Source organism: Struthio camelus, chromosome 14 (assembly GCF_040807025.1).
Source record: "Struthio camelus isolate bStrCam1 chromosome 14, bStrCam1.hap1, whole genome shotgun sequence".
Lineage (NCBI taxonomy): Eukaryota > Metazoa > Chordata > Aves > Struthioniformes > Struthionidae > Struthio > Struthio camelus.
The window spans coordinates 13,870,935-14,981,611 of NC_090955.1; the positions used below are offsets into that span (position 1 = coordinate 13,870,935).

Here is a 1,110,677-nt window from a genome sequence, read left to right on the forward strand (position 1 = left end):
ACACGGGCAGGCGTTTGTCCTGCCCAGTGACCTCTTCCCGCCTTGTGTAGTTGCCCAGTGATGCGAACTGACCTTACCGAATTGCAAGGCAGGGAAGGAAGACGGAAACACACTTATTAGAGAAAAAATGATAGGGTCTAGACCTGTGGAGGTGCTGTCTGATAATCTGTTTAGAGGGTAATCGGGGCATGCTGCGCAGCAAGCACCAGCTGAACCGCATGGGGAACAGAGAGCAGGAGGGCTTGGGGGTCATCCCTGCAAAAGCCTCTGGATGTGGAAGGGATATCCCTAGGACAGGTCTTGCAGGAATTTCTCAAAGGCTTTCTGAACAGTGCCACGCTGCTACAGGTGGCAGACAGGGACAGCAAAGCGTTCAGAGCAGGTAGGAAGGTACCACCACTGCTGAGTCTTCTCCCAGCCCAACATCAGAGAGGACCTTAGCCAGCAGAAGACTCCTGGAAAAAGTTACCCCATACCCTGCCCACTGGGGACATCCTCAGCCTGGGAAGGAAATCTCTGAGGGCAGGCAGATGTCTTGCCTTTGGCATGGGGCAGTGAGTGCCATTGGGGGCCTGGCTCAGGCTGGTGCCACATAAGCACAACCAGCCTCAATGCAGACACCAGCCATGGCAAAACCCCAGTCCTGCCTCCCTGCTGGGGGGATGTGGGACATTCCTAGTGAACCAGCCAGGCAAACACATGCAGCTGTATTTTTCATTCGTGCAAGCGTCCTGCTGCCTGGTCCCCTTGTGCCTGGAGGCACCTGAGTATTGCATGCCAGCAATGAGTGTGGCCCATGTGGACTGAAGTTGACATTGCCATGCTCACACGGTCGGAAATGGGTCTTTGGAGAGTTGTCTGCCAACCTCATTTGCAGCCAGTGCTGACTGGTGAAGTTAATGACCTAGCTGACTTCATTTCTTTCCCTACTAGAAGGCCTGAAGCCCTGCACAGGTGAAAGGAGAACAGGGCAGCCAATGGCAGCCAAAACGAGACTAGCTTGCAGTGTGTCACCCTTTTCTCATGATGTGCAGGCACTGCCCTCTAGTGCTTTCTGCCTTTGAACCAGGCTGGAAATATTAGAGAAAAACTGCTGCTGTCGCCACGGCAGAGAAAAGCCCCATGTTTGGTGCTGGCTGAGCTGCCGCAGGGTGGCACAGAGGGATGAAGGTAAACATGGGATGGCCACCTTGCTTTCCTCCATGAGTGTTGAGGAAACTGGGTCCTGGGTTCAGGGGAAACGGTGGGGCCACCATGTTGGGGGGACATGGGGGAAGAGCTGGCCTACCCTGGGCTCAACTTCACTGCTGCCCCAAGCAGCACGGTTCAACCCAAAGGGGAAGCCCGATGCTTGCAGCTGAATTCCTAACAAACACCATTGGCATAAACGGGGAGGAAAGTTGAATCTATTCCAAGTTAAGCAAATAGCAACGTTAATTAAGATTAGGGATTTCTTTTGTGTCTGTCTTACATTTCGTTTTTTCCTCTAAAAAGTGATTTTATTTTCTTGTAAGCACTGAACATTTTATTGCTTTGTTTTAATTTCTTGATCACACTTGGTTTGCTGTTGGCTCCCAGCTTGAATCAGCTTTGCTTTGTAGAAGGAAAAATTGCTTTTATCTGGATGCATGTATGTGTAATGAAAGAAAAAATACTAACCTACCTCTGGTTTGAAGGAAACTTTCATCAGTACCCTTGGGAGTGGACAAAAAGCTTTTCTATTAAAACACAATGAGAGAGGAAATTTGATCCATATGATTCACCACACAGTCTCTTCCTTCTCATTTTTGGCAGCATCCTCAGAGGATGCCTTTTATCTTCATATCATCTTGGCTGACACTAGCCACAATCCATGTACCACTCTTAACATAGTTGAGCACAATCTTGTTGCTGAAAATGTCTCCCTTTTCTCGGCAAGGAAGATGTCATTTATTACTTTTATCCCATTAGTCTCTGCGGACTGATCAGAGTGCAGATTTCTATTGTGTTAGTCACTGTAAACACGCAAAATTAAAAAATAAAAAGTGCTCTGCCCGTTGGTTCTTACAGATGGAGACAAATGGGAATGAATCTCCCCTCAGTAGCAGCAGTCCCATCAGCAGGATGGGGGCCAGATGAGGCACAAGTGTGCGGGGAGGTTGTCTCCCCCTCCCCACCTGCCTGGGCCACAGGCCATGGCCAGGCAGGACAGAGTGCCATCAAATCACTTCTATGGCTGTATCTGTGCAGGCACAGGCTGGTAGCTGGCCGTGGAGTCTTAGCTGTGAGATGTCAACTGGGTGAGGCTGGTTGGCCCCAAAGATGTTTGCCTGTGAAAAATCATATTCTGAGAATATTCTGAGCAAACAGAGTAGGTCCATCCCAGACAGGGGTTATTTTCCCTCTTCTTCTGTTATCCACAGACTTTCTACTCTTCTCAGAAAGCCTGGGCAGGGGCTGCTCTAAGGGTGTCCGGTGATGCTAGAAGGAGTGGCTGAGCAGCACAAGTACATATGCAATGTATGGGATGTATGCAGTAGATGTGAGATCTCTCAGCATCCTGGGTATCAAGTTAAACTGTGTGTGCAGACAGACTCAAAGTAGTGCCGAAGAGCCGTACAAGATGTTATTACACTAAGCACTATACCACTTTGGCATTCTAGGATGTCTTTGTCACACAAGATAACAGTCTTAACAGACAAGAGAGATACCTGGTGGGTGAAGTGAAGACTCGTGAGTATGACTTGCAAATGGTGTGTTAGTGCTATATGTTTCCTTGAATTCTTTTGAATTAATGCAGTCTTACTTTTGACAAAAAGTCAACCCTTTTGTCCTCTCCAAGTTCCAGCTGACTAAATTGCCTCCTCCAAGATAACTTATTTGAAACCAAGAAGAGTGGAAGACTCTTACGGTGACATGCAAAGATCCCAGTCTGATGTTGGAAGAACAATAGCCAGGGTGTCTCTCCCAAGGGTTGGTGAGCTCATGCAGGTTGGTAGGTGCTTGGCAGGGCTGGCTGGATCAGAGCACCCCAGTCAGCAGTGCTAAGAGAGGGGCTCTCCTCGCCCTGAGACTGAGCTGACTACCAGGGGCCAGAGGTTCACTGGGCTGGCTGTGACCAAATCCCTCTCCTGCTATGTAACTCCTCTCGGAGAACAAAGAGCACTAGGTGATGGATTGGATCCCATCTCTCGGGTATGTTTTCTTCTTCACCAATGCATTCTCCTTGTTCTCTCTGTGCAATGACTTCCATTCATGGGAACATTGCTTGTGGACTGGCACCAATGACTACATTAATGGACACACAATACGATAATGGATACGCCAATGGTGGCAACAAACATCTGGAGAGTCATGGTGTGTCAGTGTGGTAGCATAGTGCAAATTTGGGGCCAACAGCTTTGTTGATTCCTGCTGTGATTAATATTTGATCCATCTGCTCCCCTGTGTAGATGGTGCCTTACTAGCAGGTGAGTTTTAAGAGAGCCACATCCCCATGCCAGAAAGGTTCCTTATAAAGGTAGAAAGTTACTCTCATTTTTAGAGAGTTGAAGTTCTTAGTTAAGACTCATTTCTCTCTAAATGATATTTCACTGCTACAGTAAATGATCAATTTCTGCTCCTTGTAGCCAAGGTCAGGTGTAAGAGAATAATAGTCTCCTACTTTAGCCTTGCACACCATGTAGAAATGATTTATTGCATTTCTAAAAGAGGATGCTTGACATTTTGAAAATGCAATGTAGTGCAACAGTAATTAAGCAAAAAGTAGACCGCTGAACAATTGATTGCCACTGTCGGCAAAGCCTGATTAACTCAGATGCTTGAAGAAGTGTTTCTGCCACCTATGAATTAAAGGTTAGTAATTAAATTTATGGGCCATGGCCACTGTCTCTGGATAGTACTTCACTTATAAGGGTCCCAGTGAAGAATAATCAGATTGAAAAAAAGGCAGCTTATTAACTCAAAGGTTCTGTAGCGAGAGATAGAGTGAAAAGTTTCCAAGCATGGTGCCAGCCTGCACACACAGTGATCTAGCAGTATTAGCCATCAGCAGACTTGCCTGAGGTGGCTGGTGAAAGGCAAGTCTGGTGGCACTGATCCTATAGCAGGGAGACAAACCATGTTCAAACTGCAAAGCAGGAGCTTATTTTGAACAGGAAGCTTAATTGCACATTTGACGGGACTGTGAGGTGGCTTCATTAGTCACTTTCCTGTCACTTGGAGCCTTTAGGTTCAGTTTCTGATCCACCAGCCCAACCATACAATATCAAGTTTGATGCAAAAATCACCAGTTAAGTTCAGTGTGATGGGAGAGGCCAAAGTTGATCATAGCAGCTTCCATAATACAAGCTGGTTATAATCTCAGCTAGTAACAGGGAATTTATTTTTGGGCCCACCTAGCCTATACGCAGAGCAGATGACAGACAGCAGCTACCATGAAGACTTAGTGAACTGTAATGACAAGGGTCATCTCAATGCTATTACAGGCCCCTTATTTCAGGTCCTCCCTTGTGCAGGCTGAGCAACGTAACATGCTTGCAGGAATTTTCCATCCTTCCAAAGACCCAAGTTCAGAGCTTAGGTATGCAGGGTTTCAAGCCACTTTTTTAGGGGCTGGGAATGCCTCCGGAAAGACCCATTGACCCCAAGATAGCCAAAAGGCAGAGTTTGAACCTGACCCCTGAATTTTTCAGGGAAATGACAAACATTTCAGTAAAATGACAATTTAGGGTTTGATGAAGCCATCATTTTTGTACTAGATTCCTAAAAGCTGTGCCTTCATCATGTGGATTTATTGTATGCCTGTGGAGCTTAACCCTTATTTTCTAGATAAAGATGCTATAACTCAACAAATGCTGAATTTGGTGCAGCTGATGGCAATTTTCAAATTTCAATATAGTTATCCAAATTCTGTACTTTCAGGTACTCGAGTGAGCTGAGCAGGGTGATGCAAAAACTAAAGAGAAGAGCCTGATGGATAGGGCTCGAACCTGGCTTGTGCCTTAACTAACCAGCCGTCGTCCTACTTCCCTTGGTCTGCACTGCATTTCAAAAGCTCTTTACTTAAGGAGGCTTTGGAAGAGGCTTGAAGTTATGTTCCTGAATGGAATTGAATAGGGGTTATCTGATTGCTTTGACAGCTGTAAGCATTTGTTTTTGCTGCTTTTTTCCCCACTGCTGGGTTGTCTTTATGAAAGTGACTTGAGTTTAACTGAGAGGCTATGTCTGCAGAAGCTCTTTTTAGTGTCATTTTGACATCAAGATAAAATAATAATTAAAAACAATTCAGTGCATAACAGTTTCTTCAGCCTGCCTATCCTATTTGGTCAAACTCCTCTGTAACTAACTAAATAGCAGTAAAAAGCCACTGTTTCTGTGAAGACTCCTCTCTGCTAGTTGCAGACTTAAGACTTTTTCGTCTCTTTTCCCCCTCTGCCTGCCAGTCTTGACAGCTACATTTTAAATCCTTGCACTTCACTGATAGAGACTGACTCCTTCTTTCAGGAGCTGAAACAGCACAGTGCAATCAAGCTCGTGCTGCACCTTTGCTATTATTTTCCTTTCTGGATACAGACTTGCAAACCCTTGTGTGCATTTGAAGAGTGCTTTCACCACTGTGGAGCATTTCTCAGCGATGCTAGAGTTTGCACACCCTCGCTGGTGCCAATATGCAGTATCTAAACGTACCCACTGCTGTCAGGTTCCTCTGGTATGGGTTATCTTTCCTGCTAATTGTATTTCTGTAGTTATCAGTGCTGTTTCTCAGCTGGGCTGCCACAAGCGGAGGCATGAAGTGTTTATGATGTTTACGGGAGTTGGGTTGGGTTTGCTCAGCAGCACTGGAAGTGGCAGGTATTCGTTGCAGGGGCTAAATCCATTCCCATGCAAGCAGGTCTTTGCTGACATGTCTGTATCTGATTGAAAATCCAGAATGGCCAATAATGGAAGCCAGTACCAAATTTTTCCTGAATTTCAAAGGGGGCAGGAGCTTTTAAATCCTTTCTGGAAACTGGGCTCCCACTTCTTATGAGTCTAAATAGTAGAACTGCTTAACAAAACAGTTTTGGATCCAAAGTGGTAGAAATCTCATTGGATTTTGATGGTTCAGGATACAAGTTAGCAGGAGAGTGGGGAATCTGATACTGCTGGCATTCAAACTTTGTCCCTGGGCCATTTCAAACTGAAACCTACTCTAACCTCACCTTTCCTCTGCATCTAAGCAAGAGGCTGAGCCAGTCTGTTAAAAATATTGTGCTTAATTAGAAGGAACACAAAAGAGACTTAAAGCCCACCACTGTGAATGGCCTCTTGAGTGCAGCATCTGATCTTCAGGAGTTGCAGGGCTGAGTCAGGAGCATGCAACCACATGCTCAGGCAAAGCTGCACACCTGAATTTGAGGAACATGAGTGCTAGCAAGGTCCAGATTATCAACCGTTAACCAAATGTGATGACTAGCTGCAGCCTAAGTATTCTAAAGATGGTCATTACATGAGCAGTTAGGATAGTAAATATTCCTTGAAGTTTCATCCTCTTTTTTTATATTTGGACATTGTGGCCCAGAGAAGTGAAGTGACTTGTCCTAGATCAGGGGTTTCTCACCCGCGCTCTGCAGGCTGATTGGGGTCCATCTCTGACCTCCAGGACTACTTTGCCTTATGGTATTGCTGGTGAAGAGCTTGGTGATGGGCAGACATGGTGCTGTGTGAGAAGCACTGTGGTTTCTGACCTGAAGCGTTTGAGAACTGCTCTCCTGTACTTCAGAATGTGCCAGCTGCTGAGACAGAGTTAGTTCCCTGCTTCTTTTGAAAAACATAGCCTTCAGTAGTCGTTTTCCTTGGCACTGTAGATTTGTGAAAGCCTCTGTCAGCAGTGATGGAAGTACCATCACTGGTACTTCCAGTGGAGGAAGTGGTCATGTTATTTGTGATGACTGGAAAACAATATACCAGTAAAGCTGCTTAGAAGAGCCAGTCTGTTCAATGGGTGGGAAAAGGCAGTGAAATCGCAAGTGCTCTCATGTATTACCTGTTGTGCTGAGAGGAACTCGCCCCTTACTAGCTAGCAGATCATTTCACTATGTGATGTGGCCAGCTCAGTTGAGATAGACAGCTTCTCTGGGGCATGCGCAATTACACCCTTGTCCCCAACGAGCAGCACAAGGTAGGCTCCTACTGATAGCTGCCTTCCCCGGTGCAGAGAGCACTTCGTCCCCAGCTGCCCTACGCGTGTACGGCGCCTGATCTTTGTCTGGTAGAGCCACTTTGGCCAGTGCTAATGGCCGTCTGCTGGCCCAAAGCATGTACTGGGAAGCATGGTGCATCTGCATCCTGCACCATGAGAATGTGAAACCATCCCCACAGGGCAGGCTAGGGTAGCTGAGGACATGTGGCCGGGGAGGTAGCATTCACTCACGCAGCCTGAATGAGATAAATAGGCAGCAATTCATATTTCCATGGGTTCGTACACATTCACACACCCGTACTGAAGGGAGAAGAAAGAGTTATTTATGATGTGTTCTGAAATATAAATTATATCAAAGTCAAAGCTCAGGGTAATTGCTGCTGAAGTAGATCCAAAGGTTGGCATTATGATTAAATAGCGCTGCTGCCTTTTAGGGGAAATCTAGTTACAAACAAACAACATGGAGGTCAGCAACAAAATATAATTCAATTCTTAGCTATGAATTAATGAATGTGTTTTAGATTAATTTGAATCCACAAAAAGACTTTGTGCTGCAGAAATATTCATTATGAAGTTTACCAGATTATTCCTCTGGCAGGGATTCAGCTTTCGGCATTCCTCCAGGTGAACCCACTTCTCGCAAAATGAAGCATAAGGAATGTGCAGCATTTCCTCATAAAATGCTTCTGTTTTGCTTCTTCAATACTTTCCCGCCCTTTCAGCTGATTTGTATGAATGTCTGTGGCTGCTCAGCTGCAAAACACCTGGAAGGCCACCTCTTTTTGCCCTTGAGGCTGTGCTTTCCCTGTGCTCCCTGGCCGTGCTCCGAACCAGACGTTTGTGGCATGCCACAAGCCCAATGAGAGACTGAGGACTGTTTGATCTCCGCTCAGTTTGCTACTGGTGAGATAAATGTGTAATGGAACCAAAAAAAGGCTAAAAAATGCTGGCCACGAACCAGACAGCATCCTTCCACCTTTTGCTCCTGGAGCCTGGTCTGTCTGTAGGAGAGCACAGGTTTTGGTGAGGCTTAAGTGTGTCTTTCCAGGCTTTCTGCAATAATGAAGCTCTTCTGTACTGGTGCTTATTGGTGTGTGTGCTGGAAATCTTTTGTATTTGAGGTGACTCGGAACCAAGCAGCAGCATGGGAGGAGGAGACCCGTCCCCGTTCATAAGCCTTGGCCACTGCGCTTCTGTGGTGGGAGCAGGATTTGGACCAGCCTCCCTGGCTCCCTGACAGGCTATGCTCCTTCTCAGCAGCCTCCGCACATGGTTGCGGCAGGTCCACGGGGCCCTGGTGGGGATCACAGTACTCCCAGACCTGAGTGTCCAGGCTCGACTTCCGCCCATCAGTCTTCGAACTCTCCAATTTTCTTACTTGCTTTTTTTCACACCTCCTGAGGAAGTGGAATGTGGGTTGAAAGTGCTCTAGCACCCCCTGGTCCCTTCTCATTCACCAATGCAAAGACCGTGGTTTTTATTTCCCCCAGTCCCAAAATGGGTGAGACTATTAGTGATTTTTGACAAATACAAATTTATAAATCCTCCTCTGCATATCTCTCACTCTGGGAAAAAGACATTCACCTTTTTCTTTGCTTCCCCATCAGCTCCTTCCCCCACATTTGCAGCAATGAAGGCTGTTCTTCTGCAGCTATAATCTGATGTGTGAGTGACCTCACTTTTTAACTCAAATACAAATTATCTGAGCAATTTGCTCTGTGACTTCAAATCAGCTGCTCTTGACAGAAGTGTTTTGCTTTTGCTGTGTTGCTTTCTAAAATGGTGGTGGTTGAGGCTGTGTAGATGCATATTATTTGAACATCTGGATTTTTATGACCGTGGCGTCCTGCTCTCTAATTAAAAGTGATGTAATGTAGTCTGTGCAGGAACCTCCAAAGAGGGCGACTACTGGCCACAACAGCCACCACCTGCTTTTGCTTGTGACATTGCTCATTGCCCCCCAAGCACCCCAGGCGAAGCCTACTTGAAATTCCACCTATCTATTAAGATGAAACACTTTGCTGCATGTCCTAAATGTAGTTTGGTCTATTACTTCTTCAGTATAATGTTTCTTTTTCTATTTTTTATTATTATTTTTAAGCAAAACATTTTTCTCTTTTCCTGCGGTTTTATATGGTTCCCTTCAGAAAGCTGGCCTAACCTTGGGCAGCCTTCCCCTATCCAGACTTCTGCTCCAGGTGGCTTTGCTTTCCTGCAACAGCAAGATCTTTGGTCACAGAGGCCAGAAAGTAATAATTCATAAGCCATTTTTTTGGCTTCTTTTAGCTCACAGACAGGAACACATTGATTATGGGCAAGATTTAACCTTTAAACTTGGATTTTGCCTTCCAAGCGCTGTGGTAATTTCTCATGCCTTAAGTTTCTCTCTTTGCTTTTGGTAGGGAATCAACTGAAGCAGTTTAGGGATGCTCCAGCTGCAGCTTCCTCCAGCCTTTGCGCATGCCCATGACTCTAGGAGCAGGTGGAGACTCTTCCCACTCACAAAAGGCAATTTCCAGTGATCACCAACTCAGTCTGGGGTTCCTGGAAGGCTCTTACTTGGCTTGAATCTAATCTGCTTTTAGGTACCATTTACACCATCCCTGGGGTCCCTGTACAGAGCAGGATGAAAACCATTGTCCTAGGGGAAAGAAGCAGGCAACCAGAGCATATGTTGCTTTCTTGTGTGGCAGCTCTGGTGGCTGGCATTTGATGACTGGCTTCATTGCTGGCATGAAATGGTAGAGCCCAAATTAACTCAGAAGATATCTGCTTTCTGCTACCTCTCCTTGAAATGAGCTGCCCATGAGTGAGCTCCCAAACAGAAGGAAAAGCAAGTGTTTGGTAAAGTCTTTCTTTTGAGCACTGAGGAAGCAGCAGCAGGAGAGCATCTTGGAGGCAAGGCTGCTTGTGCTGCTCTTGGGGAGTATTTCCTAGATACTGTCCTATGAGATTGAATTCAGCTGGCGTCATGAGTGCTAGCCTCATTCTTTCTGTGTGCTGGAAATAATTTTTCTGTAAGCTTTTTACAGGAAGATTGCCTTTCCTAACCTAACTGCTACAATAGCATTTGAGTTGTACATCTGTTCCCAGGAGAAGCATTTCAGTCCACTTTCCTAACAAGTTCAATAGTCTGACAGTCTCTGATTAAGTGTGCATATGTTCCTGTTATCAACAAATATTAGAAATTTCTTTATTGTCTAAATACTTTGAACGGGTCAACATGGCATTTGTAACGTATAAAGGACACCCTATTGGCAGAAGGGGCATTGTGTTGATAGGTTTGCACTGATGACTTGCCACCGGACTAGATTCATGGTTCAAATGGAAACTTGAAAAAAGGTGCCTATTAATTTTGAAGGATTTGGGACTAGACCTTTACTACACAGTAGAAGAAATGCGTAACTAAAGCTCAAACCACAGTGAAAGGAAACACCAAGATTGTAACTATCTGAAATAAGCAGCACACCGTAATAGATTCAGGAAACATGTTTCAGGCTCATGGACAGTCCTCAAAAGGCATAAATATAATTGAACTAAGTATGGTACTGGTAACTGCAAGGAACAGATGCAGCAGAGAAATCTTGGCTGTTTAGCTGAGCCTATAAATTTCCAGCTAAGTTTCTCTTCCTCTCCCACCCCTCTCCTGGGGGCAATGCCGTGGTGTCAGTGTGTTCACCTCACAGTTCAGCTCAGGGGCTGCGCTGTTGAGCACTGGATGTTGGGTCTCTTGTAAGTCAATTAACTGGGAGGCAGGGATGGAAGCTGAAAGACCATCTGATGGAAAATGTGTCTGTTTGAGATGCCTGACCTGGAACCAAAGCATCTCCAAATTCTGCTTAGTGCTTTTCTCTTCAAGGGCACTTGGCGTCTGGAGAACTTGAGTGAGATTTTAGCCTCCTACCTTGGTCAAAAGATTTGCTGCTGGAAGCCCTTGCAGGAGTGTGAGACGCAGTTTTACAGCCTGGTTCCTGCACATTTCCAGAGGATAATTTTATCTTGGAGGGTGCAGAGTTGTAGCAGTCAGGCTACCTTAAAATATGTTCTGGGGAAGGGAGGAGGGTGGCAGGTTGGTAGTGGAACTGCTGGCTGTCTCTCCTCTGGCCCCAGGGACCGGTATGGTAGCACTCAAGGTCCAGAGGGCAATGGCTCCCATTTCTAGAGTTTGAAACAGTTAAGTGCTCATTTTTACTAGATGCATATTTTTATTGCCAGATGTTGAGACTGTGGGCTCTGTGTATGGGTGTTCACTGACCTCTCCTGGCCAGACCCAGGAGCGCTCAGCTGGGCTGCGCCCGGCATCTCGCAGCTGCTGGAAGCCAGGTGCCCCTGAAAGCCTTCCTGTTGGCAAGCAGTGCTAGGGCTTAACTTCAGCTAAAAGGCAAGAAAAAGGCAGAGGCAGCCCTTTGGGGAAATGCAGCAGATATTCAATGCTGTTTTCATTTAATTAAGAAGCTAAATCACTTGTGCAAGTAGGGCTGCAGACAGGATGCGGCATGCTGCTTAATTGGCAGAGGGCTCATTGCAATGGTAAACCACAGCAGAGGGACCCCTGACGAGAGAGACCAGGAAGCATCTGAAAATCCATCCCAACCCCGCTGTCCATGGGGGAAAACTGGGAGTGAAATTAAGGACCGCAAAATCAGGCCTATGAAGAAATTTGGCAAGCTCAGAAATACTAAAACAGTAAGAGTAAGGAAGAAAAGAGGCAATCCAAAATATTGTCACATGCATCAGGGACAGCATCTTCTGCCAAAGGAATCTGGCAGATCTCTTAGCTGCAAAATGTGGGATCTTTTGTAAAAATCGGTATGAAAAAGACTTTTATTGTGCAGTTTTCAGTGAGAGTTAAAATAAGCAGCAGAAATTTTCCTGACAAGGCAAAAATAAAATCTCCTCGTCTTTATGGATTTCCACAAGTTCCTCTGGTTATTTACAAAACCACCAAATACCTTATTCAACTGAAATTTTTCAGCTGAACATTTCAACACCTGCCACCGTACTGGAAGAGCACCTTAGCTGCCAGCTCCCATTGGGTTTCAAGAAGAGGCCGATGCTGAAGAGATGCTGCTCCTTCTCCTCTCTCCCTGCCCTCACCAGCAGCATCCGGGGCAGGTACCCAGCCCTCTGCAGCTCCCCTTGCAAACCGGTGCCATGCAGCCCAGTCCTCAGTGAGCTGCTGACCCCATAACAGATCTGACCTTCTATTCTCAGCCTACTTTTCTTATTTTTCTTCTTTTTTTTTTTTTCTGGAAAACAATGAAGATCAGCTAAGTCTGTTGGTTAAATATGATAATTGGTGCTTCTTTTCTTCAGTACGCCTTCTGCTGCTATGCTAAAGGGCTTTTTTAAGCAAAGCAGCCTTTGCTTCATGCCTGAAAACAGGTTTTCCCACCCCTGAATAAATATTGCTTTGAAAAATGGCACAACAAAATCCTCTGCCTTGGGCTTTATAAAGAGATTCTGAATGGCTTGAGACTTTGCATAGACACGCAGCAAGGAGAGCGTGGCTTTCATCTGACAGGCTCTTTAAGGATGGTTTGACCTCTCTCTTCCTTTACATGCTTGGAGTTAACTTCTCTTGTAAGTGTCCAGCATAAATTCTTTTAATGCAAATTTCCTTGTCAAAACTACAAACAGACATTTGATCAAAGGTCAGCTCTCCTTTGTGTTCCTGTTTGATATAGAAATTTCTATTTCATCTTTGACTGTCATGGTCAGTTAAGGGAACTGTAGCCTGATGGGAAATTACTGATGCATTTCATGTCTTCTCTCCAATGAGGCCCCCCCGCCTTTTTCATATCTTATGGGTGTTTTAATTTGAATATGTTTTCTTTTTTTTAATGGAATAGTTAAATTAGCTTTGCAAGTGTAGCAGTATGACACTGAAAATTGTCTACTTATTAACTGAAGCTCAATTTACTGCTATTTGATACCCTGGGAGCTGATCAAATAATGATTATTTCCTTAGTGGTGGCTTTCTTTCACGCTTAACTTGTGGATCTTTTTTTATGGGGCAGCGCCCAAAGAACAGGAACGGCAGCAAGTGGAAGGATTTGGAAACTTATTTATTTGTTCCTCGGGGTCACTTAGCGCTGCCCGATCCCAGGGATTATGGAGACCCTGTGCTGCTGCACACCAGCAGCTGGCGGCTCAGCCTCCCTGAGGTTGAGGTGCCGTAGGGAATCAGCCAAAGGAGGTTTCAGGACGATATAGAAAAGCTATAGGGAAAGAATGCAAACCCAGTTTCTGTTCCACACTGACTCTCACAGGAGATGGTTTCTTCCTTTCTTAGAGCAACTCCATATGGTTTAACTAGTCCTCACCAGGTAGTCAAGGTTTTTCACCTTTCCAGTCCCTTCCATGTGCATCTGCATATTTATTTAGGGTACCCCTTTATCTTTGTACCTAAGCCCCATCATGAGATTTATCGTCCCAGCACCCTTGGGAGGCAGGAGAATTTCATTTTACGGCTGCGGCCCACGGACTAAGCCTCCCGGGGACTGAAACAGCGACTCCCACGAGGTGTTGAATTGCTGGGCTGACGTGATTTGCTCAAAACAGCAAAGGAGGGTTTTGGCAAAGGGAGGAACTGAACACAGCTCTTCCTGCATCCCTGACCAACATCCTAATCCTCGTTTATCATCCTCGCTCAATTTTTTTGGAGTTCTTCACAGTGTGTAAAGTCAAGCCCATGTCTAAGTCCTTGTAGGATTAAACCAGTGCTACTGTATCCCTTTATTTAGGCCTATTTAAGTGCACAGATGTGTTTTGTGTAGCTGCGAGGCTCACAAAATCCCAGGGACAAGTGAGATTTGAGGACCAAAAACCAGATTATGATTACCAGACTGCTGTCCAAGACCTAGAGCTGCTCCATGTGTCCCTGCCTGCCAATGAGGTCTGTAATCCAGCCCCTCTGGGAAGGATTTTTGCTAACACACACAGTGATCACTACTTAAAAGGGAACTGGAGCCATAACCATATCTCATGAGCAGGGTGGCATCACGGCATATCACTGTGCCACGGGAAAAGTGGGCTTAAAGCAGCATGGGAGCACGAGAGCTGCAGGGATACTCTGCCGCACAACTTCATCCTGCTCAACGCAACGCTGCTGCCCAGATCGACTGCGAGGATGCGTGACAGCTGTGGCACAGGTTAGGAAATATCCTTAAACCTAAACACTGCCTGTCAGGAGAGACCCTGAAGCATCTCTCCCACTGCAAGTCTGTGTCCTGGATCTGTAATTGCTGGTGAATTGATTTAGGCTGCTTTTCCTGCTCTGCTGTTTTCTCTGCTCTCTGAGAAGCTGTGGCTTTCCGAGCTGTAAATAGCAAAAGGGACCGTGATGAGCTAGTCCTTCTGTGGGCTCCATTTAAAAAATTTATGCCTGCGTTTGTTGGCTTGGTTCTCTATCAGGTGTATTTGTCTCCTGAGGGAACAGGAGGCCACAGGACCCCTCTGTCTGGACGTCACCTGGGTCTCAGAGCATGCAGTAACAGTGTCTGTTTAGCAACTGACCTGCACCAACAGACCGTCCTTCACGACGACAAGATCCATAACATCTCCTTTGTTGCTGGGCCTCTTTGAAATAAATCACTCCTTTATATATCTGAAACACTTCTCATAAATCATAAATACATCACTAGCTTCGCTCTTGTTTGTAGCCCGCAGGATGAGTTTAGTGCTCAGGAGCACCCAAGGGCTTCACGAACCCGTCGGCCTGCTAGTCCCGGGGCCCCAAAGGTGGTCCCGGCACTACCTGTGGCCTGGCCCTTCCCCAAGGCTCACGCTTAACTTTCACGGAGAAATACCCGTGCGGCCCTATGAGTTCTCATGTTAATGGCAAATGCAAAGGAGCCTTTCCCCACATCATCGCTATTGTTTTCGTAGGAGCTAAACTGATGAAAATATGCACAGCGATGTATCACATTCAGGAGAAATTGCATGAGACATCTGGAGGTGGTCACCTAATTAATGGCACTAACGTCCCTTGGCAGGCTCTGAAACAATCCAGCGCTGCATACAGCAGCATCTCTGCCTCTGTAGGGCTGGGGCTGCAGCCAGTGCCGCGGCCGGCCTCCTGGGGCCACTGGGAGCCCTGGGGCCACCAGGAGCCGAGCACCTTGCTCTTCACAGGGCCCCCAAATGGTGGCTCGAAGCTAGTAGTGAGCACAGTCTGCCATGGCAGTCGGTGCGCTGGGATGAAGGAGAGAGCAGAGGGGCCCCAAGGGCTAGGGAGGTGCAAGAGGCATTTTTATCAGTTAATGCAGCCTTTTAGATTGCAGAAGAGAGGACGGCCCTTCCAGAACCAGGGTATGTAGGGTATCGGGGGCTGGCAGAGGTGGGCTTAGACCTTTGTGGACAGGAAAAAAGACAGATCAGGAAAATGCTGGACAAAAAAGGGAAAAAAAAGCTATAGAAGAGCTGTCCTCTCTTCTAAATGGTAACCCTGCCTTCCAGTTAGGATGCAGTTTAGTCTTGAGTGTTGCTTCAATAAATAAAAACTACTTAGGACCAAGGCTTGGAAGGCCTAAGTGTGACTTAGACACTGCCTCCTCCTCCCCACATCGCTCTAGTTTGAGCTCCCCCAGAACTGAACATCTCCCTCCACTTTGCTGCTTTGAAAATCTATCCCTTACACAATTGGCGTTCTCCTGTGGCTCTGTTGGAGCCGAACGATCGCAGCTACCGGTCCTGTAATTCACACCCGCTAGATTGCTTCTCCTCTTAGGAAAAGCCTTTAAAGTAATTTCTCTTCTCCTTTCTTACGTCTCCTTCTGTTATCTTCAAATGTGCAAGCTGATGCCTTTTAGATGTAGCTGGACACAACACATCTCAGATGTCCATGCACAGTTGTCCTTTACTGAGGAAGTCTTCATCCTTTCCAACTGTCCGGGACCAAGTCACCTCTCATTTATCTAGCTTGAGTGAACATGCTTTAACAATTTGTCTGGCCTGGAAAGTCTCTGCTCACTGTGGCTCTGCTCTGTTCCCAGGCCGGTGACACCAGATGGCAGCAGCGGCCTTCCAATCCCAGCAGCTCCGCCAGCTCAAAGGGAAGATGTAGGGTGAGGATTTCGCTGCAGCCTTGAGATTTTCAGGACAGCTTCCCTCTACGCTTTCCTTTGCTGGAGCTCCCCCCACCATCCTGCCCATCTGGACTGTCAAAATGTAATTGCACTGGATATCTATACGCTGTAGTTGTTTAGTGTGTCAAAATGACACCGAGACTCCAGCTTAAAAAGGCAAGAGAGAAAATTTGTAGCTTGGGCTGTGCTTAATTAATCATTTTGTCATGGCTCTGATGGCTTTGGTGCAGCACTGGCAGGTAAAAGCAACGACAGGGATTTCTGAAGGTCACAGGGATTTTTAGGTCCCTGTTTAAAGTGATGGCTAGCTCTAATCATCTGTTGGGCTCCCAGCTGATCACCCAGAACTTGCAGCATCTCCCATTTTGACCCCAGTCTCACAGCACTTTGAGGGACACCAGCGGATGGTGCTGGGCAATATGTTTGGAAACATTCTACCTAAACGGCTTTTTGATGAGCTTTCCTCTCCCAGCTAAGGTGCAGCTCTGACTTCACGCACAGCACTCATAAAAGCTCTTGGGGATTATAAGCAATTTGTAGCCCGAAGCTGTCCACCCTTTGTCTTCTCCACCACCCCATTGCAAACAGGGTCCAGGACAGCTGACTCCAGGTGGTCTCTTTCCTTTTCTGGGTTTGCACAAGGTTTCAGTTCTTCCTGCAAGCAGAAATTGCCATGGCTATTGCAGGCCAGGCTGAGCCATTGCCAAGCCGGTTGGACATTTAGCTGTGAAGTGCACATCCTACAGAAGGAGCCGACTACAAAGAAGGAAAGTTGAGGCAAGATCCTCACAGGTCAGGTGAAGACGGTTTGATTTGGCTGGCTTTGTTTCAGCACACACCTTCGGGACAGGTTATGAACTGTACTAACATGCATTGGGGTGAAATATTGCTTAATCAGCTTCCTTTGGAAATAAATCAATGGAATAAAGTTATAGTAATTCTTTGGTCAGCAGTTTATTCTCTTACTTCAAACTACAATGTTGTACTGCTTCAGTCTCCTGAATGTTTCATTTATGGTGATGCCCAAATATTTATGGATTTTTGTATTGATTTGGGGGCTATCAATTTACCTGTTAGCCACTGGGTCACTCCAAGAATTATTAGTGTACTAACTGCAAACAAAAAACCAAAAACTTGAGTGATTGATCGTTCTGTGTGTTTGGGCAGAGAGTGCCAGCAAAGAGAAAGAGTACAGCTCAATCTCTGAGTGGGGATGGGCTGATGAACAAAAACAGGGAAAGCAAAGCAGTTGCTGACTGCAGGCACGCTGCTTGGCCACATTCATTTTACGTATTTCAGAACAGGACAAAAGCCCACTTAAACTGGCACTAAGTAATTTATACTGGCATTCTCTAAAACAGCGTTTTAAGCTGCCTGGCAGTGAAAGTGTTTTTGTTCAACAGTAAAGATGGACTGTTTAGGTTAAATAAAAGAAATACCAAGAGAAGCATGGTTTCTGCTAATATGTTACTGTCCTTTTTTTCTTAGATGCTAGTAATTCCATTTTCACCTCTCTGCTACTCAGGCTGCCCTGGTTTGCAAACAGAAATAAAACATTTCAGCTTAAACCTATGCAGTAGCAAGACAGGAGATGTAGGTTCAGGTCTTTCTCCCTGCCTGTGCCCAGAAGCTAGGGCGAGCTGAAGCTTTGTGAGAAGCCACTTGAGTCAGGAAAAAACTCAGAGATGCCAGTAGCTGTGGATCCTGGACTTAGTTTTGTTCTCTGCCTCCACTGCCCCTGTGCAAAACATGGATAATAACATCTCCATCCCAACTTTTGTCTCAGGTTGGATTTCTTTCAAGGCAGTTTTTTTCTTTACCACTGATGAGACATCCACTTGCAGCCTCCTCTTGCTGCCAGGAGAAGCAGTCTTTTACAGTGTGCTCTTCCGCAGGTTAGCACAGCTTTGTCCTTTTAGGAGGAAATGGCCCATTTGTGGTAGGACAAGGAGGTTGTGCCCTTTTCCAAGCTTCTTGGGAGCCAGCCTGCTCAGAGGCCATAGCAGGGGACTCATGGGTGCTGTGGGGCTGGAGCAGGACATCCGGGGCTGTTCACACCCCTTCCCCAGCATGTGTCCTTGCTAAGGACTCGTTCCTCACCCACAACCCATGACAAGACTGAGCTGAGGCAATGCAGGAGCCAAGCCACCAGGGAAGGAGGGCAGAGAGCAAAGTCTCATACAGCAGCTGGAGTTCCCGGGTCCTCCTGAGGACCTAGCTGAAGACCATAGGGGCTTTTTTTCCTGCTATGCAGAAGAAAGTTTATTTAGTGGAGACGTGCATAATTAAGAAATATGCACAGAGCTGAAAAAGAATAACCGCAGCCTTCCCTGGGAGGCACGAGAAAATCTCATTTTCTGTATTACTCTGACAGGAGATGGCATATGACTCCTGCCTGTGGCTGTGGGATATCACCCAAAGAGCTGCACTTTTGAAATGGGGCACAGACCCCTGACTTGGGCCCAGAGCCATCTTGTCTAAGGACTGTCCATGTGGCCAGGGAGACCCCTGTGTTGGACTGGTCTCTGAGTATGCCTGGAGACCCAGGACAGGCTGAGATGAACCACACACTGCTGGTGTGACTGGCTGCACCACCTGAAAACAACTGGCAGCATATAAACAAAATTGAGGGTGGTCACAGCTAAAACAGAGGAACTTGTGCTAGCCTTGGATAGCGATAGTGCTCATGCTTTGCAACTTGGGATGCTAAGAAGGTGCTGCAGCATATTGCCTTGTAATAACATGAAGCAAAAGCTCAGCAGAAAGTCTGTGAACCAGATAAGATTGATTAAACAATTTCTAACCAACGGGGTTGCACATAAAAATTTTATTAAAACCTCAAGTGCTAAATTTATTTCCTGGGTCTGTCACTGCTATTTTTTTTTTATTCAGTAGTGATAATTACTACATTAGAAATTAAATGAACCTCATATACTACATCTTTCAGACCTCCTAGGAGAGTTGTGAAAGTGATTTAGAGAAGTGAATTTGCTATTGTGCCTAATCAAGTTACAGTAATTGTCACCTATAATTTTAACTTGACTGCTAGTGTTTAATTGGAAGCTTTACCTTTGGTTTTTTGTTACTGAGCTTCTCTGTGACTATTTCTCTACTTTCCATCCTGCTCCCAAAACCCATTGACAGAAAACAAATCATTGCATACAGCTGTGTAGTTAACAGCGCTGCAGTTTGGTACCACATTGGCTTCTTCATCACCCTGATGTGCTGCAGCAGCAGGTGATTTTCCTTGTGAGACCATCAACAGGTTGTCTTCCTTGAGGTTACAGTCACAGCTTTGTAGATGTCAGGGGCAATAAAAAGACTTTTTGGCCCTTGAGGATCCCCAGCCAGAACTGCAAATATTGTTGCAATCAGTGTGCATCACAAAATTAAGGCAGGTAAGTCCTAGGAGTGTCCTGTGTGTTGGGTTAAAAGCCAGTCCCTTGTACTGAAGCTGTGTAACTGCTTCCAGTAGTGCTGACCTCTTGGAGCATGGAGCTGGGCTAAGATGGCTTAGCTGTGATGGCTCTGTGTGGCCCCTTTCCCTGCAGATGCTTGGTCAGGGGCTCAATCATAGATCCACCTCCCTGTTCTCTACCTTGTGCTTCAGAGATGCTTGATGGTGTGTAGCCACCTTAGGAGAGATTGTTAATTATTCCCTTGTCCTGACTCCCCCTGATTCACTTCTGCCTTTCGATGGTGATTAGGCTTCTTGGAGACTCCTTGCAGTGCCAGTTTATACCTGTTGCTACCCGAATGCCTCAGGGCAGGTCTTGCCTTGGTTTGAAGCCATGTTTCTGAGTGTATGTCCCAGGCAAGAGTTAGCACAGGGTGTAGCAGCATGGCCACAGGCCTGCTTCTTCCTGCTTCCCTCGTCCTGCTGAATAACTGTGTGCATGGGTATACATATATATAAATACATACATATATATGTGTGTGTGTATATATATATATATTTTTTTTTCTCCTAAGCCTTTCCCCTTTTTCATGCCCTGGGGACTCTGGGTGTACAGGGAAGACCTGTAAGAACTGCAGCACAAACAGATGTGAGGTGTTGCTGCAATTTTCCTGTCTCAGGCACTGCATCTTCAACCTGCACATTTTCCCCACAATTTCCAAAACAGTTATTCTAGCTTATCTAGATTCTGGATTTAGCAATGTCAGTGTTTGGCTTGTTCTATTCAATGTTCTGCCATTACGCATTTTAATAGAACAGCTAGACATCAGATATGTTTTTTACTTCAACCTGACTGCTGTCAGCAGCAAGCCAGAGTGATTAGGGCAGAGATCAGCCTGCAAGGAGACCAGGTTTTCCTCTGGGTTTGGGAAGATGGCAATGACAGAGCATAGAAACTTCAAAGGGGTCCCTCAGATGTATAGATCTTCAGCCTCCCTAGATACTTGGTCAATATTGAATTGAAGAGTGGGGCTGATTCTGACCATATTTATGCCAACATAAATAAATACTGGAGTCTCATAGTATACAACCATTTTAATTTAGATTGGAATCAGGCCCTCTGTTTTTAGAAAGTTAGTTATGAAAATTCTTACAGATCCAAAATGGATATATTATGTTGATGCAAACAATTAATGAAGGTTATTTGAACCTATTTGATCACTATAGCACTCCTAGAAATGATTTTACTTGTGCAGCTTTGAGCTCATATTCTGAAGCAATGTGGGCATAATAGCGGTAACCTTGGCCCTGAAAAATTCATGCTATTTGTTAGCCACTTTTAAGCCTTTCTGCTAAACCATAGAAGATTAGCATTTTTGTTGCTTTTCTTTTTTTAATCAAAGGTTTTTGGGGGGGAAGGGAGAGTGGGTTTTGTGTGTGTGGTATGTGTAGTTTTTTTTGTTGTTTGTTTATTGTTGTTGTTAGCTTGACTTTAAACAACTCCCTAGGCTTTCAGTACACAACTTAGCTATTCAAACTGGGATATTTTGGCCTTAGGAGCATTTTAGCTAGTTCTTAGGCCTGCTACATTATACCACTTTCTAGTAAATCATGAATAAGTTGAAAGGCTAGGGAGCTTTTTTCTAATTTCTCAAGGGCCCTTTTATTACCTAATTTGTTTTCATCCCCTGTTATTTACTGACTAACTCTAATCAACTCTTCTGGTATTGTTCCAGTCTGTGAGTGTGAGATGGTTTAGCAGGTAATGTGTGGCAGTACAGGGAGTTTGAAAGATCCTGGCCTCGCAATGAATATTGTAGGTTAGAAATTGAACTGCCTCCATTATATGCTGGAGCTCTCATGAGCTTTGTCTGCAGGACTGGATGCTCCACTAGTGTAAAACAGAGCTGTTACAGCTCTGAAGTGATGCTGAATTACACATCTGCAGATCAGAACTATGCCTCAAAATCAACAGTATGAAGGTAAAAGCTGAAGGTCTGTGCTCACTGGAGCACAGTGAAAGGGGAACAGTAATCTCAGAAGGTGCAAGGCTAGGGTCATAGTTTCTCAGCCTTGGAGTGATGCAAAGCAGCAAAAAAGTGTTTTCAGTAAAACAAAGATTGCAACTGAAGAGTTGCATTACTGAGATGAAATAGTGAATAAAAGTGGCTTAAGCTGTCAAAAACAGTAGCATTGCTGTGACCAAGATGGACTAGGAACATTAGCCAAACAAGATTTCTAGAGGGAAATAATATCTTTTATTAGAGCAACTAATATATTGGACAACTCTTGCTGACCATGGCCTTGCAAAGATGCACAAGCCATAGTTAGGGGCTCAACTGAAGCTTCATAGAGGAGCTCCTATTAATAAAAAAAAAAAAACAAAAGACAACATTTGACCTTAAAAATAAGTCAGTATCTCTTTAAATGCAGTCTAGTAAAACCAGTCCATTTCCACTGGAGTTCTAACACAAGCCAGTAGTTCCCCTCTGCTTAGGAAGTTCAGTTGTCATGGTCAGCTATCAGCTACCTCACTGTGAAGCTGGCTGGTAGAGAAGACCGTGTTGTTCTGTTTTATTTTCTCAATTGGTTGAATGCATCTTATGCTTACTGTCATGGGGTCTGACCTGTGATCTCAGCATGGCTTGCTGGCCCCAGATGGATGCTCAGTGGCGTGCAGAGAGCCAACAGACAGATCATCCTGCAGGAATTTGATGGCTTAACCTGCTGTGAAAAGCCACGTAAGCATGTCGGAATGACAGCGGTGAATCTGCTTCTAAGCAGCCCAGTCAACATGGGAGGTGGTGCCGTCCCAGATACAGAGCAGAATCATGGGCACTTGCTGAAGAGCTGGTACAGAAACTCAAGGCAGAGCTGCAAGGAAAGCCATGAGCCAGACAGCCCATAGGAAGCAGTGCCAACAAAAGGAGGAAGCAGCTCTTGGAGATAATGACCTTTTGAAGTGGTTCAGACAACCTTATTTGCAAGCAGTCAACACACTGGCCCCATCACGGGGAAGACTGAATGAATGCAGACAAAACTGGCTGCTGAGCACTGAGGAAGCTGCAATAAAAAACCAACGGTCGTGAGAACTTCTGAAGGATATAATATGTAGGCATAGCCATGATCATCAAAGGCACGGGACCAGGGACAGAGATAAGACTATAGATTTGTAGTACCTCTAGCTGACAGGACTGCAGTGGAAGGCAGCCCACTGAAGAAGGCAAAGCACCTTCGCCGGGAGCTCCTTCTTTCCCCAAATCAGTGCCACCGCTCTGACTGTCTGGGGATCCACACCAGCCCCGTGCTGTCTGGTTAAACAAAAATCACTGGCATGCAACAGCAGCCAAGTGCTGTTGGCGAGAACATATCACTGAAGGGGAGTATGTTTGGGTTGTCGTGTTGACAGATTTAACAGGGAAATGTTGATGTGTGTGGAGAGCTCTATGGACATATTTGGTGAAAGAGGGAGAGAAGCTGTAGGGATATCACTGCTGTAGGAAACAAATTCCCTGTTTCTGCAAGGCATTTCTTCTGTCATGCTGTTATTCTGTGCCTTCCCTTTATTTTCAGTGTTTTTTTTCTTTCACTCTGAATCTTCCTCTGACATACCAGGTGGGCTCCGGCAGGAGGGGAGAGGGGTGACAGAAGTCAGTATATGGACACAGCTGTTCAGTGAATGTGGAATACCACAATGTGACATTCACTGTTTCCTGTTGCATTTAGACTTACTTTCTTTTGTTACTGCCACCTTTTTTTTCCCCCCTCTTCATACCATAACATTTAACTTAAGAAAAAAAAAGAGAACTTCCTTTGAAAAAGAAAAAAAGATTGAAAGAGATTTTGAAAGAAACTGTTGTGTTAAATCCCAAACTTTGTAATGTAAACTTTCCAATCAAACTAATTTCTCAAAACGCTGCCATTGAGAGTTTTGTCTTCCTTCCCTTATTGATGTTGTTTAAGCCTCTTCTCCTGGAACTGCAGCTCATGCTGTCGTGTGCAGTCGCCAAGAGCAAGTCTGCAGCTCACGTATTGACATGCGGTTGAAATGACAGCTCCAGCTTTCACACACTGGTGCACTGTAGTCGCTGGGGAGTTTCTCTGTTCCTGTTCCACTATTAGGTTTCAAACCTCCCTGCTGAGTAGCTGTCCTCAAGTCACATCAGGTAAGCTTAGCTATGCATTGAATACAGAGAGTGGAACTAATCCCACATTTCAGCTCTAGACAGGGGACAACAATGAGGCAGGGAGCTAAGCCTGGCCTCTGTGCCTAAAAGGTAAGGGTTTGGAGGCTTGGGTGTTTGGTATTTTTTGTTTGTTTTTATTTTATTCTATTTTGCTTTTTTTGAGCAAAAGACCAGACAGCCACCACACTTAAGCATGCTTGTTGTAGCTAATTCCAGCTCTGTCTCTGTTAGCTGAATGACAGAACTATATTGTTGAGGCAAATTATAACATGCATGCATAATATGTATGTATAATATATGCAATATACATAGTATATTACATATATGTTTCACATTATACTATGTGTAATGTCTATGTCTCTTTGTTATTGTCAACTGGATAGCTCTAATGCCAGGATGATTAGCTCATATACAAATCCAGGAAGCTATGGAAAATAGTATTACCATTAGCAGAAAAAAAAAAAAGTGCTCTTGCTCTCCCAAGTGTTGATATTTCTGTCACTGAAAGCATTAAATTCTGCCCCAAAGTTTGATCTTATCTGTTCAGTGGAGAAGAAATGACTGGCTCTTAGTGAGTTTCCTCCCAGCGTTCCCTTTGCCTCAAAGGGACATTTCTTACTGACTATGGTAAAATTGGATTTAAAAAATTCTTAATGAATAAAAAGATGAATCTTTATTCAGATCTGAATTTATAAAGTCCTTATTTATAAAGATCTCAGTCTTTTATGTGAAACTAGCAGCTATGCTAGCTGCTAAAAATGGTACTTAATTGTCTTACCAGGTCTCTAAAGCACAGAGCCTTTTCTTTGACAAATGGAGGAAAATTTTAATTTCCCCTAGTTTAAAATATAAAAAGAAAGAATGGTGAATAAGAGTGGCTTACCTGAGATCTTGCCTGTGCAGTTCATGCCAGAAATGAGAACAATTTCTGCAAGAAACTCCCATTAAAATTACTTTCCCTTTTAGTATTTATATTTCTGTTAAGGTTTGTAAAAGAACTGAACATCCCATTCTGAGTAATCTTCACGCTTCTGACAAACAAGTATGATGAATATGAAAAAGGAATAAATATTCTGGCTCCTCTACCCTCCCCTTTGATTGCCATTGTCTTTGCTATGCTGAAGAGCTTTGTCTTCCAGTGTGTTTTGAGCATGACCAGTGATGGGCCATTTCCCAGTAGGTGGAAGAACGCTTATAAAGCCAGATTTTGGGAGGCGATGGTGAGCCTCCTGTCCTGACCGCCCCCTTGTACCTACCCAGAGGACTACACAAGGAGCTGATGGGCATGCAGAGCCCCAGCTGGCCCAGCCATACCTGGGGTCACGTTTGTAGGCTTGATTTCTGGCTAATCAGAAAGTCTAGTTTTGAAAACACACTCAAGTGGACTTTAAAAGATGATGCAGATGTATCCTCATGTAGTCATGGATCCTCCAGAGTAAAGTGCTCAGCAGAGTAAGTGCTTTGCTGATCTCCAGTGTGGCTGTCTCAGATATCCCATGGGAGCTGTATTTCCTTCTATGCTTGTCTGGCATGTGGCTCCAGCCAATGCCATTTGCTTTATGGCCAGTGCACCCAAATGCTGGAAAAAAATAGGAAAGAGTGAATTAGGCCCTTAGGTCAGGCTGCCTTTTCACTATGCCCTGTCCTGGGCAGAGGAAGAGAAAGGCTACTGCTTAGAGCTTGTGCGCTCTACTAAGTATAAGCTAAGCAATGAAATACTTAATGTAATACCATTTATTATAAAAACAAAACAAAGAAGGCAACCAAGCACCCCAGTTAAGGCGGATGGACTTTCTGAATTGAGCATCTGATCTAGCACCAAAGCACTAATTAAATAATTCATTTGAGATACGGCCTGAAAGGCAGAGAGCTCCCGTTCCCCTCCCCACCAGATCAGTCTTCCTGGCCCATTGGCCCCACAGTCACTCAGCAGACCTTGCCACTTCCTTTTCTTTACTTGGTATCAACCGAAGGATTTTGCAAGCCTCTTTCACCATGTGCTGCCCCAGTAAGTGAAACTGGCAGCACTCTGCACAAGATACAGCTAACTTTAAATCGCTGACCTCTCATTTATTTCTTATTTTCCTCCAAGGGGAACAGACAGAGCAGGGAAACTCACAGGGCTCCTACAGGAAAATGCTCATGCAAAGCTCAAATGAGTGCTGCATACAGAACAAGGGGCTGGGGGAAGGAGGCACAAAAGCTGGTAATTTCGGTATTCCAGCACGTCACTGTCCTATCATCAGCCTTTCATAATAACCCTGGTTTTCAACTCCAGTATGGTCTTGGGGAGTTGTTCTTAGGTTCTTGTAATACATTCTTATTTAAAAATCTTTACTCTTTTGCTGTATGTTATAGCAGGATAATACAGGTACCTAGATATGAACCTTTACTTATTACCATATTTCTTTATTCATCAATTTATTATCACATATTTATCAAACAAGCATAGGAAAGTTCTGTAGCTGAGATATGGTAATATTCGGCAGCCTTCTTAAATGGCTAGCTTTGAGATCTTGGAAACCTTAGCACCTCCAAATAGTGGAAAAAAGTTAATGCCATGTTAGCTCCAAGTATCATATGAACTTAAATCCATTTTGTCTTAACTAGTTTTGCTTGGAAGGCTCTTCTTTATTCTATTAGGTAAAAGAGCAGGCATGTTGTCACAGCACAGTTAAATCCCACAGCTTATTACCATGAAATATATGAGCTTAGAGGATATGAAAGCATTCCCATCCAAGAGGATATGCCCAGAGAGAGTTCAAGGCCTTTTGTATAAGGAACGCAATTTCAGGCTTTAAAGCTGTACCATGTGTCAGAATTCTTGAAAAAGGCAGCTTTCAAAATGGCCTTTTAAACTGGTAATTATTTCCCATATATCATCAAGACAGACTTTTAGAGGAGATATAAAGACCCCTAAAAATAATTCAATTTGAGAGCGCTCCTCTACTGATTGAGATGCAGTTGCAAGATGTTTGGGGATAGTCTAGCCATATTAAATCTGCCTATCCCAAGGACCCAAGAGCACCTTGATCCCCAAAGCTTTTGGATCCTAGCTGGGAGGCTAGGCTGTATTACAGCTCGCATCACTGCACCTTGGCTGATGCTAATGTCTCCTTGGGCCAGATCAAAGCTGGGTAAGGGGTGAGCACCTTGCCATGGCAATTGCACTCCATCTGCTGTTAGCCATAGTCTTACCTGGTGCAAAAAAAGCATGTTACAGTGAGCAAAACCTGTATGGCCACATCTCAGGGGTGGAAAACAACCTACACCCTGTGACCGTTTCAGACTCCAGAATGAGTCATCTTCCTGTTATAGTCTCCTATTGAGCATTTGCAAATAATTTCTAGCAATCCACCCACTGTCTGATTTCTAGTTGTCTGATTTATTCTATTGCACAGAGATTTCAGAGAGGAAATAACATTTCATTCTTTTTAGTGCATAATCGTTAAATATATTTTTACAGTCAGTAACAGACTTTACGTATACTCCTTGGGACTCGTCTTAGTCTCCCTCCATTTAAGAATAAAACTATTGGCTACAATGAGAAAAGAATCTGGAGCCACAAGTAGAAAATAAAAATTACCAGTGCCATGAAACATGAAAACTGAAGTTTTCAGAAACAGTCAAATATTCCAAATTGAATCCATAGAATATAAATTACACAGCTGAATTTGGATGGGTCAAATAAGATACTTTAATAGGTAATGAGACATCTGTATCACAGCATGTTATTTAGAAAACCTAATACCACATATAAACTGATTTCTTTGTGAAAGCTGACACACAGGGCTTTGCTATATACAAAAAGCAAATACCAGAGCACATATAAAAATATTTGCACTACCCATTACCCTTTCAAGGATGTTAAGATTTTTCATGGTGTCGTTGCCTTCCCAGTTCAGTGACTGAGTCTAACACCAAACTATCTCATCTTTTTGTTGGAGAGTATTGATTTAAAAATAGCCATTAAAACTTAAATGTCTGAGGGATGTCTGATTTTTTTTATTTCTATTTTTTTTTTAAAGCAGCAGGCCTTCTAACTAATGAAAATAACTCCAGTGTATTAAGTTACCAAAGTCCTTCAGGCTAGCTGTTTGAAGGGGAGAGATGCATTTCTTCCTGTAGTGACGCAGGGGTTATCTCTTCCATATTCAAGTTCTTTTAAAAGCAAGATTTACTGAAGGGAGAGAAAGAAAGAGAACTAGAAAAGACAGCAGCTTTGAGTGAGGACTCCAAAGTGGCCCAGGGATATATGATGGCTTTGAGTGATTCAAGTTTACTGTTCTCTTCTCTACAAACAAAAAAATGTGGTTGCAACTGTGCCAGCTCCTCCACTTCAGGAGGAACACTGATCAGCTCTTAACCCACTCTGCTTGTTCCAAGCAGAAAGGGCAACTTAGTTTTTGCTTTCTCCTCTTTCTGACCATTTGTGCTCTCTGGGGTTCATCTGCACCTTTCCTGTGGTTAAATCATGTTCTGACTCATGGTCAGATGAGTTTATGTTCCTATAGCCCTGAATTAGTGCATTGAACATCCAGCTCTTGATTGTCATCGAGTTGGCCAGGCCATCAGTGCCCTATTTCCCTGAAGGTCCATGTGGTTCTTTCCATGCAAGCTGGAGGGCTTTAGCAAAGGCAGGCACAAAAATGAATGGAGGAGAAAAGGGACAAGAAGTAGTTATCCCTCCTCTCTGTCGTCACTTCTTCCACCATTGCAATAGCCTCTTGGACCTGGGCCTCCTACAAGCAGAGAGGGGGTGGCCAGAAAGGATTGGAGATGAGATAAAATTACTGGCTGAAATTTGGTTCTGTTAATACCTAAGGCAAGAACAGTGATGCTTCTTCTTCCTTTTGTTTTTTGTTTTGTTTTTTGTTTTTATTTATTCTTCTTCCTGCATATTTCTCCTTTCTGTGTGGTTTGTTTTAGGAGTGGCTGAGAAGCCTGGGTGATACAGGTCATGTCCGCTGGCAAGAGGGTTTTCAAAGTGCCCAGGTTTGAGGTGCAGTGTTTGTTCCAAATAGCTGGTCACTTTCAATTGATGCTTTTCATCACATCTTTTAGGAATAAGAAATGAAACATGCATAGATGTGCTTTTCAGTGTATCCTGACAGAAATACTTTATCTGCAAGGATGCTAGAGTTAATTCAGTCTCAGTGAATGCTCTGGTACTGCCACACTTTGTCAGCTGGGGCTTTGATGCAAGCCTCTCTATAACACAGCCATGAGAAGCATAAGGGTCCTGGCACGTTAAGGAGAGAGTGGCATAAAAATGCGATTAAATACTCAACAAATTGGAACAGGGATGAGATTCTGAGTCCACTGTACCCCAAAAAGGGCTATTTCCTTTGAGATCACTGGTGGGTTATATCTGCTGAAAAACGAGATTTCAGTGGGACCAGGCTCACTGAATCTCCTTCTGTCCCCTGGGTAGAACAGATCCATCGGAGTATAGATTTCCCATCTATACATGAGTACCCAAGCCTGCTCTGCCAGGCTGCTAGTAATTGCAGACTGGTCTTGCAAAACTTTGTGGTGACAGTGGATGAATGGGTGTTTTGTTCTAAAGTGACTGCTCCAGAATATATCACTGTCACTTCACCTAAACACCACCAGTCACTCTGATTTTCAGTAGCTGCTGGGACTTGCTGAAAACAGTAGGGCCTGTCATTCTGAGATTAAGGAGGGATTAGCTGTGTGATTTCAGCCAGCCTTAAAAGAAAGGTTAAACACTTTGGGAGGAGGAAGTGTGCATGTGTGTGCGTGCATGTGCGCATGTGTTCCAAAACAACAGATGGTTTCAATAAAGTTGCTCCCGCTGCTAGGAAGTGGCACTTCTTGACATTAGCAGAGCCATATCTCATCAGGGTTCTTGTTTCTACCAGCCTGTCTCAGCAAGGCCAAATCCACTGTACAGTATGGGGTAATCAGAAAAGGCACTCCAATATCTGCCCCATTAATTGCCCCCTGCCAGTCCTTGCTCTCCTCTGATGTAGCGCCCACTGTGCTCAGTGTGCTAAGATCAATTGGCTTTGAAGGGCAACTTCCTCTAATGATCTGCAATTCCCCCTACTTAAACTGCAACAAGAAGTGTCTTTTTAAAGATTCTATAAGAAATGTGTTATTTCTTGGAACCACTAAATAAAAAACTCTACTTCAATCAATGTATCGATTTATTAAATAATTGTGCAACTAAATTAATGTGCCCCTTGGTGACGGAATTGCAGAAAATGAGCAGTTTTATGCATTAAAGACAAACTGGTAAAAGATTGTTTTCCAAGGTTATATCGTTCCACAGTGAATATGAAAATTTTTCCAATTAAAATATGAGGGTTTTTCAGAGTGCGGTAGTATCAATTGTATTACTTCTCACAGATGCACAGTATGACTTGATTTAACACATACAAATAACAGAACAATTGTCAACGTTACTAATTGATACATCTTTGGAGATAGCAAATAATATTATTCATTTTACCAGTATTATATTTAAATTTTAGAGTTAAATAATTTTGCTGGAAATTGGCTATTTTTTTAATTGGATAGTTTCATGAAAAAAGTAACGGTTCAAAATGTTGCCATGAAAACCTAAAAAGCCCTTTGAAGCTTCTCCACATCTTTTTTCTTTTTTTTCTTTTTTTTTCTTTTTTTCTTTTTTTTTTTTGACTATGTGGTATGTGGGTGGAGGAGTGTGGGAAGATGGCGGAGTAGAGATTGATTCTTCCTCTCTCTATGCCCTCCATTTTTCAGTGAAAAAAAATCATACAGGGGAGGAGCAAGAAAAAAGTACAAGGAGGAAGCAATGACCTCTTCCTGAAATTTTGGACTAAGCATTTTATACAAAATAAAGATGGAAATATTCCTTTGGCTTAAAAACTGTTCCATTTTAAAGCTGTTTGACTGAAACCCTATTCATACTTTTCTTTAAATTTTGGTCCAGTGGTATTTATTATCTGCATTTTGCTCACAGGAAAAAAAACATCAGCAGGATCCCCAGAAGTGCTCTGGGCATTATCTCTTGTCCAGCAGGGGATAGTTTGGCCAGTTTCTCATCAGACGATCCAAGCTAAGAATTTGCCAAAGATCTACTGTGTTCCCGGTCCCTGTATTGAAGGTAGATGAAGCAAAACTTCCTAAATAATGTGTTCCGTATGTGTAACAAAGAATGGAAACATTTTCAATAACTGAATTGTATCTGCAAAAAAACTTTTTGATGGTATCCTCTAAGTTCTCAAATATCTGCAGAAAAGTATATTTTACTCATTTTCTCCTAAAACTTTTTCCTTCCCTCTCTTCTTGCTTGGTTTCTTGACAAAGACATTCTTCATTCTGAAGGCAAGGATCCCAGTAAAATTAGTGCCAGTTCTGAGTTCCTCAAGAGAGCAATGTTTGTGATCACTCATAAGACTCTGAATTCCTTCTCATTCGACATTTCATCTTTATTTCTGAGTCTCTGAATATCAAATGGGAAACAATACTTTCTCTACCAAGTGTTCTCAGCTGTGTGTTTACAAGCTGTATGTGCAGGAATGATGAAATAGGTGTGAAATTAAAGCCTTCATTAGAGCATTCCAGTCCCTCAATACCCAGGAAATGTCCTCGGTTTTGGATTCTTGCAAAATCTCAAATGGTATAATCAGTTGCAATGGACTGCTGGCCAGAAAAATAATAATAAAAAAAAAACTTACCTGAAATTATAATATTGATAAGGGAATTTACATCAATATATCTCAAAGGAATTCACAGCTCCTCATTGTCTTCTGGGAAGCCAAAACCCATGAAATCAAATGATTTGATCAACAGCATGCAGTAAATCAGTGTTAACACTAAGTCAATAACCCAGTTTTCTGACTCCTAGTTCTGTGCTCAAATCCTGGGCCTGTATTAATTCCCAGGCAAAACACAGACAAAGAGAGAAAGAAAGGCATGCAGCAGAAAAAAAGGGAGCTGGAACTCACTAAGCATCTTGTAATTTCTGAAAGTTTTGGTCCTAATGTTTGTATGCAATGCAATTGCAATTTATAATATCTAGCTTTTACATACTAAGTGACATAATTTGCTCAGGCAACATGCTTCTCATTTTACAGCTGAGAGACCGAGCAAATCATATGCAGACCTGGATGAAGAACCCTGGCCCCTGGATTTCCATGGGAGTGTTATATTGCGCTAAATCTTTTTAGTGCTAAGGAGTGCTAATGAGGGTTTCCAGAAAGAGGACTGAGTGATGAGGTATTAGGCACTTGAGAAAGACTTCTAACTAAGAAAAAGAGCTGCTATCAATACCTCTTACAGAATATTTGAACCTGTATAGCAATTTATTGCTTTGCCAAAAACCTTACAAAGGTAAGCTATTGCAAGAAATACTTTTCACTCTGAAGTACTGGCTCAGTGTGGTATCTATATTAAAAAACATTCTCCGTTTCACTCCTGCATTTCGCACACTAATCCAGCCCAGCCTAAGTGTCCACACCGAAGGAAATGAATTGCATCAGGCAATGTCATTTGCTAAAAGGTAAGAGTGGAGGTATTCTCCTTTCCTTTCGTTTTATATTTCTGGGGTCAATTTCACAACCCAGGCCAGTGCTGAATGGGGAAATTGGAAAACTGCAGAATCGATTTGCAGACGTGAAGTTCTATTTTCTTTTACACTTCTTTCATCACAGTCTCTATCATTCTCATGTTGTGTAGTATTATTATCGACAGCAGCCTGGACACCACTGATAATTGCTAAACTAGGGAAAAGCTATTCCTTGCAAGCGAAAGCAAAACCACAGAAGAGGCAGTCACGGAGCAGTACTAGTCTTGCTTTTAAATTCTTCTTATTTAGACTGTTGGTAATGTACCTATGGTATGTTATTTCTGAGAGTTAAAGGGAAATGTGTCTTTAAGATCTTATTTAAATGAATTTTCATTCACTTGCTTTATTGATTTTTACAAAACAAACTTCTCAGCCAACTATTCAGCTGCAAAGCTGAATCTATTAAAATAATCTATTTTAATAAAAACAGAAAAATCCACAGGCCTTCTGAATGCTTCTAGTATTTGGTAATTCTTCTTTCATTAAATGCATTTCACAAAGGAAAAAAAAAACCCACAGCAAATTTCTGGTAATGACTTAGTTATCAAGAATGAAACCAGTGGCTCGTCACTGCAGATAACCAAAAAAGCTGGCAACTATCAGCCACTCGATCTCTGGGACAGAGAGAGAAATGTACTTTGTAATATTAAAGGTCATTGGCAGCAAAATGGTTGCTAGAGGCATTTAGCTGCCTCTGTAGGTAGCACTGGCATTGCTAATCTGGCTGGCAGCAGCGTGCCGGGCGTTTGGGGGGGGGCGTACAAATACAGAACAAAATGACCACTCCTGGCATGCTGAGCTTGCAGCCTGAGTAGCTGGTTATATGTTTTGAGGAAAGAGCAGTTCGGCCCAAGCAAGTCCTGGATCTATCAGCCAAACGCCTCTGTGCCCTGACCGCGCCCTCGCTGTGTCAGAAGGCCTGCAAGTATTTTCTCTGTTTCGCTTCTCTCTGCTGGTTTTCGAGCGTGGGCCGTGGTGGCCGCTGTCCCCAGCCCACCCGGTGGGCGCCGCTGGGGCGACACCTCCGCCCTTGCTGGGCCTGGGAGCTTGTGCTGCAGGAGGCACTGCAAGGCCTGTAAAACTGATGAGGTAGGAATGAGAGGGGGGGGATTTATGTCCATGGAGGGGCCATTTCTGCTGGGTGCCCCCGGAGAGGGGAACACTCTGAGGGCAGCGGTGGCCAACAGCAGGGGTATGGAAAGGCGCCGCGGATCGCTCTCATGCCCCTGGCTGAGGGTGGAGGCCGCAGGGCCCCAAAATGGCCGCTCTGCCGAGCGACTCCCCCTCCCCTGCGCCAACCCCGCCGTTGCTAAGCGACGGGCAGAGCCTGCCCCCCCCCGCAGCCCCTCTTGGAAACTACAACTCCCAGGCACCCCGCCCCTCCGCGAGACTACAGCTCCCAGCATGCCCCAGCATGCGCCGGCACTACATTTCCCGGCAGGCCGCGGGGGCGGCGGCCAGTCAGCGCGCCCCAGGCTGGGCAGTGCGAGGAGCGGGGTTGGCTTCCGCGGTAGTAAGCGGGCCGCGGGGAGGAAGCGGGGCAGGGGAAGCAGCCCCGGTGACATTTCCTTTCGGGTTGCCCCCCTCTCCCGCTGCCGGAGCTGGGGCCCCGAGAATGGCAGCGTTAGGAGGTCGGTGCGCCTGGGCCGCCTAGGCGGAGCGGGTGGGTGGGGGAGGGGCGGCCGTGCTGAGGGGGGTGAGGAGCGGCCTGTGGGGGAGGGGCGGCTGTGAGGTAGGGTCTCTCCTGAAGGGTGCCTGTGGGGGGCGATGGGGAGGGTGCTGGGGGCCTCTATGCTGAGGGGCGTCTGTGGGGGGTACATTGGGAGGGTTCTGGGGGCCTCTGTGCTGAGGGGCGTCTGTGGGGGGTACGTGGGGAGGGTGCTGTGGGGCCTCTGTGCTGAAGGGCGTCTGTGGGGGGTACGTGGGGAGGGTGCTGGGGGGCCTCTGTGCTGAGGGGCGTCTGTGGGGGGTACGTGGGGAGGGTGCTGGGGGGCCTCTGTGCTGAGGGGCGTCTGTGGGGGGTACGTGGGGAGGGTGCTGTGGGGCCTCTGTGCTGAGGGGCGTCTGTGGGGGGTACGTGGGGAGGGTGCTGGGGGCCTCTGTGCTGAGGGGCGTCTGGGGAGGGTGCTGGGGGCCTCTGTGCTGAGGGGCATCTGTGGGGGGTATGTGGGGAGGGTGCTGGGGGCCTCTGTGCTGAGGGGCGTCTGGGGAGGGTGCTGTGGGGCCTCTGTGCTGAGGGGCGTCTGTGGGGGGTATGTGGGGAGGGTGCTGGGGGCCTCTGTGCTGAGGGGCGTCTGGGGAGGGTGCTGGGGGCCTCTGTGCTGAGGGGCGTCTGTGGGGGGTACGTGGGGAGGGTGCTGGGGGGCCTCTATGCTGAGGGGCGTCTGTGGGGGGTACATGGGGAGGGTGCTGGGGGCCTCTGTGCTGAGGGGTGTTGGGGGTGATAAGGAGGATGCTGGGGACTTCTGTGCTGAGGGGTGTCTGTAGGGGCGCATGGGGAGGATGCTGGGGGGTTTTGTACTGAGAGGTTTTGGCAGGTGAGTGCCCCACTGGGGGAGTGTCTGGGGGTGTGTGTGAGGGAGGGGTGCTGGGGGGCATCCTAGGTGTTCCTGTGGGGCAGGGGTGCTTGGGTGAGGCACCTGCAGTGGGTGGTGTCAGTGCTGGATGGGGAAGATTATACCTAGGAGGGTTGTTTGGGAGGTGTCTATGGGGTCTAGGGTTGGGGACAGGAAGTAGGAGGAAGCCTGGGTGAAGAGGGCCTGTTTACAGGCAGAGAGCAGTCTAGGGAGGTACCCTGTGCAGGGAGGTGTGCATGGTCATTTGCTTGTGGTGGGGAGTTTGTGGAAGGAAGGTTGTCTTTCGGGGATACCTTCACACTGTGTACGTTTGAGGGGAGCTGAGCAGAGAAGGAGGGCTGGGTACCCTTTGATGAAAGACTTCTGTGAGATTGGATTTGTGGAGAGTAGAGGAAGAAGGGAGGAGTTTTTGAGAGGTGAAAGTGGGCAGTATTTTGGGGGAGGAGATATCTAGGAGGAGCAGAGCAAAAGTTTCGGGGTGCAAATGGTGAGGAATATTAATAGATGAAGAAGATGCCCATGGCAGGGAGAAAAGAAAGGTGATGAGAGTGACTGGGAAGGTTTCACAGCATGAAAAACTGTAAGATGGGTAATGCCATGGATTGGGCAGAAATACTGGGACATGAGAATGAGTATCAATTCTTGGCCATTTCCACCAGTGCTGGAAACTGCCTTGATTGCATGTGCTGGACGAGTAACTGGCAAGGTTGGAGAAGAACTATTCTGAAGCTTCTCAATGGTAGAAAGGAAATGAAACTCTCATGCAGTACTGGATACATAAGAGTTTTCTTACGTGTCAGAACTTTGCTATGAAGTGTTGGAATTGATCTAGCAAAGTATTATTTGCTTGGAATTTACTCAGTAGTGATTAACATTGTTTCTGAAAATGTGCAAGTGCAGTTCTCCCCTTCCCTTATGACTTGCTTGTTTTGAATGTTGCAGCTCTGTTATTGTAATAAAGAAAAGTAAGATCTCTGAAAGGAGAGCTTAAAGTATGGCATTTACTGTTTTATTTGGGGAAGGGTGTTTTCAAGACTTTTCCTAACAGTAGTTTGAAGAGATATTGACAGTATTTGGCCCCACGCCTGCTATAAGAAATGTGTGCCCGTTGGCAGATCCATACTGATTTAATTGGGACTGTCTCAAAGTTGTGTCTGCGTTCTGATTAAGAGAAATTGTAGCTGCTGAATACCACCATGGGATAGGATTTAAACCTTCTGTTCATCATTCTTGCTGTTCACTGTCCTTTCTTCCCCTTTGTGTAGCCCTAAATGTGTTGGAGGTGTTCTCGGTTGCAGTCAGCAGCATTACCTGATTTGCAACTCTTACTAACTAATGTTTTTCTTTTGAGCTCTCCTTTGTTGTTGTTGCGCAAAAATCTTGTTACTATTATGAAATAGATTTTTGCGCTTGAGATATTGCTCAATTTTCGCTTTGGGATTTACTTCATTAAGCATATTATGTGTTATTTAGAAGCATATGCTTCACTTAACTTGTTTTTACAACGATGTGACTTCCTTCACACCTGAGTAATTTTAAATTGTAATAGTATTTTATTTGTGAAGAAAAACATGTAATCATGTATACAAATTTATGTGACTTTATCTAATAGATTTGCTGCTCTACATACAAAGGCTGTTTCTTTATGACTGTACTATTTCCAATCATTTGTGCAAGTTAGTAACCAGTTCCTGTTTCAGTGTAAAGTTAAGTACATACATGCAGACATGCCTAATGGCAATCTAGGTTGAGGGTTTATTTTATTCTTCTACGTGCTTTATTCTTCCCATTTTACAAGGCAATAAGCATTGTGATACTTGGTGGTTTGTTTTTTTTTAAGTGATATAAGTAAATATTTTGTATTTATTACAAATGTTCTTTCTTAAAATTAATAGTTATAATTTCATAGATTAATTTACATAATAGATTGGAAAAGGGGAAAAATTGAAATATCTTTGTCTTTAGTCATCACTGAAAGTTTTAGACGTGCTGTTAATGGATGATGGCACAGAAGAAGTCAGGAATATTAGCCTATGCTAATTATTCTTAGTGCATGCCCTCTTTCTGTCTGTGTGTGTATACAGTAAAACTGTTTCTATTTTACTTTATAGAGCCAAGTAAGTTTTCACAAACACTGAATGGAATTCCTTCTTCAAACACAGTCAGCAGCGGAATGGACCCCTTCCATGCTTGCAGTATTCTTCAACAGCTTAAAACCATGTATGATGAAGGACAGCTGACAGATATCGTAGTGGAAGTGGATCATGGGAAAACATTCTCCTGTCATAGGAATGTTCTTGCTGCAATCAGTCCTTATTTCAGGTATAATGAATATATGGTCCAGTGTTCTAGTGGAAAGTGAAATTATAGCTCATTATTTTCCATATGTGATATTGAAAAAAAAGAAAAAACCACACACACATCTTTAACAATATTCCTTGTAACTGTCAATGACCGTATAGTGGGCTTAGTAAGTAAATATTTTTATTCTTTTAATGCCAATGAATTATCAGTATCTGTTTTTTTCAAAGGAGCATTTCTCTGGACAAAATCTCATGTACTTAAAAAATCCTCCAGTATTGAGGGACTCTTGCATACAGTAACAGCACAGTTCAAAGCACAGTTCAACTATTTGTTTCCTTTTAAAGTTATGTATTCTAGCATGCTAGAATACATACATAAGAAATAACATGTTGGACATTGCACTTAAAGACTTGTTAAGAACTTAAGAATTTTGCTTATAAGCTGAGTAATTTTTCATGTACAGTTAGTGAGATGCTTAAGTAAAGAATTCCAGTTTGACAATTTTTGTTTCAGGAAGTCTAGAACTGCTCTTACATTTAGGTGCCCAGGCAGGACAGCGTAACGTCAGCGATAATTGTATTTGTGCTGGTGTAAGGACAGGCACATTGGGATTAGCTGTTCAATATAGTTTGATTTCTTTTACCTGTAGTTAGAAGGTGATTAAAAATAAACTGCTAAATATTTTTTTTCTTTTGCAGATCTATGTTCACTAGCGGCCTTACGGAGAGTACCCAGAAAGAAGTTCGTATAGTTGGTGTTGAAGCAGAGTCAATGCATTTAGTATTGAACTATGCATATACCTCCAGAGTAATGCTGACAGAGGCCAACGTTCAAGCTTTGTTCACTGCAGCTAGTATCTTCCAGATCCCTTCCATACAAGATCAGTGTGCTAAATATATGATCAGTCATTTGGACCCACAGAACTCCATTGGGGTGTTTATCTTTGCTGATCACTATGGTCATCAGGAGCTCAAAGAAAGATCACAAGACTACATTCGTAAAAAGTTTCTGAGTGTCACCAAAGAGCAAGAGTTTCTTCAGTTGAGAAAAGACCAACTCATAAGTATACTCAACAGTGATGATTTAAATGTAGACAAAGAAGAACATGTTTATGACAGCATTATAAGGTGGTTTGAGCACGAACAAAATAAGAGAGAAGTGCACCTTCCGGAAATATTTGCCAAATGCATCCGTATGCCTCTGTTGGAGGAGACATTTTTAGAGAAAATCCCTCCCATGTTTGCACAGGCTATGGCCAAAAGCTGTGTACAAAAGGGACAACGTAGTGCCAATGGCTATACGCAACGGCTTGGAATGACTGCTTCTGAGATGATCATATGCTTTGATGCTGCCCACAAACACTCAGGAAAGAAGCAAACAGTGCCTTGTTTAGATTCGGTCACAGGGAGAGTGTTTAAACTATGCAAGCCACCGAATGACTTGAGGGAGGTCGGAATTCTTGTGTCTCCTGATAATGATATTTACATTGCAGGTGGTTACAGGCCAAGCAGCAGTGAGGTCTCTATTGACCACAGAGCAGAGAGTGATTTTTGGATGTATGATCACTCTAGCAATAGGTGGATTCCAAAAGCTCCTTTGCTGCGAGCCAGAATAGGCTGCAAATTGGTTCATTGCTGTGGTAAACTGTATGCAATAGGTGGTCGTGTTTATGAAGGAGATGGGCGAAACTCGCTGAAGTCTGTGGAATGTTATGACAGCCGAGAGAACTGTTGGACAGCTGTGTGTCCAATGCCAGTAGCAATGGAGTTTCACAGTGCTGTGGAATATAAGGATAACATCTATGTTTTACAGGGTAAGGTGATTTGATTGTCTCTTTGGTATTATGTTGGAAGTGGAGGCTGTCTAATCCAACCGTGTGCAACTTAGAAAACACGTTTTTCCTGGAGATCTGAGGAAAAACTGAGGGAAAACTGAGGGCAGCGGGCAAGGAAGAGTGAGGCTGCTCCTTGAGTTCTCATGCACTGGGAACGTGTCACCAAGTTGTAGTCTTGAGTTATTGCATGAATTACAGTTCTGGTATTCTTATAAGACAACAATTTGGTATTAAATCTTAGAGTGAAAATTCCTTACTAATCTTCCATGTCTAAGGTGAAATGCACTGATGTGGAGGGGAAAAATTATTGTCCTATGAAAAAGCACTTTCCATTTGTATTTAGCTAAATCTGTGAAAGTTCCTGCCATCTGTCTTTTTGATACCTTGTAAAAATCAGTTTACCACTGTGAGCCTTCCCTTTTCACCTGCTTTTAGAAGCAATCTAGGTAGCCAAGAGAGCTGGTTTATTTCTTTCTAGTCAGCCCAGTTTATTGGGTCAATAATTGTAGTACCGTCCTTCTATCCATTCTTCCTGTAAATGACCAGATTTATTGGTGCGTCAAATCTTAGTTCGTAAATGAGTGGGTTAGGCACAGTTTTGGTACCAACAATGATAGTTCCATATTAGAGAACCGTTTGCATCAGAATAATCCATAATGATTACAATAAGTATATTGACAAGGGTATATTAGCAAGATGTCACTACACATGCCCATGAAAATGGTGTGATGGAAAAGACATTTGCAGTTGTGTTAGGCTGGGAATTATATATTCCAGGACTCTAAAAAGGATTATTAGGGAAATGGATGAAATACTTTATTCTTTCCTTTGTTTGTAATCTTTATGGACTTAAGTGTTGAGGCTGGTATCTGTAGGGCTGGAGTAAGAATCCCAAGAGCTGGAGAAAAGTGTGGGGTTTTTTTGTTTTCTTTGTTTTTTGTTTTTGTTTTTTTGTTTGCTTTTTTTTGTCTTGTTTGCCTAGTTCCAGCTCTATGTAAACACTTGCAAAAATCAGGATCTTAGTAGATCCATACCAGTCCCTTTCTCGGTCACTTTCCCTACACAGCTGGGACCACAAGACGGAAACAGCATAGAGTATAAACTCATTATTATTTACCAGAAGAAGTCAAGCTGACTTCCTGGCTTTGCATTTTTGCCACGCAGTAAAGTTAGTGGGCTTCCACATGATCTTCAGAGATGGTGTTTTCTTCTTTCAGTGTTTGATTCTGGTTGTGGCTTTGGATAATTCTGTTATACTAGCAAGTTCTCTGTATCTGTTTTCTGTTGGGTCAGAGGTCTGCTTTATGTCATTAAAAAGGAATGATGAGGAATGTTTAGTTTAGTTAGTAGAATACTTGTTCGTCCTTAAACGTTTCTTAAAACTGCTAAAAATTGAGATTTTTTTTTTTCTTTTAATAGCAGTATTGTAACAGGTAGAATCTGTAGAATAGGAATGCTCCTTGTTTACAAATGTTAGCTGCAATTAGTTCTATGCTTGGATAGTCTTAAAAGACAACTGGATGCTTTCATAAATAGGGAAGATGATTCACTGTGCTAACCAGCAAATCATAATGATTTGCATTGTGAAAAGAAGTGGCTTCTCTCTTTGAGTCTGGTGGTAAAACCCTAATTGAGTTGCACTGAAGTACTTTATAAAAAGTTAGCTTTCAGTGATTTTCCTAAAGAAAGCTTGTAGATTTGAAGCAGTTGATAAGGACTGACTTGAGTCTTAAAATACCAACTGGAATGCAGGCATTGATCACAGGAGATTACGCTGTGGACCAAAAGTGAATAGTCAAAAGATGTGTAGTTATCTGTAAAACTTAGTCTCTTAAGCTATATGCCACCCATCTTGCTCTATTATTTCTGTATTTTTTGTTATATTTCAGGTGCCTGTTTACATTGCAGGTTAAAATTCTTAAGAGGCATGTGAAACCATCCCTAATTTGAATTCTGATCGTATTTGGTAAATGTTAGGACTTTTTCCCCCAGGCTTTTACAAAAGACAAGGTGGTCTTTATCTATGTTCTTTTTACCAAGTTTGCAGAGCATGAGCTTTCAATGAACTGAACTTCTGTTATCTACAGTCTGTAGACACTACTCTGTGCAGTCAATAGAAGAGGTGCCTTATTATCTAATCACAAAAGTAATGATGAATCAGTAGCTTCACGCAAAGATTCACGTGGCATCCTTTTAAGCAAAGTGACCTAAATGATTAATCCAGTCACGTGATACAAATGGTTTCAAAACCTGCGTGTAGTGTTAGACACAGTTACTTGCTCAGATTTAACAACTTTCAAGGACTTAATTCCAAGTTTTTCCCCCTGTCTGTAGATGATGCATTTTGTGAAGATACCAATGAACTAAACAAATTCTTCAACCGTATGAGGACTGGAGTCTTGAAAAGTTTTGTCCCATATACTCAAGCAGGGTTTAGAAGTAGTAGAGGACAGCTGGGAAATGCATAAAGCATTCTATTCCTAATATCCTTCCAACTCCTCCTGCAGCCTGGATATAAACTCGATGTAGCTTTTATCTATGCTATTAGTATTTTTATGCACTTGATGCATAATGATGTTAGGTGTTTCATTATGGGATCAGGGCATTTAAAAATTGGTAGACTGTGTCTGTGTGTAGGGAAAAGATACATGAAAGTTTAGTAGCTGCAAAACTCATTTTCTAGAAGCGAAACAAGTTATATTTTCTTTTTCCTCTCTCTTTCCAGGGGAATTTTTTCTCTGCTATGATCCTCAGAAAGATTACTGGGGGTTTTTGACTCCAATGACTGTGCCTAGGATCCAAGGCTTGGCAACTGTGTACAATGACTCCATCTACTACATAGCTGGAACCTGTGGAAACCATCAACGTATGTTTACCATAGAGGCCTATGACATTGAACAAAATAAATGGACTCGAAAAAAAGACTTCCCATGTGATCAATCCATTAATCCATATATAAAACTTGTACTCCTCAAAAATAAACTCCATCTGTTTGTCAGAGCTACTCAAGTCACTGTTGAAGAACATGTTTTCAGAACCAGCAGGAAGAATTCGCTCTATCAGTATGATGAGGTTACTGACCAATGGCAAAAAGTATATGAGACTCCAGATAGGCTCTGGGATTTAGGCCGGCATTTTGAATGTGTTGTTGCTAAATTGTATCCACAGTGTCTTCAGAAAGTTATTTAACCTTTTTTCAGTAACAGGCCTTAGTGATTTCAGTGGTAATCTGATGCTAGAGAAAACATGTCTTAAAAGAAAACCAAGAAATTCTGTCAGTATTTATTGTAAGCTGAAACAGACAGTTTTTTTGTATATGGGGATGGGTGCTCTTTAAAGGTTGCAGTCTGGGGAGGGAATTACTGATTCAGTTTCATATTTACTGATATTTTCCTGGGAAATGAGAAGGAGGTTACAAAGTGCAATTATCAGCATTTTTTTTCTGGTAAACACTTAATCATGTCATACTAGAGGGGTGTTTTTGTGGTAAGAGCAAATTAAGTGGAGGAACCAGGATAACTATGCACTACAGGGAAAGAAAATCTAGCACTAATAGCTAAGGATGTCCAAGCTGTTTTGAAGTGACTTTTTTTCTCTTTCTCTCTTTCTCTCTTTCTTTTTTTTTTTTTTTTTTTAAATACGGGTAAAATTTGAGGCAATATCACTAAGTCTTTTATTTTAGATTGTTTGAAAGTACATAGAGGAATAGTAGATCCTGATTCTTAATAATCTTTTTTGTACTGTTTTTGAAGTCTGCTAAGATGATCATAACATTATTTGTGCACTACAGTTTGGGAGAAATACTCAAGTCAGAATTGGAATATGGAGTATCTTTGCCCAGAAGAAGGCCTGTGTAGATTACTGTACCACTTCCTGTATGGATTTCTGTTGAAATTGAGCTTACTGATTTTTAAAAAGGAGAAAAAAGAAATCCAACACCTATTTTCTGCCACTTAGATGTAGTACTTTAAAAGCATTTTTTTTTCTTTACACTGCTTAAAACCTTTTTCATCCCATAAAGGGCTTTAACCCAAAAGTTGATGGTGCTAGTACATTTTTAATACTTGTTTGTCTGAAATGGGCTAGCCTTATGCCTATTACTTTTCATGGAGTGTCTGTCTGTCTTCAGGCCCTGTCCTGTCGTCATATTGTCTTTTTTAACATTTATGCTGCAGTGGTAGATTCTTGCACAGAATGGTGACAGGATATGGCTTTAATGATACTGGCTTGTGGAGCGTTCATTCTGCCTCCACTAGAATACAGTGCTATGTGCAGTGTTGGCATGTGCTCCAGTAATTCTGAAAAGCGTGGTTTAACTTTACTTGTCTATTCTTTCTCCCTGCAAACAAGCCCTCAGATACATTTTATTTCATTCTGATCTATAATGTGAAAATTTGCACTACTGAGATTTCTTCATAATCCAGTGTATTAAAGCAAAATTGACATTAAGTGTCTGTAGCTTAAATAAGCTTAGATGCAAATATAGAATAAGGATCCCATATATTGCAACACTTTTCTCTATGTATTAAACACTTAGCTTATTTTTTAAGAAGTAAATAAGTTCAAAATTTAGCCTTTACTTCAGTAATGAAAACTGGATAGAGAGGGGAAAAGATTAATCCTAGAACTCTTATCCGCTATAATTTGCCAGGTTTAACTTGTTACAGAGATAATTTTTCCAGAATGACAAGTATATTACCTTACTCTGCTGTATTTTCTCAAATTAACCAAAGTAAAACAGTTAACTTGAAATGGCAGTGGCCATCACTGCCTGTAAGTGCTTACCATTATCTGGCTTAAAAATGATATTTCAGTAGGCCAAATATTTAGCTCATCAGTGTTTATCCCCCTGGCATGGCTGAGAACTTGGATAATGTTCATTTACTATATGGTCTTACTGTTCCCAAATGGAGTCTTTCCGTTTTAAACAATACTCAGCTGGTTCTATTTCTTAATTCTTGCACAAAATGTTAAAAAGGCAAAAACAAAAAAAACTGTGAAATGAAAAGGAAAAAAAAAATGCCTCTTTGCATTACATACCTCATCTTCCAGAGACTCACCAAACTGCTTCTTTTAAATGCGAGTGCTTACATTTTTTTTCAGAAGTAAGGTTGAAGTTGACAACATTTGCTAAGACTGCATTTTACAACAGCGTTGAGGTATATTGTTTCTTTGTTTAGTTTTCTTCTGGATACTATTTTTTATATATATCCATAGCCAAGAATAAGAGTGTGGGGTTTTGCTGTTTTTTAAGTACAACTAATTCCTTTCTTTCTTTCTTTCTTTCTTTCTTTTTTTTTTTTCTTAATTATCCTTAGTCCTTGGCTAGCTCTCCTTGCGCTGTTGTAGGCCTCTAGCTGCAAGCTTTCTGAAGCACCCTCCCTAACAGTGTTGCATTTGTGTGTAAACCATTTTTTTTTTTTGCAAAGTGTTATGTAACTTTTCTCTTGTTTTGTTTTTTGTTTTTGTTTCAAGCTTGGTTGAATATTTACATGACTTCTTGCTGCTTTTTGACAATCTTCTATATTTATTTAGTAGAACAAATTTCAATATATTACTTGAAACTATGAAATAGAATTGAATTAGCAATTGACTGGTCATGTGATGTATAGAAGTACAATATGCTGTGGTTAATTCTGCAGTAGGTTTGTTAATTTTGTTTATCTGCACTAAAGTACGAAGATCTCCATTCTGTTTAACCATTCAAACTGAGGGTGTGATCCAAGTCTGTAATGTAATTAAAAGCTAAATCCTGGAACTTGCTGTGGGAGTAGAATATACTGAATCATTTGCATGAAGAGTTTGTTGAGACAGTAATGTAGCTGTGACATTTTTGCCAATCTTAAATGCTTTTATGTTGCTGAAAGTCAGATTCCTGGTAAAGTTTTGCTTTAGAGTCAGACTTAAGTAAACTTGCACAGCACAAAAAGGAGGAGGAGGAAAAAAAAAAAAAAACCTTGCACCAAAGGTACTGCTGATATTTAAACCGTGATCTGTACATTTTGCCCACTGAATATTTTTCCTGCATTCATTTATTTCACTTTATTAAATGAATTTTTAGCATTGTAAGGATTTACATCTGTGTAAGTCTTTTTTCCCAAAATTACTAGTTAATTTAGAAGGAAATGTTTTGTAAATTCCACTTGATTCAATCAGTAAAACTTAGAATAATTAAAAGCAATCTTGGTGCACCAAACATGCAGTGTGTGTATGTTCTACAAGAAATCGAAGAGCTCCCTGTTCATAAGGCTGTTTAGAAATGGCATCCAACATTCAGTGCTCAGGTATGTTAGTAAGAAGTACTGTAGTCCTATGAGGGCAAATGTGTGGATTTTTAAACATTTTGCCATAATTGCACAATTTTGCATTTTTACTTAATGTCATGTTATGTTTCTTAAAATAAACCTATTGTTGAAATACAATTGACTTCAGCTGTTTTTGTGATGAGTATCTTTTACATAAATTTTAGTAGATTGAACTTCTGAACTTCTGAAAATTAAGTCGGTGATATCACTTTGCTTGTCATTTTTCTATTTCTGTACTTCTGTGGCTCAGTTGCGTGTAATGTCACACCTCTTAATGCAGTTAACACTGTTGCTTGAGGTGGAAGGTGCTAAGCTCTACTTCTTGTCTAATTCTTCCTGCCTCTTCAGGTTTAACTTTTCATTTGCTTGCACAGGCAACATCCTCTTGCCTTACCTTTTGATCTAGTGATGGCACGTAGCAGCACATCTGCTTGTAAGTTACAGTGTTTGCTTGAAAACCCTTGTTCTTTATCAGAGACTGTCTAATGACTTTAGCAATGATGCAAGGTCATCACAGTCTGGGAAAACAATGTGAAGTTCTCACCTTGGGGGAGGCGTTCCTATAGTCAGATTCTCACAGGCATTTTTTTTTTTCCCCAGCCTGAAGACTTATCTGGGAGTAATTTGAAGACATTTGGCAGTTTGGTCTCAGCAGAAGCAGTTCAGGAGTCCTAAGCAAATGGTTGTTGCGTATATTCAGATCAAGTCTACCGCATGCGTTCAGTAAGTCAGACAAATTGGGCTTATTGTGTAGGCCATCTACACAACAGACCGATGTGGCAGACTGCTCGTGAGCTACTCAGTGTAGTCTGCAGCTTTCTGTGAATTGCTGTGCGATAATCCTAATCTTGAGTGAGTTTGTGCTGACAGATCCACGCTCCTGACTGCCAGTTCAGAATGTTATACTTCCCTCAGTCAGACTGAATAGCAATCTGAAGCTGATGAAAGCACCCAAGGGTCCCAGGCTCTTGGTATGATCGTAGTGTTGCTCTTCAAAGAGTTAAGCTCCAGTCCTACAACCTGCATGTCAGCATGTACTGAACAACCTTGATGTCTCTTCTGTTTGCAGCCCTCCGTTGGTAGGAAGAGACTTTTCCAGAGGAATTAGCTAGCAGAGCAAAGCTACTGCTTGCCCTCCTGTATTCCTGTCCAAATCTGCAACTGTTCTGTTAAAGTCAAGGGATGCTTCGTCTTTAAGACTTAGAAGAAAAAGCGGTGAAGCCAGGACAGAGGGCGGTAGGCTAACTGTCTTGTTTATTTGCAATAGGCTGAATAAAACAACAACACACAGTAAACTCTCTACTCTCTATTTGTTTCTATATCCAATGACTCTATTTGGGCCATGAAATACTGATGGCTGCTGTTAGGCAGACAGCCCTAATTAAATTGGCTGTATTTTCATGCTATCTGTAGAGTTTCCTAATAAAATAGTGGATGAGGGTCTAAACTGGTCTAAATGGAGTTTGCAGTAGTACTTGAACAGTAAAAACATCCTAATCTGAGTTTCCTATCTGTTGTCACCTTTGCTCTGTCTGAGACTCCAAGGACTTGGAAGGAAAGATTTTTCTAGTCCTGTATTATGGTTTGGCAACACATTAGCATGTAATAAACTACTAGGACTTAAATCAAGAATGAGCTGAAGCTAACAAAACTATTTACCCTCCAAGAACAAAAAAAGAGAACTCCTGCTGGATTCCCCAGGGGAAAAAGTTATCAAAGTAAAATAAAAGGAGACTGCAAGAAAAAGATAATAGAATTGCATTGGCTATCTGGGGACAAATTAAATTAACTTGGAGTCCACAGTGTGGACAAAGATAAAGCTGTAGAACCTAATTGGAATTATTGTCTCCTTGTAATGTGTGGTAGTTTGGGAGGGGGAGGTGTGGTGTGTGTTTTTTGTTTTTTAATCCCAAAGGGTAGAGAAACCTAACTGACAGCTGTCTTAGTGGAAGCCTCAGTGAGTGCTTTACAGTCTTTAGATTTATCTGGGTGATTCTTCAAAAAAGGTATCAGTGTATCTATGAATGAAGTAGTAGCTGTTATCTTGTTTATGAAAGATGCTTACGGAGATGTCTGCAACCTTTCAGCCAAATCATAAAAGTAGTATGTGGAAGGCACTCTTGGTTTATAATAGCTGGGGAGAGGGAACAGGGATGAAACAGGGGCAGATGTAGTTAGACCATATTCTTTGATTCTCTTCTCCAATTTGTCTTCTGTTCTTGTGGAGAAAACAGATAAATGAATTTGTCCCCAGTACCCCTAGTATGTCCTAGCAGCTCTTGTAAAATCCTCTTAACGTTTGGCTTGTGCTATAATGTGAAACAGAGCATAGCAACAGATGAGATGAGCTTGTATGGTCAAATTAGTGTATTTCAGGTATGAGGAACGGTAACAGCTAGCTCTGGGAGCAGTTTAGGCACAGTTTTGCAAATGAGTATTTGGCTGTACCCTCTGAGTATCAGAGGATATTTCTTCTTTGGACATTAGGGAAATTATGATGTATTTTTTTGGAGAGAGAGAGAGAGAGAGAGAGATGGGGTCTTGAGAGACTATTTCTATCTGAGGGTGTGGAAGATATGGATTTTTTTTGGCCATACTGGCTTTACCTTGCTACCCAGAGGACGCTGGAAAGGAAGGTATGTTATTTTGGAAGGACTTGCTGGAGAAATGGAGTACCGTGGGGGTGACACCTGCACATTCAGACACATGCATGCACACTCATATCCCCAAAACAAAACAACATTACCTTATGTTAGCTAATCAATTGGGCTGCTCCATAGCAATCTGATTTCAAGAACTAGAGCATGGATTCATCATAGCCCCAATGTGTTCTTTTCGGTCTAGAAGTAGATTTGCATGTGCAGTGTGTAGGGAAATATCTCACAGTAGGGCAGTAGTGTGCAGTCAATAGATGGAGAGATAACCACCCAGCAACTGCCTTTTCCTGCTCTCTGCAGTAAATAATACTGTTCTCCCTATCCCCCTCCAAGGGGGCAGTGTTAGGCTAGCGAAGCTTGGCCCCCTTTCTTAACATCTAGTTAAGTGTATCTCACTGCTGGTTTAAGTTTCTGTACTTTATGCAACTATTAATGCAAAGATCCACTGTAAGAGGCAGGTATCTATTAACTTTAGCTAAATTTATATGGTCAAGCTACAGTTTAACAAGCTATGTCAAGAGCAGCAGAACTAACAAAGCCTGATTTCCAGTGTGTCTCTACCTAGTGGAATCTCTGAAGCATAATAAAGGCTGTTATTTAGTTTTATCTTACTGGAGGTAGCGGTGGAATCTTTTTCCTTTTTAGCTGCTTAATTTTATAAAACCTGTGCAGACCTTTTTACACCTTTGAGATTTTTGTACCTCCATCAAGCATAATTTAAACTCCAATCTAGTTTAAACTAGACAACAATCTCAGAAGTTACTTGAGGTGTGTGGTAACAGATAGTGAATGAGCGCTTATACAAAATCCCATATACTGTGTTTCCTTGGGCAATAATGCTAAAAACACCACTTAGAGAATGTTTGGCTGGATTTGATTTTTGAAGTGCTGAATAGCTTCCTGCTATCGTAAGCACTGAGTAAAGAAGGCATAGCTCTGCCTGAAGAGGAGCAAAGGGGAAATAGATTAAGGACAGTCTCTTTATGCTGTCTAAGCAAAAGTGAGGCATTCCCAGTGTAGGAAGAGCACTGCTGCATGCAATTCTATAAAAATGGGTCACAGGCTTCTCTTACATGCTGTAGGTTCCTATAACTGGACAGCAGTTCACAGTAGGGTAATGGGAGAGGAGGCTACGTTCCCTTGACAGCTTCAGTTACTCTCTTTGAAGTATGGAGTCTGACCCGTTAGAAGACAGTATGTGCTTATTTAGATATCTAAGTGTCACTGAGTACCAGCAATGATAACACATCTGTGAAACATCAACCAAAATAGTACCAAATAAACCCATTAAAGGAATACTTTCTGTGTTCTAGGGTAGTCTTATAGACCTGCATGTGACCTCCATTCTTCAGCGCTGTTGCTTTCCCAGAAAACTGGCAAGGTGCAGTCCAAATGTAAGCAATATAAACTATATTTAGTTCATGTCTGCTTTTGATTCTTTTTTTATTTAATAATGAGATACGTACTTTTTTGGGTACCTGTAAACTCAGCTCTAGATATCATTAGATTAATTACTACCGAATATATAGAGACAGAAAAAATGTTTTCTTAGGAGAGGAATCTTTCATAATTTCAAGTAGACCTGGTGTGTGATTTATCAGTTACAGAAAATTTTTGAACTATTTCATGCTTTTCTAGTGTGATTCTATTCATATTCCTTCTGTAAAAGTTTTCCCCAAACATTCAAGGATGAGTAGGGGCAGGAATATTCAGTGAAAAGCAAATTAACCTTCTCCCACAGCCAATAAATGAAGTGTATAATTTAAAAAAAAAAACCCTCATAACTAAATTTAATTAATGTAATTGATTTGATTCCACAGACTTGCTTTGTATTTTTCTCTAAACATAAAGAATAAAAGATATTAGTTTTCATGTAATGTGTGGTATATATGCAAAGCAAGTGTTAAGAAAGAGCTGTCCGATTATTCATTCAAATTTCAATTTTTCATTGGCTAGTGAAATAATAAAGGAGAGTTTCTGCTGCTCTCTTCCATCTCTGCCATCTGTAGAGCTGATCAAGTTTTTCCAAACCTATTTAGAAAAATAGTCCAAATACTTTGAATTGGTGTTGTCTCTGAAGTGCATAGAAATGGTCACAGCCTAAGAACTACAAGCAGAAGATCTGTAAAATTTATGATTTTTATTTTTCAAAAGACTATCCAGGTTGACAGCACATTTGCTTGAGCATCCTGTGAACAAGAAGAGGTGGTGTTTGTCAAATGAATCATTAGAAATTATTTGTTTAGTTTTGTTTATAACAGGCACTCAATGTGAGTTCCCCAAAGAAGCAGCAATGTAACAGCTCCCAAGACTCTAAACGCCAGATATCAAGCGAGAACGCTAGAGGGGAAAGCTCTGATCAATCAACTGGGGTAGCTTTTTCCACAGTTCTGTTTCTTTCATCAGCCTCAGGAAGTGATGTCTTATGTGTAACTCTGGCAAGCTGTGTGGAACAACTGAAAATGAAGTCACTATCGCTGGTATGTAACCACTTTTGTCGTAGATGGTCAGCATGGTATGAGATTGGAAGCTTTCACTCCGAGTGTGTATAAACCTCTACTACTAGAAAGCATGGAATAACTTCATTATCTGCTGTCACTAAAATATTGCTCACTTCCAATAGGCTGAACTCTAAAATGGTTAATGGGTTACCTAAATATGGGAGTGGATCTATATAGTGGACCATATAGTTTAATATGGGTAAAGTCATGATTTGATCCAAACTGTAAAGCTCCAGCTGAAAATGGCTCAGAGCCCAGAAAACTTTAAAGCTAGTTTTTGCAAGCAAAGGAGAAAGAATATTTTTGGAAGAAAATACTAGCAGTGTAGAAGCCACTTAATTCTAAAAGTCTAAAGGAATTTCACCTTTTGTAATGCCATTAAGTTTTTACAATCACATTACTCCTAAAGGTTTAGTGTTGAAAGAAGTGACTCTCGTGAACTCTAGCTCCAGTATGACTGCGGTCCCTTGAATAGGCAGCTTCTGATACCCTCCTGCGGGAGAGAGCACAGAGAAGCACATGTATCTTGAACAATCCATAATGAATTCCCATAGCACTCCTAACAGTGTTTAAGGATTTATTCCTTTTAGAAGACCAAAACAAAAAAAAATCAGATACAGTTGTTATATTTCTGGGGGAGAATGTTGTAAAAACCTTTTTAGAACTGTAAAAGAAAAGAATAACTAGTAGAAGCCAGGAACTAGGTAGGAAGAGCCAGACCATAGATCGATCAGACAGAGATACGTCTAACCTCTCCCTGGGGTGTTCTCTCCCTGGCAGTGAGTTACTGTGGATATCTGGGAAGGCCAGAAGAACAGAGCGAATTGTTGATATTCCCTAGCCTCTAGCAATTTGTAACCCACAGTACCAGGGGTAGCATCTTTGTGTTTAATAACTCTCAATGGACTTTTTTCCAAGAATTCGTCTCGTTGCCTTTTGACCCTTGGTGATCTTTAGCATCCTGTTAATATTGGATGCTAGGAAAATCCTTTTAAATGAGATGTGTTACGTGTTCCATGTCTGTGAGAAGAGCATCTGAGCTGGCTGTGACAATGCTAGCAGAAGCCTTTCTTATTAATGCAGACTAGAAGCTAGTGGGTGGTTTTATGCATTTGTTATGTCCTTGTAGGGAAGATGTTTTTGCTGAGGCTGTAGGAAGTAGCATGGATGACTGCGTGTGGCTACAAAGCAGGAAACATGGGCTCCAGAGCATGCTGACTTGCAAAGTCATCTTGGGTGAATCATTTTTCTCTGTCTCTGTTTACCTTTCTAACGAGTTTTCTACTCAGATTGGACAAGAACGTTACACTGGCCTGTGTAGCGTCAGCTTTTTTCCCTCTATTTCTTGGGCCTAAATAGTCTGTTGCAGTGTCTGGATTATAAACACGGCAGGGGAATGTTTTAAATCCCCCAAATGGGGATTTGCAATGTAAGTCTTATGGAAACATTCCTACTGAAATTGGGTTATATAAACCTCTGCAAAATGTGTACTCTTGTTGTGGACATTGCTCTCTCGCTGGTCCAATTCAACTACTCAGTTACAGAAAGTTCCTGAACTTATTGCCAGTATCCCTTCTCCCCCCTGCTGCCCCAGGCTGAAATTTACCCCCTGCTGAGTGTTGCCCTGGCCTATGAATCTCTTTAGTCTTGAGTGATCAAAATAAGTCTGACGCAGGATTTAGATGACCCAGAGATCTCATACTAACCTACTGCGTGAGACGGTTTCAGCCAGGAGGTTGAAATGGCCACAGCAGGACTGGCAAAAAGAGGAGCCCTCTGTACGCGAATTCCCCCAGGAGAGAGTGGGAACAGAGCCTGGAGAAACATGAACTGAAGAAAGAATAAGTTAATATGTACAGAGAGAGAGGACAGAAGGAAAAGGGATATCTAACAAATAATTTATTAACATCCATAGGGGTGTGAGAGAGGCCAGCACTCAGAGCACAATAAATGGGGAGTTTGCCCTGAACTTGTTCCTGGTGAGTGAGAGGGATCCTTGTTCATAAAGGGCCAGCGAATTTGGGATCCTGCTGTCTGTTGACATGTTTGGATGTGATTTGAGGGGTGGGGGGGGGGAGTGTTGCAAGTGCAAGAGAGGTCTTGTATCTGAGGATGCAGCCTCGGATCTCAACCTTTGATCTCAGCTGAATCTGGGGCGGGGGAAGAGTTTAGCACATGGCTTTAAAAGCCAAGCAGGACACTGCCAGAGGAGCCAGCAAGCAGAGTGCAGCAAGGAGGGGAGTCTGAGTGGTACCTACCCCTGCTGAGGAAAGAGCAGCTGTGTTGAATGGCGGTTAGTGAATTTATATGTCTGGTGCTTGGTGGCTTGTTTGAGTAGAGGGGAATTTGGCACCAGGGAGTCCCTGGATCAACAGGTGAAGCTGCATTATACTTGGTTTTGATTTATCATGGTGCTCTCCTAGAAGAAACGTTTGTAGAAAATAATGTTATAGTCTAAGACTAGTCCCAAGCTGGCTTCCTTTACAGAAAGGGAGGACTGTAATTGTACACATTTTTTTCAAAAGGAGAAAGTTCAATAAATTAAGGAGACAAGCTGGTAACATCAGTTGCATTGAGACCTAAGGGACTTGATTGTGCTGGAAACCTGGCTTTCTTTATGTTAAAGTTGCTGATAGCACCCTCAGCCAGTTTCCTAAGTGAAAGGACAAAGTAGTGGCTGAAGAACATCCAGATGTGCCTTGATATAACCATCTCTAAAGAGGTAACAGGAATACAGCAGGAAGCCCACAGGGATTGGTGGATGGAGGAATGGGAAGTTCCAACAACGTATAACTTAATGAAAAGGAACAAGGCATAAAATGAGAGACTGTAGGTGAATCCAAGTTGGACTGTGCTACGGCTATACGAAACACAACAGTCAGGATGTTCCTCAGTTATATAATAGAAGGAGAATAAAGAAAGAAGTGGGACTTTCATTGCACTCTGGGTACAGCAAAGATAAAAACCTCTCGAGGACAGGATGCGATGGGATGATTCTCAAAGAACTAACAAACAAAATTCCACACACAGCATGACTGGAGTGGCTGTGGGTGGTAATGGAAGGGGAAATGCCCTGTGAGAGAATTGGCCCTGGACCCTCCTTGGTATTGACATCCCAACAAACCGTGGCATGTGACAGAAGAAATGAGGGGAGACTGAACATGTCACATTACTGGCTGTTCACAGCCCAGGCTACTAAACCCTGTTAAAATAATCCCTGAAGTCAGTTTTATTCTTCCAGGTTAGCCACTGCAGACCTTGTTTTACTGTTAGGAAAGAAAGAGACAGCTTATGTGTGGTGTGCTTTTTCATATACACTCATTTAAGTTCAGTTCCTCTCTTTCATTTTCTATATTATGTAAGAGTTAGCCTTGATATATAAAAGCTGGACAATGAAGCAGATACCACAGTCTGATCTCTTTCAAATGTCCTCATGATAGATCTTCTATTAAACAGAAAATGAATTTAAATTAACAAATATATTCATAGCGTTAGACTTTTAAAGGTGTTGGACAAGTAGTCACACACTCTTACAAGCAGAATGAATTGGCTATAATAAAAAATAACCTTTCTTGTTAATTCTTGAAAATATATCTGACGTTCACGCTCAGTCCTTTTTAAAGGACTGCTAAGAAAACGATTTGACTTTGAGGGTTTTGAGCATTTTTTCGTATCCTAAATTTTGATAGACTGAGTATCCAGCATGTTGTTAAATAAGAGAACGTGTCCTGACTATGCTCACCTATTAATCAATTTTATTTTTGCCTAACTTCAGAGCCTTTAAGATATGTCAATATTTGTGGGAGTTTGGTAGTCTAAACAATATTTGAAAGACTTAAATTGGGTAGAGTTACCATAAATGAAAGAGATACTCGGTGCAATGAAATGCATACTTGATAAGTAGTAAAATCTCTTGAAAGTCTCTTCAATGGATGGTCATTTCAATGCAGCCACTATTACTCTTTTAACATGGATTTCCTTCTAAAATCTCACCCTACAGTAACAAAATTAGTTAAAATAATATGAAAAGGCAATGCACAATTATTCCTTCTATGGAAAAACTTAGATGATGAGGGTCAATTGATTCTGCATCAGAATAACTTGTTCCATTTACTCTGGATCCCCCAATGAAAACATAGCGTTGCATTAGTTTTTATCAGACCATTTGATTCTGTAAAGTCATAACAGGAGACACTTTGCAAGTACCATCTTCCTTGCTACTGAAATGGAAACTCAGCATAAGAAAGTCCCTCATGGTATAACAGGACACTTTTTTTTGTTATTTTTAAGACCTTTTAGTTTGTCCTGTTTTGATACAGCGATGAAATCTCAAAATCTAACAAGTCACAATCCCGGATGTTACCCAGGTGGAAATCAGTTTTTCAAGACTGGATTTCTTTTACCACCGTTACAGTCTAATATTTCCTTCAGTTATAATCAGGTTCTGCTCATTTGCTTTGGACAGAGGTCTGCATAGCTGTGCATTTAGATTTTTTTTTTTTGTAGTTGTTGTTTCCTGGTAGAAGACAGCTGAGTAGCTCTGATCTCTGTGTTTGTCAGGCTGCCGTTGAGGTACCTGCATGAAGAATGCAACAACTCTTGGCCATTGCTATTTCCATGTAACCGGACAGGTATGCTAGCTGGAGCACTGGTGCTGCTTTGGTGTGGCTACACTGCTCCTTCCCCAGACTCGCAGGCATGTGGCCAGCTTAAAACACAAGCAGTACTCACGTCTGCTTGGACTTGCCTGTGTAGACATTCCCACAAGCAATAGAATAAAGTGGCTTTAATTCTGAGGATGATTAGGGAAAAGAAGGACTTCCACCATGCCTTTCCTCATCTTCCAGTGAGGTGGATTGAGAACTGACTGGATGGCCAAGCTCAGAGGGTTGTGGTGAATGGTGCAGTGTCAAGTTGGAGGCCTGTGGCTAGTGGTGTCCCCCAGGGGTCAGTCCTGGGTCCAGTCTTGTTCAATATAGTCATCAATGACCTGGAGGAAGGGACAGAGTGCACCCTCAGCAAGTTTGCTGATGATACTAAGCTGGGGGGAGAGGCTAACACACCAGAAGACTGTGCTGCCATTCAGAAGGACCTGGACAGGCTGGAGAGGTGGGCGGAGAGGAACCTCATGAAGTTCAACAAAGGCAAGTGCAAGGTCCTGCACCTAGGCAGGAATAACCCCATGCACCAGTACAGACTGGGGGCTGACCTGCTGGAAAGTAGCTCTGCCGAGAAGGACCTGGGAGTGCTGGTGGACAACAAGTTAAGCATGAGCCAGCAGTGTGCCCTTGTGGCCAAGAAGGCCAATGGTCTCCTGGGGTGCATTAGGCAGAGTGTTGCCAGCAGGTCGAGGGAGGTGATCCTGCCCCTCTCCTCAGCCCTTGGGAGGCCTCCCCTGGAGTACTGTGTCCAGTTCTGGGCTCCCCAGTACAAGAGAGACATGGCACTCCTGGAGAGAGTCCAGCAGAGGGCTACCAAGATGATTAGAGGGCTGGAGCACCTCTCCTAGGAAGAAAGACTGCAAGAGCTGGGCCTGTTGAGCCTGGAGAAGAGAAGATTGAGAGGCGATCTCATCAATGTGTACAAGTATCTGAAGGGGGAGTGTCAAGAGGATGAGGCCAGCCTCTTCTCTGTGGTGCCCAGCAACAGGACAAGAGGCAATGGGCAGAAACTGAACCACAGGAAGTTCCATCTGAACCTGAGAAAAAGCTTCTTCACTGTGAGGGTGACAGAGCATTGGAACAGGTTGCCCAGAGAGGTAGTGGAGTCTCCTTCCCTGGAGATCTTCAAAACGCGTCTGGATGTGATCCTGGGCAATATGCTCTAGAGGTCCATGCTTGAGCAGGGAGGTTGGACTAGATGATCTCCAGAGGTCCCTTCCAACCTAAGCGATTCTGTGATTCTGTGATCCTGCACTATAAGTGGTAATGAATCCTTATGTGGGCCTCAGATGAGCACAACGTGTAGCCACACGTGCAGAGCACAATCCCTGGTTGCTATTTAGACTGGAGCAGACCACAAGTTCTTCTTGCCTATAGTGGCTGATAGTGGATGCTAGGGAGGAGAGTGAGAACAGGACTGGCATGCAGTGATTCTTCTGCATCATAACCTCTCACCCTCTGCAGACCTCCAGAACCAGAAGTGATGCCTTTGCAACACTGAAATGTGCTTACTGTAAATTCCATTAAATGATGTAATTGGAGCTGAACAGTCTCAGCCTCTAATCAAAAGGACAGTTAGGAAAGCTTACAGTGAGGAAAAGCAACAATTTTCTTTAGGGGATCTGAAACTGTCACGTCATTAGCGGAGGTCTGATGAAGAGTATTTCTTAATTCATCCCCGTATTTCCTGCTAGATCTGGAACTCTTGTTCAAACAGTGTGATGTTCCCCTTTGCTCAGGGCTGTGTTCCCTTCCATAGCCTTTACTTGCCCCTAGAACAACAGACAGCATAGATGAGGGTTACTAGGGGAAGGTAGGTTCTCTGTTCCAGGAATCTTTACACAAAGAGGTAAAAATATAGCTTCTCTACCTAAGTGAAATAAAGGCTAAAAGAGATACAATTTTCTCAGTAAAACCATCAAGGGATAACACCAGGAAAGGAGAGAAGGCTATTTGGCCTGTACAACACCACCAGCACAAAACCACCATGAGACAGATACGGATAAACTTGGGTTAGACAGCAGGTTAACAGCAATGAGAGAGGGAGGCTCTGGAACAACATCTTAATGAGAGAATTGGGCAATAAACTCTTATGGAGGTTTGAGAGTTTGGGAACTGGATCTTGATATATTTCTCTGTCATTCTTGAACTCTCTCTTGGCTCCTTATCATAATGCTGTATGTCCAGTTCAGTCTGAGGGTGTCCTAGGATGCTACAAATGCTGGAGAAGAGCTATATACTCTGGTCCACACCGTTGTCCATGTACAATTCTCTGTAGGTATGTGGGGAGCTTGAGGCCTATAGTGTAAGGGCCCTATTTTGATGTTAGCACTTAACAGCAGCAAAAATTCAGGAAAGAAAGAGCATGCCTTGATTTCAGAAGCATGTTTGTAGGCATGCTCTTGGCTATTCCAGTAGTGTCCTCCTACTTACAGTTTAAATCCAAACAGCATCTCTTAAGTGGTGATAGACTCTCAAACAGACACAAATTTCACTGTATTTTCCCTGAGGGTTTTTCTTTGCCAAATGAAGGTCCTTCTCTCCCCAGTCAGCTGATTACAACCTCTGAGGTTCAGCAAAATGTGCCCAGCTGATGCATGGGGCCTGCTCCTTCTCATCGGCTCTGATGTCCTTCCGTATCAACTTCTATTGCTTCCCAGTTTGCAATAGATAAAGGCAATAACCACTTTTTATCCACAGACATGGTTGCAAGCTATGTGCCTTGCCTGCCCCTGACCAAGCACCCTTGGCTGTGGAAACTACTCCTCTTCCATCCAATCTAAAGTCTTGACCTTGAGAGGAGGCTTGTGCATTAACTCCTGAGAGGTGTATAGGGTTTTTTTTTTCCTTTTTACCCTTATTTTATTTTAATGGCCAGAGAGTATGGGAAGAATGCAAATGAGTGAATGCCCTCTTTGATCTGTGTTGCTCCTGAACATAATCTGCTAACCTGGCAAGAGCCAGGCACAAGTGGAATTGCTGCCCCTAAGTAGGAAGAAATTTCAGCCAGAAATTGCAAGAAATTGCTAGCAGTTTGCTTGTAGGCTCACTGAAAGTGAGCTGCCGAGAGAGCCTCATCTCTGTGCAGAACTGGGGATCTGGACACACTGTAGGACTGGTCACCTGCTGCTTATGTAATGGGAATTATTCTTTTAAGCAGGGATAACCTTAAATCATGAGGTTTTTCCCACCCACATCTGAAAAATACACAATGAAGTTTTTGCCCTAAAAACAGCAGAACCTTGGCTTCTCCCTTCCTCCAGAGGAACAGACTGAGTGACTGTTACAGGAACACCATCCAGAAGCCAGCTTCTGAGGTAAGACACTGAGCTACAAGCTAAATGTGTGAGAGAAAAGAAAATGTAGATATTAACTGGAGTTCTGAATGAAGTCTGTTCCTGTAATACAGGAGCCATGGGAGTAACTTGAGGGCACCTCAAAATATTTTAAAATGCAGGTGGAAGGTTTGGCCTGGGTAATTGGAGAGGCAAGGATGATTATATTTTTGTAGGATTTGCACAGTAAAACCCTTAACAGTCAGAAAAAGCCAAAGTTCCAAGAATGAGTGACTCTTTGTACATTTAGATTACTTTATTATGCTTTAAAATGATGCCTGACTACACACGATACTCATGTGCTGTAAAACATACAAATCTTTTGCTTTGCAGGACGTTGGAAAGTAGGTTTTGCTCTGAAATCTGGATTGACCATGTCTCATCAACTCCCTTCAGATCTGGGTTATGTACCCCCTGATGGTGGATGGGGATGGGCAGTGGTATTTGGAGCTTCCATCTCAGTTGGATTTGCATATACCTTTCCTAAAGCTTTCACAATCTACTTCAAAGAGCTCCAGGCTGTTTACAGCATCTCCTACAGCCAGATTGCTTGGATAACTTCCATCATGTGTGCTACCACCTATGGAGGAGGTAAGTGAAGCAAGACCATATCTTTCTTTAAATCACAGGAGGATAGAGCTCTACACCAAAAGGAGAGGGGAGGAAGTTCTTGGAAAGATGTAACTGCAAATTAGGCTTTGTTTTCTGATGATATACATTGGCACACTAGAGAAAATCAGTACTGCTAAGTATTTCATTGACAATATATATAATGTCAGTTCTTATTATCTCATTGGAAGTCTTGCTGTGTCCGGGGTAGAGGCTTGGACAGTTTTTCAGCATATTCAATATTACATCTTTTGTACAATTCCCTTTCTTGGCTTTCTTTTTGAAACAAGAATGGGTTTCTTGTACTCATGATTGTAGAGAAGATATTGGAAACTTGAAATGTAAAATCCCACTGATAGACAGGCATGGTATATATACATGTAAATCTCGAGGAAGTGTGTAAATATGTTTTTAAATATTCCCTAATTCTATTGCTAGAATCTTGCAGCAAGTCAGTTATTAAGGGATTGAGTTTTAGTTTTCTGTCTGCAGAATCTTTCTGAAAGGACAAACGTGTCCACTGATTTCTTCAAGTTAAAAAGTTAACTGAATATTCATACCTAGTCTTCAAAAATAGGTACTGTGCAAACCTCATGGGAAAGTATTGCTTGTCCTCATAATGAAATCATTGGCTGGTTATTCTCAAAAGGATGTTTGCCTCAGACACTGATGCCAGGTATCAGCTTGCAACTTTGATCTGAGTAGCTAGTATGTGTATTGCTGTTAATGGTTAGTAGAAGACCATCTTGCTTTTAAGTTCCTGATGCTTTGTCCACTGCTCAAAGATTACTGCTTGGGGTCTTAGCAGATTCTCAGTTCTTTTTAGCTCATGTTGCAAAGGTGAAATGTGAAAGGATTAACACTTAAGAACACAAAGACCATATCAACTCAGATCTAAGTCAGTAATCTGCCTCAAAAAAGGTCAGTGACACATACTTATGGAAAGTGTTACAAACAAGTCATATATGGAGGGATCTTCTCCTGTAAATGCCTTAGCCTCCAGGACTGTGCAGTTTAGAGACTTCCTTGGGTCATGCTTTACAAGTGTTGGGCATACACACTGTACAGAAGGTGTGCATGCTCATCTTATCTACCCTAGGAAACAGTATTACACAGCAATGAAAGAGGAATTGTTTTGTCGTCCACTTTGGCAAGGAAGATGGTGAAAGGAGAAAATTTCTAGAAGGCTAACCTTGCACTCAGGACAGCTATACAAGTTGCTCTATCTGTGCCCTAAGCAATACTTGTGACTTTGTGGACAACCTGCGTCTTCACTCTTCTGACAGCTTATGTCTAGTGTTATTGAGCATGTGATTCCCAAGATGACTTTGTGTCTTGGAAAGCTGGCACAGGAGCAAGCAACTTTTTGCTTACTGATTCAAATCCAGCCCTTGTCAAGGGAGAATGAAAGCTCCTGCCGCTAAAGAGCCAGCAGATGTTCTCAACCCATTCCCAGTGGGCAGATACCAATGTTGCTAACCTGCTGCCACGGCTGATGCTAATTGGCATGTTCAGAGTTAGGGATGTAAATGACTGAAGAGGTGTGAGGAATGAATTGCTTTCCTGCTTGCAGAAGTGGCCTTTTCAGATCTAGCTGGAGTTGATTGGCAGAGCTCGGAGGAGGCTTCAGCAGGCTCTTTGGGCGCTATGGCCTCTGCTGCAGATAAAACAGAAAAGTTCATTTCCATAGTCGTTAAATTGGCAGCTCTAACGAGCAGCTATTTCACTTTGAAATAATGAACACGTATTTTGTGACCGCTGTTTGGCTCTTGTGGTTTCATGTGAAGAACTGAAAAGGGCTAACGGAGTCTGAGCAAAAGTTCAAAAGAGACTCAGGCCGTGTGTGTGGCTGTTAGAGGGCTGATTTCCTCAGGAAGGCTGTTCAGGGCCCTCTGAAACCTGGATGTCTGACACTGAGCACTTAATGTTAGAGATGTCTCAAGCTGATTGAGATTTCTGGCTTTTTGTTGTATTCTGTGAGCTAGGGTCTTCGACATCCAGACGAAGATGTAGAGGAGAACATGGCAAGGGAACTGGTGTGAGTGATCTTGATGGGGGAAGAAGCCATTACAATATCAAACTTTTGGTTTTCACCATTGATCTTCCCACCTTTAAATACTGACTTCTATTAAATCGTATTGCTACAGAGCTGTCATTAGAAGTTATGGCCCAGTGTGCAAGCGCCTGACTTTTCCAGGTGTCGGCATGTAACAATAGGAGGGTATCACTGTGGTGAGAATGTCAGCTTCAGTGGGAAAATATGAGATGCTCTCAAGGCTACCAGAAGCAAGATAACTTTTCCTTTTCAGCATTGCATTTACCATTACTCAAACTTTGGGCTTAGAATTCACTACCGACAGAAGGAGCTTTGTTACCCTGCCTTTCCTGGCACTTTCGCAAGCGTGTAAGTTTATTACTGTAAGAACACCTTTAGTCTTTGTGGATCTGTCCTGTGGTGAGGTAGCTGTTGCTCCTAGCCTCACTGAGATTTCAAATCACTGTAGCATCTGGGTTTAAAAAATGAACCACAAAAGAAATAGATCTTGGAAAAAAAATCTTTGGAAGAATCCCTGTGTAGTGATTATATGCTTTTCTAGAATTAAGAAAGATCAATTATTTCCTCTGTTCTTATGAATGAATAATAATTCTAAACACTTTCCTGTCATGTTTTCATCTTTTAGTTTTCATTTCTGGTAAGTGGTTTTGGCCTCTCCATATATGTAAAAGCAGCAGCATGCAAATAGTAATATAAGAAAGAAAGGCAGTAATAACAGATTTAGGAGTTTCATCTCAGAGAATAAATATCTAGGAGTGCTTAAGTAACTGAATACTTAGTTTGATTATCTTTTCAGCTACCCCAGCATAAATTTAGGGCAATTCTATAGCATCTAGTCAAGCTATATGTTGTATTTGAGTGAGGTGGAACATATTAGCAAGGCCCACCAGAGTGGTTTAGGATATGCTGAGGATCCCACGTCGCTCCTGAGGAGCAGCACTGGCTCTCGTTCTCATCTCATCCCCTATCAGCAACCTCAGTACAGGTTGCCTCAAATCCTACCTGCCCTTGGGCCAGGCCCCCGGATTTGTGCAAGGGAAGGATTGTCGTTCTTGCCTAGCATCAGAGGGGAGAGCTCTGGGCTGGGACCTACTGATGCCTGCTAATTGCTGATCCCATTCGAGGTTTTGCCCCTGGGGCTACTTTCAGGCCTATCCCTGAGCTGGCGTGCATGGTCCTACGTGCAGGACATACACACCACTGTGGTGAACATCTTGGTCTCTAAGCTCCCCCAGCAGCTCTTCTGTGCAGCAATGTGGTTGCAGTCAAGGTGAGCTGGAGACATCTGTAAGCATGGGGGTGTGAACCTCGACTGCTCATGCAGAGCTGCGAGGCCGCTCTCTGAGATTATTCTGTTCGCACCCAGTCAGACTTGTTGTGAGCCAACTGGAGGAAATTGCAGTTCTTTTCCTCTCCATCTCCTACCCTTCTCCATTTTTCTTATAAATCATTTTGGAATGGAAGATTTGGCCAGTTTGAGCCACTGGATTATTTCTCAGTCATGCATGGAAAGGCGTAAGCTGAGATGTTAAAATGTAGGTTGTGACATGGCTTCAGTGAGAATTATGCCTTTTGACCTCAGCTTTAGTTTTATAATATTCAGAAATGTTACAGCTAACTGTGTATAAAGGAGTCTTTTAGAAAAGTGTGTATCTTTGAACTTGGGTAATAAAAGAAAAAATGGCTCAACAAACTTTGCATGTAGTTTCTGGGTGAAATTTGGCTGCACTGAAGTCACTGGACACCTTGCCATCACCTTTAGTGGAGCCAGAATTTCATCTTTTAGTTGTAAAATTTGATCTGTTGATCTATAGTGCTAGAAGCCTGGAAAATTTCAGCCCCAAATGTGATATTTGGGAAAGGAGACTGTGAACCGAACAAAATTTTAGAAACAAATTCTGTGTCTGTAAACAATCAGTTTCACAAAAGTCTCAGGAATGTTAAGTGATGGAGTGCCCTATAAACATGACCTAGATAGTAAACGCCTCTTTGAAGCCTCTCTTAAGAGGAGTCATTTCTGTGGTGCTCATGGGGCTCTCGGCAGGTCAGTCTGCAAACCTGGGATTGCAGCAAGCTTGCGCAAATACTACACCTGGACCAAAAGTCTCTTCCTTTTGATCTCGCAGGACAAAATGGATGTACAGTGTCAAAAGTTCAACAAGCTCTTGAAGATCAATCTGTGTAAGACCTTGAAAGTTAATACTAAAACATCCTGCTTGATCTGCTGGACAACGGTCAGCCAGAAGGGCAAAGCAACAAGGAAAATGCAGGCACAAGAGTCCAGCTGCGTTTACCTACAGTAATATTGTGTATTGCATCACTCTGTTAAGGGCGCAGAGAGCTGATCAGCCTTTAGGTAGTCAGAGATGTTACTCGCAGCTATCCAGACCACATGTGATGTACAAGTTAATCTCTTCCTATGTTTGATTCCATTTCTTCTTGTTACTGCTGTATCCCAGCATCTCACTGAGTTTTAAAGGCAATAAAAGAGCTTGCTGGATTTCCTCCATCCACGGGAAGAGTAGCTGGTCGAGTGCCGAGTGTCTACAGGCTTCATCCTGCTTCGCCACCCTGTTTTGTTGCAGAGTCTAGCAGCATTACTGGTGGGGAGAACTGTGCAGTACCAGCCACGACTGGCTTCTGCTCGGTGCGTCCTTGTCCTAGGAGCAGAGCACAGATGCTGGATGTATACACAGCAAACAACAGTTCCAGCTCCCAGGATGTTACAGACCTTCTGGAAGGTGTCTTGGGAGAACTGACATGAAGAGCAAAAGCCCTTGTGGAATTATGATCACTTGTCAGAGTAGTTTTCTTTGTCAGAATTAAAAAACAAAGATTTCCAGTGTGATTTTTTTCCACTGCACCTACTGCCTCTCTAATAGTTTTCTGCCACTTTACATGATTACCCCTCCAATGTTTTGAATACTCAGATGAGATGAAGTTAATTTCTGGGGTCGACACCTGCGTTATGTAAGGGCTCGGAGTTCTGTGATCTGCAAACAGTGGTGTCCCAGAGGCTACTAGTGGAATGGTGTGACTTCTTCCCTCCCCCTGCCTAGGAGCTTGCCTGATGCTCAGTTCAGGCTCAACCAATACCATGTAGGGCCACCTTTTTGCTGTTTTGAAGTTGGAATCCCTCTTCATGGCACACATGTAAAATCTCTCATCTAGCAAACATCAAGAATGTTTTATGCAGTCTAAAGCTCTCCATCTTGTTGTTAAGTTTTATTCAGACAGCCCTGAGGCAGCTGATCCCCTTTCTATCCTATTGCCAGCTACTCAAAAGTTTCTTTGTGGCAGGACAGCCTTGGAGATCAGCTGGAGACAGAGGTGGTCTTCTGGATCCAGCTGCGCCACAGCTGCTTAGCATCATGCCTTGGAGAAGATTCTTGTAGAGCTGTTGGAGAGGCAGGTTGGTTTTGGACCCTTCAGTCACAATGCTTTGGAGTAGTTATAGCAGTCTAAACTATAAATCTTTGCTAATCTGGTTCCTTTTGACTGAAATGAGTAAGGAAACTCTCATAAGAACACTTCCATCGGAAGCCACAGGATAACCATGTGCTCGGCGGAGGGGTAGTGTCAACCCCCATACGTGAGCTGCGGTCTCCTCTGTGGCATGGCTGGATCCTGAGGGAGGGTGTACATCCACTGCCTGGGAACCTTCCCCCTGTTCGCAAGCTGTAGGCTGATGGAGGTTGCTACATGTCAGGCCCGTGGTTAATTTAGCTAAAGAGCTGTAAGCAAACCAGCGCAAGAGACCTAGCGGGCATCCTGTGGAATACGTGTTGGGGTAGCTCGAGGCAGGGCAAACGCTGACCTTGGGAACGGCTCCAAGGATTTAAGTGGTTGCTGCCTTTCCACTAGGTTGCCATCCTTTCAAACTTTTGTTAAGGGAAGAGGTTTATAGGACCATGCGAAAGCAATTATTTTAGTTAAAAATTGGCCTTCTTCCTGTTTTGTTTCAAAGTATCTTAGGGTCACAGTTTAGCTTAACTGCAGTAAAACATCTCTAATTTGAAAAAGGGTCGGTGTAGGTAGTTTGCAGCGGCTCTGAGTTGGCAGAAAGTGGCCGAAGGTGCTCTGGGGTGGACAATGTGGCTGCCTTGATGTGATCAGTATTCCTGTTAAGATCAGCGAGGTTGTGAGGGGTGTCGGGGATCCCCAGTGTGGCAATGGTGTGACGGAGTATCTGTGCAAACAGTCCGCAGTTTGTGGACTTTCTGTCTTTAACGGGAAAGAAAAGTCGATGCCTCATTTATTTGTGCATTTTAACTTCAGAATAAGAGCAGGTAGGCAAGCTAAACCGCAGTAAGACGGGATATAGCGCTAATTTTACTTTGACAACAGTCTTTCTTCACTACATGTTTACCGAAAGCAAAAAAGTATGCATTCATTATCCTGGGGTAAAACCTCATGGCAAGGAAAACAAGGCTTGAGTCTGGGATTAGAGGACCACAGAGCAGGAACCAGGAGGCTTCCCTCGGCACACAGCGTCCTTCAGTGAAGAGTCCCCTTTACTTGCCTTACAAACGAAGGAGTGACTTGCTCTGCTCTGGGTAATGTGTAATTACACCTTCAACACAACCTTTTACCCCAGCTGTTTGTTTGCCTGTGTTTGTGTGCCTAATTCAAAACGCCACCAGACTCTGCATTCACCGATGTTTGGAAAAACTCTGCATTTGTGCTTATTTCTAATCATTCAGGGCTTGGTACCGCCACACATCTGCCAGTAAAGTTAATAGCTAAATTCTCTACACATCTTTGAACACTTCAACCATGCTGTTTTTTTCCTTTTTATACAGTCATTTTCCAAATATAACAGAGCAAGGTCCTACTGGGATTAAAATGTAAATGAGAGTAAGATGCAATAGCAAAGGAATAATTTGCTTTAATTCCCCAGTGAAAACATTGCAGTTATAAGATTTAGATTAATTGTAGCCGTCACTTTACCATCACTAATGTTTCTGTTTGGGCTACTGATGAAAATCCTGCTGGCTTTCCTGGGAGAAACGGAAGAAGTGATGTCACTGCTAGGTTTATTTTATGATCTACAGGAAAGCAGAGTTTCCAGCAGCGATGCTTCGTGCACCTGGCCGGTTTCACGGCACGGACGCGGGGCTGGAGCCATTTCAGAGCTTTGTCACCTCCGGAGCGAGTTACTTTGTGCTGCATGAATTCCTTTGCCAGCCTGGCCTCCGCGCTGCTATTAATACTGGGGCTTAGCAAAAAACAAGGCTGACGTTTCATAACTTTCTGTTTTGACCTCTCCTTGACCCCCTTGTAAAACATTATTTGGTGGAAAGCAGAACAGCGAGCCTCTCCGCCGGCGTCCTGCGCTGATTTCGGTAATCAGCGGCGTGGAGGATCCCTGGGCCCTGCGCGCGGCGTCGCTCCCTGCCGGGTGCGCGCGGAAACGAGAGGTCTCACCAAAACGGCCAGGGGTTTGTTAAGGGACGTGGATGTACCGTGCTTGACCTGTCGGCCCTTTCCAGAGGGCTGCGGCGCGCCAGGCGGCACCCGGTCACGCGCAGGGCACGGCTCCCGCAGGCAGTGCCCGCGCTCGGGCTCCGCCGTCTGCCTCCCTTCCCGCTGCTCGCAGAAACACCGCCCTGCAAAGTTGGGCTTCCTTTATTTAAAACCTCTAGCACGAAAATATTAGTGGTAAATCCCTAAACGCTGGCGGTCCTGTGGCTAAACGCGAAGGAACGTGTTTTGTATTAGCGCAGTCACGCTCAGCGGTGAGGAAACTCGGTCTCAGCGCGGAGAGGATGAGGCTGAATCTGCTCTTGCCGCTGAGAGGAACTGTTGATGCCTCTTCAGGCTCACGTTTTATGGTTGCATTTGTTTTGGGTCTAGAGCAAAGGATTTTGTTGAATTAAAACCTTTTCCCAAATAATAACCCACATTACTATGGATTGATCGCTTGGAAGAAGTTAATGCTATTGGAAAAATAAAGGTGTGTGTCTATTTTCAGAGGACTGGGAAACCTCCTTCCTAAAAGAGGCGGCGCTGAGGCAAGTAATGGAGTCGCATCCCGGTGCGTTGAGGCCAGGCCTTCGGTTTTGCAGACGAGTGCTTCTTATCGCATTCATCAGTGTAGAAACTCCTTTTTAACTCCAGTTGTGGACTGGATTTCACTGCTGGCATATTTTATGAGAAAATGGAAAATGAGAACAGTAGGATTTTGAAAAGCACAGGTATGCTAGGGAAATGAATCATGGGCATTGGTACGAAGTGAAGAGTTGCCTCTTTAGGTGCTCGTTTACTTGATGCCATTTTCATGCAGCGCGGCTGTGGTGTTTCGGCTTGTTTTTTGTTTTAATGTGGAAACAGTTTCTAAAGTCTTTAATTCTTTAACTGACTTTCGAAGACTCAATGAAGGAAAACACTGCTGGGGTTAGAGAGGCCTAACTCCTACCTTTGGCTGTAGTAAAAAAGAGAGGGAAGCCTTGCATAAAAGGCTCCGAACAAGTTCTTTCCAAATACCAAAGTGGTCCGCTGAGAATAAGACGAAATGCTTTCCGTTCTCAGGGGAGTCCAGTTGTTTTCCTTTTTTTCAGGAAAAGAAAAATGCACAAGTTGCTAGCTTTAGTCATTTTCTGTTACTGGTTTTTGTGACCTTATATATTAAAGAATAGTGTTGGGTTTCTTGGGCTTCAATAAGTGAAAAGTGTTAGGTCATTTGATTTTTAAAAAAGTATTTTAAAATATCTATTGGAGCATGTCACTTTGCAAAGTTTGGAAAATGGGCACTTTGCAGGGGAGAGAGAGAAACGGCTTCAAATTCTGATTTATTTCATTCCCCTTTTGCCCCCTTGACCCTCTTTCAGCAGCTCTGGAGTTAAGAGCTCTGAAAACAGTAGCTGTCACTTCTTTACACGAAGAACTGTAATAGGGAAATGAGTCGTCTGAAAAGGTGTTTTGCAATTTTAATCAATTCAGTTGCTGCTTGCCAACAAATTAAAAAATCTGCCCTCCAGGAAGTGTCTGCTGTCTGTGGAAGAGCAAACTGAGCTCGTACCCCCGAGGGGCTGCGCTCCCGAAATGGAGGGGGAGCGCTCGCCTAAGTCATTTCTTGTGGGGTGAGCCTGAATCTCCTGAAGTTGTTAAAAGTCCTTCCTGACCCAGCAGGCCCAGGATTTCTGCCGCGCACCTTGCGAGACCTGCCGGCGCTCATCCTCAGATGGTCCCTCTCTGTCCTCAGACTGTTGTGTTGTGCTTGTGAGCATCTCTTCAGAGCAGCAGCACGAGGGCACAGACTAATACTTTGCAGATGTTATGAGAAATCATTTATCCCCACCACTCTCCCCCGTCTTCTGCTCTAACTGGTTTCCTGTTTGGTGGTGCTTCCTGCTCCAGTATCGAGTTTACCACCAGTTCGTGTGAAGTTGTCACACTAATGTTTCCTACAGAGGAAATTCTTTAATGCTAGGTTAGACTTGGGCATTTCTGTAGAAGGAAATGGCCACGTTTTCCAGCCCAAGGTCATTGCTAGTGTTGTATCTGCTTCTTCATCCCACTGCTCTGCAGTATCTTTCCATTTGCCCTCCCCAACCTCCACATGGGTGCTAAGGATGTGCCTAGGTCCAATTTTTTGTGTTAAGCTAAGGAAATGCAGCCTCTTGTGATTCGTGCTGGTTTCTGTACAGGTGAGTCTTGGAGTGGTAATGACTAAACCCACTGTGAAATCTGTCACAGCAGTCCTCCATAGGACCTTTCAGTGGAAAAAGGTGGTGAGGTGTTGAGCGAAAGCTGTCTTTGAAGGTGTAATAGTGAACGCTAAAGTGGCTTAGTCCAGGCTGTACATGTTATTTTCCGGCAGAGTCTATCTGACCTAAGTACTTGGTTCCTCCCCTGCAGGCCGCCCTCCTTTGACCTTGGCTGTATGGTCAGAAACAGTCACCTCTGCATAAGGTCCCACTCCTCCTATGTGGGTCCTAGACCTTAAATGGAGTGTAACTGTGTGTTGGTAGACCCCAGAAACCAGCAGCTGAAACTAATTTGATTCATGTTCATAAGAAAGAAATTCCACTAATCAAAAAAAACCTCGTTCCTCTCTAGGGAATTTGGAGAAAACGGTCCCATCCCCTTGGCCATCTTCTTTGGCTGAAGACAGGGTTTTTCACATTGGAGGGACTATAATAATTATTCCTTTGGATGGCAGACTTCCAGGTATCCCTTCCTTGCTTCTTCATGCATGCAGTACTACGTCATAAAACCGAGTTGTAAGGATACCTGTAGCTCGTAATGTCGATCCAGGCTGTACCATGACAAAATCCTCCAGGTCATCATACTGTGACACTGACACCTGAGATTAAAGGTCTTCTGTTTGTTTTAAGTTTACTTAGTTTTATGGGAAGAAAGGCATGGTAGTAATAAAACACCATCTTACAGAGACATTGTAAAGGGATCTTTAAAGCTCTAGATTATCTCTGCCAGGACAATTACTGAGCAAGACTGATTCCCTCACCCCCTTTTATTGCTTAATTGCATATGTAGAAAAATGGGATCTATCATAGAATGCGTTCTGTTTTGGGAGCCTTGGAGGGAAGATGGAAATGGGGAGGAGGGGACTTCCTTCTTCATGTTTCATTAGCGATTTAGGCAGGTTTGTACCTGAACCAGAACTGGCACCAGTGTTAAAATCACGTGTTAAGGATTAGCAAATTGTGGTTTTAAAATGACTGAGGTTAGAGAAGCAACAGCACTGGGGAACTGCAAATTTTACCTTCCCCAGGCTGGGGGGAGGGCAGAGCCTTGCACGGGCCTGGCAGGGGCGAGATGGGACCGGAGCCGAGATCCGGGCAGCAGTGTGTTACGGGCGGCTGGTGAGCTGAGGGCTGCGCTCGCGCCTGTGCCAGCTGCCGCAGGGGTCTGGGCATCCTCTAGCTATACGGTGCCGGTAGGCAGAAACCTCCACCCTGGGGCGGAGTGGGAGGATGAGCCCACTGCCCCCCCCAACCTTTGCGTAGTTGTCTGGCGTTAGGCTTAATAAGGAGATGGAAATGAAAAAGTGAAGGGTGGTAATGTTTAAATGCCGTTTCTAAAAACGATGAGTTTCCACACCCCTAACTAGCATGGATGAATAAACTGTGGCTTGTTTTCTGAATGTTAGGTTATCTTTTCTGAAATCAGATTGAATGCGGATTTACAGGAGAATTAAGGAGTAGTTGGTGCGACCTTTTAAAATACAGAAAAGTCAAGGGCGCAATGGAAGCTCTCCTCATGTCATCTGTGCAATGCACATCGCGTAATTTACTTGTAGGAAAAGCATCTTATGCCGAGATGATCCTTTGCTCTCTGGTGGCTTGGTGCTTCCGAAAACTGGAAACCAGGGGAGCTGGGGTAAGGCACCGACCTGTTTCAGTTCACATTTTCACAGTTATAGAGCAAGGTCTCCCTCCCCGCAGTGCCTGGAGGCTGAGTGGGGAGGTGATGTGGTGTTGAGGCTGGCTGGTGCTATCGCCATGAATTTCCACAAAATTGGGGCTGGGAGGGCACGCAGCTGTTTTTCTCCAGAAACCTGTGGAGCCGTTACCTAAGCCAGGAGGAGGCAAAGTTGAGCAAGGTGCGAGCGCTGTAACTTTTTAGCAAAAGCAAACAGTGCTAAAGTTTCCTCAGTTAGACTTCTCTGCGACTTAAAACAAACAAACAAAAAAAGCTAGAATACGTAGCAGAGTGGCGACCGTAACCAGCAGGCACGCAGCTTCACCCATCCACTGGGGTGCAGGTAGGGGAGGGAGCGTGGAGTGCCAAAAAGACCTTTTTTAGAAAAAAAATAATAATAGCTGGGGGTGGCTTAATTAACTTCCTGGGCCCCCGCGGGGCTTTGGGGAGGAAATGTGCTGAAAAGCCGGGGGAGTTTCTGCCGGAGCGGGGTGGGGGGGCGGCCCAGCCCGTGCGCTCCCGTCCCGCGTGGGGCAGTGCCGGGGCGGTGCCGGGTGGGTGCTCAGCGGCGCAGGTGGGTGCCGCCGCGCGGGGCGGGAGGGGGGCAGCGGGCCGGGTGCAGGCAGCGAGGTCAGACGGCGCGGAGAGATTTAGCTGTTTTTTCCCCGCCTTATGCAGCGGGAACACGGCGTATGCTGGGCGGGCACGCGTTAAACGCAAGCCCCCTCCAGGGAGAGCCTGCGTTCCTGCGACAGCTCCGCTGCGAAGCGGCCGAGCCTCACCGGGCAGCGCGGGGCCCCCCGCCGGGACTCACCCCGCGCGTTTGGACTTTGTTTTTCAGAGCTTTCCCGAAGAGCGCCGTGCGGGGCGTTCGCTTGGCCCGGCCATGCCGCCCGCAGCTAACGCGGAGCGAGCCGCCAGCCTGCCCGATGGCGGCTGGGGCTGGGTGGTGGTGTTGGGAGCTTTTGTGTCTATCGGATTCGCGTACGCCTTTCCCAAGGGCGTAGCGATCTTCTTCAAAGAAATCCAGGATTTCTTTGGCACGTCCTACAGTGAGATGGCATGGGTCTCCTCGATTATGTTGGCCACGACGTACGGCGCAGGTGAGTAAGCCTGCGACACCTGCTATGCTGCAACGTGTTGCTTAAAACAAGCGATAATCCAGAATCTCTGCTCTGGTGCAGCCGGTGGCGGCAGTGGGATGGGGGCAGAGACGACCTGTTTTGAAGGCGTTTCTCCTGCCTCGTTTTGATGTGAGTAGGTAACTTTGCACCGAAATGGCTGTGAGGTAGCAGCGTGGCCTGGCTGTGGCGTGTTTCCGAGCGGTGATGCCTTATCCCGCGTGGCTGGAAGTCGGTCATGAGCTCTCTGTAGGCCTGCGGGAGTAAGCCCAGAGAATTGACTGGATATAAAATAACGAGGTCTGGTTTTCAGCTAAAGGTGAGCGCAGAGTAGAGCAATAAATGGAGCAGCTGCTTGTTTATTGTGGCAGGTTATAAGCAGAGCAATGAAATAGCAAGAGTCAATCATTCTTATCGCTCACAAAGCAACGCATATAACTTAGCTGTTTTCTTACGTTTTTGATGCCGCTATCATGTCAGGCAATGAAAAATTGGGCTGCCTGTGATAAAATCTGAAAAGGGATGTAGACGGGAACTGTGCTCTTTAATTGTAGGAAGCTTCATTAATAGTTTTCCTGGCTATGCAATCAATTCCAAATATATTCTTGCATTTAAAAAGGAGGGGTTTTTTTTTTTTGGTTCCTTAAGAATACACTGCCATGCTTCCTGGAGAGTGCAGTTGGTAGTGAAAGTTAAGATGCTGTGTACTTTAAAGGTATGCGGAGCTGAAGCGATGCTTGAATCGAAGCCTGTTGTAATCCACCCTACCGTAACTTGCTACAAAGGCTTGGGCCCACTGAGAGCAGCTCTGTAAGGCCTTGTGTTTTTATTTAAGAAGTTAGGCTTCCTTTTTTGCTGTGGGTACTGTTCAGATCCATGTGAACCCACAAACGTAGTACTTCAAAGGTGAAGTTCAAGCAGCTGTTTGGAAAGGCAAACTACACGTGAGCTGGTGGTGTCATCATGGGCCGCCACCCACTGCTCTCGCACCTCCTGGCCTCCCTGAAGAGCTGCAGAGCCCCACCACTGGGGCATAAATGACCCTTGGAGCTCATTATTAAATGCACAGAAAAACACTTTTGCCTCAGTTCTGATAATATAAATAAGCAGTTTGCAATGTAAAGGAATAGAGAGGCCATACATAGGCTGAACATAAGCTAGTGGCAAGCACTTAGGGTGCAGCAGGAGAGGAAAGCCCTGCTGTGTGCAGGTTAGCAGAAGGCCTGCTTGTCGTTTAGATGCTACTTAAGTCCTATTTTCAAGGGCTGGGGTAAATTTCATCTGAATTAACTGGTGTTAATATTGATCTCCTGTGATGGGGAATGTCTCAGAAGCAGTCAATCGGAGGGAGGGAAAAAAAGGGAAAGCAGCTAGTTCATGCCTTTGGTGTATTCAGTTGCTTACAGACGAGCATCTAGGAAGCAGCATGATTTAGACGTCAAGGAGGCATGGCTAGTTTTTGGTGCAAAAAATACGTGACTATATGGAAGCTGCTGTAAATTCTGTGACCTCATACTAAAATTAAGATGTCACTTGTTGGGAAGGAATTTTCCTGGGGTTTTAGTATACTTTAGTGTGCTAAAAGCATAATGTGGAGATCAGAGATTGCTGTTCACCACTGTGGGTGAAGCAGCTCAGTCCCGAGGAGCACGGCACTGGGGAGCGATGCAGAGCGCGGGCAGCCGTGGTGGGAACCACGTAAAGCGGTAATGAAGCAGAAAGCTCATCAAAGTCATTCTCCATGAGTCCTTTCTGTCTCTGCAGGTCGTGCTGATCTCTGCTCTGCCTTTTGGTGGCACCCCATCCCCCTCAGGGCTTTTGCTGGCACCAAAGCGCGTACTTAACATGTCTGTCTGCGCAGCTGGCCAGTAGTGTTACACGTTCTCTGGACGCTACTGATTTGGAGATGGGGACCAGTGTGGGCTGGTTTTCCTTGACCTCACTGCTATGTGGTGCTGGCAGACCTTGGCTGGCTTCAAAGCAAGGCTGGTCATGTACGTGGAAGCTATAAACATGCAGTATTAGGATGAAACACTAAGGGTATATACTCTGATGCCGCAGCTCTGACTTCAGCAGCTGAGGGTTAGAGCAAACAGCTTGGAGGATAGGTCCCACGATTGCATCAGGTACAGAGCTCCTGTGTCTCTCTACGTGTCCTGGTGCAAGTCATGGCAGAGAAGGTAATTCTGGAGCAGATGAAATCTTGATCTGATCTTGTGCAGCTTCTCCCATGTGCAGGCTTTCAAACCCATTTCCTTCTCTCAAAGGCTTCACGCCAGCAATGTGCGCTATGAACCTGCGATGTTGCAGTGGATTGTCTTTTATCTCAATTAACTGAGTGTTTCCTGTCTTTTTGCAAGGAGCTTTAACTTCACCCTGTCTTACGCTGGTATGCTGTAATATGGGCGGTGATAGAAATGGGTGCTGTTAGACTTAATTACAGATGATCGTGCCTTTGTACCTTCCCACTCACATTGTGATTGTTCAGAGTTATGTCCATTTAATAGTCCTCTCCTCCTTTTCTCTATTCTTGAGTAAGATTTATGCTTGTTTGATCTTCCCTCTCGCTGGGGCGATCCCCTTTGCTTGCTGAAATGCCGAGTTGCCTAGTGACTGCAGACAAGGCCAGGGTGGGAGTTTGCAGAACATCAAGCAATTGAAGCACATGTGCCCAAGAGTGTATTTAACACATCTAATGTATGTGATTGACTGGGCATTTAACGCCAGAGTGGGTTTGACATATGAACAACTTCAGTGGTTTGGAAGTTCTCATTAAAAGATCTGAGCACCAGTTCCTATGCGTTGCCAAAGTCCTGCTCTGCTAAGGTGCCCCTTAGAGTTGTTAGGATGTCATCATGGTAAAGCTTGATTTGCTTTGCTGATAAGTTAGAAAGTAGTTTGACTCGGGGTTTTTGTTAATCTATTTTTTAAAATAAGAAATTTTAGAAATGCCCAAGCAAGCTTTTAACATAGTCCCAAGTAACTAGTAGAGTTGCTTTAAAAAAAAAAAAAACAAAAAAACAAAAAACAGGGTAGTTGTTGCTGCAGTTTGTCCATTTCTTCCTTCCTTTCACCAAATGAGCGTAAGACAGAGCTATCTCACCTCTGGTCATGGCAATGCTGAGTAGGGATTGCAGCCTGGCATAAGGAGCGTGTCCTCTGCTGAGACATCAGGCCCCCCACTGCCTGGGGGGCGTGGGGCTGGTGGGGCTGTGTTTTTCTCTGACACCTTCTCAGGCTCTGACTTCGATCTTCACAGAGTCGTTGGGTAGCTGCTGGCAATTAGGGCATCTGATTTTCATCCTCTCACCAGCCCCCTGCCCTACCTCTCTTCCTTGTGTTGGAAGGGGAGCGAGAAATCACCCCAAATGGGATGCTCACTCTTGTTATTTGGATTCCCCCTGTGAGGTGCTCTCAAAAGCTGAGATCTGAGCAGAGGTTCGACTTTTCTGGTAAGCTAGTGCCCTTAGAAGTCCTCAAGTGTTAAACTGGTCCGTGCCTTTGTTGACATGACATGGGTATAGCTGAGTGGGGGTATTGTGAAACGGGTCAAAATAGGCGAGCAGCGATGTTCACTGGATCCCAGCACACGTGGTGCCCCCTGGAGTGGTTACCTCTGCCGGTACACACAGCAGGGTGAGTGGTAATCACCTTATCGCCTTACAAGCTGCCGTCCAAGTGCAGCGGAGCTGGGGACGTTCCCTGCGAGGACCACAGCACAGCAGGCTCCTTGGCTTCCTTCAGGGGTGGTTGTACCACCCAGCGCTTTCGCAGAGCACGGAGGGTCTGATGTTCTCGCCCATAGCAGCTTTTGTCTGCAAACCTCTACAGGAAGCAGTCCCTTGTTTTCTTGGTGTGTTCTTTGGTATGGGGACTTGTTTTTAGGCTGCATTGCTTACCATGTAACAGAGCTTTTGTTTGCGTTTCATACCTAATGCAAATGAAGCTTATTTTCTGAAAATACTTCCGTAAACTAACCTAGACCTCCACCGGAGCAGCTCTGTTGATTTGGACAGCAGATTTACACTGACCACCTGGGGCTTTGGCTTGTAGCACCAGAGCAGCGCCAGTTTTGCAGGCTAAGGCTGGAGATCGGTGGCTGAGAATGTTTCTGCCCTTTGGTTTTTGTTTAATTCCTCTAGGAAGCTATTTTACACCAACTGAGGCTCTGGCAATATATTTTGCAGAAGTTTTGATGTGTCTTATACCCTAGTTTCTTAATTTGGACTATGTTGCAGAAAACAATTCTGTCACTGTACTACAAGTAGTAAAACAGATTAGTGTGCAGTAAAGTGGATTGCTTAGACTTTATGACAGGGTGCCTGTAGTTCTCTCCAACATTACAATCGCCGTGTTTCTAGCTGCAGAACAAGCTGAAAGGTTTGAGAGTGAAGAGCACTAGGGAACATTGCTTTTCTCTGACGAAATCCTGCAGGGTGAAACTCTGTCAATCTGATAAGGAAGGATTTCCATTTTGGAATATTTCTACATTTTTCATATAGATGAAGAGCTCTTTCCTTAACCTAAATGAGAGCAGTGTTATGGAGCAGAGTCTTCGCCTCACGCAGAGGACGAGATCTGGATCTGCCTGTGCGGGACTGGGGAGAGGACACCATCCTTTCCTACGCGTGCTTTCCACTGCCAGTCAGCTCCTAGGGATCAGGCTCCTGATGTGATGGGGGCACACTGAGGTTGTTAAAATGTGCAGCACTATATGGCACTACATCGTCCTGCTGCATGGTCTTTGTAGGGTTTCCGTTGGCAAACCTGCTTCCTTGGACTTTGTCATGACAATGCAAGATTCAGTCTCCGAAAGTCTTGCCTCGCCTCATATACAGGCATGAATTTCATTCAGGCAGACAACCTTAAATAATATAGTTGGAAAATTGAAGCATATGCCCCAGTTGTGCCCACAATACCAGAGATGTCCTTTTTCCATTTTTAGGGTGGCATGTTTTAAACTATGCCATAGAAGAGTCCCAGGAGATAAGCATTACCCTAGGAAAGGAGGAGGCAGCTGAGCTCCCAAGAGAGAGAAGATACACAGTATTAATTTGCTGGTAATTTAGTTGCCCTATCCAGCATCCGGGGGAGTAGCCAAACATTCTGAAAATAAGGAATACTGATGCTACTAATTTAATAGCAGCAATGTTCTTGTAGCTGTTACATTCTCCTCTAAGGCTATAAGAGAGGCAAGGTTTGTGGGGAAGAGTAATATCTTGTATTATGGCCAGCTGTTAGAGTTTGAAAAATGAGCAGGCTTTCTGGCACATGTGCCAGAATAGAGAGAATAATTTAACACCTAGGACAATATCTGCATTTTCAGGTTTTTTTATGATGACTGTGTGGCCAGAATGATCCTTTCATCATTGTAATGAAACAACAGAAGCCGTCTGAGTGAAACTCAGAGACCAAATCCTGGCACAGAGTCATTTCAGCTGATAAGCTTGAGTAGTCATGGCTATAGTAGAAGAAGTATGACCTTTTTTCTTTTCTAATTTTAAAGGATCTGTCTTTTGCAATTGCTGTGCAGCTAGGCCTTATGTGTGTGTTTGCATAAAGCTAGTAGATGTAGGTATTTGCTGCTTCTGTTTTCCATTAATATATAAAACCTTAAGATGTGTCAGGACCTTACATTGTTTTTAATCAGTTTCTAAAGCAATGGATTCTTGGTCTTTGTCCCTCTGTATGCTATTGTTATACAGCCCCAAACTGTATAACTATCCAAGAGGCTATTTTTACATATCCAGATTTGTATTAAAATTAGGGAATCACTTTGTTTTGTAAAGACAGAAACATAGAGCCACCTTTTACAGCACAACAAAAATGAGAATGTTTTGGAATTAAAAACCTTATCCTGAAGTCAGCCAGTGCTTATTACTCTTGTTATTTATTATTTATCACTTTGAAATTGGATGAAAGTGTGCAGATTTAATTCTGGAGATGCCCCACAATTGATTCTTTTCTCTGAAGAAACTTTCTCCCAGAGCTTGTAACTGTTTAATAGAGCATCTGCTAAAGCAGCAAGGGAGAGATTGCACTGTTCTTGAGAAGCTGAAAGTTGACAATTGACCTTGAACATTTAATCCAGGATTTTATAGCTATATTGTATTACATTGCTAGAATGATAAATTGCAGTGACAGGTTTAGAAAGGACCTTACAACATGCATTGACATAAAGCAATATTAATTATGAGTTTGATTCTGCAGTTTTTACGTTATCAAAACTGCCCATGTTCTCTTCTGGTCTGGTCCGAACCTCCTCAAAATCTTCCTCTCACTTGAGAAGACCTCACACAAGGCTTTCCACCCATCCCGAGTGCTTACAAATAATTGTAAAGTACCACAGCACTAAAAGGGGAAACTGAGGTACAGGAGGGGAGCTGATTTTTATTTTTTGTCAAGGACAAACAGCAAGTGAGAATCAGAGCTTAGGTTAGGAGGTGCAAGCTTTCCTCAAGCCATTTTTGGTTATGATAGGTCCCTGGTGGTCCACAGGGCCAGGGCAGGATGTGCTGCTGATTGGTGGAGCCTGACTTCATGATTGTATTTCCTACTGAAAGGTTGGTGATGGGGGTGCCTGGCAATGCCTGGGAAGTTGTGTGTATTGTGCATTGGCCATTACAGTGGGAACTGCCAGCATTTTGCAGTGACTTTTCTGTTCAGAGACCTGAACTGATGGGAGCCCTCCTCGCGGTGGAAAGAGACCTGCGTTTGTGTAATAGCAGGTTGCATACATTGAGGAGAGACTGTAAAGTTGCTGTCCAATTTAAGAAATAATTTTTCCATGGCAGGAGTCCTTTTGGGAGTATTGTGCTCACACACTGTCACTGCCGTTTTCATCTCCTGTTGCTGAGAAGTGAGCTACAGCAGCATGTACAGCAGCTCTCACTTTTTATTTAAGAAACCCAAAGCCCTGAGCCTGCAAGTTGTCACACAAGTAGCTTCACTCCTAAAAAGCAGAGGGGTTATCCCTGTGCATGATGCTTGGGTGATCGCAGCATAGGGATTCGATCATTTTCTGTAACTTGGACTTAATGGAGAAACGAAAAGGTCAGTACAGTTTGCATTCAGAGATGCTCAGCACTTACTGGTACACATGTGCAGTGCTTATCTGCACTGCACAGCGGGCTGGTCTCCAGTCTTTCCCGTAATGCCACCACTGTGGGCAGGAATGAGGGTTGTTGTTCGTGTGTGGAACCAGCAAGCGTGCGTGCAATCCTCGGGGCTGCAGCTCAGACAGCCAGGCCATGTTTGACAGAAGTCGTAGCCTGTTGTCTCATCCCCTTCAGTAGCCTGTAACTGTAGTGATGTCCTCCACTCTCTTGTGCTCTGTGCAGCGGTTCATGGAGAAGTGTCCATGGCCGGTTGGTTCAGAGTGTTTCCAGGACATGCACGTCCCAGGGGTCAGGGCACCGGGAGCCTCTGGCCCTGCCACTGACTGCTTCTCCTGCAGTGAGTGCTGTGGCCTCTCATGCCTCTGCTCCCTGTCTGCCCTCTGCGAGCCCCGTCTGCTGCCTGGAGCTGCTGCGGAGACCCCTCACTGAATGCGCGCCTTTGGGACAGATGTGAGATGACCTGGGGACACTGGTTCCTTGAGGCGTTTTGAGTTCAGTTCAGTCTCTTCAGCAAAGGCATTCTGTGCTGTTTGAGGTGCCGTGGGTGTTTCAGGAGCTGCTTCTTCTGGGAGCCGTGTCTTATCTGACCGTCCTGTGGGACGTCTTGCTCGCCTGAGGGTGTCTGAAATGGCATTCGCCACCTCCTTAATCAACCCGTAGTACTACGTAAGGGTTGCAACAGAGAGGAGTGAGGAAAGGATGGGAGAAGGACAGATGATATTTGCAATAATGCCTCATGTGTCAGCTCTCTCAAATTAAGCACTTAAATATTAGTTCAATCAAAACTTTTCAAATAGGGCTACAGGTTTGCCTGGGCATATGCTTTTCTGCCCGGAGATTTTGTTAGGTTAAAACAAGAGTTATCTGTTTATCCACCATGGATATGCAGCATCCTGTCATACCATTACGCCTGGTGGGCAGCCAGGCATCGTGTCCCAGGCCTAGGCAGACAGTCGCTGTGTACCAGCTCCATGGTGCTGGTCATTACCCTCTCACATGCTGTGGTCACCTCATGGCATCCCGCCAAGCATTAGTCTGACTCCCTGTGTCATTGAAACGATGAGTTCCCATGCCGGCACGGTCCTGAGTGTAGCAGCACTGTTTATGATTTTGGATTTTGTTAAGAAAGCTGGGTGAAGGATTATTTGATTCCTGTAATGGATGGCGCTGCAGATTCATATACTTCTACTGGCTCTCGGAGAGCACTCAAGCCCTACAAGGTCACCACATATGTGCTTATATTTTTTATTTTTTTTAAATAGCCCTGTTCTAGTTAAAAGCAATAATAGCACTATAGGTTCAGGTGAAATATTTCTGTGTTCGTGGACTTGGTCACAAAGCTTTATCATTTCGTCCTTCATTGGAGCTAGCAAGGTCACTAGGCAGGAGTAATAGAGATGTGATAGACTTAATAAAAGCAGAGATTAATAAGAACTAGGAAGAAGAAAGCAAAGGGTTTTGGTTGGGGGGTTGCTAATGCTTCATAGGCAGGTGTTAGGTCCAGGAGTAAGTTATAATCCACTCCAGCAAGTAAAGTGTGAATGTGTTAAAGCTTATTCCACCAATCAGTACCGTATGAAAGTTGTGTGTTGCCACAGGAAGGAGCGTGAAAGCTTTTATGCCACCCTACCTGGCAGTATTGCAGTTATTCTGCCCCTGGATGGTCCCCCCAACAAAACTGGTCTTTCGGTCAAATTATGGAGAAATGCTAGGGTATGGACAAAGTCCTTTTATAAACATGCCCTGATTTGCTGATTTGCTTGTAGGGCCAGTGTGTTAAGACCACTAACAAACAACTCCTGATCTCAGGGGGTAGGTATTTTGGTAGCGTAGGAAACTCACGTTCTGCAGCTGGACTTCAAATGGAGACAGAGAGTCTGGAGCTTCTCAGATAAAAGACTGCAGTTCTGCCAAAGCAAAAAGTTAGCTAAGAAAACCCATGGGAAAGAAATTCAAAAACCTGAAGTCGTGATCTTCAGAAGGTCAGCGGCTGTGATCTGCTGTGTGGGTGTGATCCAAACCAGCAGCCCAGGGAAAACCACTGAGCGTGAGCAGCTGCGTGCTCAGCACCTGGGACGCCATCCCCTTGCAGGAGCAGTTATTTCGTTGTCTAAATATGAAGTGACACAAAGGACCTTGGCTCCAGCCCCGATTTGGGAACTGTTGGCCTGTGGCTCCTCAGGGCGCCGCAGGGCCAAAGCACGTCAGCTGTGTAATCTGGAAATTGAAATGCTGAGGCGCTGATCAGATAAGATGGCTGGATAAGAAGGAGGATGCTTTGTCTCTTTGAAGCTTGGCCATCTTCTCCTTTGTGTGTGTGTGGTGGGGGGATTGTTTGTTTTTTCTAATCAGGATGCTGCTGTGGCAAATTCATGTAGTTCTGCTGGGAGGTCAGAGACTCTGGCTTTCCAAGGACATGTCTGGTGGGTGCAGGGAAGAGGGAGGGAGGGCTGCTGCAGCTTCATTTCTCACTTCGTTTATTATCCCCCCAGGCTTCTCAGCTTGCTCCTGGTCCAATCCTGCTTTGGAGATCAGCGCCATAGAGTGTGAACTGAGCAGTTTGATGATCGAGTAGCACACGTCCAGACAGTCTCCCCCATGCCTGGGTTGTGCTGATCGTGAAGGGGTCGTGCTGAGATTGCCTTGCCCTGCAGCGTTTGCTTTAGCCTCTAAAAGCAATGCTGTTGTCCCCTTCAATGTACAGGCCACTTTCCTCACCCAAGAGGAGGGAAGAGAGGCAGCTTTTAGAGACCTGTTAGTTGTTGGGCTGCTGTCATGTGTGCTGGACTTATGGCTGCTTATTTAAAAAATGATTATTTGCAGTGCAAATTAATAGTATCATAAGGTGTCAGGGAGGCTCAGGGGTGGACTGGTCCTTGGAGTTTGCTCTCTGAGGACTAGCTGAGGGGTATTTGCTACTGTGACCGTCACCTCAACTGTTCCCTGTGCAAAAAAACCCATTATACTGTATTATTAACAGATACTAATAATACTTCTCCAGTAAATTGGACTAGATGAATGCAGGGTCAGTTACCACAGGTCAGCTGGCAAGCAGCAGTTCCCCGAGCTACAGCGCCTTGATTGCTTGCCACTGTGTGAGTATCCACGTAAGAGCAGGAGCCCGCAGAGTCCCGGGCCTTTTAGCTCTGTTCTAGCAAGGCAGGAAACCTGCAAAGTTGTAGGTGTTAAGATGCCATCCCTTTCCCCCTGCTTTGACATGTCACCATGCCCGTATTTTCCTTCCTTTCAGGACACGTATCGTTAATGGGTGCTGATTGCTAATGCTGATGTGCTCTGCCTTGGGAGGCTGATATATTCTAGCAGCATATTAATAATACAGGGGCACTTGCTTTCATTTAAGGGGTAATGAGAAGGTTGCTCTGTTACAATAGGCTGATACCCTGGTGGATAAATTACAAGGCCAAAGGCAGTGTTGTTATTCCACTGAGGGAATGAGATTATTACTGAGGAAATTGCAGGACTGCTTCTGTCGTTGTTTTACTATGAGCGTAATAATAGACTTTGTTTTATCAGTATAAATGATTTCCCCCTGTTTCCTCCCAGCTGAGTATGCTGCACTCCTCATGTCCCAACTGACTCCCTATAGTTACTGAGCTCCTTAGTATTATCTGTGTTTTCAAGCAGTTTGAAAAATATTAACTATCTAGGCAGTTTTTTTGGTGCTGGCCAAGCCCCCTGTGCAATAAGAGCTCTGCCTGCTTCAGAGCCGCTGGTCACTGGGGAAGGGAAAACTGGGAGCAACTGGGGTGCACCTTGGGGACCCGTGGTCCCGAATCTGCCGCCACAGGGGTCCAGGGCAGAGTGCAGGGCTGCTACGAGTCTCTCTTATCATCTCCATGGCCATCCCAGGGTTGTACCAACAGAAATACAATGTTTGCACTGGCTCTGTGCCGCCTTACACCACCAGAAGGTCAGTCTTGCGAAGCATGGGATTTATCCGTGTGCCATGGAGGTCTCTCAGTTTCAGGGTCTGTCCTTCTGGATCTTAGTTCTTTGCTGTTTGTCTGAAAGCTCTGCGGAGAAATATTCCAACAGAAATTCATCTGAGCCAGCCTCCACTGAAAACTGGGAACGATGCTTCTGTGAGTTAAAGAAATCCTACAAACCAAACCTTACAAATAAAGCATATGTATTGTCCAAAGTACAGAAGAGAAGAATTTTTAAATAGAGTGCTTATTAAAAATATACTGGTGTTTTGCACCAAAACTGAAAGTTTTCCAGCTCATTTAAAATTAATAACTCTTATTGATAAAAACAAAAAGGCAATTTCAGGTGCCTCTGTTTAGTGCTGTTGTACTTGCAGGAGTTAGAGCTGATCTGGATTGATATTTCTTGTTAAATGCCAAGTCTATGTTCTGATCCTGTCTGGATTACAGTTCAGGGCAGTGCCTCAAAGAGAATAAATGATAAGATGGCCTGGCTTTGCAGAGGAGATGATGATCCAGGGTATTTTGCATTTTCTTTCCAGTCTTACAGTCTCCTCTTAAGGGTTCTTTTCACTTCTGAAAACTCAGAACTCAAGGTGAAAAGTAATTGGACAAGCTAACAAATGACTTAGGGCTTGCCTTTTTTCCCACAGGCGAGTTACTGTGTTTTGCATGCCATCAAAATCAGCTTCTTTGGCATGGCCTTTCATGTACCAGCTAACGATGAATGGAAATCTGCCACAGGTATGAGGAAAAGGGGCTTTATACTGGACAGGCACTAAACCAGCATGATTTATATGGGCTGAGGATAGTGCTTTACACCACATCAGTCTTCTGGGGATGCTACAATCCCAGCAGCATCTTTAGGGGATGTTTGGCATGAAGTGTTGTTCCCTAGTCTGCGGTGTTTTATTGCAAGCAGAGCACCTACTCCATGTGCACCCTGCTCCGCCAGGACTCTGGGTGTAAAACAAGGCATTTCTGAGCATTCCCACTGGATTGTGCCAGCCTGTCTGTGCTGGCTCGGGACCCGGCAGTGCTCCAGGTATGGCAGTGCGATGCTTCTTGGGAGACATCAGGCTGAGTTAGCTGGCATGTACCCCATGCTGAGTGCTGTGCTGCTCTGGGTGATACCTCCACAGGTATCTCTGGCCTGTCCTCCAATTTGTATCATAAACCCCAGTGCTGGCAGCAGTGGTGCTGTGCCGACTTGGCACGTCGGTAGCAGACTGAGGCTCAGCAGCTCCGTGTGCACTCTGTTGTCTCACATCTGTTGCCTTGTGGTGGGTGATTAACCGTCACCAAGACTGAAAGCTTGAGCTGCCTCCTAGCTCATGAGGAGGAGGCAGCTTCCTGGGTCGTGCGATGGGCTGTGTCGTTTCCTGGAAATGCTGTCCCTCCCTCCGCAAAACACCTGCTGCTATCATCCCTATGTCAGCAGTCTCGTCCTTGTAATGTATTGGGGTGCAAGGCAATGATTCAGTTTTCCTTCCAGTTTCCTCACTAGCACTTGCCAGGCATCTTGGTCCTGACTGGCACGGGCCGAGTGCTGCTAGCCCTGGGCGTCTGGGCGCTGGAGCAGGGAGCGCTGCACCGGCAACATGCTCAGCGGCGGAGCCTGGCTTTGCTCCTCACCATGACTTTTCAGGGAATTGGTCAGCGCTTGCGTTGCTGATCCTGCAAGGTCATGCCAAGTAAATGGTGGCTTTCTGAGAGCTTGGCCAGCTGTTTATCTGGCCAGTCCTCACCTGACTGTTAATTAAGAGACAAAAATCACCCTGACTCCTTTTAGCTTCACATGCCTTCAACTTCTAGGAAGTAAGGATGTTTTAGTTTGGCTTCCAGGACAGGAAGCCTGTGGTTCCTGCACATTTGACTAAGCGAGTGTTAGCAAGAAAAGGTGCCTTGGGATCCGAGTTGCATACACTGTTACCTTAATTGGTTTCTGTGCGGTAATATACAGCATCTTTATTCTTTTCATGCGTGCTGAATAACTGGTAGATGACAGGTCCCACTTTTCAATTCCACTGTGTTTCCAGAGGCTGTCACACTTTTAATTTTTGCAATAGCTCCAAGCCAAGCAATAATCGTGTTTCCTATTTCCCCCAACTGCGGTCCTGGCTTTGTTGTTCACTCTTCTTAATTCCTCTGCCCTGACTTGAGCTATTCAATGTTTTCTGAAACTGCCCAGAACAGTGCTGTTAAAGTTACCTAATGTTTGATGGCTAGCTGTCATATGAATGTCCCCCAGGTTGCATGTGGCTAGATGGCAGGAGAGGTGCATCTGGACCTGTTTGGTGTAACACAGATCACTTCAGACATTTGGGCCAGGTGCAGGTGTGCGTGCCTGTGCTTTGCATGTCTGCCCAAACTGGCTGGTCATGCGTACTGAAGTGTGCACAGCAATGTGACATATTGTGTGTTCCAGTTTCTGCAGAGATGGGACAGCTTTTGAAAGCCTGCTCCATTAAAGTCTATGGACGATTGCCTGTAAATTTCTGTAGCGCCAAATGACTTAAGTGGAAGTAATTTTGGGGATGTGATTTTGTGTTGCTTCAGTGCATTTGAAAGGTCTGCTTAGGACTATTACAAAACCTTGGTTCTAGGAGCAGCAGCTCAGGGAAGTTTGGCTTCCCAGGTGTTTGAGGGCTGGGCTGGGTTCTCTGGTATCTAGTTGAGGTCGAGCTGCTGCTTTTCCTGCAGGTAGAGGACTCGTAATGGCCTTCTCTGTGGAGCCTGCGGTGTGCAGTGCCTGGAAAGGTTTAGTCCAGATGCTCTGCTTCCATCTTTCTCCTCTAACTGGCTGAGTTTAGTATCTTAGAGGTCTCCAACCCTCAGTCATAGATGGTTGAAGCTGGCCAGTGAGTTCAAACACAGTCACTTGCACATGCGTGCGGTGATCCCATAAGCCGTGCTTCTTTAGAAAAGCAGGCTGAAAGGTCTGCACTTCAAGCTGAGGTTTCAGAGTATGAGGGAAAAAGGCTTATGTTGCTTCCTAAGTGTGTCACAACTCCCTGCCGAACATGGCACAGCCAAGCAGGTAATGCCTTTGGGACCACAGCTCTCGCATCAGGCCAGGCAAACAAATGGGTCTGGTTATCCTCATTTAAAGCTGATAGCTCTGATTATAAAAGATGAAGTCTGTTTGCTGAAGATCTTGCAGACCTGCTATAAAGCTGCTGCTGAGAGATCAGACTGAATGTCACACCTGGCCTACAGAGACAGGAAAAGGGCCACCCTCGTGGGAGCAATTACAGTCTCACAGCCTAACAAGTTACTGGTTGTGGGTTAAGGACACGGTGCCTTCATCAAGGCTGTCCCAATCATAAAGGAAGGATGCTCTCGTCTGCTGAGCCCCCCACTGGAATATGAGCTTTTGACTTCTCTCTCCACCGCTGTTATATCTTCTGCAGTCTCTATGCTGGGTTGTCCCCATAGCGGGGAAGGCAGAGCAGCGTGTGTCCCTCCTGCAGTCAATTCCGGTTCACCATCCACCGTCAGGGCACAAACGCATGCGTATTGATGGGTGAAACAAGCATGATGGTTTATGCGCTGGAATGAGAGGAACATGGTCCCTTCTCCCATGGTGGATACTGCAGGAGTGGAGTGTATGTGAGCATTTTGTTTCACATCTTAGAGCGGGGACTTCTCTTCCCAGGGACTGCCCCCAAGTGAGAGTAGGAGAGGGGCCTTAGCAGGAACCTTACAGGCTTTGCGTGCTCTGCTCCGAACTATGATGTCCCATAGTTTTAAGCCTAATGTGAAAGAATCCTTCTAGCAGGAGAAGGGAATTGAAAGCACACTTTGTTATTTGGGTTATTAGATTGATTCTGGAGCAACGCGGACATGTGGAAAATTGAAAAATGGAAAACTCATGTCCCCTCAGGCTGCAGATGAATGGGTTGGTGCCTTTACTGAGGAACATTGGCTCAGTCTATTGAAATACAGCACACTCTGAGACAAACTCAAGCGTCATGCAAGTCCAGATCCTGTCCAGGGGAAGCTCAGTGAGAAAGAGGCCTGTTTCCCTCTGTGCTGATCTTATATATTTTATGTATCTTCTATATCTCTTTCCCCAGTACTTCTCATTGAATTCTGTAGTGCTGTGCACAGAAGAAATGCATACATATGAATCCAGTTACAGGGCTAGGAGACAAAACCAGCTGCATAATTATATCCTCACACATGCTTTAATTGAATATTGTGTACTGTGGGACTGGCTCACACATCACGCAGTTACTGGAGTGTTGCTAGGACTCTGCTTGCAAGTATTTCATTTATTAGTGTTTGAACGTACACGAGTCTAGTTGAAAGTATTTTACATGTTACAGATGTACTGATAGGCGTCATTCCCTAGATTAAACCAGTCATGCCTACCATGTTTTATTCTTGCACTTTGTGACAGCTAAGACCTTGTTTGGATGCTGTCTGGCACACTGAGTGCATACTGGGGTTTTCAGGTCCTGTGTGCATTGGAGTATCCAGGGTCGGGAAGGAGTTCTGGCTCTATTTCTAGCTGAGTTTTTTTAATCAAAGAAAAATATCCAGCCTAATTGCTTTATGGTGAGGTAGGTCCCATAGTCAAACTCTTCAGAGATGCCCGTAAGCTTAAAATACCCATCCCCAGTGTGCTGTATGTGGACACCATGAGCTACTGATAACTGCAGGAGTGAAAGCAAACAGGTACACTAGGTTCAGAAACACGATTGCTGGGTACTGAGAAGCACCATAAATACTAGGCATATGAAAAGATAGTAAATGCTGCTTGAATACCCCTGCCTCATTTCCCATACCATTTTTGCAGCATTTTGTTTCAAGGTTTTTGGACTGATACAGAATCTTTTTCCTACCTCTTGTAGCTTGTCTTCTGAACCAAATACCCTTTCCTGCTCAGTTTGCTTTCTCTATTTCTAATTTCTCAATCTGATGTAACTTAAAGGGTCGCTGTGCTTTGAGCAGGGATTGGACCAGACACCTCCAAAGGTCTCTCTCACATAAATTATTCAATGATTCTGATTTTTACTGGTCCTCCAGCTATTTGAGGCTACTATACGAAAGAACTCCCTTCTTTCCTCTTCTGCCTGAAGCTGCCTGCGTGTTTCACTTCCTCAGATTTTGATGCTTCCTTTCAGTGTCTACGTTCCTTGTTCTGCCATTTCCCTTTTTCACAATTTTGTACTTTCCTGGACTACCTCTTTACAGTAACGTACGACCAAATTGGTTTTTTTTGAGCTCCAGCTAATTCATCATACCAAACTGTTTCCATCTACGTTGGCTGCTATTAAGATTTAATTAACAACTCTTCTGTTGGAGCATCAGTCCTGGTCAGCAGTACTGAACTGCATTAAATAGAGGCATTACAAATGGAACAGTATTCATGATATCAACCTCGTAATACAAACCAGTGTTTCATGTGCATGGTTTAGCATCCTAATAAATCAAGAAATTCCTCTGTTTGAATCATGTGTTCACCTGATTTGGTATTGCTGTTTTCCTTCTCTCTGGACACCTTAAAGTCCATGGGGCAGGGACCATCACCAACTGCACATAACCACCATGTGACATGAGACATCGCTGCCATCTCAGCAGAGCACTCCCTGTGGTACAGGTCTCTTTTTCCATTTTGTTTCTGAAGTCATTGTAGAAGCCATCAGCAGCAGCTGAAGGGCACTGATATTGCTTGCCTTGTATCAAACATGCCCTTCTGTCAGAGGATACCTGCCTGAAAGATCATTTTGGGTTTTTTGCACTTTTTCCCCAGGTCCTATAAGCAGTATTTTAGTAAATCGCTATGGCAGCCGACCCGTGGTTATGTTCGGAGGCCTGCTCTGTGGCATAGGGATGGTCTCGGCTGCCTTCTGCACCAGCGTCCTGCAACTCTACATCTGCGTGGGCTTCATTACAGGTAAGAAGAAAGCATCTCCTTTTCCTTGCACTTGAGGCTCACTTCCGACTGCTCTGACACCTTCCTTGCATACCTCGGCCAAAGGCAACAGGGGAACCCAGGCAGGCCAGGGGATGTGCGCGTTTAAAAAGCTGGTGGAATAAGGGCCTTCACTTGCTAACTGCTCCAGCTGAGTTTTAGCAAAGAGCGTATTTCTTGCTAAAATCCATATTCCTTGCTAAACGTCGAGGGGGAGAGTTTAGCGTGGGCTATGCTCTTTGCAGATGAGTGGCAGTGGTAAGGGTGGTCGTTAGTGCCCTCGGCCCTGCTGCGCTCTGCCCTGGGCAGACAGGAGTTCTCTACGACTGAGAAGAAAGCACCAGCAACCCTATTGATTATCTATGATTATCTATGTCCATATAGTCTGTCTATGAGATATATGAAATGCAGATGAGATTTGAGGGTGGGCTTCTTGGGTTTTTTTTTTTGCTGGTTGGCTGTTTGTAACATTAGGAGATTATTTATCTGAAAATAATAACCACTAGAGTGTGTTGAAAATGTGGAATATTTTCCCTGAAATATAGTTCATTTTTTCTCTATTGAAAAAAAAAACTCTATTTCCTTATTGAAGTTCCGTATCGAAATATATATTTCCATATTGAAAACTCTAACAGGAGAAGGTATAGCCTCAGTCCATGACCTTTAAAGTCTGCAGGTGCTGGGTCATTGCCTTCAAAGGCAGCTGGATTGGAGTCCTTTATCTGTGTGAGTATAGATGCTTAATTGTAAGCTGAATGCTTACAATGATTCTGATTATTTTGGCAAAGGTACAGCCAATGTTTCTTCCAGTGTAACTACAGCATCTGCCCCAAAAGATGAAGCAATGAGTTCAAAATTGGCCTTCTAGGTTGCAAGGTGTGTGGTTTAATGAATGTTCTCCCTGTCACTGCAGCTGCATTGGGTTTTGGTGCTATCTGAACACGAAAAGTATGAGCTCAACGTTTAAATCAATAAAACTGACTGCTAACAAAGTAAGTTGGAACAGAAAGTTTGTCACCCTGTTCTCTTACACCAACATTGCTTTATGAAATCTGCACAGTGGCAAAGAAATGCCCGTGTAGGATTCCTTCCATTAAGCCCCTTTCTTTCTACAGAGAGCCACTGTATTTAGATAAAACTCTGCTATTAATGAATAAATCTTGCGGATTCCTTGAAAGAGAATCCAGAAACAAAGTGACAAGAAATAAACATTGCCAATGCCTCCTATGGATAAACTTAGAAGTAATCTGTCGGTGCCTGGGCCTGCAGCATTCCCTTCTAAACAATGGTCCTCCAGCAAGTTGTCCAACACTAGGTTAGCATATGGAAAACATAAATTCTTTGCTGTTAATATATGCATTTTGGTGAGTAGAAAAGCTCAGACATGGAGCAGTACTAACTGCCTTTTTGGGGGAGTGAGGCAGTTGTCCCCGTTGCGTGGAGTGAAGTCTACTGGTAATATACATCTGCAGCTGGTCCGCACCAGCCAGCTGACTTGGAGGCACACTACCCACTGTAAGGACAACTATGAAACAAAACTACTTCTTAATGGAGGCAAAAAATTGTGATATATGTATCATGCAATGGCTCCAACCAAGTTTTGACTGTTCCAGGTGCTGCATAAAGCCGTGGGAAGGCACCAGGTTCTAATTTCAAGGGTAGTTTTGTGCCTAAGAAAAGGCTTAGAGGGAATTTTGTACCTAACCCCAGTGGACCTTGGGTTTTTGAGGATGCTGCTGCTCTTCTTTGGCCCCTGAATATCTGTGCAAATCTGGTCCTGCTGCCCACCCCAGAGAGCTGCTAATGCGAGTTGTGCATGACAAACACACACGTAACCCTTCTGGCCGTGCCAGAGTGCCCAGGCGAAAGCTGCCTCTGTGTTCCCTTTGTCACCAGTGCTGTGAAGCTTCCTCAGAGCAAAGCATATTTTTCTTTGTGGACCTCTTTCCCTCCTGTATGTTGAGTGTCCACATCTGTATGGATGGAGTCTTAGCTAATAAGCCGTCATCTCCAGGCATGGCGTGTGTACTAGGGAAAGAATATTAATTTGACAAAGAGAGGGAGACACTTGTGATTCTGCTAACATGCTTAATGCTTCTAATTACGCCTGAAGTGTTTTTCCTGGTCAGGTCTAACATGGAAGCATTCAAGGACAATTATATAAAGCAGCTTGCTGATCACATGGCTGAGACAGCGTTACTGTAAGAGGAGAGAGACTTTTGTAAAAGCAATTTGCGATGAATAAAAAGCAACCTGTAAACATCAGGCTTTTTCTAGCCACCTCCTTAGTAGCCTGAAAAGGAAACACACTGACGTGAAAGACCGTGCTCATGTAATTCTCAGGGATGGAAATAAAAACAAGACAGTTGGTACTAGGAGGTCTCTGCTGCAGTCCTGTGTCTTTGGCATATTAATCGAAATCTCTTCAGAGGAGCAGAGCAAGAAGTAGCTGTTTACGGTGGAGGGATTAGACACAGCAGTCTCAATTGCTTTCTTGATTGTGTCTTTTCCATTTGTATGCAGATCAGGGGCCTGGCTCCACTGTCAGAGGCAGGTCTGAAGCAATGCTGTCCTTGGTGGCAGGGAGCTGTGGGCTGCAGGGGACACTTTCTTTTGCATATGCTGTAAAAGCCAGGTTCTCTTCTGCAGTGATGGTTTGTTTCCCTGTAGCACTTCAAAGAAGAAATGGGGTTTTCAAGCTGGTGTCCTGGATGACTGCCAGCTCGGATGTGTGACATAGGCTTTCAGGCACTCAGGCCCTTCTTCCTGTCTGAGACAGAAGCAGCAAATTTCAAAGCTAAAGACAAGCTGATAACAATTAGTCAGAGCTTAGTTCAATCCGTATCAGTTAGGCCACAACAAAATAAAAAGGGATCGAGGATGAAGCCTGTTGACTGAGGACACCGAAGGCTTTGCCTCGGGTCTCAATGTTAAGCATTGAAATAGCTAGTGGGCTCTTCCCTTGAAGAGCTACTAAAGGATGGACAGTATCAATAGCTACGCAATGCAGTACTGTAGCACCAATTATTTCCAACTTCTGGTAATGAGGGAGATGCATTCAATATAGGGAAAGATGTTCCCGTGGCACAGACCTAATTCTGTTCATATGGCATGACCAATAGGCCTCTCTGTCACGCCTTGGGGAGAAAATGGGGTTTTTTGAGGAACAATTTCAGTCATGGGAATGCTGCTATAGTTCCCGCAAACTGGAATAAAATGGATATAAATATTTCCATCTGAAGTCAGCCAAAAGCTTAAAGTAAATTGAAATTCCAGTCAGTCAATTTGAAACTCTCTAAATTTAATTAATGGGAAGAGCATGAGGTAATATTAAATTAGATATGTCTGACTTGCAAATTAATGTTCACATAATAAAAGATTCTAGTTGATTATTGGTTAAGTGGGTAGCTGGCAGCCAATCTAATTTTCATTCTCCTCTGAGGGGTTCTTTTGGCCACTGCATGTGGTAGATCCTTACCGAAAATGATTTTGTGAAAATGAATTTTCAATTCCTGCGCTAACCTAGCACCCTGGGAAATATGGAGTTAAAGCAAACTCTAATCCACTGTATTGCATCTTCTCAGGTGAAACTAATTCCTATTTCTGAGAGCTGGCGAAGGTATTCTCTAACTAATGCTCTGTTTTGCCTCCGTGGTTCCCAGGTTGGCCCTCTTCACAGGGATGAATTTGATCCCTTATGTGTGATGTACAGTGTGTACTTCCCAAAGATATGCCCTACCAAATACAGGGACCATCTAGAAGAAAAATTTTATGCTCAGAATGTGTCTCCTCCCAAGACAATGCTAATATGTTCTGGTTTTTTTCAAATTATTTTCAGTGCTTTACGCTTCTGAGTCATTTTTAATAAACAAATCCTAGATTTGGCAAAAGACATAATTTTGTAAAAACATTCAAACTTAAGCTATTCAACATCAGTTGAATTCTGCTGCATCAGTTGGATTCTGTTATATCAGCTACTAATGATAGCGTTCTTTAATTAATTTTGAGGACCTTGACCTTTCCAAATTCTCTTCTGTAAAGCAATATGCCTAATTATGTACTGCACAGTTAAACAAACTAATTATATAGACTAATGAACAAAAAAAAAGTCTGCATGACCCTATTTTCAGGATTCATGTTCTCTGGTATAATCACTTCAAGGATTACATTTCTGCTTTGTTCTAATGTGGCTCATTCTTTCCTGGATGATAGGGCAGAAAATACGTGGCATGATTTTTAAATGTCATTTTGATGAAGTTCTGCTAATTTAACTTTTTAAAGAAAAGCAGCATGTAGAAATTTTGAAAAGAGAGATTGCTTACTGGTGCTCTGCAGCAGAGCCCCAGAAATTTCAGACTTTGAGATTTTACCTGCACAAGAAAAGCTAGTTAACCGTATTAGCAAAGTAGATTTATGAGACCATTTATATATCTAAATGCAAGAAAAATAAATTTTAATTAAAAGAAACACTCTAGGGTCCTGTTTAATTACCGTCTTCAGTAGCTGTTTTGCTGTGTACTTTCAGACCTCTTAATCTTTTGCATCAGACCTGAGTTGCTCATGTCACCGCATAAGTAGTGGAAGAGACGGCTGAGGCTATATTTCTGGGGAGGTCTGCGTGCCCTCCAGCATTGGTTAAGGGTGTAGTTTTGATTCAGTACAAAGCAAACTCTTGGAGGTCAGGTTTGCCACCCAGAAGGTTTGCAGGCCCAAAGGGAGGGATGTTCTGTGACCCAAAGCATCTTTTTGGGGTCAAGTTCCCCAGATTCAGCAGCCAGGAGTTTAGGGTTATCTTGAGCAAAGTTTCCATCTAGGCTATCACATTGAAGAGCCGCCATGAATTTACCTAAAACAGTGAGCTGAGGATAAAAGGGTCTCAAATCTTCCTTTGTGTATCTCAGCTGTTTTTCTCCATTGCAGGATTTGGCCTTGCTCTCAACCTCCAGCCAGCTGTGATAATCATAGGGAAATACTTTTTAAAAAGAAGACCCATCGCAAATGGCCTTGCTATGGCAGGGAGCCCTGTGATGCTTTGTACCCTGGCTCCTCTCAACCAGGTCCTTTTTGACAATTTTGGCTGGAGGGGCAGCTTTTTAATTCTAGGGGCAATTTTATTAAACTGCTGTGTGGCAGGAGCTCTCTTCAGGCCCGTGGGGGTGGCCAAACAGTCGGTCAAAAACCAGATGATTGAGGAAGGGAAGGAGGCTCCAAAAGAAGAGGTCACTAAGATGTCTGTGGAAATGAGCAATCCCACATACGTCCCTGCGGAGACCAAAGTGGAAGAGGAAGAAGAAAAGGACTGTTGTGAAAAAATCAATCAGTACCTTGATTTTTCCCTCTTTAAGCACAGAGGGTTCTTGATTTACTTAATTGGAAATGTGCTTATGTTCCTGGGTTTTTTTGCCCCTATTGTTTTTCTGGCACCATATGCAAAGCACATTGGCATTGATGAATATTCAGCCGCTTTCCTCCTTTCAATTCTTGCCATCGTAGATATGATCGCCAGGCCTACCACTGGCATCATTGCGAACAGCAAGTGGGTGAGGCCAAGGATTCAATATTTTTTCAGCTTTTCTATTGCTTTCAACGGTGCCTGCCATCTGTTGTGCCCCCTGGCTTCAGGCTACACAGGGCTTGTCGTTTACTCCATCTTTTTCGGCTTGGCCTTTGGCATGGTCTGTGCCATGCTTTTCGAGACGCTCATGGACCTTGTGGGAGCTGCTCGGTTCACAAGCGCCGTTGGCCTGGTCACCATTGCGGAGTGTTGCACGATCCTACTTGGGCCACCGATTGGAGGTGAGTGTGTTTCCTCCTTTAATTCCACTGGGACGTCCTTCCTCGCTCGAAGGGCCTATGTTTGTCCTCTTGCAAACGCAGTTCATAAGAAGTGATTCTAAATGTTTTTTCCCTGCTTCTCACCCTTTTTTTCCATTAGTAACTAGACAGAGAATGCAGGTCCTAAATTTCTGCTCCAGCATTTCTTCTCTACTCCTTTCAGTGTAGTACTCCAATTGAAGTCAACAATTTAGGGGGTGACCTGGATGCAGGAGGAGGAGTTTAGTCCCTGAGCCTTTCAGACACTTAAACTGAACTTGTACAGTGGGACTAGCACTCACAAAGGAACGTGCACTTCAGGCGATTTCTCCTGGAAAGCCTGTTGCAAAAGGCTGGAGGCCACCATAATTTAAGTTAAGTGAAGCACTACGAAATCCTCTTCTTGACTCAAGTCCAGGTTCTTAATTAATATTTACTATTTGTCTCTAAGGCTATGCTGGATCCAGCAATCTCATGTAAATATTTTAATTTTGGTCACAATAGTTTACAGTGAAGGTAATGCTTGAGTATTTCCATTTATGGATTTCTGTCATCTCAGCACATCTGATAGTTTTGAGGCTGCTCCAAAAATAAAAATGAGTTTATTTTTGGTGGTACGGTATTTGTTTTGAGCAGATTTGGGTTTTTTTATTTTTTATTTTTAACCAATTGAAAAATGTAGTGTCCTAGAATATTTAATAGAGTAAAAAGCAATTATGAAACTGACTGAGATCTCTATTCTTCTTCTGAGCTCTCTATTCTTCTTCTTGTGGAGTATTTCCTCACCTGTGAAAAATGCATCCTTTGTTTATCTCATGGTCTGCGCTTAGAAAGATAAGCGGTGCAGTGAGCTCCTGTGATTTTAGGAGCCTCGTCTTGTTTCCTTCTATAGCACATTCAATTCTTTGTCTTTGAAGAACACACCATATCTGGAAGACCTAATATTTGGGTCTAGTAGACTCTAGTAGGGTCAAATTCAATCTGACTTAGCTATGGATTAAATGGGTTTGGAGGTGACATCCTATTAGTGTATAGATATCATCCTCTGTATGCAAATTTGCATTTCATAGATATCATCCTCTGTATGCAAATTTGCATTTCACCTATATGCAAGCTAGAATAACTGACTTGTTAACTGGTCACCTTTAGGTGTGCTGTACGGTTAAAATACTTAACTAGGTTGTGTGTTCTGTACGTATTTGGATATGTAAAGGTTAACTCTGCTAATTCTTTTGAATGTGACAGCGTTTCCAAATAAGTTTAAAAACTGCACAGACAGAAAGCAGAATAAATCCATTTCCTGGATTCAAGACTTGAGCTGGCTAAGCTTCTTATTCAATATGACACATCTGCAGAGCCATTTAATTCTTCGTATTACCATGTAGCTCACAGAGTGTGACCGAAGCAGCTGTATCCTCTTGTTTTCTTAGAGATTCATTATTTAATTAATGACAAACAAGAAAATACGATTTAAAAATGACCATTTTCTGAGTTTTTTCTGTGTGGAAGATTAAGTTAATGACCAAAGACTGCTAATGAGGCTAAAACAGTTCTATGTAATACTCAGCAATATTAGTTTTGTAGGGTTTTCCCCACCATTTTAATAAGCAGCAAATTTATTGGTCCTTTGGCATTTTAATAACCTACTGCAGGGTTCTGCTTTAATGAACTAAGTAAATTGTTCCCAGTGTGTTCTATGACTTTATCTTATTCTCAAAGGAGAAGAGGCGAGACTATCCTAGTGTTGAATTTTCCAATACTCTACTCATTAAAACTCCTGTTGAAACCTATTTAGGAGACCTCTAGGTCATCCTGATTAGCAGAAAAGGAAAAATTGTTGCAATTAGCATTTGGTTGATGTTTCATGAGTAACATGAAAAACACAGTGCATTGAAAATAGTGTACCAAGAGATGTAGGAATGATTCAAGAAGAACTGTTGACCCGAAACAGTTAAAACTATTATTTTTGCAATCAGTAAATCTATTTAGTGGCCATAAAATCCCTTGTTAATGTGAGTATGTGGTGGGATAATTAATCATCAGATTTTCAGCATTAAGAGTCAGTCAAGAAGTCCTCTTTTTAAGGAGGAGAACGTATTCCAGAAAGTCAGGGGAGCTAATGGCTGATGGGTCAGTTTCAAGCAGGAGTATCTTCTCCTATGAAGGCCAGGTTAGAAGTAGATCTTACTTTAATTAGTATCTAGGATGTTAAGAATGGTCCACGTTGCTCTGGTAAATGGGAATTAATACTCGGGATCATAATCCCAATAACGTTTGCATTACATTCTGACATAATGGAGAACACTGACATTTCAATTAAGTCATCTCCCTTCAATTATTCTGTAAGTCTGTAGCTGAGGCATTAACCTTTGAGAGGAACCTGTCACATTTGTCTTGGCACTGAAATTATCTGACGTTTACAGCATCATCTTTGCTTTCCCTGGAACTAATGTTTTCCAGTTCCACGCAGTGCCTTTTCACCTTCAGGTCACGAGTTTAAATACAGAAAGGGCAGCTGTGACCAAAAGCTGAGTACCCTCTGATGCTGGTGAATGACCCGTGGTAAAATAAATTTGTGGGTCTTAGTCAGTAGTCTGAGATGAGTCGCAGTGGCCAGATGTCCACCTCACAAAGGTCTTCCTGAAAGCTGCCCCTTTTGTTGGCAGCCTCAGGACTAACAAGTTGGACAAATGTCGTTCACCCTATAGGCGATTACTGAAATCAGTAGAGGGACTGTGTGCAGGCTAAGTGACCTGGGGTTTTCATTTCTGGGTGGAAAAACAGACGTACCTGAAAAATCCAGAGATTACGATGTAGGTTCTCTGTCCCCTTCTGCTTAACTGTACAAATTATTGATAGTACCTCTGACATTAATGTAGCTACCTGCAGACTGTAAAGTGGAGCACGTGTGAAGTATTTGCAGGATCAGAACTGAACATATCAGAAGTATAAAGATTGTCGCATGCCGCAGGAGTGTCCCTTTATATTTAGGAACTGCAAACACAAAATTCTTGTCTTTATCTCTAAATTTCTTTTTTAATGCATATTTTACAGGAACTCTTATTGATACCTTTGGAGACTATAGATATATGTTCATTAAATGTGGAGCTGTGATGGTCTTGGCAGGAACATTCCTCTTCATCATGAATTACTATAATTATCGTATGCTTGCCAAAGAGGAGAAGGAAAGAAAGGCAAAAGAAGAGAATCCTAAAATTGTAAGGACAGAAAATGAAGGTAGAAGTAACTGGAACAAAGAAACCCTACAGGATGGGCCTGAGCTGGAACCTTTGAGAGATGAACGAGAAGGACTAAAGACGGAAGTGAATGGCACAAATGAAGTTTAAACCTGTTCTAATGGACTGAACAGGAGATTACTTCTGAGTTGCTTAAGTTGACTCTAGCTGTGAAATCACACTAGGTTTTTAAATTCTGCCTTATGCTCTGCCATATACATCCTCCTCTTTGTCTTAGGAGAAGACTAGGACAGAAACAAGTCTAGTTGCTTATAAAGTGCTCAGGACGCAGAGTGTGGTATCCATTCATATACCAAAGGTCCTGCATGTCCTGCACTATTTTTCTTATGTATTTCCCATTTCCTAGAGGTTGAATGTGAGTGTAACCCATGCTCCGCTTTTATTCCCAGTACTACAGATCTATTTGGTGAATAGGCCGATGGCCATCAGAGTCAATGCAGAGCCCTTCCATTAGCTTGAATGGGCTGTGCATAAAGTACTATGATGGCTGGATCGTCTCATGATGCAGTCAAAACACTTATACTCGCTCGTGCCCTCAAGCCTGATCGAAGCCTCTCGTCTTCAGCGTGTTGGACTGCAGCATCGGAGCTATCCCAGGATTTGATGCTGCCTTCCACTGGTGGCTGCACTGTGACATACATTTCTGTCTCATGGAAATGTAAAATAGATCTTATGCTTGATTTAAATACAAAATAAGCTAGAGCCGCTTGAACCAAAGGAGGGCAGTGTATGCCTGTGCATGAAGTGGCAGCAAGGCAGCCAGTCCTTGTGAAGAGGCGTGTGCTAGGAAGGTGCTGACTTGTGGTCGCTCACCCTGGCTTGACCGGGGACCTCTGCATTTAGCAAAATGCCTCGAGAAAGGTGGCATTCTGCAGGGGGCCTGCATACCACAGGAGTCATTCCCGTCCCTTTGTCTGAGAAGGGCAGATCATGAGAGGGCAGTGCTATGCGTCACTGCTTAAACTTTGAGCAGCATTCAAACCATGCAAAATTCTTTAAAACTTACCCCGAGAGGTTAGATAGTCCTTATTATCCAATATCTGAGTGCCTTACAGTTTTTACCATGCTTTTTCTTTCTTTTAACAGCACAGTAAGGGCTATTATTATTAATTAATGGTACAAATGAAGAACTGAAGCACAGAGCAGCTACAGGCATCAGCGTGTCTGTGAATAATCCTTAGGTATTCTACAGTGTAATGGGATCCATTGCCCTGAGCTGGGCCCCTCGGCCCCTGACACGAAGGAAGTCATCAGCCGCGGGGAAAGGGTGCTGAGAGCCTGCCTGCTGAGCAAAGGAATCCCCCGCTCACTTGTGTCGTCTTGTGCAAATTCTTTTCATTGAAATCCTTCATTCCACTGAACAGCAATGGCGTTCGGTCTTTGACTTCACTAGGACTTGAATTTTATCCTTCTGTTGTATCTTGCATTTTCTCTGAAAAACAAAATCTATTCAATATATTTAGGGCTTTGTTGCTGTGTTTTTAATATTCTCTAGTGCTGTCAAATATATCTATGGCTATTCAATAACAAAGGCATTGATGGAAGGTCCTGAACATTTTCTAATATGCCTTCTGGAAGCTTTAATGTAGTTAATAAATCTCTTTTAAAAAAAATGAAATGAATTGACCTTTGCCCAGTGTGATCTATAGGTTAACGCTGCCCTTCTACTTGGTAAGAAATTTAGCCTCATAGGGTTTCCAGCCCTAACTTCATGTACGCGGTAATATGATTCTTGGTCATTGCCTCTTATTCCACGGCCACCTCTAGGAACTCCTTACCACACAGTTTCTCTGACAGCTTCAGTGATTTCTTGTTGCTTCTGCTCAGAGGGAGCCTTGCTTCACAGCTTGTGCAAATGGATGGACAGAGTTCACCAAGATTAAAATTGGCTTTACCTCATGCGTTGTATCTGCCTGAAGTTACAGTCAAAATCATTACTTCTTCAAGGGAAATGTTTTATTGCTTGATACAGTGATGTGTTCAACCTTGGCTGTGATATCCATATTTAAGAGAAAGGGGAGTGATTCAGACTACCTACCACAGAGCTTCAAGACCATGGCTGAACAGGGACTGGTAGTCTGCCGTCTGCATCGCTCTTGACCCAAGCCACTAAACTTGTAAGCCTCTCTCCTCTTTGGGGCCTCTAGATTCTGGCACGTGCACTGGCTGCACGTATTTCATTTTTCACACAAACAAGTGAATTAGGGCAGCGTCCTGCTTTCAGTCTGGGATCCTCTTCCTGAAGCATTAAAAGACCTTGGGCTCTAATACCCTTCTGATGCACAGCAATTTTAAGCAACATTAATGGCAATTACAGAAGCAGGCTGCCAAGGAAAGAGCCCCTTCTGTCTTCAGACCCATAATGGTACTCGTTGTGGAAGATTGCCCTTGAAAAATAGAAAGCACAGGGAACTCCTGTCACCACTATGAAGCCTGAAAGCTTTGTATTCAGTCTAAAGATGTAATCTAGGAACTGTCTGTCCTGTCTAGGAATCTGGGGGAGAGAGGCATTTCCAGATGGCTGTCTGTCCCACTTACACACAACAGGAGGGGACAGGCTCTGGAGGTGGTACTCACTTTCTGCTGGCTGTAGGAAGAGCCTATACAAATAATCCTAGACAACATGCTTTTGGATGACCAGGGCTGGCTGAGATAATTCCCAGTCTTAGTGGCTAAGCAAAATTAGCAGGCTGTTGCCAGAAAATCACTAAATGCTGGGCCAGAAATTGAGCCCATTGAATGAGATATACTGTGCTGTGATCTCAAAGTGAACCAAGGTTTTAGTAGAAGAGCTAAACATTTCTTATTGCTTTTATTAATTGTAGACGTGGTCATGTAAGGGAGCTGTCATTTGCCATTGCTACGAGGAAAGGAATGCCTGAATATGCCCCATCACAATGTAGCACACATATACTCGATTTGGAACCCAAAGAAAGAATCTAAATTGTGTTGAAGATTAAGAAATTCAGTTGTCAGTAGCAATCAGGGATATCAGTAGCTAAAGGGTTGCCACAGTAGTGGCAACTGTGCTTCTTTGGTGACTGACTGACTGCTTTTAGACCCTATCTGTTTAATTAAGGCCATCCCAAACCAGAGATCAGGTTGTATCTGATATCCTGTTGTATCTGCTTCTATTTCAATTATTAGCCAATGCACAACCCCTCAAGATACTGCTCCTTCAAACAACACAAAGCAAGTCATCTGCAGCAAAAGGCAATCACAATTCTGCAGCTGACAAGCTGCTGAAGAGAGTCTCCATTCTATGCTAATCTAGTCCTGACGCACAGTTCAAAGACAAATTAAATCAATGCAAAGCTCTCCAAATACTTCCGTCAATAGGACTTGGACCAGCCTGAATCGCACTTCAGTTCCATGGCCCCATAATAACTCTGAAAGTAGCTGAGAAGGACCTGGCAAGGATCTGACAGGTTTGTTTTCCATTTCTTCCCATCAGGTCTCATCAATTAATTGTAGGAACAATGACCCAGATCCTCAACTGTATCAGCAGGAGCTGATACTCAGGCTCTCCTTTCAGCAGAAATCCAAAACAAGCTTTTCAGCTCATAAAATTCTGTTAATGCAGGTAACATTTTTTTAATGAAAAGACTTCTGTTTAGCTAGCTATGAAAATCACCTGGAAAAGATGCACCTTTATTAGTCTGTCCCTGATGGCAGAAGCTGCTGCATTGAATAATGTATTCTTTACACCTTCAGAAGTCTTTTAATGTTAAGCAACTACCTCTTTAACCTACTCAAGTCTGTTTTGACAGACTCATGTACTGTCTTTAAGATTATGGCACCATTTCTATTGCATAGGAAGTCAGGCCATTTTAACACACTATTGGGGATTATGGCTGTTTTTCAGTGGCGGGTGGCCTGCCTCCTTTCCTTTTGTCCCCACAACAGGTTCGAAGTTCAGGTCACAGCAGCTCCCCAAGCAACACAGCAAAGCGAAGCAATACACCTGTGTACTTATAAGCTTGTGATTAGCTTCAGAAATGCTGTGTTGAGTCAAATCCAATGAATTCAACACCTTGCAGGCTCAAGCTGTAATCCAGGCTTGGAAAACTCTCAAACTTTCCTAAGAACATTTTCAGTAATTAAAAATGACTGGTGAAATGTAAAATAGCTGTTAGATAAAGCTCTTGTGAAGCAGTAGAAGCCGCCTGTGCATCTAATTTAGTGATCTGCATGGCAAATTGGACGCACCATTCATTTTTACATGCATGCTTAAGTCTAGAAAGCACGAGTGCAGGCAAGTCAAGAGGTGTAAGTGTTGTACTATAAACATATATGTTAGGCACGTGTGGCATGATTTGGATATCGGATATGCAAGGCTGGTTTCTCAGGCTTTCATTGGAGTGCAATTATTAGACATGTCTTCTACATTTCATTAACTTGTGACCTTGGTAGAAGCAATTGCACATGGTTTCCAGGGTTGCTTGAACTTCTGCAACAGCCTGATTTTGATGCTAAGCCATCACTCCCAACAACTGCAAAAGAAGTCAACAGACCAGGCAGCAACCCAGTACTCACTGCAGCCTTGTCCTGCTGGTAAGGAATGAATAGTATTTGGTAGGGAGGTGTGATAGGTACCACAGTTTGGACTTAGATTCCCCCCACATACTCATTTATAATTGCCCTCACTTTCTCCCTCTCTATATTTGGCTTTCCAAATCTAAAGCCGTGGAGGAAGAATGCCGGTATTTCAGCATTTACTGTGAAGGGCCAAAAGATGTGATCAGCTAGCCAAGAGAATGCCAGTACTTGGCACTTAAGGAACAGAATGTAAAACCAGGTTTTCTTGTTAAGCAAGAACTGGAGGCTGCAGTTTCCAATCTCGTAACTGTCACTGGTGTGTATTTATGCCACTCTGTGCAGTCCTGCACGGTTGGCACAGAGAGGAGCTCATGGATGTGAACAGGAAGGAGGTTTTTTGGCAGCATGTGTGGCAATAAAGCAAAATATAATCAGCATCGTTTTGATGAAAGGAATGAACCGCACTGAAAAAGTGCAACAGATGTGGTGACCAGAGAGGTCTGGAAATACAACTGAGTGGAGGTAACCTGATGGTAGCCATGTGAAAACGAGAAGCAAAAAACAACGGCAGAACAGGTGCAAACCAAGCTCCATCCTTGAATTTCTAGATGAGGACTCATATATATATTTTTGAAATATGCAATCATTTTAGAAAGCACTAGAGATTATTCAGGAGGACAGCTCCCCTGGCAGCTGACACCAAATTTATTTGGTCGTGTTGAGAAAATGCCTAGTAGACAATGCAAGTGCATTAAGATTACATTGAGGAATGAAGTTAAAAGCTGACTTTCATGCCCTCAGCAGTGACAGTGACATTGGCTATAGAATAGCACTAGTTAGGCTTATCAGAACCGTGTGCGAGTGTTTTGATGAGTGACATTCATAACTGTCAGCAAAGCTCCCCGTGATGGCAATACAGCTCCAAAACAAAGACTCCATTCGCTATCTGTCTGCCTTGGCACTTGCTGAAGTATTGCTGTGTTTCCATTTGTATTTGGAGAGAGAATCGTTTACTCTATGACACCAAAAAAAAGGAGCATATATAGGTAAGTGGGATCTTCTAGGTCATCAAAGTCAAGACCCTACTATCACAGGTAATGGCATCATATAATCCCTTTTAAAAATGTCTATAAGCCATTGCCCTGTGGAGTCAAGCACCTACCAAGTTTTGATTCTGGTATGACATTTATGTCTGCAACACTGATGTGTCTGTAGAGGGCAAATCTCCAGATGTTCAAAAGCGCAGATGTCTAGAGGCTTAAATAATCCCAATTCTACATGGCTTCAGCTATCCAAATATCATTAAGGATTTAGGCATAAACAGGCACCTTAGCCTGTCAATCAAACAAACCATTAGGCTATTTATGCAAGGGAAAATGATATGGCCCCTCCCTCCAAAAAGGAGTAAATGTGGACAGTGTTGAAACATCGTCCTTCTATTTTACCTGTTTACATGTTTTATGTGACACTCTACATCTTTTCAACTTCAGTATTACTAATGGATTTGGACTCAAAATGCTTCCTCTAAGAGCTTTCCTTTCCTTTCTCTTTTAAAATGGTCTTATCATATACACTGACTTTTTACACTGAACTTTGCTGTCACAGTGTACTGTTTCTATATTTCTTTAAAACACATTTTGCATGTTTCAGCATTTTTGAAGCACTACAAAGTCAATTAAAAGTTATAGATTGTATTTTAGTCAGAAATTCAAGGTGCAGTTTTGCTGGAAAGCCTGACAGATTTGTTACAGTGCAAGCCATACAGGGAGGTTTCCAGGGGAGCAACACTGAACCCCTTGCAGCAAGGATTAGGCAATCTGTGGAGAGTTTAGCACAGACACTGAGGTTTGTACCCTATAAATATAACAGTCCCTCCCAGTATGAAAAAGACACATTTAGATTTTGACATGTCTAAAAACACAGGTAACTCAGTGACAGACATTTGGTCTGGATAATTACTCTGGATGCCTCAACTTTGCTATCTTTTGTAAACTGACCGCGGAAAAGACCCTTTCTTCACAAACTATGATGTGCAGCACTGTGAAAATTAGTTCACTAAAAAGGCTTGCTTAAAATTACACCAGAAGCTTGCGTTCAGCTGAGTTTGTATTTCCCAGCCAATGCGGTGGGAAGGGCTAGAGGCAGTCCTAGCAGGCCAGCATATAATTTAAAGGCTATTGGAGAACGTGGTTCTGTTTTACTTCTTACCTAAGAAGGTGCAGAAGCCCAGCAGATTTTAGGAGGAATAAGAAGGAAACAGGGTTATCGCTACAAAGGCAGCTAAAAACTGTCTTACCCAAGAAAGGATGAGAGTGTCCCTCAACGTACACAGAGGCCAGAGTCCTGCATTTTGTCCATAGCTGCTAAGAGGCCAACATCTGGATTCACTTCAAACTAGCTGCTGGGCCTAGTGATACAAACACCTCAACTGGTACTAACCATCATCACACCACAGACATTGCTGAACAATCCATTCCTCACTAGCAGATTCTCCAGCCCATGAATTTCTTGTCATTTTCCACATTGGATTAAGTCCATAGGACATCAGATTAAATCCATGCGAAGAGTAGCACAGTATTTAAAGGTTTTCTAAAGTTTTTTTAGACTTCTAATTTCACCAGAATAGATCACATGAAGAAATTCCTACCATCTATTGGAACACTGGTGTTTTGGATATGCTCCGAAAGAGAGCACGCTTCTAAGTTTTCATGGTCAAATCTGTCTGTTTCTGTGAATGGGAAGGCATTCATTCACCAGAGATGTCAGATTCTGGGTCTAATTTTGACTAAACTCTGACACATCAGATTTCTTCTGAACCCTGAATTCCCTTTGGTGTGCAATAGCATTCAGGGTCTGCTATTAGGGACAGGTGAACTAATACAACTGGAAAGAAATGGGGACAAGCACTTCCCCTCTATTGCAGGGCTTGACATTCTCTTCCTGGACAGATGAGTTTCTTAAGTGGTTTTTAATCAGTATGTAATTACTCCTGGCCATTATTTGTACCATCTGATCACAAACACAACTCCAGACAGAGTTTCTTAGGACATCTCGGAGGATCCATGCATTATTAAGTGAAATAACCACAGTCTCTACCTACCGCCCATTACTACTACGTATAATAACTGCTTGTTGAGCAAACTTGCCAAGTCTCATTATTTTCCCAGCAGACTACTGCTTTTTTTTTTGGCACTTCTACAAGTCTAATGGAAACTGCAGGACCACAAGGGGAAGGAAATTCTCCCTGCTTTATACTTCTAAGATTGTCCCTACCTTGTGTGCACAGGTATGTGCCCAAATCTCTCATAGCTCTGAGGGAAAAATCCACAGGCACACAATCCTTGCACTCAAAGGCTGCCTTTCTCTACCATCTCCTGCGTGCAAGTGTTCCTTGTCCTTGCCACTGGCAAGCACCTCTGACAGAGTCATGCCACCATAATGCTCAGCTTCAAGAGGCTCCCTTCTCTGGAAGGATGAGGGAGCAGAGCCAGTCCCAGCCGAGGACTCTGACTTATTAGGTCACTTAGTTCCAGATGTTTCAAATAATGCTTCATTTTTTATGGATAAAATGGGCTTAACAGCATTCCCCAGTGATGTTAGGATAGATGTGTTAAAAGGCTGAGAGTCACTCAAATTTGTTGTAAGAGGGTCCCTCACAGTATCTTGGGTGGATCCTAGTCAAGTGCCAACTGCAATCGGAAGAGAGTGGGGAGCTCCTTCCAGCGCTGACTGGTGAAACCAGACCGCAGCCAGGGACTGAAGAGACAGTACAACTTGTTCTCTGTGGCTGGAGCACCTCCTTTCTGCTCTTCCATCCAGGACAAACCCATAATAAAATTTGTTCCTAACTCATAACCTGGGGGATGATTTATGATGATACGTATTTCTTCTTTGTTTGGACTGAATTTGTTGAGATCTCTCAGCATTACTCCCAGAAGTCAGCTTAACACTGAGATTGTGGATATTTATGTGGAAAGACTTTGGAGCACATGTGCTCCTTCCTGAGGTGTTGTGCTCTCCATAAAGTCTGTCATTAGTCTTTCTCATAACAGTGCTACTGTTTTCGGTTCGCATCCCACATTTTTCAGAATACTTGTTACTTTTGCTTTTTTTTCTTATTGTTAGTAATCCATTGCCAAACTCTTCTTTTCTAAAAAATACTGAATGCAATGCCTAGAAAAATATTGAATTCCTTTACCCAGTAGACAATTTTCCTGTAATTTACATGTTACAGATATACATCAATATACAGTATAGTGTAGGTACATTACCATATGAAACTTGAGGAACATTATATCATCAAGTAGACTTCTCAGCTAGAGAAGATAGTTATTACACACTATATAAATAGAACTGCAGTGAAGCAGCTTTGTAATTACAGTGTAACTAAGCTGCAGCTAATTCACTTCTAAAGTGTGTCTAAAGTTAGTAATTAGAGCCAGTACATGATGAAACACTAGCAATATACTTACCATCACATGGTTTATTATTTTTCAACCATATCTATCATGAACCTGGATATTTTCCTGGGATTAATGATAGGCTGTGAAAAGTTGATAGCCTGAAGTTCAGCAGAGAGCCATTAAACTGGCCTGGTCATTAATCCCTAGAAAATATCCTGCACCAAGGTTGTTATAAGGTGAATACGGAAAATAGTTTTCCGCACTCATTCGATTTTGTCTTGGCTGTAGTGTATTTGACGGTGCTTAGAAACAATGCCCCAAATGCCCACTATTGAGCACACATGGAGACACTGTGACACAAGCGCCCTCAGTAATCCCTACACCCTGGTAGGCGCCTGTCTGAACTACTCAATAGGAAATCCAGTGATAGGGACTGGCATACCTAACCCTAGATGGATAGAGGTACCTCGCTCCCTGGGGAGCCTGGCCTTGCCCAGTGCCTAGAGGTGGCAGCTCTGTGCGTCTTGCCTGTGGACTTCTCACTCTTTTTATGGATTGCTTCAGCATTAAAATGTCCTACCTAAAAGGTGGGATTTCATCAGCCTAATTATCGGCACCTTACTGGGAGGCCTCAGCATCCTTGCTTCTATGCAAAGTTGATAAGGATTCAATTTAAATCTTAAGTGAACTTGTACTCTTTGCAAGGGGCTCTTGCTCCCTTGTGTATGGACATATTTAATGTTAAAGAGGATGAATCCTCCCTAAGTTCACCATTGTGCATTACTGAGGGATGTCAGTAGAAGACCCTAAATAGACAGCCTGTATTTTAGCAAATCTATTTTAGCCACAGTCATCTGGCAATGTTTGGAGGTTAATTTTAGACTGAACCACCATTTTCTAAAATGTGTAATTCTAGCTTCTCTGAACTGAGAAACAACACTGGCAGCCAAGTAAAAATATCCATTTCCAGGGTAATATGTAAAAACACTGTTTCATCAGTCATCCTGCTCACATGATTCCCTCCCAGAACTGAGGGTGGTAATGAAAGTAATTTAACATACATCTATAATTAATTTACTACATTCTTCCTGCTGATGGCAATCATCTTACCTAGGAAAGTTCATGAAATTGATGTTAATGCATAAAAATAGAGATGGAAATGTGTTAAAGGCAACTAAATGTGGTTTACTTCTGAGCATGTAAGCATTTAAGCACTAGTTGGAGAAATGTTTTGGGGCTCATTTAGCAAGAGACATTACCTGTGAGAAATAACAGTGAATGTACAAGCTGAGCCAGGGCTTTCCCCTTGACACATGCAGTTTGCAAGGGCTGATCAGAGAGGAGCAGGCCTTGACCCTGGCATTGCTTCCGTTCTGCACAATGGGATCAGAAATATGAGTATGGGTTCAGAGAGGCTTTGCACAAGGAGGCAAAGCTGCTGGACCACTGAGGAAGCACCAGGGGTGAAAACTGTGCCGTAAAACAACTCATCGCTGTTACTCTAGTGCCATTTTAAGGCATGGACCCATAAGGGACCAGCCCCGTGCACCCAGTCTGAAGGACTGGTCTAACCGGTGCACAGAAAAGTCCAGGGGCAGATGTGTCTGACCTCCTCTGCATGCACCATGCAGTTGATCCGTGCACGCATTGCATACAGAGAAGGTGATGGAGAGTCCTATGTATACATGTGCATGGCTTCCCAGTGGCTTGAAAGCACCCTGAGGTTGCTCAGACATCACTAAGCAAGAACGTACCTCAGCTCGAGGCAGGAATGAGATTATTATGCCCAGTGATTTAAGACTCGTTTCTGGCCTGGCCCTGTCTCCTCTGTCCCACACCCTTCATATATGCCAGTGACTCTATTTGGTATCGTTGGCAATTAGCTGTTATCATTTCTCCAGTCATATTGCTATGGCTTTTCTGCACATCCATGAATGCCACACTCTGGTGGCTTCTACCCTTCCAGTCTTCTTATGCTCCTAGAGCTCCTTCAGGTCAGCAGAAGAGCAACACCATCAGACCTATAGCAATTTACAGGCCTATATATAGATCACATTCAGCGCTCCCTGAGACCCTACTTTAAAATGCAGGCCATTCATAACGTCATGACTTCAGTATAGGCTGGAAAACCTAGAAAAGCAGAAGCTCATACCATAGCATAATTCAGTGCTATCGTAACAGCTATATAAATATGCACATAAATAAGTAAGAAGGCTTTTAAGTGTGTCTTCCATCACTGTCACCTGAGAACAAGGAACTATTTTAAATGGGCACAGTAACCTCACCTGGAAGAAGGAGCTAGCAGAGAAAGAGTCACTCCACCCTTCTGTGCCCCCAGCAAGGCAGAGCCCACCCTGTCCTTCCTGCGCTGCAAAGGGGGAAGGAAACCCTGCATGGGGACGTGCCATCCGGAAAAGACCTGAATGCATGAAAGCAAGGCAATTCTTTTATTCCCCAATACCTACCTATGCAAGAAAGCCCACTGAGCAGACCATAGGCTCTGCAGTCTTTGTAGCTGGGGTTGTTTTTTGCAAGTATGTCCAGGCAAGGATAATTCCTCTGCAAGGCTGAACTAGGGACATTTTCTACAGGCTGCTTTCTTCAAGTGCAAAGCTGTTGACTGGCTTCTCCTTAACACCAGAAAGAGCAAGATTCGTCAGGCCCTTGCTGTCCAGAGAGAGGGACATGAATCAGCCTAAGGATCCGTGGAAATGGCAGTAGGTTGCCACAAGACTTTTATTGCATGTTGTCTGCCAAGCGACTCCTCATCACAAGGCAACGAATGCTTTCACAGTGTTGGTTGCTGGAGCCATAAGAGTGACAGCCAGCAGCAAAATGTGAAAAACAGGTTTGAAGCTAGCAAAAAATATGCAAGGTTGCGTCTGAAATGCTAGGACATGAGCCCTGAACGCTTGCTCGTGGTGATGCCTCTGAGCTCATCTACACAGAGCATCAGGGTGCAGGCAAGGCGAGTCAGAGTGGGAAAACATCTCCTGCTTCACCAAAACTAAAATCTGTTGTGAGCAAGACACAGAGGGAGCTAATCAAGAAGCTGTGGGAAAGGTGATGGAATTGGTGGGCTTTCTCTGTGCCAATTTGCGCTCTGTCTACACCAGCATTACCATGACTATTTGCAGTGCCCTCCTAGGAGAGCATCCCGGGCTTTAGAAAACACTTCCAGTTCCCAGGCCCATCATCTGACTATCTAACGACATCAACTACTACATCATGCAGGACTTGGCACACCTTCCTCCCTCGAGGTCATGTTAGAAACACAAAAAAGCCCTGTAGCTAACCGCTTTATTATAGACATGAAGGCAGCTTGTAACACACAGGCATCACCTGCAAAGGGCTAAGGTCCGACCTGCCCTGGTGGCAGGGTGGACGGAGACTTGCCACCCCTCTCCTGAGAAGTAGAGTCTGTTTCTTCCTGTGAGCAGTTGTCAGTTGTGAGACATGACTGTAGGGACCAGCCTATCCCCTGCCAGGGGAGCAAGAGGCAGGTAAACCCAGATTCCCTGGGCTGAAAACTCAATATGGGGAACAGAGATCTTTCTCCAGCTGAAACATGGACACTGAAATTGTGCCAGCTCCCGTGTAGAGGCATCTCCATGAGGAGACCAGCGCAAGCTGGTGACCTTGTCCAAGCTGCACTGGCCTGCTACCAAGCGAGAGATGCCCTTGGGCAGCTACTTCCTAAGAAGGAGCCTAACTGGCTCCTTCCGTTACATTATTGTCATGTGCTGATTAGCGGTTTCTATCTTTCCTTGAAGTGGCTGTATTTTGGGTGCTATTATTATTAATTGTTGCTGTGAGACACCCAGCTGGGGAATAGATCACTAGATGTTAGCTGCTATACAGACAGAATAAAAAATGCTGGGTCTGGGAAGTATGTGATATGCAAAGCTGTCTTGAATGAACAGTGCTAGATCAATTTGAAGTATTCTTAATCATATCTTCTTTAATTAAAGAAAGATATTATTTTATTTGGGGAAAAAAAAATTCTCTGTTTCAAAGGACAGCAATGGATGAAGTAATTTTCTGAAGTTTACAGACTGTTCTCTCTAGCCTTATGCAACGTTCATCAGCAAGTGATGTTATTAAGCAGACTGCCAATGGAATGTACAGAAATATACAGAGGTGTTACGCATTTTATCAGCTAATAAAAAAAAGCTCTTATATTAAGGATATGTGGGATTAGAATAAGCGATTCTCTGAAAGGGTAGTTTATGTTTCAGTGATTTGTCAGCATTATGAAAACACAAGTACATGTACTGACTGAGAAAAGCAATGGAATAGTCACCATTTGTCTCATCACTTGAGAACAAATTAGTGGTTTTAGATGGGACATCACAACCCAGTGAAAAATGACTTTCCCTGAGAATTTCAATATTATATATTCCTTTAAAGTACATAGCACTAATCAGTTTTATTTATCTATTTTGGTTGTAAGGTTTCCCAAAATATTCTATATTATGCCAGGCCCATGAGATAACTGCTGTCTTCCATTGGTGTCAATGGCTCTTGGTTAGCCTATTTAAATGCATGCACGTGCATGTTTTAATGACAACATAAATGGGGGACTGTTTTTTTCTTGTAGGCATTTTAGTAAATACTATGTATTATGATTTAAGAAATTGTTGTAAGAAATCACAGGAGAGATGCACATCTCAGATGATAGCGGAGAATGTAATGTAATGTGAAGATAGTGTAGACATAAAAATTGTTAAGTGATGGGTGAGAGATGAGAGTGATATATATATATATATATAATATATATATATACACACACACATTTGTCTCTTTACAAAATTTTACATATATTGCTATATAAATGTAAATTATATATATATATATATATTTCTGTATGGATATCACACTGATTTTAGAACGGATATGTAAAATGGATATATCTCTATAGATAAGTTCCTAAATTCAAGTAAAAGAGCAAAATAATCTACATTTTGAAATGTGTTTTGGATTTCTTCTTTCCTCCTGATGCCCAGCAGCGGTAGCTAAAAGAAATCTGATTTTCCAAACTGCCCTTTCAGAGACTCTGATTGGGAACCCAGCAAACATAAATGATGCACTAATAGACAGAGGCACATGAGCAGGAGCCCCTTCGTTATCTGGCTGATAGCGTGAGTGTGCATTTTGTTTAGTGAGTTGTATTTTCCTATTAGAGAGGACTCATCCTTTTTTATCCCAAAGAAAAAATATCCTTAAGTATCCAACAGAGCCTAGAGAAGGAACAAGTGATCTGAAGTAGTATTTCGCCCTTTTCAATGTAATTTTTACAAATCTACGAAGAGATTCAAAACAATGTTTTCCTTTTTCCTTCGCCAAACAATTCTCATTGTTAAGAAGCCCAATAGATGAGAAAGATCTATGCTCCAAGGAACATTTGGGATGGGTAGTGCTAATAGCCATAGAAATGGCTTCTTAGTAAGGGAAAATATACTCTGATGTGTAATTTAAAGTGAAAAAAAATGGTAAATTTTCACACTGCTCTGGGTCACAGTGCTGGGAGTGACACCACCCCGTGAGATTCCCGTCAGCTCCAAAAGCAGAGGATCAAACCTCTTTTTTTTGTTCCCTACTCCCCCCCCCCCCCCCCCCAACGCCCAGTGACTGTGCCACGCATCCAGTGATGTGCCAGAACGGGTAAAGGCGTTTTATCTGCTGGTACCTGGGCGCGAGCGGGTGCTGCTGTTGATTTCTGGAGCGGCAGGCTTTGCCAGCAGCCACTAGAGATCAGCCTTGCCCTGCTCTTCAGCGCCACGCTCAAAAGCTTTGGCTTGCTTTGGTTTGCTCACTCATAGCCTCGCCTTTGGCTTTTCACATCTGATTTTTTTTTTTTTTGAATGTGTGTGCCCTTTCCATTGAATTTTCCAATTCCCCTGTGGTTTTTGCCATCACTTTCAACTTGGGTATCATTAATTAGCTGAAAGTAAGACAGATACACTTTCTTGTGGATGAATTTTGCGCAGTTCTCTACAGCAGAAAGGCAGAACTCCTCCTCTTCCCCCACAGCTTGCTTTGTTTCAGCTATTTTTGTAGATTGTACTATGCTATACTATTTTGTATGCATTGTTTTTTTCAGACTCCTATCTGTCACCCTGGCACGTCAGCGGCCAGCGCTGAATCAAAGCACGTGGCCAGCCTCCGCGAGGATGAAGGTGGCAGCCGGGTCTCTGATGTAGAGTCCAGTGCCCGCTTAGTGCTTTGCTCGGGCTTCATGCTGCAGTTTAGCTTGTAGTTTCCTGTTTCGGGCATTTCAGAACTTCTCTGATCATCTCTCATTTAGTGCCTCAGACATAAATTGAACATGATGTGCCAGTGTAACCAGCCATGACAAATTATGGCATGGATGTGGAAGGCGCACGCAATGCAAGGGGATGCAGCGTGCTGGAAACTGGGCTCCCGCTTGATTTGTGCTATGGGGCCTCAGTAGCAAGCTCGTCTCGAGCAGAACCGTTTTCACCCTCAGGAATTGTCCCAGGGTTTTACTAAATAGCTGGGACCATCTTCTTAAGTGAAGAGCAGCAGATTTAATTTGTGTGTGTGAGTTGATGTATATATGCGCACCTTACATGATGTGCCTGTATTTTGGATGTATGCCTCACTATAAAGTGAAATAGTTAATCTGCAACAAATCCCTTTAATTAATGGCAATCTGACCTGACAAAATAATAGTTCTCAGTATGCCACACTGCAAAGACCTACCCATGGGCTTGGCTTAATGTGCTTGCTGATGATAAGCTTTAAAGCCTAAAATGCTAATATTCACCCATTAGACTTGTGATGAATGGGAAGGCTTTTTGATAAGCCAAAAATTGACAGCACATGTCTGCTGGGCAATGGAAATTAGATCGAATATAGGAGCCAGCTGTTTGGCTGGAGCCAGAAGACACTGCCCAAAAAGATCCCTGTGAACTGGGACAGGAGCTTAAGGATCGGAGGCAGAGTGGGAGGAAAGAAAACCGAGAGAACAGGGAACAGTGCAACAAGTATCATTTCAAAATAGCCTTTATTGCTACCCATGCCGTGAGCTGTATTCTGCTTTCACATGTAGTAGGTGGGCACATGTTATTCTCATGCATTTTTTTAGTGTCACGAAAGCCCTTGTGACTGCAGGGGAGATGAATGGGCCCAGTGTTATAATATCCACTGCTGCATGTGCACACATACAGAGGATTTTACAAGCAAAGTGGCAATATCTGAGAATCTAATCTCTTTCCAAGAGAGAAAATAACTAGGAAACACTGGAGTGAGTCCCAAAAGAGATGTCAGTGCATTTAATGTGTATTTATGCAGCTATTTAGAGGCAAACGAGAAGCAGTGATTATGTATAGAATAAAATGGAACAACAAATTGAGATTGTTTTTGCTTCCGCTATATCTGATTAGCCAGGAAGAACAACAGACTGATAGTCTCTGAACTAACAAAAATATGCTAAGCCTAAATGCTTTGGTCCTTGGGGGATTCATTTTTATTTACTGCAGGAAACAAAGAGAGAGAACAAAAGAGATTTGTTTCAAATCAGATGGGAGGTTCGCCAACCCAGGCCGAGCCGGTCCCTTTGTGCACCTACACGCTACTGAAGCTAACGGGACTTTTTGATGCCGCTTCTGTACTCCTTGGCTGAGGAGAAGTCCTAAGTTAATTATAACACTAACAATGCCAGCTCTGTGAGCGAGCCACGGCTTCAGTGGGAATTGTTGCATGAGAAAAGACCGCAGCACAAGGCGTTCCTCTTCTAAACTCAGTTAAGAGCAGAATATTAGGCTGAATGGCTGAAGCCGCTGCCTCAGGGTCCCCTGGCTCAGATGTCTGTCTGCTGCTGTGAGATGCAAGTCAGATGTTGAGAGCTAAAACCCATTATGGATATAGGCAGACAAAATGGAAAGCAGTGATTTACAGGGACAGCCAGCTATCTTCCCAAACTCGGCACGCAGCGATCAGAGCTGTGAAACCTTAAGACGGCTGACACAGTCACGACACAATATGTAATTGAGGAGACTTCCAAGAGCCAGATTTTAAAGAACGACACAAACTGTAACTGGGCATGAGCCCCTCACTAGATCTACAATGTGACTTCTCAGAAAGACGAAAATCCCCAACCCAGAGCTTTGCTCTTGTAGAGCGCCTTGACAGATGCACAGAAGAGATGTGGTCAGGATGAGCAGGAGCTGCTGGATGAGCTCTTTGGAGGTGCATCTTTTCATTCATCTACCTTGAGCACATACCACCAGATCACAAACCCCTAATGAGCAGCATTGCTTGGTGCACCAGGTGATGTTTTATGTTACCAAAGCCTGGGTACTACGTAGCAAGGGCAATGTAACTCTCCGATAAGTAACAGGGTGGTTGGCACAATTAATTGGGTTGTAAAGGTTAAGGGTTCATAGCTTTTCAAGCAGCAGAAAATAAAATCTGACAACAAGAAAGTCCCAGTGACGTAAGTAATAAGTAACACTACCAGATCAGGCACAAAGGCTGCGTCAACCAAGTATTTTTGTGCACAGGCAGTCGTCAAACAAACCTTTCATTCAACTGGGGAGGTCAGGCTAAAGCTTATTCACCTTCTGTTCTCTCCAAGGGCCGTGTGCTGACTGCCTGCGACGCCGTCGCAGACGGACGTGGGCACCTGTTAGAGCACAGGTTCAACACAGCAGCAAGAGATTCAATTAATCCGTCACCCAGGGTGCTCAGAGCCACGCTCCCTCCCTGCCCGGCGGAGAGGCAGAGGTGCTGCACACTCATTAGGAAGCTGGACTATAGACCTGCGCTGCTCTAAGGCTGCAAAACAACTGAAATACGGTTTAATGAACGATATGTTTTGCTTTCTCTGATCAAAACATAGGAAGTTGAGTCTCACAGCCTCTATTAACCTATCCCTTTCTTCTTAAAAGTTTTATTAATATTCTTTCAGTTTCTCAATTATGTTTTATGTGGAACAAGAAAGTGAGATTTCTCCACAAAAACATGTTGTGCTATAGATATCATTATAGCTGTACTTAATAAACATTTGAATAAACACATTGACACAGAGTAGGAAGTGCTACTCCCACTGAGAGTCAATGGTATGATTTTCAGCTGGAGAAAGATCCTGTTAAACATAAAGAAAGGTCAGCAACATAATTCTTTGTTCTTCTCCCCCCCCAAAAGTGAATATTCATCAAAAAAAAATCAATGATTTCTGCAAACACACGTTAGCAAATTTCGAAATGAAGAATGGCAATAATTTTACAAAGCATGGCATGAAAAAGGTCATTCCCAGAAAGGAGAGCCAGTAATACAAAAACTGAATAAAAAAGAAGCAACCTAATAGAATATGTCAGAAAGGACTATTCAGCTGTGATAATAACAAGGCTTCTGCATTTTATTATTTTTTAGCCTATTTTCCAAGGAGGTGAGGTCCATACCATCATACTCCATGTACCTCTATGTGTTTCTGTCAGTTCTCCCCTAGTAATTTTTGGACTCATCGTGCTGCCTTCACAAAATTTGAAAAGGAACAGCAGTTTCAAATGGAGCTGAGATCCTGTGACTGTTACAAAAATAGGCGCTGCCATTCCTGCTGATGGAAGGCTGCAACATGAACCAATCCTGAATCAGCCATGGAAGAGTCCATGTGGGAAAAGGTGTCACGAGCACCTCAAACGCTGAAAAACGTTCCTGTGGAGTTTGCCCCTTCCTGGCTACCAGAAAATCAGACTATAGGGTACAACGTTGCAAGAAACCAGCTTTTATTAGTCCTACTCCTCAAGGAGCTAAGAAATGCAACTTTCTTAAGTTTTGTAAAGAGAAATTTTTTAACCTCTGTTACTTATGCATCTGAAGGCCATTGCAATAACCTGATCTGAGTCCTGACCTAACACAGGCAGCTCCTCACTCAAAGCCAGCTCTACAGAGGCCACGCAGGGAGAGGAAGAGATGGTGAAAGCTTTGCTGTAGCACATGGAGTAAAGGTAGGTGTTTAATCACTAGTGTTCATCGGGGAGATTGTCCCCAGGAAGAGTCGCAGCCCCCGCTCTCCCATGGAATCAGCAGCCCAGGATGCAGCAATGTGTCTTTCTCTGTGGCCGCTTCAGAAAAAGTACACGATTGTAGTCCTCTGCCCTAAAGGTCTGTGGGAGAGTTTTGAGCTAGATTCTTAATCTCTGCAATGAGACAAACTTTTGCTGCAGCCAAGAAAAACCCTATAATTCACCAAGCTGAGGATCAGAGTACTCTTCTAGGGTAAAGGAGCCAGCCAACTCTCTGTGTTGGCAACATGAGGTCTTACCACTTCACCACACAGGTGCTGGTCTTTACATGGGTATGGGATCAAGATTTCGGACAGAGGAAGGATGTTCTAACCTGTGACTTTCAGTAGCTCTGTCCAATTCCACCTTAAACATGTCACTTTGCACTCAAGCTTCTTGACGGCTAAACATTTATATCTCACTTTCATTTGCACTGACTCTACTGATGCTACTCTGCCATTACAGCCAAGCTCTGTGATCATCCAGCTTTCCATTTCTTTCACAATTCAAAACCCAGTTCAAGTTTGAAGCACAGCTGGGTGATTCACATCCCTTTTTCCCAGGAGGGTGTGATTTTGTGACAGCTCATAGAGAAGGATGCTAAACAGAGGTCTTGGCCCATCTCTTCCTTGCCATGACTTTCCCCTCTTCATTTCACGTTTTCACACAGGTAGAAAGTTCTCTTCTAAGCTGATGGGGTGAAGGTCTTCTCCATGTGACCCAAACTTCCTCAAGATGCATTCAGGTGCCTGAGGGTTGGATGCTAAAAAGCCAAACAAAGCAAAACCTGTGCCCTAAAAGCCACTCTCTCCATTCCCCAGGTCCCCATCTGACACATGGGGCTAAATCCATGAAAGACTGAGATACCCAAAGACCACACAGCAAAACACAGAGGAAAATAGGCAGAGCAAGGAACCCAAGGAATTCCAGCCATAGGATAGTATAAATCCCAGAGCCATGTACGGAAAAGAAAGCAAACTTGGCCTGCCCTGAGGGCCTCTCCTTCCAGACTTGAGCTACCCTTTCTACACGGTGCCACCTTGCTCCATGTGAAAGCTCCCATTCAAGTCAGTATCAGGTTAGGATTTGGGGTATTGCACTATACTGTGCAATATAAACATGCCTGACATGGTTCCCAAGCTTCCCACCTCAATGATACCCTGCCTTGCCCTCCTGTATTTTGGAAGGATGAAGGCAGCCATCTGGAAACTATTAAAGTATCACAGAACTTCTATACCATCCTCTGCAGGCAGGGGGAGAAGGCTGGGAATGTTATTTGCATGGGTTAGAGGAGACTGAATGAACTGAGAAGGAGTGTTTGTACTGATTTGAGGAAATGCCTGTGTTGATCATGGCATTATACCCTCCATTTATCTGTCATGTCTTCTCTTCTTCAGCTAGCCAGTGACGTTTTACATTAGCCAGATTTGACAGGCTTCATTTTGTGTAGTTACTTTTTTCCTTGTCATCCTTGCAAATAAAATGCCTGGGTTGCATACACCACACGCTGACTAGTTTGTCTATATAACAAATACAGACTCATCTCTTATGAATGCACCAAAAAGGTCAGAGTATTCAGCTTGCATTGCAAATCAGCACTAGTTATATACTCTGACAGCACCAGATGTCAGCTCCAAAATGAACTGCATCTGCTCAGCAGTACACAAGGAGCAATGCATGTGGAGGATGAAACTAGGCTTTCGCACGGCCCGTCAGAGCCAGGGCTGTGGACGTGCATTACACATGCAATGAGTCCATCTGCAAAAACTGATTTGGACTTCTCTCCTAGGACTTGTTGCTCTACTTAAGCTGAGGTGAGAATCCGAAGTGCAGGTAAAATACAGCAGTGCGATGAAACAGCTGACCTTCGGGTTGGCCTGAGCACAGCAAATCCCTTTTCTGGCTTTGAGCATCTCAGGTAAGCCCCTGTTTTTCAAACAACTCTCTCCTACTCCAGATCCTGCTAGCCGCCAGTTAGGTGGCGTTTTCTGATGAGACGCTCAAAGTATTGTCCTTGACAGCCCCTGCTCAGCTTGTTTGCTGGAACAGCTGGCTCCATTGGTCAGCTTTTGGGACAAGGAGGGGTTTAATCCTCTTAAACTTTCCAACCTGTTGCACAGGTGCCTTATGCCACTTTACTGAGTGGGCCAAGCTTTGCTGAAGTTCAGAGACACATTGTACTTCAGCATTACCAGACCATTTGCAGTGTTGCCATAGTCCGACAGAGTCTGCCTCTTGGAGGAAGCTCTTTCACAACTGGCTTTCTGGAAACATGTTGGAAGTAGCCATAATTCAGCCACCTCTGGATATACAATCCAGAGGATTGTGGTATATGGTGTATCTGGAGTCATCTTGTGGAAGGGGCACCTGGGCTATGCTAATAGTATGCAGGAGTCAGGGTTGATTTTCACAGGTATCAGGAACCTTGTTGAAATTTGGTTTAATTGCTGTTTCAGTCCAAATCTGACCTGCCTGTCACCAAGTCAGTGGGAGCAGGAGCAGGATTTTAGCTGCAGCTATGGAGTGCTGTGCTTTGCAGAGCAGCTCCTCAAATTAAAAGGTTTCTAGTATATTTGCAAGCCAAATAATTAGCACCCTTGAGATATCCCTGGCCCTTTATAGAGTCACAACCTCTTCATTTACAGTAAAATGCTAGGAAATAGGTAAACCGCTATCTACAGCAAGACTTTTGTAACAGGTGAAGCAAAAAAAAGGAAATACATTATCTATTTTAACATTACTTATTCACAAGTATTAAAAAAAAACATTATGCGTTTTGGTAGCCACGACAGCCTTCCTGCCACCCTGTGAATTCTGTGAATTCCTGCATCAAGTCTTCAAATGGCATCTTCCTCCCAGTGTCAGTTTTCCCTAACACCAGGTAGAAGGGCTGGTTTGGTACCGACAGCAGGGGCAGGACTATCCGGTCCCGAAAGGGCTGCTGCAAGTCTTAAGTGGTAAGGTCTGAGCTAATCTTGCCCCTTGTGAGGCTTATGAAGTATATGCTTGCTGAACATGATGAGGATAATTTGGCTTATTTGTCTGTTTGCTTTTTTAAGGTAAGGGCAAGAAAGGTTTTCCTTTCCTCCCTCGCACATTGCACCTGACATGATAAATCTTAGAACAGTAATGAGAACAAGTTAATATGAGACTATATTTTCTCTTCTCGTAATGAGCTTTGTCATGGAAATGGATTGATTTTATGTCACTTTCTCTTCTCTTTATAATTTTTATGGGTAGAACGAGGTAGCAAAATTTTATCTCTCCTAAATTCAATATAAATTTGTCTTAGCCTGTGTAACTTAGTATTTATTTTGGCCACCTATTTCACTACTCCCCTGTTTACAGCCTGGGGAAGAGGGAAAATGGCCAATCAATCAAAATATGGAACACTGAAAAGGTCACGGCCGCCCAGGACATACCACCATCCCCGCAACACTAAGCATTTCCCATCTGGAGCTATTCCCATGGCTCTAGAGGTGCCTAGCTCTGGACACCCTGTGGGTTCCTCAGACCCTGCAGAAACTAGGGGAAGCAAGAGCCCACCTAAAGGAAACGCAGTCGTAAAGGATGAGGGAGAAAGTTTTCTGCTTCCCCTCCCACCACAACAGATGTCCCCATCTAGTGCACTTCTAGCAGCAGTACACCATGCTGCCATGAGCCATCGAGCTCACGCATGGCAAAACTCCCATCACACACTTGACAGTTTTTCTGTCACTGATACTGGCAGCCTCTCAGAGAGAAAAATGTATTAACTATTTACCAGGTTCTTCCAACTGCTTTTCCCTATAGCTCCCAAGCTGGAGACTGTGGATCGAGTCTGAATCATTTTCTCTTAAACACTATGCAGCTTTGTCACATCCTCTTCCAAATTCCTTGTGTACCACTTTTTATTAATTCTCTTTCCATCCAGTTCAACAGCTGCCACTGTGAGGAAAAAGCAATTTTCTCCCAGATATGCTTAAAACAATGAGAGGGCTGAACTTTGGGTATTCCTCCTTGCAGGCCTGAACGAGAAGCAGGTATACTTGTCAGCCCTTATATCGCGTTGCACAGATTAATTGCAACTTGAAAAATCCTCATTCAGAGCAGAAGCATGCAAATAAAAAGGGATTTTCATTTTGTGCAGCTGACTATGCAAAATTAACTGAAATGACTGGAAGTAGAACAGTTATCTTATCATAGCTACAACACTGGGACAGCAGGTACAGCCAGAGGATCACCCAGCGCGAACCAAGGCAGTCTCGGCGTGTACTGTGGCGTTACACTAGTTTCTGTCACGTAAGGCTAAATGTTAAGTGGATGAATAGTTTGGACCCACAATGAATTGGCACAAAACCAGAGGTTAGCTCAAGCCTCTGAAAATTGTAACCCATTGAAGTAAAGCTTTATTCCCATAATAGTGCAAAGAAACGTAGCTTAATGGACTTTTGGATGGTAACTCTTGCAAATGGGAAAACAGCATAGGAGAAAAATAAAGCAGGGGAACTGCAACTTTGCATTTTATGTGATAAAAGCAATGTGAGGATGAAGGGAACATGTGGCTGCACTGTACAAACTGTGCTGTTGAAGCCCAGCTCCAGCTTTGCTCCTTTTAAGGATCAACATCTGGAGATAAGAGTTTAAAAGCCATTACTGCCTTGAAAATAGTGCAGAAACACAGCTTCAAGTCACGGTCATGGCTGCATATTCACGGCTCACTGATCTTACACTGCTTGTTTCTCTCCAAATTATTTATCTTGAGCACCTTGCTTTATATCATTATCTTTACATCATGCTGTGGCTGAAAAAGGAAAAAATCCTGCATGCACACTGGATTGTGTTCTCCCTGCTTTCAGGCTCCGGGTGCAGGACCCTTCCCTTGCCTCTGCACAGCCCTATGATGCCAGCGCAGGCACGTTGGCGTCCCTCCACCTTCCCAAGCAGAAGAGTTTCGGCACCTGTCTCACTGACATAGGCGTGAGAAGCCAGCAGGTTTGTACACCAATGGTAGCACAGCAGTGAGAGCATCACGGATTGTGATCAGCCCAGACCAGGCATGCTCTTACTTCAGATCCTCTCCAACCTGCCTCGCTCTTCAAATAAAAATGATACTCCACTCCAACAGACGTAACATCCCACTTGAACTGTGTCAAAGATTCCTCCACTCGTGTGCAACATCCTCATTAACCGCTCCCTACCAAGCTGCCAGGCATGTATTTCTGCTATCGTACAGTTCTATGCAAGACGTGCCTCCGAGCATCCATCCAAAACAGTAACTCAGGATATGCTCCTTTGCACCCTGTGTGGATATGCACTCACTATATGCAATCACCTCTGCTAAATAGCCCCTTAAGACACCTCAGGAAGGGAGAGGAAGCTGAGGTCAGTGATGAAGCCCAAGAGCTGGTGCCCCAAGGGCCCCCATCCTGCAGGTGAGGACACTCAGCCTGGAAACCACAGAAAATTGGAGAGGGAAGGGGGTGAGGGCTGAGCATCATGTTATAATTAAGAAATGAGACTCTCTCTGTTCCATAGCACTCTTTTGGTCCAAGTTAGGTATCCTCTGTTAACACCTCAAATCTCTCACACTAATAAATTAAAGGGGTAGCCTGCTATTAAAGGGAATGCATTTTTGTCTGTACTTTTAAAGAAAAATTTAAGAAAAATGTGGGAAAAAAATGACTACAGTAAATACAGGTTTAAACCTCTGCAAAATTTTGGGCATCTTACTATACAAGGGGTACAAGTCCTAGAGATGGAGAAGAAAACTATTTAAACTCTTGAACAATGCCAAGGTACAGGCAAATGGGGAACAAATGGCTTTCCAGATGCATGAAGCTTCAAAATTAGAAAAAGGTTTGCCAATTACGGCAGTCTGAATCCATCTCGTGACACCTAAAACATGCTTCACAAGTTCAGAGTTCATATGAAAATGTCCAACTTCAACTAGAGAGAGAGAAGGAAGTATATTTAGCTCCTACAATACAAATAATAGCAGGTTTTTCTCTCTTTTCCTTCAGTTGTAGCTGAATCAACATCCATTAATACAGTGAATAAGAAATCTGCCACTTACAAACAATGCATAAGAAGGAGATCTGGGTGCATGCTACGTAGTTACAGAAATAAGTTAAACAAAGATCTCATGGTACTTTATTTAAGAGATTTTTTTTTTTTACAGCAAACTGACTTTTGTGTTGATTTGCCTCAAAAGGAATGGGACTGAACATAACTATAAAAAAGATTACTAGAAGTAACATGCATATAAACTCCCCGAAAAGCAATAAGCCGTGATGATTTTACAGTGAAATGGTAGTCCCTCCCTCCTGCTACTGTTTCATGGGGGTCTCACCTTTGGGTTCTGAAGTTTGGCAAAGAGAAAACTTAACAAGAAACAAAACCCTCCTGAATCCTCCCAAACACAAGGCTGAGGAGTAGGTGCAAGTGCAAAGCGTGGGAGTCGTTCTTCACCCAAATTTGTTCCCGGTCTCCTGGATGACTTTTAATACCCAGGTAAGAAACAAGGCAGGATGGTGTGTGCTAAACCCGAACTCATGTTTCCAGGACTGTGATGGTTCATTTGGCTGCATGGTCTATGGCACTGAGTACCTCACTCTGCTAATTGACAGATAATCAACCTGTTAGCTCAAAATATTTCTTTCCGTCATAAGTAGCAGGGGTGGGGAAAAAGTCAGCTGGGAGTGAGAGTTAGTTTTTCTGTAAAGCTTTGGGATAAATCATATTTTCCTGGCACCTAATACAGGATTCTCCACAGAGCTGCTCAGCACAGCTCTACTGCTTCATATAGGGGCTTTAACATATTGTTCACATGTGAATGGAGGTATGAAAGCATGCGGTGATTTATAGTGCACCTTCCATTCTATATCTCTGATTTAGCAAGGCAGAGATTTAATTCTGTAGGGAGTTTTTCATTGGCATTTGCAAAGTATTGGACTACAGTGAATTGTGAAGGTTTTTGAAGCAAAAAAGAAATTGTTGCTGTACATCCCTAGCAGAACCAGAGCTCTCTGAATGAGGACAAAAAAAAGTGTTTACCTGCAAGTGCCCTTTCAGATTCCCCTCCAAAAAGACTACCTCTGCAGCGTTGCGTTGTCATCTTAACTTTACGTTATACGGACAACGAGAAACTCAGGCAAAACTTAGAGTAAGTATGTCTTTCATTCTCTAGATCAGGCAAAATGGGTATTGCCCTATTTAAACCAGTCTGGAAGAGGTAAAGGGATTTGAATATTGTCCTCTTTCAGCCATCATCTCCTTGACTTGTGTCCCATCTCTCTGTTACCCAGTCTTGCCAGCTGGACAAGCATCCATCAGCGGACACGAGACCTGAGAGCAAGGCAGTAGTGTGCAGGTGCTGAGCAACCCTGACACATCGCCTCCCCTCCTTGTCCGTCAGTTTGCCCACTGATGACTGTATAATAATGAACGGCCCTGATGTCCTTGCAAAAGTCCTTTGGGGGTCAACAGATGACATTCATAGTAGCTCAGTTGATGGCTTATGGCTCAGCAGGGATTAGTGTAAACCATCCCTGGGGCACAGTAGTCTGCAGTGGTCAGTAACAGGATTTCTTGCATCTTCTTGACTCCTGGTAGTGATTTGTGTGGACTTCTTGCAGCGTCACTTTCTGAAGTGGTGTTTCATCAAGCTCCTCTGTTGTTAGCTCTGCTTTGGGCCTGCAACCTTCAAAAAAGGCAATGGGCATGCTGTCATGCCTATTTATTCATTTTGGCTTCATTCCTTCTCTTGCCCTCTTATTGGTTTGTGCTATTCACTCAGACCTCACATCTCCGCCCCATGAGGAGATGCTTCATGCCTGGACTGTACAGGAGGACGTGTGCATGGAGAGTGCTGCTGCCACAGTGAATGCAGTGTGAACATAAGAAGAAAGGAAAGGACTTCGACTGGGACCACAAGGTGTTAACTTAACAGAAGCAGCCAATAATATGATCACATAATCTTAGTTCTCTTTTCTGACCATGAGGCATGGTCAGAGCTGCATACTTAAATATAACTTTCATCATTTAACACTGCAGTGAACATAGGAGACATTTATTTGCCTTCTTTTGGCTTTCATTAATGCCAGTTTTACTGTTAGATTTGTTTGTTAATCCTACAAATGAAATTAAACCAAGGCTGTTATACATAAAGGACTTGCATGGATCAGATCTAGTAATGTCATATTGTGTTATTGTATACAAAATGATTAGCTACTAATTGGTTTAATGGAGAAAAAAATAAACAAAGGCCTCCATGAAATGGGTATTTCACATGCCGTGCATGGCTGAGGCTATGCTAACTGTGCTAGTAGTATTAGCTACCTCATGCCGGACATAGGCTTGTTCCCACCTGAATCAGAGCTATTCCTGCTGTTGGGAGCAAGCTCAGACCTTGTCTGTCATGGACCAGATGATCAGCAGTCGGTGCAATTCACTGTGGCTTTACGGCTGCTGGCACTGCTGAGCTGATGTTGCGCAGCAGCGTATTCTGGTAATGAGCCCATCTCCTTGCACAAGGTGCTCTGAGCTGTGCAATAGCATTCAATTTTTTTTTCCCCGTTTGTGTGTGTACCAACAGTCTCCCCAGATCTGCTTTCCTTTGCCGGAATGGCAGCTGTGATAAACGGCTGGAAACCTTTCACCCTTATGGTTCTTAGAACGCACTTTTTTCCTCATCAAATTTTTAAGCACCATTTTGGTTCAGTGTTGGTTTAGAAATTCCATCCTGCTCTGTTAATACCAAGGGAACCATGCTAATTTTCCCCATTGGAGGATTTGTCTCGTCTTTTGATCAGTGGCATGACCAGGATATTTGTGTATTTTCTGTTCAGAGCGACTTGATGACATGCACAGGCTATTATTTAATAACGATGCCTAAATGGAGCTATCAGAAGGGTTATTATCAAAGTTATTAAAAAGCAATTCTTTCCGCCTTCAGTTTAACCATGAGCTGCAGAGCTAACCATCATCTAGGTGAGGATGTGCGTATTAATCAAGTGGCTTCCCATAGTCTACCTAGGTACGCTGTGCGAGGATAATGATTGATTTACTCTACTCTTCGATTAGCATACAATCAGCGGGGGCGTTGAACATCTGACCAGCGGAGTTGATTCATAATGCTTGGCAACCATTTCATAATTTTCTCACATCTGTTCTTTCTGGTGGAGACACTAGATTTCTTTTAGGAGCCCAGAAAATGGCATATAGAGAAATGTTTGTGGTGCACCATTTACCGCTACCAAATGGTAACAGTCCTTGTAAAATCACTTTCACTTCAACACTTTTTCAGAAGAAATAAGTTTTCCATATAGTAATACGCCAGATGCTAAAGTGAGGAATAAGCCAATAATTATTTAGTAATCATTTGAAGGTAGCCATATAAAATTGCATCCCTATCCAAATCAAATTTGACCAGGTAAGTTACTAGTGAGGTCACGAGCTCCATTTGGGCTGAGTCACCAGCGTTAGGGAGACGTATTTAATTTCACTTCCCCCCAAGCTTCAGTAAAGGGCAACTCAATATCGCTTTCATGTGCTCCTAGCAAACCCTGAAGTGCAATGCTGCTTACATCTGTTGCGGCAATTTCTTTGAACATAAGTACGGCAATCCAGCTGGCTCTGGTCTTTTCTGCCGACTCTGCACTATCAAGGCATACATTTCGGATTTGGCAAAATTCTCACAGTGCTGTCAAACTAACCAACACATCTAGTATTAAATGGTTTCCTATTTGCTGTTATCATCATTTTCACAAGCTATGTTTCAGCTTTGCTGTGCACTTCTAATGCTTTCAGTATTGCTTTTTGCAAGTGAAGAGACCAGAGATGTCAAGACACAGACATATCTGCTCCAGCCCCTTTCCAAGGCAGCCTAGGGACAGGAAAATGAAAATTAAAGATGGTCACTAAGGCAGACATTTCCCTCTGGTCTATCCCTCAGCTACATTGTTAAAACCATTCATCCTGTCTCTGGAAGGCGTCAAAGATGAAGTGTGCAGAACAAATGTGAGGGTGGATTTAATAAAGAGGCTTCAGTGAAGTTTTGCTTGCACCATCAATAAAAAGGTTCAGAAGGGCCTCAGGGCTTTTGGACAAGGATTTGCATACAAGGAGCTGAACTTCAATAAAATGAGAGATACAGGTACTACCTAGAGAGCGCCTGTGATTTACCTATCTAGACTTAAGCTTTATGAGGCAGGCAACGGTGTGCTGACGACTAATCCTATAATGCTTTTCATAACATAATTCTGATGAGTTGTATGATTACATTGATTTGGAATAGTTGCCCAAAATGTCTAAGAGGAAGAGAGGAGGTATCACTGATATACAGGAAGATATCATTTATCAAAAGTAAAGACTGTTCTGAATATTCATCAATTCATGGAGAGAGTAAGTATCTTAGGAGCAGGATTCACAGTAAATTGAATGGGACTCACCAAAACTACTTGACTGAAAGCACATGGAAAGCCTAGTGGGGACTTGTCTCAAAAAACTGAAAGGTGGTGCACCTTTTTATTGAATAATTTAGCAGTACAGAACTCAGATTTAATTGCCTCTTCTGCTTACAAAGCTCGAACTGTTATCATGTTCTAGCTCTGATGTTATGGCATGCACCTAGAAAAGCAGCCTCTCTGCTAGAGAGGATTTAGCAATGCTAACAGGTGAGGAGGAGCACCCAGCCCACAAGTCGCTGCACCGTGCAGCCCAGTGAGAGCTCTGAGCACCTCAAAGACGAGCACAATTTTAGATATGCCCTGAAGAAGTTGCTGAACCTTTGGAAGTTGCTGAACCTTTGGCTACTTGGGAGCTGACATGCCCCCAAAGTTGGGTGGCCCCAGGAGGAGGCACGAGGTGGTGGCAGTGGGTAGCTTGGAGCTTCTCACCACCAGGGATTGTCCTGGTCCACCTTATCTAGGCCAAGTGGGCTCCTGCAGCCTGAAAATTTATGCCTTGTTATATCTTACCGCTGTAATTCACCAAAATAAAGAATAACACTCCCATAACGGAGATTAATGGCTATCAGACTGCAAAGTAATTTTTCAATCTGAAATGGAGCAAAACTTACATTTTTAGGACAATTTCCCAGTTCACTGATGCACCTGCTAATAATTATGATTTACATTAACCATAACATCATCCTTCTTATATCAACTTGCCTTAGTGAAGAATGAAATAGGCCCTTGTTAAATGTTTCATGAAATAATTCAAATTACATATGCTAAAATTCCCCAGCTTGCAGTATCCAGGATAGAAATCAACAAGAGGAAAAATTATTTACTGTTACTAAGGCCCTGATTCTGCATTAGTAATTAGGTGAGTACAGCCCTAAGAGGTTAAGCCAATCATAACAAAAGTTAACAAAAATGTAAATCAAGCCCAAATCAATGACACAACTTCCAAACCTATTCTCTGCATAACTTCCACATGCTCAGACTATGTTCTAGCTAACTGTCTCCTGTAAGAGTTTGCTTTTAACCAAGAAAATCCCACTGTCCCTTAAGAGAGCAAAGTTCAAGCCTCCAGACCACCTAATTAATTAATTTCCAGGCTGCAGGACTGTAGCAAGGCAAAGTGTGTAATTTAGCCCTTTACTAATCTAGGACGTGAATGTGTTTCTTATCCTCTAAGGCACTATGAAACAATTTTCCAGGGGAGTTCCCTGCCAATATAAAATAAACAAACCCATCTACAGCAAAATGTCCTTTCCTTGGCTTTTGCAAGGGATGCAAAGCATTTACATGATAAAACATTTTAGTGAAAAAGCACAGAGTCTGAACTATTTGCCTTGGAAGCACAGATAAATGAAAGGCAAAACTAAAGCAGCTCTAAAGAGCAGGTAAAACCATTCGGATAATAGGATTATGATTTATGATTTTGCTATTACAGGAATGAGTTTCGATTCTGCAGCCCTTAGCTATGCACAAGCTTGCACAGGAGTTGCTTTATTCCCGTGCGTGAAGTGCAGGGAATCACAGGTCAGGTTCAGAGGAGACCTCGGGTACCATGCACAGCTGAAGGCTGTGAACTTGGCACACACTGAGCAGACTTTTTGCGGGGACAACACAAGCAAGATCGGCAGGAGATACCTCTTCATGAGCCTCCTTAACGGCACATAGCCATCTGGGCGGTGGCAGCCCCTGCTCGCTGTGCCAGCCCCAAGTGCCGCTCCAGTTTTGCATGACGCTTGGGCACTAGCAGCTGAGATAGGTGATAGCTTGGTTTTGCTGCCACTGCTAGAGTAAAGTTCATCACTGAATCATTAATTAGGATGACTGGCTACTCTGGGATTTAAACGAGTGATTAATGAGTCTCCATGGCTCTAGCGCCTTGCGAACAACTATCTAGTTCATGTTATATATAATCTATTTTTAAAAAGTCTCACCAAGACAGTAAATCTTGCTTAGAAGAATTAGTGGAGGAAGAAATAACACTCACACTGTATTTATAATGCTGATTGCAAGTTTGTTTTCACACTCTTTTATGCTAATTCAAATACCTTCTTCAGAAAGGCAATATAATTCATGTTTTAGAGGATTCTTTGAAAATCTATTTAGGAATGGGAAATGGTGAAGAGAACAGCATGGTAGAGTAAATAATATAGGTAGGGTAAGTAATGCCAAAATAATTCAAAATAAGCAGAAGTACAGGACTTAGAGTTTTTCTTAACCTTGGCATAAAGGCCCTATTTCCTTTGTAGTGTGTAAGGCACTATATTCTGCCAAGCCAATCAATCTTCCCACTGTTAATTATCTTACAAAGTAAGCTTGGATCATCCTATTCACATCGTTATTCAGGTGCTGAGCCATTCTAGGTTTTCCTCATGTCCTTTTTTTTAAGTAAAGGTTACAGTGGAGAGGTACATGGCAAGTGCATTGGAAATACATTTTCAGATTCATCTGCTGAGAGCATTAATCCACTCTAAGCCTCCTTCACTCCCGTATGCTACATAGCAATTGAAAAGCTGGGATCGTGACTGCATGAGCAATGCATCCCCTTACATCTGCATTCAGACACCATGAACTCAAAGGCCACCAGTCTTAACTAATTCCTCTAACTACACAATCAGTGATCTCCCTGCAAGGAGTCAGTCCAGGGTCTCTTCAAATTTCCATATGTTTGAAGCTTTTCTCTCCTCTTTTATCCTTGTCTGAAAGCTGTCAAAATGCAGCTACAATTTCTTAGGGTAATGAGGAAGAGAAAGAAGCTTACACATCTGTCACCTGAATACATGCAATAAGAAAGACATAAAATAAATAAAATTAAGGTGCCGTAAAAGCAAATAGCAGTAGCTAAATTGCACAGGCACCTCTTTGCAGTGCACCAAATGTAACTCCTGCACCACTGAGCTGCAGCAGAATGGTTCCTGCATGGGGCACAACTGCCCACACTAAAGCCCCGATTCACCCCAGTTTAACCTGTTGGCAAGCCAGCCCTTGCCCAGACCTCCCCAGAGGGGGAAGAGGCGATGCAGATGCCTTGGCTTTAGCTCTCGGTCATGCAGTCTGGACAGAGCAGGTCGGGAGGGGGGCCAGGGCCGTTCATCAGCAGCTCCTCCTAAAACACTGCAGCAATTTTTATTGTAGCTAGGCTCATATCCAAGGCTGGAGATGAGTTAGGAGGTGGTGGGAGTAAGCTCTGCTCTCCAGGCCTCCACCTTTGCACACGGGTCGTAGCCTAAGCTGCTTGCAGTGCTCCAGCATATCTCCCCAAACTACAGTTCACTTTTTGTTTAGCTGAATGGAAACCTGAGTTTTGAATTAGCCATAAAACCCAAAGTAGAGTGTTTGTACCTAGCAAATTAAAAATCCATCAGTGTTAAGGTCAAAATATCGACCAGCTTGTTCTCTGGGGTTGCTATAGTAGCATCTCTGGACATACTACCGTCCCTAACTTTCCAGTGTGTCTTCACGAGTGAAGATACCAGCCCAGAGCCCATTCACAGGCAGGCCAGGGTACGTCAGATACATTGCCAAACCGCTGGAGCTAAGTTTTCTGTAGGGCTTTCTCTATGGGAGGTAACGGAGATCATGTAAAAGGGCTCATTCTCTTCAGGTTTAAGCAATAATGTTCTGGAAAAATTCTCATTTTCCACCTCTACCCAGAAATGGTTGAGCTCCTAAATTGTATCCATTATCACTCAAATGAAGACACATACCAGTAAGCTAATTATGTTTCTTACCAAACTCATGAATAATTAAATATTTTATTGTGATGTTACAATTTGTATTTATTATCCTTTACTAAGGAATAAAATTAAACATAATGAGGCCTGTTAGCGTCTCTCTTCAGCAATGAGCCCATGTTACAGGAACCTATATCATTTGTACCAATGGTGATTAATGGGTTTAATTTACTTGACTTGCATATGCTGAAGTCTGTGAGGGGGAGAGAGAAGAGAACTCAGTGTTAAAATCCTTTTAATTAGACTAATAATGCCAAGTTTGCATGTGTTAACTGGGGTGCACTATTAATTAGTTTTAGTAGACTGTTTTCTGGAAGGTGGCACTGTAGCATTTAAACATGTCTTATGATCCCAGGAGAGCTATTATGATGACAAACAGAGTATGACGTTACACATAACTGCAAACAAACAGCCCTTAATCTTTCTGGATGAAGAATTGGGGGTAATTGATGGACAAAATACTTTCTGCACTGTGGCTGCTTCTCCCTTGCACAGTCTTGACTAGGCTTTATTCATTCAGCTGTGGGATGAGCTTTACAGAGGGGCCAAATGCTACTTCTGGGTCTTGCGAGCTGCAAAGGCAACAGCTGAAGGTTTGGCCACAAACAACACTTGCTTCCTAGGTTTCAGAATTAAAACAGCTCTTCTTCCTCCAGGAGGCAGCAGGCCAGACAGATTTGTCCCCCCTACAAGAGTCTACTGCATGGGCATGGTGGGAACAGGGTGCTCCCCCCTGCACAAGGGCTCAGGGCTGCCCTCACATCGCTGTGTCACTAGCAGAGCGATCTCTCCTGACCCAGCTGCTCTTGTGGAGGGGCCAACTGGGAGACAAGGGTCAGATCTGGCCTTTGCCCAGATGGCAGGTCAAGCAAAAAGCAGCATTGCAAGGCAGGGGTTGGGGCAGAGAGGCCAAGCTGTCTCAAGTGAGTCAGGTGGGTGTAAAGCACTGGAAGAATTTGGGTCCCAATAGCATCGGTCTGAGAAATGGGTCTTCCCACCCAGTTTGACTGCTGGTTATCAGACTGACCTCCTTCCACCACCATAGCTCAGAACACCTGCACAACAGATCAGCATGGAGGTTAAATTATCTTCAGTTACCCTACTCAGTCAGCACCTTGATCTGCGAGTGCCCCTGACCCCAAGCTGGCAGGCAGGACCCAAGCCAGTGCTAGATGGCACCCAGATGGTACATGGCCCCCAGGTTTGGTGATCCATGCCAGCCAAACTGTGCCATCACAAGCAGCCCTCAGGGTATTCTTAGACCACAGAAACAAAATTCTTGCCTCTACTTCAGTGGACCTGGCATTCAGCTGCATGATACATTCATAACAGTACAGCTTTGGTGGTCATATAGATGTCCAAAAGATTAAAGATGTCAATTTCCTCTTGGCTTTCTCTGTTCGTATTAAATAACCTTCAGTCCAATCCTGTGTGGAAGCTACATCAACATCCACAGAGATGTTTTGAATGCAGAGCAAGTAGAGATGGTTCAATAAGGATGCACAGCATCGGCTAGGAATAGCAATGAGTAGAAGGAAAATAGGTCCAGTCAATTCTTTCTACTGCTCAGTCATACTCCCAGGAAATATGGGTGAGCCCATGGTTAATGTCCTTACAAGCACTACGCTTACTCAGCTATAACAAAGGAAGTTTGCTCTTGCTTAAAGAAAGCAGGAGGAAAAAAAAGGCATTTTAGCAGATAGGCCAGATCAGACATCTGGACTGTAGCGTAGCTCTGTGCAAGTGGAAAGATGTGTTTTATATTTAAAGTCTAAAAATGTTAGATATAAAAAAAATCTGCATGTATAAGGTAGCAAAAACTGTGGGAGGCTGGAGCTATCCAGCTTGGAGAATCAACTTTACAGGACTGAAAGAGAGCAGGCATCTGTAGAAAATCTCCCTCTCTCCGGAGCCTAGGAGCAGCATGGATTTGGGTGGCTAGAGTCACCACATGGATCCAGAGCAGAAGAACCACTTAGGAACAGTGACTTCTGGGGTTGTTTCATGGCGTGGATGCTGCAAAATGGATGACATTGAAGCTATTTTGTTACCTTCTCAAAAAACTACTCTACTCCCATCACCTGCAGTAGAGGCAGGAGGGAGGGAAAAAGACAGCACTCTTCATCAATACATGCTAAGGTGTGCACAGATACTTAGCTAGCTTTGCTGCTCCCAGTTTTGATAGGTGTGCTTGAATACGAGTTATTGCTGGGGACATTTCTTGCTTTGCTGCCTATTTACAGGAACTGCTTATGAAATAGCTTTGAGCTGGCACCAAAATGAGCCCATGCGAAGGCTGGAGCTCCTGGCAAGTACTCCCGCTTTGGGATGGCCGGACAAGCAGTGGGGCCAAGTGTCAGCTGCTTCACCCCTCGCCTTGCTCAGTAGAGCTGTGCTGCAGCATTGGGGCTGGCTAAGCCACCCAGTGTGCTAGAGCTGCGTCCTTGCCCGAAGCTCAACACAAACGGATGGTTTGCACTATCTTTCGAATCATGAACTGTGCAATTGGCAGTGGTTGTCACATGCTGCTGTGTCTAGCCACAAATGTCTGATCTCATCAAAAAAATCAGAGGCAAGTCTGATTTGTCCGTTTATGCAGCCGCAAAGGCTACCCCAGCAACACACGGGACAAAAAAGCAGGAAGGAGTTGCAAACTTAAAATATTGTGCACTGGAGCCCGCTTTCTGAAGTAGGTGGCATTTAGAAATTATTATACTGCTTTGTACATAGTGGAACAGACTCCAGAGTAAACAGTTACATACAAATAATTGTTTATAGTTTCTCATTTCTTTCTTTTACCATTTAAAAAAGTCCAATCTAGGTCAGAACAAAACTCCTTCTAGCCTAGTATGCTCTCTCCAATGTGTCCAGTAATCAACATCCTATTTTTTTGTTACTGCCTGCTTGGCCCTGAATTATCCAATGTCCCCAGCTGCTAGAAATCTGCAGGCTAGGGATTCATTTAATAGCCTCCAATAGACTTTTCTTCAATTAATTTCTCATTGCTTTTTATTCCCTTGGTTTAACATCATCTTGCAGCCGAGTTCCACAATTTCATTACGTCCTACCCAAATTTAAAGTTCTGCTCAATAGTTTCATGTGATATCCCCCTCCCACTGCCACATTTGTGAGAAATTGAGAATTGTTTCCTGACATTTGTAATAGTAAGAAACATTTACTTCCTGAAGGGGAAAAAAGATTGTATCTCCATTTAATAGTAAGATCAGTGACTTAAGGATACTAAATACATACAAATTATCTGAGCAAATAATTGTTCAATATATGTTGCTTGATTCTTAAAGGAATGAGTATTGAATTTCTAAGTATTATATTCATTCAGGCATTCACATGAAACAACTAGTAGGTTTTAAGCTTTTATTAGAGCTCAAGAGGCAAAGACATCAAAAATCCGTTTGGCTTGATTGCTGAAGTGTACTGACGAGCCAAATAATGTGGTGTTCTAAGTGACAGGAAACTTATGTATTTATCGATTCTATTGACAGGAGGATCCAGAAGATATTTTCTTTCTTCATAGAGGTGCCTAAAAGAGCTGTCCATGTTGGAGGATGCTTTTCAAAGGGATACATGATGTTAATTTACCTGAACAGCTCACTGTACATCACTGTCTACAGATTAACTATTCTTTATTAAATAATTTTTACTATACCTCTATTTCATGATATCTAACATTATGCACCCACAGCCTTCAGAACATTTCAGAAGGGAGTCTACAAGAGGAGACTGAGGTCAGTTGTGCAGCATGAAGCCTCACTGTGGATACAATCCAGGTCTCCTGACACCCAATCTGACCCCCTGTGCCCTTAACAACATGAAGCAGCAAACTGCTTTGGGAAATAATGCAGCAAAGGCAGCTCCTCCATGAGCAAAGCCACCCTCCTCATCATCAGGGAAGGGAAGACCCTCTGCTACCGTTACAAATGAACGGGCAACGTGTCTTGCAGGGCAGCGCTTGAGCACTTCAGGCCAAGTTTCCAAAGACCTGCTAATCTTAGGTGCACTTTTTTCCTTCTGGTTTTGTTAATAATTTCTCAGGCAAATCCAGGCATTCGTAGCTGCTTTATATTCAGTAAAATCTCATTGCAGCTAGGATCATAAATTGCAATAACCTGACCAGAATCACTGAAGCTAGATCACATCTGAGGGGGACCAGTCAAGCTGCAAGTAACGCCATATTCTACCTCTATTTCAATTTAGCCCTGTATCAAAAAAACTGGGAATGCAGAAGATCCTCCCCAATGCAAGGAGATAAAGCTTAAACTGAACTTCACTGGTGCACATCCCTTCGCTTGACCTGATGGATGCAAAACACTCTCAGCCTTGCTGCCTGTTCAGGTAAGAATTGCTGCCGCAGCCCCGCTGGGCTGTTTGCAGGGGGAGCAAAGGCAGAGGAGGAAAGCAAAGCCTCAGAACTCAAGCCTGAAAAAATTGTGCTCCCACTCAAAAGCAGGGGCCAGGGCAGATACATCTCACAAACTTCACAAAGACTGTTGAATAAATGAAATATTTGAGGGAGAGGAGTACACAGCTGGCAACACAGTTCAATCTATTTGCTCACACATGGCGGGCAGCCCCCCCAAATTTCATTATCCCTTAGAGAAAAGCAAGTACTATCATCTCACTGACTGACTGCTCTGCATTGGCATGGTGGTCTGTTCTAGGGGAAACATCCACATTTTTCAAACACTTCTAGTCATGCTTAGTTAGTTCACTTGTTTCTTCCACCGCATTGAGTTAGTTGAATGCCGAGCCTATTGAAATCAATGGAAAACCTCCCCGTGACTTGAATCAGGCTGGGCCAGTGGGGTTGACTCCAGGCCCTGGGTGGAGGCAGCAGTCTGAGTATGGGGCACCTGAACCATGGGCACACCGTGTTAGCACCTGTCATGCTTTGTAGCTTTTAATCAGTCTAGTTCATAAAAACATAGAGATATCCAGCTGAAACAATAGCCACAGAACATAACCATAAACAAATTCTGAAAAAGAGCAGGATGTGTGAAAAGGGCAGAGAAAGCATTGGGATGCTTGCAAGTCCTTCCTTCTGTGCCCCTACCCATGCCAGGGCAGCTTGGGTTTGCAGCCAACGGCCAGCCCAGGTACCTCCACCACCCCGCTCACAAGCGGCCACTGCTCAACCCAGTAAGGACTGCAGCTGAGCCAGGATGCAAGTTTAATTGCCACTGTAACACCCCCAGCAACATCTTATTCCATCCCTTTTGAATGAGTATCAAGTGACCATCAAGACATTATCTGACAAGTGACATGTCCAAGCAACACACTGGCTGTGTGCTGGCTTCCTCTGGTGAAGAGTGGAGGAGTTAGTGGCAAATTTTTTTTTTTTTTTTTTTTTTTTTTTTTTACCATTTACCAGCTGCTAGGCTATGAGCCAGCTTTTCAGTCAGACCCTGTCAGCCTTAATAGTAAAACTTTGCTCTGAAGTAGCATTCTGGGATTTGGAAGGAGATTCATTGCAGAGTCTTTGAGGAAAATGGGATACAGGCATGCATTTCTGTGACAAGCACATCACGGCAGTTTACACCTGGTAGTCTGCACACAGCTACCATTTAAAATCTGCTTTGCAAGTAGGAATGAGCTGGTACATGTATCCCACAAAATAAATATGGATAAAAGTGTGCTGTGTTTATCCCATGTTCCTTGACTGGCTGCAATGAGGCCATTGCCACAAACAAAATACTTATTGCAAAAACAGATTGCAGACTTGTGATAAACATTTCTGGCACATACTGTCTTCAGTGGGAAACCTACAAGGTTTGCTCCATGAGCATTTTGAGTAGTCTGAGACATTTTATCCTAAACTGGGACAAATTGATTGCTCAGAATTATTTTTAGATACTCAGAAAAGTTTCAGTCTGAGTCAGCCAACTATTGATCTTTTTGACGAAGTTTTGGACTTAAGAACTAGCCAGCCATTGATTAGCTTCTATTTCAGACCATGACGTCATTTCACATTACAGAAGAAAATTTAATCTTAAAAATAAAGTGAAACTTACTGTGTTTTCAAAATATTTTCAAATGTATTCTAGTAATAAAGACCCATGGGGCTCAGTTTACAAAAAACCCACACAAACTACAGGAAACCTGGTCCTGGAGAGCAAAATTTAGCCTAATAGGTTAAATAACAAAAAGATCAGGTCCTTTGATATAGATTAAGAAATATACTTATTTTTAATTCCTGCAGGCAGGCAGAAAGTACCTATCATAGCAGGAACAAAGGCATGCAGTGGAAAATGCCAGAAGGTGGTTATGATAATAAGCTTATTTTCATTACAATGGGATTATGTTTTAAATCTTTGATTAGGCTTTTAAAATTTCTGAACATGCTTCTTCAATCCCAGTTTTTAAAAGACAAAAGAAAAACAAGAGAAAGTAAAGCCTTACCCTTGTGGATGAATCCAGTTCCATTGCACAGAGAACTTTTATTGTAAAGTTATTTAATTACATTCAGAGGACATCTTTAATTTTGCCTATGACTAGAATCACGCATGTCTTAATTTAAGGAGTCCTATTGGAGTCTGCGTGTCCTAAGCACAGGCTCTTCGAAGCATTGGTAAGTGAAGTAATTTTATTGTGCAAGTTTTCTTGTAAAAATTATTGTCTTTCTGGATGTCTAATTAAAATAAAGATATAATAAAGAATTTATGGTTTTAATTAGAGCATAGATCTTAAAGCAATTATAGTGTGATTAATAATTTCTTAGCAGGCTTTCTTACACAAGATGAAGAAAAAAGATTTGAGCCCCCTGAAAAATCAATATGCATTACTCAATTACATTAACGAAGCTACACAAAGCAGCCTAGGTCCCAATTAAATTGCTCCTCATGTTAAACTGGCAATGGAGTCTGGAGTTAATGAGTCTTGATCTATTTGTTTAGTCACTGTGGGTTTGTTGAACTGTAGATTTTTTGTTATTGAAATCTGTAATGTACAGATGCATCTATGGATGCCTGAATGGGTTTTCAGAGAGGATACAGTGAACAAGGTTCGCTCCAAAATCATCAGGGCAGAGCTCAGACCTTTTCTCCTGTCTTCTGCCTGGGCCTTGACCCAGAGCACAACTGAGGAGCCAGCCTTCACAGCCGAGCAAATACAGTGCAGGGTGCCACGCTCTCCTGGCCATGGCCACCCTGGGCATCCTCTGTGCTCAGTGGAGGGGCTCAGGGCACCACCAGGGAACAGCCTGAGGGCATCGGGTTGGCATGCTTTTTACCTTCCTTGCAGGCCAAACATGCCGTTCCCTTTATTTCATACATAGGGATCACTCCTAGGGCACCATGTGGCTAAAAGGTCAAAATGAGAACATGCATCCATCTTCTTGCTTCTCTGGTTATAGCTCCAGGTCCTGAACACAGGCATGGGAAGCTACCAGTATGACCAGGGGCAGCGCTTGGGAACAGAACCCCCAAACTCCCATTCCTGGATTTCCATGGGGGAAAACAGAGCACAGGGGGCTCTCCTGTGGATGTGTGTGCACAGCAAATGCTACTATGGCTAAAGTCAAACAGCTAAATGGCAGAAAGCTTTGGCTCTGACTCAGGAAAGCACTTACAACATGCTTAATTTTAGGTCCATGGAAGTCAATAGTATTATTTATGTTCCTAAAATTGAAAGTAAAATGACTGAAGGAGGACATGATGTAGAGCTATAATCAATGGAGAATCGAAGGTGGATAAGAAATGATCATTTCCGTTCACATAAAAGCAGGAACTCTGGAAACCCCAATGAAAGTACTAGGGAACAGGTATGAAATAAACCAAAGGAAATATATTTTCAAAATATGACACAGCAAGAGTTCTTGCCAAAGAGGTACTGAAGGCCAAAAATAAAAATGGATACAAAAGCAGAGCAGGCATTCACTGATAGGGAGCCCTTCTGCACAGTGGTTCAGATACCAGTTTACTAATCCCCCAACAGATTGCCTGGAGCACGGGCAATGGTCATAGACCTGCCAGGCCTTAAAATATTGACCAGAGGTTTTGGGGTGGGGGGGCAGGGGCAGCAGGATTTAATACACAGCTTTTATGTTTCATCACCAAAATTTCCACAGGAAAAATGTGTTTTACCTTTCATTAATAAACCACCTGAACTGATGAGAGCAGGGAACTAGATAAACTAAGATTTTTAAAATCATATGAGCTTAAACAACATAATGATACATTCATTCATGCAGAGACAGCTCTTCTGCTGCCTAGCAAACGAAGCCACACTAACGTAAATGTACTAGAGGGGAAGCAATCTCACAAGAGACTTCTGATTTGTCACTCTAATGTGGATTGTGGCTTTGTACCTCACTAGTTGATCATTAAGAACACATTGCTAGAAAAGGTGGATTTCTTGGTGTGAGAAGAACAAAAAGCCTGAAACTCAGAAAGAAAGAAACCACCATTCACTCTGAATAAATCTAGAGGACACTGACATTTCCCAGCTATGGCAGAGCACAGATTTATTTTGGCCCTGTCATTCATTCTGGGTGCATTGCTGACTGCAGAACTGAGACGTCACTGATATCTGTGAGTGATGCTGTCCTACCGCAGCAGAGCACAAGGATAAAGACACTATTAGCGCTACCTGCAGTTTTCAACATCAAGTGAAACTTATGCATTGAGCTGGATTTCATTTTTCCAGTACATCCTCTTTAGTTTCCTTAAAAAAATGCAGGTTCATTCAGCCAAGTGATTGCACAAGTTCATTTGTTGTCATTTTCAAAGAGTTGGTAAAATTAAATAGGAAAAGCATCAATAGCAGCAATGGGGAAGAGAGAACGCTAATTTCAGGGTAGTGTTGTGATTTGAATGGACGACTTACAGCTGGTTACTTGAAAATCTGACTCTAAAATCCTTTAAAACACTTGAAAAGGAATACTGTTGTTCCTAAGTTTTTTTCCTTGTGTCATTGTCTCTGGTTTATCACGTTCACATGGGGTTTTCCTGAGATCCTGTGGCTGCATCATTATCCATATGGAGCCTTACTGAGGCCACAGGACAGGTCGGTGAGCAGACAAGGTGAGCAGCATCTGTTCTAGCTGCAGGGCACACATCCAAACTGAGATAGTTGGTTGTGCAGTCCCCTTTCTCCCCACCAAACCTGAACTAGACCACCTTAAATGCAGGGCTGCAGGTGCAGGAGAGGGGCTTAGGGTAACATCTTTGCTCTCTAGACAAATGTGTAGAACTACTGAAGTAGAAAAAAAAAATCTATGGACAACTGAACTGACTAAAAAGCTACAGATACGTGATAGTGATTTGTATTTTACTTTGACTTAACAAAGGCAAAGATAGCCCTGCAGTGAGGAAGGATAGAAGAGAAGTTGATCAGACGGGACAACTGGCTAGTCTGGGGGTGGCAGGGAATAAAAAACCAATATGAGCCAGAAATGGATGGGATCTACTCCAAAAATCTTGCTGTGGTCACAGCGTCAGGGCACTGGAGCTTGGAAATGCAGCCAAGGCCTCTTTGTGTCTCTGGCACTGGGAATCTGGGACTGTGGCTGCTGCCAAAGAGAGGACAGGGCTGCTGTTGCGTGTTCCCAGCTCCTACAAATCCTGCTGTAACAAGTGAGAGACTTGCTCAGAGCATGCCAGCTAGGGACCAATGTTGCTGTGTCTGCACACATCATCCTCCTGGGGGCACAGGGAGGCCCCGTAGGTAGATCTAAGATGAGAAGGTGCCACGTGGGTCCAGGATCCTTCCAATATCAGCAGCTCTCAGCACTTAGTGCCTTTTGGGGCCATCTCCCAGTTAGTGAAGATATTTTTATGAACCACCTTCTGCATCAAACGCTATGGAGATGACTAAGGGCAAGGCCCTGCACTCAGCCCTCTGTCTTTGCTTAACATACACCTTGTTCCCATTGTTTTCTTTTCATATCTCACTTTCCATCAGGAAACCATTTGCCTTGGCACATTTTTTCATCTCCTCATTTACATGTCTCCTGCAAGACTGAAACCCTAGCATTGATTTTACCACAAGATAATGTTAATAGGATCGATAAACCACAGTGACTGTATCAAAGTGTCTGTTCTCCTCCCTCTAGGGCTGCAGAAGGTGCTTCAGTCTTAAGGTATGTTTAATACACTGTCCCTCACTCTTCTTGGTCTACTCTTATGCATGAGGGACTGTCTGTCTGCCAGGTAGAAAATAAATTATTAGCTTGCTGAAATAATTTAAATTTTAATACCATTTCAGAACATATAAAATATTACTGATGCAATTAAAAAAGACAATCAGCTCAATGCATCTAAAAATGGGTGCTGTATGTCCTGACAGGAAAAAAAATGAAGTCTGTTGGGAAGACTATTATAAGTACAGATTTCTTCTTAACCTAAAAAATGCATTGCCTCAGCTTGTAAAATCAGGTGTCCTATTGCAGTCAAGTCAGCCAGCATGTAACAGTGTCACTAGGGGAAGATTAGAAAAAACACGGTTCAAAACAAATTGTCTTCTGGGGATGCACAGAGGCAAATTTCAGAGGAGTAAAAGAAGCTATGTTTTTAAACTAAGAGGTGCTCTTTGGTCTCTTGATTACTTATTTCATGTACTAACTTAGATGGATCATTTCTTAAAGGTCACAAAATAGAAAGTGTCCTGATTTGTTCTGGTTACTTTCCAAGGCCCATGCTGTGCTCACTAGCGAGCACTGATCCCAAACTGATCCTTGCATCTGAAGGCAGTTGCAAAGGTACTGGAGCAAGATGATGTAGCATCAGGTGACCAAAACTTTAATAGTGTTAGCTGATTAATGCCATCTGGCATTTTTAAACAAAATATTTGCCTATCCTTTTTGTCTCTAACCAATATCTGACACTTGAATTCAAAAGATTTTATAGAGGGGAATTAAAAAGATCTAAAAGCAAGTCTAGTTATTTTTCTCAAGATCAAATAAAATGTTTCAGTGAAATCATAATGACTTTGTTCATTCTGTAACCAAAATAATTTCACAATTAAGTAGCAAGTGCTGTGGCACTGATGAGTTTAAGAGAGATATTTAAAAGAGGGTAGTGTAAGGTCTCTGCTCAGATGAACTTCTGGCTGTGCTGACGCTCCTGGAAGTCTTGCTGTCAGTGTGAATGGGAACCAGATTTCTACCTCACATGTTTTGTTTTACACTAATAAAGGTAAGCAAATTTTACTTGAAATAGTCATAAATGTTGTCTTTGAGGTGGTGGATTTGAAGGCAGCTTGGCTGAGAAGCGGTAACTAAAAGTCATCATCTTTCAGGAGATGATATGAAATGCAGGGAAAGGCTCAGCCCCTTTCCCAGTAAATGCTTGCCTGGAAGAGCCATGTAAAAACCTGCTAGTGAGTAAGTCAAACGCAGTAGACTTCATTTGTGAAACTTTACTGGAGATAAAGGGTGAGATTTATAAAGCACCCACGTAATTCAGGAACACAAGTGCTACTGAAAATCCCTCCCTAAGGGTTCTTGTAAATTCAAAGCATTTAAAAAAAACAGATTTTATGAGGTTTTTCCCCTGGTTTCAATGGACTTTAGATGATCCCCAGATTATTTTGAACTTATCAGTATATTTTTCCCAGTTTTGTTTATATATGCTGAGCAAAGCAAAAGCCTTAAGAGTATCCCTATACCTGATGAAGCAGATTTATTCTGACAGTTTAAGTTTGCTTAAAATTAAAACAAAGTTCAGAGTTTTAAAACCCCAGCTGAGATACTATCATCATATGCTAGAATGTCACTTTGCTTACATAATCCATTTTCCATTACCTGCATTTTTACAAAATTATCCAGAAGCTTCACAAATATAATGCTTCTATTCAAATATTTCAAAGTGCTATTATAAAAAATCAGCTCTAAGAGTGAGCTGGCCAGGGAAGCTAGCATGATATGTTCAGTTACACTGGTGCATAACATAGAAGCATTGGGTGGAAGGGATTTATGGGTGTCATCTAGAGCAACCTCCTGCTCCAAATAGGACTACCACCAACACTGGATCAGGTCAGCTGTGCCTTTGTCTAGACAAATCTTAATTCTATAATAATTTATTTATTCTGAATTTATAGTGGTTAAACTGGTGTGTAACTGGTGTTTACATAGCAATACTAAGTAATTAATCCAAATTAAAAGTAGACATCTGTCTAAAGTGTATTTGTTGTGCCTCTAAGTTATATCAGTGAGGTTACACAAGCTTCAGAAGCTACTTGAATCATTTTGTGACAATAAATGACCATATTTTTGGTCTTAAATACCCTTTTTTCTTCCTCTACCAAATTGGAAGAGATGTTTATATTTTAGACTAGAATTTTATCTGAAAGTCCTCAATTAAACATTCCAAAGATTGTCTTTACAAGCCTTGGAAAACTTTCAGTCCTTTCTCTCGTCAGCAATTCATAACCACCAAAATAGCTTGCACGCTTCCTCCAGTCTCTCTTGGACTTTGAGTGTAATAGACCCACTCTCTTCAATGGGATTAGCCAGGAAACTAAGGACTATGACTTAGTTTCATTATAATAACTATTTCACTTTATTTGCAGTACTGAGTTAGCTCTAGGTTGGCTTTCTAATGTCATCTTAAATGACTTAAGAAAAAGAACATGAAATAATGCACTTGACACTCAGCTAAAAGGTTAAATTCTGGTCTCAGCAAAGCCATCCCTTCGGTGGGAACACCTGGGTGCAAAGTACCCACCAAGCACCTAGGCTACAGTCTGGTTCATGGAGTCTCCAAGCAGAATTTGCTCAAAGAACAACTGGAGAAATTACTTTAACCTTTTCAATAAGTGTTCAAGTGCTAAATAGATATGAATGATTTCCAAGGCAAAATGTCATAGCAGATCAAGTCTAAACAGCAGGGAAGACTGCAAAGTAAATTAAAGCCAATTTACACAAGAGGTGACCAAGGCTGCTGTTTCTTCTTCTCCACCTTCACCAAGTATGCATACTGTGCATTAACATGGCTAGCATACTGGTCTCAATAAAGACGACAAGCACTTGCCAGTATACTGACACTCTTAAATAACTGCAACAATCTCTTTCCCAGTTCCTCATTTGTATTTTTGCTACACCTGCAGCTAGGTAAATCAGATTTTAAAAAATAAATTTTAAAGTGTCCTCTAGAGTTTAATTACAGGCACCTTAACCAAGCAGTTTTGGTTGCAACTGATTTTATAGATTTAATGTCCTTATCCAAGGATGAAAAAGGCTAGAAAGTTATAGAACTGAAGAGGGGCAATAGGAGGGGTCAGAGACGGGCAGTGCTGGTGCTGTGACAGTCTCAGAGCATTCTGCTGTGCTGGGTGTCTGGCAGATCACTATTTTAGTCCACAAGGAGTCCACTTGCGTGCCAAGGAAGATGCTTTTGAATGCCGAGAGCTCCGTGGGGAAAACTCTGATTAAAGTAGTGATTAAAGGGGGATCTTACAGGGTCAAACTGAGCTCCTTTGTTCTTTAGATTTAAAGAAAAAGAATTTGCATTCCATAAACTTAGCTCTCTTCTCGAGTACGCATTGGCAATTAAATGCTTGCTTGGCTAGCTGGAGTGTCTCAGATTTGTTTTCAAAATAACGTAGAGGAACATAGTGCATCTAGATTCTAGTAACCTGGATTATCTTCTTGGCATCTACTGCTCTTGTCACAGAATCAAGCAGTTGAAGATTTATATTAAGTTATATTTCCAGAACTGCATTTGCAAAAAGGCTGGATATAGAGTTAAGCTATTGAAAAGGTTCATTTTCTCGGCCATTCTTTACACTCATTATGAATTTTCTGAAATGTTTATTATGTCCTTCAGTCAAAACCGGAATAATAAAAGAGCTAATTATATCATAAATGCCGCAGTCCAAATTGCATTTGGAGGTGTCTCCCCCACAGGGAGTTTAACTCCAAGAAATCTTTGCCTGAAGTGAATATGTTTTCTGAATACACAAACCCTAAAGATAGAATAGGTCTAGTAACCTGTGCATCAGCAGGGAATTAGTTGTGATTTTCAAATGAAATAAGTACAGCCTATTGCATGACTACTACATTATCCTGAAGGTGAAAGAAAAAGTACAAACCTGATCCATCAACTGTGCATTGTATTAAGTGATTTCTGTTTTCTAAAACCTTTACTTCTCAGATCAGAGCCTCAAAATGCTCTATTCTAGCAGCACCCTTTGAAATTAGTCACCTAACTGCCTATTTCATAGGTCAGCAAAATCTTGCTTTAGATGCTCCCCTACACCTCAATGATATCTCAGTGTTGAACTAAGCACTCAGATGTAGGACACAGTAGCCAGGCTGGAAACTCACACACAAAACCAGAATCTTTTCTAGGTTACCCAAATTTAGGCCTTCCCTATAGGAGTTAACAAGCATTGTGCATTCAATCTGAAGTCACGGTATAGGGCACAGTACCGGATTAAGTCCCTACTGGAATAGGCATAAAAAATTCTGATGTATGCTGAACTTTAGAAACATACTTGCAAACTCAAATCAGGCAGTTTTTAACTCCTTCAGAAAGGAGAAGTGGTTAAGTGGTTACTGGAAAATATCTTAAATATCTTTCTTCCAGTTCTTGCGCACAGTCACTTAAAAAGACAGCCTCACCACTACACAAACTGCTCCCTCAATCACCTGCTCCCTCAAACCTGGAGAAAATTTCTTAGCCTAAGAGAGACACTACAGACAAGAAGCAACTAGCTAACATTGGCAGATAAACCAAAGTCGTATAAGGAAATATTAAATGTCAGAAGACAAGACCTTGTTATCCAGCTCCAGCAATAAAAGAACAGTACAAGTACAGGGTGGCATGTAAGGCATGTTGAACATAGGGTCCAGCATAAGTTGGCTTTGGCTTGCTACCATCAAGAAGCTATATAATAGCTTTCCAATACACAGTATCCTCCTGCTATTGCTCATAGCTCTTATTTGCAAATTGCTTAAAAACTTAACAGCAGCAGCCATTTTAATCTCTTACACCCTTTAAAGACACACGAAACTTCTAAGGTTTTCTTTTCTTCCTTCCCTCTGTTTTAGCAGACTTTCCAATCTGTGTATCTTTGAGATAACATGAAATGTGGGAACGCCCCCTTATCCCATCCTGATATAAGCCATCAGAGAAAATATATTATTTTTCACTGCATTTTTACAAAAAATTATTAGTACTAGCTAGAAAAATATTTTAAGCTATGTGTTAGTTTCAAAATCCCCCATGAGGATTTCATTCACAAAATGCTTGACAAGATGAAAACTGTTCCTCTCAGAAAGTTTGCTAAAGCATTTGGCCTACTAACAAAAACTCCCCAAATACATCACTGCAAAAGTACAGTTATTTAAAATACATCAATTCCCACACATATGCAAAGCTGTTTGTATAAAATCTCATGTCTCAAGCCAGCAGTCTTTACTCATGCATGGCCCCCACAGGTCTGCTCACATAAGTAAACTGCTTGCATGACTGTTGGCTGCCCATAATGGAAAGTCACATGGAAGCCAAACAATTTCAACAAGAGCACTATTAAATTGGAGCAAAGTCTAACCTTTTGCTTTGGAGCGTGAAGTGCTCAGATGTGTCTCCTGCTCCATTGTCTGGGAAGACAGCCTGCTTGAACCGTGAAAACATCAGGCTAAACTAGGCCTCTGATGGCTAAAGAAAGAGAGCAGCTTTCTCTTAAGCCTTTAAATAGTAGAGGGTAGCTAAAGATGATTGGTCAGGAGCAGGGTGAGCTGGCCACACAGGATTGGTCAGGAGCAGGGCAAGTTGGTCACAGGGGACTGGTCAGGCTACAAGTTGCTTTCAAGCTCTCTAATATCAATGAGGAGGAAACAGAACCCATCCTGGGGCTCTCTCTCAGGGTAGAGGTTGTAATGTCATTGCTTTTGGCTCAATGAGAGAAGAGGTAGGGTGGATAGCCTTGCTCCTGTCTCATAGAAATCAACGGTAAAGCTGCTGTTGCCTGTAATTGTGTAGGATGAGGACTGCCAGGTCAGGGAAACAGTGTTGTTGGTTAATAGATGTTGCTGTTTGCTGCACAGAGGAACAAAGAAACACAAAAGAACCAAGGGAGAAGCCAGATGCAGTATCAATACCACCAGCATGATCTGAATGCCAGGTGATGGGTGCTCTGGTAATCAGGCTATAATAAGCTGCACTATATCATCCTTATTTGTATGCTTCTGCTTTGTGTGAAATGCCTTACATGAGGCTGATGGACCTTCTAATGGAATAAAACCCTATCCAGTGTAAGTTTGGTGGTGTACCCCTGTGAAATCGCAACATAGCATCTAGAGAAGGCAACCTTCTTCCAGCATGGCTGCATAGAGCAATAATATTAAATTCTAATTTAATTCTTTCCTCTGCTTGAGGAACTTAGAGTGCTAAAAAAGCATGTCCTACTGTGTGCATGTAGATAGCTCACCTGCCTTCCCGCATGGTTAACATCATCAGAGGAACAGAGAAAAAATATTATATCTTGCACCCAAACAGTGCATTCCAGAGAGGAAACAATTAATTAGTGCAAGGCAATATTGTCACAGGCTGATTAGGTGACACAGCGACTAATTCATTTCCTCAGCCAGCCTGTAGCAGCAATGAAGACACTGCACAATCTCCTTTCACTGAAAGCAAATATTAAAACAACATTCATTATACTTTCATGAAAGGGAAAAACAGTGACCTTGGCAAAACCTTCTCCTCCTCCTTTTCCCTCTTGCAAACCACGGCAGCACCTCCCCCCAAACCCGCCAAAAGACAAAGCCCCCAGCAGAAAGAAGCGCAGCCTTTTTAGCTGTTGAAGGTGCTGTAAGATGGGCCTTTCCTGTAGGGATTTCAGAAGCTCCATTGCAGCCACAGCAAGCAAATGAAGTGAAGCATGGGCCACTGAGTCAAAGAGGGAGCGAAAGAAGGCATACTACAGCGAGCTATTTTAAACCATCATTGGAGATCTGTAGCTAAGCTCTCCAGTGGCCTGCTTCTAGCTAAAAGGCTTCCACTTGAGTGCTTCAGATCATGTAAGTTTGTTTAAGATGCATAATTCATGAAGGGTACATAACACCATCCTTGAATAACTTTTCACTTGCCACCTGCTTGATAGGAAGAGAGCTGACAGAATCGTGTGACTTCAAAAATCTGACATTATCACGCTATGTGTCCAGGGAAGGGACATGGATCACTCCACCATCTTAACCCCTTCATTGGTATGAATGCCTGAGAAATCCAATTGCACCAACTAATTCCCTGATTAGGACTATTTCCATCCATTATTACTGCCATTTAAATAAGACAAAGACAAACAGCACAAATGACCTACAGTATAGTATTTGAAAAGGGTATTTAAAGAAAAACACCAGTTTTTCTAGGCTTTAAAAAAACAGCTTTATATGTGTTACACACCAAAGGCCAAATACAACCATTCCTACTCAAGCTGAGTAGTACCTTGACTCAAATAGTCCCACTACAATCAATTTGAGATTATTTAATGTGAGTAAGGAAGGAAAACCTGGTTCTTTGGTAGCAAAATCAGATATGTAAGGAACAAATCTTCAGCTAAGCTTAGTGAGATTTGCCTCATGGTGGCTAATGGAGCTGAGCACATTTACATCAGCCTGGAGTCCGCTCTTCTAACAGCGTGCCTAGCCTAGAGTCCTTGGGTGTTAATTACCATTGGTAGGTAGTACATCCTTAAACTTTATCAACCTTATATGTTTGCCCTACTTTATTTTGTAGATAAAAGCCTAACTGTGGCCTGATAGGCAATTTAGAAATGATTTATGGACTTTGTCTGCTCTTAGTAATAGTTTGGAAGTTGCCGCGTGACAGAAGGGAGGGATTTTATTTTTTTCTAATTTATTTTGGGGAAATCACTGTTGGAGTGGAACTGTCACATGTTGCTTTTCCTTATCACAATGTGACTGCTTTTTCTTTTGCAGGGCTTTGTAAAAAAGGAGGGGAAAAACAATATAGGGTAAAACAAGATATAAAGAGAACAATAGAAACAATTGATGGGATGAAGTATCCAGCGGGTGGCTGAAGGAAGAACATCACTTTCATTATTTATACTGTGGGCCAGCCATCTCAGCAATAAGCCTCTTTCCACTCCCACCTGAATCCCATGCTATTCTCCCAAGCACTCCATTTGTTTTGGCTCCTTTACCACTGAAACGTGTCTCCTGCTGTCAGGCTTGATGTGAAATTTGGATTAAGCACTGACACCTTTTAGTTCCATTTAAAGGGCAGAAACAGCAAACACACTTGCACACACAAAATAGGATCGTTTAATTTTCAAAACCAGAGTATGTTGGGACTATCATCCCCCTGTACACACAGTCCTCAAAATAAACATTTCACGTAAAGCAATATTCTGCCTCCCATGCACCACAGAGCAGTGAAGTCAAGCAGGACTTTGCTCTGTGTACACCCAGAGCGCTCTGAGCACGCTCCTTTTAACAGCAGAAGCATTTTCCTCCTTGAAGCCCAGAGGGATTTTGTAATTGGCAGCTTATATGACCCCACTGTGACTACCTGAAAAGTGATTTCTAAGTCAGCCAGAAAGAGTGAAGTACATGGACCTGGTGTATTGATATGCACTTTATCTATCCTTCTGTTACCCTGAAAGCTAACATGGTTTCCTGCTTTTATAAGGGTCTTTTGAGTCTTTAATTTGAGTCAAAACCTGCTTTTGCTTCCAGCAGGGTATACCAGAGAGATGACACTAAATGGTATTTTCTAACCAGGGGATAGAGATTATCCCTGCGACACGGGTGCATCCTACTGAAGGAGCACATTGGCTGGTGACAGCCAAAAGAACTGACGTTGGGGAAAACTGTTCGTTCCTCGTGCCAGTGGTTCGTCTTTCACTGAAACCTTATTCTGAGAGGAAGAAGCTGAGCAAGCTTATTAATAAATAGCATTATTTTGCATCTCTCTCTCTCCCTCCCTCTCTATCTGTGTGTGTGTGTGTGTGTGTGTGTGCGTGTGTGTGTGTGTGTGTGTGTTTAAATCTGAGCAGAAAGGCCCATAAGGCAGTGGGTGCATGCAGGATGCTTTGGTTCAGACTTCCTTCCTCAGTGTCCCTGTACCTGACCCAGAAGGGGCACAGCTTTTGCTGGTGGGTGTTGTGGGATTTAGTTGCAGTCTTGGGTGATGGAAAAAAATCAGCTTTAAAACATCAGGAATGAGGATTATACTCTGGAAAGGTGGGATAAGCAATTTAAGGAATCCTGGGAGTTTAAGGAGTAGGGGTTGCTCAGAGTTACTAAGCAGGGGGATTGGTGGTTGTGCCTGTAAGAAAGCTAAAAGTCAGGCTGCCTTTAAGCCTTATGCTAGGGGGCAAACTGGAGATGAGGGTGGGAGCCCAGGGCTGCCTCTATGGTCTTAGGGTCATCTCTGCTCCAGCTATGCTGGGCCATTTTAGGACAAGGGCGGATAACAGCTTTGCATATTTCAAAGCTTGCAGCAAGTGTCTGTTTTTAATAGTTTCTGCATGTCTCCTCTCTGACTTGGACTGGGGTTTCTGAATATTGAAGTTTCTCTCCTATACATGTATAGCTCTGCCAGTTTTATGGACAGAGCTCAGTGTCAGATCCCATTTCACCCAGCAACTGTCCTATGAAGGGCCTGCATCAGACTTCAGCTGGTTTGGTCCATTAGTACTTGTTTCAGTCCATCTTCTTTCTCTGCCTGCCATAGGCGACCTGGTTGCATTGCCTGCTGATGAGACTGTGCTCAAATCAAAAGGCTGTCTCTGTGCAAGGCTAAAACTTCTCCCAAATGGGCCTGTTGAAATGTATATTGAAATAGTCTTTAAAAGTTTACAGAGTATTAAGAGATCAGTACAGATCTGACCATTACTTATTAATTGTTCAATTCAAGGAATAACCATAACATAGAAAATGGGATGGAGACCTGGGAAATAATGACTTTAATGAGATCTCAGTGACTGATATTTGGAAATATATTATTAAGTTTCTGCAGTGCGGCACTGAGATTTCACAGCGTCCTCAGGCAAAGGAATAGCACCCTATACTCTCATGTCTCTTGCAGGGTAAAGCCATTAGAGGTCAGCCCAGATGCACCCCGACTTCTACTAAAAACAGAAGAGGCTTCCAAGATGGTTGAGTGTGGTTATACTCCTTACAGATGAGGGTTGAAAGAGCCTAGGGCTTTGCCTCTTGAAGCTACCTTTTCCTCCAGCTACCACTGTCTTCTCTTCTAACTCTTCTACCTACCTACCTAACATGAGGCAGGAGAGCTGCATCAGCATTTCAACCGTTTTATTCCTTTAAAGATGCAACGTGCCCACAGCAAATGAAAACAAGAGTGCGCAGTGTCATCTTACTACTGTGCATTCAAATGGTAGGACGTATGGGGAAGTGCATATGGCACAAAATGGCTGTAGGTACCAAATCTTGTATTAGCATATACACAAAAAAAAAAGCCACCTGTGGCCAAGACATGGAAAAAACATATGTTCAACTATCCAGTGAAAAAAACTGAAGGGAAGGCAATGCAAAATACAAAAGCATTGATATACACTTTTCTCTGGCAGGAGGATGTGAGAAAAATTACATGCATCCCCTCCAGGATACAATTTCTTCACGGTTCATAATGGAGAACAGCAGAAAGCACAGCAAAGCCCAGAAAACACAGTCTAGCCCTAGCTAGCTGATGGGAAGAGGTCTTTGGGCATGTCCCTGTAATCATGACTCATCTCTGTAGTGAAAGGATGGATTAAAGGTCGCTGTGCTGGACCTGGAAGGCAATACGCATCTCCCTCCCAAGTATAGACTTCCAGTGTGACCAGGAGAAAGGCTTAGACAGAGCTGCTACAAAACTCTGTCTCTTTGGGACGTTGGGGAGCTTATTGTCATATCTAAACCTAGAGAGAGATTAGACCTTCCTTTTCAGTATGCTTTTTCCCAGGATGCATTATTCAGCAAGTGGGCAAAAGCCTACCTCTTGCCCGTGTGCAGTCCCTGTTTATACAGGGTGTTGTACAGAAGAGAGCACTGATCTTTACATGAGAGGGTCATAAGGCTCCCAGCCTCTGTGGTAACACCACTCAGCTGACATTGCAGCAATTAAATAACTATCCTACTGAAGCAGGTCACTCTGTGAATAGAGACAAATTTACACTGCCAAATGTAGAAGAAGGAATAAATACAGGCAGAGCAGACATAAAGTGTCTGCACACATAGATGCATGGAGCCCGCTTTTTTGATTCTGCTCCTCATACAAGTCGTATTTGTAGATGTGCCCAGCCCATGACCTCATTTGTGGCTGGGGGAATGTGACGAATAGCCGTGTTGCTCAGCTACACGGGGAGGGAATTAAGCCTGCGTCCAGCAGCGTTGAGAGAGCTGAGGTGAGAGAAGGCGAGACAAGACTCCCCATACTCAGCAGGGCTCCATTTGCAAAAAGAGGTCAGCAACATGGCAGGGTATGTATTCTGCACAGAGCACCACAGGTGCAGTAAACCTTGACATGCAGCATATATCCACATAGCTGTAAAGAGGTTAAGACTCTCTTGGTAGGAACCAGTAGGCAAGAGCCTCAGGAATGACTATTTTTCTTTCCTGACTGCTCCCATAAGAGAACACAAGCAACAATTCCTCCTGCCTCAGTTAATGGTCCTTCACCCAAGAGTTTCAGTGCCTGATTGAGAACAATACTGTTTGTACAGGAACGCTGTAAGAATGACCACAGTTTTATGAGGAAGGAAGAGATGACACCCAGTTTCTCAGCATCAGCATCAGAAGTGACACTGCAGCAATTACGTGGCTACCTGAATACAAATTGTATGGAATTGTCATGTGTGCTATGCTGTGTTTTGAGCTTTCATTCTTTGATTTGTTGGAGAGGTTTCTAAAGATTTATGATTTATGAAAGCATCAGGCTGCACTGTGTTTCCTCAGGTCTAGTTAAGGAAATCCAGTTACGTGGGAATTTTGTGCTGTGAACAAATATACATTTCTTCCCCTGTAATGCTATGCCTGTCAAAATGAAACTGATAGGCAGAAAACGAGTCTACTGATGAGCCCAACGAGAGAATAATTGTACTAGACCTGGTGTAACCCATTCGGTAAGTATCACAGAGCAGTAATTAGCACAGTGTGCCACACTGCTCTGAGGAGGAAGAGCAGCAATAGGGTCTAAATGGACAAGGACTTCAACATACCTGGATTTTAGGTCTGCTTCTACAAATGATCTGTTGTGTGACTCGGGCAAACACACTTGTTCTCTCCACACTTGTTTCTTCTTTCAGAGTTTTGCCTTATCCACTGAAATTGGGAGCTCTTACTATGGGGATTTACTCCTAGTGTGTATTCAAACAAAACCTGAAATGGAGAGACCTTCATCTCTGCTGTGAGTCCCAAGGTGCTACAGTAATACAAACAGTAATAAAAAAGAAAAAGTGGTGTAGTATAACTACAAGAACAATATGGCATCTTTTAAGATCATTCTTCCTGCCAGATCATCTTTGGGCTAATAAGTTCAGTTTACTCAGGGTACATTCAATAAATAATAAATAAAACCTGAGGCTGAGACTCTCCCAAGCACAGGAGGTAATTCAGACATATCATCCATTAAAATTAATGCAAAGGGTGCATCTAAATCCTTTAGCGTTCTCAGAAAATTCTTAGCTTGAATATTTAGTTTTAAAGGTAGGCAACCAGGCAGCGTGCTCTCTGTAGCCAGCGAATGGCGTGGCAGGAATTAAGGGAGGCAATGGAACGTACTTGCACGCAGAGCTCTTACTCTGCTGACTAGCTTTTAGCTTTCAGTCTGCACCTGCATTGGCACAAGTAGGTGACCACAGGGGATAGGGCTGGATGATTTTGCTTCATCTGGGTTCTGAAGATGAACACATGGGGGAAAGAAGAGAGGATTAGTAAGGAGAAACAGCACCTTCCTGCTGTGCAATATGTCATCTACCTCTTCTACCCCCTAGGGTTATTTCATAAGCGTGTGGTCTGCTACAATGTCAGTTGTCCTTCTGCACTACTTACATCACAGAGGTCCTGAGTCTGCAAGGTGCATGCTCCAGCTTGAAACCATGCTCCAGAAATACTCCTTACTGGTCTGCTCTCACTTTCGGCAAGGGCCAATGGGGACACGTGGTGCATCCAGCAAATGGGGAGTTTGAAGCAACTCGGAGACATCTTGCCTCTATTTCTCATCTCCAAGATGAGATGCCTCTATTTCTCATCTACTAAACCTAGTACAGGAAGGGAGGAACAGCATCAGACTTACTGTAAATGCCACATCAATACGTAAGACAGAACTGATATGCTTCGAAAGGTGCTCACTGCAGCTTTGGTAGACCACTATATCTCTGTCAGCACGACAGATAATAGGTTCTAGACAGCTATGAGCACATTAAAAATATACTTCCAGCTCTGAGCAATCACACACAAGTACAGTGATGTCTCACTATGGAGAAGTAAAGAAGGCCATAGCCCTGGGAATACTGTACAAAATCTATGTCTGCTTCAGCTTTATTTTTCACTATCGCTCCTTCCTCACGGTTTTGCCCTCCTTGATGAAAACTGGGGTGAGAGGAAAAAATGAAATGAGTTCTCTCTGTTGCATGCATACATTTTTAAGCAATTCTGTCACTATATGTTAGAATAGCAAGCACTTTAATGATGCTGCTTAGCTCCTTGCTTCTTGTATGGTGTCAGGTGGTAATATTAGGCTATGAGGTTTCAGAAGCTGAACAAATCTTCTCTTTCTTCCCATCTCATATTTGCCATTAAACTTACATTACCATCAGATCACCACCAGACAGACAAGTTTCTATAATTCTATGAGGATATGAGGCTGACAGGATCAGAAGAAAAAACACATCAGTATTGCAGCTCTGCTCATAACACTCTTAAACACACAGTACTGTGAATATTCATGCTCTATTTTTGAGGGACATTAGGCCTATATTTGGAAATGTGGGCAGGCCGGGGCATCAGTTCTCAGACCTTCTGGGATCAAAGCACCAAGGAAAAATGACAGCTCTCAGTGTCATATCGGCTATCTTTCAGTAAACAAGGCAGAGGCAAGTTTCCCTGCCAAAAAAGGGACAGTAGACTCACATTTAAATGACTCTTACCTCAGTTTTAAAGAAGCGTATTATGAATATTATGATGCTGGATTCATCATTAGAGGACAGAACAGATGGTGATAACTCAGAGTATAGTCTCATCCCTATGCAGAGGGATTTCTACAACTGCATATTAACTGTTATTGAAAGTTTCCATACACATGTAAATCTCTGTACTGGAACGTGAACATCCTTTAATGCAAAGGGTTATTATGTCCATTACAATAAATAGCACTAGAATAGCTAATAGTCATTGCAATTAAAATGGAAATTGATTTGGCCTGCTGGCACCTTGTACATAAAGTGGGAGTTTTATAAGTGATATCTTTTATTTAAACAGCACCTTTCATGCAACAAACACCTTCACAGATATGAATAGCAGGGAAGTCAAGTTATGTGTATACCAATGAGCCCAAGACAAAATTTTAATGTTCAGAACATAATGAGAAGGCATTGGTCTGGTTAAAAGTAGTTCATATGTATACTAACATCTTTAGTATGTATATGAATATACTTACTACAGGTTTTTTTGGTTTTTTTTAAGAGGTCAGTAAAACTTGAAAAATGTCACTGCAGTCCCAGCAGAAGAAGTCCTAAGCACTTGCCTTCAGCAAGCAGCCACTAGCTGTTAAGCATTGCTCCAGGTAAGGGGGATATGCTGTTGGACTGGGACTCGCAGGTCGAGTTGCCAAAGACGCCCTGCCTGACATGAAAATCTGCCTCTATGTAACTTGCCAAAAGTCATGACTTGCTGTCATTCTGAACTAATAGCCCTCCTGAGAGATGAGGCTAATTACCAAGAACCTAGCATGGTCCTAATGCAGCCATACAGTGTCTGAGACCTATGCTAGCCTTCCGATCCATAGCATTGCCCCTGAAGGCAACTGTGGTAACTCTGCTGAACCTACCTGGGTATTTAAAGAATAATCCTTCATGGCATGAAATAGGTCACACTTAGTTCACTATTTTTTAAAAAAGGTATTATGCTATTTCCTTACTGCAATGAATTACTGGGAGGAGAAATTCAGTAATAAGCCTAAGATGTTACTGCCGCTGTGGTGGCAATACTGATAGGAAAAATATGCTTGACACCTATCTCCAGTTACTGCACAGATTTTCAGTTCATTCAGCTATTAAGCCCATAAATGGTGCTTCCTTCTGTTACAGTCTATTGCTTCAGAAACCACTAGTCTGAGAACAGTTGTGTGACCCATGTTACACCCTAAGGCAATGGTTCTCAATCTTAGAGACGTCAGTGTATTCAGCAGAGAGTATAAACAAATTGACACTCTGGAGAGAAAATATTTAAACATCTGTTCTGAGCAGAGTGTTTTATGGTCTATGGACATCTTGAACTACTCTAATAAAATTACATATTTTTCTATTTCTTCATTTTAAACCTTTTTGTTGCAAACAACATTTAATTACCATTCACTGTACTGCAGAAATTTTGCAATGTCAAGATGAATTAAACTGTCCTGTAGAAGTGACCCAAAATCCCATATTAAAAACATATGCAAAGTTAATTCAGATAATACAAAACCAAGAAATTGTCTAGAATGCTTTTATCCATGACTTGTCTTAGAAGCAGAACTGGTAAATATATTTTACACCTGAAGTCACTGTTAGTGGTTTCACTGGTACTATTTATGCTTAACCTCCTGTTAGCAGTATCGCTGGATGGAGCGCAGCAAACGCCCCTGACAAGCCCATCAAGCCCACTGAGTCACAACTGTTTTGCTTGGAGCTCCTTTTCCACCCTGCCCAACTACAGAATTTCATGAATCCAAAACAAGTAGAAATCATATAAATAGCTATTTGTTTGCCATTATTTGCTCAAAAAACAAAGACCTGGCCTCCTCTTTCAGGAAAGAATTTGCCCCAAAATGAATTTTTAACACTGAAAATTGAGTAGTTGTTGCTATGGGAAAACCTCCAAGCAATTCAGTTTCTCCCAGTAGCATTATAATTATTTCCTTCAGGAAAAAAAACTGCAAAAGGAAAAACAAAACAAAACAAAACAAAGAAAAGCTTAATTCTTCCACAAAGCTGTCACTTACAAAGTAAATAAATGAACTAAAATGCAATTTTTTTTTGCCCTGAAAAACTCTCAGGCTCATGTTTCATATTAAGCTTACTAGTATCCTACAGAAACCAAGTGGAACATCAGTAAGTGAACTGTCCTGTTGATTTCCACCTGGTTGCTTGAATTTAAATAAATGGTTAACTCTTTTGATGAATTAAGGCTCTTACTGTTATCACTCTCCCTCTCTCCTTTCCTGTGATAGATGCACAAATGTATGGACACATCTTCAAAGAGGCCAGACATTTTCAGTAAGTCGCACACAATGAAAATAAAGACATCTATAGTTGCTGCAGAAAGACTGAGCTGAAGTCTGCCGCCTTCTTCATGCGTAACAAATATTTACCTTCAATATCACTTGCTGTTTTCTTGTGAGAGTGTGTGTGTGCATGTATGTGTGTGAACCAAAGTATAAATCTCTGTTTCAGTCTAAAAGATGAAAGGGGTACAAATGAAGGGTCATTATAAAGCTGAGCATAATACAGGGAAGTCAGCCAAACTGCCCTTCCAGAAATGGCAGTCTTCCCAGCCTTAACACCTTTTGTGGAATATAAAATATTCTGTTACATTATTTTCCAATTTCAGCTATCTCCCTTGTTGGGCTCCAGGGTGGTATATTTCCAAAAGTTTAGAAATATTTTGCTGGTTGCCATCTGCCTCAATAGCTGGACATATTGGACATCAACACTAGGACCAAACATCTGTGGCCCAAGGACACCAAGCAGCCACCAGTATCATTCCAGTGGGAACACCCATGCTCCAAATCTCTGCAGCCTCACTGACCAACACATTAGGAGCACAGAGAAATAAACTCCCCATCCCTTCCCCTCCCTCTGCATTCCCCTCCCCTCCTTGGTTTGTATCAGTACAAATTTTTCTCACCAAATTTAGAGGAGCTTGGTCTTAAGGGTAAATGTTTTTCTCCACTCCGAATTTGTGGAAGTGTGCTGTGTTGATTTTTCTCCTCATCTCTGTGCAGAGCATGCTGGAAGTTTTCCTTTCTGGTATGTATAGAAATCTTTGCACAGATAATGTCTTTTGTGATACGTATTACTGTGCAATTAGTCTCTGCACTGCATGGCGTATGTACTGCCCTTTCTTATAGTATGGGCCCTTTACTCACAGAAAGGCTTTCATTATTAGAGAGAAAAGATATTTCAGTGCTCAGGCAGCACTGGAAGTGGCCAACCAGCTTTCCAGCTTGCTTAAAGGAGGCTGGTCCCAGTCAACTCATGCAGAGGCCTGAAGTATTGCAGAGCTGCTTTTGGTACCTGGAGAGCTGCTTTCCTACCCCTGTGCAGCTGCGCACTGCAGCTGGCAGGCAATGCAGTCTGCTCCACAGCAAAAGCCTTCGGAGGGGCAGGCACTCGCGCGCTCTTGGAAGAGTAACCACTGAACTTCCTCCTTGCAATTCACATTCACAGTCTATTTGGATAAAGACACTAAAAGTAAAAATAAAAAGGTAAGAAGACTTAAGGACAGAGCTAATGGTTTAAAAGGATGTTATATGGAAATAACACGGAAACATCTGATCAAGCTGGAGAGCCACAATTCTCCAAGTATTCTACACAGCAGAAGGGGTTATTTTGAAAAACTCACACATTTTTTCCTGCTCCTTTCCCAGCCACTTTCTTTCTCTTCCTCTCTTTCACACACAGATATCTGTGTGTGAAACACACACAGCCAGTGGGGTAGGCATCTGAGGTTTTCCATCCTGTTTTCCAAAGTGATTTTTTATTCCCAGTTTATGTGCTGGACATGGAAGAATACAACAAACATTTTTAAATGTCAGTGTTACCCAATTTGGAGAATGGTAGTCTTTCAAATGAGGAATGCATACTTTTAGTGCTGGATCCCTCCTTTACAACATATCCTTTCCTACAAACTATGTTTCCTTATAATATGACTGGGAAGACAGTAACATAAAGGATAGTTTTTCAAGACTACCGAATATGCAGATTTTACCTTGAGACTTAATATCCTGATAATCCAGAGGTTGTTTTAGGAACAGACTGGATTAGCCCAAAATTTCCAATGACAAATACTAAAACAAAACTTAAATAAAAACATTATTATTAAGAATTATGGGGCTGGATTGAAAGTCATGAGATTTAAACAATATATTGAGATTTCTGTTTTCTGAGTTTGCATATTTTATCACAAGATAAAGTGTAAAAAACAAACAAACAAACCCATAACAGCTAGACAGACCAGGCTCCAGACTGCTTTATCCAGACAACATGATTTTAGACCAATTATCTTCAAAATGTTCTGGCCTAAAACCCCAATATATTTCATGGCAACTTCCTGCTTTCCTAAAAACAGATCAGTAACTTTTTTGATTCAGGAATAAAACAGTTGAAACATCTGGACTCTAGATGTTGCTCTCACACAATTTCTCCACTATGAATTCCCTAATTTCCAAAGCATTTGCTCAAGCCACCGTTTGGTGGCCGAACTGATACAGGTTTTTTGCTATATTATGAAAAGTACTTCTGGACATAGGCACAGCTCCCTCCCGCTGACAGGCAATAGCTCCCGGAAATAGGCCATTCACATACTTCTACAATGGCAAAACAGGAAAACTGTGAGCTCTTGCAGCCACTGTAGAAAGAAATGCCTGTAGTGCAACTCCTGCTAGAACAACATTGCTGAACTCAGCAGAGCAACCAAGGTAAAAAGAAAAAATTGAAGCTATGTCACCCAGTAGTTGACCTGAAATTTCTCACTGCTTGTCCGCAATCCCTTTCCAGAGCACCCAGCAAAAACAAGCACCCCAAAGAGAGCTGTATACATGTTAATTGGCCATGTCACCCTCAAAAGGATCCTCTCTTCTCTTGTTAGACTTAAATCTGTTGAGGAAGGGGCTCAAAGGATGCAGATAAACATATCTCCTCTCATTTCAGTTCCTTCATGTTAGTTTACCTCCCTGGAGGAGCTGGCCTTGTAGTCTCGTTTGCACACAGCTCAGAACAGAAGGATGATGGATTCAGGCCCATGTACAATAGCAATATAGAAAATCTGTATACAATTACAGCTATTGCTACTGGATACTAACCATGATACAGGGAGAGTGTGGTGGAAGAGCTGGTATTTTCAGGTCAGCTGCAAGCTATTGTTTTTGGAAATTAGAGGAAAAAAATGTTAATGTTGCTTTTATAAAACATGTAATTTCCTATTTCCCTTGCCATCCCTTAAGAGCTTAATTGGATGCAGTTGATGTAGACACAAGCCCAGCTCCTGTTTCAAGCTTATATTTCCAAAGGTCACAGATTTCATGCTGATCCTCTGCATTATGCTATAATTTCCATGAGAACCTGAGAAGGGGAACGTTAATTGGCTGTGACTGTAATTGGCTTTTATGCTGGTTGTCAGGCCAGTGGCTGGGAACACACAACCCCGAACAGCTGTCAAACATGTAACCTGGCAGAAAGTCACCAAGCATCAGGAGGATGCTCTGAACAGGAGTGACATTTTCTATGCCCACAGTGGCTCTGCGATCAAGACAGATCTCTTGACATAACGATTCTCAAAAGTGACTAATCTGAAATACTTTCAGCTGATGCAAAGCAGGATGCAAAGCATGCAGTCTGTCGGTAGCATGGTTTGTTTTAAATTGCAAAAGGCAAATGTGCTCTCTGAGACCTGTGCATATTCACACAGGAGTGCAGGCCATGACAAGAACACCATGCTGTCACTGATGCGGCACTGAGCCTCTTGGTCACAGTTTACTTCAGAAGAGTCAAAACCAAACTAGAAAACTGCCAGCTATTCACCAGGTGCATATCATCCAATTGGCATTAATATCAGACCTGGTTTTGCTTCTACTTGAGTCAAAACCAGTCCCTCTTCTGAAGCCAAGGAGAACAACTCAAATCAATCAGAGTATCTTCAGATAGAAGTTGAATTCTGTATATTAGTAGGAGAGCAATCAGTTCTGCTCTTTAAGACCATGCAAAACTGACTATCCTTCATGTAATATGCACCAGAGTAGACAGTTTTGAGCAAGATTTTTAGATCTATAACTGCCAGGCATACAATAGCAGCTCTGTGCTGTGCAAGTAATCTTCTTTCTTCCCTGCTGGACCTATCTTCAGCTTCCTTTTGCGCTGACGGGATTCCTGTCCTGGAGTACCGTAGCGCCTACACCTTTCAGTAAGAGTAACCATTGGCTATCAATGTTATTTCTATTTCAATAGCAAATGCTGGACTTCACTGAACTGTGTGTGGAGAAAATCCAGAGTAAGAAGTAGTCCTTATTCCAGGGAGATAACAATCTAAACAGAGCTGATGAACAGAGGAAAGGGAATGAAATAACTTTACTGACGGGGAGAAGAGGCATGAATCATCAAGAAACTGGCCAAGGTCAGAGAGGAAGCTTGTGTTGGAGCTAGGAAATGATCCCAAGGCTCCCGAAACCAAATTCAGATTTGCTTTCCCACAAATAAAAATGTTCTGAGAATTTCAAGCAAGAAAAGAATAATTCAATACGTGGTATCTCCCGAGGCTTTTTTCCCATTCCACGTTGAAAGAGTAAGCAAGAGCAGGGAGCAGTGGGAAAGATATGGCTACAGCTGCAGTCTTCTGGATATTTGTTCAACCAGGAGAGACATACTGATGTTTTAACTCCTTTCTGATGGACCTTTTAGCAAGGGTTCTCTTCTTGTGTTATTACAGGATTTGCCCTTGTTTTCAAGCAGCTGTTTATGACACCAATGAAGAAGCTGAATTGAAAATGGAATGGTTAGTGGGGGGGAAAAAAAGCCTTATTTTCTGAAGCCCAGCCTACAGGAAACTGGTAGAAAGTCTATTAATAAAATAACTATATATATAGACTCAGAAGGTGACACATTCCACTGTGGTCATGGATTCATTTAAACAGTTTGCTCAGTATTTCTTTTTAACAACGCAAGAAACGATAATCAAAGGTGCCTCCTCTCAAAAACACAATAATAGATCTCAACAAAAAACTCAGGCAAGCAGGCACTCCGATACAATTTTGAATTCGTATTACAATTTCATCTAACTGTACAACTCAGCAAAGAATGTTCAACAGCTATACTTAAAGGTAAAATGAAATTGTTTCTCGACACACCTATGTGCTTACACAATTGCAAGACAGACAATGAACACACTAACACAAACACCCGCACATGTACACGCACATGCACGCTTGGAGACACCTGCTTCTGGTATAACACCTGAACATGAGAAGTACAGTTGTCTTGCTACATGCTCTCATCCTGAGTCCCACAAAATGGGCAGTAAGAGAAAAAGCTAGCTCATGAGTCCCATATGTTCACTACAGTGGCACGACAACCATTTTCTACATGTGCAGAGCGCTATTTGGAGTATATCGGAAGAACTAGTGCCATAGCTTTTCAGGAAAGTAACACAGAGGACTCAGCTTGCGTTTCACCCCAGTAAAAATTAATCTTAATTACAGTCATTCATTCACATCATTAATATGAAATATACTGTAAGGATGAGTGCAAATTACAAGTTCAAGCCAATTTGTACCTGCAGCAGTTCTTTTTCACATGGGTAGGGAAAGCGCTATCAAAACACCACCAAAATGCTTCTGCAACTTTTCTCTTTGACAAAAGAGAAAGAAGATCTACGAAGCAAATATACTCTCAGGCAGAGCTCAGGGGCTTGATGTTGTGCTGAGTGAAGCCAATGGGAAGACTCCCCAGCTTGTAGATGAGCCCATGTATGTAAGCTTCCCATTTGGACTTGGTTTCCAGCTGTGTGAGCTGGAAAACAGAGAAAATGAACAGCAGAGCCATCGCAGTGACCTCTCTGTGAACCTCAATTGGGTAGTGCTTTGCTCCCTCACACGCTTTAATTCATATTTCCATGCTGACTGTAATGCTGTGTACTGGCCCCAGTAAGGATTAAATTAAATATTTATACTTTTGTGATGAGATACTTTGTTACCCCATAAAACTTGCACATATGGAACTCTATTAATTTATGCTAATTCCTTATTTCTCTAGAAGAGCCTCTCTCCTCATTAGCATTTGATTGTTTAATACAGCTTTACAGCACACACTAAATTGAGGCCCATAATCTGTTGTAATTGAAGCTTCATGTGCATTCATTGTCATTTTTCAAAAAAAAAAACCAGGGGGAAGGGAGATGTGTGGTAGCGATGCCTTTGTGTGGCACGCACCGCTCCAGCACGTGACTTGCTCTGCAGGGAGTTGTTTGCAAAGCCAGCTGCAGCCAACAGGCCACATTTGGAAGGCCAAGTCTGTTCTTGTTTGGGTTAAAGAAGCATTTGCTGTTGACCTCTATGAGAGAAGAGCCAGTCCTATGGCGTGCTGCCAGTGCCTGCCAGCTGTATTTGAGGATGGTTGTAGGAAAGGGAAATAAAAGTAGAAATTTCAGCCCACTGGCCGGACCTGCAACATAGAAAAATGCTAAAATTCACCCTGCTCAAAAGATCCTCCCTCTTACCTTTGTTTCCTGCTGTGGCCCATTGCAGCCCTCTGTTGCCCATGCGGAGCCTTGCTGTTATGTGCCTGACATTATGTTGAGATCCCCTGTTGCTGGGGAGGAAAGGAAATAACTATTTCTTCCCTTGCCACAGCGTTGCCTCTCGTTGTCCAGCTAGCCAAATTCACTTTTACTTACACATAAGTCTAAGCAAATGAAGCGAACAGCTCTGGCTAGTGCAGAATCTGCCCCCCTCACTCCACTATGGGATCTAATCTCTGTTCTGGTGCCAGTTTCCCAGACTCATCTGCTTGACTCTCCAAATGATAAGGCTCATTCCAGTGCTTGTCTCCGACCATAAGTTGCAAAATAGAAGTAAACCAAATGATTGTCAAGGGAGACAAGAGAGTATTTTCCCCTCCAATATCTGGCCTCAAACAGAAGTCAGCAGGGGAAATGGGATGCAATGCTGAGCTCCACATTACTCTGTCTCTATTTTCTGCCAGATCACTGCATTGCCATCTGCAGATGGGGGTCTTTAACACATTGAAGAGGGACAGCTGGTCAGCTTCTGGGTTTTTCTAGCAGCACTACAAAGTATATTCTTTTATATTTCAAACAACACTATAAAAATATATATCACTTATCCAAGTAGATGTCAAATTCATGTCTGTGAGCACAAAAGAAACACATAGTGCCTCTTGAAATAGTTTTTTTTCCTTGAAGTAGTGTTCACTTTGTTTGAAGTTTAAGGAAACTAGCAGAGACCCATTAGTGCAGCCATACATTTTGAGTACATCTTGAGCATCTTCAATGCTTCTGTGTTTTGTACACAGTTTTATGAGATTTAGCTTTATCTTGCTACGTTCCCTATGCTGTCTTTTAGGCAAAGAGCACTCTGACACACCTGTGTCCAGGTACCATTGCACTTGAGTTGACAGCAATGGAACAGTAAATGTTAAAATAGAGCATAATATCATGTTTCAAAAAGCATACTGCCTGATTTTACTATTGTGAGTAGTCTCATTCAGGTTTTGGGCATTAAGACCCTAAGATAAGCCTGTGTCAAAATTATTCTGAGTTTTTACATAAGAATTGCCCTGTGACTGCAGACCCCAGTCTGCCTTTATACAATTCTGACATTTACAGCAGTAAGGTTTACAGAAAGGCACTCAGCTTCCACCAGCACAGCTGAATGATAGTTCAAAGCTAGGGTAGGGCTGAAAGAGCAGAAATCATCCAGCTGTGGAAGATTAATAAGAGGAATGTGCAGAGGTCCCAATACATCCCTGGGGAGAAGTTCATGAGAACTGCTTTAAATATACTCCTAGAATTGCGTAGAGCGATGTGTTGGACTGAATACCCTCATCCGTTCTCAGGGACATATTGATAAAGAGATAAACGACAAAAAAGATAAAAATATCCAATGTCGCAGTTCCAGAAAACACCTGCAGCCAGCACAGCACTTAAAACTCATTCAAGTCTCATTGAGTTTGGTGAAAGTTAAAAATATGTCTGCTAGCTTCCCTTGAATCAAGGTGTTAAAGACAACAGCTTGTACTCACGTTTCCCAGGATATAAAGCAATGACTTCAACATCAGGTACTGCAGCCTGAGCAAACAAATGGCCTCAGTCAGATTATTTACAACTGAAAAAAAGACTCTCCATTTTTAAATTTTAAAAAGCTCTTCCTATTTATATACCCTGTCAGTTAATCAATGAAATCTATTTGACCTAACAGTACATCATAACAAATCAGTGTAATCACCTTCATCTTCATTTAAATTTAATTGGACTCAGCTCTGAATTCTGCCCCTGAATAGATACAAGTCAGAGGTGAAAAAAAAGTATATTTTACAAAATGAGGGTGTGTATCTCTGTTATTGAAGCTCTCTCAAAGAATCAGGGGAGAGCTTCTCATCCAAATGTAGAATGAAAAGGTATCCCAGGCTGTATTTTAGCCCTGGCATCTTTTCTAACCGTTGGATGATCTCAAACACATCTTCATGATCCAAAAGGCTTGCTGCTAGCACCTTTTTCCCTAGGGCAAACAGTGTGGGTGAAGGAGAGGAAGAGACCTGATTACACAATAACAGCACACCCTAAAATTCATGTAAAGCCTCTATCAGCTCTTCACATTTCCTTTATACATGGGTCAGGCCATGAACTCATTGTATCGATGTTGCAGCAAAATGTGCTCAGTTCTCTATCAAGGTGACCATCAGCTAATAAAAGCAGGGTATTTCAAACTAGTGCTTTCAGCCAGTTATACTATCTTTTCAAACGCTGACCATAAAATTACATGGTAAGTGGCTTTTAAAGACAGTTACCACATGGTTATTGCTGATTTCCAAATTAGATTGTCATCATGGGTGTTAAGATGTGAAAGCCACAGATAGGAAGCCCGTTAATTCCTGAACTCTGGTAAGTTGGAGTTCCCATTGCTTATTCATTTTGCATTAGTGAGAAGCATCAGAAAATCTCAGCTTCCCGCACTATGAGGTAAATTACTCCTGGAACACTGTACTTGGTTGCTTCAAGTTTAATTACCTTGTAATCTGCAGGTCGTGTTATTACTTTGTGGTTACATGATTACTTTTTTCATATCTATTTATATAGCCTATAAAGGAAAGTGACATTGGAATGGATTTTTCTAAATTGGTCCCACGCATATAGTTCTTTCAGTGTCTGAAAAAAATGAGATTCTGCTCCTGCTTAGCGTCTGCTGGGTAAATATGTGTGCTGTCTTAAGAATGAAACACCTACTAATGTCTTAGCAGGGCAAAATGATTTTTATATAAAGCCAAAACAGATACTTCATCCGATTATTTTATATTAAACTCATGAGCCTAGAGTATACCATTAGTTATTTAAGGAATACTTCATATTGCTGCCAGTGCAAATTTCAGTTTTAAGTACTGATAGCTGGTCCCAGTCCAGTTTGGGGAGTATTCCCTCTGTGGAGATAACCTAGAACAGTCTCATCTCAACAGGTGCATTCAGATCATCTGTTTTATTTCTTTCAACAGTATCTTTTATGATGTTTTATTAATTCTCTGGTAAAATAGCATATTCGGCAGTAAATAACAAAAAAAAAACACAGATTGGTAGCTGAGAGCTAAAGCCCAAACATAGACGGATGGTCAAATTCTGCATCCTTCTTGTCAGGAGTAGGTTTTCTCACCAAAACTTCTCCAGAGAGAAGCGTCCTGCACTTGGGATCTCCGCCAAAGACAGCAAGTGAGTGTATTCAAAGCAAAGAAGCAAATCCTTCACTAGCAGAGGCAGGCACTTCTCTGTAACGGTGGAGAGATGATGAGTTACAGCCAAAGATCTGCCCCACTAAAATGACTGATGTGCGACATCTGAAATACAACAATGGCTTTTTTTTTGAAAAAAGTATATGAAGCTACTGTAACTGTTGCTGATGGCCAGTTCTATATTGTATTTAATTGCATAAATATTTTACAGCTTTTCTTAATGTACAACCCGCAAAGATATTAACCTTTGGAACAAAGAACACATTGAATTCTTTTTTGCTGCATGGTACTTGATTAATGCTAAATCGGCTGGCTGGTTTTTAATTGTGGAGGTCTAAGTGTGCTATTAAAGAGTCTATAATTTCGTATTATATAAGGGAAGAAGTACATATATATATTTTTGCTGCAGGCAGTGTTTTTAAACTCTTTTTTTTTTTTTAACCTTAAAAGCATTACTAGGTTTTCCAATTTGATGTTACAGGTTTGTGTAAGCATCTTTTTTTGAATATTTTGACCATTTATCTGGCTAAGGGAGGAAGAAATATTCTCTGCCACAGAATTACAATGATGAAATTTTTATCCAGAAAAAAAGTCATTTCAAGCAAATCTTTTCCTGTCAGTAGTGGAGTAAATATCTAGCTCACATAATGCTTGGTTTAGTGATCGAAGAATCTAGTCACTGAGCTGGGGAAAATACTATAGGAGGCATATGAGTTCTTAATTGGGAACAGGGAAATGCATTGCACTTTTCTGTGTAGATACTTCTTTGTCTGTCAGAGATTAAAGTTCCTAACAGATTTTGCTCCCTTAATTGCTGGTTTCATTTGTGTCCTTTTGGATTACAAGAAACACCTCCGATATGATCTGCTCTGTAATAGTTTGAGCACCAAATAATTCACCGGATTTATTTAGGATAAAAGAAGGCTTGATATGATGTGACTCACATTAGATCTATGAATATATCTTTTTTCCCTCCCTTCTCTCCCTACATCCCCCATCTTTGTGAATCAGGAATAGGCCCCAGATGCCCTCTGCAAAATGAAAAAAGTCTGTGCTTCTGTGAGCAGAATTTCCAAAGGTTCCCAGCCCTGGGATTTCACAGGGTAAATCAGATGCTTGCAAGCAGTTCTTCTGTCTTAGGGAAATAGCTGGTTGTGCTTTTTTCCTTCTAAGTTACAATCAAGAGTGGTAATTTCTAAACCTTGAATGAATAAATATGTAGTAACTACAGCAAAATATACACAGGTGGAATCTGCCAATAGGACTTTCTGGGTAGAAACAAGATAAGCTAACATTTTTCTGCTCTGCAGCTGAAAGATTCTCAGTGCTTTTTACAAAACCAAGGGATGTCTTCCCAACACATGCAAAACATTCCAATGTATTTCATCTCTCACATGAAGAAGTAATAGAGTCATAGGAAAATCTCCTTGATATAGCACGATTCAGAGTTATTTCAGGTGCTTGCTAATTGACAAAGCAAGCCTCAAGAGCCATCTAGAGGTCGTTCGGCAAGATTCATTTTTATTATTGTAAGAGTGTGGCTTGTGCGTGCCAGAAAAAAACCTTAATTCCTCCAGGTTTTGTTCTCAGGTGCAGCATGGTAAATCAGGAAGACTTCTAGTTATATTGCTGGAATTTCAGCAATGTAGAGGTGATGTCAGTGAAAGAGAAATCACTGCCTTCACCACCAATACAGTTGTTGAGCTAATGAAAAGCTGCATTTGTATGCTACTAGAAAAAATGTTATAAAAAATCCTATTTGAGGAAGAGAGCATTTGGCCTAAGGACTGTGCGGTTGTGAGCCCCAGACACACTCCACTTGATAATAAAGACTCAGTAAGAGGATAAGCAGATTTAGCCAAAACTGGCACACAGCTGGGATTTACTTAATTAGGAAGCTATTATAGCCCTGATTCTATTGTCTGATCTGTTCTGGCAGCCCCTTAAGCCTGTGTTTAATCAAACCAAAATCAATAATGTTTTGCACAGGGACAGGGGTTTGCAGGAGCACTGATAGAGAAGGAGGTTGGAAATGGGCTCTGGTGAGTTCACTCCCATTATTTTTAAATAGCCCAAATCTGCTAGCCTTCAGCTACAGACACCATCTCTTTGGATGGACCTGTGGGAGACTTAGTCTGGAGGTAGACATATGGCTGCATGGAAGTAAAGGAGAGAAGAGAGGGAACAGGACGTTGCAGACACGCTGGTGCTGGTGGGGAACAGGTATTCGGTTCTAGCAGATGTTTCTCTTTCTTTGCTGCTAAGTCTTGGTTGGACCGTGGTTTTGTTCAGCTTTCAAGACACCCTTAATCACCAACAATGCTATCAGTGGAGCTAATCTTCTGCCTCTTGGGTTCACATCTCTATCTGTCAAAAAAGAAAAGAAGAAAGTATCACCTGTCACTAAATCAGACTGAAACCTCTTCCTGACACACTTTATCCTCCAGACAAAAGTTCAACAATTCCTTCTTTGATGTAAATTGCTTTGATGTCTTTGTTAATGTACCCTCTGCTTATCCCAAAAAAGAATTCAGACCTCAAGGTCTAAAAGTATTTTGTTCAATCAAAAATTTTCACTAACCTGATAAACAGCATGTATATCTATTAAAGTCCTTCCAGGCAGGAAGCATGCACACGTGCAGAAAGCACCATAACAGGCATATTACGTGTTCACTTTAGTTTAAGGAATATATACTGGGTTTAGAGGAATCTCTCTAATATTTCCTGTGTAACTAATCTAGAGGAAATACTCAAATAACTGACTGGAAGAGCTGAAACACAGAGGGGTGGACAGAGGGGATGTAGCAACAATAAAACTTAGCTACAGGAATCTGTACTCCCAGGAAAGGAGATTCCTGAAACTTGGGCTTATTTGGATTTTGTATTTGAAGTTTGTGGGGAACCAAAATGCAGCGAGCAGCGATACACAGGTTTCATTTCAGACTATTAAAACTTCCTAAAATGTTTCCAAAGCGATAACCTAAATGGCTGCCTGATAGGTTCCCGGGGCTGCTCTCCACAGGCCTGCATGTGCACCTGTGAGATCTCTGCCTGCACACACACCGCCTTGAAAGCCGTGTCCCCAGTGCAGCTCTGACTTCTGCATTATGCATGAACTTTCTCATCACTAGCACCAGATGTGGGTGGAGAGGGGAACTAACGCAGATGCTGCCAGGGTAATGACAGGAGCTTTTTGACTCCTTAGAGAGGGAAAGGGAGGTTTTATCAATACATATTACGAATGAGCTGAACTGAAATGTTTCCATAAGGGATTTCTGGCTTCAAGATGCATAAGCTGGCTTGATCAAAATGCTAAGGGTAGAAGGAGACAACGAAGAGAAAGATTTCAGGAGGCACTACCAATGAGTATGTGCCAGTTATTCCGGCCATGTCTCTGAGTGTCACTGAAACACACAAACAATAGAAAGGTGCAAACCAAAAATCACAGCCAAAGGAGAAGATGAACAGAGATGTATTTTTCTATGCATCTGAATTCGGAACACCGAGCACAAAAATTAAGAGGTAGGAGCCTCAGCCTTTGGACAAACAACTGCATTACAAGGAAAAGCGTTCTTGTAAAAGATGTCAAAACACAAGTTCAGTCAATGACCTTCACAGCAAGGTAACAGCTGCACAATTAACAAAAAAGGACAAGCAAAACGTAAGGGAACCCCAAAGCATAAATCATGAATATAGAAAACCGTACATATGTATATATACACGTGTAAACACACATGCAATAACCAGACGTCACACAGGAAAGTCTGAATATGAGGACAGCTGCTGCCATTAATTGAGCTATGCTATGTTTTAGGCATTGCAATACGTGATTTGCAATGGGTGAGACCAAAACAACACAAAAGGTTGTAATACTGTATCTCTGGCATATTATGGCCAAGACTGGATTGCAGAGAAAGGGAGTGCTCTCACTACATAACTAAATGGCTTGGAAAGTAATCTGGGTTGGGACACTTATATGCTACTGTAATATAAACTACTAATTAGATGAATGAATTATAAATCTATTTTCCATTTACATACTAGTTCAGTGAAGTAAAATGCTATAAACGTCAGGTCACTATTAGTGAAAGCTGAGAAGAACAGACTGGATGGTCAGTGATCCTACTTAAGAGGATTTTTGTACGATGGAATTATTAACTATTTTTTTGTAAGATTACATAAAAAATAGCGGTGATCCCTCCAACAGAAGCACCATAGGCAGTGCCCCAGACAGTCCTAGCCTATTTTAACACTGCTAAATAAGTTGCAAATTCAAGCTCAATAGAACATAGAACAGTGTGATCAGGAGCGTTTGTCTAAGACTTCAAAATGTTTCTAAAAATCTGGTATTTCCACATTTGACTATTGAAATAGATTTTATAGACATAGCCCCTACTGAACAGAAGAAAAAAACTCTGTGAAACCCCAGGTCTGTGAAACTCCAGGTCTTAATGGACAAACCATTAAGGTTTCTTTACTCCACATCCTCACAATAACCATGCCTTAAGATAAAATTCGACTGCCTCCCCCGAGAATAAGTAAGACCGAGAAAAGACATTAATGGGTAATAAATTATTGAGAACAAACTAAAACAGCATGTAAACAGCATGTCCTTTAAAAGCAGACTTTTGATGCCTTTTGGAGGCTTGAACAACGAGCTTCTGTAGCCTAAGCTAAGTTGCCCACAGTCTATTACATGTCTGATTGCTTCTGACACAGGGCAACATTTCAGAACAGCCACAAAGAGCCTAAAACACCAGTAAGCATCAGTAAAATGAAAGAAAGAAATACAGATAACGGATTAAAAGGGAACACCTTGGTCTGGATGTTTGCTTCCCCTTTTCTAGTAAACCCAGGATCTATCTACAACATGGTCTAGGAATAATGAGGTCAAGATTTGTACTTGTCATTAAAAAGCAGATTCTTTTTCCCTACCCAGTGATTATTGTTGTCTTTCTCAAATAGTACCATAGAAATTAGTAGAATTACTGCAGAGTAAGGTACCACTCAATGTGTGCAGGTGCATTTATGTCCAATACCAGAGGTAACAGTTCCTCAAAATAATCAAAAAATGTATTTGAGTTTTCCTTTGTGTGACACAATTTAAAAACATTATTTTTTAATGTTCCTGTAACACATTTACAGTCCTACTCACTCCCTGGAGAATACCACGGAGTACATAACAACAGGAAAATTTATGATACACAATCAAAATCTGCAGCATTCAATTAAAAGAATCCTTCAAAATTTGCCATGCTGCCAGCTACATTTAGCTACATACTTTATATGATGAAGATCAGCGTGCACATTTTAGAATAGCTATTAGTAAATATAGAACTATATCCTGCCTGTAGACATTTGGTGTATAATTTTACGCTGTTTACCAGTCCCCATGTTCATAAATTATAGTCTAAGATGTGGTCCGAAGCCAGGAAAGTACTTCAGATCTTTGCTACTTTCTTTATTTTCCATCTCTTAAAGAGCAGTAACATGTTCCACGGATTCCAGCCGGGAGCTCAAAAAGATGTTTAAATTTGAATTCTGTGTAGCCAAGAGGCCAAGGAACAGGCAAAGATCATAAGAATTAAAATTTCTGTATATGCCAATATATAAATGAAGAGGTGTCGTGACTTTTTATCTAGACCATGATCCTTGTGACCCTCTGGTTTTGCCACTGTGAACCGAGAATCAAACGCTCCAACTTTCCCAGTGGGATGTGAGCAACACACCTAGTTATCCTGCTGAAGGATTTTCATCAAATCAGATGTTTTCATCTGTTGTTTTTTATCTGTGGCACCAGGTTGCACTGCATCAGATTGGCTTTTATCAGTCTGCAGTCTGTTTGTCATGCGAGGAAAGTAGCTCGGACGTACTGAGGAAACAATCTGTCCATAGATATTTGTTAGGAAACATCTGTGCTTAGAACAACAATATTTGAACCAAGATGGAGGGCCTCGAGTTTTTTAGGAACATGAATTCTGTGGTGTGCCACACTAGATACATTAAACTTTCATGATATGGATGCCCCAAATCAGTAGCTGCTTTTTTGTTCTTGGCCCTCGTGCATCCATACATATTTTAATGTTCAATTTGAGGAAATGTTTGCAGAGTTTAGCCAGTATTTCCATACCTGCATCTGGCAGTAGGATGTATATTACCAGTCACCTATAGATTACAAAATACAGATCAGATATATGAGATGGAATCCTGTAAACAAAGATATTTGTGATTCCCAAATGGATTATTTGCACAGCTGCTGTGTGCAAGAATCCCCTAGATTCATAGACTTAACTTACCAGACCAGTGTCAGCTTTTCCAAAAACCCTATCAGGATCTTAAGCAACTTTAATCAAGTCAGTGGAGCTGTTCATGTGATTAAATTAATTAATATGCATTAATGCTTACAACACTAAGCCCAAAATCAGATAAAAAATAATCACATATATTACATTCTCTAAAAAATAGGGTTTTGAAGGAGAGGGACAAAGCTACTCACCAGTTTGGTCTGATGCAGACAAGTCTGATGGACCAACTTGTCCAACTTTCCAACAAAAGATGTCGCTGAAAATTTTGAAATCTGTTGTTCCAACATTTTTTTCATTGATGATGGAATGCATTTCACTTTGCTGGTCCTATGTTTTGTTTTGCCATTTCCAGCTGGAGCTAGAAAGAAAAGAAAAGACATTTTGAAAAGACATTTTTTTCATATAAAATTTAATTGTTTTAAAGTAAAGTAATTGTTTTAATTAGGCAGCCTGAAAATAAAAACATGTTGCTTTAGGTAAACTAAAATATTTCAGATGAACATAATATTAAATACATTTTATCTATGGGTTGCTCCTGACCATGTGCTGTGTGTTTGGACTCCTTGCCAGTCCTTTTGGCACATCTTTATCTTTTGCAGCATCCACATTGAACTGATGACTCAGACAAGTTATATGATTGAGTAAAAGTGCAGTTACTAGAAATGTCAATTGTGTTCAGGTCTCAAAACTGAGTTAGTTAAACAAAATCAATTTTTCCTGTTAGCCAGTCAATAAACTAAAGACAATTTAGAGGTCACTGAAGGAAAAATATATCCCCTGAGCTGTGAGTTGAGACCACAAACAGCAGGGTAACCAAAGCTCCAGGTATTCCCAGTATGGTAGCCCTCACTGAGCAAATATTGCTTTTGCCTACAGAAAGCCAACAAACAATGCAAAAGTACCTTGAGAGTCCAAGTGAACAATGCTCAAAAGAACAGCGTTACACACAAAATGTATTCTTCCCCCTTTTGTTCTCTTTCATTGCTTTCCACTGTTTTCACAATACTCTTTGCCCAGCACCCTCTTTGATAATCGCAGTTTTACCCCAGCCAGGAATGGCTGGCAATGTAATGGGAGAGCAGGAAGAAGCAAGTGAGAGAGCATTAAACCTAGAGAAATTTTGAGCACAGCACTTTTAGTGGAGAGGACACAGGATTCTCTACAAGAGATTGAATTGGGGGTTTCCGCAACCAAAGCTAGACTTTAAAAACACTGCTGTGTCACGGGAAAGAAACTGAACCCCCTGAAGAACCAGGGGCATGTTTCCATTGATGTATCGTATTGCTGTATGCACTGAAATTCCCTGCAAGGACTAGAGTCCAATTCGTCTACTTATTTCAGGTAGTTCTACAGTATGGAAACTAAATACCAAATTATTTCATGAATGGGGAACTTGTCTAGGCTTCTGACCCCCATGGAGGATTTTAGAGATTGTAAATTTGGTTTACTCTGTTTCTTGAGTAGTTAAGCATCCCTGAACCTTTCAGAATTTGCCATTTTAGAATAATAGCAGAGTCATAAACATCTCATAAATCTTGTTTATAGGGGGGAAATTAAGGCTTAGGTCTGTAAATGACTTCCGCAAGCAAACCTTACTGTTTGAGTTCCTAATTTTTGATCTTCATGTCCTATTATGTGGGGTGTAAGGTTCACCTTTCCCATGTACTGGCTGACCTCTCAGGGCACTACCAAAGGAACAAATCTCTGGAAGGCAAAGGATTAAAAGACATGAAAGCACTGTTTTTACACAATAACATGTGAAGGAAAAGTAGCCCATTCACACCTGGGATGTTCACAATTTCCTTCACTAATTCTACAATCCTTTTCTCTTTTTTCATGAGAATCTATAGAATAACTGACCAAAACAGGTCTTACAGTAATTGGTCATCAGCACTGCTAAAAAATTATACCAGCTGCACAGTGAACACTTAAGTTGCATGAAGACGAATGGGAAAAAAATGCCTAACATTCCCTGGAAGTCTTCTGAGTTTTTACAGAGACATTTAAACAGAGCGTCAAAATATCTCCTACTGAGGATAGCCTACCTCTTACAGAATCTCAGATGCTCTTTTTATTTTGTGCCAGGGCAGAAATATTCACACATGTCCATTTTACACACCGACACAATCAATTGCTGCTTTTCTGACAAAACTCCATCTCTATAAAATGTTCCATTAAATGTCAGGCAATAACATTCTATAGATGTTCTATGGAAAAACCAAGTTTCTCTAAGCCAAACTGCACAGAGTGTACCTGTAAAAATGTGAAATAAAATGTCCATGCAATGAAAATATGTCTGTACCAGTAAATAATATTTTAGAAAACAGAGGAGAATTCAATAAATACGTTTGGTCCAGACTATAAAAAGCTAGTGGTTATCAAGAAATCCCTGGTTCAGGTGGTTGGCTGGATTGATCTCAGAGATACTGGAAAAGGGCCTTTGGTATGCATGGCTCCTTGAAAGCTGTACTCCCTTCTCATTACTTACTCTATCGATACCTCAGCGTTAAGAGGATCTAACTGCATAGGCACTTTTGGGCCAACACTTCCACTTAACTTTTCTTAACAAAAATTAATCTCTAACTCACTAATACTTTGCCGTAGAAAGTAAGCTGGAAAGCTTTTGATTGTTTGTTTGAAAACTAAAAATGTTTTGATTTTGGAGAAAAAAAACAAAACCAAAACCAAAATGTTTCCCTTTGGGAAGAACAAACCCATTTTCTAGTCAGTTGTCTCTATCAGCCGTTTTCTCACTGGTCATCCCACCTCCCTGAGGGTCCTGCTATCGGGAAGTCATCAAACCAAGCAGACATTTCTCTCTCCAGTCACAAGAATTATTTTTGGTACCTTCTCTCACTCTGCTGACAATTATCAAAGAGATATTTCAGTTTCTTTCTTCACCAGGCTTCGGGTCTTCTGAGTATATATCATCCCTGGTCTTTTAGTTTATACTTTGTATACTTTCTCCCACGGTGGTTGTTATCTTGTTTTTCCCTGTGTATGGTCGCTGATCCTTGGTTCTTCCATTATTCCTTATCTTATGGCTTTCCTTGCCACTGTAGTAAATTTACTAAATTCCCATATAAGCTTTGAAGCCTTGAGCCAGAAAAACACAGCATTTTTGAGAAGATTGTCCAGGCTGTCAGCTTTTGGGTTTAGGCATATGTGTAACCAAGTGATTAAATTCTCTGCTCTTTTCTAAAGTGTTCGGGTTTGGAACCCTTTCCCCGACACCTCAGTTTTATAGGAACCTTTAATACTAAATTACAAAGCTCTGACTGATCTCACTGAGTTTGGGTAGGCTTTGGGTAGGGTTGCTTGTTATTCCCCTCCAAATCATGTAAATACCACTTCTTGTTTTGAAAGCCTTTCCTATTTAACTTAGCCCAGGAAAACAAGGTGGATCTTGAGAGAATTGGAAAGGTTGTACTCGGTAGCACTTGGAAGCTAAGCACTAGGTTCAAGGACACCAAGGGAGGCATGGGGAATTGAACCAGTAACTCCAGGAGCCCTGGACCTGCTGTAACAACTTTGACTGATTCCCGGGCTACAGAAATTTTCTTCTGCATATTTCATGGCTTCTTCTGGCTATTTAACAAATAAAGCATCCCCCTTGAGGCCCCAGCCCAAAGCATAGATGAACTGATCTTCCCCAGAATGTTTTTCAACTTTCCCAAGTGACTTCCACTGAAAAACTCACAGAATCACAGAATGGCTCAGGTTGGAAGGAAGCTTTAGCGATCATCTCGTCCAACCCCCACCTAGTCCAACTCCATAAACTTGTGAAGAAGGAAGTTTGCCTAATTGTCTTACTTCCCCATTTATCAAGTGGGAGTAATTGCATTTATTTTCTCTCACCTTATCCCTGCCTATTGCTCTTTTGGATAGAGATTGTACTGCCAGTGATGTCCCTCATTATGTGCCCATGAGCTATGTAGCGATTGCTAAGAACAACTGTTTTAGAGTTATGTATAAAATAAGAGTCCAAATGACCTTCATCGCAACTGTCACTACACATTGCTGGAAGCACCTTTGAATTTGCTGTGGCAAACCAGCCTGTTGGGAAGGAAATGGATCTGTGATGCTCAGGAGCACCTCTCTCTGGATGGCCCAAGGGCAGGGCTGCAGACCTCTACCAGGTTGGCCAGTGTTCCTCAGACAGAAAGGTGGTGATGGAAGAAGATGAGTTTTTTTTTTCCAGGGAGACCACATCAGCATGCACATTCCCCTGCTGTATGTAAGCCACGTTCAGCATGCACAGTACAGCTTCACAACTCACTTTTAGATCAGGGATGTTTGTGGGGGTCTTATGCAAGTGGCTGGGTTAGAAAATAAAAGCAGATCTGTAAAGTTACAATGTATAATATATTAGAAATGGGATAAAATTCTCAGGGGAATCTTCACCAGGATCAATGGGATGATTCAGCTAAAAATGATGAATAGCTATTGCCTTTTTCTCCTGCCAAATAAACATTTCTTCCCTCACTGTTGGAGCCGGGCACCAGATGCAAAAATACAGCATAGAAAAAGAGCATAATTTGGCCATAAAAGTGTTGCAATAAGTGTTGTTATATAACTGAAATGCCATCTCCTTTAGTGCATCCACCCACTCATTTTACAACCAGTTAATATTTTTCTGAACTTTCATGTTGTATTCTATCCTGCCGCCTCTGCAATCTTTTTGCCTATTTTTCTGCCAAAGCCACAAGAATAAAGCTGTCAACATTGCTACTTAGCCATCTTTCTTGTCTGGCAAATTGTCTAGTGGTGACTATAACCTCCTGGCTGCTCCATTGTATAATGTAAGTATCCTGTCTTAACAAAACAGAATTTAAATATTCTTTAGATACGAGATATCTGCAGGCAGCTGTACAGAAACAAGTTAAATATATTTTCTTGACATTTTTTACTTTTCTCCAGTGGGAATGGCACAGACATTCATATTAAGCTGAACACGTATTGACATGCTTAGAGAGATGTTATATGGTTTTGCAACTGAAATATCTCCAGGTATTTGAACTGCAATAATAAATATGGCTGCTCCAGAGGGAAGGAAGAAGCAGCAAGAAAATTCCCCAGAAGGCTATGATTAAGAGCTGAAGTGAGCCAATGGCATACAGTAGTTATGCTTTGAATGTGATTGGGATTTATGATTTCAATTATTGCTGGAGAGCAATTTTAGAAAGCTATTAGCAAGCGACTGGCTATACAGAATGCAGTTCATTTGTGTGTTCCTCTAGATTAGCTGTATCAGTGCATTGTTTACAAACATGGAGCCAGATCCTTTGCAGTATCATTTGGTGCAGCACGGTCAACGGCTGTACAGGGGCGAGGCAGATATACACAGACCAAAAATGTGGCTTTTTCTGTACAGTAGTAGGTTTTATTGCATTGGAAGAGCTGTATTTCTACATTTGAGAGATCCAATAAGAGAAACTCATAAGGTGAAAAGGCCAATCTCCTTTTCTCTGCCTTTCCATTTCGTGTCCCAAGAAAGGCCTAGGGCCATGTGATCAGCTGGTATAAATTTACTGGATGTACCTATACCAAGGATCCAGGCCCTCCTGAGGTTCTCTTGCAATTTAAAAACTAACTGGGGCTTGACATGGCGGTATGTGTGGGCATGTGTTGTGTGTGCATATATATAATACACACACACACACATACATATAAATATATAAACACACATACACACACACACACACACACACATATATGAATATATATCTCAGCATGCCTATATATTCTGTAGACCCAACTCTCCACAGCTGCCTCTTGGTTTCAGAATTCAAATATCATCTTTATTTGTTAAGGCCATCTTCTTTTATGACATACATGCTCGCGCCAAAGCCTTCAGGCAGGGTGCTGTTTGAGGAGGAACTCTTTGCACACAGTCGCCCCTAGAGAAAGCACGGAAGCTGAGGCCCAGATCCTAAACATGTCTTGGCTCACTGAGCCGAATGAAGTTATTCATAAAGGCAAAGAAAATCAGGTGTAAATGGCTGAAGGCTAAGGACTTAATGAACCATCCAGGAGGGAAGGACCCAGAGTACTTTAGAGGCAGGGTTATCCTGTAGAAATGGAGCAGGGATAGGGTGATGCACAAATACCTTCAAAGTTGCTACTGCTGCTGGTGACAACAGCAGCAAGTACAGGAGGGCAAGACCACAGGCACCATGATCCTAAGGAAGTGAGGAAGAAGGTAAAACCACTCCAAGCCTCCATGGGCAGGAGAGTCCCAAGGACCCCTGTGAGTCGGCTTCAGCCCTGCAGATTCAGCATAGGCTCCCATCCAGGAAGACAACTGACTGGAGACTTTCTAAAGGAGCATGATGTGGCCCTCCCTCCCCAGCAGCCACGATCAGCTGGTGACAGTCCTGTTCTGGACATGAAGACCAGCTATTTACCTCAAAGCATTTTCACATGGGAGGAGTTCTTGTATTTCCTATTGCACTTCTGTGGGGTCCCTCATATATTGTAATAGTCCTGTATGAAAAGTACGAAGGAAAGCATGCACACTACAATTAATGTTGTGCTGCAATCTCATCCTCTTTTATCTGGTTCACTTGGTCCTCTCTGTTTTCATTTAAACCTCTTCTACACATGCTTAGAGCAGCACAGTAAAAGTAGTAAAGACCCCCTTTCTTCAGTTATTCCTAAGATGCTGGAAGAAGTCTTTATAAAACTCTCTATATGTAGCTGTATCAATGTAACTACTTTGGTTTCTGACGATGGCGATAATCATTCTTCCCAAAAATAACTACTAAAATCTCTGCTTAGACAAGGTCTTATTGTATCTTGTCTCTCTCAGTGGTAGATTTTCTCCCCTGTTTTTGGTTCCAGGACAAAGGACAATAAGCTTAGATACCGATGTTTTCCTATTGCCAAGACTGCAAAACATTTCACTATTACTTTATACAGGGCAGTTTTCTATGAGAAGTATTTTTCTTTTCATTTGGAAGAGCAACATATCAAAGCCTTGTGTCAGTTTTTGAACCAGTGCTGCCAGAATCACTCATATCTGGCCTGACAACATTTGCCAGTGCCTACAAGAGAAAATCTCAGTGATGCTTCAGGCACTACTCTGTGATAATGATGTAGAGTAATTAACTTTTAAAGCTGACCGCTTCAATCCATGCAAAAAAAAGAGAAATTGAAACCTTCCACCTGCAGGTGCGCTGTAACCCTGAGCGAGGATATCTGGGCCAAATGGTTCTAAACATTGGGGGTTAAAATGAGGCTATAGTATCCACAGCTGAGCAAGTGAAAGAGCTACTCTGATTTTCAGTGCTATCGCTTACTTGCAATCCCTATTTAAGCCTGTGGGAGGGAAACACTGAAAAATAACCACTTGCTCAGAAGTCTTGATGCAGGCAGAAACACCGTAGTTGGGGACTCACCTTTTGCAGTCTTGTTTTCAATGACCTTCACATGTGTCTATGTCTCCTTTCAGCAAGGCTCTTGGACGCAAGTTTCACCATGCTGGGAGCTCCATTAGTGCTGTGACCAGGGACCTAGCAGGGAAGAGACTGCAGGCAGCTGTACTTCTATTCAGATCACAGAACACCCCTAAGCAAAACTTCTTCCATCTGGAGTATTTAGAGATCTAAGATTAAGATTTTTGAGGTAAGTGGACAAATTTGCTAAAATGTTCCAGGAAGGCCTTTTTCCCCTCTTCTATCTGATAGAGCCACTGGAAACAGAGAAGGAAAAGAAAAACACTGAATGTGAGCACTTAGCTTTTAAGGCAGAAGCCATTCTCCATAGCCTCCAGCACATTCTTATTATTGCTCTATGTTATTTGCTTTACAGTTTCAGAAGTGTGTGGGTAAAATGTTTTTGGCTTGTTTGTTTTTCCATATGGTAAATGCAAAGCTTTCCTCTTTGCTTCCATTGGATATAAAATTGACAAGGCTGTTCTTCTTTAACAACTCATATAGTGCCTTATTCTGCCAAGACATCTTTGTTTGTGTACCAGCCCCATCAAATGCAGTTACTACAGTTCTGGGAATACTGTTTATTAGTTAACCACAGCTGCAGAACTAGCAGATGAAGCAAAGCACATTCTTGCTCAAGATCACAGAAATGACTATTGCTTTTCTCTTCTTCCTTTTTAAAAATCTATCATCCTACTACTTGTGATGGAGCATTAGATTTCAGTTGAAACCCCATATGTTTGTTCAGAAACCACAGCATCTATTGCATTTAATTACTCCCCCTGTTTGTTTAAATAGTGAGTGACTCTATTGAACTGAATTATTTTCCTCTGCAGCTTACATGAGAAAGGGGCATTATAACTTCAGTCAGCCTGGCATCTTGGAGTTATGTACATATGTTCATTTGTAAGCTACAGTAAAAGTTCCTAAAAACCTGTAGAATTGGATGCAAGAAGGCAAGAAAAATTTCCTCTCATGCCACCTTCAAAAACTCCCTTCTCATTTCTATGAGCTGAAACTGAGATCCCAGCTGAGGTGTAATATGCCAAAATGACCAAGCAGCCAGCAAAAGCTGCTTCCTCCGAGAGCCTTCAGCGCAAAGGCAATGATGCTGCTCAAAGGAGGCAAGAGCAAGACTGGGGCTGTCAGTTGTAACTTAGAACAAGTCCCACTGCCTTAACTAAGAGTTTCCACCAGTAAAACAAACAAACATAAAAAAAACCCCAAAAACTAAGAACTTCTAGTCTTTTTCTTCCTAGCACCCCATATAACGAAGCAAGCATGCTGGCATTGTTCCTAATCCCCATGGTTTTGTGCCATGCCAATTCCCTTTTTACTACAAACTTCCCATTCTCTTTATAGCCTTTGCACTGGAGCCTTCACACCTTCAGGTTCAATAGCTAGATCTGTTTGTAATCTTTAGCAAAGGTCGTCATGAAGAATCAAGACCTCTGTCCTAACGATCTGGTATCAGAAATGCAGTAACGGTTGTAGCCTCTGAGCTGGATTTCATTGCCCTTTCAAAGCTCAGCAGTTTAACTACGGAACCATTACTTTCCTTTCTTCAGAAGAAAGAAGGGACATAACTCATTTCTTCATGTGGACAAAGAGCATAAGTTTAGTGCTGTATGTGCACTGTGGAATGTAGCATTCGGTTTGATCCTTAACATGTTGCAAGATTAGCTTTCAGTTATGTCAGGGCTCTTGCTCCAAAATAAACCAGCAGAAACAGCTCCATTGAAGAAGGAGAATTAGCTCTGCTACAGAAGAAAAGCAGATTGTTTTCCTTTTGTTCCTATGTGATGTGATTTTTCTTTTCTTCTCCCCCTCCCCCCCGCACTGGGGTTAACAGAAAAGTGGTGCGAATAAGAGGAAGACTTTTCTTGGTTGATAATATTAAAGAGTTTTGTAGGTGCTGTCTGGGAGAAATTCCAAAGAAATGAAGGCTGAGTTTGACAGTCCAGTCATGAGATGGAGCGCATCCCAACAGTGGACTAGAAGAGGGGAGGGTTTCCTATAGCTCTGCTATTGCCCTGCTGCTCGCATTTGACTAAGGCTCATGGACTCCTTGTACCTCTGCTTCCCCTACCATTTGTTTATTTGGCCTTGTAGACAGTAGAAAGCAGGGAATAAATCCTTATGTGTAGCCCCACCACAATAGGACCCCAGGCTCAGCAGAGGGTTCTAAATGCTAACAAGAAAGAATATGAATTAATTATGATGACGATATTAACATATTCCAAGACATGCCTTTACATAACATAACCTACAGAATGTATCGTACCCACAGTGGCATGCAGGGAGAATTTATACTGTGTATCACGATTTCATGACTGAGTCTATTAGTGGTTCAAACATCCAGAGAGCAAGTTATTTTAGTGTTTTGAGCCCTCAACTAGACTAAGATGTTGACAAGGAAGTGTCAAATGATAGCACCACTCATTCTAGCTACAGTCAGTGTTGAATGTCTGTGTAGAGCAAAGGCTTTATAAAACCGTGAGGAAAATGATCCATAGCCAGCAGAACTACTCCAATCATGATAAAATCCTTCATTGGCACACTGTAACTCAGTCTCTGGACAAGAACTACTGAGATCAACAGTGGGACCCATTTCAGTGAGCAACTTTTGTGAGCACCAGAGATCTGGTGGTTCTCAGTAAATAATATCATCTAGGAAACAAAGGGGAGAAAGTATAGGTCAACAATAGGTACGTCAGCTTCCTTCTAAAATACCCCTCTGCTATGCTAAATAGATACAATTTTGGAATGGTAAAACCTCACAGTGCTTGGGCTTTGAATAAATGGAAACACCATGTGTGAGGGAGGACACAGAGTTAAGAGAGGAATAGGACTACATGGTTATTGCTCTTGTCAAGTAGCATTGAAGCATACCTGTAGTCACCCCGTGCCTGTTTTCAGTGAAGCTGGATGGTGATTCCAAGTTTAGATGGTTTGTAGCATCCTGTTAGGAGAAGGATGGAAGTTTCTCTCTCATAATAAACATACTAGAGAACCCCTAGTCATCTCGCAGTTCACAGAGCTCTCAGCTGAGCACAACACAAGATGTGCTCAGTGGCCATCAGCTACATGGAAGACCTCACTCATTAGCCAAGGTGTTTTGGGGCTTGCTGGAAAACACGGCACTTTTCTTTGCTGCACAGCAATCTGTTCTCAAAAGGAAACCAAATCAAAGCTTCTTGTATTCCCCTCCACAGGTTACACATCCCCCCCTCTCCACTTCCCTGTTCAGTGGAACAGTGCATCTGAGGAAAGTGAAGCTTGAAGCACATAGTTGGCAAAGCACAGTTAATTCCACAAAGACACTAAGGCTGCTCTACTGTAAGTCTAGGGAAAATTCTGCAAATGGAGCCCTGCCACAGTGCATCAATTACAGATATAGGCACCCAGCTTTTATACATGGGAAACAGCCTTTCCCTGAGCAGTAGCTGGGCATCACCTTTGCTCTGCAGTGCCTGATGATGACAAGGAAGACTGGAACCATCCATCTCTCAAGCATTTTTTCTTCTTGCGGAAACATGAAGTACTTCCAAAGAAAAGAAGCAAGCAGTGTAAAAGTCAGAAAACTGGTTAAAAACTCATGGACTTCAGGCAGGGTGAAATTCCCACTGTTTCTTCTTCCCATGACAACATTTGTCACAGACACACTCACAGCCTGCTTCTATTTGCATACTAATCTCTGTAGCGGGAGTCTGGAGTTGCTCCCCATGGAATGTTTCCTCAGCAGATATGTTCAACCTTGATTAGACCGAAAGAATCCAACAAATCAGTGGATCTACATCCAGGTGATAACAAAGTGCTGCTTTTTCCTGCCTCTTGACTGCTTGCCATTTCTACCCACTTTCTAACCTTTTATGTTTCCAGGCAGGAAGAAGAGAATACAATAGCCAGCCAATCAAACTATAAAATAGTGAAAGTAGTCACAAAACTGCAAGGCACCATTAAGGACAGAACATTATATGCAACACATTAAATCTTTGATGCCCCATTTTCATGACAAAATAATATAATGGAATCCTAACATCACCCACTATTATTCTAATCCACTGATAAACTGTGTAACTAGAGTGATGAGTGGTGGTCACTTTACCTGTTCTCAGACTGGATTTCATACTAGTAATATAAACAAAAGGGTTATAGCAATTTTCTCAGAAATGAATTGTTCTCTCTGAAACAAGCAAACGTGCGGCAGAGAATGTCAAATCCCTTCCATGCAGAAGTCTGTAAACAAAAAGCAAAATGGTCAGTTTAAATTTATTTGTGCTTTACTTCTGTGTCTAATAGGATCTCATAATCTCCGAGTGTTTGTGCAAACTGGGTTTATCAGCTTAAACTATCTTTAATTCAGGAATTCTAGAAACCAATCAAAAGCTAACTCAGCATCTAGGGCAGATAAATCTTAGAGGACATTTGCAGAACTCGCTGCTCTTAAAATAAAATCGACTTTTATATCCACAGTCTAAAAGGGGCCACTGTGTATCTAGATTTAACAAGGTCTTAGCAGATAAACTGGTATAGGAATATTTTCCAATTAAGATATGTGTGTGTGTATGTAAATACACACACACACACACCAACTTATTAAATGATCCCATTAACAATATTTAGAACAGCACAGTATTATTTACGTATCATGTACAGCCCGAGCACAAGATACCATAAAAACATTCTTTAAAAATGTCATTTTTAATTTCACAATAATTACTTGTACTGTACTTTATATGATTTTAAATAATTTAGGACATCAGTTTGAACTTCAATTCTCTCTTAAAAGTTATAGCTCCAGTAATTTCTAATTCATAAAAAAAATAGCTGAAAGGTTTATTATGCTTTAGACTCACAAGTATATGGAATTTCTCCTAGCAAAAGGACTTAAGGGGTCTGGGATGAATAAGAGATATGTCTGATTTATTGACTTATCGGAGCATTTGTAAAGGGAGTTGGCATTTGGCAACCATTCCACGAATCTTAAGATATGACTGGACAGCTTGGGAGATAGACTGAGAAAAAGAGAAAAATACTGTTTAAATCTAACCACAGACTGAGGAAGAAGTCCTCCATCTTCTTCATCATTGGTCTTTCCTATAAAAAAGTACAGTATTACCACAGAGTCTGGAAATGAGTGTGCATAATATGGAAGCAGAAGCCTCATCTTTACGAGTGGTAATAACTAGTCAGACACTCAGAATGGGTTTCCCATACACACAACTCCACCGACTGTAGGTATGTCAAGCAGGTGCATTATTATTCTCGGAGACAACTCCAGGCCTTCAGGTTTAAAAGGATTTAAGCAAATTTCTAAATGTACTTCTTACCACTTTTGCATACTTATGGCTATTTTGAAATGCTGTTAGCGAGAAGGGAATCCTGTAAGAAGCCTTAAAGAGCATGGTCTTCCCTACAACCCACTTAAATTGCTCTGGGAAGCTGATTATCCCACCTCATCACAGGTTCAGTGCATGTGCCTCCTGGCAGATGTTTGTCTAGCTTGCGCTTGAAAACTTCCAACAAGAGATTCCCATCTTCCCTAAGCAATCAAGTCTGGCGTTCACCCCATTGTTGTGGGAAGGAGGCTTTTTCTAGTATCAATTTACTGGCCACTGATAGGCTCAAGGCTTGTTGTTAAGACAATAGAAAGAACAGGGTTATTTTCTATTTTTTTTTCTTTTTTAGCCCTTATAGCATGCTTGTAGGCTGCCCTGAGATGTCTTCACACACTTACACACACGTAGATGTGCAACACTAAGGGGGAGAAGAACTTTCACAAAAGCGATATGGCTCATTTGTTTGGAAGATCCTCCCTCTTTCCCTTTGCTAGGATCTATCAAGGTTATACTGACTGCAGACAGTTTAGATGTGAACTGACAGTAGCATCTAAAAACTTCTCAGTTTGTGCCATGACCTAAGCAGAGATACTGCAAAAGTTTCATTTTCAATAAAAGCATTTTCTGAAGGTCAGGACTCTTTCAAGTGACTCAGACTGGGAACCCAAAAATGCAGACCCTCAGAACAGCACATACATCTGGAAAGCATCAGCCTGAGAGTATATCATATGTGCTGAAGGAAGTCAATGTTCATAGTGGCAATTAAATATCTTGCTTTATATTGCTGTCACTTGTAATCTAGTTAGCCTGGAAATGAAGAACGGGTTGTCTATGCAATTGTTATGATAAGCATCACAGAACCTGGGTGGAAAGATTCACAATATCATACTAAGTTGCTATTATCTCGATGACAGGTCCCTCCTCTTACAGAGCAGTAAGTAATAACTCTTTCCCATTTGCAAAAGAAAGCAATATTTGCACTCCCAGGATGTGTCCTGTTAGTTTGAAAATAACGTCAGAAAGGTGCTCTCCTTAGAAACATCTCCACCATCCAGTCATTCCCCAGTCACAATTCATTTACTCAATGACTGCACTCTGCTAGAGAGTAGGAATGATCCTGCTTTCATAATAGCTACTCCTGTGTGCATACACAGCCAATTCTAGCTGATTTAGCCAAGTGAAAGGTTAATGCTGGGTCCCTGCAGCCAGAATATTTCTTCTAGTAGGAAGATGTTCAATGTGCAATAAAAACTTCTCTTTGGCTAATGTAAAGTTATTGTGCCAGATCCTTACTAAACATGACTTCAAAGAGAAAGCAAGTCCTGAAGCACAGCGCCATTAGCTTGCTTGCACTGTGCATACTTTGACACTGGACAAAATGAAAGCCAATAAACTTATACAGTGAAAATCCTCCACGATTCCAGATCCCCTTTTTGTGCCAAACTGCACGTCTCTGGCACCCCATCAAAAGGGATTTAAGATAAAAATAATTCTGTTTTATCCTCCTCAAGAGGAATTGCAGCCAGAGACAGGATATTTTATCAATTATTGCTTTTTTAGCTGTGACTTCAAACACAGCACTCTCACAATAACAGGGCAGTTAGTGGATACTAGCTTACACTCCTCAAGACGCTCCATCCAAAGGAAAGCACTCAACTGAGTCATGTTCCAAGCTTCTTGATGGACAGCCATTGATCTTCCTAACCTTTTAAGGACATCATTGGAAGTTGCTGAGCGTTTATCGTAACTCAAGCCTATCAGATAAAAAGACTAAATTGAATGATCTAAGGCAAAATACTGCACCCAAGTTCTTGTGCTTTTCAAAAGAAGTAGTAAGTGGAATCAGTACTCATCTGCACAGACGGATACATGCATGCACACTGATAGGCGCTCCTATATTACATGCTGTAGACACAGACACAGAACTATTCCCATTCCCATCAGAGGTATATTCACCCACATCGAATATCAGCTGCTGTCTTCTTACAATGCTAGATAAAGTCCTGATCCCAGTGATGTGAAGGATCTATGGAGAATTTATTTTGGTCAATGTTTCCACAGGTGACAAGTAATCTTTGATGCACCGTGTATGACGCTTTGAAGGGAACTGATCTTTAGAGAACATTATCCAGCCCTCTGAAAAAATTCATATCCTTGTACCATGCCTCATACTGAGCAGCCAAAAATGTACAATTGTCCACCGTTCGCTCCTGTGTCTGTGTTTTGAAAGGCAGAGGCCAAATTAGACATTGTCTCTGAAAATGAATTCAGGATGTTTTAAACAAAATAAAAGAAAATAAAAAACATAACAAAGGAGAAAGACTAATACCTAGCTATGGCTACTAAAACTCACAGCATCTTTTCAAGGAGATGACCTTTCATTTTGATAAAAAGGTAACTTTGACTGCAGTAGGTGTAACTCACCATGTGGTATATCAGTTACTCTCTCTTCCTCCAGTGAGATAAAGCAAAGGAAATTGAAACTGCTAATGATCACACATAGGAATATATTAGATAGCAACTAAGAAAGTTCTCATGCACACGTACTGCAGCACAGTTGTGAGTAAAATAAGGGTTTTTTTAAACACTAGCCCTATTTACTCTGTCATCAACCCAGTATTTTTTTATTATTTTTCCATAACCACCAATAATTACCTAATATATTTTGTAAACTGCAAGTCCATTTCCAGAGCAGAAATGGCACTTAGACACGGATTGACTCCAATTGGCTTCACCGTCTGCTCCACAGAGGAACGGCCATCATATGACTTTTAATCTCATATGAAACAAAAAGATTAAACTGTCAATATTAGGATGAGCCACCATGACGGCTGCCCTGATGGAATGGCGCTTCGGAACTGCTCCTAATAATATGTATGCAAGGAATAGGTTTTTCTTTATAACGCATGTAATTAGAGGACAGAACAAAATGTTCTGTTCAAATTCATGACATGCACAACTAATAGAGGAGGAGAGAATGAGGCCCTTGGCTATTTATTTGCATGAAAAGGCTTCAATATAGGATATACTTTAGAGAAATTAGTTTTTAATCTAGGTGACTAGATGAGATTTTGACCCTGAACTGTTTTTGAGTTGACCTGGGAGAATTTATGCAGAAATAAATGTGATGCCCTGGAAGCCAGACGAGTGTCGCTTTTTTTCATTAATTTTTGAATGTATCATGTAGTCGAGAAGAGCAGAAAATCGCTCCTTTTAAAGGCTCACCTTATGTGAATTTGCTTTGATGAGACACAATCAAAAAAAGCAGATATAAATCGTAGCAGGAATGTATTCTTTGTAAATTTGGACATTCAAGGAGTTAGATACACTGATTCAGCAGTGATTCCCCCTGCTTGACCTGTATAAAAGAGAAACCTACAACTGTAGCTTTCTATGAATATATTAAGTAGGGCAACTTACTCCCCCAGCACAAGTCTATTACGGAGAACTAGTGTTCTACAATTTTAATAATAATTGATCCAACAGGTCTTTGAAGGAGAGTTCCAGAGCACAACTAGTTTTTAAATAGCGTTGTTCATTTAACGGTTGATATAGGAAATGTATGGCAGCTGCAGGTGAAAATTTTGTATCAGGTCAGGGTACAAACCTTGCATTCCTGGGGAAAGGGTATGCTGAGCACACCAGAAACAGACCTGTGTCTCCAGTGCCTCAACCTTCCTGAATCATTTATAACAGCATGAACTACGGACAGTAATTATTTCTAATGTGCTAGACTATTAAACTGTTATTATTTCTATGTGTTATTATTAATTCTTAACTTGAAGTCAGATCCACAGATAACTTACTGTTATACAGGAGCCGTCTTCTAAATAAACACTTGCCAGAGCCTAGGGAGGCACCACAGTCATTGATGTGGCCATCAGGGTATTGAGTGACCCTGGGAAATCATTGAGGCTGGTTGTTACTTACTTGTTCCTCTTCACCCAGCGCTGCATAAGAGCTCCAGCAGCGATCTAAAAGCCCCACTGTGTTAGACTGCTCAACCACAGAGCCCATTTCCCCCGAGTCCCACCATTCTGGGTTAACAGCACTTTTCCACTTCAGGGGAGGACTATCCACCACTAGAATAAATGATTGAACTCCTTCAGATAGAGAAGGTTTTGCCTTCCACTTCTTGCTAGTGTAATGAGCGTCACAGAAGCCTCACAGCCGTAAAGTACACAGAGCCATAAATTATTTCTGTAAAAATCCCCACATTAATTAAGGAGAATACATCACTTCTTTATGGTTTTAGGCTTTGAGGAGGTCAGAGAAGAAAGAACCTTTGCTGGCTGGGGAAAAGCAAGGGCAAAGTGTCTTCTAGTAGCTTGATGGATGAATGGGTCACAGCAGTGGAAGGAGAGTGAGATTTCTGTTCTAGCTGATAAAAAGGGTATTTCTGTGAGCAATGGCAGAGGTATTCTGATGAGAAGTGCATAGGAGGAGGCCAGGGACATTCTGAACTTTGCCTAAGGGCAGTTTGAAAGACAATCTACCTTCAAATATCTGCGCTAATTGCCGGTGCTGGTTTTTTTAGGAACCCCAGCTTCCATCTTTGCTTTGCCATGATCTCCTGCACAATGTAAGGCAGGCTGCTTAAATCCTCCACACAACACTATCCCTCTTGCAAAAATCGGAATAGTAGCCACTAAGTAATATTAATGATAACTCACAGAGGTGCCCTGAGGGGGCAACTGCTACAGTAATGGAAAGAGGGGTAGGAAGCAGTGACAGATACTGCTTACACTTGTGCTTCCTCAACTACAAGTATTCTACTTTTAGAAAGCACTTGGAGTTCAACACCATCGCCTATTCCTGATTACTGCTTGTCATAGCTTTCCAGGAAAAAGGACTGGTGGGCAGACAGCTCATAAGATGAGGCTAAAGTAGTCTCCCAGCTTCATTTCTTCATTCCCTCTTGCAGCCATCACACTGCTTCTGGTGCAGGGTTTGGAATTAGACAGATTTGCTGAAGTGCACATTTTTCTGCTAGCAGAGATTCACCTGCCTCTAGATTTGAAGCTGAAGGTGCTGTCTCTCTGTTTTCTCAGAACTGAGGCATCTTTTTAAATCCTTGGTCCTCTCACCCTGCTCCATCCACTCCAGCAGCCCTTAGACACTTATTCACCCACTGCTCCTAAATACCCTTCCTTCCAGCTTTCTGCTCTGCTCAGCACCCTATGTATTGCCCAAGGTCATCAGGAGTGTGTCCAGCAGATCACTACGTTCAGGGCCACACACAAACCCACCTCTATCAGAGAAAACTCACATAAACAGATTTACAAAATCTCCAAGCAGGTATCATGTTAACTGCAACCAGCCCGAAGCTGCAGGTTAAATGCAACCTGACTGCGAACAGAAGTGTTCGTGGTGAAACCTTACATTACATAGGCTCCCCCTCCATCCCCAAGTAAGGAGTTATGTCAATTTAAAATACTTGTGCTAGGTCCAAACAAGTTCCACATGAGCAGCTAGTGGTGAATCGCTTATCAGGTTGTTTTCATACCAATTTCTGTGCTGTTACTTTAATGAAAAATTTTGCTGATATTTGTCACTTACCAAGAGACCCTCCCAAGCTAACTTCTTCTGGATTCTTCAATAAATGAAGGCCTTCAGGATCATCTGTTAAAATAATTACAGTAAAAATGCATAAATTTTCATTCTCTTTCCTGACTTTCTCCTCCATCGTCGTCAATCATTTCTGTGAATATACGTATCTTTTTGGCTTGGAAAAGAAAAGCTTATTAAAAACTCTACATTGGTGGATAGAACAGTACAATCAGTACTTTATGCAGAACAGAGCATCACACAGATGAAAGCAGGAAGGGAAGGGAAGTCCTGAAAAGCATCTTTCCTTCTCTCAGGATTGGGTCATGAGTTAAATAAGAACCCACCTCTCCCCAAAGTAAAGGAATATAGAACATTACTATGAAGGACAGGTGAGGATTCAGCCTTCGGTGGCAGCAACTTCCCAGGTCAGTGCTCACCCTCTGCTGTTCTAGAGGGGAAATACAAAAAATAGGTTTTTAGGACCAGGTCTGGATTGTGCTAAAGCAGACGGGCATTTCCTCTTGACAGCAGCGTGCGTGCACCAGCCTGGGAAGGGTGACAGCCGTGGGGGAGCAAAACACTTTCTGCTTGCTAGGAAATCCAGAAGCTACGGGCCGCTGTCAGATCGAGAGCTTTCCTGAGTTCTGAGCACATCTGTGCAGCACCTGACACATCCGGGTGCTATATTTCATGCTGTGATTACGTTTGTGCCACTTGACACGCTTAAGTTTTTGTTTTGTTTTCACAGATGATCTTGGCTGGCGAAAACAGGAAATGCAGACAGAAATACATTTATGGAATGGTAATGAGGGGACATAAAGGGTTTACTAATACAGTTCGTACACGCGTTGTATCCACAGCTTGCTTTATAGGCTAATTACTATGCAGGCTCATGTTTGGTTTCTGAGCAGGAGGGAAACTGGTTGGAAGGTGCATGCTGAAGCTACGTTGTCTCATTATGCTACATGCTTCCTCACTTGGAAAAATCATCTGTGACAAGCCACTTTCCTGGGTGCAGAGCTCAAAAGACGCCAAGAGGCTTGGGGCTCGATGAAAGGTATTTGATGTCAATAGCATTTGACATATGCAGGTTTGATATGTTCCTGGCTTCTAAGTGATGCCAAAAATGCAGCTTATGAGAATAATATAAAGAAAGAGGACAGAGATCTAACCTCCTTCAGATAATCGCTCTGAGTTGTGGCAAGGTGACCTTCATCCCCACACAGACAGCTTCTTGGTAAGAAGTGCAAAAACATTTCTCTCTCTCCATTTTATACGGGCATGTATGAGGCAGGTGATGCTGCTGAGAAAATACTGATGACCCCACACCTGCTGTGCAGGTAGGTGAGATGGTAGCCTTCATCTTGCACGTATGAGGGTAGCTGTCCTCAGATTTCCCTACTAATTATCGCCTGCAGTGGTTTGCAGATCCTTCGGTAACACCAAAACACGTGGTTTGTAACCAGAAATGCTCCTGTGTGACGTTCCTTCCGAAGGAGTCAACCTCCTCCAGGTCCCGCGCAAGCGCCTGGGCCTCTACGCGCAGAGGACCGGATGCTGAGGGCCAGCACTGCTCCCTTTTCCTCACAGAGCAAACGAGCAGGCTTTAGGGGCGTTTCCGCACCGGCTCCGGCCCCCCCCTCGGCCGGCGGGAGAGGTCTCGGGAGCCTCGCAAAGGGCTGCAGCTCGCCTGCGGGTTTATGCTGCAGGCGGGTGCGAGGCGGCGAGCCGTACGTCTTCCTCATCTCACGTCTGCGTTCCCCCTTCAAAGGCTGTGATTTACTGCAATTAAGCGAGTCCTGGGCTGAGCCATTAATTGATTATAATCATATTAGAGGCGAGGCGGGACATTAATAATACGAAAATACTCGGCACCTCCTCGTTAAACAGCCTCGGTTTTCGCCGACTGGAAGCTCATTCTTCCTCCGGGCAATTGGGCACTATTAGACAAATAGTGGCGTTTACCTTCAGGGCTTCATATTCCTCGATTCTTCTGCGGCACAGCAGTCGCCTCGCTGCCCCGAGGATCAGCACGCCGCCAAACGGGGCCAGGGCTGGGGAAAGGTGGTGGCGGCGCCCGACACCGGGGGGAAGCGGGGGGATTCGGAGCTGGGGTTATCATGTCACAAGTTGGGAAGAAAGAGCCCTCCCCAGCTCTCACTTGCCTGCATGGCTCCAGCCTCCAGTCGGCAGCGCCTGGGCGGCCATGCCAGCCCCTGTGGTCACTGGGGCAACCGCGGGGCCAGCCGCCATCTTGGCCCTGTGCCCACCGCCATTTTGGCCCAGCGCCCTGCAGCGCATGGAAACCCTCAGGGAGCCTGAGGTAAACGGCAGGTCCCTGCCGGGGAGGAGAGAGACCTGGGGGATTTGTGTGCCCCCTGGCAAATGCAGTGCTTGCTGTTTCCTCATCCCCATTGCACACCACTGGTTTTTTTCTCTGAAAGCCCTCAGCTGCCAAGTTCCTTTCTCTGCACAATCCCTCCTGGCATATCCATGCTTGAGATGCTCCAGATTTACCACTGTGCCTGGTTGGAGATGCCAACAGTGAGCACCCTCTGCGGGCTCTTTTTTGGTGGCAAACATAGCCCCGAAACCTGTGGCAGGACAAAGGAGATGATGATTACTCCTAGCAATGAGGGTGAGGGACGGCTGAGGGGGCCTGCCTCCAAGTAATACAAGCTGGCCAGCTAGATTCAGGTAAATGAATAGCTATAATATACAAGATAAAAAAAAACACCCGAAGAATCTTGTTGTCTGGGCATTTCCATGAAATTTTGCTCCGAGGTAAAAGACTGCTTTTCACACTGAGCTCCCAAATGTAGAAATAAACAGGAAAAGCAACCTTCTCTTTCACTGATTCATTTTCCTTGGTGTCAAAGCAGTGCTGAGCCACAAATCCACAATATTAATAATCTCTGTCTGGGCTGGGCGATGTTGCAGAGCCCCTGAGCCCCTTACCAACACGTGCATCAGAGGGGGAGGAAATGAGTTTGTGCTTTTGTTTGCTCGCTGAATATTTTTGTGCATGGGTTCCTTCTCCCAAATGTTGAACAGCAGCTTACCTCTCCCTGAGTGTCCTTGGTTACAGTTGGTCATCAGCAAATTACTTTGGTGTTTAATGAGACTAGCTTCCACATAAAGTCCCTTAGATTTTGCAGCTCCTATGTTCTGGGCAAAAATTAATCTGTCCTTCTTCTGGGAAATACTTTCCTCCAGCTGCCCTGGCTTAGATGCAGCTGTCTACTGAAAGCCCTCACGGCTATAAGATGCGCTTCTTCCTAATAAAGACACAGACAGTTTAAAGATGTCTTTGAAGCCTAGTTCACCTAGAACCTTTTGAAAAACCTACCCTAAATCCCATAGCTAGAAGTCACTGACAGAGGCCGGACATGGCTAGGATGGCCCCGCTGGATCAACAGCGGCTTTTCAAAAGATGCTCTGAAGCCCTTTGAGTTGTTCCCTGTCCCTCAACCCAGCAGCTGGGCAGTGCATTGGGAAAAGCTGGCATTTGTAAATAGCTTCAGGGATCACCTTTCCAGCTCTTGGTGCTTGCTGAAGCCTCATGACCAGTCCAGCATTTCGCTCTTGAACAATACCTGGCAAACCAGGACCTCCTGGAAAAGGTAGGACCCTCTCCCTGGAGGGTTAATGAAAGGGACTTGCAGCAAGTCTGTAGCCAACCATTGCAGACTGCCCCATCATGCTGCCCCTTTCTGCATGGCAAATGCCCATAGGATCTCATCTTTCTCTGCTCTTAATGTGACCTCTGAGATAGCTGATTGCCAGAACCAGCTTAGTGTCTCCAAACCTGGATAAAGCCTTAAAAAGACTTCTCAGTGTTTCTGTGTCCCATGCTGTCCTTGGCAACAAAGTCCAGATGACTGACCCAGCCAGCACTTTTCTTTTCATAAACCACATCCTTCAAGGGGAGTCAGTCAGTGCAGTCATAGCTTATAACAGCAGCTCTAGCAGTTTATCAGAATAAGTTGTCTTTAACAACTTATCATTCATGGCTGTGTCACCCCCCCTACTGCAGTGGAGAAAGGGAGTACTGGGATGCTTTTCCAGATCTGCAAATCCATAGGTGCCTTCAGATAGAGTCTGGACTTCAAGCCAGGATGTGCTTGGCTGCACACTCTGCTGCAGGTACGTGTGTTGACTTTGAATCAGCTTGCCCGCAGAGCCCAGAACTGTTCCACTTCCTCTAGCAAGATTTCTTGGTGGTAGCAGATCACCTGGAGGCATCAAGGATGCTGCCTTTACACCACCACTCTCAGGGCTGCTCAGAGAGGGCATATGTTTCATCAAGTCCAGACAGGAAGAAAAACATCTAGTTTGGATCATCGTGTTGCAGTGAAGGAGATTCCTACATAAGCAAGAAGCTTCATTTCAAGTGAATAAAGTGCCCGCTGCAAAGGTGCTGAAGACAAATACTTGCCCACAGTTTGCACCTTCTGAATTATATCTGTCTGATTTGTCAACAGTTTGTAACATCACACAATAAAGTATGGAGGGCCAGAGTGTAACGTTCCAACACACGCTCTGGAATCAAACTGTGGACAGGCAAGAAGGAAGTGGTATCGCGTACCCAGGGATATCTAACTAAAATCTCTAGAACAGAAAACTGCTGTTTTCTACCACAAAATGCTAAATTCTGTCTGCCTTTTTCTAGCCTCTTCTGGCAAGCTACAGTTCCCATCTATTCAAATTCATGCCTTTTCACCTGTTACTACATTATTTTATTAAGAGTTTATATACTTCTAAATACTACATATCATCTAACTGACCAGACTTCCTTTGGGCTAGGAACTGTACATACACATAGTAAGACACAATCTCAGTTTTAAAAATGCAGACTGATAAATGCTAGGATATAAAACTCCAGAGTGGAACCATTGCATATAGTTTATATACTTCAGAGAGATCCTGCAGCAGCCACCCAGCTGGGAATCCAGACATCAGACCTGGAAATTACTTTTGAAAACACAGGCCAAAGAGAAGGAATAACTTGCCCAAAGACATACACGGTATCTGTGGGAGCACCAAGAAATAGAGCAAGATCTCCCAAGTGAAAGTTAACACGCTAGTCATAAAACTCTCCCTGCTAGAGCACTTCACATCTGTTTCTCTGCTTGCTTTGTTGGGTTTCTCATATGTGCTTCTTAAGTATCTTTTAATAACATTAGAAAGAAATAAAAAGTGTGCAGGTGCTTCCATTTATGAGTAAGAAACTTTCTTAGAAGTTCACAAGAACAAAAATCAATGTGTTTTCCAAGGCACAATAAGTTTTCTGAGCAAGCCTTCTTTATTATTCAATTTAAGCACAACTAAAATATATAGCTGTTTCACATTTGGTTCCTATCTGAAGCATGCCTTGTAGAACAATGTTTCTCTCTCCCTGCAATTTTGGCTCCACAACACTGGTTTTATTTGCCAGGCCTAGTGAACAATGACCTATCCATCCACGTCATGCATATTATGTCAAATTTATTACAGCAGCTTTTCAGTATATTTCCAGTCAAGGCCTCATTCTTCTTACAGAGTCTGCAAATGAACAACAGTTTTAGTTACAAATGCCTCCCTGTGAGCCAGCACTCCTGACAATAGAATTGAACTTACTGTATTTCTTGCAGAATTCTGACACCACTATAACCAATCATTATGACGCATTGGTGAGAAACACCATATTGCTCTGCTCTTGATATATTCCCCATCCAAAATGAGCAGGAGTGATAGTGGGAGTCATTCAAGCCTTGATTAGTACTTGAACAGATCAAGCATATATCTTCATATCCCATTAGGAGAAGAGAACCCAAAGAATTGAGGTACCCACCACCAAGGCCCTGAACCGTGGGAGAGGTTTGTCCACAGAACAAGTAACAGCTATGTGAAATCACAAATATCAAGTATGCACAGAGCATATCCTGAAATAGAGAGAACTGCAAGATGTTCTTGACAAATGGTGGGAGTGCTAACGAGCATCTGGACTAAATGATTATATTCCCTTTTTGACTGAAAGCACTTACAGATTTACATTAGCTGTGACCCAGTAAAGCATTAACACCTGTTTGTAGTGAACATGCAGAGGCTTGCTGACTGCAAGGACAGCACTCATGCAGGTAGATAAATGAACAGGGACTCAAGGAGGGAAATGCCCTGGCTAGCTATTCCCAGGTGGCAGGACAAGCACCCCACAAACATGCCAGTGAAGTATAATTTTCAAGTCAGGAAAACAAAGCCCCCTCCTCTGCAAACCCAGAGTTGTGAACAGCTGTGTGGAGGCCAGCTTTGAGCTGCACAGGGGATAAAAGAGCAACTACTGCACTACTCCCTCCCCCATCAGCATCATTGCTCTCTCTTCACTCATCGCTGCTCTTCTCTCTGCATTTCTTCCCTTCCAACAGCACAAGCAACCCAGCCTTGGTCTCACTCCTCCTTTGGTTTTGTCTGCAGAGAAGCCTTGAGGCAGCTTTGGGGACTTCCTGTATGCTGAATGCAATGCGGGCAGCTGTGTCCAGGCAGCACGCAAAGTAAGAAATGTTTGTGAAAAGCTCTTTTAAATCTTTCTGAAGGTTAAACTACAGTTTCCAGTTCTCTCACCTTTACAAGCTTCACAGTCCATGCAAAGGATAGCAGCACTGGAATTTCCGTTGGCAGAGGTAGAGCATGGATCTAAATGTTTTGGAACATTAGTATATGTTACATTCCCTGCTGCTCTAAAAATCAGCCCGAGAGTGCCTCTCAGGAAGAGCACAGGTATGCTGTATTATCAGTATCAGACCCAGAGAAGGAGATTAATGTGATTAGTCATAAATGGACGGAGGAAAATACATGCTGGAGTTCTGAGGAGTACTATTGGTTGCTTGGGGAAAACTTGCAAGCACAAAGGTACTGAGTATCAAATAACTATTTAACCTAGCATACAAGTATTTCTCTACATAATAAATGTATACCAGAAACTGAAAAAAAGAGAGATTTAAATAACTGTCAAAAAAACTGAAAAGGCTTCAGAACTCTAAAGTTTTGGAGAAAATAGATACAGCCATTGAGAATATTTTTGAAACCATGGATAGGTGACATTGAATAATCTAATAATGGTGCATTTTATAAAGCAGTAAATAGTAGTATCACTCTTCAGCCCTAGGTTTTACAAGGAAAACCAATGTCCTTTGACAACTGGGAAACTGAGGTACAGATGAATAAAAAGTTTCTTTCTCTTGATCCCCCAAGAGACTAGCAGGGAGTTAGGAACAAAAGATAGTTCTCCTGTGTTGCATTTCAATGCTTTTATTACTACGCAACACTGCCTATCCACCTAGCTTCAGATCTACTGCTAATACAGCTAAGCAATAAAGCAGAGCTTAATTCTGCAAAGTACTGAGCTTCTCCCTTGCCCCACAGGAGTGGGGCTGTGCCTTGAGTTCTGATTTCACTCAGGCTGGAGGTCCTCTCTCTTTGGAGCAAGAACACAGGCTAAAACATTCAGGTGCTGACAATCACAAATTCTTACCCCCCAGAGCAGCATTAATTCTATTTTCCACTTGTCCCAGAACCTGTACCAGATCTTCCAGCTCACCAGCAGCTGAGCCCTGAGGATGTGCTTTGAGGAATGCCACAACACAGAGTGTAGCCCAGCAGAGGACCCCTTATAGCGAGAGAGACTCCCTACCAGGTCAGGCCACCAAGTATTGATCTACAGGCATGGGTTACCAGCATCAGCTCTGCAGCAAACATTCTCCCAGTGTCTAATCTTAAAGCGATGATGTTAGGTGACAGCATTGAGACCTGCATGCAAGAGGAAAAGGTGCTCCCTTCTGAAGGGATGCAAGTAATAAACCCCTTGGTTGCGATACAGCTAAAAATAGGTGATAGTCTAATAAAGCCCTCAGGGGACAAAATGAACAAACAAAACCACCAGGATCCATCCATCCTTTGTAAAGGAACACCACCTCTGTCTTTCCTCTTTGCTTATGGCAAAGCACATGCTTAAGTGGTTTCCTGCAGCAGGTTGCTTTTGCTGAACCGAGGCCTGCAGGAGCCATTGATCATTTCCACTAGTAAAAAACCCTGTTTTTCACCAAGCAGAGCATAAACAGATGCAAAAATGCATGCTATGGAGAAAAAAGTTTTACAGCAAGCCCATCATCTCCGAGAATCTCTCTGGCCTAAAATTAAAAGAAAAGTTGGGGCTCCCCCTGCCCCAGACTTTCCTCAGAGACAGACAGCTCTTTTCCAATAATGTACAAGGAACAGCTTTCCAAAATGTATCACAGGTAGAACTGTGCATCCAGAGTCTTCTCATCAAAACCAGAAAACATCCAGGAAAAAAGAGAAGATGGGAAGAGAACAGAAGATCTCTGCCATGGGAAAATTCAGTTTTGTCATATGACTCAATCAACAAAAGGCAAAACATTATTTTAGTTTTAGTGTGGACTATCATTTCCTAACTTTCAGTGAGAAACATCCATTCCAAATGGCTATTGGCCTTCAAGTACAAAAAGAAAACTTCAACCACAGCATTTCAAATTAAGATTACTGTTCTTGCAGAAAAAAAAAATCTATTTTCCAATCAGCTGTGTTGCTTCCCAATTCTAGGTAAGAAGAGGACTTTTAGGAGTAGAATATTATCTGTGTTTGCCAGATTATAGATTTGAGTGGCCTAAGGATTTTTTTGCTTTGTATTGTGTTAATTTTTGTGGTCTCTGACTGTAGTGGTGTCTAAAAATATATTAGTATTTCTAATAAAAACCCCCATTAATAGAAATTTAATCAATTCCATGCTCAGGAATGTTTATTTATTTACTGAGATAAAGAAAACATTTTGAAGAATCCTGATTATCTGCAACACTGGAAATGCCTTGGCCCTTTGCATGATCTGTGTTTTCTGTGGGGGTTTTTTTTGGCATTTTTTTCTATTTTTAGGCTGATTTCCAAGGCTGACCAAAATTACCCCAGATATGAGAGCTGTAGGGAAGTCAGCTGTAGGGAAGCCAATCTTGGCAACTATTGAGTATTTAAGAGACCAGCAAGCATTTAATAAGCCACTGCTATGTTTACCCCAAAATTACAAGTTGCCCTTCCTGGAGGTTTAAAAGATTCTTCCTTGAGTGCACCATTTTTCCAAAATACCTATGAAGATGTTAATGCCTCTTGCAATTTCCTTGAAAAGGTGTTCCCATCTGTCACTGTCTGCAAATCTCTTTCACACCTTAGGGAAAGTTTTGCTATAGCAGTGCTTTGGTAATCCCCAGTTACACCATAATTGCATTGTGTTTATACAGAAAAACTTCATACAGAAACCGGAACCTGTGCTAGAGTTTACCTGTAACGTTACGCCCAAGCTCTCGGCTGCCCTGCTCCTCCTGTTGATGCCACGTTCCTCTTCCCTCTCATAGAGGTAAGATAAACCCCAGGGTGGGGGGAGGGAATATTTCATTCTCAGGTTTATTGAAACACATCCTTGCTTTGGGCTGGTTTTGATTGGCTTCTGCGTAACTAGTTCCTGCTCACAGTTTCTGTGATAATTGCACTCTGTATTAATTGAGCATATATTGTACTCCATGCAGTCAGCAAGTGATGAAGCTGTCGGTTTTTTGCTAGCTATTACGCTGCCTGATTCTTACGGGCTGTTTGATATTAGTAACAAATTGGGCAATTTATACGTCATAAATAAGGTTCAAAAGCCCTGCTTTATCAGCTGGAGAGAAAAATGCTGTTATCTTGGTTGACAAAATGCATGCACTAAGATTCCCGATGCCTTTTGGCAGGAATTCATCAGAGCAGATGTATTCCTTCTATTGGGCACCATTTGGTTCAATTATTCTTAATGTTTAATGACAGAATAATTGGACAAAATGGTAATATATACTCCAATAAAATACTTTCATGAAATGCTTTAATTGCTGGATTTTCATTACTGCAGTGCTGAGCTCTTTGTTCTGCCTATTGACATTTGACAGACCATAACCTTAATATGTTATTTTCATAAATCTCTTGATGGACTTTATCAAAGGTGAGCACTAAACCAATGGAAGTAGGTCCTCCTGTGGTAAATGGGCTGGGGAACTGGAACAAATAGGGAAAACAGCAAAGTGAAATAAAGCTGCTCCATCATTACCCCAGGTACTTCTGTGCAGCCACCCTAAGTAGGAGAAGGAAGGGTGGCAGTGGTCATACTTATTCTGTCCATCCAAGATATGCTCCAAACATCTTCCCCTTCCTAGGGGCCAGCTTGGGAAAGTAGCAAAGTAGCTTGTTATTTTCTACTTACTGTGTGTTTTAAGGGCTTGTGCTTAAAGTCCTTCCTCAGGAAAAACTTCCAGTAAGCCAACAAGAGTTGTGGCAGTGATAAAATGGGGCCTGATCTATGCGATCCAGGGCCAGTGCTGCAGCCAGCAGAGTCCAAGGATGAAAATGAAGGCCTCACGCCTTCAGGACCCACCATTGCTATTCCGGGTTACCTGGTAACTAAATGACGAAGAACAGGAGCAAGCCAGGAGATAGAGTGAGCTGGAAGGAGGTGCACAGCCAGGACACATCACAAGGGAGAAGCCATAGGAAGGGGGACAATAACTGTCTTCACTGCCTCCTATATGCAGGAAATAAACTTCAGCTACCGGGGACTAATGAGGAGAAGGAATGGCTTACAAGTCACAGGAAGATTTATAAGCCAGAGGAGGACCGCTGGCTTTCTAAGGCACTAGCTGACTTTTGTGTTGCTTGTTTGGATAATGCCAGGTACAATGGGTCCTTGGTCATTGATTGGGAATCCTAGCTGCCAAGCAGTGTAACCAATAATACATTTTGTAACCCATCCAGAAATGGCCAGGAGCCAGCCAAGAGAGGGTGAAGCTACTTTTTTCCTGCTTCTGGGAAATTCTCAGGCTATCAGTAGTGATGGATTTTTTTGTTAACTGAGGTATGGGAAAAGCACAGAAGTGCCTGCCAGTGCTACCTGCTCTCAAGTATTCCAGTGTCCTGACCTCCATACCACCAAAATCGCACGAGCTCGGGGACCTGGAGCTCTTGTGCAATTCGGTGATATCCGGGTTTCTGCAAAAATGGGGAGTGCCAAGGAGGAGAGGACAGCAGAGAAGAGAGAAGGAAAAGTGAGTCCCGTCCTGAGTCCTCAAGCAGGCCCAGTCTGCTGGGACACCGGCTTTAACTCCAAACATAGAGCAAACAGTAAAGCGGTGCAAAATCCTTAGTGCGGAATTCCGCAGGGGATTGTTAGAGGATTAAATAGAGCAGAAGGAATGAGGAAGAGATGCATTTTTAAAGCTTCTCAATTAGTTTCTAATTGCTGGCATCCAGCCAATCTGGAGAGGCAGTGAAGGGATGAGAACTAAGGAGCCCACAGCAGCTGCTCCCACCGCAGAGTACCCCCATGGCCGGCTGAGCAGAAAAGCCAGGGTTGCTCCAGCTGTGAGGGCATCCTTTACCCAACACTGCCACTCATAGCTCAATCCTGACCTGAAGGCTTAAGTGGGTGAGAATATGGGAATCAGTTTTGCTTTTCATTGCTGTTAGGACAAGACATTTTGCCTTGTAGAGCCTCATTTAAAATTAGGTAGTACTGTCCAGCTACAGGAATGTTTGTGCCCAGACTGAAGGGAGTATTACATTCTTATGGATGTATTTACTGAGCGTAATTACTAAATATCCTTCAGTTCTGACAAATCAGTTATCAACAAATTCAAATGTTGGCCAAATTTTCACATTTCATCATTTTGATTTTACCAAGAAGCAAAACTTCTGGAAAAAGCTTTGAGACAAACATTTTCAATCAGCAACAGGAACAAATACACTAAATTGTTTTTCACTTGGCTGTGAGGGTCTCAAATCATTCAAGCAGTTCCACTAACAACCCTATCGCTATCCATGGTGGAATGCTGCAAACACATCAGGACTTAGCTGTCCTTTACCCAAAACAGCTCTGATGAATTAACAATGCATTCAGAGTAACTCTAGTGGCTGCCCTATACAGCTGAAAGGCCTGTTATGACCATTCAATAATGCACATTAATTTTAACATTGATTTTCTACAGCAGTGATACTCCAAAGTGACTGGATTTGAGACATGCAATTGTTCACATGTTCAGAAGGTACCTTTCAACAATCACCTTCATCACCTACCCTGTAAAAATCAGGCAGGAAGACGCAGCAAGCACACTTCCAGTTTAGAGACAGAGCAGCTTCACTAAAATAGGAGGCATTTTCAGATGTGATAGGTTTTGGTCACCTCTCCTTAGCTTTAGAGCAAAGATAGTGGTGCCATGCTCAGGAGAGGAAAGGGTGCAAACCACTGAAGTAGCTCCTGCTTTTGAGTTGCTGAATTAATGTTTCTTTGTGAACCACATGCACTCTGTAGTGAGATAGGGATGGGGGGCCTGGGACAGCTGCAAACACGCCACACAGCTTGTCCTGAAGGCTGGGAGTGACACAGACACATTCTGAACTACCTGCTCTTAATACTGATCTTAGAAGAGGCTCGAACACAGTGTGTGGGTGGTTCTGTTACACCAGCAACAGATAGCACAACAAAAGGGAATGCTCATAGAAGTCCTGCTGTACAGGCTGAAAACAAGGGCTTTGCTTCTGCATTTTCAGATCTTTGCAGGATCTGGAAATGACTAGGGTAGAACTCAAGCCGTGATCCGGAAAAGCTCAAGCTTAATGATGAAACCTGGAAATCAATTGTTAGAAGGAGACACAACTCTGGCAGCCCCCTCAGTGTCTTTTGAAAGTAAGCTGTTTTCAAAGGGCAGCCTCATGAGGGTGGATATGGGAATTTCCCAACTAGAAAAGCCAATGCAGCTGTCATGCAAGAACAAGCTGGCTTCAGCAGATGGAGCATGACAGCAAGAATTCTTCAGGGTTGTGAGCAGTGATTTCCACAATGAGTATAATCCAGAGGATAGTGGAAAAATCAATAGATGGATAATGTTAAAGAAATCAATAGAATTGAAGCTCTAAGGCTGAATTGTACGCATGCAGAATTGACACTGACTAATCTGCTGCTGTCCTCAAAACTTCATCTTGATGAGGATGCACTTGGCGTTCTGGACATTGGTGAGAGAGCCACGGCATCCTGCACCCTTCAAGGTAATACTAATAATAATAATGAAAAAATGATTCATTCTCTCATGGTTGACAACCTGCATGTCTGAGAAAATTCCCTTTCTACTCTGAGTATTCTCTGAAGCAGATTTACGGACTGATTACCAGAGGTTCAGTGGACAAGCTGTGGAGGTATGTTATGTCAAACATCTCATCTCGGGGCTACAAGACAGTCGTTTTGGAAAATTATTTGCAAAATAATTTATTGCCTCATTTTCCCCATGTTTTGCATCTGCTTGTTTAGAGCACAACTCAAAGGGGATTACATCTTCACATCTGAAGTGGTATTCCTCCTGCTGTACAACACGGGAAAAGCGCTTGGGAGAGTAGTAGAAAATGCAACTGGAACTAAGGGCTTTCCAGTACCCCCAAGTACTTGGGGTTTAGGCTGAACAGTGCTAATGAACAAAGCTATAATTCAGTAAACAGCCAAGTTAAGAAGATCCAAAAAGAATACTGGGAATCTGTCTCACTTTATATTAATACTGTTTCTTTGGGACCAGTCCTAGCAATTTCTATTGACATCAGCCCTGGGGAACATTCCTGGGAATGCTGCAGTCAGAATTCCTAACAAGACCCTCCTCTTTGCTTTCCTCAAAAAAACGATGACCAAAAGAGGGCAGGGAGAAAAGCTCTTCACCCTCCACGTGAGGAGAAAGGGTGGGCGAGTTCACTACTCAGCTCCCAAACGTCTCCCTCCAGGAACTCCCTGCGCTGAGCTGCCAGCACCTCCCAGCACCAGGCACTTCCCTAGCAGCTCAGGTCCTTCACCCTTTTCAGAAGAGAGTCAAGGACATCTTAAGAGCCTAGACAGGTCTCCTCATGGTAAAGAAAGAATGTGGATGTACACCATCATCCCAAAGTTTGAGCTTGTCTGCACCTGACAGAGAGGTAGAAAAGGGCAGGTTCATCTGTGTTTGTTTGCTATGCAACCCCCATCTCACTCCTTGAGTGGTGGCAGAGGGGAGAGGGAAGATGAGCCCTCTGATGTTCAACAGTAGTGCTGCTGCTTTCCGATTGAAATGCAGCATAAATCCTTCCAAACCTGCAAGTTTTCTGTTTTCAGAGGCCTGGCTCCCCAGCAGCCTGGAATATTACAGCTGTAGGAGGTTGACACCACGTTACTGCTAATATCCTCTGAAAGAAGACTCTGGTCCCAGGTAGCTTGGGGAACCGGTCACTTTTGCTAAGTATGCAGCCAGGTAAGGCAAGGCCCCAAATACCATTTGTTCCTGGAACTGTGCTGCTTGGCAGCGTAAAGTCCTTCAGTGGGGGCAAAGGAAGGAGAGTTATTACCCTCAGGGACTGAGCTGCTGAGTATGGCTACTGTTTGGTCATGAGGCCAAACAGAGCACTGTCCACAAACGAAATGGCATTTTTTAAACCCCTCTGCTGACCCATCTGTGAAACAAAGGATGAATATCACTCAAATACCTCTTGCAATGCCCTTTCTTTGCCTGTTATTTTCTATTTCTGTTTTGGAGTGGGCAGAGAGCAGCAATAGGCATCTGGCTGTAAAGAGGCTGCCACATACAATTACAGAGAGAAAGTCTTGAAGGACACAGTGCTGAAACAGTGAGACATTTGAAATAAACTTAAAGGGAATAGCTTTGTTTAGCCGTGTGGCCTTTTGCTGCCCTGTAATTCCTTATGTCGATTATAATAGAAAGATCAGATTTCTCATTTTCCCATCTCTGCATCTAGAGAAATGCAAAAACTCTTATACTTGACCTCTCTGAGCCCTCCTTTTTCAGATTCACTTACCGATACTTTGTCACTGTCACCCCTTTGAGGATGGCCTGCTTGTATGCATGTGTGCATTCAGGAGAGTTGTTCTGGTAAATGCAAAGGACTCTGTTTCTAAATCCTACCAAGCCGCACATCCCAACAGCACTTAATTCACAGAGTAACCTACTTCCGTCAGTCGCTTCCCTCTCTCCAGCCTTGGCTGTCCCTGTTAGATTTCATAACAAGTTAACCTGGATTTAATTGGGAATTGAGTGCCAGCCTATTTCTCCATCTCTGCAGATACAAGGAGGTCCAGGATAAGGCACCTTCTGTCCCAGGGAGATAAGAGAAGGGAATACTGTCCTTGTGGCTCTTCCTTCCATCCTTTTGATACTGTGGGAGCACTGCAGGAACATGCAGAGAGCTGAGGTGAGAAACTGTCACAGCTCCAACAAGTTGCTTCCTTGCAAGTAGGGCAAGCTGCAGAAGAGACACATGGAGCAGAGCCTTCTCTGAGATCCAGTGAGGAAGTGAACGACCTCCTTCCCCATCCAGTCCTATTGGTTCCCCCCAGTTTTTTGCCCTCTGCCTGCCCATCAAGCCCTCCTAGTACTTACACAAACAGCGTATGGAAGGGGCAGCTCACGAGAAGGAGCCTGCATCTATGCATATACCACAGCAGAAGTGAATTCTCTCTCCAGGCTTGTATTTTGATCCAAGATGCATTGAGAGCCTGTTCCCTCTTCAACGCTCTAAGTCCTACAGAAAAGGAAGAGCCCCAAGAGATGGAAAGTATTGTACACCATGCAGTGCTCTACTACTACTGTACCTACAACACTCAGCACCCACAAGCACAGGAAGAATATGGAAAGGTGAAAAGACAAACTCACATATGTACTAAAGACTGTTCTGCCATCTGCAGGAGGGGCTACCAGGTCTTGGCTAAGTCAATGTTTCTTATAGCATAGCAGTTATCTCTGAGGAATAACATGCAATAATCCACATATAGTTTCATTTTTAATCTTTATCTGGTACTTTTTGAGGCTGAACAAAGACATAGACTCATGCAGGATTCTAGCAAGGGTACATCTGTCTCCAGATGAAAGGATCCTGACATCAAACTGACTGCAGCTGGCTGGAAAAAGTTTTAAATCATCGTGATCAACACGAGTTTCGCACCAAAGTACAAATACACATACCATTATTTCCTCTGGGTGACGGGCAAATCCTGTTATTCTACTTATGAATGGGCCTCATTAAGTAGAAAAAGAATTGTTGGTGCAACCTGTTCCCTTTTAAATTAAACATATTAAATCTGATAGATACCTCTAATTCTCTGCTCAGCCTTTTATGCATCGCAATAACACTGCTCCCACTGTTTGGGAAAGTCTTGAGTTTGCATAATCTGCTTTTTACTTCCCTGGCAGTTGCAGATCATTCTTGGTAACTAAATTAAAAGCCGTTTCTTTCAAGAATCCACCTGATCTGTCCTCCTTTCTCTTCCCTACACCCTACAAGTTAAGAAGAAAATATGAAAAACAAAACCCTACCAACCAGGATAAAATCTTATCAAAAGCACTGGAAAGTCACCTCATCCATTCTTTTGCCTAAGGCAAAGATCAACTCCTCTTAAACCATACCTGACAGATGTTCATCTAACTCTAAAAACACCCATTCATGATTTCACAGCCTGTTCCTCGGCTCATCTCATGGCTACACGTTTGACCTAAATGTCCCTTACCGCAGCCAAAGCCCCCTACTGTTTGACCTGTCCACACTGGATTTAAAGATGACTATTTCTTCTTGAAGAGTATTTCTTCTCTTTTTGAAGCGAGCTTTTAAACGTATGTCACCATCTCTCCCTTCTGTCTTTCCTGCTTTAACCTGAACAACCTTATGGCTTTCAAGCTTCCCTATGCTCTTCAGATTTCTTTTTGGTCTCTCATGAACATCTTTTCTGAAGTACAGCCCCATTTCAGAAGCTAACACTCCTGAACAGGCAGGCCAAACTGCTTCAGCCCGTTTCTGTTCCTGCATTTGTTCCTGTTGTCTGGAACTGAGTGGAGAACGCAGGAAGTCTACATCTTACCTTGGACGACAACAGACAGGTAGGGAAGAGATGTTGAGGGGACTCTAGGAAGGCTTTTGGGCTACTGTATACCAGCTGTACCAGGGACTCTAGGAAGGCTTTTGGGCTACTGTATACCAGCTGTACCAGTTTGCTGAAGCCTGTTGGTAGCACAGCATTTGGCTGGCTCTAGGAGACCGGCTGACCAGAGCACACCCAGTTTCCCAGGCTGGACGCTCAATGCATCCCACTTTAAATCAGCCAGCCAATGCACACATACTTAGTGGTGTGGTGTCTCTGCCATCTTTCGTAGGGAGACATGGTAAGCAGCAAGGAAACACAGTGAGTCAGCTATGCAGATGGAAAGGTGTGGAAAAGGGAAATGGGAATTTTAGTAGAGGAAGGAGACAGACTCTGGGTTGATAAATCAAAATGTGCAATGATCTGCTTACCCCCGTCTGCCCCTTGCTAGAGCTGGCCTTGACTTCAAGAGAGACACCAATTTTCTGAAAGTCAACAAAAAGGAAAATAAGGCACGAAATCTCACAATCCAATCAGTTCAGAGGCTGACAGCAGCATGTAGTACCAGCATTTTACATGTCATATAGTAAAGCACTAAGCCTAGGAGTCTTTGAGGCTTGCAGCCTGCACCTAACCTTGCATGCGCAGACTTCCTCCCTTCGAGTCCAGCACAAGGGGGTGAGCTGGGCCAAGCTGACGCGTGGTAAGGAGAGGTGCCCAGGTCTGAACATCCCCAAGGTGACCAAGTAGGGCACCCTTGTAGGGCAAGGTAAGCCACAGAGCACTAATCTTGACTTGGGAAACAGATTCTGCTATGAAAGACGACCCTGCTTGGGATCTCATCTAGTGACTGATTTGCACCGACATGCTGTTCCAGTTACAGCAATTTTGCATGATACCAGCTGCTTTTACTGATGTAGGGAAGAAAAGGCCTGACAAATAGGATAGTAAATGAATGTTAAGGCTATTACTCCAGAACTCCCAGCTGTTATACTTTCACTGGGAGAATTTAAAGGTATCTTGTTATAAGATACAATACAATGTCAGCATTAAGAGTTTCCTCTTGTTTTCCTTTCTAAGTGCCCAGTCCTACAGAGCTTTATTAATATTGGCTGAAATATCAAGATTTAAAGACCAACAAAATCTCACTTAAACGTTCACGAAGGGGATTAAGTGGAACTTGCTGCTTACACTGCTGTTTGCTTTCTGCAGGAGGGGCAGTTCTCACATACTTTTCCTTTGGGTTTAAGCTGTAATAGGTTGGCTGGAACAGAGTCTTGCATTCAACCCCACTGCAGGGAGAAGGCAGCCATCAGGTAGACAGCTGCGGAGGACGGCAAACCTCATCCTTGCCACGCTGTGATTCTGCATGCTTGAGCAAAGACAAAAGCATCCCTTCTAGGTATTGTGTTTACGTGGAACTTGTAACAGCTAAAAGTGCAGGAAATGTAACTAAAACTCTTTCCAAGGGACAGTAAGACTAACCTTACACATTTCCATACACAGAGAAATGACCCCTGCAAATAACAACAAATCAGACCACAACATCACAAAGCAAGCAAAACATACAAAGAGCACCTCTGGCTACCGTATGACAAAATGCTGAATGGAAGAACACAGACTGCAACAGACAAATTAAACAATCCTCTATTTTATAGAAAGGACAAAGTCATTAATTGGGTTCATTTTTACATTTATTTAACAGTTGGTGTAGATAGTATTAATCTTTGCAGAATAATAATGTTCACACATAATGGTTTTGAGATCAGAAGTTAAATACTCAGTGTGTAATCATATTGCATCAACAGTTCTTCCACAGAATGCTTTTATTTTCCAGTATTAAAATACATAAAAGAGTGTGATTTTTTCTTTTTTCTGTTATTATGGTGAGGTAAATGTTTCTTCTTTCTTCTTAAAGTGCACTTCTATGCACCTTCACTGTAACTGCTAACAATACCCTTCTCTTTCAATTAGTCAATAAGTACATACCTAGTGGCATATTTATTGCTGTTCTAATGGTCATACATTTTTGCCTTGAGCAACAGGTAGAGAATGGAATGAAGAAAGAAAAACCTAGAGTAACTGATGATAGTAACCTATCTATGCAGTTTGTGTGAAGAGGCAGAAACTAGCGCAAATAATTTATTTTGAATTAACAGTTTTAATGGAAATGTCAACAAAAATTATTTACATTTTTTCTATATAGGACATGGTATTGATGAGGACTGCACAAAATTCACAATTAATAATTTATTAGACAAATTCTACCTCTCTGCCAATTTACAGTCTTCATATGGTAATATGCTCCCATTTCTTCACTCTTCAAATTTATTGATGAATGAGATCTGTACTGAGTTCCTTAGTTACACAAAACATTTGGTATTGTCTTCTGTTCCCTCAATAAATGATTTGTGTAACTAATAGCCTCAATTTTGACTGTTACAAAAGAATATATAATCAAAATAAATCTCAGGCAATACCCGAGTACTGAAACTCATAATTTGTTCTTGTATATACTTGTACTGATGCTTGAAAAGTCAAACACTTTAAAAATTGAAAAGGTCATTTGCATTTTATTCCCAAGAAATCAGGACTCCTTTTAGGAAGTTATATTCTTTGAAAAATAGCCTGTGCTACCAATAAAAAACTGCTTCAGGTTCTCATCTTCTCTTGAATCCTCACAGCAGTGACAAACTTATTAAAGAGTTTATTTTGAAAAGTTAGCAGCCTTTTGTTTTTACTAGCAGACACATTCTCCTAGCGTTTTCTGTATGACAGTGTTATACCTAGAAACACTGTACCTCACTTCTAAAAACTGAGAAATAAATTGAATCACATTTCACCTGCTTATAGGTACAGTATAAGAATGGAAGGTCCTTTCACCATCAACTATTCAACCTGTCTTCCTACTGTGAGGTATACTTTTGCATCTAAAAAAAAAAAAAAAAAACCAGCTTAAGGCAAAGTGTGTGATTTCTAAAAAAGAAAATAAACAGTATTCATTTGAATAAAAATAGATATTGTAAGCACACAAATTTGTACGTTACTGTAAAAGTTCATATAAAATGCATTAACCTATTAGTAGTTTGCTGTCTCTCTATAACATAAAAAAGAAAGTATTGTTTAAAAAAAAATACATGAACTACATGCATTTGACTAAAGAACAGTCGTGTTGATAGCAGTCAATTATTCATTGTTGTATCTTATCATGAGTTTATCAGTGACAATTTTGGAAAGAAAGCAGAAAAAGAATTTTGTGAAGTGAAATATTATTTAATGCAATTTTAAATACCAAAATTAAAAGATGAAGATATACCAAGTTTAAAGACAGTAGTTGCAAAATTTCAGAAACCATGGTCTGCGTTCACCATGTATCACAAAATAAGTCCGTCAACACTGATGACTGCTTAGAAAAATTCCACTTATCCTCTCTGAAATAACAACAGGAATGATGCCTTCTGAAACACATATGCTTTCCATGAGGATATCCTCAAGGAGTTATTTTTTGGCAACACTAGCCACTGCCTTCTTTGCTGCATCCTCAAGGTCATTTGCAGATGTGATAGGAAGTCCACTTTCATTCAGAATACGCTGGGCTTCATGAACATTTGTTCCTTAAAAAATAAATAAATAAATAAAAGCATTAACTAATTATTAATGAACATCAACCAATAGCATCTCCTATTCAGTCTCTATAAAAATGCTAAGGCTTCAAACTAGACATCATTTCATTTTAACAACACAGTCAATGAGTAGTTTAGACTGAGCTGAGAAGAAAGAACTCTCAAATTTTAATGAAAGTTTTGACAGACAATGAAATCTGATAATAGTACTTGTATCCACAGAGGATCAATCCAACATCCACCATACTCAATGGAGATATCCAACAAGAACGGTGGATAATGAATCAGGTATCAAGTCTTTAAGACATTCAGAAAATTTAAAGCACTGTAAAAAAACAAAACAAAACAAAACAGCTATTATTATTAGCAACAATCAGCTATAACTAATCAGCAATCAGCGAATCAACAATAACTAAAATTCACAAAATTGGCTGTACGGGAGACAAAGATTTGAGTAACCTTGAAAACCTTAACTGATGTTGAGCTGTTCTTGAATATGCTTTTGCCCTTCTGCTAAAAAAGGGAAACATACACAGCTGTGTCACATCCAACTTGATACTGCTCTCTCTGCTCCTGCACTACACTATCCCACATTTAAGGAGACTGTAGAGTTACACAGCGCAAGTGCTCCATTTCATACCTACAGAGCTCAAGTTTAGTCTACAGAGAATCTGCACAGGAAAGGAAAGAGACTTAAATTAAAAAAAGATACCTCCTGTCTGACAGTGTTAACACTCGTATAAAAGACAAGTGCATAGTTAAATAAGAACATGTTGATTAGAAGAGATGACTGACTGTCACTGAGATCCTGTCCTGCCTTGTTATAACCCCAAATTTTCAAAAACAACAAAACTGGGTTTTTCTGATCTAATTAATTTAAAAATAGAATGTTAGTTGGTTTGCAGAACACTTCTGGTGACAATCCAAGGAGCCACACAAACTAAAAGTGCTATCAATTAGTTCTTTCTTGCCAAACAGCTCTACAAAACTTATCCATCATCTGTTCTACCCAGTGGCTCCCCCTTTACCCTTATCTTGCTTAACAGACCTTCACGTCCCCTTTTCACTCTGTTCAGAACGTGGCCCAATTTCTTCACAGTGAGGCTCTGATCTCACCCTGCTCTTCCATCCCAACTCTCCTCTCCCAACACACTTAGTTCCCTTCTCTGCCTCTATTCTTGTCCCTCGCATTTTCCTCTCAGTTCTTAACCTCATCATCCTGCTTCACCTTTTTTCCTTCCCACAATCAACTTACACTAGGTCTCTGCTCATCTCAAAACTCTTTCCTTCCCAATTTTTTCCTAAACTTTCCACGAGTGCTGCAAAAACTGCCAAGATCAACCTGAGATCCAGGCCTCACTGTGCTCATTTTGCCAGTAAAACATAGCCTCCTATCGCTGAATATAAATTCTTTATTATACAACTTTTTCCAGCTTTTTAGACTCTCTTTTTGCATTTTAATAGACTATTCTTAATATAGAACAAATGAACCCTACAAAAGGCAAATGCAGTTTTGATTTTCCTTCTTCCCACGTTGCCATTAGAACGTTATTAATGTCATCCTAAAATATGTGCTGCTTCCACCCTTTAACCAATGCTGAATCTAAAGAAGAATGTAAGGACACTAGTCTTTTCGAAGGCTAATTCACATCACTCATGAACGTGCCATGATGCTGCTGGGGGATACCAAGATAAGCTATAATCAGGTGGTATTGGAGGTGGGAGGAGGAAGGAAAGATAGAGAAGGAGAAATACTTTTTTTTTTTTTTTTAAGGAATATTTTGAATTTTTAATTCCAAATTACTTAGGAATAACATACTTACAGGACTTGGTATGTTTTCAAAACATCATTTTTCTCTGATATTTAAAATTTTCACCCTGTCCTGATTTTGTCTTTTCAGTTGCAGTTTTTGATTCCATTCTGGGTTCTTGTCATGTGAATGAAGGTGGATGAAGGTTCTGACTCTCTGTAACAACTGCATTGCATCAGACTTCCCACTAACTCCAGCTCATTCCTTTTGGAAAACAAAGCTGCACAGAGAATCTAGATTTTCCTATCCTTTCTCCAGCAAAGCCAAGTGACTGTTTGGATCATTGATAACTTCTGCATCGTGGAAGTATTTTGAGTCATATGTCACTGAATAACTGGAATCCACACTTTGGGATCACATCATTAGTTACAAGTACAAGACCCTGAGCTGATGCTCTTTAGGAGCATTTCTATCCTCTTGACCACGCCAAGTTCCTTGTTCATTTGCAATGTCAAAATGCTTATAATTACTTCGTAATTTCTAGACCTAGCAAAATGAATTTTAATTATATTTGGAGCTATACACTAATTATATCCTTAATGATTAACCATGCAATGAACACATTCTGTATCCTGCAGCTTTCCAAAACGCTCATTTTTAAGGGTGAGCTTGTTTTTTGGTCGGACAACGTCTGAAATCGTACATCAGAAGCAGACAGATTCAGTAGCCTGCTTCAGCGTTGCGCTCAAATCAGGATTCCCACTCCCTGCACTGAGAGGGACCCAAGACATCTCTGTGGCAGCAGGTCCCAGCACTGCCGGGACTGCAGAGGCGGCTGCCCAAAGAGTTGCGAGCAAGGGACTGCCGGGGGTCTACTGGTTGCTTGGGGGCACCGGTAGAAGAGGTCACGCTCACCCATCGATATGCATAGAGAACACATGCTGTAGGACACTGGCAGCTTGTGCAGGAAGGTCAAAGACATCTGAAATCTCTGACAGAATGGGGTTGCGGTTGTGTAATAACAATGAGAACTGTGCTGCTCTCTTCCTACAGAATTTTGAAGATGACTATTTGATGCGTTTCAGCCATCCTATAAAATGTAATGTGGAAGCTGGCAATTGCCAGTATAGAACTGTATAGGGAAGTAGAAGACACTAGGAAAGCTTCTCTTCTCTGTTAAGTTCCTTACATTTTTATAGCAATTCCCATTAAGTTTTGAAGGTTTTATGTATTATTTAGATACAAGTGTGATAAACGTTTAAAACATAACGTTCTCTGTGTCTTGTAGAATCTTATGTGGAAAAAGAATGGAGACAGGTAGAAGCTTTCCTGGCAATCTTTCTACAAAGAAAAATATTATGCCTTTTGTGATAGCCACATATTTAAAACTCAATTTTGCTCTTCACTAAGCGGCCAATGTTAATTTACTAACAGGTCAGAATGGGAACAGTACGTTAGATCTATTTTGCACTGCATTGATTGCTCTACGCACTACTTGTCTAACATGCATTACAAAATCAATATAAGCCACAGTCCACTAAGAAGGATGGGGGAGTTTATGCAGATGAATGGAAATGTGAAAGCTGAAAAAGAATGTAATAGTTGTTAAAAGACTAAGGTTACATATTATGTTTATTAAATAAAATACTATCTTCATAGGCAGGCCATACAACTAAATGTATTTTCTGCAGGCATTTCTTTTGCTGTAAATCACATTTTTTTAAATCATGGAATTGACTTTTTTATCTGATAGCAATAGTATTTTAGATGGATGGAGAGCACAAACTGTAACAAGATCTCCCTGAAAGCAGAGGTAAGATTTTGAAAATTAAGTGTTCAGAAAATATTAGAAACATTTAAAAAAAATCAACAAAAGGTATCTTGTTATTGCAGTAGACGCCGAAATAAACAAATAAATAATCCCACTAGTCTAACATTAACCTTCTGCCACTGGATGGTGTCAGAGAACTGTAAACAGAATCCCCCACACAGGCTAGCAAAATAACCTGCCCTTCACTTACACTATAACTAACTGAAAAACTGAAAATACACAGGACTGAAGGCTGTGGGACTTTCTGTTTGTTTGTTTTAAATTTAACTACTACTAGGAGAATGACTTTGTGATGAGAAAAGGAGAGGTTTTTTTCCCCTTTTGTCACATACTACTCTCAATGCCACTCCATGGAATAACAGAAAAGATGTGATTTTATCAGCGTATACTTTCAGGCTTTTTATTCTAAGTATCCACCTTCTGAAACCTGGGATGCAAAACCACCTCTGTGTTTGTGTACATGTAAGCTGTCACTTTTACACTTCTATTGCCTCGAAATCTCTGCTACCATTAACAAAGCAAATCTATTCAATTCACTATATGAAAACCCTAACGTTAAATGTTCTATCTAAGCATGTTTCTATAAATTTTAAGAGTATACCAGTATACATATTGTTATAAATGAGTCAACAGGCCCGCACAGTTTGAACGAAAACAAAAAAAACACTCCCCAACCTCTACACCAACAAGATTTTGGAATCACTCATTTGTTTACTTGGACAGTCATAAAAACACTAAGAACAGGCTAAACTGCCACTGTGTAGGGCTGAGGGCACGATGAGATGCACGATTCTGTCATGCCATTTCTAGGTTTTCAGTGAAATAAGATTTAAGGGGAGAAGGCACAGATACATACATCAAGGTAGGTCCTAAAAAATAGATGACGAACAAAAAAAATTCTGCTGTGACAAAATATTTCATAATATACACTGTGTCTGCAAAATGTTATTGATGTCAACACACTGTGGCCATGTTACATTGTCGATGGCAACGGTTCAGCTTTGATACACTACGCTGATGAGCATACTAAGAGCCAGGTTCTCCTCTGGAGAGATTCAGGTCATGTCATCTCGGCTAGCCCACAAGCAGTATGTGAACTGGAAACTCTAAGGTCTCAAAAACTCAGATGTTGGGGAATAAGGGAAAGGGCTTTTTAAAGTTCATCACTAGCTAACCCTCAAATCAACATCTGTTTTGAGGTTTGGCTAGTGATAAGCTTACAGTGATGATCTTTAGGTATTTGGTAGCTGTTGGCTCCAGAGCCAAGAATAGATCAACTATATACATAAATATACCAACTTTCACTTCCTGTTTACAAGAGAGAATTAAAATCTTTTCATTCTGTCCACCCTTTTGCTCTACCCTATCTTAAACTTTTCCTTGAAGAATATTTTATCTTTCCCTCCACCCCTTGTTTACATCCTAACTGGGAAACACTTGATAAGGCATTTAACCTTGTGCTGAATGTCGAAACCCAGGATGCCTGAATAGGTTGACATGAAAGAAATTCTTCTACATGTCACTTTGTGATATTTGTTTTCTCTTGATAGGCATCTGGGATACTAAAATTCACAGACATACATACTTAAGCACATTTGTGCTCATGGGCAAACAGTAGTAAGATATACAAACTGGACCACTATTTCACTTGTGTGCAAAAGACTTCTGAATGTTTAAAAAAATTCATTGGATTCCAAAGAATACAGAAGGTCACAAATCACACAGCTAAGAATATAATAGGAAATTCTGGATTCAGGCATTTGAATCAAAGCCATTTGCTTCTAGCTCCATTTGAACATATTCAGTTGCTCTAATTCCTCCCAATTCTTCTTGTCCTATGACCAGAGGAGAATTCATTTGTTAAAAGAGAGAGAGAGAGAATGTAAAATTTCCAACATAGGAAGAGAAGAGGAAGTTATATTTCACAATTCTTTTCTACTCCTACCTCTTTTCATCTAACTTTAAGCTTCATAAACGCGAAACAAATTTTGGCTTCCGTTCAGCATTCCTAGTTAGTTTCCATGAAACTTAATTGAAATATGTTACATTTTAAAGGAAAAAAAAATCCTGTATAACAATAGAGAAGCGAGTTTTATGCATCTGTAAATGTAGACTATGTTATTTCTCCATTTGTCCATGAGCCTTTTAAACAATAATAATCCTGTTTCTCAGCTGGTGAGTTCTTTACTGATGAGGCAAGTAAATACACATAATTATAAAGTTACCATTTTCAAAGAGAGGAGTAATCCTTTCTTTATCCACCGGTAAAACAGCTTGTAATAATTATACAACTGAGAACAAAGATTTGTCCACAAAATCCTGCTAAATCAAGACAGATTTGACTGATTAAAACTCTAGTCACCAAGACATTTGTAATACTGTGCATGTGGGCAAAGAGTCTTTAAAGTGCAGGTCACAAATCTGTTAGATTTATGGGAATAATCATGAACCTTCTGTTGGAAAAAATGTTTAAAATGGAAATCCAGAAAATGCATGTTTCTTTTTATTCCTCTGAAGTGTAAAACGTTACACCAATGATATTTTAAAATGTCTTGGGTAGCCTTATTACTTCCACAGTACTCATTATTAATTCAAAATCATTATACGTTTGAATAACCCAGTAACAGTTCAAAGAAGAACAACGAAGATGATTAAGAATCCAGAGGGATTGTCTTCTGAGGAAAGATTAAAAGAACTAAATATATATATTGCTTGGTTGGGTGATTAAGGAGGCAGAGAAAGCAGAAGTTACAAGCTAACAGTTTCTAAGTACAACATCTGAAGGCTGTAAACAACAGAGGTCTTCATTTAGGACGAACTGATGGGTAACACTAGGAATAATAGAAGGAATTAAAGGGCTTTTGGGATGAATATTATGCAAAAGTGACAGTTTACTGTATTATAGTGGGACAGAGCTTCCTAAAGAAAAGCTGGTAGCTCCTTCTCCTGAGTCACCAGTGAGACTAGAAAAATCATAATTATTAACCTACTAAAGAGTGGGTAATCATAGGAAGAAGATTAACAAGAGATATTTGCATTAATATCTGCCTTTAACTTTCTGAAGATTCAGCTTTGACCTGTATGAATTAAGCAGCAAATGACTCTTATAAAGGTCCCAGGCACAAGAGGAACAGCTCCTCCTCTCTCCTTCTTTCATATTTAGCACTCCAGTGGTATATACAGAATAAAACACCCTGGTAGTATACAGAGAATTAGGCAATCTGGTGGTGTATAAAGAATTAAGCACTTCCAAGACCTGCCTGGGGACAGGAGCAGCTGCTTCCGGTGCAGGAAACCATCCGGACACCACCATACGGCTTTGTACAAGGACAAAGGGTGTGCTCTCGGCACTGCGCAGATCCAGTAGAGGAATACTGGAGTACTGGACTAATGCAGCCCAGGGACTGCTTTGCCTCTTGCAATCTCCCAGAAGTCACGTAAAAAAGTTACACACTTAGTGTGTACGATCATGGAACACTTAATACAAAGTGCTAGAGAAAGATCAAGAAAATCTAATGGCAGACCTAGCCATTAGGCAAATGAGCAAGTTGATCTTCCTTGTTTCTCTTATATTGGTTTCTAACAATGGTAACTGTCTTGTTTAGAAGGACAGCTAAAGTTTTTTCCAATATCTGTACTTACCAAACAACAGCTACGACGGACAAGAAACGCAAAAAACTTTTATAGCTATGATACAGATAAACTTTCTGACAGCTAAGATAGACAAAAAAAAGGGTTTTTTTGCCCTGACAAAAAGCAAAAGCAACATTGTATAAAAAGGATAAGCAATGAGATTTCATATTCTGAACCTTTCCTGCCTGTAACCAATATCCTTCCGTCTCTCCTTCACATGTTAAACTATCTGGTTAGTCTCATAAAGCGCTTAATGGTGTTTTATCAGCCGGTGAAAATCTTCATCTGTTTCTACAATCCAGGGTAGTGTATTTCCCCTCCTTACTATAGCAAAAGGCAACATATGATAAACCATGATTTTTTTTAATGCACACTGAAAGGTATTTGAACAGTGCAATGATATGCATAGCAGAACATTTACGGGACAGAACTGCGTGTCACAGTCTGTGGCATCCCCTGACATGAAATACATATTATGGCATAGTACGTATTATATATAGCATGAGAATAAAGGATGGGAAAACCCTGCTTTGTTATTAAACGCAAAAGACGTAACCTTCTAAACAAGGGGCTTCGTGAGAAATCTGTGTCTTCCTGAGTTCTGATGACTGTGCATTTTGGATATGGAAAAAGTCTGGTATATTTGGACTATTTGTCCGTCCTTCCCCCCCCCCCCCCCCCCCCAATCACAATGTTAAAGAATACCTTATATTTTTGTTCCTCAGGTGCAAAAAAAAAAAAGGATGCGTTTCCTCTTTTCACCACCAATGCTGGGAAAGCATGGATGGAAGGACCCGACCCCCCCCCCCATACGAACACTGAGTAATAGGACATTTAACGCCCTTACACACACACAAAAATGAATATTAAAGCTGCTGGGGAACAATCCTTAACAAACAAAAATATTCTATTTTCCAAATATACTTTACCAAAAAGTGAAGTTTTAAGTATAATACTGTTGTGCTGATTTCAACAAAGAGCCAAAGCACTTTTTCATTCAATGACAGAGGAAGCATCTTTCCTCCTTCAGGAAAGAACTCCACTGCTATTACATTAAAGAAAAGCTACTAACTGCCAAGGGGTGCTCCACCTCAGCTTTTTTTCCCCCCTAATTGAACAACACTGGATGCATTCTGAAAGTTATTCCTCACTATTGCCAAATATACTGGTTTCTACTGGATTTTAACTGGATTGGATATTTGGGCAGGAGAACTCATTATAGTAATATCTCTCTCACAAATACTGTTTCTAACATCTTTCTTTTAATTATAATATTGCAGTAAGTTTTAAAAAAGTGTATGTTACTGGAGGTTTAGCAATAGTGGAACTGCATTCAGTAAAAATCGCTTGAAAAAACCCACTATCCAGTAAATAGAAACTTGCATCAAAATCATTTCTATTTGAATTGCAAATGATACAAGCAAAAACATTATGCTTTCTTTGCAAAATTTTATTGCATCCATTACCACCTGGGACCAGGAACACAGAAATATGTGAGGAAAGAGAGTTTATTGATTTCAGGTCATCCTAAGGATGAAGAATTGGACATACGCTTACTGTGCTGAACTAATTCATGCATCTTCCTTCAGAGCGTAGAGATCAAAGAAAGTCAAAATGGTTTACCGTGTATCTAACGGAATATTTTCTCCTCAAACCATTAACACTCACCTTCCAGTCTGACCACCAGAGGTACCTTCAGTTCAAGCTCTCGGCAGGCTTTGGTAATACCATTGGCTATAATGGCACAGTTCACAATCCCACCAAAAATGTTTACAAGTATTGCTTCAACCTGTAGGAAACATATAGTAGAAACATAAGGCAGTGTTTTACAAATCCAAACTTGGATACAAATTCACCTCTGTTAGACAGGCTCTCACCTAAAGAAGTCTACAAACTACACCTGTGTAACTCAGAAAACTTCATCCCAAGTCTTGTGTAGCATGGAACAGTAAGCGATTAATTGCCTTGGTCTAAATCAGTAAGACAATTTATCTCATAAAAACATTATTACACAAAAGAGGAAAATTTTTTATGGATAATAAAAACACATTAAATAACTTGTTTTTTGAACTTTATTTTAAAGCACTGAACAGCCATTGGAGTCTGAAGCTCAGAAAATGCAGTATGTGAGACAGAGTACCAGAAAGCATGTGAAAGTGCATGCGTCTATACATAAAGTCTAAGGTAAACCCTACAGTCTGCAATTCATCTGAAATGTCTTAACGATGAAGTAGTCACATGGATCCTTCATAAAACAATTTCCAAGCACTCTTTACTATAAGCAGTACAGAGGAAAAGGTAATATACTTGCCCTGACTTGATAAGGAGGTGTAAAATCCTTTCTAATTAACAAGGAAAGGCATGTAACAAACAGAATTAATTACCACAGATTAATTGATAACAACCCCCAAAAAATGCAATTTTCAGTTTCTAGAAACTGGAATTCTTGCACCCGATTCACAATTAAATCATCCATCACAACATACAAGACATCTATCTGAGATGCTCTCCCCAGCTCAGAAGGAACAAACACTCCATATAACTTTCGAAATTAAATACAGTAATGGTAAAATGTAGTAAGAGCTAAATAAAATTGTTTTGTCATAAAGATATTCATATGCTATCTCTCTACTTGATAAGTTATAATTTTGTAAAACTTATTTCCATCGTGATAGGCACTGGTCATCTTTGTTAGCATTATCTAATCATTCATTAGAAAAGTCCTTTTAGGTGAGTTACCAAAAACTGTCAACCAGCCTGAAAATACGTTTTCCCTTTCAAGCCTAGTTGCCATGCACTGGCCTTGTGTGCCATTGGGAAGAAAGGGGAAATGGAAGTTAAGAGGGATTATAATCTTGTACTCAGTGTGGGCCAATTCCTCAGGAAAGGACAGGAAAAGATGAGACGGCTGTGCTCCAGCCTCTCTTATCACTGGAAGAGTTGGTCAACTATGGGACTGACTGAACATCATGCAAGTATACTATGAAACTTAACCATCTGGGACTAACCCCTCACCCAGACACAGGCGCTTCAAGGGCATGACTTTCGCTCCTCCCAGCGGCATAACTACGCTTTGATTCTTGCTACAGGCTGGGTTTCACATAGGGCATTTCAAACCAAAGGACTGAACTAAACACAGCTACCCTGAAGTCAGTGATAGTGAAATGGCACAGCACAATGTCTTATCACTTTGGGTGTGGAGGAAAGATAGTTATGTCAAAGTAGTATAATGCTGAACCCAAGTTAGTATACCAGGCTTCCCACTATAGCTTGTTAAGGGGGGACACCATACAGACACAGCTATACTGTTGCTGGTTGCAGGTTGGGGCTAATCCACCACATTCTGGGACACTTGGCAATAGGCTTCACTGGGTCTCACAAAAAAGCTTTGCCAGAATCACACTGACTTGAAAGAAGACAAGATAAAGATGGTATTAGGTTTGAAGGAATGAAATATCACAGAATTGCACTTGTGTGTGATGTCAACCACAATTATGCTTAACTCACTGCACAAGAACTGATTTACTCTGCACACCTCCAGGTAGCCAGACTCATGCCAGCACCAAAATTCCCTCCAGCCATGCATGTTTATAGCTCTGCGCAATCATATTTAGTACGTCCTTGCAGACAAAATGTGACAATTAACTCCTGCGATGTGCAGTCACACACGCAGGTTGAAAGCTCACCATTGTTAGTAATCCATGATAGACTAATAAAAAGGTGGTGGTGGTTGGGGGGGGGGGGGGGGGGAAGGTTTGCTTCCTGTGGGGAATCAGTTCACCAATAACCTTCTGCAGCACCCTAGACTTCAAAAATATCATTTATTAAGAGCACATGTAGTGCTTAGATTGCACTGTAAAACTCTAATCTTAGCATAGCAGTCTTAAGATGACAACGGGATCACCTCAATAACAGCGCTCTCCTCCCCTGCTGCTGCTCTCAACTCCAAAACTTTCCATTATGCTGTCCCCAAAACAGTCAGAACAGTTCCATCTCATCATGCAATATGCAGCCCCGTTTTCTCCTCCTTTCCTCTCAATGATAACTCTTTCCAATACAAATCTGCTATGATGCTTTTGGTCCTACTACTTTTCTCCTTTCACTATTTCCAGTGGAGTCATCCTTTTAAAATTTTCTACCTCCTCTGGGCATCCTGATACTACAAACAGAATATAGAACAGAATTCTGTCTTGGAGATTTTCAAAGCACAGAGCATCTCTAATGTTGCAGAAACAGAACAATAATTAATAATAATCTCCCTTAAAAATCCCACTATCCAAATTTCTCCCTCTGAAATCAGGTACTGTGATTCAGTACACAGAGCACCAACTGCTATACTTCATACAGCCTGCACAGTAACAGACTGCATATGGCTCATGATGTGGCTTCCTCATCACAGGCAGAGTACATTAGGTATCAGAATGAAATTAATAGTCTAACCAAATCAAAATATACAACTGAATTCATTTAAAAACTCTTTCTTATAGTTTAGACGTCAGCCAACATGTGGAATGGATACATTTACCAATCTAGGGTTTCCTGGATATTAAGTTGGTGATGTCATTGCAATTATTTCTTTCACCTTTGTGCTATTATACAAGCCTGACCTTTGTAGAAGCTGCCAACAGTGAAACCTTAGAAGGCCCTTCCTTGCTCCTACTACTTGTGCGCATGCAACTGCTCTTGGTGTTAGGAGGTAAAACACAAAGATAAAATGGAGCCTTTCAAACTCTTAGTACATTAACCCTTATGTAGGGAGACACCTATGCAAAGGGCATTGATGGTAAAATACACTGCAGTGTTGCATTCTAGCAGCAGAACAAGCCACAGACACTGATTCTGTCCTTTCTAATACATGTGCCTAATTTAGGGACATTGCACCAGGCATGCGACAAATCAACATAAGCAAGTGTGTTTACATCATCAGAGATAAGGAGGAGGATTTTATGCCTAGTGCAGATATTTTAATTCCTAACACAGACATTCTCATGTAAGGATCTGCTTTTCAGCTTTCAAGCTGCATTCTAATCAGGGCTTCTAATCCATTGGCAGCTAAAGGAAAAAATGTTGAAGGAAATTAGATGCAGCTTGGGCAATTGATGTTTGCATGCTTGGCTTTAATAAAAAATATTCTGTTAAATTAGAGAAGAGTCTAAAAGGATTCAATCAATAGGAAACTGAATCAGGTTGAGAATTCAACCCTGAGTTGTATTGTAATCTTACAAATAAGCCAACAGATCAGTCCCCATGATGCAGAGATTCACTTTAACTCTGCCGAAATTTGTTTGTATTTGCTTCTTTAGCTTGAGTAGATCTTGCATTTCTAGCTGAAAGGATTTTAACATTCAGACTCGGTAGACAGATGAAAAGGTTTTCAGTATTTCATGTGCAAGGAAAACGCACAAACTATATTTACAGGCTATAAGAAAAATTAACCTCCCATTGTATATCAGAACCATCACATATTAACATGCTCAGTATCTAACACATACAGAACATCAGATATATATTAAGAAGAGGGCAAGCTGCCTTCATACAGTTTGCTTGCTAGGATTATTGTTATAATTACCATTTCTACCCAATTGCTTGCCTTATAAAACTACTTTGTATTTCAGCAACATTATTAAGAAAACTTAAGATACTAGCATACGCACAGGTTAGGCTATCTCCATTTACCAAGACCGATAATAGAAGTGGAACTGCCATCAAGTATACTTGCAATTGACTGTGTACTTCTCCGGAGAAATTAAGACAACCCACAGTAATATGAAGACTACACCATCAATGGTGGTAGCAACCTACAGCCTGCCAGCCTCCAAGCACCAACGCTGGAAAGCAGAAGTAATGGAAACCAAGTGAGCGTTCAGGTATCGCTGTCTGCATGCTAGATGTGATATGTGAAAGATGTATAAATACTACAATACTCATTAATCTCACAGCTCCCAAAAGCTACATGCACATAAGTGCAGACACATAAGATAGCCTTCTCACTCTTTAGATAAGAAATCAGACACATTTATGTATAGCTGTATCTATGCATAATCTATATTGCTTTATTAATAAAAATAGCACAGTTTCAACTTCCAGTGAGTTAATTTGTTAAATCACTTGGTAAGTGACAAAGCTTACAACCCTGCTTCAAGTGTCTGGCACCAAAAAAAAAAACCCAAATAAATGCAGCTCTGCATTAACAGAAGTAATTGTGCTAAGAGATTAGCGCTAGAATTGTACTGGATCACTGACAATCCAAAAGGCTGCTAAGCTCCAAACAACTAAGAGCATCATAAGTACAGCAAATGGACAGCTTTAGTATACTTGCTTACAGCCTAAAAATTAGATATATTACATACAGATTTATAGAGGGGAAAAATTAATAATGTTCTTAGTCTTAACAAAATGCACAATGACATCTCATCACGATACACTTAAGGATAAATACAGGCAGCATCTCTAAAGCATCCCACCTTTCCTAATGCCCATTTATAAATCTATACACAGGATGTCTAGATGTCTGCAGCTGTTACAGTCTTGTCTACTGAATATCCTTCATGTTCTACACCAACAATACAAATTCTGTTCACAATAACAGAGAGGACAAAAACTTGACACTTGCAAATTGTTACTGCTCTTCCATTTGCTATCTTTGTTCTCACCACAGAACAATCAGAACGGAATTAGGGTAACAATGCACCGCAGCACTGACCAATGGCCCATACCTCACATATGGCAAAGATGCGATTCTCACCTACAACAAAAACCCAAACAGGAAGGTAAATTAACTCAGGCTAAAGTTTCATAATCATTTTAAGATGACCTAACTTCAGGGTGCCAAAGAGGGCTGTCTTTGCCCTATGCTAGTATGAACGCTCTGAGCCATGAGGATGCCGAACCGGCTCCTTGATCTCACCCACCCTCTGGGCACACTAACACTGGCGCTGAAGCAAGGCCCACACAAAAACGCACGGGGAGGAACACACCTAGAGAACTGGCAAGTAAAAACCATGCCCCAAATCACCAAGAGCTTGATTTTAAAGTAAAGATCTATTTTGAGTACTACTGAAAACGTATATTGGAACATGAGCATTTAACAAAAAGTTTATCATATAACAAAATGTTTCAGCATGTATGACATACAGCTAATTCAAAATTAATTATCTGAACATTCAGATCTCCCAAATCAAAGTTTCTGCTGCTGTACTTTTTATGAGATTTTTCCAAAAAACATTAGTTAATCTGATGACAGCAGGAAATACTTGCAGCAGTTTTTCATCTATTATCAGTGCCAGATACACGCCTTGATGACTGCACGTGCTGCTTTTCTCCTAGATGCACAGACACACGCACACTCACACAGTGAACTACAAACATTATTATAAAATTATCAATATCATCTCTGACCTTGCTGTAAATTGTTTTTCTGAAGCTCAATCCACTTATTTTAGCTGAAAACAAGCTATTCAGCAACCATCAGTAAAACTGCATTTGCAGCAAATTAAAAAGCTACACTAGCAAAGAACTCAGTTTGCTTTGATTGAAGTCTGAAAAAAACCACCTTTACATCTCAAGCTAACTAAATTCATTTATTGATCACTCCTAACTCTTTCGTCAGCTAAAGATGTACCCACAGAACATGAAGCAAGCTATATTTGTTAATTTTTCTACTCTGTGTTATCACAGGTCATATATGTACATGGGAGATGGTGGATGTGTATGGTACAGTTGGCAAACATCCTTGCCTGGATGCTCCAAGAGTTTTTGGAGGTTAAAATATGCATCATATCTCCCAGTATTTCTGGTCAGCAGGGTCTAATTTTGTGTCTGTGAAAATACATTCTTTTACCTAATTAGTCCATGAAGTTGCCAAAAAGTAAACAAGAAAAGCAAGCCAGCAGCATACAGTCAGGCATTCGTTTCAAGAGAAGTCTCTTCTCTCTTTCCTTTAATGTGCATCAGCGGAAGGAAGATATCTCAAATATTCAAATATGTCAAAGAAATGGGGATCATCTCTGGGACGGTGTTGGGACACAAGCGCTGAAGATATTCAACAACTGACGCTTCCCCCATTATCAATTGCTTCTAAAATCAGATATTCAGGCTGCAGTTTGGTCTTAAAAAGATCCTTAAAAAGACTTCATGTTAGTTATGTGTGAACAGTACCTTCCCCACACAGCTGGGGGTTTTACAGACAGGAAAGTACCAAGAACTGTTGCAGTCTTAGAGATGTACGAGACAAGATAAACTTAGAACTGACACGAACACAGCTTTGCTAGGAGTTGAGCATCCCAGGAACACATATTTACCCTGCTAAAGGCGAGAGACCCACCTCTCTTTTTCAAATAGTTAGAGGCTATATGTTACTTGCAGTAAGAAAGTAATACATCTTGAGCCTCACTTCTCAGAAAGTGAGTCTCCTTGTTACGTGTTTTAGAGGCAGAGAGGTGAAGCCGTTTTCCAGTGTGTAGGAGAAGGTACAGGTCAGCTGCATTACAACTCAAAGGCAGTTGTGGCCCTGCACAAGATCTATTCCTGTAGTCTTTTAAAGAGGTATGTAGCATTAGTAAGGAAAAGTTCTCTATTTTACATCTATCAAGATACATTTAGTCCTTCTTATTATTCTGAAAGTCTGTATCATTTACCTAATCACAGTGTACAAAACTTATTTTAGTGCAAGACAAGGAAAACTCTCAATAGCAGGTGATAAAATACTGCTACCATACACTTACATTTTCACTCTGCATCTTTCTGCTCCAATTGGTCAGATATGAACATTTTTGAATGTCTTTATATATTAGTATAACTTGGACTGAAGGTTAAATGTGCCTTTTCTTATCCAGTCTTGAAATCTTACTCAAATCCACTAGCTTTTTATAATAAGGCACCATTTACGGCTCATTGCAAATAAAGATTAAACACACTGTATCAGAGCACTATCACATACTTATGGACATGGAATCAGTTGCTTAAGAGATCCACTAGAGGACAGCACGATTCAATGTGGAAAAGGAATATAAAAACCCCTTTGGAGAGAAGAGCAGGGTTATTTTTTCTACTTAAAGCCAAACTATCTCATTTTACTTTACAAAAATGACGCAGAATATTATTTTGCCTCTTCGAAATGGAAGTTTCAAAGTCTGAAGGTGATAAATATAAGCAGAATGAGTCATCCAAAAGGGAAGCAAGAAAGCTTGCAGTCAGGCAAAGAAATATCAATACAATGCAATTTTGAATGTTTTTGACTATTTTAAAATGGGTCAAGGTTTAAAATTCATTAGTAATACAGCATTATGCCAACAGCAGGAGAGGAACTCTTGATGAAGCCCCGGGGGGGGAAAAAAAAAAAATCAGATTTTCTGGGTGGGGGGCCTGGCTGACAGGTAGAAAAAGTAGATTAAATATTTTCTCAAATGCTATTTTTTGGCCTGTATTTAAGGGGTAAATCAATTCCTGAGGAATGCAAGTCTCACCGAGAGTGAAAGCCTTGTTTCTGCTACACTCAGTTGTTGATATCTTAAGCCCTCTCCTTGAACGGCTGGTGAGATGACGGTATCGGGCCTGCAAACCACCACTGAACTGGGGGCAAGTCCTTTTACTAATGCGACTCCTTTGGTGCCATGTGAAGAGTTCTGAACCAAACATTTTCACAAAATCAAAACTCTGCAGCAACTTCAGCTTCTGGTGAGCTAAACTGTTCAACCTATGATCTCTCTAGTCCTTCCTGCCTATAGCAAATTCAGGGTCTAGAACATGATTCAATTTTATAGGCTTTTGCTGGCTTGAAATGGCATGATCACACGCTGGGGGACCAGACTGTAGCTGTTGTCCTTTGATGGGATGAGAAAAGGATTCAGGTAGGACGGACTCTGCAGCAGAGTGGATAAACCACTAGGAACACTTTCGTCACGGGATTTTGTCTTATTCCACTGTGGCAAGAAAAAAAAAATTAAGGGATCAGAGCTTATTACGTTAATGGAATGAGACCACATGAGGACTGGTAGATTATGCACCACAGTGCAATAACAGAAACAGTCCCCGGAGAGCATCCTGTTACCCAGATGCCAGGAGCTGGCAGTTTGGGAGCAGGAAGACCCAAGTGTATGCACGCATTCTCCCTCAAATCCAAAATATCATGGCAGGCAGCAAAGTGACTTTCATTTCAATACGACTTTTTAGTGTGGCAAGTCTTGCATTGAGAAGGTTTTGGGAACATTTCCCTGTTTGCAGGACATGCACTGTGCACAGTCTGAGCCCTGGCATAAACACATTCATCACAATAATGCCACTTTTCTCATGCAGCCCCTGGTATGCCATCGTGCTTCAGATGTGTTTATGAAGTTAGATGCAAACCGTCAGGTGCTTTCTACGCCTGTCCGACTGCCTGGCAAGACATCAGTCAGCTCCTGTCCAGAGGTCATGTTTAGCATGTTAATACACTCCTGAGTGGAAGCTAATTAATCCTACTTCAGAATAGAGGCAAATAAGCGCCTGCAACCACACAGACATCATCTTTCACTGACGGAAAGCATAGCAATCCCCATATGTAATCCTTACTTACAATAATAAGCAACGGGGGGGGGGGAATGTTGAGACCACAAAGTACTATTTGAAGTATATTTGAGAACCTGGTCACCAGTTTTTATTACTGTTTTGAGGATGACGTGCACCTGGCAGTTCTTAAAGCAATGGCATCAATATGGGAGGATAAGTTTTCTGTCAGAGTGTGGGTAATCTGGGTACAAGGAATAAAAGAACATCAATTAAGTTTGTTCTGACTATCGTTTTAGTATCTGAGCTCCAACAAGACCATGCCGCTGGAAGAGCAGATCAGAGTGCAGATCAAAATAAAACTAAGTTATAATAGGTAACTGACTGCACACTGTAATAAAAAAAGAACACGTGTGATTAGTTCTTGTGCGTCAGAGGGTGAAGGCATTTCTAGAATGAGTCTAAGTTCTCTTGTTTTTTAATTTTATGGCAGAAAAAATCAGACACATCTGTACAACCCAACCTGTGGGCATACTCAGTAATTAATGGTCTTTAAGGAAAGTATGGAATACATCTTACTTGGTTGTACCATATTAGTGCAAGACGTTACGGATATCCTCCGTATCAAAAACCCCCTTACTCAACAAAGCTTACAAAAGCAAATAGCTCTTTCACAGCCGTGAAAGTATCATATTAAAGTTGATCTAGTATTTGTTGAATTTTGCCTCTGCACTTCAATCTTAATTTCTCAGAGCAACTGTACTACATGCTAATTTTAACTTCCTTAAAATGTCTCAAGTTCAAGTTAAGTTTCTGATAAACAATAATCAATTATCAGAATAATTAATTCCATTTCAAAAAATAATCATTATTTAAGCAATATGACACAACAGGTAGCATATGTTCCTCCCATTCCAGCAATATGTTATGCCTTGGGGTTCATTTGTGTACAGTTTCATCATGCTTCATGATGTGTTAAAAGGCAATAGGCCAAACGATTTTAAATTGTTCAAACTCAAAAAAATTGCAATATTCCTCTAAAGAGACAGGACCTGGAGAAAATGGATGTATGATTAAAAACGGAACTAGTGAAGTACACATCCTACAGCATGGGTGCTGCCAGATGAATCTTTTAAATAGTAAATTGTAGCATTTAGGTGAGTTGTGGCATGTTATTAAAACTTAACAAATTACCCAAAATGATACAATTAAATGATACAATCACAAATATCCATGACAAGACTTGATTTAAATAGAGCTGTTCATTTCTGTTGATTAATTCAAGACTTTAGATTTATAATAAAGGCCTGTTAAAAAGGCACGCATCATAAATAACGAGAGATCTTCAAGCGTGCCACATCTCTATCTATTGGCCACTGGTGTGATTTTGACATGAAGTCCAGCCAGAATGCTCCTTACTATAAACACTTAGAGTTACTTCATAATACAGAAAAAAAGAAGAAAAAACCCTTAATTAAACTTCTGAAATCTTGATGTGAGTAATGTTTGAGGAACACCATTCAGACTTCCAAACAAAACACAGCACTTCAATGTGTCACATTAAAATTATTTTAAAACATTTTTTTTTGTATTTTTTTCTGGAGTCCCTCCATATCTGATACTTATGTAACCTTCAAAAGGCCCATTTAATCCTATCAAAGGAGACTATTTAACGGAAGTGATCTGGGGAGAAAGTAAGATTTGTGTGAACGCAGCTGCTCTCAGAAATAAGGCACATTTATGGATGATACCCATAGGTCTACCAGGCAGCAAAAATCTCATGCTTGCGCTATCAAAAATCTGCCATCTACTGTCCAGAAACAGTAAAAATTAATTTCTCCTGCAAGCCAGTACAATGGTATTTGTCCACGGCAACATTACTATGCCCTTCTCTGAAGCATTTGGCAATGGCCACTTTCAAAGGTACAACTAATTGAAAACAATTCAAGTTTAGTCCAGGTCTGTTCTAGTCCAGTAGTTTTCAGACTGTCCCAAGTTTGACCTTGGAAGTGATTCACAAACAAAGCATCAGAGTCACTTTCCGCAGACAAAAGGTCCTACAAAATGCAACATATCCAAACTCGGCCTCCAAGTAGTCTGAGGAATACTGCCAATCCAATGAATAAAAACTAAACTAAAATAAAATAAAAAATCAGTCAAATCATCATGGCTTTGCATTCCTAATGAGAAGGACAAGAAAAAAAAAAATCTTAATCTTTAAAAGAGACTTAAGTTTTCTCCATACATCAAAGGTGGGAAACTCACCTTACATGGAGATTTAGTCGTCTGTTTAAACCATCACAGGAAACCAGGAGCTGAAATCTTAAAAGAGACACTCCACATATTGAAAAATTCACACTGTAAGTCTTCACAACACCACTGGCATTTACTTTTCTCAACATTATGTGTTTGGCTCTATAGTTTCCTTTGGGTAAGGAACAGGTCCAGCTACCACTTTTCAAACCATCATGGTAAGGGACTCATTTCCTGAAACTAACACTCATCAAAATCCATTTTCATTCTCTCTTTAAAAATATTCTTTGGGACATAAATACTGTATTTATTTACAATATCAAAATACTAAGTGATCTTACCTATCACAAGGGAGAAAACAGATAAAGAACAGTTATTCTTCAGCTTTAGGAAGACTTGGGATCTTCCTATTTTGTCACCAGAGAAACATCTTTGACATGTATTCCCCATGCAGAAGAGAACGAAGTGCTACAGAAACTCCTATCTAGGTCACACTGTTTTTCTTACCACGACAATGGAAACTTTAAAAAAAAAAAAAAAAAAAAAAAGGAATTCTGGACTTCAAGAAGCTTAATTAAGTATAACAATGCATTGTCATGGGTATTGAACTGCATATACACATCTGAAAACTCCAAATAATTAAAAACTGTTCTTTTATGGTAATGTCATAGTCATCAAAAACCTGAATTACTGTGCTCATTAGGTTCCGAATTACTACCACATAAAAATCAGCTAACTATTAACACATTAGTAAATCAAAACAGAAATATTAAAACTAAGAAAGATTCAAATAAGTGTGACAAAGATACGGAACAAGCTCTGTATACAGAATAACTAAGTAAACTAGGACTTTCCATCTTAGAAGAAGCAAAGCTGAAGGAGAATATAGCAAAGAGTATAAGCAGCAAGAGGAAAAGGAACAGGGTACAATCATTTTGTTCCTGCCTCCAGGTAATTTTATTGCTTATTTCTTGTAATGTCAGAGATGGTTTAAAAAAAAAAAAAAAAAAAAAACCTTTTTACTGTCATTTTTAAATACAGCACGTAGTTACTGTGTGGCACTCATTGCCACAGGATATTGTGTGCGTCAAAAAGTTTACATGAGTTCAGGAAGTACAGTAATAAATTCACGGAAGAAAAATAGAAAAAGGCATAAAAGACTATAAATATAGGATATTAAGATCACTAGAAAGCAGGGAGAATACACCAGGAAAGTATCTCCACGCACTTGTCCTTTTGTTATGCTTGTCTCTAGGAACCTGCTACTGACTACTACCAACTATAAAAGATTAGGTCAGGCAGATCCAAACCTTACTTAACGCAGTTATGTTCTCCAACTAAAGCAAAACCATCATTTCTTTACTATACTTAACCCTGCATTAAGCTGCAAAATAGTTAATGTTTGAGTCATGTGTTTCTTCATCAGCTTCAATGATTACAATACTAATCTCAGCAGTTACCATTTAATACCGTGGGAGTATGCAGCACTGAACAGGTGATCAGAACAAGTGATTTTGATTACCCACCTAAAAATTTGGACACCTGCTAACTTGAATGAGAAATAAAAATCTTATGGGATTTTAAAGTCCCACATTAAATTCCAGAAAATGTCAGAATGAGACTCCGTTTATACAGTCCTAACACTTGTAACTACACGTGACCAGATCTTCTGTACCAAAAGTGGGAAAACTAACAAATGGCCAGCAAATAGCAAACGTTCAGCTACAAAACTGACCATCCATCACAGCCAAAAGCTGTCACTTGGCTTTAGTAAAAGACTTTTTCTAAATTCAGATTTTCTGCAGTGATCAATATTGCATTATATTGGCAACTTAACTATATACGCATAAGAGTAATCTCTTAGTTTAGAAATCCAAAGAGGAAGAAAAAAACCCACAAACCCAAACTGTTTAAGAACTTGAATACATTGCAAAAACAAGTGCAATATTAAATGCTAAACAAGCAGACGAGCAAGCCCAGCACCATCTCATAGCTTTTGGTTTCTAGATCAGATAAACAAGTACATCCGAAGCAGATGAAATCTTCTACAGGTTGGTAGTATAAAAGCCAAAATACAGGTTTATAATCCCACTGGGGTCACCTTGTCCTTCACTGCTGGATGAGGCATGGAAAGAAGGCTCGAGTGTCCCGTTTCCAGGGAGCCTATTTCATCGCCTGAGTAACACACCCTGTCCTCAGACTCACATGGTGCAGAAAACCGATCAGGATCTTTGCTAAACTGTATGAATACACAAAAATTCAAAGTCCATATTTGAAAAGATAACAGTGTAAATGGTTTAGAACAAGTAAGGAAATTAATGCAGGCAGAAACAGTTTAATGCATGTATTGCATGTGGTTTTTGTTAATTACTTTTTAAGTACTTAAACACAGTAGTAACTAAGGAGACTCTGAAAGAGAGATTACATAAAAACGTTTCCAAGTGGGTGTTTCATGCTGAGCAGCAGTCTGCCACAATACTACTGATGAATTGGGAAAGCCTTGCCTTCACTTTCAAGGCCCTTCACGGCCCCCCCAAGCTCATTCCTACCCTCTCTTCTGAAGCGCTCTGGGGGCAGTTTCCTGGCTGGCCTCTGCGCTGCCAGCTGAGGTCAGCCACCCGTTCGGCTTCCCCAGGTGCCTCTGTGCGTTTCACAAACTGATCTTCATGTTTGAAAGACACTTTCCATTACGATCCCCCAAAGCCACCCCACTGGCACGTTATAGTCACGACATCTACAAACCTCGCCCGGCCCCAAAACTCAAGACCTGAAAACGTGAAGACCTCTGGTGACCTGCAACCTGCGATTGTGGCTCTCTGGCTCCGCTTTTCATTTTTCAGCATGGGCCTTACTGGAACATTAGGGTGCAGGCTCCTACAGCGGCTTGAATCCAGTTAATAGCACGAACGCAAGGAGAGGAACAAGACCGCTCCTTTTCACCTTGTATCGTTTAGCTGTAATGCAAAACCACATCCTAAGACTTGTGAGTCTGATTTAGTGACTTTGTTTTTCTTCTCTGTTAATATACTGTCTAGCACAATGAAGTCTTGGCCCATCAAAAGCCAAAACAAAAGGGGAAATAATAGCAGTAACAACCATAGTAAAGGCACTGTACTGTAACAGCAATTAACGTAATCAAGCAGCTGAAAAATGACAGTAGTTCAACAAAGAACTAATATACTGGCCGAGAAAAAGCAAATCCACACTTCCAGCTACAGTCTTTAAATTCACTGCAGTTGTCATTTTAGCACTGCAATTCGCTTCCACAGGAAAACGCGGTAAATGAATGCAAATGCTTATATGCAGTACCACAGTAATGCATGATGATTCTTGCCGGTACTGCCCCCAAATAAATACAGGTAATAGTTCTGGGAAGCAAGAAGATAACACGTGGAGGTACGCTCAAAAGATGTAATCTAATGCCCCTTGAAAGGGATGGAAACTCACTGATTCTCCATGGTGCATACACGGAAGATGATGGACAAACTAAACGCCTTTGCAACAAGTCCCTGTTCCAGAAGATCCTTCTCTTTCGGGATGAAAACTTCACACCTACTCACATTTCTGTGGAATGCCACTCCAAAGTATTTACTATGTTATGTCTTCTGGGCACCAGCATATAGCACCCTTTAGCTGAAGAATTGTTTTTTGAATTTATTATTGGATTTGATAAGCCCATCTATCAGTTAGGTGTGGGTGTGTAGTAAATAACCCAAATTGAACATTTTTCAAAAGCAGTGTTAAAATTTCATTTAAAAAACAAACAAACAAACAAACAAACAAACCAAGACACCCTGCAGCATTCTAACTAGCTCTTACCTTGCTGACACCTTAGCGTGTGCACAAAGAGCAAATCAAAGGGCTCTGGTTGGCTTCAGCCTAATTAAAATGTTTAAAAAGAATTTAATTACAATATGCCAAACTATACAAATGGAAAGATCTTTCCTACAGAGAATTAGTGATGAATTGAATGTATTTTTTAATCAAACTGTTGGCAAGCAACGGAGGTTGCTTGTTTGTAAACAACCACACTAATGCTAAACATATTTATTCACAACTTGACACGAAATCTAGCTCTGTAATTAATCATTTCCCTATCTAATTCAGACAAAATAAAAACTCAAACTTGTATCCCTCTCTTATTGTGAAATAGTCAGTTACACACAAATGAATAATTATCTGAATTATCAACTATCTACAGATGTGCAGCTCTTTTCAGCGCAGACAATGGCATATCCCTGGCGCATGTTGGTAATCTCACACACATTCACTTCCTCTTTGTTTTAAGTGAGGAAATCTCCTTGCGTATTAAATAAGCTCAATCATGGGCTATTAGAACTATTGTTCCAGGTTATCTATTAATTGCAGGCTTGCCTATCTGCATGCATTGCTAAGATGCCAGCCCTCTTATTAACTGAAAAGTGCTTGCCTGAGAGTGTGAAAATGTTAAAGGCCATGGGTTAAGACTAACTTTTTTTTTTTTTTTTTTTTTTTGACAGAAAGGATAACTCTTAAGCTGTGAAAAGTTGTCACTGCAATTAACAGCTTGAAATCCTGTCTTATTTTGAAAACACAAAGGGTGAGCTTTGAATATATTAAAAAAAATAATAACCAGAGCTTATTTAATTTCCCAGGCTTAAACAATTTACAATAATAGTTTGCTTTTCATATCAACAGATGTTTAGATTTGAAAGACTGTATGATTACACTTCTTGTAAAATGTTACTGTCATCTTGATTCTGAAATACAACAATTCAGAGTCAATAGGAAGACAGAGTAAACTATGTTGCTCGTGTAAAAAGACCTTGCAATGTAAAAATTCCTTGTAGGAATGTTATATATCCCCCCAAAAACCCAGAACAAAACAAAACAGAACAGAAACATAATCTGCTGCTTGGATATAGTTTCGGCTATAACAACAGCATTTGGATGTGTATCCTCCACTTAGATGGGAAAAACAGACTTACAGGACTTTTTACAAGCTTAATGCATTTGTTCAATATATTCATCAATGACCTGGAGGAAGGGACAGAGTGCACCCTCAGCAAGTTTGCTGATGATACTAAACTGGGGGGAGAGGCTGACACACCAGAAGACTGTGCTGCCATTCAGAGGGACCTGGACAGGCTGGAGAGGTGGGCGGAGAGGAACCTCATGAAGTTCAACAAAGGCAAGTGCAAGGTCCTGCACCTAGGCAGGAATAATCCCATGCACCAGTACAGGCTGGGGACTGACCTGTTGGAAAGTAGCTCTGCCGAGAAGGACCTGGGAGTGCTGGTGGACAACAAGTTAAACATGAGCCAGCAGTGTGCCCTTGTGGCCAAGAAGGCCAATGGGATCCTGGGGTGCATTAGGCAGAGTGTTGCCAGCAGGTCGAGGGAGGTGATCCTGCCCCTCTATTCAGCCCTGGTGAGGCCTCACCTGGAGTACTGTGTCCAGTTCTGGGCTCCCCAGTACAAGAGAGACATGGCACTCCTGGAGAGAGTCCAGCGGAGGGCTACCAAGATGATTAGAGGGCTGGAGCATCTCTCCTATGAAGAAAGACTGCAAGAGCTGGGCCTGTTCAGCCTGGAGAAGAGAAGATTGAGAGGGGATCTCATCAACGTGTACAAGTATCTGAAGGGGGAGTGTCAAGAGGATGAGGCCAGCCTCTTCTCCGTGGTGCCCAGCAACAGGACAAGAGGCAATGGGCAGAAACTGAACCACAGGAAGTTCCATCTGAACCTGAGAAAAAACTTCTTCACTGTGAGGGTGACAGAGCATTGGAACAGGTTGCCCAGAGGGGTGGTGGAGTCTCCTTCGCTGGAGATATTCAAAACCCGTCTGGATGTGATCCTGGGCAATATGCTCTAGGTGACCCTGCTTGAACAGGGAGGTTGGACTAGATGATCTCCAGAGGTCCCTTCCAACCTAAACGATTCTGTGATTCTGTGATTCTGTGAAACAGAATAAAACTCATACACGTCGCTTGCGCGGTATGCCCATCTGACAAACAAAAAATTCTGCTGGTTTTAAAAAAAAAAAAAAAAGAGAGAGAGAGAGAGGAAAAAAAAATCCTGAGTTTATGACACACAGGAACTCAATATATGCCAAGGCCTGTATTAGAATAGCATTATGCCACTTCTTTCCAAACACTCTTTTTCATTATAGTTAACTGCAAGACTAATGAAAAAAGTCAAATGTCTTACAAACGTAGCACAGGACAGTTCCAGAAGCCTAAAATCCAGGAGGTTAGAGATCAACCACTTCGTTTAGATTCCTGTAATTCACACATAATATTGCAAACCAGTTTTCAGTGCAACAGAAAGAGGAGAGGGAAGGAGGTGAAATGATTTAACTTCAGAATCCAGGAAGGAAGTAGACTGAATAATTCTTGAATAACAACCGACGGTAATACATTCATTATCAAAGATCCACATTGTCGTCCGTCTTCAGCGTCTGCAACTGACAGATAGACACATTTATAATCCTTTGCCAGTCTCAGACCGGCAAGCTCTTTTGAATTAGTCCCACACTTGAGCCTAAGAATTTATTTCTTTCCATATATGACTGGGCAACGTTTCACAACTTTTCTTCAAGACACCCCAAAGTCCTATAGCTTACTTAACAGAGAAACCAACAGGCTATTCCCTCGTGTTTCCTGGAATGCTGATTCTTTTCAGAGTTAAAGACAACGTGGATGTAACATTCAAGAAGCATCAAAAATAAAGACAAAAAAACTCAAATCTTAGTTTGTCCTACAAACTTCTAAAAAGTCCAATTTTGATCCAGGTTAGAAGTCTATCTAATTCTATAAGAACTTTCATTCAGCGGGGTCTAAAAAGAAAAACTTTAAAAATCTGTTCCACTCTCTATACTTCCTCCTAACCATAAACGTCAGGAACAGCTTAAACTTGAGTGCTCAGGGGACTGAACAATCTTGCTGTTCACGTCCATGAAGAAAAACATTCTCCTTTTCAAAATTACAGACTTTCTTCTTTGTTCCAAATCCTAAGAGTGTAGCACTACTGAAGCTGCATAAATAAAAATATATTTTCTACCATAAAATTCAATAAATTACATTTAAGCAGTTAAGGTAAATGGTACAGTGATTATTATATCACTTCTTTCCTTTGGAATTATTCTGGTCACATGAATTTAGATAGACGGTTCATAAAATCCTCCATAAGCACATGACCAAAGCTATCTCAGAAATGAAATGATTACCAATCTCAGCTCCAGACAACACATTGCTGCAATCTAAACTGATGCAAATCAGAAGTGAGAAGTGCTGGAAAAGCATGATAGGTCCTTTTTGAGACTAGTAAATTTCTTTCATAAATACTCAAATACTTTATGTTCACATCTGCCACCGTTTCTTGACTTTTCAAATAGCCAGATGACAAAAAATATGTATTCGATTAACAATAAATCCAGACACTTTAGAACTCAGAATTAAAAACTGTGTCAGCAAGTTATGGCTACTCATGGATTATAATTAAACTATATAAGCATTTGTAAAGGTTCCTTTAAAAGAGATTATCAAAGTAGTAGCTTGTTATGGAAGGAAAAGTATTGCCATGGATCAGAAACAAGATGGGAAGGATTCAGAAAGCAAAGAGCAAAATGAAAGGTTCACTGTTCATATTGGCAGGTGTCTTGGCAATGAACATCAAGGTTTCAACTGAGATATGTACAAGTTCTCCAGCAAGATGAGCAGTCACATAACCAATGGTCCAAAGAAAGTAAGTTAACTGAAGTGGTTCAACAACAACAACAACAAAGAGAACAATACAGCAATATTAAAACAGGACATCACATTCATATCAGACATTTAAAACACAACAAATCTTAAAAACAAAGCACTTTGCACTTTGAAGCTATGTTTAATTTCGCATCTCTAAGAAAGGCAGATATCTAATTTGGGATGAAGAGTATACTTTCCTACTTGAATAACTTATATCTTTCTCTGAAGCAATTTGGGGAACTACTGCAAGAGGAAAGGATAATGGAATAGATGGATCAGATCCAATTTACCAGTTCCTGACCTCTTTAACTGTGAATGCACTCCTCTGCTTAAAAAAAAAAAAAAAAAAAAAAAAAAAAAAGTCAGTAGAACTATTGTAATTTGTAGCACTTTATACATTCTGCCAAAAAGCAACACTTGCTCAAAGTCCAAGTGATCAACTCTGGATAATAAAGCATCTACATACATGTGCACAATTCTTCAGTTTTATATATGCTTTCGTATATACAGAGGAGCAGGATTAGGAAAAATCTCCTCAAATAGAATTGTTCTGCAATGGAGTCCAGTAGTAAACAGGTGTGGTACTTCAGAGCATTCAGCATAGTTACATTTATACTTCATTAACCTGTATGCGATATATTTATTTGTTCACATACCAAAGAACACTTTTATTGTCACCAGTCAGAAGTACAGAGAACATGCAAGCCAAAATAAATTAAAAGTTACTCCTACTGAAATTGTATCTTCAGGTTGACCTTTACAAATATATCTAACCATGCCAAGCACATGAATAATTTTATTGCTGAAAAGTCAATACAAGGTTTTAATAAAAAAAACCACTTGCATAAAATCAAACCTCTGCAAAAGATTTTTTTGCCTTATATAGGGTTTCTTTAACCTTTCTCCTGTAATTAGCCATCTGGCAAAGGTCACTGTCAAAGATATAATAACCAGCAGAAATGACAAATCCAATACAAACTGCTAAAGCTTTTGCTCATGGCTGTGTTTACTGATGCTATATTCTTTTCCTTGAAGGACAAGCTACTTTGGGCACAGAAAGCTCACTGCATTGGTGTTTCAAAAGAAGGCTTATTCAATAGTGTCCTTTAAAGCAAATTGCCAAGGCAAGACCAGGGATGTGGCATGCCAGTGTCACCGGATATTTGGATTCTTAGTCAAAACAGTCATGCCTCTAAAATGGTCATTGTTTTTAGAGCTTATTGGACTGAGCACTCATTTAATGCCATCATCTCAGTTACTTTCAGGCCTAGACTTCAAATTCCCATGAAATTTCCCTTCCTGCAAAACAACTGTGGTCCAGTTAATCACCATCATAGCCTGCTTCTGTTATTACCTGCTAGGTTTTGACTACCAGGACCTCAGCAAATCCAATATCACTGATTTCCTCTTATGGCTGCAGCTGCAATGATGACTTCTAGAGACACTGGAACTGGCAGAAAACGCTGAAGTAGTTCTGCGCTGAGAACTAGCTGCTTTTCCTTTGGCATAGAAGTCATGCAAAAGTTACAAAACTACTTTTGAAATCATTTTTACTCTTCCAAGCTTTCAAGTTAAAACCCAGCAAGTCTTTACAAGTCCTATTTGTATCTGCCTGAACTCTTTTACCATACACAATACTGGGGAATTGCAACCCTCCTTTATGACTCACCTTTATTATTGCACAAACGAATTCCATAAACCCATCTAACGGGGAGATCTGTGAATGCTCCCAGTTAGTAACAGTTCACATGAAGAAGGCACTGAAATTCTTTCAAACATTTTACAGCTGAACAACCAAGAAGCTACTTATTGTCAACTCACAAAAATCAGACAACTGCCTCTGCCAAGATATAGCTTAAGCTATTGGTTGTAGCACAGGCAGTACAAACTCCTTCACAGTGACGAGGGAATTGTGCAACGGTTCACGTTACGTATTGCTGACTACAGATGTCACCAGGCTGTTTGGATTCTTCATATAAATAACTATTACGCTTCTGAAACAGCTACCGTTTTTAGCACTTTTTAGAATAAGCACTCATTCAGTGCCCTCACCTCAGTTGTTTTCAGACCTGCACTTGCACAGCATGTATTTATAAGCGTTCTCCTAAAACCACGTTCACCTATCCATACGTCAAAAAATAAACATGGACGCAATTAAACACGGCACACAGCTGGGAGCACTGAGACTTGCATGCAAACCCTCAAAGAAGCAAGGACTATTTTATTGATTTCTGAATAGCTCTTTTAGTTTTCCAATTATGAAAAAGCAAAGGTTGTAGTTTCCTTCAGTATAACAAGATGGATGCTGAAGCTGTCACTTGTTTCTCATTAATTTTTCATTTCTACAAGCAAAATTATTTTCCGGGAGCGCTCAGTGGCAGTACAAGTCTGTTTCATTCACTTTTCAACACTAGACACGTATTTATTCCTAAGTTTTCAATTTCACTGCATAGCTTGCTATGCAACTTGCACACATCAACCGCAGCAGCAGACAGCTTTTCACCAAAAACTTATAACTTGACATATACCTTGTCTTGCCTTAGGCTTAAATTGGTTAATTCATCATTCACGTGTGGTAAAGTCTTCCTACTAAAACATTTTAAATGGAAGAGGCTGATTTTATAGACTGAACCAGAAAGAGGACTTTCAGCCTCCTTCTCACTCTTGAGAGAGAGCTCAGTTTTATGCAGAGCTGTTAAAGAACTCTCAACTTAAATTTCACTCTTATCTTCCTTCATTCTTGTTTCCACCTCCATAAGCTTCTGTTTCAGACATTCCTTCCTGTGCAAGATATGCGGACCACAAAGCAAGAGCTGTATCAGCCATTTCTCTTCTTAGAGTCTTCTAATGGCTGGACAGTTGCATTTAATTCTTGCATTCTCAAATTTTTGGCAAGAAAACGGAGATGGAGAAAGGAACCAGGAGTCAATCAGAATATCAAAAATCCACTTGACTGAAGAAACTAGATCTATTACATTACTGAATGGATGATTGCAGAATAACTTTTGCCTATGCAGAGTGAAGATACCTAATACTTGAGAAGGGAAAACAACCTACTATAATTGGAAGTGGAAACTCTGAAAATTCAAAAGTGAAAAACGGAATATTGAGTATAAAAGTAGATAAACTATGGAAAAGCTTATAGAGGTATGTAGTATCTTCCTAATCTAACCAAGTATGTATATCAAGATTGATAAATTTTTCTTAAAAAGATACATGCTAATTCATTCACAGGACTTTGAACTCAAGGCAGGAATTATTAGTCAATATTGGGCAGGAAGTCAGGCTGGATGATTTTAAAGGCCTTTCCTAATCTTAAAATCTGTGTCTCCAGGAGGAAATACAGACTTGATTCTGCATAATCTCCATGCATCTTAATATACTGAGCACATTACAGACACAAATTTGCTAAAATGTCTGTAGTAAAAAGAGTAGGCAGCATTTGACTTTCCCTCAAATAACTAGTTACGGGTGTAGAATGAGTTCACCTGCACTCATTTTGGTAAAGCTGTACTAGATGAATGGTTGACCCACAGTATTTAAAATAAGTTTGTGTCATTAAAGTGCTGCAGGTATACAAGAAAGCTAAGTTCAGAAACGTTGAAATGGAATGGCAGATGCTTGACATGATGCAAGAAGAATATGTACTTTAATAACAAAAACGATAATTGAAAGGGATTCTCAAGCAAGTAAAATAAATCAAAGCTAGCATTTCCCTGAATATACATTCAAAGGCATGGAAACAGAGACAATTAGCACAGTTACTGTAATACTGACAATGATAGTGCATCAAGAAGGAAACGGCTACGGTAATTTCAAGATTCATTAGAAACACAGAGGGTGGGAAAGAAATCAGAGTTTGCCAAACAGAAAAGGACAAAATCAGTAGGGAAAGAAGCTTTAGTTTCAAGCTTCTAAGTGGGTATTATGAATAATGTACAGCTTAAAAAAAAAAAAAAGATAAAATAATCTCCTCAGGCATTGGTGTTTGTAACCTCCAGAAATGCAGATGCTGTTACTTAAGTGCATGCTTCTGCAAAACTTAGATAAAAGACAACACCCTAAGAGGTTAAAACTCAGTGACCCTGTTTCTCACATATGCCTTGAGCATCCTGCATCTTACTTCCCCTGAACACACCTTGCAGGTGAATACCTACTGACTGTTTCTCTGACTGAGACAAGGTGAAAAATGAGTCAGTAACTTCTGTCGGTCACTCCAAAAGCTCACCTGGTTCTTCCCAAAATCCAAAGAGAAACTTCCATAGACTTAAATGAGGGCTGGATATAAGCAAAGGGTATCCCTCTTTACAACAGGGATAACTAAGCACAAAATCACAAGACATTCCTCCCAATTCTTTTGCTGACCCTGTCTGGGAAAGCTAGAGACATAAACCTCCAAGTGCCACCTAGAATAAAGAAATATGCATTTTCAGGGATCTTCTGGGCAAATTTAGTATTCATGAAGTCACAAGTAATTTAAGATACTAAGAGTTAAAGAGTGATAGAGCATGATCCTGAAGATTAAAAGCAGCAGCAACCCATATACACAAAAAACAAACGCTTGATCAACAGTATACCCACGAGCTGCTCCCTTGACAGCTCACTGCAATGGTACGACACGAGATGAAGACAAGGAAGTTTAACCCAGAAAATAAACTAAGCATACGCAAAAGGCTAAGCTGAACGCAGCAAAATAGATGAAGGAAAAAAAAACGCCAAGGTTTTGCTCATGAATTTGCTCAGGTTGGTAACCCTAGGTGCTATAATGACAAAAATAAAGACAAGCTGATTTTCAGAAAACATTACCCCTTTAATAGCACAAAGTGTGGTAAAGCTGTAAATATTCCTCATGCAATAAACATGATTGTACAAACAGCAAATAAAAAGAAGTGCCTTTTGGAGACTGCTAGAAACATCTGTTTCTAATTAGCACTGTGCATCCACTATTCCAAGGGACATCAGTCTTCCACCTGAAGACCAGAAATTGTAAACAGCAGCAGTCGTACCAGTTTGGCTTTCTCTCATCTTCGAGACCCAGAAGGCCACTTTTACACCTGTTCATATACCAAGCAAGTCGGACTAGCAGGAAACAAAATATTACACTTTGTTGTTTTGCAAAAAAGTGTAGAGACCGGCATTGCTCAATGCTGAAGACAAGGAAAGGTTTGTCCCTGGGCCTGTTCAGGGAAACTACTATTAACCCTTTAGACTGACAATAGCAGTGACTGTTCATCTAGCATGACTTACAGTAGACACTAGGAAACTACTGAACCATTCAAAGCATGTATTTAAGAAGTGCGTGTGATCCTTCCTCTCTTCCCCTCCCCCAATATTTATTTTCTAATAGCAATAATGACCTCAACACAAGGCAAGTCTTTGAAGATTAATGATGAGTGGAGGTTAATGGTCCTCAGCTGTTCTTCGAGCCATCAACTCCTCCCAGCCTGTCATTAATCCCCAAGAAGCGCCTTAATGCCTCACTTGATACTGCTTAAGCATCTAGCTTGTAAATTTTCAGGGCATTAAATCTCCAGAAGTAACCTTTTTCTCTTTGAAGACCACTATTTCAACAAAGCAGACAGCTGAGATGAAATGAAAGTGACTTCATTTTTATAGGGATTCTCTTCAGCTTTGCAAAACAGAGCAGTATTTATTTGTGTTTATATGCATTTATTTGTTTTGGAAGCTAATAAATAAAACCTCCTCCTCTTGTCAATTCTGAAAATTTCCTGACAAAAGAGCCATACCAAACCTTGTCCATGCAGCATGCCAACAGGCAAAAAACTCGCAATGAAAACCACGTGTATTAGTTTCTTTGTAAAAACAGCAACATTCTCTGCCACTGGATGTTCTGCAACCTCGGGAAACTCTTGTCACTTCCAGAGTCGTCTCTCTTTTCCTGCTTTGTCTGTTCAGACCAAACTGCTTAAGGAAAGGAAGAACCATTCAAGGTTCAAGGAAGAACCATTTACCTTCACCTTCAAAGAGTGCCTTGTGCTGAGGTCATTATTGCTATTAGAAAATAAATACTGGGGGGGAAGAGGAGAGAGGAAGGATCACACGCACTTCTTAAATACATGCTTTGAATGGTTCAAGACTTGAGGATTCTGCATAATCGAACTTGATTTCAACCACGGTTTCTATGCAGTACTATAATGTACACAGTGACTACAGATCTTTTCCAATGGCCCCTTGAACTAATGCAGTGATCACAGGGAAATATTTTTGCAACCAAAGTGGTGCAGCATGTAAACGTTACCTTTCGTCAACACCGTTTTTCAGTCTTTTGGAAAGTCACATACATGGTAAAGTCACAAGGCACAATCACCTCTGGGAACCAACAGAGGAAAATAGCAAAAAATAAACGGCTTTATTCAAATTGTGATAATGGTCACTCAAACCTAATTTATTTCACTCAGAAGGTCTGTTATGCAAATACTTCTAACTCAGACTGACCTGACCCAGGCAGCCCAGCCACTTAAAGGGCAACCATTCTTTTTCTTTTCTTTTGAATGGACATCTAGTTTTACAGTCTTATTGTCATGTTCTGACCAATAAGGCCTGTTTTATAAAGCATTCACAACTTGAAAAAAGTCATTTTCTGAAGTTCAGAAGAAAAAGAAAAATTCTTTGTAGGGCTCAGTATCTGCAGATATGACCAAAAACGAAAGCAAGATTTTATTACTTCTCAATCATTTGAGGAAAATATCACAACAGATTTCAGAAAATCGTTGGCATTACATTTGGCAAAAGGCTAGACATAATATAAATGAGTACGATAACAGTCTGATATTGGCACTCTGAGCATTAGTTTGAAGGCAACAGGGCTACCTGTCAGACAACCGCATGGGCAAACTGACACACTATTAGGATGCCAACTGGAGGTATTCAATTAGAAAATTCACTGAAAAGGCTTGCTTTTAAGATAAGGCAGAAATGTGGTGTGTGTTGACTGAGAAAAGGATTAATAAGCCTAAAGAAAAATTACCCTTGTACTTCCTGCAATAAACACTACAATAAAGAGATTAACTATAAAATACTTGCTCTAAAACGGGTAATAGCCAAAAGGACTCGATGCAAAACGGTACAGACAACACTGGGTAACGGTTCTGCCCCCATAACTCCCAGGCTTTGCAACCTTCAAGGAGCCACTTGAAGAAGGGAGAGGTTTTACAGCTGGGAAGACACAAGAGAAGACCCGAAACATCAGTTAACTCTGCCCTTCCCTGCCCCAAACAAATCTTGGCCTTAAATGAATGACATCATCCCCGTTTCCTTGCTGCACTTTCAGAGAGTGTTGATACTTTCTGCAACCCTTTCATTCCCTACCTCAACTATTTCTGATGTTCTCTTTGATTTATTCAGACGTAGAAGATTTACAGAGGGAGACAATGAAGGCATTTATGCATGGTCCAGTTTATCAAAATCTACATGGGAATGATTTCAAAATATGGGAATTCAAAGTTTTCCCATATTCGTGTGTTTTCACATATTTACCAAACACAATCAAAATTCACAACAGCCCTTTAAAAATATTAACTAGAGAAAAAAGAGTGAACACTTCTACTGCACCTCAGGGTAGGAAATGTATGATAGAGCTTGAAAAACTCTGGACTAGAAAATAGCAACAAGAGAAGAGAATGTTACTTAAAATTGTTGTGATAAAAGTGCATATGGAACATGCACAGAAAGCTGGTACGTATGATAGAAAAAAGAGAATACAGATTAATATGAGATGGTGTGAGAAACTATAAAGATTTTATTGCTGTGAGTTTGGAGTGACAACCTCTCTCATGGGCGCCAGAGATGCATGTACTACGTGGAGTCTCTTCATGAGTGACAATAATCATAAAGATATAGCATCCATACCATTAAACATTTTATTTCATACCATTTCTGTGGTTTAGGCTTCTTGATGTCAACTTTTGAGGAAAACAGTTTCTATAAAAACAATTCTGTCACTGAGGTAGCGTCTATAAGTCAATGGAAAGTCAGTTTACATATTATTTTGAAATCTAAAGGGTGGTTTGGGGAAAAAACAACTGTACTGAAATGTCTGTTTTATCTGTGGCTGCACCAACTACCTTTACCCTGAGGACAGCATGTGTTTCACTGTACTGTATCCAACCTACAGATCCCACAGCCAATTGCACCCATGCAAAGTGTAGACGTGGCATTTAAAGTTGTTCACTACTAAGCGCTGCTCAGCTGAGTTAGTTACTGTGTGCATGCTCCCCACTCATTGCAACGAAGAATAATATTCACCAATTAAGAGTTTTAGATAAACCTTTTTCCTTCACCCTGCACGCAGCCAGTTGCAGAGGAAGAACAGTATCTCAAAACACTCTACCTCCACGGCACGACGCCAGGTGAGCAGAGGTTGCACCTCTCAGTTGCACTCCCAAAGGAAGGATTCTGTCCTAGCATCCCACCTCATGCAAGAGGAGAGCACTGGGTCCAGCAGGCTATTTGCCTTCCGTTCCAAGTCCCAGGTTCCCATCAGAAGTTTTGCAAACAGTCTCCTAAACATTCTGGCGTTATTTTACTCATTTTGGGACTGTGGTGTGACAAGCAAAGCAAAGACTACAGTCTTTACAGGAAAGGTGTCCAGACATTTGCTTACTAACGAAGCATGCAAGAGAGAATACTGCAGACAGAACAAGCCGCCTTTGGACTTGCTTCATCACCCGGGCTGATCAATGGTTGCAATCTCCAGATTTCTAGTAAAAATCCTAAGCAGGGCCAGATCTGCCAGCTCCCTCCTACCTCATCTCTTCCTGCTAACTTTTCTGATCCGAATGAAATTACTTCAGTTGTTCTTGAAGAGCATGAGACACCTCCCCTTGTATTCCTGCTAAGATTAGCCACGAAGTGCTGCCACAGAGCTGCTGTGACTGTAGGAACCCCGTTATGTTAGTGAGGCACCTGGAAGCCTGGTCTTCCACTAAGGCAGTTAGGCAGTTTCAGTAACGTCTTGGTGGCCCTACTTCATTTGCCCTGCCACAGTCTGTCCCTGTCTGGAAAACTGAAGCTGTAAAACACTGTAAAAAATACAGTCATAAACACTCTTTGGAAAATAAAACTACACAGGAATCTACAGTTTATGAAAACATACTCCACACTTCCCAAACTCTCACAATGCCAATGTGCAATATTTGGCTTCACAGTTCACACAGTTTTGTGAACACTGTTATAAGACTGTGTGTAAGTGTATGCACATAACTGCATACATGCATTACTTGTATGCCCTATTTCTGAGGCTAGAAAAGTACATATCAAACCAGAGTCTAAAAACAAAACCCCAGAAATCTTTCCAAACCAACGAGGCTGTAAAAGATCAGTTTAGTTCACTATGCACAAGAGAGAACTGCGTGGGTATTAAGTACCCCAACCTGATTTTAGTTAGATTAATGCAAAACAGCACTAACACCCCAGTACCAGGAGATTTATAACTAATAGGACTATTTCACTGAGAAGAGAATCAGACCCTGACTGCTCATGGAAATAAGTCTCTTCTCTTCTTATGACAGTTTTGAAATTTCATCTATAACTCTGAAAAAAGAAATTTGAATATTATTGTTAGTTAAACCCATCAAAGCACTGACCTTCAATATCTATAATGTTCAAAAAATAAAAAGAGAAGACACTTCCACTTCTGATTGATAGATCCATTGCAAATAGTCTCAGCAGCTTCAAAGCTAAAGTGGAAAAATGCAACCTCCATGTCCATAACTCCTTCATTCTTACTTATTCCAGCAAGTTTTCTTATATCTAGAGGAGTAACTGTGTGATTCAAGATTCAGCTCTGCAGTTAGTAAATAATCAGGAAACCACTAGAACATACGAACTCATCTTAAGCATTAGAGTAATATTCTAAATCAATAGGAAGGTTTATGTATCCAAAACAAATATCAAATTACCCTTTGTCTTTACTACATAGAGAATCCATAAGCAGTTAAAATACTAACTGAAAATATCATTATATCTAGAAATACATTCCATGCTGCAAAACAAACAGAAACACCACCACAACGTCAGGCCAGTTAGCTTACGATAAACCTATTTAGTCCATTCCAGAGCACTGTCCCACACAGAAACTGTACCCGACATCTTCATGTTAAACTACTAAGCTGAAAACAAAGATTGCATTTGATCCCTTCTCAGCTCCTGGCCCTCTACTATGGCGCGACAGGAAGACAAATTCAGCTGCAGTACACCAAAAATGACAAGCGCAATTGTAAGATATCAGCAACTAGAATTCCCAACTGCCAGAGCGGAGCTGGGACCAACAACTCCGCTACTAGGAACAAACCCAACCTTCTACCATACGAGAAACTCATCCCTGGAGGGACCTTCCTTGGAAGGTCAGTTTGAGGTTCCAGAACCAACTCAGACAAACTACAAGCAATCCTTCCAAGCACAGATCTCAGTTCTGGGATATGCCTGCCCCAACACAGACAGTTAGTACTTACAAGAATGAAAACCAAACCATAATTTAAAAAAAAAAAAAAAAAAATCACAACTCTTCTCCTGCAGTCCTCACAGCAGTCTCCAAACCAGCCCAAACCAGAAAAATACATCCAGGGTTTGCAAATGGGGAAAGGATTAAGAAAGAAAGAAGCATCTGTTTACATTAGTGAAAGACATTCAAAAACACACGTTGGAGAAATGCTGAAAAACCTTTCTAGATTTGGAAAGCACTGTTACAGCTTTAAGTGCTTCTGCCTCAAACTCTTCAAGACCCTGTATGTTATCTAAAATGTCAGATAATGCCTCTGTGCATTACTAAGTTAAAACCAATAGTTCAGGGCTGAAAAGCTCTGGAACACTTAAGCAGGATCAAAGCAGGTAAGTTCAATAAACCGCGTAGTCACTGTTTAGGGGCTTGAGGAGCATCAGTTCCACAGCACGGTGAAGTAATTTTCTCTGGTGACACGCTATGTTTTGTCTTACTGAACATTTAACCTCTAGATTTGGACAGCTCACATTTGGCACAGGCACATTTCTTCAGGGAACACCAGAGTGGTTACTTCAAGTGACAGTTTTCTAATTATTCTGTCAAGCATCAATCGGTGAAGTTCCAAGTTCCTCAGCGCTCTGACTGACAGGGCAATCAGTGCTTCACTTAAAGCCTCCAGAGCTGTTCTGTCCTGACAAATGCTTTTTAACACCCCCTCCCCAAACAACCCCTCTCTGCAGCGTTCCGAGGGAGTACAGAATTTGACTTCCAAAACAACTCTCCACTTTCTACCCACTGCTCCCTAAAGTAACCCAAAATTACACGAGTCTCTATAATGCAGCTGGGAATGGAAAAACAAACCAAAAGAGGGTTTTTCCCCTGTTATTACAGTAATTCATTTCAGGCATTATGTTTTGGAGAAAATCAGCTGACAAAAGTACATCAGAAACGGAGAAGAAACTGAGACGATGCAATCATTTTCACTAAGAAGTTTTCTTTCTCTTAAGAGAGAAGAAAAAGAGAAGAACAAGAAAAACACCTTCACACCACTTTCAGCTTGATTCCGAGTGCCCCTTACTTCTGACTAATACTATCTCCCTCTACTGAGATGGTGGTACTGTGACTTCTTTTGTAGTATTGGACCGTTCACTGTAAGAAGTGGGAAAATGGGGGGACTTTGTCAGCGATAAACAATTAGCTCTGCACCCAGGTCAGGGAATAATACAAGCTATTTAGTAGTCATGATCACGATTTCCTAAATAACACAAAAGTACTTCACATTTCATTTACTGCATAAGTAAATTCAAAACTGGGCCAAAGATTTTGATCATTACGTTTGCAGTGGAGGTAAGCAAGGTTTGAGCTGTATGTCTAGATTATACATCTGAGAATCAATCCAATGGCAGAGTTGCTCTTGTCTAGGATAATCTCAGATTGCTACTCTTCAGCTTAATCATAGAGACAAAAAGATGACAACGTACTGAATGGCAGCTCTAATGCTAGCACAGCCACTAACACTAGCTTCTATTGCAATCAAATTTGAGTTATATTTAAAAGTTTCTCCTCCAGTTTTAAACGCTAAACCATGAATAATGCAGGCTTGGTGTCCTTGGTCACGAGCGCTACAGAGGAATACACGTTGATTGGAACCAGCAATCGTGTGACTAAAAAACAAATGAAATATCAGGTAAGGTGTCAAAAGTGGTAAAGTACAACACATCTGATCACTAATCAAAGCAAGCTGCAGAAAATACATCTCTAGAGTTAGAGCTAATGCTTAAATCTGTTTTTCCGAGGACACTAAGTAACTCCCTATATACATATACAAACACACATACACGTCACACACACACCTAAACACATATATTATACATACACACACAAAACTCAAATTTTCTTGGATCTGAGTCAAAACTTGTAGTATGCATACTACCTATGATTTATGAAATGAGGAAAGGATGCCTATTCAAATCTAGCCATAGGCTAGCAATGATTGCATAATTTTGTGGTTCTCGCTGGGTAGCTTATCACTAGATGCTTTTTACATATAAACCATCATGCCTGTCAACAATATGACACGATTAGTTTTGCCTTATGGACCAGATTTTTGGAGGGTAAGATTATGCTGAACAAAGTAATCCTAGAAAGTAGTTTCATTGAATTCAAGTGGACCGAAGCACCGTGGGGCCTGTTTAGGCCTGAAGGACTGACTTTTAAGCTGACCTAAACCAGCACCATCCTCCAGGAACCCCTCATCTGACCTCATGATGAACCAGTTCAGACTGCCAAACTTTTTTTTTTTTTTTTTTCTTCATTCCTCACTTTACAGATTTAGTGTTCTGCTGGTTTAGCTCAGCTCCCTGAACTCATTCACCGAGGTGTCCGCTGAGCGCTGGTGCAAATGCAGGGAAAGAGGGTGTAATCACAGAAATACTAACTCAGATAAACTAAAGTTGTCATGGACACGCTTCCTTAGACATAACCCAACAGCATGGGAAGTACAGAGCTGACCGCTGTCAACAGAGGAAGGAAGTTCTTTGCTAAAAAGCCAAAACCTGCAGCGGTCCGTAAGGAAAAACCCGTTCTTCCGGCAGGGCAGAAGGCTGCACTCATCTGCTCTTCTTACAGAAGCACAACCGATTTTTTAGCATTATTAAGGGAGATAAGCTAACGCTGCTGAAATGTAGGCACTGTCTTTGTTTAAATTGCTTTTACTTTATCTCTTCAGTTCAATTACTTCCATATTTTGTAAGACTACATAAAATAAAAATGTATTTGAGATTCTCTTCTAAGTAATATACACACAAAATCCAAAAACAACTGTATAGAGCCCCATGAAAGTTTTGATTAAAGGTAAATCCTTCACAATTCAGAGAGCACACACTCAATCAGTGGTTGAAGAGGAAAACCTCCAGGGAGCAGCAGGAACTAAACAATTCTGATAAGGTTTCTGTGACTTTTCAGCAAATAGTAATTTGTTCTTTTATATTTCTTCAATGAGAAGTCATGCATTGCAGGCCCAAACCTTTAAATCAGATGATTTGCTGGGCATCAGGAATTCAACTTTCATTACCTGCTATAAAATATTGACTCTGCACATTCATTCATTTCTACCCCCAAATTGATTTTTTTTTTCCTTTCTTTTTTTAAGGCTTGCCAGTTACAGCCTTGTAACAGTAATCTGGAAGGGTGACTTAACCAAGATTTAGTTAAGAAAAAAAAATTTCAGCTTTTTCAATGTTAATCTCGTCTCTGCTATATAAGCATGTATTTAATCTGTTTTCTAAATGAGATGCTTTTTCTTCCCCTGCTCATCTCATCAGTTCCAAATCTACTGTCCACAAGAACCATTCCCACTTTATTTGAAGGCTTCTGTTTTAATCACCAAGTTGATATGACTCTGCCAAAGGACAGACCTTTATGTGAACTCTTTGCTTCGTGGCACTCTCAGCTGGAGACTGCCTGTAAATGCAGCTCGATCTGGTATGACTTTGCATAATCGAGTTTTCATTTCAGTTTCTGGTAAGGTGAACGCTGGCTTGCATGGTCAGCCCAAACGCCATTCTGTCGGACACGCAATTTGAAGGCGGCACTGCTGCAGTGCTTGCATCTCAGGCACTTAGCAGTTCCCAGTGGGACGCCAGCGATGCTCTGCCATGACAACCAGAACGGGAAGCTGCGGGCAGCTCCGCTGCCCTGGGTAGCGCTCGTCCGCCCTGCGCTCGTCCGCCCTGCGCTCGCGGGGAACGCACATCTGCGGTTCTTTTGTTTGCTCAGACTTATTGTTATTTAATTAGAAATGGTTTCTAAAATACAGCAACACTCAGTATTGCATTCAAAAAAGGTCATGCAAATGTACGCTGGATTTGCATAAATCATGCATTCACATTCAGATGCTCACACATACCCACTGCCATTTGCATTTCACTGTAGCAGATTACAAGTATGAAATTAAGAAAAAAAACATAGTTCCCTCTTCCTCCCCCTTATTCGTTTGATGAGTAAAACAAGCATGTAAGTGAGAAAGAAAGAGAGAGAGTGTTTTTTAAGCCATACTAGACCATACTAGGTGAATATGGTATTGTGTAAGTAGTGAAAAGTATTTTTCTTCATTGATTTACATATCTTAAATAGTACAATGCATGCTCCACTCTGCCAAACAGAATACATTATATAAGTAAACTATGTAAGTCAATTGCAGCAAGTAAGTTTAGCTTATTCTTAACAACCTCTTTTACTTCCTTTGCTCATAAAAAATCTTTTCACTGCATTTTGTGTTTTTTTTCTGTCAAAAACATCTAAACTATTCTGGAAATCTTAGCAAAATCTATTTGGTCAGACATTACCCTTCCGTCTTTCCATTCACAGGCAATCACTTTCTTTTAATTGGAATTTTCAAAGGCATTCAGCTCAAAATGGTTGAACATTTTTCATAAAAAAAATTTAAAATAGAAATTAATTTTTCTTTTCTCTTCCCCTTTTTTTTCCCTGTCTCCAGGAAATGAGCCTTTTTTCCTTGAAGAAACGCACAGTCTGCTCCCCCAGTGAAAAATCAACAGTTTCCTTTAAAAACCTTGGATTTTCCCCACTCAGGCCTCTACCTCACTTTCAGTTAGAAATTCTTCAGCTAAAGTAACTGTTTCAATTATTGCTTAGGTACCACCATTACCAAAAAATAGCTTAAAATGTCTATTGTGTTTGACAACAGAGGTGTGGGAAAACACCTGAGAACTGGGACCTACTTTTCTCTTCACAGGCAGAGTCTATACAGGCTCTTGGGGCTTAGTGACTTATGTCAAAAGACAGTTGTAGCCCACTTTGCAGCTTCTAGCCCCCAAAGCTACCTGCTGTCCTCTCCCAAATGCAATTCCTAAAAGACCCCCCCCCATCCATATGGCTGCAAATTGTCCACTGGTGCTTCCTCGTGCATTCAGCACCAGACACCATTCCATCTGAATTCAATGAGAGATATTCACACCAGAACGAGGTGCTTAACCTTATCCAGCTAAAACGTGAGCACACTTCACCCAAAAAGGGAAGAAGAAAAAAAAAAACCTCAAACAACCAAAAAAACCCTTTTGCTTGCACTTTTGTAGGAATTAATCAATCCATGCCAACAGAAGGTTGAATTATTCATTTCAGTTTTCACTGGATTTTGTGTCTACGTTTTACAAATGAATCCACATTGTCACTTTAAGACATGCTAGTCCCTCTCCATTATTAAATGCAGCAATTTAAAATTACTTTCCCTTCCAATGTTGTAGAAGGTACTGTTTTAGAAGGCTGGATTTTGTTGAATATAGGGGTCACAGAAATAACATCCTCTCATAAAAGGAGAGAATAAATCACTGAAAAACTGAAAATATTAAGAGCAGTAGTAGGAAAGATGCTTTCAGGACAAGAGTTGTTCCAAAGTGAGTAGAGAGATTTCATAAATTTACCTGGCACATCTCCAAATTAGACACACTGCCCTAACTCAGCAAGTAACAAAACGCAATTTAAAACTATAGAACTTAGTGTCTTGGCTGGACTTGTCTTGTTTACTGACTGAAGGGCTATAAGTCTAAGTGAAAATATCCACAATATTTGTAAAACACTGTTAAACTTCCAGCTTAATAAAAGAAAGGGGGGAGGGGATTCCAGAACACTGAGCATTAGCAGAAAATGTTTAATGGAGAAACCAACAGATAAACTGAATGAAAAACAATCAACTTGAGCATGCACTGCCTAACTTACAGCAATACCAATTAATACATGTATTTGTACCTTTGGAGGGGTTGGGGGGCAGGGTGGGGAGACTTCCTTCTTTTTCTGCCAAAAAAAGTTAGCCAAAGTGAAAAAATTTAGCCAGCCATTTAGTTTAGTTTAGTTAGCCAAAGTGAAAATTTCTGCCAAAGTCAGCCAGAATCTACTACGGTGTTTGGGAGTGCAAAACAGAGACAAACATAGAATCTGAAGATGCAGTGGAAAGTTAAAAACGGCTTCAGGGAAACTATTTCCTTCCCCAAAGATATTACCTGGAACCCTAAAGAATATTCAAAAAGTTAATTAAGCTCAGTACTACGCATGTAATCAAAGCAAAAGTCATGGAAAGATCAAGTGGATGAGAAGTGCTCACTGTACCTGATATAAGTAGTGAATAATAATCCGTTTTTCTTCAAGGATGGTTAAAGTGTCATATGTGAAGACAACAGTGTGATATCCACAAAAAAAACAGATATAGTCATAGGATCGGAGCCCAAGCTTGGCTTTTGACTGAGGTTGTTACTTCTGCAGATCATGCCTTTTACACCCTCAGGCTGCTTTACATAGACTCTGCTCCCTACTATTCCCCACTCCTGGTTAAGAACAGATATATTGGAGCCATCTAAATCAAACTTCTGTGCAAGTCGAAGAACCGCGGTTAGATGCCCACAGATCACATCAGGACTATTCCTCCTGCTCTCCCACCCCCACAAACCGCACACACAAGAACTGGGCGGTGGGACATGGAATAATCATGTTCCCTGCAGACTGCTATCAAAAGTCAAGTACGAATGCTAAAAGAGGTGAGCTCTCCACTCTTCTCGCTACTCTAAACTAAACCACCTATTTTAGGGACTGCCTAGGACAGTAAAATATTTAAGGGCACAACACAGAGGATGTATTTGAGAAACACGACCAATATTCGTCTTCCTATAACAGGACAGCTCTTTTGTTATGTCTAGCAACGAGAATAAGAACTACAAGTCTACGGTAGATGGGGATTTGATTTGCCTAGTACTTAAGCGCATGACAAGCTTTAAAAGTGAATAGTCTCATTTATTTCAGCTTTACACATCCCTCAGAATAATAGATAATAAAATATTAAAACTTGAAATAGCTTTGAATATCTTGTTGAATTAGAGCATGAAAAAGAAGCTGTGAAATAATTCAGCCTCACCTGAAACAAAATAGGTATTCAAGTGAAGGAAATAATTTTGCTCTGTATTTCAAACCATTTTCATCTTTTCCACAGCTTTTTCATCATTCTGTGCTCAGCTATGCAAATGGATACATGAACACACGCCAAGGAATATTCTTCTTATTCAAATATAAATTAAATACGTTCTTTTGACTGCAAAGATGGCACATGGCCTGCTCTAAAACCAAAGTTCACGCACTTCATAAAAATACATTCCCTAAATCAACAGTATAAAGTTAAAAAGGTGTATATAGTGGAATACAGAAAATATCAGAAGATACACTGCATCTTAAAATCCCATTTCCGCAGAAATGGGTTGATGTTCTAACAGAGCTTTTTCTTAAAGAGATACCACCGAGTTTAAAAGCCACCTGCTTACCAGACCTGAACAACATTATTCTTAATCAAGTTTCAATTTCTCCAGAAGTCAAAACTGTGCCAGTTTTATTTCAGAGAGCAAATCGAATTAATAGTAATAGGTCAGAACAAGCCCACCTATCATAATCTGTTACCTAGATCAGGATGCAAACCATAGCTCAAGTTTGTTGTAAGATAACGGTCACAGCAGACAAGCGCACTACCTGTATTCATGAATTTTCCCCTCCTTCCTGATAACCATGTCACTGAACCTGGTAAAGCAATATTAGGCCGCTTTTTCAGCTCACAGATAAAAGTCTTCTTTAAAGACCATATCCTTCTCCCCCTCCTTTTTTTTTTTTTTTTTGAACTATAGCTATATCTTGACACTAAAAATCTTTGCAATATCAGAGCCTTTATTCTTTGGTCTATAACAGATCATTTTATGATGGGGAAAGTGGTTATTAATTTTAGCACGTAACACCAGTTTATCACCAACTAATCTATGCTCTATCCACCTGTGCTCCAGCGATCAAGGGCACTTCTAAAATTGTAAGTAAAATCAGTTGACTTTCAATTCCCTGTCAAAAGAGAGCATGTCCTACCCAGTAGGACGGGCTGAAAGCACCTATTTAAGATATGCAGGTCGCCATCCAGACCTATTTCTATCAGGAACAGATGGAGGTGAGATGATTAAATTTCTTCATTTTGATGACAAGAACAAACACTTTCCTAGACAGCTGTAACAACTCAAATCACTTAAAAATAATGGAAATTAATATGTGATTTTCTCTAGAGTATTTTAAGTAGGAAAATCTACAACTGTTATTAATATATTATTTCCTACAGATATCAAATGATTTGTGTTTCACTGCCCGTGCAAGTATGCTACATGGATTACCTATAAACAGAATCATAACAAATTACTCATCTCACCAAGATGAATTACCAAATTGTTTGAGATTCCCCAAAATCTCTTCCCTTCTTATACTTGCTAAATGTAAAATGAGTCATATAAAATTTCAAAATCTATTATTGTACTTTGCAAATTGCTTAGATCACAGAAGTGTTTAATCCTTTATTAATGGCATTTTCTTTCAATAAGCAACACACACAAACATAACTATACGTTATACTGCACATGCAGGATACTGCCTCAGGCATTTGGCAGTTAGAGATGATGGTGCATGGTTTAAGAGATGGAGATTTTTCTTCTTCAAGTAATAAAAGATTTTCCCCAGTGTTAGAAACCTCTGCGGTCATACTAATCTGATACTTCCAAAACTGACAGTTAAAATAAGTGCAATTTAAATAGGCCCTGGTTAACAGTATGTGGCTATTCAAAGTACCCTTCTACCACTGCTACCCCAAGCACAAAAATGGGCAGTTTTCAGTGTAAGGTATTCCTGCTCTCTTACTACTTGTACCCCTTGCCCTTTAGTTCAGAACGCGATTTTGAGTATCGTGAGTAATACGATGGTATGACATTACAATAAAAGATATGTACAGTCTTGTACTTTTTATCATGTACTTCTCTTAAATCAAGCATTCCTACCGCAAACTTAGCTGTACTGGCTACACACCGGATAGCTCGGAGAAGTCCAGGTTTCCCCATTCCAAGCACTAATGAACAAAGCTTAAAAAAAATCATGTACTATTCTAATGATTAATCAAACGTAGCCCAAAATAGGCAGGAAAATACAACAAACCCTGATTGCATACCAGCTCATAGTTCTCCTCTAGTATATCTTAACGAAAACTATCGTAAGAGGGTAAGACAGACTGCAGGTTGAAGAGATGAAGATGTCTGCTCAGTGCCAGTGTGGAAGTTAGTCATATAGAGATCTGTCTCCTTCAGTACAAATCCTTCCAAACCTAATAGCCAAATTTCTGCTACGGTTCCTCCCCAAATTTTTCAGCCTTTATCTATTAGGGATGCATTTGTAATTCTCCCTATTCTACTAGAAAAAAGGTGGTTACAAAAATCTTTGCGAGTTTTTCTCTTAGCAAGTTTATTTTCACATACATTTTTTAAGATTCATTACAGCAGATTTTTCAATGTCAAAAGGCATTCAACTTGTCAGTGACTATAAATAATGACAGATATATTAAAATATATTTATATATCGTAATTACTTAGGGCACATATGCTCTTGAAAAATACATTTATCTTGATTATAAATACATACTGACAATTCAATTACACATTTTAAAAATGCAACAGTCCTCACATTTTCATAAATATTGGCAATATGCTATCAGTCTCTATAAAAAAAGCTTAACTGAAATGAAAGAACGACTTGTCAATGCTTTAAGCACTCTAAAAGACACATAATCATTTCAAAGTAATTCCTGCAAAAATGCACAGACGTATTAGAAGAAATCCTTGTTAGATTTCTAAGTCTGTATTTCCTCATCAATGCAGCATTGATAAATATGTGGGAAGAGTCCCACATTACTCCTATAAACCCCAAATCCTACGGTATCTATAAAAGAACTATGAGGGTTGGCACTTTCCTAGTGGATGTGCTCCAACATCCTTGGTTAAAGGCAAAGCATTTTGTACAAATTTCTCAGGCAGAAAATACAGCATGCATTTGCCAACTTTTCTCAGTTTTACAAGATATTTCTGTGTTCTAATAGGTCACTGCAGTCTCTAAAAACTGTCATCGCATCATAGCAATCTTACACTTTCAAAAGCTTCCAAAGTCAAAGCACTATTGCTCATGTAAAACTACTAATCACAGCTTTAGATTTAGGACTCTTCTGAACTTTCACAGAATCGGGAAAAAGAAACTTCAAGTCCCTTCATTGGCCCTAAGGCAGGATCAACTCTTCCTAAAACACCTTGGATAAACTTTTTTTTTAGTCTGTTCTTAAACCTGCAATACTGGATATTCTATAAGCTCCTTAGATAAACTACTGCAGGGTTCTACTACCTGTGCTGGAGAATTTTCAAAACATCTAACCTAACTTTCTTTGTTGCATTTAAACCTTATTATATCTTGCCTATCCCCAGCAGACACAGCGTATCATTTATTCCCTTCTTCTTTGAAGTTACCTCCTTACATATCTCAACTCTCAAGCCTCTTTCCAGATTGCTCTTCTTCAGACTTCCTATTCTACTTCAAGTGAAAATCATTCCAGTTTTTGCTTCTTCTTAGACTGCAATCCTAAAACTCGGATCAAAAATCTTAGTCTAGACCTTGCATTCAGCTGACGCACAAGGTCACACAGGCAGGACTCAGCACTGAAGACTCAAGATCTTGATTTTACCCCCACCTCAGCCTTTAACCTGCAACACTGGGTAAGTTTCCTTCACCTATCTGTGTCTAGGCCCTTTTTAATCCTCTGACTCTTTTCAATATTTTAAATAATAAAGAGGAAGGGATGGTTTCTCCCTACCACTTTACACCCCTTGCCCCCAGGCAAAAGGGGCTTTCTGCATGCTATTAGGAGACACTAACATTAGGCTGACAAATTAAGATCCTGCTTCTGAAGACTACACACAGTACATGCCAACAATTTATTAGAAATCTCCTTACACTAATGTCAAAATTGCAATACCAAACAGATTTCTTGATTATGACCTTCTTTTTTTAATTCAACATTTCACTTATACAAAAATAATGCTGAGTACAAAACTGCCATTAGAATACAGCTATGCAACAAGTATTTAAACAAAATGAAAACTTTTACCTTTTCCTCAGCACTTAATTTCTTTAACAGACTAGGTTATTTTTAATTAGTCTTCAGAGCAGCCATCTATGCTGCAGGACTATTATATCCCACAGTTCACAGAAGAGAGATGGAAAAACAGAGCAGCCCAAGCCTGAACCTGCACAAGCAGCCACTAATTAATTTCACCTGGCATCACCTTCCGAAACCAGCTAGAGCTGCAAAGGGGTAACTATTCCCAGGTTTGAACACCGGACCTGCAGTTACAGAGAGTGGAACCTCTGGGCTCTTTGAATTTTGGTAAACTTGGAACTTGGGCATCTTAGAGCACTTATCGAAACACACAGAGGAGATAGTCATGAGGAACACCAGAGAGGGGAGGAGAGGAAGAAGAGGGATGGTTTCCACTGAAGTCAGCACGCTAGCTGGTGCTCTACACCGGGTGAAAATCTAAAAATTCTGGACACAGTTCAAACTTTCAGAATTGCTTCCACTGTCACAGAGATCTAGCGCTGTTGGCACGTAGCCTATAAGACACAGACTTTTTTGCTACGATAACTCTCCAGCTGCAGCCTTTAAAGTCCTCAGAACAGCATATCATGCTTTACCCTTTTGAGTGAATCGGAAAAACGCACAAGACAAAGTTTTCATGCTGCATAAAGAAGAGTGGGTAATGAAGTGGGTAAAGGGTGCATGATGTTTGAATAAGAAAGCAAAAAGATTCCTAATGAGTACATAAAATACGGTCCCCTCTACATTCTCTGAAATGACATACAATCTGACAATTCAAATAAATGCAACGCTAACGCCCTATAACATGATATTTACATTTCATTTTTTCATCATTATATACAGAGTAACATAGGCTGCAGATGTGATAGAGAAGGTTATTTGACCCTAATGGTTTAAGTCTTACCTTTCTTTTATCACCAAGAAATCCACTACTGACAATGTGTCAGTTAAATGCAGCAGGTACGTGACAAAACTATTCACAACCAGACTATGTTATGATAGGGCTCACTATCATGGCACATGTGGCCAGACTGATTTTTAAAACCTCTACATACTATTTTCTGTTTATGATTTTTAAAGCTAACTAGTGGGGAGGAAAAGAAAAAAAAAACACCTTACCACTCCCTCTCCCCCAGTGATAAGCACCCTTCTCCCCCTTACACAGAAGAGCCATTCTCATCAACAGGCAAAGGCAACCCTCGAAGAAAATCAAATGAGTCAGTTCTGTTCACAGATGATGCCTTTGGTGTCCAAGCTGCAGGTCTTCATAGTCAAGACCAGGACTTGAGAGTCCTGGCTGAGAGTCACGGCTAATATTGCAGTGAACACTCTGCAGATCACATCGCACAGCGATGCAAACTGTCTGCACTCACAACGTGGCTGCCTATATTATTTTTATTTATATTTGCTGTGATAGTATCTCAGTGCCCAATCCCAGATCGGGAACATCACGTGCCAACGTTCCCCCCTGCTCCCTTCCAGGCTCTCTTCTCCTTCCCACAACTGCCTGATAGGATGCCTTCAGCAGGCAGGCTGTACACAACAACTGGTTGGGAACAGACTAATTCTTCTGGCCACGTCTGAGAAAAAAAGCCTAATCGCCAAAAACCCTTTTTGGCTCAGGAGAGCTAAATCATTTGTAACACAACAGTCAAACACAAGGCACAAGAGTCACTGAACAAGACAGACTTTTGCACAATTTCCAGGAAAAAGTCTCAAGTTTTATAGTCGAGTACAGTTAGAAAACAAGCTTAAAAGAGCCTTTCCCCTAAAAACGGGGGGAGGTTTTTGTTCCGAGTTGCAGAGTAAGAGGGAAGAGTCCAGAAACACATGGATGCAATTACTACATTCTCAATTGCCCAAATGTTCACAGACTTCCTGAATTGTTTTTACTGAACTAATTAGCTCACCCAAAATAAAGACCAAATAAAACGGCAGCATTTATTTTTATTTCTGAAAGCTCAGGAAAGAATATCACAAACCTTTTCTCTTAGTAGAAAGCCCCCCCCCCCCTTCTGTTGTCACATAATGGACTGCAAGTTTAAGAAAACTAATACTAAAAATCCCTCAAGCCAAAAGAATAGACTAGTGATAAAAATGTCTTATACAATAAGGAAGGATAAGCTGTATTACTTTCACACTAAGCACAGCTGGAAAATAAGTGAATTGCAAAATTATGATTTAATGATACCCTCTTTCAGAATTCTGTTTGCTCTTTCAGATGTCTGGAAAATGAAAAGCCCCAAGACCTCTGCTTCACACACAACTTAACGGCAAGTCACATCAGTGCCATTAATTTTCCCATCACTGAGGTGAACAGAGAAATGCATCTGACAAAAAGCAAACAGGCTCAGCAAAGTGACAGAAATAAGAATGCTTATTCCACATTCATAAAACAATAATCTGAGTTCAGACTACATGATGGCTAAAGGAAAAAACAAATTAAGCTTTACTTGTGTTTGATATTAATTATTCCATGTGTATGAGTTAACAGATGTCAGTATAGAATATTTCTTTGGGAGAAACGTTTGTCAGTCTGTCAATACAGTTTTATGCCTATATGACAAGCAAACACTCGTTAACATCAATCGATTTGATTAATCTTTGCTGCCATCACACTGACAGGCTTCAAAAAAGGCTGTCAAAGGAGCTTTGGGGGGGAAAAAAACAACCCAAAAAACCAACAAACAATTCTGACATGTAAGCCCCTGTATTTTAGTGTTACTCTCTATTTGGAATCAATTGTTAAGCTCAGTGCTAGAGCCAGTCAATGGCAAAACAAACCTGCTTACAGCTTAGTTTGCTTTACTTACGTATACTTGTAGGTATTTTAAGGCTTCTGTTAGGGATAGAGAAGAACAAGAGAAAGGGAAGGTGTGCTGCCAGAAGCCTGAGGAAGAACTCCGTATTCTCATGCCTGGGTCACATATCTCAAGCGTTCATACCATTCACGTCAGCATTAAATGGTAACTCTCCCGTACCAGTAATCAGTACTATATTACCTTAATTCTATCAAGACGGCATGAGAGAACAACGTAGTGGATGCTGCCTTGCTTCAGGTTATAGGGAAAGGCCTGATGCATCCTACCTAGCTGCAGCCAGCAAATACATCTGACCAAGTAAGAGCCTAGCTGTTTTGGGTTCTCATACTTAGCTAGGGTCCCCAATAAAGTGATTCAGCCAACCTAATAGCTGAAATATCCCCTCAAGATGCAATGTATACAAAAAAAAATACAAGAGAAACACCAGTAGGTAGTCAGGAGAGTCAACTACACGGGATGGCTCCAGGCCAAAGCAGAGGGCTGAGCTGGCAACTGAGCTTCAGTGTCCTGGGCAGCAGGTTTACTGACAAGACTGTTTTTTCAGTTTTAGCCTTTCGGAATCAGCGGACTCCTACTTCGGAAACAGTGGACTCCTACAGTCAAATGGTAATTATAGCAGCTTAGGTCTTCAACATGAATAAGATGAGTACCTTTGGAGCTTGGTGAGGACGCAAGAGTACTCTAAGACAAGGATGCTACTGAGAAGTGCTTAACTAGCACTTCCCACCTCTAGGAGAGAGGCGAGCGGCGTTCCTACAGTGCCTCCCAGCCTCTCGAACACAGAGAGCCAAGCGCTCTTCCCCTCTACTGTTACTACCTGAAGAGAAAGAATACAGTTCATTTTCTGCCAAAGCAGATGCACCACATAGACTCAGAGCAACATGACAGGCAAGAAATAAAGGACACTCTGGAATTTAGATTATGAAAAGAAAGGAATGCAGAACCATTGCAATGACCTGTCTGACCTAGGAAGTATTGGATATGGCAGCCTCCAAACAAGACCGGCAGAGTATAAAAGGGTCACTGACTCTAAAGGCAGCATTTCCATTCCAAAGCCAGGGAGTAACCTTCTGCAACAAACAAAACCTTAAAAAAAAAAAAAAAAGATTATAGACACTGACAACAGCCAGACTAAAGCAGAATCAATCCAAAGATCTTTATTTTTCTCACAAACTACAGCCCTAGCTTCACTAAATCAAATCAGAGCACATCTGTATTTTTTGCTTTAATACAAAAATAAAGACAACTAAAGAGAGAGAAAGATATCTATTTCAAAGCGCAGTTGAACATTTCCTCCTGCAAGATCTCTTCTCTTGCAATGCCCTAAACACTCCCAGTGCTATATTTCAATACAATAAAAAGTCAGTACTACTCCCTACTAGAGGGCTGCAGACATTTTTTTGGTTTATTCATTCCTCAGAGGCTAAGTGTTGTTTGGAGACATTTACAACAATTAATTGGCCTTGGAGCTCCCAAGAGCCCATTTTCATCTTCTCAACTAAGGTGGGAATCAGGTTAAGGGTTGCAGAGTAATTACTGACCAGCTACAAACTGTGAATGCTGCATTAGCCACAATGACTCTTGGGATTGAAAACCTCAATATTAGTTAAGAAAAGAGAAGACTTATTCAATTAGCTTACTGTATATCACTAAGCTAACGGGCATACCTCATGAGGAGAGGAAATAATAGATACGCCATATTTCCATGTGTATATTCCACTGGTGTAACAGTTTACCATGGGTTCGGAACACAGTAAAATTAAACATGAAATGTTTATTGTAAACTTGTATTGACAGTAAAGCTGCAGAGCAGTAGGCAAAGGTACAAGTGCTTTGATGTTAGGCTTGTATAACTGCCAGAGCTGGTAGTCTCCTGTTATGTACTGGGATATCAGCATATCTGCACTAATCCTAATGCACGTGAACGAGGAATCAGTTATGCTGCATTTAGGCGAAAGCCTTCTGCATCCTGAGCCAGTGACAATGACAAAAGCCAAGAACGGCACTGCTACAGCTACACAGACACGGGCACAAGTGACTATTTCTGCTCCCTTCCATGCCACCTTTTACGGTTTTGCTCCTGTCTCAATTAGCTTCATTAAGCCTGGAGAAAGTAGCTAGTGCTAAGCAGTGAGAGTACATGGAATAGAAGGGGGATACATTTACAAAGTAGATGTTGAGTATGCAGATATTATATGGCTGGAAGCTACTGAAATGTCTTTGTTTCAGAATTGTTTACTTTCATCACCAAAACTAAAACCTGCTGTTTGTGTTGTAACAGAGAGGGGAAAAAAACTATTTGGCACAGTAATAATCATCAACTAAGTTGTGTATCTAAGACTTCACTGCACCTGCTTCTCCATTACAGTATCTAATACAGGTTTTAAGAACTAAATTATGTCTCAGTCTAACCTTGAGTGTCATACTAAGCACACACTGCAGAACAATACAAATACGAGCAGATCTTAGTGTCAAGTTCGGAGAATAGCTAAAACAAAAATGAAGACAAGCATAACTGTGTCTACTAGCATCAGACTACAAAGGAAACTATCCTATTTTCTAACATGAATCTCAAGCCCCATCCTGCCTCTCTTTTGCCCCAGGCAAGACATCTTACTTCTCTAACTCTCCAGGTCTGTGTTCTTCTAGGCATGTTAATGACTCAAAGTTTGTAAGATCACTAACTAGAATGACACAAGCAACTCCCTTCCTTTCAACCCTGGACAGAATACACATCCAGGCCTCTAGAAATAAAAGATCAGCACTATCTAAACTATGAGAATGTTTAAAAAAAAAAATCCTAGGAAAGAAGGCCCTCTCTAGTGTAGCTTAGCTATCAAAACACATGCCTTGAAAACATGCAAGAATTACAACGGCAAAGAGCCTCCAATATAAATACTACATATGCGTACCTAATACTGTAGATTTTCTTTCAGGCTTCGCCTTGGAACTCTGCTGCAAACAGTATCCTCATCTATTCGAAAAATCACAATGTTTTGTCACTTACTGTTGTCCAGGATATATAATTACAGTGATGCAATTTTTACAGGAAGGTGGTATTTAGGTGGACTAACATCATAGATACAGTAAGTGTGAGAAAAAGGGGCTGAGGCAGAGAAAGAAGATAAAGCTAGATTTGCAAAAGAAGTGAAATATTGAAATTGGGACCTCTGTGGAGATACTTAGGTCGAGGAGCCGGATCAGACAATCAAAGCCCTTAGACATGTATCTGATTTTCATTAGTAAAAAAAAAAAATCTATAGGCAACTTAAGTTCTAGCTACACACAAAAGCTTATAACCCTATACTGGCAGAGCTGGTAAGCTGGCACTGTTCCCACGCCTATGCCTGATCAATATTCTCCAAGTAGAGACTGTTCTGCTTCTGTCCACAAAGGGGCCCAATGACCCAGCACGCTAACGTGCATCTCTAGAAATAACTTCTGCTCAACACGCACAGGCGGCTAACGTCGTCTGTTGTTCTGGGCTAATTAAAAACAGGCTCTACCTTCTAGTGCAGAAACATATATTTTAGAAATCCAGAGCTGAAAAGAGCACGAATCGGCCTTTAGAACTTGCTGTTTGCTTAGCTCACGTTTTCCTTCCCGCTCTACTGTGGCACTACATCATCAGGTAGGAATAACACTAAGTATTGAAATCTCCCCACAAATTCCACTTAAGGAGCCAGAAGTTCAAAGCGAAGCACTGCAATGCCCAGCATCGCCATATCTGCATTCCTCTGTCCAACTATCCTCCAAGCATCTGCTCGAGACTGACCAGCAAATGTGAGACTGGATCAGGAACGGAAAAGTCATGCCAGTGGTTCACAGCGAAATCATTTTCCTCTCAGATCACTCCATTAGTAACTCATTCTCAGCGTTCACCCCATTATCTATACTTTCAGCATAGTACTTGTAGGAGATAACAGCGTTGTACTGCTGCACTGGGAGGCTTCCTGACTGAAAACAGCCTTTGGCTTTTTTACCTTTGGATCAGCAGTCAGTAGTTTGAACGCTTGGTATACTTGTGCTTCTTTTACACCTCCACCGAGATCCAGGAAGTTGGCTGGCTTTCCACCATTCAGGGATATTATATCACAAGTTGCCATTGCAAGGCCAGCTCCATTCACTGTAATTGCAAACATTAAGTACTTATATTTCACATAAAGTACAGAAGATTTCTGAAAAGGATTAAAGACAGCGTTATCAGCACAACCACAAAACGAGCCCTGAAAGTTCACATAAATATTAATTTTTAAATAGGTCAGTATCTATTCAAGGATATCCAATATAACAAAACATTCAAAATCAGGCACACACAAACCCACATTTAGGTTTCTTTATGACAGTATCGATTTTAGGACTTAAAATGTGCACCTTTCATTAAACATATGTGAACATAATCGTGGAAAGGCTAATACTTCTGGTACTGACAAAAAAAGACAAACCCCTGCGAGGACACATAGACTCCTGAAGTTCCCCTCCCATCATCCTGAGAGCATTAAATGATGCTCTGTACCACTGTAATTCAGACAACTAATTCTGGGGACAGACAACAGATACTCTCGCATTTACCTTTTCCTTTCTGTTTGCACCAGGCTAGGAACATTTCCATGGACAGTTAACAATGAGTATGGCAAAGGTTTTGGAGGGACACTGTTGAGATCATCCACCTCTTTAGATGATTTTATTTAAGAAGTGGGGTATATTTAAAACTACATGTCTTAACTTTATTTTACCTTTTCTTACCTTATAATTTCTTAACTATAGTTTGCCCAGAATACATGTTTATGCATGCTTGCCCCTCTCAGGAGAAAGAGCAGATATTATTCTTAAGCTGGGGGGGGGGGGAGGGAGGGAGTAGAAACATCCTTGACTTGTTACTGATTTCTTAAGCTCCACATCAAGCTGAGACTTGTTTCATTAACCTTGGGAAGGTTAATTACATTAGGAAACATTTTAAACCTCAATGTTTGTTTAGGTCAACAGGTCCGAAATTGCAGAAACATGGTTCTGCTCTTAAAATTCCACTACAAAAGGGCATCAGTTTATAGTATTAAAAATTTCTGTTTCATTATAGGTAATGCAGAGGCCTTACTTCGTCCAGCCAGAGTAGGATATACTGAACAAACAATTCCTATCCACTTTTCCTAGCTTAGAGAGGTTCTTGCAACTGTGAGGGTATTTAAAATTGCATAGGATATGGCAAGTTAGGTTGTTGAAACAATTTTCGATAAAATAAAAATCACTGCAGCATAATCATTTATTATAATAAATTTCTTTAACTGAGATGAAAATCTCGCTGTCACTTACACTGAATCAATTTGCACCACATTCGCAGATTCTTCAAGATTCATGGTTGGAGTATAAATCTAAGTAATGTGAACTCTGGGCATTTGGTATACAATCTCTTTTTCTGAAACTAATCATTTCATTGAAGTGAGATAAAATGACTAATTCAATTACATTCATAACAAAAAGTTGTACTGGATAAAAGAATTTACACAACATAAAAACTGCTTAGAGCACAACTGATTTTTTTACTTCTCTCTTCTAAACTCAGGAGTAATTTCTATTATACAGAAACCTTAGAATAATAAAAAAATCTGATGTTTTTCTTTCAGCAAACAAGCAGTTTCTTCAGCAGCTTCCCTTAAAGGGAAATGGAATTCGATGTTCATTTTTAAAAGGGATCATTAAGATTTTACACACGTGCTGTAGCAGTACCTTCTCCACATGGTCTCATTTCTGAAAATTAATAATCAAATTTTGATGTCTTTCTTGTTTTAATTATTGGAAAAATCAAATGTATTAGATTAAGAATTCAAAACATAAAACCCCCACAGGCTCTCCAGTTAGCCTGCCTTCTCTCTGAGATCTGTCTGCTGCTGCCTTCATCGTGGCTTCGACACTCATTCCTGCAAGAACTTGTGGAAAGATAGACAACCTCAGCAAAATAAACTGAAATATCAAGGGTGGAGTGAATGTCAAAAATGTAAGCAAAGTCTACACAGTGAACATACATTAATTTTCTCTTCAAACGTCTTATGGATTTATTTTTTCTTACCAAAGCAAGCAATATTTCCATCCAGTCCTATATATTTTAGGTCATATTTGGCAGCTTCGTTTTCTATAGGCTCATTTTCAGACTTGTCATCCATGGCAAATATTTCTTTTTGCCTAAATTCTGCGTTGTCATCAAAGTTTATCTTAGCATCAAAACAAACAACTAAAGAAAAAAACATAAAACAACATGCAGACGTTTAGAGATTAGACTTAGTCAGAGCTTCTAAAATACTACACCAACGGCTACAGAGGGGAGCGAGCGGGGACTGACGCCGCTTCTAACGCAGTTAAGGCTCTACAACTGACTCCAGTCAAAAAGGACGTGTTTTTCCCAAGCGCGATATGAGACATGGCACAGCAAACTGTTGCACACTACACGGCTGTATGCCTTTGCCATGCAACGGGAGGTAACAAAACAGTTCACCTTCTGCATCTGCTTTAAACAAAGCGCCCTTAAGTCAGGAAGGCAGGTGATTTGGACAGTACTTTCATAAGACAGTCTACTCTCAACATTTTGTGTCAGTGAACTCAGGAGGGCGCCTGAAAAAGCTGTAACAGACTAGTGATCCAAAGCAATGTTTGGTAACGTGCACTCATATTTATAGTCGAGCAGTACAAAAGAAATTTTCCTTAACTATATTTTTATAATATTATTAGCTATAAACACATTCTTTTCCCTAGCAGCGTGAATTATACCATCTTTAAGCCTGTGCACATTAAGAACGATAAATACATGATTTTTAAATAAAAGAAAAAAGTAAATAGAAAACTTTCTTCAATGTCAACATCCACCATGGCTATAAAAACAAATTAAAAAGTAGCTACACCTGGTAATAAATAACAGCTATCAGAGACTGGCTGGTATACATAACATTCAGATAAAAACAAATAATAAAAATGCATGTAGGGCCAACTGATTATTTGCCTATTTACGAACTCATCATTTTTACGGTTTTGCATAGACAAACACCTCATTAGATTAAAATGTAATAAGACTATATACACCGATCATTTTATTATTTAATATAGGTTGGACAATTTCCAGAAGATGACGACTGACTAAAGTACAATTTAATCTTTCAAAGTAAGCAAGTCAGACGCCCCCCCCCCCCAAAAAATCTAATAATGTTTATAACTATTGTGTTTTGATTCATATTGCCATTGAAACACACATATATGTGTACCTCCTACCTCTGAAATTGGAGGATAATAAACAATTTAAAATATAACTTTTATTCCTTGATATAGACACTCATTAATTAAAATAATTAATAATAACTCTTTTGATGGAAAAATGCCTTCTTAATACAACTGCTTAAATTGGAATAAAATGCCTAAGCTAACAATATATATAAAAATAAATATAAGAGTATCAATCTTATTTCTTCATTGCACAGGTATTCTTGTTTTGTGCTTTTTCTTTCTTTTTTTTAAATACTTTTGACTCGTAATCAATATTAGAATAAATTAAGAGAGCATCAAGCCCAGTTTCAGTGAGTGCAGCTTTAGAAAACTATTCTTAAGTGCTCATATATAATACATTTCTCTCGGAAGAGTCTAGATCTTACTCTGTAACACATCAGCTGGGAATCTGCAGAAAGGAGAAATATCTGAAGTCCATAATATGCTTCTAGTGTACTACTGCTGCTTTAACTTTTGTTAACAATGAACTAATACCTGAACCATTTTGCCTTTTTGAGCTTTCATTTATTTCAGTTGCTAAAACAACTCAGAGCTAAAGTAAAAGGGCAGTTTTGGAGCTCTAAGTTTTCCTTAGACATGAACACCTTCAACGGCATATTAATAAAATCTCATTTCTATAGAACATTCATCTTTAAGAAAGGCCATGCTGCATAAAGTAAGGGGAAAAACACCTATTAATATTTATCAAACAATTTTCACCATCAAAAGCATATTGTTACATGCATGATAGATTATACAAATGAATTTTTCTTCTAAACAAATATCAAAGAAAGCTCCAATACTTATATTCATGGGGTATTTCTGTTTTTGTTAGCTGTATAGGCTTTTTCTCATCTGCCAATTCAACAGCTTACACTGAGAACAAAAAAAAAAATCCAAATAAATTGGCTCTTAGAGGCTTTTGACCCAAGAGCGTTAACAAAAAGAATTTGCTACAAAATTAAACAAAAGCAAATACAGAAGACAAGGTTTTTTCTAATGGAAATTTACACAATTGAAAAAATAGAAAATACAGCAAGAAACAAGTCTATCCTAGTCATTACTTTGAGAGGAACAATGGTCTTCATATATACAGTTGCATTCTGTCATTAGAAATAATTGCATTAAGCTCCTCAAATGCTCTTCCACTCGTTTTATCGTTTTTCTTTAAGACATTTCAGACAGACATACTTCTAGCAAAGAAATAAGCAGAGGAAGAACTCCAGGTATGGCTGCTAGTAAGATGGCTTTCACAGCTTGAAGCCCACTCTCTTCCTGCTCCTCAGCTTCCCAGGTGTGAAACAGAAGGGAAGAAATCTTAAGAGAAAATTGCATAAAAACCGCTGTCATCCTTCACGTGGTGCCCAGCTCACTAAATGTCCACAACCACACCAGAGAAGTTAAGCTGATAAATTATAGAAATCAGTTCACTTTTTCCCCAAAATGCCACCTCCCAGTACACCAGCAAGGGAGCCGAGTCAGAACCACTACAGGCCTGCAGGTCCCTTTCACAACTCCCCGTCTTGTTTCTTTTCATTCCCCAGCTCTTCTCTCACTTGCCCACCGATTTTCCTGTGTCAGCACCCAGCACCTAAAGGATGCTGTCTCTAGTCCCATCAGCTGTAGCACTGTCTCTGTCCTTCCTACTTCCTTCTCAGTGTCTGCATACCCGTCTCCAGTGTCCACCCCCTCCTACCCAAGACATACTTAAAAGGTCTTCGCAGGATTACACTGCTAAGACCACGCAGGTACTGAACTACGGGTTTTGGCCTTCGGTCTACCAAAATAACCACAGTCAAGCGACTGCTGTGTAAACACAAACAACTAAGCTTGTTTTGAACTAGCGAGTCTGAATGCCAAAACAGACTAGTGGTCGTGGCACAAAGACCTCACCTCAAGCTAATTTATCTGCCTGATGGAAGGCAATTGACCCAGTCGTTCCCAGTTCTGACACTGGATTGAGTACACAGACCACTGGGTACCTCTTATAGTGCTTTGTAACGTTAAGGTACCCTGGTTAATTGTTCTACCAAAAAACGATTTCGATTAGTTTTGAGGAGAAGTTTCTTTTTACATCACCACCGATCTTGAACTCAGAAAACGAACCAGGTAAGTATATCAGTCATAGCAATCAAACATATAAATGAATTTATTTGAAAGTGAAACTACACAACACACAGAAATGCGCCAACAGTTTTCTGGCACCTCTTTTAAAGGTCCTGTTCAGCCTTATAAGGTCAAAATCGTCATGTGTCGCATGTTGCTAGAACTGCAAAAATCTAGACCATTTATTTTACAGTGCACCATTTCACTCTGCAACACAAAGGAAGAGTTCTTCACACTTTATTCCCAGTTGATTCTAATGAGGCCAGCAGATCTGTTCATACGCAAAAAACCCCTGCAACCTGCTGGGTTCTGAACGTACAATTTCCATTTCCATTTAAAATGTGGCTTACAATAAAAGTACACTAGTCAACAGCATGCTTTCTGGTTTCTCTCCCCAGTACATGTTTCAGAAATTGGGTAACGAGAGAGAGACAGTGACCTTCCCTCAAATCACAAACTGGCACTGCACAGAAGTCCTCCTCCTAGAGGAGGACTTCTTCAGGAGGAGGTCTTCAGTGCCCATAAAACAGCCTTTGACACACTTGCCGCTAAAGTCTCAACTTGCTCGCCTTGAACTCCACAACTTCTCATCTTTATCCAATTTAATCAAAAAGAAGAAATAAAAGGTGGGGGTGAGCATGGCTACCGTTTAAAAAAAAATAGGAATGCATGGGCAAAGTTTCATCGTGAAAGAAATCCATTTCTTATTACCAATCTCTGCTAAATTTCATCTGTGAAACTGGATTACTGGACTCACACTGAACAGACCTAAAAGTTTTTATTTTTATCTATGAGATAGAAAAAAAAACCTTGAAAATAGAAACATGTTCTGAGTATTACATGCACGTTATTGCAGGGGGGTTTTTTTGAGCTAACTGTTACCTCTTCTGCTGTTCGAACATGCATACTTGACTGCCCACTACGTGCTTTGTTATCAAATAAAACAGTGAGATGGTAGCTATGATCCACTTAAATCAGGCCTTCTGTGTTTCAATACACTGCCCCAGTTGCCTTTAATTCCTCCTCTCTCCACCTTTGTCCAAATGAATTAGACAAAAAAGACAAATCGGAAGAGAGGGTTTCAGCTGGAAAACCAGCTACCAGAAGGATGTGCAAGATAAACCAGCTTCTTTTTTTTTTTTTTTACCCTATACTTTTTTAGGCCTATATTCATGGTGGAAGCAAATCAATTACCCTTTTCCTTCCCAAAGTATACAGCCAAGTGTCAGTTCCAGGTGGGTAAGTTGGAGGTTCCCATGCTCTGGTAGGTTGCTCAGTCACACTCTTAACAACTGTAAGTTACCTGTGTGTTTAGGAAACTAAAATAACAAGTCTTTTCCACAATCCCACTAATTCTGACAGCATTAACAAAACAAAACACCACAAAAATCAAAAAAAAATGCTTTGTATGAAGAGCAGAAAACGTTGCTGCTTCTCAGCGAGCATAACATGTAGCGGATACTTCCAGTATTTGGATGAAATAACAAAAGGTACTGAAATGTAAAGTCTGCCATGGGAACACTTATGAATATTGCTTAAATTACACTACAAAATGAAATTAATGCAAAGCTGCTGCTACAGCCTGCCATGCAATTTAATTTACAGTTTGCATAAATAACAAATTACAATGCATTCATTTGTTTCCTTCAATTTCTTACCTTGCCCTTCTGGAGTTTCACCAAAGGGATTCACTTCAACCTGAGTGGCATCAATTTTCAAGAAAAGATTATACAGCTTCTTAATTTGATCTGCTGCCTAAATTTGATCAAGTGATTTACAATTACCATAGAGAAAAATAAAAGTTAATGTTTTCAAGGCAAAGGTAAACCATTATTGATTATTTTTAATGTATCGAATTGCAAACTAGCTCTAGATAATTACTGCTTTTATTTCTGTTTTCTCAGTCATATTCGTATACTACCCAAAATAGCTATAACGTAGCTATTTGTGATACCACATAACATTCAGTGAACTTCCATTTAAAGACTACATGAACTGGAGATTTTCTACAAAGTAAACAGCACGATTAGCATGAACAAGTTAAATTTGAAAAGTGCCTAACAGTTCATAATGACACATTCTCCAGTATGTTGAGATCTAAGTTGTATTCATGTTAATCAGTCTAAATGCAGAAACTATAAAGCAGTAAGTGCACATTAGTGACTTTGGTGAAATTGTACACTTCTCCTTTTTACATCACTCAGAAATGTTTTCTTGAAGAAATTATGGCTCAAGCATGCTTGTTTACTTCTTAAAAGATACTCTTGCTTGCTCTTTACTGCTCCTTGCCATCTACCCTGCTCTGACTAGTTTTGTCAGCAAAAACATGCCTGACTACTAACTTCCAAACCATTTGTTCATATGATATTCCTTCATTAATAGAACAATCGAGTCTTAAACAACAGTAACATGAACTTGCATCAAAAAAATCCTTTTAGATTATTACATACCGACAACTTATTAGCTGAAATGAGTTTGCAGATGAAGGAATGCACTAATAAAAACCCCTTCAAATTTGTTCCTTGATTAATGATCGGTTAACTGAAGCATACAAATCAAAAATATTTGGGACCTCTACAAATAAACGAAGTGAATAAGACCCAGAAATCAGCCTTATCCCATAATTTTGTTCATAAAAAAACAAAAAACAAAAAAAAACACCCAGTATGATTGGAAAGCCTCAACCCAAATACTGCCCTACATCAGGAAAACTGTGACTAGCAGATTGAGGATGTTACTCTCTCCCTCTACCTAATGCTGACAAGGCTGCGCCCGGAACGCTGTGTTCAGCTTTGGCCTCCCTGCCCAGGTCAAGAGATATGTAGAAACAGGAGAGGGTAGAGCGGAAGGCTACCAAAATGGTCCTGGACCTAGAACATATGATCTACAATGAGAGGCTTGCTTAGTCTGGTGAAGAGGAGGCTAAGGGGCAACGTAATGGTAGCCTACAATTACTATGAAGAGAAGTTACAAAGATGATGGAGATGAATCCGTTTCAGTTGTGGCAGACAATACACAAAAGGTGCAATGGCCACAAGCTGTGGTTGGGGAGATTCAGATGAAACCAAAATAAAGAAACAAAAAACACCCCCAAAACCCCACTCCAAAAAAAAAAAACCAAATAAAAAACATTTCACCAGGAAGGTTCTACAGCACTGTAAAAGGTTGTCATGGATCCTTTGTCTTGGAGGCTCTCAAGGCTTGGCTAGGCAATGTCATAGTTGACCAGAGCCAGTGTTTGCAAAAGCCCCACCTTGAGCTAGAGCTGGGACTAGCTGACCTTCAAAGATCCCTTCTGACCACCATGCCTACAATTCTTCTAAAAAGTTATGGCTTGGAAACATCAGACAAAGAGCTCATGAAGTCTTCCCTGCTAAAAGGTCATAATCAGATCAAGCATTCTCAGTGGTTTTGACTTGAAAAAATTGTTATCAGAGTTATAAACCTGCATCAAGCTAAAGCAGCAGTTTTATCGGCAGAGACACTCTAGTTGACAAACTATCCTAATAACACATGAGCAAGGCCATCAGCTATGCTAGGGAGGAAGTCCACCTTGCCACCCTATAGGGATTCTGGGCAAACTGAAAAGATAACAGCAGTGCGCTGGGGCAGCTGCAAGTTTAGCAGATTTTCAGAATTGCTTACGCTTTATTAAGGGCTATTTTATCTTTCAGAGACTCTCTGACTCAGGCAGCTTAGTGTCACCTTTTTCCCTTTTCATGGTCTGCAAGTACTGAGCCTCTTCAAGGCAAAGCAAAAAATCCCAACCTAGAAATAGTGAGTATGTAAGTAAATACCAGGATTCATCTGAATAAAAATGATGTCCCTATGCTTCAGCAAATTCCATTGAGGAGTTGATAGTACAAGGAAAGAAATGCATGCACTGTAGCATTATTTAAATATATTGTTGAAAGAGTCTGTGTACTGTTGTTAATTACTGAGTACCAGAACTCTTCAAGGGTTGAAAGGTTCTACATAATCATTCGTCCTCATTAAATATACTGCTAAATCTTCAAATGTGTGTTAATCAACTTAATGATTATGCATTTGTTAATTGCACGGTTGGGACAGAAAATAATTGAAATTGCTGAATCAAAAATAAAGGAGTTCTAAAAAAATGACAGTTTGATATTATAGAAAAAAACAGGCAAAAGTAGCTTAATATCTTATCTGTCTTTTCAGCTATTAATGCTAACCTAAATAAACCTTTTTTTATATATAAAATTATTCATATAGGCAAAATATCTTGAACATTTGTGTACAATGTGGAATTCAAAAAAAAAAAAGAGAGAAAGAGAGATGGGATATTGAAAAGGCAACAAACTGGCAGACTTTTGGGGTTTTTTTTGAGTGGAAGCAAGAAAAAGAGGCTTCGACTACACAGAAAAAGATACACTGTTAACTTGTCCCCATAACAAGGGAAAGCTCTTCCAGAAATGATCTACTCATGTAATTCACCATGCTCCAGTAGAATCCCAGTGAAATCTGGCATAAAAGCACGTTCTCATGGATTGCTTCAAAGACCAGGGACTTTCATTACTGGAACAATAAGGACCTTATTGAGGTTGGTAACGCCTGGTAACAATTATACGGGTGCAATTTAGTATTTAAAATATCAAAATGGGCCTAATCTAATGGACACTTAGCTTCTCATATCTATCTGAAAAGCATTTATGATATAGCCGAGCTAAAATGTCTTCAATCAAAATTGAGGACATAGAGTCAAGTTACCTGCTGTTGCAAAGGTCCTCTGAAACCCAAATTTTCTGCCATGCGCAGTGCTTGATAATCCTTTATGCCTTCAAAAATATCTATTTCCTCCTGTAACAATGACATGCATAAATAGAACTAAATATTAAATTTAAATGGAGATTCATAACTTCAAAAGGAAAACACTTAGTATATATTTGCAAATTAGTAATTAAAGTATGGCTGTTTGCCAAAGTCTCTGAGATTGAGGCTATAGCAGCTGCCTATAGGGTATGTTATAATTACCACACCATCTATGAAACAGTCCTTCCAAAAAACATATAATTCTTCAGGGTGGCATGCTGACAAGACAATCTGACACCAGTTTTCACTTTTAATTACTGTACAGATGGCGTTGACGAATATTTAGTCTGCTAATTTTTATGACATCTTCTGGAATATTTTCAAGGCAACAGTGTCACTGCCCAGTAAAACTGTGAAGTTTATATAATTTTAAAATGCATATTAAATATTTTTACAATTTTTTGCATAATTATACTTGTTTGTATCAATTATTTTCCCAGATGAATAGCTTGTCTACTCATTATCATGCCATAGTAGCATTAAAAAGACTTATATGCAACAGTCATCATTAAGAAGGCAATATTTGTCAAGAATTATAACAGTTGCATTTGAAATGCAGGAGTCTTCCAGGAACTAAAAAACATTTAACAACTTTGTCAGTTAGAAAAAAAATAACTCTGAAACAATAATCATACTTACACTGACCTACTTGTGAAAGAACTGTGCATCCTTCCTGAACGTGAAACATCAAGACTCACTTTGGAAAACATTTCATATGTTACGTATCACATCTGAAGGCTAGAACAACTCAGACTCCTTAGATTTCAGAAGCTACGCAAAGTTGGTATTGCACAACAGCCAAATTTAAGCTCTTTTTCTAATCCAGGTGACATAAGCACTAATAAAATCAGATGCTGAACCTGCTTCATATTCTCCTACAAGACACGTCTGGTCTCTTATTTGATCAAATACAATTCTTTGGTTCTTACCGTCAACTTTCCATACGCAGATGGAGGGTGAATGGAGAGAGAAAAGAGAAAGAAAAGAAAAATTTTTTGTGGTAAACCGATACAGAAAATTTTGAAGCTCAAGTATTATTATTTCAATACCTTAAAGATAAGTTCTGGGCTAGTAACTGCAACTTCTTCTATGTCAACACCACCCTGTGGGCTCCCAACCATAACAGGTCCATTGCAGGCTCTGTCCATCAAAATTGCAAAGTATGTTTCCCTTGAAATATTCAGTGCTTCTGCAACCATCACCTAAAAATGAACATGGGGAAGAAAAAAAAAAAAAAGAGCAACAGTTCTAACTGATCCATCCAGCTGGTGATATTTAATCTTAACATAGCTTTGCTTTCTTGCTGCGTCAGAGCAGTGAACGTCCTAAAAACTTTCGCAAGGCAAAATGCAATTACAAATTAACAGAACGAATGAGAGAAGGTATTTTCCTCTGCTGTGATCAGGCAGAGAACATTGTGGCTCACATCATCTTCACTGCCTTAAAAGGCAGCAGTTTGATATTCATTATCCTGAACAGCACCTTGTGTTTCATTGCTTCTACAAGATATTAGGAACCAGTGACTTTTTTCCCCTGAAATCTTCTCTCCCTAAATTAGAGACTCCCCTGCTGCTGCTGTGCTCACTAGGACATACAATAAGCGTTTTAAGCCAATAATTTTATTTTCCCCTCCAAGCAGGCACCAGGGCTGCTACTGTGCCTATAAAAGAGGACCTGCACTCCGTATTACCTTTACATTCCTAACATGCACTTTAACATGTTGCCCCCACAAAAACTTGAGTTACGTGGGAAACACCACCAGTCTTGTAAATCCCATAGAGGTATGGGATTGTATGTTGGCTTTCTGATGCATCCCACTGGTAGCACCACTCCCTATCATTAAAGCCTCAAGCTTAAATTCTCTACCTGGCTCTTACAGAAGGCCATCCTATGCTTACAGTTTCAGCACTGAATTCTTAACTTGCCCGAGTATTTCTTAAGTAAATGAGTATATAGTCAATTTTGTCATCCAGCTTCATACTTTCAATTTAGAAAGACATGCAAATGTCTGACCCTCAGATTCTGGCAAGGGATAAAGCACACTCTAGAATGGTAAAATTTTCTTTTCCCAAAAAGCTACTCATTTCTATTTATTAGTATAAATTACAGGGCCCTCTCATTCTAATGACTACTACAATACGCATTGAAAAAGATCCTGAACGTTTGGAATTCACATGTACTCACACACATTAATCTTGAAAAGAAATGGCCCTTATAAATTCTTTATAACAATTGTGTTCTTCTTCCTCTCCTCCCTAAAATATGCCAAAGTAAAAGAAAGCTGTTTCCAATTTCAGTATAGCAATAACTATACTCACCTCTCCATCAGAGCTATCAGTTTTTACAATAGTTTAGGAATAACAATAAAAGCAATTTCAGAGATTAGGTAGATTTACACATGGCAAAGGACTCACAAAACTGTATGTTTTGACAATAACAAATTCCCCCTAAATGTTCATAATTAAAAAAAATAAATTTAACATCTACATGCGATTACTAGTAACCGTTCCTTATGATCATAGCAAGTGCCAGACGTTAGATGTGAAGGTCAGTTCTACTTTGCGCTACAGTTCTGTTTCTCCACCTTGAAGTTGAGCAGTCACCTCTGCACTTCAACTTGCAATCTAGCTTCTCCTACTTCTGACAATTAACTACGTTCTACCTTAGCAGATTTACTCTCTCTTATTTTTCAATGGAAACAGAAGAAACCAGGAAAAGAATTTTCTTAAGATTAATATAATTAGAAAGGATTAACTGACCTGTCTATAAAAACTAATTTTAAATAATAATTGTAGGCCAAGTTGTCACTCTGCATGAAACATTAGCTCAAATTCATGCTATGCAATGAGAAAAAGTCAGCAGTTCAACCTTAGATTGGAGAGCCAAATACACACCTGTAGTCTTAAAACTCTGCCTACCTGGCAAGATATGTTCCACAAATAAGTATTTAAGCGTTTTCATAGTTCAAGGGCTATAAATAAGAAAGGTGCAGTATACTTTCATCCAAGTTGCTTTTTGACCTTCTACTATTGAGTGTATGAGAAAGAATGCACTTACCTTATGTCAGGCTGTATATCTTAACAGAGCACAAAAACATAAAGAGACAAGGAATTAAAGCCCCTTCATCAAAACGGAAGGGAGGATGCTATCTCTTTATAGTTATTTGACTCGTAAGAAATTTCTTTTCATAGTAATTTTGCTTCCTTCTGCTTTTCTCAAAGAACATAGGGTGATATAAAGGAATAGTTCAAATATACAACCATTCAAAAGCAAACTAAAGAAAACTAGGGCAAAGGAAGCTGCTAAGAATACGGAAAACCACTGTACTTCTTAAAAGCATCTGCTAATTTTAGGTTACTACGAAAGGAACACTAGAAGCCAACTTCAGAAACCCAGCTCAGCTACCTACCATTATATGCTAAATTAAAAAGCAAAGATGTGGAAAGCATCCTTGATTTGTTACAATTAGTCTTTTTACCTGTAGGCATGGTTTCACCATCTCATACATCGTGCATCAGCGTATCTGAAAAACGTGAGTTTTTAATTGCTTTAGACATGGGTCAAAGAAAACCAGCTGGCCATACTGGAACTTATCTGAGTTGTCTGGACAGTTTCCAGAATGCTCAGGATCAGGGCCAGATTCAGGAAAGGGAACCAGCTCAACAAGTCTTAAGCAATATATTTGCAAGTATTGTAGGTGGAACTTACATTAGGCAACTTTCCTATTGCAGACTTGAAAAGCTGTCCTTGCGATTGCTAGTTAAACATGTCAACATTGCCAAATACGCCTCTGTCTTACCTCACAAAACTACTGCAAGTTCACCTACTTTGCAGTAGGTAAGTTTATTGTAGAGTAAAAATTGTCCTTTACCTCGGGACTGTAACATCTCTCATTTCTCCCATTAAAGAGAAGCTATTTTCCTTCATCATCCTACCTGATTGATGCAGAGCATGAATAGAGAAACTGGCATCCAGCAACTTAAAATATTATTTGCTAAGGTCTACCTGTCATTCACATATACACAAAAAAAAAGTAAATACATTAATAAACACTTAAGATTAGTGCAATTGACTTTACAAACTGTTGACTTATACTAATATTTTGTCTGTTTCGTTTATGACAAAGAATGTGAAGCATTATCATCTGGCTTAGCACATGAGTTTATATTTAAAATGTCCTGAGGGAAAAACGGAGTTTTCTTAAAAACTTCCTGATAACTTCAGGCTTTCCTTCTTAAAAGCAAATCATTACCTAAAAGTTTAAGTTATGTCTAATTTCATAAGGATATCTGTAAAAGCTCTTTGACAAGAAATCAAATATTCAAAATGTTAATTCTCTTTCTGCTTGGAGAGCAAACACAGGTAGCAAATTCTCAGGCTGTCATGGTAAGAGAAGACTGTCTTCTCAGATAACCAGACTCTCCAAATTGCAAAGCGCCATGACAGGATTTTATGTAAACTCACAAAATAGCTTCCAAGTTTATGAAGGAACCGAGGATACTGTTATTTAAGAAACATCACTGTGAATGAGCACAAACATGCTTTAAATTCTTTAGTAGGTGCACAGGCTGAGATAGAAAGCTGAAAACTTCATTTTCTGTTCTACAATTATTCTAATTGCAGAAATTTTCCATCTTTTGTTCCTTCCTTATAAATACAAGTAAAATGTACATGATTTTCTCTTCCTGGCTAAACAGTAACTCATTGCTTGCCTTGCAGAAAGTGGTTTAATAACTATTTTCCTTCTGAAAAATGCCAATTATCTTAATTCTTTAAAATACAAAATTCACTCAAACTTTCTAGAACAGTACAAAAAAACAAATACTTAATAATATGCTTTTCCTAGTGAATGGCAATTTTCTTTAAGTATATGTAAAGATATATCTTACATATACGTATGAGAGAGATCTTATGCCTTGAAATTGAAGAAAAACACCTGTTCGTAATTCCAAAGTTCCCTGCTGCTCTCGGCAAGCGCAAAGATTCTGGCTGGCATTTTCTCTGCACTACCTGCCCACTGTGTTAAATGATATCTCAGATACAGGTAAACCCTCTCTCTCTCTTTTTTTTTTTTTTGAAAAAGATTCTATTTCTGTAGTTTGGCCTTTCAATTAAAATTTCAGTATTCAGCATTGTAGTCTTGATACCACAAATCTGAATGCCTCAACCCTTTAACTAACTACTTTGAAAAAGAAAATAATTAATTTTTCCAGGCAACAGTCTTTCAATGACTTACATCATGTTAAATAGGCTTTCTTCAACTACCTAACAAGCAATAGGGAAATAGGTGTTCAACTATTTGAATTAGCATGCCATTGGCCAAACTGTTACCTATTTAATTACTTTAAAAGAGGGTTTATGCTCTTACTATGAATTACCAAGGCTCAGGAACTCAGCACCAAATATCACAAAACATGCAATTATCTTGTTACATATGCATGTAATAAAGAAGTGAATTGCCTAAGAAATTTTGAAAGTCAAGTCTACGTTCAGAATGTATTGTCTATGACAATAACGATCAGCTTCTTCCAGTGAAGAGCATCACACACATTAATTATGCATCAATATTACAACATTTAAGGTGTGTCCAGTTTCCCAGTAACAAAAGAAAAATGCACGTATTTTATCAAGGCTATATACTTTCCTATATCAGCAAAATAAATACCTAAAGTTCAGTAGTACAAACTTCATCTTTGGCTTCACATATGCTGTAGCTGTTTACTCCTGACCATTGTTTATTTATAGAAGTAAGATGGTGATAGGGAGAGAAGCAATTACAAGTTATACCTTCTGTATCATGTGTAGAAAGCTACAAAAGCCAATTTAATATAAAACCTTAAATAAATCATTTCAAAAAATAAAAATCCACACTTTTCATTTCTGTCAATTTGCAAGAAAAATTGGAAGTCTCTTCTTCAGAATTGAATATGTAAATGATAAACAGACTTGCACTCAGGCAAAAAAGTGAAGTTTTGTCTATTGATGTATTTTAAGTAGTTCAACAAGTGTAACAGAATAAAACTAAAGAAATTATAAAGGAAAGCTAATTTTACAATACAAAATTTTCAAACCAGAGTATTGTCATATGGAATAAGTATATCCTTTTTTTTTTTTTTTAATCCTTAGCATTATCACAATCTGACAGGCATGCCTTAATGGTAATAGCGTTTCTTCTTTTTAATATTCAATATTTCTTTTTAACTGCAACCATCAGGAACAAAGGTAATCTGCCTTCCTTGCTCCCCAACAGAAGAACCACCCTCTCACCTTCTGCCAGCCCTCGTTAGACAGCATCCTTCCAGACAGGTGTTCCCCTTCTATGCTAATGCCAAGCTGTTCACAACAAATTAAAAGTAAACTGCAGTTCTTTTCAGCTCATGCCAAATTATCTCCTGGCATCAAATACATCATGTGGCTCTTGACTACTATCTGACTGAAGATACTTGCTCAGTACAACAAAGCAAGAGATAAAATTGAATACAGTAGACAGACAATTTCTAGGATTTCCTGACTTCTAATAGAATTTTACTTAAGGTTACAGAGTGCCTCACTGAACGGCTGACTATGTTTCTCTTATTTAGGCCAATACAGAAAGATACGTTTATCCTAAAGTGAAGCTTCACACCTTACAGTATGGATAATCACAGGTAAATGAGCTAAAATGAGTATTTACAAAAAAAAAAAAAAAAAAAAATCAGTTGAACCACTACCACGACCGTTTTTTACTCTGTATCTGCAACAAGTGAAGAATGGTCACCTTTTGGATGAGAATGTTTTAAATTGAGATCATTCTCACGTTAAGTCATCTGCCCTTAGCAGGTCCCCAAAGTTGGTGGGGAATGAAATATCTATTACATACAATTATACCTACAAGTAGTTATAGGTATTACTTCTCCTTTCTAAGCAGACCATCGATAAGCACAAACTAATAATATGGTTATCCTAGCAATTAGTATTTGATGAAGGATGAAGCTATGACAAAGAATTCACTTCATCACAGGTAGTAGAAAGGAATTTATTCTTCCATGAGATGGTATGTTTAAAATGATAGACAAAAACATATGTAGACAAAGAAAGAAAAAATAACATATTATTTCTTTCATCAATCGGATGCAATCAATCAGGCACTGGAAAAGGAGCAGAACAGTCTATGGCATGTATTCCAGCATGTTTATCTGCAATTGCAACTGAACACCATTACCAACTTAGGAGCCAAAATCTTACCTTTTTAACTGTCACACCATCCTTTGGAGTTTGCTTTGTTGACAGGTTGTACCCAATCATCTGTTTAGCAAGCTGTTCAACAATCTTAGGGCTACAAACAAAGGAAAAAGATTAGTGTATTAACAGATATTAAAAGAAACAGTCACACAGCCATTGTAAATAGCTTAAATTACACCAGAAGGAATTTATTGATGTTGTTTCATTTTTAAAGACTTACTCTTTAGTTAGATGAACTCCTCCTTTCAATCCACTATTGAAAATACCTTTTCCTCGCCCTCCAGCTAGAATCTGTGCCTTCAGAACAATTTCTTTTGCCTCTGTAAAAGAAAAAGTCCTCAATGCCATGCTACTGCCTGTCATTTAGTGAGCTTATTAGCTTAAGCTGAAAAAGCAAAACCAGGTTAGCCTGCATAAAAACAATAAAACAATGTTCAAAACTAGTGGACAATAAAAAAAAGAAATAATCAAATGAGTATTTTTATAAAGCAACTTCGCAAAAAATTGTTCAGATAAGTTAAAAGGATAAATATACACTACTCATTACCTGGATAAATATGTGGTTATTTAAAAAAAAAAAAAAAAAGCTATTAATACTTCATGACCCGCACAACAAACCATATAACCTGCATAGTTTGATTATTTGCACTCCAGCATGGTTTCTAAAACATGAATCAAGTCATATTGTCTTGAATGCACAACAGACAAATGTTCATCAAGGAAAACAAATTGCAGTCCTCACTCTGAATATACATGAGCAAAGCTATGCATTTTGTCATGCAAGAAAGAATCCCCATCTCCTAAGGGCAGGTAAAGGTAGAGCAACAGTAGTAGCTGTGAGAACCTGTTAATCTGTTAATGAGGCAAGGTATCATTTGAATCTTTCATAATGTATGTGTAGCAGTATCTTGGTGACAAGAAAGTGGAGCCATACTACTATACTTTTTGGAAACAGGAGTTAAGCGGAATTTAAGGATCTGTGAGTGCGGAGGATGTCTTCCTCCATCATTAATGTCTGCCTCTTCCCTCCGCTGACCAGGCAGAATAAAGGAAGATCCAGGCCAACTCCAATCCTCTCCTATTAAATACAGCAAATAAGCCATGCAGGAAGCACCACTCAGGGCTCTCGAGCTCTTTAGTGTGCAGTGGCAAAAGAGCTGCACATAGTTGTACCCATACAGAATGGACTGACAACTTTATATCAGCTCTCCTGACCTTCTTTAAGCAAAAATACCCTAGTTCTGGGGGCAGCTCATCCTCTGCTCTGCGTGATGTTCATCTGCAAGGTACTATGGGTGCTAAACATCATAATAAGCAATAATGATGGAGAAATAAATACCCAATTAACCCAACAGCCCTCTTTTCAGAGGCTCTTTATATACTCTAGAAAGTAGTATAAAAGTTGAATGACTTTTTTGGTATCTCCTAGGCCAGATTTCTGAACTGAGATTCCACCTCTGTCTTGCACAGAGGAAGGTCAAATTCACCCTACTTCAACCACTCACTGAGTCAGAAGTTCAAACACTTCATGCCCAGCGACAGGACGAGAGGCAACAGGCACAAACTGAAACACAGGAAGTTCCATCTGAACACGAGGAAAAACTTTACTGTGTGGGTGACTGAGCCCTGGAACAGGTTGCCCAGACAGGTTGCAGAGTCTCCTGCCCTGGAGATATTCAAAAGCCATCTGGACACAATCCTGTGCAGTGTGCTCTAGATGACCCTGCTTGAGCAGGGGGTTGGGCTAGATGATCTCCAGAGGTCCCTTCCAACCTCATCCATTCTGTGATTCATGTGAGCGATACAATGAACTTGCACATAATCAGACCCCAAACCAGCGTTAGAAATGAAAATATCTGAACTACAACAAGAAGTTACTAGATTTTTTTTTTTTTTTTAAACAGAAAGTAAAACTTTTCTCATGGCCTTCAGCTAAAGGCCAATCTAAAGCCCATCTGGAAGCCACAAAATAGCTACATGGATTTGAAAATGACAAGAGTAATTGCACTGAGATTTATAGCCAAATAGAAGAGATCCTAATGTTCTTAACAAGTAAAAAGGGAGAGAAAAAACAAAAAAACACCTTCAAAACATCTCTGCAGCTCCGTGGATACTTCCTGAAGCACAAATATCTGCCAGCTGCCTATAACATGTTATATTAACGAATACTGCCACCTTTCACAGTTAGCATAATACTACTTGGTGTTTCGCAAATTCTGAAATCCTAATATTAACATATCATTAGCTGATGCCTAGAAAAGGCTACCATTGTTAGCATTTTGCAATCCCACCAAACCTGACTTCACTGAAGTTTGCATGAGATCATGCCTTGAATCACAATATTCTGTATAAGTATGTAAGAAAGCACTGTCATTTGTCATTAAATTGACAGATTTACTGTTTAAATGCCCCCGAGGATATGGATACTTACTTTCAAGCAAACACTGGCTTTCTAGGCTTTATATTACATGTAAATGTTTTATAGCTGATTAAATACAAGTTTGGAAGTGTAGTTTTTGAAAAAGACCAGTTCTGACACAGCATCATTCCAAAGTTCTAATAAGACAAATCTGAGCAAGCGAAAAGCAAGTTGGGTCTTAGGAGAGAATAAACGTCATGATGCAAATATTCTGTTTTCTGTATCAAGACTAAAATGCATTTTAACATATCTATTGCAAGTAGCATACTAAGAAGTTCTTGACTTTCAGGCTTCTCAAGACAAAATCCTTTCACGTGTTTATCCATCCACCAGTGTTTGACATACACCATTCTGAACCTTAAAAACATTCTCTTGAAAATACTTCCGGCGTTCCAATATATTCATGTTCCCAGCATCCTATTATTCATGCCACTGCAAGGCAGATAACCAGGAAATTTAAAAGCAACAAAAGGTTTTATAACGAGTGTTTTCTAAGCATACAAATTATTAAGATGAATTAAAACTATAAATCACTTTCCAACGGAAAGAAGCAAATTCTAAAATTACGATAGCTGCTGGGATAAAACATCTAATATAGTGTTGTTAATAGATGCTACAAGCATTTAATTAGATCAGTTTTAGGTGCCAGTCATCTTGACAATGTGAGTTTTGATCATCAGTGATGCATGATGTCAATTATGCAAGCCATCGTTACCCTCTGTGGCACAGATCGCTAGGCTAGCGCCTCCTCTTTATTCCTAACCAGCATGCTACAAAGTGTGATGATTATCTTCACTGGGCTACAACAAATGAAGTTAGAGAAAGGAAATTAATAGATCCATTTTTCTAATCCACTAGAGGACTATCAAAGCAACACAATAACTTCAGAAAGACAACTATCAAAAACATAAATCAGTGCATTAAAAAGTAAGCATAACTATGTAAAGATTAGACCTGAAGAACTACTCAATACAATAGCTCAGCAGAGCACATAACAAAAAGTTCTTCCTGCCCTAAGGGAAACCAACAGGAGGCAATTTGACTCAACAGTTATTCGCCCAAGCTTTTATTTAAAGAGACTATTTCTAGGAATGCTCACACAAATTTATTTTTATGTTATCTCCTACCTGAATTCCCAAATTATGTTAGGAAAGACTACGCCTAAAGAAAAATATGGTTTTAGTTAGAACAGATGAAGCAATACACCTTTGCTTGTAGGCTTAAAAAAAAAGTAAAACACCAACCAAAAAATTAATTACAGTATGAAAAGTCAGCATTGAATCAATTAATAACATGTGAAGATCAATTCATACAATTAGCATCCTTCCAAACCGCTATAGTAGAGCTGAAAAGTGTGTAAGCAAGTGTTGAGTAGTTAAAAATAGTGAATTTGAAGAGAGTCTAGCACAAGCAACATTTCTTTACACCAAAATAAAGTATATTGCAACATTTTCAACAGCACTGCACTTCTAATTAAGGTTTCAATGAACTTCTGTTTATGTCCATTGATGAATGGATGAATTTTGTGTAAAATTAAAAAAAAAAATTTGGTTGCTTGTTAAGCGCATACAGATTTTTGTCACAGATTTAAAATTTTATTTACCCTTCAAAACAAACAAACAAACAAAAAATCAGACTGTTTGTTAAGTGTGCATAAATTGCCACTAATTTACCAGTAAATAGTCCCAAACTGCTCTATGCAGGTTGATGACATTTTTCTGGTAACAGTATATCTTCTTAATTAATTATATCTTGAATTTTATAATTATAACTTGAATACATTAATATCTCAGACTTGAAATAGTTTATCATTGAATCTCATATTTGTTTTTTATACTACACCACAGAAAAAGTGAGACACTAAAATTTCCAAAAAGTCCTTTCAAAAAAAAAAAAAAAGTCAGATGCAATTAAATGAGCAACACCTGCAGCCCTCAAAAGTCCTCACACTTCAAAATTTCGTAACAGCAGTTTGCTCCAACTACACTTCCAACAAATTCATCTAACCACATAGAAAAAAAGCCTTAGGTAGTATTATTTTAAATAAATTCGGATGCTTCAGCAGAATAGACTATAACACTCCAAGGGACAAGCATCCTTAACATTGCATTCTACAATACATCTCCTTCCTTTCAGGCAGCATTATGAATACAAATTGCAAGTGCTACACCTTGCAGTAGGCTCAGGTCTATAATGAAAGCCTATTTAGAATCAATAAAACCAGGCCTGCTTTGGGGAGCTATGATTACTCTGATCCACTGGTACTGACTGCAGCAATAATGAACAGCTTGTTCTCAGCCCACCGCTGTGTATATTTAAGTAGTGAATTCTTGATCGTGAGACAATATATTGAGAACCATAGTTCTGCTTGTTAGATGGTATGTTAATTTATTACCTGTGAATGACTTCCCATTATTATTGATACGACTATATGAGTGCAAATTAGGCATGTTAACAATTACATTAAAATGCACTGTAGCTTATCAAAAATCAACTATTATAAGAACAGATAATGTAAGACTGCATAATATTAGGCCTTACTCTTGCCTGTTTAGGAAAGGAAACATTTTTACCAACGTACTCAAGGAGTACATTGGTAAAACATCATACAATACAGAATTAGAACATGGGAAAGGAGATCTCATACAAAATCCTCATCACATCTCTGTCTCACCACGCAACTTTCAGACGGGCCTCCCCCCCTGCAGCTCAGCTTCGCTATCTGCAGCGGATCTGCGAGAATTGTTTGCACTTCTTTTAAAAATGCACACCCTCATATAGTATTAATTCAGTGTATTTTACCCCAGTGTTAGGCAACTGATTATAAGAAAAAGGCTGACTCAAAACCCATGCAGTGCTGTAAGTACTAGGGTAGTAAAGTGACACTGGAAAGCCTGCTGCAGTGCTATGTGTTGTTACGAGTTCGGTGCCCATTGCAAAATAGACGCAGGTAACCCAGTGCCATGGGAAACATGCAGTGAAGACAGCTCCAGGACAGGAAAAGGCAGACTACAGGTCTTCTGACAGCAATTATACCCCACTTCAGATAGCACAAGAGATATAAAGACGCCAGTAAAACAACAAATACCTACATGCCCTTCCTACTTCCGTTTCCTCATTGGTGCTGACACAAAGCCTCAAATGCTCAACTGTCCTTTGAGGGTTGCAGAGAACCTTTGCCAAACCGCATCTGTGCGGCTCAGAGCTTGACTTCCAAAACAGGGGGTTTTTCCCTTACAACCTCTATGAGAAAGAGTTACGCAAAAAAAGCACAACCCATCAGAACCAACAGTAAAAGCATTCCCTCTTAAATCTGGTAATCTACTTTGCTAGGTGTCCTCTGTCCTTCTCTACTGTTGCTTTTTTCTTTCTTGTTTTAATGCTACCACCACCTCATCAATTTCTCGTTTCTCTTTGGGAAAGACCGGCTCTAATTCATTTTCTGAAGCTTCAGCCATCCCATTACACTGTTCAGGCAGGATCCTGTCAGGTACTTATTATCTTTAACAGTATTCTCGTCCAGAGGCACTCTAGTATACTTACTGTAGCATAAGAAGGAAGTAAAACCTATAAGGGAGACGATAGTAAACACAATCCAGTAACAATAAAAATAGTAATAAAACTTAATTCCCAAAATGAACACAGAATCTTAAAGTTGCCATATATAACTGTCCACATTTGGGCCTCTTTACATGAAAATGCTCTGAAATGTGAGACGGCTTTTCCCAGGGAACAAGCACTACTGCCACGTCTGCAGCTGCCCATCTTCCGGGTGTCCCAGGGATGCAGGAGTTTGAGACAGTTTTCCTATGCTCTGCCAAGTAAGCAGATTGAGATGGGAAACAGAAGTTGTCCATAACAAGACACCTCCCACATCTTCAAAACTGTGGGTGTGATGAAAGGCCTATAGAACTAAGTCAAACAACTGATTTAGGTTCTCTCTCCCCCCCTTTAATTTAAAATTAAATTCTCCTCCTCTTTGTTATTTCCATTCTTCTGCTCCATAACACCAAAAAGAATTATCTTCTTACCTGCCTAGTTTCTACAACCTTTGGTTTTCAGACTAGTTTAAAGTTAAATAAATCATCCTTTTTATGACTCCATGCTTTTGAATATATTGCATATTTATTGCTAGATTATAAGCCTCATTAAAATCTATAATGATAAATTAGTCAGTCTCTTGATTCTGTCACTGGTGTTATTAATTGCTTTCATAACCATTACTACACACTTCACTGGTAATAAAAACTTTAAAGCTAGATAAAATCAACTAAGGTAAAGCTCACTCTTAATACTTCACTCTTAAACCTGCTCAAAGTAATCAAGTATTCACACTTCCTACATTTAAGTTACACCTAATAAATTACTTATATAATGAACGCAGCCTCATCAGATCCAGTAGTATTAACATAATGCATGCCAAAATATACACCTTAAGGTAGGGATCCAAAAAAACCCACCACTCATATTAAAACTGTTTCATTATGAGCACATGGAACATGTCATTTTTCGTATTTTCCAGACGTTAAGAATTTCTCTTTTCAACTTAAGTTCTCTCATATTTTTAATGTAGATTTTGCTCTGTAACAGATCACAGCTTTAGACAAGCTACTACTTGTCACCTTTGCTTGCAACCTCACAGGAGACATAGTTTGGAAACCCAGATGGGGGCGGAGCGCGTTCCTCATTAGGTGGATGGGAAGTGAGGCCTACTGACACACTGAGCAAAAGGTTTTTCTGCCAGCCCTCAGGCACCATTGGTCCTACAGGTAAAAGAGAAGAGATCATTTTCTGTGACCTGCAATGTCAACCTGGCTTTCTGCAGCATGCTACATAGCAAAAACTGGGGTGGGGGGAACACAGAAAAATGCATGCAAATTGACTGCTCCACCTAACCACCCTGCCCATTTTAACAAAGACGATCCACTGCTCCCTTCTAAAAGATTCTTCTTCCATACCATTGTAACAACAATATTAGGAGTAGTAATGTTTATTGAAAATACCTCCGAATTCTTTCTTATTTATTTTTAACAGAATGTTTTAGCATACACTAAGGAATGTATTTAACTTGGTTTTCCTTAAGTTATCAATACAATCCATTACAGTGCTACATTAACAGGAAAGGAAAAGAAAGTCCTTCCTAATGGCTTTACTTCTCTTTCTCAGTCAATTCTCACAGTATGATTTTCTTTAACGCTTTATAATACTTTATAATATGCACAATCCAACATTTTTTTTCTGATGATGATTTCAGTTTAAGATACTGTCAAAGCAAGCAGAGAATACTTTTTTGTGTGTATTAGTTGTGATCTCTTATTACCTGACACCAACATGAAAGCATCTCAGACTAACCTCTTACTATGCACTGAGATCCATTACAAATTTAGGCACGCAAAATCACAAGGATTCAGAACTGGCATCTCCAGTGATGACAAAATCTTTGTATAACCTGGCTTAGTCATCAGCTATGCACTTGGAGTTTGTCTATATTCCTTATAAATATAAAATACACAGATATATCACAAAACTTGCTTCCTTAAACCACTGCAATTTAAAAAATCTGACATTTTACCAGATTTGTAGCAAGTCATTTCTCTCCTAATGGGACAGTCGTCTTTGCTTCTTTCCCTATTAAAGTTTACAAGAATTTCAAGATTTCCTTGCCAAGATATCCTGCAATTTTTTGGGTTTTTTTGGTTTTAATATTGAATGTATGTTAAAGTAAGCAGACTCAGACAGTTCAACTGTGTCCTAAATTCTTGATTGAATACCATAACAGCATTTGTTTTAATGCAACTCAGGGAACAGGCTTTATGCAATCTGTAGTGCTGAAGTCAAGCAGTCATTAAGAACAAACGCTGCTCTGGCCCCAGCAGCAACAATAAGCCCACCTGTTTTCCTGGAACGCTTTCAAAATGTCATTCCTTGTCATTATGTATAAGGCATACAAGCAAGAAAAAAAAGCCCTTTTAGACCGATTCTGAATCTTTTACATATTATTGAACTGCAGAGAGGGTTCTGAGAAATTTGAATTTAGTGTAGAAAATGTAAAGACTGGGAAACAGATCTTAGTTTTTTTATAATTTACTTTTAAGTAAAAGTAAATATTTTAAGTAAAAGTAAAAAGTTGTTGCGGTAGAAGAATACATTTTTAAATACGGAGGACAAAATATAAGAATCCTAAGCAAGAAACCAGGGAATATACATGGCAAAAACACAAATCCATATGTAGAGAGGAAAGGCAACTGGAACATGACCACCTTGACTTAAGAAGCATTAAAAAATTTGTAATGGAATACACATGGCAGGCCAACCCAATTCAACTACAGGTTCCTCAATTAGCCCTTTCCCAAGCACAGTCATTACATACAGGCCTGCTACACCCTGCAAGATCCTTAAACTGTAAGCATTAAAATGGAGGGAAAGCCAAAATAAATTTGGAAAGCACAGAGTGGCGGCTGTGCACAAAACTGTCAGCCTTTGCAAGCACAAGAAATAAGCTGCTCACCAAAAGGCAGGCCGCTGAAGGTGGGACAGCTTCAGCCTCCATTTCTACAAAGGTTTTCTATGCTTTTGCCAGTACTGGGGCAGGACTACATCACTTCTGAGGGGTTCATCGTCTTCACAGCCTTGAAAACACCAGGACAAACTGACCTGAGGGTTTACCAAACGTATGTGCTCCCCAGCCTCGGGGACCTCTTTGCTTCCCCTGTGCTCAGCACCATACCAGCAGTGGTCATTCCTTCTTCTAGTTGATCAGGACAAGCCTGAATTCATAATACTGTAGCTATCTGCTTTGTTTTAAGCATGCACTAACAGCTTTTGTGTATTAAAGACAAAGTTAGGAATTATTAGGCTAGATTTACTCTGGAGCTGCTATTCCACATAACCCCTCGATTCCTGGCCCAGTACTGAAGTGAGTAAAAAATGAGATTCACTTAAAAAAAAAAAAAAATCAAATATTGCAGAAGTGTTTCAAAACTTTCAAGCCTTGATTTCTACACATTAAGAACTGCTCACAGGTAGAAATTACATATTATGCATTTAGATGGTTTCAAAACAGTACAGTATTTGGAGAAGAAAGAATATTACAGATACTACCATGAAAATAATGACTACCTTTAAAAAAAAAAAAAAAACCCTTCTAGCTTTAGGTGTGGCTTCTAATAGACACCTAATACTAGGTGTAAAACTGGGATGGAAAACCAAGAAATAGAGCTGCTGGGCAGAGGGCTTCTACAAGGCTATGTGCCATCTAAATCCTTTTGCAGATATAAGTGGGATTTAAGTGATGTATCTGGAATAGCTGTGAATTGCACCCAGAGTGGAAAAAAAACTGTCAAGAAAACAACTGATCTGAATTGGTTATGACGTTTCATTCCTGTCAAGTAGAGGTTGACTAATTGGAGACTTCTAAGCAAAAGCTCATTCATTTCCAAAGCCCCAAATCTAGGAGAAAAAAAAAAAAAAGTGATCTAAGTTTGAAACAGACAGAGAAAGCTCACCACATGAAAGTTTAGAGACAAAGAGAAAAAAAGAAATATAAGATTAAATGGAGAAATATCTAATTAAAACAGAGAAACACTGCAACCAGGATAAGTATATTTATTCTGAATGTATTCTCCTGCAGTTTGCTGAAAATCCTTCCAAGGATTAATGATGTTAGTTTTCACGGTATCTAACTTTTCATTTCATACAGAACTACAAAGAGAAATATTTTCCTCTGACAATTGGTAAATATTAACCACAAAAAGCAGATGAAGTTTCATCTGTGGTAAGCACAACTGCTTATAACCTAATGTAAGAGAATACTAATGATAAACTAAGCACAACCAACAAGGGAGAGGATGTTCTATAACCGCCTCTTGTTTTCATTTACTTATCACATATATGAAATAAAAATCAATGACCAAAATAATCTAATATTGGAAAAAGGCTAAGAGGAGACCCATTATATATTTAATTTAATTTTTCAGACTTAAATGTTCCATAAAAGGGACATCTTGCTGATCAATGATACACTGGTAAATTTTTATTCAATGCCTAAAAAATTTTGTTTAGAAGATTAAGTGTCAAATATTTATTACCTGAAAAATATTTTTTCTGCATCTCCATGTGCATTAAATCACATTAAATCACTCAAAATGCATTTCTAGCAGTTATTGTCTATATTAACCCTCTAAGAAAAACAACTGCCTTTAGATATTTTTTCTAGACATGTTGTTGTTTCTCGCTCTCTAAAAAAGATAATCTTTAAACAACAGTAAATACATTTTCTATGTCATAACATGCACAGACACTTAAAATTACTTTTATGTGCTGGGTTTTTTCCATTTCAAATAATGATCAAGAAAAGCATCTGTACTTAAACAAACAAACAAAACTCAGCAAGCACATTCTTATGTCCTAATTAAATACAAGGGCATTACATTCTAACCAGAATATGTAAAATCTAACAAAAATTGTTGTGAAAATTCAAACATTGACATGTACACTTTTATTTCACAGGCATTTCACAGCGTGCCACGCTACTCAAGTTATAGCATTGAGCCATCCAACACAAAGGACTGCCCCTTTTTTTTTCCCCTTCACTTTCTCCTGGCTATTGCTGTCAACAGTATTATTTACTTTCTTCTACTACCCTCCTGCAAACTCGCTTGTAACTAGATTTTGCCTTTCCCTTCCACTAGGAACATGGCAAAGCTCCACCTGGAAACAGTGTCTCTTCCCCAGCTGCTGACAACCCTGAAGTATCTGGAAAAAGTAGGGGCAGGTTAACACGAATGCAAGTTAAAGTTCAGAGGGCTTTCCTTCTTCTGATACGGCAGAAGAGCTCACCCCTTTGCTATGTTTGTTTGGAACATTACTGTAGGGCTTCTCATAAGTAGAATGAAACTTAAAAATGAAAAACATGGCATTTGAAAGAAACATAACAAGAAAAAGGGAAAAAAAGAATTATTCAGAGACTACATTTTTTCAAATTATTTTTCTTACTATCATACCATCTGCAGATACTTTTCAAAAAAAATCACAGAAAGGAAAGTTGGGAATATTCTAGATAAGCAAAAAAAGTCCCACTGCACTTTTCATAATGTGGTAATTTTTATAGTTTTTCGTCTTGATGATTGCTTCTTTTTAAAAATGGTATTAAAAGTCTTCAGTTTGGATTGTTCGGTGGAAGCAAGATAACTCAAACTTTACGCGTTCAGCTCAGAAGGCTCATTACATATTAGGAAAGATTAAGGGGGGGGGGGGGGAGAAAAACCTTACCACCACTCAGTGAAGCTAAGTGTCAATACAGGCACTACTGGCCTCCAACAACTTTGCTGGGTAAACCAAACAAGCGTCTATCTGCTTAGCATTGTGAAGGAAGAGGAAAGTAAAGACAGGATAAAAGCCTCTTACCCCTGAGACAAGCCTTTCATTTTTCAACCCAGAAGAAAATAATAATGATTTAGAACAAACAGTAAATCAGTTGTCAGAACAATTCATGTTGTGTCCTTAATTTTAACCAGTAGCTTGTTAGCTAAACCAATATACATGACCATGTAACTCTACCTAACCTACTCAGCCGCTCTTATCGCCCCAGCCTCTCTTTGCTCCCTTAATTTTCTTTAGGGATTTATAAACAGTTGCTTGCTATTATATACAGTTACAGCATGCTGTGCATGAGGACACTGGGCAAGCTGTTAACTCTATTAAGTTAATAATAGATTTTTGAGTATGATTTCCAATTAATTTCAATTCCCACATTCCATGCAAAGCCAGAATTACAGAGAGCCATATGGTGCCTCATAAGTAACAATTAAAAGTTATTTTCTAATCTTTATGCATTGAAAAAGCCCCATAAAAATACATATGGTTTCAATGATGGGAAGAAAATTAAGCTTAAGAATGTCTGCCGATATCCAGGAAGCTCCAAACACTTTCTCCTACTCATACGCTTCCAGTCTGCACTAACCTCTGGTATTATGATTAATCACAGTGTATGCCTCAAGGATCATAATTAAGGTGGTTCTTCTGAAATTGGAACTTCATAGCCATGTAGCACAACTTGTAGAAAGATCTACGTAAAATTCCTCGTTTCAAGCCTTCAACGCTCTTGAACTTAACCTACTGCACAGATTTGTTAACAATCTTGTCCAAACCCTGCGATGAGAAACTGCAGAGCTCTGTCAGTCAGCAAAATTGTGTCCCATGATTCAGATCTGGGAGTCTGTAAACTTGCTATAGGACCTTGTCATTTTTCCAGAGAGTGAGAATTCACACTATCCAACGGAGGCATGCAACTCCAATTTAGAAATTATTGAGAAAAAACAGAGTAAATGAAACTTAGATCCTTGCTCTAAATGACCCCCTCTAGCAGCCACCTTCTCGTTTCTTCTCTTGGGTTATACTTGGTGTATGCGCTAACTACAAAACAATTAGATTTGGGAACCTGAAGTTTGGCTACCTGAAGTTAGATAAACTCTTAACGACCCTAACTATAAAAGGAAAAAAAACAGGTCTACCTGCCTCATTGGACTTCTTGGGAATAAAACATACATAGAGACAGGAGAACTAGAATTTCCTTCGCAGTACACCTTGGATAACTGCTTTTACTACTACTACTAAAAGTCATACTGATGTGCAAAGATAATTTATTCTCTTTGGCATAAGAAGGCGTGCAGAACATGCATGGGCCTTGGCTACTTAGAAAGCAGTATTCACCACCACTAGTACAGTCAGACATGAAAATTTTCACGCCTTATATAAATGATTTTTATCACTCGTGAATCTCCCTGGGATAATATGAATAAGAGATTTTGCTAAACAAAAAGCAATAGAAGGAAAATATGTTATAAGCCTAGGCATCAGTGGATTATTTTAAAGTCATGGGGACTGTATTCCGTTCTAAATATACCTATTTTTAAATCTGCTGAATTCTTGCATTCAAAAAATACTGTATACTGTGACTGCTGTCAATTCTCAGGAGTGCAATTTTGTCAAAATCATGTTTTGCAAGAAGATATTTTGAGGCTCCTCTCAAGATAAGCCAAAGAGAAGAAAGTCTAACGCTATTTCAAATTCATATTCACAGGGATATTTTTTCCTGCAACAACCTATGCACTTTACATATATATGTGTATATATATATATACACACACTCACACATTATATATAAACCAGCATATGAATTTAATTAATCCAAAGCATGCACAGTCCATTTTAAGTTTCTAAAGTACTGATTACAAAAATTAAGGTGAGTAAAGTGACAAAAAAGTGGAAAATAAAATTGCTCTTTTTTGTCTATTTTAGTAAAGAATGAGCTCAATTTAACCACTGTTTGCATAAACAAACACAGAAACTGTAATTATGTCACGCCTGTAACCTCAGTTAATACTAATACAAAAGTACTTGGCAAGAGAAAAACATACTCAAGAACTTCAGTAGTCTGACTATTAAAATACACTAAAAATTACATATTAATGTAGCTATTAAAGGATAGAAGAGAACGCTCAAGAACATTGCTTGCTAGTGTAATGATATTTTCGAGAAATCTGCACTTCCACAATGTATTACAGATGAATAGGTCTAATGTATCTCATCAACCTGCATCAAGCAGCACAGTTAGCAGGTGTGAGAAATATGCAGGTGGGTACCTAACAGAATGAGATATTCTCCAAGTTGCTCCTGTGAAGGACAAGTTCCAAATATTTTCAGAGCATGCAAAGAACCACATATTACCTTTTTATTGACAGAAAAGGCATAGATCATTTTACAGGTCATTCATGTCCTACAGACAGTTAGTATTTAACTATGCCATTAGCTTGTCTGCTCTGCAAGCATTAGGAAGACTGTAAGTGTGCCTAAATCTCCAGCAGCAACAAAAGACTCTCAACATTATGCAGTTTAGGTACCAGGAGAGTCTTACTATGAAGCTACAGGTACAGGCATGCGTAGTACCACAGACACACTGAAAAGCTTCAACACAAATAGTATATAATAAATTCCTTAAATCAATTCCAAGTAATAAAAAGCTTCTGAGTCTACAGGAACTATGTCTCCACGTTTGTCATGCTAGCATCATTTGCCCCAAAATTTCTAAATTAGTGTAAACCGATCTCTCAAATTCTAAGAACAACACTGCAAAGCAATGGCCAAAGCAGTTTAAATGAATCTGCAGCTTTGAGGTGGTGGAGAGAGGGAGATTGTATCACCTAGAGATATTTAAGCATAACCTGCATTTGAGCTTGAGGTCATCCGATCTCATCCATATAGCCTTATTTGTCTCTGATGGACACCTGGTGCTGTTTCCTTCAGGGAGGTAAATTCTGCTCCATGAGAAACGTTAGGTTAGTGATCAGTTTCCTTCCTGCCCAGTTCCTTGCCCTACACATCAGAAAAGAATTTCTTTTTACCAGCATTTAAAAGAGAACGCTAGGCTAGGTGGGTCTTAGGCCTGCTCCAACATGGCCATTTCTTGTGTTAAGAAAAGAAAGGGAAGATTTCTTAAGAAGCAAAGATCACTCTAGCACAGAACGCAAAACTCCATGTTTTAACAATCACCGATCATTTTGGGAAGAAATTACACTGCAGGAATTAAGACCACCAGAAGTACTCTAACAGTTCCAAACACTTGTCTTTCTTACCTGCAGATGGATTTCAGTAGCTAACGCTTCCAGTAAATCCTGTACCTGATTGTTCAGACACAAGAGAGCAATGCCAAATTCATACCTACATCTAGTCAGTATGTTAAAGTGAAAGAAACTGAGTGTTCGTTTTATAAAATGCTACTTTGTTATTAAGAGTGATGTGTGTTTTTTTTTTTTTTTTTTTTGAAATTCTGAATTTAAGGCGGTCTGATTCAAATCACTAATAAAAGTTCACAGATTTCTGGTATTCCATTTGCAGGTACATATCCTGTTGGAGTTGCAGGAAAGTGAGCCCTGGAAGTAGAATTTTCTTCCTTGGAGAGATTATATATAGCAGCTGACCTGTCTGAACAGTATATCCATATTAGACAGTGAGTCAATTTACATGGTCCACTGCCTGCATTTTCTTACCTTGATATTCAATGGGATGTTTCTTTCATGCCGGCATTTGTTTTAAATTTTCAACAACCTGCAACATGGTCTCTAGGATACAATTTAAGTTAGGGCACAACACACAATAGTAGGAAAAAATCTGAAAACCACAAGGGTGCAAAATAGCACTCCACAAAAGCTCCCTTTAAAAGAAAAAAAAAAAAAACACCACACACAGGTACAACTACCCAGCAGGAGGTAGTACCTCAAAGATATACTCTGTGACCATTTGTCCATTTTGCTTTTTAGAATTGTTTTTACAAGTTCTCTGGATATTTAAACTAAAACATCACATTTTGCAAGAGAAAACAGACAAAGTCAGAAGGAAGACAATTTTCTAAGTAACCACACAAGGAGACTTATTTCCAGCAACTTACAGGGGACAGCTTTAAATCTTTCCTGAAGATCTTTTAAGAGACCTATAACTAATTAGCCAATTAAGGATATACAAAGAAGCAACAGTGCTTTATATTTCAAAATGTATTTATCCAATAAAATCAAGAGACAGTGTGCATCCTCCTCCCTTCCTAAGAGGTAATTTTAGGGTTTGAATTTGTGATCTGATTCATCCTGAATATATAGCTTCTCACTTTTCCCCCACTTAGTATCTAAGTCATCACACTTGACTCATGAGAGTCATAGTGTAATGAGTTAACTGCCTGGGGACAGAGAGGAAAGGAGAAATCAAATTCTACGTTGACTGCTTACCACACGGTAAGCACGGAAACATCTGAATCAGTAACACACTCTTTTAGTTAATAATACAGTCCCAGGTATAAAGAGTAATACAATCGCAGTAGTTGACTTTTAACAATTTCACGATGAAAATAAAAGTGGTTATACTTTTAAAATAGTCAAATGTTTACTAAAAGCTGCCAGAGGATAAATTACTCTTTGTATATCAATGACATATTATAAACATCAAGAGTGTTATAACTCCCAATGCTACTCCCGAAAAATAGCATTTTATCTGCTAAATTACTGAAAAACACTACTATTAAAATCGTATGACTTGGCATATAGTCACTTATCCCAAAGTGACATTTTAAAGAGCAATCACTGATTTCATTTAAAGAGTATAAAAAGTAATTATTGACCATACCATCATTTTCCAAATGTTTTCCCAAGAAACATAGTTCTAGCACGTGTCCTAAACAAACCCACGATTATTTTGTGGGTTTGTTATATGTCCTTATTTTCTTTCTTGGCACTTCCTTTTTTCTTGCCTCCTTTTCATACCCAGGTTCCCATTGTTTTACATGGGAGAACTATTCTTCAAATTTATCATTAACATAGCCAGCTGTGGATTCTTTCTTCAAAGCAAATCGGATAGACAGCCTCTGGACTAGAGTTTTAACCCAATCATACTGGATACATGAGAAACTAAATCAGAGAACATACACAGTAATTTTCTTTTACTTTCTTACCACTGATCTGAAACTGAACATCTGCAATCACACATCTCTTCTTTCAATCGACTAACACCAAACTGCTTTTTCTAATATTAGCTCAACTGACTCTTGCATAAGCAAAGTCTGCAGCTGCCAGAGGAACTTCTAAGCAGCAACGACCAAACTGAGGTTAAGTCCTACCTACAGCGTGTGGCAAAGTTGAACTATCAACAGATTTATGCTTTTCAGCATACGGAACCTTATTAGAAGACAAACAGATTATTGCATGGTTCAAACAAAACCATAGCATGTCACAGATTAATGGTTTGGGTAAAATGAAATGCTTCACCCTTCAGGGTAGGCTGTATTGTACCTCAAAAGGCTAAATCAGAACAAAGCATAAAGGTCCACTGTCCCCAGAGCAAAGCATGGTCTGTGTGCTTGCCGCCTAGGAAAATAGCGGAGGGACAAGAGAGGTGGCAGGCAAGAGAAGAATGTCAGAGTGATGAACCTGAACCATCTTGTGAAATAAAGTAATTTCCCCTAGGAGTGAGATGTTTCATAGCTCTGCACAGTGAAGCCCAAGAGAAAAGCTTTAGCCAGCAGTGTAGAAAAGGTGTTGATAGAGAGAACAAGACATCTGAGGCTCTGACCTTGGCCATCCATATTAGTGATGTGTGCTCCATGCAATAATCATTTCATAGAGCTCTCAACTGTCCTAATCTAATGAAAGAAATAACAAGGGAACAAATAAAACAGGAAATTAAGAGTGGATTACTTTCAACAGAGAGCTAAGGCAAGCTTCTGGTCTTCTGCCCAAGAAGCAAACTGATAAATTGCAACGTCACTTCCTTGACATCACTGACTGAGCGCGTAGAGTTGGCAGCTTTCTGTAGACATCTCCAAGGAACTATCCTGTTACATAATCAATTAAGTGAACTAAGAAAGAAAAATCTTGCAAGTGAGCACAGTTGTTGCATTTCATTACTACAGTCACAATTTTTCTAAATGGTTTCTTACCATTCACCCAATTCAGAGTACTGTTTGGGATAAGATTTAACTCTGTAGTAAATTGATGTATTTTTCATTAAACAAGGTACAAGAAGTGGCTTGAAATGCACATCACAAAAGCACAAAGCAAGGTTACAGTGAAGTTACAGTGCAGAGTACACTTCCCTGAAAAAGGCCAGATTCTTTAAAATATGCCAGAGCTGCCAGCTAAAACTGCTAACTGTTTTTGAAAATTTAGTCCATCTATATTTGAAATGAGCATTCTGTAGATAGTTGTTTGCATCTTCACACACACAAAAGTATGGAGTCCCAAACGTACATGTATTCTGCCTACATCTACGAAGACCCAAACACACTGAAATGGTATTTCTGACGAAGATGTACCTAAAGTCAGAAGCAGCCTTTTTATTCTTGATGCTCATAACCATCAAATTAACATATGTTTACAAAAGTGATGTCTACATAATAATCCTCTCCAAAAAAGGAAATTTACTGTTCAAATCAAATATTTTAGTATTTTTTTTTAACTTGCAGTTTGTACTTCTTATATTCACAAACATGTTGAATTATTACAAAAACCAATATAAATCATAAGGTCAGTGGGAGTCTTCCCATTGGTTCTAGTATATCAGTATATCCCTATCCAAAAAAGGAATTCAGCCACACAAAGCTGAACACGTGGCTTACATGCATTAGGGTCCTAAAGTCAGAGGGCCCAATGATGCCAGACCCATTTATATACCAAATCCAAACATACCCAAAGGATGATACACAACTATAGTATTGCACAATATATGAAATCCATCTTCCTAACTCATATGTTGAACAAACCAGTTTGTCAACCCCCCCCCTTTTTTTTTTTTTTTACTTTTATGTAGAAGACTGAATACAGCTGATAAGAGCTTTTAACAGTTGCTTTTCTGGTTTTGGGGTAGCTTGTTTTGTGGGTTTTTCTTTTTAATGTTTAAATACTCTTCCCTTCTGTTTTTCCTGCTGACATTCTAATCTCCTCCTCTTATAAATATGTGCCTATAGGAATAAATCACATTTTATTTATTAAAGGCAAAAATATGATTCACTACAAAGCAAAACAAGCCAATCTCCATAAAGTTCCCCTCCACAGTGACAGAAACTAGTTTTCATATGAAGATTCAAATATGCATCCTGCAAAGCATGAGAAAGAACAGCAGTACTCTTAACTCTACATGGTACTGCATAGTTTTCCTCTTGCATTATGTAACATGCTTAAGAAACTGGTAACTTTCTAGTTCTAGAAAAGTAAAATCAATGGCAATTGTTTAAAACCTAAGTATTCTGCAAAAAAGAGCCTGACACATCTAAGAACTGTTGCCTATAGTAGCACCTAAGAGCTTCACAAAATTAATTTTAAAAAGTATTTTTCAGCTTTACATTCAGGTCACTTTTACTCCTGACATTGTTGATTCAGAGCAAAAAACCCCTTGATTCTACTGCAAATGTATTCTGCTCGGAAAAGTGCCTGTATGCAGCTCACCAGGGAACAGGAGCGCAAGCAGCCCATATCACCTTGCCCTTTGTTTAGATTGTCAGTTCTTCCTTTTGATCTTTCTTTGCAGTTGAAGAACCAAAAATTGATTTTCCCAGTTGAGCTGAAGTAGAAAAAGGACAATGTTTTATTTAAGATCCTTCATTCCCCCACATAAGCCTATTTCTTTATTCATATACAAAAGAAACTTTTTGTTCTTGTGAAAAAACATTTTCAAGTGGGGAACACTCTCAATGTACTGTCTGTGGTTTTAAAACAAAAAAACAGGTGGTGGTAGGGATGAAAATCCCAAATACGGGCCTCCTGCGGAGAAGCACACACACCACATCCCTCAAACCTTCCAGAGTCACAGAAAATGAGCTTCAGAGAAGCAGCAGTCATATCTGCCAGGTATTTGCATAAACCTTGGTTACTAGCAACGTTACACTCAAAATCCAGTTTATGGGCAAAGAGAAAAATGAGCTTTTATATATGTGTGTGTGTGTATATATATATATATGTATATATATACGCAAATAATTTATCACTAGTATAACTGAAATCTTAACAGTACAATCCAAAATGATCATTAGTTCAGATTTAACTATTACAGAAAGAGAAAGAATCCTTGTATGCCAAAAGTTTCAATAATAATAATAATGCAGTTAAAATTTTATACACACACTTCTCAACCTCTATTCCTTTTCTTGGTGTTATGCTCACCATTTCACTCAGGACCCTTTCAAGGGTCCTAAGGCTGGTAACTTAATTCTAGTGTGGGAGTGTCAGAGAGAGTCATCAATACGTGGAGTCCTTTGCCAGGAGCAATATGATGTTCACATTGATGAATTTAATAAATAATTTATCCTATTGTGGTTATAACTTGCATTTCAGAATAAAGGAACAGTTTTGGGGAAAAACAAAACAGGTTCATTAACATCTTCAGATATTATCAATACTAGTTATCTGCATACATTCATATCAAATCCTCGAAGACAGTCTAGTCTCCAAACTGCTGAGCTGCACTTGAACCTCCCAGGAAAGCTGAAGACACACAGGACACTAAGTGACTGGGTTAATGGAACAATCCTCCATGCTACTGAAGACGAGTTTTACATTTCTTACACTGCCCATGAGAAGCACAAAGAGAACCTCTCGCCCACTGCAGGCTTTCCGTGGGCAGCTACCTGTCTCCCTTTATAGCTCCAGAGACATTGCCCACTCATCTTTTCCACGGGCTTGGAAAGGCTCACACAGCCTTGCCCAATCATTTCGTTTGAATCAACTGAGCCCTTAATTTGTCACACAGATTTTTATTCAGAACAGTTTTGTGGAGTCAAATTCTGTATAATTGTGACTGAACAGTCTGTAGTGAGACCAACTGCTGAGCAATTTAAATTCAAAAAATACATACTGTACCTAAGATATATGATTACCTTCCTGCACATTGCAAATAGGCAAACGCATAATACAATCAAAATCTGGTATCCAAAAGGCACTTTAGAAAGTGCTATATACACTTACATACACTAGGCACATGTACAAGCCTCAAACACTCACAGCACTAAACTGGTTAGTAAGAAGCCTATACATCCTCCTCATACAGTATCCTGTCCTACGCAGACCTTTCCCCATCCTTCGGGGGAACACAGATGTCCTGCTCATCAGTTTAACTGCTTAGCATTTGTATCTCAATCTCCACTCATTACTTCAGTAATTACATATGTTACCGTTACATATTTTTCAGGTTTCATAGCATTGATGTAACCTACAACAATGAATGCAAAAGGAATACAGAGGCGTTAGCTTTTGGCTTGGCAGTCGGCATTTACAGATAAAGACACATCTCAGTATGATGCTGAAATCAGTGTTTCATTAAGGTTTAACTGCAAGATGAGCTCTGCGGGGACCTTGCAGATAAGTATTATGCTTGGAATCTGTATTTTATATGTTTTTAATAAACTTGCAATTTACACATCACAATGAGTGAGCAATTCATGTCAAACTGGAATTCATAGCTTTCTCAATTAATTATGTAGTAAGGAAAATTTCCTAGATAAAAATTTAAAATTGGAACATGCAGCACCTCTGTGCACAGAGAACATGCAGTTGATTTAAGTGTTCTGAACCTGCGTTGAACCTAGAGAGGGTCTGACATATGAGGTGAGCAAGCAGATCTCAGCTGGACCACAGGCAAATGAGCATTTAAGAGCTTCTAACTATTCTGGCTATTCTGCTGTTTCAGTGACAAATATGTGACCTAAGCATCGTTCCAATGGCAGCTGCTATGGATCCTCAAAAAAAGGTGCTCTCCCTGACATCCCAACAACTACTAAAAACTGGTTAATATTTTATTAACTCAAGGTCACCGAGTTACTTTACTGCATTGGAAAAACCTACTTCTCAGCTTGTGCACAGAGTCACTTCATTGTGTCTGCCTGGTTTATAAATTTGAAGAGGTAACTGCTAAAAAGAAGGCTACAGTATATTACTTTTCTTTACAGCGCAGAAAATAGTTTCAGATTTTACTGAAGTGTCAGGTAGAGAACAGGCCCAATTTTTCTCTAAGAGGCAAAGTTTTTGCATGATGTTTTGTTCATGCTCTTCCACTTTAACCTTCTCGCATCAAATTCAGAACTTGTATTGGAGGCAGTATAAGTTACATGTGCGTAAATAACGGTCACACTTGGATCCCCGAGCGTCTCTCACGGTATAATTTACCCAATGAGATGCAAAAGAAGAGCGATCTAAACAGTTAAAACAACTCAAGTGTGTAAAATTAACATTACCCTACCTGCTGTTAACTACTCTAATTACAGTCCTTTCCGCAAAACTGTCGGATATCACACCATATAGTCAACTTCAGTGATATTTAACTCTTGTTAAATTACCTTTGAAACTAGCCCCTAAAAATCTCTCTCTAGTAACAAGTTGATTGTTTTACTTTCCCTTCATTAGCCTAGAATTTCCTAAAGGAATGCTTCATATCCCCTATGAAGGTGTATACATACCACTATTTACGGGATACTAAATGTCAGAAACTCAGTCTAAAAAAGTTTAAGTTAGAATCCATAACATTCAATCTGTTAAAACAAGCTTTACAAACTCAAAACTCAAATGAAGCAGGAGTCTCATTTTGGAAACAGAGAATACGAAGTATGAAAATACCTGAAGTTGTTTTTTTATCTCAGAACTGTAAAATAACCTTTCAGTAAGAAAATATCTTTAATAATCTAACTCAGCTTCTTACAGATCAATGAAATGAACCAAATATTTAATTTTTGGTAAATACCTAAATATCTGCATTATAGACTTCAAAAATGCCTTCATTTAGAATGTCTTCAAATAGACTCAAATGACAAAATTAGGCAAGTTAATTATAACGAGCATTTTAATTACCATACTTAAAGGTCAGCTTACTTTAAGGCATGAGATAAACTTATAGGTAAAAAGATTTTATAAGAAAGAATTGTTTTCCAAGACAGTTAAATTTGCAGTAGTCAGGCTCAAGTCTCTCTTGTTCCACTGTAATCCCAACACACACTAAACGAAAGCTGCACTATACTCAAAGTAAATTGTGGAAGGCCACTAACCAAATGGAAAAAAAAAAAAAACCCAACCACACTGCAGCTTTGAGTTAAAATAAAAACCTGTATAAATTTTTTTATCTATGATAACAAGAACAACAGGGGATGCTGGACATGCAGACAGTATTAGGATTCTTATGACATTAATCTCCAGGGCAGCACAACACTCACACACCTAGCACATAATGAGATTAGGAAAGATATTAATAAAAATGCACAGATAACTAGTTGGAGATATAAAGGAGTAAGATTTGGCAGGGAGCGGAAGGAAGCCCAGTGAAGCCCACCAGGTAAAGCTTCCCACTGACTTTAATGGATGTAGAATCAGATTAAGGGAATCAAGGTATCTTCTCTCCCTAAAATCAAAATGTACTTTAAAATAGTATTAAATGAAATAGCATAAACAGATCATTCCCATGCTGTGAGTAACTAGTAGGATTAGTCAAAACTGATATGCTATTACATTATATTTCTGACACATGAGCTCATTTTTTTTTCCACCAAAAAAATCTCAGTTGTTGAAACATCCAACACCTTTCTCAAATCAAACCAAATTACTTTGATCTTGGCATGTTCCTACAGAAAGCAATACTATACCCTCAGGTGTCCACCCCCTCCGCAGGGAGCTGGCTCCAACCCAACGCTCCACAGGCACAACTAAACCTCCTCCACGATCGCCTGCGCATCAGGACAGCTCACGAGGCACAGCAGATGCATTCAGGCCTGGAAGTTTGGCCCGCAGAAGAGAACAGGCACACAGGCATACGAAATACAAGCAGCACCATGGCAATAACTCAAAATAAGGCTTTTTGGACTTTTTTTTGCCAAAAATTAAGATAATTCTCCCCCTAGAAAAATAACTTTGCATGTGAATGAGTTACACTGCTGTAAACATTTCCTCCTTACCACCTTCCATCTCTCTCCTTTTTTCTTCTACTTCACACCTCCTATTCATATAACTTATTATTTATACTGTAAACTTTTCATGGCTGCCTTTACTTCTCTGTCTGCAGAAATCGTGGGACTGCTCTTAAGTATTCGGAACAATAAATATATTTAGAATTTATAGCCTAAAGTTTGGCCCTATTTGTCTTACTCAGGTGAGCAGTCCAGCTAAGCCCAAGGGAGGTGCAGGAAAAATGTTCTTTCACAACAACACACAAAACAATAGCTGACTTACTGTAGGACAGGATACAGCAGACCACATATAGGTGATATGGTAAACTTCACACCTTTAATAACATCACAAAAATCACTTATATAACAGTCTATCTAACTTCTGGAAATAACCTGAATATGTTCTTCACTAAATGGTTTTCACAATGACACTCTCAAGGGTTAAAGCCTCATTTAAAATATATTGTGAGACAGACAGTTAGACAATATCTCCCAATTGAATCCAGCAGGGTTATAAAGACATATTTCACATTCTTAAGTGTGTTTAAATGTTTTACTTTTCTTAAATTGCAAATATTTGGAGTAACGTGTAGATAAACATATTTTAAATTCACAGCACTTTCTCAAATATGAAGTAGCAGATTAACGAAATGTCAGAACATCCTCAGCTTCAAGAAATGCTCTACCATCTTAGGTAGAGATTATCTAGGGAGGGGGAAAAAAAAATATCATATAGCCTCTCATGATCACTCTTCTCAACTGCTGATGTTTTCAGAGCATCAGCTTGTAAATTGCTCCTATCTTTAAAGATAAAATAAGCTCTTGCAAGTCATACTAACCTTCGCAAAACACCAGTTAGGATTACTTCACAGACTGGAGAAGGCCGGGGGAAGAGAGGGAAAGGGAATTGTGATGCTGAGGCTATACAAAGCTCAGAGACCTCACAGGGTAATATTGAAATGTTAAAAGTGAGAGAGATGATTTCTAGCTTTTTCAAAACTATGGGCTTTTATAGCTAATACATATCAGTCACAGTCCATCCTGAAATATCATTTATTCTGTGAAGACAAAAAGTATAACAACACTAACAGAAATAATTGACTGAGCAAAAAAAAAAAAAAAAAAAAAACACCACACACCATCTACTTAAAGTGCTTATCTAACAATAATATCTTCATGCCACTATGTATTCCACTAGGGCCATCAGGGAAACTACAACACAGTCAAGTCAGACAATAATCAGAGCTGTCATCTCACACAGTCAACAAAAGAAACAGTAAAGATGAACCAATAATTCAGCAGAAAAAAGAATATGAGCAAGGGCTGCTTTTTCAGCATAAGTTTAACTATTAATTTGAAGGAACATATCGCTGCGCAAACTGCTGTTTGTAAAATCTGCCAGTTTAACTCCCTCTAAATCTAGCCCGGTTCCTTCTGTTCTCCATAGCACCTGAGGCCTGACTACAAAACAGGTCTCCCCATACACCTAGAAGAGATGCGAGGATAATCAGAACTGATGTTGTTCACAGCCTCCAATATCACCTCCAAGCATTACAAAGTCCACAGAATGGAGAGAGAAAAAAAATTATATACATATTTTTTCAAAGAAACTACCAAACTACTGACCATCTGGAAGAGATCTGCTAGTAAGAACCTATCAGATACTACAAAAAAGGAGAGGACGCTTGCCTTGCCACTAGAGAGTCATCATACTGCTCTTCGGTTTTCTACTAATTCAGTTCAACATGATTTTACCACTAGTACTCCCATTCAAAAAAAAACCTAAAATATAAACACATACAACAAATCTTGCAAACATGTCAATTACATTTTTAACATCTGTATACAAGGGACTACATATTGACAGACTGATCACACAGAAGGTGCAACATTAAATAACGTAGATTAGTCTATCTTTGGAACTCTGTCATCTTATTTCAAGTTTTTGACAAAAGAACACTATTGTAAAATTAATACAAAATACGTATCTCCTACTGAGAATTTACATAATGTAGAGAAAAGAAATGTGATTCTTCTGATCAAAGTCATCCCAAAGACTACAACACCAATACAACTGTAGTAATGAGGCCCAAAGTGGAAAAACTACAAACTGTCAGCTAAGAATCAGACCTTTTCCATTACAAGTTTAACCCATTCTAGTAGAAATAGAAGTTAGTACTTGCAGTATTTGTTATCAAACATGATTAACTATCAACATACGTACTCCTTGCCAGTAGGAAAAGCAAGGTAATGACACTTAACTCTTTTACTATGAACTGGGCTACACCAAAGACAAGACTACCCTGAATCACATGACATATCCAAATTTCATAATCTCCTTGTGGATCAGGTCATTCTATACAGTGCCTTGAGCTGACCACAAGTCTCACCCCTGAACCCCAGACCACTCCAAGGAAAGGAGGGAAAAAAAAGGGGGGGTGAGGGGGGGAGAAGGTGTTACTTCGTTATGCAACTGAAATGGGCATCACTGCCAAAACATGAGACTTCAGCACAAGCATGTCACTGCTAACAAAAGAAAATCTTCTGTATGATAATAAGTTTATTCCAGGTTGTAGAAAGTAACAGCACTTCCTTAACCACAGGGAAACTCGAGGAAACGCAGGTGAATAGAAAGTGGCTCTGCTTTAAAGGCCTGAAGGCAATGGAAATTCTTTGTACAATGCCAAGTAGGCACCAAAAGGCCCTTCCATTATAAAACTTTATGTAAACATTAATCACAAAAGCTTGTTCTTTCAGTGGTATGTTTGCCCTTAAATTTCCAAGAGATAATAATAAGAGCTAATAAGAGATAATAAAAATAAGAGACACAAGACTAAAACTGTACAAGCTTCAAGGGCAGCAAATCGACAGACTTTCTCCCAGCTTAGCCTTCAAATGATCATTTCAACAAATCCAGGGTCCGGGGCTCGATTTTGCTTTTTGTTTCTGAAGAAAAGGACGTGGCTATCCAGAAGTTATTCACATAAACACAATATCTTCGCATGTATTTTATGAAATTATTCTAAAGTTTATATATTTAAGTAACAAAGGGGTAGATTTTTTTGAAAGTACCTATATCTCCTAGAAAATACAATTAATCAGCATTCACATCGTCAAAATAAAAGCAAGAATTTCCTGAAGATGAGAAGAAAAAATAAAGTCATTATTTGTGCACGCAGAAGATTCAAAGCTCATACTTTTCATAATTGCTAAGGTGGCACCAAACACTTCTCTTACTTCCAGAGCTACCCAAAAGGCATGGCTGGTGCAATAAAGATGTGCTCTAACAGAGCTTACTGCAGCTGTGCCGATGGGTTCATCCTTATCACAAGACTGTGGGTGATTAAAACAGTTTAAGAATTACAGATTCAGTCAGATGGGCTTCTCTGAAAGCAAATCTTCAGATAAGGAAGCTGGAGCACAAAACACCTTCTAATTTTGGGACATCAGCTTAAATTATTTGAAGTTGAAGGTGCTGAACACCTCTGATAAACTGCACTTTACATAAATACAAAGGCTCTCCATATCAGTGAACGTTCCTGAAAATTTAGCTCTTTTCTTCTTTGTGCCTCAGTTTCCATATCAGCAAAATAATGACTATGCTAAAAGTCAAGGGGTGATTTTACTGGCCCAAGCAACAAAATGGACTATCGCTAGTAAGCAACTGGCTAGAAACTGGAACTTTTATTCCTATAACCTACCATTCTGGCTAATATTTCTGGTCTCTCTAATAGGAACCAGTTTGCTGGAGCATCATTGGCCTGGAAAGAGCAAAAAGCAATACCTTCCAAAGCAAGCCAGAGTAACAAACAAGGAAAAAAAAAAAAAAAAAAGAAAAAAAATTGTTTTTTATTTCAACAAGCAGCCCCCAAATGTTTTAAAGCAGATAGCCATCTAGACAGTGTAGAAGCTTTACACAGCTGCTAGGACTGCAGAGAAAACAATGTTACTTAGTTTTCTATATCTTATACATAAAGCGTGTCTAATGGTTCTGATTTTATGCATAAAAAATGAAAACTTCATGCAGCTGCTTCTCAATTACGCATCTGGTTATTGTTTTGCAGCTGCAGAACTATCTTGAAGAACTGTAAAATATGGCATGACAAGACGGGAATAAATACAAACAGTCTCCTTCTACCTTCCTTGTGATATGCTGTATTTTCAACACCTTTTAAAATTCCTCTCTCATCGGAGAGCTATGGCTTCTGCCACATCCTTCTTTTATAAACAAAATTCCACTAATATATTTAACACAACTAAAACTTGTAAATGACCTCTCCGTAGCACACATTAGATATAAAATTCAGCACCTCATTTCTAGAGTACTTTTTCCTTTGTGTTGTTACTTCTAAGTAGCTATTTGGGTAATTTGATCAGAAATCCAACACAGAGAACAGTAAGTCAGCACAACATTAGTGTCAAACATCTGAAATGAGATTTTGATTTGTTAGCCCCCTAGCCATTACTCTCATTACTATAAATCTATTGAATATGAAGACATTTGGTGACAAAGAATGGTTATAAAATACTCAACTATTGTAAGCAGTCTGAAGCTTACATTTACTGACTCACACCCAGCATGTCATTTTCTAACAAAAGGAACAGATGAGAAGAAAAGAGATTTGTTTTTCTTAACTACATATTTAAAATTATTTCTATAAGTCCTCAAGAGATGTAGGCTCCCTCGAAGAATTTTCATATGTAAAATGTTAAAAATGCAAAAAATTGTAACCTAACTTGAAAATGAAAAGCTTTGATTTGAAATAGAGCAATACCTAGCAATAAGCCTTGAAAAAAATCTTCTAACTTTGTTTCTAAAAAAAATAAAAACTCAAAATCATAGTTATGCAAGCTGCAAGTTTTTTTTTTTTTTTTCCTCCAGATTTTCTGGCGTGTGGGACACGACACATGTGGCCATTATCCACATATGCACATGCAGTTAGATTAGCTGCCTGGTTTTCACACAAATGCCAAGGGCTTACGTGGAAAAACATTACTTGCTTGAGGAGGAGGAATCAGGCATGTAGTAAAGCTATGTGAGAGACCCCATGCTGTGTTTACCAAGGATACCACATTGCTTAAATACTGCTTCACTTAAAGTTTCACCGCTTCTCAGCAATATCTGCTTCTGTGAAATAAAGTTTCTTAGTATAAAAATACAGAGGAAGGCAGAGAGGAGGAGGAAGGGGAACAAGCAAGAATTATAAGATTAAAAAGAAAAGTAAAGGAAGAGGAGAAATAAGTATTTTAGGGCTCATGTCCAAGGACCAAGGTCCTGCTACGGAGCAATGCAGAAGACCGACTGTATTAAACCTTCAAATGGAAACCTGAACTCTTATCTTAAGCATGCCTTTGTGTGGTTTTAGCTTCCAAATCAGATTAAGCTAAAACATCTAAAAGCAATCTCAGAGTAAATGAAGAACATCCACAAGAAGAGTTAGTATAGAATAATTACTAAGCTCCAGCTTTGCACTATAGCTGTATCACATTAAATTGCCCATGACTTTCCAGGAAAATCCTGAAGCAGGCTTCAGTGAATACAACCTTTGAATGCCTTTCCTAACTCCTCTGAGTCTCCATGACTGATTTTTTTTCCATCTAGTAGAAGGGGTAAATAAACTGGATCACTGACATATTGATTATTAAACCTCCCTCAAAAAAATGTCTTTAAAGTAAATAGTAATATACAGGGCGTTACCTTCATAACTCTTTCTCTAGTTTTTTCCCCACCATTTTCAGGTAAGAATGAGATTTTTTAAACATTTAACACAACAATTTTGTTTGGAAAAAATTGCGAAAAAAACACCTGTAAAGTGGACAACAGAGAAAAGGCTATTAGAACGGTTAGCAATCATTACTCATTTTCTGATGCAAACATAGCAATCAGAAGTTAATGTTTCTAGATCAAGTAACTGACGGCCTAAGCAACGCACTTGAGGGGAAAAAAAAAAAACCCAATAAACTAAGTGGCATATATACAGCGCGTTTCAGCAGTATAAAATGCCTGCAGTAATTAGTTGTAAGCAGGATAAAAAGCAACAGATTGTTCAGCACAAAAAAAGGAAGAGGCTTTGCTCAATTACAAGGCATGAGGTGGAAGATGGCATTAGGAAGAGACAAGAGACAGAAAATGGATATAGTGTGGAAAGGACTCTAATAAAGAATAGGAAATTGGAAAAGGGACAAAGGGCAATGAGATTAAAACTACAGAGAGTGGCAAGTTTTGTGGAGCTTTGAAACGGATGATGAAATACTTAAACTGCATTTAGGAGGTGCCTGTGAAGACTGAGAGCAAGAGAGTAATAACAGACGTGCTCTTGGTGAGAAGTCATGTGAAAATGCGGATTCTGTCTAGTCTTGGATTTCACAGCTCGGACAAGACAAAAATCCAAACTCCTGGGGCAAACAAACACCTGTTGGAGAGGCTGCTAAAGGGGAAGACAGGAATGCATGCAACTTAAAAACATACAGGGATTGCAGAGAGACAAGCTGGCGTTATACCCATATTAACAGGAAATCTGTTACATGCAATAAAGAAACATTTATAATCAATAATTTTGAACACAATCCAAAGAATACTCACTCACCGCTACTTTTCTAATAAATTTAGAAGGTTGCTTTCTAAATAATATGATTCTATTCTCAAAGGGGTAAATAAAGTTATTTTACCTAGAAGGATAGTGCTAGCAAGCCATATGTTAAGTATGAAGAACTTTAATAAAAGCTACCAGAGAACGCAAGAGGACTTGGAAGGGCAGTTCCCTAACAGCGAGTTTCTCGCACACAGCTCCATGGAACATTATTCTAGAGACATGTAATTTTTCAACCTAACAGAGGAGGATAATCCAAGGAGTTTTTAAAAATCACTACCTACTCTACAGAGCATATCATGTATTTTTCTTGGAGAAATTATTCATTATACATAGGTGAAAAATTATTATTACGCAGTGAACCAGACAGAGGACGGTAACATGGAAATTACAGACATGTGGAAGGAGATAATTCATCTCCTATCTATCCTGACAGAGAAGAAAGTAAATTAAATAATGTAAGTAAAGCACATGACAATGGTTAGAAGGATCAGCTAAACAGCTAATAACGTGTCAGAGATTCAATACTAAATAGAATAAGTTACTTGGAGAATAAGTTACTTGGAGATAACTTTTAACATCAAAGGGCTGGTCTTTACAGAATACTCACAGGAAAGCACTCTCTGACATAACAAAAGAGAACCTATTTTCACTTTTCTCATCTCCTCATAAATGCCAAATTCAAGGATCTTTTTCATTTTTCCTAATACGAAAGTTTAGATTAAATGCAGATACTTCACTACTGCCATTTCTTCAAAATCTATACAAAAAAAAGAAGCACTGCCAAGCCAAATACCAATTTTTGATATCTTCTGAATACACACTGCTTTCAAATGATTTTTCTAACTTGTATCACAGAGATGAATTTTGAGATAAAAGGATCTAAAACAACATCCATAAATGCAGTCTTCCATCCAATAGCAAACATAGTCAAGGAAAAAGAAATAGTGTGCTGAGAGGTAGGAAGGAGACTAGTGATCACACGATGGAGAATGTTTCTAAAAAAAAGATAACTAATAGGTGACAGGTAAACGTACTCATAGAAAGAGGCTACAATAAACCTCTTCTATTCTTCATAAAATACATGTTAGCTTCTTCAGTGATATAAAAAGCATGCCTTTAGTCCAGAGAAGTATTTTATGGGTTCTGTCATGCAGAAGGCAATAGAAATAGGATATGTAGAGACTATATCTTCTCATACTTTTTTTTTTAAAGCAAATAAAGCCCTTGCACACAATTCAATTGCGTTTCTCCGTGACAGAGTGTGAACACTGCACCTGACTGATTCCTAAATGTAACGAAACACTCAAAGTAGCAATGGGCAGCACTCTATTGCTTTTGTTAAAAAGCAGAAAAAGAAGGACATGCGAAGCTCCTGGCATCCATTTAGGATACTCAGCATTTTCTACCACCTTCTAGCTCTCTACTCATTCAAAGAGTCAATTGACAGTACACCGTAACACCCTCCAGCATAATTACAATCCCTCTCAGCTTTGTTCACCTGCTCGGTAGGGTTTAAAATATTGTTTCCCTTAACTTCTCCATCAGACAAAACAAAAAATAATGTATGAGGGAAGTACACTTAAGTGCATCAGATAGGGAAGGCTAGAGAAATTGATGGACCCTGAAACGATGCACGGTGCATTTGCCCAGTACAACCAATGAAAATGTGCACATTTAATAATGAAGGTATATGCATGCATACATAGGGATTTTTTGATATATTGGTACTACAATATCTGGAAAAGAAAGAATAATAAAAAGGAAGCGTTTTCTCTGGGTAAGTGAGCACCAGATGTACCACTGCATTAAGTGAGAATCAGATCGGAAGACTTGTGCATTAATACAGGAACAACCAGGTCACCTCTCATTTCAGACAAACGCGTAGCTCCCAAATACTCCCAAACTTTACTCTCTGTTAAATAGTGGCACTATAGCCGTAAGAGCTTGTTTACATGGTGTGTTTCTTTAGAAGACAGATCAAGCAATACCATACTGTTGTAGCAAAACAGCACAATATCTTTTTCTTTTGCTCTTGGAAATTTAGAGATTTTAACATGAAACCATTTGTGACCGAGTTTCTTGGTATTCCAGGAGTACTGCCTTCTCTGCAAGAGCTGCACCTGAAAATTGCTTAGCATGTAAAAAGCTATGAATTCCTTGGGGCCTAATTTGGTATTCCTTACTGTGCACAACCTCTTTTGAAGTCAATACCTGTGATGTCATTTTAATTTTCTCAACATCTGCCACTCTTATCTTAGGAGAAAAAGACCAATCATTTAACTTAGTTTAAAATTCCTTCTAGATTACCTTTTGTACTGTTGATAGGTTTTGAAAAAATCTTTCTGAGAAAATTAATATTCAGTGTATTCAGTTTACCTACTAATAAAAACATACAGAGCAATGGTGGAAATAAGCAAACTGTAATAAATATTGGATAGAGGTAAATCTTTTCAAAACAACATGCATTATCACCCTCCTGACAACGGAAGACCCAGCAGAAAGAATGGTTTAATGCCACCTCTTTCCACTGCATCAACAGAAAATCCAGCATTAGCTGGTGACTACAGACACTGCAGTATGACACGGGACTCTTTCAAGCATGCAGTATTGGTGAAATTGTGCAAAATTATTTGAACTCTTTATAAAAGATTTCAATATCTGGGCAGATTCTGTCCCTTTATCTGTTCCCCTTTATCATACGTGCAGATTCATGTCAATGACAATCCTGTAAAATTACCTAGGTAAATATTACACTTCTGTGTTCATGATGATACATCTACAGAAAGAACCTCCTGTCACAACAGGAAAGCTGAACCTGTCCCAGTTTGAAATTGTGACAGCTATCTCCTATTTTTATCTTAAAAATATGTTGGCAAGTATCCTTTTTTGTTTGCAGAAGTGAAAATTAAGAACAGCTGCAATGCGGCATAAAATATCTAAAATATCTGATTTTTGAACAGGACTTGGAAGGGGTCATTGGCCTGTCCTTTCTCCCCCCCTTACTGTAGAACCCCTGTGTATCAAGAGCACCCCAAAGCCGCCTTCATTAGTTATTTTGTTTTGGACTATATTGTGCCTCCTGTAGGTTAAACCTTTTTGCTTTGCTCATCGCTTTTTACTTTGCGGTTCGGCCCTCTCCTGTTCAGAAGACATACCATGTTGTGCAGGTAAACCTGAGTGACAGAGATGCTACCAGTCTGAAGGACCATAAAGGAGATAAATCCGACAAAATCTTGGAATAACAACGACCACAGTATCAAAACTTGTATTCTTGATGCTGAGTTTTTAAAGTGCGTGCTAGGAGTCCAAGGACAGTACATCATCAGAATGATTACAGGGATGCTGTTAATCAGTGTATCAATGGAGCATATCAATAATTTCAACATGAAACAGCTTTCATACTGTAAAGCACAATTCCTTAAAGCCCAGTAATGCACCATGCTTGAATGCAGTAACATAAAATGCAGAAAGGTACCATTGACTGATTTGAGTTCGAAGGGTTAATAAGTCAGTCCCGTTTACAATGGAAAAAAAAAAAACTTAAGTGAAAAAGTTTGATTAGCAAAGAATTGTTTTTGTTTCGGTATCTTACTTCTGAATTTTATAAATTTCAGCATAGTTTTGTTACACACCAATATTTCTGTGATCTGCAAAGCAAGCAAGCTACAGAGGTTATTTAAAATAAATCTGACATCATACAACAATAAAAAAATTACCAACTTTTATGGAGTAATTTGTTTTTCAAAATAGTTACAGGGATCTAGAATAGTTATGGTTACTGGATAGACCTATCTATTCATGAGTTCAGTCATGAACAGAAGGGTTTAAGTGCTGTAAGGTTTAAGTCACAGCTCCCTTTAGCATTTCTTGACTTTTTTAGATGTCCAAGTATGAAGAAACCCTCTAAAAATAGCCATTTATTCAGACTTCTTTATTTCATGAGCTTTGCTTTATGCCAGAATTTTTCTGTTTACACTGACAAATGACCATAACAGTAACTTTTAATTTTTTTGTTTGAAATATATTTTCAAATATTCTGGTTGACATAACAATCTTTTGATTACTAAAAAGCATATCATCTTAATGAAGTTACAGAGATTTAACAAGCCATTATGCTAATCCTATTCAGCTACTGGAGGTCTGATCAGATCTTTGATATGAGTAAGTTGTGTTAATTTATTTTTCAGTGCATAAAATTCAAACACATTTAACTATGTCGTTTGTGCATTATGTGAGACATAAAACAAACAAACAAAAATCCTCCTGTTATTACACAATTAGCCGTCCTCTGACATCTTGATGTATAGTATATTAATTTTAACAAAGGCTAAAACAAAATGAGGAAAATAAGCAAAATACTACTAACAACTTTAAAAAAAAGACAGATAACTCCTCCCCCACCCCCATGGTTAGAACTGGGTGATAAACTTATCTGACCACATTTCCTTTTGAGAGAACAGGCATTATGTAAATTCATTTCTGCCCCAAGTTCTAATTTTACGTACATCAGACTAAAAGGAACAAGTTGTCAGAGATCTCAAATGGAGTTCCAGAAGCATGGTCTTCTCCCCTAGCCGTTATCAAATCCTTTTATGATAGTAAATAACTCACCTTTTCTCTGTTTCCATGTGGACAAACACACTGGGTACATAATTTTTTCATGTATATTTTTCATGCATATTTTATTTTTTCATAGAATCATAGAACAGCTGAGGTCGGAAGGGATCTCCGGAGATCACCTAGCCCATCCCCACCCCTGCTCAAAGCAGGGTCAGCTACAGCAGACAGCCCAGGACTGCATCCAGTTGTTTTTTTAATATCTCCAAGGATGGAGACTCTGCAATCTCCTTCTTCCTTTGCTTTTTATAGAGCTAGTTTTTGTTTGAAAAGTTCTATCTCAGTCCCTTAAATTATAACAAGTATAGAACAACAACAAAAAAATCTTCAAAGCAACCACTCATGAAGTTATTCTCATTTCTGAATTCTCCAAAATGACATAAGTAATGTTAATTAAAGACTTCACATTACATGCTGCTTACAAAACATTTTAGAAATAACAGCAATATTTTTTCAGAGCTTTATCAACTGTTCCTCATATATGAGATGGAGCAAATATTTGTGGTCTGGACAACATATCAAACCCTTACAACAAGCATCAATCTGAAGACTGCGTACAACTTATTAGGAAGCAATTTATTTTCCAGACTGCTATCTAGTGAAGCAGATTCCTCCCATCATCAGTCAACTTACTTAGTCTCTGAGCAGCCTCGAGGGCATCATTTGCAGAATCAGCCACAAAGAATCTCTGAACTGTAACCCCATGGTCTGCCATTAGTTTTTTACTTTGGTACTCCTGCAGGTTCAGCCATCGTCTAGGGGTTAATTGAACAGCCTACAAAAATGAGAGGGGAAAACAACACAATGCTCGTTAAGAACAGTTCATAAAACAGTCAACTGAGCTCTTCATCCTTATGGTTATCTCAAACTAGCAGTTAAAGAACACTGTTTCAGAGAAACGGTAAGACATCCATTGATTTACCCACGTGCCTTTCTTCAACATTTTTGCAGTCAAAGTATGCTGAAATCTATAAAGATTTTCTAAAGCTACACAATGCTCACTGGATGATCTTGGCTAGATAAGATGTGTTGTATTAAACACGAGCAGATTTGCAAATGTACTTGGTTCGAACTCTAAAGTCTATTTACGTTTTTTATGTTGTCCTGTGCTATTAAAAATACTATTAACAGACTTACCTTAAATACAAATTCATTGTTTCACACTAAATATTCCTATTTACACTAAATTTTACACTAAATTTTACATAATTCTTCCCCATAAAATTATTTGAACTGATACTATACATTTATTGCTGTGTATCTGAGAAGAAAAACAACTAAAATGGAATTGGTGTCAATTTTTAAGAAACGTACTAACACGTACTAACATGCATATTATTTTCAGTAGGCTGCTATCTGTGCCTAGTTGGCTGCAGTCCTAGCTATATATGTTGAATAACCCAGCACAACCACTTCCGCCAGGCAAGTCCAGCCACAGCTGGAGAAGAATTTACCTCCCACTCTCAACATACAAGTCTGGATGCCTGCAAGTGCCTGTATATGTTCCATGGATACAAAGATATGACAACCTTACACACAAAAATGTAACACTTACTTGTCTTGGAGGTAAACACATTGCATATAGATAACGTAGAAGTCATGGGTTCTTTACTGAATGATTTAAAGAAAGGACACATTCTCCACACAGGATAAACTGTTACCAACAAAACCAAGAACTAAGGAGCTGTTAAGTTGACATCCTGTTATTACTATACGTACTTCCATAATACATTTATTGGTTTTAAATTAACAAAAACTGCAAAAAAGATATTTTGGGTCCAGCTCTGCAAAAACATTTCTGTGTTTTAAATAAATACCTTGTTTTAAATATTTTTTGATCGCAAGTAGAAACTGATTTCTCTGAAGGTGTCAAACGCGTATCTTCAAAAGTACTACTGGCAATAATAAGAACTCAATGACAAACAGTTCATGCTTGCATAGACCTAACAGATATAAGTTAGATCATATTTTATTAATCTCTACAGATTGGCAGTACCCTTACTCTTTGAATTGTTAGATTATTATAGTCACCCAGAGAAAGAGAGAAATTGAGGAGAAAAGTTATTCTGAAAGGTATCCCCAACTCCTGGCAGGGCTTTAGTTACAGTTCATGCCAGCAAAAGATGCTGTTCTCATATGTAGAGATGAACTGTTGTCTTACTGGCAGAAAGCCCACAATAAATTATTGATCTCTCATGAAGTAAGCAGTACAGCATGCAAGTAGTGCCATACAGCTAGACACATTAGACAAAGAGGGTTATTTACTACATTAATACTTTGATTTCTGACAGCATGATAAATATTATCCTAACGTAGCTTTATACTGAAAATAAAAAACCTCCACGCTAACAGTTTTCAATAATACAAACCCTTTATCACAATATTAGAGCTTTAAATGTTGCATTATATCAAAAGCAAACCTCCATCTGTTGCTGTTTGCTTTGAAACAGAACACAAAAGATCGATGCATTACAGAAATGCAAACCCATCTTTTACAGTATATAACCACATGTTTTTCTGCATGAAGCAACTCCCACAGAACTTAACAAGTTACAAGCTCAGAATGACACGTTTAAATTCTTCTAAGCGTAACCTGGTAAGGTATGCTACAGGAACGGAATACCCATAGAGCATGCTGACCACGTGCCATCTCTAATTTTAGGTAATATTTCTATCATACAGGCTCCTCAGTGTGTTTTCTATTTCTCAAAGTTATTCAGAGACGATACATTATTCAGCTTATACAGTGCCTTGAAATTTGGGGTCACAATTTAAAGTCATTCTTGTAATTTCTGAATTGTAATTTGTTTTCTTATTATAAGACCTCTGTAAGGCTCTATTACTTCACGATCACTTCCACAAAGGGATTAAGACCAGGAGCATGGAGGGACTTGGTATAACCTCCTATGAAAAACAGAGTCAGAGAGCTTAACCAAAAGCTGACTCAGCAGGCCCACAGTTTTTGTCAAGCTACAAACCAGCTTTCAGCGTGACTGGAGAAAACAACAATTTTATCCATGGCATTCATAAATCGTCTCTTCTTTACCATTTCTAAAAAGATCATCTCATAATTATAACATTATTATTATCATGAGGACTTTTGAATGCATCATTACTGATATAAGCATATAAAAATATCAGTTGTATATTTCATAACATTTAATTCATATATTTTAATTCACATGCACATACATACTGCAGAGAAGCATCACTTGTGAGCGCATACTGTTACTTCACGTGTCTGAATCTGAATAGGCAGCCAGGAGTTTACTACTGTGGTTTTTTTTTTTTTTTTTTTATAATCACAGCCATAAGATTAAAATCCATTTGCAAAGGCCCACCTTTCAGCTGTAAGGAGCAGCAAACAAAAGAACATCCCTGAAGTGATTAAAGCCAGCCCCTGCGGAAGAGGAAGCAGGGACCGGAGGAAAGAAAAATAATGCACACCTTGATGAGACTAGCTGGCTTGGAGCCTTTCTGCTCTAGTTAAAAGCTGTATCCAAGAAACACATCTGCCCATTAAGGCCTGAAGCTACAACACAAGAACATCTGCAAATATGCTTCTCTTTCCATTTCTCTTGATCAACAGGGAATTTACAAATCTGACTTTCAGATATAGAAAAATAAGTTCAGACCGTTAGTCAAAGTTGACCGACTAAGATCAAAATTAACAAAAATCACCCATTTAATTTACATCAGAAAGCAAGACACCTTGATGTAAAAAAAGAGTTGTACACAAATTCCATGTTTTTATTTTCCAAAGGAAAGACTAATTCTCCTTAGTTGCTAGTTAATGAAAAGCAATTTAAAACAAAGGATAAGTTTGGTAGCATTCTTTGCTCATCTGTTAGATATTCATAAATTTTTCTTAATTTTTCTATTATGCAATCTTTTGTATTTACTGGACGTCGTATGACCTTTTGAGACGTATGTCAAGCTGCTTTTGGATAGAACTAAAAAATAAAGAAAAATTTCTAAAGTTGCTGTATTAAATAAAAAGCTGAGTTAAACATCTTACTAAGTATTTTTCTTATGCATGTTTACTTACAACCAAATGGTTTATATAGAAAGATCTACAGCTCACAAATGCAGCTAATAAAGAGTGAACACAGTGACCAAAATTTAAAAACTAGGTCTTCAAAACCTAACTTTGACTGAGCATTTACAACAATAAATCTCAATTTTGCTCATACTTGTAATAAGCTGATCTAAGCCAAACAAACTAAAAGGCACATATTCAAGCTAACTCATTCTGGACCAGACTTCTGTTGCTGTTACTTAACAAAAAAAAAAAAAAAAAAAAAAAACACCCACCTCTTTCAGTGTGACTTGTTTTCAAGTTTTTGTTTGGATAGGGGGTGAGTAGTTACAGAATCTGCAATGCAGCGCACAGTCTTGTTGACTGATATCTGCATTGCTAGTTCAAACCAATAATGTTTAAGCAATAACATCTTTTGAAGACTCTTATATAACATGGAGAGCGAAGAGGCACCAGCTAAGGATGGCCACCAGCATTACCTCCCAAGACACGACAGACACAGAGGAGATGACAGCACGCAGGGGAGCAGAAGCTCTGTTTGTTCTACGCAGAAAGGAGTCCCTTCTCCAGTGATGCCCACCTGCTGGGCCGCACGCTGGTGGTAGCTCCAGTCCCTCTCAGTTAATGAGTAAAGCAAGCCTAATGGCTCAAACAGAAAGCTGGAATAAGCTCTACTCCCAGCCACGCTGTTGGCATGTTATGAAAGATTTTGGAATGCATTTTCTAGTTGTAAAATGGATACACCTCCAAATGTTCCGCATGGATATTCCAAATCATTACTGAGATGTTAACACTATATTACACATACATACAGTACACATACATAGACACATAAAGACACAGAGGTCTGTTCTTTTTTAAAAATTAGAAATTCAATATTAAAAAACTATGAGAATATTTCCTCTAAAAATTATGAATGAGACAGGTTTGAGGAACACAGATAAAAATAAGAGAATAAAATTCATTTGAAAGAACTGGCAAAGCAGTCCTGAGGGTGGCAAAACAGAGATCTGTTCTCTGAACCAGCAGTTTTTGGCCAGAAGCCTATGATTCTAAGAGAGGCCGCCTTACTGAACACCAGCTTAAAACTTTCAATCACAACTTTCCACAAAATACAAACTCCTGGTTGTGAATAAACTACTCAATAGAATGAATTAGTACAGTCTACCAGGAGACAGAATACAATATATTGGAGAAATCAAAGTTTGTATTAAAAGCTCTGAAGAGCAAAGAATATGAAAAATTTGCTTTAAAGCACTGGAAGCATACACACCATATGTCTAGAAGAGCTGGCAAAATATAGCAGTCACAAAAGAGATGAAATAAAGTAAAGCCTTGACTCTATAAAGATGACTGCTCTTTCAAGATCATCCTGAAAATAAAAAAAATATTGTAGACATATGCATTTTAGGTTTACAGAACAAAAAATAAGAAAGTGACCACAAGATGTTAGAAGCGTGAGTAAGTGGATGATTCCCAGAACTAATTCCCAACTCAAAGACATTTCAGTTATAGTAAATATATGGCTGAAAGACTGAAAAGCCGCCAGCCTGAACGAAACAAAAACGTAAGAGAGAAAGCAAAAAAAGGAATCAATTAAGTACAAAAATTTGGAAAAATTCTCGTCAGATGAAGTTCTCACCCCCCTCAAACACATTTATACCAGGCAGTCTCAAGAAATTGAGATGGCCTTGAAACAGCAGCAGCTTCCTGGGCATTGTGAATTTCCACGCAGCCTACAGATAGATACCTACCGTCCCTGACGGACAGCAACAGCGCTACTGCACAAAGGCACAGCCTTAAGACTGCCTAGAAAAGAGTTTACAAAGTTGTAAAAGAAAGTTATCTCCCAGAGCTAGTCTTCTATGGACAGACACAATTCATCCTTTCCCTTTGAGGCTTATTAGCAGGGCACTTTAACACGGCACAGAATACAACTCCAGTGTCACACACCTTCCAGTCATGTTATTTATTTTCCCATCCTCCAGCTCTGCTCTTGTCAACAATTTAATTGCTCTCAGCAGCATTAAACAGCACTGCTGCATTCACCGATGCACGCCTGTCTTTTCAGAAAGGCAGACTGAGGAAGTATGATGTAAACTACCATCAGGAAAAATAATTTCAATCTGTAAAGGGGGGGGGGGGGGGAAGCAGGTAAAAGAGAAACTAAAGCAGCAGCTACTTTTTAAGAATTTCTGTTCACTATTGATTCTGACCTCCTTCTACTCCTAGCTTATTCTCCCCTTGAATACTATTACTTCCTCTCTGCACATACTAGTTAGAAAACCATATTGGAAAAAACCATACATCTCTCAAACTTTTCCATGCGGTTTTGTCTACAGTTGAAAAGCAATATGCTTAAACAGTGTAAGCTATATCAGTGTTTTATCTATTTTTTTTGCAAGGAGCGAAATCCTTATCACGTACATTCTGTCACTCCAGTCTGTCAAGAAAGGACTGGAAACAATAAGTGGACTTTACTGAAACCTGAGTTCCTATGTGACCTCTTAAACCTTGTCTTCATAGGATGACAGGCCAGAACTAGGATACCTAGAGCCTTAGTATTTCCACGGGTGGCATTTTCCTTTTAATCTTAGGACCTTTTTCTAACCAAAAAAGTTTTACAACACATCCTACTAAACTTGCACATTCTCATTACTGTAGGCATACCTTAACCTTGAGCGTTAACTTCTGAAAATCTCTGAGTAGTCCAAAGAACGGTGCTAGGTTTAAAATACATTTTTCTAAGGTTTTTTTTTTTTAAATTGTCATCCTACCTCTTCTTAGCATGTTCGCTACAATTTTTTTAATCAAGAAAAAATTGTAATCACTCCAGTGAGAGTATCCGAAAGAAATTAAAATCTAGATAATATGTTCTCATACAGTGTAATAAAGAGAAACTCAAGCTAAAAAATGTAGGCTTTGAAAACTAAGTTCTTATTATAAGGGTAAAGTAAGTATCATTATGTTTTTATTGAAGACTTCCAACAGAACCGATATTACTACAAGGAAAAAAAATAATAGCTTTTAAATGAGCTATTTCTTTATGTTGTGTATTTATATATACACATTATATACAGAGAGCAGCTCTTATCTGAAATTCAGATACGTTGACAGGCGGGTTTTAATTTTAGTTTAAATCATGCAGAAACAAATAAGCTTTAAAAATAAATGAGTTCATAAAGCCGTAAGAAAAGAATACTAGCACATGCACATTTATTATTTCATAGCATAACTTATATAAAAAAATTTTTAAATAAGAATTAAACTAGTCCTAATAAGATTTTTTTAAACATTAAACTTCTAACACAAGGGCTTACCAAAGAGATGACTATACTTAATAGGACTCTATTACAACTGATACCATTTCCTTAGAACCTGACAACAGTATCAAAAACCCTAAACCTCAGATAAATAGAACCAAAGTATAGCATAGCTAGTATAAAACACTTCTAACCAGTGCCAGTATAAAACAGTCCTACCAGTGCAAATTATCTGTCTGCCAATGCAAATTATGCGTCAAATACACACAGTATCAATTTTTATAAATATGGAACGTCTTGTAATAAGTTACACTGGAAACAAATCATTTGGGGAGAAAAACTGGGCTGCCTATGGGAAAATCTTTTAGATGCATCCTGCAACAAAAACAAACAGTAAGTGTGCTTAGCATATGTTATCTAAAATAAAAGCATCTAACTAAAAATCTATTTCTTCATCCAACACATTCTACAGCATTCCAGTCCATTCGTTTCGTGCGCTCCCACCTGCAATATAGTTCCAGGTGCATGGGAAAGAAAACAGACGTGCAAGGGTGACAGCAATGAAAGAGCATACCATTCATCAGTATAAGCAGTAAACATTTGTTATATTTATTGTCTTACACCTGCTGTAACTGACAAAGTTGTGGTAGAAGTTCACATCAGAAGAGAGCATGAGAAATACAACTAAATGGCATAACTTTCATATAAACCAACTCACAAATAGGTATGTTTTATTAGGTCACATATTTGACATTAAACCAAATAAGCCACTGAAAAGACACTAAATGAGTTATTTTAGTTTGCTGACAGTGCTGACAAAGAATAAATAATCAGAAGAGCTTTTCTGAAAGGAAAGAGAAGTTTAAAAAAAGGTGCTATGCTGAACAGAAAAAAAAAAAAAAAACCACAAATGTAAGCCGTAAAATGCAAACATAAGGAGATTATTACATTTTGCTCTGTACAAAAGTAAATACTTTAAGTAAGAAAGAAGATTAAAAGACTCAAGGTAAGAGCGAGGAGCTATAAGGTCTGCTATGTTAAGTCAAACCACATGTCCTCCTTTCCCCAGTGATGACCAGCACCATATGTCTCAGGAAATACTATGAAAACCAGGACAGAGAATGCCCTTCCCAAGTAATATCCTGTGGGCAGCCATGATTCAATAATTTAAATCTTTAAAACAAGAGTTTGCATCCAGACTATACTATTTAAAAGCCACCGAGGAAACTATCTTCCATCAGTATCTCAAACTGACCACTTTAGCTTAGACACAGCATGGCAGTGAGTTCCCTTTGGTATCAGCAGAAGCTATCAACTTCATCTAATACTGAGCATTTTGAGAAAAAATCTCTGTTATATTTATAAATAGGTGCACAGAAGCAGTTTTAGCCTTCAGGAGGAACTCCTGAACATTTTCCTGACAGCAGCAGAGCTTTCCACACTTTTGTCCACATAACAAGAAAAAAAATATTAAGAATTGCTTATTTCTTGTAAAACCTCCTATCATAACACTGTAAGTAAACTTAAAACATCAGCGCTCGATTTTAAAATCTTCACAGGCACAGTGAGAAATCTTGTAAGAGTTAAGTTCTATTATTTTTTCCTATAAGCAGGAATTCATTTTAACTGGATTAAAACAAAGACAACACACAAAAGACTCCAGTTAACAGTTACAGGCCTTTTGGTTCCCAATTTACTACTTAAAATATACCACATGGTATCTTGTGCAGTAAAATGCAGTATGTCCCAAAAGAAGAGAAAAAGAAAAAAAAAGTTGCACTTACAAGTTCTTTAAGGGCTACAACATTTTGATCAATAAACTGGAAGGGCAATTTACTGTTTTATACTACTGAACCATATACTTACTTTTCAGAGTGAGTGAGATCCATCACTGCAATTGTTAAGGTTTATGTAACACTCAACTTCACATTCAAAGAAAAAAAGGAAAAAAAAAAAAGAAAAAAACCACCACATTGCTATTTACTAAAGCTATAGACAGCCTGTTCATGTGGGTGATTACTAGTATTCTTAACTATATGACTCTTTGAAACATGATGTTTATGTTTACGTTAAATAACTAAATTATTCTCTTCATACACACAAAAAGGTAGAAAAGCTGTGGGTTTGGTTATAAAGAAAGCACAAACAGTTAAAAATATTATTACTAGGATATCCTGTTTTAAATAAAATTATTACAAAAATCAGATTCGCACTGTTGAGAGTATGGCCAAGAGTTTTAAAAGTGTAAGCTTTTTTTTAAGTATGCAAATTCGAGAAGTTTCAAAAGAGTGAAATAGGCAACTGCTTCTGCTAAGAAGTCCATATTCTTGAAAATTTAGCTATTACTGTGGGTGAACAAATCGTGATAGCAAAGCCTAAAGTTCAATCCTATTTTGGAAAATCTTTGTCAAGTACTGCCATAAATACCATATTAAGTTTATTGTGTCACTGTAAAACTTATTCAAAGCTGAGTGCTCTGTAGCTTCTGAAAATAGTAATCCATCCTTAAGTGATGCTTACACTGAGGGAGAAGTGTAATCAGCTAAATCCACAGGCAGTTCAGTGACCTTTAGATAGGAGCACATTCAAAGGATGGAGCAGTTGCTGCCAGTGCGCTCCTGCAATCCAGGAAAACCAGTGCTGAGCTATACCAAGCTCCAGACTTTCCAGCTGATGCAAATATGAGTTTAGAAAGCTTGCCACCGTTCTCCTGTTTTCCGTGCAGTACCTTCACCTAGTTATACAGCCTCCGTAACAGCACGGTGCTTGTCTCGCTTAAAGCGGAGAAGCCAATGCATGAAAGAAGTGGGCACTACAATGCTGTGGTTTCATATTTCTGCCCAGCCCGCCCCGAGGCTGTACAGCTCCAATTACTTCCTCTTGTGTCCCTCAGCCTGAAGGGAGCCAGTTTAGCAAGCTAATCCAGCAGAAAACTTTCTTCTTTTCTTGCCAACTTAGCTCTCGCCACGGGGCCTGGTGAAAGCAAGAGGCAGGAACGCACTGGTGGGGATGCAAGCGCTCCTTCTGACCACCGGCTAACCCTTGCACCAGGTTAACAGTAACGCTGACGTGCACCATTGGCTGCAAACCAAGCCTGGAGAAGATGATACGACACAACATGCTAAGCACCCAACTACTCATTTCTTTCTAAAGCAGTTATTCAGATTCACTACAGAGGTCATTAGGGAGAACAGCAACACTTCACAAGAGCTATAGTTCGAAAGTCTACAGTTTAAAACAGTTTAAGGATATTTTTATTATATTCAGTGCTTGTATCACCATTTTAATGCTAGTTCATGTAATCAAAACAAGAGTTTAGTTAAATCTTCCCCCAAAGACTTTCACAGAGTTCAAGGAAAAGCCAATTTCTCCTGTCATGTTGCAAGATTCTTTTAATAGCAGCCACTGCAAAACCGAGATAGGAAGGCAGGAATTACAGCGCATCACAGCAGGAAACATCAAGATGGTGACAAACATCAAAGAAATAAAGGAAAAGAGCTTTCCTGAACTAGTAACATGTCAATTCTAGAAAAGGAAGATATTTTATCTGAAGGGCTAAGGAGGGTGTATTTAGCCATCTTATCCTTTTTAGTCACGGGAAATCACTTTTCTTGTTCCTCCAAACAAAACCGGTAGTGATCATTCTAACGTACCATAGTAAGATCAAGGATATAAGCTACAGATTACCAACCTGTAGACAACACAACATATTAAAACCTAACAGATGCCAGCTGACATCACTAGCCGTTTGAAAAACAGGCAGTCACCAAATACAAACAGAACAAGAATTTGTTTAATGATCATGCTAATTTATTGAACTTTTATTAGATAGATATATAGCCAGTATTGATGAGTGCCCTAAAACGTTATAAAGTATGGTTGAATTGTTTCACAACAAATCAAAATAGAATATGCTCTACACTATTTAAAGGAATATTAAAAGCCTGGCTGTGAGTGAATCTTCAGAGCTGGCCCTCTGAAAATTACAAGTTTTCAGACCTCTACCAACACAAAAGCCTACGGCTGCAGTAGAAGAATTAACGTCTGTGCCTTACACACCAGTTCTGACCCTTGTGAACACGGGTGTGAGAACGTGGCCACCGGCCATAAAAGTTTCAGTGCATTATAAACCCCTGCAGAGGCATATGCTGGATCAGGCATGTGCTAACGCACATTTGTTCTCGCAGGGAGAGACTTACAGAAACTGTTTGAAACCATATACCAGCACTGTTGAGCTCAATAAGGCAGAGTTCAAAGGAGTCTGATTAGCACTCTGAAGAATATGGTATGTCGTGTTTTCCTCATAACCTTCCACCAACCTTTTTCTTTTTTCATGTTTTTTTTTTTGTGCTACTAATAAATTCTAACATACCTGTAGGAATAGCGTAGTAAAAGACTGTCCATCTACAGAATTACTGCAAATGTAACATGGCCTTGAAAACAAAAGCAGGTATTTCAACACAATTTCTCTTTCCTTGTGTGTGGGCTGCATCTAGTTTCTCTTTTTCTCTCTAAAGAATGTGACTTAAACAGTTCCTCAACTAAGAAGGAAAAAGCAGTTGGTTTTTCACTCAAAGAGTCACTACAAACAATATCTGTCAGTTTTTAATCATTTATTCATAGACAACTTAAATAAGAAACAACTACTTTTTCCTTTAAATTTCAGTTTTAGCCAAAAGCAGATTTGTTTCAATAATACTATAGAAATGAACTATGATCATGTATGTCAGTCAGCATAAGTTAAACACCTATAAAACAGTATCTGCAACAATATGGCCATATTAGCTATGCTACTGCTTTTTGAGGAGGAAAGGCAAAAAGCCAGCCGCAAAGATTTCAGCAGGGTATACTTAAGTCACAGAAAAAAGATCTAATATTTCCACACAATGAAGGAGGGAGCATAGTATCAAGATTCTGCAGAAACCATTGAGAAAAGAACTGTTCCTGCCTCAACAAGTAAGAGCCTACCCTGAATGCAAAAATTAACCCGGAAGAGTGAATGATTTTACCAAAGATATAAGCCTACTGAATTTGAATGGAACAGAAAAAAAAGAAAAAAAAAAATCTGATCCCCTCACAGAAATGGGTAAAGGTCCCTAAACTCTCTCATTAGTTGAATCATCAGTGGTGCAAGATAATCTAACTTAAAAATTGCATGTGGCCCTCTTAGAGCTTTGTAAACTTCCGATCGAAATGCCACCATGATGTGGGACTTAGAACATTTCACTCATGACCTGTTATCTCAAAATTAATTCATTAATAAATATATAAAATACCATGAGAATTCAATCCTTCCACTTCTAAAATAACACTCCCTGCTACTAAAAAATATATTTAACTGTAATGATATATTAACAAATTTTCTTTTTGGAAACACATAACGATACTTCAACACATCCCTCTTGCTTTTTGATTCAGCACTCTACAGCCCCTCTTAACGCTGGACTCCTCAGCTGCGAAGGAGGAATGTCAGGACGTCCATCAGTTCTAAAGTAGTTCATTGCTGCCGAGGCTCTCATCGTTTTATTTATCTCTTTCATTAAAGCCCACCTTCTAAATCTTTCTCCAGCGGCTCCAACCCCAAACAGTAACACTCTGCTGCTCTATAACAAATGCAACAGAAACGTCAGAGGACTCCAGCAGATAGCATCCAAGTAGTTCACGTATTATTCACAATTCTGAAGGTTTCATTTACAAAGCCATACAAAATGGAACAATATCTATTCAGGAAATATTCCCTTTAACCCTGAGTCACAGTAATACATACATGAGGAACATGAACTTTCCCAAAAGTTGGAGAAGCATCTCAATTATGTCTGGACTATTTCACAGTATTACAGATAAAATGGTAAGGATTATTTAGCGTTTGCCAGTCTCTAAGTAAATGTACTCAGGATAGAAGTGGGGCTGAAAATCCTAAATGGTTATTTTAATAAAACTAAAGTGCCTCCCTTAATAGTTCTCCTGAATGTTCTTGCTAACTCCCTACTACAAGAAACCTTTTTACTTCAAGAGAATTTGAACATTTTTCTTTGTACCTTTCTGTCCTACTATGTTCTTTTGATTTTATCTTGCACTCCCTCCTGTCCTTTTATAATCAGTGTGATTGCAAACTGATTGATCCCAGGCTTAACCTTTGCACTCCCCAGGAAATAATGCAGTGTGGTGTGGCGTTCCCACGCTGCAGGACTCATTTGGGTCACTAGCTCAAGAAAAAACTGCACAATTCCATTCCAGTGTGCCTTTAGATCCCATTTAAAAACAGCTTTCTGATTTATCCTTGTGTTTACTTCTCATGCAAGGACGAAAGTGAACTTGAAGCAAAGCCTTCACTCACTGCAGATTTAAAATCTTTGGTAACGATGATACTTTATAAACTTAACGTACAGCTTGCTTACACACAGGGATTTTGACAGCTATTCTGTAAATACACTCTCCCACCCACTAACCTTCATTGTAAACTACCACCAACATGCACAGGGTCAGACTTGAGCTCCTTCTGTCATTCTAATTCTCATTATCTCAGAAAAGTAGAATCTCAGCCCACTTCCAAACCATTCTTGTGCACTACTAGGCAGATTTGAGCAGCTACCACCTGGCCGATATTTCTGGATGCCTGTGGATATGATTTCGAGGACTCCAGCAAGTAGAAGAGAGATGGTGGAAAGAGCATCCTCTTAAGCAATAAGATCCCGACTTCATTATGCCATTTACCATAACTTACCAGCCTGCTGATTGGCAGCGGTTGCAGTTAGGCTGATACAAACTGACCTCTAAATTAAGGAGGGCATAGCCAAATCCTGGACAACCTCCATCCTGCACCTCAACACAGGGAAGTAGCAAGACTTCTATTCACCTACAAACAATAGTAACAGAACATACATCCAAAAGAAATGGATGCAAATTAAGAGGCAGCACACTTTAGTTCTCTGATGCATTCTGCATAGTATTTAAAGGCTGACTGGGCAGAGCCCGACTAAAATTCACCTGACCAGTCAATCATTAACAACTTGGAAAACCTAGCCTCAGATGAGATGAAAACTTCCCGGTTTGAACAGCATTCCTAAGGCCATATAACAAATAGCATGTCAACAAAACAAAACAACTCATCTCAAACCAAAGCCACTAGTACATTCAAAGGGGCAACCAATTTTTCAAGGCTGCCTGGCTGGGGAACATGTGATCTGCTTACTTCAAAAAACACTTGCAAAACAGTTTTTTCTTGCATTCTTTGCACAAACTTCAGCACAATAAAATATTAAAGACATTTATTGTGCATCCACATATGCCCAAGAAGCAGGGGTGCTCACAGAAGCTTTACACCTCGAGAATCAATTTTCAAAGGTTCTAAATAAGCCTTTGCTTGGGTAAAAAGTAACAAGAATATGAATTCACAGACTCAATTTCTGCTTTTGTCAATGGGCTAGCTATCAATAGCGATATTTTGCATTAGTAATTAATTCTAGTCAAATTATGCCTATTTTGCTTATTTCAAACTTCAAAGCTTTAAGGAAAGCATACTTTCCTGACCTAAAAAATATGGGCTTTGAAGTATCTGATGAAAATAAACTCATTGCCATATACAACTGGATAATCAGTTGCAGAAAATACTGTAATACCTTCCCTGCCTTTGCAAACAAAGCAAGATCGTTGGTGATATGCATTACTTACCCAAAAAGTGAAATGAGCTATCTTCTCCTCATAAATTGGAAATGTTCTTTTATTTTAGATATCTTGAGGGAAATTTAATATTTTTGCTCTCATCTTATAAAATGTTTAATTCTTATTTTGTTACAAGATTAAAAGTATACTTTTATGTAAACTATGAACGAATGCTTTACACATTAAACAAAACCAGAAAGAAAATCGTAAACTATTTCACCACCAACCAAGAGATATAGCGTGTATGATATCCAGAGTATGCCCAGTATGAATTTTTGTATGCTTCATCCTAATTAAGCTTCCTGAATTTTTAGGAAAACTCAAACATTGGCCAACGTGTCAATTAGAAATGCTTCTGAATTCCTGACTCAAGTGATCAAATCTATCAAAGCAGCTTTCCCTCCTGCTGCACCCTGAAAGAATACTTGAAAAAGTATCAAGTCTCAATGGTATTTTATGGAAAACATTGATATACTGTCAATTTAAACAGTTTGAGCTCTATTTTCATCTTCTCTTGTCTTCATAGGGAAGTAAATATGAAACATAATCACAGTTTACATATTTTTGTTCCAGCTCTTTAATATATGAAGTCAAACCACGATAATTTCCATATTCCCCAGTTGTGTCATCACAGTACATTATGACTTTGAGCAATACGCAGCATAACACTCCTAAGCAATAAAGATGTAAATGCCCACAGCAGCAGGAGAAGAAATACAGAAAAGTATCCACGCAAACAGTTCTATTGAGTCCCTAGTCATAGATGATTTACTTCACCAGTGCAGAACGGACCATAACAGTTTCTATCCTAGAAGTACCAAAAAACTGACTGGTACTCAAATATTTGTTTTAAATCAGAATGCTTCACCTTTTACTGTTAATAAATCTTGTTTTTAATTAGACCTTTTGACTCAGATTGACATGAAGCAAACTCAAAGCAACATACGTACTAAATGAAGGTAGCCTTCTGAATTCTTGGGCAGAGACCTGGGGAAAAGTCAGAAACCTGCCACAGAATAATCAATGAAAGTATGCCTTTAGTAGGAAACTAAAGGTTAAGAACATTTTTCCTTCCTTTACAGGTCACTTTCCTATTACTATTTCTCCATTATTCACACTGAAAATTCACCCTGCTGCCATGCTCAAATCCAAAAGCATGCTTGTCTAGAACACTATGAACAGCATTATCTGTTCATCATCATCAAAGGCTCTGACCTTAACGTGGATTTCTACATTCCCAAATCACTGATCAAACATTCCAGACAAATGAAAGGCTACTTTAAGTCATCTTCAAAACAAAAGCTATATTTGATTTCTTCCTTCCTGGAAATGCAGGTGCATTCGCTGCCTGTGCTTAGCCATTTGGAGTGACTGAAGCTTTCAGACATGGGGAAGTTCAGCGTACAATAAAAGCTAATCAGCGAGCAATCCTCGCTGGGAGAGCAATTCTTCATCAGAAGCATGTTCATCGAGCAGCTTTTTAAAAACACTGTCTACCTGCCAAGTGATAACATTAATCAGGCCTTAAGTGACAGAGGTCACCAGCAAAGCCAGTGTCAACTCAAAATGGTTGCTCATGAGAGACAGTACACCTACTGGCCTCAGGCTCCTCTGGGACAAAACACTAAGCAAGACATCCTATCTCCACCTTAAGTCTCCTACTGCTGTAGGAATGGTCTAGAGAAGAAAAAAAAAAAAAAAAACCTGTACATAACTGAGCATGATGGAGGGTTTTCAAGAATACTTTTGTTACTGGATTTTCAAAGGAATAGAATGTATTACTGAGGTCTGAATGTATTACTGACTTAAAAAACACATTTTGCTCTTTAATCTTCAAATCTAACTTTATTTCACTCTTGCCAGATGCCATCAGTGTTGTAAGAGAGATCTCTGCACTATGGGAAGAACGTATTGAAAAATTATTGGACGTTACAAGCATTAACCTGTAACAAATTCAAAGAGCAATCAACTGGAGACTGAATCAACTGGCAACTGAAAATTCATCATTTCTACTGTAAGCCACATAGACTTCTGTTACCAGCGACAGACTATCGGGCAGCTAGAAGATTATGAAAATGGACTGACCAAAATAACCTCTCCATTAACACTGCACAGAGAGGAAATAACTGAGAGAACATGGAAAGAAGAGAAGACTGAAGGGAGATCTTATCAATGTGCATAAGTATCTGAAGAGAGGGTGTCAAAAAGATGGGGCCAGACTCTTCTCACTGGTGGCCAGTGACAGGACAAGAGGCAACGGGCATAAACTGAAGGAAGTTCCAGCTGAACATGGGGAAAAACTTCTTTACTGTGAGGGTGACTGAGCCCTGGAACAGGTTGCCCAGACAGGTTGCGGAGTCTCCTTCCTTGGAGATATTCAAAAGCCATCTGGACACAATCCTGGGCAACGTGCTCTAGGTGACCCTGCTTGAGCAGGGGAGTTGGACTAGATGATCTCCAGAGGTGCCTTCCAATCTCAATCATTCTGTGATTCTTCCTGATCAGGTGGTCTGTAGCAGACACCTACTATAATGTCACCCATGTCAGTCTGCCCACTACCTCTGAGCCATAGGCTCTCAACCGGCTGGCTTATCTGTCCCTAGGCAGAGCTACTCTCTCATGTGAAACATTTCATATCATGTTTAAAGAGAGAGTTACATGTCAGTTCCTCTATTCCCTACATTTATGGCTTTACCTCAATTTCAATCTGAGCCAATTAAATGAAAAACAAACACAGATTGAAACTCTGCATGAAAGAATTCAATGAAATAGACTCACCTTTTTCAATAGGTTTGGAGTAGCAGAATTGAAGCAGCGAGCAAATTTAAGGTAAAATACAATTAATTCCTGATGCCATCTTCAGAACTTAAAAATGCTAAGCAAGGAATCTACAGAGAGTAAAAAGTATTCTGTTGCTTTTAATTTCATTTTCATCTACAAATTGTGTAGATATCTTTTATCTTATTTATCTCTTATTATAATTTGCACATGCAGTTCCCTCCATAACTGGAATTTCCTAGACGCTTTCATAGCGATATTGGGTACGATCAACTTTTCTTTTCTATGCTAAGGGCTAACTGCTTCCTTGGCTGCCACTAAATTAGCAGATGTGAAGTTAAACTGTTCTTTTATCCATGGATCCCTTAAAGGAAGATCTCAAAAGAATGATGAAGCATTTCAACGGTAATTTGTACCTGTTTTTAGTTTGCCGCTTCATATTTTTTAACCAAAAGTCTTGGACTATCACATAAACCTATCAAACGTGATCAAAGATCTCCCTTAATTCTCCATTCCTGACGAATCATACAAAACTTTCACGACTCAGAAAGAATTTAGGTAGACAAGAGTTACATACCAAAGATACGTAAGAGTGAGTCTCTCCTCCTGACACAACCTGAGACTATTGCTCATTGCTTATATTCCTCAGAGTCTATCTAGTTCTGCAATACTTTGCCATTTTTCATCTTTCCCAGTTACTGTTTCCATGAGTTTCCTTATTGCTCCAGAAGTACTCTAAATGCACACTGTATGAATGGGTGCTTTAAAGTTGCTGCTACTGATTCTCTCAAAATATCCATCCATTCTCAGACAATGAAAACGCTTCCATTTATAGTTTAATCATAAAAAAGTAAAGGATATCCCTTTTGTTCCAAAGTGAATTATCGTACACTGAATCCTGAAGGTCAGTATTTGGTCTGTTCCACCTTCCTCAAGACAAATTCTCAGATCTATTAACTTAAAATGATTATGCACTATATAAGAAGTCACATATTTACTCTGCAAAGGCAGAAAGCACACTGCAAAGCGGCAACATTTATAACGCCTCTTCTACAAACTAATTTAGCTGATAAGGACTTGCATATAACCTTTGGTCCTTCACTTGTAAACAACAAGAATCTATACCCTTTTATTATGAAAAGAAAGCTGAAATCCAAATCATTAATTATACAAAGATACAAATGATAGAGGCAAGCTTAAACTACTCTGCACTCTAGGGCCAATCAATAAAGCAGTACTGCACAAATTAAAGATGAACAGGATGAACAAAATTGACCTGTCACCAAGCACTATTAATGTGCAAGGTAAATAAACTCATATGAATAATAATGAATTTCAAAATGTTAAAAAGGTGCTTTGCTTCAATGGAACACTCTGAGTGAAAGAGCCCAATCCACATGCATCCACCATTGGGCATAGTGTCTAGATCTTTACAAGTTTTGATTATAGACTTAGATGATATTAGATCGCCACAGAAATAAGGCAAAAGATATTTTAACTTCAGAATACAAATTCTTTTGGTTTAGAAAACCTATGAGCAAGGAGAAAGGCAGACAGAGACCAGCAAAAAAACCACATGGGTAAATCTTCTCAATAAATCAGCACTTTTCAGATAAAAGTGATATTCACAAACTTTTATTTACTAAACATTTTGTGCTGTTAATCAGTATAAAACTTTACCTGAGAATTTAAAAATCGTTATAACAAACAAGTGTAAACAATTGCTGTTGTTCAGTTATTTCATTCATAAAATCAATGTCACCACCAGCATCATGTCACAAATTTAAAAAAAAAACAAAACATACACACACACAAAACCCACCAGCTTTGCATTCCTACTTTCTTCGCCATATTAAAGAAAGGCTTTGACTTACAGTTTACTCTTTAGTTGAATTTGTTTTAAACAACATCAGAGCATTGGAGACTTCAATAGCATCTACCCAGCATCACATCATATGTCCACTAGTAAGGAATTTTTCACAATAGTCAATGTAATGTAATGTCTGATTAAATTCATGCCTACTCCTACTGTGTTATCTATTCAAAATAAGATCAACAGCTAGCTATTAATTATGGATTAATGTTTAATTACCAGTTCCAAAGTTATTGTCATAATCAGTTGCACTGATAACGTGATTTCCACGTCCCATATTTTATTAAAATGCTACAAGGAAGGGTGAGAGAGATGAGTCTACAGCTAACTGATTCACAGATGGCTAGAAACTGGCTTTTTCTGTGGAGAATATTAAAAAAGGGAATTTTCTGGAGTCAGTCCTTAGGGTATATGCTCAAAGCTGCAGAATATAGACTCAAAGCTGCACAGAAAGATTGGACTGTCGGAAGTAATAACAAGCTGAGCTACTTGCTAAAGGTGTGGTCAACTGCAAAATAAATAAATAAATCACTAGGGGCTAAGTAATCCCAACTAAGTATCTGTATGTGTCCCCAAGGCAGGAAAAAGGAAAGATTATATCTCTAAACACTAAATAAACAAACTACTAACTTATGCTGAATGTGAACCTTCCAAAAGAGAAGTATAGTGGAAAAATGATCTGCCTGTAAGAAACAACCAAATCCCAACAGATTGTAAATACTCATCTCATCTTTCTGTATTCCCAAAAGAATCTCAACATCTTCACACAGTCCTCATGGTACCCTTGTTGTCATTCATCAATCATCAAGAACAAAATAAAGTTTAAAAGGAAAAAAAATTGCCACACAATACTGAAAATCTGCCAGAGAAAGAGAAGAACAGGAGGAAACAAGAAAAACACTTAGATACCCATAAAAGAAACACAGAGCATGCCCATCCGCGTTTTTAACTAGTACCTCAGAAGTCAGATCAATGAAAACAAACACTTGCTTTTACAGAAAATCTTTAATTAATCTTACATATGCCCAAGCAAAGTAAGAAACATCTTGGGGTGAACTGGTTGGAAATTAAGATAAGAGAGAAGCTCACTTATCCTCAGCCAGATTTAAGAACTCAGATGTCCCAGCTAATTCTCAATCTGATGTCACATTCATGAAGGCTGCATTTTCTTGTCTATATCCTGAATGACTAGTTGAAGTTTCAAAAATGGTCAATAAATGCAGAAAAGTGCAATGCTTTTCTACTTCTGGATAAAGCTGTGAATAGCACATTGCTCTTCAGTCACAAGGTCCACCAGTATAAAACTACCATCCAAAAAAAAAAAAAAGTTACAGTCTAAGGTTAGGTCATTTCCCTCTTCCAACCCCCAAAAGGATTTGGTAACAATGTGTCTAATGCAACTGCCAAGGAGGACTGGGCCAAGCATCTGCTCCACTCTGACATTTTAGTATTGTCTGCAGTTTGGAGAGGGCTTTACAGTTGTTTGGTTTGGATACCTATAAAAAGAAGCTGTTTGTAAAAACCAGCAGGCTTATGCACTGCCTGTCTCTAAGTAATAAACCTTAAAGTTATAGCAAAACTGTCAACCAGGAAAAGCCAAACTGGGAAACAGTCTGAACCGTCAAGAATTTTAAGACATTAACATAAAGCCAAAGGAAAAAATAAAAAAATAAAAAAAATAAAATCTGACACTGAAGTACAGCTTTTGAAGACCTGAATTGAAAGTTATTTTCAATAATGTTTCCTGTTGCACAGAAGATCATTAACTTCACTTACACCTGATGACTTCTTAACAAAGACAAAATTTTCCCTGTTAACAAGGCTTTATAGATATTCAAGTTGAGGAATTTAATGCATCTGCAGTAGGTAACCTTGAACCATTCTCTATTTTCAACCTATAGAGGCATTCAGAAGATGTCAAAACAGGGATTGTGTTGCATCTCTTTTTATGTTCAATATGCAGGAAATTTGGAAATGCTAGGGTAGGGACCAAGGACAGTTTTGAAGGCTAGGACAGGGAGGCATAATGCACTAGCCATATCTGCTCACTGTATTAGAAAACTCAAGGTGCATCTTAAGCATTTTGTTATGATTTTGTTTTAATTGTTCCTTATTTATATACATTGCTGAAATCCACCGTATCAGGCTATTTTGAAAACACAGCATTCTCCCAAAGGGCCCAATCCAACTCCCATTCAAATAAACAGCCTTCAACGGAGCCTATTTGTTGCTAGCCAACAAGATTGAATTCCGCTACAGAGTGATCTCTAGAGTGTTTGTCACAGCTCTTCACAAATATTGGTCCAGTAAGAGCAAGTCTAAATACGCTTGTCCACATGCACTACAGACAACCAAAATCTTTTATCTTCTTGAAACACTCGGTCAGATTTAAACTCCAAAAGCACGCATACACACACATACATACATAATCTATCAAGAATACAAAAAGTGAAAAGAGTAAAAAACTTTAACGCTTCTAAAAAGGTAAGGAGACAAAGGGAAAGCAGAAGGACAATAAAATATTTTCATGTGATTGGATCAAGTACCATTTGTTCCACCTTTAAAGTTACATAAAAAAATGATTGCTCTTGTAGGTTATAGTGACTGTATCCACACTGTCTCAAGAAAACTTCTATTTCAATACAGTTATGAACAGCATCACCAGTCTTGAAATAGTAAGAAATTTTAAGACAGATACAAATAACACTCCCATAACAAGTTATCAAGAAAGGTTTTAAATCTCAGCAGGTATCTACTCTGTACAACGCTACCAAAATAAGAGAGGGCACTGTTTCAGAAACAAAACTGATATTCTGTGGTCCTCACCTCAATACAAAAAGAATTTAAGACTGTCTCCTGGTACCAATAAACTAATAGAATTACTCACTGCTAAGCTAAACAAATACACCACTGGTTACAAGATTGGAGTTTTGCAAACACATGGAGTAAACACATGAAAAGATAATGAAAATCCCAAAAGATATACTTTTAAAAGTTCAAGACTTATTTCTTGATAATAGCCTTACTGTATGGAAGATGCTGATCAATGTGAAAAGAACAACGTTACAGGCTTTGAGAACAGCTTTGGCTACACCAGACAGCTTGTACTACTTTGTACATAGTGTCTGTTCCTTTCAAGATACTGTTTATGCAAAGAAAAGCAAACCACAAACAGGAAAAAAACCCACTCCATTTTATCAGTGTAATTTGCGCTCTGAATTAAAGTAGCAAGTGATACAAAGGAGAACAATTCCTTTAATGAAATGAATCTCTTACTCAGATGCCTTACCCTACTTTTTAGCTCAAAAATCCAGACTCTGGCTGATAAAGTTATTCGGACACTTTCAGGAAGGTTTGTAGTTCAGTCTGAGATGGCAGAAGATTAGGAAATGATTTAAACGGGAATTATGTATTTTGAAATTAAGAATTTGATTTGGTGATGTACAGTATTGATGCCTTCTTGAAAATAGGCTATTTGGATAACATAAATCTTGGGAGGTGCTCTCAATATCTGTCAGAGTTCAGAAACAAAATGATAAAATGTGATTTAAAATACGAGTTCAACATCTCTATTTCATAAACAAGAAACATAAAAATGTAAAGGGGAAAAAAAAGTTGGTCATCTTAAAATCCCAAGAATACTCTTGAGATCTGAGCTGATATCCATTGCTTTCAGCAGGGCAACATACAGGATAACTCCATGTGCCCTGCTCTGAGAATAGAGCGTGGACACCCTAAGTTCCGCCTCTACCAGTGAAAAGCCGCTACAGCACGTACCCAAGGACGGCAGCAAAACCGAGCTCACCCAAAGCAACTTTTACACTTCACTCTGAGACGACTCAATCTAGACAGTGCTCCATACTCAAGCGCACGGATCAGAGCCCTACAAGAATAAGGATGCATATAAAAACAGGGAAGTTACCTCAGTTTCTGATTGTAGAATCACGATCACATAAATACATATAGCAGGAAGAATTCTCCAACTATATAACGCATAAACACCAAATGTACTGTTGGGACTGACAGGATTTTATGTTTTTATATATATATATATATACACACACACACACACTATATATATCCCTTTTGATTAATCTGTACATACACACATATCTGCACACATATATATACATGAAATGGACATATACTGAAACAATGAATCCGCTGCATTTAATTACCAAATATATACCTACCATTACATAAGAAGAGTTGGGAACTAAAGATTTTAGAGTCAAAACTGAGCCAAAAACGAACAACGCACTACCTTCTCTCAAGTTAAAAGACGATCCACATAAAGTAGATGTCCTATGCAAGCCCTGCTCAGCACCTACAACAGGCTGTATCTGATAGACATCCCAGACACGGGATGTCCAGCAGGCACGCACACCGTCCCCAGCAGCAGTGCCTATGGAGAAGAACTAAGCAGAAATAAGTTTCCTCTGCTCCAGAAGCTTTTGCTTCCTGGAAAATGCTTATGCTCCGAAGCATGGACCAAAGTTGAGTCCTGTGCAGCTGCTGATTCGATAAAGAGAGAAAATAAAGGAGCTTGTTGCCAAAGGCACCAGAGCTGCCTAAAACAAACACATCTCATTTTATCTTCAGATTTTCTACTGTTGGGCCCCGTTCTGCAGTCAAGGTGAATAAAAAAATTCCTGTTACGTCTTGGAAGAACTTCCAAGTTAAAGCTTTATAAGGAGGCTCCATTGTTCTATTCCATAATAGCTTTATGATTCAAAACAGGGAAGCTGTAACAACCACCTGCCTTTCCAGGTTAAGGCAACCAGGCAGCCTCAACCTGCTCTGACCTTTGCTGCAGCGCTGCAACTCTGAAACCTGCAGAACCACACCAAAACCAAAGCGGCTCACACCCTAAGGCGCTACTGCTGTTGAAAATACACTGCTGTGGTTTTTATAAATAATGCACTTTACGCATGACATCCCCCTATTTCTGGTATTAAAATAATCAAAAGTATTTTAAAAAGGGTGGAGGGTTCACTCTGCATCACTACTAAACACCAATTAATGGGATTAGGTTTAGCAGCATTGATACATTTTCAGTTTCTATTAAGAAAACTCTAAGCGAAACTTACGAGAAAAACAACTCAAAGCAGCAAAGCTAAGAGGCCACACTAGGAACCTTCAGAAGAAGGTCTCCGCTGACTTAAACCTTTGCACTCGCACCTCAGCTGAAATCACAGAGGCGCTGGTTCGGCCCTCCTTCCCCTGCCTCGAGGGGAAGGGGCGAGGGCCCGCTGCCCAGGGGCCCTTCCGCGCTCAGGTCTCCCGAGAGCACCTCTGCTCAGCAGCACCCGCCAGGCTCACCCGACAGACCAGCTCTGGGGGCTTTTACACCCAGTTCCTCAGCACCTCTTGGGACAGGGCTGGCCAGAGGCCAGAAACCGGGGCGGGCAGAGCCTCCCCAGGCCTCGGCCTGGATGGAGCCTGCCAGACACTGGGCACGAGGGAGCGAGGGTTCTCCGCGTTTTTTTGTAAAGTATGTATTTCTGCAGCTAAGACACAGCGCGCTTTCAGGTTTAACACATCCTTCAGGATTTGGGAACCTAACGAGGCAGAAACCTGCGGAAAGATTAAAACAAGCAAAACGGAAAGTCTCCCCTCAGCCGCGGGCAACAGGCGTTTCCGGGAGGGAGCCCGCCGAGGCCCCACGAGGGCGAGGCGGCCCAGGCCGGCGGCGCGGGGCGGCGGGCGGGCGGGCAAGGCGGTCTCGGGGGACGGGGAGAGGCCCCCCCGGGTCCCCCGGGGCCCCCCCGGGTGCGGGGCCCCGCTGCCCCCCCCCCCCCACCGCGAGCCGGGCAGGACGCGGCGGCCGGGGCCGGGACCAGGCCGGGCTCACTCACCGCGAAGCTGCCCCGCAGGCGGGCGGATCTCAGGGCCAGGTCCCGCAGCACAACCCCCGCCTGCCCAGCCAGCGGAGCCGCCATCTTAGCCGCGCCGCCTCCCTGCCTGCCCCGCCGCTGTCCCCGCCCTGCCCCGCGCCCCCGGCGGAAGCTCGGCGCGGCCGCGGGGCGCCCACCCCTGGCGGGGGGGCGGGCGCGGCGCCGGGGCGGCCCCTGCCGCGCGGGGAGCGGAGCGGGGAGGGGGGCGGACGTTTTGGCGCGGGACGCTGTGAGGGGAGGGCGCGTGCGGAGGCCGGGCCGGTTGGGGGAGAGGGCGGCTTGGGGCCCCCTGAGGGCAGGGGGAGAACCGCGTTGGGGAATGGCGGGTGGGGCTACGTCTGTCTCTGTGTGGGAGCTGCGTTGCCAGTGCGGGATGACAGCCGGGAGCTGCAGGTGATTGCCTAGTGGAGGTGCTGGCCATCGTCTAGTTTGTCTGGGCCTTTTTTTTAATGACTAAAAGGTTTTTGGTTTTTTGTTTTTTGTTTTTTAGGATATAGTAAATTCAGCTAATAAGCCCTGCTGGGATTCAGCTGACTCTTCACAGGCACTTTAATCCGCATTTCAACTTCCATAAAGTGCCTCAGCTCATTTTGCATCCACAGGTAAAAAAAAAAAAAAAAAAAGATAAAAAAACCTAGTAGTTAACACCAGAATTGAGGCACTGAATCCCAGCCCTCCAGGAGGGTACTTAAAACCAGAGTGCAGGTAGCTCATGACTCACAACATGGGTGTAAAATATCACATACAAAAGTCCCTGGCTGAACTGTGGTGTCATGGAAGTCAGTTCTGGAAGCCAAATTTATAAAAATACCTCATGCCATCCATGTGGAAAGACTTAGAGGCTGGGCTGGACACAGGTTTAGCGTGTCTGGAACCTGAAGCAAGCTCGTGAGCCAAGTGGCATGGTCTGTGTAAATGCAGTCTCCATGTGGAGCCAGCTGAGGGCTTCTCTATGTGTTTGAGGTTAATAGCAACCTGGCTAATTCAGCTGTGAGTAATGCAGTTAGGACTTTCTGTGCAAATTAAATAATTCACACAAGGTAGCAATTAAAAGTGGTGGTTGAAAGTGAAAAAACTGAAATATTGCTAAAAACTGAGCAACAGATTAAGTATCCTTGCAGTTTTACAACTTCATATTGAATTTACCTATGTATAAGCATGCAGAGTTTCAGCATTACATACAAACATGAGTTATGCTGAGCATTAGTCAGTGTTTTATGATCAAACAGTAAGGAACAAAAGGCTTAAATCCCCCTTTTCTAGTCAGGATGTGAGGTCAGACACAGGAGAATGCATCTGTCAGTGCTTAGGACTCATACTCCTAAACAGGTCTTTTTTAAAAATCAGGACTGAACAACTCCTTTATTGGAATCTAATCAGCAAATAAATTGTACTTCTATTAGGAAAAAATCTACAATTTCATAACAACTGAGATTCTAGAAAAACCTGAAATTGAACAGTTTTGTCTTTGTCATGGCAATTTAAGTAATGTAATGTGTTTCAATAAAGAATCTGAAGATGCTGCTTTTTGATAGCATTGAACAATAATGTATGGTACCCAGTATTAATCTAGGTGTTATTGTATGCTTGTTCTTTCAGAATATTATATATTGACTTCAGTGTTATAATGGAGGAAATATAATTTCATTTTTAGTTTCATGACTGGACCAGTAAGCACACTGTTACCTACTCATACAAACTATTATGGCTGTCTGCATTAGGTTTATATATATAACAGGTATATAAGCTTTCGGATAATGTGCGTGGATTGCATGCAACACTATCATTTAATGCTATGAGGAGCACTTTCCTTGCATAATATAAATAGTAGAGAATCTTTTTTACTGTATTTTTTATTGTTTAGATTTGGTAAATGGAAAAACACTGTGCTAACACGCAGTCTGGGTTAGTCACCAGGACATGATTTCTGTTTATCTCTGGGGTAGAAGATACCTGATTTTTAACTATGAGGGAGATGAAATACAGAGATGTATTGCCTTCATATTCAATCTCCATGCAAGTACATGTAAACCAATGGAGACTTAGACTGAGCAGGTCAGTGAGCAGGGCAAGCAGGAGCCAGCTTTGTTGGAGTGTGGAGTAGAAGGATATGTGTGTGGGTGCATGTGATAAAAGAGAAACACAATACAAATTATCTCTGGGAAACTCATTTGGGACGCAGGAATTTGGGGCCAGTTGAAGAGTGGTCCCAACACACGCTCCTCATGAATAAGGAGGGACGGGGAGTAATCTTCATAATAAAAAAAGAGGTAGGGGAAGAGAGGCTTGTTTCAAAGTACACTCCTCTAGGCTTCCAAAGATTGCTCCCTGTATCTTTCATAGGTGTGCAGCACTTGGGAAGGTGCTGCCTTTCGCAGATCTTCTCTGGCATGCATAAAAAGCTTGATTTTAGTCCTAGGCTTTTTATTAGTTGATCTGCTTAAGGTAGTACAACCAGTAATGCTTTTGCAATTCAGCAAAGTTTAAGGAAACATGCGGTAAGGTGTAACTCTATAAAGTGTCATTCAGCCTAAATGGTAGATAATTCTTAACTGTAAACATTTAAAAAAAAGAGAGGAGGAGGTTACCTTATCACAGGTAAACAAAAGCATCATCTTAAGTGTTTTTGCATTTCCTCTTCTCTATTGTGGCAGTACTTGTTAATGAGAAAATAGTATACTCAGTTTCATATCCGTACAGATTACCTCCCAAAATATTATTTGCTAAAGACGGATGTCACACCCAGCACGATTGGTGTATCCAGTGGTTCAGAAAGGTTATTTATCATTAACTTTTCATTTAACCATAAAACCATTTGACAAATGCAAGCTCATTACAGCTAGCACAGCTGAATGGAATTTTTTTTTCATAATGATTTTCCCTGGATAACATATCTGAGCTCATGCTGATACGTATCAGGAATAAAATCACTATTACAGCAGTGAAGCAAGGAACATTTATATTTTTATGAATAGCGTAGTCTTCCAGTTTAGACTGAAATAGCATTAGGCCAAATACAGCTTTCCGTATTCACATAATTAGTCTTATGACTTCAGTAGAGTGTCTGTAAGTCAGGCAAGCCTAAAAGTTCTTCATGTGTATATTACATTGTAATTGTACTTGTGTCAACTGCAGAACACAGATTTTATAGTCGTGTGCATTTCCTAGAGAATAATTTCGTCTGTCTGTGAAAATGGAGATAACAGGACTCATGCTCTATAGAACCTGATGCTAAGTTCTGCCAAGCTACTCTCATAGCAGCATAAGAAAGGGAGCAAGGCTGGAGTGCTTCTGGTACATAGGTTCAAAGAGTATATCAGAAGAGCCTGGAAGCATCCTTGACAGGAGTAAGAAACAATTGATAAACCAAGGCAGTTAAAGAAAATGAAGTTAGAAAAAAAAAATCCAAAAAGAGAGTGGCTCATTAAGGATAGTTGCAGCCTCAGGGTAGTCTGCCAGTATTTGTGGAGGAGGAAAAAGTGTCTATACCAAAAAGAACTGCAGAAAACAAGGTACCAGATTCAGACACAACATTCCCAAGAATATTGCATGAGCGTAGTAAAACTGCAGCAAATTAACTATTAGAGTAGTCCCAATGTTGGTGACTGAAGAACAGGGAGCGAGATCACAGACCAAGAGCCTAACAGGGTCACTATAGAGTATGGGTCAAGTGCAAGTACCTCTGAGTCTGAGATGCTGTCTCAGTCAGCATATAAATATATAAATTCTAAATATACAACCAAAAAAAAAAAGGAAAAGGTTATGGTAAGTGGTAAATGTAGCAGTGAGTGGAGGACGGGTCAGAGAAGTTTATAAGGAACTAAAATAAGGATGTTCAATTCTAGAAAACAAAAGGAGGATGACAAAGAATGAGGAATAGAAATGTGAGTGAACTCTTAGGTCACTGAGTTCAGCCGTTGCATACAGCCACAGAATTTCCATTCTTAAAAAAGTAACTGCTTGAATGAAATGGGAGCGATCCTGCAAGCAAGCGGCATTGGTTTTTTGTTGTTGTTTTTTTGCCAGGTAGGATAGAATTTGCTAGTTGCACAGTCTTGAGCAAATGTAGGAGCTCTATGTAATGCTGCATCATCAATCTATTTAAATATCGTTTTGGCTTTTTCATTTTCAATTGACATGCACCTCTGCAGTATCTAATGGAACTTATATGTGGCTAGGAGCAAATGAATAAAGTGAAGCCTTAAAACAATCTTTGTGCCTCCTGCTATCACCAGCCAGTTTAATGCAGTGGGAAGCCAGGGTGCCACGTTGTAACACTGTGATAACTTTGACATGAGTAGTTAAAGCTAGAAACAGAAAAAAAGTGCATACGTAAAACATGGAAGAATTTAAATAAGAAAATGCAGGAATGAGGAGGAAAGGTAGTGAAGGAAACCATTTTAAAAAGAAATATAGTAAGAGAGGTTATACCAGTGGGAGCGGTAGTAACAATAATGCTCCACCTTTTTGGCATCCAACTGTGTAACTGTATAAAAAGGAAAGATTCAGGAATTATGACATAAATTAATTGGCTGTAAACAGTGGAAGCGAGGCATCAATTTTCAAGAGATGTACTGCAACCTTTTGCCAATGGCCTATAATAAGGCAGGCAGGGGATTTCGGGTTTCTCAGCAGAGATAGAGTGGTAGGTCTATAACACTCGATTCAAACAGTGTTGAGAACCCTGATGTTGTGGTTAGAAACACAATTTTATTGAACTTCTGTCAGAGACAATGCAGGACTGTGAATACAAAAAGCATTAAGATCTGAGCTGTGGGATACAGTGGAAGAAAACAACTTCTCAGAGGCTGGACCTCTTTGATAAAATGTGACTATGTCCCCACAAAGACTTTGAAGCCTTTAAAAAGAGTAGACAATCTAAATTCAGGAAAGAAGTGTCCAACAGTCCGAAAAAAGAAAGGTAAAGGCTTACTTGAAGGAAAGGGATGGAGATTTGAATAGCAGCAAACAGTGAAAATGAAAATGCAGTTTCTGTACTGTGTATGTGCTAAGTAATTCAGATTATTATGCAGTCAAACATTCAAACAAGATGCATTGATTTGTCAAAGATGAAGCAGAATCTCAGCTACGTCAATACCATTCTATACATTATATTTAAAAACATACTTAACAGTGAACTATCTAGACCGTAAAGAAAGTTTACAGATGAGGAAATTGCCCAGACAATCAAGTGTGGAGCATACAAACCCAAGGGTGCACGCTTACTGATAGGGATCTGTGAACTCTGTATATGACATTCAGTTACGCTCTTTAACTATTTCACAGTGGTGCTGAAATGCCCGTGTGGAAGAATGAAGGCAAGATGGCACTGCTTCAGGAAAAATTATTTGAATGCTAGCAGAACAAGCATTGTTATGTAGGATTGTTTGCGTTCTGCACACTGTCTGCAAAAGGGTGAGCATTTTCCAGGAATGGAACCTGGACCTGACATCACACTGTAGACAGCTGTAACTAAAAAGTGCTCCTGTAAGCGATGTTTGCTTTTGCCAAGGGGAGGAGTCTAGGAAAGTTAGGAAAGCTATATGTGTTCACATTCAGATCTAATTCATGTTTTAATTTACAGATTGCAAAATAACCTTATAGCATGTTGTCCAAACCTGCTATAGGGCTTGAGATTGTCTATTGCAATTATTTTCTAAACCTGTAGCAGGGGCTACTAATATGTGAGGGGTAATTTTTTCCTAATGAATTTTATGGATTGTGGAGGAAGGGAAATTGATTTTTCTGCCAAATTAAGTATTGATTTAAATGTAGCTTTCTATGCCAGCTAGTTTGGGGTCATGGGGTGCTATTTCAGTGGATTTTGTACATTGCTTGCTGTGTTTTCCTATTTTAATACAATGTTTTGCCATGGCTGCAGGTTTCACTTTCATTACAATTGGCTGGACATCAGCAAATGGTTCAGTGATTACAGAACTTCGTGAAAATAATGAACTTTCTGAGCAGTCTAAGAAGTGCAACATTGTTTAGAAAAACTTAAAACAAAACCTAAATGCCCTGCTAGAGATAATTGAACTGCCTAAACATAAAGCAGGACAACAACAGTTATTATGGTATTCAGTGCATATACTCTCTGTCTTGTTCTTTAGCCCCCATTTTTGGACATGCCATTTAATGTCATTTAATGACATGTAATGTGAAAGGAGGATTCTTGGCCTTAGGTGATGACAGGAGTATTTAGGCCTAATGGAACTGTGCTGCCTTCAGTCATGAGAGCAGGTAGACAATCTGGAAGACCAGTGGTTCGAAGAAATTCCAGTACCTTAAGGAGAACTTGGAGTAGCACTTGTTTAAAAACCATAACTCTTGGGCTTGTGCCTTACACCGTGTAGAGATCAGGTTGGACCAATAGAGCACACTGTCATGAAGGGCTTGCAGTGAGAGAATGTGAGAGAAAGTTAAACTGAATGTGAATTCTCCCAAAGTGCTTCTACATGTAAAGGCTACAGTTTGTAATTTTTTTTTTTTTTTAAACCATTTCTGGTATGTTTCCTGGGCTCAGTTCTGAGACCACCTGTCAGGAGAAAGTGAACATTTATAAATGCAACCGCACAGATCATGTTGTGATTTATTTTGTAATCTGTTGCTTCTGGAACAGAAACTACTAGTGAGTTGCAATATTCCTACACGTAGTACTGGTAAGGGGTTGCTTTCAGGTTTCTCTTTTACTAGCTAAGTTTGTTTATTAATTGTTCAGGATAGAAAATGTATTGAAAATGTAAGTTTCTGGAGCTGAGAATTTTCTTGGAGGTCCTTTCCAATTAGATGCAGGAGGATTTAGGAACATGGTGAGAACATAACATGTAATTGAATAAGAATTGTCCATGCCAGTGGACTATAAATACTTTCCTGACCGTATAGCCTAAGTTGACCAGAATTCCTGTTACATTTGCACGTGTCACCTCCCAGGCACGGAGAAGAGTGAGAGCATAAATAAACTGCATTAGTAGCCACTATTTGAATGATGCTTGCAAACTCTATGGAAATTCAAAGAGGAAATAGGAAGCCTGACAAAAAGCATTGGCTGTACCTCATGGGACAGCATCTATATGAATAAGTTAGTAGGGAGGGTACAGACTCATGGCTGTTTTTTACACAGAAGCATTTTATTTAGTAAAAGAGGCCATAGCATTTATAGGGTAAGGAACAACTTCATTTTGGTAGGACTTTTTTTAGCCTGTAAGCAGAATAACTCCTACATGGTGTGCTTACGAAGACTGTTACAGTCTATAATAAAAATATACGTTCAACTAATTTTACTAACTTCTTGTTGTGGACATGCACAAATAATTGATCACACCTTCAAGACCTGTATGTGTGTACGTGTACATACACTGCATCTTGTTCATGCTTTAGAACAAATTAATAGAAAGCTTCTTTTCTATTGCTGGAGCTAGGAAGAAACAAAAAGAACATCCCCATGGCCTACCTTTTAATATCTTCTACAAAAGCATGTAGGAGTTACTACATTTTTAATTAATATTTATTTGTTAAGCAGGTTAAAACAGGAATCCTTTAGCTTATCAGCTTGGCTGTAGCAGAGCCCACAAAATTCCTCTTAGCATTCTGCATGGAAAAACAAATTGAGTTAAAATTTCTCCAAGAAGCTAATGGTTCTGCTATCAGTCTGATTTAGTAAGGGATGTGCAAGCTTAACTGTTAAATTTCATGCTATCACGTATAGCTTATGTTATGTAGATTGTACTTAAGTGTGTTTTGGTGGTTTTGTTTCTCTAGGAAATTTGGTAAGGTTTTAATGCATAAAAGTGAGTCTATAATCAAATACCAATGGGTATTTTTATACGACCAGTCTGTGCTTCAGAAAATGTTGAATTTTTCCTTTAGTAGGAAAACCAGTGAAGTTCAATTCATTAGAAACAACTGCTATAGAAGATATGTATTTGTTTTGAGAATCATTTAGGCTCAAAATGCATATTGTAGTAAAAATTCAGGGAAACAACAGAAAATCTACATGGACAGCTCATTTAAAGGCTGTGATGATTTGGGGTTTAAAAATAAAATAATGTGCATCTGAAGGGTAGTAGACTGAGGAAATTACTCCTTTTATCTCTTTAGATTTAGCTTCTTTAGACTTTTGACTTAATTTGAGATATTTGTGTTGAGATATGTACTGAAATGAATCAGCTTGTTACTCAAGGCTACATGTGATTTATGTGATGGAATTCAGAGCAGAATTCCCAACAAATGAAAGAATTTGAAGGGATAAATGCCAAATAGTGCAGGAGTCAAATATGACAACTCTCCTTTACAAACAAAGTTGCCATCCTAACTTAATCCAGCTTCTCTGGAACTTAATTTTCATGATATCTCAAGGCAAATGGTCTGTCATATTGCTAAGACTTCTGCTCAGATACTACAGGGGCACCTGAACTGAAAGGTCCTATCTCCTCAGGACACTTAGCTTTAATGGTAAGAATGGTGTTGTGATACAGCATATAAATATGAGCTCTGGTCAATAAACATAGACAAGAACAGGTTTGGAAAGGGATTTCTCTCATCTAGAGCTCCTAGAGAATAGCAGTGAGTATTTTAACCCTCTTCTCCAATCAAGGAGCAGTTAGGTTCATGGTGTCTTACAGCAAAAGCACAGACTTAATAAGCAGTAGTACTGCACCTTACATGAACCTTTTCGCACAATATCCTGCAGAAGTCTCTTCATGCTTTTCAGGCCAGTGTGAGGGACAAGCCAAAGATCCCTGACACTATAAAGGACAGAAGATACATATATCTATGTGTGCGTGTGTATGTATATATACACACACACACATATATATGCATATATAAATGTGTGTGTGTGTGTGTGTACATATATAATGCACAACTTTATTGGCAGAAGATTCATATATCTGATATATATGAGATAAAAAGATCTTCTACTATTTTGTGACATCAGGAAATCTGTAATATTTTCCTTCCTAATTCCTCCATTTTTTCCTGCTTATGCCCTTCAGAATTATGAGGCGGTTTCAGTACGCCTAATACTCCAGAGATTGCTAGCAAACACGTAGAGATTATTTACAGATAACACAGATCAAATTGCATAGAATTCTTAATGTAGCCCAGTCCTGCCCTGTTACATCTCTGCTGTCAGTCTGAACACATCTCTCAATAAGTAACACTTAATATCACAAAGGGCCAAGAGAGATCATCAGTTCCATAAAACTCCACCCAAATGAGAAAATCAGCCTTCGATGAACAGTGAGTACAGACCATCAGAAATCATTTTTCTTGATGGGCAGATGGTGAAATGTGTTTTTAAAGGTAGGCTATTAAGTTTTTGAAAGGCAACTATCAGAGGTCATTTTAGCCTCAGTTGATTATCTCTTAGGCCTTAGCTAAGGCTAAATGGCAAGTTCAGAACTCTCGTATGTACAGCTCTAGTTTGCAGAGTGAAAGGTATTTATCATAGATGAAAGTTGAAGAAAAGAGATGAAGTCAAAGTTAAAGAAAAGTAGAGTCCTTCCTCTTAGCACAGCATGCATGTCTGTGAACTGAAAGCCAATGATTGTTTCATATTTTGCAGCACTTTTGCTCCCTCAGCTATGTTAAACCAAACCAGTTTGCTTGTTACTGAGTTTCTGCTTTTATTCTTATGGAGATGCTGGTTTTGTGTGTCTGGAGTACTCAGTCTTTCCCCAAGAAGATAAGACAGCTTCAAAGAAGAGATGGAAGGGACGCAGAACAAATAGCAACTGTCATGCTAGTCAAAAAGGCATTAGCAGCATGGCCTTATCTTTGTGATATATTCTGAAGCCACTGGACAAAGACGAAACAAAAGCTGGAAGAGAGATTTGGTGTTGCTTTGTTTTGTCTCTTTCTTTTGTCATCTGCCAAATAGTGTGGTAGTCACATATGACAACTCTCCTTTACAGATGAAGTTGCCATCCTAACTTAATCCAGCTTCTCTGGAACTTAATTTTCATGGTATCTCAAGGCAAGTGGTGTGCTAAGACTTCTGCTCAGATACCGCAAGGGCCCCTAAACTGAAAGGTCCTATCTTAAGGCAATTCTCCTCAGTTGTTGAAGTAAGCTGAAATTATCATCAGGAAGCTATTGCTTCTCGTTTATAAAGAAGAACATCAGCTATTAAAGTAATAATACAGAAAGCCTCATTAATTACAGCACACAGTAAAGAACAAAGTGAGTGTAAAGAAGCCAAGCAGATGGTGCAATATAAACAGACTTTTTAAACAGTAACCTTCACAGCAGGGAATGCTGTAGGTAAGAGTGCAGCCTAACTTTCATTAGAACTCTATGTTTAGAACATAGAAGTATTTCCAGATATGTTCTTGGCTGAAAGTTAAATTCTTCTGGAAAGCCTGAGAAAACGAGAAACAATACAATTGATTTCTAACTACAGAGTTGGGGGGCTGGAGGGGAGAGGAAAGGGAGCATGCCGTAATGTTTTTACTGTTTTCTACCATTCCTTCTGCTGCAGTTTTGAAACATTCTATAAACAGCCATGTACTAAAATTTTTCTAGGAAGAAGTTGGGAGGTTAGCAGAAAAAGTAGGGGTATACATAGCTCTGTTTTTGGAGGGTGGAAATGGAGGGGAGGGCTAGAGACTGTTGTGTTAAAGGAGGAGCTCCTGAGGAGCCGTTTTCCCCCAAGGGAAGGAAAAGCAGAGTGAGGATAGTACTGCTTATGTTAACTGCTGTGTTATATGTTAGTGGCAATAGCAAGAGACAAGTCCAGTAATGATGATTCTGCCATTCATATCCAACATTCCTCTGTGTCTAGGAAATTAAGATGTAACGTCCAAGTTTACCTTGCAAACATCCAGAAAATATCTATAATACAAACCTGTAAATTATTTTATTACAGAAGGCATACCCATGGTAAATGCTTATATCATAAAACTACCAAACTAAGTGTGATTTAAGAACTCACTTCCCATCTGGTAACTTACTAGTGCGATTTATTGTAATGAATGAGATGAACGTTAAGAAAAGGCTACCCTCAGTTTCAGTGCAGCAATGCAAGAAGCACTGTTCGTTTCTGCCAGGTAACTTAACTGTCCAGCCCCGGGAGGGCCAGGTGCTCAGCTAGGATAGTTTTTATCCGTGCTGTCTCTGTAGGGTGCCTGTAAACCCCATACGCCTTTGCAGATACCGAGACAGGAATGACCTCAAGCCTTCCTTTCTGCCCAGTATCCTATGATCGCAGTATCCTTCAACAGAAGGATGAGAGAAGGACTAGTTCTTTGTTAATAGCTGAGGTGCATCTATGAAAGAGGGATGCTTGGATATGCTGCAGGTTAGATGCAGTGGCTTGGTAACTCAGAAGCCTTTATTAAGCTAGGAGCTTTTGTTCTCTGCCATAAGTGGACTTTTTGTTTGGGGTGATGAGTTTTAAGTAGGTTCTGTATACTTTGCTAATATTGTTCAACAGCTTAGGTTTTATTGGATTCTTCTTGATGTAATGTGTATAATTGTAGCTATGTATAGTGTATACTCCCAGTTCTTCCAGCTATGAGCTTTGTACTGCCCTAGTGACACATATATTACAATTTTACTTGATTGTTCAATGAAAATCAAAGAATCATGGCAATAAACTGATAACCAGTTACTTTTTTTTTCTTCCTGATATAATTGGAAATTAAATTCAGTTTATTTTTAGTCTGGAAATTTAATTGCAGGAAAACAACATTCAAATAGTCTTTATAAAAAAAAAGGGGGGGGGGACATAATAAGAAAATACTTTTGAACTCAAGCAGCTATTATTTTAATTCTGTAATGTACAATCAGATGGAATTGGAGAAATGAATGGTACTCAACCTGCACGGTTGGCATATGTCCTGAAAGTGAGAGGTAAGCAGCTGGCATGCCCTAAACTCTAGCCCATTTCTTATCTCAAGCTTTTTTATTCGTTATCACTAAAATTGCTGTTCCTCTATGCAAATATCCAGAGTATGGTAGTGTGTATAAAGGATAATCGGAGTAAAGTTGGGTTTGCAACTGTTCTTCCAAGGTCTGAGGTGATTCATTGCCCACCCCGCCTTTACATGATGCCTAGTTTTACAGGCCAGCGTGTGAAAGGCAGCTGCATATGATGCTACCACAGCTCTCCTTTGAGTACCATTACGACTGACACTAAGCTATCCTCAGCTTGCCAGTCCAAAGGACCACCTAGACTCAGGCAGCTCATTGTTTTCTTGGATATATCAATGGTCTTATTAATCTGCTTCTTGAATGTGGCTGGCTTGTGCACAGGCACTAACCTGTACACGGGTGAAGTAGAGAACTCCGGAGAGATTTTGCACAATTTTGAGCACAACAATTCTTATGTCATTAAAATCAAAGGAATTCCATTAAAATGGAATCATTAACGTTTGGAGTATTAGAGTAATGAAATAACAAGTAATAAATTAAAGGCTGTATTGAAAGATGCTGTGTGTGTCTCTGCGTTTGTGTTGTATAAACATTCCTAAGTAGTTGGTGCATATCAGTGCTGTATTCCTTCTCAGCTTTGTTTCTTACTTTTAGAATCAAAGTCCTGCGAAAAAAAATTAGTACTACTTAGTGTACTCAGGAAAAATATTTCATTTTTTAATGAGTTGCTGGCTTATGTCTAGACCTAGTTTTGGCAAATTTTAAGAAGAAATAATGGCATCTGAACCTAGCCCTTCTTGTTAGCAACAATATTTGGAGGAATAGTTTAATGTTTGTATTATTATGTGAAGCTTCCTTAATGTACTACTCCTGAATAGCCTCATTAAAATCAAAGAGCGTGACTATATGGTTGTGCAAACACACAGTTTGACCCAGGAACAGGAGATGTGCCAGAGTTACTGTGACATCCTCCAGAGATTTCACTATTGCTATTGATTTTACATGAAGGCACTCAGATAGTACAGTGATGGACGGCAGTATAAAACCCTAAGAGAGATGGATAGACATGATTAAGTGTTTATTGGCCAATAGTCAGTGCCTTTTCCTTATCCTCTCAGGTCCCAATCCACAGATGATATGCTGTTACTGCTTTTAGCTCCGGGGTTGGTCATTAAATTCAGGCAGAAATAGCTGATATATTTAGGTCTGGAGGTCTCCAGTTCATCACTTGCTTATCTCTGTCCTGGAATCTAACATAGTTTCAATATTGAGGCCTAAATAAATAGCAGAACTGTTGCAAATGTTTAATTTGTTGAAAACTTTTCATTGATTCAAATACCATTAATCTTTAAAGTTTTCGGCTATTTTGTTTATTCCTTGGAGAATTTACCATTTTCCTCTGAGATTATTGTCTGTTGTCACTCTTTCCAAAGGAAGCATAGAAAGCATATTTTATCCTGAAAGGATTTTATCCTCCCTTCATGTCCTGTGTAATGATTTTTAGTTGAATAATGGGAACTTTTCTAGACACGTTTCTAGGATTTCTGCATTAATATCAGACTCCAGATGGAGAATCTTTTTATCAGATAAGCAACCTTGAGAGGGAGTCCTGAATGTTAATGGAGACTGGAACTGTACTCTTTCTTTGAGCAAATCTGATTTCATTTGAATGACACAGAGAATACTTTTAATACTGGTTGTATTTAGAATACTTTTAATCACTGGTTGTATTACTCCTCCAATAAACTACGTACGTTCATTAAAAAAAATTCTGTAATGTGGGAAAATTCAACAGCAATGTGTAGTAAGAAGCAATGAACACATTTTGGAGTTTACTACTGTTTGATGTTTAAATGGCCAACTGTCTTGCAGGTGAATATTCTACTAGATTGTGTTTTTAATGTAGTTAATGGGATTTCCATAAGTGCCCTGCTGTACAGCAAGAAATCTTCCTGGAATCAGGCATGTTTCTCAGAGGACGCTCCATTTCTTTTCCAGCCATTGACATCAGTTGGTAGTGTATTCCTGATACTAGTCCCACTGGGTCTGGCTTTATGAGCTAGGGTGAAGATTTGGATTTCACAGAGATTTTTTTTCCATTTTAAGAGAGAAAGACATACAGTAGAGTTTCGTGTCACAAGCAACAGGCTAGATTTAGCCCAGCTAGAGTAAATAGACATAGATAACAGCAATGGAGTCTACAAAAGCGTGAAGAAAACATTTCCACCTTTGTTCCAGCTTTTTAGTTAAATATAGCTTAAAATTAATACATAGAGTATGTGTGATTTGATTGGAGCTAAGTGAAAAACTTCCAGTGAACACTAAATTACCACAGTTTTTAATTACTATTTTCTGCTCAGGAGATATCTGTAAACTGTGGTCATTTCTTTCCACATAGTTATTATTGAAGGACTAACTCTTCAGAATTTTTAGATTCAATGGATTTATGATGAATACCCTACGTCTGAGATATGTTGCCCCATTGTCACTGGTCAGACCAACAGTCTTTCTGACACTGATAATAATATTCTTAGGAAAATCTACTTTCCACAGATTTGTGCCCACAATGAATTTTGGGCATCAAAACAGTGTAGAAATGGTCAATTGCAAATGCCTTGGAAAAAGTAGTTAAAGCAATGATTGAATATTCATAGCAACTCTCTTTGCATAATGTATCTTTTTACAATATGAGTGTAATTATTTCATAATTTGTTGACATTCCCTAGTGGCATATCAGTGGGTTCTAGGAAAAAAGCTTTAAATAATATTAGTGGGTTTTTGTCTCACCTGAAAATGCAATGCTACACAGTCTTCACCCAGATAGCCTGGCTTGTTGTCTATTGTCACTTGCTTCTTCTAATTATCTCACAAATGCTGCCAGTTATTTAGGTTTGTCACAGCCCTGCCTCAGTTTCCTTTCAGCTGACTTTGAGCTCCATTACAGAACTGCTTAATATATTGCTCAGCATCATTTTGCGCTCCCTTGTCCACACAGTGTGGGGAACGTGTTTCTGATCCGTTTTCCTTGCAAGGGACTCCATAGCAAAGCCGTATCTCATTGTCTTAAAGAAGTACTGTGGTAAACCTTCCTGTTGTGACTGAGTGGGGTAGCTGTTCTTTTCTGATGTACTCCAGCCTTTTTATTTTCAGATATTTTCCACCTTACCTAAGCACATGCATTCACTCGTTTGTTTAGTGGTTTTCCATGTGTATAAATGTGAAACCTGTTTTGGGTTTTTTTTTTTTTTTTTGCTGTTGAGCTCAATCTTAATTTTTTTCAAGTTCATACTTCCACATTCTGGACTTCATGGGCAAATGCCTTAAAATTTTGATTTTCTTAAGCCTAGTCTAAGAATTTAATGGAGATATTGCATTGTATGTAATTACACCTTCTTCCTGAAGATCACTCAATAATTTATACTCAATTGAAATGGAAATCATGGTAGCTTGACCAGCTCTGGTATCCAGTATGTTCCAGAACAATTTGCTGTCATAAAACCACATAGTAAAGCATTGTAAAAAAGCTGGAGGATAGCTGGAAACTTTGTTTAAATTAAAGTATTCCACCAGTACGTAGCATCAAGTAGAAGGTACCGTAGGTTGATATCTTTTACAGAATCACAGAATCACAGAATCACAGAATCGTTTAGGTTGGAAGGGACCTCTGGAGATCATCTAGTCCAACCTCCCTGCTCAAGCAGGGTCACCTAGAGCATATTGCCCAGGATCACATCCAGACGGCTTTTGAAGATCTCCAGCGAAGGAGACTCCACCACCTCTCTGGGCAACCTGTTCCAATGCTCTGTCACCCTCACAGTCAAGAAGTTTTTTCTCAGGTTCAGATGGAACTTCCTGTGGTTCAGTTTCTGCCCATTGCCTCTTGTCCTGTTGCTGGGCACCACGGAGAAGAGGCTGGCCTCATCCTCTTGACACTCCCCCTTCAGATACTTGTACACGTTGATGAGATCCCCTCTCAATCTTCTCTTCTCCAGGCTCAACAGGCCCAGCTCCCTCAGTCTTTCTTCATAGGAGAGGTGCTCCAGCCCTCTAATCATCTTGGTAGCCCTCCGCTGGACTCTCTCCAGGAGTGCCATGTCTCTCTTGTACTGGGGAGCCCAGAACTGGACACAGTACTCCAGGGGAGGCCTCCCCAGGGCTGAGGAGAGGGGCAGGATCACCTCCCTCGACCTGCTGGCAACACTCTGCCTAATGCACCCCAGGATCCCATTGGCCTTCTTGGCCACAAGGGCACACTGCTGGCTCATGTTTAATTTGTTGTCCACCAGCACTCCCAGGTCCTTCTCGGCAGAGCTACTTTCCAGCAGGTCAACCCCCAGCCTGTACTGGTGCATGGGATTATTCCTGCCTAGGTGCAGGAACTGAACAACAGTTTTACCTCAACAACAGAAGCAACAGTACATATGCTGTTTGCATGAGTGTTTAAAGTATTCTAATGCTTTAGCCATTCAACCTTGTTGTAGAGTACACAGTGTAGGCACTCTATGTTATGCACTGAGGTAGATGGTTTATGACTAACTGTTTAATAGCTGTTCTTTAAAACCCGTTCATCATTTACAAAAAAAATTTTAATGAAAACATTGTAATTTTACTAGACCAAAATAATTCATAAGCATTCAATAGTAGACAGAGGAAGCTAAGTGACATTCTAATAGAGGTGCCAGTGGAAGTAATTTTATACTTTCATGTATACTTTTAAAGGAAAGACTCAGAAGGAACTGGAGAACTGGAGCGCTCATAGAGGATGTAATGTGATTTCAGACGGCTGTACTATTTGTGTCCCAGGAGTCTGAGAGGATTTGATTTGATTTGTTTGGCAGTGTTTGACAGTGATCCTCATTGTGATTCTTAATTTTAGTGGCGTTATGGTCTAGTGGTCTAGATCCCTGGGAGCTCAGCTTGCTTCAGCTCAGTCAATGGAACGTGAAAAGCCCAAGTGCATATCTTCCGAAGCGCCATAAGGAGGGATGCTCTGCCCTCCTTAACTATGGAAGAAAATGGAGGACTCGGCTCCAGAAGTGATGGATATCTGTTTTTTCATCATATAGTTGCTGCAGAGGCACAGTGAAATAAAAGAGGGCAAAGACTGTTGCAAATATTACACTGAGCTGGAGAGCAGTGATAAGAAGCTGATAGAAGAATATGCCTTCCAGGTGCAGCTTGAGATTGCCTGCAGAAATACTTGCACATTCTGATTCCTTTCCTTGAGCTGAAAGAGGTGCATGGATTAGGAAGCATAATTCCTGTAGGCTAAGCAACAAACCCTTGGCCACCTTGCTGCTGCCTATATTTATCTCTCTCATGTATTACTGCTTCAGTTTCCTTTTCTTCAGTGATGCATCACCTCTTCTGGTAATAAATCATAGAATCTTTATGGATAATATCTTCATTTTGCATGGCAAATACATGCCATAAATCTCGGTGACGCATAATAGCTGTATATGGCATCTTTCTTCCTATGAATGGCAGAGACAGAGGATCCCATTTTCACTCTGCTGTCTCACTAAAGGAGAGACAAAACTTGTTGATCAACCATTTGGGTGCTGCAGTGATTGATACCAATATGCAGAGAAAGCTGGGGGGGAAAGCCTTAAATACTGGCCTTACCACCTCCTGAAATCCTACAGAAAAAACTCCACATGGATCAAGGTTTCTAGAAGAGGCTGGCATTGGAAATACTTTTACCATGTCAGTTGTATTGTGTCAGCACTGATTCATCTGTCCCACTTTCAGAGCTGAGCTGTCATTGTTATCTGGCACCATGTGGTGTTACGGAGACATACTATCCTGGCTTTACCTGGAGTACTGTTGCACAGTGTAGACATGTATTACGATGACATTATTTCTCCCAGGCAAAATAGCCTCTGCTCATTCTAACCAAGTCTGCACAGCATACGTAGCTTCCCTTTCATGGAAACCCTTCTAAAGAAATCAAAGTACTGGAATGATGAAGAGCGATCCAAAATGAACTAGACTGAACAGGCATTTTCTCATGGGAACAGACATGGATATGGCAGCTCCGTGTTTCTTGTCCCACCTTGACAGCTCAGGACATTTTTGGCAGCCACATACTCATTGTTGTACTTCTTTGGTAAGGAGAATGAAGTGTAGGATCATAGAGCCATAAGCTCCCAAAGTTGGAGCTGACAGCTCTGAAACAAAGACAGCGGGTATTTTCCCTGAGCAGGAGCAGTAGTATCAGGCCGATGTAAGGCAATTACAATGTAAGCTGGTGAAATGAGATACCAGCTTTTCTGATATAACTAGTTTCACAACCTCTAGCCTTCTGAGCATAACACAGAATAATTCATAATGGGACAGCACGGAAGTCTTTCAATTAGGTTGCAGCAGTGGAGTGAGTTTTTTAGCTAGGCAGAAGCACACAAACCCGGTAGGCTGAAACACATAGTAATTGAATAAATAGGCTTCTGCTATCACAAAAAGAAATTAAGAACTCAGTGTAAAAGGTATAAGAATCTACTTCTGAAAGACATCCGTTCAGCTGAAGTTATCCAACTGCTCTCAAAATTCAAAAATCACACTTCAGGATGAGAAGAGAAGCTGCTGCTTCTCAGAAGTCCCGGTAGTGAGGACATCTTCAAGTGAAGATTGTGAGTGCATCCTTAACTTTCAGAGGGTAGTCACAATGCCAAAAGCAGTTGTGCTTGCAAGACTTAGAAAAATTGACCATTATTCAGTAAACAGGGAAGGAGGAGACAAGCTCTCTCATGGATACTACGTCATATTATCTGAAGAAAAACACAGATTGTTGCCTTTACCTTTAATAAAGGTGGCATTTCAGTGCATCAGGCAAATATCAGTGCTAATTATATGAACACAACACAGCAGAGGCACTGTTTGTATTCCCCACTTGCTACACCAAACTGTTGTGCAATGCTTACTGCAGCCTTCCTGCTAATGGGTGTTGAATTGTAGCAGCTGAACATTTCTCGGCCAGTCCGTTCTGCGCATGGAGGTTTCTTCCTATACTCACGGTGTTTTCTGCTCTTTTCTGATAGCCGGTACTGCTAGGGAAGCAATGATGTCTAGCATTTCATGTATTCATACGTTCAATTATGAGAATACCGTGGGGACAAAGAAATCATCAGAAGTGCTTTAGGCAGCCACTCTGTACCGATTTCCAAACCCAGAGGAAAGGTGTGTAGATCATTATGCCAAAAGCAGAGGAGATTGATTTAATAACTGGCCGGACTCTGAATTGCGCACATAACATACAAAAGACAAATCAGTTCCGAGTGCTTTGTTTGGGAGGGAACCTTTACCTTTGAGGAGGTGTGGCAGGAGAGCCACAGTCACTTTGTGTCCTGGAAAGAGGAGCGCACTGCGAAATTAATTCTATTGATTGTAGCTCAGACATTTATATTCGCTTTTTTTGTTGCCTTCCTGAAGAACTGATTTCAATGAGGAAAGCAGTACCAAGAGAAGATTGGCTCTATTGAATTCGCATTGAACTGATTAAAAAACATGCAAGTTATTAGAAAAATAGATATGTTTCCTTTTCCATTATGTAGTATTCCATGCACAAATTTATTAGTTTAATACACTAAATAAAAATGGCAATGAATATTATTACATTGGAGCGTAATAATAATTACATTATTACGTTTTGGCAGCTGGACAACATTTGTGTGTCTGCTATACAATTTACAATTAAATATTCTTTTTAAGAAAGAGATCATACAGTTTTTCATCTTATATAACAAAGAATGAATAGTGTGAAGATAGTCTAAAAATTCATACACAAGCCTGGTTTTGTTTACATTTTTCCAGACAGCTCTAAAATCTTAGCTACTGAAGAAAATCTCTCTAAAGATTATTTGGACAATAATCAAGTTATAGTCTGAAAGGGCAGATATTACTCAACATTTTCATTGTGCAAAGCTAGTGATCTTGCACTGGAAAGAGCTGCTGTAGCTGAGATGAGAATCTGCTCTGCAACTTAGAGAGAACTGAGAAAATAATCAAGTGCAGTACAGACATTGCTACACAAAGGCCTAACAGGTTTTAGAATCAGCAATTTGTGTCTGAGCTGGTGCAGAAGCAATGCCTCAGTAGTGTGGTTGCCTTCTGGAGAAGCTGATGGGATATTAAGTAGAGGCCCTAAGTAACTATGAATAGTAAAGCTTTTGGGGCAGTTTTTGTAGAAGTAAAGGATGCGACTGAACTAAATTTCCTTCAAATATTCTATTGGGCACATTAATCCTTTCCCTTTTCTTCCTTTCTCAGAAGTATGTTGCAATCTACTGTTAACCAGCTGCTCTGGCTGCTGCTCCAAGACATGGAAAGTAGTCCCACATCTTTTACCCACTTCTTATAGGTGTTATGAGGTTTAATTAATTTATGCTTCTATAGCACATTGAGGTCCTTGAAAAAAAGATACTATAGGGTTATATTCCCTGCTTCATTCCATTACAGCCAAGTAAATTGTTTGGATATGCAATTTGGTATGCACAGGTGGCGCTGCCTTCTGCATGCTCCTTCGTTTGTGTGACTTCCACACTGTTGATCTTGCACTTTCTTCTTTAAAATCTATTGGAAAAGGGAGAAAAAGAGAAGGCAGGTCAGAAAGTTGCTTAATGAAAAAGATCTTGCAATATATGGAACCTTTCCAAGGAGGTTACAGTGTATTGTCCCTTGTACTGATCAATTATGGTATCTTTTTTCTCGTGGGCACTACTCCAGGAACAGCTAATGGGTTTGCACAAATAAAAGTACCAGTAGAACTTGATACGGAAAATAGAAATGCCGAAACTCCTGGTGTGCTGTGTGACTTTGCTATTCATTTTTGTAATATCCCAGCAAACTCACTTGGGCTAATTCTCAAGCAAACCATAATCCATTTATGTTGAAGTAAATGGAAAATTTCCAGACAAAATCTGTATTTCTAATGGTTCTTTTTTATTTATTTTTAATGAATTTATCTGCTTTTAATAGGAAATATTATTTTACTTGAAAGAATGGAAATCAAAAAATGCACATCCAAATGTCAATGCAGTTGAGCTCTCACCGTTTGAACCAATAGGGATTTTCGCTCTTTGGTTCATTTTGGTTTTATCACCCTAAAACTTTGGGTCACACTGATGTTATTTTAAGGGCCTTCATTATGATGATTGCACACTGTGGTTTCCGGATTTTCTTTCTTTGCGCCCTTCTTGCCCACTCCCTCAACTTGGGGTTGGATCAGGAATGTGAATTTCTGTTTCGTCATTCCAGTCCTTTCCTTTCTCTTTCATTAGATTTTCTGTTGTTGAGACTGGTTTTGGTTATTAGCTGACACTATTAGACTGGGGAGATGAGACTTTGCTGGTGAAAAAAGTGTGAAGAATTGAAATGACAGGGTTGTACCAGTAGTGTGGAGGCTGCGCTAACTCCAGCTCAGTCGTAGGTTATGCTGTTTTATTACAGATGCCTTGTTGTGATGCAGTGAAATTAGATCAGTGCCCACGGGCCCTTCCATAGAACTGTGAAACAACACAATGTATGTTGTTTGTGTCTCTGTACCAAGACTATACACAAGTTTGTAAGAGTGACTGCATTGTTATAAATGTGACACAAGATGAAAACATCATATCTGGAAAATGCATTGATGAAAATTCAGGCAGTGTTTTAAAAACAGTGCTGTGTTGTTACTCCTCGATAGTCCACAGCTGGAGTATTCAGAGCCTAGCACAGCTTTGGGAACTCTGAGCTCAGAAACAAACTATGCCTCAAGTGCGATAATGAGCCAACGCATGCGCATATCTGGGGGCGGATTGGGCTCCTAAACTAATAAAGGCTAAAAGTATCATACATTTACACTGATTTCAGTGCCTGCTGGGCCATGTAGCTGAGCAGCGTTGCATTATTTGGGCTGCTTCTCTCAACTGGAGCACAATGACTTCACTGAAGAGAGTCATTATGTACTACTGTCTGGACATCTCACTTCAAAGCAACACCTGGTTTAAATAGCTGGGCTCTTCACTGCAAATTCCTTTCCAGGTGCTTTCTCAGTGGCAGGAATATTTGCTTTTGGAAATATCTTTTTCTTGGAGCCATTTCCCAAGCAATATGCTGCCTATCTCCTCATATCATAGGACAAGGTACTTGGCTGACATAAGCCTGAATATTTTCTTTGATGTAAAATGACCTTTACTGATTTGGACCAGGTGAACAAATGACCCATAACTTTTACAGAAATACTTATTTTATATATGCCTACACATTTGCAATTCAAACCTAAGTACTCATTTAACTAAATATTTGAAATAATCATTCTCACCTGTATTTCATGAGCATCTTGTTCATGCTTTTGCCCTTGACTAATGCGACAGTCTTGTATCATAATGACTGCATATGATCCTCCAAACTTAAAAATTCATATATTCAGTTAAAATCAAATTTGCAACATTCATCATCATTAGAAGATAAATAAGGCCTGTGAAAGTGGCTTTTCTTACATATTATAAATATTTTTTCCATCGTTACAACTGAGTGCTGAGGTTTGCTGGTTCTGAGCAGTGAGGCAGACTGCGCACATCAGAGGTGCTGATGGACAAACATGATTGTTCTGCAGTAACATAGGAAACAAGAAAATTGTGTGGGGTAAATCAGACAACTTTAACCTCTTTCCTAATTTTTTCTAAAACCAAAGAGTTAATTACTGGAGTTAACTTTCTGGTTGGTGAGAAGAACACTTACTCTGCATAGACAAATGACAGCATACACCACAGATTTAATTAAAGAGAACAGAGATAAGTACTGTATTGTATGCTAAAGTAATGTTTACTATAGCAATTGATTACTTTGCAGACAGCTTGTTATTTTCTTTTCCATTTAAAGTGAAGATAAGAAATATAGAAGGATGATAAATATTTGATCTTAATTGTACTTTTTAGGGAGGTAACTGGAAGATATTGAGTACGCTTGTATAAGACGGAAGGCTGCAGAATCCACACACAGGTGATGAAAATTGGCACATTTCCATTTGGCATTACTAAGTGTTGCTTTACACCAGTTGAGAATCTAACTCCCAAGAATGCTTGTAAAAAACTTTGGTACCTTCAACCACTCTGCGCAGAGATGGACTGTTTATATCATTATGCAATGGACACTTTATATCAGTGTACAATTGTTCTGAGAAAGTGAGGGAGAAATGATAAGAAACTTCGTCAGCTGCAAGAAAGCTGTAGGGCATAATGAAGAGACCATATCCAAACACTGACTCATTGGTGAGTCCTCATACCCCTGCCTTTGTCATTTCTGCAGTTGTTGTACAGTATTCCCTCCTCCGTTTTGGTCTGTGATCTTGTGGTTGCAAGTGATGAAAGAGGGTGGGCTTTCGGCAGAGATGGTAGACTGAGAAACAATTCTGTCCTGGATTCATTATGTGACTTTGGCAAGTTGCAGCGTGGCTGTTTGCCTCGATTTCTTCATCAACATGCTCCTATTTCCATTATCATTTTCTTCCTGAGAGGCAGGATTGCTGTAGGTGACAAGTGGTCTGGTGTTTAAATTCAGATAATCTGGACCGGAACGTTGCCTCTGCCAATAGACTGCTCATATTTCACTCAATGACGAGATTATTCTCTCCATGTTAGAGATGGCTGGGTTTAAAGCAGGGGCAACAGGACTGGCTTATTACCAAATTAGCAGGGAAAAAGTAGGGCTGCAGCTTCCCATCTCCACAAGATGGTGGTGTGCAGGAAAACAACTCGTGTCTTAAAGTTAGCAATGAGAAATTAGTCCCCTAATCCAGGTGCAACATGCACTTCAGGATCATGCAGAAAACATGCAGTTCAAGTACTGCAAGAGACACGGTGCTGTGAGGCCTCCTGGCTCTGTATAGCATGCTCAGAGCTGTGCACCAGGCACTGACTGGAATCTGGAGTGTTCAAAGCATTCGGCTCACTCTTCCTATGAAGCAGAGAGAAGCCAGGCTTTACGTGTGTCAAAGTGATGCAAAAAGACAACTGAGTTTTGAATTAACTTCATTGTTCTTTTATTATTATTCTTAACATATATGTATTCCATGTAATTGTGGCATGAGCTAGTATTAATTAATTGCAAATAGCCTCTTTAGCTAGAAAGGTATGTTGTATTTCATTACTGCATAGGCTCTAGCTTTCCAAATTTCCTCAATATGAAACAATTTCTTTCCAAGTGTACATCACCCACGTCAAAAAGACATAATATTCCCAACTGTATAAAACAGCCTGTGGCAACTAGGTTAGAGCTGTCAGTTTTACACCTGGGGTACCTGACAAACATATTATACATACAATTCAAGCCTGACCTTATACTGCACCTGAATTTAAGTCTGTGTATGGCATGATGCTTTATATCCTAAATAGGCTGTTAGCACCTTCTTGCATCCCTTCCCTTTTATAATGGGTTGTAACTGCAAACTCTAAATTGTCGTGAACAGCAGCCAGAAGGTAACACCATAAAATTAGTTAATTTTAGCATAAAGATGCCAAATTGCTGCTGCACACATTTGAAAAATATATTTTCTTTTAAATAGTTGAATGCGTGCAGTTAAGAAGTCTGTTCTGTAAAAATGCACCATGTTTCCCAGTGTTTTAAAATCTATGCAGTGTTTCCAAAACACATGGGATTGAAAAATGGTCAGTTTACAGGGCTGAGGACCTTTGAGACACAAATTCAACTTTGAAAGAAACTCGGACAGTAAACAAATGATTTCAAAGATTTTTCCTCCAAACTTTGGGCAGCTCTATACAAGGGGAAAATAATATCAATCTCTATAGATCAAAGTGTTAAGATGCTCCTTCTCTCGGGCTATTGCACGTATGGTGGGCCTGTACAGTCTGCAGTGCAGCTAAAAGGCCTTCCAGACAGAGTCTGGGACAAGGCTGTGCAGCCTTTTCTGGGACATAAGGCCCAAATCAGCATGCAACTGGGGAAATGTGCTGTGTGAGCAGGGGATGTGCCATACACGGCAGTGCACTCTCTGCTGATGCAAGGGTAGTGAGTGTTTTGCCTCTGGGCCTTTGCAAGTCCTTTGAAGACACATCACAGGCAATAGGCTAAAGGCCGTCACTGTGTCCATGGAGGGGTGCTCTGCATCAGGTTACGCGGAGCACGCTTTGCTAAGCAGCGCCAACTGAAGTAACTGGGGGCTTTACCAAAACCTCCTAGTCCATCTGTGAGATAATCTCCTCCAAACCAGAAACTCCTTGTTCTGCCGCTTTGGTGGTACTGGGATATTAGCGAGTGGTTTCAGAGGGTATGTAACAGAGTCACACAGGATGAGAGCCAGTGCCAGACTCCTAATGACTTCAGAAGGGTGAAATTTCAGGCTGTAACTTTAATGAGAGCACAGATATGCACTGCCAGTGGTACTTCCTCTGCTTGTGCGCTAGGGAGGTAATAATTTCCTTCCTCTCTTGTTATAACTGGAGGGGTTTTGAAGTCTTTCTTTGCACCAAGGGATGGTGTAACTGCAGCTAGTGTGTGTGTTGGGGAGGAGGTTGAGCAATTTACTGCAAGTCATGGTAGACTTCCATAGGATAGACAGAAGACTAAAAACAGGAGAGATCTTGAGGCCGTTGCTTTACCATTGCTCTACACGCCACCAGTTGGGAATGCTCTTTTGGTACTATATGAATATTGTGAGCATTGTTTTATTTAACATTTTTCCGAGGATGTGTGTTCCATATGATGTGTTTCCAGCAGTCAAAAGTGTGTTTAGAGAAGGCATCACAGTGTTTCTTTCTCTCCTCCTCCCCAACCCTTTCACACCCACCCACCCACCCACCCACACACACACACACACACCCCAAATCAGTCACACAGCCTAGTAAATAGAACTGTGGAAGGAATCAAATGGGCCCATCTGCCTACTCAGTCCCTATGGTTTCTCCCATCTCTGTAGCCTCTTCCCAGGGTATTTGGTCTATCAGCCCAGTGTTGTTGTAACACTGCAGACTCAGTAGCTATGCCCTTGCTCAAAATGCAAAACAAATTCTGGTGCTTACTTTACAGCAGTATGTCTCTTATCTTTCATGTGCTTTCTGCTGCAGAGCTGTGCTGTTTGCATGTCAAATCAACACCTCATTTCTGCTCTGAAGAATAAAAAAAATTCATTCAGCCAAGACAAGTTCAGGAGAAGTCTGAAGTGAGGAGTCTGGTTTCAGACTGACACAGGTAGTGGGGAGGTTCAGATCAAGATCTGCGGCCAAGCTCTGTAAGTCAGGCTCAGCTTTGTAGCTCGTATCCTGTCCACATAGCAACTGCTTGTGTCTGCTTTCATGCCCTGTCTTGGTGAATTCGTTCCATGCCTGGCACCTTGAGCAGCAATGGAAGAACAGCTGGTTTTCGTGGCATAAATGAATCCTTTTGGAAATGTTTCTAACATTTCAAAGAACTGCATGGAAGTATCCCATTTCGATCGGTAGTTTCTTTTTGTTATTCGTGTACATGCTCCTGTTAAGCACTACAGCCAATAGGTACCATTTCCTTTTAAATTCCTTTGGAAGTAAAATCTTTAGGATTAGTGTTTTTGTTTCCTTTGACTTGGGGAGTTGCCACTCATTGCCTCCTGTCAGGCTTTAAAAAACTGTCTGTTATACTTAGTAGAGAAAATAAAGACTAGGGCATGGTGTAGCATGTGTATTGTTATAGTTAATGAAATTATTTCACACCAGTGGTGCTTTATTAACAAACACTAGGAAATCATTGAGTGGATTAGTTACTGCAATTGATTGCCAACTTTCTTAACAAAGCTTGTGCTCAGAAAATTTTAAATGTAAGACTCCTCTCCTTCCTCTGGAGATATCTCTCTTGAATTCATTATGAAATGGGCACAGCCTATTAAGGTATTCTTCTCTGCTTAGATATGACAGATATTCTCAAAGGAACTAAACTCATTTCTGCACAATGTGCTAGAGACCTGAAGAAGTAAACTACAATTTATCTTCCCTGAAAAGCACTTCTCAGCTCAGTGCCTAAGCTGGATCACCTTCCCATGAACTTTTCCTATGGATGTTTTTCTGCTGCCCCAAAGCCATATGGGTTTATTTTCGTGATACACAAATCATTTTGCAGAAAACAAACTTTTTATTACTGATTTCCTGTAAATTACACATTGATATTTTTAATGGATTGTCTCCCTGCTACAGTCAAAGAATTAGACTAGTTGCACAGATTTTATTATGATCTCACATGTTGAGTTTTAATTATGTATTGTTTAATAAAACAAATAACAATGTCTTTCCCATCAAATGACAGGTGAAGTATACAGTCTCCGTTGTGACTTATTTTCTTAGATTATTCTCTGGAATAGTTTGAGTTGCATGAAAATGCAAAAGTTCTAATTTATGTTGCAAAGAAAGGAAGAACAAAAGAAGGCTTCTAATACTCTGTAATATTCTTACTTGGAAGAATGCTTTGTAGAGGATTTGTGAGGTGCTTGGTTGGCACTGATTTAACTGGGACGGACCACTGAACTGTCCAAATTTGCTTCGTTTACCACAAAAAATGGCTTTTATGAAGTGTCGTTATGCTGCATATCCTTTTTTAGGAATCTAAAGTCTTTCCTAGGCTAAGGTTTTCCTTTAGGATAGGAAGCTTTAACTTTTGCTATGATCAAAGAGATAAAAATCACTGGGAGTTAAGCATCCAGTTCTCCTGATATTGTCAGCTTGCTGGTATTGGTAGACGAATACTAAGACTCAGGTCTAGTAGGTAACAAGACAAGAAACAGTAAGCAATTCCTTTGGGCTTCTCCAGTAGCACATTGTCATTTAAACAGCTTTTCCTATGGGTCAGTTGATCATTTAAGCAAAGTCCTGGTACTGCTTCTCAGGGAAGAGCCTTTGTCCCCAGAGATGAGCAGACACTGAACACAGGGCCTGTTGACTATCCCAGGTGTCAGCTTCCCAAGTGTGACTAGGCTGGTGTCTGCTGAATACCAACCTCAGAATCCCTCGGAGTAGTCTGAGGTTTCTGCCTGGAAGCTCAGAGCGACAAGGCGATCTTGCTGGCCAGTGCGTCTCTGCATGCCCATCACCTAAGCCTGACTTTTTCCAGCTCCCCTTATGCCACACAGACATACTCTCCCTTTGTAAAATGGAAGTCACTGAGGTCAACCACACTCAGAGCAGTTTATTTAGGAAGATAAATTAGAAAACTAGTGACTTCTGATAGTCCTTCTGTATATGCTAGAAGTCACACGAATATTTCTCTTCAAAATAGCCAGTATTCTGTCTGTGTACTTTCTAGCCTGTTTTTGCTCAACCCCAGATTCGTCTGGAGCCTCCTGTTTTCCTTTAGCAACAGCTGTAATTCCTCAAACCATTCCTAAAATATAATTTAAAAACACAAGTAAAATAAAACTATAATGAGAATGTTATTCAAATACAAAACTGCGGGCTGAACTACTTTCCATGTATTTTATTTGCTAATTAACCTGTGAAAACCTCCCAGAGTTTATTTTAAATAGCCCAGTTTATAGACGCACACACCCAGCAAAGTAGCGTGTGGTAAGGCGTATGTTTAGAATATAAGCATGGAATTGCTCTATGTCCATATAAAGTATAAATGTCTTTTTTTTTCAGGTTGCAGTATCATGCTTCTAAAAAATGAAAGGCAAAGAGTGCTGTACTAAAATTCTGCCAGCAGAAGGAACAACAGTTATTAGTACTTAAACTATTTTTATTGTAGTGTAAAAAATACTTATCTTTAGTCTCTGCTTACCTCTGCATGACATCAGAGGAGAGAGTTAAAGAATCATAAAACATGCCCATTTGTTGGTGTGTGACACACATCAACTATTTTCCATTGCTCTCCCTGCAGACAAGTTGGTGGTAATTAATTATTTGAAAAACAACCATTTTTTCAAGTGGCAGAGCTGTTCCTTTGACAACTCCTTCTGTTAGAAAAGTACTGGCACTCAGGGACATAATGGAGAGATTTCCCAAATCTTCCTTTGTAGGAGAAATATGGCTTATACACACAGTGGCTGGGTATTCATGCCCTGTAATTTTAAGTGGTGATAAGGTTAAGGTGTTATTTCCCTTTAGGTTCCTTCTTTAGACAATGGAGAGATGCTGACTTTTTCAAATGTGATTCAGATCAGAGAAAGGCTAAGTCACCCTATGGAGATAGATAAAGTATTTTTTCTAGGGACTATAGAAAGAACCTAGGATTACTGTACTTGTAACACAGGCACCTCAGATGCTTCCACTGAGCTAAGTTGAAATGAAAACAGGCTCCACTATATGTCTAAAGAAAATAATGGGCTAAATTTATCCCATTCCTTGACTTACTCACTTATAAGTAAGAACTAGGAATTGACTTCTTGTTTCAGTGAGTACCAAGGCTTGCTGGAAAATACAACTCAAAATCCATTTGTAGATAGGCATTCTGTATGCAGTGTATTAGATTCAGTCAACTCCATCTGTAGGCCCTGGCATCAGGAAAGTGCCGTGTGAGGTACACGCATGTATTAAAGGATGATATTGGAACAATAGCAGTTCTGTTGAAACCAAGCCCTGACCCTCCACAGTTGTAGTTTTCCCAGTGGAAAGATGGGCATGTGAAGAGACAGTTTCTTAAGAGGGTTAATTAGTTAGTCTTTGCCAACTGTAATATTCGTTAAGTATTAATAATCATTACTCGATAATTCCACAACAGATGGAAGAGGAAATGGTGCTCTAGATGCACAGGTATAAATGGTTCAATATCATTCATGGTTGGTGTTAACTCGGTACTGCAATCTCTTTCATCATAGGGAACATATATTCAGGGACAAACTGCAGATGCCTGTGCTTGGTGAGGCCCTCCAAGAGGTGCATAAGCCACAAAGATCTGTGGATTAGCCAGGTATATAACATTAGTTAACAGATGTGAGCTTTTTGCTGTAGCAGTACAGCATATGGATTTGGACCTAGGAATCCCAAGTTCAGCCCTTAGAGCCAGCTGGACTAGCCAGGTGCAGGGCATGTATCAGCAATAACAGCTGTCTTAAAACTAATGAAGGAAGGCTCCAAGAACTGATACTTCCATGCCTAACGTTTTTTTCCGATGCTGTATAACTTGTATGACCCAGGTGCACTACAACGTTTAGAAGCTGGATTCTGTATGTTTTTGGCTCTGCTTTTCTAAAAGTGGCAGCTTATCTGTGCTCCTACATACAACAGAAAGCAATGGAAATATCTTAAGAAGTGGTCTCAAGAGGCTGAATCATAGCTCCAACAGAGAAATGTACCACTTTTCCTTATTGACCTTTAATATAGTTTCCCTTGTACTCTGCAATCAATGTAATCTTTTCACTATGATCATAATGGCCATTATCCTGAAGGCAACAGATAGAAGTGGAAGTAGTATTAAATTAGAAAAACAGCTGAAGGATTTCTTTATTTTCTTTATGGATTTCTTATGAGTTTTTTTCTTTTTTTTTCTTTTTTTTTTCCTGAAGTCAAGAATATTTTTACACTGGAGCAAGTGGTTGGCCCCATTAATATCACACACTATCATTTAGTATGTTGCCACCAGTAGGTATTATTTAGGGGAAAATATAAATGCATAATAAACAGATCTATACAATCATTACTGAACAAAAATAGCAGTTAGGAAAGTATTCTTATTGTGAAAAATGGCCCTGTAAGACTTGCTGGCTATTTGTAATGTTGCAGTGTAACTCAGATAAATTGGTGCCCAGGAGTGTGACATTTCAAAAGCTTGAAAATACACTGTTTTTCTGATACGCCATTTTTGTAATTCTGCTAGCTATTTTGCAGCAGCAAGAAGCAATTCCTCTATGCTCAGGCAGTTCAATTAGAGTGTTGTAGATGTTGTCAGAAAGACTCAAGCGTAAGTGCCCCTGAGCAACGGTTGTGATTTCATAAAGCATCCTGTGCCCCTTCTCCCTAGCGATTGACATTGCTGCTCAATTGTGTGCAATGCTATTAACTAACTTTTTAAACAATGACTTGTTTATCTCTGTCTTGTAAACTTTGTATGATAAACCCCTCCCATATGGGGTTAGAGATGCACTTTCTAGTAAAAAGGGGTTAATAGATGAAGACTTCCATGGGGACAAAAGGCTCTTTTTCCGTTAAGTGATTCTACTGACATAAGCAAAAGTTCACCAGATTCTAGAGATGGATGTAGGGCAGCTTGGTAGTGTTATCGGCTTATCTGCCATTATTCATAATACAGATCAAGAGTGCAGGAGCTATCAGAAGTCCTTAGTGAACTGAAGCTATGGAATAAGAAAGGGAGAAATAGATCGGGTGCTGACATGACTGACCTTTGATTAAGTAGGATTCCTAGCTACCTAAAAGCTGGTTAAACAGCACAGTATTCTGAGGGGCAGAATTTGAAAGCATTTGGGAATTAAAAAGTGCAGACAAAGTTTAATAAAATGTTCACAGACACCAGCATTCACAAGAGTTTGTCCTTCATCCCTCACTGATTTAGGCACTTTTATATACTCACAGAGATTTGTATAGCCATGTCTCCATTCAAAGGGTTATTTTGGCACAATAGTAGTGGAGCACTGGACCAAATCAGTTGGTCCTGTGGCCCCTTCGTCTGCGGCACTCTGTGTGGCCAGCAGCGTTTCTTAGGACTGGATTCAGTTTGGGTCTGTGGCCCTTCCCAGCACGCATATGGTTCAGAGCTGTCCAAAGGACCAATTGTTGTCTTAAGTCCCACTAGGGGCTGGAGCACGTTTGACATCTGCATTTCTCTGTGAACCAGGCTATCATGCACTGACTGGGGACGAATAGGGGATTCACTGCTGTTCCATATCAGATACAACCTACTGTACCTTTAAGCACCTAAACATGTCTATGGACGGGGCTATAAGATAAATAAGAACGGTGGAGGACTGAGAAGTCAGTTCCCAGGCAGAGCAGGAGTAGTGACCACATTATATTTGCAAAGGATGAGCAATAGGCCTCAACCCTATTCTGAGGAAACATCTATGGGAGTTAGGGGATGCACCCTTGGAGCAGCCCACCTTTGGCCTGAATGCTAAGTTTACTTAACAAGGCACCAGTTCATCATCCTCAGCGCTACCCTAATTGGCTAACTAGTTGCACTCCTGCCAGTTTTGCCCAGTTTCTATCATCTTGCCTTCCCTGGGTTTGTGCAGAAGAAAGATAATTTGTGGACATTTAGGAGAAGTGGATTTTCTTCCTACTTCTATTGCAGTTTTCAGACAATGACCTTGATTTTCTTGTTCTGAAATGGGACAATGATATATTTTCTGATCTATCTACATAGTTTTCTAAGGGCAGGAATATTTTGTTGCTGTGTTTGCATCCAGTGCTTGACACAATGGGGTACTAATTTCACACAGCAAAGCCGAGCATGAGCATTCATGTTAACCCCCAAAGACTCCTTCAGCTGAGAAATGGGAAGCGCTTTTCGTAGGTGAGATATTGCAAGCCTATTCATATTAATTCTCTGATTTTCTGTTGAATGTTTGCACCTACTGCTATGGAGAATGGCTGCTGACCAGTTGTCTAAAGGCCTTTTGATAATGGGCAATTCTATTACTTTTGCAATGTGGAAATTCACCAGTAGAATGATGGGCTTTCACAGAGTTGAGAGTTAGAAGTCCTGTTCCTAGAGACGATAAATACACTTGGGCATAGACTGGTCTTAAAGCCTTTGAAAATCCTTGCATGTGACTTAACATCAGGGTATGAGACAGCATGACTTGACGCAGACTTGGTATTCTAACCCAGAGGCTTAAATGTCACAATGCAGCATCATATGATGTTATTACTTAAGAGACGTTTGAAAGGTTGAAGATGACAACATAAAATAAAGTTATAGACAAAGTATGGTTTTGACAGTTTCAGTTTCAGGAATCAGAACATATTCTAATTCTTTAAACTACAATTGTGATGTTCCACATTGAATCACTTAATATCCCATTAAGTAAGTGTCTTATCCTATTTTTCTCATAGGCATTCACCCAAATGACACCAACATCATTGTCTAAATCAAATCAAACACTAATACTGAGCTGGGAGTTTGTTCTTTTGTATACTTTAGCAGTAGCTGCCCATACACCACAGAGAAAAGACTAAATCAGATGCCCCAGTCATAGTTTCTGCTACCATGTGCTTTCCAGCTATTTCAACTTTCATTTGATCTTGAATTTTCTCTTAGAGGAAGATATTGCCATTTTCTGTTGACAATAACACAATCATGGAGTCTGGGAAAAAAAGCAACATTGACAGATACATTGAATTATAATTATAAAACAAGCACACAGCATTTCCTAAAATTGCTTTTGGCATATGTTAAATATATAGTGTACCACTTTGAAATCCATTATCAGAGACTGCTGCTAAGAAGAGCAGTTATTCTTATAATGATTGTGCCTGCAGCCTGTTAAATAATCATGAAATGAGAAGCTGGGAGAAACTTTCTGGTGCATGTGAAGAGTTAACTCAGATTTTAACCATCATGTCCAAATCAAAAAGAATGACTTGCCTGATCTAGAATATATTCCAATTCAGCTTCTACAGATGTTGCCACTTAGTCTCTCCACTGTGGTTTGAGATCAATTTGGGATCTGTATCTAAATCCCTGTCTAATGGGAGCTGTCACAAAGGGTCACAGAATATACAGACATTACCCTCCATCAGAGATAAAAACCAAACAAACCACCACACAAACAAATAAACAAACTGCAACAGAGATCCTCCAACAAAGTTATTCAGAGGATGATAGTACTACAGAGAGCAGTTATTCTTATTGTTGTTATAATCATTGTGTCTGCAGCCTGTCAAATACTGACAGGCGCCTCTTTACCTTGGTAAAAGGGAAACAAAATGATCAGATTGCAAAACTCGTAGACTTTGATATCTGATCATGTCTAGACAGCCTATGTCCCTGCCTCTTAAAGACAGTCGTCAAATGCTTTGCATCAATAATTTGATACGCTGCTGTTTTCAAGATGTTGAACATTAATGTCACCTCCTTGGGTCCCAAGTGCCTGCCTCTTCTGCAGTCATTATTTTTAGGTAATAATGGATACTTGCTTCTATTTAGTTTAATAATCATCCAAAACAAGCAGCTTCAATATCTGAAATAAACTGTTTCACAAATTAATCAAATACAGAACAAAGCCTTTTTAAGTATATGAAAGCCAATAAAGCTGCTCATGATACATTATACAGTATGTAGCCTTTTCTACTCTGTTCGAAATATTAGCACTAACTGCAGAGGTGGAGGAAAAATTTATTAGAAAACAAATTCTCTGGGAGTTTTGATCAAAGTGTAAAACTGGATTTTATACATTAAGACACTGTCACTTAATGTCAGTCCTACAATTTCAGGGGATTATTTAAGAGCATATATGCTTAGGAGAATTAAGAAAAAGAGCTGGAAATTGAATTCTCCTGTGACCAAGGTTATATGCCTTCAAGGCAAGCATGGTGTAACATTCTCGTACTGGCAAACAAATACTGAATCAGTACTGAGTAGAACTGAAGCGTTTGTGGTTGAACCATAATGAACTTCCTTTAGCTCAGCAGCTCAGCTGTTGGGCTTTTAAATTGTATATAGTAGTAGGAAATAGTTGAATTATATGCAGCAATTTTGCATCAGCCCTTCAGTGCAATAGGAACTGACCAGAGCTATCATTCATTTTTCTTTGGATTTTATATTGGGTGTGAACAAAAATATAGTTGTAGTATTGAGATAACCATTCCTCTTGCTTCTGATTGCTCATGGATTACTTTTAACTCTATCTTCTGTCTGCTTAACAAAGCCCTGTCCCTAAAGCCTTCGTGAAAATGACACAGGGTACAAACTGACACATTAATGCTGATAGATATGCAGAGAAAGTGATGGTTTTGAATGTATCACACTGTAGATGCGAAGACCTCAGTATAGAAATGATCTCTTGAGTAAAATCTATACAGGATATATAGAAGTTACTGCACAGAATATTGGCTTATTGCACTACATAGATTTGAAACCATCTTTCTTGGATGGCAGTGGAAAACTTCAATATACTTGCATGAATTATAAATGATGTCTGATTCTCTTATTAAAGTGGGTACCGTATGTTTTTCTAACGTAGGCCTTTCAGCCTCTAAAAAGCTATTTATATATGTGCAAAGGCAAAAGATCTGCATTTGGAAACTTTTACTGTTGAAAACACTGCTGTGTAAATTATGTACCCTACTGTAAATATTTTTGTTTTAATTCGGAGTGCGACAGATATTCCCTTAATGTGGAAATGAAGTCATGGCTTTTAAACAATTAGTTTAGAGATGGAATTGATTTGGAAGAAATAATGCCTATGAAGATGCAGTATATGAAACCAGAATTGATTCTAAGCAACAATTCCTAAATAGTTCAGACATTCTGGTGCCTTGAAAAGAACATCTTTTCTGTCAGTTCAGAAATACAATAATACACCGCAAAGCAGATCAAAGACAAGGAACCATTATTTTGCTTTTCTGATCCTCAGCAGTGATATAATTTACATTCTTTTACATGTCTTTGTATTGCTTTTATTTCAAAACAATATACTCACTGTGGAGGTGCCTATTGCTAGCCTGAGACATTAACCCTTCATGCCATACAGTTTAGTGAATGATAATAGTTAAAAGTAATGGGCTCAATACGTGAGTAGATGGATGAAACTCACAAGTCTATGTGACACAAGATGCTGGCGGAAAAGACCTCTTAGTTCCCCTGGACTATGAACTTACTGTTGCCTCTTGACAGAAATCAAAAATCTGTATGATATTCATTTAGAGCAATCAGGATTCCAGTTAATTCATCAAAACAACAGTGCTTTTAAATTTGATGTGCATTTCCTAAAGGCTCCTATTTACAGGAGAGGTGAGAATCTGGTCTTAAAAACTGAGGTGTTGCATCTGGACAGACATACGCAAGTGACTTCTTATTAAAATCAAACCTTAAGATTTTGACATTGCATAGATCTCATCACAATATTAGCTGAGTGAAGTGGCTGCTTGTTGTGCTATTTCTGTCCTTCCTGGAAAGCACTGCCCTCAGTAAGAATAGCACAAGACTGTGAGTAATGGAACTGATAGGCAAGGTATTAGCCAGACTAACCCAGCAAAGGTCAGTCAAGGATAACGAAAGCCTGGCAGACTACTTGATGCGAGAATTACTTTATGCAAAAAGGACTTAATGGAAAATAGAATGCATTTCCTGAAAGAGCAAGTTGACAAGGATGGAGTGAAAATAGTTATTATGTGTGCCAGGAACAGAAGGTGGTCTAGACTAGAGTGTGCCAATGGGAGCGAGTTTTACTGTGATTCAGACCTATGCAAATACAGGAAAGCTAGAAAGAAAGCAGACAGACTCCAGCAATTCTGAAGGATGTTTACCTGGCTTTAAAAGAATATATCATCAGAACTGGGTTGCTCTAAAAACAGGCTGGTTCTAGCCCTGGCAGATTCTAGTTTTCAGCTAATCTTAAGCTAAATCTGACTCAGAAACCAAATACATTTCCCTTTCTGATGGCACAACTCATGTCATTATCACAGATCAAAATGTCAGGCTCGCCCTCAAGCAAGTGTGCAAAGAGACCTCTGATAATGAGTCTAATCAGTTGAACAGTGACACCCAGGGATTATGCGACTGCACAGCAACCTGCCCAGTGACCACCTGGGCAAGGGCAAATCACAGAGGGACTGAAGGAAAGGATACAGGCCTTAAAAGGACTTGGAGTCATTTAAAAGAACTATGAGTTTATAGCAGAAATTGTGATAGTTATCAAAGGGTCATCTAGTGTGGATTGACACTGCACCCCTAAAAAGAAAACCAGACTCAGACAATGAGAAAATGAGCTGCAGCATCATCTTATCTGAGCTCTGGTAGGGCACTTTTCTATCATAGATCTCCAAGTGTCTTAAAAAGGGAGATGATTGTCATTTTTTCCATTGCACAGCTTGGAAAACCCAAGGGAAGAAGAAATACTATTTACCTATTGTGATGCAAAGCTGAGTACTCAACCCGGAAAAGATGGGTTTCCTAATTCAGTCCATACCTGCTATCATGTGACTCTTGAAGCCACAGATGAATAAACTGCAAAACACAGAAGAACAAGTTGATGAATATTTATCTTGTTTAGAAAATTTGAACAGATCTTTTTGCACCTTGATCTATCTCTCTTCTTGCTGTACCAATCTGCCTTTTGTTTTCTGCTGCTTAGTGTTATGCTTTTTTCATATTCATGATATAATTTGACTCTGCTAATATTTTTAAGGAAACTGTTGGATTTCTTAACTGTATTCCTTTGATGATTTTCTGCCAAAATGAAATACGAAAATCAGAAGAGGCTTTTTTTAAAGTGCAAATTATGAGCCAAATTCTTTGCTAGAGTAAACTGCTAAAACAGAGTAACTAGAACAATGTGTTTTTACCCTAGCAAAGACTTTATCTTTCTGATTATTAATAGTGTCACTATAATTTTCAGGCTTTAGTTCCTCAAGCTCAAAGTGTTCATGGTCTGCCTATGTTGCAAACATGCCTTTTTTGCAATTTAAGACTCTCAGTGCTGTTGATTTCTTAGTGCCACTGTTGTGGAGCAGCGTATTGGGTAATCCTGCACCCTTAAAGGGAGCTGATAGAGGAAAGGATAGGCTGTTGCAAGTGCAGACAGAGAAGAAATGATTTTACAAAAGAGACAACATGCAGCGTAATGTAAAAAACTTGACAGAAGCTATTATCACTCCTTACTTTAGTGAAAGGACAATGATCTGGCTGATGTCACATGGCACGCTGGGTAGCTGACATGAGAGCTTGCAGCTAGACCACTCTGTACATTGCATAGGAGTGTAGGTTTCATCTACAGTTCGGGAAACTTTATTTTAAGGGTGCAGCATCATGAAAATTGCTCATCTGATTAATTTTTCTTCTATGGCAATTTTCTATGAAAATGGAGGAAGGAGAAATTGATAAACCCTTTTGCTTTCCAGAGCATTTTTCAGAGAAAATTCTGTTAAAGCTTTTGATGAAAATTGACAGCAGAAAAATGCTTCCTTGAAAACATAACATTTGCCCAAGTTGGGAAATGCAGCATCTCATCAGTGATGCATGTATGCCTCATGAGAAACACGCCGTCTTCAATCCCTTAACCCATAGAAAAGAATGGCAAAAGAGGCACAAATGACACCTCTCATTTCAGCCTGAATTGTCAGACTGAAGCGAAGCTATTTTTAGGAAGGAAAATTTCCCTCAGAATGCTGACTCTATGTGAAAAATTTGTAGTTTAGTTTAGTCCCATTTTTCCTTAGAAAATCCGCTGTGCTCATTTGGCCAGCTAGAAAATGTGAGTTTGACAGCACAAATCCTGGTAGCATAGGTGAGTAGGTGCATCAGACCTTAATTTGCTGTTTGCTCCATGCTTCTAACAAACACACTGAAGACACAGCCTGAAATGAGCTCTGTAGCTTGATTTGCACTACAGCGTGATTGTGTCCGTGAAGCTGGAGCGAGTGATATCGAATGATTGATCATGGACTTCAGGCAGCGGCAGCCACTCTAGTGAGTGAACTAAGGGGACTTGGCAGAAGTTGAACTAAACCTCTTGCCACTTAGAAGGAGTGCAAAGATACTTAGCTTTATCTCTGAATGCATGAAGGGATAATAGTGTGAGAAGGAATGACACAAGCCCTTGACATTTGGAGTAAGCGAGATCATCCAGGTTCTCATAACACATTTCACTGAATGAATGCATCTTTGATATTTAAACTGTGCTATCTCCTGAGTCAAATTAGAAACAGAATTCTCCCTTTTTTGTCCTTTTTCATGTCCAGGCTTTTCCCGAAAGATGAATCCTGACAGGGTCATGTGTTTGCGCAGTGCTAAATATTAATGAAGTCAATGTTTGGTCATAACTGTATGTGATTCGACAATTCACCTTTAAAAAAAGCAGACTGTGACTATGTGGCTATGGAATTAGTAAAGAGTTACTGAACTCTTCAGAAAAGGTTGCAGGTTTGAAATCAGCCTCTGTTGATGATAAGTAGATTTTGTTTCAGTATGATGAAGCCATCCATTAGGATTCAGCAATTTTTTAGCCTTCTGGCAACTGAGGAAAGAAATTTGCTCTTCAGTCCTCCTGACTTGCTGGTTAAAGGGATACTCATGTATCCCCTACCTTATCGGGGCTCCTGAGCAGGCCCATTTGTTCTGCCAGGTTGGCAATAGTCCCGGGTAAGGAGGTGGTAGTGACTGGAGGGTGAAGAGACCATAGGTGGAGGTTGCACAGTAGGGAAGAAGGAAGAGGAACTTTGGAACAGCTGTGGTGTGGGCGGATAGAAACAGGGGTATGGCTGAGCAGTAGGATGCCTAGTGGCCCCCTCAGTCACACAGATATGCACAGTGGCTAAAGAATCAGGATGTAGAAACCCTCATGACATATTCATTAATTCATTAAATACTTTCTGATATGTAAGAACACAGTTTAGAGGTCTCCTTCTTCCATTCCTGTTGTGTTTATCCTTTTGCACTAGCAAATGACTCCTTTGCCTTTCCCATTATCCACTATTTTCCTTTGTATTTTATAACATACATGAACGAAATACAATAAAACCTAAATGTATATAGTGCTGCAAATATAAAGGATCTCAAATAGCCTTAAATAAAATAATATCTAGGAGCTTTAAAACTGAGCTGCATTTAAAGCTGGAAAAAACAGACTGAAAAGATAAGATTTCAATTTTGTCTTAAATGAATTCACAAAATCTGCATTTCTTATGTCAAGTAGAAGCAAATTCCGCAGCTCTCGTGAAGAGCAAGCAAAAACCCTGCAGCTATGCAAATTTAATCTGAATCTTTTGTTTTGCATGCCCAGGATTTTTAAAAATTCATTTTTTTCATATGTTCTGAAATCTTTGTCAATTTTCAATCTTATGGCTTGCATGGTTATTTATTCCCTGAAATTGTCCTTAAATTCCAAATTACTAAAGGAAACAGTCTTCTGGAAAAATACTGTTAACACAATAAGTAGCTTTGAAATGACAGCCATGATTCATGGGAGCAGAACACTTTTAAGCGGAAAAGTTCTTCACTGTACTGCTTTCTGTTTGAAAAAGCCTAGACATTCAACAGAAGTTGTGGTACATGTGATGAATGTATATGCATGCAGTTATAATTATGCATAGATATAAATGAAAGAAGATCATCCAGAAGCTTTCAGTTCTTTTGTCTGCTGCATTCTATATGTTTTCTGTAGTCTAACATGTAGGGTCATTAACCCAACAAGTAATGTTTGCAGATCAGGACCTGGTAGGAGGAATGATTTTATGGCTAAGACATTAGGCTGAGATCCAAAAGACCTATATTCATTCCTGCTTTGGCTCTTAATCTTTCTGTCCTCCACTGTCTGTCACCAAAGTCACGTCCAGCTGTTCCCTCTATCCTATTTTTTTCTATCTGATATGCTTCACTTCCAGGCTCTTTGGGGCAATAGACGTCACCTACTGTGTGTTTGTACAGGGTCAGTTAGGATGGAGCTGAAATTGAGAATTTCTTTCAGAGCTGTTGACATGACCATAATAAAGTAGATGAATAACAATGATAGATGAATAACAATGATAATAGATTGTATGTAGGCATAGCACACTAAATTGATAATATGTTTCTACTGCTACTGTACGCTTCTCTCCCTCTTTCTGGCAGTAGTCAGTGTATGATATCAAGGTATGTCTACACTGCCTCTTAATGCCATGAATACAGAGCTGATAATGTAGCTGTAATAAGCAGCCTAGTCTGGGTGTTGACACTATTGCTGTCATGGCAAGGAAACGACATGGTTCATTTGACAAACCCAGCAGCAACTCTGGTGAGGTGCCTAGCCTCAGGTGTGACATTGGCGACTACAGCATTTTTGTTCCCTGAGCCAGCTAGTTTAACAGTAGTTTGAACGTATTAACAGAAGCCAGAGTAACACATGCAGCCATACCTTTGGTGTGGCAACAAGTGGGCTAATCCATCCAGAGACCTGATGACCCCTCCTTAGCTAACGTTATCATTACAACCAGTTTAAGGAGACAAATGCAGCAGCTAATAAGGGGGTAAAATCTCAGAAACATTTTCCTTATGCTTATATATTTCCATCTATATCCACAAGGACCATCAGAATAATAATAAGTACTCCCCAGCTGCTCGTGTTATTTAGTGCAGAGAGGAGGGAATAATAAACCACTTCCCCTTTCCCCTTCAGGCCATGTGCTGGCAGGCCTTGGAGGGGTTTCAGTGGATGCGGTGAGGTTAGGGACTGGAGAACAACTGCTCTGTGCAGCACACTTGCCAGATATAGGCAGAGATCCAGCTAGGTATTTGTGCCAACTGTAATGCCTTAGAGAGAGGGACTACTACTCTAGCAAGGGCAGAGTATGTGTTGGCTACATGGTTACAAAAGGGCAGACGTGCAGGGCATTTTTCAACTTGCTGGCTCTTCCAAATTTCTGGCAGCTGTTATTAGTATTTATATAACACCACTAGTGTGCTCTCTTTGGGCTCAGCCAAGCTGTCTCCTGCGAGTTCCCTTGTGCAGACTGCTATGCCATGTTCTTCTCTACTGCCATGTTCTGCCTCTCCTAAAGCCTATATGGGGCTGAGAGCGTGGTTGCTATTGCCTGGGCATAGGTTAGAGCAGGCTTGGAGTTGCTCTAACATCTGTTAGCAGGAGTCTCCCACTTCCTGCTCCCTCCCCCAGCCCAAACCTAACATCTGTGGTGGTGAGCTTATCTGGTGAGATGCCACTCTCAGTCCTCACCAAGGAGTCCACTCCAGCCTGCACATAATGAACAAACTGAACAGAAAATATGCTCTGTAATGTGCTGCCCCTTCCAGTTTTGCTCCTAGTAGGGGAAAAACCATTTCTGCTTCCCTTTGATTACAAAGTCCAAAGAAAGATTATAGTTGGGCAGATGAAAGGACAGATTTGGTTCTGTGGCTTTGTCTTCATAAAGCTGAGCTGGAATTCCAGGTCATTTATAATATCTGTTGTTTAATCTTGGTAACAAGCTGCCAGCTGAACTTCCCCTTCTACAGAATTGCTAATGAACTTCACAGTCTCCTAAGGTTTCCTAAAATTTATCCTCTTTTTCAAGAGAGTAGCTTAAGGGATTGTAAAACAATATCAAAGCCGGAGGTCCCTTAAGGGTGTTCACAGATATATGCAGTCTCTTGTTGTGTCTCTGGTCTCACCAGTAGAAATCTTACTATTATGAGCCTATTCACTTTGCACCCTTGTAAAATGCCATTGGCTAACAGGCGCACAACACATATAAGACTGTCGCTAGGAGGTCAGAGCTAACACTGCCAGGAGAGATACAGGTTAGCAAGTGTAGCGCAGGCACAGACTTGTGGGGGATGTTAAAGCAACTACAAACTTTAGCTGCAGCTTATATGGTCACCTGCTGTTTATCCCTCCCCCTTTCCACATCAAAGTTACATCTATCTGTGTATGTCTGTTACAGACATAATATTCTGGCCAGAATATAATATTTCTTATCTAACTCTGTTCCCCGATGCCTGAGTCCTGAAATACATCTAGATGGGTAAAAAGTCCCCAGAGGGACCTGAATTTTCGGTGCTGAACAGTCTGAATTCAGCACCTGAATTCGGTGCTGAATTTTCTAATGTGGGGCAAAAAGGATCAAGCAGTTTGTGATCAATTCTAAGTGAGACTGCAGGAGCAGACACATCTGTCTCTGCAGGAACCTCCAGTTGGAAGTAGAGGGGAATTTGCTATAGGAGCTGGGTGAGAAGTGGTTTTCCTAGTCTACAGAGGTTTGTAAAATTTCAGAAATAATTCTATTCTGAAATACAATGAAATTGGAACTGACATAATCCAAAGCAAGAGAGCAACTCATGCTGTATCACTTAAGATTTTCATTTCAATCATTTTGAAAATACTGACAATCTATTAGACCAGGAAATGAAACTTCTTGGCAAACAAGATATTTGCTAATTTCATTATCTTTGTGTGAGTCAGAAATGTGTGGAGGGAAGTATATTGAAACTAACCCCTTCTACTGAACTGTTTCAGGTTGCATAACTGACATTTACCAATACAAAAATGTGGCATCAGAAAGTTTCTGAACATATCCAAAAGAAAAAGCATTAGAAGCTACTGCTTTCCTTTTTCTTAACTACAGCCATACAGCATTAAAAGCTCCTGGTCACACTGGATTTTCACAGTGGTCAACATGATAGATTTCTGCTTTTCTCTGTACCTAATTCTAACTAATCGTGAGGTAATCCTGTTCATTTATAAACCTGCACGTTTCCCCATCATTTACTGAATTTCAGAGCCACACTGCCCAGTTTCTTTCTATTTCATGCTTTCAGGTGTTTGATAAAAGCAAGGTGATAGAAGAATACAGCTCTTTGAAAATGCAAGTGTATCATCCAGAAATCAGTAAAAAAGTCACGTTTCCCTTGATAATGTTTTCACACCCACATGTATTCAAAACTCTTAAAATTTTCATTTTGGCTTCTAGAAAGTACACTTTAAAGTGAAAATTACTGTTACAAAATTAGAATTGTGGTGTTCAAAAATCTACAAAGTAGTTTGATTTAAATTATCCACAATTGTCTGTTTTTCTTCCTACTGAAAAATAACGTGTCACAGGTTCTTAGGATTTCCTTTGAGTGATGCTAAAAAGCCTTGCACATTACTTATTTGCTCAGTGCACTTTTGAACTGAAGCATTTAATGTTTGAAAATAAGCACTAAATATATTAAAGTTAATTGGGAAAAAAGAAAGAATTTTGGAAGGAATTAGAGCTTCTGCAACAGCTTAAAAGTTACAGTGAGATGTGATTTTATTGTCTTGACTTATGAGACTCAGGTTGAATTCTAATTGCACTAAATGAGCAAAATATGTTAAGAGTTATGGAAACTACTGAGAAACAAAATAAAGGGAAAATTATCTAAGTAATACAAAAAATGGCAAAACCTACTTAACTAACCTCTTTTGATAGCAGGTCATTCAAGGATTTCAATGGTAACAGTGAAACAGGATGTAAACCTCTTGAATTTTCGGGAAGTCCTTAATTAAAATCTATCTGACATCTAAGTAGTGTCTAGACACAAAGATACAAGGATTTGAGTGAGCAAAAAGGAATCCAGGCTGTAATTCACTGAACATTAAATATTCTTTTACGAGTGATGTTTGGGTGCCAGATATTCAGGAGTATATCAATGATGATCCAAGGTGTGGAAGGCCATGGATGTTGGTCCTCAGGGAAACAAATCTCTGTAGATAAAAGGATATCCTTTTACAGTGGTTTCAGCCATTGCTTATGATAGCTCTGGAACTGGGAGATGATAAGGGCAAAAGAAATAGGTGACATCTTATCCTTTTGAAAGCTTCTAAAAACATTTTAGAGACAGTGCTTCTAAAATAGAAACTTATATGTTTTCCACATAGCCTGTGTTGTCATATGCAAATCAGGAGGGGGAAAATTCCTGTGGCATTCTCCAGGTCATAGTTAAATAATGCATGTCTATCTGAAACTGCTAAACTGATCCCTTTTAAAAATACAAGCAAATGGAAAGTCATGGCAAGTGTTCCTTTGATCCTTTGCTACGACAAAATTGTTGAGTTGACTTGATAAGGGCAAAGGACAATGAACCACAACCTGTTGGGAGTTACAGCTGCAAAGCCTTTTTCAAACACCTGCTTCATGCATGGCTTTAAGCTTGTGAAGAGCAGAATGTAGCTCTGCAGTACTGAGCAGGGCAGTAAGACCTTGGAGGTGCCTGTGTGAGCAATGCTCTCCAAGCTGGGATGGGTGCACAAAGCTGTGGCTGGTTCTGGCAGCTGATTTAAAACCAGAGTTGTGTGGACACACCGGCTGTGGTAGGAGAAAGGCCCCCTCGTAGTCTATCCATCTGAACTACTATGGCCTGAGTGAGTGTGATGAGCATCATACTGAAGGTGATATGGATCTAGGTAGGTCTGCTCTTCTGCAGAAGCCTCTTGGAAGAGCCAGATAGGGAATTATTTTTTCCTTTGCTTCTCTCAGGTTTACTATAAAGACCTAGTATCTCCTTGTGGTGAAACCTGCCTAGTGCTCCAGTGCCTTCCAGATGGCTGACAGGAGTTTCTGTCATTGCTAAGGAGAGCGAATACGGGTGGCCAGCATTCTGCTACCAAGTAAGGTGGCTTGGGGCAGTGAATTTTCCCTGTGATCATAAGGCTTTTCCTCTATCGTTCTCCAGGAAGCTAAAGAGTGGTGGTACTGTACCCATCAGCACCTTTATCTCTTTATTTGCCCCTGTCTCAAGGTCAAGTCTCTCTTTGCTCCTATAAAGTGAAGTCCTGGCAAGGGATTTGCTGTATGCATTAAACAATGTTTGTGCCCTCTGTATTTTCAGGTCACGTGACAGTGTTTTATTAAATCTTGAGCCAGTAATCGTCTTGGTATCATAGCATTAAATGACACAGATGGAGAACAGTTGTGCTCTGGCCAGGTCTTCTTGACAAGCTGCCCCATTCTGGAAGTCGGTGCTCCATGGCAGCTATGGGAGTTAGAATTCCCTTACTCGGGATGCCATTAGAGCGTGTCTACTCTGCATTGGGGTCATAAAGAGGACCCCAAGACATTGAGAAATAATGAAACAGAAAATACTATCAGGAGTTAAAGCTGTTTTAGGTTTTTAGCTCCAAATGTGGTTTCTTTGTGGAGTTATTTCCAGTAATGACACATGGTGGGTGGTAGCTTGGGTACTCAGCTCCCCAATTAGTTGTCTTTGCATGAGCTCCACTTTTGTCAAATTATATAGAATAAAACTCAAGGCAGATGATACCTACTGATCAGGATACTGGGGTACATATGCCACAAGAATGCTGTAGCAAAACCACAAAGGCTGCATAATCTAACTTGTGGTTTTGTTACAGCTTGAGTAAAAATTGATATTGATCTATATTCAAGCATCAAAATATCTATTCACTTTTCCTCCCGTGCAGAAGTGGTCACAGCCTGAAAACATTCAGAGCTTGTTTCATTACATCTCTCTTCAAATCCTTTGCGGTTGTTCCAAGGACTTGTGGCTATTTGAATATGCCAGCTTGGCTCATAATATTGATATCATCAAGAAATTTGCCCCTAGGAAAAAGGAGATATGTAATAAAAACTGTTCTGGACAAGTGGATAGTGAGAAATATGACATGAGTCATTCTCCGTATCATAATTCAGCATCTTTTTAGGCCACAGCAGAGTCAATATACTGTGTCCTCCATCAGCTCTCTGAACAAGTGCGGCTAGTTTTTTCCGTTTTCTGTATGACTTTGTAAGTCCACAGAGCTTCTGTGTCCCTCTGCCATGAGTGTGTAATAGGATCATCTGAGCCTGCATAGCTGGGAGCCTCTGTCACGGAGGCATCTGTGTACGTGCCTATCCCACACGTAGCACAGTGATCTCAATTCATCTCTCCTTTACCTGTAAATAAAATGCAAAAACAGAATGGCCATGGTGTTGCCAATGGTTGTGAGTTAACTTTATAAATAAGTTAATATTATTTTGGTTTGAATTCAGCTCCACACTTTTCAAAATGATGTAGAATCGTCTCTAAAGTTTGTTTCAACAAAATGCTCATAGCATCCATCTCCCTGTCAGCACAGATTCCCCTTTCCATTGTGTATACACATGCAAACTGTTTAAATCACCCGTTATGTCAAGGATGTGGAGGGAAAGAAAAGTGTGAAGGCTGTTGTCCCAATATGCTGAGAGAAAATCTGCAGCAGGCGGTGAAGAAGCTGGTAACAGGAAAAGTATCTGAAGTTATGTTACAAGGTAAAAGACTGGATTATAGCTGTGAAAACAAACTGAACCAAGCGAAGGGGGTAAAACAGCCCTTCCAACATAAAGTGATAGCATTGTGGTGCCATAGTTTGTTGAGGGGTGGTGGTGAGGGAATTTGAAGAGTTTGGGAGCCAGGCCAACTGACTTTGCTGAAGCGGATATCACATAAAGTTCCCTCTCAACTCACCACATGAAATGCAGCACTGACCAGGAGAGAGCCCAGAAAGTGAAAGATGAGACAGTTTGATTGAGGGAGATAGGTGGCTGCGTTACCCTGAGAAAGAGTGGGATGTGTGGAACGCTGCAATATACAGCCAAGGGAAAGAATCCCCACGCTGAGCTTAAACACTGGAGAGCTGTAAGTAAACATTTGGAGAATACACTTCATTTGACCTTAATAATGCAGTGCCTAAAGTATGTTGGATGTGCTTTAAATATTGCATGTGAATCCCAGGCTTCTCTTGTAATAATTTCAGAAAAAATCCATAATCTTGTCATTTTAACAGCAGAACAAGTTTTCTGCCCTTTTCCTCTTTCTTGGTTTATTAGGAACTGAGAAATGTGGACCTTATCCACATAAAAATTGCATTTGCCATTATTATTGCCTTTGCAGCTGTACAAGTAACAGTCCATTTGGTTTCGGACAAGTAAAGTAAATTAAGAGAGGATGAAGACCAAAGCATATAAAACTGCTTTGGAGTCATTGCAAGACAAATACAGCAATTCTCAGTTCAAATCCAGGTCTGCTGTCAACAGTCACAGCTCCATCCTCTACAAGAGGTGCCTATAAACATCCAAGTTAATTTCATGTGTCAAAGTTTGAATTAATGGGAATATAATATCAGACTTTGGAAAATAGCACTAAGAGTGCAACAAAATCACTGAGTCATCAGTACAAGTGTCTTGCAAACATGACTTCCCCTGGTTTATTGCACAATTCAAAAGAAGAGTTAATGTGCATGCAGTTGGACACCTTGTGGTTTTGTACAATGTATCAATTGAGAAACAAATCTTAATTGCTTTTCTACTTTCACAGTTTACCCTAAATTAAAGAATAAATGGTAAGGGAGCGTATGAGCAGAAAAAAACAATTGGGGGAAAATTTTTTCCTGGGAGAAATGTGTACCTTTGCAGCTAGCATCACTGAGACTTTTGAAGTATGCTTCCAAGAATGCAGTTTGTTGTTTAGATATTAAAAGATACTCAGCCTGTTGCTGTCAACAGTACAAGATGGGCAAGTGACACAATGCCTGTCTGAGCTAAATAGATAGACAAAATATATATGTATTTCATTTTTGTTCAATTTATCCCATACCTCTGATATTGCTGGCTGGTAAAGGTCATGCTAAAGGCTGAGGCTTTCCTTTGATATGATGTATTATTAAAGTAGTGCTTAATTACATTATTCTGGAATATTTTAAAAGAACACGGTGTTTCTCTCTGTGACACCAGTCCGTACCCGTATAAACTAAAAACTGACGGAAATTCAATCTGATACAGAGGCAGAATGATTATCTTTTTATTTTATGACTAGTCAGTTTACAGTTGTCCTCACAATTTTTCTGTGCGATATGATCAGCATGCGGTTTATTTGCTTTGTTACGCATACTGATAAATATATCTGATTGCTGGTGTAGCTGCAGAACAGTATTTCCAACATAGTCGTAATGATCCGGGTTCAGCAGCGGAGGGGTGGGAGTCAACACTGGAGTAGATATTAGGAGAGCAAATTCTCTTGTTTGTGCTGGTACAAGGTGTGACTACAGGCAGGCGCTTCACCTCTGTGGCCTCCCCCCCTTTTTGTTTGCTAGAGACGTGGTTTGAAGCAGGGATTGCCTCTTTCCTTGCAAGACTATGAAGCTCCTTGTGCATGTTTCTCCCAATTTCAGCCCTTTACCTTGTAAGAGGGGCCTGAGGGCTCCCCGCTGACGTTTCTGCTGTGTCAAATGTCCATTTGGCAATTGGGAGGGCTGAACAGGTCAAGCCAGAGTCCCAAACCATGATAGCCCCATTCAGCACCCACCATGATAGCCCCATTCAGCACCCATGTATTTAAACCTCTCTGATGCCAGGTCAAAGTTAAGTCCATGAAAACAAGCACATTCTTAAGTGTTTTCCTGAACTAGGCCCAGGTGTGTTTGCAATCCAGTGGGGACTAGGGAGCCGTGTGCCACATCCCCTCTGCTCCGTTTTGTAGTCCCTGCAGTGCAGTGTGCTAATGGGGGCTTACAGCCCTTTTTCCTCCTTTCTGCTTTATCTGCTCTGAGCATAACAAATGTGCTGTACAAACACACACGCTGAAAGCAAAAAAGATTCTGCAGGAAGCTATTCAGTGTGGAAGTCATAAATCATGTTAGAAATGAGTGTCACTTCCATGGTCTGTGTTAGATGAGGGCTTCTTTAAATAACAGACATTCCCAAAGAGAAGTTAAAAATGGCTGTCTGTGGCCAAGCCTGTCAAAATGCAACGTTTAGCTGTGGAAGAGGGGGACTCTGGCACGGCTCCCATGTTTACATTGTCACCGAAGGCAGGAGAGTGCATATGAAAACCAGGGGAGTGGCAATGCAGAGAAGAAAGCTGAAAAGAAAAAAGAAAACCACAGAAAACTCGAGCTGTTAATCACATCCCTATGTTGATAAATTATTTATGAGATCTCATTCAATTAATTAGAATAAACTATGTAACACTGCAGGAAACAAACTGAAAATTTAATAAAGTAAGTTCACTTCAAATTTCTTTTGAAGAAAGAAGCTAATTATATTTAGTTCTATAATTATAACTTTAATTAAAATATAATGCAAAATATTCCATAAAGTGAAAACAGTGCTGTGTTAGAAAATGGAGCCTTTAAGACAACTTGCTCCTCAGCCAAAAAATCCCAACAGTTTCAAGTGAACACTTTAATATACCTGTTTCTAAATTCTTTTCAGGGTAATTTTAATACAAATCCATCTTATAGCTTCTCATTAATGTTAGCTTTTATTTAAAAAAATAATGTCTGCCTTTCTGCCTTTGCCCTTACTAATCAAAAGGAATGTTTCTTACTCCACATTAGTGATGTGCCTTTTACTTAATGTATTTAAACCAGAGGCATGTTCCTTATTTATATTTGCATATTGCAGCCTACAGAACCCAATTTTTATTTAGGGAATAATTTCAAAACACATCGTAAAGTATAACCACATAGTAGCTACCTTCACCTGAGCAACAAGGGAAGAGAGTGCCTCAGGCAGAGAGATCCGGCAGGCACAGGGAAATGTGGGTCTAGCAATATAAAATGAGAACACTGACAAAATGACCTTTCGTTGATGTTTTTGATGATGATTTAATGGCAAGAGAGTCTTCTAGGCTTGCGTAAAATGAATTTGTCTTTACGACTGAAAATTAATTTTACAAATGATTTCTAATGCGCGGTTCGCCAGGGAGTCTGGGACAAATGTGCCATTTGTTTATTCTCAGAATTTTCAGCATTTATCTGAACCGTGTTTGAAGTGTGGTTGCATTTTTCCTACTTCCTTAGATACTGATTCACCCAAGGTCCTACATATTCCCATTTAAGATAGAAACCATAATTAAAAGCTTTATAACTTTTTTGAATAAATGTAGCATTAAGCCTTGTCCTCAGTGAAAGCATGATGGTCCCAGACCTTTAGGTTAGATTTCCAGTAGGAAGCATTATGCCAGCGCGTGGCCTTCAAATCTCGTCTCTCCTATGGCTTTAGCTACCTTCTCTAACTGGGAGCTCACAACAGTTTTCTTTCCATCCCTGACCAGTTTCGCACCGTTTATTCATCATCTCTCAGTCCACATTTGTCATCTCCCAACTGACTCACAACCTGCGCCTGCGTTTGAGCAGTGGCAGTTCAGGTCAACCCAACCCTTTGCATACAAGGGGCTGCCACAGTCCCTCTGGAGCATCCTACAGGCAACACTTTTCTCTTCTCTGCTGCCAGGGCAGCCTGCAAGCATCATGTGCTGGACCCTGACCTGCTCATGTTCTGTGTCCACATGCTAATCAGCCACCACCATCAGCTTTTTACATACCAGTGCTCAAACTATAAGCACTGCTCAACAGTCATGGGAGTGCTGTCAGGTCTCCTCTGGCCTTCGCACCTACAGTCACTTCTTTTTTTTGTTTCAGAAAGTGTGAATTTAGATCAGGCAGTCTTCTACACAGGGTCTGCAGCTGCATTGGGTGGTACTTAGCATGATCAGCGTCACTGCAGAATAACACTCTTTATAATCACTGGTGTCTTATTTGGCGACAACGGATTTGAGGAGAGATTGTGAAGGAGGTAAATTATATATATGTTTACCTATGTGAGACCACCACTCCCAGCTCCTCCTAAGCCTGCTGTGTTGGGCTTTGTTGGAATGTGTTGGACTTCACTGGTTAAGCAGGGATATGCTCTCCTATCCTCTTCTGTTAAATAGCTAAATCCCTGCTAATACAAAAAGGACAAAGAGAACACACAGAAGAGGTGCACACAAGAAACTCCCATGAGAAAAGGAAAAAAGATCCCGCTTAGTGATGTTAACATACAACACTGATCACTGATGAAATCTGTTGCAAAGGTGCAAAGGTGCTTTTTGCCTCTGTTCTTTTCTGGCTGGGAGGAGAGAGTCACAGACCTTACTTGTCCTTAATATCAATCGTGGTGACATACATTTTGCCCATCATTTTGAGGAAGAACAGAGCATCAGACCTCTAGTCTTTTCATCTGATTTTCACCTGCGTGTTTCACTGCTATAAACATGCTTAACTATACATTTTCAATGCTAGTGAAAACTCCTTCTGTTCTCTCCAAGCAGATCAGATGTATCAAGAATGAGTCAGTTATAGCAGTGTTAGTTGAACAAACCAGGAACCCAAAATAGAACAGTTTGAAGGAAATGCTGGATTGGCATATGCTGTTTTCATACATTTGTTGAACATTATTGAGCATTTCTAGGGCTGTAATCAGAGAGTAAGAAAATATCTGGGAGTGTTTATTTGATAGAGTTTACATTACACAGCCTGCAATACAGCCAGAGCAGCATGTTGTGATCTTTCTGATTGTAAAGTTCACTTTCTTTCTCTCTGCCAAGTAACTTGTTGGATGGGTTTGTTATGACCAAAAATGGCCAGTGAATGACCAGAAGCTGATGTTTCAAAGTCTGTCCAATAAATAGGAGCCACTGTAGCAATGGGAGTTCCCTCAGAGTGAATCAGAGGCTGTGGCAATATTATTGCAGAAGCTGCAGAGTTGACTGCTGAGTCTTTAGCAGTGAATGCTTTTATCTCTCACAGTCTAGTTTGATCTGCCTGGTGAGTCGATCGATGTGGTGGCTGTTCATCCACCACACCACAAAGCTCTCAGACCTCTTTTCTGGTGAAGTATCTCCATCTCAAGGAGAGCAACTAAAGATGTTTGCTCAAATCTAGCTCAGTTAATCCTGCTTTGACAGATCTGGGCTATCCAGACGTTTTAACCACCATGCAGAATTAGAATGCTGAAGATTTGGATGGATGGGCTCATCCAGGTGAAGATCAATACTAAGGTCAATGAAACTGAATCAGGACATAATTCATGCAAATCAGTCGTAACTCCACTAAAACTACTGGAATTATTGGCATGTCAAATCTTAAACAACTCCACTAAAGCTATGAAATATACCTTGGTGTAAAAATAATCTTAGAATATGCTTATGCTACCATGTTTATACTGACACAATATTAATTGGATGTTGCTTTGTGCCTTTTGTGTGCACCCACTGGACTGCACAGTCCCAGCTAAATTGGGTAAAGATAACAAAAAAGATAAACAAAATCTTTAAAAACTGTCCTTGGTGGATTTTGCATAAATAAGAAACACATAAAGATGTGAACTGATGTTTTCTGTTTTTCTCAAATAAACAGAAAGACAAAATCTCTTCCCTTGAAAGCAAAGATTATTAATTAATCTTTTATTCCTTCTGAAAGAGATCAGCTCCCAGTGGCGAACCTTCCTGACCAGACTGAGCTGTTGAGTTACTTAATATAGAGTTACTTACTGAACCTTTGTCAGGGTAAGATCAAATCCTCTAAAACAGGCAAGAATTTGTACTAGATTCTTTAAGTGGCTTAAAAGAATTAGGCACTCAACTCCAATTAATTAAATTTGCAGAAAAATGCGGTTTCCATCCTTCTCTGTTGGTTCTGTAGTACCCTACTGTAAAACCGTCTGTGAGAGAAGATTGTCTTCTGCTGGGTACTATGGAGATATGTTTTGCAAAGGCAATGTCCCTCCTGAGGTATTTGCAATCTAAGTATCATCTCTAATCTAAATCTAATCTATTTACAGGTCTGTCATGAATCTTCTGTGCAACCATTTTCTCTTTCTATGCATCTCTTTCTTCTCTGATCTCTTGCCTTTCTAATCTATGTAAGTTCTAGACTCTGCCACAGGAATTAACCTTTATGATATGTTCATACAGTACTTAGAATAAAGGGATGTTGATCTGAGTGGGGGCCTTTGGACAATATCATCACACAAATAAGAATTTAATCCATAACATGTCTGACCCTGTGATTATCAATGCTTCTGTGCCCCCAAAGAAAAACTAATAATGAAAAGAAACAGACTGGGTTGTCATACAAGAGATGTGAATACTTAAATATCTGCCTGCCCTGTTTCATATTTTTAAGACTTAAAGGTTCATGTTTTTTTTCCCTTGCCTATGTTAAATGAAAACATCTTTAGTTGATATTCATCATTTTACAATGGCCATTTCATCACCTAGACAACATGAATAAAAGTTATTATTCTTAGTCATTAGTCACTCAGTCAGGGAAAAGAGAAAAATTGAACGTTTAAGAACATTTTACTCTTCTGTCATTTTAGAGTAAATGACACTCCTAAATGATGGCCAGTCAAACCTACAGAATCTATTAGTAACTTGATAATAAGTGTGAAGGGATGCTGGGACCCAAAGGAGTCTTAAAGTGGCATTTATCAGGCATGTCACATCATTGCTACCGGTAATAAAAGCATTTTTGTTTTATGCTGCAGTGTCTATAGAGAATAATATTTTTTGTGCTATAGCCAAAAGTGATATTGCTACATTCATCACACTGTTTGATATGAAATAGCCTAAAAGCACTGGAAATTGGCTGTCATTGTTTGTTTCTTCCTTTTTTTTTCTAATGAAGGAGCCTACCACAGTGGTGGGAAAAGTTTCGCTAGTTTTCAAGTTAAGGCACACAAGTACAAAAGAATTGTAACGTTTCTCCATCAGAAATCTAACCCTTTGTTTCTTGTGCTGTCTTTATGCTTTATTGTCCTTTCAAGACAGATATTTATAATTCACTCATTTTGATTTCATTTTGTCTCTCCTTCTGAAAGCAAGGTTCAATGTGTTTGGTCTAGTATTACTCTCTTTCTTGGCAAAACTTTCTTTGGCTCTAGTGAAAATCCTGCGTTTGGGGACTACAAGATAATGACTTTGGATGTTAGCTTCTGAGAGTTAAAAATTGGGATATAGTCAGTTGCCTATGAAAGTGAGAAATTTTAGTTTTTTCTCCTCTCTATTCAGTCTTTTAACTAAATAATTTAAACTAGATCAGATTAAGATATGCAACTACAAAGGTCTCTGTGCTAGGTACTGTTGTGGAGACCCCTGGGGAAGACATAGTGTATAATGCTGAAAGTAGTTTTCCCTACTAGCATAGCTGCTGATGATATAAACTAAGGCTAGAAAGGTTCTTCTGGGGATTTTCTTGAAATACATGATTTTCTTAAGGCCTGAAAGACAAAGTGAGACCAAGCTGAACCTCCTAGTGTAGTCTAGGCCTATGGCACTGTGGAAAACCCCTACTGGAGTAGCTACTTGGGGACTTTGTATTGTGCTTGAGCTTAGCCTATCTGCCCTTCCTAAAAAATCAAAAGTAGTAGTAGTAATAATAAAATCCTAAAGTGCCAAAAATAACTAGAAGAGTCTTTCTTCTTTTTCGCTGTCTTCCCAAGCCTTGGTAGGAAAAAAGATCTATCAGTTACTTTTGATTGATGGGTCAATCAGTAAGTGGCCTTGTGCTCTGTCCACTGTACAGCTGCTGCGTATTTGCATGGGAAAGCCTGTGTAATTTACTTTGGAAATTTAAGGCTAGGATAGGCAAATGCATCACAGGAGCTCACTTAGCAGAGAGGAAACAGAGCACATTCATCATATTGAATTCTTTCCCACGGACATTTATCATTTGCATGTAAAAATGCCATCTGATTTTCTCCCTCATAAACCCAGTGAGATGTTTTCCTTTATTCCTATTGCTGTTATTTTGGTTTGGATTTAAATCTGTCAGTCTTCAAAACTTAGGTTTTTTAAGTCCCACTACGCCGTGCGGTAGAAATGTATAGGGTTTTGAAGGACAAGGGAAGTTAAAAGCACTCTTTGTTGAGTGTGCCTGCGCAGCAAGATGGAATTTAGAATTACTCAATCCTGTTCTGCATGGTGGGGTGTGCTCTTTGAAGCTAAATTCTGCCCTGACCATTTTTTCAGATGACAGAAGTGGTCATATTGAATGGCTCTGGTAAGATCCGGCGTGTCTTATTAACACTCTTCAGTAAACCAGCCCACTCTTTGTCTGAAACGTATAGTCAGGCAAGACAACCTTTACACTTCTTAGGGGAATGATGATGTCAATATTGTGAACAGTCCTCTGCTCTTCCTTCACATTAATCTTATTCCCTCTTTATAATGTGCAGACATATCAGCTGACTCTGTGGGACGTTCACTGCAGTAAGAATATAAAGCTATGACAACTTAATTCAGTTTTTTAGAAGTTCATGCAGCCAAGTCAATAAAAAAAATCACACAGAAATGTAAAAAAATACCATGGAACGTGGAAATACTTGACATTAGACTAGAGGGACATATTTAAACTGAGTCAACAGCTTATTCTTTTCTTTTCTACATTTCTATATTTAAATAATTAATGCTGGTTCTGTAGACTGCAATTAAGAACTTGCAGATAAGGCAAGCTGTTGCTTCGAAGTCAAAGATATTATTCATGGAGTATGGTGCTAAGGAATGGCCCTAAACAAATACAACTAATTTGTAAACGGCACTAATTTAATCAGCTCTAGAACTCTCTGCATGAACCTGTTCAGCCTTCCAGAAGATATGACATGCCTTAAACCACTGGTCGAAATACTCAACAGCTGCAGCAACCTGCAGACCATGCTAAGAAATGAATGGCAGGTATAGCTTTCTTTATTAATGCCTTTATGAACAAACACTTGCATCACCCTGCACAGACTTCGTTTCTTATATGATCTCTTTCCCTGCTAGCATTTCTTTCTGGAGTTGTTCCTAGCAGAGATCAGTTTGCATGTCCTTTAGGGTGCCTCTCGTGGGTTGTGGGTGCTGTTTTCTGCCAGTGGCTGTTTTCCCAAGTGTTCCCTCCCCCTTATTCTGTCAGCATTTACTGATTTATTTCTGAAGCGATAATACATGCAGTAGCAGGTAGTTCTGCAATAATCATGTCTCAGCAGTTGTGCAGTTGTCTTTGGTCACCAGTAATGAGAAGAAAGACGCTAGCTAGAGAAAATATTCTAATTAGTTCCTGTATATCAGAACACTTCTCCACTGAAACAAGTCATATATCTTCATAGAACTAATGTCATTGCACTGAAAGGCTGGCTTTTTTGAGGAAAGAAATTGCGATAGGTTTTAAGGGACAAACCAAAATAATTTTATCACGAAAAAAAACCCTGCAATAGACTGAGGAGAGAAGGTTCATTTTTATATCTGAAAACCTCAAAATGAAATATGCTTGTGTTTATGTATTTATATTATTATATATCCATGGCTCATGTATTTTTTTAATGCTCTGTGCTTTGTGGATAATTTCAGACTGTGTTTCTTACCCTGTTCACAGAAATTCCCCTTTTGTCTTTTCAGTCCTCAGTTTCTTGCCTTCTGTTTTCAAACATCACTCCCTCTTTTACTGGATTTGAACTCAGCAAAATGACCCACTTTTGCTTTTGTTAGTATTTGCATGCAAAGCTAGAGATGTTTTCAAAGAATCCATGAATTTATTCTGCAAGAAAATGCTGCTACTATTGCCAGCAAAGACAGCTTTTCTATATGAGCACAGTGAAATTGCACCAGGAGCTAGCCACAGATGTGTTTCAGTGAGACAGCTTGCCATTTGTTAGTGGAAACACTTTGCAGCCTCTAAAATATCACTTCTTTCAGGAGCATCTGCCTCATTCTCAACTGTACATTCTGTTAGGCAAGGTAGATATGTGGATCTACCTATACCCTCTTCAAACAGAAGAGCAGAATAGTGAGATTTTTTCTTCCCATTTATTTCTTCACCCGTGTTTATCAGTTTGCTTCTTTTCTGCATCCCCCAGCTCTGTGTAAGAATGGCCATAGTGGATCAAACTGAAGGTCCATCTAGGACAATATGCTGTCTCTTCTGACAGTTGTCAAAACCTGGTGCCTGGAGTGAAAGAAGGCTGGTGCCTGGAGTGAAAGAAGGAGTAAAAGAAAGGACGCATGTTTGATTCTCCTCTCTAGAATCTTTCCAGACTCTAGCCATTCTCAGTGTGGCGACTAAGTTTTTAGTAAACCTGAATGGATTTTGATTCCACAAACTTTCCAATCTTCCCTTGGTCTAGCATCCACAGCACCCTTTGGCAAAGGTTGCACAGATCATGCCTGTTGCATGAAGTACCACTTTGCTTTGTTCTAAGCCTGCCTCAGAATTTGATATTTCCTCTTCTCTCTAATTTGAAAAACAGCTTAAAGCACTTGTGTGACCTCTTTTCCCTTCAGATTTATCTTCCTTTTTGTACTGCTCTCCCCTTCTCAACTCCAGCCTTCTCCAAGTATCCTACATGGAACCAGGACCCATATCCTACAAACATAGGATGCTCAAAAGTATCTCCTATTAGGTGATTCTCTCCCTTTAATTCTAATGGGGCATAGGTGTTTAAATAAGGAACACGAAGCCTATATGTTTGAGGGTTATTATTTCAACTGAGCATAACAAATAAGATCAACTTCTTGTTCCATGCCAGGTTTTTTCTGCTACTGAACACCTAGGAATTTATTTTGTATCTTCCATGCAAGGACTATCCACAGGCATTTCAGAAAAATTCATTGGAATGACTCAGCAGTAATAAAATATTCCATGCTCAGATGCAAAGTTAAAACATTTCAGCTTTAACTAAAATCTTGGAAAGAGCGTTCTAGCTTAAGAGGTGAACTAGAAGACAGGTAGGTTCTATCCAGTTACTAAGGTCTAATACTTTTCCAGCTGACTCCAATAGTGTTTGACATCATTGCTTTGAAAATACACGATACTTTGTGATACTTACAAACCCATATGGTATATATTGTGGTTGTATAACAATAAACTTATCTGAGATTTAGGTATTATTTGGGGTGTAAAAGTCTGAAAATTTCTGCACCATATTCTTGCAGCATGAAAAGAATCAAATTTAAATACCTATTAATAGATGTGATTAGATAGATGTTCACAACAAGTTATTATAAAGATATTATATATAGAAAGAAACCTGGGAACCCTAAGACAAGACTGACTACATGACTAAGAATGTATTAAGGTATCTTGAACCACACCTGGAAAAACATTATTCAGATACTTAAGTGAATGCTGATCTTAACGGTAGAAAATTAGGTATTTTATCTGATAAACATTAACACCTTGAGAACACTATCTACCTTGAAGTGTGGTCCACAGATGTACACACAGCACACAAAGTTAAAGAGAGCTGGAACTGTCTGTTGGAAATCCGGTTAACCATTCTGATAGTGTAGATAAGGCCACCTCTAGGTCCTGCAAGGCTGCGATAGCAGCACTAATTTGTGCAGGTACCCACTTTCCTCAGAACTGGTTGTGCTGTGATCCTGTCTTGCTACGTACATAAGTATAGTCCTTTTGGAATCAAAGGGAAATGTTATTCTGGTATTTGGCCTAATGTTTTGTTATTTATGTTTAGTTAGTCTGGTTAACCACCCTTGAGAACAGGTTATAAAGGTTGGATATGACAATGCTATTTCATCCAGACAAATGGAAATTCCCTGGATCTGGCGAGGTATCCGAATTTTCAATTTCTTCATTCTTGTGAAACTTTATATAATGACTCATGCACTAAACAGTTAAGCTAACACAAAGAGTTAACAAAAAAGTAGAGAGCTGGAAGAAGGGTAGAATGGGTTTCTCTTGTGTCCTTGATTTATTACTGGTGTGGATAACTACAAGACAGAAGAAATTTCCTAAATAAATGAGAATGAAGGATATCATTTACAATTCATCAATTTATACTGATATCACATTGCTGTATTTATTATCCAGCTCTTGCAAAGAGCAACTAATATATTTGGTAGAGAGTAGAGGCAGATGCAGTCTTTTGCTAAAGCTGTGAATGTTAAAATGTCACTCATCTTTAAAAAGCAAACTCCATGGAATTTTTTTGCATGTTCACCAGTTTGCTACACTTTTGTATTATTTGTGAAACCTAAGTGATGGCATTTCTGGGACAATGTTGCATCCAAGAAATTCAGCATTTCCATCTTCTAGAACACGCATATCCAGTGGTGACATTAACAGTGATACATAAAACAGCAGCAGTAAAGTAGGCATCACATTTCCTAGTCTGACTTTGTGTGATTCTGTTTTGAGAGGTGCCTAGATTTCTTCAGGTGTTTCTATAGCATCTTTGTGTTTCTGTATATAGTCTATGTGTATGTAGTTCCAAACCAAAGCTGATGAAGGTGGGCGGAATACAGAAAGACAGCAGAGTAATGTTTGCAGGAGAAGAACTGAAAAAAAAGGGAGAATTTCACTTATCTGAACAGCTGGGTTGCAGTGGACAGCAATATTTGATGGAAGACCCATACAAACGTCAGGCAAGAGAGCAATACGTTCTGACAGCTATCTGAGATCTAAAAGTACAGAAAGATAACTGAAAATTGAAAAAAGTGAAGTTCTACAGCAGCAACCTCTTTAGTGTTTTCTGAAGAAGAAATGTGGCAGGTAAGACAGAAGAGTGGAAATCGGATGCTTTGGTGCAGCATTTGTAAAAATCTGTCTTGAACTGGAGAGCGGAGAGGTGGAATTGTTAAGCAGATGTTTTGCAGAACTATCAACCAGATATTTGAGCAAACATTGTACTGCAAAAAAGTCTACAATTTCTAGTGAATTCATTGTTCCTCCATAATACTCAAAGCTTGAATAAACAAATGGTCGACCGTAGCTCACAGTGACAGTGAAGAAATGAAAGACAGAGTATGACAGGTTGGTATGGTAGGACTGAATACAGAAAGAGTGGGCATTATGTGAGCTGAATTTGAGAAGAGCCCAGGCATCTGACATACAAAAGAAGTGTGTCACCTCCTGATCTTTCTGCACAGAGGAACTTATATTGTCAAAATCATCTGGTACTGCAAAATATGTGCCCTGTTACTGCAGAATGGCTTGAAGAGGTGCAGCGTCATGGCCTCCCTGCTTGGGAAGACAGATACAGAGATAGTAGCTCAAATAACCATAGTTCCCACTGCTACAGTTATTCTTGTATCAAAAGTAAAGTGAGATCCACGCTTATCTTTCTGGATAACAGATAGTTCATATTGTAGTGGGAAGGCTTCTGTAAGTTAATCATGTTTCAAAGACCTTCTTGTCTCTCTGTTTAGTTCATCCTCCCAGTTAAGTAGTAGACTGATGTATAACACACCTAGTCCCCGCTGTTTACGAATGATCGAGGAGCCTGCTTTGCTAATTGTACGAAGAGGGCAGTGTTTCTTTCAGTTCTAGGCATGCTTTTTTCAAGAATGGAAAGGGCAGTACAAGTGAAATATCTAAGACGTTAATCTGGAGGAGGATTTTTATCACACATTGACATGCTTCAGATGGGATAAGAGAGAAGTTCTCAGTCTTGCCCACATAGGGAAATATCAGAGCCATAGATTTAAGCGAAGAAGCATGTAGCGATTTTAGGTGTATTTCCTGTCATTTTAATTTTGTCTCTGCATAAGTTACTGGCTGCTCTGTAGGTACCTGTTTGCATGTACCCATATGATTAACCCTTTGAAAACTCTTACCTGCAATTGCGGTCAGGAGGATGGTTATTTAGAGCAGAACTTTGCTTCGGTACCCTGCAGCTTAGGGGTGAGCGGGTGATGTGTAACAGTCAATGAGACATAGGTCAGATTATAGTATCAAATTATGTCATTTTGTCTTACATTCTAGGAATTCAGGAATATAGTCTCAATACATGTGATTGTTTCTGGAAAACTGACTGTAAATACAGTGCTGCCTTCCATCTCAGTTTTCCATCACTATTCATGCAGAATACCTGGTAACGTGAAAGTCTATTGTCTGATATTCAGGTTTTCTCAGTTTATTTTTCTCTTGAATTTCCTCTCCTTTGAAAAAAATGGTGTTAAGTAGAGGTTACTGACTAGTTTCTCTGTCAGATGATCTACTATATTATTTACAGCAATCTGTGCTGCCCTGCTGTCTATCTAAATTGTTCCTAACTACGTAAAAATCACTGTCAAGTGATATCTTTTTATAACATGAAATAGGCATGATTGTTACCCAGCCACATGAAACTGAAATAAGATACCACAGCTCGTGATAACTTCAGACTGCGTCCTGCAAGCTGCTGAGCAGCTGCAGTTCTATTGGTTTCCAGATATTGCCAGTGAGTTTTTAAAATGTGTTCTTAAATAGGGATCTCTCCTGTTATTTGTTATAAGTACAATGTGATGCATCCCACAGAAAGTCATGAAGAAAGGATAACTTAGAAGGGAGGTTAATATGACTTGAGAGTCACTGTGATACTGATGATGCCTGCCTTGTTCTATTGCAACAAGGTTTTTATAAGGCACATAACAAATGATAATAGATTATAAGTCATATATGGGCTTCTCTCAATTTTGTTGTATGCCACGTTCATGATCCTTTGACTCTTTCTTGGGATTTTTAAGCTTACAATTTAAAGGAACTGAATTTCAGCTACTGAATTTTGCATTGCTTTCTAATAACTGTAAAATTGCCCAGGTTCTTTGGAAATCGTCCAAGGATCATGAACTACAACAAACCTTTGGAAAATATTATTATAAGTTCCAGATGCTCTTAGCAATGTTTCCAACAGCCTTCAGTGATGAAGCCTGGAAACTTTCCAAAGCTGGTAAATACATCTAATTCCCTCCAGGCGTAAGAGCTACTACAACCTCCCTTGGAGCCTTGAACCATTAGCACACTGTACTTTTGCTGGGTAACTCAGACTTCCCCTTAGCAGATGATCAGAATGTAATCGTGTTAGCAATGAGTTTTATATAAAAGCAATCCCAAAAATACTACCAATCACTTTAAGTTTATGAACCACATCTCTCTGAAACGCACCTAACCGAGCAACAGGAATTATGTAAAAGTCAGATAATTCTTGCAACTGCAGAGAGCTCTCTGCTAGCAATTGTTTTAAACTAGTATTGCAAGGCAAAAGCACTACCTTAGATAGAGAACAGTAATAGCAATACATGAGGCTTTATTTTACACAGTATGTATTTTTCTGGCCATCACCTGATCATCTGTGTATTTTAATCTGATGCTGTAATGGTTTAGCTCTGTTTTCTCTTACTGCATTTCAGCCCAGAAGGGTTTATTTCATTTACTTATACTCCCTAATATTTCCCTATTATGTATTTCCTGTTATGTTGAGTACTGTTTTGAATGATTCTTAATCTGAAAGATATTACAATTATTTACCCACATGACTTTTACTCTTGATTGATAGGTTAAAGAGCAGAGTCTTGTATTGCAGGAGATTTCATATGTTGAATCATTTCCTTCAGGACCTGTACCATAGAGCATTTAAAACCAATACCTGTAACTGTATTTGACTATGGGCCTGTGACTAAATGTATTCTAGCTCTAACAGCTAACCAAGTCCACCTGCCCAGCTGAAGGACACATGAGGACAGTAATATCAACTGATGGCTAAATCCAGCTGGATTTATCTGTTGGGAAAAGCAAACAGCTGGTCAACTTCAGAGCAGTTCAGCTGAACTGCAGCTGCCAACTGGAAGTTTTCTCACTGAATGGGGCAACCTAGGCAGTTGCAGGTTTGTATGTGTACAAGCCCAAAACACAATCTGTAGGAGCTTCAACAGTCTTCTAGTGGATTAAAATTGGATTGCAAATGCACTTAAAGCCTCCAGCTCTTTGCCTGACCCTGTTTGACATGTGTTGTCATTCCCAATGGCAGGGGGGATACCTGAACAGCTCATGAAAGGCTCCTAAAATTCCTCCATTTCCAAGTCAGAGCATTAAGTTAACCAATCTCTGGTTACCTAATAGATCAAACAAACTGCTGGGTCAAACGTTTCTTCACAAGCTGTCCAATTATCCCCACAGTGGCGACAACATCTGCCATCAGTGTGATGGGATAAAAAGCTGTGGCACTGACCTGTTGGTCAAGCAGAATACAACCCATCCTGCTGTGTGGGGCACAGTCCCACAATTTGCACTGACCCTTTGGGAATTTGGGTGTCCATGAAGACATATCTCCAAATTTATAACCCATAAAAGGTCTTTTTCTGATCATGGGTTATAGTCAGTTCCCTTTTAGAGTATTCTGCATCTGTGGATACTCATTACTGAGGAGAATCACGCAGAGATTTTCTTGCTTCAGTGACTCTTTCCAGCACACACTTCAGGACATTGAGATGGCCTGGCTTTAGTCTCCTCCACTGAAACAACATGCTGTTTTAAACTCCCATTATAGGAGGAATCAAAAAAACACTAAATGTTAGGGAAGGAAGGATGAAAACTTAATTCTGTTAGCATAATTTTTAGGGATTTTACCTTTACCTGATTCCAATAACTCATTAAAATTTAGATTATTAGGCTTTCAAACTGTGCACTCTGGCTGGAATTTATGATTTTTTAAATATGAATAAACTTCAAAATGCAATGTTAGACAGCACTAACCATATTTTTCATCACATAAAAATTTTTTGTGTAAAGGAGTATTTATTTTTTCCTTGCATTTTTCTTCAATGTTTGTGGTGACTATAATGTCACCATCTGTTCAAGAAGAAACACAGTAAGGTGCCAGCCTAGATGTGTTAGGGAGATTAAAGCCCAATAATATTCCAGAATTTTATATTATGATGAATCTGTTTGGTTTCATTTAATATATATGTCTATACTGGTTATTGTTTAGGATCAGAATGCTCAACTGCAATAGTTGTATGAGAAAGATAAACCTGAGAATTAACAGATATACAGGGTGAAATCTTGGGTCCACAGACGTCAAAAATATATTTTTTTTTTCTGCCAAAAGGCACTCGGGGGCCCCTGCACCACACCAAAATGCACTTGGATGTCCCCGACCACTCTGAAAGGCACTTGGAGGCCTCTCCACTGCTGCGAAAGGCACTCGGAGATCCCTAGCCCGCCCCGAAAGGGACTCAGAGGCACCGGCCCACATGAAAAGGCACTCAGAAGCATCCAGTCCTCACCGAAAGGCGCTCAGAGGACCCCAGCCCACACGAAAAAGGCACTCAGAGGCCCCTGCACTGCATGAAAAGGCACTTGGAGGCTGCAGGCCCTGTTTGAAAGGCACTCAGAGGTCCCTAGCCTGCTGGAAAAGGCACTAGGAGGCCCCTGGCCTGCACCAAAAGGCACTCGGAAGGCCCAGTGCCTTTTGATGTGGGCCAGGGGCCCTCGGAGTACCTTTCAGGGCAGGGCCGGGGCCTAAAGATGTGGATAGATTTCTGTAGATATCATTGCCTAGCCATAGGTCTGGAAGATGATACTCATGGAGGCCCTTGCAAACTGAGCACAGAGCGAAAGCTATGGCTGCCAATCAAGATCAAGCCAAATGGATAGGTATGGAACTTGAGAGGCATTGATGCCTGTCCATCTCAAGAGCTATCGGTATCAGGGGGCACTAATGCCTCACCAACAGCAACATCGGTCCAAGAGCGAAAGCTCTGGATGCCCACCAAAATCGAGAGGAGTCAATAGCTCTCCATAGGGATCAGTGGCTCTAGATGTTGTTCGCTGGTGATACGTAATGCACTTCAGTACTCATGCAGGCCTCCCAATATTGAGAGTGGTCAGTGTTGAGAGTCGCCAGTGCATACTGAGGGCAAAAGCAGTGCACAACGCAGAACTGTAGATGTGCGTCGAGATTGAGACTTCTGGATGCCTCTGAGCAGGGCTTGTTCTGGGATGGTTACCCATGACTGTCAATGTGTACTGACATCAATCACTATTGATAGGTAAGGAAATGGATAGGCCTGGATTGCGGTCCAGATGGAGAGGAATGGATGCATATTGACAGGGATAGATTTCCATAGACGTCATTGCCTGGCCATCCATGTGGAAAGTGCTACTCATGGAGGCCCCTGCAAACCGAGCACGGTCAATGTTGATAGTCTCTGATGCCTTCTGCGTTTGCAATGTATTTGAGGTTCACTCTGAAAATTATATGCTTAATTTGGGCCTGAGTTGTTAACATGTCAGTTCTGAACAGGCATTGCCGTACCGGATCGGGCCGTGTTCTGTGTAGTCTTGCAGTTTGGCACTAGTAATTGCCAGCCCCTGATGCTTCAATGGAGAGTAAGAGCAGTGCTTCTATTCTATCCTTGTCTATCAGAGATGATCTATTAGGGACTAGATTATACTACATACACATTCCCACATTTTGGCATATACAATTTTCAAGTCCAAGTTTTGTGAACACGCAATTCATTTTGCACATTTGTTTTATCTAGTGATGTTTGGGTGGCTGATGATCCCTTTGAAAAATTAGCTATTGTGAAAAATGTGTCTGTAGTTATCTTTCTATTATTGAAATATACGTAACTGTCATGGATGGCTATGTGCTTTTTAGGAAAGACAGGCCAGGAAGGCGAGGTGGTGGAGTTGCTCTTTATGTGAGGGAGCAGCTAGAATGAATGGAGCTCTGCCTCGGGGTGGATGAAGAGCAAGTTGAGAGCCTATGGGTAAGGATTAAAGGGCAGGGTAACATGGGTGACACTGTTGTGGGGGTCTACTACAGGCCACCTGACCAGGAGGAAGTCATCGATGAGGCCTTCTACCGACAGCCGGAAGTAGCCTCACGATCACAGGCCCTGGTTCTCATGGGAGACTTCAACCACCCTGACATCTGTTGGCAAGACAGCACAGCTAGGCACAAACAGTCAAAGAGGTTCCTGCAGAGGACTGATGATAATTTCTTGACTCAGGTGGTGGAGACGCCAACGAGGAGAGGTGCAATGCTAGACCTTGTACTAACAAACAAAGAAGGTCTAGTTGGAGATGCGAAGGTTGGGGGCAGCCTTGGCTGCAGTGACCATGAGATGGTGGAGTTCAGGATCCTACGAGGAGGGAGCAGGGCAATGAGTAGGATTGCAACGCTGGACTTCAGGAGAGCTGACTTTGGCCTCTTCAGGGACCTACTTAGGGGAATCTTATGGGGTAGGGCCCTAGAAGGAAGAGGGGTCCAAGAAAGCTGGTTAATATTCAAGTATCACCTCCTCCAGGCTCAAGATCGGTGCATCCCTCTGAGTAAGAAGTCGAGCAAAGCGGGCAGGAGACCTGCCTGGATGAGCAAGGAACTCCTGGCCAAACTCCAGCAGAAGAAGGAAGTCTACAGAATGTGGAAAAGGGGACAGGCCACTTGTGAGGAATACAGGGACGTTGTCAGAGTGTGCAGGGATGCGACGAGGAAGGCTAAGGCCCAGTTGGAATTGAATCTGGCAAGGGATGTCAAGGACAACAAGAAGGGGTTCTTCAAATACATCAATAGGAAAAGGAAGACTAGGGAAAACGTGGGCCCGCTGCTGAATGGAGCGGATGCCCTGGTGACGAAGGATATAGAGAAGGCAGAGTTATTGAATGCTGCCTTTGTTTCAGTCTTCACTGCTAAGGCCAGTCCTGAGGAATTCCAGACCTTGGAGGCAAGAGAGGAAGTCTGGAGAAAGGAAGACTCTCCCTTGGTGGAGGAGGATCAGGTTAGAGATCTTTTGTCCAAACTTGACATCCATAAATCCATGGGCCCTGATGGGATGCACCCACGAGTGCTGAGGGAGCTGGCGGATGTTATCGCTAGGCCACTCTCCATCATCTTTGAAAGGTCCTGGAGATCAGGAGAGGTGCCTGAGGACTGGAAGAAAGCCAATGTCACGCCAGTCTTCAAAAAGGGCAAGAAGGAGGAGCCAGGAAACTACAGGCCTGTCAGCCTCACCTCCATCCCTGGAAAGGTGATGGAACAGCTCCTCCTGGAGGTCATCACTAAGCATGTGGAGGACAAGAAGGTGATCCGGAGTAGTCAGCATGGATTCACCAAAGGGAAATCATGCTTGACCAATCTGATAGCCTTCTATGACGGGATGACTGGCTGGGTAGATGAGGGCAGATCAGTGGATGTTGTCTTTCTGGACTTCAGCAAGGCTTTTGACACTGTCTCCCATCACATCCTCCTAGGTAAGCTCAGGAAGTGTGGGCTAGACGAGTGGACGGTGAGGTGGATTGAGAACTGGCTGGATGGCCGAGCTCAGAGGGTTGTGGTGAATGGCACAGAGTCAAGTTGGAGGCCTGTGGCTAGTGGTGTCCCCCAGGGGTCAGTCCTGGGTCCAGTCTTGTTCAATATAGTCATCAATGACCTGGAGGAAGAGACAGAGTGCACCCTCAGCAAGTTTGCTGATGATACTAAACTGGGGGGAGAGGCTAACACACCAGAAGACTGTGCTGCCATTCAGAGGGACCTGGACAGGCTGGAGAGGTGGGCGGAGAGGAACCTCATGAAGTTCAACAAAGGCAAGTGCAAGGTCCTGCACCTAGGCAGGAATAACCCCATGCACCAGTACAGGCTGGGGGCTGACCTGCTGGAAAGTAGCTCTGCCGAGAAGGACCTGGGAGTGCTGGTGGACAACAAGTTAAACATGAGCCAGCAGTGTGCCCTTGTGGCCAAGAAGGCCAATGGGATCCTGGGGTGCATTAGGCAGAGTGTTGCCAGCAGGTCGAGGGAGGTGATCCTGCCCCTCTCCTCAGCCCTGGGGAGGCCTCCCCTGGAGTACTGTGGGCTCCCCAGTACAAGAGAGACATGGCACTCCTGGAGAGAGTCCAGCGGAGGGCTACCAAGATGATTAGAGGGCTGGAGCATCTCTCCTAGGAAGAAAGACTGCAAGAGCTGGGCCTGTTGAGCCTGGAGAAGAGAAGATTGAGAGGGGATCTCATCAACGTGTACAAGTATCTGAAGGGGGAGTGTCAAGAGGATGAGGCCAGCCTCTTCTCCTTGGTGCCCAGCAACAGGACAAGAGGCAATGGGCAGAAACTGAACCACAGGAAGTTCCATCTGAACCTGAGAAAAAACTTCTTGACTGTGAGGGTGACAGAGCATTGGAACAGGTTGCCCAGAGAGGTGGTGGAGTCTCCTTCGCTGGAGATCTTCAAAAGCCGTCTGGATGTGATCCTGGGCAATATGCTCTAGGTGACCCTGCTTGAGCAGGGAGGTTGGACTAGATGATCTCCAGAGGTCCCTTCCAACCTAAACGATTCTGTGATTCTGTGATTCTGTAACAGAAGATACACTTTTTAAAGAGATCTCCTTAAAGTATTTAAAGAAAAACTTGCAAAACAGCACAGAGTAATGGTTACCAGCTCTCAGTCCTAACTGCTTGTTCCTGTAAGAATATCTGATAGGACTGGATGTCCTCTTTGGAAACAATCAAACAAAACTGGAGCCTGTAGGAGGGACCCAATCCAGCTGCATTCTGACAGGGTCCTTTTTTTGGATTCAGATCCATTAATCTCTATTATCTGCTAATTTGTAGACTCTACTCATTCACTGTCCAACGTACATAGGAGATTTCTTCTGCTGTGAAGAATCATCTCCTTAGACAGCAAAGATTAGCTGTATGCATTCCTTTGCCAAGGCTCCAAATTTTGCCACAAAGTTAAATTTCAAATCACAGAAAAGAGTGAAACTGGTAGTGGCAATACTTGCATCAACAAAGACTGCTGCCATCTCTATGCAGTGTGTGTTTCAGGATGATTTCCAAGTCCTCTGGCTTCAGAGCCTTAGTGAGATCTTTCCTATTCTGCCCCCAGTACAAACTGCAGATTTTGGAGTTAAAGTACATTCTCCTGCCAGCCTGGAGCTAGTATAGCTACTGCATGTTCAAAAGTAATTGCAGACATCAGAACAGGGTGTGAAGGTCTGACTGAGGAACAGTTCAGTCTCACAGATATTTAAGATGGCTGAAGATTTCACTTAAAAATATTTCTAAAAGTCACACTTAGTCACACAGAGGACACTTACGTAAAAGTTTGTTTCTATGTGCAGAAGGAATCCTCCTCAAGATGCATGTTGCAGAAGTTATAAGCAGTGTCTGTAGTGGGTACCTACTGTTGGCAGCCAGTGAGAAGGTTAGCGTTTGTTCAGATTATTCCAAGACTACTCCCTGCAGTATTTCTTGCCTTGTTTTCTGAAAATAGCCATTGCTGGATAGAAGGTTCTGATCTCCCATAGGGAGTTAGGAAATTCCATTCTCCTTACACCATCAAATAGAAATTGAAAAGATACAGGAAAAGAAATAGGCTCCCACATCTAATGAAGCTAGGTCAAATATTTTCCAGTAAGTGCTTCAGTAGAAGTGATCATATGTGTTGTCGTTCTTCTGCAATACACAGCTGGAATTTCAAATTTAAATTCAAAAAGGGTTTAACTCTAACAAAATTGCCAAGCACTGAATAGTATGAAAATTCAACCCTCAGGTATGGCTACTGCCACCATATGGACCACCAGCATGTATGATACAATGTGAGTAATAAATCTGTTTAATTTCACTCTAACATAAGCCAGCTGTAAAGTTCATAAATGCAAGTAAATGCAGTGGTATTCCTTCAGGCAACTAGGCCAGATTGTTAGAATGCTATCTGGGTAAGAAATGAATGTATCTTGATAGCAAACTTACAGTATTGAAATAGTTCCTCTTTCTGTGTATAAAACATTCAGCAACTATACTGTATAAGAAACCTGATGTGTATTCTAGGATCAGGCATAATTCAAAGAAATAATTGTTTTAGAAAAAAATGTCATTTCAGTTGTACTGATTCTCCTCCAAAGTGAGATGCAAGCAGCTTGTAAGGTTTTGCCAGGTAGGAACACTCCTGAGATCTTGCATCATGTAAGACTCCATCAATTCCTCAACTCCTGCATAAAACAGTAGCAACGCTAATACAGTGCGGGTCTGTTTGATGGAAAGTGTTTTAACTTCAATCTGAAATACAAAGCATCGTTTCAATTAAACATATTATTGACATATCTGGATTTAGAATATCTCTACAAAATGGAAGGAAGAGATGATAATCCTCAAAATCCCTAAGGCTGCTTTTTTGTATGTTTTAAGCAAGAGCTTAAGGAGTAGAAGAAAATGGGTGGAAAAGGCTTTAGGGATATAGAATAGAAACCAAAACACAGTGAAATCTTATGCAATGGAGAGGATGAGGTGATACATGCAACCCTGTCAAAACCCTTTTTTACACTGAATGAAACAGAAAGCTCTGTCTGGGCACATGAGCTGAAGTGTGTGAAGAAATGAGCACTTCTAGAGCAGTTTAGTTGTTTCATAACGTGTTGAGTTTCTGTTCTTTTTCTTCACTTTAGAGCAGGATACCTACAACTAGGCTCAGGTAAAGTGATGGGTGCTTACAAATTACAGAGTCATTACAGAGAAGGCAAGAATTGAGATCAGACCACTAGATTTTAAAGCAATTTTGTGTCTCCTGTCACACTGTCAAACCTATCTCTATTAATGGTTAGTACCTAAAACCAGAAGAACTAAATAAAAAGTTTAGTGGTGTAAGCTATTTGTTCCCTGATGTATAAAGGGGGGAATCCATGTTTGACCCCTGTGAGCTGACTGGCATATGTCTGGAAGCATGAGATTTAATTAAACAGATGGTAGCATACATTACTGCTTTAGAAATGTAATTAATCATTATAAATGTTCTAGGTCCTTTAAAAGAATGACTAGAGCATCTGGCTATCCATGCTGAAACAGTGTACACACACCTGACAGGAATCCATCTCCATAATGCAGATGATACTTGTGTTTATGTTAATTACTTTGCATCTTTATGCTTCAGTTGAATGGACAACTGTTGGCACATTCTTTTAAATTAGGCAGATCCATTTTGAAATTAGATTGCATTTTGTTTCTATTTACTGTTGAATTTTGGCATCAACAAAAAGCATGAAGCAATAGAAAAAATCTAACTGTAACACACCAATTTTCAGGATGTCTAGAGATTAAATTTGATATAGGCTTTCAGACTAGGAACATACATGAAATACCTTTGTTGTGCTGGTATTATTCTTCACTGAATCATCATCAGATTAATCAGGAACCCCATTGCTCTAACTCCATAGTAAGTCCCGTAACATTAATCCTAATGTGTTCTAGCTGACGTTCACCAACTCATTTCAGAAGAGTTTGCATGTTGCGCGTACCTGTGATCCAACTTTATCCACAGATCAATGAACTGCCTGTTTGCAGCTCTACTTTTCCTACATGCTATCCTAACGCTCATGACTACAGGCCAGGTTTCTTAGAAGAATTTAAGCACATAGCTCTTACAGAGAAGCTTGGCAAGTGCCTAGCAGCTATCATGCATTGCTCTGAGGGACACAGCATGAACTCAGGAAAGGCTTGCTAATGCCAGCCAGCAGCTTCTGATGGGTAAGCACCTTTCAGAACCTGTCCTTGGATGCTTTATGATCATGGTGATTTCTTTGCTTCAAATAGATATTTATAACTTTTTTAGTCCTCTATATTTATCTGCATTCTGTCATTTAGTTCCATCTGCTGTACATGGGAAGTTAATTATTAATTTCAGAATCCGTTTCTGCAAACTGCTGACAGCTTGAGACTTTCAGAGATTCACAGCGCTTAAAGCTGGACAGGATCCTTGTTGTTTTTGGTCTGTTCCCCTCTATAGTGCAGGCCTTTTAATTTAGTTCAGTGGCTTCCCCTGATTACACATACTTGATTTTTCTCCAAAGTCTATAGCAGTTGCGCAGGAGGAGTTCAGTGACTTCAAGGATATAAGGACTCCCATTCAGCTATCTGGAAAGTGTCTCTGCTTGGGGAACTTTCAATCTCACTCAAAGAAAGAGGAGATTAGATCAATTTGAGACTGAAGCATAGCCATCAGGTCAGTAGCTGATGTTACAAAACAAGTAATGTAGACTTAATGGATAATCTAACTATAAAGGTTTCTGTACATGTTGTCATTTGCTAAAAGTCACGTTAGAGCCAAAGGTGCCTGGAAAAAATAGGTTGTTCACTCTGTTTCTCCTGTTCAGCTGCCCAATGGGTTAATACTCTCTTATCGTTTTTATATGACTTTGAAAGTCTTACAAAAATAAACTCACTTTAGAGGATTACCTTCTAGTTTCTATGCATTTATAAATGCCATCTGTTCATATCTGAAAGCTGGGTGTTATGGTAACCTGAGTCTTTTAAATTTGAGCTAATTGCGGAGTACATGCTCACACTCATGATGTACACAGTGCACACATTCATGAAGTGCAAATGCATGTGGGTGCATAATACTAGCCTGAGCATGGTGACAAGGAAAATCCTGAATATGGGAAGCCTTTGAGTGAATCTTGCCCACTGTGGACACAAATAGGGCTGGCTAGAAGCAAGGAGCTCTGTCTTCTTCACAAGTCCGGGAAGCAAGGAAGACTCTTGTTACTATGAGTGTTGTGCTATGCTAGGCCTGATTTGCGCTTTAATACATGCAAGGACAACTTTTTCATTATCACAAGTGGCAGAATTTTCACTGTCATTTATCTGAACAAGCAGCTGTGGGATGTGCCATGAGCACATGGGCTTTCTCTGCCTTGGATTTGGCTCATGAGTCTGCTCCCTGTCTTACAGGGCCCCAGACTTATCCTGAGAGACAACTGCTCTTTCAGCAGGACTTGTGAATGCCAGGCTTATAAATGGTGGCCCCAACACTGTGTCTCTTCAGCATGCTCAGAGGTCGGGCAATAACTCTTGGCAGTGTAAGCCAAACTTCAGGGAAAAAGATAAGGGCATAATGGAAGCCTCTATGTTGAGACTGCCTTTATCATCTAATATTTTAGATGCCCTGTGGGTGTTTTTGTGATATACTGGTTGGTCCAACATTAAAGTATCACTTCTTTGCTTTGTTCCATCTGTGTGAAGAATACTTCATAGTTATTGTGTCCACGAAGTGAATTTGGACAGTCGTGTGTACATCTCCATGTGCCTTTACTTTCTATAAAGAGTAACCAATTGAAATATGTACAAGACAATCTTTATCATCAGCTGACTTTTGCTCTTAAAAGTATCTTGATCTAGTGAAAGTTAATAAAACAATTAATTTCACACAGCTAGACAGGTACACAGCCTCATTCTCCATAGTTGACTGTTGTATTAACTAGTATCCTGCTACTGTTTCCTTGCTCTGTGCATCCATTAATTATTATGGATCAATTATTCAATTCTTTTTAAGAATTCAGGTGGTGCCTAGACTACTGAGTTGTGAAATTAAAGCAATGCCACAGTGAACAGGGAAAGAACATGCATTTACTTTGCACCATCTCCTACGATGCTGATATTCCTTGGATAGAAGCATCTTTTTCAATCAATAGTTTAAGCCTGTCCATATGGATATCTGTTTTCCCCCACAAAACTTCTAACTCTTATAGCATAACCCTTATCAAAAATTTATTTCTGAATAACAACCATTCCATATACTTTTAGTAACAATCAAAATTGGAGAGCAGAATGCCTGTTATCACTGTAGTGATATTATCATTATGTGCTCTATGTTTTCCCTAAGTGAAGCACAGCACAATTTTGCTTTACAAAATGAATCTTGTAGTTCAGTAAAGTTTAGCCACTGAGGATCAGTTCAACAAGTAAAGTTTTAATTTCACATACTGGATAAAACATCAAACCCAAATGAAAGAGATGACTTCTCCTCAGCTGCAGGGACCAGGAAGAATAGTACTCTCCAACACAGTGCTCATTTTGCAATTGGATTTTCGCTTATCACATAGCTTCCTGTAATAGTTAGCTGGCTAAGTCAGTTCCTCTCCCTACCTTAGAGGAGTGCAATTTGTGCTGACAAGTCCTTTGTTCATAAAAATTGTTTGTTTGCTATTGAAAAACATGTTCTGCAGTGTAAGAACCTGAATAAAATCTAAACCAAATATTTACAGGAAATCAAAATATGCTAACAAAGATAATGATCTGTTTTCCATTGCTTTACCCTTTGTTCAGTCAGCTACATCAATCAAATTAAGCAATCAGGCAAACCAAAGTGAAAAGATAATATTTTATGGCCTTTTTTATGGGGAAAAAGGGAAATTAAGCTTTTTTTTTTCTTTAATTGGCACCTTTCCAAAAAGGCAGATATTTGAGAACAGACTATTGTAGTCAAAGCCCAACCTCCTTAGCCGTGTTATAGTTTGTCTTAAAAAATGCATAGCTAGCTCATGATTACACATTTAAGGGAAAGGTTCTCCATCAGCGCTGAAAACATTGGCTCCCCTGCTAGTCCATGTCCTCTGGCCAGAGGGCTGTACTGGCACAGCAGCTGCCGAAGCTGCTAGCTGATCTTGGCCCTGGCTGTAGGGCAGTGTGACCTGACCGGGGACAGATATTTCTGAGCTGCTCTGAGAACTGCACTTTGCAGTGGCCCCGGTGTTTTCTCCTGCTTGGGAAGTTCCCCCTCCTTCCTCTGCCTCCCTTGGATCCCCAAAGGCATGGGTAGCATCCTTTGACTTTCCGTCACAGAAAGGTTGTGATGTGGCTCCTATAAGAAAGGGTGTGCTGGCTTTTGGAAAACTTGCTGCTTTGACTGTAGTTCTTAAATCTTGTGATGTGCACTGTCTCTGGATGGAATAGTTTCCTTGCTCTGCTTTTGAAAACCAGGTTGTAGCTGTCCTTTTTGTTATATCAAAAAACACTCTTTTAACTTGTTGCATTTACCCTGAGCCTGTGACACTTAAAAATGTGGTATATAACAGACTAGAGAGCCTGCTCTGACACCACTGTGGTGAGTGTAGGTTAAACCATGGCTCCTAGAAGTGGTTGCGTTTTAGCCTTGGAAGTGTGGCACTGTCTGTGCTACTGAGAACCAGCGTGCTGGCTGCTTGCTGTGAACTCACTTCAATCAATACAAACCAGTTTGTGCCAAGTTGTCTTCAAGTCCTATTACAAAATGCTATTTCTGCACTATGTAGCAAAGGGTCATTCACACCATCCCCCTAGGGCAGCCTTGGGCATCTCAGAGATGCAATTCAAAAGTTGTAAGCACAACTTTCCTTTACAGCCAGTGGAAAAAAAGTTAACAGCTTTGATTTCATTCAAGACACCTAAGTTAGATCCCTGGAGCTGGGTGGATTAAAAACCTCTTGACTTCCTAAACCTTTCATAAACACACAATCAAGGTTCAGCTTTTGCCACATCTTTCAGCCTTCAACGTGGCTTTTAGTGGTAAATCTCTGAAGAATAGTTTAAACTTATGATCTGGAAGGGCAGGTCACTACTCCTTGTTTTTAAAAAGAAAAAAAATCTTTTCTGCTAGATTAGCTGGAATTATGACTTGGTTAAAGCAGAGCAGTGGCCTGCAAGAAATGTTTTATTTATAAATAAAAGTGATTTCCAGATTTTCTTCTTTTGTTCCAGAGGAGAGATCATGATCTTCTGTGATAGGGGACGGTTGCCCTCTCTCGTGTGGTCTGTCAAGATCAGAAGTGTATCAAATGAAAGCCCAAAGTGTTTCTTTGTTCCTTTTTAGGAAATTTCCTTTTAATATTTTAGATGATGAGAAAACCTGCCCTCTGGATAATCATATACCGCTGAATTTTGAATCATGTAAGTAGACTCTGCAATATTGTGCTGTTTTGGTTGAGTATGATACTTTCAGAGGCTCTTGGTGAGCGAAAAGCAATGATCTGTGCCAGGAATTCAAAGCAACTGCAAGCTGGTGTTGAGAGACAACAGAGGGAACTTTTTTAATGGGAAATCTTTAGCCTTTAAAAAAGTTACTTTGGAACATTAGTTTGTGAATTTAGAAACAAAAGGATGGAACTCGATATCAACTTCCTTTAGTTTCTTTAGAAAGTCTCAACCTACATATCTTTGCCTGTTTCTTCAGAAAAATACTTTTTAAGGTGTAATAGCTGCCGAAGGATGGTGACATGGTGCATTGCTCCAGTGGTTAGTCATTCATTGACAAACTGCCTGCTTTTGTCACTAGATTTATATGGCCATTTAAAGAGAGAAAATTCAGCACCCGTAGACTAGACAAGAGCGTCATAATGTTCTATTTCTCCATCTAATGGAAACGTCGGCCTCTCTGGTCCCTCTGCCTTCTGCCCAAGAAATTCTGTGCCATTGAAGGGCAGATGTGTTTTATGCAAGATGAATCTAATGAAAAAAACACTCTTTTATTTTGGCCTTCTGATATATTTTTGAAGACTTATTTTATCTGTTTACACTAGGCTCAGCCCCAGTCTCAAGATCAGGCTTGTCCATCCCCACTGAGGGCCGCAGTGACTGTGTGTGTGGAGCCCTCAGGAGAGGGCCAGACCTGGCATTGGAGGGTGGCTGAGCACTCCCTCATTCAGTGGTCTGGCTCGAATGACATATCGACATCTCCAGCCTACCTGTGCCAGAAGGCACAAAGATCCTATGAATCGGTTTGCCCAAATCCACTCTCAAACCCACAATTCATCTCGCAGTAGAATCACCTTTGACACAGTTAGTTATGTGGGAAACAGGAACTGCGGTCTTAGAAAAGCTACATCTCGGTTTGTCAGTCTGTTTAATAGAACCAATAATATCAGCTTTAAAAAGCAGCTGGAGCAATTTAGATGAGTTATCTCGCAGAAAGTATTATTAACAGACTTAGTCTGTCAGTCAAAATAGGGCTGATGCTTTTCACTGCTATATATAAAATGAGGATTTTTCGCTTTTTCATGATGAGCTGGAATACAGTTAGCAACAATGGCAAATGCATTTCCTGATACCTCTTTCCTTCCTTCCTTCTGACTGTGGAATGCATCACCCTGGGGAATGGGTGTCGTTTACTGAATTGCTTCTGTTTGCCTCCTCCAGCCACTGCCCGCTTTGTCAGCAGTCTGGGAGCTAGGCTGTGACATTTTTCACTCCATGTCTCAAGAGGCACACAGTACTAAGTCCTGCCCAGATGCTCTTGCACACCTTTCTGTGAAGTCTAATGATAGAGCTGTTTGACTCAGCGATACTCGTAGCAAGAGGGGCAGGTCTTGAGAAAAAAAAAAGTGGGCTTACCTCACAGATTGAGAACAGTTGGGGAAGAACTTGATTTCCATTTAAAGAGCACTTCTGCTTTGCTAGCTCTGAAGTGCAATGTACGTCTGTAATAAGAAATGATTATGCTGCACAATAGCCTGAATATAGTCACTGAGGCAGGGTGAAATTAAAAAAGGTTTCTTCATATAAGGCATGATGTAATGATTGCTGTCATGCTTACAGCTGTAAATGAAAATAGCAATTCATTACACATCAAAACCAACCAGATAGTTGAGGCTGAAGGCAGTGCATCAGTAATAAAACCAAAGCCAATATAAGCACCCAGAGGCTGAGTGCATTTTCTACTTTCTTTATTAGTTTTGATCTAGACTAGAATAGACTAGAAAGAGTCTAGAAATAACCATCCCCCTGCTCTGAGCACCCTGCAAATTATTTCGATCTACAAAACCAAAAGTGCAGTAACCCACTCAGATATTCCTACCCCTCCTTTTCCACCAATACTTTAATTTATTTCTCTCTCACCCATTGCCAGGTCACATAGATAAATATGGCAAGCACTGCTGATAAATGTACTAACAAACTATTCTTTTCTTCTCCTCATTTTCAGTGAAAAGTAAGGCACATTACCTAAAGTGCAAATGAAAGCATGTTACAAGGTCTGTTTTTAGAAGCAGGCTTGTAAATTATTGCACTTTTGTTACTTGTGCTGACTTCTCTTAACAAGCAGCTTTTCCTCTTCTCTGTGCTTAGCTAGTTTATATCATATTTTGATCTAACAGCTTCCTCTCTTTGCCCCATTCTACCTTTTAACTTACTACGACTTGAGAGGGTGAGTAGCAATATTTCTTTCAGTAGGAGAAAGGCATATGAAAATCTATCTGCCAGTGTTGCTAACTGTCATGTCCTTATTTCTTTTAATCTCACTAGAAGATAAAGGCAAGGGTAAATCATGTATTATCCTGAAAGGATTGAGACCTCTTAACAATGAATTCAACAGGTGTTGCTATTATTCATTTATAGACCAAGAAAACAATCTGGGGGATTTTTTTGTTTGGTGTTATTCTTTTCCCCAGACGTGTAAGAGTGATGCTATGTTGCAAAAATAGTTGCAAAGCAAGAGATGAAATCTTAGCACCCTGGAAGTCAATGGCAGAACTTCCTGGAGTGCCAGGATCTCATCCTGGTCATTGCAACCAGGAAATAATGGATCTGCCCAGAGAAAATGCAGAACTGGGTTGTAACTTTTAGAATATTGATTGATGATTGCAGCAACCAGGTTACTTGAATTTATAAAGTTACCTCCCATCAGCTGAACAGCAGTAACTCATAACCTTGTAAATCCTTCCAGACCCTAAAGAAGGGTTTCTTGAACATCGCACCTTTCGCTTTCATGTGATTTTTTGCCTGGTTGCTTCCATTCCACATGCTGCCTCACTAGTACTGCTTTCAGAAAAATGGTGTGATAGGTATCTGTGGCATACGGATGCCCAGATTCTCAAACAAATTCATTGTCTGAGTGTCTTTGAAAATCTCATATCCCCAAAGACAATGCCATCTCAACATATGGATAATTATGGGTCTCAGTTATCTCACTGTACATCCAGATTTGTGTCACAAAGTAACTCCACTGTTTAGCAGTTTAGCAAAGAAAGAGGACTGCTAAAAGAATTCAAGAAACTCAGATGCCCGTATCCATGATTAATTCTTCCACTCCTGCTAAAAGTATTATTCATTCATGCCTCATCTGATTTCACACAACTGGGTGTGAGGTTGTAGACACGCGTCCTCTTCTGGAGCGTCTGTGCTCCTTAAAGAGGTTATGCCCCCATCCCACACCCATCTGTCTCCTCTCTGTCTTGCTCTCTCTTTAGTTTTGATGAGTCAGCTGGTATCCTCCAAGTCTTCCAGCCGTCTGTCCAAATCTCACTGCTATTAGCAATGGCCACTGAATGCTGGTTGCAAAACAGGCAATGAGGAATTTTTTCACTGAAAGGAAGATAAAAGCTACATTATCCTTTTTCTGATCAGGCAAAATAAATGGAAAGGATGAGATACATTTTTTTTAGCATAGAGTCCAAAATGAAAGGTGGATTTTGGCTTCATTTGCTTATGGTTTTCTTCAGGTTTTTATATGACAACAACAACAGCAACAAAACAGCATGGTGAACATATGTTGCATTTCAGGTCTGCCCCGAATTGTGCTCCAGGGGAACCCTTCCCTTCTCCATTAAATGCAAGGGAACCCCGGGATTAGACTCTCTGAATACCTTCCCCTTTCTGTCCCACTCCAGGGTGTATCTCTTTGGCTTTTGTACAATATATGGCAAGCTGAAACTTGACATACCTATCTTTGCTGTTTCATTTCAGGAGACAAGTTCTCTTGGCACACAAGAGCTCGGGTCATGGATTTTTCCCATTCAGCCGGAAAGCAAAATAATGCTGGTGTGTATCTAAGTGACCAGGGTGACTGCCAAGGACTGAGAATGATGATGATTTCCCCAGAAAGACTATCAGTAAAAGCTCCTCCCTCCTCACCTCTACCATGTCTTTAGGTGAGTCTTTGCTTCCAGGCAAACCATCTAAGTGACTTTCTGAGTGGCAGCAGACTGCCTCTTCCTTCCTGCTCCCTCGTCAGCCCCTTCTGTAACTTCAGAGGCCTGGCTGCCTGCTCCCACCCATCTCTCAGTCTCTGTCTCAGTGTGCTTTAGGCTCCCAGGGCCCTGCTACCTGCAACTCTTTCCTGCTCACCACATGCTGTATTCTCTTAAAACTTCTCTTTCTGGTCGGGTGCAGTTGCTCCCTTAGAGCGGGAGCAATGTTTCCCCACCCAAAATGGCCACCTGACTTAGGCAATCCCTTTTCAAAGGATCTTAATGCACAGACTGAGAACAAAAAATTAAACAAATACTATCCCTCACAGAAAACCTAAAAGCCTTTGCTTTAACAAAAGATGCTCTGTAACCTGTTTAATATTCATACAATTGATTTTTAAGCATAAAGAGGTTTCATACACAATTTGCCTTACAAGTTTTATAAAAAGGCTGAGAAGTGCTTCTGCATTTCTAGAATGTTTTCTTCCATCGTTTAATCAGCAGCAAACAGTGATGTGTTGCTCTGAAGTACCTTTGCTTGAATGCAAAACCATATTTGAAATGACATCAAGACTTCCTTTAAGTACACTGGCAAATAAAAGGGGATAAAATATGATTTTTTTGATACGGATTCTTAATTCCATAATCAGTGCCCTTTGCATATTGTGATCTTAAATTCTTGAAATTCCTTTCAGATATATTATCAGGCTTAGAATTTAGTAAGGATGAGCTTTATTAACTAGGTTCTTTATAATGGTATTTCATAGTTTTGGGCTTGCGATTAACGGATTGTAAATTTATACTTTAAGACTGGAAGTACATGCTCATATATATAGTCTTGCTGGAGTTAACAGGGCTGTTTCCTTGAGGGAAAATGCCATTCAGCAGAACACTTAAGTGTATGCGTAGCTCTAAGCATGTGTTTAAGTTCAACTAAAGTCAATCTATTTGGTTTTAAGAGGGCTTGACTGTGCTTAGGTTCCCTGAAACATTTATATTGATATATGGGGCGGCTGCTGGAGTAGCCTTGGAATATCATTAATATGCTTAAGAAACAATAGTCTTTCTAAGCACTTATGACCATTAGCTAAGAGAACTACTAGTAGTTGCCAGCTAGATTAAGGCCTTAAAAGCTCTGTCATCTGATGTGTTTATTAAACTCTTCCAGATAAATGCACAGAAGTAGCAGATCCAGAGCACCATGTTTTATGTTGGACACAAAACTGTGAACTTTTGAAGAAAGTCAGATCAGCCTCTTTTTTTAAGCCATATGGCTGATAGACATGCCTGACTTGAAAACACCAAAAGTCCTTATCTTCCTATTGATACTGAGATCCAGTACAGTGGGTAAATGTTGATTAAACGTCAGTTACACTACACTGGGCAGTGCTTTAATCAGTTATTTCTCTGCATTCAAAAGAGATGCAGACTTCGAATTAAAAGCTCTGAAAAAAAAAAGATAGTAGTTCTCTCGTCAATATTATGTTAGAGGAATACCAGAACTTCATTCTAACTTTTAAAGCTTTTATTTGGCAAAGCTATGCAGAGCTTATAAAAATATGAACTTAGAAGTATAAGCTTTTAACATTGCTTTCTGCTCCTGTGTGTGGCCATAAATATGGGACTTAAGAAGTTCTGTGTTTGTCACTCAGTGAGCCAATATAAAACTTATTCAATTTATAATTAGAAATATATGCTGCTCCCTTCTCCAGATTCCAGCCTGTATTCTGGAAGTCAAGGTGCAAACTTTCTATGACATACGTTGACAACAGAGATGAAGGCTGTATGCCAAATTAGACACAAATTAACACCTCGGTAACTTCAATGTTTTTAATATATCTGCACAAGACTGAAACTTTAATTGAACGGCTTAGATGATGCTGGTGCAGAGGAAGTAACTTCCATCTTTTTGTTGTTGTTGTTCCTGAGCTGGTTCTTTGGAGTTGAGAACAATTAAAATAGTTTTTGGCACAATTATCAGCAGATAAGGCCACAAATGTATGAAAAGGACATAGGGCATAGAAAAAAAAGTGATGTTCCTACATGATCTTTTCTGACTGGAACCAAAACTTGATTTGTAATGGCTACCCTTTATTTACCATACAGAAAATGCTCAATGAGCTGGGTAAGGCAACTCTGGGCAAGCCATCATCTGGATATTAATGTTCGATTGCTCCTAGAAAAACAGAAATCAGATGTAGTCCTGACCAGTAAAGAGAGATGGCCAATATTAACACTTAAAATGCACTGTGGCCTATAAAAATTAGGCATGTTATTTTCATTGCTTTGATCAAGCAGTGTTACATACACATGCTCACTACTGTCAGATATGTCAGAATTGTTGTGGTCTAAACAGTTTCCCAACAAAATATGTAGATACTTGCTTTGGAACAGCACCTAGCTTAACGGTTGCAGCTTTACTTCTTACCAGATCATTTGAGCTAGATTTGGGAAGCAAGCTGTAACTGTTATTTTAAATTAATTTTTACAGAAATAGCATAAGATTGGCTGTGAGTCTTCTGAGTATTCTTATCTATTTCTTCTGTTTTGAGTTCTTCCCTGAATAAAAGTAAAGTTCCCATGAATGGAAATTTCCTTTGCCAGTTCGCATTTAGAGAAGCATTTTTCTACTTGGAGCTTAGCATGGATGCTTAGGAATAAAAGAAACTTTTTAAATTATAGAACTAGTTATGTACATGCCATAGATCAAACACTTGGCACTTCTAGCTGTGAGCACAGCTCACCACATCTGTTGGCCTGTCCCTGGGTATGTCTGCCCTGCAGTTGCTGCAGTGCATGTTACAGTGTGGAGACACACCAAAGGCAGCATTAAACTAACTAGCACAAAGTTTAGTGGTGGCTTGTTGCCTGAATTCCTGCCCAGTCGCTTACTGTGTGTTGGTGCCAACAGAGATTTGGGGGTACCACAGCTGGGCAGCTGCAACTGCTCTCTACTAGTGTCTCTGGTGGATCTGTGTGATACTGAAATCACAGCAATGACTATGCTGAAGTAGAAGCTGGTTCTTCCTCCCTTTCTCCAGTTACCAGATAAAAACACACTGAGGCTTTGAGATGGGCTTTAATCAGTGTACAACACTCTTGTTCAGATTGGTTGTGGTTAATGTGTTACTAGTGTTAGCACTAGCTGTTAGGGTGTGGACACTCTGGTGCCACTTTGTCCTTTACAATCTCTTTCTCTAATGTATTTTAGTTACCTTAGTTGTACTAAAAGCTCACTAGAGCTACAGATTGCACTTAGTGTTCTTAGAGGGCAAAGGGATGACAGTGAATTGGCACAATATCAAATCCAAATAGGGAAAGAGGCCAAGCAGTCTATGAGGTAGTTTGTCCCTCCATGAAAATGTTTGAGTATCCTTGAGTCATAGCTAAGTGAAAGGGGAAATATGTTGAAACAGGTACAATGTTCTCTTGCGTACATTACATTGTGACTATTATTTAATATTCAGAATACCCTTTCCTCACCCTTTAGATCACCAAGGCTAATAGATGTGCAGAATATAAGCACTGCTAATACACAATGTACTCATCTTTTTCTATTCTGTGAACACAGAGATTTCCACACGTGGGTGTCATAAGAAAACAGCATCATCCAGATGTCTTGGGAAACCTCCTTTGGCATCTTCTGTAGAATCATGAACTTGTTCCGTGTGTCCGGTTTTATTTAAGTATGTATAAAAATTGTAATAGAAAACCATAAGACCCTCAATTTCTTATTTATGTATAATAATAGTAATAGAAAGCTGTATGATGTTCCATTTCATATTCTCTTTGCAAGGAGAAGTGAAAAAGCAGATGAATCCTTTTTGTTCTGAATCATGCCATTTTTCACCTATCAGGATTAGCAATTGTCACCCCATTGTTTAAGAATCCCTTGTACTGGTTCTGAGAACTCGCTTTCTCTGGGTAAGAAAAAGCTTTTTATTATTATTTTTTGCCTCACTGAATGAAAAGAATAAGGCCAAGCAATTTTTGATTTAACCTCCCACTGTTGACTTTTGAAATTTGAAAATGTTAACAAAAGGGACTGCATGTTTTCAGTGTTGAAAGCTCTGATTATACTATGGCACAAATTTATAAAAATCAAATACAGGCAGAGAATAGCAGGTTAGAGATATGTGGCTCTGTTTAACTGCTGGCCTCCTGTACTGTAAATTGAACTTTCACAAGAAAGCTGTAAAAAAGAGACTATTCAACCAAGTCTGAGTCTGTATCCATTTTTGATAGATTCAGTTAACCTACAAGGGAATGCAGTATTGACATATATCACTTTGAAAAATGCCAGCTGGATGAGATATTTTTGTTTCCTGGGTTACATGCTGAAGCCATGTCATTTTTTCTTTTTTCTTTCTTTCTTTCTTTCTTTCTTTCTTTCTTTCTTTTTTTTTTTTTTTGGTCCTCACTAACACACTCTGTTACTGTATTTTATGATTATGTGTTCATTCTCAGAACTACTCCAGAGAGATCGATTAGTTTTTTTGGTGAGCAAACAGTATCATTTCAAACAGCATATATGAAGCTTTCACATATGTTTTCATTTACATAATTTTGTTTAGACAAACAAAAATTTTGTTTGGACTGGAAATATAATTAGGTTATTCAAGTTGTCATCATAAAGAGCCTTAAACCTGGCAAATAATATTTGGTGGGAAGACTTTTGGTTCCATAGTTTTCCTCAGCTGACATCACACGTGAGAGAGAGGTGCCTTGGAAAGAGGAAACTAATGAGATTAGCTGAATTTAGGTGTTACCCCAGTGGGTTTTTTTCATAATTGATCACTGCCTGGTCTTTTGCTTTTTTAATCTCCCTCTTGGAAGGATAATGAATATTAAGGACAAGAACCTTTTGTTTTTTTAAGTCTTCACTAAACTCTGTATGGATACAGCTGACTGCTGAGGCACTTCATGATGCAGAATCAGGGTCTGAGATGTTAAGATTCAGATCTGTTAAGATTCAGAGCATGATCAGAAAGCTAGAAAGGCAGAGATAATGTCTCCACTGCTTTTACTTGTGACTTGTTTGGTGAGAAGTGTTAGGATTAGGCTTGTCAAGAAAGTTTGATGTGAAGAGAGCTTTTACAATGGAGCTTTTTCTTCTATTCTCTTTTCTTCCATCTTTACCTCTACGGGAAGAGGATGTCTGTGTGGGCAAAATCTGCACTCACTGCTGTTTGTGGACACCAATTTGAATCTGTGTGCAGAAGGCACAAGCACCTGTATGATTTGTCCTGGTGTATCTCAGGATGCTGAGATGAGCTTACTGCTCAATCTTCCCTTCCTGGGAAAGCCAGTGCTTTTTATTTAGGCAGGGTTTCTAGCTGTCGATAGCAGCACAGAGCAGCTTTCCTTCCAGGCCAGTGCCAGAAAACAGATGTGTGGCAGGCCATATCCTTAATGGATGGACATTGCCATTAAAAGTGGTTATCCAACTTTCTCTCACATTTTAGGTGAACAGCTCTTCCCTTTTGCATCAAGGCCTTAACAGACACAAAAGTGGTTGCTCCTTGCTGGGATAAGTAACTCAGAGGAAGACTTCCCAAGCATCTTCCACAATTTACCAGTGAGGAACAGCTGTGTGCCTTTTGAGGGTCTGCCTACCCAAGAGCTTGCACTGCCCATATTTGTGGCTGTAGGAGGTATGTTGTCTGACTCAAACTTCTTGGATTGCATGAATACCTGCCAAAGTCTGAGTTAGTTCACTCTGCTTTTCCTAAGTCAGTCTAGAGCCAGGCTGGTGTAGCCGCAGGGCTCCTGGAATGACTTGGCATGCAAGAAGTGCAAACTTGAATCTTCACAGAGCCCAGGCAGAGCTCGTAGAAATAAACCATCTTGAGAGACTGACGTAGATTCAGCCTATGTAATTTGAGGTGCCTAGCTTGGGAGTCTAACTGAACTCTAGCATCCATATGGAAAGGAAGCAGAAAGTTGTACAATCACTAAGAATAACTACACATCTAATTTATGTGCTTGCTAGGTATCTAGGTGAGGCGGGACACTTCCAGGCCATGTTCCTTGTGCATACAGGGTCTGAATCATTCCTGTGTTTTAGGCTCACACTTCATTACAGGTGCATGAGTAGTGCTATGGCACTGTGTGGTTAAGTGCTTTGGTGGACTATTGAATGCATTCATTTTAATTTTCAGGAGTCAGAATTCCTATAATACCAATAGTCACTTGTAGCCTTATAATAAAACTGAGATGATCCAGATTTTATTAATATAGAGTATGATCTGAATCACATAAAGGACTAAACCTAGGAAACAGTGTCCCATTCACGATTTTGGTGAATGGCCACAAATATGTTTACCATGTAAAAAATTGTAACTATACTGACAAACATAGCCTTTGTAAAACTATTTTTGCTTGCTGGACTAGTCTCCTATGAGGAGCATAGAGTTTTGCTGGAAATGTCCAGAGTAAGACTGTTTCAAAGCTGACTGCCATATTATTTTTGGTTTCTCCCTCACTATAAATGTCATTCATTCAGATGAATGACTGGGCTTTGGCCTGGCTGGTATTTTGGATGGAGATAGTACAAAATGGGAGTTGAGAGGAAAGGATTTGGTGAAAGTCTATACAAATAAGGTTTTATTGGACCCAAGCCAGCTCCTGAATGTGGTTACATCTCTGTCCCAATTTATTCATAGCCCCTAAATGCGGGAAGATTAGGATGAATGGTTTTGATTTGGGCTCATCTTTGGAGAGTCGGCAGCATAATGTGAGACAATGGCCACAATAAAATCTACATAGATTGAATAATGCAGAATCAATACACAAATGGAAGTGTATGACAGGGGTTGCTATGGTATCTCCCTTTATTTAATAAAGAAATAAATAAAGGAATGGAAATCTACATAAATGATGTGGGCACAAATGAAAGCTGCTCCTAAGTGCTCTAATTTATGCAGTAGTGTTTTTGAAAAATTAATTTTCTTTTTCCTTAAACAAGGATATTATATTTTGATCATGGTCAAAATGACTTTAAATTTTCTAAATCTCTGCCAGTTCCTGTTGAACTCTCCCTGAAACTTCATTTAAGGGAGTAGGGAAGTTACAACTAGAGATGTGTATGATTGTTTTGTTCAAATGTCTTCTGCCATTTTGTGCTGGAAGTGTAAGAAGACAGGCATAAATACACCCCAAAATGCAGTTCCTTGAAGAACATGGTGCCTAAATCTGCAAGAAGTTGAGCCCTTAATTTTATTAGTGGTCTTGAAAGAGGAAGGACAGTAACAGGATTTACTTAGCATGGCAGAACCAGTTTCAAGCCAGTTCTGACAGTGTGTTTGTGAATCCAAAACTAGCCCCTAGTGGGAACTTCTGGACCAACTCCTGAGGTCCTTAAAACTGGGTTGTATAAGGAAATAACAGGGTTACTCAACTTGGGTGCGGAGAGATGAAAGGAGGAGCATGTTATACACAATGAATAATTAGTCTAGAAAGCTAAGGTCTGTTTTGTCTTGTCAAACATTGATTTTCTCATTTAGCCATACTAAATAGTATCGTGCACATTTGCATAGTTTGCCTGTTGGCTGATCTGAAACTTTCAGGATATGTAGCTTAATTATGTTCACTTAATCGTGTGGTATTTTTCTTCATCTTGAATAGGACAGTGCTGAAGTTGTGCATATTTACATATCCTGCAGGCATTCAGATAAGTAGTTTATTGCTCATAAATATTTTCGCAGTAACATTTCTTATTGGTGAAATCTCAATTGCTCGGTTTCATGCAAATGAATACCGAAGGGACATATTATGGCAAAAGGTAATATAAAGGAAAATTTGGGAGAAGAACTGCTCAACTTTAAATATTTTCTCTTCCATTTCAATGTTGAGTGGAAGTTTCTCTGTGCTTGAGCATTTGTTACCTCTTAAGTATATCACACCCACCAAATCTTTTACTGTTCCTGGAGAGTATGTAAACCTTTACATGAATAATTTGATTTATGAATCTCACTTAGCTTTCCTAAGCAGTCTAATAAATAGAAGTAACTGAGGTCCACTAGTTAGCACAAGCCAGGGCACTTAGCGAATGAATGCTCTTAGAGCAGTCCTAAATTGTGGAAATGCATTTGTTAGTCACAAGTATCCCTCAAAAAGTGCACGTGGTGTACAAAAGGCCTTCACTCACCTGAATTGCAGGCTCTCAGTCCTGTTCCTAAAAGAGTGCAAGTGAGTGTTTCAATGAAAAACCAAAATGTACATACTGAATGACAAATGATGAATGTTTGATTATGAGAACGTATCTTTGCTTGCAAATTTAGTCATTTTTATGGGCCTAATTTAAAGCCTACAAGTCATCTGAAAGTCTTCCACTTTATGCAGGTCAAGAAGAGCTAAAGTACAGCTCTTTCCTCAGATTTTTGTGAGAAGAGGAAAGGGTCTATGGGTAAATTTGGAAACAGTCAAAAGTAGCAGGTACAGACACAAGCAAAATAAAGATCATTTGAATAGCTCTGTTTCTTGCAGTTCATATTAGTTACAATATAGGAAAAGAGAGCAAATATGCAAGAAAACACACTGCCTCATGAACTGTGGGCTAGTGCAGCATCCTGGTTATAATGCAAGGAGGTAGCTTGGCAGGCATTCTACAAATAAAACTCCAGAAGCTTGCTAAGGGGACTGCAGTTTTAGTTACTTACAGTCAGTGAATTGCTGAAGTTAATTAAAAGTATAAATAATTTGCAACAAGAGGAGGAATGAGGCTAGGGAAATTATTTGTCCACATATTGATTGCAAGTGCATTTTTCAAATTCCACGCGATGTGATAAATCCCACAGGCAGTAAAAAATTTGGGCCAGATCGTTAGCTGAAAAGTCAGCACCATTTGCATTGGATTTGCAGGGCTAAACTGCTTTGCCTCACCAGTAGCTCTGCTCTGTAAATCAGCAAACAAAATTTAACACCTCAGTATTTTATTCTTAGTAATAATCTATATTGGAAAATGTTTGTACCTACTCTCATATGTGGATTTCCACATCATGTTACTTGATCCACTTTGCTTTGGCATCACGTCACTTTTCAACCATAATGTATTTTTAAATTTAACGAGTAGCTAAAATATGCTTAGTTGGCTATTATTTACTTTTCACTCACCCATTAGGCTGCATTTTCACCTTCTTGCAAGAAGACATTTAAACATTTTTTGACCAAATATATACAGTAGGAAAGGTTGTTGCTGCCCTGTTTTGCAAGCAAGGGGATTTTGCATGTGCCTCAGGTAGGGACACACAAACAACTGTATTCACTATAATATCACTTCATGTAACTTTCTCTTGCCGCTAGTTAGGCCTTAATATACTTAGAAGGTTGCTCTACTAATTTGAACTGTGTGAGACTCTGGCTGGAGGCTACTTCTGTGTCCCAGTGATAAAAGAAGACATAAAACAACCCAGTGCCTGATCATTCTCCCTGGCTGTCAGTGAATCATGTTTAATAGTATCTCCATTGCAGTTTTGGCCAATTTGCTCGCAATGGCATTCTTTTCCATGGGCTTACTGCTCAGCAGGCCCTGAAGCAATCTATGAATAACTTCCCAACAGATGCTGTTTATGAATTGAAGCAAATGGCTTCCCTGTTTCTCTTTTTTCTCACTTCAATAATTTTCAGTTACATTACGATGAATATTTATAGTCCTATAGCAGTGCATAAAAATGGAAACAAGCAGACCTGTGCATTGTTTCATACGTGAGTGCTGTTCTAATGGGTTTTGGCTCAATGGTTTTAATAATGTTCTGTTGATGGACTGAAAAGAGAATGCAAATTGTAGATCAGTCACTTCCATTCACTGTTTTAGCAGACTGGGCATTGATGGAAGACTATATTAGGAGCCTGCATAGTGGGCCTTATCTTCTGGAGATAATACACCCCCTAATAAAAGCATAGAATACCTCTCTACTCAGCTTCACTTCCTCTGAGTAATCCCAGCTACATTGTTAAATATAGCACCTTACACTACTGCATAAATCGTGTGATTTATGATAAAATTAATGTTTAGTGGTAGAAGTAGCCAGTGTTACGGGCATGTCGTTTCTACAAACTAAGATGGAAAATGCAAAGGAAAAACTGATTTGTGATCAGCCATCTTATTTTAACAGAACAGTACAAAATTCTTGTTCAATCCTAAAAAGGCCACTTTGCAACATTTTATAATTCTGTAACAGTTTTTCGATGCTGTTTTGCCAAGAAAAGTGGTTAGATTTACAACTGTATGTGTTTATTGAGTTTTTTTCCAAGGGAACTGTTCTCAGTGCTACTTCATTCATCTCCCAATGTCTGATCAACTTGTGATTTCTATTAAACAACAGAGAGGCTAAAGAAACAATATTTTTACTATCATAGTAATTGCAAAATTAATAAAACTGTCTAACTGACTAAACACACTTGTATAAACATATTATGTATACATATGTACTACATGCAAAACATGCATATTAAATTACAAAATGTCAAATTACTCAATCTTCTATTGCTCTATTATGAATTCATTCGTACTATAAAAATAATAAGAATTATGAATGCCCGCTTGCACTATCCACATTACACATCTTTAATACAGCATTTTATTCCTCAGTACAGAAACTGGAAACAGGAAACAATCTGAACAATTTCTTGTTCTCTAATTAATGGTGGCACTCATGTGGATTACACCTTTTAAAAATCCATTGTAAATAGGGCACACTAAATAAATATGACTATTGTGCCTATGAAACTCAGATTATGTGGTTTCATCACTTTTGGCTTCTCATAAATGGATAAAAAGCATATACCATGTTCTCTTACATTGTCAATTGCCTTCTCAAAAAGTAAACCAAGACATGCACCATGTCCTGGGTTCTAGGCCATTAAGTAGCAAAATAATACAGTTATGACCATACCAATTTACAGTTGTGGAAGCATTACTTTAATGTTCTAAAGTCTCTTCTAAAAGACAGTTATGATAGAAGATTGGTAATTCGAACTCACAGGATAATTTGATATTTTAAAAAATACGTTTGTTCTATTTTGCCTCAAAGGAATAATCTGAATAATTGTCAAGTGAGATTACTAAAGTGGCCAGATTCGGATGTCAGCATCAGGGCTGGGAGCCGCTGGGTGGTGGGCTCAGATTCATGGCCTTTCAGAACATTTGGCTCCAGCCTTCTCTTTCCAGCTCTTGATCTGCTCTTCTTCTCTCACCTCTGCCACCTGCTATGACTGCTTCATAAGTTCTTAGCACATCTTTTCTGCTTCTTTTGCACCAGAAGAGCATGATGTACCAGTGTCTTTCCCACATCGTTGCTTACGCTTTTATTGGTCTTCTCTAAGCAAAGTCCTACATCCATGATCATAAACAGGCCCTTCCTTTGAGACTAGGCTTAATTAAGAAAGGTCCCAAAACCACAGTGACAGAAAGGCCTAATTTAGAATTTTTCAGCATCTTTTAAGAATGGAAAAATGCATTAAAATGTTGACTAGATGTTCACCAAAATGTCTTCTCCCAGTCAATCATAAATGATGCTTTTTGGTTTAATTACTCCATATAATTTACCTTCACAGTTCCCTCTATAACTCATTTTCACAGCTCCCTGACTCTTGGACAGGTTATTGATCTAATGTATACAGAGAGGGCTTTTTAAAGGTGATCGTTTAATAATAAACACCTATGCACAAAATCAAGGAGTTCTTTAACGTAAGCAGTAGTAGGAATTTGATCAATGCAAGCATTACAGGATTAGGCCTTAAATTAATGGCTTCACCTTCAATTTAGGTAACTGTTTGACATCACTTTACTATCTGATCTTTTCAAAATTTTATCACGTTGGAGACAGTATCTTCACGCATTGCTGTCAGCTGAGGAAATTTTGCTAGAGACATAAAATAGAGTAAGTAGTTTGAACAATTTTCCACTGGAAGTAGGTGACTAAGTAGATGCTGGCATTAGTTCCTGACTCCTGCAACAGTGACTTAACACCTCAAAAATCCCCAGAGAAAGCAGTGAAAAAGCTCCACCCCAAAACATTTGACAAAGAAGGTTGTAACGCACTGCAAAAGCTTGTCTCATAACCCGACAGTGGTATATTGAGATTAGCTATGTTTAAAAGGAAGATTAGGTCTGTATCTAAAAAGTTTTAAATTGACCTTACAGATTTTGAATGCTGGGGGATGTTGCTATTAGTTAAGTTTTCATTTCAAAAGTTTTTTTTTTTAACCACTAGAGTAAGATCAAACCTGTAGAGCCAATACCCCTTCCCTATTAACCTCAGTTAGGGATGGTAAATAGATGGTTTCTCAGTTTAATAATAAACAATTGTTTTTTTCAAAGAAAAAAAACTTTTATCTGAAGTAACATCTAAGCAGTGAACTGTCAGGGTCAAGCATGAACACATTTCAGATCACAGACCAGTCAGCTTTCCACAGGTCCTCAGGGACCATCGCTGCTGGCTGTGAAAACCCTTCAGTAATGGGAATAAGGGAGCAGGGAGTGGGCCTAAGAGATGTCAAGCAAATAATTGTTCTTTCCAGGAGGAAGAGGTATGTATGTAAATGTACATATATTCCTGCAAAAGGGTTTAGTGATTGCATAGAGTTGTGAACAGTTTTCTGTACAACAATTCTAATGCCTGGTGTTTCTGTTGATTTGTTTATTACTGTGGACCTTCAATTTACCACCTGCTGAGCAGGCTCTAAATATTTCTCCTGTATAAATTATTAATAAAATCAACATCTTTTATCACTTTCTTGCCTGGCATGAACTATGATGAGCTGAAAGTCCTGTAAATGCTTTTAAAACCCGTTATACACACAAAGAAAACATTTGCTTTTATACAACAGTGGAAATGCTTTTTCTGAGGCTAGAATAAATTTCCTCAGTCTTTTTACGGTGGATAGAAATAACCAAAGTGGATTTGTTATTACCTAACAAAAGGCTAACATACTTTAGCTTTAAAAAAAATCATATCTTTCCTATTGTCCTTTTCATCTCAGCCTTGTTTTCTGCTATAGTTAATTATTTTTCTCACAGACAAAATAAACCCCATTAGTACTAACAAAGGAGATTCAGATTATAGCTCACAAAGACTTGGATCTTAATGTTAACATTATTGTGTGAGCAGGTATTTATCAATTTGGGATTAAAAATTAATCACCAAAAATGTTTCAGAAGCATGATTCCTAGTCAAACCAAAATACCAGTATGTTTATTTAATTCCATGGAAAAGACAGCTGTTAACTGTATGAGACTTGCCCTGGAAAATAAAAAGGAGGAGTGTGTCTTTAACAAAGCTAAATTTGAACAATCACATGTAATAATTTCATTTCTCTTTTTTTTCTTCTTTCTTCGCCTTTCTCAGTGTGACATGTTTCAGACAAAAATAGCAGGATAATATCACAGATGTTCTTTTACACCAATCACCAGTTATTGCTTATCCAAATGATGTTTTAATACAAACATACAACTGTTCCTTCTGTTTTATCACTGTCAAAATTTGGTTTCAAATTTAATAAGTGGAAAAATTGTGAGCAGCTGTGCCATTGACAGTTTGCTTTCTTCGCTGGGCTCCATGGCAAGCTGAAGGATGTTAGTCACATCTGCATTTTTAGAATATTTAATTCTGTGCCATCTTCATCCAGTCTGTCGCTCTCCAGTCAGCCATAATGGCCAGTGCCAACAGGCTGTAGTTGTGCAGCGTATCCAGAAAGCTACTGTAAGCTCGGAGCTGTACAGGCAGTCCGCAGCCCTCGCTAGCTCCTGGCACCTCAGGTACCTTACTGGCTCACTTTTCCAGCCACAGATGGTCTCAGAAAGCTTCATCCATGACATTTATCCCAGCTTTTTTTTTAGTGTTTTACATAGCATAGTAGCATCCTTAAGTGCTGCACAACTTTGGTTAATATCTCAGCTTCTGGTACAGTCAGCAATGAGATTGGCTGCCAAAATCAGGTCAATGGTACTCTGCAGCCTCTGGGACGTCTAGGTTATTGGGAAAAAGGGCATATCTTGTTAGATGGAGGCGTTTCAGGGAATATTGCTGTATTTGGGCAGGAAAGACAGTTAGATCCTAGCAAGGATCCCGTAATCTGCTGGTATGGGTAGCTCATGATTTTGGGAAACAGGCAGAGCAAAATCTGAATATAATAACAGCTGAGGTCCTAAAACACTGTGAAATAAATATACTTTATGAACATAAAGTGAAAAAATAGTCCCTCAATTACAGTTTCTATATGATTTATGTTTTTAATTTATTTAAATCAGTGACCCATCAAATGCTGACAAAAACACTAGAAATTCGGCAAAAACTTCAACTGCCATAAGGAAATACTATGTTTTTATTTGTTTTCCTCCTGTAGCAGCCTCTCTGTGTTACATGAATTTATCTCCAAATGAGGCACTGTGAGGAATCATCTTGCCAGAATGTTATTGATCTGTGATTTGGGTACCAGGCTCAATACACTGTGGGCACAGATGTGAAAGAGACAATTTACTCCCTCTCACCCCTAATTTTTTCAGAGATTACTTGGTTTCAGATAGATAAATCTGTAAGCTTTTCATAGCAGTTTTCTGACCAAATACATGGCACTTACATTACTTACGGGATTTTTCAGTAAACCAAGAATGAGTCAGTATCCTTGTGTTAATCAGATGGTCATGGTTTGAAAGCTGCTGATATCCGTGTCACATGGCCCAAAGGGGTCCACAAAGAGTAAGCCTGTTCTGTAGGGCACTGAAGTGAAAGGATTTTTTTTCCCCATTGGTTACAGTGGGATTTGGTTCAAGCTCAATAAATTCAACAGCAAGTACCAGATCTTCAGCTGGTGTAAATTTCACACATTGCTTCAAAAGCAGCCGCTGCCTTTCACGGTGCGAATTTTCCTGGGTATCTTGGGCATACACGATTTGCAAGTGCTGAAGTTGGAGTGTCCAGCTCTGTAACTTTGACAAAGATGCACAGGTTTTCTATGCTTAGCTGGTGACCATACTCTGAATAGTAGTTTTCTCCTCCTTTACTGCCTTTGCTGTTGACTAATAAAATAAATATTTGTACAGACATTTTCCAGAAATATGGAACCAAATTATGCCTGCAGCATTTAGAAAAACATGGTCTCTGTATCAGGATGAGACCAAAAATTCAGAGCACAAGCTTTTCTTCAGCCAGCTGTACTTGATTTTCTTTTAGGAAATCACAGCATTTGTAACAATCTGGCCTTCCCTGCCACAATAATCCAACCTCTTTCAGTATTTGCAAAGAAAGCTAGACCTATATATCAGTCTTTAACTATGGAAAACCATGTTCTACTGGTTCTGAGCATAGAAAAAATGGAAAGTTTTAATTTGGTCCAAGAAACTGATTTCCTTTGTAGCCTCCCACAAGTCAGTGAATCTGCTCACCCCTATGGCAGCCACTTACTCAGGAGGTAGATCGTGTAGGAAGGAAGAGCTGATGGGGGCAAAGTTTGTGTATGGGCACATGGCTTGAATGAAGCACCTGTTTAAGTGGCTGCCTTAATAAAGAGCTGGTTCACTTTTGCAACCTCGGAATTGTGTTAGCACTACTTGGAAAAGCTCTTTTATCTTCCACAGAATGGGACTCATTATGCTCAGTATATTTATTGCTTAGTAAGAAATCCTTAGGATTGGTTGCTTTGAAGTGTGAGGAAGACAAGTTGCACCTTCCTAATGGCTATGACAGTATATATAAAAGGCACTTTCCAAAGTTTGGCCATTTAAATATTTGCAAAAGTATTTTTATTAATAAATCAAGACATAAAAATGAGCTAATGGCATTCAAATATTTTTTCTTGTTCCACAATGATTACAGTATTACTGTTTCTATGTCAAGGAAAAGCTCTCATGCTCATGATGCAAATTCTCTGCAAGTGAATCTTTACAGCTATGTTTGGCTCTGTGCAAAGTTAGAGGCCTCATGAAGGCCCATCCATGCTGTTCTGTGATTCTCAGAAATGTTTTCCTCATCATGATAGGAAATAACAGAATTATTTGATTTCCTTGGAACTGTGATGATTTCTGCAGGATAAGGATAGTGACTGTTACCTATTGTACCCCACCCGACTGTACGGCATGCGAGTGTTGTAGTACCCCATCTATTCTCAGTGTCTTCTGTGCAGTCTCTATCTAGAGGTGTGTGCTACAGTCGTTAAGCATTCATCCTGCCTTGGTTGTCCTTATTAGTTCTCGTAATAACCCAGGATCACTCTGTTAGCAACAGGGAACAGAAAAGGTATGCTGGTTTGTCAGTTAATGCCAGAACTACATAGCCTAGCTTCTAGCATGAGTTCAAGAATCTTGCTGGGTAAGATACTGGAAAAAACACTCTACACTATCCTTACCCAAAGACTGCTCAAGTAGTAGCTTGCAAATTTACTGCCTCAACCTCAGTTTTTTTCTTTATTGTCTCAGGAGCTCTTCTGAATTGCTCTTCTGTTGCCAAAAAGCACTCTTCCCAGGCATTCTGGCTGCAGGATTCTGCTCTATTGCAGATACTTTCTTCTAGAGCACTGTTAGTGGTAGATGATAACCATGGCTTTCAGCTCTGTCTCTGCAGTGGTTATAGCCAAGAGATGCTACTTTGATCAGAGTCACACATGGACACTCACTGTGTTTGGGTCTCATTAACAGGATCACAAGATAGAAAGCTTATGCTATTTTTTTGAGTTCTGGGAAGACAGACAAATACCAGCATAACACCAGGGAGTGGTGAGTCTGTGATCTGTGATCTCTGTTAAAGTCTTTTGGTAAAATCAGGCGCCACTCAAAACTTTCTAAAACAAAAATAAACTACTAGAATAAGTTTATACAGGATCAACTCTTTACATTGTGCAGTAGCAGGGCTTTTGACATAACACTAGGACTGCAGAGGATGAATTTACTATATCAACAAACCATAGCTCCAAGAGGAGTCTATAATTCTCTCCTGAGTGTCATCTCTATTGACCTCAAAATGAGACTCTCTTTTGCCACACTCTGTGTATTATGGAGCCCTCTAATGTCAAGATGCTGCATTGGGTGAAATGTGACCTCCACTCCTCAGCTTCTTTCCTCTCAGTTCGTTCAAGTTGTAGATACTGGCAGATTCATTATACTGTGTTGAAACACAAGATAATATGCTTTACAAATGAAAGACGTGTATTATGTATGATAACACTACATGAAGACTTCCAAATTCTGCTCTTATTTATACTCTGATAACTGCTGACTCTGTAATCAGGATAGAACTGAGTACTGAATCTTTAAAAAAATCCTATATTTCTTGTTATAGGTGTTTTCACTAGAACAGTCACATACACTATTCCGTCAAGTACTGATTAGAATCTGAGGCAAATAAGTGCTCATTGCCCTAAAGCTTTTGGAGTTTAAGTTGCATGACAAGTTTTTTCTCAGAACAGATAGAAAGCAAATTTCTGGAAAAGGCCAGTAAGATAAAGTTAAAATGAAACCCTGACAAACCCCTACATTAATTGGGCAAAATACATACTTACCTTCTCAGCACTGAGAAAACATAACTTCTTTCAATTTGGGTTTGTGTCTAAAATTTCATATGCTGTAGCTTCCATGTAGGTGACAATACCTTATATTTTAGCATTAAGGAAAAAACATGATATATTCCACATCTCAATGAGAAAAGCTAAATAGTATAACCTACCGCATTTCTAATAGCAATTAGATGGGCAACTGTCTGCCCTTTAAAGTAAGCAAGCTTGCTTGTAAGAGGAGGATTCTGGATTTCATAATTAAGTGAAAAATTAGGTGAATGCAAGCGAGTTTATGAACTGATGCAGCAAAGCTTGATTGTAACAACAGGGCCATTAATAATAACTGTGACAAACTGTCAAAGACCGTCCATATGCAGCTAGGTAGACTCAAATGGTTCATAAAAGTGTCTTAAAGGAAAAAGAATCCTTAGCTGAGACTTTGGTGAACTTGCAAGGTAGGGAAATGTAGTTAAAATAAAATTCTGGAAAACAGGGCATTTGTTATAGTTTTTGATCTACTGTGTTTGCATGCAATGACCTGCCATGGAAACAACAATGTTGCAAGTTTTAAAAGTAGGTCACAATGAAATGCCCCTTTTGGTTGATAGGCCTGTATTCTCCCTGTGACTAATTTCATTATGCTGCTCAAGCTGACATGCTGATTAAAAGGAAGTCATTCCATTTACTGCTCCTTTTAATCATTAGGTAAACATAATAGGGAGTGCCTGGTACATTTGGTAAATACGAAGTAGATCGGTTATTACTCCTCAGGTGCTGATAGCAGTATCACACTGGATTATCTTCTGTGTTATCAGCACCCTATTCTGCCAGATAGCAATTTCTTGAAATTGCAGCATTGTAAACAAGCGGCCTGTGGGTATTTGCTTTTTTCTTTTTCAAATATACATAATCACGCAGTAATACCAGAATGGTTAAATTATAGCCAAATGACTTTGAATTAGACTTCTTTCCTAACTACATCAAACCTCCGTATGTTACTGTAGAACTAACACAGAAAAAAAATCTTCTCTCCTGGGGCCAAATTCTGCTACCCTTTTCCAGACCAAGGTGGATCTAATCTTCAAAGCCCCCTCTATAGTTTGTACAACTATTTACAGAGTACCTGCTTCTCCAAATGAAAAAGGTGGCTGAGTCTGCCCATACTGAGGTGATTTGATGCCTGTCGGAGAATCTTCTTCTATGTCAGTGCTATCACTCCTCAATGAAGAGAGGCATTTTCAACTTATGTGTACAAGCTACTGTTTTCAAGACTGGTGAAGACAGGGTGAGATCTAGGTCTTCTAAAGCAATGGGAGTTTTGCCACTAGTTTCAGGGAGAGCAGAATTAGAGTTCAGCTTGTCAAGCCTCTTCTGTACAAAAAAATGTGGAACATATTTTAAAATTCAGTGGTGGTAAGCTAAGCCAAGCTAGAGCACTGATGGGCCCCCTTGCTTCTATCCCTCCTTTGGCCATGCAGAAGCTCTCCTTTTCTTGCATTTGCGCTGGCACTATCTGATGCTGCAAACACAAGGGAAGCAATGGAGTGGGTGTACAGAGGTGAGGGGAAAGGCAGGATGGCAGCAGTGTCAGCTTATGCTGGCTTAAACCATCTGGGATTGTTTAAGGAGCATGCAGCAGTGCTGCCTGGGAGCCAGAAGCGCACTTGGCGTATTCTGATGTTATTTTGAGTGCTAGATTTTGGGCAGTGTTGGTGTACAGGGTTAGTTCTCTTCATTGACCGAAGAGTTCTAGGCTTGCCTGCTGACGGCATAACACATTGCATGCATGAAGCCAGGATACCTGAACTCTTATTTGCTCTGTATGTTAGTGTTGCTGATAAGATTAGAAAAAAAGAAAACATGTGAAAGAAATCTCAAGGAAAAAGCACAGGCTGTGTTTTTCCATAGATGCAGCTGATCCTTTCTCTCATATTCTCAGAAATATGGAGCTTTGATATGTTGTCTTGTGGGGGTAGCGCACAGGAGGATGTATGTCTAAGCCCTGGCTAACTCTGCCATAAAAGATGTTCTGTCAGTCTGCAAGAAACAGCCTCCAAAGATTCCTTGGGTAGGAGTTCTGAAATGCTCTAACTTTGCAATTTTTTTTTTTTCAGGCAACTCCTGTCATATTTATTATTATGATTACTATTACTCTTATTGGCATTTTTGCCCATAATTGTTCATGCATTTTCACAGAGCAAGGGTAAAATTGGAAGCCAATTAATTTTTCCAGTTCTACTCTCACATCTCTGAAAACCAAAAAATTCAGAAGTTGTCACCAGTCTGCCTATTATTTTGTTCGCTGCATAGCCCTTTCCCTCCTGAACAGTTGCATTGAGACAAGCTTATATTTGATAGCTTGTTGTCATTTCTCTTTGTTTTCTGTTTGTGAGATGCTGATGGCTTGTTGCAAATTGGAGACGGCTCCTGGCAAATCAGCTGTCTGGACAAACTGCAGGAGCAGGTTAGCTGGGAATATAACCTCCCCAAGACACAGGTTTAATACTGTTTGCATGACTTTCCCTCTTCTATTTGCAATCACTCTGACTTCAAAGAAGTGTTTTACAAGTTCCTACATTCAGTGCATTGTAGAGAAAAGTATATGCTCATTCTTCCCATCAGCTACTCCCAGAAACAGCCTGACAACAGTTGGTAAAGGGGAGGCATTTTACTGTTCTGATTCCCTTAAAGCAGCAACATCTTGCAAGACTGCAGGACAATTATAGGTGTTACAATTTTTTTTTTTTTGCTATCATCCTTTCTAGCTTGTCTGTTCCGTTTTAATATGTCCTCACAACTGTGATTTTCTGTGGGCATAATTAGTATTTTGCCTTCTGAATGCAATAAGATGCGTTTGCTGCTCTGTTTAGAGGCTGAGCAGAATGCATTGTTTCTCACTTGATAACATTTTAATGTTCTCAGGGAACACTGATCTGTTTGTTAAAATTTTGTTCATACAACATCTCGGCTGAAACTGCTGTAACTCTTTTCATGTGGCTCTTTCTAATGTCCTTGTTTTAGGCATGACTTTTCTTCAAGGGCTGTTTTATTTACTTATTTATTTATTATTAGGGACATTACAGATTGAGGGGAAAAAAAAGGCAAGCAGGCAAACTGTAGCTGAGAGACTCTTATCCTAATAACAATGTACAGTGAAGTGGAGAGCCTGTTATTAGGGTAAGTCTGGCCATGAACAACGACAAAATTCCCACTGTCGTCAAGATCATCAACATTTCTCCAGTGTCTCTCTTGTGTTCTCCATTTTTGACTGTATCTTGTTTCTAATTAAGTCACTATCAACACTTTCTCTGATTTCATCCTCATTAGGAACTTCCATTTTTTCCCTTCCAGTGAAAAATAATACGTCTTTAAAATGAACTATGGATCTCTGCAGAAATATCAGCCTCCTTGTGCGGTATCTCAAACACATAGATAAAAAGGAGGTGGTGTCTACCCAAGGTGCTAACCCACAGTTTGCAATATGAGCCAACAGGTGGACATGACGAAAAGATGAGACAGAAGATGACAGCCGAGCATTGCTGGAGCCTAGATATCCACCGAGATAGACCTTTGGTGTGATTCAGGATGGCTGTTCCTATGAGCAAGCATCAACTGCTAACCGTTGTTGAATACCTGTGGCTCACCTCCTGCCATGAAAGTCCATTTACTATCCTTTAGGTTTCTAGACAGTTCCCAAGGCTGTTGAATATAGCTGAAGTGCAAGAGTGCACTCCAGTAAAGCTAAGTGCAATACTGTAAAAGTAAGTGGCAAGATAAAGTCATGTATTTGCTAATGTTTCTATGAATTTGATATATCAACAGAGATGTACAGACTTGAAATGGTTGTCTCTTGTCGTTCTGAGTTAAATATAAATGAATAGTTAAAACAGCAGTTGGGTATTACACAGTTTAGCGATATTTTTCTCAGCATTATCTATTAAGCTAATATTGGGTAAAATATTTGCAAGAATATGAAAGGGACTTAGATGCGTCTGTGCCTGAGCTTAAGGACTTGCTTAAGCAGCACCTCCAGTGGTAGCCTGGAAAACGTTTCTTGGCCTCTAGAAAATGCACTATGCAAGGTATCTTAAAACCCCTTTTATGTTCTGGCAATAGAGTGAGCGTAGTAATGATTCACTATTACAGACCAGTGTTAGTTCAATACTGATTGATTTGGTTTTAGTGTCTTTTTGTTTAAAATACATTTGCACGTAAATAGGTCTGATATGTTCAAGCTTCCTAAATAATAGTTCCACAAAAATTCTACAATAAATAATTGTAAATTACCCTAAAATATCTACTGGAATTAAAAATAAATCAGCAGATTCTCTTTCAGCAGCAGCAATAAATCCTTAGTCTATCACAGCATACACTGTTTACATTTGCCTAGGGGCTCTAAAACATTATGAGATGAAATGATTTTCCTGTTCCTTGGTGTCTGGCTGCCATAGAATTTAAGTGTTTCATGAATTTAATTGTGAAGAGAACAGTTTAACATTTTTCAGCCCCCTGTGGAGAAATGGAAGGAGGAGACAACTGGATATTATGCTGCCTGGAAAATGATTTGTATTTAAAATTTAGCTATGATGACTATACCAGGTGAAATTCAGAAGGCCAGCAAACGACCTCATGTCCATTAAAGACGCACATAAGCTGTCAAAAGAAGACTTTAATGTCATAAGTAGGACCCAGCCTTCTGCTTGTGGTGGGATTTCATTCCAGGTTGCATAAATTGATTTATGCAACATTAAGCTAATTTTCATCATTTTCCTGAAAATCTATTAGAGCTGCTTTCAGACTCTAAGGAAGTATCATATTTCATTGCATGAGAATTCATCTGTCAGACTTTGGAGAGACAGTTTATATCTCTAACTACTAAAACCTTGCAAAAAAGGTAATTGCAATCTTTTGTTAGAGTATAGATAGAATAACAAGAACTACCTTGTTGCTTGGAAATAAAAATAATTATTTTTCAGTGAAAAAGATTATTCTGGTTTACCTTGATTACTGGAACCAAGAACAACGTATCACCTAAGTCTACCGTACCATTTTTGTACAATTTAGGGAATGAGAGAGAGGACTGCTGTACAAGCTAGAAAAAAAAAAGCAAAACCACTAGTTCAGCCTCCTTTAAACATATACCCCTTTATATTTTCATTTTCCAATCTCTATTTTCTTGTCTTGGTCCTCTTTTATTCACTTTTATGTTTTGCAAGCAATATAGGAAGGATTTCTGTGCCGTTTGTGCACACTCACTTATTCTGACTTCTCTGCTGGGCGCACAGAATTCAGAATGTGACATCAACAGCAATTTGATGTACTGAGCCTACAATGCCAACAAAACCTAGTATTTTATTCAGCAGCAAATGACAACAAAATCTTTGAAAACCTGAGAAGAAGGTGGGGTACCAAAAGAGATGTGTGGGAGAAGAAAAATATATAAAAAGGATCAAAGCAGATAAATTTCAGCTGGCAAATAATAACATACTCCTCAGTTTCCTGGAGTTAAATTTGTAGCTTCTAATATATTTTAGTGATAAATCCTGTATAGCAAACTTAACCTAATTTATCCCTTGTAAATTTGTTTCCAAACAAAAAAAATGGAATTAAATATCATCTTTTAAATTTTGCAAATAGCTTAGTAGTGAAGCAAAATCAGCAGTAAGTCCAAGAGTACTATGGACAATTTCAGTGAAGAGCAAAATTGTCAAATATGCTGTTCATCATTCCTTATTTATTATGATCATTAGAGCCCTACATTCTGCACTGTGTGATGTGCATGGCTGTGCTTTGTTCAACATGTTACCCATATTATTTCTTTGGGAGTTGTGCTCTTCCTTTGCCACCAACTTAACACACACCCTTTTAATATACATGCACTGAAAATGAGTGCTTCAAAACTTCCTGATTGGCCTAGCACCTCTCTACATGCATACCAAACAGCACTGAGACAAGTGAATTTTCTTCCAGGGGCACCACCGTGCAAAGTATTTCATTAAAACAAATGCCTAGATACCTGTTCAATAAATGTTCTTTATCACTGAAAATTGGCAGTGATGTGAATGGGTCTCTGGAACTTTGTTACTACAGTCAGGGTTAAGAATGGCACAATCTGACTGTTGGGAATTGAAAGAAATAAAAGAGTAAATTTGAACACTGAACAGAGTGGAGACTGGAGCACTCCTGCATCTCTCTTAGGGTGGAACTGTGCACTAGCAGATGGCAGCCTAAAAACAATATGTGCTGAGAGAGCTAGAGATGTATGGCAAGGTTTTCAACACCTACGCAAACGTTCAAGAGAGTATCGTCTGTCAGGGGTGGTGTACAGATTTACAAGTTGCTTTTGTATAGATTTCTGAAGCTATTATCTGCATATGATCAGCTATGAAATGTTGGAGGCAAATTCAAGGCAAATTTTTACACAATACAATACGAGAATTAATCACAATATTAATCCATATGTTTTGCTTTGAGTGTTGTAAAACTTACATAAAACAGCCCAGACCCTTCTTATTGGCAGATCATGTAGCTCAGTTGCTTATGAGAGGCAGCAGAGAATTGCAGCTGAAGAGCAAATTGTGATCCTGCCATCTGCCTGGAAGGAATTATTATATGAGGTTTGCTGTCAGTCAGCCAACCTGTTTTGAAGCAAAGACAACACAATATATGATTTTTTTCCACACTCATTTCATGCACTAATTCTTTATTTGGAAACTAAACCATTTACGGTACCAGTACAGCGCACAGGTCTCTGGCTGCAGCTTTCCGCTCAGCCCAGAAAACAAGTAGATGAGATCTGGAACGGAGTGCTTGAAGTGTTTCTCTTAAATTACAACAAAGCCCATAGCTGTGGTGTGGAATTAAATCTTAAGGTACTGCCTTACAGACTTTATAATAATGGCTCTCAATTGCACAGACAATGACTTAGGCCCAAATATGTAAACAGCTTTCCTCTTGCTTTCAAAGCGATGGTATCAGGGATGTATTGGTTGCTGTATGTTACATACTTAATGCTCATTCTCACTTATTTTGGGTGGTAGAACTTTCCTCAGCCTCTTGTTTCTACCTGTTCTTTAAGGGAGTCTCTTATTTGTGCTGCTTTCCCATGGTATTTTTTTCATGAGCACTACTGAAGTCAAAAATTGTTCCTTGTAGTCTGCCTGCATTATCTTTTCAAGGGTTTTCTTACAAACTTAAGGCTATAATATTGCACATCAGTTTAATCCATCAGTAATCAAAATCACCTTATGAGGCACATCTAATCTGAGGGTCTCCAAGAACGCTAAAATAGGCGTGTGGAAGCCTCACTGTGCCTCTGCAAAATGCAGGACATTTTACAAGTAATAAACTGAAAAATATTTTAAGATCACATAGTGAATCCATTATAAGACTTCACAGCTGCAGGGGGTAGATAGCAAAGAAACTTCTCAATTTGTTAATGTTTTTCCACCCTTGGCTTTCTTTTTGATAAAGTGGAAGCAAATACTCAGGTTTGCAAATAAGCTGTTTGGTCAATGCCCTAGTGAAATATAGAGCTGAAATTCCCCCTGCAGCTGGGGCCAGTGCAGACTTAGCTGACTTTAAAATGCTATTTTCAGGGTAGCAACCTGGCATTATAAACACCAGAAGTGCAACATTGTGGAGCTGAACTGGCTCCTAGCATTTTTCCTTTGCAGAGGTACCAGCCCAAGCTTAATTTCTGAAGCGAGGTGCTTGTGAGCGCAGGTGCTGGGTTTTACCAGGATGTGCACTTGCTGTGTGTTTGAGCACCCAAGCAGATCTGCGTGCCTGGAGGTGCACTGAGCTCACTGCAGAGCTCCATGCATGGTCCTGGTCACAGAGGACTACTGTCCCAGGGCACTCCCCTAATCAGCCTGGTTGTGCTTTTTCCCTGGGATTTATGCTAACCAAAAAATCTTTGCACCTCCTAGTTTTTTGAGCCTTCAACCCAGCTCATCCCTGCCCCAGCTTGTGGCCCCTTTAAAAGCCCTGGTGCTTCTGGGTGTATAAAAGGTCTCATTAGTCAGTCTGTGGAGGGAGAGGGGAGTATTGTTACCTGTCTCAGGAAGGGGAAAAGTAGTAAGGTTATAAAAAAAGGTTATAAAAAGCAGTATATGAGCTAAGAGAGACTGGAGAGGAGGCAGAGACAAGAGCTAAGCTTGCCTGGGAGCTTGGGCCTGGTTTCTCAAGGTTGGTGTTTGGGAGCTAAATGTTTGAGGCTGGAGGAGTGGGGTCCTGGTTGTGTCCAAGGCTTGTGCTTAGAGGTTGCATTGGATCTTGGGGGAGTCTCATCCCTTTGCAGGAAGGGGATGGGAAGGGGCTGGTGTATTTTTGAGCTTTGGCCTGGGTGGGAGTCTCTGCTGTGGCTCCTGGCTGCTTTTCCTGTGAGTTTCTCCCAGGTGGCAGGCAGGGTGGGCTGGGGAGCGCCTGCTGCAGTGTGGCTGGCAGGGACAGGGATGTGGCTCTGGAGCTTGGGAGTGACTTGTTGCAATGCTCTAAGGAGGACTCTGTTCCCCAAATAGCCCCATTTCTATGCTGATATCTGCAGTATATGAGCTTTGACTGAAGGGGCTTGTCTTCACTACTAATGAAGTGGTTTTTTCCCCATTACTTTGAGATGATGGAGACCTATTGTTTATTTAGCTTAATCCAGAGCTAGGAACATAATAAAGCTAAAAGTAGCAAGGACAGCCCTGTAACTATGCCTAAACTGGACTTTGAATTTGCCTTTCAGTAAATCTAAACTGCTTTGTGTGTTTGATTATTTACATTGTGAATATTGAAAACATATCTATTCCCTTCATGTGAAAATTGACTTTTTTCAGCAGCAAAAATAGGCACTCAAACTGTGCCTGGGGACTGATATTTGACATAGTGGAACTGATTAACCAAATACCAAATGTTTTCTGTGAATGCAGAAATGGCTTTTTTTTCAACTCAGGTACCCTAGCCTGTGATTTCTTTACTGTAGATGGGCCTTGTATGGAATAGGGTTCTAGCTGGTTTGGAAAGGCAATTGTGGACTGACACTAGTAATAGTTTCTTCTGAAGCTAGGGATATTTCAGTAGGTTCTGGTGGGTTTTTTGTTTTGTTTTGCTTTTAAGTGGGTTCAGCTGGACTGGTGTAAGAATGCCTGGGATGAAAAATGTAATTTGTGCCATGCAGAAGTTCAGAATTGATGAGAGGAGGAGATGCAGAATTTTAAAACTGAGCTGATCTCTACAGCTAATGTATAGCTGATAAAGGATAACAGTTTTATTACTTGACAACAACACCATGGCTGGCATCACTCCAGGGTTACTTCAACTTAGATGTCTTTGCTTTGATACCTCTAAATTGAAATTATTAAATAAACAACTTCCGTTATATGAAGGCTATGTTTCCCTGCCATGATATCTTGAACACAGTCAACTGTCACAGTTCTATTTTGAATATACTGGATGATATTGAAATTTTGTTCCTTGATGATAACTTACTGCCTCTTGCTACTCTTTAGCAGATACTAATGATCTCTTTTTAGTTAATGGCAAGTTATAGATAAGGGTTGAGGTTTTTGTGTGTTGTCCTATATAATTTAGAAATAACTAGGACAAACTTTTTGATACAAACTTCCTTGACAAATATAGATGTGTTCTATTTTTTTATTTCTCTCCTCTCTTAGACATGGCAAACTTGTAAGAAGCAGAATCTTTGCCTCACAAATGCTGGAACTGTGAAGACTGGATCACCTTTTAACAAGATAAAACAGCACCTTTAAGGTAGGCTGGAAGTAATAACAGTGAAAGTCTTATGCTATGCTTTCCTACTTCTCTCCCCTTCATCCGGTATTGCTATTGGTGGTTCAACTCTTTGTTCATTCCAGTACAGGCTATTTATGATGCTTTCTGTTTATTTTAATGGATCTGGCTATGACATCTGGCTGGTTGATGTTTCCTGTACCTTAAGAGAGGCCGATAAACTTCTGCTTCTGCTAAGCAAGTTGTTTGGAGTGGCTGCAAAACAAGGAGGAAGGTGTTACAAGGATGCCACATGCAAATAGAGGATAGGAAGCACCTTCTCTGGGTGGGGAGTAGCCACCAGGTTTTTGTGCGCTAAGTGTACCAACCGGAGCTTCTCTATCCAGTGTGATGTGCTGTTCCCCTGGTGTCCCTGTATGATAGGGAAGAGTCCCCTTTACAGCATAGATGCATCTGTAGAGGGAACAGAGCAGAATTCCTGGCAGAGGCTGTGCCTGAAGTGGAGCAATAGCTGTGTGAGCTGGTGCCTGTGGGAAAGGGTTTCCCTACGTGTGTAGCTCTGGTGTTGCTCCTTGGCACACTCTGTTCCTCTTGTGTTACCCTAGCGGCAGTGCATTAGCAGCATGTCCACACAGGATGGTTGAGGTGAGAGAAGTCTTGGAGTGTTAGATAAGGTAGGAGGGAAAAGTCCGAGACTTGTCTGGCAAATCCAGGATTTTGGCTTTCACCTGAACCTCTCTTGCTGTTCTTTAAGCTTCTGGTGTGTGTAGTTTCTCTATTTGGCCAGAAGAGGCAGTAGTCATAGACAAAGAAATCATTAGACTTTTCTTTGGTGTCTTGTTCCCTCCCTTGCTGTGGGGAAAAAACTTGCAGCTTTTTGGCAGGCTTGCGGAGTTTGGGGGCTTTTTTTATGCTCAGTATGGGTGCACTCTTGCATAACTATTGTATCTCCTCTTGCCACTGGAAAAGCTAAAGGAGAAAACCTGACAATACAAACTGAAGGATTTAACTAGTGTTAAAGATGTGGGAAGAGAGGAAATTCATTCAGTTCATTCATTGAGGTTGGGATGACCAGGTCTCCTTCAAGAGAGGAGGAAGAGTGGGGGGAACTGAGACCGGAAGGGCTTTGGGCAGCAACCGGAAGTAGGGTTTTCCAGGTTCGTATCAAAAATGGAGGTAAGGTAAAATTTGCTGTTAGATGTAATGTGGCTCTCCTAGAGTAGGAACATTCATACTGATGGGCTGCAGTGTGCGCTGTTTTTTGCCCAGTCAGCAGCCAAAAGCAAATCTGGGTATATGCAAAAGACTTGTAGGGTGGGAGGATGCAGCTTAGAGGGATGGAGAACAGATCTGTAAAAAGCAAAGCTGCATTGTCCCAGGAGCACTAGAACTAATATGTTTTGCATTTCAAACGTGGTGCGCCTATTTCAGATCCTGTAAAATATACGCCTGGGATTTGTTATATTAAATCTCTACATGGGAAAAGGCATGTGTGGGGGAGGAGGAAAAGAGCAGCGGAGGTAACATTCAAAAGTAGAGGCCAAAGGCCCTTATTTGAGTGCAACTGCCAGTCCACTGTCTGCATGAGTCTGACTTGCATATGCTCTCCTCTTGTGTGTCACAAACTTGTGATACATAGAGGTCCAGGCAATGAGGAGCATTATTTTTATTTCCTTATTTTTTATCATTCACTTGGCATCTTCAGATGAATGGTAGAACCTGGAAAAAAAGGCTATTCCTGTGAATACAATCCTTATTTGTTAAGGAGCCTATATCAAAGGCAGTTTGCCTGCTGACCCTTTGCAACCTGCCTTCACCTAGGGAATATCGCGTATTATCAGAGGTGGAAGGACCAAGTAAGAAAGGGGACAGATGAGAAGACTGGGCTGCTGAGAGGAGTAGGCAAGCACTGGTAGGATGGAGCTACGAACGTCTCCCTCACCTAATACCCTCGCTGTCCCCGGTCTTTTCCATACCTACATGTCTCCGTTGCTCCCAAGATGGGCACATCACAGGTTCAGCTTTGCCATGGCTGCTGCCAGAGAGTGGGAGGGAGTTGAGGAATCAGACTTCGTTCTTGAATGCTCTGCTTCCCCACAGTTCTATCTACATCTTCCCAAGATACTTCTCTGGACAGATAATGTCTTGTTCATAAGCTGACTGCTCTGGATGCACAAATTGCAGATCTCCCTAGCCTGTGTCTGCTTTTTGCCCCTTTTCCCCTTGGACCATGCAACCCAAAGGCTGTTTTGCCCTTTTGCAGGGCCCAGATCCATCGTGCTCCAGTGCTGAGCAGCACTGCCATTGTACATGAAGGTTGATATGTCTTTGCCCCATCTCCCTTTTTTCAGAGATAAATTTTTCTGCCTTACCTTTTTTCTGACAAAGGATTTGGCAGTGTGCAGCCTGTGCACTGGCACTTTGCACTTCCTTCCTATATTCTCTATCCAGTCTTTTCAGTAGCCCCAAATTCAACACATGGGTTTGTGGGCACAAGTAAAGCAACACTCCCGGTCAGAGATGTTGATACCCAAAATGGGAAGGGGAAAAAGTAAAGCCTCAAAGCCTCAGGTGAAGATGACACTATACCCAGCTGAAAGCGGGATAAGAGGAGCTGCTTTGTTTTGTTGGCCCACTGAAAGTTAAAATTGGCAGCAAAGATATCAAAGCAGGTGTGAGGAAGCTACTACAAGACTTGCCAAGGACTCCTCTGCTCCTGTCTGATGCCAGGAGCCAGGGGAAGAGCTAGAAGTGCAGCCTGTTTCATGTTCTCTTCTGTTCCTCTGATCTTTCCCCTTATCCCATGGAAGCAACATGTCCCATTTTTCTGAAGAGCTTGTCCTGTGCAATAGCAGCATCTGTCAGGGGTTATGGTGGCATTAGCCTCATGGAGCTAGGAGTCAGCAGTGTTTGGCAGAGTGACAGTTCTATTGTACCTTACATAAATCTGTATCTTGCATAAATCTGGCTTTGCTTACTCTGCCGAGGTGTGTGGTCACAATTTGTCCCATTCTCCGCCTTCTCCATGAGGCCCTTTAGTTGCTTTTTGCAGTCCCTCTCCCTTCTCTCACCTTGCAGCTCCTTAATCCTTACCCTTTTCCTCTTTGGCACCCCACATGTCCTAGAGGGAACATAATTTGCTTAAAAGGTGCCATTTTAAAATAACTTCACATCACCTGCCCCTCTGAGGTGCTGCAAAAAGCTTGCCATGCCCCTGTGGAAAGAGGGAAGGTGTTGAGCTTCCCCATAGCTTTGACAAGAACCCACTGCAGCCCTTCAGCCCTTGCCTTCTGATGTGGGCCTTGTGTTCGCAAGTGTGCCAGCTCCATGTGTTTTCATACAAAGCACCTGAAATAAATGCTGACATTTTGAAAGCATCCCTGGTCACAAGAAGGCTTGTTCTGAGCTGCTGTCTCCCCACAGCTGCTCTGGGCTCTGCTAGGAGCTGTGCTGCTACAGGGGCTGGTGTGGGGACGATCTGCCTCCAGCTCTTGCCCGTGTCACCTCGTATCTCCCAATTGCTTTATGATAGCAAGGTTGTAATGAGGAGCTATTCTGAGGCACTGTGTCAAAGACAGCATAATGATCCTGTCAGTCTGTAGGACCAGTCTTTTCATATGCATTACCCAATAAAATACAGTGGCTCTGAGGGAGGCATACAGTCTGTCAAGGAAAGTCATAGCACTTCTTTGTGAGAGCCTCCACTGAGAGATGCATCCTTGGATGTTGAGAAGGAGGTACTTGAGGGGAAGGGTACTTATTACTGTTACTATTTACTATTGTTTGGTGTCTGGAGTTGGTAAGCAGTGAAGGTATATGCTTCTCTACCACTGATCATAGAGGAAAAAAACCCACATTGTGTTACACTGCACTCTGGGCTCTTAAAATGGAAGCTTCTGTTTTTATCTCCCAGCATTTCTCCTTCTGTAGGCAGAAGTGAGAGTCATAATGCCAAGTGAATGGGTTTTTTGGCCATGTATTAAAGTACATACAATTGCTCTTTAAAAAATAATTACATATAGTACAAGAAGAAGAAGAAACCAGACTATTCCTGTAAATGGCCACTTAAGAGACGGACGATAAATAACTGTAATAAATAATTTGGTATATCTGAGACTTGGCATATAGGAGTGAAACAGTGCTCTCCTCCCATTGTCTGTCGAGATGCATCGGAAATGGAGTTGTAAGGAAAGATTTTATTCAGAGCTGCAGCAAGGTGTTGAAAAGCTCCTGCAAGTGTATAGGTTTATTCTTTTGCATTCCTCTGTCTTTCCCTTGTGCTTCTACACACTTTCCTTGCACCACCCTTCCGCATTCATGAGCATGTACCGTTTGCCTGTAAAATGGGATAGGCTTCCTTAAGTCTCACTTGCCTCTTGCAAGCAAGTGTAAGAGAACAAGCCTTGGGAGTAAAGCCTCTGCTGGCATAATTAAAGCATCTCTAGGATTTGTCATTGGCTACTGCATCTCCTTTGCCACTACGACTCTTTTGTCTTTCCATCGGTGCTCTTCTGCCTGCCTCTGCCCATTCATACCTGCTCTCCTGACGGAGAAAGCCAGCTGCTCTTTTGATAGTCGGCGCCGTGCGGAGTCTCGATGTGCCAGTATTTAAATGCTGCTCCGGTTGTTAAGCCACAGCGCCTAGCAGAGTGCCTCGCTGTGGCGTGCAGTTGAGGGCTGTGTCGCTTTAAGGCATGTGATACTTCCCAGAGCAGGGATGTATTGAAATAGGCTACGGTACTTACAGCATCATATAGCAGTGTACGTACAGCTGCCTTACTCTGCACTGCTCGTGCTGGAGTGAGGCTGCTCTGTGATTAAACATACACTGAGCCTCATCCTTAAGTATACTGGAAGCTGCAAATTATCTCAAGATCACTTTAGAGATCTCATCAAGCAGAAGGTGCTGCTAGGAGATGATTTAAAGGTGAAAATGAGAAGGTTTCCACCCCTCAAACCTTGGCCACTTTTCTGACGGCAGAGTCTGAGAGTTCAGATGTCTTTTCTACTCTGGGAATAGGATTTGTAACGAAAAAGGTTTTTGTTTTTTGTTTTTTTAATCCTGATAAAGAAGATTATTGGGAAGCTATTAAAAATCCTTTATTGTGGTACAGATGGATTTAAAGAAGTGTTAGATCTTTCCAATGAACACTAATAGAGTGCTCTCCTCTTGGTTGGATTATTCAGGTAAGGAGCTTCCTTAGGATTTAAGATTCAGAAAGCAGATCTGGAGCTCAGATAATAACTGGAGGAGTACTTGCTGTGTTTGTTACTAGTAATAAGATGATCTCTTTGCATAAAACTGTGTGAGATAGCAGTTTGCTTTAAAAAAAAAAAGTACATGAAGAAATGCTTGTAAGAAATGCTGGGAACTGAGCAAAACTAGTTTGAAACAATGTTGGTTTAGAAAGTGTTTAAAAAACAAACAACAAAAAATCCAGAGAGTTAATAATCAAAATATGAGGTGGGTTAGGTAAGTCTTCTGTCCATGTGGTTAAGAATATGATGTCTGGAGAAAGACACAGGAGCATTTAGCAGACCAAGTTTGGCTTTGCTTCACTGTTTGCCTAGGATTTATAAAGTTCAGTTTAAATAAGAGCCTGAATACCTCCAGTATCACTATGTGTGAGAGTCACCTTTCCCTTCTTGCTTTTTGTACAAAAAGCAGGAGAGCACAAAAAATTACAATAAGGCATTAAGTCCCGAGGACATGGGAAGTCTGCTGGGAGCTCCCTGCTTTGAGGGAGTGAATCTATTTTGCAAGATTACTTGGTCTAAAAACAGGGGATAAAAAGTATACTATATACAGTAAACAGTAGGGAATTAAACTAATTGTATGCTGAATAGTGTATCAAATGCCCAGTACAGAAAAAGGAATAGTCTTATGCTAATCACCATGTTTTGCTGTTTTCAGCTAATTATACTTGTAAGTTCATGTGTATTTTTTTCCCAGCCAGTTAGTCTTTAAAAGCTTCTGAAAGACAGTCTGCTTTAAAATAAGAAAAAAAATCTTCTATGTATATATTTTATTGACACTTACATTTCATTATTATTTAATGCTGCTATCTTTTTCCACTGCAGAAATCCTCCTGATAGGCTACATACCAGCTTCTTATTTTTTTTCTTAATTTTTCTGTGAAGGCATGATGTTTTTTTTTCTATGCAAGAGATTTTATCTTCCAAAGTGTATCTTCCTCTGTGAAAACTAGGTTCAGCTGATTGGATTATTAGCTAGGAAGAGGCATCGTGTCATTGGCTGAAAAAGGAGAGTGCCTGAAGTTTGATTAATTTGGCAATATGAAATGCAGCAGAAGGTGTCGTTAAGGGAACCGGACGATGTGTAGCGTAGCTGAGCCTTGCAAACCTCCCGATCCTTGCAGGCGCTGAGAAAGAGCTGTTGAAGTTACAAACTCGGAGAATTTAGCTAGTTAATAGGAAAATAAATACAAGTAGGAAAGTACACACTCACCTATATTGGGTGGCCAAATATGCCTGCATTAGGATAGAGAAAGAAATTGTCCTTTGTGGAAGGAAAAAGACTCTTGTTGCGATCTCTTTTGTGAAAAGATCAGATCTTCTATCTAATACGTAGAAGTTCTGTTGGACCACGCTTGAGATATTTTTACGCTGGTAGGTCAAATAAAAGGAAGCTGATTTTTATCTAGAGATTAGAACAGAATTCTGAGAAACAATTACTTTGTTTAGCAGACAGCACTGATTAAAAATTAATGCTCACAGAAGTCAAAAACAACAATCTGTTACCTACTGGGTCGGTATTAGTCTTACAGTCTCGGGAAAGGAGTATGTTTGAAATGCTTCTGAGACATCTGCTAATGCTATATGCCTATCTGTAATATATTGAAAGTAGTTCTCTTCCTGTCTGAAGATCATGGCTTTTGGCTGGTTTTGTGAATTCCCCCTTTGTCAGTTCAGTGGTAGAACAGTGTGGGAATATTTCCCAGCCTTCTTTTTACATTGGGTTTGGGGTTTTTTCCCTAGTACTCGGATCAGTATAGTTTCACTTTTGGCACTGAATTATTAAAGTTATGCAGGCTTCTGTGTTGACGTTTCGTTACCTCAGCTGTCCTTTTTGGATATGACCTTTGTTGTGCATCCTGCAGGGGGAAAAATAACCAGGAAATGAAAGATGTTTAACAAAAAGGAGTTAAAATGTTATAATGGAAGCTGACTATTCTGTGTGCTGTGAGGCGATGGATAATAATGTGTGTCTAATATTTTGTTTAGAGAATGGCAGTGGTCTCTGCAATGTCCTGGGTCCTGTATTTGTGGATAAGTGCCTGTGCAATGCTGCTCTGTCAGGGGTCCCTCCATCACACTTTCCAGCAGCATCACCTGCACAGACCAGGTAGGACTGAGATCAGCTGTGGGATGCCATAAGGTTGCAGGCTCTCTGCCCGTGCTCATGTCTGTCTTAATAAATGATTGAATAACCATAAAATCCATTTTATTGTTTAACTTTTGAGTTGTTTGCCTTGATACCGCTGAGTGTCTTTTCCAGTCAGCCTAACATGTGTTGTGCTTTGCCAATCTGATGTTGAAGTATTCATCTTTTAACATCATCTTCTAATAGCTTCCCAACATAGGAATCCCATTTGAAAAAACAATTTAATTTCTGTCTCTTTTTTTGTCTTTATTCCTATCTCTCCATTCTCTTCCTTTTGTGCAGTTATGAATGGAAGTATAGCTTGAAAGACACTGTAACAGCATAGTTTTGGATAACTTTGCTTGCTGTGTATAATCCAAACTGGACGCAGCTTGGTCACTTAAAATACTGTTAGCAAAAACCCACTCGGTCACTAGTGTTTATCTGAGGTCAGGAGTTTACCCTCATGTAAATGAGGTACAGTGATATTAAGATTTTCAAGTTTACTTCTGAAAATTGATGCAGTTGCAAAAGTGCAACCCAGGGGAGAATGTGGGCCTGTGTTTCAGTGGAGTTAGATGTGTGTAAGGTCAGAATTAGTCCCACGGGTTTGCAATGGAAAATCTAACTCATTTCGACTATAATGATCCACAGACTGCACGTTAGTATTTTTTACTATGCTTGTGTTTTTCTTAACATGATCAATTTCTATTAAGTTTTCAACTCTTAATTACACTTTGAAGCATATGTGCCATGTTAAAAATTGAGGAGTTGGTATAGTCTAACATAGTATTATCTAGCTAAAATTTGACAGGGCAAGCATGTCACTTTATAAATACTGATTCAAAGAAAGGAGGGAGAGTTCTTAAGAGCTTTAGAAATGAAAGATGGAAAATGTTAACCTGTAATGATGCATCATTTAATATGTGGCAATTAGTACTTGATGGTAATTCCATTAGATTAAAAGCCATGAAAAGTAGATGGTCTTGAACTGTAAGCGTTTCACAGTCTAATGATTAAAAGTTTTTTTTTCCTTTCTCAACTATTTTCCTTATCCAGAAGTCTCAGGTATTAGCATCCTCTTGCTTTCTTGTGATTAAAATATGCATATTATAGAGCACTAGACCTCGATCTTTGATAGACCAGCTCTAGGTGGTTAAACTAGGGCATTAGACTAACTAATGTCATCTTTACTAGCTGGCACTGGAAGTTTCAGAGTAGTTGAAGTTTGAGTGGTGCTGTTCATATTTGGGACCTGCAGAGAAATAAACAAAAAATTTATTACAATACAGTTGTAGGTATTGCTGCTGGTAATCTGTGTCTGTCCCTCAGTGAAGGAAATAAAAATAAATAAATAAAAAATAAGCCCAGCTAAATAACAGGTAAAAGGAAAATGTAACCTTGTTTTGTAAAATCAGTTGAAACAAGTGACATTATGAGGAAAAAAATGAGCTGGGCAGATTCAGAGCTCTGCAACATTTGCCTAAGCTTGAAAAATCACCTCTTTTATGAAGCAAGAACAGCGAGACACTGAATGCATACCAAGTGTTGGGGAAATGTGAAAAATGACAAAATCTTTCACTCAGATGTGATACAGATAGAGTGAAGGTTTTACAGCTGCCTCATCACCTACTTAGAAACAGCCAAGCTTTTCTTCTTGCGAGCCTTTCCCCGGCAGCTTCTGCATGCCCTACATGAATAAGATTGATGGTGTTCTGATCCCAGGCAGCCAATTTCAGTCTCTCAAGAAATAATCCACTACACTGACAGATGAGTGGAATTTGACATGATGTTCACCTCGGATTCAGATTGTGCTGCACCTGGGAAGTACCAGCTACTGAGTGTCCTTTGGGGAAACTCTTAGAGATTTTGGACAATTTCTGCTGTCACAACAGAAAATCAAGACAGTGTTTTTTCTAAGGCCATGCGTTTGGTCTGCCAACCAAATGCAAAGGTTGTACATAAAAGGGATGGAAATATGTTAACTAGCAAACTGGGTGATTTTAATGTATTCAACTGCAGTCCCTGAGCACACCCTATTTCTCATATTTATAATATTAGGAATGCGTCATTTACTTTTAGTTAGTCACTGTGTAAGTAAGATTAAAATGTTCAGCCAAATAAAAGTGAATAAAAAATGGATGCAGATGAGCCAGTGCATAATCTCAGTAATTTAATATTTGGTATATGAAATTTCAACTTATTGAATCATGGCAAACATAGCTGTAATCAATAGCATGCTCAGCATACCTTTTTCTTTCAGTTCGTGATCTTCCATAGATAATGAGATGCTCTAAAAAAGATTCTAAACAGTTCAGCTCCAGCATGGGGCTACTTTTGTATAGGGTAATTAAAAAGGCACATTGCACCCTGTCTTGTGCTGCTTGTACTTTATGAGTGCAAGAGTGTCCCTAAGAAAAGAAGGTGCAGATTTAAAAAAAAAAAGCTATTTTAGTGGATTTAGCATAATAAACTTGAGCTGAACTCAGTGAATTAACACAGTGAATATACCAATATATTGGTTAAGCCAGTTTTGAAACCCTAGAAATGAGGGGTAGCATATGGAAAGGTTACTTTATCATCAAAGTCGATTTCTGAGTATGTTTTCCTCTTTAAACTTTCTTAAGCATAAGTGTCTGAGTGGGTTGCAATAGATTTTTACACACTGTATGTGCAAACATGAATTTAAAGCTTCCTTTCTGTTTAGTATACAGTTTTGTAATTCAGTACTACTTTATTCAGTTAGACAACCTGGCAGAAGGTACAAACCTGAAAACAAATGAGATGAACCATTTTGTGTGACAGCATTTGAAAGTGACTGTAGCTTTATCTGCTGTGAAATGTTGGCAGAAGGGCACAGATAGTAAGGGCATAGTAAATATTCCTCAAATATAAAATAGGTTATGCTATATTATTTGTCCCTGTTTAAGAATTAACACAATGAAAGGTTTAAATGCCTGCTATTAAATACTCTTTAAGTATTGGTGAATGTTTCTTCTGAATGTGATAGGTGAGATGGGCAGAGTAGATTCTTGTGCTGCTTAAGTTGGAGTCAGAGAAGACCTTACTTTGGTGTAAGGTAGCAGAACACCACTGCAGTGTAATTCCCCTTGGGTAATAAACATGCTTTTCTGCTGTTTTTTATAGGGATGTATTTTATTTCCATGAAAATTATGTTAGGTGAAGGTAGTATGAAAGTATTCACAGGAAATAACTTTATGTAGAAACAAGTCTTTCTTTTTTTTTAACGTGCCATTTCTGTCCAATATAGTAAGGAACAGCAGTAATGATGAGAATACCACGCTGGCCATCTTAAGCTCTAACGTACCCACAGTTGTAGAGCTGTTGAATTGGCCTGAGGATTAGAATGGACAGGCTGTGATTTGCAGAGTTAGCCAAGTGCCTATGATAGTCCGTTGATCATCTGATTGACAGAATTGACTCCTTCCTAGAGGCAGGAAGTAGACGCTGGCGTTTGGCAAGACAGTAAGATTAACAAATCGAGTGCCATCTTAAAAGGGTTCCAGTCTAATAATAAAAAAAACATCTAAAAAAAAACCCTCAATCTTACAATTCTTAGCAAATCTTTCATGGCTCTGTTCTGTGAATGAGACCTGTTTTGCATGCAGTGAGGACCATGAGTTTCCACTGAATCGCAGTGGACAACAAACTGGTCACACCCTGCTTAAAAAAGGGGAGCACATTGAAGTCGCCTATAAGTCCATGCAAAATGATGAGCTAAAAATGCCATGTTACTCTGTGGCTTACATACACTGTGAAGATATGGGGCAGATACAAAACATACCTGCTATAGCAATGTTGGGTTTTTTTTTTGCAAATACATTATTTTTAAAATAGGCCTATTCAGAGGAAGAAATCATGAACTCAGTCAAGACGGCAATCACACATACATCTACTAAATACCAAGCTTTACATATTTACCTTATTGTGATCGCAGTTAATCATGTGCCAATTAAAAATCATCTCAAGAAGTGGCTCTCTATCCAAACTGAGGAGAAAAATCTGTGTCAAAGCAATTCTGTACAAAGTAACAACCGCCATCAACCTAAAAGTGCTCTGAGCATATTTCTTAGACAGACAGCATTTTACAGCAACTCAAGTCTGTAGCTGAGAGCAAAAAATTTCTTAGTTCTGATCTTGGTCTTCCCACTGATTTTTCTAGCCTTGGAGGAAATGGCATATTTTCACATTTCAAAAGGTCTACTGTTTTCATGTTCCCCAAATTTGTGGCTAGTCAGTTCAGGACAGCCTGGGAAGAATGCTGGTCTGAGTCTAATTCCTCACTAAGTGTGAATAAAATAGTTTCTTCTGTACCAAGCAGAGTAATTGAAATTCAGAAGATTAATCCGACAGGGTTTTTGCTCTTGGTGTTGGTAAAAGCAGGTCTAGGACGAGGTGCCTAATATATGAATGTATATCATTTCTGTGATTAGTGAAAATTGTATTATGTGTGAGTGCAAGCTCTTTCCCTCATTAGACAATGTCCAAAGTACCATACAGGCTATGTTGTTGCATCCAGGGGATCAGGTTAAGGTCATGAAAGCTGACAACTAGTGTTTCTTGCTGTGTTCATTACAATGAACAAATTGAGAAGATGAAAGACATGATTCGGGTGTCATTTACACCAGCAGAGAGACAGAGCACCATGAATGTGCATTTGTTCAAGCTCAGGAAAGATTGCCTGTAACTTGATTTCCAGTGTGCGACTGTGGAATACAGTCTTGTCTTCGATACTTCTCTGCTGTTATATTGATACCAGTTGTGTTCTCTGGCCTCCGCAGCCTGTCCTTGAAAACGTGCAACTGTCACCTCCTGAGTAAGGAAATCCAGGCTTGAGGTATTTGCTGTGTTTCTTGGCACAAAATTGTTTGAATATAGGTGGACAAATGTATCTTTATGTATTTTGTATATGCAGAGGATTGATGTAATGAAATAATCACTTGGATTCCTGGCAGCATGATAGCAATGAATTACCTCCTGTGTTTGTGATGCACTTGTTTACAGTAACTGCTTTTATAGAAGCATTGCACCCTGTGGGTGGGTTTTGTTTTGTTTTGTTTTTTTGGATGAAGTAAACCTCCAAGGGAAACAACAGGGCAAGGGGCTGTGTTTGCAGCTAGAGAAGTTAGCCATGTTTTTCTGGGGTACATAAGCCCTTTCTTTACAGAAGAGAGTCTATTAAAGTGGAAGAGGTATATATGTATTCCTAAGGAGTAATGAGGGTTTCAGGGAGGGTCAAAGCTTAGTTACTCACCCAAGAAAGGGCTCATACCTCCATTGTAGGTGGAGGAAAGCTGTTGCCGGTCACACTGCTGGATGTGATGCTTAGTTACTTTTGATCCAGTCAGACAAAGTGAGCTGAGGGGGGGCAGGTGTTGCAGTTCGATGGGCCATGAAGAACACGGTGGCCAAGGTGTGTGCTGGGGCACCGAGCAGCCCACCACGCAAAAGGCTGCTCCGCAGGAACCACTGGAAGCGTTTCTGCCTTTCCCTTGTCACGCACCTCCGGCAGAAGCGCCAACACCAAGGTGCTGATAGAGGTATTGTGAGAGAAAGGCTTGCACGTGCAGCTGGCATTGACAGAATCTGTGCTCTAGCTTGATTCCCACCGAGTCCTTCCTCCCACCCACGCTCTTCCCTGCAGATGCTGCTTTGGTTCTCCCTAGGTCTCATCTGCAGACAGCCACGGATGCAGGAGCAAAGCGCATCTGGGGACACATGGAGCAAAAAGCACCTCTCTGTGTGGCAGCTCAGCAGCACATGGGCTGCAGCCCCAGCAGGTGCCTTCCCCTCCCACACCCTCCATCTCTAGGTGCAGCCTTGGGGCCTCAGTGAGTCAGGAAGGGGCCTTCAGCGAACTCTGCTATTTGTAGCTTGCTGTCAGAGTATTAAAGGCTGTGAGAATTCATACTATGATGGTTTAGCCCTAAGGAAAACTTTCCACCTACGAATATAAACCCCAAAGGCAATACACGTTGTTCTGAACTGAAGTATTTATCTGCTAATAACATCAAAAACCTGCTTTAGTGATTACCCTACTTAAGTTGAAGACTCATTTATATTTTAAAAGGCAATATCCAAGTGCATTTCCTCATAAGGTGGATGTGTTTTCTCCCATTAAGCTTCATATTGTTTTATTCTTTCCCTCCTGTAGTCTCTGTATCTTCTTTTGAACGCTTTCTTTTCCACTCTGCTGTGAAATCAACCTTTGCTGTGAGCAAGATTTATTTTCCTGATGGGATTCAGCATTTCTGCTATTTCTAGATGCTCTGTACAGAACTGTTCTCTCCAGCTAAACTTATTCGAGCCCTGGAACAGGGCTGGATACCTCTTTTCATTGTGCTGCAGGCAGGGACCGCTAGGACTGCAGCACAGTTGGAATCTAAATGTATTAGCCTGTCAGTGATGCCCAGTGGGGAACTGGGGGTGTAAATTAAGCAGAATGAAGTTAGGAAGCCCCATGTATATGTCTGACTCATATTTCTATGCTCTATTTAGAAGATTGTTATCTGACATCTCCCTCTCTTGTTGATATTACTCCTTTTAGAATGGCAGCTTTCCTCTTTTTCTTTGCGTTGGGTTAAGAAACCACTCCTGCTCTTTGAAAGTCACTTCAGTGACAGCAGGTGCAGGATCAGGCCTTTTGGCTGTTATCTGATAATCAATAATTGCATCATAGTATTCAGTTATAATTCTTCTCTTACTTTGAAAAAAACACTTTGGAAAGTGAATTGATGGCAGAAATTGAGGAGCTTAATAGTCAGCCTTTTTTTTAATGATATTAATAAATCTGGATTTTCAGAATCCAGTCCTAAATACTTGTTTGGCATGACCAATGCACCTGCCGTTTCGGTGGAAGTCACCCATTGGCTCATGATCCTGAGGTCAGTCTGGAATTAAGTGCTCTTCTATGCCTCAGTCCTAAAAGATACCGAGCAGTTCCCAAAGAGTCCGCAGCCCAGGCAGCAGGGGCAGTATTCTTCTTCCGTGGCCTGGAGCTCACCTCCATAGTGATTCCTTAGAAATATCCAAGTGAAGAGGAACATGGGGTCAATTGCTTATCAGAGATGGCTGAACTTCCTCCTACCCCGCTATTCTCATTGCGGTGCCTTGCCTTTGAGCTACATGTCATCTGAGATGTGACTGCTCTATACCAGTAGCTCCCACAGATGGTCATGTGTGCTGTGTCCTTATACAAGAAATATTCAGACACATTTTTAAAAGTTCTGAGGGTTTATTTGTATATCACACACTCTACCTCCCACTGAATGAACAGGCAATTAACGAGCAGCTTGAATGAGACTCCTTGTGTCTCAATTAGGAATGCTGAAGGTTCAGGTCATAATATGCATTTAGTCTATGCTCCTGGAGAATCCAAAGTGCCTACTGGATTAGTAATTTGATTTTTCTGTGGATGATAAAATCTGGATCAAAAGCCTTCAAATCTCCTAACCACAGAAGTGATTTTTGCTCATTGTTTTTAACTTGTGTGAAAGTGATATTAATGGAGAACTTGATCTGAGATCATAGATGATTTCAGATGTTGGTTTATTAGAAAGTGGGGGGCTTGATGTTGTAGTTTTCCATCTTCCAAATAAAGCGTGCAGCCAACAGGCTGTATAGATGAGCCTGGTCTAGGCAAGAACCTCAGAACTTAACTGCACACACTTTGATAAAACTATCTTTAGTGTCCTCATTAATGCTCTTCAAAAATGCAGTTAAATATTTCTGGCAACCAAAGCTTCAGTGTAATTTTACTGTATTGTAAAGGGTTTATTAATTATAATCTTTTCTTGCAGGGTCTACTTATGTTTGATCATGATATTAATAAGTTGCCAAAACAAACTAGAGTTAATTGTGTTTAATTAAGTGATTGGAAGCGAAGAAGAATACTTTATTTGGAAAATCAGTTTCATTGATTTATATATTTATTTTTTAAAAACATGGATAAATGAAGGGAATTTATTGTTTAGCACCTTTTCCCCACATGAATAATACAGTTGTGGCTTTATTAAACAGATTCAAGGATGAAAATAAGTTTTTTTTATATAAACCTATTAATAATTAAATGCTCACATTCTGAATCATTCTGAGCTTAAATAAAAAACAAACAAAAGTGATGCAATGAGATCAAGTAAAATTGATACTCACAATAAGGTAGTGTTCAGTGCAGTGTATTTTTCAAAATACACTCCTTCAGCTTCATTTGGAATTTGGCTAAGAGTAGGTTGGATAAGGAAGTTATAGTAAGATAGCTAAAATGAGACTGGGTTTTTTTATAATGCATATGAAATCAGTTAATTTCACTCTTCTGAAGATTTTGAACACCAGCCTATTACACATATTACTGCTAAACTGAGTGTGGGATTCTGAGACCCTCACACTTTCTAGAATAATCAATTTCCTAAGTTGTAATGTTTTCTCTTTTTGAAAAGACATGTAGTTTATTTTGTGCATTCCTTGTTTCTGCCTTTATATTCTTTATAAACACTTTTACTAGCATAAGATTCCTCTGTTATCCCAGCAGCTGACTAAAACAAGTCGTCATCCTTTTAAATGGGATAAATCCTGCCTGGACATGTATGTTCAGATATGCCAGCAGCTGTCCCTTTCTGAAGAAGGCCTTGTGTGCCCTTCTAACTCATATCAGCTCTTGTGTCAGTTTGCAGCAGTGTTGGACTTAAAGGGAGGTCTGCTGTGGCCAGAAGGCTGCCTTTTTTTCTAAAACCAAGTTTCTTTGTGAGTTGGTATAATACAAGGTATTGTCCTTGCCTACAAGTCTTACAAATTTAAGCAAGGCTTCAGGGTGACATGAACACTTCTGTTATGAATAGCATTAACTTATCAAGTTCTTGGTTTCTTCCATGGGATGTTGTAAAACTTGGGTAGCACAGTCATCCAGAAGGCACTACTGTGCATTAAAATGAAAGCCCAACAGATGAGCTGAAGATGGTAGAGGTCTTCGAAAGAGTTTATAATTGGTTTCAGAGTGCCAGGGTAGGATCTGACAGAGAATGATTAAGTCCAAGCCAACTGCCACATCTGTAGTATAATTATTCCTGTAGTAATATTATATTTTGAGTAAAATGTAGCTTCTTTCCCCAGATCATTAAGAACTGGTTTTCCATGGCTGAAAACTCATCACTTTCTCCATGAAGACAGCTGCCCAGGTGGTGTTTCTTAACCTTGTTTTGAGTTTTCTCCAACGAAGAGATGACCCTTTTTGTTCTAATTTAGTTTCTCTTGGTATTTCTATTATCCCTTTCTAGTTGGCAGGCAAGGAAATCAGATGTGCATCAAATGAAATCATTTGTCATGGATTAGCGCATGCGAATGCCTTGATGACAGTAGTAGACAAAAGCCTGCAAGTGTCTGAATGCTAAGCTAGGGAGAAAAAATTAATGAGGCCAGAATACCATTGATAGTAATTTTAGATGAGTTTAGTCAACCCCTAAAAGTAAGATGACACTATTCTCTTTCCACCTTTACCCTAAGACTTCAATGCAAAGGAAAAAGGGGTGAGGCTTCAAGGCAATGTGCAGGGACCTCTGCTAAGAGGGAGAGGGTCCATGGAAGCTCCAGGCTTTCCTGGGGCAATTATGTGTCAGGGCTCTCCTCTTCTTGATTAAAACCTATCTGTACCTATTAGCAGAGGAGGAGGATGGGACACACAGTGAGGCAGGAGCAGAGATGACTGTCACTGATACTCCAGTGTGCGTATCCCAGTTAGTCACAGCATATTGGGGGTCTGATGAACTGCCAAGTAGGATATTTAAATGAATCATGAGGAGGTGGAATTATATTTTCCTTAGTGTCTTGGTTGGAAATGTCTTATGCTTTCCTTACCCCCCAAAGACAGAATTGGGTAACTGTTTAATGCTGATCTGCTACTGTTGACAATGCACTGAATTGAACTAGTTACAGTAATTATTAGGTATTTGTCTCATGCTTTGCTCTCTTAATGTTTGTTACTCTACTTTTATTATTAGCCTGGTTAGACTCAGTCTCAAGTCCTAAAAGATTACAGCAGGCTCCACTGAGCTCCCTGCTTGAAGGACAGTGTAAGGAAGAGCTGGAGTGTGGTTGTAGAAGGGCTGCTAGATGTCGCGCATGATATGTATGTTAGCGCATTATATTTCTGTCCCCCCCGCCCCAAACCCACCTTTAGGAGAGTGCAGAACACAAGGGCTGCAATTCGGTGGAAGCTAGATTACCTGATGTTTTCTGAAGGTTTTTACCCTATTTCAATCTTTCTTTTTTTCCTCTCCCGTTCATTCAATGTCTATATCTGTCTTCTTCCTTTTGAATTAGTTTCCCTTATTTTCTCTTGCATCTTTATGTAAGCTCTCATGGTATTCACTTTTCTGAAAGTCTCTTCAAACCTCCTCTTCTTAGTCAGTGCACCTTGATCTGATGTTTGTGAGCAACAAAATACCACTTGATTTCATCCCAACTGGAATAACACTCACGTTTTTATGAATAAATAGTTTCAAACATAGCTGTCTGGAAAAATCAAAATGGAGCAGTTTGATCAAAAGGTGTGACATGCCAAAATACATTTTCAACTTTCTCATATTGACACTGTATTTTATTAAAAATGGTGTTTAGTTTTAATGTTTCCTAATACTAAACTGGAGAAAACAAGAATTATAGCTTTTCTCACTCATAGGAAAATTTATTTCTGTTAATCCAAATTTTCCAATAGGAAAAGCTTCACAGGTATTTTTTTGGTGCCTGTCTCTACAGTAGACTGTATAGAAGGCAATATACTACCATTTGTGTTTTTCCTATACTTTGATTTCAAGCATTTGTGCTGGAACCAGACCGTCATCCTTTTATGTCCCCCAAAGTTTTCCTCTGTCTTTATCCTACAGTGACATCGAGACTTTGTTTTGAGGACTTGATACCACAGAAATAAATGTTCTGCGACTCAGACCAGGCGAAGCAGGCTCAGGAAAGCAAGCTCTTGATTGAGCAGGACCAGTTTTGAAAATGAACAAATGCTGGCAACAAACATAGGCACAAATTAAAGGGAAGTGGATTTTTGGCTGTCCATGTCAATTGTTTGACAGTTTCTTAGCAAAATGGTTCCTTGAATTTTTAGATTGGATTTGAATTGGCTTTGAGTTGACTGCTGTGTGGTGTTTTGTCATAATGTGCTTCATATGAGCAATGTGGTTTCTTGTACTGGTTATAACAAGTCTTAGAAGAAAGGTATGTAAGCCCCTGAGTCACATTGTGCACCAAATTCAATCTACTTTGAAGTTTTTTTCCCCAAATACATGTATATTAATCCTGAAGCATTTTCTGGTGTTAGTGTTTGTTTTTGCTTTGTTTTTCTTGATGGGAATGGTTGTGGTTACAAATGGATGAAACTGCTGGTTTAATGAAATATATTGAGATTTTGGGGTCTTGTTCCAATCCAATGTGGAATGAAACGGGGATCTAGCCTGCTCTAACTTTAGGGGAACTAACCCTGCTTTGACCATGAGATGACCTCCAGGGGCTCTTTTCAACCCAAATGGTTCTGCAGTTCTGATCTCTTAAAATCTCTGAAACAGCAAAACAAAACCAATGAGAGGAAGACAGAGTGAGCGAAATACTCTGTCCTCAGATTCCAGTGTAATAGCATGTTTAGGCACCTGCCAGGGATATGGAAAATTCCAGTTCAGTTAGTCACTCTTATCAAAAAATATAGAAGTATAAGCAGATTCAACTTTAATTTCTAGTCTACAGAAGGAATAGATGGAGTCTATATAGATAGAAACAACCACAAAGTAGCATGAAATTTAGACTGAAGCTCTTCTGGTAAGACTTGTCTTTAGTATGCTACTGTCTGCATTTGATGGGCTTGTGCTCTTTAGAAGGTCAGAAGAGATCATCTTAGTCCTGACAGTATCTGTGAATTGAAGTCTGTTAGAGGAAGTCCATGTAGAGTTTAAAATGCAACCCTGCTTTCAAATGTAAATATAGCAAAATCTTTTTCTCCATATACTATATGTGCATTGAATGTATTAGTACCTAAAGTTTTAGCGGTCCTATCTTAAGCTGTGTTCTGTATGGTTTTTTTAAAGGTCTATAATGTCAAGATTTTACATCAAAACCAACTAAAGATATAAACAAAACTGTTTATGCCGTTGTCAAGAGGGAATTAATCAGTATGCTGATAGCAGCACATAGCAAATACTGATGTTCTAGAGTTTGTTTTTTATAACAATCACATAGCTTTACAGGACGCCCAGCCAAGACCTGCCTTTTGTGGGTTTTTGTTTTTATTTTGTGTTTGCCCTTATGCCCAGCTGAGGGAGTGGATCCCACAGATGCAGGACACGCATAACATTAAGCACAGGAATAGGTCACCTGAGGAATCTGCAGCATGAGCATAGTTAGGGCAGGTGAGATGCAAATGACTGAGGTATTGCTCTTGAGTCTAAGTAGTCTCTTTAAGTGATACTGATGGCAGTGTCTGACTGGCAAAGATCTGCCCTCTCCCAGCTGCCCAGGGTGGGTGTCCCCCTCGCTCCATCCTGGGCATAGTTTGGCATGCCAGTACAAGTATCACTGAGCTGGGCAGCAGGTCATGAAGGCTCTTGGCTCACCCTTTTCATGAAATCAAGTGCTTTAGCATAAACCAGCTTCATGCAGGCTTAAAACCTTCATGGTGGTTAAGCTCTAATCTATCAGCCTGCCCCCGTTATGAGGTATAAGAGCCTTCACGTTTATGTACTGTTGCTCCCTTGGCAAATGAGTAAATTTGTAGTGAATTTTGTTCCTGTGTCCATACCCTTGTCTGGATCTGTGGCTCACAGAGGCAGTCAAGCAGTTCAGCGTTTGTTTCAAATTTGGAACTCTTGACTCTTTACTTAATTGCTTCCTTCGAGATGAGAAAGTTGGGCTTTTTCTTTTTGGACAAAAAGGCTTACATCTTAAATATGCTTCTCACTTGAAAGCTACACTTCCCACCAGAGTTTTGTGCAATGCTCCCAGTCTTTCACAGACAGCATAACACTGATTCTGCATAACTCACAGAGCACGTTTGTGTAATGTATCGGACTTGCAAATCTGTATCTGAGTACACTTGCAGCTACAGCAGCATAACTTACGGCAAGATAACTTTAAGAGGGGAAGAAATTGCACAGTTGTAAAAACTTAATCTCCTGATTGTTTCTAAAGACATGCATTGCTTTAGGCCTGGAAGATAGGTCCCCAAAGAGGGCTGTGCTCTGGGGGCTTCTGCCTGTGGAATATCATCTATGAATGTTTTGTTTGGCCCAGCCAAACGGGTGTATTGGGGCCTGCTGGTGGGGCTGGGACACTGTTAGGGTCCTGCATGGCCTCCCTGCTAATGGCCCTTTTTGGCTGCTGCTCTTGGGCTTTTGAGCCTCCTGCTGAGGCTTTGCTTCTCACCTGCTGGGACCTATGAAGCCTCTACTATAAAACTGGCAGATGATCTACATTATTTACCTTTCTTTTGGAATCACAGAAGCACAGTGGTTAAAGCTATTTGTCAATATTGTCGTGTTTTCTGGCAGGATTTCATGCTATCATGGAGGCATAGTAGGAATCTCGTGTCCCAGCTCGTATCAGGGACCACCGGGTCAGATGGGAGGATCTTGGCAAGGGATCCTTTCCTGCAGACTGATACGCACATTTACCTCTCATGCAATGAAGGCAACTGGGCTTCAGCTATGTCCATCGCCTGGATCACAGAGGAGGTACCTAGAGGTCCCTGTTAGGCCTTGAGAATCAAACTAGGTGTTCATCTTGTATATTGCTAAATTATTGTAAGAATTGCTATTTTAGCCTCTTATGGCTATGTGCTTCTATGTGCTTGGGAAATTGTAGCAGGTTTTCTTTCCTATTATGACAATTGTTTGGTTGGTTTTTTCCATAGGCTGGAGGGATATGCAGGGTAACACTCTATGCTTTGCGTAGCAGCAGTTCTTTTACTATCTGACTACAGCAGTGTAAATGAATTTTTTTGCATTTGACAGCCAAAGCAAGATATCAACTGTTGCTTCAGCACAACATTTACGTTTTGAAATTAGTTTAAGACAATTTAATTCTTTTTCCTGCTAAACTGAAAAAGAAAACCAAACCTGAAACAACTTGTTTTATTTCTAAGCGGTACTTCCTCCTCCAGACTCGTAATTCTGTCAAGCTTTTTCCTTGCTTCTCTTTCAGTGCTTAGAAATAAAACAAATAAAAGCAGTCAGAAGTTGCTTAAGGTACTCTGATTTTATTCTGTTTTCTAACATAGGGGCTGGCCTGTCCTCTCCTCTCTCTCTCTCCACAATAGACCTGTGGTGTTAATGATATTGGTGGGAAGGGGAATAATTTCCGGTATCTTCTGATGACAGTTTTCTATTTTGAATAAATAATTAGGTAATCATCAGAGCAGGGACTGGGTATCAGGAGTTTACCTCCTGCCTGCTGTGAGAAGGCAAAAAAGCCAGTCTCCATGACTAATTTAGTATTTTATGTAATATTGAATGAGACTGAATACAGGCTTTAGAGATAGACAATAGCCCTGCCCGTGGAAGGGCAGGGATCTCCCTTCTAGAACTTATCTCTACTAAGACAGGATTTGTAGAGCATTGCTGAGCTGGGGGGTGCTCTTGGGAGACAAGCATCCTCTGGGGATGGGGAAGGCTGTGCTTTCCTGCTGTGAGTTAGACAGAGGAAAAGGAGGCTTTAATACACACATGAACATTTTTTTAAATGTTATTGTTAAATTTATCCTTTGGGGAAGAGTGTAATTTGGATGACTTGCTTTTGGTTCAACAAGGGAAAAGCTGTGCCGTTGCCTACCAACTCTGTGCAGTGCATTGTGTCTACAGTTTCTGTCCATTCCTTGCTGTGTTTGAATGTTAGATTTTGAACTGTGGCTCCTCAGTGGATTTTGGAGGAGAAGGCTGCACATCATCCTCAGCTCACACCACTTCTGCCTTCTTGTCCATTCAGAAAACAACCCAGTGCCCCAGAAAGTGGGAAAGACATTAACCAACTGATGTTTGTTTGTGGTGATATTGAGGTATTTAGCTGCCTTCTCAGTCATCTCAAAATCCTCTCCCCTAATGAGGCAATTTTCTTGTTCAAGCTGATATAGCTATCCATGTCAGAAAACCAATATTGGTGGTTCTTTAAGAAGTATACACCTGCAGCAGTTATTTCGCTCTCCTTGAAGAAATGAGGCCTGAAATGTCTCACCTTATTTTAAGAGATAATGCTTCTAGGTTTTTCTGACTGGAGCTCAGCATTAGAAATGTGCTGCTTTTGCTAGGTGATAGTATCTGCTTTTGTCATTTTTATGTAAACTCAGCTGTGCTTCACAAAGCACCATTGTTCTCTTCTGGAGAAATCCACCTATGCTATCTATCAGCAGTGAAGATCTGTGTGCACACTCTAATATTAATCGTCAAATCCCTAACGTTATTTAAACTGCATCTACTTGTGCCTTTTTCATGACAAGCTCTTGGGAGGAGAGGGGAGGAAGTATAGAGGGACTTTCCAGTTTGAGTATAGATTTTTTTTTGGCAGTTTCAGCTGTAAAAATCTATCTGTAAATCAAAACTTTTATTTCTGATTTTGGTGAAGCTTCTGGATGCTGAGCACCCAAAGGGGTTGGCTTGTGTGACCCTGTCTCTGGCTGGGTCAGTGAACCTGCTGCCTCCCAAGAGGGAGTAAAATGGTCCCTGGGCACCAGGAGCTGCCGTGGCTTCAGCAGGTAGGAGTAGGGAAGGTGCCGAAATGCAGTTAGCTCATCTCGGGTAGATGTGAAAATATATGAAAAAATTAAATAGTGGACAGCTCTTTCTTTATCTTAAACCATTTATGGTTTAACATGTGGCTCCATTTATCAAGTGTCTTTTCTTAGCGGTCTGAATCCAGAGCGGGCATGATAGCTTCCCAAATTAAGTTTTAGGCAGTTAAGGGGTTGATGTCATACACTGTTTTAACAGCTTGTTTTAGTGCCATTCACATGCTAGACATAATGGACATCTCTTCTAACAGACATCAGCTTTTAAAAATTTACTTGCTTACATTAAATTATTTTTTCAGATGCTCTGAATGGTAACACTTCTGTAAAGTCATTGATACTTTTTTGGGATGTAAGCTTTCCTCCCTGTTGTGGATAAGGCTGCCTTAGATGCACTAAAAAGCAGTTGTGCATGAGAGTTCAGCACTGATGTTTCCAGTTAGACAGTTTATAGATAAGGTTTGTCTATGTAGTTGTAGTGCTTAAAGAAGTTATATAACAAGGTCCAAAAGAATTATTTACCTGATGGTAGGACTTGCTCAGCCAAGCCAGCTTTATTTTAATTAGTGGCTGCACTAGATTTTAAATAAGAATACTTGCAGTAAGTTAGTTAGCAATTATGTGCCAGAGGAGGTCTTCAGTGAGATACATTGACTTGTCAGGAAAACATCTTCCTGTGGGAACATACTTATCAGTTTTGGCAGGACCCAAATGGTGGTAAAACAGTGGATTAAAAACTCTCAACCTCCCCTTCAACAATATGATCAGTAGCTTGGTGTTTGGGGAACACAGAGTTCCCTGGGAGCTGATTCAGATCAGGGACTTGGATCTCAGTCTTCTACTGGGCTGTTGAATTTGTCTCTCTCAACTTTTCCTTTCCTGGGGTCAAGCTCTGATCCTACAGGTGAGATGCTCATTCAGTGTACCAAGAGCTAAGCTGCAGGTATGGCCTGACTGCTGCACAGGGTGAAGTCCAGGAGTTATATTTCAGCAGCACAAAGCACAAACTTATTTAAGTTAACCTTGTGATTTTGTAAAAGTACCAGTCTAGTTCTGTGTGATGTCTGTCCATGTTGAAACCCAGCTCAATGAGCAATCTGCATCTGTCAAATATTGCCAAGTCCCAGCTCTCGGAAATAGAACGGTGTAAAACTCTGCTGGGATTTTTTTGAAGGCAATTCATCATGCTGGGTAGAAAATGTAGATTCATTTCATAGCTAACACATAGTTGATGATTTATATTTCTTAGAAAACAACTGAATGTCTAAGAATCTTTTTTTACCAATATGAATGACTTTCCTTGCCATGATTCAAAAAACGATGAGAAAAGACAAACTGAGATTAAGCAACAAACAGCCCCTGAGATCTGCAATGATTTGCATAGGGTGGTACCCACAACTTATGGAGGCTGCTATCAGATACTGTGAAACTGTAAGCATATTTTCAATGTAGTTTCCTGAAAAACAGACCTTAATTGTGCCTGCAAAAGGTAAATGGTGTCATCCTACTAAAATGCTGCCTAACTTCTTCAGGACACTTCAGACCTAAGCCATGATACTAAGGTGCTAATTTTGTCTTTTAACATCGGCCAAAAAAAATACTTGAGTCTTTATGCCGAATAATATCACTGCCTGCCTATCTGTCTTTTTTTATTGCTTTTTTTAATGGTATCTAAATGCCAAAAGAACAAAAAGTGAAAACTTTCCATGTTGCTCTGAATATTTTGACATGTCAAAAGCAGGAAAAGATTCTGTAAATAAATCTAATATAGCTATTTCTCAGTAAACAGTTGGCCCAGCTTTGGATATCCTGTTTTGTCTGAAGCTTTCCCCTCTTCTGTGACTGGAAGCATCGGAAAGATGCTGTCAGGAAAGGAGACTTTATTTTGCTCCACTACAAAGCCTCTGTGTTCATTGGCATTATGATAATATTATGCAAGTTCCTCCTGATCTTCCTTGAGGAGGGGGGAAGAAAGTGACAAAATATCATGTCATGAAACTAGAACAATTGTATACGTGTGCAACCAGATGTGACCAACCTCTTGTTTTTGGTGATGCAAGCATGTTCACACGTATGCCTCTGCATGTTACCTCATCTTATAGTGTGAAGTGACCTGTTTTTAGTTTCGAGTCAGATCCTGCTCTCATTTGTTTCACTGAACATAGCCCTCTGCTCTTCCCTGATTTTTTTTCATCTTTTCAAGATCCCTGCCATGGAGTATTTTGAAAGCAGTGAGGTCTTAGTCACTGTCATTGGTAATTAAGTAGTAAATGTTTCCCACCAGCGGACTAGCTCTTGCCATTATTTCTTCAAGAAGTCACAAGAATATTGGGGTTGGCCCTATTTCTGCTGGGTCTTGATGGAGACCGAAATGTTCTGACTTTTGCTATTGCTGAGAAAGTCTCTCCTCATTGCGCCAAGTGCCAGTCTGGAAAGAGATCCTTCACTTCCAGGTCTGCTGCTTATCATGTGCCAAAGTAGCAATGGGAATGGCCTTGTGAAGGGCAGCAGAAAATCCCTACATGGCATCACCCAGGGGAAAAGAATGTTGCCGCCTTCTTCAGACTATGCTTTTCCCCCCCATGGAGAGCACTTCTGCAGTTCCCCTGCAGCAATGAAGACTTCAGCTGCAGAGGCAAGGTGCAGCAATAACCATGCAGGGTAGCAGCAGCAATATTGCGGCAATGGCAGAAGTTCAATGTCCGCTAATCTTGCTTGTTTCTTGCCTCTGCGCCCTCGAGATAGTCTAGCTTTGCCTGTCCTCAGGACAGCACTGTCAGGCTTGAAGCGGCACTCGTGAGCTGTGGGTCATGGTGGAGGAACGTTGTACGCATCTCCTGCTGCTGCAAGGCAAAGCCAACTTGGTGGGAAGAGAGGTCTTGTCATCAGCCCAGAGGGCACCTCTCACTCTTATTTAAAGCTGTGATTTTCTTTTTTCTTTTTTTGTCAGTGAAAACCTTTAGAAATGTCAATCCTTAAGTTAGAAATATTTATCAGATAGACTCCTTGCTTCTTCATTATTTGTTTTTCTTTGTTTCTTTTTTCCTTCTTGAGATGCAAATAATTTTTTTTTGAACTGTTTATGCTCTCTGCTGGCCACAGTTGCACAGACCCCATAATTTAACTGATAGTGTTTTGTGAGTGAAGTACTGAAAATTATGAAAGAAAAGGATAAAGGTATGAAATCTAGGAACAATATAAATTGTATCTTCTTTCTTTGCTAGAAATAGTTTTCTTAGTCGCATGTTTTGAGTTATGGTTGCCATAATCCATTCTAAAGTATGTGTCAACTAAAGCAGGGAAAATGCCCAAAGTGTTACAAAGCTTGCCATGGTTGTTTCTGTCAATGTTCAGGGAGTGCAATACATGCTGTAAACAACACTATGGTAAAAAGATAGAATGTGTTTATAAGGTTTGCCCATATACATACACATCCATACCTTTACAATAAGCCAGCTGATTTCCTGCCTTATGTTCCCTGCGTTTGTCTGGACTTCTTTCACAGGGGTTTCAGGGACTCTATACCCTTTTATGTGTGTGGTAAGATTCAGAAGTTGCAAATCCATAAAATCAATCTGTGATCTTCTGGTAAACAACATGAGTTTATAGCTTGTTCAACTTTGTGATTACATCATAACCTTGATTTACAGCTATTTGCCGGCCTAGTGGGCAGAGTGGTAAATATCCTGCCATCTGGAAGTCTCCATTCCTGATGCACCTGTGTTTTATACGCTAAATGCATCAGGAATGGGCAAGTCACCGGTGAGGGGATGCTTATGGCCTCCCAACAGGGAGGAACTGGTGAGTCACTGCTACCACAGCTCCCGTGGCCACAGGGCTACCTGCGCTGCTGCTGGCTCTGGAGATGGGCTGTAAAGATGTGATACTAGCAGCAAGTGGGGGTTTGAGGTAGTAACAGGCTTTCTTTACAATAAGCCTGCCAAACGTTTTGGTTTCATCAGACTCTTCTGGCAGTGCTAGATATATTAATTAGCATTTTATCACATAATAGTCCATATCTTGAAAAGTCAAACTATACATTCATTTGTAGATTGGGTTAAACTATTAGTGTGTTTCCAGGAATTATATATAGGTGCATACATATTTTCTTTATTAGCCATATTGAATCATAGCTGGAGAGCTGTACATCTGCTATTGATTCATATTTTTTCCTGCCACCACAGAAACATGCAGACATCACATCTCACTCAGCTGTTGGTATTTGAAGATATTCTCTTTTTAAGTCTCTTGCATAGTTATATAGTATAGGGGATAAAGATTTTATCAGCATGTTTTTCTGTTACTTATTTTTTTTTTCAAGGAAGTAAACTTCCACACTTGCAAGGGGGGAAAAAAGGAGGTAGACCATAAAACTTTTAATGGCAGCAATGCGAGTGTTCTGTGATTTTTTTTTTGGGATGTTAGAGCAAGTCCATGGGAAATGGAGTAGTAGGCCAGGAGAGGGTATTGTGATCAAAGTGCATAGTAAATTAATTTACCTCACACTCCTGCATTTTATTACATAGATATCACCTCTACACATGAAAAGATATATAAGTATGGATGCAGTATTGCCTTTGTGCTTATATCTTATTCCAGAACTTTAATTATTTAATATCCCTGCTTAACCTTTTTGAAATATTAAAACCTAGCAATCCTTTAAATTTGCTTTGTTACAACTGCAACGTTACATTTTTGTGTCATTATGACACCAGTTCATAATTGCAACCCAGACAAGTTTTTGACCGTTTGAATAGAAATGAAAACTGATTTTTGACTGGTAGACACTAAGCAATTTCATTGGGAACAGGGGCACACCTTATAACAAAATAAGGATTACAGATTTCCTGATCAGGAGCCCTTTTTTAAAGAACTTTATCATTCATTTGTCCTTGCAACTTACAGATGGTTTGGCTCCGTCATTTCCCATCTATAAAACTGTGGTGAGTGACTTTTTCAAGTTGCAATTGTGAAGTGTAACTATTAGACTTGGCTGGTAAACAGTTCATTTAAAATATCTGCTTCAAAGTAAGATGAAAGAAGACTTGCAGCAGTTTTGGTGGAGAACTGGAAAGACGCAAAGACTTGTCTATTGCTGTCAGAGCCGCGAGGTTGAGGATGGCAAATGCAGATTTATGTGCTCTGCTGAATGATGGAGATTGTGTTCTCATTCAGCGCTCGTGGTTAGGTTAGTGCCCTGACATGGCTGCTCAGGCAGGTCTGTGCCTCTGACCAAAAAACGGTCTTGTTCCTGAGCAACTCTGTCCAATTAAAATTATTCCCAAATGGCTCTTTCCCTCAGAGTTTCAGCTGTGAGGAATATGTGCTATTACTCTAAGATGACTTCCTCAAAGAAAAGTCCCAATTCACTGTCATCACTATGGTTAATTCAGTTAAGCTGAACTGATTGCCGCTGCTCACAGAGCTGGCGAGCAAAGCGTTGTGGAGGAGAGGTCGGCTCCTCTCTCCTGCCATCCTGTGTCCTCTCTGAAATGATTGCTCAGCGCCTGGCTGCAGAGCTGCCAGCTTTTTTTAGCTGGAGTCCCTTTATTGCCTGGGCTCCTCTTATTAATTACTTATCGCCAGGTCTCTTAAAAATTTGGTAATTGGTGTATGTAACTGGTTGTTTCCCCTAAAGTCTGAAATCATTTTATGTACTGCTTATCTGAGTGTACAATCAGCTAAATTAATACTAATTACCATTTCTGAGACTCCCATGAATTGTTCATTTTTTTGATGGGAGAAAAGTTTTCTCAACTTTTCTTTATGGGTAGAGGTCATGAGTATCATTGTATTAATCTGATTACTAAAACCTGATGATTCACTTTTCTTCCTCAAGTATTTTTGGTTCAATTAACTTGCTTTTTACCTCTGGATCTAACACATTCTGTTATATTAAAGCACCTGCGAACAAAACTATGTTTTTTTTATCAGTTCAGGCTCTGTTGCAATTGCACTTGTTCTTGTCAGGCTTCCATTTGAAGAAAAGTGTGTGCCTAAAAACACTGACAGAAGATTCAAAGTTGCTTAGCTATTTCAGTTTGCTTAAAACTTCGGAAGTGAAGTATTGACCCCTCTGAAGTTCTTGGGATTCTGACACCAACATTTGTGGGTTTGATTGTTCATTGTGTAATATTTCCTGCACTTTTTAGCATGGAGGTATGCATGTTTCTTGAGGTTTTTCCTGCTCATCTGAAGTGTAGGTCATAGTTTGTATCTCCAGTGTGACACTACACCCACACTGGAACATAAGGGTGGCTATGTTAAGGGTACTCTTTGCACCTGGCAGTGATGCCAGATTAAAAGTGCTGGTCTGAAGCAGCCCCAGGCTGCTTTGCAGAGCAATGCTGGTTCAAAACAGTTGACATCAGGGAAATGTGCAGGAGAAGCAGCTGAAAACATGAGAATGGCACTATTTCCAAAAGCTCATTGAGACATGAGAAGTGATGCAAATATTGGAACTCCAACTCTGAAACTGGCAATCAAAACATGATGAAAGAAACTGCTGCTCTGCTAGAGAAGGAGGAAATCTTTCTAAAACAGGTAGTTGGCTCTAGCTGAGTTTTCATCGTAGTGTTAACTCAGTCAGTAGAAAGTGGGTGCAAGATAAGACTGCACTGAATGGCATTTTATGAGCTTCATCCAAAAGGCTGGGGCTAGTGGAGAACTGTTTCCTAGGGTTATATTTAAAAGCATCTCTAGACTCTTTCAAAATGAGCTTCATTAATGGCTCATGTGAGAGATCAGATTGGCCCAGGGATCCATCACAGAACGGGAATTAAGTGGTTAACTGAGGCACCTGATCTTAAGCAGTGCAACACTGACCTCTTCCACTGAGGTAGAAAGTCTGGACCAGGACAACTGTTTGGGGGGTGTGTGTGTATGTTTTTTTTCTTTTTTCCCCCCTCTCCTTTTTAATGCCACAAGGAGTGACGGCACATAGCTGCTAGGTCTGCAGGGGGCAAAAGTGTTTGGGTAGTCAAGAAAAATTCAAAAGGCATCTGACAAGGGGAAGAAAGAGGCAAATCCTCTTAAATAAGAGGAAGTCAAAGCAACAGACCGTCTTGCACTGTATTATTCTGATCACAAATTAACAATATGGTAGGATTCAAAAAACAGATTATGAGATTGATTGAAAACATCTGCAGATACATTCAGATACATTTTTCAGGATATAAACCCTCAGGTTTCACACTATCTTGCTGTTAACCTCTTAATAGCTTCACTTCTCTACTCCAAATCCCAGTCAGGTCTGAACCAAAATCTGCACCTGTCTCCCTGATGTCCATGATGTTTGGCTTTTAAGTCAGACCAGTATAACTGGAACAAGTCTCTTCTGTTATCATGGCTAAAGCAGGACTCATTATCCTTCCAAATCTTTCTCTTCATTATTGTCCACTGTGAATAACTCCATCATCCTGCCTATAACATAAGTGTCATCTTCAGCTCCTCAGCTTCTGTTGACTAGGCCACCTCTAAATCATGCTGCACAAGCCATCCAAGATGCCACTGTTTCAGTTTATATGTGCAGCTAAAAGTTCTTATTTCATGCCCTGATTATTTCTGCATCTGTTTTTCTGCTCTTCAGGTGTTATAGTCTGCTTATGTCTATCTGGAATGATGAGGCAAAGACTCACTGTAGCCTGTTCACTGTTTTCCTCCACTGTGGCATCCTCTTCTCTGTTGCATTAAGCATATGCTGCTTGTTTTGATTTTTAATAGCCTTTTTGGTCTATCCTCGGCAGATTTATTTTCTGTTTATTGTATTGTATGAGCTTTCCTGCTTATTTCATGTAGTGCAGGCTTTCATGTAGTTCATTTATATAGTGCATTGTGTACTCTTTAAAAATATTTAGCCACTTTCAATGTTAGCCACTCCGGGATACTGGGTTAGATGTAATAATTGATCTGGTATGCCATAATTTATCTGTAACTGGGAAGACAGACTTCATGATTCCTTTGAATAGTCCATCTCCAGATATCTGAACTTAGGATGAGAGGGAAATGGTGCTTAAACTCAAGTGACAAGGTCTGATCTACAAGGGCACCTCCTGGGACATAACGGCATAGATTCACATGAATGTTTAGGCACCCAAATGCAGGTTTGCACCTATTGTGAATTTTTTCAGCCATGAGTTTTTAGACATCTAGCTTAAAAGAACAGTTTTATAGTGATTCCATTCCAATGGCTCTTAGTCCTGTGAATATGCCTTTGTTATGAAAAAGTGGGTCAGGGCTATATCCACACAATATGAAAACAGAGATGCCCTAATTGGAGCCTGTATAAGCTCCAGGACCAACATAGTTGTATTAGGACATATTAGCTTGGCTTGATTGCTGTGCTAATCTGGTATCCTGCTTCCACAGCTAGGCTAGTTTTTGTATTGCTTCTGCATTATGCATGTAATCTTCATAATTCTGTCTTTTGAACTCTGAAGTTCAGTGTAGACCAGTTTTATGCTCTTGCATCACTTTAGGTTCTTGTAAAAATAATATTTACTATTGTAAAGTATATCAAAGATTGTCCTAAAATTATACACGTGCATATGTTAGTTTGCTATCACAGTCGAAGAACCACATAACAAATAAAAACAAGAATCAAAATAATCAAACTGCATGACTAGAATTTCATTTTGACTGAATCAGTTATGCCTGTGAGTGTGCACTGTATGGAGTGTCTGCGGTTTATTAATCGGAACCAAACTATGCTGCTCTGCAAGGAGGAGGTTGTTTAAGTGAAGTATACGCGTGTAGCCAGGCTATTAGCTTACAAACTGTGGTGACAGACCTGAGGCTTGGGAACTTTGTTGAAAAGATCTTCTATAAGGAAGTACTTGCACTCACTTATAGTAATGGAGACTTAGAACAGGAGATCTGCTGGCGTTTGTAGCCTCTGCGCTGGCAGCAGCGAGCTAGTGCTTAATTAGCATCTAAACCCCATGTCAGGGCCTCAAGGGTGACCTTCAGTAGAGGGGAGCAATCAGACACTTTTAATTTCCTAATTACTCAGTGGGGCTAATGGATGCATGGCGACATCAATTCCGCAAAAACTATTTCTGTTCCTCTTGGGTTCCTCAGACTCCTTTGCTTGTATTGATTGTATCTCTGTCCTGAAAAATGTATAGGCAGTGTGAAAGAAAGCTGTTCTGGCTTGGAGCTGTGAGATCAACATTGTCATTGTAAAAGTGATTTAGATATAATGCTCTGAAAAGAGGGCAAGATACTGTATTTTATCTCTACTGAAATAAATTTGTAATAACTAAGGTCTATTTGAAAAACAAAGTGGACCAGAGAACTCCCATCAGAGGTGGGACATTAAAGTTGCTATAGTCAGTAGTACGTGTAGTGCCATCAGTAATATTTTTTCAAACACAGCTCTTTTTTTTGCCTTTTTTTAAAAAAAAAACACACGCAAAACCAACAAAAATTGTGAAACAAAAAAACCACTGCCCAGCTGACACCACGTAAAATCCACCTGTTTGATGGGACCTAGCAAAAAGCTGTTCTCCCAACAAGTCAGTGGGTGCTCAGACCTCCTTTAGATCATCTGCTAAGTTATACGTACAACATGTTCATCAAGTATCCTTTATTCCCTGAAGATTGCTGACCCCTCACTCGCTAAAGAGATGAAGTGATTTAGCTGTGATGGTAGAGCGAGCAGGTTCTGGCTTTCGGACCTTGCTGCCAGCCTGTGGTGGGGTGGTGGGGTGGTGGGGTTCAGAGGCCACGAAGCCAATTTCCCTGTAGTACTGGGATACGGGATGCTGCTTTGGACCCTAGTGAGGGTGGGTGGGTGGATGTGTATTTTTTTTTTTTTTTTTTACTGCCTCTCAGTTGCATAGCTCAAGCTCATGTAGTGACCTAGAACAAAGCAATTACTGTGTGCAAAAGTGCCTAGATTTACTAGACTAAAATACTAGTAGGTGTCCATTATAGTAATTATACCACTTTAAAATACTACCCATTTAAATCAATTTGAAGTGTGCTGTCTTTTAATGTCTTTCACTGGTTTTGCATTATGAGGAATGGTAAATAACTGGCTGCTTAGTCTTTCCATGTTGTTCCCCTTTATTTGTTTCCCGTGGAAATGAGGTGTTTAAACCTCTTCCCATTTAATGCCCTTGATGGCATTAAATTAATTAATGCCCTCCCTCTCTCTCTTGTTCTCACTTTGCCATTTTCTGGGTGGGTGTCCTAAGTTTTGCCCTCTTTGAGTGTGATTTAATTATATCTCTGCTTTAAAAAAGAAAAAAAGAAAAATAGCAGCTTGACAATTTTTTTTCTCCCAAGTTGTCTGACATTGTGGCTGAACTATGACTTTTTTCCAACTTGATATGGTTTACTGTAGCACTGTCTTGGAGAAGGTGCAGCTGACTGTTATGACTTGAAATGGAATTGCATCTGTTTTAACTCTTGTATAATTTAATGTTTTTTCCCCCTCTCTTAAAATCAATTGAAACCCTGATTTAAAAATTAAAATAACAGTTACTGTTGGCCTACAAAGGGGGGACTTGATGCTGGTATTCCCTTCCGAGCCCCAGTGCTATTTTTCTTCCTTTGATAATACCAACGAAGTGGAAGCAGCTTGGGCAGATTTGTGTGGGGAGGTGTAAAAGCTGTGGGAGTGTGGAAACAGCAAAATAAATTTATCCTCATCCCACAACAGTGTGTCATTGCAGCTGCTTATTTCAATAGCCGTTCTACATAAAACAGCCATACTGAGCCAGCTTTTCTGGCACCCCAGGCTGGCAGCAGCACATAGGTATGTCCAGGTAACGGGCCAGGGAGCAGCAGCAGGACCGCGCGCAGCCTAGGTGAGACGTGGTTCCTGCTGCATCAGTTGCCAGAAAGTTGCTGCCAGGGACTGTGCCTGTGAACAGTAAAAAAGGTGAAGCCCCCGCGTAGGGGTCTGAGGTCAGAGAACACTCTTGCCCCAAATTTGCAAACCAGCATCCCTTGTTTTTCCATCTCCCCATTGCTGAGGGGAGTCATGGGAGAAACGTGGAAAGGGCAGGACTGCCCTGGCCCTCCGCTGCCTTCGCCCATCCCCAGGACGGCGCTGTCATGACCCGCTTCCTTGCAAAATGCAAGGGGTCAGAGCGTTGCGGCCGCTGCTGGTTTTCTGTGGAGTGGCTGCATCCCTGCCTTTGCAGGACTGTCTGCTTTGGCTCTGATTTAATTTCAGGCCATTAGTTCTTCCACTGGCCTCCTACGGCGCTGGAGAGCTGTAGCGCTGCAGAGCAACCTCGCCGTCTGCTCCCGAGGTTTTACCGTGCTGGCCAAAGAGACAAACTTTTAGCTGAGGTGTGATTGTGGCAGAGGGGGCGAAGAGCCTTTGGACAATTTAGCACCTTATTGTTATTTAAATACAGATTCTTTGGTATTTATTAAAACATAGTGACTGTCAAATTTAAATAGAGAAATAGCTGTTGCAAATGCAAATTATTTCTAAAGTTCAACTGCTGCTAAATGAGATTCTGTGCTCCTATACTTAGAAATGCTTAACATAAATTATGACCTAATTAACATTTGCATGGTAATCTAGACTTCCTACAGCTTATTCTGCTAATTAACACATGACAAATGATCAAAAACTAATATTTCATTGAAACATAACTTGTCCAAAAAGGCCCGTTAATGCTGAAGAGAAGACTTCATTCCCTTACAGTTTTATATTTGAAAAGTGTTTTGTTACAGTTAAGACTATTATATAATTTTTATTGTTAAAATTATTTTATATTAAAAAAATTAGTGTGATAAGAAAGATGGCAGGTATTTTGCAATGGATTTTTACCAGATCTATTTAAAAATAAATGAATACGTGTCCTGACATGATATGTTGGGCTAATTAGGATTTGGGTAAGTGGGATTCTTCTGTAATACCCCACTGGACTTCAAGTCAGCTTCAAACAGGTTGAAGCAAGAAAATAGTGCAAAACCCCTGTGGTGTTCTGCTGTCGTTGTTGGTTTTGTGTTGTGATAGTACCAAAGGGGAATGTCTGTTCTGTGCGATGCAGCGTTACGGGAAGATCCACAGGTTAGCTCCTAGCAAGCCAGTATCATAGAGAGCACGGCGCGGTGGCGTACAGAGGTACCAGCTTGCGTCCTTAACTACTCTTGCTGCATTAGCTCTGCTCTTCGTGGCTTCCACCTTCTGATGCTGCAAAATGTCCTTGTGCCTATCGCAAGCTGCAGTTGGCTACAAGCACCCGGCACGGGGCCTGGGACCCGCTCCTCCTTTTTCCCACAGGAGACAAGGGTGCCCCTTCTCAGGATAGGGGGATCTAGTCTCCTGCTTCTGGAGTTTCTCCTCTTAAATGTATGGCAAAGTAGACACGGCTAAAACGGGGAGAGTTGACTTTTCTGAAAATATACCTTCCCTTTTGGGTATTCAGGAAAAGGGAGGAAAGCCTGAAGACTTCAGTGATTGTATAGGCTAAGGATAATTAACATTTAAATAATAATTAACTGGTAACTCATATAACCAAGACTAAAATTTTAAATCAAGGTTCTAATTACTGTTGCATGATCAATGCAGTACAAGAACCCAGTGAGCTAGTTCTTCAGCTCAAAGTGATTAAGTATTGGCCATTCTTACCATGTTCTGTCAAATACTTCTAAGCGCTAGTTATCCAGAATTTGAATAAAGACATATCTGCTTGGGCTGTGCTAACGAGTTCAATTAACCTTAAAAAGAAAAACTAAAAATAAATGAAAGGGTTATTTTCTTCCACATGCACTCCTATGCAAATAATACCAACTAAAGCAATGGACATGCTTTTGTAGGAATATAAATCTCAACTTCATTGTCTGGTCATCAGACACGTCTCTGTAGATACCACTTCTTTTCTTTTAGATAATATATCATCATGTGTTCACTAAGCAATAAATCCTTAATAATTAATCGGTCAAAATGTCCATTGGTTTCTGTAGGAATTTCAACTGCTTGCAAAATACAGAATATGCTCACCAAGGAGAAAGCAAAAAACATGCACATGTTAGACTAACATTTGCTTTGTTTTAAAGTCAAATTAATTTAGCATTGCCTGAAGCTGTGAAGGAACTTAATCATATATAGAGTCTGTAATAAATCCTGCTTGACATATGGTATTTCCCTATGAGCCTCTGAAAAGGAGGGGGCGCACCAGATGCATTGTTCAGAGACAAAGGCCCGTATTTTTCCAGCACCAGGTGAACTCCAACATTTTGTATTTGCTTTTGTCCTCTGGCTCTGTATGCCCTGCTTGGAAGGAGCTCATAATCCCGTTTTGTTGCACGTGGCTGCTTGGCACCCTTCTTGGATGCAGGCACTATGCAGAAACCTGTATCTGAAAATTTGTTTCACAGATTTTGTGGGGTGGGTGGTGCAGCTAGTCTCTAATCTGCTAGAATGAAATGAGGAATTTATAAGGTTTGAGCTTTATGGGTATCGTTTTATATAACTCAAATTTTAACTACTTCTAAATTATTTCCTTAATTCAACATAAAGGGTGAAGATATTGAGGTCTCTGTCCTGAGGCTGTAAAAATGTCTCTTTTTCTTAACAATGCAACATACCCAAACTTTTAAAAATTAAGAATGATTTCTCAAAACTATGATTGTGAGGAATCATGACTGTTTGGGTTAGAGATTCTGTGTTTTCCCCTACTAAATGCAAAATGCAGTTTGAGAATATGGTGTGTTTTGGAGAAAAGGAGAAAGACTAGGTTTGTACCTGGCATTACATAACATCATCTTAACTAGCAGATAACTACTGAAATGCTGAGAATCTCAATTCAGTCGTTCTCCCGTTGCCTTCTTGGGACAGGACTCGAGGCAGGAGTGAGTGAAGAACTCTGGATTTATACCCTACTGCGTAATGAGCCCCCTTTGCTTTAGTATGGTAGTGATCTGAGTGTTAGCAGGGCTATATTTTCGAAGTTCTTGTAAAGGTAGCTGTTAGGAGAATTTCCTTTGCCCAGAGATGGGACTGCAGATAGAAATTGGTGATATTGATCCGCCAACAGTAATATATATTTTACAACTGAGTCTGAAGGATATTGTCTCTTTGGAGCTCTCTTTCTCCTTTAACTATTTTTCCTTTGTTCTGTTTTTATGTGCTGGCACTGATACTCCTGATCCTGAGAGAACCGAATGGAAAGCCCTTCATAAAGCTGGCAGTTTGTGCCTGTTTATATTTTTCTGTTTTACATTAGGTACTCAAACCCACTTGACCCTGAAAAAGGATTCCTTTAAGGCTTTTGATTCACTGTGACATGTTACTTGTGTCTGTGTTATGCAGGTGCATCCTGGCATTTGCCTGCTACCATACAGCTGGAGGAGAGAGTAATAACACAAAACTTTTGTCAACCATTCAACTGTAGGTGGCCTTTCAGTGCGCTCAAAACCCTGATTTGCAACATTTTTGTTCTTCCTCTAACTTCATAGGGAACCATAGACGGTTTCTAGAATAAAACTTGTGTTTAATTCAAAATATAGTGCCATGTTGTATGCTTTCTTGAGTTAAGAACTGAATCTTTTGAGTTCAGATAGTCTTTGAGGCTACTCTAAAGCTACAGATTTGCATCTATTTCTTTAGAAGACTCCTACTGAATTAACGCCTGTTCATTTGAAATCCCAAAAGTCCTATTTGGATCTTAATTTGCAATAGTCTCTGAATTTTCAGGATTTTCAGATTTAAATGATGTTTTATAATCTCACAAGAAGGACCGGCATGTGCGGCAGGATACTGCCGGGATGAGTTACCATTCTGATCTCTGGCACGTCCTTGGTGCTCTAGATGTGGATGTTGCTGATGTTCCGAAGGCCCAGAACGTTCTGTATTTGGGTATGGCATTTTGGATGAATCCATATTTATCCAGACTTATGTTGCACTATGTAATTGGAGCAATCTGATTCACGCAAAGGAGTGATATTCGATGTCAGGGGCTCACTTCTGTAAGATATTTCCCTAAGAATTTAACGGAACCTATCTTGAATGTCTTTAATCTACCGCAAAAGTAAAAAGTTTAAGACGCAGTAGATATTGCAAATTCCCCGTGTTTCTAGGGACAAGAAATGTCAATCAGACTCCTGACTGTTTTGCAGTACGAGCAATTTTCTGTCTCCAATGGTCCTATATCCTCCAAATGTACAGCGCTCATGCACTGATATCTTTCTTCAGCTTCTTGACTTTGAACTTCTTCAGGGCAGCTGTAACTTGACCCATTGACTAAAATGAGTCTTGAAATAACTAACTCTTGGTTTATATGATTATTGTGAATCAAAAACTGATCCATATTGGCTGCCCTGTTTTTTTTTCTTATTTTTTTTTCTTCCAAAGTTTGGGGACTCAAGTACCTTGACACAATTTTATTTCTTCTTCAGGACAAGAGCAACAACCTCTCGTCTCTGCTTTTTGTTAGGTTGTAGATGCATTAGATGTGGAGCTACACACGCTGACAGGAAAGGCTTTCCTTCCTCCTAGTTTTAAGCAAAACCCATTTGGAAATAAACAGTTAGTCATTAACTATGTTGTTTGAGAAATACTGGTCAGTGGAGAACTACTCCTCTAATTTGGCTGTCTAAATGCAATTAAATGCTGCTACATTTGCCATAACAAGCTGTTAAATTGTTGCTGTCATCTACTGAAAAAGACACCTCAAGTTATTGAGGACACTGCTCACTTCCTACTCCCAGATAAGGCGTCTATCCAGTTGTCAAGTGCCAGCGAGCGTCGGGAGACACCGCTGTGTGCCTCGACGGCTGAGGACGCAGCACCACTTGCTCTAGGACGGCATTTCTGCCTCGTGCTTGGGTCTGCTGCTTTGGGGCTGGGTTTGCACTTTCTGCTTCCCCAAAAATGGCTTCAAGTTGTAAAGGTCAGTGGGTGAATTTCCAAGGAAACAGCAAAATGGAAGCAGTCATTTAGATGTGTAATGATTTGATTGTGATTTTTTTTAAGTACTGTTTATACCTGTAGGTGGTGAATGCCTTTATCAGAGTGTTTGTAGTTCAGTACCCTATGAGTGATGAAGGAATGAACTGTGGGGTTTTTTTTTTTTATTTGGGTCCGGCTTCATGAACTTGCACTCACTTTGCTTTGGCTCTCAGCTGTAACAGATCCATTTTCTTGGAGTTTGGTGGTTTGTTTGTTTATCCCCCCCCCCCCCCCCCCGCCTCCACTCAAGATTTTGCTTTGTTCTGAATATCTCTGTTCATGTAGATCATCACGGTCACAGCAAACTTTAAATTGAGGGAAGGAAAAGAGTCGTTTTTGGCAAGTTGACCACAAATTCATTAGGGATATGATTTCTTTCTGAGAATAGAGGCTGTACTTCCTCAGTTTGGTCCAGCTCTACCATTGAACTCTCTATTACTCTAAGTCACTTTACTTTTCTGCTTCTCTTTTTCAGTTTGAAACGGGAACGCTCCACCCAAGAGTGTTTTTGCAGGATTAATTAGTTGGGGCCACCTAATCTGAGATGCTGAAGAAGCCCATGGTAGTGCAGCCTTTTTGTCCTGGGCTGCTGCCTGTCTTACTGCGTGGACTGATGTTGTTTTTTTCTTCACGTACTCATTTAGTGAGGGGTGGGAGGGGATCCTTTTTTCAGCTTGATGTTAGACTAACTCTTCTTTCTGTCTTCTTTGCTCCAAAGCAGCTGGAGCTTGTGGAAGTAGTTGTCTGCGTGCCAGGCTGCTACCAAACGGAAGTGACTGTGCACTGATGCACATGGTTAACTTTTTTTTTTCCCTGTAGTGTTAAGGGACATTGATGTTGGAAAACAACATTTTGGCCTCTGGAGCTGTTATTTACATTTAGAGCTGAACTGTCAGCTTTCTTCTGTGTTTGGAGATGTGAGGTTATCGTACTGCAGATACAGCACGAGTGTCAAAGAGAGCCAGCCCTTCAGCTTGCAGCAAACCCGAAGAGTGCTCCACAATGAGTCAACCGGTCATATAATCAAAATGTTTATAGAGTCTGTGCCTTGGCAAGGCTGTCTGCGGTGCCCACAACACGAATTCTGTCAAACACATTGTGGCAGAGCAGCCATGTGTATTAAGTCTATTTATCAGATAATTAATTTTGGTAGCAGAGAGAAGGGGTGACCATAATTTACAAAGCAGTTCGGGGCCACGTGAAGGAAAGAACAATGTTTAATGCTGTGGGCCGCAAATGGAAATGCAAGTGCACCTTAATATCTCAGTGAAAATACTAAATGCATTAGGCAGCCTTCTGGCCAGAAGGTCGTGCTTTTGGAAACAGATGAGTCCCGTTCATGGAGCAGGAGTATACTGCTTGGCTTCTGGAAGGACAGGACTAACGTCCTTTTGCGAGGGTCTTTGTTGTAGGTTATGTGGCTTTTTATTTAGTTATTTATCTTTGGCATTTTGGTATTGCATAACTCAAGAAGATACATTATTGTGCAGTTATCTTTTTATTTTTTAACAAATAAGATGTTTATATGCCAGCAAAAGGTTTGATAATGGTTTTAAACCGCAAATCCTGGTTAGACTGCGGGCCGGGGAACTAAATTGTTCCAGGCAGGCTCTGAACCCTATAGAAGTATAATATCAGTCCCTGTGCTATTTCCTGGAGGCGTTTTGTTGCCGACTGCCCTCCTGGAGCCTGCTAGAGGACTTCGCCTCTGTTTCCCTGCTCCTCGCCAGGAGAGAGGGCGCGAACATCATCTGTCTTCTCCAGAGCCGATGGGCTGCTTCTGCCTCCTACCCTTTAGCAGCAGCCCAGATGCGAGGCACGCTGGGTAGGAAGCATGTTTATCCTAGCTGTCTCTTTATACCTTTAGTATTATTAGAGATTAAAGTACTCCCATTTGACAGAATGTATATAACATGTAGCTTCATCTAACTTTTTTCATCCTTGTAGGAACTCGTGTTTATCAATGGCTCAATAATTATTGATATTACATTTCCTGCAGTTCAAGTAACATCTTTTTTAATTTATTCTTCCTCCTTACAGTTTTCCTCCATTTTCTACAACATCTAGCTAGAGGGGAGAGAACCAAAATGAACATTTGATGTTGTTTTATTTTCTAGTTCAGGATCCCTTTCGTTCCTGCTAGCAAAGTTCAGGTTGCTTGCAAGCACTAGATAAATGGCTCCACTTTTACTTCATCACCAAGTGAAATGTTCCTGCTCGCTCTTGCCGCTGCTTACAGCATGTTCGGTGTCGCTCCGTTTGCAGCCGTTGTAACGAGTTCCAGTCTGCCGACCTCCCGCGATCATTCCTCAGCAACGCTCGTGAATGGCGCGTCATTATAGCTGAGGAGGGAAAGTGTTGGCAAAATTTCCTTTGCTGCTGCGCTATTATTTGCAGAACTGCCAGTGTATCGGGCACACGCTGCATCGTGCAACTAATGCACGTGCATTAGTTTGCCTTTTATTTTGTCTTGGCTAGCTACGATGGGGTGTGAGCAGCACAGATGAGGCGAGCCGTGCGGCGGCTGGCATGTTAGTGCTAAAACATGGCCATGCCTTAAGGGTATGGTCCTGGGGAAGAGCGGCAGCATAGGGTGCCCGGCGCTGGGAGATGCTGCGGCTCAGATGCACGCGGTGTCCCAGCTCGCTCCGTAGATGGTGTGGGAGCATTTGCTGCTCCTCTTGCACTGGCGAAAATGTCAGATTTTAGTGCAGTGCTGGTATCTCAGAAGTTGTGTGTGTTCTGCTTGAGAGAGGAAATATTGTCTGAGATCCTTTTGCAAACTGAAGTCCAAATATCTCCAAGTTTTTTAACTGATTCAAAATTCCAAAATGTTGATTTGGAATGGTTTTGTTTTCACAAATGTTTATATTCCATTCCTTATTTTCACATTAATTACAAATCATGTTTCATGTTGCAGCTGTTTTCATCTTCTTTTGAAAATTATTATTGCCTTACACTGACCAAATCACAGTACGCTATATCTAAAGCAGAGTGTCTGCTTTGAGTTGTAATGAAGGTTAATTCTGACATTTGGACAAAATCATGCATTAAAGCATGTCAATAAAAAAGCAGTGCAGGAATGTACTACCATCGTGTTGGAAAATATGTAAAAATAATAAGATTCATGCAAGTTGTAAAATATATCAAAAATATTTTTAATACTTCAAAAATAATATCCCTAAATTTTCTTTTTAAAACAATTTATAATTGGCACACATTACATTCCACAGTATCCTTGACATTTGTTTGCATTGAAGTCAATGTAATTTGTAGAAATATTTACATTTTGAGAAAGACCTGCGCTTGCATCCAAAAACCTACAAACAAACAATATACAGGGAGGAGGAGAACAACCTTTGGATATGCGGGTCATTACCTGCAATCAAGGAGATTGGAGCTGAGCACCATTTTTATCCTTGTTACCTCTTTTCTCAGTCAGCTTCTGTTGTGGGAAGGAGGAAAGGAAGGGTTGTTCTTTCCCAATGCTATTTCAGGATGATTTGAAACCCAAAACACAATCAGATCTTTATATACTAGAGAAAAGGGTTGTAGATATCTATGTCTGTTTTCTCTCATAAGTTGTATGCCCTGAGGCACAGCACCAAATGGGGGATCTGAGTTGGGGAGCCTCAGTTTGGGTGGAAGAAGGCTGAGAGGGTACATGGTCATGGTTTGTACAATCCCAAGAGCAAGAGATGTGGCCAGTGTGGAACCATTCACCACATCCTTCAAAATTAGGTCTAGGGGCACTCATTGAACTAGGAGGAGATTGACTTAAAATGGATAAAGCATTTCTTTAAGCAGTGAGCAGAGAGCTGCTGGCACTTGCTGCTGCAGGAGGCTGTGGAGATGAGCAGTACCAGCTGGTCCGAAAAGGGATTAGCTGCATTCACGTACCACAGGTGGATAAAGGGGTGGCAAAGGGGACAAGCTGGGCTCTAACACCCCCAAACCAGTGACTGCTAATGCTGGGGAGGCTGAAGGGACAGGATGGCACAATGCAGCCAAGGCTCACGTGCTCTCCTGAAATGGCATTTTATTGTGGGAGATGGCATGCTGGGCAAGAGGGGCCTTGGGTCTGATCTGAAGGGCATTTCATATACGTTATGTCCTCTCTGAAAGGTCCTCAGTTTTTGTTCATTTTCCTGCCTTTCCCATGTGTTCTAGGAGGGAAGAGAGGTATCTGAATTTGAGCTGTGCTACTGCTGGATCCGTTTTCTCCAGTCCTAGAAATGTACAGTGGTAACGATAGTTTGGATGATGAAACATCCTATTCCAGTTTTCCAACACTTCCCTTTAATTTCCGTGCTGACAAGAATGTGGACTCAGTTTTGGTCATCAGCTGAAGCCAGATTGCTGCTTTTGAAGAACTGGATGAAAGTTTTTTGATGTGGACAAATACCTTTGAGAGATTAGTTAGCAATTTGCTTAGTTTATTTCTAGAGCAGATTCATCTCAGATTATCCAATATAAAAATGAATCTTCTGCTTAGCCTTGTGTTCCTCTAGGTATCCTATGTCCAAGCTTTCAGCAAGGTATGCAACTTCTTAGGGTGTAATACTATCATGGCAAATACATAATATATTAGACCTGTTCATAAACAAATACTGAATGGTGTTTACCAACATTTGCTTTGTATCCAAGCCAATCTTTTCAACTCAATTTATATTGATTTTTCAGCCACCTTTCGCATTAGGGTTTTTTTTTTTTTGAACCAGTGTCCTTGTCCTTCGGAGCTTTAAGAATGACAGAAATGATACCACTAGGTTGTTCTTCAGAGAGATGATGGTGACAGTGATGGCTTTGAGTTCAAGTCCCCAGAAATCTTAGCGTATGACTGATATTTCTAAATTATTTTCATCTCTCTTCAATTCCAAAAAGGAACAACTCTTCCAAAAACTCTGCATCTCCATCACCTGCAAAAGGAGAAGATCACGTAGTGTAGGCAGTAACAACTGGTACAGCAAACATCACTGCTGCCCTTTAGAGCCTCTCATTTAAATGACCTAAAAGCAGCAGCATTACTCTCTAATCAGAATTGTGGCAGTTAAAATTTAATATTACTGAATATTATCCTGCTTGTAAGGTGGTCGTGAATTTTATCTGCAGCCTGCAGAACGAGAAGGGTCTCCTTGACCAGATACCCCCAAATCCCAGGGCTGCATTCATGTTCTCAGAGGTAGAAGTCTGTGATGTTTGCACACATTTTCCAATTAGGCATTTGTGGCTTTAAGAGCTATGTGAAATATTTATGTGTTGTGCAAATGGTGCTGCTTTGTTACTATTGTAACAAAGGTGTATTGGATACCTATTGTGGTACAAGGCTTGAATGAGAATTACACCAAGTCTGAGCTGTGAGATGCAGAGAGAACCCCAGAAAACAGTCCCGTTTTGTTCAAAGAACTGTATCCTTTAGTCTGAGGCTGAAGGAAATTTGAAATCCCGTCCATTTCCAGAGGGATTGTGCCCTTGTCTGGATCTGTTGTATCAGGAGAGATACGAATGCTTGGCTACATGTTTTGTGAAAACAGTAAAAATGCATCTTAACTGGCATATTATATATTCTTAGATCTACTCCAGGGGGAGAGCAGGTCGGAAGGACCAGCCTGCCAGCTTTAGCCACATCTCGCACAATGTGGTTACCAGTTAACTGATGAACCACCACACTCTACAAAGGTGCAAGATATTTTATTATGAAGGGATGATTACCTTCGTTTTCCACTGGGAGTTGAAAATGCTGAGCAACTCACAGGTTATATATTCAGTGCTTTACAGAACAGGCCCTAACAGCGACTTAAGTACAGTAACTTAAATATATGAAGGCTTGTTTTAGGGACAAGGACCCATGGAGAGGGGCTAAAAATCTAAGCTGATGAGCTCAGCCCTCCAACTATCCCCTAGCACCTGCTTAGCTTCTTGGTCTCTGTGGAGGTTGGAGCAGGGCCACTACTACAGCCACTATGTGGCTGCCTAAAGATGCAGGTAGATGCTGCCACAATCCCACTAAATAAATCTCCTTATTAGTAAATGGTTTCTAAGCCTTTCCAAATACTGCCCAAAATAACCTCTTCTTGTAGTAGTGTTCGGAGTTTATGTTCCGAGCTCTGTTGTTGCTGGGGTTTTTTGTTTTTGTTTTTAAATCCTTTGAATATTATTCCCTGCAAATTCAGGATGTTTTATTCTTTAGAGTCTTGTAAGATTGACGGGCTTGTTGTCACTTGATAGATATGTACAACTGTCAGTGCCGTTTGCTCATTCAGGGGTGAAGAGACCTTTAATCATGATGAATGGTTAATAATATCAGCTTTTAATGCCTACTATCTGGAATTAAAAATCTTATGAAAGCTTTTGTATGCTTTCAAATTGTAGTCATGGCATGCCTTTGTAATTCTATGTGCTGGAAATATAGCAGCTATCCCCTTCATGCCTGTTAGATACAGAACCGCAGTTGTCTGACTTCAAAGTCATTAGTCAGAATGAAAAAGCAAAGATTGCTAGCGCTTTCCGAAGCGTTTGCCTAAAGACTTACTTTCGCTTATATTACTTGGTGAGTCTAATCTTTGTTTCATTTATAGTAACATGTTGATAATATGATACATAGGTATAGATATAAACCAGAATTGATGTATGTGTAAATTTGATAGATCTAGATCTAGATCTACCTCTTTATCTGATGCAGAAGTATTTCTGTGGGTATTAGCTGCATGCAGAGCAATACTTCTGCATAATTTGCAAAATCATTTAATGCATGCTATTATAGTGCACATCTTTGGTCACATTCCCCACAGTCTGTTCACAGATCTCTCTGTTCTGGAATAATACTGGGTAGTCTCAGCTGCTGTATCACCACTTTTAAATTAGCTGCTGTATTTATAAATAAACCACCATGAAAAACTCTCTGGTAGCTCTTTCAGTGTGGATCAGTGGATAGAGTTGGTTTTGATCTGAGATGTGAGATCAGTTGATTCTGGATTCCGCCTTGGGTCTGTCAGAGGTGCAACCCCCAATAGCTCTGCTGGATTAGCAGAGGGAAACATGTTTGCTCTTTTCCAGAACGGTAAATCATTGTAATAGGCCCCAGAGAGTTATGTTACCCACCCTAAAATACCCTAAATTTGCCATATATATTTGGTTTAAAATCACTTTCAGAAAGTGAGTGAATTATTTTCCTTTGCAAATGGTACTAAATCAGACCAGGCACATAGCTGAAGGACAATGGACAGTTACAACAATTAATTTTAAACACACTAAAACATTTTTTTTATGTCAAGTATATGGTATGAAGCAATATGGATTATGGTACTCTGAAGGGTTCACAAACATTTCTTTAGGATGACCTTCATAACTTGCTTTGCAATCTGTAATGGAAACATCCCAGATAAGTGCCAATTAAATATTTATACCGCAGCATAATATTGCATATATATAGTGGTCACCATTAACATTTCAGAATTTGTTTACAGATGCTGCATTCTCACTATGGTTATTTGCTAATTCAGACTTAAGCACAAACAAGCGGAATCTCAAATAACTGTAGTAACTGGTGGAAAAATACCAAATTTTTAATTGTGACCATTGTATCTACATGTGGCAGGTATTGCTGTTCTTAAATAATTAGGCCCAGAAGCCCCAGCTGAGAAGAGCACTCCATTGTAGAAACCCGTATAGGAATCTGGCCAGATATCTTTCCAATAGAAGACAGCTGTCTTAAATGACCCGTTAGACCTTCTAAGATTGTTGGCTTAATGAAGGTAGCTGCTAATTAAAGGTAAACTGAGGCCATTCATTCACACATTCTGTCAGAGTGTAAAACACAATGTGAGGTAATAGCGATGTTCCTCCAGTCATGCTAAGACAGCAATAATGCAGGATGGAAAAGGTTCCTATAAAGCTAATGATGTGTCCTTACAGAGTTTCTTCTCACTTTAGATTCAGAGTTAAATGCAATTTACAGTCCAGTGCTTGTAGTGGAAATGATGTTTCTTTTAAGTTGCGGTGATTGCTGTGCTTAAAGGCTACAGCTTAATAAAACATAACTTCTCTTTGAAATATCTCTTGTCAAAACTAAACACTTTAGAAATTTTCAAACAAACATCAGATGAACTCACTATAATTGGCGCTAGTGTGTTGAATACAAAGTGTTTTCCTATTGTGGGACTTGCTTCATTTTACATTTGTTTCAAGATATTGGGCTATTCTGCACACTGAAAATGTTCAGTGGCAAGCAAAATAAGTGATGAATGAACATGACTAGCGGCAAAAATTAAAATGCAGTAGTAAGTGTATTCACCATACTACTGCATAAACTTTATTCAGATTGGATGGACACAGTCCCCGCATATTTTGCTGAGTGCTGGTCAAACGCAAAACTTCAGCTATTTCCTGCATTTTATTCTGGCCAACCCAGAGGTCATATCCAGTCTAATGACTAAATTGCAGATACACAGTTTCTAACTATTTTGCCTGGGTTTTAATCCTCCCCCCAGCTTTCTCAGTGCAGGTCTGGGCTTACTCAGAGCATCTCCTGAGTTCCTCCTCTGTTGGCTAGAGTGCCTCTGTATTTCACTGGGGTGAGATGTTGTGAAGGTAAATGCCTGAAACACTTAGAGGCGCTCGTACTGCAGGAAAAAGAAACCCCACGTATCTTCTGCCCACGTTTCTGTATAAAATGCATGCCAGCTCTGTGTTGAAACTAAGGCCCTTTGGTTTAACAACCTGTCCATCCAAGCAGGTCACCTTACCTCTGGCTATGTAGCTTCTGGGTGGGAGCTGAGTCATGGTGAAAGAGCTTAGGTCTGTCCACGCTGCCGAGATAGGTATGGCTTTAGATAGGTACACAGGGTCGAGGTATGGCAAGACTGATAAGAGAAGACAAGATGTGTCTGAAAAAAGACTTAAAAAAAAGCCACAGTGGAAAGAAGAGCCAAATAAATCAATGCACTGCAGAGGAGTAGCACCCTAGAGGGAGGGACACAAAAACTGAAATTAAATTAAATTGCTATAAAGTATTACACCTAGAATATCCCTGCTGTCTAGTAAAAGAAAGAAACAGGGCTTCTAGAAAGGCCAGTGCTGATTTTGAAAAGAGGGAGACCCAGGAAGGAAAAGACAAACCCCATCTCCTGAAATAGAAAGCCACAGCATGCATGCCTTCAAGTATTTCCCTGGTTGTAGCTCGAGGTGAGACAATTTTTTCCCCCTGTCTAAGGGAGAGGGGGAAAATGTCTGAACATACCTGGAAACACTTTAGTATAGAATGATAGTGCTGCCTAATGAATGGCAAAATCATAGGGTAGTCTCTTGATTTCAGCATCAACTTGAAATTAAACTAGACTTCAAACACACTCATGCTTAATAGTGTAAGTCAGAAAAAGAAAATTCTGATAGCTCTTGTTTCGGGGTTTTGTTTTGGTTTGATTTTTTTTTTTGTTTGTTTTGAAGCACCTACTAGCCAGGCTGTGCAATATATTTTCATAGAGATGGTATTCTGGCCCAATAGAAACCAACTGTTAAAAAGCCTTTGGCTGTGTAGCAATCAGATCTGACTTAACCAACACTCGGAAGTTGGAAAATAAGCTTGATGGCGTCATCTTGGTGTGTGCTGGGACACACTACTCATGATTTTCTGAACTAGAACAGAGATGTCAAGTATGGAGGCTGCACTGAGATGGATGGTGTTCATTGGGAAGCAATGCACTGCATTGCAATGGTTTTCTCTTTGGTGCCTGATAAATCCCAAGTCACCTTGTAGGTTATGCAATGGCAATGAAAATTCCCCCTCTTGCATAAAGGACAAGTCTTTTTTTTTTTTTTTTTCCTTGCAGATCTTGTTGAAGATGAGCATAAAATCCATGCTCTATCTGAAGTATGTTAAAAATACAGAGCGAATGGGCATAGAATTAACCCTTTTCAGTATTGCTGGATACCTAGTGGTCTTTCTCACAATTACGTTTGTGTTAGCTTTCTACGCAGAGGTAGCCTCTAGCTGCTCTTTCCCTCCCCGGGGGGTTTCTGGCCCTCGGTCCCATTGTGATCGTGCAGCCTGGGTTCGTCCTTCAGTGCAGCTCGGGGCAAAGGATCAGCACGCGGGTGGGATGAGTCAACGAGGTCAGTTGCCTTTGCAGATCAGTCCACAAGGGTCATTCTCTGCAACATTAAACCTTTTTGGAAATGATGCACTTAACTGACGGGACTGCAGGCTGCCTTTTATATCCCTTCTCAGCCTTGCCACCGCTCTGTTCCCCATGCAAGACCTGTTTTGTCCTTGATTAACAGCGTAAACGCAGCACCCATAAAACACACGCACTCCCCTTCTCCGCACTCTTATCTCCTTGGGGACAGACAAAAATACCCCTGTGAAGAGACACTACTGGTATCACCAAAGGCATGCCATGTACAGCTAAGGAGACACAATCCTGGTAGCTGCTGCTTTGCTCGCTGTAGTCTAGCTGAGGTGGGGAAAGTGCAACATGAATTTCAGCACTGCCTGTCTGCTCCTGGTCACGTGTTTTGTCGCTGCAGCCTGTTCCCTCGTGCTGGGGTGAAGCCGTATTCCCTTTTGAGCACTCTCGGCATGTAGAGAGGCTGCCGGGAGGCTTAAAGGTGTCACGGGCAGCCAGGGCTCTCTGTGAGAGCCAGACAGGGTAAAGTCGGATGAATTTCAGTCCTCAAGAAACCCCACTCAGACCTGTGCAATTAATCACTCAGTTCTTGGAGAATAATACAAATTACATGTACTTTTAAATTAAACTGCCTTCTGACAATACTGTTTAGAAATATGTCAGGTTCTGAAATCAGTGTTTGAAGTCTTTGGTTGGAAAAGCTGTCTTTTCTAAGTACTCTTGCTAGAAGACAGTATAAAAAGTTGGCATCTTAACCTAACCCCCTTCTAATTTGCTTCTAATCAGCCCAATGATGAGTTTAGTTAAATTATTTTTCTTAGTAAATGACAGCATCAGTTAATACCTTTTTTCCCTACGCAGAGATGATACCACAACGTCATCTGATTATGCATGCGTACATAAACAATGCAGCTACTTAGTCTGTTATCTAAAAGTAGTGCTTAATTAAATCTTTTAATTACAGAGTTTTGCAATATTTAGTTTTAAAAAATTAAACAGTAGGCATCTGGGATTACAAACTTCTGAAGTTTTGTTGCTCTAAAAGGAGTAGTATTTGGAAAAATTATTATGAAAAAATGGCCCATTCTTGCTCAGCAGATCTACTCTTATGATGTACTCTGGATCACATCTGTTGAAGACAGTCACAAAATAAGTTCATGCAGTTGAGAGTCAAATGCATTTCCTCCTGTATGTCCACGAGGAACAGGGCAAAAATGCTTCTTGTTATCTCAATAAGCATGCCTGGAGCAGGCAGGTTTGCAGGGATATTACTGTGGGCAATCGATTTAATGCTGGTGATAGAGAAGTCTGGTGCTCAGCCTGCCTTTCAGCTCATAGGTTGAGTTTTTGGTTCATGCTGCATAAATAGTTCACGTAGAGAAAGGAGGCAAATGGGCACCTCAGGGAGGATGCAGGATGCACCTAAGTTGCGTAGATGCTTGGCGTGAACCGGCACAGCGATAAAGCTGATGCCAGTATAGCTTAGCAGCATTAACCACCCGTTGTCACAGAGATAGCAGTAGTCAAGCTAGAATTTGCTTTAGTGAATCACCCGGTGAACAAGTAGCAAGCAGGAAAGCAGATGAGCCGGGATTTATACAGCACTGGTACATCATCCTTTTACATGAGCAGACACTTCAGATATTTGGTGTGGTTACATCTTATCTATTGATAGGCTGGAGTCATTTTTTGTGGAGGTAGTTTAGTTCAGATCTAAGGAGGTTTGTCTGTGCTCTTTTTCTTTGTGTCACAGTGAAAGCCGCTCACTTACGTTAGCCTGTCCTTGTTTGCAAGTGCTAGCTGTTGAACTGCATGATACCATAGATCCCCAAGAAACTCTGTTTATTCATTTAAATCTCTCTTAAAAATTAACTTTTACTATCTACTTTAGGATAGGGAATTGGAGGGGAATTACAAAATCAATATACAAAATACACCCAAAATAAATTTGGAGGCCTGTGCCAAAACCAATGCGTGTGTATGTGCTGCTTAAGAAAGATTTACTTCTTACGTTTTTCCCTTAGTTCTTCCTACCTCTATCTCTTTATCTGTCATATCAAATGCAGGAAAAAATGCTACAGCTTCTAAGGTGTGAGTTTATGCATATGTTTTGGTGTGTCATGGACGTACATTAGCTTCTTCAGCTAGCGGTTTCTTGGAAGTAGATCACAGTTTGTATAATATGTAAACTACGTGGTATAATTATATGGTGTATTTAGGAGGTACAGTGAATACTTTGAAGAGATGAATTCCATATGGCTGGCCACAGGGTTGGATTGAGAGGCAGTCCTAAAGTCCATCGGTGATGATTTAGCTGACTACAACCACTACAGCAGAAATCAGAGATGTCTGAGTCTATTTTGTTAGTGATAACTGAGGTAGAAAAACTGAAATTCAGGAGAACTGTGATATCTGATGGATGCACAGTTAAGTGCTGTCTTTGGCTCTGGTTTAGAAAACATTGGCATTGGGAGGAGAGGAGTTTCCCCACAGTGCTGAACTCCCACAGTCTGCCCGGTTTGATTCCCCAGCGCTCTAAATAACCCCCCCACCGGGACGCTGGCAGAGTCCTGAAATTGCTTTGAAACTAAGGAAAATATGAGTGGGAAATAATGGGCATTAGCCTTTACTCAATTTGCAGAAACCCTTAGAAATCAAATCCTCTCCTTTGTCATACTGCATGAGAAGGCCTCTCGCATTGCAAGAGCTCATTTAGCCCAGATCTCCATGGTGGCAAATCAGAGCCAGCACTGGGAGATGTGTGAGATGCCTGCTCGTGCCGAGTGGACCCCAGGCTTCATGTCACCTGTATTTGCTTCCCAGATGCTTGTGAGCTGCAGCCAGGGAGCAGGCCTCCACCTCACACCCTGCTTGAGCGCAAGGGGAATTGGCAAACTCTTCTGACATGAGCCACCATTGCTCTGAGTCGTACGGCTGCATCCAAAGAAAGCGAGGTGGGATGAGCCGAATTGGCTTGCCCTGTCAATGTAAAGCTGGAGCAGTGCGACGATGTGTTGTCTTCCATCCACTTGCATCCCGCACCAACTTAGGAGGTGAAATTTAGACCCACAGTGCCATATAAACACTGAGAAGGTTGTGCACAAGCCTAGTGCCTGTAGTCTGGACAGGGGCAAACTTCATTCTGCATCTCTTCGTAGCCCAAGGCAGCCAATGCGGTGCTTTCCCTGAACCATGAGGATTCAAAGGAAAAATAAGATAAAAGAAAACAGCTTTGATTTTTATATTTTTACTACCACCACCAAAAAGCTTATAATTAGCTTTTTTTTTACATATTAAAGCTAGTCTGGTGATGCAATATCCATTATAACTCTAAAAGCTTAATCTTAAACAGAGCAAAAAAACCCCAGAGTAAAATCGTATGCCTGGAAATTAGCATAGGATTTTTTCCTCTTTAGAGGAATGCCTAAGCACATGAATGCTGAGAGGATGTGACTCACACAGAATGAGAACGAGTTGTTCTTCGGCCTCTTGATGTAGTGCATGGGATATCAAATCAAGCCCAAGCCCTGATTCGAAACTCCCTTGGAGGACTAGTTTTTAATTGGACATGAACTATTTTAATAATGGAAGGATACCTCTTTTTACACTGTATTTATTGGGAAAACTGAAAAAGCAATTTTATAAGAGCAATAATATACCTCAGGGCATGCAGTCATAATCAAGCAGACATTTTCTGACTGCCGAATTCACAGCCAAAGCATGGCTGTATACCGTTGTACATAGGCTACGCAGTCAGTAGGATGTGGTCTCACACAGGGCTCCGTCCTGTGTGTGCTGCTCTCTGTATTTTATGCAGACAACTTCCATCTCAGGATGGGAATATTTTGCAGTTTTTACCCTAAGGAAAGACTGGAATTCCCAAGAACTTTCTCTGTTAAATGAATGAATAACTGCCCCTCGATTCTTCTGCCCTTTAATCAGGCCACTATGTTTAGCGTTTTTGCTGTGTTGTACATTTCACCTCTGTATATGTCCGTTGTCTCCCTTGTTAGCTCCCTGTGGTATGGAGATCTTGGCACCATCCCACTAGAGAATTGGGAGGTGTCTCTGACTTATTCCCATGCAGTTCCTCAGCTATCAGAAACCTTGGAAAGCTCAGGTGCTGCAGAAGATTGTTAGGTGAATTATCAAATAATTGCCCGCTCCCTAATAAAACATCAAGCCATTACATCAATGGTATCTCACTGGTATGAAACGAGGAACTTGAGTACTTCTAGAGCCCAAGATACTCTTTTGGGGTATGAAAATCCTCAAATTAATTTTTACTGAGCAATTTGTTTCTGGCTGCTGAAGTTGCTTGATAGTTTTAACTAGGTAATGGTTCGTTTTACTTTCTTCAATGCCAAGGCACAAGCTGTTAAGAGATGCCACCTTCCATCCTACAGTGCATTAGGTGGCAGGTAAAGTACTCTTTGGACCTACAGCTTGTAATCAACTTATAAAGTTTGTCAAATATCTCATGGTTAATTATTACTCTTTCTCAGAACTCAGGTTCTGGTGTTGAAAGGGTTGTTTTTCTCGTATTAACCAACTGAATAGTGGCTATTAGATTTAAAACCTATATTTAGAAACCCAGTTTTTTACTGGTCATAACAAGCATCAATTCAAATTGTGGAGCAGTGTTTTTGAAAGGAAAAATAATGTATGGCCTCTGCCTTGTACTTTTTTTCCTTATTCAGAAACCATCAACAAATAACTACCTGACTATTTAAATAACCTTTCATTCTAATAACTTAGCCATTTAACTACAACAGCCTCATTATTCAACATTAACAGAAGCATTCTGCTTTGCAGAATCTCAGGGCTCTTTTCTGCCCACCACTGCTGTTCTACCTGGGAACCTTCGTATCAGTTAATTTTCTGGTGTCATTTTTACACTATGTGCAAGTTCAATATTCTGCCTCATGCTTACTGTGCCCTGGATGTCCTCACAAGAGTTACTGTAGAGTATCTAAGGCAGTCTAAATTTGTAATTTGCTTCTCAGTAACTTTCCTGTGATTACAAGCCCTAAAACAATTATATTTGAGGTAGATTTAGATCTTGGAAACTCTTCACTTGACTAACCAACAAGCAAAGACCTGGTCTTGGAATAAGGAAAACGGTCATGGGCTGCATCCGCATCGCTCTTCCTATTCTGTGCAGGCTTCTGTAGCCACATGTCCTCGCAGCGCCTGAACCTTCCAGCGTTTACTACGCAATATGGGTAACATCTGGTGGGTATTTTGCTTCTCACCTGCTCCCCCAGGTGTTTTGGTTTGGTTGGTTTATGCAATAAGCACATTTCTCTGAGTTTATTAGACTCAAGTAAATGTTTTTGAAAAGAAGAGTTTGGAGGGTCTATGTTTCCTGCTTCAACCTATGAAAGCTCAGCATCCCGCACACAGGAGCCAAACCCTCATGATAGCATTTGTTTCTTCACAAGAAGCAAAGTCCTGAAACATGATTTTCAGCCTACAGCAGCCACTAATTTTGTCACACACACCACATTGATGTGGGTATTCCCCTTCTAGTCTAGTTCAATTAGCGCTGGCTGTCATGTCTCCGCACCATATTGTAGGTGGTTGTTGAGGATTTCAGGCTGTCTACGAAGGACTTTGAACCTTTCTGTGGCTATTAGCACAGAAAACAGGACTAATCAGATTTGCTTGCAGTGTCTGGTGGCCGAAGGGACTTGTGGCAGCTTTCCATCCTAGCTAGGATTTGCCTATCCAGATCTTTCTGTCCTGGCCTGTTGCACTAGGAGCGGATCCAGCTGGGTACAACCAGACCTGACCTGCACCAGCGAGGAGCAAAGAGCAACCTCAGTGTCTGCAGGCACTCATAGGCTTGGGCGCAGGGTTTCTTCAGTCTTATAACCACTGTGAAACTCTTTCCTAGACAGTAAAACCCTTGATTCCTATTTCATCTTGTCCACAAAGGAAAACTTTTAATAAATTTCATTATTTCCCCACTCAGAGTTGAATAGACCTCATGTTAATTGCGATAGTGCTTCAGTTTTTCCATTAGTATATGTTGTGTCATTCTTTCATGTCAGTAATTCTTTATTCAGCCTGCCTCACTGCAGGAATATATTAAGAATCTTTACAGCCCCGATTTAGACATGCTTAGGCATGACGATTTTTCATTTATTATTGGAGAATGAACATTGTGGAGCAAGCAGGAGACTAACCATTTAACACCAAGTGCTCTATTAGCTTTTGTTTATTTAATTTAATAAGCAGCTTTTGATGATGGCAAGAATCTGGTCATATATTTAATTTAAGCAGCACTTACTGCTTTGGACTTTGGAACATATGACCTCAGACTTCGTGACGCTTAGCAGCCTTTAGATCTCAGCTTTTCTATTTAAAAAGTTTGTTTTTATCTTTTTTCTTTTTCTCTTAAAAATGCAAGGACTGATTTCTCTTCAAATGCAAAGAGCCCACTTTCTTGTGTTAGAAGTTTTACGCTGCTTTCTCCTTAAATTTGGGAAGTATCCATAGGTCCAGAAAGACCAAGCCCCTGCTTGCCTTTTGGCATCGAACCCCATAGGAGCAAGTGCTAGAAACTCTTGTCTTTGAGTCTTCCGAGTGTGATCATTTCACAAGTTATGGGACCTCTTGTCATTCTCATCTCCTTCTTGACAAAAAGTGGGGATTATCACGTATCTGTGCTTTGGGGAAAGTCCTAAATTATTTGCAAAGCAGTACATGAGGTAAGGACCAGAATTCACCTATATAGTCTTAGGGTCCTCTAGTTGTGACAGCTCTCAGGTTTGCCCATACCTTTATTCAGAGCTGTTTAAAGGCTTCCAAGCATGCGACAAGCTGGCAGTGCCTGGCGCTGTGAGCATCAACTTTCCGTGGGGCCCTCAGGGATTTGGGGTGTGGGAGATGCTTGTCACGCTGGCCCTGCTCCTCGAAATTCCCTGGGATAGAAATCAGAGACCCACAGGCACAACAGGATTCTGGAAAGCCTTTCTCTAGTTTTATTTGAGTTTCATGTAATCATTACTTAATTAGTTTGTTTTATTTTCCTTAACTAGAAGAATGCCGTGTGGCTTTTGTATCTTCCATTAGTTCAATCACGTCACGTTAACGGGATGGGTTTCCATGTACAGCCTGTAGCTCCAAGAGGCCTCAGGCTTTTTTTTTTTTTTCTTTTTTTGCGGAGCCAGTAGCTGAAGGCAGACCTTGCTCTGTCTAGTGAAAACTGAAGACCTCTCCTTAATGTCTAGTACAATCTGGTTCAATAAAATCTTGATAAATTGTGGGGGAAAAAATTACTAAAAATTTACATACATGTGAATTCCAGGATCTGATTTTCCAAGCAAAAAATGGATATAAAATACTTTATTACCCAGGATAGTTTTGTGCATGCATTTTTGCACAAAAATTGATTGACATTTGGAGAGCATGTATTAATTTGACTTTATATATATGCCTAATTCTAAATCACAGTGCTATGGGCTATAATACTGTATTTTGAAAGACTGTTCAGAATTAAGTCTCTAACCCCCGACTCCCTGAATAAATTATTTAAATACTGTGTGTGGGATGGGAAAGGGAGTTTCAGAAAAAAGGGTAATTTTAATTGTCTTGGTGAAATATGTATTGGCAATATTAATGTTTAAATATTTGATAAACCCTTTAAAAATGCTGCTTCAACTATTGTGGATGCTGCTATTATTGGCAGATCCTAGTGCAATTTGAGAAACACAAAGATTGATACATGACTGCAGAGCGCTACATTTCTTTGGCTGCTGCTGGTAGCCCCCCTTATGCCAAATGATACCCAAACAGGAAGATGTGTCAGGGCCAGTTACTCAGTGTGTTGACAAGGTAGCAAATAGCCAATATAAGGAATGGTGTAACAATTTAAGAAAAAAAAAAAAGTAAAAAGTCCATGCTCGGCAAAAAGCCACGGGCACGGTCAGACTTGATTTTCAAAAGCATGGGTGTACAACTAATTAACAAACAAAGCTTTTAAAGCCAAATTAAAAGGGGAGGGGAAAGGGCAGTTTTGAAGCACATAATTCAGTGTCCCTTTCAATTTGTTCCCATGCTTTCATTGATTTTTAGGGGGCTGCTGAATAGTTCAGTTGTAGTCATTAGGATCCTAATTCTCTTTAGTACTTAGCACTAGATTACTCGCTTGTGCCAGTTCTTAGTAATTCACTGTACTGAAATAAGACAGTGAAAGTGCAAAGATTGACATCTGGATTGTTATTTTTCTTATTATGCTATCAGGCAGTAAAATCAGCATTTAGCAACCTTTTCCTCTCTCTGCCCTATAATTAGAGCGTAAGATATATGTAATAACGATGGAAATGATTGGCCTAAATGGGAACCTTTCAACGTCCATTTTGCATGGTATTTTATACTTCCTGGAACACACATTCATAAAGTGTTCTTGGTACCCGGTTCCCTCTACCTCAACATTTCTGAACAAAATGACCCTGGTGCTTAGAAGCAATGTAATATTCCTTCATCTACTAACAGTGAGTCTTTAGCCACGTCTCCAGGTAGGATCTGAAACAAATACCTTAGTGCTAATGTGAGTGACTGTCTTTTGCTGTAGCAGAAAAAGGGCTGTTGAGTGGAAGCAGTCATCAAAGTTACCCTCGTACATCTGACCGGAGATGTGCCGTCGCTCACCCGTTGTGCCTATACAAATGTCTAAAACACACCTCTGCTGCAAATAACGTCAAAAGGTCCTTGCAGTTAGTTACTTATGAGTATTAAAGCCCTTCAAGGGAGGCATAAACCCCAAACTTATTCTGCTACGTGCATTAGCAGATGTGGCAGTAAAGTCTTCTGCAGGGCTAACGTTAAAGTGGGGAGCTAGCGTGCTGCCAAGCCTTGTGTTCCTGAGCTTCCCCAAAAACCAAGTGGTCATCTGCAAATTAATTGAGGTTGCTCTGTGCTCTAATGGTATAGCTAATGTGCAGGAGCACCAGCAAGTGCTCTTTGGAAGAAATTCTTGATAAAACAATGTCAAAAATATTCTTTGGGTCGGGGTGGGGGGGAATCAAAAGCTTCTATTAGAGGAGGAGGCAGCTTTGTTCAGCAAAAGCTGAAGCCAAACTTTCAGTACGGGATAACAGTCAAGAACTGAACTTGAAAATGACTGCGACCTGTTTTCCTTTCTGAGAGTGATGTTGGCATGAAGGAGCTGGTACGGGACAGTGGAGTCAGAGAAAAAGATGCTCCTATTAAGTGAGAAATGCATCATTTGAGTAATGAATTTGATTGTATTTTTTTATTTAATTGCTCTTCTTTCTGGCTCTATTAGCTAGATATCAGCTCTGAGAAATGTGCTATTTGGGCTTCTGGGAATTTGTCGGCTGTATTTCAAGCGTGTTTCTGTCTGTCTTGTCAGCAGAAAATCATGGACTTGTCAGCAGAAAATCATGGGAGAATGCAAATCAGGAAATCTTTAATTGCATATAGCTTATCAGTTCATTTCCATGCATATTTCTTGATGATCTCATTTCCACAACAGTAAATGCATGTATGTACTTTATTTTCATTGTGGTTGTTCATTGAAAAGCTATACTATAAATAGAAAAGCGCTTTCCTAATTGTCATCTTGCTAGCATCGTAATGTCATGTCTCTGGCACTGTCAGTTATGCCAACGACAGTATTTACTATTGTCTTTTCCAAAAAGTAAGTTGTAGGCTGCTGCTCCCTGCCTATTTCCTGCATCAGCCTCCTAACCTGAGGTTAATATGAAATACTCCTGAGAGCATCACGAGGTCCTTTGCGTGTTTTGAGCCTGTCCCTGCTGTTGCTGAGCACCTGCCATGCAAAAGTCCTATACGGATCTGGTGACTGTCCCTCCTCTGGTGGTCACCTCCAGAGCCGTACCCCAGAGGGGCGGCAAATTCTGCTGGGCTCTGTCCTTCCCTCATTGCTTCTCCTCTGATCTGTCCTTTGCCTCTTTTGTTTTACTCTGCAAAAAGTTTATTCCGCTTCCTCTTCTTGGCATCTCATAGCTATTTCTCCTCCCCTCAGCACCTTGCCCCTTTCCTTTCCAGTGTTCCCATCACTTTCTGTCCTCATACATGCAAACCTCTCGTTTCACCTGCACGAGCTCTTCCCTTCCCTCTTGGTAGTTGCTCTCCCAGTTATTACCAGCCTCCTTTCCTCACCCTCCTCCCCACCTTCTTCTGGCACTGTAGTTTCTTCTCAGGGTGACGGCTGACAAAAAGGCTTTACACCAGTTTAGCCAGACTAGAGGAAATGGATGTGTGGCTGTTGTTACTTCTGTTCATGGTGGTTTATTTCAGTTTTCATCAAAGCTGCTCTTACACTATGCCATGGTGGAAACAGCTCGGAAAAGAGCCTTTTTTAATGCTGAAGACAGACTAGTCACACAAGGTATTTTGCTGGTTAATCCCCAGCGGCTCCTCAGCAGCCTTTGGGTAGCCAGATGTGACAGCATGTGGGCAGGCTGGGAGGGATGTGCTGCAGTTCACAGCCCCTTCGTTTTCTGCCGCTTCTTCTGCCAGTTTGTTTTCAGTCAAACTAGGCACTTTCCTTCCAACTCAGCCATCTGCTTTGGTTGCTTCTCGCTTTTTCCCTTCTATCTCTAAATGAAGTTCGCACCATCTGGATGCTTCTCCTCTTAGTGGACAGAGTTTGTAAATACCGTGGTGGGGTCTTCTGGTTTGTTTCCTCGAGATTTTCTTTTTTTAGTAAAAACATGGAATGGCCAGCAAAGTGACCTTGTGGATATTAAATAAGTTGACCTCCTCAGCATCTCTCCCGCCCAGTCTTTTCCACCTCTGTTTGTGTTCTTGAGCTGGGAAGGGTTTCTCGGGGTCTTCACAAATGTTACTTTTTATAGTAACAATAATGAATAATACTGTTAGTTCTCACTATGGCTCAATTCTCTTTATTCTCTATTATTTTCTGTTCTCTGTTTCTCTATTATTCTTTGTTATTTCTTTATGTAGCTCATTAGGCCTGTATTTCATTTCTGTCTATCTTTGTCTGTCATATCTATCAGTTTTCAGCTCAGATACCATCCTACTGCTAATTTTCTTTAATCTGACCAGTCCATTGGAGCTCTAGTAGTGTCCTACTACCTTTCCAGGTATTGCTGAATGCTCTTCTCTGAGAACAGCCATGCCTTTTACACTTTAGCATTGTATAAATCAGTCTGAATTACTGAATTTTTATTGCTATCGATGGAATGCAGTGTCTTCATTTGTAATGATAAAATACACATTTGTACCACTACCGTCAGCTTTGCCTTGCCTAGCTCAAGCCGGCGGTGGTTATTTATCGTGTCGCTCAGTTTGATGTGCAGGGAAACTGTTGTTTTGTCTATAACTTTGGTTGCGAGAAGAATACAGAAGATGCCTTATTAGGACACTTACTCCTTGGCCGAGGAAGGGATCACCCCAGCTGGCAATCTACTTGTGTAGCCAGATGAATGGGCTCAATGCCTCCGTTGGTACTAAACATTTACTGCTTCACTGAGCTGGTCTGCTAATCTAACTGTACTGAGGATTTTAAAATAAGTATCATTGCCTTCAGCTTAATTAAATTTCCTAATGTTCTGGCCATTTGCTGTTGTACTAGGTAGTGACTGGTGCTTTAAATTGGGTACTTCAAGGAAAAAATCATGTTCTTGTTACTGGATTGGGGGTTTTGTTGCTTATTTAAGATTGCTCTCAATATGACACTAATAATGTTAAACCATCTCAGACTGTGGGAAAGCATCTATTGTATGCAACGTGGGAAAAATGCTAAGAGTCCTGGGCAAATGGGTTGCATGGCTGCCAGATCAAGTTCTAATTTTTTTTAAAGGTGATCCTTTACTGAGATGAGTATTATCCATCAGCCCTACAGTTCCTCAGCGTTGGGTTTCATGTTGCTGCTGGGTACCTATGTACCCCGGGCTCATTTTACCATGGGACTGCAGGATGAGGACTATTGGCCATTTGAACCTGATTCCAATTTGTAACGACTTCATTTTTCCTGTGAAGTCTGTATTGGGGAAGAGAAATAGGCCTACTGGGTGTGTTATGGTCAAAGGGACTGTACCACAAGCCAAACCTCATGTAGTCCGTTTAATAGAAGAAAACATAGCAGAAATATATATTTGAATGGTTTTAAGATCATCGGTTCTTTGTAAGTATTGTCCTTATTCTCCAGCAAAGTTCCATACACAGTAATCACTGCTCTGGGAACAAGCCATTGAGAGCTACAGATACTTGGCAGCAGCTGGAGTCAAGGGGCTTATGAGCTTTTCCACATGGGGAAATTTACTGGCTTAATTACACCAGTATAATTATACAGCTATAATTGTACCAGCATAAATACCCCATGTTTTCCAGGATAAGAGTGAATTTTTCAAGTTTATGCAGGCTTCCACCCCGGGTACTCTTTGGCTAAACGGGAGCAAGCTTTGGTGGGCATGTTCACCCAAATCACAGACCTCGCGCTGGGCCAGGTCCTGTCAAGCTCTCCGCAAAGGGCTGTTGTCTCACCTGCCTTTCCCGCAGCCTCACGGAGCTGCATCCTGGCTCCGTGGTCAGGTCGAGAAGGCTGTGTTGCGCAGCCTCGTGGGATCACGTTGTCCAGGGGCTGTGCTTTGGCCAGCTCTGTGGTAGCTATTATCGTGCTATTCTGCAGAATAATGTAAAAGGCAAAGCTACTAGGAGTTTCTCTCTGGGTACCAAGAAAGGAATGAAGCGAAACGCTTTCAGAGAGATGATATTATAGCATGTTATTGAACAACTGAGGCACAGGAAGCTTTGAAGAAATACAAAAGCAGCATGCTCTGCAAGTATTCCCATCGGGGCTGGGAGGAGCATACTCCTAGATTTAAAGCTTTGCTCTAAGGCTGTGTAAGTTAAAGGGTGGAGCAACCAATGCGGATGGCAGAGGGGAGTTAATTTACTGGAGTTTCTCTGCAAGCTGCAGTTAAAGCACTAGCAGTCTTATTTGTGTAACCGCTATTTTTTGAACTCTAATTTTGGAATTGCTGTTCTGCTCAGGACAAGGAAGCATTGCTTCTTTCTGTCAGTCAGCGTCAACAGCCAGCCTGGGACATGTCTAAAAGAGTTTCTCTTTATATTTGCAATTATTATTTTTGATTAAATAAAAAAGAAGGACCTCATTTTGTTTTAAGCACACATTTTGCAGTATTTATGATAGTCAATACAGGAAAGAGCATACTATGCACTTAAAAATATTGCTTCTCATTAATTAGCTTCTTTGATCGTATGAGTGAGAACATCCCACCTGTGCTACAAGGTGGATTGCAGAGTCTAATTAGAAAGGAGACTTTCACTGAAATAGCCTCTCCTCTGTGCAGTGTTACACAAACACATTATTTTTTTTCTTTTAGTGGGAGTGAAGTATGAGTTCTTTTCCTGGCTTGCTAAAAATGTGTGATAGTACGTTGACTTTAGTGGGAGTTTTGCCTGGCTAAAAACTGAAGGATCAGTCCCCATATTGTATGTGATTTTGCCCTAGTAATTATTCTTCAGTTGAACAGCTTCTCCATGGCAACTACTTCAGATAAGTCTTGTATCTTCACCTATTTTTAAAAAAGGATATATTATGAAGTATGTTAATACATATATAAATATATATGTATTTTTTAACCCTGAAAGAGAGAGAAGCGAAGGATCAGGTACAAGCACAAATGTATAAGATTTGGCCAAGGATGTCCTTTTCTCCCTTCACATTCCTACCTTTCCTCTGTCCTAGGAGAAGAAAAAACATACACAGTTAAAAATAAATTCACTAGCATGTTTTTCAGTGTCCCCTCCCTGTGTCTCTGAGACATGATGCTGACTTGATCAATCATCCCACATCCACCCTGACAGTTCCTAACACAAACTTTGTTCTGCTTTTCTGAGCCGCAGTCTACTTTCAGTCTGGCAATTAATTGTCCTGCTTCTGCCATCCTCACAGCTGTGTCCTCATCAGATGGCTCAGCTGAAGGTGAGGGCTAGGTAGTTTCCTGCTTTGTTTTGCTCCTTCATTTTCCAAAAAAGAGGGGGGGGTATTCTCTGGATATTGGGTTCTGGATAGTGTCACGTTGAACTTATTTTGCTGATCATCGTTGATGCCTCCCCATGCAGTTCTCCTTTTAAAAAAAAAAAAAAAAAAGGGACTTTTCTATTTTTTGTCAGAGACTATAAAACGTTGTAGTTCACAGTACAATGTTCAGGAAAGAAATCCAATTATCTTTTACTTAATTTTCTATTTTCATTCTAATGTGGCAACTGTGCTTTCCAACAATACTTAAAGACCAAGGGTTTCATCAGAAATCACTTTCTTTTTCTAGTTTTCTATTGTTCCAGGCCCTTAAATGAAGCCTCTCTTTTGAAGTCTTTGGAAAGTCCTTTTCCTTGATGCATTTTGAAATGCAGTTATTGCTGTATGTCGGATGTGCTTCCATGTGTCCAGTACCTTATGCTGGGCCACCTTATAAAGACTAGTGAGGTAAACCAGGGCCTGCCCCTTTCTGAAGGACGCGTCAATATGCAAACTCTGGCAGCTAAGTTCACCTATCCCAGCGACATGTTTCCTGAAATACTGCACACTGACAGTTTTGCTGGCAGGTTTTCACACATGGCTTTTTCAAACTGATGTATGAGGCTATGTTACTTTTCCACTTCACCTGAAAACCCACGTAAGGTGGCATGCAAAGGATGTTACCTAATTGGTTTCAGCACGACTGTGTCCCATGGGAGAGCTCCTTTGTCGTCTTTAAGGTTGCCTCTGAAAGTTTTTGCAGGCTGTGTCTAATTTTAAAATCGTTTCTCTTTCTTAGGAGGATCGTCAAATGCTCAGATGCTAAAGTGCAGGATGATTTTTAGTAAATCTAGGGTGGGTGGCAATGAGTCTTGCCTTCTGTAGCTGCTCATCCCTCCGCTTATAAGCGGCTCTCCTCCTCTCTGCAGTGCACATCACTTCTAGTGATCCTGTCTATATTACGACCCAACGAAGAGTTTTATCTGCAGAAATAAGACGGCAGCAAACCATGGCAGAAGGTGGGAAGAATTTGCTGGAGGATGGGGACATTGTAAACTAGCATTCTCATTTAACCCGACTTATTACTACACCCTAAGCCACAACGCCCGGGCCTTATCTTTTCCTTTTCTTTGCAAAGCTGAATGTCAAAAAGAGGACTCAACAGGTAGCATGTGTAAGTTTGCCTGTACGCTATAAAGCATTGCCTTTTTTCTACCACAAATCAAAGTAGAGCAGTTAATAAAGCTAAGCTAGTATTTTTCAGTCAAAACATTTGACAGCCATTTTGCAAGTGCATTTTAACTCTGGCATCTTGGGAATCAGCTTAATAATTAACCTTACAGTGGGGAGTTTAATTTTCTGCCAGTCCTGACCATCACCAAAACAGTGCACAAACTCACTAGACGTAGTGGCAGCACCTCCGGTGGGCTGGACTTTGTGTGCTGAAGAGCATCAGTCATGTTTGATACGGTGCCATCTGATGGAAGAAACTCTAACTCAATTCTAAACTAGATGAATCTATAAAGCTTTCATTGTATTTATCCAGCCTGAACAATTAAAATAGTGATTTGGTTGTCTTTTGGCATTACAAAAAAATTAAGACAGCAATTTTTTTATTAAATAATGCAGTTAGGAATGAAAACCAAATTATTTAATACTTCAGCTATAATAAGTGATGAATAGGTATACTGTCAGTCATGTTTCGAGAATAATTTGACTCTAAAAAGGTGTGAGACAAATTTTTTTCTTACCCTCAGTTCTGCACTACCTGTTTTGTCACATAGTCTAACACTAGAGTAATTAATTCCAAAGAGCTATCTTGAAAAACAAATAGTCCTGGCTTCCTCCTGCAAATGATACAGATCACTTTACAGGGATAATAAAAAATAAGCAATCATTTTATTTTTATTGCAGAATTTGGACCATTGTATTTAATTGAAAAGTATCTGAATTCTCCAAGTAATCTCAACTTAGTGCATCCACGTACATGCTTAGTGGAGGGAAATGGGGGTGACTTGGTACAATTCATCACTGGCTGTACAGGTCCTTTGGCTAACGAGTCAAAACTTAAAAAAGGTTCTCTGCAGTGTTAGCCCAATTCACAAACTTTTAATTAAAAAAAAAAGATGCTTAAGATGCTTTCTATGGTTTAATGTGGTTCTGTGGACTAATGTGAATTGCTTAATGAGGCCCTGTGGATTGCCAGAGAAATCTGGTGTGGGAAATGGCATGTGGGGTCACTGCTGTGGTCTATTGCTAGGCTTTGCTGAGTCAGCACAGAGCATCCATGGGCAATGCATTTCACTCAGGATCAGTTTCCCCACATGGCGAAGAGAAATACTTTTTACAGCAGCAATGAAATGATTGATGCTGTTACTTTTTATTATGGCTAGGTCTTGAAACATCCATTTATTCTGTCACCATATGCAGATTTTAGATATAGTGACATCTTCTCCATGAGTCTCCTGAGCTTCCTTCTCTCCCTGAGGTAGGTTCAGCGCTTGTATTTCCTGCAGGAACTCCCTGTCTTCTTGCTCATGTAAGTAGGAAGGTGAACGAAGTATTCGTTTGTGTAGAATTCGGCAAGCTGACTGTTTCATTTATAATTGGGTTTGGATTTTGAGCAAAGAACGAAGCAGAGGGACAGCATTGAATGCTGAAGGGAGGAATAAATGTACAGTCTACCTTGTTAAATGAACAGTATCCACCCCACATACTGATTTGGTCATGGTCCTGAGTAGCAAGGAGTATGGAGTAGTATATGGTTCATATGGTAATGCATAGTATTAGTATTATAGTATTAGAAATGACACTAGATTGGATCCTACTTTCTGAGGACTTGACTTGCAACTTAAGCGTTCTCCTCAGTCATTCTTATACGATGGTGGTTTATGAAAGATGATCTTTGGAGACCTTCCAGCAACGTTCCTAGTATAAATCTTTGCAGTCGAAACCTTTTCCGTTCCATCTAGATCTTATGCCACACTGTATTCTGGGAAACATGCTCCCTGATTTTTAACTAACCCCAGGATGTGGCTATCCAAAGGATCAAGAAATTGTTGTGTGTCAAGTCAACCCAGAGAACATTGCAACGAGAAGAATAGGGCATAGTTAGCCTTGTTGGGAGGCCAAAAAGGAAAGGTGGTCATATCTACCTTGATCTTGCCTACTACTATACATAACTGTTTGCTTTCCATAGGTAAATTTTCCTTTTTCCCTAAAAGCTGTCTGTTCATATTTGAAATACACTGCTGCTTGAAAAATAGTATTATTTGAGTGAAGACATCGAGTTCATCTCTGTCAATTGTTCAACTAGCAAGAGATATTGTAAACAACGAGGCTAAAACCCTTTTCTCACCATACCACGTCATCTTGCTATTACAACCAACATCTAGCAAACTAGATATTAGGTCTCTCTCAAAATCAGAGCATCCTAGCTTTTAACACAAATTAATGACACCAGGGCACCAGAGTAAATGTGAAAAATTAATTTATCAAGGGTCCTACTTAAAATGTTGAGACTTAAATAAAAAAGAGAAAGCAGGGCTTTGTATGTGTTAATACTCTCTAAACTTCAAAACGCCTGTTAAATGCGGTAAGCCTAACACATGCTCCTGTCAAATTACATTTCTGGCTATGGAAAGTATATGAGCAGATTAGAGCTTCATGTTTTTCTCAAGGCATGTTTGTTTAATCTCCATCACAATGCAACTGCAAGGTCTGCTGTCTGCATATGTTTTGTTATATTTGTATCCCATGCCCAGATTTAGGTAACGCGTAAGTGAAATTTTGTCATTTACTAAGCAATTAAAACTGCTCCTAGTTTTCAAGTGTCTATTAGAATGCAAAAGAAGTCATGACATTTATCTTGCAAACTCATGCATATGAAGGAAATTTGACTAGCTGGGCTGGATTTTCAGGTCACGCTGACTTTATACTTCTGTAGTCTTTTCTGAGGGAAGGAGGTCTTGCTTATATCTTTGAAGGGTTGTGAGATAATGGACTTTTTCACTGAGACATTTGTACTTCTAGAAAAGCTTTTACTGGCCGAGAGCTATGCCCAGACAGTCCTGTGGCTTGAAGAAGATTAATTTGTCAAGAGTCATTCCACACTTAGGGAAAATGAAAAAACGTGTTCTGATAACTTTAGGGGCTTTCTTCCTTTCTAAAAGTGATTGTTTGAGGCTGCTGAGGTATGCAGATATGTTGCCAGATATGTTGGTATGTTGGAATAAATCTCAGAGAAATATATTAGCAGGCAGGTAGACATGGGTGTGCAATAAAATACTTGGATACAATTATAGCTATGGAGGAGAAATTTATGAGGTAAATTCCACAGGTATCTGTGCATGCAGATCAGTTAAACATTTACAAAATAATAGCAAAAGCAGAAGAACTAGTGTATGCTCTGAAGTCAGAGTTGAAAAATAGTCCTGCAAGCTGCCTGTTTTTTAGTTAATGAAGACAGAGGAGTCTTTAACATAAAGAAAATCAGGAACTCTATAATGTGTTGATTATTCTTCCATTAAGCATTATCCTAGAGGTAGAAATGGAACAGCAGTTAGCTTTATAGGGGAAATATTGACTAGACAGGCTACAAACGTGGAGATTGATTTTATTATTTAGGAAGGCAGAATATTAGGATACACGAGCATTTCTTTTTTTAACCAAGATGCTAGGCTGTCAGTGGTGAAATATTACTGCAGAAGAATTTTCTTTTTATACACAGTGGTAAGAAATATGGCTTCCTTTCTCGGCACTTCAGCCACAGATGCTATCAGCTAAACCATCTGTGGTGACAGATTTGTGTTACATCACTTAAAAACTAAGCGAAGCTGGTAAAGCCTCCTACTACAGGATATAAGTAGCTCCTGCTAAGGCAGGGATGCATTGCGACTCTTTTTTTCCTCTGGTAGCAGAGAGGGTGGGAGGATTGTGTGGACAGAGGCTCACCATAGCTTTCAATCATGTCTTCATCAAGTCATGAAACGCTGGTGTGGATCTTCTCGGGCAATATCCACACAAAGCTCCTTCCTTGTTGTCCTAGGGATGGACTGGCCTCCCCTCGCTCCCCGTGAGTCACTAGCAAACCTGACCAATTCATGAAAGTCATGGAGAAGTCTGGGGGACACAAAGTCCAAACTCGGAGGAACCCTATGCTAGGTATGTACTGGGCTCTCATTTGACCCATATTTCCTCTAGGGAAATGACTCTGCAAGGAGGACAATGTCTGTCAAGGTTATATTGTCTTAAAAACAGTGACATTTGGGGTCATGGTGGGTTTCCTCCTGCCTGCCTGTCATCTCCTTCTTCTCCTAATCTTCAGAACATCCTTAATAAGTGTTCTGAGATTTTCCAGAAGACGGCATTTAAGGTTTGAACAGCATTACTTTAAGCAAGGCCCTGATCATGAGCAGCTTTTGAGCGCTGCTAAGACCATTGCACCACAGGGGGGAAGCAGGACAGTTTCTCAGCCGTGAGTATGCAAGAAGAGTATGCTGATGGTATGCAGTGTCACTTTGGTGTGTCTATGCAGTGAGATGTGGTACAAGTAGGTGTTTTGGCAACAACAACAACAAAAAATCATTACAGAAGGCTTTGAGCGAAGATTGGAAACCTTCAGGTTTTACATTTGTGACTGTCCAGTTGAAGGTATTTTGAGCTGTCTTAGACTGGAAAAATATTCTTTTCATCTCTCTATAAGCATAAAAAATGTGGTTTTAGATTGAAAAACACTTTTTGCTGCTGCGAACATTGTAATGTCCTTGTTCTACTTTCAGAATTGGTGGAGTACACTCAGATACCGAATGAGCACAATTGAATTTAACAGTATGAAAGGTCTTAAGGTATCTCTTGGTAAGAATTATGAGGTCCTCAGCTCCTCAAATTCTCACGGGTAATGACAGAGCTAAAGGTGTTGAACATCTTTTTGGGAGCTGGCATTTCATGATCTCAAACTCCACACCTACAAAACAGAAGAGATCATCCATTTGCTTATGTTGAGAAGTGACCGTGACTTCTTTGAGTAATAGAACCCATAAAACAGCCAAAAATAAAACTATGGCATTTTACAAAATATAAGTGATACAAACACCTACTTGTCAGTATAAATTTACAAAATTATCCTTCCATTTTCTTTAAATAAAATCCTACCTATAAATTAGATTTTAAATCCAGCAAAGACACTTGCAAATAGATAATCCCAAGAAATTTTTTTTTATCTTTGTCTTTAGAAGTTTAGAATTGCTACAGCTCACAATAATTTTGCAGAGGGAAATTATAACAGTGGTTTTCTGGGTATATTCCCATTCCCATTGCAACCAGGTAAAATTTTCCAGTTGCTCAGATAAGCACTGGAAGAGTCATAAAATGAACAGCTTTGCTGCCTTTTTTTTTTTTTTTTTTTTTGTGAAGTCAGCTCTTTCCTTAAAAATGAGTTATTACTTAAGGCCCTACTTGGTAGACTTACCTTAAATGCTTTAGCTTATTGGCATCTGAGGTACTGCCCTCCTTTTTCTTGATTTTTATCCATTTTATTCTTTCCTTCAACCTTCTTCCCTTCTTTCACCCCTCTGAGTATATGCATCCCAGCTCTGTAAAGGCTTGCATCAACAGTTAAAGTAATGCACCCAGAACAGCTGTATTGCTTGCAATGGCTACACGGGTATGTGACCTGGCCGGTCCTGGTGGGCATTGAAGGGGAATAGCATCTGCTGTTGCTGTACTGCCTCTGAGCTCAATATCTGTTCAAGTTTTCTGCTTTGTTCTTCAGAGTCCCATGACACCACTGCAGGGTTGAGGGCATGTCTTGCAGGCACTGCAAACCACCAGAGCATGCAAAGCACAGGGCGTACTGTGAATTCCTCCAACTTGATTATCTGCCAGACCACCACCACAGAGATTGCCCTAGCACATGCTGTCAGGAGGGTGGGCAGGCAGTAGTTTTGCTATTGAGTGTCGCCTTAGACTATATCTAAGAGAAGTGTTTGTGCGTGAAGCTAAGCAAGTGGTGCATCGCACTGCTCATCAGCAAGGTTCTACCAATGCACCGTAGCCCCTTCCCAAAGCACTGCTGTGGTACTGCTTTGAGGAATGCAGTCATCACTGTGTGAAGTGGGAAGCAACCTTGCCTTTGACCCAACACCCTGAAAAGCACTGGGAGATCTGAAGACCTCAGATCCTCACAATGACCTCTAGTCTATCTTAGTCACCTGCTTCTCACCAAAATCTGTAGATTTTTGGTGCTGGAATACTGTGGAGGATTTGAGCAAAACTGCTTAGTATAATAAACAGATGAGATCTGCCAGTCCAAGGTTGAGAAACATTTGAAATTCTTTTTCCTTCTTGATTTCCAGTAAACGCTATTTTTGCTCTTAAAAGTATGAACCAACTATCATTCATTATAAAGCAAAATGAAAACAGCAACAGACTGCTGCATTTTATTTTTTATACATCAAAAGTACGGCATACAATGGATGTGTATTGTTAAAAACAGAAGCAATTGTGGTTGATTTTATTTTAGGCTCAGTGGTCTCTCTTTAACAAGCTTATTTCTTTATCAGGTGTTTGTCAGGAGGGTTTGTCTTATGTATATGTGGGGTAGGATTAAGCTAAGCTGAATCAGAGCAGATTTATTCATTGAACAGGCTTTCATGTTTATTGGTTATTTTTCTGCAGTCTTCAATACGTTTAACTTGTTGCTCACTGATTATCTGCCCTGCTGTACCCAGTTCAAGAAGACAGAGAGCTTTGTGGTGTCTTTGCAGTGCCTTGGAGCTCTAGAAACACATATTCATGTGAAATCAAGTCAACCTCCCGGTCCGTGCTTTTTGAGAGTCTTTCTAGGAAGATCTCAAGTTCCTGAGCACCTTCTGGATGCTGTCATCCACAGTCCTACCTTGGTGTCTGTTCTTGTCTGGTTCTCTGTCCAGTAGAGATGTGCAGCATGGCGGGGCTGTCCGTGGGGGCTTGTGGGAAGTACGTCTGAGCTTGTCTACAGGAGAACTTTTCTGTATTGAACACTCAACTGCCAGCGTGCATGCAAAGAGAGTCTCTCCCAGTAGCTCTGCAGCAAAGAGCTCAGCTAAAGTGATAGATGCTGGAATCCAGCTTCCCTCATCCCCATAGCAGACATGCTGCTGTCTGGACAACATACAGCCTACATAAGATACTGCTATAGGCGGTGCGATAACCAATTAGAACGAGTGAGCCAGGGGATTAAACCACAGGCTCCTCATGGCTGGAAGGGACCAATGGGCATCATCTAATCTGACCTCTTGCCAAAAGCAGGGCAAGGCTTCTTAGGAGCTTGTCCAGCCAAGTTTTGAATAATCTGCCTTAAAAGAGGTCCAAATGAGATCTTTGTGTGAAAATTAAGTTGGCCTTAATGTAGATAGTAGTTACTTCAACAGAAACAGTCCTGTCAAAAAGAGATCATCACGACCTTGCACAAGTTCTGCTCTCTGTTATGTCACTGAATCCAGGAAAGCTTTAAGTCACTGGGTGACTCGGGTCAGAACCGGTTCTGCAACTGAGATGCAACAATTCTTGCCAACTGTCAACCATTCACAAACTTTTATTGACAGTTAAATAGAACCTGAATGATTTGGTTTTTTGGCTATCATTCAGGGGTGCCTTTGCTTTCAGGTCTATCTTAACCTGAAACCATGTAATTTGTTTCATTTGTGGTGCTGCATAGGAAATGAACCTCAGTCTCTAGTGCTCAAAGGCAAATGCAGTAATCATCTGCATGACTTGATTCCTTATTCCGTAATATGAAAATTGTCAATTATGGATGAATTATGGGCGCTACTGATACCTGTAATTTGGTTCTGCAGTTTTATAAACATATGCAGCTGCATTTAATTGTATTCTACTAGTCATGTAATTCATTAAGGTGCACCTGCAGTCATCTAAGATACAGAAATTAATGAAGTGAAAAGCTGTATTTCATTGTCTACTATTTATATTGACATTTCTTACAACTGTTTGTTTAATCACAAACCTGTGTATCTGAGCTGCTGATTAAAAAAAAAGTGATCATGAAATAGAGAATATAGTTAGCTGCTGTATTTTAAAGTTCTTAAAAGTAGTTGCTAAGTAATTGATTTAAATAATTGCTTTTCCATGTAAAACCCAAGAGTAGAGGAAAGCTGCAGAATTGTTTTTGTGCAGCTGTTATGATGGAGCAAAGATGAATCATTGGATAACGGATTCCAGGGATGTGAGTTCTTGAAACCCTTACTCTGTGATTCTGTGCTCGACTGGCCATGTGTGTTGTTCAGCTCTGCCCAGACAGAGTGCCTATTTTAAAATAGAGGTGTTATATTTTGCACGAGTAGGTATTTCATGTGCACAGTCTTTCTCTCTTCTTTTGCTCCCAGGTATTCCCATCATTTTGATTAAATGTATGTGTACATATATACATTTATACATATATATATATATATGTATATATACACACACATACACGCACCAGGTCTATATAACCAGCCCTCGGTCCAGTGTGTTTTGCAGAATGCGCAGGCATAGCACTGAGGGTCAGATCACACAGGTCATCTTTGGATTTTTTTTTTCCCTTTCCTTCTTTCAGCATGTCTCATTTTGCCTATTATTATGGGAGAAACCCCAGTCTTATGGCAGAAGCCTATGGCTTCAGCAGGCCTAGGTAAGCTCTGGCTCCATAGGAAACTATTCTAACTTTGCTGCGGAGGATAAAGATGGAAAAGAAGGCAACACAGGGAGCCTCTGTTGCTGCCTGCGTTCCTGGGAACGTGGCACAGTGGCTGCCGTCTCTGCAGGCGCGCACGGAGAAGAGTGATGAGCCCATTACCTGCAAGCTGCTTAGGGGAAGCTCAAACCTTTCCGTCAGCTCAGGAGAAACGCTCTGATCTCCTCTCAGCGTTGGCCTCTGCTTGTTCCTGCTCTCTGTGTTAGCTACCTCTTGTCTCTGACGAAGTGCTACAGGCAGGTACCTTTATCCTGCCGTTTGTTTCTCCTTGAACAGAGTTTCATTTTTCCTCTTTCCCGCTGCCCTGCCTCAAAGGATTGTCTCCAGTAAGTCACACTCTTACATATATGAAAGAAGCCACACCAGTGAAGTTAAATAACCTACTAACTAAACAGAATAAAATGACTGAGTATAGGAAAGACGTACAGTCGTGTACCATAGGTTGAAAATATTTTAGTTCCACTCCCTGAATCAAATGTACTGTATTTCTTGAGGAAAAGCTCTTCTCCTTGAAGCAACCTGTTGGCTGATAGACTTTCCTGAAAACATCATTAACTTGTATATTCCATTTTCAGCTAAATAATTTTTCTCAGGAAATTTTTCCCAGCTCCAGCTAATAGAATACACTTTCTGCCTTACATAAAGTAGTAGTTCTACCTTGTAATGCAGGCCCTTGGGCAAAAATAGAATGAATTCTTTTCATACGTCTTGACATATCCTGGGAGGTATAAAATTTTCATCATGGATTTGGGAGTTTTAATTCGGTATTTCAGACATTGCTGTGTTCTAAGCAGGTATGATTATATTATGCTAAGAAAGTTGACCTTAAGATAAGATTCTGCAATAGATGATTTGCAGTGGCAGTATTTGTCACAAGACGGGCTAATCCCGTCACTTGGATGATGTACTTTGTACCTTGGCACCATTTAACTGCATAGTGGTGCTTATTGTAAGCTAGAGCTAAATATTTTTCAGCCTATCTAGGATACTAAGTACTACCAAACATCACACCTCCATTGCTCAAAGTGCTCCACAGATGCAGTTTTCAACTAGGAAAATGTCAAGCAAGGTTAAGAACTATAACATAGTAAGAATAGTGAGAACTATATAAGAGGACACGGGATCCTCAGGTGGAAGAGGCAGGTAATCAGGACAGATGACTCCAATTATAAGGAATTAAAGGTTAATGTTGTAAATAACTTCTAAAACCCATAAGAGTTGCTGGAATGAATAATCTGATTGTCTCTCCCGACATCTGTGCAGGCATTGGAAATCATTGGAACATCCAACACTTGGAACATTTGCACAGGAACAATCAAAGTACTAATGTTCTTATTAAGTTAGAGTCTAAAAATAGATGAAACTGTTAATTGCATGTTTCTTCTGGGGTTTTTTTTGTTGCTCTTTCAGAACATACAAAAACTGAAAGTAGAGAAAAAAAGACAAAAACTGTCATTGTTGGGGAGGTGATGAAAGGTGGACAGGAGTTTAACATACTTCAGTTTTTGGATGGTATTACTCACTAGGGGAATACTGTTCAGAGATCTGAGTCAATATGGGATTCTGGCTGTTTTATGATTCTATTCTACTGATTGTATTAAAATGAGGTATTAAAGAATAACTCAAATGCAGAAAAAATGTTATCACTAGACCACATTTTCAAATCACTTTGTTCAAGCTGTTCATTGAAGTCTTTAACAATATGCCTTTCCCAGGAAGTATACAATATATGAAACACAGATCCGTTAAATTCATGTGTCATTGAGCATTTCAGAGTCCTGTCCATCAGGCCAAGGTTGTAAGATATTGATGCTCCCGGTTGTCACAGGTTGGCTTATCTACAAGGCGTTGCATTTGAGGCAGCTCCAGTTAGGGCCATTGTCCTGCTTAGACTCAACTAAAGTCTCTTCCAGTGCTTGGCTTTCATTGGGCTTTGGATAAGGACTTTGCACTACTGACGTTTCCTATCCGCTCCAGTGGGCCAGGGGAACGGGATTTAGCCCTTATCTCTGGCTGTAAGCATCAACTGAGCTATCTCTGTTGTCTTAAAAGGAGGTACTCTTCTAAGCCGAGGTATCTAGATTAGAGGTAAACTACCTGAGTCATTAAATGATCTTCTGTTTTGCTGCAAGTCATACATGTTAGAGAATGTCTCAATTAGTTCTGAGCTTGTAAAGCTATTGATTTCCTGCTCCCTTTCTCTCTGTCAAGCAGTGGACACTCATTTTGACATCACCTATCTCTGTTTTTATGAGAAAGTTCCAAGCACAGCAACAAACTTCAGAAATTAATGGCTGTATGACAAACTTGTAAACTTGTATGATTGGGTTTACTTTGATCATCAATTTTTCTGCAATCTGAAGTGTTAGAAGAGAGGAGGTGTATCCAACTCTCATCTGACCAGTAAGTGCCGTGTCTAATTGATTCTTTTGTGTCAAGCGGAAACTGAGTTTTCTCAGCTCAGAAAAGGGTACCTATTTCTGGAGGTTGCTAGTATTTAAAACTCTTCTGTTTATGCTCGTGATTGCCGTAGCTGTATAGCACTGTCGTTTGCTTTTTGCTGTTGCCTTCTAAGTACACTGAACTAATGAACTTTAGCTTAAACCTTAATGCTTGTTTATATAATTGCTTCTTGCTGCATTGAACGTTTATTCTTATGTCTCAGGTTTTTTATTGCTGAGCTCTCTACTCAAATACTTTAATGATGTAGGCTTATCCAGAGACAAAATTGCTCAATGTGCAATACAGGTAATTCAGTGTTTCATTTCCTGCAATACATATCAATGATAGTTATCCTAAACTCAGTTTGTCTTGAATAAGAACAGAGCTGCTATTACTTACGGCATTGATAGCAGGTCAAGGACTGGAAAATAAAATAATTTTCTCCTTTTTTAACAATATTGGCAATTTCAGGATACTGCAAGACATGCTTTTCACTAACTTTCAGCTTCCTGCTGTCCTTTGATGCTCTCTGAGAGTATCTCAGAGCAGAACTCAGTTTGAAACATGCAATGGCTGTGTATCAAACACAGCTTTAATTTGAAAATAAATGTCGGATAGTTTGTAGTTTAATGGGTTTGTAACCTCATCTATTTACATTACATGGGAAGAGGGAATACAAGCCATCTTCCATTGCGCAGCTAAAGTCCTTGCTTAAACCTCCACTGTTAGTCAGTGGACTGGGAGATGATGGGAAGCTTCGGGGCTGGGTAAAACTTTGGCTCAACCCTCCCACCCACTGTGTCCAAATAGCTGAGCCAGCACCTGTACGTGTGGAGGTAACGATTTAGTCCTGTTATAGGCCAGCAGTAAATCACTACCATTTCCCTCCCACGAGGAGTAGGTGAGTGTGATTCAGAGATCCATCTCCGAGTCAGATTGCTTCCTGGGGTGCCTCATGGGATATTTGCTCCTGGTTTAGCCTGCAGCAATACCAAGGAGTCCCTGCTCGCCAAAACCTTGCTGAGAGGAGCTAATTGCATCCAGTTTGAGAAGAAGGTACGAGGAACTGCTTTACCTCTTGGGCCGCTTATTAACCAGTGTCCTATCAGCCCTTTGGTGCTAGAGAATGGTTTACATCCTGAAGTGAAAATTTTATGTCCATTTCTTTCAGCTGTTTGTTTTCTGGCAAAACCTATTATAACATATAGGAATATAATAGTAGTAAAGACTCTGCTTCAGCAGAGATGGCATAAATGTGTTCTCACATCTACATTTGAAGAGATAGCGTTACTAAAAATAAAGGCAGAATTTAAAATAGGTAGTAGGAATTTTCTGGCAAAACGATATTCCAAAGAAAAAAAATCTTTGTTGCCAAATCCAGAATTCCCCACCAGGAGGAATGTCAGCTGCATGCAACTTAACTTGAAAAACAATTGAAAGTTTTCACTAGTGGGTTCCTGAAGGCTTTCCTGAAGGGAACTGCATTCGTGTCATTGCCTGTCTGTTGGAGGGAAGGGAGCGCGTAAGAATTTTTTTCCCAGGGCAGCAATTTCAGCCATTCAGATGGAATTTTTATCTTCTTCTGGAAACTCCCACTGGGGATGAGAAGGAATTGTGTTTCTTCATAATTTATGATAATTTCTTTTAATTAGGATATTTTCTGGTTTTTTTCTTTTTTTTTTTTTTTTAATGAAAGGAATCTCTACATTTTTTTGGCCAACTAATCACACTGGCCAAAACAGAACAGTGTGGTCAACAGCTTTGTTTGGAGTGTGTCACCAGGTGATTCTGTTGCTCCCAGATTTCCAAATTCTTTTTCTTAGTGTAAGGGCAAACGTTCAAACCTGGGAGGAAATGCTGTGGTTTTAACTTAGGCAATACTGAGTTAGAGAACTGATTTAGAAGCAGCAGTGTTTCCTCTGCACGTTGCTTTTTGATTAATGATAATAATGCCGATAATGTCATACTGGTGTTTCTGACCATTTCTGCTCCAGGACTGGTAAATATGTAGGAATAAGAAGATAGGTTTAGAATCCACCCAAATACCCAAGAAATTTCTTGTTTCTCTGCTACTGGGCCCAGGTATTAACTAACCTGGTCAGTGCTTGTATCCCACAGAAGGGAAAACAATACTATTACTTATAAATATATTACTAGTGAATATTTTATTAGATGATAGGAAAGGGTACTCAAAAACCCTCCTCAGGCAGGAATGAAAGCAAATGAAAGAAAAGGAGGGAAACATTGCTTTGATATATCTTAACAGTAAGTGACTCAGACAGGTGTAAGGTACCTTTTATTCCAGTCTTTTGTGCACGATTATACTCACTTATGTCTTTTCCTCTCTGTAAAGTAGCTGTGCTACTTGTGAAAAGGCTTAGTCATCAGTGCATGAAAAAGTGACAGTGGAAGTTTTCCGGCTCCACAAGTGTCCTTGCCTTGATTTTTTTAGGAGCTCTCTAGTAGAACGAAAGTAGTAACTCAGCTATTGTGGCCATCCAAACAAAACTGACTCTAAATATCACTGCCAACGCCAAGCATGGTGTAGTTTTTTACTGAAAGTATTTGTTCAGCCTCATCTCCTGACCTTCCCCAAGCATCGTTAAGTAATGTGGTTGTCCTCAGTCTCTGCAGCCTGGCCCAATATCAGAGGAAGAACTGTTCTCCAGGAAAAAAAATTTCTCTTGGAGCTGGAAGTTTAGTCTCTCTTCCCATCACTGTTAAATCTCTTGGCGAGAGTTATGGTCCCCCTATCTTCTAGTGTCTCCAAAAGGGTAGCTTGCACCTCAGAAATGATTTCATATTTGATCCAGTGACTCCCCCTGTGGGCTGTCACTGGTGTTGGCATGCGTAACTGGTGTTGCAGGATTTCAGACTTTGCAAATGATTCTGCAGGGGAACCTTGCATTCCCCTTGGAGATCATTCACCTGGTGTTTCCAGGTTTCCTTGCCAAGGAAATTGATTCCACCCCATTTTTCTGTTACCTGTGAATGAATCCTGTAGTTCTAATCTCAAAATTCAGGTTGAACATTGGACTAAAATTTTATGGTAATGTAATTGTTTCAAATTATATCATTCCACTTCAGAAAAGGTGTCTTGCGATGGTCTGAAATGCCAGTATAAAACAAAAAAAAACCAGAAACATTAATACATCGCCATCTCTAGAATTATGTTATCTAAAAATACTTGAAGTGCCTTTCTGCTGTGCGCTGTGTCCAGAATCAAAATGAGAAAAGACAAATTTTTAAGATAAATTGGTTTGTGAAAAATTTATGTGCACTTTACTAGTGCAGGCAGGATGTAATCTGTTTTGTATTGAATCTGCTTGAAAAAAAAAACCAATGATAATGAGATTTTTTTAAAGGCACTTTTAAATTCATGTTGGCAAAAGATAAATAGTCATGACTTTTAATTTCTCTAAACTTAACAGCTGGGGACAAAATAAAGTGTTATTAACTTAAAGGATGCAAGAAAGTTTCTTTTATTTCAAGGACGAAGTAAGTTATTCTACTTTCAGTGTTATTCATCTAAGCTTTCCATCTGACCTTCCTGCTGATACATCTAGACCAGTGACTTTAGAGTGGTTTTAATTATGCTGCTTCTGTTGCTCGTGGTGAGAGAAGAGGGGCCACAAACGTTTCCAGCCACCTCCATGTTCCCCACCCTTGGCATTGCTTGTAAAGGCATTGGGTATTAAGGAACTGTGCTTCAGGGACTAGTTGCTCTGCTACGAAATGGGTCACTCCTCGTATTCGGAACGTCAAATGTATTACCGAACACTGAAGAGCTTCTTAACCTCATTTTATTCTTTTGAAAAATATTCTTTGTCTCTTCTATCATGACAGCCATTAATGATAAAGACATTTCTCCTTGTCAAACTGAGTTCTTACACTAATTTTAATCGCATTAAGTGCACTTTACTGTTATCAGAAGATAAATAATGGTTATTTTTCTTTATCACCATATGTCTTATATTACAACTGAGAAGTAATCTGATTTTTTTTCATTTTGATTATAAATTTGATGGTAATTCAAATGCCAACTAGTTTCTTGGTATTCTTATATGCCTGCTGCTTCTTTTGCCTGTTGAATTCAGTTCCTTTTATACTGATGACTTATTTTTCCTGTAAATATGTTTGCCACTTGCAGACTCCTCCCATATTTCCCAAGACTTCAACACAGAAGAACTTGTAGAGTATATTGTGTTAAAAAGAAACCACGAGTTGGTATTTACATACCAAAGAGTTCCCTGGAGTTTCAGGTCTTTACTAACTGATTTGCCATAGAGGTGAAGGGCACAACCTCTGTTTTCTGAAATCAATAGCATTTGCAATTTCCATTAAGCAACTTTGGCTGAAGCTGTTATATCTTGCATATTACACTGCAGTCAGTTTATGCTTCTTCATTTGCTCATAGCGTGAAGCAAAAAATGACTAAAAGGGATAGATGCTTTTTCTCAAAGTGCATCTTTTCCCTAGAATTGAGAAGGTCTGATCTGAATAAGGCTTGAGCAAAGAGGGAAAGTAGTGAAAATGGTGTGGGTAAATGCTGTAAAATGGAGTACTTACATGTGCTCTGCTAAACTAAATGAGTGGAGCAAAGTATAATTTGACCTAGTGCACAAAAAACCAAACAAGTGCAAAAAAGAAAAAAACAAACCCAACACACGCATAAAAACACCAGACCCACCGCTCTGCAAGGAAGGTTTCTTGGCACATTACAGGCTAGCAGACTAACGCTTCTGTTCACTAGCTGTCAAGCAGCATGCGATGGTATCCTTGGGCTTCTTGAAGAATGCCAGTGCTTCAGATAATTGTAGGTGAACTGAATAAGGAGCAGCAAAGAGCCATGTACTACTTTTGAGCAATGGTATTTGCTGTTGTTGTTTAGGCACCAAATCAGTACTTCCCCTAAGGGTTGATTCGGGCTACAGGCCTTTATTGGAACCCATGTCGCTATCCTTTTTCATCAGTTACGATCATTAAGATGTGTTTTGGTGCAGCTTGCCTTTGAAGCACACTGTCTTGCTCAGCATGTGCAGCTGCGAGATAGACCTTTTGCGATTTCAGATCTGCTCATCTGAGTTGGCACTCACCGTCTCCTCATTTTAAAGTGAGATTAAAATGCATGTGTCACAAATAAACTTCCCTTCTCCTCCATTGTGTGCTATTCGCAGCTTACCTGCTTAACGTCGATGTGAGGTACCTTCTCTCGCTGCAAGATCATCTCAGACTCTGTGGGTCTCCATGGTAGGATGAGAGATGTTCACTGTTCAGGACCCCCTCCATGGCGCTCCTCAGCTTGTGCAGAAATGTCCAGGGGTGCCCACTTGCTGGCCTGGAGCATCTGGTGCCCAGCTGGTGACACAAGAAAATTCATCCCTCGGGGCAGGCACTTGAGAGTGCTAAATTTGCAGCAGTCATGATGGCATAAAACTGAGCTGTAGGTAAATATGTTTGCCCCGCTTGGGCTTTGCCATGTTTCTGGCTGCCTCAATGACAGAAGCACCGCTGTTGTAGCGTGAGGTCTTATGCTCTCTCCAGTGTACTTCAGCTACTTTTACTTTTAAATACTGACCACCAGCAGAATGCAGGAAAAGCATGTTACTGCTGAATGCTGTACTCACAGGTAGGTTAATCTTAGGGAAGATACATTTCTATCAGAATTATTAAAGGGTCATCTGATAGCAGTGTTTCAGTTAAAGCTTATTAAACACCCTCCATTTTATCCTCTATTTTCAGGGATTTTTAATTTTGCTTTAAAAATTCACTCAGCCTTGAAGCTTGGCACCTATGGTTTCATTGCAGAAGTGATTTTCAAAGATACAAAATCAAAACTAGTCCTATTCTGGCTATGGTTTAAATGGATATTAACTTGCAGTCCTGCTGCACTGCATATTGGAAAGTTCGGGGGGGAAAAAAAAACATTACATTAGAAGAAAAAGATCCCTTAAAGCAATATGCTTAGATTACTCAATGAAACATTGCTACTTCGTCTCCTGGACTGTACTTCTGGCAGAGGCTGGAGCCCCTGTGTCAGCTGTCTGCTCCTCCTTGGAAGGGCCCATGGCCCAAAAAACAGCAGCCTTATGGACAGGGAGGATGGCCAAGCACAGAGGGCCCTGAAACCAGTGTGAGGACACTGCCCACGAGCAAGGGACATGCAAGAATACATGGTCCTCTGTTCACAGGATGCCCCATGACTTCTGCGAGGGCTCTACTAAAAACATTAAGTGCTAAAGTGAAGAAAGGATTGGGAGTTGGGCTGAGGGAAGGCCAAAAGGTAGATGCTGTCGTTCGGGATCCACAACAGCTTCCTCTCTGCAGGGAGGACCAGCGTGGAGCTGGTCGAGTGCTCTGGATAAACGGAGATCCCAAAGACTTGCTTGCTGGGTCAGAGAGCGGGAGCTGAGCACTGCATGCTCATTGCGCTGTCTGCCATAGGGCTGTGCCAAGTCCAGGACTGGAGGCAGAGATGCTCTTCCAGGGCATATGGGATGTCAGTTGGCGTTACTGGTAAGGAGTGACCAAGCACAGCAGAAAGGAGATCCAGCAGGCTTCATGGGCTTTGAGGCTCTCTTCTGCATGTGGGAAAACACAGGCAAAAAAAAAAAAAATCTGTATTTTAGCAAGGGAGCTTCATTCCTAAGACATGGGAAATCCTGTATTATGTGAATGCCCGGGAATTTTACAAGACTAGTGTTGGGCACTGTTGCAATGAGTTTAAGTGCTCTAGAGATTTACTGGAGACAGGAAAGTCTTACTAATTGCTGCACCTTGGAACAATTTGCTTAGGGTTAGTGTAGAGTCTCCATCGTCAGAGCTCAAAATGGGGCAGGGTAGACATGTCACTAGTATTTCAGCTACAGTCAATTCTGCCGTGGGGCAGAAAGAGGAATAGACTCTTACAGTCCCTCCAGCCCATTTTGCATTCATTTCTAATCGTAAAATTTGCCATATTGATTGTCATTTGTGATGCCTGTTCCTTTCCCCATTTCACCAGGAAAGTGCTTTGTAGTTGTCTGGAGTGGGTCCTTATTTCTTAATGCAGAGCAAAGTTTTCTCGATGGAGGTCTCTGTTTGCCTGTCCTTTTTACCTAACACATCTGAGCCAGATGTCATCTTGATTTCATTGTCATTTAAACTGTTTGACATCTTTAGCCCTCAAGGATGCTCTGAGCTGTAAAGACTCCTTGCTGAAACTGCTGTTTTGGAGTAATAGGTGATGCAGGATTGGTTGGCTGCTTTGTGCACTAAAGAAATCAGGCAGTGTATAGCTTCTCCTATTAAAAATTAACGCTCTGCAGTAGACAATAAAGTCCTTAAATATTTTGCTGTTAAGAAGCAAATAATGGAAGGACACTACGTTTTTGTTAAAGCATGAAGGGCTCTTCAGGTTGGGAGCTTTTTCTTGTTATGTGGCTATTGCTGCCTAGCATCTGGACTGGAAGATCATAGCCAGGAATGCGTGGTTGTGTTCATGGGTTGCTCAGATGTTATCCCACCATTCATAATTTCACTGCTTCTACCTGAAATAGCCAGCATGTGGATGCAATATGTTAAAAGATGGATAAGTACCTCTGATTTGATAGTACTGTGGGTAGCCATTCATGTATGCTGTGTGCATGTAACACTTCACACAGCTGCAGGTGGTTCATTTGAAAAGAGGCCAGTGGGAAATTTGGCATAGAGTGCATCCACTAATGCAAATAACAGTAAATGCAGGTGGGCAAAGAGTGAAAGGATCATTTAAAATGGAGCCCCCATTCCAAAACTTCCTTGACATTCCTGAATATCCTGGGTTAAGAAGCTAAGCTTATGGTGGGGGAACGGGAGAGATGATAATCGTTTGTGGCTATTTGAAGAAGAATTGTGGGATGTCAATGTTCATGTCTATGTTACACACCCCAAGTTTGCAACAGGAAATCTACTTGGTTTATGGGGCTCTTTTCCTCTGTTGTAGCTGTCTCAAGGTGTTCTTCACTCTGCGGACAGCAGTGACTCAAAGCCTGAGAAATACCCATAGACTGGGATGCAGTGTTCAGAGCAGATCTGGGGAAAGCAGGCACGTTTACTCTGACTGTCTGCAGTGGCATAATGTTTTTGGCAGGGGCTACAGTGAACGAAATGAGAAGGGGCACTCTGTCCAGCCGACTGCCGCTGCTCGCGTCCACCTCCCCTCAGCCTATTTGGTGCATCAGCCCCCGTTCAGTTGCACTGCCTACATGCTAAATAGCAGGGTCACTGCAGCCTATAACTATGCAGCACTCTTGTTACACTTGATGTTGTTACCAGATGAGAAGAAAAAATAGTTACTGAGTAATTGAAGATTTAGAAGAGAATTGAAAGTCATTGCTGTGTAAGTAAGAGGAAAAATTCTAACATAAGAATGAAGTGTTTGTTTGGAGAAGCTCTCCGTGGTAATATAGCATCAAATCTCTCTGTTTAACGGGGTTGCATTCGAGGGTCCTTCAGCTGGTCTGAGATTTGACCAGGGTGTTAGTGGATACAGAAGCTGGTGTTCCCAATCTCTCTTCTGATCGGGGGTATTGCAGGAGACTATAGGTATAATAAAGACAAGTTAGAATATAAGCCAGTAATAGCAGTAATACTTACCTTGATATTGCTATGATGAGTGGTGGGTATTTGTGGATAATTGCTAGTTTTAATTTGAGTTTCACCATACAAATTATCTGTTGTCACTTACTTGTTCAGTAAAACGTAAAAAGAGGTAGCTAAGACACCTGTATTCATACTCCCCAGGTTATTTTACCCTTGTTGTGCTGTGCTCCTCTTACAGTGTGTCTACAGCTTCCGATGCACATCCCTCCTTACGCAATGGAAGAGCAATGTCACTTTGAGACAGATCCACAGGGTTTAGACCAACTTTCCATTTCCTCAGTTAATTACTAACATAATCTCTAGATAATCTCTTCTCAAGTCCATGAAGATTGGCTGCCTTTGAATTCAGAGGACACTTGGTCTTTTTGGATTGTAGCCATAGATAAAACTTCGTCAGAGTGGAGATAGCTGTACTCTCCTGCTGTTGATTGAAACACGCTGCGGAGCCCTTCTGAGGTTGGATAACCCCTCCAGAAACGCAAACAATTGCTGGCCTCCTGGTGTCCTCCCAGCTCGGAGGTGCAAAATCACATTATAACTCATTTCTGTGCCAGCAGTCAATCACAGCCTTGTTGTTCAATATCTGAGAGGATTTTCTGGTTATGCTAGGAAAGCTTTATCAATATAAAATAACCCATTAAGAAAGAGCACTTCTCTGAAAACTTGCAAAATGATTTCCATAACGTTTATTTTTATGTGTTTGTTGCATAACCCTGAAGAAGAGAATTTTACAATTATGTTTTGTTAACTATCCTCGTTGTGGCAGAGTTCCTATATTTCCCCCCGTAGCACTAGAGGAGACATACTGCCATCATTTGCACACCTCTGCTACCTCTGTCCCTGCTATCTCTGCACGCTCTGCGTGCACGCTCTGCACGCTCTGCCTCCCGAAGGTTTGTCTGCCATCACCTCTAGGAGCCTGGCAGAAGATCAGAGTACTGTAACAGGGAAATCAAACGTTTTCCTTTGGGAGGAGGAAGACAGCTATATTTAAATAAACAAATAAATCTCCCCTATCTTGCATGTCTTCCCTCTGTCCCTTTTCCCACCTATGTCCCATCTCTGATCTTGAGCAGGCCGTGAGAGGTATAGATTATCTGAGGAGCCATTTGCACGTGCGTACAGGTAGGGGTGCAGGCTCGTGGAAACAAACTTGGTTTCTTGTGAACCCCAGAAGATGTTCAAGCTTGTACTAGACTGACCCTCAGTAGCCTGTCAGGCCATTCCCACCCTGCTCTTCTGGCTATGCACCTCCAACTTTAATGTGCTTGTTTAAAAATGCTGGAATCTGCCATAGTATAAGTCCATTTTGTGTCATGTCACTGTTGGAGAATAAGAATATTAATTTTTTAATACATTTAGAAATTTATGAGACAGCAAGAGAATCAAATGTTCGATATACTCTTTCCTGTAGGGCATCATTTTAAATTAAATTTTACATCCGAATGGTCCTTATGCTTTCTGTCAGACTATTTCTTGTCATAAAAAAGCACAAAGATACCTGCCTTCTCATGTTGGTGGATTTTGTGTCTGTTCTTAAATCAGGTCTCTAGCAGAAAGACTGTAATTTAATTTGCTGAAATTTATTTTCAAACTAAACGTTAGCCACGTCTGAATGCGAGCTCAGCGAATGTCCGCTTCGTTTCGGCGCAAGGTACGACCCGTTGTTCCGTCAGGTGTACGCGTAGTGATTTCCCACAAGCTTGGAGGAAATCAGTCCATCTCCCAGAGCACATCCGGCATCATTTTTTATTTTTCTTGAAACGTGTCCACTTCCCCCTCATCACCACCACTACAGTCATTCCAGTTTCTGGTAACACGTTTTTGATCAGATTTTCTCTGTACCTCTCAGGCCCTTTGAAAGCTCGCCATTGGGATGAATTTCCCTTTCATCTTCAGGCAGCCTTCCCCTCCCCTTTTTCTCTGAAAACTTCTGAAATTCGTAAGGAAGAAGGCTGCAGTGCCAACACAATTTGCTTGTTTAGTTTGAAATCGTACTTTTTTTTTTTTTAAATTCTTCCTACAGGGGAAAAGAAAAGAAACAGTTTTTCATCTTGTGATACTGAAGTTTGTAATTGCTCCGTATGAAGAACGAGACAGCTCTTTCGTTCACCAGCTGTATGTGTTTTTACAAATGTCAGCCTTAGTTTTGAATGAATAAATGCGTGCAAGGATAGCTGCATGTTTAACTGTGCTGCCGTAGAGGCGCCTGAGTAGACAGAGCCGGGGTTGACGCGTTCTTGGGGGCGGGAACGGCGCCTGGTTTTTCTCCTGCCCCATCTCACTTTGTATTTTGCAGATAACATTCAAAATACCAGCAAGTGATGCCTGTGTTAATCCTGCTCCCTCCCAAAGTACTGAGGATGTTACTGTCATTTCTCTGCGTTTCGTTGAGTCATAAACGTTTCAGCCATAGTAAGTGGGTGAGAAATAACTTGTAGACAACGACAGTGCTTTTGGTTTAAGACGTAAGAAACGCAGGCTTTGCCCCCTGCCCCGAAATGAGTGCAAAACGGACTTAAGTGGCGGCTCTGAAGCCACTGATCACTTTGAGGTGTCGGAAAGGTTGACTCCCCGCGGGAGACGCGCTTCCCAAAGGACTGCGCTTCGGAGGCGGTAGCCGCTCGCCAGGGGCCGGGGGAGGCACCGCTCGCTGGAAAACCCCCTTCGCCGCTGCCCAGCGAGGCGGCGGTCCGCGGGCCCGGCTGGTCCGTATCAAACGCTGCTCGTAAGTAACTTGCTGCTTGTAGCGTTGTATTTTCTCTTCTGCTGCCATGGCCGTGAGCACCATCTGAAAGCGCTGTGGGCTGGGGCCTGGTTAGAGTCCAGAGAGAGCAAAGGCGGCAGGAGGGAAAGGGCTTCCGGCTGAGCTGTGGGAGGCTGGCGCTACGGGCGCAGCTGCAGCCCGCGAAAACGTAGGCAGGGCTGTCGGCAGGCTTTCTGTTTCCTGAAGTGAGAACTGTGAGCGATCGGGAGGTGACCGTCTCGGGCCTTGAGTGGGTTTAGTTGGATTTTTGGAAAGCAGCGAGTGTGTACAGAGATTTAAAGAAAAAAAAAAAAGTTATTTCTTGTTTTCTAGCTTGTTGAATGTAACACCTCCTTGCTCCTATCTGGTTTGCTACTCCAATCACAGTTTAAAACAGCGTGTATGTTTTACACCTACATATGCATGCATACGTATGTATGCATGTGTGTGTGTATACACCAAGCCCTTTAAAACCGATGAATTACTTCAGTTTGGTTAATACATTCTTAAGGGAGAAAAGCCCCTCCTGCATTTGCAGATTAAGCATGGTTAGTTCCTGTAACGTTATAAGGTGGCACAGATCCTAGCTGGTGTAAACTGGTATAGTCTCAATGAAACTGAGAGCTGCTCAGACCAGAACCAGCTGAGAATCCAGCCTGTTTAATGAGCGAGTTTTAGAAATGTTCAGTATTCATTTTACTGTTAGAATATTTACTGTGGCAGGATATTTTCTGGCAGCAAAAGTAAGCAGCCTCAAACTTGCCAAAATATAGGAAAGACGTGAGCACTGCTAAAAGGTGTTATTTTTACTGAATGCAGTTTATTAGTTGCATAATTGGCGTGAAATAGAACGCAGCTCATGAGAATGGTATTGTGCATACTTCTGTAATTACGACTGTATCAGTATTTCAAGGGCATAATACCCAGTTAGAAGAATGCATGCAATTATAGCATTAATTCCTTGGGAAGTAGATCTTCAGCCAATTTTTGTGGGGAAAACACTGGTTTGGTCAGTGACCAGGTACAGGAGTCCAAAGAAAATGATTCTGGGTTCCAGCATGGCATCAGGTGTTTTGCATTCCTCACATAATTAAAGCCTAATGTGGAAGTGAAGCCTTAACAGACTTAACCAGCAGAAATGCAAATATTAGACTGACTTAGGATGTTCCACTTTTACAATCTATTAATTGCTGTAAATATGCAAAGGTATGCAATTAAAAGAGCAAATGAGTATTCCTAATTGGAATGGAATGGTAGCACGTTTCATCAAAGCAGGACAGTGTGCTACTTAGCTGTATATATGCTTTTGCCAATTAGTCAACAAGGAATTCTCCTATGAACAATTGAGCCTTATATAATTGGAAAATGAGCACTGAAGCACCGAAGCCCAAAAACAACATTTATATTACCCTGTAATACAACAGGGTACTTTTGGCCTTCTTTGCGTCTGGGGAAAGGGATAATTCATTGACAAAACCCGCGCCTGCGTGGGGAACGTGCCTTCCTCTTGGCTCCGCGTGTTGCACAACGCCGACGGGGCTCCCGGTGAGCTCCAGCGATCTACGCGCAGCTGAGATGCGTGGGGACAGTCCTGCTCCGAGTCCGATAGCCAGATCCCTGTGGGACCGGAGAGACTAAGCCACTGCCCAAGGTCCCTGAGCGGGCCAGGGCAGAGCTGCTTTCTAACCCCTTATGTTCGTTCGTTCATGTGCATCTGTCCGCAGGCTGAGCACCGTGGCAAGCGTCCGCAGCGTGTTAGCAGAGAGCATCGGGGCCAGGCAATCCTGGGCTAGCGAGGGAGGCCTTTCCTAGGAGTGCTCTTTGGCTACTTTATTCTTGGTGGCAAGATACTGCACAATCATGTTACCAGCACTGTCCTAGATGGTATTCGGGAAACAGATCTAATCTGGAAATATAATGGAAATATATCTCTAGGCAACACTAACTTTGATCTGGTCTCTGCTGTGAAGTTGCATCGCTGCGGATGCCTTTGTGGGAGAGCGGGCAGGCATGAGCGGGCCGTGCCAGGACTGCGTTATGGTGCGGACCTTGGCAGGCTGGCTGCTGGGAGGCTGCGATATCCCAGCGCCTCATCAGAGGCACCGACCTCAGGCCCAAATGCCAGATTTCTATGCTGAATCCAGCATTACGGACTGGGGAAGCAAAGAGATTTCTTGTCTGCTCAAGAGCAGCCCAGAGAACTACCCAGCTATTGGGCTACCAGATGCTCGGAGAAAGCTGAGTTTCATTTGGCGTCGTGAAGTACAGACATCGCCAGGGGAAGATTTTGTTCATTTGACAGATGAACAATTTGGGAATTTTAAGACAAGAGCCCTGCTTTTTTTCTCAGATGAGGGGAATACGATTAGAATGGGAACAGTTTCCTTTCTTAACTAACAACTATCGCTGAAGGGACAACTGGAAGGATGGGAGAGGAGTAGTAGGGCTCACCGCGAGGACCCAACTCAGGTGCTTGTGGGAGACGGTCAGAAGAAGATGCCTCCGGTCTTTGCAGCACTTTACTAGGTTTTGAGATGCTCTTAGCTTGTTCTGGATAAGTTTCATTATGTTTGTGAGAATTCAGAATCTAGGTTGCGAGTTCAGGAAGTTTAGGGGTTCTTTTGGGGGAAGAAAAGGCTCGTTCTCCTTTGTATAATAACATACTTAGATACAGACTTCACGTAAAGAAGTGACTGACATCCTCAGTGACAGATGAAAAAAGAACATTCTGGAGTTGCGGAATAAAATAATATAATTCATACTGCACAGGGCAGCCCCTGCCCTGAGCCCTGACCCTTCAACAGATATTCTTCCTCCTGAAGTATTCCCAGAGCCTCTTTCATGGTGAAAGGTAGCTTGCTTAGTGCTTCTCCGATGCTCAGAAGGCCCTGGCCTGTAGCTATAAATAATTACTGACTGCTCGCTCTGCCTGGCACAAAGTTCTGATTTGAACTTTCCTTCGGATACCTCTGTGCCTGTTCTGGCTTGCTGGATGTGGTAAAAGTTGTATTTTCTTCATCCACCCCGTTCGCTCCGAGTTAATGTGATTCTGTCATCTGATTGAGATGCTCAGACAGGGAATTAATTTTGTGTTTTGGGTTTTTTTTCTTTTGGAGGAAGCTTTCTAAAGCCTTGCCCTTCCCAAAAGAAAAGGGAAATTAGTCAGCTAACTCCAGTTCATTGCCATGTATCTGGTACGTGGGGGTATCTGACTCCCCCGAGCACTGTTGTGAACTGCAACCTAAAGATTGATCCCAAGTCCTCTCCCAGTGCTGGGTACCCCGGAGGCTGGGGCGGACCTTGACATAAAGGAGGCAGTCAAAGGTGTGCTAACCAGCGGGACTTGTGTAAAAGCCTTTACCGACTCCCATAGGATAGCACTTGCATTTCATTTTAATCATTTTAAAAGGCCAGTTATAGATGCTGAACATAAATGTCCCTTCCAGCAGCACGCTTGCCAGGCTTGGTGTGTTGATAGCTGCACTCACAAACGATGCTCCTGTGCGGTTAGCAAAGCGTCTTCTCCAGGTTTCAACGGGAGAAAAACCTCAAGGTGTTTTGCATCCCGTTATTTGCACGCTGTTATTTTGACAGACCTCTTTTCCCAAAATGCTTTGCATTACTCAAACTTTGCAGATATTGAGCTTCATATTTTGAGTTAGGGTAACTTTCCTGATGTATTGAAGATGTTTAGTACTTTCATTTGACCTTAGCTTTAACTTGCTCATATTTGTCACTGGAAAGAAAGGTGATTAGGAAGCTATATGGCACTGTATCCTGACAGCCGACAGTGGATATGCAGTATTGTCAAAGTGGGCAGCAGCTGATAGAACTGTTTGAGCTTTAGAACAAGCTGGATCTCAGGTTCGCATCTCTGTCCGCTCTATCTGAATAGCTCCTAGCATGCTTTCAGTATTTTTTATGCAGAATGTAGAACATCTGGGGTTTATGCTGCTGCTCACAAAAAAAAGGGGGGGGGGAGGGAAGTGATTCTGGGGCTTTGCCTACAAAAGCTTCAACTTTCTGAGCAAAACTAAATGGTGTTTGGCAGTGCTGTAGTGGAAAATTAGGATGAAAATGGCATGAAGGCTGCTGTTAGCACCAAAAACACTTGTACTTCAGGAGAATTTGGCAGAGCAACATTTTGCATTCCCAGAACTCTCCCTATCTATTCACGAATAATCAAGTGAAAACAAATTGTGTTCGCAGGGTACATCATATTTGCCAGCAAGCTTGTTTGTGTGTGTCTGAGATAAATGTATGTGTGTCTATGCGTATGTGGGGTAACTGTGATCTGCTAAGTGCTCTGTGATCCCCACCGCCACCCCTGTGAATTCACATCACCACTGTATTCTGTGGATAACAAGGAAATACAGCTTGGCTGCTACCATTTCTGTGTCTGGACTCAATTTCCATGTGAAGAGGCTGACTGATACTAGAATTAGACGCTCTTCTCTTCCTGATTCTTTTGAGACTTTCAGGAATGTTTTCAATCCCTTCTGGTTTTAATTGTCATTGTCCCCACTCCATCTTCTCCCATGTTGCTGCTTACTCACTGCTGAACTGATGAAGTGGCTTTTACATGCTGTTCGACAACTGTTAAGATCTTTGCTTATAAAAAAACCACACTATTTCCGCTGCCCTTCTATGACTGTAATTTGCAAACGGAAGTGATGGGGAAGGTTGCATTGAGAGGGTGGCCACAGCCTTCGGTAACGCACTGACATGAAAGCTACTCTGCTTTAATCCAGGTTAGGATCTGTTTCTGCTCTGTCCCCTCAAGAAAAGTCATTTTTGACAACAAAGTAGGGGTTCCCTACAGTATCAGGGCTTTTTTTTATCCCATAGAAAGCTGAATTTTGTACGGCACAGTATCTTCCTGGATGTTTGATGCTGTGATAATATACGGTCCATTGACAGCCTGCCTTAGAGCTGGAGCTTTACGCTCAGTTTATTAAGAGCCTAACATTGTGCAGTAATTGCATAGCAATTCTCTTCTTATGCTGCTTTTCTTATTCCATGAATCCTGATTCTTTACCCAGCTTAAGAAAAAATTATTAGCACTGGGCCATGCCTGAGCCAGCTCATCCATATGAAGTAAAGCAGTTCAAACTGAGAGTTCGTGCAGGAAGTAATCACTATTTGCTGCTAACTCAGAAATGCTGATTTTGTGACATTGCAGAACACTACTAACTGCCCCATCTCTCGTATACACCGTGAGTCGAACTGCAAGGTGTCATATGTCTGGGATTTTCTGTACTTTCTCTCCTTTTCAATCCTGTAATTTTTCTTCCAAGTGAATTTTGGCTTATATATGTAATATTCTTTCAATTTTGTGGCTGTTCTTTACATCCAGAATTTCTGGATATCTTCCTGGTGCCTGCCAAAGTCAGGGGCACTGCCTGTATACAGTAAGTCACACTAACCCTGTACGTGTCGACAGTACTGTGTATGTACTGCATGTCCATCACTAACCCGTAAAGCAACTGGACTTCGTGGAAACTTTGCATTTATTTTATATGCTCAGAAAGTTAGTCATGTATGAAAATACAAAGATGCTCTGTGCATGCATGTGTACACTAGAGCTGATGTTTCCCAGGAGCGTCAGGCCATCTGTGCATATGCAACACGTGCATAGGTCATGGTCACGGAGGTGTTTGATCTTCCAGGAAAGGTTGCTTAGAGCATGCGGCTCCACCGTGCAGAGGACCCCCACGCTGGCCCCTTTCTCAGAGTGGTCTGTCTTCAAGGAAGACCAGCTACATCTGAAAAAGGATGGATCACCAGGAGGCATGAGACTCTTCATCACAGGGACCAAAAGAAAAAAAAAAGTAGAGCATGTAACTTACTGAGAAAAATGTGTAAAATCACCAGGGAAAGTTACTGGTGCTCTGGAGTTTTCTGTAAATGCATCGTTATCCTTGGGAGTTAGTTGACGTTTCTTTAATTGATAAGTCACTGTGTCTCATATCGCAGTGGAGTAACTCTGCCTGTGTAAGTGCATATAATATACAGAGATGGCTTTATTCATCCCAAAGGAACATCAAAAGTCTAAACTATATCTAAGCATTGGCATGCATTATTTGAGTATTGTCCTTAAATCCTTTATGCGTATTAATGTTAGTCTCTCTTCTGCTTTTCTTACGTCTGGCACATCTTTTTTTGACATATTTTTCCATAAGCACAGTAGTAAGACATACTTCCTTACATGAATCTCAGTTTGTTCAGACTTGAATACTCGGATTTCAGTATTAATTTCACTTTAAGGTAGTTGCAGGTTGTCATTGTGCCTATTCTAGGTATGTTATTTCCATATCATTTTTACCATGGATGTGGTGGTATTTATTCCTACACAAATAAAACCAATAAAGCACATATCTAGTGCATATTTTATTACAAATGTAACATTTACAGCACTTTATTGTTAACATAAAACAATAGTACACATATAAAAAGCAAATATTTCAGCATAAATCACTGCAAATGTTTAGCCAGCGTGACCATCTCATATTATGTTTCCATTTATCAATCAATATGTCAGCATGCCTGGGTGTATCAGATTTAAATGGTTGTCTGAGATATCTTCAACTCCTCCAAATGTCGTCCGTTGAACCGAGCTCATTCAGGTTCACCTTTTAACTTTTTCCCAGAGATGCTTCCTGTCTATCAAATGCGTGAAGGAAGTCAAGGGTTAATGGCTCTTAATTGAACTTCATTATGCGGTAATATAGCACCTTGAGTCCCTAATTATACCCCAATATTGAAGAGCAATGTCATAACATTAGGATATAATGAACTAGAAGCCATGCATTATCATGCACCGTAGCTCTTCATGACTTGTTATGGGTCTCTAGGCTGTCTCTAGTGAGGTATAAAGTGTGATGCATATTAATACGGTCAAGTTTCAGTTTTGAGGAGCGTTTTAAACACATTTTAAAATATGATGAATGATTTCCGATTGATTGAGTTATATTGTAAGGCAAGGTTACTGCCACGTAACTTTTGCCTTTTCTGCACTGTAGTATGCTGTTCTTCACTGCATGTGATACTAGCCTGGCAACTGTATTCCCTCACTTGAGGAAGAGCGAGTCAAACGAGGAGGGGAACAAAATCTTCACTCAATGTCTCTTGAGTTTTATGGCATGAATTTTCCATATATTAATTTTCAAGTGCTATTTGATAACAAGCAAAGAATTAAGATAGCACAAAAGTGTTTTATTCAGAGATGTAACTAGGCTGGGCTGTTTTCAGTTTTCACTGGGGTGGCTGGAGAACCTACTCTACATGAGCAGAAAACAGTGGTACTGTTGTTGTGCGGGTCAAAACCCTGCTTGTACGCCGCTGTTCAGCAGCCAGCGCGGGAAAGAGACTGGTGAAGCCAGCAGGGCATTGCAGGATCAAAATATCCTGAAAAAAGAATACCTTTCAGTAGTGTTGAAACTTTGACAACTGCCACTTGTATATAACAGTATTTACATTTCTCAAAGTTTCACAGTCTGTATCAGGGGCATGTTGCCCCTTATTTAACACTTAAAATTTATATAATTGCTTTGTGCTCCTATTTAAAATAGGAGTGAGTACTGTATCTGGCTGCTTGAAACCATATCCTGGGAATAAAAGTTGTAGTGGAAAGCTTATAAAAAGCTCTTCATAGAGCTGTGTGAATGTTTGATAGGTCTGTTTGCTAGCTGAATTAGTTTGGGCTTTGGGTTTTTTTAGTCATTCTGGAGCAAAATGGTTTTTCTTTGTTAAAAAAAAAATACGTGGTGTTAGGTTACCTAAAATGTTTTGTTTGACTAAAGATTTTCATTTACCAGTATTTATTTAAAATATTCTGCATTCTTATAACTAAAATAAATTTTGAAAGTAAAAAAATCAGGAAGTTAAATTTTGAAAATATTAAATCAGCATTTAAACTTTTAAAAATAGATACCACTTTGGGCCAAAAGTCTTTACTGATTTCGTACTAGAACTGCAATTTTCTTTGTGTAAACACATCACTTCTCAATTTTTTATTCCTTGGGTCATTTATTTTTCATGAACTTTTTTTCATCTTCACAGATTTTTTTTGGCAGGGAAAAAATCAGCCACTCTCACTCTTAATGTTGTTTGTTTTCGCTGTGGCCCAAAAGAAAGATAAAATTAAAAATAAAATCTTGCTTAACAGTGTGCATTGTCATTTGCTAAAACAAAATAAATTCAACCCATGAGATTACAAACAGCAGGGCAGCTCTAAACATCAGCACAGAGAGATGGCTCAGGTTTGGGTTACATAAGAAATGTGGTGCTTTCTCCTGGTATTGCAAATGGCAGATAATTTTAAATCATTTAATAAATAAATGATTTCAGGCAGCAAAAGAGCACCTTCATTTCTAAACGGCAACTGGCAATTTTCTTTTGGACTTCCAGTTGTCAGGAAAGGAAACCTCGTTATGTGCTACTGTCTGTACCATCAGGTATCCTGCTTTGAATCCAATAACTGGCTTCAACAGCCTCAAAAGGGTATTAAACATCAATATCCTTTCCTCAGCTAGAACTAATCAGTTCCATCTCTCTAGCTTTGGGGATAAAACGAGGCTGCCTGGTTGCTGCAGGATTTACAATATTTATCACTGGATTTTTCGTTCTCTTTTTCTGTGTCTCTCGACCTCTGTATTTGCATCCGACACAAATGAGCCAAACATAACACCTCAGAGTGGCTCAAATGACCGACCCGTAGGGCTGCTCTGCCTTGAGACAGTCACATATCTGTGTTTGTTCCTCGTTTCCAGTCTATTGGAAAGGGGCTCGGTGACCCAGGACGGACCAGCGAGCCTTCCTCTCCAGGAAGGGCCCGTGTCTCTCAGAGCATCATACCCCGCTGGAGCTTGTGTCCGATTTTCAGTGCGTCATCTAGTAAGTTGGTTCAGATACAAGAAAAGACGTAGGCATATGCTGTGCGTGAATGCAAAACAGCTCCTATTAATTTTTAAGCTGTTAAAACCACTTTCCTAGAGTGTAGCACATTACTATTCTCCTTAAACTGTGAAATATAATACAAATAACCAGCGGCAGCGAGGGAGGCATTTGCTGTGTGCTCAGGTAGGGTTTGCCTCGTGGAGCTCTGTCACGTTTTCATAGATTTATGACAGTTCAATCAGAAGAACAGCACTGGCGCAGATGCACCGTACCCCCAGGGCCACGAATTTCGGGAAATGCAGTGAGCGTTCTGGCAACGATCGCTATTCAGGACAGCGGTGTCTCCACTCTAGGTATCGGTGGCAACATCTAATTATAAAGAAGAAAACGTCAGTGCTTTCCTTTATTGCTAGCATTGTGGCTGCATTAAATCTAACTTTATTTGACGGGGACTACTCCAAATTATCTCCTTCAGAAATGTGCTATCAGACAGCAAGAGAGTATATCTTTGTCAAAGCAGCAAGCAGGGGCTGCTGTTCAGCAATTTTGCAAATATGGCACTTTCAGGCACATATACTATATTTCATTTTGCACTTACAGATATGACAATTAGCCTTCAATGTCAAGATAAAACAGATTATAGATGCAAATATGGTTCTTCCTTTTCTTTACGTCGATTGTATCTGATCACAGCCAGATACTACTTCTCAGAGTGATGAGTTTCAATGTGTTTTACTTTTTTTAAGGAAAAAAAATGGAAATTGGCAGCAGAGTACTTAACTGCTCAGATTCATATGTTCACTTTATGTATATCTGAAATGTAATTCAAGTGGCTGCAAACTTTGACTAATCCAAGAATTCAAGCTTATTTGAGTTTTCTGTAGAGCAGCTTAGATTAGATCAAGCTGATGAGTTTTGAGTTGCATTTTACAATGTCGTGAAAGACTATCTGACTGTGTTCACACGAATTCAAAGCTGAGCTCCTGCTCTCCACTGCTGCTGAAGAACAGAATCAAGGTTTGCATCTTCTCTTCAAACACAGCAAATCTCCTTTTTTTGTTATTGGAGGAGTTACAGCAGATTGTCTCACTCTGGAGCAGCACAGTACTGTGAAAAAGTTTTATGATGGAGCCAGTCTGCATACATGGATTTTCTCATTGTGCTTTCTCACATCTGAACCGCTCTTTGTTTTTTGCAGCCTGGAGGTGGCTAAAACTTGTTAGAGAAGTTTGGTGACAAATTCCCCATTGCCAGAACAATACCCCGGAAAACTAGCTGGAATCGTGAAAACATACAGTTAACATGCGTCGTTTCTGTACCGTGGACCTTGGAGCATGTACTCTGGGAAGTTTCTGACAGAGCCATCTGTCTTGTGGTCAGGCGTGGAGGAGCTCTGCCGAAGGCCCCGCGCAGCCGGGCTCGACCCCCGAGCGTGGCAAAACCCACGCGCTCGTTCCTGCTGCCAGGCCAGGGCAGAGCGCTGCTTCTCCCGGCTGTCCTGTGCACGGGAAAGGAGGCAGCAGAGCTTGTGAAAAAAGCAGTTTCAAGCATGGTCTGCATAATCAGAGACCCTTTTCTTTGCCTCTACACTGAAAACCTCGTTGCGTTATTTTTTTGCAGCTTATTACCTGAAAAACAGGCCTGAGAACACAAGATGTGTGTGGTAAAGAGGGAGGCTAAGCAGTCAGATGCTAAATAAAGAGAACAATAAATGTTGCTGAGATTATGCCGTTGGCAAAAGAGCTCTGTGCAGTTAAAAATCCAGCAGAACAGTTGAAAAAGATGAAATTTACTGAAGGATGCTAGGCAGTAATCAGAAAAATGTGTTCCAACTACAACAGAAACTGAAAAGAAAACACAGAGACGGCCACAGCAGGTGTACTTTATACTGCTGGAGCTCGTGAGACCTGCCAGAGAACATTATAGGCACGTGGCAGCACAGCATTTGAGTATAAAAGGAACATAAAGTTGCCTTGGCATTCACATCCAATTTAAAAGAAAATCACTACTTGGATACATAGAAAATGTGTATCTTCCAAATATTTCATATGGAGATTGTGGTGCTTATGCTGTTCTAATCAAGAGGACATTCACGGAGAAAACCAGCAAACAGCAGGCTCAAACACATGCTTTGCCAGCTCCCAAGTAGGAATTATTTTTAATCATAAGATGTAAAGCATCCATTGGAGTAAATCCCTGATCAGCAGCTTGCTATCGTGTGAGTTGTTTTATTGATTTCAATTGCACTATTAAAGCACGTGCTTATGTGTTTTGCTGCATTGAGTGATAAAAAGGTAAGTTATTTTTGCAAAGATACCTGACAAAAACTCCACTCATTTGCAGATTAATTCCTGTTTCATAGTTCTGTCCTTTAAAGAAACATTAATCTGATTGAGGAGAGGAAAGGAGTCATAGACCCAAACTGCACAAAAGCAGGAGAAGACTGTTTTCCCTGGGGAGCTTTCAACAATGTGCAGTGACCTCCAACAGCTCTAATTAAAGAGAAAGTGCATACAGAAGAAAACAGTACAAAGATATAGCTAGGACCAGGAATTTAGTTCAGCATCAAAAATCACTAAATCAGTGTACTTCGTGAAAAGCAACCGTCAGTCCTTGGCGAACAGCTACAAAAGCTGTGATGCACTGAAATGTTTAAAAAAAAATTTGCTAGCTTTTTAAGACTGGGCACACAGCTAATATCCCTTTTAAACTATCTGCTGCTTTGGCTGCCTCTATCTAGGACTGCCATCATTAGCTGCAGCTGACCTAACCTAGCAGGACGGTCGTACAAACTTGCATAAAATTAGAGGTGCCGTAATCCTTCGTGGCGTTAGCCCTGGCTGCCTCTCTGGTGCTTAATTCAGTGCAGGGGATTACTGGGGAGAGGTGGCCGTTCTGTCCGGATTGGTTACAAACCTACAGATTTTGCACCTCCACCACCAGCGTGGGGCTGGTGGGACTTCTGCTTTGCTTCAGGGTTTTACGTCCCTGCCCCTTGGCTAGTTTTTTTAAAAAGAAGACTTTTTTGTGTGTCGTCAGTACTTGTCTGTTGCTCCCCTTTAATGATCTCTTAGGGGACTCCTTGCTTCCTTCTCCAAGCGCTGAGAAGGCTCAAACAGAGCGAGGGACAGCGGGTGTTCAATCCCCACCTCTGGTTATTGGATCCTTTCAGGTGCCAGCCACAAAAAGCAGAAACAGCAGCACATCTGTCTTGACATCTGCAAATGCTGTCTTTTGCCATTGAGGTTTTCCAGCGTACTCGCATCGATGTGGTGTTAAAGAAAGAGGAAGGGCATGCAAATTGAAATGAAACTGCTTTGTAGGGTGTTATCCTGTTTTCTGGGAAAAAAATTGTCTATGAATTTCTCTACCCTAAATTCTACCCTGTATTTAGATACTGATTTTTGGTAACCTCTGTACTGTCTAGTGATGACACTATGGACTATGCCTGGGATGTCACTAAGTCAGGGGAACTGGAGGAAGCATGCAAACACTGTTCAGCAGCTACTGTGCCTGTGTCTTCCCTGAGTTGCTCCTCTGTGAAGAATCATGTATATTTGCATACGAGGGGATGTACACTGCCAAATGTGGGACTTAAACTGTAAATTATCAGGTTGGCCAAATTATAATAACACCCAGTGCCTGGAAGTTACTGTCGAATTTGAGGAATGTTTTTGCTTGTTGGCTGCTCTCCACGGAGACACCCTTTCTAGGCATTAATGTAACCGAGAACATCGTTTCAGTGGTGTGTGTTGAAGTCGTGTTTCTCTTTTATTCACCTGATAATGAAAGGGCACTGAGATCCTGGGTTTAGTTATGTGCGTGTATCAGGTATTTAGAGAGGCCAGGATGAAAGGGGTAGATGGATGTAGGAACCAAAGGCAGTACAAAATCAACAAACAGCAAAAAAGGTCAGTTCATAAAGGGTTGGAGCCCGCTCTGTAGCAGACCTGTCTAGTCTAGGCTAAACCACGACACAGATTTGAAGAAATACTGTAAAAGACAGGGCTGAAAAAGGTAAAAGCTGATAGGCTTTTACCTATCTTATTACACTGCTTAGCTACAAAGATGCACAACTAAAAACGTTCTAATGCGAGTTGGACCTGATGATTTTTCTACAAGGATACTTAACATATGTAATTTTGATCCTGTAGATGGATCAATTACAGAAAAGCAGCTGGAGAGACCCATTGAGAATTAGGTAGCAGCACTAACGAGACTTCTTATAGCGTTTGTTTCATTTATAGCACAAGGTAAATTATTTTATTTTTTCTGTCTCGCTAACGTACAAAGTATTACTGCAAATACCATGGCTGACACTGAATAGCCAATAAAGTCCTAAAGTTTTTATTTGACCTTTTAATCTATGTGGGTAGATTAGAATTCATAGATGAAAACATCAAGGAAATGCTTCTGTTTCTTTTGAATAAAACACCAAATTTGGTTTTAATATCAAATTGCAGTTCCAGTTCCAAGCAATTTAGGGGAAGTTTTACCAATGTGAGAATTCAAAATTGTTCCCTGATTGTAGGCTTTCACCAAAGTGGTAGCAGGCGCGGTGATTGCAGAGACAGGCTGCTTGCTGCTAGCATGGCATCTCTCGTAGTGTAACGGCTTTGCTTGTTGAGGTGTGTGTTTCATCTAAACTGTATCATTTAGCAAATAAAAGGCATTTAGTAAGGTACAGTAGATGGATGCTGAAATTGGCCTATTAAAGATGCTTTAACAAATGTTATAATGAAATTCTCTGCAGCTGAGACACTAAGCTTAATATGACTCAGAACAGATAAAGCAAGTAGTGACTAAGAGTAAAAGCACTTTATAGAAGATAATTATTTAAGTGAGGTACTTTGCAGATGTGAGGAATTTCTACAATACACTTCTCTTTCTGCTAACATTAAAGGTAGTTTCCTCTCAGCAGTGACTCAATGTAGAGTAATTTGTTTCATAACTTGAGAGTTTAAAACAGTTTGGAAGTTTGTCGAAATGTCTCAGACTCTTTGTTTTGTGACACTTGAAATAGGCTCTGTATTTATGAATGATTTTCCCTTGAGTCTTTATTAACTAACAGCCACAAGCCCCCCTCATCCTCTAACACAAACTCCTTTTGTATAGTAGATTAATGCATAATATTTTCATATACTGCAGGAGGTTATGCTTTACAGACAAATATTGTAGTGAAATTCTGGCAGACTAATAAGCCGTACGATTTAAGGTCAGATTTCAAATTTAAGTGGGAGCAGTCCCTTCTTCTGGTTACCTATAGTAGTTGGATACATTTCATTATGCTGTAAATACAGTCTCAGTAACCTCAGCTGAGTAGATCTTTCAGATATGTAGGGATATGAGAATTGTCAATTCTTTATGAACTAGGTTTTGATATCCAGAACTTGAACAGTGATACTGTATTCCAGAGTTTGTGCTCTTCACCACAAATATTATCTGTAGGTAAATGGTCAACCAAAAGTTTAGAGGATAGCTGTCTCTTTGGTCACGCATGGTCCAGATCCAAAGCCTGGCTGAATCCAGGGCTGGATGATGTGACCGAGATGCCTCATGAGCTCAATTTTACGATCCCTTGAAGTCCTTGCTTTCTTCTGGGCAGAGGAACTGCTCTGGGGCAGAGCTTCTGGCAGAACAAGCCTCCCCAGATGAAGTGGTAAAAGGTTGACATACAGAAATGATTTTACCTGCTTAGGATATCTTCTGAGATACGTGACTCCTGAATCACTCTTTAAGTAGGACACTTACTTGTTTAATTAGCTTTCTGCAATACATGCCCTTTGCAAGCAGTTAGGAAGCCTTTCAGCTTCGTCAAAAAGCACTTCTGTTTTGCTGGAGGTTGTTTTTGTTCAATATGCAATCTTTTCAGCAGCTGACTGCAATGCCCCTTGCAAGATTTTTGTAAGCGCTGCTGTGTGTTTCAGTAGCCAAAGTGGTAACTGTAAAGTGCAATGTTCAGAGTGCTTGAGAAACAAATGGCTTTTCAGTGTCCATAATATTTTATCATGTCAGTAATAAGCTATTACATGAATATGAAACAAGTTTTATGTGGCACAGCAGAGAAACAATATTAATGTGCCATACCATTATATTCTCATTTTGAATTAGCCAAGGTGTGACTGAGAACAATTTCTAAAATAACATTGTGCCATATATTGCTGTATGAGGAACGTTCTGATAAAAAGTTGCTGCAGTTACAGTGAGGATAAATGGACCTTTAGTTGAAAAAACCCTGCTTTTATATATGTTTCTCCACCTGTGATGTTGCAGAACAGAGTGTGACCATGCTGCAGAGAGTGACCACTGGCCAGGTGGCCCGTTGAGTTACTGAGTAGTTACTGAGAACATTTGGCTTAATTTTCCACCATGGAAGGGTTCCCTGACTTATATGGTGAGTATTTCAGGTTAGGAATAGCTTTAGAGTTAGGCGAGCGTTTTCCAGGGATTAAGCTGTTCACACACACACACACACACACACACACACACGCACACGCAGAGTCCCCAAACTCCTCACTGAGAGGTTAAAATCAAATTTACTGAATAAAATATTTAAGGCTAAATCAAGTCAGGGACTCGGGCTATGAGCACACAAAGTAAACTTGAGATTTCAAATGCAAGTCCAAGGGAGGGTACGGAGGAGGGCAGGGGCTGCACACCAGTCTGCTCCGAGGGCAGCTGAAGCTACTCTGCACGTGCTGGGTCGGCAGTGTCTCTGTGGGTCCTGCCCTTGCATAGACGGCCCCAAAAACCTGCCCTCATCTCCCCTCGCATTCGGTGTGTGTTGCCACTACCTCCCGAGCCAGCGGTGTCCCGACTTGTGTCTGCACATTTGATTTGCCTGCTGCAGTGTAGGGCTTTGCACTTGTTCTCAGTGAATTTTGTTTTCTTGATTTTAGTGCATTTCTCCAATTTATCAAGATCATTTTTCTAAGCCTGTCCCCGGGAGAGTTCCCCGCCTCTGCCAGCCTCTTGTCATGTGCACGCTTTAAAAGTGGGCACTCATTTCTAATTACTCATTGTGCAAAAAAGCAGTGCTGTCGCTGCTGATAAAGAAAAGTAATCATTTCTTTGCAGCCTGTAGAATTTAGCGAGTGTTACAGGCTATAAATGGGCTTAAAAATCTCAAGATGATTTATAATTATTTATTTAAATGTAATGGGTTTATTGATTCTTATAGAACCCAATTGATTTCATCGCTGTTAAAACCCAGGTGACTGAAGAATGTAACCTCTTTGATAAATTAATAATTGAATGTAATGAATTATTAATCACAGTTCTTGTTCTGCCTTTGGTGACATAAGGTGCAAAGACCCCAATTAGGGGTTTTTTTTCCATTTCATTCAATAAGCAGTTTCCACAGCAAATTCAGGTCTATTATAAATCTGGCAGAGGAATAATATTAGGTATGCTCTTGGCCCATTTAGTTTGTACAATGAGCTATGTATTTGCAGTGTCTGAGGCGTAATGAAGTTATTTCAGTTTCTTTTAACATACGTGTCTTCTGCTTTTCAGCAGAAACTACTACACTCACCAAGTGTGAGCTAAAGCTATGTGTGAAAGCATGCAGTCACTCCCTCCCAAATTAAGGATCAAAGTTACAAGCATCCTAAAATAAACATTAAAATTACAAATCAGGTATGTAAGTGGCACAAATAAGCTGATGGGAAGAGAGTCTGAAAATCAGGTCCTGAAGGTTACGTAGAGCAGTCGGTGGAGATCACCTGCGGTACAAGACTGACTGGTTGAAGGAAGCCCTGCTCATGTTACGGGAGCATTCAGCCAAACGTACTATGCTCTGCTATTTGCTTCCATTTCAACATCGCTGTTTGCTCTGAAGATCCCATTTACTGCGGCTGCACACATCACTTTTTCTCATGATCTTGACTTACCTTCTTATTGACCTAATGGGGAGAACTCAATATATCTTCCAGAAGATGGGATTGCAGACAGCACTAAACAGATGGTCTTTTTTTTCTCGTCTCATGGCCTCGGATACCTGGTGCCTTACTGGCCTAGCGACCAGAAAAAAACGCTGCTCCATTTCAACTCCTCGCCTTGGAAAGTGGCAGCTCTTCTAAGTGTCCTTGATCTCTCCAAAGGTTTTTTAAGTAGCACTACTTCATTCCTAAGATTCATTTTTTTTCCTGAATTATTTTAAAGCAAGATATTCTCTAAAAGGATTTATAACTTGCCATTAGAAATCCTCTTCATTGCTTTTTAGCCCTTTAGGATTTTGTCCGGATTGCTAACGGGAATTTATCACTAGGGAAATAGGGCTTCAGACGTTATATCTCAAAAAAATAAATCTGAGGCATAGACTGCCAGTGAGGCAGCCAGCACATTTATATTCCTCTTCAGAATATTTTGCCTTGTAAACTACAAGATTCTTTGGGAAGATGTTTTAAGTTTTCATACGTCAGAATAAAACAAATTTTTGGTTGAGGAGAGCCATCTGTATAGGTGACAACTTGACCATCTCAGTTTACTATTTTGCTGTCATGAACCTGCCGTACAGACTCAAAAGGCTTCGCCATGTTTCTCTTTAGCTGCATACTTACTCATTCTGGTCCCATACTTAAATATATTCTTAAGTCTAGCTCTTCTCAGGAATTGCCTTGGGATTACAACCAGGTACCTAAGTAAATTGAACAGCCTCTCAAGTGTTTTCCTGCATCAAGGCCTCTCTGCTTGTATGCAGAAGATGAGTGAAGAAGGAATTAGATATGTTAGTTCCTGCTATTCTAGACCCAAGAGACACACAGTAGGGTAAAGAAAATTCCAACTCTCCCGTAAATTTACCTGTGGGCATACAGATCAAGTCAAACCCAAGGCCAGGATTAAAACTTTGGCAGGCTTGACCACAAATGTGAACTGTATATAAGACTCTATTTAGTGGCTTTTCTAGACGGTCTCCCATGTCATGACTTAAAGTTGCTATGATCTTCTGATCTACAGGAAGGACAGTCAGCGGGTTTTCATAACCACAGCCTACTGCATGCCTGTGCAGAGCTCCCCAAGTGAGCTATGGAGGGTTTATGCAGACACCAGTTTGTTTTGTTCCTGATCAGTAAAGAGCGTTTTTTGGTAAATAAGAGTTAGCCATCTAGCAGGCTGGTGGACATTGATTTAATTGGATGAAGTGAATGACCCTGCAGAGTTTAGTCGGTCACATAAATCTTTTAGAGCCATGCCTCTGTTGTTTTATTCACAAAAGTTTACTTAAAATTGCATATCTGGGGATGTACTGTCACGGCTATGTTAACTTCACATCAGCTCTTATTTAAATGACCTCTAATCTGTTATCTCTTAGAAAGTCTAAAAGGCAGCTAATACAAATGAAATCTTGTGAGTACAACCACTACTGTTTTTCTAGCCACTAACCGGTTAACTTTGCAGTTCTCAGTGCTTTGGAGGGAGTTCTTCCTGAGATATTTTTCTGCTTGACTTCAAAAAACTTTCTGGGTCACAGTTAACAACAAGTATAAGATACAGAAATTCTTGGGAAGGATAGAAAATCCCAGCAATAATTAGTACGATCCATCCAGATCCAAATACTGAAGGCTTTGTCAAGCTGTGACCATATGATGTCCGTGAGCTGCATGCTCATCTTCCATTTATAGCAGTATTTAGCATGTTCTCCTGCTCATCTTCGTTTGCCTGAAGAGCATGAAGAGGTTTTGCAAAAGAATGCTCTCAATAAAATACTATTAGTTTTTAAACTGATGAGTATAATCCTCACAGCTGGTACCTCTATGCTATTTACAGCATAAATGATCTGTCTGTTTATATATTTATAACGGGCCAGGTTGTGATTAACATCTCGGAGGATGGCGGGGGAGAGCTTAGCACAACCAAGCCCTTCCATCGTGGAGTCCCTGCTCCCCCCACCTCACCTAGCCCACGTCACCTTTGTCCTTCTGTGAACTGCATGTTCTGCTTCTGCACTGCTAAATTATGTAAGTCGAAAATCGTGCAGTTGGCTTAAAAGTGTGTGATCTTTAAAAAGAAGCATATGTCAGGTAACTTTTATTTCTATCGTTGGCTTTGACCCTTCAGGCTTTAATCAGCTTTCATTTCCAAGCTCATCTTTGAACCCACGAAGGCTCTCTTGTCAAAGGCAAGATATTGCGTCTAATCACTTGACTTCAAGAGCTGGGCTTTAAAATTAAAATACCAGATATTCAAGTTCACAATAAGGACAGGAAAAGTAGCCCTTAAAACAAAAGTTAACGGTACTTCTTTCTTGCTCCTCCGTGCCATCTCTGAAATCCCTGGTGCAACCCCTCAGCCTGGTGCCAGCTTTCAGAGGCACACTAGTGAGGGGTAGGTGCATGGCAGATCCCTTCCTTGGTCAAATTTCACAAATACTGAACTTGGCAGCCTGATGCACACACGTGGTTTGTTTAGCAGGAGAGCGAACAGTTTAAGGCCCTAATCTCAACTAACCTTAATTAATTCATGAGATATGGGCATGAGTCATTTTAGCACCTTCTCTAGGACCTTTATCTTTACTGGCAAGACAGCAAGACTCGAGGTGGCTCAGGTCAGCGCGACATGAACAACCACTGGGCATGACCGCAGGCTCTCCCACAGCACTCATGGTACAGTAATTCATGTGGCTCCTTTTGCTTGGGGGAAGCTAATGTGCCTGCCAAAGCTTATGTGCTGACCAGCCGAATTTGCTTTTTGGAAACCAAGCCTGCATCAAAGGCTGGACTGCTGTGGCTGCAATGGGTATTAGCTAATCTCATGTATTGTCAGATGTATTGTCTTCGGTAGAACTGACGCTAGGGTGGCTAAGGCAAGCTGGATAGTTACAGGTGGTCTTGACCTCACTAAAGGGGTTGTGTGACTGGTCCCTCTAGACTATCTGGATAGTGAGGGAAAAGTAGGTTCATCCAGTGGGCAACACAGAGGAGAAGGCCGAACTGGGAACTGGGCCAAAACCCCATCTCGTGCTTAAGTCAAGGAGCTGTCCCTCTGGGAGCAGCACCTGAGGAGAGCACCTTGAAAGATAACGAGAGAAGGTGGAGCCACTGGGCAATCGCTGTCATGCAGCACTGGGTAGCTCTCACTCAGCAGGACACAAGCTTGTTTGCTGGCAGCCTCAGGTTTTGGAAGTAACTTCTTCCTTCGGGAAAGGAAGCATAGCTCTCCTGAATCGCTCATATTTTTTCCTTAATTATTCAAAACTTAGGTGCCCATTCTTCTGTACTGAGATCCTGGATAAAATGCGAAGGGTATATTATGTCTCTAAATCTCATTTTCAAGAGTAGTTTAAGGCCAAATTTTCAAGGTTATAAAAGCATCTGAAGATAGAGATAGCAATTTTCAAAACCCATAATTAGACTGGGCATTCAGTTCCCTGGGAGCACAACCTCTGTAGGCATTTCTGTGAATGTATCTTTTGGCACCTAATGACCTTGGCGTGACTTTCAAGAACAGGGGACTTGAGGGGATTTGGATGGCTTCCTATGGCTAAAATTGCAATGGAAGCTTTTAAGTGTGAAATGCAAAATTGAGTCTTTTAGCATGTTTATTTTGCTAGCTGCTATCTTATGATACACAGAGAAAGACTTGTGTGTGCAAGTCTGGAAAAAGGCTGAAGTGACAACTGAACCAATCTTGTCATTTTTCTAGGTGAAAAAAATAAGTAATGCTGTATTTGTCTTCTAGTTAATTTAAAATTTTATGTCTGAGGATATGCTTCCAACTTTTTATGGCATCATTACAATCTATTTATTTAAATTATCCTTAGTCCATTCATTCCTTAGAAAGTCTGAAATGCAACTAATAAATACTAAATCTTTTAAGCAAAATCTTTCCAGCTGCCTATCATTACTACTTGTTTTGGCAAATCCCCAGAATGGCTGGGAGTCCTTTCTCTGCTTTCTGTCCTCAAAATGTTTTCTGGATCAGAGCTTTTGACAAGCAGAGAGTGTGAGAGTGTCATGTTCGACAGCTCCAAATCATTAAGAAGAAGTTGAACCGGTGTAAATCAACATCCCTGCATTGACTGCAGTAGTGTTATGCCTATTTTGGTCAGTTGAGATCCTGATCCTTTTAAGAAGAAAAGATTAAATTTAGTTGAATGTTGTTATAATTTTAACATGTTGAAGTTTTTACATAAACAATCTCTTCTGTGCTCAGATACTGCTTTTGTATATGGATTTATATGTGCCTATTTTAATCTATTGTATAGGTTATTAAATTAATAATAGAAACTAAAAGAATTTGATAGAACAATTTAATAGAACAATTAAATTACTAATATAAAATAGTAGCATTTGTGGTGCTTTGATTTCCATTAGCCTGGAAACGGAGCACCACACTGATAGGCTGCAGCCTGTCTGCAGCCTCGCGCTGTAGGAAATCCCATCGCCTCCCCATCCTTTTGGGACAGAGTCACAGCTATATTCACACAGCCTTGATACCAATATCTGTCCCCTGCTGAGTGTGTGCTAACCACACCCCACGCTGCCTTCCAGTATTGCAAACTTGCGGCTAATCATTTATGAATAAGCTAACGGCCGCAAATTATTTACAGAAATTATACAGTAGATAACTGTGCACAACAAATATATTTGCTTAAATAATAGTCTACTTGTGGACAGTTCACAAAGAGGAAAAATGTGGTGCTTTATTCATGGCAAATGATTCACGGCCGCAAAGGGATTTGCTAGTGAAGTATTCATTCTTGCCAGATGTTTATAGAGCTGCGTCCAAACTCTTTTTGAGTATCTCAGGAAGCAGTGAGCCTGACCGCACTGCGAGAGCGGTGCACAGCGCAGCGAACCTTCTCACACAGAACGCTCTAGTAATGATTGCTTAGCGTGAAGGTTTGACTCGAGAAGATCAGCCAATACTTTAAACCAGTATTAGATTTTCTTTACATACATTTCAGATAAGAGCAACACTGCCTTTGCCCGCTTTAATTTGTATGTGGAAGCCAGGGAAAAGTAAGTGAAATGACAAAAATAATTGTTTGCTAGGATCTTGCCTTCAGAAGACCCTTTCACAAACATCAGCTTTTGCAATGGGCTTTTATGGTGCCTAGGTAAATGGCAGCATTTTCTGGTAGTTGAATTCCCCAACGTGTTTCTTGGCGGCTATCAGTCAATCACTGTTGAAATGAACTGCTTTGTTATACACATTTTATGAAAAAAATAGGAGACCATTCACACAACCTAAGTGGACTTCATTAGCATAATGACAATAATGTGGCACTTCCAGGAAAAAAACAGTCTAAGGAAAGTTTAAGCAGCCTTCCAGCCCAGTTTCTGCATGAAATAGAAGTTTTCTATCTTGGGAATTTAATTTAATTTCCTCAATTCCTAGACTGATAGTGGAAATAGTACAAGGAGTGAGGAAGGGATTGTTTCCTGTGGCTAGTTACTGCTGTTTGAACCAAGAGGGACCCTTCCCCAACGCAACCCACAAAGGCTGGCTCCTTAGTTTGGGCATTTCACCTTCTTAGTGCCTGGATTAATCTTGATTAAGGTGATTATGGCTTTTGTCTTTTTGTTTTTCCTTGAGATTTCTAGGAAGTTTGGTGAGGAAGCTTGCCTTCACTGGACAATTATAATGTATTTGCACAATTATTTTAATACTATCAGCACGTTCAGAATTAATATTACAGCTTGTGCTTTATATACATTTTTATTATCACTGGCTAAGTTAACAGCACTAACACAGCACAAATGATGGTAATTGTATTCAGTGATACCAAAGCCTTGTTCAGGTCAATAGCCATGTAGTCTTCAGCTTCAGTGAGCCCCAAATTTCAGCTTGTGTGAATTTGTGTGTAATATAGTGCTTTTTAAAGCCTTAACTACATAGAAGTGAATATGGAGCTACGCTGATTTTTTTCCAGCTAAAGACTGAAAATCTAGCCTTGCTGCTTTGACATTGCTTTTCTGACTTTCTACAAGATTTAAAGGGAAAAAGCCTACGGTGAGAGGTCCAACTTTGAAAAATCTTTCTCTGTGACAGCTAGAGAACAGGTTTGAAAGTCAAACGTATTCATACATGCATACATACACACACACACACACACACACGCATACACTTTTGAAATGTATATATATATATCTTTTGGAACTTGTTTAATATATATGGATATATTCACAAGTATATGTACATATATCTACACATTTAGATGTATATGTAATGTTATATATATATATATAATCAATGAATGCTAAATCTCTTATAACTCTGAAATGAAGAATCAAAAGTTTTCTTCCCTCTACAAGATGCAATCTATATGTTGTGCCAAGCAAAATACCACAGGTCACGTGGTAAGGTACTGGGAGTTTTGCCTTTTTATCAAAGTTAAATATAACTGATTTCAGATGTTGTTTAATGAATATACTTACTTTCTGTCACTCTGGTGCTGTTTATTTTTGTCAAACTCTGGCTGGTTTATTAAATATCACTAAATGATATTTACAAGTTTGCAATGCTCCCACGGACCAGGTGCAAAGATTTTAATGTATCTATATATATTTATATATATATATGTTTGTGTGTGTGTGTTTTTATATTCCTGATTATACATAATGAAAAGGAGAAACTAATGACAAATCTCCACCTACCCCTCATCAGGCATGTTACTGTGTAAATACCATCTCATTTTCTCTTTCTTCAGTTTAATGCTCTGGGAAATGGACGAGATTTTACAGCCCAAAACACTGAATATTAAAAAGCTGTATACAAAACTTTCGAGCAGATGAAGGTTTTCATACCTCCATCATGGAGTCATCCCTTTATTTTAGCAAAAATTTCATCTCCGTTCCCATACAAATCACGTAGCTGCTGGTGTTTGAATTTCCTTCTCTGCAGTCCTGGCCATCTGGAAGAGTCTGCCTGCATATTTCCACTCCAGGAAGTCTCCATCTATTTTCAAATATCAGCCATAAATATCTGCTTCCCTTTGCCGGCAACCCTTAATTTCTCTCCCCGTCTGCAGCCACGCGTAAGTGTTGGCTGTGCATTGCCGCCGCCGCATGCCCAGGCATGGGGAGTGCGGTGGGTGCCTTGCCAGGGCGCAGACACCAGGGAAAGAGTTCCTCTGACCTCCTTGTGCTCCTGCTAACTGCAGTGGTGGGCCGGGGGAAGCTCAAGGCCCTTGCAGCTTCACCGTGAGACTTTATTGCCAATTACATGTGAGGAAAATTATGTTTTCAGTCACTTCCCTTTTTATCTTGAATCAGAGACAGGAAATCTTTGTGGCATAATTTTTCCCAGATTGTCAAATAAAGCTATTTCTGAGTATTCTCCTAGAACTGATGATGTCAGTTTAATTGCTTACAGCATGGCACCAACCGGACATGAATCTTAACATATTTTCAGATGCCAAGTAGAGTAACCATAGCCACTAAGTATCTTAGTCTTTAGCTCTTCAAAGAGCTGTAGTGGTGATACTTACTGGCAAGTCAATCCATACAAACAGGTGAACTTACCAGGATCTTAATAGATACGTAGGACTCCTCCTGCATTTATTTTTTAGTGCGATTACTATACATCGTGGAATGTTTATGGTGGTCACTGCCACCTTAGAGCCCATCAGTAACATTTGCAATGTCTGAGTCAATTTTTTTCTGCTTAATTCTAAGGCATTTTGGATGGCCCAAGGAACAGTGTGTTCTATAAAGGAATCATGTTCAGCCCATCAGTGGAAAATTCTTAATTCTTGCATGGAAATGTAGTTGATGTATCAAATGCTGAAGAAAAATTTATGACAGCAATTCTAATTCAAGCCACATTCTTGAATTCAGTCCACCTGAGCACAAAGAGAGTCTATCTGATTGATAGAAAAGTATGTGTGATCTGTCAGTCTCTAGCGTGCCTTCTTTACCACTGTCCCTTTGAGCTCTCAGGTCTGACACAATTAAAAACAGGGGGTTAGCTTACTGCTCAAAATGCAATGATTTTATGCCACTTCCTAATGCTATTTCTTGGTAGGCCAGTCAAAAAGATGGAAGCGTTTGACACGTTCTCATGCACCTTGGAACGTGTTATAGGAGACTGTATTACCATACGTATATTTGCTGTGCCTTTTCTAATGTGCAGCTAACGTATTCAGAAATTAGTTTGAAGCAGGCTTCTTGTGGAATTGGGATATGCTTATTTGAAAGATTTCTTCCCTTGATTTTTGACATAAAATATCTGAACCATATTTTTGGCTTAATTATTAATGGACGCAGCTCAGTGGTAGACAAATGATAGCCCTGATGCTTTGACTTCTTTTTACTTGGACATTTTGCATGCAATTCATGTTGGTGAGACCTGAAAATTAGCAAGGTGGAATCCAGTACAAAGGGAATACGCTGACTTCTGAGATACTTTCTGAGATACTTAAGTGGAATAGAAATATATCTACAACCATTTTCCTGTATTTTTTCCCGTAATCATTTCAAGCAGGTGTTTGTGTTTCCAAAAGTGCAATTTATTCTGCATAGCTCCTTTCATCCAGAAGAAATGGACTACAAGGTGTTTTATAGAGTGAGGTAATTTAACCTACAGCTGTAATACAGGCACAACATGGCAAACAGACCTCCTAACTGGCAGAGCACTTAATTCATGCTGAACATTAAGCACCTCAGTAGTCCCATGATGAAATCCACTTTGAGACTGCTGACAGGCCATTTTAATGTTAATCACATGCTTACAACTTTTGCCATATCAAGCGTTTAATTTACCAACACTTGAACAGAGAGTATGCAGCAAAATAGGGAAGATGGTAGAAATCATTTCCAAATAGAAAGAACTATATTTAAAAGGTTATTAAAATGGTCACGCTCTCGGAAATCTTATTGGCACTTATTTCCTGTAAAACCAAAAAAAAGAAACAGAAAAGAACAGGCAAAATAGGGAAAGGCAAAAGCTTACCCCCTTCCTTCATTCTGAAACCACACATTTGACTCCGCTTGGCTTTGTCATGAATGATGATAAAAACAAGGTCTTGCACACTCTGCCCTTTGTGGTGAAGGGGCTGCACCAGTGGCACCAGCATGCTGAATCCGAATGTTTTGGGGCCCGTTCAGGATAGTCACATTCCAGTTGTTTCTCTGTAGCTCCACAGGCAAATAGAATCGAAATGTAGCTGGAAAGGGTAAGAGCCAGAATCTTTCTCTTCTAGGAGATGAGGATGTCACCAGTCAGGGAGAATGGGGGAAATTCACTAAAATATCTTTTCATTTAACATTGGTAGGTGAGAAAATGTGACTGGCTAGAGGGCTGATGTTCGAACTGTGGGATATTGGGTTTAGGGGTGAGCAAATAGATGGAAATGGTGAATCAGTATCAGCTTGGATCCCCCTGGAGTCTTGTGATTGAAAGATTTCAGCCAATTTGTGAGATTTGTGCAAAATCAATAGCTGCTGTGAGATTTTTCAACCCTTATAGAGGCTATGTGACAGAAACAGTTTGGGATCTGTTCTGGAATGAGTGCTCCACTGAGATTTAGCATCTGAAGCTCTGAGTTTGAACTGTCCCAGCTATCTTCACGAATTTCCAGATCTTGGAGAGGACTTTGCTCAGTTATTCAATTAATTAATATAATCCATGGTGCTAGGGAACGGGGCTGCCTTCCAGAATCATTCAGGGATCTCAGTTAACTCATTCCCTGCTACACAGGAGCCTGGGGTGCTAGGGACAGCGTCCTTTCCTCCTGTCGCTTCTAGTCTTTTACTGCTGAGATAGGAGGTGCTGTGCGTCCTATGGCATGTCTAATGGGTGTGTTATAGACTTTTTTTTATCTACACCTTTGATGAAAGATTGTCTTCAATTACAGAAGATCAATGCAATGGTCTAGGCAGTCTCTTATAGTTTTTTTTTTTTTAAATGTAAATATACCGCTTTTAAAAAGATACATAGATTAATCTATTGAAACAACACAGCGTTTCTTCTCTCATCATTATTCATACAAGTGCAATCTACAGGAAGTAACACACAAACCAAAAGATGGAGAGGAGTGTGCTGACTCTGTGCTGATGATAATAAAACTTTTACAGAACACACTGAAACTTCTGTCTCTAGAACTATCTTATGTCTGCTAGGTATAACAAGAACTGTGAAAACTAATCATTAGAGGTAATAAAAATTATGCTATTTTCTCCACATAGGTAAATCATATTTTGAGAGGTAATTGATAAACTAATGGTATACAACCAGCTGTAAATAAAACGCTCCTTCCAAGGATAAAATATTAGTTTCTTCAGTCACAGTCCTAAATCTCCATCAAAGATCTGATTTCCTGTCTTTATCAGAGGAAAATACAAGCCTTTATCGAACAGTAATCCTTTTAACAGAAATGCCAATTAAAACTACCCTTTTCTTTATGCTCTGTGAGTTCTAACCATCTGTCTTCCAACTCAGTACCGTAAATAAGAAAGAAAATAAAAGGATTCTCAGTTTATTATAACTTTAACTGTAGGAAACAACATTGGAGCATTCCCTTGATGTCAACAAATCTCTCTCCTGGTATCCAGTGAAAACATGATCAAACTCTTGCACTTCTGCTGGAATTAATGAGTTTGAGATAAAGGCCTGGCTTAGTGCTCTGGGTGCAGGGCTGGTGGCTGGAGGCTTGTAGCCTTTAATCTAGGGGTGGAGAAGCTTTTCTTTGCCAAGGGTGAGCAGGCCTTTCGAACACCTTTGGCAGACCACAAAGCAGCACCCAACGATAGTGACAACGTGAAAGAAATATTTCCATGTGGCCAGAGGCCAAATTAGGCCCACAAACCACCTGCGCTCCACCACACTGCTCTGATAACAGATGCGAGGCCAAGCTGGGTGTCGCCATACTCCTCCCTAGTCCTTTCTGAGACCAAGAACGTACTTCTCAACTTTTCTTCCCTGATTTACCAATGGGTAAATCAGAATTTTCTTTAGCTGATCAGACATTTTTCTCTATTTCCACAGGAGAAAAAGATATATGGGGAGGGGGTGGAGCTAAAAAATAAAAAATAAGGTATTGCAGCATCAGAAGAAATATTTGTATTTCAGCAAAGTGCTACTTTAGTTTTTAGGGAGCCTTAGTTTGCCTCATTGATGCATTTGTAGAAGTTTAGCTCTCCAGAAGGATTTAATCTCCCATGCTGCACTCTGGGTTTTGCTGGGCGTGCACCTTTCCTTGAAAAGTATTTGCAAATAAAAAAGAAAGGCAATCAGCTCTAATAGCACATTATAAAAATTGTGGTGGGGGGAGACAACTAATTGTGAAGTTGCATGGAAGTGCACCGCTGCGTTATTAACAACCCTTTACATTGATTAAAACTTCTCTGGAACAAATAAGTAGTTTCCCATTAGCTATGTAAACACTGTGACATCTCATTTGGAAGAGGGATGTCTTTCCAGGGTATCAAGGCTAGGAGATTGTCTTCTGTACTTTTACATGGAGTTGTGGGTTGAGTCCCAGCAAGGTCCTGGATCACATTTTGAAGTACTCTCTCTCTTGGTCTCGCTCTCTCTCTTTTCTCAATGATTCCTGCATAGACACATATCCTTCTGCTCAAAATTAGGAGATATGACAACAAAACCTGTCAAAACTAGTAGAAGCTTAAAAATGAAATGAGAATCACTTCTTCTCAAAGCTGCAACATGTTTTTGGAATAGTGCCATGAAAAAATAAAGCAACCCTTTGTTAAGCTTCCTGCCCATGAAAATGCTGAAGTCCTCTTTCATGTATAAGTGTGATTTATGTATTCCATAACCCATTTTCTTTTGTTTTTAGTAAGTGATTCATAAGTTTATTTTGATGTTCTCTGAGACTGATGTCTCCACAAGCTGCTTCTGTTCTGGCAACAATCTAATCAGTTGGTCAAGAGGACCAACTCTTTTCTGTGTGTGCAGAAAACCTACAAGTTTTCAAATTTGGATGAACCTTCAATTGTTATTAAAAATGGCACATAAAAATGCAGTTTGGGGTCTGAAGGTTTGTTTTTCTTCCTTCTGATGTTAATCCAAACAAATCTGGACTGACAAATTTGTTAATCCAAATCCACTTCTGTTTACCAGGAGTGCCCTGGTTGCCTGGCAGTGGCATGCTGGGCATTTGATAGTGGCAGTCTGTGGCATGTTCTGGTGCCGTGTCCTGAAATAGCAGATGGAGGCAAGTGTGGTGGAAGGGACTGGAGAGGTGGCAGTTGCTTAAGCTGTGACATTAAGATTGTTTTACTAGACTTATGCCTCAGAGTCAGGGTGGCATAATGAACTCAGCAGCTTACTCAGCCCAGCTCCCATGCAGTCGTTATTAAATTTGCAAATACTGGTGCGTTGGATTGTGTGATGAAGTAGAAAACCAAACACGTGGAGCAATCAGCGAAGCATCGGACTAGCAAAGCCCTGCTCCAGCGCACGTCTCAGACAACCTCTGTACTGAGACGGAGGCAGCCCGAGTGGAGGCTGGGGAAGAGCAGTCGAGGCTGCGTGAGCTGGGTTTGGGCTGAGCCTGGCCGCCAGCAGTGGTGGTGAATATATTCTGGAGCCACTTACGTGAGTGAGGTATCCTTGACTGACATTTGTTACCTGTTCAGGAAAGGTTTGAGACTGCTGCTGGTGGGGACGGGGGCAGACCTCAGCTGCTGAGACGCTGCTGTGACTAAGTGTGGTAATTGCACTAGCAGGAAACATTATCCTCACCTTGTCCTGCTTGCACTACTTAGTACCTGCAGCAGAAAATTGCCCATTTCAAGTAAGGTAAAACATCATTTTTAACCCTTTCTGAGTTCTGAGGAAGAATGTGTTGCCGCACACACTAGACTTTGGGTGGTAGGTGCAAAGGAAAAAAAAATGATCTTTTTCCCATCTGCCTGCAACAAGAGTAACGTCCACCCCATTGCCTCTATTCAGGACATTATCAATGTCTTTATCAGTGTCCACCTGCTCTCCCCTTCATATTCCCTAATGTTTTGAAACAAAAACACAAGGAGAAAAAGAGAAAATAATGCAAATAGCTTTCCTTTGCTCAGCTTCCAAGCAGGAAGGAGTATGTCCTAATTTGATGTCCGCTCTGTCAGTGAAAAGATTAACTTGAGCTTTTATCCACTGAATCATAAGATGTTTCACAATTGATGGACCTTTTTGAAATTTGAGTGAAAATATACCTCTGGCACCTAGTCCCATAAAATCCACAGCATGCAGCTGTGTGTGCTTTCAGGTATATGTGTTTGCATGGGTGCAAAAGTATGCTCGTTAAGTCGTTGATAAATCCATCTCTGCTAAGGTCACAAAGTTAAACAACATTTAGCATTTTAACACGCTGCAGTTCAGTGACTGCAGTTTTAATTCTGTCTCTATGTATAGCAAAGTGCAGCTACTATATATTGTGACACAGTTTTCCTGCCTGTTATGAATAGGCACAAATCTTACCAAAATTATCTTTTTTTTTTCCTGATTTTTCCTATTCTTTCAGCTTTGCCTCTGCTGGTCTCATAGCTTCACAGATTATTAATTCTGCTTCAGATATACCTTGTGTAGGCCTAACCATATGTTCGTACAAATTCTTTATAAGTCAGTGCCATCTCCTCTGGGACTGGAGTGACAATGCCTTAATTCCCTTTTGCAGTCAGGAGGTGCATTGAAAGGCTTCCTACCCACCTACCTGCTATCCTTTTAATAACTCCTTTAACTCTCCCATCACCAGTTTGATGGTTTGTGTTTTATTGCAAGGTGAGCCTTCCTCTTAAAGCTAATGATACCCTTTAGTTTCTAAGTACCTAGTAAATTGGTCCCAGGGTGTCTTATGACTTTGGTTGGTTGAAGCAACTGCCTCAGTCCTTGTACAGCTTCTCTCACATAAACAGGTTTTACCAAGTTTGTGGCAGAAAGTTTCCAGTTACTTTGACTATCGTGTCATTATTGCTTATTAATCTGCATATCTGCAACACTGGGACTCTTGTGTTTACTGCTGTATGTACACGCACATACACAGCTCCAACCCAACTTTTATGCCTGAAAGTTTTATTAATGGAAAAGATATTATATGCAGCATGGAAATTAGTGCTTGTATTATTTGTTACATTTTCTTCTCCAAAAATTCTAAGAAATGGAAGAAAAATAACTGAAAAATAAGGTAAGCTATCCAACATAGGAGGCAGTGTATTTAAAGAAATGAGTCATATTAATTAGCTCATGGTTGCTTTTCCACCACAGCAACCCAAATCATACTGTAAGCTTTAGGAACATCACCTGATTTTCAGACAAAACTAGTCTGAAGTATCAGGTCCGTATTCTGGCTTAATCGTGCTTCCTTGGAAGTCTGATGGCGTTTAAGAATCGGTTTCATACGTGATCTTGATGGTAATAAATGTTAGAAGATTTCTAAGCCAGAAACCACAAAATATGTAACTGAAGGTAACCAAAGCTGCACTGTATTTGTCTCAGGAGAATGGAGAGGACCTCATTTCCCTTCCCAGTAACGTGGACTTGTTGCAAGCACTGATCATTCATTTAAAAAGTAAACCAGAATGGTCCCATGAAGAAATATCTTAGCGAATTTAAAAATGATTTACATTCTTCCTGTGGAGAATTAGAACCAGCTCAGAAAAAATTCAGAAGAGCAGATATTGCCTGCAAAATACTCGTACTTTTGCCTAAGACATGCAGTTTTAATTCCCTCAGAATTTCATCAGAATTGCTTGAGCTATCAATTTACTCCAGACTTAAGTATACGTAGAAATTAGAAATCCTCTGGGAGTGTACCTGCTCTGGTGAGGAATGCTACTATCTATCTGGCAAATTTTGCCATATCAATTTGCACTTTACATAAATGGTAATTAATTAGAATAATTTACTATATAATAAGGAAAGTGGCTTTCTCGTGAATACTAGCATAATGAATATAAGTAATACCTCACTGAGGTTTTTGTCAGTTTTCCCCAGTACCCCTTTCTGAATATTTTTCTCTGAACGATCCACTTGGCCTGTCGTTCATGTGGCTTTTGAAATAAAACAATCCTCCTTATGCGAACTCTCAGTGTAATTACTAAGGCCACTTCTTTAATAACTCTGCTGGAGTCACTCCATCTGTGAACGGCATGCGTTTCCGTAAAATAATTCACTGCCCATGTAAAAGAAAGAGAGGCACATACAGGAAAATTGCAGATAACCCCAGGGCTTAGCAGTAGGTCTGCTACAATTAAATAAAAGATTTTCTGAAGGTGACCTTGCAGATGTTCATTTCTTACTCTTGTCAACAGCGGACCAAGATGACAAGACAGGCAGAAGGTAGTAATGAGACGGTGTGATTGATCAGTGAATGTCAAATTAATTCAGCTGGAAGCTTGCCAAGGCAAAACACAAAACTGCATGGTGAAATAAATAGAGGAGCGGATTTGATACTTTGGCTAAAATAATGCCCTGAATCCACTGAAAAGATGACTTGGGCCTGGAAAGGTAAAAAATGAAGACTGTAATGAATTACTTGTCATTCAAAACAAATTTAGTTTTACAACAGGAGATAAAAACTATATGTAAATCTTAGCAGCTTTGCCAAAAGGAGAAGCAATATATTAGAAAAATGTTAGTGGGCCAGACGACGAATATTCATTTATCTTTAGACAATCTGCAAATTCAGCCTCTTAGATTAAAATCAAAGGCACCAGCCTGGAGAATTCAGTAATCCAAAACATGAAGGAAAAAGCCCATTTTTTTACTTTATTTGATGTGTACAAGCACATATTTTTTATAGCCCTTCTTCGGAATCAATCTTGAGAAGACCGATCTATTAAATATATTTAGCTGATTTGATTGCAATCATTTATGAAATGTTTCCGGTCTGCTCTATCCACAGAGGGAATTCCTGGCCTGTGAAGTCAATGGCAAAGCCTCCCTCGCTTCACTAGGTACTGGGTATTACTGCTTACATATACAAGATACATATTAATAGGAAAAATTGTCCCTCCTGAATCCAGCTTTTCATCTGATAATCAAATATACTGGCTGTTTTTAAACTCACTTAATTAATACCCTTTTCGGTCCTATTAGCGTGGAAGATAACACGCACCTCTTCAACGCCCTGTCCCGTGAGAAAAAGGCTTCCCATAACTTAGGCCTTCAAATATGATGTTGCTAGTGGTGTGCAGCTCCCTCCTTTCCAAGGGGGCAGCACATCCAAAAAATCTGTCTCGTTCCTGGCAGCGGTTTTCTGATGTGGCAGGGATGGGAGGAAGGAAGCAGTGTGGTTGTGGAGGGGACAGGGCAAACGATAGGGGAGCAGAGGGGGGACATTCCCCTTGTGTTACACGCAAACGGCTAGAGCCTCTGAGCTGCTGAAACAAAACGTTGCTTGGCAATGTGGTGCGCTTCCAGACTTCCCCCCCCAGACTGCCTTTTGCTGTCAAATCTTATATTTGATGCTCGGTCGCAAATGAACTCCTTCTCAACCTCAAGCTTTTCTTGGTTATACTAATTATAGATAGGTATGTATTTATCTCTTTATCTCAAAAGGAGAGAGAATAAAAGGTGATCATACACCTTGCTCGCTGTGCACCGTGTGTTTACAACGTGGTCCTATCAGCTGTATCAACACACCCTCCTTTTCCTTGGAGCTTTGCCCGAGTTGCCATTTTCCTATAAAAACAAAGAACAAAACGAAACCTTGCAGCTCAGGATGCCCTTGTTGTTGTCGAGTGCTGTCTTTAAAACTGTGTCTCTTCCAGAAACCAAACAGCTGGCATAGCAAACGTGAGGGAAAGTTCAATTCCGAGAAGTGCCAGCGCACACATTAAATCCGTGGCTGGCAGCCCATGATGACATAGCCGCATGATGCTAAAAGCTCCCTTTCCCCAAAAAAGTATTATTGTCCTATTTAGATTGTACAGGTACTTACTTCAGCTTTGTGAGGCCAAGGTAGGGGCTAAAGTGGGAGTTTGCTACTGTTTCACACAGCATCAGTATTTATGCTGCAATTGCAGGACCTACTTTTATCAGTGTAGAAAGACACCTAACTGGGCTTTATTATCAGGGCTTTATGCATGTGCCATTTCAGCTGGAGGTGGGAGAATTTCCCTTCCTAGTGTAATGCTGAAGTCGAAAACACTGAAAGCGCTGCTGTAACTAGAGTTAGTTCACGCGCTCGGAGTCCCCTGGGAATGTTCATTCCATCACGCTTGTAAATTCATTTCCTTTGGCCATTCAGCGTTCTGCTGGTGTCAGTTTTCTATGAGCATGTGAGCATTTCTGCAAGATGGTTTTATCAATAAAAATACTCACAGGGTGACTGTTTCCAAGCCAAGCCATATTTGCAAGGTGCTCCCTGGTTCCTGGTGGTCGCTCACGTACTGGTTTTGAAAGCGCAGAGCACTCTTGTATTGTTTGTATGAAACTCGTGTTTTTAAAAGTGCCTAACAAAAGCAAAAGCAGTTTAGACAAGTAATTGTGCAGATTTAGCCAAGGTTTAAGGCTGCAAATTTAAGTTCCTGAATGGCAGGAAAGGCTGATACTGTGGTTTCACATAGCTAGTCACAACTCCATCCCCATGCACATATACTTTATAAATCAGTTTTTGTAACTGCCTGGTTCTGCAAAGGGACCACAGAACTGGCCTGAACAGTTTGCTGCACTCGTGCTGATCGGAGCAGAGGGAACGACGTACGTGTACGGAGCAGTGGCATGTGGTCCTGTGGGATTTTCCCTGCAGGTGCCACTGTGCAAATCCGCTGGCACCAATTCACTTGTGATAAAGCAACACCAGGCCTGCCGAGAGCATCTCCGGGCCTCCCTGCACAGATTGGATAGTAGGTAGGAAAAAGCCATGGGAATTTTGCCACCAGCTTCAGCAGGAAGCAGATCAGGCCCAAAGTGTCGACTTTTTATGCATTTATCTGCAGTGATTAATTTTTTAGGGAGCCAGGGACAGCCAGCTGCCACTAAGCTATCTGTTCCTAGGCTCCAACTGTTCAATAACTTCCCAGCCGGAGGAGCCTTTGTTCCCACCTCATCTCTCTCTTGGTCATTCCCATTATCACTTGATAAATATCTCATGACCTGATGCTCTGTTTTACCCAGATCTGTGCCTCAGAGACCTCCCTGTGACTTCTGCCATCCCAACCCCAGGAATGTAATGCATCAGTAAAAAACAAATTATGACTCGATGTGACATGAAGAGGGACCTGAAATACCCTTGACACTGTGTGTTAGGTACATTTCAAACCTTCACACACTGCAGGGTTTAATAGCTTACTATGGTTCTATTGAAAACCTTTACTTTTTTTCATCTGAGTGGAAATTTGTCATATACAGAGGTACAATTAGTCAATCTGAGAGAACTACAGAGTCCCTTGATCCATTATGTATAATAATACGATGTCTATTAGGTTTTAAGTCAGTTCTTTTCCTGCAGCTGTGAGCATATCAAACTACTTGTTTGGGCACTAACTACCCTTTGAAGAAAGCGCCTGTTTATTTTAATAGAGGTCAGCACATCCTGTTAGCACAGTAAAATACGCTATGGAAGAGAAACTTGGATGTGAAACTTTAGGGACCCAGCTTGAATGCCCCGAGCTAGGAGCCTTCTTGCCCTAAACCTGTAGTGAAGGAAGAGCTCATTCTTTTCTTCTGCAGTGTTTTTCTTAACATTGTTATCATTTCTGTAAGCATTGCTTTGAATAATCAAATCAAATCTCTGATGAGCAGAACCACCTTCAGGAGGGGCCTCTTTCTGTCCCTGGAAAGGGCCAACGTACCAAGCCCCTGAGTCGCGTAGGTGCCTGAGCAAAGTGCTTAAAACATGTATTCTCTGCAATGGGCCACAATTTCAAAACAGTCTTTAAAACTGCACAGCCCCTCTTTCCTCCAGGAGTAGATGTTTGCACATAAGGAGATAGATCTCATTTGACTTAATTTTGGCATGAAAATAGTCTCTTGGTTTTAGTGGTGTATGCTCCTTACATGTGCAGGGGAGGCACAATTCTGCATTTGCACTTTTAAGGATTGCTACTGAAAAATGATGCCTTGGATCTTCTGATACTGTAACTCACAAGGTAGGAAACCCATTGCTTTTCAAAGTAGTCTTTTTGTTGATCTAAGTTTACCTCTCTTGAAATCTGCCGCTGACTTCAATGGGGGAGATCTCAGCTCACACAATGCCTTGAAATTCCACCTATTCCTTCTGGAATATTATTAAGTAGCTTTTCTTCTACTGTAGTAATGATATTTAACTCTCTGCATTTAAAATATATCCTCCTCTAATATTTATTATACGTGAAGAGCATTTATACTTAATCTTCATTTCCAGATAATGTCCCTATGTCTATATGATAATATTTGGATGTTCCAGCTGATGAACATTTCTCAGTAATACGGTACTTGAATGCGCAGTCATTGCTCTGAACTTTGAAGAGACTTCATAGAACTGCAGTCAGCGTATACCTAGTTTTAAAAGTCGTTCTTGTCTTTAAATGATTCACAAAAATTCAAGTGCAAAGCATTCCATTTGATTAAAGATTATTTAGCATATCTGAATAGCTTTCCAAGAAAGCCACATATCGAAAACTTTGCTGCATTTCTATAAGCCTGTACTGATGTTTCTAACACCATTTTTATTAATGCTAAAGGGAAGGAAACGATTTTGATTTTTCCCCTAAGGAAATGCCAGATTTTACTGTGGCGAAGAGGACAGCCATCATTTGCTGAAACTTCAGCTGCTCTGACTCATTTACTCATTTATCCTTCCAGTAATTCCCTCAGATGAGCTTCTTTGCTGCCCATTGACGTTCCCAGAGCGTCTGAGGGGAATTCTGGTGCTTTTTGTTTGCATCTGTTTGAAACGAGAAAGGTCCCAGGTCACTTCTGAACACAGACTTTGGCACCATACCCCACTGTGCAATCCGCCGCGTTCGCCTGGCTCACTATACGCACTGCTCGGTACTCTTCCCCGACCTCCTTACTAATTAACGTGTCAAGCAGTAGCAGCTGCCTTTCGGTAGTGGGGTGCCTGTGTGTCAGGGATGTGGCAGCTCAAACGGTTCACTTCAGGGGAGAGAACATGTTAAACATATGCGAGGAAAATGCAACTTGAGAGATTCTTGACACCTTGAGTTTCTGAACTGACAGTTGGGTATGGGAAGAGATTACTGCAGTGCGGTTTTTTTCCCCTCTTCCTGAGATCCTTCACCACAGCATTTTACAGTTCAAAGCACTTTTTAAGCGGAGGGAGGGGGAAGGGAAGGAGGCATTAAAGATAAGGATTATAGTAAGAGAAGTGACCAACTTTGGAGCCAACCAGTATGACTGGAGTGAAGTAGAAGTGCAGAGAGTGATTTTTGATGTGGACTAATTTAACTTAAGACCATGACTGTCACTCACAGTTTTTTGCATTGTAATGAATGCAGACATACGGCAAGAACAGTTTGGGAGCATCTGATACATGAAAGGATGAATATGCTATTAGGTGCTTTTAATTGCTGAATTTTTGGTGTCTTGGAATCTTTTTTCATCACTTTCATTGTTCTTACTTAAGAAGCTATAGGTGTGCTCCTTAGCTCTACAGAGTACAGCGGACATGGAAATGTAGAAAACAATTGAATTGTTTCTATACTTCATGCTAGTAAATGAATTAGGAGGGGTACCAGGGAGCCGATTACAGGTCTCTGACTTGCAAACCACATCTGCTCCAGCCTGAATTTCAGTTAGAGTATCTGAAGGGGCAGCTCCAACTTGCTCCCACTTGTTTTGTAGCCTTAGAGACTTGAGGCCAGCTGGGGAACTGAGAAAATGGAGACTTCTACCCCAAATAATTGTCACTGCACATGGGCAGGTGCATATTTTCCCCAGGTGGGGCCATATTCTGCCCAGATGTGCTATATTTGTGGTTAGGATTTGTGGGAAGAAAATAGGGCATTTTTCAGTACAATCCTATTTCACTATTATATCCATCTTCTCTCAGCAATTGTCTGTTAGTCCCGTAGGGTCTTTGTGTGAGACGAGTTGATACCATTCTTCCTAGATTACCTTGCTTCCTAGGAAGTAATTATGAATGGTGGGAAAATTTAGTAATGATACTGTAAAAGTTATCCTTGGGATATGATTATGAAGGATTCCTTCATAAAAAGCAAGGAGAAGGGGTAACTTCACTTAAACCAAATTGAGATCTTTGATGCATTGATATCCTTGCTCTTTTTGTGTCAAAACTAGCTGTAAGTTCAGCTATAACTATTTCTGCCAAAAAAGATTTGAACTGTGGTGCTGGAGAGACAGACACTGATCTTGGGGTTGGGAAAGATGCATTTATTGAACAAAAGCTTGTAAAAAAAAAAAAAAAAACTATCCACAGAGCAGTTCTAAATATGGCTGATGTCTGCAAATATATCTTAACTTAAGGGGGGTGGGGGTGGGGGGGAAGAGCCTATAGTGTTTGCTGAAGTGAAATCCAGTGGCTCGTGGATGCCCTTTTATAGGTGGTTCACTGATACTCGAGACATCTGAACTTACCTAAGAAGAATTCTTGCCAAAAGTGAAGTTGTACTTGAGCAGCTCTGAAGGCCGTGCCAGTTATGTGAAATTGTAAAATTACTAGAAGAAAATCTTCATGCTGTAAGTGTCAAGGACAAGCATGAAGTTAAAGAGAACTGAATCAAAGTCTTTTTAAATTGTACTCCTAGGCTGCTTAAGAGGAAAGTTTTACACATATGAGAAAAATAACTCCTGGAGCCTGATACCTACCATTTCAGTATGGCTGATTGGTGCTTTTATTATTGTGAATGTGTTTGTGTTTTTATGACTTCTGAGAAGATTCAGGACTTTAACCTAGTTTAACAAAATAAAGTCATAGTAGGAACACTTGAAGAAGGTGCAGGGAGGCCACCGGGGAGCTTCAGTCTGCTGTGATGGGTCTGCCCGTGACTGTACCTGCACTGTGTGCACAAGCAGCTGCTTTGCTGGCACTGAAATTTCCAAAGAAACAGCTCTTTCTGATCTCAAAAAGTGTTATTTTTGGATGGGGCTCCCAAGTGTCTCTTGATAGAATTCCCCAACAGATTGAAGCAAAACCTCTAGGTTTCTGATGGAGTTTATTCTGTCTCTAAACACTGACAGATTATCCTTGCCAGAAACACCTTTCACCCGGGCTTGAAAAAAAAACCCATACATCAAAATGTTATTTTTCTCTTTCTTTTTTCCTCCTTCTTCCGTGAAGTAAATGAGGGGCATTTACAAAAAAATAAATCAGCAGAAGATGCTCTAAGTACCATAGTACCCAGTTCTCTACCATCAGTATCCACAGGATGATATCCAGGTGCAACATGCAAACATTAATGAAAAAGTAGATCTTAATAAAAGCAGTTTTTTTTTTTTTTAAAAAAAAAACACACATTGCATAGTTATTACTTTGAAAAAGCCATTAGAGAGCTTCTGTATCTACTCTCTCTATTGGAAAAGGATGACATGCCTAGAAGTGTTACCACTTGTGGAATACTGTGGAAGTCAGAGGCAAGTTATTTTAATAAAACAGTACTAGAAGCTGTGGGTAAGATCACAATGGAAAAAGCAATATTTGCCTTTATACACCCAATAAATTAATTGTCACTTTTCTGAATAGGTGCTAGAAATTGTGAGGATAGCAAGATTAATGCATTTCTGAAGAGCTTAACACTGGAACAGCTACCATATGAACTCCCTAATACATTAATAGTACTTAACATTTCTGCATTGCAGCCCCTTTCTTTATAGGTTCGTTGTACCTGTGCCTTGTTTACTTCAGTCAGCTCTGGCTACCATGAGAGATGGAGAAATAGGAAGGCTTTCTTCAGAAAGAGATTGATTGGGGTGAGAAAAGGTTCCCAAGGGAAGTGATGGAAGCTGCCTGGCTTGTGATTTGGGAAACGCAACGGAGCAACAGCTCAATTTTCATAACAGAGGCAGCGTGCTGGTGGAGGAGGGACGTTCGTGGTGTAGGGAGAGCCCAAGCATTGCTCTGGGAGGAAGGGTTAATAGGAGAGGGGTTGTGGAGAGAACAAAAAATTCAGCTTGCATTGACAGCTTCACTTGGAGAAGCTTCTGCAGGGGAAATTGCCATAGGTGAGAGAGGGAATAAAGGAGATTTCTTACCTTTCTCCTCAGACTGACCCCAGGCCTCACAATTTATGCATCATACTCTCTTCTCTCCCTGGCTCCATGAACTCCCTCCACCAATTCAGATGCCAGGCATGGCAGTTAAACTGCTTCCAGGTTGGGCTTTTTATAGGCTGTGTTTTAAGGTTTCATCTCACTCCTGGAGACTTCCATCCCACAGTCCCTGCACTTACTTGTTAAAGCATAAAAGCTGCTTCTCAGCAAAAACACGGATCTTGGCACATCTAACATTTCCACTGCTTACTAGCAGCATTGCTAGAGGGGTTAAACCAGCCCAGCACAGCCAAGATGCTTCACGCCAGGCATGGCCAAAGTCAAGGAGAGCTCCGCTCAGCTCTGGATGGATTTGCAGTCTCAGATTAACAGCATTACCATCCTGGGTCTCCTGCTGCACCATGTTGTGCTTACCCACTGCTCTTCCCTGTGACCCAAAGAGCATCAGGTCTCACACAGCACTGCTAATTATCTAGCAGGCTACCTTGGCTCCTACCTCCCCAGCCAAGGCTGCCAATCTCTTTTCTGTTACTGACCAGCCAGACTTGCCTTGTAACTCCTCTTTAATTGGCTTTTTGGGATAACTGAAGTTTACCTATTCTGCCTGGTCGATTTGCTAACAAGGCTCAGCTGCCTTTCCCCAGGCCTACATGGAGTGGAGAAAGATTTTCAAGGCTTTGCAAAGCTCTGAGGCTTTGGGACAGCTGTTAAAGGTAACTGAGGGGAGTTATGGGTGGCTTGCACCTGTCCTATGAGAGGTTTTTGTGCATGCCTGAAATGGTGACCTTTTTCATAGAAAAAAGAGAAGTGGATTACCCATCTCCAGTGATTCCTTCAGTTCTCTGAACATCTCTTTCTCTTTTCCTTCCCTGCACAACTATCCAAGTGCTATGTGCCAAGGAAAATAATGAACTTCAATGTGGTGTTTTACTGTTACTTGCTCTCTGTGTATACTGTGTCAGGTATATTGAACATAATGGGATTTATAACACTGTTATGGTTCTGATAGTTGGCCGTATCTATGGCTAATCTTATTTTTCTGTGAGCTCCCTTGTCCTTTGCTGCACTCTGATTTGATTTTTTTGGATGTAGCGACATCACTCTCTAGGAGGCAATGTTCTGTCACAGTTAGAGTTATTAGATGGCACTGCCTATAAAAAGGGGCCAAAGTGACTTGATAGTGGGTGGTGGGGTTTTTTTTTTTGTTTTTTTTTTTGGTAGCTATAGACTCATTAAAGAGTCTCAGCCACTTGTGGCAGTCAGGCAAGAGCACACCTCATTAGTGTTTAGTGTGAGAAAATCCTGGTATGCAGCACCGAAGGTTAGTTACAGATGTATTTCATGATAGATCTAAAGCTCTCTATTATAACACTTGCTCTAAAGTAAAGCTACTGAACCATGGCTCTGTACTGCAGTACATTAAAATGCGATGATAATTACCTTCATTATGAAAACATCTCCTTATAGCTCTTGGAATACTTGCTTCACAAATGTATTAAGGAGGAGTATGCTTGGCATGCCATGCACAGAAGTGGGGGTGAAGGCTAGGAAAGCCTAAATACAGTTAAGGGCAGGATAAGCGCTGGCAAGAGGTGGTGAAGCCTGAGATGTCCCTCCTTGACAGTGAATCCTGCCAAACGTTAACTCTGAGAAAATGCATGTGTCTAATTCAGCAGTCGCAAGCCTGAGGTTCTCAGTAGTTGTCCTTGGAAACAGTACTCAGTGACTCCCAGTGGTCCCTGAATTGGCCAAAAAATGAGTTTTGTGTCCATGCATGCTCACCCAAGACTCCTCACCTGGAATTTCTGCTTTTGGTAGCTTTGAGCTAAAAGTGAAAGGTATTTTAGCTGAAAACAGAACTTATTAAAAGCTAGGCTTGTATTTTCAGCCTCTCCACCACCAACACGCATTCAAAAGGGTAAAAATGATTATTGTGATTAATATGTAATCCACAGGATTTGTTTTAAAGGACTGTATTAGCCTGGAGAAAAAAGAGAGAACCTGTAATTGGGCAGGGGGGAGGGAGACTTTTAACAATCCTGAACTTGGTGGGATACAAGACAGGCATTGTATTAAGAAAGTTTCTTGACCTACCAAGTTTCCATGATTATCCCTGCCTAGAAATGCCATTATATTGAGTGAGAGGGCAAAAATAGCATATATCTCCCCATCACAAGCAATGGCAAGGCTTTCTGCAATGCACTTCTTAGCAGGGAGGTAGCAGTTTGATAAGGATAAGCATTTGATCCTTACAGTTCAGTGTAAAACTTTGCTGATGTACGTTATGTCTTACGTTTTGTTGCTCGTTCATAGCTTCCAGTAGGCATATTAGCAGAAAACCAGTCAATTGGGTAATCACAGTAATTAAAAGAGATGTAAACTTTCAAAGTGGCTGACACTTAGTCATTACAGCAAGCTGTCATGCTTGACTGAGCTAACGTTAATTCCGATATCCCATTATATCTGGCTGATATCAGTTTAAAAGATAGCTGCTGTGTTTCTTGAGGAAACTTGCAGCTGCAGCCATAGGAGTATTGATTGCAGTGCACATTTGACAGATGTAAGATGTGTTTAATATTAATTGTGCCATAGATATTCTTCTACTTAAACTGCTCGATGCTGTATGGACTCCAGATATATCCTTTCTGAATTTCACCTGTAAAGTCCTATGCAATCTGCCAGAGAGGTTCAAGACTGAGAGAAGACCTTCTTTTTGGCAGCACTTCTAACATCTTAGCATAGATATGTTTGATCTTGGTACCTGACTACCAAGGAGGTGACAGAGAACAAGAGAAAAAATAGTTTTCAGCCATCTTCACTGTCTTCTCTGAGCTTCCACTACATGCCTAGTTATAGACCTCGTCTGAAGCGAAGGGGAATCTTCTAGATGACTTCAGCAGGCTTTGATGGAGGGGCTGAGCACTGAAGTTTTCTGTTTGTTGGGAATTAGCTATATAGTTAAAAATTATTTTATCTCATCTTTCATGCTGGTATTAAATCAATTTCCCAGCGGCAAATTATTATTTTTAAGACCATATTAAATTTCATTCGATACTAAAATCCCCAGCTAGTAGAAGCTGCTGGGAGCCATAAGGAAGTGTTAGAGAAGTTCTCACTTACAGGACAGACTTACAGGTCTGTGGAAGTGGCAAGCGGGGTGAGTAACAGCAGACCTTGCTATCACAGATGGCTAGAGGACAGTAAGTTTCCATGTTCAACCCTTAAATGATTCCTATTTTCCTCCTCTCCTGAGTATCCCACCTTTCATTGTCCAGTAAATTAAATAATTATTTACTAGACAACATATTCTCCACTTGTTCTCAACTTCTGCATGCAGCAGAAATGAATCAGTACATGTGCCCACACTGAATCGCAAGGAAAATGCTGGCAATAGTCCTAAGATAAGAAAATAATACATAAGAAAAAGAAAGAAATATTTTATTTTCCTTAAAAAAAAATCCAGCAACTCCAAAATCCCCAGTACACCTAATTACTTTTATCTCCTTCTTTAAAATCATGTGCTAGCAAAGCAGAAAAAGCAGGATCGGACGCGCAGACTTGTATGAGAAGTGGGGCTAGTGAAATGGAACAGCAAAAGAATTATTCATAGATTTATTTCTCTGTGTTTGAGGGGAAAAAATGTGACTGAAGGCTTCTGCAGAGGTGGGCATGCTGGCATTATAAAAAAAAAAAAAGGCCAAAGTTCATCTTTATGTAAAGATTCAAAAGCTGTCATTAGATCAATGTATGCCTTACAGTGTAGCTTGCAAAAATCATTTCTCAGCTGATATCCTCAAGGACAAGATATAGTTTGATTTAGCTCTTCCACGAGGTATTCTTGATTGCTTCGGAAAGCAATATTTTTAAATGGGGGCAAGGGGGTGGGGAGGATGGTGTAGAGTTTTATTTTTAAAGCTCAGGCAAGTCACAACATCAATCTGCCTTGAGGTCAGAGACTCCCTTCCTTCCTTCATAATATGAATCCTGAATTTTCTATTTTATGTTTAATTCGAGATTGTTCTAATGAATTTATGAAAATCAGCCTGCTTTCCAAAATGTTCCAGGGGTTGGTTTTGTTTGGGTTGGTGCCTTCTTCCATTTGTTTGTTGGCACACTGCAGTATTGGGGAACTTTGGAGGGTTTTTTTTTCTTTTTTCGTCAACTTTGGCATTTGATTTGTATGTGGACAGACCCTGATCAATGAATAAGTAAATCAGCTGGCAAATTTTATCAAAAACTGCATAGAAAGATGCTGGAGACAATAATGCAGTAGTTCAGTGTTTCTGTGCTGAGGCATTGTTATGGAAATCAAAGACTTAACTTTTTTTGATTTTTTTCAAAGCTGATTTGACACAGAAAATGAAAATGGTAAATAAATGTTCATGCTACGTTTATTTAAAGAGGTGCCTGGGCTTTTGGCATGCATCCCACAGGTTATTTAATAAGATTTGTGCACAAGGCTCCCACACAGCACTTACCCCCTGATGGCCAAATATGCATGCTACATGGCCACTTTTAAATGCGGGAACCGAAGAGGCCTAATTTCTGTTTCTTTATTCAGTCAGCAGTGCTGTTATTACTATGGAAGAAAGGAATCTCATTTTGAAAAGCTCCAATCTTTTCCCCCCTCAGCCCTACCCTGGCAGCGGTAGCTCCAGTGAATCACATGCGAAGAATTAACTGATGCAGAAGCACCTGGTTTAAGACTTTTTGGGAAAATGCTTACACAGAGGTGCTTTTGCACAGGAGACCCTACAAAGATTACCGAAGTAAGAGGCAGTCTTTGCAAGTCAGAGTTTTCTCTCTTTTAATCTCAGGCTGTAGGAGATTTGGGCAGAAGGCAAATTCACTGGGTGCTCGTGCTCAACTTCATTCACAAAGCAAAGTATTAAAAGGGTCAGTGCCTGGCTGACCTATGCTTGGCATGAAAGCGATGAGATCCTGTGAATTTAGGTTAAAGTGGTTTGCAGCGTAGGACGTGATTTTTTGTAATTAAGGTCATCAGGCAAGGGTCTGCCGTGTGGATGAGACTAAACCAAGGGCAAATATTTGCACAGGATTTGAGCACACCCCTAAGCGGCTGCTGATGCTGAGAAAGCTATTTTCAGGGACACTGGCACCCATTTCTATTTCTAGGTTTATCACCTTGAGTATTTCTTCCAGTCCTTTCACTTGGTTTGCTCCTGTAGCTGCTGATATTATGTTGAAAGAATGAATGATTGGGTTGTTCTGCACCAACTGGAGAAAAACATTTTTCTCCAGTTGTTCTGGTTAACAACATGTAGTGGAAAATGTGTTTTGTAACTGGAGGCTCTGGAGGACATTTCCAGCAAATGCAGCTGAACATCAGCACAGGAATCAGAAAGAGTTGGTCCTGCACAGCAATTCCATTAACCATTTAAGATACAGCTAGACTGTTGTATCAGCAGTGGGCAATTTTGCAGAGCTATCATTTATAATATAAAAAGTGGAAATAGCATATGGATTAAAGGAAAGTGCAGGAGAAAATTCTTCTGCCCTTTCTTCACGTATGCCAGTATAAATCCTGCAGTGGCACAAATACACATTGATTTCCCATCTCTGCACTGAAATGAATTTCATCAGCTTTTTGGTAAGACATGGAAATTCCTAAGACGATGCACATCTTTTAAATTGCTCTGTTTCCTGTAGATACCTGAAATTGTGTTTGTTTCACTTAGAAACAGCTTTGAAGCTTGTATTCTCTTCTGGCCGTGTTACATATCACGTGCGGCCATGGAAGTGAACTGGCTTCCGTTCCGGTCCTGGCTTTATCAAATCAATTCAGGTTCCAGTTTCCCAAGTCTTTGGAGCCGTATTTCTGCTCCTCCATCACTCTGCTTGCACCAGATGTGAGCTTGCAGGACTGTTGAATCTATGGTGCTGCTGGCCAAAGGAAAAACAACTCTGCTCAGCTTCCAGCTCAGAGATGACATACAAGCTCCTGAGAAGCAGAAAATTTGCAGTGTGGCTGGGCAATTTTTTACAGCCACTTCTCTGAATGCAAGTTCACCTCATTGATTTAAAGGATATGTTTGTCCTCCAGGGCCTGCTCCTTTTATCATTTAGGGAGAGTTGAAAAACTGATTAGATAAAACTCAATAATTTGAACTAATGAAGTATAAAAAAATGCAACCTTAAAGACATCCGAATCTTTCATTTAGTGCCCTCTGCAATGATACTGGGCTGATAGTTGCAATTGTTTATCACTCTTTAACATGATCGATACTGTAGCTAACCGCAGCCCTCTCTTTCAATGCTATTGATTGGAACAACCCCGACTGACAGTCACTGTGTGTGCAGTGCAGCCATAGCAACATATTAGCATGACTTCTGAATGGCTGGAAAGGTGTAGAATCAAAGGATGCTATTCTTCACTGATTTACAGCCTATACAGTATTCCTGAGGTTACATGGAATGTAAATCAATGAAGAGCTTGGCCTTGACGATGAGCTGTTCCGTTACAGTGAAACATTATTTTCATTTCAGCGTATTTACAATATAATGCACTTAGCTCTTCTGGCATTGCCTCTAAAGTAAAGTAGAGGTGCAATATGAGGATTGAAAATTAAACCACTCCCTATTTATTCTTTGAACACATCTACTTACAAAGTTATTACAAACCTTTTTCATAGTGCTTGAGTCAGCACAAATGCACCAGCGTTAGAAATACAGTCCTAGCAGGCTCCCTTTGTCTGACACCAGTTTGCTGCAGGTACCCAACTTTTATACTCTGTGCTTTGCTTATTTGCACCTAGAGGATTATTCATATGGGTGAGCGGTGTACCTTCCTGGCTAGGTTGCAGGAAGATCCTGGGACAGACCATGGACCATTAAGTTTGCTTTGAGCAATTTTAGTCTGCAGTTGGGAGAAGTGCTCTCAATGGATCCAAGTAGCTGGTTTTATGACAGCACTCACTCTGTGACACAGGCACCTTGGCGCCGGTTTCGTGTTTGGAGATGATGGAAGTTGCTTTTTTGTATCGTGGGCCAACAGCACGAATTAACCCAGGGATGTGGGAGCAAACTTCATGTTTTCCCCAGGATCACAAAGCAGAGGCATGTTCTCGCATCTTAACAGTTTATTCTGTGAGGTTTTTTTCTTCTTTGAAGATGAGCAGACGTAGTAGTAGTTACTGTTACGCTCTCTCTCAAGTTCTGTCAGGCTCTGACCGTTGACCAAGCTGAATGAATTGGGGGTATTGCCTTGGACAACTCTTAAGAGTCTCTTCAACACATGTATGCAACATGTCTGTTGTAACAAAGTTAGTATGGGGCCCTGTTAAATAATCTTTTCAGGTCAAGGACCTCCTTGAAACACTTTTAAATTATGTTTGTTGGAGTCTATCTAAAAAGAAGTGACTATCAGAGTTTAGAAGGAGAAAAACACCCCCTCACCCCCAGCCCTTACAATTGGGCAACTCTTTTTATAGCCAAAATACTCTTTGTTGTAAACAGTCCCACGGAGTTCATACTCAGCGAATAACTCTGGCAGAGTTGGAACAGCTATTGTACTGAGTGGCCCGAAGCATGGTCAAGCAGATGTCCTACATAAAATAAGTTTTGTTGCTATTTTTCTTTGCTTTGCTCTTGCTACCTCCTCAAATCACTAATCACAGGCATAGAGAGAAAACTTGCCCTTGGTTGTATCTACAGACTGCCACTGACTTCTAGTGAGAGATTATACAGTGCAACTGAGGCTAGAGGTTTTGCCTAAGTTTTATATTTCATTCTGCAGAGAAAAAAAAAAACAAAGCGAGGAACTACTAGGAGCTCAGAACTGGGAATTAAGGACCCCAAATAAATTATTTCCATGCATCTCTAACTTGAAAGCAGGCTGTTTTGCTAGTTGTTTTAAGTTGTCGTCTGACATGCTGATTGCCTATTAACAAGCTGACACAATCTCCACCGCTCTATAGCTGAGCAAATTAAAGTATTGCTGCATGTATGTTACTTGAAGGACGTGCTTCAGTTGGGATTTCCTTCAGCATCTCATGTCTGCGAAAAGCTAATCAAACTGCTTTGTATTTAATGCTTGTGATCGAGCTTCTGACCTTTTGTGCTTCCCCTCCCTTCTTGAATAAGGCACCTGCATTTTGGACTGACTTGCCATGCATGTGAATCACTGTCAGTGGCAAAATGACTTTTTCTTGGCTTGACAGAGAGCACTGAGTATTGTGCTTTTGTTCCCTACACTACTGAATGTAAGAGTTGGCTAGCTATACATACTGTGAGAGCTCTTGTATCGTGCTGTTAAAACCTAAGGAGCTTTTTATTGGACTTTCATGCTAAATAACTTTAAAGGTACCTCCTGGTGTTTTTATATAAATTATAAATGTTTTAAAAATACATCAGAAAAAAATACTTTAATAGCACAGTTTCCTACTGCGGAGTCTCACGCTACGTAAACTTTTGATTATGCTACTTATCCCTTCCCCCACCAAAGACAGTCTCTTTCACAGGATTCAATTATAGCTGTTTATTCAGCTTGAATAAAAAATTTCTTTAGATCTTTGGCCCTTGGAGCCTTCCTCTTTATTTTGTAGGTTTGGTAGGAAACACCCACAAACGCGATTTCTGCTGAGGTTCCTCAAGTAGTGCTTGTTTGTGAAATTCGGTATAAAGACCATCATAAAATAGGGTCATCTGCAGTTTCAGAGACAAACACGGGGTTTTCGGTTAGTCTGATCTTGCCGGGTTTTACTGGGAGCTGTGAAAGGAGCAGCACTGGTAATCAGAACTGCGTGAACGTCTCGAATACGAGCCTGCCCCAGAGCCAGGAGGTCCGCGTGCTGCAGGCGACGCACAGTTTCCCCCCCCAGAACAGAAATCCAGCAGCTGCCGTGTCTGCCGAAGGCTCCCTCATGAATCAGCGAGCTCTAACAACGGTACAGCCGTTGTAGCCGTCTCTGTGACAGACACAGGGTAACGCAACGCCTCCTAAAAGCCGTTGCTCGGAGGTGTGAGAGAAGCTGCGTTAGCTGGTGCTTGCCGTGGGCAAAGAGCACGGGCACAGACAGCCCCTGCAGCTCCGCTGGCGTGTATAGCTTGTGAAGCTGCAGGAACTTGACTGCAAGTCTAAAGTGCAAGTCGGTAGACGCTCCTCAATGATAAAAGACATGTCCCGGGGTCATAGCCTGTTTCCCGTTTCCCTTTTATGTGGGGGATTTGCTTGTTGTCCTTCGGCTGAGGATTGTTTCAGAGCTGTCTAGGAGACCTTGGAGGACAACAGAAGTTGCAAACCTTCCTCCTCCAGGCGCAGGTGGTGTGCCCCGGCCCCTGCCGCCCCTGCCCTCGCGGCGTGCCGCTCTGAATGCCCATGAGGGCACACCGCATCGCTTCTTACCTCACCCTGGGCACGAGCGAGTGTTTTATATCTAACTTTCTGCGTTGAGCTACAGTGCCCTGGGGTGAGCATTGGCGTTGGCATCTGTGAAAATGGCAGAGAGAAAGCTGGGCTGGCAGAGCGCATTCGGTGTACTTGTAAGTGACGGCTAACAGGCTGTACAGTTAGGTGTAGCGTGAGGGCAGCTTCCTTCTCGGAGAGAGGCCACACAGGGCCGGAGATCAGTGCTGCCCTTCTGAAAGGGGATTCAAATACTGTCCCCAGGGTAGATTGCATTTGCTTTCCCTAACTTAATTTTTTTCTCTAGATGAATTTTTTCCCTCTGCTTTTCTGCTTTCCATATTAATGTTGACTTCAGAAGAATCCCTTATATCCCATCTAACAAATATATGGTCTGTCTTTCATACAAAAGTCTTCTTGAGTACTACGGATGGGTATATGTCGTTATCCTCAGTTAGTAACGGAGCATCAGCAAGGAAGATGGTACTTTCATCCATCATTTCCAGTGTGGTCCAAAGCCTCCAGGAGGAATGCAGCTGGTGGTGGTGAAACTACATCATTTCTACAGTATTTCCAGTTGAGTTTGGTGATAAGGTTAGGGGTGACCAGTGTTAGAACTGAAAGGCAGAGGAAAGCCTACTCCCAAAGTTTGGGAATCACTGGCTGAGGTGATCTTGTGAATTCAACAAAAAAAAAGACACTAGCAAGAGAGCTGGGCTTTTGATTCTAAATGAAAGTTGTTCTTAGAGTAACTTATTCCTTTCTGTACATACATCTGGGGACCCTCAGCTATGCATGCGTTTATCGTACCCTACGGGATAAAAGTATTATTTCTGATGGCCTCAAAACTGCTATCTGGAGTGAAATAATATCTGCAAATGATACATTATAACTGTTGACAGAAGAAAATTGTGGTTTGTAATCTAGCACAGCAAAAATAAATTAGAAAAACAACTGCAGAACTTGCAAATGTAACAACACCGCAAATATTACTTCTCTTTGCCTTCCTATTTATTCATACATTTGTAAATGTCAAAATGTCTTTTATCTGCCCTTTCTCAAGGGCAGTTCCCCAGTGTCATAGTAATTGAAAATTAAGAATTTACAGAATCGTAATTAAATTCTACCCTTTGAACTCTTGTAGATTGTAGCTGCATATTAACAACATCCCACTCAGATCATGAGTGGCAAGAAGTATTTTGAACACCAACTGCTGCAAGATAACATAACAAGCTCTGACAGCTCCCTAATTACCAGACTACCCACTAGTTAAAAACTCTTTAATACTGCAGCCGTTCTCTTCTTTGCACATAAGTCAAAAGGTATAACTAATTTGTCCTTTAATTGATATCTATATTGCTGTTTAAATAAAGGGCCCATACTCCCCCAATATGCTTAAGCATTAATTTATAACCTATGAACTGAATTTGGAAAATAATTGGAATGACTGCAAAGGCTTCTCTCATTGATTTTTAACACTTTCACCAGGAAACCTTTACCTCGAGTTTGATCATTAGTCACATTAAGCGGTCTGTATTGTCCTGGGCAAAGCTGAAGTGTAATGCTTCTGTATGCGTAAAAATTTCCCACCACGCCATCCCAGTACCTGTAGCTGAGTTGCAAAGCAATAAATAATTAGGTCTAAAGCAAAGGTTGCCAGCCAGGCCTATCACCTGAACAGCAGCAGAGGAGCAAAGTCCCCTTCCAGGACAATGTGCCGTTTCTGGTCTATAAGCCCAGAGTGATTATACAGGCAGCTCGCTAGCAGTTTGCTCCCTGAGCCACAGAGCTGAGAGAGTGTTCTGGTGTAGATTGTTTTGGTTTAGTTACCCCAAACCCCACGGAACCTGCACCCCTGCTGATCCCCATTGCCCTCACCTGATGCCAGTTACCATCTCTTTGGTCTTCATGTTGGTAGCTACAATTCAGGGGAAAAAAGAGGCCCCGGTGACTTGCCAGTTCGGAAGTGAGAAGGTGATAGATAAGCTGTTATAGCTGGATCATTAACACAGATGCAAAAAGTGATTTCTGGAGGGACTAGAAGGTGGAAGAGGATATAAACAGGATGTTCTGCTCTCAGGAGTACTGTTACTTCCAGAAGAGCGAGGAGAGCCAGAAGATATGAGCAGCAGTGCTGCGCAGCCCCTCTGAAGGAGGCAACTTGCACTGATCAATATGTGTGTCTGCCTGAAAGCTGCTGGAGAAACGCACATCTTTGCCAGGGCTATTAATGAATATGCCGTGGGTTTCTTAACAGCTTCTGGCTTGGTATGCTTTGGCACTTTGTGATCATGTCATGATTGAAGTCGTTCCTTAAATTGCAGTCAAAGGAGGTGGGAGACCGCTAATGAGCCTGTTCTTTGGGAAATTCATCATGCTGTATAAATACCCCTCCGAGAGCGATGTCAGAGTCTGCTGTACTCTGAGCAAGGATAGTAAACGTTGGTTTCATTTCTGCTTTTCTCTTTTATTCAATACCTGGCATGAATTTAATAGAAACGTTACCTTCAATGCACGTAAATCCAATGATGATGACGGCTTAGATTATCTACGTTATTTAGGTACCTAAAGATGTGGACAAGCTCTGGGAGCATCACCTAGCTCCCATCAAGGTTCCAGAGAGAGTAGCGGCTCGAACAAGCCCAGGCATCCTAACTCTCCCTTGGGCTGTCTCTGTAATTTTAGAGCTGTGCTTCATCCTCCTCCTCTGCCTTTCGGGATACAGAAAATAGATTCAGTGTGTTTATATGAATCTTCTCCCTTCAACAATAGCGTATTCATTGTGTGCATTCTTTTAATATATAGCCACTGAATTCAACCTGTTTGCATTCTATCAGTGAATGGCACAGCAGATCTATGCTCTTACAGTGCACGTGGAGATTCGAGTTTTCTGAAGCACAAAAAAGTGCTCAAATACCTTTTAAAACATTTTTTCCGTTCTTCAGTTGCTCATGTTAGGGCAGACAATTATCGATCTAGTCAAGAGAAGTCTCCCCACAGCAGAAGAATAACAAACAAGTTACCCAGAACAAGAAAACAGTGACCTACATGTAACTTATTCCAGCGAATCATTATTTAATACTTTTAACTATTTTAGCAGTCGTTCTTCCTTTGTAAGGAATTTCTGGGTCATGTTTTAATACTGTCCACAACAGTCTGAGGTGACTGAAACACAAGACTGTAGCTGGGAGGAGCAAAAGTAATAAATAGGAAGGTTACCTGATGAGACAACCAAAAGGTAGCATTGTGGCTATGTGTAATATTTGTCATTAAAATATTCTTCTGCAAGTTGCATCGTTAATGAAGAATATCATTGTATGCTTACTTTTCCCACGTAAAGAGATAACGGCTGAGTACACCAACATAATGTAGCAGGCAGGCACACTGGTTTTGAATTCCTGTTACTGTTATGTGCAGTGTAGTGTTTACCATATATGCATGGGTCTATCCGGGCCAGATTACAGGAAATGTAGTGAAGGTCGTCTCCGCATCTCCCAACAGAATGAATCCTTCTGCACAGTCTGTGGCAGGAAGTTCGGGTTCATGTAGGTTTTCTACTATTTTTGTGTTTGCTTTGGACCCTTTCAGAGACCCCTTTATTCCACAAACCACTGTGGGCCATGTGAAATGCCTTGTGAAAATGGTATTTTGTCTGAATTCCGTTGTGGGGTGACAAGTTAGTCATGTGCTAGCAAAGCAAATCTTACCCTAACAATAGCAGTAAAACCAGATGGAGCAAGGCGTGTGAGGAGGTGTATCTGGTTTCGTGAAAATTCCAGTTTTCTCGGCTTTCCTGGATATAGCAAAGAACCTGGCTTTTTGTATTGACTACTGAAATGTGCTAGTATAGTGTAAAAGGGACCCTAGATAGAAATCAATTTTTCGTTCTTCTTCTCCTTTCTATTAAGTGAGCTCTTTTGTAATGTTACTTTTTATATCCTATAATCAGGGTAATTATGTTTTGTTGAATCTTTCACAGTAGGCTAACATTTAGTAACGTTTATCTCACTGTGCTGGGACTTGAAATCTTCCCTACCATCCGACACTAATATGGTTATATTATTGTGGCAGTATGGGAGCTTAGCCTAAGTACAGTTGTTACTTGTTACCGTTGCTAGGTTTGGCAAATTACTTCTGGTTTTTATGGGCAGTCGAAATCGGAAGGTCAGTGTTAAGCAAACCGTGAAGAATATACAAGCAATAGATATTTTTAAATATCCATGCACAGCACATAGATATTGGGATCTCTAATGTGTTGCTCAGCATCCAGCAATCACCGGGGCTCGCTTTCAGTGTCGTGCTCATTGCGATATTTATTTCTTGTTCAAGATCCCCTTGTGTACTTTTTCAGCAAAATGCACCTGTGTCCAAAATTAACTCAACCGGATAAATTCTCCCAAACGCTAATATTAGTGTAGTCCTGTCAGCTTATTTCAATAAATGCTGGACTATGTAACTCCCTTGTATCATGAGGTCAATATAAGGAGGTAGTTCAAAGGGAAGTTTAGTGAATTAATACCTTAGTTTCTCCAGCATGTTCTAGGAAAGAGAAATGCATATCCCTTTCTCTGCCTGTTTTCTGCTCACTTGCCCTCCTACTTTATGACTGTTATTGCACTCTGTTCTGTAAAAAATCACCATTAAACTCAATTGAGGCACTTCAAGACAACGGCAGAACTTACACCAACTGTTTATTTGTTATTATATTCTTCCAGTCTGGCCTGCTGTCATCCTTCCAAGGCAGGATCCTCAGCTGGCAAAAATCAGCTGAGGAAATTTCTATCTGTTAGGATGTACCCCATAATAAATGTACCTTGTATAGGGTGTCTAGTAGGACCTCAGGTGCTTGAACTGCTCCTTCAGAAGTCACAGATCCTGGACTGTCAGTGAGAGAGACATGATCCATCCCAGATCGTATCTGCTAATTATATCTCAGTAAGTCAGAGCACGGACCTTGATGTTTTATTCTCGCATAGCACTTGAATGAGATTGATCAAATGATGAGTATTTAACTAAAAGTGTTGCTGCTCCTTCATTTTTGTTCCTTGTTCAGTGTCTTCTCAGACTCTCATTAGCTGGGGAATGTAGTCACTACAGTTTCTGCCCTAAGGCAATGTGATATACCCTGTGCACTTAACAAAGATACGTTACTGCAGTAGCAGAGCAAAGTGAGAGATAATACTTCTCCTTGCAAATAGGATGACACAACGATGTTTCAGAAGAGTATAATTTTGAGCTTTTGTGTTTTGTATGTGGCAGTTGAAAGCCTTTTGAAGCCATATATCTGTATTTCCACGCAGACGCAACAGGAAAGCAGTGCTGCCCGGCAGGGCGCAGCAGGGCAGCTCCTCTTCCCCAGCAGAGCGAGGGCTTTGTGCTCGTAACGGCACAAAAACCCACCCAGGCTTATGTCACTGTAAATAATATTTAAAAAACACTAAAGGCAAAGAGACTGCAAGAAAGGCAGGTTGCTGCGGGTTGCGTGCTCAGCATCGTAAGCATTCAGGAGCAAGTAAGAAGGGGAGAAGGAGTGTTTGAAGCTTTTGCGGCACCTTCCAGGCGCGGACCAGTGTAAAGTCTTCACCAATAGGTTCCTCCTCCTCCAGGTTTCTTTGAACTGTCATCCTTTTGTCTGGAGGCACCAACACTTCTCTCTGTGGGTTTTGGTTTCTGCTGAATGAGGAGAGGAAAAGTGCACTTCACTTCCCTTAAAGCAGCCATGGGGAGCGCTAGGATTTGTGATGTGCTGCAGCAAGATGATCTTTGCAGTAGAGCCCTGAGGAAACACAGGCAGAGCAAGCATTGAGATGCAGTGTAACCATGGGGTTGGGGCGGGGGGAGGGTTGGTTTTCTTTTCTTTTCTTTTTTTTTAGGAGGTTTCATTGCTTAGATGGCCTTGTAGTTTCTGCCTTCAGAAAGAGCCTGGTGGTTCCAGGGGAAATGTAGCTTGCTTTCTTCTTAAACAGCTAGCTTAGCACCACATCTCCCAGTGCGTGAGGACAGAGCTGCAATGTGCCAATAGATTCCTCGTGCCTCCAAATTTTAAAGAGAACAATGATATGTACAGCATCCGATTACAAGGCTTTGTGCTGCAACAGAGTCATAATATAAGAAAAGTCATTACTGATTTGTAGTGTTATTAGGGTTTCTTTTCCCTTCCACCACTCTGTGTCAAGGTCTCTGACAAGCAATTGGCTATCAGGTCCTAGAGTAGGAACATGAAAGACAAATCCAGTAAAGGATTTAAGGATCACAGCAATACTTGGGCAAAATTCAGGTGCCTGTATCTGAAATTACAGCTCTGAAAGCTCAGTCAGCTACCCAGTTCTGGAGATACCTAAACGGTTTGGTTTAACAGCGTGGCAGGAGTGACTGAATAAAATGTGTCAGTACTTCTGGAAGCAGGCACCAGGACCCAGGGCTTTCATCTTCCCAGAGGCAATTATCGGCTCTCTTGGGATCTCTCCTGCCTGGATTGCTCTGCCCATCACTTTGTGACCAGGGTGTTTTATTGAGAGGTGAGCGGTGGTGAGGAGTTGAAGCATCCTCGAACACAGAGGGGAGGTTTCAGTCTCCACTTTGCTGGTTGAATCCTCTAGCCACAAAATTGCTGTGCAGTAAAAGGGAAATCTCTAATACCATCAGCCACCTTTTAAAGGCCAAAAGTATGATCAGAGCCCGCGTTTTGAAAGAAGGCCTGCGGATGCCCGTGTTCATAGAGAGTCCTGGGGGGGCAAAGACGGACCTTCCCACAGAAATGAGCAGGTAGTAGGGCACTCAGTGAGCAGGGTTTAAGCGTCCCTTCTGCCCCATGCCTGCTGGTGGCTAGCTAGAGAAGAGTGCTGATTTCAGATGCTCCATGCTCAGATCATGGGATGTTTTGTGAAGCCAACTGCCTCACTCAGGGGTCTGGCATCTACTCTAGATGAGGTGTGTGAACGGTAGGGTTTGGAACACCAAAGTCCTTTATTAGGTCTGTTCAGAAACTAAAAACGTTCCTGGTGAATTTGATCTGTCCAAGAAAGTCTTCTTCACTTTGTGCTTTGTAACTATTTTTTAAATTTCTGAAGAAAATTATGCTATGCATGTTTCAATGAAGCAGACATACAGGTTGTAGCATCAGCCATAGTTATTTGCTTGTTTTGCTTTAAATGCCATTTTTAGCCAATTTTGCACATTTTATAAGTGTTTTCATGCCAAATCACCCATGGAATGTACAAATCATCTCAATTGTTAAATTCATTAACCTAACAAACTGTAGACAGAAAGCCACATTTAAAGCATGCGTCCTAAATAGTATTCTCATTATGTGGAATCAGATTAGTCCCTAATCAAATTTGACTTGGAGCTTGGAGCAAAAGGTAATGGTGTATGACCCGTGGTGTAAAACAAGGGTAGGTGAGGTAAGTACCTAGCACCACGACACCTCCATTTTGTGCTGTGCCAACTAATTCCATCCTTTCTGAGTGTTTTCAGCATTTTGTAAATAGATTTGTACTTGTTTAGCTCTTTACCTCAGCTCTTCACACACACATGACATCTGCTAAGATATTTACAGATGCACTTCCCAGCAGCTTGATGTTTTTGCACATTCATGTCACTGATGTAACTTTAATAGCATGGACCAATAATAATTATCAGTCTATTACTGTTGTGCTGACAGACCAAGCACTGATGGGACACCGTGGTTTGAGACACAGTACAGAGAAAACAGGAGAAAGCCTCTGCCTCAGAAAGTTTGCTATATAAGTAGAAAAGGCAGGAGGGGGTAGAGAGGGGAGAAAAAAAAACTAAATGGAAACAAATATCACAGTCAGTTCCTTCCATCCTGGAAAATTGTAGAGAGATTGGAAGATAGCCACCTGACAGAAATTGAGGGAAGGACTGAAAAGATTGAATATAATTGTCCATCTGGATAGCAGATTTTTTTCAAGGATTGCTAAGCCTGTCCTAAAAGCGTTCCTTAATTTTGAAAAGCCTAATTTCCCTGGGAGTAATACTCCGTCAGCTTGGCTTGCCTGGCGTGATCCCTTTTCTCACTGGATGACCAGTGGCCTCTGCGTGTGAGACTCCAGTGTGGCTGCTGACTGACAGCACTTTCGGGGCATCCCACGACTGTGGGAGAGGTGCGCTTGGCGCCCATCCCCTGGGAAATCCTGCTGGGGTGTCCTGCTGATTCCACGCGGGAGGATTCAGTCTAAACGAAAAAATCAACACCTAGTCTATAGCTACAGGGGAGTACCTAGATCCAAAAGACCGGTTTGTGTTGAAGTTTTTACTGATTTAAAAATCTTCCCTTTTTGCAAAATTTTGGTTTTCCTTTCAGACTTCTAGGGCTTCTTTTCAAATTGTTCCATTTCATGCGCTGCTGTAGGTAGTTCTTCCAGTGGCTAGTGACCATTGCCGAGTCAAAGCTGTAGTTGTTCATGTGACAAACGAATAGCATATTCCAAAGTTGGTTTAGTGCTTCAGTAATGTATCAATCGTAAGAAGAAGGAATGTAAATCTACAAGAAAAATGTAAAAGGAAAAAACAAGAAAAGAATGGTTACTAATATTAAAAAAACCCCAACCCTCTGATATTCAGATGCCCTGAAGTAGGACTGTCAGCTCATTGGAAACCAAGAGACAAATACTGTTAAAAGTGTGGTCAAGGACATGAAGTGAGGTTGCCGCAAAGCAATTTAGCAGATAAGAGAGTGTGCGACGGTGCTGAGGTCATTGCAAGGCTGCTCATATGCTGTTACCAGACTGATTTGTGATGGATTTTCAGATACCTAATATTTGTTGCTGTCGGTCTGCAGCAGCTAATGTGCTATCGAGGTCCTATGTATATTGTCCTGTGGTAGGGTAATATATGCTTTTCCTTATTCTCTCTACTTGCTGTAATCAACTTGACTGACAGTGCAAATTTCTGTTTATGAATTTGCAAGTGCTTGTTCTTTTTTCTTTTTTTATTTTTGCTATTTCACATAAAATTGATGACTTCAGTATATAAACAAATACTTGTTTGAAACCTATTGGTCTGCAGGCAGTTTGTGCTGTTTAATCAGACCCGCAATTGCGGTGCAAGGTAATGGCTGCGCCATGTGATTCTAAAAACAATCTGCATGAGACGTTTGGTGGTTTTGGGTGTGCAGCAGCCATTACAAAGCCATCATCATTATTCTGGTGCGGACGGCAGCCTTTGCTAATGAAAGCTAAGGAGGGAGTTACTGTGAAACAGAGTGATTTTTCATAGGTTGCACCTAAAAGATCACTTTTTGTTTTCCTCCCTCAGAGTTTAAAAAGTCATCCATTTCCTTTCCCTCTTTGCAGGTCATTTTCTTTCCTTCAGTCTTCTCAAAGAATTGGCGGTTAAAAGAAAGCTAGCCAGACAGGCTCTTCAGACAGATCCAGTAAATGAATGGGATAGCTCGCTCTCTTATGATTCTCCTTTTTAAGCTACTGAAGTTGTAGAGTTTTACTTTTGGGCCCTTTTAAGTAAATGGGAGTTTTGATATTGAGTTCAGTAAGGTCTGTCTTTAAGAAGAAAAGGTGGCTGTATGGTTTGAACTATGTCAAAACCAAGAACCAGACTCTCCCAGTTTAGCAGTTACCCATAAACAGCCTCTGTGCCAACCTCTGGGGTGCTTTTGGTGTCGGTAACTGGGTAATTTGACTCCAGTAAATCACTTCACGCTGAAAACTGGAATGAAACAAGAGTATGGAAAGACAGGATTTCAGAGGATTTCAGGTGGGCCGTTTTCCCATGCAGGTAAAGCTGAGTTTGTGTAACAGCCTCGCAAAGAGTTGTTTGGGTCTCTTAGGCAGAGCCTTACGTGTATAACTGACTTCTGTAGCTCTTTCAGTCCTTAAATATGGATGGGTGGCGGGGGGATACCTTTCAGTCTGAAAATCAGTGTATGTGGCTCCAGGGCTGTAGGTAGCTGTTAGGATGGGCTAGGGGTGAAACTCTCGATTAACCTATCTGCTAGGAGAAAGCTCAGTGGCTCACATACCCCAGACCGTGGGTCTTTGGCCACAGAAACATGTCCGCTCATGCACAGGTCCTCACTCAGCGTGCAAGACTCAATTTAAACTCACGGAAGTTCTTCGTGTGTCATGAAGGAGGATGCGCAGCTCCTGATCGCCCTTTGGGGATGCACATCATCTCAACACGGGGCCCCCAGAGCAGGAGCTTCAGCTTATGCATGAGACATAAAAAAAATGCCCTTGCATGGGGTAAGGTGTACGTTGTCAATAAGAGAGTTTGCATTTTGAAGAGACAGTTGGTCTACTGCAACCAGGAAATCTTTTGAAAAACAGAAATGCAGTAAGGAAAGACTCCTCTTCCCATTGTTCTCCTTTTCTGAGCGGTAAAGCAATTTGTTATTACTTTCTTCAGGTAACTAAACCGAGGCTGACTTTAGATCTGGGTGCTTTACTGGACAACTAATAAATTAGATGAAAAAGAGGAGCTAGCTGGGAAGAAAAGAATTTGGGTCAAATCCTATAAATAGTTCCTAATGAAAAATATAGGAGCAAGAGAGAATTCAAAACCACTTCATGGGAAATGCTGAAATGTTTCATTTGAACACTTTAATGATGCAGCTTACAAACTTTTTGTTTCAAATCTGCATTTTTGGTTAAAAAAAGTCTCTAAACACGAAAAAGGAAACAATCTTTTGTTGGAGAGTGAAACAAACCAAACCAAACCAAAATATTTTGGTGGAATGAAGCTTTTCAGATTGTCCCTAAGCTAAATAGGGAGGTTTTGTTGCTGAAAAAGTCTGTGCATTTTGACCTAAACCGATTTCCTTCTGGATTTAGGACTTCACTGGGAAACTGAAAAAGCTATTGTTTCACCCTCCCTCTCTCTGTTCCAGCGTTCTTGAAGCATTGCATTTTCTTAACGGACTTCTGGGCAAGTGGACAGGCTTTCCTGGAAGCAAATCCGTCTGTCTGTGACTAGTGAGAGAATTTTTTCTGCAGAAACATTTTGTACTGAGGTTCTACCTCTGAGGCAAAACATGAGGGAAACTGTGTTGCTCCAAAATACTTTGCAGAGAGCTTTTCCTGGACACACATTCAATGCACAGTTATTTCAAGTAGCTTTTGTTAAAGCTCTGATTATTATTATCAGTTAATCAGAGTTACTGCAGAAGCCCTGTGAACTCACCCATTTCTTTTTCAGCTGAGCTTGTTCCTGTCTGGAAAATACACCCCTAAAAGCCACACCGACGCTTTCAGTGCTTTCCAAAAGCTGTAAAAGTTTATTGCCGCCCTCTGTACCCACATCTTTTTCTGTGATGTTAAAAACTACTTGAGGAGGGTGAAGAGCAATTTGCTGCACAGGCAGCAAAGGCAAAAATGGAATATTTTTGCTCAGGACACAGCTGTTTAAGTGGGTGTCGCACATCTATGGCTTAGTCTATAAAGGAGTGAGGAGTCAGGCAGCGCCTGCCTTCTGCTCTGCTTTCCGTGACTTGCATGCTGTGAGACTTTAAGGTCAGGGAGGAAAACCAGCACACATCTAGCACCACTCTCATGGCCCTCTCCCATCGGCTGAGAGCGGGAGGGTAGCAGGCGGCTGCGCCCCCCGGCACATCCTGTGGTTCCCGTTCCCCAGCTTCCCCCAGAAAACAGGGAATTAGCTACAGACCCCTCAGGGCTGTCTGTGATGGTCTTTATGGAGCTGTTCTCTGGCCCAGCAGAGCTCTGCAACACGGTCCTAATCATACGGAGGAGACTTACCTGTGCATTGGCATACCTTCATAGCACGGCATTTCTTTCAGTTCAGTCTTTGCTCCATCTTACTATTTTTCCGTTGGGGAAAAGAGACATCTCTGTAGATTAAATGAAATTTCGGTCTGCTCTTTCCTGCTCTGCCATGGTTTTGTGGGTTTGGGGGCAGAGAGAGAGAGAAAGAGAGATCTAGATTCTTGTAATGTTATAGGAGAAGGAAACAGAGAAAATGTTCATGAGGAAAAAAATATTTTTGTGCAGATTTACTGTAACTTAGAATGAAACATTTCCTGGATGTGTGAATGTTATTATCTAGAGCAAGAGCATTATATGGAAACATCATTTAAGGTTCATGCCCAAGTCCCAGTTTAACTTCCACTAAGTCAATAGAAAAAGATTGCAGCGTGTTCGGTGGAAGCGGGATGTAGGTCTATAAAAGAGGTTTTCTTTTCACGGGGGACACAGCTTTGCTATTTGTACTCTTTGTTTCTTAGGAACGTCTCTCAGAGGTACTCACGCTTTCATTTCCCTCATCAAAAACATGTGATTAATGATCTCTTTTTAAGTTTTATTATTCAGTTCAGCTCACTAATCCAGTACACATGTGCATAGTTCTGAAACCCCAAATTGTCACCACGTTCATCCAGGCTGGTATATGTGGACTTGCAACTATCCTGGAATCTGACAAATCAAATCATTTTAATGAACCACAGCAAACAGTTCATGTTGAAACAGCTGTAAGCACAATATGCAAATCATGTTTACTGGTAGCTTATGCTCCAGAGAAATAATCTTTATATGACTGCTTTATTATTTACAGTAGTTTCAAAATTTAATTTTTGTCAACATTGACAGATGCCATCCATGTTAATACTTGGACTGCTATATATGGAAAATGCTAAACATACGCAGAGATCTCATGTTTGTGAGTTGATAATATGGTTGACAAATGGGTTTAACAATATCCACTGATTTCTGAGCAGTCGGCTAAAATTCACCTGAGGTCTCTGGTAACAGAGTGAGGAGGAAGGTCAGAGGAATATGAATGAAGAAGAAATAAAGGCATGACTCCAGAGAGCAGTGGGTATAATAAAAGCATGACAGAGGATGATTAATTATATTTTAGAGTCAGATAATTCCCAGAGAATATGCGTGCATGATAAAACTTTCTAACCTTTCGAGTTGTAATTAAATGAGAGATACACTAATCTGCCCAAGTAAAGACTATTTTGTTTCTAAAATGGCACTAATGCACATATTAAAAATGTGTTATTTTAAACAAGCAATCCTACCTGGCATGAATAAAGTTAGAGGAATTAAATGCAAATGATAGAATAGGGAGTAAAACTATCAAATTAAAAGAAAAAGGCGAGATTGTTTGGGATGAGAATTACAACGCGTAAGATGCAAGGAGCAGAATTAGTAAGGACAGACGTCACTGGAAGATAGAGGGCTCTAAAGTTCTTCTCTGTTTTTGTCTCATTTCCTTTGCTTTGAAGATGTCCAGCTCAGATGCACATCAGTTCTCATGTACATGCTGTAAGTGACTTCAGTAGCTCTATCGGAAGCAGCACGGCTTTCAGATAAGGCCCCAAGTGGTTGGCAGGTTGATTTCGAGAAAAACCTTGAAAAGGCTTGAGTGTATAAATAAGCTGGTAGAAAGGAAGTGGTCTGCTCCTTGCATGGGGATGGGCCTTAGGATTGCCATTATTTTTCATTTAATCCTATTCCTTAGATCAACTGCTGAGATGCTGCAATCACAGGACCAGAGCATTTAAATATCCCAAAGGGAAGGACTTAAGGACAGTGAGCCATGCCCCCTAATTAGTGAACTTTGCTTTTATACGAGTCGATATGTTCATTTAGTTAATGTTGCAAGAGACCTTCTCTGCTATTAAATACAGGGGTTTTGTACATCACATTTGCAGTGGGCTGGACTGGTCAGGTGTTAAGCAGGTCTGGTTTCTGAAACATGCAGCTTCTTCCTGATGGAAATTCCTTTCCAGCTTTTGCGCTCCCCACGGCCCTTCGGGTTCATACTGATTTTTGAAGGGGAAGATTCTACGAAGTTGGGGTGAATATCATTTTGAGGTGGATATGCTGGTGGGAGACTGGCCTTGATCTGCCTTTGTAGGAGGTCGTTGCCTTTCTCTCTCGGTTGGCTGAAATCGCATAGGGAAGAGTGGCTGCAGTAAACAACATCAGTATTTTCTGTTGTTGCTTCATGTGGGTTTATTAGGAGTCCTTGAGAGAGGAGCACATGGGAGGAGCTCTGTAATGACTCCCTTTTCCTAATCTTTTCCTAATCTGCTGTGATCTCCTCCCTCTGGCCTGCTGGGTGAGATGGCAGCTGGCCAAGAGAAGATCTCTTCTCTTTCAAGTTGTTGTGCTGATCTTCTGGGTGATGTTTCCTTGGAGCCCCAAACTGTTGCACTCCCACCTGGGAGGAGCACATCAGATGCAGCAGAGATGCTCCAAAGCCTTTTGCGAGGGGAGCTGGCTTTTAGCTTGGGCTTTCCTTCTGTTTAAATCCTGGATTACCTCCTTCCGAAGTTAGGGTGACTTCTGGTAGTAGTTTTGCATAATGAATCAGGCACCAAAATAAATAATTCATGTATTATGTTGGCTCTTCCGTTTCTCTTCGACATTAATATTAAATTTGCTATTGCTCATTAGCTCATTTGCTATTGGCTATTTTTAGCTACATTAAAATACGGCACATTTTATTGAGGTGATTGATCATCCAAAAAAAGGTTCAGCTTAAGTTGTATTCTAATAGGAACATTTCATTTTTAACGGATCTGATTGTATCACAGAAGCGCTAGCGTACAACAGACTCTTATATTCATGCTCTGCTTAGCAGAAGCCTATCATTTGGCATTAAAATCTGAATTTCCTCTAAATCTGTGAAATGGTTAAGCTCTTGTTTAATCATAATGGATTGCGGACCCACTCACGTATGTCATTCCAATATTTTTTCAGGTTCCTGAAGCACTTTTTTCCCTAAGTTAAAAAATATATATCTAGTGAATTATGCTGATTTCACCCCATTCTCACACTTTTAATGTTGCAGGCTTGATCAGCAAATTTTAAATCAAGGCAGCTCCTGTGGCTTCTTAGATTAAAGTCAAAAAATGCAGCTCAGCTGTTTATATACAAACATGCGGCACTTATAATAAAAGAATTACCCACAATGCCAGTGTAACTATAGTAACCTGCATTCATAAAGATCTACGTTTAGCCGTGGTTAAAGCCAAACACATATTTGTTTCACATAGACAATACCACTTTCGTAATAGACGATAACAGCAAAGGCACGGAGGCTATAAACAAACAGCCCACCTCTTTATTACAAATAGGAGAGTGGAAATCATAAAAATATATATATAATATATATTTTATATATATATATATATATATATATCCTTTACTTTTTCTTTTGAAGATTACACTTGTGGAAAGCAAACACTTAAGTCATACAATGGAGTTTAATGGATTTGGTTGTAAACAAGAGAATAACATAAACATATAAATACCTCAGCATTTAAAACTTGTTAAATTATCTATTCGGCAATTTTAAGGTTGCCTTTTCATTATCTCTTATTTTTGTGTCTGGAAAAGACCTATGGATACAAACATTAGTTAGGGGTGGAGTTACCTGAGAAAGAAATTCTGTCTTTGCGAAAGGTACGTGGCCTCCCTGGGTGCTTCACGCATGTTGGAAGGGTTATTTCAGCCCAAAGTCATCTGGAAACCCAGGTGTTGGCCATGGTAGGATCCACTGGCGGAGGTCCCACTATGTCCAGAGCACCAGTTGCTTCAGCAGGACAGTGCAGGAATGAAATGTTCTCCAAACTGCAGCAGTTACTGCAGCTTGTGACTGTTACAAATAGCAAAAATAGGGTTTTTGACTGCAGGAGAGCTGTTGCTGATTCCTCAAGCAATAGAAAACAAAAATAATAAAGGACAAACTGAAGAAAGATAGAGGAAATAAAAGAATAAGTGAGTTTACAGTATAATCAGAAGGTCCTCAGTATTCTGTATGAACTTGGAAAGGTAAACTTTTGATGCACTCTATGATGAGGATCTATTAAAGAGAGGGTTGTTATTTTCCAACTCTATAGTTCGTTGCAAGCAAAAATAGCTACTGATCAATAAAAACCTCCAGTGGGAATGGAACATCATCTGGAAATGATGTTAGCAAAACTATCTGGTTTATTGCCTTGCAAGTTCGTGCAACTGCTTCTTTGCTATTGTTTTAGTTACGGGGTGCTGTGTTCTTCCTATGAGCAGAAACATCGCTGCTGGCCTAAATCCTCCCATGTAGCTTGGTAGTTTCTGAGAATTTAAGGGTACATAAGAATATTTCCTGTACTTTGACTGCTCTTGAACTCTGCGCTTTTAATTTCATCCAAATATCCTGCACTGAGGCTGAAAAGTGCTTGGTCCCACAACACTGGCTGTGCGTGGTGGGCAGAGGACAGGAGAGAGCTGCGAGGTGAGGGCCCGTGGCAGCACCTTGCTAAGTAAGATGCACTTGGATGAACCCAGCAAGAAAACCTCAGCTGTCGTAAAGAAGAAGGCAGGATCTCCTCAGCAGCGCTGGCTATCCACTGTTCTTTAGGGAAAGGTAGAAGAAAACCCCCAGATTTTATCTAGGCAGTTGCTTGCTTTTTTAAAAGAAAACCAAGTAAGTATGATCAGGTTTAGTTGAAATGAGTGGTTTCAAGTCTGGAAATCCATACAATATTGACCAAGGATTTGCCATGTTCAGGATAATTCTGAAACAGAGTTTGTTCCAACCCAACTTAATGCAAGCTGTGCTTTCCTCAAGCCCCAGTCATTATAATACTCCAGCAGTTGCCGTCAGATTCATGTTGACGTTTCTTTTTCCCCAAAGGTTGGCTTTCTATTCTGAAATACAGGGAGGAAATATTAGGGTATAAAATCAGCTTGTGAATAATTAAAACCAAGTATGTGCATTGTGTGTTAGCTCAAATCATCTGAGCTTGGTGTGTCAGCCCATACGGCTAAAAAAAAAAATCAGATTCCATAATGCAAGGGCACAAAAGCTTCTAGTAGTTAATACATTACATGTCTCTCTGGTCTGGGTGACCCGGTACCCATTTATTGCTGCCGGGCTGCCGACAGCCCTTCATGCAGGGAGGCATTTCTGCAGCAAGAAGCTGTATCCACAGTCTCTCTATGACTTTGAAATAAAAGGCAATATAAGGCAGCTTAAAATTAGCTGCACTTTGTTATATCTGAAAACAGGAACATAATTTCAAATGAACAGCACAAAGCTGTCAGTTGCTATCTTCTTTACATCTAAAAGTTTAATGCGATCCATCGTACGTGAATGAGGAAAAAGAAGTGAAAGAAAGTGTAGGTACGTGGAGGGAAAGCTAATGTATGACAGGTGGAAGGTCTCAGTTCATTAGAATAATATTTCCATCAGATCTAAAGTAAAACAAAGAATGTGAGTAAAAATGTAAATTACTTACATAAATAGAAGGAAAATTGAAAATAGAAAAGTAGGCAACAGCACAGCTGAGATATAATATTCATAATGACATGTTCATAACATAAAACAAAAGTTTAAAATTTTGTTCCTAAAACAATAAAGAATAAAAAATGGCACACTTTACTCTGGTCAAATAGCTCCTTGAATTTCCATTTCAAATAAAGTGAAAGCAGGTTGCCATGACTACTGAGTGTTATTGAATATCTTCATATCTGTGTAATTGCCGAATATTTGTAGACAAACAGCTGAAATGCATCTTTCACTTTCACCTGAAAACTTGGAAGGTAACTAGTTTTTAATGTGAATCCCCTGGTGTCTTTGTGAATAATTGGCTCAACATTAAGCTACAATTATCTTTATCCAGATAAAAGATAGGTATTCAAACAGCCATCATACATACATCAGAAGTGGATATCATTATGCATTAACATAGTGTATATCTTAATCTTACAGTTTTCCCCATTTAGATAAATCAAGGGCTGCTGAAATGGTTTACATGATTTTATGAAGCTTATCTTCAGGTTGTTTGATCCAAAAACAGATAGCTTTGCACAGCTGCAGAGGTTCAGTGCGTGGAAAGCTAACAGTTTTCCTCTGTTGGTCAAGGACCTGTCGTGGGGCGATTTTATATTAGCTTTCGTCCACTGTGTCTCCCACTGGTAGATGGAAGATCAGATCTTACGGGCATTGCTTGTGTGATTTTTTTTTTTTAACATTTGTACTGAAGATTTCAGTTAAGCTTTTCACATGCAAAATTAGATGTGAAATTTCCACTCTTTTCATATATTATGCATATTTACTCTACTCCATTTGCCTGCTAAACACAGCACTTCCCACTGTCATAGAACTAATCAATGTTTACTCCTGGATAAGCAAGAATTGCCCCAAGTGAGGCTAATTCAGATACCCATAGCTTTCCTTAGTGTTACAAATCTCTAAATTTTGATTAACTTGTCGTTACCATCTTTAAGTTATCTGCACAGTTCTTACTTAAAGCAAAGCATTGAGCCTCTTTCTTTGCCTGTGGCATGCCTTTGAGAAGATCAGGTCCTAAAACTGGAAGGAAGATATTTGAAAAAATGTATAAATCATTTCCCTGCTTTTCATCCAATTCGGAAATATAATTAAATATTAAACAAGCCAAAAGCCCTGCTACTTCTGTCTCCCTTTTCTTTTAACTGCACCTGAAGTAGAGTATAGGTGGGAGCAGATAGGAGGAGGGGTGGTCCAGAAGAGATTTTGTGTCATATTGAACGGTTGCCTCTTTCACATAGCACCTCTAAAAGAATTAATAAAACACAGGATAATAGGAGACAGTTCTGTAAGGTACCAAGAGCTTTAAGCTCAAAGCTGTGCAAGTAAATCCCCAAGTAATTAATGTATGCAGAAAGAAAACTCACAAGGGAGGTGGAAAAGGCTGAAAGATCCTCTGTAGAATATTCCCCCTTCACTCTACCAGTGCTTGTCCTGTTCTAGAAACTGTAGTACTCCTTATATGAAAGTTTCAAACCTGTACATACATATTACTTCCCAGCAGTGAACACAGTATAGTCCTTGGTAATTAGCTATTGTTAGCAAAATGGCAGAACTCCAAAGCAGAGATTTCTTAAAAGTCCTGGCAGCACCTGAAAGTACAGGTCAGGTTCAGATTTTGCAGTTACTCCCTTGGTGCGCAGCTAATTACCCAAAATCCAACTTCGACTGTACCCCAGCTCTTGAAAATAATTTAACCATACGCTGAACTCTAGCACTGGAAAAATTGTTACCTACAGCTTTCTCTCTATTAAAAGGAGAAGTGCTTTAATGAAAGACAGCTTATTTTACTTCAATTAGCTGTACTAGTTTTGATCTAGTTTATTTATTTACTCAAGACTTGAGGTCTGTATATAAATCAGCTTCACATTTTACTCTATTTACATAGTTCCAGGCTATTAGTAATAGAAAAGAAGTGCAGCATTAAGGTCTTTGGTCTTTCTCCCAAACATCATTATGCCTCTAAAGAGCACTTGGTTAGTCTTTGAATCGCTTAGAAGGTTTCTGTCAAACCGTATTAGTCTCTCTTCAGGTTCCATTAGGGTTAAGGCTCTCTTCCTTAAAGTTCACTTAATTGTATGAATGGCATTTCTTTCTCCCTTACACAGCCTTTAGAGAAGGCTCCACATCTTCAGTCTCAGCATAAAACAACCTTGCCTTTCTCAAGTGATATTGCTTCATTGACTGTAATCCTCTACTTTTCCTTTGTTTCCTACTCCTTCTCTTTCTTTGTCAAGCCCTCCCATGCCTGTGCTATGAAGCAAAAAGTTCTTCTTAAGCAGAGTAATTTATACAAATGATATTCTCACGTATTCATTTGTACTTTCTTTGTAGTCATAGATTTTCCCCTGTGACCTTACAGAAAGCGGCTGGGGTTGCCCCGTGTGTAAGAGTGCCTTCTACCTTACAAGACAACGTCCTCTTGTAGCTCTGAAAGCCAGCAGCACACTTTTTAAGTTTGCTCTCATATCATCCAAAAGAGGCGTATAAGGCTCTTCCTTCCTTTCTTCCCTTATTCCTCTTTTCTCTCTTCCCTCAGACTTTATTTTTGCACAGGTGGTTTGGGGGAACCACTGTCCTTCAGCTTAGCTGTACCATTTCGCCTCTCATCCTTCAAGCGGGTAGAGTCAAGGACTGTCTCTGTTGCTAGACCAGTTTTTAACACTCCAGGGACAGACATCAGGTACCACCATTTGGCAGAAAAGGTGAATACAGGAAAGGCACCCAACCTGGGAAAAAAAACACAAGGAGCCCAAGATATCGAGCATTTCTCAGCATATATGCTTTAAGAGTGGATTGCCCAAATGGAGTGAAAACTTCATCCTAGTGAAACCATCAGAATCTGGATTTTGCCTGTAGCAACCTACAGTCACTGTTTAGATATTCCAGTGTCCTGCATTAGGTCAAGAGGAACTCAGGTTGTTGTACTAGGACCTGATCTTTTCTTCAGCACCGATATGTAGCTTTCTTGTTTTTCTCAGTGAAATATTTCGTACGAGTAATTCAGGTGTGACTATGAAAATGAGGTTTTTCCCAACTGCTGCCAAAAATTTCATACAATTTTCCCTTTTTCTTAATAAATGCCCTCTTCTTTATCATTTCACTGAGTGTAATTTATGATATTTTGAAGGTTTTCATTGTATTATATATTAACCCCAGTGAGTTGAGCAGAGACATAATTATGTCAAATTCTAAACTTGATCTCCCTCCTATCTGAACGTCTTTAACATCTGAACAACTACAAAAAGGAAATAAGGTGAAAAAGGGAATAACTAGAATTAATGCATTCGTTGTTCATGGGCTCAGCATTTCAAAGATGTGTGAAACTTCTCTTTTTTTTACAGAATTATTTCATTGACTCAAAGATTTTTAAGGTCAGAAAGTGTCACTGGGATTATGTATTCCATTCCCTGCATAATATAGGTCACAGGATTTCATCCAGCTGTGTCAGTACAGAGCCTAGTAAACTGTGTTGAATAAGCATATTTACTGAGGCAGAAGTCAATGAACTGGAGAAAGAACAGAGTTCTCTCTCAGACTGGCAAAACCCCCTCTGTGCTCTCCATTTTCAGTCAAAATGCCAATCATTTTTTAAAATTTTATTTACTTATATGAAGATGATGTCTAGCACATTCTTTATAGTGAAGCAAATATATATGATATATTCCTCTTAAAGCACACGCTAGTCTCATTCCACCTTCCCTACTTGGTAATGTCCCTCTGAGAATAAATAGTTTTAGTTCTGAAAACATTTGGAATCCCTCTGTCATTTTATCTGTCCCTCTGTCATTTCTATCTGTACGTCTGTAATCCATTTGTTCTAGATAATGGGAACTCTTCAGAAATGTCGCAAAAGCTTTAGAGATCAAATTTACAAAGTAGAGAAGATTCTAACTTACAGGAGTAACACAGCTGGAATTAAGACAAAATATGCATGTCTGTTTATTTGTGTAGTTTTCCAGGAAGAAACCTTTGGTGAACTGCTTAGGACATCTGCAGCACAGCTGTCCAGTAGCCTGAAATCCTGCAGTAGCATTCAAAGGGGGAAAAAATAATTGTCCCTAATTGAGCTTCAAACGTGGTAGAAAAAGGTGTTTCGTATCAAAGGTGCTCCACACTGGCATCTCTCTACCCCATGACTGGAGAGTTGCTGAACACTTCTGAAAAACCCACAGTTGGTTCCCAAAACATCATGGATGGCCAGACAACTATCAGCATCTGCTGGCTCTTAGAGCTGCCGGGGACACTGGCTGCAAACATTGACGCTTTCCAGGAAAGCTGGAAGTCCTTTGGATCCAACGTAAATAGGCAGCTTGACCGTGTGCAACCCATCATGGTCAGGGAAACAGATTTGGCTCCCTTCTTAGGGTTAGAATAGAGGTAGATGAGAAGCTCCTTCTGGAATCGAACAGAGTGGGAACTTGAAGCTCACTGTCCTGTGCACAGTACCCCGCACGCATGCTCCTACTGATGTATTTAGTTCTGACGCAGAAGTAATGATAGGTAACTTGAAAAATGCAAAGTATCAGCTACGTTGCAAAATGTGTTGATTGTGCTTAGAAAGAGGAAATTTAGGCCCTTGACCTAACCACGCAGAAACTGCTGATAAAACTCCCATTTGCAGTAAGTCTAATACCTTGGGAAATTTTCAGTAAAGGTTCAAATACCTGAAAAAGCTTAAAAGCTTGTTAGCTATTATGTCCATGAATAAATAGGCACCACATGTTTCACAAGCATATTATTCCACTCTATTACTATAGCATGTACATTTGCGAGGTGTGTTGTGCCAGTCATGTACCCCAAACATTATCTTCCTACCTGGCTATGTGTCTGCCTGCGGCAGCTCTTCCTAAAAATATTGGTAGCTGCCACAGCGAGCAGATGTGGTGTCAGTTTAAAGGAGCGGTATTTGTGTTGATGAACTGAAGCAGCCTTGCAAAAGCTGGCGGCGTGCAGTGAACAGCGATCCAGTAACAGGCTTCCTGAATGGCTTTCCAATGTAATGGTGCGTTGCGCTATTGAACAGGCTGCAGCGGGTCAGGGTAGAACCGAGAAATTCTTTGCATGCACAGACGGAAGTTCGGATAGTGCTGGAAGCACTGATGCCTAGGCTAAGCGCAGCTTAAGAAAAATGTTTCTCCTGTGATAAGCATAAAATCCTGTTGAAAATAAGATTTTGCATGTCTTAATTGTAATACAGAAAGTGGCTTTTATTCTTCCTATGCCTGAGATAGCAAGGTAATTTCAGAACTGAAACTGATTGTCTCAGACATTCATGACTCAAATATTTAATCTAAAGGGGAAATTTCCCAGAGTACTTCTCTCATCATTCCTTAGCTCTGTGGAGAATAAAAGCTTCAACTTTATATGATCTGATATTATTTCCATTATTGGTATTATGCTGGAGGCAAATATCCTTCAAAAAGCAAAATCCACTTCTCTCGTGCTCAGTAAGTCACGCATCACAAAGGCCCAGTCTCTCCTTTGCACTGTATTCTGGAGATGCCTTGTAATCTGCTGAGAATTTAATAACAATTATTTTACTTCTTGTAGTGTAGAGCCTTTAAGATGAAATATAAAATATTCATCTGAAAACTGAATCTGAATCAAATTGCAGATGCTATTTGGAGCTGAGGGATAGACAGTCCAGCTAACTGAAGAGTTTTAAGAGTGGTATGCATGTGTGTGTACGCAGCTGTGTACCTCTCACATGGGTGTGCAAGAATATTCTCTGTCACCAGCCTGGTTTTAGCGTTCTAAAATATGCAGAAAAATGTGATAAATAATAGCTCACTCTTAAGCAGTTCATACGTTTTTGAAGCTGTGCCTCTGGAAGTGGGAGCAAAAGTAAGCGTTTGCTTGTGTGGTAAGCGACGGCATCCAATTCATTTTTTCCAATAACCCCTCAAATTCTGTATCTCCTCAGTAACAGCTCAAAGATTTTTGTGCGATCTATCTGAGTTCAATTGCTTCCATATGAAAGCGATAGGAGCTGCTAGATAAGGAGAATTTCTAAACAGCATGCAATGTAATATGCCAAACTGTAAGATATTCTGCAATTGAAAACAGTAGGTATTATAATGCATCTTACTTGTAATACAAAAAGGACCCCTTAATGATATCCGACAAAGTCCCGATGTCTTTTTTTCTTTTCTTACCGAGTAGAAATCCCACTGACTTTATCACCTCAGTGGCGCTGCAGGATTTTATCCATCCTGCTTGATATCATAACAACATGAATATGGATTGCTTTCTATATTTATTGTAATACAAGGGAATAGGCTTTGTAATTATGCATAATGATGTCTGTAAGGGTGTGTGGGTGGGTGGGTGAGTGCACTTCAGCCAGAACCATGCAACCAGGTGACAGACACAATTTCTCTGTTACTGATCATTTCTAAACACAGAATGAGATAGTAGAGAAGACTGCTTACCGCAGTTGCACAAAGTGGTTACCGCATCTATAGAAGGAGCTCGTGGAAATAAGTGTTTCCATGAGTGAAAGATTAAGGAGTAGAATAAATGTATGAGAATTCAGGGACCACATGAGTGATAATTGTATAATGGTATATACGTGGAGCAGCATGATCAAAGATTAAACTGAAACACTGAAGTGTTTCAATGAGTGTCTTCAATGAAACAATGAAGACAAAGTCTCTGCAGTGCTGAAACTTGTTGCTTTCTGTATTGAAGAATATCTTTGCAAAAATTATGTGCTGCATATAATTGTGACACCAAATTTGTACATGACACAGTTGGGCTTTGATCAAACAAAGAAGTAAGAGAACTGAAGACTAAGAATGAGGAATCATGACTCAGGACTGTGCAGAAGACTGAGAAAAGAAAGAGAAATCACAACCTGTGGCCAAGAATAAGAATGTTAATGTGTGCTTAATCTGAATTTTCCATAGCAGTCCTAACCTGGGAAATGAGGAAGAATTCAGGTTACATACTGAACAGCTTCACAAAGCATGTGTTCCCTTCTCTGTTTTGATGCAGAAAGGGGGATTAATTTCACCATGGTTTGACTGCCTAAAATGCAGATGTTTACACCTAGGCTCAATGCTCCCCTTGCAGTTGAAAGGCCTACGCAATCTAACACGCAGAATACTACTACCAGGCAGTAGTAGTGAAGTTAGAGATAATACATGACAAGCAAATAAGCCATGTAAATATTACAGATATCTATATGGTAAAACTAAGGCCTAAAAGACACTAATAAAGAAAGAGAAATGCCAAATTGTGTTAGAGAGGGGAATCATTTTGAAAGTGATGCTTCATCCAGTTCATGGCACTGTTAGCATTGTGGGCCAGATTTTAACTAGTTGAAGCTATATCTGGTAGACGCATTCAGCAAGAATAGCTATGGCAATCCATATTAGCTATGGATCTGTTTCAGGATGCTGATTTTGTTATTTTTCAATCAATCAGTAGTGAACAGAAAAATAATCCAAGGGGTTGTTAAGCCCGATAAAGTTAATTAACATAGCAGATCGTCACTTCTACTACCCTGCTGGTACAAAAAATGTACTGGATGCGTGTGAAGTTAATATTCATTAGGTGAACTAGGATTATGACCAAAATTTGACATTTTACTGTAGAAAATGATCTGTATATTCAGTTTCTTCCCTAACTTGCAAATAACTAGTAAGTGTCAGAATATGTCAGATGGCTTTAGGAAGGTTATTCAGGCAAAGATGGTTTAAAACACTTACGAGAGCCTGTGGTGATTTTAGATGGAGAGTGGAAGACATCACTCAGTTTCCTCTTGTTTTCTGATAGTAACAGCAGGTAAAGACAGAGCAGTTGTTCTGATGTACCTCAGGCTATCTGCTGACTGCACATATCTTTCAAAATAGTCAGCGGCTCCTAAGGAATGCATAATAAAAACACAGGTTTTACATACAGAGCTTGAATTTATAAATTCTAAGCTATCTGAACCTTTATGCATATATATGTTTATAAAGGAGTACGTATTTATACGCATGTACACAAATTTTAGAAATGCTCACTTTGAGGATGTGCAAATACATTCTTAAATGGCATTATAATCTCCACGAAGTACAGAATATGCCCTGCTTCAAAGTCAATACATAACATTTATCTCATTCTTTATTTGCTTTTTTCAAAGACTAACATAGAAATGGGATCACATTCAGACTCTGATTTTATAGGTGAAAACAGATAATATCATTTAGCATTAATTGATGACCCTTTTATTATCCTCTTTCGCTTGGTCTTTTGAACAAACATAACGCAGGCTATTGTAGCATGAAAGATGTAAAAATCATTTCAATCTGGTGACTTGAAATAGATTTCTCTTGGTTTAATAGAGCTTGTGTTTTTCAAATGCTTACATGGTTAAATACTTTATTTGGTGTTTATAGCAACTACTTGCTGTATAATCTGACTTTTCAAGGAAGAAAGGCTCTGGCAGACATCAGTATTCAGGAACAACTGTAGAATAGTTCAGAGACTGGAAAAGAATTAGAGGAGCAGCAAGAAAGCAGCAGATAAATAAATAATAAGAGGCATAGTAGCTTAGAAAATGGTATTGCCACCTAGGGGGGGAAGAATGATGACCAGACATAAATGTCTTATGCTCCATCTCAAAGTATCTGCCAAAAAAAAAGCCACAAACACAAGGGCGCATTTTGATGTTCCCACGCTGGGAAACAGAGGGGACTAAAGAGGGTCCCAGCCCATGCAGAAGGAGGTCCTGAGGGCAGGTTTGCAGGTGGGAGGAAACCTGCCAGGAGATGCAGAGTGTAGGTGGCGTTATATGAGAGAGCGCTCTTTCTCTGGACTTGAAATAATAGATGAGGCGAGCCCATACAAGTTATTGTCAGGGTACCGGTTTCTCTTGGTTGAAAATGCTATAAAAAAAGCTGTTTGTTGCACATTGTCCAAAATCAGCCCTGCTAGTCAGTTGCTTGGGCTGAAAAACTGTGAAACAAGTTGAACAACATGCTGAAAAAACTTCACTTTCTTAACATTTTGCATTATTGCCCAACTCTTGCATTCAAAAAGGCAACACCTCAGACACGCAAACTGACAAGTACAACGTTAGTGTAGGAATCCCAGAATCATATCCTTTCTGAAACTGTTTTCCTTCTGAAATGAAATAAGCTACCAAGTAATTTCCAGTCATTCTTGCTGTGGCAATAACCTTTCTCAGATAAATAAATGCACTGTTACTTTATTAACTCATTCAGGTGTCTCCAGCCAGCAGAACAACAGCTACTTTAAGAAAATACCACGATTTAAACACAGAAAAGGGAAATGTTTGGTGCTATGATGGCCACAGTAGATCACTGGGAAGAGGAGATAAAGGTTTCTGTAAGGCAATCAGATGGCCTGAGTTAGTGTGGGAACATGCGCTGCTGAAAATGCTATGCCCCAGCAACGGTCACCACTTACAGCTATTAGAGATTCTGCAGAGCTCTTTTTTCTCAGGGGTGGGTATTACCCTCCTACTATTTCAGAACTATGGGGTTATAGTATTATTTCAAACAAAAAGTGAGATGATAAGGGTCTATGAGAAAGCGTCCAGGCTGTCAGTGATGCGTCCCTCCAAAAAGTCTGGGAGTCATGGCTGTGAAGGGGTTTGGACACTGCTTGGACGCAAACAGGACAGTATTTGACTGTGTTTTATACAGAATTGCCCATAATGTTGAAGCTGTTCCATAGTAATGCTGCAGGCCTGAAGAGTAAACATAACATATTGAAGAGTCAATTGAAAGCTTAAAATGCCTTTTCTAAGAGCATGTACTTAGTCAGGTACTCGACTGAATCTTCCCTGGCTGACTTTGGATTTTTGCTTTATTCCAGCTCTCAGTGACAGGATTCGTTAGTTATTGGGTCTCAGTGGTATTATTGTCATGGCTAATTCCAAACTTCATTCAGTAGCAAGATGCCAAGTTGTTCTGCCACCTGATAAATGCTGACAGACAAAAGGGTCTACAGATGGAAGAAACAGGGCAAAACTTACTTCATTAGTTACTCAGTAGGGATGTCATTTAATACAGTTTTTATCACAACAGCTCACTCAGCAGCTTGAGAATTTGTCAAATTTATATTACTAATGTTGTTGTAGTTAGTTGTTTGAAATGTATTCTATACAAATAAATATGACATATGCCACCATTTAAATTCACAGTTTGGCATCATACTAAGATACAAAGATGTTAAAATAACTGATTTATATGGAAATCTTACCGTTTTATGCTGAACAAGAAACCACTGTACTATACATTAGTATGTTGACAGTATAATGCAAGAGGAATAACAAGTTTTATTATACTTCAATGAAGACAAGAATTTATTAACTGCAGCTACTATTTCCATAGGTTTGGACAATACCATCTTTATACTTTTGAAATCAGAATATTGGGAGTTCATGGCAATAGTCACCGTGCTGTTTCCTGCGTATCATTTGCCCTGTGAAGAGTAAAAGTCCATCACATAAAAGAAATGCACAAGTTGTAGGAGGAGGCATCCCTTAATGGCAGTGTAGCGTGACTTTATTCATTTTACTGAGTCTTAAAGTTAAAGCAGGCACTAATTTTCCTCCAAATTAAACATTAATGTAACTAGGAGCAAAGCCTCATTGTTTGTTTTACTGAAGCAAAAACTGTCAGGTCATAATTCAAATGATGTTTTATATTACAGTTAACATTTCTGATATTAAAAGAGAGACCTCTGCAAAGGACGTAAGAATGCTGTGGGTTTACTGAAGTTTGCAGGAAGCACTGATTCTCATCAGTTCTGGAGTGTGCTTTTGAAGCAGTAAAGGGATGCAACACTACCCTTATTAGACTAGACTTTTCAGCTGGATCCCTTCAGCTTCAGCAGCCAGACACATTGATCTGGTGTTACATAGTCCTTTGAACTTTTTATTTCATCCTATCTTTCTTTTTCTTGAACTGTTTTGCAAGAAAAAATGAAAGTAATAAAATGAAAATAATAAACCCCTCCAATTTGAAAGGATGATGCGTAAAGAAAGATAGTTACTTATGAAAAAAATAACTAAGGAATGACCCACACTCCTAGGAGTGCAGTGGGCAAAACTTCAGAGACATTTTGATAATGACTTCTTAGTAATTGAATCATCTACAGTCCAGAAGAGGGGAGAAAGGAACAATTTTACAAAATGAGCTTTAAAATTCCACTTAACCTCTTGCATTTAGAGGTTGGAATCCTTTATCAGAGGCTGGAAAAAGGCTGCACGGGTAAAATGAAGGCAGATGGATTTCATGCAATCCACATTCCCCAAATAAGGCAATTTTCAGTTTACACCCTTAAGCAGATAGAGCGGAGTCCTGTCCACCTTTGCCACTTTCTTCAGTGGGACCAGCATTTCATGGCAAGATCTTGTGTGGCGTACAGGGACCAATTGACCTGTCAGCTTTAGCACTATGAGCTGTCTTGATGAGTTAGGTTTCTTTTCAAGTACATTAATTCCTGAGAAGCATCTTAGAAAGATACTTTGCTGGATTTTGCTTCATATGCCATGAATAGCTGAGGAAATTCAAAGTGACGGAGAGCTGAACAGACACTGAAATGTCTATATTCTTAGAATTCCTGATGCTGTTGACTCTGAACTTCAGGTTTCACAGCTTTTTTTTTCTTTCTCCTTTCAGCTTTTTCTGTAGGTTATTGCCATCTGATTACTTAATTATTGCTTTCAACTCTACTGAATTATCATAAATACAGCTCTTCCTTTCTGTTTTACCTATAAATGGTGTTAAGATACCCAAGAGTTAGTTTGAAAATAGTAGGTATAGGAATGAAGGAACTCAATTTCCAGCACAGGCTAGATTCAGAAGTTGAAGGTGAGTTGAGTGCCACAGATGTTCCTCAGTATTGCTGCTCATTTAAATCAATGTGCTGGAAGCCCGCTGCATTCGAAAGAAAAATAAAAGAGGACAGGAGCTAGTCTGTGAAAAGGCCTGGGCACAAGGGCATTAACCTGCTGCCATACTTTGGAAAGGGAGTTGACACCCCTTATCCACAGTCTGAAGCCTATTTTAAAAAATATATACAAGGATAATAGCGTTTTACCTTTCTCCATTTGCTCTTTGATGACTGGCATCAAGAATCAAGGAGTGTGGTAGAAAGGACTTGACGTATCCCTTAGTGTGACGTATGCCTTGTAGGCATGGATGGTATTCAGCCAAACAGGTTTTCCATGAATAAAAATCAAAAGCTTCCACACAAAAACCCCTGATGTCAAATATTCACACTTTGCCACTTCAGAGGTAATACATAGCCTTCCAACAGTGGCCTCAGTTCACAACTCTGCCTGAAATATTGTTGCTGTAGCAATTAAATTTTGGAAATTTATAGCAGTAACAGCAGAACACAAGATATGTAGTACACAGTGTTTAATATTGCTTAGCAATGCTGTAAGAGAAGCCTAGTGGAATTATGTATGCATGTGTGTTTGTGTGTGTCTGTAATGAACTGAGCTAAAAATATATTGAGGGGCATATTTTACTACTCTGAAAAATACAGAAAAATGTACTATTCATCCCTAATGAACACAAATTTTCCATAATAGGTCCTCTGTGTATAACATGCAGAACCCTTTATATGAGCACAGAGCCCACAGTCTGGCGTGCTCAGCACTGATGACTGCAAACCTGGATGGTCGCTGATGTGCACAATTGCCCACCCTGTGCGTGCACATTCAGAGTTTTCACAAGCTGACATGCACAACCACGGGTGAGGTCTGTGTGTCTAAATGTGTTTCCTGCTCTGATATGACATTCGTTCACACAGCACGCAGACCAATCTTAAAATCAAGTCTTCCTTATTTTTGCATTGCCAGTATAAAGTGAAATAATGCTCATATAACTGTGTGTGTTTGGGTGTACGTGCATACATGTTGGGGGGGGAGGGGGGGTGTCTGTGTATGTGTAAATAACAGAACTGTTTTCCGTACTGCCTTTAATTTGCTGACACTACTTTTTAAGTATTTCCAGAGCTACACAGAAATGTTTGTTACAGGTATATCTGATTATGAATGCCCATTAATTAGCACTAAGAGATGTGTTTACACTAAGTTGGGTAGGTTTACTAAAGGTCTGGGCAATGATCTGTTGAGTCTGCAAAGGTAAGGCATGGCAGCTTTGTCTGCTGAAGCGCAGGGAGAGACTTGACTTAAAAAAACTGATAAAGTTGACAGTCTTGGGTGATGGAGAACGTGATGGAGAGTTCCACAGGGACTAAGAAAGCTAGGCGAGTAGGTAGGATAAGGGCAGATGGTTTTCAGTGTTGATAAATAAGGGAAAAAAGAAAAAAAAAGCATACACAGGAGGAAATTCACAAAAGCTAATTTTAGCCTGTGGGCATTATTCTCCTTTTATACTCAATGGGCAGAGGTAGGCAATTAAAGTGCCACTTAAATGATCATCTCTGGATTAAAGTTAGTCCTTGTGGATGTCCCTCACTGTACTGGACTCTGATTAAATCATAACTGCTCAATTCAAAGCCCTGGACCATCTCCTGAACAGAGCATCTGCTTACTGCACACTGTAGTTAAAATAAGATGATGCAAGGTGTGATGTGCTTAGAAACACAATACTCAGAAAGTGAATATTGGATCTGTGAAGGATCATGTAAGTGAAACACTGGGGAAGGTGATGTTGTCAAAATATACACTGCAGTGAGACCAGAGCACCTGGGGGACTTTGTGGTGAATTGCTTCTAGTGGCAAGCAGAAGGTCAGAGGCTGCAGAATACACAAGCAGCGGGAGTTTGAGCCCAAGAGGACAGGAATTAAATACAGAAAGAGGCCAAGAATTATTTGAAAGTGTAGCTAGAATAGTCCGTAGTGTGAGTCATTTAGGACCACCTACTTGCTCTTACAGCGTAAGAGAAAAATTACCAATCTGGTGGAACTACAAAGGATGATTTATTATGAAGAAATTGGTTGTTGGCAAAAAAACAGCGTCAAAGAGAAATAAGTATCCCTTCTACTGGCAAATACTGAAATGGTTGTCCAGCACACTAGAATAAAGAATGGGGTGGAAAATGCTAGACTGAGTACTGATTTCTGTAATATCATTATGGCAATCAAAGATATGTCTGCTGATGGGTTCACCCACCCTCTTCTATCACCAAATCTGAAGCATTGGTGAAAATTAAAAGAGAAGCCACAAAACCGATTTGAGAGATGTGGAAATAGATTTATGGGAGCAAAAGCTGTCATAACTCTGACCGCATACAGTAGGGATAAATGCATGAAAGAACATGAGCTGGAACTGCAGAATAACGCTTGCAGTTTACAGATCTCTTAATGAATGAGTGGAGACACTCAAGAAATTTATGAAACTGGTGTAGGGATTCAGCTTCACTTTGTTTAGTTGTACAGTGTATAATGTATGTGAAATACACAGGGCATCAGTGGTGCCTGGGGCATAAAACAATATGGATATTTCACTGGATCATTTAAACGCAATGACTTTGGATAAGATTAAAAATATTTTAGCTGGAATAAGAGCTCTTATTTTCCAGGACCATAAGCCTGTAAGCAATTACATACTGTAATTGTCTTATTTGTGGGCTTCTTTAATGTTCCTTTGAAGCCCCTGATATTTCATCTGGCAGAAAGAGGGCAGAACAGATGATAGACACTCATTCTGATCTTTTTTGGCGGTATCTGTGTTTCAGGTTTGTAAATGTTTAAGGGCAATTTAGCGGGGAATGTGGGAATCTCTGAGGATTTCTTAGGTGCATGGGAGATTCGGCCCTAACTTGAAGACTAAGCAGAAAGACGTTTTGGAGAAGTGGTTAGCATCAGAAGTCAAAGGACGGGAGGAGGTTTGGGGAACGGGCATGACAACTTTGACATTTCCGTACTCGCTCTGTCCTGTAGCAGTGACGCTGGACAGAGAGCTCCGCAAGGCAGGCTGTCAGATGATGAATGAAATAAGTGAAACTTTGGGGGTGTACTTCTGATGGCATTTCATAGGACAAGTGCTCTTGTGAGAGAGCACGTCAAAACTGATGTAGTCTGAATACCAAGAGCATTCAGGAGATGGAAGCGTGAGGGAGATTTGCTCTGGATAAGAGCAGAAATAATGGAAAAGCAAGCCTTGCAAAGGGTTATGAAATTCCCAATATGTGATTTGTGGAAATACATGTCCAAAATAGCTTGGTAATGCAGCAGTGGGTAACAATTTTCAGATGACAAGAAGAGTGACAGCTGGGACATTGGGACCTTCTCCCCACTGTCTTTGAGAATATCAAAGCAACCATACTGGCCCAGATGAGGAGTCTGGTGTCTTGTCTCTAGTAGCAGTCAACAGCAATACTGAGGCAGGGTACGAGAAAGATGATAAGCAAAGCATGACAGGTTCCCCTAGACCTTCCCAGTTTTCATGACTCAGGGATGTCCTGAGCTGCCTTGAATTTAGTAGTGCTTAACAGAGTTTTCTCCCGTTTTCTTGTCCAACTGCTTTGTGAGCTCAGGGAGACTTTTAGCATCTACAGTCTTTGACAGTTCATGGGCCTTGTGTGAGAAAGTCTCTCTTATTTGTGTGAACCTTCAACCGCAGAGTCTGTCATATCTCCTGGTTTTGGTATTGGAAGCTGCAATGAAAATTTACATTTCCCTGCCATTTAGCAGCATCCTAATTACACACAATTTCAGAATTATGTCCCTTGTTCAGCACTCCTAATGAGAGCCTTTTCCAGAAACTCACTCATCTTTTGGCTAGGAACACTCAAATTTTGATCTGAACTGTTCTTATTTACTGCCAGCTTAATTCTTATTTTTTACAGTTGGACAAACCTAATCTCCTCAAATCTGGGCTTTGGGGCTTGGGGGTAGTTTCACTGAGTAGCTGTTGACAGTTTTTGTTCTCTTCTCCTATTCTCTTTGTATTGTTATTTTACTGAGTTTTGTTAACAACTGTTTTCCTGCTTTATTATAAATAAAGTCAGTCCTGAGGCGAGCACCTTCCAAAATAGCAAGTGATTTTGGAGGACTCGGTTGCTGGGCCCAGATCAAAGTTTCTGAAAGACGCCTGGTTTTCAGGGTGTTTATCCTTAACTTTTTCTAACGCTCAGGTCACTCAGCAAATCCCCAGGTAGGTGGAGACAGCAGGCACCATAATATTTGAGCATCTCCCATGAGTAAAAATCACATTAACACTATCTTCTTTGCCTAATGGAAATAAGTTATTTGTATTTTGTTTGTCTTCATTTTATTTCTTATAGCATACAGAAAAGTGTATGTTATCTGATCTGGCGTTTCCACTGGGGTATAAAGGCTGGATCTTTCGTGACGGTGAATGTTCCTAAATCATTTGGCAGTCGATTTCACCGCTGTGATTCAGCACTTTAAAGCTTGTATATCATCTCGCACAAACACAGGAAGTGATGAGTGAGGCTATCATGGGATGTTGTGGCAGGCACATGACAAAACACACCGTTAGCAAAGATGAATTCGATGCAGGACTTTAAAAAATCTGCAGAGTGGTAGCCCGCAACTAGACTTTGCAATCTTGTGGGACTAGGACAAGGAACAGTGAATGAAACTTCCTGGAAAATAGTCCTGTTGAGGTGGTGTCTACTACTTTCTGGAACAGCAGAGTTTTCTTAGGACTCTGTGTTTCATTCCTACATACTAGGAATTTGACCAAAACAGATTATTTGATTTCATCTTTTAGCCTTTTGAAAATGACTTTTCTCTTTTTTTTTTTTTTTTCTTCAACAGCCAAAAGTATTAGGGAGTTTAGCTTAAACATTCACTTTAACAAAACTTATATTTCTTCATGAAGTTGCAGTGCAGTTTTACACATCTTTTGTTTACTTGTTTGTTGAGATGCCTAAGTGCTTACTTTCTATCTCTGGAGGAGCAGGAAAAAAGCCATAAAACCGAGATGGGTTGACTGGAAAGCCCATATGTAAGATAACTGGCCAGAAGGGAGTGGAGCTATCATCAGTCCATCATGATCTGATGAAATTCACAGCCTGGTGAAAGGGATTTCTTATTGACTGAGCGGCAGTGAATGAGCAGCAGCAGCAAAGAGCTTGTTTGTCTAGAGCATTGATCAGAGCATATTTTCAATCATCTGAAATATCCTTTTGAAGCAGTTCCAGTAATTTATTTAGGACACAGAACCTGTACCATAAACAGGGATTAATCTTGGAAGAAAACTAGCAGAGACAACAGATTTGTGCCATTTCTTTTGTTTGTGTAATTAATGTTCAGCATTAAGCGTTCGCTCAGTTGATACATTCATGGTACCAGCAAAGTAAATTCATTCAGATGCAAACAGTTTCTCTTGTATTGTTTTGGGGACTATACAATACATTTGTTCAGCTCCCTGGTAATACTTTAAAAGCTAATTACTTTGAAAAGTAAACAAGTATGCAAATATACATCAAGAAGTGCCAGTCGGTTGTTTTTGAGGTTTCGGGTTGAAAGAGCCCAAGAAGAGAGAACCATGAGTTTGCTGAATTATTGACAGTGCTGTATTTTCTGTTTTCTATTGTAGTTCCCTGCAGTAGTTTTTCTATTGTCGGTTTCTACAATACTTTCTTTATCCAACCTAGTTTTAAAAGAATTGGAATCAATGCTCCAGGACTGTGAAAATTTTCAGCTGAAGCAAGTCAACAAAGCAGTTAGTGGGGAGGGGACCACAAATGCCCTAGGAGATGTAATCTGTTTGGAAGGCAGCAAGCACTGGAATATTTATGCACAAGTTGAATAGACCTTGCAGATATCTTGCCCACGTTGGCTGGCAACGATAGGCTTTTGATTGCTGCAATGAAAACAAGAATGAACAAAGCAGGAAAGCAGCATGGGAGATTTTGGGCAGCTGTGTCCCACTTTGCCCCTTCCCAGCCCAGCTTTCTGTTGTGCTGTGCACTGAGCTGAAAGGTCTTGGGAGTAAGCAGTCCCCTCCCTGACTCTGGGGACAAGGACAAGTTGCTCAGCAGCTCAAATGTTACAAGCACACATGCTCCCCACTCCATGCCCTCTGCGCTGACACTGTTATCTAGAGGTAATCAGGAGGGAAGATACACAAATTGACACTTCATGAGTTATTAGTTATGCCAAACATCTTAATACTCAACTATGCCAGTGAAACATCTGTGTTCATGTGCTCTCACCAGCCCTCTCTGGATAGGAGAGACCTTGTCGTCGCTCCTCACAGGTCCCCGCAGGGAGGATGGGAGCAACAGTTGTTCTGTACTGGTGGTACTGCATGAGAAAGCCTCCCTTGCACAACCAGAGATGAGGCGGCCACAATTTAACCCTCGCACATTTAGCCAAGACCTTGAGTTTTTCAATGATAAAACTATACGTGTAGCACCTAGATGTTGGCTGGACAATGCCAAGTGATTTCTCAAAGGCAAGTAAGTGTAGTAATTCATGACCTTGATGTAAAGAAGCTCCTGGTCATTGCTCTTATCTGAGCAGTCTGAATATTAAAACCCTCACTCAAAAGCTATGACCTGTAGTCTCAGCATCTTCTGATAAGCTAATTATTTAGGACCTGGAGCAAGAAAATTTCTCAAAAGAAAGACTATCTCTTGGTCTGAGCACCTCCTGTCATTTGACTTCCAATCCAGGTCTGTCTCTTGGTGTGAACTCATGCTTGCATATCATTCTCTCGGAATGGTCTTTAAGTCTAAAGTTCCCATTCTGGTATGACTAAATACTAATTATTGGTATGAACAGGAAGTATCTCATCCTCAAAGTATGAACATGTATATTCTGACATTGAAGAGGTGAGTTGTCCCGCAGAGAGAGAATTATGCTTTCTAAATAAGAGGAGAGCTAAGATGTATGAATCTGTGGGGAGGTGATTGCAATGTCTAAGGAGGAAATAGAGTAAATGAACTTTCTAATGATTTTGATAGCTTACTGGTTCCATAGAACGTGTAAGTGATTGTAGTTTAGATAAAATTTTTATAAGCAGAAATATTTTTCTGGATACACTAAAAGCAGAACCAGATTTTTTTTTGTTAAGTTTTCTGTGAGTTTCTTTTTGTGGATGATTGAAACAAGACCCACGTCCTAAAGCTATTATAGTAGCAACATGGATTTTCTGGCTGCATTACTTGTTCACAGATGGTTAGCCTTTGACACGGCAAGGAGATTGTTCACTTCTGCAAGACGTTAACCCAGATCAATACGAAAACTGTCTCACAGAAAGAACACCTGTTTGTCAGCAAAGCCTGCCTTAAAGGTGTTTCTGATATTATGTATTGTTTGTTCTGTTGAGAGCCTTGGCTGCTGGGTTAAAATCCCTCTTTGTTGTTGTGGTACTCAGTAGCCGTAAGAAGAGGAATCCCTTTGGAAAAAGGGGGAAACCCACACCTTTGCAGTGCTGGTTATTACAGCCAGTTAGGCTTAAAACCCCCTTCCCCTTATTCCGTTACTGGACCACAGCGGTAGTGCAAGGGCTGTGAGCTAGTTTCCTGACAAAGAAAAAACACTTTCAAGTATAGAGTTTAAAAATAAGCATTTGGGGTCCGCTCTATCCAGATTGTGTCTTGCAGGAAAACAGGACCCCTGCCCATTTGCCAGTGATATTAAAATATGTGTTATGACAGATGTCACTGAAGTCCTACAGTCATAATAAAAAGGATCAGAAAAAATTGAAAAATGGGGCCTGGAAATAATGTGAGTGGAACTAGGAAAATGTCAACTAATGCATTTGGGGAAATTTTCAAGTATCAATGTTGGAAAAGAGCTGGCTGTTACAGTTGACAAAAAATTTGGTGAAAAAAAGAATACAATGGCATTTTCTGAAAAAGCAAGAGGTGGTAGTCTCTTTCTGTGCTGCATTGTTGAGAATACTGCTGCAAAGAACAGAGTGCCATTTCAATTAGATATGGCATTCCTCTTCCACTCCTCAGACTAGTTTTTCTGTTAAAAAGCATCTGTCTCCTTTTCTCTCTGTCTCTCGTTTTTCATTCCTTGTCTATCTCTGTAGGGCTTGAGTGCCTCAATAGTAATAGGTAAATGCCTGTGTGTCCTGTAGTTTATATGCTGATGCTCAAATATTTTCCAAACTCTGTTATAAACTCATGTTGGTTGTCTCTGTTTTAGTTAACAATACTATACTAAAGAGCGGACTAGAGATAAATGCTGGGTTGGGGAAAGAGGGCAGATTTCCTGTCTTAAATGGAGATAATAATACTCATCAACTTAAGAGCACAGAGTTTTTATTACTATTAATAATAATGTTATTGTTATATCATGGAGTCCTGAAAGCATCAGTACCAGTGATGTCAATAATGCAGGGGAGAGCTATAGAAGTAATTAAGGTGATGGAGGTAGGCTTATGAAGAAAGATGAAGAGAAACAGCATATGCACAGCTTGGCTAAGTGGTGATAATGACATGGGGGATGTGATGACCATCTGAAATATAGCTGACATCTCTTAAACATAGAATAGGGAGTAGTAGTGTTCAGTTGGTCATAGCATTACAATTAGGATTAATGAGGAAAACTGAGCAAAAGAAAACAGAACATTTTTTGTTGTTGTTGTTGTTGTTCAGACCAATAGCAGATCACAGTAAACACTAGAATGGTATCTTCAGAGGATCCCCCGTTGCACCAGCAGAAGCCCAATCGCTTAAATATTGTGAAAATAAATTGAGCAAGATGTTCATGAGTGGGCAGAGAGAACCATTTTGATATTGGGAAAGGACTGGTCAGGATGACTTCTTCTGCTTCTAATTTCTGACACTGTTAGAAAGAGTTGGCAGAGGCACCCTATTTCTAATTTGCAGGCATTTCTCATTATTTTATTTGTAATCTGAGCCCAATTTAAATTCCACCTGATCCAGGACTTTCAGGACTGGAAGTTCAGCTGAAACAGGAAGGAGGAGCTGAGCTGTGGATGGACTAAAAGAGGCTGCTCAGATCTCTGGCATTTTGAAATTCTGTGGCTGATCCAACTCACGGTGGTCTGAGTGGTGAGGCTATCCAGGAAGGAGGACCAGGGTAGGGGTGTCTGGGCTAGGAGCCTGTCACAGGCTCAACGCTCCATCTGGAAGCCAAAATCTTCAGACCTTCCCTATTACCAGTTCTGTGCCCCTGGGGCTAGTAGAAGCGCACTGGGCAGCTGTGACAAAGCCGGACTGGGAGGGTTTAGAGCAATAAGGTTGTTTCTCTGGTGGGGCTGACTTGGGGCTGCAGACCCTGGACGTTCATGCAGCCGTGCCAGATGGCAGTGAAAAATGAGAGCCAGCCATTTGGGGTTGAATACAATGGTGTTTTTCCAACCAGCTCTGGAGAGGATGAGGTTGAACATGCACCAGGACACATCTAAGCATCTAGGCAAGGAGAGAACCGCTTGCGTGGAATGCTGTTATTGGCAGAGCGCCTGCAGCTCAGCACGAGACCTGCTGCCTTTGCTTAGAAAGTTGCAGTACGTGTAACTGCTCACACACATAGACACATAAGGACATGGGCAAATAGTTATTTTTAGCATACTTGCCTTGAAATATATTGTTTTTTATTATTTTTAGCTAGAAGTTGAAAGCTTTTTTTTTTTAATGGCTCCCCCATCATCATAAGAGTCATAGTTCAAGTAATTGATGCTCACGTTTCCTTCTGTGGCTAGACTTTGTCTTTCAAGATACTCTCCCCTTTTTGAGGAGGGTAGGAGTATTTCCTCAGGTTTCTTAGCTGTAAAATCTGTAGGCAAAGAGCTAGAAATCAGTAGCCTTAAAGTAGACAAGGTATATGAACTATAACCCCCACGAGACATGGGGATTTTATCTTGAATTGAAATTTATTGATATTTGTCAATGCCAGCATTTGCCAGTACCAGTGTTTTTCACCAAAAAATGCTTTACTTGAAAAAAAAACCTGTTGAAAAAACAACTTCTAATTAAAAAAAAAAGCCTACCCCAAGTTCCCAAAGATAGGATTTCGATGCATACTGTTCATTACCAAGGGTAAATAGGAGAGTGAAAAATATGCATGTTTTTTGCCTGGCCTCCTTTAGTTCTGCCAACTGCAGAGCTTCCAGAACACTGCTAGTGTTTAACTAATAAAAAATAAATTATTATGAATTTCAAGCCAATGTTTTAATGTCTCACATGTAGTTTTCAAAGCAGGAAATTGTTTGCTCACTAGACTTCATGTATTTCCACTCAAGTATGCAGCCCTTTTTTATTCATATTATAAAGGAACCGAGTGAATTGCACATGTATTCAAAGACGCAGTACAAATCTGAACAGGAGCCAGATGATCAATTATCAGACGGTAATATTGTATTGTGTTGTTCACCAGGAGCTTCAAGAGAGATGAGAAAGAAATTGTCACAGAGAGAAACATTCAGTGCAGTTACAAAAAAGGTAAAAAAAGAAAAGAAAAAAAAGAGAGAGAGGAACCAGAATAAATCATGGGTAGAATTGTATGCTGAGAGCTGGAGTGGAAAGACAGAGCAAATCAAGGTGACAGGAGATAAAATATTGTTCATCAACAGCAACAGGGAGAAGAAAGACATCAAAACGTGGAGACTTGTGCAAAAAGGCAGTTGAGGACAGTGGCTTTGGGAAAAGACAGGGGAAAAGAGATCCTGAGAATGATTATAGGAGTTTGAGAGAAGGGAAGATCAATCAATCAGACTTGTTTGGTTTGAAATTAATGTCACCAAAATAAAACAAAAGGAATAAAGTATGAGGAAGCAAAGGATACTGTGAAATAAGTATTGCTCATTGCCCCCTCCCTTACAATTTGGTGAGAACGAGACAATCGCCCTTCTGCTAAGGCTTCCCATGAAATGATTTCTATATAAAGTTAAAACTTGAGACCAGTGAAATCCCAAGCCATCCTCTGTTTTCTCTTCTCTCCGTTGGATACAGTTTAGTCCTGGCCAGTAGTAAAACAGCGAAATCCTGCTTAGATTGGGATGAAATAGAACATTTTGAAAAAGAATTTTTTTTAGACTGCCAATTTATAACCACAGTATAATAGTCTGCAAATTAAAATATTACTGTTAAGATATCCAATCTGTAACATTTATTTAAGTGACTGACTTTACTGAAAGTTAAATAAGGTTCAGCAACGAGTGTGTTATAAATTCCTTAGGCTAAAGAATACCAGGTTTGTGAGCTATAGATAACGTATGCTATGTAAAATACTTTCCATGCAAAACCAACCGATTGCTTCTGTTCCTTAAGGTCCGTCCTCTGTCTTTCTGTACCATTATATAGTCACTTCTGGCAAAGCTATCATTTTCTGCTCCAATTTAGGACCAGCTGCTAATGGTCACGGTGTGAATGACTGAAGAATATATGGGACGGGATAATGTGCACACTTGTCCACTGAAAAATGACTGAGAAATGGTTCCTTGACATTGCTTAGCTGCAACAGAGTACAGAATTTACTGCTGCTACTCGTGGAGCACAGCACCGGGACAGTGACATTTTCATTACATGGACTGTAACTTACGGTCCTTTGTTTTCCTTATTGTGGATTTTGTAACACGTGGTCAACCCCAGTGTCAAAAGTGTTACTGCCATTGGGTAGCAAGACTACCCATCTCTCAGAGATCCCATTTAAAACCTCTAGACACTGATCCCACCTTAACTTCTCAGTGTTTTACGTTGGCCAAATTCTTTCATTCCTGTTCCTCCTTCTTACTTTATTTATTGCCATTCTTTGGAAGATTAATGCAGCTTCTGCACTGGTAATAATTCTCTATATCAGTCTGTCTACAATATCTCTCTGAATCTGGCTCTTCATCACTGTACGTTCTTTATGGATCACATTACTTTCACCACCCCTTATCTAACCACTTCATAAAACCACCTCACACATTTATAAAGCATGACAAGAGCATTACCATAAACAATGTTACTCTGCTCAGTAAACATATCATAGAGTCTCCATGGGCTAGTCGCCATAGTGGATAAAATTATCTGGGAATGAATTTATCTGTGGCCGTCATATCAAGAGGCAAATTGTATAGGGCAGCATTTTTCTGCTTTTCCACAAGAGTTTAAAATTCCTTTATTGTTTTGTTTCCACTGAGCATAGTTCAAGCATTACCTCTATGCGGATTTGAAAGTTAGAAAGTTGTAATCAGTTGTTTTATTCATGAGTATTTAACAAAGAGTTCCTAAAAGTGTGAGATTTTTCAAGTATCATATGAAACATAAAAGTTATATTATGAGTTTAATTTTGGCTTTCTTTTGAAGGGGATGGAAAAAGGAGTATAGTTTCCCAGTATAGAGTGTATGCTGATGATACAGACATTGAATAAAAGGATGATTCAGTTTAAGAGACCTTGAAATGTCAAGGTACTTGGGGAAAGCCTGTTGGATTAGGCTGTTCAGACAACGGGAGGAGAAGAGCATGTAGCCAGCGGATCTTGGCAGGGCCTGGGCTGGAGAGAGATTCTGAGCAGCATGAAACAGTGCTGCCATGGCTGCCATAGGAAGAATAATTTCTAAATCCCCTCTTAGCAACAGCTTCTCACGTATGCGTCTGTATTCATTTCTCATCATCAGCTATGCCTAAATCACATATTTCTTATCAGCTTAATTTTCCATCTTAAAAGAGAATTATCCCATCTTTCTTTGATTCTGTCAGTCTTTTCTAGGACTCATTGAAATTTACATCCCTTTTTGGTTGTCTTCTACTGGCAGCATGTAGCAGAACAAAATTTTGAGTCCTCAAGAGCAGTATTTTATGGTTCACCCAAGTTGTGTGGTAAGAATATGTTCATGGCTCTAATTCTACTATGGGTTTTCACTGGGCTCTAGCAGGAAACTGGAGTTCTCAAAGGCAGAACTGCTAGTTTCTTCACAGCTTTGCTGCCTAGAAAAAAATGTACCAGGGAAGAATTTTGCAGCTGCAAAGCAATGGTTGAAATAGCATAATAGGTCTTTTTAATCTCTAGTTTATACTGCTGCCTGCAGTTTAGGTTACAGGAGGAGCGAGTATATTATATCTATTTTGCCCAAGCTATTTTTTTCATATCCTCCTTGACAAATTAAATATTACATTTTCAAAATCACCCAAGTGACTAAGGGCAAGATTATTTTAAAGATATGTCAAGATTTTTTGCGCAGCCTTACCAGATCTATATCGTTTAGACAAAGAAATCTCATTTACAGGCGATTTAGTTATTTAGGAATCTATTTATCTCACTGAATTCAATGAAATTTAGAGTCATAATGGCTGTTACTTTTGGATGTGGAACTTAAGTTATTTCTCAAAAATAATGTTCTTCTCTTTCTGAATTGTCAAAGTCCTTCCTCTTCATATGCGTTTCTTAATGGAATTCTAGAGCTGTAAATCCCACCAAAACTTCTAATCTTTTCAAGCCTCTATTTCTCAAAGTTGCTGTAAGCTGGTCTCCCTTTGAAGTTAAAAAATCTCATTAAAAGACTGAAGATCCTCACTAAGAGAACGTTGGATTCTTGGCTGCCTTGTGGGTTACATATCTGCTTTTCATAGTTCATCAATACAACAATGCTAATAGTACCTATTACAATTCACTTTCAACACCCCCTGTGACAAAAAAGCGATCAAACGTGCAGGGTACGTGCGTGGGGCCTCCGCAGGCAGCCCGGCTTGATTGCTTTCACGCCGCTGCCTATCAGGGACACACAATAGGTAGGATTTTCTCATAAACGCTGTCATGTTTGCACATGTGTATACTGTACACATGTATGCAAAATCATAATTAAGACTACTGATAACTTTCCTCATCAACATTTCTCTTCTGCCACCATTGCCTCATTGTCTTCTTGAATCCTTCAGCCGTGGCTCTTTATTGCACTGCCATTTGAAATGCAACGTGCCAGAGGCAGGAGCTGCCAGAAGCCTGCCTTGTTTTTCTGGGTAGTGTTTTTCCCTTTGATTCATCTTTTAGATTTTTTTTTTAAATATGCATAAGAATAAGGTCCTGTGCAAATTTCTCAGGAGATCAATTTGCAAGGCTCTTCAGTAGAAAGACCTATTCTCTAGTGTGTATATTGGTTTGATATGGAAATCCATAAGCCTGCCCTAGATCCACCCACATCTTATACACTGATGTGCTCTGGGTTTTCTTTGTGAATTCAAGAGTAGAATCCATACCATTCCTCCTTTTTGAAAAAACACTTATTTTTAATGTCTATGTATAAACTGGTTCCTGAGGATCAGAGTCTATTCTGGGTGCAAGCATAAGAATCTGTAAATCTCCTAGATAAAAAGCCTCCCGTGGCTGATGGCAGACAGCATTAGTAGAAGGTTGTAAAAGACTACAAATCCATGTGCTAATTAGAGCTTTGTATATCCCTGCTTTCCCTATTATACTGAATGGAAAATAAAATACAAATGGAAAAAAAACGTAAACCCAAGAGTTTAGTATTCAAATGAAATACCAACATTTCCCTGAACAAAATATTTTAAAAGATATTATTTTCCTTTGGTTGTTACGGATTTTTGTGGAAAAGTTTTGTTTCGTGGAAATGACCTTTTCTGACAAAATTGTTTTTTGAAAATTAGCTAATAACACTCTAAATAACCGGAGATGCCTATGCTGAGTAAACATAGCCCCTCTTTAGACTGTGAATTCTGACTCTAGAATTTATCCAGACTTCTGCATTTGCGTCCCATCAAATCGATTTCTAGCTGTAGCTGTCCTGCTTTGGTTGGCAGTTCTTCTCCAGACCAAGACCATGTGTGTAAGATAAGCTAGCTTACAAAAGTAATCATTTAAATGTTCTCTCTGTTCTTTTCTTACCTGGCTTTCTAAGGAGAGTGTGTATAATGGCGTGGTCCATGTATGTCCTCCTGTCTCTCCCAGTTCCCATCTTCTTCTTCCCAATAACTGTAGATCCCACTGCCTAATTTCAGCCCCAATGAAGAAGTAGAGTAGAAAACTCAGATAACTAAAATCCCAGGTGTTTTACAAAAATAGAGGATTAGGTAAAATGCCATGTCTGCATGACCTGCATCCTCATCTCATATTTTTAGGCCCCAGAGGTCCACAAGTGCTCTTTTAAGTAACTTAGACATGGGAATAGGAGCTTGAAATAAACCAAAAGATGCAAATCTGTAGGAAACCAAGCTTTGCTAGTCACACTCCTCATGGAACTACTTGTTCTGGTCTTTTGTAAACAAATAGCATTTTCTTTGGAAAAGATGGCCTGTGTCTCCAGAACCCTCTATAGCAACTACGTTCAAGAAAATAATTTCCCGGTCTAAAACTTAATGACCCACAACAGGAGTCATTTATGTTGCTGCTGTTGCCCCAGAGTCTTTCCACACCAAAAATAATATATATCCCACATAATGAACGAAGAAAATAATGAATATTAATGAAAATACAAATATATGTTTTGGCAACAGACCACAGCAATATTCTGATCCACTGGGCAAAAATGATGCAGTATATAGCCAGAAGGCTTGCAGAGCATGTGCGGTGTGTTACGAATTCCCATGGTTACCGTAGCTCCATATATAATGAGTAGCTCCTGGTTCTATTTATATCAGTTATTGCAATGGGAAGAAATTAAGTACGGATTAGAAGTTAGAATTCTGGCTTAATACTAAATATGCATAGTTTGGTCCATTTTTTGATACTTCTTGTTATTTAACATTTACGGGCCAAATTCAGCTCTTTTGTAACTTCACTGGAACTGGTGGCCCTCCAGCAGTTGAGCTGTAGTTAGCCTTGAGCTTATAAAAATGGGTAAAAGAAGCCCTTAACCCTCTCTGATTATTCTAGAGCCATTGTTACTCTCCAAAGTTGCTGCTGTGTGCAAAATGTATCCTGCAAACTTGATTCTTTTCTTTCTGGAGCAGATACGGAGTGTCAGGGAATTATAGGTAAAATAAAAATTGCAATATAAGTGCCCTGTGCCTATGATGAGTCTTTTATTTGTTGACTTATGGAGTGGTTCATGGAGTAGCATGGGACTTTGTGTTTCCATCTGTTACGTGTTCCCCGTCAGAAGCAAGAACCTATTCTGTAAGTAACATAGTAGTGGCTTATTATTTCTTAGAACAAAGTATAGTATTTTCCCCTGAGCCCAGTATAATCTGTAGTCCTGGCACATTAGCTGACATAAACATTTTGACTAAACTTTATGAATGTATTAATTACAGCTGGGAAGTTTCCAAAGCTTATTCAAACTACAAACTCTCAATTCGTTTTCAGCAATTGTAAAAATGCCTTTCAAAGGGCAGCCTTTGCTTTCTGTAGGATGTTCATGCAAAGACATGGGATGGCAGTTATGCAAAGCTGTTTGCCTATTAGTTTCTGTAGGCACGTTTTCAGTAAATCTCTAAATGACTGAAGAGTTTTCATTGTCATGTTGTCAAATATTTGCTTGAAGTCTAAAGAACTTTAATCCTGTATAAATTTTTCTGTGATCTTCTAGGTCTAGCAACATCTGCATATACTTAAGCGTTTATCAGAATAACATCTCATTAATAGGATGCCAGCACAGGAACAGGGACTGTCTAGCTGAGGCTGTGTAAGCAAGTAGAGCTATTAAAACCATCAGCAGCTCTAATAAAGTGTCTGAAAATATTTGTAGGACTTGGTCCATATTATTTCTTTTGTTCACATTCCCACAGTGGATTGCTTATGATGTAACAGAGGGCAGAATTTGACCATCAAAGCCTATAAAGTTGTTGAGGTATTATTATTTTTTTTTAAGTAACATGAACAAGTTCTTACAACAACCTTCACCCGGATTAGGTTGCCTGGTGCATTGGAGATGAGACAGAAGCAAATGCAATAGAGGATCTGAATTCTAAAATCGCTGGGTGTATGAAAGAAAGGCATGTCTTATCAGTCAACTGTCCGTGCCTCCGCCAAACAACCCAAGACATCTCCCCTATGTGCGGCTTTGCTCATGCATTCATGCACACACGCATTCATTATGAGTGACCTGCCCTAGGAAGGTCCATTAAGTGGAACTCATTTCAAGCACAGATGGTCCTGAATAGCTTAATGTCTGCCTGGTGGCCAGAATAAGTGAATTCTTGATGGCCTTAGACTTCTGATCACATATATGCAGCCAAGGAGGAAATGAAAACATGTTTATCATTTTGATAAACAACCTCTCTCATTGCTGCAGGATGCTCTATGTAACTCAGCACAGTCAAATACTATTAAATTGTCATCACTGTCAAAAAGAGAACGTATAAGTTTTGCTACCTGAGTCATAGTTAATGACTTCCACAATGTATAACACAAATCAGTACTGCTGTTTGCCTTTTTTTTTTATGTTTGTTTACTGATAAGTTCAGGCTCTGCTAGAATACAGAGGCAAGTTATAATTTTGAAGTGCAAAATACGCTTTTATTATTACCTCTCAGCTAGAGATATAAAAAACGGAGATGACTAGAAGATGGCTTTTTGGCTTTTGCCAGGCATGTACTCAGACCCTGTGGCTGATTAGATATTTTAAATCACAGCCACCCACAGTAGGTTCATGCTTAAGATAAAATATTTCACTCTATGGTGTGTAAACACAAGGTGGCTTTGTAATAGGGATGCTTTCAGGAGTTTGATGTTCTCCAATTAGAATTATACCATTTGCAGGAGGTAACAAATGTTTTCTTTTTCCCCATGTTTTATGGTAAGAAGCATGGATAGTTTCTACACTTTAATATTTCAAGCCTGTGCAGAACAAAGACTTCTGGAAAGCTAGAAAATGTGAGGAGAATCCTCAAGTAATAGATGCCATCTTTGATAATGCAGAATCCTTCCTGGAAGCCAATTTTGTCCCTGTTGCTTTGGTAGAGAGTGAATTTTCTTCACGCAAAGTTCTGGACATCCTGTGAACTGAGCACTCTGAAAGGGTCAGCCTTTCTTACCGCCAAATCCTGTCCTGCTAATGTTTGGTGTGAATATGAGATAAGCCACATTAGGACGTTTTCATTCCCCTCTGAAGCATCTTGAAGCCAGAGCAAAAAACATTGCCAATTTTCAGTTTCCTATTCCTTTTCTAATCTTTTTCTGTTTTTTTTTTTTTTTGATGGAAATTATAAAAGCTGAGCTATTTTTCTTGCCAGGCAGGTAAAGTTGCTACTTCATGAGGCATAACTGTCAACAAAATATTCAAAAGACTCTCTACTTTTTTGGGGCCCTTTCCCCTCCTTTTAAAATTGAATGGCAAAACCCCTATTGACTTCAATGAGTTGGATGAGGCTATTATTGTGGAAACAAAGCCAGAAGCTGCATTTGCTCAGCAGACCATAAACTGTTCAAAAAATGCCTTTCCTGTTGTTTTTGACAATGATTTAAACTTTTGCTGCGGTCACAGCCTATCAGGTCAATAACCCACATTTTTATTTAAGTAAGTCCCCAAATAGGCATTTTTGACAGACAGGAATGGCTCCTGAGGAGCTGCTACAGTTTGAAGTCAGTAATCTATGTTTTTTAAAAGTCCATAAACTTGAAAGTACATTTATACAGTATGTATATTTTGATCTGCTGTCCAGGTCAACACTGATCTACTACACAAAATGTATTACAGTGCTGCTTTCTCTCTTTTTTTAAAAGAGTTTATTATACCTGTGAAATACAATTTTTATATGCCTTATAAGAATTCAGCCTATCCCAGACTTCTGTGATTTGTCAGATATCTGCTGATGATAACTGATAGGGCAGTGACCTAATTATGTTACCTGGGGTCTGTTCTCACTTCCATGAGGATAATGGTAGCTAACAGGGGTGATATTCCAAATCTCAAATGCTGCCTTGAAGCTTGAAACCCATATTTATGCAGCAGGATTAGAGATGTCCTTTTTTGGCAGGACACCAGTGTTGTTTCAGTGAAATTTACTTCTTGGGTCAGTAAATCTTTAGTAAGCAATTTCAAACTCTAGAGAGGTAAACAGATTGTACAGATTATCCAAACATAATGCTTCCTGTGAACATTTCCTTTCTCGTTTTTCTTTTAACTAAAAGTTGACATACACAATTTCAACACCAAAATAGCAAATGGCATGAGAAAGAACACACGTCATAATGTACCTGCACTGCACAAACAGCGATCTTCATGCTCTGCAGCATGGCAGCCCAAAATATTGTTTGTGCACCATTAAAGCCTAACAAAGTCTACGTAGTGGACTTTCTATTGTGGACTCTACCGTGTTATTAACAGTTCACCTCTTGGCAGCGTGTAAGGTTGCTACTTCTGGTTTACGTCTCCCATGGACTAGTTGCAGTGGAGTTAATCTCTGATATTTAACCTGAGAAGCGGGCAACTAGGCAAATGGAAGTAAGGGGGAAATACTTCTGTTTTCTTTTGCTGAACAAAAATCTTTCCAGCTATGGCTCTGTTTATATCTCCATCTGAGAAGCAGAAACTGAGGAGAAAACATCATAATGCCTTGGTAATTTTATCATCATAGATTTAGATATTAGCAATAGCAGTATTTGAATATATTGTTATATTTTCAGATTCTAGGCAATTTGGGGGAAATACAGAATGAAAGCAAGCTTAAATACAGACACTGATACTTTCCAACATTAAGGCATGGCAACACTTTCTAAAGCTTCGTACCAAATCTCTCTGCCATGGTTCTGTAAAATCATCCTTCCCGTCACTGGGGGTTGTTTTACTATCACAGAGAACTCTTTCAAAACACATTCACCAACTTTGATTGACTGACTCACCCTAGAAGGCCAGTGATTTGCCAATTTAATATTATAAAACATTTCCATGCTTTGTGGGGTCCCTCTTCATTGGGAGTTATTGTGCCACTGAATACTGTGGGTACGCTTCATAGCACAACACCATTGTTAGTTCATGACAATACCAGGATCTCCACACGGAAAGTAGTTTTCTTCTGGCCCTGAAGGTTGAGAGAGATAAAGTGGCATCAGCAAGACTATTATGGATTTACTGTATGCAGTATAGCATTTTACTGTTACAGACGAGTCGAATCACAGCACCTATTCAATCTTGTAGGCCAATGAGAAAGCAGGAGGAAAACATGTTTCTCACTTCACAGACTGCCCTAGGTCATGGTCAGGTTGTGAGGCCCTCTCAGAAGAGGAAAAGCCTGCCTTACCACGACTCCTTCTACCCCAAAGTTTTGGTAAGGAGGGAGAGGTCACTCCCATCCAGAGCTGACTGAGTAGGTCACAGGGAATAAGCTTCTCTAAAAAGGGATGCAAAAACTTATGCTTCCTCCCAAAACCAGGGAGAGCAGGGAAATAATCATGTCTCTGACCCACTCTTTGGACTGCACCTACAGAGGTCATCTAGGTGATCTCCTTCTCCCCAGTGAGAATCAACTATACCTTGACCTGGCAGATGTTACTTTTGCCTTCCGTAACATCTTCCAATCAAGGGAGATTCCTTCTGCCTGTCTATTCCAGTGCTTCACTACAGAAATACAGTGTTTGTAGAATCATCAGGTCACAGGATTCAGTCCTGAGCTAGGAGATCCCTCTGGATTCCTAGATCTCTTTCGAAATCACAAGTCTGTTCACAGCCCGCTGTGGGTTAGTATCTCCACGTTGCCTGTTCTCTTACCTGAGTGCCAGATTACTGTAATGTTCAGGAGCTCTCGAAGTTGTTTCAAAAAGAAGAGTGAAATCCAGAGATGGAAATAATGCTCTTATGGCTACAGTAAAAGCAAGGTACAGTTAGCATTTCATAGTAGAATAAAAGTAATGTTGCTTTTTTAGCAAACCTAGCAAACCTTTTTACACACCCTGCTCTTCAGTATACGGTGCGTAATGTTTTGTACTAAGTTTAAACAAGCCCTGCCAGATTTATGCAACAATTTCATAAGGTAGCCAAATATCTGTGAGGAACAGACTGGCACTATTAAATGCTTGTCCGTTATGAGCTAAATACAATTTGAACTCGGGAATCGAGAAATTACTGGGCAGTGCATTAGCCCTCTATGATATCTAAGCTCCTTGCACTGCACTGCTAAGGTGAATTGGCATAGCGCACTTGATACTTCATTTCAGTACATAGCGTATGCCACAAACACCAAGCGTTCATAAACCCTAAGCCGCCATCTATCTGTGTATCACTCCTTTGTGTGCTCCACCTAATCAAACTATTGCAAATGTTCATAAAGCACAATTAGGGAAAGGACAAATTAAGCTTGGTGATCTTGCACACAGTGGGAATGTTGCCTACGTTAAAACTGCCAATTCAGTGAGTAAGGTAGCAAATGGAATTGCTATTGGAGCATCCTCTAATTTGGAGAGGCTGATAGTCATCCCCTAAGACCTGAGCACTAGCATAGAATCAAATACTTGGGGGAAAGAAGCCTATTTCTAGACGGATTCCCTTAGTCCCTTTGCTTGTACAAGGGTACAAGTACAATGGGGTAGGGGGCCTGCACTATTGCAAGCACAAAACCAGCCAACAGTTATTGCACATTTAGTGTAGCACGTTAGCTGCGTTTCTTCAGAACCAGACAGCAACATAGTCTTTTTAGGCCAAAATGTCCTAGTGATGACAGAGAAACTTCTAATATAAGGCAGACAAACACTGTATCTACTCTAGAGGGACACTTATATGCCTTATCCATTAAAACTGAAGTATAACAGCACCTGCCTTAGACAGGATCACACATAATGGGAGAAATAATATTGTCATCCTGCCTATAGAGAAGCCGTGCAGAGACACAGACAGTAGCATGCCTGGGTGCTTTGATTAGCCAGTGCCGCTCTTCCTAATCAGAGTGTCAATACTCTCTCTTTTTTTTCGCCAGAAGGAGGAACGTGTGAAGTTATAGCAGCACACAGATGCTGTAATAAGAATCGAATTGAGGAAAGATCACAAACAGTAAAGTGTTCCTGTCTACCTGGGAAAGTGGCTGGGACTACAAGAAACAGACCTTCCTGTGTTGATGGCAAGTAGCTCTTTCCATATATATGTCTCTGTATGTGTACCATCCGGTAAATAACTTAAGGTCCACACATTATGTGTGGAAAGTTTGTTGTGTTTTGTTTAATGAAACAGGAAAACTATGAGCATAAGCATATATTTACATTACCTTGCCTACTACTTCAGTGCATGATTCTACACACATGCATCATGTTAAGAAAGGTGTACACACAAAAAATGCTACTATAGCATTCAGTACAGCCACTCAGATAAGTATAACACATTCTGTGGCACGATCAAGCCCTTAGTAAATAAGTGGCTGAAATTATCCCTTGCATCACTTCATAGAGGCCCCCAGGTGTCACATTAGTTTCAATTCATAAATATTTCAAAGGACAACAAACATTTGTTTTGATTTAATTAGCCATTTGAAACACCAATGGTAAAATAAGTAAATAAATAAATAAACAGATCCCATGGTCTTATTCTGTAACAAGCCTCATGGGAAGCTAGGAAAAATCTCCATCTTTTGAAATCATTTGTGCTGAATCTTGTCAGTCGCAGGGGTTTTTTGCCAACACAAAAACACCGGGTGTTTCATGTCTGGGTTTCGTGCCAGCTGCACCCCAGTTCTAGCTCAACGGGATGTTTTCTTCTCTGGGGTTCCCCTACCACCACCGCAAGGTGCAATCATGCAGCAATCGGAGTGATACGCCGCAGCTTGGAAGTGCTTAGCCAAATGCAAATCATTTAAGGAGATCCTGAGTAAGTGGTGCTAATCCCATCAGTTACCCTTCACAAACAAATCACTCCATGTCGCATAATCAGTAGTCCCTTTGTGCACTGCCTTTGTGAAACAGAATATGTTATGGATGTTCCTCACTCGTCTTCATGGCAAATATCTGGTGCCGTTGATTTTCTCACCGTGCAGTCTGTAGGCTTTTCAGCACACCGGTGTTCGTTTCAGCTAGGATCAAGGTGCCCTGTGCTCTCAGCATCCTTCCAGTGCCTGGACTTCAAGTGGTAGCTGCAGATTTCAGAAGCACCCAGCGTTTCCTCTTTGGGTCTGTAGTTTGGCATCCAGCTTCCACCCAGATCTGAATGAGAGAGGGGGAGCTGTACAAGCAAACTTTGGAAAAACCTGTTTCTTCTGGTTGCCTTCCTCAATCACATTCTGCAAAAGCACTAGCAAGGGAGCAGTGGCTGCTGCAGTTGTGATGCGCGCTTAGATGGGAGGACCTGTGGGTGTTAGAGACTAGAGGACCATGTAGCCAAGGCTCTGAGGTTTTCACACTGAACATTTGGGATATTAGGGATGCCTTGGAGGGATGAGAACTTAAATTTTTCTCAGCAGCTCTTTATGGTGTGTACATATCTGGTTTATATATTTAAGGTAGAAAGAAAACTTTTTATAATTTCAAAAATACCTTCAAATTTTGGGGCAGTAATTCATAGCTTATTACACTGAAAATGCCTTTCAGCCTCTGGACTGATGTCTTAAAAATGCACTGTGAAGGCCCCTGCAAATAATTACACTTTAATTCACACTCTGTCATTCTGTTTATTGCTTAATTAGTCTGTTTTTTTCTGTTAAGCACACTCCTAAAACCATAGGTGAGACCTACAGCTATTCTTAACCAAAGTTCGGCTCTACAAGCCTTGAAGAATTTGATGCTCTTCAGCAACTCATGAAAAGCGGAGACACTAGATAGAGCAGAGGGACACCATTAATTCAGATCTCATAATTCTGCTCAGAGAACAGGAGCTCAAAGAATGCTGTGTTAGGGAAAGAGTTGGGTGCAGGTGTGGACTGGAGCTTAATTGCTCTGTCAGGATTACAATAAAAAGAAATGTTATCTTTTGGAATTTTGAAAAGCGTGAGGATAAAACAATGGCGAATATGAAAGTGCAAAGCTACTCCCATTGAAGTCACTGGTAAGACTCCCAGTGACTTCAAAGCCAAGAACTACAAAGGAACATCTTTCCCTTTCAAGTTTCCTTGTTGTAGTCAGACCATCGCTTCTTTTGAGGATGGCTGGTGAATGGTTCAAAAGCCCAATAGGCTGCTTGTAAAAATTAATAGAAGGGGCATTTTCCTTGGCCTCTGTTTTATCCTCATACTTTGCTTTGGGACTTTAGACATACTGATCCATTTTAAGTCGAAACCTTGACCTATTTAGTGTTTCTGCCCTTGCTAAGGCCAAACTCCCCAAAATTCCCACGTCTGGGAGTCCCATTGACGTCTGTAAGAGTTTATTTCACATAAGGGTTTGGGATTTGCTGTTTCTTTTGTAGATAAGGACATTTCAAAAGGCCATTAAAATGTTTTACCTCCTTTGCCTACCCTACTGAAAGCATTAAAACCTTTTAAATCTCATACTGGGTTTTATACAGTATATGATTTCAAGCCACAATCTGCCGCTAAGCAAGCTGGTTTGGATCCATTATTTTAAAAACATGCTGTGGATGTTCATGCACAACAGCATACTCATAGCTAATAGACCCACCCAGCTCTGAGAGGTGACAAGGATCGCCTGTTGGCAGTTTGACTCCCATCCATGGTTAATTGTTGTGCCCAGCCAGCTCCACCTGATGGCTTTTTAGCTGTGTATATAAAACAAGCTGAACCTCAATCTTGCCTGATTTATCCCATTGGCCAAAGTGTGACTTAATGGGATCAGAATCAAGCTTTTGGTGGTTCTCCGTCCAATTGCATCAGAAAACAACTCATCAAGGCTGATGCTTTGACAGTTTGAGTTTGTGTTCAGATGAGGGACTGCATTCCCCTCCACGCCTACCAGCCCTTGCTCCAGAACACAACTGGGCTGTGTAGGTGGGACTGTGTGGAAAGCTTGCTTTGTTTAACGGAGAATACAATCATAAGTAGGGATCATCTTAACCTTTTTAATAAGTATCAGGGGGGGTGATAAATTGTTCTTTTGTCATCTCATTGTGAGATCTCCTTGCGGGCAGCACACCATCGCAGTACATAGGACTCGTGTATGCAGTCTTCCTCCTGAATGAGCTGTACTTTAGGGTGAATATATGTATGTTATTTGTACTGTGCAGGGCAGGAAGCTGCCTTGCACTCCCACGCCTCACTTCCTGCCAAGTCCAACAAACTCTTTCTTCGAGGCCTCATCTTAAAAAGTATAGTGAGGCCAGACTGGCTGCCTGTAAAGTTATAAATTATTCCTTGCTGCTCATTCAGTAGACGTCCTAAAACCTGCCTCAATCACCAATGAATTATGTAGTAGCAACAGTGAGAGCAAAGTGAAAGCCAAATCTTGTCATGAAACAGAGAAGCCAGTCTCTGGCCTCCTCTGTTGCACATTTGCTTTCATGATTCCCTTCACTACTTCAAGGTCTTTTTTTTTTTTTTTTTTTTGGAAGGATTGTTTTGAATGTTCCCTTCTATCCCTCCAATTCATCACAGGTGTCACTTGGCAGTACCTCATACCACGGGCGTTAGTGTGTTCAGCTCGCTGTCGTGTCTGTTATTATTTTCTCCATTTGCCCAAGTACCTCTCTAGTGCCGCATACATAGATTTACTTACTCTGTGTTGCAGCAACTTGAGACCATCCCTTTTTCTGGAAAACTAGTGCCTGGCATGCCCAGAGACTCCCATGTCCTCTGCCCCCAGAGCACGTGGGACCTTCTGAATTCACACCTTCCCTCTTCCCTATGTTTACCTGCAGCTTGTCTTCCTCAGTTCAGAAACCCATGAATTTTCCTCCTCCTGCAATAAGCTCCGTGGGCTTATTAGGGCACCCAGATGTTGGCACAAATGCCTGCAGTATGTCCCCTTGCTAGCTGCCACGTGGCTAGGACAATTTCTCCTTTGGGCGGAGGTTTTGTTCCTTTGTGTCGCTGTTAACTGATTTATTTTTTTGGTACTGTGATTGCCTAAGTGAGATGTTGCCCAAAATGTCCTCTGCTTCTTTGTAGCAATTCCTCTTGCATTGCTCCTGGTACAGTGAGTGGGCATATGAGGCTTGCCCTTTCAAGAGTCAAGCCCACATCCTTGGTAGACTTCTGTTCACCTCTGTGAATAAAGATCAGTCAGTGGCTCCAAATTTTATTTTTTTTCCTTAATAAGTGAATCTTCTGTAATTCCATGTGAAACTAAAAGAATCTGTTAAAACAAAAAAAGTCTCTTTTATTTCCCCTCTTATTAGATATTTGTCTTTCTAAAGATTTTTTTACGCCATTTCCAGTGTGTCTTTTGCTTTAAATGGGATCAACCTTTATACCATTGTTTATGGATTATATGCAGGGGTTTCTTAATTTTGTTCATTACTTCTTCAGATCTTTCTTCTCCTGACTCATCTTTCTTTTCAGTATGGAAAGCACTGAGCATAGCCAAATTCTGATGAAAAAAGTGATTGGTTTTTATTCATCATTTCAATAGCCTCTGTGGCTTTTACATACCCTTAAAATTGTTGTTTGAACCTTTTCTAGATATGTTTAGCATCTTCTCAAAATATTTAGATATTATTGAGGATTTTACATTCACACAGGGTTCACAAAAGCCTTTTTTATTTTGCTCTTGGTTTGTTACTACCCAAGTCGCTGTCTTCAAATATATGGCTGCTGGCTGCTTGAGTTTTTCTCCTTCTGCCAGATCTTGACATCACACTGGATTAGATAACTTGAGGCAGACTTTAAAATATCTTTGTTATTTCACTGACAAATGTAAAGGTTACACCAGCACTGCTATAATTGGATAAGGACTATAATGTCCACTTCTCATTCTTTATTGACCTAATATTTGTCAAAAGTAGATGTCACCTTTCTGAACAGGTTGAGATTTTCTTCTGTGCCATGAGTGCAGTTGGCTGCTTGAGCTGACGAATGTGCGGAGGATGTGGAAATGGGGCCCAAGTGACCCCATGGAGTTACTGAGTAAATATGAACAGAAGCAGCTCTGGTAATACTCTCTCAGCTCTAATACTTCATATGGCTGCTGTAAGAATGAAATAGGAGTAGCAGATATTTGTATTTTTCATACTGTCACTTTTATAATGTGAATAATGTGCATGGTACTGTATCAGTTACAGTGGTACTGAGCTGTTCTGAACAGTCAGTAGCTGGTTATGTCTGCGTCTCCTTCACGGCCTTTGAATATTTGTTCATGTATACAGAAGTGTACTGCGTTACGGTTAATGACGCTCTCAGATGCACTTGTCTGTTGTGCTTGAATTTTTGTTCCTTTCTCTTCAGTCTTCTTCCAGTCTTTTTTAAAAACTCTTTTAGAAGCATTCTCAATACATCTTATGTAATTGAACGTGATATTTTTGTACCACACAGTACAAAATAACTGAAAGGCGTGTGCACATGGGCTGTATTTGGCTATTGAAATCAGTACAGACTTTCATACAGGAACTTACACACTTTGTGAATGTTGAAAATGCATGTAGAAAATAAAGTATTTTAACATTGGCCAAATCCAGCCAGAAAGAAAGGTGTTATTAAAACTTTTCCCAATTGCTGGGCAGTATTTCTCCCCCTAAATTATTCCCATGAGGAAGGTCTCTGCAGAGCGCTGAGACCGTCTGATTTCCTGATGTTTGCAGTACAGGATTCAAAGCATTAGCTCTCAGGCAGCAGGGCGAGTATTGTCCCTCTCCCATGGCCTGCTGTTGGCCTATTTTATACCAGCCATGCATCGATGGAAAGGCAAGTCACTTATTGATACAGAACAATAGAATGAAATGAATCCAGTCTTTCTCATTCTCCCAGACTGGCTTTGGATCCCGTCAAGCTTCAAATCATTCTATAATATATGAAATATTCACACGCATGTGCATACTTCAGATTTGTGTTAATCTGAGGATTATCCATGACTAGCCATCGTGTGACCCTGTGAATTTACACAAGGCTTTGCCAGTGTAGCACTAACAAACTAAACACAAGCCCGAATGACTCTTGGAGCACTGTGATTTTTAATGTCTCTCTGGGATGGCACCTCACAGTTCCCCAGCTGTGCTGCTGAGAGCGGGTATTGCACGTCCTTGCTTTCCCATGTCCAGCAGCGGGACCAGAGAGAGGACAGCATTCATCAGCGCACGTTCCCTTTGCAGGCGATTGCCCTCCTCTCTCTCACCCAGGGCCGTGTACATAGAAAGGGCATGCTTGGTGTATCCCTCCTTGGGGAGACTGTAAGAGCAGCCATGCTGTTGACAGGAGCTAATTGATTTTATTTTTAAATTATAGATAAGACGCCCGCTGCATAATTAAAGGGCGCTGTGCTCCTGCCATACCCAGAGGCGCAGCGTATCCCCTGCCATGGGGTCCCTGCGCTGGCTTCGATCCCTGCAGCCCCCTGCCGTCAGCCGCACCCTCCCTGCTCCCACCAGCCGAGGGGCAGGCGTGGGAAATGCAGACACTTACAGGCTTTCCCAAATGCATGCAAGATTCAAGCCCTATTGAGTCAACTCAAAGACTCCCATTGACTTTGGGTCAGGTCCTTGTAAAGGCTTTGTTAGATATAATCATGTATCTATCAGCACTTACATCAAGTGAAAACAGGTCACAGTCACAAAGCCAATAGTTTTCTATTTATCTAATATGTACTTTAGGTGGTATCACCAGAAAGCTTTTTTCCCACTCTCTGAAAATACTTTCAATCAATTCTTATTTCTTGAAGAAACAAAGGAAAAAAAAATGTTTTTTAAAATCCAAGGAGTCAGCTTCTCATCCCTCTAGCTGTGCTTCGGCCTAGATAAGAAGAGATCGCAGGGTCTCATATTATTAATGCACTGTCTGTATAAATAACGAGCAGGCTTGGTGAATTATTTCACACTCCTGGGAAAATCTATAGCCTGTCCTTCTATAGCACCACTGGAACTGAGCAGGAAGCTCGTGTTTTTTTGATTTGGTGAATTCAGATGACTTCATTTGTAAAGAGGAAAAAAATGTATCCTGTTCCCCACTGACACCCATTTAGCAAGCTCAAAAAATTCACAACATATTACGTGCACTTCAAAAACAGAAAAAGGAGGGGGGAGCCTGTCTGTGTACTGGAATATTGTAAGGCTATGCGTTTGTCCAGAAATACTTCTTCTTGAAATGCCCTTGCAGCCACTCTGCAATTGCGGCCAGATCCTGAGAGGTGCCGACTTCAGTGGGAGCAAAAGCAAACCTGGCAACGACGACACAGTGTAATTAGCTCGTTTGCCAAGGCACCGCAGCTCTCATTACCAGTTTACCTTCTCATCTACAGGGCAGAGGGAGCAGAGGGGAGGTACGCGCGTGACCCCGCTGATGCTAGGGTGAGCTTTTGTGCTTAGAGGACAGCGTCGTTCCCTGAGGGCCAGGGAGCGACCTGGCGAGAGCGGTGCGGCTGCGCTTCTCCCTGAGCGTACACACCTGTGGACGTGTCGTATATACTTACATGTGCTTGTGTCGGACGTACATCCGTGTGCACGTGTCGGACGTACATACCTGTGCTCCTGCCTCGCCCTGCCCAAGTGCAGCACATCAGACGCATCAAATGCTCTTCAGATGCCTACAGATGTGTTTCCAGGGATCGAGGTATACCGTAGGAGGGTAGCCAAGGGCCGAATTTGTGGCCAGCGTGAGAGCTGGCTGAGTTATGCAGCTTTTCCGTTTCTCAGGGAGGACTGTGTTGTTTATGTTGTGCACAAACACAAGACAGGCATTAGGGAGAGGCAGAGAGATGATCGTGTCTTTCTGGTGTGAAGATGGTGCTGCTAATGAGGTCGTCTGACTGTGGGTTTATGTGAGTACATCTTCCACTCAGCTATAATTTATCTCCCTACCTATGTCTTTCTTACATTTCTTTCTTTTCCATTTGACGTTGCGGTTTCCAGTGCAGCAAAGCAACCACCCTTTTTAACAGCAAGTCCATAAAACAAGTGACTAATGCACCCCTGATGAAGCGCCGAGGACTTACTTAAATCCCAATAATTTTTTTCTACAGGAATAAATACTTTCTTTTTTTTTTTTTTTTGGAAGGAAAGAAAAACATGAGTCATAGCACTATCTCCATCTGTGGGAGGGTGGTCATTTTCCCACCCTCCAGCTAACAGGCTTCAGCGCCGACACACAGGGAAGAGAGCCCTCAAAGCCAACCAAGATACACAAACAGCAGAGATAGATATGCTGAAATTAGAGAACTGCAGGACCATGTAGCAGTGTGAAGACACAGAGGAACATATAATTATTTCACCTCCATACGGAGGAAAGTAACCTTTCGCTGCAATACTTGTCATAAGCCAGCTAGAGGCTAAATGGAAAAACAGTAGGAGTTTTCTCCCCTTATAGGTAGCATTAAGTGTTAATCACAGCCCTGGAAAGAGCCTCATAAGGGGTTTTGGAGGCAGGCCTATGCAGGAAAGGAGGGCTTCTGGCCGTGCTGGTGTGCCAGGCACCACAGGGGAAAAAAGAGCACAAGCAGGGTGGAGAAAGAGAACCCAAATTAGAGAAAACGCATTTACAGGGGCTAAGTCACATGAAGAGCCATGCAAAATACCTGCTCTGACTTCATGTAGCATAAGGATGGGTCCAGCTGCCTGGCCAAGCCTGGAGAATGACTAAGAGAAGGCTTTTTTTGCATCTTTTGACTATGCACATCTACCTGGGCCAGCACAGAGCAGGGGCAGTAGCCCCCAGTGACATATCTGCAAATCTACAGATGGCAGATTAAAAAAAAAAAAGCTTCAGTGATGCTAAGGGAGGCTCCTCTCAGAGCAAGCAGGCAGCCAGCAATGCTGAGGGAGAGATTTCCAAATGTCAGGAACTAGATGCAAAAAGGCCTCTCTAAGAAGAGATCAAAAGCTGGGCATTAGCAGCAGTATGTCAGAGCCAAAAAGCCTGGTTTTGGGGGTGGGAGGGGTCACACAGAAGTACCTCACAAGAGTAGGATACAGCTATCCAGGAGGGATTTGTGTGCAAGACCTTTGATGTATTAGTATCCATCACAGCCACCTTCAAGGTGAGTGAGTTTAGGCAGTGTATGAAGTCCAGCCTGTAGCCGCCCTGTATGGTGGCAGCAGGGCTGCTAAAGAAAGAAAGAGCTTTATTACCATTTACTAAATCCACGCAGGCTAATCTTGCCAGCTGATACAGGATGCGTGGCAGCTCAGCAATAACAGGTTTATACCTTTCCACCATGCCACTAAACAAACTCCAGATTTGTCTGAGTCTTGTGTGGCAATACATACGTCCAAGTGCAATATTCACAAAGCATTCAGAAAGCGGTATGACACCATGAACAGGTTTTCAGCTGGTGTAAACTGGCTCTCGATGTCCAGAAAGACCTGATAGCTTTTGCCAAATGAGGACTTGGTTTGTGGAGTTTAGCAAAACGAACAGGCTATTAAGCCCTCTCTCACATGCTTTAGGGAATACTGGGGAAGGGGACAGTATTCAACTAACCAAGGCCAAGAAGCGCTTAGAAAAACGTTAAAGTTAGGGTAGCAGAAGCACTACATCCCCTTTCACCAAATCTTTGTAGTAATTTAGCTGATAATATATCTTGGCCAGAAGGGCCATATTACTGAAAGGATAGTTCGTTATCAGCTCGTGCCATACATCTTTTCTGCACCTGAGACTGCATTTCCAGTGCACCAAGGCTGTGAACTGCTGCTTGTATGTAGGAGCAGTCCACAGGCTTCTCTAACATCATGTAGAAAATACGTGATCAGAGTATTGCAGAGCATTAAGCCTTTTCTTTTTCACCGCTACCTTTTGTCTGTAAACAAAGAGCTGGTTCACAAGGCTGGAATGTGTTGTGCAGGATGAGGATTTGAACACAAAAGAAGTGAGAGATTAAATAAAATGTAAGATGCTGCTACACAGTGTACTCGCTTTAAATTAAGAGACAAGAACCTGAAGTTATTAAGCACTACAATGCTAAGGAGACTACAACCGCATCTTTGTCAGAAGAACACACATTGTTAATTCTTTTTATTGATACACTGAACTCAAATGAGATTCACTAATTTAGCACAGGGATTGTCTGCCGTGTTGAACTACAAGAATTAATCCGGCATCCACAACTAGAGGCGGACAAGTCAACAAGTGCCTGATGGATTTCAGAGAATTGATTACCCATAAAATCGATCACACACACACGTCCAGTTCCTCCTTTGCGAATGCAGCGGGGTAGCCACAGGACCCAAAGGCCTGGGCAGTCTGTGCTAACCTTGCTGAGTTGCCTTACATTTAGGAATGAAGTAAGCACATTGCAAGCAAGGGATTTATTTCAGATCTTAAGACTTTGCGCAGAGGAAGTCTGCTACTCGGCACATACCCTGCAGATTTTGAAACTATACTATCTCTATACACCCGTGTCAGAAAGCAGTTTACTAATCCAGTATCTCAAAGAACGTTATTCTTTGGGAGTTGTTTCCATAGGCCACTCACTTTAGTGCAGTAACCGCTCAAGGTTAAACAAGCACAAGTGCTGATGTAGTATAGCAAAATTGAATGATATTTTAAAAGTGCTGCCTCTCCCTTTTGGAACTATCAGGCAAAAGGGAGTGGTGTGCAAATGAGACGTAGGCTGCAGATTTAAGCAGTCTGTCCTGTGTCATTAGTAAATAAAAGCTATTCTGCAGGCAGATGGATTGTTTTTAGCATGTGGTCTCGTGTAATCCTTCCCTTTTTAATTGCTATTCCTAGGCAGCAAGCATTCAGCAGAGTTTTCAAGATGCATCTACCTGGTCAGTACACTTTTTTTTTTTTGGTATTATTTTCTTAATGTGCCCAGAACTCACAAACAGCAAGGTGAAACATCAGCACAAGCCGTCACTCACGAATGAAATTGAGAAGCAAATGACACTGTCCTAACTGAGGACAATGGCAAATCTCCCATTAGCTCAAATGGGAGTAGAAAACATACCTCTATATTGGTTTTATTATTACAAAATGCCCTTTCCTTTTTCTTTAGAACCCTCTCTGAAATACTGTCAAATGTGCTTGTATGTAATATATTTATGCAAATATAAAATGAACTCTATTTCCTTTGGAAATTTCCTCTCCTCCTGAAAATTGCCAAGTGGATGAACACATTTTAAAACAAGAGCTCCTATAGTCTCCATTAAATAAAATAAAATTTAAAAAAGCCCATTAGTATAATGAACACTCATATCCCATTAGTGAGATCGTTATCCATGGACACAGATACCTGTTGCTCTGGGCAGACTGAAGGACAAGAGGGTGACCATTGATTTGAACCAAAGAGTGCTGAAGCCCCCAGCAGAGGAGCAAAGCAGTAAAGGAGAAAAATCTGTATAGTTTTTGACAGGTTGTCTCCGCTGGGATTCAGCTTAGTAGCAAAGGCCTGGCCTCATTATTGCATGGCTGCTATTCATTCCTCTTGTTTGGCTGTAGATTGTGATGAATTTGGTTCATCCGAGTGTCAGGCAGGAAATCAGGCAGGGAATTTGTGACAGAGCTGGGGAAGTGCAATGTTCTCCATAACACAGTGATGGGGCCTTTCCTGGGATGGCTGTGCAGTTCTGGCCACTCCGCTTCAAAAGAGGAGATGAATTAACTGTGGGGCCCAGGTGCTCAGGAGAAGAAGGAGCTCTGTTGAGAGAAAACGCTCAGAGAGCTTTAGGCCAGCAAAGCAAAGGATGAGGGAATATGAATCCGCCAGCAGGAGAGACAGGCTGAGAAAATAGTGGAAAATTGAATGGGTATAAACTATCATTAAATGTAGGCTGGACATTAGAAGAACCAGCCTAACCTAATTAGAGGAGAGTTGGCAACAACTTCGCAGCAGGATTACAGGATAGTTTTGCAGTCATACCCGTTCTGTGGCCCTACAAGTAAAAAGCCACAAAATAAGTATTGCTTGTTAAAATAACACCATACCATACTGGTGAACAGTGGACATTCCAGAGCTGGATTTAAGTCAGGAAAAAGAGCTGTAGAGCAGGTTTATAAGAATTCATCCTAGTTTTAGAGGGAGAACCAATTGCATGTATATTTTTTATCTTTAATATAGCAAGAATTCAATTTGGCAAAAACAATTCTTATGCAAAGATGTGACATTAGCTTTCAGGCAGCTGTGCTTCGTGCCAACTGAAGGATGAGGTTTGGAGGAGGTGATGTTTTTTTAAGTGCAATTTTAAAAACCATAAAATGTTTTTCAACATTCTGAATTTAGCAATAAAAGGGGTGGGAGGAGCAAAATGGCCAGGCAGATGCATAGAAAAGTTCCATCCCGTTGTTAAGTCTTTAATTACAGTTTGACTTTAGTTCATACAGAAATTTCTTATTATTTGATTGGCCAACATTGATATTGGTTTTTATCCATATATTTGCTATAGCATTCTGATAATTCAGTCTTAGCAGAGAAAGAGATTAATTCTCCTTTGTAAGTGTTGACTTAGATTTTTTTTTAATCATCTATTCTATTTGTCAGAATTGGCAGTTCTGTACTTTCCTGGATGAGCAATAAGGAGGGAGTATTAGAGTATCCAGTTTTACTAATCCTCTGAAACAGTATTTGAAAGTTCTGTGTGGTCATTGCAAAAAACAGCATTTGCACACATGCATTAATCAAATAACAGCCTTACTACCTGCTTTGCGTTCTTCAAATGATCACTGGTGCTCACAAATGGGGACCTCCTAGCAAAACGTATCAATTCAAGTTTGCACATTTCCCAGAGGAGCTTTCTCATCAGCGCAAGGCAGGATAAAAACTGTGATCAGAAATGATCTGTGACTACAGTGGACATATTCTGAACTTACTGTGTATACTCACGGTTGGTAAATAAAATGAATGTGAGGAGGTTTTGAAAATCCTAGCATTCAAATGTAGTTACATACCACCTAAATCTGTTATTTACTGTTGCTTGGCACTGAACACATTTTGAAAGCTGAGACATTTTCTTAATAAAAGGAATAAATGGACAAACTAGGTTGGAAGCTTTCACTCTGGATGTAGTGACCCTTATGCGAAGACGTTTAATGAAAACGCCAGCAAGCGTGCCCTGTACTGAATCAGTATATTTCTGAAATAATCAGGAACGCTCATTTGTAATGAGCTTTGGGTCAGGCCCTTTCCATGTGACCCACTTTCATGTTAAACTCATTATTTATGATAAGCATAACCATAGTCTACATGCATTTTGCATATTCAATTTTCAAGCCAAAGTATGGGAGCTGCATTAGCAGCAGTGCTCCCAGCAGGTAATCAGCCTCCCGCAATAGCAAACCTTATGTCACCAGCAGTAATAAGCTGCAACAGGCAGAGCCTCATAAGGACAGTGCCAACTCAGCTCCTATTAAAATTAATGGGGACTGGGCATCCATTCCCTTCAGGCAGCTTTGAAAATATCAGCCAAAATGCAGTTGTAAGTATTAACCTTTAGGAAGTTAGCATTGGCAGCCTCCCATCGCTCTGTATTAGTTTCCAAAATCAGTAGCTATTAGCAGGCACGAACCTTCAAAGCAGCGTCCAGTTTGGGTTTGCACAACTTCACGGGCCGGTTCCTCGGAGCTGCTGCGAAGCGCTGCTGCCTGCTCAGCCCTCCAGGCCGTTTGGGCAGGTCCTGGGGAGGCTGAAGGCAAAATGTGAGGCTGCTGAGCTGCTCGTGTCAGGAGCAGCCAGGACCCGAGCAGGAATTGCTTTTCCCACGGGGAAGCCAGCTCCACACGGGACAGTGGAGGCTTTGTGCTAAGTCTCACGGTGCCGACCGTGGTGCAGTATGGAGGTCTGCAATGGAAACACCATCGTATCACAGTCTATTTGTTAAAATAAAAATATGCAGTGTGGAGAAAAACGCTCCTGAATGCTTTTAGTATTACACGGTAAGGAACTTCTGCCCTGCTGATTTAACTTTCTGTAATCAGGGGTTTTTTTCCCCCCTCCTTCCTGTCTATATTTATAAAGCAAAATAGTCTGGCAGTCTTGAAGAAAAAAGGGGGGATTATTATCATTTATTATTGGATTAGTATTAATCCGACCCATCTGGGACATCAGCAATAGCAATTTGTGCTTTCAAACCCTTCCAGGTCTTAGCTCTACTCTATACAGATGGTGTATGAGGAAGCAGTGTTACAGGAATAAATTTGCCATGGTTTAGGCTGAAGGATTTCAGCCCAGCTAATAAACTCTCAGCAGCATATGCCTGAAAAGTTACCATAGTGGCTGGAGAGCAAATTGTCCCTTAAAAACCTTTTTTTTCACTCAATAATTCTAAATAACCAAATTGTAATCAACACACTCTGTGAGCAGATTGTTCATGGACTGAAAATATATTCCTAAATCAAATGAATTGCTAACTGTGAAGCATTTGCTAGGCTCTACTTTACATAGGATGAGAAAAGAAGCAACAATAGCACAGAGATCACCATTACTGAGTACTACTATAAATGCAAGGCGATAAATGTAGGCTTTCAATTTCAACAGTGCATCATTAATGGAAACCCTGTAAAGACTGACTGGATGATAATGCCTTGTTACGCTGCATCTTCACCACTCTTGTGAATGCTAGCTCTGTCTTCGGTGGCTATCATAAGTGATTTTTAGGATTGTTATTCCGTGGGTCTTAATTTTTTACTCTTCTCATTCCAAGTATGGCTGCCTAGTAGTTGTGGACATGGGCGGGAAATGTGTAGCCAGGATCACTGGTGCTGCCAGCGGATCTCAGGCGAAGCAAAAGGGCCAGCCAGAGCCCTTTCTGATGCTGCTGAGTCAGCACATTTTAAGCAGCATTATGGGCACAGCTTCCTGCCGTAGCCCTATGCTCAGGATGTGGCTCGTGAGCTTGTTCGACTAGCTTTTCCTGAAATATTAGGCCTTGCTAAATGTAACTTTCTGTAGAATAGAAATCAGCTATGTTAGTACTATGTCCTGCTTGTCCGTTCTGACTACCTTTACTTTTGCCTAACGTCTTGGTGCATTATGATACATCAATGAGTGCAGGTGCTGACTACTTCCCATAACATTTTCAGCTAAGATGAGGGATGCCTGTAACTACTACAGCATTGGAGTATTTTGTTTTTTTTTCTTCTGGTCTCTAAGAATACAACAGCGTAGCTGCTGAGACATTCTTGCCTGCAGTTTTACAGAGCCCACGAAGGCTGCGCTTTTACTTTCTCCTCACTCTACCAAGGGGAGCAAGCTACTGGGCTATGCTGCAGAACAAGGTAGGCATCCTGCAAGAGCACAGCTCTCATGAGACCAAAAAAGAAAAACTGGGATGTGGGCAACACTGAAGTGAAGCAAGGTTACACTGCAGAGTGGGAGTGAACCTGCTATGTTAGGTAATTATGGCAATGGTAAATAATATTAAGCATTTGGATTTTTTTACTTTTTTAGAACCTGAAAAAAGTATGAACTAAATAGATTTAAAAGGGATAGACGATACAATAGTTGGCTCTCTAACACTGTATCTATTACTGTGTCTATGAACGATGGGCTAAAGCCATAAAGGGGTGAGGGGGCAGCACAGACTAGTTCAGGGAGAGGTCTTGTGCTACAGTCAGTTTTGGGGAAAAGTCTCATTAGAAGAGCTTTCTGTAGCCTGCTTTTCAGTCCGGTCCAAAAATCTTCTTCCTTCCAGCTTAATCTTTCTTTGGTGACAAAATAAATGAAAATGTTTCATAGTGATTAATGGGGTGCTGGTTATACAACGAATGCTGCTAGGGATACGGCTGATCAAGAAAGGATATTTTCAGAAGTAAAAATCATCATGTTTTGTTTTGACTCTATGCTGACATGTTGAATTTTGGCAAAAAAAAGGAGTGATGAAATTCATCCAACTCCATATGCACACGTGTGCACATAGGCACACAGTGAGATGCTTGATGAGTCTGTCCCTGGAAGGAGATGCCTTTCTGAGGAAATGCTGAGTTGCTTGATGCATCCAGGGCTGATGGTCATTATTTGCACCTCTGTAGTCCTCTTAAAGGATTGTTTCCATGGGGATGGGACAGCAAGAGCAACCCTGTGACCTGCAAGGCCACCCGGTGTTGCATAGCACTACAGGAACCAGCAGCCGCTGCACAGCAGCTTGGCGGCAGAGAGACATTGACCTTCCCCTCGCCCTGGGCCTGGTGCACCTCCTCCCTCGGGCGTGAGAGGAGGTGTCGAATGCCCATTCCCTTCCCTCCACTCTTTAGCAAATTGGCTTAGTGAATTAAAAAGTTTGTACAAGGTTTTGGAGTGATCCAAAAAAGAAGACCCACCCCCAAAGCTGATCAATTCAGAGCTTCACCTAATTCTTGCTAGAGCATGTTAAATGTTAAGTCTATGCTGCCTTGATTCCTCTCAGGACCTTAACTGTCATGTACAAAAAAGAGTGACTACAGCACAACATAGTTACTTTCACTACCGTTTCACACTTCAGTTTTGCCCTGTAGATTAAGGGCTTTTTTTTGAACTGATGTGTATATATGTGAGCCGTTTAAAACGTGCTTGCGATTTCGATTTCCAGAGGGCTCTGAAAAGCTGAGGTTGTAGCTTATCTATTATTTTGACAAAGTCCAAGCTCTGTGTTGTAAAACTCAATTTGGTTTTAAGCTATTGTTTTCAGCAGTATGGTGAATAATCCAATTTTTAATTATTTTGTATGTTATTTTATTATGTTTATTTTTTGCTGCTGTTTAAAAATTGTTTGTCATTATAATCTTAATGAAAGGGGCACTGGAGGAACTGAGGCTTGCTGGAATAGATTGTTATCCAGTGTAATGTATTGATCGGGTCAGGCAGTAAATTAGCAGGAGCAGAACACCATTAAATTTTGAACTTAATTGCCTTCTTCTCTTAATTTCTATTGGATATAATCAATAGGTGCCAGAGGAAAGTTAAAAGAGTTATTTTGAAAGCCTCTATTTCCTGCAGCATAATGGAAAACTACTATTTCGTCCTCTAGTTGATGCAAATGATTTGCAGCTCTAATGCGGCCACTTAAGCATTTTATCAAAGACTCACTTTTAGTTCTGTCTTGATTAATCTTTTTCCCTGCCAAAAAGAAATGTGATTTAGTGGTGCGATCTATTCTGGTTTAGCTTTGGTCTTTGTACTTACGCTAGAGTTGCAGCAGTGCATTTCCCTCCAGGATCTCTCCAGTCTGTGTTCTTGTCTCCAGCCATTCACACATGGAGTTTCCTTGGGGTGATATTCTCAGGGCAGTAGCTTTTAATAACATTTCTTTTTCCAATGAAATGCAATGTTGCAGTCAGTGAACAGGGCACAGGGTTCAGAAGTGAAGACCATAGACTTGTTCTTGTCTTTTGGTCTTGGGTGAATTTCCACTAGCTTCTTTGGGCACGTTGCTCATCTCTTCCAATATTTTCTCTAACTGCAAAACACATAAGATAACTGCCTTCCCTAAGGCCAAGCCAATGCACTTCTATGCACTTCTAGCACTCCACCTCCTCGCTGATGAGATACCTTGTTCTGATCTCCAGCCTACGGTTTAGCTTATTGCTCCTGTTTTTTCACATTTCCCTCTGTATCACTAATATAAGGTAATTTTTTTTAACCTACTGTGGACTTTTAAATATCGCTTATCCTGATGTAACCTAAAACTACTTCCTTATAAATCAATATATCAATGCTTTTATTATTTTTACACCTCTTTGAACACTCTTTCCATTATCTGTAATCTTTTGCTAATCGAATACTGCAAATGAAACACCTTATTTCAGGTGGACTTTTGCCAAAGCTATGTGCTCAGTATCACTGCCCTGTGTAATCACAGGGACATTAAAAAGCCATCAAAGGTGGGCTAGACATCTGATGAAAATTAGGGGATTATTGCAAACTTTGGTGGGACTTGGAAGCTGTCTTACTGAAGCAGCATACCAAATAAAATGGGCCAAGATAAGTATGCCTCATATTTTACAATAATGTCAGTTCTGTGCCAGTGGTGCTATTCCATATTTATACCATTAGATTGGCATGAGGCAATTTATTTTCAAGCTAATGGGAATTTTCCAGAAGTGTTAATTCAGGTTTGCGATGAGAAATGCGTAGAGCCCCTTTTGCACAGTTTTATAGCAGAAATAGCAGTTGCAATAGAGAAGAGCCTACTTGAGATTTTATGAAGTGATGAGTAATGATGAAACGCCAAATGGATAGACCTTCATAGAAGTCTCATTTTCTAAGCAAGCTGACCTATACTCCCTCTGAAAGTCAAGTTATCCACTTCAAAATAGAGTCAAAAAATGTAGCAAGCCTTTCTCTGAAATCTTGATCTACATCTGTCCATGATTCCCTCCATTTTTAGATGTGGATAACAGGTATTTTCCTGTGAGCACATTTGATTTTTTTTTTCTTGAGTCCAGTATGTTTGAAAAAAAATTTGCTGCTTGTACAAATTTAAAAACTGCCAAATCATCAGAAGAGCTGACATGAATGCACCTCTCTAACAATTATTCCTAGTCACATTACTTTGGTTAACAGGGAATTCATCACGGGAGAAGGGAAAAAAAAGAAAGAAAGAAAAAAGCCTCTTGAATGTCATTAATGAATTAACTGTTTTTGCAAGGGAATGTTGGAGGGCAAAGTTTGGAGGTGCTGAAGCTGTACCACGCACAGGGCTTCCCTTACAGAGGGACGACTAGTTGGCCTGTGTTACAAGGAAGTATGAATCGGGCAAGACTGAGTCCCAGCCTCCGGGAGAGGCTGAAATGCTGCCATTCTAGTTATTCCACCAGTTATTCCCACGGCATCACCCATCCTCTTATTTTAAGCAAATGGACAAAAAAGAGTGTCTACAGTATAGTGAGAGAATTGAATCGCAAAGTTGCTGAGAGCCCCTATGCACACAGGAAGCCAACGACCAAAAAAGGACTTAAACTTAGGCCTCCTCGAGCACCCTCACAACAAACACCACCCTCTATCTCTGGCAAGGGTGCTGTCAGCAATTATAATGGTATTGACCATTGTCTTACAGAGAAGAGCTTCTCCAGTGTGTTTCACCTTTCTACCTACAAAAGGATAAAAGCAGCTTTTTCTCTGCACCGTGGAGGAGATCCACCTTTTTACCCAGGCCCTAGCTGAGGTGTGGCGAGAGCGAGAAGGTTTGTGCCACTGCTGAACTTGCTGCACACCTTCCGGGCAGGCAGAGGAGGCTGCGCTCTCCAGAGCTCCCACTTTCACAGTCATTGCCTTGATCAAGGGATAGAGGAGGACAAGATGGGGACCAGTCCACTGAATATTAAAGGGGAAATTTGCAGGGCTGGGCTATATCAATGTATTAAGAGTGACAGCAAGGATAATGTACAAAAACCAAATGTTTGCATTAGATACACGTTTGCACTGATCCCCAAGTGTTTTGAAGTGAGATGTATATACTAAGACAGAATTTATGTTAAGGTTGATGACAAGTACAGTGTAGCACTCTTGAAGTTCCTTCCTTGACTTGCTGTCATCATAAAAACCTTTTGAACTATAGGTTATTGCATTATATGCATATGCGCCAGGAAACGAAAATAAGGTAGGAAGTTTCAGAGACACACATGAATTAGTATTGAATGGAGCAAACGAATTCTCAATCAAAACTAGTCATCAATAAAAAGAAGAAGATAGAAAGAGACAGATTCAAAATCAGTGAGATAACAGATTGCACTTCTGGTGAGGAAAAGTCCTGTATTATAAAATGCTGGTGGATTCAATATTCAATGCTACCTTTATTTGTCATGCTCATTGCAAGCATATTTGTAATCATCACCTTCTAGCTGAATCAGGGAAATGAGGTTTTTGTCTTTTTTTTTTTTTTAAGAGTACTTCATGGTTTGTAGCTTAGAGCAGTGGCAGAAGTCCATCTACTGTAATGTGTAAGGTTCACGTTGTTGTTAGGTTGGGGACTGCAGTTATTGCTGTACCCTGTATAATCTGCCATGTTTACGGAAAAATCAGGGTTGGAGTCATGGGTTTTTTTTCATGCTACACAAATCCAGAAGTATATTCGCACTAACTGTCCCTAGAAAGTCACCCTTTGCTTTCTTGAGAAATGGTCAGACAAGACATATGGAAAGCAGGCCTGTTTTGTCTATGCGAGTATATATGAAATTAGACCAGTTAATGATTGTAATTTTTAATACCAAAAAAATAAACCAAAAGGAAAAAGAAAAGACAGCTCTTTCTTTGAGGGCTTTGAAACACAGTTCTGGGCGTTTCAGATAAAGGTAATCTATTCTTTGCATAACTGTTCAACTTGAATTTGTTGGTGCAATATACAAATTGTTTTCAACTCTTGTTACTTAGTCTGAAGAGTTTCTCTGATGGCACCTTGGTGGAGCTCCTCAAAATGTCAGTGCTGGCAGGCATAGGACAGGCTGCTTCAGCTACAGCACTGAACTCTGGTGGAAATTTTGCCATTAATTTCATGGAGAGCAGAACCCACAAGTTACGTCTGCAGAAAAAAACTATATATTACACTGCAAATAGAAATCTCTTTACACAGCATCCCTGGAAATACAGTATGAATGTGAAGCCCCTCCATTTACATGCACACCTCTTCCAACATTTTCAGCTAAATCAGGAGATAACCATCTCTGCATCCTGAATGGTAAGCGAATGCATTTTATAAAGGTATGCTCAACATCCATATAAAGATCAACATCTCTTCTCACCTGTGCGAGCCATCATCAGAACGTGAATACTTCTCCACTTCCTTGTTGCCATCCGTCATTTTCCCACATAGTCATAACAACATGCATGCAAAAAAGCATTAAAGTTTCAGCCTTGCAATTTAAATGTCAAGTCTTCAATCTTATTCCAGTACATTATCTTTTGCATACAGTATGCGTGACTTCCTACAAATCTAGTTTTCTTAAAAATGACAGAAGATGCAGCTGTGGCCCTTTTTTTTCATAGTCCCATTTGTTACTCTACCCTTGCAGAACAAAAACATAATGCAGCATGCCGCGCTGAGAGATCAGTCATGGACAATCCTTTAGGGGGTATTACATAGTTATATTGTATTGGTGGAGCGTTTGACTCCCTTTCACGTCATCAGAATTTAGCAAGGTCTTGCTAAGATGCTATCAGGAGTTAACCAGCATTCTCTGCATGGCGAGATGATACTACCCAGGCATGTTCTTATTGCCCGTCTCTTTCAATGCTCCAAGAAAGACTGAAAACAACACCGAAAACATTATCAATCTATTTCACAACCATTGCATTGTCTAGTTTTTTTCCCCCATTTCCCTCAGGTATATATAGTGAGGTTGTTTGCAATGCAATGCTTTGGGGGGTGGCAGTCTGCTGAAGGGAGCCCCAGAGCATATGACATCCTAGACGGCACTAATGAAGATGCAGACAAAGCCTGCTCCTCTGTCTCCCTCTCTCTTTTTTGCCTCAAACTAGTATTTAGAACCTCACTTTCAAACAGGGAGTGCTTCAAGTGAGTCACCTAAATTCCACATTTGGCCACCTAAATGAATTGTCCTCAGTGATTTTCTAAATTAAGAATTACTATTTAAAACAAAAACAGTAATGACCTTACAATTCATTTTCTCCCATTTTCTCCGTTTGAATGTAATAGAGAGTACAATGACTTAAGAAAAGTTTACTTAACTCTTCAGCTTGCAAAGAATTTCCTTCCAAAGTATATATTTAGAGCTCTCTCGGGTCAGATTTTTTTAGTATTAGAAAAATCTTCTTTTTATAGCTATATAAAACGTTACAGCCATTTCTAAAGATTTCATGAGTGCCTTTTTATTCTGCTGCGCATAGAAAGTGGAAGGGAACTTGCCACTGATCTCGCTCTCTGTAAGAGATGACACAAATATATCCTATTATTTCCCCTGAAGGATAGAGGATATTTGTATCCTGCCTCCCCTTGTCCTTCAGAGCAGCTTTCGCTTCCACATTGGCAGGGCTTTACCCTGTTGAAGCAGAGCTTGGAGACTTTTCTGAGATCCTTGCAGAGGAGGTGCTAAAAAGCCACGGGAAACTGCTATGGCGTAAAGATGCACCGACCTTGCAGTAGCGCAAGCCTCCCCCTTACTACCAAAGCCTTTGGAGGCCAAAAGCTGTCCTAATTCATCCATTTCTACCTGCTTTTAATGAACTACTACTGACACTGTTTGAATAATTCATTTATATTAAAATATAAAATCTTGGAGCACATCAGCCGCTGGAGAAGACACTTTGGCCTGATTCTGCACTTCCCTGGGCAGAACTGTTGCTGCCTATGAGGCAGAGCTGAAAGGTCTCCCCATGAGCTCCCAATGCAAAATCAAAGCCTTTGAACACTCCGTGGCCATGGATTGAGCCCTGAATGCAGAGCCTGAATACTCATTTTGTCCATTCTTCAAAAAAAATGCTTACAATTTGAAATACAAGAATAGTTCCATTCATAAGTCGCTGTGTGAGACAAGTCTGTCACTGGTGCCGTATCTCCATTTCTTAATAAGACATGAACAAAGCCAATGTATTTCCACATATAAAAATAATGAAAAAAAAAGATATCTAGAAAGAGAAATTACCTTTCTGTCACAAAATGATGTGGGTTGATTATAATATACGTATTATTTCTCTTTGTTGTTCATTTCATCGTGCAGTTTGGGAGAATAAAACCACAAGCACCTGCTGTATGACTAGATGATATTAGAGTTTCAGCGTTGGGAACAGCAGACACTTAGGGTGAAACTTTCCCTACGTTTGAGATGAACTATTCATCAGACACGTAGGTGTCATTAATCTTACATGCAGAGCCAGACCTCTCATATTTCAAAATCTTTGGAGAGGCAGCTTTTTAATCTATATTTGGTCCCCCTCCGAAATTGATTTCTCTTTGCATGTAATGCTATAGTGTTTTCAATTTAAACAGAACCCTGAAATAAAATAGTTGAATATGAAATCTTTAGCAGAGATAAAGGAAACAATTATCTTGAAATTCTTTTTTTTTTTAAGTAAAAACTTCAGTGATGGCACCACTGATTGACAAAGCTGATGTGTATTTTAACTTATGCTTCAAGTTACAGATTATCTTAATCACAAGAGGGCACATGTGTGTGGACAAGACCACAAACTCAATCACAATAGCAATTCTGTATGCAATTAAATTTAAGGCAGCATCTTGACGTATCTGAATTACAACAGCCGGCAGCCTGCTGAAGCCTAGCCCCACGGAAAGAGGGCTGCATCCAAACAGGAGCGCAGCAGAGAGCCACTGTGGCGGGGAGGCTTTTCGTGGGTGCCGTACCCTCGCTGAACCACTGGCAGATCTTAGCCTGCTGCCAAACCTGCCATGATTTTTACATTGAGCAGAGTGAGGCTCTTTCTTTGACAATATGAAGCCACTGGAGAGCTTGGGAAGTTCATCTCAAGAAGAGATGTTTTAGCCTTTGAGATTTGGTTAATTATACCATTGCGCTAGGTCCATGTAAATTCCCCCATAGTTTCAGCTACAGGTAGTATTCTTCTACACTTTTCCCATCCAAAAATTTGGCTCTTACACAGTTACTGCATTTTACTACAGAGCCAGAAGCATTTCAATTGTGATATTTACAACTCTCATCATGTATCATGTGGGACTGGACCTGATCTGGCCTCAGGAGAGATCTACCCTGCTGGTGAATTTTTACTTGATGGAAAATCATCAGTGGGTGCCTGACTTCCATCTTTGCCTACCTCATGGAAAAGCATAGTCAAGGGGGTATAGAAAAAAACTCGTTTAACCTTCAGTGTTATTCTCGTAGGCAGAGAGGGGAAGGAGGGACCAGAAGTTGTCCAGCAGGTCCTGGTGGCTGCTCTCGGCTTTCCTTCTGCCTCCTTCCGCCTCCTCCCTTCCCCTCTGCCACCCCAGGCCTGGCAATTGGGTAGATCGGCTGCAGCTGCTCTTACAGGCCTGAAAACAGGAGGATGAAAAAACATCAGGAAAAACAGGAGAAGCAGGGCAGGACAGATGTGAGAGCAGCAAATGACTGCAGGGTAACATCTAAGCTTATTCTCAGATATACATGAAATACGAGAGCTGCGGGTTATGAGGTATGCCTGTCAAAAGTTTCTGATGACCAAGAGCAAAATTTACGTGGTTTGCATATCCCTCTGTGCCCTTGAGATAACAATATCATCATAAATGTCTGTTCCTTATTTTGTAGGTCATTAATATGGCTCATGGTCTAAACCCTTTCCTCTGTTAGTACTCAACAAGGATTTTACCAGAATCCCAAACTCCTTGCCATTTTGCAGAGCTGAATCTGGACACTTAACATTATAAATTCAGAAACATATATCACATGGGAACTGCTTCTTACACCGGACAGATATTGGAACAAACTGAGAACCGGTGGTTAAGGCACCGGTGGGTACGTGCGTACACACATGTGCACCTACCAGGCACGCATGCACAATATACATATGTAAATTTTACCATCAACTCTTTGCATTTATTTGCTCCTTCATTTTGCTTCATTTAACATAGATTATGCAGGTAAGTCTGACAGTGAGTCAGTTACTGAATCCCTTCTCAAAGGAAGGAAAAAGGAAGATTCCAGAATGCATCAAAGTAGTATAAATCACCATATCTTCACCACCTGAGAATCTAACCCTCTAACGATAGTTTCTTTTTTGTTTAGAAAGGTAATTATTCTATTAAAATTAATAGTAAAACAAATACTACTATGACTGAATTACATGGGATAAGCATGAAATACTGTGATCTGTTATTCTATGAATTAGTAATTACAGTGTGCCCAGTGAAATTTGCATACTTTCACTTCTCCTTGCTTTCCTCGATATCAACCCTGATTTACTTGTTGAAGCACTCTCCAGGGCTGAAGCTGGTGATTGCAGATGGTTTATGCTGGCACGGCAAAGAGAAGATGTTTGTAGAACAGGATACCTCTGTGTTTTAAGACAGCAGATGAAGTTAGAAGATAAGAACCTGTTTGTTTGATATTTAAAATATCTACGATCATCTTCCTAAATGTGGTGGAGCTTTTGTTTGTCCTTATATAGATAGGGTGAGGAAAAAGGAGGAAGTGTGTCTTCTTTCCACCTGCCATTCCTGTGTAAAAAGTTTGGCTTCGTGATATGACTTTGAGTTCACGCTGCCTGGAGCAGTGAAAATACTTGGCATCTCAAAAGGATGGCTTTCCGCATGAGTGAGACACAGCACTTGTTCAGCAGTTCATAGACCTGCAATAGATTAACTTTTGGAGAGAGCAGCACTCACCTGCTTGCACCAAGGTGGGTCCTGGAAAGTTTAAAGTTAACCTCAAAGAGGATAAGTGGTACCAGGGTGAAAGGCAACTTTTCCCATGCACACATGGAGAGACATGCCTTGGGTCAGCAATAGGTGTTACTTACTGACTAGAGGATGGCAGGAAATAGAATTTTCTTCAGTGCTGTATATTCATGCAGCAGAAGTCAAGTATGTCCATGCCAGTTTCTGAAGACTAAGAGAGTGCAAGCCAAGTCCTGTGAGGGAAGTTTTGCAGCTCAGGGTAACAAATCCCACCTCCTCTTTCTCGTAGTACCTGGGCCAGAAGCCAGCAGCAATAATGGGTGCAGGTATGTGACCCTAAGTAATGAGAATCGGGCTTTTATCGGGCACCCATCCATCCCAGATGGATGTTAGAGCTGGAGGAAAAGCAATTTTAACGTGCCTGTAGTCAGTTTGAGCGTCATGCAACTTAAATCCCTCCTCTGCCTCTGTGCATAATAACTGATACCGACCAAAAAGGTAAAATCTTAGTTGGTTTCCCCAAAACATAAAAGAAAGGGATATGCAAAGCAATGGCAGAAAATTAAGACATAGAAAAATACTCCCCTTTGATCCACAGTAGCCTGGATCTGATGCCCTTCCAGGTCTCCTCCGAGAGCCGCGTGCTCGACCTGGCTTCAGCAGATGGAGGAAGGAAATCAGTGAGACTGTGCAGGGAATTAAAGGGCTTCTGGAGAGCCCCAGCTGGCTGGATTCCTGTGAAATAATTGCTTTTGTTAATAGGATTTGATTGTTATTAACCATATTAAGATGGTCACAGGCTCACTTAGATAGCTTATGTATGAATAAATAATGACCTGCTGTGGTAATAAATGCAAAACTTGTCCCAGTGAATGAAAATCTTGTTTTCTCTTTCCTGAGAATAGTGTGCAGCCACAATTACTCAAAAAAAAAAAATCATAAAGGACTTATGTTGACATATTTAATTAATACACTGTATTTTGTTTCTTTGGATGAACCTCACTCCTGACAATCCCCAGGCTAATAGAAGGCTGTTCCTTTTCCCTTTCTAAAAGAGTCTGTGCAGTGCATAGCTTAACCAGTTCAATGGAAACACTTTTCTTCCCACCAAGAAAACCGCCTTAGACAACTTAGGAAAAGGCCATATAAACTTTAGATGCAAGATATTATTTTTAATTCATGTGGTCTACTTGTGGTGCCTAGCACCTAAACTGTCCTTCCTGAAAATTACATTCTTTTTGTGAATATAAACAGTTTATTAAAACTCTTGTATTAATTATTTAAATGAGGTTATAAATATTTGAGTAAGCCCATGCAGAAGACACTCACAGTAAATTATCATATTCTATCTTTATTGAAAGTTAAATTACAAAACTCTGAAGATTACCTTCTGTGCCAAAGACATGGCTGCTACCTGCCATTGCATGGTCCAGGGTAAGAGAGTTATTGTAGGTGGTGTCATAAAATGAAAAGCAGCACCTGAAGTTTAAAGGAAAATATGAACATTTTGGTCTTAAGAGTGTCATACAAAGCATGATACGCAGTCAAGTAGGTGTGTGTATAATTACCTGTGCTCATTATCTTGTGGGAAGGGCCATCAGTTTCCAGCCTTAGCTTTGAGCTCACGCTGGTGGAGACCCAATTACAGAGGAGGATAGGAGATAAAGGCATTGGAGAGAAGCCTGGAGCAAGCGAAACAAGAAACCGCTCACACAGATCGATTGATTGAGCAAGAAGTCAGATACTGTAAGTGGTACTGGGATGAACATCAATCCTACAACTGTATGGCAGATAAACCTGAGCAGTGCAAGGGGATTTGTTATCTGAGAGACAGGCTAGAAAAAAGGAAAAGGCAAAAGCCTTCCTGAACAAACCATTGCAGTTCTTTTCCACATGAAATGAAGCATCTGGAGTTCTAGTTTTGCAATGTTATATAGTGAGGTACTTTGCAGACATTTCCTTCTTTTGAGTCCTAGTCTTGGTGTATGTGGTCATGTCAGGCTGTCATGGATATTACCCATTACGAATGGCAGGTGCCATTCAGGACCAGCATTAGCTCTGTGAATCCGGGTAATGGATTATTAAACTGATTCAATAGAAAGAGACATCGCGTGGCGATCCCCTTCACCAGGAGCTTCTTTCTTTATAGTCCTGTGCGCAAAGACCGTCTTGATGCAGACACCGGGATTTCTTGAGCACTTTGTAAAGTTAAGTCATGGTCATGCAGGATAGACCAGAAGATATCCATGCTACAGAGCCTCAAACTGTGAACTCATGATGGCTGAGAAAACCAAAGCGCTAGTAAAGCTGGATATAGAGATGGACTCGCCTCCAGGAGGCTCAGCTCCGCATATCCAGCCTTTAGAGTATTCCCAGTATTTGCCCAGTCCCCTGCTTCTCTTCTCCGTCCATCTTCTCTTCTGCTGGTGATCACTGCTAAAGCAGAAAATCACAGATCTTACTAGCCTGAGGGCTGCACCATACTGCCCACAATTGGGGGACTCACTAGCCAGTAATCTTTCCAATTTGATCTACTTTTAAACTCGAAAGTACTCTAAACTTTAAGGCACTTTAAAACAGCCACAAGGTTGAAATAGCTGGGGCATTTTTCTAAATGCTCACTTCCAAAGTGCTTTAAAAAGATGGACAGAAAGTATTATAAAAGTCCATCTAAAGCAACTAACTGTAGTTAGTAACTATAGCAATTCGCAGTACCTTCATTTAGCTATGCATCTTCAGAGGGCTTTGGCTTGCATACATTTTGCAACTGGCACAGCTGAACATCTACGAAACACTAATACATCCTCAGATTTGTAAAAGAACTTGCACTGGGCATGCTTGGGCTCCATTTATATTCATTTTGTATGAACACTAATGAAATCAACTACAACAAGAACAGATGTTTGCAAAAAATAAAATGTTAAACTCCTATTTGTAGTGATGAGACCTTGTTTGCAGCTTCACCCCTAAGAATCAGCCGACCACAGAGTGCACATGAGACTCCTGGAATAGCTTTTTTTTTCAAAAGCACATCTTGTGTACTACAAACATAAGAAATAATGATCCTTCTATAAATTCAGGATTATTCTCTCTGAAGAAAACAGAGTAAGGTCATCAGATAAATTGTTTGTACTAAAGACTTGTTTAGAATTGCAATCCAGGGATTCTTCTGTGGTTAAAAAAAAATTGTAAATAATAGTGATTTTTCATTTATTAAAATAATACAACTCTGAGTTAAGTTGAGTGGGGGCAAAAAGACATGAGCTGTGCCAGTACCAACACTGCCATGAAGTTTCAAGTGCCCATTAACAGACTTCTCAGCTCTGTAAAGTGTTTCAGAGTAAATACATACTACAAGCACTGAAGGAAAACAATTTGAAAGAAAAGCTTGTCAGTTAAGGTCATTCTAGTATCCACTCATGAATTGCACTGTTTTTAAGTCTTGCTGATAAGCTTTTATAATTTAGTATTTGCCTGCTTCTCTTATTCCAAGCATATTGAATCAGTAATTAAGCTACATGTGGTACAAAGCGTTGTATACTCAGTTCATCCATTTGTGTTCAATCTTGCAGTTCTTGTTGTGATGGCACTGGCATAGCTGCAATGAAATATCTCCAAATTTATCATGTCAAGATTATGCATGATGTAATTTCTAGTAATAGCTAGGGATTTGTTTACCAAAAAAAGTTCCTTTAATCTTAAAAAAAAAAAAAAGACTTGTCTTACATTACAGAACAAAAAGATTTGCATGAATACAACATTTTTAATAAATCAGTAATTACCTTGTGGAGAAGCAGTTGGCTCATTTAATATAACCTTTGAAAACAGCTCCCTCCATAAAGATTTTAAAGACCATCTTTCTTAGATACGTTTTGAAGCTGGACAGTGGAGGTTTAAGTGATGATAGGTGTATTATTTATACCATAGGGCCTAAAAGCAATCCCCGGTGGACAGAAGAGAATTCAGACCTTTGCTTCTCTTTTCAGCAGAAATAATTACAAATAACTAAATAACTAAAATTACAGATGACTGACTGACTGACCTCCTGGAGATATCTGCAGGCTGTGCCTTTTGGTGACACCACACATGAAGTTGCACAACACATGCAAGTTCACAGGACCATCATTAGGACAATAAAACCTCCCTTAGTTTATCATTTTGGAGTGAACTACTCCTACAGAGAGAGCTCTGGGTGTCTGACCTGCGTTTGCAGTGTGGGTTTGTGGATTGGCAAGGAGTAGGGAGTTAAATAATACTCCACCAGCTCTACATCAGTCCATTATAAACACGTTTCTGTGGTTATTATGCCCTGCAAATAGGCAGTGCATTCAGGCAACAGTGAAGGGCTACTCTCATCCTTTCCTACGGCACCCCGGGCTGTCCATGGGGTTAAGGTCAGGAGAGCTTTGACCCACACCACTTTGCTCTGCAAATCAGGCCACGGTGCACCAACGGGAAACTAATGAAGGCTGCTGTTCTTCTGCATAAGTGTCCATTGGATAACAGTTTTGTGCATTTTTATTAGGCTGCAGGACACAACAGGCAGAATATTTCCAGGAAAGAGAACATACTGTGAATGTATTATGAGGCATTAGGTCAAGTGCAGATGAACTTCAGCTATGTGAGAGGTATCTTAATCACCAGTGATGGACCAGTTAAGCAGCTTTAGCTCAACTATTAGAAACTAGAAAGCCATATATGTGCTGGGTGTGCACAAAATAGCCTTGACAAACCCATCCTGGCAGGTGCCCGTCTGTGCCAGGCAGCCAGCTGTAGCAAAGCAGTGGGGGCTGCTGCCCATAGTTCATAAATGCATATTTAATCCCAGGAGCGATTTAAAGGAGCGAATCGGGCCCTCAGGTATATTGCTAGTGCTAAATCTGCCAATGCTGGTCAACCTAGCACAAGACTTGGACCAACTATGATACTCACATCCTTTTAAAGCCACTAGATTCTTGTACCATCCTCAAAATTATGACTTGATTCAGGAATTTTCCAGCTCTGATTACTGTCCTTCTTCCCGTCCTATTTAAGGTGAGAATAGCAGGTAGCTTAATGTACTGCACACCTCATAGCAGTCTCTTTTCTCCGAAATTCCTTGAAATCCAGGTTTTAGGACAAGCATCGCCCTTTTACTGCTCACACTGATCTCTGACATTTCTACTTTCAGGTCTCTTGCCACTTCTCTCATCTTCCCAGCAACAGGTACCTCATTTAACAGCCCTTACTATTACAGATGAAGCCCTGGATCTCCAGCCACATATTTCAGCACTTTCAAAGCTTTGGTATCCAAATCATGATATTCCGCCTAAAGTCTTACATGAAGGACTTGATATTTTTTACAGAAAAGCAATGACAACACAAAAACTTGCATTTTAGAAGGAGTCATTTTCCCATGGGAAAACACATGCAAGACTAAAAAAGGTGTTTTTCATTGATCAATAGCACATAATCAGTGTGTGTATAAATTTCCAGTCTCGAAGGAAATATTTTCCTTATGTATTTATTTGTTTACAGGAATCTTCTCTGTGGACTGGAAACAACAAAAGAGACAAATACTATAGAATTTGTAGACAAGCAGCATCATAATTTCAGAACTGATAGCTACACAATATATTGTGCATGCTTTGTTATGCCTTATAAATGTATTATATTTATATAATTTATTCATTTTCAGTTTTCTTTCATAGAGTGCTTTGCTGCTAAGCCATATTTCTGGCACGTAAATCGGCCAAAATTTCACAATAGACTCTCCCACTTAGGAGGCCATCTTGCAGCTTTGCCTTTCCACCTCACTAAGACCAGCCTTTTTTGTTTTACAGACACCAGACCTGGCCCAAAGTCCACAAAAATTAAGGAGGATTTTTTCCCGTTTCTTCAGCAATTGTTGGCTCAGACCCTAAATGTGGTATATTGGTTTCTAATGCAAAAGCAAGCAATAATTGATCCTTCTGGATGCTCCCTTCCACCGTCACGAGGGAGAAGTCATAGCAATTATACCTTTGGTTCAACACAGTCGTTTCCTGACATTAATGGCTGTGTGAGCAAACATCTCCGCAGCGGCATCAGCATGACAACAACTCAGAGATTTATGATTTATGCTCCCTGCAGCAGCCAGAGAAATAACACTGCAAGGCCACTCCCAAACATGCGTGTGCCTGCCTTGTCCTCCTCTTACGACCTGGCTCTTCTCGCTCTGCATTTCAGCTCATCCATTCACTTTATTAATGAATTGTTATTAATGAAAAATTAACACTGTGTGGAGGCATCTTTCTTCTTTGATGGTACGCCAGTCCTCAACCCTGGCCTGAAACATGTATGTGAATATTCATAAGCAGCTACCTATTATCTTTCCAAAAATGTGTAATTATGCTGCAGTTCACTGGCATTTCATTAAATACATAACAATAAGATTAAGCATTCACTGGGCTATCTAGAAGCAGTTCAGATAGGAGGTAAATAGCAGCTAAACTGCACAAATATTTTATCAGCCTGCTCTCAGCTTTGTTCCTCAGTGAGGGACAGATTCAGGTCAAGATTTCAGTAAATAAATATCAGCAAAGGGTCTCCCTGACCTACAAAAGATCAGTTTTCCCTATATAGGTTGGGAGGGGCTTTTTGGTTACCTGCATTCATTTTAACCTATTGCATGTGAGCATTTCAGGTTTGCACTGGTCTCAGTAGCACGCGTTAGTGTTGCAAGGTTGCAACCCATTCTCTTTGCAGGGAGGTTATGTCAGTCACCAGTAACCTCACACATATATAATGCTAAATAAAGGTGGGAGGCTCAGCACTTGCCTTAGACGCGTGCAGCCATGCATGACTTCAAGAATTTCCAAAAACATGTTAAGGCCCTGTCCTGGTACTCTTGACGGTCACAGCAAAACCCTATGCACTTCTGTGGAGACAAGTTTACCATACAGAGTTTATTCTAGCATTCCATGTCCTTTCTCTCTATCATAGATAGCTGCAAAAATCTGTTTTCTCAAGGCCTTCATGATACAAATCAAGTTTCCAGGTAGATATGCAGTAAAGGTTCAGTTAAAATACCAGATACGATCCATATCTGGATCAGAGAAATGTGTTGAGCACTGGTCACATTTGAGATGACTGGACTGTGAAAAAATTAAAGAAGCCACCAACACCATTTGAGTACAGTTTTAGGAAGCGATAAACAGAGGGGCCGCAAGCAAGCTGCCAAACAAGCTCCGAGAGAGCCAGCACCTGCAGAGATCTCCGGGAAGGAGCTTGCCTCCAAGCCTGTCAACATCTGGTGCCTTCACTTTTTTTATTACCGTAAAATTTGAGACTTTTAAAAGCTCTCATGGGTTGAGCTGTAGGCCCAGAATTTTTTTTCATGAATTCTCTTGGCCTTTGCACTTCTCCAGTTACTCAGTGGCAAGTCTTGTACTGTAGCTGGGTTTTCATCTGCAAGCATCCACGTGAAGCAAACATGATTGCCTGAAACCCAGAAGTCAAAGGTTCAGTGAAACTGAGCCCTAGCTATCTCAAAAGATAAGTTATGCAGATGTTACAGTTCTCCTTAGAACCTGTACGACTGTGTGTGCACCAGGCTGCCAAAACAGCGATTGACCCTCTAAACAGCTGTGTGCACTTCCCAAGTGCTAAGAGGACCTGAGGGCTGCCACTGTTAGCACACTGATGGATGTGAAGACACACATTCACTCCCCATGAAGGTGCCACCAGTGAGAAATTGGGCTCCTTCTTCATTAATGGGTGCCCTCCAGCCGTAACCAACATTTGTTTCCCAAGGTGCAAAGAGAGGGACGTGGAGGGAGGACGAAGTCAGCCCTTGCCCAGCTGAGCGACAGGGCACAACCTTGCCGGGCTGAGCCACGCAAGAGCTAGAAATCCTCCTGCTAGTTCACCAGCCATTTTGGATACAGTCTGCTCCTTACCAGACCACCTGTTCAGCTGAAAAAGTCAAGCACGTGCTTCAGATGAAGCCCTTTCCAAACAGCAATGGATTTGAGCTGAGGCCTTACATTGGCGACATAATATCCAATAAGGATTTTCTGAAGTGTATTCATCATGGTCCAAACTCTTCCTTTCCTAAGAGTTAATAAGCTTAGCTTGTATGCAGTGCTTTAAAACTTCCTAGCAGCACAATGACATTGCCTAATTTTAACATTACTATTTATTATCATAGTACCTAGGATACCTGGTCACAGTGCAAGACCCCATTCTAGTTGTTGCACAAACACAGGGAAAAAAATGGTCAGTCCCAAACTGCTGCAATATAGTCTAGAAAGTCAGTAAAGGTCAGTAAAGACAGAGAGGCACACACAGTGAAACAACGCAAAGATAATTCATCTGCTCTAGTAGATAAAATTACAAATGGAAAATCGAGACAGCAACAAAGTGATTTACTTATAGTGATAGAGCAAGTCACAAGCAGAGCAGGGATTAAACAAACCTCAGGAGTTCAATTCCCAGGCCGTTAGCCAACACTGTCTCTATTAGTCATATTATTAGGAAAGAAGTATACAACATGCTTCTGTCATTCTTCCAATTTACCTAGCAGTATGCCAACTTTTAGAAAATGGCAACATAAATGTTTTTTCACTAGTGAGTCTTTTCATGCTGTTGAATTAGCACCCTTTTTGCTGGTTTATACAGATCTTAAAAGGAAATTGTTCAGGGATTCTTTGCATCTAATCTACCCCTTCCTATGTGACGTGTATTTTAATGTAGCCCATGGAGTTCTTCAGACCCTTATTACACTTTTAAAAAATATCCTACCTTGGCTGCCCACATATTGCGAAGAAAAAGCAAGACTGGATGAAAAAAAAACAGACTTTAAATTCTCCTTAAAGTTTCTGCACCAATTAATTAATAAAATCAAAAAGTTCTAAAACAAAAATATCAACATGATATCTCTTCTTTTAGTGTTTACTACAATTAAAAACAATTCAATTGAGATACAAAACATCACTTGCCAGATTGCTTGCGCTGTGCTTGTATTTTAAACAAGGAGAAACTTCAGTTTTCCCAGCATTATGAGAGGTCTGACATCAAAGTCTGTAAAGAATTACACCGAGTGAGCATTAGACTGATGCTTCTAAAACTGAGTAAGATTGAATTAAAGCAGATAGCATGAAGGACTCTCAGTATAAAATGTTTCTACTGTTTCTGCTAGACAGCATTATTCAACCTGAAATCTTTTGGATTTGTATTCCTTAACTTATCAGACTACTACTTTACAACTCCCAGAGTAAATGATATCCCAGTCTGTTTATGAAATACATAATCCTTCAGACGACATGTGCTTTCACTCCCATTTTCTCCTCCTCCTCAAAGTACGTTCCCGCTCCTGAAATTCATTCTGCACCCCAAGACATCCCAATAAAATAGGAGAAACTACACGCCTTATTCAGTTCCCTGTGATTTTGTTTCATAAGGAATAGGTGAGCTCAGGATTACTCCGATTCTGGTTTGGGATCAGTTTTTTTTTAAAATAAAACCACCTAAAAGATTTTACCTGCTTCTGTGCTATTTCCATTGCCTAAAGCCTCCATCAGCGCGAGTCACTCTCACTGGGAGTTTGAACTTTCCTTTAATCTATCCATTTAGAAAATGACTCACAATTTATTGAATAAAGTGGAGAAAATTGACATCTTTTCATTAGGCTGACAAAGTCCTTTTCACTGCTGGCGTCTGTGAAATGTGTTCTCTATTTAGATTTTATTTATATCAGTCTCCTGTGTGGGAACTAGATTAAAATGGACTACCTTGCACTTACCGTAAAAACTTGCCCATTCAGCAGCGAGCGTCATACTGGTTTTGCAAACAAACTCTCCCTGTCATTCCTCAGAGTAACGTGATACCTGTGACTATGAGGAAACATGATCTAATACCTCTCTTCCTTTATATCCTGTTTGTGTATAAACAAAACGTGGACACTTTATCACAGGCAAAAAAAGATCGCTGCTGTGGCTTTATAATGGCAAATCCAGAAGTAACCTTGCAACTTTTTAATATATAGCATGTTTCCCCGCAAAATCATTGAAAAACGCATGATGATACGTTGCTCTTCTTTTTGTATTTCAGGGTGTTCATGAATTCAAGCTGTGTATTATACTATGAGTAATGTCAAACTGTGACATCATTAAATATAATGTAGTTGTATTTATTGTCATATATAGCTTGTCATATTGTTTAAAGCAATTTCCTAAATACAGCTGCAGAGGTGTTAAAGGAGAATTGCATCTGCAAAAAAGTCTCTGCATTTTTTTATACACTCTTGAGTAGCAAACACGATGCGATTCAAGTGCCAACACTTTTCCTGGCTGTGCGTGCACATTTTCTCCCTGACCTCCCTCTGCCATCTCCTGGTAATCACAGGGCAGTTAGTGACCACTTTGAAGGACTGAGTAGCTGCAGTTTAAGGCAAGATTTAGAAGATGGAGAAATGTGAACCTCAACAAGTTTGGGAGTTTTAACAAGTAAGGAAGTTTTAATCAAATTAATTGTGTATCAGGTTTTTTTTTCCCAAACATTGCTTGATTCAAGGGGAAAATGATGAGGTGGTTAATATTTTCATGTTGATTTGATATCAGCTTGGGTGTAGATGCTTGCAGGTATTCAGAACATTTTTACTGCAATCCTGTAGTAGAAAAATTTGTCTCTGAAATTTGAGGGGAAATTATCTTAGCCAGCAGAAGCTGCCATCATGCACCAAACCTTTGTGCTCCAGATGACAAGACCAAGTCAGAAAACTGTCTCCACCGTTATGCAAACCAAAAAGGTTCTTGGGAACTTCGCAGGCTGAAGCCTGCTGAATTCAGTCCGACTTGGAAGTTCCCTGCAGCCATCCAAGGCTTTTGGGAGTATGTTTGGGAATGTGTTTATTTTAAGATGCAATAGAGTTACATAAACACTAGCAAGCATAAGCTATTCTGTGGCTCTTTCCCTATGTGCAGTTTGATCACCAGATCTCTTATCTGTATTTTATTTCTCTATTTGGTACACGTGACTAGAAAAATGTCTTTTCAACTGGATGCATTTTTTGTGTTCGTTTAAGCAGACTAACTAGTTTAAATGTATCAAGTTAAATATTTTGATCATAAATTATTTTTCTATAGCTTTGCAAACAGAGGTGGAAAAAAAAATCCAGTCTGAATTGGACTGGAAAAATGTCTCAACACTTTTTGAAGAAAGCTGTTTTTCTCCCCAGCTCCATTAGCTGGATGCTTAGAGTTTAATATTCCCATAAAAGAAGCAAGAACTCAAATATAATCAATCACTTGTTTAAACTAGCAAGGGCTGGGGGAAAAGAAAAAAACCCACAAAGCAAGAGTAGTCAAGCCGTCTTTATATCATATCCTTTTCCTCTCCACGTGGCTGAGGGTATCTGTCTCCGTAAAAAATCATTCTTGCATGAAAAAACTCAGTGCTTCATGTATTCCCCAGATAGTGAAAAAGAGCACAATGAAAACCACTCTAAAACGTTACAAGCATCCAATTCAGCATGACGCGAGCATTCACAGCCTGTGATGCTTGCTGCCTAACAGGAGTCTATAATTCTCCTCTAAAATTAGCAGTTTAGGTAGCAGAGAAGCTCAGGTTCCTCAGATCCAGGAGGTCTGGGATGCAGACATGCCCGAGGGGAAAATGTCTTAATTTTAACAGTCTTCTCTCTCACACGAACACTTAGCACATTTCAGAGCCACATAGCCTGTATGGAGTGAAACTAATTTGTACTCCCCAGGGAAGCCTTTTTTCCCCTGGTACAGGAATACCTAATCTCAAACGCAGCAAACTGTGGTTCATGTTAAAGCTGCCTCTCTAAACTGAGCTAGAGGCATAAAACTTTGAAAATGAGCAGACCTCAAAGGATCAGCAGTGCCCAAGGAAGGCAACTGGTCCTAAAGATTAAAAGGCTCCTATTAGAAGTGAAAATTTGCCAACACAAAACTCAAAGGAAATACATCTTCATCAGGTTCTGACACCCCCGTGACAGCATCGTGCTGAGGATTAGACCGTAGAGAGCGTTGTAGTAATTCAAATTTAACAAAGAGAAATTAGCGCTCTGAGTTTTCAGTTTCTCCCATTTAATCTCGCATCCCTAAACTGTTTGCAAGCAGGACTGTTGAAGTTGGTATCAGATTGGTCATATCCATATGGGTCTTACAGTGTACATGGTCCCACAGAAAGTAATTGCAAGGCAAATTATCAAGGCAATAACTTTCATATCCAGGTAGATCAGAGATTTTTCAGGGATGAACTCTGTTCTGATAATGGTTGATATTAGGTCAGGGCTCTCCAAGATTTTTTTGTGCTTATTGTATAAATCAAACTCATGTATAAAGGTGGTTCATGTTTATCCACTCAGAGGATCAAGCTGATATCAGCAAGTCGTGGCTGGTTTCCACTGCTAGCAGTATTAGCAACTGATCCATCAGAAAAGTGCGAGCGCATTTGCTGGGCTACCTTTGTGACTGTAATCACACTGTGATCACGAATTAACATGTACACTAAACTAAAAACTACACATTACTACTCAAATCAGTACACATGATGGTTCAGTGGTCACTTTGCATTTGATTTTATTTCAAGGTCAATACCCAGCTACTCGGGCTGTGTTTAGGAACAGCTTCAATAAATACTTCCATCAGTTTAATTGCAATGAACAGCATTGCTTCCCCCTGCTGCCCTGTCAGCCTGTATTTGTCTCCTATCTCTGTCTTGCATTGTAAACTCCCTGTGCCAGAGCATTTACTTATAGTGTTTTTAGCACTTAGCACTGTAGGATCCTTTGCCATGGTTATTTAATAGTAGCAGTGCTGCTACTAATAAATAATTAAGACCATTGCTTCCAATTCCAAATCATAAGATTCTCCTCCCATACTCTGCAGGTGCTTCATCGGCATGAAGACTGGTATCCTGCCAGTCTTTGGCAGGATTTGGTTTTCCAGTTTGCCCACTGCACAATCTATTATTAGAGTGCAGATTCACCCCTCGTGCTACGTTGCACTAGCTTGGGCTACCTATACTTGAATGCCTGCCAGCACAGCCCACCAAATGCGTTGACCATATACCATTTGGATCAACCACGTAAAATAAGCTGGACCAGCCAGTTTGCGGTAAGAACTATAGTCTCACCTTTTAAAAGGAAGCGTTAATCACACTTTAAAGGAAATGAAAGTGAGTTTAATGGATGTACATGTTGATTTTTTTGCAGTGTTTCCAGTCTATGTTAATCATCATTATTTCCCAGAGTTTATACTAGCAGCTTTATCCAAAAATCAGCTTCCTTACTGGGCATATGACATAATTTTGTGTTTGTTTAATCAATATCTCAATCATTTTAAGGATGTATTTTTCCCCTCTGTTACATTCCTACCTAAAGAATATGGTATATTGGCTTGGTGTCGGTTTACGCATGTATACGTAAGTATCCCTTTTATAGAACATACATTTATAGTAGCACACACATTTGTGTCTAAGCATGTGCTATTTCTTAGTCTGCAGCAAAGCAAGCTGGATAGGAAGCCAAGGCACTGTTTGGGAGAAGAAGAAATTAGGTGCTGCTGCCAGAAGCATGTAAAGCTGCTGAAGGTTGACCCTGCTGGCAGTAGTTCATTTTTCATACACCCCACTGGAAAACCAGTGACAAAATGCTAAATTGGAACAGTCCTGGAGAAAAAGGCAATTTTCTTTTCAGAGCTAAGATCAAAGGGGAACCGTTCCTAGTAGTTACGATTAGAGCAGCACTGTCAGTAATCCAGGTGGGACAACAGCAGGTCTGGTAGGGCACTGCGAGGGGCATAACTATGGGTAGATAACAAGCATACATGACTTCAAAGACATGGTCACCTAGAGCACCTACCTTGCCAAAACCAACAGTGCAAGTGAAACTTTACTGAAAAGGCTAAAGTCTCTTGGGCTTTGCTAACGCTCTTTATTCCGCCATCTCCTGCTCTCTGTTGCACTCAGAGCCTTCTCCTGCATGAGGAAATGAGGCAGGATCTGGAAATGTCTTATACAGTTGGGTGTTTCAGTGTGGTTTAGTCACATGTAAGAGATTAGAGAAATAGGGTCTTGTGCAACCTCTTTATTCACAGATACGCAGATAGCAACAGCAGATGCGTCTTTGAGTGTTTCCTTATGGCTTTGTCTATAGGCATAAATAGATCACACACAGATAAGAAATAAATCAAGACATTAAATATAAACTCTGAAATGTCCTTAAAGTGAATGCAAGCACAACAGGCCATTTTCCTGGACTGAATTCTATGATACAAGGTAGTTTGCTGCTTCAAAGATATTTATGGGCTCGCAGCAGCTATGCTGCGAGATACAAAAGGGTTAATCGTCTCTATAGCGTGTGAGACGCTTTGACAGTTAAGCTTCATGAATGCAACCACGAAATTAATTCTTACCAAGGAAAACAAACCCCAGACAGAGCTACTCATGCACCAACTAGTTGCAATTTCCAAGGTGAGTTAAAGTTTATCAGAATCCCCAGACAAAAAACACTATTAAGATACAGTTAAGGTTATAGACAGATACCAATTCCCAGGCAAAAGACTCCATGAAGATACACTCGAGGCTGTAAACTTATATGCCAATTAAATTCAAACACGATCCAAGCAGTGTAATTATTAAGAATGCTAAACATTTGGAAATTCAAAGTGACTGCTAGAGACAATATGCTTGATATAAAATTGATGGTGGTGTTTCAGCTAATAGTCTGACTTCTGCTGCTACTCAGCATTACCTTCTGTTTCTTGCTGTGGAACTCCTTGCCACAGGATATTGCAGCTGCTGATCTACCTGGGTGCAAAAAAAAATGCAGAGATTTGTGGAAGAAAGTCAGCTGAAAGTATTAAAAGCAAAGAAAACACCGATTCTGCAGGTTCCCTCATCCACAAGTCATGAAGACCTGCAGAACATTCCAGGAAAAAAAACACTTTAAACTTGAGACACTTTTATACACATCCATAAGGATCAGAGACCAGCCACTTGCAGCTAGTTTCACATGAAGGGTTTAGAACGGACACTCTGCCTCTTCAGTGCCGCATTGGCCCCTTGAGATATTATTTAACTCAGTTTCTCATTTTTACATAACTGTGAGCATTATCTTCTCTCTTTTAGCTTCAATAGTGATTGGGAAATGGTGGTGCGAGATGGAGCCCTGCCTAGAGGGAGAGGAATGTAAGACGTTGCCTGATAATTCTGGATGGATGTGTGCAACTGGCAATAAAATCAAGACCACCAGAGTAAGTCCTCTTTCTGTCTATACCTAGGAGGTGTTAATAGGAAAGGGAACCGCTAATGACTGCTAATCCATATCTTTTCCATCATCATGCTTGCAGTTAAGATCTCAGCAATCACTGCACACTTCCACAGCTGTTTCAGGGTACATTAGCAGCACTATGGGTGGTTTGTAGGTGAGGTTTTGAACTGAAACTCAACTCACTACCTGCGTTTCAGGTCTTACTTCAGGCTAGTTCTAGCCCTGTGCACAGGGCTGCTAAATTACCCTGGAGCAGGCGTTAGGCTCGTTCCTGCAGTACCCCTTCCGCTTTGCCTTCATCTGAAAAGCCCCCAGTTTGCCCACTCTGAGGCTACTCTGCAGTGTGAGCCAAAGCATAGCAAGCGGGGAGAACTGGGAGATTCATTCAAAAAGGCACTCCAAGCCAAGCTAAAAAGCGAACGTAATGTGAACGCACCCCTTGCCAAACAGATCATTCATTATATCTCATCCTGCCTCCCCCCCTCCCCGGGAGGGGAGCCTATAAACATACCCTGGAGATGCTGAAGAGTCAGGTAACAGGGGCCAACAGGTCCCAATGGCTAAGCTTCTCCTGCTATGAGATTTTTCTTTGGGGGAAAAAAAAGCAGACTTTCTCTTTCAGAAATGGATTCTAGCTTTGTTTTTGCATACTGCAAATGTTTTACAAACATCTTTGTAAAACTGCTACCTATACCTGTATTCAGCAGTTTTAATTAAAATTGTTTTCATGCCACGATTGATTTTTCCCCCCAAGAAAATTACAGTGTTTTCAATTCAGAACATGTTCTTGTATGATTGAATAAGATTTTGATTTTCAGCAAAATGGACAATGTCTTTTGAAACCTGCTAAATGGAAAAAAGTGTTCAAGAAACTTTTTTCTGCTTATTAGCAAGTTCTACACGCAGGTAACCTGGCCAAAAATTCACAGGAATGTCACATTTAACATCATGATTTCCTTACTTCTGTTTCCTGTGCTCCCAACTCATCATTTCTCATGTCTCCTAGGCCTTTCGATGAAGGAGATTTTACCCCAGCCGATCCTCACGCTTCCTGAATTCTTTTCCTCCCCGAATATGATTTTATCCCAGGATGAGAATGATTTGTAGCGCAGACTAACTGAGTTTCTCAGACGCTGTCTTGCAGGCCAGCTAATCTGGCCACCTCACTAAATTACTAAAATATCCATTAACGTAGGAGGTTTTCCTTGCAGGAGGCAGCAAGTGGCATCTGAAAGCAGGATGTGCATAATCACTTTGCCATCTCCCAGAGCAAAGTGCAGAGGGGACCACTGTGATTCTCAGTGACACAGTTTCTTGCTGGAGCGTCGTTGCTGCGAGTCGCTCCCCGCTCACAGCCGCTCTCCCCTGAGCTGAAACAGCCTTTGACGACTGCGCCCTACTCTGCGTTCCTTACAGCGGAACCAAAACCACCCGCTGTATGTCCTGTTCGGTGCGGCAACATTTTTCTTGACGAATTAGGGGATTTAAAAAGGAAGAAAGCAATGTTCAAAGCTAATAAGTAACATGCAAAACCATGCTATACTTTTGTTATTTACATTATAAAAGTAGCACAAAACCAATGATACTAACGCAGTACTCCTGAAGCGTGTCTGGAAGTTATATAACTTAGAAATTGCATTTGTTTCTTCTATGATCTTGTCCTGCCCTTAACTCCCCCAACCCTGATCGTATAAGCTAGTTTTCAGCAATAGTCTGCATCTAGAGGTGACTGCTAGAAAATTTAACAGCTTCATTAATATTCAGATGTATGGTCCAATCTATTCAGTATGCACTATTGTACTTCATTTAAATTAAATACTTACAGAAGTGAGTGCTCATAACTGAAAAAAATATTTCTGTCAGCTACCCACAGGAGTTATTTTAATTAGCTTGAAAGGGGAGTACCTTATGGTGCTGCCTCCAGTAAAATTTTGCTTTGTTGCTTCAAAATATCCTTACAAGACCACAAATGGCAAAGGCAACATGACATGATGTGCTTAGCATTTGTCTCTTGCATTTTCTAAGCAAAAATCATACTTCATAATCCCCGAAACTTTGCTTGAATCCCTACTGCTGTGTCAAGTCTAGCAACATAAAGTAATACAAGCAATCAGATCCTGAAACGGGCAATTTTTCTTTGTTTTGTTATTTCAGATGGCATCAGAGAAAGATTATGCTGTAATCTGTACTGCCCCAGTCCATGCTACACGATTGGGCTGTGCGTGTCTAATTTATATAGTTAAGAAAGCAGAAGCAGCAACACAAATCAGTCAACATCTTAGATATATCTGTGGTGATTAGCCAAAAAACTAGACCAAATCACCATAGGCTGTAAACAGTTTTAGCAGAGGCTTTTCCTTACACAAAACGCATTTGTGTTGAGCAGCTGCTGCCCTGACCAGGAAAGCATTCATTTATAGATCACAGGATTAAAATACTTATTTATATATTGTTCAAGGCTCACAATATATCATACACAAGCATGTGCATATATAAATATATATGACCGCATATACATGACATACAATCTTGCATCGCAGTGTAGTTCACAGCTCGTTTTCCAAAGGGATTAATACTGGTTAGCGGTAGGTGGACATCAGAGCCAGTGAAGGCTTTGCCAGCAGAACCTGCTTTCCTACTTTTTTATGCATTTATTCCTGGGTTTTGCCCTTTAACGTAGTTCACTAATGAAGTTGTTAAAGCCAGAAATGTAAAGCTCACAGCCTCTGAATCGATTTGTTTTCTATTGATAGTCAGAGCAGGTGACTGAAACGCTGGAATGAAATCATCTGGTAATTCAATTCTTTGGTCTGGTTTTAACCTCATTTTAATCCCTCTTCCTTTTTTTTTTTAAAAAAAAAAAAAAAGCACAAGTCTCAAAGCTTTCTTTGAAAAGTTTGGGCTTTTCCCCTTTCACGATGTCCCCAAGGGAAAAGCATGCATTTCGTAGTAGCCACCACGCATCTTGTACTACAGCAAGCAGCCCCTGAAGCGACCATGGTCCCTCAGCACCATGGTCCCATGGCATTCACCGCTCCTCCAGTGCCCAGGGGAATACCTGCAGCAGCATATCACGGAGAAGGGGCTGCTTGCACTCCCTGGGAGAGAAAACCCAGCAGCATCATTTGTCAATGGTGAAGCAGGAGAGCAGAAAGTAGCAACTGGATGAGGGAGGGAAACAGTAAGAGAACCCCAAATTTTATCTATTTATTAGCTGTCTGGCCAGGTTAATAAGTGAAATTATTTTCAGTTAAAATTTTCTCTACAACAGTGAAAAAAACCTGTTTTTGTGATAAGTCTCTGCAATTATGAGGTCAGCTGAAAGTAGTAGAGCACAAGACAATAAATATCTATTGCTATGAGTTATTGCTGCATTTCATCATATCATCAAGTGCTTAGCTAATAATTTGTAGTCCTAATTTAATGCCTCAGCCTGCTCGTATTCAAGTCAGTTTGAGTTTCTTTGCTGACTTAATTGTCTAACGAAAGGTTGGGCCCCTTGTGCCATTCATCTGTGTCTATCAGTGTGGGAAAGAAACAAAAGCCTCCACTCAGGAGAGCTATTTTTGCTTCTGGTAGGTCATTCTTATTTCAGCATCCTAAAAAACCCTCTCTGCAGCAGCGTTTCCTCCTAAACCCATTAGTGTGCTCGCTTGGATCAATTCCAGTGTTTGTCATAAAGAGCAATGGCTTTACGGTCTGTTGTGCTACGTGGACCAGATTATCTCACCCAAGGTGACTAGATAAAATTGGTCAGACTTTCTAATTTATTATAAGGTCTCTCACACCCCTCTTGGTACAAGTGTGTGCATGGGGGGAGCCCAAATTAACCTGAAAGCTGGTTCCACCCACGTGCCCTTGGCCAGGAGGAGTTGCTATCATCCGCCCAAGCAGGGGAGGGTAGTCGAGATTTCAGCTCACACATACGATTAGCAATGCAACGTGCCACAAACTGCCCAGGTCTCTCTTTCCTTTAATAACATATAAGTGACTTTTTTGTGCTTCCCTACTGCAGATCCACCCAAGAACCTAACAGAGCGCCACCCGCATGGATACAGCGAGAGCCTGACTGGCGCACGAGGACATGGTATTGAAAGCTTAAAAGCGTCGCACCACTTCCAAGCCAAATGGATTTATTTGCACTTTGACTGTTCACTAGATAACAGTGGCTTTACTGCGTGAAAAGAGTATTCTGAGGAAATAACGCCCCTGATTTTTGACACCCGAAAAGCAAAGAAAACAATGCTTTGGTAAAGATTATGAAGTACAAAACAGCAGTATTATAAGTTTGGATCTACAGTTTATACCATTTAAAGTATATATATTAATATATATTAATATATGATATTTTGAAATAAAAGTCTCACTCTTCAAGAAATTGAATAATACCACATTTTGCTGCAGCTGCTGTAACTTTTTTTTTTTTTTGTAACCGTCTGGAAGATCCCTACCTGTTTCAGCAAAAAATCAGGCAGTGAAGAGGCAAAGCAAACCCACTGCAGTACAAGGACGCCGAGAGCTATGTGAATCATACCGCTGCGGCATCCCGAGCTTCCCATCCCCTTCGGCAGAGTATCGAGGGCATTTTGTTGTTCCAGTTTCTCGTGTCCTGGAGGCTTTTCCCCCTTGTGCAATACTAGCATGCTGGCTTTGCTTACATAACCATACTTGATATTTAACAGTGATAATTCTATCCTCTTCCAAGAAAATATTTTTAGAGCTATGAGATATTCCACAAAGAAGAGAAGGACAACTACTGAGTGAAGTACAGTATGTATTAAAAGTTTATTTGGCAGAGTTTGGTAGACTCTGAGCTCCCTTCTTATTAAAGATGTACTGTACATACAATGTCTTCAGACTCTGTATAGCTGGTAGAGACTATAGTAAAAACCCAGAAACGAACTCCAAAGCTTTGCGTTGTTCGCTGACTAATTCTTTGAAACAACAACAAAGCTTCTTTTTCGTACCAACACACGAGAGGGGTTTTACATACAGTTTGATTTTCGGTTTTTTATGAGCCTATTTGCAATTGTTGAGCAAGCATTTAAGTTCAATCAAATGCCTGTATGGACAGCATGGGCACGTGCGCAAGGTGCTATGGCCGGCGCATGCTGTGGGCACGCAGATGCCTGCCCACGCGCATGCCTATGACAACCACCTACCTTTAACCTTCCCATGGTGCAGGCCAGGCCAAGTCACACACCAAGCACCTGCCACCTGCTAAAAGCATGCACGTGGACACCTCCATGGTGCAGCAAACGCACAAGTCTGTGGTCAATGAGTTGTGCCCGAGCCCTGCTTTTATTTCTACAGTCGTTTCTTCTGGTTTAGTTTCAATGGTTCTTACAAGGGGGAATTCAGCTCAGATAAGATATTCTTCAGCTAGGATGTGTCCCAGGGACATGTGGCCACTACCCACGAGCGCTTTGCTTTGCCAGCTCCAGTTAAGCGAGTGCTGCTTACCGTGCAGCTGGGCCTTGCACTGCTGAGGAAAGGCCGAATACAAGGGCTCAAGCGTGCAAACCTAGTCCCTATTCCCAAGCACTTTGAGTGGTCCCATTAATTTTGGTGTGTTTACTTGCTCAGTATCTTGCTGTCATGCATACAAGTCTGCTCAATTTAGCCTTCAGAATGCCTAATGCTACCAAATCAGAAAGGAGGAGAGAAGTGTAAAACTTATTTTATCCAGTCCAACTTCACTTCTTTAGTATTTCCAATTTCCTTTCACCCTACTTAGCTGTCTCTCATAGGACCCCTTTGGCCATGCTAATCAGCTTTAATCCAGTGCAGACTAAGTGCTGCACTTGCCAACCCAGAATCAGTCAAAATTCTTCCACTAACTTTCTTTCTCCTTCAGGGCAACCACTTCAACACCTGATGTTTCAAGAGGTAGAAATTTGTCACTGTAATTACATTGTATATTACAGCAGCTACATGACATGTCACACCACATTCCATGTCACACCATTTATGCTGGTCCCTGCCCGATGCTCACAGTTAAAATGGACATGCTGCTTCCAGGAAGTAGTGCTGTTATTTCCCCTTTTAACAAGGCATGAGACTGAAAGGTGTCTGGGAGAAAGTTTCTCCTCTGTGCACAGAAAGGCTAAAAGAGGAACACGAGTCCTGCCACCAGTTGCAGGTCCTGCTGCTTGGAGATCGGCCCCACTGGTGGAGCCTGGGACAACTGTGCCAAGAGCATAGGCCAGCCGGATGGGTCATGTGTTTGCTGGTCTGCAGCAGGCACCAGCCCAGACTACAGAAGGCATCTGGACCCTAGGCTGCATTTGAGAGGTGGTAGGCCACAGGCACATGCCCCTAGCCCCATCTTCTGTTTGGAGAGTGCTGCTGATTCATGCCTTCCCAGAACGAGCTCATCAGATCAGCTCCAGGCTCACTCACCGCCAATGAGGAGAAATTCCTCCCAAGTAAATCCCTTGTGTTTCTCATTTTTACAGAAACTAGCACTTCAAAAACTTCATGACCCTCTTGAGCTAGGAAGCCTCTAATAAACTAAAAGGTGGGCCCTGCTGCCAGGAGATGAGGTTATTAAAAGGCAGGAAGCATTATCATCCCTTTACCAGTGGGAACTGAGGCACACAGAGCTGAGTGGCCACTCAAAATCACATCAGAGGCCATGGAGAAAGCAAAGATTGAGCTCCAGTTTCCTTATTCCCATCTGGTGATGTTCTGCAAGGTGCCTCACACACAGACTGATGCGTGGCCTTTTGCACACTTTGTTGAAGCCCAAGGTGTCATGAATAGGAGCTATTTACGCCATAGCTGTATGTCTGACATGGCTCAAACCAAGTACATAACAACGGTTATGCCCATGTCTATGAAATGGGCCTATTGAGATGGGAAAATATTTAAACTTGCTAAAATATAAGGAGGAGGAAGCGTCATTACTGCAGCAAAGTTTTAGAGAGGTTTATGAATTTTTTGTTGCCAGTAGGCAGTCTCAAATATCATGGCACCAAATTCAGTAAACATCTGCGTCTCTTTGAAGTTATTGCAAAATCTGCTCACGAAGTGCGGCACTGAGAAATTGCTGTTTTAATTAAAATGTTTTAGAGGGGAATTAAGGCCTTTGCAAAAATAATGACTAATAAAATGTGAAGTCAAATTAAGAACCTGACGCAACTAACCTTCCTTGTTTCAGTGCACCAGATTGAAAACAATAATAAAAACATTCAACCAGCCTGAAGTCACAATGATCATGTATTTCAGTGATGTGCACAGTAATACACTGTATACAGAAAAGATCTCAGAGTTGTTTTTTCACTTCAGCTGATGAAATACCAATGTGTTTCAGTGGTGAATTGAATGGGTCCCACATCCTCATGAGTGCAAGTTAAGCTGTTCTTTGCACAACAAAAAAAAGAGTATTTACATCAACATAAGAAGAAGTTCAAGTTTCAGCTTCCTGCCAGAAGTCCAAAGGAATAGCAGGGGAGGGAAAAAAAAGGAAAAAAAAAATCAAATATTTGTAAACGCTTCAAAAATAAGCTTAGATTTATGTCCATGTTTCTTCTTCAGATGTGTGAAACGAAGTTATGTAAATCTAAAATGTACAAGTTGGAAAAAAATGAGACTACAGTAGCTACCACCTGCCTATTGATTCAGAAAATCCAGATTATGTGCTTCTGTCCAAAAATCTCTAGTAATAAAGAGTTCAGTGTGATATGATTTGATATTACTTTGAATATGCTACATTCAGAGAAAGAGTGACCCATGGAGAAACCATCCAATGTTATAACCAGCAACGATGAAGAGGGTGATGTACATGACAAACGTAGCGTTACACAGAGAAAATCCTGTGGAAAAAACAGTTTATGATGGATGATACTCTTATCAGAGCTATTGATTGACCATTAGCAGATTTTACAGATAGTTTCAGTGGTGTATTGCTTGTATATTTTCCTATTATAAAATAAGTTACATTCCTAACTTGCATCATTTGCCACTGACACTGCATTTCTCATGGTCATTCTGTCAGAGAACAGCACTTTTCTGCTTCACTGTATGGTCCAAATATAATAGCAGGTAATGGAGAAGTTGTGGTGGGCATAGATGTGTATTGACATGGAGAGCACACCCATTTCATCTGAAGGTGGCAGCCTGTTAATTTTTTGTATTGCAGGATGAATACTGTGGCATAGTATGAGCTTCTCTAGTATTGACACCTTAGTCACATCCCAGTAAGCAGGTTTTAGAGCTTGCCTGACAAAGAAATGGGTCATGCTTCTTTGCTTGGTATTCTACTTCTTTTGTTAGAGAAAAATAGAAATACATTCCACAAATAATCTTTAAAATAGACAGAAGGGGATATGCGTACATGGAAGCCAGTTTAAGGCTGTCCACACTTTTCCTAGTTCACCAATTTGAATTCGGATCATAGGCCTGACATATTTATAGTTCCTTCTCTGCAGTACTCAGACAATCAAAACACTTAACTCCACAAATATTTATACTTTATGAAACAATGCCACTCAGCAGCAAAGAAACCAAGTCCTCTGCCTCACAGGTAGGAAACAAACTCAAAAGCCTTGCCCAGGGTTACACTAGTAGCAGTGGCAGAGCCAGAAATAAAACCCAGGCCTACTGGCTACTAGGCCAGCATCACAGATAGTTCAGCAGCAACTCATGTGTGGGAGGTTTCATTGCCAGGAGACCCCTGCTTTGCCTTCACATAGCAGGGAGCAGAACTAGGGTGCCTCAGTCAAGGTGGACCATCCTGGGCAAGCACCAGCTGCTCAGAGCTAGTTCACCTCCTGCAGCAGAAATTGGGAAACCACTGACCCATGGAAGATCACCACTGAACATGTGCCAACACATGCTGCTCCTCAGGGAATGACAAGCAAGGACACAATCCCACACCACTTTGGCTCTACAGCTCCCAAGTAGAGACTGCTTTGAGCCTCTTGGGTCAGAACAGAGACGGGACAAGTCCAGAATTGACTGTGCTTGACCGTGTCAGGCTTGGAGTGCTGAGAAAAGCTACAGCCAAGAGTGCTCTTTTTGGAGGTCATGATTTCTTAGAGATGCCCATCCACTAGAAGGGGGTTTTTGTGCAAAAGTTTAATTTGAGCAGAGAGAGCACATCCTCCAACATCAGAGCCAGCCAACAAGAAGCACAAGTAACTTGCGCCTAACTGAAAAACGTTGGCACCACTGTCAAGGGAGAGGAGTCTACAGATGGCAACTAAATCATGGATTATTTTGGACAAACATTTATCTGTGGGCACATCCATCAGGTTTCTTTGGTAAAACTTTTTGTTGTTGCTCAGTAAGTACCTCGAGTTCTTGAGTGCAGCTCAGAAACATACAGAAGCCTTTCCCACATGCCAGGCCTACATATGAAATTTTCATCCAACACTAATTGTCAGACTATTTTTTGTTTCCCACCATATGGCAATACAGTCAACTTCATATGACCGAAAGCGAATATATGTGTGAGCGTTAGGTTATTGACCTACCTCCCACTATTTCTTGCCCACTTGCTTTGTTCACAACAAACTGCCCCTTTTCAGATGGCTACCCTTGATTCACATCAGAAGTGAGGGCTATGGGCTCACCCAGAGCTGAAGCAAATTACCCATAGCCTAAAGTATTGCTCAGCAGAATATGCAATTCCTTTGTCCCACCTGTCATTCCTCTTCATTTCCTCTTTCATTTCATTCTCATTGTCTCATCCCCTCTCTTTCACACCCCTTAATTATTTTCATCCATCTCTAGTAGTCCTTTATCACCACTACTGACTCACAGACTAAAGAAAAGCAGCTATGCTGTCAAAACTTAATTTCAAAAGCCACTCCACCCAAAGGCAGTGTTCTATGTGATCTTCATTCTTTTCTTTCCCTGCATACTCCAGAAGGCAAGAGCCTGGCCTTGCCACAGCTGCTGTGCCTGCAGCTCCTAGCATTCGTGCTGCACACACCAACAACCCTCAGCTCAAGGCTGTGGGATCCATCTCAGTTGTGCCCCAACGAGCATGAAGCAGCTGCTGCTGGTGCTTGATTTGCAGCAAAGCAGTTAGTTGTTGACTCCTCACCTCTGCTGAGCCTGTCCTCTTTTGTGCATCTCCTACAATCTTGTATGCCTTGACCAGAGCCAAAAACTCTGCACACTGATCAGTATGGAATTGCCATTAGTTTTTTACCTCTGCAAGAGAAAAATCTAGGACTAATGATCTGATTAGATTTTTCTGGACTTGAAAGAGAGAAAGAAGAACAGTTCAAGTTGCCATTAAATGCACAACTTGGGATCCAAGCACAAAGATGCTAGTATTTTTCTGGACTCACTGCTGTTGCTCTGTCAGTTACATCTTTCTTCTGAAGGACTTGGCTGGTCAGATTGGTGGAGGTAACATGCAATCTCATCTAAGGCAATCCAGAGTCCCTAAAGCCCTATTAGCATCTCACATATACTGATGTAAAGCAGAAGAACAGTTTGAAAATGTTAGACTGGAGACAACAGTCTGTGTCTTACCCCTCCTTCAAAAAGCGTTCCCTGAAAGCATCTTGGAGACAAAGCATGAACCTTCAAGGAATACTGCAACCTGAAGACCATCGATATTGAATTAATGCTGAAGATCAGCTAAAAATCCTTAACAGTGTGCTTGGCTCTTAATGAATTCAAGCCCTTAGTCATGCCTTCCATTAATTTTGCTACTGGGATAGAAACTGATGTGTCACCCTGAGACCCATTAAAATTTTAGTAATGAATGCCAGGGAAGAAGACTAAGCAAAGGCATTGCCTCTCTGCGTTACCTTAAGGAACCCTCCTGTTCATTACCTTAAGGAACCCTCCCGTTTTTCTTTCTTAATTCCACCAATGGCATTTCTCTTGCCACTTCCTAGCTGACTGGCTGAGTATCCCAGGCCTAATGCTCTGGTAAACCTAAGACGTAGCAGGGCAAAATGAAGTAAACATAGCAAAGACATTTTCTTAAATTTGCAGTTTACATCAGCTCAAGCACCCAAAGCCCTAAAACTGTTAAGAACATACAGTGGCCTTTTCTGCCCAGCTATACTGAGATGGGTTTATTATAGGTATCATGTTCTCCTTTAGCTTTTCTACTCTTGGTAGCCATTTTCTAAATATTTTTACAACCCATTCTCTTTTCCAGCCCATCTCCACCCTGCCTTTGTCATAGGCAACCAAAGTGATGTCCTACTTGCACAAAAGCCTTTTCTTTGACTCAGGATACAAAGCAGAGCAGACAATAAGAGCCCATTGGTCTTATTCAGCAAAGCTAATCTCATCACTTGCTTCACCATGGGATTGTAAGCAGTATGCCTTTCTCCCCTAATGGAAAAAGCACTGCTTTGTATCCCGCCCTTTTCTTCTTAAAGTCAGAAGACTTTGATTATTTACAGCTCTAGCTCCTGTAAGTCTTTCCTAATTCTCTAGTCTGAAGAGAATTGAATGGAGATGTCAGAACGGTAGGCCTAATCCTACAATTTTTTCCTGTAGATATTGTGTCCACTGATATAATCTGAGCTTTTTGCCTAGCAAAGCTCTCCTAAGCATTGTCTTGTTGCCATCATCGTTGTCCCTGGGAACTGGAGACTGAAATAGCCAACTCTGAAGTCCTAGTCCAGGCATTTACATATTTTACAAATTAAAGACACAATGAATTAATATTTAATGTTAGTCTCTATCCTTTAGTCCCGGACCTCAGAGGGTGCATCAACATTTCCACAGTGCCAAGTGAGGTTCGCTGAGAGATGGAGACAGGAGCAGACTTGGGGAAGGCATGACCCAGGCAGGCTGTTTCCCTGGAGGGTCTCTACACACTCCCTGGGAGCTGCTGGATTCTTTTCCCATTAAGACCACAAGTAAGACTGCTTAGCAGGGACTGGGGGGAAATCAATTAGTCTCAACCTATACTGCCATGCTTTTCTGAAGCATAATTAATTTCTGTTTTAAGTCCATTCTCTTTGTAGGCTTACTCCAGAGGTGTATGTGGTTTAGAAAAAGATCATCACTTGCATTTCAATTCCCTTTTTCACAAAAATCTTCCTGGAAACAACTAAAATAAATCTGCATATCTTATCAGCTGTATACTGATATCAGCTACACTATAACTGTGATGGCAAGGAGGTGTGTTCCAAAAAGTGGTTAATTCGACCCATATTTTTCCCATAAAATTTATCATAAATTGTACTGGCTATATCTCAGGTACCAAAAGCCATTACAAGGGGTAACTTCCAAGATGCAGTCATTGCAGCAGGACTCTACCAGGGTCATAATGATGCTCAAACACTTTTTTTTAAAAAGGGGTTCATTAGCTGTGCACAATTCGTAATAACTGTTTAGCCTGCATCAGTTTCCTTTGTGTTATTAGTAGCATCTAGATTTACTTGCTGCCTATAAAGATTCACCATGCTGAAAGTAACTGAATTCACTTCAGATGAATTGAGTAGTAAAGGTCAAAGCCTGCTTTCAGTCAAAATAAAAGTTTTCCTCATAAGTGGATTTAACCCACAGTGTTTGCAGTTGACAATGTTGCTTTGCAATGTTGTTTCCACCATTGAATTAAAAGTGTCTTTTTTCCCAGATCATTATTTGTAGTCTGGCTGTTGAGACTGCTTGCTACATATGATCCATGAGACCTGGGAGCCACAGACGGCCTTCAAAAGCTCTGCCATGGAGGCTTTTTTTGACAATAACATCTGAACTGTGCATCTAACAGCAACCCACAGAAAGACTTAAGGTGGGATTGCAATTCATCCCTCTCTCCATCACGAAATAAAGCTGCACAGGAAAACAAGAATCACAGGGTTTCTCACAGTCAAGATCTGAGGACAAAAGAAGGAAGAATGGCCCAGAGCTTTATAAGCAACTAGGCCATAGTTCACACTGATTTCCAGTTTAAGTGGTCCTTCCTAAATACCCACGCATCCATGCGAGCGCCTCTCATAGCCATGCTCTGTAATTTTACCATTTGCAGCCTTGACATTTGCAAAGCAGCCTTGAAAACTAGCAACGCTACATGAAACGGGTACAGACCCCGTCGGTGCATTGCTATCTCCAGTTTATGTCTGTCCACTGCTGTTCTCACAGCATCCATGCTCAAAAGCATTCAGCCAAAGTAACCACAGTATATTTGTTCTCCACACACTGCTGCAGGGCACAAAAGTCATTTAATGCCTCAATAATTGAGGTATTCATCTCCACCAACAGCCTGTTGCTTGCTACAATCCTCATTAACCCACTGCAGCCCTATTTAAGCTGATTTAAACTTATTTAATTAGCCCCTGGCCATCAAAGGCAGTGGTTTTTAGGTAGAAATAAAGAATTTAAAAACCAGAGCTCACAATGCATAAAGCTATTGATCAGGACTATTATCATTTTTGCAAGCCAAAAAACAAAGTTTGCATGATTAGTATTTCTCAGAAGATAAAGTCTATTATTGAGGAAAATCAGTTGCCCATCACTAATTGACTATCTCCTTCTCAGAGGCTTTTTCACAGGGCAGCAGAATCAGGATTTCTGAGCAACACACAAGCTTACCATTAAGTTAACTGAAAACTGAAGAACTGACCTGAAAGCAAAGATTATCAGCCTTAACTTCCGGTTTATCAGAGCCTTGCCACAATCAAAACACCAGCAACTCTGTTGAAATACAGAAGTTCTGTTGTGCTGCTCCCAGTTTTCTTCACTGCTCAACAGCACACAGGCTAAACCAGCTGCCAGCTGCTACTCACCTGAAATACCTGGTCAGATCAGTGGCAGCTTTGCTCACCTGGAGTGCTAGGAGGCCCTGACCGAGACACAGGTGAGCTCATCAGACACCCTGACATCCACTGCTCTGAACGGCACTGGCGATCCAGCTTCAAGTCTATGCAGTATAAAGGCAAACATTAAGGCAAAACAGACTCATAAGAGGAGTAAATGGATATTAAAACCAGTGTTGATCTGGACAGCTGAAGATTTACATCACATAGATGACTTACGTGTAAAAAGAATATATACAGTGCTCTATATAGGCTATGCTGATCATTTCCTTAGGATTTAGAGAAATGAGCAACTTTAGCTTTATAGACTTCATGGTTGCTTGATCTCACTACAGTAAACAGCTCCATATTTTTCCTTTTCATGTTTTATCCCGAAGCAACAGAGCATTACATTAATTGACTTGTCTTATTAATTCAATAAGCTGCTTCCAAGATGAAATGCTTAGCTATGCTTGCTTGTTTTTGGCACTTTTTGGTTGTTGGAAGAAAAGCTTTAAGGCTAGAATTGCTCTGATGTTTTCCACAGTTCACTGAATAATTTTATGCACTACTGAAGATTTGCCACATTTGGAATTACTGCAAATTGCTACTTTTTCGTCATATTATAATTTAATTCACACTCATAGTAGGATAAGAAAACATTTAACAGTTTGCATATTAAGAAGTGCTTTTGTTCAGCCATAAACTTGTGGCTAGGCATTCATTATAGGTCACTCCTTTCCAGGATTTATAATTTGGACATAAGATGTATTTAGAAGATTAAAGGTGACATAGAAGCCACTCCATTCAAATGAATTATATGCAAGAAACTTTAGGGAGAAAAAATTGACCTCATTGTAAATATATAGCAAAACTAATTTGCTGCAAACTTCAGTAAGTTCAAGAATTTTTTTATTATTTCAGCAACTTATTGGAGGGGTGGGGAACATATTTTAAAGTGTAATAAATTTGTATTCCAATAAAGATCTGTAACATTGCTTTAGGGGAATATATTCCTGTAACTATGTGGAGTTCCTGGATTTCAGCTTCCTTAGGAAACAGAAGCTCTGGATTTGCTTTTAAATCAGTGAAAAAGCTGATTTTTTCACCTGTGAACTTGGTGAAAATGGATTTTTTTTTCCACACTACTTATTCTTTTTCAAGAAAGCTGTCCAGGCGTGGTCAATGCTCTTACCTTTGCAAACTCTCCTTCTGTCCATTTTTTGGTCTAGCCTTTACCCATGCAGTCTGTCTTGGGGGAAGCAGTGTCTCTCTGTGCCCGCTCCCTGGCCAGCGTGTGCCGCGGAGCAACACAGGTGTCGTGCAGCACGTCGATGGCACCCTGCAGCAGCGGAGAGTCAGGTACAGTCACTGCTGCAGCAAAACTGACCTGGTAATCACTGGCCTTTGGGTCAAAATAAAGCGTTTACCTGCAGCGAGGTCCTATTTTTAAATGAAGGTTATTGGGCAGGTTGCTGGACTTAAGAACTCAGAACACAGTTTGTAGCTCAGAGTGACCTGTCGGTTTTTGCACAGCAATTATTACCCGCAGTTATGGTAATGCAGCTGGACACGCTGCAATAGATCTTCTCCTGCAACATGTTATCCGTACAGCCGTTGCCTCAGTCTTCATTATGTGTCCCTATACTCTTCACATTTTAAAATTATCGTACTGAACAAAGCTCAGTGCACGGTTTAAATGAGTAAGGAACATCTGGTAAGCGAAGGCTGCTGGGACTCCACAGGCAGATAAAGTCGTAACACTTTGCCTTTGTATATGGATATACATTGTAAATTAAATCTACAAATCATATGAAAAGGCACAGATCAGAAAGCTGGTGGAGAAATTCCAGCCTTAGTGCCAAGGTTAAATTCGATGTGGCTTAGCTGTAAGGCGGTGCTCTTGCATGCGCTCAGTCACAGAGGGATCAGAATCACAAAATCGTTTAGGTTGGAAGGGACCTCTGGAGATCATCTAGTCCAACCTCCCTGCTCAAGCAGGGTCACCTAGAGCACATTGTCCAGGATTGTGTTCAGATGGCTTTTGAATATCTCCAGTGAAGGAGACTCCACCACCTCTCTGGGCAACCTGTTCCAATGCTCTGTCACCCTCACAGTCAAGAAGCTTTTTCTCAGGTTCAGATGGAACTTCCTGTGGTTCAGTTTCTGCCCATTGCCTCTTGTCCTGCTGCTGGGCACCACAGAGAAGAGACTGGCCTCATCCTCTTGACACTCCCCCTTCAGATACTTGTACACGTTGATGAGATCCCCTCTCAATCTTCTCTTCTCCAGGCTGAACAGGCCCAGCTCTTGCAATCTTTCTTCCTAGGAGAGGTGCTCCAGCCCTCTAATCATCTTGGTAGCCCTCCGCTGGACTCGCTCCAGGAGTGCCATGTCTCTCTTGTACTGGGGAGCCCAGAACTGGACACAGTACTCCAGGGGAGGCCTCCCCAGGGCTGAGGAGAGGGGCAGGATCACCTCCCTCGACCTGCTGGCAACACTCTGCCTAAGGCAACCCAGGAGACCATTGGCCTTCTTGGCCACAAGGGCACACTGCTGGCTCATGCTTCACTTGTTGTCCACCAGCACTCCCAGGTCCTTCTCTGTAGAGCTGCTTTCCAGCAGGTCAACCCCCAGCCTGTACTGGTGCATGGGATTATTTCTCCCTAGGGGCAGGACCTTGCACTTGCCTTTGTTGAACTTCATGAGGTTCCTCTCCGCCCATCGCTCCAGCCTGTCCAGGTCCCTCTGAATGGCAGCACAGTCTTCTGGTGTGTTAGCCTCTCCCCCCAGTTTAGTATCATAAGCAAACTTGCTGAGGGTGCACTCTGTCCCTTCCTCCAGGTCATTGGTGAATATATTGAACAAGACTGGACCCAGGACTGACCCCTGGGGGACACTGCTAGATATAGGCCTCCAACTAGACTCTGCGCCACTGACCACAACCCTCTGAGCTCGGCCATCCAGCCAGTTCTCAATCCACCTCACCGTCCACTCGTCTAGCCCACACTTCCTGAGCTTACCTAGGAGGATGTGATGGGAGACAGTGTCAAAAGCCTTGCTGAAGTCCAAAAAGACAACATCCACTGATCTGCCCTCATCTACCCAGCCAGTCATCCCGTCATAGAAGGCTATCAGATTGGTCAAGCATGATTTCCCTTTGGTGAATCCATGCTGACTACTCCGGATCACCTTCTTGTCCTCCACATGCTTAGTGATGACCTCCAGGAGGAGCTGTTCCATCCCCTTTCCAGGGATGGAGGTGAGGCTGACAGGCCTGTAGTTTCCTGGCTCCTCCTTCTTGCCCTTTTTGAAGACTGGCGTGAGATTGGCTTTCTTCCAGTCCTCAGGCACCTCTCCTGATCTCCAGGACCTTTCAAAGATGATGGAGAGTGGCCTAGCGATAACATCCGCCAGCTCCCTCAGCACTCATGGGTGCATCCCATCAGGGCCCATGGATTTATGGATGTCAAGTTTGGACAAAAGATCTCTAACCTGATCCTCCTCCACCAAGGGAGAGTCTTCCTTTCTCCAGACTTCCTCTCTTGCCTCCAAGGTCTGGAGTTCCTGAGGACTGGCCTTAGCAGTGAAGACTGAAACAAAGGCAGCATTCAGCAACTCTGCCTTCTCTGTATCCTTCGTCACCAGGGCATCCGCTCCATTCAGCAGCGGGCCCACGTTTTCCCTAGTCTTCCTTTTGCTATTGATGTATTTGAAGAACCCCTTCTTGTTGTCCTTGACATCCCTTGCCAGATTCAATTCCAACTGGGCCTTAGCCTTCCTCGTCGCATCCCTGCACACTCTGACAACGTCCCTGTATTCCTCACAAGTGGCCTGTCCCCTTTTCCACATTCTGTAGACTTCCTTCTTCTGCTGGAGTTTGGCCAGGAGTTCCTTGCTCATCCAGGCAGGTCTCCTGCCCGCTTTGCTGGACTTCTTCCTCAGAGGGATGCACCGATCTTGAGCCTGGAGGAGGTGATGCTTGAATATTAACCAGCTCTCTTGGACCCCTCTTCCTTCTAGGGCCCTACCCCATAAGATTCCCCTAAGTAGGTCCCTGAAGAGGCCAAAGTCAGCTCTCCTGAAGTCCAGCGTTGCAATCCTACTCATTGCCCTGCTCCCTCCTCGTAGGATCCTGAACTCCACCATCTCATGGTCACTGCAGCCAAGGCTGCCCCCAACCTTCGCATCTCCAACTAGACCTTCTTTGTTCATTAGTACAAGGTCTAGCATTGCACCTCTCCTCGTTGGCGTCTCCACCACCTGAGTCAAGAAATTATCATCAGTCCTCTGCAGGAACCTCTTTGACTGTTTGTGCCTAGCTGTGCTGTCTTGCCAACAGATGTCAGGGTGGTTGAAGTCTCCCATGAGAACCAGGGCCTGTGATCGTGAGGCTACTTCCAGCTGTCGGTAGAAGGCCTCATCGATGACTTCCTCCTGGTCAGGTGGCCTGTAGTAGACCCCCACAACAGTGTCACCCATGTTACCCTGCCCTTTAATCCTTACCCATAGGCTCTCAACTTGCTCTTCATCCACCCCGAGGCAGAGCTCCATTCATTCTAGCTGCTCCCTCACATAAAGAGCAACTCTACCACCTCGCCTTCCTGGCCTGTCTTTCCTAAAAAGCACATAGCCATCCATGACAGCATCAAGTGTTCATAGCCATCCATGACAGCATCAAGGATATAGTGTTTTGTGGCTATTTTCATTCATTATTTTGCATTTCGATGAAAAAGTTAGGTTTTACAAAGGTGCTTGTGATATTACATTTTGTTCTTCATAAAATATAAGCCAGATATCCTGTAAAATCTCACAAAAATTGTGGCTATGAAAATATTTCCTCCCCTCCACACCTTTTTTTTTTTTGTTTCCTTTACTTTAAAGAAATGTGGGATAAGGCTGAAATTTCAACCCAAAGCTGCCTGAGACTGAACCACTGCCTGCTGATCTACCTTAGTTTAAAAAAAAAAAAAACAAATTGTGCAATAGGCCATCTGCCGTGAAACATAAATGTCTTGTAACAGCAATGAGCTGAGAGCCATGAACCACTTAGCCTGAGGGAGAAGATGTTTCAGCAGGGTAAGCAGCGAGGAAACCCTCAAAGAGACGGGTGACGCTCTCTTTCAGCTCCAGCTGCCTGAACGTTGAAGGCCAGCTCTCCACAGCCTGCTAAATTCCTGCACGTCTGATAGCTCCTGCTGCGTCACCTCCTCACCTTTGTTTTCATGCAGACAGACTGAACTCTTGGGAAGATACAAGTCACTTTTGTCAGCGTTACGGTATGGACAGACATCTTCTGTATCCCACTGTGCCAGGAGAAGATGTTCCTGTATGAGGAGCTCATCACCTGCCACAGACTATCAACCCCCCGATGTGCTGGCTTTCCCTCCGGCATATTTTGTCTGAAACAAATTAGGGACTATTCATATGTCAGTAGACGTAAGGTCCTTGCAAGAAGCAGGGGGAGGGCATAAAAAAATTGGTGGACTATAATGTCTTTCACCACTAGAGCTGTACCTGGAAGGAAACCACGCCATGGAAGTGCTAGTCAACATTGATACCCGTCCTCTTGCTGTCACTTATAAAGCATCAAAGCCTGGAAAAGTTCCCAGGATCAATTATCCAGCTGCAATGTCTCCAAAGACCTTTTCTCAAACAGAAGACAGGGCTCTAAGGCAAGTAGGGAAGAACGTCACATAGAGCAGCTGCATTGGCCACATGGCAATAAAGCATTACTAGCTTAAAGCCACTACTGCAGCGTCAAGTCCGCAGTAATGCACTGGAGATACTACCCTACACATAGTGCTTCACATAACACATAACAGCCACCAGTGACAAACACTGCGGTAATTTTTGTTGTTAGGATGAACCTGTTGGCGCTAGCTACGCCAATGGGTTGATCGTCAGCTCATTCACTCATGGAACTCTTTTACCATGTTTTGTATGAATACTGCCAGTGCCAAGCAAATACTAAGAGAGAGTAATGTACTTAACCAGAACAAACAGCACGTCCTGATCCTTAGGGTCACCCACGAGCTCAGCTGCTGTCCACATAGGGTGCCAGTAGTGGGCTGAGTAGATACAAGGCAAAACTCTTATTCTGCCTGTACTTTCACTCTTTTTTCCAGTATTCTAGTTAGAAGTGTTTTCTTCACGCAGACAAATACAAACTGCACTAGAGATGCCCAAGACAGATCCAAATCACAGACACTGCCTAAATGTGGGAGGCAGGTGAAGAGCTCTAGTTACTTGCGTAGTGAGGACACACAGAGGTGTCAGACTTCAACATTTAATTGAAGTGCATGTGTTTAATTATGGCTATGCATGCTCTAAGGTAATAGCTGGCATCTTTCCAGTGGGAAATCCAGGCATGAATATACAGATCCAGCTGGATGAAGAAAGTTGAGATCATGTGTTTGCAGAACACTCATGACCGTTTTGTCTTTCATCATTGCACGACAAAGGGGCAAGAGAGACCGCTGGGTGAGTGCATCCTACGCCTCAGCAACAAGTTTTTCCACCGCTTCCTGCTGAGCCCAAAAACACCCTTTATGTGACTGTAGGAAGTACTCCAGGGTACCTTACAACCACAGCCCAAATGTCAAATGGAATTAAGACGAAATAGTGGGACATTTAAAACTGTTTATACTGGAACGGAAATAATAACAAAAGACAAGTGGCTTTTAACATGATTTAGGGTTAGCTCAGGTCACAGCAGCTAAGTAGGATCATTTTAAAACCCCAAGGGGAACAGTTAAAAAAAATCTTCTACAAAAAAAAAAATTGCTCTTGCTGCCATTTGCAAGCGCAAGCAGCAGGAACCTGACATCTTCGTCTTGTCATGCAGTGACGGTACTAAGTACATGAGAAGCTTGAGCGCTAATTGTTTATCTGGTGATCAGTAATATTCCCAGGCAGATACAAAGGAACAGACTGAAAGGAGATAAATGATCCTTTGGATTTGTCCTTTTAAGAAATTATTTGAACAAAAGCAGGAATAAAAGAAGTGGCAGGACTGAATCTGCAGATGGCTCCAGTGTCAGGGAATATTTATCTAAAATCCAATAAAAATGTGACAGTCTACTGTTGTCCCAGGCAATTTGACTTCATTTTGATGGCTGTTTTGAGATAAGACAATAATCTATGTGGAAGGGCACCCCTCCTTTGCGGCACAGCGGCAAGTGTGCAGAGAATAGCACTGCTGTTACGGTAAATGCTCTCTGCAGACGCTCGGCCCCTGCTCATCTTTCCCATGATTTGTGGTGCAGTTCCCTTGGCTAAAATGTATGGTGCCCACCACATCTATGGCAGCACTGGCAAACCGAGTCACGCTGCAGCTCGCTTGGAGTAAGAACATTACTGCAGGGGCTGACGGTCTTCTGGAAAAGTTTAGAAACCTAAGATCATACAGAATGCCATATAGGTCAGACCCAAGGCCCTTTTGCCCATCACACCGTCTCCCACAGTAAGATGCCATTTCAGGAGAGCACATGAGCCTTGGCCGCGTTCATCCCCTCATGCTCCCCAGCATTGGCAGTCACTGCTTTGGTGATATTAGAGCCAACCTGTCCCCTTTGCTACCCCTTTATCCACCTGTGGCCCATGAACCCGGATGGACCCGCCAATGCTGCCCATGTCCACGGGCTCCTGTGGCAGTAAGCGCCCGCAGCTCTCTGCTCATTGCACAAAGAAATGCTTTATCGATTTTAAGTCAATCTCCTGCTAGTTCAATGAGTGCCTTAGACTTAGTCTTGAAGGATTTGATGAATGGTTCCACACTGGCCCTATTTCCTGCCCTCTCAATTTTGTAAACCATGACCATGTACCCCCTCAGCCTTCTTCCACCCAAACTGAGGGTCCCCAGCCCTGATCCTCCATTTGGTGCTGTGCCTGGGGGTATATTTGTTTTAAGCTACCAGCACAAAGCCCATCTGAGGATGCACCTCAGCTTGGCCCACAGATTTCTCGGTTCCTAGCCCATCTTGGAGACCCGCAACCAGCCTTTGTGTCCCTGAGGAAGATGAGGTCATTGAGCTTCTTTTTGCACGTTCCCCACGTACAGGTCTGTGACTGGGATCAGCAAACTTTCTGTACCTTTGAGCAGAGCTCAATGCAGCTGAGGAGAAAGGAGAGCAAAGTCGCCCCATATCTGGGCAAAACACATGTTGTGATTTGGGACGGTCTGATACTCATTTTGTACAAGCCGAGGGCTACAAAGGACAGTGGAGAATCACGCTGACAGTTTCCTTATATGAGATTATCTGACATAGCTGATATTAATCAATGCTCAAGGGCAAAGTGACTGGTATTAACCCAACTAACCTCTCAAAGCCATTAAAAATAAGACCATTCCTAGGAGAAGGAAATAAAGCCAGAAACAAAGTGCTTAAAAACTTGCATTTGTCTGACTGATCCTGTTTAATTAAATAGGAAATTGCAGGGCAACTAAATCAATCCTTACAAAAAAAAAAAAGCTGTTTGTCTGTTTACAGAGGAGAAATTTGCAGTGATTTATCTTAAAGAACATAATTGCCTAATGATTGATACTGACCAGACTTAGTCAAAGAGGGGAAATGAGGAACAGGAGTGACTCCTCTCGGTAAGCATTTGAAGCCTGGCAGAGCTATACGCTCCTGCCACAGCAAGCACTGAACAATCAATATTTCCTTTTTATACTAGGTAACTGTGGTTCTTACAGTTTCTTCCTTTGATACAAAAGTTATCACCACTGGAGAGCTCTGAATGTTCTGGTGGATCTTTCTTGGGTCCAGATGCCGTTAGTCTCATTCTTTCCATCCATAGAAATATAAAATGAGATTGTTGCATTTCTAACTCCCACCTGGGCCCATTGCCATCTTCAAGTGGGACTGCAAAAAACAAAACAAAACAAAACACACACACACACGCGCACACACACACGCGCACACACACACACAAAAAAAAACAGGGGCTATTTAACTTTGGCTGTGCTGAAAGGAGGTTTAATACCAGAAATCCCAACCAGCCTTAGAGCAGTACTAAAGTAATACCTTTTTGTAGCACCAAAAAGGGCCAGAACAAATGAGAAGCTGCTCCTTCGTTATGTAGCCTCTCTCTCAGTTTGTGTGCCAGGACACATCCATTTGAGCTCTCATGGAGTCCATTGCATATAAAACAAGGGGATAGCCTTCTTAAATCTAGATGTATTTTGTCTATTGTAGAGACACCATGAATTAGCCAGAAATGGCTCTTATTGTTATATATCTGTTTTTAGGAATCAATACTCAAGGGACGCTAGGGCTTCAGATAAATCTATCATCTTGCTTAAAAGGACAGCCTGTGCTTTTCATAACAAGATCAGGGGCTTCTTGCAGCCATTCATCTCAGGATATCCTCAGAAATACAGATCAGTGGTGACAGGATAGACAAATGAGCACGTCAGGGTTATTTTTTCATTTTATTTATTTACTTGCGCGCTAAAGTATTCCAGCCTGACAAGAGCAGGAGGAGTAGACAGTGCGATGATTTGATTGTCCAGAGAATAGCTAGTTCATGGATAGTTTCTAACAAAGTGTCCTCATTTTATCACTAATACGGTTCAGGTTTCCATTTTAGGGATCCTCACTAGCTCACAAGGTCACTTCATAAACTGCCTTTCAGTTCTGTCATTGTCTGTCAGGATTGTGGGGTTTCCAGGAATGATGTATTGATTACATGACTATTTCCATTAAGAATAAGGGTTATCTTCAGGGTCCAGGTTCTAGATTTGGGGTCCTTACCTCCCTAAGAGACATCTAGACCACTTCAGCACAAGCCGATGTTCAACTGAAGCGTCCAGCTGGCACCACACTGTTTGGGAGGTACGCAAGATTCGGCACATCTCAGGAGTGTCCTGGGTGGGCATGAGCTGCTGGAATACAAAACAATACGCATAATCACAGGGGAAGCTGACTTTGTGAGCTGGAAATGCCCTTATAGGAAGCCCTGAAGTTTTCCTGTCTATGCGTATATGTATAGACTTCCCAGGAGCAGTGAAAAGGGCCTGGAAGTCCCTTTCTCCCTAGGCTGAAAAGTCAGGTTCTGTCTTGCTCATTCTGTTTTCCTGAGCCAACAATTTGCTTTCTTGACTCCACAATCTCCCAGCAGGAGAGAGAGCAGGTGGTCTCCCATCTCCTTATTCTGCAGCCTGATGCGGAAAACAGAGGGACTCTAACCTTGGCAATTAAATCCTGATTTTGAATCTTGACCTTACTACAGGACATCTGTAACAGAGATAGCAACTGAACCCAGCCTGTGTGCATCTCAGAGCAGGACCTAAACTGCTGAATTCTGCTTTCTCTTCTAAAGCATGCCCGTTCTTTGCTTTCTAAGAGCTAAATTAGATTTGCTGTTCACTACTGGCAGTTATAAGGGCTTAGAAATGTGGGTTTCTTACAGAGGCAGTAACAGACACCATGGCTATGGTGTCCCAGTAGGACAGTAAGAATTTAAACAGGAATAGATGTTGCCTGTCTCTGAGTTTTGAGCAAAATCATTCAGAGAGGTCTCAAGGAAAGGGCAAAAATATGCAGCCCTGCAGGGAAGCATTAGCACGGAGATTCCCCCTCGACGGCCCCGGGAGGAGCACCGCAGTGAAGGTGAGAGGAGGCTCCAGCGATTTGTCACAGCATTAGCATTTACTTGAGAGCTGAGCACAAAGTAAGGCTTCCCAAATGGCACCGGGAATATGGCACTGCTCTGTTGTATGCAAATAATTGAGACTGAAAAAGAGGCTACAAATCCACAACCCTTCTTTTGTGGGAGTGACTGAAGGACTTGAGGGTTTGACAATTTATGATTCAATTCAGGAGCGTCTGACAAGGTCAGTAGCAGAGTGCTTTGCAGTGAAATACAGAAATCCCATCCTGGCCAAACACAGAAACCCCATCGATGCTATTCTTCTCTGTCCTCCAAGTAGATTAACAGATTGGGAAGAGTTTCTATTCACTTGGAGTTGGTAGTGGTGAGGATAAAACTGAGAGCTTTTAATGAGCTGTGGTTTTTTTGATTGCCCATAAGAGATAGGGAAAATGCAGACAGAGGTCTCACAAACCGGTTAGGAAGCCCTGATTAACGAAACTTCATCTTTTAGTGAAGTTAATGTCTATTATTACCCTGAAGTGCCTTGCACTGACCTGAAAGTTCGAAAGATCAGTAACACCTTTGAAGAAGGCATCCTAAACCGGGCCAGGGCAGAGTGAGAGCACAGCGCTAGTACTATATGTGTTTTTCTATTTTGCTGCTGTACCTGAACTTAAGCAATGTCCTGTTTGGTTTTTTTCAGCTCAGTCGTGTTTCATCCTCAACTCTAGCAGGACAGTTCTCATCCTTAGAGTTAATACTCTTTCCCTGGGAAAGTGCTCTGATAGCATTTTAATCCCTTTCATTAAAGTATGTGTTACCCTCTCAGCTACACATTTTTTTCCTAGTCCGCTTAAATGACTCAAGAAAAATCTTCTCTCACTCTATTTCAGAAAGGAACCCATCTAGTTTTACCTCATAACTTTTTTTGCTCCAGCTGACCTGAAAGCCTGCTGTTGGTAAGGCAGACGCACATTTTTGAGCATCCTTTTCCACACTTCAGAGGTAGTCATAAAATACAGCTCAAGCATATCTTCTTTCTTTTCTTCTTCCCATAGATCATTTACTGATTATTTATAGGTAGCATTCTACCTACCTGTTCAATGAGTGCTTTTATTACTTTGCCCCAATATGAAATTACTCAGCTAGTCTAATATCCACACACTGCAGTAGAAATTCCCTATTAAGCCCTAACCCTTTGATCCTTAGATATTCTCATTTCTTCCTCTGTAGGTTAAAAAAAAAAGAAAGGCACACGAGGATCCCACAGCCGCCCTAAGTGATCCCCTGCCACCCACTTAACTGAATTATAATGCCATAAATAATCTGGAGGGTATCATCTCAGCCATTCAATTTTCAGGGATGTTGTCCAGCAGGTGACGTATTTGGAGAGGTGCAGCCAGGTTTCTTGGGATTTTCCTTCAAGCTGATCATCTCTATATTACCCGACGAGTCTTTGCTGTAAAAGCTTTATCAAAAAATGTGCTAAACTATTTAATTTATTAACAGCTAGTTGCAAGCCAAATTCCCAAGGTGGAGAAATCCTGAGCAGATAAACATAAACTTCTGGAATCAAGAGCTCCAGGACAGCAAACTGTTTTAAGATGTGGATCTGAATTTTGCAGCTGAAGACCATCTGCAGGCAGTAGCTTACTGCCTAAGTATGGCTTACGTAGTCTGCACAGGAAGCTGAATGTGGAAGGCACTTGTCACCAAGTTGCCCTCTGGCATCCAGCAGACATAAGCTCTCCCAAAAGAAGATTTCCTCCGCAAAGAGATGCTTGACAAACACAGCCAGAAACAGGAATTAAAACCTCCAAGGGCACTAAGACTAATGCATTGGTGGTGCTGGGTCCACACTTCAGGTATACGGAGCACTTTTGCTGTATTGTAGCTGCACATCTACTCGGTGGAAAGCATTCGGAAAATGGCTTTTCTGTTTACTTGCCCAGCTGCCGCGTGGATTCCTGCCACACTTGTGAGACAACAGACATGATATTGCAGCAGCTTCTCATCCCAGCTGCATACCTACAAGTGCTGTTGTACTAAATACAGCTCTGCAGAGTGGACCGACAGAGCACACATTTCCTTTTGTTATTGGCCTGGGTGAACGAGGGTGCTCTGCCCTCCCAGGAAGGCACCCAGCCCTTGCTCCTGAAGAAACCTTTTCCCATCTGTTTGTTCCCTAAGAGGCATGTGCTGCTCTTCTGCAAGCTGGACAGGTGCATAAAAAACCACTGGCACTGAGTGCAATCGCGAATCATTTGGGAACGAAAGGGCACACAACCGTTTCACCGTCTGCCTTGCCCCTGTGCTTTGCTTTGCTTTGTTTTTCTGAGTTCAGATAGCTCGCTACCTTTCCACTAAAAGGAAAACAAATTATTTTTGCTAAAATAAAACACATACATTTTTCCTCGGCTGCTTTTCTGAGGAGGATGCCCAGCCAGAGGAGTCCAGCTGCTCCTGGAGTGCTCCGGCGCATCCTTTCTGTGCCAACATCTCCAGTTACCTGACGCCTCCCAGCCACTGCAAGCACCAGCCCCAAACTCTACTCCTTCCCTCGGCATTTTTCAGTACATTTGAAGTCAGTAAACTTGTAAGGGTAGGAGAAAATAGTGTTGCAGCTGTTGTTTTCTTCATTACACTGGAAAGCCTGTCAGCCTCGTCAGCATTTATAGAACTGAATGACGAGAGAGCTGACATCAGGCTGTGTAATCAAATCCCACAACAGGGAAGCGGCAACTTAAAAAACCACCAGTGCTGCCAAGCAGCTCCAAACCTTACTTCTGTCACTCCTACGTTCTCGGCAGCCCCACCACCCAGAGCTTTCAGAGCAGGGCATGCTTTTCCATGCAAGAAATTCCTGCTTTCCCCCCACTATGCACCGTGTCGGTGCTGCAGGCCAGGCACGTTCTGCACTGGAGGGGAGGGTGCCCCCTGCTACTTTACTCACCCATAAAACGTGGGAGTCCTGGCACCAGAGGCCTGATGCTTGGTGTTTTGAAGATCTTCACCATTTTGTGCCACAGCAGAGAAGTGATACTAGCCTGCAGTAGCACGCAGCATAATGATGGAGAGACAGACAGGCAGACAGGGTCAGCTTTCCTGGGGGAGCACATCTGGGCAGGCGTGGGTGTCACAAGCTGCCTCTAAAGGAGACGAGACAGTCTTGTGAGTCGGGAACGGGGCTGAGGGCATCTCTGACCTTTGCTAGACGTTTCCTCAAGCAAGACATTTAACTTCTCTTTAATGTTAACAACCTTTTTGGTCTCCCCTTTCCCTTTTGCGAGCTGCGGCACTCAGGAATATGCAACACAGAAGAGGGGAGGTCATTAACTTCCCAGCCAAAGAGTTCCTGAGGATAACTGGACTAAATGGGGGGCAGCTGGCTCCCTCTTTCATCTGGAGGGCAAGGGATGCTGTGTCCCACCTTGACAGCTCCTTGTCAGCCAAGGGGACACCTCAGTCCTTCCCATCTGCCTTTTCGGGCTCTCTCCAAGATAGCCCATGGCGGAGAGGCTGGAGAGGTGGGTGCATGGGGTACGTAACGTGGTGTGGCCGCAGCCAACAGGAGGCTGAGAGCTTGTGTGGCCCTTGTACAGCAGGCACAAGTCCATGTCCACTAGCTCTCACAAAATAAAAAAAGATAGGAGAATAAGTGGGTTGGTGAAACTGCGTTAAAATCACTGTGTGGAAACACTTAGCCAGCATTAAAATTGTACCAATAGCATAAGCATCTGTGTTCATGCTCTTAGGCTGTAAATAAACTTAACCTGGCCTGTTCTCACTGGAGGACAAATAAAGTCCAATGTAATTGTCTCTGTCTCTGCTTGAGAGCATTCATATAATTGTCACAGTCATTCACTAGCCTAGAAGAACCTGCTCACGTATCTCAAAGTGACCAAACTGACCCAAAGACAACGTGTACACTCAGTAAGTCCATATACCTTCAGCTCTCAATCAGTTTAACACTGAAATTGAAGCTGCTGAAACTGTACACATTTGAAAGCAGATGAGAGCAGCACGTGAACATTTTGTAGCACAGGTTAGAAAGCTACCACCCAGGTGAAGCTGGTCGTTTCCCCCTTCTCAGTGCCAGTCTGGTTTTCCCTGCATTGAACACATTAGGGTTGCTCTTATAGTCAGTTAATCATCTCAGCTAACCTGATCTGAGTGAGCTGCTCTGGAAACATAAGCACCCAACTGGCTGTGCTCTTCCCTTGCTTAGAGGGAGTTAAATTGTCCAGAGAGCTCAGGTATGAGTGTAACACACCGCAGCAATAGCAGAGTGTCTCTTTCAAAGCATTGGGTTTTTATAATTTAGTGCTATTTCTCAGTAGAGAAATATATAATAAGCGTATGAATGTTTTGACAATATGAGCACCCAGTCCAGAGGGAACAGCTCTGCCGTGGACCAGCATCTCCTGCACATGTTCCTCCCAGCAGCTTCCCATCGCGTTGCCCCTGCACATCCTCTGCATGCATCACCCCACAGATCTGCGATGGGAAGGAAGAGTTTGCAGCGACTCAATTGCTCCTGATGTGGCAGCACAAGAGGGTTTCTGTCTCCTTTGTTCCTTCTCCCTCAGCTATGTCTCCGAGTGTCCCTGTGTGCGTACCTGGGAACGTGTGTGTGTGCTGGGGCAGGAATCAGGGGGAGCGTAGGCACCAAGGTGTTGAGACCTGATGTTTTTCCCAGCCCTCCTGTTGCTCTGTGTGTGTGTGTGTGTGTGTGTGTGTGTGTGTGTTTTTGTGTAACCAAAAGCTGTTGAAGCCTGACGTATTAATATATAATCCCTGCACTGGGAAGCAGCTAACTGTCCCCTCATGCTGCTCGCAGAGCTCCTTTATATCATCCCTGGTCCCCAAGTGGAGGCTCGGGATAAAAAGCCAAACCACAGGCAGGCGTCCACTATTTTTGCCTTCTTATCATGCACAGCTCTCTGCACGTGAGGTCTCCCAAGAAGCGTGAACCAAGCCCTATTCTCACACTGATCTGCAATTAATGAGACAGCAAGTAGGAAGCGCAGGCAGCCCCTGGCAGCCTCGGGGAGTGCCGGCGCTGCACCGAGCCCCAGAGCTGTCAGCACAGCTGTCTGCACAGAGCTCCCAGGAGCCAGCTACCAATGCTAATAAAACAAGGGCAAGGAAACCCAAAACAACCCCCTGAGCCCAAATTCCTGATTAAATAACACTTAAGGGCCTAATGTAAGTGGCTGCATGCACAGGCACCTGGAAGGTGGGCAGAGCATCTGTGCGGGGATGCTCTGCTGGCAGCCTTGTGGAGGGATGGCTATCACCTCCTCTGCACCATCATCCTGGCACCCCAGCAATGTCCCCTGCTCTCTCGGTCTGGAGGAAAGGTGTCTCAGGGCAGAAAGGGGCCCGAGTGCCTAGTCCTCGTTGTGGGTACCTATGCTGTGGGGAGCCAGACCTGGGACCTGAGCTAGGGCCTTCAGAGCCCACAGCCAGATGTATCCTGGCATTTTCAGTTCCAAACACTTTTTTTTCTCCCTGGTACTGTAGAATAGGACCAAGTGAGTAGTGATTTAGGCTTGCTAATTGAATCCAGCCTGCTTTACTTACACCAGTGTTACAGTGTCAAGAATTGAGTTAAGCTCAATATCGTAGCTGCACTTACGATGGACCAAAAATCTTCTTTTTGAAGTTTTGGGGACTCCCAGGATGTGACAGAGGTTCAGTATAGGGCTGACCTGCAGAAAGATAAGACAACATTTTCAAGTCAAATTCTACCTATTAAATTATCATCCAGTCCAGTGTTGGGCTTTGTGGTGGACTGGAGGGATGCAGGGATGCACAGCTCCCTGGCTACTGGACTGCCTTTGGTGATGTCTGAACAGGCTCAGCATCTCCTCCAAGCAGTGAAATCCCACCACTGCCTTTGTGTTTCACATCACTGAATTGCCAGTAGCAACTGGGTCAGCTGCACCTGTCCCATAAAGAAGACTTCAAAGTAGGTTACCAACAAAAAAACCTACTGTCACTCTGTTAAAAAATATATATAAAGGAAAAAAAAGTAAGTAAACACCCTCCACTGAGTGATTGATGTGCTGGAAAGTTACACAGCCTAATGAAGAGCGCCATGAGCTGCTGGTATTATTGCATTTGCTGTGACCTTAAAAAGAATAGCTCCGGTTGCCTCCAGAGTACAGCGTTGTATGTTCTTGGATTTCTAATACTAGTGGGAGCACAAAATGCAGCACTGATTAAAATCGTAGAAGCTATTGCTTCTACACCAAGGAAGGAGTGAGAATGGATTGTATTACAGACATTTTGACAGAAAAAATATTTGCTTTCTTAGGGGGGAGATATAATGTGTCAGTCATCTAGTCAAATATCAGATGTACTTCCTTCCACTCAAACATAGCTTCAGCAAAGCCTGGATTTACTCTGCTCCGCGTCACACAGTTTGTGAGCCCATGCTCTGTATGAACCCCTCCAAAAAGCCCTTTGCAGATCCTCCTGGTGCAAGCAGCATTGCCTGACCAGGCAGGATTGCAATTAAAAGAGGGGCTACAATGCTCTGTCCTATGAGGAAAAGAGGTGATTGCTAGAGAACATCCCTAACTGCCACCTCTTGGACCACTCCTAGCCCACCTACCTGATATGTATCTCGTATCACAGCTACAGAAAGATGTCAATTTGTCACTCAAAGTTTCAGAAAGATTGGCCATGCTTGCACGAACGTGCGTTATGCTTGCAGCAGGTAGCCTCCCCGATCTAAGAACGTCCAGCAGCAGGACTGCTGTGAAAATAAAGCAGTTTCAACCAAACCAGCTTCAGGGGCAGCAGCAAATTTCAATTGCATTTTCATTTTTGTGGAGAGGCTGATGGTGGGTATTGTGCCATTTAAAGTCAGCATCCAACAATATGTGACTAATTATACCAGAAGTGAAGCAAAGCCAATACATTTTCAATTTGATTGGCTTCCAGTTGGGACTTCATTAAACAAACAACAAAAAAGAGGGGACTGTCTGTTTGAGATTAAACTAGAAGATTTAAATGCACATTTTCAGACTTTGTGCCATTCTTTGATATTTAATCTTTTTTTCAGGTGTGGTTATAAGCTTTCAAGTGATCGGAATGTCTTACACTTAAAATATGCATTCAATTTGGATGTTATATGGGAAGATTTAAGGAAAGAGAAAGTTAGGTTTCCACTGCTTTCTCTTTGAGTTTACCAGGAGAAGAGGAATGCAATGTTTTAATTAAATGTATTTATAGAACAGAGTATGGCAAAGCATATTTCTCCTGTTGTTCAGAAAACAATGGCATTTTCCTCTCTCTTGTTATATTACCTAGAAAATGAATAATTTCCTTTATCCATTGTTTTTAATAAAATGTTTATGTTTTTATCAATAGGAAATGTCAGACTGAACCACATAACTATTCGCTTTGGAGTAATCATAATATTACCCACAGCTCTATTCAAAGCACCAAAGAACATAATAGTGTTAAGTATAATTAGATTATTTTCCAGAGAGTTGGAAAGATTCATTGTAGGAGCAGGGGTTTTCATAAAGAACTAAAAAGAGTTACTTTACTGAAACCCTCAAATACTTCTGCACAAAATAACATTGGCAAATGAACTTCCTTTTGTGCCTGGATTTTAATTATTGTCTTTTTTTCCTTGGTAACGCATGAATTTTAATTATCACATTTGAAAGACATAATAGGCGGCTTAAACAATAGACAAATGTGACGGAGGGCAAGGTGGTTTCAGAATACGGTGTTAGTTTATCCCACTGTTACCATGAACCCCCTTGGTTCATAGCACATAACAAAATGAGTCTTCAGGGTCACCCATTACCTTCTGCATGGCTGGTGGCACCAGATGCAGATGTCCTCCAGAGACTCCTCCAGTTCCCTCTGTGCCGTGCTTGGCATGGATCCCAGGGGCCATCAGCACCATTCTGGACAGGGGCCCTTAATGCAGCCTAGGTTTTTCACTCCTAATCTTAAAGCAGATGGTGCAACAGTAATGCTAAAACACTTCTCTGTTAGCATGGTGTTCCAGGGTTGAAAAACGTGTAATCAGACAGAATCGCAGAATAGTTGCAATAGACGTTGCAAAGGCTATATCTTCCTTACGCAAAACAGGCACACCAACAAAAGAAGTCATATTATCAATTTTATTAGTTATTTCTCAGCAAGCAGGTGATCGTGGCTTAAATTACTTTTACTCCAGAAAGTCTCTGCAATTGTCTGATGTCTTTTTTCACACTTGAGGTTTGTGTCCTGATGGACATTTCAAGGACAACTCATCTGGCATGTGAATCAGACTGGAGCCTCTATTGACCTGTTTGGTAGGAAGTCAGAGTTGCTAGTCATTGTATCTGGCAAGTTTTAAGAAATTCCAGATAAACAGAAGTTGATAAACTACTTGCTGTTATACACTCAGCACTTTTGGATTTACAGGATTTATAACAGCTGTTTCATTTCCCATTTCTTGGAAAATAAAAGAAACTTAGGAAATCTTGAAACACAAGGTAACTTCAGTAGTAGCTTAAAGGATACAACACAGCCATCGTGCTGTGGAAATGATGCTCTTTTCTGTGAACGAGATTGATTTCTAGTTATAAAGACCTTTTCATTTCCAAGGATCCCTAATGTAGGCTAAGTGTTACCTACAAGAAATCACTCTACCCATCACTATAGTTCTGTACAGCTGGAGATCAAGAAATAAAGGCTGTTGTACTCCATTTCATGTTGAGGTAGACATCATAGCTGAATCACACAATTCTTGAATATTAGTATGGCTCTTTAAATGAATTTGTTTTCAGTTCTGTTGGATCCCCACTTGTTTTCACTCTCCATAAATACTGAAAAAAATCAAGCTCACAGCTCAAATGTTTGCAGGAAAGTAATCTTAAGTAGGAAAGAGGTAGCTATTGAGCCGCAGGATTGTGCATCCAGCTTGGGGAGCAGAAGAATTCCTGAGGGGCTCTTCAGATTAACCATTATCAAAAGGAGGCAGAGGAAAATTCAAGTGCTTTCAGTGAGGTCAGAAGATAAAATTATGTCTTAACTAGGAATTAATTTGAGAAACTCATCAACACGTAATACCTTCTTGGCCTTCAGAACACACACAAGAGTAGCTCTATAAGGTCTCTGGGGACCTACCAACGGGTTGGTACAATAACCCTAACAGGTTCTACACTGTCAAATATCTACTGTTAATTGACCCCTCCAGTTCTCTCTGTTCAGTGAATTCAGCTAATAGATTGATAACAAAGCTGGTTAGTAACGGCCCTTGCTCTGGAAAAAGTGCCCAATATTCTCTGCAAACAAATATTCTTTTCATATATCTTCCTAGAGATGTCACCTCTCCTTGCAGAGGGGTCTGCCCTTAGGCATTGGACCAGCACTGAGCAGAACGAAAATTCCACGTTATTGAATTATTATGGCTGATATGAGCCCATATCCTGGGCTGTTCTTGAAGGTCTTCCATTCACAGCGGACAAGGCCCAGATTAGCTTACCTTGCAAGACTTCTGTCCAAGTTTCTGTGACTGTGAACATATTGGCTTCAGTAAGTGCTGAGACCAGCAGGGACTGTAACGATGCTACTGCTGGCGGCAAGCTAGATTCCACATATCAGCTCTGGGACTTCAGAGATGGTAGCACTGGCTGTGGCAGCTTGGATTAGCAGCTCCAACTAAACAGAGCTTGAACCATTATAAAGTCAGGGGAGGCTCTGACTGACCTTGTTGGGCTCTGGATCACATCCCAGGAAGAATATGACTGAACCGGACAGTGTTATTGCAACATCTTGCTCCTAGAAGACTGCTTTCGCGTTGTTATTGGTGTTGCTGTTGAACAGCTTTTTAACAGAGAGTTCAGGTAGGTGGGGGCTGGTTTGTAAAGGCAGTTTCTCGAGGCGTTGACTGTTGCAGACAAGCACTGAGCAGGGAACAGATAAGTCTAGTCCAGTCCCATGTTTCTTCTCGTGTGATATAGTCACCCCTTGGGTGTTATTAACCACATTGGCTCACAGTCATTCCCCCCTGCCCCAGAAATCTCTGGGTAGGGCTCAGGAGAGCTGGAGAGCTGGATAGTTTTTCTGAGCACTTCCTACGCAAGTTCTTTCACTCCTTTCTGCACTATCTGGCCTTCCTGTAAAAGTAGAGTGATGTCACTTGAGATCCATGAATGAAAATTGCTACCTAAACCTTGGGACTGCTACCTCTTTTTGGAAAAGGGGATAAATATAGTGAATACATGAACTTGAGCCTTGCCATTCCTTTTCCAGATATGTTATTAAACTGGAAAACTTGCATTAGGGGCATCAGAAACCATCACTTCTAGTACTGTACAGAAAAAGCAAAAAGAACAGGGTCCAAAGCCAGTCATTAAATGTTTCTCATGATTTTTTGTTGTTAGAAGGGAGCTGCAGCATGTTCACTACAAAAAACCCTGTAATTGGGACAAGGTGGTCACAAAGCTTCACACAGCTGGCAGGAATTGTGACTATTCTTCCTGTTTTTAATCATGGCTTTTAAAACAGATCGGTAACAGCATCAATTAGCCTTTTGGATTGGTCTCAGAAATCACCGTTTTTAAAACGTTGTGACTTTGTAGGCACAAAACCAAAAGCTCTGAGCTCTGCATAAAATGAGCAGCCGTACGCTCTGGTTTGTTTGTCACCAGCTTGGTTTCCCCTTTGTTTCTGCTCATTTGTGGTTCTGAAAAGAAAGACAGAAACTTGCAGAAATATTCAAAAGGAAGTAGCCTTAGTCACCTTCCTCTCCTCAGAAAGATCTATCCTTCAAGCCAGTTTGTTCTCTGAAGAACTGTCCAGTGCTCCCACTCTGTTAGGAAAAAAGGGAGGCATGACCAACTAGTTATGCAGACCTACATAAGACGTAACTGCTGGTTCTTAGAAGAAAGACTTAAAATCGTACCTAATAGGAAAGGACTGAAGGACAGCCAGCTGGAACTTAAAAATGAAAGAGCATACAGGAGAAAAAACAGAGGAAAACTTTAGATTCAGCAAAGGACTCAGAGGATTCACATCGCTGGTGAGAATATAAAAACTAATGTCTTCTGAGAATATTTGTAGGAATAAGAAACTCACACTCCTCACGGGTGCAGATGGCTTTGTGTTGCAGTCGCAGATGAGAGGGTCCTTCAGCGCATCTCCACGAAAGGCAGCCAGGTCCCAGCCCACCGCAGAGGCCAGGCAGGAGCTCATGTTCCTCAGACGTGCTTCTGCGAAGCCTCTCAGAAATTTTTGCCTGCACAGCAAGGTTATTCAGTGACCATAACATCTTTTGTGACCCCTCTATACTACCCACATAAGTCCTGGCATACAAACCTGAGTATAGCTGCATAAAAACTGTTTTCATGTTCTTATTGCGTGGTATTACATTTGCTAGCACAGCAACACAAAGGAGCCTTTTCAAGTACGGAGTTGGCCTGTGTGCCTCAGGGCTTAATTCTCTGATGTGAGGACTTCTTTGTACCATTCTGGCTTACACAGAGTCTTTAAAGTATGTGTGTAAGTGCACTTCGATGTATCTGCATGTCAGGTGGTAACAGGATGCTTCTTACCTACCTCAAAGAGCGACGGAGTGGTGTTATTAACCAACACTTCCTCCAGGCTTTCATTTCCCTCAAGGAAACACTTTCATGCTGATACTCAAAGGATGGTCTCGTTGAACTCTGCTGCAAGCCCTGCATGCACGCTCGGCGGCATCGTGTCCCACTAGACTGTCGTGCTGGCTACCATCTGGCTTCTTTAGTCCCTGAAAATACTTCGCTGGCCCAAATCCGCACATGCTGCAGGCAGCAAGGGAGAGTCAGAGATTCCTGCTTTGGGCAGCCAGCTCCTGCTGGAGCTCTGAACAGTTCATTACCGCCCCTGCATTGCACATGCCCACCACTAACAGCATTAATGCAACTTGCATAGATGCATGTATAGCATACCTATATGTGTGAATAACTTACCTGCACATCACAATATGGCAGCTGAGCACTGGTTTGGAAAGTATCAGTGGCATTTAAACAGTAGGCATGGGTTCCCAAAGAGGTATTTCAGGTTATTTCCTCATGTACCTGTGCTGCTATTACATTTGTGTGGTTGGCTTTGAAATGTATCTTGTGCTAGAAAACCAGCCGTCTCTGACGGTTTTATTTCAAAACCACCCCTCTGATTAGGTCAGTGTTTTGAAATTCAACCTAGCAGTGGGTTCTCTCTGGCAGAGGAGAGTAGAACATAGCCTATTACCTAGCGTCCTGTTTGTATGAAAACAAGAGGAAGAGGGCAACCCATGTATCAAGTTTTCCAGCCGCTATAATGGCCAAATGATAAAATCCGGATATGCAAAAAAGTGCTGAGAGATCCTGCTCCGTAGCTATCCGCTTTAGCCATAAATGATTCTGATATTTTATTGGTTTATTTCTATCACAAAATTGTTGGAAAAGTCAGTAAACTATCATTTTTCAACACAGTAATTTGTCTTTCTCTGTATGCACTAAAGACCTAGCAAAAAAAGAGTAAAAAATTCCTGGAGGCTTTCATAGAAGCCAAGGAAAATCAGCTTTATGAAGCAATCCTGCATGATTAATAATATGTGGAGTTTTGGTCGAGCCTTTCATCCCAATGGGTTCCATGTGCATGTGGACAGAAGTGCTCAGCACCCTTATTTTACTTCAAGCCTGTCATTCACTATGCACATTCAATCAAACAGCATTGAAAGGTGGAAGTGCTGATTTTGTCCATAATGACTGATAACAGGTTTAACAGCTCCCTGGGAAAGTGCAATAGGAATTGGCAGGAATATAAACCTTGTATTTCCTGAGGTCATATTTTGCTTTTAAAATGGGATTCTTCTGCTGCTATAAATATGGTGAATACTGAGCCAAAGCCATCGTTAAGGCTTGCAGGTTGCACATTTTACACTTGCCTACATCAAAATCTCTGCATAGCAGGCACAGTAGGAGCCTGATAAACCAAATGTTTTTGAATGCAGTTACTAGTTTAATACCAGGCTTTCATGTATTCCGAACTTATAAAATTGTTCATTGAGGCAGTGCGCATTAATAGCAAACCAAAAGGTATTTTAGCCAATTAGGATGTGGCAAGGAGAAATGCTATTATAGCAACTACAAATGATTGCCATAATAAATAACCATGACTCCATATAGGAAAGTAAAGTATTATGTGCTTATAGAAATACTGCCCATTTTGGTATTTGAAATTCTATAACTTTAAGAAGCCCAGAAGCACACTTTTTAATGTATCTGCAACAATCAGCACTAAGATTGAGCACAAGCAAATGACTTAGTGCTTACATTAGCCTTTCAAAGCTGACCCGCTTACTCCATACTCACCATTTTTCAAACATTACATTTGAGGCAAACATCCTCTTCATTGCTTAGTATTTCAGTCTAAATCTTTCTTGAGTTCCAGTGCTCTCTGCTTGTACTGCAAGCATGAAGCACTAATGGAAGTGTTTTAATAGCAAATTCAGGAAAACTTGCCTGTAACAGGAACACAGCCTTATTCAGAGCTGGATGATTCTAATGGATTTGTGGTGAACGTACAGCCTGCTCACAATGTATCGAGTGCGTGTTGTATCCTTGATTTTCTCTTTTTATGACGTTCAATAAAACTCAATATTAATTCAGAATTTCTGTCCTTGGAAAAATAACAAGACTTTGTCTTCCTTGCCATCCCTGAATGGAATGGAAGAGGTCTTCAAAAGCCTGAACTTTTGAGCATAAAGTTTCAAAGTCTTGTCAAGAACAAAATACTGTAGGTTGGTGCAACATCCACTCGAGCAGCCACATTGCCTCATGGGAGGTGGCGTTTTGTGACTCCTCCAAAGGCAGCATCCCTGGCCACGTTACATTTCTCTGATGCACAGAGGACACACAGCTGTCACAGCATACAGTTCAGTTCAGACTACAGTGTTTTATGGGAGTTTATCTCTATTTTGGGGTAGCCTTTGTAATAACCCACACTGTATTTCCACAGAATCACCCAGCAAGTTCTTCAGGCTTGATGCTGATCTACCACAAAACCAGGTGTTTCACTTGGAGTACTTCATCCCCATAACAAACCACATGAGTTTGGATGGACATGTTTTCTCTTTCAATAAATGGTTCTCCAGAAGCCATACATACCAAAGAAGAAGCAGGCATCAAAACATTAAATTATCCATTTATGCTAAATGGTCAATTCTTCTCCCTTCCATTAAAAAAAAGAGAGAGAGAGAGAGAGAGAGAGAGAGAGATGCAAACAAATGACCTTTTCATTCTGTGAAGCATGCTAGTGCAAAGACAGGTATAACCTTGTGGGTGTTGTTTAGGTTACAAAAATCTCATAAATAGGTTTTCTTTATCACACTACAGGTTTTATACATAGCTCTTGTCTAAACTTGTCTAAGTTTTTTTCCCTCCAAATACTTTTTTTTTTTAATAACAGAAATGACTGATTAAAAATTGAACATCTTGTGAAAAATTGAAGAAAAACTGTCTTTTATAATGAAAATTTTAATTGATATCTGCTTGAATATGTTATCAGATTCATTATTGGAATTCTATTTTTGCTACGCAATTTTATTAAAAAATTTCAGGGTTTCATTAAAAGGCATGTGTCAAGTTTGAATGTCTTGAGATGAAAACTATTTTGCTTAATGAATTGTATGGCATTCAACCCAATCTCATTGTCTGGCACTGCAACTGATAATGCTATGTGATATAGATAGGTATTCAGAACCATGCTAACACAGCATTCGACATTTTTGCGATTCTTATACTAGCAAGTAATGCAACTGAATTTCCTGAGGTCCCAAGATGAGGTTTATAGCTTTGCCCAATTGGACAGTATAGATAATACAAAGCAACCAACCCACCCACCCATGAATATAAGTTTTTCCAGGGAGCAATACTTCATAATGCTATCAACTCTGATGAAAAATCTAGCTACATTTGCCCAGCTTGACTGCAGAAGCTTCTTTATTAACATAGAATATTTAAATTGCTGATCAAATGAAAGGCAATGTTTTAGGAAAATAACTTGAAAAACAGATGATTGTCTATTTCTGCCTAAGATGCTCTATAACTTTTAGACAGTGTCCTGCTAATTGCAGAAAACTTGATGCATTCAAGTCATAAATCAGCATTTCTCCAGGCAGCCAAAATAGCCTTTAAAATTCATTGCAGTGAGACTGCTTTATTACATTGATGGAACCACAGTTACTAAACAGGAGCTTCCCATTCAATGTAAATATCTTCGCCAAGACAAATAGCGTGGCCTGGATAGAAAAGAGGGAAATGATGAAAGAAAACTTTGTTGCAAATTAGTTATAAAATGGTTTGAAGCTATTACATTTCAAATGTCTTTTGCCTCAGCCATATCTTGTAGTAACTCTTCCAAGAGGGCTGGATTATGCTAACTAATGATCAGCCTTGACTCATTCCTTATTCAGGCAATCTCTCAACAGCAGCTTTCCTCAGCCGGAGATGGGAAGGGACCTTTCGGAGTTTGCACACGCTGCTTGAAACGGCAAGCAGGACCACTGAGTTAGTTGTTGCTGATGGCTGTCTTTTCAGGGCTCTGTCTCCCTCCCTGCTACGTTTTGCCTCCTTCCTTCTGCCCTATCCCAGATTTATGTCCCTTCTTCTTTCCTATCTTAGCCAGCCTCTCCCTCCTGCATATCATCTCCCTGCAATGTCTTCGTGATCAGGAGGAAAAGTGATTATTCTGTAGCTCACACTGATGCTCATACTTCATCACTTGAAGGGTTTTTTGGGCTGATGATTTCCAGCCCTCCTGAAATTGAGTAAAAATTAACACGTAAAAAGCCCCAAATCCACGGTCTGTCGATCTGACCGCAGGCAAGACATGGCTCTAGTTGTGGCTGTTTTACATCTAATCACAGCAGAAGACCAGCTTCCAACTGGCTGTATTTGTAATTTTTTATCTCGCTGTCCAGCTAAGTCAACCAATTGCTGCAAACTGTACTGTGCTGCAGGGCAAAGAATAAGAGAGAAGTATTCAGTCAAATAGTACAAAACTTCTTCCTGCTGCTGTGTTACGTTACGAACATGTTAGAACAGCAGCCTAACGTGTGCCAGGTAATGCCACCGGTCCTCCATAAGACTGTTACAGCTCTTCCACTGGGGGTGGGGGGGGGGGGGGAGGGGAAGCTATCATTCACACTGGGAAACTTGCATGGAATAATTAATCCCTCCAAAACAATTATATCTGTAAAAGTGCCCTCTCCTTAGAGGCAAAATCCTTGTGGAGACTGTTCCCAATTAAGGCCTAATATATGTCTCTACTTCTTCAGGAAAAGGGTTGTTCTAGCTCCCACTGGAACCAATCACAAACTTTAACGGTCTTTGAATCAAGCCCAGTGACGATGCATCTTCATTAGCGATAGGAGTGTTCCCCAGTTTCAGATTTTTCTACGGTTTGAATGCTTATCCATCATACTGTGTCATGCTGGGGACGAGAAATTTGACAAAAACTTGCACAAACAAGGGAGATTTCTTACCGACTCAGCTGCTCCTCGCATCCGTTTAAGGACTGTCTTGAGAACAGTATCTTTGCAGCTCCAGTGACATGGTTCATACCACTCCTTGCCTCCAACATCGGCACGGCTGGACAATGCATTTGGGCAGCTCAGCTCTCGACTACATATACTCCAGTGTCCCCCAGCAGCCTGCTAATGTCCTTTGGGCCATCCATGGAGGAGCAGGACGTTTTCTGCTGAGCTGTCATGCCTGCTCCGGTGTTCCTCAATTTTTTAGGCTGGAAGCTGGCAAGGCAGGGAAAGGAAGTGAATAATAATGCAACTTCCTTGCTTGGCACTTCTGCTAAAGTAATTTTATTGCAGCTCTTATTTCAGTATTTCAATCGTCCTACATCTAAGTTTCATGGGAGCTTTTTTGTGTGTGTGGGAGGGGGAAATCATCATTTAATTTCTGTTCCATATTAAGCAAATTTCAGCTGCTTGAATGCTAGCCTGGGAATTCCCTGCATGTTCCTTTCTATGAAAGCCCTGGGAAGGCAGAAAAGAAATTCCTTGACTTCCGTGGGCTTTCCATCAGCTCTTCCATGCTTCCATTGTCACATTGACATTATTCCTCTATCTTATTACTTTCTTGACAAACTGGGTGCAGTTCTTAATATTGATTGCCATTCTTTCTCTCTCTCATGCAGACACACTTTCTCGCTCTATTTCATCATACAGTCTTCAATCTTCTTTTTTTTTTTAAAAGCCTTTTATTAGGTATTGCACAAGCTCTTATTTGTGTTATCCCGCTGTTATCTGTAAATCACTCCTCTCAACTGAATCCGCACTCAGAAATCTTTGCAACATGCTGTTTACCTGAAGCTCTGTCTAATTCTTCTGGCTCTCCAAAGCTTTGCTCTTCTTTCTATTGTTCTCTGCGCAGCATTTCACCCTGTTACCTTACAGAATTTCTTAGCTCCTTTGGTAGTGTAGAATTTCCCTCTAAAACATCCAAGTTCTCATTAATCAGGTGCTTGTAGAGCCTTGCAGCGATGAGGAAAACAAAGACGACTGCCAGCTGCAGACAGGGACCCAAGCACAACACGGTTGTGTCATCCTGTAAATCACCAAAGCATCCAAATGTTTGTTTAAAAAAAATAAAAAATAAAAAATAAAAGCCACTCTCTGTTTAAAGGTAGCACTAAAAAAGCTATCAGATATGAAACGAATGAGAACAAATACAGTATGCAATGGCTCTCATTCACCTTAAAGGTGCGAGAAGTCTTGTTCCTAATATTGGTTAGGCCAAGATGAACAGGAACTATGGACAACACTGGCAAAATTAAGTGGTGACTACTGATCATCCTTAGAGGAACTCAGACTGTAACACTTACTCATCAAGTGCTTTTAACCTGGGGCTTGGTGTTACAGGGACGCTAACTGACTGGTATGTGAAATTAAGACCATATTTTCCTCCAAGTTTAAAATCCAGTTTTAGGTTTGACCTGGGCTGATCCAAATTGAAGTAGAAAAGGAGATGCATCTTTTTCTCAGCACAAAACACCACAGCTGACTCCTGACCACACAACACAGATACACCACATGGACCTTCAAGGACACTGCTACCTCCAAACCCTCTCCGGCTGATTTTTTCCCTGCCCTAAAAAAAACAATTCTGGAGTGAGTGGAATGTTTGGGATACGGATGAAATAAACTATAAGAGTAACCTGATAGCAATAACGCTGAGGGATACTTGGACTATGTAGCATGGAAACTGGGTGTAATCTCACCCAGCTTTCCCAGTCTGTATCAACCAGGAGAGCCCAGTTAACATATAAGTATACAGCAGTCAAAAGAGTCATTTCCAAAGCCTCTGAGGTCCTCTTTGCTCAAAGGAAACTAGACTGCTGACCATAAGCCGATTGTTGGGATTTTATGATATCTAAATTGCTTATTAAATTTTTGAACCCTATGAGAAATACATGTGAAAGTTCCTTGTGAATATACAATGAAATCATTCCATTCAGGGTAGTTGAGCTGCTTATCAAATAAATGAATAAAACAAAGTATTTCTTCTTAATGAGAAACTTACATCTTTAATAAATATCAGCTTCATGTTCTCATGAGAATCCTATTATACTACTTCCCTTATTGATTCATATATTAATATCGTTTTGTATTAAGTTAGTACATAATTGATGATATGGAAGTGTTTTTTTATTACAACTCCTTCACTGCACAATATAACCCACTTATCATATTTTCAGCTCAAAATTCAGAAAGTTCATGGAAGCATTATACACTGGAATGAACGAATTAAGTATACTATATCATTTGCAAATTGCATGCAAACCAAAGTAAATACAAAGCGCTAAACGCTGACTTTGATACAGTTCAGGATGAGAGACATAAATCAGCTAATGGAGGAAGAACAATTAAGTGCTCAGTAGAATGGAAAAAACACTGCAGAAAATAAGATCTGATCTAGTCATCTGGGTTTAATGTATAGCCTATATGGCTATGATCAGTTAGCCCATAAGATAATCATTCTGAGACAAGACTCTCCCTTCCATAAACTGTCCTGCCTCCAGTGAGGTGAGTGCTGGTACTACCTCCCCACAGCACACGGTGTGCATTGTAAGCAAAGGAAGCAGGTGAGATCCCTGAGGGGATTTTTTTGTCTTTCAGTTTTAGTTTATTTTTTGTTTGGTTTTGTTTTGCCTGCAATTGCATAACAGGATTCAGCAACACTTCAAAATCTGATTTGGTGAGATGCAAAAGGCTCAGGATCCTGCACACTCTCATAAGATCTATTCAAAACAAAGCTCAGAAAGAAAGACAAGGAAATCTCCTTGTCGAACAGCAGGGCAATGGTGACTCAGACCTTGCTGCATATCCTTTGAGCCTAGTGATTCTTTGAGTCGACTTACATGGGTTTCATCCTCTGCAACTTATTTTACAGGTGCTAAGGCAGAACCATCAATATCAGAGAGCTCTTATTAATATTCTCACTGGTGGAAAAAACAATAGTTTGCAGGAGGAACACGGATGCAGCTTCAGTCTTACACAGTTACAGCAGGGTTGATTTCTATGCTGCTGTTGTAGCATCAGTTATCTGCCCCCAGCATCGCAATGGGACTATATGAGACGCCACTACCTTTCATGGACTTGTGCCAGCACAGAATTGGCTCCAAGCTTTTAGATGTTGTTCAATTACCTGTTATCTCCACCATGCTGTTACACAGCTAAATAGCTCAAAGCTTTAATTGAACTTGGGAAAATAAGTGAGAAAAAGCATTTTTTGTAAAGATGCTGACTAGCTGTGACCATTCCACTAAAATTTCTAGTTTCTGCTTCATCACACTGCAATGTTCCCTGAATGTCGACTGCTGTACTGATGCTACATTGTGAGGTGAAAACTATTGATACTACAAACGTACAAACTCTTTGCCCTCAGGCTCGTTTTAGACCAAACTCACTATCCTGGCCCAGATCCTCAAGATTATGTCAGTGCCCAACAACTACTGCTCTGAAGAGGCTTTCTTCTTCTCTAGGAAGGCCCTCATCACTAGTCTTACAATCACTATTGTACAGCCAAGGAGTTCAACCACTTCTTAAGGCGCTATATAAAATTCATCCTCTCTCTGCCCATTGTACCACCATACACTTTCCTACCGGCTAATATTCATCCTGTACTCAGAAAAGTGTTTATTAAAGATTCATGGCTCAGGAACAGACCCTTCAAGAATAGATCTGCCCACACATACCATCAAGCACAGTAGTTCCACTAATCTCTTTTATTCTTTCTCCCCAGCTGAGTGCAATTTACAGCAGACTCAAAATACGAGTTAATGCATCTTTTCCATTACCTTCTCCCCAGCTTGAAAATTTATTATGTATTCCAGCTAGTTTGATGAGGGTCAGACACATATGGGATGTTTCAGGATCATACTCTGCATTTCAAATAAGGCATAATCATAAGGCACAGTTCTTAGATATCTTGAATAGAGTGCAGCTGCCCCTGCTCAGGGAAGCTGGTGACAAAACTCATGCTGGCCTCAATGATACAACATGAGTGCCAAAATATCTCCCTATTTCCTTTTTCCAGTAGTTCATTAATCTTCCTACTCATACAGTCATTGAACTGCAAATACTGAAAATGTGCCTATTGTCCATTTGGTTGGTGTTTCCTTATAGTACTTTAATCTTAGGTGTATTTATAAAAACAAACCATGACTATGTGAGTCTCAATGTATGTCATCTGACCTGATCAAAGTCACAAAGGTCTTCCAAACAATGAAAATAACTAGAATTTCTGCTTGTTCTTGGGAAGCAGATCAGTAACAGCAACATTTTTTTTTCCGAAGAACATCCTCCCCCTTTGACTAACTAACATTGCACATACGTATATTTATAAGTGTATGTTTCCAAACCTGTGTACTTGCAGGAAGCAATGCTAATACTTTAAGTATGTGGAACCACTGAAAATATGGCACTATTACATGCCTGAAGTAAAGGATGAACAAACAGCAGAGAACAGTGTTGACTATGACCTTAAGCTGGTCTGAAACGGTATAGTTCTATGCCATATATACTAGCTTGCCTATCCGGATCTAGAAACTGGATTCCATGATACCCACATGTCATGGCTCTGGGAAAATTCTCATATCTGGCTTATTTGCTTGGGTCCCACTTCCAAAACATGGGCAGGGATGGAAGGGTGCAATTTCCTTAAAACCAGCAGATTCCTGGCACTTCCTTTGCTGATGGGGATCTTAGGTTGCAGATTGTCTTTGTAGCACCCACTTGTAGAATTAAAATACAAGGAACCGACTGAATGTGGTGACGTCTGACAGCTCTCCCAAATTCCCCAGCTGCTTGAACATAGACTGCCTCAGAGCCAGCCTTGTGGGTACTCTGATTTGCAGCTTATTTTTCCAGTTGAAACAAGCAGATATAGGCACCTCTAAGGCCATTTTTACTTATATACATAAAAAATACATAATTGTACATACATAATATAGGCATATATATACATATATATATCCCTCTCCTCAGATCATTTTCCTTCCCAGCCTTCGCCTTGAGATTATTAGAGCATTAATAGGCCAGCCACTTCTGCATCCTGACTTCTACAAAATCATCTCCTGGTTCTCCCCGTCCCACTGCAGTACTGACTCATCACTTTTCTGCTGTCTGAAATGATCCTCAAGATGCTTAGTTACCTTCCAGCTCCCTTGGACAAGTGATGAGCCTCATTACATGACCTTTAAACTTCCTCCCCTCAAAATGACCTGCCATTTCCCAACCCCCTGGCTCCTCTGGGTAGTAAACAAGTCTTCCTCCAAGAGCAGTGTGATCCATTATTAATCTTGCATCACTATGTCTGGGACTTTCAGTCCAAGACAGAAATAAAAAGACTGCAGCACAGGAAGACCAGGGCTGCAGTCAGACCAGGGTTTGTAATTTAATGGAGCTACCTAGAGTAATGCTATAATCTCAAGCAATCTTCATAAGTTTTCCAGAGAGAGATTCCCTAAATCCTCAAATCAGCTACCAATATATAGTTGTATTACTACTGTGGATTGAAAGGCCATTGAAGTCAATAGAAAGATTCTTATGGGCTTTTTTATAGGCTCATATGTTTTTTTTATATATATATATATAAATCTCCCTAAGGGTTTAATGGGGCTTAGAAATCCCTGAAGAAGCCATAGCTTAGACCCTAAGGCAAGGCAGAGTCTGAGAGCTCCCTGTCTGTTGGATTTTGTTATAATGTCTTTTGAACAGTTTTTATTCCATTAACCACCATTTTTCTTTTCTTCTCCTTTTGGCAAGGTGAGAGTTGTCTCTATTCTGTAATGGAGACATCACCGTCTCAGAGCATGTTCCCAAGGAGGCCAATTTAAAGACTGACAAGAAAATCACCCATTCTATTTGGACAGAAAGAAAATGATATTTTTCCAGCTGGAAACAAAAAAATAAAAAAGGAAAAAAGAAAAAACCAGCTGTGTAATCCTGATCAGGATTGCTGGACAAATTTAGGGAAACTTGAGGTTATGCCAGCCTGAGGATCACCATTATAGGGAGAGCTTACTGAGTTTTGCTTGTACCATTTGCACTAATCTCTTTTTCCTTAGGCTGAATTTTCTCCTTGGTAAAGAGCCTCCAGCCCCTGAGGGGAGAATCAGGCCCTGTCCAAGGCCGGCTAGATGCTCACCATGACCTGCACACATCCACCTGCAACCTCACTAGTGCTAATGCCAGTGGAGCTGGGCTGGGTGGGTCACCCACTTATTTTTCATTCCTGTTTTTATCTTGCCCATCTTCAGGGCCCTCCCTTTCCGTCTCCTTTCTCATAGTCTCACAACATTAGCAAGATTGCTTCCGCTTTCACTCTAATTTCAAAGACCTTTTACTCCCCCTTGCTTGCGTCAGGAGGGAGGAAGCCATATCAGTGCATTGCTGGCTGCGCGTTGAGCTTTAAGACCTGCCAAGGAGGTGCGGGTTTAGAAGCGACAGCCCTGCCAGGCAAAAACACCATCAAGCAAGATCAGATGAAAGACCAAAAGGCAGACTTTTCAACCTGATTCCACAGGAGGGCTAGACAGAGCTGCTCCAACAAGACGAAGGAAAATGAGGCGAGAGATAGGTTAAAAATAAACATAGGCATCCTCCAGAGGGCACATATCACATCAAAAACCTCTGACATTTTAACTTAACTGATAGCTGCAAAAGTGCTTTCAAACGAGAGAGCAACTCATAGCTATGGGAGGCCAAAGTGTTTCGGTGCGGGGGGAAAAAAAACATATCTTTTAGATTCAGTAAACAGGAAAGTATTTTTATATATTTTTATCTCCTATTGATTTGCGGATGGAGAGAGGAGGTTAAAAAATTTAAAAAAAAAAGAAGTTGTGTGGGCAAAGGGCTGTCATTCACCTCAGCTCCATCACTGTCTGGAAACAAGCTGCTTTGTATGGTTCCAGTTTGAAGCCCAGCACCTTAAGTCCTATTGCCAATGCTCAGTAGGCGCTTTATGTGCTCTCCAAAATCCCAGGTATGGCCACAGGATCAGCACAGGCTCAATTTACCTGCACTAAAGACTCTAAAAAAGTTCTGTCTTGGGATCACATAGAGCATAACACCTAGAATTAGATAGCACGACAGTATGAATACAGATAAAAGTTAATATAAAATCAGCTGAAAACCCAAATGCATTTCTTAAACCAAAGCTTTTATGATTTCACTTTACACTTCATTGTTTCAAACCAGGAGAAACCATAAGAAAATTCAAAAATAGACCAAGAAAGAAAGGCTAAGTGAGGTGCATGTAGTGGTTGAGTAAAGCATGGGTAAGGAGTAAGGATCCTCAAGTTTCTTTAAATGTCTATCTATTGCTAATTAAAGCACTGTGCAGCATTTCCCATGGGAGGAATCATGGAAATTGGTAGAACAGATTGAGCCCTGTGGCTTTAGTCAAAGAGGAATGGGTTGCAACTGCTTCACCCTGAGAAGAAATTCCCTCTCACACTTCTTTCCTCTGCCCTTACCTACACCAGCTTTTTTGCACTTGGTCACCACATGTCTGCCCATCCTGGAGCCAAAACACAAACAGGCTGAGTGAAAGATTGCTGCCCCATATCCCCCAGGCTTACCCAAGCAAGGCTGTAAGCACAGGAAGTGATTTAATTCATGATAAGGCAATCTAAGATCACGTTATAGGAAAAATATGCATGATCTATTCCCCTCCACAGTAAATTTACCTTGGATGCACTGGAGCTAAACACAGACAACAATTAAGTGGCTGCTAGCTGCCACAGGGCAGTTTGTTCCAGGGGCACATCTTGCACTTGGCTTCTGCACCCTCGCTTTCGCAGTTCAAGTCAGAGCGGCGGGCACCTTTCCACCTCGTATCCTTGTCCCCCTAAACCTGAATTAACACAGACCCCTTCCTGCTGCAGACCACTCTCCGCTGTCTGCCTCCGTGGCCCTGGTTCAGCGCACAGCTGCAATGCGAAAATCTCAACCTCCACACTTGCCGGAATAATCTTGTGTCATGTTCACAGAGATCAGACAGGATTTATTTCTAGATGAAACTCAGCTGATAATATAAAGCAGGTTATTAATCTACTCAGACCAGCCTTCTAACACCCAAAGCCTGTTACTCTTGCTGGTTGGGAAGAGGTATTTGATTGAATCAAGAGGGATTTGTTTAGCTCTCTGTTCTTGTTTAAGTTAGAAGCTGCTTAAAATTCCTAGCTGGGCTTTATGCCCCTGTATCTATCACCAGCTTTTTGGCTCTTGATTACCAGTGACTGAATCTGTGAACTGAGAGCTTGCAGTTAAAATAGGAAAAAAAAAGTTAGGATGCATGTTGTCTCTGCCACAGTTGTTTTGGTATCAAGATGCCAGAGCCAGAAATAAGAGCAACTCTGATTATTCATGTCATTTTTTGTCTTCAATATTCACTAAATACCTCTTCCTTTCAGGCAAGGAGCTCAGCTTCCATGCTGCTTGCAAGCTATCTTTCTTCACCTCTCCTATCATAAGACTCAAGCTGACACCCTCGTACCTCTATTGCCCCACCTTCCAATGTCCCCCCCACCAGAGCCCTGTCCCCTGACCACGGCACCGTGCTCTCGCCAGGCCTGCCAGAGGGAAAGTCCCGTGCTCACTGTGGTGCTCCTCAGGGCCCTACCACAGTTCAGTCAAGGTGCAAGCCAACTTCCTTCCGCTTTACCACGACTCCTTGCTGTGAAAGACGCTGTGTTGGGAGCATCAGGGCGTGCAGGACTCTTTGAAGAACAGAAGAGTTTTGAGTAGTACATGTTTAGTATTCCTCTGTGCTGGAAAACTCTGATTTTTCCTGGTATAGATCTGTCAAAACTCTGTGTTTCCCTGCCATTTTAGCCAGCAGGGACCAGATTTTCTCTCTTTTTTTGCCAGAGTTTGATGAAAGAACTGGTATCTAGAGGATCAGTCAGAGTGTGATCATAATGCTTTTAACATCTGAGACAAGCCCATTGACTTTACTGAAAGCCTTTCCATTGACTTCAGCTGGGTTTTGATCAGCTGTACTGCATTGTCACAGGACAGGGCAGAGGCTCCTTTGAATATGTTGTCAGAGTTAGCAGAACACTCAAGTTTTCAAAGGCCGTTGTGTGGTCCATTCACAGAAATTTGCAAATAGGTGGGGGGCAAGGGAGGAGCAAGGAAGATTTTTTTCACCCCATTTCCACTTTTTAAAATAGCTTTGTCAGTGTTGCTTTCATTATGTTTCTTTTGCAGGCATTTCCTGACACCTCCTGATCTGAAAAGTGAAAGGTATCAAGTCCTTCTTAATAGAGAGAAGTAAAATCCTAAGATTTTGTAAAAACAAACAAATAAAAACGAGGAATTGAGGAAAATAACCAAAAAATATGATTAACTATTTTGAGAGTTTGACAGAAGGGCATTAGTGTAACTCCTGTTTCACATATTCCAAAATCAGCTTCCTGTAAGTAATGCGATTTTCCCCATTTCTATTTATTGCATTATGCATAAACTGTGCTATCCAGAGAGATGAGCAGATCTTGACATGCTGTGACAAGCTGCCAAAGTTTCTGCAAACAGGAGGTTCCTGAGCAGCCACAATAAATGAGGACAGCCCACATGTGCTTCGCATGAATCAAATGTGGTGCAGAGCAGAGCACCCACAACCAGGCTCCTATATCACCCATGCAAGGCACTCCAAAAATAAATGAACAAATGACATAGGAAAATGCCTGGCAACGGGAACAGCGCTTGATCTCATGCAAAGGTAACTAATTTGAACTTCTAAATCTTGCTACAGTCATTGTTGCTACTTTAAATGCAAAGTTAAATCAGCAGTGGCAGGTCTGAGCCTGTAACCACCCAAGGGTGTGAGTAAACATGCACCTAAAATGCCAGTTGACACCACGTATTTTTGTTGGGCGAAACCATCAAGTCTTTCATTTCCTTCTTAGGCTCTCTGCCCAGTTACGCACTAAAAGCTGTAAGTTAATTACTGTTTGCATGAAATGGAAGAAGGATGAGGGAAGGTGTGACAGAGACAGGTGACTGTCATGAGGGAATGTCTCTTTACATAAATGCCAGTATCCATTCACAGGCTCCAGAAATCCTCTTCCCTGAGAAAATATATGCCAGGTGCAAACCATTTGATATGTGCTCTGCTCCTCTGCAGTGACTTGCCCCTTTGCAGCCACTGGTTGATTACAACTTTGAAGAAGAGCAGTCTATAATCAGGTACATGGAAACTCATTTCTCTTTAAATGAAACCTGGCTAACGGTTGCTTTTTACTGGAACAATTTTCAAATAAACAAGCTCTGAAACTTAAAAGGAATCTTAAACTCCATTAAATAATACAGTTCCGTAGCAGGAATTTCTCCTGGGAAGGGATGTCTTCTATTCAAGTGCCATGTTATGACAAGCATGACAGACTTGATAGCGATCTGTTCCAACTCATGACATTGCTTAAATTAGGTTAGATAGAATCTGTATAGGCTTTCTAAGGAAAGCTCCTCTGGGTGAAAGCACTATTATTTTTGTTAATGGCTGTGAATTATGATTTTCTTCTCCTAGGAGTCGTAAACTATGTCGCTACACAGTAGTACATCATGTAATGTATGTAATACATGATCCCCTAGTAGGGGAGGAAACTATTACATTTGCATACATTAGAGCCAGCCTTGTAATCAGGATGTGTTTTCCCACTTCCTTCATTGCATATTTATGGATTTCTTTCCCACATCCCCTTTCTCTAAACATGTCTCTTGCTTGACCTGGTGTCTTACTCTATTTTATTCAGACTTGGGAAGGGTACTTGTTTATGGTAAGTCCCTGTGTTGCTTGGCAAACACCAAGTGACTGGCTTGCTTTCAGATTGCTTTCTAAGCCTCACGCACGCTCACATGCTTATGCAGCCGCAGTCTCAACCATGTGAAAAGACAGGTGGAGGCAGAAAGCAACTTAACTCCATCGCTGTGGGCACACGAGCGCATCAGGGCACTAGTCAGCAGCTGACGACACCAAGGACACTTACAAGTAAACAAGGGGATTTTAAGGTTGTAGCAACACTCTGCAGCCTGAGCAAATTCAGAAACACTCTGACCAGCAAGTGGCACCTACGAACGCTGCCAGGCCAGGGCTATGAGAGAGGACATACGAGCCCATCCTCCAATTTGAGTCCTCTCATAACGTAACTCAACGGAACAGGGAAAGGAGGTGAACTTTCTTTGCACTGGCCTGGCAATAACATTTTAACTCACATCTGAAGATCCTCCCTGAGGATGTAGCCACTGAGCCTGCACGCTTCTGATGAGAGCCTCGAGCTAACTGCAAGCACATGCCGCTCCCCAGCGCCCCATCTCCATTGCTCAGCCCCCCCCTGCAGAGGGAGCAGCAAGCAGGTTGGGCAGGACAAGGCACAGGCTGGGTACCTGGCTCCCTGCCTGCCCGGCACATCATCTGATCTCACAGGCAGGCCCAGCATTGCCTTTTGCAGAAGTGTAGAAAAGCATGGGGTGATGTATGCAAGGAATCGCTGTGCCAGTTTTTGGCGTATTTTACATAGTCATTTCCGAGGGCTCAGATCTTCAAAGATGGTACTGGGCTCCTAAGTCACTAAGGCTTATTCAGAAATCCTGCTCAGCAGTCTGCCACACAAACCTGCACTTGGGCACTTCCACATCTTTGATCAGTCATGTCTTGACCTTAATAAAAGCCATTCAAGTTCAAACCCAGATCACTAGCAGGCAGACTTCAAGGGCTTGCTCTGAGCTTACGCAAACATGCCTATTTCCCTATCAAGAAAAAGCAAGCTGAGAGAAGACTGACACCCAGTTGTAATCTGCAAAGAGGAGCTGTAGGCCATCTGAGCAACTTGGACAAAGGAAAACAGTAAGCACACTATTTTTAATGCTACACATGAGCACAGAAATAAAGCAGCAAAGCTAGATGACTCTTAGAGGGATCAGAAGGCGATATACCCCACCAGAAGCAAATTAATACTTAGGACTTTAGAAGAAATTCCTTGTGAACGCTAGAAAGCAACAAAAATTAGGTAAAGTTCTAGTAAATGCTCTTGGATCTCAAGGACACAAAGCCACTCTTGGCATGTTTTGCTAATTACAGTATCTGCAAGCTGTTTAACAACAGGAGTGTACACCTTCAGTTTCTCTTCCAGATAGTGTTTGTTCAAGCGTCTGGGATTTGAAAATGAGAGGTGAGGTGAGACATCACCCACTGATTCCTGAAGCCTTACTGAAGCACTGAGACGCTGAAAAAAGCAAATGATTGTAGATAGGCTCCTGAGTGCACCGAAGCCGATCAAAATAGAGCAGGCCTTCTCAACGTCCATCACGTTGGCAAAGGGCGGTTAGGCTAAGAGGTGATTTCACATGCGCTTGTCAATGCTTACAGCTACAACCAGCTGCACATTCAAAACTAAGGTATTATTAGTATAGGCAGGTTAGAGCGAAAGCAAGAGCATTTCATACTGACTCAAACCAATTTAAGCTCAGGTTTCCCAGAGTGACACATTATTATTTGCTGGCTGAGAGATCATTCAAGGCATCTTTGCAGTTGTCTGGCCTGGCAGCCTGTAGGTTACACAACACACAGCAAGGGACAGGTGCTCATTTTTACAGCCAGCAGGAGCTGAGAGCACTGCACAGTTGTAGGCCACTGTCCCCAAAGGGATGCATAAGGATCTCTTTGATTTGCTGTATAGAAATGCTCCCTAGCTCTGAGAAGATTTATTGCTGTGCTGCCAGAGAAGAGCTGCCTTTACTCCTTTTTATTACAATGTGAGATTTCCGAGTGTGTGCAGAGGAGGAAGAGATGGCATAACCTAGTACTCGAAGGTTTTTAATGCATGACCAAAAATGTATTTAGGGCTAAAAGGTGTTTTGGTGCCTAGAGATGCAAAGAAGCGTGCAGGCCAAGATCATTACGGAGGAAAGCACCAAAATGGCTTTTTCTGGGTAGGGCTTAGTGGACTTTCTAAGTCCTCCCAGTCAAAGGAAATGCAATGACAGGACCACAGCACCTCTCTGCTTCGGTGCTTCTGGAAACTGTCTGTGCACCTACTTGCATATTAAAGAGGCAGAAATGCCTTTGCAGAACTGGTCTTTGTGCTAAAGAACAATTAAGAAATAAATAATAAAAAAAGGATGTTACAATTTCTGAGCCATCTGGGCAGGCACAAAACAAACAATAGCAGATTACTTTACTTTCTACATTTAAATTCATCGTAAGTTCCCATTTAAAAAAAGAAAAAAGATGTGAAAAATATCTGTCGCCTCTCTCTTCCCACATGAGACCCAAGCAACAGTGATCCAAGAATTACGCTATAGTCGTTTGCCATCCTGGGATGGACAGATACCATCACTCTGCTCCTGTGTGCAGCCTGGAAAGATCATTAAAGTACAGCTAGCAAGGAAGAAACAAACCTTAAACTGCTACACAAACTCACGATCCCTAACAGAGGTGGTGTCACTTGTCATCGTACAGACATGAGTCCTGAATACCCACTCAGTTCAGGCAGATGCCATTACTACTGCAACGTGCGGGGAAATTCGTAGTTGTCAGTATTGTACCATGATTTCTCAGTTGATGAACAGTAGACTTCGGCCTGCAGTGCTGTTAATCTGGCATCTTTATGAGCACAAATTTATTTTCAGAGAGAATGGGATATTTATGGCCGATAAGTGTTATTTGATCATTTTTGTAAAATTAAATTTAAGCTTGCACTGTATGCTCTGCAAACGACTCCATAAAATTACACTTAAAGCAAAAACGAAATAAATCATAGACAAACTGATACAATCCCCACCTCTTAGAAGTACCGCATGGATATTATTTAACCATGATGTATGCAAAACAAATACAAATTAAATAGCAGTGGGTGGGGTGCATATGCAAATTTCAATTCCTACCCAGTCCCAATTTCCCCTTCATGAACCGCCTACAGCTATAACTTTCAGAATTTATGAGCTGCTCAGCTTCTAATACAATCTTTGTCACTGAAACGAGGCACAAAGAACAGGAAATGGTACAAAGTCAACCTCTTTCCATAGCCCCCCTTCCTCCTGGGGGGTTTGGCCACCGTAGAAGCACTATCATAAAAGATAGACAGGCAAGGCCTAATATGGGAAGGTGCAGCTACTTGTGAAAAATCTTGTATGCAGAGGGCATCGGTGACTTTTTGTGTTATCCAGCACAGAGCTTGGACACTGAGTGCTGGAATTCGTACTAAGAAGATAACGTGAACTAACAGCTGCCATACTGTTCCTCTCTGGCAGCTCACAGGCACAACTAATGAACACCTGCAGCTGCTGCACACACTGTACCCGCTGTTCCAACCTACATCTCTCTCTCATTTCCACCAGATATAACCCAGTTTTCCTCAGCACAAACCACTTTCATCCACATCTCCCCGCTATTTCAATGAAACTTTCGGTTTTCCATCAGTAATGCAAAATGAAAAATTCCACGAAGAGCAACGTGGCTTCCATTCCTCTATTAAACCTCTACCTAAAGGGAATACTTTTATGTTGCTAAGGCCTAAATGCTTTAGTTTTCTAAAAATAGATCCCAGTTTTTTTGATAGAAAGTATCCTATATTTCAAATTAATTTAACATTTTTGGAAGTATCCACAAGTAAGGTGAGACTTGGCTGTAGAAACAACCAGTAGTAGGGGCACATTCACTCCTGTAGCTGTTTTCAAATGCAGGGTCTGTATGTTTCTGCAGGAAGCACAATGATCATCATCCTGGCTGAACTACCGGGCACCGACACAGGACATCCAAAACTGAAACAGAAACGGCCATAGCTTGAGCTGAACCCCACAGGTGGCGGTATTTCAGATACAGGACCTCTCTGCTCTAGGTCCAGGAGTGAAATTTTCCATTCACTAGACTGACATTACAGGGATTACGTTACAAGGATTCTCTTCCAGCTTCTCCTGATATTTGAAGGTCCCCGGTCTTTGATGTCCTTTGAAATTTGTTTTTGAATCATTTATTTGAGAGCTCTCACAAAGGCTGTGGGGACTTTCACCTTGCAATAGCCCCACTGTGTTTTCCTCAAGATTTCGAAGATTTTGCAAAGAGCCTTCCAGCTGCTTCGTTTTCCTCCAGGGCCCTCACCAGGGAACCAAGACATCACATCTACTTGCAAGAGACTTGATAACAGAGGAAATTCTATCAAGCACGATCTCCCAGGCCTGGCAGACTGTGACTTAATAGAGGTGTTTTTCCTTCCATCTTGGCATTTAAAGGGGTTTCTTTCAGAACTTCAAAAGCAACAGGATAAGGCAGCCCCAGAGTTTCTTGTTCGCTTTCTTTCTATTTATCATAATATAAAAGGAGTTTGTTCCTCTCTTCTGTATTGGGCTTAATGCTTTTGTCCTCTGGACCTTTCTCTGGGGGCATCTCTGTGGACACACCTTACTTCAGAAAACAATTGCCGACAACACCATTCACCTACGGCAACAGAAGCCAACATCTGTAACTGGAAATATGGAAAGGAGGTACCATCCAGCCTCTCATAGCACAAACACTGAAAACTCACTTCAGCGACAGCCTTTTGAGATCAGTGCCTCCAAGGACAGCAGGGACTACTCCAGATGCAGCAGAAGCAGGGCAGAGAAGAGAAATGGAGGACTGATCTCACAGAACAAGACCTTGAGGGGGACCAAAACATGCAAGATTCACCTAAAAGTCTGTCTGGTTCAGAGGTCCACCAGGACTCCCAGCTGTAGCCCTCAGCTCACAGCTATGGTAACTGGGGTGAATTTGCTAAGTGTGATTATGCTTTAAATTTTTATTATATATTTGCTAGCCGCATGATCTGTCATACCTATGTAGAAGAGACATTTGATATATAGAAAAGAGGTCTCAACATACAGAAACTCAAGTAATTAATTTTTGCTCTGAGTAAATAACTCCATTAGGCACAAAAAAGGACCTGCTTTTTAATTTCAAATTCAGTGAAGGCAAATCTTGTGTTACTGGAGAACGGGAGAGGTGACTTTTTCTCTGTGAACTCCTTTTGGAGATGACACAGTGTCTTTGAGTTCAGAATAGTCTGGAAACCTCTGCAGCAGGAACAGTTCTAAAGAGTATTTGAAGGGAAAAATCAAGGAAAAATGCAGTTCTGAGCACAATATATGTGAAGCCCGCAAACAGAGCATCCTAATTCATGACTCCAGACCTCAGAGTAACACAATCAAAGGCAGTGTCTGGAAGAGCAGTATTTCTGACTTGTTCCTGTCTGCTCCATTCCAAGCTCATTATCCCTTCCTTAAGTGAAAGGAAAATAGTTTAATCTGTTTTTGCAAAGCTCATTCCATCAAATTAGGCAGCAAGGTACGCAGTGCCTTCGCTGCCAGGAAAACCGATACCTAGGAATTATTAAAGAAAATAAAGCCATCTCTCAGTGTAATATTTTCTATTTGACAAACTCGACTATTTCCTTCAAGGGGGAGCAACAACTTGCCCAGGAAAATGCTCAAAAGACAACACATTCATTGAGCACTCAAACAAGGAACAAAACTTTGCTTCCTCCGATCCACTCTTAGGTGCAAAGGCTGTTGGTGAGACTTCTCTGTGCCCACTTCTTTTCCTACACGAATAGAAAGAAGCAAACAGAAAACCTACTGAACCCTCTCCTCTCCCTACCCTACCTTCTGCCCACAGAACACTGAATTTCCCATCTCTCTCTTTTTCACTGATGATTAAGAACCACCAAGGCTGCCACGGTATGGGACATTAACCTCAGCACTTTCCAATATTATATAATGTATGCTGACTCATACTAGGGATTATGTAGCTCCAATACAAATTGCACAGCTTCACAAAGATAGAAAGAGCACATAGCTTTTGGATTAGCAGAGTTATCCATCCTTTAGGGGTGTCTTAGTCTATTCTTAGCATTGGAAGGTAGCAAGGAGGAGTGGCTCCTGCCCAAGGAGTGGTCTCCTTGGAGTATTAGCAGTTTTCCGCTTTGGGAGCCCTCATTAGCAGTCAGCATTTATTTTATCGGATGCTGTTAGACTGCACCTGTGCTTTGGTCTCATGAGTCTGTCAAAGTAATAATCCACCTGACATCCACTCTGTCTGCTGTACATTTTATAGTCTTATAGCTTATTTCTCTACAATGCCACTACATACATACACTTTTTATAGGTTGACCTTGAGAGGCAAACCTACTGTCATATAACTGTGTCCATAAGCCCAGCACAGTCTTTGCATCCCACTGCTCTGTCTCCATATCGAGCTTGGCCCTGGTCTTGCTGAAACTCATAAGAAACCTCTGGCACTAGAGTTATTTCTTTTTATCCTGCCTTCATGCTGCTCTAACCAAGTAAGCTTTAATGTACTAAGCTTTTTGTATAAATACAATCCTTCCTTATCTGGAAATACATTAAAGTAGTAGATTACAGATTTACAAAAGACAGAGCCACAAGAGGACTAAAAAATGGTGACCCAGACTTCCCCCAATCCCAACAGAGGACCATATCTACTTAAACTATTCCTGAAAGAACTTGTTTAACCTATTCTGAGAATTTCCAGGAGTGAATCCTGCTGCACGCATATTAGACATGATTTTTTTCTTATTTGCATGGTTTGGTCCTTGCACTGATTTTGACATAAATTCTAGCTCTATGGAGTGAATCAAATTAAAGATTATTATTAGTTTTGGGGGTTTTTTGTTTGGTTTGGTTTTTTGCAGTAAGCCAGTGTGCAAAACACACAGGACTGTGTCAAAACAAACTGGGAGTCCTTTTGTCTGCATTTTACTGTCTTCCAGTCTGAAAAAGATTCCAAACTATATAATGAAAAATGGACATGAAGTTGGAAAATATCCTATGGGGAATATTATGAATAAAACAATTTAATACCTTTCCAATATGGCAAAACAAAGAAACATTCTGCACAGAGGTTCTCAGAGATAAAAATCATTCCACTTTTCATTAAATGTGTTATTTATCCTTTACATATTTAAAAGAACAATAAACTTGTAACTTGAAAATAGGCTGTTGCGTCTTATTACGAGCGTCACTCACACCAACCACACAGAAGCACTGATGGATCTAAGCACCAAGGATGGTGCATTTGCAGTTGTCATGAACACCTGCTAGTCTAGAGTGGAAAGATGCTTCACTGAGCAACTTTTTCCCTAACTACAGATAATCATCTCCTTCCAAACCACACCTTTGGCCTCCATGACGTCAGCATGAGGAAGGTCTTAGGGCATTTGGCTCTGCCACCTTACGAAAGCATCCAACACTTTGAAGCATACTTCAGTTCATTAAACCAGTTGCACCCAGCAAAGGAACATAATGCAAATCTCCTAATACAGAGCAACGTAGAGAAGAGACAAGCCAGACCCTCCAGGGCTCAGGAACTGGAAACCATAAGGATGAAGTTTCTAGAATACCATTGCCAGAGACCATCTAAATCTGCAGAGAAGGTATCTTCCAAATACGCCATATGTTGAATCAGTTCTGAAGCCAGTTGCTCATTCTGCAACACAATTAAACAAAAGAGAAGGAAAAAAAAGTCTAATGCTCTAGCAGCTGACTGCAAGACCACATGCCAATAAAACCAGTCAGACTAGCCAGGATTTCAGTTTGGGTTTCAGTTTAATCTTGACTGCATCGAGACATGGTTCAATGATACTTTCAACTCTAGAAGAAATAGCACTTTTCACCCTTGCTGCTTCTCCTCAACAAGTCTTAATTCACAACCCTGCATACATTTTAGTAGGTACCAGAATGATAAAGAGGAGAGATTAGCTGTTCTCCTCCAGATTCAGGTGCGGAAAGCTTTCTCCATTGAATAAGTGGAATTAAAAAAATAAAATAGATGACAAGCTGGGAAACAAGGTATTCTCCTCCAAACAGACAGTCTTTTGATACTTTCTAAAAAATTACAGCTCAATTAGCTTCCACTATGTGAAAGAGAGCTGCAGTTGTTTGAAAGTACCGCAGCTCATTTCCAAGCTGGAAACCATGTCAGTATCTGGACTTACTCATGAGTAAGTAAAATAGATAGTAAGTAAATGAGATGAGTAAAATAGATTTTGCTTCATATTTTCAATATAAGACCAGAAATCTTGTATGCTGGAAACATCACAAATAACACACTATTAGAATAATTACTAACTAATGCAAACAGAGATCAGAGGTTAAACTATATACCACCACAGGTGAGAATGGTTGAAACTGATTTGCCCAGCAAAGATGCCTCAGCTTGTGTTAGGCAAACAAACTGAATGTGTCTGTAAGTCACCAAAATGCATAATAGTTGTGGAGAACTGTCAGCTTACTTCCACAAAAGAGTTAACCATGTATATGTGGCCATTCCTGGAAAAACTGAATTTTGTTTCTCTGCTCCAGTCAAGTTCAGCCCATCACACATGACAGATCATTAGAATTACTAAAAATAAAAAATAAAAATGAGAGTCATTATACATGAAAGAGATTGATGACTCTCCTGTCTGGTAAAAGTCAGTGAAGAATAAAAATGTCCTATTATAAACAAAAATAAACAATACCTTTTCAAAAAAAGGAAAGTTCAAAATAATCATTAAAAAAGCAAGTCTTCAGGGTACCTCTTTCAACCATAAATAGTTTCTTCAGGCTTTTCAAAAGCTAACCCTTAACATGGAAGATTCTTGTACCCATTCTCCTATCACCACCTTCCTGCTACCCACGAACAAAATCACATGGGCCAATGTCCTAGATACCCCACAGAGAGGATATAGCCCATAACACAACACAGATAGCTCTGCTGACATCCAAAGATGTCTTCATGGCCACCACCATATTTACCCTGCTGAACCATTTTGCAGCCTTTGATATAAGATCCAAGAAACTATTAATACCGATATGTAACAGAAGCAGACTGTTCAGCCTTAACATAGATCTTATCACTGCTGTCCAGCAGATCTAAGAGTGAAGACAGGCTCTGTCCCCCTCACTTGAACAGCCCATAGGCATTCACATAATTCTTCCTTCTCTTCGTTAATTATGCAAGATGATTGGGAGAGACAGAGGGGTGCTGCAGGCTTAGCTGCCAACAGTCTGCAGATGACAGTCAGCATTCTTGTTCTCCACAGATACAACCACTGACACTAACAGCATGCCAGAACACCTCCAGGAAATTAGCTCTTGGAGAGGAGCAGATGGCTTGAACTGAATCCAAGCCAGGCTGAAGTGAATGAATCCCAGTATAGCCAAAATGCAGGTTGAGAAGAAAGATTTCTTTAAACAGCTCACAGAGATATCGTCTTCCCCTCTGCAGAAAAACACACTGCCCGCATTTGTCAAAGCTGTGCCTTGGGTCTGACACCTTGCTAAGTCTGGCTGCTTAGGTGGCATCAGTAATCCATGAATTTGTCACCTCTGGGCTGGAATATAATAACTCAATGTGTTTTGAAGCTCGGTGAGGGAAACGTACACTAGCTCCAGCTGGTAGGAAATGGGGAACAACTAACTTTTCTATGGTTCAGGTTGCCAAGGGCATATCTGGTTTGTGCCTACGCCTTTCCCATAGCTCCCAGTCTGCATCTGATGCCAGCTTAAGGCCCTGTCCCTATTTTTCAAAGCAATTAGTGTTTCAAGACCCAACTACACTGAAGACTGAATTTTCACCTGTGAATTCCCATGGCAGCTATGCTCCTACGAGAGGTCTTAAAGCTCAAAACAAAGCATCTAAGAGAGCTGTGAATAAAAAAAAGGCCCTTTTTATCAATAGCTGTGGAATAATTTTCTAGCGGAGATCAGGCAAATCCAGATTCTGGCACACTTCAGGCATAATCTCTTTGAGATGAATTTAGCATCACAGTTTAAACTCACAATTCAGATAACCCATTCGTTCCAAAACTCCTCCTAACTTCTTCACCATATAAACTATCACAAGTAGAGCTTCTGCTCCCTTTGCGGAGAACTGGAAGAGGCTCTGTGAAGTTCATTAGAGACTCAACACTTGCTACTGATCATGCCCACAATGTACGGATACTCCAGTAGTTTAATACACTTAAAGAAAGTAAGGAAAAGCAAGAGCAGGAAGACTCTACTGAACACAATTTAGCCTATGTTTCAGTCCATCCTTGACAGCTTCGTCTGACCACACAGCGTATCAGAGAGGAACTTAAAAAGGCGTGGCCATCTGGTATACAACTGCCTTCTCTTGTAGGTTATGTAGCTTCCTTATGTGAACATTTCTTCTATTCCCCTTATAAATTGCAAGTAAATTTGGGGATCTTGTTATTTATGCCCTCTCCAGCTCAACCACCTTGACGAGTGTCCAGGATGACATTACCCTCCTTAGTATACTGGGTGGGTAGGAAGACTGATTTGTCTCCAGTGTTGAGTAGTGGAACTACTAGCTTTATTTGCATCAAAAGAAGGCTGATTTTCCAGCTCCCCACATTTTTAAGATTCACAAAGGGATAGTCTTTTGCAGTTGGACACACTCTTATACTGCTTTTGTGCCAAACTGTTCAGACTGTCAGGTCCAAATCAGAAGCTGCGTATGAATGCTAGCCTAGTATCGAACTCAAGGTAACACACCCTGTTCCTCAGCAGGGCTTATCTGCTAAATGTGTTTGCATTACTTCCAGTTCATATCCGGCCAGTTTTCATTGTGTGCAGACCAAGCTGGCTCTAGTCCTCATGACGGTACAGTAAGCATAAACCTGCCAGGAAAACACTACACTGGCCTCTCCAAAACGATCCCAAGAATCCTAAAATATGCCTTTACTCCTTTAACTTATTTTGTACATCAAGAAGATTAGGTTTTGAATCAGGCTATGGTGCTATCCACGCAGCTGGTTCTAATGAAATATCAGTCTTGGTGTATTTGGAAGAGTCAACGTAAGTATGGAAACCTCTGTGAGAATTTTGCAGCTCAGAGTGACAAGAAGGAACTTCAAAATTCAACTTCTTCAGGAACTAAATTTTTTCCAAAAGACTGCTTTCACTGGAGGTGACTGGCCTAAGATATTCTCTTCCTATTTTTCCCCCTTCTAGAACATACCTCTCCTGCTTTTCTTCTCAGCATCAAGTCCTGCCAATGGCAGCAAGGATTATCTTACTGTTCCCAATGTTCATGGCATCAGTTGCTCAAAACAGAATCAGAGTGGCACAGACAACCCCTCATATTCAGCATATTCTGCCCTTACACAGAAAAGATTAAAGACCTTTCAGTAATTAAAGAGAGTAGTTGGGGAAGATGAGTTATCCAAGTGACACATCTACGATTGTTTTTTCTTTTCTGACCCCTTGTTCTGAAGGCTACTGCTTGTAAATCAAGATTAATGAGAAGACCAGCGCTTAAGTGCACCTGATCATAAATCTGGGAACGTTAGTATACTCTCTGACAAGATTAATATATTTTATATCTGACACTGTCTCTATAATGCTCTGTGTTCAATTTATTACCCTCCCAAACCTAAAAGTGGAGCATGGTTTTACTTGCCGTGTAACCTTCCTTTTTTCCTTTGTTGAATGTTTCATTTTCCATTCTATATGCATTTTCATCCCTCTAATACTTTGAGGTTATTTTCATTACAAAACAAAAAAACCTTAACATAATTCCAGTATAATTGTACATAATTGTGAAATATTAGCAAAAGGTCACTGAAGAGTGCTGTTAGATCATCAGCCTTTCAAAACTGTGATCTAATCCATGTCATAATTCCAGTGGCTTCCAGGTTGACATACATCACAAAAAGTAAATATACATGCACATGGAAGCTAATTTCACCACTCAGATTTCTCTCCCAAGACTTGTCCCTGTTCACAGCTCTCATTTGTATGTGATTTAGTTTCTCCTTTCCACACACAGCCACACTCTCACCAGTTCCTGCCCTCTCCCACAACATTTCCTAAGTCCGTACCCTACCAAAAGTTTGCTTCTCATTATATTTCTTGCTCTTCTTTACCATTGTCACCTCCTCCCACCACACCATATGTTCCTCATTTCTTCCCTGCCGAGCAGTCTTTGGTATTTAAAATTTGACAGCTGAAACGACCTCCCCTTCCTCCTTGCCCCCCTGTTCTGCAGTCACTGACTTCTGGTGAGGCAGTCAATGTGCTTTGCTCTCCTCAGGAACCACAACCAACTGACAGACTCCCAGTCTCTTGTGCAATTGAGAAATGAGGTTAATTTTGAGGCTTTAGCAAAATTCTGACCCATTTATATCTCATTCCTTTAATGTCCCAGATCCACATCTGCAAACAAGGGTAAAAACATGACCGCATTCCCAGCCTTGATCTACTGTCTCTCCTGACGTTGTAGGCTTATTGGGACACAGACGTCTCCTGCTATCTGGCTACAGAGCACTTAGCAGGGCCTTACATCTGATTCAGGAAAATGGGTGCTTTCAAAATACAGATAACTAAGGCTGCTCCCCTATATCTCTTGCGAGTAGCCACTTCTAAAACCTTTTTGTCCCCAGCACCCCTGAAAAGCTTCTCACATAGCACAAGCTTTCAGAAAGAGACTCCCAAGAAGCAAGGTCAGAATCTTGCCCATAAACAAACCATTTGCTCCCTGTTTGTGCTCCAGCTCTGCAGCTAGGACTAATACAAAGCAAAGTCAAGTCTTCCAATCTTTCATGATATAAAACACCCAGCAATCAGAGGCTTATTAGCAGATAATGATTTACTTTCTACTCACCAGCTATTTGCAAAGATCATCCACTCTTCCTGTCTGAAGTACCGTCAGGGTTTCTCCATAAGTCTACTCCATTTATCGTTAGGGGGATTTACACTGTAAACAGGACAGCTGCATTACCAAGTCTAATTATACCCTGAGAAGACAAAGCACCGCGTGCCCACACATTGCAGTGGAATTAGAAGTCCAGGTAGAACAGAAGAGAGGTTTTTAATTAAACAGTGTCAGTTACCTTTCACAGAAAGCCTACGATTTAATTTAAAACACACACAGCAAGAACAGTAGGTCAAGCACCTTCCCCATCTTGTAAACTTCAGGCCTAGTGACTGCCAAACACAACACAATCATTTCTGCCCACCTGCCTCACATTTAGGTTTAGAGGTACTTCATCCTTTTTTGGCACCCTTGCCTTTAATTAGGAGTAAGGAAAAGGCTGTAGTGACTTCATAGCATGTCAGGTTTAATCTGTGTAAGACCTCATCACATGTTGGGAGTGTGTGTGGCAGGAGTTTTTAATAAAGGATTACAGAATGCACCTGCTGTGGCTCAAATATTGTGAGCTTTTTCCAAGCTCTGAGAGGCCTGCATTAGGTCATGTTTGACTTGAGCATTTATTACTTAACAACCTTTGGAATTAGGATGGAATTCAAAGCACTGTGATGATGCTAGACGATTTCAATTGCCAAAAAAGTGATCAGGTTGTTTGCATGAAGCCAAATAGCATTTGTCTTAATGGCTGCTTCAAAGATGGGCAGAATTCCTTTGCCCCAGACAATGTATTTTTTTATTTCCAGATGTCATCAGATAATGACTTTTATGCCAACAAGTTAATTGCAAAAACAAAGCAATGCAAAAATATATTGAATGATAGTCACATTTTTTTTAATTGCTTTGAATGTAATGAATAGAATGTTTTATGAAGGAAGACTGCTGACACTGTAAAAAAAAAAAAACAAAAAACAGTATTTCTGAGTGTAACCATCACACAGACAACTGATTTGTAAATTCTTCCCTTTGCTACCAGCATTGTTACCTATACTGCTTGCTCATTGACTGTACCTCTCTCAGGACGTGGGACTTAGTGGTCAACTGATTTTTCCAACTGAAAAAGTTCAACCTAAAGCTCTTCAGTGTATTCATTTGCCACTTAGTATAGGAAGGACACTCTCACTCCAACCAGCTAAAGCAGTTCCACATTGCATAGGTGGATCCAAGGATTACTGGGGCAGACATCTCTGTCCTCATGAGCAGAGGTGAGACACGGACACACAAGCATCTGTACGCTCCCCTATGGATTTGAGGAGATGCATGCTCACACTTCTGCTCCATTTTCTGCTTCCGGGGGTCATTTTAACTGAGAAAAGCCCACCATAGACCATTATTGGCATATGCAGCTCTTACAAACATCAATTAGCAGCCAGCAAAAGAGCAGTTAAACAGACCTCTTCACCTGCATATTCTCAGCAAAAAGGATACAGAGCTGAACCCTGTGCCAGTCCAAGTATATCTCAGAAACAACCATCTTTGGAGTGTTAGATGTCTCCTTTTGAATAAATAACTTCTCAGTTCATCACTCACAGCTGCCAGTACATACCAGACTATTTACTGCATCCAAGCCATCTCCATTCTAAGGCCATACAATGGAAGAGAAAGACATACTGAAAATACACAGAACAGTGACGAGCGTTAATAGGGCTGCTCTCCTGCTTTAAAGCAATTCTATTAACACATCATACTGCAGCTGAGGGTAATTATTTCCAAGGGAAATGGTTTTTGCGACCATGATCCATGGTAGACGCTCATAATGGTGATTAAATTCACATGTGACTAATATATATAAGACATTAACTGAAGTTTGAGGATTTATTAAGATTTGCAGAGCCATCTGTAGGGTTATAGAAGAGAGTCTCCTTGGGCTGCAGCAACAAAAAACAAAGTAGGAAAAGCTCATGTTGGCTTATGAAACTAAAAAAAAAAAATTCAGATTTTCAGTAATATGTCTTAAAGTAATACCTCTGCACATCTAACACATGGTACTTAGTAAAGAAATGAAAATAAAATGGTTGTGACAGTTCAGAATATATAACAACATATTACATTTCGCCTTAACATCACTTCAGTCTACCACTGAGGATCAAGCTAATTTAGAAACAGAGCAGCAGGGGTTGGGAGGAGGGAAAGAAATATGGAGTATTTAGATTCACCCCTTCTCCTCCAGCGTTGTCTGTCTTCCTCCTTACCGCAACACGACGGCAGAACAAGATTTGCATGTCAGGGAAGTACTGAATGCACAATGAGTAAAGTACAAGTATATATGGGATTCTCCTTATCCTTTTGCACCATCCGGGTGGATAAGCCAGGGCTGGAGATTGATAAAAGTCAGTGGCAAATCACTCTTTCACTGGTAAATCTCCACCTGTCTCTCTTCTGGAACCATGCTCACCATTACATGCCAATCTGTCTGCCTTCAGCATCCATTTACCACAGAGCCAGATCAGTTCCAGGAGGGACTAGAAGAGGGCTAGCAGAAGAAGTGATAATGCAGGTTATGCTGTGCCACCCACTCTGCAACATTAGACTATAAAAGCCTTTCCAGCTTCATAAAAGGAAATTATTTTAGGGATGCAGTGACTTGATGGAATCTCTACAGTCAGATAAATGAGAGCAGCATCAGCAAGCTAACAGCTTCTTCCCATACGCTCTCAGGAGAGCTGTGTTGTGTCAGTATGGCAGCTGGTTGCAGCTGCATAGCAGTAAACAAAACTTAAGCCAATGCTTTATGGGTAACAATGCTGTAGCACCTGTCTAAGAACCGAGCGCTGTTATGAAGAGCTGCTCTCCACTTCACAATACTGTTCATGTTCTTGAAGAATGAGAGATGCTGTTTTGGAAGGAAGCTTTAGAGGGCTCTTATGTAATCCCTTCCATGCAACAGCAGTGCTGGAGGCTTTAAGAAATATCTCTCCATTGCCTTTTGAGCATGAGTTAGAGCCCATACTTATATTAATACCATACCGTTGGGATATAAGAAAGAGAAGGAGGAAATACACTGTGGGTGATCTGAGCCTAGACATAACTTTTACCACCCAGCTGAGTCCTCCCATAATATCCCATACTATCTCAGGGTAGTTTCACATGGTCAATATTTAATAGACAAGTTACTGAGGCTTCTTAAATCTTATATTACCTAGATACTGCAAGGCAGAACAGGAGCTGTAGACAGCCAGGCTATAGGAATCCACACTACTTGCACATTATGCTCTAGCTTCTCTCTTGGACTTGTGCCTTAGGGACAGAATGAAGACAGTCCAGGTTCCTTAGCCAGCCCAGGTTCCTTAGCCCATGCTGACATAAGCAATAAAGCAGAGAGAGACCCAGTTGCTTTCGAATATTGATTGAAAAACCTATTGGCTCCAACATTCATGCAGAAGTTCTATGTGATAAACATGCACGCTAAGACAGTCATTGTATTTAAAAGACTACTTTCATTTATTTGACTATTTTGTCATTCTCAGAAGGTTCCAACATAAGTAATATGGTCTAAAAACGGATCTCAAATTCAGCCTAAAATGCAAGACTCTGATTAACTGCAGAACCAGATCCACTGTTCGTCTCTTCCAGTGTTTCAACCCCTGAAACCAACTAAGAGCTATTAAGGTAGAAATTACATGTTACAAATCAGGATTTGGGAAGGAGCTGGTTTTGTTGGTGTGGGGGAGAGTGGTTTACTATAAATTAGCTCTTTTCAGAAAGGACTTTCTAAAATTGTAATGAGAAAGGAATTGAAAACATTCCACCAGTTCATAAGTCTCTATGTCTGAAAACAGAACACTACTGATATATTTTTTTCTAGATTTGAGGATATAATTGATCATGCCCCATAATGTACTGTGCTGTGGTGGGAAAAAGTTAAAACAGGGAAGAATTTAGGTTACCATGTAAGAGACTACTTATCCATTTATTTGGCTACTTATCCAGCATGGAAAACATCTTTGGCTGACTCAGTGATGTCCTGTACATCAAGGTTGACATTTCTTCATGAAAAACCTCTGGAATCTCCAAAGCAGATTCTCCTAAGGGAAAAAGCTTGTTGGAGAGCACAAATAATTGTCCTGTCTCAGTTTCAGAGTTTGTCTGACAGAATGTAATTCTAAGTACCTATGGATCACCAGATCAATGACCCATGAACATAACTGCCTTGAAATATTTTTGTCACAGTGGACATTAATGGCTTGGAATAGGCCCATAGGGTCTATCCCATCAATGCACCTGCAGCAATTCAACAGACTGTAGCATCTCTAGAATAGTCATCAGTCCATTAAACCCTAAGTCTACAAATGAACATCTCTTTTAGAGAGAAGCAAAGTCTGATTTGGTTTGACAGAATGAAATAGCCTCATCAGAGCTATTAACTAAAACCTCTTCAAAGGCACTTACAGTGGTCTTGGATTGTGCTGAAAAGCCCCACTCCTTTTACACGCTATGACTGCAGAACTCCGGCGGGATTCTTGAAAGTATAAACCAAGACTTCATTCACGAAATAATGTCAACACAACACGGTTCAAGCGCCCCATGCTGCCCAGCCAACCTTCCTAATTTATGATCATCGGGGCCTTTTCCAAAGGCAGGATGTCAAAGATGGCCTGAACTTCTCACACCATTGCTCATCATCTGAGCCTGCCTTTGATGTGGTGGATGGATAGTTTTAGACATGGGTAGCCCTCTTTCCTGAAGCAAGACCAGCAGCTATAGCTTTCCATTTTCACCCAGTTCAAGCCCATCAATCTCTGCAGCTTCTCCTTTGTCCCCTGTTCTTCCAAACACTTCTGCCCCTCTCTTATCTCCCCTTGTCAACCTGTGATGTTCCTGGTGGATGGGGCAGAGGGGTAAAGCTTGGCAGGTAATAGCTTGGGAAAGCAGGAGTGACCAGACTCATAAGCAGTCAATGTGCTGGGCTTGCCTTGGTGCACTGGCAACCACAGTAGCTGCACTAAACCCATAAAGAACTTCTTTCTCAGCAGTCACTGCTCCCCCTCCTCATTCGCCTATCTCCATACTTCACCATCACTTGGCAGGAAAGGGGCCCAGGGAGAAAAACTGCTGTTTATGTCCTTCATGGAAGACAACCTGTTGTGGTGGACAGGGCCACTAGTGGGTGAGAAAACGGAGAAAGGGCCAGAGCAGGAGGGAACAAAAACGTAACAGTGATAATCAGAGTTATACTCAATACACATTTTGAGGGTTTCTCTGCAAATATTTTTGGATAGAACCTTTCTAAAATGAAAGCCAAAATACTGAGACATTCATTATAGATTAAACATATCATATCATAAATGCAGATCTGTAAATGGAGTCAGGAAAGACATTATAAATAGCTCAAAATTCTTCCTCATGTATAAGCTTCAACACCGTCCCAGAACGCTTACATTGTTACACTTAATTTTAAATCATGAAAAAAAAAGATTTTGCTAAGAGAATGCAAATATCCAAGGGCTTCACAAAAAACAGTTCTTTTTTTGACATGATTACCCCTAATCTAATTTAAAACTATGCTTGTCACATCTTGGAAAATTAATTCTCTTCACATAGTGTAACTGCTATCATTTGGAGAGGTCATACCACATTACTTATACACATGAAAAAATAAATCCTGCTCTAAGTACAAAACTCTTTGTAACCCTACTTAAAGAGCAAAAATCAGCATCCTGAAGGGACTCCGAGATGTTTCCAACTTGTGGAATAAAAGTCTGTGCACTTAAGTGAACAACACAACACATTTGGGAAAGAGATGAAAAGCACACAACGAATAACATGAAAGATGAGAGATGATTTTATGGAAACGTTCTATGAATACCAATACAACCCAACATTACAATAGCAAGTGTATTATTACTGTGGAAACTGGGAGACTGGCTTGGTTGTCATTCACTGCCAAAAATCAATGCTAAGTAACCTTTCCTCATGATACTGTTACAATTCATAAATTATTAACCTAAGTCTTTTGTAAAAGGTTCCTGTTTGCAAGGTTAGTCTGTAAGTTAAAATGTTTGTTTCCCCTCAGATCTGCATTGTAAAGCATCTGTGGGTAGATTAACATGATGAAGTTGATAGATTTGTATTTTGACAGTACATCTGTCATCTTTGCTTCATATGTCAAGAGGTCAAATGTACACTCAGTGTTGTCAGGTGGCTCATTAGTGTCCTGTGGGATATGCTACCTTGTCTACTTTACTTTAAGTGACAAAATGTTCTTTTAAGACCTTGATGTAAGAATTCACATCCCCTTTGCAACTGTTTGTAATTTACTACTGCCATAAGACTCAAACAATTTGTAGCACAAACACAGAGAAGATGTTTAGGGACACAGCACTGTGCAAAAAGAAAGCTCTGTTCCTCCACACACACACCTGTCAATCTGATATGCTAAGGGTGCCGGGTACCCTCAGGGCCTCTTCTTTACAGGACCGAAAACACGATTAGACACTCAGCACAGTCATGTTACAACTCACAAAAAAATCTCTGTCAAATAAATGTTCGCTAACCATTGCCAGCAAGTCATCAGCTCACTGCTAACCGTTTTCAGACCATGCTCTCTGCACGGGTAGGGTCTAATCCACAAACTGTGACAGCAATGGTCTAGAGTAGAGTGAGGTAGTTTTCCCATCACTTTCCAAAAACTGTGTACGAGGTGTTCAAAGTAGCATCACCATTCCTCTACTCTTCCTGCAAAATTCTTCACAGATTTGCTAATACATCACACTGTCTGAGGGCAAACCTTCAAAGGATAGACTACAGAATATCATTGTGTAGTCATCTGGACCTGTGTAAACTCACTGACTCCAGGAGGTTCATATGAATCTAAGTGAAGGCAGAGTTTAGTCCTGTGAATGCTAATGTTGCTTCACAAAGCACCTGTTTTATTTTGTAGGGACTTAGAGAAATGCATTTTACACTGATTTTTACCTCTGTAGTACATTACTTTGAGGGCCTCTTAATTTAAAGTGTAAGCAACCAGCTGACTGTTTTGCTTGCAGATCACTTGTTCTGGTGAATTTTAAGCAATCAGTCATATATGTTGAAAAATGTGCTTAAGAAAAAAAAAAAACTTGTTTCTGAAAATTGGAAAATCATTCAGTGCTTGAACTTGAGTGGATCTTATACTACTATAGAGCAGGCAAAAAGATTCTGCACCTATTTTTATTTTTTCTTTTTGGTTACTTTGTCACTGTTGCAACGTTCCTCATCTTTCTCATGGTAGCTGATGGATGGCATTGTAGACCCTCCTATAAGGTGCATGATAATTATTTTTCCAATTACTGTGGTTCTCTTCAGTCTCAGGCATATGAAGGCTACATGTAATCAACTGTCCTTGAAAAGCCTATTAAAGTAATAACACTGTACACAAATAATAGAGAGTATCTTGAGGTAAAATTATCTTACCAGTGTTACCTTGTTACCTTCTGGCTCCATGCAGACCATCTGCATAGTAGGATGAAGCTGGTCCCTCTTAGCTTGCTTTTCATGTCGAAATCAAACTTTCCCTTTACTCAGATAAAAGACTGAGTAAGAAGTTCTCTGACTAGAAGGCATTTATATGAAAAACATTCCCAAAGGTTCAAGGAAAAAAAAAAAAGATATGAAGCAAGTACATCCACCCACAACCTTCAATTGCAGAGAACACATATAAGGGCTGTATAGCCAAAAGCCGTATTAGTGGGATTGCCAAACCTTCACCCAGTGCATACATCAAAGAGCAGAAGGGATAGCAGATTCCTACAATATATAAGTTTATATGTAAATGCTCCTATGAATGTGTGCAATCTACGTCGATACGGATTGACATGAAATGAAACAGAACTCCAGTGAGTGAACACAACATTTGTGTTTCTATTCCTCTGCTGAAAAGTCTTCAATGACTAAGTACCAAGACCTAAGCAGAAAGAGCTAGTTCTGCAAAATTTCCCTTACAAAGATAAAACTCTTCCATACCCTGAATGAAGAAGCATTGTTAGTGCTAGATCATCCAGAGTCCCTAAACAAGCAACTACTTGGCACATATAGTACAGGTTAAGGCTGAGGTAGACATCCCTAAATGAGAGAGCTAATATATTTTTTCAAAGTTACTGCCTACCAGCTGCAACTCTCATAGTAGTTTAAGCTAGCTTACTTTATTTCATAAGACTGCAGGCCACAATAATGCAGATTAGCTGCATTTCAGCCGAAGATCAGCATCTTGTTAAGATGTGCTGCTTAATCACTTGTCATCTGATCATGCTCTTACATGTCTTCCAAAATGAAAAACTTACATTGGCTAAAGGAGGTTTATGAGGCTCTGAACTTCAGCCCTAGCAAGGAGTGCAAAACTGTACATCCAGTTCTCCCTTCTTCACTCTATGGGATGGGAAAGAAGAGGGAAGCAGGAGTTGAAGACTTTCCACCCAGTCTCCCTCTTGTCTGTAGCTTTTACATGGCTCTAGTACATTACATTTCAGAAGCCCAGAAGACATTCACTTCCAGAACTCATCCTGGGCTGAGTAAAACACAGCAGTGACATTTCACAGGGCTGAGCTTCAAGGCTCAGTGTAGCTCGTAGTGATTTCTCTGGTAAAATTTCATTGACTACCATTTTGTGCAAATGACTATAATGAACAATCTTTTCATCTATGCTACCAAAGCTGCTCTTCTCCTGAGCGCACATAATTTCTACTAGTATTAATGGGAATGTCACACACACACATAGCAGGGTAGAATGGGCCCTGAAGTGTTCTAACAGTAATATTAATTTCTCCTTGTGGGTGACTTTGTTCTCATAACAATAATAAAGCTATGGTGATTTATAAAAAGCGAAAGGTCTCTTGAAGGTTGGTACAGGCTGTTATTCTAAATCGTTACCTTTATGAATTTCCATCCAAATGCCTAAAATCTGGTAGCTGGTACATATGCATGAAAGGTTCTAGAGTTTAAATTACAAGCTGAAAACACTGTCTAGGCTTTAAAAAAATGGTTTAACAAGCAAAAGACACAAAGAAATTCAATGGGAGATGTGCTGTCTAGTCATCAAGGCAAAGCCATCATTTTGCAAAAGCCCACCATTTATCATTGTCTAGAGAATCCTGCCTTCGCATAGGGTTCTAGTTGATGAACTAAATACTAACATAACTGAAGTGGAAATCAATACATACTACATATTTTCAGGTATAGAAGTTTCACCTCCATGCAGTGAGAATCCTTTAAAAAAAAAAAAACTCATTAATTCAGAGAGGCTCAACATAACCAGCATACTTCAAGGTAAGCAGATCCATTCCAAGTCTGTCCAGAACTATTACCCACATCAGTGCTTGGGGACACTGTGCTGTGAAAGGTAGTCTTTTAAATGAGATTATCACAGTTTATAGGCATTCATTTATCCTAAATACTTAAAAGTTTCTTAAAGGATCATCTATATTTAAATAGATATAGAAGCATCTATTGTCATGACAGAAGTCCTAACTGCTCTCTTAACTCAGTTGTCTGCTCAGTTTGCAAGCAAACTTCAAAGTTTCTTCAAATAAATTTCTATTGTTGCATGTTTGCTATGTACTAACCATTTGAGAAAATTTACAGTAAATCTAAGAATTTTATTCACTATTTGGGTACAAATTCTAATACAAACCCTGGAAGATAACAGACTTAGAGGTAAATGAAAAATGGAATAAAATCTATCATGGATCTAACAGAGTTGTAGGCTGCAAAGAAAACCTTGCAGGGATTTCTATAAAGATAATTTATTTTCCAGATAAAGAAAATGCAATGAATCCAGTTTGACCTACATTTATTTTGATACCACAGAGAATTCCCTATCTAACCGGAGAAGATAAGGACAATGGTAAGACACTGGTTAAAGAGTCAACAACAGCAATTTCTGTTTTAAAAGAAATAGGCTGGATTTTGAAGCGGAGTTCCTCGCTTGACAGTCCCGGGGTCTTTCATTCTTCGCCTTGCAAAGAGGCACACAGAAAACCTCAGCTCAGAGGAAAAGCAGAATCTCATGACCTCAGACTGGGATAGTAACAGTGGGTGACATTTAGCAGTGCAAACTTCAAGGCTACGCTCTAAGGTAGGATTAGTAAGAACATATGCTATAAGCAAGGAGTGCACAAGCTGAAAAGAAGCCAGCCTAGAATATTAGTCAAATGCTGGCTGACTATGAATTGCTAGCATGACGCAGTTATGAAAAAGGCAAAAGCAACATAGGCTATAGAAAGTGAAGCATTTCCAGAAGGGATGGGAAAGTGCTAATGATATTGTAGAAAACTGGCAACAGTATATGTCAAGTAAAGTGCATAATTATGGCAATCCTTGTTCAAAAAAAAAAAATCACCTAAAATGCAATGGATGCAAAGAGAGCTACACAGATAAGTAGAGAAAAAAGGAGATGAAGAGGACACGGTTATTTTTTGCCTACTGAAATGTCAGCTGAGTGAGGGAAGACTATTCTCTCTAAATACATCAGGCCATACTAATGAGGGGAGAAAAGAACACAGTTCAGAAGTAAGAGATAGGTATTATCAGGACATGAATCAATTCAGGCTTGAAACCAGAATAACGTTTCATCAGAAGAGTGAGTGTCTGCTACAATCTTCTGTTAGAAATTGCATGGCAAAGCCTTGTGATCGTAAGACTGAGGGGTTCACCTTATGAAATGGATTGTAGTAGGCAGTTTTGGTCCTAACAAAAGCCTGGACATGATGACCCAGGAGTTTTAGCCCTATAGAGGCTTAACAGCGGGAAGAAAGCTGAGGTTTCTAAGAGATTGCCAGTACACTGCTTATGAATACTACTCTTCGAGAGCAAGCAGATATGCATGAACTAAGCCACTTACATAGAGAACACCAAGAATCTAGGACACTGATCTCTTCTACTAACAGCTGCTGGCAAAGCCCTCAGTTTTGCTATGGCTCAGCAAAACAGTAATACTGGTTTCAGATGCCTGACAACAGCATTGGCAAACCTCCAAAGGGAAACAGGCATGTATTACAGCATTTGTGCAATGAGTCAGGAAGGCTGTAAATCAACCAGAGATCCTCTGAAACGAAGCTGTTTTAGAAATATAAAATCACTGTCATGGGCTGAGGATCTAGGAAGGCAAGTCATTCATTTGGATTGTATTTCATAATCCTGTGCTATCAAACTTATGCACTTTCCCTCCTCCTAACTGACATGCAAATATAGCTTTCAGATGGCTATTGCAAGGCGGGTAACATACTGTACCACTTTTATGCTACTCATGGGAAAGACTTAATTAGATATAAGAAATTTTGCTTCAGTTCTCAACTCTGCCATAAATCCAGCGTGTGACCACTGGCAAAATAGCTTATTTTCTTTGTACTTATCTTCAAAAAGAGGAAAAAGATAACTTTTCTCTAAAATCCTTTGTCTTTTTTGTCAGACTAGATTAGAATATATCACCAATGGTGTTTTAATATGCCTTTGCATAGTTCATACCAAAATAAATAAATAGATACCAGTTGTGGGTCAGCATTATACACAGAGTAAACAAAAATGATCTTCACTGATGATATTGTTGAATACACATGCACAGAAATGGTAGAAATATTTAAGGTAATTTTAAAATTTAATCAGAAGATTGAAACAACGGAAAAATATTAGGAATGTAGAGCTAATTAGGGCAAGCAGAATCTATTACGTAGAATAACTGTTCAGCTGTCCAAACACAGAGCAGAAGATTTCTTGTTTACTTATCACCAAGTACAATGACCACTATGATCCCAGCTGTAATCAAATACATAGCTGAAAATGAACTAAACCAGAGAAATCAAAAACAAACTCAGGGCCAGACCTTCCCACCACTGACTTCAATGGCATTAACTGGATGAATACTCCCACTCACTCCAGCAAATCAAAAACTAACAATTACTACTTTGAATAGCTTCACGTTGCTGATGGTATCTTTCCCATAAACTAGAAAGCACAATGACCTAAATTAGTACAACACACACTCGATATTTTTGGTATTTTTGGGTATATAAAAATTGGTTGTACATTGTTATCCTAATATTTACATAAAGCATAACAATGAATTCAGTAGCTGGGTTAGCAGTAGTTCCTCTGCATGATATCCATCTGCATCACTGCATTTTAGTCTGTTTCAATGCATCTTAAGTCACAAAATGATGTAACTGGGAACAGACTTGCTACAGCTTCACCTCTACTTACTGTTCTACTTAGGAAGACTGACGACAAAAAAACTGTAACAGGAAAATAAGAAAAACAGTATGAAACGCATGTACAATAATATGGAACAATTATGTGTCGCAAAGCGTAACCACTTGGAAATTCAGTCTGTCAAGGAAACGGACATTTAATTATTATAATCATTCTAAACAAGAACTAATTGAAAGTGAAGATTTATTTTTATCTAGAATTTTACTTATGAATTTTTAAGTATGTAATCTATTAGGATATAACCAAAGCTATGCAAATCCAAACAAATTACCCCTCTCTTCCAGCAAGCCTTCCTTACGCTATGTAAGTATGCTCTCCTTTTTTGAGGCATCTGAATGAATATTTCTAGCTAATGGCTAGATTCTTTTCCATATCTAGATTCAAAGAGGCAAGAAATATGTATACTTTGCTATTCCCCTAGAGAATGAATTTATTTTAGGACAAGAAAAACTATGCCTACTTTCACATTTTGTCTCTTCCTCGTGCTTCCCTGCCATCACTCATGAATGTAAAAGTTAAAATACCTAGAACTATCTAAGGAAATAAATGTAATTGCACAGATATAAACAAAATGTGTCTTACAATTATTGTTACTAATTTATAAGTGCCATCCTTTCACCTTCATACAATCTTGATATTTACTAAATCACAGTTGAAAATACACTAAGACATCATTTACTAACACTATCCCATCAACTCACTTGGCATTGGGATCAGTTTTATATTATCATGTTGTACCATATGTGAGAAGTGTCTCAGACAAATCCATATTGGTTGTAACATAACTATTTTCTTTCTCCGACCTCCTAGGTTACTTCAATGATCTAAAATCATTTAAAGCAATTTTACAGTTCTCAGCATCATAAAGAGAGTCTTATCCTTGATGCATCGCAGAAGTCCAGGTGTGTGTTTTCAAGAACTTGCCAGGTGTCAGAACCTTGGGAATCCAATGTGCATTTCAGGAAGAAACAAATCTCATTGCTTTTCCTTGTGAAACTGAACATGTACCATTCTGTACAGCAAAATCTAGGTTCAAGAACTTCAACCACAGTTGAATGTAGAAGTATTGTTCTTTTTCCTCACTAATTTTGCAAGTTCCAAGAGTTAAGTCTATGCCATTGTCACAAAAAAGGGTCTCTGTGTAATAGCCAAGCAACACGGTTGCACATGCCATTGTTCCAGTATTGACCCACAGGTTTATTTTTTGCTACCGTGTTACCTAAAAAAGAAAAGGAAAGAGTTACTTACACAGAAGCGATCAAAGAAGGATGACAAAACATGCTTTGATGCTGTGAAGAAACTGTACACGTGAAACCATACTGAATGAACATGCTCTGGCCATACCTATGTGCTCCGTATAACTCGCACAGAAGCAGAATCCGTATGGAAAACATTGACTAGACTGTTATTCAAAAATATAGGAGAGAGTAGCAGAGAAAGAAACGGCAGTTTATTATTGAATTGCCACCAACATCTCATGGTACTCCCCTTCTGCTTTATTTTGCTTAGCACCATTTTCAACACCAACGCTCACAAAACAAACGTATGACATATCCCAAAGGATCATTCATGCAAACTGCTACCCATTCCCAGGGCTCCACTTCATGGGAGGGAGCTAGGGACCAGACAGAACAATCTGCAGAGTGGATGAATTGTTCTTGCAACAGCAGCCACTCCTGGATATCACTTCTCCCAGGGGATCCCATGGTCTCTTCCCATTATAACCATATGCAGACCCAGTCAGGTGCTTCAGGGACGCCACAGGACAATGCACATACACACTGCTATGCCAGCCCAATGGTGAGAAGGGATCATGTCAGAAACCCTGTCCTGGAAATGGAGGAGAATAGGCAGCTTGCAGAGAGAAAATCTTTGTAAGCTCTGCTCTGTGGTCTCTGGACACACTACAAAACTAAACAGAGGCTTGGTATAGAGAAATAAATTTATTTCCCTTCATGAGATAACTTGTGTAAGAGAGGAGCTCTTCAGCTTTTCACATATTTAACAGTCATCCTCAGCTACTATAACTATTCATCTAAATACTGAGTAACGTGAGGACTCTCCCAAGCTTCATATACTTCAAGTTACTCTAATATTTTCAAAAAATGAAAAGATAGAACCCTTAAATGTCATTTCCCATTTCAGCCTATAATTAACCTGTGGAACTCATTGTCCCAACTAGTGCTGGTCCCAGGTCTTAGTAAGCTTTAAAAAATTGATTAGAAACGTAAATGGTAATGAGATTATCTTTGCTACATAACATAGAAAAAAAAATTAATATGGAATGAATCCATGCTCTGGTGTTTTAGGCTTAAGCCAACTATTAAACTAGAAGAACTTCATGTATGGGTACATTCGCTATAATTGTCCACAAGGGTTTTGCTGTCTTTTTCTCATTTAAGTATCCCAGCACTGAGACAGATAGGCTGCTGTACTGGTTGGACTACTGACCATAACCAGATAGGACAGTTCATACAGTACTCTATTTGTGTGCAGTTTTAATAAATGTGCTTTTGCTGACTAAATTGGACACATCTTTGGTTCATTTTTAATCAAAAAATACATTATTCCATGCTTCATTTTTCCCTATAACAAGGTAGTTGTTGTAAAATTAACTCATTTTCTTTCCAGTTCTATCTCGTATGTGCAACATGCTACTGTTCAGAATCTGGAATTATCATTACTCATTATATTTGTGCAACAGCCCCGACATCTCGATAGACAGAGAAAATTACACGCAACTTAAGACACGCAAAATATCTATAGAAGAAATATGGACGCAGATATAGATTCTGTGACCCAGCATTTACCATCTAATAAACAGGCATCTACATGTAAGCTTGTCATCTGGGCCTTCCTTAAGCTACAGAAGAGAGAAATTAGCTCTCCTTGAAAACACTTTATTTCAGATGAGCACAGTCACACTGTATGATCACACATTTCTCTCCACATGACTCTGGAGAATTCTAAACAATTCACCTTGGATAGAAACGTGCCTGCAACTGAGCATAATGAATGCCACCCACAAAACCTTGGACAATTCAAGTCCTTTCTTACTTGCACTAATAAAGACAAACATCATGATTTCAGACTGATTCTCAGGAAGTACAATACTAAAAGCCAGCTACAGGAGTACAAAGGCCTGGAGATAGTATGACAAGTCCTCAGCTTTTAGAAATGTCACTACTACTGGGGATATAGCTACACTAAATCCTAATCTCTAAAATAACTCTTGTGAGTTAGACAAAGGTAAATGCACACAGTAAGCCTTTATGGGTCAAAACCAAATCATTTAAAAGCACAGCATGATAGCAGTGACTTGCCTGAAGCATCCACACACAAAATACATACAGCAAACAACAGAAGAATTTATAACAAAGACTAAGTAAGAAGTGAGGGGCTAAGACACCTTTCAAAAGGGACATTTCCTCTAAGGAAATCTACCACTGGCCTGTTCCTTTCTTTAATACAGTCAATCACTAGCTAAAGTTTAGGACTTTCTTGTGTCTTTTCAGTGCAACGTTAAACCACTCACTTACTCATTCATATTTGTATTTATATTGTTGCAGTACATCAGGACCCCAGTCAGAATTAGGACCTCCCCTGTGCTGATCCTAAACACATGTACAAGAAAAGACAGTCCCGCCTTAAGGTGCTTGAACGTAAAAGGACAAAAGGACAGTGAAAGGAAAACAAAAGCATGAACGAAAAAACAAACAGTTCTCATATCTGTAATTTAGTAAAATACCTCATATCCGAGCATGAGTGCCAGTTGTTTTTTTATACTTCCAATTAAATGCCCCTCAAAGTAATCTCTTAATCAGTACAAAATGCATTTCTCCAGGTCCCAGCAAAGTAGAGGAAGAGTTTAATGTAGTAAATGTAGTCCTCTCTTAGACCCACACAAACTCATTGGACTTGATGAATTCACATAGGTATTATTGAAGGTAGGATGATTTGTTGCACTCTAGCTTTAAAAAGACATCCCTAAATTCTTCAGAATGCATTAGCATATTCTGTAGTTTGGTGGCTGCAATTTATGTCATGGATAATAAACTAAATGACCCATGTCAAATTTACCCTTCTATTAGTAAACTCCCACTGACTCAGGCTGCCTCTTTTCACTGTTTACGAGCAAGACTCATGAACGTTGGCAATATGACTCATATAGTCAGTCGACCTCAATGAACTAAAGTGAACTGTTCATAGGAAGGAAGAAACAGCTGCATGAATGAGGACTTGACACCTCAGGCCTTCAGTCATCAACACCAACATAAAGTTCTTTGTTCTACCCTTCATCCCTCTAGTATCTAATTAAAGGTATTAGGAATATTTAATCCTGGCTTATTTTTTTTCCATTAGCATTTTTTTTCTATAAAGTGTCAGCTCTTTTCCAGTATGTCCATAAATGAAATTGTCTCATTCATTACATAGAACTCCTGCTTCACCTGTCTCATCCATGTATTTGATGTTACCACTCTACCCCTTATCTATACATGAGTAGTTGAAGTCAGTACCTGTGGAAAATATTCAAAGACTGAGGGTAATTATACCTTGCAGTAACTGACTGGCAGTCACCCACACTGACTCTAGAGTAGAATAGTCTGTGCAGGTCAACTTTCAGCTGTAGTATCAGTCACAAGAAGTACAGCTGAGGCATAGACACACTGCAGACTATATCTCTAGCATCTGATAAACAACACTGACTTGTAACAATTCCTCTGATCTTAAAAACAGGAATAGGGCTTTTCAGACTCTGGCTTCTTTGATTAGGTTCTTCCACTGAGCCTATTACCATATAATGCATGCGTGGCTGGGCTCTGGCCCACCAGTATCACACCACAGCTGCCCAAACCATCCAATTTTCTCTTTCATATAGAATTTAGTACAGTCTTCGCTCCTTAGAACAGCCATTATTAAACAACATTTGGTGCCAGTATTTGCTTATTAACTCAGAAGGTAACCTAAGCAACAACATTCATTCCCAGCTAGAAGAGGTTGTAAAGGGAAAAGCTAAGCATATGTCTTTGATTGCTACTGGATGCTGAAGACTCTTGTTTTGTGATATATTTAGATATACAGTTCACTATGACTTCCTGAACTTTAATGCACTGAGCTCATTTTAGACTGCGAAGACAGAGGACATGATATTTTCTTTCTGCTGACTGTTAATTAAGAAATGGAATGGCACAGCAAAGTTTTTTCCAAAACAGGCTGTCTACAGGATGGCCTGCAATTAGGAACAATCTGAGCCAGCCTGATTTCCAGTGGTGCTCAGCATCCCACAGTTCCCACTGACATCAGTTCAGACGAGTTGAGTCAGGCTATTTCTTTCAATATATAACAGGCTTTCCAGTAGCACAGGAATCTAAATTCCAGTGGCCCTGATAAAGACCTTAGATCCCTGTACTAAGTTTGCGAATTGAGGACTTGATCCTGGAATGTACTACCTCTAGCACTGGTCACAGCAGAAGGGTTCCTTTCCTCACTAAAGACTGAAGCAATGGGTTTGAACTGAGTTACAGAGCTCAGCCAACAGAATTTAGTCAGCTCATGACACTGAATCTCTATGGAGGAAGGCACAAGCAAGTAAGCTTAGTGATCTGTGTCCGGGACTCACAAAAATTCTCCTTCTTTTCTTCCCAGATAGGCGCAGTGCAAAGCCCAAACCCACAAGATAAATGGCATGAATAAAACCCGCACAACAAATGAACTAGCCAAGAGATGCACTGCTGTGAGGATCTTACCTCACTGTAAACACAGGGATGGAGGACACACAGACCCGAATTGCCTAATGTAGTTCCTCCCCTTTGACTCCATGACCTGCTAATTTAACCAGGCTAGGAGTGAAGGGGCAGTTCTGACCCAGCATTTTTCTCCCTGAGAACCACTGCACTAATTATTGCTTTCCAAAACACTGGAATGTGTTTAATGTCTAATGCTGGTGCTCACACCAGCAGATGCAATACAATAAGCAAGGGCGGTCAGCAGACCGCCACCTTTAAACATAGGCAATATCTGTACTTGCCTTTGTGGTTTTGACTTTATTTCCACTGCTGCAAGACCAACCGGAATAGTCTGGTAGTACTTTACAGTCCTCTCCATCTAAACAGGGGTTCATATGACACCACCACTTCTGTAGGACGATGGAAGCTAGAAAGAGAAACAGAAAAAAGAAACAATAGAATCTTTTTTTTACTTTTATTAGAAGGGAGGCTGTTGTGCTCTGTTTAGCTGTTTGATTACAAAAGGTAGAATCAACAGTTATTGTTATGATACTTACCACCTTCTGATCATACTGATCCTGTTTGAGCTAAAGATGTGGCTAAAAACTTCACCCGCACGCAGAAAGGCAAACGACACGTGAAAATGATAAAGATGGGCAGGCACCTCCAGAGAGTGATTCAACTTTAACACCTGAATTGACCTCTGGAAGTGTATTTCTGTCTCCATTGACTACAGAGGTGACTTGCCTCCTTCGTTTACATGCTTCAGTTAAGCACCTGCTGTAAGGTGGTATGAATCTAAGATGTGTTGTTTAACCTGGATATGCACACGCAAGGCTGGATGAAGGAATGTCAGTTTCTCTCTTCACTGGGTAAGAAAATAGAATTGCACAGAGATGTGAGCGTGTGAGGTCTTGTCAGAGAACAGTGCAAAAAAAGAAGTGGGACCACTGGAAAGTAGAGGTATTATTAACTGAAAGTCTACTTGCAGTTACATTGGCAGTTTTGCAATACATTTTGGAAGATTATACAAGTGCACTTTGACTGTGACAATTTATTAATTTTCTACTCTTAAGTGAACTTCCCTTAATAAGACCACACTTTTTATTTTTACAAACATAGTCATGACTTTTTAATATCGTTGATAACAACGGATACATTTTCCCACAAACCCCTGCAAACCCCTGCATGCATTTTAGTTTTGCACTGTTCATGGGATTTATCAAATCACAGAAAATGATTATGAAACATATAAGTTCACAATCTTACATAACGTAAATGGGATTTTGAAATAAAATATGGATGAAAATGTTGATTTAGTTACTCTGCCTTATTTTGCTATGCGCACAAAATATTGAATTGCATACTTTAACAGATACCATGTCCAAAAGAGATGAACAAAAATAATTTAGCTTACTTCTTGTAAGGTACTTTTTTTTAAATTTCAAGGTAGATTCATACTTCTGCAACCTTTAAATTAGGGTGACAAGCAGGCAAGCTGACATCAGGATATTGCTGAAATGCTCATTCAATTACTTTTGTTTTTTGCTCTCACTCTAGCTTAGAAGAAGAAGAGGTATCTTTTGACTATGAAAGATCAATCTCTGGAATACTAGTTTGGCTTCAGACACTATTCTTTCAATCTCAGCTAGTCTTTCAATCTCAGAACTATAAAATGAATGCATGAGTCCTGTCACCAATCATTGGATCTATGATCATCTGCATCTATGCTGACTGACTGTTGATTGACAAAGTGGATGAAGCTTGACTGTGCTTCCTGGGATGTGAGGGATTATTTATGCTTGAAACATACAGCCCAATCCCCACTAGCTGGGGAGATGAGGGGAAAGCAGTGGATGTTGCCTACCTGGACAAACTTTTGACACTGTCTTCCATCACATTCTCATAGGCAAGCTCAGGAACTACAGGCTGGACGAGTGGGCAGTGAGGTGGATTGAGAACTGGCTGGATGGCTGAGCTCAGAGGGTTGTGGTCAGTGGCGCAGAGTCTAGTTGGAGGCCTATATCTAGCAGTGTCCCCCAGGGGTCAGTCCTGGGTCCAGTCTTGTTCAATATATTCACCAATGACCTGGAGGAAGGGACAGAAGGCCTCCTCAGCAGGTTTGCTGATAATACTAAACTGGGGGGAGTGGCTGACACACCAGAAGACTGTGCTGCCATTCAGAGGGACCTGGACAGGCTGGAGAGGTGGGCGGAGAGGAACCTCATGAAGTTCAACAAAGGCAAGTGCAAGGTCCTGCACCTAGGCAGGAATAACCCCATGCACCAGTACAGGCTGGGGGTTGACCTGCTGGAAAGTAGCTCTGCCGAGAAGGACCTGGGAGTGCTGGTGGACAACAAGTGAAGCATGAGCCAGCAGTGTGCCCTTGTGGCCAAGAAGGCCAATGGTCTCCTGGGTTGCCTTAGGCAGAGTGTTGCCAGCAGGTCGAGGGAGGTGATCCTGCCCCTCTCCTCAGCCCTGGGGAGGCCTCCCCTGGAGTACTGTGTCCAGTTCTGGGCTCCCCAGTACAAGAGAGACATGGCACTCCTGGAGCGAGTCCAGCAGAGGGCTACAAAGATGATGAAGGGACTGGAGCATCTCTCATACAAGCAGAGGCTGAGAGAGCTGGGCCTGTTTAGCCTGGAGAAGAGAAGGCTCAGGGGGGGATCTGATCCATGTGCATAAGTATCTGAAGGGAGGGTGTCAACAGGATGAGGCCAGCCTCTTCTCCGTGGTGCCCAGCAACAGGACAAGAGGCAACAGGCACAAACTGAACCACAGGAAATTCCATCTGAACATGAGGACAAACTTCTTTCCTGTGAGGGTGACTGAGCACTGGAACAGGTTGCCCAGAGAGGTAGCGGAGTCTCCTTCCCTGGAGATATTCAAAAGCCATCTGAACACAATCCTGGACAATGTGCTCTAGGTGGCCCTGCTTGAGCAGGGGGGTTGGACTAGATGATCTCCGGAGGTCCCTTCCAACCTCAACCGTTCTGTGATTCTGTGATTTATTTCAGGTAAGTTTATTTCAAGTATAGCCAAGTCTACAAGTCTAGATTCAAGGAGACTGAGGGCACGTACAGTGGTCCCTGACCAAAGGGGAAAACCTGGTAGCAAGCTAGCTATGTCTTCAGAGCTCAGCTCCAAAGCCAGTGAGTCCTCCTGGAAGGCCTGGCTGCTACCTTACACAATTCTGCACAGTGCTGCTCTGAGTACGTGAACACGGTGACCTGTTGAGACAGCCTGTGCTGTGGTTTGTGAAACTGTTTCCATGTATTTACTTCTACCCTGAAAACATAAGTTCACCTTCAGATCTTGACAACCACTTCTCACTTGGCTGTCTCCTGTAGCTGCCTAGAATCACCTGTGCCTCAGTTACTGATAGGATAACTCCTTAGATCTAGCATTTTTCATGTGGATTACTTGTTTGGGTGTGGTATGCTTTTAGACCACAGAAAATGCACTGAATATGGCAGTTTTTATTTACCTAGGCAAGCTGCATCAGCCTGCTTCTAACACCGTATTAAAAAATGCTTGTTGACCAGTCAAAAGTGCAGAAAAGGGTCGGGTTCACACAGCACTATTGACCAATTACACCCATGCAACTTCCCGACCTGAGTGGACCACACGGAAATAAGGTACATAAGACAGCGAATCAGACCCATCATCTCCAGCAGTACCATTTCCCCTAGAAACAAGCACAGATGTGCATGGGAAACATTATGGAGTCAATCTGTAACTCAAACAAGATCCATAACCTCCTCAACAGACTGCATTTTTCACCTTCTATTCATCTCTTGTTGAGACTCATTCAGTGAAGCTGACTCCTACCCTTTCATTGACTGATTTCTATTCTGTGTGAATACCTCTCTTTGGATTAACAGCAACACTTTGAAATACTTAATACAGATCTCATTCTATTTGCTTTCAGCAAATCCCCAATTCTTTGCTGTAGCAAAGCACTAATTCTTACATCCACTTTATGTCCAATTTCTTTGTAGGCATAACGTCCATGTTGCTGATCCATATGTCCTAACTGGCTATAGTTATTTGTGCCAAACACATCCCTGAGATTAGGCCATTAAAATTCTCAGTCAGAGCATTAGGCTTGTCTTCATAACAGGTGTTGTTTAACTATTGTTGTTGCTGTAATGGTTTGATTAGCTGAAGGATGTAAAGGTTTTCTTTTCTTATCAGATTGAAGCACTCTTGGAGAGGTTTCAACAGATGACTTTTCTAAGGAATGAGAGCAGCTATGTCATTCTCATACACAACCAGTTCCATGAAGAAAACGGAGACTGCTTTAGTCTGACATGTGCCAGCTGATTAGCTGGGGGTTACCTTGCCAGAAATAAATCGTCTGCTGAAATCACTCCCTAGATAATGTGACTTCATGGAAACAGTAGATTCATAGAGATTAAGGCCACAAGATGTCAATACATCATCTTTTCTTGCCTCGTACGATTCACTGTGTTGTGCCCCCAAGTTACGTTTGGCTACACAGTGTCTTCCAAGACAGTCTGGAACAGGTGAAGAAATAAACTTTCCCCATTGTCACTTTTCTCCAACAATTAAACAGGCTTAGCGTGAACACATAGCCCTCTGTTGTGCTTTCTTCTCCCACGTTACAGGGCCTGTTAACAATCATCATTTTCTCCTTGTGAGGATATTGAACAGGCTGCAATCAAGTAACTTCTCAACCTTCTGTCTGATAAGCAAAGTTGATTGAACTTTTTCATTTTCTCATCACAATACACGTATCTTTATTAACATAGAGTTATTTCAAACTGGTCCAACTTCCATATGACTGCCCACACAATATTAGTGCTGTTCTAGAACACCCCAGCTATTTCAAAACACATTTCTAATTACAGTAGCTAACCAGAGATATTAGCCAGCTTGTTAAGACTATAATAGGCTCAGAATTTAAAAAAAAAAAAAATGTATATATTGGTTACCATTTTCTTTAGTTAACAATGAAGTAGAAAGTACCTCACCATTCTACTCGTTACCAGAAGCAGAATAGTGATATTGATCCACAGCACCTTTCTGCCTCAGCATTAATGTTTTCAATATGTCATGCATTATGGGCCCTTACCCGTGTGCGCGCACGCGTGTGTGTGTCTGTCTGTGTGGATTTCTTTGTATTCCACATTTACTTTAACAAAGTAATTCACATTATCCTTAGTCTGGACAAACATAGATTTCTTTCCTATCCCACTGGATTAAACTTTCCATATAAATTTTCAGTACACTATTCATTCTATTGTATATTTTCTTTTCTTCTTTGAAGAGTTACACAACAATAGCATTTTTTTGAATTCTCAAGTACTCTGAAATACATTCAGAAACAGTGGGAGGGAAATCTTCTCCGCTATTTCTTCTTTCATCTGTTTGCTACGTACTGATTTTTTGTTTTCTTGTTTCTACATCCTCTCTTCACTTCAAACTGGAACCCAGATGGGCTTTCAGCTAAAATTGTCCTTTTGCTTCATTGCGGTTCTTTGGCCCTATAAAAAGATCTTCTTAAATAATTCTTGATTCCCATTCCCATTTATTTCCTACCTGAGCGTTTCCTCCTCATACATTCTGAGACTGATAGAATTGCCTGGATGCAAGATGATTTGGCTAGTGATAATTTACTTAGAGATACATTTAATGCACTTAGCTAAGATAGCTTCGCTACAGACAAAACTTATTAATGTTTTATCTTCTTGGCAGTCGCTGTTAGCCAGGCTAGAGGTAGTTACTCAAGGATATTTGTTTCCATCAAGAAAATGGCTAAAAACAAAATCTCATAATGATTACTTTAAATGTAAATGTTCGTTCATTGTAGACAGAAGAACGAGCTGACCTTTGCTAAGTACAATTTTCTACAGTTGCAGCTGAGTAGTATAGGTGCAATTGAAGGCAGGCTTTGCAGGCTGTGGGGTATTCCTTCCCTGTGTATTTAAATATTCCTTTTCATAGGCTTTTTCTGAGCTTAGTGACTCAATTTGTCAATAGCAATATTCCACAAAGCATCAGGTTGGCCTGTGCCTGGAGGCTCAAAAAGCCCCCAGGAAAATGAGGTGTGCATGTGTACAGAAGAAATAGCCTTGCTTTTTTTGTTTGCCAATACTTGTCAATAGCTTTCAGAACTAAGCCAAAATACACAACTGACAGAGTTTCTTATTGGCTGCATCCAAAATACAATTATCTGAGTGAGAAGAGAATTAATGTGTGTTGTCATGGGCAAAAGATAAAAAAAAAAATACCTTGACCTAGAGACTTATTGCCCTGTACCCTCATCCAGGCTATGATGAGTGATTATCCTGTGCTTGGGTGAAAATGCTCTGGGTGATCCCCGTCTGTAGTAAACTGATTTTCACCTTTCCATCCTTCTTTTTAAATGAACTATTTTGACTTCTGCTACTACCAATAATTAAAGTTCCCAGGATGAAAGACACTGTAGAAATGCAAAGCACTCTATAAATGTTAGTTAAGCCCCACAACACAGTACGTATTATTGTATAACATGGACAAGGACTGATTCCTCGCATATAAGGTACTTCAGACTTTCACTTGAGGCATTTTCCAGATTTAACTAGTTTTTACATTCCTTTCTGCAGCATTTTTAACCTTTTCTTTGCAACTTAACTGGACATCTGTCATCTGCAACACCAAAGTACTTAGTTCCTCATCACAGTCACAAGAAAAAATGTCAGTTGCGTGTGTAGGTGTATGTGGGAGCGTAATTATGAAAATATTCATTATGATTTAGCTTAAATAAGAGGCCTTACTGAAACTCTGGTACCTCTCAATATTGGTATACTTGTTCACCAGCTCTCTGAGCCATGTTTAGCTTTAACATATAGTGCTGCTCAAATAAACTGCTGTTTTAATGTGATCTTGTGTAAAATTCTATAGCATCTGTCAAGCTATTTCAAAATGTAAATAACCAGTTGTCCTATGAATCTATCCTAAAAACCATCACAATAGGCTTTTAAACCTATTTCATGGCCTATTTATACAAAAGGCCACAATGCCTAACACTGACCAACAAGGAGCCCCATTTGGGGAACCAAGCTCTACTCGCATTCAAATTAACAAACAAGCTACCACTGAAACCCAGTGGGAGCTGGGTCAGGAAATCTATATGCCACAAGACTGAGAAAACTAAGAAAAAAAAAATCAGAAATCTATAAAATACCAAAACCAGGACCAAACATAACTTTCAAATGAGGAAGGCTTTTTTCTTCAGTTACAATTTTCAGGGGGGGGGGGGGGGGGGGACCAGAAAGATCATAGTCAAAAAGCTGCTCAAATAGCAAGTTCCAGTTCGTAACAGAATGGCAAGCACAGTTCGTCTAGACTTTGCTCAAGTCCCAGATCTTTGGTCCCTCCAACATTCTGGGAGAACCTATTTCTCATAGCAGACTTAGTTTCTCATGGAGTATCTAGAATCTAGGACCAGTGATGTGCTTGCCTGACCTAAAGGAAAGCTAAAACCAGCTCACTGCTTCCTGGGTTGTTAAAGGTAAAACAGAAATCAGACCTTCATTTAAAAATAGCAAGCAGAAGCAGTCTTCTGTAAAATCATCATGCAGATCTCGACAAAATTAATTGCAATTATGTAATTATATAGCTATCCACTTGTTGGTCAAGAAGGGAAAACATAATCACATTCCGATAGCTTTTTAAAAGCCACCACCGTGCATAAAACACAAAATACTATCCCATTTCTCTGCTCCGGTGCCCTCTTTATTGCTATTCCTGTTTGAAACATGCAAACCCTGAAAAGTTCACAGGCAACGAAGAGAGACTGACTTGCTGTTTGCATCACTCCCACAGAGTTATTTCCCTTGCGAGCATGTGTAGAAGGGGATAAAATCCAAATAGAACATGCATACACAACCATATCTGCTATAAAACTATTAAGCACTAGGCTATTTTTAGCCAAGGATTTCAATTACAAATGACCTCTCCATTGCAGCCTCGCGATTCCCCCTCCCCCAGCAAGTAGTACAGCAAGCCTGTTTGGGTAGTGATACTCTCCCTTGTGCGAGAAAGCACCATTTAAAGCAACAGACAAAAGAATCTCTGTGCATATGACCAAGAATTGAGTAATCTGCCAGAACGGGGTGGGTGGTAATTACTGGCTGCGTACTTAGCGAGTGTGAACTACTACTTTGTTTTCTGCTTTTGTCTTAACACAGTTTTAAGGCACGGAAACAATTTGAGGTAGGAATTACAGGTGCTACCACGTGCAGGTCATACACGATCAACAGCAGAGATGATGTGCTGCCCTAACGTAAATGATCAGTAATACTAGATAAGGCCTGAAGTGCAAATAAAATACTTTAGAAGACCACTCTAAGCTAACTGCTCTATATAACCTTTTATTTTGGTTAGAATAATAATTCTGTGCTTTTGGCAAGTCCTTCCCTTTAAATTTCAGTTACAAATGGGCAAAATATGGGCAAATTAAACAGCCCTGAATTCAGTAAAAAGCTATTGAAAAATAAAAACAAAATGTCTACATCAGACTGAAATAAGCAATTCAAGACATTTTTAACAAACTCTTTCTCGTTTCTCCAGTGGAGAAGCCTACTGAAAGACACGCATAGAGTGGGAGAAAACACATCTAATCCTGAGGCTGAGGAAAGACAGAAACACCACCGATAGTCCCAGATGCTTGCAAAAATATGTATGTTAAAAAATAAAGTATGCAAAAATAAAGTATGTTAAAGCATCATCCTTAGGGGGGAAAAGGGGATCAAAGGCTTCTGCTTTAGAGATCAAAATCTTGCATTCATAATATTTTATTATGTTTAATTTCAACCACACTTGAAGGAAAAACAGCTATTAAATTCTTTCAGTAACTATGTGTATTGACAAAATGAATTAGGCTTGTATTGTATCATGCATTTATATCATTCCATCACGGAACAGCAGTGTCACCTTTGCAATGCTTAAGCAAGTTTAAAATAACACCTGACTTTTATTATTCTTCATATGTAAAAGTATTGCTGTTGCTTGACATGTCCCCTAAAAATACAGAAGGTACTCCTGATTTGACAAGAAAATTACTTAACAAATTGCACAGTTAAAGCTGATCGTGTTCCTGAACTACAAGGCATGAAAAGTTTAAACCTCTAGAAAAAAAATTGTCTGAAATAAAATGCTCTCAAACAGAAAACACGTTAAAAAAATCAGACACATTCCACGTATTTAGAGGTTATGTCTAGAACAAAGTATCTCAGAAAGTTCAACTAAAAATTGGATTTTGAAACTTTTGTTTTATATTTAACTTGTGAAGGTCATAACTTTGTGTGAAAACCGATGACAACAGAAATATCTTATTTATGAATTAACAAAATGGAGGAGCTAGAAACTTCTGTGCCAACATTAATTAGCAGTGAGCTACTCCATTTTTCTGGTTTGCTTCAATTTAAATGTAAATTTTACAGAATTTTCCATTTTAATAACTTTTGAATGCTTACTTCCAAATAAGTGAAAGAAGACTCTACTAGACTTTTTCTAAGATGAAAAAAATCTCAGTCTCGTATTAACTCTACTTATAACATAGCAGCAGCTCCAGGGAATAGATTCTGCTGGTGGGAAAAGTAAGAAGGGAGATCCACAGTTTTTGAACTGCTGATAAGCCAGAGAGGAAAAGGGTAGAGGTGAGGTGCAGGGTGAACTTCAAAGAGAGATGTTTTATGAAGCCTCAGAATGTCTGGTCAACATTAGAATCAAGGTAAGATTTTAGCTTCAGTGTATACACTCAATTCAACTTCACATGAGTAATACTATTAGAAGTATAACAATGGCAACTTAGAGATCTATGAGGATTTCAACATCTACTCAAGAAGGTGATGGACTAGGGCAACTGTATCATGTTCTTCCTTCATCAGATGGGTGTCCTAGCTCAGACGCTCTGTCCCATCAACGGTATGCTACCTATGCCCTGCTCCCCGAACTACAGCGCGTTTGGGGCTACAAGACTCACACAACTGAACAGATACGGGGCAGCGTTAACATACTGAAGTCCAGTGTAAGAGGCCACTAGGCACATAAAATGGTGAAACATCCATCTAGAGAACAAGTCGCAAAATGATATGTCTCAGCATTATTTGCATACCCAATGTTAGGGCTGCATTTAGTCACTACCTGGTGACTTTTTGGCCAAGCTACTAAGTCAAGAGGCAACAGGAAGAGTTAATATCATTAGCTTGAATTTCTTGGCTTATGCTGTTTACAGGATAGTTTTAAAGGAAAATTCTTGTGTGGAAAAAGTAAGAAGTTTCATTGACATAGACATGAAATGGACAAGTACATATATTAAGAGGATTAATTACACCCAGATTTATGCACATATTAATTATCATCAATGCACAGAGATGTTTCCAAAATTAACAAAAGGAAGGATTAGGGTTTTGAGGCAGTGGAAAGTCAAACAATCAAGGAGACTAAACTTCTCAATCTTAATGAACCGTGACTAAGCAGAAGACTACTTACCTTCCACGCAAGAGGGCTGAGCCCTTGTTGTACCAGCCACCTGCCCTGGGAAGCAGGAGCACTTGACTGTTTGTGACCGTTCTTCAATTCGGTTCTTATTGCAGCAACGATGTACTGCCACAACTTCACACGTCCCTTGCTTGACTTGGTGCTGGCCTAATAATTGCAGAGATAAGGGTTGGAGAGCAAAACAAAACCAGTGCATAAATAAAAGGCCAGTTTGCATAGTCCTACAACACACCAAGTCTCTTGAACACCCACTGAAGTCCCAGGAAGATGAAGGGGCAAAGCACCTCGTAGGACCTGGCTTATTCCATGAATTTTTTCTGATTCTTACTAACAAAAGATTAATTCATCATAACAAGCCAATTTTTCCACCTATCTTCCCCAGGCTTTATAAAGCCATAGGGAGAAAAGGAGACTGAACCAGGCAACTGGAAGAATTAGGCAAAAAGACATGCAGAGACAGAGCACGCATATCCTTCCTTTGGCTTCCTGTCTTGCATCAGGTTTTGTATTCAAGTTCTTTCCCTTCATAAATAGACATAATGGACAGGATAACATTTAATGCAAGGGAGAGTTAGCTAAGGTAATAGGGAAACTTTCTAACATAACAACATGTAAGCACTTCTTGCTATGTCCATCATTTCAGGTTCCTAAGAACAAGGTGGGCTGAAAAACTATCACAGTCAGGTGTTGTCAAAAAAAGAACAAACTATCTGAATTTTTTGAGATCCTTCCCAGCTCATTTTGAAGAAACCTGTGATAAATGTTCAGTCATACTGCCTTCCTCTCAAGAGTCTTTCCTCACACTTCAGTGCCCCCTATTTCTCTGCGTTTATTCTTCTCTTCATCTCTTTTCCCCACTCCTGTCTTCATATCTTGACTACACCATTCCCTGCACTTGACCAGCTTCCTCCACCGACAGATTCACCCTCTCCCCTGCCTAAAATCTTTCCTCAGAACCCCCACTTCACAAAACCTCTCTCCTCTTCTCATAAATCATTTCCACATCCTCACTTTGCTGAACTGCCTTGAAGTACTTCATCTGGCATTTGTCTTGTCTTATTTACAGTAGGCCTTGGATGGCTCTCATCTGTGTTTGTAAAGTGCCTTGTAAATTAATAGCACTACAGAAATGGCTGGGGTTTTTCCCCCTTTTTTTCCTTTTTTTTTTTTTTTTTTTTTTTAAATAAGTGAGCTAGATAGAGAGGCAACACTGAGAATAATAAAGTATTCACCCTCAAAGCCATACAGGCCCCTTATATGAGAAGGGACTAAGGTGCAGATAGTGTAGATGGGTATGTAATATCAAAGGAAGAGGAGAATAAAGAAAGGAAAGCGAAAGGGAGAGCACTGTTCAGAAAAAGATACAGCAAAACAAGTAACACAAGCTTGGAGGATTGTCCTGCTTGTCCTACTCACTCTGTGTTTGCCCTGTTACCTGTTACTGACTGACACCAGGCAGGATTCTGAGACAGAGAACAGCTTGGTCTGATACAAAGTGGCCAGACTTGCATGCTTACAGAAGCCATTGAGATTACTATACTTTTGGAGCAGGAATTTTTATGAGTTTATTAAATGGGAATTCTCAACCTTCAGTAGAATGAGCAATGCAATTTAGGCTTCTAAGAAAGTTTTCCAAAAAAATGCGTGTATTAAAAAAATCTTATATATTTTAAAGGTTGGCTTGGCAACACTCCTTTGCTGTGCGTGTTTTGGTTTCAGAAGTATTTCAAATACAGCTAGCGAGATGCCTCACTTTTGTTGCCAAATCTGTATTCACAACAACTTCAATGGACAGAAAACTATGTATATACAATCTTGGAAAGCAAATTTAGTCCTCTGTGAGTGCAGTCAAAATGTAAAGAAATTATATATACAGAGGCATGTCTTTTTTCTGAGGAAAAAAGCTACACTGTACTTTTAAACAAAATATGCTACAGCAGGAAAAAGTATAAGGGGATTCTTCCTAAGAGTAACAGTTGCTTTCTGGAGAAAGAGATGAAAGCTGCTTTTAGATTAAAGTCTATACACAATCTTCTAAGCTCAAAGTTTCAGCAAAGCATTTCTCTGCTACCATTCCATTATCCATTGACTTTTTTTTTTTGTTTTACAATCATTTCACATTCATTTCACGGTCCTGACTTAGATTCTCTCATTTCTCAAGAATACACAATATTTATATATATACGCTTTCTCAAGAATTGTCTCTGAAAGTAAAATTCAGTCCAGTTTCACTTGTTACAAACTCCCATTTCACTTTTTGGCAGTAAAGAACTGTTCAGAGATAGTCAAGAACTGGCAAAAAGGTCCTATCGGCTGCTCTCTGGATACATAGGTACAAATACATATATATATATATAAAATATATATATATGTTCTCATATATATATAGCAGTGTTGTGATTGTGATTACTAAAGCTAACAGCTATAATAAAGCAAAGATACAATGATCTCACGAGTTAAGAAATTGATTTTGATGCTCACACAACGTGCAGGTACCCAACAAAAGAGTTTCCTCACGGTCCGCAACATTACATTGTTCCAGTGAATGTTTTTGTATTTCACAGATTATGGACGTCAGTAGTATGGCATAGGCAGAATCCCAATCAGCATTGTAACTGTATAACCAAAGAACCAGTGCTGAACCATTTAACTTGTTTTAAGCAAGAAGTGACAACCTGAAGCAACAACTCTCAAATAAGCAACCAATTTGAGAGGAACCCTAGGTGCACAGAAAATCTCGATGTGTATTTGCAAGGAAGGTGAGTGACCTCAAACGCTCATAATGAGAGACCCAAATAGTTTAAAAAAGTGAAAAGCATAACCTTTCATATGTGCAGGTGGAGGAACATGCTGACACAGCTGGAGTGAATCATGTAATACAGTGAATTCTTTGGCAAGTGTCAGAGGTCACAACCATATGGAGATTAAAGTCCCCTGGAATAAGTAGTGTAGGTGACCTTAGATCAGACGTAAGCACTGAGACTTCTCCAAGGAATAAAGCATTAACTCTGAGTGGTCAATAAATCAAAATAGCTGAAATAGAAGTAGGTGCTACAAATGCAGGGGGAAGCAAAAGTTGCTGCAAATGAAAGAGGTACGTGAAGAGTGGAAGTAGAAAAAGAAATTAAAAGATGAGCCTCTCTACCTGCTGGGGTGCTGATGCGATTAACTGAAATTAATCAATAAGGACTGCCTTTCAGCCAGGCATTAATATTCACCCTGGTTCAAGTACATATCACTTGTACAAATGAAATCTGAAAGCATGAGACTTCATAAAGTATCTTGGAGTAAAGTGGTGCTAATCCTTTCCTGTGGGAAGCGTTCTACTGTATGGCTCATCTCGGTGAGGCAGAGAAAAATACAAGGAAAAGATTCTGCTTTCTATCACATCTTGTAGCAAATGAGCAACGTTCTGCTCTGTAATATAGGAGTATTTCCCACATGTCCCATTAACATTCACTCTCCTTATTACAATGCAGACAACTCTCTTCCTCTCATTTGTTCCTTCCGTCACAAATCTATCATGAGAGAAAGGGAAAAAGAATGAAACTAGTTCCCTAGAGAGGTTTCCACTTGCCTAGAGGAAGCAGCTACATACACATCTCTTTAGGCCAGGCTTAAGGTTATTCAGCAGTTCGTAAGCAAAAAGGAAATTTGCCTCCCTAGTCGTGAGGGGTGACGACATCTCAAAAGAGACTCGTGCCATGGGAAGGTGAAAGTAGCATAGGTGAGACTGCAAAATGGGAAGGACTATCCCAACCACATCCATAACCAGCTCCTATTTTCCAGCAGGAGTCATCCTGATCAAGACATTTCTCATGCAGACCAAGCAGCCATCAGGGCCTGGGTCAGCTTGCTGCCCCCAGCAGCTTGCTACCATTTGCAGCTGCCCACATTACTATACCTAAAGTCAGCACTGTCCTTGTACTACTTATTAATTCATATTCATGGCACGCCAAAAGTGTCTTTGAAGTTATCACAAACTTTAAGAAAAAAAATCATTTTTTGTTTCACATATGCAACACAATGAATTTTGAGGATTAAGCCTTGGGCATACCTTCATCACCTGAACTATCCAATGTTCAGCTTGGGTTTAGGTGTGCAAAACAAATGCCTGTAATCTACTTAATTCCAGATGTATTTTCAACCCAGTTCAAGGTCATCCATCAGACATGAATGATATTTGTTCAGAGAATATGAAATGGCAGTTGTCAGCTAAGACATTAGCCTTTGTAAATTAAGTAAACGGCACTTTTCAGAAAAAAAGTAGATGTTTGGGAGAGAAGTATTTCTTTCATTTCAAATAGAAATTAAATCTTTATCCTCATGTATAAGGGGTAGAACTGAGGGAACCTGCAAAATTTCTTTCATAGAAATTGGTCAAACTTACAAGGTGTGGAGAGCTTGTACCTTTTTTTTTAGTTCCTAAAACACAAAGGTGTCTCTCACTCTTTCAATGAAAAGACTTTTATAGGACTGTGAAGTAATAGGACTCTGTCTGAATTCGGTGGTTAGAGGTAAGCAAACTAAAAATTATTCATTATTTAATCTTCATTTGAGAATCTGCTCAAGAACGATCCAGCAATAACTGTTGCTATTAAATGGTGTAGTTTATGAAAGTTTTTCTGTTACCATTTCCTGTTCGATAATCTTATTTTAAAAGACTAGCTTTGGCAATGAATCTCGCTTCCCATTAATTGGGCTGTTTATTACAATCATGTAGCGATATTTGTTGCTACTAGAAGAACTGGCTCTTGCAAAAACCAGGACCAGTAGATAAGACTGAATTTGAATGATACTTTTGATTGCTGAAGTGAAATGAAATTTTAATGTGATAGGCAAATCAGGCAATGGAATTCGGAGGACTGTTACGAGCAATTAGACTGGTTAAGGCACTGGGAATCGGGCCATCAGCTCCTCAGCTGGTCTTCAATCCCTAGAAAAGTCTCTATGCTTTCATCATCACTGATTAATTATTTTCAGACTGTGCCTCATTTTATATCAGGTTTTATATAGCTGTAATGGTTATCTTGGGTTTATTCCGATGAAATCGACACAGAAAGCGTCGCAGCCGTTCAAGTATAAGATCCAACTGCCAGTTAAGCAATAACAGGTCATAAAACTAAATTGCACAAATGCATTTTTAATTCTGAGTGGCATGAGGACATTTAAACGATTTCAGTATGTGCAGCCGCTTTCCAACCTGGCTGAACAGCTAAGTGAACTTAAGCTATTTTAACCATTATATCCGTAAGTGCAAAAGATAAGTCAGTGCTGCAAGATTTTTTTTTTTTCCCAATCGCTACTATTGAAAGATTTTTTTTAAGGAAAAAAATAACCCTGCAGAGTACCCACTATTTTATGCCACACTATAACAGTGAAAAAGAGAGAACCATAGCAGAACCTGGTAATAATTTCCCATAGGCCCACATTATAACTCATGACCCAGACTTATACTGCTAACAGTAAAATAATAATTAAAAAGAAGGTCAGGACTCAGAAGTTGTGAAGGTCTGCAGATTTACTATTTCATACTGATGACTCTTTTTCAAAGCTTCTCCATTAATACCTTTTCCTTTTCAAGGTTCTGCAGATCTCTTGAGCCTCTCAACTTTCACTGCTTAATCTTCTTTGCCTTAGAATAAAGGTGCAAATCTTTAAAATTTCAACATTTCAGTTGCAGGCTGGAGCACAAGGAATTCCCAGAGGGGAAAGCCTGATGGCGCAGTTAGGAGAGCAGAATCTGGAGATCTGTGTTCAACACCTAAGTGCATGCACAAATGGGTGCTGCTATAACATATATTCTATGCTGCTCTTTCACCTCATTTCCTCTATGTGAATTATATTATTAACCTTCTGTAGCAAAAGAGCTTTTTGCAGCTAGCGAAAACACTGCCCACTCTACCCAAATTTGGCTTTCTTCATTTGGCACGTGGCAATAATGAAGATACTTCATCCAGACTAACAATGTGAGTTGTTATGAAAAGGTGTCATATGAACCAGTCAAAAATATAACATTTACTGACACTTCCCAGAAACGGAAAACTTACAGGATACAACAATATTCTTTCCCTGTTCCACAGATCCTGTTGCAACCACCCAAGAACCCAATGTTTCTCCTTATTAAAATGGACAATGCTTTACAGTGATTAGGTAGAATCTCCATTTTAATTAAGTCACTCAGCTTAAACTAAAAAGTGAAAACATAACTTTAAAATGGTACAGCAGCTACACCATCCTGTAACCTGTAGAACAGGAACGCACAAGACTGGGAGTCCTGGAGTTTAATCCTTGAATCCTATTCAAGCCTCGCTGTCATCATTGAAAGGACCAAGAAAGCTGTTAACTCTTCCAGACCATTGCATTTAGGATACTGACATGGAAATTTGCTCTCAGATAGCTAAGCACGTTTATTTGGTGAAGCAGTAGATAGAGTAAGAGTACTTCCCTAAATTTGTATGCTGCAAACTAGTCATTGGCTCACTCGCACGACACTTGCTAAAGGATATTTGGATTGGAGGTTCAAAGGAGGTAGAATGGAAGCAGAAGAGGTCTCATAATGCCGAGAGCATTTCAGTGTCCAGTTCTTAGGTTGGTAATGAAATCTATCTGAAATTAGTGCAATCGAGAGGTTTAAATAGCAGGAGAACACTTGGATATCTTTCTGGAATTTGGCTCCAAAAAACAGGAGAGCCTGATAAGAGAGAGGGATTGTTCTTTTTAGCAGGAACACCTGTCACAACTGGGCAGGAATAACGAAGTGAAAACTGTACTTTCAAAGTATCCCAGCTAGCTTGTCAGATTTGACAAACTTTTATTCTTACCAGAAAACAACAGGCCTCCTCACCAGGTGAATTTTCCCTCAGCCCTAATGAGACTATCAGCAAACACCGAGATGAATTAGAATAGTCATTAAGGAGGCAGAGCATAAAAAATGAGCCACGGGAAAGGTCAGAGCAGCGAGGGTGAATGAAGAGGAGCACGTGCTGTCACAGCCACTGCAGATGCGAGAGAAACAACCAGGGGAGAGAAGCAGATGTTCCTGTTAAAGTTGTGTAAATTTGACGGCTGCTTTCAAGGATAATGGAGCAGCCATAGGTGGCAGGAGAGGGCGCGCCATTAACTTACACAGTGCTGTTTAGACTCCCCCAAGTGCCATTGACTTTAACAGCAATGCTCTGCCATCTCCGCTGTTTCAATAAGATTAAAGGTGACCCGGAGCAGTGGTCATTAGTTCCACTATCTTTCCACAAAGATGGTCCTCTAATTAAAACGATTGGGTTTTTCCTCTTGCAGTGTGCACATTAAAAAGGGGAAACTCTTCAAATATTTCTTTCGATTATATTCTCAAAAAAAGAGAAAAAGGCTAAAATCAACAATTACACTGCTTCTCTTTCTTATTTTTTAAATCCATGTTGATTTTAACTTTTTAAAAACAGTTTCTGCTTATGTGGCTGACTTTCTTGATCTTAAAATATTCATTGCCCAGTTTGCAAGATAAGTTGTCAGAATTATAACTGACTTTACAAATCCATGGACATCTTCATGTTACATAAAATGTCCTTCTGGTACTTCCTTTAACTCAATGTACAAGTGAACATCTGAGGAATGGTCATGGTTCACACAGTCCTTCATTTTCTCTGCTGCAAGGACAGGGTGGGAAGGCCCAACAAGCACTGCTCTGTTATACAGGAGTATTTCCCACATATTTGCAGACTGGGTATGGAAAAAGACCACTTCTCTGCTCACGCCTGTTCAACTCACGTTACCTTCAGTGCTTCCCAGGACACTGTGTATGGAGGGAGTGCCTCCCTCACACTGCTCTTCACCTAGGCTCCCCTTTAAAAATAAACAACTCTGCTACCTCCCTCTGCTGACATCCCTCAGTTGCCAAGCCAGAGGACTCATCATTGCTGCCTGTCAGATAGTTCTAAACAGCAATAAAATTGGCCAGAATTACATTAATCTTACCCAGGCAGCCAATTCAAGAAAACAGCAAAAGCTTTGTCTCCTATCCAGATGAGAGGGAAAGGGACAGAAAGAAAGAAAAACATAGCCCCAGCAATTTTCCTTAGAAGGATATCTACATACTAACAATCCTAGGCTCTCCAACTAATTTCACACTAACTACCTGTCTGAAAGCACTTTCAGTCACTACCAAGCAGATCCGGATTAGAAACAATGACCTTGAGGTGAAAGCCTCTTTATCTCATTACTAATCCGTTGAGGCTTCCTACTCTCTTGTGATTGCATCTTGTAATTATTTACAAGTGCCTCTTTTGAGCATAAGAAATTGTAAGACTTTCTTTATAGTGATTATACACCTTTGGAGTACATCAAATTCTATAGTCAATGCTGAGCATTTGAGATTAATCAATATAATTACCATATTTGTTACTACTCTACCACTTCCATGAGGAGAACTCTCAATTGACAATAAACTGACAGCCTTGGCTAGTCCAGCATAATTGTGCCTTGGCAAACAGAAAGTTTAAGGAACATAATTGAGATACCTATAGTGTCAAGCTGTAACTTTTTCTAATAAAAGAATCTGAATTTTGTAATATAAAAATACCTACACGCCTGCATTAATAGCAATCTGAGTTTTGCTTTAAAAATATTATAAAATTTTGTTCTTAGGTAACAGGCATGACAATACTCAGCATAAAAATGCTGACAAGAACGGCTTGCCAAACTTTTTTATTTGTCACTTTATATGTGTTTTATTGCCTGCAAGCTTCCTGTTTAAATACTTCTAACCAAATCATTTACTTTCTAGTCATGTATTACATATGAAGTAAGAGGAAATTTTAACTGAGGTCTTCAAGAACTTGCTTCTAAGAATGTAAATATAGCAAGACAGAAATTAAAGCAAAATTTCCTTTTATTTTTGGAAAAAAGTTGAGGTAGAAGCAAAAAAGGAGGGCAATTTAAGAGACTCTGGAATAGCATAAAACAGTCATTAGGCTTAAAACAATAAAATACAAGGAGAGATACATTCTCCTGTGAATCACTAGCTGTGATAAGGAAGGATAAATCCAAGATGAATATTCTTCATTCTGAGACTGGTGGCAGATCATCAAATTGCCTGAGGTTATCATAATAGGCAAGCTTAGAAAGCGCTTAGCTAGAAAGACATCAGCCTTCAACAACATAACACAAAAATAGTTCACTTCTAAACAGAAAAGTGGGTTTTCCACTATCAGCAGAGTTTCAAGCATCTTGTACTCTTAGCAGCTGAAAAAAATAATTATCTGTCTTTAATCACAGGAGCCCAAAAGCTTAACAACAAGCTTCATTTCAATGAGCCAACAGTCAACACGTTCAGAATTTAATCTGGTGATGTACACAGTATTCCTAACTCCCACTTGTACAAAGTGATAGTTTACAAGGCTCAGCACCACAGAGACTCAGGCCTTCAGACACGGCCTTTAAAAACCTCTGACACTTCACTTGAGATATACTTTCACAGAAGGAAATTTGCTATACATGTCCACTAAAAAAGCAGGGAAGCACCAGAACCTACATCCAGTCCTAGCACTTAGAGTTCCTAGTCACGAGACGGCCAAATCAGAACCATTTCAGTGTCACCTTTTTCTCAGGGACTGTTTAACACATTCTGGGAACAAGGCCTTAACAACAGAGCCATCACTATAATGTAGGCAAAGCTGATTCGTTCAGGTACCATGACAGCTCCATAGATAACATCCACAGAGTCCCAGGACTATGATTTCTTCATTGGTTGGGTATTGGACACAGGGGCAAAAATGTGAGAGTTCTCAGAAGGACTTCTCTGCTGCCTCTGCACAGAGCCCACGTTGGCCATAGGGCAATGTGTTTTGATGGCCCAGGCTGGCAGACAGTTGCTGGCAGAAAAGCTTAGAAAAGCAAGCTTTCAAGTATGGCTTCCAAACTGATTGCAACAATTAGGCACCTGAAGATCTGAATCACTGTATTCAGTATAGATTTCACTCCCTTGCTGGGCTTTGGGTGCAAATACCTCAAATATCAATAGTAAAAGTCTCAGGCCAGCAACAGTCTCTTGCTAACAACAAAGCTTACCCTTTTTTACTCCTCTTGACATCTATTCAGATTGTGAGCTGGGGTGGATTGGTTTCCAAGGTGCCCTGGCTTCACGTTCATTTTTTAACATAGGAGAGGCATTCAGAACACTGAATGGCCACCTATAGGTATCCTTTAAAATAAAACGTACAACAGAGTGTGTCAAAGAGGAACTCAACTACCCTCCTACTGAGAACTATTCCATTTTTCAGTTTCTACTCATTAAATTTGGCTAACTATTAGACAAGAAATCAGACATGTTATTTGGCAGCAAACTTGACAGCTACTTTCAATGGACTAGAAAAAATAGCATTGTTTATCTCTCCTGTAGGAATGTATTTTGCACTCTGATATTAAAAGGTGCCGAGTCTCTGAAAAATCATAACTTGCTTTTCCTTTTTTTATTTAAAATCATTGACATTTCTTATCAGGAACTTTGGTAATACAGAGTTATATATAGTTAAAAAAAATACTACTGAAATTGAGTAAAAAAGAATGGATCTGTATTTCTTTAAATGCTGTCAGTTTCAAACAGAGAGATTTTTTTCAAATGAACTTTTTGTGTGTCCATCAAATTAGATGTACCTACTAGAAATTCTACCTAGAAATTGTACTTAGTAGAATTTCTAGCAGAGAAGACAAAAACACTGTTAATTTAGACCAAACAAAGCATGAGAATACTACAGTGAAAAAACGGACATACGTACGAAATACCTTGTCAAAATTGGGGTTATCTTCCTTAAAGGAATTTCTCACATATCCTTGCCAATATTAGCAGCCATGGTGTTATGACTGATCACGATTCACTGCTCAAAGAACAGGTAAGCTTCAGGTGACAGATGGATGGCAATTACTTAAATGAATGGAGCCTCTATTAGAGATTCAACATTTTGCCAGTCCAACACATTATCCTTTGTCAACTTTTAAGTAATTTAAAGCATTTGGGTAGAGGTGGATTATTAGATCATGTTTCAAGGCACACAGGCCATTTATGCAGGCTTACCATTTAAAGTACAAAACACCTTTGTTTGCAGGACCCTGTAAATGGCTTGGCCAAACACCTTCACGCTACAAAGATGATGCTTTTACTGAAGCTAACAAGACACTCTTTCTCTCAGGTTCAACTTGAGAACTGAGTTAGAAGTTCTGAGTTGAAATCTTTGAAGAAGATCCTGTCACAGGCAGTAACCAGTTTACATTACAGACAGAGAGAAGACTTGTACCTTAGCTTCTTTTGGTAACCAATAATTCATTTGGTGTAAAAGTAAATACAACATGGATTCTGTCTTATCTCAGCCCTTCACCAGTACTGAGCCAAGGCAGGCAATTAGGCAAAATGACACTGGAGTCGGTGAAACAGCTTGTTTTTTGTTTACTATTCAGCATGATCTAGTAGAGTCTCAACAGAAACAAAATCCCTTCCAGGAGGTCTTTGCTTTGCTCATAACTCATTACCCTAGAGACATCACTGCTGCTGTTTTCCCCCAGTAAGCTGCCTTTACTCAGCTATATGGCAAGTCTCATAAAACCCTGTCGAGTGTAAAGCAAAATCTTCTCTCCCCTGGCAAGACGACCTTCAACTTGAAGGCTTGAATCTACAGCAAGTCAGTCTATGGCAAAATGACTAGTCATAATAGTAGTGCAGGATAATGCCTTCTATTTTCAAAATGTAGTAATTTGAAGTTTTGATGCATAATATTAGTCAGTCCCTTGTCACTAATAATTACTATTCCACAGTAACTACACAAAAATTCTTGTCAATTAATTTCTTTTTGACAGCTTTGGAAACAAAAGGAGAGAGATATTGATGCCTCCAAACACCACAGTCAGTAGCTGACATGCATCTTCTTTCTATCTGAAGGAACTGCTATCAAATCAATTGCTTAGAAAGGTATTGGAGGTGGTTCTATAGAATATTTCAGGGATGAAGAACAGATACCTGAAAGCGTTCTGCAACGATTAATTCTTGGGGTACTATTAAGATCTGGGTAAACAAAGTGAACAATACTCCTCCAGTGGCAAGAACTGATGACTTGAGAAAACTACTATTTATAGATGGCCAGTATTTTAAGGCCTAAAAGAATTTTGAGAATAGCGATTACCACTAAAAAAATAAAGCAAATCTTGACTGTTTCAGCAGTATGCAGTAAATATTTAATAAGAGATCCTGGAGCTCAGAAAGGTTTAAGTCTGTGTTAGGATATTGAACTAATAAGCTCCTCCAGTAAGCTTCTAAATACTTATAGTTAAAAACTACCTAGTTTAGTTTAATTATTTAACACTGAGACTGAAAGAGGTTAATGTGACCCAGTGGACTTGTTTATTTTGAAAACTATTGCCTCTCCTTACTCAAAAATCTGCATGCTGAGCTGCATCATAGCACAGTGTTACAAGGGAGCAATAAGGAATAAAGTTTTACAGCTGCTTGCTAACGTCCAAATGATAGCATTTCTACCAGGGCAGTGACTGCATGAAGGCGCAGGTAATAGAATCTAAGTCAAGCCCATTGACTTTGTTGACATCACTGGAAACACTTAACACATGTGAGTCAGGCACTGTGCTACAGAACATCCTGGATCAGAGAGGATTTTGCTACTTTCCAAAATTTAGTTTTATAGGGATAAAAATCCCCACTGTTTACCTTTGAGCTCACAAATCATAACCTTCTTTCTTCAAAAGGATGGTGTGCTAGCTTGATCTTCAGCCTCCTCCTCCAGCTAAGTGCAGAAAGCAGCCTTCCCTAAGCAACCCAAGATAACGCAAAAGAAAAACTCACTTCATAAAACCTAAAGGAAAGCTATACACAACAACAAAAACTACTTCTGTAATCTTCCACATCCAATGCAAAAGAGAGAAAAGAGGGAAAGGTAACCATTTATGGCCCCACAAGGGGGGGGAGGGGGGAAGGTCCAGCTTTAAGCAACACCATTTGAGGCTCAGTATATTCACTTGGACATGTCTTCCTTAACAGGACCAACAATTAGTCCTACATAAAGAAAAAAAGGGTTTGAGTTTCTTTTCTAACTGGGTAGCTGTTTTCTTAAAATAAACCTTATTCAAAGATATTCTTTTTCATTTGTCCTCAGGATTACCAGCACAAGATGAGGCTTATGTTCCTTCTCATATATGGACAACAGAAGTAAGAAGTCTCATTAATGACATGATGTACCAAGGAAAAAGGTGGCTTAGCTCTGCACCATCTCTGACCATTTTGGAGAAATGTTCAGAATCAGTCTTCAACAACATGTTTTTTGTGTAAATACAAAAGAAAAAGCCACTGAGAGCAGAAGTTCTGTAACTCTTAGAGGATCAGTTGACAAAAAGAATGCTTTGAAGTTCACTGCATTAATGTCATTAGAAGCGTCCAGAAGGTAACAAACAATGGAAGTTTTGCATATACATTTCATAGAAACAAAGAGCAAACCAACCAACAGATCCATGCAGTACCGAAGCTTTGCGTTGCTTTATCAGTGATTTACTGAGCTAAAACAGTAGAATCCTGCCTAAAGACCCTACTGTTATTTCAGCTTCTCAAGGAAGCTCAGGAGATCATCACTTGAGCCTTTCCCATTCAGGCTCTCTCAGTACCACCATCACCTTCCTCAAAGCGTTAACAAAGATGACTCGTTACTGTGCTTTGTTTTTAACTCAACACTTTCCAGGAGTGAAGGGTGTGTCCTTTTTAAGCGCTTTGAGATTAAGGTGCCTAAATTCCACAAATATTGGATTTCCAGCATTTCAGTAAGATGTTTTTTCTGTTTTGGGGCTTTGCCTTCTAGAAATTCAAAACCTCATGAAAATGACTGATCTCACAGTAAAAACCATTATTTTCAGACACAGCTGAGGTACACCGAATCCAAAATATCCAAATAAAATAAAATCATCTTCAATTGCCTAAAACCTCAGTGATGTGGAAGTCAGCGGGGCAGAAACAAAGAGAAAAGCTCATCCATACAAAAAGAATGTTTAAAAATAATTAGCAATTCAAACGTTTTATCTGAGAATGAACCCGGGGGTACTGCAGTCTTTCTTTCCTCCAGTTCCAAATAAAAATAGCATATTTAAGTCTTAATTTTGTTGGCTATTTTTCCTTTTCCGCAGGATTTTTGTTACTGCTTTACTTTAAAGCTCTCCCAAGACTCACTTACGTGCCCGGAGAGCTTTTAAAGGAAAAGAGCTTACTTGCCTGGCATCTTTTTCCAGCCTCTCTTAGCTCCAATTACAAGGTAAAGATTAAAAAGACAAATGAGTTTTATCATTGCAGCCTTGGCCTTTTGGAAGTAAAAAAACAAAAACAAAAGTCAGTGGAGCTTCCAACCTTAGGTAAAATGTTGAAGTCAGCAGCCTGTACTGAGAGGCGATGGGGAAGAAAAGATGAAATCCAATTTACGGAAAATTTCACTACAAAGCTCACATGCCTTGTGGCAGTCGTGCTTAAGTACAAAGTTGTGCAGCATGCAGGTGACATAATTAGGTCACTAGGGGCAAGACTGCTTAGAACTATTACATAAAAAAAAATCTGTAAGATGCCTCAAATTAGACTCCTTCCAGGTTTCAAGGGCAGATATTTTATTTTTGCTGCCATGGTTCAAAACAGTGACTCTGCAAGCCACTCAGAGCAAGTCCTTGCTGGCAATGCATTGCACTGCAGTTATCTGATCTGGCTAACTAAATAGTGGCTTTCCATCATCATTCCGTTCTCAAATTGAAATTATTTATGGGACACTGTTAAATACATTTTATAACTTTGGCAATGAACATGAAACAAGATTAAAGAGATGCAATAGGCAAGCTGCCATTGGTGTTTCTCTGTCCTTTCAGAATGAGGAGTGACATTAGTCATAATAAAAGTGGCTAATAACAGTCAGATGTAGCAGGTAGGATTTTCAGAACTGTTTAATGAGTGAGACAGGAGCATTGAAATCAATGGAATTTTCCTGCCCGGCATAAAAAGCCAAGTTGTTGCTAGTAGTCAAATAGATGACATCTAATAATGAAGACCTAACAGAACAGAAATCAAGTGATCTCATCAGTTGGACACTCACATGTGAAATGGCAGTGACTCACTGGGAGGGATGGATCCCAGGGTTGGGATCACAGTCCACATCGACACAACAGCTACAGCTCATGGCCATGAGGCAGCTGGCTGTGTATGCAACTGCTGGATTACACAAGCTAACGCAATGCCTATTCCTCCCTCTCCTATCACTGCAGGCCAGATGGAATTGCCTCAGAGGCAATCTTGCATCTGGCCCATCTTACTGTGGCAGTGCCATGAAAACCAGCATCCAAATTATCAGTGCCTTCTCCCATCAGAAGAAACCAATTTTTCTGACATTAAACAAACTAAATATCATTTCAGAGGGGATCATCTCTTTTTGAGGCGACTGTAAGAAATAATATCTTTCACTGATTGTGCTGTTCCACTGTGATCAAAGTTGCATCCAAGACAACCACATATGGCAACAGGTCTGCTCTGTCCCCATCCCACTTCACTGATAGCTTCCGTTCTCTTCCACCTCACAACACTCAAGCATCTTCTGTACTCCTTACCTACAATAAGGGCAAGAGTGCTGGCACTGGTTCCAGCACAGGTATATATTAACAGGCCAGCTGCCAGGACACACCAGAGAGGTAACCCTCACAATTGCACTGCAGCTTTTCTCTTAGTGGGGACAATAATTTACCTCATTGCTGGTTTTCCTCAAATTCCTAGAAAGCCTAATACTTTTAAGATCTTCATTTGGTTGGACTTGGGCCATCAGGCTCCAAAAATTATCAGGGAATCAATGACAGTCAGAGAGACTGCACATGTCTTGCTCCTTACGGAACTTTATTCCTTCAGGGTTAAAAGGTGTTTGAAATGCAAGGTGTACACACGCTTCCCATTTTGGAAAACACAAAGAAGTTAGCTGCCTCACTAAACACAGCAAGTCTCAGTTATCTCTTGTTCTCTGCAACAGTCCTGGTTCCATTTACTCTAAAGCTTTTCATAATTAATTCAGAGCATGCCAGACTGTTAGATTGACAAGCATCACAGTACACAAGAGCAAACTGCAATGGAATAAACTGACTAAAGACTAGGAAGAAACAATTTGCTCAGGACAAAACCTACTTGTACCTAATGCCCAAACCTGGAACAAGACACCAACAGCAGCCCTTTCATATAACTATTGCAACTACATATATCATCCCTTGATTTTATTTTATTATTTCCGAATGAAAGCACAGGAAAGAATCCCTGTACACATCTAGGCGGTGCCCTTAAAACCCCCAGTTCCCTTTAACCTCTCCTATTTCATATGGATTATTACATGCGTCTGCCAGCTAGAGATGCTCTATCCTTTCCACGGATCTTTCATCATCTGTCACCTGGGGCCTACACAGCACCATTCCCACAGGGTCAATCACAGACTAGATTAATAGTGTTAACCAGTTACCTTCTCTGAATGACACAATTAACCATAATTAAAAGATCTCTTTATTCCTAAAAAATCCTTCTTCAAAGAGATTTTTCCTTTGGGTTTTTAGGCTAACTGGAAGAGTACAACTGCTCTGACAGTCCCACTAACAAAACAGTCCCCATTTCCAATAGCGCAGCATCAGATAATATATTCTGCCAGTGCACATGGTTTGCGTTGATAAGTTTCAAACAGGTTTGTATCACTGTATCTGTGAGCAAGTTCAGAAAGAGGTGAACAAGTTGCCAAAATCTTGTTTTGTTCTGAGATTGAGGGCCAAAATAAGGTCAAGCCTGTACCAGCTACAAGCTTGAATTTTTCCCCACATAATCATTTGCCTTACTTTATTATCTCCATATGCTTGCCTAGCATCATTATCTGTGTCTGGGATTAAGTCTCCCCTACATATCCAGAAGAAACTACTGTGGAATCACAGTTAACTCTCCAGTCCCTGGGTGTCACTGCTACTACGTTTATAGGCCCTGCTGCCCTGGGGAAAGGATATGCATTTCAAACTCTTACTGCCTGCTTGTAACAGCACTATCTGTACTGTACCCACTTAATACCATATTCAGCCCCCTGCTAAAGATAAATACGTCCCCTTAAACCAGGAACCACCTCCACAGAAAGCAAAGGTGTATTCTCAGAAACACACATTGCTGTCATTTCAGCCACAGCATTAACAGAGTAATCAAAAATAACAGAAAACAAAATTATCAGATCACAAGATTTAGTTGCAAGAGAGCAGAAGTCAAAGAATAAGAAAGCTCTTGTTCTGCTCCAGTTCAGTCTTCACCCAAATACCCAAAAACATCACCGTCATTAGAGTTTTAATTTCTCTGGGACTCTCATATCGCAGAGAGAGCCTTAACTATACAAATCTCTCTTCTCTTATTGTACAGACTGCAGACAAATAGATGGAACACATTGTACCAACACTGAAGTGAACTGCTCACACTTCCATGCTAATGGATTGTTAGCCTCGGGGACTAGCTGGACTTCATTTAAATGCTGACACACTTACTTATATAAAGCACTGTAGGTCCACGCACAGAATAAATCATAACATTTAGTTAAGAAGTATGTTATATTATAAAGGCACAATGCAACACAAATTTTTGTTACAAATCTTAAGTAACACGGCTTACATTTTGTATAGCCTCAAAAACTCAAATACTGCTTCAAGGAACGTGAAGAATGTGGGATTGCTCAAGGTCAAATCTAATTACAAGCCTGCTAAGATGAAGATCATTTTTTTAAGCAGTGGGAAATTAAATTATTTGTCCGAGCTATCTGGCAGTAAATAGCTGCCTATTTTAATTGCTGTTGATATAGCCTAATAAAAAATGGAAAGAAAATGTTAATGCTCAGTGCCAGTTCCTTTTCCAGGTTCTTCCTGATATTCAGTGGGCTGGGCTGGACACTGCAACAGTCTGACCCACACCACGCACACAGGGACATCACCAATGCACTGGCTGACTCAGCCCCCTGGCTCTTTTAAAAGCAAGGACAGAAATCTGCATTCTTAGATACAGTGAGAAGGGGAAACTGAAGACCTAGTTGTGCCTCCCCTGGATACAGAGAGGTAAACAACAGAAGATTAAGCAGGGGGAAAGTCACATGGAAGCTGGAAGAATATGTTCTAGCTTGGACAGTCCCACTAGTTACTCAGATAAGAAAGGAATATATGGCTGTGTTCTGCTGCTGCCATCCAGTGGGAAGGTTGAATAGAAAGCGTAAAGATTGATGGCTAATGAGGGCTGAGTTTGGGTCACTGTCAGACTGATAATTATTCCGCATCTTGCTTGCAATATGCTCCAAACCAAAAGTTTTCAGAAAGTAAAACAAAATAGGTACTGAATGAGAAATTCTTGTAACAACGTACACCTACTGCACAAGGACAGAAGAGGCACTCCGCTGCTCTGGCTCGGTCTCGGTGCTGCCTGTAAAATCACTCTATGGACTTCCTCCATTTTGATCCTACAGCTGTTTAGTTATTACCAGATGCTGGAGCTAAGAGACGGATGGTTGGACAGAGCTTTATAACATACAGGATGTTGGCTTATGCTATCACGACTTTCAAGTCCTCAAATCTACAAATTTCACTGCAGTTAAAAATCAAAGTTCGGCTACTACCCTGCTTGCATACATCTGAAAAATCCTACTGGCTGCTGATTTGCAGCGATAAGGATCCAAATATCTTGTTAAATCTGGCCTTAAAAGCTCATTTCTGCATTTTTTTCAGTACTTGGAAGCTCAGAATATAGATGTATACAGCAAAATGAAAGAGCTGGTTTGATACTCTGCTATCTACTTAGCGTCCCCTCATAGATAACTGAAGGCCTCAGAATTGGTAAGTGATAGCTTTACATTTTCATTATCAACATCATTACTTGCAGATGATGAAACAGAGGAGTGATAACAATTTAAAGCCAACTCAACTTGTCAGGGTACAGTCTACAGAGCAATTTACGAAGAAGAAAAATTTCTGATGCTAACTGGACTTTACAGCAAGACATCAATAGGCAAGAACTCCTCCAGCAAATCAAGCAAAATGGGAGGCAGAGAGAAGTGGACTGCCTTGGACTAGGAGAAAGGGGAAAAAAAAGACAAACCTATCCTCATTGGTCCAGTTGCACAATCACCACTCTGCTTTTTGAGACTATGAGATGCTGCTGAGACTGGCTGTTGTTCCTCTGTATCTAAATTTTTCCCATCTTCATAATATTTCCTGTAGAACTACTACCAGCAATCTAAAATTATCAGCAAATGCAGAGCATCGAACTGCACTATATAGAGCTCTCCCAAACAACAGTAACGGTGCAGTGGGCAAAAAAGAATGGAATAAAACATCCCTTTTGGCATATGGGAGAAGGTGGGTGAACTGTGGCCCAAAGGAAAAACACCATTTACCAGCACTGGCATTCAACTATACCATTAGCAAAATGGAAGAATCTCTTTTGAATATGGAGGACTTATCCACATCAACGTAATTTGGTTATCTTGGAATTTCTACAGCAGGTGGAAAGACTGACTCTATTGCCCTCTTTGTGCAGTTAGCCTGTCCTAAAAAGCAGGGATACAAATAGCAGTCCTCAACTCTCCAGCAAGCCCTAGGTGCTCTAAATTCTCCCAGAGACACAGGCAAAACTTAGAGCTGCACTGTGATTACTTATTATACATTGCACCAGGCACCAAAGCCAACTTTTTGTGGGTAAACTCCAAGTAAAACTGCCCTTATTTTCTGCCATATGTCTAGTCCAGCTCTGTGCGAGCAAGACGCCAGGCCCAGGATCCCCTCAGTGCTGAATTCCAGCAACATCAATGTTGACAGTATGTTGTGTGCGATAACGTTGAGTTACGTTATCATCTCTCTCTACATCAAAACACAAAAAGTCCGCTTGTCTATTAAAGGAATGGATCTGTAGCATTAACGCCACGTAATTTACACACCCATACAAACGTTACAGACAAGATCAGCACAGTGTGGAATATGAAGAATAATCTCAGCCCTTGCACATTTCCATCAGGTTACTGCTTAACCATGTTTTAAACTAACACTTGTTTGGAAACAGGACAGCAGAATTAACTGAAGAGAAATATATTACTTAATCTCCGATTCCAGTCAAGAGGGTATGTAATCACTAGCATAGACCTATTTATTCCCCTCTCATTTCATCACCCAGTAATTTAAATGTGATTTGTGAATTTCAATTGGCTTATCAAGCACTCAACAACATCATGAGATCCTGTCTCCACTGAAAATGATTTCTGCTTTTCTTCTTCCTTGAAGACTGTCATGTCCTGTTCACTCTATCAATCAGCCCGACATTATCTTCCTTTCACAGAGTGGATAGCTTAAGTCATCAGATTTATGCAAAAAATAACAAGTAGCTCTCATTGCCCCAGAGAGCACTTTGCAATTGGATGTTGCTCTTTATACACTGATATTCTTATTGAAGCTCGGTGTTTATCTTTGTTTATTTTATACCCCTTCTTTTTTATTTTCATCAGTTCTTTGCTTAATGCTTTATTTACAGTATGCTATAACATTAATGACCTTTTTTTTTAAAAAAAAAAAAAGAAAGGTTTACTGCTTACTGACTTTCAATCAGATTCAGAAAAAAAGAGGAAAGGGAAAGATGTGGTACCTAAGAAATGCATTAACACAAAACGCAATAAAGATCTGAAATGTATACTCATATGGTAATACACAGGACTCTAAACACAGCAGAACACCCAGACAATTCCTGCAATCAGCTTCTTCCCTTCATGGTTCTTGCAGTATGCCATATTTCCAGTACAGACCAAAAGTATCTTTGCTTTACATTTAAGCCTGTCATCTCATTCTTTAACTAAGTAGTCACTCCAAATTTACAAGAGACAATGGGTGTCTCACCAAAAAGCGTTTCTTGTTTTGTGCAAATCAGAATGTTACACACCTTGGTTCTCCCTGAGGACTTGATTATAGCTTTAAAGTTTCTACCACTGTGGGTGGCCAAATAGTGGTGGGGAATGGTACTGAACTGGTCTCTGGAGGAGCTCAGAGGTCTACACATCCCTGAAGAGCAACGTTATTGACCAGTCTTTTCAACAGGGCAGCGTCAAAGAGTGCTGTTGGCACCTCCTAAGACTGGTGCTACCTGAGCCATCATGACTGCTACAGGATCCACGTCTAATATTCTGGCTACAGGATCCCTGATATTCTGGCTTCCTATGTGGTGAGTGGAGAGAAACAGTCATATCACCTGTCTCACACAGCACCTCTCACAGAGGATCTGAGCAGCATACCACAATGCTTCCTCTCCCTAACTCCTCCTCAGTCAGCTGGCATTGTTTGTGCTTTAGAGAGGAGCAATCATGACAATCCTGAAGCAGGGGGAGGTAGGGGGCGTCATACCCTTTTCTGCCAGAATCGGCACATATTGCCTCTCAAGACTAATTTGAAGACTGGGAGTGGGACTTGGTGTTACCCAGGCTTCACACCGACTTTTGGATGAGGCAAATGTCTCCCTGTTGGCACACAATGACTGAATTATTGCTTCATCGGCAGTCTGGAAAAGCAAAAGAACCCCACTACCTTCTCTGCCTCATACCCAGCAGCGAACCAGCCCTTGGTGAATATGCAAATATGAGAGCAGTGGCAATTAACAGTATCCATTGTCTCACTACAACCATCTGCTGAGGCTGCCCAAAAAGATGCATCTTTTCACTTTCTGTCCCCTAACTGAATTCATCATTTCACAACATGCAGTTTTTCCTCAGTCAGGAAACGACCTTGCTAATTCTATTTATTATTTAACAGATCTCAGTCTGAGAACCCCTGTGTCATACCCCATAATAAAATAGAGTGAGCAAAATATAATTGACTGTAAGAGTAAAGTAGTTAGCATTCACTGCAAAATGCTAATAATATTTCAAAAATGCCATTTCTTTTCATGGCCTTTTGACCAACTTAGTGAATGGACTGAGGCCTAGGAAATATTGGAAATAATTTTGAGGAGGAGCTTACTGGCCACTTGTCAGCTTTGATATGTGCATACCTTCACTGTACTGGCCAGTACAGTGCAACGATGGTACTTAAGTACTGCTCTGCGCTGTTTGCATAAATAGTAGCCCGGCCACCGAGTCCCAGGCAAGGCAATCTAAATACAAGCTCTGGCATGGTTCTGCAGCAGAGTCCAATTTGTTCCTAAGACCTGGAAATATTCACCACGTGCATGTGTGTTTCAGCCCCTCCATCTGTTAAATGAGAATAATCACACTTCATTTGTAAAGCACTTCATGTTCTACTGACGAACACCTTGTATTCCTTTGATTCCTGTGACTCTGGCTGCCACAGCAGTTACTCCAGCACATTGCTGTTTGTTTAGACTGTTTAGTTAGAGGAAACACCCTTCTCTTTTGTTGAGAGACAATACAGAAAGGAGACTAGATCACCTTTATCCCTCTGGTAAACTGATCAAAACTGATCACATTGCAGCCACAGGTTTTTTTAATGCTCTTTTGATGCTGTTATTGTTACAGTTGAAAGAAAAATGGAAATGACTGGGGGGGGGGGGGTAGGACTATTCAGGCCTTGGTTCTGATCCAGAATCCAGATAATCCAAATCCCTTATTGCTTGGGAAGGGTCAGGATAATGCTCTCCACAGTCACTGTTGGGCTAGACTTGCTCTCCCAGAAAGGACATGTTTTCATAGTAAACTAATTTCTCTCTAGCTTGGCACAAACTACCATGTGATATAGCCTGATAAAAGGCTGTTTCTTGACGTTAGCATAGCAGACTTATTTGTCAGTTTACCTTTTTTTAATGGCAGAATATCAGAACCTGCCTAAAGGACAGTGCCTATTAGCACACCCAAAATTCAGGCCAGACACTCATACTGCTGGGGTGATTTATATCAACTGATATCATTTGCACTATGTTCAAGTTATACTCTGATTTGATTTTCATACTTTCAGTAAATTATACTTTTTTAAAAGGCAGTACAGGATACCTAAGAATAGCAAAAAGACACCTGAGAAGACACATAGTCCAAGATCTTCCTGTATGAGCTTCTCTGAAGAAGGTATCTCCTCAAAATGGTAAGTCATGGGAGGATGCCCACCATCCCTCCGGGTGACCAAAGATGCATTTGCCATGCCTCATTCAAAAAAAATAAGGACCAGAGTGCTTGCACAGTTATTGCTTATTCATGCAGTGCAGTAATATGGGTCCAAAACTTCCAGTGCCTTGAGACACTTCTTACTGTACCAAGAGACTTTTCAAATACCTTCATTGGGTGGGGGGAGATGGGAGGGAGGTTTCAGAAAGTCTTGATACTTTCAAATTCTACTGAGCATAGGTAATATAAAAGAGCTGTAAATACGTATTCCTAGGATGAAGAGATTTTTTCCATGCTCTTTCTCAAGAGATTTTGTCTTTGATTGTGCTGTGGATTGGATCAGGAAAACCACTGAATCCAGTTGGTATCTTTCCATAGCTACGAATGGGGGACTTGCATACTGTTCTTTCAGCAACGGACAGTGTAACAGAGGACAGAAAGGCACTTGTGTTCTAACCAAGTAGGCTAAAGCCACCTCAGAGACCTCCTATCCCCTCATCTTCATGTCCTGGGCCAATGTGAAAGAGAAAGCTTGGTGTGCTCTCTATCAACTTTTGTTTCCTCCTATGTAGGACCATAATCTCCAAGGGGAAAAAGAAACACGTAAAGCAAGGATATGCAAAGCAGAGGAGATGCTCCAAGTTTTTTCAGGTGTACTGCTTGGGTGATAATGAAATGCAAGGAAAAGCCTACCTTTATACATTTAAATTAAATTCACTTTTGCTAATCAGGCATCAACAAACAACATGAAACAAAATCAGCTACTGACAACAACCTACAAACACCTGTTAACACAGTCACTATCTGTTACATACAGACCATGATGTTCCACCCCAGAAACATAACAGTCAGCTAATTTACAAAAATTTATCTCTGTGCAAAAGGGACAGTAAAAGCAAGCTGTTCATTCCAAATAATCACTCTATCTTAGGATGCTACTTTCAGGAAACAGAGGGGTAAAATTAATGGCAAGGACTGTTAATGGGAAGATGCAAGCAGTAAATAAAAGCTCAAAGAAAACCTGCCTCACACTGATCAGGTCATTATCTTTTAAAACGCTAACAGAGCCAAAAGAATAACGGCCATCACTGGTGCGTAGATGATGCCCATCAAGGAAACAAAAGTGAAAATAAAAAGAGCAAAGGAAGAAGAAAGGCAGGTCAACCACTAAGCGATAGAAATGTTGATCCTAGAATTTTCTGCTCATAACTCCTGTTATTTGAAGGGGTATTGTTGAAGATTGCCACCCTGGAAGATAATACATGTCAGATGTAGCTTCCACTCTTGTGCTGATGGATAGCATTTCCAGTCTGATGAGAAGAGATTACCCTGCTGAACCCTACAAGACATCTTTAATCTCCTGATTTAGAATCCATTGTCCTCTACCAGTTGTCACTTTCCTGAAAGAATGCAAGAACACTGCCAAACACTGAAAAACAAACAGCTGCATCATAGCTAGTGGCAACAATTTGGAGGAGCTCCCCCAGGAAAAAAAGAACTTCAGTGTTAGTAAAAAATTCCATCTGTAAGTTCTTTCACTATTAATTAACCACTTTCTGTTTTCCAAGAAGAAATGTTTGCCCAAACATGTCCTTGAAACCAGACACATCCACACTGTAGACTTTCAGATTAACACTGAGTGGCAGCTTCAAGTCCAGGCTCTTTGGCAGGGGAAAATGTCATGCTTGGCATGAAAACAGAGCTGAGCTCTTCTTCAGGCAGGCTGAGCGGACCAGGTACAGGTAGGGCCAAGCATGCTATAGCCAAGTCCAACAACAGATTTCTTATGCTTAAGTACAGGGTGAATACTTTGTATCCATCTACACCCAGAACCATGGGTGAATGGAGCCAGCACGCACAGTCAGCATGCCCTAGCCTTCTTCCGAGTTACTATTCATCTGACAGCATAGACAGATATAAACACAAAGGATAAATCCCGAAATGAACAAGAACTGCTATTATTTTCTGTGGACTTTTATTTAAGCCTGTGCAGTTGCTCATTTGGGATGAAACTCTCCAGTAGCACAAGGCCTTACAATTACATTAAAATTGGACTCTTAAGTTTGGGGTAGGCTCTGTACTGCTATTACAATTAGTGCAATTGTAAGGCTATGGCACTACAGCCCATGCAGTAGGCACAGACATGTCGATCAATAACAGAACAAGCCCTAAAGCAATTTCCATCCCTCAAAACGGCAGTGATTTGCAAAACACTGAATGACAAATTCTGTAAGAATGACTGGCTCAAGCACTAATAAAATCATAACTGTGAAGTCTAACTTTTCTGCTGGGAGCAGAAACCATATGACATATCAGGAGCAGGCTGGAAAATAAATCACAGAAGAATCACAAACTCCCCCGTTAGTGGGGACAGGATTTCATCTTGGGCAATTCTTTTAATCATTCTAGAGCCAAGAATCCAATGCAAGTCTTCTACATTCCAATCTATTGCCTTCATCACTCAAGCATCCATCTTCCCAAAGACTCGGCACGCTGACCTCTAGGTAAACCCAGAGCAGAGCTCCTGAGCAGAACATGTTCCACTTTTCTTGGCATCACTTCACTCAAATGAACCCTGAAGGTGAGATGCTTTCCATCTTATTTGTGGATTTTCACTTGTCCAACTACTTATTTCTCCCCCACATTAGCACAAGCCTACACATTTGCAATATATATATAAGTTCAAAGTTTGGGAGAAGTAGATAAAGAAGACAAAGAACAAAGAAAGCTTTCTTGGCTAGAATTTTGGTCAATGGAATGTAAAGATTATCATTTACTGCAGATAGCAGCTGTATAAAAAATGATGCTGCCAGTGCAAAATGAATAAAATAAAGACAGTATTTTCACAAGCTTTCCCCTATGGTTTTAGAATAAGGTCACCTTGATATTGCAGGAAAGAGCTTGATTTCAGCCTCATGCTATATAGATTGATACACTGGACTTGACCATTTGTACGTTAAATGAGATTCCATCTTTCAAAAACCTCCCTTCTTTTTGTTACAGATCTTTATTTTTTCCTTTGGAACATCATGAAATATGATACACAAAACCTACACATTCATCAGTTGATCTGTAATTTTTTTCCCTGACTCCTTGGAATACACAAATCTTTTTATATACAATCACATTCCATGCAGCTAAAGTGCACAATCATGGAAAACTATACCAGAGGCTATCTTTTACCTTATAAAATACTGAATTGCTCCCTACTGGTAGCATACCTATGCATCTAAATTGAAGTCTTTGTCAAAATCTATCCCATATATAGCAAGTTCCCATTGCAATTTAAAACAAATAAAACTAACAGAAAATAGGAACAGATATTTTTTCCTCTTTTTTTTTTCTTTTAAAAAATAAATATACCAGCAAACTTCGTGCAGAGTTCTCGGCTCCCTTTGTCTTAAAGGGATCCTATTGTTCAATTGAATTGCATCCTCTGTCTTGTTACTTGAAGAGACTACAGCTGAGGCTGTATATTGCAGCTACCCTATATTTAGAAGCTGGATAATAAAGCACATAAATAACACACTGAATAAAACATTAAGACATAAAAGGAGTTAAGTGGAACAAAGGGCTAAAGCATATTGTGCACTAACCACGTCTGACCCTTGGAAATACAAAGGACTCATAATTCTAATTAGTAAAATGCACAGTTATGACTTAAATCATTAGACAGCAAGTGCGACCGTGCACTGGGAGCCCCTTTCACAGCCTTGCAGGGCCCTCTGGTGGAACTGGGAACTGTGCCCACGGCACCCTGACAGCACTGCAAGGAGGAATAACACTCCAAAACAAAAATAAGAGGAGAACCATAAGCCCGTTTTTTTGCCCTTTTCCCTGAAAGTATCATTATTTCTAATACAGAGCTGCATCTTTCAGACACACAGCCTTCACTTAAACAGATGAAGCCTTGGATCAGTGTAAGGGGAATTTTTCACCTGACTTGAGCGGAAACAGGATTCCACTCGTGAAGTCCTTAAAGCTGGGAAAACCTGCAACTGATGGGGAACAACCCCATCTGCTGCCACACTACCTGACACCAAAGGCATGATCAAGAGGTATCGCCTGCCTGTGCTGATCTGCCCAGGAAGACAGCTCTGAATTCCAGCTGACAGTGACATTTCACATTCAGAGTAGCAAAGTGGAACCAGAGGGCCCTGCAGGCCAAACCAATGTCTGATGCATGCCTCAGTACATGAATTGCTATTTTGAACACAAAGGAGCAACCTTCTGCTGGGATGCTCCCAATCTCATTTATGCTCACACCTGCCACTTAGCTGCCTAGTCCAGTCCAACGGCATCACTGAATCCCTTATTCGTCCTTCAGATGAACTGTGCTGTCCATTTCTTCTTCACCTGATGCCTGCTTTACTGATAACACACCCCACACTGTCAAAGCATCAAGATTTTAGCTACACTAGGCTGCTATCACTTCCCTCACTAACTACTAGAGGGCAATGCAGTGTGTGCTTTGCCAGCGTGTTACAGTTGTTGCTAGGTTTGGGGTGGGGGGGACAGTTCTTCTACTCCTCCAGAGTACTGACTTCTCTAACTTTGTTTCTTGGGACACAGAGAAGACTTGCTAAACACCTGGTTTGACATATACCCCTTGTACTGCTGCCTTCCTCAGATCTAGACCTTAGTACATCTTTGCCCCAGGCCCATGGACGCACAGTACTTGCCACTTCTAAACGACAGGCCTGCTTCCCCGACAAACAAGTGACTGACTATCCCATTGGTAGCCTAAACTAGCACCTCTTCAGAGAGCAATGACAGAAGGACAAAAAAGAGGAGACAGACACGTTCTTAAAAGACACTTCTTTCCCTAAGCCACAGCAAGGGCAGAACAGAGGCAGCAGCAAGGCAAGCCTTTGTTTTCTGTGTCCAGTGCATTGCTGCATTATTCATTCAGATTGTTCCTACACACAGAGCCTTTCCATAGACCTGCCTTGCCCCATTCATGTATCAAACAGAAGAACACAAAGGAGAACACAGGTAGAATCCCAAAAAATGATCTCAAGTCCTGCTGCAGGCCCTGCACAGCAGAGTCTGCAAAAGAAGCCTGTCCTTCACATGTGCTAGAAATCACTGGTCCTCTGAAAACCAGTCAGGATAGTAATCTGGTTGCTGGAGATGGCATCCGAGATGCCAGCCAGCAAACTACTGATTTTCTGCTGCATTTCACTAAGCAAAGAGGTGGAATCTTCAACAGCTCAGGCTGGTCATAATTCCTTCTTGAACCCAGTTCCCAATTTCTACAGCATATATGACTTGCCACTCCCATTTTTAACATGATTTCTCTCATTTAACCTCTGCTAACTCTGTAAATTAAACCATCTTCAATGCAACAAAGAAGACACTCTGTGAAAAGAAGTTACTACTCATTCTTCCACTTGGCAGTAAGACCAAGCAGTCCCCAGTGCTCTCATACACATTGATTTATCCCTATGCTCTGCATCATTCTGCTGCTGCAGGAAGCAAGCAGGCCATTAGAGCTACCACTGAAGTCTTCATATGAAATCACAAAGAGCAAAGAAAACGTGAACCCAGTAGTAAGATTCAGAGAAAAATATGGCCCTGCTTTAAGCTACAGACGTATTAAATGTATGGATTTAGGGCACATTAAGGATAATATGCTCTCCAAAATCTGGACCCTCTGGCAAGCAGAAAGAGGCTGGGGGCATTTCAGGTGAACATCTTCACAAAAAAAAACAAAACACAGCAACCTCGAAAAAGCCAAGCTGCACCAGTAACTCATGACAGAAGCTGCTCTGCTGGCTATACCAATTAATGGTCTACAAGTCCAGCCCCTATGTGAGGTGACCTGAGGAAATGTCTATTTAGTGCTTCATTACTTGTGGATCCTAACTTATAGCAGAGAGGGAGAAACAAGTATTTTCCTGCACAAAATACTACTTCATTCTGCACAGCATGGAATTGACAGTTATATCAGGTATCAATTAGGATCTTTGGGAGCCTAAAACACAGCCCAATTTTAAATACCTATGGTAAGCTAGGTGCTTGTGCTTCCCCCAGCTATTGTCAGTGCAAAAGACAAACTCTTCCAAAGGGTAAATCAGAGCACCAAAGATGGATGACCGTTCTAAGCTGTCCTCTCCACATGGATGTGTAGGGAGGCTGTTGAAATAATCTGTAAAAGCAGCATCTTTAGTGACCTACTGATAGCGAGAAGAAACATTTTCCCTTTATCACTTACCTAGATAACTCTGGTCATCAAAGCAATTACACTGTTTGAATGAAGATCAGGTCAAGGCCTTCAAGCTGGACTCAGGATCTAAACTTCTTCAAACCAATGGCAGGGCTGGCTCACTAGATTGAACATCATCTTTCTCCATCAGTAGTTATTTGATGGTGGTGAATATTTTGCAGAACAAAGGAAGAACGAACCAGGCCTGTCCTAAGTTCTGCTAAAATGAAGAGACCCTTTTCGTCAAAGGAATTGCTCAATGGTACTTTCTCCTGCTTTTCAGCAATAGGGTTCTTAAAGATACAGTCTCTGTTCCTGTCGGAATACTGCAGAGACAGCTGTCAAATGTTATTCTTTCAGGTGCCATCTGACAACGCTGAAGTCAATTAAGTGTCTTTTTTCCTGGATTAGGCCCCCCCATAATGGCAATATTTTGAAAAGACAAAAGTCAATCCCCATTTTTCAGCTTAAATTCTATTGGCTGCTCTTAGTTAATAAACTTTGTTGGCTTTAATGAGTAAATACTTTTTCAAAGGTGACTCGTGACGTCAAATACGTAACTTGAAATACCATGATTTTTCAGGGGCAGACACAGCATGTCCTTAAAAATCTCATCCTTCTAAAGTATCCCAAGCTAGGCACCTCATGTCTTATAAAAGGCATGTGTTTCTCACCTCAATATATCCATGTCTGGCTACCGCTGCTTGACCTAAGGGACACAGGACAAATTCTGTGTCAAACTAAAGCTTGAATTCATCCCTCTACCCTCTAATGCGCTTCAGGACATTTTACCTTGAAAAAATTGAAAGGTGTCTATTGACTGCAAAGATTTTCTCTCAACTGTCATCCAAGAACATGCTAATCTGTAGTAATCAAATGAGATTAATTATTTGCTTTCCATGAAATGGGATACACATTAAACACTAAATTATTTGCTTTCTTGATGAACAAGACATTGTCTTGCTCACATCACAGATCTGATCATACATTAGGGGGTCAATCCATCTGTTGGGTCTAATGGCAAGAAAGAGATAAGGCTGGGAAATGCAGCCCTTGAAGAGGGCCCTCCAAATCCCCTATGATGTCATACTCCAGACACAGGGAACTGGAGAATCAAAGATGGGGTGACTGTTGCATCTGGCACATGGGATCATAAAGGAGGATGAGGACCACTTCAGTGCACACACGAGAGAGAGAATGTCATGTTTGGGAAAGAGTATGACACCATGAGTATCACAAGGTGCACAAAGGGTCCAGTTTCAAGGGAGTCTATTTTAAAAAGAGCTCCATAATCTAGTCAAAGCAATCACAAAGAGCAAAGCACAACAATCATTAATTACACCTTTCCTTAGCCTACCAGAGAAAGCACTGTAAGCTAATTTGCTTAATTGTCAAGAAACTTGTGTTTTACAATCTCTTTAATATAGGGAAAAGAATTCATAGTGTCAATTAAAAGCATGCAATCAAGCATTTTCAAATGTTACCTTAAAAAAGATTGCCATAATTTTCATGACACGTAATGAGCATTCTTCATATAAGCCCACAACAGAGGATAATCACTGCCTTGTTACAGGTATTTCCTGTTAGGTCCACATGCAAAGTGCATCTTAAAAAGACCAAAATAACATTTCTCTTTGCAAGACTTGTCCCTGAATGACAAAAGCTACAGAAGGCTATTCTCCAGGTTTCCAGTTTTGTTGCAGTCTAAAGAGGAACTTCAATTGTGTAGTCAGCTCTGAAATGCGCCACTAAGCAGCAGCTGTTTATGGGAAAGGTCAAGAGGGCCTAATTAACTAGTCACCGTGCGTAGACCCCTTCCTCATTGAGGTGATTCAACCAGCTGCTGTAACAGCTACCTGCAAAATGGTAATACGGATCAACCTGTAACACCGTATTCTCTAGCATCACTTGATGGGCTTTAGCTGAAATGTGTCAGTTGCCCTCAAGAACCTCTGACTATATTTTACTGTAAATGCGCTTTACTGCATGGAAAATGCATCTACCAGGGAGCAAAAGCAGCAGCATCCACGTTTTTGGCACTTAGCTACTAACACTATGACATTGATTGTCAGCTCATGCTTTTGGGGAGAATCTGCAGCCACAACCAGGTGGTATATCTCCAGCAGAATGCAATGGAGTACAATCCACTTTCAACTATTTCAGAATCTGTGGCGTTCAAATGGTGTTCAGAATAACCTGCACATCCGAACTGCAGACAGTCCTTATTCGTCCATATATCAAAGAAAGTCTAAGCTATTTCCTCTCCTGATAAAAAGATTCAACGGATCATGAATCAAGCAATGGGCTCAAGCTGCATGGCCACTGCCAGATGATACATCAGAGAATGGTAAGAATGTTCCATGGCATCAGAGAACCCAGAGCTGGTGATGGGGTGGAGGCTGCATAGCAATTATTTACAAAAGTAAGGAGGTGTTTTGTGTAGCTCTTAGATGCATACACTGCTGATGTACTGTGAGCATGCGGACAGATAAAGCAGCTCTGTGCAGCTCACATCCAGTCCTGCTTGACAGGACTGGAGAGATTTTGGTGAGCACATGAGGATTCTTCAGCTCCTACCCAGACAGGCACCAGAAGCAGCCAGGAAAGAGATCAATAGGTCATCTCATCTAGAGGATGGAGCCTCTAACAAGTGCAAAGTAGATGCTAACATTAGACCTGGAACCATGAGAGTCTGGCACCGAGGTAAGAATATTGCATATGGATTAAAGGCAATACACCTCTTTTAAGAATGAGACTACATCACAAACAGTAGTACTTGAAGAAATCCCCAAACCAGCATCAAGATAACTACTGTACTGAGAGTGGTACAGTCATCTCATTGCGGTGGTGGAGCCAGGCTTTTCATCTCCCCTAAAAGCAGAGCCCATATGTGATACTTTGTTGACTTAACTCTCTTGCTTTTGGGATCAAGCGTGACATAGGGCTAACTCAGCTATCCTATTTTAGGACCTGAACTAGGATCTTTGCACTAGGACAACTATATTTCTTTGTGGATTCATGCTGGATCTCCACATGGTCCTAGCACGTATCCAGTCTGGTATGTCTTCATGAAGCCCATCCAGCTTGTTCTGAGCTATTTCTACTACTTATAAGAAGGTAGTACGTTGTGGCTAGTACACATACTCTGCGAGAACAGAGCATCCTCTTAAATTCAATGTCTTTCTGTTCGCCTCACTATGTTGGCTAGGAAAAGAAGGGGCATACCACAAGGTGAACTAAACCACAGTTTCATATTTGTGTTACTTAGTGAAAGAACCGTTGCATGTAGTCTTAAGACTTTGATCTATCGCCCACCAAAGTCAACAATACCATTGTAAAGTCTCTCCATAACCACTGGATTAAGAGGGGGAAGATGAAGATACATTTCAGAGCAGCATAAAGAAAGGATAAAGCAAAAGGACACAAACCAATCCCAAAGCCCAAACGGTCATGAAGTCACTCCAAAAACCGTCTGGCAAGCTTCACTACATAAAATTACTAGAAAACCCCATGAAATTTTAGAATAACTCTTCTTTGTTGTTGCTGCATCTTTAACCCATTGTACTGACTATAACACGCTGTCAACAGCCTCATAAATTATCTATTGCTAAAAAGTGAGCTCTAACATTCCGCGAGTGGTATTAATTGGTCTCAGTAGCACATAATGAGTTTAAAAGCTCCTACCTGCGTGCCCCCGGGGATGGTGGCTAGAGGCAGACAACAATTTACAGCAGACCGTTAACACATAGACCAGAAAGAGCCAGTCAGACAGAAGCATTGATTTGGCACAGAATCTCATCCTGGAGGCAGAAAAGGAAGCAGCTGAGTGAAAGAACAATGTAAGCAGGGAATAATATAAAAATGATGCTGGGAAGGAAAAAGCTGAAGAATAACAAAGATGGCTTATTATAAGGCAAAACTGATCAAATTGGATTCACAGTTTGGTGGGATACATTCTTTGTTAAGCATGTTTTATATGTTTTATAATTGGAAGCAATGCAATGTTTATCACATATCATATTAATCACACATGCATATTCATAAAAGCATTATACGAGTGCAAGGCATATCTAGGAATCTGTGATGGGCATTTTTTAGGATTAAGAGCCGTCCACGCTCAGATTTAAGCATGCAGACTTACAAGTTGTGCTACCATTTTTAAACTGCACCTACCTCTAATTTATACACACATCACAGAAAAATGTCATTACTTAATACATCTCAAGATAGATTTGCTACCAACTCTCATGTAGACATGTACATGAAATGTCTAGATCTTCCTGGCACACAGCATCTGCTAGCTTTCCTGGAGATCACTGGGTTCGCTCAAGGTTAAACACTGGAGAAACCCTGGCCTCAGTCAACCATGCAAGGACTTGCTACTCTGCCAGCATGCGAGGAGAACTGCATTTCAGAAAACAATTGTTCTGCGGAAGGCAGATGTTGTTAGCCTTATTCATGTTAGTATTAGAATTAAGACCACAAATCCTCAGTAATTTTGCTGCACATACCTACAATTAAATCCCTTAATAGCTTATGTTGTGCCATTCATCACACAGAAAGGTAATCTGATCATTTCCTTAAACTGAGTTATGATGATTTATTATTTGTGTGATATATAAATGGGCATTATGCACTTGAACCCTTAGATATAACATTCTAGACTTTCAACAAATGCTGTAAGCAGGAATACATCAAATTTATTAGAGGCAATTTATAGATTTGCATAAACTGAACAAAATACTACTTTCATAGCAGTGACTTTAGTCTGCAGTTAATCAGTATGCTGGGATTTGGAAAAGCCAATCATGAGTATGCTCATTTGCACCAAAAAGTCCTTTGAGAACTTCTTTTCCCTGTAGATTTCAGTTCTGATTCCTCTATGCATTTGCTCAATAATTTGTTTATTTGTGTATCTTTAAAATACCTGAGGCCATTCAGCTGATCAGATCATTCAAGTGGCTGAACAGCCTGATAGCTAAGCTAAAAACAGACAAACAAACAAAAAAAACCCTCACACCTCAGACTACTCTACTGTCAAAGCCAGAGAAGTATTTCCATCCTACATTAAATTTGATAACTATCTAAAAATGAAATCAAAACATATCTCATGTTTTCTCATTTAAAAGCCCTTGCTTAATTTTCTATTTCCCACATCACAAAACAATTTCATCCTTTCTTTGTGTAGTAATGGGAATGTTGCTAAAGCCCAAATAACTCACAAATACATTTGGTAATATCAAAAATTAAGAAGCCAAAAATCTGTTGTAAATATTTTTTAGTAACAAACAAATTTTTAGTTACATTTTTTTTTTGGGGGGGGGGGGGGGAAGAACATTGAGGAAAACCCCAGTGTCCTTGTAGACACTGTCCCTGTAGCTATCCTTGTAGACTTTACTCAAGCCTACAAAGTTCTTTTTAAAAACTTTGCAAATACTGTTAAAAAATAACTCATCACATTTGTTGATGTAAGAAAAAAATGAATTCAAAAAAAACTACATTAAGGACTTACTTATTTGAGAAAAAAAGGGATCTCTCCTTGTTTTAAGAAGTCCTGTGTTTTGAGTCAAACACATTGCAACACTGAACATACATGAACCAGCACTGGAAGAAACACACTGAGGCTCTTTTACAGCATTTTTTGAGGAGTGTTCTACAAACAGAGATAAAGCTTAGAGGATAGAGGCTTCACTTGTCCTTACCCTACAAGTATCATCTTATGTGGAGTTCCCAGGCTAATTTAGAGCAGCTACACTTCACCTAATAAGCATCAGTTTAATTTGCCTCTCCCACCCAGCTGAACCATGTAATGCTAGTGCAGCTAATGGGATTGTCTCACTGTGAAATGAGCATAAATGGTATTATTGCTGTTGATCTAATATTAGCCCAAGGAAATTGCCCCGTAGGCTTTGAAATCAACTTACCATTTCAGGAAAGACTTTCATCACCCAAACTTTCTCCATATTACACCCATTGAACCTCATTTTGTTGAGACCTGAATTTAGCCTTAGTTTTCTTGCTCCATCCAGGAGAACAGTAACACATGGCTAACAACTCATGCATCAGTTACCACTACATAGGAAGGCACAATCTGCTGGTCTTGCAATACCATCCCTCTGTTGCTCTGAATGCAAACACAGACTCCAGTCCAGTTATCAGCAGAGAACCTAGCTCCACTGGCATTCTGAAGTAAAACACTGAAGATGGTGACCTTTCTTCGGTTTTCCTGAGGGATGACTGAAAGCAGAATTTGACCCTTGGAACTAAATACCAGGGATCAAATTTTCAGATATTCTGAGCACCTCCATTCTGGTGCAAGTTGGTGGAAAGAACAGGTACCTTCAAATCGTGCACCGCATGTACTCAACAGCTCGTATTTCAGCATGTAAGCAAACTCAGGTGTTTCCACTTTTCCCAGTGAGGGAGCAAGGCTGGTCTCATGGAAACAACTGTGCGTTAACCTCATTTCAAAAGCTTTTCCAGATTTTGAAAGTTTGACTCTTTGAAGTCGTGGCCCTGATTTTAGGCAGGGAATGTGAAAGTAGGCTTAGAAATGGCCTTATGTTTTGCTTTCTTTTTCTGTTTGCAAATGTTACACTTTCTGCTTTTAAATGGAGAGATGCATTTGGGCTACAGTTCTGAATATGCTCAAATATGTGTGAGATAGCCTCCTTCATCAGTGAGATAGCCTCCTTCATCAAGGCCCAGTGTGTGCACAACTGCTAGGAGTACAGCAAATTCGTTATTTACTAACAAAGTTACGCAGAGTCCTTTGTGTGGTCCAGTTACATCAGTTTTACAGGCTCTCTACAGCCTCGTCCAGAAATAACCGTATCTCTACAGAGTATCAACACAGGTATATCCAAAGGGAAAGGCTGCTAAAAGCATTGCCTACCAATTTCAGTACACACTTGCAGGTAGATAAGACTTTAATCTACCTTGCAGGTAGACAGGATACAGTCTTCAGCCCACTAATATAAATAGAGGAGGATCTTTAAAAAGGGAGAGAGGGAAAATAAAAGAGAAATTTGGCAGACAAATGCAGTGAGGAGCACCTGGGCAGTTCAGCAACAGTGGGCTGCCGCTCTCAGAAATGTCAAGCCTTCATTCTCTGTTGGATTCAAGTGGATATTGTTGTTAACCAGAACAGCCAATCTTCAGTGCCATTCGAAAAATAAAAAGTGCTCTTACCTTGGGGACTTTGCAAGAATTTTGTTCCAGTCAAACACAATTATTTCAGTGTGTTTTTCATAGTTATTCCAGATTCCCATTTGCGACGGCAAATAAGCCTTTCTGCATTTCAGAATTTTTTCCTTCGCTTTGGGGACCTACAAAGAAAGCCATATTACACTGCAATTAAAGTCCAGAATGGTGTTGTGAAATAGAGGCTGGTTACCAAATAATTGTTTCACAGTGCCATCTACAGTGCAATTCAAGACAAAAGGCAGCAGTCATATTGCTCTTTTCACCTGCTTCCAAGAACACCAAGAAACTGTCGTAAGATAGCTCTGAGATATCACTAGATTAATGACATGCAGAGTTCGTTTTACTGAAAATTACAAACATAATGCACGCAGCTCATTGTGTCCTTACAGCCATGGGCCCTCTTGCTATGCAAACACTGTGAAAGCTGTAAGATCTGGGAAAGACATCAATCACCACAGCACAAACAGACTTCCATGTTCTTACTTGAAACCTCCAACAGTTTGAACCACAGATCATTAAAGACGGGGGAAGACCTTGCCCTGCCTTCATGAGTGTTTAGCCAAGGCCCTTGGAGTCTGGTTATCTCAGAAGAAGAGGGTCTGAAGGACTGTGGCTGTGCCTTCATCATAGCACACTCTGCCACCTTTGGCTCTCCTTGCTTCCAGGCACCACATCTCACAGAAGCCTGCCTGTACCCTGTACCTGTACCAGAAGCTACACTTTCAAGAAGTCACTATATGGAGATACTTTTCTAGCAATACTGAGACCTTCCACAGAACAATGAGCTTAAACACTCCATTCCATAGACATCTGATTCTCTGTGCTTTTTTGGTTTATATTTGTTCTCTCACTCCTGCCCCTGGGCTCAACTTGACCTTCTGCTATTGAAAACATGACACAGGGCAATTTGTCAGAGAAATAATAACGTGGTCTTCACCTACAGAGTGATCACAATAACCTTTCTCATTTTCTCCCACCACTCCTCGTATTTTACTCTGCCTTTGATCAACTAGAAATTTGCTTTTAAGAAATACAAAATTACACTGTCACATTGGAGGTGAAAGTATTTCCGGCGTCATTAAAGCAGGTAAGCAGATGCCTTTCAAAAGCTTATTACAGGAAAGCCTCTGGCTCAACATGCTCCACTCCCTTCTGTTCACAACTCCAGGAGAAAATAGAGTAACTGCTGGAATTAAAGAAGTACCAGGCCACCAATCCATAACTAATCACATTTTATTTTGCCTTCACTTTACCATGTGGAGAGTTTCAGAGTAAGCTAGCCACAGCTCAGCAGTTCTAGTCAAAACAAAACGTTGGCAAACAGATGTCTTAAGACAGAGCACTACCATCCTGTATTAATCCTTTTTTCCCCCACAAATAAACAAAATAAAAATGTGGGCCTCACAAGTTTTATTGAGAAAAAGCCAACAAACAAGCTTTTCAATACAGCATTGAATGACTGAAGTGGTTATGTGGTATATTTTTACCCATTTCACAACAGTACAGACAGATAAATGTATTCTTACAGTGCTCTTGTAGAAATCAATATTGCAACACACTAACTTGGGGTTTAGGACTTATCGCTTCCATAATTCTTATTAGAGAGGACAAAATGTGTATGCTTATCTAAAGGTAAATACTAACTTTAGTGTAGCCTGTTCTGTAAACACAGGCTAGGCACTGGTTGAAGACAAGGAAGAATGATTCTAACTCATTGTAATTAGATGGATGCAGAGAAAGAGGCAGCTAATACGGCCACCAGCGCGGCTCAGGGCTTTTTAATGCCTACCAGCCGGCAACATTTCTTATGAGAACAGAGTTGTCTGAGGGGAGCGGAAAGCAATTGTTACAGGCAATTAGGAGTCTGAGATTCAGCAGTTTCATCTGAAAACGAGAAAGAGAGCAGAACACAAAAGAAAGGCTCACCTGGTTAATAACGGTAAAAGGAATTCCAGGCTTTTAATGATGAAACCATGTTTTGTGCTTGGTTTGTGATCGCTGATTTTAATGCTGGTCCCTGCATCATCTCAGGGCGTGGTGTGACTTTGGAAAGCGGAGCCGCTTATTAGCGGATTGTACAAACAAGCAAATCACTCCTGACCTTCTGCGCCAAGAGCTCTGCTGGGGCAGCATGGCCTGCGAGGCCAGCCAGTCCCGCGAGTAGGCAACTACCCTTCCATTGGCCCTGTTGCACCCAAACTGAGAGCTGCTTTCGGAGAAAAAAATAAAAAAGAGAGGGGGAGAGGGGGAGAGGGGGAGAGGGGGAGAGGGGGAGAGGGGGAGAGGGGGAGAGGGGGAGAGGGGGAGAGGGGGAGAGGGGGAGAGGGGGAGAGGGGGAGAGGGGGAGAGGGGGAGAGCTCCCAAGAGGTACCAATACGTCTGAAAACAACTGGAACTTTGTGGGTGAGGTCCTTGACTTCAGCAGAACAGGGTTAATTTGCACGGGAGGAATTTGAACAGATGTTTATCCTTCGAAAGAAATCCTGTAAAGAAAAGTGGTCTTTTTATACAACTGCTTCTTGGCAGAAAGCTACTAAATCCTCACCTCCATCTGTAGCAGAGCTGTACAAAAGACCGGGAAGAGGAGAAAAGGGGAAGGGCCCTGCTCCCAGCATTTATGCGCTGCCTGGCTGTGAGCGCCTTCCTGCTCTGCATGAGCCATTCTGGATCCCACTTCAGGCCACCCAGTTCTCCCTTTTCAGGGTTCTGGCATTTAAAGGAAATTGCTCAATGTGCCATGTGTTCCTCCCAGCACAGTCTCTCTCTATGCCTCTGGACTCAAGTAAAATAGATAGAAATAGCATTTCCCTAAGCCAGGGAAGTTTTTCAAGAACAGATACAGCAAAGGTCTTAAGTTATTTGGAAATTGTATGGGCACTATATAATTACTTTAGACAGAACAAGGTAACATTTTAAACAGGTACTTCTCCTACTAATATTTACATGTTGTAAAATACTTTTTACAGATACTTTCAGTAAAGAATAAATTATCTAAGCTTTTTATACCATCTTTTGTAATAAGCTATTAAATATTTTTTTAAAAACCTCTATTAAATATTTAAGAGGCTTAATTTCTCAGTTCTCAGTAATTTCTCATTTAAAATAAAGATAGCACATTTCTTAAAAGGCTTTTCTTCTGTAAAATAATTGGTAACAATGAAATAAGCATACACGCCATATCCTTCCCAAGGCACTTTGTCAGCCTAAGAGTTTAACCTACTCTACCATCAGCCCTATTAAACTATTATGTCCTAGTGAATAAAGCTGAATTGAGAGAAAAAGCAGAAAGCAACGCCTGCAATTTGTTAGCAGGGGAAAAAAAGAAATCCAGTCTATTGACCATATATACCTACACACACACACACACACACACATATATATGAAAAGCACAATTATGTGAGTTTGACTGAAAGTCATTAAAGCTGGAATCAAGAAAAGAGCAACAGCAAACACCTGCTTTATACACCAGTTTACTAACAGAGCCCATTTCAAGGTGAAACAAATGTAAATGTAACGGTTATTTAGCAATATGCCCACAACGACCTAATTATCCCACAGAAATACTTTGTTCCAGGCCCGCAGCCCTGAGGGCGAGCAGGCGGCCGCGACGGGCCTTGCCTGACCCCCCCACCCCACCCCACAGCCATCTCGGGGCCGCGCGTGGGGGAATCATTTTATCAGCGCGGAAGAACTTTGTTTTTGCCGCTGCTGGAGGGCATTTTGGAGAGGGGCACGGGGGAAGGGGGTCGCGCCTCCCCGAAAGCCCCGAGGCGAGGGGAGGAGGCCGGCGCCGCCGTCTCTGCCGCGGGGCGCTGCTGCCCCCTCGTGGGCGCCCGGCGGCGCAGCCGGCGCCTCCGCCACCTCCCCGCCCCCCGCCCCCCGCCCCAACGGCCGCGGCTCGCGCCGCCCTAACGGCTCGCGCCGCCCTAACGGCTCCCGCCGCCCGGGTGCGACACCACGGAGCCGTCCCCGGCCGAGGCGGCGAGGTAGCTCGCGATCCGTGCATACATAATTTAGCAGCGCGCTATTAAACACTTCCAACTTTCATCATTACTCGGGAAATCTCATTAAATCTCATCTATACAGTGTGCAGCGATTGCTCTGTCAAAACCCCGCTTATTGTTCCCTTCCAGAGCCATCCTCACCCTCAAGAGAAATCCCCGCCGAGGCCCCGGCCTGCTATGATGCCTCTAATTTGCGAGCGCTCTTTTGTGCGAGAATGAACTGTCCATGCAAATTAAGTTTTGTCATTAATCATATTAACACGTTGCTGTCACAGCCTCCTCTATTCACCCTCCCCTCCCGGCCTCCGCTCCCCAAGACACCGCAAACACACACAAAGGCACACACCCACCACGCGGCTCCTCACTGCTGTTTCTCTCCCACGCGCAATCCCGTCTCCGCTGGCCAGCCTTGAACCGCAGGCTCCGTCGTGCACACTCACCTCAGACGAACCCGGCCCGGATGCTTTGCCTGATCAGGGACACGACGGGACTATCACCTCCTGAGGTGAGCCGGCCATTCAGTTTTTGGACAAGTTAAGAGTGAGGCTCCTGCTAGGGAAAAGGGAGATGGAAGAGAGCTGGATCATGCATAAGGAACATATGGCAACTTGCAGTTAGCAGAAACCCTCCCAAAAATGATCATATTGCTCCTGGGAACAAGGGAGGCAGGAAAGGAATTAAAAGATGTGAGCCATGCTTGTTCCCCCACTCCCTTAGCGCGCTCCAATGCAGCAGGCGTTACAGGCACTCTTCCCTTGTGCTGCAGCATGCCCTACTGTGCCTGCCGTGCTCTCACGCTTGCTGATGAGGACAGGCAGGGCCCTTGTGAGCTGCTCCAGCTTCCTGCCCGGTAACCGGCTATGGTGGTCCTTCTGTGGCTTGTAGGATGCCTCAGCTCTGATCTCCAGGCTATGAGCAAGTGCAAGAAGAGACATTCCGCTCCTTGGCTCCCCATGCTGTTTGACGAGCTGTTCCCTGTCACCTCAAGGTCCACAGCAAGTCATAGCAGAAATGGACCAGCTAGAGGGAACTGCTGCAATTGGAACTTTTAATTTAGGCCCTTGAGCCTCACCCAGAAATCTTTGCATCAAGTCACAGCTTCTATGCAAGTCACAGATAACTTTTGCATGATCTGAAGACTTCAAGTGACAGAAAATTCACACCACAGCTAAGTTATTCCAACAGTTAATTAACCTCACTTTAAACACTGCACCTTATTTCTAATCTGAATTTGTCCAGCTTCTGCTTCCAGGCATCTGATCTCATTAGGCCTTTTTCTGACAGATGAAAGTCCCCTCTGCTATCAGCTGTCACTGCCCACATTTGGTACTTGCAGCCTGTAATCAAGTCACTGCTGAACACTGTCTTTGCATAAGCTAGATGGAGCTTCTTTAGCCTCTCCCTGGAAGGTTTTGCACTATTAAATCAGTCATGCAGCTCCTTTCTACATCACTGCCAATTTCTCAACCTCAAATTTTTCGAAATGAACATCAGAACATGATGTTGTATCCATAGATGATCTTATTAATACCACAGAGGCAACAAACCTTCCAGCTTATACCTAATCTTCCTTCCTGATATAGCTTACTAGTCTTCCCAGCTAGTGGGACACAAGGACAAGTCAAGTGCTTAAAGGGCTCAGTTCTGCCCATCTTACTCACACTGAGTAATACTTTCACCAGGTAGTAAGGCACTACGCAACCTGAGTAAGGACACAAAGTTGTGCTCATACAACATGAGACCATTCTTCCAGTGCAAGAAAGCAATATGTTTCTATGCTGGGCCCAATTCCTGTATCTTTTACTCCCAGACGTTTACTTTCCTGCTACATTTACTTTCCTACAGGTATCATTGAGGGAGGCCTGTTCACATCAGCCTCGCTAGTGTAAGGCAAACTGAAGTGAGAAGGCTCTTCGGACATGAGAAAGTTAGCTAAGCGAGGTGGCACCAAACTACAAGTGCGTTCCCTCACTTCTAAGAAATCCAGGAACGTAGCCTAAAATTCAGTTAACATTGGGAGGCTGCAGCAGTTCCCAGCACCTCTTGGACTCCAGCAGACTCACAACAGGCTTCACCAGCAATTTTTGAAGTGTCAAGGCAAAACAAACCCTCTCATAGTGCCTTTTTATAGCATCACATTTTAGCCTCTGCTGGCAGCTGCTCAGCCTGTCACAGCTACTCAGCCCTTTCTACAGGAATATTTCCAAACCTTACGTTTAACGGCAACTGGAGGAAGATGGGGAGGGAAGAAAACAATACTGATGAGAGCTAAAGGAAATAAAACCCATAGCCTCCTAGAATGGGAGAACTGGACTACTCTTATATCCACATAGCATGAGGTATCCACCACCCCAGCACCTCGGCCATATGCACAGACATCTTATATTATATATGTTTGTGGGGAAACGGTTGCTTCTGTCTTCAGCAGCATTTGGAGTTCTCTCTAGGGTGTGTTTGCCTGCATTGACTCCTTTAGAGATGAAAATAGACCCTGTATTCACTCTGGACACGTTAGAGTAGTGTGTGCTGGGCAGTCAGTAGAAACATGCTTAACCCACCCTAATGTCCATCCTCTTCAGTTTCTGCCACAGAGTGAGACTCATGAATCGGGTGCAAAATGGGTCCTCTGCTGGCCAGCCTTCTTCAGTTGGACTCACTTTTAAGTGACGCTTTGTGGCCTCTAAGTTTATTCCAGCGGGGGCTAGGCCACTCAGCAGCAGTTAACAGTAGCAGACAGAATCAGAAACCAAATTCAGCCAAGGGACTGCAGATCAGAAGCAGAGGAGTGCTGGAAGCTCTCAACACAGGATAAGGAGGAGTTGTCCTTTAAATGAAACCTGTTGTCTCCTCCACTGAGAAGGAATAGACAGTCAGGTGTCTGTCTGCTCAAGACCTGATGCAATGCAAACTACAGAGGCTAGGCCAAGCCCCCTTCAAGGAGAGAACAATAACTTCTTCAAATACGCCGACTCCAGCACCTGCAATCCCTAGAGCTCACAATTTTCAAATGTATTTGCATGGCAAGTAAAACTAGTCTCATAAATGAAACAGATGAGTTACATTGGCACAAATTAAGTGATCGCTTGCACTCCAGAAGTATAATCTCTGTGTATGATGGAGATAATCAAAATGAAGTAGATTCTCTTTTAGAAATTAATTTTTTTAGGAAAACGTTTTAGAACCTGCTCTCTCAACTCAAACTGAGTCAACATCTTTCCTCCAAGAATAATCCCACCAAGATCAACAGGACTATTCAGAGAGTAAAGTGCTATTCTAGCAGTAAAGCAGAGGCAGGATAGAGCCTTTTCTCCATACAGCATTATTTTTCATCACTGTCCTACAAAGAACCGCCCTGCCAAAATACACTTCTGGAGAGGTAAGTATTGCTATCAAGGTCTCATTTTTATGGTGGCACAACCAGACTTCTCCACTTGGGCAGCAAACAGAATTTCTGCTCATTACAGCCCAAGGTTTCAACTCTTTCAACTACATTTATCAGAGAGAATTTTTCATTGTGAATATCCAAGTTCTTTCAGTCCCTCACTACAGCCTGTGAAACTGCTCAAAATCTTCCCCACCCCCTGGTGTGTGGCCTACTTAAGAGGCAGGCAGAATTGCAGGCACTGTGTTCAAGGAAGCACAGGAATTGCTTTAGCTCTGTTCAAAGAGGAGGTAGAGCCTCACTCCACTCCCAGCTGACCTCCTGTAAGGAGAGCAGTACACATGTAAAGCAGGCAGCACACGAAAAATGTAGATAGAAATGCCTTCAAAGGAAATCCCTCTCTCTTCCGCTGAATGCCTCAGACAAGACAAATATGCTTTTCCCCTGCTGTAAGCTTTGCCTACCAGGTAGCAAAGGAGTAAACTGGTTGTACAGATTATCTCAAGCAATAAGACGCTTTTCTATACCCTGGATTGATAGAGGACAGCAAAATTAAGTTCTCCTATGAAAGGAAAAGATAGCTGACCCATAGCTATATACAAAGTCACTCAGCTTTCTTCCCCAACAACCCAAGTGAGCTGGTATATGTTTTTGCAGAGATTGCCTGGGGAAGGGAGTAAAGAGCAGGAAGAGAGGCCCTCATGTCAGTTTGTACCTCTGGGTGATACATTAAAAGATCCCAGAACTGCCTTTGACTCTGTTCTTCTGTGCACCCAGGCCAGTATTTTCCCTTACCTTAGCCCGTCTGAAAACGTCAAGAAGCAGATGATCACTGACTATGGATAAACGCTCAGATTAAGGACAAGAGACAATCCCAAGGAGGCGATATGAAAATTAAAAGAAGTAAAAAATATGATCAGTAAAGAAAGGTTGAAGTAGTTGTGTTGGTTTAGCTGAGAAAAGAGAAAACTTACTGGAGATGTGCTAACTGCCTCCTGGAAGACTGCTTTGAAGAAGGATGTGATCAGTTGTTCTCTGGAGTTAACGTAAATAGCATAAAAAGAAATTAAGTGTCATCTGCTGCAAAGATAATCTGGTATGCGCATGAAGAGAAATTTTCTTTAGATAAAGTGTGGAAAACTAGCAAGACAGGCTGCTCAAAGAACTCGTGCTTTGCTGGAGGTTTTTAAAAGGGATTGAAAAACATCTATGAGGAGTGGTCAAGGCATATTTGTTCCCTTTTCCATGCCTAGGTTTGGATTACACGATTGCTCATGGTCTCTTCCAGCACTACATCCCCTTTATTCCTTGGAGCACAAAAAGCACTAGAACATAAATGCAAGGTAAATGGCTAAAGTTCACAATGTCATCCTCGGTACTTTGACCACAGACATTTATCAAGCGTACATCTGTCAGAGGTTAGTGGAAGAAGATCGTGGCAGAAAGACACTGAGACTACATCCCACACGTATTGGAGTTTTTTCATACAGACAGGGTCCTCTTGTGACATATTTAGATATTTTTATGCTTTTCTGGAGGCACTGAGATCAAATTTGCTGCTTTCTGATTCTGCTGCATTGGAACACTATATTCTCATTATCCCCCAAAACACCTCACTCGTAGTAGATAGTGAGTTATAGCAAGTCTACTCAAGTTTCCCTAAACTGCATCAAGCCATGACTCCAACAGGATCTGTCCATTTCTGTCTCATCAATATAAAGCAGCCTCTGCTTTTGTGCTGGGATCATGAGACTTTCCAAGAGGAAAGCGCAGAATAGCTAGATTTGATTTTAGAACACAGGCAGGCTTTATGAGCAGTGGATGCAGACTGGCTGATGAAGAATCACAACTGTCTGGGTATATGGGATAATTGTTCCACTTGGGACTCATTAGCTAATTCTTAAAAGATTCTAATGAAAAGCATTTCATAAATGCAGCATTAAAGTTCCAGAAGCGTAATTATAGGCTGAACGCACGTTTTTAGCACCTGTGTTTTCAACTATGTAAACCAATAGCAGAACATCTTGTGTGCTATTCCTGTTCCATCTCTCAGTCACTAGATAACATAGGATAACTACTGGCAAATAAAAAAGGTAACATTTTTGTTATTCCCATTTCTGTACAAAGCTAGCCCGGTTAGCTTGAGATTGGTTGAAAATTTTACCCCCAGCATGCAGAATCTCCTGTAGCAAGAATTAAATAATAGTGAAGAACAAAACTTGTGCCGGAGGGGAAGGGCACAGACCAAAGAGCTATAACTTAGCTTCCATATCTGTTAGCGTCTGTTGACTTTGGTGCTATTGGATGCCCTTTTATTTGGTGTTAGAAGACATTGCATGCTTAACAGAGCCTGCTCTTCAAGTTGTTAAAAAAAAAAAAATCCTTGCTTTCTTTACTAAAGAGGAAAAATCCAGATCCAGATTCCTGACCTATCAGTTCAGGAACCATTACAAAAATAAGTTTGTTTAATGTCATTCCTCATTTTCTATAATTCAGTGAGAGAGAAGGCAAAACACTGCTAATAAGCTAGCAAGGTATTTGTATGGCACAATTACTCAGCGTTGAGTCCGTAAAACAATTGCACTTAAAAGAAGAATGCAGTCTTGTCCAATCTTTGCCCTAGTTAAATGAAAAAAGCCCATTCAGAACCAGGCTCAAAGACGCATTTACTTTTCTGTGGTTTGGCAAGACCATGCAGGATGGAAGTACTGAACTTCACACAGAATGCATCACCACTGTACGCAGCGCTGCCGTCTTCAAGCCAGCACTATCTGAGCTAAGAATAAGTAGCTCCTATTCTAGCACTAACTGCACTGTTTCTGAATCCTGAACTCTTATCTCTGCTCAACATTGTACCATGGAGAAGTGCTTGTTTGTTTGGACCTAACTGGAGCACCACCATCACAGTACAGGCATGCTACCAGTTGGATTTAAAGGCAAAAGCTCTCATTGACTTCAAGAGACCTGGATGAATCCATCACTGCTCACTGTATTGTGCTCTCCAGACACCAGGAGTCCTATAATGTTTTCTAATTTCTGACAATAGCCTATTAAAGAAACAGAAAAAAGAACAAGCAGGTAGATATATCTGTCAATAATCTGTTGAACCATTGGGCCTGTGACCCTGAGAATGTTGCATTGCAAAAAGAATAAGAAAATTAAAAAAAAAAAAAGGGAAGACCTCAGAAAGATTTGTCATTTTTGATGTTTAAGCAGTATGCACTAGTTGGTTTACTTGCACCGGCAGATCACTAACACGTACATGGAGTGACTCTGCCTCTCTTCTGCCAGTACTTGTCTTTTTTCCTGCAACTAGAAAAATTCCAAATATCAGTATGAATACATAAGGTAATTGTCTTGGGTATTTTCATTGCCAGCAGCGCTAACTACTGCATGCCCTGATCCATTTCAGAAGTCCCATAAATTCCATTCTGCTTCCTCTCCTCCCGAAAAGATTTCCTTCCTCTCTTCCCCTTCCAGCCCAATCCATTACTCCTTCCCTGTCCCTCCTCAGCTCTCTTCATTTGTCATTTGTGTGGCATTTCCTGCTGCCTTCTCTGGGAAGCCTGGCAGTAGCATGTGTGTGAGCATCAGGAGGACAGCTGGCAAGCAGGGAAGGAGACCCCTCTTGAGTTGATGTATTGATCAGTGGTGAGAAAAGGTTCCCATTTAGGGAAAACTAATCATCCACTGACTGCTGTTGTCACTTCACTGGCATGAAGAAGCCAGGTAGAGCTCTGGCTGCTGTTGCAATGAAAAAGAAGCAAAACTCAAATGGTGCTGAGGGAATGGTGAGAAGAATAGTCCCAGACTCCTTGCTAACAATTACTGCGCTACTGAGGCAGGATAGCAGCAGCCACAGCAAGCCGATGCACCTCTTCAGATGCAGTAATTGAAGGCTTTAACATGGCATTTCCCCCTCAAGCACCTGAAGTGCCAGTGGAGAAACAGAAGGGTGGTCCTCTTTCCAGTTCCTATCACAGTTTAAGCAACAACAGATGTTCCCATACACAAGGCTCAACCAGTTAAACTGACTGCAGTGGCAGTGAGACCACAGCGAGATTTTAAATGAGTAACAGCATGTCCTCTTCAAGGAGAAGGCTAGAAACTTTCCTCTTTATTTGTTTAAAAAGAAAAAAAAAAAGAGTTTTCTGTTTCCTAAAGCTCAGAGAGGGCTGAACATTAAGCAAAGCTTAGCTTTCAGTTCTGAGTCAGCCTAGGAGAAATTTTTTGCCTCAGTATTGCTCCTTCAGTCATGCACCAGCCACTTCATGATCACATAACCACGCACATGATTGATAGGAGGAGCTGGGAGGTGGGTAAGTGATATAATTTTGATTATACTTTGAAATGCTCAGGGTTGGAAATGAAGCATGAGATCCCTTCACTTCCCCAAAATTATGATTGCCTTAAAATGCGAGATCTGTTAAAAGTAATAAATTGTTGATTGTTTGTCTATTTTCAGGGTAGACAATAATCAGCTTTTAATCAGCTTTTCATCACAGCTAGAGAGCTATTAAGTCTCTTAAAAATAATTAGAAAACAGAACAGAAAAATATCCTCTAATTGTTTTCCTCCAGGAACTGTGACTTTCTGAATAAAAACTCAAGATTCACCAAAAGAAAAGTTAACTTAGTAGCACAATTAGTTCACTCATTTAACAATGAGGCATTATTTGCAGGACAACTGGAAAAACAAAACAAGAACAACTGAACTGTACCTCTGTTTTTCACAAAACCTGTCTCAATTAGTCATCCACGTCTTTCTCTCAAGCCAGGCTGCATACTGATTTACACACCTGGTTACAGCCAGTACTGCCCTGCTCGCTCCATTTCAAATCTCTCTTTAACGGTTTGTTCTGCCTTCACTTTCTCAGACCACCAGCCTCTTGCCACAGCCTACAGTTTTAGTTCCATCTTGGGAACTGTTTTCCCTCACTCTCCCCAAATACAATTTATCTGCAGTCATACTAACAATGACGGAGCTAAAGAAAATGACTGCCATTTCTCTTTCTGTGGATTGTGTTTTCTGAGCTTGGATGATGTTATGGATATTAGCATCTGAATAATAACCAATATTTCCAGCCAGTGTGGGTAGACACTCAGTTATTTCCATTGAACTTTTTTTTTTTTTTTTAAGGAAACAAATTGCTGGAGACTTCCATTTCTCTGATCGCTGACTAGTCACACAATCCTGTCTTTCAGATCCCCACAATATATATTTGTTTCCATTTTTGGGTAGATGAACTGTGAATACTGTCCTGGGAGAAACAATGCTCAAACTTGGCTGCATTAAACTGAGCAGCCTCCAAATGTCAATATTAGAATTAGCAACGGGTATGAAATATCCCTGCAGATACAACCTTTCTGTGGTTTTAGACTGGGAGCCTCCATCTCACCCATCACTTTTCAGTAGCTTTCCCCACCAATAATCCCATGAAAGCCTACCCTCAACACGCCTCGTTTACTTCCACCCTATTGCAGTATACACCTTTCCCAGTGCAATGGCTGGCTCAAATGTGCTCACCCTTACAGGCAAACAAGATCAAGCAAGATCCTGGGACAAGTTTTCAATAGATACTTGCCTTTTGGGGTGGTGACCAAACAGCGTCCTGTGCCCTCCTATGGTAACAAGCTGCATTTGGTAAGAAGACTGGGAGGCAGACATGCTTCTTTGTTATCACATTGCAGGGAACGTGTCCACAAACCCAAGAAAGCATGCCCTTCTTGAAGGTAGGCGTTAGTCAAATGTAAGTTACCAGATCCAGTAAGAGCTAAATGAACAAACATTTAATGGACTGTAAAAAACGGGTCAGATTAGATTATGGATTTTAGGGGATGACTAACTAAAGAACGTGCAAGGGGCTGAGTTAATTAAGTACTGCCCCACTAGGGCCCTAGTGGCTGCATATTGTTTTAATTTTTCAGTTTCCCATTGGGGATGAATTGCAATTCTCTTTAAAAAAAATTCTTCTTGGAAATTGATCAGTTTTAGACCTGTATGACCTGCTAGTGTCTCTTTAAAAACTGATGGACTGGAACCCAAAAGTGAAACACTCTCACTTTAACGGCTCCCATCTGAATTTCTGCACCATGAGATACATTTTTAAAGAGGCCTGTGGAGAGGTTGCATCATTGATTCAAATTCTAGAGTTGTCACACACAGCATTTCCATAGCCTGGAAATAGGTGAGACAGTCACACAAACTGAAAAAGGGCCATTGACAAGAATGGTTTTAGAGGAAAAACTGCTGTTATTAAAAATGCACTACACCTCAGGGACCATAGCAGGAATCTGTTAGGCCTTTAATACTGGCCACTAATGAATTGCAAAACAGCAATACTAATGAAAAAAGGGATATGGAAAATTACTTATCAGATTTATGTTTTCCCCTCTCCAAGTGAAACCATTTTCTTGCAAAATGACGGGCTTCTTCACCAAGATTAGCAAGAGAGGCTGCAGGTAACCAAATTTTCACTCACCAGAGGGTGCCACTGCATCCAAAAAGAAAAATACAGAGGTTTCATTTAGAGCCGGATGCAGCTTTCTCCAGCAAGTCCAAGCTGTGCCTTGCACTATTTAAGGCAAGCCTCACTTGTTTTCCTGTAGCCATCTGCTGCCAATTTGGTCTGACACTTTGCTTTTAAACCAGGAATGAAGTTCTGCCCACCTCTGTCCTCCCCTGAAATTCACAAAATAGGGCAAAAACTCTGTTTTCTACTCACACAGATTATTCAGTGAGCATTTAAATGGTGTTTTCAAAAGAGACCCGTGGATGCACCTGTTCACGCAGAAGATGGAAGTGAACGGTTGCTTTCTGCTATGGAAACGATTCTCTCTGCTACCGCAGTTGGGCCAAAGTCAGAACTTCATTACGCAAACATACAAACACAGAGTTCCTGCTTCCAAAAGTTTACATTAAATGAGAAAAGGCGAAGGTGGATAGGAGAAGAGAGATAGGGAAGGAAACAACCAGATGCTACAGGTCAGCTTTGCAGGCAGCAGTCTCAGTGTATCAACTTCTTTGCTGTCAAATTGGTTGTAGGCAACATGTCAAAGGATATTAAAAACTAATTAGGAGCTTGCTTTGCAGATGTTTTGGGGGATCTCTTCAAATACTGACAGATCTCAAAAGTCAAAACAAGACGCTTTAAGCATAGAGAAAAATGCCAGTGGGCAGACTCAAAGAAAGGGGCGATAGTTTTAAATCAACCCAACTGGAGGAAAAGTCTTTGCAAAATCATTTTGAATGGCATGGTCACAGCAAGAGTGAATTTGTAAAGGCCTGAGATCTGTCTTTTTTCATCAGGACAATATGTGATAACAGCCCAGCAGAATTTGAGATCTCTGTATATACAGGAGAAGCCCTGTTCTAGGTACATCTTTTGGGAAAGAGCAGGCAGTACTTGGAGTGAATTGAATGTGAGAAATACCACCTACACCCTACCCTGATCCCAAGCAAACATCGCAAGAGGTGAGATGATGACAAAAAGCATAGAGCAGGCATCACCTAAGGTTATTAAGGTTCCTGTAGAGCTGAGAGCTGCTAAAGGGAGCAAGATAGAAAAGGCAGTTAATGGCTACAGTCTTTATAGTATTGGAGGGGACATTCCAGAAACAGTGACTGAATGTAGACCAAGAAAACATGAGGTTAAAAATCATTAAAGGGCCAGATACAGTGGTGTGGATGAGTGGCAAGATGGAGGGAGATCTGCAGGTAGGGTAAACTCTACTGTAGATGCGGAGTTTCATGAAGATGTGCAGCTGCTTTTAGCCCTCTTACTGCTTTTGCTTTGCTCTACGGATATTTAAAAGAAATACATCTCTATGTGTCACTGCATGCAACTGTACTTTTTTATTTTCAGTCGGTGCCTCATTCTCCTTTACTACCACAAAGAGCAAGACATGCTACTACAAATAGCTGAGAGGGGCACAAGAGACATCTTTCTAACATCTATAATACTACAGACACATCCTATGCAAAACCATCTTAACATAATTCTTCCCCTCTGGTGATCAAGAGCATACAGTATTTGGAAAATTTCTGAAGAGGTACCAGTTCGGGGGCAGCAAACAGAACTGCATTACGTCAAGGTTTTTTTGTTGTTTGTTCTTCTTAAGCTTATGGCTTTGGGTAAGTAGGATAAATACTTGGGTATTTATCTGTTCAGCTTCATCCCACTTGTACAATTATCTCTGGTTTTGGCACTTAAGCCAAAGACAGTTAGTTTCTTAATCTGTGGTTTTGTCCTTTTTAATTTGGCTATTCAATTGTATAAGAAATTTCCTAATTATTTCTCTACTTGGAATAGTACCATCCAATTTATTAGCTGTGAATAGCAGTATCTCATGAATAATCCATACCCTTTTGAACCTGAAGGCCTCAACACCTAATCTTCAAGATTATGAAAAATTTCCAATTTAATAATGGAACATTCCTATGAAATTCACCCTAGCTGGAAAGTATTAGCTTCTGCTTCAGAAGCTTCCTCTTCTCCACTTAGGAGGATTTCAAATCAAATAGATCAGTCAATGACAGTGCATCCTCTTCCAGCAGAGAGGCAGAAGTGCAGAGAGGGATCAAGAGCAGGCTGTTGCATGGAGAGTTAGACCCATTTAGACCCATACACTAGTTGTCAACATTCATGCTTGAAACATGAGAGTTTCACTGAGAAGATGGCAGACCAGGCTTTAGTACTGTCATTGTTGCTCTGTGCTTGAGTCCATGCTAAGTTACCAGAGCTCTCAAACATGGTGCTCAAGCCTTGCCTAAGCTGCAGTGCAACAGTGTAGAGACAGCCATAGCTAATCTGGGACTCCTTGAAGCTTTGTTCCCCCAGAGACCTCTGGCCTTTGGACCACTTACCTTCTGAGATTCATGCCCTGAGGGTAGAACTGTAGCCACACCCTGTCTGTATATCATGCAGTGTTCAACAAAAATGCTTCAGAGTAAAAGCAAAAATCCAGGCCTTGCTCCCTTGGCCCAGAAAGATCAGTAACCATATCTCTGCTGTGGCTAGGTAAGTTTCAGATGAATTTTGCACAATCAGCAGGATTTTTTTGAAAACATCTCTAGATAAGATCTGCTGAGTGCCGTGTAATAAAAATAAAGACAGACCAGACTTGACAAGTTTGCAATTAATTCTCCTCAGCTCTTATTTACATCTTTGATCCTGGCAGTCTTCCTCTTCAGAACGAGGAATACTGGCTCCCATTTGTTACTCCTAACATAGCAAAATCCATAATGTAGCAGGTGTTTGCTACTCATTTCATTGACACAAGTATTATGTTTAATCAAAAGCTGAAGCAAGACAAAAATGAATAAAACAAGATAAAGCAAAGCAAAGGCTGAAGCACCAGCCTATTCTCATCCCGCCACGTGTTAGCAGGGAGTTGCTGGGTAACAATCTCAAAGGGTAAAATTTGCCTGCCTAGGACCAAACCATACACTGTATTGTCAAACTCTCCCAGGGAAGCTCTATAAAGACATCCTAACATTCTTCTCGTGTCCTGTGGACCAATATATTTCCCCAAGATTTTAAAAAGGCACTCTCCAATCCCATCCCAGCATAAGCGTGAGCTATCCAGAACATACCACTCTTTCCAGTCACCCAGCTGAGTTACTTCACACAGGACAGCCATGAGTCTAGCATTAGGAGAATGCAAAGTCTGAAAAGCTTTGTGAACCAGCTGATGTCTTAACCTAGAAAGCTATCAGAGCTGTCTAGAAAAGGTAGGAATGACTAAGCTTCAAAACAACTGCTGGACAATGCAATTGCAAGAGAAAAGCAGTGACCAAAGGACCTGAAGCAGAAGCCCAGTCATGCTTGTCAAATGATGTATTTGTAGCTGCACTGAGATTTGAGAAACTGTATTCTGAAAAACAGGATCTTCAAGCTTGAAAGCCACCATGACTTGGGAGTCACTTGGAATTTAACCATGAGAATTGTTCAAGTCTTACTCAAGGCACAGTACTACATGCATAATTATTCCCCCTGGGGAATCCCCCAAGGGAACTTGTGTGGGTGCTTGCTATATTACACGAAACGGAAAAACAGAAGAGTTTGCAACACAGAGCAGCCCCTCCAACAGAAAGCCATTAATCTCCTCTTTAATAAGAACACTTGCTGTTGCCTAAGAGCGCAGCTCCCTCTAACAACTCCTCCTCTAGGAGCAATGACTGCACATAGCTTTGTCTGGTACATGAGCGCACCCAGCCAATTTGACATACACTCAGAATCTAACATATGCCCTTCAAAGCTGATGCTCAGGCCTGCAAACTTATTCTATGCGGTGGAGCCAGGCCACCTCACTGCAGACAGTTGGGTTGTGCCCTGAAGACAGCTGCATGATATCAAAAGCAACATCAGGGCCTCCTTCTCTTTCATGCAGTGTTGCCGTTTGATTCATCTAAAGTTGGGCAAAAAATAGCAAGCATTTTAGCCTGGGATTTTGCCATCTTTGATATTCATACTACATGTTATCCAAAAGCAGAATTTGCCAGTCCCTAGAAAAACAATCAGGCTTGACTTCCACCGCTAAAGATAAAGCCCTTGAACATCACTATTGACCAGAGTGGACTATTTTCGTCAGGGTGCATTGCACTGCACATTAAACTTTTGCAGTCACGGCCTATGTAAGCTAAAGTTGGGACAAATAGTTTCAAGAACTGAACGCTCCCAATACATGAGCAATTTTCAAAAGAATAATTCACAGAAGACACTGTGAAATCACACTGAAAATTAAAAACAGAAATCAGAAAAGGATCTTATGTAATCCTTCAGGTTATGTTACAGTATATTGACATATACAACAAATTAAAATAGCTAATTCAGCTTACTGCCTTCCACTGATAATTTTTTAATTAAGTCACTTATCTTTATCTACATATTTAAGAATTTAGATCTTTCATTATTCATCTCTTAAAGAAAATCAATGTTGTCCTTATTTGCTACAGCTCAAACAAGCAAGCAGTATTAGCTAAGATAAGGCAGCCTAATAGACAAATAATTCATTAACTTTATTAACAAGTCCTAATAAAATGCTGTTGGGCAGATTTTCATATTCCTAGAAGTCTAAATTATGAACCAAAAGCTTAATGATGTTCAGTTTGACTCAAATACACATACTGAATTTCTTTAAAACAAAAACGATAAGTAAAAATGAAAATGGGAGAAAAATATTACAAGTGTTCAATTAAACATTTTAGAGAGTTCATCCCTAATACCGAATTATATTATAAAAACCACTATCAAAAAGCTTGATAGTGTGGGATGAATTAAGAGAACTGCGAGCTAATCTATAGCACTGGTTAGATGTGAGGGTCTTAGTGCCTGTGCACTATACAGTTTTGAAATATTTGCACATCAAAACAGGCTCTGGTTTTACACTTGGGATCCTAAAGCTTTATAAAAGACGCTGTGAAAAGAGTAAACTTTGAATCTCAGTTTCTTCAGGAAGCAGACTTTTTCTAGTCATCTTAAGTGTCCTTTTCTTCTCAGGGTGACCTTAACGTTCAGATTTGTAAAATGGTTTCCCCTTGTGTTCAATCCTACTGTGTAATAAATTTTAAAAATGACTATTTATCTTCTTTAATATATTAGTCATATGTAGCAGGAGAAGCCTCTTCGGGAATTTTTGCTATCGAGTTTGCTCTAGCTTAAGTCAATGCTGATTTAGAAAAAATAACTTACGTTTAGTAACAAGCAATCATGAATATATTTATTGGAATGACATCTTTCCATTCTCCTTCAGCAACACGTTTAGTTTATCCGTTGCACCGCTATATGTCGGTGTATATTTACAGTGACCACGGCAATCTGAAGATAATGCTTTTACATTACCCATCGTATTACACTTTTACAAGCTTGATTCACTGATATTTGGAAAACAAATAGGTCTGATGGTTCTGGAAAATGTAAATGAAATGCAAATTAACCAGGCAGGTGTAAGTTATGTTTATTTGTGAAAAGTGAGAATCAGTATATTGCTCAAAAACTGTGACTATTGCAAAAGTTATATTAGATCAAATTTAAATGTTTTCAGATTTTGCCTTGCTAATCATGACCTCGGCTGCTTACACCATATAATGACAATAATGAATAAACATGCTGTGCTTATGAAGAACTAGAACCTAACAAGCTGATCAATTGTTAATTCTATAAAGTAACTAAAACGTGTCTCTACTATCAACAAGTAAATCAGATTCTATTTGTGGGACTAATGCACCTTGTACATATCCTCCAGCTATCCTGCCATTCTCTATAATAATGTAATTATCAGTTTGGTCATATTTAAGTACAACCTGAACGAGATTTTTTTTCGTCTTGAGGGTGGGAAAATAGAAAGAAAAATTGTTTTGCTATTTAAAGAGAGACACTACACTTGTTTGGAGGATCCAGATTTTCCATTTTTCCTCCAATTAATAATATGCAGTTATTCATTTCAAAACCAATTATTTTACAATATTATTCTTAAATCTTACAGGCTATTATCAGACAATCATTCCAGCAAGGAAGGCAGCCCTTTTATTATTAAAGCCCTCTTGCTCTAAGCCCCTGTAACAAAGAATTTAAACAAAAGACAACAATACTCATTAACTGTAACATAAGATGTTACTTCTGTAGAAAAATGCATTTAAAACAAGACCAGTTTGGCTCTATTCAGTCTTTATTTTTCTTCTTCAAAGAGGAAAACACAAAAGATGTATCAATTTTTCAGCCACAATACAGTGATATGCATTCCAAATATGCTAATTACAAATAGCTGCCACTCTCATTTGCAAGAGAGATTTACCAGTAATAGTTTATTTATCACCGAAGATTCTGTTCACGAAGAAGAATGTGTAACACATGCAAAAACACAGGGGAAAAACTGAGTTGTGCTGAAAGTACCCACTTTCCTTCTAGTTTCTACAGCTTCCTGCAAAGAGCCTGCGTAAACACAGCTACCTGTTCATCCACTTAACATTACAACTCATCTCAGTCGGGGGTGTAACTAGAGATCAAAAGTAACCTGAAATGCGTGATAGGTGAATGATGCACATGGATAGGATGAATAATTGGATTTAATGTTGTGGCACTTTTTTTCAGAGTTATAAAGAGTAATTATTCTTAGAGGTTTGGGGCTTCTATGTCTGTTCTATTGTTAAATTTAAATATACATCACAAAAATACATTAGAAACATCTACAGGAGTACGTTACACTCATTCTGCCAGAAACTGTCCATCCCCCTTCACCTCAGCTCCATCCTTCCATGTCAGTTTGATGTAGAAATGGAGGGAGAATCTTTTAACTTGACTCTCTCTCAATGTAAGAGAATCAATGTAAGTTTTTAAAAGTAACTTTTTCTAATAAAATTTTGTTCTTTTAACGGCCTCTAAGCAGAAACATCTATTACTAAATAAAGGCTGAATAAATCATTTAGCAGCATACCAAAAAATGCAAGAATAGCTTAGTACTGAAATAATTATTCTGCTTTTTTTCTCTTCAGCCCCAGGTAAGCCTACAAACCCTATAACCAGTAAATATTTTCACAGTAAAACTGCTATTCCAGTAGTACATTTCGGCTAAACAAGCCAATGTCAAAAACTCTCTTATGTTCTTCCAAATAATGAATATTAATTCAAAGGTTCAGAGGCACTATTTAACTGGCTGATATAACAGGAAAACACACATGACACTCCTTCTGTATTCCACAGAATTATTAATCCTTTTCAGATTCAATGAGCTATTTTATGTGCAAGTCCATTCACTGGTGTAGACATGTGTTTGGGGAAAATTTTACAGCACTTGACTTCTAACCATGGTGCTTCACAGTCATTAAACTGACAGTACTCAGTACAAATATTAATGCAGTCAACATAAGCCCACCAGACAATCAGGATCAGTCTTTTACAGCTACCTGTTTTCATGCTGGGCCAATTCCAGTGAAATCAGTGAAATACTCATGAAGTGAGGCACAGCTGCACGTATGCAAAGAGGAGAAGGACGTTTAGCCTGATAATAGCACCGCCAGCTGACCACCCCCATTTCCCAACATTAACGTCACTGGTTCTCTGAATCTCAGTATTCCTTGGGAAAAAAGCAGGGCTGACTGTGGCCGCAGAGCTTGGTTTCAGAACAGAGCAGCCACAGCAGCCTTTAGTCTGCCCCGACTGTGGCTGATGAAGCAGTTATCCTGTTTTCCCATTCATACAAGAGGTGGAACGGACTTGTGAATCCCCTTCCCCGTATGCTTGACGAGAGACAATCCAGGAGCAATTCATCTGAGTAACATGAGGGAAGGCTCAGCCAATTTCCCTCAAGAGCTGATACATGTGGTGTGCAGATGGTGGTGGAAGAGAGTTGCTGGGCATCACTAAGATTTCCTTCACGCTCAATCATATTTTCTAGGAACAGGGCATATCCCAAATATGATCCCTGGCAACAGCAACGAGAGGACGTAACAGCAAAGGAGAAGAGATGAGTCCTCCTTCCCTCCTTGTAAGCACATGCGTCGGGCATTTGTCAGGAAATTGGAAGGAAACATCCAAGGAGTCAAAAGCTTGTGAGCTGCCCAAACATCCAGGCTGAGGAGGATCACCAGCAAGTACAGCTTCTCTATTTCCTTTTTAGAATCATAAGGAAGCAAGAGTCCCAAAGACTAATTTAAGTAGGGCATATTTAACCCCACAGCTTTTGTCTGAAAGCATACTTTTGTTAAAGGCCTCAACCATAACTGCTTCATAGCTTAAACAAAACAAAAAATTTAATTTAGGACTCTTAAGTTAAATGAATTTTGCTAGGAAATTATAACACTGATGCATTATATTCATTTCTGAAGTAAGACATTTCTCTTCTTGTCTCTGATGTTATTAGCATGTTACAGTGGCTTAGATTAAAAAGGAAACATTTACTTTATCACCCTGATATCAGCTCACTGCAATATAACATTTCTGAAACAGGAAAATATCACAGCTTAGCGCCGTAAATTCAATACTGCAACAAGATAAATCCTTCCTATTAATGTAAACCGCTGTACTTCACAACATATCTAAACCTGCAATGTACTTTATTTGCTGATCAAACTACCATAAACACACATAATTCTCATTGCATAACGGAAGCAGCAAAGATATCCAAGGGTAACTATAGTCTCTAGACTGAAAACAGCTACAGCCTGGTCCTTCAAACAGATTCACTCATGCAGGGATGTTCCCATTTAGAGATGACAATGTAAAACACCACAGCCTGCACAGCTAGGCTCTAGATAACACAGCACATTACATGGCAGTATAGTGACTCCTTAATTACATCTGCACAGAACACAGACTGGAAACTCCTTTTAACTCTTAAAATGTATAAATCCCAGAGGTCACATATGAAAGCCTAGGTACCCTATCAATTAAGAATTTTTCAAAATTTTCACTGAATATCTGAAATCACACTGAAATGACTTAGGAAAAGATAAAGTAATTTAATTTTGTTGCCAAAAAAAAAAAAAAATCTAACCATTCAATGCTGCTAGGCATTCCTATAAAGGAGAAACTATATTTTCTCCTTTCTCCCTTTACACTCAGATTAATGCTCTGAAACTTGTGCCAAATGGGAATTTGGCAGAGTTTAGAAAAACGCAAACATGAATTACTAACCTGAATTATGCAAATATGAACCTGAGATTTGTAATTTGTTTTTAAAAGCTAAAACAACTTGTGTTAACTGGTTTATCCACGTCAGGCACTTCTAGTTTAGTTAGATTTTCTTTTCCTTGTTGCAAACTACAAAAAGGCCTATGAATGCTTGAAGAACTAAAACATCAGAGTCCTACCCTCTCCTTTTAAGGGGTTAGTCACTTCCAGACTCGGCAGGTCCAGGCTGACTTCGAATACTACCGTATCCTTCAGCTCAGAAGGATATAGTGTATCCTTCAGCTCAGAAGGATATAGTGTATCCTTCAGCTCAGAAGGATATAGTGCATGACCAAGACATGTCCTGCAGGTGGCAGCTTGGAAAAGAGAAAGGGACAAGGGCTCTGCGCTGAGGGTTTTGGGACTCAGTTCTTTAATCCGACTTCTACCATCATGTAGCACAGAGGCTTGAGGCACTCCTACTTAATATGTTTATCCTACTTGTAATATCTCACAGCACCTGCCTTGTAGCACGCCTGCCATTTTAAAGGTAGGAGAGAGAGAACTTGTGCTGGCATTGTGCAGAGGGAAACACCCTCCAAGGAGAAAGGCCTGACCTGACAAAAGCTTTTATCCCACAGATGTTCCCTGTAAAGCATAACTGAAATTGAAGCACAACAGAAGGGAGGATAAAAACAATAGGTCGCCTTTGGGGTGACTCAGATATGCTGCTACTTTCATTCCTTTGAGCTTTGCTCTGGCATAGCTGTACCAACTCCAAGAGAATCAGCCTTTCAGCTCACAACCTTTTCAAAATTATCACCAAAAAATAAAATAAAGCAACACTGGTGACACCCACAGTCCATGTTTCCTCCCTATAAGCCTTTAGGCTAGCAAAGAAGCCTGGCTTCTTTGTGACAGAGCCCAGTAGAAATCCCTGTAGTTTGCAAGCATTCAGGATGCTTTGCAACTGACAGCTAGCATTGCGCTGCCTAGCCTCAGGTGAAAGGGTGCTGTGATCTTCTGATCTTCAGGATTGGCAATGGCTTCAAAACAACTACTTGCCTGATAGTTATCAAATTTTTAAAAAGGAAAATGAGAAGCTGAGAGAGTTTTCCTCCTGGACCTCGAGAGGAGGCGAGGAGTCCCGGGGCCATAAACTATAAGAATAAGATGTGGGAAATCTCTCACCTTGGATGAAAATCATGCATATAGGACAGTTCTTTATCCTGAATACTCCTCCAAAATCCAAGATAAAACAGTACCCGCAAGACTTTCCTCAGGACACTGGAATGAGGCTCAACACTCCAAGGCATCTTGCCGCTCCATCTTAGCATTTAAATTGGCAACAAGTTTAAAAGAATAAAATATTTGTCTTAGAGCATCTAAGTGTTATTAAAGATTGGCATTCCAAACAAAACAACTTATTCCACCCACCAAATCAATGAAATTAAATTTAGTTCTAGATTAAGAACTTCATTTTGCATTGGCCAACAGAGCTAACTGGTATTGCAAGAAGGCAGTATTTTCATGACTTTGTAGGAAGGTTTATTCTCGATTAACCACCTTCCACCAAATATCTTAGTGTTTGCCTCATAAATATACATTATTTATAATACTTGAGCAGTGCTAGCCAAATTCTGCACTTTTCACTCAAAGCCTAGTCCTAAATCAGGCAGTTTGCCTGAGAGAGGACAGCAGGTGTTGGCCTTAGATTAGTAAGAGATTGGCATGGGGAGACCAAGAGCTGCTTCAAACAAATACCACTGACTAGTTGCCAGTTCAGATCTAATCCAGACCAGTCACACCTGGAGGGCAGTATCAGGTAATGCTGGCATACAGAGGTGTATGACCAGAACTGGTGGTCTTAATGCAGTTCTTAGCAACTTATATAAATCTCAGTGAAGTCAATAGGAATTTTTGGGTGCAAGTTAAGTCTTATCCCAGAATTACTGGAGCTGGGGCAACCTTCTACGCATCCAAGCAAAGGGGCCGTGGACTAAGTGGGCATGGACCCAGGCTATCTCTGCACCCTGACAAGGCAGAAAGCTCTTCAGTATTAGACCGAAATCTATCACCAAGCCTCCTGTATCATTCTGCATGTGTTTTTGATCAGTATTGAGGAGCTTTCAGCTATCAGAGTATATCAAGTCTGTACCTTCCAAAGGCACTGAAGTCACTCAAAAAAAAAACCAATAGCAAACATCGATGTGAAACTAAAGGCAAAAAAAAAAAAATCTGCTACAGCATTATCTAAACATAAGGTAGTAAGTAATAGCATTAAAAAAAAAATCTATTTCACACAGATGAAAATCATTACAGGTCTCTGGAGACCCTCTCTGCAGTAACCCATGTCATTTCCTAGCTGGTAAAAATATGCCAGAGAATATCAAAAGACGGTAACATTCTTCTAATTTTAATATTCCTCTAATCCAATAACGAGTTGTTTACTGCTTTCTAATTTAAAGGTAATTCATTAGATGTATCCTGTCACGTCTTATTGGCATCCAAGGCGTAAGAAGCATGCACACCTCTGAGGCATGTCAGTCGTACTGCTAATATTTCACACGGTTCCCTTAATATAAATGGCTACCGAAGCAAGGGGCACTGGTAAGGGAGTGTGTGCATCTGCTTATATGTGTGTGTATATATACACATAAATTGCAAACAAAAGCATTAAACAGCCCAGGGTCTGAACACTGGACCCAAAAAAATGAGTTGAACAGTAGGAACTTTGGCAAACATGAAAAAAAATATTTAAGCTAAAGTCATCTGTGTGTGAAGAATATTTGGGATACTGACTGAAAGGTTCACATGCAGCCTGTGCTGAAGCCCACCCCTGCATTGACCTACGTGGCACTTGAATGAATTTGTTGCAAAATGATGAAGTTTAAGGAAACATTAGACAGGAGAGCAGCCTGAACTTAGAAATGTCCTTTTCGGGAGCCAGTGCCCGTTTGGAAACATCTGTTGTAAAACTGCAAAAACTGCCAAAGCCAGCTGACTTTGAGTAACACGACAGCAGCGCAGAAGAAACTGAGGCCGAGGGCATCAAACCTTCTAGACCTTGGTAAGATGGAGGCAAAGAGGTTTAGCGGGTTCAGGAAAGTGCAAGCGCGACCCATTAGCACGCAGTGGTGAACGTACACGTTCCTTCGCCATGAGCTACAGTAGCATCCACCCGGGTGTACGGTTTCCCTTCCCACTCCACTGCCAGAGAGTCTACGCCTACCTCCACTTGAACATCTCTGCTCTAAACAGTAAGGTAAAGGAGGCAATTTACTACAGGTAGATCCAGTGTGTGCTCAAACACGTTCAGGCGGCTGTCCTGCAACAAAGGCTGAGAACTCGTTGGCTGTTTATGTTCTGCCAGCAACAAGCTCAGTCACATCATATCTATCTGTATCAAGGAGCTAATACTTCTGTTTTTAATACTCTCTCACCAATAAACGAAGTCTTTGGTCAGCCAGACTGAACACGTGCACGTGACTCTTTAATGAGCCGTGCCTATCTCACAGAGGTGGAAGGAAGACACGAGACTGAGAAGCACAATGAAACTGTGCTAGGAATCCTCCCCATTTGTCCAAACTTGCTGTGTTTTAGGAGCACGGCAGGATCACCACAGCAGTTTGGAAGACAGTTTGGGTCAGTACGCATCCAAAACCATCACCTCATTGGCTGTCGATGATGTCATGCCCGTGCATTAATCCCCAGTGACTGCAGGTTTAACATCACACACATCACCACATCATCTACATAAAGACGATGAACATGAGTCTTAGAGGAAATTACTGGAGCGGAGAATAAAGCAACTTGTTGAAACAGGAAGAGTAGCATCTCTTAAATGACTATTTCCAGCCTCTATTTTCGAAGTGAAGTTGGAGGGGTCTGGAAATAAAACATGCCTCACCAAAAGGAGTGTGTATTGTTATAGCTCTATTTTAAAGAAAGTATATCTTCAAGATCTCCCACTCAAAAAAAGCTAAAAGTGTCAGCGGTGAAAAACCAACTCATCTAGGAAATAGAAGTATTTCAGGAGCTATAAAATTGATAGGTGAGATTAAAACATTTAGACCGAAAAAAAATTTAAAGACAAAAGTAAAAAAGTAAGAATGATATATGTAAAGGAAGCCTATCCAATTGCTAGTGACTTCTTTATCACTAGAAACACTAGAATAACTATGACAGTAAATTAGTTACATACACACACACACACTAATTCATACATATATTTAAATAATACAAATTCTTGGAATGGTGCAGATTGCCACTCTTGCAATCACACTCACAATGCCAGAGCTCGCCCACCCCTCAGGGTTCACAAAAGCTGTACTTAAGAGCCAAAAATCCCAGAGACTTCCAGCAAGGGGGGGTCTGCGGGGTGCCTGGCTGCGCAGAGGAACCCGCTGCCTCCGAACCGAGGGCAGCCTGCCAGACCCAGATGGCCACTCGGAGAACAGATAAGTCACTATTACTCGCCGCGCTCCTGATAATTGCACTCCTAAATGCAAGTTACCACGCAGATTAAGCGGTGCTTTTTCCCAGTGCAGCTGCCTCCCCTCTGCACACATCACCCCTCCAGCCCACCCGGGACGGCAGACCCTGGCAGCGATACGCAGCACCAAGCACCAGCCAGGGCAGCCGCGGGGAGCCCTGGGGTCTGCAGCCGGGCAAGCCCCAGCTCAGCAGCCGGAGCCGGCGCCTCCTGGCACCCCATCCCCAATTTGCTCCTGGGTACCGCGTACCTGGCCGCTGTTTCGTCCAAGGAGGGGCTGTGCTGAAGCGCGATGGAGGCAGGAGCAACCGTGTCAGCTTGCGGGGCAGCCACTTGCTTCGGCACTGTGCGGGAAGGGGGGGCAATCACCTAGCAGGAGAACAAGGAGCGCGCCTGGATTTCAAGCTGTGAGGCGGATGCTCCGCACAGACTCCTGCCCGTAGCGGCGCATCACCCAAAGTGGCTTTGGAGGTCCCCTCCCACTCCTCCTCTTCAGAGACAGGAGGAGGAAGCACAGTATTACAGCTTTTATTTCTCTTCCACCTCTGCGGGGCTCCCTGGTCCCTCCCTTCACTTCTCCCCTAGCGTACGAGTCCACCGTGCACATTAAGTGCAGATCTAAAACTGTTTCCGCCAAGTGCCCTCTTCTCCACTCCGGCGACGTCCCCGGAGTCCGGAGTAGCGAGGATGTTGCAGGGAAAGATTGCGCTGCTTTCCGGAGGCAGAGCTGCGCACACTGCTCAGCCTGGGCTTTTAACTGCCTAACAGAGCCCTGACCTTATTTGAGTCTCAGAGAGTGGTCGCTGCTCAGCCAGGGGAAGAGAAAGGAAACGTTTCTTCAGCACCCAGCTGGTGTGCAGTTCACAGCGGTTTTGGGGACAGCAGCAACTTGTGCAAGGATGCAGAGTCCATAACCCTCAGCCCACCCCCCTTCTCATCGTATGTCTGGTCACTGCTGCACCATGTACCACAACCCTGCCCGTTATCAATAAATTATCACATTCAGAAATGTAATTTAAATGGAAAAAGTGAAAGATCATCTTGCACGGACTACAAACCTAGGGTCACTTGGACAGGCTTTCCAGCAGCCACTGGGAAATAGATTTTGTTTCTGGCTCTGTCACTGGCCCTCCATACAACCTTTGTCAACGCACTTTACACCTTCAGTTTCCCCCACAGCTCTGTTGCATGCTTAGAGAGTGGTGCCCAGCTATTTGCTTCAGTGGGATCAGGCACTTAAATATCTATAGAAACAAGCCTCACTTCCGTGAAGGAGGGCACTGTCTCACAGCAAGTGACTGTAGAGCTTGCCGGGTAATGGTAGTCTGATCTTGGCTACGCTCCCTAAGTGCTGTTGCAATACAAATTATCATCACCATCTAGGACAAACATCCCTTGAGCTGGAAGAACCACTGGACACACTCTCTGCGGAACAAGGCAGTCTGCTTTTTGTCACCGGGAACCACTCTCCAGCCACTCATTCGGAATTTCACGTTGTCTTTCAAGTTGGCTGTGTGCAACTTTTCTAGCGTGCATGTGAAAAATGCTAAAAATCACAGTCGCTTTTACACCACAGTTCATTGTAAATTAATGATACAGTAGCAGACACTCACATCTTGGATAAATTTGTTCAACAGGAGATCGAGGGTCCAAAAACCCCATCATAGCTCTCCCTTAGACTCAACCATGCCCTTTTAGCCAACAGGAATTTCAGTACAGATCAAAATAGGAGGGGAACAAGCCCATAGCATCAGATCACGTTTCTCCAACTCATTTCTTACATGTGGAGCTACCACCCTCTTACCTACTGCTCCTGATACCCCAACCATTTTTGCTCCAGACCTCTATGAAACCTAGAAAAGGGGACATCTGGGAAGTGCTATTTCGCTTGGTATCATTTGAAGTCTAGTTTAACACAATCACGTTGGCTATCACTCCCTCCCATGCAAAACTGGGGCTGGGAAATCTCCCACACTGAAGGTTTTAACCTCATTTTCTCCAAAAGGGAGACTTACAGGCCATTCTCCTTCCATCTGTCTGGTCCTCTTCTAATAATTTTTGAGTGAGCCAGCGAATTGCACCTGCATCAGAGAATGTGTGTGTGCAACAGCCTTACCAGCAAACATCAAAGCTGGTCAGAGAGGACAGAGATCGCTGACTAAAATAAGAGAAAAGAAATGATTTAATCCACTCACTCCTTACCTGCTAGAGAGGCAGCACTCCCATGGCCAACACCATCCTAACGGCTGACCGAACAACACGGACGCAAACCTGTCCTGGGCACGCGGCAGCAAAGGAAGGAAGGAGCTCCAAGCTTGCACAAAGGCTTGTGAGAAGTGGACCTGGGGACAAGGGAAGAATTAGCTCTACTAATGGGAAAGATTTAAGAGACAAGAGACACAAATCAGCACAAAAAAGGTCTGACTTTGCTGCCTGGGGAACAACTGGTTGAAAACAGGCTAGGACATAGGATCTACGCTCCCCTGGCACCTGTGGACGGAGCAGTTTTCTTGCTGTGGGTGCTGTTACAGCCAGGCTGTTGAGCCGTTTGAGACATGAGCTCACTGCTCGCCCTGACCTGGCGCTATCGTGTGCTCAAGTTTCCCTCCCCAGCTGCCTCTCTCTTAGGCCAAGCTCGTAGACTCAGTTTTCCCATCCAGACAATGGAGAGAGCCACATTTCTTGCACAGGGATGCTGTCAAAATGAATTAAGTGATGTCCAAAGAGTACTTTGAAATGCAGATGCTATGCTCACTAGTTTTAATGCCTCCAAAGCGGTCTCTAGATATCTCTAAATCCTCAAGATATCCCCGATCAATTCCTGTTTTACAGATGAGGAAGCAAGGCAGAGGGAAGAACGCTTTAGCTCATCTCTCTTATTTCTGGTTCTGGGGGTTTCCCTGACCTTGCCGTGGTTCAGGCTCTGGGTCACTGGCCCACAGTAGCTAAGTTGCATCCAAAGATGCATTTTGCTGGCGATGTGGAACGAGCATTGTGTACGCAGTGCGTCCGCCACGCCTGATTTCTGACCCTCCTTAAAGCTACTGCCTTTGAAGAGTTAGTGCCTGGGTTTGAGCTCCTCATCCCTCCTGCACCCTGTTATTACACTCCAGTGTTTCTGGCATCTGCTGTGCCTTGCAGGGTTGTCCCAGCAGAGCATGGGAACTGTGGATCGTAGGCCTGAGCTAAATCGTTCCCTGAATTTTCCTTGCCTTAGTAGATGTACTAGGAAGGAGCAGGACACAGGAGTTTCTAGTCCCCAGGCCTGTGATCAAATTCTCTCTCCCTCTGTCACACATCCTAATCATCACAGCTGGCAGTCATGCCAACAATATTAACGTTGCTGAGTAGCTTTCAGTTTTGCAATTAGCAAGGTTTTCTGCTTCTCTCAAATAAAAACTAAGCTTGTGCTACTTAACACTGCTTACATGATACAGATATGTTCAGGCCCACGTTACTGTCTTGTTGAGATGAACCAACATTTTGAGTGCTGTAGATATTTTAAATCTTCTGAAGATTAGAATAGCTACAAAGCTCATTATTTCTAAAAGTGTTTATCCTTTTTCTTTTTTTTTTTTGTTTGCAAAACTAGGCAATGCACAGTTTAAACAAACAGCTATTGTACAATTAAACATTGATTAAAGAAAGGAGTTCCATTTAAATTATTAAGTGGCAAGATAAAAAGCATCCCTTCTCTTTTGTACGAGACTTTATTCAGAAGTCAAACTTCTGTAGTCTCACTGAATGCTAATGAATAGCATAATAATGCACAAGGGCAAGAGGGGGCTGAGTAATTAAAAACAGAGGCCAGAAATCAAAGGGCTTGAAATATACTTACCAAAATAATTCAATTATACATTAGAAACCTGGGATAATCAAGACATGTCCCACAGTTTCATTCATCATTATGCCCCCGGTTTAGTATCTATACTGGTTTGCTGTATACAGGAGCAGCAAGCGGGACTTTCACGTGCGATGCTTCAGACAAAAGCAACATGCACACAGGTCCCATTCTCATCATGCTGCCCTTTGGAAATGGCTACACTTGAATGAGTATTTTCTCGGTTAAACTGATTTATGGAACTATTTTTAGGCACAAGCTATTTCTGCAGTGGTTGTATATTCCTTTTCTCTGTAGCTTTACAATTAATTAATAAAAATCTCCACACCCACCATTTTAGCTTCCTCATCAATCCATCTCCCATCGCTCTCCTTGGCTTCGCCCCTTCTCGTGGCTTCACAGTTTCCCCTGGCAAGCCATAAAAGACTTTGTGAAGCAATGCAGTAAGTAGGTTCCTGAAGCAACCAATGCATTTAGCTGCAATGGCACCAAAAACCTCCAAAGTCTTCACCCGTCACAGAAACCGGGTCAGAAAATCATGATGTAGCTCTGCAGCGTCTCCCCTCGTGCGGGGCGTGAGAGTCCCTGCCCCGCTCCTCGTCCCTGCAGGGGCACAGGGCGGACTGCGCATTTCAAGCCAATTCCAGTGCCATGGGGCAGACCAAGGAAAAGGAGAAGATCAAAGGAGGATCTGTGTGATTTTGCCTTGTGCGGTCTTGATGCAATAAGCAATGACAAAACATAGACCCATAAGATGCTGGTAACCACTTCACTATGAAAAAAAATGGGAGAGGTGAAAACAAGTTCCCGTCTGCAAAAGCATGGTTGCTCAGAAAGTTTGCAGATGCACAAGCTGTTCCCACCCTTTGGGCACATAATTAAGGCAACAACAAGCAACAATTGTTGGAAACATCCAGGGGCAGGAATTTCAGCAAAACCAATACTCAATTTTGTATCAGCTTCCTGAAAAATCACAGTCTGATTAGAATTTTTAAAGGTTTAAGCACAGACTCCTAGTTGTCTCTAATGAGCACAGAAGCCAAACAAAATACCGCTGTATTTCACAAACAAAGAGGAGCCTGTAGGTCGACACAGGTCAAAACTTTAAACCATAAAAAAGGGGAAACAAGAACCTCAGGTCAAGTTTTCCCAAATGAGAGTCCTTAATTAAAATGAAGGTTATGACTTCAGCAGATGGGTGCTGTTTAGTAAAGTCCCAGCTATTATTGAGATTTGCTGCATCTTCAATTTAAAACTAAACAAAACACTGCATTAAAAAAGAGAGAGAATAAGAGAAAGAGAGAAAGAAAGAGAGAGAGCGAGCGAGCGCACGCACGTGCACACTTTAGCCACTTTATGACAGCAGCAAACGTGGCTGTCTCAAACTTCCCGCAGCCCTACCAGCTATATTTTCCTATATCAGAAATAGAGCTTCTTTTGAGGTGATTCAGCTTCTCAGAAAGAAGATCTACATTCACTTGTTAAAAAGTAGATCATTAAGACAAACCAAGCAACCCAGGGTGTGAGCTGGAGCACCGTTTGCCAAGGGGGAGAGGGAAATGTACAGATTAAGACAGCTACAATTGCAACAAACAGTGAAGCAGAGAGCAAAGTACTCATTTCTTCCATTTTTCTAACAAGGAATTCCATTTTTTTTTTTTTTTTTTAGATGAGAAGACGCTGATGTAACATGTTTCTCGATTTTCCAGGGGAACTGGCTGAGAGCTATATCCAAAGGCAGAGCCTGAGGTGCGTGTGAGCCCCAATATTCAGCTCCCAAGCTGTGTGATGAAATGCTCTAATAGATACCTTAGTGACATCCTTTTGGAGAAACAGGCTGGGGCAGTAATTCTAACAGGACAAGTCAGCTGTAATGAATATCTTTCCCCAGCGCAGATGGGGCCTCCCTTTGCTCGCATGCATAGCTTCTTCGGCTTCCTAAGGACTACAGGGAGATGAGAGCGAGTAGCTCTGGCCTCTCATATTTACCTGCCTTAAACAATATACCAGCCATCAATAAATGAACTTCATTTTCTTAAATATGCAATTACATGAAATAGATTGTAGAAGTGACAAAAACAACAACAACTCCACAAACACAGGGCTGGGCTCTGATTTCTAGCGGTACAAGATCAAAGTAGTACAGTTGCTCATTTACAGCTCAAAGCTGTGTTGTTTTTCCTAATGCAGGCTGTATTGGTAGTCATCTCAACGCTGTAAAGCAAAAGTACACGCTGTCTTGATATTCCTTCCACAGTAAATAAGGATTTACAAAGGAGGGGAAAAAATCTCCCTTCCCCTCCCTCTTTCAATTCATTAAGTTCAACTGTGATAACCAGCGAGGCATACAGGAAAGGGTTAGGTATCTCTGCCTCTGAATATTTAATTCAGGTCTAAATGTAATGCACAGCATCCTTATACCCTTGGGAGTTCAGTAGCCAATATGCCAACGAATATAACCTGACAATAGTGATATTTTCTGCACTTTGGAGGCATGAGTGACATTTGCTCACCACATATGTTGCATCGGATGCTGAGGTCTACACTTGTGAGAAATTAATCAGAATCCATCTGTTTCCTTCTCATCTGGACAATTTCATTACAACTTAACCAAAGATTATAGGATTCTCATATCTGTGCCGCCAGCCCCCACCCCAGTTTTGGGGCTTCCATACTGAATGATTAAAGCTGCTTAGTTTAAGTAAGGTCAGAAACAATCTTCCTTCCTGTAGGGAAAGGCATAATTCTCATGAGCAGGGTTCAAAATCTGCTCTAAATTACAAGTAGGTAAATCAGGAATATCTCTACTGAAACAAATGGAGTTTAGATTTATCACAGAGCAGAATCTGGACCTTGATCGTTCAGTGCATGTTTCCTATGGCTAATTTTGGTTTGCGTTATGCTCAAGAGGGGAAAAAGATAATCACTCTAGGTCCTCTGTTACATTTTCATTTACTTGTCCAAAAGGTGAGCAAATGCATGGCTCAGCCTTTCTCTGGAACTAGTAGATATTATGCTATTATTGGGAAAAGACTTAGTACTCTTTTTGAAAAAGATCCCTGTTCTTACACTTGCTGCTTAGCAAATTCTTTGCTTATTTTCTCATTTACTACTACTTCTTTAATTTGATGTAATAGCAAGGGAGAATTGGACCTAAAGATTGCCTGGACTCAGCTGATTTATAGTGCTAAATATTGCACAGTGATGGATGTATTTGCTGAAGAGAAGGCTTTTCTAAGCATTCTTTGGATGCAGCACAAATGGCACCCCCCCCCCCCCCAAAAAAAAAAAAGGTATAAATATCAGTGGGAATCTGGTACACAATCACTAGGTAACAGTTGTAGCCAAGCCTGCTAACACAACGTTTTCTGAACGACAAAGAAATCAAATCTATGAACCAAAAAGTGAGGTTTCCATTACAGAAGCTATCGACAGCGAGAAACTGCATGGGAGGCCTGGGAAAGCTCGGTGACAAGGGGAATGTGCGCCCATGATAAGCAGGGGCTGACAGACAGCTATAGCACCCGGGGTCTAAATGTCAGGAAAGTGAAACCTGGGAAACAAAGAAATCAGGAATCCGAGCTCAGTGCCATTGTGCGCATTGATGGATGCGGGAGCGGCGCTGCCAGCTGAGTGGGAGCAATCGTATGTCGCGGCTCTTGGTTTTGGCAGGTCCATTTTCAGAGGAGCAGGATCTCCTGTACCAGCTGCCAACCCAGAACGTTTGAGTCACTTAGCCACGGGCACTTGTGCTGACAGGCCCCAACAAAATGAGGTACTTGGACACGTGAGGTTTTCCACCAGCTCCGGCAGGGCTGCTCACCCCTTCCAAGCGTAGCTGAAAACGAAGCACCTTGTAGACTGAGGTCCAAGCAGTAGAAAGCAGGCATGGCCCCGCCAGCACCAAGCCAGTGTCCTGACCCCGGCAGTGGCAGCAGGGCTCCCCTCCACGTATTCGCAAATATCTCCTGACGCTGCAGCCTCACCAGGGCGAGCCCCCAAATCCACTTGCGTTGGTGACGGGAAAGAAAGGAGCGATCAAACACAGCGAGGCAGGACCTGCCACAAAGAGTAAGCAATAGGTCAAAACAACGAGGTTTGTTTGCAAGCAAAGGAAATTCATCCAACAGCAGGGAGGTGGAAGTAAAAAGGCAGAAGAGATCTGCAAAGCAAAAATGAGCCTGAGATGGGGAGCCACATGCAGCTCCCTGACTGTGGTCGGTGCCTTGCTCCTTCCCCGGCTCTCACCGCTATTATTCCAGCTCACTTGCACATACCCAACAGTTATTTCTGAAATGGAGGTGCATTCAGATCAGGCTGTCCCTGCCTATCTTTTCAAACATGAGTCACTTAATCGGATGCTTTTTTGCTGTAGCGTAACCACATGATACCAGGGCTTTGCGCAGGACCTATATCCTAGCTCCAGCGCTGGGTACTTCCTTGCCAGAGAAATAGTGACACACTGGGAGATAGCTATAAAAGAAGAGAAAGATCTTGCATAAATTAGCTTGCACTATTTATAGACATGGAGAGCAGTCTGTCCATGGGACCATCTGCTAATCTATGTCCCATGGCAATTAAAGTCAACATTTCACGATATCTTCTCCATCAAGGACTGAGACTATGCACTGTGCTCCTTTTCCATATAAGAAAGGCCCTACACCTCTGTGCTGCTTAGTGTTTCTTTCCAGCTTTTCATAACACTCTCTATGTCTAGTCTCTGAGTGCATGCTACAAGACACGGAAAACTCAAACTACTTTTATTACTATAAATTGTGGGGCCAGTAGGTAACAAGGGAGTATTTAGTTCATTGATTCTCAATAACTTTTCTGTTCAATTAAAAAAAAAAAATGCACAGACCTACAGACATGGTGCACTAAAGTCACTAATGCATAGGTTAGATGCAGAGTAGAGCTGGTGCGCATAAATCTGTTCAATGCCCCTCGTTCTAAACATGCTACATACCACCTCCATTGTCAGTAGTGATTTTTTTTTGGACATCTACGTTTTTGAGCATCCAAGCCAAGATGGCCTGCAAAATTATCAAAGAGCCTCGGGCATTCACAGATCAGACCCCTCCATCTCATTTCCTTCAAGGAAAGTGGGGAGCCTAAAAATTATAGTACCTAAACATGCTTTGGAAAACACCTTAAGACAAACAGAACAAATGTTTTTCATGCATAGCTTGTCCGTATTATACAATTCAGAGAATTTTTCAAAGTAACTTAAAAGCTCAAGTCCGATTTCTTCATCCTATAGCTTTTCTTACACAATACATTTTTATTAATCTATATAATTTTAAATAACTTACAGTGTCACCATCATTTTAGCAACTGAATTCACTACATTTAGCAATAGTAATTACTACAAAAGCAAGGAAGAAAATACAGAAGATTCAGTTAGTAGAAAGATTTGCCAGAAAGGCAGCATTATAGCAAGCTCTAATAGTGAAGAACTTTTACTCAGTTGAAAGATGTTATTTTACAGAAATTGAACCCAAAGATATATGTTGTATGGAGACTAATACATTTGGTTAATTAAAAAAAAAAAAAACCACTCTGAAGGCTCTCAAATAATGCTCCACCTCTGCCATAGCTGATATTACAAATGGTTTCTTTTTTCCATGTATGTGAGAGAGAGAAAGAAATTGAAACGTTAAGCAGCAACGCAGCCAAATATTTTCCATTTTAATCTGAAACCTATCGCAGTCACAGAGCAGTTAGCAGTTATGTGAGAACAGAGAGCTCCAAACTTTACACAGCCTCGGCTGCTCCGCATGGGAACGATCCTCTCCCAGGTGTCCCTGTCCCTTTCAACCTCCTCAAAACTTCCCATGCTCCAGTTTCCACTTCCCCACGCGGGGCGCAAGGGCTCTGAGCTGCCTGTGGCCGAGAGCAAAGGTGCCGAGAGTGAACTCCGACACCCGACATCCCTGCAGATCTAAACTATCAGCTTGAGACCTAAAGGTTATTATGCAAAGTCCTAGAGGAGAAAAACGGTTTTAATACCTTCCCTCAGCATCTAAAAAGATATAACGGACCATTACTGGCTACGGATATAACATATACAAAGTATATTATTGCAGAGATCTCAGCACTTGTGGAGAGGTTTTAAAGCCATTGTTGTCCATTTTGCACATTAAAACCCACTAAGAGATTTATTTACAGCATTAAATCATTTGTTTTGTCTCTGGCTAGTTTTTTAACTATTAAAATATTCATCATACACATCCAAGAATCCCTGTGCCAAGTGTTTTTTTAATAACCTTTTAAAGGAATAGCTTCTTTAAAATACCATGGAGTGTACAAAGCACTCTTAAAAAAACACTGAAAGTAAGAGACCTCACTGTAAAACACCCAAGAGAGAAATGAGACATCAGTGACTGCTGAGACCACTCACAGTTCTCCCCATTAACAGGGGCAACTTACCGCAGTACAACAGAAGAGGTGGATTCTACCAAATTAGGTGCTTAGCATAAGCAGGAAGCACATTTTTGTTAAAGAGTTGGGTAGTTCTACATCACATAAGTAGATGCAACTTTCTACTGCCAAGAAGGCTGAGGAAAAAAATTGCAACTGTAAAGGGGGTCTTTGTGTGAAAACTGGCCTTTAAATTTCCCTTCACATGAACTATATTTTTAAAAGGTGGATAGTAAGCTCTGAGAAAAATGAATATTTTCTACTTGAAAAATCAGTTATGTGCTGGACACAGGCTTGGTGCAGAAGCCCTTCCTCCCTGCTCCACAATCCTTAAAAAAATAAAAATAAAAATTTGTGCCTCTGACTTTCTGGAGCATGATGCAGCGGAGAGCTGCACAAGCTCCTCCACACGGTGCTCGGCACCGACTGGCTCCAGCTACAATTGTCAGAGACAATTACAGAGCAGCCGCCTCCGACGTGAATATCATATGATGTTGCATAAGGCACTGTCCTGGCAGCTGGCTGGCCCCATGCGGTTGTCAAACGGAGGACAGGAGGGGCCACATGTCAGCCAAAGGGGATCTCCCACTCCTGGCGCGGTGGGAATGACGAGCACGGGTACTGCAGAAGCTGCGTTGCTGGGTCTGTTGCTCACGAGCTCATCCCAACACCGGTTTTCTGGACAAAACAGCCACAGTGCTATGGAGGCAGCTGCTTTGACATCCCAAAGACAAGACTTCGCAGGTGATGGTAGAGCAAAGGTGCTCGAAGGCTGGCAGCAGGCAGAAACTCATCCCACATCCATCCGCATGGTCCAGAAGAGCTTGCTGGCCATCACGACTCCTAGGACAGCGTTTGGTGGCAGCTTCGGCAACTTCATACAAAAGCATGGGCTCTTGTCCTGTCAGGCTTCTCTATCCAAAGCACTTTCATTCTGTATCTATATAATATAGAAAACAGAAGAGCCTGCTTATTATTTACAGTCTATAAGAAGTAAGGGATATGCTTGTACATAGTTATTTTCCCTGTTGTGTTTTCTCTCACGGACACTGAGTTTAATGAAAAAAGGCAAGTAAAACCACATTTGTAGACACTGACTACATTATTACTAAACATAGAGCTTAACACCGAACGTCTGGGTCATTTAAAAGGTGACATGCATTTGTGAGAAAATGCATTTAGTTTATTTATGGACAATAGAGAGACACGCTAGATTCATTACACCACAGGCTTTCCCAAGCTAACTGCTCCAGTCAAGGCAGAGTAAGTGAAGACATCTTGCTGGCTGGAGAGAACTTTTTCAACATCTTGTTTATTATATAGCCTCTTAGGTATCATTAAGGGACTTCATAATCTTGACTGAAACATGGCTTGCTGTTTCCACAAACAAGTCTCTTACCTTTACCACACTCACTGGCTACAAACTCTTTGATTTTCATTTAATGTTCATCTAAAAAGCTGAAGACCCAGGCACTCCACTCAGTTGTGCTGACATTATCTTTTAATTAGCAGAGGTCACTTAATGCTTTTAGTACAATCAACCGTTGCTTTCTTCCCCTGATCAACGGAAAGTGCATCTCTGTTAATGCAGACTGATTAAAACTTGAAAATCCTTTAGCATAAAAGTATCTCAGGACAAATATAATCAAGCCATTGCACGTAGGTCATTTTCATTGACAGCTTTGACTGTCACTGCATTTAGTGTATGACTTTGACTACTACTGCAAAGAAACATTTTATAAGCAAACACCCTAATCTGCACAGCATCACTAGGTCACGGGAAGAGCACATCGCAGGCTCTCTGAGTAAATGATCTCTCCTCGTAAGGTAGATCTCACCAGAAGACAGACTGTGCCATGGGCAAAATTCATCCCAGCTTGGGCTGAGAGCCAGGCCAGGAAGAACTTGTCCTGCAGCAGGAGGGCTCAGATGTTGCTCAGGACAGCTGATGTGAAACAGGAGGTTTTCTTCCACAAATTACCCCTATTTCAAAGGCTGTTTGAGTGGTTGGCTTAATATAAATAATATAAAACAAGTAGGTCCCATAGGCTGGGATCAGCAGGATTAGTTTGTTGAGTATTAAGGCTGTGCGGGATCTGGGCTGAGAGCAGCAGGTGTTTGGAGGAGGAGTCACATTTTCATCCTTCATAATTCCCACCTAACAGCTTGACCCACTCACCACTGGAGCCTTCTCCCATTATGGCAATAACAAATGAACATAGTTTTGCAGGAAAAATATTTTAACTCATTTCTCATACTGCAACTTCCATCCTGCAAAAAACATTTCAATGTCTACTTTAAAGGTAAGAAGTCTCAGTATCTGCAATAGCGTAAGTTTGATGCCCTTGAAGTCCTTCCAAAACATTGTCTCAGAAGAAGGAAATAGAAATCAGAGTTCATAAGCCATTTGTAGGTGATAAATAAAACTCACTCTGGAGACATACACAGCTCACTGATCTGCATTGCAGGTGGATGCACATTTTAAAAAAATGTGAGCAATCTTATATTGTCTTGTAAGAATAAAATATTTTCATCACACAGAGGTGAAGCTAGCACTGATTTCAGGGGGGGGAAAAAAAAAATCAATCAGATCATTAGCGGTCAAAGATTTGCTCAAGTCCAAAGTGAATGAGTTTTGGGGGGAATAGGGACTGTGCTCAATTTAAAAGAGTGGCAGGTCTTCTCACTTCAGAGTCACTTGTCCTTTTAAGAGACCGATCTTATAAGCAAAAGGTAAACAGCCTGGTCTATTGTCTCCAATTCCTAATAGTTTTGTTAATCCTTATCCTTTTGACCCCTGCACAAAGAAAATTATTCCAGGAAACGACTAGTAAGAACTCCTTTGTAATCCCTATGTTATAGTATATCTGCTACTGAGTTTGCAAAGACAGTAAAATGAGAGGCACTCTTACTGTGCCTGTCACAAATTAATGAAGGCTTCTTATTCTCGGTAGCTTTTTATTGCTAGACAAGGAGCATAAGTCAGAAAACATATGGTGACCGACAAAACCAGGATGAAGCAGACCAGAAAAAAAAAAAAGAAAGAAAGAAAGAAAGCAGTTCTGTTTAAAAAACAATTACATACACCTCTCTTGGAATAGCTATATACATACAAGAACCAGTTGTTTTCACCTGCTGCGCTGCGTTTAGGTCATGAAAGGATTTTTTTTTCCCAGGGAAGGAGTTTGAGACATAAGAAGGAATGCAAGACAATTTTAAATTAAACAGCATGACTATGGTAACAGCCACAATAGATTGGTTGCCCTAAACACAGTACAGGAGATAACAGTCGTCTTATCTATGGTTTGGTAAATAATTTCTCCTACCGCAAGGGTCATTACAACTTCGGCTCTTGCTGTCATGTGTGATTCCACTGAGGAGCCAAGGAATAAAGCCTCTCTAGAGGTGCTTGCGGTGTAAGTGAACAGCTCTAAATAACATCGCTCGGTTTAGCTACGGAGGGCAGGAAACCTCGTTCGCATCCTGGCAGTCCTTCATTAGATGCCAACTTGCAGCCCAACAGGGCGCAACATCTCCCAGGGCAGGAAGTCGCTAAGTAGCAGCGTGAGCCATTAAGGAAAAGGTATTTTGCCTTCCCACCTCCCAAAAGCAGTATAGTCCCCTAATGAGAGAAATGGGGAGTTTGAAGAAAAAAAAGAAAAAAGAAAGAAAAAGAAAAGAAACAAGCAGGTTTGGGTAAGGTATCAGCACACGGCAGAGGCAGTCAAGCGCGAGGCTTAGGGAACAGTTTTGCATGGGTGCTGCTTGTTGGAGGGTACCAAAAAGAAGGGGGTCACCTCAGCTGAAAAGAGGCGGGGGGGAAACCCAGCAAGATTTAGCGTATGAAGGGCATTAAAATGAAAAGCTGAGGAGAAGGCAAGGGGGGGACTTAGGTCAGGCAGTCAGAGCTAGGCACGTAAGTGATGCACAGAGAACTCACAGGGAAAGGTTAGGACAGAAGTGACAGCTGGTCTGAAGAAATATCACTTTGAGATCCAGAACCCTGCCAGAAAACCCAACAGCATGGCCAATAACAAAGTTTGATAAAAACAGGCCGGCAGAAAAAGGACACAAGATGCATAAATACATGCTTATTCAATAAAGCAAGGAACGGGATGGCAAAATTGAGCAAACACAGCTGCCTAGTGGTGGGAGACAGACTGATTTATTTGCCTGGCTGAAACACGGCAGCATAGAAAACACAGCGGGGAAACTGTGTTGTCTCAGTAGGAATCATTCAGTGAAGGAGGGTTAGGTCATGGTTAAAGCATTAGAAAGAGCCTCGAGAAGCCAAGTTTCCAAAGGAAGAGTCATGCAGATCATACATAATTGACAATGTAGATATATTAGAGATGTTATGGTATTGATTCCTAGGACAGGGAGAGCAGTATTAAAAAAAAGAAAAGAAAAGAAAAAAAAAAACAGTTAACAATAAAACAGTAGAGAGTTGTGATTGCCTACGTCCAGATCATGAGGACCAGATGGCTTCATCCAAAGGTCTGAAAGGACAGAGCAGTTGAGCTGCTAACGGGGAGATCTCGTCTCAATAAGATCAGGTGAGAAACGTGGGCCCCCTTTGTAGAAATGCCCGCGACAAATCTGTTTTGGAATTACAAGCTAGCTGTGATTTTTTTCTTTTCCTGCATAAAGAAACTGATTATCTTAAGAGACTGTTAAAACATCTAGGTGAACAACGTTTCTATAGAGGAAAACTGCACCTCTTTTTGCAAGTTAATCTGCAAAATAATAGGGAAACTCAGCTATAAAACATATGATCTTTGAAAAGTCTTGGGCAAAGTCACTAGAAAGGATTTAATGATAACCTTAAGTATCCTGGAGAGAGGGAGTACTGCCACGGCTCAGACATCGATTAAGAGACATAGTTGGTTAATTTTCAAGACGGAGACCTGCATCACTATTCATATTTAATCAATTAGCGAGCTAGAAAAGCACTTGAACAATAAATGTCAAATACTAGAGAGAAGCCAGAAAAACTCCAGAGGGGTACAGGAAACCTGCAAGAGCAGACATACAGAATTAAAAACAGAGAAACACACCCAGGGCCCTGCTCATACGGAGACACGAGTTCATTAACTCATTGAAAAGTACTTCCAATAATAATTAATAGCGAGAAAGAACGAAATGAAATGGAGCTGCCTACAGTAACCCTGACCAAAACCTTTCTCTGTGAAGTACCAGCAAAAAACAGCAGGCAAAAAAGCGTCATTACAGAAAATGATGTCAGAGCCCACCTCTGATGCAACCTCGGCTTCCCCGGAGCCGCAGGAGGAGTGACGGCGGGGGTCAGCGGAGGCAGGATTTCACTCAGCACAGTCAATGCCCGTCCTCACCCTCCATCTCCAACGGGACGGCAAAAAAGCCACCGGCCCGAGCTCGCACCTCTGCCGCGTAGTGGGGTTTCGGGATTTCCGCTGTTGCCTCCGCAGTGACAACAGCAGCCTCGGTTGATGCCGTTGCATGACACTAATATCGGATGCTTTCAAATCTGATCAATAAAAAAAAAAAAAAAAAAACAATTTACATTGAACGAGCAGCAAGCTGTCAATTTGTTTTTAAATCCTAGTATTTCTCACGAGTTCCTGACCTGAAGGGAAAGCGCTGTGGTTATTAAGTAAGCAGCGACTGATCTATGACAAAACATTCAGAAAGGTTTCCTTTGAAGCATGCATTAGAAGGGCTAATACCCCCACGTTTTTTCTTAGGGCTGAACGTTAAAAATGCTGCAAACTGTCCACGACAGTTTTGTACGCAAGGCCATTAGGAGGAGGTTGGTCGCATCTGAATTCCTTGTGATTTACTCAGCATTTTTTAACAAAGTGTTTTAATATTGAATTAATCACGTAGCTCTTTTGTTAGGGAGAAGCAGCACGAGGAAGTTCTGACCCGTCCTGGGACGCCCGTTACCCGACGCAGGCAGGGCCCAGACGCGGCACCGCGTCGGCCCCGGGACCCCCCGCGGGGGTCAACCCAAAGCACCGCTCCCCGCCTGCGGTTCCTCCCGTCGGCACCTGTCCCACCTTGGCAGTTAAGGGCAGCGCAGAGCCATCGAAGGAGCCCGCTGCGTCCGACCAGCGCCAGCCGGCGGGGCTTCCTCGCGCCCGCCCGCCCGCCGGGGTCTGAGGGGGAAAGCCGGACGCAGAGAGCCGGGGCACCCCCTTCCCCTGGCTGCTGCTCCCCAGGCGGGGAGGAGCGGAAGGAGGCCCAGGCAGAGGGACGGGACGGGAGGGGACAGGACAGGACGGGACACCCGCCCCTGCCCCGACGCAAACGCGCAGGCTTTGCGGCGCTAGGCCGGGAGGAGGCGGCTGAGGAAGCCGAGGCTGCCTCCGTGAACTGAGGGGCACCCAAGCCGGCCTCTGTGAAAGGACAGAGCGGGGAGGTCTGCTGTTTTAGACTGTCAGACCACAATAAACAAGTCATGAGAAAGGCTGAATATCTTACCCAGTATAAAGACATCTAGCAAAAGAAAACTGCCTCTGCTTCCCGCTCCCCACGGGCTCCCCGAGGGGAAGAGCCGCGGGCTCCGGCCGTCCACACGGGTTTTTTGTTTGCTGTGCCTTTCCATGGGGGCCGAGCACGGGCCCTGCCTGCGAGCGGCGGACCCTCGTAGGCCGGAGACGCGCTGGCTCGTTCCTCCGCCCTAACCAAGGGAGAAGGGGCGGCCGCTTCGGCAAAGAAGGAGCGATGGGCGGGAGGCGCGTTTCCTCCCGCTCCGGAGGCCGCGGCGCGGCAGCCGGCCGAGGCACGAGGGCAGCCGCCAGGGCCCCACCTTCCCACCAGGCCTGTCCTGCTCCTGCCCCCCTCAAAGGCAAACGGCAGCTTCCACGTACGCCCCCGCTGCAAAAGACACCGACGTTTAAACCGGGGGAGGCAAGGAGCAGGAGCCACCCGCAAAATGGGGCTTGGGAAGGTCTTTTCTGGATTACCATGACCCTTCCTGGCGTGCAGGAGCGAAAGCACCTCTGTATCAACGGTGGAGGGACCTAATTCAAGCACCCCGGCTAGCTCGTGCGCTGTGCAAAGGGAGAGCATCCGCCTTGTTTCCGTGCTTCCATCGTGTCACAAAACTCACCCGTTTTCCATCCGTCTTGCCCAGTAATTCAAACAATTACACTACCCTGTACTTACTTTCAAAACTAATTTTTATTTCCCTCAGTTGTTGAGACCTGTGGGTCAGGCAGCAGGCAGAGAAAGCAACCCCACAAGCTTTACCCAGCAAGGGGCGACACGAGCACCTCATCCCTCCGGGGAAGGTGATGCCCCGGCTCCGCTCAAAGGTTTTCAAAGCTGCCAAGAAAAATTAAAAATGCAGTTGAATGACTTATCTTCCCCACTGCCTTTGGATAAGTTTGGAATAGGGGTAACCCACAAAGCCAATCCACTCTGATATTTGTCTCCAAAAACAGAGGTACTCACGATTAAAAATAAAAAAAAATAAAATAAAAAATACCCTTTTTCAGTATTTGCTTACTATTTTCTGAGTGTCAGTGGTCTGAATTTTCCATGGCACCAGCTGCGTATGCACACGCAGCGAGTGCCCCCAGTGAACTAAATGGGAGAAGTAATTAGGTAGTGGAAGACGCATAACATATTGCATGACTGAGGAAGACCGTTGCATTAATGAAAAGCAGGCCTTTGCAGCAGAGCATGAATTATATTAACTGCAAAAAAGGGATGGCTTGGCACGAAGCGTTCTTTTACAAGAAAATGAGAAACAGCGTTTTGCTACCAAAGATGAACTGAAAGTTATTTTCCCACACCAACTAAGTTGCTTAAATAAAAACTAGCCAAGAAAATATTCTGATGTTACTGCACCTGTGTAATCTTCCACTAAAACCTAGTCTTCCTGGATTAATTTTTCCAGTCATTTCCTTCTACAAACACAAAGAGGAAAAAGAACAAAATCATCACCTATAGGAGCGTGAGCTGATTCTTTGCATTTGAAGTAAGATTTGCCTTGAATGGCCAAGACACATTTGAAAGGGCTCTGGTGCCACCTACTGCACTCTGGTAAAATAGGAGTAAATCCTTTTCTGGCCTTACCTGGAAATCAAACGTGCAACATTTGTAATCAGCATAGATCACCAGGAAAAAAAAACAAAACAGGCATCTTCGCTAATGTTACAAAGTTACAGCATTGTACTTAGCGTGAGTGAACACAATGGAAAAGCTTACGAGATTAATATAGCCCGAAGACCAACAAGACTTAAATTAAACATCACACACAGATTATTGAACATAAAAGATCCTCAGGAAAGCAGATTTCAACTTCTAAACTGAATCAATGATATTCAGCAATTAATAACCCAAAATTGCAAATGATCACTGTGTACCTGAGCTTTAAACGATTGACTTTTCACCCTCTACTCAAAAGCATTTCAAGTTTTGCATATTATATTCCCTTTCAAAGGCTTTTCTAACAACTATTGTGGGCCAAAAGTAGATTTGATTTTACAAAATAAAAGCCAAAATCGATGCTGTGTTATAGACATTATTAATACAGATATTTATGGTTCCTCCTCTCCACAAAGAGCTAATCAAAACAATTTTTTTTTTCCAATTGTAGCGTCTTTTTTGTTTTTGCTATTTTTTCCTTCCTTTTTGATTTGCCATGGAGAGACAGGAAGGCAGAAGAAAAACAGAATATAAGAGAATGGAAGAGAGAGAGTCCCATTTTTATTTTGGTGTTTCATTCCCCCAACCCAAAAATAATGATAATGGGAAAACTGAAGGTATATAATATGTAATACATTTTTATGTCAGTGTTTTAAGAGATGACAGCTGCCTATAAGAAATTAATTTGAGAACATGCTATCAATGCTATCAAACTGTGGCAAAATACCTCATGGGCAGCCTCCACCTGCCCTTTTCCGTTCTTACCTTGAACATAACTTTCAGTTCACCACTGATTTCTTCAGGCACAAAATCGGAGTCACTGGGGTTGAAAGAGAGCTCTGGAGATGATCAGCCAAAGCCCCTCTGCCCCAAATCTCCACCCGGCTGCTGCTCTTGTTCCCATCCTCTCCTCCTCTCCCGGCTCCGACTCAGAGGAATTCAGAGGGTCCTTTCCTTGCCTTGCCAACACTTGCTTGCCACTGATGACAGTATTGCTTCCCTCTACCCTGATTTTTGGCTCTATTCCCATTACATTTCCACTTACTTCACTGGATTTGCAATTGTATTTACTGAGGTCTCAAAGTGCTCTTTTGAGCTCAGGTTTGGGAACAACTACTGCAGTCTTACCCACCTGCAGCTTTACACTTACTCATTCCTCCTTCCTCCTCATGCTACTCATTCCCTCTGTACTGGTCTGTCAGCATCTCCCTTCCCTTCTCCACAAACTACTTTCATCAGTTGTGTTGCCATGTGAAATAACCTTGCCGCACCCCCCCCAAAAAAAGTATATAGCACCAGTTCGGTTTGGTTTTTTGGGGTTTTTTTGTTTGTTTGTTTTTTGAGACAAAGAAGCCTGTTCCATGAGAAAGGCATGTTCAAATGAGTGGGGGAAAAAAGAGCTTAAATTCAATGCAAACACTGCAAATTGAAACAATTCTTCAGTGTTGAAATCAAATAAAATGATCCCCTCGCATTTTACCCATTTGAGTAGATAAAAAGCTCTCAAGGAGAATGTTTCCTTCAGTTTCTCTCCCGCTTGAAAATAAAGAAAAGATTAAGAGACATTCTAAACCCTTAGTTATCTCATTAATGGTATAACCAGTAAGATTAACAGCAAGAATTAAACAACTTCATTATTATTTAATTGGTTTTAAAAATGTATTACCTTAATATTTATAATTGTGCTCTTAAGATGAATAACCCTGATTTGCCACCTTCCTCCCTCACAAACCATTTCTCACACTTATCCAACTCCCACAGAACTTCATGAACAAAAATTTAAAACACATCTTCAACATTTGTGAAGTAAAAAGGAAAGAGACAGTGTACATCTTTTTTAATTTAAAAAAACAGGTCCCAGTTTAAATTGTACATGAATCTCAAGCAATTCTGGAATTACTCAGGACTGGCAACATTCATTAAGTGCCAAAGCTAAATTTATCGCGCTGATGCCAATGTGCCAGCTGAACACAGACGCTAAACTTAAGGTAGCGAAAAGGAATCATCACAACACTGGAGAGACAAAAATCAAGAGTAGCAAGGAACAAAATTCCTACAGTCCATTAGGGAAATATAATCCAAGGCTATACCCCACCTAAAGAACAAGGGGCCTGGAAAGCCTCATGGATTCTCTCAAATTCTGATTTCCAGGCAGAATGAGATGACCCAGACCCTCTTGAAGAAGGTCATGCGAACTAAATCTTTGCTGTTGCCCAAGTTATCTCTGGGGATTTTGGGGCAAAATTCCATTAGTCCAACCAAACCTCTTTCTACTGCCAAGATAATTGTACGACTATTTGTAAAGCTAATTAACCAAAATACTATTTTCATCGCAGTAATACTAAGCCATAAAGGCTGAAGAATACATTAGTTATCAAATGTTGACATTGCACTCAAGTTTGCTGAAATTGGAGAGTGTTGGCAGGATACTTTGCCCCTGGATTAAGTCCCCACCGCCTCTCATCTGTGCATTCAGGCATCTGTTCAACCACTTGTTTCAGTGAGTCCTCACACAGCTTGAAAGAGAAACTCCTCATTAGCGAGTGGGATGGTGGTTCTGCAAAGATTCAAGCATGTGCTTGCATTCACGCTGGCTTCAATATCATCATATGCAGTGCAGAAAGTTAAATAGACAAAATTTTTCCTCAAACCTCTACCAATCTTAAAATGCCAGGCAACAGAGCCTTCAGTGCAAGATGACAGCATTATCCATGAATGATTCTCAAATAAATAAATTTGAATGTCAGTTTGGACTGCTGAAGATCAGGTTGTCACGGCAGAAAAAACACAGACATGACACTATGCAATTAAGAGTATTTAAAATATTTGCCTCTAAAACCTGGCAAACGATGATCAAAAGTTCTAAAATATATTTGTTATTAGAAAGTTCTTTATCAAATATATCTGTGCACAATTCATAGTTAAACTTCTTCTTTATTTGGAGTTGTTTCTTTCCAACTCAGACATTTTACTAAGTTTTATACATTTTTTTCCTTTAAAAAAATCCCACAAACAGGGGTAAAACAACAGGTAAAAACAACATACAAACAAGTACAGGAAACTAATTCTCAGAGAAAGCATTTTTTTCATGTCAAGAAGTGCAATTTTGCTTCCATGATTCTTTAAACAGTTTTATCCATTGTTTACACAACGCACTAAACTAAAAATTGCACCAAATACACAGGAGCTATTAAGGTATCAGCTATATTTGGCTTTTCCTGTGCACTGCTTAAGGTCATGAGAGATCTATATGAAAGCTATACTTACAGTAACTCGTCTTTGCCAGCATAGGCAGGTCAGTAAATTTCCCTACAATCGGTGAAATTGCCTGTGACTGCTAGAGAACGGAAGTCAATATCATCTACAGTTATACCACTGAAGTGTTTACATTTACTGTAACACTGTCTTGCTTTTGCTTACAAATGTACGCTTTGCTTCAAGCCACTGAAACTGCGTATGATTATACCACACGTGTGTCATGGGAATACATTCTCAAAAAAATCTATAGTATAACATGGAACTCTTGCTTTTTATATCATTGAACTTGATTTTTCCACACATCCTTCTGGCCCCATTTAAGACAAGAGAACTACTCCCATTTGTTTCACTGGCACCAAGATGTCAGCTGCAAGGGGGAATTTTATAGAGAACTTGGCTATGGCTTAATATTGTCTTTACTGAAAACAGTAAGCTATGCTATTGGTTTCAGATAAGTTTTCTAGATTACCTCTTCTACTTCATGAGAAAAGAATATTACTGACATTAGGCTTGTAATGATTCTAAGGACCTCATTTTCCTTTAGATGCAGCTGCAAAACACCCTATATGTCCTATCATTTGTCATAAAACACCAATACTTTAGCATCCTCAAAAAGACTTAAGTTTTATTCCAATTTTCTCAGGTTTTCCATTGCAGAAGTGCTCTTTTATGTGAAAAAGTAGAAAATACCTGGATTATCCAGAGGGTGTAAATATTCTCTCTGGAAGAGTCTTACGTGCTTTGAGAGAACACTGACTAAGCTCACTGACCATACCTGTTATATTTAAAACTATTTTTAAAATGAGAAGAGGGGAAAGAGTCAAAGCTTTTTTTTTTTTTTAAATGTGAAAACATAAGACATACTGCTCTCTACCTTGAAAATGCCTCTGAGTTTGAAATAGGAGTCTGCAGCGTCTGCTGTATCAAACAACAAAAGTTAAAGTTTGCTTAACCATTTCATTCTTAAAACCATTATTTTACAAAGCAAGCTCTTCAAATATAGGAGTAATACAGGGCCAAGCACTGTAGTAACAAGTAGTAACAAGGATGGTGATGGAAAGGAATTAACTGGCCATGCTGAAACTATTGTGTCATGTAACCTGACCGCAAAGGATATATTGGCCAGTGCCTTATAACAGGAAAATAGTTCTTTTTCAGATTTGTACTTCCAGGTACAGTACTATAGAATAAAAGCATCTAGCTTCTTAAAAAGAGGAACCAAAGAACTCTGTGACAGGCCTATTTAATTCCCACAGAGACTATACTGAGAAATCAATCTGTAATACTCTCCATCCTCTAGCATGTCCTACCTCACATAAGAGGCATAAATTACTACAAGTCAAATACCTACCCCAAGATAAATATTACATGAAATGTATGGACTATTTTTTGTATAAAGAAGTAGTTCAGAATTTGGGATGCAAAAATACAGTGCAGAAAAAATCCTGATAGCTTTTACATATGGAAAACTCCTAAAGTTAGAGAGAAGGAATATAAAGATACAGTATGGTGCTATGAACTGGTTTGACAAGTTAAAAATGGATTATTTCCCTCCTAGAGGTTTACATGTTTCACATCAGCATTTTGCTTTATGTTCTTACAATATTTTTATGAAGCATTATTTAAAATAATATTTCATTCTGAAGTCTAATTTAGAACTCATCATGTTTTACCCTAAATGGCCACTTGGAATGCTGTGAAACATGATTTGCAGCCAGAAGCACCAAGTACATAAATTCTTCCACATCAAAGGAGTAGTTTGTAAATTTTGGATGTTCTCCCAGCGTTGGGTGGTGTCCCTAAGAAAAATGAAACAAGAGCATTTAGACCAAAAAAAAAAAACCCAGTACATTTTCTATTCAAAAAAAACAAGAAAAGAGTTGAGCTTCTACCATTAAGTTATTTTATTTGATCCATTGATGTGCTCTGAGGTAAAAAAAAAAAAAAAAGTCAGTAAAGAAACTGTACAGCAATGTTATGCATAGCTTGAATTAACGGCCTATTAATTTCTTTTCTCTTCTTCCCTCAGCCGCTGATATCAAATGATTTCTTAATCTAACAAGGAAGTTAATTTCAACTAAAGAAAAACATCATATTTCAAACATCAGAATACAGGTAAAAAACAAACTAACCTTTAAAAAAATAAAGTTAGAGTAAGAAAACCATCCCCATCCTTCCCCCAGTGGCTATCATTACCTGATCTTGAGGGAATACTTTATTTCTTTTTTGCCAAGTGATGTAGTGAATGCCTCTCAGCCTTGCTAAATCAAGGTAACAACGTTCGTCTTCACAATTGTACCTAGGGACAGGCAGAGGACCGCATTTAACCACAGAGATTATGCTGAAGTCTACCAGGCAGAAGTGGGGGAGGGGGAAGGGAGGAAAAACAAAACTTTGAAAATTAATTTGACATCTGTTGTCTTAGTTCTAAGGCAACAAAAGCACGGATCAGATTCTGCTCTGCTGAAACCAAGAACAAGGGCTACATGGTCTAAGAGGCAATTTGAGACACGTGCAGGTCAGTCATGCCCCTGTTCAGCTGCAGCAGCTTGTAGAAAATCCCTAGGTTTCTGAACTCATTTGGAGACTTGACATAACGCTCTCAGATGAGTCTGCCCTGTAAAGCACCAGCTCCACAGTCGTGCCCCACTGCAGGGGTTTTAAGCAGAATTGCCCAGGATGGGTAATTCAGTGCTCTTCTGACAAGTGTGCTGCATTTTTCTTTAGTACTACAGAACTGGAGTATCTATTCGTAATAACTCATGACAAAATGTGTTTAATGAACTTACTGGAGAAGTTTAGGTAAGACAGAAGACACCCAGCTGAGCTTGGCCAGAAAGCTGGTGCTCATGTCCTGACTATAGAAAGGTGTATATAAACATATAGGTATATTTATAAATATACCTATATAAATATATAGGTATATAAATAACCTTTTGGGGAGATCTTTTACAAAAAATGTTTGTCTAGGCTGTTATCAATTCATCTAGATCACCAGAATGTCATTATTAGAGGTCAGGCTATCCCCTGCAAAATATGAGTCTCTGTCATTTTCCCCAAGTAATTACTCGCCAGGCTGCCTCTCGTTTATACCACGACATCATAAGAAACCACAGGCCAAGGCTGTATGATAATCACACATTGTATGTTCTAATGAAAGCTTCCTCACTTTCTATTCCCAAAAGAAGAGATTGCCCAAAAGCGAAGCCTAGAGGAGAATGCAACAGAAACATTCACAGTCAAATACTAGCAAAGAAGGGTACTTCATTAGCACACATGAACATAAATTAGCAATTAGGCATATAATAAAGAGGGGGAGAGAGAGAAAAAGAGACTTACAGTTCAAAAACAACAGCCCAGTCCGGTAAAAAAAGCAAATGGGTAAGTCCAGCTCCATGCATCCCAATGAATATATCAGAGTTATGCGTAATTCTCAATTGCTCTGAAAATTCAAGTTCCCTGTAGACAACATAACGCAGAGTGGTGATCTGGCATGCCTATCCATCTCAGCACGAATTAGTTACATGTAGAAACCACAAAATTAACTTAAGGGAATTCTGAAAGAGTGAATTGATTTTCAAAGGAACAATACTAAAAATCAAAAATGCTGCAGCCAGCAATAGCTCAGCATGGAATTAAAAGAAATGAAGACAGATTTCAGAACTTCACATTAACAAGAGTCTGCTTCAAAAATTTGATTTTTTTGTAAGTCACTTTAAATTTTTGTAAGTTTTCTTTGTTTTCTACTTGCTACTTTTTAAAAATTAGACATTAAAAAAAAAGCAATACAAAGACACCTAAAGTATTTGTGATTGACTGCAGAAATATATAGCTCCCTCCTAAAGGTGCAGATAGCCAACCTGAACTCATACATAGGGAATCAAGCAGAAATAAGGAGACCAGACTTTGTTTCAGCTCCTGGAGCTGTTACTTTACTTCTCCCAGCCCGCCGTTTCTCTCTCATCCTTTGACTAAGTTCCACATAAAGTATTTTTAAACAACCACGTGTTCCCTGAGCACACAAGGAAGGAAAGAATGGACTGAAAGTATTTTATCATAAGAGAAAGAAGCGAGAAGGGAAATTGCAGCAGTCTTCAATCACGTAAAATCAGTTCATAACAATACAAAGATAGAATAACTTCCTCTCTGACCATTCTGAAGAGAATAAAAAGCAACCAACTTAAATTGCAACAAACAAGTTTAGACTGCTTAAGCTGCAATAAGGGCAGACATCAGGGAAACCCAACTATGAGGACAGTGATGCAGCGTGATAGCTGAGGCAATCTCCAGTGCTGAATGGTACTACAAATGGTTTAGACAAGCATCAATAACTGCAGAAGTACCACTGGGTCCTGTTTTCAAACAGTGGGATGGTCTAGACACCCTCTCATGTGTATCCACCCTCTTTTCTACCATTAGCCTGCTCAAGCACTATCTTTAGTGGAAACAACTCTTGACTTCCTCCCTGTCTCAGCTTTGGTCAACACCAATCTCTCAGCACTGCTGAGAGACTGACTGGTTCCCCATTCTTCCTGCGACATGATCCATGACAGAGCCAGTGAGTAGATGGGAGGTGCTGCCGTCTGACATAGGCATACACCACTTGGCCACTTTTCCTTCAAGCCATTTCTTACTGGCACGATGCCTACCACAACTGCACACCATAAATTGACCTCAACTGGGGTCTTCAGGGGCAACCAGAGGAGCAAATAAGCTATGAATTATTATTCATTACTAAGCTAATAGTCATAAAATAAGATATTGGCATCACACAACAGAAATCCCTGTTGACCCACTGGAGAGTATTAGCAAACCCACAAAAATGATGGGAATATAGCTGTGTCTGGGAGAGGGGAAGAAACACAGAACGGAAACCAGTTTCAGAACTTGTTGATCATAAAGTAGTTTTAACATGAGCCTAACTCTAGAGATTCACTCTTAAGTAATTAATCATTGGATGGGAATGCTTAACTAGCTCACCCACCACTTTTTCAGTAACATTCTTCTTGCCTTAGCAGTATTGGATTTCACAAGGGTTGAACACTGGGGCACACGTAGCTTTCTTTGCAAATGGCTTATCAGCAGCCACAGGCAGTGTGAAACCACACCAACTTTCTCTACCAAAATACGTACTTGTACTTGTAGTCTACCACTTTGACCTCCAATGTCGGTACTGTTTTCAAAGCATTCACAAGCTAAAGACGAAAATAAAAAGGACTAAGATTTAATGTTCTGCTTCAATTAACTCCTCCCCACACTCCTGACCATTTTACACACTCCCCCTCCTCACCAGGGAATTACATTGAGGAGAAAAAAAAAAAACACACACACACACACACACTGTCACTGCCGTATAAAGGAGCTATTCCTCAGTCTCTCTACCCAAATCCCAGCATGCAAGATGACCTCTAGGTTAAACCTGTTTTCCAACACAGAGATCCTTTCATACCTTCCCATACCTTACTCCTGGCAGAGCAGCCACCAGAGAGGGGACTTGGATCTCCTCCACCACCACAGATAGTACTGTTACCTTTTACATGCTCCAAGACCCAATCCTAAACCATTCAAACTAGTAGGAATTTTGCCAGAAATAATGGGAGGACGACACACCTCTGGTTGGATTTCCAAAAAATATTCCAAAATCTGAAGCGGCAAACTGGCAGCTAGAAGGATTTTCAAGAACACCTTACCAGGCCAGATTCCTACTCACATGAGAAGTGAAACCAACAAAGCCTGGGCTTCTAACCTGAAACGGCTTTCTGTAAGACTCCTATCATCCCCAGCCAGCAGGAGCAGGAGAGAAATCAAAGTATTTTCCTTTACAAAAGCATTGTCAAGAGAAGATTAACTTCTTGCTTCCTGTCACGTGCTTACTGGCAGAAAATACACTACATATAGCAGTGTAGGCAGGCACTATGGAGTGTCCAGCAGATAAGGCATAGCACTGGGGATCTGAGCTCTTATCTATTTTGCCACTGAGCTACTGCATCAAATAAGCCTCAGTTTCCCCCTATATAAGATGGGGCTATCCATTTTTGTCAGGCACTAACAACTAAGAATGAAGAGAGGTATAGAAACATTAGATGTTATCATTTTATCGCAAGAGTAGCTTCATTGTAAGCCCACCACGTTGCATGATTTGAAAATGCGAACCAGCATGAAAATTCATTAAGTTTTGAACGCACATACTCAGATACAACTGCCTAAGCATTTTGTTCTGCAAGCATAACAAAAGCTTTTCATTAGAGCCTTCACCACTGGGGCTTCTAGAAATCAAAGAGAATAATGTGAACATAAAATAATTTAATTTTATCAGAGGGTTCTGCAATATCTGTTTGTTAAGAGGAAATTCTTTTAATACTACGTCTGTAGTCTGCCACAGGGTATTTACAAAGGGCAGCAAGGTTCAGTGCCTGGTGTACAGAAACAGAGACGGGCCACAAGGCATATTAGAAGGAATTAGCATTAAGATTTGTCAATGGGCAGATATCTTGGCTGTGCCTGAAAACTAATTCAATGAGCAAAATTTAACTTCTGGTTAACTTATGTGTTTTAAAAATATGAAGGAGCACACCTCGTTCTGATTTAATATTTTCCGGTAATCTGTACTGCGTGCAAGTATTGTGACTCGAATTTTCCCATCCTAAAAAAGGAAAGAAGCAGCAATGAATTAGCTGTGAGGCAGATCTTACCAAAAGAAAAAATTTCCATGTTTATTTTAGCAATTATCTGAGCAACTAAATATGTTCCCTCCCCATGTAACAGATGATGTAATCACCTTACAATTCACATTGTATTTTCCAACAGATTAAAAGCATCAAAAACTTTGTGAAAGTCTTGCTATTAACGAGGAATAGAATGTTTTCAGAATGATTTATTTTTGCTCAGTACAAAAGGGCCTTCGTATTAGACATTATATGTTCTTGAAAGCAGGGAAGTCACTTTCAGGATGGTTTGTGCACAAAATCCTTGGGGAAAAAAAAATATTTTACCTCTACAACAGTTCCTCCCTTTACCTCTTTAAATTAATTGGACTCACAGGGGTAAATGTACCAAGTGAAATAAAGAGATTTAACTGCATGACTCCCATTAGTGTCAGCAGGAGAAGCATAACTAAATGCCTGTGCAGTGTTTGAATGTGTGCCCCTCAGCAATAATACGTAGACTGCTCTCTAGCAAATACTTCAAGCAGCCCAAAACTGCTATATCCATCAACGCAGACATTACAACGGTTTGCAAAAACCACCAGTGTGCGCAACAGAGAAGTTGAGGGTCAGACAGATGGTACCAGGGAGGCATTGGAAGGACCAGATCCAATCATTCCCTTCTCTCCTCTGAGCTCAGCAGTAGCTATGAGGATTGATAAAGAGCATGTCTGCAGAGAGGAAGCCCACTGCTTTGTGGGATCCTCTCTGCTGAACCTAAGAGCAGCATGTCGTTAGCACTCTCCAGAAGAGACCACATACCATGCATTTAGCTTAACTGGGAGGAACATAAAGGCCTTGGGAACACAGGAGGGGATGGGGAAGAGCAGCTCCCTAGGGTTCAGAAGAGGATGTTCTAAAGTCTGTCATACAGAGATGAGACATGGGGTCAACTTTTACAAACATACATAAATGTTTGCTGAAGGCCTTTATGGAACTGACTGACTTATTGGAGGAAAATGTTGAACACCACAGTAAAGGACATGAAGTGCAGTATTTGCTCTTATTTCCCACTGGGTCCAGCTAGTTGCTGTTGTTCATCTGAGTAAGAACTGAAAGCTCCATAGCACAGTTTTATCTTTCTGTTATCATACCTTGGGTCCTTCTTGTGTGATATTTAATCTGTGTAACACATGCTGAGAAAATGCTCTAAATAGCCCCGTACCGTGACAGCCAGAGATCTGAAATTAGAAAAGCAATTATTATTACAAAAAGTTGTTTTGCTCAGCAAACCTCACTTTGTGACCAGTCTTTCACCATTCTTGCAGAACAAAAACCTAGTATCATGCACTGAATTAAGCACATCGCTATTCACTGCAACACAAGTGGCACTTTCATTTAGAAGGAAATATGATTCCATCTACAGCGTTACAGCCTGAATGCATGAGCTAACACTGCAGGAATGAAAGCTGTTACAGGAAGGCTGTGTCCAGCAGCAAACACTCCTGCAAAGCGTCTTTCTTAGTGATGCCAGAATGGGCAATTCTGCCTCTCAAGTGGGTGCCCTCTATCCCCAGAAGCTCAACCTCAGGCTTCCCACCTTTTCTTCTGCAGAGCCCAAATTCCCCAAGCCTGCGCTCCCTCCCTTCCCAGCCTCCCATCCCACATCCTCAGTCAGACAGACAAGTCCCTGCTACACCAGTCCCAGAGAAACGCCACAAACAAAGGACGCAAATTAAGGAAGCATGGTCAAAGTTATCACATGAATGCATTGCAGTAATCACCCACATTCAGAACTCATTCACCACGGAATATGCAAAGTGACAGTCCCAAGATAAAAGCCCTCATTGAAGCAGCTTCCAAAATTTACAAGCTTTTGTGCCCTACAATAGTATCAGTAAATTCACAGTACCCTCCCATTAAAGAGGAATAATCTCCATCTCATGAACTGTAAAGTAGGAGCCTGCACACAAGCAGTTGCCACCAACCAGCTTAAGTACAGTAATAAAGTGCCCTTTGAAACCCTAATGCCTAAGGAAGATCATTTCATTTGGAGTTGTACAGTCCTTCAATACAGTACATTTCACCGTAACTCAGCTAAATGCTTGAGAGATTCATTAGCTAAGATTTTATACTGTCATACACACACACACCTAGTGAACACACTAGACTGATAAAAAGGACTCACCAACGGTGTGTTATAAAACAAGCCATATCGCATTCGAGGCAGTAATGAGAAGACTGCTTCTTTAAAGCATACCTGCAAAGAAAGATCACAAGAAGTTACACTGCACTGCTGCCTTCTGCCAGCACATCCCATGCTCATTCAGTGCAATCACTGCTTACAATGAGTTAGCAATTAGGTGCTCCTGTCAAGAACATCTTCACTTTCCTAACAACTGTGCAAATGAATAGAACAAAGACAATCCCAGTGCCAAAAGGGCTCTCAAGATGCTACATATACAAAAAAGGGGGAAGTGGGGACACCAAAAAAAACCAGAACAAACATTACCCAAGTAGAAGAAAAACAGGTAAACAGTAAAGAGCGTTTAAGATAGGGTTTAAGGGATTTAAGAGACTAAAGTGAGCTCTGAATGAATATATACATTTTTGGTAGGAGTAAAATTATCATAGAAGTTTATCATAAACTGCAGGTATATTAACAGTTGCAGGGGAAGAGATATACCTCAACAAAAATTAGACAATTTAGAATGACATTACCATTTGAAAACCCTTAGCGTCAGTAGATGATGCTGCCAAAGTGAAACCAATACATAAATATCACTTCTCAGAAGACACAAAAGTTTGGTCTATCTATATGAAACATAGACATGCACAGAAATAGGCTACTGTGGCTACTGCTATGTGTCTCTGGTTTGTAAGAGAGCATACAAATATCACGTAAGTTAAACACGCACTTAAAATATTAATGCTTTCCTCCGAAACACCCATATCCAGAAGCGGCTTGAGAAGTTGTCACGTTTACTACGTGGTCTCTATGAATTAAAACAAAACATAAAATTCCATACCCTTTTAGAGTCAAAAGTTTTCAAGTGTATTATTTCATAGTCAGTAAACGCCTGCCATGTCTCACTGAACAAGTCGCCATAGCCATATGAGCTCTAGCAGGAAAGAAAAAAAATGAACACACACATGCATAATGATTACAGAAATCCATATAAAAATTATTCTAAATATTTACAAGTTCTGTATGAGTTTTAACACATACCTTATACGCGGATCACCACCACCAGACCTAAGACAACCTCGCACAGAATGCGGACATTACAGAATGTCTAACCTAGCATTTACAAGGGTGATTAACTCAAATAACCTGGCAAGTAATTAGTTTTCAATAAAACAGTTCTATAAACCAGCAATCTAGACAAATTCTTCAGCAATAGATTACAGTCTGCAAGTTGGGAGTAAGGAGTACCTATTACTTACCCCAGAGACAACAGAACATAGGCTAAATCTGAAGTAACAGAAACGTAAGTAGGATGGCATGAACCTGGACTCCTGAGACTAACAACCACCTGGGAATTCAAGTGCAGCAGTAACGTTTCAAAACAGAAAGTCACAACAAGCCTGTTTCACATTTGCCTCTATTTTGGGATGCTTACTTGCATATAACATACGTATCACAGATTGAAGACAATGACCCAGTCTGGTGGAAATGATGCATTACTTCAGGTTTCTCTAAAGGATAGACCATAAAAATCCCTTTTAGCAGCAAGGATCTGTGAAACCTTTTGGCCTTTCATAGCTACAGCATTAGGGGCTCTTGCCTTCAGGTCCATAACATTTCCTGCACATCTGAGGGCTAAAGAGTCACCACCTCTTGCTCTTTGAATGCAGTTAAATATGACCTCACTAACTCTGGTGCAGACTTCTGCTTAAAGCTTCCTTTCAATTCTGAAGCTGTTTCATCCTCCTTGGAAAGTTATATGGAAACATTCTCAACAAGAAATTTGAAAATAAGACTATAAATGACCACAGAAGAGAACAGACATCTATGGAATCTAAAAGAATCTAAAGGTTGCAAGATTTCCTTCCGTGCTGAAGTGGTACTTCCCCCCCCCTTCTTCTGCCATGAAGTTTTAATGAATTTCATGATCCTTACTACTCTCTGGCAGTCTTCATTACAAGAACCATTCTTCCAGATTAGAAGTAGAGAACTGATCTTCAAAGCTGGAAGCACTGCTTCTAACCCTGTCTCCTCTCCTTAAAAGTGCTTTATAAACATTGCTTTCTTGCATTTGCTGAGACAGCCTGCAAATCAACGCCCAGTAGATTTCCTACTCATTTTCTGCTTTGTTTAACCTACATCTAAGAGCATTGCTGTTTAATAAGAACAGTGCACCAATTTTACAGTAGCTAGAGAGTATGCCTAAATCCAATTACATCAGGAAAAAAAAGAGAATGAATGAATAAGAAGTTCAAGTCTATCTTTTGATAAGCACGGAGACAGCTTATCAGCAGTTCCTTGGTGCCCTCATCTGGCTTTACATGGTAACGAACTTGAGCAGAAGCAGCAGTTAGACTCATTTAAAGCTGCACAATGAACACAATTTAAAGCTGCACATACTCATTTAAAGCTGCACAATACTCATTCTGAATGCTACATTTGAAAGAGTTATTTGATTCAACAACATAATATAAGAAAAGGAGCTACTTTTCAAAGTAATCTACAATGATATTTAAACACGTGATCTTTTCAGAAAGCCATCAGAGCTGGATTAACAGGTCCTTACGTAACATCTGGGAGCCTGCTTATCTGGCAAGTGGATTTATTTTAACTTTCAAAATATAAGGGAGATCAGTCAGAGACGTATCTAATTAAATAGTAAGACGTGGATATTGGCAGTTCTCTGCTAAATATTAGCTGTCAGAGTACTGAATACACAAAGAAACCCTGGAATTACATGAGAGCAAACTAATAGACAGACCAAGGACAATAGCATGGTCAAGAGGTGTTATTTTTGGACCTGGTTATACATTTTGTGACATATTACAAACTTAAATGAAACAATGGAAAAATAACACTCTCCTACCCAGCTTACACACTAGTCAGTAAAACCAATATTACTCTTAAACGCAGTCACTGTTTCAACTCAGCAGTACAGCAGAAATAGCCTCACTCGCTATTCTATAGCATTCTATTGCTATAGCATATAGAAATAGCATTCTAAGAGGTGACTGAGAGAAGTAATTGCAAGAAGGCTACTTAAAGGAACTAAGTACTAGACCCTGATTTGCTATATTCAAGGATTTTATTCTTTTTTTTTTTTTCTTTATTACAGGCTGTACATTACTGATTTAAAAATAACACTGATGCATTTCTTTTTAAAGGTAGAAGAAATCTTTTAATGTAAAGTAACTCTATTTCAAAGTTCTCAGAGAAAAATTCTACAAAAAAAAAAAACAGCATGAAATACTCAACTTGCACATACAAACACCATATCGTATCACATCAAAAAAGGCATAATTACCTACCGAAAGATGAGTTAGGTAGTAGTGTTAAAACAGCACATGATCTATGGCAGAAAATCAGTTCCCTAAGCATTGTTCATGCGCCCTTATTAATAAAATCTAAAAACTTATCAGCTCCACATGCTAAAGCCAGCGGCCCACAAGAAAATTTAAGGATTGCCTATTAGAAGCTTCAGAGTCTCTATAAAGTAAAAACATAATCCATTACGAAGTATGTCAAAAGAACTACAGACTTACTGTATCCCACATGACTATGTTGACATCAGTACTGAATGAATTATTGATATGTTGTGTAATATAAAGATTGACGAAGTCACAGAAGTGATGGTACATATTAACACCTGAGAAAGAGAAAGAATTATTAGCAAGATACATCATTCACTCCAGTTTTTATCACTTTACAGATTTTTCCTTAGTAGTGTCCCTGTGAATAAACTCTGTCTATATATATATAGACGCATATACAAAAATAAAGCATATATTTATACATACATGTAAACACACACACACATGTATAAATAAAGCCTGTATTTCTCATTAGTCTTCCTTCCCTTCTGACTGAAGGCTTCTTATACACTCCAGAGAATCAAACCTTTAAAAAGCAGGGCATCAAGGTAAGAAATCTGAAGTAAAGCACATATTAAGAAAAGTTCACAGAAATCAGTGGTCAAAAAGGCAATGGAAAAAAGTTTTACTTGCCATTTCTCATTATACTGAGCAACTGCTTTCTGGGGTACATGAAAGCAACTGCTGCTTTAACAGTAACTACTTAGACATAAAGGAAACGTTAAAAAACAGGCCTTTGGCAGTGCTCTTAATTTTGTTTTGTTTTTGTAAGCATTCAGGGAAGCTCCATCTGGTGAACTTCAAGACTGAACTTGTACTGGCACCTGAGCCAAAGCCCAAGTAATTCATCAGGTTCTTTCTCAGAGCATTCTGGCTCATTCTTGGTTTCTTAAGTTAATACTGAAGACCAGGGCACGTAAAAAGCTACCATGAAATAAAGGAGGTAAGGTAGCCTAGCTTCTTGGCTACCAAAGACTAGACACCAGTTTTGCAACCATGCAGACAGCTCCTGTTTCTAAGCTCCTGACCACAAAGAGTTACTATGATAGGAACTAGCTGCTGGGCTTCCCCTACTGCCCAAACAGCAGTTTTCCTCCCTCCTCTAAAATAAAGCAGAGAGAGGTGGACCAAATTGTCTCCTGGGACACAGCTAGACCACCCCGGCACAAAGGTACAAGCTGACAACACAGCAAAAGTTCAGGTGTCTGCACCAACCTTGCTGAAAAAACACACAATACTGGCCCACAGGGGAGGAGGGGTAAACCAGTTCACAGTTGCAATGCGTCATGGGGTCAAAATATAGCAAATATCTAGTTTAAAACATAGCTTTACTCCAAAGTAGCTTGTTTGACTGTCTACATCCTGAAAATTCTCTTTCGTTAACATTCACCTTCAAAATATGCCACATGAGCAAAAAGGCTGACGAATTTCCAAAACGTCAAGTGCCACTGGATGATTTGCCTTCCTAAAGATCTTTCGGTGCTATCCCTCTCATGAATTTTGGTATACCATAGCCCAGCAATAACCATAGCTCTCCATAATGAAATAGCTAATTTCTCCCTGCAGTGGCTTTTCACCTAAATTTGAAGCTTTAAGAGTAAAACAGCATTATCAGTTTTTTTTAAATCTACTAACAAAACTTATTCCCTTGAATTTTGTCTTTGAACATCACTTCCTCCTCCACATCATTCAATATGCGTAGAGTCCTCATTTACTTACACACATTGCAAGATGTGTATATACACATACCTCGTGTTCATGCAGCAGATATGAAAACCAAAAACCGTCATCCAGAAACGCAGACAAAAATCAAAGACTCTGTACAAAACACTCTTTGGCACAAAGTCAAAGACTCTGTCAAAACACAGTCAAGAGTCAAAGACTCTGTGGCAGGAAATATGTGGCAGGAAATTGATATATTTAAGTTTCTGTGACAAAATGTAAGGTTTTTAAATTTCCGAGATTATTAATCAAACTACAGAAAAAGAGGAATGAATATGTCATACCCTTTTTCAAAAAAAAATTACAAGTAAATTTGACAGTCACAAAGGCATAACATAGGAGAGCATGACGGAGATGGGCTCTTTCTAGCGCAGTATCATAGGATAAAAGCCTACACTCAAAATACCCGTTACCTGCATCTAATTTCATGAAGTACGTTGGCTTCTCAATAACAATGTCACATTTACCATCTTCTAGGGGCCTGAAGTTTAATGCAGTAAAAGTCTGGAGTTCTGCAAACCTAGAAAGATTCAACCACATAGAACATTCTTGGTCATCAGCACACTTAAAATGTATACCTCATATCTAAGATGTAACAACTGTTCACCCAGTGCATTTGATTTAACAGGGTTGCTGAAGTCTGATGAAGTCTGACAACTAAAATTGCTTGTAATTGTAATGGAAAGTTCTCAGGTTACGAGCTTCAAGAGGTTAAACATTGCCTTTGATCTCAGGAGTGAAGAGCATCTTTGATCTACAAATCAAGGTAGCAGAGATGTAACAAAGAGCCTTAGAGCCTGGATCTGTGGGTCTATCCAACTTGATCTGCATTGCCAGAGACACTTCAGCAAGATCTTCGTACTTTGGTCACAATAATGAATGCAGATGCAATATTTATTATACCCAGAACTAAGCAGGGATGAGAACCTGAGATGACAATAATAGGTAGGTAAGAAGTAAGTCTTGTCTTCCTCTGCAGCTATTCTTAACTTAAACTGACCATCGATGCAAAATGAGAAGAATAATTGGAAACATGAGAAAAGCATTAAAAAAAGCCATTTTATAGGAAACTTGATGGCTCCAATTCCTTCATGCTTCATCAATTAACTGGCAATGCTGCTTTGAAGTGCTAACATACAATCCTGACAGTAAACCAGCTACCGCAAAGCATCCTCTGCCCTTCCCACGCAGCCTGTAGATTGCTGCCCATTTCATACTCCAAGCACAGGCTCCCCCTGGGAGTGGTGTATGAACATGCAGACCAGGCATTGCACTGGCCCCTGCACCACAAGGACTGGGTCAGCTAGGGCACAAACACAAACTTCAAGGTATTTCATAACAAAGGAATTGTCTCAGTCCATAGGCCGGGTAGGCACAGAGTCAACACTGCTTCCAGAAAAAGGCTAAATATTAGACTTTCAGATTACAAGACATCTTCACATCTTTTGCCGCTGTAAATTAGTCAGGAACGATACAATTACACTCAGCATAGTTCAGAATAGCACTCTGAATAGATGTAATTACTAGGGGAATCTATTATGAACTCTTAAATTGACCTTAGAAAGGAGCAATTATTTCCTCACTATGAAATATTCCACACAGAGCTGCTAGTGAAAATGGAGTAGGAAAAAACAAAAAACAAACAAAAAACCCTCAGTGAACTTGGAAGCAGCCAGGACAAGTGATTCTTACCAAGACTGCAGAGGGCTTTTGCGTTGACCTTCAGCCAAAAATGCTTGAATATTGAGGGTGCAATGACCTCCAATTTCTCCTTTCTGGAAAAAGTCTTCTTTGAATCTAATGCAAATTAATAAAAAACTATCAGTTTTTTGTGTAAAAGTACTAGAAGTGTTTTGCGATCTAGATTAGATTCAAACCAGTCCTAGCTTGTCTCAGTTCAGCAAGATACTTCACGCATACTTAAAACCTGAGTATTTTCTTCAGCATAAATGAAGCACTTCACAGTACTTCCCAAATAAAGACAACGGTGCCCTCAGAGTTTGAAATATTAATCAAGAAGATAACACTACTCTGCCTAGAATGTTTTAGGTATCATCTTCACATATCCAAATGAATAATTTAATGAGATTTTGCTACATGATTACTTACAGGAGCATCCTTAACTTTTTTTTTTTAAATAACAATTTCCTCACTGAAATTCACCTCAGATTTCATAACCCAGTTAGCCACCCAAGAAGTTTATGAAGAGTAAGGTTTAAGAACAGGTTTCACAAAGTCAGCTTAACCAAAGGCGCTGTCTAAATTAGCTCTTAGGATACGCTGAGAAGACAACAACCCACTCTGAGGGGTATTGCTGTCACAGTCATGAAACAGCTTTTTCAAGTCAGATGCCCAAGACATTGACTCCAAAGATAAGGCAGAAGGAAAAAGGTGTGGTGCCACTATCAGTGACACCCTTTTTTTCACCCATTAGTCCAGTGTGTAGCATTTTAATCTGGTATACAGGAGATCCAGATTTAGAGTTTTCTTCAGTCTTACTGTATCTGAAAATGCAATTCCCAGTTCCTATATAAAGGTACACTTACTACCCTGCTAAAACCTACTAGAGGGAAGGTCTTTTCGGTAACTCCTACCAAAAAACTACAAACAAACAATCTACTTTGCATGTTATTCTACTTTGCATGTCACCTGAACAAGGATGGACATCTCTGAAGATACAGAAAAGTCTACCTCTCTACTCTCCAGTCAGGAGAAGGAAGGATTTCAATCACCCATCATCACTGCAAGAAACCAAGAACTTAGCATGTCAGGAACCTAAACACACTGCAGTGCTGATAGCAGCAGCGAGCAATCATCAGGACCGTAGGTCTCCACAAGACTTCAGTGACAAGCCTCTGATCAGCTGCAAATACCATGGCAAAAAGCACACCAGTTATATGTACAGATTTGTTAAACAAATTTGTAAGTTTTTCTCCCTGACATCTCTTGGTTTTACTATAACATAAGCAAATCAGAGACCTGTCATGGTTTCTCTTTGCAGTTCTTAAATCAATGTACAAGTTTGTTGCTCTGCAGTGCTGAAGGTACTGAGAACAGGTCAGAGATGAATCTCCCTGTTAACAGAAGAGCAAGTAGGAGTCGATCAGTAACCAGAATTATGTTTAGAAGCAAGTGAAAGTTGAATAATCCATCAAAAACACCTACCATTGCTGCAGGCTTACAATGGGTTTTCATTTCATTCAGCCTCTCTCGAATGTAACCAAAGTCAGCTTGTTTCCAGAATATCTGTTGGGCTGTCTCAATGTCACTAGCCCTGATGTATAAAGGAAAGAGGAAAAATCAAGGGCTTTTGCTCAGTTCTAGTAACAACTTTAACAGATAACATTTCTGCTCCACTAGAAGTGGAACAAAAAAAAAAAAAGCCAGACAGTTACTTTGACATCTAAGATGCAAAACAGGAAGCAAGTTATCAGCTGCATGTAAGTAAAGACTTTAATGACAATGTAAAGCTATTCTCCCCTAAAAGGGTATTAAAAAAAAAAAAAAACAAAACTTTTTTAACATTTTCTCCTCTGTTTTTAAAGCTAAGAGGGGAACTCCAGAGTTATTTTAGGAGCCTGAATTCAAGACTACATCAGAATAAAGAAAATTTTGTGGTATGATGCACTGCAAACAGTATTTTCTTCCTTAAAAAGTTTAATTTTTAACAACATGTTGAAAGATATACATACGCACACACACACACCCCATATATATATCCTCAAGAAATCATAACCATCTGAACATCACAATAATGGTAACTAATATAAAAGTGAACACTGTGCATTTTATGACATACTGCACTTTATATATTTTAAATGGAACTTACCAGCCAGTTTCAACATAATCACACACCGGGTAACTGAACCTGTAATCTGATTTGCAGGATTTCTCATAACCCCAGCAGGATTTTAGTTTCTTCAAGTATTTCTGTAACACAAAATTCACTGAGTGTGGCTCCTGATCAGGCTATGTGACAGCAAAATTTTAAATTACTTCAGTTAATTGTTGGCTTATACACTACCTCTTGGTAATATATGTTGCATAAAAGGCTTTCAGTCTGGTCTGTTTTCAAACAGTTTCAGAAAGAACGCTCAGATGTGTTATGCACAACAGAGGCTCCGAAGAGGACATAAATGCATAGAAATATTATCTTTGTCTCAAATACATCTTTTTCAGGGTAATTAAGTTTCCTGACCCAGTGAGTAGCATCCCAAAATCTTCATACTGCTGAGCTGCAAATAACGACACTTAGAAGCTCACAAGCAGCATGGTGCTGAGCGCTCCAGGCTGAGAGTGCTGCTATTGCTCCTGCTGAAACTAGAAGTAGCAGCACTGCAGAAAGCCAGGAAACCGTGAGTGCAGCCCCCACTCCCAGCTGTGCGAACCTGCTCCAGCCCGAGAGACACTAGAGCTGCTCCTGAGCCGCACACAGCCCAGATCCGCTGGGTTCACCATCCCTGAAGTACTTGCGAGCACAGGGTAAGACTAAATCATCATTTCATTGATCTGCCTCTACTTTTGGCACTTAAACAATGGTATTCCAGTACGCTGAAAACCACAGGCCTAGAAATTACTAACTGTACTTAGATCAAACACCTTTGACACGTGCAAGAGTGCCATTCAGATTAAGATGATCATTCCAGCTCTGTAACAATTAAAAAAAAAAAAAACTTGCAAAAATTTTGTTTTATAAATCTAGCCTTTTTTCCTTAAAAAAAAAAAAAAACCTTTGTGGCAACATCAAATGCAGGAAAAAGTCCCATATAGCCCTTTCAAGAGCAACAATTACAGCTCCCAATAAAATCAACACAAGGGCAAGGAGACCAATTCATTACCACCTTTAACCACCACAACTCCAAGAACAAACCACCCCAAAACTAAATTCGAACAAAAATGACAAAAAAAAAAAAAGCAAACCTACTTTATATGGGCAACGAGAGTCCTGCTTACACATGTTGGCAATATGCCGATTGCTGTGCAGAAAGTATGGAATATGCTCATCTGGCAAGTTGATAGTTTTGTAGCTATATAATGGCTCTTCCACAACGCTTTTGAATTCAGTAAGATTTTCATCTTGGGAATTTGCCAGGATTTCTTGGAGTAGCAATCCAAAAGCAAGCAACTTTAACATGGCAACCTACAAGTTCTGTAGTTATTTAAAAAAAAAAGACACACACAAAAAAAACAAAAAAAAATTAGCATATATGTGATGTAGCACATTTCAAGCATACGAGGCAACATTTGGCCAAATTAAGTCATGCACTCAAAGAATTCACATTCAGATTTCCGAAGTGGAGGGTTCCCCCCCCCCCCAAGAAGAACAAGCTTTCACTGGGAGATTGGACTGTACAACCTCAGAAATATCTTTGAATCATTAGTCACCGCGAGTTATTACACACTACCAGCTCACAGTCCAACTCAAAAGGGTGTGTTTACTTCAGCTGAATCCCACGGGATCCCTGAGAGTTCAAATCTGGAAACTAAGTATAGAGTATGTAACAGGCAGAGGGCAGGAAGACAATTTAAGAGTATTCGACTGCCAGGGAATAAGAAGTTTAACTTTTATATGGGTGGGTATATACACACACACACCCCAAACACACTCATATATACACATGCACACAAATATATAGGTGCAAAAAAAGAACATATTCCCCGCTTTGGAAGAAATTATTCACTAAACGGCCAAACTGAGGTGTGCCAGCATACTTAGCGGTTGGCATCGCGTTGAAAAGAGTTTTGCCTGCTGAGTAACCCACCGTAATACGGTACTATACGTATCTATCTGTACACCGTATCTATCTGTACCATATACGTATGTGCACACATACCGTATGTATACCACAGAGCTATCTACCACATACATACCATGCGTATGCCACACACACACACACACTATATATATAATCTCCTCTGCTGTGGAGGAGATATGTTTGTGCGCGATGTAGCACGTTTCAAGCTTTTATACATCCTCCACAGCAGGCTGGATGCGTTTCTGGTAAAAACATTTTAGTCAAACACCCCTGCCTCGGACCATGAAACTTCCTGAGGGGAAAAAGGAGGGGAAAAAAGGGGGGGGGGGGGAAAAAGGACAGTCTGCGTCTAAAAGCCCTTCTCGGCGCGGCAGCCGGCCGAGGTCTGGCGGAGCTCCCGCGCCCGCGCCCGCCCCGCGTTACCTGGGCGCCGCGCGGAGAAGCGCAGCGGGTCCCCGCGGCGCGCGGAGCCGCAGCCCGGTGCGGCGTCTGCGTCGGGGCCAGCGGCGGCCCAAGCCCCTCCGAGAAGCCGCCCCCGGAGCTGCGGGGCACCTGCGCCGCCGCCGCCCGGCTCCCCCCCGCCGCCGCCGCCGCCGCCGGCCCTGGCCCTCTGCCGCGGGGCGGGGCGGGGCGGGACGGCTCGGCGCCGCCGCCGCCTCCCTCGCCTCAGAGGCGCAGGCCGCGGGGCGCGCGGCGGCCCATGGCCGCGGCGGCTCCGACCGTTAGGCGGGGCGGCGCGCGCCGGCGGCCCGGCTCCTCATGCCCGAGGCGGGCGGGCGGGAGCGGCGCGGCGCGGCGCGGCCCCACCAGGCTCCGCGGGAGGAGGGCGGCCGCCGCCGCCCCGCCCCTCCTTCACACCCGCCCGGCGCCGGGCCGCGGCCGCCGCCACCTGGAGGCGGCGGCGGAGGAGGAGGGGGCGGCGCAGCGCCAGGGCCGGGCCTCGGCGGCACGGAGGTGTCAGAGCAGCGGGGCTGCGACGCGGCCTTGAAAAGAGAGGAAGGGGGGAAAAAAAGAAAAATCCCCCCTTTGACAGCCGAAAGCAGGACGGTGTTATCGCGCTGCGCGGAGAAAACAGGTCCGCGATGGTGTTTTCAGGACGGGCAGCGGGGGAAAAGGCCTTTTCCTCTCGGCGCTCGGCAGGAAACGGCGCCGCTCAAGGCACCATTGTTGGATTTCCTTCGCTGGTGGGCGCGCTTCCCCGCTCAGCCGCCTTCCTGCCGGGCCGGGCGGCGCCGCCCGCGGCGGCCCCCACGCGTGCCCAGCGCCGGGGCGGCCGCCACGCACACACCTCCCCGCGGCGGCTGCGGGCGCGCAGGCGGTGCGCGTCCTCCTCGCCTCCGACTGGCAGCTGGAGAAGCGGGGGGGAGGCTTCGGGGACAAACCGAAGAGACGGGCCAGGAGAGCTGGGGGACAACAAGGGCTTGACCCCACCGAGACACGAACTGCTGAACGATCTTTCCTCCCGCGACAGGGATTCGCGGCAGAGGATATCAGACGCGTTGCTGTTTTACGCAAGTAAAGGAAATTAAGTCTAAATTTCACATTAGCTTTAATCCCATTACTGTAGTGAATTTAGGAATAAGCCAAGCTTTCGTACCTAAGTACCCACACCGCCACCAGACTACCGCAACTCTAGTTAAATTTGAGGTATACCGATATATCCGACAGCCCTTCCCACCCCTAGTAATATATATATATATATTTTTTTCATAGTGGTAGGTTCATACATCCTCCCCCCCCCCAAAAAAAAAACCCCTCGAATTATCTTAAAACCTGTGTCAAAGAGAACCAGAGCACACTGTTAGCATAAAAGTTTATTTTACCCTAACCCATGGTTTATACAGTTTATACACATTTATACACATTTTACAACTAGAAACTAACGGGTCCATTTTCACCGTGCAATAATCAATTTTGTTTCATATTCAAGATCATTAAAGCCCTTAGCAAAACATACTTACACAAATTGTAACGAACTTGTCTTCTAACAGGACAAAAAGATTAATAAAAATATTCCTTTCGTGTGCAGATATACAGGATTTTGAACATTTGCTCCTTTGTTCATAAAGGAGGCAGCCCGATGCCCAGAGCGAGCGTGCAAGCAGTCAACCTCCACTCAAGCCGCACCCAACACCCATCAACCCACCAGTGGAAGCGTTTCCACCGTCTTCCCCAGACTGGGGGATAAGCCCCATTTAAGCAGCATATTTGGAGTAAGCCTTTAAATAAAATTTCTTTATGCTTGCCTATGAAGTGAAAACGAGGTATAAATTAGCTGCTTGAACAAGGTATTTTAAAATAATAAATCTAAATGGAAGCGGGCATCAGTCTCTGACTTCCTTCTGCACATGTTACTTTTCTAGGCAATTTCAGTAATAGCAAAGAACTTAAGGTGTCCTGGCAGACATTAATGTTAATGTTTCTTCAAAACAAGCATGCCAAAATTATAATCAAAGATAATCAAAATAGAGAACACTTAGAACACTAGGCTACTTTCCAGCAGCTACTTTGTTTTCTAAGGCTTTGATGATTAAGATGCAGTAAGCCACTTGATTCTGATGTGCTAGTAAAAGGTTGTACTGAAAGGGGATAAAGAATCCAAAAATAGTCAAGTCAATTTAAATATTTACATCTACTTTTGTAAAATTTAAAAATCTAATATATTTGACAAGTGCTTTTATATCTAAAACAGTTAATGCTGAGGGCATGTTAAAGTTTCTCATTTACCTAAGCTCTTCCTGGAAATCAAAGATAGCCTGACACGTATTTGCAGAAATCCAAAACTGCACCTGCATCCGTCCTTAAAAAAGTATCTACTCACACATTACACATGAAACATTATCTTCAGAAACTATTGGCAGTAATACATTTAAATAAAAGTTATATCCTTAATTTTTTGAAAAAAATCCTCCATTTGTTTCTCAAGACTGCATTAAAAAAAAAGAAAGACAAACCAACAAAACAAAAAACCAAACCCACACACAAAAAAACGCCCAGTGTCTTCACAATTTATTGATTCAGTGCAATAGAAAACTGCTGGATCAAATTACTATTTGGTACCCTAAAAATCTAACCTTTCTAAAAATTTGGTTTATTAAAAATGGCTGAATTTCTAACAGTTGGACATCGTAATTTTGACCAATTTAACACAGAGCAAATCAGTAAGTTCCAACAAGTGGAACGTGTGTGTGTGTGTGTATTTTAAACTCACAGCAACCAAGCAAACTGAAATATGAAAGTAAAGCATTAATTTTTGGTCTTTGAGAGAAAAAATAGTTTCACCTTGGTTTCCAAAAATGAAACTAAGATATTAAGATTCTTTGCCACCTCAGCAGGGGGGGGAGAAGAAGAGTCCTGTATTTTAGTAAAGCAGTTAAAATTTCTATTACAGACTGGAAGTAAGACTATTTTTAGTGTTCTTACTCTATTGCTTCACTGAAATCCTCAGAATGTCAGTCTGAATCTCAAACTGGACTAGACTTTTCCACAGAGGTACCCCTGCCTATGAAACTCCAGAGACTAATGGTTCTCGCAAGCAGAAATAAATCCCTAATGTATGCAGAAACATTGTACTCCTTAGGCTCTTCTCCAGAAGCAATTTCTCCACATTCACATTCTTTTGTCTCTTTCAGTTCGCTGAACACACAAGCAGGAACAGAGTGCTCTAACACAAACTACAATGCACACAGATGCAAAAGGAACTTCTCTCAACAGAGACGTCTAAGGGTATGATGAGCAAAGAATTTTAACTGCAGAGTATTTCACACGAATGCCTACCACTGCTAAAATTCTGAGATGTAGCGAAATATTTGCTGTCTGGAATGCAGAGAGGAAGCAGCAAGCTGCTTCCTCCAATTCTCAGCATTCCCAAGGGTCCCATTCAAAAGTTTCCTCTGACATGACCCAAAATGTAGCTAAATGTCAAGCTATGTGGATGCTATTTGACCAATACCTCACTTTAGGAATGGCATGAGAAATACTTTGCAGCCACTGGAGACCAGCTTGAGAACTATATTAAGTCACAGTACAGTTTTTCAAAAATCTACATCTTGTTCTCTATATACAAGGAGCAATTACATGAGAGTAGCAGTAATTACTTAATTTGAAAAAATTTGTATTTTTCTGCATTCTTTTCAACTTCTGTTTAAAAATCAGCATCAAACCATAGAACAAACACTGAATAGTCCAGATTTCTGGTGTTAAAAGTTAAACGCATTTAGAGTTACAAGCAGACCTGCTGTTTCTAGACAGCTCATGAGACATAGCACAAGCAGTAACTACAGATGAAGCAGTAACTGTAAGGTTTCAGCCTTGAGTCTCAAACTCTGCTTTGGAGGACTTAGATTAGTATAATGGCTGTTTTACACCAAGTATGTAAGAATAGAGAATCATCGTCCAAACGTGTTCAGAACGTGAAAGTACAAATCTGAGATTTTTCCCTTGATAAAAATATCTACTATTTAGGCTTTAGACAGAAAGCTACTGCTATTTTCTGTTATTAAAAACTATTTGATGAGATTTTAGAAAAAACACATTCCGAATATTTAAAAAAGACTTCTAATGTCGTTTTCATGAATAAAGAGTTTATGAATCAAGGGCTGCTTTAGTAAAAATCATGCCTTCCAGTGCCTTCCCCTCATGTGAGGTAACATTCAACCATCCAGTCTGCTGCTGTTTACAAGTAAAATGGTCCGCTGTTTAGTAAGAACTTAAATAAAGGGATGATTTTAAAAAAAGTCTTAAATATTGCACAAATAATTTAACTGCAGACAGTACAAGACACTGTTAAAGCATTGATTTTTGTCAACATATGAACTCTATAATATAGTCACACTTTCTATAATACAATTATTATTTTTACAAGACATTTAAATTGAGCATTTACATAAACAACTATCTTTACAATTTATCATATAATAATGTTAGAGTTCCATCAGGAGTTAATTTTGTCTTTGTTTTAGAAGTTCATCTATCTGAGTCTTGTACATGTTTTTCACATCTTCAAGATCTAGTCGGAGTTCTTCAGCCTCCTCTGCTTTCTCTCCATACATCTGAAGAATTGTATTGTATCTTTGATCCAAATCCTGCAACAACATGCAGTTTGTTATTGGGCTGTTGTCTTCAATTTTAAAAAAGGTGTGGGCTAGGACAGTGTATTATATCACTAAGGAAAATAAGCACAGCATTATTTCATCCAAGTATAACTGTTCCATAAGAACACACACAAACGCTAGAAAGACTTTATGCCTTGACTCACTGAATATGGCTGAATTTATGCTCTAGCTGTAAGAGGAAGAAACTCCAAAGGCAAAGGTTCTTGACTAAACTAGTGCTGGCTCCAGAAGACCTAGTGACTTCAGTGCCCTGAAATCCACCTGCTACAGCCATTAAGAAACATTTTAGCAAACTGCACTCAGTTTTATTACAGGAAGAAACGCAGTTGGTGAAATGTTTCACTTGGAAGTTTAACATCCTGCACTTACAGGACAATGATAATTTCCAAAAGTATTTCCAGTATTTCTTTTGTAAGTTAAGCGTTCAGAGGATTAAAATATATTTGTCCTATTAGCTGTATTGCAATTGTGCACTCACTCAGCTTCTGTGAGCTTTCATAAATCCATTATGTTTAATCAGAACATCCACTTCACCAGAGACAAGCCTTCCAGACCGCAAACGAAACAAACATCAAAATACACGTTCTCCCTGATTTAGTGTGCAATCCTATGTATAGTGCATATTTCTGTATTTTGAAGTGACTACCTAGTCATAGAGTAGGCATCATCATATTCTATTATGTATATTAAAAAACCAGGACGTTTAGCCATTTATTTGATTAGGAACACATTTCAATATAATCCTAAATTGACAGAGGTGATATTAAACAAACATGTCCATTTTACATCAGATTTACAGTACAAATAAACTTACCTTTAACTGTGCACGTAATTTTGGTATTTCCTTCACTTTCTCTTCAAGTTCGTCATTTTGATTTGTTAATTTAACAAGTTCTTCTGCCATTATTGATCGTGTTTTTTCAAGGTTTCCAATTTCCAGCTAAGGTAAACACATTTAACAATCAGGAGTAGGAAAGAACTTACCATATTTGTAACCTAAGGATCAACATATTTTGATACAGTACTTAAAGGCTTTAAGTATCCTCTTTCTTCTCAATTCTGATCGGTGTTTTTCAGACAGGCAAGCAAATTTGCTCATCCCTACACAGAGCTACTCCAGTGGCTATTTTGATTAACAGAACTGCCATGGAAGGGGAAGAGTGAATGCACAGTGCTGTGAAGAACAGGGACCAAGCTTTCTGAACAAACAAACAAAAAAACTAATTGCATTAATCACTCCACTTACAAGTGCTGCATTCAGTTATATCTGAGTGACTACAGTACCTGTAGATGTGAAATCTCTCCCTCTCTTAGTTTTAACTGTGACTGAAGGTTTTCAATTATACTTGAACCTGCTCCCATCCTTATAGCATCATAAAGATTGTTCCCACTAGTAGATACTGGCCCAAATGAGTGATCATGAGGATCATCCTATAAGCAAAAGAACAGAGAACCTTAAGATTAGATCAAAAAAACACTTTGGAATCCTCCCTCTCCTAAAGTATTTTATTTAAAATTTAAAGTTAAGAGTATTACTAGGCAAGTATTTCAATGCTTAAAGTTTGTTTTTAAAACAAAAGCTTAAGATAAATAGGAACAATCTCAGGTAACTCCTTACTGACAAGTTATCACGTCAATACACAACTACCACTTAGCTTGGACACTGCTAACCCTATCTATAGGGAAGCAGCAAAAGACTTTGCACAAACCACAACAGTCAGTGACATCGCCTAGTGAGCAGGGGGGGGTGCTCCAAACCACGACTGCTGGTAAAAATAAATCAAGCTGATTTGACTCCCTCTGACCTATCATTGTTATTTAATTCCACTAGCTGAAATTGAATTTAGCACTTACGTAGTAAAAACTGTAGGTTCGTGCTCTCTTTCACAGATGCTCTATAATCATAGACATCCTGCAAGTTTTGGATGTCTCTGTACAGGAATTAACTAGTCTAAGACAAATATGCTCTTGAAAGGGTTTCATTTTCTAACTGACGAAAGTTTCTTGAGAAGCAAAAAAAAAAAAAAAAGCCTATCAAAAAAAGCTGAAAACTGATATATGATACCTGTGAGAGAAAAGATGTCTGAAGACCTGCCATGTCAACTCCACTTATGGAACTAGAGCGTGACATAGTTGGAGTACTTGAAACAGTTTCAACTGTAAATGACTTCCGATCCTTCAAGAAAAATAACACCAGTTAAAGAGGTAAAGAAAAAAGTTTACTGTAGATGGTGAAGTAAGAGACAATGTCCTTCCCTTTGAGATTTCTCACGTTTTACTAGCCTATTTTCCAAGCAGACTGACCTCTTTTACATTTGAATATCAACTGCTAATTAGCAGTTACAAAGTTACTGACTATTGAGGGCTGTTTTGTGACTTCAGCTGAAAAGCACATCGTTATGTTACACATACAGTCAAGTAAAACGCAAAACAGGAATTCAGGTGAGGCAGTGCCAATACTCTGATGAAAGATGGCAAGTAGCTTCAGAAGAAAAACCAGAGTCCCTGAGCATTCACAAACCAGAAGACTGAAACAATCATTATCCATGTTTTAACTCTTTGCAGGTTAAATAGAGAGAACATTACTCAAGACTCATTTCAGAGAATTTCACACAGGCACTGATTTAATTGGAACTAAAAGGCAGTCACAGTAAAGAAAAAGCCAAATCCCAAAGCCAAACACTTAGGTTATATACAGGTATATACTGCATTGTTCCAAGTCCGTTTTGTGGCTTGCAACAGCATCAGGTTCTAGGAACCTACTAGAATCACAATAGACCCTATAAGATTCAACAGAAGTGTCAGATTTTGGTACCTTCTCCTTTGCTGCTTCTTGCACAAAAACTGCCTTCTTTCTTTCCTGTTCGACTTTCATTTTCTCCATTTCTAACTGAGTGGCTAAGAGCATCTACAGAAACAAATATAATTTGTTAACTTCCTGACAGCTCAGACTGCAGTGATAACATAGCTTAAAGCTGAAATAGACAATACCTTTTCTTTCTTTGCATCTTCAAGGGTTTTTGCATACTCATCTTTGAGACCTTCTAGTTCAACCTCGTATCTATATAGAGGAACAAAAGAGGTAGAGAAAGTCAGCAAGTATCTTGCGTTTGTTTTAGGTTCATGTTGTTTTAAAATAAACAGAGCTGCAATATGTGAAAGTGATATGAAAGTAACGTGCTTCAGACAATCAATCTCCAGTATGAAACAGTTTTGTTAAGAAGGTGCGCAACTGTATCAGTAGTTGTCAACACTTTGCACAGTAGTATCAACACTCAAGAAGTCGAGTCTTCCAACCTGAAGCCAAAGAGATCTGCTGAAGTGGGTTAAGTGAGACGGCATATTCCATTTCACTACAATTCTAAAGAAACACTATTAACCAAGAACCCAACTCACCTACTGTTTTCACTTTCCATTTTCTTCAGTCTGGTTCTCTCTGCTTCTAGTTGAGCCTGAAGACGAGCGTTTTCTTGCCTTAAAAGACTATTTTGAGATTCAGTAGAAGACACCTGAACTTTATTAGAAAGAAGTTCTTCTGTAGCAGCCCGTTCTCTCTCAGCAGCTGCTGCCAGAAGGGCTTGAGACTCACCTAAAATCAAGTAAAGAAAAATATAGAGTTTAACTTTTTGACCAGACATCTATAACTTGGGTCAATTATTCATGCATCAAAACGAAATTCAGGCCATTTTTGTCAGCTATGTCAGATGCAATTGGTGTGGGTGGATGGGTGGGTGTTTTTAAGAAAAAAAGTTCTGTTTTCTGGTGCAAAAGAAATTAAATATTTCCCACCATACAGTGAGAGGTACACAGCAATGCAGAACGAGGAGACTTCATATCATACTCTTAGAACGCTATATATCACAACAGAGAACCTCCAGAGAAAACCTACCTTCTTTAGCTCCACCTTTTAGTTATCTTTTTATTCATTTCAAATAATAGATTGCTACTGTATCAAGCAGTATGTCTCATTACCTACAATATTAAGTTCTGCTTTGTGTTCTAAAGAGAATCAGTGAATTACCTATTCAAGAATTTTGGCAGAATATCCAACATACAATGGTTACGGGAAAGCATTTGGGCCCACCTTTGTTGACCCCCTGCTGTATACTTTGGGCAAATATCAGGCTCTTAATTTACCTACCACTATCTCACATCTTAAATCAAGAGTCTCTCAGTTCAGTAAAAGCTAAAAAAAAAAAAACAAACCTTACCAAGTCTGTCAGAAAGGTTCTTTTCCAATTTTTCCCATGAGGAGGTTTGAGCTCCCAGTGTGGCTTGCAAATTTTCTATCTGCCGGAGAAGCGGCCGTGTAGCAGATGTAACACTTTGACTCAGTTCTTGATTCCGACTCTCTGCTTCTTGAAGTCTCTGAAATCATAAATTAAATATAATTAAACTTTGAAATTGTACTATGGATTAAAATGTTATCACAGAATTCAGTCAATTACATATCATTCACTTAACATTTTAAAAATCTGTGTGTTCAAACTGGCAGTAAAGTACAAAATCCCAAAACGTAAGTGCAACATTTTTAGATACAATGATAGAACAACAGATCAAAAAGTTACATTTCAGGAGCAGGAGGGCAATTTATCTGATATCATGGTTGAGCACCGACACCTTAAGTTTCACAGATTGATTAAAAAAAACCTGACTTCGCAAGTTATCAGTTCATACCTGACAGTCTACTAAAGATTCAAACAAAACATGAATAATGTCCCTGAGCTAGGTGACTTCCCTCCTTTTTTAAACTCTCTACACAACATTCAAGTATTATCACCTTCATTTCCAACCCCAGACAAACCCTTCTGTGGTCTAACATGTTCTGTTATTCAGCTGACTTTTCCCTCCGGACCCAGGTGAAGCATTTTGCCAACAACCTATTCTCTGGACTCTAGGATCAAGAAAGGCTAAAAGCTAATGAGACATTCAAAACAAAGAAATTTTACAGGATGATCACAATCTTAATGACTATACTTTGTCTCATGCTAAAAGGATAGCATTAAGTTTTAAAAGTGTCATGAAAATTCTGATTTTGCTTTCAATTTTATTGTTCTTCCACATGGGACATATTCCAAAGGTAACCAGTAGAAAAAAACCTTATCCTTTAGACTATTAAAGTCAGGCTAGCATTTTATAATCAGTTTTTAGACACTCTCCTTACAGATATGAGATGGTACCGTCTATTTGCTACAGTACCTGTTGTAGTTCACCGATTTCCTGACGTAAATAGTCTTCCCTTCTTGCCGCCTGCTGTTCTGCACGCTGCAGCGCTAGCCTCAGGTCTGCCACCTAAATAAACAAGACAGATTGACACTTATCTCTTGCCTAAAATTATAGTACCATCTATTCTTTGCTACAGTCCTATACCATTTGTAACCAGTTAGACAGGACAGACCTGTCTACAAGTTAAAGGCTTGATTGAGTTTTGCACGCACAGTGTTCCACTAATTTATCCATCACGGGACAATACCATCCAAGTTAACTTCTTGAACTTCTGCATCAGGACAAGAACAATACTAACTTAACGCACAGCCTGGCAGAGTCATTTTATTTAGACAAGTAAAATTTAAAAGATACTTTTAAATTAAAGATAAAGTTTTAATGCTTAGCACAACTACCACTAGAAAATGGATTGATTCACAGGGAAAAAAAATTAATTCTACAGGGTATTGCTAACTACACAAAAACAAGCTCCATCTTATATTTTATTTGGCTTATTAAGGCAGATGGACACACCATCGAAGCACACTCATCTGTTCAAACAGAAAGCTTTATTCACCACATTTAAGACCTACCTGAATTGCTAAAGCTTCTTGTTGTTGCCGTGCCTCATCCTGGGCCTTTTCCAAAGCTAAACCAAGTTCTTCTTTTGCCTTCATTTCCCGACTTAGGGCTGCTTCCTGTGCCTCACTATCCTTTGTAGCATTAGCTTTATGAAGATCTGCAAGTTCCCTGGGGAGAAAAGAATGCAGTGCTTCTTACAGTTTATACAATACCAATAATGACTTTGTGAATAACTTCTTGATCGTGTATCATTTTAACATCTCGCAAGCACAGCACAAGGAATAGAAACGAAGCAAAAGCTGAATGTACGCTTGAAGACAGGCACACAAATATTTGCTTACTTGTATGCACTATCAAGTGCTGCCTGGACACTTCTGTTCCGCTCTTCAAGATCTTCCACCTCTGCCTGAAGTTTACCAAGATCCTTTTCTTGTCGCTCTACAACACTGTTCAGTTGTTTAATGCTGTCTCGATGCTGCTTCTCAAGATCTTCCTTGCCATCAAGTACCTATTAGAGCACAAAAAGGAAGTGTCAAACTAATTACAGCACATGGGGTAGACCATACCATCTGAGCAAGAGTAACGCTAACTGTGGTAGGTTATTCAGGATGAAGTTACACGCAAATGACTAAACTGATCTAACGCTTTGCAGAAAGAGAAAGGTTTTGCTTCCCTGTCTCCCCAGCCGACACTTTGCTGATTTGAGTTTGTGAATTACATTTGGTCAGCCCATTACCTGCTTAGAGTGCAAGTGCACACCAGAGCAAGTGCAAGCAAGCAGCAGGAATGGGATGGGACTGCAGCGCTAGTGGGAGGAAGCTGTTAGTTTGGCTCAGTCAACGCTGGGTGTAAGGTTACCTAAAAATCAGTCTAAACTGCCTTGAAATTGCTCTCTGGGAGAATGCATCCCGAAATCACATCCCAAGGTTCCGAGAATCTGAATTTGAGAAGTCTCCAAGAAGTCATACTATCTAAAACCTTCCAAAAAGCCTACCCTGCAGCTAATCTAAAAAGGCTTTTCAAAAATAATTTCTCACCTGTTTTAAATGCTGCAATTCCTCTTCCAGTTCCTTAATCTTTTTGTTCTGTTTTGTGTTAGTGTTTTCTCTCTCTTTCTCCTTCGCTCTTAGTTTCTTAATAATGTTGGAATTGTGCAACTGCTGTTTGGAAAGCTTTTCTCCTATGAAGAAAATGCACATAAAGTTAGTGCGTACTGCCTATCACCGTACGAACTGATTCCATTCACACCTGCCCTGCTTCCCAGCCTCATCAAAAATAATAATGAAATGTATATCAAAGTACTGACGCTTACATTTTTTTCATGTAAGTTTTGAATCTAGCTAATCTTGACATGACCTCACTACGCTAACTTATACTATGACAGGGTAGGCAGTGAAAAGCTTTGAAAGTGAAAAAAACTTAGTGCACCATAACAGGAGAAAAAGCATGTTATGACATTTCATTTAGTAAATATATTTCACTTCCAAAATTAAAAAGAAGTAAGGGAGATACTGTAGAAACACCTCGAATAATGCGGTGATCAAATTTCACCTAAATGGTGCATGCATAGCTGTATTGCATCCTGGTTTTAACTACAGCATCTTTAATAAATGCTGCAGGAACTACCTCTCCAGCCATCTATATTTGACTGATCCTTCCCAACGGTCTTATGCTATTAAACATTTTAAAAGTTTAGACATATCTGACATGCCTCAGATAATGTATTTTTCCTAACAGAAAGAAGGCTCATATGTGAGGACAGTACTTTTCAAGTTATTCTACAAACTTTTTATATTAAAAATCTTTAATTCCCACCTTCTTCCATTAATCCTTTGATTTGCTCATCTTTTTCTTTCAGTAATTCAGCAGTTTCATTACAATTAAGTCTAGTAGCCAATTCTTCTTTAACATTCTTTACTTCCTAAATAATAGAACAAAATATTTAGGACCACTTATTTACACACACACATATACACATCAATGCACAGTAAATTACACTGATCACCTTTTCCTTCTTCCCCCTACCCCAAAAGGCTCCTCTTAATATCAGGAAAAAAAATTTAAATTCCATAAACTTTGCTGTTGCAGAGTTCTTTTTCTCATTTCAAACAAATCCTGCATCAGCCCTTATCTTTCCTACTGGTGAATCATCCAAAGAAGCCATTCCATTCTTTGCCACCTCCCTCCGTTCCCCAGCTATTCCTGTCCCTCAAGCCAAAACAAATACATCTGTGGACACACAAGGTAAAATGAAATAGGTAACATGAGATGAGAGGATAAACCTTTGTTTCCCCCCCCCCCCCCTTTCCAAGCGACTGACTACCTTTAACTTCACTAATTTCCTAATACAGTTCACAATGTGGCTGCAAGAACACACGTGTCAACACAAGGAAGTAACAAGCAGCCTGGAAGGCCAAGATCAGCTTATGCTAGTTTACAATTCCATGAAATGGCACCTGTCAGTCTCGTGCCTTTCCCTAGCATAATTTTTATGGCTTTCCTTCAAGAAATTTATTTCTCATCTAAAATCAACATTGACTCCACTGAAAATCCGATTACCTTTTTAGCGGTATCTCTTTCTTTGCATGCAAGCTGGAGCTTCTTTTCAGCATCTGCTATTCGCTGAGCAAACTCCTCTTTAAGAGATGAAATGCTACTGTTCTCTTCTTTCATTCTAAACATTTCACTAATTTAAAATTAACATTTCAGAACAGTTTCATGGTTATCTGACATTTCAAACAGCTTGTAAAAGGTGGTCTTAAATGTTTTCGAAGTAAGTTTATATTTTTACACACTTTAACCACAAGTCAAAAAACATGCCCATATTCAAAGTCAGAATCAAAGTTCTTCATTAATTCAGTAATTTACTAGTGAAAACAAGGAAATACTAGATCTACCAGAAATGTTTTGCCCATTAATCAAGTTCTTTCAAATTAACCTCTCAGGCTACATCATATCAAAGGCAAATGAGGATATGTATTTTTAAGTTAAGATCAATTTAGTCCTTAAATAGTATCTTCACATATTATTTATAAACTTTTAAACCTAATATTTGATAGGCAAGCTGATAAAACCAGCTTTTCATTTTTCCCTTTTAATTTCAACTGAATTAAATCACAAACTCAGGTTTTTCCTACAAACAGCCCTTCTACCACGCTTTCAGAACCTACTACAATTAAAATGTAAAGACTTGCTTTTGTCAGCAAATTACTTAGTAAATTGAGAAGTCAGTCTCCCTTAACAGACCGTTTCCAGGCTTATAACAAAGATCTTTATTAACATCCAAATCTGACTCTGCACCTTCTCGTTCCTACCGCTTAATAAGTAAAAGCTCTCATCAGCCTTTCCAGAAGAGGTTCACCTCCCAAGAAATAACGTCATTAAAAAACCATCACGGCACATGCAACCTTTACTTCTACCTTTCCCAAACAGCACACACCATTTGCAACCTTTGCTCTCGTTATAAGTACTTGATTTTCCATACTTTCTACTGTTTCTCTTACAGTAAAGTTAGAGTTACGCCCAATACAGCTACACCCAACGCTGTTTATATTTTCATACTTACTCTTTTAGGTTATCATAAGCTTCTTCCAGGCGTGCCTTTTCTTTACTAGTACTTAATAATTGTATTTCCCTCTTCTCCAGTTTCTCCGTCAAGGAATCAATCACCTGGATGTTTTTTTTTTTTTACAGATAAAGATCAGATGAATGAGACAATTAAATCACAAGAGATGGAGGCTCCCCCTTTCCCCCCACCATTCCCTCCCGACACTATTTTAGAGCTGAAGTTCTCCATGTTTTTAGAGATGTGAAGTAAAAATCAGTGAATCATACCATGCTTCTGCCATAATAACTTAGAACTAAGCAATATCTGAAAATAACTTATCTCTTTCTAGAGTTTTAACAAAAATCGCCACTAAGCGAGCACACGTGGCTCAGCTAAATTCCTCAACAAAAATATCAATGGCTATATTCAATTATGAATAGGTTTTTTTAAACATAGCCTATAAAACTATAGTTAACATTAGCCATTAAGACTCCCACTGTGTTCTTCATACCAGTCTTTATAGAGTCAAAAAAAAAGTTTACATTGCAAAAGATCTCTTCTGTGAAATGTCAGCACAGATCAGAACAACATCGACAGGAGAGGAAAGCAAACTTTCAGGCATGGTCAGGAACTCTTAACTTGCATCAGTCAACGTTATCTCTTAATACCAAATTATGAGAAATAAAGCAAATATGCAAATACACACATACAAAGCATTCTGTAAACACGTAGCTCGTTAGCAGCCAACAAAGGATAAAATCTGTGGTGGTCCAGTATCAATATTTCCAAAGTTAGGAAAGTCTGTGTATAATAGTTCATGACCATGCAGTTTCCTCAGGAATTTACACTGACATTCTGTACAACTTACAAAAAAAATGCTTTCCTTAAAATAAAAATTATTTTAGGAGTTTTATGAACTCTCATAACCAACTGCTTTCCCCTGCTACTTATCAGTAACAGCATCACTATTGCAAATATGCCTACAGGGCAAGGCTAAGATTCGGGCCCAGCTATGTCACATATTATACAAACACATTATGAGCAAAACAAAACCCAGAAAACAGAGCAAAGCATGTCACAGGTGCTCAGAATTTAAAAACAAAAAAGGGGGATAGGAAAGCGATGGAAAGAAGTAGTTCACACAACACACAAGCAGCACTGAAAAAAAAAAAAATCACACTTCCTCATAGCTCCACTGTAGCTCTCCACGCACTTGAGTATTCAACCCCTCACCATATTTCTAGCCACTCCATCTATTTAAATTAACCATTCACAATTCATTTCATCTATTCACTATCGACCACTATGCTTCCCCTCTTCCTTAAAAAGCATAACATACCTCCTCTTTCAAAGGAAGGTTTCTGCTAATAACAAACATGAATTTACCTAGAAAAGAGGAGTTAGTTGCACTAAGCTAATACTATTTTTCATGTACCCTCAAAGAACACTGCTCTGTAATGAATAGTGGGTTTAGCATGATTTCATTAAAAAATTTCAAAATATGACTCCTAAAATTCTAGCTATCACAAAGCCACTAGTATACGCAGGCATGCATAAGAAGAGAAAATATTAGCAAAATTATATAAAACACAATGTAATTTTGATAATTTGTAAGCCCATGGGGAAAAAAAGGCTTGCAAAATACGTATCTTGATTACTGCTGAAATATTAAAGGTCCATAATTTAGAACAAAATATGTCAAGGAATCGCCTCTGTCTCCTCCAGAAAAAATAACTGACATCAAAATAATTAAAATGATACATCTGACTCTTACCAAGAGTACCTGTTTGCCAGCAGTACTCATAATTCACAAGTACTGATAACGGTACCTACATGAAACCCAGAACGCTTTCACTAGGACTCGAGCGTTCTTCCACTGCAGAACACCAAGGACAGGTTCCGTTTGTTTTCTAAACAAAGTAAGTTAATGCAGCATCAACTCACTCAAACAAGGTGAAGCTAATACCTAACGAGATGAGAGGAGCTTCATTAGTAACTAGGGGGTGCTTTTGCATAACATGTTTTACGGTTACCTTTTTAAGCTCTTGCTTTTCGGCCTCCTCTTCAAGCAGTTTTTCAACAGCTTCCTGCTGCAACAGACTCTCCTCTTTCACAGTCTGTTCTTCATCAGCTGGCACAGTAGCAAGCAAAACATCTGGCTGCTCAGAATTAACAGGAGTTGCGCTTCTCCCACTCTCTTCCATCTCAGCTTCCTCAGCATGTAAAATAGGAGTGTCATTCACATCTTCACATTTACTTTTCATGGGATCAACCATTTCTGTCTTTGGTGCAGGAGGAATGACAGTGACAGATGCTGAAGCACAAGCCCTACCTGATAACTCATCATCTGAATTTATTTCACTTACACTTCTGCTATCTAAAGATTGCACACTAAATGAATCAATTCTTTCAAAAGCATCAGAGGAGCCGCAGCTTTCAGTCAGTTTTTGAAAGTCATCTAAACGATTATAATCTGCACAAGCAGACGTAGATAAAAGCTGAAACGACGTCTGCATTAGATGAAGACTGGATTTCGAGTCTGCAGCTTCTTGTCTTGAACTTGCGGAGCTCTCACTTATTACACTTTCATGGTCTAAAACTTCAATATCACTAGTTGTGGATGTCCCTGAGGAGAAAGTGCTAATTGGAGGTGAAGGTGTATTGCTTTGCCTGTCCTCAGTTTTTTGCTCCTTAGCTTCCAAACCCACGTCTTTTGTACCTGCATTAAACGATTGCGAAGTGCTAGCCAGTGCACCTCCTGCTCCATCCCTCCCTCCACTGGATTTTTCATTAACAGCCTCTTCAGGTACCTTCAAATTCAGAGCAGACACCTTTTTGTCAGTAACTTCATTTGTGCTTTCTTCAGGCTTGGCATGAGATTCAAGCACAGAATTCTCTTCTAACTTCTCCTGGGGAATATCAGGGTTTTTCAACCTCTGTAGGTCAGCTACAGAGGAATCTGTCACTTCCACCTCTGTTGTCACTGGTACTTCCAGCTGACTGGTGTGTAGAGATTCCTTCAAAGTGCTTTTCACCTCCTCTTTGGGTCGCTGGGATTTGGCTGGAGGTTTGGAAACCACTGGATTTTTCTGTATGCTCTGAACATCAGTTGGAGAGAGAAAGGCACTGAAGAAGTTTTCAGATTCATCTACTACTGTTCTCCTTACTGGCTTGGTGATTGCTGTTGGAGATATCGGCTGAGTCTGTGGTTCTGTATTTGAATTTAAACCCCAGGAAGATGTATCCCATCCTCCACTTATAAGAGAATTTGTTCCTGAAACGAGAAAGAGACAGACATGCCTAGAACATTTAAAATGTATTATTTTCAATATCTGTCTTGTAGAAGAAATGTGTCCAATACCACATAACTTAAGTAAATACTGGCATAATTATAAATAGCTTTTTTTTTTTTTAAACTATTTCCTTATAGAGTTTGGAATTGATTTTTTTCGGACAAAGTAAAAGTAGTATAAGGGAGATATGAAACAGTTCAGACATTAGGTAGACAGAGACACCTCCAGAAAGTAAGACTATCCAAACGAAATCAGCTTCTTTCCTCCCTGCTACACACTAACTTGTGCAGAGGCAGAAAGAAACCATACACAAAGTATACCAGGAATTCCAAGATTGATGATTTCAGAAAGAAGATGGACAGAAGTTTCCAGGAAGGCCAAATGAGCCCTTTCAGCATTTTGAAAGCCAATTCTGAAGCCTAGTCAGGCACAAAAAGGAAACACGTTTCCTTTGTGAAGGGGACAAGGAAGAGGGAATGCGGAGTCCTGCTTCCTGTAGTGACAGGAGGCTAGTCAAAAAATCTGAAAAAATGAAGTTTAAAAGTAGAAAATTATAAAGATGATAAAGGGAGGAAACGCTTAAGAAGTTATCTGCCAGTACTGTACAGCAAAACACTTTACACACAATTACAGAATACAGAAAAAAAAAACAAACAAACTTTAAATATTTGCAAAATTTGGACTATGCCAAGGGTTCTGGCCCTTACAATTTCTTACAGTCTTCCAAATGCCAACTGCGGTATTGTTTCCCCTAAGCCATAACAGGAACAGCTCCAGTATGAAAAATGACAATCCACTTTTTTTTTTTTTTTTCTTAATTCGCTGCCATGTCTGGTTTGCAGCAGCAAAACTAAGATGACAGTCTCCTTCTTGCCCTGTGGAAAAACACTGAATCGAGAAGTTCTGAAGCTGCCCTAAACCTAAGCTAACAGTCAGTTACTGTTATCATATTTCTTGCAAGTTTTCCAAGACTTGTCAACAGCAAGGATAAGAAGAATTACAGCCTCAAATTTCAGTAGCATCCCAACTATTGTAACTGCAGAGTAAGAAAGATACACCAGTTTGCTATGCAAAAATGACTTCCAAATTTATTTTGAACCTACAAACATAATCTGGATAACATAACCATTTCAGGATACTTTAAAAAAAGCTTATTTCATGCAATAAGTAGCTGTTTCTTCATATGAATACACCAGCACAAAAACTTAGTTATAATATTTAAAGTGAACTACAACTCTAAGAAACTGTTAACACCTATCAGCCTCAAAATCTGAAATTCAGATAACAAATACTACGAACATCTGATTTATTACGACCTTCATGATTCAATAGCTTCAGCAAAAGCCCGCTGAGAAAAGTGTAAAACTTTTTTGGCTTCTTCTAAAACAAATACATTTTCCCTGATCTTTGCCACTTTCCTTACGAATTCCACAACTACTATGAACGCCGAGATAGGAGCAAAGCTTAAAAGTGGTCTGGACAATTTTAAAACGCTAAACAAACTAAGCCCTACGCAGCCCTCTTTACACAATTTTTGTAGTTTAATGAAACGCTATACTACCTAAGTGACCAAAGCCCCCTCGCTCCCACAAAGCGATGAAAATACGCCCAACCGAGCCCATGCTTTGCTAGGCAACCAACCTAGAAAACGCCATCCGTTGTTTCGGGTTTTGACTTTCAGGAGTCTCAGCTGCGAGGACACCCACAGTCATCCCCTACGCGGCTCCTACACAAAGTTGCACTGCCACTACGGACACTGATCCCGGGTGACTCAGTTTCCCGGCCTTTTCTCCGCTCGTTCCTATCGTAAAGGTATTGTTAACGGAAAAGCCTCTGTTGCGCAGGGGCTTCTTTCTGCTTGTTCGCGTCAAAGCGGCAGCGAGGGGCGGAGCGCCCCTTCCCGCCCCGCCGACGCCCGGCCGTCCGGGCCGCGGATTCACCGCCACCCAAAGAGGAAGCTCCGCAGGCTCAGGCGCACCTTTATGCTGCTCTTCGTGTCCGGAGGAGAGAAGCAACTCGCTCAAGAGAAAGAGCGCTTTTTTTTTTTTGTTTTTAATTACCGGGGCTGTTTTTGCCAGGGCAGAGGAGGCCGCTCTGCGCGGCGATAACCCTGCCGAGGGGGGGAAGGAGCCGGGGCACCGGTTCCCCCCACCTCACCCCGTCGCCCGGCTGCGGGCAGGTTGCGAGGAGGAAGGGGAGGCCGCGCCCGCGCCTACCGTCGCCGTAGTCGGGGATGACGGCGTCGGCCCAGGGCCCCTCCTCGGCCTGGATGTCCAGCACCCTGTCGATGGACTTCTGCGCCTGCGACAGCGCCTGCTTGGCGAAGCTGGACAGCTGCGAAGCGTTGAACCAGCTCATCCCCGCCGGCGGGGAGCGGCGCCTGAGGGCGGCCGGCTCCGCCGCCCCGCTCCTCCCGGCGGGCGGCCGTCGACGGGGGCAAGGGGGCTCGCAGCGCCCGGCCTGCCGCCTAGCGCGCCGCTCCACGTCGCACACACAGCCGCGCGCAGCCGCGGGGCTGCCCCTCCCCTTCCGCCTCGGTAGCCGTCATGGCGGAGCGGCTGCCCCTCCCCTTCCGCCTCGGTAGCCGTCATGGCGGAGGGCCGCTCCCACCCCCGCGCTGCCCGCCATGACGCAGGGCTGCCCCCAGCGCCGCAGCCCTCGCCCTGCTCCCGGAGGCCGCTCCGCCCTCCCCTTCTTTTGTGACAAATCTCCCTAACTCGATGGTGAAGTGACAGTTTAGCTGTAGCTGGCGGTTAGAGAGAGAGGCTTAACGCAAACAATCGGGCATATTCGCTTTTAAACCTCCGTTATCTAAAAATCATCGCCTTAAGCCCCACAAAAACAGGACCCTTGAACGCTTCGAACCGCTGGAGAAGCGTTGTGTGACCGGGGCTCCGCTCTAAAGCCCTTTCTGAGCGCTAGGTGGAGACAGGGCAGTCGCAATTTGTTACCACCACAGGAAAACAGCATCTTCTGAACTTAGACCTGGTCCAGCATTAAAAATATCCGTGTCCTCACTGCTTCCACACGCAGCGCGGGGCCACGGAGAGCGCGTGAAACGGCGCGTGCGCGTCGAGCGCGGTAACAGAACCGGTGCTGATGTCGGTGAGGGGCTTGTGTCGTGCGGTGCTTAAAGATCTCAGACTACAGCAGCCAAATCACGCACTACATTTTTTACTCAAGGTTATAAACGCTCGTGAACGCCCACTGATACGCCACAAACGAAGGTTTCTTTATGTTTTTTTATTAATAAATATCTTAACAGCACCAATGATCCTGAACGTAATCCTGCGATACTATGCACAGCAGCCATTTGCAGATTGCAAATATACATGACCAGATTTTCATGTACAGTTGTCTTTTTGTATTTGCTTGTAAACAAAGCAATCTCTTCCCTATTTAACACCTTTTATAAGATTGATCAAATAAGACGAAAACGATGCTTACTTTAACCTACTGACCCCTTTTGGATTTAAGGTGAGTCAGCATGTATAGGAGTGCTAAAATTTAAAGATAGATCACCGTGGCTTTAAAGGGTATCTCTTTGCGAGCATACGTGTGTTCAAATTCAACAACAAAAGAAGTCTTTTGGCCACCTTAAAATTTCCATGTGTGTGAAATCATTAACATTTTGACAACAAAAACTGGAAAAGAGTGTATTCCTATACATCAGAGTTCTGTACATTGATAAGCATTTATACAAATATAATCCACCAAATATTGGCTTCTACGTGCAATTCTGAAATATGGTGATTCATTTGGATTATCTAACCTTCAACAATGCTAGTACTAACATGAACATTTCAGGTTACTTTAACATCCACAGTGTACATTTGTTTTGCAAGGTGGATACAGATTTTCTCTGTATAAGTAGATTTACTTATGCATGGATTAAGTAGTAAAGTGAAGTTTGAACAGCATAGTCTGTGGTGTAGTAACATCAGCAACTGCAAGTTCCTGGCCATCCACAAGCCCCAATTCTGAAACAGAAAGAAAAGTTCAACTACAGCAAACACGTTTAAAAAACATTAAGCATGCCATCTCCACAAACTGTAATCAAGATGAAATAAAGCAGCAGGCAGCTCATTTGTTACACTGATATTAATCAAATTCAATCAGGAAACTAACAGAACTCGTCAAAAAATACATAAATCACTACTGAAGTATGTTAATGTACATCAGACTGTTTTGTTATAAAGGTTTTCTTCACCAGAAGACACCTGCCTGCGCTTCATAGTCAAGCAACTCAATGCTCATCCCAGAACAATTTAAGAAAACTATACTGCATGTAAAAAGGTAACTACTGCATACTAGAAACTTCTAAGTTTGGTTTTGCCTGCCATGGAAACGAACAATGTGAGAGATTTTTTTGCAAAGGATAGCCCTCCTTTTAAGTTTCTCTTTGAGAAAAATTCTATTTCAACCGTAATTTGTAGGGGAAACGGTGATCAATGATCTCACATAAATCAAGTCTTACTCTTTGCCCACATACCTCAACAGCTAAATATCTTCAATTAGGGATGTACTGACTTTGTTTACACAGAGTTTAACTCTCCTGTTAGTGCAAAATAAAGCTGAACGTGCCATAGAGAGGCAAAAACTGAATGAATGTATCTTTCTGTTTAGAGGAGTATCTTGAAAATCTACATGTGTCAACTGGGTGATACCTTTCAGCGTCTTGGAAAGATTCGGCCTCGTTCGTTCTTCAATTGAAGCTACGGTCTAGAGGGAAGAGGAAAAAAAGCATTCTATTTCAAATCAAATTGAGTAAATTTAAAGAAGAGTATTAAACAAAATTAAGCAGATTCAGAATACCTGTAAGTAAAGTGTTTTATTCCCTCCATACATGGTTGCTGTGATTGCAGGAGACTTCATTTGCCTATATACGCATATATAAAACATTTTAAAAAAAAGACAGATCAGAATGCATTTAGAAATGTCTTTTTTGATACACTAAACTAATAGCAATCATCAGGTAAGTCAGAATAGTTGCACACTTACAATGAAGCATTATTTGTCAAGTAATCCAAGATCTCCTGCAATTTAGCTGATGGGGAAATCTCTATGTTTTGGGGAAGTTGGCTGCAGGCTGGACAGTTCTCCTACAAAAAAGCAGCACAGTAGTGAAGGTTATGTTAAATATGCGTTTTAAAATGCTGCTAATAAAATTCTTGCAACTATTTACCATTTTATTTTATTTTCAGCTCTAGAAGTGTTAATACTGTTGCAAATATTACGGACAAAATGCAGTCCCCAGTGAAGTTGGTCACTCTTTGACTGACTGGCGCCCAACAGCAGCTATGTATGTATTCGTGAACTACAAATTTCATCTGACTTCAAGCTTAGGAGTACTACAAACTTGAAAACCATTGTTGTCATAACCTCTTTTTGAGAAGATTTGCTTCTGTGTTTTATTCTGTAAAATGCATTTCTTGATGTTACAGGGTAAATCTTTTGGATTTCTTTTCAAAAAAAAAAAAAAAAAAAGACTGTTTTCCTCCACAGCTAACACAGCAACAGCCTATGATTGAATACCAGCATTGCACCAGCAGTCAGCATAACACTAGCTTTCTGAAGAACCTCCTTATACCAAGAGCTACTTTCTAAATAGCAAGAAACTTTGGCTCAACAAGCAAAACACTAAATACGCCCTTAACGCATACTATATAATTTTTTGGTAAACTGATGGGTAGAAGAGCAGGTTTTAGCACTGTCCCCAGGTCATCAAATGCTTCCATTAAATAAAACATCTTCATCTGGAGGTAAATCTCACCCAGATATGACTAGTCCTGCTGCTTTATGTGGTTAGGCCCCCGCTGTCATCACTGTTAGACCCCAAAACCACTCCAATAAAACAAAAAACCTCTTCATACATACTGACCACAATATTCTGGAGAAGGAGCAGACTGGCAGCATTTTAGTTTCTCCTTTTAAAACTTAGGAAGTACTTAGGTATAGTGCCAGGGCCAGAGAGGTTCAACTCTGGGTTTCAGAAATTCATAGAAACTGCAGTAACCGCAATAAAAATCCAGGAAACAACCCTGCAAGCCTTTAATGGTACTAACCTTTCTTTCAGCTTCAAACGTGTATGTGTATAATCCATCCACATCATTGAACACCAAGTAGTTGTTAAGAGGAATGTATGCACTATAAGGACAAATAAGTTAGTGCTAATATACGTGATTTCCAACATAATGACTTATGTTATTAATAAGAAATGAAGTACCTTGTGGCTATTTTAAAAACTTCAGTGGCACAGACAGCTGGAAGGAGGGAAAACAAAAAACACAAGTCTGTTGCTTTTCTGTCTCAGAACACACAGACATTAGTGCACAAGGTTATATCCAAGAAGTGAAAATATTTCAAATGCACCAGTTTGGAAAGAGAAAAATAAACAACTATCTGAAGGTAGTTGGTAGTACTATGAATGAATACAACAGATGCAGCACAAATCTCAGACTGTGTTAATCATACATATTGTGTTTTCCAGTTAATATTTTTTCAGTCTCAAATGCTGTTGCTCACTCCCACAGTCATACACGAGTTTAAAATTCATTCATAGTTTATCCATGAAAAAAAGGAAATGAGATAGCAAGAATAAGTTAGACCCACTTAAAAATTACTATTTTCCTCCCCAAGTTCTTTAGTCCAACTGTTGCCTTATGAAAATCTAAAGTCTATCTATATACCAGAGCTGAAATGAGTTAGGAATCACATTCTGGTTCTTTCAGCATACCTGCAATTACTGCGTTCGTAGAGGCTACTGCTGGAATAATTCGTTTAACAACACCTGTAGAAACAAAACATATAGCTTTATCTTTTCTAGGAACTATGCCGTGAGATGACTTTTAGCCAAAATAATTACAGAAGGGCGTACCTCAAGCTACTTTAAATACTCTCCTAGAACTTCCCTAACTACAAGGTATAATGCCATGCTTCTCAAGAACTTTGGCTTTCTTTTTTTCTTTTTTTTTTTCCTTAAGAATAGATAAAGCATGTTGAGGAAAAAAAAAAAAAGGTATCACACAAACAGAACTAGTGAACCAATTCTAAAAACAAAGTTGCTGTATTTAGCATAACAAGTTAATTTACAACTCAGTTCTACTCCCAGTTAACTGGAGAAATCCGTGAAGTAATTATACTTGGTTTTGGTATTGCTTATGCAAGAACAGGCTTGCCCAACTGTATTGGCACTTTCATCCAACTCTTCTTACTGAGCCCTTTCAGTCAAACAGCACAGTACCTATGTGGATGTAAAGCAAGTTCCTATGTTTAAAGCTAGTACCATCAGCAACAAGGAGGAGTCACTCTTTTCTCAGGCCTGCCAAAAAGACAGTGACTCCCTGAGAAGTCTTAAGTTCCTTTGGCTTCTCAGTATTACTGTATTCCTTCAGACCCAATAAAAATATGCACACCAATAGAAAAATTTTAACATCTTCAGCTTCTTTCTGCTGCATAGTTTATAAGGAAATCATCTTTAAATACTGAAAACTGTGCAGCCATTTCCGTGTACATAATTGTATTTACAATTGGAGATTTCATTTGTTTATGCCAAAAAAAATGCTAGAGAAGCTAGTATAAACTACTGCAAACCAAAAGACCATATGCAATACACTAGGTGGAATCTGAAGATGCACAAGCAGTCAGTTTGCCGTTCTTTGATAGAATGACACACTGAGGTTCAAGCGTGGCATTTCAAGTCCAACATTCCAAATCTATTCTCAGTACAAGTCAACAAATAGATATAAAGTTATCACAGCCCTCATAAATAGGACAGAGCTAACTTCTGGAGATTATGCTTGAGATTCTCCACTGTTCTATTCGGTTAGAGTTTAAAATGCTGATTAAGTACGTGACAGCATTATGCACTTGCACATGAACAGAAGCATACATAGCCATAGAAAACAAACACCGTAGTCTTAACCAGCCTAAACTGGCATAAACTGTTTCTAAAAAAAGGCAATCGCATTCTTTTGTTCTCACTCTTTGAGCCAGCAAAAGCAGTCACAGTGTAAAGCAAACTGTGGAGCTGCTCCAGGTTAAAACTAAAATGGCAAAAAGAACATTCAGTTTTGTCCCACACAAGTTCTCCAGCCTGATTTATCAAGAATGCCTAAACATCTGACTCATCATGAAATATTTGTGCTGGCAGAGGAAAAAAGCTACTTGTTTCTCCTTTAAGCTTCCCAGGGAGAAGGGCACTATTTCTTTCCCACCAGAGCTGCCAGCTTAGTCATAACAAGCACAAAGAATGCCAATTCAGTTCAATTGCAAATGCCACAAACTTAGTGAAATGCCATACTCTTACCTTGGGTGAGTCTGTATGTAACACCTTTAATATTAAATTGCGATGCTCTTTCTAAAGATTTCTGGTAAATCCACTGTATATGTTCAGGGTCATCCCCATCCAGAGGAACATCATCTACAGGAAAGTTAATTTACAGGTAAGTTACAGCTGCAATAGTTTTTCCAAAGTACGATGTTATTTTTGTCTAAAAATAATCCTGTTTGTTTTAATTTGGGTAAAAATGAATAACTCATTTAATCATTAATACTTGACACTTTTGCACTTAAAACAAATCAAAATATGATTTCTATAAAAACCTTAAGTTCTAACACATTTTATATACCAACTCTCTTAACTCTGCAGATTTATAGAGGGGTTATGGGTTACATTTTGAGTCCAGAAGGATATTGCGCAGTGAGAGAAATTGAGAGAAAAATAAACGTACAAACAAACATGGAACTGGAGAGAGAGTCTGAGGAGAGAGAAGCCATTACCAGCCCAGAGGAGGCTCGATGCAGTACGACAATGAGCCACAAAAAGTTAATAGAAGGCAAGAAGAGGTGCGTTTGCCTAAGTCAAAACAAATTAAAATGATAAATGTTAAGTTAGCGCCAATGCAATATAGTAATTACCTCCAAAAGGTTGCTCTTTTGGCCACTGCAATATCCTGACATACTCAATACAATGCTCTGGTAGTCTGGGCATAGAGGCAATAGTACACATGGGGAAATTGACCTGGTGGGGGAAGAAAACAAACACAAAACAAAGAAAAAAAAGAAAAAAGCATTTAGTACAATTATAGGAAGAGAAACAAGCAAACCAGAGTGGAATATAAAAAATGGAAATATCAAAGGTTGTAATTACCTGAGGTGGATAGAGTTCGAGCGTGCATTCAACACATGCAGTCATACCAGGAATAATCACACGAGCATTTCCTTTAAAACCTTCTGTCCCTCCATCTATTAAAGGTATGATGGAACTGGGATCCAGGACACCATCTTCATAATGTAAAAATGACATCTAATGAAAAAATGTTTTTTTACAAGTTACAGGAAGAAAAAAAAATCACCTTAGAAATCTTATTCTTAATGGTATACCACAAGATTGCATGCTTAAGATACAGGGCATTTTAAGAATACATAACATATAAAACATTGCTTATTTTTCAGCGCAAAGAACTTCAATTACCATCTTCCTCCTCTCCCCCCCCCTCCCTCCCAATTAAAAGCTATTATTTCCTTATAGTATACTGGAATAATGAGTTGGTTTGTTTGGAGGGTTTGGTTTTTTGACTTTTTTTTGTTTTAACAATGCTAAATACCCCAGATTGTTATTTTTAAACAAATTCACAATGCTGGAATTATCTAATTCAATATCGAGCATGCTATTCCCTTGTAGCAGTGGGATTCCAAAAGGCAACCCTTAAAAGTTGCAGCAAGGCAGTTCTGTCTGGCTATAAGGAAAAGCCCCTTTTCACAACGGGAGCACCCAAACAGGTTGTGGAACCTCCATTCTTAGCAATTTCGAAACTGACTTCACAGGGCCCTGAACAACGTGCTCCAACTTTGAAATTAGCTCTGCAGAACACTGCACAAACGTTGGCTAATACTCCTCAAGAAAAAGGCATGTAAGATAGCATGCGTTTTATTCTCTTTAAAAAAAGGCAGATACAAATGCAGAAAGCTGTGAATTTCAACATCTCTCATTTCATTTTAATGATACATTTTGCACAAATCTGTTCAATTTCAGTTATCTATATTCAAGCAATAACCAGGCTTAAAAAGATCGAAGACTTTACCAGCATGCCATTTATCCATCTTCTTGCAATTATAGAGTCCAGCCCACAAACAATAATATGAAATTCTAGGAAAAAAAATGTTATTTAAAGTCTATATTAATGAAAATTTCTTAAGACAACCAACATATTCTGTCCATAGATTTTCCACAGGAACTCACTGTAGTTCAACCATCTCCCCTTGGTTATCTCTAAGACAGTTGTATTTAAGCTCTGTCTATTTGTTAACTGTATTTCCAGTATACTGTAGAAGATTAAAATAATTAGCAATCTAACTAGCAGGAAAAGCAGCAAGCTGCAACAACTACAATATTCTGAAGTACAAGTGGGCGTTTTGCACGCAAATACTACTTACGTCGATAGAAGCTCTCATCCATGTCTTGAATCTTTTTAAAGTATCTGAACGTATGCACAATAAAGGAATACATTTAAAACAGCTGAGTTTATCGATCTTCTGTTTGCTAACCTAATGCCAAAAGACTGGATAATTTATCACTATAATTTTATACGGTATTTTTTTCTAAAACTAGGTGGTCAGAAGACTCAAAATTCCCATAGCTGAAGCTGTATCATCTAATGAAACAAGCAAGGAACACAATGTAATAGTCACATGCAGAAGAAACCTCAGCAGACAACTATTTAGGGAGCGCAGAACATGCACTCTCACAAAGTTCTGCATCAGCAGCGCTGCTTTATGTTTTTAATTATCACTATGTACTCAAGACACTCTCGTGAATAAACTTGTAATTCTAACATTCTAATGAAAATTAGGATACTCCTTTCAAATATAACAGACTCAGCAGAAACATAAGTAATGGTTTCTTAAAGTTTTTTTCCCCACATGCACTTCTCCTATATGCTAATTCCATTCTGAGAAAGAGTTCTCAATCATCAGCTGAATCAATCTGTTCTTTACTGTATAAAGACAGAAAACTGCAGCAAAATATTTTAGATAGTCTTGTCACCTACAGACTTTTCTGGGTTTTTTGAAGCTTTTCATGGCTAGTACTTCTCTATAAAAGGATACGCTACGACAGCACAGTTAGGAATGCGGCTATTAAGGAACTCTGCTGCGACTTCTGCTTTAGGTCGTCCAACATCCTTGGGTCTGGGGAAAAAAAGAAGCAATTTCAAAACCATAAGCTTAGTAATGTTCAATGTCTTGAGAATCTATGTCTTACAAATACTGAATTAAGTGACTAATAGTTACTGTAGGGCAATTAATTGATAGGGATAATATTAAGGCATTCCCGCAAAGCATCAGATATGAAAGCCCCAGAGTTATTTAAATATATCCTTGCAACTACAATTATCAGCTCCAAAAAAATACAACAATTTTTCATCTTATTGGAAAGAAAAGGGTACCAGAGGAATTGATAACTCAATCTATGTGCATTATTCTCTGGTATTACCTTCTCCATTAGTCATTAACTGTATTTGAACAGTAAGAAATGTATGCTAATTCTCTTCAGGATCAAACCGGGAAACTACAGATCTCAAAATAAGAATGAATTACATGTAACCTTTAGTTCATTGAGAGTACTGTTCGGATAGGAAAGCTCAGAAATCTTTAATGATATTTCGTTCAACAAAATAACAACTGCACGCGTACGTTTTGTCTAAGTTCGTCTGAAAAAGAAAAGTCAAACCATGAAAACATCACTTACCGAAACAGAAACTGTCGGTTAAGATTAGAAACATCTATAGTATCCATATCGATAACATGGATCTGTCTAAAACCGGACAGTGCCTGTGGAAAGAGACAATCAGCCTCATTTAACAGAAAATGAAATATTACAGTGCTTCAAAACTAATTCCAAATCCTGAAAAAGCAACATTTGGAAGATCAAAAATATTTCTTCTTCATTCCATTTGCAGGTAGACATACAGGGGTTTTTTTTGGTTGAAACGTTAGGTTGCTAATGCTGGTATTTGGATAGATGGAATTAGTAACATTTCAACAGCTAAAGAAAGCGTCCTACTGAATGCAATATTGCTTTAGCCTACACTATCATAACACAGGGAAGGCAACAGTAGGCTCATCTGTAGTAAGGGGTGTTCCCTCACAACTCGAGTAAATCAGAAGTGTTTACTGGGGGAAAAAATGCAGAATCTGAAGAAATATCATAAGCACTTCCTGTTTCCAGAGGGCAGAAATAGGCAAGCAAGTTTAATTCCTCTAAAATTTTGTATCTGCTGAACCTCCACAATTTTCAGAGTTGAGATAAATGGCAGTGGGATATCCACTCTCAAATCACAGTTCAAAATAAGACAACATTCCTTACTGTATTCATTGCTGAAACAGCATGCAAACAAAGAAGTCACCTCACTGTCTAAGAACATGCTGAATCTCTGACAGAAGTTCTACATGATCTCTGTCCACAGACAGTCCATCATTAGATTTGGCAAACAAGACAATTTTGCTTTAATGTTGTTAAAACTCTGTTATGGGTCTGATCTGATAAAGTCACAACATCTGTCACGCACAAAGGAATAATCTGAATTGTGATTAAATGAAACTGAATGCTGTAATGAAAAACACTGACTTCAGAGACGGGAATGTTTTGCGGTGTTCTGCAATGCATTGTTCTGCACTCTAAGGGAGTGTTCAGCCTTTGGACATAATCTTGAATTTACTGATCTTGAGGAACTGGAAAACCTGGGAGCCATCGGTCAGGAAAGCAAAACAGATTCCAAGGACATGAAGGTCCCCGTAACACAGTAATTTTGGCTCTAGTAGTTTCACTGTGAAAGAACAAATAATTCCAACAATTTGTACCTCCCTCTGAATTAATCCAAACATGTAAAAAACCTGAAATTATGTTCAGCTATGACTATTAATCCTTGTTTTTGTACTAGCTATTTTTCTCACATCAAATTATCGCTTTTGATATGAAAAGACACACTTTAGTCATTATCTTCCAAACAACACTTCTTTCCGTAGTTATGTGCAGGATTTATTCTTAAGTTTACTTCTTTCCTTAGTTCCTACAGCTAGAGGAAACTCCCAACATTAGACCATATCTAAGGCTGCAAGTGAACTTTTGTCTATACTTCACAGTCTGTTCTTCATGAAGAGCTTTGAGATGGCTAAAAAATAATCACAAAATACTAGACTATCATTTTTCAAGCTTACTAACAAAGCGCATTCTCCAAGTGTATACACATAATTTGTCTGTATAGTCACATATTTTATACATTTTGATTACACTTTAGAAACGTAACAGTGATACAGAGTCAAAGATGCCAAACTAGTGAAGTAGAAAGGATAATCTCCTCAAGAAAAAAAACATTCTAAGAAATAAAGGATGAAAACTGAGTAATTACCAGATTTTTCAGGAGTTCACATCCTAATCCTCCTGCTCCAATAACTAGTACTTTACATGTGCTTAACAAAAACTCAAGAGCCTGCAGAAAATATAAAACGGAACAATTAATACGCTGAATAGAAAAAAACAGGATTTGTCCTTTGCCTTATAAAACTTATGGTAACACATCTATAAGGCTTAAGTGCCTAATAAGCTTCACAGTAAACAACTCAGATCAATAAAACAATTTGTGTTTGCAGGAGGAATTAGATACTAGACTTTAATCAGTTGTTTAGTTCATATAATTCCTATATCCCAACTTACACAAAAGTTAGATCTTTGTTGATATCAGTATTTTGTTTCTATTAATTTTCACCATGAAAAAACAAGTCTCCCTTTATTATTATTATTATTATTCAGTTTAAAGAGATATCGTTTTCTTCCTCCAAAAAGTTTGCTGATACATAATACAAAATAAGCAGACAGAAAACATTGCCAGTCAAAAAGAAGTGAGAACTTTTAATTAGATAACTTCCTTCTGTGAAACGTTTTACCAGACCCCATCCTCAAATTAGTAAATATTAGAACAGAACATAAAAAAGTTAACAGTAAAACATTCTCAACTGAAACAAAAAAATACCAAAAAAGAGGAAAGCAGAAGAAACAATTAAAACACTTTAAGTCTTGCTTTACCCTACTGAACATCCTTCCCAATTCTGGAAATACTCATATTAGGCTATTTGGTTTAATTCCTTCTCTGCTTATAAGAAATTCCTTGTTTTGTCTAATTTCTCAAAAATTGAGAGAAACGCTGCTATTTTTCCTGTGGAACCCCATGATGCAGCATAATTCATGTGCGAACAAGCACATACACAATGAGAGAGAGCTTGTAGATGACAGCGTACAATTAATAAATACAAGCTTATACACAGAATACAGTATGTTCTTCTAGGATCATAATGTTCAATTGATTAAAATAGATGCTTTTCATGCAGTTTTAGTATTCATACATTGCTGGTGGTCAATTAATGAGAGCGCTTACATTAGTTTGCAACACACGCTACAATTTTTTTATTTAAAATAAGTGTTTCTCACTTGAGTGCCTGGCTCGAAATCAGGATGTGTGAATGGTCCAGATCGCTCGAGAAACTTCTTTACATGGTTCCAGCGACCTTCCCAGTCTCCAGTGTCCCCACACCCACCATCAACAGCCATTCTGCACAGAACATAGTAAATTCAGCTGCAAAATCATAGAGAAAAAGCCACACCTCTAAAATGTACTTTTATCCTCATATATAATGTTAAAAATACCTAAATTATTGACTACTCCCGCAAAAGCATTTGCTTATTCCTTATGCATGTTTATGCACATGAACATTGGCATGAGTGGGATTTATTGGTGCAGCTAGAAAACAATAATATAAATACACATAGAGAAACAAAAATTGACATTTCAGTAAGTCCCACTGATTTAGCTGTCACTAGTAAAAGCTGACCTGAGGTGAAAAAAAAGGGTCTACTCTTTTTGCTTTAATTTCCCTCATATTTAAAGAGGGCACAGAAAAAGAGGTTGCTGTTTTTTTCTTCAGGGTCAAAGCTTCTATTCCTTTTTTGACAGACTTAAGAGAGTTCACAATTCATATTTTATATTTCAATATCTAATTGCAATAGTGAGGCACCGAATAAACAACATGCCCCAATGTTGTCTACTCGGAACCTCCAAAGCAATTTATTTAAACAAATGTTAACAAAAAAAAATCTTGATTGCTCTTTACCCTCAGTTAGACCAATTTAATTTAGAAAACCCCAATTTTACAGTCATCTCCTGAGCCTGTCAGTGTTAGTAATCTGAACTGAAAAAAGGATGCTTGCAGTTTTCTTCTTTTATATTTTAAAAAACATGCTTTTTCATCAAATACTCCACTACCTTTTTTCCCCCCTTTTGCAGGTCACTTTTAATAGTACATAACAATGCATTTAAACTGCCAAGAGACTTACTGAAACAGTTCATAACTAGCTAACTCACGTATATTTCTAATGTAAGATCATCAAGACCTACACGGAACAAGTCTTTCCTTAAGACAGTACACTTCCCTTTTCAAACAGGAGCTCCACTCTGTATGAATGTACTATGTTAATAAAAAACTAAGCTTGTTATTAAAGAGCTTTGCAATCTTGAGTATGAAAGATTGTCACCACTGATAAGAAGTTTTATTTGCTTCCTCCTATGAGAAATGGAAAGAATGCTTATGTCAATAATTTGTGTTGAGTTTAAATTTATTGTTACTTCCCCTTGTCTCATCTCAAAATAGAAAGAAAACCTAGTCAAAACATCAAGATAGTGAACGCCTTTTTTCTCACGGAACTCACAAGATCAACAACACAGTACGCCCTTAGTGACTTTAATTTACAGGCAGTAATTTTGCAAAAGATTGCCAAAAACTGGTAACAACTTCACTCAAGTGAAGAAATCATAATCTGCCTGTATTTTGATGGCAGACTGAACTAATTCCTGGCTAACTGTTGACCTTAGGTAAATTAACAGTTCAACTGTTGGTTTTGATTTTTGCATCTGCTCTGTTTTTCACAGTTTATATCAGAAATGATTGTTTTAAGAAGGTATATAACCTCCCTCCTTTGAACCCTGGACTCATCTGTTGTACATCAGTTTTCAGTATGCGCGAGAATCAAAAACTAACTTATGCAAACAAAATGGGTCAAAAGCAGTAATTGTTTCCATGGATTGTATTGCAATTTGTAAATTGTTCTGGAAACAAGCGCAGAAGCTATTCTTGGTGACGGTGTGAACTAGCTGTTCATCCTTTTATATAGTCTATATAAACAGCCATTAACCAACCAGCAGTCCCCTTTTTCTGTTTAGATGTGTATTTTTCTTTTCAAATTTAAGCCAGTAAGTTTAGTTTCACTTTTATAATTATACTACAGTTTAGCTTTTGTAGGGTTGGACATTTTGGAGATCTGAAAAACATCACTAACTCAACCTGAGACTTTAAGTTTCACTTTAGAGATAGCTTTTTAAAGTGTTTAATTTTGTATTGTCACAGCTGTACTTGTTGCAGGTACTTGCATTATTGGACTTTAACAAAAATCTTACTCGTTCCATTGAATTACTTTAATTTTAAATATAAAGTTTAAACGTTGGAGTACCAGGGTCCTTATGTTGCTTTAGGCCCCAAACTTTTTCCCTGTCTCCTTCACATCTCCAAAGTTTCCATGCACCCCCACAGCCCGACATGCCTAAGGATTTTTGTGACCCTCACCCCAACACACACATGCACCGTCTGCGAGTCTGCTGCTCGGGCAGGCAGGTCTGCTTGGTGATTTGGGGGAAGAGGGCCACAAGCAGACGGGAAGGAAGAGTTACAGGATGGAAGCGGATTAGGTTAAAGATTTCTGGGTGTTATTTTTCAAGGCTGTTAGGACAGACACGTAGCGTTTAGGGGTTTAACAAGCAGAAGCAGCCGTTCTGTAGCCTGAACTTTTAATTTGCAGCCAAAATTTAGTCACTTGCTTCGAGCCTTGAGCTAGAAGCAGCAGTGCAGCTCCCTCCCCTCCGGCCACGAAGCTCTCCAGCGCGCCAGGCAAGCTGCAAGCCCCAGGCTCCCGCCCCCGCTCCGGGTGAGCCCCTAGGTCCTCTCCCCAGGAGATTCCTCGTCCCCAGGCCTCGCCCCTCAGGGGCCCTTTCGCCCCCAGCCCTGCGCCAGGCCTCCTCCCCCCCCGGCCCGGCCCGGCCCGGCCCCCTCCGCCCGCCCCGCACCTCCTGCCGGGGCTGCGGCCTCGCCCTGACCTACCGGCCGCCCTGGGCTGCCCCGCCTGCCGCTGCCTGCCCCGGGCCGGGAGCCCCCGCGCCCGCAGCCCCGCACTAACCCATCCGCCAGCAGCTCCTCTAGCCTCCTTCTTTTCTTCTCCCTAAAAGAGAGAGAATAAAAGAAGGGTCAGTATCGCGCTACAGAGACCGGGGAGGAGGGAGAGGGGACCCCAGGGCCCACCCGCCCCCGGGGAGCGGGGCGAGGGGGCGGCCGAGCACGCACATACAGGGCACTTACGGTTCCTCACCATCCGCCATATTTCCCTCTGCTTCCCACAATGCCCCGCCGCCCAGCCGCGGCGCCTCTATGGGCGGCGCTTTGCTAGAGCGCCGCCGCGGGGCAGGCCCATAGAGGTAGAGCGGGGCATAGAGCGCCCGCCAGGGCGCGGCGCCTGGAGGACTAATCTCCATGGCAACAGGAGGGCTTCCCCCCCATCCCTCACCGCAGCGGGGCAAGCTGGGATGGGGGGGCACACTGGGATAGGGGGTGCACTGGGGGTTACACTGGGATGGGGGGGCACACTGGGATGGGGGGCACCCTAGGGGGACTGGGACTGGGACTGGGGTGTGCACTGGGATGGGGGGCATACTGGGGGGTACACTGGGATGGGGGGCACCCTGGGGGAACTGGGACTGGGGGGTGCACTGGGATGGGGTGACCCGGGGGGAACTGGGATTGGGGGGGCGCACTGGGATGGAGGGCATACTGGGGAATACACTGGGATAGGGGGCACCCTGGGGGAACTGGGACTGGGGGGTGCACTGGGATGGGGGACACCCTGGGGAGACTAGGACTGGGGGGTACACTGGGATGGATGGCATATTGGGGGGTACACTGGGATGGGGGGCACCCTGGGGGGACTGGGACTGGGGAGTGCACTGCGATGGGGGGCACCCTGGGGGGACTGGGACTGGGGGGTGCACTGGGGTGGAGGGCATACTGGGGGGTACACTGGGATGGGGGGCACCCTGGGGAGACTGGGACTAGGGGGTGCACTGGGATGGGGGGCATACTGGGGGGACTGGGACTAGGGGGTGCACTGGGATGGAGGGCATACTGGGGGGTACACTGGGATGGGGGGCACCCTGGGGGTTACACTGGGATGGGGGGGCACACTGGGATGGGGGGCACCCTGGGGGGACTGGGACTGGGGGGTGCACTGCGATGGGGGGCACCCTGGGGGGACTGGGACTGGGGGGTGCACTGGGGTGGAGGGCATACTGGGGGGTACACTGGGATGGGGGGCACCCTGGGGAGACTGGGACTAGGGGGTGCACTGGGATGGAGGGCATACTGGGGGGTACACTGGGATGGGGGGCACCCTGGGGAGACTGGGACTAGGGGGTGCACTGGGATGGGGGGCACCCTGGGGGGACTGGGACTAGGGGGTGCACTGGGATGGAGGGCATACTGGGGGGTACACTGGGATGGGGGGCACCCTGGGGAGACTGGGACTAGGGGGTGCACTGGGATGGAGGGCATACTGGGGGGTACACTGGGATGGGGGGCACCCTGGGGGAACTGGGACTGGGGGGTGCACTGGGATGGGGTGACCCGGGGGGAACTGGGATTGGGGGGGCGCACTGGGATGGAGGGCATACTGGGGAATACACTGGGATAGGGGGAACCCTGGGGGAACTGGGACTGGGGGGTGCACTGGGATGGGGGACACCCTGGGGAGACTAGGACTGGGGGGTACACTGGGATGGATGGCATACTGGGGGGTACACTGGGATGGGGGGCACCCTGGGGGGACTGGGACTGGGGGGTGCACTGCGATGGGGGGCACCCTGGGGGGACTGGGACTGGGGGGTGCACTGGGGTGGAGGGCATACTGGGGGGTACACTGGGATGGGGGGCACCCTGGGGAGACTGGGACTAGGGGGTGCACTGGGATGGGGGGCATACTGGGGGGACTGGGACTAGGGGGTGCACTGGGATGGAGGGCATACTGGGGGGTACACTGGGATGGGGGGCACCCTGGGGGTTACACTGGGATGGGGGGGCACACTGGGATGGGGGGCACCCTGGGGGGACTGAGACTGGGGAATACACTGGGATGGGGTGACCCGGGGGGAACTGGGATTGGGGGGTGCATTGGGATGGGGGTCACCTGGGGGGGAGTGGGACTGGGGGGTGCACTGGGATGGGGGTCACCCGGGGGGGGACTGGGACTGGGGGGTGCATTGGGATGGGGTTGTTGGAGGTATGGGAAAAAAGGAGATTAGGGTATTATTCAGTCTTTCACAGGTGGTTAACAAAACAAGGCCTTGAAGGAAGGAGCAAGACAACACTCTAAGGCAACCAGATAAGGAAGTTCCCAAATAAACCTGAAGAGAACAAAAACAGTTGATAAACAGGACAGAACTACTTGAACGACGGGTGAACTATCCTAATTAGCAGAATAAAAAACCCACCTACAAGCAGGGAAGCCCCCTGCTGATCAAAGCCCCTTCCCCATAGAGCCCGCGTAGTAGAAAAAGAGGATACTGTGATTTTTAAATGAAAATGAGACCTAACAGAACCAATAAGAATATGGATGACTTAATGTAGTTGTAAATTATACTGATAACGGTTGCTTAAACTGTATAAAGTGTAAGCTGTGTAGTAATCAGGTGTGCTAGCTTTGTGGGATTACCACCTAGCACCCATCTCTGCGCAGAAATGAATTAAACAAATATCTCGACTCTGTGTGGTTTAGGCTCATTGCACACCAGGTGGAAGAACCCTTCTTTGGGACAACAGGGTCACCCGGGGGGAACCGGGACTGGGGGGCGCACTGGGATGGAGGGCATACTGGGGAATACACTGGGATGGGGGGCACCCTGGGGAGACTGGGACTGGGGGGTGCACTGGGATGGGGGGGGCACCCTGGGGGGACTAGGACTGGGGGGTGCACTGGGATGGAGGGCATACTGGGGGGTACACTGGGGAGACTGGGACTGGGGAATACACTGGGATGGGGTCACCTGGGGGGAACTGGGACTGAGGAATACACTGCGATGGGGGGCACCCTGGGGGGAGTGGGATTGGGGGGTACACTGCGATGGGGTCACCCGGGGGGAACTGGGATTGGGGGGTACACTGGGATGGGGGGACTGGGACTAGGGGGACTGGAACTGGAGGCTACACTGGACAGGGATGGGGGCACACTGGGTTGGGGGAGTCGGGGGTACGCTGGGATGGGGGGACTGGGACAGCATACTGGAGCTAGGGTGGTGCCTGGGGCTGGGGGGGGACACGGGGACAGTTAGGCACACGCTGGGTTAGGGGTTCAGGGGGGAAACAGCACACGCGGGAGCCCAGACCCCACGGCGGCCGGCCCCGGGCGGGCAGGGGGCACAGGGGGCCTCGGCACCGGCCCGCGCGTCCCCAAGGGCGCCCGAAAGGAGGAACAAAAGTGTCCGCTTCCCACCACTGATGTGCGTTTTCACACCCGCCTCCCAAAAGCTGGGATGCCCTCTCGCGGGCTGAAACACACCCCACGGCAAGCCGGGGATCGCACCCGGAAAGGAGCCGCCGGGCACCCACGTCCAGGGCGAGAAACAGCCGGGGAGGCTGCTGGCTGCTGCCAAAAGGGATGTGCTCCACCCCGGGGGCGCCCGAGGCCGCCCGCCTTCCCGCTGGGCTTTGAAACCCCTGGAGAAGTCCAGCTGGCTGGAAAGGACCCTGTTACCCTCCCAGCAGCAGGAAAAGCCGAAGCCTGCCGGTCCCCGCGCAGACCCGGCAAGCACGTCCCCCCAGAGGACGCCCCGACGGGCTGCTCCAGATTTGTCCTGCCTGACCCCAAAAAGAGCAAGCGCCGGCGGGGCAGCGGGAGCAGAGCTTACCGTACACCAGGTGCTCCTCCAAGAGCACGGCGCTGGCTGCGGGAGCTCCAGCCACCCCCTTCCCCGGGGGTCCGTCCTCCCCTCGCTCGCCGCAGACGCTGCGTCTTTGCAGCAGGGCTCCGCTGGGCTCTTATCTCGACGCCTAGCCGAAGATGCCACGGCCGGGTCCGGCGGGGCAACGGGGCGCCCCGCATCGCCCCAGAGCTGCCGGGAGGCAGCCGGCACAGCCAAGGACAAGGCGCCCGGCGCCCGCTGCCCCAGCCCGGCGGCGTTTCGGGGAGCTCCTGTCCCAGCCCCTGCCTGCAGAGGCACCACGCTGGAGCACCCCGGCTCCCGGGGATGTTGCACCCGAAACCGGATGCAAAACTGTGAGGAAGCAGGCAGGCTGTGTTTCATTGCGCACGATCACCACTGAATGCTTCAAGGCAATCAGCCGAGGCATTTTTATTCTGTTGAAAAGCGTTACAGGCAGACAGAGAGAGGAGATGCACCAGCAAACCTGTATGGCAAAGAGCTTGGCCGTGGCCCCTTTGAAAACACACCGGCGGTAGGGGGCTTGGGAAGGAAAGCGGATGGCAAAAGTCCGCGCTGGGCGCAGGGGAGAGTCCTGGGGAAACCCTGGGTAGGCGGCAGGCAGGCGCCGCGGCCCCGGCAGCGCTCCAGCGCCCGCTGCGCCTGTCTCAGACGAACGGCAAAATCAGGCGCTGTCTGCTCAAAAGCGACAGTTGAGTTGCTTTTCTCATGGGGCTGATGTTAAGGTTATTACAACAAATCCTCGCGCTGCTGCTGTGTGTTCGCTTCCAGCCTCTGGCTCAGCGCAAAGCAGGGAGCAGCTTGCTTTCAGGCTCTGCGCTAACCCAGGGCACCTCAAGCCTGCACCTGCAACACCCCCGGCACGCCGCTTTTTGCAGGCCTAACAACTGACACCAACTTTTTTCCCCATTACTAACAAGCTTCTGTTAATGGCATCAGTATCTTGGCTAACGGGATTCAAAGCACCAGAGGATTCACCCAGGGTGGTGATGTGGCGCTGAGCGGCGGCCCTGCGTCCCCTCCCTCCGTGCTGGGTGTAACCCACCCAGCCCTGCAGACGCCCGCTTCCCGGGACGGCGGGCAGCCTAGACTCAGCGCTATTTCTGCAGTATCGCTGGCGGCCCCAGGCTCGGACAAAAGGCACCCCGCGCTCCTGTCTGACACCGCGCAGGAGCCCGAAGAGCCTGGACGAGGCTGGGGAGCGGCTGGACGTGAAGAGGGGGAGGCTGCGGCACGCGAGCGGCCGTCCCGGCAGCCGCCGGCAGGTGCACAGGCTCCGACCAGCTCTCGACCCGGCTGCTTGGTTTGGGCCATGCCTGGAAACGGGGGAGATTTATCTCCTGCGGCCGATGCGGGCCATCAGCTCTGCGTTGGCGGCCGCCTTGGCTTGCAGCTCCTTCTCTCTGGCCAGGTCTATCAGGATTTTCAGTATATGGGTGGGGACGTCCAGTGACAGGGACACCTTTGTCACGCCACTGCTCTTTCTCCCCACAGCAGGTTGCTTGGCATCCGGCGTCGTCAGCCAGGGTAACGTCTTTCTTGCTGATCCCTCCAGAAGCGGCAGGTTCGTCTGGTCTTGCTGAGACCCTTCCCCCGAGCCAAGGTCACTTCTCGTTTTGGAGAGATCCTCAGGAGCCGACAGCGTCGGCGTCTCGCTAGTCCCCGTGGTTTCCTGCCCCGTCGGGTTGCCTCCGTCCCCAGCTCGGGAAAAGCCTGTTCCCACGTGGCGCGTAGCCTGGAGCCTCTCCTGCCCCAGCCCCTTCCAGGCTCTCGCTGGAGACCACAGGACCACCAGGAAGGCCAGAAGCACCTTGCAGCGGCGCGCGGTCGGGAGCGCCTGCCGGGGAACACAGAGCCCGTGTCGGGAATAACCCCCGCGTTCGTCCCCGCGCACGGTACGGCTCGCCTGAAATACACAGCGCTGGCGGTGGCAGCGGGGTGAGGAGGCCACGGGCTGGCCGTGTGCGCTGAGCTGGGCCCAGCCTCAGCGCCTGCCTCTCCGCCCGGGCTCCTGCCCCGACCCTGGCGTCGGATGCTGGCTGCCGTCGCCCGCGCCGTGCCCCGCTGCGCCCGGCGCTAGCTCCCGGACCGGACCGGACCGGCGTGACCAAAGCTCGCCCGGCCCGTCAGGACGGGGCGCCGGCCCCCCGCGGCCCCCCGCCGGCCCGCGCCTCGCTGGGCGCGCAGCGCAGCGCGGACAGCGAACAACAAAGCAAGGCCTTGAAGGAAGGAGCGAGACGCCGCCGCGAGCCAGCCAGATAAGGGAGTACCCAAATAAGCCCGAAGAGAACAAAACCAGCTGATTAACAGGAGCGAAGGACTTGAACTGCCGGTGACCTCTCCCAATTAGCATGGGAAGGAGCCCACCCAGGAGCAGGGAAGCCCCCTGCCAGCCGAAGCCCCTTCCCCCCGGAGAACGCGCAGCAGAAAACGAGGCCACTGCCGCTTTAAAGGAAGCCGAGCCCCAGCGGAGCCAGTGGGGACGAGGTGACGACTGCAGCTGTACAACCTACTGATAACTGTTGCTCGACCTGTATAAAGCGTCGGCTGTGCAGTAACCGGGTGTGCCAGCTTTGCGGAGTTGCCACCTAGCACCCATCTCTGTGCGGGAACGCTTTAAACATCTCGACTCTTGCGCGTGTTTTGGGGCTCGTTGCACACCGGGTGACCGAACCCTTCTTTCGGGACCACATCGTTGGGCGCCCAGGTGGGACAGCCCTAAAGCGGCGGCCGGATCGCCTCGCCGTGCCGGCGGCGGCGGACGGGCGCCCGGCGCGCCCCGCTGCTCCCGGGGACTCCTCCGGGTCTCGTGCTGCGTCGGGGCGGTGAGCGGCTCAGCGCTCGCGGAGATATTTGTACGAGGGTGAAGGGGGGGAGAACTCCTGGATTGGTAAGTGTCACCTTTTTTGTGTGTGCGCGTGTCGGTTGTCACCGCGGAATAAGCAGCGGGTCCGCGCATGGACGCCAGAGCCGAGCGCTGACCCAAGGTGGGTTTCGGTTCCTTGTCGCGCGACGCGGGGCGGCCGGAGCCGAGCTCACGCGGGGTGCACCCAGCCAGGGGCACAAGTACAAATATGGGCTCAAACCAATCCACGACTGCCCCTCCCGGCAGCCCTTTGGGGTGTATTCTGAAAAACTGGGGAAAGTTTGGAGGCGATCCGATGACTAAAGAAAAGATGAAAAGATACTGTAATCAGTGGTGGCCATATTACAAATTGGATGATGGTGAGGTCTGGCCAGAGAATGGGTCGGTAAACTACAACACTATATTACAGTTGATGTTGTTTTGCCATCGGACGGGAAAGTGGGATGAAGTGCCTTATGTTGATGCCTTTATGACTCTGCACAGAGAGCCTGATGCTAGCCGGGTGTGTAAGCTAACAGCTGGCTCCGTGATATACGCGGCTACCGGCAAAAAGGAGAGCGGTTGTAGGGGATGTGGGGAGAGAAAAAGTGCAGGGGAAGAAGAACAGGAGGATGTACAGTTACTGGTCCCAGCAGCCCCACCGCCATACAGAGATGATACCGAACAGCCCCCAGGTGCTTCTGGCTCACCATCGGGCAACGAAAATGTTAGTCCTGTTTCCAGTCGGACCGGAGGACATGCCCAGCGGGCTGTTCCAGCTGCCTCGAGACAAGCGGTGGGGCCAGGAGGACGGTCAGTTTTTGTGCATGTTCCCTTCACTACCTCAGACCTGTTGAATTTGAAACAGTCTGTTGGATCATATAGAGAAAACCCTGAAAAGATGCACCACTTGCTAGAAACTATAATGCTAACACATAATCCCAACTGGGGAGATGTACAGACTTTGTTTAACACATTTTTCACACTAGAGGAAAAGAGAATGGTTGTTGAAAAAGCCAGAGAAGAGGGGGGGAAGAGGAATAATAGGCAGGATGACTCTGAGACTTTTCTGCCCACTAAAAAGGACCCGGAGTGGGATCCTAATGTAGGGGGAGACAGAGCTCAATTGAAGCAGTATCAGCAATTGATACTATACGGGGTTCGACATGGAGTGCCTAAACCAAAGAATGTGTCTAAACTTTATGAAGTGAGGCAGGGTTGGAAGGAAAATCCATCAGCCTTTTACGAAAGGTTGTGTGAAGTAGCTAGAAAATGGACTGATTGGAATCCGGATGATGAGGCAAACCAGAGGATGTTCAATACGTTGTTTATTTGGCAGTCGGCCCAGGATATAAGAAAAAAGTTACAAAAAGTTGATGGAGCAGGAGGAATGTCAATTTCTCAACTGATAGAAATAGCATATAAAGTGTACAACAACAGGGATGAGAAAGAAAGAAAAGAGAAGCAGAATAGAATAAAGTTGCAAGCATCTCTGTTAGCAGCGGCAATACATGGGAATAATATTAGAGGGAGAGACAGGAGAAGAGGCAGGGGGAGAAGGGGACAAGGTGGAACGATGAGGAGAAGAGACTCACAAAAACAAACTCCGTTGGGGCCAAATCAATGTGCGATCTGTAAACAGGAGGGACACTGGAAGAAGGAATGCCCGAATCAAAAGAGGGTAAGAAGGCAGGATCAGGTGGGAGAGACTAACCTCATTATGTTAGAAGATTCAGACTGAAGGGGACCGGGGGAAAACATTGAAGTTTCCCCAGCTGATCCCCTGGTTCCAGTTAAGCTGGGGAACGACACCATAGATTTTCTAATTGACAATGGGGCCACTCATTCAGTAGTTAATAGTTGTAAAGGACTTCTAAGTATAGTAACTATACCTATTGTTGGGGCAACGGGGAAAAAGAACATTAAGGCCATTTTTACAACCAATGGAATGTGCAGTTGGGGACACCAAATTAACTCCTGCGTTTCTATATATGCCAGAATGCCTCCTCCCTCTGTTGGGACGAGACTTACTATGCAAATTAAACGCACAAGTAACTTTCTCTGAGAATGCTGTGCAGCTCTCCACATCCCACCTGAAGCTGCCTGGAAGGCCCAGATCTGCCTGCTGACAGACAGGACGTCACGAGAATCCGAGAATATCCCCCGCACTGTACTAGATGCGGTAATTCCACTGGTGTGGGCTTCTAAGAAACCAGGAAGAGCAAAAAACATAAGTCCAATTAAAATGGAACTAAAAGAGGGAGCGAAACCGGTAAGGGTGCATCAGTACCCCATTAGGGTAGAAGCTCATAAAGGCCTCGAACCCCTGATAAATACCTTTATACCGTATGGACTGCTTAAAGAATGTCGATCTGAATATAATACACTGATTTTACCAGCAAAAAAGCCCCATTCCCAGGAATACCAACTAGTTCCGGACTTGAGGGCTATTAATCAAATAGCCAAAGATACACATCCCACGGTGTCTAACCCTTATACCCTATTAGCATCTGTACCCAAGAGCAATGCCTATTTCACAGTATTAGACTTAAAGGACGCCTTCTTCTGCATTCCAGTGGATGAGCAAAGTCAAACTCTTTTCGCCTCAGAATGGGAGAATCCGGTCACTGGAAGGAAAGGACAATTGTGTTGGACTGTTCTTCCCCAGGGATTTAAAAATAGTCCTGCTTTGTTCAGTGAGGTTTTGGCCAAAGAATTAGAACAGTGGCAAAATGACAAAGATGGTGTTACTCTTTTGCAGTATGTGGATGACATCTTAATTGGAGCCAATACTGAACAAGCTTGTACGGAAGCAACAATAAGCCTGCTAAACTTTCTGGAACTGGCCAGATACGGGGTCTTGAAAAAGAAGGCCCAAATTGCAAGAGAGGAAGTCTGCTATCTTGGGTATGATATATCAAAAGGACAATGGGCACTGTGGGGGGAAAGAAAGGAGGCTATATTCCAAATAGCAGTACCAAAAACCAAAAAGCTGCTAAGAGGGTTTCTGGGAATGGCCGGGTTCTGCCAGATATGGATTCCCAATTTTGGACTTATAGCCAAACCCTTATATGCAGCCACCAAGGGCCCGGGAGAGCTGCTGCAATGGACTCCAGAATGTCAAAAAAGCTTTGATGAAATTAAAAAGAAATTGATAGAGGCCCCAGCCTTAGGCCTCCCTGATTTCACAGAATCACAGAATCACAGAATCGTTTAGGTTGGAAGGGACCTCTGGAGATCATCTAGTCCAACCTCCCTGTTCAAGCAGGGTCACCTAGAGCATATTGCCCAGGATCACATCCAGACGGGTTTTGAATATCTCCAGCGAAGGAGACTCCACTACCTCTCTGGGCAACCTGTTCCAGGGCTCTGTCACCCTCACAATGAAGAAGTTTTTTCTCAGGTTCAGATGGAACTTCCTGTGGTTTAGTTTCTGCCCATTGCCTCTTGTCCTGTTGCTGGGCACCACGGAGAAGAGGCTGGCCTCATCCTCTTGACACACCCCCTTCAGATACTTGTACACGTTGATGAGATCGCCTCTCAGTCTTCTCTTCTCCAGGCTGAACAGGCCCAGCTCTTGCAGTCTTTCTTCCTAGGAGAGGTGCTCCAGCCCTCTAATCATCTTGGTAGCCCTCCGCTGGACTCTCTCCAGGAGTGCCATGTCTCTCTTGTACTGGGGAGCCCAGAACTGGACACAGTACTCCAGGGGAGGCCTCCCCAGGGCTGAGGAGAGGGGCAGGATCACCTCCCTCGACCTGCTGGCAACACTCTGCCTAAGGCAACCCAGGAGACCATTGGCCTTCTTGGCCACAAGGGCACACTGCTGGCTCATGTTTAACTTGTTGTCCACCAGCACTCCCAGGTCCTTCTCGGCAGAGCTACTTTCCAGCAGGTCAGCCCCCAGCCTGTACTGGTGCATGGGATTATTTCTCCCTAGGGGCAGGACCTTGCACTTGCCTTTGTTGAACTTCATGAGGTTCCTCTCCGCCCATCTCTCCAGCCTGTCCAGGTCCCTCTGAATGGCAGCACAGTCTTCTGGTGTGTTAGCCTCTCCCCCCAGTTTAGTATCATAAGCAAACTTGCTGAGGATGCACTCTGTCCCTTCCTCCAGGTCATTGGTGAATATATTGAACAAGACTGGACCCAGGACTGACCCCTAGGGGACACCACTAGCCACAGGCCTCCAACTTGACTCTGCACCATTCACCACAACCCTCTGAGCTCGGCCATCCAGCCAGTTAACCTGGCAGGTTTAGCAAAACCTTTCCAGTTGTATAAACATGAGAAACAACAGGTGGCTTCTGGTGTAATGACTCAGACCCTTGGAAGTTGGAAAAGGCCAGTAGCTTATTTTTCAAAACAATTGGATGAAGTGAGCAAAGGATGGCCAGCCTGTCTCCGAGCTGTAGCCGCTACTGCTTTATTAATTCAAGAGGCTCGGAAGCTCACCTTGGGACAACCAATAGCAGTATTAGTCCCACAGGCAGTGGTGGCTATTTTGAATCAAAAGGGTCACCATTGGATTTCCCCAAACCGACTAGCCAAATACCAAGCCACACTGCTAGATCAAGAAGACGTTACCCTAAGTGTGGTATCAACTCTTAACCCTGCCACTTTGTTACCAATGGCAGAACAAGAACCTTTACGACAGGATTGTTTAGCAACTCTTTAACAGGTATACGCCAGCAGGCCGGATTTAAAAGACGAGCCATTGAAAAATGCAGATTTGGAACTGTTTACAGATGGTAGCAGTTCTATGCAAAATGGGGAAAGGAAGGCTGGATATGCAGTGGTAACTCTCTGGGAAGAAATAGAAGCTAAAGCCTTACCCCAAAACACATCAGCATAAAAAGCAGAAATCATTGCTCTTACTAGAACCCTTGAGATTGGAAAGGGTCAGAGGGTTAATATTTATACTGACTCTAAATATGCCTGCGGAGTCGTACATGCTCATGGAGCTATCTGGAAGGAACGTGGGCTGTTGAACTCCCCGGGAGTAGTATAAAATATGGACAAGAGATTTTAAAATGACTACAGGCCATACTAGAACCAAAGGAAGTAGCAATAATTCACTGCAGAGCCCATCAAAAAGGACAAGAAGAAATAATTCGAGGCAACAGGTTGGCTGACCAAGCTGCAAAAAGAGCAGCTATGCATAAATCAGTGATAGGTGCCCTCAAACCTAGCAGGGAACTGGATTTAAAATCTCCACAATATTCGGGAAAAGAAAATCAATTGGCAGAAAAATTAAGGTGTACGAAGAGTGAAGAAGGATGGTGGCTAACTCCAAACCAACAAGTGTTAACCACATCTAGGATGATGGACGTTCTCCTTAAAAAGTTGCATGAAGAAACACATATGGGACCAGTGTCAAGAGATACACCATAGGACTGAAAATGCAAACAAATGCAGATATAATGGTAAGAAAATGCCAAACTTGCTGCGTGAACAACCCTAAAATTCAGAAGAAACCAGCAACGGGTGAAGTAAGAGGGGGATAACTCCTGGAGAATACTGGCAAATAGATTTCTCTGAATTGCCAAAATGTGGACAATATAAATATTTACTTGTGCTAGTGGATACATTTTCTGGATGGCCTAAGGCTTTCCCTTGTCGCAACAATAGGGCTAGGGAAGTAATTAGGATCTTATTGAAGGAAATAATCCCCAGATTCGGAGTTCCCGAGGGCATATCCTGGGACGAAGGGCCTCACTTTGTTTCAGAACTAGTTCAGGGAGTATCCAAATTCCTCCAAATACAATGGGACCTGCATACCCCTTGGAGACTGCAGTCTAGTAGAAAGGTAGAAAAAAATGAATCAAACTATTAAAAGACGAATCTCTAAATTCTGTCAAGAAACCCAACTTAAATGGGTAGATAGTCTACCAATTGCTTTGATGAGAATTAGGATCACTCTATGAGCAAGGGAAGGGGTAAATCAATTTGAAATATTGTACAGAAAACCATATCCTGTTAATAAGACAGGAAATGGGAGTGATCGAATGCATACCAAAGGTGAGGGAATCCTCAAAGACTATTTGCTGTCTTTTTCGCGGGTGTTATCCTCTTTACACAGGTATCTCAATCAGCAAGCTCCACTTCCTTTAGACTCTCCAGTACATAATATTTCAAGCCTGGAGACCTGATTTACGTCCAGACCTGGGAGGATGAACCATTAAAAGACAAGTGGAAAGGACCTTATCTTGTGCTCCTAACTACATACACTGCGGTGGAAGTGGAAGGGATCGGCTCCTGGATCCATTACACGAGAGTAAAAAAAGCTGCTCGAGAAGGACAAAGGACATCTGCACAAACGGGAGCGCTGAAGTTAAGACTCTCTAGGAACTGCACAGGTTAACGGATTGCACTTGGAATTCTGAACTTGGGTACACTGAGTCAGAGTGCCCAGAAGGACTGTTACTGTCTGGTTGTGGGTTGGCAATATTGTTGCCTGTAGTCGCAAGATTTATTTATGAGAATACTGATCTTTTCAATCTGAACCACAATGTTTAGAGGACTATGGATGAGAACACTCTTAATCTTACTATGTTCGCCTATTAGTAATACTAATCTGATCTTACAATTTATACAATCTTTTGGGAAAATGCATAATGTAACTCAGATCACTGCTTGTTTGCTGACTCCAAAGTCTGGAGTCACCAGTACCTTGGGGAATGCCCACAACTAACTTAACATCAATGTGGGAACGTATGTGGAAAAATGTACCTGATAGTACCATAACATGGTATAACAAAGAAGGGAAATATATTCTGAAGTGGACATGAATTGGGATGGAGGAACTAAATTCTCAGTTGCGGGCCACCTCCAAGATGGCTTTACAAAATCGCTTGGTCTTAGATTTACTTTTATTACATGAACACGGAGTCTGTGGCTATTTAGACTTCAGAAATGACAGTTGCTGTGTTCATATCCCTAACATCACCAAAAATCTGGATAAAGAACTTGATCGAATGAAACAAGTGGCAAAAACTAGCCGTGATCTGAGGAGCAGTGTGGAAAGCAGGTGGTTAAATAAAATATTCATGGGATGGGACTCTCTTTAACAGGTCAGTTACAGAGTTTACTTCAAACCTTGATTATGCTTGCAATACCAATTATAGTAGTTTGCATAATCTTTGAATGTATCAAGGGTATAATCATCCGAGCTGCAACGTCACGATCCTCACGTATAACGATAACTAAAAGCCTCCCTATTAAAATTAGAGAAGAATTCCAACAGGATATACGCCAATGGGAAGAAACCATCGAGCGGGTTTTTTTTTTAAGCCTTCTAAAGACAGAGATTTCTGACAAAAAAGACACTAAATGAGGATTATTTGAAATAGTTAATTATTAATCTAAGTCTCAAAGGGGGGGAACTGTTGGAGGTCTGGGAAAAAGGAGAGCGGGGCGTTCGCTCTTGCACAGACAGTGAACAAAACAAGGCCCTGAAGGAAAGAGCGAGACAACACCACGAAGCCCCTTCCCCCCGGAGCACGCGCAGCAGAAAACGAGGCTACTGTGACTCTAAACGAAGCCGAGCCCCAGCGGAGCCAGTGGGGACGAGGTGACCGACTGCAGCTGTACAACCTACTGATAACTGTTGCTCGACCTGTATAAAGCATCGGCTGTGCAGTAACCGGGTGTGCCAGCTTTGCGGAGTTGCCACCTAGCACCCATCTCCGCGCGGGAATGATTTAAACAAATATCTCGACTCTGTGTGTTTTGGGGCTCGTTGCACACCGGGTGACCGAACCCTTCTTTCGGGACAGCAGCAGGAGCCAGCCCGTGCCTGACTGCCTCCTACTGAATCAGGTGCCCAGGAGCATTTGAGATACCTGGAAAGGGAGAAATGAAAAGCATCCAACCTCCTGCAACCCCTGTCCCAGGTAAAGCCAGCGGGAAAGGAGCACGCTTCCCCAGAACGGTCAGCCGGAGGCGTTTTAGCTAAGAGGGCAATAGAAAAGCATCCAACCCTCCGCAAACCGTTTCCCACCAGAAAGTACCGCTGAAGGGTGCGATCTCACCATTTCCAGCAGGATCCTTGTCCCTCAGGTGTTCTGCCTGCGAATACACCAGCAATCAGCGGTGCTCCCACGGCTGAGGGGCCGGGAGCTGCCCCGCTCGGCGCGGGGCGCTGGCTCTTATGCTGCCCCCAGCTCCACCTCCTGCTCCTCCGGCCACTCGCAGCGGGAGGGGGCAGGGATACACGGAGGGAGATGTTATTAATACATTTTGCCTAATAGCAGATGAAATCATCCCGGGATGTGAGGATGTGGGTGGCTATTTGCCCTCTCGCAGCATCATTAGCTGAATTTGGAGGGTATTCCGGGAACTTGGTGTGGCTCAGACATAATTATTTCATGTCTGACTTTTGAGATGATTTTCTCCATCTAATTGAGCCTTCCTGCTCCTGCCAGCCTTGCTTAATCATTTAAGGAAGGGAGAAAACACACATGCAAATCGCTGCTGGCCAGCATCTGTGACACTTCTGGAGGCGTGAGCGGCAGCCGCCGCACTGGCAAGCCGGACGAGATTCGCTAACGTTTCCCCATGCCAGTTGGGGGCCTGATGGGTTGCCGGGCCCTGGCCGGCCGGGGGATGTTACTGGATGTTGCTGGCTTGCAGCGTGGTTGTACTTAGACCAACCAGGACACCACCTGGTTGTACCCAGTCCAACCACAAAGATCCAACCCAGTCCCGTCTGGCCCAGCCCCTCCACCCATTGCCCAGCGCAGGGGGGAGCCTGTAGGTTTTGCTCTGAGGGGGGCCCTACCTGGAAGGGCTTTTGCTTCAAAGCACCCCTCTATCTCCCCCCTTAAGCCCGTGGGAGCAGCTGGGAGACCCCTCCGCCAGCCCCCAGGGGCGCTCAGCCCAGGCAGGCACCTTCCTGAGATGAGCTGGCAGGTCCTCAGCCCGGACGGCCACCCCCACGGTCCCCACGGCTGGCCCCACCAAAGAGCCGCGTGGCGACGCTGCCCCCCAGCCGGGCCAGCGGCTCCTCTCTTCGCTGCGTGGCCGCAGGCTCACCCGTTGCTGCGCCCGCGGCCTCGCGGCCCTCCCCAGCGAGAGCGGAGAGAAGGCCGGCTCTGTTCCTCCTCCCGCAGACGGAGGGGAACTCGCCCCCAGGCCTGCCAGAGCAGCCAAAATTAGCCCGAGGCGCTGATTCACCCGGTGGCTCCCGCAGCACCGCGACGCCCCGTGCTGCCACGTCACGCCGCAGCCTCCAGCCCGGCCGCGGCCGCAACCCGGGTGCCGTCAGCAAGAGCCAGGGCACGCGGCCGGGACGGGGCGGCGGGGGGAACGACCCCCAGCCTGCGCCAGAGGCAGGACGTGGGCACGAGGACATCCTGGCCGGCACCCGCCGCCGCAGGGCAGGAGGGCGGCTTGGCTCAACGGGCTTCGCTGGCCCGAAATCCCGGGGGCAGGAGCTGCGGCGCGCCAAGAAGCACGGCCTTTCTCTGTGAGCACGGCTTTAATACCACAGCCCCTTCTGCATTCATACACATATACATTCGCTGTATACAGATATACACACAGAGCAGCAGTACGTACAGATGCCCTATATACACCCCCGGCAGGGGGTTTCTGGCGGCGCGCAGCCCGCCCTCCCCAGCCGCGCTCTCTGGCCCCGCAAATGCTCGCTGGGCGAGGGGGGACACGGCCCCGGCTCTGCGGCTGGGCGAAGGCAGAGGCTGCGAACCCCCCGGAGCAAACGTTGCTTTCGCAAAGCGTTTGAGAGCAAGCGTAGGAGAGCAGGAACCGCCTCTAACATAGCACCAGCTCCAGGGTTTCCCTGATGGGCCCGGGGGTGCAGCCCAGCACCCCTGATTAAAGACAGATGTGTTGCTGGCAGGTGTGCGAGGCAGAGGGTAGAGCATGGAGAAAGCCTCCAGCCTTTCTGTAGGTTTTTGCCAAGCCATCGCACCCACAAAAGGTGAACTGGGTCCCAGATGAGATTAAGGTGAAATTTATTGAAATGCAGCAGGTTGCAGAGAGCAGGCAAGGGGTTTCAGGGAGGCACTGCTTTGCCCAGGGAGCATGCACCCCACCAAGCAGCCAAGACGAGAACAAGCAGCCCATTTTGCTCTGCTGCTCCAGAGCCAGATTTGGCTTGGACCATGCCTGAGCACTGCAAAGCGGCTTTGCAGCGGGGTAGGCTCTGGGCTACCCGCAAAGTTTCTGGGGGCCCGAGGTGGTTGGGAAGGGAGACGAGAGCAGCCTGCAACCTGCGCTAGAGCCAGAGGACTTTAATCCACCTGAGGAGAAGAATGGGTGAGCATGTTATATGCAGGAACCGAGCAGCTGTAACCCCGGGGAGCCCAACCGCACCAACTCCCAGCTCTGCTCCCGCAGCGACTGGCCAGGCCCCTGGAGAGGGCGTGCGGGGCCAGGAGCCGTCCCATCAGCAGCAAATAAGTTAAAAATCAAACAGGCGACAACCTGAGAAAGGTCCATTTTGGAAGGAGGTTAAAAGGTTGCGGGGAATTTGGTTTCTCATTTGATAGAAATTTCACCTTAATGGAAAATAAAACCGATTTGGAAGGAAAAAACCCACGAGCAACAAAAAGACATGTTAGAAATAGCACCAGGTTCCTGCTGGGGGCAGAGGGCCCGCGGCTCCTGCCGCTGTGGGAAGAGGGCGGCGAGGCCGGCCAGGGCCCGGGACCGAGCGCAGCCGGGACGGCGGGGAGACCGGCGTGGCTCTCCCAGGGGAGCCGAGGCCCATTTGGAGAGCAGCCAGGCCCTTCCCCGCGGACAGCCCGGCCTGCCGAGACAGAGCCCGTTACGCCTTCGTCCTCCCTCCCGGGCTGCCGCCGGCTACGCGGCGGGCACCTGCGGAGAGAAGCAAGGTAGCGTCAGGGCCCGGCCCAGGGCAGGGTGGGCCGGCCGCGGCCGAGGGGCGGGATGCTCCCGAACCGGCCATGCCTCCTACCTGCCTCTGCCCGGCGCCCGCACTGGGAATCGCAGTCCTCCTTGCTGTCAAAGCGGTTGGGGTTGCCCCGGCAGCCGCTGTAGACGAAGGGCCGGCACTCGGCAACTCTTTGGTTGTAGTACCACCGCAGCGTGTACTGGTGGCAGTTGCCCTCGTCCAGGGGCAGGCTGCAGGGGTCGGCTGCGGGGGGCAAGGAGCGGTGGTTAGGGGATGCAGCCCCACGGGAGCGGAGGGCGTGAGGAGGTCTCCTGCCCGCGCCGGCACTGCTAGAGCCGTGCGAAGCCGGGGAGCCGCGGCGGACCAGAGGCGTCGAGGCAGCCTCTCCTCTCCCCGCGCTGGCCCTCTGCCCTGGGTCCTGTCTGGGGAGCTGCAGGGGGGTCGTTTCTCAGCTCTTCTCCTGCCCTGGGGCTCGGCGCTGCCCCGGGGCCCCCGGCACGCGGGTCTGCCACTTACCTTTCCCAGCGGCCTCTCTCCTCTGCCGTCCGCGCTCGGGGGCTGCAGACAGGGAGCGAAGGGCTCGTTTAGGAAGCTGCGGCTCGGCAGAGGAGAAACCCCAGACGGGAGCGGCCGGGAAGGGCTCCCGGTGGGAGCACGGGCAGGAGGCACGGGTGGACGGGACGGCTCCGTGCTCGCCCGCCCGGAGCACGGGGAACGAGGGTGAAGACGCTGCTCCGGACAAACCCTCTACCTAGGCACCGGGCAGCTCACAGCACAGGCCCCAAACAGGGCTGGGACTGGAGGTGACAGGGGGACGTGGTGGCAGCAGCATCCCTCCACAGGGACCCTCCCTGGGCAGCTGCCTCTGCTCCTAGGGAGGCTTTGTGACCCTCCGCTGCACTGGGCATCTCCGCGGCTCCCAGCCAGGGAGCACAACCAAACCTGCCTCGGGCAGCAGGCTCCCACCGTCCAAGGAAACCAGCCCTGCCAAAGCGCCCGGCTCCATCGAGGCACGCAGCCTGCGGTCGCCACCCTCCTCGGCACCACGCGGCCCCGGGAAACTCACCGTCGCCCATCAGGGGCTGCTCCGTGCCGTCCGCTTCCAGCGACTCGTCGTAGTCCTCCTCTGCATACACGCTCTCGTACTCGAGGTCGTTGGTGTCAGCTACGACTCGTGTGTCCTGCCCTGGGAGACAACGCCGGCCCGTGAGCAGCCCCCCGCGCGGGGGCGAGAAGGGCCTGGGTCTGAGTCACGGGTCACCCTCTCCACCACCTCCAGCCTGCCTGGCCCCAGCCACAGCCCCTTCGTGGCACATGCACACGCATGCATGCACACGCACTCCTGCATACGCACATGCACACGCACGCACACTAGCCTGCCTGCGCCATCGCGGGAAGGCGGGCGTCCCTTGGTACCCGTGCGCGAAGGGCAGGGACACAGCAGGACAAACACAGAGCAGGGGAAAGGGGGAGCTACGAGGCAAAAAGCACAGGGACGACACTCACCCTCCTCTTCCTCAGCGTGCAACAACTTAAGCACAGGGACTACATGGGCATTGAGAGGCGGGAACGGTTGGGAGGATGGATGGTTGGGGAAGAGACCTGGGAAGGGGGAAGGAGATGGCACAGACATCAAAGAGGACACGAGGAGACTCCGGGGCACTTCCCTCCTGCCTCCGGGAGGGAAAACACCCCATTGCAGCTGGCATCGAACACCTGCGGCCGGAGGAGAGGAGCCTGTGGGAAACACAGCCCCGAGGGTGGGGGGTCCAGCGGTCCTCCCGGATACGCTGCAGGGCGGCGGGGAGGGGGACGGACACAGCCGCCACGCACGCACAAAGCCTCCGCGTGGGCGGCAGGGAGCAGCGCCCGACTCGACGGCACGTGCCGGGAGCCCGGGCCGGCTCGCTCGAGCGGGACGCGCGCCTGCGGGGCAGGATCCTGCCGGGGCCGGGGCGGCACGCCGGCCTCTCCGTCACCTGTTGGGCCGCGCTCCCTCTCTTGGCGGATGCTTCTTCCTCTTCCCTTGGCAAAGTTAAGGCTGTTCCTGGCATGAGTCCCCCAGCCTCCTTGGAGACAAAGCACCCATCTCGCGTCCACCGCGGCCCTGGCTGCTCCCTTGCGCCCGCCGGGGCTGCCCCCGGCCCGCTGCGCCCCTGCCCCAGCCCGTGCCGAGCTCGTCCTCCTCGGCTGCTGCGCCCCGGCTCCGCGGCAGGCTCAGCCCCGGGCTCCCTCCGCGGCTCGGCAGCCCCCGGCCCTCGTGCCGGGCCAGCCGCGCTCTCCGGCCCGTTGCGCCTGCCTCCGGGGATCTCCGCGGCCTCGCCGCCTCCCTCCAAGAAACCTGCCGCACCAGCGCTTTCTGCCCTGAGCTCTGCTGCGCTCCGACCCTCCTCCTCCTCCTCCTCTCTCACACGCTCTGCTGGGGACTGTCTCAGCCCCAGCCAGCCCTCATGGCGCGGACACCTGCCCGGTGCTCCCGGCCCCGGCCACAGGGACAGGAGCTCCCGGAGGACCCTGCGACCTCCAGCCGCCCAGGAAACCTGCAGCGTACGTGGGGGCGCGGACCCGCTGGGCACGGATGAGCTCGGTGCATATGTGGGGGCACAGACCCGCTGGGCACGGATGAGCTCGGTGCATATGTGGGGGCTCAGTGCATATGTGGGGGCTCAGTGCCGCAAGCGGGGCTATGGGGAGAGGGGAAGGAACAGATGCCGAAACCTGAGTGCTCACGTGAATCCAGGCGCGGGAGCTGGCCTCCGCAGGCTGCAGGAGAGATGAGAGGGAGGGTTAAGCGGCAGTGAGGCCGGTCCCCGGCGGCACCCCAGCCGTGGCCCGGCTCCGGCGTGGGAGGGTGGCGGGGCGAGGGGCGCGCGGCTCGCTCACCACAGTGCTGGCTCATCTCCTGCCTGACGAAGGCCCGGATCTCTTCCTCCTGCGGGACAGACAGAGGTCGCAGGGCAGAGGAAGCAAGTTGCAATGAGGGAAACTGCTATTAGGTACAAGGAAAACTCTTCTTCCCCGTGCAGCCGGGCAAACCCCGGAGTCGAGGGGAGCTCCATCCCTGGTGGCGGCGGTCCAAGCCCGGCCGGCTCACGGCCCTGAGCAGCCTGCTGTGGCTGGCCGAGCCCGGGCAGGGTCGGATCTGGCACCCCTTCCCACCTCGATGACCTGAGGCCAGCAGCCTGCCGGTGCCACGCGCCTCCTTACCGTCATGCCCGGCTCGCCCTTCTCCCCGCGGAGGCCCTGGGTGCCCGGGCTGCCCTACGGACAAGCAGAGGCAGAAGTGGGAGGCCTGTCCCGGGGCTCCGGCACGCTCAGCACAGGGCCGGGCGCCCGCTCACGAACCTGCTCTCCTCTCTCGCCAGGGATGCCGGGCACGCCGCGGGCCCCCGTCACCGACTCGCCGGCAGGGCCTCTCTCCCCCTGCAAGGGATGCACGCGTTCGGGGTCTGGCTGGTGGCTCCCCGCGCCCCCAGCGAGCCCCAGAGCCCCGCTGCGCTCTCTGGCGTCGCACACCGGGGACTCACCTTCTGGCCCTGCATGCCCTCGGGACCTCGTGGGCCAACGCTGCCCGGGGGACCGGGGGGGCCGGGCGCCCCGTCGCTGCCCCGCGGGCCGGGGGCGCCGATAACACCTAGAGCGCCCTGGGGGAGAGCAGAGGGTCAGGCCGGGCACCCTGATACCCCAGCACCCGCCGGGCCCCAGAGCATCACCCGGGACTGGGGCTTCAGACCCTGGCAAAACGAACGCAGTGAGGGAGCCCTGTGCCTTTGCGGCTTACTCACCCGGTCTCCTTTCTCCCCCTGGTCTCCCTTGGCTCCTTGCTGCCCGTCGAATCCCCGGTCGCCCTGGGGAAGAAAGGTTAGAGGAAGGGCAGATGCGGCTCCCCAGGGCAGGGTGCACAGCCCTTGCCCGGGACAGTCACGGTGGAGGGGACGCCCCGGGGGTTTTTACGGTGCTGGGTGGCTGCAGACTGTCCTGAAGTCCCAGCACTACTGTTTCCCCCAGTGCCACAACGGGAGGCAGAGCCAAGCGTCCTGCGGACCTACCTTGGGCCCCATCAGTCCCTCCTTGCCGGGGATGCCCGGTGCTCCCGACAGGCCCAGCTCTCCCTAGGGACAAAGACAATGTCGGTGAGTCATAGGCTGCGTGTCCCCGTCCCCCCGTCTGGTGCCAGCGCTGTGCTTACCGGCTCGCCCTTCCTCCCTGGCAGTCCGGAGCGGCCTGGGATCCCCGGCTCTCCCTACAGCAGGCAGGAGAGACACGAGGCCGTCAGCGAGAGGTGGCTGCAGGCTGAGGTTTGGCCTCAGCCATCTCCCTGCTCCCCCCAGGCAACAAAGCTTGATGGACGAGATCCAAAACGGCTGCGGGCAGCGACCAGGCTTCTCCGGCCCAGCCCTGCTCCGGGGACAGCCACAGGCAGCTACTCACCTTCTCGCCCTTGTCCCCATCGAGGCCGCAGGCGCCTTTCACGCCCCGATCGCCCTGTGGGGGAGAGAGGAATCAGCCCAGCCCAGCCGCGCGGGTCCCTGCCCGGGTCAGCGCGCACGGGCCAACGCACCTTGGGGCCGCGCATGCCCAGGGGCCCCATGTCGCCCTTCTCTCCCCGGGCCCCGGGGATCCCGTCCCGGCCTGGCTGGCCCTGCAGGAGAAGCAGACACAGTGTGACGCAGAGCTCCTGCCCCACGGCAGGGCAGCACCGGGGCCGAGACACGGGTCCTCACCGGCTCTCCAGGCTCTCCCGATGCGCCGATTTCTCCCTGGCAAAGGCACAGGCACAGGTCAGGGCCAGAGGCGCCGGGGTGCCTCGTGCCCTCCACGCACCCCGGCGGTGGTGGCAGTGGCAGCTGCCCAGGTCCTTACCTTCTGCCCGCCGGGGCCACGTGCCCCGGGGAAGCCCGTGGAGCCCTTCTCACCTTGCTCGCCCCGTGCCCCCTGCAAGCAGAAACCGAGAAGGCCACAGAGCAGCGGGGACATCTGCAGCCACGGCACGGCCATGACAGCCCCCAAGGCCGGCTCCAGCAGCTCCCTGCGCCGGGTGCCAGCACGTGGGGCGCAGGGACGCTAGCATGCTCCGGTCCCTCCACATCTCAGCATCGTCTGCTCCGCAGCCCTCTGGCCCCGAACCAAGCAGCCCCAGCCCCCCTGCTCTCCCTGCAGCCCCTTACCTTCTCTCCAGGGATGCCCTGCTCCCCTTTGTCCCCCTTGTCCCCTTCTGTGCCCTTCAGGCCACGCTCTCCCTGCAAGGGGGGAAGCAGAGGGAGGGGGTCAAGGGATGGGGAGAGGCACTGACGCGCATCGGGGTGGGGAGGAGAGACCTCCCCAGGGCAGGGACCCTCCATGGGGTGGCCAAAGGAGAGGGGACGGCACACTTTCCAGCACAGCGAGCCGCCCCCAGGCTTTCGGCCGGTGAGAGCAAGGGATCTCTCCTGCAATGCTTTTTGGAGACAGGGCTGCAGGATCAGCCTCGCGAGGCCAGGAGCTGCCTGGGCTGGCAGGGGCTTTGGCCAGGGGATGCAGAGCAGAGCCCCTGCCCACTGGGACGGGACAGGATGGGGTGGGAGAAGTGACACAGAGGGGAACAGGGAGAACTGGGATGGGAACAGGCTCTTACCGGCTCCCCCTTGCTGCCCCGCGCTCCAGCAGGCCCCTCCACCACGATGGCATCGCCCTGCACGGGACAGGAGAGAGGCCGGGGTGAGGGGGGGCAGCGCCACAGCCCTCCCTCCTGCCCCCCCGGCCCCAGGGAGCAGGCGCACAGGGACCCACCTTGTCTCCTTTGGGCCCCATGGCCCCGATGTCTCCCTGCAAGAAAGGGTTGACGGTGAGACCCTGCGCGGCGCAGATCTCCCCCAGCTCCTGCCTGTGGCAGGGACGCGAGCAGGGAGGCGGCAGCACCCCCTCCACGGGCACGCCAGTCGGCAGGGGCTGCGTGCCTCAGCCCCCAGCCTCCCCTGCCCCCAAAGAGCGGGTCCTGACCTTGTCCCCGCGCTCCCCACGGTTCCCAGGCAAGCCCTGCAGGAGAGAGGAGAGCGACGGTGAGGCAGGGAAGGAGCCTGGGGTGCAGCTAGGGGAGGGGATGGCAATTTACCGCCGGCCCGCGATCGCCTTCCAGGCCCGGGCGCCCGTCTTCGCCCTGCGAGAGGAAAAAGGGAAGTGAAAAAGCCGGCTGGGAACGGGAGCACCCCCAGCGTCGCCCCGGCGCAGACCCAGCCCCGGCCCCTGGGGCCCGGCAGCGGCCCGAGGTCCCAGCTGGGCTGCTTCGCCCCCCACCGCTACTTACCCGTGGGCCTGGGTCCCCTCGCTCGCCTCTGGCTCCGGGCAGCCCGACCCCCGGGTCCCCCTGCGCGGCAACGAGGGGGCAAGCGAGAGCTTGTTAGCTTCCTTGCTGCCTCTCGCCGGCCCCAGCTGTGCCGCGTCCCCGCTCCGCGCCAGGCAGGGGCTGCCCCCGTCCTACCTTGTCACCCTTCGGGCCGGAGATCCCTTGCACCCCCTGAAACGAAGGAGACGGGTGAGCGAAGCGGCTCCGGCCGTGGGGCTTTCCGGCACCGCTGGGGCCGGCAGCTCCCCGGGTTGGGGGCTGGCCCTGGTCCCCCCCTGGGGAGGACGCGGTCTGGGCCACCCTGCCGCTCCCCCAGCCCAGCCCCACGGGATGGCGGGGCCGGATGCCCCGAGGCCTCCCTCCGGGCTCACGCGCATGTTCCTGCCTGGCTCCAGAGCCCGGGGCAGGCAGCCCGGGGGCAGGCAGCCCGGGGGCAGCGCGGCTGGGTGGACGCCCCGCTCGCCCCGCCCAGGGCACCCGCGGGGAGAGCCGGGCGGCCGTCCCCGTCCCCCAGCCTTGGGGACGCTGCGGCACTGGGGGCCCCATACTCACAGCTGGCCCCGGGGGCCCCGGCGGTCCTGCCGGTCCGGATGCGCCGTCTCGCCCAGGAAAGCCGATCAAACCCTTGGAGAGAAACCCCGGTGAGCGGCACAGAGGGCACCGCCCCACACCCCGGCCCCCAGGGCCCACGGTGGGTGGGGGGGTGCGCGGTGAGGCCAGGCGAGAGCTGTATCCTTTACCCTCTCTCCGGGGGGACCCGGCGGGCCCGGCTGTCCGTTGTCTCCTCTCAGGCCTGGCTGCCCCGGGGTCCCTGCGACACCTGCCAAGCCCGGGGGTCCTGGTGGGCCTGGCAAGCCAGTGTCACCCTGGAGCAGAGAGGGAAAAGATGGGCCCAGGGAAATAGCCGCTAGGGAGACCCTGGGAGCGTGTTTCTCCCTGGTCAGCCAAGCGGGACAGAACCCAGGCGTCCGGGGACACGGCCAGAGCCGCAGCGACGCAGCGGCAGAGATCACCTTCAAGCCAGGAGGTCCGTCCTGTCCTGGAGGTCCCCGCACGCCGACACCAGGAGAGCCCTGCAGATGTGGGCAGAGCACACGTAGACGGTCACCCGCATGGCGGGCACAGAAAAGGCGTCCTGGGGGCCTCAGGGGCACTGTGCCCCCCAGAGCTGCCCCACAGCCTGGGGGACACCCTGTCCCCCTAGGACAAGAGGGCACTTACCTTTTCCCCCTTGGCTCCGGACGATCCTTTGGCTCCCTGTGGAGACACCGAGCCATGAGGCAGGCAGCTGGTACACGGGGTAGGGGTGCCCACGCTGGGCACACGCGCTCCAAACGGCTCCGCAGAGGAGGCACAGGGCTCCCATCAGGCAGGCGATGATGCTGCCTTTCTGCCCCAGCGTGAGGAGCCGGAGCGGGCCCGACCCTCCCGGATGGCATCAACCCACCCAAGCATCCCCGCTAGCCTCCTACTCACGTCTTCCCCGGGATCTCCAGGCTCCCCAAATCTTCCAGGCTCCCCCTAGCCAGGGGAAACAAGCAAACAGCAGAGGTGCATGACTCGCGGAGGGGAGCAGACTGGGCCAGGCCGCGGGGAGGCAGCGGGCCAGCCCAGCACCCCCACGGCCCCTTCCCACCAGCCACCCGGGGCCGTTCCTCACCTTCTCTCCCTTGGGGCCAGGCAAGCCCCGGTCACCCTTGGAGCCCTGCCAGGGAGGGAGAGCAGCGTTAGGGCCTGCTTGGCAAAGCAGAAGGCAGAGGAACGGCGAGGGGAAGAGATGGAGAGGGCCAACTTACGGGTTCACCCAGCAAGATTCCCTCCATCAGCGCCGGCTCGCCCTGCAGCGACAGGCGGCGGGTCAGACGCGCCAGCACCGGGCCCCGCAGCCCCTCGCCTGCCGTGGCCCCGTGCAGCCCCAGGATGCCGGCACAGCACCCCTTTGCAGGGAAAGGCGCTGCGGCACATCCCCAGGGCTGGACGTGGGAGCCGGGAGCCACAGCTCCACGTGGCAGCTCCCACCCGTGTCGCGCCCACGGCTCCTTACCTTCTCGCCTTTGGCACCGGGAGGGCCGGGGATGGCCTGGGGCGGAAGGGAGAAAGGGGCTGGTTAGCAGAGCTGGGGCGGGGGTGCTCCCTGCTCCCCTGGCCCAGGGTGAGCAGGGGATGCTCCCGGACGGTGCCTGCAGGAGCTTTACACTCACCTGCCCCGGGGCTCCAGCGTCCCCCGGCTCTCCTTTGGGGCCAGCAGGGCCCGACGATCCCGGCACTCCCTGGCACAAACCGCACAGCCGTCAGCCTCGCTGCAAAGGGCCCGGTGGGGCAGCACCCCGGGCTGAGCCTGCGCACCCACTCCTCAGGGTCCCCAGCGTAACAGGCTGGGCTGTCCCACAACATACCATCTTCCCGGGCAGCCCCGGCACGCCGTCCTTCCCCGGCACGCCGTCTCTCCCTGGCACGCCTGGCTTTCCGCTCTCCCCCTGCGGACGGCGAGAGAGGGGCTGGGGCTGCGGGGCAGGGCTGGGGACAGCGAGCTGCCCCACGCCTGGCACTCCCGTGGGGCTCCACGGGGAGCCTGAGCACCCCACGCCGACGGCAGCCTGGCTTTGCCACCCAGATCAGGCCGGGATGCCACAGGCAGAGCCAGGACTAGAGGCAGCGGGAAAGGTGCACTCACCACTTGTCCGGGCAGCCCGGGGGGACCCTGCGGGCCCTGCAAGAGAGACGCAACCAGCAGGTGAAGCCACAGCCGAGGGAGCAGAAAGGGCCTCCCTCTCCCGAGGAGCAGGCTGCCGAGCGCCCCAAACACCTACCACGAGGCCGGGGGGGCCGGGCGGGCCGGGCAGCCCCACGCTGCCCTGGGGACCGGGCAAGCCCTGCAACGCAAACAGCCGTGTCAGAGGAGAGGCTGCGCTGCCCTCAGCACAGCCAGGCCGGCGGGGCCAGCCAGGGGCTGCCCAGTCTCGGCTGGCCGAGGAACGACAAGTCCCCGCGGGAAGGTGCCGGCTGCCTTCGGGGGGTCAGGGCTGGCGCCGATGGGGACGGGGAGCTCCAGGAGGGCACAGCGACTCACGCGGATGCTGGAGCCAGGCTCCCCCGGATCTCCCTGCAAAGAGAGCACCCGTGTCAGTCCCACCGCCCCGGCCCACAAGCCCACGGCCACCACAGTCACAACCGTGTCCCCAAGCTGGGTAAGCCCCCTGTACACACTAAGGGCTTTCCCCAGACCCTGAGCCTCCCAAAACACTGCAAGGAAACGCCACGTGCCCTGCTGCCAGGATTGGGACAGGAAAGAGAGAGATAGCCCTGCGCCCAGGTCTCCCTGTGGCCACCATGGTCCCGGCTGCAAGAGCCCGGACAGGAGAGGGGAGGCTAAACCACCAGGAGAGCTGAGAACATAGCAGCTTACGTCCCAATGGGCTCCCAAATCCTCATCTAGGGGTGCAGCCACTTGTCTTACACGCCTCCCCACGGCAGCCCCTCGCTGCGCCAGCCCAGCTCCCTGGAGCAGCCTCAAGTTACCCCCAGCAACACTCTCTCCAGCCCGTCAGCCACCAGAGAGGGCCCCACGCCGGCAGGACACTGCTTCCCCTGTGCCAGGCCAAACAGAGAGACGACATACCTTCATCCCAGACGGGCCCTGGGTGCCCGGCGGGCCAGCGGTGCCCTGCAGGGAACAAGGGGAAGTTACCTCCAGGGCACCAAACCCCCAGCCCCACGCTTGCAGGTGGCATGGCTCTGCAGGATGGGGAGGGGACGCCAGGACAGCGTGACCCAGCACTGTCCCCCCCCTTGCCCTCTGCTGTGGGGTGCCAGCCCCAGCTCAGGGCCACTGTGCACAGCAGCCCCACGCGCCCCAGGACGGGGGCATCCCCTCACCGGAGGTCCTGGGGGTCCTGGGTCTCCCTGGTTGCCCTGAAGGGATGAAGGATGCAATCAGTGAGGGGACCGATTTTCCTCACTGCAAGACGCGTCCCCTGGGAGGGGGGATGCCAGGCAGCGCTGGCAGCTCTGGCGAGCACCCGTGCGAAGCGGGGGCAAACCCAGCCAGCTCCCAGCAGGACACCTGAGGGCCGGATGCCAGCTGAGCCCACTGCAGCACCGGGAGGCCAGGGTGCTGTACGCGCAGGGGGACAGTGACATGCGGGTGGCACAGTCACCTACCGGGCGGCCCAGCACGCCGGGGAAACCTGGCAAGCCCTGCAAAGAAGCACGTCAAAGCCAGCGGGTTAGCGACACCCCAGCGCCCCCCAAAGCAGCCCCGCTCGGCCAGGCCGGGTCTCCCCACTCCTGCAAGGACGAGCGCAGCACCCAGACCCGCGGCCGAGGGGGTACTTACAGCCGGGCCAGGAGGCCCCCTAAAGCCCTGCGGGCCCTGCATGGGAGGGAAGGATATAAAACAGCACGTGAACGCCCCCACCGCTGCCGCCGGCAGCTGGTGTGGGATGGTGGGACCTTCCCCCCAGCCCCCCCCAGGCCCCACTCACCGGCTTCCCGTCGGGGCCGGCCAGCCCTCGCTCTCCGGGGAGGCCCTAGAGCGAGGGGACAGGGACGGGTCAGTGCCAGGCCGGGGGTCCGGCGGGGCGGTGCGGGGGACTGCGCCGTACTCACCGGGAGGCCGTCCCTGCCCTTCTCGCCCGGCTCTCCTCGCTCGCCCCGCGGCCCGGCTTCGCCCTGCATCGGGGAGAGGGACCCGCTTGTAGGAGCCGCGCTGGACGCGGCGACGCTCCCACGCGGCCAAGGGCTCCCCAGCCCGCTCTGAAATCCCGCCTGCACCCAACGCGAGGTGCCCCCCGCCGCGCGCCAGGTCCCCACCGTGCCCAGGGCGCTCGCAGCCGTCAGAGACCGGGAGAGGAGAGCAGAGAGCCGGTGCCGAGCCCAGAAAGGGAGCACGCGGGAGCGAGAGAGAGGCGGAGAAGCCACGAGAGACTTACTACACGCAGACCTTATCTCCTTTGGGTCCGCGCTCGCCCTCAGCACCCGGCTCGCCCTGCGGGGAGGAGAAGCGAGACGCCGTCAGCCCCGTGCTCCCCCGGCGCCGCAGCTCGGCACGCTGTCCCCGCTGCGTCCCGGTGCTCCGGGCCCAGCTCATCGCTTCGCCCTAGCCGTCCCGGGCACAGAGGGCCAGCGCCGGGATGCACAGCCCCCAGGACGGCACACCAAGGCCAGGCAGCGCCGGCTCTGTGGCCTCCGCTGCCCCGGCCCCGCGACGCCCCTCGGTCCCGGCACACGCACCTTGGCTCCCTTGGCTCCGGCGGGGCCGCGCTCGCCCGGGAAGCCCACGAGGCTGCCCTCCGCCACGTCTGCCTGCAGGCACAGCGCGGTCAGGGCCGGCAGCCCCCGGCGCCCCAGGGACGCCCAAGCCCCCCGGCCCCACGAGCCGGGGGAGCGGACGCGGCTATCTGCCACCAGAGGGGCAAGCAGGGGCGCGGACCCCTTGGGGACGATCCCCAGCAGCATGCGTCACCTACCTTGGGCCCCGGGGGCCCAGGGGGACCCGGCGAACCGTCTCTGCCCTGGTGACGAGACAAACGGGCCGAGCGTCAGCGGGACGAGGGGCGCAGGGGAGCAGGGCCGCTGCCATCGCTGCGGGGTAAGGCCCGTCCCGGCCCCCGCGGGAGCGTCCCCGTGCCCCACACAGAGCCCCGTCCTTCCAAGACCTGCCCGGCCGCGAGCCAAGGCAGCGGCACAGCACCAGCACGGCAGGGGCGAAGGGGCGCCGCGGCCCTGCTTCAGCTCACCTGCTCGCCGCGGTCACCCTTCTCGCCTCGCTCGCCCTGGGGAAACAACGCGGCACCCGTCACGCCAAGCCTGGGTGGGCAGGGGCACCCCAACCCTCACCCCGCCAGCACTCACCTTCTCGCCGGGCCTGCCGGCTTCCCCCAGCTCCCCGGCTCGGCCCGGCACCCCGGGGATCCCTGGTTTGCCGGGCTCTCCCGGCTGGCCGGGTGGCCCCTCGGGGCCCCGCTCGCCCACGGCCCGGCCCGTGGGGCCCTGGGGGCCGGGGGCACCTTGGTCCCCCTTGTCACCTTTGGGTCCTCGCTCGCCGGGGAAGCCTAAGGAGCCCTGCAAAACACAGCACCGCTCTGCCAGAGCCGGGTCGGGGAGTGGGAACCCCAAAACCCCAGGACCGTTGGCCACTCAGAGCATCCCAGGGCGGGAGGGAGGCACCGGGAGGGCCGCGATGGCCCCGGGAAGAAGGGTGGCTCGCAAGGGCACTGCCAAGGCTCGCCCGGGTCTCCAAGCTGGCTGCGCCAGGCCCAAAGCCAGCCCAGGTACCGGGAAGCGGGGCAGCGCGCGTGAGCATCGCAGCCGCTGCGCACCTCTCTGCCCGGAGGCCCTCTCTCTCCCGGCTCCCCTCTGCTGCCCTTCTGGCCCCGCAGGCGTTCGGACACGGGCAGGAATGAGTCCGAGCTCCCGTCGTAGGCACCCGTGAGCTCCTTGAGGGAGGAGATCTGAGAGCAAGAAAGAGCCACCGGTCAGGGGGGTCGTCCCGCCACCTGCCAGCCCCCTGACCAGGCGTCCCTCCTCCAGTGGCCAGGCGGCAGGAACAGCCCCCGGCCCACGAGCGGGGGCCCAGGGCTGCTGGCTACATACCTTGATGCCAAGGGCTTCCAGGCTATGTTCGATGTTCTGCAATACAGGGACATCAAAAATGAAGCTGGGGCCAGGCTGCTCGCCCCGTCAGCATTCTGGAGGCTGCGCTGTCCCCCAGGGATAACGTCCCAGCCTCGCTGACCTCCTCGTGGTAGGAGCTTACTTTGGGGGTCAGGCAGGCCACTGGGGAACTTACCACTCCTGTCCCAGGCTCACCGCGCGCTCCAGGGTTGCCAGGTCGCCCCTAGGTTTGCAGAGCAAGAGGGAATGAGACGACCTACAACGGCACTGATGCTGCCCTCAGTAGGTTTCAGAGTCAACATTGCAGCAAAAAGCATGGGGCAGGGTTCTTTGGAGCCTGCCCTTCAGTCCTGCCCCCGTGAGGCCTGTGGGTGTCAGAGCTGGGCAGGGCATCACGGAGCGGCCCTGAACCGCAGCGCTGGCACTGGGGCACGCAGAGGCCCTGCCATCGCTTTGCGGAGCTGCCTGGGGCAGAGGCAGCAATTCCCACCATGCTGGGGTGCTCTCAGCTTGCTGCTCTGCGCTGGGTACTCACCGGCTCCCCTCTGGATCCAGGCTCCCCTGGGTCCCCCTGAAACACAGCATAGGCGTTGGGGGGCAGCAGGGCCGGGCTGCCCAGTGCCAACCCCGGCGAGGGTCCAGCCCAGCGAAGGGCCCGTTTGGGGAGAGGGATCCCCCGAGACAGCCCAAGCACTCGATCTCTGGCACAGGGACCCCCGAGCCTTCACCTTGGAGGGCTCACGGCTGGCGGGGGGGTGTCACCTACCTTCGGTCCAGCGATGCCAGGGAGGCCTGGCAAACCCTGGAAGATGCAGAGAGGACATGATGGCACCAGCAGCCACAGATATGGGGCAGTGCCCCAAGGGAGCCATGAGGCAGGGCTCTCCTTGCCTCTCTCCCCCAGGGACATGCCCTGCTCCTTACCGGGCTCACGGCCCTGCTCGCCCAGCGGGAGCCCGGACTCCTGGGTCTGGCGTTGGGCAGCATTGGGGGCTCTAGGACTACGCACCTGGCCTGGGGCGCCAAGCTGCCCCGGGACGCCGGGGAGGCCAGGGGCACCGGGGGGGCCTGGCACGCCGCTGTCCCCTTGCTCACCCTTGGCACCGCTGCGACCCTGCCAGGAGACAGAAGTGTAACCCCGGGTGGTCTGCGCTGCCCCAGGCAGGGAGCACACACCCCACCAGCGCCCACGACACAGGGACCCCGCGGCCCTGGGAGCAGCAGGGTCAGCGAGGCAGGTGGGGGCTCCCCTCCTGTGCCCCAGGATCTCAGAGCCCCTCTCCCAGGCCACAGCAGGTGCCAAGGACCAGGGAAGCCGCAGGAGACGAGCTGAGGCTCCCAGGACACCATGTCTCGTCTGCTGAGGAGGGGCTTAGGCTGGTGTCCTCCAGCCCAACACTGCCTTCCCGCAAGCCTGGGGGCAGCCGAGCTGCGGTGGGGGCCAGGGCTGCTGGTGCTGAAGGTGAGGCAGGGCCTGGAGGGGGGGACCACAGCTCCTCTGCACCATGGTACTCACATCTCTGCCGGGGGCTCCAGCATCACCCTTTTCTCCCTAATCAGGAAAAGAAAGAGGAGTTAAAAGGATGCTTCTTCCATCAACGTGCCCCTGGAAGGTGCTCCCAGGCCCAAGCGAGAGCCTGGGCCAGGAGGTGCCACCAGGCACAGCAGGACCAGCCAGGGCTCTGCTCCTTACCTTCCTCCCGTCTTCTCCCGGCGTCCCGTCTTCCCCCTGGAAAGGCAGGCTCGGAGTCAGCACCCAGCTCCCGACAGCCCCGGGCTGGTCCCGATGCCGCAAGGAGCCGGCACAGAACGGGGTCGGCGCTGCAGGCTCTGAGCGCAGCGAGCCCTTTGCCACGCGTCTCCTGCACCCAGGGCTGAGGATTTAACGGCAGATCCCCCTGGCTCCTACTCACATTCTTGCCGTTGAGGCCGGGTTTGCCATCGTCGCCAGGTTTGCCCTGGGAGGAAAGAGGCAGTGAGAGAGCAGCCAGCACCCAGGCCCCCAGCGCACCCCGGCACGGAGCACGGAGCACAAGGAGCTGGCTGGGAACGGCCGGAGCAGCGGGTACTTACGGGGAGGCCAGCCGGTCCCGGGGGGCCGACAGGGCCAGGCAGACCCTGCTCCCCCCGCAGCCCAGGCAGTCCCTGTGGGGAGAGGAGACAGGGGGAGGCAGGGCCCCGCTGGGGCACCCAGTGGCAGGGTACCCACCTCCTGTGGCAGGCTTGGGGACAGCGCCCTCAGGATGGTGGCACTCTCTGCCTGGGACTAGGGATGGTCCCAGCATCCCGTCCCAGACCGAGGAGCACAGGGGCTAGAGCACGCTTGGCCAGAGCTAGCAGCGTTGCCCACGCCACAAGCCCCCAGCAGGGTGGTCCCAACCCATGCTAGGCGGGGGTACTTACGTCCCGGCCGGGGTCCCCCTGCTTCCCAGCATCGCCCTGCAGAGAAGGAGGATGTAAGAGCAGAGACTGGTATGGACATCCTGTCCCCAAGGGCCACCCTATGAGACAACGCCAGCCCACATGGGGGGCAGCAGGTCCCCGGGAAGCGTATCCAAGCGCAGGTGCCCCCGGGGCCGCGGGACCCCCACCCCCAGCTCACCCTCTGCCCGGCGGGGCCCGGTGGCCCAGGTTTGCCTTCCAGCCCGTTGCGGCCGTCCAGCCCCGGCGGGCCGCGGTCACCCTGCAAGAGACGGGTGTGAGGGCTGCAGTGCCCAGGGAGGAACGGGGCACCGTGGGGCTGCCCCCAACCCCCTTTACCTTCTCTCCTGGCAGGCCTCGGTCCCCAGGGTCACCCTGCGGGGCGGGAAGGGAAGTGAGCACATGTGCTGCCCCCAAGCAGGGACCAAGCGGGGCATGAACCCCCCGCGGGGAAGGCAGGACTCACCCGTGTGCCAGGGGGACCTCGGGGGCCCTCGATGCCCTGCAAGAGACAGAAGAAGAGCGGTGCTCAGTGCCGGCGCATAGGGGAAGATGAAGGGAGCCGGGAGCAGCCTGCCTGGACACCCTTCCCGCACGCTGCGGGAGAGCCCGCGGAGCATCGCCCATCCTGTCACCTCCCGCACCGGCATGCAGAGACCTACCCTCTCTCCAGGCAGGCCGGGAGAGCCAGCTTCGCCCCTGGCGCCCTTTGCGCCGTCCTCGCCGGGGTCCCCAGGGTCCCCCTGCCAGAGAAGGGCAGCGCACTTAGAGGGTATTGCCCGGCGGCCGGTGAAACAGGGTCGCCCTTGCGAGCAGCTGGCCGTAAGCCTCGCACCAAGCGAGCCGCACACCAAGCGTCTCTCCTGTTACAGCGTACAGGTTAAGCGTGGGATAACAGCAAAAGCCTGCAGACACGGGCGTGGGCTGAAAAAGAGGTCCCCACAGCTCAGCACAGCTCAGCACAGAGCTCAGCACAGCTCCCTGATGCTACTGATCGTCAGAGAAACGCACCCCAGAGAGCCAGGAGGGTCACGTGAACACAACAAAGAGGAAAAGCAGCACAGCTGGGCAACGGGCAGTTGAGCACCGGCCGCGGCCTAGGACCACAACACCCTCCAGCACCCCATAGGGCACAGGCCGTGGCCGAAACCGCCTCGGGACTGAGCCCTCTTGCAATAGGACACCTCCTCTGTAGCGCTCTAGCCCTCTACAAAGCTGGGCTGCGTATCAGCTCCACGTGGCTAGGGGCTGCTTTGGGTGGGAAGGAGTTTTGCGCTCCAGGACCCCAGCAGGACCCCCGTGGGCAGCCAGAGCCCGGCCAGGGGAGCGCAGCAGGCACCCCTGCCACCACGCTTGCAAGGGACCCGCTCGTCCCTCTCAGGGCTGCCCGTTACCTTCTCGCCCTTCTCTCCCGCTCCTCCGAGCCCCCCGTCGACCTGCGAGGCAGAGCGGGGCAGTGAGACCCTACGGGGCCAGGCACTGGCCCACCAGCGGGGAAGGGGGAACCAGGGCAGAGCTTACGGTTCGTCCTGGGGGTCCGGGAGGCCCCTGTGAGAAGGGGAGGGAGAAGAGGGTTAGCAGGACCTGGGGGCAACCCCAGGGAGCACAGGGCCAGCTCCAGGGGGGACAGGTGGGTGGCCCTGTGTCCATCCCAGGCAGGTATGACTCACCGGCTCCCCACGGTCACCCTTGCTGCCTTGCGCTCCGGGACTGCCCTGTGGGAGAGAATGGATGGGGTGAGGGCAGGAGGGGACAGGGGGCACAGAAGGCGATGGGGGGCCCAGGGGTGGTGGGTGCCCATGGAGTGGTGATGCTCATGGGATGGTGGGTGCCTACCCATCTAGCCTACAGAGTGGTGATGCCCATGCGGTGGTGATGCTCACAGGACAGCGGGTGCCCATGGGGTAGTGAGGCCCACAGGATGATGGGTGCCCATGGGGTGGTGATACATGCGTGACTGTAGGTGCCCATGGGATGGGGATGTCTATGGGACATTGATGCCCATGAGACGGTGGGTGCCCAGAGAGTGATGACGCTCGCAGGATGGTGATGCCCACGAGATGGCGATGCCCACAGGACAGTGGGCTCTCACGGGACAGCGGGTGCCCATGGGGCAGTGATTGCCCATGGGGCAGCAGGTGCCAGAGACTTGCGAGAGGTGTTACTCACGTTTCTGCCATCAGGACCCGGGTCCCCTGGATCACCCTTCTCCCCAGGAGGGCCACGGTATCCGGGGAGGCCCTGGGCCATGGGGCAGAGGGAGCACGTGCATTAGTGTGAGCCAGCTTCAAGGCCACCAGGCATCTCCCCTAGCCTTGCCGTGGTCCCCAGCCCCAGCACTTACCCGGGGGCCCCTGTCTCCAGGTTTGCCAGGCAAGCCCGATTCACCCTGGGGGAGAGAGGAGGTGAGCATGGCGGGCGGAATTGAAGGGGGCGCAGCAGGTAGGGGGAGGCAGTACCCGGCAGAGACACGCTCACTTACCGGGGTGCCTTCATCACCCTTCTCTCCACGCTCTCCCTGCAGCACAGGTCAGCGGGCACCATCCAGGGCAGTGGGGGAAAGAAAAGCACAAGTCACCAGTGTCCCCTCTGCTCCCCAAGCTCTGCTCCCCGCTGAGCACACACACTCTCCTGGGGGACGCTGCAGCAGCAGTGCCCAGCGGAGTTGCAGGGAGCCGCTGGGCACCCCGGGGCCCACCCACCCCCTCGCCCCACGCTACCTCCTTCCCGCGCGGGCCGATCAGCCCCGGTGAGCCTGCTCGTCCTGGCTCGCCCTTCTCGCCGGGCTCCCCCGGGTCACCCTAGGCAGGAGGGGAAGGAGGGAGTGAGCCAGAGCAGCAGCAGCGCAGCGACCACAGGGGCACCAGCGCCGGTGGAAGACGGATGGACGCCCCCTGCGCGGTAGCTGGCACAGGGAGAAGAGGCTCAGCACGGCCCTGTCCTCTGCCCAGAGCAGCGCCCTGCACGCGCCACGGGCAGGAGGGGACAGCCCCTCGCAGCATGGACAGACGGACAGATGGAGGGGTGACACCTCGCACAGTGCCATTACCTTTGGGCCGCTCCTGCCAGTGAGGCCAACGATACCCTGGAGGTCAGAGAGGGAGGACACGGGTTATCGGGACTGCAGCAGCCCTGATGCCAGAAAAGGGCCTAGGGGTGCAAGTCTGCACCCCGGGGGGCACAGCCCCAGCCCCACACCCTCACCCCAGACTTACCCGGTCGCCTTGCTCCCCTTTGGGGCCGGCTGGACCAGGGATGCTCAGGCCAGGGGCGCCCTGGGCACAAGGAGAAGCAGGTTGGGGCAGCAGGAGGGGACCCGCGGCCGGCCCAGGCCAGGGGCAGCCTGCGCCCCCAGGTCAGCCCCGGGCAATACTCACGGGGGCACCTTTATCTCCTGCGTTGCCCTTGGGGCCAGGGGGCCCCTCTGGTCCCGCAAAGCCTCTGTCACCCTGCAGTGGATGAAACAGCCCCGTGAGCCTCCCCCTCAACCGCACGGGGGGGACGGGGGATGGCTGGGTAGTGCCAACCATCACTTTGGCGTCCCCAGCCTGTCCGGGAACTGCCCCACACAGTACCCCTTCCTGGGGGTGCAGAGCCCAACAGCTTCCCCGTGCCCTCCGTGGCCACAGAGGTGCAGGCAAGGGGCAGCACCCGGTGGGCACGGCACAGCACCGCCACGGTTACCTTCTCTCCTTTGACACCAGCCACGCTGGAGGCCTGGGGGGAAGCAGAGAGGACAGCACTGTGCACGGCTTCCTGCCCAGGGGGATGCGTCCCCCATGGCTCCCCGGGGAAGCACCTACGCCCCAGCTCTGCCCCCATCACCTGGGGGTCAGGGGGTGCAGGTGGACCACCACCAGGAAGGCATCACTTACCGGCTTGCCAGGTTCACCGGGTGCTCCCGGATCACCCTGCAGGAGAGACGGGTGTCAGCGCCAGCCCACTCCCCAGCAGCCCTGCCAGATCCCCCTCTTCTTCCTCACCTTCTCTCCTCGCGGGCCAGCCGGTCCTGGGGCTCCCTGTCATGGAGAGAGGAGACACCCCTTAGAGAGCCAGCAGTGCCTCGCCCCGCATGGGGGACCCTCACTGAGGACACCGCAGCCACTGGGCACCAGCCCCTCTCCGAGACCTCAGCAGGTCCCAGGACGCTGCAGTTGGCATCACCAACAGCCAAACTCACCTCTCTGCCTGACAGGCCCGGGCGCCCCGGGGACCCCACTTCGCCCTGGAAGAGGAGAGGAAGAGGAAGGCATCAGAGGTGTCACCTCATCCCGCGCCAGGCACGGCTGGTCCTAGGGATGGCGAGGGAGGGCAGGCGTCCCCCAGCCTGGCCACCTACCTTCTCACCCTCGGGGCCCGGCGCACCGCGGTCTCCCTGCGGAGCGAAGCAGAGGAGCGTTTCAGGGAGCCCTCCCCTCTCCGCGTCACAGAAAGGAGGGGAGCAGCGCCTGCGCCCTGGCTCCCCCCCTGGCCCCCTCCAGGCCTGCGGGGACCCGCAGACCCCCTCCGGCAACACCTCACCTTCTCGCCTGTCTCTCCCAGCTCCCCCGGCGCCCCGCGGTCCCCCTGGCACAGGAGGAAGGACAGATCAGAGGCTGGCAGGACCCACGCGCCATGGAGGATAGTCTGGGCGGCTGCTGGGGGTCATGGCACAGTGCCCAGACCCCTTTTCCCTCGCAGAGGGGCTGCAGGACCAGCCTGCGCCGCCTGTCCGTGCTACGGCAGCAGAAGAAAGGCGGGAGGCCCCACAGCGCCCGCTCTGTCGATCAGAGCATCATTTTAGCTGCTCCTGGTACTCACCTTCCTTCCCTGCTCCCCCGGTGGACCCCGAGGGCCCTAGAAAGGAAGACAAAGAAAGTGTCACTTCCGTCACAGCCCTGCCACCCATGCATTTTGGGGTCTGGCCAAGCAGGCAAACACCCAGGCTGGCTGGATCTCAGAGTCCCACAGTGGGAGCAATCCCACAGTCTCTTTGCCGAGTGTGCTGGTCCCAGCCGGCCTTACCTCGTCTCAGGGAACTCACCCGATCCCCCGGGTCCCCTGGGCGGCCGGGTGGCCCTGGGAAACCTTCCTCACTGTCACCCTGAGGACAGAGAAGCCAAGAGCTGTGCTCACAAAGCAGGGATGTGTGGCCCCAACGGAGAGCTGGGCAGGGCCAAACCCAGCACGGGGCACCGATCCCCCTGGGGGACGGGGCTGAGCTGGGCACGGGGCAGGGGGATGAGCCCAGTGCCTGAACCATCCCTATCACCCTCTTACCTTGTCTCCTTTTGGTCCGGGGGGGCCGGCAGGACCCCGGGGCCCAGGGTCCCCAGGCAGACCCTGCAAGAGAGCAGCTTGGTGAGGGACACAGCCCAGCCCCAGGGGACACACATGGTCCTGCTCCCCCTGTCTCCTCCCCACTGGCCCTGGGGCCAGACTCACCGGGGTGCCGGGCTCCCCTTGCGGCGCTGCCCCATCGACCAGTCCAGGGGGGCCCTGTAGAGACAGAGGTCAGCTCCACCACCCTGCCCAGCCCTCCGCGAGGGTGCTGCAAGCTGCCCGCTGGCAGGACAACACCACGACTCAGCCCTTCGCAGCACCCTGGGGGGCTGCAGTGCCCTCGGGCATCCATGGGACATCCGCATCGTAGGGTGCCCCAACAATTCTATTACCCCTGAAGGAGGGCAGAGGAGCCAGGGTGACATGAAGCCACTTACCCTCTCTCCACGGTCACCCTTTTCCCCCTGCAAGAGTGAAAAACCTGGGTAAGGGCTGGTTTGGGCTCTCCCTGTGCCCTTCTATCCCCCACTGTAATGGTGGGGGTCACACAGGACCGAGCCCATTGTCAGTGGCATCAGGGCAGCTGCACACTGCTGCACACTGACTAGTGCTGGGAACAGCTCCACAGATACAGATATAGCTCTATATATATATGTATATATATATATATGTATATATACACGTGTGTAGCTGTCGGCTGGTAGCACATGCAAGGGACAGCCCGTGAGCCAAGGGCATGGTGAGAAAGGAGCCGCGCAGGCCCAGGAGCACGGCACGGGGAGCAGGAGCAGAGCTGCCGTCCGTCCATCCCTCCGTGCATCCCCTGGCCGTCCCCATGCTGCGAGGGGCGGACGTACCTTCACAAACTCTCCCGGGGGGCCGGGGGGCCCCATGGGCCCAACTGGCCCAGGAGGGCCTGGATCTCCAAACGGTCCCCGGGAGCCAGGGCTGCCGGGGGGGCCGGGGGTGCCCTGGGAGAGGAGACACGTGCCGTTAGCTCAGGACGCAGCAGGGGCCGGGGGTGCTGGCGGAGGTGTTGCCACCCCATACGTACCGGCGTGCCCGGCTCCCCTTTCCGACCCGGCAGCCCCTGCCCTCCGTCTGCGATCACCCTGGCCTCTCCCTGGACAAGGGGAAAAAGTCAGCGCCCGGCATGTCCTGCTGGGTCCCTGGGGCAGGGCAGCGGCACCTGTGCCACCGCGAGGCCAGGGGCCGAGCCAGCAGGCGGGGAGCCCCAGGCAGATCCGAGGCCCGAATGCTGAGTGCCGGGAGGTACAAGAGGCCTAGGAGTGCCCAGGGGCAGCCCCTGCCCATCACCTACCGGCTCACCCTTCTCCCCCTTCGGGCCAGAAAGCCCTGTCGGCCCCCGCGGCCCCTGCGAAACAAACGAGAACAGTGAGTAGAGGGGTGACAGGGAGGGAGCGGGGCCGGGGAGGGATGGGGCCATACTTACAGGATCCCCTCGGGGGCCAGGGATGCCCTGATTGCCCTGCAAAACACAGCCCGAGAGGTGAGCGCACATCCTGCATGGGGGAGCGCATGCCCGTGCCAGCCTGGGGAGCGGGGACGGGATGGGACAGGGGGCTCCAGCCCAGCATAGGGGGATGAACCAAGCCTGCCCAGCACTCTGGGCCTGGGGGCTGTGGTTTGGGGGCAGCCACGACCCTGTTAGCTATGGAGAGCCCCTGGTGCAGGGAAGCGGTGGGCAGAGACCGGCTGAGGGAGCGGGCCAGAGAGGCTGGGCAAAGGGAAGAGCCCGCTGATGGGGGCCACATGGGGCTGCATCGGAGCTGCGCAGCGAGCACGGCCAGCAAACCCGGGGGACACCCACACTCACCGGCTGGCCAGGGGGTCCGGGGCTCCCGGGGCGCCCGGGGCTTCCCGGCACCCCGTCAGTTCCTGGGAATCCCTGGGGAGAGAGGAGCATCACGGCGGGGCCAGGCACGCTCAGCGGCACCAGACCCCCCAGTGTCAGACATAGGGCTCCCCCTGTTGTCCCCCCCCCCCATCCTGGGCTGGAGGACGCGCAGGACGGAGGGAGCAGTTGCCCATGCCCAGGGACACTGGGTGACCGCAGGTCGCAGGTACTCACCCTGTCCCCCTTGCTTGGCCGCTCAATGATCTCTCCTGGGGGACCCGGCGGCCCTGCGGGTCCCGGAGGGCCAGGTGACCCGTGACGGCCCTGGGGAAGACAGACGGTGACCCAGGGACGTCCCCCCTCCACCCCAGCCATAAGGGTAGGCTGAGGGCTGGATGGGTGCCTGCCCCGGCCCCCACCCACCAACAGGACAAGGGGCCCCAGGGGATACTGCTCCCCAGCACGGAGCTGACCCCATGGCACTCATCTCCCCTTCTTCCCCCATGTGCCCCCACGCAGGACATTACCGGCTCTCCAGGGGGACCTGGTGGCCCCACACGTCCTTGCGGTCCCTGCAGAGACAGAGCCAGCAGTTAGTGTCCACCCTGGGTTAGCATCGGTGGGGCTTGAGCAGGGAGGGGCAGGTTCCCCAGAGCCACCAGCCATAGGGGGGACACCCAAACACTCACCACTTGGCCAGGGTCCCCCTTCTCGCCCTGCAAAGGGATGGAGTGAATCAGTTAGGGGGCTGCCTCCCGGGGCACCGGGACCTCCACCGGCCCCAGCCCCGGCAGCCACCTCCCCGCGTGCTGCTCCCTCCAGCCAGCCCCACGGCACGGCGCCGGCGCTGCTCACCCTGGGGCACTGCACGGTGCAGGGCTCTGGCTCCGGCTGCGGAGACAAGGGGAGGCCGTATGAGCCCCGCAGCAGGAGAAACCCCCGCCATGGGGCTGCTCCCCTCGCCCAGCCCCAGCACACCCCCGGCCCTCACCCTGCCTGTGGAGATGATGGTGCAGAGGTCGTCGGTGAGCTCTCCCTCCAGCTCGGCCAGGGTGTCGCTGGTGTAGAAGACGTACCGCGGGTCCTCACCGGTGACGATGCGGCGCAGCTGCTCCCGGTCGGCCCCCTCCATGCCCACGGCCAGCACCCGGACCCCTGCGCCGAGAGCGCCCTCAGCACCCAGCGCGTGGGGGCACCCAACCCCCACAGAGCCCCTTTCCCCACACGCCGTCCTCACCCGCTGCCTTGACATCCCTGGCTGCGGCAATGGCGTCGTCCCCGGAGGGGCCGTCCGCCAGGACCACCAGCACCCCTGGCACGCCGGGCCGGCGCCCCGCACCCAGGCTCAGCAGGTACCTCCCGGCAAAGCTGATGCCAGCCCCTGATGAATACAGAAAAGAGGGGGCAGTCAAGGGGTGCCGGGCCCTGCTGTGCCCCCAGCCCATGAGGGTGCAGGAGGCCCTGGGTGCAGGACCCCCACCGATGGCGTTGCCGCTGGGCTCCTCGTAGCGCAGGGCGCGGATCCGCTCCAGCACGGTGCCCAGGTCGCTGGAGCGGTTCAGCAGGATCCAGGGCAGGCTGCGGTAGCTGTACACGGCCAGGCCCACCTGCAACGACGGCGGGAGGCCGGTGGGCATCGCCGCCCGCCCGGCAGCCCCCCGCCCCGGCGCAGCACGGGCACCTCGTACCTGGGTGCCGTCGGGGCCCAGGCGGCCCAGCGCGGACACGGTGTTGGAGAGCAGGGCGCGGACGGCGTCGGCGCTGTAGGCGCTGTCCCGCGTGCCGTGCACCAGGAAGACGACGTCGCCGCGGGCGTCCCTGCACACTGCGCCGGGGAAGGGGCTGAGGGGCCGCGGGGGCCCCCGCGCAGCCCTCCGCACCCGGCTCGGGCAGCCCCACGCAGCCCCCGGGGCCCCACGCGCCTGCCCAGAGCGAGAGTGAGCCCGCTCGACGCGAGGGGCCGCGACCGACGACGGGGAAGAGGCAGCGCCCTGGAGGTACCTGTGCGCTCGCTGACGGAGCTCTCGGCGCCCGGCGTGCTCCCGAAGAGCGGGCGGATGGTGAAGGTGTAGCGCTGGCCCAGGCGCAGCCCGGGGACCTGCTGGGAGCTGGCGGCGGCGGGCAGCATCCGTTGCACCTCGCCTCCGTCTGCCGCCCAGGGGAGAGTCAGGGGGGCGGCGCGGGGGCGCTCCCCGCTGCACCGGGCGCCCCGCTCGGTGGCCGACGCGGCTGTGGCGCCCGTGTTTACCTCCAGGGAGCCTCCAGGAGAGGACGTATCCCGAGGCGCTGGGCACGGGCGTCCAGGCGAGCGTCACCGAGTCTCTCCGCGTCTCCGTCACCCGCAGGTTGGCGACGCGGCCCGAGGCAGCTGCGGAGCAGCACGGAAAGGGCATCACGTGTGGCTGTCCCCATCTCGCTCTTACCACCCACCATGGGGACAGCGTGGTCCCCGCGGTGCTCACCCCGGCCTCCAGCCCCCGAGGTGGAGGACAATGCCCCCTCAGCCACCCTGCGGGGACACCCGGGTGCGGCGGCCCCTTACCGGTGATGGCGGTGAGGGTGACGGGCTGGCTCTCCCGGCCGCCCACCAGGCTGGCGATGCTGACATGGTAGCGCCGGCCGGGCTCCAGCCCCACCAGGTCGTAGGAGCGGGCGGTGGCTGGGAGCTGCTGGCTGCGCTGGGGCCCGCCTGCCGGGGCGGACGCGGTGTGAGGGGGGTGGCCGGGGGGCGTGGGACGCGCCGCGCGACCCCGGCCGGCCACACTCACCCTCCGCCAGGCGCCAGGCCAGGCGGTACCCGGCGCTGCCAGCCGCCGGCGCCCAGGACAGGCGCACGCGGCTCTCCGAGGCCTCCGTCACCTGGAAGTCGCTCACGGTCGGCACCGGCGCCGCCTCCGCTGCGGGGGAGAGGGACAGGAGGGCGTCAGGGGGAGAGGGACGGGCGAGCGCCGCCCGCGCCATGACACTCACGCGTGGTGACGACGATGGAGACGGGCTCGCCCTCCCGGTTGCCCACAAGGGCCGTGACCTTCACGGTGTAGGAGACGCCTCCCTGCAGGCCGGGGATGTCGAAGGAGTCGGTGTTGCCAGGAACGAGCTGGCTGCTCTCGGAGCCACCTGCCAGGGAGCGCGGCGTGAGCCCCGGCGCGAGCCCCCGGCCCCCGGCCCCCGGCCCGGCACCGTACCATCACGCCGGCTCCACACCACGCGGTAGGCGGTGGCCCCCGGCACGCCGACCCAGGTGACGCGGGCCACGTCGCTCCCGGACGACAGCACCTCCAGCCGCGAGACCGTCCCCACCTGCTCGGGCGCTGCGGCACGCAGAGGGGCGGCCGTCACCGGGGCCGGCCAGCGGCGCCCGCAGGGTTGGGCTGGGCTGGGTGGGTGGGGGGGGGAAGACCTCACCCGTGCGGCCCGTGGCGGTGACGGGGGCGCCCTCCCGGCCGTCGACCACGGCGGAGACGCCCACGACGTAGACGGTCCCAGGGCGCAGCCCCTCCAGGGTGAAGGCGGTGGGGTCGGCGGGCAGCAGGCGGGATCGCTCCGCGCCTAGGAGAGAGGGTCGGGCTGGGAAGGGCTGGGGGCGGCCCCGCCGCGGCGCCCCGTTTGCCCCGCCGCGCTCACCGTCGCCGGCTCGCCACGTCAGCCGGTAGCCCTCGGCGCCCGGCAGCCCCCTCCAGGCCACCCGCAGCTGGCTGGCGCCGGCCTCCGTCACCTGCAGGTCGGAGACGCTGCCCACGGCTGGCGACCCTGCGGCGCCGGCACGTCACCGCAGGGCCCCGCGGCCGCCCCGGCCCCGGGCAGAGCCGAGGGGCTCGGCCGGCAACCTGACCGGCGCGTGCCGAGGCCGAACGCCGCGGCGGACTTACGGAGGCGGACGCTGAGGGCCGCGGCGCCGCCCTCCCGGCTGCCCGCCAGGGCCGAGACGCGCACCAGGTAGGTGATGCCCTCGCGCAGGTCGCCCAGCTCCAGCAGGGTCTGGGTGCCGGGCACCCGCCTCGTCCTCTCCGTGCCGTCTGCCGGGAGCGAGGCAGCCCGCCGGCGGCTCAGCGGGGGCTGTGCCAGCCGCCCTGCCGCCCGCCTGCCCCGGCCCCGTGCCCCAGCGCTCACCCTGCATGTTGCGCACCATCACTTTGTACTCGGTGGCGCCCGGGACGCCGGTCCAGCCCAGCTGGACCCTCCGGCCGCCGTCCTCGACGAGCCGCAGGTCGGACACGGTGCCCACGGGCGGCTCCGCGCCTGCGGGCGGAGCGGGGGCCGCGGTGAGTCCCGCCGCGCCCGGCCTCGGCCCGTGACTCGCGGGGGCAGGGGACGGCCTGGGCACGGGCGCCGAGGCGCGCGGCAGTCACTCACCCGTCTGGAAGGTGGTGACGGGGGTGGCCACCTCGCCGCCGTCGTAGAGCGTGTAGAGGGTGATGCGGTACTCGGTGCCCGGCTGCAGCCCCGTCAGCTGGTAGGTGCTGACGCTGCTGGGGAGGGACACGGTCCTGGGCGGCTCGGGTCCTGCGCAGAGGAACCGTCACCCCGGGCTCCCGGCCACCCACCTGGGACAGGCCCCGGGGCCGCCTCGGAGCCCCGTGCCGCCCCCCCGGGCGCCCCGAGCCCACCTGTGGCTCTCTTCCACTCCAGGCGGTAGCCGCGGGCCTCGCGGATGGCCGTCCAGAGCACCTGGATGGACGTGGGACCCAGGATGTTGGTCCTCAGCGTCTGCTCCGTGCCCGCCTCTGCCGAAGGGACCGCACGGACCGTGGGCAGGGCGGCCCCGGGGCACCACGCCGCAGCCCCGGGGACCGCCGCGCCGCCCGGCCCACGCGGGTGCTCTCTGCCCTGGGCAGAGCCCCTCGCCCAGCCTCCCGGGCCCGTCCCGGACACCTACCTGTCCTGCGCCTCACCGAGGCCGCGGGCCCCTCCAGCCGCCCGTAGAGCGGGGCCACCGTCACCAGGTAATCGGTGCTGGGCTGCAGCCCCGCCAGCGCGTGGGACGTCCGGCTGGCGTCCAGCTCGACCTTGCGCACCTCCTGGCCTGCGAGAGCCCGCGTAGCAGCCCCTTAGCAGGGCGTCCCGGGCCGGCGGGGACGCCGGCGAGGCCGGGCTGGCACCTACCTGCGAGGGCGGCCCAGGAGAGGCGGTAGCCGGTGGCGCCGCTGGCGGGGGCCCAGGCCAGCAGCATGCCGCGCGCGGAGACGTTGTGCGCGGCCAGGCGCTGCACGCCCTCCAGGCGCTCTGCGGGCGAGACGCAGCCGTGAGGCCGCGGCGGGTGCCAACGGGCCCCGCCAGCTCCTGCTCCCCTCCCAGCCCGGGCGGCGAGACCGGAGGCCCCCGGCAGCGCCTTTACTTGGAGAAACGCGGGACGCGGGGAAGGGCTGCGCGGCCCCGCTGTTTGCGGGCGCCGAACGGCGCGCGCTGCGGTCGCCTAATGAAACCAAAAGCGTTTCCTTCGAAGCACGCCAGCGCCGAGCAAAGGGGCTGGGCTGGCACCGCAACACCTTTCCCTGGTGCTTTAAACACTGAACACGGGTTAAGGCTGCTTGGGGAAGCTGAAGACACGGGTTCGCCAGGGTTTCGGGCTTTCAGAGGTGTTTCCCCGAGGCCTCGTTCCCGGGCCTTCCCGGCACACGCTTCCCAGCAATGTTTTTAACCACCCGAGAAATACTCTTCCACTGCGGAAACCGCACTTTCTTCCTCAAGAGCCAAGTATCTGATTTAAAAAAAAAAAAACACCACCAAACACAACAACAAACGCCAGCCCCCGACATTCCTTGGCGCGGCTCCCAGGCCGTTCGGAGAAAACCCTTGTGGCAAGACACCCGGAGAGCTGCGAGCCGAGCGCGCGCCCCAGGAGCCCTTCTGGGGCTCCAAGCATCCCCTCGCGCCGGGGCCGGGGCCGGGCGGCTGCCCCCCGCACCGAAACGGGTCACGGCCCCGGCGGGTGTCCCCGCACCGCGGCCGCAGCCGGCAGACCCGCTCCCGTCCCCGGCGGCGGCAGCGGCGCGCAGTGCTTACGCGTCCGGGCGGTGAGGGTGGCCGGGGCGGCGGGCTGCTGGGCGTAGCGGGGACGCAGCGTCACCACGTACTCGGTGTCGGGGCGCAGGTTGCCGAGGGTGGCCGACAGCGCGCTGGCACCCAGGCTCTTCTCCTCCGCCTGGGCTGCTCCTGGTGGGGGGGCCGCAGAGGGGTCCGAGCGGGTGCAGGGCACGTGCCACCGCGCCGGGCTCGGCGGGGAAGGGGTGGCCGCGGGCATGCCAGGCGCTGCCAGCGGGTGGGGAGCGCGGGGAGAGGCCGGGACGCCCGCCAGGGCACGGGCACCGCAGCGCCCCGGGCCAGGGAGCGCCCGCCAGGTGCGGCCACGGGGCCCCAGCGCCAGCCGGGGGGCGCAGCTGAGAAGGGGGTCCGCGCCCGGCCCCGCTGCATGCAGCAACCCGCCGGGGGGACACGCGCATGCGTGCACGCGCGTGCACACGCCTGCACACCGAGCTCGCGGGCAGGGGCACGCAGGAGTGTGCCTGCGCGCACGGCCCCTGGGTGGGAGCGCACACGCAGCCCGAGCCGTTCGCTGTAGCGCACACCCAGACACACACACACACACACAGCCCACCAGGCCTTCAGGGGAGGGCGCTCCCAGATGCGCAGCCAACCCTCCAGGTGTCAGCACGCACACCGCGAGCCGCTGGGGGGGTGTGTGTGTGCGTGTGTGTGCGCGCACGCAGGCTGCTCCCAGCCCCGATGCACAGCCCCTCCGCGCGCGCACACACACACGTGCTCCAGCCTGCCTGCGAGCACACGCATCCCTGCTGCTGCACACACGTGTGTGCACGCACAAAACGGTCTCCGCATGCACGTCTGCATCACACTCCTGCACATGCACGCATGCAAACGGGCGTCGAGCGCCCCCGCAGCCCTTCCGGCCTCGCCGGCAGCCGGGCTGGACTCATGCCCTCACCTTGCGCCAGGTAGCTGAGCAGGTAGCCCTGGGGGGGGTCGGGGCCGGGCTGCCAGGCCAGGCGGAGGAAGGTCGGCCCCGTCTCCACCACACGCAAGTCCAGCACGCCAGCGCCGCTCTCTAGGGAGGCAGGGCGAGAGCGTGGGCCAAGCGGGCGCCGAGCCCCCCACGGACGAGGGGCGCCCCCGAGCCGGCGCCCCGCAGGGACCCGGCACCCGCCCGCGCCCCCACCAGCCTGCCCAGGGGTTACTCACGGGTGCGCGCTCGGCCCGACGCAGACTCGCCGATGCTGTTGGCGTACTGGGCGATGACGGTGACCAGGTACTCGGTGCCCGCGCGGAGCCCCCGCAGCACGGCGCTCGTCTCCCGGGGGCCCAGGCTCACCTGGGCAGGGGCAGGGGCAGCGTCACCCCGCGGCCGCCCCACGCCAGCGGGGACGCGCACGCACCCCGAGCCGGCGGCGGGGCGGCGCTCACCTCCTGCCGCTCGGCCGCCAGCGGCTGCCCCAGGCCCGTGAGCGGCACGTGCTGCACCGTGTAGCCGGTGACGGGGCCGCTCGCCGCCGTCCAGCGGACCCGCAGCAGGTCGGGGCCGCGCTCCACGAACTGCAGGTCGGCGGGGCCGGTGTGCCGTGACTCACCTGCGGGGGACGAGCGGGGCCGTCGTCGGGCTCGGCGCGGGGACGCCCGCGCGAGCTCGGCCGGACGGCGGCAGAGCGACGGCGCCCTTACCCATCGGGCGCAGGGTGCCTCCGGCGACGGTGCACACCCTGCGCGCCATCAGCGGCACCAGGGAGCCGAGGATCTTGAAGTCGTTGACGTAGAAGAAGAAGGAGTCGGTGGGCGCCGAGGCCACGCGGAGCAGCTCCCCGCGGTCGGCGTTCTTGATGCCTGCCGGGGACGGGCGGTGAGTGAGGGCAGGGACACGGGTCCCCCCGCCGTGCAGCCCCGCGCAGCCCGTCCCCGGGCGCCCGGAGGGCCCGCAGAGGCGTCGCTCACCCACGGCGAAGACCTTGATGCCCTGGCTCTTGAGCCGCGCCGCCGGCTGCTCGGCGTCGTCCTGGGACTTGCCGTCCGTGATGAGGATGCAGATCTGCGGGGCCGGGCGAGAGCCGTGAGAGCCAGGCCGGCGCCCCAGCCGGCACGGCCCGCGCCGCCACCGCCGCCCCCCGTGCCTACCTTGGGCACCCCGGGCCGGTGCTGCGCGGGCCCAAAGAAGTTGTCAGCGACGTAGCGGAGGCCGGCGCCGGTGCGCGTGTTGCCGCCCTTGTAGCTGAGCTGCTGGACGGCCCTCCTGACGCCCGTGCCGTTGGTGTGCTGGGAGAAGGTGAACTCCACCCTGGGGCACGCGCGGCACCACGTCACCAGCTGGCCTCATGTGGCCCCCTGGCCCGGCCCACCCCGCCGCGGCCCCTCCGCCGGGCTCACCGCGGCTCGTCGCTGTACTGCGCCGCGGCGAACCGCACCGCCTTCTCGCCCACCACGTGCACGAAGGGCCGCACCAGGTCCTCCATGAAGGCGCGGACGATGCGGAAGTTGTTCCTGCCGATGCTGGACGAGCCGTCCACCAGGAAAGCGATGTCGGCCGCGTAGACGTTGATGCAGATCTCTGCCGGGCGGCGAGGGCGCTCAGGGCTCGCTCGGGTCCCCCGTCTCCCAGGGGGCCCCGAGGCCGGGGGCAGCTGGCACTGCCCCTCACAGCCGCTCCGGAGCGCCTCAGTCCCTTGGCTGGATTTTAGCTGGATGGGGCCCTTGCACCTATTCCCCAAAGGTCCCTGGGGTGCCCCAGGGCACCTCGCTGCAGGGCCCTGTCCCTGCTTCTCGCGCTCCCACCCCACACGCGGGCGGGTGCCCCCCTCTTGCAGGGCTCCTCCCAAGGGTTCGGCACGTCACACCGGGAAGAGAAACCCCCTGGACTGAGAGGAAGGCAGCGTCCAAAAGGGGGAACACCCACCCTGCTGGTCTGAGAACGGCAGAGAGGGCAAACTCGTGACACCTACACCCAGGCCTCCAAAGTGCCATGGCCTGAGCCCGCAGAGGGGACACTACAGCCCTGCCCGGGGGGGGGCAGCAAACCGGGCAGCTGACGCTTCCCACAGCCCCTCCGCGGGTCCCCTGGGCACGCAAAGCGCCGCTCGGGGCCACGCGGCTCGGCACCCACCTTGGTTCCTCTTCTGCGTGGCCACGGCCGGGGGCCGGAGGAGCACGTGGAGCACAGCGAGGAGCAGGAGCCGGCCACTCATCGTGGGAGCCTGCGGCACAGCGGGGAGAGACGCTGCCGCCCCCGCCCCAGGCCAGCGCCGCGTGGGCCCTGGGGGGCTCCCGGGCGGGGGCGGGCACCGCCAGGCCGGGCCAGGCCGCCTCTCGCGGCCCCGGGGCTCCCCATCCCCGGTGGGCGGACGAGGGGCCGGGCAGCGTGGGAGCAGCCCCCCGGGGCGGGCAGGCGGAGGCAGCCGGGCGGCGCGAGGAGGGCAGGGTGGCGTGCGCACGCCGCGCGTGCTGCCGCCTGGCCCCGCTCCAGCCGGCTCCCTGCCTCCCCGTTAAGCCTGGCTGGGCCTGGCCGGCGGCCCCGCTCGCTGCCCGCCGCGGAGGCCCGCGGGAGCCGCGGCACAGCGCCACGCACGCCGCTCTGCCTCGCATCCCGGTCCTTGTCCAGTCTCCCTTCCTCCGGGCACGCTCCTTCCTTCCTCCCTCCCCATCGCTGGAGCTGAGCCCGCGCTCCTGCCCTGGCCACCGCGGGCGTCCCCTGCCCACCGGCGACGGGTGCCACCTGGGCACAGGTGGCACAAGCAGGGTCCCCCGTGCAGGGCCCGGCCCCCGGGAAGGGGGCAGCCAGGGCGGGAGGGAGCTGCCGGCAAACCCCCACAGCCTGCTGCTTGCCGCGCCGCGGGGCTGCAGGAGACACCCGGCTCCTCGTCCACGCCTCGGGCGCCAGGGCCGGGCTGGCACAAGCGTGATAAGCACGTGCGGTCTCAGCCCCAGCAGGACGCAACCAAAGCGAGACGGGGACAGGAGGGACGGGTGGCCGCCCCGGCGCGGAAGGCGAGCTGAGCGTCTCAAGGCGCCTGCCTGAACGGCGCAGCCTGCGGCTGACCCCAGCGCGCCCACCGGGCCAGCGTGGGAAACCCCTGCAGCAGCCCTGCGGGGCTCCAGCCCTTCCTCCTCCTCCTCCTCCTGCTCCCGCCTTCCCCAGCCCGGCCCCCAGCACCGTCCCCATCCCAGCGCAGCCCCCGCGCCGCAGCCCAGCGCGGCGGCGGCCGCCCCGCGACAGCCCACCCGGGAGGGCGCCCGAGCGCGGGGGGGGCCGCGCCGCGCCGCACCGCCCGGGACCGCCGGGGGGGCTCGGGCTCACCTGCCTCCTCCGGCCGGGCGCGGCGGGGGGCGCCGCGCCGAGCCGAGCCGAGCCGAGCCGAGCCGCGGCGGGCGCAGGCGGTGCCGGCCCCGGCCGCTCCCGCCCCCTTTAAGCGGGGCGGCCCGCAGCGCGGTGCCCGCCGCCGCCGTCGGGGGGGGGGGGAGCGCCGCGGCCCCCGCCCCGCCCCGCCCCGCCCTGCCGCCCCCCCCCCCCCCCCCGTCCCGAGCTGGGGGGGTCTTGCTCCTGCTGGGGGCAGGAGGACCAGGAGCAGCCAGGGCCACCTCGGGCTGCAGCAGGACCCGGGCTAGAGGCTCTTCGCCGGACGGGGCCGGTCCGGCGGCCCGACCCGGTGCCCCGCGGCCGGGCCAGCAGGGGATCAGACCCGCAGGGAAGGCTTTCCCTGGGGTTCGCGCTAGAAACCTCAGCGCAAGAGCTGAAAAGGCCCCGATTAGTCTCCAGGCAGTTTCCCTTTCAACACCTCTGCCCTAGATGCTGCCAGGAAGGCAGCGAGCGGCTCTGGCGCCAGGAGCCGGTCGCGCACCTCCATCGAGCCCGCGTGGGGAGCGCTCCCCGGGGCCTCGGGCAGAGCTGAACGGCGCTGCCGAGGGCATCGCGGCCCCACGTCCCGTGCCACCAGCCTGCCGCTCGGCGCCTGCCCCGGGCCCTCGGCCCCGGACGAGGCGGGCTGCTTCCCGGCGGCGTCGCGGCCGCCCAGCTCCCGCTACCGACGACCTGCGCCCCGGCTCGGCGCCGCGGCTCCCCCGTTCGCGGGTACGGTGCCTGCGGCCTGCCCCGAAGACGGAGGAGCAGGCGGCAAGACCGCCTGCGCCGCGACTCCAGCTCACCGGGAGGCTAAACGGAGGCAACTCCGGCCCGGCTGGCCCTGGCTCCCAGCGTCGCGGGGGGACCGGGCACCCCACGCTGCCCCGCGGGAGGTACCTCCCGCAGCGGCCAGCAGCACGGCACCCTGGCCTCGGGCACACATGGGCTCCCGCTCCTCCTCTCCCCAGGGTGCACCCCGGCCCCCCGGGGCACCCTGCGGCACCCGGCTGGCCCGCACCTCCGCCTACCTGTACCCTCGCCGCCCCGCGCGGGGCTGCGGGCCCGGGGGCTTCCCTGCCACTGCCACTGCCAGCGGGGCAGCGGGCAGGTCCGGGGGCATCTTCCCGCAGGCAGCGAGGGGAGCGCGCCCGGGGCTCCCCGGGGCCCGGGGCCGCCGCAGAGCCGGGGGCTCGGGCTGGGCCACCTGCCGCCCAGCAAGGATGCTCCGGGGCTGGCTGCAGGCAACTTTCCCAGGCACACGCTGTTCCCAAGCAGGGGAGGAGCGGCTGTGCCCCCGCTCTTCTTAAAGGCGCAGCGAGCAGCGCATCCCCTCCTCTTGGTCAGCCCTCCCTCCGTCAGGCCCCGGCCCCGGCCCCCCAACCTGGCCTGCCGGCTCCCAAGTTCACCGCGGCCATGGATTCCTCCCTGGCCGGCCCAGCCCCGTGGGTCCGGCCCTAGATGCGGTGTCCCCCGGTCAGGACCATCCCCGTGCCCTCCTCCCGCCTCAGCTCGCTTAATGAAGGCAGGGCGCCTTGTCCCAATTAGACGAGGGGCTTCGTTAAACAGGGAGCGGAGGGGGCTGCCAAGGGCTCGGCGGCTGGCCCGGGGCCCGGAGCTGGCCGGGCAGCCGGGACGCGGGCGGCTCGGGGTCTCCCCTCGCTAGCGGCGCGGCGCGGCGGCAGGTAAAGGCGCCGTGCCCCGTCTCTGCCTGCTGCCTCGGCCTGGCCCGGCCGCCGCCGCCGCCGCGGCACGGGGAGCGCACCAGGTGCGAGTGAGTCACGCGGCCGCCCCGCGCCGCGGCACGCCGGGCCCCGGCTGGCCAGGGCCTGCGTCAGCGCCAAGGGCCCCGCCGCCCGCCCCGGGCCCCGCGGAGGGGCCGCTCGAGGAACCCAGCCCCGCGCGCTCCAGTCCCAAAGCCTCGTCCCTCTTGCTGCTCGCTGCCTCCCTCCGTCCTTCCCCGCCGCGGCCCGCAGCCCAAGCCGGGGGCACGGCCGCCCCCCCGTACCCTCCGGGAGCGCCCTGGGGAGCCGGCGGCCCTTTCCCGAGTCTCGGGCTTGCAGCCAGGTCCCCGGCGTGCGACCCCTAAGCCAGGTCTGCCCAGGGCAGCGACCTCCACGCAGTCACGAGCTGGTTAGTTCTCAGCTAACACCAGCCAAGCCCGGCCGTCCCGGGCCGGAGGAGCAGCAGCAGCCTCAAGGCACAGCCGGCGAACGAGGGGCTCTGCCCTCCGCGGGAGGTTTGGGAGCAGGGGCACGGGGCAGGCGGGCGAGGGGGTCGCCGGGAGGGGAGCTGGCGCTGAGGTGAGCGAGCCAGGGGAGCGCGGGGAGGAGGAGCGGGCCGGGCCGGAGCGGGAACCTCGCCCGCCGCCGCGGCTGGTTGGGACACGCTCCAGGAATGTCTCCCAGCACCAGCCACCGCCGGCTCCCCCGCCGCGCGGCACCCCGACCGCCCGCCCGCCCTCCAGCGGGCCCCACGGACCCCCGCCAGCCGGCCTCGGGGCAGGGGGCCACCCGAGGGCCGCCGTGGCACCGGCTGCTTTTCGGGGCCGGTGGAAGCCGGGGCGGACGCTCCGGGCTGCGGGGGCGACGGCCTGGCCGGGGCAGCCTCAGCGGCGCTCGAACGCGGAGGGGGGGGACGCGCGGCCCGGCTCTCCCGACGGGCTGCCGCAAAGGGGAATTTTTTCCCCTGCCTGTAAACTGTTGTGTCTGGAGCCGGCACCCCCCGGGGCCGCCCCCGCGGCGGACGGGGCTGGAGAAGCCAGCGGTGCCGCCGCAGTGCCGTGACCGCCCCCCGCCCCGCTTTGGCCAAGCCCGGCCGGACAGGGCAGCCGGGCAGCGCCGGGGGGGAAAACTCGGCTCTCAGGAAAAGAAAGGTGGGCGCCGCTCGGCCTCCGCGGTGCTGCGAGGGCGGGCGGCGCTTTGCCGCGGCCCCCCAGCCCGGGAAGGGAGGCCGGCGGCGGGAGCTGGCCCGTGCCGGAGAGCAGGCCGCGCGGCCTGGGGCTCAAGGTCTGCCGGCTGCCGAGCCGTCTCCGTGGGCCCCGGGCCAGGCCGGGGGCCTCTGCGGAGGCCGGCGGCGAGGAGGCAGCAGGCACCCGGCAGGCGCGGAGGAGCAGGCGTCCCCACCGGGGCAGCGCGGGGTGACGCCGGGGGCTCCCGGAGAGGCCGAGGACGGCGAGGGGGGCGAAGGCCAGGCAGCTGCTGGCGGCCCCGGAGGGGAGGGGAGGCGGGCAGGGGCCGAGGCGCCGCGCACCTGGGAGGCGGGCGGGCGGCGGGCCAGGCCGGGCGCCGCAGCAGCAGCCCCGCGCGCACGCAGCGACCACCCACGCGGCCTGGCTCATCCCGCAGGAATCCAGCTCGTCAACAGCACGGGGCTGCAGCCCCGGCCGCAGCAGGGATTGTGCTCTGCAAAACAAGCCCGACGTCCCCACGAGGACAGGGATGCCGCACGGGGTGGGAGCACAGGGACCGAGCACAGCAATGCTCGGCCCCGGCCGGTGCGGCCTCCTGCCCCGCTCGCGGCCCCTGAGCCTTTGCTTGCTCGCAGCAAAAGCTGAATTACTGGCCTCGGGGGCATTTCGGTACGGCTCGGATTAAAGAGCTCCCAGCCAGGCCCTGGCTCGGGGGCGTGGGGTTTGCAGGCAGCCCCAGGGCGCTGAGCGCCTGGCACCAGCCCCGGCGCGCAGGGACTGCCGGGCTCAGGGCGCTTTTGCGCAAGAAGGGAAAGGGGGGGGGGAACCGCCGCAGCGCAACAGCAGGGCCAGGGCGAGCAGAGGGAGCGGTTCGCCCCGAGACGCTGCAGGAAGGAAGACGCGAGCGAAAGCCGAGGCGATGGAGAGACACGGTCACGCGCGCGGGTTTGGGGCTTGTGCAGGCCACGGCGCGCGGAGCGTGACTCGACACGCCGGGCGGCTGAGTCAGGCGGTGCCTGCCCGCGCGCCTCCCCGCCTGCCGGCCGGTGCCGAGCCCCGGCGCGCGGCCGCGCACAGCCCGGGGGTGCCGCGGCTGCTGCCCGTTAGCCCCCAGCGTTGCAGCCAGCACGGCCAAACGGTGGCATCAGTGGGACAGCCAGCAGCACGGGAGGCTGCTGCGTCCCCCGGGGAGCAGCTCGGGCCAGCGGCGCCTCCCCGCAGCGCAGGGGGAGGCAGGAAGAGAGATCGCGTTACCTGGAAGGCCAAGGCGCCGCGTCTCTGGGTGCCTTGGGCATCACCCAGCAGCCGTCTGGGAGGGCATTGCAGGCGGTGTGGCTCAGCCCTGCGCAGGGACCAGGCGGCTGCCCGCCATCAGGGGAGCGTGCAGCACCCGTAGCCTCCTCCGGCTCCAGCCCCGGGGTGCTGGGTCTGACGGTGCTCCCACAAGAACAGTGGCTTCCTGGTGGAGCAGGAGTCCCTGCCACGTGTGGAGACAAATTGCCCACCACCGCCTTCTTGGGAGCTTCCCAGCTCCCAAACCTCTGACACCCTGCTAGAGGGGGGCCAAGGGCTGCAAAGCCAGCACAACGCCGGCTGCTCCAGCCCTTCTCGCTCGCCGGCAGGGCTGCAGCCCCCAGCGCTGGCAGCAGCCGGCGCGCAGGGCACCGCCACCGCACGCTGCCCTGCAGACAGGGCCCACAGGAGCTGCTCCACTGCCCGTCTCCAAGTTTTTCTCTGCCCAGGCGAGGGAAACAAGGGCTCCCTGGCACGGTACCCAGGGCGGCTGCAGGCTAACGCAGCTGCAGGAGCGCCCGGGGGCCCTGGAGCCCGGGAGGGGAGAGGAGAAGCCCCCGCTGAGCGGCTGGAGCACAAAGAGGCACGGCAGGGGGAGGACAGCAGGCGAGGGGAGCACGTGCTGAGGGAGAGGCACTCAGCGAGCCCTCGCCGGGCAGGGAGCACAAGTGGCAGGAGGGCAGCGAGCAAGCCTGGGAAGCTGGAGTCATTCCCGGGATGCTGCCAGCTGAGCAGCAAGAAGCAGCTCCTCGCTGAGGTTTAGTGCCGCTTTATGGGACTCTGAGTATTTATTCCTCCCCTACCTCAAATAACAACAGCAGATGCCTCTCCAGCTGCGCTAGCCCAGGGCGGACACAATCCCAGGGAAGGAGAGCTGCTAAGAGGCACAGCTGTAACTCCAAGGAGTCAGCGCCCGGAGGCCCCGAGCCCAGCGCCGTGCCTGATGAGCCCCAAAGGCAGGGGAGCGACGGCACGCTGCGCCAGCCTCCCGGGGCAGCTGGCCTGCAACCCCATTACCTCGTTGCCGTAACACCACTGCCTGGGGACGTTCACCACCTGCCCCAGCTCGCGCAGCCTCCAGCCCTCCCTGCTCTACAAGGCAGGGTCTCTGGGAAAGGCTGGCTGCGGCTCCCTTCCCTCGTGGGTGATCCTGCTCTAGCCTCCCCACTTTGAGTCTGGGAGGCAGACCTCACCATTGCAAGGACAGGGTAATCGCTCAACACTTCCTCTCTGCTTCTATTAAAGTGTTTCACAATCTGCATCACAACCCCCCTAAAAACTAGCTGCGGCTCCATATCAATTTCTGGCAACTCCTATGAAAGAGCCCCCGTGCCGTTCTTCAGAAGGCTTGGCTGATCCTTGCGCAACGGACACCCGACCAACCCATGCTGAAAACCAAGCACCCATCTCCTCGCGCTTCAAACACTGGCAGGAGACGTGAGCTTCAGCACTGCGGCCCAGCAGGCAGCCGCTGGCACGTGCTCAGCCAGGGAGGGGACAGCACAGCTTGTATCGGGGGCAGCAGGGGCCCCTTCCCAGGACAGATGGGGGGATGGAAGGCGGATGCACCTCTGGAGAGCTGAGGACCCATTGCAGCCATCAGCTAAGGGCATTTTGGAAAGGAGAAATTTCCAAGCGTGTGCTAGGCCAAGTCTCGGGTTCTGCGAGAGGCACACCGATGGCACAAGCTCCTTTACAGGTAGGATGCCATCGTGCCTTCTTGTACCGGCGTTATGCTAGTTAACAGCACAGGGAGAGAGGAGCCACCGCAACAATCCCAGCAGCTGTGGGAAACTGCGGCGGGCATTTCACACTGCAGCCACAGTCCATGCAAAGGATGATAAAAGTTTGGCTAGTGCTAGGCAATGCCTGGCTGATGGGGGGAAGAGAAAGCCAGGCAGCCCTGTGCTTGAAGGCCTGGAAGCTGCTGCAGGCGAAGGGAGCAGGAGGCAGCACCACTGTCCATGGGGCTGCAGCCCAAGCACAGCGCACTGTTCTCCAGAGGGATTTGTACAGTTAACGAGACCAGACTTGTCCTCAATGCTCTCCCCCGAGAGGCTGTGCCATTGCTCCTTCAGCTCTTTGGCTGGGTGCCCGACTCCAGAAGAAAAGAATAAAAAGGACAAAACACCCACCCTGCCCCGTCAGGGTGAATCGCTGTCTGTCACCATGGGAACTCCTCCTCTGTGCAGACCCATCCAAGATGACTTCATATCTCCATCAAGCAGGAGGGCTGCGTCACCAGCATGGCATGGGGCTGCCATCCACATACATCTCACGCAAGGACCTCTATAGACACAGCAGAGGACATCGGGCAGGATTCCCCAGACCTCCACAGGGAAAGCTGACCAGTCCAAGCAACCTTCACCCAGAGGACAGGGATATGGTCTTAACTCAAACAGGTTATCCACAGAGGAACAACAAATGGGGCCTCTCAGAGCTGCAGCTGGTTGCAGGGAATAGATTTATCCAGCACCTCAGCACCCCTCCTCATTGCCATCTGAAGGACAAAAGGGTGCAGGATCCTGCCTCTGGTACATCACCATCTTCAGGAGTTACCTTGGACCCCAGAGAGCTCAGTCCACTCCGTCCTCCTCAGCAAAGCCGGGGCGACTTCACCTGTGAGTCACCGCTTTGCGCGTGCAAGGCAGCAGCGGGACATATTTGTGTTCCCATGTCATAGGGGCTCCTGCCAAGCTCTGCGCATCTGGAGCATCTGTAAACAAAGCAGGGGAAGCATGAGAGCCGTGGTGGAGAGTCTGGCCGGGGGCAGGGGGGGGACCTTCAGCCTCGCAGCAGCCAGTGCTGGGGGAAGGGATGAAAATGCATCTGCTAACTGCCACGTGGAGCCCAGACGCTTGGGACACACACAAGGCTTAAGCATGCTTACCAGATGCCTCTTCCTGGAAGTCTCTTCGGCACGCCAGGGTACTGCTCTGTGCCAGATGAGCTAAGGCAGGAAGTCACTACGGACAGATTGCTGTTGGGCTCTGCCTGTCATTCCAGTTCCTAGAGCTGCTTTCGCCACTTCTTGCCAGGTTTCCTGCCCCCATAAGACAGCTGGATTTCCTCCTCCAGCCCTGTTCCTTCCCCTTTGCCAGCACTCATTCAGCAACCCAAGCCTCCACTCTCTAGGCATCCATTCTGCAGAATAAAGGCTTTGGGCATGTGTCTTCCTAACCCCTTGATAAACACAGGTTGCAAGGGACAGGCACTGCAGCAGGACAAAATCCTCAGGAAGTTTTTCCTTCGAATGTCTATGACAAAATTCTTCATGCTGGGCTAAGGCTCAGAGACAAGAAAGAAGCTAGATACCTTGCTGCTCCAACCAAGGGACAGAGCAGCAATAGAAGTTCAAGGAGGGAGGTACCTCCAGAGTGTCTGATGGATGATTTAGTACATGCATTATTTCCACTGACTCCTCCTGTACAGAAACCACCTGCACCTACAGACCAGAGCTGGGATCTCCTCATGCTGCCAGCCCACAGCAGTCTGGTAGCAGAAGAGCAGCTCCACTTTCCATACCTGGGTTGGTGACGTGCATCCAGCAGACAGCCAGGAGGTGGGGTCTAGGGGAGTTCTCCTTCCCGAGGTACAGGGAACAGTCATCACCCAGCGCTCTCCCCTCTCAGCCTTATGAGCGTGGCCACCTCCAGGGAGGAGCCCCCCTCTGGGAAGGGGCTCAACGGGCAGCAAAGCCAAACCTCAGCCTAGCAGCCCCAGTAAAAGCCTCAGAGCTTGAGGCAGGAACGTGTGTGCAGGGAGGGGAGCAGGAGAGAAGAGACTTACATGGAAAAGTGAGAGCCATTGATCTTCTTTGGACAGCCTGGTGGGGCTAAAGCAGCTTTTAATGAGGATGTTCAGGGCCAGACTCACCACTTCCAGAGAAGCTGTTAAATAGCTGACACAATGAAGACAAGTCCTGCCACCAGCTGTTTCCCATTCAATCCCAGCTCATACCCATCTGGGATGGCTGTAGCTGGCAGTCAGGCTTGGATGGGCCCTTTGTCCACTGTAATACACTAAAGCTTGAGATGAGCTGTTTCCATTTCCAAGCATCCGAGAAGCTGCAAGATTTAGCCCCTCTGGGATCAGGAAGCCTCTCCGACTCCTCTGCTGGAGTAGCCATGCCCAAACCCTCTGGGACACATGCAAGGGCAATCCCAGCTCATTCCACTGGAACATGCAGTGATGGCTACAAGTTTGAATTTCTGATTACGTATCCAGGTACGTCTGTTTCCTGCTCCTCTGCCCTGGTGCGCAAAGCGCCCACGTTATAAAGAAGGGCAAGGTAAAGCAGATGGGGCCTGGACAGGCCAAGCCTGGAAGTCTGCCAAGCATCATGTAGCACCCTCACCCAAGTCATCTTGCAACTGTGCTGCAGTGACATTTGTTCATAAGGGGGGCTCAGCCTTCCTCTGAGCAAACCATGCTATATAGGGGCTGGCCTAGATGAAAGGCGCCTGGTCACAGGCACATATATATCTTGGTTCAGTCCTTACACCAATGGGCTCAAGCAGTATTAGGATCTGGGAACACAAGACACTAGCAAAGCAGCACTTCTCTTGCTCTGTCTTCTAAACCCTGTTCACCCATTGATCCTACAGCAATTTTCCACTGGCCTCAGCAGAAGAGCTGGTAGAGAACCAGGCCCGGAGGGCAGAGGGCTCTCCTCCCAAAAGCTCTCTGGCACAAAAGAGAGGCATGGATCCAAACCTCTCGTTTGTGTGAAAGCCTCTCCTGCAGCTCCCCAGTTCCCTGAGGACAGGCTTGGCTCAGCACCTACGATTAGTATCAACTGTACTTTCCAGGGGGGGTAATTAGTTCAGGTGAGGCAACTACTGACAATTGGCTGCTGTGGCCCGTCTCTTGGCAAGAGCTCGAATCCCAAACAAGCAGCTCACATATCAAAGGGGCTGCCTGCTCCAAAAGCAGATCCACCCTGTACATCTGCCCCTGCCCTGCAATCCGATGCTGGGGGCACTGACAGCTTTTCCTGTTAAGAGACCAGTGAAAGCTGGAGTGCTGAGCAGAAGCATGTAGCAAGTGCTCATTTTCATTGCTAAATTTTATGCTCCCGGAGAAGCTCTGCATGGTGGAAAAAATCAGTGAAATACCGGTACAGGTGGCTATACAGAGCCTTGGATAGGGTGCGCATGCACAGAACAATGCACAGCATCCTCCTTTCCAAATCTTCCTCTCTTCCAGCCAAGAGGTGGAGAGCCAAGGTGTCAGGGAGGGAAAGTAAATGTCTAGAGGTAGGTGAAGGGTATATCCTCCAAAGAAGGAACTCTAATGGGAGAGGATAAGACAGCTAACACCACGCAAAAGGGGAGGAAGCAAAGGCCAATTCATACATCAGACCAAGTTTATCAGCACAGTCTAATGGGATCCCAAGTAACCTTCCAAGTGAAGTAGCAAAATAAAACACTTAAGCCATTGAAAACTAGACTGGTCAAAGAGCCCGGCAGAACAATCCCACATTGTCTGGAGAGCCAGGAAACAGATTTATTAGGTCACTCAGGCCATCTCCAATTTCAGTGAAATTGCCCTGTGCTAGGGATGGTTCCAACTCCCTCCTTTGGCGCTGCTGTCCTTCACCGGGCAGCATAAGTTACAGGAAGGGAAGGGGAGCGGTCCAGCAAAAGATCTCACATTCTCAAGGATCAGGAAAAGCATTTGGGTAAGGCATTTCTGCCACGCCAGACACTTCCCAGTGTGGATTCTCTTGGACTGAGGCTGCTCTGATGGAGGAGCAGAAATACAGACTTGTGGCTCATCAAACAGCAAGAGACCTGCCAACTAGTCCAGAGCTTCACTTCCTCTGACACTGAAGGATCCAGCTGCCAAATACCTGATGATTCATCCTTAGTTCTAGGTTATGCTTCCCAAGCCCCTCACTAAGGCTCAGATCAAAGATGTCTTACCAGGCAGTATTACTCTAGACTCCCGAATGGGCTTCCCCTCCCCAACTTTTATATCCCCACCCTTGCTACTTATAAAGGCTGCTTAGCAAGAAGAAAATATTAACTGCAATCGTACCACCACTCACTTTGTAAAGCTGGTGAGATACCTGCATTTCTGGGAGCATGAACTTTGACAGTACCCAAACACCCCAGGTACTTCAAGGCAAAGTGCCATTGGAAACGCAGCCAGAAGATGCTGACAAACACTATGGCACGGCAACATTCAGCCATCAATTCCCAGCTGCTAGCGGACACCGCAGAGCACTCTGCGCAAAACACTAGCCATCATAGCACAGTTTCCAGCGTAGATCAGCCCAGATACTCAGATTTTGACAAGGATAAAGCATCTGAAAATACCTTCCGATGGCACGTTAGCCAGGCAACTTTGCAAAGCTGCAGCCTCGTGGTCAGAAAGAGGGAGCAGGTGTTAGTCCTCACTGAAGTGCCGTGAGCACGTTGCTCAGGGTAGCCAGCTTGTCTCTTTCGCACAGAAACAAAGCAGTTCGGAAAGCGAGAGTTGCAGAGGGGTTGGACTTTGCTCCTCAGCACAACGTAGTGCAAGATGGCTTGGGGAATTACTCAAGGAAAACAGCCATTCCCAAGCAGATAGCTCCAGAGAAGGTGACTCGCAGGAAATACATAAAGCAAGGATATACATCTCTCTTCCCTGTATTCCTCACCAATTGCAAAGTAGCCTGGAAGCTCACTGAGGAAAAAATACAGTAATGGAAGACAACAAAAGAAGATTAAGGTCTAACTGCAGTCACAAAACCAAGACAGAATCGTTTACTGATTCCACAAGGCTTGAGGCATAAGCGAGCTTGTTTAGTTTTTCAGCCCTTAGTGCGCTTGTAACGAGCCAGAGCTTGCAACAATAGTTAAATTCAAATTGCATCAAGAACATTTAACAGTTTTGAACTTGCCTAGTATACGCAATGAGTTCAGGCACACTGACTCCCTCATCAAGAATCCGGATTCAGTGCAAATGATTTAGTACACTGGATTAGTCTCAAATGCAATGACTAACTCTTGGAAACTTGTACACTATTTTTAAATCCCACTTGTCAGGGCAGCACCTGAAAATTAAGTGAGAATCCCAAAGAGAATTATCCCAAAGACAAAAATTAAACAGAAGTACCTGGTTGCCTCACAGCAGAGATGTGGCAGGCTAGTGCCACCTGGTGGGAAGCTTTTCTCTACTTGTTCAGTTTGATCCTGCCTGCTTTCTGTTCCATCTTTTTAGCTTCCTGGAGGCAAGACAAAGGAACAGGAACCCAAAGAAAGACACCAGACAAAGCAGGAGGACCTGTGTAGCTCTCTCAACCATTCAAACTCGAAGATTATCTTCCAGGCATAGGATAGGACACTCTACACTTCTGCCAGCAGCTTCTCAGCTATTGCATAAGGACTGATCAGATGGTGGCTCATTTGGAGGAGACGCACAGACAAAAACCAACTCACTTCACAACCACCTTGGCTCGTTGTTGAGCTGGCTTGTATCTAACCAAGAAGCTTAAGGATGAGAGGCTCCACATCCCATTAAGGTTCTGGAGAAGTGTTTGTCTAACAGCAGCTCCAGCTCCTTACAGTGCCCCCAGCTCCACCAGAAATAACCACCTCAACTCCACCAATACAACACTGGGCAAGGCCAGGCTGATCACCCTCATGAGTTGAAACAGATGGCGTGAACTCAGCTGACCAGTTTTGTCCGGAAACAAGGAAGGAGAGAGGGTTTACGAAAGAAGCGGCAGTCACTCCAACAAGAAGAGGGTAACGAACAGCAAGGCCAGAAACGTTAGCATCACACCACAGGGACTGGAAGAGGAGGAACTTTATCCATAGATGCATTTTGATCTCCTTGACAAGCAGCAAGGGTCCCCTCACGTGAGGGCCCTTCATTTTAGGTCTGTACAAAGGACAATGCTAAAACCCAAGTCTGACCATGCTGCCACTCTACAGAGCCACACAGAGGAAACGACTAGGGCCACTCTGACTGCTTTACACCACGGGAAGACTTACTTCTCCCAGCCTAAAGACAAGACCTTTGAATTCAGTGGCCTGGCAGGACAGTACGAGATAAGGACAGAGGAAGGATGAGTTGCAGACACCTGGTTTTCTAGAGTGACCCTAGACAAATCAAGACTTACTGGCCCAATACAGCACCAACTTGGAAAGGTTGATCCTCCCTACACACAGTCCAGCAAGACACAGTAACTCCCAGCAGAGCCGACTCCATTTAGGATATATTTATTTTTATTATTACACATATAACACCAAGACGACAGCCATTTTGACAGGACTGTTCTCGTCCCTGGTGCACAAGACATTCAGAGCCAGACAGAACCTCAGGAGCCCTGTCACAGTCCACAGCTTCACTATTTCCATCCTGCAGGGACACATGCTAGAAACGAATCCAGTACATGGCACTGCGGATACGGTTGTAATCCAAGAGCTGTTCAATGGGACCTGAGTGAGCAGAACAGAGTTAGTCACTGGAGAGGTAGCTGAAAACCCTGTGCTACCGTTTCCCACGTTCTTGGAGCGGACAGTGGCGGAGCAGACCATGCTCAGAATCCAGAACAGCTACACACACAACCAGGCAACTACAGCTCAAATATGCATCAGAAAAACTGACGGAAACCATGTCCTGACAGAGAAACCATTGCTAGTTTCCTCAGAATAATTTGCTTTCTTCTGATGCTCCACAATGCTGAATACACCTTCACGTGCAGGTACGAAATACAAGTTGCAGAGATTTTGATAAGTTCACTGCAACTTCCTGTTTGAAAATCCTCTCCCTTTTCCAAACTCCTCTACTTTGTAGGCCCAGAGGAAACAGCTGCATGGAGGAGGGGAATCGACTACACACAGGAAGGAGGCAGCAGAGCAGCGCTGAGCTAGCTGTTCAGGCAGGTTTTCCAAGAGGAATTTGTCCTTGGCCAGACAGACATGTCAGAGCAGCACAAAAGAATCAGGCCCCTTTACTTCCTTTACATAAACCATCGTGACCCCAGGGTAAGGACGCCTGGCAGATACTGCTGGGTCCCCACCCAGCTCTGGGACTCCCACTGTGAGTCACAGCTCCACCGCAAGCAGAGAGTTGGGAGGATGGCCAGCAGCTCACTGCCACTGTGCCTCCATCATCTGCGGGTTCGATCTCCCAGCAAACATGCCTCGGCACATTTAACACACAGAGGTAGGAAGATAACAGCAAAAGAACCAGAGCGGTTAAGAGACCAGAAGAGACGTGTGAAAAGTGCCCGCACCTTGCTTCCGCTCAGCTCCTGACCACCTGGTTTTTTTGAGCTACCACATACTAATCGCCTGGTCACTTACCAACTGCTGCAACTGCTGGGCATTTGTCATAGATGTATTTACTGCAGACCTCCCGCACCATTCTTGCGTCAACAGCCTAATAAGCATCAAAAAAAGCTGTCAATGACCCTTCTGGCAGACATGCATTTCTCCAAGTTGCAAGTTACTGTTGCCGTTATATATCAAGACCATTAAAAACGCACTGTCAGACCCTTTGGGGCCACCTGAACCAACTGCCTAGTTCTCATCCACCACAAGGATGGTGGACTGCCATGTCTTCTGTTCTCTCAGAAGAATGCCTTACATGGAGCATCCAACAACTGCAGTTTTACAAGGGTTACAGTGGCGGCAGAATTACACAAACTAGACAGCGGCCACCTCTAGGGAAAACGATACAGGATTTCAAGTTGTGTGGCTTAACACAGCCATACGCCCTCTTTCTGGGACAGACTGAATCCAGCCACAGGGACACGAGATACAGAGAGCTGATATCACAAATTCTAACATACGTGTATCAGCATCAATGAGCTGACTGCCTCGACTCCAGATAGCTTGGCTAACTTGGCTAAGGGATAAGTAAGCGTCATGCCACTGCAGCAGACTAAGACACCAAGTATGCTCGGGTACCCCAAAAAGTAAGTGATACTTACAGCAATCCTGGCATCCCATTCCTCCAGAGGGATACGGCGTCCATAGTTTAAGAGATGGCTTCCAATACTCTCACACACTGGGGTAGTACCTAGGAAACGTTGAAGACATCACATTGTAAGCCAAACAAAAAGCCTTCCAGAATTTCACAGCTTGATCATCAGTTTGGAGAAAGCAGATAGAACCAACTCTAGCCATTAAACAGCTTCTGACAAAAAGCACAGTTGTAGTTACCATTCCAAGCAGTTCCAGCAAGAGTTAAGCAACACAGAGATTCTCCCTGGTCTCCAGAACTGTGTACAGCTAATAAAGACCAGTTGAAGGGTCTCATATTAACTTTACCAAGCAGCACGCGAGCTCAGCACTCCGAGCCGCAGAACGACCAGAAGTTTACAATCAGGGCCAGCTCGGAGCACAGCAGGCTGGGATGAGATGCTTTGACAACACAGCAAGAGGAACACAGAGCAGAACAGAGGGAATTTTGCTCAAGGCCTGCCTGTAGTACTGTGATGTTTAGCAAAGAATTCCTGCTCCCCAGGAGGGACAGGAGTGGCATCTCTCTGAAAGCCATGTAGTGATCACGCCATAAACCAGAACATACCATCCAGCTGAGCCACCATGGCATTTCGGAGTAAGTTCTTGGCTCTCTTCACCTCTGACTCTGTGGTACTCGTGCACAGACGCATCCTGGAAAGGAGATGGAAAAGACCACTAAAGCTCTTAAAGGTGCCTGTCTACTCAGAGAGAAAGTGAACCCCTCCCCTTCCCAAGCCCCTGCAGAAATAAGCCAATTTCAACATTTCTCTTGCAGCCTAGACTCAGCCTTGACCACTGCAGAGTAGCTAAGAACAGGGGAGCACTGAACAGTAGGAGGTGAGAAAAAGAGTTCAAGCTTACAGGCAGGGAGCATCAGCCAACACTTTACGTGCTGAGTTACACTCACAAAGGTCTAGGCAACCTTGGTGCCGGCTCTAGCTTAGCCACCAGGCAAGGGGTCTGCGGTAGGCTATCACAAGAGTCGGCCTGTCAGCTATTCCCACAGAGGGCCAGCTGCTATGGAAACTGGTGCTGAAAGAACAAGGCAGTTCTACATAGTCTGTTAGGACTCCAGCTGCTAAATCCCTTTCTCCCCTGCCAACAATAAGGTCTCTGGGGCAAGGGCTAACTCCATCTGCTCCATACACAGCACAGCATGGCTCTGAATCTCAGCTGTAGCCTCTAACCATTACCGGGATATACACATATACAGTAAGACAAATAGACAGAAGGCCTCCTAACCCTGGGATGGCCCCAGCAGCGAGGCATTTATCAGCCACAACATGACAGTTGTGAATGCAAGAATTCTGCCTGCTTTTTTAAGTTTAAAGAAACAATGGAGATAAAGTCTCTCTTGGGCATCTGGGAGGACCTTTTCCCTAAGGAACAACCTCACTTGGATATAAAAAAAAAAAAAAAATCCATATCTCAATGCTAAAACTTGGAAATCATGCACCAAAAACCTGACCAGGCCAAAGGACGAAACTAGCAACCGCGGTTTGATGAAAAGAAACAACTCCCCATATCTGTTTCTCTCGAAAGCCACATCCCAAGACAGTTACAGAAACCCCTTGTAGGATGATTTGACCAAAACCTGAGTTATCAAACAGTTCACATAGACACAGTGCTCTGAAGATCTAATATGAGTTTCACCAACTCAGATTCCCATGAGAGGATCAGATCTTAAACAGAAACTTTTGCTGAAGGCCTACTTACCACTCGCCCTGAGCGCAATACAGCATATCGTCTATGGACAGAGGATCAGAAACAAAATGGAAACCAAAGAGGCCGGTATCAGAGTAGGAGGTGTTGAACGTTTGGAAACTGTGGCAGAGTTTATGCTCCACAGCAAGCGCAGCCAGCCTGCTGGACTGATTCTGTAAATAAAGATACTCTCAGCCATTGCAATATAAAAGCTTCTTCAGAGCTTAAATCCCCTCCAATTGGGCTGTTTTCACAAAGACCACAGACAGCACAGAGCATAACACATCCCAAGAACTGTCCTGGATGAGCCCCGATTATATTTCTGTCCTACTTTCTAGATTCCTGACCATTTCACCATCTGAAGACAAACACAATAGCATCCCATTAGCACATCCAGCCAAGGACTCCAAAATTAATTATATTAAAGGGCTCCGGGCTTTCCCAGACACATTCCCAAGTCCCTTACCTTACCACCTCCAAACGTGCGGTCATAGCGTCCAATGATAGAGTTAGCCACAAGGAGGACGACGTTGTCTGGATCAGCCCATCCTGGCCCCTCCACAGCAAGAGCAATATGGGCATGGGGCAGAGCATCATCTCTGACACGGATCTAGAAAACCAACAGGGAGCAGGGGAGAGCTGCATGAGCACCATGCAGCAAACTGCAGACAAAACCAAAGCCAGGTGGACAAACTGGAGGACCTGATATTATCCCAGGAAAATCAAATTGTCTTAGGCAGAGCTGAGCATGAACCAGTTGCCTCTGGTTTCAGTTTTCCAAGTAAACGATGCAAGCAACAGCCTCACGTTACTAAAGGATTTTGGTCCTATCTAACGCTCAACACACCGCAGCAACAAGCCCCAAGAACGTAGTGTCAGGGCACTACCAAGCTACTGCCTGTTCACGCGTTAGCTCCTCTGAGATATACCAGCAGGTTGCTCCTCCAAAAGGAACTATGCCTGGTTTCACGTTCACTCAACAGTTTGGCAGCAGCTGCTTGCTCTGCTAAGGACCAAAACAACTTTACCTCACTCCCAGTGAAGCGGCAGCGTGGGAGAATAGGCACAGCATCCTCTTTGTAAGTAAACGGCACTCCACTGAAGTGCTGCTTAGCTACATCTACCAGCTCCTTGTGCGAAATACCTGACAAAAGAAATTTGCAATCTTAAACAGCTTCATTTAACAAAATCATCTTATTTTACGTTAAAGATAACAGCCCTATACGACAGGGGTTTGCTCGCCAGGTTGAAAATATCCAGGCTTCCTAAAGTCACAACGACCTAGGGCTTACCTCCAGCAGCTGCCAGGACCATACGAGGTGCCTTGTAGTGAGTATCGACATATGAAGTTAGATCTGCACGAGTCAGGTGCCTAGAGAGCACAAAGAGACTTAATATACTAGCAACTCAAAGATGGAAGGATGAGAGACTTATGGGAAGCTGAAGTACAGCAGAGAGACAGCAGCGATGTGTGTGTTTGTCTTAATTTTGGAGTAACAATACTTTCTAGAAGCACGACTGCAGTGGCTGTGTTTTCCCCATGCTGTAATTCTAGAACACAGAGAATGGAAACAGGTGGCCAAGACAGAGCGTTAAGGACAGAGTTCAAATGCAGACTAGGCAAGCATCAGCCTCTGGTCCCCGGGCTACCAACGGCCTAGCAGGCGTCTGCTTTAGGCTGCTGCTCTAGTGAGCACCCCTAGTTCTTAAACTCTCTAGGAGGTGCCAAGCTGATAAGCATAGGAGAAGGTTTGACCAGGACCCTACTGGCCTCGCACGTCTTATGTGAAGGGTAATTCTGAAGAAGAACGTGTGCACTACTACACTTTCACCAGCACCAAGTGGGAAAACACAGTCAAGACAAAGTGAAAAGCCCATGAGAGCAGATCACCGCTGCGTACAGCGCCATTTGCTCCTTGCACACACCCTGGACTGGTTCCCTTGTGCAGTCACCATTAATGAGAAGAGGGAGTCATGCACCCTAAGGATTGAACCTGTGGCCTGTGTACCGCATTCAATCCGTTGCTCACTTGATGTTCTCAGTGGTCCCCTCAACAGTGCGGCCCAGTGCAGTCCCCTGGAAAGCAGTGGCATGAAGGTAATCGAAGGTAACATCTGTCAAGTTGTTGTCAATTTCTTTCAACTCCTGAAGGATGACACCGCGTTCCTTCTCAATCTGAGACTCCTCCAGCGCACAGTTCTGCACGATGTCAGCCAGAAGTTCAACAACTGCAACATATTTCCTACATTAACAATCCCACTGCCTGACTGCTACCCAGCGCTGCTGAAAGGAGAAAAGACACACAAAGCTGCAGGGGCACAGGCATGAAGGGTGAGCATCAAACCGTGCTGGGGAAGGGAAGCAACATAACAAAAACGTGTAATACCCTTTCCCATAGAGTCGAAGAGAGACAAACAACACTGCTCTGGCATGAAGAAACCTCCAGTTTTGCATGCTACACACCCTTGATAGCTCATCAGTGCAAGCAGAAAGCAGGAATACGAGTGCAAAAAGTGGAGCACAACAGAAGCAGGGGTACAGTGCAGAAACAAGCTGAACCCTTGCAGAGAGCTTGCCGCATCTACAGTGGGGCCCGCAAATTGGCTCTAACTCAAATCCACAACTCCTGAACATGTGACACAAATAGGAGTATGCACACGATAGCACAGTGACACAGTCGTCGTCATTGATCTGATTTTCGCAAATCCATAAAACAACCACAGATTACTGAAACTTCCCCTCTTTTCTCACGACATAGTGCAACATGACACTAAGAACTTTGCAAAAGCTGGTTTTAGGAACACACTAGCTCGCAGCCTTGAAGTACCATTTTTCGGCAGCAGTCTCTTTTGCTGTCGCCTAGAACCTACAATTTACTGCTCAGCCACAACTTCGTTCCTCGGTCTGTTGTTAGAAAGGATGCTGGTGGGGGAGGCACACATACATACCCACACACATACCCACACGCTTGCTTAGTCCTCAGTCCCTGAATCAGACGTTGTCCACCAGCCATCCTACCTTTGGGCATGTCCTTGGACAGGGCTTTTATGTAATAGGCAGTCTGCTCACGCGAGGTGTACCCATTAAGGTGCGCACCCATACTCTCCACTTCCTTCTCAAAGGCAGCGCAAGGACGCTTCTTTGTGCCCTGAAAGAAACCAGTTAAATGTAACTAGGAAACGGCCAAATTTCCTTCTGGGCAAGCTAAAGAGCTAAAACAGTAAAAACCGTCACTTCACTCACAAAAGCCAAAAGCAACTGCAGAAAATAAGAGAGTTAAAACTTAGTTTACTTACCCTAATTAAAGAAAGGTTGAGATGTATTTTGAAAGACCAGTAAGAACACAAAAGGAAAGGAGAAGCTAAGCTTAAGCTAACGGACAGTGGTGGCTGAAGAACACATCAGTAGAAGTAAATCAAGAATATACCAGAACCAGAAACGAGAAGCAAGTCTCTAGCCATCCAAGTACCAATATTCTGGAGAAACCTTCCAATAGGAACAGAAAAATACTTCTAAAATAGAGCTTGACTCTTCAGGACTGAATCAGATGCTGCAGTTGCCCATGATGGCATAGGCTGGATGGGACTCAGTAAGTCCCAGTCGTAGAGGCCTTCTGCCCTGGTACGCGCATATAAAGCGCTGTTCAGCAGACAGTTACGTTATTAGGAAAGTAAGAGCTGTAGTCTCCAAACTTTGCCAGTCCACTAACAAAACCACTGAAAAGTAAACACCTACAGGAAATGCTGCTTTGAGCTCTGCCTGCTAACCTGAAGAAATGTTTCCTAACATAGTCCTGTTTGCGTGTGCTACAGAGGAGCTGGGACCGTCATGAATCAGAACCGCAGGGTTAGAGACTCAGTCTCAGTCATTACTTACAATTTCCTTCCTTTAAGAGGGGAAATACTGATATTAGTAAATAAGAGTTGCCGTAATTCATGCACGCTTGCAGCTTGCCAGATATTCAAACACAGAGCACCATATAAGGTAGGTGCCTTTGTAAAAGTTTTTTTGTTGTTTTTTTTAAGTAGTTATCTAGAACAGATCTCCGCACAGTCCTACGCTAGTAAAGCATACTGCTTTACCTTAAATGCCAGATGTTCCAGGAAGTAACCAGCTCCATTGTTCTTCTCATCTTCATGGCGGCTCCCCACCCCAATCCACACACCCACCTAACAGAAAAAGCATCAAGTACATATATTAGAAAATAAAACAAACATCACATTCAAGCCCATACGTATAATGGCAAGGAAGAGAACTCTACTCCACAGGCACTACACTAGTAGTACCAAAATAAGAACGAGCACCAGCAACTGATGGTTTGCAGTACATATTTAGATTCTTTAACCTAGCAGTATCACAAGAACCTTTGATAGTTTTGCCCAAGGTATAATAATTACTCATCACTTATGCTCTGACCAGCTAACCAAAGAAAGGGTCTGCCACAAACTTTGGTTCAAATATGGGTTTGTTACTTTTGGAAGACCAGTTACAGACTAGGCAAAGCTGAACTATTTTGAGTACTTCCTCAGACTACCTTGAACTTACCGTACATGTTGGCTGATTAGACTCCTCCGAAGCTACACGGAGACCATTTTCCAGAGTGGTGACTTGTGTTTCAGGAATATTCTGGAGGGCTTGGGCATAGGTAGCAACACCTCGGTTCCTTGTCAAAGTCAGTAAGGCTGCCTAGAAAAAAAAAAGCCATTACCACGATTAAATAGCAACTGCTTTCTGTAACAAGGCAGACTGCCAGGCCCAGAAATGAACAAAGCTGGGTGAGATGAGCTCTTTCAAACCTGTGTTTGGCAGCTCCTGAGGCGCACCCTTACCTACCCACCTACACTTAATCGTAAGGACGCAGCCGACTGGGAGTTGGCAAGGATTTCAAACATTAAACAGATACTGGAAAACGCTACGGAGTCCCACAAAGCCAGTCAAACCCCGGTTTCCCCACAGGAGGAGGGGAACGGACAGCAGGCCCTGGCGAGCCCCGCAGCGGGGCCAAGGCCGAGAACGGCCCCGGCACCGGGGGGTGTTGGGGGGGGGGGGCGGTTTCCATGGCGAATTCCCCGCAGGCCGCCGCGTCCCCGTGACCTTGCCCGGCCGGCCGGCCGGCCGGCAGGCGGGGGCTGTGCCCCGCGGGGTCGCCCGCTCCCCTTGCCGCTCCCCCCTCGCCGCCGCCGCCCCCTCCGCCGGCCGCGGGGACTCACGGGGCAGCGGGGGCCCCGCAGGAGGGCCCGCCCGGCCGCGCAGCCCACCCGGCACATAGAGGACGCCGCCATCTTGACACTTGGCCGCCGACGGAGCGGGCTCAAGAGCGCATGCGCAAGAGAGAGGAAACAGACAGTTGGCGAGGCGCATGTGCATGAGCCCAAGCCGGGGGGGGGGGGGGGTGTTGGGCCGGTGGGTGCGCATGCGCATTAAGGGAGGTGAGCGGGGGCAGCCAGATGCCAGGTGCCGGGCAGGGAACGCACGCGCAGAAGCGGGCGCGGGGGTGCGGCGGCGCCCCCTGGTGTCGGGAGGGCGTCGCGGCAGGGTGCGGGGTGGGGTCCCAGCCCTGCGGGGATGCTGTGGGGTCCCCATGCAGTGGGGTGGGAGGGGTCCCAGCTGAGCAGGGGTGCGGGGGGGGGGTCCCAGCCCAGCAGAGCCCAGCAGGGATGCTGTGGGGTCCCCATGCAGTGGGGTGGGAGGGGGGTCCCAGCTGAGCAGGGGTGCGGGGGGGGTCCCAGCCCAGCTGAGCCCAGCAGGGATGCTGTGGGGTCCCCATGCAGTGGGGTGTGGGGGGGTCCCAGCTGAGCAGGGGTGCGGGGGGGGGTCCCAGCCCAGCTGAGCCCAGCAGGGATGCTGTGGGGTCCCCATGCAGTGGGGTGGGGGGGGTCCCAGCTGAGCAGGGGTGCGGGGGGGGTCCTAGCCCAGCTGAGCCCAGCAGAGATGCTGTGGGGTCCCCATGCAGTGGGGTGGGGGGGTCCCAGCTGAGCAGGGGTGCAGGGGGGGTCCTAGCCCAGCTGAGCCCAGCAGGGATGCTGTGGGGTCCCCATGCAGTGGGGTGGGAGGGGTCCCAGCTGAGCAGGGGTGCGGGGGGGGGGGTCCCAGCCCAGCAGAGCCCAGCAGGGATGCTCCAATTGCTCAGCCCAAAGGGAGCTTGGACTCGGCGCGCACGGTCTGGGGGGACGCGTGGGGCAGCACCAGCGTGGGGGGGTACCAGGGAGCACCAGGTGCCCGCAGCAGGCCCTGCGGAGGGGGGAGGTGGCTCCTGCAGTTTGGGAGCGATTATGGAGCAGCCTGGGAGCCCGAAGGGCAAAATCAGCAGTGACCTCGTGCAAGAGCAGGTGGCCGTGAGAGCAGGGCTGGAGCCGTGCGTGCCAAAGGGCTCTGCCACAAATCCTGGTCCCCCGGCGCGGGGCTCAGCTCGCACAGGAGCAGGACCGTTTCTGGGGCTGGGAGCCACCTGCCCGGGGCCAGGCACCCCGCTCCCCCGTGCTGCTCTGGCTCCCGTGCCCGGCGGCTCACCAGTGACCCTCTCCAACGCCGGGCCTCCTTCCACCTCGCAGGTCTTCGAATGACGCCAAAGGAGTGCAAAGAGTGTCCGGGACCGGGGCAAAAAAAGGGCCAAAGGGGCACGGTAGTTAAGAGTCAACCTAACTGTATCATCCGATAATATTCATATGGAAACGCAGACTCTGGCCAGAGAGCGCCAATCATTAACAACAGGCAAAAACATATCTTGGCCGAGGACACGTTTATTGAGAAATATTCATCAGTCACATGCTGCTCTAAAATTAATGCTCAGAAACACTGCAGTATTTTAGCCATGCTGACAACCGATGCAGAGAGAGGGCAAACGCGCCTCTGGACAGCCCCACACCAGCTTGGGCAGGCAGCCAGCCAGGGGCACGACCAGCGAGGGCCTTCCTCCTCCTCCTCCTCCTCTGGGGTCCAAAAATTGGCACCATCTCCCTGCAACAGCTCGACCCTGGGGCTGCCATCACCAGGAGGGCATCCCAGCCTGGTCCCGGGGGACAAGGAGCTGCGCCGGGGGCTCTGGTGGGCCTGGTGCCAGGGCAGATCCTTACGGACGGGCTTGTGTCTGAGGTAGCTGGCCAGCTTCACCGGACGTCCGATGGGGCTGGCCGAGGGCAGGAGGTCTCCAGGCACCCGAGTGGCACTCGGCAGGAGGAGAGCTCGTGTCTTCAGAGGAGTCCCACAGCGGGAGGTCCTGCGTTACTGGTCCTTGAACGTCCTCTGGAAACCTGCCTTGGAGGTGGGCCTCCAACGTCCCCCTCTCGTGGGGCTACATTTTGGTGCTGGAGCACACCTATGGAGCCGGGCAGCGAGAGGTCAGTCCGGCTCAACCCCTCCAAGCAGCACCCCAGGTCTCCGCTGGTGCGCCCAGCCCCACAGACCCCGCGGCAAGGAGTGAGGGCGCGACCCAGCAAGGTCCCCAGCGGCTCGCGCCCAGGGAAACCGCCTCTCCCATGCAAGCCCATGGACGCGCTCCCAGTGCAGCCCCCAGGAGACACATGGAGGAAGGCAAGGATGGCTGTGTCCCGGCTAGCGGGGAGTCCGGTGCTTACCAGGGCCTCCTCCCGCTGCCCAGTGACATGGACCACGGCGTCGTGCACCGAAGCGAAGAAGTGGTGCTTGGTGATGGTCTGGCTGAAGAAGTTGCCCTTCTCCAGCTGGGTGATGACGGATGCTGTGTGGAGGGAGAAGTGCCCACCAAGGTGGCATCGTGGCCCCCGCCCCCATCCCACCCCAACCAGCTTCTCCCTGCTCTGTGGTGGCAATTGCCACCCCAGCGAGTGTCCTTGCAAGGGCACACGCTACACTGGGGCCATGGGACTCCAGATGCGTCCCCAAGCCAGATGACCCCATGGTGGGACCAGGCTGGGGAAGGGCCACCCCAGGGCTCAGGAGGGCCCTGTAGCTGCCCTGCATCAGCCAGGAGCTGCGTCCCTTTGGGAAATTCTGGGAAAAGGGACACCTGGAGTTGGGGAGGCCACAGTGAGCCACCAAGCACTCAGCCATGTCCTTCTAAAGGGGTGGCCTTGTCCCATGAGGGCTGATGATCCTGCAAGGCCTCCTCACCTGGGCAGCCAGCAATGAAGACGTCCACTTCTATCTCTCGGAAATCCCTGAAGATCTGCAAATGATGGCAAACACATGGACAGGTGTCGGGCTGCCCTGCGCGCGTGGGAAATGGGTTGGACAGTGGCCATCCCACCACCCCTAATGGGGCACTTGGGAAGCTTTTTGCAAGATTGCCAGTTAGCGTCTTCCCTGCTCCCCAAGCCCTTCCCTTACGTTCTTCAGGATCTTTATGGAGACAGTGTCCATGAAGTTGACAGGGCTGAAGTCCAGGATGACGGTGTGGAAGTCGGGCACAGGGAGGCCCAGGGAGCGCAGAGTGGGCTCAGCAGGTGTGCTGCCCTCCGCCGCGTCCCGGCTCAGCTCGATCACCGCAATGCCCGGCCCATTCTCCATATCCTGGGGGGAAGGAGACCCAGCCTCACTGTGTGGGAGCTGACAGCATACCAGGCTAGGCCAGCAGGCTGGAAATTGTCCCCCCTCTTGTCTTTCGTTCCCTAAAATGCAGGTGGGCCTGGAGAGGAGCTTTGGCTGCATTACAGTTAGGGCAGTGGGTGATGTCCAGTGGCAGGTGCATCCCTCCCACCTGCATCCTGCTTTCGACACTGGCAGCCCTCTCTGGGTTTGCTGGTTTTAACAACCGCGCGCTGACCTGGCTCTCCCTGTTGCTGACACATGGGAGCTCATGGCCTCCTACTAATGACTTTCCCTGAAGTCAGACCCATTAGCTGTTGCTCTCTGTTTTGATGATTAACTTGCCAACTATTAATGACTCACCGGCTCCTCCCATGTAATCATTAATGGCCTTGGCCTCACCTGCTGACCTCGGGACACAGCTCGGGCATCACAGCCCTGCCTCTCTTTCCACTCCTCACCTGGCAGCCCAGCCCCAGCACATGCCCCAGCCAGCAGTGGGAGCAGTTCCTGGGAGCCCATGGAGATTTCCGGGACACCTGACCCCAGAGCTCGGAGAGGGAGCCGGGCAGAGGGCCCCAACAGCTCCAGCCCTGGGAAGCACCTTTTGCCTCTTTGCCTTCTCCTTCTCAGCTTGCTTCTGCTGTTTCTTCAGCTTCTTGAGGGCTTTCTTCTTCTTCTCAATCAGGCGGTCCACATTGACACCGCTCTGCAAAACAACACAGCCCATTCCCAGTCCACTGCTGCCACCCCATGGGAGATCTCCCAGGGGGCACTCAGCCCCTGTCTCCCTCCCAGGCCCAGGCGGTCCCGTGTGCCACCGGGGAGCTCCTCTGGGACCTGGCCACAGCAGCAGAAGAGGGACGGGGCAGGCGGAGTGCAGCCAGATGCCCAGGACTGAAGCTTCCCACGGGCAGGGTAGTGGGGAACAGGGTACGGCACCCGCCTGCAGTGCCCCAGGGACCTCACATCTCCTCTACCTTCTTCTTCAGGGCCTCGGTGTATAGCTCCGCATTGGCAAAATAGATGGTGGAGGAGGAGCGGAAAATTTTCACACCAGGGACTTCCTGAGCCTGGGGGAGACAGGGAGGGTGTTATACCTCTGGGGACGTGAGGAATGCTGCCCTTTCCTCTGCCCCCAGCTCTGGTCTCCCCTGACTTCTCCCAAAACACCCCCCAGGTCATCTCCTCGCAGCGTCAAGCCCCTGCAGGTACTCCAAGCTGCCCTGGCCTCCTGCAGGAACAACTTCTCATGCGCCCCCAGCGCCTTGGTGTTTTTACCTTCTTGTATTCGGCTACGTCCCTGTAGATATCTGTGTCAGAAATATGCCCCAGGATGGAGTAGTGAGGCCTGCGGGGAGAAGAGGGAAGAGCTGAGATTGCTGGTGGCTTCATCCTCCCCTTGGGAAGCAGTGCCCAAACGCCTCCTCCCAAGCAGTCCCAGTACACCCCCATGCTCGCATGCCCCAGGACAAGTTTCCCTGGCCCCCCCTGGCCCTGGGGCTACTTACAGCTGGGTCTGGAAGATGACAGTGAGCAGTGCGAAGGCCACTGAGACTGCTAGGCCCAGGTCCAAGTTGAGCAGGAGGGTGGCCACAAACGTCACGATCCAAACCATCTGGAGGGGGTGACACAGCCCAACTGTGCTCGGCCTCCTCGCCAGCACTGGCGCACTGTGCGCGCCCCACGGAGGAGGGAGAAAGCAAGCCCTGCGCCAGCAGTGCCAGCACAACCCGGTGGCCCCAACCCCGGGGGAGACAGCCTGTGCAGTCCCTGCACCTTACCAGGTCAACCCTGTTGGTCTTCCAGAGCGTGCGGAAGTCGGCAAACTGCTTGAACATGCCCTTGAGGTTAACGATGATGATAGCAGCTAGGATGGCCTGGGAGAGAAATTCCTGGAGCTGAGAGGATGGAGAGGGCCGGTCCCGGGACTTCTCCATGCCCCGCTCCCGCAATGCCAGGCACCACAAGCAGAGCAGGGGCTGCCCCTGGCCGCATGCAGCCCCAAACAGAGCATTCCCAAGTTGATGTGCCATGGGACGGGGTTTTGCTAACACGGCTGTGCATGGGGTGGGAGGGACAGGGCACAGAGGGCTGCTGTCCATCGGAGGCTGCCCTCCCCAGCTGCCTGGGCCCCGGGGATGTGGGAACAGGGCAAGTGGAGATGGGCTGTACCTTGGGCAGGTCCCGGAAGAGCTCCCCGATCTTTAGGATGGTCACTAAGATGACCAGGGACGCAATGACAGCAGCCACCTGGCAAGGAGAGCGGGAGGTGAGAGGTGAGCATGGGTCACGCCGAGTACCTTGGCATCCTGGTGTCTTCAGCTCCAGCCCCTCGCTGCTACAGCACCAGCACACCCTCGGGCAAGGCAGCAGCAGGGGAGGCCTCTGGCACCGCTGCTTCTGCGAGCGGCGCCGGCTGGAGCGGAGGGTGCCCTGACCCACCTGGCTATTGCCTCCAGTGCTCTCCTGCACCAGGCTCCGTGACATGGAGCAGCTGATGGCGAAACACTGGAAAAAGCCACCCAGGAAGTTGCAGAAGCCCAAAGCTATCAGCTCCTGTAAGGACAGAGCTGGGGGTCAGGAGCACAGTGCCAGCCTCTCCTCCCCCAAGGGCCATGAGAAAAAAAAATCCTTATTTTATCACATGGGGAAGGGGCCATGCATATCAGAGCATCACCTGGTTGCTGTCCACTTTGTAGCCATGCTTCAAGGCAAAAATCTTGCCCAAGGAGATGCAGATGGCATAGCCCACCACAGCAATGGCGAATGCGTTGCCCGCCACCTGCCCAAAGTAGTTGATGTTAGGGGCCATGGGCGGCTTCAACCTGCAGCCGAGAGAGGGAGACGTAGCTAGAGAGGGGCACCGAGCGGGCGGCACGGCGCCCCGGCTGAGCTGCCCTTGGCGCCCCAGCTCCACTCACCCGCTGGGGATGTCACCCACCACGGAGACGCCGAACTTGGAGCTCAGGTTGACACCGTAGGAGATGCCGGTGGAGATGATAATCTGAGGGGGGAAGCGGGAATGGCTGAAGCGGGAAAGGCAGAGCCTCCCCCGCAGGGACCGTGCAGAGGAGAAGGGGGACATGCCATCCTAGAGCTGCCCTCACTGAGGGACCTAGTCCCACCGATACTGACACCGGCCAGGCTACACCCTGAGGACATGGTGCTTGCCAACCGCGTCCGTGTGAGGAGCCATTTGGCTTGGTACCGTGATGAGCTCGATGGGGATGGGCATGGGCAGCTTGGCGGAGAACTTGTGGTTGAGCTCCTTCACGATGAAGATGGCCACCATGGCGATGATGGCTGTCACCAGGGTGCCCACGTTGGTCTTTGGCAGGTTCTGGCAGATTTCGATGAAGGTCTAGCAGGGTAGCAGCAGGAGACAATGGGCTCAGGACCTAGCCAATGCCACGGACACTCTTCTGCCTCCTCCCCCAGCTCAGATGAGGGCCACAAGCATAGCCACCAGCTCCATCCTGGAGCAAACCCAGCATCCCAGGGGGATGCAACCCAGGGGGATGCAGCCATTTTGGGGACAGCCCAGACCGAGCTGGGCTCTGAGCACCAAGTCCGTAACGAGGAGGGTCTTGGTTATAAACCAGAGTGAAGACAGATGCTTCCTTCAGCAGGCTTTTGGGGATCTCAGTGCACCCCACTGAGTTGGAGGGACCCCACGGCAGCTGTGCACCCCCCACTCACCATGAACAGCGAGAGCGGCCCTGAGTGCTCGCCCAGAGAGATGCCAAAGATGTACTTGAGCTGGGAGATGAGGACGTGCACGGAGGCGGCGGTGGTGTAGCCGCGCACCAGCGGGTCCGAGAGGTAGGTCACCACAAAGCCGAACTGCAGGAGGCCCAGGGCCACCTGGAACGAGAAGCAGCCGGCAGAGAGCACGAGCCCAGCAGCTCAGGGTGGCAGGGCCAGGAGCCCAGCTCAGAGCACCACTGCGGGGCCACAGTGCCTTTGGCTCCTTGTCAAGGGGTCAGGCCCTGTGTACCTGGAAGATGCCCACCAGGACGGTGAGCGTGGCCACCAGCTCCACTCTGGCAGCATCCCGCCGCATTTCATTAACTGATGTCATGTTGGTGCCGTTCACGGGCTCCAGAAAATTCTCGCTGGGCAACAGGGAGTCTGTCACGCTCCCGATCATGACAGACATGACAGCAAAGGGGCCTGGAGACAGGAGAGATGTGGGCAGGGGACCTCTTCCGAAGGGACCCGCTCTGAAGGCTGTGGGCACCCGTCCCCTAGGGTGGGCTTGTAGCACACCCACAGTGCTTCGGCTGGGGTTGTCCAACCATCTTACTGATGTGGCAAAGGAAATATAACCTCCCCCCCCCCGCCCCCAGCATGTTGGTGCAACAATGCCACGTGGATGAAGGCTCAGCCCTCACCCTCGCCCCCTCCCCTCCATCCCTGTAGGAGCACGCAGGTCCCCTGGCCGCCCCTGCTCACCCACAGAGTTGTGTCTGGATGTCCCAAAGAAGAAGTAGAGGAAGACGGGGTAGAAGGAGGAATAGAGGCCGGTGACGGGCGGCAGCCCAGCCAGCAGCGCGTAGGCGAGCCCTAGACACAGCGCAGCAGGGAGAATTGTTAGAGTGGGCTGGACCCTGGCCCCATGGCCCCCGCGGGCACCCTGGCCCCCCGTCCCTGCAGGGAGCCCCCAAACAGCCTCAGCGGTGCCTGCGGGAGCGCACGGCGAGGGGGCCACACCGCTCACCCTGGGGCAGGTGCATGATGCCCACGCTGAATCCTGAGATGATGTCCCCCAGGAGCCAGTCCTTGACCGGGTAACGGGGCAGCCAGCGCAGGAAGGGCAGGAACCGGAAGAGCAGGGACTTGGCGGTGGAGGCCGAGCATCTTGGGGGAAAGGAGCGGGAGATGAGGGTGAGGACAGATGGAGGGGCTCGCAGGTGGCAGCGGGGCCGGACGGGGCTGTGTGGAGAGGACATGCTGGGGCCCATGGGCCTGGTCCCGTGGGAAGCAGTAGGTCCTGCAGGCGGAGAGGTGCCCCTCCAAGCAGGGGACACGGGGGACAAGTGTGTTTGGGCTTGGAGGAACCAGCCCCCAAGCCTGCACCACCAAAGCTGCGCCCAGCTCCAGCTGGGGATCCGTGAAGGATGGAGACGGGCTGGAGCAGGGCGCCCGTGGCAGCGAAGCGCAGGGACGGTGCAGCTCGGACCCTGCCCTGCTTCGCCCAGCTTGGAGCCAGCTGGGCTGGGGGAGCCTGGGCATGCAGCGGCGCTCCCATGGGCCGGGGCGCGCGATGCCCCGGGGGTCTGGGTACGTCCTCCTGGCCCCGGCCCCTCCAGCCCGGCATGGATGGCAGAGCCCTACCTTATCTTCCGGAGACAGTCGCTGAGCGAGGGCTCGGCGGGTTTCCGCTGCACCACCTCCTCCAGCTCCGCCTCGCTCAGCACCTCGTAGCTCGCGCAGGATGCGCCGGGCCGGCGGCTCAGCACCGTCTCCCCCGCCATGGCCACCCGCGCTCCGGCCCGCTGCCGGCGACACGAGGGACGGCTCAGCCGCGTCCCCGTCGCGGGAGCCACCCGGCACCCCGACCACCCCACGGCCCCTCCGGCAGCGCCGCTCACCCCCGGGGGGCCGGCCAGGATCCCGCGTGCCGGCATGCAGGACGGGCCCCGGGGCCGGGAGCGAGCCGAGTTTGGGACGCCTCGAAGCAGCAGCGGGAGCCCAGGCGATGCTGCAGCGGGGCTGCCCGGGGCGGGCGGCTGCCGAAGCCTCGGCCGGCCCCCAGCGCCCCGTACGAACCGCGGGGCGGCGAGCGGAGAGGACTGGGACTGCCGGCCAGCCGGGCCCCGGCCAGCCCCCGCGGCCCCTGCCCGCAGACTTTGTCCCTTTACACATGAGGGGAGCAGGAATTTTAAGCCCCGGTGAGCGTCAGCGACTCGCCCGGCCGGCCACCGGCGCCGGCCCTGCCCAGGGGGCCGTGCCCGGCGGGGAGGCCGGCTGGGCGCCGATGCCCAGGTGGCAGGAGGCGTGAGCTCCCCGCTCTCGCCCCCCCGAGCCCCGCGCCGTGCCCCAGACAGCCCAACGGCATTGCTGTTCCCCCCTGCCGCCCCAGCATCCCCGCGGCCGCCTGCGCTGCGGCGCGCGCGGAGGGGCAGCGCTGGGATGGGGTGTCCCCCCCCCACCCCTGCCACCCGCCACCGGCGGGGTCGGGGCCGAGGTGGCTCCACAGGGCTCCGCAGTCCTGCCTTGTCCCAGCCTGGCGCCGTCGCCCTGCCAGGCTGCACCCAGCGCCCCGTCGGTCCCGAGGACGCTCGGCCCCGGGCGCCGCCGGAGCAGCGTGCCAACCCCAGCGCCTCCCCCCCCGCCGTCCCTGCAGCACCCCCCCATGCCTCCTACCTGCTGCGCCCGGGCTGTCGGGTGCCGCGGCGGGCGCGCACCCTGCTCCCTCCTATTAATAGCTGCCCGTGATCTTTGAGACACCGCTCCCTCGCCCCGGCCCTGCCTCGTGCCCTGCCAAGCAGGTGCTCCCTTCCCCGGCCTGGGCGGGTGCGTGGACGCCGCTGGGCCTCCCCGGTGCCCTATCGCCCTGGGCAAGCGGCCCAGGCGGTCCCCGGGTGGCCACCGCTGTCCCCAAGGCCGCCCTGTCCCCGAGAGCCGCGGCCGCAGGGAGCGCAGGGAGTGCCGTGCCACGGTGCCGCGCGGGGGGCCCGCGGCGGCTCCCAGCCTACGGGCGCATCCCGGCACCGGAGCCTGCTGCCCCCCGGCAGGGCCAGGGCGCGCCGAGGCCTCCCCGGCTGTCCCCACCCCGGGGCGCTGCTCGGGGCCTGCTGCCACCCTCCCGCGCCCCCGGGGCTCCCGCGGGCGCCCCGCTGCGTCCCAGCACCGGCGCCCGCGGCCGGGGGGAGCAGAGGCTGCCTGCAGCCCGCAGCCGCTGCGCTGGGGTATTTTGGGCGGGCTCGGGCCCCCACGTACCCGCGAGGAAAGGGTGCGCTGTGCCCTGTGGACTGCCCTCCTCTCCCCCAGCGTGAACCGACTTTGTCACTATCTTGTTCCAAAGTTCCCCGGCAGGCGCGCGAGCCCCGCCGAACCCTTTACGCCGCCGGGTATCTCGGCTAGGTTTGGAGCGTTTCTGAGTCACGCCTGGCCCCAGGCCCACGGTGACCCAGGCAGCAGCCACCTGGCCACGGCGGTGGGGTTCCCGCAATGGGCTAACTGGTCTCCGTCCTGCACGAAGCAGGGCGGCGAGGGGTCCTGGCCCTGCCGGGACGGGGGTCAGCACCCAAAGGAGCTGCTGGTACGTGGCCCAGGAAGTGACGCACGGGAACTGCTGCCTGCAGGGCTGGAGGGACCTGTTCTTGCCCCTTTTCGACGGCTGGGAGGCAGCCCGCAGCCATCCCGGCTCTCGCCCCGGTTCGTGCGACCCACCGCCCGGGGCCGACGCGCGGGCCGTCCCACTAGCCGTCCCTCGCCTGCCCTGCCCTGCCCGGGCAGATTCGAAGCATCGCCACCCAGCAGCCACAAACGCTGCGTCCCAGCCTAACCCTCGCCCTTCCCCGCGAGGGTCTGCCGGGAGCCCGCCTGCCCGAGCTGCCCCGGGAAGCGGCAGCGCCGCGGCCGCTGCAGGCTGGGCAGGGGCAAGCCGGGGCCAGCGCCCGGGGCTCGCGGCAGCCGCCGCCTCCCCTTCGTTTATCTGCTCGCTTGGCACCAAACGGCAGAGGGAAATGAAAAGGAGCCATAAAAAGGCTCCTGCTCAGTAGCAACTGATAGCGCTGGGCACCATTTGCCGCCTCCTTATCTCCTCTTCCCCGTCCCCTGCGCCCAGGCCCCACTCAGCCGCGCGGGGCCAAGAGGGGACGCGGCGCGGAGCAGCGCCCCAGCACGCCCCGGCAGGCTGCGCGCGGGGCCGCGCCAGGCTCGCGCTGGCGATAAGGAGCAGGCGGGGAGGGACCGCGCTCATCGATGGCGACCCTTGCTCGGAGCGTCATAGCTCTGATCAACACTGCCCTTTGCTCACCTGCTCCTTCCCCCCGTGCCAGTAGGAAAAGGAAGGATGGAGGGTGCTGGGTCACCCTCGGCATCTCCTCCGCGCGCTGCTCCTCTCTCCGTGCTCGTGGCCCGTGGATCAGCGCCGCCGGGGTCCCGAGTGATCCAGCCTGGAGCTCCCCCACGGCTCGGCTAAGCCTGAGCCGCTGGCGGGGCCCAAAGTCCTCGTCACCTCACGTCAGACGCCCGGGGCCGGCTGCTCGCCCCTGCCCAAGCCCTCCCTCCCGCCATGCCCCCGGCACCCAGGGATACAGCAGAGTCCAGCACCTTTTATAGACTTTTATTTCCACATCTGGCGCTTCCATAATACACTTGTACACAGCCAGGGAGGGAGCGCGGGCATCTCCCTGCCCACCGAACCGGGAGACGGAGAGAAAAAAAAAAAACCACCGAACCCCCCAAAGTAACAAAACCAAACCCGAGCCGAAGGCGGACGCTCCCCAGAGCCCAGGCCACAGCGCTACAATCACGGACGGAGCCGCGGACCCGCGAGCTGACTCCTGCTTCCCAGGCGGCCCGGCTCGCCGGGGATGGCCACCCAGCCGCCACCACCTCCGCTGCTCTTTTTTTGGCACTTGGCACTTGCTGTTTGGCACCAGCAGGTTCCCGTCCCCTCATCCCGAGCGAGAGAGCAGGAGAAACAGGGTGCCGTGGCAAAGGGGCACCTTCGAGCTGCCGCCCGCCCGCCTGCCCGCAGCCGCCGCGGCGGGCCGGCGCTGTACGGTTAAGGGCTGCGGCTGCTGAAAGCAGAGCGCCCCGCGGATACAGCACGGGAGCAGCCAGCGGTGCTTGGCCGAGAGCTGCCCGCGGCCGGAAGCAGCCGTGTGCCCTCGCCCAGCTGGCAGAGACGCGGGCCCCATGACGCGGCAGGGCAGGAGGCAGCCACCCGCCGCGGTCCTGACCGGGGGACACGATGCTGGCCGAGACACAGTCCCGGCTGCCGGCCGGACCCCAGGGCTCTGGCACCGGCTCTGCGCAGCCAGAGAGAAACGCGTAAACGAGTTTGTTCCCGAAGGCGGACACGGCCCGCGGGGAGGGCGCCAGTCCTCAACGCCGCGTAAACCCGTCGGCAAGCCCTTCCCTCCCCGTCCCGGGAGAGGGGCTGGCGCGGGGCCACGGCAAACCGCCTCGCGGGGACTGCGCCGGGGGCCGGCAGCCCCCTCGGTCCTGCCGCGCCTCGGTCACTCACGGTAGCTCCAGGCTGGAGGGGGCTCGTCCCCAGCCTCCCCCGGGGACGGGGGCCCCGGCCACCGCGGCGCAAGTCCCCTCTGTAAACATCTCGGGTTTTGTTGCAACACGAAGCTACAGCAGTTTGTGGTAATAAGGCAGTAAGGAGCGTGCTGGCACACGGCCCCGATAGCACCTCGGGGGCAGCCGAGGGGAAGGGGAGCACGCGGACCCCCGCCAGCCGGCTGCCCCCGCACCAAGGCAAGGGATAGGCACAGGTGAGCGTGCGTGTGTGCGTGCGGGCAGCAGAGCGCGGGCGCGAGCCCTTCCTCCCGCTGCCCAGCGGTGGGGGCTGCGGGGCTGAGAAAGGGAAACCACCGGGGGGGCTTGAATTTCCAGAGGGGGCAAAGTGCCATTTCTCTCTGTCTCCTGAAGTCCAGGCTACTCTGAGCTGGGGTGCTCTGCCGGCCGGGAGCACGGGCACGTGTGCACGCGATGGCGGAGCCCGCCGGGAACCACCAGCTGGAAACAACCTTTGCAGGGCTGGTGACAACAACTCTGGGCCCAGACACTGGAGCCACATCTCCTTCCTGTGGATGCCAACCCTCAGCTGGGCGAGCGCCGGCAATGGGAACAGCCGAGCCCGCTGCCACCCCGCGCGGGGCCAGGGCTGTCCAGCTCCTTGCCCGGACCCGTAACCCCGGCTGCTTGATGGAGCTTTGCGGACGGTGGCAGCCCCAACGGGGGCCCCACGGGCGGGCAAGGGCAGAGGCTGCGGGGCTGGGAGGAATGTGCTGAGACGCGTGGGGAGCAGCGCGGCGGGAGGACCAGAGGGGCAGCGGGGGCAGCTGGGCAGTCACCGCCTGCCGCGGGGAGGGGACGGAGCGGTGCTGGCAAAGCCACGAGAGCTGCCCGGCCTTGCCCCTCCGGCCCGCCACGATCATGGCCCCCACCAGCAGACTTCGCAGCAAAGCCAGGCCCTGGGGCCCCCAAGGCAAGCCAGCAAAGGGCTGTTACCGAGACAAATGCTCCAGGTCCCAGGAACAGACCATCCGTAAAAATAACCATAGAAATTTCTCTTCTCTCTGATTACAAAGATACAAAAAGGTAGAAAACCCTCCCCTGCCCCCATGTCTTGGGCTCCTTTTCCATCCCCCCTGCCGCTGCCCACCCTCCGCACACTCACACGCGCGCGTGCACATCCTGCGTAGAAACGGGTCGCAAAGGAAGAGTTCAGCCCCAGGGGTTGGAGAAGTGACCCTCGCCCGAGCGGGCTCCTGCTATACCTCTCACACCAGCAGGGGATGGGGAGCGCAGCGGCAGCCGAGAGCCCGGGGGCTCCCGGAGGTGGGTGGTGTGGGTTGCCAGCCCCTCAGCCCAGAGGGTTGGGAAAGGCAGGATTGGTTTCGGGCCTCTGACCGCCATCAGTTCTGGCCCCTGGGGACACCAAACCTCAGCTAGCAGCGTCCAGCTGGGCGAACGACCCTGCTTCTTCTGTCGCTCTCACGGACTCCTTCGGCCCCTCAGGAATGGCCCTCACTTCTCATTATTCTTTTCGGAGGAAAGAAAAATAGCATTAAGCCATGGCACATCCCCACGGCTCTCGTCATGCCCCCTGCCGCCTCCTGGCTTGCGGGGATTGGGATGGGGCAGAAACCCCGGTGTGCCTCAGTGCAGGAACGGCTGTGAGCCAAACGTCCCACGGCCTCGCTGGGAACAGCCAGCTAGCACAGGACTGGAGGGAGCCCGTCTGCCCTACAGGGAACGGGAAACAGGCCGGCAAGGGGGAGGCAGAGCTGTGACTGAGTGCAGGGAAGAGGAAAGGGGGAATGAGACAGGACATCAGCAGTGCTGGCAGAGAGCAAAGCCCTTAGACTGACACTGGGGGAGAAAATGACAAATTTGGGCAGGGACCCTGGGGAGAAACATGGCTGGGGCAGGCAGGGCTCCCTTAGGACTCAGGCCCTGCTGGCCCCCTTCTCCTTCCAGCCAGTCCACCCCACCCACACATCTGCTCGTCAGGGACTTCCACCTAGCACTGAGTGACTGGGCCAGCCACAGGTCTGGCCTCGCTGCATGACGTTCTCTTCCCTGAGCTCTGCAGGACACGAGTGAGTGCCACCACTTCTGGCAGAGCTGGGAAGACTCAAAAGATGCACTGGCATTTCTGCTCATGCTGCATTGCAAGGGCCTGGAGCCACAACAACAGAGAGTTTACCTGCATGGTCACCATTCAGGTCCCTGACACGCCTGACGGTCCCCGGAGGGGCTCACCCCTACCCAGCTCTCCCTTCCCAAAAAAAACCCCAGAGGGAAGAGGGCGGGCAGCGGGACAACGCACGAGACAGACTGAGCAAGGCTGGGGCAGGGAAGGGATGCACTTACTCCGAATCTGGCGACAGCTCCGAAACGCTGTGGGACGTGGTGGAACGAGGCGTCGAGGGGCACATCGCAGAGGGCGTCGAGGTCTGCACGGCAGAGGGAGTGGCAGTGGTTTGGGGGCCCGAAGGTGTGCTGGAAGATTGCACTGAGGACAGGGCAGAGGAGTTAAAAGAAGCAAGGATGGAAGAAAGGATATCCAACTGTTCAGTGGAAGGATGTCGGCTGGGGATGGCCTCCAGATTCTCTCTGGAAGGCTGTCTCCTAGACAGCGGTTCTAGGCTTTCCCTAGAGAGTTGTCTCCTAGAAAGACACCCCAGATTCTCCTGTGACGGCTGCCTGCTAGGCACTGTATCCAGAGCCTCTCTGGAATTAGGTCTTCTGGAGAGAAAGTCCAGCTGCTCTCTTGAAGTTTGCCTAGCCGACACTAGCTGGTCCCTGGAAGGCTGTCTTCTAGAAAGCAAATCCAGCTGTTCTCGAGAAGTATCTCGACTTGGCGCCATGTCTATTCGGTCTCTGGACACTTGCCTACTTGGCAATGTGTTTAGCCACTCTCTAGAGACCTCCCTTACTGGCCCACAGTCTAGCTGCTCTCTTGACCCAAATCTGCAGGGTAAAGTTTCAAGGTGGTCTCTGGAGCCCTGCCTCCGGGGCAGTGTGTTCCCGTGATCTCTCTGACTTGGCCTAGTAGCTAGTAGATCCAGGTTTTCCCTAGACCCATGTCTGCTGGGAATACTTTCCAGGTGCTCAGTGGACCCATGCCGGCTGGGGATGGTGTCCAGCTCCTCCCTGGACCCGTGCCGGCTGGGCACAGCTTCCAAGCACTCTCCTGAATTGTTCCTGCTCAGCTGCTCCCGGGACATCTGTCTCCTCATCAGCATGTCGAGCTGCTCCCGTGATGAGTACCGGCTTGCTGGTTGCGACAGACTGCCTGCCCCAGAGTAGATCCTGCCGTAGGAGGCAGCGGGGACAGCCCTGTGACCCAGCGTGGAGGTCTTGTACCATGACAACTCATTGGTCATCCTGCCAACAGATGGCAAGCCTTGGAGAGCCGGAGGGTACTGGAGGCGGTTCTTCAAAATCCCTGCACCAGACAGAAAGAGAAGTCAAACCTTTGCAGAGCAGCGAAAGCAGCATGAAAACTCAGCCACGGGAGCTAAGCTGTACCTCCCCAAAGACACGATGAGACAGATCTCCTGTGGAGTCTTCAGGGCCACATGAACCCAAGACGGGCCAGGCTGCCCTTGCCCGCTTGCTACAGGCTGTTACCTTTCCTTTGCCGCTGGGTCTGGGTGAGGGAGTTCTCATCCCCGCTGGTCAAGGCCAGGTCCGGCTGGTTATTGTTGGCTGCGTCCTTGTTGATGTCAAACCCCAGTTTCCGCTCAGAGCCCCACTTCTGCAGGGAGCAGGGGTGAACCTCACACTCTCCCAGAGCTGGCCAGTATGACATGAGGTCATTGCCATCCCCGTCTGGTCAAGGACACAGTGAAACAGGCCCCAGGAAAGAGGGAGAGAACAGTTCTGTGAGAAGCGAACGAGGCCATCGCAAGATATGGCCTGTTTCCCATGCCCACATGCTGCCCCATGGCACAGGAGGCCTGAGCTCATCCTTTCCCCTGCCAGAGCCCATGGGACTTGCCTTTGGGAGTGGTGTTGGAGGGGTTAGTGAGGAGCCGTTCACTGTGGGCCGCCCGCTTGAACTGCCGCTGGAAGCGGCCCCGCAAACGCACGTTCTCCTCACTCTCCGAGGACGGGATGGAGAGGCTGCGCTCTTCGTCCAGAGATAGGTCACTGTCCGAGTCCGAGTCTTGATCTGTAGGGACATGGCGTGGGAGGGGGAGATATTTCGAATGGAGGTGGGGGATGCTTTTCAGTGCAAATGGAAGAGGACAAGCTCATGCCTGTGAGCATCCACCGGTTATACGACAGCGTCATAGAAAAACCGAGATGGGGAGAGACGTGGAGGTGTCTGGTCTGACCCCTTCTCAGGCCAGGGCCAGTTGCAATTGGCCACTTGGTCCTTTGGCCACCTGGGCTCTGACTACCTCCAGGAATGGAGGTTCCGCCCCTGTCTGGACCCTGTGCCAGGGTTTGATCATCCTTGTGGGGAAAACAGCTTGCCTTGTACCTAATCGCGGTTCCCCTTGTTGCAACCTGTGTCAGCTCCTTCTTGCCCTATCTCCAAATACCTCTGAGAGGAGCCTGGCTCCGTCTTCTCTGCAATCCCCTAGGGAGCTGCAGACAGCAATAAAGCCCCTGTCCGCCTTCCCTGTTCCCAGGCTGAGCAAACCCAGCTCTCCTGGCCTCCCCTCATCCCTCTGAGCTCCAGCCCTGACCACACGGGTGGCCCCTGTTGGTCTCCCTCCAGTGGATTGGTGCCTGCGTGGCACCGGGGAGGTGGACCTGAGCTCAGTGTTCTTGACATGGTCTCAAGAGTGTTGTGTCAGTGCCTAGGAACGACACATGTCACCAGGGACCACTTGACAGTCCACATCCCAGCCACAGGGGCGGCTCCTGCCTCCTCCATCTTCAACCCTTTGAAAACTAGCTATGCCCTTTGCTGGCAGCCCAGGAGGCTGTGCTAAGCAACACAGCTGCTGTCTTTCCCTCTCACTGGCAGCGTGCTCAGGAGTCATGGCCAAACGTGGAGTGGAGGATGTAACCATGCAGTCAGGCCCTGCGCAGGCAACGGTCTGCTTAAGTCAGCGTTAATTCAGGACAAGCTTAGTTGGCCGAAGTTTGGGGCCCTACCTCCACCAGCGTCGCGGTGGAACATGGCCACGTCAAGGTCTGTGGGGCCCGTGTGCCCCAGCAGGCTGTGGTCCAGGGCTGAGCCCTGACGTGCCGTCACGTTGTCTCTGAAAGACAGAAAGTCTGAGGGGTTGCACCTGCGTGAGCCCACAGCTCTGCCGAGGCGCTGCTGGAGCCCCAGCAGCGCTCCCTACCTGAGGTAACCCCGCTGGCTGGAGTGGGTGCGGGCAGAGCGCACGCTGCTCACAGACGAGATGGTGGAGGCCCCCAAGGTGATACGGATGAGCCCACTCTCCTCAAACAGCGCAGTGTTGTTGTAGGCATTGGGGCCCTGGCGAGGCAGGGAGAGAGCCATGGGCTTAGTTAAGGAGGTGCCATGGTAGCCTGGGAAGACAAACTTCCCTCCTGCACCGACCGCACTCCTCAGGAGAAGGGACGTCCCCGTCAACTCCCGTCCCCAGCACGCAGCAAGTCCCAGCCTGCTGGGACCCGGGCTGGGCCCGCTCCCGCCTACCTGCGTGCTCCTGGCGGCCTCCTCCCCCTGCGCCTTCTTGCCGAGGCAGGCTAGTTTCCAGGCTTCCTGTACCTCGTCGTTCAGGACACAGAACAGGACCAGCACGGCCAGGCCCTGGGAAGGAGAAAGGGGAAGAGACGCCATGAGCCTGAGGGTGGCAGGGTACCCCGCGGCAGAGACAGGAGGGGTGAGCGTCTAGCTCCTCTCCAGTGCCCTCTGGATGCAGCATGGGCTCTGGGCTAGAAACCTGGGGCCCGGGGGCCTGGTTCCTCCTCTAGAGACCAGCATGTCAGCCCTGGTGGCTGCCTGGTAAGCACCTGAAGAGCCCCCCAAGGCTCAGCAGTGCTGACCCTCAGGCTAGCTGCCGTGGGAGAGGGAGAAACAGAAAGGGTGCCCCCCCGGCAGGCAGTGACCAAAGCAGGGTCTCCGGTCATGACTCTAGGCCCACACAGCTCCCCGCAGACAGCTGCACTGGCTGGGGTGGCTGGGGGGGCCAGGAGGACCACAGGGGTGCTCTTTTGGCCTGACCTAAGCACATATATGTGTGCTATACCTCACTAGCTCAGTGCCTCCTCCACACGGCACTAAGGGCCTCGAGGAGCCAGTGAGCTAGGCGTGATGGTGCTCCCTGTCCCTAGCACCCAAGCCTCACTGGAACGCAGCCGCGATCCCTGCATGGGTCCTCCAGAGGCCTCGTGCAGGGGGCAGAGCTGGGTGAAGGAGCACAGAAAGCACCTTCGTCCCCCCAGGCCTCCCCTGCCAAGGCTGGGCAGTTACCTGAAGACTGCAGAGGACAGTGTAGAGGTAGTGGAAAGCCAGGACACTGTTGTTGACAGCCAAGAGGCCAAAGAGCCAGGTAGTGCTAATAACTAGAAGTAGAACAAAGGAGCTCCGTAACGTCATGCTGGAGAGAGAGAGACAGACAGACACACACAAGCACACACACACCAAGAGGTTAGTGCGTGTTGTTAATCTACAGTCTAGTGCTCACAGACAGACATCCAGAGGGGAAAGCACTCCTGCCCAGCCCTCCACGTGCGCCCCATCGCAGCACTGTGGGCACACCTCTGCATAGCGACCTGGCTCCCCCTGCCCCCAGGGTCTTCCCTTCTGGATCACACACAGCAAACGCAGGGGCCCAAATGACACAGGTCGTTTGGAGCCACAGATAGAGGAGCTGAGCCAAGCTCCAGGGCTGGCCTGGAAGGAGGGAGAGGATGAGTGAGGAAAGGTTTCAGGAGTGTTCAGAAAAAGAAGAAATAGGCACCGAGAGTCAACAAGGGCAGAGCGTTTAATCCAAGCCGATGTGAGAAGTGTCAGTGAGGGCAGGCAGGGAAGGGGACAGGCTGACAGGAAGTGTGGAGATGAGGACATAGGAACTAGAGGAGAGGATGAAGCTTAGGAAAGGTTAACACAGGCACCACGTGGGAGAGGAGAATGGCCGCAAGGCTGATACTGATGCACAGAGGGGCACTTGGCGATGGAGGAAGAGGGAGGATGGTCACTGGAAACGGTAAAAACCACGAGCAGCAGGAGCCTTGCTGGGAGTCTGGCCACCAGTACTCACAGAACCGACTTCTTCTTGGTCTCCTTTTGGCCTGGGGAGCAGGACATCTTGGCCACGAGCAGGAACATCACCCCATTCATCTGAAAGTGTTGGCACTGGTTACAAGCTGTGCAAGGGTGGCTCTGGCCTGACACCCCAAACCCGGAGCACAGGCAGTCTCCTGGTCTGCCAGGCTTGTGTGGGCTTCCATCCCTTCCCTTCCCACTCAGATCCACAGCCTCCCCAGGGTTTGCCTGGGGTGAGGAGGGGGCAGAGAGAGGGGCTGCAATTGAGGGAGGACAATACAGAGAAGAGGGCAGGCAGCAAACACCCAAGGAAGAAGCGAGCACCCACGGTGCAGAGAAAGGAGGTGGGAGAGGGCTGTGGGTGAAACAGGACAGGGTTTTACCACAATGACGACAGTAATGGGGCCTGCAAAGCTCCAGACCAGCTTATCATGAATGGAAATCCAGCAGAAGTCAGGGTTCCCGTAGCCCTCAGGATCCAGGCCCACAGCCAGCCCTGGGGGAGGAAAGAGAGATCAGGTCCAGACCCAGCAGCCTCAGATATGCTAGAGCCGCATCATCCAAACACCTACGCTTGAGAAACCAGGAGACCTGAACCATGAGTCCGGGGACAGCAGGTACCCCACACCCACCAGGCAAGCTGCGGTGAGACATGCTGTGGGGTTACTTCTCCCCAGGAGGCACGACAACAGCCCTTGATACATATCCCCTGGCTGGACAACTCAGCATGCGTGCTCAACACCAGCACGCGGTCCCACAGGTCCATCCAAACAGCTGCCCATGGTGAGCCCACCCTCTGCTCTCCCCACTGGGCAGGTGAGCTAGGTGACACCAGGGGATCAGAAGGCTGCTGAGATACAGCACTTCTGCCATGGCTGGGGGACAATCGGCTCCTACCGGTGATGATGGCGGGCACTCCCCAGCCGATGGCATAGTAGAAGCGCATGGCCCCAAAGTTGACGTTGCGGGCTTCAGTCTGCATGCGGTAGATGTGGAGGCCCTGGACCAAGAGCCAGGCGAAGGTAGAGAGGAAGAAGCAGTGGAGGAGGATGGCGATCACAGTGCAGAGGAACTGGAGGAGGCAAAAGCCACTCAGAGATAGCCCCACTGTGCCAAACCTAACTGCTCTGTCCCCACCTTTCCCCCATCTCCATGGCAGGGCTGCAAGGCAGGTCTCAGAGGAAATGATACCCTCTGAGGTCCCTTCCCCACCCACACAACTCCAAATGCGTTCAGTCTCTTCCCAGGGCAAGCATTTGCTGATTTCCGGCCAGGCTTAGGTCCAGAATCTCTCACAAAAGCACCTTCCTGGGGGTCTACAAACCACTAACAGACTTGCACTTTGCAGGATGGAAGACAACAGCCTCCAGGATCAGATCACCAAGTCACTCAAGACACAAAAGAGCCTGTTTTGGTACATTAACCTCCAATGTTGCCCCACAGAAACAGCGCCAACACCTTCCACTTCCCGAATCAGGGCTGCTCCTTGCAGCTGGTCAGACACAATCCAGGGAATGAAACAAGCCAAATTGTGTGTGTGCTTGCTCCTGCCTCACACCTGGTTCTCTGTGCGGTTGATGCCCAGCAGGAAGAGGAGCTCAGAGAAGAAGAGGGTGACTGATATGTTGGAGTGGATGCCACGTGTGTTGGACTTGAGGCCTTTGAGGCAAGTCAGGAAGGAGAAGGTCAGCAGCAGGGCCACCAGGGAGAGAGACACCAAGGAATAGGTGACAACTGCCAGTGTCTCCAGGTCACCTTCCAGTTGCTGCAGCAGGAGAACCAAAGGCAAAAGGCAGCATTAGGGAAAGACATGTGAAGCCTACTGAGCTCTCAGCCTCTGTGTCCACCCACAAGTTTTCTGCCTATGCCTGCTTATTCTGGGCACCACAACCAACAGCACCATCCTCCAGCCTGCCCTCTTCTGCTCACAGCCCCATAGGCTGAGGTTACCTCCCGGTGCGAGCTGTCCATCAGGACCCCGAAGGTGCCAAACTGGGAGCACTGGCAGTGGACATGCGTGGTGTTCCTGTACACAAGCTCACAGTCCCTGGCTGTCCAGAAGCCCGATGGGTTGGTCCTGCAGCCACCAAAAAGCAGAGCATGCTTAGAAGAGAGGACACATGAGTGTGGCATGCAGGGAAGGAATTGCACAGCAGAGGGGCCATCAGCAAAGCTTTTCTACCAGCAGATACAGCTGCACTCCCAAAGCCAAAATACCAGAGCCAGAGCCCTGCAGAGATCCTACTGCACCCTCCCAGCAGGAATGAACCCCCTGGGAGAGGGCAGAAGCCCCCATGTCCCGATTCTGCCCAGATACACAGCCTCTGTAACGGCCAGGAAGGCTCAGGGAACTAGGAGGTGCCAGTAGAAAGCAGCCCAGTGAGCGGATCACAGTGCAGGGCTGAGGCCCAGCCACGCTCGACTCACAAGTTGGAGTGGTTCCACTGGACGCAGAGAGGTTTGCTCCTGTTGGCTGTCTCCAGCAGGCGAAATTCCAGCACAAGAGGGGCGTCCAGGGGCCCTCGCAGGAAGGTGTGATTGCTGAACACAGACACGCTCACGATGGGGGAGTTCATCACGGGATTCTTGGGGAGCCTGCAAGGAGCCACGGAGCCCTGCTGTCCCCAAGCCTGGCGGTTGCAGCCCTCCCCAGGACTTCCAAGTCACCCAGCACCTCCATCTCGGCAGGAAAAGTTCCACCCTGCCCAAACTGAGGGGACAAGCAACGTGGGGCAGAGCAAGGCTGAGCCACGGAACAGGCAGAGCACAGCAGGACCACCTGGCTGGGACCCAAACCCAAACCACTGCACGCAAGCCTGCGAGAGGGAGCAAAGTAGAGTCCAGACAGCCTCCCTGTGCTGCTGCTTGCAGTCCTTCTTGCCCGGAGGGAAAGGGAAGCAGGACATACCTGATGCTGCGGCGATCCACCTGGTAGCGTGCAGGGAGCAGCCCCCCCAGGGTGCGGTACATGATGAGGATGATCACAGTGAGAGCGGGCTCGGGCTCTGGCAGTGCTTGCCTCGGAGAGGAGCTCTCTACAGTGTAGTTCCCTTCACCCCCAGCAAAGGTGGGCACTGCCGTGGGGGCAGCTGAGACACAAGGGATGGTGAGAATGGCCCCACACACCACCCCAAGGGCCTGAGCGCAGCCTTGCACACTCTGGGGGCAGCCCAGCAGTGCCCTGATCTGGCTAGGCTGGAAGAAGAGGCTAGTGCCTTTTGTATTCACTAGCCCACAGGATCTGGGTGCCTTTCTCCACCAGCTTTGCCCCGGGATGCTTAGGACCTCAGAGAGAATCGGTGCTGGGCCACGCCAGCAGCAGCAAGGCCGCAGGGCTTGTGAGGGTCTTTGGGATGCAGTGGAGCGAGAAGCTCTGAGCTCTGGGGGTGACTGATGAATCTCTGACAGAATCAGGTCTCAGCAGGGGCACATGTCCCCTGCCAGCCAAGCTTGCCCACACTGATCTCCGAGCGATGCTCACATGCTCACCTTCGGCTTTTGGAGGGCTCAGCACAGAGAGCGGCAGCACAACGTGGGTGTGAGGGTCCCAGGCGGGCTGGCCACGGAAGAGGCTGCTGTGGTAGCGAGGGTAGCGCCGGCGGACGTGGGAGCGGTTCTCCATGCGGTCGATGCTCAGCACTGCGGAGGAGCGATGGAATGAAAGGTAGCTGGAGGACAGCCACTCAGAGAGCACCATGCTCCAGGGCATCCCGAGTTCGAGGTCACTGGCAAAGGGCATACACAAGCCACAGGCTGGGCTGCAAACGTCTCCCGCGCTTGGGTATGAGGCAACATTCCCAATATCCACAGTGCTCCTTCTCAGCCCAGATCTTGCTCTGCTGTAGGACAGGGTGCTTCTGCCACTGAAGCCAGTGGCTCCTTCACTAGAGGCTCAGGTGGGATTGGGGATAACTGGGAGAGCGCAGCACGCTCCACGCTCCAGGCTCTGCTGGCTTTCAGTGGCGTGCCTGCTGCTTGAGGGAGAGACAGGACCAGGACATCTCCCTGCTCCACTCCCACATTCGTGAGAGCTGATAAACTCACAGCTACACACAAGTCCGCCTCAGCTGCTCCCTTAACATGGGGGCTAACCTTTCATAAGCAGCTCAAGCATATGTTGAATTTAAGATCCCCTTCACTCATTTTCCCACTCAGCAGCACTGGGATGCGACTCGACCTGCCCTTCGCTCATCCCTTTGTGTCCTTTGTCAAAACAAAGCTTGCCCAGGTGAGAAGAGGTAAAAACAAACAGGAGAAAACCCTGATTTCAGCCCAATTTTTTTTAAATGAAGGCATGGCTCCATACCACTGCAGCTGGGCCCCATGGCCAGCCAGCTCCTACTCACTGATGTTGGGGGTGATGACGCCGACGGGGTTGAGGTAGGTGAGTTTCATGTTGCTGGCCAGCGTGCCCGAGTAGTCCCGTAGCTGCTCCATGAGGCTGGCGCTGCCATGCTCGCTGTACGGCAGCATGGCCCAGTGCTCCCGGTTCTCAGGCGCCAGCACGGAGCTGCCCGCACGCAGCAGGTTCTGCACCAGAGAGACGGGGCCAGAGGTAAGGGAACCAGAGCCTTAGGGCTGCGTCCTGGCCACCCCCAGGTGGCCAGAGCTGTACTCTTTGCCCACCTTGCTGTGCCAGGACGCAGGGAAGAGGGATGCTTTCCCCTGCGACAGGCACTCCTTCTCAAAGCTCATCAGCCAGTGCCTGCAGAGACACTATCTGACCCAGCGCTGATTGGGAAAGGTGGGAGCCTCCTTGCAGCCTGCTTGGGTTTCATCTCACGCTCATCTGACTCAGGTCCACAACCCACAGACTAAGACAAAGGAAAGATCAACCATTTGCCCATCCTGCCACGGGGACATGGCACTCCCTGCCCTCAGTCATCCCTAGCTCACACAATAGCTGGGGGAGGGGGGAGGGACCTGGAGGTCTCTGGTCTGACCCCTGCCCGAGGAAGGGCCACCTGGATCAGGGCCTTGGCCAGCCAGATTTTGACTATCTCAAAAGATGGAGCTTCCCCCTATATCTGGGCCCTGTGAGATCTATCACCCTCATGGGGACAACAGCTTGCCTTACACCTAAACATAGTTCCCCTTGTTGCAACCTGTGTCTGCTCCCTCTCACCCTTTCACTGGGCACCTCTGAGAGGAGCATGGCTCTGTCTTCTCTGCACCCCCCACAGGGAGCTGAAGACAGCAATAAGACTGCTCTTGGCCTTCTCTTCCCCAGGCTGAGCAAAGCCAGCTCTCTTGGCTTCTTCTCATTCATCCTGCACTCCAGCCCCTATCGGTATCGCTCCAGTGGGTCAATGACTGTGCGGTACAGCTGGACTGGACCCAGCACTCCTGATGTGGTCGCAGAATCTCCTCAATCCTCACAGAGACCCAGGCTCAGGATAGTTGAGAAAGCGCAGCAGCTCCAGAGAAGCCACCCCAGTTCAGGGGAAGGACCCACCTCATTGAAGTGGGCATCCTGAGTGGCTGTCAGGCCAAAGCCACGCTGCCGACTCTCAAAGGCCATGAGGCGGGATAGCAGGCGGTAGGTGATGTGCACATCATTGCCAAAGTAGTGGTCCATGTGGTCTGTCACGGCCCGGAGCCGGTGGGCCAGCTTCTTGGCTTCAATTGTGTTGAGTTCAGTCTCGTTCCTCTCCAAGCCCTCCAGCTGCCGGTGGGGAGGAAGGAGAGGATTAAACGCTGAGTGGGTTCCTCTCTAGGAAGCACCACAGCCCCAAGGAAGCAGGATCTGAGATGCTGCAGGCCCCCAGGTCCAGAGATGATCTCTGAAACCATGGCACAAGCCGAGGACACTCACAGCGGTGGCTGCTGGGACAGACAGCACCAGCCTTCAGCCACACCCAAGGGCTTGAACTGAGCCAGGCCCTGGCAACCCAGTGCCATTCCTGGCAGAGACCAGCAAGAGGAGAGAAAGGACAGGGGAAGCATCTAGCAATACTTCTCTGGGAAACTCTCTTGGCTTTAGGCCAGCTACTTGCTTTAAGCACTCAGCCTAGGTGGGATGGAAGCGTTAGTAAATCTGCCTAGATATTTCAGAGGGATTTGTCAGTGTCAAGAGTCTGATGGCGACAGATGCCCCATAGACCAGATATCCCACCAGCTTCAAATAATACAGCTCTGCTCAGGGTATTTGTTTTCTTCTCAAATACTGGACTGAAGGGCAGGATATCCAAAGATTAGACTAAACAAAAGTAAACTCCAGCTCAAATCAATGCCCCACAGACAGGTTTGGTGCAGGAGATGAGCAGAGAAAGGTGCTGAGCACTGTGGCAAAGCCCTCTCCTACTCTAAATGCCTATGGAGAGTCGAGCCCTTTGCAATCTGGCAGTGAGCCCTTGTTTCTACTGTTCCTGCCCTGTCAGGGCTGGAGAGTCACAAGGAGATTACCAGCGTGGAGAGCTCCTTGAAGGCAGGTGAAGTGCAGTTGAAGAGATCTGGCTCCAGCCAGCCCTTCTCCTCATCACAGTGTCTGACAGCTGTGCCTGAAATCAAGAGGAAGGACAAGTCTGAAATCTGGTGTAGGATGTGTAGGATATGCAGCTCCCCCACTGCAGCCCCCAGCAGAAACCCCCTGCACCAACTAACCCTGAAGACCAGTACAGGAAAGTGCTGGGGAGGCCCCATAATGCCCAGGGGCTGTTGTCCTGCTCTAAGTCACCGCTGCCTGTTGCACACTTGATCTGCATCACCTTTGGAAGCTGTTGCCTGGGCTAACCCCGTCCTCCTCCCTCCACAAGTTTGGTTCCTGCATGCGGTTCAGGATTGCAGCACATCAGTCTCCATCACAGAAGATTGCAAAGAGGAAAGAAGTGACTTGGCAGCTCTCGGCCTGGAGAAGATCTTGGTTCCTGGTGGGGATGTGTCTGTCTGCCTCAGGGCTGTCTGCTGGAGCCCACGCATCCCTGGGCGTTCCCCTGGCCACCAGCCTGCAATGCCTGCTGAGGTTCTGCTGCTCTCCATGGAGCAAAGCAGTAGGGCTGGCAAACCTGCTCCAGAGATGAGCCACTGGAGCCAAGCGGGATGGAGGAGGGCCTGTCCAGTACTGTGGGTCCAGCCAAGGCCTCGATCCCTGGCTCAGATCCCAGCATCACTGGACAGCAACAGAGATACCAGCAATGAAGGGATCAGCTAGCTATTCACCACCACCACCAAGAGTGCTGGGAGCATCAAGAGCAGTGTCCCACACCAGGAGCATCACCCCATACACCCTGAGGGTGACCTCACTGCACCCAGTAGGACTGCAGGCCAGGCCCTGCCAGGGAAAGCACCAGGGCAGGGGATCGCAGCAGAATGCACAGCAAAAGGAAAGGAAGCCTGGAGTAGACTCCAGTTCCTGCTCAAAAAAGCCCCAGTGCTAGCCTGCTCCCTCTCACCATCTCTAGCTCCCTGCTGTCCTTCCTGACCACCTTTCCCCCTGGAAATTAACACTGGGATGAGCAGCACTGCACTTGGGAGCAGCCTCTGTGCTGCTGGCCTTCCCTCGAGAGGGGACGGCCCTTCTTCTCCAGCACCCGTGGCCTGGCTCAGCTGCTGTGCTCCAGGCAGAATCTGGCCCCGGGTCCCTCTGCCTCCCCCTGCCAGCTGGGCAGCAGGCACAGGCCCTTGCACTGAGCGTGCCCAGGGGTTCCTGTCCCCATCTAATTCTCCCCAGCTCAGTCACACCAAACAGCTCCCCTTCCTCCAGCCCTCGGCCGTTCCTCCCCAGCCAGCTGCCCGTTGCACATCACCAGCTCCTTCACTCCCAGCCTAAGCAAGCAGGTATCAGCCCGGGGCAGCCAGTACCCATCCCAGCGGGGAGCAGAGCGCAGACCCTGCTTAGCAGCCCCTCCAGGCCACTCAGAGCCAGGGCTGCAGGCTAAGGACAGCGGGTGGCAGGGGCCACATGCAACCGCAGCTGGGTTTGTGCTGGTGAGTGTGCTGGGAGCAGGGAAGCAGGATGTGGGAGCAGTGAGGCCAGGCAAAGCATTGGGGGGACACTCAGCAACTCCAAAAGCAGCAGGGAAAGCACGGAGCTGTTTGGGATGCCACGCAGGGAGCAGGGAGGGAAAGCCACGCAGCACAGCCTTTGCGACATAGAGGGAAGGAGGTGGGAACAACCTTACCTGCACCCCGCAAACCTGAGCACGGAGGGCGAGAGAACCAGGGAGAGAAGCGACAACAGTTAGGAGCCAAACCTGCCTCCTCCTGAAGCGAACGGCTGGAGAAGGACAGGGTTCATATTGTCCCCTGGGGCTCGCGCTGCCCTACAGTCCCGCACACCCTGCTGGCACCTTTGCCATCACCATGCACGGCCTCCTCCAACTCGGGCTGTGACTTCTGCCCGAGACACTCACCTAACACCACGCCGTGCCCTGCTCCCCTTGCGGCGTGCTCTGAGGACAGGGCTGAGCAGCAATGAGGCACTGAGGGTGCCGAGATGCTGTTCTAGGCCTGACCTCAGGCTCAGGCCTGCTGAAACCAAAAGGTGTCGGGGAGAAGGTGGAGACAAAGGACCTAGACACCACGGCCTGCTCCCAGCCCCAGCCCTGCGTCTGACCACCCTGCTCTCCCCCAGGCTCCTCCAATGTCTTTCTCCCAGCTCTCCAGCCCAGCTAGACAGGACCGGGACACTGCTAGAAGGAGGTGATCTTGCCGGGGTTGCTACAGCCCCAGCACTTCAGCCAGCTTCTACTCTCCCCTCCCAATTGCATCCCCCACTCACCCAAGGAGCCTTTGGGACACAGCACCACAGCTGAGAAGCCAAACTTGGTCTGAGGCCACCACACACCCATTTTCAGGCTTTTGGGGCATCCGTCGTAAAGCACTGTGGACACACACACATACCCCGAGGGGCCCGGTTACAGTGGCTCACACCAAGCCCCACGCCGCCAGTTCCCCACCGTGCCCCCACTCACCCTCGCAGCCGCTGGGCGTCACCTCGGCAAAAGGGCTGTCACAGCTGTTGCACTGGCGCCCGATGACGCCGGGCCTGCAGTGGCACCGGCCCGTCTCCTTGTCACAGGAGCGCGAGGAGGAGCCCACAGGGTAGCAGTCGCAAGGCAGGCAGGTGTCGCTGCCTTTTGGGCGGTAGTGGAACTCCTGAGGGAAGACAGGGATGGCCATCAGATAGCCCACGGGGATGGTGGCCGAGGCAGGGGGAACCGCTGGGGCATGGGAAGAAAAGGGTCAGGCTGTCCTCAAAGGGCTGCCCATGAGCTCAGCAGGGACTTGTCACAGATAGCCCCATTTGCAAGCCCCCCACCATCACCTCCTTGGGCCAGGAGGGCCACACTGAAGTGCTGGGCAGGGATCTAACCCAGAGGTGCCCATGCCTTCCTTGTCTGCAGGCCAGGAGCACAGAGCAGGACCTGGCAGCTGCCAGGATAAGGAACAGCATGGGGGACAAGCATGGCTCCAGGGGCAGAGGTGGACCACAGCTCATGTCCCCACGGGCACAGCTGCCCCTCACCTTGCAGTGGCACTGCCCATTGGTTTTATTGCAGTCAGGGTCGAAGCCCCTGTTCACATCGCAGTTACAGGGCCCGCAGCTGGGGTTCCCCCACCAGCCCTTCGGGCACTGCTGGTCCATCCTAGGGAGAAAAAAAACCTGACGTTACAACAGCCAAATTCACTGGGCTTCTTTTGCCTCCCACTGGCCCAGCCACCCAGCAGCTCATAAGGACAAGGGTAGCACCGAGGGGTCTCTGCTCGCGTGGCTGGGATGAGAGGGTGGCACAGAGCCAAGCTCCAGAGGGCAGGGCCCTTCTCCGTGCCCCGCATCTCACCTGTGCTCACAGTACTGCCCAAAAAAGCTCCCTCCACACTCGCATACGTAGCCCAGGGGCGAGCCTGGCTTGCGGCGACACACCGACTTGTTCTTGCAGGGGTTGAGGTGACACACATCCACGCAGTCCCCTCCGTAGTACCCTGAGGTGTGGACACAGAGCACCATATAAAGCAAGCATGTTCTCCCAGAGAGGGGCCAGAGCAGCAAGGCATGGATCCAGGGGGCTCAGGAGGGATTTTGTCCTCCAATGAGCATCTAAGGGGATTTCTGGGCACACGACTCACACAAGGCAGGAGAGCAGCCATGGGCCAAGCTGCGGGAGCCACAGAGGCCAGAGGAGAAGACATGCAGTGCAGAGCGAAAGGGTGGCAGAGTGCTGCCGGCCCTACCTGGCTGGCACACGCAGGAGTAGCTCTGCCACTCATCCTTGCAGATGCTGTTGGCTGGACAGGGGCTAGAGTCGCAGGGGCTTGGCACGCTGCAGCCAGCCTCCACCCTCAGGGCATGGCTGGGCTTGGGCAGCGCGGTCCCAGTGGCACTGTCACCTAATCGCACGCCCTGCGATGCAGGAGAGAAATTCACGGTGAAGCCGGGGCAGACACAGGAGGCCCCTGTCCTCCTGCCCTCCTCAGGCACCTGGGGGCAGCCACCTCCCATCACCTACTGCTGTGCTGGTACATGGATCCCCCCAGCACCTTGGACCCCCAAACGCTCAGAGGGTGAGCGTCACCAGCAGGACAGACATTGACAGCAATTGCCAGACCTGCGTTTCCATCTCTCTTTGCAGGGAAAGAAGGCTCAGAGCAAGAGACTCACCTGTATACAGCCCCTCAGCCCGTTCTGCACCTCGCCAGAGCTCAGGATTCCCCCCACATGCAGGTGTTTCACCTTCAGGCCGTGCAGTTCGTTTCCAACAACCACCGTGTCCTGCAGAAGGAAGGGAAGTAACGCGGGGCCACTGGCATCATCCCTGCCCCATTGACCAGAGGGTCTCAGCCTGCCCTGACAACGCAAAGGCGTAGCCAGGCCCATGTATGCAGAGCACCCCCACAGCTCCTGTCCTGGGGCCAGTGTCCCCACCACTCATACCTGGTAAAGCCCAAAGTCCAGGGTGAGGGTGATGACGTAGCGAGAGTCTCGCCCGCTGCGGACGTCCCGCAGCTCCAGCTGGAGGTCGTGCCATCTCCCATCGCTGAGCTGCAGCTGGTCCAGTATGAGGCTGGTGCTGCGCCCAGACCCCCTGCTCACCATGAAGGAGAGCAGGCCCCCAGCCAGCTGCAGAGAGGGAACCAGCAACGGCAGCACTGAGCAAAGTCCTGAGCACCTCCGACCACCTCCATCCCACTCTCCCGTGAGCTCTGCATGGGGAGGGGGGCCGAGCCCTACTAACCACCTCTCCCCATAACCACCCTCTGCTTGGACTGGAACTGATGTGGAGGGCAGAGTCCTCCTGCTCTCCTTGGGTGGGCGGCAGGAGAGCCTGGAGCACAGGTGCTGTAGCTGAGGCTGTGGTCCTACCTGGCACAGCAGGGTGGTGTACTGGCCGGCATGGGCTTGCAGAAGCACCCCGTCTGGCTGGCGTGTCCGAAATGCTAGCCCAAGGTACCACGGCACCGAGATCTTCACGTCTGTCTTAAAGTCCCAGGTCAGGATGCTGTTGCCCTGGAAATAGTGGGCATGGTGCATGGCTGGAAAGGAAAGCGGAGGTGAGGAGGAAGGATGGGGATTGTCTGCTTCTGCTCTGGGCTTTTCCTCACATTGCATTGCAAAGGTCTGGACAGGGTCATTGCAGGCTCAGGAGGGACACTGAGCAGCACACACTGCTGGCTGAGTGACACCAGGACCTGCCTGCAGCAGTACTGCTCTCCCTGATCTCTCTTGTGCCTGGAGCCATGGCAACTCCATTTCCCAAGTGCTGGTGACACTACACAGAGAGCGCTAAATGCAGGGATAACATACCTAGCTCACCTCACAGGTCCCCCTCCCCCTGCTTCCACAGCAATCCCAGCACTGTGTCCCACCCTGCCCGCATCCAGCGGCGCCCGCTCACTCACGGTGGCGGCAGTCTTTGCCCCCAAAGCCAACGGGGCAGAGGCAGGAGTAGGTCCCCCAGCTGACGGAGCAGGTGCCGCCGTTCTTGCAGGGGCTGGAGTCGCAGAAGGAGTGCTTGGCGTGGCAGCCTGGAGGTATCAAAGTCGCACATATCAGTCTCAACCTCCTCTCCACCGACCCCCAGCCAGCATGGGGAGACACCACCACCCTCCCCGGCTGCCAAGGGGCAGGCACAGCCGCTGGGCCTCTCAGCACAGGCCCTGCCTGCTCAGGGACAAGCATAAAGGCAGTCACTGCTCCTTATGCCAGGAGAAAGACATTGCAGAGCTAGTCTGACCCTCAGCAGCATCTCCCGGACAGGCTGGCTCTGCAGGCCCTGCACGCGGGATAAGACGACACTCCTAGAACATTAGCTGGAGTGGAGGCTGCCTAATTTAGGGGAATCTATAGGCCTCCCTCTGATGGGAAGCTGCTCAGGTCCAGCCATGCTGCCACGTTGCTCTTACGGCCTAACAGCACCGCGGGGTGAGCAGGAGGGGGAAATCGCAGGGCAGGGGTCAGCGAAGGTACCTGCAGCAGTTCCGTTGTTGGCGATGTAGGAGGCCAGGTCAATACGTTTGCTGTCAATGTACAGGTCTCTCATGCATCCCACAAAGTCCCGGTGAGTGACGGGGAAGTTTTCAGGCAGGTTGGGGACCCCTCCAAGGAGCAAGGGGCCTGTGAGATCCAGGGACCTGCAAGAAGAGAAGCCCAGGGGTGTAAGATCCACAGTGGCCTCAGGCCAGCCAGCCAGCTCTCCTCTGTGAGGGGCTGGAAGGGACATCTCCCCAGGGACAGGCACATGCAGCCAGGGCCCTGGAACTACAGCTCTGCCAGATGTGACGGACTAACTCTACTGGGGACCCATGCGTCCTGCTCCTCTCCCCCTCCCAGCTGCGCCCAGCAGGTCCCCGAGGAACTCACTTCTTCGAGCTGGACTGCACACCCTCCGCAGCACAAGAGTAGTTCCCAATCTCGCTGCCAAACTGCAGGGCCACCGAGGCGTCGCATTCGTCCACTGTCAGGATGGCCACTTTGTCCTTGGAGGGGCCCTGCACCACCCCCAGGGCGCTGACCTTGGGCTGAAACCAAAGGCTGGGGGTTAGTAGCACACGTTTCCCCTTAGACCCCTCGCACGACAGCAGAGACGGGGCTGTGGCCCAGGCACCACTGCGCTGCCACACACACAAGTGAACCCCAAGGGATGCCTGGACGAGCAGAGCTAACAGGGCTGCAGACCGACACTGCTGAGGACACGACATGGAGCACAATGCTGTGGCCTCCAAGCATGGTCTTCAGGGCCAACTCCTCTCTGTGCCCAGCTGTGTCCTCTGCTGCACCCATCACGTGGGACAGCTAACAGGCTCTGCCAATCCCACAGGGCAGAGCTGGAGAAAAGGAGGATCAGAGCCGCGCATGCCACACAAAGCAAGCAGCCCCATGGGGAGAGACCCGCGTGCATCGCGGGACAGGCAGGGGCACACGTACCTTGTTGTAGTAGTGGAGCTGCAGTGTGTGCCACTGCCCATCACTCACACCCCCGGGCAGGTATGGGCTCACCACCGTGCTCGACTCTCCTGCAGGGACAGGGATTAAATGCTGAGGGAAGCCAGGCAGCCCTCCGGATGTGCTCTTACAAGTATGCTGCACTGCAAACACCCTCGCACAGGGATGCAGAAGGGATTCAAAGACACAAGCTCAGTGCACTGTCCCTGCCTGAGGCGGCCTTGTGTAAGGAACAGAGCAGGAGGGAAATCACAGCCCTGGGACGGCAGCTAGCAGCCCTCAGGGCCCCAGGACGGCTGTCTTGGTCCAGGCTGAATTCCTTGCACTTCACTGACTGCCATCTGGGGTGCCTGGCACCATGCATCCAGCCCCATGCCAGCCCTCGACCCTTGCAGAGCCCCTTCACTCCACCCCCAGGCCAGTTTCCCCCTGCCTCATCATCCCAATCCTTCCCTGGGTAAACCTGACTTCCCTGTCGTCAGTCACCCACCTGCTACTGCTTTCCAGCTTGTTATTTTTCCAGTAGAGGCCTTGGAAGAGAAACCTCCCTTAGGTATAATCTCCTTCCTGGTCACCTACTTGCTGCTGGGCCATCTCCTGAGGAGCTGAGCAGAGCCAGGGCTCTGGGTGGCCATGCAGCAGTGTGTGCATGGGAGAGGAGAGCAACGCCATCCTCCAAGACAGCAGGGAAACCCTAGGCGTTAGCACAAGGGCCCAGCACCCCTAGTAGCTCATCCTGACGCCCTTCAGGAAGGCAGCAGTGGGAACAGCAGTGGTGTGGCACGATGCAGCGGGGCTGGGGCTGACGGGATAATGAACATCCTCCTGAGAGGCAAAGCTCCCAGTGACACAGAACAGGGCAGAAACGCAGTCATGACTCCAGCAGGACTCCTGCCCCACCCCTTCACCCCTAGATCTGCCTCAGCTCTTGCTTGAATTTGCCCAGCTTTATTCCCTCTCCTCCTCCAGGGCTCTCATATTTCCAAGAGCTCTCGTCAGCCTCCCTCTGTTCTGAACGACACATGCTTAAAAAAGGTCGGCCTGCTTCGAGCAGCCCAGGCTGAACGTGCAGAAGTGGTAACAAGTGACAGCGCCTGAAGCTTGGCCCAACGTTGCCAAGGATGCTGGAAACCCATATGCAGGCCAGGGACCGGGCTAGGAGCAGCAGCAGCCATTCATCTCTCCCCTGCACAGCTCACCCCATCTCACTGGTCTGGCTGAAACCACTCCCCGGGATCTGTCCCACAGCCGAGGGGAGCGGGCAGCCCCCTGCCACAAGGGGCAGGACGCCCACCGTAGGCACAGTGGGATCACAGGCTCTGGGGACGCTGGCACCTCCCGGGGTGGAAGGGAGGCACAGGCACTGCCAGCTCCTCTCTGTCCCAGGGGCTGGGGCAGGGAGGCCGAGCAAAGCAGCAAAGGCAGCGCTGAGCTGGGGACGTGCCTGCTCGTGGCTGTCGGCACAGTCTGTGGGAGCAGGATGGGACTGCTGGGTGCCACGCACAACCTGAGCAGCGACACCAACGTGGGAATGGATTATCTCCCTCTGCAGGGCCCCGCTCAGCCCTGCTTGTGCATGTTCACGGGCACAGGGACACCTACCCAGTACGGACACCCTGCCTGGGCAGGCTTTCTCCCCAGCGTCCCCGAGCCCTGCTTGGTCCCTGACCATACACACAACCCCTCTGCTGCACTTGCACTTACGCTCCCAGGCCTAGGGAAGGTCCTTTGACACACAGCGCGCCAATATACGCACACATCACACAGGTACGTGCCCTCTGTGCCGTCCACTGACACACACGTACCCCTCTCCCAACCTCATCTCCCTTACCACGGGCTCGAGGCCAGCCCCGAGGTCGGCCGGCTCGGAGGAAGCCTTCTCCAGCTCGCAGGGCACATAGCTCATTACGCAAAGGGCCAAGCCTACCTGTGGAGTATTTCAGCTGGAGCTGCCCCTTGATGATCTCCACCGCCAGGAAGTCGTGCCTCTCGTTCAGGCGCCCGTTGTAGAGCAGGAGGCCGCTGGGCTCCAGAGTGCTAAACCTGGGGCGAGAGGAGGAGCAGGGTGTGCATCGGGAGCAGGCAGACACCCCCGCTCTCCCACGGCACGCACCAGCGCAGACGGCGCAGGGCTGCCTCGCGGCACGGGGAAGGGGCGAGGCGTGGCGGAGGGAGGGCACTCACGAGAGGGCGAGGGTGAGGTGGAAGCGCTGCCGCAGGCCCCGGAACATGACGAAGGAGCGCGGCGGGAAGGAGCGCGTGGACACCTCGCAGAGCGGCGCCTCGAAGCCGCCCGCCGGGCACTGGCAGCGGAAGCCCCCGTCGGCGCCGTTGGTGCAGGTGCCCCCGTTGCGGCACACGCCGGGCACGCAGCGCCCCGAGCGGCTGTCCACTTCGCAGTTCTCGCCTGGCGGGGGAATAAAACAAGAGGCCTTAGCACCTGGGCTGGGTGGGACCCCAACTCCAGCAGAAGGGGCAAGTTTGGAGCAGGATGATGTGAGAATGGGACAGAAGGGGACCGGCCACAACAGCGTGGGGCAGAGTCCTGAGGATGGAGAGGCGAGGAGCAGCTGAGGTTGGCTCCCTCCGCCCAAAACGCCCCTGGACGGGCCGATCCCCACAGTTATCTGGATGGCAGTGCAGCGCAGGGGGGCCAGTGAGCCCCTTTTCCCATGCCATCTCCGCAGCGCCCGGGGAACTGCTCAGCTGCAATCCTACGCCCCGGGCCCTGCTCTCATTACTTGCTTGGTGGCACGTGAGGAAGATGTGGAGACAGCATGAAGTGACAGGGAAACGAGCTCATTAACCCTTCTGCTAATGGCTGTTCACGCTTCAAATGCTGGGGGTTAATTACCACTGACTCTGCTTATCTCACCAGGAGCCACCGACAGGAGAGCGGCTCCATCACAGCCATCTGCTGCTGCGCTCCCCTGCCTCGCGCGGTGCCTGCTGGCGGGGAGAGCACAGCAGGGCTGCTCCTTCCCCGCAGCCACAGGCCACCTTCCCTCGCCCCTGGTTGACAGTAGCCAGCCACAGGCACAGGTCTCCACAGCCTGGTGGGGGCTTGGGGCAAGAAGACACTGGCTTTCCCCCCAGGGATTCACCCCACAGCTGGTCCATGCCCACCTGCACTGGATCCTGCCCAGTGGGGCAGCTGGGCCCAGCCTCCCACTGCCGAATGGTGGGTTTGTCAGAGTTAAACGTACGGACCCCAAGAGCACCAGGCCTTGCCTCCCCAGTGTTCTCCCCCGGGCCAGGCACTGCTGCCTCGGCACCCCCAGCTCTCTGTGACAGCTCTGCCCCGGGCAGTCCCGGTCCCATCCCAGTCTGGGCACAGCTTTGTCTTCCTGCTCCGGGAGCAACGCTGTCCTGGTGCGGAGGTGGTAGCCAGGGTCCCCAAAGGCCCTCAGTGCCAGCTACTTATGAGACACATTTCTATAGCAACCTCAGCCCTGTGCATCCAGCACCATGGAAACACCGAGCGCAGGGAGCAGCGCTAGACCTCTGCGGCCCGGCAGGCAGCGAGGGGCTCCATCACCCACAGCCGGGCTGGGGAGGGCGCCCTGCCATGGGGTAAACCGCCCACAGGCAGGCCACATCTCACAAATCCAGTCCTGTGCGAGTACCTGACCTAGCAGTCCCCGTCCACCCTGGTGCAGAAGCTGCCCAGGACAGACAGCAACCCCAGGAGACCAGCTCAGCCAGGGAGCCCCCACCCGCACCCCAGCCACGGCACTCACCGCTGAAGGGCTGGCGGCAGACGCACGTGTAGCCCCCCTCCTTGCGGGTGCAGACCCCGCCGTTGAGGCAGGGGTTGGAGTAGCAGAGGTTGATCTCCGTTTCGCAGTAGTCCCCAGTGAAGCCCTGGGGGCAGCGGCACCGTAGGCCGGTGATGGGGTGGATGGGCCGGAAGAGGGTGGAGGGGGATGCGATGAAAGGGGCCGAGCTGTCGAACTTGAGGACGGAGATGCACTTCATGTAGTTCTGGCAGGGCTCCCGCAGACAGACGTTGTCGTCGAAGGGCAGCACCTCCAGCATGGAGGCACCCGTCAGCACCATGCGCTTCATGTACAGCTGCTCCTGCAGCTCCTCCGAGCTGAAGTAGTGCCCACCCCGCGGTGCCAGGGCCGAGAAGCTGACGTTGAGCACTGTGCCGCCCACGTCTGTGTCATTCTGGATGTTGAAGATGAAGATATCCTCCTTGGGCGTCGCGAGCACAGTGGCCACCCCTTCCAGGAAGGTGGCCAGCAGCGGGGAGAGGAAGCGCTCCTGCCACATGTTCTCCAGCCGCACCGTGATGCTGTTGGCCAACATCTCCTCTGTGATGATGATCACCCGCAGGACGCACTGGGCCGTCACGCTGTGGATCCCATCTGCGGGAGGCAACAGGGACACGCTGCAGGTCTTGCTTGGAGACCCTCCACCCTCCCACCCCGGGGCAGGGCCTACCAGCCCAGTGCAGCCCCAAAAGGCCTGAGTCCTTGGCTAGAGCAGCTGTAGCTTCGAGGCAGCTTGGACCCATGGCAAAGGGAAGATAGCAGGGTGCCACCTGCCCTCGCCTCGCTGAGCTCGAGGGCAAGCTCTCTGCGTGGTTACGCTTTCTCCCTTGCCTCACGCTCTCCACTGAGATAACTCTCAGGTTTCCCCCATTCTGGATCTCGGCAGCAAACTGAGCTCTCATGAACAAAGATGCTGGAAAGAAACGGGCAGAAGGGAGGCCCAGCAGGAGGCTGGGCAAACACAGGAGCCGATGCCAAGGCCTGGGGTGTTTTACTTCCCCACGGTGCCCTGACCTCCCCTGTCTGACTCCCCCATGCTGCCTTTCCCCTGCTCCCTTCCTGCCTTTTCCTTCCTCTCTCCCCCAGGGTTTCCATGGCTTTTGTGCCTGTCTCCCTGCTTCCCTGCTTCTCACCATCTGCTCCCCATCTCTTCCTCCTTCGGCCCATCTCCGGTTTGTTTAATTCTCTTTAATCTTTATTTTCCTTAGAAACAAACTCCTTCCCTCTTGGGATCTTGCACCGTGCGAGCAGTCTCCGAGGCACAAACACGTGGGTGTGTGCAGGCACACACAGCTTGCCAACTTGTCTGCCTGTCCTCTTCCAGGATTTTGGCTGTTAGCAGCAGTTTCCCCCCTGATTTTAAGCCCACCAAAGTGCTAGCACGCCCCATACTCGGGAGACCAGACCTTACGAAGCCACAGCAATGAGCCCCAGGAAGGAGGGCAGTCCGTGCAAAGTCACCTGGCTAGTCAAAGTCGGCAGCTGGGCCTGCTGCGAGCCCCCAGGGTTGCCTCCTGGCCCAGCACTGCTCCCGGTGACTAGCTGAGCTTCGCAGTCTCACGGCCACCAGTGCTCTACCAAACACCTATGACCTCAGTACCCCCTCGCTCGCGTCCCCTGTGCTGCTGCAAAAGGCAGCTGCTTCTCAGGTGGAGGTGCCACCCCTGGGCACAAGGGCGGCAGAAACACAGCACCTCCTCACGGGCCCAGGCTTGTGCTACCTTTGGTCTCCCTCTGTGCCCCTGACAACAGCCCTCAGCTCCCCCATCCCCGAGCTCCCGGCTGGATGAGAGGCACTCGTGCCGCGCACGTGCGGGCGGGCCAGGCAACGCAGTGCCAGCCGGGACAGACAACCCCCCAGCTCCCACTGCAGCAGCTACCCCAGCAGCGATGCCATTTCAGATCTACCCCACCTACCCAGCTCCCAGAAACCTAGAGGGCTCTGCTGTCTTTGAGATTCAAACCCTGCTGCAAACGTGGCTAACACCAGCCAGCACGAGAGAGAGACAGAAAGACAGATGTGACCACCTTTCCCTAGGAAACCACCATCAAACCTGCGCTTGGATGTGACCTGGACGCCTGCTCGTTGCCTGCGACAAACGAGTGCTGCTACCAGGCCGCATGAGGAAGACTAACAGACCAGGCTGTCACCACCAGGCAGCCATGGCCAGACTGTGCTGAGGTCACACGTGAAACAAGTTTGACAAATCCAGGCCAGTCCCTGCACAGCGCCGCTCCATCTCATGCAACACAGTGCAATTTGGCCCAGGCAGCGGCAGGCTTCCTGGCAGCTCTGTGAGCCCCAGTCTCCTGAACATAAGGAGATGAAGGGTCGGAGGGTTTAAACACCAACCTCCTCTCCCCGTGCCCATCTCACAGCTCCCAGCCTTGCAAGCAGAGCGGCCTGTATTGTTCCTCTCTCCCTGTGGCTGCCATGCTGCAATGCCTTTTGATTTCCCTAAGCCCTGTTTGAAGTTTGCAGTGCAGGAGGATTTAAAGATTGAAATGTCTCCCTTTTCTCCCCCCCCTCTCTTTTTTCCTTCTCTTTAGAAGGTGAAAGCTTTCTGGCGACCCTGCAAATTCCAGCACAAGCACCAGCCTCCGCATCGGTGCTGGAGCTCTGGAGATAAGGCTTGCGCGGGGCTGGAGCTGCTGCGGAAAGCCGAGGTGCCTATACAGTCACCCAGGAGCTAATCTCCTGAAGGAAGGGGGGTTGCTTCCCTCTGAAATCAAATCGCTTCATTCTCATGTGGAAGCAAGGCGAGAAACCTCCTCCCACGCGGCACCCTGCTTGCTCTGAAACGGAGGGAGCAGCACAGAGCGAGCAGAGGTTAACAACCAGCCTTTGTCCACCCCTCGCAGTTTGCTCCTCTGGCCCAGGCAAGCACGAGACTGTCAGATCCCAACTGCCTCCCGCTCTCTCACCTCCAGCAAATGGTTTCATCCGGAAGCAGGAGCAAGGCCCAGGGGAGCACCTTTTGCTCCCTCTGTGGGCTGCTCAGCACCAGTCAATAGGCAGGCAGATGTCCACCTGATTTATGGCCGTTATTAGGCCTCTGCTAACGTGATGCTGAGCTCTGGGGCAGGCCGGGGGCCAGCACAGCCTCCGAGGAGCAAGGCAGCCGTGGCCTGAGAAGAGGGTGGGCTGCAGGGTGCCCAACACCTTTGGCACTGCCTAAGGCATGGCAGGGAAGCCTGAGTGCTCCTTTCCCTGGGAAGCCTGCGGTAACGGGGCCCTGCACCCTGCTCCATGCTGTGAGCCAGGAGAGGAAAACCAGCGCAGTGGAGAGGCAACCAAAACCTCTGCAGCAGCATCAAGCAGGGAGAAAGAAGGGACGATCCCGGGAACGATGGACCTGGAGGGCGAGGGAGCAGCGATGAGACAGGCCTGCCCCGCAGGCCGCAGCTGCTGCTCAACATCTGCTTGCCCCGTCTGCTTGGCAGCAGGGTTCAAAGGGCCTGGGGTGCTGCCGGTACACAACAGGCCCAGGGGCCATTCGGAGGGGATGTCTCCTCTCTCAGATGCCTTTCTGCACCAGAAAGAGCCAGGCTGGTCAGCAAAGGTCTCCCTGATATTCAGGGCGGGGACCCTAGCGGTGGGTGCCAGACTTCCCTCCCTGCCTGCCACCTCTGTGCTACGAGGGGGCTCCCACACCAGGGCCACCTCTCAGTCCCCGGGCAAGGCAGGACCATGACCGCAGCTCCCTCATGCCGGACAAGGGCAGGCCAACGCCCCGCGGCAGCGCAGGGTCCAGCCCCAGCCCCACAGCCCTGCCTGGTAAGCTCCATCATACCTCGCTGCCCAGCCGCGGTTTCGCACCCAGGGCTGCTTCCCCGTCAGCGCCACACGTGGGGAAGCAGGTGGTTAAGAGAATGACCCTCTGCAAATGAAAAAAAACACACCAAAGAGAGCCCAAAGCTGGCTGGAGGCACTGACCCCCCTGGGAGGCATTTTAATCACAAATGCTCAGCCTTTCTGATTAAATCCTGCGGCTGCAGAGCTGGTGCCTGGTGAATATTCATGTAGCGGAGCGAGCTGTCCTGGAAACATGCCTACAGGGAAAGGAGAAGGGACACAAGAGGCTCTAACCTGGGTGCTGAGCAGCACCGGGTCATCACGTGTGCACTTCCAAGACAGACAAAAGCAAGAAGAGGGACAGCTACAGAAGGAAGAGGTTCAAGCAAGCCCTCCCCAGAGGGCAGGATGGGCTGCAGACTCCCGTCCTGGATCCCCCCACTCCTTCCCCCCACCCCCTCCTTGCTTCATCACACCCAGCTGCCTCCCTCGCTGACCTTCCCCACACAAACAACGGATACACGGGGACGGAGATCCCCAGCCGCCGCTTCCCAGCCCAACCTGGCCTGGGGGGCTCACTGCTGCGTGATCAAAGCCCCCTCCCCCCCCCAAGAGCCCCCATACAGCGGGGACGGCTAGGGGCTGCCCGCACTAACAGCCTGGGAACAGAGCAAAACTCCCAGGCCTGCACTGCAGACCCCTCCGAGGGAGCAGAGCCAGTGACTGCTGCTCAGCATGGGCTGTGCTATGGTCTCTTGGGTCTTCCAGGGCATTTCCCCATCTCTCCTGTCCCCCCACGTTCCCAGAGGCTCTGGGTCACCGGGCAGAGCCCTGGCCAACGCTGCCATCTAGAGAGCCCCAGAGTCACAGGCAGAGAGTTGGGTCTGTCCCAGCTGCGGAGCCTGATGACCACCTCTGCCGACCACCGAGTGAGCAGTCATTTCCTCGATATATCCAAGCATCGCCAAGGGACATGGGACTACCCTTCTATGCAGGTGGAGGAAAAGGCAAATACAAGGACAAGCTTCTGGAGGGACCTTCACTTAGCCTGGCAGGAAAGCAAACACAGGCCTCCCCAAAAGGGCCTGGGCTGGGGCCAGGGAACTGCACTTCTAGAAGCCTCAGGGAACGGGAACGAGCCAGCTCAGCTCAAAGAGCAGGCCAGCAGGACCCCCAAGGAGAACAGGCCCCTGCATTTCACACAGAAGGATTAGGAGCTCAGAGAGGGGCTCCAGTGGATTGCTGCTTAGCCTCTGCTGAACAGCAGAGCCAGTGTTAGAGAGCAAAAGCCTACCTAAGGGGAGAGCGCAAGGCCACAGCCCTGACTGTGACACCCCAACCAGCCACTGCGGGGACAAGCGATGGTGCCGCAGGCACTGAAAAGAGTAACTTTCAAATTTGGGGCTGAGGAGCAACAAAATGCCTTCCCAGCAGAAGGCATACAAGGAGGAGAGAGTAACAGAGAGACTGGTATCGGTGAGGTGAATTGCTGCTCACCATTTCCCAAAGGGCATTGAGAGATCTCTCAAGGTTTTGATGTTCCTCTGACAGAGGAAGAGATCTCAGAATTAAATTAGACTTCCCTCAAAGAGCACAGAACGCAAGTGTCCCTCTCCTGTCAACTCTAAAAACTAAGAGACTAAAACATTATAACCAAGAAAACTCCAAATCTACTCCTTAACTGAGAACCAAAATCCACCTTCTCTGTGGTCAGCACCTCCGGCTGTGATGGTCCTAATAGGGGAGGAAGCTCCCAAGACAGGGACCTTCAGGAGAACCAAAATGAGCAAGCTGTGAAGGGCAAAGGCAGCCCTAAGACCCATCCCTGACTTGAAAAGAAGGATCTGACATGCTCAGACAGGAGTCAGGACAGATGTGCTCCAGGGTTCTTACCTGCCAGGCTGATTTAAAATGAGACATCTTAGATAAGTGGGTCACCTTTCAAGATTTGAAGATCAAACCCACCCACTAGCCAAGAGAGGCCCAGGTGAGCATGGAAGCAGGTCAGCAGGTATGAATGCCAGGGACAAGCTCTTGGCCTCTGGGCCCAGAGAGAGACCGCACATAAAGAGCTTAAGGGGAACAAGAGCAGCACAGCAGCCACGGCCTGAGAGCTGTTGGGCCTCAACTGTCACCATCAGCCCAACAGTCCAGCCCTCTGAAGCCCATCTGGGAAGGCTGCAAGCCAACATAATACCTGGCTCCTACAACACACCAGATTCACACCACCCTGCTCCCCACAGGCACAGCCCTGCTTCCCCACTGCTTGCATCTTCAGCGGCCAAGAGCAATTTTTAGCAGATACAGGTGCTCCTGCGCCCACAAGAAGCTGGGGCTGGTTTTGCTGCCCGTCAGTGCCACTGGAATCATGCTGGTTTGTGACGGCCTACGTCTTCCCTGCCACTACGAGCCTGAGCTGAGGACAAACACAGCTCACAGTCAAGCGGAGACAGGAATCAGAAAGGCCCCTTGCCCTGTGATGTAGCAGGATTAATCTATGCTCCAGGATCAGCCTGCCTCAAACGGACCGTAAAACCCACGGGCGGGCAGAGAAGCTGCTCCCTCCTTGGGCTACCCCATGCCTCAGAGGCTGACCCTCACGGTCCCCCACCTACGTGCTATTGTTGCCAGGTTCCTGCAGAAGGAACGTACTCCCGAGTGGGCTGAGACTGGACAAACAACGCAGCCAACCAGATCCAAATTTCCTGGCCACCAGCTCTGCAAAACCACCCCTCCAGCCTCTCCTCACACACTGCTACGACAGGAGAGCAGACGGAGCTGCCAGCTGGGAGGCTGATGGGGCCTCTAACAATAAATAAATAAAAACCAAACACGATCTCCACCTCCTCAGCTCCTGTCAAAGCCAACAAAAGACCCATTTTCCACTGTGCTCGCCCCTCTGCCCAGCACGGCTCTTCCCCTTCCATCTTCTCCTCTCTCTCGCAAGCACACCTCTCCTAGTCTCCTTTCCCACTGGAAGATGACGACACTCTAATTGCAAGGGCCCTCTTGCTGTAAGGCAGCTCAACGCAGGACTTCGGGACGTGATTTTCTCCTGCCTTTGTGCAGGGTTAAGTGCGCGAGGAGGCAGGGCTTGCATAAACACACTCAGGCAGAAGCTGGAAAGGTCAAAACCACCCCCCATCTCCAGCAATCAGCATGTGTGCGCCTGCACCCAATGCCAGCCTGCCCTGCAGTTACAATTAACCCCCAAAGAACCCCAATCTACCAATGAGCTGTTGCTGGCTACGCTGAACAGCACCAAACAGATTCCCATTTAAAACGTATGCTCCACCTTTTGAAAGAAACCTTCCCCTCGCTGAATAAGCCAGAGAAAAAGAGATGGTGAACAGGGAGGTCAGCTGGTAGCCAAGGGTCAGAGGAGACCTACGATTCATGTACAGCTCCAGGCACTCTTGGTAACTCTTGGTTCAGTGCTTGGCATCTCCAAAGAGGCGCTCTCACCCTCCCTCTTCCAAAGTCACTCCGGCTCAGGGGATGCACTGCTACCTCCATTTCAGAACACGCATCCACAAGCAAAGAAAGGCTTGTGGTGAAGGCAAAGCTCAGGCAACGGGGAGCTCCAGGTCCAAACCCTGCTGCTCACAGACAAGTCCCCAGAAGCATCTTTGTCCTGCCCTCAGCTTGGTTGGAGGGGACGATAACACTTCTCAAAACCACCTTGGGGAGTTGTCATTAGCATCCACATTCGGATACTCCAGCAACACACACCATGCAAGAGCTTTAAGCACCTTTTTGAGATTTGTTACAGTTGCCTTCTGTAACACTAAATGGGATTAAGAATATTTTAGAAGTCACACCAGAAACCATAACGCTCAGTAGCTGCCATAACCATACTCCCGAATTTGGATCCAAACCATTTGTCGGTAGTGACACCCTCCAAGAGAAGAGTGTTTTTACAGGGGCTCTCTCCATGCTCCAGTTCAATCCCTCCCCTCTCCAGCAGAGTCAAGCTCACTTGGTCCTGTCGGGGAGAAGTCACCAGGGATTGGGAGCAAAGCAGCACACCAACCTCTGGACCAGCGGCAAAGAAGAGCAGCCAGCTCAGCCGCTCCGGGGCCAGCCTGCTTCCCTGGCCAGCATCTTACAGCCCACATCACAGCTTCACCGGCAACAGCACCTCCAAAGGTGTCTCACTAGCAGCTACAGACAATCCTCCTAGCTGAATACGATGCTTTGTTCTTACAGATCACCACCAACCTCAGCCCCCTTACAAAACGCTCTCCTACAGCGCACCCCCTACTTCCACAACTCCCAGATCCTCCAGTATTTCCTGATTTGAAGCATCTCCCAATCCAAATATTGTTGCTAGTCCCCAACCCCTCAGATGCCGAAGGGGCTCCCTGAGGAGAATCAGGCAAAGGCCCCGGAAGGTATCACACTAGTCCAGGCGTTTTAAGATTTTCGCACCCTACCTGTGACAGTCACCAGCATGGAGGCCACAAGTGGACGATTGTTGTCCAGTTTACGGCTCAGCCTCAGCTCCCCGCTCGATTGATTTACAATCAACAAGTGCAGTTCGTTTCCCCGTTCAAAGGTGTAGAAGAGGCGGTCGGACACATCTGGGTCATAAGCCGGGACCTTCCCTATGACCCCAGAGGGGAAGGTGTTGGATTTATTGGACACATAGTTATTAAACAAGATCTGGAAGTTCTTGAGAACAGGGCTGTTGTCATTTTGGTCAATGAGTTTGATGTGGACTGTGGCTCTGCTGACCAAAGGGGCAGAGGTGGCCTGTACTACAATCACATACTCGGGTTTTGTCTCATAATCCAGGTCTATCAAGGCTGTGAGCTCTCCAGAAAAGATGTCCATCTGGAATATCTCAGGGATATTGCCTTCCACAATCTGGTACATGATCTGGGCATTGGGTCCCTCATCTGGGTCCACTGCCGTGATTTGGGCAACAACAGAGCCTACAATACTGTTCTCCTTCACCAAGACCTCAAACTCTTCCGCAGGGAAGACGGGGGCGTTGTCATTCACATCCTGAATAGTAACCTGAATATGGACAGGTGTTCGCTGAGGAGGGATGCCCCTGTCCACAGCATATGCAGTCAGCTCATAGACGGGGACGTTCTCGCGGTCCAGCCTGCGGACAGTGCGAATAATCCCAGAGGTGGGCTCTATGGTGAAGTCTCCGTCCCCATCCTCCCCATTCTGGAAGGTGTACTGCACTCGCCCGTTGGTGTGGGCATCCCGGTCAGTGGCAGAGATCTGGAGCACGCTGGTGAAGGGAGGCGCGTCCTCAGAGATGATGCCTTGGTAGTGAGTGCTGACGAACTGGGGGGCGTTGTCGTTCACATCGTTCACCATGATTTCAACGTAGGTGGTGTCCGCTTTCTGGGGGATCCCGTTGTCCTTGGCCGTGATAGCCAACGTGTAGGTGACCTGGTCCTCATAGTCCAGCTCTGCCTGCAAAGTGATGGCCCCAGAGTCTGGATCAATGCGAAACTGAGGGACATTGTCCTCGAGGTAGTACGTGATGCGGGCGTTTTCCCCCACGTCATCATCCGTGGCACTGATTACCACCACAGTGCTGCCCACAGGCCGGTCCTCGTTGATACTCACAGAGTAGTGGGCACTCTGGAACACGGGCCTGTGCGTGTTGGCATCAGTGATGTTGATGTGAACGTGGCAGCTGTCCCGCAGGGTGCGGTCAGAAGCCGTCACGGTGAGCACATAGCGCCTTTCCTGCTTGTAGTCCAGCGGCAGGGAAAGAGTGATAAGCCCCACCCCACCTTGCGTGCTGATGGAGAAGCGGTTCCGCGTGTTGCCGCCCGTGATCTGGTAGGTGATGGCGCTGTTCACATCCCGATCGATCGCCGTGACACTGAGGACGCTGGTCCCCACGGCCGCGTCCTCGTTCAGGCGGATGAAGTACTCCTTCTGGGTAAACTCGGGGCGGTTGTCGTTGACATCCATGACAGTGATGGTGACACTGGCAGAGGCAGATAACGATGGAGAGCCATGATCCCGAGCCTCTACCCCAAAAAAATAGTGCTCTACTAGCTCCCGGTCCAAGGGCCCGCTGACCGTGATCCACCCCGTGGCACTGTTCACCACGAAGGGAGTGTCGGCCGAAACTCCCATCAGTTTGTACTCCAGGCGTGAGTTCTCACCATAGTCCGCATCCACGGCCTGGATGTGGATGACAGAGTGGCCGAGGGGGGCGTTCTCCAGGACGGAAATTTGGAAAGGGGTGCTAACAAAGATGGGGGCGTGGTCATTGATGTCCACCACTTGGATGCTGGCCATGCCAGTGTTGTTGGACAGGGGAGGGCGGCCTGCATCCTGAGCCCGGATCCTCAGGGCGTACTCGCGCTCCACCTCAAAATCCAGTGGGGCCACCACCTGTATCTCCCCAGTGACGCTGTCGATGGAGAACTGGCCCCGGCTGTTCCCGCTGATGATGTTGTAGTGGACCAGCGCGTTGTTGTCCTTGTCCAAGTCCGTGGCGGTGACGCGCAAGATTTCCGTGTGGGGCCGTATGTCCTCCCTCACCTGGACGATGTAGCGCTTCTCGCTGAACTGCGGGGTGTTGTCGTTCTCGTCGAGGACCGTGATGTAGACCTTGACGGTGGCGGATCGTGGCCCCGGCTCCCTCCCCTGGTCGTTGGCCTCCACCACCAAGGAATACCTCTCCATCTTCTCCCGGTCCACCGGCCCGCTGGTGGTGATGAGGCCGGAGCGGGGGTCGATCTCGAAGACGGCGTGCGCGGCCCGCTCGTTGACGAAGCGGTACCGGATGTTGGCGTTGGGCGGGGAGTCGACGTCGGTGGCCCGCAACTGCAGGATGGGGTAGCCTTCCTCCACGTTCTCCCGGATGGTCTCCCGGTACTCACCCTGCTCAAAGACGGGGTCGTGGTCGTTGCGGTCGGCCACGGCGATGGCCACCATGGTGGTGGCCGAGAGCCGGGGCGTCCCGTGGTCAGCGGCCGTCACGCGGAAGTAGTGCAGCTCCATGCTCTCGCGGTCGAGGGCCTGGGTGGTGGTGATGAGCCCGGCGCGCGGGTCGATGCTGAAGAGCTCCCGCGAGCGGCTGTTCATCAGCGCGTCCATGGAGTACACCAGCCGCCCCGCCTCGCCCCCGTCGGGGTCCTGGGCCGCCACCGCCACCACCGCCGTGCCCGCCGGCTGGTTCTCCGCCACCTCCGCCTGGTAGTTGTACTGCGGGAACAGCGGGTGCCGGTTGGGGGCCGCCCGCCGCCCCCGCCCGCCCAGCCCCGGCCCCGGCCCCGGGGGGGCGGCGCGGGGCGGGCAGCGCGCCGGGGCGCGGCGGCGCGGCGGCGGGGGCAGCGCCGGGGCGGCGGCGGCCCCGGCCCCGGCCCAGCAGGGCACGGCGGCGGCGCAGCCCCCGCGGGCCGGCGGCCCCCAGCCCGGTGGTGGCGGCGGCGGCGGCGCGGCGGCCCCCAGCCCGGGGCGGAACAAAGGGAGCAGCAGCGGCAGCAGCAGCGGCGGCGGCAGCCCCCGGTGGTGGTGGCGGCGGCGGCGGCGGCTCGGGGCGGCCGGCGGCTCCTCCGCCATGGTGCCTCGGCGGGCGCCGCCCGCGCCGGGCGCACGGCGGCTGGGCTCCGCGGCGGCACCGGCACCGCCCCCGCCGCTGCCCTGCCCCCGCCTAGCGGCGGCGATGGCCGCCCCCCGCGCCGCTGCCGGCCCTGGCGGCGCCGGCTCCTCCCGCAGCCCCAACATGGCTCCCGCCGCCCCGCCCCTGCCGCCATCTTGAGGGCGGGCGCTGCCGCCGCCGCCGCCGCCGCTGCCGGGGCCGGTGCGCCCCGCGCTGGGCCGACATGGCGACGAGCGGCTCCGGGGCGCTGGGAGAGGTGGGGCGCGGCCCCTCTCCTGCTGCCCGCCGCTCCCCGCAGCCGCCGTCCCGGGTGGCCGGAGCCCCCGCCGGGGCCGGGGCTGTTGCGCAGCCCGCGCGGCCCTCGGGCTCGCGGTCCGGAGGCTCCGCCGGCCCCTTCCACCCGCCGGCGTGCGGCGCGGTGCCGCCCCGAGCGCGGCTGGCAACCGGCGGCCAGCAGCAGCCGCCGGGGCGGCGCCGCCCGGTTTGGGGCCCGGCCTCGGCAGGGCCTCGGCGGTGGTAGCCCCCGACGGACGGGGCTGGGCGATGCCAGCGATGGCTTCCAGTGGTCCGGCCCGGCCACCCCGCGCCCTGGCACGTGGCCCAGCTGGCTGAGGGGAGGCTGGCGAGCGCCCCGTCGCCCCATTGTCCTCCTCGGCACAATGGAGGCAGCTGCCCCTTCCCCGTTGTCTCGCCTCCCAGCCCTGGTGACAGCAGGCGTGCCTGGCTCCCCGCCGCCGCAGGGAGAGCGCGAGCTGTGCTGCAAAGCCCGCTGCAGACCAGGCACGGCGGCCGCCACCGCCGCCACCACCCCCCGGCCCCGGCCCCTAACTCTTCGTGCAAAGGCGATAACGCTTCATGGCTTTAGGCCTGTTTAACGGACGTTGCTCTTCATTTACTTCTCTGTGTCGAAATAAGGGGGTGATCGCACCTACCGGCAAAATCCCGTTGTATGGCGCAGAGAGCAGTCGCCACGGGGACACGCGGCTCCAGCACCTCCTTAAACAGCGCAGCCGGCAAGGGGCTCACCTCAGCTGGGGGCCCTGGAGCCTCCCAGCTCGGAGGAGGGCCTGTCCCGTGGGACGGCCTCGTCCCCGGACGCCCGTCCTCAGCGCGTGCCTCGGCTCGCAGCCTGGACACCTGCCACAGCGCTGCCCGTGTGACACGTGACAGCATGGTCCTTGTGCCACCTCCCTGGAGAATGACTCTCCACCATGCTTTGCTGCTCTGCCAGTAACAAACGAGGCAGGAGAGGCTGCGAGACACCCCCCCCCCCCAGCCCCTCTGGTTGGCAGAGACGGAGACCCCGCGAGCTGGGGGCAATGCCCTAGGGAATACAAGAGCCTTGGGAGTCAGGAGACCCAACGACAGCAAGCAGAGCCCAGAGAGAAACCGGCTCATAGCTGAACCCACCCGGAGCGTTTCAAGGGCTAAAGGGCTTAAGGCAGCGCTGCTGTAGGATGTAGGAGATGTTTAGAAGAGCAAGATGGAAGAGCTGCCCAAGTGACAGATGGTTTTCCAGGAGATGCTTGCCATGCAAGTTCCCTCAAGAGCCCTCTGAACCCAGCGGAGTCCATCAGCAAGTGTCACAGGCAACTCTACATTTGGTGCCTACAGGGATGGGTTTTCCACATGCATGAGAAAGGGCTTCTCCGAGTGGCCGGATCCCCTTTCCCTGTGCCGGGGGAAGGAAGCTCTCAGGCGGTGCCAGGGACCCCCTGCAGGGTTGCAGCCACGGCCTCTCAGCACCTCCGCCTGTGTAGCAGGGATTTCCCTGACCTGTTCTTGTGCCCCGAAGCAGACCCACCGCAACCCCATCCACAGGGGAAGAAATAAACACCGGGGAGAAAGCCACAGGGTTCTTTTCAACTCTTATGGAAAAAAAAAAAACACCCTGTTTTCGAAGCAAAATTCTGTTTGGGGCCCTTTCATTGGGACGGTTTGTTAGCACATCAGCCTTACAACTTAGCTGTTGGTTTGATCTCAATCAACTAATATCGCCATCTAATCCACTGAAGCTTGTAATAGGCTTAGGAATAACAGGGGTTTACATCCTCATTAGCGCTTGGCGCTCTGCGGCAGGGGAAGCAGTGCCGTGGGCCGCATCCTGGTGAAGAAGAGGGAGTTCGGGCCACAGCGGCTGGGCAAGAAGGAGCTGCGCCCAGGAGAAGACAGAGTGTATTGCAGAGGGAAGTGAGGGGATTCAGGGTGGGATAGGAAAGGGCAAGGAAGTACAAGGAAGGACAGACCCAGCAGGTGCCCCCATGCACGTCCCCGTGGCCGGGCTGCAGGAGCTGGTTCGGGGTAGGAGGCTGTGGGTGCTCCCGACACCATTGCCGCGGTGAGGCCAGGCGTCCACTTTGCCACCCTACAAAGCTGTCATGGCCTGAGCAGCTCCCAGAAAGGTGCGCGAGTTAATGATGCGGGACAGCAGGACCCGATTCACGCTGGAAATGGGGCTCCTTTGCCCACTCAGCCCTCACACCAAACGCAGGAGTCCATGCGCTCCACCACTTGTTTGAGCGGCTGCTCTGGAGCTGCACGCTGCCAGCACGCGCCGGCTGCGCGGCGAGTGGGGGTTGGAAGAGACGCACCAACACCTGGGCACGGCGGGCCTGGGCACCCCAAGGAGGTCCAGCCACCACCAACATTGCAAATGCCTCTGTGCTGGATGCAGACTAGGCCACGGTGTCCCACGTGTCACCACCGCGCCAGCCTGAATCCTGGTGTCAAACACGGTCCTGTCTCTGCCCGAGACCTCATGTTCCTGCGCTCTGCTGCCGAATGTGACTGCCACCAACCCTCATCCATCCTCAGTTCCCCTGATGGTCGCAGATGTTCCCGTATCAATTATCGTTAATGTAAATGAGGGGGTGGGGAGAGTGCATGCCACCTGCTAATTTGGGGTTTGACTGCCAGCAAGCTCCCCCTACTTGGGCGCCAGGCAAAAGCAGAGCCTGAGTGTGGAAACACATCTGGCAGTCCCCAAATCTCCCACACTATCCTTGTGGCCAGGGGCCACCGCATTGGGCCAGCACGTCCCCCCTCCCACCACCGTTGCCCATGCAGAACTGGGACCTGTCCACCACCTGGGCAGCAGCACGGCAGGGCAGAGCACGCAGGGCTCACGGCTGGGCCCGTCGTCGCCCCGGCCTCTGCCGCCCCCCCTGGCCCGAGCACCGGCTCAGGCTGAGCACACAACTCAGGACCACCACAGAAAATACCAGGTGGCCCCCAAAGCGGCAGCCAGCGCGGCTTGGCAGGCGCCGACGAGAAGTTCGCATGGTGCTCGTGCAATGCTGAGAGCTGACATCTGGTGGGTGTGGATTTCTAAGCCTCTAAAGAAGCTGGCGCGTTAATTTATAAACTCTGTAGGATTCCTGAAGAGGGGTAATCTGCTACTGTTAACTCCTGAGCCACCACGAAACGCCTCCGGCTCGGCCAGACCAGCAGCAGCGCTCACCAGGATGAAGCCCCGCCAGCTGCTGCGCGCGGTGCCCCGCAGGGATGTGTGCTCCCCTCCCGGGCCCCGCGCGCGCTGCCGCTGGGCCCCGCCGGAGACGTGCCGGAGCCCTCCCGGCGCTATTAGTGCAACGACAACGGGCAGAGCAGCCCCTGACCCCGCACGCGGTGCTGACCGCTCAGTGACAGCCAGTGCTGTGACCTACTTTGGAGAAACGCGAGTCCCGGCTTGCAGGCTGATATCGGCCCACCAAAGACGACGCTGCTGTTTCCGCCCCACTGGCAAAGGAGCTTCCAACAGAAACCAGGGCGAGCGCGGCACGCGCAGGGCCAATGCGCCCGCGAAACACCCGTCACTCCCAATACAGGGCAGGCAGCACAAAAACCCATGTGCGACGGAAACATGCTGGCTTAAAAGGAGCGTCCGCCACTGGCTTGATTGCACGTCCCCTCTTTAAACACGGGATTTGCCATCAAGAAACCCAATAGGTAGAGAGGCGATGCTTTTAAAAAATTATGAAGGCTTTCAAGTTTATTTGTTCTAATTATCCAGCTGACGGCTCAGGGGAGGATGAGGAAATCATCGGGGTATTACTGCCACAAAATAGTTGTAATTGAATCATTCCAGACAATAAAACAAAGGCGCAGGTCACAGATAGCGGATCGCTTCCCCTGCACCAGCCCCCCAGCACCCGCCAGGGCTGCGCGGCAATAAAAGCACGCTGATATGAGGAGATACCGGGCTAATAACGGCCCATTATGTCTAATGAAAACGCAAGCGTGTTATCTGCGCCTGTCACCCGCACTCAGAGCGGGAACTGCTGCACAGGCTCGGGGATAATGAGTTTACAGAGGCGATGCCGTTCGATTCCCCACGATGCGCTAAGGCCTTTCAGGGAAGCTCCGCGCCTGGCCCCCCGGCGGGCTGTTCCCAAGCTCCTCCTGCCCCGCGGCTGCAGCAACGCCGTGGTGGTGGTGGTGGTGCGGATGGGATCCGCTCACCAGCCTGCCGCGGGTCCCACGCTGCAACGTGACCCCCCAACTTGTGAGCTGCCCTTGGCTGGGGCAGTGAAGGCACACCGCCGCCCCATGCCAGCCCCCAAATCCAGTAGAGACAGCAAGTGCTGCTCTCGTTGCAGGGAGAAGCCCCAAGCATCAGGAGAGCCACCTCCAGCTCCAAGAACACCTCCTCCCTGGCCCCATGCACCTGTGGGGGGCTGGAGGTGGGTTTAGGGGGCCAGGAAGAACCAGGGAGCTCAGAGCACCCCGACACACAAGAGCCGCTGCGCTGGCATCGAGAGGCCACAAGCCAGGCACACCAGAGGCACTGGCAAAGCAGCAGGGACCTGGGACGTGACCTTGGGACCCAGGGGTATTTCTACAGGCAGCTGCGTTTGACACGGTCCCGATGTTTGGCACCGTAGGGCCAGCTCCTGCCGGCATGCAGCGAGGAGCAGACAGATGTGCCGGCTGTCCTCCCTGCGCACCGGGAGCCGAGAGGGGCTTTAACGAGCGCCGCTGCCCCCCCACGCCACGCTGCCAGCCAAGGCGGCCCCCAAAGCAGCGCGCGCAGGGCTGCGCTCCGGGAACAGGCACACATCTCACACGCGCAGCCAAAACGCCATTCATTAGCCCTCGATACAGACCATTAAATCCTTGCGGCGTGGGCTCGCCGGCTCGGCAGTTTTGCTGGGAGCCAGCTGAGGCTGCGTGTGCAGTGCAGGAAGTGAAGCGCTCTGGGGTCCGGCCCTGCTGAACCCTTCATCTCGAGGGGGGCCGCTCGGCAGGCCCACGGCTGGGGCAGCGCAGCCCCCTCCCACGCGGCCGCCCAGCCTGGGGGAGCTCTCGCCCCACAGAGGCTCCTGCCCTCCTACCCCAGGCAGGCAGCACCTCCTCGTCTTCCAGCGACGCGGTGGGAAACGCAGCGCTAAGAGCTGGGGCAGCAAGCCCACGCGTGGGAAAGCTGCGGCTGTAGCTGCCCCTGGAGGATTCGCACCCAGCATTTTGCCTGCGCAGGCAGCAGGCACCCAGCCAACCCCATCCCTTCAGTGCCTGCACGACAGGGATGGCGGTCACCCCACGACATGACTATGTTCACAGAAGCCCAGTTTAAGACATTTTTATTCCTCTGCATGTTACACTTAGTGTTTAAGAAAATACAGGATCCCTTTTGACATTCATACATTTTTACAGGGGAAGAAAAATAGGTTTCTCTACGAGGGTAGTTATCAAGCTTTGGGTGTTCCTGGGCTGGGGGCATCCTCACCCCCCTGGCTGCCAGGCCAACTCCCTCCATCCCTGAGCGTTGCTGCGCCCCAGTGCCCCCCAGAGCCCAGGCCTGCAGGGGTGTGCTCAGGTGTCATTTCCTCAAGCTAAGAATACAGTGCCGGCTATTTCCAGTATTCCCAGTTCCACTTCCCAATGGCTCCTATACAGGCTACTACAAAGGAACAGCTGGGGACAGGGAGTGACCAGACTGTGCACATGAATATCTAATTGATCCACGTTAGTTTGTGACTGTATCTGTAACACGGAAACAGGTTAATCCTGTTTGCTAGAAACCTAGAAGAAATATAAATAATGGTTCCCCACACTCGTGCATAGTCACAACAGAGATACTGGACACCAGGCTCAGGCTGCCTCTGAGCACTGCCACGTGGAGAGGAAGGACGGCGAGGCAGAGCCACTACGAAGCTCAAGGCAAGAAATCCACACACTTTACAAACAGAGAGCCCTTGCCCACAGATAACCCCTCTGCTCCGGGCCCCAGGGCAATGCTGCTAGAGAGGCGGCAAGCTGCAGCTTTCACGTGGCAGGACACATCTTTGCATTGCGTCTGGGCCGAAGGCTTCCTAAGAGAGCTGCACTACCCAAGGCAAATGTTAGTTCTAGGTTGCCAGAGTGAGCGAGTAATTCAGATTTAAACATCACTACAGAAAGCAGATTGAAAAAAAGCAGCTGCTGGGATAAGACCTCTAAGACCCTAGGCAGACTGTAACCCAGGGTCGAAGCTGAGAGCCAGGAGGGAGCGAAAGGCTCACCAGGCAAGGCGTTAGACAGCGAGCAAGCTACCTCCCTTGGCAGGGCTTGGCACTAGCAGCAGAAAACAAAACAGATGTTACGAAAGCTTCTTCCAAGCACCAGAGGACTCCACTTGGTCACTGCAGGGAGAGATGCACATGGAAAAGAAGTGATACCCTAAGGCAAAGGCCTTTCGCTCCAGGACCTCGGGACACCAGCGTAGCTACACGCACACAACCATCCAGACCGCCAAGTCCCTCACAAGCTCTCTGCCCTTCTGTCAACACCAGCTGGTTAAATACCCTCCTGTACCACATCTTGTGTGCAAACCTCGAGCTAGTGCCCACCCCGCTCTACCCAGCGCTAACGTCCCCAGAGCACCAGGCCCCGGGGGCATCCCATGCCCCCCCTGCCGCTGGCATTTCTAAAGGGCCATGAACACTCTGTCCAAACCTTAGGCCTCGCACGGAGGAATATAAGGTATGAGCTGTACTGGAAGGGAATGGGGAGAAAGTGTCAACAAGAGACGTCTTTGATCCAAGTGGTTCAAACTCCAGTCCAAGCCAAGGAGCGGTTAGCTGGTACCCGGAGAGATTTCTGGAAACTCTTTATAAATTTCCAAGATGATCAGTTTGTCCATCTGGCACTGCTGCCCCTCCTCCTCCTCTCCTAGGATACGCTGCAAGATGCCCTGCAGGTCAGAGAGGCGATGCTGGTGCTGCAGATATGGTGTGGAGCGGATGATGGCGTGCATCAGAGACAGATACTCCATCCTCAGCTGCCAAGTGGGAGGGGAGAAAAAACAGAGAGCACAATGAGAGATTTAAAGTGAGATAAACAAGCATGCCAGCCTCCATTTCAGCACGAGCAGGGGAACAGCTGCTGCCGCGTGACCAGCCAGAGAGCAACTCCAAAGGCACCTGCTTTTCCTTAAGATTCATTAGTAGCTATGGAATACTCTGCTTCTCCCAAAGCAACTAATGCTCCTCTTTACCCAATCTCACACGTAAGTGCATCCCCCACCCCTTGCAGCACCAAAACCAAGAGATCCCCTGCTACTTCTACCACTTAGAGTGGCCCTTTTCCCAAAGGTCCCTGGAGAGAAGGGAGCAGATCACCAGAAGCCTGGCAGATCTTTCTCCACACACACTCTTCTACTGCTGTGTGCCAAGGCAGGATAAATCTGCCCTTCCTCCTCAGCCCCCAAGGTAGATATGGGCGCCCAGAAACATTCTGCCCACCCCAGACTCCAGTCTTGCCCGCACCAAGCAGCCCTGATGGAGGGCCAGGTTACTTTGGAGATTGTTCCCTTTCAGGGCCTCAGTGAGCCCGGGGGGTCCTGTGAGCACCTTGTCTCCAGGGGAGAGATCAGCGATCTGTCGCACCAAGATGTCTATCAGGACCATCATGTCAGTGTGGTAGAAGATGCTGGCCGTATCCTTGCTGGCAAAGATGTCCTGCAGAAACTTCAGCACTGAGTGCGGTGGCTGAGGCTGATGCTTGAAGATACAAACTGGATCATCTGCAGGTGGCAGAGAGACAGCGTCACGCCCCACACTCACCATTATCCACCTCTGCCATCTTTGGTGCAAATCCCTTCATTAGACTATATAGCTTATAGAGGGGAAGCTGCCCCGACCTTGGCCAGCTAGCACCTGCCTCTGGCTAGCTTTCATGGATGCTGCTGGAGTGCAGGCAGACCTTAGTGCCTTGCTTGAAGCTGCAGAATCAGGATGGTGGCTCTGCAGGGCACCAAGCAGAGACCAAACTCATTAGCATTAGCATTAATCATTGTTTGTGTTTCACCTAACATCCCAGGTGAAAGCTCATTAGCACATCACCTCCCAGTGTCTCCCCTCCTTGCTCAACAGCTACCATTCATTTTCCCCCTGGTTTATTAAGTCTGGTCCAATGACCCCTCCTAACAGCCCACCAGTCCAGTGGAGCCTGTGTCAGAAATGAGCTTTCACCATGGAGACCAGGCTAGTAACGTCCCAGAAGCAAGACAAGAAACACCTCCCGATTTAAATTGAAAACTGCGTTTTCCAGAAGATGTCCCTGCAGACCCCAGGAGGGGCTCTGGGACACTGCAGGCCCCCCCAACAGTTGTCAGGAAGGAGGGCAGAGGAGAAGTGTCTTCATTAGGTTGTGGCCTCTCTCTTCCCCGCCCCCCCCCCCCCCCAACCCTTCCCAGTAAGATGATCCCTGTAGGGAATCTGCCTGTGAAGGACTAAACAAAGGCTTTGGGAGGAGGCCAGACAGAAGAGCACTAAGATACGGGCTGCTCTCAAGCTGATTGAGTGTGGAGACAGCGATTTGCAACCCAAAAGAGAACTAAATCCAGAGTAAAAAGAGCTGCAAACATCACAAGATGGATTATTTACCGGCAAATCAACAAAATGAATCTAAGGCAGCTAGGTCCCCTGTGCTCCGTAAGGTATTAGAAAGCACAATAGTGGCACACAGCACAGGCAGAAATACCTGGCACTGCTCTGCCTGCAGAGCACTCCAGCTTTCTAACAATCTGCCTTGCAAAAGCTCTACACATACAGCGGATTTTGCTCTACGCCTGGAGTGGGCACAAAGCTAACCCTCTGCTGGCAATTTTGGAACGGGACATTTCTCTTAAAGCTGCACTTAAGGCAAGAACTCCCTCTGGCTCTGGCTGCCAGAGCAGCTGATGGCCAGCGCGGGCAGCACACAGGTTTGTAGCCAGCGCTGATGGAGCCCTGTTTGCCCAAGAATAGAAGTGGTGTGGGATCAAACCAGCTTCCTTCCCAGGCAAGAGCTCGCCTACGCTGCAGGCAGCCACACTGCGAGACTGGGCTGATCTGACAAGGGGGCTGATGAGAGCTCCTCGGCTAGCTGCATCCCTGACACATCCCACCCCTTCAGGAGCACCAGGCTCGTCTCTTTAGTTCTCAGCCACCGCTAGTTGCGCCCCCTGCTACGGAGGTAATAATGCCGCAAAAACTCACCTCCCCTGTTCAGCAGCAGCAGTAGTTTTTCTGTGAAAGTCTTGACATTTGAGTGCTTGCTTATTGTAGTCATGATCACACTGTGTTCTGGAACTAAAGGAAGAAACCTGTTTAGCAGATCCCTTTGTTTGCTGAAGTCCACAGTAATAGAAAAAGCGGATTCCGCACCATTGCTCTGCGCTTTGGGGCATCCCAGTTTAACAGTGCTAAGAGTTTCAGCCCCAGAGACCGGGGCCCAGCAGGAAGAGGGAAGGATATGGAGAGTGAAACAAGTTTGGAAACAATGCATTAAACACTTAGGACTTCATGCTCTCTACATGCATCTGGTTCATATGAAGGCTCCAACCCAGCAAGCCAAAGGAGACTCTGAAATAACTTATAAGGGCCTTATATTCTGAAACATGACTTCCAGCTCTTAGAAACCAAGGGCTGCTGTCTAGTATCTTCATACCAGCAGTGGCCCACTGGAATTTATCACCTTGTAGGCTCTTATAGGAATTAAGGCCAGCTTCCAAGAACGCACCAGAAGGTAACAGTACTCCTTCCCAGCACTCAGCACCAGGCAGTGCAAAAGGAGATGCTGAAGAATTTCTTCTATGAAGTGTCCCCTATTCTGTTTTGGGGGTAACTTCTTGTAACTAAAATATCTGGCAGACTCAATGCGCATGCATACATGTGTGTAGGGGTGCACACGTGGAAGCATCCGAACAGCACAGTGTGGCTATTTCTCTGTCACAGTTAGTGACCCTGTAAAATTTCATAGGCCGTGAAGCGCTTTAGAACCTTCACATTGAAAGACATTAATATAATAATCATTTTGAGGACAGTTTTTGAACTAATGCTGCACCACTGAACTGCAAGATAAAAGATCTGGTAGACAGAGGAATAAAAATTCAACCTGGTAATAAGGAATCTGAACATCATTTTAAAATTTCTTAGCATCAGAAAACAAGTCACTGCTTTTGGCTACACCCCAGGTGGGAAATAATCCCCCAGAAACACACTGCCTGTCATGCATTATTGCCTAATTACTGCAGCCAGCAAGTGTATGGTAACAGTGAGAAGAGGTAATGAATGAAAGCAGCAGAGACTACACTTAATCAGTCTCCGTGCAATCAACTTTCACATTAAATTAGAAGCTTTCACATAATTGTTAATGAAGCACAACTCAGAAGTAAAAGGAGGTGAGTTACTGGACACTCCTTGCTGCTCTACCCTCCCCTCTCTCCCCAACCCCACCCATGGAAAAAGGCATCAAAGCAGAAGAGGAGGAATTAATTAACTAAAGACAATTGGAGCAACAGGAGAGTTTGCAAACACACCCAGGATTAAGCGGTCTCTCTTAACAGGACCCAGCACTACTCTCTCATCTTCCAACAACAGGCTTCAAAACTCCTGGGCAGCCCTGGCCCCGAGAGGGCGAATTCCCTTCCTGCAATCCAGATGTTTTGCTAATCTTAAGGAGCTCAGCAGGGATGGGAAGATGGAGAATGAGGGAAGCCAGGAAAAAGTGCAGCTGAAGCTAAGGTTGAAGAGCCCGGCACCAACACATGGACATTGCATGAGGTTCAAGAGGAGCAGTCGGGTGAGCAGAAGGTTTGTCAAGAACTACAGAAGGTAGGACTTGTCCTTCTGGACTGATACTGAGAAATGCCCACTGAGGCATTTTCTCTTCCAACTCAGCTGGGCCTAGAGTTAACCCCCAGGCATGCTCTGCAAGCACAGTCCAGCAACTGTGTGGGGCCAGCAGGGTGAAAATGTGAAGAGAAATCCACTGGGCTTCACCGAGGTGCTGTGCCTCAACGGGTCACTTGGTTGAACATGGGCTCTCAGTCTGTTTTCTCCCTCCAGAGCCTCGTCCAACATTTAGGCAAGCAAAACCTTTGGGAGAAATGCAGCATTTTGCCAGAGCATAAGGGAACTGGGCAAGTTATCACAGCCCCCTCAAGGTCCCAGTGAGATCCTGCATGCTCGTCCTTCGTGCCCTCCTGCTCCAGAGTGCTGAAATCCTGCCAGGAGAGAGCAGCACCATACCAACCTGGAATGTGAAGGTTGAAGGCCAGAAGGACATTGACAAATAAGTCGGGCAGCTGGTCAGTGGTGTCTGAGGGCAGTCCGTCCTCAATCACATCCAGCAGGAACTGCACAAACTGTGAGTTGAGATGTTCTGCATGTGAAGAAAGAGGAGCGTTTACAGTACAGTGAGAACAAACCAATGGCCCAAGCAAGCCACTTCCCTCTGCTTTTATGCAGAAAATCCATTAGTGGAGTGCCAGTTTCAGCCACCAGGGAATTAACCACCCTGCAAGTGGACTAGACGAACAACTGAAGGGTCTTTGTGCAAGAGACAAGTGTCTCGGAGAACCGTGCACAGTTCAGAGAAACGCCACAAGTAGGTCTCCTACTGAGGATTTTTTCTGGAGTAAATAAAATTCCAAATCCTGCTCTAGCTGCTGTTCCAGCATTGCCACCACCAGTGAAGCCTTCAGGTAGGAAGAAATTTATATTCTTGGCTGCTGCTTTAATCCATCTATTTTAAAAGAAATAATCATCCAGATCATTAGCGATAACCCATTTTTCAATTTTGCTATTCGGAAAGCTCAGGAGCCATGCAAATAAGTCGTCCTGCAGGAAATAATTGCCAGGGTAACATGAGGAGAGAACAGTGAGAGATGAGGAGATTCACTCCTTGGTCCCTGCTGTACCAGCTTAAATCTTGCATGTGTTTATCATGAAGGTAAGTGAAGCTGAAGATAAGACGCTTATAAAATCCTCTACTGCATTTCTAGGAAAACTTAGCCCAGAGCTTCCCAAATACTGGGAACGCAACACGGACGGGGAAAAAACCAGGCAGAGATTGCTTTCTAGCTGAAGGTAGAACGAAAGGACAAAGGACGAAACAAGCACATCTGGCACAACATTTGCACCTCCCTGTTGACTGCAACACTTTCCACTTTCACTAAGAGCTTGAAATACATAGGGCTGCACCATCCTGTCAAAAGGGAGAGCAGGAACAGGCCATATTATGCACCTGAGAGCTTTAGAGGGCTTTCACGGAGCGATCCGGGCTCTCAATCTTGTCAGCAGACAGAACGTCTCTGAGGTAAATAAGAGGTGCACGTTTTAATACAGGGCAGCATCTTCGGCTCGGTATTTCAGCAGCCAGGCTCTACTGGTAAAGAGCGGACCCTACTCTTGCCTTGCTTGTGCTGGGTTCCCCCAGCCATCCCAACCCGGCCCTCAGGAAAACTCCTCTCCTCCCTGCCTGTCTACACACTCAAGAGGTCCCACCAGCAGCTCTCCCATCCTGCCAAGCCTTTGCTGCTCACCGTAGTGATGATACGGCAGTGGCTCCCCCATGGAGAATATCATTGCCAGCACCAGTGCAGAATAACACATCTTTTGATGATCTGCAAGATAAACACAGAGGTCCAGCCATTAATTCTTCTGAGGTTGCAAAACTCTATCCCCTGGTGATATCTGGAAAGCCACGTGGTTAAGTCAAGATACTGAACACCTATTGGAGTGCTCTTCGTTCCTGTATTTACTGAACCATAAGGATGTTCTCCCCCTTCTACACCATGTGTTTCCAAATTGATTTGAGGATAATCACAACAAACATTCTCATTTTTTTCCTCTCCACTTAAGAGGATCTGGGCAAACTTGATGCGACTAATTAAAAACCTCCCCTGCACAGTCTCAGGACACATCCCATAGTTATGTAATTACCGAACCCAGAAAAAGCATCCATCTGGCCACCTTGAAATAGTGCCTGTTCCAACCGATACCACCCCCGGACAGCTATGCTGCCTGTTACCATCCCTGCACTGTTCTACTTTCGCTACATCAGCTCTGCCTGGAGGTGTGGAAAGTCTCCGGGGAGACCAGATCACTGTTCATGACTCCAGCTGTGCATCTGCCCACTTCCCAGGCCACACATCTCCTGCATTAATATGTCCCACAGCCTGCTAGTCCGACACAATTTTTGCTGGCAGCAGCTATACGTGAATACTCCACAGAACCACAGCCGCTGCCTTTCCTGAATCTTAATTAATGGATACACCTCAGTAGATATTCACAGAGGAAAAAGTCACAGAATAGGCTCTGTGTCACAATAACAAGCAGCCTCCATCCAATTCAGTTGAGCTCAAAGAGTATAAGAAAATAAGTATTAATTTTATAAAGCAGGGTACTGCACACACAGGCTAAATAAAGTTCAGTTACATCTACCTGAAAGAGCCCAGGACACTTGTTACAAGAAAACTGAGGGTTTGTTTATAAAGATTGACTAAATCAGTACCTTTTAATTAGTTTAAAAAAAAAAAAAAACAAACAAGTGCATTTCCCTTCAATGTATGATGCTTCTCCCTACAGTACTACTTCCCACCAAGACACATGCTTTTCCAATTCCCTCTCCAATCCTTTAAGAGGTTTCATTTCTCTTTGCTCAGATCAATCCACCTCTAAGCACCTGTGCCCTGCAGTTTGCTTCAGGCTGCGCAGACTGCTGCCTTCGCTGTTACTGGATGTTCCTGGTTTTGGCCAAAGAACTGGCATCACTTGGCAGCTCACAGGTCCACTGTTAGCATGAGGGAAAAAAGGCTAGAGAATCATTCCAGCCTAATACCTTTGAAAAGTCAGCTCCATAAGCAAGGCCTCTATAAACAAAGTACATATGGACTTTGTCAAAGGTCCACAAGACAACTAAGTTGCCAAATAGCAAAAATCTTGAGTAAAGATGTGCTTAGATCATTTGGTGCTTCACTGGAGATACTACAGATTAACAAGATTAAGAGTTTCTATGAGAGCAGTCTAGACCACGTGGCAGCAAAAGAAAACTGCAACCTGCTGTTTACTCACAGTATAAAAGCTGGGGAGGACATTCAATGACTTAAATATAATTCATACTTATATAAGGAGCTCTCAGCTAGAAGGTGTCAGCGATGCCAAAACTCACTGTAACAGAGAAAGAATCTGACATGCATTCAGGTAATGGGAACATGCACAGTTAGAGCAGGCAGGTAAGAAATGCTTCCAGGCATAACTAACCACCAACCACCTACAGCTGGGAAAAAAACCTCTTGTCTGGCTATGTTCTTTCATAAGTGTTCGCTACATGATTCCTTCATACTTTCCTCCAAGGCATCTGGAGCTGGCTATCAGAAGCAGGATGCTGCAATAGGTAGATATAGGGACCTGCTGTTCCCATGTTCCTAATAAGGCTTTCACAAAATAAACATTCTCTCTCATCACCTCAGGAGCAATGAAATAATGATCAGAGAGCTAACAGCCGGTGATAAACATGTGGTTGTAGCAAATATTGAGGAGAAGATTAATTAGACACGGGACGGGGGAGAGTAGTTTAACATGTCCTTGGCCCATCTGCTATGAACTAAAGTCCATTCATCTTGGGTGACAACAAACTCCACTACTAGATGGCTTAGATGGCAAATCTGGCCAGATTTGCCTAAATTCAAAGGATGCTGAAAATGGAGTCGGAAAGCTGAACTGGGAGCAAATCCAGATCAACCCAGTGCACTCGCTCAGCATGGACTCTGCAAGTTTTTGGAGTGTTCCTACTGCAGCAAGACTCCCTCCCCCTTGGCTGCATCCTTCAGCATGCTAGCATCATACTGAAGCACAGAGTAATTGCCATTCAAAGCACAGATTTTTCCCCCCTTTCAGAGTGGTACCGGAGTCTGCAAGAAAATAAATAGCATTAATACAATTCTTTGAAGGAATACACAATGGCAACCCACCAGAGAGACTCTGCTGACGTCAAGACTGATAAGAATCACTCAAAGTGCTATGAAGGGCAGAGGAGATGAGGCTGTTTGCCCACTGGCCCGTATTTCTGAAGCTTGCCGAGGTACTGGTAAGAAAGCTGATATTATATATGAAAGGAATTTCTCAGAGACCTTCAAAGACTTTGCTTTCCACCTCTAAATACAGCAGTGCAAGATCATGGGACTGGGAGCAAAGATAACCGTCTACAGCTCGAGCAAAAAGAGCCTGACAGCTGACTTGCTCGTACGCTGAACTCCAACAGGGGAGAGCTGCGATTACAGAGTGGATTATCCCCGTCTGTTTTCTTTGGAATTGTTCTGGCTAATTCTGCCTCGCTGTGTCTTATTATAAGCTCTCCTAGCACACTGATAGATGCGCAAGCGAGCCGCATCAGAGGGAAGTGGCTGTCCAGAAGCAATAAAACCCAAGCATCTGGCAGAAGAACTGGACAGCGGCCAACACGCCTGCATCAGTCCCAAGGTAAAGTGCCTCCTCATCAAAGGCACCCACAATCCACGCACAGCTTCGGCTTCAAGTGTTCTTCTGTAACAAGCCCAGAGGGATCCCACAGCTTCTGCAGCCAGTTCAACAGTCCCTAGGTGCTTAGTGCTGGCACTGATCGCTCTGGCCCCTGCCATCTGCAGAAGGGATTAGCTATTCCATGGTATGTCACGGATCAGCTGCTATTCCCCCGTTTCTGGTACCAAAATAAGCTCAAGTCATTGCAGGACTCAAGGTCATGTTTTCACACAATGTACTGCTTGCCATTTGGTGGCAGGACACGAAAGGACCAGAGTGGTAGCAAGCAACTGCTAATGGCTTCAAACACCTCTGAAGGGCAGGAACGTCTGGGGCAAGGATGGTCACTTCTCTGTAACCCTGCTGCTAAGGCCAAGGGGACTGTACGCCCCGCAGATGATGTTCCTATGATAAGTGGCTGCCCTTGCTTAGCACAAGGAAGGCAGTACAGGATCTGGAGGCTCCCATAACTAAAGATTTTCTGTCAGCAAAAAAAGAGCAGGAAGAGCAGCTTTTCACCCTTTGACTGTACTGCCTACGCATTAGAGCAAAGAGGGCAGAAAGCATTTCGCCTTCAGACAAAGCTAAGGAGAGAAGGGACGCTGCATGGCTGCAGGTCAGAAGCGCAGAGGATGTAGCAGATGTGAGAAATGCTCAAGCCTCTTTTTACCTGCCTGCACTGCAATGCTTTTCTGGTCCCTAAAGCAGAGTCTAACACTTGCTGGGAGACAGGCCTGATCCAACCAGAAGTGTGCTAAGGGAAGAGACATGGAGAGCTGGGCACACGGCGAGATAGGTTAACGCTTAGTCTATGTGGAGATCAGCAAAGGTGCGCAGAAGTCACCTCTGCCAAAGCTCGATGCTCGGCCACGAGGATGAGGCTGAGTTAGCCGTGCTACTCAGGGCTGCACAGCCCCCGGAAAGCTCCCTGGCACCAATGTTGCTGCCAGATAGGGAGCAGCAAGGGGGCTCTGCGACAGCCCGGGACCAGCCCACCCTGCCTGTGCAAAGGCAACTGGGAGAACAGTGGGAGACTGCAGACGGTTTGAGGATGGCACAGAAGACATCCACCTGGAGGCAAACTTTATGAATTAGTGATGGAGGCAAGAGAAAGTTTATTTTTAGGCAGCACAAGATCAGAAGTATTTTTCAATCACTCCCCACCACCCTGGCTTTCAAATGCTTACATTTCAAAGCATCTAAGCAAAGGTGAGTGCAAAGCCTTCTGCAATAGGCTCAATTTTCACTCCCCCATGCCCCAATCCAGAACCCAATTAACCCCACCCGTCCTGTACACAGCACAGGCAGTTTGGCATCGTCTGGAATAGGGGGCTGGGGACTTCTATTAGAGACATCTAAGGTGGTGCTTGTGCAAATTTACTTGGCTCAAGTGAAACGGATAGGATGGTCCCTGTTCTGAGCAGACATATTAATCCCTACACAGTCCCATCACCAGGTTACCTTTCTCCATGACTCAACGACATTCACAGCAAACCAATGGGGAAGAGCAGCGAGACTCCAAATACCGGGGCTCTTTTGGTTTGATACACAAGGTCATGCAACGGCTACTTTAATTGTGGGCCGAGATTAAAACAAAACAATGGATTTTCAGCATTCCTTTAAAGAAAAATGTAGTATATGCCACTGCCATTACCAGTGGCCTACAGGCTGATTTCAAAACGGGACGCAAAGGCACGACTGCCTAGGGCGACGCACACGCAAGGGGCTGGGAAAGTAATGCTGGAGGAGTATTACTACATGTTCACCTTGTTCTTACACTCTTCCCTCAGCATCTGCTCCTGGCTGCTAATAGATAAAGGGTACTGGGCTAAGCAGGATCTTTGGGGACAATACTAGCACAATCCGGCCCCATCACCACCAAGTCTTCCCATGGATCTTGAAGGGCAGGAAGGGGGTTCCTGTTAAATAGGAGAGACAACCATGCCACCAAAGAGTAGGAGCATGAAACAGAAGGAAAGTGAGGGCAGAGCCAGGATACGGCAGAGCTGCGCACAGTAGAAACTGGGCCCGCAGAGCCAGGCTGTACAGGAGCGTGCCCACACAGTTCAAGGGGAGGAATAAGGCATCCCTCACCCCTTTCTCACTCCACTTTGCCCTGGCCAGAGCCAAGCCACAAACCTGTATGGGAGGCTCTGGCTTCCGGTGCAAAGAAGGCCGACGGACACACTGCTGTTCCCCGCTCCACAGCGCTCAGGGGATCAGAACTGGAGCCTGATCATAAGCAGAAAACTTGTTGGCAGGCACCTCCAGGAGCCCTGCAGGCGTGTGCTCCTGTGAGGAGCCAGGGAAAAACTGCCAGGGAACAAGCAAGTCACAGTAACCTGACCACACATGCTTGCAGCCTAGCCTGATGGCCAAGCAGAACACGTTCATGTGAGGCACGCTGGGAGAGGCCATGCTATCAGATGAGAAGCGACTAATGTAAAGTTACTGCTGTTTGCAGTCAGCTTTCCACAATCTTAAAGCCAGGAAGAAAGGAAAGCCACAGTGACTAAACTAATGCCACAGCTGCCCATGATGACAAGAAAGGCTGACCCTTCCCCACCTTGCACTGAAAGCTGGGCTGAACACTAGTCAGGCACAGAAGCAACGCTAAAACTGTTGGGCTGAGAAGGATTCGGTCTGTTCCTGATATTTAGCTTCCAGAAGTGTGACTGGCTAGATAAAGGAGCTCCATACCGAGGAGAGGATGCTTGTTGACCATGACCACAATTTTGTTAACAGCTCTAGCATGATCATCCCCCGTGGTACACTGGCAGAGGGCAGGTCATTTCCTTTTAATCAGCACAGTTCTCATTTATCAGCAAGAAACACCTCCAAGACCTGGTGTAGAGGGGAAAGAAAAACTGCTTCTAAGATGCTGCAGAGATCTTCCTTGAGATCTGCAGGTGTCCTCTGTCAGGATTAAGAAACAAATCGGAAGAGCTCAAAATGTGCTTTTAAGACTTCTTATAGAAGTGATATAGATGAATAAAGGCATGTTCAAGAGCTAAAGCACTTTGCACCACTGGACTGAAACATCCTCTTCCTCCCATGCATTCTCCACTTATGCCTGTGATAACCTGAGAATAACTTTAAAAACAGACACATTTCTTCCTGGAGCACTGGGCACATGGAACAGGCAGGCAGTGACAGGACACCAGTGCTGCTGTAAACAGTCTAATGGAAAGACATACCCCTGAGGATTGGTTTACTGGGGCAGCCCATCAGCTCCAGCTCACCTTGCGTGTGAGTCTGCATGTCACGGGCCAGCTCCATTGGCAGCACAGAGTTTACAAGCATTGAGATAACCGCAGCGTCCAAGTTGCACATTGCTCCAAAGCACTTCAACAGCAGCAGCCGTAACGGCACCCTGTGTTCCTGCAAAAACAATTTATTAGACCAAATGATGTCCTGGTGAGGGCTTGCTCTAAGGTAGAGGCCACCTGGCTAGTAGCCCCTGCTATTGGGAAAGCTACAGACTACCCTAGGGTAAAAGTAAACACGGAAGCTCTACTAGCTTTTAACAACAACCTAGGAGTCCTTTTACGATAACGTTCACAACCAGACTGGCTAGAGAGCACTACCATGTGCGGTCAGAGGGCATGCTGCAGCAAGAGCTCAGATCTGAAATGCCATGTCTCATCTGATGATAACGATACAGATCAACAACCCATCCCCATCCCAAGCAGGTTTCGTTTACTAGCTAGCCAGGCTCTGAGCATGCAGGGGTTTTGGGAACACTGCTATGGAGGAGGTTTCCTGAGAACACGATATTGGCAAACCCTCTTCAGCATCTGATAGTGGCTCTTCACACCCTGTTCATTAACTGTGAAGTTGTGGGGTTTGTGCTGGGAGAACAGGTTGTTAACCAGAAAGTATTGGGGCACGCAGGGCAGGATCCCAGCAAAGACTGTGCTCAACCTGCAGCTCCCATGCAGGAGCTCTGCCGTGGGTAACCTGCACACTCCAGCCCCAGCCAACAAACCCAGGGTTCAGAGAAGGAAAGTGAGCCAAGCTCTGACAATAGACACCACAGCGGACAGGCAGGAGACCCAACTGCTCTATATCTGGTTAGGCTTCCCTGAAATCCTGGTCAGAGAACAGCTCACAGCAAAAGTCAGCAGGCACCATAACACCTAGCTGCCTTCCCCCTGCTTTCAAACACACTACAGCCCCCTAATACCAAGCTCTGGGTTCAGATACAGAAGTGCCAGATTGAAAATTAAGCACAACAAAGCTTGACATGCTGTAGCTAGGGACTGAGGGACAAGCTGGGGACAAGCCTCCAACCCACAGCATAGTCCTATAACAGGCAGTCCCAGGAAGGAGAGGCAAAGCAGCATTTCACAGGCATTGAAGGCAAAACTTCCATTTCTTCCTCTGAATACTGATTTGCTTCCTCAGTCCCAAGGCTTCTACTTACAACCTACTTTCCAAAGCAAAGCTATTTACTAATGCACGGGAGTGCATCAATTAAAAGAAGAGCAGTCACAGCCTGTCAGCTTTCCCAAGGCATCCTCGGAAATCCTTCCTCTAGACATTAGAGATGCTGATTCTGGCCCTCAGTGGAGCTAATAAAAGCAGCAAGCTTTACCATTCACGGTGCTAGCTGCTGCTCAAGTCTAGCATCCTCTACTCCTCCATACAACTTACATGCATAGCATGGCACCAGCCAGCATATAAAAGGGACTTACTAGAGCTCCATCTAGTTCATAGAACTGCCTTATCTGGGGAAAAAGCGTTAACGTATATTCATCATAGGGGCCCTGCTCTTTTGCATTTCCAGGGAAACCTTCAAAAGAAGAGAGATTTGATGCATCCTGCCACCTTACCATCTGATAATATGCCACAAGGGACAGGACTGATTCAAACTCATTCTTCTTGCACATTTTCTTGCAAACGTCTGGGTCTGCATCTGTCTGGAAACACAAATGAACAGGTCAGTCCAGCAACACATCAAAGCAGCAAGGTGACTGCTGCAGAGACCACGGGCAGTCTATTTCCTTTTAGATTTCAGTAGCCCCAGCCAAACCATCTTACAAAGAAACCAAAGCTGGAGCATGAAGATAGCACAAGAAGAACCAGCTGCCCTGGAGATTCTCTATCAAAAGTGAATTCTTAAGAAACATCTCCACCATACAGTGATTCTTGGGCTGAAAACATCTTAAAAAAACCCATGACCTGAGCAGTGCCTTGCTGGGTGCATCTTTCAGCCACACACACCAACTCCAGTGCTGTCCCCATCCCGAGAACATCTCCTCTCACCCCCAAATTACGAGGAAACTGTTGCACAAAATCCACCTCTCCCTGCAGGCCCCACAGCAAGAACGTAGGCCGTGCAGGGAGTAGGCCGTAGATAAAGAGAAAGACACTAGCATTTATAACGCAAAAATATTTGTTCTGCTTATGTCAGAAGTGGAGAGGAACAAGAAACAGGTGCAAGAGCAAACCTCACCCCGGAACCCATAACCTAGATCACGTCACTGCTCTGAGTGACGGCTCCCATACCGTCACGCTCCCCTTACACAGACGGGCTTGCATGTGCTAGAGAACGCATCGAGACAGTATTTCCCACTGCTGCTCACTACTGAGATGGACCTTTCCCATACGTACAGACCTGGTGAAACACTTTATACTGGCTCACAAAAAAATAGCTTTGAAGCTCATTTTCAAGGAAACAAAAGAACTTTCATGCCTTTGCATTTAATGGGCCTCATCCCTCAGGTACTAGTTTGTATTAGGGCAGTGAGAACATAGCTTAGTCTACCTGGGCGCACTGTAGGCTTGAGACAACCCGTATATTAAGAGCCAATTACAAGTCTGCTTTGAGAAACCAGCACAGAACTTTGGAAGCTACAGTTCGAGGCAGTTCCACATTGCAGCTTCAAAAAAGCTTAACAGTGGGGAAAGTAAGAGCAGACCACAGGAGGGAGTGCTCAGGGTATGACGTGCTCTCCGATACTGCCTGGCTTGCCTGCACACACATCCAGTCAAGGAAGAAGTTTAAAATGGACCAAGGAGTGCAATGACCCTCACAGCAAACTTCTAGGTTTGCTGAGGGAGGTTGGTTTTTTTGGAGGTGAGGTTTTTTTCCTACAATAGGTAAACACCACACCTACCATGAAGAACAGTCCTACAATTCTTTTCAAAGCAGCTTTGCAAGGTGGACTGGAACGCAGTCCAAGAGTGCTGCAGAGCCTACACAAAAGGAAAACGCTTTACATCAGTGGTGAGGGGTGCACAGCAAGCCAATACCCTCAGAAACAGCAAATCTGATGGCAACACAAGGATGAAAGAGGTCAGAAAAAGGAACTTTGCCAACCGAGCTGTCTGCTCTGTTAGAACTACAAAGAAATAAATTTATTCACCAGGATGCGAAGCAGCTCCTCCAGGTAACAGCAGATGACGTTTTCATCCTCATAGAGTGCCCAGCTGCGCTGCTGAGCATCATCCTTGTGCCTGGCCAGATCTGTGAAGATCACCTCCAGCCTCTGCTCGTCATGGCAAACCTGTCCTGAGGGCAGCCCAGAGCTCAGATTCTGCACGACAGAAGAAAAAAAAAAAAACAACAAAAAAGCACCAGTTATTGGGGTCCTGACAGTTAGCTGTTATTTAGGTGACTGTTTAGAATAATCTTTGTTTCAGGACCGGCAGCGCACCTCACTCAATCAAGAGCTGGCAGCAAACAGACAGTAAGTTTAAGACACATGCATTATTTCAGCTTTCATACTTTTTGGGCATCTATCCCCGCTCCATGCAAAATTAATGCACTGAATGAATCAAATTGGACTCCAGCCCTCAAAACCAGGCGTCAGGAGCGGTGCATGGTCAGAAAGCCTTTAAATCCAAGCTGTTGTTGCTTCACTGGGAGGGTTAGCCACCTTCAGAGGATGTTAAAGAGCCCAGGAAACCTCGCTCACAGAACAAAGCTATACCTCCTTTTTCGTAGGGCTTGCAGCAACCTGGTGCCAATCCAATCAAGCCAACGTTCCCACAGCCACGGGAATTTGTACCTGGGTCTTGTTTGGATCCGATAACTGCAACTTAGCACACACATATGCATAACAAGCTTCTCCGCTTCCCTTAGCGGTAAACCAGAGCACGCTTGCAGAACACCACCAGCTGTTTCCCTGCGCTGAGGAGGGGCCGTGCTGAGTTAAGAGGAATGCCCGTTTCCTACAAGGAACTTAAGGTAAGAAGCCAACTCAAATGACTACAGCACTCTGCACATTTCAAAACATTTAAAGGAAAAATCCAAAACGCTAGGCCACAGTACTACGCTTAGTGCCAGCTAAACCTCCGTTCGCCCTTGCTGCAGAGCAGCGTAACAACTACATCTTTTAGGAAAGCAGTCCAGCATGCAAGCACCGGGAACCCGAGCTCACGGAACATGGAGGTATTTATTACCCCTGCACAAAACAGCGACCTCAGTAAAAGACTGGCTTTCTCCTGGGCACAGGCATCGTGCATGGGTTCAGAAGCCCTTCAGGGGGCACACTGACTTGAGGAGCGTAAACCGCAAAAAGCAGCCTGAAATGGGGAAAGTCAAACCCTGCTGGCCTGTCCCGTGAACCTCTAACAGGCTGCTCCCAGAGGCAACTCAGAGCACGCTCGCCCAGCAAAACATTTGTGTCCCAGAAAACAGAACTACCTCTCTTTGGTATGACTGCCTTCTTACTGAAAGAATAACAATTGTTTTTTCTTCCTTGCCCTGTCTTTCCAGTCTGAAAGGGGAATTTAATCATTGACTCAGGCACAAACTCTAAAACCCAACTGTCTGATACTAGGTTTGCAGCAAGTACGGGGACCAATTCATCTCGGGGTGCGCTGGTTCTGCCTTCCTTCAGGCACAAGATCTCAACCCACAGTTCACAGCAGCTCTGAAGCTTGCAGTATAACATACTAAGTCAGCAAATCTTACTGCATATGCTTCTCTCTCAGATTGCTTTCAACATCCACACTACCATCACCTTGTACATAACCCTTGCCATGAAGGCCTCACCTTTCAGCTGTCTTTCCTAAAGTTTTCCTCTCCTTCGCGATACAGAGAGAAATAGTCAGACAGCAACTAATTTGCTCTGCTAGCCCTCATGGTCTGTGAGTTAGGACAGCCTTCTAGGAGCTAAGCATATCAAATGAACTACCTGCTTTCGGGAAAGCAGGGCAAAAGAGGGTGACCAGCACACAGAAGGGCTGATTACAAGTGTTGAGCTGAGGCACCATTAAGAGAATTGAGGACTAATTTGCAGAAGAACTTAAATTATATGTGCAAGAGTTTGGAGACAAAGACAGTAGACAACAAGAGATCAATGAGGTAGAAGAGAATTTAGCTGAGAAATCCAGAATACAGGAATAGCCTGCTCACTGCAAGGTCCAACTCTTAGCAATTTTTGGATGAAGCTACCTTGTGATGTGCAGTCAGAAATCATTGTCATTTAATGTAAAAAGGCCTTTACCACTACTGGTCAGGACACTCTACTATTGCACTGTCTCTTCAACTCCTGGAAACCTCAAAAAGACTTCATCATACCCTGGCACAGCTCCTTCTGACAGGTCAGCTGCGTGGCTGGAGGCCGCGAGCCTTTAAGCAGACTTCATGTTACAAGCCAGAGCAAAACGGTTTTGTACCGGTGAAACAAGCCTATGTTTTTGTCAGGAACAACGCAAGCATAGCCCCATGCTCAGAGCATGACTCCATGTGCCATACCCACCTTGGGAGGGTGAAGTGCAGGAATAGGGACCATTCCTGCACATCTTCAACCCTGCAGCCCCCATGGAGAAATGAGTCCAAGTTTATTAACTGTAACATCTGATCTGCTTTATTAGAGACAGATTTGTTAGTAATTTGCTTCACAGTATTTGAGGTGTGAACTCATTAGGACTTTGATTCAGTGTTTCAATTATATAATAAAAAAAGTATTCTTGTTGTCACTGTTAATTACACAATCTTTATCAGGTAGATAATGAAGGAGGGAACGTGCTCATTTACCTTGAGCATAAAGCACGGTATGCTCTTAAGAAAGTTTTGGTGAGCTGTGGCTTGCCAAGCAGGTAACTAGGCTACCAGCAGCGCGCAAGAGGAAGGGCAGCTTTCAGTAACTGAGCGCAAATATAAGACAATCTCCTGCTAAATAGTAATTTATCACAGAATCGGAGACGTTAGCTGAGAGGAGGCTCACTTGGTCATGCAATTTCCTCCTCTTTAGGAGGACCTACAAAACTCGCAGCTCTCAACTGTACCCTCCAGTGTCCCAAGGGCTTGGGAGATGGTTCCCCGCAAAAACACTCCTCAGAGCGGTGCAGGGCTGCTCCTACCTCCGGCCACTGCTGGAATACCTCTTCGGATGAGCATTTTAATGATTACTCGTTTTAATGAGCCCTCTAAATTCTCTTCAGCCTCTTAACACTAATCTGCTTCCTCCAATCCCTCATCCACCGCCCGCAAACTCCACCGAACATCAGCTCCTAATGGACTTGAATGAGATCAGTCTATTAGCAAGCTCCTCGATCCGGCTGGTGCAGCTATACAGGGCACTGTCTTAATGCGTTCTCAGCACCATCCTCGGCTCTCCCACTCCCGGGGTCAGGCCTGCGCTCATTAAACATCTTGGCAGCCTTGCCACGTGGTCACTTCCAGGAATCCACCTGCGTGGCCATAAGCAGGAGGATGTCCTGGTATTTCTAACAGCTTCATTCTGCGTTATTTTGCTGCTTCAAGCAGTTCCCTCGCTCCCCCAGCGCAGGCAGAAGAAACGGCTCCAGGGCTTTTGTTTCTACCAAGCAGCCCAGCAACGTTTCTGGACCCTCATCCCCGCGTCGCCCCCACGCCGCTCGCAGCCTTCCACATCCGGTACGCCGGCTTGGCGGCCGTCGGGCAACGCTCTTCCTCCCGAGTCTTCCTCACTCCCTCCCTGCCACCACACCAGCAAGGGCAGAGGACCACAGGTGCTTTGGGAGCGCACACCCAGCAGCTCCCCTCTGGACGAGCACCGACTGTCTGTGGGCAAGCCCCGCAGCGGCTTGGCACAGGCGTCCGAGGGGACGGCCCGGGGAATCCCACCCCTCCCCAGTGCACCAAAGCTCTCCTACTGCAGCATCGGCTATAAAAGCAAGAGGCTAACGCTGCTCTCAACACACGTAGGCTGTCAGGCTCCCCAGCAGCTCTCCCCAGAGGCGCTAAACCACGTTAAACACAGTGCAAGAGGAAACACTTGACTCCAGCTGAGCCGAGCTCTCCAGGGCAGGGCTTTTACAGGTACTCTTGCCCTCAGAGCCAGCGGGCTCCTGAGCTGGGCACACGATGCTGCGCTCCTCGGGGACGCAGCCCTGCTGGGTGGCTGTGCAGGGTGGTGAGCTCCGATGCGCGTGGGTGGGCACGGTGTCGTGGGGACAGCAGAGCTGTGTGGCTCTCAACCACTGTTAGCTATGCTTCAGTAAGGGCTCCGCAGCCTTCGCTTTTCAGGTGTCCCAGCCACCCGTATCCCAATAAGCATTTGCTCCATAGACGTATTCAGCAGCAGCTCTCTCTGGGTGACCGTAGCCCTGAAACAGCTGTGAGCTAAAAGCCTTTGGCACAGATCTCATAAAGAAGGTTTGCTCTAATTGCTGGAGTAAAGACTTGCCTGAGCACTAATACACCCCCCCCCCGCCCTTCCATATTCACATTTCCTACAATATTTCACGGAAGAGCCCTACTTAGGGACGCTAAGAGCAGTCCAATGAAACGGCCTTGGCAGCTCTCGCCCCGCTGAGCTTCCCATTAACCCAGGGACAAAGCCCCGCTTGGAGAAAAGCCAACCCCCAGCAAAGCGTCGGCCTCTTGTTAAAAGCAATTCCTTGTTCTGCAAAGCCAAACGAAGAGCGGAGGGAAGCGGGCGCAGAAGGCAGGCTGCTCCGGCTGCGGGGAGCTGGAGGGACAGCTCGGCCGCGTCGGCACCGCGCTTTGCCGGGCCATCGCGGAGGCCGAGGCGGCCAGCTCAGGGGCGCGCTCGCTTGCGCCGGGCGGCTGGGAAGGGGCCTCGCTCACCCTCGCCCACTGACGTCCTGCCTCGCTCCTCCACCTCCAGCCAAGAGCCATTTCGCCCGCCTTAGCAGCTTGGCTGATCTACGCAGCTAAGTCAGATTACAGGCCGTTGTCTGTAGTTTGAACACTTCAGTCTAAGGCAGCTAGAGGTGGGTCTGAGTCGCAACTGGATTATGCAGCAATGCGAATTTAATACGCAGTAGATAAGTGATTTCTAAGAACTCTCTCTCAAGGTGTAGCCAGCTTGTGTACTAGGCCATTTGTCTTACCTCACACTCAGGTTAATAAATCCTCAAACTGACCTCCCTAGACATCTGTGGTGTTATCCCCTTCTTGCAGATAGGAGCTAATTCTGCAGGAGCTGAATGCAAGCACATCTCACCACCACACACTCATCTTAGTGATTCCCTAGATGCCAGGAAATTAGGCAGCATATATACTACCTCTAGTTATAGCCAAATTTCAGAGTTCCCATAAAAGCCAGCTCCAGCTTACTACTTATTCAGTCTTTGCAGCTCTGCCTTTGAAAAGAGGTTTCCTTTTCCTTTGTGCTTTTTGCCCATGAACCATGCCATTCATTAGGAATTGGCTCAAGGACAAGCACAGGGGCCATTTCCAAGGCCAGGACAATCCTTAAGCGGGGAAGCCAATTCGGCACATTCGCTCCTGTAGGTTAGGCTCCCCAAAGCGGTACGTCATTTCTGAAGTCTTTCATATGGGCTGAGCAGCCCAGGAGCCTGGGACCCACTGCTTTTGCTGTTCTCCTTTCTTGATCGCCCATATATTCCCAACATATCCTTCGGTTACCTGAGCTAGAAATCGGACTGTGATGTTGTCCCAGCTGGAGGGTTGTTTCTCCCTCTTTGCAACACACTTTTGGGCAGATGCTGTGGTGGAGGAGGAGCAAGGTAAATAAAAGTAAAATGCCACAGCAATTCAATCTTCAGAATGAGCTGGGAATAAGAGGGAGGTACTGGATTCTAAAATTGACTTAGTAAACCAGGGATTTGACTTCAAATTAAGACTGGAATAGGAGCAGAAAGGATATAACTAATTAAAGAATGCCTTGCAAAGCTTGAAATAGGTATGATATTTACTACCAGTAGACCAAAGCTTTGATCAAAGATAACGTCTTACTTCATTTTAGGGGGGGAAAAAAAACCTTGAAAAATATGCAGAAGCATTGACCACACATTTACATGGATTGGGGTGGTGAGGGATTTCAGAAGTTACAAATTAAAAAACAAAACAAGAAACCTTGACCTAGAACCAAAGATTCAGCAATAACCCTGCACAGAATCACTTTATAAACAGAAGCCCCCGAGACTGTGGAACGATTTGACATAACGAACAAAACTAAGTCTGTAACGATAATTTGTACCATTAAACTACACTAGTGAAGTTAAGGCAGTACAACCACCCTGCAATTACACGTGGCAGTCCTTTTAACTGCTAGAGCTAGTCTTTTATGCTAGAAGGTGGAAAAACCTCATCTGGTACCAGGCACCAATATACCAGCCAAGATGCATCTTCCACATGGGACATTCAGGAAAAATGCACACCCTAACCAAAATATTCACATCAGAGCACCGTGCAAGCCAACCTTGGCTCTCCTTCCAAAAGCAGTGTGGTTCAAGATTGAAGTTTTACGAGAAAAGATAGCATTTTCCTTTGCTCTTCCATATAGTACCTAGCATGTTAAAGCCCCATGGGCATTCCTGAGTGACAGATACTGGTACCAGTTACAGGTAGGTAGACAGTCTCCCCCACACCAACATCAGAATTCATGCTCATGTTTTTCAGACTGGACTGCAGCAATGGCCATAGATTGAGGTTTTCAAATCCCAGCTGCAGAAACTTGGCACTTGCTTGTCCTCCCCGAAATGACTTCTGTGGAATTAAAATTATTGTATCCTGAGATCAAGTATTTAGGATCAGAAATCATATTCAAATCTTGTCCAAGGTCCAAATAGCAGCAAAGTGAATGGAACTGCTTAGAGCGCGAGTCAGAGCCAGAACGTTTGCCTGAAACAGCTAAAATTTTTTGCTGAATCTAGCTCGCACGCTGCTACTGTATCGGTTCGGGAGCAGGAAGCAACTAACCATTGGGTTATGGCCACAAACTGAGACTTGATGGTTGCTTACAAGATGCTCTGTTCAATGCAGACAGTTAACTAGATTATGATTTGATCTAAAATTTCAATGCCAATAGTTTTCCATATTCAAATGCCTCCAAACAGTTCCTTATAATCTTGCTATTAGCACTGCAACTCTAATCTTAGATGTTTATATGAAATGTACTCCTCGGGGCTGTACTTCGCAAGTGGGAGCCGAAACGTATCATGCCTCCGAGCGGAGCGGAGGGCTGCCCAGATGCACACAGCTATTTCAATGACAGCTGCAAGAAGCACTCCTCTATTTTTCCCCTTCTCTGTCTGTAATAGAGGAAGGAGGAATGTGTGTATAAGGTTTGTTTAGAGCAAGTTGAAGATAGTGCTCTTTCTCCACTCTTCTGTGGTTAAAGAAAAAAGAAAAAGAAAAGGCTGAGGAGTATTATGGGATAATAGAGAAGCACACATAGCAAGACACCAACAACATAGAAGTTGCGTGCACTCCCTAGTTATAAGAGAAAAATACGTGCAGATTTATAGTACGCACAGGCATGCTGAATCTACACAGAGCCTAGCATGCTAGGCTAGAAAAATAAATTTCTACAATGCATTATTTTACAAAAGGTTTCTGCAAACAACCACTTATTACTAAGGCTCCATTTTTCTCAGCTTCTATTTGCTGCATTTGTAACAGAAAATACCTCTGAAAAAAGGCAGCGTTAATTTCTTTCTGCAGTTCTGTGCTGCCACAATGGCTCTCCATGAGCTTTCACAATGAACGGCGAACAGCTCGTGCCAGAGTAGAGAAGCAGAAAGGCTAAGGTTGCTTCTTTTTTTCACTCCCAATTGCCCTTTTTGCCACAGCCTTTAGCTGGATCGTTTGTTCTTCCACTTTTTACTTCTGCACAGGTACAGTCTATTAAGTTTAAACATTCAACATGTCCCCACTAGGTTTCTTCCCCCCATTCTTTGGTGTCAAGCCTCTTGCCCTTTTTTTTTTTTTTTTTTTTTTTTAAATTTCTCTTCAGTTCTTTAATATCCCTTTGCAAGCTTTCACTCTGATTAGCAGCGATCATGAAAGCCAAGTGGAGGCTTCATATTCTCCCTCTCCCATCTCTCTGAGGAGCCCCCACACCAGACCAGGCCCGTTTTCTCAGATCGCTTTGTGCCCTGCTGTGTCCATTCCTGCTGACACTTTGTGGCCACCGCTGTGCTCCGGACCTGGGAGGTTACTGTCTCCTGGCTGGTGCCCTCACAAGGTTACATCCACTGCCACCCATCTCATGATCACTCCCTAAACCACAGCCCTATTTGAACGCCCACTGCAGGACAGCCAGTGCTGCCCAGCCCGCTCCTCCTCTCTCACCCCCAGCTCCAAACCTACGGTTAGACCTTCCTTACATTTGCAACTCACCTAGAGAATAAACTCACGTCTCCCTGATTTCCCTGATGTGGATGGCCACCAGTACTCCCGCTTGGTTTAAACCCTTGGTCCCCTCGGCTAGCCCCTCCCATCCATCGAGCATCTCTCCCCTTTCCTTTGGGATGTCCCTGCACTTCCCATCCCAAACTTCAGGGCAGAATTAGCCGTGAGCCCATGACACCTTTTACCCGATACCAGGGCCATGGCCCTTTGCAGCAGCCCCGCGCTCATTACCTTACTCTCCACCACGGAGATAAGAATCTGTTCCATGATGCTGCTGGTTGCCGGGATGGAGGTCTGGATGTGGCCGATGACCACGCCGATGGCCACGCGGGACAGCTCGTAGCTGAGGTTGGTGTTCCTGCGCACCAGCTCGATCAGCTCGGCCCCGATTGTCTTGGGCACGGACGTGGTCAGGCCACTGGGCTCTGGCGCTGTGGGCTCCACCGCGGCCGCCTTCTTGTCGTCAAGGCAGAGCGCGCTGAAAGCGTCAAGGCTCGCAGGGGAAGCCGGGGCAGCTTTCTTGACCTGAGGATCCTTCTCCCTATCTGTAGCACCGGACCTCTGAACCCCTCCTTCAGGGGGTGGCGCGGGGGCAGCCCGCTTGGTCTGGGGAGATTTGCTAGCCCCCTCCTTTGGGGAAGTCCCATAACGGGGGTGGGCCACTGAGCTTGCATCCAAATTGCGCGTTATGGTGGTGTGAACACTCCGGCTGGGGACAGGGGGAGGCGTGTTGGCAGGACTGGACGTGGCCGTTGGGAGAGCGGTTTCTGACGCAGAAGAAGCAGTGTACAAGGTATCCAGGGACGTTGTGCTTATAGAGGAGGCGCTAGAAGCTGACCCAGAGATAATTTCAACAGCATCTGAAAGGGAACAATTAAAAAATGCCTTAGCAACAGCATCAAAGCAAAAAAGAAAAAACAAATTGCTGCAGCACAGTCCATTAAAAGGCTCATTGTGCATGCTACCAGAGCAGTTTAACTCCTCTTCCTGCCTCACTTGTCTCAAAGCGAAATTGTACGAGTTCTCTCTGGAGCATTTCTGCACAATCACCTCTTTAGAAAGGGGAAAAATACTCAATTGAGATGAATACCCTTCAAAGGGCTTAATGTTTTACGCAAGAGAAGGGAGGGAGGGAGAATCAGGACTAAGGGACAGAAAAGTCTTTTCCCCTGGCCTAGCAAGGACCTTCTCCATTCAGGATATAAGCCATTACTTTTGAATGACATGCCTGAGAGTTTCAAGACACTGAACGCTTCACATGCCAGCAAGCATCTCCCCCTTGCTCAGATCTCTCCCTGAAGCACCAACTGTACATGTACACCCCAAGTAGCATCAACAGTGAGGAAACCATTTGGCTGACGAGCACCGGTGGTCTCTCCTTTTCTGCATTTGATCACAAGCCCCGCAGACCTGGACTGCATATACTGCTTTCCCAAGCCACCAGAAGATTATCTGTTCTACTTTATTTCTTTCTCCCTTTTAGTTTTGACTAGCTCTAGCAGTGATAGTTGTCTCATTTTTCTAGGAAAAAATCTACTACAAGCAACCAAATTGTTAAGCTTTTTCTTTACTAACATCCAGTCTAACACGGAGCTTTGTTAAGCCTTATCCATTTGTTTCTGGAGGACACAAACACATCTGACTCCTTTCTTGACTATGAAAATAGACAATTACTTGGGCAAACACTAGGATATCTTCATCTAGAGTTTAGAGAGAACAGCTGATGCTGGAGCTGGAAGAGAAAGAACGTACACCACAGGGAGCTCGCTTCTCAGAGAACATAGTCTCGCTCCGCACAAATATTCCCACAGCCTCTGTTTCTCTGATACACCTGCTTATGCACAGGAAATTACCTTTTCCCTCAGGCAACACATCTTTCTCCTGTACCAAACGAGGGATTGACACATGAAATGCCTCCTCATTTGTCTTCTGCTGTGCAACCTGTCCTGCAACCAAGCCAAATCACACCTCCTGCTGCACTTCCCCAGCCTAGGACTGCTCTATATTTTCTGGAAACCCCCATGAGTCCTTGCACTGCTATGAAGGATCTACTTCAAGACAAGCACAAACTGGGCAGAAAAAAAATGCATCCCTTCCTCCCACAGGGGTTCAGCATCCTCCCGTTTTTTTTCCCCTTCTTCCTCTTTTCACAGAGAAGCGTTCACAAATTATAGTTCCCATTACGTTTCACTAAATCAAGAATGAATTCAAGGAAACCAACCTTCGCAAAGTCCCACTACCACAGGGAAAAATGGCTCAATAAATACCATTAAGGAAGCTGGTGCCAGCTCCAAGTTTCAATTAGCTGCACGCTCTGACCTGCCCTGCCCCTCGCAGGGGGACACGAGTGAGCCGCAAACGGGCTGCGCGTCACTGCAGCGTAACCATCACTGCGCAGGACGGCACTTTGGCAAGTCGACAGCAACTCAGCAAAATGACTCTGCTCACTTCCTCGATAACCCTTCGGTGCTGAAGACGGAGGAGCTCCTGCTGGCGGCTCATGGTCCTGCTCTCGTCCGGACCCAAGCACCCGCGCCTACCAGCTCCCCTACCTGCCTGCCGTGCCCCTGGTCGCTACCGGCCCGGCGATGGCGTTATTCCTGCTTCTCACAAGAGACCAGCCACCAATTCCACAAAAATCTCATCTGACCGTTGAACGGAGAACACGCTCGACAGCCTGGAAGCCAAAAGCTGACCTGAGCCTGTCCTAAAAGCACTACTAGTGAGCTCCCTCTGGTGAGCTACTGCACTTATCACAGCCAGGAAGAAGCCTTGCTTTGCCTTGGTGGGAGATGCCCACAGTGTTTGTGCCAAGGAAATGGCCACAAGGACCTTAAATCACAGCGGCGGGCACTGGTCAGATTAGCCATGTGGGCAGCCAGGTTCGTGCCCCGGAGAGCACCCCCTCCTCCACGGTAGCTGGCGTAGGAAGCCCAAAAGGATACTGTACCTGGCATCCGTCGGCAGCTGGCAGGAGAGAAAGCGCAAGCGCCACGCAGCCAAAAGTCCTTACAGATGAGAGAGGACAAAGGAGCACTGACCACCACCGTTAGGATTAAAACCTACAGGAATTTAAACCCAGCGTTCCCTTTAGCAACAATCAAGGGGATGCTTTTCTAAGTGTGCAACGAGCAGTCGGTCCAGGGAATGTCATCTAGTTCATTGTCTGTCTCTTGCCCGAGATCTGAAAAGTGGCTTGTCCTTACTTTTAATAGGTGCAGCAATCTGTGCGTTCTTGCGTTTCTCTGGAGGTGGGGGCGTGATGGGGGCCGCACGCCGGGGCTGTGGTGGGATCTATAAGGAAAGATTTTAGAGCAATCAAAGGAGGTTGACAATAAAGACGGTCTCTGTTATAAAGCCCTCTTTTTGGTGTGCGTGTGTAAATTTGTCCTTACATCTCTCTCCTCATGCTGGGAGGTTTTCTCAGGAGGACAGACATTAATAGGCAGCTTCCTAGAGGAACAAAGCAGGACTCAGACCCGCTTCATCCCCTCCCTGTGACAGGAAAAGCAGCCCTTGTTTAATTGCTATGTTCAGCAGCACATAGCACACATGTCGTGTAGACCTGTCAAGCATTTACTCCTTCCTTATTCCAAATGCAATCCCACACATTCACCGTGACTTTACATTACTCTCAATAGCTCCACAGAGGCTGCAAACAGAGAGCATATTTAGATACTCTTCTGGCGAGATCCATTACATCAGCTACAAATATCCTTGCAGAGAGACAAAGCCAAGGACTGGAGACATTCCTTTTCCATGCTTTCACAGCTATTTCTACTTACACAGGGAGGGAGAAAAATCAGGCTAGAATCACTGTGCGGTTCTGCACTATAGCAAAACCTGCTGGGAAAAGCTCTTGCTAGCGAGTTGACCAACTCCCTGCATCTGGTATCGCTCCTGTAAGTCTCCTCTCCTAGCAAAGCTGAGCCAGGAACATAAGAGCCCCTGACCCAGATTTCTACGCTCTGATCTTTCCCTGTTGGATACAGATACCACGATCGCTCATGTCTTTTTTCACCTAGAATTACCGCAGTGGGGTGTAATATCCCCTCTGATCGCTTAGGAAGTAGCGGCTATCACTGAATACAACAGCCAGACCAAGTGGAAGCGCATTGCATCAGCGCTTGAACCCGCGCATCCTAACAGCCGAGAGGCCCGGGTCTCCAAGGATTTCCACGGTTCAGAGCCCGGCTGCCTCAAACGCACCTCTGTTTTTATGAGATATTGCAATTGCTGCCCGCAGAAACACAATTTAGGTTAGAATCAGAAGGGAAAAGAGATTATGGCCTGAATCTCTCAGCAACAGCTCAAGGAAACCAGCTGGAATATACCAGAGTGACATTCAGGCCATTACACAATGCTAATTTTGTTTCTTTAGCCCTGAAAAAGAAGTTTATCTGTGAAGTGGGAACAGGGATCAATATTGAACTTCAGAACGGTCCCACAATGCTGACCAAAGGCACAGAGCACTGCCAACCCCCAGAATGAAAAACAGACCGGCCCCTGAAAAAGCCAGGAGTAAAACTGTATTTTAAATAGCTCCAGAACAAGAACAACAACAAGTGTACTTTTTCCTGGAACAAAAGAGGGCAGAAACTTGCTCTGAGATGGGAGCAAGGACGTTCCTGTAAAGAAGATGCATCTGGGAGCTGCAGCTTCAAATATTTTAACACTCCATGTCAAAAATTGACAATACAGTGCTCATAGCCCTCAGTGAAGCCTACCTGAAATCCGAAAACAGCATTTTACACAGCTTATAAAGACATTTAAAAAGGGGTGTCTTGCTCCCTCCCTCCCACCCAACTTGTAATACATCCAACCAGTTACAAAGGCCTGTATCAAGCCGCTTCTTTAGGTGCGCCGCCTTTAACTAGTCAATTAGACAGAGGGACTGCTGGAGGCTCCCAGTCTGAGCTCTTCCGTTATTGTCAGCCCACCTCATGTTGTCATCTGGATAAAACGCTATATGATACTCGCAGAGAGAACCAGCTGGAATCTAACAAGTACGCACTTGTCCTTTCAAAATCACCACTGTTGGTCCAAAAGGGGACCGTACTGCTGAGAGAGGCAAATCTGAGCACGAGAGGTCTCTGCAAAGCATGGCTGGAAGGCTGGTCCAAAATCAGGAAAGCTCAGCTGTGCTAAAGCCAGGCCCTCTGCACACAACGGCAGGGAGAAGCAGTACGAGCCAGAGCTGCTTGGCACAGCACGGCCATAATTACCGAAGCAGCAGGATTTAGCAGCCAGGCAGGCTTGGAGTTCAGAGCAGCAGCGTGACATTATTTAGAGACAGAGAGGGCCGGGTCATTCTCGAGTATTTCCATGGCTTTATTATCCCTTCTAAATATACCAGACAAGTGTAACACAACTATTAGAGATTAGTGTTTAAATTAATAGATGTACCTCTGATGTTAGCTCAGAGCCCCAGATAGCATCACGCAGACGGCTCGGCCAGCCTCATTTAGGCGGCTATGCATTGCAGCCCGAGTGGTTGCAACGAGAATGCGAAGCATCAAGTGAATTTCCCAGGGCTAACGCCTGCCAAAGCTGCGAGCCGCAGCGCGGTCAGGCCTCGAGAGGGAGTAACAGATGGCCATCCCCACCCTCAGCCCGCCATCGAGGGGGCTCATGTGGACGGCATACAGCAATCAACCCCCGGGAAGGGGAAGAAAGGTGAGAAAATGTCCTCCCTCCCTCCAGCTGCCTTGGGGAAGGTAAGCCACAGGACTCCTCGCATCTCAGATCCTCCTCGCCACAGGATCGTCGCCAGGGATCCGGGGAGGGAACTGCAGGGATCTAGAGACAGACAAGTACACGAGTGGCAGAGACGTCCCTTTCCCCAGGGCTCTACAGGGGCTGTGAACTTTGCCAACTCCACAGATTTTACACGCGTGCTCCCCTCCTTTCCCACCCTCCAGGGACTTCTAGGCAGAGGCACGGTTGCCAGCGCTGCTTGGGACGAGAGATGACTGAATCACAACACCCTCGTCCCCTTCCCGCTGGGCAGGCACAGACACCACCAGCCTTTGGACTCTGACTTGCGGGAATTATGCTATTACTAGTATGATCCTTTAAAAAAAGGCACGTAACCTCCTCAAGACAAACTTTGCCAAGCTGGACACTGCAGTCTACAGCAAAGCCTTCCAGAGAAGGGCATCAGAAGCCCACGTTAAACCTTCACAAATGCAGCAGATTTTACGGCTGAATCAGTCTGAGCACCTTGCCTCTTCCTTCAGCACCTGGTATACAACTGCCCCAGATTCCCACCCCATGGTAACTTGGAGAGGAGTTAAGCAAAGGCTCAGCACGGGTGCTATGACCTGCTACTTTAGCCAGTTTAGCCCCTGGGGAGCAAAGCAGCCCACACCACCAACAGGAAATCTGCACTTTAAAATTTTGCTTAAGTCTTCAGATGCAAAATAAGATGCACCTAGAAGTCCAAAGCAGTGAAAAACACAACCCAAGACCTCTGCTTCTCAAGAGTTATTGAAAAAGTTCAGATTTCAGTAGGTCTCCTCTTTGGCAGCTGCATAACCAGCTAGAGTGGAGGAAAGCAATGATGCTTCCTCCATTTTGTACTTGCAAAACATACAGGAAATCCCTCCATCGAACGGTTACAATCTCCAAGAGCCCTTTCAGCACGGTGCAAACAAAGCTGGATACACTTTGACTGCATCCTTACTGCCACCCACACAGAAACAGTTCTTTGTTAGCCAGGGAATTTGTCTTGTTCCTTTTTGGCAAACGACCAGACCACAGATCAACAGAGAAAGACGGGAAATTAGCACAGTGAATGGGCCTTAAGGTGCTCCATTTTCTTAGCCCGTAAACGCAGAGGCTTAGGAACGCAGCTGATCTGGCTGCCTAGAAGAGAGAACTAACATCAAGGAGAAAAATGGGATTTGTAAGGCTGCCTGTGTTCTGCATGAGCCAGAGCTACCTTTAATCTCTGCAGATTCACAATTCTTTAAGTGTAAAACAAGCCTCATATACCAGCAGTGACAGTGTATCAGCACCTTATGAACACTGCTTCCAAACAGTTATTCTTGATAGATGAAGACAGACTACAGTGTACATGTTCATCTGCAGGAGAAAAACATCTCCCTGCTCATCCTTGCTTAGCCTTTAGCCCTAACTTCCACCTCTACCTACCCTGTGTAATCAGCCACATAATTCATCCTGAACAATTGCTGCACCCGTCCTCGGCTACTTCTTTGAAGCCTTGCTGACGCCACACAGTAACCTTGGAACACGTACCATTCAGATAAAAAAAGAAATCTGCTTCTAAATTGTATTTCCTGTATTTCACCCTTAATTCATCACTACAAGGAACATTCAGACAAAACAGGATCTTGCTTTTTAAGATGTGAGTACTAAAAATAAGCAGCCACAGCCGATAAATGCTAAAGAGCAAAGATCCTGTTGTGCAGATTTAACAAGGGAAAAATATAAAGCAGTGCTGAGTACTCAGAGAGCGCTCTGCTGCTTATGTCAAAACTGCTTTTCAAAGTATCCTCTGAGGAAGCTGGAACATTTTAGAAAGCTGTCAAGCAATAGCCATGCAAACTAGAGCGGACCTTGCGCTTCACCATAAAGTCTTGGACTCTCAAGGATCCCAAGAAGCATTAAAAGTGTAAATAATACAAAGGGACTGTTCCAGACTCCTTGGATAGAGCATAGGCTCAATTTACAGCACCCAGGGAAACATCATAGTAGTCCCAGGCAAGCAACAAAAATACTTTCTTCATGGCTTCAGCTGTGCAAGGCGTTTCATTAAACAGAATAAGCAATGTTATATTATCAAAGAAGGAAAGCGTCCAGCCACTGTTACCTGATACAGGCCTTCATCCTCCTCCTCAAACTCAGTGTTTGGAAGACTGTGATGTCGCTCGTATCCCGTCCGGCACACCCCGTTGGGCTGCCGCGCCACATCCAGATGGTGATCGCTGGAGGACTGGGTCATAACCATCCCCTGAGGGCTAGGTGAATGACCTTTGCGGGACACAGTCTCCTTCCGGTGATGGATCAGTTTTCTGGAATGGAATGACAACATCAGGAAGAACAAAGCTAACGGAAGGGAGTCACTGTGCTGCAATGTTTAAATGAGATATTGCATTGGGATTTTTTATATACATCAGAATGGGGTTATGTTACTCTGATGATTGACTCCAGTTTCATTAACAACTGAAGCACTTCTCGGGGAGGAAGGAAGAGACTCTGCAAAAGGCTCATGATTTATTCATAAGTTCGCAGGAGAAAAATGCCTCTTCTTCAGGGGAGTTACACATTGCATTGCAAGCTTCAGAGATTGCCTGCACTTTAGAATCACTGTTCAACTGAGATGAAGCCAGCGTGCATCAGCGCACAGTGTGAGGTGTCAGAGGAAGAAAATTCTCATCACAATCAGTTATTTGTGAACATCTTAAAGACCCTGTGCCACATGGCTAACAACTCTTGCCATTCCTGGTTGGTAGAGGGGAGAAAACACAATAGGAAAGGTTTTGGATTTCTCCTCTAAGCCTACAAGGCAGCTGAGTTTCCTTTTCTTTCTATACACAGGGACAGAGGGGCAAGATGAAGCACCGCTTTGTTGGAAGGCAGCTGACAGGAAGAGCAACAGAGGCAGTCACTAGATCTGGAAAGCTCACTGGGCATATCAGCACTGTGCAGCACAGGGACTCAGATCAGCGATGTCCAAATTGACCACCAGGAACAGAAGAGACAAAAGCATCACGCGCTGACCACCCTCCATCTGCCACCACTGCCTGGTGCTGGTGGTACTTACTGCAGGACATCTCTCTGCTCCAGGTTGTACTTGCCTCCATTCTTCATGGCTGCATTGTGCACAGCCTCGATGGCACGGTCAATGGACTGGAGAACCACATCTTGCTCCAGCACCTGAGAAATGTGACATTTTGCACATTACTACACGGCTTCAGCTGCAATCCTTTTACATCAGAGCTTACAGTAGGAAAGACTGAAGTACATGAAACCCACGGAGCAGGCACTGAAAGAGCCGAACAGCCAGCGAGCAGTTCCCAGAGCCAGGACCCCATCCTGCCACTGCCTCACTTTTCCCTCCTTTCTCCAAAGGAAACATATTTGAAGCTGTGCTCAAAACAGAGTCTACTCATTCAAGGTTTATGGCTGGAAAAGAAAGCCACCGTAAGGAGCACCAGTGAGCACCCTGCAGCTCTGTGCCTGCCTCGCCGTTCGGGCCCTGAAGCCCAGCAATCATTGCAGGGAGATCAGTGGCAGAACCTCAGACCACAAAGCAGCCTCGAATATTCAGACTGCTACCGGGAGCTTTTGAGATCCCCCTGCAAAACCCAGCTTATTCCAAGCTCAACTCTCTCTGCTCTCACCACCCTGCTATAGAGCAAACCCACAGCGGTGAATGTTACAGACCTAGCCAAGATCTGGTGGCCTTGCAAGTCAGCTGGCTCTGGTTCTACATTTTTGCTCACTTTTTCTTGATGGTTTTATATTTGTTCTGCAACTTGAAATGGCTTTCCCAGATCTCCACCCAAACCATCACAGTAACATTTATTCTTCATGCCAGCCAGTTTGACACTTGTTACTGCAGCTGAAATAAACACCAGCCTTGAAACAAGAAATACCAAACATGTCACTCACCAGGCTTACACAGGAGGCTGGCAGCGAGTGAGCTCTGGTGAAGGGACATAGGAAAGTTAAAGCAGGTTTCCATGCTTGGGATCTTCTTCAAGACTATGTTTTCAGTCTTGAAAACAAGTCTTGACAAGTCTTCAGAAGAAAAGTACTAGGGCCCTTTAGCAGCAGCCCAGCAGAGCTGCAGACTGCCCATAAGCTGTGGCGGCTGGTGTCTGCACTGCTTGGTATCGCCGCGTGCAACCTCAGCCTGCTGCGCGTAGGGGCTGAGCAAGCGGGAAGGGGAGCGCTTGGACCCCAGCGCTCATTGCAGCTGTTTGAACATTAAACCTCCTTCATCTTCGCTTGCTTTGCCCCCCTCCCTGCATCAGAGCAACCATTTATCCAGCCAAGGAGCGGCTGGATCTCATCACCGATGCACCTTAATTGGCCTTAGGGGGCTGCAGAGCAGCAGAAGGCAACCCCTCCCCGCCAGGGCCAAAAGTGCCTGCCTCCTTAGCACTGCCATGCAGTTTTCTGATAGCATGCTATGTATTATTTATGTCCTGATTAATTGCTAAACCAAATGTGAATTAACAGCAACTGCAGACTCTGAAAAAACTCCAAACACGGCAGGGAATGAGAAGCTCTCTCTGAAACACTTTGGAAAAAGGAAAGCTTCAGAAAAAGAAAAATTTAGAAGATTGCTTTTGTTGGTTTGTTTGCTTTCCCAAGAAAAGAGATAAGGAAGAAAACAACCGGGAGGACTTTTAAAAATAAAAACAGGTATGTTAAAATAAATCTATCAAATTCAATTAACTGCCAGATCAAGGACCTAAGCAATACTCAGCACACAGCGTGGGGAGAAAGCCTCCAACAGCCTCATCCCAGGAGGAATTTTGCCACCTATAACTAAAGGTCTAATTAAGAAAAGCAAGCAGAGCTCGCTTGAATACATTTAAAGGAGCGTTGGAAGGAAACGCAAGATATTTCAGAGAATGCATTTCTTCTTCCGAGACGATAAGAGAAAATTAAGGCAAGCTGCACATTTCCTCTGGGAAAGGGGAACAGCAAGTGCAACGGTGCAGAAACCTCCCAACAGCTCCCTCCTCAAGGGAGCTCCCAGGCTGTTTCGCGCGCTGGAGTCCGCTGCCCTCCGCCCAGCCCTCACTGCCACCCCACGCTGCTCCCACGTAAGCTCCCACCCAAAAATTCAACACAGCTCCTGCTGCAGCCTCCAGACACCCGCTAGCCTGGCGCCTCCAGCCCAAGGGATTTGGGGACATCCACCCGAGCGTGCCGCCACAGCTCCATTCGGTCGGTTGCCACGAGCCGACGGCAAGCGCGCTCTCAGCCCCCTCGCCTGACGTACGCTGCCTCACACCGCCCTCCTGACGGGTTAAGGGAACGCTTTATTTCACACCCTTCACTGACCACCTGCACAGGATCAGCCGAGGCAGCGACTTGCGTAACCGCACTAACACAATCGCTGCGGTTCTGCGAACGCGTCTTCCCTCCACAGCCACCACTGCCCCCACCAAAAATATCCCTTTGCACCAGATGCACCCCTCTAGGCTGCTTTCTCTCACCCTCCCCAATCTGCAAGGCTTTTACCCACATGGTTTGCAACCTTTTTCACTCTGATCTTCCCAGAGAAGATCACAGTACAGAGCACCAGGCAGCTTTGCTTTCCTGCCCTCTTCCACAGTCCCTCACAGTTGTCCCCAACGTACCAGAAAGCCACACGCTGAAGCTGCTCTTCACTTTGCGTGATGCTATTTGGGAGAGAGACAGTGCTTCTTACCTGGTAAAATACACCATTTTTACACTGACGTTAACAGCCCTGTGACAACCGGCTTTTTGCTGCTGTGCTGCTCCTTCGTTTTTTCTATCCAATCCTGTATTATTAACATGGCCTTGTCAAAAGGACTTGAACAGAAAAAGCAGCATTAAGCTAAAGCATTAACTTGCCACTTGCGCTTTATGACGTCGTTCGCGCTACTCATGTATCGTATCCTTCTCCCTTGCTCGTCTGATCTGTTCAGCTGGCAGGATCTCCAGCACAGGGGGCCACCTTGTATTCAGGGTTTGTAGGACACACAGCCTTGGGGCTCCCTTGCACTACATAAATAAACATAGCGAATGAGAACTGATATCCTGAATAAATCATTTGACTAGACAGGAACGAGTCAGCCACACATTCCTTGACGTTAATCAAAAAGGCACTGGCAAGGCTCGCTTTGTGAGAAGGGAACGGACAAAAACCACAGCCCCACGTTGCAGTTAAAGGAACATGGACTCACGAGGGTGAAAGTCAGGTCAGCCAATGGCTCATCTACAGTTTTTTTTTTCCCTAGGATCCAAGGGATGACCAACTCGCAGGTATTCAGAGAAGTGCACAGGCCTAAAGATCCAATCTGCTTCTGTTATCTCACTGTTTCTTCCGCAGTTTCGGAAGAGCCGCTACCTCGCACTCAGCAGCTCGGGCAGAGGCTTGCCTGCCGGCATCCAGCACCCGCTCCCAAGGATGCTCTCGGCTCGGACGCACCAAGGCAGAGGCCCCGAGCCGCGAGGCCAGGCGCGCACACCCACACTCTCACGTATGCCGTGCTCAATGCTGGCAGCGCCTGGCTCCATTGTCCCCCACTGCCTACAAAACAGAGAGGTCACAGACCGGCACCAAGGTAACCGAGCAGAGCCTTTGAGCTCCTGCAGAAGAGATTCATGCTCAGATGTTGCCCCCTCAGGGTCCTTTGCTGCAGACTCGCTCCCTGCCTCCTCCCACGCTTGAGGATATACAAAGATGAAACCCAGCTCATCACAGACTAAGCTAAGGTTGAAATACAAACAGGGGAGCACATAAAAAGGGTATCCCTGGGTGGAAAGCTGTCAGAGGAGAAGCATGAAGAAAAGCCCAGGAATTGAGCTGGATTTATTGCAGCTATACTGGTAACTGCATGGGTGGGGGCTGGCAGAGCCCTGAGCAGCCACTGCACCCCGAATACACCAGCTATTAACTACATGGTTTGCCAAAGTTACTGCATGTAGCACAGCAACGCCAGTGTCTGCTAAAAAGAAGGCAGCTGAACGGTAGTAGAGATACTGCAATGAAGCCACCAACCTCACACACCCATATGAGACGAACGCAGGCGCCAGGATGCAGAGGGCAAAGCAGAGCCCCAGTTAACGCTGCTCTGCAAAGCTCCTCGTAGGAGTCAGCGTCTGCATGGCAGGGGTCTTCTCTGTGTACGGTAGCACAACTATTAGGCTGTGAGCCAAGAGAAATCAATAGGGCATGCTCTGCTCAACACAAGTGGAAATGGAGGGATATTTTGGTGATGTATTGATCCACCAGAAGAGGCACTTATACGGCAACGCATTCCAAAAAAGAGTGGCCATTACTCCCTTCATGATATATTTCCAATCTAATCAAATAAAATGCTGCAGCAGAGAAATCCTGTCCTCTATAAACAGTCTGTTAAGACCAGTCAGGACACCATGAGACAAGAGCACAGCTGTAAACCTTGATAACCACTGGCTAGACTGGCTAACGGGACGTGTTGCACATGCCCCAAGCTGTATTAGAGAGAAGGGGCATCTTCTGCACCCAAAGACTATTTTCTGCAGGTGAGTTTCACTTCAGGAGCAGGTTACATCTCAATTAGACCTCTGAATATTAGAGAGAAAACTGAATTTCCTCCTTTATAGCCCAGTGGAGGAGAATTACAGAAGCATCAATAAATCATTATTTCCTCTCTCCTTGCTAATAACATGAGCAAACAAAGGTTTTCCCCAGAGCCACCTGCCAATTTCCTCCTGCCCCCCTCTGCAGAAGGGGACTTCCCACGTGACCAGGGGTAGAGACCGATCTCAGCTCTGCATGTCTCGCCTCTCCTGAGGCCGAGCGGGGAGCATGCCTTTCCCAACACCAAAGACAAGCTTTCCAAAGCGTTCTTCTAGGCCGTCTCGCAGGTACTTGAGCATGGCCAACCCAAGGTACAACCAGGCTGAGGGTGCAGGCACGCACGCACAGACGAGGGTGCGTTTACCCCTGCAATTCCCGTGGCTCTTGTCTCACCAGGTTGGAGGACGCTGCCCTAGGAGATGTCTGTCCAAAGAGAGCACACGCACTGAGTGCACTGCACATCTCCACCTTCCCCACTAGAGAGGGATGAGCTGAGAAGAGAACTGAGCTTTTTTTTTTTTTTTTAAAAAACCTAAGACTGCCAGTCTCCTGACTATACTGCTAGCACAATCTTCTCTCCTGCTTTCCCAGAGCTACCTTAAATATCATCCCCCTCTCTCTTCGTTTTGCGTTCTTCCACACATATCACCCTACTTGGCACCCTACTCGGTGCCTGCGTTGCTTAAATGCAGTCACACAGAAGAACTTGCTCAACAGTCTAGAATAATCATACCTTTTAGAAAAGCATTTTCTAGACAAACAGGTTGACAGCTGCACCAGCACAGCAAAGACAGGCTGGACCACCCCATGTGTGCGAGACTCCTACCTTTACGGAAGTAGGCCCATTAACATACGGCAGGCCTTTCTTTGCCTCTGCAGGGGGCTGATCCAAGAAAACATGCCGTTTCTTCCTCATCTCCCCAGTTTTTAGTGATCAAAGGCACTTGCTCTTCTGCACGTGCAGGAATCACCGCCCTCATTTCAGCAGCTGCTTTTGCAGTAACAGTAGTGCAGAAGTAGGGCTGTTGATTTTCACTGTCATGTCATTGCTCAGGCTCTCACAACATGACAACAAAAGACAGACAAAGTTTTGTCTCCACTGACAGTTCAGTATTCATGCAGCTGTGCCGACATGGACCACTGCTGAAATCAGGGTATTTATCCTGCCGGCGTACACAGGCACAAACTGGTTCTTTGTTACTCAGCTCAGAGATGAGCACCACCTCTTAGGTCACATGCAGCGTGTCCCCAGTCATGGCCAGATTGTGAGGGCACTGCGTTCCTTCCAGATTTACACGATTGCTGCAACAATCTACAAAAACCAGCCAGCCTTGGTTCTGCCAGGGCCCTGCCACTGTGGGCCAACAGAGCCAGCTCCCCTTCCTGAACCACAGAGCGCAAACAAACAAGCTGGGTTCTATTTTTTCTGTTTTGCTTTTGGAAATGCAGTTCCTCTCTCTTGCCCTTTTGGCAGTCCCAATCAGGGATTTTTAGCCTCCTCGCTGTTGGTTAAGAGATGCACGTTAATGTATCCTTGCCAATATGAAGATACTGTGCCCTGCAGCACTTAAAAATCCAGGACAAAAATACTACTAAACAACACGTGCTTACTGAGCAGATGCTCCAGACAAACCTGCAGCACCTCTTACTAGCTAGCCAGCAAACAAAGACATGGCTGAGCTCTTCTGACAAAGAGGTAGCCCAGAAACAGATCTTGAATTCCTGCTGATACGCTATAGCGAGTTTCTAACAGATCAGTGTTTTCCTCCTGTATGCTGACATACCCACTCAAGCATACAGTGGCCATGAATGAAAAATGAAGAGAAAGAATAGTCGGAGAAAAAGGCTTAAATTGTACAAATCATGCTAAAGCAAAAGCCAGAGTATCCGGTCAGGGACAGTACAGGCAAGAGTGGCATTTGGACTAGACAATATCCTAAAGGCAGCAGAGGGATGCACAGCAATCAAACTTCAGCTAGTCAGTCTGCAGTCAGAGGCTGACTTCTCGCTCGGGAGCAAAGAGAAGGTGGCAGAGAGCGACCAAGAGACATCGAAATGCATGCAACCCACCACTGTATGCTTCTACCTCCAAAGGCAGAAACGCTTCATCCAGAGTCTCTCCAATCATGCTCAGACCCTGTTTACCGGCCATGATGATCCACTGCAGCTGATCAAAATCAGCCACTGATTTCTTCACTGTGCAGTTCTGTGCCCTCCAGTAACCAGAACACGGCTCTTAGGGCAAAATGTGCTGAGAGAATAAAAGCATAGGGACAAACAAAGGTTTTTGAAATAAAACAGTCAACATATACTTACATATCTTGCCATTCCCTGACTCCTTAATTTTTACTGTTCTCAATGCTCCAGGAAACTTCTCCCTGCATCAATTTGTCCCAGGTGAATAACTGCCAGACAACAGAGCTCTCCCTATCTTTAGGGTTTGCCTGCTTAACCTCCGTTTGGCACACAATTGTCAAGACAAGTCAATATGAGACATGATTAAGGAACAACCACTGCATCTGTGCAAAGGGAACATATGTTTCTACTTAAATATATAAATAAACAAATTCTATATATACATATGTCTTAGAGCTACTGTCTACACTGAAAAAGAAAACTAAAGATAGTCTCTACACTGATGAAGGCTCAGGATTATGAACCAGGATATATAAAGGAGGAAAGAAAGAGGCTGGAGTCTAGTTATTTTAGAACTTTTGACCTATTAGCATTAACAATTAAAAAAAAAAAAAAGAAAGAAACAGCTTTGCAAGTCTTTGCATAGCCATTCCTAGTCTTCCTCCCTTCTGAGCAAGATTTAGTACAGCTCCTAAAACTACTCATATTGTTCTCAAAAGTGTATTTAAAAAGTGTACATTAAGGATGATCAAAAGTGTAACTAATTTCTAATTGCCCAGAGCACTGGAAACTCTCTGGGCAGATTATAAAATGATAGTCTCAGGCCATTTTGGTTTCAATTGAATCTGCAAATTTATGGATGTGGACTGAAAACTCAACTGCAGAAACAGACTCTGCGCAGTCAATGTTGTTTGCTAAGTATTGGGAACACAAGGATCAAAGACGGAGCCCAAAAGAAGAAATAAGCCTGTGAGACCATGCAAGTTCTTGCCTTCTCTTTTAGCATTCAAGGAAGGTTTAGTTTTCTCCCCTAATCTATTTGTATAGAAGAGACTGCAGCAAAATGCTGGAAAGGTGACAGTAATATGAGAGGCAGGGCTGAGAAATTCAAAATTCTGCAATCTTCAAGAGAACTGCTCTCCCCACCTGTACACCTGAGCACATTAAGTGCATTTTAGCACATTAGAATTGAGTTAGTAAAGTCTTCAGAGGGAAAGAGCAAGTAAAATTGCAAATAAACTGGCAATCTATTGATACGTAAAGACAGATTCGAGAAGAGTACGTATGTGTTAACTGAAAGGGACTTTCCTACTGCACACTACAGATTAACACGGATTTAACAACAGTCAGCTCTGCATTTGAGAAAGATGTAATAACTTGTGATTCATCTTGCAAGGTCATGTGTGATTTATCAGTTTCTTTTTCAAAATCCTCCCTCTCCCACAGCCTACCTCTCAGCATGGGACAGAGGGGGAAGGCAAACTGCAGCGATGATGCTCTTTGGGCACAATTAGTGCACTGCCAAAACCTGAAGATACGGACAAAATCTAAAGCTTCTCTTACTGACTTAACAGGAAGGAGAAGACCGAAAAAGAAAGCCAAATTGCTGTCTCAGCCCCAAGTCACCGTCAGCTCAACAGTGAGCATCAGAAAGACGACCTGGAAGGCAGGCACAGGCTTACAAGACAGCTACTGCCAGCAGTGCTGGCCATTCGTGGAAGAAAATGAAAAAAAAAGGAGGTAGACAGCTCAGGATGTGAGAGAACGTGGCATCTATGGAGTTAGGCACGAACAATTTAAGTCTGTCACACAGAAAACAGCTCTCAGGTATCCGCAGCAGAAACAGCCATACGTACTTTACTAAAGCCACTAATGAGGGAAAAGAACTTCCACGCTCATGGCACAAACACAGGAATGCCAGCAGCTAATTTTATTCCTGGCCAGATATAAATTGCACAAAACTGTAAACCAGACACAGATCCCCAGGACCTTTTCGGCAGCAACCGGAACAGCACTCCAGGGCCTGACAGCAGCCCGAGCTTTGCAGGAGATCCTTCCTGCAAAGCTGTCAGCGCAGAGAGGAAACCTGCCTTGCATTAGCATGAGCAAACTTTAGGGACGACTTTCCGAGGCCTCTCTAAACAAAGACTATTCCAGTCGGAAGGATCAAAGACAGCTTGCTTGCCGCAAGATCAGTTAACAGTCAGGCTAGAAAACAATTTTCCAGTGTCCTAGACTCCGCAGGCAGAGTAAAAGCCATCTCTCCTGCCCTAAAGTGATGCAGTTCTCCCCCTCAGCTCCCCAAATCAAAAGAAAGCTAGTCGGGTGGAATCCGACATCACATCAACTCATACAGAAAACCTAGTACTTCCCTCTGTAATGAGATTTCTCTTCTCCAGGTTACTTGGGACATCCTATCGGAAGCACCGTTTATCACGGTAACGTGTTGAAATCATGCCTGTCACTTACTCCAGAATGAAACAAATCCATAACCAACATATGGGGGAGGGGGAAGCAATTGTTATGAGGAGTGGAAGTGCTCCAAGCAACTGCTGAGCAACAGCAAGCAAAGGGACGTTGTCCTCACGCTTGAAGAGAATGGCTCCACCTTTCCAAAGAGTAAAACCTCATTGCAGGTTGGGGTTTATTACTTAAGAGTATTTATATCCTTTACCATCTTCCCTTTCAAACAGCTCCTGAGCACCACAGGTGGACTGAGATCCTTGAGGATTTCTCCCACTGATATTTCACACCAAAGACCCAAGAGAGCAAGCACACTTACAAAGCTTTTCCAAAGCAGGTGCCCCAAACCCCCTCCCCTTTATACATAATGCTCCCACATAACAAATCTCACCAGCAATTTCTTTTCTCTCCACAGCCTCCCCAAGTCACAGGCATACCTATTTGAAATTTCAGTACTAGGAAACCAAGAAACCCTAGCATATCCAGCGCCGTTCCCACCCCAAACACCGTTCAGGCTGCACGAAGCAGCCCACCACCGCTACGGAAATGTCATTTCCGAAGGTTCACAAATACCTCCTAAAACAGGAAAGTCTTTCATCCAAGTAAAACTGCAGTTAAAACCATATACAGCCCCAGTACCTTCCCTCCCGCTTCCTGACGCAACCTTCATGCTTGTTAGGGTACAAAATACTCCCCGAGGGACTTAAACAAGAGCCACCAGTCTCGTAGGAGGCACACCCTACTCCACAACCTTGCAAACAAATAACACTTTACTCTAGGCAATCCTAGTGGCAAAAGCAAACCATAAAGCCTCTGCAGACAGCGAGCAGACTGAGAACCTTCTAGCACGGCCTACCACACTATGACAACCTGGCTCCTAGTACAAGAGACTATTCAAAAGCTCGTTTGCTTTCAGGTGGGCCATGGGAAAAGTAACACAAGAAAGAACAACTCATTCTGGAAGAAAACAAGCATCTCCCTTGCTCCTTTACCACAGATTTCATCAACCGTATGTTTTGACATGCGCAACCAAACAGGGGAGGCTGTTCACACTGCTGGCTTATTAGTGCCATACAGAAAAACTACATGAAGTTAGACGTGCTAGGTAATTATAGCAACACCATTTAAAGACCGTTGAGGATGCAGGTGCAGGGCAGCAAGGGAGAAGGCATCAGAGGGGCTGAAATATCCCACATGGGCAGCACTGTCAAGAGGTGGGTCACACTAATTGGCCATAGACTAAACACCCACCATGCTTATTACCTAAGAGCTGCTGCTGCAAGCACATTTATTCCTGGTAAAATGGATGCTTCTGCTGAAGCAATCTGCTCCGAGACACCAACCAAATTTCAGGGAGCCAACACCATTGAGCTGTCATGGGGAAACAGTAACCCCAATGCTTACTCTTCCCCCAAAGAAATGAAGATACCACTGAGATCTGTAGCAGCTTCTTATGATCAGAAGAGAACTGCTACACGCATGGTCATGAAGACAGCGCATAAGCCAAAAAAGACCAGGACATTGCGAACTAAAGACCCTGCAGCCTCGTGAGCTGGTTTTTGATCAGCAGATGGTGGGAGCAAACAATGCACGAGTCTTCTGTGCTGCAAAATATGGTCACAGTTTCCATTGACCTATTAAAGTCTCTTGAGTATTGCAAGTTCAGCTATGTTTATCAGCGGAAGGAGGCTAACCTGCTGCTGTCTCCAAATTCAGTTCGAGAACAAATCCAGGTGTTTGCTTAGTGTTTTTTTTTCCTTAAGCAAGATTAGAGGTTTCAACTGGATTTGCTGACATTCCACCTGTAGGGAAGCGTGGGGGGGGGCCGTAGAAGAAAAGCAATTCGTTAGTGTCCTACACTATCTGCGGGAAAGAAAATAGCCTACTCTAGCTGCAAGTTATAATCCCATCTCCTTCTGCAGCCTAGGATGACATGGGTGGACTCTCCAGCGAACATTAAATTGGAACAGGAAAGCAATGTCCTCTTAAGACAGTGTGCTAAAGGCAGCAGATGATCCATAATCCTGTTTTCCTCGCTTCCCAAGGTATGAACAAAAACTGCATTTGCTGGACTCTTCACCTCTCACGTGCAAGACCTTCAACCCCAGCTCATTTGCCTTACTACAGCATTGATTTCTCATATCCATTTTTTCATGTGCCACATTCCCTTGTCAGCATTCACTTCACTTGACGGCTTAAGTACGAGCAAATTAACATGTTTCAGGAAACCTTTTCAGCCCCTCCTCAGTGGGACCAAATCCTGCAGGACAGCAGGGGCCAGGACCAAACTCACCTCCACCTGGACCTCGCTGGTGGCCTCTCTGTGGGGAGACCAGAGGAGCAGGGGCCACGGGGCATCAAGGCAGAGAAGTGGGGGGGGGGTGAAGTTGCCTGATGGCAAGCAAGAAGCTATCATAACCAGCATGTTGGGTGGTTTGGAGAACCCACATGCTTGCTGTCGGTCTCTCCTTTTTTTTTTTTTTTTTAAATACCAATTTTTTTTTCCTCCTCCCCCGTCTCCGTAAACCCCTCCAGGCACAGGCAGGCTGCTCTCCACCCTTATTAGCTCCCCACAGCCGGGCTGTCAGAGCTTTGGGCATTACTCCACATCTGAAGAGCCACACGAGACCAAACACTGTCAACAGTGGTTTGTTGGGAGAATTTTCTGCTCAGCCATTAATACTATATTATTAGTGTTTAAAAGCTATTAAAAGTGACCAGTGCTCAATGTCTTCTGGAGATGTTAGACTTCTAAACGAGAGCTTCAAAAATGCAGCCAGTTCAAATGTGGTTCATGCATTTAACAGTCTCAAATACCAGCCCAGATCACTAGGGGAATGCTTCTAAGAAAGCCTTAGGAGATTATGCTTCCTAAAATTGGATGCTGGAGGGACTTCTTTCCATCCCTAATGTAAAAAAGTGTACAGTACAGGCCTTTTGATAATAACTGCACAATGATTTCAATGCTGCTGCTATCTCACGTCATCAAGCTAATGGAAGACATATGCCTGAAATCAATCCAAAAACAAATTAAAAGGCATGCATTTTTCATTTTAAGTGAATAAAGATGATTCTGGGGCAGGCAAAAACTTCATTACTTAGAACTCAGAGCTTCAAGGAACTCCGTTTTCTTAATGTCAAACGGAAAAAGAGCCTTCAGCTACAAACATTTAATTCAGCAAAGCTCAGGGAAATCCCTAAGCTTATGCATTAAGCAGTTAAAGAACCTTTATGCTCATCATTCTTATTTAGGGTAAAGGGTTTTAATACAATTTCTCTTTTAATATGCTGGAAAACATGGGTTTCTCTGATAATTGAGCACTCATCGCATATTGCCAGTCAGCACTTAATACAGAGACACCTGGCAACCCCAACCACTGCTAACTTCTTCCCACATATTCTTCAGGGACAGGAAAGCTGAAGCACTGAAAAAAGTGGACTGCAGGCTCTCATTCTGGCATGTTCCTCAGCTGTGATTTATGAACTGGGCATAGCACACTTGATCTCAGATGTTCAAACCACATTACTCTCCACCCCCTCCACCACCCCCCCCAAAAACACATATTCTTTCCTCAGGAAAGGAAGAAAAAAAAAAATATCTTCAAGCAGGCTAGAAAAGCACAAAATTCGTCAAGTTTACTCAAAATAGATTTTGCACTGTATCAGAATGAGAGGCCACGGAGGTTTGCATTTGTCTGCTTGGTGGGAAGCTTCAATTTGATCTCTTTAGGCAGCCATCTGGTTTTTAAGGGAGCTGCCGTGATTCTTGGTACAACCGTCAGAGCGTACGGGCATTGCACTGAACTGTACTGATAGAGAGCCCCCGACCTCGGCAATCTGCCTGCAACAATTTCCTTCCAATTCCTTCCTGCAACCTTCCATTTGTGAGCACATGAAAATTGCCTGCTCGGTGCGCCCAGGCGTCCCTCCTACCTCCAGGGAAAGATGATGCAATTCATTGGCGCGGCTCAGCCTCCACGTTGTCTCTGGTGGGACAGGCAAAGACCTTCCTCACACTAAAACATTGCAGAGCTCACCATGACCCCTGCAGAAAGGGACAGACTGAGCCAAGTGACTCCAATGCTGGGGCTCAAAGCAGCTTCAGAGAGAGGTCGAACAACAAAAAATTAGGCAGGGACAGGCCTCTCTGCATTTTAGAGCTCTAGGGGTGATTTGAAAATCCATCCATTACTGGGTAGGGAAATCTCCACCTGAAGAGCAGTAAAGGTTGCCTTTACAGCACTGCTTCCTTGGAGGATAAGTAACAGGTAAAGTCCTGGGGAAGAGGGGAGAGGAGCCGGCAGCATCCAGGAACTGCAACCTCGGGGCAGGCACAGGGTTTGCGCACGCAGAGCCTGCTGCACCGTGGTGTTGTACAAAACTGCCGTGCCCACATACCCCACGGGCAAGCAGAGGAGGCCTTGCACGTCCCACCAGCACCCAAGCAGAGCCCCTCCTTCTTGTAGCCACCCATCCTGTTTTTGCAGGTCCTGACGCATCTTCTCCCGCATCCCTTTTGCTTTTAAGGGATATAACTGAAGGTTTGGAGCTGGGGCCTGCCCTCAGGTTTCTGCAATACAATACACTACTCCTACTAGTACTAGAAAAACAAAAATAATTAATAGCTATTATTTAGAAGAGATCTAATCTGAGCCTGGAACCAGTGATTTAGCAAGAAGCAACCCACAGCCTGGAATTATCTAGTGTACTTAGGCCGACAACTTAATTTTTTTGTTTTTTAATTAAACCATTGAAGAAGCTGGATAAACCAAATACCACTCTATGCTAGCATTTCCAGGTTGTAAGCAGACCAAAAAATATATATATATATTTAAAAATATACTATATATATATGGATATATATATATAAAAAATATGTATATCTCAGTGTCTTGCATAGTGCTTTCACACACACAACCTCACCCTCAGCAGCATGAGCAGGAAATGTTGATGGAGCACTGTAAATGGGACCCCAGGATTATGACAGCACAGATCACGTATATTCAAAACCACGCTGTGCTGGAACAAAAGGCAACGCGGGAGCAAGGACCAAAGGACCAGCCCGATAGCTGCAGCTGCACAGCAAAGCCTCCGGAGCAGCACCAGACCGCAGCAGCAAGGACACAGCCTCAGCAGCTCCCTAACCAAGCACTAAGCGACCTCCAAAGGGAAGGGATGGGCAGCTCTGTATTTATAGAGAACTGACACAGGCAAACAAATAACCAGGAAAAACAAATCCATGAACTTTCCATCTCATTCCGAAAAGCCTACGCCACCAAAAGTTTACTTCCCCTTCCTGTTTAAGCCTTCCTCCACGAGAGGATACGTATTAGCAAGCAAAGCAAACAACCCCAACAGGGTAACTGCATGGTAGGGCATGAACACAGGCAAGTTAAAACGAAGCTAACTCTCCTCTCTTGCTGCAACTAGGAAGTCCGAGTTTGGGACAACCGTTATTTCCCTGGCAGCGTTGAGGGAGCTGCGCTCAGCACAGCGCTCGACATCCTCACAGCAAGAAAGCGATGGGGGAGGCAGGGGAGCCCAGAGAAGCAGATGCGGTGGCTGATGAATCACGTCCTCAGTTCCACTTCCCCTACAAGAAGCCTCAAAATACTTTATTCTTTTAAATCAAAGGTTTTGTCATGTGGAAGGGGAAAAAAAAAATCAAGACAACTTTCGCCTGACAAGCCCCTCCCATAAAGGTCAAAACTTAGTTATTCACAAGCCATGCAGGCGCGGAAAGGATGTAACGCTCCTGCCAAGCGGGACAGGACTGCTCCCAGTCACTACAGTTCCCACCACAGCCCCGCAACCAGAGGAAACGATGGCCATCGTGGAGCTCAGCGGACCATTGTTGCTCTAAATGATGATTTTTCTTCTAAATACACCAAGTATTTTACAGCTCAAAACTCAAATTTGTCAAGAAAGCAAGATTTGAGCTCTTCTCGGCAGACCAGCTTCTTGAAACTGTTTCAAGCAGGGAAAGTCAGAACTAGACAGACCTGCTCTCCAGGAGGGAGAGGGACAGCTAAGCTCCCCAGCCTCGCTTCCAGGAAAGGCAACCCAGGCCAGTGCTCAGCCATCCTTCCTGCTGGGAAGGTCCGAGTAATTCACAGCTCTTAACTGCAATTTCAGCTTATTGCTTCTTGACCTTCCGCGATGAATACAGAGAGGGCTTGTTCCCTTCTTTCCTGAAGCTTTTCATACAGCCTGAAGGCTTGTCTTCCCACAGTCCTCCTTCCTTATGAAGCCACGTACCCCAGATCCTTCAGCCCTTCCTTGACTGGAGGGTCTAGGAAACAATCAGATACTCACGGTCTCCCCAGGCTCTTTCAGCTGGTCTCAGTACCCAAAAGCAAACACCCTAAGCACATTACCATTGCTGAGCAGAGCAGAGCCACGGTGTCACACCCCCCCCCACAGCGCATATTCCTGCTTTTAGGGTCCAGTCTAATGACTGTCTTCCCTGCAGCGCTGCATGATGCCATTGACTCATTTTGGCACCAGATCCGCTCCAGCCTCCAGAGCCTCCCTCAGAGGGCAGCCCTTGCACCGCCAGTCGCCAGAGCAGCTCTGCACCTGGTTATTCCCACCCGAGCCCAGAGCTGGTCCTGCCTGAATGGTTTCCCTCCTTTCCAGACTATTTTTTTTTTTGCACTTCAAAGCCATTTTAAGAGTACAGAACTAGACTTCAGTGTGCTTACAGTCCCTATAAGTAGCATCTGAAAAGTTAGTAATTATCATCTTATCACCCCAGTTTTTTAATTAATCAGAAAAGATGTTCACAAAATCCCGCTTGGTACCAGTCACTGGCACCTCTCCCCAGTACAATCTTCCAACAACTTCTGTATCCGCCCCAGAGCGATTTCATCTAAGTGTTTGGAGTAGGGGAAACAAGTCAGGAGCTGTCTAAACCTCAGCACAACCTTCAGTCTCAGCCTGCTTCATCAGAGGCCCTGAAGGGCAGTTGCCCCCGTTTGCTAAAAACGGTGCGAGAGAGGAATTAGCCAAATATGACATGATTCCCCACTCACGGGTTGACAAGGCTTCCTGTTCAGGAAGGGAGCAGCGGAGGCTGTTTCCCCAGTGGGGACTGAATGGCTTTTTTACTTCATTTGAAGAAGGGAAGACGTTTTCTTGATGTTAATGTTAACTGAGTGTTCGTCACAATTGTTTTGAATGGAAAAATAAGAGATGTGAATGCGGAAACGTGCCTGCTGCTGCGGTACTCAGCGAGGAGAGCCAGTCTAGGGGAAGAGAAACACCCAGCCTGGAAACCAGAGAGCCTGCAGTCCTCCCTCCTGCTCAGCCACCAACCTGCAGCATGGCTGTGGCCTCTCCTCCCTGCCCTTCACTCGCACGGCTTTCCTCAGCCCAGGGCAGCTGCCCTCAGGTACAAAGGTCTAGTGAAGGGGTGAATACAGCACCAGTGACTAACCCAAGCAAACGCAACAGCGCCGCTCCATGAGGGTCTACATCAGCAGGATGCGAGTGGCCAGGCTGGTCGGAGGGTATGGGTACATCCTGGCTCCGTTGCTCTCTGCTGCAGCATGGAGACCAGACTGCTTCTCCCACCCTATTAATAAGAGCACGCAGGAGTGGCTCCAGCATTTAACTTAAGTAATTCTACTAAGTCTTGTGACATAGCTCTGTAATCTCCACTCAGGAGGCCAGACTTGAAAATGGCTACGCCTTCACCTCCAGAAGTTAGTTCCCATTAACCGCGAAGGGGGATGACAAAACAATCTGTGCACACAGGCTCAGCAAAGGATGCAACAGCGAGTGTGAATTACAGGGTATCAGCTCAGCCAGCTGGATCTGTTTCTTTCCCCAAGTGCACTGCAGCAGCCTCCACCACGTTTATTTGTTGCTGAGCACTGTTCAGAGCATGCAGCAGACCGCACAGTGGGACACTTCACAGGCAGCCCTGCTCCATCCTCCTCGGCACGGCACCAGACTGCTAGAAAGAGACAGACATGAAAAACTCCACTGATCTGAGACAGATCTGTTAGAGCCTCTGAACCAGGGCTGACCTCCCAGCCCAACTGTAAACGCTTCCAGTCCTCCCAGCTCTTGCAAGGCTGCATACAAATGCACCTCTTTAGCGAAATAAATTGAACAAACTGTTACTGCGAAAATGAGAAAAAAGCTTCTTCACTGTGAGGGTGACAGAGCATTGGAACAGGTTGCCCAGAGAGGTGGTGGAGTCTCCTTCGCTGGAGATATTCAAAACCCGTCTGGATGTGATCCTGGGCAATATGCTCTAGGGGACCCTGCTTGAGCAGGGAGGTTGGACTAGATGATCTCCAGAGGTCCCTTCCAACCTAAACCATTCTGTGATTCTGCTACGGCCAAGAAGAAAGCTTCAATTTAAGCTTTTCTCTCCGGAACAAGCGCAACACACATACATTTAATTTAAAATCTTTGCACACAGAGCTCTATTAGAGCCTGCAGCTTGTAAATTTTGGGTTATGGCATTGACCACATAGGACGTCAGCATTTCCAAAGTCTAGTTTTCTTGCAGACTATCTAATGTTATAGCTGTGTGTTAACGCTACTTGTACTTCTCTCCTTATAATTCCCCTTTATGAATTTATCTTTTTACCAGTACCCAGACTGACAGCTTCTATGCTAAATACAAAATCTTGGCTGGGAATGACAAAGTTTAAATCTTTCATCAGGGAGTGAAGCTGAGATTGTATTAAAAATTCTGGTTTTTTATGCACATACGAGTTATACAAGCAAGGGAAGAGAAAGAAGAGGCTGTTTCTGGAACAGAAACAGAGCTCTGATAACAATGACCTTAACAGACAGATTCAGCCATTTTCCATGTTTCAGTCACTGACAGATGTAAGCACCCATTTTAAACGGTGCGATTTGACTTTCCCCATGGGCATAAATATGCCCCAGACCTTGCAAAGAATGTACTTGGGTCAGCCCGAGACCATGATATAGTGTGTTTTTGTCAAAGCCTTTCTTAGGGTTCATCTCACATGGAGACCACAGCGCACTTTTCCAGCAAGGAGAGTGCTTCACACTTCTCTGTTAAGAGCTTTTCTCACCATCACTAACGTTAACTAGCACATTTTTCTCCAGGGAGAAGCAACACAAATTCCTTCTCCTTGTTCTCCACTCTTCTTTCTTTCCCCCTGTACTTCACACAGGGCAACAATCCCAAAACTTTCGATTTCCATTGTTTTCAATACAGAATCTGTCCTCTTTTGCTTTTTGTCTACCAGGAGTTCACCTGATGGGATGCTGGCAATCCTGGAAGCCAAGGCAAGAGCAGGATCATTCGAAAAGCTGCACAATTACAGGCGGAGAACAGGTGTGGTTCAGCAAGCCCAGAGACGTTCATACTTCACATTCAAAGACACCTGCTAGTCCCCTTAGGCTCAAAAGGAATAGCCAAGGCTGAGCTGTTGGTGCCCTCCTCCAGGTAAGGACAGCATAAGAAATGTCAGAAGATGGCAATGGCTGAAGGCAGGAAACTGTATTTGACAGACCTCTTGTGCAGCACATCCACTGACTGGACTTGGTGTTAGCACTGTTATTTTAGAGAGAAGTACCTATGCTGCCGCACATTCACCAGCAGCTTACTTTCACACAGGCTGATAGCAGTGTTGATCAGCTTAAATTTGCACCAACCAAGCTTCTGGGCTTAAGAGAAGTTCAGCTGAGTGACAACCTTCCTGTGGGGCCTGCTGCCTTCATCCTCACTGACAGGCAGGGTAGCAAGATCTGGCAGAGACAGCCACTTGCATGGAGTCCTATAGTGAGTCGGTGGCTAATACAAACAAAATCCAGAAATCTTGATTCTGGGTCCCACATGTTAATCACAGAAGCACCTTGCTCAATAAATGTACACAATTCAGTCATTGCTAAAGACCTTTTCCTGCAAGCAGGGCGAGAGTAAGGGTTTCCACATTTGCCATCCAGCAGGGACAGCACCTTGCTAGACATTTTGAACACACGCTCCTGGACCAAAAATGGCAATCACTCCCTTTGTAATGACAGTCAATCATCTTCCAGATGTAAACAAGGGAAGAAAGTTGAAACGACCTTCTCCTGATGCAAAACATTCCAAAAAAAAAAAAAAAGTCACACAGCAAGCAGCCCAAGCAAGTAAAATTGCAGACCAGCAGCCTGTGATCTTGTGCAACAAAGCGAGCGGCTCAAGGCAGACCAGCAGCAGAAAGCAGTGTGCAAAATGCCCACGAATGCTAAGATGCTGCAATCCAGCAGGGAGGCTGGGAGCCAGACTGCGTCCGCATGCTCCGGGCACCTCCAAAAGCCTGGAAGAAAGCGGCACCATGTTTCTTCCTTCCAGCCTGCACCTTCAATACACCTTGCCCTTCCTCCAGACTTAACAGAGCCACAGCCACATTATTTAAGAGCAGACATGGACTCTGAGACACTTCCTTACCGCTTGCTGACTTCTGAGCAGCATAACCTTCACGTTATGTGACCCCAAAACAGGCTTAAACGTAACGTTTTGACCCTAAAACTAACCCACTGGGACCATCCACGAGTCCATCACCTCGCCACCTCCGCATCACCCATGCACAGCCATTAAGCAACTGCAGGAATAATAAGCCCAGCCCTCCAGCGTAGCTCACACATGACAGTCCAAGTCACAAAGGCAAATTTTATCCGATACCAAAAATCTTAATTATTTTTAATCAAAGTACCCAAAGTGAGAAGAACACACTTTCATAGCCAAATGAAAAAAGAGGCTAAAGATGATTTGCGTTTTTCTACTTTAATCATTCTGAACTGCGAAACGTTGTAGAACTTCTAGCTTAAATTTGAAGTCTTTAGCTACAGTAACTAGAAATGGTTATAATTCTCCTGACTGCATAATCTAGTTTCAAGAACAAAACTTCATCTCAAAGCATTAGCAGTTCTGGTATGATAGCATCTCTGCTATTGTGACAGCCTGAAGAAAAATGCTTCATTCTTTCAGCTTCTTACACGTGTCAAGAAACGCAGCCTCAGCTGCAAAGCACTACCAGCTGCTTATTCTCCAAAATAAAACTTTATTTTTAGCCTAAGTGCTTATTCAGGATCTGTGCGAGTACTCTGATTAAGCTTTCATGCCCATTAAAAGCTCTGTCAAATCTGAAACAGATGACAGCAATGATTCAAGCTCCACACCAGTGCAGGAGATGGGCTGTACAACAGACTGCGCTTACGTCTTCTTCTATTCAGGGGCAGCGGGACTGCGAGAGAAAGTCTGCCCATGTCAGGAACACTCTGCTCACGAGCAGATTTCATGCAGATCAAGGGGAAAAGGCTCCCCCATATAGTTTTTACAGTAAAACACAGTGGCTGAAGCTCACTCTCCAGCAGCCAGGGATTTGCTTCCTAAGGAATATTAAAAATGCTGTCAGAACTTCTGATCGCTTGACATTGGATAACCAACTCTGCTCCACAACCACCACCATCTCCACCTTAGTAGGAGAGATTTGACAACACACCGGAGCTAAGCACAGCTCACGCCTCCAGATGCGGCTGCCCTGTGGAGCGCGCCCTGCCTCCCGGGGGCCCTGTGCTCCTGCCGCTCGACTGGCACCAGCATCAGTGCTTGCTGGGTCCTCACTAAATCACGGTGTTTGCTATCCTGGCAAAAAACAAAACAAAACAAAACAAACCCCACAGAGAAGAAGTGATGAGTTTTCCGGCAAGTCAGCAAACTGAATTAATTCAGAGATGGGCTGACAAACAGCAGAGGCAGCACAGAGGGGAGCGCTGGGCTGCGCGCCTGGGAAGAGGAGTGGGATCTCATGCTCCAGGAGTGGCTCCGAGCTCTTAGACCACCTCAGCCAGACTGTCAACCAGCACTCCAGGCTTTCTTCTCCTTCACAAATCCCTCCTCTCTCTGCATCTTGGGAAGTGAAACACCTGGAGAGGTGGGCGGAGAGGAACCTCATGAAGTTCAACAAAGGCAAGTGCAAGGTCCTGCACCTAGGCAGGAATAATCCCATGCACCAGTACAGGCTGGGGACTGACCTGTTGGAAAGTAGCTCTGCCGAGAAGGACCTGGGAGTGCTGGTGGACAACAAGTTAAACATGAGCCAGCAGTGTGCCCTTGTGGCCAAGAAGGCCAATGGGATCCTAGGGTGCATTAGGCAGAGTGTTGCCAGCAGGTCGAGGGAGGTGATCCTGCCCCTCTATTCAGCCCTGGTGAGGCCTCACCTGGAGTACTGTGTCCAGTTCTGGGCTCCCCAGTACAAGAGAGACATGGCACTCCTGGAGAGAGTCCAGCGGAGGGCTACCAAGATGATTAGAGGGCTGGAGCATCTCTCCTATGAAGAAAGACTGCAAGAGCTGGGCCTGTTCAGCCTGGAGAAGAGAAGATTGAGAGGGGATCTCATCAACGTGTACAAGTATCTGAAGGGGGAGTGTCAAGAGGATGAGGACAGCCTCTTCTCCGTGGTGCCCAGCAACAGGACAAGAGGCAATGGGCAGAAACTGAACCACAGGAAGTTCCATCTGAACCTGAGAAAAAACTTCTTCACTGTGAGGGTGACAGAGCACTGGAACAGGTTGCCCAGAGAGGTGGTGGAGTCTCCTTCGCTGGAGATATTCAAAACCCGTCTGGATGTGATCCTGGGCAATATGCTCTAGGGGACCCTGCTTGAGCAGGGAGGTTGGACTAGATGATCTCCAGAGGTCCCTTCCAACCTAAACCATTCTGTGATTCTGTGATTCTGTAATTTCTGTGCCTCCTAGACCTGAATTACCTGTATCATCCCTCTGTACATTTGCTTATGCTGCAAGGGAATTTTAAGAAATTGTTGCTAGGCTGCATGAAGCAGTCTCTTATTTTTATCGCATGCCTGTTTATTCTTGCAGAAAAAGATACGATAAATAGCAGTCCCAGGCATTATGAAAATGTTCTCGTTACACTCTCAGCTGTATCCACTTTCCAACCAGATGGTCCACAATGTCTCGGCCATCAGCAGAAACACCTTCCTACTTCGATAACTCCCTTCTTACCCTTCCAGAGGTATCATGTGAAAGCGTAAAAGATCAGAGAAGATCCCACCTGAACAAAGAATCTAGATCAACATTTCAAACAAATTTTCAGTTTCAGATAAATTTCAAGATTTCAAGTAATTTTGAAAATCCTATCTGCTTAATACAGCTAAGCAGCTGATTTGCCATATAAAGGTCAACATGTTAAATAACCCCCATTTTACCAAGAAACATCCCTCTTTGATTTACTTATTTTTGTACTACTGGCATTTATCAACAGAGCTCAGTATTTATGAAGGCCATTCTCTCCTCAATGCCTAATATTGGTATTTTATCGACGCCCAGAATACAGCCTGGTCAGTGCACCCAAGAGGCAAGGCAAAACAACTTGCGATCTCTGGTAAGGATGACAGCTAAGATGACTGCTGCTCCCACACATGGGTCCCGCAGCCAGGAGCAAACCACTACCACCAGAACAATCCAGCTGGCCCCTACCCGGCGGCAAGGGTCTGCCAGGAGCAGAGCAAATAGGCAACGCATGGCCTGCCAGGAAAACCCATCGGGTCTGACATCTCCAAGAGCTCTCAACAGCTAGCTTTGAACTCCACAGAGGAGCGCAACAGACATACCCATCTCTTCTGGCCCTGCTGCTCACCATATCACCAGCCTCCACTCCTCTCTCTGCTGGTAGGCAGGCAACGTTCCTCACGCTGCTGCACTATAGCCCAAAATCTTCACAGGTCCAAAGCTGGAATAACAGGATTCCCCTTAAAAAAGTACACGTCCCACCATAACAGTGGTAACATATGGGCTACTTAACCCAGTGAAAGGAGCCTTGTTATTTGCTAGACTCAGTATGCACCCCTTCTTGGCAACGAGGAAGCCTCCTCCTCCTCAAGAAGCTCTCTAAACTGAACTTCTTACTGTTTCCCATAAAACTCTGAAAGCCCTATCTTCTGCAATAAGTGACTTTCTGACTCCAAAGGAAAGCCTAACCTCCAATTTAACCTCCCTGTTTTTCTGCTGTTCATAAATCACTTAAGCCTCACCCACACAGTTGGAGACAAGAGATCGACCTCAGGCAGATGGGCACCTTTCCATTCAATCAGAAGCCACGGTGCTTGCGTTGATAGTTTCAGTACAGCAGTATTTGCCTGGCATTACCTATTAGCGTTTGCCTCTACTCTGTCAATAGCTTGAGGCAATCATCATATGTGCTGTTACTGGCCAACTCGGTGCTGGGTGCACATCTTCACTTGCCTCCGCAGAGGCACCTGTCAGCCTCAGGGCCTGTTAGAGCTTTGCTCAGTGACGCTGCTCCCATTGGCGTGTGCCAGCGTCACCGCTCCCCTCTGCCACTGTGAGCGTGCAGAGCTGGCCTCTGCCTCGCGCAGTGAGCAACACTCTTCCCTTCCAAGCCATGAGCTGCCCTGGGCAGAAGCAGGGGGTGCAAGTGGCCTGATCCTTCTCTCTTATCACTCAACAGCTTCCATTCTTATCCCCAAAGCAGCACTTGGCTTGAAAGGACTTTTAATAACCCAGACGGGAGCCAAAGGCGAACCACAGAAGACTAAAATCAGCAGGAATATCCAATGAAGTTGGGCGTTTCTAATTGACCTGAATTAACTTCAAACCATCTTCATCTCCTGATGCCCTAGCATGGCCCTAATTTGTTTCTTAGGGGCATTAGACGTTCCTAAGAAGAGTCTGCTTTTCTTCCTACAACTAACCTTCTTTTAATGGTAACACTGTGAGTCACAAGGATTTCAGTACAAAATTCTGCCACATTTGTGATGAGAAGACATCAGCCAAAAAATAAGCTTACAATAATAAGTGGGAACTACGTTTTTCACTAGAGAAGCCAGGGCATGAGTTTTCCACATCTATGAAAGCTGAGCAAAAAAACTGAAACATGAGAGGAGCTCTGAAGAAAGCTAATGCTCCCAATAGTGGAAGGCACCAGCAAAAAGTAGCCCAATAAGTCTCCCTCGAGCATTGTCTTAGTGGCCTGCTGTGATGAGCTTTCAAACTGCACCAGGATGCACTGTGGGCAGAAGAGATTTGCTGTGACTGTTGTGCGACCTACAGCCTTATCCTTTACCTGAAACCTGACTACACTACTAAGGAATCTAAAGGCTTACTTTTACAATGGTGACTCCTGTTGGCCACTCTCTCTCTCCCTGCTAAGCACACTAACACTAATCATTAGCTATGTTATTCTTGTTCTGATTGGGGCAACATTAATTGCTTCCCAAACCACTGTCAGTAATTAGTATCAGCACCCTTATTAAACTGAGACAGGGTGGCAAATTGTTTGCGCTCTCATCCTGAACGCTCGGTAAGCAGTTGCAAGTGAGCATTCAGCCAGAAGATGCTTTCTCCCAAGCCAGGCCTGCTTTCCATGGATGACAACAAATTCTGACTTCAGATCAGCTCTTCAGAGCCAGCAGGATGCAACAGTGGGAAGAAAGTCACATACACTGAGCATTATTATAACTGCAGAGCAGCAAATTAGATCCTGCTGTCTCATGCCTCATCAGGCAAGTTCTAGCTCCAAAAACTTTTCCATTTAAAAAAAAAAAGACGACAGGAGACAAGACAGACTGTTATTTCCTGGTACCAGGTTTAAGAGCATTTGAGAAAGTCACATCTGAACTAGAGGAGAACATACACAAAGTCACCAGTAACACTATTAGTGAATTACTAATGCACTGCCAGTAGTCACTGTGAAGGTATATAGGAGACTGCAAGCTACCTCTGAGTGCTTTACAGCTACAGCAAAACATAACATCAGAAAAGAATGCAAAATCAGCAGGAAAATGCCTTTCTGTCAGATTTTGAAACTATTATAAATGAGGTAGAGAGATACTGGCAGACTGCACCAGGAGGCAGCTGCTGCAACGGAGAAGACTCCAGCACCCAGAGCAGCGAGAGGAGGCGTCAGGGCACACAGGCCAATGAAGCAAGGGACTGCAGAGAGGAAACTCTTGAGCAGCAGCCTGGAGCGATGCCACCACAGGGTTTTAAAATCTAGTGTTTTAAAGAGGCCTTTGCTCTGTACTTAAATAGCCCTGTAAATAGCTTAAGGGCTTATTTATTCACAAGATGTCCCCCTCCTGTCAGCCCATTCTGCCAAGCTGCAGGAGAGGTCCTAGTCCAGCAGAAAGGCCCAGCTTCCAAAACAGGCAGCCAGCAGAGAGACAGTCTGCTACCCGGCGAGGGCACGTGTGTGTTAGGGGTAACGCTTGTCTCACAAGGCACTGACGTGTTCTGCAAAGAACACACCTACAGTCATTTACAAACTGCATTACTGCCTGATCAGAAGTTCAGCGGCACCTGAAGGAGGATCATCAGTTCACTGAAAGGAAGGGGTTTGTTGCCGCTTTCAACCAGACTCAACACATTCATAACGTTCCTGTGCATTCGTGTGCAGTTACTCGTTCACTGATACAAGGAGCAGTCTGCATGCAGTTACCACATCCATCCCCTGAGGGCCTGAAGTATTAAAAAAGCATGAACTACCTTATATCAAAAGTAGGTTTTAATTCCAGAAGCCGTGATTTCCCTCGGAAGCCTCCATTAGACGAAAGCCTGCACTGCACGAGCTAACTAGCTTCACCTTCTCCAACACCAGCGCGAGGCTCGCACACACAGCTCTGACCACCGAACCTGCCCTCCTTGCTCCGACTCCTGCGAGGATGCTGGAGCCGCCTCTGACTCTCTGTAGTTACCAGTATCACTGACTTGGCTGTAATTACTGTCACCGCAGTCACAGGCGTTTGCTGTGGCTTCTCCCAGTCCCCAGGACAGATTCGTCTGCTATCAGTGTCACGGCCTGTTGGTGGAAGGAGCGCAATGAACACCTCCCTCGGTGCTCTCATGCCAGCTGTGGTACTGCACGATTAGAAAGCTACCTATGACCAAGCAAACTAGCATGGAGCTGCCTACACAGCTGTAAATAAAGCCCATACTTGATCAACTTGGGCTGCTAATTGCCAGATTTTAGGCCTGTCTAGTCACTTACGCGTATCCTCTGGAGGGGGATCACCCTTACCGTCTCCCTAGAGAATGACCTATAAACGTTTTCTGTCTTCTCCTCACATTTCTGCAAGAGTGAAGTCAATCCTCTAATCCCTTGGCTCCTGACCTATAAGTCAAGACCCAAGTGACGCTTACCTAGCCCATCTCCTCAGGTCGAAGCTGCTGAACTTTCTGTTTTGCCCCTGACCTGCACTTAGTGCTCCCTGGACCTTGATCTCTAAACATCATGTCAACAACAGGAAGACTGTTTCTCCAGGGTACCAGCCCTTCAGACTTCCTTGAAACTCCCGATTCTCACCCCTGCAGGGGCATGATGTCCCAGAAGTTCTTCCAGGCTGAAGTCCCGTCAGTATGGAGAATTACATCTGCTTTTTGTAGCTAACATCAGCGACCCCCAACCCTCATGACAACGGGACCGCTGAACAGACATGAACAGTTCATGCATCGGGCTACCCCAAGCTGCTGCCCTCCAATAGCCACCCTTGCACATACATAAACTCAGCTTACAGGTGGTCTTTGATGGGAACGTCCCGCTCTCTGCATCAGACAGGCCATTCCCTTTTGCGTTAAGCGACAGAAGTACCAAAGGGGTCCAGAGCCAGGATCCCAAATCCACATGCCATACATGTGACAGACAGCAGAGCTGCTTCCCTAGTTAGGGGGCAACCCCTCTGTGAGCCCAGCCCCAACCAGCCCACCCTCCCCACCACCTGCACCATAACCTGCAGCCCCCCAAGTGCCTGCCCGGCTCAACTTGCCCGGACAGCCACGTCTCAGGACTCATCATCCTCCCCTTTCTCCCCCAACATTTCACACTCTCAGCACATACCCAGCTTGCGCCCGGTCTCAGCCCAGCCGGCACCTCTCCACTGAGTGCAGTCGCCCCTCGGTCCCCACCTCGCCGTACCCTCCCGCGCTCCCCTGTGCCCAGCGCCTGCTCTCCCGCTCCCCAGCCCACACCTCTGGCACCCGGCACCCCACCGTGGCATCAGAGCCACCCCACATCCCGCCCCAGACTGCGGCGAGCACACTGGCACCCTGGCCACGCTGTGCCCCCCCACCCACACCCAAGCACTTCCTCCCCAGCACCCCCTGCCTCCAGCACCCCTGTCTGCCCCACACCCCCTCAACACCCCCCGTCTGCCCCACGTCCCCCGCTGGACGCCCACCACCCCCACGTCTGCCCCGTGTCCCCTGCCCCGACGCCCACCACCCCCACGTCTGCCCCGCGTCCCCCCACCTCGACACCCACCACCCCCACGTCTGCCCCGCGTCCCCCGCCCCGACACCCACCGCCCCCACGTCTGCCCCACACTCCTCACCCCCCCGCCCCCCACCCCCCTGCCCCACAACCCCTTACCCCCCCGCCCCGACACCCCACACCCCCCGCCTCCCTGCTCCCCGCCCCACACCCCGCTCACCCCCCCCGCGCACCTGCAGGCGCTGCAGGTAGGAGGCCGGCGCGTAGCCGGTCTCGCCGGAGCCGGCGCGGGTGACGAGCCACCAGTGCTGGTTGCTGCGCTCCAGCAGCAGGAAGGTCTCGCCGGCGGCGAAGGGCAGCGAGTTGGGCTCGGCCGAGCGGAAGCTGTACAGGGCCCGGTACATGGCGGCGGCACCAGCACCGGCACCAGCACCGCCGGCACCGGCTCCCCGCGGCCCTTCCGGCCCCGCCGCCACGGCCCGGCCCGGCCCGGCCCCGCCCCCGCCGCCACAGCGCCCCCTGCCGGCGCGGCGGCGGCGCCCTCCCGCCCCGCCCCGCCCCGCGGGGACGCACGCTGCCTACGCACGCTGCGCCCACGGCGCACACGCACTGCGCACGCCGCCTGAGCGCGCGCCCCGCCCACAGCGCGCACACCGCGCACGCGCTGCCTGCGGGCCGCGCCGCAGGGGCAGACGCCGCGCACGTGACACCGCCCCCGCAGACCCCCCCCGCACACCACACCGTCACACCCGCACCCCGGCCCACGCCCACGCCCCTGCTCAGCAGGGCCCGTGTCGCCCGCGGGCCCGCGCTCCGTCCTGCCGCCGCGACGGGCCCCGCCGTCCCCTCGCAGCCGGGGGGCCGCGGGGGCGCAGGCCCCCTGGCAGCAGGGAGCGCAGGGACCAGCGTGGCCCGCCGTGCCGAAGGGGCACCGGCGCCCGCGGCGGCCGGCGCGGGACCCCGCTGGGGTGGGCGCCCACGCGGTCACTGCCGCAGCGGGGCTGCCGGCGCGTCCCCCTCCCGCGGGGCGGGCAGCAGCTCCGCGCGTCCCTCCTGGGGGGCCCGGCGGAGCGTCTCACCGCTGCGCCCGCTGCGCTCGGTGCTGCCGGGCCGGGCATTGCCTGAAGCGCACGCGCGCCAGCTCAGCAAGGGTGCCACCGGGCTAGGAAATCCTCCCGTGCGGGGACGCGCGGCGAGCAGCAGCGCTCTGTCAACAGCACTGCACAACCAGCAGCACTGTGTGACCAGCGGCACAGCACAACCGGTGACACCGCGCAACCAGCTGCGCTGCACATCCAGCAGCACCGCGCGACCTGCAGTACTGCACATCCAGCAGCACTGCACAACCAGCTGCGCTGCACATCCAGCAGCACCGCACATCCAGCAGCACCGCGCGACCTGCAGCACTGCACATCCAGCAGCACTGCACAACCAGCAGCACTGCACAACCAGCTGCGCTGCACATCCAGCAGCACCGCACATCCAGCAGCACCGCACATCCAGCAGCACTGCACAACCAGCAGCACTGCACAACCAGCAGCACTGCACAACCAGCTGCACTGCACAACCAGCAGCACTGCACATCCAGCAGCACTGCGCGACCTGCAGCACTGCACATCCAGCAGCACTGCACAACCAGCAGCACTGCACATCCAGCAGCACTGCGCGACCTGCAGCACTGCACAACCAGCAGCACTGCACAACCAGCAGCACTGCACATCCAGCAGCACTGCGCGACCTGCAGCACTGCACATCCAGCAGCACTGCACAACCAGCTGCGCTGCACATCCAGCCGCACTGCGCAACCTGCAGCACTGCACATCCAGCAGCACGACACAACCAGCAGCACTGTGCAACCAGCTGCGTTGCAAATCCAGCAACACTGCGCGACCTGCAGCACTGCACATCCAGCAGCACTGCGCAACCAGCAGCACTGCGCAACCAGCAGCACTGTGCAACCAGCCGCACTGCGCGACCTGCAGCACTGCACATCCAGCGGCACTGTACAACTAGCCGCACTGCACATCCAGCAGCACTGTGTGACCAGCTGCATTGTGGGACCAACAGCACTATGTGACCAGCAGCGCTGCACATCCAGCAGCACTGTGTGACCCACAGCACTGCACAGCCAACAGTGTTGTGCAACCAGCAGCACTATGTGACCAGTGGCACTGCACGACCAGCAGCACTGTGCGACCAGCAGTGCTGCACAGCCAGCGGCACAGCGCGACCGGCGGCACTGCTAACGGGCCGTGGTGAGGGACCACCCAGGAGCTGAAGCTGAGCAGGGCAGAGCGGCGCAGGCCACGGGGCGCTCCCGGGCAGCGCGCTCGGCAGAGGGCACTCCTGGCCTGCGTATCCGCACCCTAGCCTGGCTGCTGGGCCGCACTGCTGGCAGCGAGCGTGTCGAGCATGTGTGCTGGGCTGTGCTGAGCCCAGTCCCTCGGGGCCACCCCCGCCCCGCAGAGGGGTGCAGAGGAGCTGGCGGGGAGCAGGGCGAGGGGCACCTCGTGGCCTCTGGCTTCTGCCTTTGGTTGGCTCCAGGAGGCACACTGCGCTCGCCGGTGCAGGACGCTCCTCCTCTCCCCCAAAACCGCTCTCCTGACTGAGCGCAGCCTGCCTGGGCTTTAGCAGGTGTAAGAGCATCCCTGCTGGAAGGGCCCACTGCTGGCGTCAGGCATGCTAGGATCTGCTCCTGGCTCCTTCCAGAAACTCGTGACAGTCTTGAGGGTCTCTGCATCATGTCACAATGCCAGTTCACGGGACCTGATAGTCCAGGACGGGCGAGGTGATCGTACGGGGTACTGAAGCTGACACTCGTCCTCGCCTAGTGCAAGGAGCCATCTGCCCCCGCCTGCCCCCTGCACAGACAGATCCCCTGCACTTAACGCCCTGAGAAACATAACTGCACGGAGAGGCGAGATGGAGGACGGAATCCACGTCGGACATGGGACATGCGCAGAGGAGATCGAATTCAGCGGGAAGGGGGATAGCGGTCCCTGGGGAGAAGAGAGAGCTACAGATGATGGGGAGGTCAAACACAAATCCCAGCAGGGGTCCCGAAGCAGATGAAGCTGAACCGAAGAGGAAATCACAGCAACATGGGTCAGGCAGAACAGCCTCAGCCAGCAACGTGCTGAGACAGGGGTAGGTGTGAGATGGCTGGTGGCCTCCTCGGGAGAGACACCTGGCATGAGATGTCATCTGGAGGAGCTGCTGCTCTCTGGGGAAGAAGTGTACCGCACACTGAGTCTGTGGGCAAAGCTCCCCTTGCCCAAGACACAGTGTGGGCAGTGCCCACCATCTTTGTCATGAGTGTCATGATATTTGGTGTCTATCTGTAAGCTCTAGCTTCTTGGGTCACGGCATTATGGGAGCATTGGAGCTCTCTGTTGAAGAGAAAAGTGAATCTCTAATCCTTGTGTTCAAAGAAGGACGTTTGGGAAGGTAATCTGGATGTATCTGAAAAGCAACATCTCACTGACTTGCCCTGAGACAACCCTGTAGCCACCGTGGATGTGTCTGGTGGCTTCTTGGCAGGGATCTGCTTACCTCGGGGCGGCAGGTTGCCGTCCATGCGCAAGGGTGCTGTTCGCTCTTGCACCCTGCCAGCAGCAGAGGTGGTGGAAATCGCCCGGCGCCAGCCGAGGGACCAGAAAGAATAGCTGGAGAATCAGAGCTCAAAACAGAAATGGTTTTGTGCTTCCGTAGAGATTAGCTTGCATTTCAGGGTGAGGTTTCCTTACTCTGGACAATATTAAATCTGTTTTTAAGTTCCTCTGCGAGGGTTCAATGTCTCCTATCGCAGCTGGCATCTCCGCGTGGAACAGAACGGCCCCGCAGGTTGGGCACGCAGCAGTCCCACGTCGCTGGCTACATGACTTCTCCCGAAACATCAGCTGCCTGCGAACTCACACAGTTAACCCCAGAGGGACGGACGGTCCCGAAGGGCGCAGTAAATGCCCGGCGCCCGCTGGCACAGGCTGCGCTCTGGCAGCCACTGCCTCATTTAGTCCCCAGGTTCAGAGGGAAGCAAACGGAGCCTTTGGAGCAATGTTTAGCTCTTTGCATGTCTCCCTTTGCTGCTGGACTGGAAAAAAGAGCCCCCACATGGTATGATTTACCACCCATCGCCAGGGTCCAGCAAACACTGACGCCTCTGCTGCTCTGGCTTGAAATACCTGTGCCAGCCTGTCTGTGTTGCGGTTCCGGGTCTCCCTTCTCCATCGCATCTTTATCCAGGTCACTGCCAGCTCCAGGAGACCTGTGAGACCCTGGTCGCGGCTCGCACCTCCTGCCCAGCCTTGGTGCCCTTCACCCGTCTGTGCCCAGGCCTGTCTCCCCAGTCCCGTCCTCCCCTCGCTGCAGAAAGCATCTCTTCCCCGCTCCAAGCACTGCCCTCCTCCCCTCCTGCTGCTCAGCCCAGCTCTTGGCTAGCTCCCAGCCCTGCGGGATGCCTCCGGTGGAGACCTCCTCCCCTGCCCCGGGGCCCTCACGTCCCCCATCTCCTCTACTGGAGCCGCTTGCAGAGCGGAAAGTGAAAGGCCCAGGGTGCCTTTAGTGCAGCTGTTCTGGCCCAACGATGCTACGGCGTGGGAAACCCGCTCTCCCACGGCGTTTGCAGCGAGCTGCGGCTGCAGAGCCAAGGGGACTTCTGTATGTCGGCACCCTGCACCATGAAACCCCCGCCCAGCCCCAACCCAGGTGCCGTTTCACCCTGGGGTGAGACCGGGTCCCCGAGGCCGTTCCCTTCCCCAGCAGAGACAGCACATGCCCGGCTCCCGCCCCGGCGCGGCGCACAAGCAGGACACAGTGCGAGGAGGCACCCAGCCCCAAACTAAAAGGTGCCAGCACCCTGCAGCGGACGCAGTGACCTGGCACGTGGCCACGGGGACCCGAGGGCACTGTCTGCTGGACCAAGGGCCTTCAGAGGAAGCGAAGCCATCCTTAGCCCTGTGCACCTCAGGGGTTTCATGCCTCGGCACCCTGTTGCAGGAGAATAAACCTCTGGTCCCTCCACCCGAGCAGCCCTAGGCCTTCATAAGGGTGCTGCCCCCCGGCCCCCGCTGCCCTCGCCGGGGCCGAGCCCGGCCGCCGCGCGCTGTCCCGCTCCCTCGTCCCTCGCCTGCTCTCAGCAGCTGCCTGGGCGCCCCTCCGGCCGCCGAGGCCGTAAGCAGAACCAACGGCTCGAAGCTGGAGCCAGGCAAACTCTGGCTAGAAACCCGGCTGGGCGTTTTGAGCATGAGCTGTTAGGTCAAACGTGGGGTGAACCCTTCAGCCAAGCCTGCGAGCCTTTCCGGGTTTGCCGAAGGCCGGACTTGGTGCCCGGTCCCGGCCGGCGCTGCCCGGGAAGCTCCCAGTGGGGCTTGCGGGGGGCGGAGGAGGGAGAGGGGAAGGAGCGCAGCCGCGGTCGGCTCGGAGCAGGGTCCTTGTCCGCGGCTCAGGCGTCGGACGCTACGGAGGGTGACCTAAAGAGTAACGACCCAGCGAGACGGCACGGCTCCCGCGGGGGACGCGTGTGGCGGCTGCTCCCAGGCCACCCAGCCCCGGGGACCTGGAAAGGACTCGGGGCTTCCCGGGCAGCGCCAAGGGGACGCGCCGGCGGCCTGGAGGAGGCTCCCTCGGTTTTGCTAGCCCTCTCCTGGCGGGGTCGGATTAACCCCAACCCTTCGTCCGCCAAAGGAGCACCCGGACCGACTCCCGCCTGCAAGCCCAGAGGCCTCCAGCGGCTGGCGGCGGCGGAGGAAGGCGAGGGGAAGGGCCGCGCTTCGCTGTGCTGCTTCGCTCCCCCCCCTCCTCCTCAGGCCCCCTCGTCCCCGCGAGCCGCCTGCCTGCTCCCCCGGCACCGCAGCCCGCCCCGCGCCCGGCTGACACGTTTGCCCTCCCTCCCCGCTCGGCGCGCGGCCCTCGTCCCCGCGCCAGGGGAGCGGCGGCTCCTGCTGCTCCCTGGAAGGGGCCCAGCCCCTGTTTGCACGGGGATAACGGAGCTTCATTTCCATGAAGTCAGCAGCACAGCCTGTGCCGGCCGGCGACGGCAGCCAAAGCGGCGCGAAAAGCGCCCGCCTCCCCCACAGCCTGCGGCCGCACCGCGGCCTCTCCCCGCGCTCCTCGGCACAGCCTGCCGGGCCGGGCCGGGAAGGGCCCGGACTTCCTCCCTCCGGCGGCGGCCGAGCCGGGAGCGCCGGAGGCTCGCGGCCGCCGCGCGGACACGTCCCCTCTCCCGCACCAGGAGTCTCGCAGCGGGGTCTGAGGGCCCAGCCGGGCTCAGCGGTACCTCCTGGTCTCAGTCGCCTTCAAAGACCTTGAGTTAGTGCTAGCGATGCCGTGTCCTAACACCCCAGGCTTGCCCAGGGACCAGCACCCTGGCGCAAGACCTCCCGCGCCTGGCGATGATGCGGAGGAGGGCAGGGGCCCGCTGAGACGTTGGGGGCTCAGGATGAATCCCTGCTGCTGCCGGGTAGGAAACGGCTCTTAGCTGCAAGCTCCGAGTAATCGCCCTGGACGCAGCGGGATCGCCCTCGTTTGCGGAGGGACTGTGAAACCTGAACTCCCTTTCGTGCTTCAGCTAACGAGGCTGCCATTCGCGGCTCTCAAAGCCGTGGGGATCAGCACCGCTGCCCTCCAGCTCAGAAGGGGAAACCGAGGCACAAGGTGATGACGTCATTCTCCGTTTTTGGATTTGACCTCTCCTTCTCCATCCCACGTCCTGCGTACTCGCTGGGGCGCTGCTGTGGAGGGCTGCGAGAGAGGAGCCTCTGGGAGCCCCAGAGAGACGGGCAGAAGGGCCCCCCCTTCCTGGCACGCCGGTGGCAACCCCTCCGGGGACCAGGGCTGCTCCGGCCGACGCGCCGCACGAGGCAGACCGCGCCGTGCCGCCGAGCGCGGCGTGGGTCCTGCGCAGCCCCCGCTCGAAGAGCGCCCTGCGTGCTGAAACCCGGGCACGGCGGCGATCGCGGCCCCAGCGGACCCCCCCCGGCTCCCCTCCCCTTCCTTCAGCGCCGCGGATGGGAAGCGTTGCACGACGCGGCTCAGAGGATCGAGGCGCGAGCCTGCCGGCTCTCCGCGCGCTGCTCTGATTCAGCGCCGCCTGCTCGTCCGCACGTTGCAAAACGGCAGCACGATCGATCGTTCCACTTTTAGGCGCACAAACGTTGTTGTGCGCCGGCGAGCCCTCTCTGGGTGAAAAGCCATACGGGGCGGGAGGTGCTGCCGGCGGCCGGGATCTCCGGCTCCGGACACCGCGGGGCGGACGGCGGCGTCAGAGCTGCCCGCGGGGCCCCGTGCTGGCAGCTGCCTGGCGTCCCGGCCGCGCGCCTTCCCGGCTAACGGGCTCTCGCCTTGCGGCGCACGGCCGGCTCGGAGGGCGGCTGCGCATCGCCTGCGCCACCCGCTTTGTGCTGCAGGGCCTGGAGCAAGCGGGAGCGCAGCTCCGAGCCCCAGCCCCGCGGCCAACCCCGGGCGGCGCTCGCCCCGGCGGCGCCCGCTGGGCCAGGGGCTCGCGCCCCCTCCGCTCCCGCGCAGCAGAAAACGCCGAAGCAAGCCGTGCCGGCCGGCGGCGGGGAGAGGGGGTGCCCGCAGCCCTCGCCGGGAACCCGGCGCTCGGCGCGGAGCCGCTTCCTGCCTCCCGGAGAGCCCGAAGGGGCGAGGCGGAGGCCAAGGCGGCGCTGGCCGGCCCTGGGGAGCGCTCCGCGCTGCCTGCCCGCGGGGCCGGGCTCTCGCGCCGCTCCCTTGCGTAACCCTCCGCACAAAACCTACAGGCGGCCTGGCCGGCGCCCAGGGCCCCTCCTTCGGCTGCAAGGAAGGAACATCCAGCTGCTGTCAACAGCTGGAATTCCTAGAAGCGGAGAAGACAGAAGGTCGCGCGAGTTCAGGGCGGGGGGAGCGGGCGCCGCCGGCGGGGCTCGCGCCGGACGCAAGGACGGGCCCGCCGCAGGCTTTGAGACCAGCGGCCGGCCGCCCGGCCGGCTCCGCTCGGAGCTGGAAAAACAAGCTCGCTGGCCTCGGGCAGCTGCGCCGGGCTCTTCGCTCCGCGCGCGACTGCGACGCGAGCCCCCGGCCGGCCCGCGTGCCCTGCGCGCCGGCACCCTTCCCGACACCCCGCTCCGGGGACGCGCGCCGGGCTCGCAGGAAAAGGTGGGTCGTCTCCAAGCGCCAGGAAACGGCCAGGGAGGAGACCGGACGGGGGGAGCCGGAGGCGCGGCGAACGTGCGCTCGGCCTCGGCGCAGCGGAGGCCCCGACCGGCTGCGGGAGCCCACGAGAGCCGCAGCCCGCGGTGCCCGCGGAGCAGGGTGTCCTGCCGCGTCCCCGGCTCCCGCAGCCTCCCTGCCGCCCCGGGGCACGGCCTGGCCTCGAGCCGCGCGCCCCGCCGCAGCCGCCTCCGCGGGGGAGGCACGGCGAGGAGTGCTTTTTCCGCAGCCCGTTTTGCTCTGCTAGAGGCAGCTGCGGGCCCCCACCCGCCCCCGCCGCGGGGCCCACATCCTTCGCGCCCGGCTGAGCGGCCTCCGGCCCGCAAGGTGCAAAGCCTCGGCGCCGGCGGGCGCGCGTGGGCCGCCTGGCGCCGCCGCCGCTCCTTCCGGCCCCCGCCGCCGCCCCCCGAGAGAGGAGGCAGCTGCTGCAGCCGGAGACAGGACCGAGGCGGCTCCACGCGGGCACGGCCGCGTTTGGCCTTGGCTGCGAGGGGGGAGCCCGGAGGACAGCGGCCTGGCGCCTGCCAGGGGGCGCGCAGGGCTGGGGCTCTGCCGTCTGGGCGGCCAGGGTCACGGTGAAGGCAGAAGCCAGCTTTCGGGTTAGCCCAGCCTCCTCCAAACACCCAGGCCATGTCATCTGCTTGTTCTTGGGGTTTTTTTTTTTGTTTTTTTTTTTTTAAATGAGGCCCTGGCGAGACATAGCTGGGAAACCTGCAGAAGTGCAATATGCAAAAAACCTTAATCAGCAGCTGAGCAGCACCTGCCAGCCCAGACTCTCGCCACAAGCAGAGCGCCTCTCTCCAGGCCGGCCCCTCTTCCCTCCACGTTTGCAGCCTTCCGCAGTTGCTGCCCAGCAAGTATTTTATACCAAAGGCCAGCCGCTGCCCGGCCGTTTCCCACTCACGTGTTGTCCCGCTCGGGCCAGCCCCTTGCAAAGCGAAGGGAAAGGACCAGGACAAGGAGGAGCTGTGCTCGGGGTGTGTGCAGCAAGGCACCGGCTGCTCCCTGGGGGAAAAGCACGCTCCGCAGCGGCGGAAGTGCCGGTTTCCGTGGCACGCACACCCCTGCGCTTGCTTTACATTTTGTCCCCGGTACCGGCTGCGGCTGGCTGCAGCAGCACAGAGGCCAGGCTGCTCAGCCGCTGCCCGCCCCAGCCAGGAGGGACTGCAGCACAGCGTCTGTGCACAAGGTCAGCCTGTCACTGCAACCCGCGTGCCGGAGTTTAAGGAGCCAACAGCCCTACACCGATGGAGGGAAAACAGGAACAAAAAGCCCCAGAGTCTCTTCCTCAGCAAAACTGTTGCATGCTTGTTATCCAGTAACTGAGTCCTTTGCCTTCCTGGACCCAGGTGTCCCTCAGACCTCTCCCGCAAGCACACAAACACACCTCAAGGTCAGAGGCATTTACCCTCCCCAAGAGCAAAAGAGCAAGGCAGGACAAGTGTCCCCTCCACATGTCCCAGCCTCATCCTGCTCTGCCCAGGGGAACGCTAGCTGTAACAAATCTATAACTTGTTTGTCCAAGTCCTGCCTGCTGAAAACCCCAACCACAGGAGTGACTGATGGCAGCTTCCAGGCCGAGGACGCACGCGCAACCGGAGCCAGTGCCTGGGACTGCTCCAGGAGGCTCCCCCCGCTCCTAGCACTCACGGTATCTAACGCTGGCAAGCCCGGGGCAGGCAATTACATAATTGCCTTTCCACAAACACAAGAAACTGCTTGAAGGAATTTGAGCAGAACAGCATGGAAGGAAAACAAATTTGCTCTTGAACTCTACAAGATAATATTTCATTCAGACTGGCTTGCTGTCTAGGTTGCCTCTTAACCCTTGAGTACCCGGTCTGGGATGAGTGAGAATCACCTCCTTGTTCTGCCCAGGACACCTCCCCAAGTTATGGTTTAGATCAAAGCACTCCTGAGGTAGTTTTTCCTCCTGACATTTTGATCTTGTCCTTTCAAAGTGACTAAGAAGGTTATCACTTTCCCTGCTCTCCCTTTCCCATTCCTCCCAACTTGGGAAGCTCCATAACCATGTTTTCACTGCTTTACAGGGCTGGCACAGCCTTTGCTAATCCTCAGACAATATTGGCAAAAGAAATTAAGCAGCACAGGCCAGGGCCTGTAGAAACAGATGCGAGATTTGTTTCCCCTGTGTTCTTACCCGCATGCACCATTCCTACCCAGAATTTCGTTATAATCATATATGCACCATCAGCCTCTCCAGGTCTGGCTGCTGACCCCACTGGTCTGAGACCAGATCAAGACCCAAACTTACACTGTTCTCCAGAGTACTGAGACAGCAGCTCCCCACTCTGTAACCAGGGCCCTGCCTGCAGGAAGCAAAATTAAGATTTGTTCTGGAGGCACGGTTTGCATCAGACCACATGCAGTTGTTCTCATCAGATTTTGTGAATTCCCTCCACAGTTCTTACATAATACAAGTACAATAAAGGACATTATCAAATCACTTCTACTTTATCCCTGCAAATTACAGACTACAAAGTCTAACAGCGCTATCGGATGAATCTGCACAGGCAGGTTTATTATATTCAGCACCAGAAGCACTGATAGGTGACAGTACCACAAGCCAGGAGACTTGTCATTAGCTTATTAGTAGAGGGCTGAAAAGGAAA

At 43.9% G+C, this 1,110,677-nt stretch overlaps 13 protein-coding genes and 2 long non-coding RNA genes across 47 annotated transcripts; 3 read left to right on the forward strand and 12 right to left on the reverse strand.

The window, feature by feature from the left end:
• The first annotated feature begins 33,843 nt into the window (after positions 1 to 33,843).
• On the forward strand, positions 33,844 to 45,549 carry KBTBD8 (kelch repeat and BTB domain containing 8). 2 transcript variants are annotated; one of them, XM_068907172.1, is made up of 4 exons: positions 33,844 to 34,044; positions 37,101 to 37,311; positions 37,992 to 39,106; positions 41,853 to 45,549. In XM_068907172.1, exons 1-4 carry the CDS (start codon positions 34,029 to 34,031, stop codon positions 42,314 to 42,316), a joined length of 1,806 nt encoding a protein of 601 aa, XP_068763273.1. In that variant the 5' UTR covers positions 33,844 to 34,028; the 3' UTR covers positions 42,317 to 45,549. The 2 variants fall into 2 exon arrangements, with proteins under 2 accessions (XP_068763273.1, XP_068763274.1); XM_068907173.1 differs by having other exon boundaries at positions 33,888 to 34,044; positions 37,152 to 37,311.
• Positions 45,550 to 52,736: 7,187 nt separating this feature from the next.
• Positions 52,737 to 99,444, forward strand: LOC104146584 (monocarboxylate transporter 2). Of its 11 annotated transcripts, none has more exons than XM_068907755.1 (6): positions 52,737 to 52,883; positions 58,490 to 58,568; positions 58,920 to 59,177; positions 88,586 to 88,729; positions 93,668 to 94,543; positions 97,616 to 99,444. In XM_068907755.1, the coding sequence occupies exons 3-6, from the start codon at positions 58,961 to 58,963 to the stop codon at positions 97,906 to 97,908; spliced, it is 1,530 nt and encodes a 509-aa protein (XP_068763856.1). In that variant the 5' UTR covers positions 52,737 to 52,883; positions 58,490 to 58,568; positions 58,920 to 58,960; the 3' UTR covers positions 97,909 to 99,444. The 11 variants fall into 11 exon arrangements, with proteins under 11 accessions (XP_068763856.1, XP_068763857.1, XP_068763862.1 ...); XM_068907756.1 differs by having other exon boundaries at positions 52,748 to 52,883; positions 58,412 to 58,568; XM_068907761.1 differs by having other exon boundaries at positions 52,748 to 52,883; positions 58,412 to 58,568; positions 58,983 to 59,177.
• A 111,876-nt stretch (positions 99,445 to 211,320) lies between these two features.
• Positions 211,321 to 346,079, reverse strand: SUCLG2 (succinate-CoA ligase GDP-forming subunit beta). Its single transcript, XM_068906758.1, has 11 exons — positions 345,921 to 346,079; positions 321,081 to 321,222; positions 285,582 to 285,681; positions 285,365 to 285,455; positions 279,190 to 279,342; positions 278,039 to 278,128; positions 274,966 to 275,062; positions 270,021 to 270,182; positions 267,940 to 268,082; positions 220,893 to 221,013; positions 211,321 to 212,000 (listed from the first exon to the last, which is right to left on the reverse strand). The coding sequence occupies exons 1-11, from the start codon at positions 346,002 to 346,004 to the stop codon at positions 211,885 to 211,887; spliced, it is 1,299 nt and encodes a 432-aa protein (XP_068762859.1). The 5' UTR covers positions 346,005 to 346,079; the 3' UTR covers positions 211,321 to 211,884.
• A 212-nt stretch (positions 346,080 to 346,291) lies between these two features.
• Positions 346,292 to 688,070, forward strand: TAFA1 (TAFA chemokine like family member 1). Of its 4 annotated transcripts, XM_068906760.1 has the most exons (9): positions 346,292 to 346,352; positions 346,450 to 346,561; positions 421,504 to 421,580; positions 425,370 to 425,554; positions 452,743 to 452,839; positions 460,064 to 460,184; positions 639,873 to 640,013; positions 680,243 to 680,367; positions 684,400 to 688,070. In XM_068906760.1, the coding sequence occupies exons 6-9, from the start codon at positions 460,067 to 460,069 to the stop codon at positions 684,415 to 684,417; spliced, it is 402 nt and encodes a 133-aa protein (XP_068762861.1). In that variant the 5' UTR covers positions 346,292 to 346,352; positions 346,450 to 346,561; positions 421,504 to 421,580; positions 425,370 to 425,554; positions 452,743 to 452,839; positions 460,064 to 460,066; the 3' UTR covers positions 684,418 to 688,070. The 4 variants fall into 4 exon arrangements, with proteins under 4 accessions (XP_068762861.1, XP_068762862.1, XP_068762863.1 ...); XM_068906761.1 differs by lacking the exons at positions 346,292 to 346,352; positions 346,450 to 346,561; positions 421,504 to 421,580; positions 425,370 to 425,554; positions 452,743 to 452,839 and adding an exon at positions 457,302 to 458,005 and having other exon boundaries at positions 639,876 to 640,013; XM_009678668.2 differs by lacking the exons at positions 346,292 to 346,352; positions 346,450 to 346,561; positions 421,504 to 421,580; positions 425,370 to 425,554; positions 452,743 to 452,839 and adding an exon at positions 457,310 to 458,005.
• Positions 688,071 to 756,615: 68,545 nt separating this feature from the next.
• On the reverse strand, positions 756,616 to 812,095 carry TAFA4 (TAFA chemokine like family member 4). 2 transcript variants are annotated; one of them, XM_009678670.2, is made up of 6 exons: positions 811,842 to 812,095; positions 809,901 to 810,037; positions 806,394 to 806,509; positions 773,364 to 773,519; positions 763,163 to 763,287; positions 756,616 to 758,353 (listed from the first exon to the last, which is right to left on the reverse strand). In XM_009678670.2, exons 2-6 carry the CDS (start codon positions 809,978 to 809,980, stop codon positions 758,342 to 758,344), a joined length of 489 nt encoding a protein of 162 aa, XP_009676965.1. In that variant the 5' UTR covers positions 809,981 to 810,037; positions 811,842 to 812,095; the 3' UTR covers positions 756,616 to 758,341. The 2 variants fall into 2 exon arrangements, with proteins under 2 accessions (XP_009676965.1, XP_068763102.1); XM_068907001.1 differs by lacking the exon at positions 756,616 to 758,353 and having other exon boundaries at positions 763,136 to 763,287.
• A 186-nt stretch (positions 812,096 to 812,281) lies between these two features.
• Positions 812,282 to 837,829, reverse strand: LOC138060937 (uncharacterized). Its single transcript, XR_011134444.1, has 3 exons — positions 837,654 to 837,829; positions 814,360 to 814,468; positions 812,282 to 812,398 (listed from the first exon to the last, which is right to left on the reverse strand). It is a non-coding gene; the product is annotated as an uncharacterized lncRNA (long non-coding RNA).
• A 5,421-nt stretch (positions 837,830 to 843,250) lies between these two features.
• LOC138060949 (uncharacterized) lies at positions 843,251 to 854,274 on the reverse strand. Of its 3 annotated transcripts, XR_011134454.1 has the most exons (4): positions 854,127 to 854,274; positions 852,917 to 853,170; positions 847,674 to 848,604; positions 843,251 to 845,303 (listed from the first exon to the last, which is right to left on the reverse strand). It is a non-coding gene; the product is annotated as an uncharacterized lncRNA (long non-coding RNA). The 3 variants fall into 3 exon arrangements; XR_011134452.1 differs by lacking the exon at positions 843,251 to 845,303 and having other exon boundaries at positions 845,993 to 848,604; positions 854,127 to 854,240; XR_011134453.1 differs by lacking the exons at positions 843,251 to 845,303; positions 854,127 to 854,274 and adding an exon at positions 853,703 to 853,846 and having other exon boundaries at positions 846,503 to 848,604.
• Positions 854,275 to 857,429: 3,155 nt separating this feature from the next.
• Positions 857,430 to 879,319, reverse strand: EOGT (EGF domain specific O-linked N-acetylglucosamine transferase). The gene is made up of 16 exons (XM_068907108.1): positions 879,163 to 879,319; positions 877,908 to 878,132; positions 876,813 to 876,913; positions 876,149 to 876,257; positions 875,963 to 876,057; positions 874,676 to 874,780; positions 873,397 to 873,503; positions 871,433 to 871,536; positions 868,732 to 868,824; positions 867,891 to 867,962; positions 866,857 to 866,943; positions 865,633 to 865,701; positions 864,192 to 864,253; positions 862,398 to 862,517; positions 861,255 to 861,357; positions 857,430 to 860,857 (listed from the first exon to the last, which is right to left on the reverse strand). The coding sequence occupies exons 2-16, from the start codon at positions 878,115 to 878,117 to the stop codon at positions 860,711 to 860,713; spliced, it is 1,584 nt and encodes a 527-aa protein (XP_068763209.1). The 5' UTR covers positions 878,118 to 878,132; positions 879,163 to 879,319; the 3' UTR covers positions 857,430 to 860,710.
• Positions 879,320 to 880,535: 1,216 nt separating this feature from the next.
• On the reverse strand, positions 880,536 to 899,008 carry TMF1 (TATA element modulatory factor 1). The gene is made up of 17 exons (XM_068907089.1): positions 898,697 to 899,008; positions 895,221 to 896,461; positions 893,206 to 893,309; positions 892,200 to 892,326; positions 891,456 to 891,561; positions 890,678 to 890,820; positions 889,982 to 890,148; positions 889,652 to 889,808; positions 889,053 to 889,145; positions 888,065 to 888,221; positions 887,250 to 887,442; positions 886,845 to 886,914; positions 886,669 to 886,761; positions 885,919 to 886,029; positions 885,138 to 885,284; positions 884,668 to 884,793; positions 880,536 to 883,823 (listed from the first exon to the last, which is right to left on the reverse strand). The coding sequence occupies exons 1-17, from the start codon at positions 898,836 to 898,838 to the stop codon at positions 883,680 to 883,682; spliced, it is 3,321 nt and encodes a 1,106-aa protein (XP_068763190.1). The 5' UTR covers positions 898,839 to 899,008; the 3' UTR covers positions 880,536 to 883,679.
• A 700-nt stretch (positions 899,009 to 899,708) lies between these two features.
• On the reverse strand, positions 899,709 to 914,022 carry UBA3 (ubiquitin like modifier activating enzyme 3). Of its 11 annotated transcripts, none has more exons than XM_068960287.1 (18): positions 913,938 to 914,022; positions 913,759 to 913,800; positions 910,966 to 911,086; positions 909,890 to 909,970; positions 908,230 to 908,312; positions 907,590 to 907,670; positions 906,918 to 906,961; positions 906,566 to 906,630; positions 905,632 to 905,787; positions 905,400 to 905,502; positions 904,789 to 904,902; positions 903,217 to 903,270; positions 902,707 to 902,743; positions 902,546 to 902,627; positions 901,482 to 901,582; positions 901,296 to 901,359; positions 901,148 to 901,202; positions 899,709 to 900,460 (listed from the first exon to the last, which is right to left on the reverse strand). In XM_068960287.1, the coding sequence occupies exons 1-18, from the start codon at positions 913,955 to 913,957 to the stop codon at positions 900,372 to 900,374; spliced, it is 1,392 nt and encodes a 463-aa protein (XP_068816388.1). In that variant the 5' UTR covers positions 913,958 to 914,022; the 3' UTR covers positions 899,709 to 900,371. The 11 variants fall into 11 exon arrangements, with proteins under 11 accessions (XP_068816388.1, XP_068816390.1, XP_068816399.1 ...); XM_068960289.1 differs by having other exon boundaries at positions 913,927 to 914,012; XM_068960298.1 differs by having other exon boundaries at positions 913,948 to 913,979.
• A 16,340-nt stretch (positions 914,023 to 930,362) lies between these two features.
• COL7A1 (collagen type VII alpha 1 chain) lies at positions 930,363 to 976,371 on the reverse strand. Its single transcript, XM_068907195.1, has 120 exons — positions 970,429 to 976,371; positions 962,860 to 962,950; positions 962,127 to 962,307; positions 961,878 to 962,037; positions 961,698 to 961,791; positions 961,431 to 961,589; positions 961,176 to 961,339; positions 960,954 to 961,083; positions 960,700 to 960,819; positions 959,763 to 959,912; positions 958,863 to 958,982; positions 958,636 to 958,782; positions 958,367 to 958,483; positions 958,113 to 958,262; positions 957,870 to 957,998; positions 957,629 to 957,775; positions 957,384 to 957,509; positions 957,165 to 957,308; positions 956,945 to 957,070; positions 956,730 to 956,876; positions 956,528 to 956,656; positions 956,302 to 956,448; positions 956,008 to 956,127; positions 955,761 to 955,907; positions 955,448 to 955,584; positions 955,240 to 955,366; positions 954,997 to 955,140; positions 954,751 to 954,914; positions 954,615 to 954,650; positions 954,449 to 954,475; positions 954,287 to 954,331; positions 953,994 to 954,083; positions 953,739 to 953,810; positions 953,355 to 953,390; positions 953,223 to 953,276; positions 952,956 to 953,024; positions 952,759 to 952,872; positions 952,339 to 952,365; positions 952,064 to 952,117; positions 951,899 to 951,961; positions 951,663 to 951,722; positions 951,440 to 951,475; positions 951,161 to 951,205; positions 950,979 to 951,014; positions 950,820 to 950,864; positions 950,623 to 950,658; positions 950,515 to 950,550; positions 950,324 to 950,356; positions 950,017 to 950,088; positions 949,855 to 949,914; positions 949,689 to 949,724; positions 949,360 to 949,440; positions 949,122 to 949,157; positions 948,984 to 949,028; positions 948,809 to 948,880; positions 948,310 to 948,354; positions 948,161 to 948,187; positions 948,034 to 948,075; positions 947,302 to 947,382; positions 947,106 to 947,141; positions 946,979 to 947,014; positions 946,821 to 946,901; positions 946,622 to 946,657; positions 946,292 to 946,363; positions 946,132 to 946,176; positions 945,912 to 945,947; positions 945,735 to 945,770; positions 945,228 to 945,332; positions 944,985 to 945,020; positions 944,754 to 944,789; positions 944,394 to 944,441; positions 944,198 to 944,233; positions 943,924 to 944,055; positions 943,457 to 943,666; positions 943,342 to 943,377; positions 943,072 to 943,116; positions 942,836 to 942,907; positions 942,546 to 942,590; positions 942,212 to 942,274; positions 942,088 to 942,132; positions 941,765 to 941,800; positions 941,480 to 941,515; positions 941,223 to 941,267; positions 940,674 to 940,706; positions 940,414 to 940,476; positions 940,278 to 940,313; positions 940,000 to 940,080; positions 939,805 to 939,873; positions 939,648 to 939,683; positions 939,400 to 939,441; positions 939,264 to 939,308; positions 939,080 to 939,124; positions 938,825 to 938,860; positions 938,617 to 938,676; positions 938,344 to 938,469; positions 938,156 to 938,227; positions 937,739 to 937,774; positions 937,565 to 937,624; positions 937,373 to 937,417; positions 937,261 to 937,296; positions 937,051 to 937,086; positions 936,896 to 936,952; positions 936,450 to 936,521; positions 936,145 to 936,216; positions 936,006 to 936,041; positions 935,843 to 935,923; positions 935,713 to 935,766; positions 935,471 to 935,524; positions 935,331 to 935,393; positions 935,067 to 935,129; positions 934,809 to 934,925; positions 934,627 to 934,704; positions 934,489 to 934,542; positions 934,165 to 934,213; positions 934,000 to 934,044; positions 933,261 to 933,350; positions 932,788 to 932,883; positions 932,348 to 932,467; positions 931,345 to 931,524; positions 930,363 to 931,244 (listed from the first exon to the last, which is right to left on the reverse strand). The coding sequence occupies exons 2-120, from the start codon at positions 962,939 to 962,941 to the stop codon at positions 931,195 to 931,197; spliced, it is 9,111 nt and encodes a 3,036-aa protein (XP_068763296.1). The 5' UTR covers positions 962,942 to 962,950; positions 970,429 to 976,371; the 3' UTR covers positions 930,363 to 931,194.
• Positions 976,372 to 976,490: 119 nt separating this feature from the next.
• UQCRC1 (ubiquinol-cytochrome c reductase core protein 1) lies at positions 976,491 to 985,332 on the reverse strand. Of its 2 annotated transcripts, none has more exons than XM_068907197.1 (13): positions 985,222 to 985,332; positions 984,509 to 984,649; positions 984,046 to 984,132; positions 982,982 to 983,111; positions 981,993 to 982,191; positions 981,255 to 981,334; positions 980,991 to 981,106; positions 980,429 to 980,572; positions 979,975 to 980,135; positions 978,824 to 978,909; positions 978,225 to 978,313; positions 977,596 to 977,671; positions 976,491 to 976,725 (listed from the first exon to the last, which is right to left on the reverse strand). In XM_068907197.1, the coding sequence occupies exons 1-13, from the start codon at positions 985,243 to 985,245 to the stop codon at positions 976,661 to 976,663; spliced, it is 1,398 nt and encodes a 465-aa protein (XP_068763298.1). In that variant the 5' UTR covers positions 985,246 to 985,332; the 3' UTR covers positions 976,491 to 976,660. The 2 variants fall into 2 exon arrangements, with proteins under 2 accessions (XP_068763298.1, XP_068763297.1); XM_068907196.1 differs by having other exon boundaries at positions 985,174 to 985,331.
• A 1,353-nt stretch (positions 985,333 to 986,685) lies between these two features.
• SLC26A6 (solute carrier family 26 member 6) lies at positions 986,686 to 996,642 on the reverse strand. 3 transcript variants are annotated; one of them, XM_068906776.1, is made up of 20 exons: positions 996,456 to 996,642; positions 993,806 to 993,966; positions 993,189 to 993,328; positions 992,924 to 993,034; positions 992,466 to 992,641; positions 992,168 to 992,332; positions 991,677 to 991,829; positions 991,390 to 991,472; positions 991,146 to 991,293; positions 990,911 to 991,024; positions 990,641 to 990,718; positions 990,250 to 990,345; positions 989,977 to 990,083; positions 989,747 to 989,816; positions 989,446 to 989,538; positions 989,070 to 989,174; positions 988,268 to 988,450; positions 988,052 to 988,106; positions 987,538 to 987,659; positions 986,686 to 987,278 (listed from the first exon to the last, which is right to left on the reverse strand). In XM_068906776.1, exons 2-20 carry the CDS (start codon positions 993,943 to 993,945, stop codon positions 987,255 to 987,257), a joined length of 2,163 nt encoding a protein of 720 aa, XP_068762877.1. In that variant the 5' UTR covers positions 993,946 to 993,966; positions 996,456 to 996,642; the 3' UTR covers positions 986,686 to 987,254. The 3 variants fall into 3 exon arrangements, with proteins under 3 accessions (XP_068762877.1, XP_068762879.1, XP_068762878.1); XM_068906778.1 differs by lacking the exon at positions 996,456 to 996,642 and adding an exon at positions 994,838 to 995,105; XM_068906777.1 differs by lacking the exon at positions 996,456 to 996,642 and adding an exon at positions 994,063 to 994,444.
• Positions 996,643 to 996,749: 107 nt separating this feature from the next.
• On the reverse strand, positions 996,750 to 1,033,022 carry CELSR3 (cadherin EGF LAG seven-pass G-type receptor 3). Its single transcript, XM_068906775.1, has 35 exons — positions 1,030,260 to 1,033,022; positions 1,021,989 to 1,022,621; positions 1,020,433 to 1,020,655; positions 1,020,176 to 1,020,291; positions 1,018,231 to 1,018,319; positions 1,017,667 to 1,017,824; positions 1,017,274 to 1,017,437; positions 1,016,706 to 1,016,831; positions 1,016,170 to 1,016,339; positions 1,015,741 to 1,015,926; positions 1,015,468 to 1,015,578; positions 1,015,041 to 1,015,209; positions 1,014,650 to 1,014,791; positions 1,014,334 to 1,014,454; positions 1,013,780 to 1,013,963; positions 1,013,587 to 1,013,688; positions 1,011,273 to 1,011,367; positions 1,010,323 to 1,010,532; positions 1,009,214 to 1,009,397; positions 1,008,357 to 1,008,506; positions 1,007,776 to 1,007,956; positions 1,007,295 to 1,007,462; positions 1,006,818 to 1,006,944; positions 1,006,426 to 1,006,632; positions 1,005,765 to 1,005,939; positions 1,005,251 to 1,005,363; positions 1,004,863 to 1,004,942; positions 1,004,073 to 1,004,199; positions 1,003,296 to 1,003,409; positions 1,002,976 to 1,003,112; positions 1,002,782 to 1,002,888; positions 1,001,670 to 1,001,843; positions 1,001,300 to 1,001,500; positions 1,000,037 to 1,001,114; positions 996,750 to 999,202 (listed from the first exon to the last, which is right to left on the reverse strand). Exons 1-35 carry the CDS (start codon positions 1,032,904 to 1,032,906, stop codon positions 999,175 to 999,177), a joined length of 8,997 nt encoding a protein of 2,998 aa, XP_068762876.1. The 5' UTR covers positions 1,032,907 to 1,033,022; the 3' UTR covers positions 996,750 to 999,174.
• A 5,951-nt stretch (positions 1,033,023 to 1,038,973) lies between these two features.
• Positions 1,038,974 to 1,100,348, reverse strand: NCKIPSD (NCK interacting protein with SH3 domain). 3 transcript variants are annotated; one of them, XM_068960325.1, is made up of 14 exons: positions 1,100,091 to 1,100,343; positions 1,079,122 to 1,079,286; positions 1,072,527 to 1,072,639; positions 1,071,573 to 1,071,774; positions 1,066,945 to 1,067,032; positions 1,063,970 to 1,064,598; positions 1,055,547 to 1,055,717; positions 1,054,011 to 1,054,097; positions 1,052,418 to 1,052,556; positions 1,046,199 to 1,046,279; positions 1,044,908 to 1,045,036; positions 1,042,870 to 1,042,962; positions 1,041,241 to 1,041,413; positions 1,038,974 to 1,040,669 (listed from the first exon to the last, which is right to left on the reverse strand). In XM_068960325.1, exons 2-14 carry the CDS (start codon positions 1,079,185 to 1,079,187, stop codon positions 1,040,466 to 1,040,468), a joined length of 2,175 nt encoding a protein of 724 aa, XP_068816426.1. In that variant the 5' UTR covers positions 1,079,188 to 1,079,286; positions 1,100,091 to 1,100,343; the 3' UTR covers positions 1,038,974 to 1,040,465. The 3 variants fall into 3 exon arrangements, with proteins under 3 accessions (XP_068816426.1, XP_068816425.1, XP_009686548.2); XM_068960324.1 differs by lacking the exon at positions 1,079,122 to 1,079,286 and having other exon boundaries at positions 1,100,091 to 1,100,348; XM_009688253.2 differs by lacking the exons at positions 1,079,122 to 1,079,286; positions 1,100,091 to 1,100,343 and adding an exon at positions 1,077,862 to 1,078,167.
• Positions 1,100,349 to 1,110,677: the final 10,329 nt, after the last annotated feature.

Excerpts from the sequence above, each read along its gene's own strand:
- SLC26A6 (XM_068906777.1), bottom strand. The coding sequence starts at position 994,098 with ATGCCGGCACGCGGGATCCTGGCCGGCCCCCCGGGG. Across the intron at positions 992,333-992,465 it reads TCCTGGTGGGCATCTTCCAG|GTGGCCCTGGGCCTCCTGCA; the intron begins GTACACAGGGCC and ends TTCTCGTTCCAG. Across the intron at positions 989,817-989,976 it reads GTCATCTTCCAGACCCAGCT|GCCTCACTACTCCATCCTGG; the intron begins GTAAGTAGCCCC and ends TTCTCCCCGCAG.
- LOC104146584 (XM_068907755.1), top strand. The coding sequence starts at position 58,961 with ATGTCTCATCAACTCCCTTCAGATCTGGGTTATGTACCCCCTGATGGT. Across the intron at positions 88,730-93,667 it reads CTGCGTGGGCTTCATTACAG|GATTTGGCCTTGCTCTCAAC; the intron begins GTAAGAAGAAAG and ends TCTCCATTGCAG. Across the intron at positions 94,544-97,615 it reads ACTTGGGCCACCGATTGGAG|GAACTCTTATTGATACCTTT; the intron begins GTGAGTGTGTTT and ends CATATTTTACAG.
- COL7A1 (XM_068907195.1), bottom strand. The coding sequence starts at position 962,941 with ATGAGTGGCCGGCTCCTGCTCCTCGCTGTGCTCCACGTGCTCCTCCGG. Across the intron at positions 934,926-935,066 it reads AGGGGGAGAAAGGAGACCGG|GGCGCTCTAGGTGTTATCGG; the intron begins GTGAGTAAGCCG and ends GCTCTCCCCCAG. Across the intron at positions 932,468-932,787 it reads GCACGCTGAGGAAGAGGAGG|GGCAGGACACACGAGTCGTA; the intron begins GTGAGTGTCGTC and ends GTTGTCTCCCAG.
- TMF1 (XM_068907089.1), bottom strand. The coding sequence starts at position 898,838 with ATGAGCTGGTTCAACGCTTCGCAGCTGTCCAGCTTCGCCAAGCAGGCG. Across the intron at positions 891,562-892,199 it reads AAAGAGATACCGCTAAAAAG|GAAGTAAAGAATGTTAAAGA; the intron begins GTAATCGGATTT and ends TCTATTATTTAG. Across the intron at positions 885,285-885,918 it reads AGACATCTTTTCTCTCACAG|GATGATCCTCATGATCACTC; the intron begins GTATCATATATC and ends TTTTGCTTATAG.
- NCKIPSD (XM_068960324.1), bottom strand. The coding sequence starts at position 1,100,261 with ATGTACCGGGCCCTGTACAGCTTCCGCTCGGCCGAGCCCAACTCGCTG. Across the intron at positions 1,071,775-1,072,526 it reads GAGCAGAGAGATGTCCTGCA|AAAACTGATCCATCACCGGA; the intron begins GTAAGTACCACC and ends ATTCCATTCCAG. Across the intron at positions 1,055,718-1,063,969 it reads TCTCCGTGGTGGAGAGTAAG|AATCTGAGCTCTGGGCTGCC; the intron begins GTAATGAGCGCG and ends TCTGTCGTGCAG.
- TAFA4 (XM_068907001.1), bottom strand. The coding sequence starts at position 809,980 with ATGGGAATCTGGAATAACTATGAAAAACACACTGAAATAATTGTGTTT. Across the intron at positions 773,520-806,393 it reads CCATCCCCGGGGGCACGCAG|GCCAGCACCAAGTCAAGCAA; the intron begins GTAGGAGCTTTT and ends TGCAATTATTAG. Across the intron at positions 763,288-773,363 it reads TCAGCCCTCTTGCGTGGAAG|CTTCCATCGTCCTACAGAAG; the intron begins GTAAGTAGTCTT and ends TTCTCTTTCTAG.
- SUCLG2 (XM_068906758.1), bottom strand. The coding sequence starts at position 346,004 with ATGGCGGCTCCGCTGGCTGGGCAGGCGGGGGTTGTGCTGCGGGACCTG. Across the intron at positions 268,083-270,020 it reads TGGAAATATTGCTTGCTTTG|TGAATGGAGCTGGCCTTGCA; the intron begins GTAAGAAAAAAT and ends TTGCAATTACAG. Across the intron at positions 221,014-267,939 it reads TACTGACTGCTGATCCAAAG|GTTGAAGCAATACTTGTAAA; the intron begins GTAAAAAAGCCA and ends TGTTTCCTACAG.
- EOGT (XM_068907108.1), bottom strand. The coding sequence starts at position 878,117 with ATGTTAAAGTTGCTTGCTTTTGGATTGCTACTCCAAGAAATCCTGGCA. Across the intron at positions 876,058-876,148 it reads ATTGTAAGCCTGCAGCAATG|GGAGATTCATCTCTGACCTG; the intron begins GTAGGTGTTTTT and ends TTCTGTTAACAG. Across the intron at positions 861,358-862,397 it reads TGGGCTGTTGTTTTTGAACT|GTACAATTGTGAAGACGAAC; the intron begins GTAAGTCTCTTT and ends GCCTGTCCCTAG.
- TAFA1 (XM_068906760.1), top strand. The coding sequence starts at position 460,067 with ATGGCAGTGGTCTCTGCAATGTCCTGGGTCCTGTATTTGTGGATAAGT. Across the intron at positions 460,185-639,872 it reads GCATCACCTGCACAGACCAG|AAGGAGGAACGTGTGAAGTT; the intron begins GTAGGACTGAGA and ends TTTTTTCGCCAG. Across the intron at positions 640,014-680,242 it reads CAGACCTTCCTGTGTTGATG|CTTCAATAGTGATTGGGAAA; the intron begins GCAAGTAGCTCT and ends TCTCTCTTTTAG.
- KBTBD8 (XM_068907172.1), top strand. Across the intron at positions 37,312-37,991 it reads GCAATCAGTCCTTATTTCAG|ATCTATGTTCACTAGCGGCC; the intron begins GTATAATGAATA and ends TTTCTTTTGCAG. Across the intron at positions 39,107-41,852 it reads TAACATCTATGTTTTACAGG|GGGAATTTTTTCTCTGCTAT; the intron begins GTAAGGTGATTT and ends CTCTCTTTCCAG.
- UQCRC1 (XM_068907196.1), bottom strand. The coding sequence starts at position 985,245 with ATGGCGGCGTCCTCTATGTGCCGGGTGGGCTGCGCGGCCGGGCGGGCC. Across the intron at positions 981,107-981,254 it reads GGTCCTGGCAGCTGCTGGAG|GTATTTCGCACAAGGAGCTG; the intron begins GTAAGCCCTAGG and ends TTCTTTTGTCAG. Across the intron at positions 978,910-979,974 it reads TATTGCGCTCAGGGCGAGTG|GATGCGTCTGTGCACGAGTA; the intron begins GTAAGTAGGCCT and ends TCTCCTTTCCAG.
- CELSR3 (XM_068906775.1), bottom strand. The coding sequence starts at position 1,032,906 with ATGGACGCGCTGATGAACAGCCGCTCGCGGGAGCTCTTCAGCATCGAC. Across the intron at positions 1,015,927-1,016,169 it reads ACACCACCCTGCTGTGCCAG|CTGGCTGGGGGCCTGCTCTC; the intron begins GTAGGACCACAG and ends CCCTCTCTGCAG. Across the intron at positions 1,003,113-1,003,295 it reads AGGCCGCCAGGAGCACGCAG|GGCCCCAATGCCTACAACAA; the intron begins GTAGGCGGGAGC and ends CTGCCTCGCCAG.
- UBA3 (XM_068960287.1), bottom strand. The coding sequence starts at position 913,957 with ATGGCGGATGGTGAGGAACC. Across the intron at positions 904,903-905,399 it reads AAAAGAGCAACCTTTTGGAG|ATGATGTTCCTCTGGATGGG; the intron begins GTAATTACTATA and ends ACTTTCCTGTAG. Across the intron at positions 901,583-902,545 it reads CGTTTGAAGCTGAAAGAAAG|GAGAACTGTCCAGCCTGCAG; the intron begins GTTAGTACCATT and ends GCTTTTTTGTAG.